The sequence below is a fragment of the Cyanistes caeruleus genome, chromosome 1, assembly GCF_971803275.1.
Source record: "Cyanistes caeruleus chromosome 1, bCyaCae1.hap1.1, whole genome shotgun sequence".
Lineage (NCBI taxonomy): Eukaryota > Metazoa > Chordata > Aves > Passeriformes > Paridae > Cyanistes > Cyanistes caeruleus.
This window is the reverse complement of record NC_141701.1, coordinates 122,095,831-123,249,263: the sequence shown is the minus strand read 5'-3', so window position 1 is coordinate 123,249,263 and position 1,153,433 is coordinate 122,095,831. Positions and strand designations below refer to the sequence as shown.

The 1,153,433-nt window shown below is 37.8% G+C and overlaps 8 protein-coding genes and 5 long non-coding RNA genes across 75 annotated transcripts; 6 read left to right on the top strand and 7 right to left on the bottom strand.

Annotated features, from left to right (window-relative positions):
- Positions 1 to 48,386: 48,386 nt before the first annotated feature.
- Positions 48,387 to 111,253, top strand: AHR (aryl hydrocarbon receptor). The gene is made up of 11 exons (XM_086855168.1): positions 48,387 to 48,638; positions 56,172 to 56,359; positions 87,675 to 87,790; positions 91,241 to 91,330; positions 93,095 to 93,218; positions 97,428 to 97,558; positions 98,414 to 98,616; positions 100,248 to 100,357; positions 102,801 to 102,942; positions 103,724 to 104,999; positions 108,135 to 111,253. The coding sequence occupies exons 1-11, from the start codon at positions 48,583 to 48,585 to the stop codon at positions 108,288 to 108,290; spliced, it is 2,592 nt and encodes an 863-aa protein (XP_086711294.1). The 5' UTR covers positions 48,387 to 48,582; the 3' UTR covers positions 108,291 to 111,253.
- Positions 111,254 to 250,602: 139,349 nt separating this feature from the next.
- SNX13 (sorting nexin 13) lies at positions 250,603 to 364,725 on the bottom strand. Of its 6 annotated transcripts, XM_086855093.1 has the most exons (28): positions 364,264 to 364,725; positions 361,480 to 361,595; positions 341,854 to 341,959; positions 295,085 to 295,197; positions 290,478 to 290,580; positions 285,560 to 285,649; positions 285,010 to 285,131; positions 282,513 to 282,634; positions 282,268 to 282,369; positions 281,527 to 281,615; positions 280,995 to 281,078; positions 278,486 to 278,624; positions 277,955 to 278,043; positions 277,194 to 277,293; positions 275,496 to 275,689; positions 274,338 to 274,442; positions 272,616 to 272,748; positions 271,842 to 271,879; positions 267,493 to 267,562; positions 264,796 to 264,935; positions 262,337 to 262,444; positions 261,493 to 261,603; positions 260,015 to 260,176; positions 258,728 to 258,799; positions 257,719 to 257,864; positions 255,903 to 255,971; positions 254,658 to 254,770; positions 250,603 to 254,183 (listed from the first exon to the last, which is right to left on the bottom strand). In XM_086855093.1, exons 3-28 carry the CDS (start codon positions 341,929 to 341,931, stop codon positions 253,936 to 253,938), a joined length of 2,940 nt encoding a protein of 979 aa, XP_086711219.1. In that variant the 5' UTR covers positions 341,932 to 341,959; positions 361,480 to 361,595; positions 364,264 to 364,725; the 3' UTR covers positions 250,603 to 253,935. The 6 variants fall into 6 exon arrangements, with proteins under 6 accessions (XP_086711219.1, XP_086711245.1, XP_086711229.1 ...); XM_086855119.1 differs by lacking the exon at positions 361,480 to 361,595 and having other exon boundaries at positions 364,264 to 364,435; XM_086855103.1 differs by lacking the exons at positions 341,854 to 341,959; positions 361,480 to 361,595; positions 364,264 to 364,725 and adding exons at positions 315,436 to 315,487; positions 316,479 to 316,790.
- LOC147655875 (uncharacterized) lies at positions 317,127 to 323,743 on the top strand. Its single transcript, XR_015277560.1, has 2 exons — positions 317,127 to 319,754; positions 322,471 to 323,743. It is a non-coding gene; the product is annotated as an uncharacterized LOC147655875 (long non-coding RNA).
- Positions 364,007 to 816,706, top strand: HDAC9 (histone deacetylase 9). Of its 50 annotated transcripts, XM_086854790.1 has the most exons (29): positions 364,007 to 364,444; positions 399,115 to 399,225; positions 544,560 to 544,622; positions 545,884 to 545,958; positions 593,316 to 593,557; positions 594,505 to 594,655; positions 596,658 to 596,784; positions 598,678 to 598,799; positions 613,704 to 613,832; positions 615,700 to 615,815; positions 621,471 to 621,593; positions 623,143 to 623,190; positions 623,621 to 623,831; positions 624,242 to 624,459; positions 631,922 to 632,191; positions 672,909 to 673,086; positions 679,989 to 680,122; positions 687,776 to 687,896; positions 693,270 to 693,319; positions 708,038 to 708,145; positions 719,712 to 719,767; positions 720,010 to 720,097; positions 724,446 to 724,565; positions 724,888 to 724,985; positions 760,869 to 760,987; positions 791,851 to 791,984; positions 800,921 to 801,005; positions 806,012 to 806,165; positions 815,233 to 816,706. In XM_086854790.1, the coding sequence occupies exons 2-29, from the start codon at positions 399,207 to 399,209 to the stop codon at positions 815,270 to 815,272; spliced, it is 3,399 nt and encodes a 1,132-aa protein (XP_086710916.1). In that variant the 5' UTR covers positions 364,007 to 364,444; positions 399,115 to 399,206; the 3' UTR covers positions 815,273 to 816,706. The 50 variants fall into 50 exon arrangements, 49 of the variants coding, with proteins under 49 accessions (XP_086710916.1, XP_086710951.1, XP_086710943.1 ...); XM_086854825.1 differs by lacking the exon at positions 545,884 to 545,958 and having other exon boundaries at positions 594,514 to 594,655; XM_086854817.1 differs by lacking the exon at positions 545,884 to 545,958 and having other exon boundaries at positions 596,658 to 596,778.
- On the top strand, positions 419,960 to 427,153 carry LOC111924292 (uncharacterized). The gene is made up of 4 exons (XR_002861583.2): positions 419,960 to 420,100; positions 423,382 to 423,443; positions 424,057 to 424,129; positions 424,830 to 427,153. It is a non-coding gene; the product is annotated as an uncharacterized LOC111924292 (long non-coding RNA).
- Positions 663,839 to 669,230, bottom strand: LOC147655874 (uncharacterized). Its single transcript, XR_015277559.1, has 3 exons — positions 669,023 to 669,230; positions 668,372 to 668,446; positions 663,839 to 667,959 (listed from the first exon to the last, which is right to left on the bottom strand). It is a non-coding gene; the product is annotated as an uncharacterized LOC147655874 (long non-coding RNA).
- Positions 816,707 to 859,740: 43,034 nt separating the features above from the next.
- On the bottom strand, positions 859,741 to 862,822 carry TWIST1 (twist family bHLH transcription factor 1). The gene is made up of 3 exons (XM_086854729.1): positions 862,734 to 862,822; positions 861,154 to 862,623; positions 859,741 to 860,458 (listed from the first exon to the last, which is right to left on the bottom strand). The coding sequence occupies exon 2, from the start codon at positions 861,764 to 861,766 to the stop codon at positions 861,197 to 861,199; it is 570 nt and encodes a 189-aa protein (XP_086710855.1). The 5' UTR covers positions 861,767 to 862,623; positions 862,734 to 862,822; the 3' UTR covers positions 859,741 to 860,458; positions 861,154 to 861,196.
- LOC111924293 (uncharacterized) lies at positions 862,768 to 875,080 on the top strand. The gene is made up of 4 exons (XM_086854754.1): positions 862,768 to 863,801; positions 869,300 to 869,391; positions 871,333 to 871,421; positions 872,257 to 875,080. Exon 1 carries the CDS (start codon positions 862,944 to 862,946, stop codon positions 863,661 to 863,663), a length of 720 nt encoding a protein of 239 aa, XP_086710880.1. The 5' UTR covers positions 862,768 to 862,943; the 3' UTR covers positions 863,664 to 863,801; positions 869,300 to 869,391; positions 871,333 to 871,421; positions 872,257 to 875,080.
- Positions 875,081 to 879,313: 4,233 nt separating this feature from the next.
- On the bottom strand, positions 879,314 to 882,017 carry FERD3L (Fer3 like bHLH transcription factor). The gene has a single exon (XM_023920604.2). It carries the CDS (start codon positions 880,534 to 880,536, stop codon positions 879,970 to 879,972), a length of 567 nt encoding a protein of 188 aa, XP_023776372.2. The 5' UTR covers positions 880,537 to 882,017; the 3' UTR covers positions 879,314 to 879,969.
- Positions 882,018 to 1,005,282: 123,265 nt separating this feature from the next.
- Positions 1,005,283 to 1,029,123, bottom strand: LOC147655872 (uncharacterized). The gene is made up of 3 exons (XR_015277410.1): positions 1,023,388 to 1,029,123; positions 1,008,012 to 1,008,182; positions 1,005,283 to 1,007,598 (listed from the first exon to the last, which is right to left on the bottom strand). It is a non-coding gene; the product is annotated as an uncharacterized LOC147655872 (long non-coding RNA).
- Positions 1,029,124 to 1,049,907: 20,784 nt separating this feature from the next.
- Positions 1,049,908 to 1,056,373, bottom strand: POLR1F (RNA polymerase I subunit F). The gene is made up of 4 exons (XM_023920591.2): positions 1,053,210 to 1,056,373; positions 1,052,985 to 1,053,126; positions 1,051,662 to 1,051,870; positions 1,049,908 to 1,050,367 (listed from the first exon to the last, which is right to left on the bottom strand). The coding sequence occupies exons 1-4, from the start codon at positions 1,053,413 to 1,053,415 to the stop codon at positions 1,049,980 to 1,049,982; spliced, it is 945 nt and encodes a 314-aa protein (XP_023776359.2). The 5' UTR covers positions 1,053,416 to 1,056,373; the 3' UTR covers positions 1,049,908 to 1,049,979.
- On the top strand, positions 1,053,878 to 1,062,242 carry LOC147655871 (uncharacterized). The gene is made up of 2 exons (XR_015277403.1): positions 1,053,878 to 1,053,963; positions 1,057,223 to 1,062,242. It is a non-coding gene; the product is annotated as an uncharacterized LOC147655871 (long non-coding RNA).
- A 6,249-nt stretch (positions 1,062,243 to 1,068,491) lies between these two features.
- On the bottom strand, positions 1,068,492 to 1,087,434 carry TMEM196 (transmembrane protein 196). Of its 9 annotated transcripts, none has more exons than XR_015277400.1 (6): positions 1,087,082 to 1,087,433; positions 1,076,384 to 1,076,462; positions 1,075,615 to 1,075,671; positions 1,073,635 to 1,073,889; positions 1,071,503 to 1,071,754; positions 1,068,492 to 1,069,331 (listed from the first exon to the last, which is right to left on the bottom strand). XR_015277400.1 is itself a non-coding variant. In XM_023920443.2 (5 exons), the coding sequence occupies exons 1-5, from the start codon at positions 1,087,244 to 1,087,246 to the stop codon at positions 1,069,325 to 1,069,327; spliced, it is 558 nt and encodes a 185-aa protein (XP_023776211.1). In that variant the 5' UTR covers positions 1,087,247 to 1,087,428; the 3' UTR covers positions 1,068,492 to 1,069,324. The 9 variants fall into 9 exon arrangements, 3 of the variants coding, with proteins under 3 accessions (XP_023776211.1, XP_023776214.1, XP_023776215.1); XR_015277397.1 differs by having other exon boundaries at positions 1,071,681 to 1,071,754; XR_015277401.1 differs by lacking the exon at positions 1,071,503 to 1,071,754 and having other exon boundaries at positions 1,087,082 to 1,087,434.
- Positions 1,087,435 to 1,153,433: the final 65,999 nt, after the last annotated feature.

Genomic DNA, 1,153,433 nt, shown 5'->3' with positions numbered 1-1,153,433 from the left:
CTTTCTGCAAGTGCTCTGTTAGCACTCCTTTCTCCCCTCCCCACATGGGTTCAAATATGATGACTAGGTTACTTTTCAGAGCACCTTAAGTACAATATAAACAGTTCTTACATTACATATTTGCAAAACAAGAATAAATTTTCATGACATTTAAGCAAACTTCTGGTTTAGCTTGTGTAAATTGTGCATTCCCTATGCACAAAGAATGGACTTTTTTACATTAGTTAAAATAGTGTGAGTATTTAAAAGAAAGTATTACGTATTACAAGCCAGTGCAAACATATAAAAAAATAAAAATTAAAGATGATAATGTTTGGATCCTGGGGATTAGGTGGGAAAAAAAAACCAAACATGAATGTGAAAAAAGAAGAAATTAACCTTACATCCATTGCTGGCATCCTTAGCTGCACATGTGTTTGGCAACCATTAAATAATTGAAATATGAGACCTGGCAGTACCATGGTGCCAGACATAGCTAGCACTATAAATATTCTTCCAAATTATTAAAAAGTGCTCTGAAACTGCTGCAAAAACAAAGTTCCTAATCCTAAAATATACTCCTTAGATTGAGCATATAAGTGTATTACTGTACTTTAATATTCAAATAAATTTGGGCATATTTACATACCAAGGACTTATTAACTTCCATCAAATGCAAGTATGAAATGGTTCCAGGTTTCAAAATAACTTGCAATTTTACTTTAGAAAGCTTTTGTTTTCCCTCATGGTGCCACCATATAGAAAGCTACAGCCTGTAGTGGCCAACAAAGTCTCTTTGTCACTCAACAAGTTCTCTGTGTCTTCTCTTACGAGAATTTCATTTTATTACATAGATCATAAGAAAGTAAGTGGGGTCAGCATTTATTCATTTTCCATAATTTTATCAGCTTCTAAATGGTGTTGATAAATAAGGTATACTTCTTAAGTGATTAAATTACTGTAACTATTTTAAGTTTATTTCAAGTTCAGATGATGTCAGTTCCTCTAGACATGTCTACCCAGAGTGTGCTGATTACATGAAAGACTGAAGGGCACTTAGAGGTAAACTTTTCAGTCTTTGTGTAGGATTTATATATACACACTTTTCCATTTGCCTTCTGCCAGTATGGTATGGTTTTAGGAGAACTGCTGCTTAAATCAAGGAAAATCAAAAGGCTGGAAAAGTATACTGATTTGAATGAAAATGACGTTTTCTTTAAAAAAACATAGCTGGGTAATCTGAAAGAGAAAAATAGCTTTTTAAGGTGATGGATCATAAGAGCTTCTTTGACACCTTAATGGAATGATTCTTATTTTCCATTAGTATTATAACTAATGAAACTCAAAACTCTATTTTTTAATACTGAAACTGGAAAAGTGTGAACGGTTCAGAACTGCAGCACAGGTCTTTATTTACTTATTTTTAAAACTGAATACTCTAATGTTGTGTGGGGTTTTTGTGTTTTGCTTTTTTTTCCACATTGGCCACTCCAGCACTTTCAGTTAATGTTCTCTTTCAGAAATCAAGAAAACAGAAGAGGTTGTTGATGACATGGACAACCTGGGTCCAAGTCAGCTTTATTAAAGTGCAACTCAAGGTAGGCAAGCCAGGTGACTTCCACATTATCTTTTACTGGTAATAATCTACATGCACTTCAAGACTTCTACAGCTAAAACATACTGTAGAGAGAGATCCAGCATACCACAAAGTGCTCCACAGCAAGGAGTTGGTGTGAATAACATCAAGCAAAGAGAAGCCTACACTAAACCAGGCTGACAGTTTCCACAGTTATACAATCTTCTGGATAAAGACGTACCACAAGTTTCTGATATAAAGACTGTTCAACATGAAATTGAAACATATCCCTCTGGTGCTTTCCGTAATTTTATCCTGCCCCTCATTTGGCTCACTCACTGGGATTCACCTGTGTGAATGGTGGTTGATGGTTTTAGTTCACAGTCCTGCTCATCTTGGTCATTTTGTGAGAAATTACCGCAGCTGCCAATCTGTGTGATCCCTGCAAGCGAGGGTGAGAACTCTGCAGACTAGCAGTATGCTATCTGTATGGCTAAACTCTTGTTTTACACAATAACATGGTATTTTCATAAGTCAAAACATGAATGTCCCTTGGGAATGTAACACCTCCAGGTTCTGGGAATACATGAATGAATGTTCACCTGCTGAGGCTGAGATGGTGGAATTTCATCAGTCTTCTCTTGCACTCAGACTGCTGGCATGTTGGCAACAAAATTCTCAGATCAGCAGAGCACAGGCTTGATGATTCTTCTTGATCCCAGAGTATTTGTTATATCCTGCAGTTGCTATGTTTTGCTGGTCTGTATAAGGTCCTTTAACATTCTTACAGTGACAGGATCACCAGTACCCAATGCCTCATGCCAGGACACAACTGCAGGTTTATTCCAGTTTTCCTAAGTAGTATTCTGAATAGAACTATGGTAATTTCCACTTGTCAGCAAGAACTTCTTGCACTCAGCCTCTAGATGCACAGCACAACTCTAAAAGGAGTTATTTAATGAGATCACAGTGGCAGAACTACTGTATGCCTGTGTTACAGGAGCAGTACAACCACAGTCATGTGCGTTGACTGCCCCAGAATATCTGAGCACAGAAGAAATTATCCATGATTTACCCAAGATTTGTTATCTAGTGAGGCCTAAATGAACACTATTGTGTGCTTCAATCCCTTTACCAAAAACATATTCTTGAAAGTATCTGGTTGTGTCTGCAAGGAGGGTGGACCTTCAGTTGTATATAAATCTGTGAAGGTTGAAATAAGTCTAAGATTTAAAGATTTTAGATCTAAGAGGCAGTGTCTGCATATTTAATTTTTTTTCAATATATTCAGAAGATGGGTAAATGAACTATACAAATGCATACAATATTTCTCCCTTGTCCTAAGAGAGTCTAAACATGCTCCAGGGAGCAACAATATTCTCTGTTACAGTAACAGTTCTGTCTGTAACCCAGAAAATTCTTCCCTGTTTATAATCCTCTTTCTTCTATGCCAGTAAAAAATATGGTAGAAAGAACTTAGCAGCTGACAGTGGATTCCCTACCCTGACTTTTGTTGAGAAAACTTCTCAGAGTTCTGGCTGTCACAAATCTGTGTATTGGTCCTGGTTAATTGCACCCTGGATTTGATGACCATTTTTCCACAGCTGACTTATTTTCAGAAAATTAGTTTGAGTAAGACTTAGCCCAAGCTAACTATTCTCAAGCTGTCTGGAATACTGTACATGGAAAATAAAGATTAAACATTAAATTTATTGATATAAAGCTTTTGAAGCATAGACAAATAAGAGTGGGAATGGCAGAGTCAGAAGCTCTTGGCACAGAGATGCACTGAAAGGAGAAAGCACCAATAATGCTACATCAACAGTGCAGAGTTGTCATCCTAACCCACTGAAATGCCTACACTTAATTTAATTTAATTTAAGTTTCTCAAATAAACTTATCTGCTCTGCCCAATTCTGTATACTTGTAGAGCTGTGACAACTGGTGATGGACGGATGTGGTCACTGCATGCCAGAATCAACAAAACTCTGAGAACAGTCCAATCTCAAATCCTCTCTGTTGGGAGATCAGCCTTCAAGTCTCCACTTCTGACAGGGGGATATGCTTGTGTCAGACTGGGCACAGGTTTCAGAAGGAGAGACAGTACTCATGATCACTATATCTCGGGTAAATTATCAGCCGTTATCCTATGGATGATTGATCATAAAATAAAAAAGGCAATCGGGCAGTCAACTCTATAAAAAGATACGCAAAACATATCTTGAATTTCTTATTCTGTATGTTTGCATTTGTAAATCTCTGTAAGGCTGTAAAAGCATTTGTGATGTGGTGTCTAAAATGTTGTTAATTTCACTGGCAAAATACAGAATATAATCTGTGTAAAAGTAGTTAGTGGTTGCTTTAATTTTAAATTTCTTACGCTTTTCTGCTGGCAGTTCTTCCTGTACACCTTTCTGTTCTTGTTCCTCAGAGTGTGATTTTCAACAGCCAGAATTTTAACCAAATCAATCAGATTTAAAGTGGCTTGGGATTACGTGCATCCTGTGCATTGGAGGGACTTTTAAGACTCTTTCAGGCTTGCCTAGAAACTTGGCACTGAGTCTTAAGGGCAGGTCCTCAGCAAAGAGGGCATGAAATGTATCTACTTCTTCATCTTAATTCAATGAGAGACTCTCAGACTCTGTGGAAATTGTTAACTTTTTAAGACCAATCTGCCTTTAATTACACAAATAAACTCTGTAGGCCTATCTGTCTATTAGGGAAAACATTGCTGGCATTGTTTTTAATATAATGTTTTTAATTTACTTAAAGGATAGGAAAATAGAGTTAAAACCATTGTCCTTGAAACAGGACTTGGAGGAGAATAAAAAATAAGTGCTGGGTTTGCCAGTGGCTAAGAATGGATTTTCAGCAGACTGACACAAATTTTTCCTTCTTTTTCTGCCAAAATAATGCAATAAAAAGTAGAGACATAAATGAAACACATGTTAAAAGTAACAGGTCGTGGGCCACATCCTAGAATTCCTATTAGTACCCAATAAGTTCATAAAACAGGGAGCCTGGCCATGGAGCACTTGGATAGGAGCTCATTGCAGCCTTCAGGGAGACACAGACAGGGTTAGGGGCTCCAAATTGGAGAAAAAAGAAGCACAAGGGGCCCACCATCAGCAGCCCCATAACACAGGTCTCCAGAGAAGCCAGAAGGAGATTTGAGTCATGTCTGCTGTCACTGTGTAGTAGCTGAGGAGCTGTCCTGATGCATGGACACACTCTGAGTTTTGGGAGCCTTGTTGCCATGCCTGTACTCTGTGGGAAGTTGGGGACCGTGTCCCCAGCTGTCCATCTCATTCCCAGGGCTTGGGACAGCTCCAGGCTGTGTTTCTACATGTGTGACATGGTTGGGAGATCAAGGGGAGAGCAGGGAGGGAGAAGTGAGTCCGTCCTGAGATTCCACTATCCTGTTCTGCTTTCCTAGAACAGACTAAACCTGCTGCTGCCCTGAAATCTGCCCTGCCCAGGCTTCATCCTGGAGAAATGAGCAGCTGACACTGAAGCTTATAAGCAACAGTGACTGGCTTATAAGCAACTAACAACTTCTTAGGAGGCAAGAGTTTTTGAGAGCTCAGGATACAGACAGTTGCAATACAGGTTACACTTATTGCTTTTTCTTGCTCTTCCCCAGATTGCAATTTTCATTGTCATTAGAAATATTCCTTTTACTTCTTATGTTTCCAATGTTTTCATTACATCAAAAGTCTTTTACTTCATGGAAAATTCAGGATATTATTAGTTCAAGACTTGATTTATTGTTAACTTGGTAATTAATTCTCAAGAGTTTATACTTTCCTCTTAGTATAGGTAGAGTATGCAAATGATGTGTTGTACTAACAGGACATCTTTTCTCTCATAAAGGTACAGTTACTAAAGGGAACATCTTGAAAGTCAGGTCCCCTGGAATATTGTTTTTTTGACACTACTAAAAGGCAAAAGTTCCAGTTAAAATAAAATGACAGTTGTTTATATAAGCAGATCCTAGTTACTTTAATTATTGCTTTTGGCATGATCCAAGAATTTAATCTTTCTTAAATCCCACAGTGATGTCTGCTGGCTATAGGGATTTAGTTACCATGAAAAAATATTCAGCCACTACCAAACCTAAATACAGCTGTACACTAGGGCAGTGTTACCCAAGATAGTTTCACTTGAGTGAAATGGGAAGATTATTCTCAATTACTAATTCAGTTAGAAGAGTGAGGAACATGAGATACATATAAATCTAATTTCATTAGCATAACAATTTAAAAAGGACTTTAGGTCTTTGAAGTAAAAAGATCTTATTTGTATTGCCTGATGTAGGTCAGTCCTTGCAGAACAATTTGCTCATTTACCTTTTCTTCAGGGAAGCCATTATTTTAAGAACGAAAAAGAATGCATTCATAGTATGGATACAAGACTGAAAGTGGTCTGCTGTGTGGGAAGGAACTATCCCAGTGTGCACTGAAGATTTCATACAGTTGCAATTACACACCTTCAATTTGTTCTTGAAAGCATCATGTGAAGAAAGTATTAGAGAGTTCAGTGGGCTGTGATTTCTGGGGTGGCCTGGTGGGAACAGGTTTAGGATGGAGAGATCTGAGTCATTCTCTGACTAGTGCTGCTCAAGCTAACTCCAACATCCATGGTCATAACCAGCACCAATGGTCAAAAGGATATTTCTGCACAGTTCAGTGGGGTTTCTTTAAAGGTCTGACATATTAGTTTGAAAATTTATTTTGACTACAGAGTTAGCTGAAATAAGTTAAGTGTCCTTCTGCAAGGGACAGCTTAAAGCTGTATTTAATGATACTTTTTCTTGAAGTCCTTAACAGTTTCTTGAAGTCTCTTGGTCTTGTGATTTAATACAGATCCATTAATTGCAGAAAAGCAGTGCCGTGACTCTTTTTTTGTCAGCTGGTGATAAAATTCTCTTTTTTTTGCTGCAGCTCAAAGTGGACTTTATCTCTACTTCTAATTCTCACAACCCAAACAAAATATTTCATTGGGACCTTTAAGAAATAAAGATTACATGTGCATTTCAATTCTGTGTTTTATTTCTGTTAGAACAGTCTTTGGGTTTTGCAAAGATGACTGAAATATAAAAAGCAACTTAAGGTATAGTTTCACATATTTTTAAAAGATGAATGTAAGTTTATATTGCACTTAAAGACATTACATAAAAACAAAAAGAATTAAATAAAAAAATCTAAATATTTCTGGAAAGATTACTCTCTTTCTTACTGGTGGGAAACTTCACTACTGACAAACCCTTCTGAGGTTTATAACTGAAACTAAAGGTTTCAGTTCAAAAGAATCAATCAGATCCAACACTATCAGAATATCCAATCATTCAACAGCGACTGCATGTGGCCAAGCCACATTCACACAATTCTGTTAGCAATCAAAGCAGCTGGTCTGTAAGCAGCTACATTACACTGAGATCATGTATCACCACCAAATAAGCATTTTATTTGTTTAACATAAGGAAGGGTGACATCAGGAAAAAATAAATGACTGCAAAATGTTTGACAGTGACCCTCTGTGAACAGCACTTTAATCCCAGAATGATTTAACCCACTCCCTTACTACTACAATGCTGAGAATTTTTATTCTTGGAGGAGTCCTTTTTCAGATAAAGTACAACATTCATGTACTCAGCCCTTGTGACAGCCGAAAAGTCCTTCATAACACACCTTTTTATAAAAAAAGTTAGAAAAAAAATCAGAAAAATTAGAGAAAAGTATGATTTGAAAGTAAAGCAGTAGCTCCTTATAGCTGTCTTCTAGAATGGGTAGGTGTAGTATTCAGAAAAAAGTAGATGTTGTTATGTGTACAACACACAATATATTTTTACAAAAGCAGTGATTTCAGCCAAATCCAAGAGAAAATAATGCTTGAATCAAAACATTATGCAATTTTTAAACTTTTTTTTAATGATTTAGTATTGAGTAAAGCAGCCCTTAAATATCTCTTTGTTCCAGTAGGTATTGCATTAATGGTTGTTTTTGAATCATTTTAGTGAGCTCTGGCATAACACAGTAAAAAGAAATACAAAAAATGTGTTCCACACAAAGTTCTATAACAAGAGCTCATATGCTGTGTCAGAATATATGTTGTAGATAATGCTGACATTCCTTTTGGTAATGTAAGAGAAAAGGGGAAAGTGTATGGAAGTTAAATTGAATTAACAAAACACACTAAACTATTTCTTTCCCATTAAAAATTGAAACTTACTCATCTCAAAATACCTTTTGGGCTATTGGACATAGATCTCCTGACAGCTGCAGATGTAGTCACAGCAGTATTAGAAAAACAGATTTTTTTTCTTCCAAAGTTCAAGAACCTGAGCACTGCCTAAAAAGGGAGACATGCCTTTGAGCGCTAAACTTTTGATTTTTTTTCTGACTTAAGTGCATACCAACACTTGGAGTTCAAAGCATGAATTTAGTAACCAAAGGGAAAAAAAAAAAATTAACTGTGATTACGTAACAGTGAACAACACACCGTAACATAATTTTACCTGGGAAACCCTGAAAATATCTGACTATTGCTTTGATTTTCTTTTCCTTTTGGGGTCTATACCAGGGAAATAAAACGGTGTTATCCACCGTTGTCTAAAACATTTCAAAGTTAGCAAGCATTTCTGATATGTGTAAAAGTGGAGATCTGTAGCAGGTAGAAACATGAATGCCTTCTACAACAATATCATTTAGTTCCAGGCTGAGATAGATGGCTGTCCACCCAAGGATCCAGACAAACTCTTTAATTCAGGCCCCTGATGAAGTCAGAGGTGTTTTCTGGCCAGGTGGCAGCCTTGACCTCAGAATATACTATGAAAGTTCCAAGGTCGCCCTAGATATCAGTGAACACTGGCTCTGCTATGAGTGCAGCTGTGCAGATGCTTTCACTCAGCCACAGTGCAGGTTGCTGAATTTGTTTTGCCCTTGCTTTCACCAGATCACTTTTCAAGCAGACAGAATCCCTGATCTAGTTCCAGACACTTGAGGACTACAGCTGGCATGCAGGAGAGCATCAGCCCTCCTCTTTTCAGGGGTGGTGCAGATTGTTGTTGAATTGATAGGTCTACATAAGAAGAATCTAAAAGTAAAGGTTCCTGAAAATGATTGAGAAGATGCCAAGGGACCAAGATAGATCTCTCTCTTCTTTCAAGAAAGACATCGGGTGAAGACCTGCTATGTCTCATTGCAGCTACCAGGTATTTCTACAGAGCAGAAAAGTTACCAATATTTTAATATTCTTTACCCACCCCAAAAAATTTAGATATGGAGAAGGATATTGTAATATAATGATGACACATAATAATCACATGGTTAAAACCTCTCAATCATTTGACCTTTCTACTGCCTTAAAACAAATGTCACACTGTAACACTGTAAATAAATCCTCCATAACACAGAAATCTTTTGCTTTAGTCAGCCTTAAAGAAATACCTTCTTTCATGATTTTAAATTGAGCTTACAAAACCTGATGCTTTGAAAGTGGAAAAACCCCAAGGCATTCTTTCTAGCTGTAACTGAAAGGAAGTTTCACAACAGCAATGCTGTTCAGCCTCCCTCCTGGGCATGAAAATATTATTGAGAAGACTCAGACGAGTTCAGTCTATACTCTCTAAAGTGCTAGACCCAGTATTATCTTTTCTTTTTTGTGGATACAAATACCTTACTTCAGAAGACATCAATGAGAAAAATTTGCAAGTAACCTGATATCAAATGGAATCCTTACCTACTGTGAAAAATGTTCTCAGGTTGCGGATTACAGTCAAATTCTGGTCTCACTGAAGTCAATAAGACCTTTATTGCTGTCTTCATGTGAACTAGTTAAAATTTTGCTAAGAAGTGTGCTTGACATTTGACACAACAGGATCTTCAAGGGACCTTTAACATGAAGCAAACAGAGCTTGGCTTCCAGCTGGACCACTGACCCTGCTGGCCACAGTCTCGGCTATAATTAGGTTCCTTTTTGCTTGTTGGGCAATATAATGGGCCTTTGAAGTCTGTATTTCCTTCCTGCGTTTCTCTCCAAGTCACTAAAGGCTCGTGACCAGGCTCCAGCCTGGTCTCTCACACCAAGCCACTGCCAATGGGTCGCACACTCTCCTCTGGTTGCCAGCATCCACCCAGCTGAGGCCCCAGGCTCCTGAAAGTGGCAGCCAAAAGCTGGCTGAGAACCACTGGCTCTGCTTTCTTGCCACACATTCTTTAATCTGCTCTGGGGATGGGCAAATCACTTCTCTCTGCCTCAGCTTCCTGACAGGTTAAAGGAATACCCTGGTGTGTGCAGCAGGCTGTGGACGTATGAGCTGCGGGGAGTGAGGTGTTCTGCATCAGCACCTTGGAACTGGACTCCACTCACTGGCCTAGCCAGCCATGTGTTCCATGAAAAAGTCAGTAAAAATATCTTCTGGCCCCAGAAATAGACTATATCATGCCCTGAAGAGTATAAACTGGTCATCTAATTTTTTCTCATATTGCGGATCATCTAACAACAAATGCTATGTTTACAAGGAATTGTTCTTGTTTGTTGCCTCACAGCTCTTGATTATTTTCTTATTATCAGCTTATCTATGACTTTATTATTCATGATTTATGGCTTTTCATCTCAAGTGAATTTAAACACCAAAAAATGTAGCAGATACTTCTTTTTCAGGTGACAGACACAGGAAGCAAAAGTAGCCTTGAAACACTTTGTTGAAATCTCTTCTATTTCCTTATATAGATGTGTATAAAGATGTGAAAATGACTACAAATAAAAATAAAATAAAAAATAAAAAACCTCTATTTGCACAACTTTGGTGAGACAGAAATAAACATCTCTGGTTTTGGTATGGCACTCATATTTTTATTTTCATATATCTAACAGTTACAAAGGTATACACCTTCTTATTAAAATGCAAGTAAGTTTTCTAAATAGTAGGATGGTTAAATATATTTAGTTTTCATATTTCAAAGACATATAGCACTGTACAATATAATATTAAAAAGAAAACATATAAAATGGAGTTATATTGTTATATTCCATCTCCACACTTTTGTACTGTGGAGTTATTCTTTCCAAAAGTCCTAGGCTTTGACAGTAATTTCATGAAATTTTAACTCTTAATTCTTAGAGTTAGACAAACTACAAACAGAAAGTTCAAAAATATTTTTCCAGTTGTTTTCTATTTGTTTTTGACAAATTAAACCAAAGACTATAGCTTTAATGACCTCCTAGAATGTGGCTTTTTTGAATAATATCATCTTTACCTTAGAATATATTATTACATTCCTATCTTATTGCACCTCCACAGCATAGTAAAACCCAAAAACTTTTGGTTTGGCAAAGAGAAATTAAAAAATATTGAGAAGGTTCATTTGTAGTGAAAGTATGCCACAGGGCACAGATTAGCCCAGGCAATAGGATTTACTCTGTTGCTTGAAGATGCAGATTTTGATACTTTTCTTCTAGGCTTGAAACAAAGGTTTTCATCTCAGGTCACTCTGAATTAAAACGTATGGACTTTCAGTGTAGAATTTCTAAACTCTTAGTATGGAAAAAGTACCCTTCCTAGCAGGGTGTGGAGCTTTCTCCCCCTTCCATGCTTCCATGCTTTGCTTGGATTCATTCCATGATTATACCAAAAGAGATGAATTTCCTCTGTGTGACAAGGAAATTATCCCAATGCCGATCTATCCAGCAATTTGTAAAACATAGGCCCCAGTGAGAACAGGAATTCTGATAGGCAAACTTCCAAAGAAACCATGCAATACTATGATACTTAAAATACTTTATTTTTAAATTGTTGTTGTTTATTTTGTTATTTAATAACATTGTTTTATTTTTTATTAAAAAACTGATGTTCTTCAAATTTTTGTCTTCTACAGTGATAGAAAGAGCTGTCTGAGGAAGGTGAAGGAGATCACTGAGTGATTCCACAAGTGGGTCTAAAGTATTTGTGGGACTTTGTAAAGCATTTCTACTGAGGGTATAAGGGACTAAAAAAATGTCCCTTAAATTTCAGATAAACTGATTTCAAATCAGAAAATATAGAACAAATATGAATTATCTTTACATACCAGGACATAAAATCTTCAGCAAGTTGTTTTCTTTGGAGGTCTATTGTTCAAGCCTGAAAAATTTCAGTTAAAATATATTGGATTTCGTTTCCCCATCCTCTGAGCAGACATATCTGGGGACAAGAATGCCAGTCTCACTGCCAGTGAATAAGATAAGTGAAGTTTGCAGTTCATTGAAAATATTGAAAAAGATCAATTTAATCTATTTTGAATGTAAAATACATTTAAAAATACAATGGAAAAAAAAACCCAAACCAAGCCAAAACCACAAAAAATCAAAAAGCAAACCAACCAAACCAAACCAAGAACATTTTTTACAAACCAGAGAAACTCTTTCAAGTATCTCCAATTCTAGCTTATTTCTTGTTGAGATGGTTTCAGAAGTCAAGAAAATATTTTAGTAACACCCCATAAACCTCCTTACACAATTCAAGATTCAGAGTGTACCAAGGTTCAAATAACTGAGATGAACCGATTTAAAAGTATCACAGAAAAGAGATTGGAAGCTACAGACCCACAGATCTTATCTTTCTCTTCCTGTGTGCTTGCTAGCTGACCACTGATAGGTTTAAGCCATAGAACCTAATAAAGATATTAAGAAAACCTACTTTTTTTGCAGGTCATTTTTTTAGAAGCTGACATTTAGGAATCATAAACAGCAACAAAACAATATTGTGGTTTGATGCTCATGGTTGTAACAATGATGTGATAGGAAGTGGGTGTCAAGTTCCCTTGGTGAGAAATAGGGAATAAATGAGACACTCTGAATCACCAATGAATCACTAATAGACTTCTGCTTCTGGTTTTTTGGCTTTTGTTTCCAGACTCTAAAATTATGGCAATTTTAAAATGATGGATGAAGGTGAACACTTCACAGCATTCACAAGTGTGTGGCAAGAGTCTGATTGCCATTAGACTTCCTAAGACCATGAAAACAGGAAACTTTAACAACCAGCATTTATTGTTTCTTTTGGCTGATGTCAAAGTTAATGACTGTTCAGGTTCTTTGTAGAATAAGAGAGGATGAGGGTAGAAGGACAACATCTTCGTGGTGAGCAGTAAAACCACTAAAGTTCAGCAGAGTTCAGGGAGTTCTGGATTTTTCTCACAAAATTTACGAGAACTCAGCGCCTTTAAGCACACGATGTACTACATATTGTGCTGGAAAATGAACGACAGTAGCTTTTACTGTGAATAAATATATGCATTTTGATAGCCAATAAAAATAAAGTGATAAACTATGCTAATCTGAGAAATTGGGAGCTCCCTCAAATTTAAAACATGATGGCACAATTGAAAGTAAGAAATAAAATTGTCTAGTTAGAGTGTGTGTATGTACACATGTACATACATGGGTTCGTTATCATCAGTATCAGGATGAAATTGTTTTAAACAGAAGTTTCAAAAGCAATGTCAGAGCTCAGATTGTCAGTTTTGAATGGACTGAATCACATGAATTGAAATAACTACCATAAAGGTACACATGAAGTTTATTCTGCATTGATTCTGAATTCTTGTAGGAGTTCAGTGAATAGGATTAGGTCCAGGTGCTGGTGCCTTGACACACCAGACAGAACCAGACAGAGACCAAATCCACCAGTGTCAGAATCTTTACTCTCCATTTGCTTTGTTTATTCTGTTCTCCATGACAAATTACACACATTGAGCAGGCAGGACCAGGAAGAACCCAGGCAAATTTTGGTAAAGCAAGTGAAGAAATTTATCCTGCAGGTTTGCCATCTGTGAATTTCTAGATGCATATATGTACAGCAATGTTTATATTTATTGACATTTATTTTTGCTGTAGTTTTGATTTCTGCTATTAAATGATTTCATTGAATTAGCAATGGTCTGATGTTATAATCCAGCCAGGTCTCTGTGATGGCTGTTGCATCCATTTCAACACTCCTGATATTATAGTCCACTGGAGTTACACTAAGAAAATGCTGAAGGAAAAAACTATTAGGATTGCGTGGGACTTTGACAAAGTGACAGTGTAATGGCTGTGATGAAAATGAAGTGTGGCTTTATCGACTCACAACATTATATGCTCTATATTAATGTTTGCATTTCTACTGAGAGAAATTTCCGCAGAAAAGAAGCACTGTGCTACATGTTGGACTGATTTATATTTTTTTTATCATCTGTGTTCCAAAAAACACTTTGTGAAATGTTTGTCTCTGGTTAAATGAGAATTAACAAATTAAAAACGGATTCTGACAGCCATCTGAGGGCAGAATAAAGAGTAAGTTTAAGTTAATGTGTAGGCCATTATCTTGGGAACAACACCACCACTACTTTTTTTCTTTTTTTTTTATTTTCACATATTCTGGTGCATGTTTTAAATTACAGAAGCACATTCAACTGTGAAAGATCTTGTTGGGTCACTCCATACCCATTTCTTTCTAAGTTGAATTAAATCATAAAACTTAGCTTCCAGCAAAAGCTTTCAAAGCAAGGACACAATGTTCTTAACTATTACTCTCTTCCTGTCTCATGAAATTGTACATACATCCTGCCAACTTGGAAATCAATGTTTTTAAGTAAAGCAAAGTTTTTTATGTCTTGCATGGAGCTAAGTAGCTTCTTCTTCCATACCTATTATATTAAATAGTGGCCAATAAATCTCTCTGCAGAGGTGAAAATTGAAACCCAAAATTTCCAAAATATTTTCCCACCTGTAAATATGTACTTGAATGTTGAGACTGTACAGTCAAAAGCACAATATAATCCACATCATGCCAGTTCATGGTGTTGTCAGTAACAATTAGGAAATTTTAACATAAAAATATGAGAAACTAGTGGCCCAATTACACCAAGATTGACTCTAAGCTTGACTTGATACAAGGTTCTTGTCCAGTTTGATTTTTGTAGTATCAGACTTATAATAAAACCTCCATAACCATTTGGAAAACTGAAGTCCATAATTATTGGTAAAGGGCCAGACAACTCTGTTCCTGAAATTACTGTCAAAAATGCAGTTGTATTGACTCAAAGTTTGAGTAAGAATGGCTATGGTCAACTTACTATATTTTTTCTGGTTCCTAGTATATACCACCAGCTATTCAGCATAGCTTTTCATTTCTCACAGGCTTCAGCCACTCTAGAGATTACATCAATGCAGCTTCACTGGGTGCTTTTCATGGGCTGCTGAGCTTAGTTCTCCCAAATTCAGGTAATTCTTCCATGCCTATGGTTAATTACTAAATATTCACAGAGCATAAGTAAAATTAGCAAAAAAAAATAAATAAATATCTGTTCATGCTGTAGACTCTGTATTTATTTCTGTCAGTAGCTGTATTTCTATCAGTACCCCAGATGATCCAAAGTATTTGATGTCTAAGAACTATTTCACATTTACTGAGTCATATTAGAGGATAGGCTTGTCAAAAGAAAAGGTCATTTGACACATGGAATGATTGATTTTTTTTTCAGTCCTTTATTCCTTCAGTAGAAGAACAACGTTTCTGTCCAAAATTAACAGCAGAAGATTTTATAAATTGCCTGTGCATCCAAAGGGATGGAAACTATCTATGGTAATTGGACTGGAATTTCCTCTCCCAGTCTCCAAACATTTTTCCTTCTATCTAGTGGCTGTAGAGGAAAGGAAGGACCTGGGTTGGTGGAGTCCCCTCCACCACAGATAAATTTACCACAGGCAAGTAGTTATAACAAGACAGAACTAAACTTCGGCTGTGAGTTAGAAGAGTGATTCCTCATAAAGATAATTCCTGAAGCTGCACACAGCGAGTGGAGTGATTGACACTATCTCTACATGCTTGTAGTCCATCTGAGCCAAGCTGGGGAGCCCCAGTCCACACTGAAGTAAAGTCTCACTTACTGCAGATCAATGGTGAGAAAAATTTTGTGAGTTTGGATAAACAAACCCAAACACATGTATCCAGTGTCTACATGCTTTCAAATATAGTAAGTGCTTATACTGACATTTAAACTTCAAAAGTACCAAGTTTCTGCTTTCACAGACAAATGTGACCCCTCTCTAAACCAGACATAGTCTCTTGCAATTATTAAGCAATTATTTTTTTCTCATTTTTTTGGCTTCTACTTCCTTAGTTAAGGAGTAAAATAAAAAGTATACCTTGGGAGTTTAGGAAGTTATTAAGAAGAGAAACTTAGTCAGGAAAGGAACTTCTTGTTTCTCATGGAAGCCAGACTCAGACAGAAGATGTCTTTTTGTCTTCTCCCCAACACCACCCCCCCCACCCCCCCCCACCTTTCCCACATTATATTTCTTTACAGGAATCATAACTGAACATTGCCCTTTTGTTTATCTTCTTCAAAGAAGGTCCTGTGTCTCAATACACAATCTTTTCCAGACAGATGGTTTTATTTTACAGTTTCAACCTCTACAGTTTCACCTGGCCAGCTCCACCTCAGAATTTCATCATTGTCACAAGTGGAGATAATTTGCTATGACTTCATGTTTATAATTCTTTTTGCAAATGAGATAAACCATTATAAGCTGAGGACAAACTATTTTCTCTCTACTAGCAGTGAGTCAGTAATCTGTTATAATGCATGTGATCATCTCACTGCATGGATTTTCATGAAACTATACAGGGTGTTAGCTTGTTTTCTGTACATTATCTATGTTTTATAGAAGTAGTGCATTCAGAGAGTCCTTCTGGGTTGAAAAATACTATGACTTGATGGTAGAGAAACTCATCTGCAGAAGAGTTTCTTCCTTCTTAATCTTTCTACCTTCCTTCAAGATTGATGTGCAAACTTTCAAAGTAAGAGCATTCATCTGAAACCAAGGACTTACATATTCTACAGATTGACCCTTATATACTGGTTTTGAATCTGTTTTAATTAGTACAGTTATTGACCAGATGAGAGATAGAAACACAGGATATTTACATCAGCATTGACAAAGTTCAGCAAAGCAACAGAGGCCATAGAGGTGTTTTCAGGAGAGCCTTTAGACTCTAACATACTTAAAGGAAAAAAAACCTGGTGGAATTCTGTCAATGGATTTGGGGGAACAAAGGCTGCTTCATATCACTCATGTAATAAAGCAAAGAAGAGGTCATCTGCCTTCATTTTTTTACTATAACCTGAAGAAAGAATGAAGAAAATTCATTTAGCCCATGCTTTCTGAAGAATGCTAATATTTTGAAATGTTGTGTTGTCTGACACAAATGAATTTCTTACATCTGCCATGGTATTTGTAGCCAATTAACATGAGCATTATATGGCAAATATAGCCCTTGAACCACACTTCCATAATACTCCACTATACCTTTGACAAATGGTAGAGCATGCTGGTAGCAGTGGGAAGCTAGAGAGAAAGAATAGAGAGTGGACAAGGAGCTTTGGCTGTAAGGACAGCTGTGGTAAGGCATGGAGGGCATCCCCAAAAACCCACCTGTTGATTATACTGTGCAGATGTTATGTTGCAAAAATTAAAAAAATTAACAAAGGGGAAAAAAAAGAGGAGTAATGACATTTCCTGCAATCATGTGAAGCAGAACAAGCAGAGTCATTTAGGCCATGAATTAATCTTAAGAAAGGGTGGGAACAGAATTACCTGCATTGACTGCTGATCACTGTAGTTAAAGAGCTGAAGGACAAAGAAGTGTTTGCAGTAACAGGTCACAGCCAATGCCTGCATTCAGCTGTCAGTGGGAACATCCTGGGCATTGCCAGGTGCTTCACTGAAAGTCTCAGGCTGGCTTGCACAGTGAAATGGTAAACTTCAGTTTCTACTAGTTTTTCTCTTTAACTACCCTTTGTATTATACCTCAGGTTCCCTTCTGAGATATGAAAGAAAACAGAGGAACTGGAAAGAATTTTTCTTAAGTTTGAGGGTTTTGGGGATATGTTATGGGGGGCAATAATGTCAACTCTTATGGAGAGATTGTCATTGATGAAAATTTAGAAACACCTGTAAATAACTTATTCTTATATTTTTTAATTTTTTTTTTTACCTTTTTAATTCTATTTCCCCACAAGACACTGTGTACTTGTGTCTCTTGGATACATTTGTAAAGCTTGTTGTCTTTTGATATCAGTTCCCATTCTTTGTATTTCCCCTTCAGGAATGAAAACTTCTCTTCAAATGAAGAGTCAGTTTTAAAACAACAGAAAAAAAAAAAAAAAAAGAAGCAGGTGGACTACATGTTTTAGATAAAAAGCATTATTCTTGAAAGTAATTTGGGTTGTCTGTTTCTGTTGGTCATGTCAAGACCTATTTACTTTACCTGCAGGAGCAATCTGACTGCAGCTCTTTCCACACTTTGGGCTGAAGCTCTATCAAAAGACAAAAGCACAGATGTGTCTATTGCAACTTGCACCTCAAACTTTGTAAAAGGCTCAACAAAGCACTGTATCAATGTGTTCAGCTTTCAGAGAGCAAATTCTTATCTAACAAATGCTTCAAATATTAAGAATATAATTACAAAATAGCTAAAACAAAGCACATTGATAAGCTTCCTCTTAAAGATCATAATTATTATAATATTATTATAATTATTATAATACTATATTATAATATTATAATTATTATAATATTCTGGAAGACTGTAAAGATGTGATTATAATTTCTTGGTTCTTACTCCCAAGAATTTTGTTTTTTTCTTTTGCCTTCAGTAGAATTATTCTCCTTTGATGTAAAATACACACTGTTACTTTCTCATTCCAATAGCTAAAATGGTGCCCTGATCAATGAGTTATTTCAAATAATAATTGTGTCATTGAGAAACACATTGCTGGGATGTTTTCTTTAGTAGTGCTAGAACTTCCTCTCTTCACAGAGTCTCTTGCTTCTCATCAGTCTGGAGACTGCAGACAAATTATCTGCCTTTCATCTTTCTGCTAGAGGGTGGAAAAAAGAATACTAGGGGGGAAAAAAGAGGCTTATTAAGAGTTTTTATGTAAGAGAGTTAGAATCTGAGAGAGAGACAAATAACAATTAAAGGAAGACTTTTAAAAAAGCAGAATGGAAAAGGAAGATGAGAAGATAGGTTATGCATTATTTACATTTACCTTTAAAGTTTCTACTTTACTTTATAAAATTCTTTAGTTTTTATTAATAAAAATACTCCTTATTAAATGTACTTTTGTTACTAATAACCTTCTGGTCGATGATCAAGTCTCAGGGAAGAATTGTAATTTAGCTGGAGAAGAAGGAAAGGAACATATTCATCTGCTTTTCCTTTCTTTTGAAGTAAATTAGAGAAGTGTGAAATTATGGCATAGGATCTGGTTCCTCTTCCTCAAGATAAGCAGGACTAGCCTTCTTATCATTTCATAATAAGGTAGAGCAGGATTTGTCTGAATGATGGTGAAAAGAAGATTGGATAACTTTAATTTTAATTCCTCCATTTCAGGGACTTCCAGATTTTGAATATGAAATTTGTAGATTAAAAGTTTCAGAATTGTCAGATCTTCCCCCCTCTAACCAACATTTCCAGAATTTGAGAACATTTGCTCACAGTGGTTGTCCTGGAAGGAGCTACTTTATCAAAGTCTTGCAGGAAAATCTGAGAAGTGTGATATGCAGTTAAGTCTGATGAAGGTTGATATTGCCATAGGAAGTGGGTAATACTGGACTCTTCAAACTGGAGAGAACTGAACCTGGTTTATCACTCCCCTCCTCATTTGGACAGGGAGAAAATAGGGTGGAAAGAACTCATGGGTCAAGGTAAGGGCAATTTAATAAAGCAAAAACAAAGGTCATGCATGCAGAAGCACAGGAAACAAAAATATTTTATTCTCTGCTTCCCATCAGAAGTGGATGTCTTGCCACTTCCCAGGAAGCAGGGCTCCAGTACATGTAGTAGCTGCTCCAGAAGAAAAATAATGTAAATAACAGATCACTCTTGACCCCACCCTCCCACCCCCCTCCTTTTTCTTTTAGCTTCTATTGCTGAGAACACACGTGGTATGGAATTTTATTTGGTCAGTTTGGGTCAGCTATCCTGGTCATATTATCTCCCAAGATCTTGCCCATGACCAACCTGCTGGTGAGGGGGGAATGTTGGACAGAGCCGATGCTGTGCAAACTCTTCCCAGCATTAGTGCAAACACTGGTGTGTTATCAACACCTTTGCAGCTGTCAGTGCAGAGCACAGCACTGTGGGGGCTGCTATGGGAAAATTAACTCCATCCCAGCCATCTAAGAGACACAACCAAAACACCATGTATGTGTTTATATTAAATCATGTTGATGTACGAATTCATATCAGATCATCACTGAAAAAATCAAAACCATTCCTGAAAGCAGGGACCACAACCCCAACCTTTTGCTGAAGTTGCATCTGAAATAAGCATATGGTTTAAAATGAGTTCTAATCACTGTTGCATTCTCAACAACTGTGTTATTTGAAATCTTAAAGAAAAGCATATGCAAAAGGATGTAGACATATGTCAATATGTATTGAGACAAGTATGAATAGAAAAGTAGTAATTTTCTTACCAGAATCATCTGCTAAATTGTTAAGTCTTCAATGGTAAAAAAGAGGAAACAGTCTAATTGCTCTGTGCTTTGTATCTTCTTTAACTGCTCCAAGTTTTTTTGAGAAAACACTTGCCAGAAACCTGTGGTTTCCTTATGTCTCAGAACTATATTGTTACTTACCTGTATAATTTGGTGAGGTTTCATTTTGATTGTCAGATTGTAGCACTTCTGTGGTTCATTTTTACTAAAAGAAATCATCAATTTCCCTCCCTTTAAAATCACTTTCCTGGATGATTAAGAAATGCAGTTCCACACTATCACAGGACTTCCTGAATTCTCTTTCTTCAAATACTATGTCCTGAAGTTCCTTTAATGTTATTCCCAGAAAGTGACTCATGATTCTTTATTAATTACAGAATAAGTTAACATCATGAATGCACTAGAAATGTGTTTTTCTATTCTCACCATAGCTTGAAGGAAATACAATTGTGAAGGTATTATCTCTAACTGATCTCGTCCTACTAGTGTAAATGTAACTTTTTTTTATTGATTCTTTAAAACTTAGCCAAATTAAAAAAAAAAAAAAAAAAATTAATGTAGACCTGATTTAATTTCTCTGGGCAGCACCTTTAATTGTGTGAATAACTGTAGACATTTAAGGCTAAACACTGATTTCATGAAAAATGAGGACGAAAGCTTTCCTACTGTAGGTTGGGCATTATTTTGATCTGTTCATGCATAAGTTTATTCCTGATACAGCACATTGCCTCTTTATTATTATAGGGTTTTTGCCCTGTAATAATCCGAATGATACTATGCAGGAAGTAACCCACTTTTGTGAGTTAGATGGATAGTTTATCCCAGTGTCAGGAAATAAATGGGAATATTCCAGTGTTAGCTTCAGATACATTCTCTGGTATCATCAAGAGCATGTTTGGAGAAAAACCTTGTGTTTGTATAGAGATGGTAAGTGGAGCAGTTCATATTCTTAGTTATGTTGTGCCCTCTGGCAAGCCTGCCAGGAGAGTGCTGTGCTTGTTTTCTGAAGAGAAACCTCCTCCACATTCCAGCTTGAGCGTATCTATTGTTTTCAGACATAAACAGATGTCTTCCTTACCTAAGGGAAGCTCTCATAAAACTGGAAGTAGAACAGAAGAAACTGATGTGAAACCACAACAGTATTTGACCTGTCTGCATGCATTAATAATCTCAACTTTAGCTGAAGGCAGAGTTTTGTTGCATTCAGTTTTATTTATTTGCTTGGTTTCTGCCCTGCAGTATGAAAGAATATTAAAGGATATTAGCATTAATTTAATTTTTAAAATTTCAATTACAATTTTGTTAATTTCATGCTTATTATGTCATTCAGAGTCTTTAAAAGCAAGATAATTCAGGGTTGCTTAAGAAGATCTGGGAAAAGGGGAGTAAACATATCCTTCATTCTGCAAAACTGCCCTCTATTTCACAGGCCAAAAATCTCGAAATTTGTGATGAGATCAAACTACAGATCAAACTGGATCAAACTACAGATCCAGAGCAGAGCTTTTTTTAATAATTCTGATAGGGTGAATGAATTTTATTTGCATGAATCTTGTCTGACTGCTAACAAAATGTGTATGTTTGGGGGGGTTTAAGTCTATACATTTATCTTCTGTGACAGGCTGATCTGTCTTTTCCAGCCTTATACAAACGTCTGTAGGACATTCAGATGTGTTGGAGTTTAGCTGCCTGTGGGAGGTAAGATGATAACCCCAAGTAGGTCAGGTTTCCAGCTCCTTCATGGAGACAAGGCACACCAAACTCACTCTGTGCTTGAGACTCATCTCCCTGAGTGCCTTGTCTCTCCTCACCCATCTATGCCATGGTTACAACACAGACTGCGTGATGACTGTATGATTAAAACAATGCTAATATTGAGTGACTAATAGGAGTATTGAGAAAAACTGCTGTGTGTTCAAGGACAGCAGGAGAAGCATATTGGGGAAGGGGAAGAAAGGGAAATGTTGAACACAGTGCAAGAACAAAGGAAGCGGAGAACTTTGTGAGTGAGGTGCCATGCCCCCAGCAGAGCCCTGTACTGGAGCCAGCCCTACAGCTGCTGGGAAAGCCACATGTCCCAGCACAGCAAAGGCTGATCCAGCACCTCTCCAGCAAACCACACTGCAGTGACACTGGGGCTGTGTTTGCTGCTTGTGCCGTAGTGCAGAGTAGGCACAGCCGGGTTAGACCTGGGTCAGACATCTCCCTGCAAGGTTACATCCGTTTGCAGAAGTAACAGCTGGGATGCAACAAACCTTATGTAAAAGTAAAGATGCCCAGAAATTAGATTTTTTAATTATTATGTTTTAATTCAGAGGCACCTGATGGTCAGAATAGAATCAGGTCATGACTCCTCAGTCCTGGAATAATGAAACTGTAGTTCTGCAAGACGGAAAGCATTACAATCTAGAGCATGGTATAGCAAAAACCAAAGTGATGGAAGGATTTGAGAAATGAAAATCAATTCTATTTTTAATTCTTGTAAAATTTAAGTGCAAGCAGCCTCTCATACCCATAAAACTCAGTGAGACATAATTTAAAATAAGAGACTAAATACAAACTAAAATTACTCAGAGAATTTGAATCTGTGTCATTCATAAGAAAACTATAGAATTTGGGTTGTTCATAAAGCAAGCAAGGTTTCCAGTAGAAATTCTTAAGAATTGTAGTTACCACAATAGACTACTATCTTTGATTTTATTTGTTATTTCTGAATGTACATCGTCTTGGTTTCCATGCTATGGTAGCGTGATTCATATCTTGTGGTTAGGAAGACCGACCTTTTGTTTTCAAAATTTCTGCTGTGAGAAAACATCTGCTGAAATGTAGATAGTTTGTGATGTGTGGATGAAATATGTATTCTTTATAACTTCCTCCAGAAAGAAAAGACTCGTCACAAGACAAGTAACAATACTATTCTCACAGTTGCACTCTTGGCACATTATCCCCTAATAATATGATCTATTATTTTTTCTATTTAGAAAGAAATGTGTCATGTGATATTTATAAGTATGTAATTTGCATAATTTCCAGGTTGTAGATGCATACATTATTCTTACTGCAGGGAAGACTGTTTCTATAATTTAACATTTTATATCAAAATTGATATTCCATAAAATCTAATAATTTCTATTACATTGAGCAAAGCGTCCTTACAATACCAAGAAATACTTGTTCAACTAAAAATTCAGTTTTAAGTCCTAAGAGCAGAGAGGTTTCTTTATCCAGCTGCAGTTTATCAGGCTGAAGTGGGAGCTGTCTGTCATGTTACAACCTGAGTGCTCATTGACAGAAGCTCCCTACTGCTGGTGGCATTTCTCAAGATTCTAAATAGAGTTCATATATTTAAACTGGAAATCCACACTTTTGCATCCCTATGCTTCTCTGCTCCCTTTCTCAACTGGGGACAGCTCCTAGAAGGAGTGGCCTCCTTCAAACCCTTCATGAGATCAAGCTTGTGTGAATTCTCAGAAATAAATAAGTGGTGTGCTAGTTCCTAGCACATTGTAAATGTTTCTGTGTATAACTATTGATCATCAGACACTAATCCCAGAATTTCATCTGCTTTGCTAGGTAGCACAAGCAACTCCACTGCAATAATCAAAACCAGAGGGATAATGCTTCAATATTTGCCACATATATCACTCTAGATAAATAAGTACTCATACAGTCAACTTACATAGGTAATTTCATACTCAGCCTTCTCTTTTTCCTATTTCTTCAGCCTCACACACTTAACAGAAATTTTTCAGGTCTTCACAATCCCTCCCACCCTGAATGCTTCAGATGTACAAGTTTTCCATGATAAAAATATATCATATGAAACACAATTGAAAATAAATTTTCCCCAATATCGTGAAAATGTTTTGCAACATGGGAAAAAGTTACACTTCTTTAACAAGGAGAAAAAAATGGAATGTCTGAAAATAGTCCTTTACTCATTTAAATGTTTTAAAAATCAATGTTACGTATAATATCCTCACTATAGAAGAATTCAGCCTCATTTCTTACTTATTAAAATTAAACTGCATTCTAGATTTTAGAGAATACGGCCTATTAAAATGTGCACATATACCCTGGCTGGTTCTTCAAAACATGTGAAAATGTATTCCCACAGCTAAGTAGTTAATGTAACAGATGTTTTATCTCCTTCTAGACTGATTTTTTTTTCCTTTGGCTGCTTCCTACTATGAGCAGCAGAAATATGCATTATGTTTGATAAGCAACATGGTATTCAAAGACTGAAGTATTCAGCTGTGATTCTAATAAACATTATTTTATCATTGGTTATAACTTTTCTCAGTGGTGATGTACCATGATGTTCTCTAACTACTATTCTTTGGGTTTCTTTCTTTTTTCACCGTTAGAAATGGAGCTCAGTTCTGCACAGTCCATGGGCGTATCCTATATGTTCTCTTGATACTAGCCAGCACTAAAAGAATGCTTTTGATTTGAGATGCTTGAAGAAAGCAGTCATAGAGTGAAAGTGGGTGTTCCCCTGTTCTCTGAGATTTTAATAAGCTGAGCTAAGCTTGACAATCATATATTCCTCTTACCTCAATGGGATTGCTCTTTCATGGAAGTGATCAGATGCTCTTAAGAGGGAGGCTCCCTTGGATAGGGAACTGACAGTCTGATCAGTACAGCATACACTGTGTCTACATGCAACTGTGACCTGATTCAAAGCCCTTTATGGAACTTATGGCACTGGTGACATTTTGAGAAGTCATGTTTCTTTATTTGCTTCTCATTTTTGTACAAACTAGTCCTGGTTTCAGGTGGGATAGAGTTAATTTTTTTCCCAGTAACTGGTACTGCTTTTTTAACTCAATGTAAGGGTAATGTAGATAACACACTCATATTTAGTTGTTTCTAAATAGTGCTTGCAAGAGCAAGTCAAGGCCTTTCAGTGTCTCATATTCTACTGTTAAGCAGGTGCACAAAAAGGTGGGAGGGACCATAGCCATGACATTGGGCTTGAATAGGCCAAAGAGATGTTTTGTACCAGAGAACATCATCCCCATACATAAAGTGGGGGGAGTTGGCTCAGGGGGGCTGATAGCTGCTCAGAAACAGGTGAGCAATTGTACTGTACATCCCTTATCTTTCTTGGGTTTTATTTCTCTCTCTCTCTAATTGTTATCTCCCTTTCCATTATTACTATTGTATTATTATAATATTGTATTTTATTTCAATTATTAAGATGTTTTTATCTCAACCCACAGGTATTAGCTTTTTTCTGATTCTCCTTCCCATCCCACCATGTGTGGGAGGTGGTGAGAAAACAGCTGTGTGGTACTCAGTTGCTGGCAACATAATGGCTAGCACTCCAGTTATTCCATTTTAAAATATTTTCCTTTTTTTTTTTTTTTTGTAATTATGGGGCTAGTTGTGAAAGAAAATGAATCACTAGTGTCTCTGTGTGAAGACAAAAAGCCTCTTAAACAGAGGACTTCAGAAAAATATAGTGGGAGGAGAAATTACACTGAAGATTTTGTCACCTTCAGAAACAATTGATGTAGTTTCAAATCTGTATTTCACTATTTGGTTGTATCACTGAATACCTGGTATTGAAATAAAAGCATGACTCATCAGCTGTGGTTGGATTTCCGTCATTTTATCTGATTAACAAATATAGAAAGGTATTGTCTATCAAGTGGTTTAATATCTCTGTGGTATAAATGTCAAGAAATGGTAGAAATTTTCACTTCTGGGCTGAGTATTTAACTCTGACAAAAATGGTAAGGGAACAAGCCCTGTCTAAATTAGAGGGATGAGCAGAACACAAGAGTAACACTTAAAGCATTACTAAGTTGCTTTGGTCTGAAATACATGCAGCCAAATTCACACTATGCAGTGGCAGGGGTGTATAAAAAGAAAAGGAGGGGGGTTGTGTCAGCCACCCTTTTAGAGACATTTTAGAGCCTACCAAGAATATTAAATTGAAGTGTCAACACCAAAACAAAAGTGCTTTGCTGCAATATAGCAGACCTCAGTGTCAACATGGTGTCACTGCAAATCTGCCTTAAAAGATTAACTATATCTGCTCACTATAGTGTACTTCCACTAAAGTATAAATTTTAAAGTAAAAATAATAACCACCCTGCCCCCCAAAAATGTTTTTTTAAACATTGTTTTAAAGAATGAAATTTTAGAAACAATTGCTATATTTATTTATTAGGTCTGGTACAACTGAGAGCAATAGGAGAGATGAAGGAAGAATTCCCTCAACACTTAGGTAGACTTCACATAAAAGGAGAGGTCTGACATTCCCCCTCAGGAAGCCAATGGAGTCCCCAGTTCAAGGAGCTTCCCTGGGAGCTGAGGCAGGTAAACAAAGTCTCTAGACTATGGAGGATTCTGACTGCAGGAAACATCTCCTGAACCTCAGTGAAGGGTAGCTTCTTTTCTCTGTGAGGTCTGAACAGCTTCTTACCTTTCACCAGGGACCACAGTGCCTTTTAACACAAACTAAACCTGACAACCTGAAAGTAGCAAAAAGCTCTGCTCTCTGAATCTTTTGACCTGGCCCTTTATACTGCAATGTCCCAAGGCAAAATTCCTTATTTCTTTGCCACTAGAAAATGTTTGCATTTCAGAGAGACCTTTGAGCTCCTTCAACCTGTACAGAAGCTGTGGATTTGGGAAATGACTGAACAAGACTATCCCCACATCATAATTCTGTTTGGATTTTTTTGTTTCATGTATATGTGATGCCACTGACTTGTGATCTGAAAAAATAGAAATAACACCTTCTCTTTTGGGATGAGCATGAGCACCTGCAGTGCAAACATGCAGGGAGAGGTTGATGTGCTAATGCTCAGACCCCACGGATGAGTGAAGCAGACATTTTCATGATGAGCTCAAGAAAATGGGTGATCATATGGTTAAAAGACTTACACTAAAATCAGAGGCTGAGCTGAAGAAAGATATAAAATGAGAGGGTGGAAAACTTGTTCCTGCCAAAGGAGCCTTGCAGTCATTTGGTAAGTGCATCACCTCTTAGAGTGTGGTGGAAGAAGCAACCCAAACCCAGTGTGGTCACAGGACTTACAAAAGCCTATTGTGGCCCTAGTCACTTGCCTGAAGTCAAGGGTTCTCTAACAGAGATTTAAGAGCACACAATTACAAGCAGGCCAGGCTGTGCAAATTTTCATTGCCTGCAGCTGGGAAAATATAAAGTCATGTTTCCAATTTACAATTTGCTCCTGGCATTGCTGATGATACTTAAGTAATGGTTCTTAGAATAATTTACTCATCATGCTCAGATTTGGCTCAAGACTTTTCTTGTGTTTGTATATATTTAGAGTTGCCCATGTCTCGAGTTTGTTAATTGCAGCTTTTGAATCTGTTCACCTTAGAATTGCAGACGTCCTTTTATTTAAAATATCAGTAGCAACATAATAAATGAAGAGAGGAAAATAAACATAACTGCCTTTAAGCTGATCCACATAATGTTATATTGGATATCCCATCAAAATTTAAAATGCTTAGAAAAGAGTGATTCTATTATGGCAGTGAAAGCCAAATGCTTTCAGCTTCTTATTGGAAAGAATAATCAAATTGCATCATGTTGCTGCCTTAATCCCATTAGGGCTTAAAGAATATTAGTTTATTCACAGCCTTCTTTCATCTAACACTGGACAAAGCCTTGTATTAAATCATTATTCAGAGCTGCTTTTTTATTTTAGATCCCACTTCCATGTTTCTCACTTGCACTGAAAATGGCCTGTTTTAGGAACTTACAGATCAATATTAGTATTTCTAGAAAATTATAAAGAACATTTTTTTTTTACTTGTCATGTAATTAATTATATATCAATAATCTCAGTTGTTTTCATTTTTAAGAGAAATGTGCTTTTAGCTTATCTGCAAACTAAGATAAACAAAACTTATATATCCTAATGTTTTGGAAAATTATACTTAGGGTTATATTCAGTCATATACACTTCAGTCATGTTACAAGTCATTGTACCATTGCCCATTTTTGGTTCACTCTTCTCCAAGAAGCCTCATATTTTATCTTTTACATATTTTTATCAGCACAGAATCTTTCTCAGTCCCCAGAAACCTTTTTTTAAGCTACTTGTTTCCAGTTGCAGACCTTTTCCTACAATATCCTTCCATACTGTACAGAGCAGTACAGTATGGATTCATTCAGCAGAGCCAGAGGCATGAAGTACTCTTCAGCTGGCTCCTTTCCTCAAAATTACTGATTTCTATGCCAAACTAATTTCTAATTTTTGGACTTCATAGCTGCTAATTGTCCTGTTACCTCAAAGCAGTTGTTACTGGAAACAGTCCAGGCATCAGTGACTACTGTCACAAAATTTTCAAAAAATTCTCAATCCCTTTCTCATGTATTTTTCCTGGAATTTCTAAGGCTGAGCAACCAAACCTTGGTAGCAGTAGGTAATTTTGGAAGCCAGAACTTGCTGCAGAGCTAGTGTGACTTTCATAATATTTGAAACCTACATTTCAACAGCTTCTTCTATATCCTAAGTAACGTTCTTTTATTATTTTTTCTCAGAAATTATTTAAATGTGTATGATACTGCAGGTAAAGTTCATGGAAATTACTTTCTTGGATACTCTATCAGGTCCTTTAACATTTTATCTCAGAGGATACAAAGTATAAAACTATAGCACAGTTTCAAATTTTCTCCATAGCCAAGGCACCTTACAGGTGACATCTTGAGGGCTGTCCTGCACATTATAAGTCGTAGAATTGAAAAATATGAAGATTAGACTGTTTAGTGCAAAATGCTACACACTACTGAGTCTAGAGGACAAACTCTATAGTGCAGGAAAAGATATCAGTATTGTTTTGTTGCATTTGTATGTATCTATCACTCTGCTGCCTTCAATTACATGATCATGGGTGATTTTATTCCATAGCACTCCATTTATTCTGATCTCTCAAAAATTACATAAGAAGGAAGATGTAGGGCTTCTCAAACAACTGTGAATGTTAGAATTTTTACTATCTTCTTTGCAGTAAGCTACAATTTATTACATTTTTGTATGTAAGAGTGTTGGATATGACAGAAGTATCTTTGGTAGTTTACAAAACTGCATTCAAGTAGGATATTAATACTACTTATCAGTTTTATAGGATTCATCTCCTTTATTCTTATTTAGGCCTTTAAAAAGCCTCTTTTTTCTAACTACTTCGTATCCTACAGCAGATGTTTTGCTGATCCTTTTCCCAGAAAAAGAAGAGAACACAAAAGCAGCTACTCCCCTGGAGCACACTCTGATCCCTTTAAGGGCTTATTTTAAGCCTCCTGTCTGAAGGATTTTGTGGGAAAGCACCTGAGGAGTGAATACTTCTGATTTGCAGGGAGCTGCTTTCTCTTGAGAAGCGTTGATTAGAGCAAGATGCTGGGGAGCTGGCCATCCCTCCCATTGTTCCAGTCACAGGAACAACAGAGAAGGATGAAATAAAGGCCAAAATATAATATTTGACAGTGTTCATTTAGTGAAAAGCCCATACAGAAATCCCATAGGTGATGTACATGCACACCTGTGTTGGGTAAATCATTGAATAATCCTTAAAATAAGGATCAAGGCAGAGGTTGCCAAAACTACTGTTGTTCATTTTCCTGTCTGCATTTCAATTCATTTTACAGGAGACTCTTCCTGGTGTAAATTTGTTTAGAGTTAACATAGATATCTTATTTTTTATCTGATGCAATGCATTAACATAAAGTTGGATAATCTAATCTATAACCAGCCCTTTCTGTTTCTAAATAAAATGATCAAATAAAGTTCCTTTAATTTATTTCCTGACTCTTCTGCTTTAGAGTCCAGCTTCCTCAGTACTAACAGGATGGTTACAGGTGTTCAGTCTTCTCCATGCCAGCCCTGCAGGTCAGCTGCATCCAACTGTTTTAGACACAGATGAGAAGAAAAGAATTTACCTGCTCGTTGTACAGTTTCTTATGAAAATACAGAATATTCTTGGGTGGTAGCTAAAAAAGTAATGTTTCTGTTTTACAGGTTACCAGGCCTGACAGATAAGATAAATGACATGCTCATTGAGACGTTTCATCTGCTGGAGAAACTCCTGAGAGTATTTTGAAATCCTTCACCATCTAGGAATGTAAGTCCACATGTTGGGATATTGGGCTTTTTTACAATGCTTCTTTTTTTCTTTTCTCACAGGTCAGTGTCTATATAATCAGAATGAAGCTACTGTTTTCATTCACAACTTTAGAAAGATCTCCTGCAAAGATAAAAGGTTAATTGTTTAGATTCTTAAATCTATAATAAAGATTAATGAATACAAACAGGCCTTAGCCAAAAAGCTCACCAGGAGTTTTGGTGAGTTTTTAGGTCTGAGCCAGTATACACACTGATGTTTTCATGTCTGGATTTGAATGTGTGCAAATCCTGAGAGAGTTTGAATCTCAGGTTTGGACCTTAATTTTCCATCTTTGCCCATCTTTCTAAATAGCTTTTTTATCTTGCTGCATCATTTATTTTTTTTTTTTTTTTTTAAATGGCCTTCATGAACCACTTGTGAAGCAATAGTACAGATCTTTTCAAAGTTAAGAAAAAACTATAGCTATAATTTAAAAATGCACTGAAGTGCACTGTCAATTTTTTATTTTTTTACACACTGAATATTGTTTCAATTTCTTGGGAAGCTAATAGACTGCAACATCTTTGCTATTCTTGTTTCCTTTTTTATTATGTTTAAGGGAAAAGGGAAGTAAACCTGAACTGAGTGAACTTGTCAGCACTGTGTTTCTGTGTAGACTCTGTTTGAAAAAGATGAAGAAACTCTGAGAATAAAAAAGTCTGACAAAGTCCAGGAAACACTTTACCTCACTATTCTTCCTCTTTTCAATTTTTTTCCTCAAATCTTTCTTTGGTTTCCCTTGTTTTGGTAAAAATGATTGAATGTGTCAAGTTGAATAGAGGAATGACTATTTATAGTCCCATTTTTATAAAAAGAAAATTCCACTCTTTGCTGAGTAAAACAGTTAAGAAAACTGAAGTCTTAGAATAATCAGAAGCATTTGTCTGACATGGATATCTATGTACATGAAATACAGAGGTATTACCATGACTACTGAAGTGGGACAGTGCCTCTTTGAGGAAGAGGCAGTTTTTCATTATGGTGAAAGCTTTTACTTCTTTTACCTTAATCCTCAAGAGAGCTGACACCTTTTTGCATGACTTTATCTTTACACCCTTACAGTGGTCTTAGGACTGTATTTTAGTTCATGCCTTCATTCAGTACCTCCCCAAGTGTATAAAGCAAAGAGGGATCCATTTCTCTGCTTCTCTCCCTGGAAGCACCTTGATTCTCAGTATTTCCCCTGTGCATTAAATGTAGTGTCCAGTTGTTGAAAAAGAGGAGAGACAATTGGTGTCTTGCTTGAAGATGAGAAGATGATGAAGTTAGTCACACCACCCAGGCAAATCAAAAGGTTCCCACAGGTTTCTTCTTAAAAAGGAGTTGTGGGAATCCACAAGTTTTCCCCAAAGCTGGAGACAGTATGAGCTGTATGTATTTTTCAAATGTCAGCTCAGTAAGTTCCATAGCCATGACAAACATACAAATGGGTTTCACATTTCTGCAAAATAATTCATACACACACACACAAAATTTTAAGAATACATCATGGCAACAAGTCCTGAAATGCTGAGGTCTATTCAGAACTCTGATATTTTCTCTTGTATAGGACAAAGAAAGCAAGGGGGTTTTTTGTTTCTTTGGAGTTTTTTGGGTTTTTTATTTCATTTTGAAGGCATTTTATGATTTTAAAAAGTCAACAGCAAATACCAGAGGGTGAACTTGAATATATATTGTACCTTTCTTTCTAATAATCCAAATATTATGTCACACTTAGCATAAGAAGCAATATTAAAATTGATATTTTAAATAGTTCTGCCAGAACTGATGTTTTATAGTAGTCGAGGAGAGGGACTCCCGATTTAAAGAAAAGAAATTTGGATATGAAAGATATTATGAATTCATCTTAATAATAATATCTATTCTCCAAAATAAATGCCTAATTTAATCATATGATATCAATTCAAATATTCATCCTTATGGTTAAATAAAACTTATGCTTAAAAAATCAAAACTATATTTTATACAAAATATTTTTCTATATTTTAAATAAAAAGTTGGCTGCCTTTCCATATGAGATTTGTCTATATACTCAGAAGTACCTCAGGTTTAAAAAAATATAAAGAGACCTATCTATACCTTGTCTTTTTATATACCACATACCAACTACAGACACAGCCTTCAGCATTACGATAAAAAGAGTGAGATATGAGGTGTCTTCCTTTCCCCACCTTGCTCCTAGAAAGCATTATTACTCAGAAATTCTCACAGCTGGAAAGAGTGTAAGGAAATATTTGAGGGCAATTATTTTCAAGTAGTTGATAACTCATTTTAATCAAAATATTTCTGAAACTGCATCTGAGCATTTCGTGTGTGTAGAGTGCAGGGCATATCCTGCTATAATGTGGAGTCTTGCAAAACTGAAAAAAAGAGCATCCATGCTTTGTAAATACATTTTTAGTGGCTGGAAAATTCTCTCACACAAATAGTTTTGTGTTGTGCCAGGTGCTGACACCTCTGAAGTCTCTCTGGCGTAGTTTATGGCTTTGTCTAAACTGGGATGGTTGCACATGATGGTTTATACAATGACGACTGCTCTTCGCATTTACAGGACTCTGTACAGTCGTTAGGTTTAGCACTGCTATATAAAGCATTAAGCTTATTACCCCAGAAGAATTAAATTATACTGAGGCAATTTGATTACTTGTGTCCAAAGGAGGACACAATTACAATGAGGTAAAATCTTGAAGTGAATGTTGTTAACAGTAATATTTTGCAATTAAAGTATTTTCTTGAGCATTTTCATTAAATCTGTTTTCCCTTTTATTCAGTTCTTTTCCTGTCCCTGTAAAAATGTCTTTTGACTTCCACACGTTTCAAAGTACGAAAGCTGATTGAGCTTTTTAACCTTTTTTCAATGTTTATACACACTACACAAAATATTATATTCACAATTTGTATCAGAAATTCTGGATCTGTTGGATTTCTTTCAAAATGTTAAATGATAGACATCTTAGTTTAAATTTTTCTTCAGACATCCAGGTCTGCATATGAATTGTGATACAAAAAATACAATAGCACTTACTAATTTCAGTCTGCCAAAATCAGACCTGACATGAATGGAAGCTAGTTGATATTTCATTAGCTTTACTTTTAGTTGAAGCAAATGTAAAACATAAATGCCTCATTGTGGTCTGCTAAATGCTGGAAAAGAGAGAAGACTGCTGAATTAATGAAGCAACACTGGGAAAATCAACTGATTCCTGCAGAAGCAGGTTATTCAAGATCAGCCCCTTGCCCTCAGAAGCAAGTAGTGATGCAGTGATAGCACTGCTGTCTCTTGGGCAGCCTTCACATCACAGCTATTTTCAGCCATATATAATTTGATAATCATTTTCATCTCAGCACAGTTTAGCATATTTATTCCTCCATAAGTTTTAATTCCGCTTAAGAGGAATGATCCTATCAACATAAAGAGGTCATAAGGATTGCTGCATGATCAGATTAACCTCTCTTCGACTTCATTGTCTCCAAGCTCTAGATCAGTTCTCCTTGGTTTTGGAAACTGTTTTTGTACTGTTTCCATGCTACTTTTTTCAAATTTATTGACATTATACTATATTTATTTAATAATATCAATTGATTTATTAATATTTAATAATTAATATTAATATAAGTTAATAATATCCACAGGCTCACTTTCACCATATAGCCTGATTCCATGAGGATAACATTACCTAGACACTGTGTTTTAGGACTTTTCTCTCTCTTCATTTTTGTAGTTTTTTATTTTGTAGCTAGTTGGTTGTACCATACATAAAAAGAATTCACATTCACATTAATAGTGATCTCTTTCCTTCTTCACAAACTGAGATGAACAAACAGCTGTTAATAACAATTCTGCTTGCAGAATCAGAGCCATTGGAGCTTCCCTTAAGACTAAAGGATATGGATTTGTGAATCTCAGCTTACTGTCAGAGAAGTTTTTAAATGCTTGCTATGGTACTTGAAACAATAGATGTGAATTTCCTGTTGTGGTTGCTTACAACAACCCTGTAACCTCATTCATTCATTGAAACACCTGATTCCTGGAGGTTTTATTCGGAGAGCTGAGAGAGAATGTTGACGTTGTTTCCATCCAGGATAAAAATATGGAATGAAAGAAAACAGGCATGACTTAGGGTTTTGCCTAACCAGGGTTTTTGCAGTATGCTTATGCTTCAGGACCTGCTTAATAGTTTTTTTAATTAGCGTTGTTGTTATCCATATACTTGCTTGAGACATAAATGCGTAAGAGCAATGATTCCTTAACAACACTTCCCTGGGATCTCTTCTGTGTTGTATTGTTTTCCAGACACTAACAGCAGCTGTTCAGAAAAAAATTGGTAACTAAGTATCAATATGTTGCTACTGGGTTTTGATATTGTTATTACCTGTATTGTTGTTAATTGTGTTTGTAGCTGAAATATGATATATAAAAGAATGTACAGTATTCTATGTTAGATTTCAGGCAGGATATTCAATTTAATTCTGACCTTTTAAGGCCTAGGTTCTTAGGATAATTCAAATCTGTTTATTAATTACTATGCAGAATATAAACTGATGTTTATTTATTTAATCAGAAGAGCTTCAAGTGGAATAAATAACACATGGGAAATGTGCCTGAGATTCCATTCATACTTTGAGCCTGAACTGTGTTGTAATCATTGTGCATGGTACTGCATAAACCCATGGCAAAAAGAAAATTTATAACCATTTTGAGTAGAGCTGGATCCAAGAAGTTTATTTATGTATGAGATTCACTTATTTCATAAAATCCACTGAGCACTAATCCTGACTTTGTTTCAGCTGACATTGAAAAAAAGAAAAAAAAAAAGATTGCAGTGCTTTTTAAAGTGTTTACTCCAAAGGCTGGAAACCTTAACCCATGCTCAAATGAAGGTATTTTCTTCATTTAGAATAGAATTTCAATTTTATTCATTTAGAATTAACTTGGAGATGTGGAAGTGTTCATTTTTTCTTCCAAGTCTGAATTATTGCTGGTTTTGTTCAAGCCAAATAAATAATTTTTTTTATTCTCTCCCACTTTTCTCCTTCACCTCTTGAAAAACAAGAGCCTATTTAAGAACAGGTCTCAACTTACACACTGAACCTGCAATTTTCCATTGTGTTTATGAGTCAGAATGATTTATATGTACTAATTTCAACCTCTGTGTTTGTCTACTAACACAGTAAGTGTCACAGTAGGTAAAAGTGCATGAAAATATTTTCAGAAGAAGTATTAAAAAAAAGTACTTGTTTCAATTACATCTCATATCACTTCCCAAGTATTTTGGACAGGGTTTATACATCCTGAGTATTTTCTTGAAAAATATAATTTAATCTCAGTATGAAAGCAATTAAAGAAGATATTTCTAGTTCTGCATTTTTTGCTTGTTTTTCTCTTGTTTTTTCCCCATGCCTTCAAAATAATCAAAGTTGTGTGAGATTTCATGAATATGTCTTTGTGTCAGATACAGCTGCAGAAGAAACAAAACAGATTCTGATGAAGGATGAGGGAGGTACTTTCAATGACTAATGTGTTTGGCTTTGTATTGTTGCCTGTCTGCTCAGCAGCAAGGCATTAGATAAAAGAAAGCAATAAAGGAAGACTTTAAAAAGTGAGATACAAAGGTACAATAATGATACTGGTACAAATTCCCTCTACCTCTTCAAAGCTATAGAGAAAAGGGTTTGAATATTGGGTAGATTGGGATAAGGGTGCTTGGCAGGAATATAACATAATTCAGTAAGTAATCCCTGATCATGGGAAACCACAAATATCAAAAATCCTGAAAATAGCTGGAAGCTTGAAAAGAAAGAAGAAGCTATCAAAAATGTACCATTGATATCAGCTCAAAACAACATGATGATTTTTTGCTTGCTTTCTTTTCAGTGGAGGGATTTGCTTCCAGAGAGTATTTATTTATTTATTACTTTTCCTACAGGCTTTTTACCTTGCAAAAAGTAATGTAAATTACTTTGTTTCTAAAACCCTGTGTCAGCACAAACACGCTGGGACAAGTTCCCCCAAGGAAAGTCCTGTAGGGTCCAAATCCCAGCAGAAATTCCTGAGTGAGCCATGCTGAATGTTTGCTACCTGACTGCTGGTCGGAGTGACTAGATTGCAGAATACTGACTTGAAAGGTAGAAAAGCCTGAGGATCTGTACATCTGGCAGTACAGGTGGCTGCTCATCAAACCAAGGAGCACCACTGGAAATTTATTTTGAATCCTATCACTCCTTACAAAAGTATGATGAAATTTGAAAAGTAACCTTCTCTGATTATCTTCTATTGAATTTATATTCATTAATATCTCTTCCTGGACTGCATTTAGACTAACAGTCTTGAGCAGTTTGTAACTGATCCTGCAGGTCAGCTACCTCTTGCACAGCACACACTGACTTTCCTCCCTACTGATGTTTTGTCTTCCAGTGTAAACTGGAGCACAGGAAATAAAGATAGAGGAAGAGAGAAAATTATATTAATTTCAGCTTATTCCACCACGGAATGCAGCCACCACCTGCAGCCAGGCTCAGGGTCTGTCAGCATCTGCAGTTTGGATGTAATTCCAACAGAAACAGCATGACACCCAGAGCTGAGTAGGACAGCCACTTCTTTTGAACTGGAGTGATTTCTGGGAATGACATAGGTTGGATATTAGATAACCAACATGAAATCCATAGTTTTCTAAGAAGTAATACTATTTTTCTTCCAATATCACCACTGCAATAGTTTCAGTTACAAAGAACACAAGGCACAGTGTCACCAGATCTCTGTCCTGATTAGTTTTCTGAGCATCAATCTTGAAAAAGATTGAGTTGTTTCCATCTGTGTGCCTCAGTACATCTGTTAAGCTAAATAGATTGAAGGGATTGGAAAATACTATCAGACAAAACACTGATTTCTGTGCTTTTTATAGATGGAAATGACCTAGCTACTCAAAGTAATGTTTTATTTCATAAAGAGAACACAGGTGACTTAAAATACAGAATACTATCCAAAGCTTATTCTGTTATTATCCAAATCAAATTTTCAAATTTGATTTCAGAAAACACATATTATGTCTGCTTTTTGGATACATGCAAATATATTATCAGTGTGAAAGAACCTCAAATAAATTAATATATCAAATATTACCAATACTGGATGTTCTCACACCAAGTGAACACCAAAAATCTCCATGAAAAGCCTAGTCTTAATAATATTAACAACAGAAAGGATATCATACTATTACTTTTCCCTTCCCTCCCTCATGACACTGTGGCTTAAACCAGAAGCATTTATTAATTTATGTAAAATTCTGCTCTGGTGTAAGAAATGCTTATTTTATCTGACTGTATGTTAGGCATATATAAATCGTTGTAGGACAGCTTGATGCATATATATACACACGTGTGTATATGTGTGTATATATATATATATATATATATATATAAAAGATGCAGCTGTAATAAGCTTGCAGAGGATCACAGGAAGTGGTTCTAGCCACCACAAGCCTAAAAAATCTAGAGCATCATCATCACATTAAATGTCATTCCTCATTCTGTGTGAATTATGTTAGGGCAGCAACTGTTTAGCTGCTTGTGGATAGAATGTATGTAGGTGTTAAAGGAACAAACTCACCAAAGTCAGAGCATCAATAACCACAACAGGAGTAAAATGGCACAAACATATCTGAAATTCTTGTTATTTTCATTTTATGAAAGCAGTTCAAGTGACCTACAGCTATTATTTTAAGGTAACCATATTTCCTATCATCAGGAACTATATTATTTTAGGCTTAAAATCCTAAACTGGCAGTTTTCTTTATTCTGCTCTGCATACAATAGAAAAATTTGTGATGAAGGGCAAAAAAACCCACTGAGCTGTGTTTCTTCCATCTGCATAGTTACAAAGGGAAGGAAAACAAGGGAAAAACACACATAGGTGTCTACCAGGTTCTGTCCTGATCAAGATAATTGCCTCATTGTGTCTATTATAAAGGTTGTCATGACTTTGGTTCAAATTTTGGCCTGAAACAATGGAGACCACAAAATATATATTTTCTACTTATGGAGAATGTTATGGGAATAACATAAATATTTTGTACAAGGGTAACAATATGTCTTTAACATATATTATCTAGCCATAACATTCTGACACATGGATTGCTGAAACAATTGTCACTGGGGAGAGGTTCTGACAGGAAGACTAATATCCCAAAGTAAATTTGGTTTCAGGTCTCCTTTTAGAAAGGCTTTCTTTTTTCAGTTTATTGCAGAAGGATCATGTGATGGGGGAGGTGGAGGTTTCCCTGTGTGTGCCTTTCCCTGAGGGCTTCACTGAGGAAGAATTATTGTAAATTCACAATATTCTCTGCAGAGCCAAAAGACACAAGAAAATTCTATGGGGGCAAGCTGAAGGTTATTCCCATATCATGCCCTCTCTTTGTCCATTTTTTTGACTGGCTAATTCTAGAGCATGAGTGTGAAAAGCAACATACCTAGGAAATTAAATAGAGTTTAGATGTCAGCAATGACCCAGATACTGCTGCTCAGATACATGTACTCTGTTAAATTTGTAGAATTCCTTGTATTGCTCTCTGTCACTGTAACTACTGGCATTAAAGCTCTGAGAAATTTCTTTTTTATGTAACAACATATTGATCACTAGCTCTTACAGTGACTTTTCTAAATGAGCTATTACAAGATGACAGCTTCCATGTTTCTATGAGCTACTAGTGAAACTCAATCATTTTCTCTTTTGTCTCTTTTTTCAGATTTTTTTTAATGTCTTCTTTTTGGTTTCAAGCTGCTCCATATCCATTGTTAGTTTTCAATACCCACCTCTTCTAACTATTGGCTTGTTGTTATTTCTGGATTTCCTTATTTGCTGTGCTTGTTCTCTTTGCTTTTTATCAGTTTTATCTTCCTGTTCTATTCTGATTGTATTTCTAGAAAAGTACTATAGGAACCCTCTTTTAGAAAGTAGGACTTAAACATTTCTGTGACTCTGATAAATTGTCCCAAGACTTTTTTGTTATTAAACATCTCAAAATTTTATAGAGATGCTTAATTACTTCTATCAGATAAGGAATGAATAACTGCACCATGAATAACACAGTGTTATCTTATTATTTAGCAGGCAAAACACCACGCCAGATATCCTCTTCTGATGGAATTAGGGAATTGAATGCAACATAGACTCAATTCACTTCATATTATTGTAGCTATTTATATTTTTAGTAAATATAGTAGGAATTTTTACCAGGAAACAAGCAAACAAAACAGAAAATACAAAATTTGACAGAGTTGTTGCATTAAATTCAACCAGATAACTTCGATAACTGAAGTAACCTTCAGCTGCAACTCCTAATTCTTTTAGGCTTGAGGTAGAAACAAATACAGGAATTCTTTCATCTTTGGAAACTCAGTCAAAACATATCACACTGGCCTTGAGACATTATGCAGACCACAGGCCACTTTAAGGCAAGCCTGAAGGTCAGCTGAAAGGTTCAGATAGACCAACATGCAGCTGCTTGTCTTTTTTAACATAGATGAGATCATCTCACCCAATTTCTGTGCTTATTGTTTGGTTTCTTTTCAAATCCTACTCCAAAATACTGTCCAATATTCCTTGAAAGGACTATCAACTGCTTTTGAAGGATCATCTATCATGCTGTACATTACTAGGGAAACCTCACCCTAAACTTTGTAAGGTGAAAGAGCTCAGATTCAAAATTCAGGGAATATCTATAAAAGGAATCCTGGATGAAAAAGTAATGTTTGCTGGAGTTTTGGTGCCTCTAGGACATCCATTTTGGTAAGTCTTCCTTATGAAAGAAGCTATGAACTGGCTATGACATACACCCTCAGAAATAAGCAGTATTTTATACCTCTGAAATTAGCAACTTTTAATCTCCGGCAGATAGTTTAGATAACAGATCCATTGACTATTTAGGGAAATTTAGGGTGAACTTCTAAAGCTTCATGCTATCTTGCTGATGCAATCTGTTGTAGAGCCAGGATAATAAGAATATTTGTGCAAAATACTGAAGAAACAGTTCTGACACTACTGTGCTGAGATGATCAGAATTGCTAAGAAAACTGACATAAAAAACTGGTAATGTGCAGGTTTCAAAGCTGGTTTAATCTAATACTTTTAGAAGATTAAAGACATAGACTAAAAACAACCACTTCTTTTAAAAGACCTTTTATTGCAAAGAGTGCCCATGATATCTCTTATTGACTCCAGTATTTTATTTGTCCTTTATTTACAATGTTTTATGTATATAATCCAAAATACAAATTATAAATGAGGCAGATTCCTTAGAAGAAACACACCTTTTTTTTTTCACTGGACAGATAGCTTGCTAATTCAGCATCTTCATTATTCAGTATCTTTATTATTGTAAACAGAAAAATATTTAAAGGATGTTCTGAACTGAAAAGAACACACTAGACATTGGTCTGTGGCTCTTTTGTATGTGTATAAAAAAAAATAAATTTAAGAGACAGCTTCTGCATAGCTGAGATTGTTAAAATCTTACTTTTCAGACAACACCCGAGGCTCTACTCTGAAGCTGACGCTAGCTAGCTAGTTGGGAAAATGAACACGCAGGTCACTCTAACTGAGGAGCTAAACATTTATCTTGCATGCAGGGTACATTGATTAGAAGGCTTTGAGAAGACTCATTACAAGCAAGTGTTAAATACTAAAAGTTAGTCTGTGAGCCAGAATTCAGAGAACCAGAGATAATGAGACTATAAAGATGATATGTAGCTAGCAACAGTTGTGGCTTGCTTAGGGATACATGTAAACACAGTCTGGTTAGGACACTTAACAGGATAAATGTGGGAAAAAAATAGAAAGGATAAAGCAAACAATATATAAAATGGTTTGTGGGTAGTTTTCAGTACATGCATGTTCTCTGTGAATGCTAAGAAGAAATAACAAGCCATGACTGCTATTTTCAGAATAAAAGCATTCAAGTTTTTCCCACTGAAAAGATACCTGCTCCTGTTACCCTTTCTCCAGTGTTCTAGTTTATCCTATGTAATGTGGTAGCTCTCAGGATCCATCCTGGCTTTAATTCTTCAAAGGCAGTTGTTCCCCTGCTTTCCTGCCCTAACAGATGCATTGTCTTCTCTCCTCTCTTCACTTCCTCAGGTGGCTCAGTCAGAGATGAAATAAATATATATATATATATATATATTGCTGGAATGACAGAAAATTGTAGTCACTCTGGATGGGAATGGTAGATATCTAAATTACAAAGTCTATAAAAATACAAGTGCTCAATGAGAAAAAATCTCCAGGAGTAAGCCCTGAGCACTTTACCTGGGGAGGTGCTCGTTGTGACAGAAGGCAGTAAATGATGGGTAGGGCAATTAGTTGTTAGGGACAACACAGATTCAGCTCACTATGCTTTAGAGAACTATGGACACAAGGAATGACTGCATTTTGTATCATGTCAATGAAAATAAAACTAAACAGACCACAATTCTGTTCTCAAGCAGGCTATTCCCTGAGCAGGTATTAAAATCACTGTGTTTGGACTTGTTTGTTTGCTCTTCTCTATTATTAATTATATATTATGTTTGTGGAAATCTCTCTGTGTAATTATACAGATCTCAATTAGTTTTACACTTGGTCTTTGGCATTTAGATATCTGTGTATCTATTTACTATTTTTGTTATATTCTTCTCTTTCTATACCCACTTGATTCAATAGGAAGCCCCAGTAGAATAAGAAATAATACAATTGCCATTTATACAATACCTGTAGTTCATCTTAGTCATGGTAAGGTTTCATAAAGTTAAATTAAAATGCATGACACCTAAATTTATTTATTAAAATTAGCTCAAGTTTCTTGTCACAGAAATTAAACTCTGGCATGGAAACAGCATTGTCATGTCTAATTTAGATTTCTTTTTAGTAACTAGTCTTGCTTTATATATACCCTTTCCTCTTGATGGGAGCAGAAAGAATTTGCAGCCTACTGAGTCAGCCATCATAATTGTGAGCTTGTTTCAGGACTTCTCAAACCACAGGTTTTGTTAAAATTATAAGCCAATTTAGCAACAAAGCCCTGTTAATAAATAGAGTGGAGTAGTGTTTTTAAAGCAGAAGTAAAATGATCAGCTCTCTGTGTATTTGCTGTGTGTATAAGAGGACAGAAAGTCTCAGTGCAACAAGATTGTATTTGTGGTGCAGCTGGATCATATGCTGCCCACATTTGCTGATTGTCATGGTGATTTATTGTTGTGACCAAAACTTTCCTGCTTCTGCATCTTAGTGATTGCAGGCTATTTGGAACATTTATGGCCAAAAGCATCGCAAATGTTTTCCGAGGTTAAATCTATATTAGTAAATTTAACAAGTGTCGTGGAACTTCCAGACTGTTAAAAGAATCACTGGTAGATGTAAATTGTTAAAGTCATCTTTTAGACAGCTTCAAGTTCCCATGTGATTCCCAGGGGCAGTTCAGGGGCTAGCACAGGCCAGTGGCTGTTTGCAGTTTGCATGCAATCACCTTAATTTGGAAGCTAAGGAAATATAATGGTCAGGGTCTGATTCATTTTGTGCCAGGGAGCCTCAGGGGCAGGGAAGGATCCTGGGAACATAATGTATTGATCCTGGAGGCTTGACTGCAGGAAACATCGTACAATATATGCAAAACCAGTATTTTTCTCCTGCTAGAGTTGTAGCTGCAGACCTATCTTTGTATATTCATGTAACAAACATAAATTTCTTCATCAACAAGGAAGGAGGGGAGAAGGAAGGAATGGCTCTCTGTCATACTGCTGCCTAACTGCTGGTGTCCTGGTAAAGAGGTTCTCTTGGGTCATCCTCACTTGCCTTGTTATCACTGATTGCTTTATGTCTTCCAGTACTTGATTGGGAGTGGATTATGTTGGATTAAAATGAGTGGCTCTCTACTTTTCAGGACAAAACCAAAGGTCTTTGGACATAATAATGGAAGTCTATTTTAGCTAAAGTATAAAATTTACTTTCAGTGATTGTAGGAAAAAGAGGATTGGTGAATGTTTTAGGCAGGCAACTTTCATTTAAATTTCTTGATATATCTGTATAGATATATACAGAATGTTTTGGTTTCAGATTAAAAAAGGGTTCTCTTGAATAAAGAGGCAGTTTCTGTATAAATTTTTTCTCTTCTACTTGTTTCTGCATATGAGAAAAGACCTGAGAATAGTAAGCAATGTACTGACTTTTATACTTTATAATAATATTGTTCCTTTATCCCTGTACTTAGAGGTGCAATATGCTTTTTGGTTTATATGTCATAGGATCTGAGCAAAATCATGATTCTGCCTTACAGATTCTTACTGTTTTCCCAAACTTTTTCCAAGCCAAAAAAATCTTGAACACAGTCTTTAAATGTGTTTTTTGTCTACTCAAGAATTTCTGGGGGCTCTGCTGGAACAATTAAGACTATAGATTACATTGGATTAGTGAAAATCAATGAATTTAAAAATAATGGAAACACCATTATTACCAAGACTTATCAGCAGGGCCAACTATGTGAGGAGTATATTCTACCTGTCCAAATACTAATTATACTTCATATTTTTCATCCTTGATATGGCTCTTCAACTTCTGGAAATGCTCCCCAAGTTAAATATTCAATAGAAACTGTGTGTGATTTTAAACACTAATACATCAGAAGCACCTGCAAGGGTAGAGGGAGTGGGGAGGCAGGTGTCTGGATGAGAGAAAATAAAAAGAATGTGGTGGTTCTGTCCTATGTTGTACAAAAATATGTATAACAAAAGTATGTACAAAAATATAAATAGCAGGTTGGGGGAGGGAGGAGTTTAATGTCAATCCCATTTTCCCATTAAAACTGTAGACAGGTCGTTTGGTAACTGCAAATGAGGCTTCTGTAATATTAGTCCCATTACTGACTTTCTTTGTTCTCTATATAATTACTTCTGTTTAAGTTTTAAGAAGTGGGGTAAAATCTCCCTCAACAATCCTTTTTCCTCACAGTTTGTATGATCCTGCCAGTCACCAAAGAATCCATACACAGGCGATTCACTAACTCTCATTCTTCTTCCACAGATGATTACTTCCCTGAAATGAGTAGGAAGAGACTCATCTGAGATGCCATAGTTATTCCTTCTTAGCAGAACACAGAAAATAACAGTAAAATCAGCAATAGTTCCGTATGTCCATAAAACCTGAGATGTATAAATCAGAGTTTTAAACCTCAATCTTCTTTCCATGTCTCCAGGGCAGGAGAAATCACAGATAACCAGCCTAGATTTCTTCTGTGTTATTTGCACTGCAAACAGCCAGAACAAGTCAGCACACAGAATTAAGCTGACGGAAGTAAAACTTTGGCCATGGACAGAAAGAGTAGGATAAAAGCTAGAAATGAGTCAGAGATGACCCTAAGATAACAAGCAGTGTTTATAATTCTTATAAATTCCTCTCAAATGACAAGATTTTTGTTGGTCTCATAGTGACCTTGTGAATCTCCAGCTCTCTTAGGAATTTCTGTCTGTTTAGTAGAAATCCCATCTTCCAAATAGCCCCTACATTATGAAATGAGTGAGGGGCCAGGAGACAGAGCTTAGGAGGGAACTGTTCAGGGCAGGAGATGCAGAAATCAGGCAGAATGCGGAACAGTGTGGAACAAAACTATACAGCTCATTTTGGAGTTAGGGCAACAGGTGTGACTGCTGAGAAATGAGAGCTCTGGAAGTTTCAGAGGATGGTAACTGCAAGGCATACTGGATGCTGGACCTCACACATGCTGGGGATGAGGAAAGGCACAGTTCACTAGATCCACAAACGTATTTTTCTCAAAAATATCATCACTAATTGGCATCACAGTTCATATCTATAAGTGCAAAAATGCTGGATGTGAGTATGAGGAGAAAAGTGATTGCCAGTGGTTTGAGAGAATTTATTCCAGAAAGATGTGTTCTTTAATTCAGACCTGGTAAAACACCTGGGTAGTAGCCTAAAGATAAAATGAGAAGAGATGAGAGTACTATATGCATGAAAGTGATCTCCATAGGAATTAAACCTTTTAAATTGTCCACATGACATTAACTACAGTCATCCTTTGCAAGACCAAACATGCTGTTAAACATGACAAAACATTAGTTCAAAAAAGAAAAATTATAAAATGTCCAACAAAAAAACATATTCTGTGAAGGGGATTTTAAGGTTGCTGAATCATGGTTGTATAGTTTTTCTTGTTTTACACTCTATATGAGGCAACATCTCTACTGCACCCAAACGATCAAATAGAAAAAATACTGAGACAGTACATTAGACAAAGAAACTGTAAGAACATCAGATGAGAACTGTTTTGCAAAAGTTGTGGGTGAGTTTTAGAATTTTTTAGTTAACTGCCTAAAAGGCCCCAGTGACATATAAGTTATTCTCCATGCATTCTGCAATTCTCTGTGTGCTGAACATCTGAAATGTCGTATTTGCTGTTAAACAGATGTCTGCCCATTGGAGTGGATTTCTAACAACAGGCAGTGGACTGGATTGCAAATGTACAGAAGATGCAACTTCTGCCTAGCAGCATAAACTCACTCTCTATTTCCAAATTAGGGAGCTAACAGTAACCACAGTACCTCACAAGTGCTGTGCAATTCCCATGGCCTCAGAAAGGAATTGGGAGATGAAGTCCATCATGAGAGGCTTCTTCCTTCTTCCTGTAACCCCCCGTAGATTTGGAGCTAGCAAATAAGACAGCATAAGTACAGGTGGTCTCTGCTACCCAGGTAACTCAAGAGTTGTGATCTTGAGGCCAGTGGAGAATAAGAAGTCTTTGTTCAATCTCAAAGTGAATAAATAAAAGACTGGAAGAAATTAAATTAAAAATTAGAAGAAGAGGGGTCATGAACAATGACTGCAACCTTTCAGCATGAAGATAATGTAAGTGAAGAATGAAAGCAGAGCAGCAATTTATATTGTATGGAGTGATCACAGCCCACTTGTGTTGACAGAGAAAGAAACCAGTGAAAGGGTCTGGGAAGTTTAGGCTAGAAGAAACTCAGTGCTTCCATAGATGGGTACGTTTGGAGGGAAGAAAGTGCATGAATTTCCAGTTTCAGCTCTAAAATCAAAAGAAGAAAGGGGCTGGAAAAGAGAAGGAAGACATGCACAGTATTATCCACTTGTTTTTTCTAGGATGCTGGTATGATCTTGTGAAGAGAGAAGAGGGTGAAGAGGAAAGGAAGAGGAAAGAAGCTACCAAAATGTTGGCATCCTCTGCAAAAATGTTAGGTCAGAAAGTCGGGAGGACTGTAGACTACAAGGCATTGATTTCATAAGGCAGAAAGTCCTCTTACTATATTTTTCCAAAACATCACTTGACAAATCCCTGGCATTTGACAAGCCCACTAGCATCTATAAGGTTTAGTAAATTTTATTTGCCTATTGTGGCTTCAGTGTACCTTGCCCCTGGCGTAGGGTGGCAGGGAACCAAACCCTAGGAATTAAGCTGATAACCAAGCGCGTGTTGTGCTGCCTAATGCCCGGCCCGGCCCGGCGGGACCGAAAGGACCGCCCCGGGGAAAGCCTCTGGGCCGCGGGGCGGGCACCGCGCTCAGCCCGAAGTTTTTGCCGTGCGATAACTCCGGGACCACCGCTATCTCCTCCGCCGTGAGAGCCGAGCAGAAACGCCGGTATAACCCGAAAGCAGCGACGGAAGGGGCGAGCTCCCCGCCGCGGGTGCGGTGCTGCCAGCCCGGCCAGCCGCCGCGGATGGGCAGCGGGAGCAGCACCACGGACACTGCCTCGGCCTCCCGGCCGCGCTCGGGGCCGGGGCCGCGCCTGCAGCTGCGGCCGAGCTCCGGCGGCGCGGCAGGGCCGTCCCCACGGGGCGCGGGTGCGTCGGAAAGCGAGAAAAGGGGGCTCTTCCCGACTCTCGTCTCAGCCGTGACCCCCAACAACCTGCTTTACACAGGGCGACTCCCGGGCTCCCGAGTTTAGCGCTCAGACAAAATTTATTGCGGTTATTCCAGGGAGGGAAGAGCTCTGATGCTTGCGGCAGCGGCGGCGAAAGGGACCGGAGGGACAGAACGGGCGGGGGAAGCGAGCGGCACCGGGGCTCTCTCATCGGATGGTTTTACTAGCCGGCAGTTTGGCAGTAACTTTCCCATGCGGCTCCTTTCATTTGAAACAAGCGTTTAGCCGAAAATGTCAGCGTAATATCTCAGGGATTCATCACCTAATGAGACATGAGCCGCGTCCTCGGTCACAGAGACCCGCCAGTCCTCCCGCTGCTTGGCGAGCAACAACCTTGCCCCCAGCGATGCCCTTTCTGTCCCCAGGTGTCCTGCTGTCCTTGTCCTCGCTGGAACGAGGTGTCTTTCCGCTTCTCTCCCAGTAGCCCCCTATTTTGGGCGGTCGCGTGTTATTTTGGGTTTCTCTGCTGGGGCGACCTGCGGCTGTGACGATGTCAGCCCGGCGGAGAGGGGAAGGGGGGGCGAACGGGTGAGTGGGAGCGACAGACACGGACCTCACCGTGCCACTGAGGTGGTGTCATACGCCTTTCAACCTGAAGGCTGTGATTTATTACAATCCGCCCCCCACCCCCCCGATTTTTTTCTGATATTGGGGCTACATGAGTGCTCGGAGCTGACCTTCCTTCTCACGGGCTGCGGGAGCCCCGCTCGCACGGCTCGCCGGCCACCAGAGGCTCGGGGTCTTTCCCCATGCCCATCCCGGAGCGCTCCCCCCGCCGCCTCCCCGGTCCTCCCTCTCCTCGCTTGACCTTCCCAACATGGCGGCTCGGCCGCCCCCGCTCCCTCCGCCCGCCGCCGCCGCGAGGGGCCTCCCCGGCGAGGGGGCGGTGGCGGCTGTCAGCCGGGCGGGGCGGGACCCGGCCGGGAGCGGGCGCGGGGCCGGGCCGGGCGCTGCGGGGCGGTCCCGGCGCCGCGCACTCTGACAGGCGCTCGGCCAGCAGACGGCGGCCGCGCCGGGGTGCAGAGCCCGCCGCGCACCCTCCCACCGCCGCAGAGGAGCCGACAGGGAGACGGCGTCGCCTCGGCGGGGAGACGCGGCGCGAGCGGCGCTGGAAAGCCCCGACCGCCCCCGTACCTGTGCCCTCCGGGGGCGGTGAGTGGGTGTAGCCGCCGCCGATCACCTGGGAACCCGCCCCGCAGCGCCTCCGCCTCCCGTCCTCGCCCGCCCGGGGAAGGCGCCGCCGCCACTGCGAGCGAGCGAGCTCCGGGCGGCCGCGGGCAGCCGGAGCGGGGCCCGCGGGCGGAGCGAGGCGAGGGCTGCGGCGCTGGTGGGGCTCGCTCGCTCCCGGCAGCCGGGGCCAGGCGGGCAGGAGGGGCGGCGGCCCCCGGCCGGCGGCGCCCGCGGCGCGGGGCGCTAGAGCCGCGGCAGGATGAACCCCAATGTCACCTACGCCAGTCGCAAGCGGCGGAAACCTGTGCAGAAAATGTAAGCGGCCCCGCGGGCGGGCGAGGCAAGGAGGGGAGAGCGAGCGGCGAGCGGGCGAGCGAGCGGCGGGCTTCCCGGGGGCGCGCCGTCCTGCCGCGCTGCGCGCCGCGGGGCCCGGCGGGGGCGGTGCGGTGCAGGGGCGCCGCGAGTGCCGCCGCTTCGGGGTGCCGGCAGCGTTCCTACTGCTTCGAGGGTTTCCCCCCATCCCGAAAAAAAAAAAGAAGAAGGGAGTGTCGGGGCGCGGAGGGTCGGTGGAAGGAGGGAGCGGTGCCGGCAGCGCGGCGCAGCCGGCTGACCTAGATTGGGAGGCATCTGAGGTGACGGCTCGGAGCGGCGGCTGCGCTCGCCCCGCCGGGGTGGGTGCCGCGGGTGCTGCCGCTCCCCCTGCGCACCCGCCGGCCCGCTCAGGTGCCTGTGCGGGGAATCGGGAAAGGCTTGGCCGGGTCCCACCGTGTAGGGCCTGCCTGGGAGGGCTGAACCCCCGGCTTGAACCCTCCGCTACCGCATGAGATGCATTTATTTGTGCAGAGCCAAAGAAACCCAAGTGCTGTAGACCAGTCTAAAGAGAGAGAAAAAAAAAAAAAAACAACAACAAAAAACCCCTGGCTATATGGTGGCTTTCTTTTTTAAATTTAGGTATTTGAAACTGTGGGACCAGCTTAGTGCTGGAGTAATTTTGTATGGTGCACCTGCTTTAGGATTGCATCCTAGGCTTTATATGCTTCACTAAAGCTTTAGTCTCATGAGAGGGGAAGTTTTTTTAGGCTAGAGGAGATGCTTAACTTGCACTTTCAACTGAAAGTCAAGAATCTATAGGTCATAAAAAGTAGCAAAGGTAAACTACTGAGTAGCGAGAAAAATAAGCAAAGCTCAAAAAATCCCGGTGCGTTTCTGTGGGCTACTTCTGTATATGTAAAATAACTACAAAAATATTTAATATAATCATACTGTGAATTATATGTTTTTAGATTCACAGCGGACAACTTGGTCTTGGAGTTAAGGGATTAGCTTGAGTGCTTGTTTCTTTATGGTTGGACTTGTTAGAATGAGTGCATGTACATAGCTTGGAGTATTTTACCCCACAAATTAGGAAAAAAGTCTAAAAATGCATATATATTTTATTTAATTCCCCTGCTAGAAAATACATTAATTATGAAAATTAATTTTTAACCACTTTTTTGACCATTCATTTCCAAATACAAATGTAGAGGTACCTAATTAAATTCACACTGTAGATTGGTCTTTTTAAGAATGAAATCAGTGTTCATTCATGAGGAAATGAAATGTATTGGTGGCATTTGTAGCCTACTATATCTAAAGGCAGGTGGTTCTGATTGTGAAAGGGTGAGGTGTTTCTGCCTTGCTGGTAAGATCGCTTAATGTCTAGCTTCTTATTAAATTTTGGTTAGCCTTGGCTAGAGGGTGTGAAACCTTTTTGTTTTACCTTACTGTAGTGTCTATGTAAGTAATCCTTTTCTCTGTAGCTTCTTGTTACGTAAGTTGGCTAAACTGCTGTGATTAGCTGAACTTGAAGCTTTATTACTAGTGGGAACTATTTATCTATTGAGGGACTTTGCCTTAGGATCAGAGAGAGAAGTTTCTTCTCAAAATAGAAGTATTCATGTTAAAACGGTTTGTTCACCTGTAATTGAAATAGAGGCTGATTATTAACCCACCTTGCTTAGGTTACTGGAAATTATCTTTATGCAAGACAATTATCTTGCTTTTAACACATTTATCATGTTCATGTGGCTTTTTGCTTTATTTTTTTCTCAAAATACCTTATGCTGTTTGGTTGCTGCTTGTGTTGGGCCAGTCTTGGAGAACATTGCTAGTGGGTCAGAGGGCTCTGATTTCTCACTTTTAACTACTTACAGACCACACCTTTAGGCCAAAAAACAGCGAGAGAGGCAATAAGCCTTTTTTAACTGATTGCAGGAGAGAGGATAGAGTTTGACGCTACTGTCATTTTAATCTGTTTGAATTCAATTTTTCCTCCCCTCAGTAGAATTCACAGTTATTCGGAAAAAAAAAAAAAAAAAGAAAAAGAGAGCAGAAAAAGGTAGAGGTGATACATTATTTGGACTAGTATATTTAGATAATCTTTAGAAGAGGTATGTGTTGATAATTCTGCTGTTTTGTTTGCCATATATGTACCTCTTAATGGAGCATAATAATTAGTAATCTGTGTAGACAGCTTACAGAAATGGAAGGAGGTCTAAATATAATGCTATAGTTGCCATGGGAAAAAAAATTAAACAGAAGAAATAATCTTGTTTCAGGTACAAATAACTCATGAAAGCCATGGTCATAACACTCTAACAATTTAAGAAACTTCCTCCTTACAACTCTCAGTTTTTACTGTGTGTCCTGTAGGGAACTGAATCTGAGAGGGAATCACAGGCTGTTGTCTGACTGTGCCAAGTGGTGAAATGTGCTTTTTTGATACCATTGGGAATTACAGTATTGCAGCTGAAAAATAAAAGCAATTGTGGGGGAACGTAATAGGCAATTGTTCCTGCAATTAATCTTGTTATCTTGTCATGTAAGGGAAGAGAAAAAAAAAGATGCTAACCATGTGCACTGCAATTGCTTGTAATATGCTACAGAAATCACTTTCCCAGTACCTTGGAGTCTTTCAATTTCCTCCCTCTTTAAGGTTTAAACCCTGCGAGTCCCCCTGGTGGCAGCAGGGCTGGGGGATGTTTCACTCCCCACTGAGGCTTGGGGAGCAATGTGTGGCCCCTGCTTTCTGTTTTTGTCTTTTTTTCCAAGTCTTCCAACTTCTTCTATCTAGTGACCATTAAGTGAACTAATATAGTAGCATTGAAGCTGCAGGGAAAGAAATGCAAGTTTTATGGAAGTGAGGTTTACTGCAGATAGATTTTAACATGAGATGAAAGGTCTTATATAAGTACAGCTCCAGCTTGCAGTTTTTAGGTCTTTCTGCCAAATAGCTCTGATTTGGTTTTTCTTTTTTTCAGTGTTTGGATAGGAATTGTTTTGTATAACTGGATAATTGTAATAGACAAGGAATGGGGTGGGGAGTTCTAAATGCTTCATGCTATGCAAAAAGCATAATGATTTGTTTATATAGTAGACTAAATTATAAGAATTATTATAGGGTTTTCTTCTTTGTTATCTTAAATGTATTTGTGACATTAAGTACTCCAGAGTTTTGACTGATTGATCTTTAGTGGTGAGTAATCCTACTAATGTTAGAAAGCAGAGCAGAGACATTTTAATTAAAAAAATTTGGAACTATTTATATGTTCATTCAAAGCACAAACAAGAAGTGCCAGAATAAGCTTTCAAAAAGGAAGTTCATCAGAAAAGAAAAATAATCATTGAAATATTCCTTTGTGTAAAGCAGTATCTGCTACAAAGCAGTTTGCACCTCTTATTTGAAATGGAGGCAGTGTAAGACTGTTGTCTTACGTAGAATAAACTTCTTATATATATTTGTCAGTCTTGGCGTAGCAGTATGTAGACTGCTACTTAAAAGTAATTTGTTTTAATGTTTGTGGGGTGCTTTTGATTGGTTGGTTTTGGTTAATGTTTCTTACGAAAGAATACTTTTTAGAGAGAGAATCTGCAGCAACTTTACATATAAAAGTAGAATGATCAGTAGACAGGAGCATAATTTTTTGTTGCTTTTTTCCAATAAATGTTGGCTTCTTATCTTAGAAAGTTGTGAAATATGTTAAAACTGAGTGTCAGACTTGCATCCTTGATTGGTGTTCTGGATGTTCCTATGGCTCTGGTTGAATCCTTCATGCACCAAACCAACTTGAACTATTTACTACTGGATGACAAACAGTAGCCCAGCATCAGATGAGTAGCATGTCACTGATTGAGGTTTTTTTTTTAGTTAAACAACTTTACCCCTTCAGTAGTTTGAATCTTGACTAGTTTCTGGTAGAAACTCTGTCTCTACTGAAAGAGACGCTAGAGACATTGGAAAGGGTCTCTGCCCCTTCAAGATTGGTTTGCAATAGCTTTAAGAGGTTGATAGACGACAATTCTTATCTCTTGTTTCCAAAGAAATATCAGCTGAATTTTCAGTACCCGTAAATTCAATGTGGGAAATAAGTGTAAATGCTTAGAAGTATTTTTCAGCTGCTAAATTAAATACAGATTTATTTTTCTTAGGATTCTATTACTTGCTTAGAGTAACTGATTTTATATACCTGGCCTCCATTGAGTGAAATCCTATGCATTAGGAAAAGATATGTTATTGCATGTACTATTAAATATGAGATAATAAATATTCAAAGCTGAGAAGATTAAATCCATTATTAGTTAGGTGACTTGTATGTTTTTCTTTATATCCCTCTTTCCTGAGCAATAAGATAGTTCTGATGAACTAAAAATTAAGGGTTTTTAACAAATTAGGTTTTTAAAACAGAACTCTATCTCTAGTGTTCCTCTTGGACATTCTTTTATTCTCTGATTTCATTTCACACTTCGGTCTTGTTATTAAGGTATCATGATTTTCAGTTCTTGGTTGTTGGATTTTCTACTTTTTTCCCAGTGTTTACGTTCTGTTTTACGAGAAACATACGCTCTCTTTGCATTTTCTCATAAACTGCTAAAATTTCCCTTTAAAATAATACAAATGAGCATGTAAATATTGAAACTTAATTTGGCTTTTTGATAATAATTAAGACTCAGGTAATTGTGCACTTTTAAAAATTTAGGGTTAATGTCTATGAAGGTGCATGTGATGAGCATGTGTAGTGAAAACTTCTGATTAAGTATGCTGCAGCAGATCTGTGAAAACAGCTGTCAGCTGGTGTTGTGATGGCAAAACCTTTAAAATCATTACATCAAAAATTAAGTGTTCTTGCTTGTCTTGTAGCTGTTGGGTAACAAGGGTTGTAGCTAAGTCCAGAGGTGCTGAGTGTACAGAGACCTCTGGCCTTTGATTAGAGAATTCAGATTTCCTAAGAACGGTAGAAGATTAAGAATGGAAAGATCAGCTTAAATACATTCCCTCTGTTAGTATTCTTTTTTTTAATTTTAAATAAAGCACATCAATGGATTTAATCTTGACATAGCACAAAATTAGCCTTGAAGATAATTTTCTGCATTGAAGCTGGTCTGTCCTTAGCATTGAGGGTTTATATAAATGAGTGCAAAATGGTTAAGTGGCTGCTTATGCCCCTGGCACTTCTGCCCTTCATCACAGAAGGATCCATTTTTATATAATGAATTTAGTTTGGTGACAAAGGGGAAAATTAGGGATAATCGGTGTTTGATTGGGGGAGAGAATATGGCAAGATTTATGATGCAAATACTGGTAACTTAGTATTCAGAGATGCTTTGAGGTAGTTAAAAGTAAGAGAAATTTTTAGAAAGTAAATGTAAAGTAGAAAAAATAATCACATCTAACTGAAAATCTGATTAGATGACTGCAAATGGAACATAGTTTCAACTAATTGGTCAATTTGCAAGTTTAAAGCGAAGCTGGCGACAGTTGTTAAGATAGAAAAGCCTGTTGTGCTGATCTATTTTGTAAAGTTTGTGTGTGTTAAATGGTTTTTGTGGTGTCCTCTGCTTTTCAGAAGCAGACCACTTTGATTTGATAGTAGTTAGCACGTAACTGTTACATGCTTAATGTTTGAGACTCATTATTTTGTTTCTACATTTAGAAACTGTCTAATACATTAAAAATATTTAAAAAATACCCTTTAATGTTGCTGCTAATGTTTGATGATTTTTAACTTTATTTTTTTAGGGCTATATTTAAGTTTTGCTAATCATATGGCTTGTACAAGTTAATTTTCTGCCAGCATAAGAGAATATGAAGAAAAACTTGCTAAATTTAAAGTTTAATGTTGAGTTCCCCCACTTGGGAATGCGGTGAACTGCTGGAGCCAGTCATCATTTGTGTTCCAAGCACACATCTAATCAAATAGTTAGTTATCCATTTCTGTTAATGATGAACCTATGGTTTTTTTCAAGAGAAAGAATTTTCCTAATTCTTGATTCAACTGTTTTGCCCACTTTCCAAATGTTTTTAGGCTAAAGCACTACTAATTTACAATATTTACTCTGCAGCAAGTTTAACTTTGTTCATCTGGGAAGTAAATTCTGCTGATATATTGTATTTCTGTCTGTTATTGACATTTTGCATTATGGCATCTTTGCATTTCCAGGCTTCACATAAGGCTCCTTTATTGTAGAAAAGGGCAGTTGTAGTGCTGAGGAGCAGGCAGCCAGGCTCAAGTGCAAGTTTTTGACAAGTGACAATTGAATAAACAATGGCTGTAAAAAGAAGGGCTTGAATTTAAACTAACAAGAGTTGTAATTGAAACATAAAGTAAAAGCAAGCTAAAAATAAGAATGTCCACTCAATCAGTATTCATTTGACTGCAAATACGAGATGAAATTACTTTTCTGTATGGTTTGCTTTAAGCAGTGGCAGAAATAACTGTTGGAGCTTTTGCAATTGCTCATCATATAATGATATAAGGATGACAGTTGGGAGCAGGCTAAATGAAATATTGAAGAAATTAGCTGCTGAATGTCTCTGCTTAGTATTTTTGAGTGATGCATCTTGCAGAACCAACTTTTCTGTGAGTAGCACAAATTGATAACTGCTGTACATCTCACGTAGAACTGCAGTACTGGAAAAGTGACAATGAGTCACTCTTTAGTTAGAAAACTGTTTAATAAAGAACATAAAATGTACGATGGCTTAGGCAGATAAATTATTTGGTTTCAGTATTGACTTATAATGACAAGCCAGTTGTAATTTAAATGAGTAGGGGTTTAAACCTTTTCCCAGACTTCTGTGTATGTGGGAAGGGATGAATATCCAAGTATCTGGAATTGGAGCTCAGGGTGGATATGAATGGAAAATAGCAAGTTTACAAAAACTTCATTATGTAATTCATAACACAAAGCTTTTAAAATTGTTCTTTGTACTGTACAAAGGCTTGCTTTTGCCATGCTCTATTCTAATGAAATGCCTTCGGCTGAGAGATGACTTAAAGGATGAGCTCCCAGTGTTTCCTGCAAAGATTTTACATGCTGGCTGAGCTATATCTCATGTTTTGGATGCCTAGCAAGTTACTAAAACTTTTGTTGTACTCAATTAATACTAGCCTGTTCCAAACTGATAAAAAATAAGGACATCTGTGAGGAATTGTTATTGAAGTAAAAAAGTGTACTGTCAAATTTATTTGTACACAAATATTCCTAAAAATTATTGGTATATTTAGAATACTAACATTTGGAACATATCTCAAAGGTTTCAAATGTTCATTAAAAAGTTCAAATAGACATTGTAGCTGAAGCTGTTTCATTTAATAGCATGTGTGTTGGAGGGGAGATGAAGCCATTTTTTTTATTTTTTTTTTTTTTTCCAATTTTTTCAATTTTTTTTCCAATGGGAAACAAAGTCACTTGGGAAAACATTTTGGTTATTACAGATTGAGACAATATGTAATGTTAGGCTTGGCAAATATTTGCCTTCATTTTGGAAAGGGAACTGGCATTTATATTGTGCTTGTTTTTCTGCCACAGCGTAAAGCCATCCCCGGCTGAAGGAGTCAAGTCCAATCCATCCAAGAGACACAGGGACCGCTTGAATGCGGAGCTGGACCGCTTGGCGAGCCTGCTGCCTTTCCCTCAAGATGTTATCGCCAAACTGGATAAGCTGTCTGTGCTCAGGCTTAGCGTCAGTTACCTGAGAGCTAAAAGTTTTTTTGATGGTAAGCACTGGGAATTTATTTGGGTTTGAACTGCTTATAAAACTCGGTTTATGCCCTATGTTGATTTCAGCTGTTTAAGTACTTAAAACTGTTAAATTTATCTGTGTTTTAATGGAACCTCCTGTTGTGTGAATGTATACAATGTAACTGTATAAAGTAAGCTTTCCACTTTCTTGAAACCAAATGTAACTACTTACATTTCACTTAGGTCACCAGTCATTCAAAGCTTTGCATTTGGAAGTAATATTGCCCTTAATGAGTTCTTCAATCCTTTTCATCAGACTGTCAAAGATACCCAAGAGACTTCTCTTTTCCCTCTGAAAATTGCCTTAGTAAAACTATTACTGTTTCAAAATATGTCATATGACTTCCCATCCAGCTGTATTTTGCTTAATGATGCATCAAAAATGACTTTGCTTTGATATAAAGTAATTGATAGTGCCCCTTCTGACAGTTTAGTGCAAAGGTGACTTGTAAAGAATAGAGACAAAATCTTTCCTGTGTCCATGCCCTGGTTAATACAGGACAATGAGGCATTAAAACGACAGCTAAGGTTCTCCAGTTATGTGGGCAGGTGTGCTCTGACCCCAGTCCTGGCAAGAGTAATAAAGCAGCACTCAGTCTTGTCATGGGGTCAGAAATGTGTGTCCTTGGTCACCTCTGAGCTGGCCAAAGTGTCCTGCTCCTCTCTCTCCTTCACTACCTGAGCTGCTCTGTAGGGTGTGATGCACTGGTTGGCTTTGTGCCAGTTCCTTCAAAGGCAGAAACAGTCTGATCCTATTCATTGTAGGGTTAAAGCAAGGAGCTGGTATTCAGTTAATTTTCCTGTTCTTTTAACAGTCACTGAGATTTTACAGTTATTATGTTGAAGAAGAAATCTTACTGATCAGATGTAGCAAAAGAATCTTGATTGCAATGGAGTGGATATTAAGTTTCAAGTTGTTTTTAAACTTTCTTTGATATTAAAATAACCCCTGTCCTTGTCGGTTTAAGATTGTCTCAGCCTCCAAAACATGGATGAAAGGATTAAAGAAACCTGTCTAAAATAGTTCCACTTTTTCCTGCAGGAATACAGAATGTTTATTTTAATTTATTGTGTCAACTGGCTTCAGTTTATTACTGCTTATGAATCTATATTCTGTTTTATTTCTTGAAGAATATATCCAAGTGTCTTGATTTCTGTGCTTGTTCAGGGCAATTCTTAGTATGAAGTCTAAGCTCTAAGCCTCGAGCTGGCCAAATATTTCTAGTGGTGCTTTTTTTAAATGCAAATATATTCTCCTATCAAATCAGAATTCTCTTGGCGCCTCAGTTTCATGAAAATCTTTGCTACATGTTATCTCAGGTAGACTGCTATAAAAGAAATTATTTTGCTTGTCTTTGTTCTCTTGGTGAATTGAAGAAGTTCTAGTCTCAATGAAATGTTTTTTGTTGTGGTTGTTTCAATTATGTTTTCTGAAATAATTCCAAGATTGGAAGTTTTTTCTTATTTGGGATGAAGTGAAAATAGCAAATCTTAATTTCTTATCTCAGTTTCTCATGCAAATGGAACTGCTTGATTTTTATTCTTCCTGCCTACTCCCCCACTGTTTGAGGGTCCTGGAATAAAGTTTAAGGCTATGATTTCTCTACAGGGAAAAAAAGAATTGATACGCTCAGCAGAAGTTGTCTTAATGGGTTTTGTTAGCAGAAAAAGTCTTTTTGCCACTTTTTTTCAGGCCTTTATGCTTGTAGGACTACAGGTTAGTATCAGTCTCCATCTGAGGGCATTTAAAGATGAACATTGATGACTTAAGTGAAGATAAACAAAAGAAACCTATTTATGACTACCAGATAGAAGAGTGAAAATTAGATCTTTTTACTATTTTCGTTGTCTTAAATCACATGGCATGTATTTCAGTAAAATTCACCGTCCAAAAGAAAAATTAGTCTTTGGAAGAACTGAATTAGCAAAAAACCTCTGAAAAGCCCTAGGTTTGATTTTTGTACTCTCCCTATGCAGTGCTTCTCAGAAAGGCTTTTTTGCAAGAGTGTTTGGTGTAGTTGGATATCTGCGGAAAACCCTGTAGAGAATAAATCTGACAAATGCAAGTAGGAGCACTGATTGTCACCTTGAGTGCCTAGACTGAGCCAGAGCTCCACTTCATTAACACAGCATGCTGAAGTAAAGGGAAACGCTAAATGAATAACAGGATGCAAATGGGGGGTGTGTAAATTCCTGCGGAAAGTAAAATATAAACGCGTAATCATATGATCTTGCTTGAAAGGAAACCCAAGGTTTTGCTGTAACAATAGATATTTTTTTCAAAGAAAACACTTGCATTTTTCCAAGTTTAAATAATCTAGAGAGAATGTCTGTTTTCTGAAGGCGGAAGTCTGGGGGGAGAAAAAGAACTGTTTCGTGGAAGACATCTCAAAAAGTTACATCAGTTGAATAAATGTGCCTCACTTAAATGTCTACAAGGTTTTTTTGGTGTTACTTAAAAGCTAAGTGTTTGCATATATATATATATATAAAATTTATAAAACAAGAGAACACCACCAAAGAACACCTTTCACTTGACCCTAGTTGTTAAGATGGTAGAATGGTACAGAATGTTCTTTGCAGCTAGTGTTTTCTATAGTGTCTACTGAAATGGTAGACCTCTGCATGCTTGCCATATTAATATTGCCATATTTTAGGTTGTAGGAAATAGCTATATGGTGTAAATAGGTGTATGCATTTTACTCTTCCACAGCCTCAAAATATCTTAGTGTTGGTGATTGTATTCTGTTAAGCAGTTGCTTTTGATTGTTGTGTTTTGTTAATGAAGTTATTGCACTGCTAAGCGACCCTTTACATATGCTATAGTTCAGTGTGATCAGAGTAGTCTCAAATCCACATGATGTCAGCAAGCTTTCTTTATGTCCATGTCAGACACCCTGTCATGCTTTTATATGTACAAATTTGACCTTGACTCAAGAAGGAAATTGTAGTAGTGGATTAAAATAGTGAGTCTAAAGTCTGTTTCTTTATAAAGTCTTGTGTGGAAAGTCAAAGCTAAAAAGTGTTTTAGGGCGGTGTCACTTTTCAGCCATGCGCTTCTACCTGCTGTACTGAAGTGGATTAACAGTCCTCAAAGTCAAGCAGGTTAGCTTAAATCACTGCTGGAGTGTTTATTTTGTGCATGTAAGATACTTTCTGCAAGTGGCTTAAGGCAAGCTTTTTATTTTTAAGAGACTGTGATGAAACAGGCAAGTGTCTGCTGACAATCAGTAAAGACTTTGTGTGTTTTCCTGGTATTATTTCTGTTCATTTTGCTATTAAGTGGCCATGCGTGTGTGCATTCAGCAGTGAAAAATATAAAGTAGAATGTGGGACAACAGCTCTTTGTGTGAATGCAGGTTAGTGAGAGCTCAGCATCTGGAGCACAACTGGACAATCATTTAGGCATAGCCTATATCTCCCATGCATACTAAAAGAAAAAGCTCTTTTGCCTCTAGCTTTGGTCCTTATATGATGAATTGATAACCACTTAAATACTTCAGTGTGGTAAAGAAAAGTATTTATAATTTTTATTCTTGGAATTTTGGTGAAACAGATTAAAGGATTAGAAGTAGAGTTTATATGACTGATCACCTTTTTCATGTTAGGGACATGATTTTTCTTTTTAAAGGTGTACAGAGAATAAAGGAGACTCTTGCAGAATCTAAAATGAGGTAGCTGTGCTATGTGTGCATATCAATACATTAGAAACAAAATTCAACATGTTGCTTATTAATTGTCCTTTCATCCATGTCACTAAGAATTCATGTGGTTTAAAGTATGTGGGGCTTTTTTCCCTTCTTGCTTATTGGGCAGTATTCTGAATTTATAGAAGAAAGTTTCCGCTCAAAATTAGTTTAGAATTGGTTTCTTATGTGGGATGCTAGTGATTCTGGCAAGCACAGCAATAACAAAATAATTAAGATTTTTTTTTTTTCCACTAAGTTTGCACTGCCTTTTTTCTTTAACTTTGTAATGTAATTAACACACATTCCTTGGCATTGTATGGCTTGAATTTGCAGTGCAGCCATTGTCATTGCATAAAATATATTTTTTGATAATGTGTTTCTCCTGTCATGCCCACTGTTCTATCATAGTGTATGCTGGAGAGAACAGACTGCATGAGGTTCCTGTTCTTGAGAGTATGGCTAAGATGTAGAAATGGGAAGGACTGGCAAAGTGAGAGAAAATGTATTTATTCTATCACACTGAGAAGGGCAGAAACATATTACCAGTCTAGCAGATAAAGATAGCCTTTCTGCCAAGCAGCAGGTGGCAATCTGGAACAGAAACCTGAAAGTGTGAAAGTTATTAAGACACAGCCCAGTAGGAGCAGGATAATACAGTAGCTCTGTCCTGACTTTTATTTTAGACAGTTACCACCTTTGCCAACTGTGTCTGTTTAATACGGTTTTCCTCATGTATTTTTGAAAGCGTGACTTCCCTTTCATGTTACCTCCTTTCCCTGCTCCTGTTGCTGCATACATAGATACTTGACCTCCACACTGGGAAAAGCTGAAGTCCTGTAGAGCAGCAGAGTTAGGCTGCACTTACTGCTTTGGAGTGTTTATGTGCATGCTGCATAGGAATTTGCTGCTGCCAGCAGCTTCTAGTGGGTCTGGCTAGGATTACTTGATTCATGACTGTCTTGTGCTGTTTTTCTACACCCAAGGTAGAAAATACTCCATAGCTTGGTTGTTCTCTAATTACCTTTTCTGTGTCTGTGCATACCATGCACATGAATTAATTTTCACAGTTTTGAATGAAATTCTTTGACTCTTGTCTGAGAGTTGGAGGAAAAAAAAATATTTGGGAAAAGAAGCCCTAATCCAAACAAACCAACTCTTTCCTTTTGTACTGTCTTACCCCCCCACCCAAATCCAAAATTAATACAAAATGCAAACCTTGGAACCGTATAGTTATTTCAGTATCAGACCATTCAAGTTATTTCCTAATCCATGCTGGTTCTTTCACTGCTTGTCTCTTTTTTTTTTTTTCTCTCCTCCAAAGCTCCCCCCTAGCCCCCAGTGCCCTGAGATTCACACTGACCATTTGGGACTGTCTGCTACAGACTATTTTAGCCTGTATTTTACGTAACAGAAGATAAGTAGGGATTTAAGCTTTGAAGTCCTAAATTCTGATCTTCAAAAATGATGATTAGAGCCGTGTAGCTGTGACATCACTCTAAATCTCAAAATGTGTATGTTTTCACAATCTTAGCTTTTATTTTTAGGAGTGCTGTGTCACTAAGCATCTGATGCATCTGGGCAGCTCTACCTCCATGGATAGATGGAATTTAATATAACCCTAACTGAACATACAAAATTGAAAGTTCTGTTTATAAAACAAAGTAAGAACTTAAAATGTTAATGTATTTGTAGTATAGAAGAAGAAACCAGGTCAAACACTCGCAGTTTGTGTTTTTTGGATTTTCTTTTCCTGTTACATTCTGGTATTTCAGTGGTTGATGTTAATCATTGTTAGAACTCCCTTTGCAAGGAAGAGAAACGAAAGGTTATCTCTTCTGTGCCCTATGTGTATTATTTAATCAAAGGCATATGAAAAGTCAGTGTAGGAGCCTCCTATGTTCCATAAAACTGTTGTAAAATTTCTTGAAAACCCTGTCCCAGTATGCAGAGCATTTTTTTTTTTCTCTCTGTAGGCCTTGTTAATAGGGAGATTAGTTTTAAGCATTCTCTTCTGGGCTTTGCTCTGGATTCCTGACTCTTGTTTGCAAGATCAGAGTCTAAAATATAATTTATCCTGTTCTAACATCAGTGTTCTGGAGACTGACACTGTTGTATGACATTCAAACCTAGAAGTGGTAGCAAGATAAAAAGCATTTTTATCCTTTCCTCAGGAAAGTACTACTGCTTCTCTGGCCTTGTGTATTCCAGGTTTTGTAATCTTTGCTAACATTATTGCTGTACTACAGCACCTAAAGATAATGAGATTTGGAGCTTTTTGGGTTTGTTATACAAATCGCCACTAAATGCTCCCTCCTCCAATGACGGTTTGGGTGGAGAATTATAACTAGAGGTTGTACTGGGCTCTCAACATCTGTCTTCCATGGGCTTCATGATTCATCCATCTGAATTTGTAAAGTATGGTTTGCTTGACTGTGACCTTAGAAATATGTCCTAGTTATTTAAGGCTTCAGTATGAATACACATTAAAAATGTGTACAAATAATCTACTAGTACTGGAATAGTTTTTGTTGCTCTCTGTGCTGTTTGTGACTCAGCAGTTTTCCTCCTGTGTGCGCTTGCCAATGGGAGAAATGCCCTAGTTTTGCCTTATCAGAATACAGATAAAGTCAAACAGGAAATAAGACATGTATGACTGAGCTCTGTAGATGTTTACAGTTCTACCCAGTTATAACACTGTTTGTTTTTCCTGAGTAAACAAAAACTTCACCTCTGTTAGAACAGTTTCTTCTGTTCATGCGTATGCTGTTCATGCTGTTCTGCTGTTTATGAAAACTTACATGCTTTCATAAACTACTTACTTAAAGAATGATTGCTTTGTGAATTGTTTTGGAGATCCAGTTAGATAACTAGGAGCTAATTATATTTACTAGAGCTTGGTCATTGTAATTGTTTAATTTATTAGTTATCTCTTTTTAAAGAGGTAAAAAATAATGAGTTTCAAATGTGCTCTCCAAAATTTCAGGTAATGTATTGATAAATGTTTCCTGGGAAAAGTCTCTTGGGAGCTCCTGTTTATCAGTGCTGTGTCCAGTCTGTATGTTTAACAAGGTATTATGTTAATGATGAAATTTAACCATACTTATTCTAGAAACTTAAATTAACTAAACTGTAAGAACTAGAACGAATAGTTATCTGAGCTGCCTTAAGAAAATAAATAAGAAGAAAATAACTTTGCTGCCTGCCAGCTGTGAACATTAAAGGGGACCTACAAAAAGGAATTAGTTGCCCTTAGTGATGCATGCTAAACTGTTTTTAATTGAACAAAGAGATGCTCATTTTTTTCCACTGAATAATTGCCTCTTGAAATTCAACCCATGTGCCTTTTGAATTGCACAGAACTTTATGCATGGCATTGTATAACATCTAATGAGCTGAAATATATACATACTTGGCCCCTCAAGACAAATTCTAACTGATTACATAACGTAGGGACTACTGGAGTAAGTCCACTGTCTGGCTGCTCAAATAGTCTGACTTCCCCATCAAACTCTGTTGTCACATCTTCAGCAGTACAATTTCTGTGGGCCACCAGGTGACACTAGCTTTGGGAGTGAATTCCCTTTTTCCTCTTGGTGTCTCCATCTGAGCCACAAACTGAAGGTTGATGTCTTTCCTTTATTGATTCTTTTCTTTATGCCGCATATTTAAATAGGTTGTATTTTACTTATTTGGAGGAAAAAATAAGGGTAGCCTCCAAGTCTCCTCCTTGCTTATACCATTTGTTGTTTGGTTTACCTTTACCAGACAGTGATAAGAGACATGCCTAGGACAAAACAAAGAGTCTTTCTTGCTTGTCCTCACAGCTGCTCTGAATTTTGCTTTGATGCTGTCATGCTCTATATGGTGCTATGTGTAATATCTTACCAGAGACCAGACTGTCGATTTGATCACATTAAAGGATACTGAAATACATCTGGTCTCATACAGCACACTGATACTAAAGGCTTTTGTTAATGTGCTTTCTTGACCTAGTTAATGGGAACTTTGTAGACAGGTGAAGTCTATTAATAGGTCTGATGATCAGTTACCTAATTGTGTGGTTTGTAGCTGATCCTTCAGAAGGAGAGCAATGCCAATATGAATTCCTGGTCAGTATGTCATCAGGCATAAATGCTAATGGGCTATACCTAGTGATGTAGAAGGGAGAAAACATTTCCCCCTCTTCATGCACCCCATCATCATTTGAAGGTAGAACTCAAGGCTTAATGAACTCCTGCAGGAAGGGTTTGAGCACCATGACTAAGAGTTTTTAGGAATGAATTGGCCTATGTGTTTCTGAAGTGTCCTCCTTCCTTCTGTTTGTCTTGATCTATATTAGCTGGCTGTGAGCCCTATGCAGGAACCCTTGCAATTAATTACCTTCAGCATTAGGAGCATCAGCTACAGTGCTTCTTGTAACATGGCTGCACGGCTGTGAACAAGCTACTGCCTTAGTTAAGTGAAGAAATTCTTCCTCAGCTTTTATCTGATGATAATATTTGTCTCTAGGCTAGGGGCAAATCATGCCTGACAAACAGACTGCCTTTTTTGAAGGGCATCTGGTTTTGTAGACAGCAGGAGAGCAGTTAATACTGTTTCCCTTGACTTTTACAGGGTCTTCAATGTTGTTTTTGTATCACCAAGCTGGTGAGTTAACATCGCTCCAGAGAGTCTTGCCAGTTTTGTCCCAAATGATCCATCCCACGTCCCCCTGTGTACCACCAAGGTCTCACTGTCAATCTCAGTGGCAACCTGGGAAGTTCAGGGGGTGACTAGAAGTTGATTCTTCTGATTTAAATTTGATTCTCCTGATCAATTCTGATTTGTAGGAACTAGAAGTTCCTGCAAAGAACAAGGAAGGAATCGTCTTTCAGACCGAGGACATGCATTTGGCTTTTAACAAGATACGCCCATGGGCTCTGGCAGTGCAATAAGCTGAGAGTAACTCCCGTATCCCAAGTAGAGAAAAAACAGTCTTGGTCTGGAAAGGAAGCAATCCTCCAAAAGCCCACTTGATTCCTTTGCTATAATTCAGTCATTTCAAAAAGCCTTCTGCTAAATTGCTGAGAAGTTACAAATTGATACAAAAGTGTAACTTTATCTCTTTTGGTGAAATATATGTTTCCCTCCCTCAATTTAAATAAGAGATATATCTGTTAGAAAGTGCTCATTGATTAATATTTTTATATAGGAAGGGTTAGAATTGAAGGGTCTTGTAAAGAAACCTTCCAAACCACTTCCAAACCCTTTTAATGCAGTAGTTTCAAAACTCAACATTGCCTTTTACTGGTATATAATAAATATAGTACAGAATAAACTGTCCTCTTTCATGTATGGGATATAATTGACTGTTTCTGGTTTTTCAGTTAAAATGGTAGAGAAATTCCCCAGGCAAAAATCCTATGAAGTTTCTGTTGAGCCATCAGTTCAGTGAAGATAAAGTTAAGGCATTGTTTCAGTAAAAAAAAAAAAAAAAAAAAAAAAAAAAAAGAGAAGATAATTTGAGATAATGTTGGAGTTCCATGTCCAAGTTTGTGTGAGGTGAGTTCCCTAATGAAATTGATGGATAAGAAAACAGAGGGGAACTGCAAAGGGAATTTAAAATACACTTTCAGTTCCTAGGCTTTATAATAAAGATTAATACAGATGTATAAAAAGGAACTGTTGTTTCAATATGATTTTTTTTACTTGAGCAAAGAGTTTAACCATTTCAGAATTAATGATTTATTAAAAAAAAATCTATGGTATTTGCTGTCATTTTTCTAGTTGCTATTAACTTGTCATCTTTTCTACAAACCAAAAGCCTAACAAATAACAGTTTAAACAATATGTAATATTTTATTAGCTTTTACTTTTTATAACATATTGGAAAATTGTTATAGGAAGAGAAAGCTCTGATTTTCAGGAACCAAAGGCTCAGAAGTAGGAAACTGTTAATCTAGGTTCAACTTCCCATAGATCTCATTCCACAAGGAATTACTTCACTTTCTTCTTTGACTTTTAATGCCTCACCTCAGAAAAAAAATTAGGAAGCCCTTTTTCCTTCCCTTTTAGTGGCTAAAGCAGTATCACATTAATAGGTCTGATAATAAGTTAAAGTTTACCAGCAGACACCTCTTGCTAACCTTTTTTTCTGAAGAAGCAAATACCACGAGAAGCAACTGAATGGGAAATAGCTCAGAAGAAATGTGTATATGCCAGGATATGGTTTTGGTGATTCAGCAGGTGACTGAAGACTTCATTGCCTCTAAGTCTTGAAACCACAAGCCATATACAGTTTGCTATGTGGTTGTTAAGCTTAAGAGACCAAGTCAGAGATTACAAATTTGAACAAATGTATGTTTCCTGAAATTTACTTTTCTGTTTTAAGTACAAGGTGAAAGCAAACATGAAGTTTTATTCCTTATGTGTGTTTAAAAAAAACTAAATCGGAACTAAAATTTTACCAGGTGAATAGTTAGCCATAAAAGCACTGCACACTAATAGCTGTTCTGCTGCATTATACATATATCATATGCAGTCATTCTTGAGGCTTGTTTTTTTCTCAACTCTGCTTTAAGTTGAGGAGACCTACCATTGATACATTAAAAGCTTAGAAATTCCCACCCAACTTTATCCCTCTCTGACAAAGACATAATAGTTTATTCCTGTTCCTACATTTACAAGGTCCTGTAACCTTCTGCCCACTTCTTGCTCTCAAAAATGGCAAACTGCCTTTCAGCTCCCATATAAATCTTATTTTGCCTTCGACATTCTCTGAATCTCGGAGCCTGTTGGGGGTGTTTTGAGCAAGATGCACAGGCATGCTTTTAGGCTTTAAGGGAATGAGCATTTATTGCATAGTGGTTGCAACTCCTTATGACTCCATTATTTTTCTATTCTTTTTTATTTCATCTTCATTCTCACACCCAAATCGGGAGCAGTGGCTCCTAATGCCACTTTGGTTTGGAACCATCTGCTATGGGACGTGCAACTGTTTGTGTGAGCAAAGACTTAATTCTTCCAAGCGCAGCGACTGAACTCTCATTTTTGTAGGCTCATGCATGTTGACTTAGTGTGGTGTTTCTGGGCTGATTAATTATCATGCTGTGAAGCAAGTTCAGTATCAGTCACTTAAGGGAAAAAAAATACACTACTTGGTTGTTGGTTTTACCTTCTACTTAAGAAAGCAGGGTTGCTGTGTTAAGTACCGCTTTGTGGCAACTGAGGATATGTCCCCCGTTTAAGGGAGACTACTGCATAAACACTTAACATTCCACAGTTACTAATGTTGTTAAATCTTTCTTTAAAAAGCAACATTAAAAAGGCTAAAAACATATAAAAACCTGAGTTCAGCTACCTGCGTAGCAGAGATTGGGTTGGTTTTAATCAGTGTTGTGAGCAATTCAGTGGTGTATAATGTTTTTTTCAGATTTTTAACAGGAGATAGTTTATTTATTTTAATCTTTTAATGGTCTTAGGAGAAACACCAATCTAGTTCAACAAGCAGTTTAGGGCTTGCTGAGCTAAGTTTTGGGAATGGCTCAAAAGAAAGTATACTGTGAAAGCTGAGGAAAATCATCCCATACACAATCTGGTTAAACTTCAAGTTCTTGGGTTAAGTGAATGTTTTAAGACAGAGTATGGTACATATGTTATGCAAACCTAGTAAAATCTAATGTCTTCATTCTGTAAAATGTTTCTAAAACCAGTAAGTGTATTGCTTAAATGTCATTACTTCAGGCAAATTTAAGAATGTCATAACTACTGTTAATACTTTTAAAAGAAACATGTTCTACATGGGTGTGATATGGTTGAGAAAAGGGTTCAATTACTGTACTGTACAACTAATATTTTGCAAAGCATTTTGCTCCAAGCATGCGGCAGGCATTTTTTCATTAATTACTTTTATTCATAATTTTTCTGTAGTTCATAATGCAAAGTTGCTGTTTGTTAGTAGTAAATTTTATAGACAGTAGGGGCTGTGACTTAAGGAGTAAGATTTAGCCAACATTTTGTACATTTGTCTGGGTGGAAGGAAAAAAAGACATTAAGAGCTCAGGCATTAAACTACTGATGTCCATCTAGCTTTCCATTTTAGTATGTCTATCACTAGAATGTGATCTTTCAGACATGACACTTATAGTATCTCAAAAGTCAAGAGATTTTTTTTTTTTGAGGATAAACTGCTGGTTTTGATGTTACAAGATTTGCATGTTTGAGCTGAATTAGGACTAGTTCAGAGAACATTGTCAATGATATTTACAATTCCACTTAGTCTGATTTGTATATTTTTAAAACCTTTTAAAACCAGTACTTGCATATTCAACTCACTTCAGAATTCAAGAGCAAAATAGACATTTGCTTCTTTGAAACTCTATTGGAAGAAAAGGTTGTTAGGCAGTTTCACTTCAAGATGATTTTGGATGCTTCTGTTGCTGTTTTAATTTTTGCATTCATTTTACATTAATTTAATTTTTGCATTAGTGATACAGAAACGAATATGGGTTGAGGAAATGTTTTTTAAAAAAGGTGGTTAATTGTCTGGACTTTTGAGTATTATGATGTGCTAGGTGGTTTCCTTCTCAGACACAACTGCTTACTTATGTAAAAGTGCTTGCTATAATGAGAACAGGCTTAAAAAAGAGCTGATTTTGCTGGGCAGGCCAAGTAATTAACTTTTGAAAAAAATAAAAAGGCTTGATTGTGACCAAAAAAAAATAAATCTGAGTGGGGCTGTGTGTGCAAGCATATCATCCTTCACCAAATGATTCTGAACTGCCTACTCATCATTGTGTCATTTAGGATATGTTAGAAATCAAAAGTTGTGGCAAACTTTCAAGAAGTCATTAATGCATGATATGGATTAGTTGTATTTTTGACTTCTTCCTCAATTGTTTTCCCAATAAAATATAGAGTGTAAAAAAAATGGAATCGTATGCAAGACTGGATGAAAATAGAGAACACTTACAAAATCATAAGGATGCATATCAGAGAATTAAATAAGACAGACATCTCATAAAAGAGAGAGAGAAAGCTGTAAAATCACTACACAAACAAGAAGTTTAAAAACATAGTTAAAATAACAAAGAAGAACATCTTACATTAAGCAATAAGGAAGTTTGGAAAATGGTGGAATATTTAAATAAATGTTATAAGCTATATAGGAAAAAATAGTTCAGGCAAACAATTGGATTACTAACAATGAAAAAAATGTAGTGGGTCTTACAGTGCCTCTTGTAACTAAAGAGAAGAAAGCATTAGAGATTCTAATGACAGAATTAGGTTCCACCTCTCATGTGCAAGAATGCTGGTTCAATCTTACAAGCTTGCTTCTTGGAGGATTTGAATCCATCTGCATTAGACAAAACAGAAGAATGCAACAAAAAACTTGTGCAAAATCAAGAAACCGTGGCTGTGTTTGAGAGGAACCTTAGCAAGTGTCTTCATTCCATGCCTTGCAACTTCACGTTACTTTGCCATCATTTTACATCACCTGCAACACCCATACAGTCCATGTTTATATGCTGCAAAGGAGATGTGTTTCACGTGCACATACTTACTCGCACTCCCCTTCATTGGATCAAGCTAGCGCTGTGAAATGCATCTCCTCTGTGCAATACTACAGCTCAAGTGAGCCACTACCTCTGTGTACAACGGCATGGCTTGGGAAGGGCTCCCACTCTTGCACTTCAAATAGTGCCTCTCTCCATTAAGAGGCAGAAAACTGTCTGCTGTCCTTTTGTGCCTTCCTCTAAATGAGGACACCTGTTAATGTTATGTTAGGGGACTAAGCTGGTCAGACTAACCTAAATAGCTGAGACTGTCCTTCAGTTATAACCCTTCACCTCATTTTCTCAATTTAAGCTCCTAAGTGTCCTAGAAAAGAATGTAGCTATGTTCATTTTTACCTCTTCTCTCTGAGGGAACCTGTATGTAAGTTATTTCATAATCTCTTTGAGAGGATTTGTCTGATTCAGGAGCATAAATGAATGGGGAGGGAAGGTAGTATCAAGTGGAAGGGGATAGATTCAGATGATACACTATTAGATGGTTAGAACTGTTCAAAAAAGACTACTGCTCTAAACCCATCTGGGAGAAAATGGGTGCAGACTGTTTCAGTGCTGTTCAAAGCTATGTGCTGCTTAAAACTTGTCTGGGTGAAATCATACAGGAAAAGATCTGTCTCCCTTTGCGTTTGGTAATGGTCCCCAAGCCTACAGTTGCTCCTGTTAATAAAGTGGGTCTTGTTTTCATTCAAGATGAAAATAAAACACAGGTATTTACAATGTATGTAAATATTTTCATACTTGAGGTAACTTTCAAGTATCCTGAAGATTCTTAGTCTGCATTAGCTAACCCCACTCTGTAACCGTAATAAAGAAGATGTCAGAGTAGAGACACATTAAATTAAATGGAAGAGATTTTTGGAGAAATTGTGTCAATTTTTAAATTTTTTTTTCTTTTTTTAAGGAAGGTACAACAATGAGATTATACTTACATTTCAGACTTTTTCAGATATTCTGACTCTGGGTTTCATGATGGCACTGTCTGCTCAGCTACATGATTCTTACGGGGTCCCTCTAGGACTCCCTGATGGGAATTCCTGCCTTTATAGAGGTGTTTACTGACTTTTATATGTCATAACCAAATTCTCTCCTTTCTGGTTGCCTTCTCTGACGAAAGAACCTAGTAGATGCTATTAAGAACCTTCTTCTCATAAAAATTTGAACTTAAAAATTTGAAGCTTTCAAGGAACTTTTAAAATGTGAAACATACTGTTTAATGTGCACAGGTATACTTCAGGCTTATAGGTGCATGGAAGGTTCTCTGGAAGATATATAGCTGAGATTATCACTTTCCAAGATATGACACTAGATGATTTAATCTCCCCTAATTAGAAACTTAATACTTAACAGGATGTAGCTCATGTGGCAGCATCTGAGAGATTCTCTGGGAATCAGTTCTGTATTTCAATAGCTTTATGGTTTTCCTTCTGATTTTGATCATTGTAATCAGCTGGAGCCAAAGCACTAACAAGTTTCCCAAAATGCCACTTTTGTAAAAATAACCTAGGAAATAATAATTAAAAAAAAAATCCATCTAATGGGATTTCTTCTTCATTTAGATTATATTAAAGCCGCTGAACTATCTTCCTCTTAAGACATTGATAACAGCCTTAAGAAATTTACATTTAAATGATAATTGTGTTATTTTTAGTAAGTCAAAAATTAATCTCAGCCTGGTAAATTGTTATCTGATGCAGTAAGTTCAAATATAACATTGCTGCAACATCACCTTTTCTATGTACATCTCTGAAAATAAATGTTGCTGTCTACTTTTTTGAATGTGATCATGGACTACATGTTACTCCAATTTAAAGATTCTGTATAAGAAAGTTACTTGCATAAGATAAATGGAACTAAGAGATGCAAATAATAAATAATTTTATAAAAGCTGATTATTTTTGTATTTTTATGCCATGCAACAGTGAAAGTTGCAATCAGTTCTTATTCTTTTGTTTATTTTATGAGCAGGATGAATTGCTTATAGCAGAAGCTTTTGCTGTTTTACTTGCAGAGTGAGTTGATTCCAGATTGGATGTAAAGTATTTGTTACTTGAATTTATTCTGCAAGGCTGGCAGCTATATATTTATGTATGCAAAGTGTAATACTGCTAAATGTTTGAAACGAAATAGTAGATTTTTGTTGGCACTAGGATCTAAGGATGGAAATGCCATTTGGTACATAAAAGCGAAAAACTGTAAATTACTACAGTACTAACTAGACTAAACATCCATAGTTCCTTTCATGAGAAATACATTGCTGAATTACATATAGTTTATTTTTAATTCACCCCCAAATTATGTCAGTTATGTTTGAGGAGAGAGACAAGTATCAATCAAGTATCAAACCTGCATGAAGAGCAAAAAAATAAATCTGATACATTAAATACTACTTTTTTAATAACTTCGTCTGTTGCTAGAGCTAGAAGTAGACTAGGAAAGCTCATAGAGCTATTAACTTTTTATCTTCCCTGCAAAGCCAAGCTGTTCTGAGAAAGGAATGCCTGGCAGTTTTGTGTCTGTGATTTTGTGAGACTGAACAAGACCAGTTAAATCTCAGAAGTTGTGTATATCCTTTGTGCAAAACCAACAACAACGCAGATACCACCTGTTGCTTTGTCTTTGTACAGCTCAGTACCTTCCTCTGTGTACCAATGTACACATTGGTATAGTCACCACCAGTCATGTGTCTTTTTAATTTCCTTTTACACTTGAACTTTTCAGTTTAACAGTTTCACCCTGTTATGCTTTTAGCAGGATGAATTTTATTTTGCTGAGTAGTTTATACAAACATACCACAAAGCTGAAATTGTATAGACTCATTTCACTTCTCCTAAACTGGTAAAGTAACATAAATCATGAACTTTTCCAATAACCTTGCACAGCCTTGTTGTTTTAGTTGAATGTTTGGGTCGGAGAGAGTTAAGAACTGGTTATGGAATATTAAAACTTGTAGTGAAAAGATAGTAAGGGTAGTTTTCTACTCTTTGTTAAATGTAATGTTGGATCCAGTGACATCTAATAATTGGCCATCAGATTTGCAAATATTTGATGTATGCAAAGGAGGCTTATAAAATTGTGAGGTTGCACCTGTAAGTGTTACTGTATATGTTCTGTTTATTTGTGCTCCAGGCTGTTGAGCTCTGCAGCCCTGGCTGAAGCTGAGTGGTGGTGAATGTTGGACTGTGGTAATTTACTACTCACTCTGTTGAAGAAGTATCATTGGGTTTGTTTTACTTGAATGCTGTGAGCTGATGCAACTTAAAGGCAAATATGTTCCCTGGTTAAACTATCCAAGCTGTGGAGCAAACCATGTCCACTCTTGGGTTGGAAAGCAAGCTGGGGGAGCATTTGAGGGCTGTTTCACCTTTCTAAATCAAACTCTTGCCATCTTATTACTTGTGTTTTACTACAAGAATGAGGATCATTCATCTTTGTATTCATTTGGAATGCAGATACCTCAAGCTGAACCGTGGAATTAATAAACTAAATCCAGAATGTGTTTGTATGTAGGCTCTTCTATTGGAGAATAGAGAATAGAGATGAAAACTGCTTGGATATGGAAACATAATTCTATCCTTTTATAAATTAATGTGATGTATTAAATGTAATGGTAAAATTAAATCCTTAAATTATGATTTGCAGTAGTGTTACAGAAATGGTGATATGCAAGGCAGTAAGGGGGATGTGTATAGCTTTTGCCAAAAATTCTCATATTGCTCTTCCTTCTTTTGTACTGTATTGTAAGGTCAGGGAGATTAGTATGAAGTTGTGCCTGGAATCAATCTGAACTTATTTTTACAAAACAATTCATAGCAGCGGTATATTTTAAAAAAAAGTTATCAGAATTATCAGAATATGCCATAATTTATAAAACTAATTAAAACACTCTTGGTGAGTTCAGCATCCTCCTGCACAAAGGGCTGGGATGCAGGAAGGAAGTGGAGTTCCTCTCACTAACAGTCACCATCTGAATCCTGCAGAGAGCTCCCTGTCATCTTTTCATCTGTCCTGTATGCATCTCCCTCACTAGCATATTAAAACTAATAATAGATTTTCATTCTGGTGTATCAAAGCTAATCTTTAATTTGATGGATTAATTTTAGAACTAAAGCAAATGTCAAATATGGAAGCAAAACTTAGTTTCTATTAAAAGATTAAATAAATATGGTGAATAGTTGCAACTGGATTATTTTATATAGCAATATATCTTGTCATTAATGACAGTTGTCAAAGGAACATGTAAGTGTTATTAATAATTTAAATGGCTTAGTAAAGCAGATGGAGTCAATTGAGTGAAATTGTCACTAGAGTATTTCAAGTATTTCTGCACTATTTTAGCTTACATTTTAAATGGTTAAGCTAAATGCATATATTTTTGTAAATGTGTGTTGTGTTTTTTTCTGATGAACATAGTGAAAGAAATAGTTAATGTAAGTCTTTTTACCTAAGAATCATCTGCACAAGGATAACTTGAGGTGCATTATGGTGGGGAAATGCTCAGCTACGAGAAGTGATTTTGCTTTTCTTCTTGGCTAAATCCCAAATATTATAAGCATATGGAACAATTTAGCAGAAAATACGTAATTATCAAACAGATCTGTCTTTGCCACCTTGAAAATTATTTCTTGTGGCAGGGTAAATGAAACCTCATGTTTAGATTTTATTTCATTTGATCTTTCGCTGCTTTGGCAGCAGAATACAAAAAAATGTGACAGATGGCACCATTAAAACATGAGTTGATTTGTGCTTACTCTAATATGAATCTGAAAATGCTTGATAAAGGCATGGCACAAACTTCTAACTGAAATTTTGAAGCAAAGTACATTTATCTTGGTAACAACATGAACAATCTGTGTAACTGTAAAAACAAATTTAATATCATGCAGGTGTTCACAAGAAAATATGTGCACATTATTCCTTTTATTATAAATAAAAATGCAATCAAATTTTGGCTCTAAGCTTGTTTCTGTTTCTCTTTTCTATGCAGAGGCCAGTATCAGTGATTGCCAATTCTCTATTGCAATGTCCACTCTGTGGGCAGATATCGTTACTGATGTTGTAGCCTTACCTATAAAAAACGCTTTTTACGACATAAAAAGTGTTCTGTCAAGATTATTTCAGTATGCTCTCTTTTATGTGACTTCTGATTTTTCTTTATTACCTTAATAGATCTAAAGTATTTTGAAAACTGAATTTTCTGGGCTAGATTATGTGTTTCTCATGAAACACTCATCCCATAACAGAGTGGTCCCTTTTCAATGAGGACTGGGTCAGGGGCTGATCTTGTCTTTTTTGGTCAGTGTCTCAGATGGAACATGCTTTCTGATTTGTTCTTTCAGGCTTGAGAAACTTTTTATTATTCTTTTCTGTATGGTAGATGATTTTCAACAGGAAGAGTAGGTATTACCTGTACCCCCAGCTTTCAGACCTCTTCTGCAGTGGAAAAGGAAGCAATGGGAGCTGCCTGTAGCAAGGGAGTGAATAAAACCTGGGTTTATGTCCTGATACTGCAGAAAAGAGCTACATCATTTTCTTCAGCCCTGTGAAAGAATCAGTGGCTACCAGCTGTCAGAAGAACCTGGATTTATGCCACATGGGGGAAGAGCCAGGAGAAATCCAGTTTCTGCTCCATGTTTAGGGTCAGGGTGAAGTGTGTGCCAAGCCATTCTTACCCATCCAGATGGAGGTACGGCAGCTGTGCATGGTGGGGTTTTTACTGTAGGACTTAGGAAACATATGGTATTTAAATTGGGAGTTTTCTAAATTGTATGTTTGGTATAGAACCCCAAATTTCATGTATCAGGTCCTTTGTATGGATCTGGCTTTGTGGAGTTTTACAGTACTCTGGCCTGTAGCCATATCCATCTCTACTCCAATTGTCCACGTTAAAACAATGTTTCCTGTTACGTAACTGTTTTCAGAAGTCTGGGAGCCAGACAATAGCTGTCTAAACTAAAATGTTAAGAATGTTTTTCACTTCAGTAGCTACAGTTAATAAATACTGATAAGTATTTTGGTAAAGTTGTAGGCACTCTCATTTCAGCTTTTTTGATGGGACTAAAACAAGTGATGTGAAAGACTTATTAAGTTGGACTTAGCTGTCTTTTGTTTCTCCCTTCTGAAGATTTTGGTAGATTCTCTTGTAGCAGTCTTGGAGGAAGTATTGAAGGGTACATTTCTGTAGAGCAGGGTTACTCCATTTATCAGTTTAAAAGAACTGAGGTTCTCCAGAAGATCTGAAAGATGTCATTCAGTTTGTCAGATCAAGTTAGGGTCTTACAAATATCACAGCAACAAAGAAGCTCTAGAGAGTACATATTACAGGAGATGACTGCATTGGTCCTGTTTAGCATGGCAGAATGCAGGCTAGGGGTTATGATTGCTGTCTGTGAATGTACCAAGCCGGGAAATACCAAAAAGGGAGAAGAGCTGTTGAAGTTAATGGGAAGTGTTATTGCAGGAGGACATAAGCTGGACATGATAAAATTGTCAACGGTGATTTGAGGATTTCTAGTAAAATAAGCAAAACAAGCCTTACTAGAATGTCAGTGAGGGGAGGAAAAAAAAGAGGAAGAACTAAGTATAATTGAAATTTAACTAAATATTTACTGTGGTGATGTGGTGTAACAGCAGTTATTGTCTGAAAATGTTGCTTTTTCCCCTTTAAGACATTGCATCTTCCAACTTGGCTTTTTAATGACATTTCAGGTGCAGTGAAATTTGAACATGCTTCAAAAAGCATTTTGAGAGGAAATGGTAATTACTTCTGTACAGCCTTTCCAATGTTGTAGTTTCTTTAGAAATAAGAATTTATGGAATTCCCAAACAAGAAAGGAATGTGTGTGAAATGAAGAGTCAGTGAAAGGGGCCGTTCTTTCTGAGCATCTAGCAAAGTCTCATGTTTACTGTAAGTCTGTTGAACCAAGTTATGTGGAAGTAGATGGAAATCCCTTTTAAATTGTGCTGCAGTATTGTCGACTTCAGAGATACAAGATACTGCAACAACACACCACGGGTACCTATGAGCTTCATGGCCAGGTAGTGTCACAAATCCAGAGGGATCCCTTTTGCTGTCAGATTCTCAGAACAATCTTTCTACTTCTAGACAGTTTCAAACCAAACAAAATTTCCCCACAGCAGAAGCAGAAAACAAAACAAACCCTCAACGCCCCCAAGCCCTCCCCTCCCCAACCAAAAAAATTCTGCCAGTCCACACAAGCCACATAGTTCTTCTAAAGTATGAAACTACAACAAGAAACTGAAATCTTGATACTATCCTATCACTCATCTTTCTTTGTGTGTGTGGTTGCCCTCCGGGGCAATCTCATCAAGGCAGGAGCTTTCTGTGTTTTAGGTGTATCTGTGGGTCAATTAAGTGGTGATGAATAGCATTTAAGTATCTGTCTTGATTGCTGAAGCAGTTTATTAAAAGTAGAATGGAAACATTAAAAATATTAAGAAAACTTTGTGTGCCTTTTGGTTTACTGAGAAGTTTATGCTATGAAAGGGACATATCATTTCTGTATTTGGAATTATTGGGAATAGGGCTTTAATTGGAGTTAAGTAATTTAAATAAGTAAAATTTTATATATTAATTTTAGAATCTTAAAAACATAAAATATGTTAAAATATTTTATGGTATTGAAGAAGAGGCTCTGTCTATGAGAACTGGTAGACATACCTGGTAACATATTAATGAAAATACTGTTTTGCTTTAGGTTTACTGTTCATACACATCTGACTCAATTCAGCAGTTGTTTCTGAAAGATGAATAAATTACTTGTTCCAGTAGTAAGTTTTTGTTAATACTTGTTGTGTCTAGGGTGTGTTTTAATATTTAAAGTTTTAAATGTTTAAAAGTATTCATTATATAAAATCCTCTTATGCTAGAATGATTGGAACGAGCCTTGCAAACTTACACCCATGGTTTGTCTGTGGTTTTATCAGATTGCTTCTATCAGGTTTACTTATGGACAGACTAGAACAGGCCCTCTGTGAAATGGATCCTTGTGGGGGAGAGCAGATGGCAGAGGCAGAGGTTCCTGTTACCCCAGGTCCTCTTCTTCCAGAGTTTGTCTGTGTGCTCCAGTTCCCCTTCTTTAAAGCATTCCTTGCCTTTCTCTTTCCCTCCTCCTTGGGGTTGTAATGAATAAAATATTGTTTTCCTTTGCGTCACAGCCTCACCCTTAGCAACATAAGTTATATAACGCTTGCTGTTGCTATTTCTGTTTTCTGATGCTAGATCAGAAATACAGACCTCTGTCCTGTGCGACCTCCTAAGCACAGTCTTCTATAAAAGCATCTGGGATAAAATCCAGTCTGACCTTTTTTCCTCTTTTCTTCTTTCTATATAGGAAGCCTCTGAAATTTTTCCCTTGTTTGTTATATGGAGACTATAACCATTCCTAGGTCTTTAATTCATAAACTTTATAGTTCAACATAGCAAATCTAAATTGTTGGGGAAGAGGATATTGAAATACTGTGCGATTATAACCTTTAAGCTTTGTGTAATCTAATGTGATTATCATATGGAGCACTGAAATCTCTCCCAATTAGAGAATTTGAACTTCCAAATCTTTACTGCATTTATCCTTTCAGTGCTGGTGGAGCTGAAGTGCTTCTGTTCTGGTTTAATGGTTAAGGAAATGAAGTGTACAATGCCTGTATGATTTCCACCACAACGCACAGGAAGACGATGTCAGAACCACAAAACCATCCCTCCTCTCAACTTTTAGGCACGTTTTCTATGACTTCCTCATTGTCTTCAACCTCTCAGTCTTTCTTGCCTTCCTACCACCCAGCCTGCCCCACTTATATGTTGTAGTGTATCTTATAATCCTATTTACTTGAAAAGTATAATGGTGGCTGTTACTATGTAAAAATTATAGCTAAGGCACAGATTCTGCGCTATTTATTGCCTTCCTCATTTTTGGATGCAGAGTTCTGCTGTCTTAAAGTGCTGCCATGACTGAAGCCATGGGGAAAGACAGCTGCACTTTTGAGGGCTGTTACAGTTAAAGCATTGTTTTTTTAGGATATTTAACTATGAAGTTTTGGATATTTCTCCAAAATAACAGTGGAGAGCCAGTATCTTGTCCAAATTCTGGCTCAGGAAGTTGCTGTACATTTAGCCCATCATAAACTCATTAGGTAAGATCTAATTCCTGTCCTGTTTACCTGCTGTTACCTGTTCAGCTTTCCACAGGAGACTGAGGTTAGGGTTCATTTCTTCTAAGAGGCTTTTAGTGTCATAAAAATAATGCCAGGTAGAGTTAGAGATGTTTCATACAGGCTTTTCCATGTTTCATGTGCTAGAAAGAAACGTTTTTCTTCATCATATTTAGTATTTACACATGTAGTCATGTATTTAGTAGAATAACTTTTCAGTACAACCAGCTATTAAAATATATCTCCTTGTTTTATTATAAATGAGTTTTAGGATTTAAATTGTGTTCCACTAAACACTCAACTTGGAAAACAGATAAGTTACCAACCTGCTAGTTCATCTTTTGTAACTTCAAGATATTTTGAAAAGTAGGTGATATGGGCTTGTATTTTTTTTCCTATATATGTAATTTAATAATTATTTAAATGAAAAACATTGCAAATTTAAATGAAAATCTTGTTCTTTAGAAGATACATATTCAAATAGTATGTTCAAGTATAAAATATCATAAAGTAAGGGGAATTAAAATACTACACTACAGTATTTCTAGGATATGGTGGTTTATCAACAAAGCCATAGGGTTTAGAAACTTTTTGAAAGTTTTTTTTTCTGCTTTTGTTTGTTGTTAGTGTTGGTAATTTTATTAAGCAGCAAAATTAGATTTAGAGAAAAGATTATTTCTTTTTTTCCCCCCAGTAGAACAAATGAGTGTACATATTTGCTATCTTATAAGTAATCTTGTGATTCAGAAATGTAATTTCTGGCAAATTTGTGGCTCCCTTTGAGTCTTGGCCAATGAAATTTGATTGAAGTTTAGGTAGAAAAAAAGGTGATACTACATCCAAGTTTTTGTCAGTTTTATGATTTATAACTCTGAGCATTTGAAATGTATCCTTGCCATAGACCTGGAAACCAAGTACAACTGATCTGAACTCCAGACATGTCAATTTTGAAAGGGCAAGCAACAGACTTCCTTATGCCAAAAATAGCTTTCATGCTAAATTATTTAAGCATATTATTTGATCACAGATATATTTAAAAATAGTATTTTCCACTCTGGACCTTTTTTCTATAGTAGGGGAAACACAAGGTCACTTTAAATCTAGATGGGCTTTGTTAGGTGAATCTGAAATATCACATGTACAAAAATCATGGTGCTTGGTACTGAGGAAAATGTTGTGTGCTGCTTTTATTCCTCACGTATATTCGTTATATATTGATTGCAATCAAGAGACTATTTTAGACTCCTGCAGTGGTTCAAGTAATGTGTACCACTTCTGTGCTTTTCTCTTGTTGAGTGTAAAATATGTATGAAGACATGTCTGAAGTGTAAGTACAGCAGGGCCCTTGGGAAGTTCTGGAGCTGTACCTTGAGTAATTTCAGTCTAATGCTGACAGAATATTTAGTGGTTTATTTTTGGTTTGTAGGTCTGTTTTTATCCGTGGTCTCTGAAATGTTCAAGTAGGATTCTTAATAGAACCTTAATATTGAAATTTGTTTATCTTGGTTACTCCAACAGTATAAATATTTCTCCACAGTCTAACAAATACATATAATTATTTAATAATATAATATTATTATTATATTGTAGTAGGTGCTTTGGTGGCAGCCACTATTGGTTCCCAACAGTTTCTATTGAAACATTTTGTATTAAGGCACATTTAACCTTTGGAATAATCTGCTTTGGAGATGAAAATTTCCTTTTCCTGTTCTTAACCTATTTTTGGGCAAGTCCTATATTTCTTCCTCCCTCACATAATATTTGGTTTATACTTAAACATCCTTGCAGATGGGTAGACTTGTGCTCTCTCTGCCGTGTCTGTATAGCTGATGAGTACGCACTTTATTTGGTTTGAATTTGGGCTACAAAGAAAGTACTGGATGACTGGAAATGGAGGGGTGCACATGCACAGAACTTGTAGTGCATCCAGTGCAGGTTTGTGGTGCTGCTGAGCTCTGGTTGCAGTCACAAAATCTGCACACCTGCAAATATTTGATTTCTAGAGATCTGTAACATCATTAAACAATCTGTATCTGTACAGAGTCAAGTTACTGGCAAAAGCCCAGGAAATGCCCAGAACCTGACCACTTACCCTCATTCTGTTCTCCTTTTTTAAAAAAAGGCACATCATTTTTCAGGGTTTTTTTTTTTTTTCTTTTTCCCTCTCTTTTTAAAACTTACTCTGGTAAAAGTATTATTTCCCCTCGGTATCTTTTTTTCTTCTTTCACCAACTGTAACCTACTAACATTTCTTTGAAAGTATTCGTGGTGGTATGATTTATTCTTTTGTGATAGGTGCTTCATGGCATTTTCTCTCTCTTGAACAATGAATAATTTTTTGAGGCCAAATCAAGAAATAACTGTCTTCTGTGGCTTATAGGTTCTTTCAGTAACTTTTCCTAAATATGTAAACACATGTATATGTTTCCACATTAGCTGAAAAAATGTTTATGGATCAATGTACCATGCCTTCTGAGGCTGAAGGTTGGTTGTTACAAGTTTTTAAACTATATTTGGCCTTTTTTTGGAAAGTAAAGGCTCCTGTGTATGTTTTATTGGTAATTTTTTTGCTTTAAAATGTATTTTGAAAGCTGTTCCGGCACTGTCATAATTGGGTGCATTCATTGATGCTTAATGGAGAAAAATATATCCTTTTTTACTAGTCACTACCAAATATACAATTTCATACTCATTTTCCTTATATTTACAAAATCCAGTTATTCAACTTCCATGACTACTTTTGTAAGGTGTTTTCTTCTGATAGTGCTCTGATGTTGCTCTGCTCATCAGAAAAGTGATGTATTTTTTACATTTTTATTAATGTATTTACATTTTGGAGTTGCAGTAGAACACGTTGTTATACATTGCTCCATCCATGCAGTTTACTGTAATTTTGAAGCTGTACTGAAGCTTAACAGGAAGACTGCTCTTAAATTATTTTATCTTCAGACATGTAAGGAAGAAGATCTGCTGTAAATCTAGCTTGACAATTATTCAGAATAGCAAGTGAAAAAGTAAGATAAGTTTTCACACACAGTGAAAACTTTTCCCCACCTATATGTAACATGTTTTGCTTGTAAGTGCATCCTACACAGAAGTCAATCTTGCCTCATGTAACATAACTATGACTTTAGAACTAGTTATGATAATTCTAAATTTTATTTTCTCTTGTATCTCTGAATACAGAGCAATGCTTCACAAGTTTTATTACTAAATGTAGTTTTTGCTATCTAGAAATGTAGCTATTTACAAAATATGAAGTCGATGCCTTTTTTATCTTCCTAGAAAAATAATTAATTGCATTTTTTCCTTGTGTTACTTAATTCCATAAACATTTTTGCCTTGACAATGTCAGAGATCACAGGTGCAAAATGTTTTATATAATCTTAAGTAATGGAAATAGATAAGGTTGCATGTAGATACATGGGTGTGTGTATATATAATACTTTCTCCCACTTAAAATGGATCTTTCACCAGTATAAACAGTTTAGCTTAAGTTAATGATTTAGGCAAGAGTTTAATATTAAACTACTGTTTCCTCAGTAGTGCCCTCCTTGTCTTGTGTTAGCTGGTGACCTTTGTGTTGAAGCTTAGCGTTTCTTGCTGGAGCAAGACCACCCGCTCAAGAGAACGGTTGTTTTTGTACAGTAATCTAGAACAGACGAGTAGAATTTATAAATCTACTGAAAAGGTTATGAAATGGTCTCAATTGTCTCTGACTGCAAACTTTGACCTGTTTGGCCGGATTTTGGAAACCATGCCAAGATTTGATTTAAAGCAGTTCTGGGAAGCTCTTTAAGATTAAACTCCAGGACTGCATGACTGATGTGCTAGTGATACACTTGTGATATTAGACAAACGTTACTTCAATACAGTTTTAGGCTTGAACAGATTATTCACCTAAAAGTATTTTCTGATTCAAAGAAATTTATTGCAGCTCAATATGATTTTAAAAGGTCTGTTTAAAATTTGGCATTGTAATATTCTGTTCCCTACACCTCTCGGTAGGGAGCTACCCTGACTCCTCTAAAAAAATTTGCTACGCTTTTTCTTTGGGAAAGAAGAGGTAGGAACAGGAAAAGGTTCTAAACACACCGTACTTTGGTGTGGTTTCCATGAAGCTTTTCAGCCAGCAGTTCCTGAAATGGTTTTATTCAGCACTCTAATAACATGTGGCTGGATTAGTTGAATTTTGAGATGGAAACCTTAATAATACATTTTTTCACTCCTTTGATAGTAAGAGACATTTGGTGTGCAAATGCTTGGGTTTCAGTGGAGAAAAATCTCTTCAGAATTCACAGCTGAGCACCAGCAAACGTGCATTTAGGTCAGAAAAGCTTCTTTATTCACTCAACACATTAAAAAAAAAACCCTTTTATTTATTTTTCTCATTTACTATGCTCTTTCTGATGACTTGAAAATAAAATTTACTTTCTTCCAAATTTAGTAGTTTCTAGATTTGAGGAAAACAGTATCATAAACTTGGTTTGGGTGAGTTGAGTACTGACAGTGTCCTGATGCCCACTGATGGATGCTACTCTGTTGTTCTGTGGCCAGACAGCTGATTATTACATATGATATTAGTTACATTGAGGTTAAAGGTATTTTTATTAGATTTGTTGTTACTGATATTTCTTTGGAATATTTGTATAAGTGTTTTAGTGTGTCACTTCTTTCATGAATAGGGGAAGTGGAACAGTTTTTGAATGCCTTTGTCATGAAGTAATTTAACTATTATTCTTAAAGTGATAGTAAATTCAGCAGTTCAAGTATGTATGTGTTAAATCAGGCTTCTGCATGAATGCTCATCAGAAACTTGGCTAGATAGTTGCTAACATGTGTACCTTATTATGAATTCTCTCCACTTTATTAACTTTGCAACAATTAGTACAGGTAGGGCCCTTTTCAAGTACATCAGAGTGTATTTGCTCTTGTTCTGGGACGTTTTTGTGATTCTCTGCCGTTGTAACTTCTGGCAAAGAGAATAAGGAATCATCATTCACAGGACTGCTATTGAAGGTGCTCTGGTAGCTACAGATGGCTGCCTGGTCATTGATTTTGTGAGCAGAAGTGGATGAAATAGTGGAGCTGGGACTTCAGGGCAGCTGCCTGTCAAGTGAAGAAGTCATGTTAGAGGTTCTTATTGGGAACAGCAGTGACAGCCTGGGAGGAAGAGGACACTGGTTGTGGCTTGAAGCTTGAGGGGAGGATACCTACCAAGTATAAACCCTAGAGATCAGGTGTTTGAAGGTGAAAAAACGTTTTTCATCTTGGACTAGAGTCTCTCTTGATGGACAGAATTTATATTAAATGAGAAGGTAAATAGAGTTGTTTTTTCAATAATTTTCCTCAGATTACCTCCTGAATATCTCAGCAGGTAACTAATGAAATTAATCTATTATAAATTATTAGTTGATTCAGCAAGCTGTTTATAACTCATGCGGTTCCTTATACTGATTGTTGGTTGGAAAGAAGGAAGATCACCTAATACCTGTTGTCCTTATGTATTGAAAATTAATTTTTAATGAATACTTACATGGTTTTAAAATGAAAGGTGGCTTTTGGCAATAGTTAGAACTCAATTGCTAGGACTGTTTCAGACTTGAAGTGGTATGTCAAACACTTTTTCCCCCCCCACTCTGTACTGTTAGTCTAATGAAGTACACTACATCTCCATATTATCTCTTACCACCTCATTGTAACAGTTAAGGTCAGAGATAAGAAGCTGGTAAATACTGATGTAAGCCTTGTTACTTAATTTATCATTGTAGATGTAATGTAAAAGCAACTGTCTTCTATATTTGCTGTCTTGGGTGTTAAAGAATTTCACAACCATAAAACAAATGTATCAGAATCTAGTCACTATCTAGTTGTCTTTGAGATTCAGCTTGGACTTCAAATGAGGGAAGTCTAGGCAATGGAAATGATGCTTATTGTTGGATTTAGGATTGAATGACAATCATTAACCTACTTGGAAAGCAGGTATTTATAATCCAACCCTCCTACTAAAATTGTGTAACAGATGATTTTTGGTTTGAGGTTTTTTGTTTGTTTGCTCATTTGATTTGGTTTTTTTTTTTTTTACAAGTATAAGCAAATTTGCTTCATTTTTGGTGCTTTACAATTATTAATGGGAAATTCTGAGAAGTCATTTGATAGTGAGTATATTCTAGAATATGTGTACGAATTTTTTCTCTTTACCTGTGGGAGTATTCATGTTTTAATTTCCTGTGTAGGAAAATTAAGAGGGGACAGCCCACAACAAATTCTGTTTAATTCAGATATTCAAAGACTATAGAATAATGAGCTATTGAGATTATTTTGTCTGATGACATGAGTAAAATGGACTATGAGAACTAGCAGAATACACATGGTTGATTTTAAACCAGGTGGTGTTGACTGTAATATTACTTTTGGATGAGTTACGCTTTTTAAGATTTAGTTCTCCTTTCCATTAGCTATTATTATATCTCTAGCTGGTATTTCTGAAGCCACATCATTGTGTGGCTAAGTCTGTTCAGAACTGCTGCTTAGCAAGGTGGTCTTCTCATGCTGTAAGGCTCTGTGTTTCTGGTAGCCTTCAATTTGACAGTATAGAAGCACACATTTCAAGTGTGCATCCTGGTATCTGGGGTTGTTCAGTGCCAGGGACTTGGGTGGCTTGTAGCATGCACTAATAGACCTGTGATTTATCTGTCAGAACTGATCTGACAATCTGACAATAAATCTGTCGGATTTATTCCCTTTTTTTTTTTTTTTTTTTTTTAGGAGTTATATACCAAATTATGGATATGCAGCTCTAATTTCCACTGTATCTTCTGTTTTCACTAATCCAGATTGTTGGCAATTTTCCATGTGCCTTACTTGTAAACAGCTTCCATCCACATTCTGATTTCTGAAGCTGTAGATTCCAATTCAGGAAAATGTTTAACTTCACATGTACCTATTGTGCACCTTGAAAGTTAGGAGGAATACAGCTACCAATGCATTGGCTACATTTGAGCTCCAAAGCTCTGGTAGATTTTATCTCTCAGACACTATTCTATCCTATTAGACATTATAAAAGAAAAAACACATTTGTATTTAATGGCATATAGTATTTTGCAGAATGGCAAGGGTGATTAGGCATCTTTACTTGCAGCTTTCACAGATGAATGTGGACTTTCTCAATAATCATACAATATAAATTTCAAAACGTTTTCTTCCACTACCTGTTGGCTTCAGGGGTGTTTAGTGAATATTCTATATATCCTTTTGAAATAATGCTAGAAAAAAAGTTGGCTATGTAACCTGAATGACATGAATTTGTCACTGTGCCTCTGTGTGGCCTGTTGCAGAACATTTTGGGCACCTTGTAGGAAGAACAACAGCATTAGGGTTTTTATCTCAAAGCAGACCTTTAGATACGTTCTGATCTGATTAATCAGGTAATATCTCTTTAGAACACATTTTTCCTCTGTGGTGTCTTTGAGGTATATTTTAATGAAAACTGTCTGGCTTGAATGTTCTCAGCTGCCATGATAGCTTAAAAAACCAGGAAATGCATAATTTGTCTTTCGGTTAATATATATAGTGTAAAATATCATTTAATGTAATTTAAAAGTGAGTGAACAGAAGTTCTGTAGGATTCTTGACTAAAGTTCTAAACAATGGAAAAAATTAAAGTTTTCAGCAGGATGAAAACTCGTTCAAAATTTAGGCTGACTATCCCATCATTGTGAGAAACTTGTATTTTATAGAAGTGCAGTTGTTTTTATAGGTTTTATCCTATTATATTTCATAAATCATAAAAATATTTTTATATTGTATTCTATTTGTACTGTTATAGAAATCCCTTGCTTTGCAGCACAGAAATTTTGGAGTTGGGAGTTGGTGGTCTTTAGTTTTATGGTAAAGGTTTAATGTACAATTGCTCAAGTAATTCTAAGTGGTTTAGACACTACACACCTACTCAGATTAATTTCTGATTTGAAGACTTCCTTTTTTTCCCCCTCTTTTTTAGAGCAGTGAAAAGTAGGTAAATTCTGAGTTATGGGTGATCTTTGAGTATGTAGTTTTATTTGACAGCATCTTGTTTATTAGAAGGATGCAGAGATGGGAATGGCTTATGGGAGCTTCTTAGCAATACAGTATGATTCTTAATTTCTTAGTCACTAGGTAATTTTTTCTCAGTTACATATATTTATGATCTGAATAATGATGATTCATTGTTATAGTATTTTATCTGTAGTTGGAAAGAGTGCCTAGTTGTTTAAAAAGTTAAATTTTAACTATGACAGAAAATACCCACACCTTTTTCTTTGAAGTACCTTTCTTTGTTTTGTTGGGATATTTTATTATGTAGCATGCATTTAGGGTTCATGTTTCTTTCCTTCCTTTCCCTGAAGGGAGCTTTAGGTCTTGAGCAGGCTTACCTGTCTTATGAACCATAGTTTGACATCTGAAATTAAGTGGGATGAGAATAAGTGCAGGTGTTTTCCTGCCCTAACACAGCATTGCTATCGTTGGAGGAGGATGGCCTATGAAAACAAAAGGGCCCTTTCTTTGTCACAAAAGTGACAAACTAGAAGTGGGTCTTATAGTGAAGAGAACGAGAAGAAGGTATAAAATAATGGGACTTGGGTTGATTGCAATAATAATGATTTTGTTGTGAAATTATTATACATAGTAAAGAGAAGGATGACAAAATTGGGGGGTGCACTCTAAAGGTAAGGAAAGGGTTTGACATGGAAACAAAAACCTTTCATTAGATTGAGTTTATAATATATATAAAATATATATATTTAAATCCATTTTTTTTCTTACACAAAATAGCAGATCATCACCTAAATTTCTAGTGAGCCTTTCAAAGATTGCTTAATTTATTTTTTTTTTCTTTGTTCTAGTTGCATTAAAATCATCTAGCTCTACCAGACCAGAAAGAAATGGCGTTCAGGAAACCTCTAGAACAGGAAAGTGTGGAGAAGGGATGCAGATCCTGGAAGGAGAACTCCTTTTGCAGGTATGTTTTGCAATAGACATATTGTACAAAGATTTAAATAAAAAAACCCAAACACCTATATATAACATACAAGATTCTCAGTGATGAGATAGAAAAGGTTTTCTTATTGTGAAATTCTTTTCTCATTTTCTTTAGGGCAATATTAAACAGCTCTTGGATTTTCTTTGGTATTAGGGACTTTAGAGTGGATGTTAGAATATGGGCTCCTCTTCAATGTTTCTAAGTAATTTATTAGGGGACCCCATCTCTGTATCTGTTTTTAATAAAGATGTTAATATAGAAGAAGAGTTTTTATAAGGACCAGATAAATTTGGTGACTAGTTGTTGTAAAGAAACAATTTCTCCTTCAAACACCTTGGGCTTGCTGGCTGAAATATCTTTTTTTCTCAGTGGTTTGAAAGAACTCAGCATACATGTAAATTCAGGAGAAATTTTAAAATACTTTGGATAACTTTTATATGAACTAATGGAAAATATTAATTGAAGTGTGGGCTTCGTTGTTTTTTTAAATTGTCCAGCCTGTTTTAATGTCCTAGAGTGTCAAAGCGTATGGATAAATATATACTACCAAGTCCAGATTAAACTCAAGAAATTAAAAATATAGGTATTACAATTTTCTAACTAGTTTCACAAAATAGATTTTATGGAGACGTGCAGCTCCATTTGAAGTGTGTTGGTAGTCTGTCTTCTACACAGGTTGCACTCTGATGTATCTATCAAAAATCATTCAGTCAGAGTCAATTGTTTGCTTAGAACAAAATGAATTTCAGTGTTCAAAGATTAGAAATTAAAATAGGTTCTAAGAATCCCACAAAACAATTATTTGTTGATAATTATAAGTTGATGCTAATTGAAAATTGTTTTCTAACCAACTAAAAAAAATAGGACATGTGTTTTATTTTCTAAACTTAATAAAGTATGACAAAGAACTATTGTGTAGTTGCTGCCAGTGAACAGCTTTCTTTTAAACAGAAAAAAGCCTAAAAAGCAGAAATATATGGTTTATATTGAAAGCATCTAATTAATCTGAAATATAGGAGATTTTTAATTACTTCTGAGTGGAAGTTATATGAGGGAACTTTTTTCCAGTATGAAAATTAAGTGGGTGATATATTTATTGCTGAAAATTCTCCCCGTCTTGGGAAGTAAGTAAATTAACTGCACTTCTTCAATGAATTTGTTTTGTAAATATTTTATATATTGGAAAAAATTTATGAGAATGAATATGCAGATGGAATTTTCCTAGGTTGTGAGAGTCACGAGGTTATAAGTCATGAGTGCAATGAAATTAGGAATTTTCTATAAGATAGTGGGAATCAGTAAGCTGTAAACATTGATAAAGTCCTTCCCTTACACTACTGCTCAGAAGTCTTTTGCATTATGCAGGTGAATAAATTATAACTGATGATGAACATTTTCCTTTTATTGTCTCCCTACCTTTTTTCGTTTTGCTAAGGTGATATTTGCTTTTATTTGTCAGTTGCTTTTGCTTGCTTGCTAACGAACAGAAAATTGTCTTTAATTTCAAACACAGAGACTGTCTTGCCAATTCAATATATTGTGGAAGCAGAGATCAAATATATAAATGTGCCTTCCTTAAAAGCAAGCTAAATTTCCTTTAAAAATATTTGAAATATTTTAAATTCCTATTTAAAATACAAAATCTATTACAGCCCAAGCAAGTTTATGATAAAAAGTACAAGACAAATGATGACCTCTAAGACATTTTTAAGGCCTAATTCTCAACAGTAATGAACAAATTTGAAATTACCTGTTTTTATTAGGAGCATTGAGAGTAATTTTTAGAGCACAAATATAATTTTCAGTTCTCCAGAATAATAAACTCACTGAAAAATTTCATGATGTGTTTTTGGATAATTATTTTTGGATTGCTTTTTGCAAAATCTCCATCAGAACTCATCTCCCACTTATTGATATATCCAGATATATGCATTTTACAGAATTTGTGGCTTAAATAATGCATATGGCTATCTCAGTAACAATCCTGGTTCGAGATGAGCTGTGTACCAGGGCCAGTGCAAAATGTGATTGAATTCCAGGTACAGAAGGTGTAGGTAACTCTGTATGAAATGGATTAGAATAACCAATTTTAACATTTGAGACAAAGTTAGAGGCTCTGCAGCTTGCAGATTTTTTATGTCAACCAGCTGAGGTGAAATGCCCTGCAGAACAGGTCAGCAGAGGACACGAGCACCTGCCACTGCGGCATCCTGCTCCCATGAAATTACTGCAAGCTTCATTAAAACCAAAGGTTCTGTGTAAGATTTCTTGGATTGACTATGCTATTAAAATTCAGATTATTATTTATTTTTTTAGCTCATTCTTTATTCACATAAAATTTACTAAACTTATAAGGGTCTTTTATAGAGCTAACAGCTGTTTATGAGAGTAGATTAAATAATATCTACTTATTAAATTGGAGTGGTTCACAGCATTTAAAGAGCAGCCATTTAATCAGATATTTCATTTATGTATTAGTACTTTGTTGCAGCAAGATATAGGATATCCTTCACTTACTTTACATTTTCTGTGTATAATAATTCTGCATCAATAAAAAGATTTTTTAAAAAAAGTGTTTTGAGTATGCTGGCCAAATTTGCCTTTGAATGCAGCTGAGGAAATTAAGTGGTACAATATACTCAGTCCAGCCCCTGGAGACTGCCTTTTGTTAAATCTTGACTGAAATCCATACAAGTAAATCGGCACCTTTCAGATGAGCTGCCAAGTCACAAATGTACTGTTTGCTATCACAACAATTGCCATGGACCATATTGATTGGGAGCTCAGATAAATGCCCTTTGCGTGACTTTGAGTGTGGAGCCGCCTGGTCTGCTGCTCCACGGAGGGGGAAATCTCTTCAAAAACATTGTTTACTTGCAACAGTCCACTTTTGCAGAGGTTTTCTATTTTAAGTAAACTAGAAAATGTTTTCTTGGACTTTATAGGGGATCTTAATAGCTTGATTTCCTGTCCACAGTGGCCTGACTGCACTATGTATAGACTGGATTTTGGGACTGGGTTTGTGACACGGCTGTCATTTGTGCTGTGGGCAGCTGGGGATACCCAAGGCTTGAGCCAAACAAGCATTGTGAACTGTGGTTAATATTAAATAAACTTACAGTTCTTCATACTACTTTCCCTCATCTTGTACAATCAAGAGCTTTTAAAAATCATCAACACAGTTTGTCTTCTCCACTGAATAAAAAAACAAAGTTTGTTTGTTTTTGTTAGATCCAGTTTTCTTCATTTTAACACATATGCTGCAGAGAGATGCAATGAACAATCCTTCTGTTTGTGCTGTTAGATAATGGTGTGCTTCTCCATGCTTCACATTTTATTGGTGGACTACAGTATAGGTAGACCTAGAGCAACAATAATTATGTGAAATTCTATCTCTGGAGCTGACAGATTGCTGTGTTTCTTCCCCAGGCATTAAATGGATTTGTGTTAGTTGTTACAGCAGATGCTCTGGTTTTTTACGTCTCTTCTACTATCCAAGACTACTTGGGATTCCAACAAGTAAGTTTGTTTATTCAATTTTTTTCAGAAGTTTTGCCTAATTTCAGGGAATGTCAGTGTTCATATTTAGGGTCTTACATTTTTTTTTTTTGTAATAAAAATCTGAGGTACTTTAGGTTGAATTACTTTGAAACCATATTGCTTTTCTACCAGCTTTCATAGCCAGGATGTCAGGCCAAGCACAACACGAATATAATTTCCAAAGTTGAGTTAGGCAAGATAGGAAATTTTCACACTTAATTATTCTTTACTGGAATGTTTGAAATTTATACTGTGGTGTTACCCAGTTTATGATGCTGAGTGAGGCATAATTCAATGGGAAGGTAATTATTTTAATAGAAACCTTTCATGAAAAACTATTTCCATATGCCTTGAGATTTATAAGTATCAAGTGATTGATTTTGGTATTTTTAGAATTTGTTCTCTTGCTCATGTGTATTTATTTAATTACGAATTTCAAAACAAGCATTTGTTTTTTACTGTTTATGGTGCAGATCACACATGTCTGACTTCACTGGGCTTGAAAACCAGGTGCCAAAGTACTAAAGGCTGAGGCATAGCAGGCAAATTCTGTCTTTGTTAAAAACTCCTGGGATTACTTTATGTGAAGATGATAGAATGAAGATGATAGTTATAGTTCTCAATGTATATCCATGGATACTGCATACTGATAGATTCAGCTGCTGTCTGAAAAATAGTGAAAAACCTTGCTTGGTTTGCAGTTTCAGGTAACTGATAAGAAATTGGGGAACATTTGTGTAAAAGAAAATATTTCAAAAAGCCCCCACTGTTATTCCTGGGGTTACATATTCCTTCAGTGTTCGGGAATGAAAAAAGAAAAAAGCTTGGGAAACAAATTTGGCATAACATTCATGAAGTAATGCCAGTAAATCGAGTGCATGGTATAGAAGTAAAGTTTTAAAGTTACAAAAATTAGCATTTCTGGCAATTTATTCTGGAAAATACTGATTGTTTTATGATATTCATCAGAGCAAAATTTGACGCAGATCTCGATAGCATTAGATCTATGTTTTATTTAAATATTTTTTGTTAATATAATGGTTGAGTTTTTGAAACATGCTGAAAACAGGGATCTTAACTCTTCTCAGTCAGCTGAGTCTTGTCTTTAATATTTTAAGTGGTTTTTTTCCTCCTTAAATTCCTCTAAGCACTGATCCTTGCTCTTGACCCTTTGCCATTTAGATCACATTCCAAACCACAGAATTGGTAGTGGAATAAGGGCTTAATAATGACATGTTTTAGCACATCCTTAAGTGACAACGCTTTCAGGCAAGCAAATCCACTGTTTATAATCTGCTTGGTTTGTTTTTGGCAGTTTGGTTCAGGGTCTTTAGCTTCTTTTGTATTCCTGTAGCACCTATAGTAGGACAAGTACTAGCTGGAAAGTACTTTATTTACCAGTATATAAAACTAAATAATTTAAACAGTACCTAAGCATGGTATTTCCAGGCCTTCTTAGGTAAAAGCAGGTAAAGAAAGAGTTGACATAATATAACCTTTTTTTCTAAGGCAATATTTTTGTTTTTTCCCATGTTTACAGTCATATGTGTAACTGAGCTGTTCTCCCGCTGCTAAAAATCATTTCATGAAGCTTTCCCACCTGCACGTGATTGCATTGTCTATCCCTGAGCAAAATGGATTTTGCTGTATCCATAACATCTTTGTCAATCAGACAACTTGTATCACATTGTCATGTAATTTTCTTATTGTTGTTCTTTCTCACCTTCCTCCTTTTGTTCCTAGTCGGATATTATACACCAGAGTGTATTTGAATTGATTCACACAGAAGACAGACCTGAGTTTCAACGACAGCTACATTGGGCATTAAATCCTGCCCAGTCAGATGATTCTGGACCAAGTGTACAAGGTGAAAACAGAATTTACTGTTTGCCTATTGGATTTTTTTGTTGTTTTTTTTTGTTTTGTTTGTTTTGTTTTTTGGACTTTTAAAATTTTTCTATGTAAAAAAAATGAGATAATTTTAGATGAATAAAGGAATAAATACTGTCTTTCAAATTGACTTGAATTTTATGGACATATTTAGCCAACAGTGAGAATTACTATTTTTTGCACTTTAAATAAGCGCTTTTATTCATAGCACAGCACCATTAAAATACTAATTATACTTTAAATTGGAAGACTTTAATTTGGAGTCTAAGTGACAATGTTTCTTAGACTGATCAGTCTAAGAATGTGCTTGTTTTAGTGTTACTATAGGGAATAGTGCATTCATTGCCACATAGACTGGTACTTCTCTTGGAGATAAAAGGGAAAGAGAAATAAAAGATTAAATAGATGAGCCTTTAAGATCAAGTAGTATGCATGCTAGAGCAGAGTTGTCACATGTTACTGGCTGATGCTTAAGTGAGCTGTTATATTGAGAAACAACTGAGGAGAATCACACTGCACATGTATAAGAGCAAAGATGTGTGGGTGCAGGTAGCTGTGTGTCATACAGGAAACATGTGCCTGCATCATACTGACAACAAAGCCATTGAGACAACTGCTCCATTTTAATGCTCCCTTTGCACAACAGTTGTTTAAACACGTACGTAAAATCTTCTGTTACTGTGACTTGATTATAGGGAATTTATTAATCATAAAAAGTCCATTGTTTTTAATAAACTTTAAAGTAACTTAATTTTTTTTAAAAATAGAGTATGGAAATGCCGTGATTTGATAGAGAAAATTTACTGTGTTTGTAACACACTTCAGTATATTTGAGTTTTCCATTTAGCGTCAACATTATATCATCTCTAGATCAATCTCCACAGGCCTGCTGCACAGCTAGTTAATAACAGAGGTCAGTACAGCAAAGAGTATGGTTCTCACAAACAAGGTTTTCATCCTGTTTGCTTTAGAGTGAAGTTGTGTCCTATGGAACTTAAGCAAGTGCATATGAATTTAGAAAAGGTTGTTTGAAAAGTATGACACTAGGTTGGATTGGCCTCAGATTTAACTGAATGACAGGAAGAACTGAGCAGGATTACAAACAATTCTTTGTTTTGTAGCTTGTGTTTCTGTCTTGCAAAACCTGCTAATTGTGCCCCATTCCTGGAAGCATTCAGGCATGCTAGGTGGATGGGACTTTCAGGAACGTGATCTAGTGAAATGTCCCTGTCTAGGGCAGGGGGGTTGCAATTAGGTGATCTCAAAGGTCCCTTCTACCCTAAACCATTCTATGATCCAATGATGTCTTTTGACCCTCAAGTAGCATCAATTGTTTGGATGTTGAAGATTTTTGAACTGAATTCAGATATATAGCAAAGGATAATGCTATGACTGTAAGGATCCCCTCCATTTTTGCTAATTTAATCCATTCATGTTTTAATACATTCAGCTATCATTATGCAGATATTTATAGATATACTATAATTTTGCTCAGGCACAGATTCCATCCTGGGTCTGGGAACTGATTCTGCTTCAGTTAGCCTGGACTGGTTATTTCTCACTCAGTACTCTGGTATGCTGCTAAAACCACTGGTTTCCTCAGCTGTTACTGTGCTTCCCAGACATGCCTCCTGGTCCTTGTCTTGTTCCCAGAGAAGTTTGCAAAATTCTGATTTTTCAGTCCCAAATATCTGCTTTGGGGCACTAAGTCTGGATTATCTTTTGAACTTCACATGTTGCACAACCATATGGTCTTGAGTTTAAAGACAAGCACTTAATACACTGCATGCTCATTGCTCCATGGTATTGATGAGATCCAGTGTGATCTTTGTGAGGGATATGGACTCTGACTCCTGGAGTGTTAACTGCTAGTTTTGCTCTAGGGATTGTAGATGCTCTGTAAGAGTCTTTGCCTTCTTACAGTGAGTCACTTCAAGATCCTGGCAGTAAAACCTCTCTGCCTTCTGTCTGCCTGGAAAAGTACAGCAGTGTTGCTTTCACAAGTGTAGGAGGCTCAGTTTGGAAGCCCATTACCTCCTGTTTTGAGTTCTGTTCCACTCCTGTCGGGAGCCACTTCTTTCACCACAGCTTTGCTCGCTCTTGGGAGCTGCATTTTACTATGAAACTTGACAAACTCCACAGGATCCATCTGGACTTGCTGAACCTTCAAATTTCAGCTCTGTAGTTACCAAAAGAATAACACTGAGTTTCTCCTGTGCCAGAAATGCTGAAGGACACATCTACCAGTGCCAAGGATGTCAGCAGAAACCCTGGCACTGCTTATTGGGTACTAGATCTGCACCCAGTCAGAGTTGGCATTTTTGAAATATTATTTAGGATTTGCAAGCTGTTTCTTTGATGTTCTTTCTTCATAATCATTGCTTCTTCAGAGAGCTTCTTTGAGAAGCACCATCTCAGAAGTGTTGAAAAATCTCAATCACTAAAATACCATCAATTAAGCAATTTATAATAAAAAAAATCTGCAGCAGTAGCAAGTGAGGAAGTTTGCTTTGTCTGTTGAGAACCATCCATATGACGAGTGTGGGAATTTCTTATTTTCTGATTTCAAAGTTATATGGTAACTATCTTGGACTACAAATACCTGAGTTTGCCTGTGGGATCTGCTCATTATGGTGACTGGCCAACACAGTTCTTCAGATGGCTGTAATTTCAGATTATCCCTTTTTGTCACACTATTAGCTAGGACAGAAAAAGGTTTCTTTTTCTCCACACCTTGAATTTTGTTCAGAAAAAATTGACCTTGCATAGCAGTTTTTTTAGGGAAAAAAGATATCTCCTGATTTTATCTGAAAAGCTGGATAACTCAGCATGCTTGTAGGATTTGGCTAGCCTTAGGTTGCAAGGCATTTTGGTAAGACATCAACAATCTCATTTAGCTCCAATTCAGTCCCTTGTATTCATAGGAGACTAAATTGAACTGGCTTTTGATAATGATTTGTTTACCTTTGTGTTTGTTTTGCCAGTGTTCTAACCTCTGAGCCTATCTGTAAGTTTTTCCAGCTGTTCATGAGACAAAATTATATTTGAGAAAATATGATGTGTGACATGCTCTCCCTGAGCTGATCTCCATGTCTGGAAGGTCAATATGGGTTCTTAAAATCTGTGTTATTATTTTGTCCATAGTTGATAATAGGTTCTCTAAGAGTACATGGACTGTTTTTTAAATTAAAGGGTATTTATAATAAAATGTCTTTCTAAGCTGGATATTTCTCAATTTTCTGCATGTATGAATTCCTAGAGAATGACTGTTTTTTAATCTGTATTGCATACAAGATTGCTGTGCTAAATTTGCTGTGAGTAGTAATTATCTGGTATCTCTGTATATGTAGTCTCATGTAGAACATATGTATTCTATCAGAAGTTTATTGGTTTACCTTCTGGTTTTACTTTCCAAATGTTTAAGTCTGTTTTGTAAATACCACTTAGCAGCAAATGCTTGTCCTGACAAGGTGGAAGGATACCATGTTATTATTCTAGTTAACAATCATGGGTTTGAGTTTTTTTTCAAAACAAACAACCCTCCAAACACAAGTACTCCAGGTATACCTGGAGAGGTAACTATGGTGTTTTGATTGGCAGAGCCCAGAAATATTTTCACTATTTAGTAGGGTGATTTTGCCATCTTTGGAGAAAAATGCTGATTTTTTGTGGTTGTTTCCTAAAGTTGCTGATTTTTATTTATTGCTACTGCTTTCATCTGTCTGTCTGGAAAGTAAGTTTCACAGTTTGATATCATCACTGTGTTTTTGAATACTCAGTTCCTGTAGTTGATTTGACTTTTTTGTCGTTGTAGGAGCATGAGTGTGTTCTCTGCTGAGAACTCTGCTCTTTGCAACTGGTCCAGAGTCTAGGCTGTTGACAAACACAATGAATAAATTAAAAACCCAAACAAACAAAAGCCCCAAAGGAAAAAAAAAAGCACTTAAAAATAAATTACATTCAGTTTTCAAATACCATTGCCTGTAAAACATAATCCCATCAGAAGAATTGATGCTTAACCTCAGTATTACAATCATTATATGTTCTGAGGATGTTTCTAGTTTACATTGTTCTTGCTCAGGTCATGACCTATCGCTTTGTTTATGAGACGGAAGATCTTTGTTATAGATAGCCTTCACTAGGTGTTCTTCTAAAAATAATTCATATAAATAATCCTTTCCTGCAGGAGATAATGGCTTTTCACAGCCAGCAACCTATTATAACCCAGACCAACTTCCTCCGGAGAATTCTTCCTTTATGGAAAGGAATTTCATCTGCAGGTTACGATGTCTCCTGGATAATTCATCTGGATTCCTGGTGAGTATGGAGTTACATAAATCTTCCAGATATGCTTAAAAGTTGGAAATCTGCATTATCTTAACAAGAGGTGCAGCAACTTAATCTATTTTTTAAGTCTCTAAAGATATCTGAGCTGCTTGAACCACAAAGTTCCAGTTAGTGTCACTGAATGTGTCCCCCTTAAGATGTTGTCACAACCTGGTGCAAGTTCTCTCATTTCTCATGGCCCAGATGCCTTAGTGAAATGTAAATAAGCAACTGCTTTTGTAAAGTGCTGTGTGATTTGTAGGTCAAAAAGCATTACAAGGGTATTTTCTTGTATCAAGTTGAGTATCTTGAGGTGCAATAAGTTATAGTAATTAAGAGTATCATTGTTTTTACTTTTTGGAAAAGTTTGTGCTTGCCCTTTTTAATGCATGTTTTGTTAGTCAATTATTTTGATTTTAAAACAAGTATGGGTTTATCACCCTCTTTGTGATATCTTACAAAGTAGAATTCGTTAAAATTGCAAAACTGAACATACAAATTTGCAAGAGAAATAATGATGTAATTATATGCATGTATGTTCATTAGAATATTAGAAGCCGCAACTGATATTTGATACTATGTGTTTGTTTTTTTTGTTGTTTTTTTTTTAACAGACTAATCTTCCCATTAATTAATTTTTCAGTAAGTAGATATTGAAGTGACACATTCAGGGGTATAACAACAGTGTTCTGTACCTGTTAGCTAACTTTTATGTATGCCATCCTGTAAAGCTTGAGTCTCATGGATCTTCAGAAGAATGAAAAATACATGTTTTACATCATAACAAAAATATCTTCCTTTTAAATATCTCCAGCATATAACAATTACTTTTTTCCTCATCCTAAGGCAATGAATTTTCAAGGACGATTGAAGTTTCTCCACGGACAAAACAAGAAAGGGAAGGATGGTGCTGCTTTGTCTCCTCAGCTTGCACTGTTTGCAGTAGCTACTCCCCTGCAGCCACCATCTATCCTTGAGATACGGACCAAGAACTTCATCTTCAGAACTAAACACAAGCTGGATTTCACACCTACTGGCTGTGATGCAAAGTAGGTGTAAATTATTCTGTGTAATTGTCTAACGCTGATGAAATAGGTTTCAAGTATGTATTTGAAATATAAAGCAGGCTACTCTTGGTATGTAAACTGTTTCAGTGATGGTTGTTAGAAGCTGTTAAGGTTTTTCTCTCCAGACCTGCTATCAAGCAAAGAGAAATGGATTTGCCACAGTCTATTTCCTTGAAATGGCATACTGCTCTCTGACTCTCAGTTAGAAAAACAAAGCAAAAACCCACAAAACCAATGCAAAATAGAAAAAACAAAAGACGGCATACTAATGTATTAGGGAAGAAGAAAAGTTTCATGTTAAATCTGGTTTGAAATTTGGTTTTAGAACTGACAGAACAAGTGTTTAATTCCATTCTACATTTCTCCTTCAGTTCAAATAGGTGTAAAATACAATGGAAATTTATTTTCTTAAAAATAAATTAAATACTTTTTTATACTATGACTTTTACCCATTTTCAAACCCATTTCCAAATTATTTTCCCTATGTAAAATTTGGAAACACTACTGCAGTACTAGATCAAAGTAATATTACTATGCTTCAACATGGCAAGAAGCCCATTAGGATGCTTTTTTATCAAAATAAAAATTTCTGGCCTCCCTGCTTCTCCTCTCCCTCCTATTTTTGACTGACAATGCTTTCATTTTCATTCAAGTCTCTCATATAGGTTTCTATTCCTGCTTACAGATTAGAATTGAGTTACTTGGTATTTTGTCTACTGAGAGACCAAAATGGTTTATTTCTCTAAGTTGATATAAGTAAAAATTTACAAAATGTTAACACAAGTGTTTCTTTCCTCTTTTATATATTTTTATTCACTTGAAATGTTCAGTTTTTGTCATATTTTACAGTTTTATGTATATTGTTCCCCATCCCTTCTTTCCCTCTTTTTTTTTCCTTTAGTCTTTGAATTTCCATTTCTTTGTTTCAAATCCTGTTTAGTTCTCTTTTTGACTATGTTGTTTTATCATATATTGCATAGAGATCACATGAATTGTGTTAAGTGTTTCATCTCCCCAGCCCCTAGTAAAGTACTCTAATTTTAGCTGCCAGGGTCAAACATGACTCCTGCTAGTGGTCCTCTGAGTCATATCTCGTTTAAATGCAAACACAGGGGTCCCAAACCACTCAAAAGGGATGTAGTTCTGAGCTACATCTACGTTCAAACTTTAAGCTAGTAAAAATTCTAATTTAGGTAAGAAGTTTTAGATCACTGAATTTAAACCCCTACTTAACTCTACACACAAGCACCTAAGAAACAGGGCTAAGAAAACTGTGTCTTTCTTTGGAACTAATGGGAGCCGCCTGCTAGGAGTGCATATATTGAGTAGTATGGAATTGAGAGTCCAGCTGTAGGCATCCACTTTTCTTTTATGATCTAATGGTTTTGTGAACCCAGTCCTAATCACTGAAGGGAACCTGGCAGACTAGTTAAAATTTTATGACTTGTTGACTATTTTTTATTAGTTGATCTGCTTCCACATACAATTGATATAGCAACAAAACATAGTTAGCACTTGCATCTGAAATGTTCTAGCCATAATGAACTTGCTTGACATTCATTCTGTGAGTTGGTTCACCAGCAGGGTTGCAATTTTTTGGTTTTACCTTCCAGAGGAAAGATTGTCCTGGGATACACCGAAGCAGAGCTGTGTATGAGAGGAACAGGATACCAGTTTATTCATGCAGCTGATATGCTTTATTGTGCTGAAAACCACATACGAAGTAAGTTTCATTCCCTAAGAAGGGCTGAAAAATCAAAGCATGGAGTATTTTTTCAATATGAATGCAATGTGAACTATAGAAAAAAAGGAGGTTGTTAACAAAAAGAACACCCATTCATATTCATTTCATATGTTCTGTCTGTCCTTCAAAAACTTACACTGGTTGAAGAAATGTTTAATATTCCTATTTAAACCCTTTTAGGATGAATAGTCCAGTCTCTGTCACATCTTGCTCTTATCGCTTCCTTCTCTGCTCAACCTAACTTCTGCTATTTCAACAGCTTTCTTTGGGCAAGGGGTCTATCAAAGATAGCTTTCCTGTTAGCAAGTTAAATAAAGCATTTTCTTTTGATATTGGTGTAAGATTTTTACCAGAAATTAATCTCTGATTTAGCATGCTGGCATCCAAACATTTCTGGGTTTGATTCTTGGCAGCTTGAGTTAGTTTAAGTAACAATTATGGAGAGAAATTTCAGAATATTATGGTACTTCCTTTCTAATGACTTCTCTTAAAAAAGTTATTTGGGTTTTTTTCTTTTATCCCCTCATAGACAATTGGATAATGCCTCTCATAAGGTTATTCTCAATCTATTTAAGCATATTTTCTGTTTCAGGTGTAGCTCAGTCACTGTTGCTTATCAGTGGATTTGTTTCTTTCATAAAGAAAAACAAAAATGGTTCCAGAGTAGATTAAGATAAAGAAAAGAAGTTTTGTAGCAAAGATTTTTGGTTAGATTCTTAGAATTTCCTAATACATTTTATTTATTTTTTTTGTCTAGAAATGCAGGGATTTTGAGCAATTGTATTCCTCCCACCCCTCACCTCTGTGAATTGCATATTTAAGAATTATCTTTAAAATCCACATTCATCACACAACCTTCACTTAGAACAACAAAACCAGCCAGAAATAAACTAAAGCTCCCCACACAAAAACCAAGATAACTTTATCACAACACAAAACAAAATTTGACAGTTTACACAAAATCCACTGGCTGTCCCTTCACCACAATTACAACAAAATTTGCCCATGATAGGTCTACTCTCTAACATTGTTCAGCACTCATTTTGCCTGTTACCTCTACTAGTTACTATCCTTATCTCAAAATCCTCACAATCCTGGGTTTTGGCACCAAAATGACTGCAGTGGGTTCACCCTGGCTGCATTGTAGGTACCCACCAAAGCCTCTCACCAGGCACCCACCAAAGCCTCTCTATCTCTGCCCTCCACAACTGGACAAGGGAGAAAAAATATACTGAAGGGTTCATGCATTGAGATAAGGACCAGGAGAGATCAATCACCAAATACTGTCACAGGCAAAACAGACTTCATCTGGGCATATTAATTGAATTGATTACTAATAAAACCAAAGCAGGATAATGAGAAGTAAAATAAGGCCTTAAAAACACCTTCCATGAGAAAACCTGCTCTAGCATGGGCTCCTCTCTCCATGGGTCTGCAAGGGTCTGCCAGGAGCCTGTTCCAGCACTGGCCTCCCATGGGTTCACAGCCTCCTCTAAGGCATGCACCTGCTCCAGCATGGGTCTCCTCCATGGACTGCAAGTGGATCTCTGCATCCCCGTGGTTCTGCTTGGGCAGATCCATTCACCATGGTCTGCACCACAGGCTGCAGGGGAATCTCAGCTCTGGCACCTCCTGCCCTTCCTTCCTCACTGACCTTGGTGTCTGCAGTGTTGTTCCTCTCACATATTCTCAACTCACTCTTGCCACAATTATATCTGCACAATAATTATTTTTTTTTCCCTTAAATGTTATGACAGAGGCATTACCATGATTTCTAGTTGTCCCAGTCTTGCCCAGCAGCATGTCCACCTTGGAGATGCCAGGGATTTGTTCTACTGGAAAGGGAGGAAGCTTCTAGCAGCTTCTCACAGAAGCCACCCCTGTAGCCCTCCCTGCCATTACCAAAACCTAGCCATACAAACCCAGTACAGAAATATACCATAAAAAATTGAGTATGTTTATCAAGCATTATTGGTGGTAGTTGGAATGAAAAGTAAGATTTTTAAGTATCTCTGCATAAACCAGTCAAAATATGAAAGAATTGGATTCAGAACTAATGTGTTTCTAATTGTTAAAGTGATAGTCACTTTTTGAAGATAAGAGAGACTTGGGCTTTTGTCATTTACATATTCTAGTATTTATTAATTTCTGTTACTGAAGAAATAATGGACAAAGCCCCATATAGAATGCTGTCAATCTATAGCAGATGTCTTGCAGTTTTGACTTCTATAAATTAGAGTAAATTAGACATCTTGAAGTGATCAGTCATCCTGATGCACTGGGAATGCATTAGTGCCACATTGAATTGGGTAATTGAGGACATAAGATTTGTAAAATTTCTCTACAAAAGGGATTCCTTTCATAGCATACAGATTTTCATGATTTTGTTTGCTGGACAGTAAACAGTATGCTTATTCTTTAGTGATGAAGACAGGTGAGAGTGGAATGACTGTATTTAGGCTTCTAACCAAAGAAAATCGATGGGCCTGGGTACAGGCAAATGCACGTCTTGTCTACAAAAATGGAAGACCAGATTACATCATTGCCACACAGAGACCTCTTACGTAAGTCATCATTTCATAAAGTAGCATGCTTCAAAAACTGAAAACTAGCCTGAAGGTGTTTATATTCACAAAGGAATTTCTGTTTTTAAAGTATTACTCTTTATATTCCAGATTCCCAAAAGTCTTTCAGTTTGCTAACAAACATGTAAAGAGTTCTGATATTTCAGAACTTGTGGCATAGTCCTTTTGTATAAAACTTTAGATATATTGATTTCCTAGAAAGAACAAGATCAGCAGCAGAAGCATGAAGTTATTCCATCCACTGTATGCAGTCCCAGTGAGCAAAATCTGAAAAATCCAACTGCAGTTGTGTAGAAGGAATAACAAAGAAATTCAGTCCTGAATATTAGTGCTGTACTAAGTTCTGCATAATATGGAATTCAGCCTTGTTAAATACCTTAAGTAATTTTTGCTAAGGACTCTGTAAAATGGAGAAAAAGAGATACTTCAAATATTGATTTACTTGCTATAGCAAGAAAAGCTTAATGCATGGAACAAAGCCCACTTATTTTCATTTCAGTCCATAATGCACAGAAAATAGTGTATGCTATCTAGATTTAATTACAAATGTAATATGTAAATGTGGCATTACAGTCATAAGCTCCTTATTTCATAATCTGCCTCTTGGTTTAACTCAGCCAAGTCGAGCTGGAATAGGTAGGAATTCGAAAAATGCCTACAAATAGAAGAGTTTATTTTTTATGTTACTTCCAGGGGACAAAAAGATTAGAGTAACTGTTTAGTAGTGCAGTACCATGCTATATATCTGATTTATTTTCAGAGATGAAGAAGGGGCGGAACATCTACGGAAGCGTAACATGAAGTTGCCCTTCATGTTTGCCACTGGTGAGGCTGTGTTGTATGAGGTGTCTTTCCCTATGTCGAGCCTTATGGACCCCTCTCAACCGAAGAGTAAAAGCACAGTGGGAAAAGGAGCCAAAGCAACGCTACACGATGATTCTGTGGATCCAAACTCCCTCCTAGGTGTCATGTTAAGGCAAGATGAGTCTGTTTATCTCTGCCCTCCAGCATCACACAAACTTTCTTTTGAGCGGAACTTCTTTGCAGACAGTAGGGATGAACTGGGTGGTGTTGTTAGCAGTGGCTGGACAGACAATCTCCTGCCTGCTGGAAATCACAGCATTCTCAAACGGGAGCTGATGGAGTGTTCCCAGGACAGTGTTCCACTCCCTGAAGACAGTGCAGCACTCTTTCAGGATAACAAAACCAGTGACCTGTACAGCATCATGAAAAATCTGGGTATTGACTTTGAAGATCTAAAGTGTATTCAGCAGGATGAGGAGTTTTTTAAAACTGAATTATCCGATGTGGATGATATTGGGGACATCAACATAACTGATGAAATCCTGACTTATGTTCAGGATTCCTTAAATAAATCTGACTTCTTATATTCAGACTGTAACCAGCAGCAGCCCTTGGTCCAGAATGAAGGTTGCATGGTACAGCAGGACTTAGATCCACATCAACTTCATCAGCACCAGAAACAGCTTGTGGAACAGCAACAGCAGCAGCAGCAGCAGCAGCAACAGCAGCTCTGTCAAAAGATGAAACATATGCAAGTCAACGGGATGTTCACAAACTGGAGCTCTGGCATGCCTCTTAGCTGCTCACAGCAGCAGCCCCAGCAATACATGTTCCCTGGCATGCATGCCAGCACATCTGAGTTCTCTTACAAATCAGAAGTTAACGCTTCCCCTTATGAGTGTAGGCAAGACTTTGTTCCTTACAAGCAACCCACAGCAATGATGCCACAGCTTTCTAATTTTACCCAAATGGATTTTCCTGCAGCGGGTTTTGATGGATCGACCTATTCTGCTTCTTCCAACTTCGAGGATTTTCTCAGCTGTTTGCAGCAAGTCCCTGAGAACCTTGAGTGTGGGATAAACTCTGAGTCAGTTCTGCTCACTCCTCAAACTTGCTATGCAGGCGCTGTTTCTATGTACCCGTGCACACAGGAGGCACAGCCCAGCTGCGTGGATCAAATGCAGTATGATCCCATGATGACGAATCAACAACAACAAACATTGGGCAACAAGGTATGGTAAACAGCACTGCTGCACTGCTTGCATTTTGAATCTAGTTTATATTGTTTTGGGTGACTGCTGTGGGGCAGAGTTTGTCATGAATGAATTGCTGAGTTTGAGATGGATGGGTTAGCAGTGTGTGGATGTCTTTGTTTTATTTGTTCATTAGAGTGAAAAGAGTTGGACTTGATCAAGTTTACATGTACTGTACCTGCAGTCTGATAGCTCTCTCTTTGGCAGTCTTAATCTAGACTGAATGAAGTAGTCTGTGGTACTATACCAGAAATTTTCCTAATAGGAGCAGAAGAAAAGTAGATTGGTCTAAGTCTTGGAATTTGCTAATAGACCCTTCAGAGAGAAGTTGAGTGTGCTTGGCACACTCATTTTCATTAAATATGTTGTAAGGATAAAAAAAAAAGTTTTTGAAGTGTGAGTATTGTCTAGCTACTCAGATTCCTCAATGATTTTAGGATTAGTTGTTACTGATAAAAAAAAAAGTTATATATTGCTATAAGTGAAAGACAGCTTGTTGCTCAAGCTGCTGTCTAAATTAATTGCTGAAGGAAAAAGGATTGGAAAAAGTTATAATCACAGTAAGCTAAGCTGGTCCTTTTTCACCAAGGGGAGTGCTCAATAAATGCCATAGAAGAGATGATCCTGGCTGTAGCACAGACTGCAGTTGTAAACACTGTTCTTCATTGGTAAAATCAACTTAGAAATAAAATTCAATTACTAGTTCCTGATTCTGAATAACCTTTGTTGAAGTACTTTCTGTTGTATCTTTTATTTCTGTTAACGCTGCTAAAGTACAGAGCCACAGTTTTTTTGTTTTGTTTTATCTCAATGAGTTAATGTTCTGAAGTACTGATCCTGCAAATGCTTATGCACATGCATAAGCATTTGCAGAATTAAAGTATTAATTGGCATTTAACCTATGCAAGACAAAGGTAAGGAATGCAATTAGAGCATGTCCATTTTTCACATGCTTAATACAAGTACGAAACATTCCCTTTTTAAAACTGCTTCACTGCTGAAAAGAGTGCAATTGCAGAATTGTAGAAATTTAGCTAAAATATAGCACAGTTCAGCAGGATGAATGGCTTCTCCCTGAGTGCCCAGGGTTGAAATTGCATGAAGTGACTGAGAAACTGCACTGTGCAAACCTGAGCATGGCTTGGCTGTGCCTTGCCTGGCTGTGCTCAGTGCTCAGTCTTTCAGAGTGCTTCTTAATAGGGTGGCAGAGCAGCTCCAGGGCCATCCAAGTTTGTCTTTATTACAAAGAATTACTCTTTTCACAAAAGCTGTACTAATGTGATGCATCAGTTTTGAACAGCCATTGCATTTGCAACTCCTTTTCTTTATTTTTAATGGCTAGTTTCAATTGCATTTATTTTGCAGATTATTTTGTTGTTACACCTCCTTAAACATTTTTGTTATGACCCTTATTTTTTATTTTTTTTCCTTGCATTTTCTTCACCTCTGTTTATAAAAAACTTAATGACCAAGACAGCACCTCTGAAAAAATTTTGTCTATTGCTTCATATTTACTACAAGGCTGAGCTGCAATAATAATTAGACAGTTTGTTGTTGTAAAAAAAAAATGAACAAAGGATACTTTGTGAAAAATTGTCCTTACTTAATTTGTTCAGAGGCAAATTCAGCCCCTCTTGTTAGGGTGTTCCTGTGCTGCATGGGGCTAAGTAGCACTGCATAAGCAGAAGCCTCATGTGACTAAGCAGATAGGTTAGTGCTGTCTGAGCCCACATTCACACAGCCAAACCAAAGTAGGGCAGTCTTGGTGGCTGGGTTTAGCACACTGACATCCCTGACAGTGGTTAGAGTCCAGAGACAGGACAGATGTGGCTATACAAGCCATGACTGGTATCTTTTCAGACTTCCAACTCTCATTGATTTCTATGTGAAAAGACCTACATAATTAGAAAGTCAGAAGGGTCTATTGTGGTCACATGCCTTGACTTTCTGCCTATCTTGTAATTGTGGTAGGAGCATAGCCAGTGTAGTCTAAAATCACTTTCAGTGATGGAGAAGGACAGAAAGGCTTGTGAACTTCTAGCTGCTTGTTTAGGATCAGTATTCCTTTATTAAGCAGGAGAAACCTTCCTAAGTACTTGATTCTATGTTGAGAGTGTTCTTGAAAAAATTAATGTGTGGTCATCTTATTAATGAAGAATATTGAAATAACCTACTTCTGTAAGAAATAATCCTTGTGTCTGCTCTTAAAAGTGTGCCAGGTTTGATTAAAAACATAATTCACATGGTTTTGTTGTTAAAAAGTTAGAAGAATTGTGCACATTTAGTCAAATTTCAATGTTTGCATAAATGGAAAAAAGAAAAACTAATACACAGCATAATTTGATAGATGAATGGATGAATGAATGTATAAGACATGTTCTTAAAGACAAACCTTGAAGAATGAGTACTTAGGATATAAGCTACTCCTAAAGAGATGATGGAAATGTTTAAAATACTTTATTGCATTTTCTTTGCATGACTGAATGGAGTATTTTGTAGATAAAGTCCATAGCATGACAGGAAGCATTACATTAGGTGATTAAAATAATCCTATGAACAATTATGTTAAGACTGATGAAAGCCATTCATTGCTTTTACTTGGCATTGTCAATATAAGGACTGCTACAAAGCCCACCCTGCAACATTTCAGCCAGTGGATTGCATACAGTATGCTTCAGCTTATGGATAGGACTGCTTGTGCATTCCTGGAGGAGCTGTTATGTCTGGATCCCACTGCAGACATGGAAAGATGTAAATAGGTTGCTTTTAAAATGTAACAGCTGGATGTGGCAAACATGCGTTCTCAGACTGTACTTTCTAGAAATGGAAACTCTATTGCATTTTAGATAACAGAATTATTTCTTCACTTAGCCAGAAGTAGGGCTCCCATTGACTTCAATATGGGTAAGATTTAGTGATGATTCAGTCCCTGTTTTAAAGCAAATTAAATTCTCATTAATCATAATTTAAAAACCTATTAAAGCTAATGGATTTTAAGATTTTTAAGTATTTTAAGATTATTTCATCCAATGTGTCTTTAGGAGGATTTTTAAATACTTATAAATTAATTGGTTTCCTATACTAACCATTTATATTCTCTTTCTTTCCTGCCAGTTCCAAAATGGTTTCAATGGAGGAAATGTAAATGAATCATATCCCTCTCAGTTAGATGTGATCAGTAATGCACAGACTGCCACACATCTTCAGCCTCTTCATCATCCAAAAGAACCCAGATCCTTCTCAGATTTGGCATCTAGTGGATTTATGTGATTCAGATCTAGAGCTCCATCTGTGATTTTGTCTGGGCGTCAGGTTGCTCTGAGGAAAAGCTTGATAAGTCTCTCTCTGAGCGTTAGACTTTACCAGCTAAATTACGTTTTGAGAATATGAGGTCGGTTGCACTATAGATGGGTGGATATGTAATTCAAGACCTGGCTTTTTGGAATGACAGGTGGAATTAAATCTTCCAATTAAAAGTAAGCATGTGCTGTTTTCCATCAGGCTGACTGTGTCCTTGCAGTATGGATTGCGTACATACTACAGACTATGTCATGCTATACAACATAAGATAAGGCAAATGGTTTTGTTGTTTAGAAAAATAATTGGGCACTTTACAAATAGCATTGATGGCACAAGGAAGGTGATTTCACACATGGATTATTTCCAGACTTTATTTTTTAAAAACTATTAAAAAGCTCTAAATTCATGAGAATCAAAAGCACTTAATTTTAATGCATACTAAGCTCTGTAATCACTTATTTTATATTTGAATCCTTTTGTTTTAAGTCTCCATTTCTAGCACTTTAATAGAAGGCTTAGTACAAGGATATGATATGCAACTTCAGGTTTTCTATGAAACAGACCCCTTGCATTCCTCCTTTTCATGTCAACCTTAAGTGCCTCACAATTTAGCTACCTTGTTTCTGATGGGAGCTTATTTTAGAAAAACTCACAGTAAATGTCATCTCTAGTATGTGAACTTTTAGCTAACATCAACAGTGCTACTGGCTGTCTTTTTTTCTTTCCCTTTAACAATTATTTGTTTAGCGAGTGACTTAATTCATCTGTGGATTTGTTACACTATTATCAGGAGTCGTTAATGTTCTGAATTTAGTTCAGCTAAAGAATTTGAGTTTATACTGCTTTTCTGCTTTCTTCAGGTAATACAGGGTATATTAAAAAAGCAGATTTTGCTGAGGGGGAGGAGCAGATCCTCAGGATTAGTTTAGATTATTAATGCTGAAAAACATGTGCCTTATCTTGTGTTAAAACTCTCATAATGTTCTTTAGAAATAATACAAGGCTGCTCTATGCAAATATTTTCATTAAAATGGATATTGAAAAGGATTGCATTTTCAATAAAGGGGGTAAAAGAGTTTCAATAGTGATTGGCATTGACATTATTTTGGCTGCAATTTTCAATGTTAATAGTGGGGAAAGGGTCAGTTTGGTTTTAGTTTTATCCCTGGCAAATTGCACTGCACAGTACAGAAAGATTATTCTTCTTGTGTACGTTGAGTAATTTGGAAAGCTTTGTGCAAAATGCTAAATTGGGGAAAGAAAAGAAATCAATAGAGAAGTTCTATTTGCAATAGGTTTTATTTTCACGAAAAAACCCAAACTAAACATATCCACTAAACATTCTGGGGTTTTGTTTTGCTTTTATGTGAGGACTATAAAATTGAAGACACCAGTGTTTGGTGCAAAATAATAATCTACGTGAAAAATACAGAAATGTGTATATGTTCAAAATATTTCATGCTCTTGTGTGTTGTATAGTTCATATATAATAAAATGTCTTTGTAAAATATTTTAAACAGTTAATTTTAAAGTATTACATCGTTATACGTTAAGAACAATTTTATTACATTTGTTATATATAATGTAAAATGGCAATTTAGCCAGTTTGTTTGAAACAGGCAAAAGTAAATTGGCTCCCTCCAGATAGTTGTTTATATTGTTTAATAAAGGACTATCACTTAAAATTGGAATCCTTTCATAGCTGAAACATGCTTTCTTTGAAGAAGAGTATATTTTCTTCCGTTCTGTGTGAAGTGATACATTAGGCCAAACTTCTAACTCAGTTACAACTATTCAGATTGATAAGTTCAGCCGTTCTTTTAAGTGAAATTAGTATATATGAAAGGGACATTAAGGAAGTTACTATTCAGGAAAAACCCATAAAAACATTGTGGGTTTTATTATAAGGTCGGGTTTTTTTGGTTTTTTTTCCCATGGTCTAGATTTTGTTTTCAGCACAAGGCAATAGTAACAAATTCACTTATTATAATTTGAATTAATCCTTGTTTCTGTCTTTTTTTAATTGAATATGATGTTTTAAGCCAATATCCGAAATGTCTTCCATATCTAGCTAGTGTGTCATGTTTGCATTTGAACTGGAAAATTAGAAAAAATGCTGTAAAACCAGAAGGTTGAAAGGGATAATGTATGTGTTCCATCTAACAAACCATTATATATCCTGTTTATGAATTTAGTTAAACCAAATACATGTTGTCCTATCACTAAGTGCCAAGGATGCAGTACTACAACAGTGCTGCCCTACTTAATGTAAACAAGTTAGTTGTTTATATGCATATCAGCGTATTTTGTGCATTATCTTATGCGTACAACGTTGACTGTATTAGTGCACTCTTGATCTGCACCAAACTGTACCTACAGTGCACAGGTGTTTCTGAATTGGATCTCTATTAGTCCTTCAGGTCTGTTATAAGTAAGATTATAACCCAGTGTTAGTCAGTATTACTGTCCATTTTTGTACAAGTTTTCTTACCTTGTTTTCCTTTCTGATTCTCTCTCCTTGGCTATGCCTGCACATACCATGCAATACACCTCTTGCGTTAAGGTATGGTTCTGTAGCGCTCTTGCTCATCTCCACTAAAGTTTGTAAGACATAATACATGGTAATAAAATATTCACTTGAATGTAGCTGAAATGTATGTTCTTTTACTACAAAAAATGTTTGATTTCAGCAGTATACAAAAAAATACGTTATCATATGGTTACTAATATCTTTTGAGAGCTTGTCATCTAAAATAGTTTACAAAACTTGTTATTTACGTCACTGTGGACTTTGCACTTCTCTGAATATTAGATGCAAATACAATGTATATAATTTAGAGTGGTGAACAAATGTGTATTTGTCCATGGAATTAGTATTTTATACTTGCATGAAAATGAGTTTATAAATAAAGTTTGTAAATAGCAAGCCACAATTAGTAGTTGGAAGGCTCTTATATTCATTGCTTAGTTACAGTAAATTCACAGTCGAGCAGTACTGAGGCAGAAACAGGTTTCTGTGTTGGTGCTGCTGAAAAGAAGCATGTTCTCTTTTGTGGTCTGTAGCTGGCCATTAATTGGTACTTACATTACATTGGTATTTGCTGTTTATTAGTAGTTTATAGAGACATTCAGTTAAGAAAACAGTTTCTTTCTAATAATATTTGCTAATATTACTGTTTCCTGTGTACTCTGTTGGCTTTGCATGATAATCTTTTAAATTGTTTGTAATGCTAAGTCAAATGTTTCACTGTAATTCCCTATGCAGTTTACCAAATTTACAATATTTCTGTTTAGTGCCATGATGGACAATAATTTAATTGGCTGGAACTACACAATTGTCCTGTAAAATGTATTAAGACAAATGTCTTATCCGGAATCAATACTAGGCTATGAACTCTGTATGTCAGTCCTATTGTTTACTCTCCTTGCACTGCACGAAAGACATGCCAAGGTACGAGTATAATTCAACAAGACTGCAAATCTATAAGATAACATCTGGAAATAATCAAGCAATAATATAAGCAACATTGGCCATCCTTTTCTTTGTAGTCTGTTGCATTTGTTAAAAGTACACTTTCAAGCCACATATCAACCTGTCTCCAGAAGCATAGGACCTTACTGTCCAGATTTGTTTGAAGGAAGGAGATACTTTCTTCTGGAAAATGACATTTTCTTTCTAATTTATGAATTTTTTTCTTCTTTGTCCTAATTCAACATGAAAGTTAACAACCAGAGTGATACAAAACCAGTGGCAGGGCACTGCATCAAAACCTCAGGCAATTTGTTGGTAGAAGTCATCTTACTCAAGGCTCTGTCAGAGGGAAGCTTTTCCAAATAGCTATTTTGGAGATCTTTTAGTGAGGAGCCATGTCTTCCACTCATTTAAACTGAGAGCTGTTTTATTCTCAGGTGATTTTGTTTATCTGAGGACTGGCTTTTTAAGTAGTTACTTCTCCTATCTAGAGTAAGAGCCTCATTCTACTTCTAATATTTTTATTCTGTCATTAATTAATTTAGCAAATTATCTTCCTGCCTTCATTCCTCTCTGCCCAGGCATCCTTCCTTGCTAGCTGATGCTTGTACTTCTCACTAAGTAATACAAGACAAAAACATCTTTAGATGTCCAAAATATAAGTTGACATCTAAAACTAAAAATGAAATTTCCCCCATTGTATACTTTGCACAATCTAAACATGTCATTTCCAGCATGGGGCACTGTTCAGTTTCACCCATTTCATTCCTGTTCCCTCCAGGCAGCACTGCTCGCTTTGATTGCTTATCAATGAATCTGAGCCAGGTCTGCAGAGGTCTTTCACTCTAGCAAGTTCTGCTGCATTGATTTTTCTGATGAACCCACATTCTATAAATCCTCTTATCTCTCGAAGTTTGTCTTCCTGGCAAGTGAAGAAGAACTGTAGTATTAAGGCATCAGTATCTAAGTGAAAAAATTTCAAAGATTCAACCAAATATGTGAAATCAAGGATGCAATCGATCTTATGAGATAATAAGTTTTCTTCTTAATAACCTGACTTTTCTATTCAATGTCCAACACATAATGTTACTACTATTAAATAAAGCTATATACACTTAATTTCCAAAGTAGGCAGTCTGAGAAAAGGAGAGGTCCCTCAGCCTTAAGCTTTTTTATGATTTATGCTGAAGCTAACAGGCTCTTATCTTCTCTTGAATCTGGCCTGGATAAAAATAAAAGTATGAGCAACACTGCTTATAACTTTTATTACTTACTAAATTAACTTCAAAATTAATAACTTCAACAGATATTTTAACACATTTTGAAGGCTGTATATGATCATAATCATCTGGATGTCTGAAATCTATGAAGGTAAGTCTGAGAAGTTTCATTATTAAAAAAATAAATTATAAAAACAGTAGAGGATGCCTGAGGGATGTTTGGACTAATTGGAATCCTTCATGCTGCATAATAGAAATAATAATAATAATAAATGTAAAAGTTCCTCTTCTTCTTACAGAATGTAAATTTTTGATCAATTTTTCTGCTTTTTGCTGGTTATGGACAGTCAGACTTCCCACATCACAGAGTAGTGGGCATCTCTGTTCATGGTATGAACCAGAAGGACTCGACTCCTTGTTAGTGAAAGTAAGAGCTAAATTAGAAGAAACAATGAAATTAATTTGTGACACCCATCAGTAAAGTTTTGAGAGGGAGGTGTAGGCAGAGAAAGGATGGTGTCACTGTCGGTAGACTTGAAAGATGTTTGAAGGTATTTGTATTCTTTTCTAATTTCTAAATCATAATCCATGCTTTTTAAAGACCAAAATTTAAATTATCAGAGTCCTTACTTTTCTGCCTTGATTATTCCATAACTGCTGAGGTCCTGGCAATACTAAGCTACTTGGCTACCAGACCCTCGAAGGTTTTGTCAGGTGTTTTCTGCCTCTCTGTGGGGCCCAAACCAATAAATGTTTTCAGAACATACGAAGAAAATTTGTCCAACAGAAAGTGTGTCAAAAGGAGATAATGTGCAAGCAAGACAAGTTAGCTCAATCCTCTACCTTGTTGGAGTTTGTGAAAGAAATGGTCTCCATAGTGGTTCATAGGATATCCTGAAATGAAAAAGTCTCTCCTTTTAAGTAATTCCACTTGGAACAAATAGTTCATCAGGGAGAGCAAGATCCTTTGTTCTAGGATCTAGGATATGCACTTAAGACAATTGGATTCTTTAGGAGGAGGTGCTAAATCCTCAAGATAGTCTATGGCCCAGCAATTAGGACATCATTCAGCTCTTCAACACATCTTTTTCTTTCTCTTGAAGGGAGAAATGTAATCAATTTTGGATGGAGGTTTAGACATAAAAGCTAGCAAGCAAATTAAAAAAACTCATTACCTTCATACTTGGTTTTACATTTGCAGTAGATGAAGGATCTCTGCAGCTAAATATGTTACAAATGGCCTCATTGGAGAGTTTATTCTCTTTGATTTTATCTGTCCACACTGACATACATGTTTTTTAAAGCATAAATATTGAAAGTTCTCATCAACATTATCATAACTGTCTCTCAGACATTTTTCTACAGAAAGTGCAAGTTGCTCTTCATAAATGGAACTGTAGTGTAAATGCAGAATGGCTTTCTGCCAGTGGAGCTCCAAATACAATGCCAAGAGCTGATCAGAACTTTACAGTACTGCCAATCGCTATAAAAAAATGGAACAGTCCTTTGTCTGCAGAAGTACCTAAAATTACTGAACAAAATGGTGTAGCATTTGTGAGTCCCTGGTGGGTGGTGGTAGCAGTGCTGTGTAACGTGCACATGCATGCACACAGAAGCAGCCTGTGATCATGAAGGCACATGATCGTGTGCCAAAGAATGTTTTAATTATACTGGCATCTAATCAAAACTTGAAAAGCTAATAAGAGCCTGTGACACCTCGTTCAGTGTAAAGAAGGGTCTGTGTTAAACTTCAGACCTAGGCTTATAATCAGTACATAAACTTTTATGAACTTAGCTTTATGGCTCAAATCTACTTTCAGTCCCTCAATAGTTCTTAATAAAATAAATAAAAGGAAGTTCTCAGGCAAAGAAAAGCTTTGCTAACTTTGTATTTCAATGTTAATATTGCAAAGTAAAATAACAATCATAGAGCAAGAATATTATTATTATTAAGCAGCAAAAATGTGGAAATGATCAGTTTAAAGAATGTAGATAAACCTCATCAAATGCCTTTATGCTCTGGCTTTTTCCCTCAAATATAACTGTGTGAAGTGACTTTGTCAAGTTGTTCCGTTCCTTTTTTTGCAGATATCTAAAACCAGCATTTAAAATGTTTCTGGCTACAGATGGGAAAAATACCAGTTTTCTGACTCAGCTGTGACTTCAAAACTTGTGGAAGTTCAAAGTGCTTTGAAGTCAGCATGCCCATTGCTAGGATCTGGACAAAAGATCCAGATCTGAGTGGATGCATCATTGGAACATTTTTCTTTGTTTTTATTTAGTTTTAGAACTAGAGTATTTTTGTATTAATGGACTCACCTATCCCAGGGTCATATAAATTTTACAGAACCTGCTCCAATAGATACAAGTAGAATGAGACCAATTTGAGCTTATTGTTTAGATATTATCAGTGTAGTATTTATTCTCTGCTGCCTCTGAATGAGGACAACTGTGTAGCTTCTGCAGTAAGGGCTGAACCACACTGTGAGAATGTCTTGAAATCGCTTTGACAGATGGCAAAGGCAGGTGAAGAATTTAGCCTGTGGGAGTCTGTAGAGCAAGAACAGTTGCTTCGTGGCTGGAGCAGTTGCCTGTTTCGTCAGGGAACAAGGTATGCAAACTCCTGCTGCAGCAGTGCACAGTAGCTGAAGTCACTAATAGGATATACAAAGGACAAATATGGCTCAGAATTGCTGCCAAGACTCTTAACTCCTGTACAGGCACTGCAGGGAGATCCACAGTGCTAAGTGCTCTTCACACCACAGGGCCCAGAGCCAACTGTAAGCTCCTAGACCAGGCTTGTCTGACTGGTGACTCCCTCTTATGCAACAGCCTTGTGGTTCTAGGACGAGCCTTCTGCCAGGCAGCAGGAAGGACTGCATTCAAATGTGGATTGTCTCAACAAATACACCGGCGGAGCTTCCACCCAGGAACTTGGAGTAACTGATCTGAATTATTCGATGTTCCAAATGAGCTGGCTCCCATGCTTGCAGACCCAGGTCACCTAGCACTTGTTATTTAAGGGGGACGGGGGAGGGGGGTGAGAAAGAAAATTCCAATAAGTAGGTTAAACAGGATGATTTATAACACTTAATGCCTAAAGCAAATACCACACTATTTTAGAATCTGTTTTCCTCTGATGTGGCAATTGCCAGGACAACTCTTGTCCACTTTGAGACACCACTTAAGCAGCAGCCCTCAATTGATACAGTCTATTGGGTAACATGACCCAATTTGAACAGCTGCTAAGTTGCTTATCTACTTTTTGTAGCTCTTCCAAACTTTGCTACCATTCTTTGCAACTTCTCATTGCTCTTCTTTCCTTGCTCTGACAGCTGCTATCTTTATCCGTGGCATGTTGGTGAGTGGTTCCTGCTACAGCAGCTCAGAGCACTGAAAATAACACAGATAATTAACATACATGTTTATGTGTGTTAGCTGAAACAGCTTTTCCTCCTTTGCAGCATAAAGAAAATTATTGCATTTCAGCTGTCTATGCTGCTTTAGAGGAGAGATTGATTTTTTTAATTTTTTTTTAATCTTTAACCATCAGTCTTACAGCAGACTTGGCAAGTAGAATACCTGCCTTGGGACTGTCCCTTGTCATCACTCTTCCTCTTCTGCCCCCTGTATACTGAGAACATGGTAGTAGTTCTGCTCTCTCTTTTCCAGTTGCTTCTGAGTCATGTCTTCCCTCAAAGCAATCTTTCTCAACATTTTGGGCTGTCAATCTTCATGCAGCCCCGAGTCAGTTCTTCTGCCCACGAGAAATCAAGCCACTGCCAGCAGTGAGGTAGGTAGCAAATCTCTGGCTAAGATAAACATACCCAGCCAGGTATTACAGCCCACTCATGTTCCCTTGTCACTCCCCACATTAGAGGAATAAAACTTGTACATACTTCTTCCACCCATTACGTCTTTGGAGCCTTTTATAACTTCCTAGTTGTAACCTTAAACTTGAGAAGCACTTCTTTAAAAATTACATGCAATAAATGATGAAGGACCCTCCTGCCATCCCTCAAGAGCTAGTATTTGACCTTTCATTTACCATACTATATTTTTAGTGGTATAATTTCAGATACAATTATCTACACTCAGGTTCCTAAATCATGCATGAAATGCTTTTTCAGTGCCACATTAACAACTAGCTGCTCAGCTTGCTGGAATTAGAAACCAGATATGTTGTTCTATTTACAATAAAAACTCAGACTGTGGTTTTGGTGTAGATTGCTATAATAAAGACGAAAGGTCCCTTTGGTGTTCTTTAATTTATGACACACTGTAAAATGTCCAGGCACATTTTGCCTAGTAGCAGAAGGAGAAAAAATAGTAACTCTTGGCTGGAGATTAAAAAAGTCTCACACACCATTAATGTATTTTGAGATCCTGCACATTTGGGAGCAAATCAGCTACTTATCTGCTTCTGGGATCGTACTCATTTGTAACCACAGTGCAGGCTCTGTGGCTTTCAAGATTTTTTTTGTTAGTCTGCCTAAATAAAATCATTCACATCAGATAAATGTCAGTACAGTGCCATTAAGATCACATTAAAGAGATCTTTAGGCTAACATTTTTGGCCTTGCAGGATAAATTGCATCCTGTTCTGATTTTTTGGACTCTTAGTGTCTCAAAGCCTGCTTTTTATGCACTAGAAACTAAAAATAGTCAAGTGCTGTGAATTACAGCTATATTGTGCTCTTTACCCTGCCCATGAAAAATCTTGTCATCGTTCTGCTGAGTATTTCCTGGGAAGCTGCATAACCAAGTATGAGCTTTCTATAGCTTGTCATCAAACTGTTCAATCTCTGCTTCTCAGTCAGGAACCCTCAAAATGGCTCCTTCACTGCAGAGCTTGTAGTAGAAGTACATCATCTGATTAACTTCAATCAACCGCATCAGTAAACAGAAATATTACTAATGGATCACAGAATGGCGCAAAGATCTCAGATCATCACTCCTTGCACTGACAGAACAGGATTCCTCATTGTAGAAAAGCTTCATCTGTCTGACTAGGGTGATTGCCTCCTATTCTTGCAGGAACCCAACAGGCCTGTAAAAGCTCTCCCTGTGAGAAGGATTTCCCTTCATTTGTCCTATATTTTTCTCCTCTTCATTTCTTCCTTTTAGTCTCTATATAGTTATCTCAAGAAACTTCTTTCCAGAGAGGCACACAATGATGTATTTCTTGATGATCACCCTCAGTTAAATCGAACAGTATGTATTCAGGGAATGGTATTTCCATACTCCATGCTATAAATAATTTATATGAAAAGTAAAAAGAAATAGAAGGATCCAGCAGAAATGACAGGTGACTTGCTATTATTTTTTTCTTGACAAGATAATTCTTCAATAAAAACCTCCCCTTGTAACACAAGCCCATTGTTTTTATTGCGTTTTGAAATCCTTTTCTTTCAACAAGCTGGGTTTTTAGAGGGTTGGGGTTTTTAGGAGTTTGGGGTTTTTGGTTTTGTTTTTTTTTGGTTAGTTTTTATTTCCTCAAAGTGAATGTAGTCCATTACATCAGCACTGGACTAAGAGACATTAGTTGAATTGATCGTGTTATTAGAGGCATACATATATGGGAAAATCTCTTGCCTCCTTCCTTATAGGAGGTAATTCCTTATGCATGCCAGATTTATATTGGTTTGATTTTGCTAAACATTATGTTGAAAACTCATGTCAAATGCCTGTCCAATGTCTCTTTCTCCACCACTAAGAATTCCTTGTTTTCTTTGTACTTTGGAAGAGTTGACAAGTCTGCATTTCCCAAACAATTGAGATAAAAAGGTAAAGGAGATTGTTCTGACTGAAGAGGATGCAACAGAGAGCTGCTAGATAAAACTGTGGAAGAAAGACCAAAATATCAAGGAAGCTTGAGAAGTAATAGGACATCCAGTGATGGTCCCTTGGGGGTTAGTCAGAGGTGCCATTGTGTCAGACACTCAGACCTGGACTGAGCTAGCTGGTACTCTGCAAACAATTAATATGACTTAATGGATTTCTCCCTTCTTTTATTCGTGACTCTGCTTGGTCCATGACTGGGGCCTTTCATTCTGTGGGAAAAATATGTGTGCACAGCTCAAGAGGGGATGCTTGCTTGTGTGCTTTTAAAGGGCTCATATCTGCCTGCCAAATAGATTTTTCTTTTTCATTTCATGTGTTTCGAAATTCATAAAAAACCTTTGGAAATGACTCACAGAAACATTTCAAAATCCATCCAGAAGAATTGGAAATGGAAGGTGTTTACTCCCTAGCTGACAGCCTTTGTGTGTCATATCTCAGCCTGCAGCAGGTGTTCTCAGCTATCATCAAGATTCTTTCACAGCAGCTGAACATACATATTCCTTTGCTTAGGATATTCTTTTACCTTATGGAACTTGTCAAATTGCAGCATAAGTTATCTGAGCTTCTTTGCAAAAACTTCGGGGAAATCCTGTATTTGCCACTTCTAAATATTTCTGACAATGTTTTTTGGAATTCTTTTGGCCTGTGGGGGAAACAAACAAAAAGATAAGTATAGATTTACCCACTCACTTTCTGTCTTACCCTCTATCCTTGTCAGTGTCTGTACCCTGACTATTCTTCCTCACCTGGAGGCCCAGTCACAGTGGATTTAGTTCAGTCTGCAAAGTAAGAAAATTACCTTGTTTAAAGTTGACAGGTGAGTTTAGAAGTGGCCTACCTTACTTAGGAACTCTGTGCCTTAGGATAGAGATCACTTCTGCCTGTTCATGTAGAAAAAAACAGAACATATTTGCAAAAATATCTGCACAGTCCATATACACCTAAAATAATTCTGTCAGTCTGTGTCTCTGAATATCACCTGTGGATCTCCTAACACTTTCCCATCCCAGTAGGAATGGTTACTGCCTCTGAAGCTGGAGATGATTGTCATTCATGCAAAACAGAGTAAAGCTCTTATACCTATAGCTTGGAAAACACTGACTGTGAGGGTTTTTTAGCCTTTGTTTTCTGACCTGTGGTAAAACTATTCTGGCATCAAAGAAGGGAAGGTGGGAAATAATGACAATAGACCAAAACCACAGATCTTTCCACATTTTGGTCCTGCCACTAATTGGCAGATGTTTTTCATAAATGATGATATACAATTTGAAGAGGTTGAGGCAATAGAGCAAAAATGTACTTTATTTTCTAGACACCTATGGAAGATTATCTTTTCTATAGGTGGAGAAATCAGCTTTTGTGTTTCTTTTTTTGTTTTGCCTCCTTTCTATTGTATTTTTCCTCAGCCACTCGGCCTCTCCTCAGCATCTGTGTAATTTTACAGAATGTAATCCTTGCCCTTCACTGAGAAATTGAAGCCTTTGCAATCTACTGACACAGCAATTAGCAATCTACTGACACAGTCTTACTGGTATGCATCTTTTTCTCCTAGCTCAGCGATAATGTCGTCATCTATTTTGCTCCTAACTCAGAGTAATGAAAACTGACTATTTGAAATACTTCACTGTTGGAAATGGAACAGATCTGTTACCAGATGTAATGCTAGATGTAGCTTTATTCTGTGTTTTCCAGAATATCAAAAGCATGACTAAGGTATAAGATCAAGATCAGCCATTTAATTATTCTGGGTATACACAGCTAGCGGCTACACAAATAAATCTTGAAATTCTGAACTCTCAAATTCAATCTCCTACGCACGCTGATAAATGACACACTGGAAGATATTCAAGGGCAGAAACACAAACATCTAGTGCCATTTTAGCTATAGGCTATCCAAAATATCTACATAAGCAATTCCACAACTTTTACAGAAGCAGCTGGTAGACCATGGGAGATTGGTGCCTATTCCAGGTATAGGAATGACCATCACACTGGGGAATCTGCATGTTGTTGAGAAGCACTTAAGAGGAAAAAAGTTAATAAATAATTACTTTGCTTTTACATTCTGGCATGATCAGCATGTGGATTTGTTTAACATATTAATAGTCAATCAGTTTGATTTACATACCATCTCACAGACATGGAAATCAGGAAGGCAAAATTGAATTTAGCAATTTCTTTTCTTTCTAATACACCCCCAGGACACAGTCCTTTTGTGTTCATAACTGGTCAATGCTGTTGCAATAAAACTTTTTAAAATTGGAAAGATTTAATTGTATCATCCCAGCATCTGGAATGCAGAAGCAACTTATATTTTTATGTTCAAGAAACTGCCAATCTCCTCTCACTAAGGAAAATGCAGAACTTATGTCCAAATGTGACCCCATGACAGCATGTCTGTTCTGGCCTCTGGTGCTCAGCCTTCAATATAAACTCATTCTATCAATTATCCAGCACATTCAGCTAGGTTGCATCCTGCCTGTAAGTATTCTGTGAGCAGAAGTCCTTGGGAATCATCCATTTGTCACTGCCAGTGGCATCTTGCCTGTTGCCCTCTCTGTGACAGGGGATCTGAAAGTCGACCAGAAGGCTTTTACAGTGACAGGGATGCCGGCTGTCTGCCAGTACCAGTGGGTGTTACAGCAATCAGTGCAGGCTGCCTTAGGCAGGCATGAAAGCCAGATACTGCGATCCCAGCACTTGAGCCCCGCTGGAACTGCTGGCACTCAGCTTAGTTTTCTATGCTTACTCTTTTTCTTCAGATCTCAGGCCTGGTGAGGAGGAAGAACGTTTTTTAAGAGCTATTTTAAAGCTGACTGTGATCCCTTAAGAATATGTCTTGCATGTTTCTGGGTAGCATCAGCTAGCTAGGACAGTGCTGGATATTTTTCATAGATGATGCATCCACTTCTCCAATAAAAGCTCTGCCATAACTGTTCCACTCTTATCTCCTATTTCTCATTCTGAAGAGACTTTCTGTTTGCAGATGAGGTAATTGGCTAAAGACAAGCTTGCTGACCAGGCCAAAACTTCTGTGGACAATTCTTCACAGTTTTACAAACTAACTGATCTATGACTCGAAATATTCCAAGAACTATGTGAAAAGACTCACCTGGGACATGTGTAGAATGCAAAATCTCATATAAGCTGTTGCAAGTGATTAAATCATTCAGACTATCTATCCAAGAGGAGACTTTACTCTAAATAAAACTAAAATATGAGCAGAGATGTTTCAAAGAGTGTACTGAGAATCTCTGATGTGAAGTGAATAAGGCCAAGAACTGTCTTTTACCGAGGTCTGAGCTGATAGGAGAGGGAATCAGGCAATGATAGATAGATAGATAGATAGATAGATAGATAGATAGATAGATAGATAGATAGACAGATAGATAGATAGATTCATACATACATGCAAACATACAAACACAAAGATATGTAGGAACCAAATTACCACTGAAATCACCTTGGTAGAATAGTTGCAGTAAGAAACAACAACAACAAAATTTGTATGTTATAGAGTTCTAATCTTTGGAAAATCGTCGTATCACTTCTTCCAATAAATCTGCTCTTTTATAGATTTCCTCCTGGCCAGATGACTCTATTGTCAATAAAAGAGGTATTTTATTTTTAAATCACATGCAATTTACTTGATGCTTTAAATTGCCTTTGAAAAAGTTAGGCTTCAAAGAAGCACATTACAATTATCCCACACCCATGAGGTGAATAATAACTTCACTTTCTCTGAAAAGCAGTGGTACAGCATTTTTCTTTGGCTTTTTGCCAAATGCAGAGGCATTCATTAAGGTTTTACTGCATTTTTCTTTATAAACGCTGTCTGATTTACCTGAAATATCAACTGATCTTTTCCAAAAAGGTCATTTACTTGAGGGTTTTTTTCCTGTACAACATACTTCGCTTGGAGATGGCTGTCATTTGAAGTCATAGAGACACTGACCACTTGTGCCAGACTCTAAACATTGCAGAACATTGTAAATATGTTCTGACATCTAGTTCCCAACAGATGCCAGGTATGGTCTTCAGACTCAATTTTTTTGTATTTAGTGCAATTATAGCATAATGTTTTGCTTTATATTCATCATTATTCACTACGTTTAATTGGATTCTGCTCTATGCTTAGAGCCACTGAATTACATTGAGGAAAAAAAGAATATTCACAATGTCACATTAGACAAAGTGTTAGCATGATTTCATTTAGTTTCATAGTCTTCTTTTAGGTACCAAAAAGGGAACTAGACTGTATGGTCACTTCCTCTGCTTGCTGCAGTGGAAGAAGGGTACTTTGTCCACAAACAGGAAAAATGGAGGCTTAGTGTATAACATGATCCTTGTGGGCCTCTTCCAAGCTGAGATAGTCTATGGTTCTATGATTCCCTGCATCCAAAAAATTTTCAGTCCCAGGGTAAAATAAAATGTAAAGTAATAAATGTAAATGTAAACTAGTTTGGGGTCCCATTACCTGTATTGCATTTTTTGCTATACATTTCCTGTTTTTTCTGTCTTTATAAATATGACAAAATAGCATCAAAGAAATGTAACTTCTTTGATGCACTCACAGAAGAGCTCGAGTCCATGCTTCCCTGACGCAGTCAGGCACAGTCATAGAAGCTGCTAGAGATGGACCTTTCTGATTTGAGCATGGAAAATGAGTGGGCTCCCATGGAAAAGGTTACTTTTTCCTCTTTGTGTTTTCTTTTATTGCCTTTGCAGTGGCAGATTTTGTTCCAAAGTGATCCATTTACTTCCTCCCATAAGTATGGCTAGATCTTGATGGAAATGGAGAACCTGCACTCCTGGTTGCTCAATTGTGAAGCACTGAGTCATGTAATGGGGCTGGCCCAAAGCAGGGGAGATTACCCCAGTGATAAAACATAACCCCTCACTAGATTCCCTGCTTAAATATGCGTCCCTTTCACTTAATTAGAGTTAAGAAAAAAGTCTTCATATTCTATTTATGCAGACCTCAGCATATGAGACTACTTTACTGAGCACTTAAAACTTCTTTTGATTTACAGATTCATGGATGAATCAGAATGATCTGTGCCAGCTAGTCTGCATGACCATTATTTAGTTCTGTCTTGACTCACACAACTGAAAAAGTTCAACAGAAACAACAGCAGAGTGCAAGAGTGTGGAGTCAGCACCAGCCTAATTTTAGAATCTGCTTGTGAGCCTGATGTCAGTACTTCAATTATTATTATCAGCAAAGATCTCAAGCTACAGTCAAGTGAAGTCTGGAGAGTGATTCAGACACTGGAGTCTGGTCTCATGTAAACAGAAATGCTCTCTGATATCAGCTGAGCAGGACTTCCAGGTCACCAGCACTTGATCTCTTGGTGGTGAAGGAATATGGCCATATCATCTCACGCACAAAGTTATCAAGCACCACTGCATTTTTCTGATAGCTAGAACAAATTTTCTAATTAGTGGCCTAACTGTGGCTGGGCAATGATCATATATCAAAGCAGGGGAATCTAGATCTCACAGTGATGGAACAACAAGACCTAAGGGCCTTCGCCTCACACCATGCAGTCCCATAATCCCAGATCAGTTCTGTTTTGGCTTCTACTGATGTTTCAGGCTCTTACCTGACATTTGTTCTGGGTGAGTTCCTGCTGTAGAACTATTGCCTGGCCCTGCACGGAGCAAGCATACAACCTTCATCAAAACAGTGGAAAACCACACTGTTGACTCGTATTTACTTTCATCTCATTGCTTCATCCTTTGAACCTTCTTTGTGCTAGCTGGTGACCATAATGACCATGTCACCATCTACACTTTATGCTGTAGATAATGTTTGCACAATTATATAACTTGTGTAACATTATGATCATCATCACATCTATGCTGCTTTTCTGACAGCTCCAGATAGTTAGATTTACTTCTGTGTAAAAACAAGTTACTGATTTCTTTTGGAAAACACTTGTGAACACCATGCTTTTTTGCTTGTTTTGGGGTTTTTAATTTTGTTATGGAAGTCCCATTCCAGAAATCAACCTGATAACTTTTCCTAAACCCAGCTATTTGTAAACCCTAGAAAAGTTTTCTGACTTAATTTACTCTTGAAAATCTGAAGTAATGTAAAATTTTTCCTTAGTGTTTTAACTAATAACTTTCTTGTGAGAAAAAAACCCCACAGAACACGTCCAGCACTTTTCATGTTGCAGAAGATAAATATATCTTCCAAACATAATAACTCTTTTACTATTTTAGTATCTCTAAAGCAGGAATAAAGTGAAAGTTTTGAATCTATCTTTTCAGTTATAGCTGAAGATGGCCAGCTGTCAAAATGGACACTAAAATAAAGGGAACATGACCAAGACCATTCTGAAACATTCTTTAAATGTGCATTTTTGCAGTTATTCTGTTTCATTCTCTTTGTGTTTTCATACCTTGAAATATTATACAGGTTGTTATATTCTTAAAGAAGATATTTGAAGAATGGTTCACAGTCCATTTGTTGTTATTCTGTACAGAGATGTGATGAAATCTATGTACTCTGCACCGCAGGTATAATGTAAAGCAGATGGTTTTTCCTCAAGCAATGAGTACATTAAAATCAAAACTATAATACAATGTATATAGTGCTTCTAGATTAAAGCTCTTGCATGCCAGATTTGTAGCTTTGATTCTTCCTGATTTTAGCGCTTAGTAGGATTTATCCCAGTGATTCTGCCCTTGGGCCAAAGTGAATCAGCTTTTATCTAGGATGATCATATATTGGCTAAGCCTTGTAGCTTTTATTTTAATAAACACGTAACTTTAACCTACCATTACGCGTACATAAAACATTACAATTCAAGCTTGCACACAACACTATGGAAAACCAGACTCCATTAGAGTTCAAAATGTGGTTCATTTGCAGCAAGAATAGTTCTAATTTGTGTCCTTTTAGTTTTTCTGATTGCCTTTTAGTCAGCTTTCTTATAATCAAATTCATGCTTGCCCAAGGTTAAGCTTATTGTGGGCACAATAAAAAAGCATCTTTGGCATCTTAACCTTGGAGCCTTACCCCACTCCCTCTTGGTCATCAGGGCACATGGTGTGACACAGACAAAAGCAAAAGGGCAAGCTGAAGTCTGCTCTGGAACATTCTGATTTTCTCAGCACATGGGAAAATCTTGCAGGGTCATATTCAGACTGAAGTTGGAGGGCAGAGGTCATAATCAGTCCTTTTCACAAGTGATGTTTTTCAGTAATTCTTTGAAAGCATCCTGAGATGTGTGGGAATACAGACTTGTTTTGTTTGGGAAGATATCTACAGAAACTGAAGCTAGAAGAGAATGAGTATCAGACATGCAGTCCAAAAATTTAACTGATTAGTTCCAGAAAGATTAGAAAATAATTCCCTCCCCCTCCAAACTGATTTTATATATATTTTTGTCTAGACTACTCAAATAGTCAGGCTGAGTCTGACCTGCACTCTCTCTGTGGCATATGCATTAGTTTCACAGATTTAACTCATTAGCTCAGCTGTTCCCTGTGCAGTCCCACAAAGAAGCTCTCAGTAGGAAGAATAACATCTACATTGGCCTGGGCAATTCAAGATCTGGTGGAAAAATTATTTCAGTCAGTCAATCCACTATGCTGAAGACTATATTTTACTGAGGCAGGAGTCCTTTATCTGTTTGCACAGGGATGTGCATTGCTCCTGCCCTTCAGCCATTCCTCTCTTTGCCACCAGCTTTATAGACCTGTTTCACTACAGAGTCATTTCCAAAACTGAAACTTCAGTTCCTCAAGGAGACTACCTGAAAACATTGTGCAAAACAGATATGCTTTCATTCATACAAACAAATTAGAAGGTGTTTCCCTCCTGCCTTTTTCTCCTGCATGCAAAGCAGAGGCCTATTTATCATTTCCTGTAAGTCTGGCAGCTCTTGACTCAGAGCAAAATAATTTACACTAATAAAGAAAAAAAACGGGGTTTTCTCTCTAAATATAGTGTGGAGTTTTTCCTGACTGGTTCAAATTCAGACAGAAGCAGTATAAGGCTGTCACTGAGTGTTAATACAACTCTTACAAAAGACCAACCAACAAAAAGAGTAAAGAAGGTGCAGAGAAAGCAGAGTTTTCCTACGCTTTACAGTTTGATGTTAAGATCATGTAGCATGGGACTTAGAGTAAGCACATTTCCTGCACCCTCTGAAGATGCTCAGCAGGTCTGCAGCAGGTTTGTAGCAAGTGTCAACTCGTCAAATAAAAAAAAAGTACAAGCATTTGAAGCTATTTGTATATTTTACATGTTAATTTAGCTTGGGTGACTTTTATACTGTTTGTTCCTTCAGACATTCCCACAGCAAGCTCTCCCAACCTGTCCTTCAAGTGAATATTCCCAGGCGTGAGATCTAAATTCACAGTCCCGAATACTGAATTCCTGCTGATGTTTTGAGACAGCCCACAAAGCCCCTGATAAAGAGTGGGAGCTGAACTGGTACATGGCAGTGAATCTGCTGCTTCATTTCACCAAGAAAACAGACCAGTAGATCTTTATTCAGGACAATAAAACCTTTGGGTTACTACTAATCTGTCCTGCCTCCAGCCAGCAACAAAAAGACGAAATATGCTGTCTTGCAGTACTTATCTACTGAAACCTTCCAGCTCTGGATGGAAATATGATTGGTTTTAATCACCACATTGTTAGAACTTGTTTACCCCAACACAATTAATGCAATGAGAATGCATCTGCACAGCAAATTGTTTGATCATTATTTCATTTTAAATGGGGGATATAAAATTACTGCAGTGCAGGTACTCCCTTTTTTTTATTGAAGAGCTTATTGTTCTCCATGAGATTAACTATGACACTCCCATATTTTGTCAACGTTTTCTTCTCCAGCTGGAAAGTGGTGTTTTCTGTGACTGCAAAGAATTCCATTAATCTACATTGGGCATTTAGTTTCAAAAGAATAATAACAGCTAGGGTAAATGACTGATGTCTGCCTGCATTAATAAATCCCATGTCTGATGTTATTTCAGCCAAAAGGTATTATCTTTCTAATGTATGGAGTTCACACAGAAATTTCCTCTAAATTTTAAAATCGAAGATAAAATGTGGGATTTTCTATTTTGGTCTTGTTTGGAGGTGTTTTTTTTTTGTTCCATGTACAGTTTCTTTACAAACAATTCAGAAATGTGAATTTTGGACATAATTATCTGCTTATTTAAAAACTATACTGCATAATAAATATTTTTCTACTTTTGAAAATTTCAACAGCTGTTGAAATTAGCTCAGTCATCCTTCCTACATGAGAATAATTTTTGAAAGAAAAAAATCAAAACAGAGATAAATACAAAGTAAAGTTCTCAATATAAGAAGAAAAAAATATGGAAAACATGCTTGTTATAGAGGTTACAGTTGAGACTATGATGGTCTGATTGTAAGTGGTAGGTATGCCTTTTCTCATTCAGATTGATATAAATCAAAGGTAAACACTGTGCAAACAAGGATATTCTAGGGAGGAATAAAGTTCAAATTATATTAGCCATTTTTATGTGATACACATATATCTATATATATGTCTATAAATATATCTATATAGTCGCTGCTGTCATTTTGCTGAAAAACATTCATGGAGGTTATTTTCATTTTTTCCCACCACACAGGCCATGTAATGGTTCTGTGGGCTTTCATTTGGAAATATGCTGTGGTTAAGTGCTGAGCTCACTTACTTTTTGTTTAAATTCCCTTTTCATTTTTTCACTATGTAGTTATACATATATTTGAATTATAGAACAGTTTCATTATGGTGGCTTCTATACTCAGGGAAAACAAGGATAAATAAAGCTCTAAATAAAATAAAACCATATGCCAAGTATGAATGCTTTGAATGCAACAACTGAGGAAGTGAAATGTGAATTCTTTCCTGTGAAAACATTTGGGGAAAGCATGAAATCTGGGAACTGGCTGGGTCCTTCACCCTGTTTGTTTACCAGAGCAAACACATAATTGCAACAGGGTATGCAATGCACTGTTGTGTGTTACCTATGGGCCCCTTCACAAAGAAGACTTTCAGGAAAGAAGTAATAAAGAAAAACAAAAAATATAAATCTACAGTTCACACATAAAATCATCATTTTCTTATGGAAACTGAAGTTTCCCCCACAGTTTTGGTGAAGAGCAGCTGTTGTCACTGAGACTGGAAGATCACAGAAAGATCCTGACTGAAGTCCTAGAGAAAAGTGGGAGATGTTTGGGGAATAATCTGAGGCAGACCAGCCACAGGCATGGTGCCTGGCCAGAGCCAGGAAAGGCCCTAGAGATGGAAACTGAGAGAAAAACATGGGTTTGGACAAGTGCTCACAGGAGGGACTGGGACCTGTCAGGATGGGACCAGACCTGCAGGTCAAAAAAGGAAGGGTTGGTTTAGGGGCCAGGTGAAAGGTTGGAGTCAACAAGAGGTGAAATAAAGGAAGATAGACAAAGAAGAAAGACCCATTTTAGAAAGAGCAGGGATTACTCTGTGTGCCAGTTAATATGTCCCAAGTGTGGCAGATCCAGACCCTGGATTCACACTGGGGATCTCAAGCAGAATTTGAGTGGTGAATGCAGCACTGAAGCACCAAATATGAGCACACAGCTGCTGCAGAAGCCTGCAGACACATAAACACCAGAGATACTTTCCTCTTTTGCCACATTTCCTTGGGGCCAGGGTTCACATCTCAGCACATCACCAGAAGGGGCCCTTTTCTGACAGGGCTGAGCAGCTGGGAGCTGGGGATATAGGCGCTCCTCTTCCGAAATCCCAGACGGGCCACGGTTAGAGAGGCATTTGCAAAGCACACTGAAGGCACTGGCGATGGACACATCCCTTTGAACACTGCCACAGCAGAGGGGCCCCTTGGCAGAACTCCCTTGCTCACTGATGGGGCTAAAGCACTTACCCAAGCTGCAGAAAAGCACCTCTGTTTCCCCAGCAGTTATCTTCCAGATCTGGGAACCCAGCCTAGACCTACACTTATCCTTCCTAGTCGGGCCAGCAGGAAAACTGTGTTCCTGGAAAAGGTGCTGGGAATAAATTTGCATCCAGTTTGTAGGAGTATGTGAGCCTAGCAATTGTAGAAGTGGTGGACTCACCTGGACCAGAGTCACAGAATCACTAGGTTGGAAGTGACCTCCAAGATCATCTGGTCCAACCCAACCCTAACACCTCAACTAAACCATGGCACCGAGTGCTACATCCAGTATTTTTTTTAACACATCCAGAGACGGTGACTCCACCATCACCCCATGGAAACCATTCCAATACTTTATCACCCTTTTGGTAAAAAACTTTTTCCTAATATCCAACCTATATTTCCCTTGGTGCAGCTTAAGACTGTCCTCTCATTCTGTCAGTTGGTGCCTGGAGAAAGAGACCAACCCTGCCTGACTGCAAACACCTTTCAGGAGCTGTAGAGTGTGATAAGGACAGCCAGTGTGTGGTGTAGATCTGGTTGTCTGGTGGAGACAAGGAGGAGGATGCTCTTGTGAAATAGAGGATGAACCAGCCTGCTGCAGGTCATCTTCTCTGCAGTCTGCCAGGGTTCTGCTGGCCCCCATGCACAGCCCAGGCCCTCCCACCCCGGTGCAGGTGCCAGGGTGCTGGAAGATAGATTAAAATAAAAAAGGAGGCCTTTAATAAGTCACAGCTTAGTTGTGTTGGCAGGGGCAGACCTTGGCAGGGAAAGCAAGGGCGTGGTTGTGTGCCCTACCTGTTGTTGTGTCCCATGCAGGCCAGTTCCTACTGTTATGTATTTTTGCAGTAAAAGCACCAGGTAAATCTGACTGGCACTTTGCACAAGGTTGATTTGTAGCTTCAGCCTTTAAGACTAATTTGCTTTTTTATCTCTTGTATATTGATTTTACTCCCTTCAGTGGAATGCCATAAATGAGAGCATCCTAATATTTATTATACCCCCATATCTTTGTTATACATCAATGCATGGCTACAGGTAACAGAAGGCAATAAAAAAGGAATAGTGTGAGAACCGTTGTGTGTAGAATCACTGGAATAGCTGCTTGATTATGTTATAAAGTGTATGCTTTACACTTCACCACATATAAATGCAGTCTGTACTTCACCATGTGTTGTGGTCTTTAAAAGCCTGTATCCTCAGGCTGATTCCTCCATCTCTGAATCTCTGTACATGCCTTGGATCAGGCTTTTTCCTCACGGCCAGACTTCTCTCCATGTGCCACATGCCTGCAGATGTGGCCCCAGGCATACCTGGATCCCACAATCTGGGGTGTCTGCCCCAGTGTGCTTGGGGTTGAGCAGTGCCAGGCATAGCCAGGCAAGGTGCCTGGGAGACGTGGCTGTGGTGGGGGGAGGCTGGCACCTGGGCACCACTCAGCCCCTGTTCACTATCATGACTGTCTTGGAGATAGTATTTTTCCACTAGAAAAGTATTTCTCTGATTCCTCTCAGCTCACATATTGGACCATACAAAATGGAAGATTTTCTCTTTGACAAGCACTTTAATAAGTTAGTTATTTATTTCCTTGTACTTCTATCAGCCTTTCTGTCCTGAGATAAAAGTGAACAGAAAAATAATTTTTTTATCCCTTTTAAAACCTGTTAATTATGTTCAAGCTACTTTTCCCCTGATAGTGATATACAACTGGCAGGTAAAAAGGATGAAAAAGACACTGAGGTGGACTTAAACAGTAGTTCGCCATTTTATTCGTAAAAAGGAAAAAACACAGAAATCTCTGTGAAACTTTCCTCAAACTGAATTTATGTATTTATATTAGGAATTACCACTGGGACCATGCTGTGAAATCAGGAGATCTGGCCCATGGACACCTGACAGAGTTTGCATCTCTGCTGCAACCTGTGGACAGAAACATTTTATTTTTTCCTTAATAATCCTTGAAATCTCACCACACTTGGCTTCATTTTCAGCAAAATAAAGGAGTCTCCCCATTGCCACCCAGCACAGTGGGTGCAGGAACAATCCTGATTTAAAGATGAGAAGTAATTACAACACAACTGTAAGAACTGAAAGTACTGGTGAGAACAATGTATACAATCCATCAACACTCCAGTGGCAGCCTCAGGCCAGCTTTCAGGTCTCCAGGTAAAGCAGGACTCTGGTACAACTCTGTCGGCCCCAGTGTCCTTATGTGAAAAGCTACTCAATAGACTTCTCAATTTCAATTAAAAGTTAAACACCACCTTCATCCTGATACTCATATTCCTCTGTACATTCAGTATCCTCAAAAAATAGTCTAAGCCATAAACATTGTGATCCTTCTCAATATAAAACCTAATTCTGTTGTTGCTGTTTCAATCCCACAGGTTCAACACCTGTCACACACTCCTGACATAATTTCCTGTCTAATTCCTTTTCTTTATTCACCTATATCTCCATTTACTACTTCTGTATGTGTCTTGGCATTAGACAGTACACACAATAGAAAGAAAAGACTGTGGAATTCCATTCTCTTATATTTATTCAATAAGTTTCAGAAAGCAAAATACTTCTATAAGAAACCTTGCTTAAGGAAAGGTAAAATGAATAAAGATTCAGTTAGCAAGTAAAAAATCAAAACCTGCCACAATAATTCATAAAAACCAACAACTTTGGGGCTGTGTAATACATGTTATTGTATTTACTATGGTATAACACATAACTCTTTTAATACCATAGGAATGACTCAAACTAAACTGAGTGGAGAGTCCACCTACACTTTCTAAGGGTCTTTAAAAAGGTACATAAAAGCCTATCTGTATGAGATGTCTGTAATCCATTGACGAAACAAAAATACAGTGAAAGTGTGTGCCTGTGAGAAACACTGTATATGCAAGCTGCTAGCAGCTTCCAAACCACAATAACTTAGCAGCTTTCAGTTTCCAAAACAAAAAGCAATAAACTATATAATACACTGTTACACTGCCAAAATAGTTTTAACTATGGTTTATGGTTAGATAAGCACAAATGCAGCCAAAATCAATAAGGTTTGGGACTTTTTCTGTGTGTGTATATACTTTAGAACAACCATATGCATTTTTGTCTTATCCAGGAGGAATTATTGGTGTACTCTATTGCACCATGAGTAGGGTTTACAGCCAAAAACATAGTCCATTAAGTATTGCAACTAAACTAGTTCTCTTTTGGCTATTAGGTTTTGTTTTGTGGGTTTTTTCATCTCAAGAAAAATAATAAGGCTAGCCAGTTTCTCATTTGAGGCATGTCAAAGATTTATTACTTGGTTTGAAAGCAAATGGAAAGAGAGAGGTGTCAGTTCAATTTGAAACATAATCTGAAGGGAGAGTGTGTATATTAACCATTCTGGGGGTTGCCAAGTGTGATCTAAATATGTGTCTAAAACACCGGTTGTGCCTATTTGTTCTTTCAATCCATAACACAGACCAGACCAGATCATAAGGTGCTACTGCTAGCAGATCCTTGTCATCTGGACCAGAGCTCCAAGTTAATGCTCTATAATTATTAGTTACAGCTAAAAATACTCCCTTTTCATGGGAGAGTGTGGGCTGAATAGTACCATAAGTTTACATATGACATCCTAGTGAACCTAAGCACTAAATTTAATACAGTAAGCAATGCATTGCATAGCTTGCCCACCTCAAAAATTTTTATACTAAATGGCAGTGGGAAGCCTCATCTCACACTCCTGCCTCCAATCACCAAATTTATTCTCCCATGGAAGTAATTTTCCCTCTCTACTTCCGATCCTCATATTTAACTGAAATGTTGCCTGACCTTGAACTTGCCTAAGCAATGTCTCCTCTTGGCAATCCAGGATTCAGAGGAGCAGTTGGAAGAGCACCTTTGTTCTTTTAGTCTTGTCCATCCACATTCATTGCTAGCAATCATCAGGTTCCCGACCTTGCATCTCTGCCCACTGCCCTGGCCAGCACAATTTAGGAGAACAGTGTTTTAGATCTTTAATGGCACCACAAACTGGTGTGCAAAAGGCTGTTGCAGTAACATGCCAGATAGAAACACTGCTGACTGATTTTCTAAAATTGGCTAAAATTGATATTAAGAAACACATTATTTTTTAAGTACCAGGACATAGGATTGCACAGTGCCATGTTTTCAGCTGAAAGCAACACTTCAAGGGGAAGCTTGAGGATTCACAAGGTCATGTCAAGTGAAAAAGGAAAATTGAAGGCCTTTCTATTATACACTCCTTCAGGTTTAAACTACTTATCCTCTCATTTTCATCTCATCCCAAGGTTTTGTTGAGGCCGTTCTTGGTGGATGGGAGAAATATCAGTAACATGTTCTAAGAACTGATACTATTACAGTATTACTGAGGTGGCAGAAGCTGACATGTTCACCCACTGACCATTACCTTGAGGTTTCATCTTTGCTGTCCTCGTTATGCTCATCTTCATGATTTATTAAGGCAGCATGATGTGAAAGTAGGAGATTTTCCCTGACACAGGAAATTTCTTCACGTTGCCATGCCTGAAATTTCTGTTAATGGGTGGTGGCTGGAGGTCCAGAAGGTCAGTGCTACATGCAGGTCATGCACTTCTCATATTCTTGCCTACAACAGAGGTCTCAGGTCAAAACTTAAACAATAGTTACCACTACAATCTGTAAGGAGGTAACTCTGTAACAAAACATATTTTAGTCATAATATAAATAAGCTTTAGGAGCTTTAGGTGTCTACATTCCACTGCAAGCTGGGTCTTTAATTCCCCTAAGTTCTTCAAAAATCCTAGGCTTTGTTCATGCAATAATCAACATCATCGCTGTCCTTCAAAAATTTGCAACCAACTAAGCCACTTAATTCTGGAATTAGCTCTCAATAATGCAAATGAAGACAGTAGAAAACCTGATCAAATTTATATCTGGGCCATGTGATAAATTGAGAAATGATCTTTAATTGTTTATCAGAAGACTGCTCCTGGATTTCATAGAAATGGTATCTAGTTATTAGCAGTAAGCATAAATTTCCCACAAAAATTATCTGAGTTTAAAAGCCAAAATGTTGGTTTTTAAGAACAAGCACAATGTGTTTCAAATAAGTTTTATGTTCTTTAAAATTACTTGATCTCAGACTTGGTATTGCAAGTCCTAGAAATAACTACACATTTGAATCTCTTTCTTTAACTATTAAAGCATGGGAAAAGTCAAACACTTATACATTTTTATATATTTAATCCTTCTGTTTTCTTAAGAATAATAAATGGTATTTATGGGTCCAAGGAAATCAGTACCTATTGGGTACCTACATTAAAGGTCTCTGAATTAAGATGTTATAAATTCCTAATGCAGACAAAAAGGTGTAAATATTGACATTCACCAGCTGGACAAGCTGGGACCTAGCCCTCCTTTATTTTACAGTAAAACCTGTATGCATACACTCACAATGTGGATCCCCATGCAGAATTACAGAAAGTAATATTTTACACAGTCTAGCAATCCAGTTCACTTCTTCCAGGCAAATCCATAAGTTCCTTTGGAAAACACATGGAAAATTGTCCAGAACTAGTTACCAATTGCATTTGTAATGGAGTTCTGAATTCTGTAGAATGGAAATATTTGTAGCCTTTTGCTCAGTCACAGGGTTTTGGTGTGTGACAGCTTTTGCATTGTCTACCTACCACGTGTCAAGTGCTTGATCGATATGAAAAAACAAAATTTCTCATATCTTTGACAGACTAAGCAGATTTTGTTATTCTGGAACTGCTGATGTAAGAGAAATATTATAAATTCAAAGGATGGAATGTAGTTGACATAAAAAGTGGGGAAATTTAGAAAAAAAAATCTGCTTTTTGTACAGACTTCCATATGGGGACACTTCAAAGAAAAAGGACAAACCAGTTAGTGATCACAACAGGTTTAGTATTGCCTTTTATGGCCTGGAAGAGGGTGATGCTGATTTGCTGAAGGGGTTTGACTCCCTGAACGTGAAGAGAATTCCAAATTTCTGGATGACTTTCCACAGATAGCTATGAACACCATATTGTATGCAAATAAAAAACAAATAGGCATAAAGATCGTGAAAATTATGCAAACAAATATAGACAGAATATTCTTGTTCCAAAGTTTATCCTAGGGCTCCAGATGACAAAAACATTGAAACATTTGTTTCAAAAGGATTAAAATTATCATGAATTCTGCTCAAGCGTCAACATGCACCATGTCGCTATTGTTTTTTCTATCAATTCCTGCACAAAGTCAGGGAGAGGTCACAGTCACTGCTTATTTATCTACTTGCATATTTTTGGAGGTAAGGAAGAGGATGGGAAAGGGATTGTGAAAAAAATGGCAAAGAATGATACAGACAAATGGAGCGAAGGGGTAGCTAATTTGCCATTGAAAGAACAAGAGTATGAGTTTAGAGAAAGACTGTAAAGACACCGTGGGCAAGAGGAATTCTGAGGTTCCTGAAATTTGTAGGATTTTTTTGTTCTGCCTCTTCACATGGGCTGCTAGCAGTTTTCTGCAATTAGCTGAAATTTGTGCCTCTTCACATCTGATAGAGTATTTAACTTCTGACTCAAAAGTGTTAATGTTTTAGCCTGTCTGGTGGATCAGGACTGAATTTCTGCTGCATCCCACCTAAAAAAGTTAGATTTCAGAAAGTCCACAGGGTCTCATGAAGTGCAGCTGGGGCAAGGAGATGAACAGATGGGCAGCAGACAACAAGGAAGAGTTTGTTGCATAGATCAAAGTACTCAGAGTGGCAGCTAACTCCAAGTTATTATGACCCTTTGGTATGAAAGAGGGAGGTTTTAACAAGTGTTTGAGGCACCATTTGCAAAGAGTTTAAGTGTGTTTAACTTACAACGCTGAAGTCACACTGGAATCAACAACATTTAAGTGTATCTCTTTTCATATGCAATATGTGTTGTGAATATTTGGAAAACACTGATGTTCCTGTGCCTATAAAAAATCTAGCATGGGAAACAATATATCCCAACTACACTGAGTAAGGTTATCCTTGAAAGTTTCTTTTTTGAGATTTACTTTCATGGGAAGAAACATCAAATACATAATCAAACATAGTTAAGAGAACACATAATAAAACTTTGTGTGAATGGAAATGAAACATGATTTCTCATAAATATCTGTGCTTTTGAAAAAAGTCCCTATACCACGTGAATTTTTATATTCCTACAAATCTTCATTTCCTACAGACAGTCATTGATTGATGATCCATAGAGAAGAGGGTTTTTTTCATGTTTTCAGAGAGATGAAACTTCCCTGAGGAAACTTCTGGGCACCGTAATGTCTTCAGGGAAGTCTTAAAGATTATTTTCCACTTGGTGGTAAATATACCATGAAGGCTCTGTGACCAGCTAGCAAGTGATGCTGCCATTGCTGGAGAGGAACAGGTGGACAACACACAGCTGATTTGATGAATGTAAATAAGCATGCTGCAGACAGGCATTCCTCTGCAAAAGAATCATAGGCCAGCTATACCAGATAGGCCTGAGGTGATGTGAGCATTCTTCAAGCCAAACTTAAGAAGTCCCTACTTCACATCTGCACTACTGATGTGTCTCTCACCTCCTCAATTTCTACCTACTCCCCATCCCAAGTCTGCCTTCCTCAAACCATTTTAGTCATATACCATCTCTAAACTCTTTATACACCTGTGACATAATTTTATTTTTTTCTGTCCAACATGATCTTCAAGCCTGTCTTGAGGTTCAAAACAGCAAATACAGACTCAAAACTGTTTCTGTGGGCAGGCTATGACAGAAGAATTTACTAGGAGGAGGGCTGAATGAGGCAGACTAAATAATCCAGGAGTGCTCAAACACGAGGCCTATGCAGCCATTTAAACTGATTGAGCTTTAGCCCTGCTTTTTGTCAGCATTTCAGTTTTATCACAGAACAGATGCTTATTTTTTGTTGTATCTTCCATATTCTCTCAGTTTTGAGCATTTCACAATTAACTCCATCCATGACAAAAAGCCCTGACAGAATTCAGAGCATGGGAGACAGATGTAAATGAGCAGCGTTGCTTTGACCAGCTGCATCTGGCTGAACCTCAGCAGCAAGCTGCCTGTCAAACTCTGCCATTAAAAGACAAAACCCTCACATCTTGTGAGCTGGTGTGTGTGTTTGTGTGTGCTGCAGAGGCCTGAGCTGGAATAGAGATCATGCTAAATGGGGAAGAATTGAGCCTGTGGTGGAGCAGCTGCTGCAACTCAGCACAGCTTCATTTAGATTTTTCCCCCTCCCACAGCAAATGCTAAATCTACCCTGCTAAAGAGGAGTTCAAACCATGAAGATATTCTGCACAGAAGAGGATTACAAAGCCCTGTGATGAGCCTGGAATGAAATTAAATATAGCTTGTGAAATGAATGTACTTTTCTTGCTCTGCTCTGGGAGGTGCCATGAAGGAGATTTTGCCTCTCAAAGCAGCAAGTGTAATCTCTCATGGATAGATCCCAAAATGTCCACTAAATGTGTGACAAATTTAGATGACTGTTAAAAAGGAATGTGCTTGCCTTGTCTGGGGTCTTTTTTTGTGTTTTGGGGGAAAGGGGAATGTGTGTGTGCATGTGAATATAAGTGTAGGAAAAGGAGGGCTCAGCCAGTCGATCAGATTTCATTAGGTTTCTAACTGCCAGCTTTAGGCTAGTGGTTTTGGAATATTACTTGGGATCATTTCAAGTATTTTCAGCTTTGAAAAGCAAGTTGTTGTAGCTTCTAATTAAAAGAGAGGAAAAAAAGGCCCCTTTGTCAGTTAATAAATAATGGTCATTGACACTTCAGTTCAAAAAAACAGGAAACTCTGGAGCTTTCCTTTCTCCCATCTCAGCTAAGGGCTCTTGGCAAGAGACAGTGTCCCCAGCAGAGGACCACCTGCAGCTCAGGAGCAGCCAAGATCTCAAGCTGAGATAGAGGAATTTTTTACATGACCATGATGTCCACTTCCACTCCAGGCCATCTTGAGACCAGATGCATCCAGCTACAGAAGTGGAGGGTGCCAGATTTACAGTATAAAACACCTTCTTTTAGCATTACTCAGTCTAAGGGATCCCTGGCTGCTTATTTTATCCCTCATAATATTAGAAAAGAATATGGATCCTGCCAAGTTTAGTAGTTTCATGTAAAGCAATGACAAATAACCTTAAATGGTAAATTCTCTAGGAGCTCTCTTATGTCTGCAAAGTACCACGAACGCTCCTGCTGAAATGTACATATTTTCTATACATGTATATAGCATCATCTCAAGGATAGGGAAAAGGTATACTTAGCATTTCTTCTTGCCTCATTCATTCACTTTTTTCACCCTGTTGTGATAATTCTTATCCTTGCCATAAACCATCAAAATTATTTCATGCAGCTGTTTTAGTATCCTCAGAAACTTTGGAAAATATTTTGATATCTTCTCCAAATACATGGAGTTTGAGATCATACCCATTTAGTGCTCAATTGAAGCTTCAGATAAGACTCTTCCTGGGATTAGTCAAGGGAATAGGATGTTGATAGGACTTAGGTATCTGTTATGCTAGTGCTACACATTGTCCTAGAAATCATTCTATGCAGATGACTGGAAGTTTTATGTGTAGAGATCTTCAGACACTATAGGTGAAATTAAAACCTAGCTCCAAAATTAATCATGGCTAAAGAACACCACACTCATTGCTATTTCTGTGCCTTATGTGAGTGTAAGGATGGCCAAGAACAGCTAAGCTGAACCTTGTACCTCAATATGAGAAAGGTGGGTTGGTAAAAATTCCTCTGGCCTCTCAGAAACTTTTGTTCTTGATTCTGTTTCTGTGATATTGATCCAAAAAATTTTGGAAGGGTCCCTTCACAGAAGTTTTACATGACATCAGCCTTCCCTGTGACCAGCTCAAAAAACAACTGTAAGAGTTATATATGGAAACAATAAAGACCTACTGTTTTTATGGAAGTGTAATGCCATCCAAATAAAATCCACCATCTATGGAAACTTTCATTAAAAACATAACTCTTAAAGACTCACTGCTAGTAATTCAAAAGAAAGAACCCTTGTCTTCTAATGTAAGTGAGAGTCCTGTAATGTCAAGTTTATCAGAGAAAAAAAAGAGCTATTCACAAACTCATCAGAGAGAAATCTGCATGTGAAGATAATGAAGGACAGATGTTATCTCATCTGAGATAAAGATGAGATGCTGAGCTTAGGATTTTGTGCAATAGAGGCTCAAGAGTAAGTGTTTTATGCATCATATGCCATTGAAAATTATCTATTTTTTTCATTATATTTTCAATATATTATATTATTTTCATTATATTTCACTATATATATTATGCCTGCACTTTACAGGGGACACAGAACTCCTTGGGCAAGATCAAGCTTTCCATCAGCTGATAACAATGTGATAAACTGTCCTCACTCTATTTTTCTCTGTCTGAACGTCTTTCAGTTCCCTGTGCCCAATCCTCTGCCAGTCCCAGAGCACATACCTCTGTGTGAAGAAATACTGATGTAACTTAGTCCCAGCTCTAAAGGGTTACAAATGTTGTAGAAGAGGCTCTGACAACTCCTAGGACACCTGAAAAGTGATTTTACATGAGTCTGATACCTCATGCATGCCTCGTGTCTGTCCACTGTATTTGAACTACCCTTTTAAACACATGGAAAATTAAGCAAAATTTATCAGACATATCTCAGTATATGTACAAAAATATGATTGCTGAATGATTGCTTTTTCTCAGGTGGCTGTGAAAAATCTTGGAATAGCCTATCAATAGCCAAATACCCTTTGAGAAATATTTTTAAGGTAATGAGTTAATTCAACAAAGAGACAACAGCATAAATGGTAAAGTTCTATCATGAGTAAGGATTTGGCTATAAAGCAAGAATAAATAGTTAGTTTTCAACATGTAAGGTGATTATTAATGACTATTTTTAATAAATTTAAAAAAAAAAACTAGACTGTATAAAAAATGTGTCCCAGTATAATTAATCTAGATCACAATTAAACTTTCCAGCTGAGAATCAAAGATGGCTTGCATTCACTTTAAATTGGTAACTTGCTATTTTTTAATGTTTTTAATTATTTTATTGAAGAAAATGTTTTTGTTCTAGTTTGATGGAGTAAATAGAATGTCCACTTGATTTTAGATCTCATAAACCATTATCTTTCATGCTTTTCAGTGCCCAGCCCTGCTAAAAACATGGCTCTAACATATCATCTGCTGACATTATTTTTCACTTTTTTTATACTGGTGGGGAACCCTGTGAAAGGGTCTTTAAAACATTTAAGAGGGCTTTAGATAACTAAGTTACAGCATATGACTATCATGTAAGCCTTCAGTGCTTACATGATATGTACAGGGTGTTTGAAAGGTAATACTTTGTACCTGCTGTAATTGCTTGTTCTTGAAGATTGCAGAGTAATCCAAAAAGAATTCCATAGTCACTCTACATTAGCATAGAACAGGAGAGGTTGTAATGTGTACATTCCTTCTCTGATAACACAGGCATAACAAAAAAATAAGTAGGTGTGTTTATTTCCCACAATACAGGCTGGTTGTTTCAAAGCTGAGACATCAGACATACCAGTGGAATGCAACCCTGGAATAGCAAGTACAGCAAGTTCAGACAGGTACAGATAATAGCAAAATATTTTTTCTGCATTTCAGGTGCAACAGCTGGATGTTGACACTACCCAGTTCTTTTCAAGTATGTTACAGAACAGACCTGAAAATATTTTGGCTTGAACAAGGTATTGCCAGTTTTAATAGTCTGGGGAAGCCAGAGTGGAGTGTGTATAATTTATCTGCATTTACTTTAACATATGTTAATTTATGAGTTCATTTGTTTAATCTGTGTGTGGTATTTTATCAAAAACTAATCTTTTTTTTTCATAAATAATTTTTTAGTTCTTATTATATAAGCAAAGTTCTTACATTTGCCTATGGAAGAGAAATAGGATTTATTTGAGGAGAATGAATCATTGTTAGCTTTGTTCACTGATGTTGTACATTTATCAATTTTAAAAGTTCCAAGTCAGATTCTCAGAAAGATTAGATGTAACCTGCTATTGATTCTTAATTTATTAATTAGAAAAATGTTAGTTTGATGTATCCCTTGGCAATAGTCTTCCTTGTGATATATTTACAGATCATAAAACAAACACAAACCAGGAAGCAAAATAATGAAATCATGTGTAATATAAGCATGGATGAAATCCCACCAGCAACTCAGCTGCAAAAAATAATTCAGTTAATTGCATGCTTACAATTTACTCCACCCCAAAACATTTTATGCTTTGAAGGATGACTAACAATCATATTCAGAGAAAGCCTCTTCCTCAGCCACATTTGCAATATGCACACAGAACAAAACCTTCATGGACACAGGAGATGAGCTTGCAGGTGTGCCATGAACAGCACACTATCTTTGCCATCCTTTATTTTTCCAGTGATCACCATAGAAGATGCAAGACACTGCCATAAATGATGGGTCATCAAATTGTTTTGAGAAGAACTCAATTGCACTGGTTCAAGTGTACTGCTGTCTTTCCTCTGTACTGTGGTGGGGAACTTCCTTGGGGTAAGATACAAGAGACTTGTTATTCCTCTCACTCTTCAAATACAGGAATGAGAAATAGCAAATGAAACAGGGACATAATATCCTGACAGAGTTTACCTGGGCTGAGTTGAAGGTTTCATATGGAATATTATTTAGGGACCACAGTTTGTTATGGGAATGTGAAGGGATAGGAACAGGAGAGGAAACTGTGAATGATAGTTCTGAGGAATCCAAATTATTTTCACTAGATTTATCAAGTGCAAGAAATTCTGGAAGTCTCACTTCATTTCTTAAAATCCAGCCTTCTAAAATGCAGATATTGCAAGTGTACCAATCTGATACTGGTTAACCATAACATTGCAAACAATTACCTCATACCTCAAATCTTTGCCAAGGGTTTCTATTTGCACAGAAAAAGGCTGGCAGTACCCACAGCCCTCGCTTCAGGCAAAGCCTCTCAGGTTGTTTTCCATGTTTTTAATCTTTCTAAATGCAGTCCTTTTTATAAGGTTCCCTGATTTCATTATTTCCATATGTTTTCTCCTTGGCTTTTTGCACAATTGCCCAAAGTTTCAGGGCTGGGTTCTGTGACAGGTGGGCTGTGCTCCTGACCTGGGGCCCACCAGATCTTTCCCTGTCTCTACCCCACCAAGGAGGCAGTGTCACCCTTGCTGTCCCAACAACCTTCAAAGAGCCCCTAGAGCCATCACCCTCCCTCCTGTTTGGCCTGAGCACATATGAAAATGGATCCCAGTTGCACAAATGGGAAATTCTCAACAGCCAGATTAGTGCCAGGCAACTGATAGAGTGCATTTAGATATCTGAAGCCAGGAGGCTCAGGAAAAACCACCCAGATATATGTGAGGTAACTTAAGTTGGCCAGCAGGGAATTTCCAGGCAAGAGCAGGGTTTAGCTCCTCCTTAAAATGTAGTTCTTCAGATTTTTGAATAGAGGGGAAGAGGATTCTGTTAACATATATTTCACAGCTACAAATCAATTCCAGAAGTAGAGTAGATGCAAAAGTGATTTTAGAAAAGCCAAAAGAGGAAGTCTGTTTTCCCAGCTGAATTCAAAGCAGTGAATCCTAAAATTCAAGTCCCCATTCAATTTCAAGTTTAAATTTGATATAGAGCTTGGCCTTGCAATAAAATCGTTTTCCTCCAGAAGAGCTACTAAGCTTATTAATGCTTAGAATAAGCTGAGCAAATTTTTGTGTTTGTTGAAGGTGATCCACTTGACACACACATTAGTAGCCATGTGAGCAGAGATTGTGATCTAAATATAGTAATTTTCACACTCTAAGCTCAATGAATAATTAAGTATTTTTGCACAGTAGGACAAGAGAGGCTGAGAGACATCAGAACTAAATACCTCTAGCTTTGCTTTGCAGTGGTTAGATGACCTAGGTTTAAATGCTATACACAGATCAGACAGAGGAAAGATCTATAGCTGGATATCCCACCCTGCCTAAGCCCTCCCAGCATTGATTTCTCAGTGGTGAATGACAGAAGACATGGACTTGAATCAGTGTGCTTTGTTTGAAAAGAACCACCTACAGTCCTAAAAATTGAGATGGAAGGCAAACCAAAATATTTCTGTAACATGCTAGAGCTTAGTCATGAGTTACACAGTAATCTTATGATATCAAGATTTAGACAGAAATATGCATGAACTTAGGTCCTGGAAATTGTGAATATCAAAGGCAAGTCAGGGAGGAGTATGAGGTGAATGGACAGAAAGGTAAGTTTAATGAATATTTCCAAACTTTCCCAGATGGAATATGTAACAAAAAAAGACGTCTTCATTTACAGTCATGTTCTCCAGTGACAAGTTAACACTGAAACAACAACAAAAAAAAACTACAGCAAAGATTCTTGTACATTTCAATGAAGGGATAAATTCTCAACAGGCTTATAGAAAGGCTGGTTCTGCTCATTTGAATTCTTTGGCTGCTCTATAGTAAAACTGAGAACACACAACTTATCTTGAAAAACCATAATATTAAAAGCTAGATAATTCAGAATTTAGAAAATAGACTTAAGGGCTACCTATATGACAACAATCCAGCTTTTTCATGCATATGCATCAAGATAGAACCCCAGACAACTTTTGGCCCATCTTATGTTCAGGATAGATAGTGAGTAGGTTTATAAAAATTAGTTCCCTCTATGTGTTGAATGTGTGGTTCCCAGTGTTTTTACTCTAAACAGTTTAAATGCTAGTCAAGAGAGAATTGATTTTTTTCCCCTTGTTTTTTCCTGTACTCCTTAGGACCACTGTGCCTGTTTGGGAGACTTCTGTATATTCCCCAGCTCAGAGGAAGCAGGAACACACAGGGGTTCTGTGCCTCTAAGTCTCAACTGACAGGATATTTGAGGATCTGGACTTCAGCAGAGCTGTTTCACTGCCATCCTGAACACTTGACAAGTCATCAGGTCTTGGAAGCAATTAAATTAGTTAGTTAAAATCCCTATTGCCATATATACACAGTGGGGATGTGTGTGTTTTAAATTATTCTTTTTCATGATTCACTTGGCATCCTTAATAACATCACAGCTCAGTAATTTTCTAGCTTGCTTGTTTTTGAGGACAAAACTTTGAGACACAATAACCCCATGCAGCACTGCAGGCTGGAGGAAGAGTGGTTGGAAAGTGGCTCAGTAGAGAAGGACGTGGGGATGCTGGTAGAGAGAAGATGAACATGAGCCAGTGTGTGCCCAGGTGGCCAAGATGGCAAAACTCATCCTGACTTGTACCAAGAATAGTGTGGTCAGGAGGACTGGGAAAACGATTCTTCCTCTGTACTCGGCACTGGTGAGGCCACACCTCAAGTGCTGAGTCCAGTTCTGGGCCCTCTGTTCAGGAAGGACATTGAGGTGCTGATGCATGTCCAGACAAGGGCAATGAAGCTGGGGAAGGTCTGAAGCACAGGTCTGAGGATAAGCAGCTGAGGGAATTTGGGTTGTTTAGCCTGGAGAAAAGAAGGCTCAGGAGTGACCTTATCACGCTCTACAGCTGCCTGAAAAGAGGTGTAGCCAGCTGGGGGTTTGCCTATTCTCTCAGGTGAGCAGCAATAGGACGAGAGGACATTAAGTTGCACCAGAGGAGGTTTTGGTTGGATAATGGGAAGAATTTTTTCAGAGTGACTGGACATTGGAGTGGGCTGCCCAAGGAGGTGGTGGAGTCACCATCCCTGAAGATGTTTAAGGAAAGACTGGATGTGGCACTCAGTGCTGTGGTCTAGTTGGCAAGGTGGTGTTCAGTCATAGGTTGGGTTAGACAACCTTAGAAGTCTTTTCCATCCTAATTTATTCTGTGATTCTTTGATTATGTGTTATAGCAGATTCAAGATGATGCCTTCCTTTAGTTATTTGAGAGTCATTTTAGAACAATTTTCAACACCAAGGTCCCTCAAAAAGAAGGGTCTCTATGTTTTCCTTTGGGTGATAATGCTTTTACAATTGGCTGTTCCATGGTGCTGACTATGGCAATGGGGACAGACTGTTTGATTCACAGAATCATAGAATGGTTTGATTTGGAGGGGCACCTTGAAATCATAGAGTTCAACTCTTCTAGTGTGATCAGGGACACCTTCAACCAGACCAGGTCGCTCAAAGCCCATCCAACCTGGCCTTGAACACTTCCAGGGATGGGGCATCCACATCTTCTTTAGTCAACCTGTTCATGTGCCTCACCACAATCACAGTGAAGAATTTTTCCTAATAACTAATCTAAATTTACTCTTTGTACATGAAAAGCCCAAATTTTTTTCTCTGTCTTTATAAAGGTATTTGGGTTTACAAGGATTAAAAAAAAATAGCTGGATTGTGTGGTGAATCTCATTTAAAAACAGAAGTTTGTTCATGCTTCTTTAGAGTTCTCTCAATAAAAAGCATAAAAAGACTTGTTTCCTCAGAGCTGAAGAACTCAGAGTACAGCTGGAGTAGCATTGTGGGTCTTTATATCTTCTTTGTTCCTGTTTTTAATACATGATCAAAATTAGGACAAAAGCACAGTAAATACTCCTTGGCAAATTATTTTAGCTTGTGGAGTGACAGTGTGGTCTGAAGAAGGGATGACAGTGTGGCTTAACCAGAGATGGTTTCTCATTATATTTCTCTGTCTTCTGGCCTGAACTCAGGAATCACAGAGTGTGTAGGAGTTATTGGGATGGGTTTGGAAGATTTCAGTGTTATTTTCTTCAGGTTAATGAGTTTGCATATTACATTTTCCTGTGGAAAAACTTGTGCCAGTGATTTACAGAATAGATGGTAAGTGAAGGGACAGATTAAAAGAAATATGTTAACTGTTCATTATGCACCTGTGCTATCCTTTCCCACTATAACTAATGCTTTCATAATGGAAACGATGGCCAGACTCACATAGGAGAAGATCAGTCCCCTGCTTTCATGTAAGGAGAAGATCAGGTGCACACAGGTTTCAAGAACTGCCTGTTGCCAGCCTCAAGTCTCAGCTCTGCACTGGCAGATTTGCTGGCACAAAATTTGGTTTCCATTTATTATGAATTCTGTCTTCTGTGTCCTACAGAGTATCAGATGGATCAGCCTAAAGCATTGACAACTGCAGCCAGTTGCTTTCTGCATCTGACTGAAGTCACTCTGAGGGCTGAGTTCTTTCTTCCTTTCCTCCACCAAAGCCCTGAACACTTGGAAGTGGTTTGCCATCCTTACAGGTGCTTTCCTGTAAGGAAAAGATGGGAAAGAACATTTGAGGGTCTTGGCCTAAAAGCCCTGTTGATTATCTGTGCTCAGTATAAATCACTCCTTAGTGCTGCAAATTAATGACAACTAAAGCTAGAGCGCTGTGTATTCTTACCTCTTGCTATTTATATCTAATGAAAATTCAAGCCATGTTTCCTTGCAAATGGACAGAGAATGCAAAACTGAGTCAGCGCGTGAGACTGCAACAATTGTGGGTTACAAAAGTTCTGGGAAGCTGGTCTTAATCTGTAATTTTCCTCATAGTAATTCAAATTATTTTTCTAAGTAAATTCAGTGACCTTTTTGTGGCAACACTTGTGTTGCTATGGCAAGGCTTATATTAATATTAAAAGGTGCTCTCAGACCGCATGCCTCCACTGAGACATACAAACACTTGAAGGTGGGAAATCTGCCAAGATATTCTTTCTACACAGTTAGGAAAAGGAATGTGTGGTTAATCATTGTTTTACTCAGAAGAAAGCAAGGAGAGATACATTTGTATCTTATGTATGCACCATTCCTCAACATCAGAGGGAAGTAAGGCCCAAAACTTCATAGAGTTGTTTGTAAATATTACAAAAACATTTGAATATACAAACGGTTTGACAGGAATTTTTCATAATTATGGTTGTCTATGTTTACTCTCAAAAGAGGAAATCATGACCTAGCTCAAAAATATGTATTTTCAATATCAGTTATAACTGAGAAACTCAGGTGACCTCACTGGGCTTGCAGAACTTCTGGAGGTGTGTCAAAAAGCCTATGAAAGCAGAAGATTAAAAAAAAAAAACTCATAACATTTTTATAATAAGTTATAGAAGGCTCTTTGCAGTATTTCAGGATCAAATGCTGGTTTTTTAACCCTTTCTGTCTTTCCACATATAGGAAGAAACATTTTTTCAGCACTACAGCTCTTAATCTGAACATTTTCTACACTCTGGTTTCTTTAGTTTGCATGAATGTCAGTCAGTACATGTGATTTTGTTCATCTGAAAACACATTTCATTTAAGATATGAATAAAGGGTTAAAAAAAATTACTTGTTTCAGTTAATTGTTTTTGAGAGCCACAAAACCTGATTTTGAGTTTGGCCTGTAGACATATCTCTGGGTACTGCCCAGACCAGTGGTGTGATGGATGGCAAACACTTCTGTATTTACTGTGGCACAGTGCCCAGCCTTTATACTGTCTGCTTCCTCCTCTTTGCAGCCCATGAGGTCTTCAGTTATTTTTCAAAATTGCAGTCCTCAAATAATACCAGAATTCCAGACTATAGCTGAGACATACATGTCTCCAGCATACCCTTTTTTTTTTTTTATGAAAAATGTCAGTCTCTGCCTAATGAGCCCAAGAAAGCTATAATTAGCAGAAAGCCTCTTTATACCCCTAATAACAGAATGGTCAATTGTAAATCAGTAGATGAGGTCATTATTTTCAATCAGACTCTTCCATCAAACACCAAAATTTCATAGCTAAGAAAGCAGAGACTTCTTACAAACCACTAATCCCCATTCATTTCATAAGTAGCTTAGCAGAGTTCACATGAACATATGAATCATTCTGTTTATCTTTTTTCATTAATTTATTTTATAACTGTTCCAAAGAAAACTCTTTCATAAGAACAATTTATAGTGTAGTAAATTTCCCAGCATAGGTTCGTGCTGTTGCAAAATTAAGATTTCTGTTTTCTTCTTTTCTTCTTCTTGTTTTTGAGGAAGTGAATATTTGGATTGTGAATATTTCAGTCCCATTAATAATAAAGTTCAGAACCACTTAGGCTAATTCAATGAACAATCAAGCAATTTTATGAACCAGAAGTTTCTGCAGACATATGTTTGAGTGGAGACAGATGCAGATAAAGGGAACAAACCTATTTGGTGTTTAGGTGTTTAACCAGTTCTAATATGGAGAGAGGATTTTTCCTTAACTCTTACATTATTGGGTGAGATGGATTTTCCTCAAGAGTTCACTCAAAATATCTGTCATCTATAGCACACTGAGGACTGAAACTCTTTTTAAAAGCCAGAGCAGAAGCAACAGAGCCAGTGATTAGTGTGATCCAGCTGTGATTTATGGAGACCAAACAGGTCTGTGATAATAGTGCTGTTCCCACATTTACCCCATCCTTGAGATTTCAAATAGAAAGGCCTATTGGCATCATCTGCTGCATTGGTTTCTGTTATACCTTGATAAGAATTGAAGTGAAATAGAAGAAACAAAGGTTTAAAAGTTAGTGAGAGACAATATCAATGAAAGAGAAAGGAGGGTGAAATCTACTGGAGGTTTTATGCCTAGAGAGTGCATGTCAGCACACAAAATATCCCTGTAACAGCATTAACATCAGAGTTTAAGCCACTTCTGAAACAATTATTTTTGGTTACCTAAAGATTGTAAGGAGTACAAATGCTTTTTATAACTTACAAGGAGATTCAGTGTGAGATAATTACTTCTAATTTGTGTGTGGGGTGCAGTTTTGCAGTAGGATTTTGCATTGATGATTAATAATAGTGTTATTCAAAAAAAAATGAATTAAAGTTATTCTTGCTGTCTGGTAAACTATTGGACTTAAATGAATTTCATTGTACTTTTCTATTGCTGTAATGGTGGAGGAAGCAAACTTACAAAATTTGTTTTAAATAAGAACAAAAATAAAAATAATATGCAGCAGCTCTAAACTTTCACTTAAGAGCTATTTTTAAATTATATACAAAACATCTGTTATAGATATTAAAATATCTGTGACTGTCTTCCAGATGTGAAATGATGTTTATCAAAGGATGGAAAAAAAAGCAGTTATCACTGAAGTAGGTCAAGAGGGAGGTCTCTGGATTGCACAGTTCGACCAGAGCTTCACAATAGGCAACGGGTTATGAAACAAACGCGTGGTCATAGTCAACATAACTTTATTTGCCTTATGAATAGGGTACTTAACAGGACACATCACTGACTGAGACAAGCTGGGACTCAGAGAAGTACACTGTAAATAACAAGCAGCCTTATCCATACAATTTGTGTTATGAGTATGTTTAACTTAAAGAGTATCTGTCATGTTAAGACAGAGATTAATTGTTGTGCTTAGGCACAGCTCCATCTTGAGTTACACCTTCCCTGAAGGAGTTTGGAGAGATTAAAATGCTTCCCAAGAATCCAGAGCTTGTAGTGTGAACTTGGAGAGTGCACCAGCTGCAGGAATGTTATTTTTCCCTCTTAATGGGCTGGTCCCTTCTCAGTGACACCACCAACACCTTCTCTGAGCAGAAACCAGTAGACCCCAAGACTGAGCACAGATCCTTCTTTATAGCCACGCTAACCTATGTCACCCTTTCTACAAAGGTTTTCTCTTATAATTTGGGCTTCCAGCCATGTCTTCAAACTGCCTGTGTATCCTGTCCTCTAGAATTGTCTCTTGCCCTTTATTTCCTGATTTACTGATCCACCCGTTTCTTCTGATTTACTGATGCATCCGCTTCTTCTGTGCTGCTTTTGTGAACTTTCAAGTTATACAGTATATGTAGTTTTCTCATACTGTGTGTGCAGACATTTATTTTACTACCATTATTACAGAGTTTATTTCTCTCAATAAGTGGATGTCAGAAGTTTGAGAGGCCCACTGCATCGGAGACATTTTGGTATCCTGAGATCATCCCCATTTGATCTTTTCCTGTTCATAAGATAGTGCAGGCTTGGGTCATCAACTGACCATTAAGCTCACAAACCTCTCATAATGTATTGGGGGTCCCAAAAGTCACATGAAGCTGAAAAAATGTCATGGTTTCAATGTAACCTTTGCTGATCTTGAAATCAAATGTGAAAGCTAAATGAAAATATCAGGAGTGATGAGGTGAAGGCTCCCTTTGCCAAAGTTAAAGAAAGAGCTTGTGGCATTGAGAGGGAAACTTCTGACCATGCATTGCTTAGTAGTGTGCCACAATAATGAAGAATATTAGAATGTTGCGTTCCAAACAAAACCACTTTGATCTTTGCTTGCAAGCAGAGATATTATGTGTCCAGACACATAAATTTGAGGTTGTTCTAGAATTCCAGTTATACTCCTCCAAAATTTCTCAGTCTGCATTGCAAGTATCTGAATTCAAGAGTCAGCCTCCTGGGATTGCTCACTATTTGACAGTTTCACATAAATTGAATATTCAAATGCCTCTTTGCAGTAAGGTAGTTTATAATGAAACGTCTAAGTGATATAAATAAAAAAGATGAGAGAAAAATAGTTATAAACTGTCCATCTGATGGATTAATAGATAATGTGCTCATTTTTCCTGTCTGAGGTTTCAAGCTTTACTACTTCCACCTGTGTTTCCAGGGCTTTTGATTTGAATGAATTTCATTACAACATGGTATCTGTAGTCCTACTTCCCACTCCATGATTTGGCAGAGCAGGATGGTTAGGTATTGTTGATATATTGAAGCAGCAAGTAGAGCCAGTTTTGATGTCTGAACAAGTCTGCTCTGGCAGAAGGCCAGAAAAAAGGGAAGGAAACAAACTCATGACCTCCAGGCAATTGCTGGCAGCACTTTGGTGAGGCTGCTGGATCATGATAGCAAAAAAAAGCAGTCAGTGTAGATTGTGGCATCTTGACTCTGAGAAAAAAATATATTTTCCATTTATTAATTTGTTTCATATATAACAAGAATTCAGTTATACTTCAAAATAGACTTATAAAACAAGACTTGATACATAAAGCAGACATCATCTATATGCCAATACTTCCCATGCAGTGATCTTTTGATCCAGAGATCTGAATAGTACTACAGGGTTTTGATTTGCTTCAAATCAAAATGCATGCTGCTTTCTCTTATACAAATGTTGACCTTTAAAGATGACTGCTGGACTGTGAAAATACATTCTTGCAAAATACAGTCTGTCTACCTTTGCATATAATTAGATAAACCAAACTCATATTTGCCCAAGGAGAAAAAAAAATCAATTCCCAAAAATGCCCTCCCTCCCTGGTTCAAATGAGTCATATGATTTCTAGTAACATCCTGGTTTTATTCAATGTTCCATCTGTGTTGACTGAGGTACCAAGAGGTCAAGTGACTTCAAGGGTGGCTTTCTCATAAAGGCAGATCCAGCAGCTGTCTAATGGAGAAAACATAAAAGCAGTATAATATTGGTTGACACTGGAGCATTTAAATAACTGCGGGCTGGGAGGAGATGGTATTTTCCCATGTCCCTGGGGCAGCCAAGGCTTTACAGAAGTTGCTAGTGAGATGACTACAAGCAGTGGGCTTTTCACTGAGCTGGCAGCAGGGGTTTTCTAGCACTGATCTGTGATCTCTAGGCAATGCAGTTATGTCCATAAATATTTACCTGGCCTTGACCTATCCTCCTGATGACAAAATCACTTTAAAATCAGTTTAAAGAAGAGTATAAGCTCATCACTCCTTATAAAGTGCACATGAAATGTGGAAAATCACATGACTGTGTTACAAACTTTCATTTAGACTTATTTTCTCTTTGATTCTGAAGAGTAGGGCTAGGCACAAAAGGTCAGTTATTTGCCAACACCCACAATGACAGAGTGTGGGGTAAAACATAATCACCTTAGTCTGAACAGAGGCAAAATCTCTGTGTGAGTGGTAACCTACAGAAGGATTTGAATCAATTCTAAGCGTGTAAGTCCTGGTTGGAGGGCCCAGGCTCCTGGTGGGTACAGAGAGGAACTGGCAGTGCTGCTCACACTGAAACTGCCCTTCTGCCTTCCCAAATGGCTTTTTGTTGAAACAGATTCCAATGTAGTGCAGTGCTTTCATCAACACCACTCAGCTAGTTACCACCTGAGAGCTGGGAAAAACTCTTTCTCATGTATCTTGGCCTGATTATGCTTTTTTATTATGTCTGCCAGTGGTGGGACACATTCTGTTGTGCAGCCAAGAGGCAGCTGGGAAGCACAGCAAATCCTGGGTAGGGACAGGATTTGGTGCAAAGGTATCTCAAGTGTCCCCAGCAATAAACCTGGCCTCGTCAGCCAAAATGTCTGATGCTATCCTGAGTTATGCAACCAGTTTGAACAAGGTAGGGAAGGATGAAATCAACTGTTGGTCTCACAGAGTGGGCTGGTACTGTCATGCAAGCTGTCCCCTTCCTCCTCTTGCAGACGAGACATCACACCAGAGTTTAGCACAGCTCCCACTGTTCCGTGGCTGAGCCAGCTGCACTTCTGTCAACTCTGCAAAAGCAAAACTTCATAATCTGTTTCAATACCAATGGATTTCTAGAGGGACCAGCGTAGGGTTTTTTGGTTTTGTTTTTGTTATTGTTTTTCTTTTTATTTTGGCCTTCAGTGCACTCCATGCCCAGGCCTCTGTCCAGCACCAATATCCGAGGCAGCAGCATGAAGCAAGCAAGAACTCAGATACTGATGAAAGAAATTTCCCCTTGTAAAACAAAGATAATGATGTCAATTTATTCAATGGCAGCAATACTTAGAAATTCACATTAATTCCTGCAATTACTGACAATAGACATAGGCATTAGTCCAAGACTAATACTTTTGTTCTGGACAGTTTCACGTTTAAGGGTCAAGAAGGAAAAAAAGTATTAAGCAGGACAAAGTAGATCTTTGAAGCAACGTATGAGAAAGAAACTGCATTATATTTCTTGGCTTTTCTAACACTTGTTCTCTGGCTGTCCTGTTCTGAGCCTGTTTATATAATTAAGATAAAGAACAACTTTAAATAAAGTCAATTCCTTTGCTGAAAATATGTTCTTATACAGTTATTGCCATAGGAAGAAAATTTTCTTGGGTCAACGGACTCCTCTAATGATATGGAGGGAATAAAGACAGGGAAGAGGGAGTCCAAAAACATCTTAGGGAGTTTTATAGTTGAGGAGGATTGTGTATTAGAAGAAAAGTACTTACATTTTTACAGTACATATAGAAAGAGTTTCAGGATCTGTACCCAAAATTCCAACCTAAAAATTTCCAGATAAACTTGCTCTAAACCCACAACCTCTTTACTCTTCTGTATTAACATTTTCAGGGACCCAAAATCCAACTTTCTCTGCTTTGAAGAGTATTTTGTCTAATTAATCCCCAAAATAATTAGAGAGATTTTTAATTTTAAGGTTCCTGAGAGTAATAAATTCTCAGACATCCTCTAGCAAGACCAGACTTCACTTCAAAAATAGTGGTGATGTTGCCTAATACTAGTTTAGAATGTTTCCCTAAGAAATGGAATGAAAGGCTTAAATTTTTCCTCAGTTTGAGGCATGCTAAATCTGTATCTTCTACCTCTTATAAAAAGACTGCATAGCGACTGCAGAACTTTTTAGGCAAATATGTTAAGGAAAGGTGCAGTGATCATTTGTTTACACTAATGCTAGACCAAAAAGTAACATTTTTAGTGCATATGGTCAAATAGTCTAGTGAAGTGCATTGGGAGGAAATATTCATTTTTGATTCCAGTGTTTATAATATTTGGTTCAGAGATACTCATTCCTGAAACATAATCTTGGAAACAAAGGTGATTGTTACACATACACATTGAATATTTCACCTTAGAAAATGCAGGTACATTGGATCCAAAGTTAAGATTCAGTACTTTAATGCTTTTGCTCTTCTTCTCTCCACATAAAACTGCAATTATTTCCTGGCATTACCAGAGCATAAAACCAGGAAGTTCCCTCACCCAGAATATCCCATATCTGGTTGCAAAGTTGCTCTCCTGATATGTGGTTTTGAAATCTTTCATCCAGATGAAAGACCTGATTTACTTCGGCTCTTAGTTTCTGTTTGTATGCTTTAGATATGGGGTCATTTAACAGGTCATACAGACCCATTTGTCTTTCAAAGAGCACTTTCACTGCCACATTTTTTTGGTGTCTGCATCCTTTATTAGAGCTAACACAGAATTTTTAACACGTAAGTCAACTACTGTTGATACAACTTTCTGTCTGCCATTTCCTTTACCCTCTCCAAGAGAGCTTTCTTGCTCTGTCTGTTAACTAGTTCTGCTTAAAATAGATCCATTAGCCTGTGCCAGACAGATGTTTACAATGTGAGGTATTCTGAGCAAGAACTATATGAGAGCTCTGATTTTCACTAAATAGTTCCAATTTAATTCATTTTATATCTGCTAAATTAATAAAAAAAATCTGGTAAGCAATACTGGAATATTTAAATGAGCATCTAAAATAGTCTAGAATAGACACTGGAGTTAAACTCTTAAAATGGTTATGGACATGTTTTATGATATCACACATACACAGAAAGTGTGGACATTGAGAATGAGTTTTACTAATTCCCTCCTGCATTCTGTTGCTGTTTGCATTTACAGAGGATGTTTCCCCTCATTTACAGTTTACTATATGTGAGACTGACATACAGTAACCAAGTATTATATAAATACACACATTTGGGGAGCTGGGGTAGGTTTGTCAATTCAGATTTTTCCTGAAGATTTTTGTGATCATTTTTCCTTTTGGTTTGGCTTGAGTTTTTGACTGAAATCACTGAATAAGGGATATTCAGTGAGTAAAATATCATAATTCCATGACCATTCTTCCTTATTCTGAATGCATATGTTTCTCAGAAGTTATACAAATTAAACTTTCTTAATTTTTAGTGACTTCTGAAATGGTTCAATTCAAAATACTGGTAAGCTCAAATACTGATGAACAGATGTCATATTAACAGTTGTGATTGTTACAAAACATGCAGTGTGGTCAGTCATCAGGAAAAAGGTTAAATGACATTCAAAATCAAAGTTTTATTGGCTTCTCCTGTGGTTAAATCACCGTAAATGCCTACATTTAACCGCATCACAAGACAATGAGCTCTGAGTATCAGCTGGTGTCTGCACTTCACCTTCCATATGATGGAAACACACCCCAGAAAACATTTTAGGCCATTCTGTATATGGAGAGCCAGAAGTGACATGGGGTTTCAATTATAGTAAAATGAACCATATGTCTAATTAAATATATATGTTTTCTATTGATCTCCACACTAATTGCTGAAAACAGATGCACATGTTTCATCTAAACAGCAATTAGCTATGGGTAGCTATAATCTGTGATTCTCCCCCTGCATCTTTTTCTCACCTGCTGCTCATCTTACCCACAGTGGAAATATTTTTTTTAGGCTATAGGTTTCTTTAAACTTGGAATATGCATGAGTTCTCATGCTTGTTCATATGTCACATATAATTAGCTTTCCCTGAAAGAAATAAGCAAATATTTTAGAAAGTAGTGATATGATATTTCTCCAGCTTTATGTGAGACATCTTAAAAGATTTCCTGAGGGTGGTGCTAAGCACATTATGAAAATCACCCCTGCAAGAACTGCCAAATTAAGAATATGCAGAAATGCTGCAGATGTTTGAATGGAATTAATTTTCTTGGTTATTTCTTGATGAGAAAGATTTCTATAAAATTATTTCCCTTAAGCTGCACAGAAGTAGGAGCAATAAAAGTTTTCAATGTGTTTCTAGTTTTAGCAAAACATACATAAAATTATCTTCTAAATAAATTGTCCTTTTTTCAAGAAAAGTGAAAACAGAGCAGCAATTCTTTTCATTATGCCAATCTAGAAAAAGCTGTATCTCATTGTTAGATACAAAGTCCATAAAAAAACCTGTTCAGAAAGAAATTCCTGAAGTAAGGATGCAATTTACAAAATTTTTACGAAGCTTAGATGAAGACTGAAATCATCCTGCCCAGCTGCAGTCTTAAATACATTCAGTTCTGCAAAGAGGAACTTTAGCAACAAAGTAAATTGCATTCTGAATAGCATAACATCTGCAGCTGCAGAACTCTAGCTTGAAGCAAAGATAACTCAGAGTTTTTCTGCTTTTAAACATGACAGCACATTAATGATTCGTCACATAAAGTTTTTCCCCAGAATTTTAAAAATAATCCTTGTAGGCATTATGCTGTTTAACATGCTCATTCTCTGAACACATTTGAAAAGATATACAACATAAATAAGTAAATTCCTTTGAAAGTTTTCCATTAAATTTTCAGTGAGGTCTTTTTATGAGAAAAAAATGCTGCTTGGAAAAATTGTCACAATGAAAGAATTCTCTTTCAGTGGACCATGAGAGAGATTTGTCAATTCTTAATGGTGTATTTTTCCAAAGGGATTGCTCTGCATTTTTTTTACACTGGTTGTTCACCAAAAAAACTAGTATTTTCAAAGCAAATTAGCTTTGTCTCATTTTACGTGTGCAGCTTACGTGTGTTTTGGCAAACTGAGATTTTTTTCTCCTTATAGTTAAAGGGAGAAGGGTGAAAGCTTTCAAAGGGCAGGGAGAGGAAAAGGGGGATGATGAGGAGTGTTAGGTGTAAACACCTGCTAGGTGTCTGAAATGGTTTAATCACTGACTGTTCAACATGATGTCAACTGCAAATATCCCAAGTGGGCAATACTAAAAGTGAAACACAGATTGAAAGCAAATTTAAGTTTATTATGAACATATTGTGCTCAAAAAATAACAGTTTATGAAAGCCTGTAAATTTGCAGGTGGCAGGTTGAGAAGGTTCCTGGTATTTCAGAAGATATCAGAATGTCTGGGAACAATTCACAAACAGAGTAATGACTTCACTTGATGAATAACCTATATGAATGGGTGTTGGTTGGCTGTTAGTTTTCCTTGTCTCTCTTTCAAAGCCCACAAATTGTTTTGCCAGTCTAGGCAGGGGTGAGCCACATTGGTTTAGCCCTGCTTTGAATGCAATTATTCATGCAGTTCAGCTGCCGTTGTGTTTCTGGACTTTGAGTTAGTCTGTTTTTGGGAATTAACATATTCATAAAACCTCTGTCACTATTGCTGAAAAAAAAAAGCCTCCAAAAGATAATTTATTCCACCTCACACAGCCATTTCCCATCGATAATCAGAATTATTTTGGGAATTTTCAAAGAAGGAATGAAATCTATATGCATCATTATCAGGAAATGTAGTCACATACATTTCATCTGCTTTCATACAGAAAGACATTTGTAAAATGAGTAGTGAGTAGTCATTAATTTGCTAAGTTGGATTCTATAAAATTACCTTTTTAATAGAATAAACTATTTCGTTTGGTAATACATATTAATTTCCAGGAGAGTCTTTTTTACAGACCTGGGAGATAGAATTTGGGAAGGTTTTTTGCATTTACCCTTATAGGAAAGACGTGATTTAAATGCTGCACTCCAATTCACATTTTTTTTCCTGGAAAATTAGTTTCCTGCTTTACATAATGTAATGAATTAGGACATGTATTTCAGAACCATTTCAGTCTATTTTGCCTAACTTTCAAAGTGGAATTTCCAAATTGAAAATAGATCAGATCACTTCGTCACCGTACTCTGATGAAGACTTCCTTTTCTGAAGCAATCAACCCCCTTTTGTTCTGTTTATATTCATGGGTCATGTTGAGCAATGCCATCTGCTGACAGAAATATGGATGAGTGAGTCACACAGTGCAAAAGCTAAGGCAGGAGATATGAAATATCATGTTAAAGAAAGACTAACGGCAAAAGAACTTGCCTCTGTCAAGTTCTGAAGCTGATATATATCAAAAGGATGCAAGAAAACTGTACGAATATATGTCTCATGTATCTGCAAATTGTCTGTCTTCGAGACACTTAATATGCTTAATAGTTCTTGATGGATTTTTCTTTCAAAATTCTTCTGTGAAATAAATCTTTCCGATTTAACTAAATCTGGTAGCAATTTAGGATTCTGTACTGAGTGCATCTCATCTTACTGAGTACCACACTGTAATCATATGTGTAAAAAAGAGTGTCTTTAGCTGGCTTTACATCTATTATCTTTGAGTGTCCCCACCCCATCCCTTCTTATGAAAAACTGTTAGTAATTTATTGCTGAATCATTCATGAATTTCAAGAACATATGTAAAACTTTTCACCAAGTAGAATTTGTACTCATACTTAGGAAAATCTCCCAGGTCCTTCCAAAGAATAGCAACTATAAAGACTACAAGTTCACTGCTGTTCAAAACTGCCCTTCTTCCAACTTATGCTAAATGAAAATCCTACTCACTTCTCTGCTATTGGTAGCCTGCTCAAAATGCAACAGCAATTGTGTGAGAAGGATGAGATAAAAAGAAAGTTCAGTAAAATTGAAGACTTTCATTTTCCCAGGTCTTTATGAAAATTCTTCATCACATATGCAGAGTTCTTTTAGCAGTGGTTGCCTTATCTCTAACTAGATGTGCAGTCTTGCATAAGTAAAGCAGCAGAGTTTGGTTGATAACATCTGACCTTAAAAGAGTGGTTGGGTTTTTTATTGATTTTTCTGCCAAGACTGCATTTACAGTTGGGATGATTAATTAATGAATTTCTACTTTCAGAGAGATTATTGCTACTTAAACTGATTAGCCAGCACAGAAGTATTTTATGGCTTTCCAGCAATTAATCTTTATAGCTAAACTGACGTAGGAGTATCTTTTTCACTGTAGCATTTCTAGTTTGTAGAGAAAACAGTACAGAAACAGTAGTTGACTGTTACTCGTATCAGCAAAACAAAAATACAATTAAAACAAAAATGCTGTGTGAGAATGTCACGGGACAAGTATATCATTTAGTAACAGGAAAGCATATTAAAGGCACTGTGAGTTAAATGTGGGCCTCTTTGTCATATCCCATACAGATACAACTCTGTGCATAGTGTGGTGTGGAGAGGATGGTCACTTGCTGCCACAAGGTACTCATTTAGACAGCGATATAGCACTTAACTGGGCTCAAATACAGTCTCCTCAGGGTAGAGAAACATTCCATTGATTGCTGGTAGCAGCAGAGAAAAAGAATATTTTCAAGAAAAATAAGTTATTTGGGTCCTGAGAAGTAGGAGAAAAAAGGAAAATGGGAAAAAGAAATTGGCATTGAAATGTCACCAGGTTTAGTTTGAATAATCATGACTTGCTGCAGTGCTGTGTTATATATACAAATTAAATGTACATTACACAACATTGTTTGTAGGAACCATGCTGTATTGGATAACATCTCTGCATTTAAGAAAGAACAAAAAATTCTAAAAGGCTCTGCCCTTGGGAAACTGCCTCACACTGACCTAATTACTTTATTAAGCTTGGATTGAATGGTTGATCCCAAAGTAGATAAAGCTGGAAGCAGGAAAACAGAAAATTCTCCCTCTCTCCCTCTGTCTCTCTCTCCCTCTGGGAAGAAAAGTCATTAGGATGATGCTTTGAATCATGAAAAAATTCCTGATGTGTGTCTCTGTACAGGAAATTAGCCTAGGTAGAAATGAATTACACTGATCTTCACTTTGGAGAAGGTGCTGCAAACAGGAAGAAGGTTTGTGTTTTGTGGGGTTTTGTTCTCCAAGTACAAAGGAAAACATATACAAAAGGGGAGAGTTGAAACAGGAGAAAGAGAAGGTGGGTGGAAGAGTTTGGGCTGTCAAAAAATGTGTAGAGTGAACATGGACAATGTGTGAGGGAACATGAAGCTTTCAAGAGAAAAAACACTAAAATTTTAATTTCATCATAAATGACATAGAAAACAGTGAACAAATATGATAAGAAAAAAAAACCAACCCTCCTTTAGGGACAAAAGTTGAAGAGGAAAGCAAGGGAAGAGCACAATATTTCCGCTATCACTAACTATAGCGCAAGCCAGTCCCTGGTGAAAACAAATTCTTTCTGTGATCACAGAGTGATCTGAAATCCCTTGACAATTTGGATTAACAGAATAGCAAAGGCTGTCCTTGGCTTTTCTCAGGATGCCTGCAAAGTACCCAGGGTACTTTGGGTACAGCATGAGGATGCACAAAGAGGGTGCAGAATGCCTTTCAAGACAACTTCCAAATTTCTTTTAAAACAAAATAAAATTGTGCCAGTGAAATAACTCATCTTAACTACAAGTTTCTTCAGCTTATCTTTGAATTGTTCATTCTTCTTTCAGCCATGTGACCTTGATAAGCTTTCATCAGCGGTACTGGAGATCCCCTTTGTGTAAAAAACCTGATTTTCACAAATATATGTAACTAAATGAACTGTTAACCTCTGCTTTGAACTAACTCAATAGATTGCTATGATTATGGTTCTCACAAGAAGCACTTTACTGAACTCTGTCTCCCAAGATATATAAACACAAGGGTTTATAGCACTGCAGTCCTAATTTTACTAACACCACAGCAACTTGAGATTCTTTTGTCCTCATATCTTTGTCTCCTTCTTACCTACAGTGTTGGAGTGAAAGTCGATATGCAGCTGTCTTTTTTTCATGTCTCCTAGAACATCACGTCAAAGTTTGGTATTTTTATGTTATGAGAAACTTTGATGTTTCCAAAATCTTTGTTCAAAAATTGAAGAATCATGAGAAAATACCAAAAATAAGTTTTCACAAGGGTTATTTCAGAATAAAGATTCTTTTCAGAATCTCCAAACTTCATCTCAAAGACTATTTTTGTTTCTGTAATGAAATATTTTAATTTCACTCCATATCATACCATGTATCTTACAGTCATAGCTCACCACCTGTAATACTGAGATGTTAAAGATGACACTATGTAATAGTTGAAATAGTCTATTCTGTCTTTAAAACCATTAAAGACAGCTGTTATTCAGTGCTGATTGAAACATCTTATCTCCTTTTATAGATCAAAGTGTGTACTGTGACACAGTACATGACATGGTGTGGCATTTGGATATTTAAGTAGATGGTCTTCAAATGTTCCCTTTGGATCTCAGATTTAAATTCCACTGGGAAGAAAATCACACAATTTTGAGCTTTTTGAGTTTGCAACTAATGGTAGGACTCCTTTCAGAGGATAGGACCTTCCAGGGGTGAAATATTTTAATGTAAGGGCTTCCAAGGACACAAAATAAAATTTTAGTGGTAGCTGGAAAACTCAGTGAAATAATAGCTTGCACACATCCCTGCAGAAAGCTCTCAGCTGTGGAATAAAAATGGACAGTAAAATAAAAATAGGCTTTATCAGTGGCAGAATTTGCATGTAGAGGGCTTTCAAATATAATCCTCAGGCTGGACAAAGCTGCCTTGACCAAATTTCCCCCAAAAGGGTGGTACGTCCTAAAGACCCAGAAAAGTTAAAAATAATTAAGTTCTACATGTGGAGAATAAGCTTCAGTTTTGCTTCCAAGTAAAATTAACATTTGAAACACAGGCTGCATTTAGAAAAGTTAAAATGGAGTTAAAAATTGAAGGAATATCAAAATACCTTCAAAGCATTGCTGTGCTAGGCAACTTTTTACTACACTTAATATACCTGCTAAGGACACAGATAACTCAAGGTTAAATGGACTCTAAATTACATTACTTACATCTGAGATAGAAGTGAAAATAAATAATACTGTATTCTAATCTTTTTATTCAGGAGTTTGCTCAGGGATCTGGTTAAGAATAACCAGTCACCAGACTCCAGCCTGGCTGGGCATAATATTATTGCAAAGGGCTGATGGCTGCAAATGCTCCGGAAGAATGTGAGTAAACAACCATATTAATTCAACTTGTATAACTGTATATTCAGGATCCAGATGCTTGAGAGTGAACTATTAATGGCCGGCTTGGCTTGTATATTCAATTGTGTGTTGGATGTTTCATCCTCTGTACTCTGCTGTCCATTTGGACTTGAGGCACAAACAAAAATGGGATAGTTATTTTAATGTAATAAATGGAGACAATGAATAACAAACATACTACAGTCTCCTGCTTCCCCACTGTTTTCCAAGAACAGGAGCCCCTGAGAGTAGGACACTTTTCCCTAATTTTCTAATCAGCCACATTTGTGGTCAGTTGAACCACTTCCATTTGCTACCATTTATTTGTATTATTTTTGTCCCCCCACACAAGAAAGAAATTCTGGGGACAGGAGGGTGGGGAGAGAAAGAGAGGGTGTTATGGGGGAGATGCAGATAGACAAAAAAGTAGGCAATATCATATTGCAGAAATCCTGTCATCCTAATATCACAGCTTAACCTCCAAACTAGTGCCATATCCTGAAAACAGACCTTTTTTATTGTGTGAGTAGAGTAAGGAATTTATCTCAGTCGACAAATAAAAAGCTTTCCAGTGTGGCAAGGATTAATACTTCTTTGAAGTATGCCCACTCTGTCCAATGTTATTTCATAAGATAAAGACAGTGTCATCACCACAAGATTTTGTGTTTCAAAAGTCAAAGAGACACTCTGAAGTCTGTTAAAAAATATGCTTTGCAAGATTTAGCCACAATAAGAATATCTAATTGCAAAACACATTAGCCAATGTGCTGTCCATTACTGTGTGTAGACATTTCCAATTCCATAACATCCCATTCACTCTTGTAGAATTGACTAAATTTTGGATGACCCTTGTATAACTACTTTAGAATTATGTAGGTAGAAAACTTCATAAATAGATAGCTGTGGAAAATTGGTTAGGTATAGGCTGCAATGGAGTAATTTTTTACTGAAAGTCACTTTACATTCACTTCCTCTAAAACTGTATGTTCATTTTATCTGCAAGGTTATTTCTGGGATGAGAAGCTGTCATGATTACATGCTTGCAGAAGTTCTCATGCCAGAGATATGCAGTAGTTATTAGAAACATTTCAGAGGGTTTGGGAGCCACCCAGCAGGGACAAATAGGTAACTCAAATAGAGAAATAGATACATTTGCTGAGTCAATTGTATGCTAAGAATAGTTCTCCCTGCTCTAGGAGTTTATCCCTTGCTTTGCACCTATTGCTGGTTAGGCTTGGATAACACATAAACACAAATCTCATGATCCATGTATATTATGATATTATCTGAGAAGATACTATCATAACGAATTTCTAGTTAAGGATCAGCATCCAAATTACCTAGGAATCACTGACCAAAAAATAGGTACATAGATAAATAGCTTGTTGATGGTTTGACTGATTGGACACAGCTATGTCCATGTTCCCAGAAGAAATTCACACAAACACCCACTGCATATACATACAAATACCACACAAGTCTGAACAAGTTCTTTGAGGCAGAAAACCCATTTGAGGTGGTAAAAAAGAGAGATGCATAATCTGGAGGAGCTTGGGAAGGCAGGAGTAATGACAAATTCATAATTTGTCCTCAAGAAACATCAGACACAATTGATATAACTGAAATAGTGCAATCTCATGTTATAAGAAGAATAATACTCATCTTTGTATACAAAGATGAGCATGTAATTCTGCCATGTTGCAAAAAAAAAATCTAGGAGTATGAATGCAGATCTAAAGAATATTTAATACAGCTTTTACACCTAAGGAATATTGCACTGAAGCAGACGTTGATGGGGCATAGGGTTGTGAGACAAATGTTTAGCTGATTACTGTTATTACATCATTACTGTTTTCATTCCAGCTGCTACTATGCAGACAATTACACAGAGTTTATTAAACAGGTTAATCCAAATGTATTAGGATAAATGCTTTCATTTGCATTCTGTTAGCTTTAATATGGTTCAAAGCAAAACTTTGTGATCTGAAAAAAAGCAACAGTTCTCAAAGAGTGTCAGAAATTCAGTTGTGGACATCTAGAGTGAGCAGTGGAACTCAATAATGATTTATCTTTTTTTCTTTTTCAGATGCTAGTATGGAAATTGTGAAAGCTCTACCCTTGAAATGAAACTAATACAGTATTTCATGCCTTCTTGCTTTTTTAAAAATATATTATTGTCAAACTTCTTTGATAGTCCCACAGTCCCTCCATGCATAGCAAAGATTGCAGTGTATCAAAACACTATCAGGATTCCAAATGGAACTTGAAGAGATCTTCTATTTAACTCTGTGCACATCACTTCAAATCACTGATTCCTTTCTTCATGATTGAATTTAGACTGAAGGCACTGAGACAGAAGCTGTTAAATCATGAGGTCCTGCTTTCTACTGGAACTCCAGGAATTACAGCACCCTATAGAGTCTCTGCATAAACCACAACTTAGATGATAAAAAAGGACCTTTTTCTGTAAAGAAATGCAAATTTGGTTTATATATATTCATATTTTCATAACGTGTATTTGAAGAAATACATTACATGTGGTGCTCATGTCAGCTATTGCTCTGCCATTTTCTAAAGACATGATAAGGAGGTTGCTATGTTTTGTAAGCATGGCTTTTTCTGTACACATCTTAGTCTCTTCAGACAAGTGCTGGGATAGCATGAAGTTTTAAACCCTCTACACTTGTTGGAAAACTAGAAAACATTTTCATAGGTAATAAGATCACAAGGAAACATTTGTGTCATCTAAAATGTCTGATAATACAAGCCCCAAATTTTTATTCAATAATTGTTCCAAACATTGTACTTCTGTATCTCTATTGTCTGTGTCAAACTGTATTTGATAAAAATTTATTTCATTGTTTGAAGTATGTAAAATCCTTTAACAGACATACACAGTTGTCTTGAAGAAAGAAAACTAAAAACTAGTGTCTATTTTATGATATTTTACATTATGACAGTCAGACAGGGGAAGGGAGAGGCTCTTTTTTAAATTCAGGTTGGTCTCCTATGTGTTTCCATTTCTACCTGATGGTGCAACAGTTTTCCTAAGGCAGCTAATTGACAATGGAAATATCTGAACTACATTTTATTCTTAAGCACAGGCATAATCCCTTCTAGTGTGTTCTAGCCTAGCTGTCTAATGTAGTTTTTGTAAGGTACTGTTACTCATTATTCATTTATCTGTGCTTCTTTTACATGAAATTCTTCAGCAAAACTCAGAATTCTGCATCCTAAACGTACTCTTATATCTGACTAAAATGCAAGCCACTCTTTCTGTAAAAGTTACAAATCTGTGTTTTTTCTGCATGAGTTCAAGTAACATTAGAGTCTTGAAAGGGACTCATTGACTGTCACCATTAGGAAATAGCACAGACTGATAGGAGTGGCTTTGATATCTGCTGAATAACTGATCCCCTCATCTGGTGACAAGGACCTGATGTTAACACATATTAAACGTTTTTAAACCTTTTGTTTCAGGCTATATCTATAGTTTGTTTCAGTGGACTGAATACCCAGTGATGGCTGAACCACATCAGCTCTGCTCCTGGGGTACATCATTGTTTAGTTTCATCCAAAAAGTGCCCAGTTTCAGAAGTCCTAGAAACACTGTTCACCAAAGCACAGCAAGAGGGGGCAATCAGGAGACTGGTTTCAATACTCTGAGTAAAAAATTACCATGTAAGTATCATAGGTTTCTTGTACTGAGAAAAAAAACAAACCCAAACCAAACCACCCTACATTCTGAATGTTGAGAGACTTGCAATAAATCAACTCTCTATACTAAAGAAACAAAATAACCTTTTCCAACATCAGAAAATGCAGACAGCTTTCTGTGTCACTTACTTGTTAGCTTTGAAGAATAAATAAACAAAGCATTAAACCAGACTACCAGCTTCCCCAAAAGGTCATAGCTGCCAGCAACATATCTCAGGGGGGTGAATTTCACAGCACATCATAAGCAAACCTCTGCTGTAAACATCAAAGTCCCTTCAGATGTTAAAACCAAAAATTGTGGATTTTGTGGAATTATGAACACCTAACAAGAAAGTGAATTTCATGCCTGGCAGGCTAACAGTGCATCATGTTAGTGAGTCCCAGTAATGCTGTTCTAATTGTGCTCTCTCTGGTGTACCCATGAAATTCCAAAGATTTTAAGCTAAACCCACTCCGCCCTGGTCTGCAGCTGTTTGCGCAGGCTGCTTGAGAATACCCATACCACCTCTGCCTGTGATGCTCCTACATCAAGGAGCAGCATCTGGCAAGGCCATGCTCTCAACAAAAATGTAGGAGTGAATAGATGGATTGGTGCTGGGGGCCTCAGACAGCAGGTAGGAAACCTGAATTCATCCTCTTCTTCTGCCATAGCGGATCATGCGTGTCCTGGATCCAAAACATCAAAGACAAGATTTCTTTCATCTTCACACTGGACCCTTCTTCTCTTCTTGAATAAAAGACCTCACCTGCATTATCATTCCCTGGTAGAAATATGAAAGCATAAAAGCTGTGCAAAATTAATTATTGAGGACTATTGATTAGCACTCCTCCCTAGGAGTTCCTTTGTATCTCTCCAGCTTGTCTTAGATAGTTGTTGTCTTTTTTCAGAGAAGATTTTAAGCTGTCACTCTGGTAACTCTTGATTTTAGAAATGTAATGCATTTTTCTACAGAATAAGTGGTGTAATTTATTCATTTGGCTTATCTACATATAAGCAGGGCTGCACCTACTGGTAGCTGAGTCATCACAAGACACCCCAGGCTCCTTGAAATGTTTGTGGAAATTCTCCTTACAGAGACCATATGGGCAACAAGGAGCAAGACTAGAAAAGACATCTGAGTGTTTCAGAGTTTAGTGACATAGACAATATAAACCCATGAAAGGAAAGGATGTGTCAGTGGTCAAAATTCTGTTATTTGAACTACCTCTTTCTAAGCTAATATTAAAGGTTTAATCTTGACCAGCAGCTAAATAGTTACTTTATAAAAAGGTCTAACTTCTGCTTTGGCTCAGAAAACTAGAATTTTGTTTATTTTCCATCCAAACTTCTCATAATAAGAAGCTAATGTAATTTACTTTCTTCAATCATGCAGAAGAAAATACTCAAAGACAGACAATTGCCACTTTTCTCAGTGTTTCGAGGATATGTGTAGCTTGCTAGGCACATAGTGAAAGAAGTTATGCAAAAAACTTATCATAAAGCTAGAAGCAGTAGCTTTCCTAGTCAGTGTCTAACCAATAGCTGGTTTTCCTGGGATATTTTAATTAAGAGAAAAAAATAATGCTAGACTTGAAGCAGCACTAGTGTCTTTGAAGGAGCTCTAGTTAGAACAGAAACAGTACTGCTAAATTCCAGCAGTGGAAAGCACAAATGCAATAGCAGCATTGCACCTCTAATGTGGTTGGAACAGCAAAAGAAGTCCTTGCCTCCTACCAAGTTCTGAGGCTGACACATACGTCAAAAAAATGTAGAAAATATTTCTCTCTTGGATATTCAATGAAACAAATACTTAATCTGAAGCCAACACCTACACCCCAAACCCCACCATCTCCAAGACAGGCCTTTGTAGTTTTTTGAAGCTCCTTTCTTTATCTACTCTGTTCTCCAACTGAGAAGCTTCTTTCCTGCACACACAATTTAGCTGAATAATTTTAAGCCACATCTTTCCATGCAGACCATCTGAATTTTATTTAGGTTTTTATTTGTGGAAGCACAGCCTTAGCTGTCTCTTTCAGCTATCTCAAAAACAGGCAGAGCTTCTTAGTTCTGGTGAAAGATAAATCTTGCACAGTTACATACTTTTGTTCCAGTAGTCCCAAATGGGACACACCTAAATCATCTATCCAAACAAAAAGAAAGAGAAATAATTTGACAGAATATCAATGCTAAAAACAAAACCCCTCATGTGTATATATGAGTCTTTTTTGTGAGTGTTTCACTTTGTCAAAATTTGTTTCCTGTCCAAATCACTTTCTTGAGTGTGTTCCAAGCCCCATGGTACTTTTTCTTTCAGGTACCAAGGGCAGGCCACTCTCACACAGCCCTGATGAAACACTGCAATTTCTGTAAAAACTGAAAACTGGAAGGTATTCTTTCCCTACCATTCACTATTTTATTATACTTTCTCTCTTTACTAGAAAACTCTGCGTCAATATTTCCAATTTTCCATGGAGAAGAGGGGAAAAAAAAATGATATCATATCCTACAAGATTCTTAAATTTGGTATTTTTTTTTTTCTTTAGAGATTTTCCAGAAGGAAAAATTAGACAGATACTTTTAGCATATGCCCAGATGCAAATATTTGACTACACTTCATATAACACATGCCTGTTTTCTGTAGATTATCTAGAAAAAGAAAAAAGAGCATAACACTTAACAGCAGTAAAAACTATAATCATAGTTAATTTTTCCACTATTTAAGCAAAGCCTTGAAAATCCAGGATCCATAAAACATCACAGTTTTCAGATCTGTGCTTAAATTAAACAGATGTGAGAGTCTCTGCAGATTTCATTCACTAGTGCCAATTCCAATTCCGTAGCATTTTGGTATCTGAATGGATAAGCAGCAGCCAATATTTGTATGTAGCTGCAGTGCAGTATGCTTCTTCTCAAAAATATTTTTGCAATATGACAGCTACATATAGCAATAAAACTTGATATGGCACTGTTTATGGGCCCTCCTCCCCTAAACCATACTGTCTTTGGCAACACAAGTACTGCCCTTCCTGCACCTATAGCTCTAGAGGAACCTGTAGGCTTCAAATCCTATAGGTGTCACAGGGTTGGCAGGAGTTGGCAGGGACACACATGATGGTCAAGTACAGCTCTTGGATGAATGGCCATTCAAGGACTGAACCCACAATTTTGGTGTTATCAGCATGATCCTCTAACTCAGGTAATCCCAATCTGCATTTTTCCTTTTTGGGGGTGAGGTTTTATTTATCTAGAAATAGTGAAATGTTCTAGAGCCATTCTATCAAGATTATCTGTTTTCAACTTGTCATGTACCACAGCCAGCTGGTCTGTCTGACTGTTAGCTACTTTTGCCTCATTCCTTATAAACTTTCTTTAACTCATGCTTCCCCCAGAAATCCTGAGATCCTGGTTGGATGCTGAACTTGATGGCAATTGCCTGAACCAAGAAATCTGCTAGGCTTACACTGTCCACATAATTATATCAGTTTCTTTAAATTTATGTAGGAAAAAAATCCATTTCCAGATATAAGTGCTCTGTCAGATAATCTTAGATGCCATTCTGATTGCAGAAGTGATGGGACCGGTGATAGGTTGTAGCCAAATGCAATCATCATACCGCAACTTGACAGTACTTAATTGAACACTGGCTTTATCATTCTGTGAGAGCAGCATGAAATACAAATCAAATCAGGTGTATCTAGGAGTAGCCCTAGATCAGTTTGAATTTTCAAGGACATCTAAAGAAAACAGCTGCAAAAGCAAGGACATCTGTGAAGTAGATTAGCTGGCTTAGCATGGGGTGCCTAAACACAAACCTTCCTGACATCCGTACCAGCCATCTGTTCCTCAGCCATTCTAGCCTGCTCCTGACTGTCACACACCAGGCTGGAGGGTAGCCAGCTCAATTTAATCATGCCTTATATCATAAACCTTCTGATCCAATCTTTTCCCATCTCTGCTAGTGCTTCATAACATGCCACCACTGCGCGTGTGCTGTGAGCACTTAGCAGTCAGCTCAGCAGAGAAAGTCCCAGATTTCCATTTCATATAGATCCACCCAGCTCACCCAGGACATATTGGTGGAATCTCACTGTTAACAGGAATGCTCTTCATTAGTGGTAACTAACTTGTAAGTTTGTTCAGTAGCAAATATAAACCTTCTGATTCTAACCTGCCACACATGCACTCTGACAAATAAGCCACGCCAGGATTTTTGTAGAGCCTACATTCATTCCTTTTTAGTCCTCTCTCAATACTGGTGACAATGACTACAACAAATTAAAAGTCTGTCTCTACAAAACATATATTAAACCAGAAAGAAGACAAATGTTGCTTGAAATCACACCAAACCAGCTTTAGCAAGTCATACAAGATACAAAATTGAACTTACACAGCAACCAGTTCCATTTTCTTTATTGAAGACTGCTTTAGTTACCAATGCACCATTACAGGAGCACAGGCTCTGGACGATGATCTGAACTATCTCTGCAAGCTTTTTGATTGATCTTATCTCAGTTATAGCAGTGCCATTAGACTAGTGGTGACGGGGAACAAGGAAGTATTAAAGCAGATAAAATGTTTATATTAATACAATGAAGTTCAATTGCAGTGAATGTAAATGCAATTCACTACTCAGTCTGATTACCGGATACAATCTTTACTTGTGGCACCTCTAAATTCCTTTTATCTAGTAGGGATCTCAAAAAACAATTGTAATACAATTGTGTTTTCAGGTTCATTATTTAACAAGGATTTAGAAGTACCACACAAAGCCATTAGCAGTTAGTAAAGTACTAACAAGATAGCTCAAGACAAATGTATTCAGATCTTGTATATTTGAAAACAGAAAAAAAAAGTGTTCTGTCTCCTACATACCTGTTTCTGTGTACAACCTGAGGTGCCACAAGCCTGTCCCTGATTTCAGGGTAAGCCAAGAAACTGAACTGCCTGTGTAGGGCTGGCATGAAGATTCAATGTGCTTCCCAAATATATGGGTTATGATGCCAGAGCTGATATAAAGATGCATACCATCTGCACCCAGAAAAAGAGGGAAATAAAATCCAGAAAGATTTTACAAATTTACAAATTTCTGGAAAATAAATCTCTGCCCTCAAGGTAAGAGCCTCAGTTGATCTTTACAATAATAATTTGGAGTTTTCATTTGATTTTAAAGTGAGGCAGGCAAGTTAAGTCTGTAAACAAAATTAATGTGCATTATCAAGTGAGCCTTCTCCAATTCAGGAATGTCAAAAAAACATCCCAATATCATCATCTGTTACAATAACATTAAATCTTTTTGAAAATAGTCTGGAGAGATGTTTCAGAAGGAGAGATGCTTCAGAAGGTTGCAGATAGAATGCTATTTTCTGCCATTCACCTTTGCAGATCTATTCAGCCCTGCTGTACACATTTCCAAGCTGTATGACAGCAGACACAATTGCTTCCCCTTCACAAGTGCCCTTCCTCACACACAGCCCTTCCCTGACCCAGAGACACCAGTGATCCCACAAGTGATCCCACCAGTGATTTCTCCCTTTTCAATACTCTCAATGCTGCATTCCACCAAACATAGTGGATTTTTATTTCATTTTGTCCCTCTTCCATTCATTATACAATCATCATACTGCAACTTGACAGTACTTAATTGAACACTGGCTTTATCACTCTGTGAGAGCAGCATGAAATGCAAATCAAATCAGGTGTAACTAGGAGTAGCCCTAGATGAGAGTTTGAGTTTTCAAACTCTCTTTCAAACTCAAACAGAATACGTATTTATGGATTTTACTGCAAATGACTGCAACCCCACCTGAGCATTACAGGAACCTTTGCACTTCATGTTGTCCTGAGAAACAGAAGATGTCTGATGGGTGGGTAACACCACTTTAAGAAGTGTCTTTATAAGCCTACCTTAAAGACACAGAGATGCAGTCAGACTGCTGATTAGACATTTGACAGACACTGAAGGAACATTTACTGTATTTACTAAGATTAGATGAGATGTTCTTTGTCAAGGTTTTTCTTTTCTGTATAAGTGGGTAGGATGAAAGACAGGAAGTTTCTCTAGTCTTGTATTTTCATACAGTAGATTAGAGACGAGTTAGTTCCGAATTTCCACTTAAAATGGCTCTTGGAATGCATAGCTAATTTCCTGCAGACATGATTCACTGCCTTTTATGTAGAGTTCCAATAAGTCTCTCAAAAATCTGTCCAAATAACTTTCAGGCGTAGGTTTTTTTTCCTTCCTTTTCTTTTTTTGAAATATATTCTCTTTTTGAATACAGGCATCAAGGTAAATTCACAATGAGGAACTTACTGTGTTGTTCTAGATAATCCCTTTTTATAGAGATTTTCTGAAGAATGTTACACAAGGTAAAATGCAGTCAATAGAATGTAGAAGACCTCCATAAGAGCACTCATTAATACTGAATTTATGAGAAAGGTAGATGAGCTTACATACTAAACAACTGCATTAGGAGCTTGGGAAGGCTGTGGTTCTAGACACGTTTATTTTGTCCTGGAAAACCATAATGGAACAGAGCTACAATGTGTAAGTCTCATGAACCATCTACACAGCTTCACTGTGTGAATCTCATGATAATGTTCTCATGGCATTCCCCAGACTGGACTTCTGTGAAACATCATGGTCAGTCCAGCTGAGTTGAAATCACAATGAAAGGAGGGAACTTTCTGTGGTATACACTTTGTTTCTCTCCAGCATTCAGAACTGTTGAAACCTCTCCCTGCTTTTCCTTTGGTGTCCACCTCTCTTTGAAGTTTGGATTGTCCTTTCACAGTAAAATTTGGTGAAGAACACTTCCCCTTTTGTTTATCTACTCTCTTCATAATTGTGTAAGCTTCTATCATATCTCACTGCACTCAACCTATCACTGCATTGCAGCATTCATCTCTGCAGGGTGGAATCCCAGCTGGTTTAATCCCTCTGTAGAGGGCAGCTGCTGTATCTCCAAAGTGTTTTTAGTTGAAGTCAGCACCTTGACTGCACTGCCCCAGAGTACTGAAGATCAGAGCAGCACACAATAAAAAAAAGGGTGTATGTTATTTTGTACAATGTAAAAACTACTTCTCCAGTTTATGTTGTTCCTCAACAAAACCTTCTTGCCTTTTTTGTCTGCCATTTTAAATGGAACAAAAATTGCTGAGGATTTTAAGTGTGGACATTTTGCATTTGGTATTTCCTTCATTTGACAAGATATCCAATTCTTATACACAGAACTTTCTACCATGATATCTTTCTTGTCTTCCCTACTGAGGCCCTCAATGTTTAATAGGTTTCATTTTTGGATGAGTTTTATTTCCTCTTTAATTATGGCACATGTTTTACCTGGCCTCATGTAGAAACGTAGCCCTGCTATAAGCAGAGGTCCAGTAGAAGAGAAAGAAAGAAAAGGAAAACATTTAGAATGGTAATGTATTTTCTGCAATATTTCTATTCTATTTCTTTAAATAGAACTTATGTAGATGTCATTGGCAAATAAATAATGGCAACATATTTATTTCTCAGTTTACAGATCTAGAAGACAAATGTGTCTTCATACAAAAAAAAAGTTAAAAAACAACAGTTTATCTTGCAGGCATATTAAATTTGATTTATTTTCCTGCTAAGTTGTTGCCTACAATAAAACTAATTTTTTACAGGTTAAAGACAATTTCTTTCTGTTTTACTAGTGATAACTCTCATAATAAATAAGACTGCAATACACAAATAGGAAAAATTGAGGAATTTGTTAGAAAAACAAAAGTTATCACACTATTTTTAATGTAAAAATAGCCTTTCTTAAGTATTCCAAAGGTTCCAGGCACAGTAACATAAAGCCCTTCTTAGGTCTAGAAATTCTATCAATATTTTGATAATAATGCAAGTCTTTTTTTCCACACATACATTTGCTTTTTAGCCTTTTATTTCAAAATTTTGACCTGTAGGTATGAAGTAGACTCTTAAAGCTCCTGTAAAAGCCACTTGTCACAGAATTTCAAGTTGCATGTTCACAGTTAAGACACTTAGTGCCTGAGCCTTTGTGAATATGGTTGATGACAAATTCCATGCACCTTTAAAGATGGTATATGGTTATGCATGTTAGGTGGTTATAACCATTATTGTTGGTTTGCTATTTGGTGTTTAATGGCCTCTTGATACGACCTCTAAATCGCAAAACTGTTAAAGCTGAACATGTCCAAATTGCTGAAATATGACATGTTCAGTGTATCTTTTTGTGTCCTGTGGTGGGGATGTAGCAAACATCCCAAAAGTAACCAGCTGTTGAACTTTTGTTGTATGCTCCATAAATTATTTGCTTAATTAATGGATAAATATGTTACATTTTCATGTAGGCATTTTCTGATCTGGGCCTCACTGAGGTGTGAGCTATCTCCAAAATGGAAAACAACTGAATTACTTTTATCAATCAGCTTTACTTCATAGACTGGATGGTGAAAAGAAGAATTTTCCATAGATCAAATAAGGAACCTATGTCAGAGGTGTTAGTGGTTGGTTTGACTTCATTTATAAGTTGTTATTTTTAAAATTCTGATTGTGTCATTTACATGCAATAATGGTGATAGGAGAGTGGCAGCAACAAAATTTATTCCAGTTGCGTTTGACTTCAAAGGAAAATTTGGAAATCTCCTGTTTACCTTCCCAGAGGTAAACATGACCTCCAAGAGGCCAACTCATTGCTTCTCAGATAAAAAATTATTTTCTCACCGTAACAGTCTCTAGGTACTAAAAAATGTAACTTTGAGTCACAAGCAGCTGCTTAAATTGGTCAGGAAGGAACAATTCCATGCAGATGGGAGCTGGAGTGAAGTGTACAGACATGGAGAGTTTCTGTGCTTGACAAACCTCCAGAATTATCCCAGTTCCTTTCAAAGCCATAGATTATTGCCTTGTCCTAAATTTTTGGAATCTCTAATGAAACCATTTCATGCTGTTCTGACTTTTGCCTGGGATACTCTGCAAATGAGTTGCTATTCTTGCATGCCAGATATGGCTGCATACTGCACTGCAATTTTTTGAGAGCTGTGTCTTCTCCCTCTGTCCAGGCTGAATTCCTATTAAAAATTATCACATTTTAGAGATAAAGTAGTTACTTGAAAAGTAAATGTGGTCCTCATGTGGCCTAACAGGAATTCAGTAATATTCCCTACTACAAGCTTATGCCTGAAATTATAATTAATTCAACCTAGCCATAGAGATGCATAATGCATAGATGGAATATACCAGTGCTGAACAGAAAAAATGTGCCATTCAATGACATGTCCTTTTTGGGAAACTGATAACAGTCTCTGTGATACACTGATAACATGGCCTCTCTGTGAAACACATGGCAAACTTGACAACCTTGCCATGTTTTTTTAAATCCCCATGTTGGTATACAGACACTTTAAATATCCTCCATTAAGTAAAAAATAAGGGAAAAATACTCTTAAAAGCAAAAAGCCAGGAACTTTACCCTTTACTGGTGACCTTTAAAGACAGAACTAATAAGCAGTTCTGAAAGAGCAGCACTCAGGTAACCTCAGTGATCCTCTCTCTTAAATGTCATTTGAGGCAAAAAAAAAATCACAGTATATTTCCAGGTTTATAGGCAAAGCTACCTCTAGTACTTTGTTCTGGTTAATTTGTTGTTACAGAGATATGACACCATATTGCTATTGTTACATACATGTTTGATTACCTCTACATTTTCTAACTTATAGGCATCCTCTTCTATATACACTCACTCAGAGCAATTGATTCTGGCTTGGAGAAATGTTATTTAATTTCTTCTTTGTATAAAAATGTTGATTTGATTCCCAGATGGCCAGTTTTTAGCAACTGCTTGTAGATTTGATATTTGAGTTATACGATTTTTACATTAACAGTCTAAATATTCACCTATATCGCTCAGGGGAATCAGAAAGTGAAATTCGGATTTTTATGATGTGCTGGCTGCTCTGCCAATGAAAATGAATTGATTTCTCATGTACATAACACCCACACTTTATTTCAATCTGGGCTTAAACTATGAAGTTAGTAGTCCTTGTATCCTTAAATCCTTCAGAAGCAGGCCTAGATTTGTATTGATTTGCTTTTCCATTTAGGACCTTCTCTGCATATATATGTTTCAGTCAAAGAACTGTGAAAATAATTGTGAAAAGAATAAACTCTTGAATATTCATTATTTGAAGGTTGTACTTGTGACTAAAGCTATGGCTAATGATGATCTAGTTCAGTTTAGATTACAAACCACTTATAAAATTACCCATACAGTTTTGTATTTTTTTTTTTTTTGCTTTGGCTCACAGACCAAATCGGGCTCAGAGTACCTGAGGTGGGGTGTTTTTTAATGAAGCTAAATTAGAAGTTGATGCAGATGCACAGGAAATGCAGGGTGGCTGTAGCATGAGAAGCACACAGAGAGGCACATTTTATTTTTCCTTTTCAAATTTCCCAGGAAGTATAGACATGTGCCATATACTGGGCACTTTAGTCTTCTCTTGGATCCTCCAAGTAATACGTAAAAGTCACCATGAAACATGCCCAATAGAAGCCGGTGATGGAGATGTAGGGTATATAAAGGGATTTTTCCAACATTTTCTGGGGAAGAAAACAGCTCTTCTGGGGAAGAGAACAGCCTCTCTACCCATCTTATGTTCTAAAAGTTCAAGGCCACAAATCCTTTCGGCCTGGAGCTATAACCATGAAAGAAATTTCAGACACATTGGTGAAGAGTAAAGAAATGCTTTTGTTTGGCAGGAACATCGGCAAGGTCCCTGCTTTAGCTGAACAGAAAATTTTGTATTGTTTGTAAAAATTTCTGGCCTGGACTGCTTTTGTTCTAAGGGAATAAGTAGCCCCTCGAGTAAAAGATACGATAAGAGACTAAATTTGGATCCTCAATTGCAGACAGCTGTTAAATAAGTCACAAGTGAAATGACTTTGGCATTGTTAACTCTTGAAAACAGATACAAGCTGAACATTCAACATGCCTGACTTCAGCACCTAATTTTTCACTCCATCTCTGTTTTCTGTGAGTCTTTAAACAGAACAACTTCAATTTTAAATCTATAGTCTCCTGCCAGGAAATGATTGAAAAAATATGGTTTAAAAATAATGCTCTCTAGGTATAATTTTAACAGGAGAAAGTATCTTTAAAATAGAGCAATTATTATAACATGAAATACATTTTAATAGAATTCCTTTGAATATTTTTGAAAACTAATATCTTCATAATCTGTGGAAATTATTGTCTCCTAAATCACTTATTATCTCTTTCTCCTATTAGATAAATTTTGATGCTTTCTGAGCAGCAGAAATACCAATTTTAGAACCATACAAGATAAAATATAAGTACTTGCAAATAAAGTTATATTTGCCTGTACATAATTTTTAAATTTAGGTACCTTGAATTTCTGCTGGAGCACAGGCAGGGAGCTGAACACCACCACCACCATTGGCTGGTGACCTCTTAGTTGGGTTTTCATATTTCCTTTGTCTCCCTCTTTGGTCTTGCTGGCCATGAATACTTCAGCTATATGTGAGGCTGAGTAGCTCCATTCACGTTCAAGTCCATCTTGACCAAATCCTTCAGTGTCAATCTGACAGAAAGCCATTGAGTGTGCAGAGAATTTACTTGTGATCTGGGAGATCTCTGTTCTACTCATTACTCTACACCAGGTGGCCACTGGACAAATTGTTCCCAGCATGAGAAACAAGGACAGCAGCCCTTCTTGTACACCAGTGGACATGCAGGCAGGGAAGATATTCAATGACAGCTGCCTACCCAAACCCAGCTTAGAGTCCTTTACCCAAGATAGTCACAGCCTGCTGTGGTTACAAGTAGGAACAGATAACCCATGCTGCAGAAGACAAGATCTAGGGAATCAATGTCTTTGGAAAGTCAAAATATATTCCCAAACCATAAAAAGTATAGTTTTTTACTATTTCAGAAGAAGTGGGTTTTAGGACAGTGGCACAAATTCCACAAAGTGGACTGGCAGTGCTATCCTCTGAGGAAGAGCCTTTCAGAGCAAGTGAATAACACCTCTGACAGTGGTTTTACATAAGAAGACAGATGTGGCCAGCTGCCTTTTCTGAGTGAAACCCACTGAGGAGCTGAAAGCCTTATCTGCTTCAGTTGTGCCCACTTGACTCCTTCTTGTCAATGTATCCCTTTCCCTTATCAAACTTGTCTTTCAGGGGATTTGACCTTTCTGAATTATACACAGAGCACTTGTGTAACAGCCCTTATATCAGTGTGTTTGCCATCTGTTCTCCTTTTCTGAATGCAGACATGTGTTACTGTTTATCCACTATGTGTCACCAGTTTACTACAACAAATTCAGTCAAGTGGAAATCAGGTCAAGGTGAAATTTATTTCAGGCACTTTTGTTCCACTTCATTTTACAGTTCGCCACATGCTAATCATATGAATTTTGAACAAGGATCAAAAAAACCAAATAAAATTATGTTCTGGCTTCTGACTGACATTTTCAATGGTTTGTTTCATTCACCTTTTGGAAAACCTCATCCTGTACTTGGCTTCACTGGAAAACGTAGCTGCTGGAAATTTTAGCAGATTGTTGGACAATATGGAAGGTGAAAGCTGAACACTCAATGCAAAGCCAAAAAAAGAAGATATATTTGCATAAACACTTTAAACACTGTATAGTGGGGAGAGAATTTGTATAATGTACTTTGTAGTTGAATTCCCATCCTTTCCTCATGTGTACTGAATGCAAGGAACATAACGTGAAATCCTGAAGAAAATGTCCACACCATTGTGTAAGAACTTGCCACACTAAAGATTATGCAGATTTTAATGTGATTCCCTGGAATTCAGCCTGAATTCAGCATCTGTGTTATTGAGTAATACAATATTATTACATAGAATAATTATTACTAATTATAATTCTGTGAAAACGGGGCATGAATATGGGCTCAGAAGTGAGATGACTTCAGAGGATGTGTAAGAGCAGACACTGATTACCCTGGGCCTCCATGACTTCTTGCTGGTGGGATGAGGTATGTTGGGTGTACTCAGCCCTTTAGACCTCAGAGAATAACCTAAGACATTTACTTGGATTGTGCAAATTGGCCTTAGCTATGGAAATTTCATAAACTGTTTTCCCCAGAAAAAACAATTTTGCAGACCTCGAAGTACATACCAAAGCCATTACCACTGTGCTTGTGCAAAGAATCCCTTCCTCTTTACATAAACATAAATTACTTGTTTCTGTAGACCCCTGAAAAAGTTTAAATCTAGTCAAGATTCAAGACATGGAAATCTAGTTAGTGAACAAGCTTTTGCCTTAAAACATGCATTTCTTTCACATGATTATATTTCTCAGCATTAGCTTTTCTAAAGCAGTTTATTCTTATCAAGGAAAAAAGGGATTCTCGCAAAAGGTTTGCAATTTCTGCTCACTCATTTTATTACCATTTCAGATGTGTTTCATGACCTTTTATTAACAGACATGTTCTAGTCTGCAGGTCAAAGACCTTTAAGCAAATAAAAGTACGTGGTGCCAACCTCAACAGCAAATGGAGCCCTTGGCCACAAAGACAGATGCAGTTTCCTCTCTCCTTTTCTCCCTCTCTTCTCCATAAACAGACTGATCTGTGGTAAGATTAAACAAGGATTCATTTCTTAGAGAAAATTTATTGTTACAGGTTAGGTCAGTGTACAAAACTAACTATAGTTATAGAATGTGTTGATAAACTTATTGGGACAAAATGTAAATTAAATTGGAAATATGGATTAATAATACTCACTCATATAGAACAAAAGCTCCCAGTTTTGCTGATTTGCACAAGAATACTTTCACAGAGCTGTGTCCTGTTCACAGATGTGACTCATGATATCGATCCCATGTTGCCATTTTTTAAGAAACTGATAAAAAGACACATGCAATTGAACATCATAACATGCTAGAGTTATTTTGCTTGTGGCTAAATATTTATATTTCATTAATCTTGAAAAAAATCAGCTGACATGGAGATCCACTGAGCTAGGCCATGTAAAATATGCAAAGGAATTGTTGGTTCTGGCCCATATGAACATGCAATCTATCTTTAAATGATGGGACCATTGTTATTCCAGTGAGGGAATGGAGGGTGACTGCAGCATTTGGGGTTTTCATGGTAACTCCATTTCAAAAAATTAAAAGAAATCTTGAATTCAGTTACTAATCTCAAGGTACTCACTGTGTCAGTGGAGATGAGATCTACATGATGCAAAACCAGACCCCACACATCCTCTTTTGATTTCAAGGTGACACAATACAGATTTCCTTGTATATATCTTCCATAGGAGCACCAATCTACTGCTGAGGAGCTTAAAAAAAAAACACAAAAAACTGTAGGTGGTGCTGCAGCTAACAAGGTTTTGCTGCAATTCCAAGAAGGACAAAACTTCTGTGCAGGTTTTTTTCTGCTTCTTCCTGTGTTCATATATTCCATCATGACCTTCAGAGAAACATTGCCTGTCATAGTACTCTGTTTACTAGATGTGAGTTGAGGATTTAACTAATTATTTCCTTTCTCTAGTCTGGATGCAACTTTTGCTAGGTGACTTTTCTCTGAGCTGGAGAGAAATGGGTAGAAGCCCATAAACATATGTAACACATTTTTTGATCCTGTGTTGGGTTGACCTCAACTGGACACCTGTTGCCCACCAAGCTGCTGTGTCACTCTCTTCCTCATTAGGACATGGCAGAGAGAAAATAAGGTGGAAGAAAATATATGGGTCAAGATAAAAGGCAGTTTAATAAAGCAAAAGAAAATACTGCCCATGCAGAAGCAAAGAAAACCAAAAGATTTATTGTCTACTCCCAATCAGCAGATAATATCCAGCCATTCCCTGGGAAGCAGATCTACAGTACATGTAGCAATTGCTCATTTGTAGAAGACAAATGTCATAATAAAAAACGCCCCTCTCCTCTTTCTCTTAGCTTCTATTGATGAGCAGACATCACATGGTATGGAATATCCCTGTGGGCAGTTTTGGTTTGCTGTCCTGGATATGTTGCCTCCAAAAATGTCCAGCTTCTACAACCTACCAATTGCTGAGAGGAAAATGTAGAAGAGACCATGCTGAGACTGTGTGAGCCCTTCTGCTCAACAGCCAAAACACTGGTGTGTTCTCAACACCTTTCTAGCTATAAATACAAAGCACGGCACTGTGAGGGCTGCTGTGAGAAAATTAACTCCACCTCAGCCAAACCAAATACAATTAATTATATTAGTTCAATAATGTTTGATGGAGAGCTGTGCTTTTATAACTAGACATTATATGAATGTGCAGAAGAGTCTGTACAGAGCATGGAAATTCCTGAAGATTTAAGCAATTTTTCTAATCAGAATAGAAAAAATGGCTCTGTGCCCACCACCACCAGGGAGTCCAGAACAACTGCAATAGCTGGAATTGATTTTTCCTTTTTCCCCTCAATGCAGCACACAGCACTACTGATCACAATTCTATGTTAGGTTGTTGAGTCAGGAACATGGCACTCCTCGAGGCTGTAGTATTACAGTCAAGAAACACAAAACATCCAAAATCAAAGCACAGCAAAAATATGTGTTTCTGCCTTTTCCTTATCAAACCTGGATTCCTAGACTGCCTTCACCCATGGAATAGAGCTGTAAGATAAAAGAGTGTTATTAAGCATTTGACCTTTGCAACCCAACACCAGTCTCTCAGCACAGTACAAAGGTTCACCTTCCCCTCCCTCACCCTGCTCTGCATGACTGAGATCAGCATCCCTCAAGTCTGATCATGACTGCCATAAAGCTTAGCCCTGTCCTCTTCTAACAAGTCTTTCAATTTATCACCTGCCAGGTACCTGGCAGAAGTGTTACTTGCAGTGGTGCCTTCCTTTGTGATATTCAAGCCTTGAATTTGTGGTACTATGAGTCATGCTAAGTTCCCTCATTAGATCCATTAAGGATTTACAAAACTAATAACTATTTTTCTTTTGAGTATTTGTTAAAAATAACAGAAAACATAAGCAACTGTCTTAAAATTTAGACACCATTGTAAAATTTTCTGCAGCTCTACTAAATATTTAATTGACTTTTGTAAAATTATAACAATTACAACTAAATAGAAACCCTTTTAACTTCACTCTGGAAAGCTAATATTGTCCTCTTTTGAATACCAAGAAAACTTTGCACCAGAAGCATGATAATTCATTTTAAAATAAGCCCCAACAGCATAAAATGACATTATGTTTTCCACTACAGGAGTCCTTAGACTGGGCTTATACCCTGTATGAAAAATACTTGACTTTTCTAATCAACAGAAAGTTTAACATTATCTATTTCATAGAAGATTGTGAAAAATGCCTCTCCTGTCCATGGCTATGAAAAGGAAAAATATAATATAATTCTATATTATATAGAATTAATTACCTTATTAAAAAATTGCCATTTATAAGATCACATACCTTTTCATATTTAACTTGCCAAATTTATAAGATGGCTCACGGTAGTTTAGTGTCTTTCAGTAACTTTTTCAGCATTGGTTATTTCACTGCATACCCTCCAATTTATTAATTTTTTTACCATTACTGTTTTTACAGAAGATACTGCTCTGTAGTATAAAACAAATCAGATTCTATGAAACATGAGGAAAATACCCAATGGAGGAATTTCTTTTGTTTATGAAAAATAATAATATTATGGAAATTGTTCCACCATTCTAGTCTATTTCCTGCACCTAACATTGCTGGAATTTTAGGCTGATCATTCCTCATCTTTTCCTTCTTTTACCTTCAATAACACCTCATATCACATTTATGTATGACACAAAATAACTGCAAGTACTAATGAAAAAACATCTATAGAAAAAAATCACTCTACATGTGAATTTGGTTTATTGATCATCACTACAAAAAGACATTAATTATAAGAATTTTACTTAAGGAAACACATGGCTATATGGGGAAGAACTTGGTAAAATAGGTTGACATCATATTTCACATTTAATATGCTTCATTACTCTTATCATATTTGTACATCAACCACTGTTGTCTCACCTTCATTCACAGATTTCTCCTGCTTTAGCAAGATAGTCCCATCATGTGAGTCCTTTCCTCTTTCCTTTTTCACATTTTCTGTGCAACCATCCCAAGGAACAGGGTTTCATTTTTCCCTCTACAAAGAGTGAAGGCATTTGTTTCAAATCCTGAGACATGACCCTGGAACAAGAATTGAGCTTACCTAGTGGAGACCTCCCTGTAAGATTCACTGGATCAGGTCTCTGCAACAGGCCTGAACAGATATTGCTCAAAACCAAAAGGCTCCTTTCATGTATTTTAGTGACCTTCATCTCAGGTGATTTGCAGGTCAGAAGGGATCCAGCATAGGCTGTGCTTGTCTGCTAGGAGATGTGGTTTACCAACATGGAGCTGGAGTTCAGAGCAGCCCTTTGAGCAGATGGTGCATCTGCAAGACACCACACAGCTCTCAGCAGGGATGATCCCTGAGATCCTGAATGTGGTAGAACAGTTCTGGTATGTGGTACTGGAGCCATTCCCATGGATGTGCCAGAGCTCTGCTGTTCAGACTGCTGCAGGGTGTCCCCACGTCTGCGCTGGGTGCTGTGTGCTCCCACACATCCCCATTCCCATATCTGCTCTTGGAGGCAGATTCCCAACTGCAGCAGCAGAGGTGTACATTAACATTGATGAACTATCATGTGTGAAAGTGGAAGGCCAAAGGACAGCTAAAGTAACACATTCAGAGTGATAATTTTGTACTAATTTTGTGAGATAAAGTCATGAAAGAACTCGATAAAACTCAATGTTGAAAAAAAAGAACCTCACAAGTGAACCTGATTTGAACGGCATCTCTGAACTTTGGGGTTTTTGTTTGCCAGACTATTCTGTTCTGTGTATTTCAGAAAAACTTCAACCTACTTATAAAAGAAGAGAAATAGGGAAAGCTGAAAATTTCCAAAAGACCATTGATCAGTCCATGAAACAATGAAAAAATAAAAAAACAAAGAGTGCCTCCATATAGAAAAAGGCCAACATAATGAAAATGTCTGTAACTATGGAGATAATACACTTTGAAGCAACCTGCCTATAATAAAGTTTCACTTACTGGATTACTGAAAATATTTAATAACTTGTAGTACTGCCAAAGCTCAGACTAAACTGTAGTTATTTTCCCTGTCAAAACCTATTCAGCTGTGCAATGTCAAGCCACCAGAAGTTGTCTTTATTGCATCCGTATGAGAAAAGCTAACCGCATTTCATTTTTCTAGAGTAACAGTTTTCTTTTTGTTAGCATGCTATGAATGTACTCGGAGATCAAAAAGCTGTTATTTAAAACAAAATGTTAGAATGGTTCAAATTAAAATTAAATCATATTCATTTGTTGAACTGGCAAGACCATGAGCAATCTGGTCATGTGATGGTAATTCATACAGACTAATGATTTGACAAAAAGTCTGTCAAAATATAGGTGTATTTATATAGATTTGGTTTTAATATATCCATTAATAGTAACCCTTCAGCTCTTGTACATCCCAAAGTCTCTCAAATATTATGATAAATTGATCACAGAATAATATCATCTGCAAGTTTTGTTGCTTAAATATGAACCTATCATTAGTTTATGCAGTCAGGTGTTGTGGTCTAGGAATTGTACTTCCCAAGCCAGTGTCCCCAGCAGGACTCTCCCATACCACACACTGGTCTCCCACTCCCCATTCCTGCTGCAGTGGGATGGAACTCAGAATTGGAGGCACAAAAGGTAAAGATTATGGGTTGAGATAAGAACAAATTACTGGAAACAACAATGAAATAAGAAAATGAACAGTAACAACAAAAATATTAATGAAGAAATTATACAAAAGATAAAGTGATTCACATGTAAAAATGCTCACTTAGGACCCCAACAATGAACAATGGCGGATGGCTTCCCCCTTGTTTATGTATGAAAGTCTAAAATACTTCCTAAAAAATCATAACTGCATAGACACACAAACAATACCTTTACTTAAATGCCCTTTATGTAACTATTAAACACCTTTATGCTTAATTGTCAGCCATTGCTTAGCCTTTTTGAAAGCAATTCCACAGATGGTGGATTATATTTAGCCAACCATAATTAGTATTTTTTGTTGTACACAATGTCTTGCACAATAAAAAATATGGAAAGTGAGGTCTAAAGAGAAAAAAAGGAAAAAAAGCACATTTAAAGACTGCAGGCAGAGGTGTGGAAGGACTTTAGTAAAAAGGGAAGGTAGAGATATTTGTTACCGAAGGGTAAAAAGTAACAGGGAGTAGTCCATATGTTGCCACACAAAAGCACAAGAAGAAAGCATCAAGAAAAAGCTAACAGAAACATTTACAAGGAACACATGGATTGCGGGGAAGGGAAAACACAGAAGGAATTCAAAAACTACTGAAGAAGCTGTAACAGCACAGAAGTGAATGGAAGCTGCCAAAGGAGAAGATGGTACCACTGATATTTGTTGGTATAGACAGGCAGCAGACCTATCAATACAGGGGCTTTTAGGTAGAAAATCCATCAAACCTTTTACTACATTCAGATGAATGAAGTTCAAAAACAGAATTATGTATTATTAATCCTATGTTATAATCCTAAATTATGTATTTTTCAGTAGTTATTTATTAGGTTCTGCTATGCTTGTGAAAAAACAAATAGTCCACAGGTGTCTGGATTTGCCATAAATCTGCTTCTGCATTAATGTTTGACCTCTCCTGCACAGTTCTCAAGAATTGCTCCTGAAAATTCTACTCTAACTGAATTCAGTAGAGAAACTCACATCAATTTTAATGTAGGTTTCGGCCTTTTTTCTAATTAGCATATTAAAAAATGTCTCTTTCCAGTTCATCTTCTGGAATACATCTATTTTTAAAATGTGTTTTTGGAAGACTATTTTAGACACATGAGCAGCCTATTAGCTTTTTATCTTGCTAGGTTGTTAGCACAGAATTAGCAACAGAAAAACCATCTATTGCATATTCAGTATGCAGCACAGACTTTTTTCTGAGCCCTAAGGGAATATAATCCAGCAAGGAAGGAAAAATATTCCTCTCTTCTTTTTCCACAGGGTTGTTTTCATTTCCTCCTGCCTTCCACTGGAAGACATCAAATCTTCCCAAGAGAGGCCAGCTTCAGAGCTGGAAAGCCAAATGACCTATAACAGTGAGACCTCTGGCATTGTTCTCGCTTTTTGTATATATTCTGCATGTAAAAGCTATATAAAGAAATGAAGGAGAAATATTTGTTAATTATTCAACTTAATTGCAGGCAGAAGATACACTGTAAAACTGTATTTATTCTATTGTGCATGAAGACTTGTGCAAATGAACCCAAATTAATGCAGGTAGACAGGAAACAAAGGGAACCAGCAGGTCAAAAGTGCAGTAGACTTGCCATGCCTGTCTGTATAGCTTGTCCTCAGCATAGAAGACAGGGAACTGTGCATCACTGGGAAGAAATAAGAGGAAACAGCCAGCCCTTGAGTATGATTATAAAATAGCCCATCTAAATGTTGTAAGTTAGCTTTTGAGTGCTTCAGGTAAATGTTTAGAATAGTTCTCTTCTTCCTCCCTGTTCTTTTGAATTTCTAGGGTACTATGCAACTTTATTTTACTTCTACGTCTCTATCTCGTGAAAGGTCATATTAGCAGTATAGGATTAATTGAATAGTACATTAAATCAAATTATCACAAATTATTTGTGCATATTCTGTTATTATTCCAGAAAGTGAATGCTTAAAAACATTACCAAAGGCAATGCCATGGTCAGGGACAAATATGAAAATAATCCATGAGAGCAAAGACTTAAAGTGTGGTGCTCTGGGATTACAATTCCTTTAATATTTTCTTCATAGAAAACAATTCTTGCACAGCTTTTGCCTTCAGAGCTTGATATGGAGAACAGGATTTATCTTACATATTTTTAACTATTTAAAAACTAACTTTTAGCTAAATTCTCTGGTTTAATTAATAAAGAGCTCCTTACCCCCGAAAGATTGATTTAATCTCAGAGTAGGAGCCATAAATCACTAGTTCCAGAAGCAAAGTCAACCTACTCTTTTCTCCATTGCCTACCTAGACATGACATCTAGATGTGAAGTTCAGAATATCCAACTTCTGGACATCCAAAGTGAGATCAAACAAAACCCCATATTTAAATACATGAATGCAGTTAAATTGCATGAAAATGTCCCTCTGACTTACCTGAGACTGGCTCATGTCAGTAGAAATTAAAGGATGTAACAGGGCATGTGATTCTCTGTGGCTATTTACCCTTAGAGCAGGTAATGGGCTAGTTTGGTTTTTAAGGGTTTGATAAAATCTGGAAAAAGAACAATGGATACAATTTTGAAAAGCAGGTAAATTGTTCTGAAATCTGGCCACAGCAAGGGAATTTTATTTCTAGTGTCCAGTAAATGAGCTTGCTTGTTATTTCATACAGAAGAAACTATCATCATGATTGAAAAGTTTCAGAATTTGTCTATGTACAGTTGCAAGAAAGAGACACAATTTGGAAATTATCATCCACCCTGTGGCTGGGGTTTTTCAAACTGATAAGAGAAAAGTTATATAGCAAAAGGCTAAAGGTATTCTCTCTCTCTACAGGACAAGATACATTCCAGTTCTAGAAGTCTTTGACCTTCTTTAAACTAGGTATGTCTGCTGCTAATGATCAGAAGTTTTTTCCTGTAAAGTGCTTTAAAGTTTATCTGTTTCTCAAGCCTCATTTTTGGGGAGAAAAACAGATGGAGTTTAAGAAGATAGATTAGAGGCATTTCTGACAAGCCAAGGCAGCTGCTCATAGTTACATTACCACAAGCCAGCATTTTCCATTTCATATTCAAAGACATGAATGATTTACCCAACACACTTTGATATTTCTTTGGACTGTCTATTATTACCTGACCAATCTAGATCCGTATGTAAGGGGTTTTTTTTAAAGTATTTTATTACTAAATTTAGCTGCAGAGTTAATTTGGATTAATTGGTTTCAGCAAGGAGGAAGTATGCATATGAGAATTCACTCTTGGGTGTATCATGAAGAAAAAATGTTTGGATAAAAGAGTTAATGGGACTGAAAAACAGCATGGGCCCTTAGAGCAACAGAACTAGGAAATTAACAGTGTGCCATAAAAATTTAGAGAATTTTTATTGATGTTCACCATACTTTCAGTCTTCATGGTGTTTTTAGTGAACAATTGAGTCATCAAACTATTCATAAACTGCAATTATAAGATATAAAAATCTAACCAAACCAAATATAATAATTGCTTATTTTTATGAAAATATTTCTGAATTCTCTAGAATATCTTGAGCTGATAACCAGCCAACAAACTTTCTTTTTATAGAAAATTTTGGAAAAGCCATTTAATATTAAAATTGCTACTGTTTTTAAGCATATATCAAATGGATGGAAAGAGACAAATGATGATGAGCAAAATTTTAGTATTCATTTTGCCTCTATTTATGCTAAACCATACCTTGTGGGCCATTAAATCAGTCAGTAAGTCTCTGCAATCAAGGGTTAGCCCATAAAAAGGAAATTACATTGTGTAAGTCTGGGAAGTTGTGTGGGAAAGGAATCCATAAGCAACCATTACCTACAGCACATACAAGGAATGAAAATGTTGGCCAAGTGACAAAGTTAACTACCCAATTTGACTATTCCTGAAATATTACCCATAAAGCACACAAAGGAGGTGCATTTTCTGCATTCTCTAAATTACAAGAGTATTAAATCTGTCAGAAAATTCTTCAGCACTGGTTTCTGTCCCAAAACTATGTATGGTTGCATAACTCAAAGTGAAGTGTTTTACAAAGACAGTAATATGTATCTTTATAATATAGTTCATGAGATATACATAGATATGGACATATGATTTTATAAATATATACATATATATATGTACAGCACATAAACCTCTTCATAACTATTGGAAATGTTCACTAATTCCTTTGTCAAAAATATTTTCGACACCATGTAAGCCATCCCAAAACACCCCCATGGTATGACAAAGTAGACATCCCAGAGTCTGCCAGGAGGCCCAGTAGAGTCTGGAATTTGTCTGACATATCTCTACCAAATTTATAATAATAAGCAATCCAAAAGAGTAGAAGTTCATGTTACTGACCACAGAATCATGGTCTGGTAAAAACTGAGATCATTGGCAGACCGTATGGGTTTACAAGGTGGACACAACTTTAGTACACAATGCCCTGCTTGAAACTTGATGCAAAGGTTTATCTTCTAGTCAGGAAGGCTCAGAATTCTCTACACTATGTTAAAGACATCCATCCATGAGGATTTTTATGGGAGGAAAGCACAAAAATTTAAATAGATTTAGTGAGCTGTTGGAGGCCATCATACACAGGAGCACACAGCTGGAAGCACAGAGAGAAAGCAGAAAGTCTGGATGTTAAAGGAGTGGCTCAGCTGGTCTAAATCAGTCTAACTGAATTTATGGAAAGATTTCAGTTTGGACCAGATGAGATCTGAGCTCTAATATTAAGAATTTTTTTTTAAAGGTTGAAGAGGAAACGCCATGAGAAAGGCTATCCAATAGTGATGCCCCCTCACCCTCAAGGGAGTTTTCCCCTACATATAATAAATAGCCAGTTTTCCACTCCAAGTTTACTCCAGGTCACACAGTTCCACTGCTTCAGATGTTAAATCTACCACAGTAATGATTTTTCAGGTTTTCTTTTATATTTTCCTACAGAATATGGTGTAGATGTACTTGGTGAAGGGACTTCACATCTCTTAGAAAATATAGATCCATGTTTTTGCTAAGTAGAAGATGTCGAAACAGTTATAGCTTCAAAGAAAAGAAAGACAGGCCCACTATCATCAGAAAACCCAATTTTGAGGCTATATAATTCAGATCTCACATCATGTTTATTGAGCTATATTCCTACTGGAAACCAGCTGGTTACTAATGATTGAGCAAGGTATGGCACTGTGCCACAGACTTATACCAACTAGATTGGTGATAGTTTCAGCTTTCTAACATGGCATTGAATTATTTCCATCTAGCCATCCTGGCTGATGTAAACAAATACCAAAGACTGTGTTACTTTTAATATTTTTATCAAATTCATCATCTTTTAAGCAAGTCCCCAAAGCAAAAGTCCGATCCTGTCATTGCAATACCAGACTAAAAAACTGCATTTAACTCCTACAGCGTAAGAACCCTTCACTCAGAATAAGCAACAGTCCATGTTGTAGTATGTTTATTTAATTTTGTTAAAGGTTCGTTAAAGCTTGTTGGTGTGTTATTGTTTCCCCCCATTGATTGTATTGGTTTGGCCCCAGTTGTCAGTTATGCAAACCCCTCCTATTTTTCTGGAATGTTCCCTGCCAGTCACCATAGCCCTGCCCCTACTCCCTAGCCATCACTGTAAACCCCACCCCTTCTTCCAGACCCTTCTGTGTCAATCATTTGTCGCTCGAGGCCCCACTGGTTAGTGCATCTTGCTCCCTCCCTCTGTGTATCCCCATTGGCCCTGAATTTGTGATCCCCTCCCCTTACTCCTCCCCTCAAGATTCCCCATTGGTCCATGGTTTGTACCCGCCCCTGCAGATCAGGCTGTACTTAACTCCCTGCACGGTAATGCTTGGGCCTCTGTTGGACCTGACTCCTTCGAGCAGGGATCCCATGTTTTCCCCGACCTAATAAAACTATTGCTGGGAACTTCAATCCAAGAGAGACTCCTCTACTTTCTTGCCTCCACCCCTAATGCCTCCACTCCGTGTGCCACGGAGCTTGGGGCGGCCCAAGACTCTGGAGGTTTCGCTGTGAGAAAAGCCTTATCCCCAGTGATTCCCCACTCTTGGCTCCTGCTTGTGTCAGACTGCAAAGAAACACCACAGAGCTAGAGCTAGCCGGAGCTCCGGTGCAGTGCTGCATCAAGCCCACCCTGTCATAAGATCACAGTAAAAATCATACAACTCCTCAGGACATAGCTGTTTCACAGAAATGCCTAAGATTTTGATTCGCCCCTTAACTGAAGACAAAGGGTTCTATTTTTAAGAGATACAGTTCTACTTACATAGAAATCTGCCTTAAAAACCTGTACTGCGCAGATTTATAGCATGGCATGGACCAGTTTTTGAGTTAAAAGAGACCATGCAGATTATGAAGTCTAATCTCCTGAAGGGTTTTTTGGAAAAAATGTTTTTTTAATAAAGGCATACTTTGAACAACCTAAAGGAATTCAACTTTCGTTTCACACAGTGATATTAAAATCCAAGAATAAAGCTAAGAAAATTCATACTTGGGGTTTATAATTACAACTTGTGGTTCATAGAAGACCAGAATGATGTCTCTCATGTAAACTTTTTATATTTTTCCTAATTAAAATGGGCCTAGCTTTCTCATAACTCTCTGCTGGTGGTCTGGTAATGTGACCACAAACTCATTTTATACTCTTACCTCATTGCTGTGAGTGCCAAGTAAAACTTGTTTGTAGGTCTTCTGGAATACATATTACATTTACTGCTGGACTGCACAGTTTTTTTAGTGATTAAATAGATCTCACAAAGCTCTCTAAACCTGGCTTTGCAGACAGAGGGAAAGTGAGTGGATAGCATGTAGCAGAAAATTAGAACGGCATGCAGGAGCCCAAAGAACACTATGTAAATCAGCAATGGGGGTAAGGCTAATGTTAGAAGTGGAGAGAATATTCAGAAGAGCAGCTGGAAGGAAGAGTAATCCTAGAAGGCACAGAGCTAGATGAAGAGGATGGAGAAGCAAAGGAAGCAATTACTCTTTGCTTTGAAAGATGTATATGCAGATGAGTCAAACACTAACCACTAGATCTCACTAGGTGTTTAAAAGGTGCAATTTAAAAAGAAATAGAGATTTGTAAGGCAAGAGAAAAACTGTAGTCTAAAAACAGTTAGCTGTGGTATAGTGAAACAAGCCTGTTTCAGCTTATTATAAACAATATAGTATATAAAAAACTAAAATATATTATTGCTAACGTAATAGAAGATAGTTCCCATCCCATTTGTGGGGGAATTTTTTTACCTTTTTTTTTTTAAGTCACTGAGGTTTTGAAAACATGGAAATTTGCAAAAAGGAAAGATATAAGTAACATGTTAATGATTATTATTATAATAATAATTATTAAGAATATAAAGTGTAATGTTAAATAAAAATTGGGAGCATCAAATTTAAACACATTTCCAGTAAAAATTTAGTTATTTTGACACAGAAGCAATGATTTAAAATGTAAAATAACTGCATGAAGATGAAACACTACATATCTATGTTTCAATAGCTATTTGTAGACAGAAATGTTGGCTATTCCTGGAGTTTATTGTAACCGGATCAGATACTATATATAACCTCTTTTAGGAGATCATCACCAAGAAATATTTAGATCCAGTGGTTGAGATTATGATCAGGTTATTTCTGACATCCAAATCCAAGACATTTGGGGGTTGCTTTCCAAGGTTCTCTTTGCAGCTGCAAAGTGTCTATATTAAAAATATTAACATGACTGACACTGTCAGTGATATTGACAAGAGCTTGCAGGAAGATATCTCTTTTTTAAAATACAGCTTTTATCTTGTTAATTTTCACCTCACTTTTAGAGCTCTGAAAAGGTAAAGAAAGTTTGCTCAAAGGAGAAGCAAATGAATTCTAAGGTCTGATCAACTCTGCCACCTTACATTTTCTGAGAGGACACTTGTTCAATAACGTCTCAACAAAATGCTCTCTGACAAATACTGTAGCATTTACAACCAAGCTTGGTATCTCTGTGCCTTAAAAATTTGGTGCTTCTGTTTTTGCATTGGAAAGTGAGAGACAGAGATTTAATTAATTGTGTTGGCAGAAAACTTCAATGATAACAAAAAGGTATTTTTAGATTTCTGCTGCTATTGAAGCAAAACACAGCAGCACAATGCATGGTACTTTATGGGTCTTTCCTCCTCAAAGGCTGCCCTGCTGTTTCCTGGAGCTGCAGTTCTGGGTTCTCAGCCACTCCCAGAAACGGATCTAAATTTTGTGCCTTAAATAGGGAGTCTTCCATATCAAAACCTTATCTTGGCTCCCTGTGACCTGATTTCCTTCACTGCTTTGTGCTGTCACCACTCAAGAAACAGCTGCTAGCTTTTGTGCTTAAAACCACTTCTATCTAATTTGGCTGCCACAGAAGGCCTTCACTTTGTGCTGACACTCTGGGCGCATTTACTTTGTGGACATAGTAAAAGCACAAATCTTAAACTCTTGAATTTCTAAACAAAACCACTCTCAGAGGAATTTTTAAGATGTTCACAGCCTTAGCAGTTTGGGAAGGATGGACCTCCCATCAGCCTGTCTCAAGTTTGAATCTCTCTCTGTCTCGGACACATGGGGGCCAGCTGGCTGTCCTTGACAGCAAGGGTTAGTCTTGCATCGACTTTCTATAATATTGTGTTAGATATTTGTCTGAAGGACATCTTGGCATCTGCAAGTAAACATCACATTCAGGAAGGCCTGTGTATACACAGTCTTAGTCATTTATAGAAGAGCAGGATGCTTCTGAAGAAAATGCTAAATTTAGATTGAAAACTCTCATTCACCAAAAAAAAGCCTATTCAAATTATTTTCCCCTCTTATTTTTTTTTATATCTTGCCTTTCAAGTTTATCAAATTTAAATTACAAACTTATAATTTTCCCCTTCAGCACAGTAACATTTTTTTTTTTACCCAGAACCAAGGAGAAAGTAAGCAGGAAATAGATATTTATTCAAAATTTATTTTTTTCTCAGCCAAGATGTGTCTTTGATTAAGTGCTTTCAACTTTTCTATTGAATTTCTATAGTGCCCAATGTTATTTTAACTAACTTTGGTGTAGCTTTGGTTGAACTTTGGAAACAAAAACTTGCTTGCTAAACAGCTCAACCTAATGCCAAACTATAAAAAATAAGTTGTTAAATATACAAGAAGATATGTGTAGCTAACAAAGCAAAAATGTTACTTTCTTTCAAGTGTGTTTTCATTTCCCTATTGCACTGAAAATTTGTATTCTTTTACAAAAAGCTCGCTATTTGATGTAGAACTGTAGCTAGCTATTATTATATTATGTGGTTATATTATTATAATTGGATATAATAGAGAATGTGAGCATAAATGAGGACAGATTTCATGAGGAGAAACAGATTTTGGAAAAACAGGGAGAGGATGGGACCAGGCTAAGTGGAAAAAACCTCTTTTACAGAGAGAGCACTCATTGGAAACACACTGTTCTGTCAGGAGCTTTCATGTTTCAAGACATTGGTTTTAAAATCATGCAAACTGGGAGTATACGGCATGCCATTGAAAACATTGAATTTTAGCTTCTATTGTTAGGCTGCAGCACCACAAAAGGAAGGCCAGTAGTGAGTTCAAGAAGATAAGTGTGTAGAAAAGCAGAAGAGAAAGAGCTATGCAATGCACAGCACAAAAACCATCAGCCCTGAATCTGTAATGGGGGAAGAACTGTGTGCAACCACTATGACCAGGCTGTGCTAATGCCACTGTACAATATTCTGGACAGATCACATCATAATTATCAACACAAAGTCCTTTCTTTGAGGTCCCTACACAAGTATTCAAAGCAGAATAAGTAGAGGTGTTTGCTGGACCTGTAAACAGAAGATATTAGTCCTGAGAAGTTTCTGAGAAAAGATTTGTTTCATCCCATTGCCAGTATTACAGGAGAATTTTGTATCATAAAGCAAGATTTTATCAAATCTGATTTAAGTAAAGAAACTGTAGTAAAAGTTTAAAATAATGTTCCTCTGTCATATAGCTTCTTTTTACAAATAATTTGCTCTAACTATATATAAAATAAGATCTCTCAGCAGCTGATATGGCATTTCGCTTCTGAGTAGTCAAGCCATCTGTATATTAATGCCTTAGGCAGCAGCTTTAATTTCATTAGGCAAAAAATAATTTAGGTTTGCTGTCACTGATAGCTGAGAGTAATTCTAAAGAGAGTAAACAGACAAGCTGTCCTTTAACAAATGTGTTTTTGTAGTGGAAAGAGTAGAATTAAGCTGACAGATGACATGAAAAATACACTGATTTCTTTGGCTAATGCAAAACCTTTGCCACCCTGACTACTCTTAGTTTCAGTGTTCTGAACATTGTAAATAGTGACACTGAAACTTCTGTAACAACATTCCTTGGAGAAAAACTGTGGGTTTGTTGGAAAGTGGATAGGGAGGATGGTGCCTAAGTTTGCTTACAAGATGGAAACAGAGGCATTGGGACAGTGTTGTGCCAGAGCAGTGGGGAGGGAAGTGCAGCAGGCTTTTCTGTACAAGCACTCTCTGTTATTGTCTGGTGTGGTCATTGCCTGTTCAAATCTATTTGCCTTTGACATCAGAGAAGGGGAGCCAGGAGTGCTCTGGGCCTGGCTTTGTGGTGTGATGGGCCAGCAAAAAAGTCCTTTGCCCTTGCATTTCCATTTCTTGTACAAATAGTTTAGAAATCACCTCATTTCTGCCAGGTTTTTCTCCCTTCCTCACCCTAATCAAGTCACTAGGATAGAGCTGTGTTCTCAGAGGTGATGAACATAAATTTCATCTTGCTCAAAAAACTATTCACTTTCCCCTTTACACCTCCAGAATCTAGATAACTTCTGATTTAAAAAACACCTAAATTTATTAAATCTAAAATATAAAAATATAAAGAAAAATAAAGTCTTGAACACAATTATCTTAATGCTAGGTTGACCTAATGATATCATTAAATACATTACAAAAAATCATAGGTTTTTTTTGCTTCTGGTGCATGGTCTTGATTCCAGTCCTTGAAGAAATGCTGCTCTGTTTGTGGTTTGTACTTTGGGATGCTAGACTTTAGAAAGGCCATTGTATAAAGGGAAGCTTGCTTTCTGCTTTCATTCCTGCAATAGGAATTTAACTCTTAAAGCAGAAAGGCTCTCTGTAAGGCAGACATTGCAACATGGATATATTGGATAATATTCCAAAGAAACAAAAACAAAAAGTATTCCATCTGTCTGGTTTCACCACTTCTATCTAAGTCCTAGCCTGCATATGCATAAAACATATATGTCTGACAAAGACCCATGCTTTGTGCCTTTTGCAGTGCTAGAATGTAACTTCAGGCCCTTTATAATCTGACACTACTCAGAAAGGAGGGACTAATATAAAGTTTAATTGCTGGTAAAGCCTATAGTAAATATTTGCAATGTTCTTTAATTCTCTTGGCATAGCTCGGTACAATGCACAAAACCTTGGCAACCTCAAGTTTCAAACCAGAAAACAAAAGCACCATTGCTGAGATAAATTAAAAGTTATGTGTGCCTAACGTAGTGTCACGAGGGTGAAATTCTCCGGTTTAGAGAGAGATGGCAAATTTTCAACTTATTCCTCTGTTACCAGAATCAGAATTTGTTATCCAAGTGACTCTGAAGGAAGAAGGGCCCAGCTATCCTGACTTGATTGTCTCTTACCTTGGCAAAACTGTTACCCTCAAGACGTCATATGAGATGCTTCGGTCTTTGAAGAAACTATTCAGCACCTTTAGAGTCAAACACAGACACGATTTTTGGGAGCTAGATGGAGAAGCAGCACATGTGTTAGGAACATATGGCCTTGGTGGGCTCATATTTAGCCATTTTTGCTTCCTGGAAATACAAGATTAACTCTGAGTTGGTAGAGCAGTGAGTTCTCTTTATTTTGACAGACCAGGAGAGATAGCCATGTTCTTTACTGTCTGGAGGTATTTTTAGTTACTCTTAGAAGCCCAAATAACACAGGAGTCTCACTCTAGATCAAGACATAGAGTTAGATGTTGAAAAGGATATATTCACATCACAGTCAAGGCCTGCAGTCCTGTGTTCATAGTCTGAAAATGTTTGTGTGTGTGTCGCCACACTGAACTTAATGAGGCAGCTTACCTAAGCAATGTTACAGACATGCATATGAGCATGACTCACCCCTCTGATAGAGAAGTAGGTGGGAAAAAATGTCCTGCATAAATAAGTCAAAAGGCTTTAGAGTCAAAGGCTTTAGACCAGCCCATCCTCCAGGCCCTCCTTCTCTTTGAAAAGCTGTCATCATTAATTACAGCAGAGCACATTCTGTTTGAACGGGCACGGCCCCTGACGTGAAAGGTGGGGACTGGTACCTGGCAGGGCAAAGCAGGGATGTTGCAACGGTGTCAGTCATCAGGAAAGAACTGGGGAGTGGAAAAGAGAAGAGGCAGCATGAAGGCTTTCTGTGCCGTGTGTTTTGGACACGCACAGGGCTCTTTCAATACATCAGTTAAAAGTTATGCTCAGTTTGGAATCTCAGCTTTATAATCTCAAATACTTTTTAGGCTGAAACTTCCCTGAATGCATTTCATTTAATAAACGCCACGGTAAACATTAATTTCTTTTTGTATTTTCATGAGCCTTCCTAAATACAAGGAATGTGATTGAAAGGGCTCACAAAAAGTTTTAAATCAAACCTGCACAAAAGTTTTCTTTGTTCATCGAATGTCGTATGTCTTACTAAAAAGGAAAAAACGATATAGTGTAAGATTTTTCAGGGGGAGCTATTAAGTGGTTGTGAAACAATCTGTTTAGGAACCCTTAATTTTCTTTTAAGTAAAGACACACAATTTATACACACTATATATGAACAGACGATTCCTATGGTGTTTTGTAGTGAGCGGATTCTCATTTTGTGGGTGTTTCCGTGGACACAATGCAAAAAACAAATCTGTGGTGATTTATTAAATGTTTTCTGGGTATGTAGATCTCTTGCCACTCCCTTCCTCTCCTTCCTCTGGCCAGACAAAGGTCAGGAGGAGAGCAGGCATGTAGTGGAAGAAGGAACTGTGACAGTATTGGCAACATCCTCAAACAAAGCCAGAAACACTACAGTTGGCTTCAAAAGGCCAAAATAAAGTCAACTCCCCCTCAGATATGTTTCCTCCCTGCCCTCCATGCTAAGAGCATGAGGAGTGTTGTCCAGCCATAGTTTGCCGGGCAGGAAGGGCACGTATTTCACTAAGAAGTAGTTTATTCACTTTCAAGAAAAAAAGCTACTAAATGTAAAACACCATTTTCCCACTGAGACTGGGAGAATTCGTCATTCCCACACCCAGGTTGCCCAGGTACTTAATCATACACATACACGTTTGTGTCTGTCCCGTGATATCATTAGATAATAGAAGGATGAAAAAAACAGACAGCCAGACAAATCCCAGTTTAACAAAGCAGCAAGTGTTTAACACTCAAGTGATTAAGCCATCAAAGTAGAACAGGAGTTCCTATCACAGCCTCCTGCAAGGCACAAGGAAAAGGTTTTGGTGCAAACTATTTATTTCAATCAAAACCTATATAATTCTTGGGATAAAAACAAACAGCAGACAGGGATTCTACAGCTGAGATATGGGAAATTAAAAAAAAAAAAAAAAAAGAAAAAAAAGAAAAGAAAAGCTAACTTGTAATTAATCTTCCCTTTTGCCATGTGGCAGTTCAGCAGCGAGCACAGCATGTTGCTTTCCCACAAGCAGTGCCTTGCACATTTGCTGTACTGGAAGGTCACAGAGCGCTGCCAGAGAGGCAGCAATCTGTGCTGAAATGTGCTGAAATGTGCAAGCTTTCAGGGATGGACATTTTCCATGCAGCCCATAAGTGACTTTGGGGAGCTGAGGTTGATGCATTTCCATTTTGATGGGATCCGTGACAGTGTTCCTTCTCCAGCTGATAAGCCCCACATACCTACACAACTGGAAGCTCTTCTGAGCTGTCATTTTAAAGAAAAATGGGAAGTTCATCAATGGCCCAAAAATGCTTTTTGTGGGCCATTGTTGTTTATGTTGGGCTGTTCACTCCAGGAGTTATTTCAGAATGTGCTTGCATTGGGGTTTGATGTTTTTCTGAAGAAAAATGCTGGTTTATATTTATGTTTAAAATATACTTCTGAGGAAGAAAGGGCAGAATCCTTTGTTTCATACATTTATTCAAGATGCACTTTACTGTTAAATTTTTAATTCCTTATCCTGCTGTCCTGTACATTTTTGTTGAAGTCTTTGACCTAAAACATATGGGCCACTGAGGGATTTTATTTGTCCTTTTCCTACCTCTCCTTCTGCTGCCCTTGTACCCCTTGCCAAATAAATAAAAGGCAAGTTATTTTGTCTTGAGTAAAGGTCCTAATCTCAAGGAAATGATGGGGTAATAAGATAAAGTCCCAGCCACCTACAGAATTGGTTTGAATCAAAATACTTTGGAAAGCAGTGAAATCAATAATCAAAATAATTTTCTTAGGTAAAATAAGTTATTTTAAATGCCATGAAAAATGTTTATAACATTTAAAATTACAGTGCCATTTACCCAAGAGTTTATACATCCCACTTCTCCAGGAGTGAGGGAACAGCAGCAGTCAGGGAGCTGTTTAACCCATGGACTGCAGTGTTAATTAAAGGTCTCTTAGTAAGTAGCAAGGGAGTCAGTGGGCTGTGATTCAATGCAAATGTGGGATATTGTGTATCAACATCAATAAAAGACTTTTTAGACACTGCACTGCTTCTGACCCCCTGTGAAATAATTTTATCCATAAATAAATTCCATTTAACAATGAAAACAAGATTTTGTCTAATACTCAGGAATTAGTTTATCCAACTACAGTAAGTAAAAATGTAAAAACAGGTTTTAGACCACCAGAACAATGAAAATAGCCTTAAGAGTCATTGCTAAATAATTACAAGAGACTTACGATGAAATAACATCTCCATCAAATGCTTCACATTTCTACTTAAAAGATTAAAGCTGAGAAAATGTGAGGGCTAAATCTGCTATAGTACAGCTTCTGTAGCATTTCTGGTGCTTCAAAGGAACAAAATCCCAGACAAAGAAGAAGGAGCACAATACCTCTGTGCTGTCCACTTGAGAGACCCAGTATAGGAGGCCTGAAATAATGATGCTTATGGTAGATCCAGTGTATGGGGAGATTCTCCTGCCTCAGTGTCCTCTGGAGAAAACACAGTGAAGCAAAATTTAGCAGAGTACTGAGTAGTTACTTATATTATGGGCAAAATAAGACAGAATAAGAAGTAGACAATATTATTTTTTTCTAAATCATCCTCCACTTTTAGACAGAAAGTGGTTTGGCCAGAGCAGAACATCAGGGTCAGTTTATGCTTTTATTTTGACACAAAACAAAATGGCCCGTTCCAGCTTAGGAGAAAGATACTGCATTCAGATGGATTTTTAGCACAGACCACAGAGAGGCTATTCTGTACTTTAAATTAAAAAGGACATGCATTCCAAATCATGCTCTGAACAGGATCTGGCTTTGGTGGCGAGGAGAGGTTTGTTGCTCCCACAATGAGGACTTATGAAGCATTTTAATAAACAATAAGGCTTTGTCTGAAGAGAGAGCCTTGACATCCAGTGTGCAGAACTCAGATATATGAACAATACATTCAGCTGAACCACTGTCGTATTCAGAGAAACCATGGCAGACTAGTGGATGAAATTCTTATTTGCACAATTGTGCAGTTATTGAAGTGGCCTTTCCCAAAGTACTTTCACAGGGGGTTTAACTCCATGCCAGTCATGTTTTCTCCTGTCTTCTGTCCTGACGCGAGCATTTTTCACTCTCTGAGTAACAAGGGATCTTGTGTGGGAAAATGTTTTCCCTTTATACCTTACAAAGAAAAGTCCTTTTACTCTGAAAACTTGTGTAGTTAATTGCATTAATCCCATGTCCTGTGTGTATGCTTATCCCAAAGAATACTCTCAAAATTTTATGGACCACAGCTTTTCTTAGTTCAGGTCACTGAAAACTACTTAGGAGAACATTTTGAGTATAAAAACTGTGACTTTTGTTTCTAGTTCTTTCAATACAAGAGAAATAAATTTAGTCAACCATAGTTTTACCAGACTTCTGCACAATTCTAGGCTTTGAATGGTATCTCTGGCCATACATGAGATACATCAGGCTCAAAAAGGCAGGAATGCAGGATCAGAGGCTTGGGTACAGCAGCATGGGCCTTTGCTTAATGGTTCACATACATGAATGTACTACACAACTGCTCGCTATCATAGCACTCCTAGGAAAGAGAGAATTCAGAAGCTGTGCTTTGTACACCCACACGGAGATTGAAGGACATGGAGACTCTCTAGGAGTTTGATTTTGGGTTTCATGACTCACTAATGGCAACGTTTTCATCTTGTTTTCCAAACTATCTTGTTGTTTACTTCCAGTGAAGTTCTGGACAAAACTTCACTGACTTCAGAGGAAGTCGGATGGCGCCAGTGAGGTTCTCATAGCTTTAGAAAGCTATCCAAATTTGTCACTAACTTCAAGAATTTGGTCTGAAATGTCCTTTTATATGTGGGCTAATTACTGTGGGAATAAACACTGTATGTACCAAGATAATTTAGCTTCTCTTCATACTGTAATTGTATGTATTATCTTACATCACTAATTAAGTTCAAATGTTCTTTTCCTAACCCTGTCATTAATAAGCTGTAAAAAAATCTCTCCAGAACAAAACTAAATTAAAAATCCACTGTAAAGACCACTTATAAGAGAGTAATCTAGTTAGTTTTTCTTAACTACTGGCTTTCAGATACAGCCTCAGGGACTCCTTTTGGGTGGTCAAGTAATTCTGTCTGATGAGTAATAAACGAATAATTCTACACCCAATTCTGTTTTATTCCCACTGAGTGGTAGCTCCTTATGCAAGCAGTTCAAATTCAGTATTTAGGCATGCACTTAATCCCAGCTATTTATATGGCTAAACACCACTCCCTGAAACAAGGGATACAGTATTAGGCCACGTGAAAAAAAGCAGAAAATTGTCCAATAAAATGCAAAAAATCATGTTGAAAATATAGGCATTATATTCAGGACTCAGGCATCAAACTAATTATATTTTTCAGGTAAAAATTAAGCTTCTCAACACCATATCTTAATACATTTTTTTTTTTCCCAGATTTGAGATGACCATTGATTAGATTCACATACCTGTGATTTTTTTAATAGGTGGAATGTCCTTGCTCTCTTGATCTTTCCCATAGTCAGTGTTAATCTCTACAAGAGTTATTTTGGTACTAAGAGTATTTCACTGAATGTTAAGTGTTGTTTTATATTATCGTTTAATAGCAGCTGTTAGGTTTTGCAGTTTCAAGGGAAGATTTTTTTTTTGGGAAAAAAAAAGAAGAAAAAGAAATACATCACTGTACCTTCTGGGCACCCGCACCAAAATGCTTGCATGGAAAATATAAAACTATTTGCTTTATTAGCAGTTTAACTAAAAGCAGACTTTGGCAGCTAATTTTGTAAACATCTAAACCCCATCAATTATTTTCCTCTGTTGTTGGAGAAAAAGTATGCCATTCTTTGGAGAACAAAATTCAGGATGTGAAATACATATGCATACATTTTCCTATATGCATACTCTGGCAAATATTTTTTAGAAAAATGTCAGTGCAGCTCAAGTTCAATAAAGAACTGAACAGTCCAGTCTGTGAGTTTTATCTTTTAGTCTTTAGGGGTGAAATTCTGACCCCTTTATTCAAGCTTATAATCAGAATTTTCAGTGAGGTTGACTCAGTATTGGTGAAAGCTGCAGCAGCCAACAGAGGCCCATGGGTCAAAACACCATGGAAAATAGACAGCTATCGTGTTTTTTTACCCTTGTAACCCTGCTGTGCTATAACTGCAGGTAGAAAACACAGTCAGCCTCACTTTACATTAATATTTAAGCATCATAAAAAGTGTTTCACCTGAGGATTATTTCCAAACTCCTCTCCATTTCATAGCACAGGCAGTCATAAGCTCACACAACATATGCCTGTGTGCCATGGTACACAGCACAGACTCACAGGGTCCTCCTGCAAAGCTCCTTCTATTTGGAACACCGTTATTTTTATATTTTTTTCAGATTTCAGATTGGTCAGAGCAAAGACAGTTTACTTAAGGAACAAAGAGCCTTACTGACACTTCTGACAGATCAGAGAACAACACCTTAACCTCAGATGTCACAAACAGCATAAAGAATCTTGATTCAGGCACCTGCCTGTCTTGCTGAACTTTGGAGACTACATTTTCCTCTGCCTGTTCTCAAGCCCTTTAAAAATTAAATTTGGAAAGGCTCATGCAGCTGTGCCTGGCACACCTTTTGCTCTGCACTGCAAGGCTCAGTGTTACCATCTTGTCTTGGTTTCTTCAAACCAAAAAATTCCCAGAATAAATCTCAGAAAACTGCCAGCAAGGACAATTGAAAAACAAAATGTATAAAAGCAATGATATAAAAGGAAATGAAGTATGTTTTGCTGTGTTTTAAGGTAAATGTATGCATTTGAGGACAACTGTAGTAACTGGCACTTCTGCATTAGCTCTAGAGAAGCCATATTTGCCAGAAAAAATACACATTAAAGAATTAATGAAGAACATGTTCAATATTACAATAATAAGAGAAGATAAAGTAAACCAGTGACTCTCCATTTCTTCTGGACAGACTCTGTCTTCCCACAGCATAATTATATAGAAATAAATCTTTGTCATCTGACAAACTACCTCAATGGAACACAGAAGAGCACAGCTACCAACCTCAGACACCTACAAAATAAATTGATTCCCTGGTTTGGGATCTAGCCAACAGCACCATAAACTCTTATCCTGAGACTTTGGTAGTTTAGCTTATCGAGCGTGATTTTTATTATATATTTAGCTGAAGCACAGACTGTGAGTTATCTTGGAGAGATTTTTTACTCTGAAGCATGAACTGGGAATGGGTGTGGTAAAAGTATTTTCTTCTCTAGTGCTCCATTTTCTTGCTGAATTTACTGGGAACAGCAGAAGTTCAGAAACAGTGAAAACAAGCCTTTGTTATTTATTCCACTGAAAGTGTTGCAACTATGAATTTTGTTTTCAAAGTGCATTAATTCAAATTAACATAATAAATAGTATGTTTTGTGGTTAAAAGAGCCTTTAAAGTCTGTTTTGCCTATGGATTTCTCAGATGCTATTATAGTTTGTTTTCAGCAAAGTAGTCTATGAATAGAACAAGAATGAGGATTGTTTAACAATTAGCAGAAGTATTTAATACAAAGCACTAAAAATGCTCACATTCTCTCTCACCTCCACTAAGGGTTTTGTCTTTGTTTTTTGCCTCACTCAAGAAAGAAACACACTGGAGCCAGCACGCACAGCCTGTCTGTGAGTGTAGCTGTTGTTTCTTTTAGGACAGAGAACAGAAAGACTTTTTACCCAGATATAAGCATAAATCTCAGTAGAAGGCATCCGTTCCAGATCACTGTGACACAAGGCTGGTTTTTGCATTTCATTTGTTTCTTTGAAATCATCTGAGCAGGGAAGTGGTTTGGACATAGCTGTGCTCTGTATGAATCCCGTTTTTTTAGATCTCTGAAGATTTCCTCGCAGAGCGTGAGAACCAGGCACACCCCTCTTCCATTCATTTCAGATGATGCTCTTTCTTTTAAAGATGCTACTGATATCTTGACCATCTATTATTTTTCCTAAAGAAAAAGGTTCAAGGCATGAAATTATCTGAATTTTGATGCCCACACCAATTACACAGGGCTGCTGTCATCTCCAATGGGAATGCAGATGTCCTGTCCTGTGTTATATAAAAGACAGGCAACTCTGCTTTAATGTCAAGATACAGAAACATAAAAGCATGACTGTACTAAAGAAATAATGCCATACAGTCAAACCAAATCAGCATTCTTCAACAGGTACCAAGGAGCATTTTCATCTTCTGGAAATTCACTTGAAAATTCCTCTGGAAAATAAAACATCTCATGATATGGGTACTAATGGAACAGAAACAATGAGACTGGGAGAGATGCACAGATCCTTGAGCAAGCAGGGTAGAATCCATAATTAAGCACCTAGCAAGCCAGGTGGTATGTCATAATGTTCTTCAATAAACAGCAAAAGGTACAGCACATTACTGAGGACAATCCTGCTGAGTTGCATATCCTGGGAAGTGGAAGTGTACAATGTTTAAAGACCCACTTAACTTACTAACTTATTAACACAGCTTCTTAAGACAAGATGTTATACTTACATAGAGATGTCCAAAAACAAAGATGAAGGAAACTTGCATCTTTGAATCTGAAAAATCTTTGAATCAGAAATCTGAAGTTCAGCCACTCAGATTATATGAATACTTGATAAGGAAGAAAGGTCTTCTATCTTTCACATATATAAATAAATAAGCATAATGATCCACCACCTAAAATTCTGTCAAAATTTTAAATATTTAATCCAAAAATATTTCAAAATGGGTGGTGTTACATCTAAAAATACAGAACACATGGGATTTTATTTCAATGAGACATAGAAGCATAATTAAAGACACTAAAAGTAAATGTAGAAAATAATTTTGGGAATCTGGTTCAGTTAGAAAAACATCAAAGAGCTTATTACTGTATCTTGAGTTAAGTAAGCATGTTGTCACTCTAACAGACTGGTTTTAATTTGTTCAAACCACTCTGTTGGGATGATTTATATCCCAATATTTCTGGCAAACATATTTAGGAGAGTCAATTATCTTTTCTGAAAGTCACAACAGGTTTTCGTTGACTCAAGTGCAGTGCAGAATATCAACATATAAATTCAATAACTTTGAACAGGCTGTTAAAATTGGGGATTCTAATTAAGCAACTCCAATTCATATCAAAATCTACCACTTTCAGTTTACAAAAGGATTTTTAACTTTCATTTTTTGATGATCTTCTTAGTTCTGGAGCAATTTATGGGATGAAATTTATGGGGTGAAATGAGAGCCTAAGTGACCCTAAAGGAACTCTGCAGTAGTTCACTACTTCAGCCACACCAAAACAGCCCTTTACGGGAAGGGGGATTTAGATTGGGTTTTTCTGGGGGGTCTGTTTTGTTTTGTTCATTTCAGTAATTCAGCTCACTGAGTAGCCCCAGCCTCTTGTGCAATGGGGATGAGGTTTCTCAACAGCTTAAACCAACTTTGCCACCAGCATCCCTGTCTTTCCCTTGCGATCTCCACCCCTCTGCTGCTGGCACTGGTGGTTCCCAGTGGCTCAGAGCTGGCTCAAAGGGCTTAACAGAAAGCTACCAACAATTTCTGTAGCACTCTGATGCCAGGAGTAGCACAAGAGAGGAGGGGAGAGACACAGAGCAAAGTATGAAGATGGGCCCATGACTGCTCTGACTCAGCTCTGTTTAATTTGTCACAGAAGTGCGACCTGAGGGTATGGTAAACACCAGCATGGAGGACACAAGGCACCAGGGCAGAGGGGGTGGCTGGAAAGTTCTGAAGCCGACCTCTCCAGCAATGCCAATGTCTTGAGTAATTTTAGCCACAGGGCTGAGATTGGCATAGATGGAGCCTGTGCTCACAGCATGTCCTGGCACATCAGGGCCCCCTTCAGTCCCTGTGCTGACTACTGTAGGGGAGGGAGGGGTGGGAAGCAGAGAATCAGCAGATTTAACACAACTATGAGGCTGCTCCCTGAAGGAAACATCTACAGGCCATATTCACAGCTTTTAAATTCTTACCCTCTTTCAACTAAAATAGTTATTAAATACGCTGCCTATTACATCACTTTGCAAGTTGGGTTGCTGCTAGTCTTTTTACTCTTCCACCCTTTGCATCTTCAGTATTAACAAGCATTACATAGCTTATAAGTTTTAACAAGAATTATAGCTAACCCTATTGTTTGGATTCTTTCTTTGGGTGATTTCTCACCGGGATCATTTTTGTGTCTTTTTTGAGCAGAACTGCAGACCACAGTGAATACTTATAATCCACATTCCCTAGGAAAGTGTATTCATGTTGAAGGAGAGAAAACACAGTCAGGTCTGCCAGGATAATGTCACATCTGATCGATGGAGGAGGCCCATGCACTCCCCTTACACTCATAACCCCATTAGAAGTGATGCACAATGAGTTTTCTAAATCTTAAGCACAGCATGTAAAAACAGAGATTGCCCCCATACACTGAATATATGCCTTCAAAGGAGAGTGATTTGAGCATTTTAGAATTTGAAAGAATTCTCAGAAATTTCCTAGCCATTTCATCAGGGAGAAAATCAACAGCATCACTGAGGCATTCAGTTGTCTTCCATATAAATTAAGCTAAAAGCATAGGGAAGAGAAAGAAAAAAAAAAAAAAAAAGAAAAAAAGAGAAAAAAAGAAAAAAAAAAACATGGCACTTAAAAGTTGTTTGTTTTGGCAAGCATCCTGCTCTATGCAGTTCCATAGAAAGCACCAGAGAGTTTATGGAAGGTTCAACATTTTTATTTCAATCTTTTTGGCTCATTTCAGAGGACAGTGACCTGTGGGAAACATTATGCATGCTTACTCAGAAAAATATCTGAAATACCACTGTAGACTCCAGCTGTTCAAATGAGAAGGAAGAATGATTTAACTGCTGCCCATGACCAAACTTGGATGACAATAGTTAATGTGGGATTCCCATCTCAGTAGACATTTACTTCAGCACCTGCAACATTGAACAATAGATGGAAATAGTGGAAACCAATAGCAGGATTTCCTTTGAAAATTCACTTTTATTCCTCCTTCCCTTAAACCTCTTTATTCTTGCCTAGTAAAAATTGTATACATAGTAGTAACTGGAGGGAATACAAGGTCAGGCCTGAAAACACTTCAATCCATCAGCAGAGAGGTGTGGCAGCTGGTCAGTCTGCTGTCTTGCAGGAAGGAAGCCGTAGCCTTCGCACTGAGTCACGAGAAGCAGCCAAGGAGGGAAACATCCCTGCTTAGATGGTGGATGTGGCAGGGTCAAGCTCTGGAGGAAAGTTGTGCACAAAAAACACTATCAAGCAAAGCTGCTCTGTCATCAGTTTATAGCAAATGCCAATATATGTCTATGTTCACAACTAGAAACTGAGATCTGTCTGTGTCTGTCTTGGCAGGGGATGGATTTTAATAGGAGCTGACCTTTAGAGAGATAAAGTTGTTCTTGAAGAGCCAGCTCCCCAATTTGCTCAGTAGAGAGGATTTTACAGCATATTAGTTCTAGTCTGGCCCAGCTGGTCAGAAAGGGTATAAGCACATGAGGAGCCAGCTGGATCTCTTCTCACCGAAAGCTCTCCAGGTTGGTAGTCTGTAACGTTGTCTTGGAGTGAACAAACTGCGGAAAGTGGGCATAACAAGAGACCTGTTTCAGAAGCAGTCCTGCAGCAGCTGGTTTTCCTCTGCTCCACTAGTGAATGAGTTGTGAGATCAACATCCTGATAACAGGATAAAGGATATGGAATGGAATTACCGGAAACGATCCTTGGAAGGACGGATCCTATCTCTCCCCCTGGGGTCACATCAGAGGGATGGCTTCTGGTCAGGTGTTCTGAGATCACAGCAGATCCACTGCTGAGAATGCTCAAGCAGCTACAGCATAACACAAGTTCTCCATTACAACCAAAACCACCTGTGTCAGAGGGTCTACAGTTTAACCACATGATGAATCTCCCTCAAAAGTCTCTCCTATCCAACTCCTTTACAAGTTTTTGAAGTTGCTTATGAATGAAGGCTAAAAAATTTTAGCCAGACAAGAATATCACATTTGGAGCAGATGATAACTCTTTCAGTTCCTTTTCTTTTTCAGAGCTAATTATGGCTCTATGCAGTAGCACAAGCACAATGAACACCACTTGGTTGCACAAGGTGGTTGAAGGATACTGAATCAGCTCTTGGTTGGCTGCCTGGCTTCCTCCGGGTTAGCAGCAGGCTCCCAAAGAAACACTTTGAAGAGCTCAGAAAGACCTCTGTGAAGAAAATGTAACAGTGTCTTCTAACCACTACTACACAGAAATAAGCACAAACCTTTGGGAGTGCAAGTGATTTGTATTCAGAAGGCTACAGGAGAAGCAGTGCTTTTTTGGAAGAAACATGGACATACAACGTGGTAACCCTCACATTGTGCCCATTCTGCTGACACATGCCATATATGAAACAAAAAGGAAGTGAGGTTGATCTTCTTACACTCTGACCTGGCTGTTTGGCTACATGCTGTAAAAAACATAGTTAAAGACAGAAAAGTTACAAAACCCAATGTTATTGTTCTTTCTTGTATATATACACGCAGTAGAAATCAAGAATTATGGCTGAAACTCCAGCATCAACTCATACTTAAAGACTTCTGTGAAAAGACAAGGATGTTTATATATTTAGGAATATGCAGACTCAGTTAATGATAAGAAAGCCATCCAAACCTGCATTTCCCTATTGAGAAAACTCCTGCGGTTACAGGTGTTTTAAATTTAATTTTTGAGTGAGTTTTCTTTTGCTTAGATTATCACCTGACTAACAAACATCAGGGGATTTTCTACTGTCATAATTTCTTCAATGAATGCATGAAAATACAGATTTAATTCTTCATGCATCACTCACTGGGAGTAAAAAAATAGGGAAAGGAAAAAACCCCAAAAAAGGATCAACTGAATCAATGAAACCACATTGATTTTACTGGAACTGAGATTATCCACTGGTCAAGCAGTAGAGCAGGGAACAAGACTAGGTCTTTCTTGCTTTCTGTACTTTGATAGCATTTTCTTTCTATCTTGTTGTGCCAATATCTTGCTATTTGACTCTGTTGCTAGTGTCTAATATGCTTTAACTAGCATGAGATTCGTTATCATAAAATTCTTAATTTTAAGAGGACCTATTTATTATTATTGTAAATATTATGTTAGCAAAAATCCATTTTGCATTGCCTGTGAAATTGTATCATGGTTCTCTGGCCCTTGGCAATCCTTGAATTACCGTTCTCCTTCATTTTAGACAAGAAATCTTTCTCCGTAATGTCACAGCTCTTGCTTTTGATCATTTCCATAGCTGACAACTTCTGAAAATATCCAAAGTAGGATTAAGAAACAAATACAGTGAACCTTTAGGTTCAGTATCTACTGAAAGACATGTCTTAACGTCTTGTCAACTTCAATCTTTAGAACAGAACGTGGTGTTTTTGGGTTGAGAGGAAAAGCACAAGGAAACAGCACACTGGGGCTGAAGCAGGGATGTGAGCATTAAGCACACACTTCACTGTGAAGTCATCCTCTGCATTCTAAATTTGAGTAATGAAAACTCTTCTATCAGTGATCAAAGCTCCCATTAAAACTAAATGGCTTGTCTAAAATTGGATGAAATCATAATTCATAGCCTCAAAGGAAACATCCAGAGGCGTGCTTGTGTGCACACACTCCTATGTATCACCACCTTTCAAAATGTTTCTAGCTTGCTGATCCCAGAGTATATCTGTGGGTATCTTGAATCTGGTATGATTGTACTGAAACTGAGCACTTTATAAAAGGGTTTAGAATGAGAAAATGGAAACATGTGGCCTAAACTCTCACACACTTATCACAGCAAACTAAGTCTAACACTGGATTAGCTTTTTTGACATGCTGCAGAAGCTGTATGAAAGTTTCTGGAAAACCCAAGGCTTTTGTGAATTTGTATTTAGCATGGCCAAACACTTCCAATAGGAAAGTATTTTTGGCATTTTGATGAGAAACTATTTAAATTTTGAAAGTAGTTTTTTTGACATGAAGATGTGTTAATTAAATCAAAAGCAAACTTAAAAATTATAGATTATGCCTTTGTCCTTTCTGCAAATGGGAAAATCTTACATGAAGTTGTCAGTTCCACTTTTGTGATGAAAAAAATAAAGGCAAACAGTTTTGTATCTTTAGCTTATAAGTGATCAGATTAATATAGTGCCCAAGTGAATTCAATACGTGACAGTATAAAATGTAATAATGCACTCTCCTTCCATGGGTCAGTTTTGCTCAAACACTAAAATAAATAAAAACTTTAAGACTGCTTCATTACAGATTTCTAATGGTATCCAGAAAATTTGATCAGTTCCTTAAAGATTTCTTGCATTTAAACAGATGAGATTTCAAGGATCTTTACAGAAAATTTATACTCCTGAGCCCTGATTAAAGACAACAGATTCCCACTTGCAGTGATTACTCTATTCACTGCTTGAAAAAAAGAAGCATTGTAAGGTGTACTCAGTTCATTCCAGTTTATCTTCACTCTAATTTTTCATGTCCCTCCTAGAAAGGCTCTAAAGGGTATTAACATAAACTGTAAATCTGGCATAAAACTGACATAAAACTTCTTTCAATAATATGGTAATGATAGTTTTGTAGCAGAGTTCAGAGCACTCAGCAAGACCCTACTGGCTCCAGCTTTGACACCACCTACTGTCTCACATCTGGCCAAAAGGAGTTAAAATGGCAATCCTTGAGCTAACTCCTTGTGATTTGGAATGACAATGCCTCTTCTCTATTCAAGAACAGCAGATGCCTCTACTGAAAACTGTTGGCTATCAGGGCAGGTTTTGTGATGGGTCCCTCTCTGCAACTGCCTTACTACTGCAAACTCAGGGTTTTTATTCAGTGCTGACAACTTCCAGAGCTTTTCAGTCTAAGCCTGATTTGAACTGCTAACAAAATTAAACTGTTGGTTTTTTCCCAACCAAGATTTTTTAAAAGTTCACAAGGCATGTATGCATTTATTCCCAGTTTGCCTTGTGTAATCTTCAACACTATTATGAATATTTATCAGTATCACTTGACAGTCTAGACTGCATGATGTGGCCAGAGAGCTGATCTAGTCTCCTCCACAGGCAAGAGAAATCTTCCCACTCTTTGAAGGATTGCTTCTTGTTTCTTTTTAATTTGTAAAGTATTTGGAACTTAATTTAATGTTCTTAGTCTTCATTGGAAGACAGAATTTTAAAGGTTGAATATCCCATGAACTGCAACATGGAGGGCTGTCTGAGATGTTTTGAAAGCTGCTAAAATAACATCAATCAATATCTATCAATCTATCTATCTAGGTGTTGCAGGGAAGGGATTGAAAGCAGAAGATTTGGCAAGGGGGGAAAGTAGAGTTGTCTTCTCTCAGCTTGCAGACTTGGGGATGCTAAGAATATCCAGTGTGGAAAATTTTGTGTATTGTGCTTGCTTTGGGTTGTTTTCTGTCTTTCTTGAGAGGTGGAGTTTTTGTAAAGGATAACAGAAAGCTGTCAAAGGCCTGAGGTATGGACAGGCTTGTTAGAGAGATAAGGAGCTGGGGGTTATGGAAAGCAAAGTGCTGTGAAGCACTGCACATGCCCCAGGCCCTTGGAGATGCTGAAGGGTGGGAATGTGCTCCCAATTTTTTGCCCCTGCTGACATGGGCTAAGCTTAGGAGAAGTGCATGTGTCCCCTCTTGTGTTTGGAATCCTCTGGCCTGCAGGGTGATGGAATAAATCTCCTCTTTGCACTTCAGCTGTGTGTCATGGTGACCTTGGCTACACTTGCATCCGTCAAAGCACACACTAGGTTACAGTGATAGACAACCATCCAGATTGCACAAGTACATGCCTAGGACAGAGGGAGGGAGCAAGTGAAATTACCAGTTCTAGGTGGATAGAGTGTATTGATGGCATAATTTTTGGATAACTCTTTATCTGGGGCACAGGATAACATTTCAAACCCCTCTCTGTCTTGAATGGGAAAATTGAAGAATGCACACGGCTTCAAGGTGCTACTTGACTCTTACTAGGCAAAATACTTTTTGAGTGTTGTTGACACATAGATAAACTGCTGGGAAAAAGCAGGAGTGAAGTCATAAGGATGAGTTATGTCGTGCCAACTCTCATAAGGAGAGAAAGGATGTTGCCAGGCCACCACCATTAACAAGTTCTCAGACCTTTCCCGCATGCTGTGAAGGACTAAGGCATTGTGTTGGGGCTGCAGTGCATTTCCTTCCAAAACCTAAGGCAGGAAACAGGAGTGCAAGGAAACAAAAGAAGAAAGAGAAGTCCAGAGATAGTTCCATTATAACCACATGTGACACTGCAAAATACTTCCTCTCCTCCATAAAAAAAAAACAAAATAAAACTAAATTAAACTGAGCTATGAACCTGGACAAGAAGTGGTCTTCAGTCCTCCTTGAAATTTCCCTCTTTTACTCCATGTTTAAATTATGTCACAATTGACATTATTCTTTCCTTTCCGGCCCAGCAAAAAGTTTTAAGTGCCTGACTAGTCAGCTAGAAAAAAGACACAGAGAGACTACTAAGTTACCAGAAAATCCTCCTGATTATTTCCCTCTCAGGGGATAAATGGAGTATTGCTTAAAAACATAACCTTTTTTTTTTTTTTTTAATTGCTTTTCTTTTCCCTGAGCAAAATATTTCATTTTTTCCTGGAAAGAGATCCACCCTAGTCTAGCAACTGAAGATTAATAAGTCACTGTTATTGCTAAATCAAAGGCACTGGAGGAATGCTTGCACTCCAAGCCTTCATTGACTCCAGGAGACTGTACTGGGACCTCTAGGGGAAATATAATATGAGACTAAACAGGTTTTCCAGTAATCACATTTATTCATTCTTCCTGGTGCAATAAGATACACCCAAAGTTACTCTGTATTAACCAAGAACATTGCTAGATTTCCAAGTATATTTTGTGCTGCTAAGTGCATAGATAAACAGCTTGAGGATACAGTTTAATAGTTCCCCTCAGTATTAATGATCAAAACACACACACAGACACAAATATTATTCACACTTCCACTGAAATAGTTAAATACTGATATTTAAAAAGGATCTTTCCATAACAGGATTGGGAATATTACCTCTGGGCTAATGAGTGCAGTAAAGGAAATTAAAAGAGGCTGCAAAGCAAAAGGAGAAGTAGAGCTGGCCCTTTCTGAAGTCAGTGACAAAATTCCTTTAAACTGCAGTAAGACCAGAACAAGCCCCAGCAGCCTGGATTGACTACAAAGCCAAGGGAGATTTTAAAACATAAGTAATAAGAAGAGGGAACTGTACAAAGATTACTAATACTAAGAAATTAGGAATCATGCCTTTTAATATTTAAAACACTCCTCCAATTACACATTTTAACTTGTCTTTAGGATTAGTACAATATTATCAATACAAAAGCAAGGATCTGTCTTCTCAGTCTAACTGTGTTGGTTTTCCCTTCACAGTATACATGCAGTGTAAATACATTCATATTTCTGTATATCTTTACCATGTGTGCCTGCAGAGAGGGGAGGACCATAGTTACATGGGCAGGAAACAGAAAATGTTCCATTTTCCAAGCTTATCCTTGCCTTTAAATCATTGCGATGCCAGATTCTATCAGGAACGCTGCTTTAAAAAAATTAAAGAGAATTTCAGTTCCAGATGGAGTCTACAGTGATGTTACAAAGATAATATAAGAAACAGAAAGTGGAAACAGATGTGTCATTTTTAAGGAGATGGATTACATTAGCGTAAAACTCTCCAAATGCTCTGTGAGTTGTGACATCTGCAGCAGTATTTTCAAACCTGGGTTGTTCTCTCCCCTTCCCACTGCGGGTTTCCTGGTTTGGATGGTTTTTTCTTCCTTTGTCGCTTCACAGATTGTAAGGGACCATCTAGCCTGACCCTCTCACAGGCTGCAGGACTTCCCACAATTAAGTCCTAAAAAAAACTTGCCATGAATTGCAGCAGTGGACAAACTATGACAATAGTTGCTAGCCATACTAATGATTTTTTTTGTAGATAGAAGGAAAGGCAGAAGCCAAACGTCTCAGGACGTCATTATCTCCTCTGTTACATTGCTGCAATGTTGCATAATTTGGTGAATAACCATCCCATATAAAAATTAATTATTCTCTTTCTTTCTGCATTGATACATCAGACAGGACCCACCTGTCCTCTGACAGCTGCCAGAAATGGTTAAAATGTGAGCTATCATGATGGGGTTTTAATCTATGCTATATTACCAACTTTTCATGTCTTAACCAGAATCCCAAATGAAAAAACAGGTGCCATTGTCATTAAGAACCAAACTTACCTCAATTTATTCAAAACAAGATATTAAAAGCTGTTTGCTGCGAGACTGTGTCAACTGATGCTGACACTAGGACCTTCCTTTCATTTTTCATGTAGAAGTTCTTCAGCAGCTTCCCACAAATCCTCCACCTACTGCAGTCACCATCTTGTTCCTTTAAAACATTAGTACGGTATTAATTTTTCCCAGCTTTAGATTAGAATAAATGTTTACAGGGGGCATTTATCATACCAATTTATTTTAAAATATCTAACTTGGATGGTATGTGTTTGATGTCCTTAAATACTGGATGACATGATTACTTACAGAGCAGTTCTGCCTCTCTGGGTCATTATAGACAATAATAGCTCTTGTTTTTAGCAATGGAACAGTATAATCACAACTTTTCTTAACATATTTGAAAACTTCCCTCTTATATTCTACATGTTCTGTCTCTGTGGGGTTTTGGGTTTTTTATCCCTTAACAGCTGTTGAATAATTTCTACCTTCCTTAAGGTCCCTTCCAGCTCAAACCATTCTATGATTCTGACTTGCACCATTATCAAATTTTTTTCTTTCTTCCATTTTTATATAAATTTAAATTTTTCCTGGGTTTATTTTGTTTGTTTGTTTCATATCTGTTTCCACTTTCCCTTTGAGCCAGGGTTTCATTTTGTTTTGTTTTGTTTTGTTTGGGTGGTATTTTTTTTTTAAACCAACATGTCCTTCTCTCTCATTTGTGGTTTTTGAAGCGTTTGGTAAAATATTCCTAAGCAGCTCCCAATTATCATTCACATTTTACTGTTTAAAAGCTTTTTCCCCAAAGATTCAGCTCTTAATTGTTTTCAGCTTTATGAAAGTGCTCTTTCAAAGCACTAAGAGAGGGGAAATGTGAAGCTGGTTTTTACATTTTTTTCTAGCTTGAACACTCTTTTGCTTTGATATGCCTAATATAATTTCACGAAGATGTATGGCTAAGCATTAACAATAGCATTAACATTGAGTTTGAAATTCCCTTTTACCTAACAACATAGGTTCAGTAGAGGGCTAAGCATTCCAGAAAGATTTTTCTGTTTAAGAAACAGGTAAAAATAAATTCCTATAACTTCTATAATGCTGAAAATAGCTGCTTAAAGAATCAGTTGTCATGGTCTGTTCTGTTACTTGGTGCTGTAATATTAGTAGAAGAGGAAAGTTAAAAGCAGGATTTGATTCAGCATTTGGTACCAGGTAAATAGATAAATATTCTTCCTGCAAGACCAGTCAGATCTTTTCAAGAGACACACTCACCACTGCACTTCAGATTTTCACCATTCCTCTTAAATGGTCCTCAAGTGTCTTGACTTTTGCTGGATGCTTGGTGAAGACGAATACAGGATTTTCAGTAGAAAAACCACGAGGGAACTGGGGGCAATGGGGATCCAGAGAGCAAATTACATCAGTTTCTGTATTAAAAAGTAATGAAGTTAATGTATTTGAAATAAAAATACAAATAAAATTTGAATGCATTAAGAACTGGACTACATCTATGAGCAGGTGAATAATCACACTGTCATCTCTCTGGGTTGGCAGATGCTTCCATTTGCTCAGAAGAATTACCACTGGGTGACAAAATTTTTTTAGAACCTATCCAATCCCAAATTTTTAAATAAATTCAGAAGTGAGATGGATAAAAATAAGAAACGTGGCAGAGAATAACATCCTTCTTCATGCTTGCATTCAAAGTTTAATACATTTGAAACTGATCTTCACTGCTGACCCACTGAATTATTCACAGAAGTTTTTTCCGCAGTGTTACAAAATTTAATTATGGGCTTTGTTTAAGGATTCAGAGCAGAATTTAGATCATTTTTCCAATGAGCTCCTTAATAATCTAATCATCACTAAATAATCACTATTCTCTTCTTAACAGGATTAAAAGATACATAGTAACTCACATGAATTACAAGAGCATTAGTGGCAGCAGTCATTTGAAGAGATCCAGTGTGGAATAGGCAGAAGTAATGTGGATGCCAAAACGAATTTCCTTATTATTGTAAGAGAGCTTATGCTTCCAAAACAAATGAATTAAAAGAGTGTCAAGATTATACTGCAAAATATTTTTAATAATTTAGTTGGAAGGGATGAGGGGCGGTCACTTACGGGAGAGATTCAAAGACAAGTAGTCTTTCAGGTTTAGTGATATGTAAAACTGTTTCCAGACAACTTTTAGGTATGTGGTTTGGATTCTCCCTTTGACATAATCAGCTTCATCTCTCAGTGCTAACATGTTTTTTCTGTGTCTGGTCAGTAAGGAAGATCCAGAGGGGACCTGGATAGTTGGGGGAGGGAGAGTGTTTTATTTAGTGTAAGCATGGAGATGTTTATTCTTCAGTGGCAAACACATTGACACATCAGCCACGGTGCTGAATGTTCCCAGTTGAGAACTATTTCAAGAATAAGAGCAGACTCTGTCTGGTTAGCCCCCTCTATTTTGTGTACCAGAAGAAGGGAACAGATTTTTTCAAAGCAGTCAGTCTTTGTTTCAATTATGTCTGCAAAGTGAATGATTTAAGCAGATTATTAGATGAGTTTTACGACTGATTTGAATAAAACAAAACAGAACAGAATGATGAGAAATAAAAATACCGTTTTGGATTAAAGAAAAAAAGCTTTTCAAAGAAGGCGTCATAGACTGAAAGAAAATTTGGATTTAGAGAGCACATCCCCTGAAGTGCCTGTAGTAAGAGTCTGAGAAACAAAAAACTACATTTTAAAATGCTGAAGGTTTTCTCCTAATAGCCAAAAAAAATGAATAAATAAATAAAAATGCTTAAAACTATAGGGATTCTGGTTCCATTTATTAAGGAGTTTTAAAACAACATAATCTAGTTTCTGAATAAATGTCTGAACAACCAGGTTGTAGATATATATAGATATATGGATAACCAGATATATATGGTTTTGAAGGTACCCTCAAACTCCTATTCCTTTTCCTCACTTCATATTAAAACCCAAAATGATAATTGGAAATAATCACAGATTTGAAATTTGCTTTCTGGTCTCCCAAGGCAATGAACCAAATTATGAGGCTGGAAAGTAATTTTTTTCTGTGCTCCAAAAAACTGTTCAGATAACTTGCATAAAGCAAAACCCCACTGAAAAAATGGGTCAGACTTTATCAGGATACTTAGACAAGACCACTAGAGCACTCTTATGTGTACAGTGCTGTTAAAAACCTTTAGAGTTGAAATCTAAATCTCCCACTTTCTGATCTCTGGCTATTATTCACAAGACTGCTCAACTCACACCCCGATGTGTTAAGATGAATCTTATGTGATCACTATGTATTAGGAGCCTCAGAAATCACACAACTAGAAACAAAACCGTCAGAGAACTCAGGCAAGAGGAAGTCTAATTTCTTGACCCCAAACCTTATTAAGCAGAAGGCAGGCTACTGACAGGAATTTACTCAAACCAGATGAGCTTCTGGTGCACACTCCAGTGATCAGTTCAAGAGACTGAGACTGTCTTTTGCCAGTCCTTTCTGGGTGCTGTTGCATCAGGTTAGCTCTCAGGAACTGCATCATATTTCTAGTTCTCCATCACCTACATATGCACCAAAACTGCATCTTCCCTACTAATGCAAATCTTGCTTACCATGTAGTTATTTACAACTTTGAAATTTTCAAAGCAAATTACCGGTATCTCCATGCTCAGATGTGTTCAGAAAGGCCCAGTGTAACCATTCCATACCCTCCCAGGCTTCTGCTAGATTTCCACACCCCAGGTGTCCACTGGAGTTCCACCTTACACTGAGTCTCTCCACAGCTGAGGCCAAGTACAATGTTTGGTGGTCTTCTCTTCCTCTGATACTCACATTAGTATATATATAGTGTGTATATGTATATGTATATGTATATGTATATGTATATGTATATATACACTATATATACTATATATACAAATACTTACATACTGCTCAGGAATGGTGCTTTACACTGTCCATTTCCATTTTATAGATATTACTATCTGTTGAATTACCTTCCTTCCATAGCAGCTGCATGATAGATGTAGGTACTAAGGAACTCAGTTTTTCAAATGAGAGGAGTAAAATTATGATCTTAAACATAGGTTTGAGGTTCCAGTCACTTCCTCAGTACAAAGGAGCAGAAGCATGGACAAGAAAGGTGATAGGGGAGGGAAGGAAAGAGCAAAAGAAAAAAACATATATATACATAAGCAAATAAAAATGGGAACCAATATGAAGACAAAACAAATTGCAATAGAAGGAAGATTCTAAGAAATGGTGGTGGAAAAGAGAAAAAGAAGCAACAAAGTGTAAAAAAAACGCTTCGATCAACTGATATTTTTATCAGCCAGGCTGTAATTAAATGTGAAAAAACCCAACCTTTTCAATTAAAAAAATCCATTTAGAAAATGCTATTTTAGGGAAAAAAAATACATGACAAAACTTAATTTTTGTCACACTTAAAATGCATTAAGTGTTTATTTTCCTTCGACCTTTATCAATGGGCATTACAGTAAATCTGTTGATGTAAAAAAACGTTCTTAGCTCATTTCCAACCTGATCAGGCCACTAAACTTGAAAAATTACCAAGAGGGAAAAATACAACTGATTGAAAGAGTTTAATTAGGAGATCCTGCTGGATTGTGTCATCGTTCCTTCTATTCAGAATTTAATCTGTTGTAAATCTGAAGATGACATGGATAGAGTAATAATGATAAGGGGAAAATATAAAGCAAAAGCCCTTCTCACTTAACTCTCACTTATGTTATGTTGTGTTGTTATGTTATTCAGCTGGCTCTCAACCTGGGCAGAGGGAGAGATTTAAGAGAAGCAGCAACTCATCTGAATGCCAGCAGTTTTCCAGAAGGAGGAGGAAAATGCATTTTCTTTACAAAATCTCAACCGCTTCCACGTGGCAGAATATGTCTGAGAGAAGAAAACCTCCATGGTGATTGCAGTTAGGAGACTGAAGTTGTGCAGTGGCAAAAGGCTCCCTTCTAAATGAATGAGACGTGTGGGAGATCTCCTTCCTCTGCTGGTAATGGGCACAGACAGCGATGCAGTGCCACAGCTGCCCCTCTCCCCACGCCAGTGACAGCACTGATGCTGCTGATGAAAATGAGATTTCCCTGGGTGCACATAGTGTATGAAAACCAAATAGGAAGGGACAGTGCCAATGAGCTTTTTTATTACTCATAGGAATTCTGAGGAGATTGTCAGGGAAATGAGGGTTATGAGGAAACAGGCTGCACTGAAGACTGAAGGTGACGTCTTGAAATTCTGGAATCAAAGACAAAACTTCTCCTGGCACCTACAAGGCCAGGAGCTCATCCTCTGTATGTAAAATAGTGAATGCAAAGCTTACTAAAGGGAATGAATAATTTTCCCCTCAGAAATAATTCTGTTAGGGAATCACTTCCCCTGGTAAACATACCATGATGATTTAAAAGTAAATCTTTACATTGCCTACAAATGGAGATATAATTAAGCTTAAAATGACCATGAGAAAGAAGCTTCTAAAGTTGTTGAATGCCTGATATGGCAGCATGTTAATTTGTGACAAGATTCACAACACTTCTCCCAGGCTGAATAATTTGGAATAAACTTCAGAGCACAGCAGAGGTATGTCAGTTCTGGTATGTCAAGGGAATTACTTTCAAAACCTCTGTAAAAAGGTACAAATGTGGTCCTTCTAAGATCAAACACAATTGAATAATGTAGCTGTAGCCAGCTTTGGTCGTATTACATGTATTAATCAGCTTGTTTTACCTAGTAACAGGAGAAATGTTACTACTGAAATGAAACATTAGGAACACCAATAATCCAGAAGAAAATTAGCCTGGATGTGAAGCTTACATCCTGGTTTCCAAAAGCTAAAATCTACCCCAGCTTCTTCTCTCTCTGCTCATTTTCCTCTGCTGAAAAGTGACAGTGATTGATATCTTCTCCCACCCTAAGTATGCTGTGGTTATTTCTCCTTCTGGTTAGAATTAAGCTAACAGCCCAGCTCGAACACTCACCCATTTAGATGAAGTATTTATTAGCCACGAATCCTTCTGTTCTTACACCACCTCAAAGTTCTTGTGTACGTCACTGAGGAGCACAAAGGGAAGGATTCTGGCATTCGGTCGGAGGCTCCAGCACCAAACCCTCTAACAAGGCGAGCAGGCATGGAACGGCTCCGAAAGCCCAGATGTTTAAACCATATGAGGCTGCAGAAGAAAATAAAGAGCAGCTGGATTACAAAGGAGGGGAGGATACAATGTTTGTGTATGGTTAAACTACTGTAAACTTTGAAATCTGTATTATGGAATCCATTAGGAAACCCATAACTTTGATTTAAAAGTAATAGTCGTAAGATTCTTACTTTGCCATTATTTATGGTATAATGAGAAGGTACGTTACTAGAATCCCACAAACTAAATAGATGGATTTCATTAAAACTGTCCTGATGAAGAGTAAAATCGAAGGAAAAAGGAAATAACAACTTTTATTTGATGCCAATTTATTTTCATAGGCTGCTTTGCACAGCAGAAACCTAGGAAGATGAAAAGACAGGGAAAACCTTTCCCTCTCTTCCATAGCAGAGAGAAACTTTTTAATGGTATTTGAAGGGCGGAAATGACCTACTTCCAGTTGCTTCTATATTAAGAATCTGGCTACGTATCCAAGAGTTGCCTGAAGAATCAAAGCAACGTACAAATTCAAACCAGGATTTATTTGTCAACACATTGGTTAAATAGAAAATTTGTTACTAAAGAATGTGCTGTAAAAATGAATGCTTGAAAGTGTGACCCAGTAGGGTCCTTCAGGGACATAACTCCAATATTTGCCTTGTCTCCCCCCAGCTCTCTCCTGCTCTCCCTTCCTCCCTCCACTCTGATGCCTGTCCTGGGGAAGCAGAAATCACAGGAGCATTATGGCTTTATGCTCACCCTTCAGGTCAGCTTTTTACTGCAAAGGACCCACAAACCAAGTCTGCACAAAGTGCAACCAGGACTGTTGTGGTATCTATTGGGGTTTTTTTGCAGGGATCCCCTTCCCACTCAGTGAAGCCCCAGGAGTTCACCAGTCTGCCCCTGCCCTAAAACTGTTCCTGCCACAGGGTTTCTTCCCAAGACAGAGCTCCTCCAGGAAAACTGCCAAGAACAGAATAAAGTGGCTGTCCTATCTCATGGATTTTATTTTAAACAAGCAAGGTGGAGGAGACTGGCGGAAGCCTGGAGGGCTCATCTCTGTGCTGGTAAACCAGCACAGCACCGATATCTGCACAGGGCGTGCACAAAAAGGCTGCTCTCCTCCTCCCCAAGAACAGCCCATAGAGGTTTATGCTTGGGATAGCGTGGAACAGATGATAGGTGATAGAGCATCACTTCTGGGGCTGCACCCACCCCCATCAAGGAGGAAGAGGAATCCAGAATTTGTATGTTATTATTTTGTGAGGAAACAGGAAGGACACGGACGACTCCAGAACTGTTAACTTTAGTCTTGTTTTATAATTATGGACATCATATAATCTATAGTTAATTTTACATTAATCAAAGGGTGCTGCCCACAAATTCTATTTATTTCTCTATTTTACATCTCAAATGGCCACTATGCACCAATTGGGCAGTGCTGCCACTTCATTGCACCCTAGGTTGTGTTTCTGGCATGCTACACTTGGCTTCCCAGGCATGCCAGTGCTCTTTCCATTTCAGCCCACACTCACCACCTCCCAAGGCAAAGGACAAGAGCTGGATGCAACATTTTAGGTGAGTGCTCAGCCAGCCTCAGGTCAGAGGTGCTAAAGCTCCTCCAGCTTCACTGGAAACTCTTCCCTTTGATTCTACAGCAAACTTACTTTTCATGACAGATTATATCAGGAGCATTAGATTCCAATGTGACTTGAGCCTTCTCATCTCTTCACTTGTAGCCTACAGACAAACTTTTGGCTTATTCTTCCTAAGTCTGAGCCTTTGCATTCCCTTTTAATGGTATCACCTTCAGATGGCTGGAGCTCTCATGCTCGTTTACTCTTGTAGTGCTTCCCTCCAATCCTTCTACCAAAACAGCATCATTTCCCAATCTGTGTCACCCACTCATTCTGTAAGGGCCCCCAGTGTGTTGTGCTGAGCCCCCAAGATCAGTGGAAGCTGAAATCTGCCAGCAAAAACCGCATCTCATTGAATACCTGGAAAAACAGATATTTATGTTTCCAGCTTTTCCTTATGAAGTCGCATCCACTGGTGTGCACATGTGTTTCTCAGATGTACCCCTGTGTGCACACACAATATCAGCACTAAAAGAGCAGGCTTTAAAACTGCTCAGTCATTTTGGTAGTTCTGCACTCTCAGCTATTGAATTAATGGCCTGAGCAGCTGAATTTTGTTTGAGATGACATGTTTTCAGACAGGCTGTAAATTCAAACTATGAAGAAACTTTGATACTCACAATTCTTGTTCTTATTCTAATGTTTTAAACTGTTCTTGTTGATTTATTAGGAGTTAAATAATCATTGCAAGAAAATGAGAGCCATTAAGCACTTCTCACTCATTTAATTTTAAATCTACGGACTTTTGACCATCACTGCCTTACAGTGACACCTTCTGGAAAATCTAGGAGGAGAGGCAAAGCTGCTCCATAAAGGGAGAGTGTTTAGGGGACAGATGTGAATCAATACAGATCAGCTTGGGAGCACTTATTCCTGGTAGACTTTTGATGTTCAAATACAAGTACAGTGCTATTACAGACACCCTACAGTTCAGCTGTCTCCAAAAAAACAGATCTATTGCTGCGTCATTAATCTGCTCGCGTTTGTTTTCTTCCATAAAGCAGTGTTAAAGTGTAGGGTAGTCATAATGTCATTCTTTTTAGCATCTCAGAGAGATAGAAAGAAAACAAAAACTAGAAGCTGTTATTTTTGCTGGATTAACATTTATTCTCTTTGAAATATTGTCTAAATATATTTCTATATGCTAAGAGAGAAATCTGTGTTAATGCTAAATCTTTAAGGGACAACAGTAGCTTCAGTACACAGGTTTAGCTGATTGGACAACCTGCTTGATCAGAAAAAAAAAAAAAAAAAAAAAGGGAAAAAATCCCTCAAAGTTCATTAGAGAAAACTAGCAGAAGATGTGAAAACACAGTTTCCACTTCTAGAGAGTAGTTCAGCTGCTGACCTACTGTCATGGCAGGGCTCCCAGTTTCTGGGAGGCTCCCTCAATGTTTAACACACAAAGGAGTTACCCTGGCATCAGCAGCAGTCTCTGAGCCCACTCTCAATACACTGTCACAAGAGTGGCTCTGTTGTGTCTCACCAGAAAAGGAGAAGGCTTTGAGAGAAAGGCTTAGACAAAAGGAAGGCTTTGAGATTGGCTGCCATTTAAGCAAATGAAAGTTTTACAAGGAAGGTCTGGGATCTGGGGATGGCCACGTTTGGTTAATTAGCAGAGTTACGTTGATGAGCAGCTTGTGCAAGGATGGTGTAGGAGTAGAGACAGCTTATTATACAAAGATGAACTCTAACTTAAAACGGAACTGTTAGCCCCCCACAAAAATATGGCAGGGTGATTTTCCAAATCCGCAGCTACTGACGTCACAAGAACCAAGTCCAAAATGTCTCAACATCCTTACTCACGTTGTCATTGATGACCCTTGTGCCATGAGTCTCCATCCACTTGTAAAACAGTGCTAGCTGTAAATTTCCAGCTCATTAGTTATGATTGCAAGCATGAACTCAGCACAGCCATGATGATTTAAACCAGATGAGTGTTGACCTTTAATTTAGACACAGGATCGTGTGGGAGAGGAAATTGTATTACGTGGGAAAGAGTCACTACAGCTATCAAAATAAGGCATTAGTCAGGTGAGCTCAGCTGTACTCACAGGAGACTGACCCTTGTGCCCAAACCCACCAGGGCTGGCTGGCACTGTCTCAGCCCAGAGCAAAACACATCTGGGTGCTGCAGCTGCCAAGCTCTCAGCCCTGAGAGATGGGGCAGGCTGGCAGGGCAGTGGGACCCACCACCCACACAGACAGGCTGTACCCCATGGACCTGGCAGGGAGACAGCCCACATTTCCCATCTCAGGGCAAGTCAGCCTGCAGAATTCGTCTGTCTGGTCCCAACGTGGTACCAGCATGTGGCCAAAACCTGCATTCAGTCTCAAGTGATGGAAAATTGTCCCAGTGCTGCCAGCAAGAGAGGACTTCAGTCTTCAGGAGTCAGAGAACTTTAAAACAGAGATCTTTCCCAACTTTTCATTTCTTTCCAAAGATTTCTGTTATCCTTTTTGCATTGGTAGTTTCTTTATTTGATTACATCAGAAAGGGCACTAACCGTTCCCAAAAATAAATTGCATATAACATCACAAAAAGGAGACTTTGCTATTTTCCAGAGGAAAACAGGAGAAAAATCCACTGAGCAATAAAAAAAGATGTCATATATTCAGGATGGATCAATGCAAACAGATTTGGTTTAAAACCCATGAAGTCTCTAAACTTGTAGGTGCAATATGGAGAGAGCAAGATGGAAGGAAACAAAACATGGACTCACTGGAACTCATGGGAGAAGAAAGGGAAAGAGGCAGGTATAATCTATGCCTAGTGAAGGCACTTCACCACAGTGATGTGATTTAAAGGGACTTAGTGCTGGCATGCAAACTGGTGGCTCTTAAAATTTGATTTCTTCTTTTAGAAAAGGGGAGTCAAATTTGTCACAATAAGCTCAGAACAGCTTACAATAGCTGCCACCACTGAGGCTCCAGAAACACCACTGCAACAAAAGCATTGAGAAATTGGAAGAAGAGGCTTTTGATGCTTAAGATGGTGACTATGAGGTTTTCTTTTTCCTCAAAATCTGCTGAATTACAAGGAAAAATTATTCAAGATACAAGGGGTACATGCATTTTTCATTGATAGCTAGGAGAGTCACATAGCTTTAACAAGAGGTTTATTTCAGCCTGGATGCAAACCATTGATCTTGAAACCATGGAATGAAGGAGGGAAGGAGAGAGGGAGACTGAGACACAGAAAGAGAGAGCCTGTGTATTTGCAAAAAGACACAATGTGCTGCCTGTTTCTGCTGGGTGAAGGACTGGGAGTTTGCTGTACTGTCAATTGGTTACTATAAACTGCCCCTGAGAAAATATTTAAATGTAAGTTCTTTTCAATTCAAGAAACAACCTTCAAAAAGAACCCTTTAATAGTAACCCATGTTAATTTGCTACAACAATAACCAGAAGTCAGTTTGCCAGTTGATGTTTTGCTTTTACTAGAAAGCTTGAAATGGAAACTGTGGCCTTGGTGAAAACTGTAAAATTCCAGTAAATGGGATTAGTCATCCTTTTGTGTGCCCCAGTTCCACATATCAAATAACAAGCAGTGACACCCTCAGCTAGCAAATGGAAGTAAATATACTTCAAAAAGAAAAAAAAAAAAAGCCTCAGAGAGGATGAGTAACATTTGACATTTTCATGTACGGAATTTCTGTAAATGTCTCTGTCCCAGAGGAGAAATATCTTTCAAAATATTTATTTCATTGTGGTATTTCTCTTTGATAGAATACTGTGAAATTCAGAGCGATGAAATCCTTAATTAAAACATCTTAATGTTTAACTCTTTGCAACCTGGGATAATTTACAAATCAAGGTTAGTATAACAAATGGCAAAGGGGAATGGATTTCAATCTTTTAGATTCCTGCAGATTGTGGAAAACTTCACTGCCTGATCTCTCTCCATCCAGTGTTGTGGGCCTTTAATTCCACCTTCAAAAGAAGAATTCCATTGAACAAGCAACTACTCCATTGAGAAAGCAGATACTTATCACATTAATACTGTATGTCTAATCACTTTGGTTTTGATGGAATATGGTTAATATTTCCCTCCCAGAGCTCACTCTCCTCAGCAGAAACCTCATATATTCAGTTTCTGCTGATCTTGGCTACACAGTGTGTTTTGTCAAAGCATGGTGCACACTGCTGCTTGCACAAGCAAGGAAACCCCATTGAAAAAGTTGGATATATTTAGTTTCTAGGTTAATTGACTGTTGATATTGAGTAAAGCACCTGTGATAAGATTTTAGCATACTGAGTGGATATTGAACATTGAGATTTCCAGTCCAAACATGCTGTCAAGCACATGGTATAATAGGTCTAATTCTCTTGATCCATGGTCAAATCAAAGGCAATAAAAATCCATTTAAAAATTGTAGTTACAAGTTTCAGTAATTCACACAAAATGAAAACAACTCTAGCAAACCCAAATCCTTGCAAGTGCTTACTGTTTTTGTAATTCTAACTTCATGTTGTGGACCAGAAATAAAAATCTCTACATAATGCCTCACCAGCATCAGTTAAATCCTCACCATTCCTGCTAGCACTGGAAACACCCTCAGTAATTTCTCTCAGTAATTTTGCAAGAAACCCATGCTCCTCAGCAATCCCAGCCTTCTGCCTGATGAAGAAGAGTCTTCAGAAACTCCACCCTGGATGTCTTCCCTCATCAGTGTTAGTGTGAAAGTCAGAATGGGAGAGCTCCAACAACCAGAATACCCATGGCCCATCTCTAATGGACAGGTGAAGTTCAGAGAGTGGAATTCCTTCTCTTGGACACCTCCAACAGTAGATTTACACCTCAAAATGCTTTGTTTTAAGTAATAGTCCCAAAAAGGAAAGGATCTTTTGTTTATTGCAGTTATAAACATCAGTTGTGCCACATTCCTCCTATTAGAAAGAATGGAAATTTACCTTGCCTTTTGAGAAGGGGATAATCCATACTGTGCAACTGGGCAATTCTTTGCACATTGCATACAGACATTTTGTGGATTTCTGCTGTGGGCAGAGCTGGCCACGATGCCAGCAGAAAATCACAAATGCCATCAAAGCTCTCCTTTTAAGCCACAGCTGGCTGCCAACTGTTTAGCAGCTGCAGGGGAAAGGAGGAGAAACGGGGAAATTTTACAATTTAACATCATATAGCTTTGGTACAAGTAATTTCAAGGAGAAATGGAAGAAGAAAGCAAAGACATTAAACATATATTCTCCCCCTTGCCTCCACCATTTTGAAAGGAAGTAAGAGAGTTGCAGGGAAATGATATGGCCATTTACAGACACCAAATTCCTGTATCAGCTGAAACTCCAATGATAACAGAACAGAACAGATTATACCCTTAGCTAGGTAGGAGAAAGGCTGGAGTTTAACTGCTCTAATAATATCTAATAAATATCTAAAGGAGACCATTCTAAGTCTACAAAGTAAAAATTCACAAAATTTTGACATTTGAAGAAAGCAATGGAAGATGAAGAGATGACTCAGGACACCAGAATCAGAGCATGATTACCATGTGAGACACAGGACCCAGCAGTGCACTGCTCTAGGCTCACAGCATCTGCTGATGGGAACATGTATCACCCATTAAACTAGGAAAAGATGCACAAAGGAAGAGTGGGCTATGGGAAAGAATTTCCAGTAAAGCTGCACCGGCATGAGTAGCACAGACCACATAGTCAGACACAGCAGACCCACCACAGGATAAAAATTAGTATCAGAGCTACATGGTTCCCCAGGCTGCCTGTTAAAAGGGACCAACAGGAGACCCCAGAGAGAAAATACATAGAAAACCAGTACAGGAGACCAATAGGAGACCACAGAGGAGAAAACTTGGAGAAACGTGTTGCTGGTTTTCTAAACATATTGATACGGGAGATTTAAACTCATATGCTAATTATTTTCTCATTAGAAGAGTGCTGTTGCACTATTTGCAGACTAAGTTACTACTCAGCATGTGCACTTTGTCCCCAGTCTGTCCCTTAGTAGGAGCATATTGATACACACTCCCTCATATGGAACACATTAGACATTAAATATAAAAGCTGTTTTTGTTTTCATATAACTTCACACACAGAGAAAATAATACCCTACAGACTATATATTAATCATGTTTACTGATCTCTGCAGAGTATTAGTACACTTTGAAGTCAGCCTATTTTGCCAAGCCTCTGTCAGCTGAAGCCATAAATTTTCTGCTTTACTCCTTGTGTAACTTTTCCTTTCTCTCCCCACCCCAGCCCTCAATGAGGCAAGGTTAGATTTGAGCTAGATGCATTTCTATATTAGCCTGCCAAATCATACGAGATGTGTGATTGGGTGACTTAAATTTGATGTTCAAGTACCCGAGTCATCTGTTCTACCCAGTAAACTTCTAAAAAAGCCATCCTTTTTGAATCATTCTGCAACAAAATGAAAGCTTTCCAAAAGCACAATCAGCACATCGTTAGATAGCCACATTTCAAGCCTAAGGCTGCAAGTTACCTTTAGAAAGTAGTGATTATAAATAAAACATCTGAGATATGGTTTCCCCATACTGGGAACCATAGTAATAACACATTTTTAATTGAATAGGTATTTTGCATCAGAATACAAAAATTTGTTCCAGTTTGGAAAAAAAAATAATAACAAAACCAGCTGCTAAAAACAAACTTAAAAATTGTGCTGATAAAACTGAGCATAGAGCTGTGCAGAATTATCTGCCCTAAAACACAATGCCATCTAGCAGTGGAAAAGGAGCTATCTTTCAGCCATCAGCTAGTGTAGGCATGCACAGACATGCATCCACAGGATAACAGCATCAGGCAGTGGCTGATGTTCCAAACATTTGTCTGCAAATCCTGGTCCTGTAGGAATACCTCTTGAGAGTCTCTCAGCAAGAGTCACTGAGATTTATTATGAAAGCCATGTATCAAGGCACTTACTGGATGCCAAAGCAGAAGCATTGCTTGATAAGAGCAGCTCAGGAAAGTCAGTCTAAACTTTACCTGCTTCCACCATTAGCACCAGCTTCAGCACAGCAAACAATGCAGTACTACAAAAACATAATCCTGTTCCTTCACTCAGAAGAGAAACACAGAGTGTGTGTAAACAAGAAAGACACACAAATTTTGGCTCTAGCTGGCATACAAGTCAAAATTGAGGAAGCAAGACAAATTTTCCCTGGAGTCCCATCAGCACTAGTGATTGTGGCTATGCATAGTTAATATCTATATCCATCTGCATTGCATTTAAAAGTCTAGGCTTCTGATTCTGGCCCTCTGAAGAGTACTGAAGCAAGCTGCCTACAGTAGCCTGAAACCAGTGGTGAATATACATGACCCTCAGTATATTTTTCATAATAAAAATTATTTCAGTCACTAGTTGCCATTTTTTCTACAGTTATTTAAGACTAAAGATAGCTATCTCAGCTGTCAAAGACAAAAATTAAATGGCCTTGAAATCTTATTGACAGTCTCTTTCCTGTGTTTTCAAAAAGACAGTCCTCACACAGCTAACCAAGCAGCAGCTGACAGAGTACACAGAAAGCTGAAGTGTCTCTGAAACTACTGCTAGCACCAAAAGCAGCAAAACTGGCAAAACACCACACAGCACTTCAAACACATTAACTTAACTTCATTTAACTGATTTATAGCTATTGCTTCAGTATAACTGATTTAGTTATATTGGTGTGAAGTGGACTTACTGCAGGGCTGATGTTACAAGCCAAGCTGCTGTTCTGGTGAGTGAACCTGTTCCTTTAGAATGGACCCAGACCAGCAAGCAGGGAAGAAAGAAGTGCCACCACTTTGGGTGGGGGCATCACGGAGGGATTTGTATTTACTGAGTGAGGTCTCTGTGCAGCCAGGCTGAGAAGCTGCTCAAACACCACTTTTCTTGATGGTTGATAGGTTGGGAATGGGAACATGCAAGGGGCATTTAGGAACAGGGATATAACACGAGATTTTCTCCCCAGCTCTGGGAAACTGTCATTAATTCAGCAACAGCTGGAAAACCATTGGTTTGACCCACCAGGGGACAAGTGAATGTCCTTTTTCTGACAATGCAGCCAAACAAATACAGCCTCTCTGAGTGTCTGGGACTTGTGACCCCATGCCAAGGCCCGTGCTGGCTCACAGTAAGAACAGGCTTGGAAGGTATCTGCCTCCACCTCCAGCATTGGAGCTGCCTGTTCCATATTGTGTGCATAAACATTGAGTGCCAGAACCATTCCCCAGCTTTGGATCCTCATCATTTTCTACTTTGCTTTCTTCTGGAATTGTCTGGGGACAAGAACTTCAGATTTTAGTAAAGCCTTGCTAAAATATTAAAGAAAAATGCTATGTTCATTTTGAAACTCTCAAAAAATCTTAAGAATTTGAACCCACCATCATTCTATTACACTCTAAAAATATGTTGAAGAAGAAAAATTACATGATGATCAGTATCACCAAATATATTAGCAGGTGAAGCTAGTCAGTGTTACATAATTATGGCATGAAAGACTCTGACATTAAAACAAGTTCACATAATCCACAAGGGAGTTATTAAAGAAAAGAAAAAGCTAAACTAAAAGCTAAACTCTATATTTCCACTTTCTAGTTTTATATCTGAAATCTAAGCTCATAGGAGTTCGATTCAGTGTATTAAATAGAATGGCCTCCTTGAAAAAAACACCTGCCAACATACTTATTGCACCCCTCTTCATAGCCTGCCCAGAGTCCACACACTCTTTTCACCACAGTATGGATAAAGGTAAAAGATCAGAGACACTTTTGAATGCTTTAGAATTTGTTTCTACTTTGAAAGAGTTAGTTATCAGGGCTGTGATACAATTCAGAGGCAGTTTTCTGATGAAGCTGAAATGGCCACTCTCCAGGGCTGGGAAAGGATGTTACTGCAAGGGTTCCATTAGTCACCAAAGCATTTTTCTCTTAAATGTGCCAGTTTTTTGACCTTGGAGGTCAGCAATAGACTGTGCATCTGTTGTTGGTTGGTTTTCCTGAAGACTCATATCTAAGAGCTTGGGCTGATGTTTCCCTAATTGCATTTCCTTTCTACAACAGTTTGCCATGGCCCCATTCAAAAATGGGTTCATCACTTCAACCTGGAATTGCTTTTTGAGGCACTCGGGGACAGGGTCTGCTCCATTACTTCTGGCTGAGAAAGAGCTGCCAAGCAGAGCAACCACAAACCTTCACATCCCAGTAAAATTAACCAGAGGGAGGATCTATTCAGAGCAGGGAAGGGGGGAAAAAACCCCCAAATAATGTAAAACTTAATCAGAGCTATCCCACAACAGCAAGATACAAGGGAGCCACAAGGGAGCTTTTATTTGCAGTCAGCTGCAGGCAGAGAACTTGTAGTACATGGACAACAGTATAAGAAGGGAAGTGACAGCAATTATTACCAAAATTAAAAATTCCTGCCAAAACTGCAGGAATAAAATACAGACTTTTTTTTCCCAAATAATTCAAACAAGTGGATGAAAACTACAAAAAATTTTTTTCTTCTTTAAGGGTCTCTTTTCTTGTAAAAGATAAATAGCTCAAAGCAGGAAGCAAACACTGTGACACATCAAGGTCATCGATGGTAAATGTTCTTGTTTCCTGTAAGAATTTAGTGTGTTTTGGATGGCTTAAATGGAAGTAAAAAAATACAGAAAATACTTCTGCGAAATACAGAGGCAATCTTTTTTTCTTGCTTTTCCTTCCATGTCACTTGAATTGCTTCTTTTTTCCTTTCCATATTTTAAAGGAAATACTTTTTAAAACCTGTTTGCATTCAACCAAGTTGTGATTTACAAGAAATGCAAAACACTGTATCCCATATATGCTTTCTCTGTGTGTAAGGCCAAATATTTACAGTGCATATCTCTGTAAAAAGCTACACAAAGCAGAAAGCAGTCACCTTGGGAAAAACAGACATAAAATATGGATTAATAATGAAAATAAAAATCTGGCATCTGAGAGTTCCCTTTCTAAAAAAATAATCCAGAGAAACAACTAAACCTGCACCACAAAAATCAAAAAAAACAAGAACAACAGCAAAAAACACCCCCCCAAAAGCAAACAAAAAAAAAATCAAATTAAAAAAATTAACCCGAAAACCAAACAAACTCACACAACTAAATAAACAGAAAAACACCTCATCTGCTCTTGATTTCCTTAAAAAATATCCTTAAATCCCACCAGTGAATTTGTCACTTAGGAGCAATATTAAATGTACAAGCTATCCCTGTGATCAGGACTGAGCATAAAACAAGTTTACACAGGAACAGAATGGGAAAATTTTTAAAAGGCCACAAAGAAAAAAAAAAAAAATTGCACAGGCTTTCTGTGAAATTGCATAGCTGGAAAAAAAGTCCATAAAATGATATATATCACCCTGTGGCAACACTTTATCAAGTAGACAAGCCTTTTCACAGGGCTAAATACAACCTGTATTTAATGTACGAGCATTTCAAGCTTGAAATCCAATGAAAGTATATTTACTCTCAAAGCTACTCTTTCAAACTTTATGATGTATTTGTATAAAATACATTAATTAAGTAGAGGATTGTGTATGGTGGTTAATTCTTTCCTATTCACTAGGTGGCACTATGAGTCCAGCAGTGAATTTAAGGCTCTTCAGTATTTTCTACTATAATTGTTATAGATGTCTGGCTGAAAAAACAACATTATCTTTTTTAAGCGTTATTTAAGAACCCTTCTGGGGTTTAACTTGACATGTTTTGTCATGTTGAGCAGGAAAGCAATTTTTCCATTAGAAATTAAATCCAGAAAATGCAGCATATAAATCACTTTATATTTATATTGCTCTGAATGGTGATAAAACTTCATAAACTGAAAGATCCAGCATGGGGGGGAGGAAGAAACAACAAATTTGTGCCTTAAGCTTGATATCCTAGATGTTTAATGATAATCTGAGCTGCAATAATACCAATAATATGTGGTACTTATTTTATTTGTATCTATTTACTTCCTGATTGCTAAAACATAAGGTAATAGCCCATATAGTAGGTTTGCTGATCTTTATTAAGAAAAATATGTGAAAATTATGGGAATAGACTTTTATTAACCTGAAGAGCCAATAACTTGGGACACAACATCCAGTGCTTTCCACTGAAGACAAACACACTTTCAGGGAGGGTGGATGTGCCAGCCCAAGGGTTTCTCACCAAAGCCTGCAGCAGGACTGATGGTACAGGAAAACACACTCAAACCTGCTCTGATCTCCAGCATTGGTTTGGCAAGCAAGCCAGTGTTTCACAAGGCTGGTTACCAAGAGAAAGGTGGAAAGAAAAGCCAATTTTGTTTCAATAGTAAAGGAAAGGCCCTGCTGTTTGCCTGTGCTGTTTCTCCAGCACTCTTGGTGGGTTACTTTTCCTGAAGGCCCATCCAGCTTGTCTGTCCATGGGCTGTGAATGCAGTGGGTGCAGCCAGGAGCTGGCATGGCCTCTATCCAGCATCAGCCCATGGAGAGGAAAAGCAAAGAAAAAGCAAAGTAAAGCCAAAATAATAAAGTGCTCTGTCAAAGCGAAGAGCCAATGTTTGCCCAAGAAAGGCCAGAGCCCCATCCCCTTGGTGTCTTTTCCCTGATGTAAAGGTCATGTACATCTTGAGGAACAGTTTTAAGTGGTCTGTGTTCTAGCTACAAAACAGAGCTAATGGCAGACAGTGCTGCATGTGAGACATGGAAAGGAGAGCCAGGATTCCAGGGCAGGTCTGACAGGTACCCAGTGCACAGGGAAGAGGTGCACAGCCTCTTGCAAGGCCTTATGAAGGCCACAATTCATATCTCATTTGTGTGCCACAGAAAAGAAGGGCCCATTCACATGTGTGTCCCAACCCTCCCACAGGACAAATTCCAGCCTTGCTCAGAGAGTAAATCATGCACTGGGTTTCCAAACAACCAAGAGCCCTTTAGAATTATGTTTTCAAATACACTTACCAGTTTGACTGCTTCTGAAAATCTGGATCTCAGGTGATGAAATAGGAGATGGGGCAAATCTGACTCTTAGGAGGTGTCAGAATCATAAATGTGAGAGATGATAATCCCTCCTAAATCAACCCTTCTGTATTAAGCGTATTTTGAATGTTTCTAAGAAGGATATTTTTAAAACAAAAAAAAAAATAATGTATTACTATTCACAGGAAAGAGTGCTTATGAGTAATTCCTGAGGTCCTTTAAAAGTATTTATTTGAATGTTTTTCTTCTTCCAGTTTGTCACATGCTTACATATCAAAAGTTCAGGAACAGGCACAGAGCACCACTGTGCTCCCAACCAGCTCCTTGAATGGTCCCTTGGCAGCTGTAACTCAGCAGGAAAGCTTAGCTGCTTGGATGTGTTAATTAGTTGGCAGCTCTCCTCAAATTTTTAACAGTAATGCTTAGTGCTATAGCTCTGTCTTCAGGCATACACTTTCATTTTGCTGTTTGACCAAGCAAACCCTGAAAAAGGAAGAACAAGTGCTGAATTTAATAGGAGTTAATGGATTACTTTGCAAGTGCTTCATGGCTGAGAGTCTAAAGTGTTCCTCCCAGCAATGTGACGGAGACAGCTGCAGATCTCCAAGTAATGACCTCTGCTAAGTGAGTCAGTGGGTTCAGCCCAACTCCCAGCAGATAAATAGCACCACACATCTCCCCTTCAGCTCTTTACCCAGGCTTGGGCAGGAAACAGGGCACGTGAGCCTCGTCCTGCTGTAGCTGCACACCACCAGCTGTACCCCAGTGCGCGAGTGTCAGGATGGCGCCGCAGCTGAGACCTTGCAGCCGCAAGTGACTGGATGTTCCTGTCACACAAACTACCCGAGAGCACTGGCAGCCTCCAGCATCCGCCAGTGTAAGCACAGTTTAGAGCATTCTGCTCAATCTCCTCTACACCAAGGGCTCTTTCAGACAGTGCATTTCCTGGCACCTCACACATTGTGGATGTTTCAGTTTCAGAGGATATTTCAGTTTCCAGAAAAAAAGTTGGACGAAAACAGTCGTTCCTCTAAGCACTGGAAGGGCCCAGCTTTCAAAAGCTTGGAATTTTTTTATTCTTTATTTTGGGAATAAGCAATAATAAGTAATTAGCACCCTCAGCGTTATTTCTACATCCGTTTTCTGGACCTCATTAACAAAGTGCACACTATAAAAGTTTCTCTCATGCCTAAGTTTTCTTCTGCAGCTTGTCCTTATGGCCAGGTAACAATGTAGGAGAATTTCAGTAGGCTGTAGGGAGTAGAGACAAGCTAAGTTAACCTTGAAAAGAGGTATTGTAATCTACAGCCATATATCAGAATTTGTACTTGTTCAAATTAAATGCATGAGGTAAAATACAGCACATTAACATATTTAGAGGGTCATTAAGGCAAATGGAGTTTATCTGGTTCTGTTTGGATGATAAAACATTTAACCACTGCTCCTCCACTTCGGATTTATCCTCAGTTTGGATGTATGTTTCTACAACTTCCATACAGCCTGTCTGTTCTTCCCTTACAGTTGAGAAAAGGTCAAGGAAGTAACTTTGACCTTCATATATATATTTTTAATTATATTGTTGTAGTAAAAATGCCATTTCAGATGCCATTTGTGTGGCAGAAAACAGCTGACAGTAAGTGTGGCCCTTTGAGATGACAGGGCAAGAAGACAAGTTATGTTTTAATGAAAAAGCTGCAAAGAACCAAAAATGTTGCTTGTCCCTGGTCCAGAGGGAGACATCAGTCACAGGGAGAACCAGCAGCCAAGAAATATCACACTCATAAGTGGGCAGCTGGGGACAGGACTGGCCACTGCCACCCCTGCATGGGCCAAGAGGGAGGACTGCAGCAAGGCTCTTCACCCACAGTGGTCTCAGCCAGACAATTTTGATAAATACTCCCTTTAAAATCATTAGGAATATAGTTTGTTTATAAAATACTGTGTCTGAAGCTCTATAACATTTCTGTCTTTAGACTGACTTATACCAACTGTTAAATATATGTCTTTAAAAATAGTACCTGCAGTAGGAACATAAATGTAAGGTTGCTTGTTCCACTAGAAAAATACCAATCAGTGAAGTGATTCAGGTTTGATATTGCAGTTCCTACTTGTTGAGGACCCTTGGTTTGGAGCTGAACAGGACTGCAAATGTTTACTCATACCACTGTACATTGAATATACAGATATTATCACAGTGCTTAAAACAGTATTTGTTAACTTTGTTTCCAGACATTCAAATTGGGGAATTAGTACAAAAATTCAGAAAACAAAGTAATACTTTTGTAAAATCTACACTGCCCACCACTGTTATTTTCAAGAGATACTTTAAAGAGGTCTAATATTTAAGTATTGGCTTTGCCTTATCACTACAGGAATATTTCAGGCACTACAATTATTTTCCCATTTTTAATGTAGAAAATACAGCTACAACTGGTTGGATATCCCACAGCTATAATTACTTAATATCTCTAAATTTTTCTTTATGTATGTCCCCCTGGATTCTGGGGATTGAAAGGGGCCACTGAGCTGACTAAAGGTAATAAACATGTCTGTGGTGGCTTCTTTGTGTGACACCTTCTCCCAGCAATCCCAACTCATCGCAGTCATTGACCAGGCATGCAGTTAGCTAGCACAGAGCCAGAAAAGCAGGCATTAATATTGTCATATAAAACCTGTTTAAATATGTTGCAATCCACCCCGTTCAGCTCAGTTTCCAACCAGGAGGTGGCAATCTTGTTTCATGCTTGTGCTGTTTTCAGCCAGACTCCAGCATCAGGGCTTTGACCTGTGCAAGTTTGCAGAATAAATAATGAAACCAACTCAATTTTAAATTGGCAGCTACATCTTATTATAGGCACAACATCAAAAGAGAAAAAAAAAATCTCCTCATCTCTAGAAATAAAGATATATTAAAGTTGAGCATTCCAACTGGAAATAACAGTTTTTAAAAGTTTTTCTTGGTAAGTAGAATTATTTTGCAACAGGTCTCTTATTTATAATTACATTTAGGGCTGAGAAACTGATCATGGGCTTGTTTTATAGGCAGAACTTTTAAAGTGGAAGTAGGTTCAATTGAAAGCTCTTCTTTCTTTACAGGAGGTGGGATTTTTGCCTTCCTCACAAAATGAGCACAGAGGAGCTCAGTGTGGGACAGATGCTGTAAATTTTGCTTCCCGAAAGAACCTGGAGTAAAATAAAAAAATTAATAGGTGTCTGAACATACAAAAACATTATTTTAATATGTACTAAAAAAAAAAACCAAAACCAAAAACATCCACTACAAAGTAATCCAGCCCTGGTTTGCAGAAAAAAAAAAAAAATTAAAAAAAAAAAATCCTACAAATAAAGATGGAGCTATTTCTTACATAGGGCCTGATCCCACCTGCAACACCTTATCCACTGAAAGAAATGGGAGATTTACCACAACAAATTCTGTGACCCCTATTGAACAGGAGGAAACACAAGTCTGGGATGATATTTCATTCCCTGAACTCTACCCTTCTGCCACAGCATTTCTGTGCATTTTGGGAAAGTTTGGCCAGTCTGCCTTTTCAAGGTCCTGGATGTAGACAGAGATGCACCAAGAGACAGAGGTGTATCACAGAGAACAGATTCACTGGGAACTTCCACAAGCATCACAGCTGTGCTTCCACTCTCCAGAGGGATTACTGTAACACAGGAAACACAACATAACTTGGTATTTTTCACCCCAGAAATGCTTCAAGAAGTTCTATGTTTGGAGAAAAGAACTTCATCTTGCAAGCTGTGTGTAAAATTAAGAGATCAGCCTCTACAGAGGTCTACCATTAGTAACAAACCATTTCATTCCAGATGTTGCAGATTCCAAAACATTCAACACTGAACAAGAGCTTGTTCACAGACAGCAGCAGGAGCTGAGGCTTCTCAGCAGTGTCCCAAGACGTGCTCAGAGTCAGCACCCCCACCACTGCCAAGTCAGGGTTTGGTGCACCAGTGCATGGCTGTACCTCCCAAAACAGCACCTGAAATGGGCTGTTTTCTCTGGGACTCAGCTGTCCCTTGCAGCAGATGCTTTTTCATCCCCAGGTGAATTTTTTCAAAGAACCGTCCTGAAAACTCTGAGCAGTCCTATATTAAAGGAAATAAGAGGACACAAGAGTAGAATCAAAGAACTTCTGGTGCTTTGAGACACCATCCATTCAAGCCATGCTGTGGCTGCTGGGGCCCAGGGTTCCTCATTCCTGGCTCCAATAGTTAATGGATGGGTTTGTGCCTGTTACAGCATCAATCCCTCTGTCCTCTGCAAGAGGCTGCTGTTCTGGGCATCAGTACAGCACAGTGACTGCAGAAGACAGAAAGCAAGAATTAGGTCAATAAATTCTATGTCTCAAAGCACAACAATCATTGTGTTGTGCACAGACGTTTGCAGTTCATTTAATGAAATGAGACTAAAGGCCCCAAGACCAGAGGGTGTGGAAACCTTCAATTCACAGATGTACACTAGCTGCATACCAATGCAACATAAGGCCAAAATAAATCACTAAGATAAGAGAAGATTCCTCCTGGAGACTGAAAAACACTGGAACATCTGGAAAGGAAAAAAAATAAATTTTGTTGAATATGTGTTTTGGATGCTTTGTAGGAAAAATATCTGCAAGAGACTGTCATGTCTTTAAACACTGAACATTTGAGTTGAACAGGACGTTTCCTGGGGATTAATAACTACCTAGGAGAGTTAATGACCCAGAGAAAAGCTGAGGGTCATTAAAACCAGTCAGTCATCAGGTCATTGGGAAATGCCCTCTGCTCAAGTTTGTTATGGTTGCTGATAGCACCCCTCCTTCTTGGTAAATATAAGAAAAGAAAAAAGCAGCAGCATACTTCTTTCTCTCTGCATGGCCAGAAAGCCCTTCAGCCATCCCTCTGTGAGGGGAAATGTTGGGGGAGGCACCACCACTGCGCTAAACTTTGCAAAAAAAACCAATATAATTTCTCCCCTTGAATTTAGATAATATTGTTATATTTCATTGTGCTCAGATTAGCATAGTTGCACATGAAAAGTTTAGGTCACCTTTCAATAAATGTTTGATATCCATCAGTTTGAGTATTGCTTAAGAAGTTTTTTACATAAAAGATTAACTTTTTTAATAAATGCAGTTACAGTTATTAATTGCACTTTTAGCTCAACAGAGACATAATTCTGTCTAAAGGCACCCAAATATTTCCAGTTATTAAACCCTGATTTGCCAGTGAACTTTGGGAGGAACATTCTGCTCTGAACATTTCATTTCTCTGAGAGTTTGCCAGTAACTAGGGAAGTACAAGACAGGTAATAACTATAGTCACGGATTTCCTGCCTTAGTTATACACCATGATACTGGCATAGGAGTCAGCAGCCAAAAGCAAAGTCACAATTACCCTGGAAAAGATAATCTTTCAGGGAAACCTGCATCTGTTTTTAAGTCAGGGTAGTCAGCCATTAAAACCAGAGGCAGGAAAGTTTCCTTTAACAAGTAGATTTGTAGTGAAGCATGTCTAACCTAAAAATGCATGTTTACAAAACCTGAACAGAAAGAGACAAGGGGGCACAATTAACAAAGGCAGCTTGAACAAACAGCAGCTCTCAGTTATTAGATACTGCTATCAAAAGACCTTAAACATCAATTTTAATTCTCATGCAAAAAGATCCAGGTGAACACAGATGGCTGAATCAGTGAAATGCTGCAGGACTGGAGTCCTTCAGGCAGAGACCAACAAGGAGGTGCCCTGGCCATGTCCTTCCAGCAGCAGAGGCTTCAGACAAATTTCAGGGACTCATGGAATCAATAGAAAAATATCTTTAACATCATAGAGTTCAACCATTAACCAAGTTCACCACTAAACCAAGTCCCTAAGTGCCCCATCTACACATCTCTTAAACACCCACAGGAATGGCATCTCCATGGCTTCCCTGGGCAGCCTGCCTTAGTGCCTGACAATGTGCTCAGATAATAAATTTTTCCTGTTTCCAGTCTGAACCTCCTCTGGTGCAACTTGAGGTGATCTCTTCTTGTCCTGTCACTTGCTACCTGGAAGAAAAGACTGACCTCCACCTCTCTACAGCCTCCTTTCAGGCATTTGTCGAGAGCCATAAGGTCTCCCCTGAGCCTCCTTTTCTCCAGGGTAAACAATCCCAGCTCCCTCCTCATAAGACTTGTGCTGCAGACCCTTCCCCAGCTCTGTAGCTCTTCTTTTGCCACACACTGACAGGTTTACTGCCTTCTTCCCACCATGCTGGGCTGGGAGTGGAGCTGTATGTGAACAATTTAAGAGACACAGGACAAGAGTTGTACAGGTCTGACAGAAAAGTAATATAGACACTACAGAATCCATATAATAGGGACCTTCAAAGGCAGGTAATTATTTTAGAAGTTTCATTTCACAGATCTGAGTCAATTATTCTGAGCTGATAAAATAAATCTCTATATTTTCTTCTCTAGGGAACCTTGCTTCTCTTGACTGAACATGTGGCTCCTTTCAAGAGAAGCCTCTTCCTCCTTGCAGGAAAAGGATACACCACTTCTCCTCACAGACTTTGTTTGGATGTTGCTCCTCATTACTTTTTAAGATGTGCTGGGCCTGAAATACTCAGAATAGCAACTTTTACTGCAGGAAAAGTGGAATACTTATTTTTAAGTGGTCCTACTTTAAAGCCAAGTGCCTTAGTCTTTGTTTTATTTTTAGGGAATTTCTCTGCACTTATTAAAATAAAAGGTCACCAGAACACTGTAGGAAGTTCAATCCAGCCTGCTCCCACAAGGTATAATTAGGCAAATAAATTTTCCCAGTGTTTACTTCTCTTCCAAGCTTCACTTTTCCCTATCTCAGTGTAACAATCTAAGGCAGCAGTAATCCTTCATTAGAGAGACTGGAAGAGAAACTCAGCAGCCTCTACAGATTAACCTGCACATGCTCAAGTTTAACCTGACATTTCTGTCATCAACAATAAGCATGCAAGTAAAATTATTAAATCATATCAGCCCTATGATACCTTCTTGAAAGGGCAGGGTTCAGTGTAAGGGTTAAAATAAAGATGGAAAAGTGAGGCAAGAGAGAGGGAAGTCTGACAGAAAGTCAGAAATCTCTTCCAACATTTTATACAAACCTTCTACTTTTTGAGTTTAGCTGGGTATCTGTGAAAATCAAATGTTGCCATCTGCAAATTTTTGACTCAAAGCAGTGGCAATCAGCACAAAATATAAGTAAATATAGGCCAAAAAAAAAAAATATCAGCCTAATAATTTCATTATGGCAAACCTGCAACACTGGGAGAGATGAAAAAGAAATATGGAAATTCAAAACAGAGAAGCTTCCAATTTCTGTGGCCTAATTTTGCCGATTATCAGGCATGACAATGAGAGGAAACATCAGAAAAATCAAGAAAAATTAATCCCTATACTACTCAGTGGATGTATCTATCTCATGCATTGCAGCAGGGTGATTTGGAAGATGATGCTATGAGCAGACCCAGGTCTCCTACCAGTTGCAGGATCAGCCACCACACTGCACCTGGGCACCAGACTTTTCACATTTGCTCAAATGGTGTTTGCTGTACACAGGAAGCAGGTCTATGAGAACTATAAAGTAGTACAGCTGGGACAGTTTCTTGGGGGAGGGGGATAAAAGGACTATTGCAAATCAAAATGTGCATGTGGAGGGTTTCTTTAAATATCATTTGCCAAAAACTGCCAAAGTGTACTTTTCTGACTTTGTTATGGGATATCTCTGCAGCTTCATTTTTCCTGTTACTGTTTCTACAGGTTCTGGGGGACTAAAAAGATCGTGTACTCTGTAGTGAGAAAAGCAGAAAATTATAATAGCTCCTGTTAAAAATGCAGTCTCTGTGGCAGTACTCTGCAGAGGTAAGATTGCCCTTGCCAAGGCTGGGGCAGAAAGCAAGCTGCAATAACCTATATGATGATAGCCTCAACATGTGTTAAGTTTCAAGCTTCAAGCAGTCACCAGCTGTGACAAGAGTGACTTTTCTGAAAATTCCTCTTTAGTCATCATGTGCTGGCAGAGACTTACTAAAAATCAAAACCTGAAGACTGAAAGATTGTTTCTTCTCAGATATCCATCCCACATCCATGAAATACATGCAGAATGGGGGTAACATTTCAATAGATGTCAGATCCTTTGTCCACAAGGAGCTTTTACACAAAGCCAAGAAAATGGTAGAGAAGGGCAACAGAGAATGACCTGCTGAAATGAAATTCAATACTGGGTCATCCTTGATACAAACAATGCAATTGTTTGGGGTTTGGGAAAATGAGAAAGGCTATCTAGAACCCCCTTAAACAGCCTCTGAGAGCTGGCAGGGCTCAGGTCTTTGCCCTTTCCACCTCCAAGGCCATGTGTCTGATGCCTGCCCTGCCAATACCACCTGTAACCACAGCCTGTGCTGACCAAAACTGCATCTAAATTAAATGTTTTTCAATTCTTTTTTCCATACAAAGCCATCAACTCTCCCCCCCAAAAAATCAACAACGAGCAAATTAAACAAACAAAAAAACTGTCAACAAAAAACCCTTCATGCAGCTCTTCAGTTTAGAACCCATTTTCAGAAATACATTTTCAATCTGACTACTTCCTCAAAAACACCTGCTGACATATTCACTCTGGAACAACTTATGGAGAGGAAAAGAAGCAGTATAATTTAATATAGGGACCATACTACTTTACAGGATTTTTTTCCAAATTAAAATGGGAGAAATTGCTAAGAGTAGTCAAAGAAATTGTGACAATGATTTTGTAAAAAAATTAGTTTATCAGAATGGAAGTACCCTTAGCTATCAGATTTCAGTGGTAGTCAGAGCTGGGAAAAAAATAGCTTCTGTACAGCAAATTAACAGGCTATTTAATAATATGCACTACAACATGCACACAGTATAATTTTTAGAAATTCAGAGAGTTGACAGAAGACAAGAAACATTTGCTCAGGGAGAACAGGGCTGGGCAATTTCCTTCTTTCTTGACCTGGATGCCAAGATTTACACAAAGAGAAACTCTGGCGATAACACTGGCTTCTGTATCTTACAAATTCATCATCTCTCAGTCTGTCTGTTAATCTTGCCAGACACTCATGCATCTTATTTTTGAAGATAGCTGTTCTGGAGAGGAAGGATTAAGCTATCATAGCCTGAGGTCCAAGAAATTAAATTTGCTACTTCTCTGAACGTCACTCTGGGACTGTCTTAAACTTTACTGGGGCACGGGGGTGGGATGTTGGATTTCTCCAGCCCGGCTGTTTTTCATGTGCTTTCACACGGGAGAGAGGGAGAATGCAGCCCTTACATGTGACACACTCAGAGTACAACTGCCAGGCAGCCTACCCTTCTGCAAATGCCATTAGGAACCTTTCTCTTCAAAAAAACAAACTTAAATCAACATTAGCACCATAATTATTGCAAAGCTGATGAATGGGCCACTCTGTTACCTAAAGTCCATTTTAATCCCAAAACAACATAGTTAGGATGGGAAAGACTTTTTAAAGGTATTTGAAATATGCATATTCCATTTCAGGTCCAGGGAATCAAGTTACCAGCCTGTAAGTGAGATAAGGCAGCAAGAGAGTACCCAGATCCTGGGCGGCTGCAGGACTTGGGTTATTTGCTCAGCTCAGTCCTCGGGCTAAGCAAAGCCCCCCATAACACCAGCTGGAACGTGTGTCCTGCAGCCCTGGACAGCTGGAAGGAGAAAAGGCTGGTCACAAATTAAATTAAGAGGTGTAATATGGTGTGAGAAGAAAAACAAATTGAGATTGTGAAAACAGGTGCCAACTGACATTTACTCAATACTCAGTCACACTTTCCTTTCTCTCTCTGTGATTAGCAGCTAAGCTGAATTAGGATAGATTTCATGCTTCTGTGACCTTCTAGAACACCCTTACCGAAAAAAAAAACCCAACCACCTGTAGCAAGTTTTTTTTCCAAGAGGGTTAAAATGCCAGCTACTGTGAAGCTGGGCTGGCCAGATGATACACCCAAGCAAAAATATAGTGATGCAAAAAGTTACATTCTATTTTTAAAAAAACTAAACACTAAAGACAGGACTTTAAAGTAGCACTAGGCTGGAAAAGTCATGGATTTATTTATCTACATCATTCAAGGCTATAGTTCTTGTTCAGAAAATAAACTGAAACCCATAAGCACCATTCCAAAGCTCCTGGGAAGGACTAAAATGAAAAGCAAAGGACCAGATTGCTCCCTGCAGAGCCTTGTGCTCTTTCTGTGCCCCTGAAAGCAGAACCATGATTTTGTATAAGCTCCATTTGGGGCCCATGAAAGGAAGGCTTTACTTGTGAGGGTGCAGGAGGTCACCCTGATACCGCTACACTGAACGCCATTTCTCTGGTCACACCACGTGTTGGGGTGCAAAACTCTTCTTCCACTGCCTGGGCAGTCTCTCCTGCTCAGACACAGAGGCTCCCATGGGCTCAGCACTGGACCACTCTCAGCTGGGGGACTCTGCAGAGGCTCCTCAAGGCCTCTGCTCAGTGCATTCTCCACACAACCTGGTCCTACTCAATGCTTCTTTCCTAGGAGGGAAACTATGGCAGATTTTCAGCAAGTCGACCTGCAAACACACCTCTCTTGAGATGTGCCTCACACTCAGATGCCAAGGAGATCCCTGACTTTTGGTAGGGTAAAGTTAAATAGAAGATATGCCATTTCCAACCTCCTTGTACAGCACAGCCCATGTAATTTCAGACAAGTCTCATTTGACACAAAAGGATCAGCAGGTCTGTGGGAACAGAGAACAAGTGCAGCTTTCAAAGCAGACCTTTCCCTCTTCCCAAAAGCACCAGAATTATCAGAACAAATGCCTTGGGTGGAGCTCACCTCTGTCTGTGTGAGGCAGTGCCCATCTTGCATCACATCTGGCTATAGCAAATATTCAGCCCTATCCTGTGAGGCACAGAAACACAAACTCCAGCGCTCCTCAAAACAAAGTTCAAAGCATGATCACACCCACAAACAACCCCAAACATACTACAATGCACAAAGACCAAGTGCTTTGTAAGGTAATATTTTAAATTACATCCTCAACTAATTTTTTAAGATTACAGACTTTTGTGCAATAACATGAAGTTTTGTGATTCTATCAAGGACAGCAGCATTGAATTAACTTTTCTTTTCTAAAATCCTCCACAGCTGAACAGATGATGGCAAGCTTGTAGCATAAGACCACTTTATGAAAATGTCAGGGGTCTTAGAAATAGTTGACATTCTCTGGCCTTCAGTTTCATGATCTTTATCATAGTAAAATGTTTTTGCTTATTCCTTACACACCTGCTGTGTGTCAGTTTTCCCCCAGTGGAGCCCCCTTACTGCATGCACTGATCATACTGACACACACAGCCACTTTCTTTATACCAAGCAGATCTCAGGCACTATTGGACCATCACACACACACTGATAAAAACCACAGAATATAAAACACTTTGTGAAGAGAGAGGAATGTAGACCAGGAACGTGGCTCAGGGTTAGAATAAATGAGAACAAAGGCCTGGAACTAGCTGCCATGAAGCTTTGGATGAACATTCATAAATATTTCTGAAGTATTTATTTTCATCTCATACAACTAATTATTCTTATGAAATGTCATCCCCAAATCACGCCAGGAGACAAGCTTCTTGAATTTTCAAGCCATAAAGTATAACCAAAACACTGCAGGGAGTGGGAAGGATGGACAAGAGGAAGGGGTAGAGATCCAAGAACTCCAGTGCCTGACCTCTTTTTAACCTCTGCAGTTCAAGAGTTTCAGCTCCTCTACTGCAGTTCTTAACTGAGCTCAGTAACTTCACTGCCAGTTCACAAGTACCTTGTCACATGTATCATTCAACTCTACATATGCACTATGCAATCTCCTTCAAAATACATCTGGCTCTTAGAAACATACTATGCTGTGCTTGTACTTACAACAAAACAACTTGAGGAGCAACAATAACAAAAATGTTAATTTTTGACTATAGAAATGAAAAAGAGCAAATTTTAAAAAGTGTTTTACCGGGTTTAATTGTATTTGGAAATATTTTACTTTTGTTTTGTAAGTTTACATTAGTTTAACAAAAAACAGTTTTTCAAACTTATTCTTACACTGAGTAAACAGTTGTTGCTGTAAAACCTACTGAGCACAAACAATACTAGAATTGTCTGATTTATTTCAAACATAATTATATTTAAAAATCAAGAGTATTTTTAACTTGACGTGTGAAGGTAATACACTGTGCAAGTATGGAAAATCTCAGGTAATTATTCTTGCAATACTTTTTATTAGGACTTGTGAATTGAAATTACCTAAAAGATCATCAGGTTGTAAAGAATGGAATTTAGCTTACATGTGGAACTGTTAAGAGGAGAGAGAAGATTCCTAACTGTGGTTTCTTTCTTATTTAACTTAATGGAATTGCCACCATGTAGAAGGCAAAAGCATATGTGGTCCAAACAGGCTCAGACAGCAATTCATGAATCATACAACAGAGTATTCCTGAGCTGGAAGGGACTGTAACAACCATCGTGTCCAACTCCTGGATCCCTGCACAGGACACCACCAAAAATCACACCATGTGCCCGAGTGTTGTCCAGATGCTCTTTGATCTCAGACTTGGTGCTGTGACCATTCCCTGGGGAGCCCGTTCCCATGCTCGACCAGGATGTGCATTACTGTTTTGTAATCACCTTCTGCTAGCCAAGATTTCACTCTGTGTCCTCCTCTGCTTTGAAAGTAAACATCTTTGGTGTTTCCACTCTCTGAACATCTGTAATGCCCACAAAACACAATTCTTTGCCCACATCTCCTCTACAGACCCAACCCCTTTGTCTTTAAGCTAATCCCTGTTTAAGCAGTGTGTGGGTGCACTGTGGCATCATTCACTATAAATGTGTTTACATTTGTCTGTATTTTAGAAGCACCTTCATGAAAAACATTCCAAGTACTGAAAACACTCTGTGCAAAGTATAAATGCACACAATATTAGAGATGCACAAAAAAAAATTACACTGCAAATTTCAATCAATTTTCATCCAATTTGTATTAAGAGTGTAAAAGGTTAAAGTATTGAAATGGGATATCAATAAAGGTTTAAGTTTTTGAAATAAATCTGAAGTTGAGAGATATTTCTGACCTACCAATTTTTCTCCTACAGTCCTCTTTCCACATTATTCAGTTCTCTCTCAAGTTAATGAACTGAGAATACTGTACTTCACATGCTTTTGCTAAATGAGTACAAAATTTTACTGTTTGTTTTCTAAGAAATGGGTTACTATGAGAGCCACATCTCTCTGTTTAGTTAGTCATCACTTGACTTGCTATCAAATAAATCATCAGTAAAAAAGTTTCCAGTTGAAATAATTTTTAAATTATTATTCTTAATAATTAATCTTAATTATGATTTAAAATTTATCTTATGCTATCTAAAATTTATCTATTGCTTCTTAAGGATTCTTTTCAGCTGTAGTCCAGAATACCAGAAGAAAGGTATTATGACTGTCAAGCCAAGAGTCCGCCCACACAAACAGCCCACTATCCAGTATTACTACACTCCTTAGGCTCAGGACCACACACCCTCTAGAGACCACAATATTCTTGGCAATAGCAATACCATTGACAGAAAGTAAAAAAGTATGGATTTTATAGCAAGTAGAACAGCACAAATATTTCTGTGTGGAATCACTCAGGTGCTTCAAGGTTTTTCAGTGGTGACAGGCCCATGTGTTGGCTCTAGAGAAGCCCTGTCAGTGACACATTTCTACAGGCTGTACTTTCCTCATGAGCAGGACAGTGAGGCTCCAAGCCATTCAGAGGCACTTACCACAACTACTCACCTCTAGCCTCAGCAACACTCAGAACCCACATGCAGTAAAAACAAAACTAAAATGCTTTTCCTTGAGGTCCACAGGAGAACCACAAATCCATGTTTCCTTCGCATGGCACTGCACACTCAGCAAAACCAGTGAATTTCCAAATGCCTGACATCCCGGGGTTCACTTTTGCACTGACACAATCCCACAAGACAGAAAAACATTTCATGGAGGTCCTATTCCTTTCTTCCCCCAGATACCCATGTTTTTACATTAGACAGAAGCAGCATAAGCTTGTTTGTTTGCAGAAATGGTGTTCAGGATTAACGGCAAGCCATTGTTTTAAATCAACATAGATAACATAAAATTGAGTAAGATGTGAAACCAATTTTTTAAACGTACTATAAAGGAATGCTTTGTATGAAGTTCTTGATAACAAAAACATTGCCTTTGATAATCGAATTCCAGCTTCACCATCACACTGAAAAATAACCTGTAGGGGAGATGACATTTGCAAAGTTTTGTTCTTACCCTAATAAAGGCTGGCTATTTTAAGAGAAAGAACAAAAAAAGTGAAAGTTCTGGCTATTCTGCGCATCAAATTCTCAAGTAACTTGCAGAACCATATTCCACATGCTCCAAACAAAGAAGAATGTTCCCAAATAAAATAATTTCGATAATCTCTTATCTAAAACGCCCAAAAGTTGGTAACAGCATAATTTCATCATTATCTCTCAATTTAGTTCAAAGCTAGTATGTTTCCAGAGCTCAAGCTGAGAAAATTCAGCACAAAAACCTCTAAGGACTACTTTGGGCTCATGTTTAAAAGTGTTATAGTAAGAAAGAAAAATACAGTTTTTGAAATCTACATTCCTTATTTCCTTTTATTACACCTTGATTGCCAACAAATTCAATATAATCTTGTTCTCCACTTAAACCCAACCTCAGGATTAATTTGCGGATTAATCCAATTCTAATGTGCCAAATAAGAATTCTGGTCAGCCCTTGCTGAACCAGGTATCAAATTATTCAACTGACCCATGCAGATTATCCCAAGCCCAACATGCCATAGTAATTCAGAGACATGGCAAATATCTCAAATAACTGGGAAACAGTTATTTGAGACATCTGAATACAAAAGTTGTCACACATCTTTGGGGAGAGACACACTGTAGTGGTGTACATATTTCAAGTGTTTACTAAAGTGTAATTTCTTTTGAAATACATAACAAAAGTGAACTAATTGTTTTCATGATATAATTTCCCTTCTTCCACGAGATAAATTATGGAATTTGTAGTCATGTCAAGGAAGCCTGATGCAGACTACTGAACTCCACAAAAACTTCAGCAATCACACTGCATTAGACATCAATACCAAAATTAAATAATCTGATAGACTGAAGATTTAAATAAGCCGTAGAGACACAAAACCCTCAGTTAGCAAAGGGTAGACTTTTTGCAAAAGAAGCTTATTTTTGCCATGAAATTACCCTAGTATAACAGGTTCAACAAATAAGAACTTCCAATCAGCTAGTAAAATTCCTGATATGTGTCTATATCCTATAGCAAGAGAAAATGGTAAACACTTTACTCAAGGGTCAAAGAACTAACATCAGTCTAGCTCAGGATATCTTTTTGATGAATGTGAAACAGCTGGAATAAACATATCAAGGGTAAGAATTGTGAACCCGTGGTAGACCCAGCTGCTGCAAAAATAAACCCGGGGGGAAAAAGCCGAAGATTTAAAAAAACGACGATATAAACCCCTCCTACATCATAGAATCCCATTGTTTCTGCTTCTTTTTAGAATACAGGACTCTCTAAAACACTGGTCAAAACTGAATGTAAAGATTAATTTGTTAGAAGCAAACCAAGTTTCTAAAATGTTAAAAAAAAATAAAAATCAAAGAATGGTTGTTTCTATTTAATCAGGAATAGTTTTATATTTAGCGACCTTTTGTACCTGCTGTGAGAAAGTTACTTGAAAAACAAATGGAGACTCATAGTAATCCTGTTAATACTTTATTAGTGTAATTTTTTAGCTTTCTATTGGACAGAACATAAATGCAAACTCCAAAAAAAATTCAGAGTCCTCTGCCATTCAGTAGAAGTGACCATGGCAGCACGTTTCATGTTCATTCTTTGTTACAGAAACGAGAGGAGGGGGAAGGGAGGGGAAAAGCATCAATAGAACAATTAGGCACACAGCTGACACTTACTGTACAATGATATGCACAAGTAATTTATAACAGCTCTATGAGCTTATGAGATGTGTTCTTCAGATTCTTCCCTTGTAATATATGAGCTTTGCTCAGGAGAGCAAGGATCATTGAGAACAAAGGAATTAACAAAGGAGTAACAAGTAAGACTTTTAAAACAAGTCCTTAAATAAAGTAATGGAACAACAGAATGCAGAATTGTTCAGCTGAGAAGACATTTTTAACTTAGACTTCAGAACATTAAAAATTCATTTATTTTACAGCCATTCAAATACACATGCATTAAATTAAAATATTGCACAAAATTAAAATTTAGATTGTGGAATTTATATAGTTTCATTTTGGTACACATTCTGGTAGCACTTAAAATTTACTGTTTAGTTCTAGCAAACACCAGCAGCACAAGCTTGAGGATGAACCAAATGAAAAATTCAATTGCTCGTTTTCGCTTAAAAATAATTAAGGCTAAAACAAGTGCATTTGTTGACAGTGGCACAATTTTCAGCGGCCAGTCACAGCACCTAAAGGCCAGAAGATACACCCAGACACTTAAGTGCTGTATATTAACATTCAGTTTTGGAGACTTCCTTGGATAATAGGCTGCATGGGTTCACAGGGTGGGTACTTCAAACTGTCGAAAGGAAAACCTTTTAAATAAAGATACATAGAAACTCACTTTAATTAAAAGTACTCATTTCTGATGGTTCTTGCCAGCCAACAGGCATCACTGAATTAGGAAGCCACATTCTGTAATTAAATACAGAAGACAAAACTTCAATATATATATATACATATGCACACATGCGTATATAAATGTGTGTATAGGTATATGTAATAAATTCATTAAGTAAAACTACTAAGAAGCACAGTGTATAATGTTCAGTTCACATTCCTAGAAATATTATTTTTGTACAGAAATGTACCAGATAACTAAAAAAAAAAAAAAAAAAAAAAAGCCAAATTTGTATATTATCACTATTCTCTTGAAATTTTTCATGGTACCTACAGATAGTTAAAAGGTTCCACAGATTTGACAAAACAGTATTTGAACTTCCCACTTTAATACTGCTTAACGAATTCAGTGACTTAAAAGACATAAATTAGATTTGATAGGATTAATGAGATATTTACTGTATCACCAAGAACAACTGCTGAATGATATTTCATCAGTCAGATATCAGTTATGCTTGAGCATTCTGACATCAGAGGAAGATACAGGCATGTAAACAATAGGAGCTGGCTATGTTGATTATTTCACACAGAACTCAAAAAATTTTGTTAAATTCAAAAGCATTTAACCGTCACACTTCTACAGAACCTGCAGAGAGGAAGGGTGAGGGGTTCTTCTATATTTACTAAGTTGTCTTCCTAGGGATTACAAAAGAGAGGGATTTAATTTACAGCATTTAGTTCTGCAATAAAGAAAAAAACAAGTGCACTTGAGCCCATGCATACTGTATGAGAATGTTAACAGTACAATATGATCATCATTAAGTAGTATGATAAAAGGCTACATTTCATTAATAGAGTCCATGAGAAAAATTATCTATATAGAGGTGTCAGTCAATTTAACAAGGTCCTTTGAGAGCCTTCTATCTTGTCTCAGAACGCTTTCATCAAAGGTCTATGTTTCTCTCTTGCATAAAAGGACCATTTGTTCTCATTAAGACACAAATTACAACAAGGATCCTTGGAAACCTTGATCCATAACTGTATTTTACCCTGTGCTTAGTGTTCAGAAAAAAAAGGGACTCTAAAAGATTACCTTCTACTCACTCAAGATAGTAGAGCTCAAACAGTCAGGGACTATGAAAAAGAAAACACAAACTGAGATATGCTGTGGCCAAACAGGATTATTCAGATGTTACTGCATTTTTAATCAGACAGAACTTCTTCAATGAAACTAAACAGATGGATGTGGGGCCTTGATGTCAAATTTTTATTAAAATTTTACACTATGCAAAAAAATAAAAAAATTATTTAAAAAAATATTGTCGTTTTATTTCCTTTTTATTTTCATATATACACTGAGATGCATTCAGAAATTTCCAAGTGTTTGCATATGACTAATGAAATCTTTTACCTGTGAGGAACCAAGTAATTCTAACGTTTTTCCATATGAGGCTTACACACTAAAAGGTAAGGAATCTTTCAATTAAGTAGGACATAGTTCTTTCACATCCCAAAAAAGCTTCAGATTTTAGTGGGGAGGTGTGTGTAAACTGTGTCTTAGTGCAACTTCCTCATCTTGCAACTCAATATCTATCCTCTTTGAAACACATATCCCTTTCCTTCTACAACAATCAATTTGACTTATGTTCCAATTGACCAACTGAACATAAATTTGATGCTCCTTCTCCACTGAAGTTACATGCAAAATGTATGTCAGGTGCTATAAGAGCAGCATACAGCCCTTAAAGCTACAGAATAACCAGAATAAAGGGTTTGTTTCTACTGCACCTCTGCTTTTACTAAAACCTCCATTAGATATAAGGTTAGTTTAATTTTCAAAATATGAAAGGTGATGCAAATGTGGCCTAAAAGCCACCTTACCTCCACTTTTATTCAATACATGTACTTTTATGATGGGGCTATAGCTATTTCTCCCTGCTCCTATGAACCTGCTATTGCACAGACTGCTTTTCTGGTTAACTCAGCCTTTACAGGAATGTTGAAATAGCCCTACAGTGCCTCAACACTTGTAACGTTGAACAATTCCACCTGACTCACACACATTGCACTATCTCCCAGTGGCAAAACTCCCTTTTCTTCAATTGTACCACCATAGTTGTGCTTTACTTGAACAGTCTGGCACTTTTCATTGCTGGCAAAACATTGACTCAGGAACGGAAGGGATCAGCATTCTGATATACTGGGCCAGTTTTCTTCTCAATGTTGCATGAAGACGCACCAAATCATTTAAGACACACAAACCATTCTGGTAGTGGTTGAATTACAAGTGAAGATGAGAAGATCCACAGGTCTTACAGATGCATTAATAATCTAATATGTGACACTAGAAGACTGGTGCAGAAATGACAGCATGTGAGTTTGAAGCCCCAGAGAATCTGCCCAAGTAATTAATCCTGGGCAAACAAACACCAGCTTAATGGATTTGAAGTGTCACCTTTTCTGTAAGGAAGGCGCTTGAGTAGAGTGTAGTCTCTGCTTATATCTCTGCATTTGCTTTGACCTTGAATGCAGTTTGTGGAACAGCTCAGGGAACTTATTTTGTGGAAATAAGGTTTCTAGGAATCTCTCCAGAAACACATACACCATTCTCTTATTCAGCTGACTATGCTGGAACATTTCAAAGACCCGAAGAATGCCTTTCCGCGTAGTCTCAGCGCCTATGATGTGCTTCAGTTCATCTACAAAAACAAGTCACACAGAAGTTTAAGCTAAATTCTACTTCCATGTTAACAAACTTAAACTGAATATGAAGTCTTTCAAATTATGTAGCCTGAAATTTGAGGTAACAGTGCCTCTACACAACATGACCAAACTAAAAGTTCTCTTACAGATGAGATTGTTTCTAAAAATCACTTCACTCTTACTCTATTAAGGTGCAAACCATGTTTGCAAGAAATTGTACTGTTTTGGAATATATCTATTTCAGGCACTATTTAAATCCTCTAGAAACTTAATACTGGGTTGGCTCTAAGAGAATTACTGACATTACACGTGAAAATGTCCAATACTTTAATAATTAGAAACCTTTTTATTTAAATACAGTTCATATATCAACATTTCTTCTCAGTACTTAAAAAAATCAACAAGAATACAGACATTAATTTCACTAATAATATATAGTATGGACTATTAGGCTTTAATCCCAGACTCACCTGGCATTACCTCCAGCAATTTGGTTTTCCCTGCCACTCTTGTTCTCATTCTAATAGCTTTGTCCCTTCGTGGAACAGTTTCTGCTAAAATGCCGTTAGGCCAAAAAGCATCTCTGTAAGAAAAGCAAATCTGTCAAAATACATTAACATTTTTTATCAAGTGAAAAGCTCTTTTAAATCTCTCAAGACTATCTCATAAAATAAGTACAAGAAAGTAATTTGCACACAACCTAACACAAGCTCAAATATCAGAGGTAAAAAAAGAGAAGAATGATGAAGAAGATGAAGAAATCAAAAGTAAGTAGTACAATGCAGTCAACCTATCAGTAGCTACCATATTTTTTTTTAGTACAGGAACCAGAAGAAATGAAATTTTAATAAAATAATGCAAATCAAAACCATTCAAATACCACATAATTCTTACATAAAATAGACCTAAGCCTTGCTTTTACCAGGCTTTCCTGCTACCGAGACTCCAGATCTATTAATTGCTTCATTAGAATTTTGACACTAGCAGTTAGCCTTTCAGTAAGATAAAGCTGAGAAGAAATAGTTTCAATGTAGTAGAAAGTCCAATGCAAAAGACATCCTTCTAATAATATTTTGCCTCGGTGAAAGACAATTTTTTTCTGAATAAAAAGCACACATTCTTACAGTTTAATCAAAGAATAAAAGTACACTTGCCAAGTAAAACCCTTTGGGGAATATATTACCCTACTTTGACTTTCACCCCAACAAAAAAACCCCCAAACTATAAGGAAAGAAAAAAGGTGTGCAACACTTTCTCAACACCAATGTAGAAGCCATTAAAACTTTTAGGAAATTGATAGTTTCAAATTCAGACTTCAGTGCCATTGTATCTGTCCGAAGTGAAACAATCTCAGAACCAGGGCTATTTTAGCACCAATTGTTTGCCTTTAAAAGCGAGGCATGTACATGCCTTCATCAAGGCAAACAAGACACTACATCACCAAAGTGGTAAATGATGAAATTTCTAATTTACCTGTACTCTAGCTCTTCTAGACTGGTTAACAAAGAAGTTTTTAAGGTAGAGTAGAAAACTTTAAAATATGCTTTGCTACGTGACAACTGCTTTCTCTCACTTAACATGTGTAAAAAGCAGTATATAATCCAATTGTATTCTGGAGAATAATAATTTCCTTATGTAAGGAGAATAGGAGGACACAGATATGAGACACCAATTGGTGAGTGCTTCGTATTTAACATCTGTGATAAAAGACATACCTGAAGCGTTTCACTGCATCTGCTACTTGCTCAGGAGATGTCATCCAGTCAACATGATCAACTATTTTTCTAAAATCAAAGCAACAAGTATCTTGTTTAATTTTTAAAGCAGAAAACCCATAAGTGAAGCATTTTAAAGCGCATTCTAGGGCCAACAAAGTATAACTTCAACTTTCTCCAACTCTGTAAGTAGGTTCTATAATATTGCATAATAGGAAGGCAAACACTGATTCTCAAGATAGAAATCTAAGCTCACTGATCACCCCCAAAAGCGAAAGCTTTTTTCTTTTTAGGTAAATGGATGATAATGAAGTTGGCTGCAAAGCTGCTGTTGCATCTCCAATCAGCATTAGATAACTGGTTGGTTTGTAGAGCACTCCTCTTCATGCAGCACCCTTAAGTTCTGCTTCTGTAAGCTCAGGACCTGCTCAGAATCTCAAAATACTTGCTGCAATATGTACAGTTACTTCACAGTCCTTAACAGGAGATACAGACTGATCATTCATCATTCAGCTCTATATCCAAATCTATATCCAAATCTAGGATCCTGTTTTAGGATGATACATACATCTGCGTATCAGCACAATCCCAGGACTGTTTCCCTAAACACAATTTGAATTTAGTTTTCTAAGAAACAGAAAAAGACAATTTTTTTCTGCAGAATGCCATTAAATCCCAAGAACTTGCCAGGACAAGGTATGACTGCTGACCAGAGGAAGCCATGAGTACCTGAAATGGCTCTAAATGCAGAAGCAAACTATTACTACACTACAGCCATCTCTGCAATAAGGAAGCAGCAGCCTGTGCACAAACTCTGATGCTTATACTATAATCTGGAAACAGCAAAAAGTATTCAGAGTTGTTCAACAGACCAGCATATTCTTGGAAGTACAGTTCTCAAGACAGTTTTCAACTGGCCATAAGGAATTGAGAAAAACCCAGTTCTACTTTATCACATGGTCACATCATTACTGCTACCACAAGTCTATATGTGATGATGAAAACATCGCAAATATAATTGTGAAGAGTAAAAAACAAATGATACAGTGAGGAATGTCCTGAAAAAAGGTATTGGGAAGCTACTTGTCACCATCTAGAAATTTAGTTTTTGATTCATGGCACTAAATTGAAAGTAACAATGCAGTTCTGAACCTGTATCTAGAATTTATTGTTGGTTCTTATATTTGCTCACATTTCAAAAACAAATTATTAGAAGGTAAGCCTGGAAACTATATATGTCTAAGCTGAGGGTAAGAAACATTACTTAATTAAGGAATACTAACTGGCTTTCCATTTGTGTGTATAAGTGTACATATGAATTACAAAGAACAAGGAGCAGCCAAAACAGATCCCATGAGTCCTTTTCCTTTCCCACCTCCATCTTTAAAATGTGAGAGCAAAAACTTAACACAGCAACTCAGTATAGTTCACCTGATTTGAAAGTACCAGTGTATCATTTGTGGCATCAAAGAGATGTAAGCAGAAATAGTGCAAAAAGCAATAATAAAAAAAGATATAGTGGTAAAACAGGGCAAAAAGCATAAATATTAAGTTACATTAACAGAAATGTGAACTCTTATATGTGAAAGCTCTTTTTTAAGTCCTCTGGCATGTAAGAGTTACTGGTATTTTTCTTTCAGTAACGTTTTGTGTTTATCTCCATTTTACACTACATTTGCACTCAGTTTATTGATGTTCTTCTAAGAGGAATGCATGCAGATTTAAACCACATTAATTTAGTAATACCAAGAAGGATGTATTGACAGAGACTATAAAGTGTCATTCATGTGATTTCTCTATATAAGAAAAACAGTACCTATTAATTGTGTCACCATATGTTGCTCTAATAAGTTGCTGAAGCAGATTTTTAATATTTCTTCTTAACCATTGATTTCTCTCCTTTAAATCAAAGACTTCATCCATAAGTAGGAGCATTACCCTCAGCGGAATATTGTCATCCACCTGACCACCAAGTAAAAGAATAAACAGTAAACTTCTATTTTAGTTCAAGAAAGCTACACTTTTATAAGCCACTTTATGTGTCTTCAGTATAAGCACAACAATGACAAACACTTCACTCTGTATTTTACTGTAATATGAAATCTTCCCTAAGTCTTCTGTAACATGATTAGTAGCAAAGAAGGACTGAAAATTAAATATAAAACCAGATACACTGAATTTTTAAGGCAAGTCAAGAAGTAGCAGCTATTTCAAAAGTCAACAGTTATTACAGAAGTTGAATAAAATTAATACATGTAAATATGTCATAAAGAGAGACCTCATCCCTGACCTCTTCCCAGGTTGCTGTACTTCCAACTACCTTACACGAAAGCTCAGGAAGGAGCTTTTCTTGGGCACCATTTTCTTATGGATGCTAAAACAAGTGACATTTCACTGCAATGAACTGCTTTTTATTTAGACATCACTGTAGCCTGCATAACTATCCAGTGCTTTTATGCTTGAAGATTATGAAAAGGATCATAATTTTACTTTTTTAGAAGATAATGTTACACAGATTGGCCAACAAAAAACATGCTGGAGGAAGTGGAGTAGAAAACCAAAAAAAGGAAACCCCACCCATAAAACAGAAACAGTTACATGCACTCTTCACAGTTATTCCAGTGTTATGCAAACCATTTCAGTGCTAGCAAAAATGTTATTTTTAAAAGGAAGTGTGCAAATTTCTTTTTAAAAAGCTTAGAATTGTTTTGAAGTGTCTCGTATAGTGTCAGAAAACAATAAAAGTGTAGCTCAATGAAGAATAAGTAACTCATTTGTTTGGTTTTTAGGGGTGTCAACTTTGAAAGGACAAATGTCAGACTCACGTTGTCATCAATTGGTGCTGCAACACGGCAATGGTCAGGATCTGAATAGGTTTTCTGCATCAGAGGCGGCACCTGCAATAGAAAAGGCTGTGTTAATTGCAGAAAAAATACTTTAGAGTATGAACAAATCAGAAAAAATATATCATAAAAAGTTTGGTTATGAAAATCTAAAACAACAACCTTTGGTCAAAAGTAACTGCAAATTAATGCAGATAAATACGCAGTAGCCCTTTCAACTTCCAAACCCAAAAACCAAGCCCATATACATTTTTTTTTAGCGACCAAAATTAGAAACACGTTTAAGACAATCCACATGTAATTTATCAAGTGCCTAATTCTTCAACTGAGAAACACCTAAAAACTCTTGTGGGACTGGTATTTGTTTTGGTATTTCTTCCTGATCTTAAGTTCTGCCTAGTCACAGGCTTCCCAGTGACTACAACTGCAATATATTGATAGTCACACACCAGGGAACTTACTAGCAATGAGAAAGTCCAGAGACACTCATTTTACCATGCAAGTAATTAAAAGACCTCATATATCCCCCCAGGCCCCAATTTATTATTCCCTTTTGTGATTTAACAGTTAATTCACCCATCTCAGTTGCTGTTCTACATCTGTCATATATAACTGCTTTGGCAGCACAAAATGGAACAACCCCTGACCACAGACCTTACAGCTACACACAGAAAGAGGAAGACCAGAGAAACAAAGGGAAGATCAACATGTTCTGAACATAACTATTTTCATAGGACTCCCAGCTTATATGTCATGCTATCATTCCCCATCTCTAAAGTATTATATTTTATGAATGTAAGAGATGAGGGAAGATGGTAGGAAATACAGGGAAAAAAAAAAAATTAAACCAGAATTCAGCCAGGAACAAGCAGAAAAGAGGCTTGTTTCAAGAGAGTTTCAAAATATATGTTTTGGGGTTTTTCTTTCCTAACAAAAACAGCAGATACAGGAAATTAGCTGATTAAGAATGGTTGGTTAAAATATAAGAAAAGCCATGAATCTCATGTTGTTCTCAAGTTACTTCACTGAATTAAGTGAAGGAGAACTGTAACAGTCTGCAGATGCCATCTTAAAACACATTACTTAATAGCAAACACCTCCATTTTTGTAATAAAACGCCTGCTGAACTTTATTAAAAAGGTGCAGGTACAAAAATGATTGGTCTTCTGTTTAATGACATGACTCTTCTATAGAACATTAGTTTAAGTGAGTCAATAGTGACTCTTCTGTTAATTTACTAGTATGTATTAACCACCAGTATTTTCTTACCTTGAAAAATGATTGCTTTATGTCTTGTCCCAATCTCTCTGACATTTTACCCATGTTGTCTGACATTTTAGTCATTCCCTCTGCCAGGCTGTCAGGGATAGACTTGACTGCATTGGATACATTTCTCATAGAGTTACGCAGTGGATTTACAAACGTGTCCATCTGAAGGGGAAGATGTTTAACCAGAATTGTATAATCTATGAGGACACCAGCATATTAATACACTATGAGAAGTATGGCACTGTTCCAGAGAAAAATAATATAAAAGAATAACTAAAATTACTTAACTTCATTACAGAATGCAAAATACAGTTTTAATTTTATTTCTATTTATATTTCTCATTTGTTACAGCCCTACTGCAGCTATTTACATCTTTCAACAGATGTTTTCCTGAGTCATTTTCATTTCCAATCTCTTGGCTTTTCTTAGCTTAAATTTATTTTCCTTTTCTTCTCCATTCAATACCATTTCTCCCTTCCAAGCTTTCTACTTCCAGATGTTTCAATTCTGCTTTCAACTCTTCATCGTTTCGACATGCCTCTTCTAAACAGCACTGGAATAGTATGTATCATGGCAGGAATAATTAAAGACAAAGTAGCTCCACAGAAACTGTTACAATTTTTCTGTCAGTGTATACTTTAAATTCAGTCCAAACAGAGGCACAAATACCAGTGTGATGCCCTTTGAAAAGTTACGCTTATAAAGAATCTTCTAAGCTGGAAAACACATCTTAGTCATTATATAAACCTTGATAAATATTTAACTATTTCACTGTTAATTATTTAAGGAGAATAGGCAGGACAGTAATTTAAGGTGACAATAGAGCTGCAGATGCTCTTTATATCTAAGTCTCTAAAACTTTAGAAATCGCTACTTTTGCAAAGCAGATGCTCACACAAACTGGTCAACTGAACAAAGAACCACTTGTCTGAAGACAGTTCTGGCAGCTTAAAAAAAAGGATGTAGAGCCCTGAGCTCTGAATTTGACCAATGACTCTGCATAGTTACACCTAAACACGTAACAGGTGCTTTTGAAGGGAAATACGTATCGTGTTTTTGAGCTGAAGAGTGGAAAGCATGGTAACAGCAGCAAATACAGAGTAAAGAACTGAAAAAAGAAATCAGAAAGAATAAGACCATAAAAAAAAACCCAAAAAACCACAGATGTCTAACAGAAAGCGACTTGGAACAAACACACTTCTAGAGTAACAGTCTCAGTGCAATTCACTGTGTCCAATTTCAAAATTTAATTTCCTTGTCTTACAAACAGATTTACCTATTATGGTTATTAGAATGGTTATTTGGCTCTGTATGTCCTGAGATAATTTGCCATTGAAAGTTTTAAAAGCAACTCACTTGCAAGTTTGATTTCAAAGAGCTACATAGCTCTTTAATATCAGTTCAACACATCTGTTTAATGTAACCATTGCATGAATGAATTCTCTAAAGTTCCCTTGACTGTACAAAACATTCTTACCTTCCGTGCAAAATCACCTTTCCCTTTGCTGTAGGCTTTATTCTCCAGGAAGTCATACACATAATGGGCTAAAGCTGGAGAAGCTTTCATCATTTCAGGATTTAACAAGAGCTGAGTAAAATAGATTGTTAAAGTTATTTTAATATATAATGAACAAGACACAATTAAAGACATCACATCTAGCAATGCATTTTTTCATTCCCAAATTTTATTCCAACATTACACTAATCTCAAGACAGAAACAATGGGCTTTTTAGTAATTAGCATAATTTTAACCACTATGGTAATTATAGCATCTCACAGAAAAATATACACCTTTATCATCAAACTGTCATTACACAGTGTTTTACTCATCTTCATTATTTACTGTTAACATGTTCATTGACTTGGTCAATATATTTTAGTGCTAAATGACCAGAAAGTCCCTATGAAGAAAGACAACTGAATTTTTTTGTTTGGGCTGATACAGGCCTTATCTGAACAGAGGAATTGTGTGGTTAGCTACTCTGCTAGAGTGGGTGCCATGGAAATCCTTACGCAGCAGCACAAGAGAAAGTGACCACAAACATGTCAGCAGGAGAAGGTCAAAGGCCTGAAGCTCAAAACCAAGATACCTGGAACCTCATCAGCTTAGAAAAGCTGTGACAGAACTGGCTGAGAATAAACCAAAGCACCAAAGAAAATGCAAACTTATGAGATAGTATCAAGTTTTTATGGTCTATTATTTATCTCCAACTACAACACAGCTTTTTTTTTTTAAACAAAAAGAAAAAACCACAAAAGCAAGCTACCTCTGAAAAAATAATTCCAAGCACAGAGCTAAAATAAAACAGTAACAGCTTACCTGTAAATAAGCATTTAAATCTTTTTTCCTCTTTTCCAAAAATTCTCTGTCCATATTGTTAAATGTTTTTTTGCCAGGAAGTTTTAGTATATTTGCAAGGTTTTCAAACTAGGAAAAAAGAGAAGATTTTTTGTTCTGTTTTCAAGAGTTTCAAGTCTTCATATAAGGACATTCTATTCACCTATTCTTGTATAACATCTAACACCTGACAAAAATAATTCTGCATCATGCCTGGAACTCAGAATCCTCAGAGAAGCCAAAGTGAGAGCTGTCAAGAAAAAATGCATGAGAATTCCCAGGACACTATCAAGGGTAAAATTTAATTTCTTGTGAAATTCTCTTTTGAAATACAAACCAATAGTGTAAAAGGCCTAGGCTCAAAATTTATCATTACTATTTGGAATGAAGTTACTAGGATTATGAGACTATATAAAGAGTAAAGATTTTCAAGAGAACATGTAAATCTTTCTAAAATCTCTTTCCTTTCCTATCCTGATCAAGCATATTAAGGAAATAATTAGATGGCAGGACCCAGTTTATACATACGTTAACACAACATGCTCTATATGTCATGAGACCTGTGCCCTTTCTCTGCGTAATGACAGTGATTGGCACTGGTTGACATGTATTCTGATCTAGTTTTGCAGGAAGAATGGCAGTGCCAGGGAAGCAGAAGGAAAAGAAGAGGCCTTAAGACTTAATAAGGCTGAATATATTTGGTAAAATGCACAAAAAACCAAAAAAACAACAAGAAAAAAACTTGAAGAATCAGGACTATTCCCATACAGAATCCAGACTTCCTGTAAATAACATCCTTAAGGTGGTAAAGAGAAAAACATAAAGTATTCTAGGCTTTAAGAAACAATCTGGAAACAGGTTGCATCCTTTTCCTTTATAAAAGACCACAACATCACAAATTTAGAGATATGGATTCCATTCAGTCCCTGCAAGATCTCTTTTTGCATCATTAAACTTTGGAAGGCCACAAAGCTCATATATAATTTATGGTCTGTAGGAAGCACCAAAGAATAGCTCTTTACAACTTTACAAATCCCACTCCCTTGCAAGTAGGTCATATGGGAAAATAACTGAACTGAAGATGGTCTAGTTTTCATTTGGACTCTCCTATCTAAGCAGAAGCAAAGTAAGCCACTAACAGCCTCGATTTTAAATATAGGTATCTGCTTCAAATGGTATTCATTACATGACTGACTAAAGGAACTGGTGTGAATCTATTCAGTGCTCTAAGGAAAAAAAATTCAAATATTTGAACTGCTAACTTCAATTCCATTTTGGATCAACTATTTTCTCTGAAAAACAATCCCTGCCCTTCTTATTAATTTTAAATCAATGATTCTAACTTTTACCCTTAACATGTCAATAAAAATGTCTCAGACAAGCATACAAGACAGTAAGATTGTCAAGACAAAGCAAAACTGTTGGGAGCATCTGAGATGCCACAGGGAATCACAGAAATCTGTTTGCTTTTTGCAATCTTAGTGCTCTAGGGTAACATTTCTAGTCTCTGCAAATTCAATCAGACTTAGCAACCAGAAATGCTGAGCTTTCATATTTTGAACATCTTTGCTTTTGCCATTTATTTCTACTCATTTAGAGTTATGTTAATTTTAAAGGATTGTTCCATATCAGCAGAATGTTAATTCACTCTAAGATCCAGGATTCTTCAAAACACTGAATTAATTTTAAAAAATCAATTTGAAGGAGTATAAAAATTGGTATTTCGAATTTATTGACAGCACACTAAGATCATAAGAAATTCAAAGGAAAGTCGGACTTCATTTGTAAGTAATCCTAATATTCAAGACGTTTGCTTTTTTAATAAAAGCCTTTTCAATTTTTATTACTGCTGTAACTTTAAAATGCTAACTTACCTGCACAGAATTTGTTCTCTATGACTCTCACTTAATAACAGAGTAAAGGGATATAAACTGACACTTCTGACTAGTTCAAAGGTTATGCAGTCAAATCTGACTTCTCCAAAGGCTTGGTTTAAAAGCACCATGTTTTCCTCATTTTTTCATGTCAGTAGATTCTATTTTATACCAGCTGGTGAATTACAGCTCTCTATTTCTTCCTTCATTTTAGGAGGGTTAAGAGTCTGAGAAATCAAGTACAGCAGTAAAAGGCAGATTACTAGTAGTACAGTGAAGTGCTACCAGTTCTCCCTTTTGGGACCCCACCAATTCTTAACATTCACTTAAAACCTAAATACCTATTTCCCAACCTCAGCTTTTATTTCTTAATCTCTGTGACAAATATAACTAAATCTCTCCGAGACCAACAGCACTTCCATACAAAGATTTAAAGTAAAATTAAGCCATATGGGAAGAGGGGGAGACTTTCTAAGTTCCATTTCTTTTTTATAGAGAAATCATACAGTCATTGGTTATTAAGCTATAGAAATGTGCACCTATAAAGATTTTCATGAGATTGGTTACCTGCTCAGTGATCCTCATGTGAAAGTCATGGAAGTCACTGTAACGCCGGTATGTCTTCCACATCTCCTCACTGTTTGCGTTTCGCCGGTGGACGGTGATGGCATACAGGGCATAGGTCTTGCCGTGGTCATTACACACTCCTGCCACAGCATATGGGTCAGAGTCAGCATAGACTAGTAGTTTTAAAAACAAAAATAAAAAAGGAACAAACAAAAGAAGGAAGACGAAAGGACACAAATGTGAAGTGAAGAAATGTCTGGAATGACAGACTTGAAAGACAAAAATGGGCATGCAAGCAGAAGACTAAACTATCCCTTTAACTTAAACATGGTATGATACCATCCAAAACTTACTACATAAACTTACATAGAGATTAAGCAGCTTTTAAAGTTAGACAGATTTCAATGACATGCAAAACATAAACAAACAGAAAAATTTTCAACTTTTAAATAGCAAATAGATATTTTAACCTAAAGAATTCAAGTGAAAGAGAATTGTGAAACCAGAAGAAATTCCAGTCTGCAAAGTAGTCTAACCACATTGCAAAAGTCAGCTCATGAAAAAAGTCTATAAATACAAGAGAGTGATTGCAAGTTGCAAGCATCTAGTTTTGTTACTGGCATCAGTAGTTTGTTATTAACTCAGCAGTTTGTTATTACCTCTAAGATAAAAAACACTCCCCATGCTATTTTAGTCAACTATATATACAGACATGTGTACATATATATAATGCATTCGCTGTGTGTGCACACACATTGTTTGGAAAAGTCAATTCATACATGAAATGAACACAAACAGCTACATCAAGTAGAAGCAAACATCTTTTCGATCTCTGTTAAATATTTAAGTCTTCTTGGACATTCTTCCCTCACAGAATTTTCCCAGTACTGATTGTTTCAAAACCTTTCATTTTACTTAGAGAATAACCTAGAACCAATATTGTTTACACTGCACACCGTTCAAATTGGCAACATGCTGTATTTCTAAGTACTGAGCCAATATCCACTACCTACAGCTTTCCAGTGGCTAGATGGAAATATTATTAATCAAGGTCTCTGAATTTTTCTATGCACCCAAACTGAATAATATACAATTTTCCTGAGAAATCATCAATTCCATCCTCTGTAGTACTTTAAGTCTTGATTTCTCTGAATTATAATGCTTTTGTCTCAGCAGCCAGGGAGCACCTGTAGGATAGTGGCAGCTGCTGCCAATGCAAGAATTACACACTAGAAAGGTGAAGACTGGGCACAGAGCAACTCGTCTTTGCCGTTCCACCCTCTAAAAGAAGAATGTTGAGTGCTGAGCCCCCAGGCAAATGAGCAGGCAGTCAGGATGGTGCCAAAAGACTGGCCAGAGACTGGAGACAGGAACTTCCAGCCCCACAGATGCTGCACAAGCCCTGTTCTCCACACTCACATTGACCACTCGGCCCTGCAGCCACCAGACCACATCCCAGGGACACTGCTAAGTGGCATCTTCAGAACCACTTCAGGCAGAAAAAGAAATAAGTTGTCCTGTTGCCCCTTATGTCATAGCCTCTTAATTAGTATTTATTTTGCAACCCAAGACAGTGTGAATCCTGAAACACACAGAGATAATCCTGTCTGTAAATAACCCTCACGCACAGTAAAGGATAGTGACCTAGTGAGGAGAAGAACCTGCTCACAAATGCAGTTTAATCTTGCAATACAAACGTGTACAGATTTCTTGCTTCAACTGGAGCATTATGTATTCAGACTGGTAGTTATCAATACGTGCTGCCCTCAAGATTATAAAATTTACAATTTATGTGGTTCTAAGTTTTCCTTTTTTTCTTAGGTCAGAATGAAAAAACTTCTATGTTTAATTCAGAAAAAAAAAGTACCACATGTCATTTTAATAAAAAAGCAGAATTTGATTATTTCAACTAATTTTCCCCTTTCCCTGAGGACTGACTACCGTGACACTTGGACTGCACATTGCCCTCACAATGAGTTGGAATAGGTTTAATTAAAATGTAAAACAGCTGAATGCTTGCTGACAGCAGGTGTCCACTACATAAATGCACATATTTAAAAGCATATTGCATAGTAAAATCTACCAAAAAAAGTATCTGAAGACCGCTTCACAATTTAATTAACCAATGCAATCTCATTTAACTAGAGTATTTGCAAATAATAGCTGAGATTTTTTTTTTATTTACTCTCATGTAATAAAGAAAAATAATTTATTTCTATGCAAAGTTTTTAAAAGATAACCAAAAATGACACCATGATAAGGACAGAAGCCACTTCCTTAAACTAACCTAAATCAGTAAGGAAGCACAAAGAATAAGGGTAAAATATTATACTAAAACAATAAAACAGTAAAGAATTATAATTCTGTGACTAGAAAGAGAAATGGCATTCAGAATTTCTTTAAATAATTGCTAAAATAAATCCTACTCAATAGTAAGTTTAATGAATGACTCTCCAGAGGCAGAAGTAGTAATAAATAAGCAATAAAAATTAAACCCCTTTTTACGTACAGATACATTGTCTGTGACCTACACAACAAATACGGTAAAGATCTCCAAAAGAATTTAATGGAAAATATGAATTCAAATGTTCTGTGAGGCCAAAAAAATGTGACAATTAGGATTTCAAGGGTCCATAATACTTCAAAACTCAAAATGGTGGGAAAAAAGTAAGCAGATATCATAACAGATTCACTTACCAGTATCTGAGATGTATGCATGGAGCTGAACTGTCTCATCAGAAGGGACATTTGAAAGGTCATCTAAGGACTGCAGCAGGGGAGAGAATGTAGGAGGAAAAAATGAGAAAAAAAGAATATCAGAAATACATTGGTTTTGAGATGTGTTTTGATTAATCTATTTAATTTTCAAACTTTCAGTTCACTATACTAAAAGCTTAGTGCCCTGTAACAATGGAGGTGTTTGTACTACCCAGCTACCAAAGCCCTTCTTTTGCTTGCTTATAAATGAAGGTATAGCCCTTCATTTCCCCCATCAATTTCACACATACTTTTGTGACAACTCACATTTGATCAAACATATTTGCCACTTCAATTTGATATCTCAACTCTAGTGGAAGCACAGCTAAAAACAGTCTTTTACTGAGCACTGGGAAAAAGAACCCAAACCCAAACCAGAAAATCTCCAGAACAACTGGGGAGATACAGATGTTATGTAACAGGTCTTTTGGCTTTTGCTTTCATAGCTTTCTGTTTTCTTTCAAATGTCTTTAGCACTACACAAATGTTACACAGCAGTAGAAACTGGAAGTTCTGATTTATGTAAAAAAAAAACAGCCAAGATTTTTCTCAGGAATATTTTCTGTCATAAAAAATGAGCAGGTATATCTTCAGCTGGTTAATGCTCTGTCTCCATATTTAATAATTACTGGGATCAAAAGAACCCTAATGGGTGTTTTAGAGAAGCTTTGTTTTTAGTTAAAATTAATACATTTGATTACTATGATTTAACATAATAAAGCTCTCTGAAACTGTTGAAAGGCTTGCATATGCAACTGAAAGTATTAGAGGATGGGCCACTATGCATCCTAATCTTAAATTACCAGGTTAAAAAAAAAAAAATAGAGTTGGAGAAACCAAAGTAGAATTCACAGACAATGGGATACCAGTTCCTTTATATGTTTTACCCCAGAATTCTAAAATTCTCCAAAGAAACACATTCAGAATGAATATAGTTATCTGCTATCTTTTATAATTTAACCAAGCCAGTTTAATAGTGACTTACCACAAAAAGTTACCTGTAATGGGACTTACTGGTCAGCAGTACCAAGCCCATATCAAACTAAAACCTCTACCTACATCAATTTAGTTTCTAAATCTCGTCTGTTTCCTTAAATATAAAACAATATATCAGATTACAATCAAAAAATAGGCAGGATTTAAACATGAATTATTCAAAGACTCTGCTCTTGTCCCTTCTTCATATGAATCTTTATCTAAACTCCACAATTTCCAACATAATATTCCATTCTTTCCTCCTCTAGTTCTCTACAAGGAAGGGCTCTTTTCTGCTTCAACCACTTCAACCAGTTTCTGCCTAAATGTCTACTACTGAAGGTGAGGGAAATAACATTTCTGTTATAAAGTCTAGATACCAAATAAAAGGCAGCTTAAAAGTGTCTGAATAACACATGTTGCAGTAGGGAGTCTCCTGAATATCTTTATAATATGCTTGTAGACTTACAGTACTAAGGTCACAGACTGAGAAAAGGTAAAAGAAAGAAAAGCCCTTTTGGGGAAATCTGTTTTGCCGCTACATGCTACAGTGCCAGAAGTTTATGTCTGTCGAACAGTAGAACAGATGAATTTATGCAAAAATATTTTGACAGCAGACATCATCTTTACCTCAAGAATCTATAAGTTACTGGATGCTGGGGAGTTATTCTGGTAAAGTATCACCATAAGCGAGTGTTCCTTTCATCTTTGTGTTTGCTTTCAGTCACTGCTGGACACAGGACTCCAACTTAGTCCATTCTTGAGCAAGTCCCTGACAGCCATGACACTGTCAGGCGAGCTGCTCTGTACTGCAGTGTTCAATTTAGGAGCAGAGTACTGCCTGAGACTGGCTAACGGAAGACATTTGTGAAAGTTTGGATAAGGTGCTTGGTGTTGTGAAAGCTCTAGGATTTGATTATCAGTAAGATGGAAGGGATATGATGTTATAAGAGAAGACAAGTGTCAACTGCTCAAATGTTTTGTTTGCTACAAAATACTGACACTAAAGTACTATTATTTTAAAGGCATAATTATTTATTCTTTTTCTGCTTCCCTTCACTGTCACTCAAGTTCAGATTTCTTTGTGATTACTGAGTGGGGTTCAAGCTGACATATGCTAATGACTGCCAAAGTTCGACCCAGTCACTTTTGCTGCCCTTCAAGGTCTTGGAACACCTGTGTAACTCCTATTTACTCAATGCAAAGCTCCTATTATGGATCCTTTAGAGGAAACCTGCAAGAGTCTGTAAATATTTAAAATTATTTTATACTCCCAAAATGTGACCCACTGATTTAATATAGTAGATTAATGTGTCAAATCAAAAGGCAGAAATTAAGATATTTTTGTAAAGCAACTTTTCTTCAAAAAAAGTTTTGAGCCTCTTCCAAATTCTTCCAGTGAAAATATGAGCTGCAGACAATTTATTTTAAAATAGAAACTTTAGGAACTCAACTGCTGTGGCAAGGCACTATACAGCTACTATTAATACAAGTAAATTAAAAGTTAGAAACCTGAACAGATAACACAACAGAGAGATATTTAATATGAGCTAATATCTCTGCCATTAGATACATTCACAGGAACACAAGTTAATTAAAAACCTAAAAATATCACATCACAACCCGTTCTTATTTAATACATTGTCTTTAGCTGCAAGTACAGAAATTCCCTGACCTTTGAAGTAACCTTTCCAACATCTATTTTTCTTGTGTAACAGACTAACACAAGGGAGCTAAACTATGTGTCCAGAAATTTACTCTTGACATGGAATTCAGCCAGCAAAAACTAATCTACTAGTATTCAAACACCTGTAAAAGCACTGAACACCCTGAACAATATGGACTACAGAAAAGTAAAACTAGCTCTCCATAAAGAGAAATTTACTTGTGTATTTCTCCTAGAATGTTCCTAACTCTTTGTAATCAATGTAGTATTCCACAAATACCCTTGTAACAATAAAAACAAAAATCAAGTCTTTGAGGAGTCCCATGCAAATACCTATTTCTACTGCAAAAGTGCTTGGTAAAGACTTCAGGACTTTCTAACTCGGCTCGTAAAGTCATTTGAAACAAAGCAGCAGACAATCACTAGCCAGATAAGCCACCACAATGACAAATCCTCATCCATAAAATATAACTCTGGTATGTCACAACATTATTTGAAAGAATACTTAAAAGACATTTGAAAGTTCTTTTAAAGAGATTAGTCAGTTAAAAGGCTCATGTGAAAAAAACATGGCTAAATTAAGTTTTTCTTCTGCATCTACCAGGAGCTTGCATAAATTGTATCAGATAAACACTTCCCCTTTTCCTTTACATTTCAAAATGTCAACAAGATAATAATAGGAAAGAAAATTCCAGTTTAAATTAAAAAAAATCCAAAACCCACAAAAACCAAAAAACCGAACTCCATAAACAACCAACCCCCAAACTGAAACATTTACATTAATGTTACATGTATTCCCTTAGAAAACACTCATTCCTTTGCATGCAAACATGACCAGCACCTTCCAAGAACAAACTAGAAGGGCCCAGGCATCACATAACCCAGGAAATTGCATGCAGATTGTAAATCTCTAGGTAAACCTTCATGAAGCTAAAAGGTTTGGAAACATACTCTCATATGCCCAACTGAATCTTGCATACCTTGTGGTTCAGCTACTGTCTGGAGAAACATGGGATATATATCAAACTTTTTAATGATTTTTACTTTTTAAAAAACTGTATTTGCATTTTTGGTTTAGGTACACTCATTTAAAAAAGAAAAGGTTTTGACAAACTGATGCAGGTCAAGAATCACTTAAAAAAAAAAAATTGAACTTGAAATTGGATAGATTAAAAGAATAAAGACTCATGGCTGGAACAAACTCCAGATACTTTATTGTTTCCAAATCAAGTCCTAATGAAAAAGAATAATCAACCAACAAAACTGTAATTAAATGCCTAATTTTGCAGTCTATTTGAATTTAATTCTTTGAGATTTCTGTTTCAAAGGATTTGTTTTCACCTATTATTATATAATGCCAAATTTATACCTATTTAAGGAAAACAAATAGGGATGAGAAAGTATGCTTTCTATAAATTAACTGTTTCTGTGAAAAACAATGTAAAATTTCATTAAACTTGGGAAAATACAAAAAGAAGTTTTATCTTACAGAGTAATTAATGACTTGTGTGTTTCAATTTGATTCAAAAACTTTTTCAGAAATTCAACTGCAGTGAAGTGAAACCTGTAATGACATTAAATTATTTTATCACACTTTCTCTATGGTTGAGGGCAAGAAAAAAAATTTTTAAAAAATCCAAGCACTTACCAGATTTATGCTGCCAGTAGGAGACCCATTAAAAGATTCTGGGAGCAGTGAGGAAAAGGAAAGTTAAAAACAGGTTAGAAGATTTTCCCCCATTGTAGGGCAAGATAAAAATAAATATGCATCCACAAAACATTATGGAAAATGAGGGAGAACTGTGGCACTGGGCAAAATGCTGCATGCAACATGCAAGTGTTTCAGATTTCCAGTAAAGACACTTAAAGAAATGTAAGTTTATAAAGACACTAAATAAATGCTTCAGATAACATTTTTTTAAGTTTATATCCCCACATGGTACTGCTTTGTTAAGGAGCTAGTTTAACAGTAAAAACAATTTCCACAGGATTTGTACTTCAGTTAACAAGAATAATAACTTTATTTGCTTTAAAAAAGCCACATCTCCCATGTACTTTCAATTTCTATTTCCAGAGAGGAGTATAGAGTTATATATTAAAAGAACCCAACATATTGAAGAGTTTTAAATATTCTCAAGAAAAACGTAGAATGGAAGAAGCACATCTTTATTTTAGTGACAAACTAGTTACCAAGACCTGACAAGAATTTGTATAAGATTAATATACTTATTACAATGAAAACCCTATGTGAATCCCAAAACAATTTACATGCAAAAACACAAGGAGGAAAATTAATTTAAATATCAGAAACACCACAGGAGTATTTAGTTTCCTAAAAACAGTGAGGATAATTTTTTAATTTTCATTTTAAAGCAGAGAAAAGAATGTCCCAGGAAATAACCCTTAGGGGTACAGAGCTCACCTCCTTCACCATCATCTGATCCTCTGAAACTGGGATCCTTCAGCATATCCAGCTCAGCTAACATACGCACATACAACACATTCTGCTTGAATGAAGGGTAGAACCTCTCATCTCTCAGCATCAACTCATACACCTTAATTGAAACAAAAATGCCAACTTCAGAAATACTTATTGCATTTGTTAATTAATCCGAGCAGTTTTCATAAATTCTACTTGAAATTTTGTAAAGCAACTTTTCCTCAAAAAAAGTTTTGAGCCTCTCTTCCAAATTCTTCCAGTGAAAGTATGAACTGCATACAATTTATTTTATAATAGAAACTTTAGGAACTCAACTGCTGTGGTACCTGTGCATACGTGTCTCTGACTTACTCTTAATGGAAAGGTTATCAGAAAATAACTAACTAGTCAAACGTGCATATCTAGGAAGGGAAGTAGCACAATAGATGTAAATGCTTCTGTCCTCTGCTCTTAATCCTTGCAATTGCAGTATAAACCTATTAGGTTTTTATCCATTTCATAAAGGGTTATCTCAGTCCCTCCTTGTGGATAAACTATAAATGTAGACCTGCAAACACTTAGGGCAACAGGTAAAAAGAGGGAAAGAAGGGGACGGAAGACATCATATGTGACCTTTCTGACAATTTCTAGTTTAGCCAATACAATGTAGCCATACCTCACGAAGATTTAACCACACCACCTCATACAATTTACCTTCACAGGTATTCATTATACCTTCATAGGTATTCAACCTATACATTATATATATATACATACAAACTAGTAGCTATACATAGCAGGAATAAATTCATAATGTTTAATATTCATGTCAACTCTAGAATATTTTAATTACTTTTTTTCAATGGACCACTGTTCAAGTACTATTATCTAGTAAAAACAGAAAAAAACCCAATCCATCCAGGTTAAAGGAGGTTAATTTCTTTTGTAATATAGGGGAATTTATGCTCTTCAGCAGAATTCACAAGCATGGCCCAGATTTCACAACGTGCTTTAATTAGTCTTAAATGGGAGTCCCAAGTACAAGTGTGATTCTAAATTCTACAGCTCATATCACTAATTTGTAGCATGAATGAGAACATGAAAGTAGCAATCTAATATAAAAATATTTCAGACTGGGTATGTAAGTTATTGCCAGAATATTAATAATTCACTTTTCCTTTTCAAATACATATATTAGACTTGAGTGATAAAGTCTACATAGGCAGGTAATAAATGTACTGTTTTTTTCTTCAGCACTTGCTGCTTCTGAGTGCTTCACTGTGCAAGTTTGCAAAAACAAACTAAGACCAGTCAAGCTAATTTTTAGAAACACCTACTGGACTTCATATAGGACCATTACATTCCACCTCTCTGAAAAAGAGAAGTATAACTGAACAAAAACTGTATGTCTTAGTCTACTCATGACATTTTTCTTAAATTAGTGCATTAACAGAAATGAAAACATGATCATTCTAAACTGTGTTTTGTATTTAGATTAATACAGGAAGGACACCTACTGCTGTCTACTGCTTTGAAAACCATGAGCTAAAAAATGGCAAAGCAAAAGTTGACAAATTTAGAGCATGATTTTCACAGAACAGGCAAATGGTAGTACTGGTTTTAGTGTTTAGATATTCGACTTCCTTCTTTTTTAGTGTCTGCAACTATGTTTTATACTCTACAGCATTAACAGTTCTTATGAAATAAGGGACAAATAGAGTATACCTTTCTCTGAATGTCATCAAAGATTTCGGGTGTCGGATCCTCATGGTTCAGTGTTTCTGCAAGTTTTGCTACTAAGTTGTCATCAATATTAACTCTTGGAGATGCCTGTCATAGAGATCTAAATCAACTTTTGCAGCATAAAAGTAAGAAAGTTCTACTTTAACAAATAAAATCCAATGCAATGCTGCAACTCTCTAAGTAAACTAAATTTCTTCTTCACAAATATCTCTGTAACTGTCTAGCACATAATACAGGAGTCAGATCCCCCCACCCACAAAACTAAACTCAATTCAGAGTTTGTATTAAAAGTTGGATGTTTCATTATTAAACAATAGAAACTGCCTCAAAAACAATTTATACATACATTTTGAAGCAGTACCTAAATCAGATTTACTCGGACTTATAAACAGTTTTTATTTATTTATGAAAAATATTAAGATTCAGAAATCAAGAACAGGTCAATAAAAAAGTAATAGGATGAAGTCCTGAAACATCTGAGGAAAGGTTAACAGTTTTTCAACTGCCTATTTCTGAGTGAGAGATTTTTATGCACAAACAAATTCAGAACCAAGATGTTTTGTCAATGCCAGTTGATGAGCAGTTTCTTCCACAGAGGAATCCTTACTGTCTATTGAAAGATACCCAATGGTGATACTTTAGCAATTTACACAGACAATGGTAGAGAGGCACAGGAAGCTATTTCACCTGATAACTCAATCTTAATCCAAGTTTAGACAAATACTTAGTTCCATTTTTTTAATAACACTTCTTAAGGGGGCAGGCAAGGGGGAAGGGCAGAATAAAAGGAAGGCCAAGGACAGCAAGCAGACAATAAGCAGAGAGATACTTTTTTATTCTGTCTTTACATCGTCTCTAGTTTGTTAACTCTAGAAAGTCAGCTTCTGAAGAACATATTCAGTGCTCTGACAGGGCAGTCAGTGGCAATATAAGCCTTTTTAAATGAGGGGGAACACAAAAAGGAAGACTTTCTTACTGCTTAAGATGAGAGAGGTAAGATACACAAGCAATAGCTTAGATGTCAACATGTAAGCAACTTGTGCTACATAATAACCATGCCATATTAATCTAGCCATAACTATTCAAAGAAGTATCAGTACAAAGAATAAACACCAAACTGCAGAACTACATTATTCCTACCTTTTCTGATAAATATTGCTCATAAACTCCAAATGCAGCTGCTCTTAATAGACCCTTGGTCTGATTAGTCTGATGTTTTCCATCTTTCTGCCGGCTTTGAAGTACCTCTAGCTGTTGCTGTGCTGTAACCCTGTATCCTTCCACTGTCATCCAGAAAAACAAATGTGCTTGGCCACCAGTTTGCTGCATGTAATCTACAGAAAACAGACACCACGTGACCTTAGTTACTGTTGTACATCTTGGAATTCTCTATGATGTTGACTACATATGGAACACCAGGATCTGGTTATGCATCTGGAAAACTTGTCACAGAGAGTCAATTACAAAAATACATATAAATATTGGTGATATATATGTGTATATATGTATACATATCTACATGTTGGTGATAATCAGTAAAAAAGACAGACAGCAAAGTCTAGGAACTAAGCACTGAATCCTCAAATGGACATGTAGAAAGTGAATCCACTGTTACTGTGGATAACAGGCCTGTACAGCATGATACAAATGGAGATGAAGTTCAAACTGAATTTCAGGTTCATTGAATCATGAATTCATAGGATCATTTAGACTGGAAAAGAGGTTCAAGATTGCCAATCTAATACGTCCAAGCTCACCAATAAACCATGTTTCGAAGCACCACATTTACATGTCCTTTAAATACCTCCAGGGATGGCGACCCAACCACTTCCCTGGGCAGCCTGTCAAGCCAATGCTTCACCCCTTTGGTGAAGCATTATTTCCTAATACCCAATCTAAACCTCATCTGGCACATCTTGAGGCAATTTCCTCTCAACCTGTTGCTAGCTGCCTAGGGGAAGAAAGCAGCCTTCACCTCACTACAGCCTCCTTTCAGACAGTGTAGAGAGTGATAAGGTCCCCCCAAGCACCCTTTTCTCCAGGATAAGCAACCCCAGTTCCCTGGGCCACTCCACGTAAGACTTGTGCTCCAGACCCTTTCCAGCTTCGTTGCCCTTCTCTGGACATGCTCCAGCACCTCAATGTCTTTCTTGTAGTGAAAGTCCCAAAAATTCAACACAGGATTTGAGGTGTGGCCTCACCAGTGCTGAGTACAGGGGGACAATCATTACCCTAATCCTGCTGGCCACACTATTGCTGATACAAGCCAAGATACCAATGGCCTTCCTGATCAACTGGACTCATTCCTGGCTCATGTTCAGCTGCTGTCAATGAGCACTCCCAGGTGCTTTTCTGAGAGGCAGTTTTCAGTTACTCTGCCCCCAGCCTGCAGCACTGCCTGGGGTTGACACAAGCACAGGCACTTGGCTTCATTGAATCTCATACAAATTATCTTGGACCATGAATCTAGCCTTCCTCCCTCTAAAGAGCCTTCCTTCCCTCCAGCAGATGGACACTCCTGCCCAACTTAAGTGTCATTTGTAAATTGATTGAGGGTGTTCACTTTATGCCCAAGGCAGCCTCCAACTATCACATCACCCTGTTTGTAAACAAGTTCAGACAGGTGCTTTCCTAGGTTGGCTGCCTCATCAACTGTGTCAGGAAGTACCTCCCACGCACTCCAGGAACTTCCTGGAATGTTTCCAGCCACTGCATTAAAAAATCATCAACAAAACTGATGGATATTCTTAGTACTGACATTTAGCAATTCTGAGTATACAGAGCTGTGAGTTAGCATATTCTTTATAAGTAAAACAGACCAGATAAATTAACACTCACCCATAAAAAACTGTAGTGCAACATTGTCTACCAGAATATGGTCCAGAGGGACTGTGCAAAGTTTTCCAAAGTTTGCTGCCAGTTTCACAGTATCTATTTCCTGTAAGACACAGTTCGGTGTGTTGATAACCTTTTTTTTTTTTAATTAACTTTTAAAACTTCTACTTACCACAAAGCATATAGGTTAAAAAATATTACATTACATAAAATAAAGTAGCATCTCAATGATTAGCTATTTTCATGAACACTAGTAAATGAAGATGTAGATTAGAAGGTCAGGTTTCCTTAATTATTTGCCTTCAAAACAGGCTGCAGCTATTCTGCTGCATAGTAAACTGGATTTTAATATTGCTGTTCATGTAATATTCTACAGGTCAAATTAACCCCAAATACCTCATCAACAATGACAGCAGTAGAAAATTAATTAACAAGAATTAATTTCAGTATTTGATGAGCCCAGGTCACCACAACTTAAATTCACCTCTGTCACATTTTCTTCTGCCTGTATAGCATTTCTTGCCATTACAGCAATGCCTTCAGGTCCAGCTATAGAATGCTTAATCATTTTAGTAGTCAATACATACAGAATATTACATTATCTTGGAACCACATCTAGGTCAACTTAAGAGAGTCAAGAAACTAAGTAAAGCCAAATATACTAACTCTATCGACCCTTAGTTATAAAACAAGCAAAATAAACAACTAGTCAGTCATTTGTAACCTCACTCTTTTGAAACTAAAAAAAGTTTTAAAACACTTACTTTTCCTGACTGCAACCTCTGAATTCTTGAATCACATACTTTAATAACATATAATAAACTGTTTATTTGATTTTTTATAGTATTGATATCTGAAAGCAAAAACAAAGACAATTCAGCAATGCAGGAAGTCCCAAAGTCTTGGGGTGTTTTTTTCAGTTGAAATACTTTGCTAATGAAAGTGAACAAGAAGAAATATTTTTCTTTCTCCTTTTTCAGATTAATGGTTAAATGACTACCATTAATACTTTAAATATTACTGAAATTCAGAACTACCATTCAGGCAGTTTTAACAGAAATACACTTAGCTAATCAAATTCTCTCTATTTACAAAAGGAATCAGACACACACCAACCAATAAAACACTTATGAAAAGGAAAACTCAAGTTTTTATCACTTCTTATGCATTTCTTTAAAAATAAAATACTTTATACTATGCTGCATCAGAGCTTTTATTTTTTAATTGTTGAAATAATCTACAGAGATCATGCAGGTAAATGCATTTCAAATTTTGCAAAACAGTGCAGCACTAACCATCTCCTGCTGTATCTAGAGATCGAAGATATTGCAGTTCTTCACTTGCTTTATCTTTCACTGCTTCCAACTCTCCTATATTATCACTTAATTTAATAATATTCATAAAGGCCTCATAGTTACAGTTGGAATCACGAATCTGAAACACAAAGTTTTATAGTGTAAACAATGCAAAACAGCTAAAAGTACAAGACATTATCTTCAAGTGAATTAGTTTGATACAGCATTGCAAAGTGGCATTTTGAAAATTCTTTAACACTTATAAATCTTGTTTTGGTACTGAAATTTTACATTGAATAGGACAGAAAAAAGCATGCATAATCAAAACTAATTTCACACCATCACTTCCTGTTTTCAAGAAGTACACACAGACACATGGAGAGTCCATCAACCTCCTTAATGAAGATCTCCAAAATCCAATCCACCTTCTTCTGCTTTTATATCCTTAGCTAAGCAGGCAGAAAATCATGAGACAACTGAATAGGTTCAGCTTTACCAGATCCCCAGCAAGCATACATGTTCCCAGAGTAATGGCTTCTTAAGATACAAAATTACAAAAACAATTAAAACATTCTACCATGTAATCATAACCTACAGAGATGAAAAAAAGAGCAAATGACTCCACTCTGCAACCCTAATTAAGATACCCTGGCAAACACTATTAAGCTATTTAAATATATACTATTTTACCACTATTAGCATAGAGTGAACCTGCTCTAGGGACTCAAAGGAATTTGTGCAAGTGAAGGAAGCCTGCTGTGTTGCCAAGATCACTGGAAACTGTGCTGTGAATGCAGCATGGAGATCAGGGAAAGGCTGGCAGCTTTACAACATGTGCATGCAGGTGCTGAGGGTTGAGTTCTAATGCTGTTTTACCATCTGAAGCTAAAAAAGTCACTTCACACACACCTCTTCTAGATGCTCACTTTGATATGGAAATGTAATACTTGGTCCATACCGAGCAAGTGCATTGACATGAGCTACACAAAGCAGAAAGAATGAAGACTGGATACCATTGATCAAAGTAAATAGAAAAATCTCCCTAGAAATCTGCTTTTAAAAGCAATAATACAGGCAACACTTGAACTTAAAGCATTTTGTAAATCTGTGAATTTCACTGTGAAGAGAGAAGTTTGACTTAACTTCTAATTTTATATTGAAGCTTTGTATTTTATTGCAACAGAATTAGTATCAGACTGTGGTATGCCTAGAAACCTAGATTTAAACTTCTCTTTTCCAGAAACTGATCTTTTCATTCAAGTCTGATTTTATGTCAAAGGTTCCAAAAGCAGCCAGGATTTATTTCAGTCATCTCTATTTCTGACCTTAATTTTTGCAACAATCTCTATTTCATAAGACTTGTATTAAATTTTTTCCTTATCTTTTGCCCAGCACATTTGCTTCTCCATCTCAGAAAGCAATTTTGAAAATTAGTTATTTGGGACATCACTATCATAACAGAAAGCTTTATAAAAAATTCAGAATCCTATCGCTGGATGCAGCTGGGTACAGTGCTCAGTAAATAAAGAATGAGGCCAAGTTACAAATAAAGAACACACGTAGGAGGAAGGGGGAATTGAAAATTCTAGTCCAGATGAGCAGTATTTTTTCTTCCTAAAGCCAGGTACCTGTAGAATGCATGCAAACTTTTACATGAAATGGAGGAGGCTGGAGTGAAGGAAACATTGTACACATACACTTGAAGCCATTCCATAATTCCATATGTAATAAGAACTTTGAAATTCAAGGGTGTATTCAGCACAGAACTTGTGTTTACTATAAGACTAAAATATATGAATAAAAAGAGAGAAGTTGGGGGAAAAATATTAAACTTGATTAATGAACTATAAAGGATAATAACATTTAAAAGTAAGTTTTAACTTGCTTTACAAAGAATTGATATTGTTAATTAAAGCACAAATATTCTATTTATGTTAGCTTTACTATAATACTACTTTAAATAGTTTGAGGGCTTTTCTTGCAAGTGCATTAGAAGTTATCAAAGTAAAAAAATAGTTTCTGCCTATCCAGTTGAATTATTTAGGGTTAACACAAATGGTCCTAAAACAATTGCCCTGAAATTCCTTAGCAGAAAATAAATGTTTCTTAGTTTTTATTTTGGAGGCCTCTTAAGCTTGAAGGGCCAAACTGTAAACACAGTCAGGGGAATACACCCCCCACGGTTACTGCCACACTTCCCAAATGGCCAAACAGAATATTCAGAGGAGTGAACTCTACATTTTGTGATACATTTGTCCTCAGTCAGGCAACTTCTGCTGAACAATCAAAATGAAGAGTGCAGATATATATAGTCTCTGTGTCTATGTGTATTTGTAACTCAATATAATATAAAATTTAATATAGCAGCCCTGAGTTCACTATCTCTGCCAACATCCATTGGTAACTTTTATATCAGACACTTATCCATCATGATTATAAGGAACACGAGTAAAGCTTTATATGAAAATGTTCTGGAAATACAAATAATTTTAAACATTTTTAATCTTACCATCCATATGACATACTGATTAATATAATCAGGATCACTGAGCTGGTTTATTAATGGAAGAAGAATTCCTCGGGAGAGGATTTCCTAAAAAACAAAGGATAATAGACCATTTTATATGTTTATTCATAAAGCTAGTATAACTGCAACAATTTAAACATCACTGTGTAGACCTTCAAACACACAAGTCTACTTACAGAAAACATTTAATAGGCACTACCACATTCTCTTCCAATTAACACTACAAATGTAATTTGTAATTGCAAGAAATTACAAGACAAACCTCCTGAAGAAAAAAATAACCTCGAGAAAAACAACATCTATTTTCTCATGTTTTTGTCATGATGGAGTTAAAAGACCCTTCAGAAACATTTCAGACAAACTGTTCACTGCTATTAAATACTTATCAAGACTCTAGTTGAAAATAATATTAAATTAGATCAATTTTAGAAAATAATACCAGCAGTTTAGATCTAAAATTTTTTTTATGACATTAAACCAAAGAATTGGGATAGCTTTTAGAGTCTGTACTTACCCTGACAAAGTATCGCATGATCTTGTTCTGGAAGTCTCCAGGAGGTAGCAATATATACAGTAAAACCTCACACAGATCCCTTAGGAATCCTAGAGAAAGAAAACAAAACCCTCTCAGCAGAGTTGCATATTATGATACTTCCCTGATATCACCAAATCCCATAGATAAATACTTGATTCTGAGTTCAAACATTCAGTCATGTATCTCTTCTATTCCAAGCATTACAGGAATACCTTTCAGATGGAATATAAGCAGCACTGATGAAAAAGATCTACCTCAAACCCAAGACAACAAAAGCCAAATTGCAAGATTAAAAAATCCCCAACAACCTAACTCTAATTCATTTTCCTTACTTAACATATAGAGCTTTTTTTCCCCTCCTTCAACACCATGCCTAAAACTATAGTGGTTTTTGAAGGAAGACTACAGAATAGTGATAAGGAAGGCACATATAACAAAAAGCAGTAAGAATCTGCAAAACCATCCCCTCTCTCGCAGGAAAAAGTACTTTTATCTTAAAATTCTTCCAATGAAAGGAGGACAACTTACATATGCACATGCTATGTTTTAGTTATAGCATTAATATGTACAAACCAGAGGAAATAAACACATATGGTATATAACCACACTTTGAAAGTCATATGCTAAGATTTTAATTCATTTCATATTGTGAACATAATTGCTAGTATTTTAGTTTAGTCTCCTGTACTAAAATATTAACTCAGAAAATAATAGAGAGACCTTCTTCATCTTTGGGAGAAGTGCAGACTAGATCACGACAGACTTCTTTTTCCATTTCAACTTCAACCTCAAAGAATGTATCTACAAGTTCCTCAGCTTGATCTATGCAAAAGAAAATAAAAGAAAGCATGTTTTTGTCAAGACTAGAAATTTGAGAGCAAACTTGAGTTATAAAATAAAGCTAACTATATTTCACACACATAAGATAACAGCCTTTTCAGACACAATTAAAAAATACTTATTACCTTTCATCTGATCACCTTTCTCTGCTATCCTTTGCTGAGCTTTTCTGAAAACTCGAAGATGAGTGCCAAAGTCATCAACAAGTCGTGTAGTGAAATAAGGCTGCCAGTCTGTTTCCTTTGACCTATTAATAAAGGACATCCATGGAAATTAATTATTTTGTTGTGAACACAAAGAACAATAATAAATTCCTACTTTTCCTTCCTTCCTGCCAAGAACCACACTGACAGTAAACATGGAAAAGCAAATAAATAAATCAGCCTCCTAATTGCCTATCCACTGAAAAACGAAATATTGTAAAATACCACTCTTGCACCACATTAATATTTATGCTTGATTTAGTTGAAAGTCAACATTTGCATCTAGAATAGTGTTCTGATTTCTGACATTGTCAAATACCTGTGAGAAGTCCTGATATAAACAGTTCACAAGGTGAAACTAAAATACTCTCCATGTCTTTTTCAGCCGTACTTCCTACCATTTTGGAAGGCATCAAATCAAAATTGTTTTCTTCTGAATTTGCAGAATATGCACCAGTGAGAAAACACATTTCACTTGAAACTAAATACAATCTAATATTATCAACAATTGATTCCACAGCTTATACGAGGTACTTAGCATACTCTTCTAACAACACACACAGGTTTAGATCAGAAAATAGTCACTGTTAGATTTACATAAAACTGCTTCCTTAGTGGTGTAAAAAGGATAGAGGCATTTTTATGGTATCTGTGCCTTACTAGGCAACCTGAAAATATGATTGGGCATTATAGGTTTAATGAACCTTGATGCTAGTAATAGCTCTTACCCTGCACTAAATATTTTATTGCCTAAACTCCCTCAAGATGCTTACTTTGTTATAGCAGGAACCCTTCTAGAACACTTCCTTTTTTTGGGTTGTTCCTTACCTGTTCTTCTCAAGGATAGAGAAAGAGATAAGGAACTCTGGAAGAAAGGGAAAACTCCCACAAAATCTAGACGTGTAAATAAGAAGCAGAATTGTCCCAAAGGGCCATCGATCGAACTGTCCAGATCTAACACCGGCACAAGCCAGACCCACACAAAACCTCTGGGTGGCAGCCTTACACAAGGCTCCCAAAGCTGCAGCTGTCAGGGAATTGGGAAATTCCCACTGTACTCATTCTCCCCAGAAGCTGACAGGCTGTATGAAAGTACAGGAGATGGTACTAACCTAAACTGCTTCAGCTATATCCACCTACAGGCATTATGAATACACTATGTCATTTTTTCTGCAGAAGAACTGCTCTAGGCCTGTAAAATTGATTTGCTTTCTACAGCAGAACACAAGTGCACAGGAGCAGTGCCTATTTTTGAAGAGCTATAGTACCGTAGGAAAGAAAAATAAACTTGCAAGAATTTGACCTACTTTGACACAAACTCAGTGCTCAACATTGTACAATGAAGTAACTCTGCCAAACAGATAAAAACACTGAAGCTGGGTAGTCAGGTCCATTTCATGCAACCACAAGTTTGTTTGCTGTAACAGTTTATTTAGCATAGTTTTCACCATTTCAACACTGTCTCCTAGGATTTTCATTATTTTACCATATTACATTATATATTATTCTATTATATTTATAATTATTATTATAGTTATTTCTTCCTAGTATTAAACCCTGCTCTCCCATCTTTGACCCTCATTGTCAGAAAAGCACAGTAACCTAAGTTTTCAAGTCAACAGAGGGAGGGGATAACACCTGAAATTGCTAAGAAGTTACTTATATTTAGGTGACCCACAATCTCCTCTGCAGACAAAGCAAGTAACAAGCACAGTGGGATGAAATAAATACAAGTATATGGATAAATATGGAATAAAAACAATTATATGGATATAAAGGCACGTGGTACCCTGGCTGGGAAATCAGCCATACTAAAGAAGTCAGTTTCCCAGATGAGTTGTTTAATCAAGTAGCAAGAAGTCAGGGAACACCAGTAGGAATAAGGGGCAATGAAAAAACTATCCATTTGTCCTCAATCAATCCTGTTTAAAAAAAAAAGGTTTGCATATGTGACATTCTACTTTATTCCCTGGACTACTATTGTTTTTAAAATACCCATTGTTCTTACATATGGAAGAACCACACCACCTCTAAAAATTATCTGAGATGATACGTATGTTGAATTCAGACTTTTGGACTGGACCAGCTACCTTGGGAGAGGCCCTACTCTTCAGAGAAAAAAGACCTGAATACAAAGATGTAATGGTTCACAAACTTAATGCTTAAGTTGTAAAAAAGAAAAAAAATCAGTTCAGTGATTTTAGACGTTGATCTAAATTTTGAAATGCCATTTTGCGAAAGATCGTGACTTCAAACGCCATCATCTCCATTATACAGCAAAAGACTGTACTTCTTATAATCTTAAATTTTTATATGTTCTTCCCATAAAATGCACTGAACTATGCTAGTAGATAAACTTAATCACTTATCTACTACCATACAACCCACAGTATATTAACGTAAATAAAACAAATCTTACCTGGCAGAAAACTGAACAAGTGCATACTGAAGAGCCTGTCTAATTTCCAGAAGAAAGGATTCATCATCACTTAGTGTGTAATACCAATACTGCACATAGTCTCTCAGAGAAAACTGGATTACCTGAAATTGGAAAGAAAAAAAAAAAAAAAAAAACTAATGAAAAAGGACAAAAAATATACAAGTTTTTTGTGCCTGATAACATAATAGCAGTTATCCTGAAAGGTTACCAGAGTGAACAATACTCCTCTGTCATTATGAAACTGGGAGTAAAACAATAAAATTCACACACCAAAACTTCTTTTTCAGACTGGTTTGCACATACTGTTTTTATCACCAGTACACTGAGAAAGTAAAATATATTGAAAACATACTTAAATATTGCTCAATATGCTGGCCCATCTCCCATGGTTTTTTCATTTATCATTCATATATGGTAAATTTTTGAAATTTTATTTGTCACTGAGCTATTTCTGTATTACATAGTTGCATATATACTCAATACTTGCAAAAAAATAAAAGTAGGTTAAATAGTCCTGGTTAGAACTTACCTGTTGCAAAGGCTCATCAATTATGTTTGCACCTGTCAGTCTTCTGTCAATCTTAATAGGTCTGGCTTCACGTTTCATTTCTTCTATGCACTTGAAAGAGATTGGGATATGTAACTTTGTAGGGTGTAGCTCTAATTGAAAAACAGCTCTACTGCTTATGATATATATAGATAGATAGATATAGATATACACTTCCAGTAATGACTTTAAACATTTTCTATATTATTATAATTTATACAGAAGATATAATCATAGACTCACAGAGCTATTTGGGTTGGAAGGTCTAGTTCAACCCACCTGCAATGAGCAGGGACATCTTGAACTACATCAGGTTGCTCAGAGCCCTGTTCAACCTGACCTACAATGTTTCCAGGGATGGAAACATACCTTTCTGGGCAACAAGTTTCTGTATCTTTCTCTACATAGTACTTAATGATGAAGAACTTCTGAAAACTTGCTTTCTGCTTACTATAAAGGAACAAGTGTTTGCTAAATTACTAAGTAATAAGGAAATAAAACTCAAACAGTTAGAAAGAGAGAGAAGGGGGAGACAAGAACAGCACAATATAGTTTTTGTGAAAGACTCCAGTTCCCCTCTTGTTTGTGACTTGACTGTGCCATCTCAGGCAGATAATTTTCAGTTGGGTTTTTGGTTTCTTTATCCACCTCAGTTTATTCTATATGCCAGAAGATAAATTACTTTTTTGTACCATTGCTACTCAACAGACAAGCCTTTGGAAAGTAATTGATGAGGAGGGAAAGAAATTACTTGATAGAAGGATTTGTAACTCAAAGCATTTAACTCCAAGAATGACTTCATCAGAGATGACTTTTGGCAAGTGACATACCAAAAAAGAACTCCCTTTATCAGTGCTTCTCTCCAGTGGACTAATGCAGTCTTTCTACAAAATTTCAATAAAACGGGCAATAAACTCCTCTATTTTCACAGAAATAACAACCCAACAACTTACACTATTGTTCAAATAAACCAGTAACTTCTTTGATCTAGAGAAAAAGTTATGACGATATTGGAAAAAAAGAACTGCCAAAAGCATAAATGAAGGAATTATAAACCAAATATCCAAGGTTTTTATTCTATGTGACTCGCCCTAAATGTCTCTCACTCAAGTCATTTAACAGTGAATGGCAGTGAAGTACCTGAGGCCAGAAAAAAAATCATCCTCCTATTTAAGCAACTCTGTATCATAACACAGAAATATTTTGTTGCAAAATTCTGTATATTTTTTTGCTTTCAAGACAAGGGAACCTTCAATGCTGCTTTGATATAAATAAAACTGTTCATATTCAAACAATTAGTATATTCCACCCATAGACTAATGAATTTTCAAAGTATTTTTGTGCTGATTGTGTCAAAAACACCAAAATGATATGGAACTGAATAATGAAACATTTTTACTAAGCACAGCATAGTACATATTACCAGACAGAATGTCAAAATAACTTTGAAGGACTGCATTCATAAAACCACATTTGGAAAACATGGCAGTAAAAAAAGCAGCAGGCACAAGAAAGAGAGAGAGAGAGAGTATATGCAAGATTACTTGGTAAAAATCAGAATGTTCATAGGATCCAGGTTTTGACTTGGATTTCAGGAATTCATATTTTGTCCAACCTTCTGCTCAAAGCAAAGCCAACTACAAGATTTGACCATTTTGTAATATGCTTTATCTCCAGTAAAATTTTTATGTGCCAGCAGTATAATTTAATTTGCTTTTGGTATGTCCGAAGATATCTAAAATATAGAGTATGTGCTTTTATTCCATTAGAGATACAACAGCTGACTAGTCTCACTTGGAAAGCACTGTTGGTTTTACTTCTGCCTTTCAGACACTGAAACAAAACACAAACTTAAATGAAGGACCCAATTCACACAACTGTCTCATTTGACTGTCACTTCACTCATAATTAGTCTGATGCACTCTATCAGTATTAAATCATTGGTTAGGAAAAATGGGTATCACTTGTTATTTGACATCTTTTTGCTCATTTTAAGCAGGGAGAAAGCACCTTGGAGGAATGCAAGACACAGACTCCTCAAAGTGAGATGCAGCACAAACAAACCCAGACTCCACAAGCATCTAACTACGCTGAGTTATTTCACACTTGTTTCACTGCACTAATGGGTATTTCTTAAGTCCTCTTTTGAAACTGTTAGGTAACTGCCTAATATGAAATATGCCTCTTTTAGACTGTGCTACTATTTCCTCAATTGCAGTCACAGGGTTTCACAGGTGGACAAAACACAGGGAGTATTTACACATCTGCCTCAAATCTGTGACATAGGATATTACCCACTGACTTAAAGAAACTCCGAGACTACTCACGGATCCAACATACAACTACTGCTTGTAAGTTATCACTATTTTCTTACTGCACCTTGGCAATCTTGTATGCAGCCTCCAGAAATTATTTGTCTTTAGCATGAAGCTTAGAGACATCAACTATCATAACCAAACATTTCACACTTCTGTTGAAGTTGGAGTGAAACTGTAATTTCAACTGAAAGCAGCATTCAAGTTAACAGCTCAGAAGGCTCTAAACTTACCTTTCACTCAACATTGTTTTAACACAAGCCTGCAGACAACTGTTTATCTTGCAGAGCCAGTTCATTATTGCATCATCCTGTACGTTCCTGACACAGAAGTTATATATGACTTACGAAAAGGCAGATCTAAGCCTAATTTTTAAGCCTCCCTGTGTGTATGTAAACAAACAAACAAAAAAACATAGACAGGTATACAATCCTCCATCAAATGTACCTTAAGTATTCTCCTTAATGTGAGGTATTCACTATATATTTGCTAATAAGTATAAACTGCAGTAGCAATCAAGGAAACCTATCAGCACCAAATCTGGTGTTGTAATGTAAAAGTACGTTCTACACATTACATCCAGCCACAATTTTGATGCTCCGTATTACAACTGATTTCTGTAAAATCAAGCATTTGAACATTTATCATAGCCTCAAGAAAATCTCTAAGTACCAAAATTACCCCAAAACTATCAATAAAACTCTGATGAAAAGAGCATCTTATAAAGAACAAGTATCACCAGATTATTCCTCAGACTACCACAAAATAATTTCATGTTCAGGTGAATTCAGCTTGTACTTGGTTCATGGAAGAAGTAAAGTTAAAAATATTATTTTCCATACAAGTAAGCAGAAATTTAATACAGAAACAGCAAACAGGAATCACAAGCAAACAACATGTTTGGTTTTGAGTGGGACTCATCTCTACTTGCACTGCTACTGAAAAGTTCACCTGCACTTGATAATGCTACTTTAATGCAGTGGCAAAAGAGAAAACACAATTGTAGAAGACAAACAGATTTTATTTGGTGAACAGCTTCAAATAGCATTTCATAAGTCAGCTAAAAACAAATACTTTCATATTACAAAACTTAAATCCAGAGATTAGTGGAGACAGGTCAGTTGAGGAAAGTGCTGTGTCAATAGTCCATACTCAAATCAGATGTCACACTAGATTGCAAAGATTTCACAAAAACTCCCGAGATTTTATTCTTTTATAAAGCAACCAGAGCATACATACATGCATACATACTAAACCCAAAAAAGTAACATTAAAAAAAGTTTCAGCATGTAGAGGAAATTTAAAAACCAGAAAAGCTTCTCTAAATCTGCTCTCAAAACCCAGGACATTCTCCACAACCTATATAATAGAAGCACTGAAGTCTATATAGCATCAATAATCTTAGCCATCCAAAATGAGGTTTGATTAACAAAACAGAAACATTAGCTAACTGCTGACTTTTCCTTTTTCAGTCTTAACCTTTGTACTTTTCATCTGGAGCAGTGACCTTGCTTGAAAGTTTAGGGTATATGTTAAGACTTATCTTAAAATATTCAAAGACTTAAGTGAAAAGGCCACTTACCAAACAAGCTATGAAACAGTTACAGAAAAAGTTCTGCGACTAGAAAACATACTGCTGAATCACAAGGCAAATTTCTATGTGCTACTGATAATGCTGAACATTCACCCCCTTTGATAGACAACATGAAGTGTAGTGAACCGACAGCTAAAAAAGAACAGGATGCTTCAGTCAGAATAGCTGTGAGATTAAATTTAACATAATTTAATTATTAGCAATCTTTGGCGTGAAGTGTTTATTCTGATGAGTGCTAATGCATTAGGCCAAGATATAGCTAAACTTTTGAGCTAACATGATGCATTGAGGAGCTCCTAGAAAATCTACCTCTTGGCTATCAACAACTTTTTCTATAGTAAACAGATGCAGATTTAGCCAGTTAGGAACTCTGAACTTAAGTCCATCAACCAAAATGATGTGTCTGCTGGGTATTCAGAAAAGAAAAGAGCTGAAAAGTGGATTCCACTGCTGCTCTGTATTCATCTATGCCTTTCTAGAATTTTTGCTTAAAGAGAGACAAAGATAACCTCTACATCCTTGAAGGACTGCAAATCTAGACTTTTGTAACAGTTTGACTTTCTTAGACAGGCAACTTTGTGATCACAAGCAAAAGTGGAGAGACTACAGATCCAGTGATGGAAGACACCTAAATAGTGGTGACAATCTTGTACAGAAAAGCAAGAGCTACCCCCCAAAACAAACCAAGACACACAAGTAGTATAGAAAGGAATGGTTATTAATTTCCCAACAGATGATATTAGCCAGTCATATCATACTCGTGTCTCACAATGAAGAAACAATACTTCAATCAAACTTTCCATAACCTATTAAAAAATTCGTATTTCATAAAAGAAAAATATCGCATTTCACTTACACATTGCAGGATTTGAATGATAAAAGCAGGCTCTTTTACCTTGAGAAATGGGCACAACTCTTATATTAAAACTGATTATGTCTAACCAAATTATAAAATCTGATCTGGAAGTTAAGACCGGAAAAGTTTCCTTACCTTAGGGATCCCAACTGACGTACAAGGGAGAAACGAATGTTCACACTGCTCAAGGTATTTTTCTGAATTGCTTTTTCCAAATAAAAGAGTAACCACAAAACCCCTAAAATGGAAAAAGAAAGACCAGGTAAAAAAACAGCCACATTTTCTCACATCTAGAAAATATTTAACAGCAAGTTTTAAAATGACAATACATGACAGTCCTCACTGTTCACTCTCATGCTTTTTCACACTGTAACATGCTGCTCAAAATAACTGACACAACCCTAAGTATGAAGTTTCCCAGTCTTGTATTCTCTGTCTTGATATATTCTTACCACACAGAAGATCTATACAGCATTGTCTATTCTACAGTGTGCCTGCTGTGATGGCACACTGCCTGTGCTCACAAATATTAGCACTTGGGAAGAGGGGTACATACAGAAGTTGCTTTGGTTGCATTTATATGAAGAGTCTCCATCACTATGCAGAAATAAACTCTGTAGGCTGCTCCACGGTAGTGTAAGCCACAAAATCACAGTCCAGGAATAAACTGATGCAGCAAGCATAACTAACCACTGCATATGTTTAGACATTGTGCTTACCCTTGCTAGAACAGCAAGAATTTATTTATAGCTTATGACACTAGGGCACAAAACACATGAACATCAAGCTGGTTTTACTAGGAAATAGATGAAAAACTAGTGTCTGCCCCAATTCTAGAATAAGCAGAGCATGTACCCTTTGAAATATCAAGTAATGAAAATAAGAAAATAGATTAGCCTTAGGAAGACTAAACACACACAGCTTTTCAGACAAATTTCAAAGCATTCAATTTAAAGGCCAGCTGACCAGCATTTGTGACCACAGGAAGTCACAAAGCTATTCCAGGCTTGAAATGTGCTGAAGTAATACATTCTTTTAATGTAGATAGCTGTTGATATATGATACTCTCACTTACAAGATTAGAGAAAAATCCTATCCAAGCTAAAATATGCCATTTAAAGGTTTTAATTCCCAAAATTAATAAATTTCTTCTTAGAGCCCTCCAGAGGCCCAGCAATTCAGAAGCTGTGAGGTTAATTCCATGAAAGAGGGGGGGAAAAAAAAAAGCTACAGAAATTATCAGTAACTTGACAACACAAAAGAGGAATTCACTGGGTACTCTAACTCCATTACAGCCATCTTTACTTGCCATACAACAGCAAGAAATAAAAGCAGGCTTAACTGCCCTCCTGTTCCCTGTAACTTAAAAATCGCAACACCAATCAGAGTTCACAGACAAGAACTTGCTTAGAAAAATCTCAATATTAGCTTCACTAATACTTTGCTTCATTTTTAATTATTTAAATTTGGATTTTCTCTTGATTATCTATCACTTTTCTATTAGAAACCTCAGTTGTCTTTTGAAGAAAACAGTATACTCAAGTTCAGCCTAAAATCAACTTTAAATTCAAACATCCATCAGCCAGTTGCTTATCTTCTTTTATTCAAAAGGAGTGAAGCCTTGGAAATAACCACCTATAGATTGTATCTCTGTTTTCTCACAAATATATTGATACTTTTAAAGTTAATGACTCATTCAAAAATACTAATACTACCAATATGGCTTAAAAAAAATGCTAATCTTCTAAGATAACGAAGTATTTTCAGTTTTATGCTAGAAATGCTAGGAGCTTCTTCTTCTCTATCAGAAACTTAACACATTTTCTTCTCTAATGTAAAATCTTCTGAGCATTAGAGAAGGATATATAGTCTGACCATTCAGGGCATCTGTTATCCAACCTGAATCTTCTGGTGTAAATGCTTATTTAATTCATCGAGAGGATTTTCAATACATGAATGAGAAATCATTTTAGTCTTTTCTAAATGAATGGAGCAGAAAAAGATTGTATTTTCCTTCATTTTTTAAAATTCTTCCAAAGATAACTGGATGGGCAGCTTTTTCAAGGGCAGATTAAAAACAGAACAAAGGTAACAGATAGAAATCCACAGATTATCACTTTCCCTTCAAGTCTGAAAAGCAACAGTCTCAGCTGAAAATTTTGTGAAAGTCAAAAAGCAGCTACAGAACCATTCCTGATTTGGTCAGCAGTTACAATCATTAATGGAGCCAGACAGTCACATACATATGAATGTGACTGAGTATCAATAATTATGAGATTTGATGACAGAGCAAATTCTTTTAAATGGCAAAGCAATTGATGATCCAAGAAATTTCAATTTTTGTATTTGGCAAAACTACCATTCACGTAATTTTTATTTCACTTCCTTAGGGCTGAAAGAGGGAAGGAAAGAGAGTAAGACAAGAAAGACACTCAGCAGGAAAGGCAGATAGTAACAGACAGGCTCAGCACTCAGTTAAAGGGGTCTACACCAGTACTTGAAGGAAAGGAAGAAAGACTAATACCACCTTGTAATATTCTATACAGGTTAAGTAAATAGTATCTATCTTTAGCCTTCTGCTTTTGAGCTCAGTTCCCTAAGTGACTGAGTTACCACATCCAAAAAAGGCTAACATTTTATAAATCAGTCTTGAAACAAAATAAAATTAAATACAGAGAAATTGTGATTTTGAACTTTTATTCATATGTACAAATGGTTTCAGTATTCTTCCATGTACACCAAAAACAATAGTACATTTACTACAAGACATCTGTGCAATCATAGATTTGAATGCAAATAAAAAAAAATAATTAGCACTTAATAGGAGTTAAACAGGATAAACAGATTGATTACATTGACAGAGATTTGGCATTACCATTCTCTTCCTGCACAGCTCACTGATATATTATTTAAATGCTTAGGTCAATACTAACAATGCAACCAGCTGTGATTCAGCATTTTCTTCAGCTAAAACTGCAAAATAGCACAGAAGCTGGACTTCCAGCTACTGGAAGTCAGAAACATTTGACACAGGCCACTTCTTTTTTTTGAACAAAATATAAAGACCTAGAAAACTGTGTGACAAAAAAATTCAACCTCAAAAATCCATGTCCAAAATTGCTATTTTGCTCCAGAGAAGGGTACAGTAAATATTATGGACACCACTATAATCCTGAACCAAAACTAAATATATATATATATATATATATATATATATGATGTTATGACATATAATTGCTAATCATAGGTGTAAAAGTTACTTCATAACAATTTGTTTCTAACAGAAGCATGACCAAGCATTTTGTGAAACTTCAAGGGAATTAATTTAAAAAAAAAAAAAGCAGGCAAGAATACTTTAGATGTAAACCCATTTGGCCTAGTTAGCACTCCTGGTTCTATGTGCTGAATGTTAAAGTAAGTGTGTCACTCTGAAAAAGATTAACAATGTAAAAAAGGGCCAGATCACAGCCATAGCCAAGATGTTCAAGTAATGAAGTGATGACATTCTACTGCAAGGGCTGAGATTTCACATCTATATATGTAAGTAAACACTCTGCTCTAACAGATACACTGCCACTAGATGAATTTATCCTTAACAAGACCAATGTTTACTGACTAGCTACAAAAATGTATCAAAGCAGCGCAATAACCACAGCAAAGAGATATGAGAGCTGACTTGATAATGAATGAGCTGAGGCACCACTTGCAGTTTAGTAGTGCCAAACTGTAGCTGACTTCAGACATGCTCTGAGACCCTGCTTTGACTAATAGCTTTGAAAAGCCAAACAACTGAAACTGTGCAAGAATGAAGGATAACGTCTTAAGAAATTATTATATCCCATATTATTTCCCATAATGGAAGTACAAAGAAATGGTAAGACAAAACAGCAATCAGATGCACTCTTGTCCTTTGGATGAACTCTGACTTTTACCCTGGACAAACAGATAGTAAAATATGCCAACCATACCTGTATCATGACTTAACAAGACAAAAGCATTTACTTCAAGTTAGTTTTACTTTAACTAAATCCTTTTTCTAACAGACTTCTCAGAGTTGAAATACCAAGCCCAATATAGTTGAAACCCAAATGTAGCAGCTCTAATTCTAGCTACTAAACTCTATTACATTTTTGATGAGATATACAGGAATAAACATACATTCTGTATGGTATCAAATAAGAGGTAAAAAGAATATCCCATTCTTAGATATTATTAGACATTTTAACTTGCCATCAAAATGTTTTAATGGTTACAAGGCAAACATCATAATATACAATGTAACAGTGGTGCTAAACTGCCCCTGCTTGCTCCCTTCCTGCCTGTATAGATAGCATGGAAAGTCTATAGCTGCTGAACTGATCTACTTGTTCAAAGTGTAACATTATTTCCAAACACACAGGACAACATCTACTCCCATGGATCAAGAACCTTAGAGAGAAAAATGAAATTGGGATAGAAAATTAAATGTAAGTACTTTGAAGTACCTGGGAAAAGAATTGACACTAATAAAAAGTATGAACTAAAATTACCACTGGTTTTATGTGACCAGTTATCCTCTAACATCCACTAAAAATAGCTAAATTGCGATTTCAATTACAAAAGAATTTGCTCATAAAGAGGTGCTCAAATGTGAAAATATTAATTATATAAAGCCACTTCAGATTTTCAGAGCAACCTCTTTGCTAATACACTCATTAAATTTTTACTTTCACAGCAAATTAAACACTAAGTAATATACTTACCCACCCACAAAGCAGAGGATATAAAATGCAAAGTAAAATATAGCGAAGGGTCCAAAAGTTACCAGAAAAAGCACAAGGCCAAGACTTCCCCATCCCCATATGGAAAGACTGGTCTGTAAACAAGAACATATAAAAAAGGAATAGTTAATATTACATTCATACAAATTTAAGTCTCCAGAGCAATACTTGTAGTTTCTATAATGTTTGATACATTTTAACCAGATATAATTTCTGCTTGATGAATTTAAAATTACCTTTGTTTTCAAGAGTACATTGCTATCAAATATGTCCCCTATTATATTGTGGGCCAGTAATCCAGTTTAGCCAACATTAGAGCATTTTTCTTTCAAATACTGCTCATCTCTCACTTCAGATAAACCTATCATCCTTTAAGGTGCCACTTTTTTCTCTTCTATTCTCCTTTTGCACACTTTTTTTTTCTTGAGATCCCTCCTCCTCACCTCTTCCCTTATCCCCACCCTGTTAAAAGGTCTCCAGCATCTCTTAGGAAAAAGTAGGCTTTATGATAGAATAGGAAGAGACAATGCAGCCTTGTTTTACACATCCAAACATGTTCTTTTCTACAGCCAAGCAATGCTGTTTCTTCCCTAGATCAAAGGAGGTACAAGACTAAAAAAGTGTCCCTTTCTCCAGTAAAGTCACAGGCAGGTCAACAGGGGCACCAAATAATTGGCACAAATATAATTTTAGTCTTCCACATAAATAAAAGGGAGGGAAAATTCACAAACTGATACTTGGACAGTGGCAGAGAGGTAAGGGTTGTTCTAAAATCCCATGATGAAGTCAGTGACAAGAGCACATGTGGGGCTGGTGGGATTTTGAAGGCTGATGTCTGGCATAAATGCAGCAGGTGAAACTCCACCTGCACTGGCAGCTACCAGAAGTATGAAAAAAGCAGCAAGATTCCCATTCTTTTGCCAATAGAGGTTGCAATGTATGTATGAGGTTGCATTTATATATACCCATGTATAAACATACATACTTGATCTATCCTTCTATCTATGTAGGCTATCTATATAGTCTGTCTGTACATACATGCATGGTAATCCAAAAAAGCAAGGCAAGGGAAAACCTGACTGATCTGAGCTCAAATAGTTTTTAGAGCATCACAATTCTGCAATGCAGTCAACAAAGCTTATATAAATTAATTCAATCTTGTCACTAGTTCAATATGGAAAGCATGTTTCATCCAAGTCCCAAGAGTGTGAAATACAAGGATGACAAGTATTTATAGGCCACCCAAACTGTTCCAGCTCTAAGGTTCTCAATTTTTTTTTTAATTTCTTTTTTTCTTGGTTGCTGTTCTTGTCTAATTTACGCCTTTCTTAACAGTGATCAAATGACACCTTGATGGGAACTCAGACAACTGTGTCAACAAGTGACACTAAGAAAGTATTTAAATAACTTCGTCTTGCAGTTTGACATTTAGAAAACAAATAGAGGTTGAACACCAGATTTGCAGGGAGCCCTTTTTTAGCTTTTAATACAAAGGAGGTACAGCTCATTTCTCTCAAGGAACTATTCGGAAGTCATCTCTTCCTCTTAGGCATAGGATTAAAAAAAAAAAAATCAACTTTTTCAAAGAAAGTTTTTAAAATCCTATAGACAATGAAAAATAATATAAATTAAGACTCCTATATAAAGCAGCTTTGATTATTTTTTGACAGCATGATCAAAAAAAGCAAAATCACAGTTCTGAAGAAAGACTGTTTAACAGATCTAAAATGTAATAATCAGAATTATTTAATTCTTCCTAGTTAAATGTTTAATGGAACACTGAGATGAAATTCTATTTTCTTCCTGGTTGAACTTTCTTAGCAGGAGATACAAGTTGTACTGGCTTTGTTCTTAGTGTTTGAGGCTGGGAAAAATTAAACATACAAGTATGTAGATGAGTGTAATTGAAGTGCCGCAATAAAAAAAAAAAAAAGCATTGCAAGTTATTAAATTCTCTTTAAGCTGAGGAATTGCTTTAATAAAGAATATAAACCACTAAATCCACACAATGAAAATACTGAATTGGCAGTACTAAAATCACAACCGAGTAGAAGATTTTGTTGTTTTGTTGATTCATAAGTAAATGCGGTAGATACTTGTGGCCTTCCAGTACATGGAGAGAAACTATTCACAAGGACATGTAGTGACAGAACAAGGGGGAATGGCTTCAGAGACTAAGTTTAGATTAGATAGAGGGTGAGAGGGTGGTAAAGCACTGGAACAGGCTGCCCAGAGAAGCTGTGGGCATCCCAACCCTGGCAGTGTTCAAGGCCAGGTTGGCTGGGGTTTTGAGCAACCTAGTCTAGCAGAAAGTGTCCCTGCCCATGATAGGGGGGTTGGAAGTAAATGGTGTTTAAGGTCCTTTCCAATCCAAACCATTCTAGATTCTATGATAAACTCTTTGGAACACAGAAGGAGACACATACCAGTTGAAAAAAAGGAAGAAAAAAATCCTGGCAAGTGCAACAATTAACTAAAACATGAGATCCCATTGCACATCTACATTTCAATACAAAAAGAAGATTCAGCATATTCATAGCCTCAGAAATACATTTTAAAACTTCTGCAGAGCACTACAAGCATGATAAGGAAGATATGCACACAGAAGATAGCATTTAATGATGGTCTTTTTATGTCAAAAACCCATTATGCTTAATCACATCATTCAAAAAAGTTTAAGTTCTAAATATGGGATAAGCACTCTAAATGACTTAATTAAACTAGATGGATGTATAGTCAGAGTTGGATGAATGCATAATTAACAAAGAAAGCTCTGTAACTCTAATAAATAAAACAGTGACCTTTTGTCCTATGCTCCAGTTTTGCAATTTAGCATATGGGTACAGAGATTCAAATCTCATTTGGTATTTTAATAGGATTTCTTAAAAATTGTACAACTTGGTACACTACAGGAAGTACAACAGATATTGGCCCAATTCTTGTATATTCTAAATAAGTGGTTTATAGTCTTACAGATTTTGAGATATTCAAAGGGATTAAACCATCAGGATGGTACCCTTTATGCTGACTGTAAACAAAACTTTCCCTAACTCCACACTTCTTGAAAGGACTTCAGCAGTAAAAGTCCTAGGAAAAAAAAATAAAGCCTTAAGTTCTTTATACATAAAAGCCAACTGATTTTGACTAGAATGTCCAAACATACACAAATATGACTATACAGTTGGTCAGTATGAAAACAGTTCAGGTATTTAAATTCAGACCTTACAGCTTATTTCCAAATTTCATTTATAATGTTAGTTTTTTATAAGTTTTACAGATTTAGTGAAGCTCTGTTAGCCTTACTAAAGTTAGCTGCACAGTGAATGCTTACAACTCCTAACACAAAGAACAAACCAGTCTTCTGAAGAAATGGTGTAATTGCTGGTCTTTCAGCCACAGCTATCCAGACCATTTATAAGAAGCTGACCTGCCCTACATTGGCAGGGCAAACTTCCAAGCTGACCTGGCATAGTGCTGTTCACTGACTTTCAAGGAATTAGGGACAGTTACCTAAAGGCCGAAGAGATACACAGGCCTCCGAGCTGCAGTAGACATGGTTGGGTATACACTGTGTGCATACACGTGGATAAAGAACGTTTATTTCATGGCAGCAGCTGTTCCACTTCATCAGTTTTAGCCACTTCTGCTCACCACCACTACAGATACCCTATGGTTGTCCCACAATCATCACTTCTTAGCTTTCAAGTCCAAGATTTTACAAAGACTTCTGCAGTATCTTATAAGGTAATACATATGTAATGGGTTAATGTAGCATTGTGGTCACTCACAGTAATTTTCTTTCCACAGCTGGAGTTGATTCAGCAAAATAAACGGCAGCTGAAGTACAGGGGTGTCTGTAAGTTCCAACAGTACACTGCAGAGGCTCATATGGTGTGGGAAGACACACAAAGGTGAATATTCATATGTGCTTGATTCAGCTTTTACAGGTAACAAAACTGTCACCTCAATGACACCTGCTTACTGGGGGATTTTTGACTAGGTTTTGTCCATTTTCCACACTGAATGGTTTTTCCACAGTATACAGCCAAGTATTAAAAGTAGTACATAAAGAATTTGCTTTCTTATGCATATTTGGTTTTTTTCCATTTGGTTTCTGCTTCCTAAACAAGAAAGAATTTTGATGGTCTAAGCTGTGTGAGGTGCCCCTGCCCTCACAAAGGCAAAGATTTAGTTTCAGATAAGCATTGCTGAAGTGAGGGGCATAGCTTTAAAGCTCGGGAAGAGTGAAGTCCATCCCTCTGCCTCGGGGGATGGGCCCTGAGAGTCCGGGAAGAATTGCACCACCCCAGACCCTCGTGGGGTGGCAGCCCAGGGTGTTCTGAATAGGTTTGAGGCCCTGGGGTTTCTCCCTTGCTATGTTCCTATTAAACCCCGACCTTAAACTCCACCCTGGTTTTGTCCCATAGAGCCCACCACCCTGCCTCTTCTCGGGGCTCTCTGTCTCTGGATCTAAGCTGAGTTTGTTCCTGCATTGAATAAATGGTTTCCTGAGCTTAACCAAACAGAAGCCCGTCTTCTTGGAGTCCCGTGTTGTCCACCAGTAACTGTAGCTTCCCTGGACATGATCCTGCAGCCCCGGAATGCAACAAGCTGCATGCCATTATAGCCAGTAGTGCTGAGCTAAGCCTATGTGGCTTAACATAACATTCACACAGAAGTTTCTAGAAATCCACATTCCACAGTCATTATTTATTCCAGAAACAAACACAATTATGTCTCACTAAATAGTAGCTTCAACAGATTTCCTATTTGCTGAATCTGACAAGCTTTCAGACCTTTGCCCCACACTCATTTTTGAGCAAGATCCTCAGTCTTGACACATCTTTCCCTAAAAATGATTCACCAAGATAATGTAGGTTTGTTGTTCAGATTTAAACTAGTGCTGTTAATCTTAGGTTGCAACTGGCAGTAAAGCAACACGTGTCTGGTTTAGGGCAAAACAAGCATTATTCCACAAATCCAGATGACAGGTTCTTCCTAGCCCCACTCTGCCACTGAGCAGAGGACAGTTCCCACTCATGCAACTCTAGTGCCACCACACTCCTGCTCCAACGAGAAGCTCCAGTTCCAGGCACTTGTCTCCACAATTCCCACACACATTCACAGCAATTGTGGTGTCAAGTTTGGAGACACAGCACAAGAGGAAACAAAGAACATCCATATAGGAAGGCAGGGCTCTGGAATCATCCACTTGTCAATATTAAAGCTGCAGCAGAAGACAATTTAAGTAAACTCTAACAGTAGCATCAAAAAGACCGATACCACCTTGAAAGACAAAAATTTATGATTATTTTCAAATTTAATGGTCACAACAGAATAATCTGAGCTTTGAAAGAACAGCAGCATTTAAAAACAAACCCATGTTTCTTTGCTCACAATTCTTTTACTCTTACCAAATTATATTTTTACATTAATATTTTAAAAGTTACAGTAGTTGACCTGTTTCTAAAAGACACTGATAAACTATTTTTTGCCATTTGGGTAGTTTAAATTATTAGGTTTTTTTTTTTTAATGCCTCCTCTGGGCTCGCATTAAAAAAATTGTCAGGGACTGCATTTACAGTAGATGTCAAGTTTAATTTTGTTAATTCCACACATCTGCCTTTTAATTTGACTTCCATTTTGAGTGCAAATGGAACATGTTCACATATAAACCTTTCTATAATTAAGGTGAGTGTCACTTTTGTCAAGTGATTAAAAACATTATTTTAGGTTTCAAATTACTGTCTTTTCACTAGCATGACAAGTAAAATTGGAAAGCTGTAATAACCAGAGTGCCAATTTCAGTGCAATGAAATTATTATGTTACACTACTCAGAGAAATATTTAACAATTGTGAAACAAATCATTAACAACTTTCTAGTTACATTCTCCTATCTGCTCAAGTTAAAGCGGTCATCTGAAATACATGTCAACAGGGTTCTGAGTTCTGCATATCATGATTTCCTAACAACACTAAAGGTCTCTCTTTAATCTCTTTCTTCTTATCCTTTTGCCCTTTTCCTTCCTTAGTCCAAAAAGGCGAAGGAAAAAAACACCCCAAACTCCACCCCTACTTCACACTATGGAAAAATAATTGTGGTGAATCTACATGATAATTCACTGCACTCCTCCCAAGGAAACTCTTGGGATTTAAAAAAAAAATGTAAAAGGAATTTACACAGTCTATTTTGTTTTTATGGTTCTAAATTTGGACTGTTTTGGGTTTGGGATTTTTTCCCTAGAGAAGGCTTAAAATACTAAAACATATAAATTCACACTAAAAATATTTTAAATAAATAGGGTAACGTTAATTAATGCTAAGAGTTAAGAAGTCTGGCCAATGAAGTTTTTCCTAGATATGTGCAGTATTCCTGCCGATCCCCCCTGGTAACAGAGGCTGGAAACCCTCTGTTGCAAGCAAGAGTCCATCTGTCTCCTCTCTACCACATCTCCTTCCACTAATGCGCACTCTGTACGTCAAATGGCTTAATTATTCAACAGTTGCATTAATGCAAGCACAACCAAGTCTAACTGTACTGAGTTTGGGTTTTCCTGCTGTTCCTCACACTGCATGAAACAACAAAGCTTTTGGGATCATTTTCCCATACTCTCCTCCCTACTCCCCCCTACCTCTATACAAAGGCAGTCTAACGGATTAGGCTCTAAGGGATAGGTGACAATTTTTCATCTGTATTCACTATTAATGCAGTTTTGACTATTCCTGAAACTCATTTTTAGAAGTGAAAACATTTAAATGAAAATACATGCTAACATTTTCTTAAAATATGTAGCATTATAGTAACTAGGAAGATTTAAAGTTATTATATGCATTACATTGATTTTAGTATTTATCCAGAGAACAACAAAATCCCTTACTAAAACTTTACTGTTTGCAATAATCAGAATATGATTATACAACTTGTAATATAATGAAAAGTAAAAAAATATGTTCCATATTTTTGATACAACTGGGTTTTTTGCAAAGAAAATACTGATTTTCTGATTAACACTTACAGTTCTATAAGAAATGGTAAATATTTTCAGTGTCAAACTTCCTTCTCAAGTGAGCAGAGTCAAGAGTCAAGATTATTTTTCTTCCTCTCTCACACCTGGCTTTGCCACCATTGCTGATCATTACATGAAATTAGGAAGTGAAACGTTTAATTTTAAACTGACCTTCATTTTACTAACCTTTATTTCCATTGCTAACAGCTACTGTATTATATAGCAGAAGTATCAGCAAGGGACAGAAAGTTTCATTCCATATAACCTTTTCTTGAGCGGCTCAAGTACTTGCTGTGAAAAACAAAGGGGCTACCTTCACAGATGCACATTGTTTCTGATAACATGCTTGCATTAAAACCCACTCTGAATCATGTTCTAGTTAAAGGATGTCACTGTTGGGAACGGCGAGAAGAACGACACAGACTCTCTTGTGGAGTCGAACTGGAGAATTTCTCCCGGTTCATTACCTCAGATCTTTTTTTATAGACTGGTACATGAAAGTACAGAAAAGTAAAACTCTTATTGGTTAGTAAACTAACACATCACCATCATTGGTCAGTGGGGTTCACCACCCCTTGACTTTCTCTTGCAAGAAAACAAGGAACAGACAAACAGCACCTGCAAGGCTGTTTTCTATCTCTGAGGATTGTTTTAATTCCTCCTTGTGATTTCCCAGGTCACTTTCTCAGGCAAGACTGAGAAAGTTATGCGGCCTGCTATTCCACAGGCACCATGCTCCCTGCTTCATAGTTAGCATCCATAAAGGGATACTGAATTTTGGACAAAATTAAAATAATCACTTGAGCATCTTGTATAGCAATGGGAAATAAGAGATGCAAGCCCCACTTTCTACTACTTCCTTGAATATAAGAGTGACATACTCAAACTCATCTTTAATATAAAGTCCAAGGAAGTGATCCTTTTCCTTTGTAACAATCCATATTGACTTGTATCCAAGCTAATTTATTTATTTGGACAGAAAGCAAGACAAAAAGGTAAAAGCATTTTGGATCATCTTAGATGACAGAAACAAGGCCAGGCTTGACAGGATTGCCTAAGGTGATCTAAAGTGAGAGAATAAAGTAATCCCTCTACCTTGAATTCAAGCCAGTGAGATAATCTAGACTGTTCTACATTCAGCCCCTGGATAAACAGATTACATCTATTTCAGGTTTTTCTGGTGCAAAACAGTGGCAAAGGGGAAAGAGGGGGAAGCCTCCAGAATCTTTAGCACATGGAAAAGAAAGGTCTGTCCTCCTATATGGTTCAAACCAATGAATGTGCTTAGTCAAGAAACTGTTACTGTGTATGTCATTTGTGGCTACTGTTCAAGCAGCATCTTAACTTTTTGCTGCAGGAAACTAAAAACTTTATCTAAAAGTTCTTGTCACCATTTTTTTTCTTTTTTTTCAATGCTAAAGAAACCTGATTCCACTAAATGAACTTTAAGAATCATTAGCTTTGCTTTGAGAACAATTTCTACCACTCCAGCTCCTAATATTTATCTGTATGGAAATTTCTCTCTATACATGTTGTTTCTAATAAAAACATGCAGGCAGAGTTCATGGATACTACAGAAACAGTTGTATGGGACATATTTTTAAAACTATTTCTTCATACTTTAAGAGCTATGCTTTTGGAAGGTAGAGAAGAAATCTCTAATACTAAGCTGTTCTTCCACTGTAGTGGTAATTTCAGCTCAGCATCCCTTCTGCCAAGCAATGAGCATCTGCCTACTCCTGGAACTTAAATCTCCATTACACTTATTGCCCAACTTATACCATTACTAAAAAAAATTATATAAAGTTTATTAATATAAACACTATTTTTTAAAGAGCCTCCTGTTTAAAGATAACGCATTATTGTCTATGATCTTTACAGGGAGGACAAAGTGGAAAAAGATGGGTTATTGTCTGATAAACAATGATTACTTTTCTTAAAATAAATCCATTTATTTTTCTATGGAGATACCACACAATTTCATAGCAGTGGCTGTGTCCAAAACAGTTAGTGCAATCTTGATTTGACAGAACCGGCTTGAAAAAGAATAAATACAAAAACGATGCACAATGATACAGTATCTGCTTTGGAAAATCATGATAACTTCAAACAGCAACCCCACAACAAAGAGTGAAATTAAGTGAAAGAGCACAGTTCTTGCAAATATAGAAGTGTCAAAGATATGAAGGTATAAGCTAAGATAAATTATATAAAATCTGGAATATTTTGGAACTGCACACTGCAGCAGCAGTCATTGAGCTTTATTGGTTTGCTTTTGCTAAACAACTCATCACATGTAAACAGCAGACAACACCTTCAAATTTTATACTAAGATATATATTTATATATATCTATATATATAAGATATATATATAAATATATAAGATATATATTTATACTACTTCAAATAAAATACTAAGATTTTTGTTTCTGTCATTTGATGAGTTGCTTGAAAGCAGCAATAAGCAAATAATTATTTTCAAGCAAATTCCTTAAAATCAGTAGTTTCTTCTAAACAGGCTGATAAACATATATTTAAATATATATCTGCAGGATATCTACTGAGAGTTAAACATATTGTGTGTTTATACCAATTTCACATATACATAAATATAATATATAACCACAAAATCCTGTACTTAAGTTTATTGCAGAAAGATTTAGTCATTAACTTCTGATCAACCTTTTAGTACTCTAGATTCCTCAGGCTATAAAATTCGTCATCCAAGAGTTTTGCATAGTTCTTTAATCCACTGGTAATATTATGTTGCTATTTGCTACTTGCAGCAAAAGTTTCAGCATTATTCCACTGAGGTTAAGATGCAACTGCTTTGGATGCAGTATTCATTGAATAGTGCATACCACAATCTAATAGATCCCAAATAAGCAACATTCCTCATCTAGATGAAAGTTACTTTAAAAATACTATACTAAAAACATAACTTTAGAATATTTTTATCAAGGACTGTACTAAATATAAAGATTGACTCTACTTGCCTTATTAGGCTGGGTTACAAATCTGAAGGAATACAAGTGGAAGAAGCCAATTCACATTATTTATCATAATTGACACATACTCAACCAGACTAAAAATTTATTTTCTCATTGTCCCTAGTGATAAAGACTGTTGTCTCTAAATGCAGTCAGTCATGCCATCTATCCTTGTAGAATTATTCTGGCAAATGAAATAATGTGGTTAAAACATATATATCCTTTTTACTACCCCTAAAAAAAAAAAGGGGGGGGTGGTGTTGGGAGGGTTGGGAGGGTTTTTGTTTGTTTGGGTTTTTTGTTTGTTTTTTAAATTTACTAGAAAGGAGGAAAAAAGCTGTAAGCAATAATGTAGTGGAAAGGAAAACCACACTGAGTTTCTCATCTGTAACATAAAATGTCACCTTGATTAAATATAGTGCTGTAACTGCTATCATGGAATCCAAAAAAAACCAAAGCTAAACAGAAAGCCACTACAAATGATTTCTCATCTACTGTATTAGCAGCATAAGACCATCAGCATGAAAGCAGGTTCGGGCCAGGGAGGAAGGGAAAATATATACCAGCATATCAGTACATCAGCATCACCTCAGTCCCTAAGAAGGTTGTGAGCAACGAAAAGAGATTTACCAAGTGCAAATCACGTCTGGCCAACCCAGTGGCTTTTTATAGTGAGGCCATGATGCAGAGGACAAGGGCGAGGCCTTAGGTGATGAGCACTTTGCCTTTAGCACAATATCCCACAGCTTCCTTATCACTAAATTGGTGAGGTATGGGCTGGATGAGTAGATGAAAAGGTAAGTGAAAAATGCTGGATGCAAAGACATGATCAGTGGTATAGAGTTCAGCATACAGACAGTGACCAGGTGGGAACCTTCACTGATGAATACAGGACTGATGATGCCTGAGCAATGTGGGTGATGTGACACATTGAACTCTCAGTAAATGGGTGCACAGAATCTTAAAGCAGGGTGAGCGCTCATTACACCACAGGGTTTTGAGGTGTGTCAACTGGCTGGAGAAAGGGGTTGACAGGAACCTCATCAAGTTCAACAAAAACAAGCACAGGTTTGCATCTGGGGTGGACCAACCCTGAGCCACAACAAAGTGTGGGGGCCACTCTCTCTGAAGCAGCTCTGCAGAAAGGGACCGAGGTGGGCTGTAAGGTGAACATGAGTCAGCAGCATGCCTTGCTAATAATACCAAAGGTGATATTATACCCTCTATCAGCAGAGGTGTCACCAGCAGAGACAGCAAAGTGAACCATCCTGTCCATTTGGACATCCCTGAAGTCGGGTGTCCAGTTCTGGTCTTCCTGTTACAATACAAATCTATCTGGAAACTGATGTACAATATCCAATTCCACCACAAAGGTTTTTGTGCTAAAATAAAATGCATCCATATTATGAAGCCCCACACTGGCTACACTTGCCACCAAGGGTAGATTTAGAAAGCTTGTTGGTACTCCCAATCAACAATCTGACCCCCTTTTATATGACTGAGGAGTAACACAATTTTCCAAGTATTACCCCCTTCCCCTCCTCTCCCTGGTGGTCACCTTTGTCTTCAAAAATAAACAAGGGTAATAGTCTCTACACTCTTACCACCAAGTAATAAAGGGTATCTACTGCCTAAACACTGAATACTGAAGAAACAGCTACCAACACTGTATTCACTGATTTTGGCAGATTTGTTTTGTTCTTTTAATTCCAAGACCTCAGTGCCAGTATCATGAACTAGTTTCAGTTTGGACTCCTGCTTGCAATGATCACCCCTTCACTAGATCTGATTTCTTGCCAAAAATGATAGTTTCACAACAGTTCTTAAAACTATGTAGTGCTTTTTAATCAGCATCATAATTTACAAACTGGAAAATGGAATGAATATCAAAAATAGAACTCCAAAGATCAGAGTATGCACCACAAAGATTTTGTTGTCAGTACACAAATAACAAGTAGGATCCCAAGCTGCAAATATAGCTCATTTTTAAGAAACTTAACACCACTGACAGAATACCAGCACCTTCCTCTGGAGATCATGATGTTTTTCCAATGTTTTCTTCAAAAGTTTAATTTTTATGCAGTTCTCTGAGTGCCACAGGTTTTCTCTAGTTACAAAATACAAACTCTGATACAACTACTATTTCCCTAGAAATTCCCAGTGGTCTCTGAAAGTACATCTGAACTCCTACAGGGCCAAATTTCATATGAAGCATGCTTTCTGGATGAAGACAAAATAACCATGGAAACAGCTGTTATACAAAGTGACACAAACCTTTACAAAGCTAGAGTAAGCATAAAAAGTTCCTGTTCCTCTCAACTGTTTTTCTGGACAGAATATCACCCAGTTGCACAAAGTAAAGCAAGAGAAAGAGATTGGTTCAGGGTCAACAAGCTTTTCAATAGTCTGCGAAATTTTTATATATTGTGATCTCTTTAATAAGCAGCTGATGTGCCTAACTCTTCACAGAGTGGACAGTGCCAACACAGAAAATCAGCACTCTGATTTAGCTTTTAATCAGCAAAAAAGCCCCTGCTTAAGAGGGAGAGAAATTGCTTAAATATTATTGTCCTTTTCCAATGGGACAAATGTAATGGGAATGTAACAGAAACAAATGAAACCTTTCCCCTTCATGTATTTAATATTACCCTTTTCCAATACCTTCAACAGTCCTTACTGCTTGTGTGCTTTATGTGCTTGCTTTCCAGAGATGTTTGGCTCCCCATCCCTTTTGGGAAGGCTCGCTTGCTCTGTGCATCTCTTTCACAATCCTTCCTGCACTTTTGCCTTTTCCTGAACACCATTACTGAGAAAACTGCTGTCTGCTGCTTGCACAACCCTGAGAAACTCCACAAGTTTCACTGAATGGTTTGCTCCAGAACACTGTGGACAGCACTGCAGGTAAGTGTAAGTAAAGTAAAGCCTCCTACAACTTCTTCCAAGATTCTGCTCCATGACATCTGTCCATCTCTATGGAAGCAAAGAGGCTGTTGAGTATTCTAGATGAATCTTTTAGCCTCAAGTAGTCATCTCCTTCCTCATACAAAACCTGGGCCCAGAATCAGCATGTCAACTAGTTCCTGGGTATCTCCCAGGTTCACATACTACCTCTCTCATGAAGACACAGAAGAGGGAAAGCAAGTGTAAATACCTACAAATAACATTTACATAAAGGGACACTTCTTTGAACTTGCTGGAATAGTTCATTCTCATATAAGGGCATGGAATATTTCCAACAGATTTCAATGAATTCAGGGAGGAAGGAGACCACAGAAATGGTGCATCAACTCTTACCACTTCAAGATTATAGACTGAAACTAATTATAGATTAAACTAATTGAGTCATTTGAATATCCGGCTCCGAGGGCAAGTTTAAAGAAGATATGTAAAAACTTCAATCATTGCCACATGGCCAAGAACAAAAAAAGAAACCTAACTGGAGCTACCAAACCTTACTTGTATTTTTTTCTAAAGGCAGAGATGCATTGAGAAGTGACAGAAGGAATAGTGACATTCCCTGTTTTCAAAAGTATAGGAATTATTTTGGATACTGACTCATTTTAGATCTACACAGAAGGAAATGCAGACTAACACTATGCACTTCCCCAGCACCAAACCATGCAGCTGTTGATTTGGCAACTTATCCTGTGTTCCCACCCTCATATCCCTCCACAAGACTGGTTCACCAAGGCAAAAGAATTCTTCATGCAGTTGCTACTTAGCTGCTAGACCTGAAACAAGAAGCTGTCAGACCAGCTTGTGTCTGGTGGAGGGGAGAAAACCACTTTAGTAGCAGCCAAACTAGATCCAGTGAAGTCAAACATGAAATGGCATTCCTAGCATCTTAAATGCCTTTATGCATGGATGACATCTAAAGAAAAATATATGGCCATTCCAGTGACAGGAGCAGGAAAGGAAAAATATATAAAGAAGATAATAATGAAGAGTGCAATACAGGAGAGAAACAAAGAACGAACAAAAGAAGAACCACACAGACAGCAAGGTGGAAGCATTCATAGACCAACCCAGGTACACAACTCTCCACAGGAATAATGCAGCTACTTTTATCACTGGAAAACAAAAAAACATTTGGCATAATGCATCAAAAAATAGAGAATAAAGGAAATAAAAGTTATGGGCAAATCTAGAGAGAAAAAAATAAGACTACAAGCATCATACAGAGATTGTTAAAATAGAAAAAATATTTCAAACAAAAAAGATGCCAATAAATAAAGCACAATTAAAAGAAACAGTGATTGGCAACAGCCAACCATCATTAATTGGACAATTCAATAAAGAAAAATATCCAATAAAGTAATTGAAGAGCTTAGAAACATTCACAGACATATATTTTGCTGTTGGTATCACTACTGCTAATTCATAATCTTCATAACAATTTCTAGGAAGCTGCAGTAGGGCAACTGCCAACTGAAAGACAGAAGACTGGTACCATTTAAAGCCTAGATCTTAAAAACAACATAAAGAAATAAATATAAAATTTATTTCAAAGTTTAAGCACACATGCAAGTCAAGCACAAAGCACAAAAGAAGAAATTAAATACACAGTTGTAAGACCATAAAGCAAGGTAACAGTATAATGTGCTCATATACACAAAGGATTAAAAATTATTTAGAATTAAATTATTTTTAACACACCGACTATACACAACTCAATTTAGAAAAAATGCTGACTGTGAAGAGAAAAACTTTGGTAAGTGTGGAAATTTTTAATTAAGCCTTATTCTCCTAGCCCAATAAATACCCTCTAATAAAAAAATTATAGTCACATAAACCAATTTGTTCTCCAGAATAATTTTTTAATTTTATAGAAGAAATAAACAAGCATAAAAAATAATTACCATTTCATTATATGTAGCATTAAATTAAATTTTTAATTCAGGCATTAAATCACAAGATTTAAGACTTCCACAGTATATGATTCTACTTTACAAAGTTAAAGAAATTTCCATTTGGTAGCATTGTGTTCAAAAATACTAGTTTGAGTATACGAACTATAAAAAAAAGGCATTTTTCTTCCAAGTATGTTAAAAGAGGTTGGATACCTCAATCCCCAATAGGCTTCATTAAAAATTATCAGTAACAAATACACCAAGATATACTGGGAGGGGAAGTGTGGGGAATGGAATCAAAACCACTTGCATTTATTTTTAGGAAAAAAAAAATCACACAAATACAGATAAATACAGATGCAATTTCAAGCACAAAGAGTTCCCTCAATTAATAACAAATATATATATATATTACTGTTCCCATTATTTTCATGGTATCACAAAAAATCATTCCATAGGCTTCAGAAAAGTAAGCTGATACAACAGTGTGAAACACCATAACCTTTGTGGAAACCCAACCTAAACAAAGTTTCGATTTATTATAACAGAGGTGGAATATAAAGGTTTAAGTGGGCCTCACACAGGAGAAAAGACTCAAGACTCAGTGATATCGCAGCCTGCACCAGCTCTTAGAACAGCAGCAGGGCAACAAGCAAGGCTCCCTGATCTCCCCAAGCCAGACAGTTCCAGGACCATTCTGACAATCAGCAAGATTTCAAAGCAATCACTCCTTCTACAGTAACACAGCTTGGACACTTGCTTCCCCAGGCATGTACATCACCAGATTTTCAACTCATTCATGCAGTATGGAATGCCAAATCCTGAATAAAGGGTGACTCGGAACACCATACACATTTGTTTCCCATTGCTTTTAGTATCACTTAAGAGGTATATGAGAAATCATCCCAGGTCTGAGGCACTGTTTCATAACTAACTGGACTGCTGCTGCAAAATTTTGCTATTCTAGATTATTTTCTGCTTGGTCTTGTATAACAGCACTGACTGGAAGCGTGGAAATGCAGGGAGCCCTACAGGATATGTAGCAATTCAAACTTCCTGCTCAAGTTCATTGCCTTACATCATAGAGATAGCCTAACCTGCACTGCCTTAGAGGCTCCAGCAGAAGTGCTGAGTAGTCATTCCCTAGAATTCCAAAAATATACTGATGAACAAGAATACATGATTTTACAATAGTGACATTTCTGAAATCAAAACATTCTGACACAAACAGATTTGATTCAAATAGAACCAGGATCACCTCTTTCCACCAAGAAGCATGCAATTAAGGGAAGAACAGCAAAGGGACAGACATGAAAGATTAAAAAAACATTGTAACAAAAGCTCAACTGCATTTAAGCAGTTAATACTCTTCATAGAATGTTCCCAAACTTATGAACATTTTCAGAAAGAAAATGCATGCAAAGCTCATCCTCCTACTCAGAACTCCTGTCACAATGGGATACTGAATTAAGCACTTCAGACATCAGTGGTACCTGTGAACTTTTAATTAGGCATATATGAGCCCTCACATGAACAAACACAGCGCTATTTTCACCTGTGAAACAAAGAAAAAGTTCTTGAAATTTAGTATTTCTGATTATCAAAAAATCCTTCCAAGTGAAATTGAAGAAAGGACATCATACAAGCCATCTGATGCATGAAGGGATTTAATGAGATTCAAACCAACAGAGATTATTTTATCTCCATCTCCTGCCAGCAACTAGTGGACTGGCAAACTGGTGAGGTTCAAATTAAATTAATCTTGTGCTCACTGTCTGAGAAAATAGGCAAAAGAGGAGGACTGAAAAGATTCCAGTGTCACCGGTAAAACAGCTTCAGAATAAACTAACTCTATCCTAGGAAATCCCTGATTTTTCTTAACATCCCACTTAAAAAAAATAGTTAAAAATCTGTGGGACTCTTGAAATGTTTTTAAAATGTCAGCACTAGAATACAGCAATGAATTTGGCTCACAGTCTTTTAACTGCAACACTGAGATCACATCCCATTCCACACAGAACACAAAGTCAATCAACATTGCATCTTCTTCAGAGTTCCATCTCCACTCTCTCAGGATTTTACAACTACTACTGTTTCAGAGCAATAATAATCTTTAACAGGTCCTCCCAAACTGTGACAGTCCAGGAATTGACCTCTTGTCCAAAACAAATGGCAGTTATAAAAGTAGTCCCCCTGGCTGAGCATACCTGTCATCTATGCTTACTCACAGTAAAAATAAACACCCACTTCACCTTAAACTTGTAAATCACAATCATGCTGTCACCATTTTGAGGTGTGATTCCACAGAAATTATGTAAACAAGTGCTCTTGTTCAAATTTGTCAATATGTTTACAACACGAAATAATGCCTTGTTTTATTAATTCAGAAATCCGACATTACATGGTGGGGGCATAAGAACAAGCATCAGGCCCAAGCTTACAATGCCTTCTACTTCACAAAGTTTCTCACTCAACATACCTGCAAGTGCCAACTGCAATTGATTGTGCTATCATTCCAGCCTTGGTATTCACAATCAAGAAATGGCAAAAATTGCTAGTGAGACTTCTAAATATTAATTCTTTCACTGTTGCAAATAACTTATATACAATATCAATGATTTCTCTTTTATAATAATAGCAATTCTCCCAATGCTAGCCCAAAGAAAACATGCTTTGTCATCTTTGTAAGGGTGGGAAGAAGAGACAACCATACTTAAAAGAGATAATTCCCTAGAGTGCAACCAGACAGGAAATCTTCATTTGGAGCTCCTTCAGCTATCTAACCAGACAAGCTATTACTCTTTTTGTTGAAGTAAGGAACTTCATGCTTTTCTTCTTCCATGCTGTTCGAGGAATGGTCCAGACTGACATTTTAGAGTTGTTGCAGAACTCTGCATTCAATCTCAGCATTTTAGGCCCAACTGTGCATTCTAAGAACAGTCCTGAGTGTTTGGATACTATCTTTTACTAGTAGCCAGAAAATATTTAAAAACAAGTACTTAGGAATATACGATAACTGTTCTTCGCAAAAGATTAGTTTTCTTAATTCTAGCATTTCTCATATACTTTCAACAGACACTTCATAAACTATGGAGTTATTAAAAGAGCTGTAATAGGAACAATTAGGGACACAACACAGACCAGCTGTATGGGAAACCACATTGAAAGAAAATACTGAAGGAGAAAGAGGCTTTTTACCTCCCATGGGCTTGCAACTAATGCTCCAGCTATGTCTCATCTAGCAAAACACTGGCACTAAAGAAAGCCCCAGCACATGAGTTTCACAAAAGGACAGGAAACTACTTTATTTCAGCACCCTGGTAAATACCTACACATTTGAAAATGACTCTACCAGGAGAACATAGTTCAGACACATAAAGCACCAGACCAATCTGCCACTGTATCAAGGAACAGAAAAAGTTAATGCTACAGTACATCAAGTAGTTAACTGCGTCCTGCATCTTTCAGAGCTGTACTTATATACTTTACAATGTGCTACTGTTGCAGAAAGGCTAATTCACTATTATTCTAGAGCAAGTTAAGCTGCTGAGTCAACCTTTATTCTTAAAAACCATGCTAATTTTCTTGGTTTTGCCCAGAAACAGTTCTCAATGGCTAGTAGTTACCAAAATTTAACAAAAAAAAAAAAAAGTTTTTAAACTGCTCTTATAAATAAAATGTAGGTTGTTTAATGGATAGGAAATACTGCATATAGTTAGTGAATTATCTTGACCAGTTGCAATAACAAGAAATACCAGCACATCAGAGCTCATTTAGTATGGTTCATTTGTAGTTGTGGATAAGAAAAAAAAGTTTTCCTACTTCATCAAATTTAAAAAATCTCAACTGCCACTAATACTGCAACTCTTGCTAAATTGAGAATTAAGTTGCCAAAAATTTAGCTGCTGGTAAATTCTGAAGTCCTTCCTAAGCATCTCCAAGCAGGTTAATGATTAGCTGGGGAGAAAAAAAAAAGGAACCTACTTTTCAGCTGAGATAAAGTGCTTTCTTCAGAGATAACACAGGCTGCAAATGCAGACAGCACAGGCCATCAATTTGAAAGACATCTAAAACTTCTTGTAAATTAAGTCAAAATCCTACTGAATGTTTATTCCATAAGAATTTAAGACACTAGTGAGGACCAAGAGTCAAAGCTGTAAAACACCAACTGCTTCCCTATAGTCCATGCAGTGCAGTTACCACCACACAAGAGGCAAGCATGACAAAGCCAGTTGTCCGAAAAAAACAAGAGAAAGACCACTGCAACTTGTGTCCATCATGACCTTGCCAGATGAGAAAGTGCTGAGGCAGTAAGTCACACGGGAACAGGCCACACTGGCCTGGAAAGCAGAGGAGACATCTGATGAACAAGAAAAGGGGAACAAGTGAAAAGGCACAGACTACGAAAATGATCATCACAGCAGGATTATAAACACATCTTGACAGAATGTATTCAACATTACTGCAGAAATATGTTTTATGGTGAAAAATTTGGAAATGGCATTTTCCAGCTAGGTAAATAAATGTATGTACTTGGCATCCAACAGCATGTGTTTTTAATACAACTAAAATAAGACGGGCAGAAAAGGCCACACAGAGTATTTTTTCCTGACAGGAAGCATGATCTTCCCCTGAAATTACTGATTACAAACTCCTAATCCTAACTGCGTTCACACAAAACTGAAACAAATCTGCTGGGGTCTGCATATATGGATACAGTCAAAGGATGTAGGAAACTGACCTTGAGAAACTCAAAACTGTGTTATTACATGATAACAATACACATAAAACCCGACCTGCCTTTCTTTCATTCTTAAACATATTTAATAAAAAATATTTTCTGTGTTTTTAAGTTATACAACTAGCAGCTATGGTAGAAAAAAATGGACCTAAATTTTTAATGGCTAAAAAAATATTTGCAGTGATTTTGGCCACTCTAGGCAGTAGCAAACTCAACAAGGCCACAAATATCCAGCGCCAAAAACTAGTGCAGTTTTTGCTTCTAATGTCAGTTCACCATACAGCCAATCGCCATTTCCATATACAAAGAAATAATGTATCAGTAGACTTGAAACAATCTGCACATTCCTCCAAAGCGTGGCAAGGGTTCATGGGTACGACTGTGCACAGTTTCCCCAGGCTGCAGTAGCTACCAAGTCACCACTGGAACACCCAGAAAAGTGCACTGGGAAAGGACTCCTCCAGTTCACCTTGGGTGGGTACTCCTGACAGCCTAGAGCTGTCCGACTGCCTGAAGAACTCCCCACAACTGCTTTCCAGGCAGGCAAAGCCTGCAATTTTGCTAGACTCCCTTAAAATTTAAATTCATCTCCTAGGCAAAGACCAAGCATAAAATACTTTATCTTGAAGCATCTTATCTACAAATAACTTATGTACAGGAACTAGAAGTGGGGAGCCCTCTCCTCCTGACACCAAGGATAAGTGTCATAACTGATCATCACACATGAAATCATTAAGCTTTACCTCAAAAAGCCAGTGGATTGTCATCCATACTGCAATTCACAGAATTCCAACGCTGTTTAAAAAAAAAAAATTCAGTTCCAAGATAAAGTGTCTTGGATGGGCATACACAGCCACCATCAAAAGGAACAAACAGTCCAGTAGGAGGCACCGACCCAGAATGTTCTATGCTACTCTTAAAATAATCTAAATTACTATGGCTAATGCTTATGGCATAACACTCACCAACTCTCTTTAATGCAGCTTATTAATCCTGACCACCCACTAAATACTCTCAACACAAAAATAGGTCATATATTTTTACAGGTTTAACTCATTCTGCAAATTTTACCGTCCTGGGGAAATCTGAGAGCTCACGGCTCGATAGAACTGCTTTCTTAATGCCCTGAAACTTTGAATTGATGTAAATTAAAACGTGTAAGGTACTGTTTAATATCATTCAGGAAACCAAAGCTGAAATGTTCAGGTGTTGTAAAGCAAGCCTCTAGCCTGCAAGACTTAAGACAACTCACTTTAGTATGAATAACGTCCACTGTAGAATAAAATGACAAATTATAAAACACGGGTAACACAGTCATTGTGTTGCACAAGTACCTGCACTCAGGACACCTTGCTCACATTAAAAATAGAAAATCAATTGCTCTTTCTAGACAAAACAAAATACGGGGTAAAGTCTAATTTCCAGCAACTGGAAAGCACTGCTAGATTCCACCTTTTAGAATGCCTTTGGACACAGCAGACCTTTATAGCCCACGCTAATCCTCAAGTAGCCGCCTGCCTCACAGCCGAGCTGCTTCAGAACACAAACCCTTCACTAGGCAGAGGTGAACCGGGTGAACCAACTTCTCAGGATTATCTACTCCACAAACTCTTGCAAGCATAGCCGAACCGCTCGGCTTAAACCCTCCAAGAAGACAACAAACACGTTCCCTTTACGAAGCCACCGCGGAGAAGGAGGCCACAGGGGCTGAAGCCGGAGCGGGTGTGCGGGCCCAGGCGGGGGCATCTTCCCGGCGCAGCCCAGGGCCCAGACGGGTTCCCCTCACCAGGTGCGCTCCGCTCCTCCAGACACGGGCCCGCCGCGGGGGCGCGGCCCCACGGGCCCTCGCCGGGCCGTCTGCGGACCGCGTCGGAACAGAGACCGGGCCCAGCTGTCGCACGGAGGGGGCTCGGCGGACCGGGCTCCGCCGCGGAGACGGAGCGCCCCGCTCCCGGCCCGCCCTGCCGGGAGAGGAGGGAGGCTGATAAGAGGAGCCCGGCGCTGCCCTGGGCGAGCCTCTGCCCTCCACGGCCAAGGGGGAAACTGCCAGCCACCGAGACAACCCGGAGGCCCAGGCTGAGGGCTGAGCCGCGGCACTGAGCGCTGCCCGCTCGGGCGGACAGCGAGCCGCTCCCCGCGCTCCCGCACCTCGCCGGCAGCGCTCTTACCTCTGTTAACATTATTACCCCGCTGCGCTGCGGCGGCGCCTCGGCGGCTCTAGCCCCGCAGCATGATGAAGCCTGGCGGCCGCGCGGAAAGCTACCCCGCACCCCGCGGGGAGGCGAGGCGAGGCGAGCGCCGCCAGCCCCCGCCGCCGCCGCCCCGCTCAGCGCCCGCCCGCCGGCCCCGGCCCCGCCGCCGCCCTCGCAGCCCGGTCCGGAGCGGCCGCCATCTTGGGACGGCTACGTGCGCCGCCGCCGCGCCCCGCCCGCCCAGCGGGGCCGCCCCTGCCGGGGCCGGCGCTGCGCTCCCCGCCCCGCCCGGCGGCCCTCAGCAGGCTCCGGCCGCAGGGCCCGGAGCTCCGAACTGCGGGTCTCGTTTTTTGCCCTGTCTCCCTTGGTGTGACCTGTCTTAGAGCTCTCCGGTGTGCTGCGGACGCTAATCGAAATATTTTGTTAAATTTCTGACCAAGCAGCACATCTCTCATCCAGCAGTGACGTATGCAGCGCTACTCGTCTTTCCCTGCTCTGGATGCTAAGGAAGAGCGCATGTCCTATCTGGAGCACAAGTCCTTGGAGGAGCGGCTGAGGGAGCTCGGGGAGTTTAGCCTGGAGGAAAGGAGGCTCGGGGGTGACCTTATCGCTATCGACAAGTCCCTGGAAGGAGGCTGGAGCGAGGTGGTCTCTTCTCCCGGGCAACCAGCGACAGGGCGGGAGGACATGGTCTTCAGCTGCACAAGGGGAGGTTTAGGTTAGATATTAGGAAGAATTTCTTCACGAAAGTGTGTTTAGACGTTGGAGTGGGACGCCCAGAGAGGTGGTCGGGTCACTGTCCCTGGAGGTGTTTAAGGAAACGCTGGATGTGACACTTAGTGTCATGGTCTACTGGACGTGGTGGTGATCGGTCATGGTTTGAACACGACCATCTCAGGTCTTTTCCAAACACATTGATTCCGTGAAAGAAACTTCTATAAGCCTTTTACGTATAGTATTGTTAAGAAATGACATAAAGTATGGAACGGAAACACATCTCCTCAGAAACAGGTCAATGTCTGCCACAGCACGGAGAGCCCTGGGGTGATGCGCCCCCACAGCTTAGTATTTGAATATACGGAAAGATTCCGCTCTGAAACTTGTTCTTCCTTTAACCACTGTTCTGTGGGCTTTTGTTTGTGTGCTTGCTTTTTCACTAGACTTCAAGTTACACAGTTAACCTTAGGTGCATTAGGGCAGTAGAAACAAGATGTGATTTTTTTTTCCTGCGTTGCCAGTAACACTACATGCACACCAAAGAAATAGGAATGGTTTTAAGGAAAGATGAAGGAAAAACAACACTGCTATTTTAATGTGAAGAAAACCAACCTTCTTCAATTACAGTGTTTATTTCTCCCTCAGTAAAAACAGAATCTGTTTCCTTGCAGAAAAGTAAAGGGCATTAAGCAGTTCTTATGGGTTTTGTAGAAGTTCTGTAATTTTCCCAGGGATTGTTAAATACTTAACATTTCAAGGTTGACCACTTTTTACTTTTATTTGTGGGTATTACTGAGTTTCAGTTTTATTCATACAACTGGTTTTCCCCTGTCAGAGACCCAGCTGTTAGCCATGTGAAGCAAAAAGAGCAAACCCTTGATACACATAATCGTTTATTTGCCTTTTATAATTAATAAAAAATACTATTTTTTCTAAGTGTCTAATACGCTTTTTTACTCCTGAGTCTATAATTTTGAATGTTTCATGTTAGCAGTACTCTTTCCACCAAGCTGATCCCTCAGTGAAAATCCAAACCTTACAGCACACACAACTCTATTTTAAACAATAGCATTGGCAGTAACAGCACCATGCAGAGGTCTTGAACATGGTATTTCACCACCTTGATAAATTAAAAATTGTTCAAAACCACTGAAAAACAAGAGTTGTGAAATACAAATTCCATTGTATTGCTTTGGTCCCCTAAAATTTTGTAGGTGCTTATTTGGTAGACATATATGTACACAGCTAGGATCCATATTTGTGGCTTTCACTGTGCTTCAAGTCAAGCAAATAATGCCCTGTGCTCAGATCTATGTTACAGGAACTCCTGAAGGTACCCATAAAGTAGCAGAGTGATCAGTAAATGTGTAATTATAAAATTATGAAATCAGTAGTGTGTAATTATGAAAAAACTGCAATACATAGGTAGATAGGAATGAGAATCAAAATACTTAAAGCACATACTGCTTGACACATCATTGAGTCAATAAATACGTCCTCTGGGCAAGGCACAGTATCATGAACTGATAAAATGAATTTCATAAAGAGTTAAGCAGGAGGTAAAAAAGCTCTATATTTTTGAATATATATAAATAATAGTAATTGAGCCAATAATATAGATTATAATGTAATAATGTAGAAAAACAAACTTTCTAAGCACTGTATCTCTTTACTTTGTGTGTTTATGAATAGCAGTTAAGGTTTCCAAAATAAATAATACCTTTTAACAACTTACTGCAAAGATGTATATATCCTAAGTGTGCTAGATATAAAAGAGGCCCAAACCTTACACAAATCTCCCAGCAAGATAAAGTCACAATTAACACTCTACTTGAATTTTCCCCTACTTCTGCTTGGGATTTGGCATCCCAACAGCGTAATAGTCTGGGAAGCACCTTCTGTTCTTGTACTGCTGGGAATAAACCTACCAGTACTTCTGCTGAAAACTGTTGTCTGATTATGCAGCAATCAGCACAGCCTTAATAATGTTCCAAATTGTTACTAATGCTAGAATCCGTTGTTCTAATTTTTGGTCGATATCATCTCAACTTCAAAAGGAAAAGTGTAATTGCAACTGCAAGGAGTGAGGCTATGAGGAAGGACTGAACCACATAGGCTCAAGGCAGAAGAAGAGGCAGCCTCATAAAGGAGAGGTGAGAAGAGGCAGCAGTTAGGGAAGGGGATGATATCAGGGAATTCTTAAAAAACTGTTGTGAGACAGAGCAACTCAGCAGTTATTTTGCCTGTTCCCATTCTTATAGTAAACTGAAAAAATGTACAAGGTTTTTGTTTGGTTTGTTGTTGGGGTTTTTTTTCCCTAGGAAGGGGGGTGTTTCTAAATTACTGTGAACAGATCTGGAAATGGATCTTCAATAGAGACTGAAAGAATTATCAGTAGTAGTCCAGAAGTACTAGAACGCTTGTTTCCCTGAGCCCATATTCAAGTGACAATAATTCCATTAGACTTGATGAGTCATCCATAAGAGAGTTTTATCCATGTCATCCTTTTGCATTCATTACATACAGCTTGGGACAGGCACTGCAACAAGCCAGCATATTAACAGCAGCAGGGCAGCCACGTTAGCACCACACTCATCCAGGCAGAGCAGCATACGCCTTGTTTTTCATGTCACTTCCACAAGCCCACAGCACAGTGTGAAGTAGTGTGTTAGGGCAAGTATTTATATCTGCAGTCAAAGGCAAACCTGGTGGAAAGTGTTTGCAGTCAGTCCTTAAAATACTCACAGATTTTTTTTCTCTTAGGCCTAGACAAATGTTTAGTTCATCTACCTGAAAACTGATGTCTGCAAATACCCTCATAGTTATAAAACAACTCTGACCTGTTGCCAAACATCTTTGTGCTCTTTGCACTCATTACAGTTTTCACTATAAGCTAAAAGAGTGGTCTGATGGTCTAGATCCATTTTGAAATCCCACAGGGGGGACACTAGGAGCCATGGGGCTGTCTACTGAAACGATGATGAATGCAGCATTAAAATCTGAAATACAACAGGAGGAGACAGAGATAACACCATCAGGCTCTACATCCAGAAGTTTATAAAGATTTTGTAAAATAAAGCATAGGAAGCGCACTAAGTTAAGAGGCAAAAATATAGTCATGGGGAGGAGGACACAACACACACAGAAGCAGGGACAGGAGCAGGATTTAGCAATAAAAGAGCAACTGTGCTAACTTGCAGTGAAGCACAAAGGAGTGCAAGTTATTTTCCAGCCCTGAAAGGAGGGCAGTTCCACAACCTAAATGACTGTTAGCTCACCAGCTTATAAAAAATGAAACTGGTGACCTAATTGCCATCACGATAACCTCTGATAGGGCAGTAGCCTGCATTTGGAGAGCAAAAGGATATGCTCTTGTGGCCTGTACAAGAAAACAAGTGAAGACTAAGGAAAGGGGAAATTACAGGCAGGGTTGGGGGAGGGACAGATTGAAAGAACAACAGACTGATTTTGCTTTACAAAGCAGTTTCATGGAAGTGGCTACAAGACTGTTTCTAACATCAGCAAGCCTGAACTTCTGTACCTTTCTTTATAAACTAGAAAGATCTTTTACAGAATTATTTCTGAACGCTGTAATTAGTTCTGTTTGTCCATAACAACTGATGCAAACCAAAGTTTGGCTTCTGTTCTCTTGTTTAAGTTGTTTGTAGCTCAGGCTGGCAGTATGGTTAGAGTTTCCATAGGGTTGTTCAGTTTGGGATTCACTCTTTTTGTTGGGGGAGAAGGTGAGGTGGAGAAGATCTGAAGAATTTTTTAGTCAATAAATATTTCAAGTGTTAAGTCTTGACTGTCTAAGAGCAATTCTCTGTAATTGCATTCCATTTCATTTCAAATAAGGTCACATGACTCCAAAAGTCTACATAGCAACATGATTGAAAGGGGAACTCAAAGCACCTTTTATGAGTGAAATTTGAATGTTTTGTTATTTCAGGATGTTGCCAGTTCTAAGCCCTTTGGTCTGAGTGGCCTGATCGGAAGTTTTGTTTCTGGTCAGGATCACAACTGTATAATTTCCAATTAAGTATCTCATTCTCTATAAGCTTTTTCATCATTCACCTGAGATGCAGCACAGATAGAAGATGCAAGGCTGTATTGTGAAAGGCCCACTCCAAGCAATATGATGTGGATGTTGGGCATTAGATAAATAATTACTGAAGAAGCATCAGCTTTAATTCCTGCTTCATCCTTTGAAATAAGGTTGCAATATCTCCCCTGTGTTCATGTTCTCAGAATTGTTTATGGGAGGCTGACATTACTTATAAAGCTTTTGCCAGTTTACGTCTTTGCTATTGTGAACATTTTGTATTCAAACAGCTGTCTGCAGCTAGACTGGCTAGTCAGACACTGTTTGCCTTAGCAGCTTCATCCTTGTTGTCTAAGTAAGTATTAGAATAAAGATAAGCTATATTTTATAATACAAAGAGAATTTTCAAAATTATGGTGTCTTTTTCAGAAGTCTATCAGGAGTCTATCACAACTAGAGTCATATCAGAATGGTAACATAGATGTTAGTCATCAGCTGCTTAGCTACTGGCTGGGGATTTTCTGTGAAAATACTGCACACAAACAGAAGGCTTTCTATGCTATTTGTACACCGCTGATACAAAGGCAAGCAAGGTAGAATGCAACAAACTGTTTGGAAAACTCACCTTAATTCTTAAAATTCCTTTGGAAAAAACCAGTGCCATTCTTTATCTGAATGATACGGTAATCTGACTGATACGGTAAAAAAACCAAACTGTTAAATGTAATTCTTATTCTATGTTATGGTAACTTATCCTACTCCTTTCAAGTGGCTCAAGAGTCATGAAAGCATATCTGTGATTTAAAGATATTTCTATTGCTTTTCAGACTATTTGCTGCTACCCAAGCTTGACATGGTATCAACAACTACTCAATGCAAAAGCGTTTGGATGGTTTCTCTTCCGATATCTGAACCCCTGAGTGTATCTGGTAGGTAGATCAGCCTATGGGACTGACCCATCGATCTAAAAAGAAGATCAAAAGGATACTTCAAAAGGATACTTTTGGTATTCTCTCAAGCATACGTATGCAGAATTTTAGAATGATGCTTCAAACAATTTGTGTACATGAGTTTTAGTTTTGCTCCATGATGGTGTTGCAGTGGGCTCAGTTTGCTTTTCTAGTAAGAAGAATTTGTTTACATCATTATATCATAGTTATCCTTCCAGACATTAAGTGTAGGTCCCAAGCAGGAATTTGGGCCTGAATTATCAGGTTACAAACTGCTACAGTAGCGATTACAGTGATACCGGCACTGTGATTGTTACAACAATACAGAATTTTGCCAGTAATTTAAGAACAAAATTAGGATTTTCAATGGCAAAAAGAACATTAAATAAGTTATATCTAAAACATTTTGGGAGGAAATATCCACTTAATAAGACTAACAGCTAATAAAAAAAAAAAAAAACCAAAAAAACAATTAGAAAGCAAAATTATTCATTATGCATTAAAAAAATTATCATCATTTACCATATGTATTCTGCAAAATTGGTGTCTACTGTGTACTTTTTACATAAATCCAGAAGAATATATCATCCTGAGAAGTCTAAGAAGCCTGACTAAGTGTACTGCAGTTATCATGTGGTACAAAATGTTCTTGGAGAGGAAATGTACTTAAAAAAAAAAAAAATCTGAGCAGAGGGGTATTAGAAATGATTCTAAAACTTATTTTTCTTTTTTCTTTAAGTATTGTTTTCAACTCAGTTGTAAAGGCTTAATCTATAATCAATAAAATTTCTAGGACAGTTAATCGACTTACAGGGGTTGGATGTGGGGGAGAAAATGAGAAGAATTGAATAGCTGTGAGTAAAATAAATATTCTGTCTGCAGTATCAGCAACCTCAGGTGTTCAGAACCATTAGCCAAGCCCTAAGAATCATGACATTGGAACTGAAAGTTGTTTACATTTTCTGTATCTCCTGAACCTGTAAGAAATTGTCAAGTCATATTTTTAGGCTTTGCTTTGCAATCATAATCACTACAAAATCGTTTAAAAGCTTATTTCCTCTGGCAATAAATTACTTGGCTCCGAAAACTATTTAAGAAAGAAGCTGAATATTGTAAGTTGTAATAAACTTTTAGGACTTGGCAAAAACTGTGAGAATACTGGAGAGCTTATTATACTTTCCTTCCACTGTGCATCACTGATGTTTGCATCTTGACTATGTGTTAGGGACTTTATTAGTACTCTATGTGTTCTCAGAGTTGAAGCTTTAGACCTTTGAAGCCACCTTGGGAATTGGCTGCACTCTTCTGCTCGTTTGTTTTGCTGCCCACTTACAGCAATTTGTTCTTAACAGACACTGATGCAACTACAACATGTAGAGATTTAGTTTAGCCACTGGAAACAGCCACGGTAAGTTCAAACACCTGAAACAAAATGCATTAAGAAGTGGCAGCACAACAATCTTTGCTTATTTGAATAACAATGTTTCCTCTGGTTATCTGTGCCTCCCCTGTGGACTTTACAACAGAAATCAGTGTCTGCTCTCCTGAAGGAGAGTTAAAAAACTGGTCCTATGTCAATGCCAAATTGTTTTTCACGTATTACAAGGACTACCAACTCCCTCCTTCACCAGACAAACCTGTTCCTCAGGCACTCCTCTTCCTCATTTTTGGATGCATAGTCAGAGAGGCCATTACAAAGAATTTCATTTGGGTGGATTTTATATGCAAGGTGCATGCAATGAAGATTTGATTCTCTATCTGTTTCCATGGTTTATTTGCTTTATTTTTGACATGCTGGTTTCTCCTTAAGTTTCTCACAAGTTTGGTTTTCTGGAAAGACAGACCCATTTCTCCACAGTCTATTGTGAAATAACTGGGACCATGTATGCCACTACTGCTGACAAAGGGACATCAGCAATAACCTAAGGTCACAAAGGATCAGTAAAGGCATAATCTTAGGTAGGATTTTGTGACTCACATGCCTGAGTATTAGTCCTTGCAGCAAAGGCATATCCTAAAGTAGGACGTTGAAATTTTCTATGATAATTCCCATAATTTCCTGATAATTCCTGTTCTTTCTTAAAATAGTTATTCTGGAAATGCCAGCTGGAAAAGAATTTTTAAGCTTAAAATACATGTTTAGTCTTTCTCCTCGATGTCAGTGGGTTTAACAAAGGATATCACTTTTCTTCAGGCTGAGAACACAGTACTTCAGGCTTACTTATGTCCCATATTACAATCAGTACGGATGCTGCAGTCAAAATAAGTCTCAAACCAAAAGTGCAATCACAGGGATTTTATTTGAAAACACTCAATATAAACATCATTTGACCCAGACTACTCTGGGGTAAAAGTTGAGATTACAAAATCTCTTTAACAACTACGCACAGGAGTCTGCAGTGCAGTTTTGAGTTGAAATTGAGATCTGCTTAGTCATCATAGTAATGGAGATTTTGGATTTACACAGATAACTGCCAGAAAAAGCCCAATTTACTCCAAACTCACCAGTGCTTTGGAGGTGAGAAAAAAGATTTGTTCTGTCTGAGCCTAATGTATGACTTATCTGATCGTTGTTATTTTGAATTTTTATCCACCTATTAAATTTAAAATTGTGAGTTAGAAACAATTAGGTATATTAAGTACTTCTTCAATATATAATGCAATTAAAAACTTATGTAATGCCTTCAGGTGTTGCCAGAGTTAAAAACAAACAACACCTCTAATTTAAGTTGCAAATTAACTGACAGAAGTGACAAAGAACAGGGCTGGAACAAATATTTTCCAGTTACAAAACATAAATCAGCTGTGCTAGATCTTTTCTTGCTTCTTTCTGGAGCAATCCAATGAACACACAGTTAGAAAATATATCAGGGGAAAGAAATAAAACAAAGTTAGAATAACATACTTGTTGAGAAAATTTAAGATTTTAAAAAAAAATAAAAATATAATTACAATCCCATTTACATCCAGCTGTGAAAAATAAATATCTTCTTTGCAAAGTCTAGTGTTCATCCATCTGTACCTTCTCTGCTGACTCAGTATCATTTTTTTTTTCTTTTGTTCTTCACCCAGCAATATCTGGATGTAATACATTCTTAGTTCTATTCCTCCATTTTCATAGGAGAAATATGCTTCCTTTCTGTTCCTAGGCCCCTGGTGTGGCAACAACTCCATATTCCTTTCAGAAATACCTCTCTTTCTCACAGCTCAGCATGAACGTATCTTTTGCTTGCCACCTGGGGAAAATACTGTCCCAGGGGAGTGAGCAAGCTGCCAGGATTCATCCATCTTCTGCCCCTCCCTCAAACCAAAGAGCTTCTATCTCTGAAAGGAAGTGTGCTCTGGAATAAGGCTGATGGTAGCTACCAAAAGTGTTTCTGGATAGAATAGTCTCACTAATGGGGAAAGGATATATTTGCTCTGTAACTTTAAACTGTATAGCTTTTCAGTAAATATGAAACAGCTTTGAATGGAAAAATAAAATAGAGTTCATCACTATAGCAGGTTCTGGGGTTGGTTTTGTTGCTTGACCTAAAGCTGCCATCTGTGAAGACATGTGCCTGAGCCATGTGATGATGAAATATTCTGCTGTAGGCAAGCAAGTTTTCGTTCTTCCTCTTGGAACAGAAATGCTTACTTATGTGAATCCTAGTCTTAGAAAATAGGGTAAGCAGAAAAAAATGCATTTCTAGTTTGTGATATGGGTACTGCTGGACTCAAACCTCTCCATCTTGGTTACTCCTAATGCTTGAAGCCCTCAGAAACTTTTGCATCTGTTAACTTTACTACTGGAATAACTTATAATCACACAATGCACAGAACTTATACTTTAGCACAAATATGCTAAAGTGTCTGTAGGATTGTGACCAAAGCACATTTGGACATCTTCTGTCACCTGCTACTGACTGGGTAGCTTTATTCCAGAGAGTGCTCCACAAGCAGATTAATATTTAAAAAGATGTGATCAGTCTTCTTCTCCAAAATCTGGAGATTTCCAGGACACAGAAGACCTCTTTAGCAGTCTTTATACAAAAATAACTATAGAGAGACAGAGCTCTGTTCCACAAGGACATTTATTTCAGTGAGGATAAGGAAAAATACTTTCCTTACCTTAGGTGAGAGATATGAATAGAATTGCATTTATTCATCGGGATTCATGTATCTGGGAGTAGGCTAGTTACACAGAAGTTGGCAAAGTCTTTCTAAACTGTTTCTTAAACTTTTACATTCTATCTAGACAAAGTTCAATCATGGAATGAATTACAATGAATTGGAATGAATCTAGAATGAATTAGAGTCCTGCATTCAAGATAGAGAAAGCAAAACTACATATATTTCCATGGAAAATTTTCCTTTTTTTTTCTTTGGAGCTAACACACTCATCACGTATGTAAAGTACACAGCTGCTGATTAAAAGATTGCAAAAAAAAAATATTTTTAAATGTACAGAATGAAATCATTTGAGTGGCATTTTGTGATTTGTTTTCCAATTAGGAATGACATTTAATTTTAAGAGTTGAGCTGTTTTTAAGATAACATTTTGTTGGCTCAGGTGCATATGCCTACTAGTGTGATTGCTGATTGGAATCCCAGGGTTTTAGGCACAGATACATGGTACTTACATCTTCTTCCAAAAGTCTCAGTTTTAATGTGTAGGACTATACTTACTGTTGTGAATGACACAACCCCAAATGTATTTTTGCGTCCAGTTTTTATATATCATGTATATTTCTAGAGTATTATGGAAGCAGTAGGGTTAAGATTTTCACTGACTTCACCAGTATTGGTGGTAGACCTTTCTCTTCAAGAATGAGGTAAAATGCATCTTGTTATGCAGATCACAAACTGTCATAAGGTCACTTTTGAGGTGTGTAGGCATTAGCATTGATTTGACAGTTTTGACATTAAAATCCTATGGTCGAGCTAATGAATAGCCAATAATGTACTTCCTTCATAATAACTATTTTTAAGTTGTCTATCTAAAAATGGCAACATTTACAAGGAAAATTCACTTTAAAAAAGTGCCCCAATTGTATGAATGCTTCATAGAAATAAGCAAAACTACATCTATTACTTGCAAATCAGAGGCTGCAGTAATGGCTCACACGTTAACCTGACACAAATTGACTCTGTCTCCTCATGTGCCCAGCTGCTCACTCCCAGCATCTCCCTTAATGCTGCTACAAGCAAGGAGGCTTTTGAGCCAGGCAAGTTAGAGTACATGCACCCATTTTTGCATGTAATCAGCAGGATTTAATCACATTAAACAGCCTGTATAATCATGACCTGATTCTGCAAAACTGTGGGTTTGAGTTTTGCATCTTAAATGACTGCACATTTTAATCACGTTATAGCCTATATGATACTAAGCACAAAGCAGGAGACCTTTGCTAAAGCAATCTATTTCCACTTCAATAGGATTCAGTTGACAACAGTACTGAAGGAAAACCATGATGAGGGAATTAGTAGGTTGGATATGGGCTTTTTTATATAATATCAAAAATAGGTGTGCCAGAAAATAAGAAGAGGAAGGACAGGCGACCAGATTATTTCCTGTTTTGCTTTTAGAAAATTGTTTTCTTTGAAATGCTTGCATGTCTTTAAAAAATGCTTTAAGCAAACTGCCTGGATTAGATCAAAACAGTAATTATGATTTCATGAGTTATTCTGTATCTTTTAGGACTGATGCTTTGATCTCTGACATGCTATATTATATTAGTATTTATTACAGACCACCATGCTGTTACTTGGCAAACAGGGAATCTTTCATTATGCTGGGACTTACATATAGTTAAAGTATCTTGCTGGGAGTATAAAAATAATCTTTTTTCCTATATAAGCTTAATTCTATAGTTAAATTTTGCTTTTTATGAACAATAGGGAAATTTTTCTAACCAAATAAAGTGTCAGCTATTCTTAATGTATTTGTTGTTGTATAACATGCAGATTACTGCTGAAGGGTATGTTTTAAATTGTATTTTCAAATTGGTTTTTATGAGATAACAGAAATGCCTGTGTGGGCTCAAATATGTATGTGTGTCAAACGCATGCACACATGGATGGTTATCTCTCTGTTTTCCATTAATGCCTTTGAGCCCTTTGGCTAATTCAAACCAAAATTAACTTAGGACCATAGTTCTAAAAATAAATATGTTCCTACAAGGCTTGGAAAATGGCCAAGTAAAATAAGGAAATCTTATCAGTGTTCTTTTAAAGGAGAAGTTGTCATGTAAGTGCATACATAATCAGACACTAGAGAAGCTACCTTGAGGACACCCTGTATAATTACCTCAGATGAGGGACTTCTTGGCTGATACCTAAACTGGGTATTGCATATTAAGATACATTCAAGATGCATAGCTGTCTGGTTTTATGTTCTTTCTTTACCAACCTTGGTAAAGGTTCCAAGTCCTCCATTCATGTGCAGCCTTTGATGTTACAGCTGTTAAGTCCCTGGAATGCCCAGCTCCATTAAATTACTTGAAGGGTTTTAAAGGGTACCTGTTGCCTCCATCCAGCCTGTGTAGATGTTTGTTGCCTGCTGATAGCAGCACCAAACAGGCAGTGTCCCTCAGCAGCATACATCCAGCCCTGCTACCCTGTCTTCCACCCTCTGGGATGCTCTGTAGTGCATGGCAGTCAGATAATTCACTGAACCCTCTAAAGTTAGATTTGCAGAAGCTTCTCAGCTCATTTTCACCTCTGAAGTGTAGGCCAATCTCAACCACCAGAGACTTAGTGATGCCAGCCACCTTCAAAGGTCTCCAGAGCACTAGATCTAGCAGCTTCAAGGAATCCAAAGTGTACGAAACTCTGCAGGGTGTGCCCCCTTTTATACTTTAAAACTGTTTTGTTGGGTTTTTTCCCCATTTTTCTGATACTTCCTATCCAAGTACTGTGTGGAAGAATAAAAGTTTCTCATTAATATCACATGTGTCTATATCACTTTTGTCAGATTTCTGGGGCTTATATTATCTTCATTTTCTTGAAAACCCCACACTTAAATAAAGTTTCTTTGTTCGTGATCAAAGAGGAAGCTTTAGGAAATGATGTAGTAACATAAAAGCAAATCACAAAAGAAAAAAAAAAGCCCACATCTTCACACTTAAAAAATTAATTTTGGATTTTTTGTGATTTTGATTAAGTAATTCATATGTCCTTATATTGTCCTTGTATATTAGTAGTTTGTCTTAAGCAGGTAAAGATGTTAAGGAGGATATTCAGAACATCCATAGCAACAGCAGAACTACAGTCATATACTACTTTTAGATTTTTTTTGTTTTGTTTTCATAGAAAAGACACTCTCCGTTTGGCATAGGCTATAACTACTATAAAAATGTGTTCTAAGTTGTAATTTGGTCTTTTCTGGTTATTCTGCATGCAAATATATTCAAAATGCTTGATGAAGTACTAAAGCTTTCTTCTATGTGCAACTGCATTTAATATAGAAATTAGGAGAAAAAGAAATTGATTTAGTGATATATTTATTTGAATTGACAGATATTTCATTTTGCAATACATTTTCCAAGTTCTAAAATAGTAAGAAATATAAGGACAAGTATTTACATCTTTTAAAATAATTATGGAGGGCATTTGGGGAGGTAATCATCATCCATGCATGAAACTATTGCTTTAAAGGCAAACATCAGTAGCTTTTTCATGTAAGGGTGCATGTACATAGTAAAAATTTGGATGCTTTTATGGAGCTTGTGATCTTTTATGGAGCTTTTGGATAATGTTGGTATTTCTAAAATACTTTGCTATAGAAACTAGCATGGAAGACCATTGATATCAAAAAACAGAGTCTAATTAAAAACTTTAAATACCTGTGGATGCATTCCATAGTTCAGTCATAAAAACTTATTTATAGACAAACGGTTTTATAATTAAATATGTATTTACTTAAATACTACAATCAAAACACACAATGGAGAAAAATTATCTTATTAAATAGAGTTTCCTACCATTTCAGGTAAGCTATGAGATTTCAAATTAAAATGATGGAAGCTTCTGTAATGTCTTCTTCCTACCTAGAATAACCAAACTTAATATTCATGGTAGATTTAAGTTAAAAATTTACTTTCAAAGGCTGGTTATAAATCTTAAGTAGCAGAATAAGATGTCTTTAAAACTGAAAATTAATATTAAAGTTTGTTTTTTTTGTGGATTTATGATGTAGTAATGCACTCTTGTAATAATCCCATGTTGCCACAGGTCTATATAGCACACCCACTGCAGAACTGGTCTTCTCCAAGACCTTTGTTGGCCTCATCCCTAGCAGTATCTCAAATGTCCACCACAATTTGCAAATAGAACCCAAATAGCCCAGCACTCAGCATATCCTAAATCTACCTTCATTTTACCTGCCATCTTTATGGTATGGCTAATTCAGTGACATCTGTGCTGGCTGGCTGGCCAGTGTAAGTAGATCAGCCAAGCACTTCTGCTAAACAGGGTATATATGTTTCCATTCTATTTGTCTTTCTTCTAACGAACATTAGTACCAGCTCTTTTCTCTCTATTGGTGTCATTTTCTTTTTCACTGAATATGAGGACATATATCAACCATGAAACCATAGCGCTTTTTGAGGTCACTGGTCACTTCCAAATTGCCAGGAGAAGACCTTGCACAAGGAGAACCATTTCATAACTTCTGAGGGGCGTGCACAAAAAAGAGCCAAATTCAAGTTTAAAAAAGTCACATTATCTTTTGACTCTCTTTTGCATTTTTTTTCGTAGTACATTTAACATAAAACTCATGAACAATTATATAGAAGTAATTCTGATCATGATCTTTTTGAATCCCATGCATTCAATCTAGTACACAAGGTCCTAAAGTGATATTGGGTTAAGTATGTGATTTTGAGCTGCTAAAAAGTGAGAAACAAACTAAAGCTGAAGAAGAATGGGCCTCTGAATCAATATATCTTATGTGAAGTCACATCATATTCCCTGGATGTGTATTCAGAGATGACCCTTTGCTCTGTGGCTCAAGTGTATAATAGACTAGGCCTGCCACTTCCCCAGTAGTTTTGTCATCTCTGAACTGAGAGTACAGGGTGTCACTGACGAGCATTTCACTTGTGAAGCTCGTTCTACATTGTCTGTCAATCCAATTATAATTATGTTTATTCATGAAAATCTGTAGTAGTTTCTGATGTTCTCCCAAGCTTCTAACATTAGTTCAGGAATACCGTAAGATTCTTTATTTTGCCAGTTTCTTAACAATCTGTCTGAATTTCCTTTTAATCACATTTCCTTCTTTCTTTTTTCCCATATACACCCCAGGGGACCTAATTTAGTGCATTACATGTTCCACAATGATGGCTCCACATTTATGCTTAGCTGAAGAATTGACTCAAAATTAGAAATAAAAACCTCTCCAACTAAAGGACAAAGCTACTGATAGGTGTATAAATTCACACAATTGTTTTAAAGTCAGAACATATCTCTAATGCAGTTGTTACCTGTGAGACATCCAGCCATGTCAAAAAACACATTTCTTACAAAATTTGGGGCAAACTGTTTTCAAGAATTACTGTATCTTATCACACAATTGCTTAGTACAAAGTCTCTTGAAGATTAAAAATTGCATTCTCTGATGCAAAGCAGATTGTTACTAATTGGAAGTAAGTATTGTCCCGAGTCTTCATCCCAGCAGGTGTTATTAATGTTTCTAAAGGTATACCTATGTTCAGTGACCTTTTTAGGATAATTCTCTTCCTGAGAGGATTTCAGAGATGATCTGGCTGTTTGATGATAACAGTTGAACAAAATTTTGGAGGTATTTTTTTTCATCAGGATGATTGTAATTCCAGAGGAATTCTCCTGGTGAATACAGACATATGGTTCAGGGCCCCAAGTGCACAGAGAGGCTGAAATTTCTGTGAGAATCCTTAGCTGAGACCTGGACCCACACAGCTTCTGTCACAGGCTCAAGACCTCCATTTATTCTCTGTCTTGTTCTTTACTTGAAACTTAAGTCCCTTACAATTGATTGTTAATGGGAGCAGAACTATGCCAAAACTCTCATTTTTCCATGTGTACTAAAAATCTATTCTTTCTCAAGCCCCCATACTCAATATTTTGGAGTAGAGTTAATAAAACAAGTTCTCTGTCTAAAAGTCTGCAGCTAACTTATTGCTCGATCTAAGTTTACACAGTGGCATCCGAGAAAACAGAGGAAGGAGTGGTGGGGAAAGCAGTAGGAGTGCAATAAACAAGATTATCTTTTCTTAGGAGAATCAAAGGTACTGGATGCTTCCTTATGTTTTAAAAGGTCTTGTGTAGTTTTTCCCAACATGTGCCAGCTGATACTGGTTTTGTACCGGGGTTATTACATTTATTCTGGGGCTATGAATTCTCATGCTGATCTTTTTGCCACGGGTAATTCTGCAAGAAGTGTTGGAGAATTGTAGAATGGTTTGGGTTGAAAGGGACCTTAGAGATGCCCTCCTGCAGCTCCCGTCAGTGCTGTGGTCTCTGCCAGAGCCCTGTGGTGATGCAGGGCCAGCAGTGCCAGAGTGTAGCTGCAGGGTGGGAAATGTGACTCAGCCTGCCCCCTCCAGTCCTCCTACTCCAATTCACTGCCTTTATCAAGACTACTCATTAGTCTTACTTTCTTTTTCTATCTTCAGAAGATAATGGCTCTTACTGAATAAACCCACCAGCCATTAAGTGGTACTACTTTACTGATGAGTGCTTGAAGGAACAGGACTTAGCTTGAGAAATTTAGATGAAAGAACTTTTCTCAAGCAAGGACTTTTTTCAGACTAATCCTGCCTCTCTATCAGTACTTGGTGTATACATTAATAGTATTAGAATTTCTGAAGAAGGTCTGTAAGGAAAATTTGCTATGTGTTTGGTTTCTATGTTTCTTCTTTGTGAACTTTATCTTTTAGCCTGTTCAGTGACAACAGATGTCAGAGCAGGTTATTAACTAAGCTGAGCTTTGCAATTTGACTTCCAAATTGCAAAACAGAGTTCTGCAGCCAGAAGCATATTTAGAGTGTAGCAGCAGTGCAGCACTATCTCCAGTGTCACTCACATGATTTTAGTGGTCCTAGATGAAGTTGGCAAAGCATGTGACGGGTGAATCAACCCAACTGCAGCAAAGCAATTGTGTTAGGCAGGTAGAGACCAGGATATTTGACCCCTTCTCTTGTCTTCCAGATGGGACTGAGATTCAAAACTCCAGACTGTGGAGGGCATAGGTTGTGTTTGTTCACATTAGAATTGGGTCATTGCAGTTTATTTTTATACCTCCTTTTTCTACCTCCTTTTTCTTATCTTGCCCATACTCAGGCTGCTTATTGAACAAAGGCTGCCTGAGCTACTAGTAGAGTTAGAACCCAGCCTCTGCATAGATCTAATTAAAAAAAAAAAAAGTGATCAGCTAGAAACCTTTATTTTGAAGGAGTTATCTGAATGAAAAAAAAATGCTTTTTCAAATACTTTCCTTTGCTTTGATAGCTGTCTATCATTGAACTTAAGTACAGAGATGCACAAGTCCTTGAAGAAACCTGTATGTAAATACTACAGATGAAAGCAGTTCTACATTAAAAAAACCCAAAAATGTTCTGCTTCGAGGGAACAGGCATGCATTTATGGATAGTCCAGGTATTCACACTGCTTGCCCTAGGTATCTGTGGCCTTCAAGACTGACTATCTACAAACACAGATATACTTTTAATACAAAGTATGTAATTCTAATTTTCTGAAAATATCATGTCGTATCCCTTTCAAACAATACTAAATGAGGCTCTGATTCTGAACATCTCAGGTATGCTCGAAACAAAGAACAGGATCCTTAATTATTGCAGACAAGAATCCCTTACAGGGGCAAAACCCCTTGTAATAGTCCCTTTTTCTTCTATTTTTAAGGGATTTTAATGGTAATGAAATTAAACAAACATTTCCAAATGCGTGAAATGGATTATCTGTCATTACTACATGTCTAAACCTTCATTTCAAGGTCATCCAACTTAAACAAAATTAGGTGGATGAAAAAGAAAGGAATTGCTGTGCACAAGTGAGGTGGGAAAAACTTATAAGCAGAGCGGACATAGTAGGAAAGAAGTAATTTATTTCTTCGGAACTGTAGCTTGATAAACAACTACTTGACACAGACTGAACTGCACAATTTCCCTGTATTTTAAGGAGTAAGTACTTCAATTGCAAGAATAGCTGCAACTTTTTTTAATATTTAATGGCTCTGTGCAAACTTTCACTATTTCAATGTCTGTGATGTGAAGAGTCTTCTTCACAAACCATGATGATGATAGAGCAACAGTAGCAGCATGGCTTTTATAAATACTTCTAAAGTGCTAGTGACAGACTTCATTCTGCATGACAGCTCTGTAACAGGGAGTAACATGGTTATATCATGTCAGCTACTGTCTGAGATAGAATTTACTGGTGGATTTGAGGCTTGTAAGTTATTACAGAGGAGCAAAGCATCATGCTTCCAGTATATAGTGAAAATAGAGTGAATATACACAAAACACCTATTTTTTGGTTTTGTTTTTATTACTTGTTTTACATTTGAATTTTGTCAGGAGCTCACTATTCACCCATGCAGGCCTTTGCTTAACCTTCTGCCTGTCAGCTGGAAGGATCCTTGAAAAGCAACTATACCTCTTACAACCCTCATTCCTCTGGGACTATCTTACAGGATTCTTCCAAGTAACCCCCTGAAGAGGCCTGAAAGTCAGGGCTGTGATTCTGTTTATTGGATTTGTTTCCTTCTCTCAGGATCCTGAACTCCACAATGTCCTGTGGAGCCACTGCAGCCAAAGCTACCCTCTATTTGCTCCTTATTTGCCCATGTTAGAGAGTGGCCACCAATGCCCCCCAGAAACCTCCTGGATGGCTTGTGCTCTGCTCTGTTGTCTGTTCATTGGACAACTGGTGGTTCAAGTCATTCCTGATGAATAATTGGGAATGTGAAGGTGCTTCAGTTGTCTGAAGAGACCTCATTTATCAGACAGTCTGTAGGGGACACCCACCAAACATTGTCCATCCTTGATCTCTCCTCTCATCCCAGTCTATAAGCTTTCAACTGTGTCATTGTCCATAGCAGGGCAAACTGCTGGGCATCCTGTCACACATTTTATTACTTGTTTTACAAGTAAAGTTTTATAGGCTGTTCCTGTTCATCACTGCTATCCTGAGTCCATCCTAAAAAGCCTACATCCAGCCATGACAGCTCTCCAGTTGTGTGAGCTATCCTACCATTCTCCATCCCCCTGTCCATTCCCTGTGCTGTGGATGTTAGTTCAGGAACTGAAGAGGCACTCAGCTCTGCTGATTTTAAAAAAAAGGTATAAAATAATTCCCTGTCATATTTTTCCTCTCATCAGTTTCTTCTTTCCTCTTTCTGCCTTTTTTTTTGAGGTTTGCCTTATCCCTCTCTTCAAGCAATTTTTGCTCACCAAAACTGACCTACCACTTCTTCACTCACAAGCTGATCAGCTGGTTCCAAAAGGAGAGGGGAGGGGGAGGTAAAATGGCTTAATCTTGTTGGCCAATCCTTTATAGGTGGCTACTAATTTAGGTTTATCCTCTCTATTCAATCATAGATTTCTTCACAGCTTTTTTAAGATTTGAAATCTTATTTCCAGTTTGGTTTGTAGGGAAAAATGCATGAATATCTTACTGGGAACAGGCTTCCAGACTTGTGAACATATGGCATGATTTGGTCAACCACATTGTATCAGAATACTAGCACAAAAAGAGAATGTAATAAGCTTGTTCTTCATTAAAGGATTGACAGGTGTTAGTGTAAGGGAAGGTATTAAAGGGGTCTAACTTCCATCTCCCTTCCTGCCATAGACTGCATGACATGCATCTTTTATGTACTTCTTGCATCTCTAATTGGGAGACCTTTTAAAAATACAACATCTGTGTAAACTGCTCTGGGAAATCAGATGACACAAACGATCAGTATCTGGAGAAGGTAAGTATTCAAAGTGTTATAGATGACAATATAGTATTGGCTTTTGCATTTATGTATTAGCTTTTGCCTATTATTAATCACAAAGATTTTGATATGGTACAATTTATATTTCCTTTTAACTGCTTTTTGGTATAGTATAATCTGTCAGTTTATGTATGCACTGTATAGTTTATATAAATAGTAGTGTGATAAATATGTCTTAGGCTGGAGCATAATATTGAAATAGAGAGACTATGTGAAGTTAAAATGCTTTTATCCATGTAACTAACTCAGAGAATAGTGTAAGATAATTAGGTGGTTCCTTGCATTTGTGGACTGTTAGAAAGGACTGCAATATGATATTGGCTTTTGTATTTATATATTAGTCTTTACACTGATCATAAGTATTTACATATAGTATCATATATACCTTTATTTAGCTGTTTGTTAGTATAATGTAATCTACCAGTTTAAGTATGTACTGCATAGCCTATAGAAATAGTAGTGGGGTGGTGTTTTAGGCCTTAACTAAACAGTGGGTGTTAAAATACCTCTATGTAACCCAAATAAATGGTGTAAGGCAATCATTTCTTCACTGACTGAATTCTCCAAGTGATAACCACAACACAAACCAGAGCACTGGAGGACAATTAGAAAATACCATGTTACATTTAAAGAGGACATACTAAACCCTTATCAGAGGATGTAAAACAACAGGATGGAGACACAAGAAGGAATAAAATATATTAACCTGACACACAAGATGTCATGCAGATAGACCAGAAAATGAAGAAACCGAAGAGAAGAATTCCTGTAACATCAAACAGTTCACAACAGCATGTAAATAATGTGTGGACCTAATGAATATGCATGTACCTCAGTAATATAACAGTATAGTTATATTGTTGGGGACTACCAGTGTGTTCTTTGGCTGTTTGCCAGGAGCACCCCAGCACTGGACTTTAGTCTCTTATTTTATTCCCTAATAAAGTTTTTTAAAATTCTGAAGCTTTATTCTGTTTTTCACAAAAGAACAGGTCAATCACCACCTGCACAATTCACTGCTGTCCTCAGCTGCCACAGCTGCCTTAATGCAGAGATTACTTTCCTACAGGGGAACAGAGGACTTGTCAGCACTTTCAGGTTACTTGTTGGGATGGAATGAACTTTCCTCATAGCAGCAGTGTAGTGCTGAGGCTTGTCTGTGTAGCCCAAGCAGTGCTGATAACACATGTGTGTTTTGGCTATTGCAGAGTGATGCTTGCACAGCATCAAGGCTGTCTCTTCATCCCCCCCGCCAAAGGCCAGCAGGCTGGGGGTGGGCAGGGGGCTGGAAAGCTGGGAGAGCTGTCCCACACTCACCACAGGGATTTGCCACACTATGTGATGTCATGTCCAGCAATAAAAAGTAAGGGATGGGGGCGTAGGGAAGGTGGAAACGGGCAACTTGTTTTTAAGGTATTTGTCTTCTCAAGGACTCCTGTAAGTTCTGAGGCTCTGCTTCCCAGAAAATGCCTGGACAATGCCTGCTGACAAGAAGTGGAGAATAAATCTTCCTCTTCCTCTTTCTTTTGTTTTTTGTTTTGCTTGTATGTACAGCCTTTGCTTCTTTCATTAAAGTACCTTCATCTGGACGATCAAGCTTTTAATCTTCTTTTCTCCCAGCCTTGATGAGGAGGGGAGCTGAGCGAGCAGCTTGGTGGGCACCTGGCGGTTAGATGAGGTCAACTCACCACACTTACTTAGCATAGTTAATAATAGTTTAAATACAAATTTAAAAAAAATAAAATAATTGTTGCAGCAGGTATAGAGGGCAGTAGATATGTGTTTGCTTTAAAATACACCTAGGATGAAATCAACCAGCTAATGAATTTGTTGAGATTTGCTAATACACAGGCAGTCCCAATGGACTGAAAGTGACTGCCAAATAAAAAAGAAACCCTGGTTTCAATAATACTTGCTCAGACCATTGATCACCATTAACAGGGTGAGAATAACCTATGCCAGTAATGATCTCTAGCTCCTTACTGACTTTTAAATAGATTTATATCTGTCAAGAAATTAGGCACATCATCAGATTCCATTTGTAATCTACATCAAATGTGTACTTCCTTTGCCAGTGTTCAAAGACTGTGCTGACTCTGGTACCTGGGTCCTGAATATTGTAATAGTAAAGCTGTCTATCTTGAATATAAATGTAACCAATATTAACATCAAGGATTTAACTCTAGGTGGCAGTTTATTCCGTATTTTTTTTTAAATGCAGTCTAAGCAGAAGCCTAGTGATCAGCACCCTTTTGTAAATGCAACATTATAAATGCTGAAAGAGAAAGCAAATAAAACTGTGATGACAGTTATTCTGATTTCTTAAATATATTTCTTCCTATAACCATGTCACTGACCATTTAAGATTCTGATTTAAGAGAGTATGACTAGAGTTTTGCTTTCCTGAATTACTAGTCTTTTCTATATTTCTGAGATGGCCAGGAATAACCTGATACTGGCTCTAAAACACCTCTGCAATTCTGCTTTTACCATACTTTTGGCCAAACCAGCTAAATAAATAATCTTAGTAGTCTGGCTACAAGTATTTGATGTTGGTTGCTGCTGCTGCTTCTGAGCAGTCTGCACCCTTTTTTCAGCTCCTCACTGTTGAAGGTTCTGATGTTCAGGATATGCAGGACCATAAAATAATTCAGGCTGGAAAGGAAGAGTGCTGGAGGGTTCTAGTCCTACTTTCTGCTCAAGGCATGGTCAGCTGGGAGTCAGACCAGGTTACTCTGCTCTCTGTAGAGAAGTTAATTTTGCAGGCTGATGACTTTGGTGTTCAGTTACACATGCAAAGAAAGCCAAGGGGAAGGAATGCCCATCCTTCATTTTAATAGGAAGTAATTACTGAGACTGACAGTATAAGTCATAACTGAGAGACTCAGTGGATACTATTGAGTGTTATGTTAGGAAAACTGAACAGATTTCCTTTTCATCCTACACAGACCTGAGCTATATAAAAAATTTTAGTAGTGGTCTCAAATGACATACCATGACATTTCAGGCATATATTTGAAATGCAGGAATGATCAAGAGCTGTGATTTTCAGCTGGAAAAACTAAAATTTAAAATTGCAGCAGTTATTGCCGATGGATTAAACTCTGGTTTAGTAAACAGGAAGGCAAGATGTACAGTTAAAATAAAATGTCCAAAGTTACTAGAAGAGTATTAATTTGGTATGTTTTGAGAACAGAAGACAGAGAAGGAAGTAAAATTATCAAGAAAGAAACTGATGTAGAAGCTGTAACTGATGCCAGTGATGAAATATTCTGTGACTTCAACTGCAGCCATTTCAGACTCATTAACTCCAACACCATTAACTGAGGTGGGAACAGTATATTCTACCCAACCAACATGCAGGGTTTACCACTGGTCAACCCCTTGGTTTAGAATGGGAAAAGACCCCAGTTTAGCCTGAAATTATGTTGTTTGGTTTTTTTTTTTTTTTGTATTAAAATCCCTGCGGGACAGGGATTAATATACTTTGGGCAATGATCAGTATTTCTAAAATTATCTACATATTCCAAAGCTAAATATTGCTTTTAAAAGTGACTAAATATTTAGGGGTTAGGGGAGAGTCTAAGGAACTATGTCATTATATGCATTGCAGTTGATCCAAGCCTGTTGTATTATATGGATCTTGCTGATAAGACTGAGAGCTTTAAATTTTTAATTTAAATAGATTTTTAAAGATTATTTGAGGTTTTGGGTAGACATACCTATTTCAAAATGCAGTGTTGCATATTCATAGAAATCCAATTCCAAGCTTGTCTCTAATTGAGATTAATGTGATTACTGAGGAATAATAGATTGCTGCAAGTAATTATGGGAAGTAGTCCCAGCAGTTTACTTCACTTTAAGACTCAGAAACTCTCTGTGGATGACCAATGTAATCCTTGCAGACAATCTAAGTTCTTTAAATGAAGTAAAGGAATTTTAACTTTTCACAGTAATACAAGTTTTCATTTTAAGTATTACTCTATTGGAAGGCATATTAGACTGTACACAATTTAGCTGGAATAGAGACATGGGCATCAAACTGGCATGTGGGGTGCCTAAAATTTAACCTAATTTCTAGTGTTTATGTAACTCTTGGTAAGATGCCTAAAACAAGTTCTAACAAACCTAAAACAAGGTTTCATAGATTTTTTTTTTTTTTTTTTTTTGACTAATGACAATTTAAGTCAAGGCAAAATCCCTAGTCTACTTCAATCATCTCTCTTTTCAAAATCCCCATTCTCTTTCTACTCTTGTGCCTGCTGGGCCCTTACAGCACCATTTGTTCTTGAAGTGGTGTCATTAAAAAAAGGTTGGGAGTTTGGTTTTAATTCTATTAAACTTCTCCATATGTGTCTCTTGGGGTTCATCTTTTTTGGTTTTATTTTAACTGTGATAATATAAAAATCCTGATCTCTCAGGCTTCTGGCTTGAAAGGACTCCATTACCTTACAGAGTTTCTTCCATCTCTGTTTCCAGATTCAGAAATTAAGTTCATTCAATTAATACCTTCTTGCATAGGTAGACATACTGTCACTGAGTTTTTTCCTCAAAAATATATACTACAAAAAAAAAAAAATGATGGGCCAGCTTAGGTTGTTGAGTACAAGCTCTACTTTTTCAGTTTTGGAAGTTTGGTGTCTATATGGGAATGTTTTAGAAATGTCACCACCTCCATAGCAGAAAGCATGATGGTAAAACATGATTTACCATGGGTTGGATCTTCCTGAAATTATATTTATAGAGAAGTTAAGGCATCCAGAGCTGGTTTTGTTTAATGCACTCATTTTAAAGCATTCAGTTGTGGGTTAAAACCACTCTAAGCATTAATATTATTTAAAATTATCTCGCTCTATCATTAAATTATCATTGATTTAGCTCATCAAAACAGTGTCAAATTATTTTGTTTTAACTGCTGAAATTGCAATATTTCTATTACTACATGAAGAACAGAGTGAAATTATCTTTTAAAAGAGGCTAGCTAGGAAAGGTACAAATTTCCATGGAAAAACAAATTGCTTTAAGGTAACTCAGTAGTTAATTTTATGCTCTTCTACAGTTTAAACTGTCATGCTTATTCCCTATATCTCATATTCTGTTAACTCCCTGAATTCATACTTGTACGGAAGCATATTTGAAATTTGTCAGTGATCACCAGAAGTAAACAGTCAGAAAGGTAAATGAAGCTCAAGACAGCACAACAAGTATCCATCTTTCTCTCATTCTCCCCTTGTGCTAAACACATATGCTATTTGTTATGTATGTTATAAACACTGTACCTTTTCCAAAGCTGCAGAATTCCTCCAGAGGTGCACATCTTCAAGTGGATTTCCAAATGTGCTAATAGGAAGCCTCATTCTTTGAGAAGACTCTTTTGCCACGTCTCTGAATGAAATTTAGGAAAAAAAAATTAGCCTGTGTTCTAAAAGAACAAATGAGGTTTATAAGCTGAAACAGCTTTCTCTGCTCTCCTTTACACACCAGTATGGAAACACTATGCTGTGTTATCTTCTGTACAGATCACAGCTCTTAGCATTAGGCTATCCATTGCATGCAATCCTGTGTTCTCTGTTATGAAAATAAGAAACTGTAATAGACCTTTCTTGCCTATTAGTTGAAATTATGACAGGTTTTATTTTGACAGAATAGTTTTGTGGATTGATTCTCCATTTTTTTTGGTTGTTTCTATGGTTGAGTAATAATTTGTTTTTAAAATTGCTATGAAATGTGACTATTTTTCCTTAAAAGTTTAAACTCTTAACAGGTCCCAGGGCAATTTTAAAGATATGAAAGTTCCTTACACACGAAAATTTAGAGATCTTTTGAAAAACAGATTTGATTCCAAAATATTCTTTCTGAACAATAAAAAATATTTGAAACATGAGAGAATTCAGGTGCTTCAATGAAGATGGATCTAAGTATTTAGTGTTTTAGATACAGAATACTGAGAGGTGGAAATGTCTCTCTGAAACAGTGGGAATTATCAGAGAAACACAGGCCTGAAAATAAGAAAAATCCCAATCAAAATGCAGCTGTTATTAGGCTCACAGAAAAGCAAAAGTGGATTCCCAAAAGAGAGGAATATGTATTGTGAATTGGGCTACAGCAATCTATCAAAATAGAGATAATTAATAAAGAAATTAATATCTGAGCTAATTCAAGTATTACTTATGAAAACATTTTTACTCACTTTAAAAAGTGACTAACCTTTTTTCTGGAATTATGCATTTGTTAATGTTCTCTAATATTTCAGGAACTGCTCAGTTACCATCAGCATCCAAACCTTTCTGAATTCTGTAGTAGTTGGCTACTTAGGTCTTCTGAAAATTTCAACCTTAAATCATCATCTCATTGAAAGCAAAATTATTTTTCTGAAATAAAGCAAGTATTGTAACAGTGCTTCTGGCAGCATTATAAAGAGGAATTGATGCAACCTTGGGAGGTGATCTAATCAATCTATCTGAACAGAAGAGGAATATTGTGCCAGGTCTCCTGCAGTCTCTGTTGTTGCTAATTGATTCTAGTGTGATGTTTGGCTTTTTTTTTGATGTTTAGCATGAAGCTGCTGACTCATGCTCACTTTTCTAGCAGGATATAACTCTTAGCTCTTGTTTCAAATTACCTTTACTGAAATACAGTATTTTTGCACTCTTCTTGGCCAAGCATAGTATTTTTACTTTCATAATTGTATTTCATCTTTTATTTTTTCATGTTTCTCTGCTAATCTCTGAATAGAAATTTGAGTTCTGATCTTCTGATTCAGCATACCTATGGTTCCTTTTAGGTCTGTTTTTTTCCTCAGATATAATAACTCCATTCTCTCACATCCTGTCACTGGTCCCCACAGAGAAGATATCAGTGCCTGCCCTTCCTCAATGAGGAAGTTGTGACTGCAATGAGGTCTCTCCTCAGTCTCCTCCAGGCTGAACAGTCCAAGTGGCCTTGGTTACGCCTTTCATGGCTTCCCCTCAAGGCCCTTGACCATCCTTGTTGCCCTCCTTTGGATACTCTCTAGCAGTTCAATGTATTTTTTTTATTGTAGCACCCGAAACTGCCCCCAGCACTGGAGGTGAGGCTGCCCCAGCTCAGAGCAGAGGGGACAGTCCCCTCCTTGCCTGGCTGACCACACTGTGCCTGATGCCCCCCAGGACAGGGTTGGCCCTCCTGGCTGCCAGGGCACTGCTGGCTCATGTTCAACTTGCCAGTGCTGATGAGACCCAAATTCCATTCTGCAGAGCTGCTCTGCAGTGTCTCATTCCCCAAACTGTCTGTACATCCAGAGTCGCCCTGTCCCAGCTGCAGAATCTGGCACTTGCCCCTGTTTAACTTCATATGGCTGGTATGAAGCATTCCCCACCCAATGCAATTTACTTATTTAAAAAGACTTAGCCACAAGAACTGAACTGCTTGCTTATTCCTCACTGCATCACTTATTCATGTGTGGGAAATACAATCTTTAGACAGATCTAATGTCTTGTGGAAAATGCACATTGGATTACTGCACAGTGCTGCTACATTTGTGTAGTGTTGATTTCAGAATGTGTTTTACTTTAGGTAAACTTGCCTATTCTGAATTATTTTGTTCATGGAGCTGAACATTACAGAGGAATCCTTCTGAGAAAACAACAAAGAACAGTACCATTTAGGCAAATGGCTAATTTTATCTTTGTTTTGCCAAGTCACAATTCATTGTCCTTCTTGATGGTGCAAAACTAATTGGCCTTTATAACAGTTACGTTACCTCCAAAGGCACATAAAATTAATGCAAAATAAACATTACCATGATCAAAGACGGACTGATTAAAAAGGAAATACAATCACATGAAGTTGATATTGAAACCTGCAACATGGTTGTCTCAGAATTATAAATTAAAAAGTTTTTCAGGTTATAAGCTATGGCTCCAGTTTATTATTTTATATTTGCTTTAACCTTGGAACACCCTTAATACTCTGCAGTGATTAATACAAGTGGTGAAAAGAAACTATGGAAGAGCAATGTTACATTGCATGACTAATTACTTTATCATGTTACTTATTTGCAGCTTTTAAAATGTTTTTGTCCATATAAATAAATCAAAGCCTGTTGAGCTCTGTGCTGCATGTGAAACACTATCTGATACTTCCAAGGGTAGTCCATCACTTCCAAGAAATTGTACTTTGAACTGCAGAATCTCCAGCCTTTTTTTTTCCTCCATTCAGTCCCTCTTATATTTCCTGTATTTGCAGTAAGATCCTGGTTGAATATGTGAGTAATATAATTTCTCTCATCAGAGTTCACATTGGAACAAATTTATATATTAAATTCCTTCTTCTAAAAAATCTCAAATAACTTTGTCAGTTCCTATTGAGTCTGAATGAAAGAAGGCTTATTAGGCATGACCACTGAGGGGTCAGGATCATCATCTGACTTTTTAAATTTAAAAATGAAAATGACAGTGACTTCATGTAATCTCAGTCTTCAAAGAAGAGTGCAGAAATATTCTTGGAAAAACAGACATTTCAACTTGAAGGAAATAAGTTATATTTAATCAAAAGTTGCATTTTTATGTGAAGCAAGTAAAATTCTAGAGAAGTTAAAGAAAGATACACATTTACATGGGATTTTTATTTGAAGACTTGACAGTTACTCTGTACAGGATAATTGATTTTAGAAAATATGATTCTCAATTAAATTGAATGACTGTTATTGGGGAAAATATCTATGAGCTGTTAAAATCCAGCCATAAGTATGATAAGTTCAGAAATCATTGTGGTCTACAAATTCATATACTGACACTTAACCAGACAAATATGTAGAAGACTACATTAAAGAGGAATGAAATTAATTATTCCTCACTTGCGCTGTTGATTTTACATGGAGTCTGGAACTTAAACTGTGAGAGAGGGTACTTGTATGGATGTACTCATTCCTGGAGAGCAGGGGAAAGAGAAGCTTCTCTTCAAATTAATCTGGAGAAAGCAAAGCCTTTCTCTTTTTTATTGACTTTCATCACAGTGGATCCAAACAGGACATGTTGTTATCCAGTAAAGAATATATTGGAGATAACAGGCTTAATTAGATGCATCTAATATATGTGATATGCAATACCTGAAAGGAAATGTGTTAGGGCATTGATGTGGGTGCCTGAGTGAATCCAAATCATTAGGGAAAGTGGGGATTCAGAGCCTCCATTCTATGTGTGACTGTAGGGAGCAATGGAGAGAAAGACAGAATCTAGGGAACAAAGAATTTACACAAGGAATTCAAATATCCATATGCAATTTTCCAGAGGAACAACCTGCAATTATTTTAGGTGAATTATGCTTATTTTACATGCAATTTTTCATTCCCAATGCTTCAAACTACAACTGAGGTATCCAGGTTTTTTTTTGTTGTTTTACAAACAGCTTTGTCTATTTTCATCTAACAAGGTGGGTGGGTTATGTTGCCATCAGTAAACTAATTGTGTTCTGTATTGACAGAATTAATCTATAAATTCTGTGCAGGCAATCTGGACACAACTAAACTGAAGAGGTTATGTTTTGTAAGCTGATGGTCTGAACAGCATTCACTGATAGTTCCCAGAAACTGAGCATAAAGGTTACATGGTCAGATAGTGGCTTTGAGGTTTAGTTTTGGGTTGGGTTTTTTTTTGCTAGGCAAAAAGAATTGTTCCTTTTATAGGTAACAATGAGTCACCAAACTGCCTCAGCCCTTCTGCAAAGCAGCAGAGAAAGTTTAAATTAGACAAGGCCACTCTTTTGGTAAGGATTACTAAGTACTAAAATAGATGTCATGGGAGGTTGTGTAATCGTCTCCTATAGAGGTTTTTGAGAGCAACCATAAAGCAAAATCTCTCTCAAGTCTGGCAAGGCACAGCTGATCTATTTTTCTGCGATCATATTATATTTTCTAAAATCCAGCACATATAGCATTTTATAGAAAATAAAATGCTTTACGTATAATATGGTGACATGGAGCATTCAAAATACTCTATTCCAGTTTATTGCCTTTCCCATAAAACCCTGAGCATGTGATAAAGATGAACTGAACTCTTGTATCCATTTAACTATTTTTCAAATAGTTTAATCTTAGAGAGAAAACTGCAGAACAGAATTAATTTGTTGCCTGTGTATTTGTATAGTCATCTTTTTATAGTCACAGAACACGAACATCACTGTCTTTAAGAACAATAAACAAGCACAGCTGCATTCCCTGCAGTTGAATTAGTAAACAGAAAGTAAAACTTTTCTCAAACATCATCTAAGTCATCCTGTAATGAGGGAATTAATGTGGAACAAACATAACTGAGAAGCATAACCATTTGAGATAAATATGTTTCCATCTTGTTAATCTATTAATGACCTATTCCAAATCTGAAAATATTATTTTTGTGTTCTTAACATATTTCCCGGTTCTTTTGCTCTTCTCCAGCACATTTGTAAGGATTAGAGAGCAAATCTTCTGCTTCCTTTCATCAAGATCAGCTCTTTATCTCACATGGAGAAGCTTTCTTGCATGGGCATTCAGCTGAGGCCTCTGACAAGCACCAAAACACACCCTCCTATAGCCCTCCTAGCAGGCACCTGAAGCCAGGTCCTCTGTGCTCCTCTCATGGCCATTAGCCTGCTGGCACTGTTTCACTTAAAGTTAGCATCTTTGTATCATAGCAACACAAGAGAATGCAAAGCATGAATAATGCAGAGGTGTTTTGTTACAAAATATAATTGGAGAATTCCTGAATTGACTTTTATGTTTGAATGATTTTTAAGTACAAATTCATGAAGCAAGTTTCCCATCAAGATTCCCATAAATAATGGCATTCCAGCATTAAGCCAGCTGGTAGATGAGAAAAACTGCCTCTTTTCTTCTTAAAATGTATGGCTATGTCACCTGCTCTTCAGTCACTCAAGGAGAAACAAGTTCCACAATGTTATTGTGATGAGGGCAGGTCAGCTGGTTATTTTTAGCTTGAGCCAACTCCCACAAGAGGAAACATTCTTTACCTGAAGCTTATTAGCATTCAGAGCTGCACAGCTCCATCCCTTTGAGCATCAAAACAGCTATTTTAGTCTTATTTTTACAACCAAATGCTTGCTGTTCAGTATTAAGAAAAAGGTGACTCAGAAAAAGCCAGCATAATATGTTTCTGATCTCAAAAGCAAAATGCAAAGACTGGTTACTAAAATCTCTGGCAATGGAGTAATTAGCACATAAACATAAGGACAGCTACTACCAGGCATTAATGACTATAGCCATTAAAACTCCCCTGGAGTAGAGAATGGAATTTTCACTACTTTTTTTTTAAGGTTTCTTTTCATATCTACATAGTTAAAATTTTGATGTAAGCTAGCATTTAGGTTCAAAACCCCTTATTTATGTCTAGTGAGGATGACATTTTAGGATAGGCAGGATCTTTTCTATTGTGCTCCTTGACCTGGCTGCATAGGTTCACAGACCTAAGAGTTTATCTTTCTGCTTTGCTAACTAGACTATACCCAGAGGGAATTCCAAATTACCATCTGGAAAGGTTTGAAAATATGATCTACATTTTAATACTAATTGAATACCTATACAATGTTAGGTGTAGGAATGTTCTCAGAAGGAGCCACTCAAAAACTCTTGCTTGCTGTCCTCTCCTGGATGTATACCCACTTCAAGGTTAGATACAGTCTGATTATATGTAGACATATACAAGGAATCATAAAAACAAAAAAGGTGAAAAACCACTGCTTTGTTTAATTACAATATTGCACTGGTATTACAGTTGATTAGAAACATAAACTTCAGTCAAATTTTTAAGTTGTTAATTGTTTACCAGTAGAGAGTAGAAATTTTTTCCTTTCTTCAAAAAGAAAGGCAACTTACTTAAAATTTCTAAAATAGCTTGTTTTTTGAAAAGAATATTTTCAATTTTCCTTATAGATATTTGTCGATAATACCTCTGACCATAAATTCCAACTGTTTGAAACCTGACATCAAAGGGGCTCTGTCATTCACTTTGAATTTGCTGAAAATTCTGAGCATTGAATTTATCACAGATGTCTTGAGCTCCTAGGTAATTCTTTCTTACCCTCATCCCACAGAAAATACTTTCATTTCCTCCTCTTATACTAGGATGTCACTTTTTTAGGTCATTCAGGATGCTACTGTTTACAAGCTGCACTATACAGATCAATAGAGAGATGATGAAACAATAGTTTCTCTGTAAGAGTTTACTAGCTGCCAAAACCTAAGACAACCCTCAGTCTTCAGCTGCAAAGGCATTTGGAGCTGCTGGAAATCTGATCACAATGTCAGTATCTAAATTTTCCCTTTATTTCCAATATTTTCTCCTCCAGCTTCCATTGATCCTGGCAGTCACTCAGGGGTAGAACTCAAAAGTTCTGTTGCATTATGTACAACAGAGAAATCAGAGGATGTAGGTGGGAGACTGACTTTGCTAAGCAATCAACATCAATGCAACATAAGAATGTTGAGAAGTTCTCAACATATAAGGGATATCTAATTTGAGACAAAAGAAAAAAAAAACAACCCCACCCAACACCCTTATTATTAATTGCTTCAACTGAGTCTGATTTATGGGAAGATATTAACTTTCAGTGAATCTAAATGAACCAGAAGTAGCAATTTTGTATTCCCATATAAATAGATCAGATGAACAGATAAACCTGAATCATTACTTACTTTCTTCCTGAAATAAGTTTTCCATTTTTCAAAGGTACTCCTAAGAAAATGGATGGAAAATAACTGGATGTCAGTATCCCAGTGTAAACTCATAAAAGCTTTTAGAGGCATCAATTGTTTTTTTTCCTTTAAGCATCTTCTCATGTCTTATCAAATGCCTCACTGCATTTGTGGATGTTGGAGATTTTGGACTGTCCTTTCTAGACACATTTAAGGAAATGAATTTGGCTAATAGCAGTTAATAATTTGTGAGGCTTTTCCTGTTTCTACAGGAGTCTTCCTGCCTCCTTGGTGTCAGATTATTATTTTATGAGTTGTTTGATCTGAAACTGAGCTTTAGATTGACTACACAGTGTAGCCATCCTACTTCTCATTCAGGATTGTAGTGTGGCATCACTGTGGACACCCATTATGGACAATGAATCATGTGAGAAGGAACCAGTTATGGCTGTGACTTGAGAGTAAGAGATCCTTAACTAGCAGTTAAAGAATATAATGTGTAGGAGTCTAGCAATTAGAATGGAACACGTGGAGAAAGTTAACGCAAGCTTGTGCTCTTACTTGTCCAGCAAATTTTTTTACTTTTGGCTTCCCAATCCATTTCTTAGACAAACTCCAGTCAGGAGGAAATTTTTAGCACATTATTGAACCCTCTTGAGTTTACCATGTTCTCCCTCAAAAGCCACATGGCTGCCCAGTACAGATGTGCCAGATGACAAACAGTTCTCGCCAACAGTGCGCCTGGCAAGGGCAGGCCAGGTAAGAATGAACAGGTCAGGACTGGGGACCCTCAGGAATTCTTTGCATGCAGCCCTGCTGCCATGTCTCCACTGCAGCCACTATGAATGGAAAAGTACCAGTTCTAGTAACCACACTCTCCAAAGCACAGATTGTTGTTGAATTTTGCCAATGTTCCTGTTAATAAAATTTTATTGTTAGATTGTTTTTGGTAAATAAACAAACACAGAAGAACCATGTATGCTGCTAGAGTGAGTTGAAGCAATACTGCTGGGGAGTGTTTGCTGTAGTAGCAGGGAGTTTTAATGTTTAGTACTTCAAGAAAATACAATTAAGCCATAGGCCTGGTAACAGCTCGTACTACTGAAACATTAGGGTAGTTAATTTGTTATGCATTAGTTGCAATCCTGACTTGGATTGGGCTGTTAATGCCCAAGAGATGGGTCTCATTTCCCTCATCCAAAATGCTTTTTCAATTCCCAGGCCAACAGTTTCCATCATGGGATGGGGGAATATCATCAACAGTTCCCATCTCTAGGCTGTACAAATGTTTATGGTCATATTAGGATGACTATATGCACAGATTAATACTATGTAACATTTATTCGGAGTAATAGAATGGCAAATAGTAGGACACTCTTTCCCCTTTTTGACCTAGGTTCCTGTTGTGATTTCCAGAATAGTGCTTATCAAAACCAGATTGACATTCAGAAATTTTCAGTGGTGTCAGTAAACATCCTTTCTGTTAAATTGCTACTGGTTTCCTCAAGCTAATCATTCCTTTAGTCTCAAAAGTTCTAACTCCTGTCACTGGAAAAGAACTGAAACGAAAAAAGAACAAAAAAAAATCCTTAAGTCTGACTTGCAACCCCTAATGAGAAAGGAAAAAAAAAAAATCTGTCATCTCATTCAGAAGAAAGAAAAAATGCTAGCTTTTTTTAAGTGAAATAAATGCTTTCTCTAAACATGATCGCAGTTGACAAAATGCTGGATGTTTAGGTGGCAATTATAGCCCTTTCAGAGACTGTCAAATCTTGTCACAACACATGTTATAAATGAGGACAGATTTAGACATCCTTTCTGACAGTTATGTGTAGGATGTGGATGGTTGGCAGTTAAATTTCAAATGCAGGGAAATTTTCCTTCCAATAAATCTTTGCTTGTTTATTAAGAGGGAGTTGCCGTGCACTGAATCTTGTATCTACCATGTGTAGCTTTTCATCCTTACAGCTTTTGACATTTCACTTTAACTTTCTTTGTGACAGCCATCTGAACATTGTTTTAGGTAAAAAGTAACCTACGGTGCTCTGGAGATGTAAGAATTCTTTTGGTGTTTTCATACTGAGATGAGAGTAGGAAATGTGTCGTATTATACACGGATGGATAGATAGCAAGAAAGCAAATAACTGAGACAGCAACAATGCTGATTGAAAGGAGCAGCTTCATGATGCACATAGAAAAAGGGATAATGCACTAGCCCACATTCATCATGTGAGATGTGAAAAATGATGAAGTATTAGTAATAATAATGTGCATCAGAAAGCACAATTCATCTGATGACAAACTACTTTGTGTGTCATTAAAGGCCAGATCTGATGTGGCTTTCAAAATGTTTTTGATGTGAAGAGGACAAACAGCATGGGGAAAAGGGAGGTAAGAGGAATTGTATTGCCATGGGCAGGTATCCTGGCTGGATCAGACAGAACTTTTTTGGAAGCTCTCAAGGTGAGCATGCTGGAGCAACCTCGATGTTGTGAGGAGTGCAGCACAAGCCTTGTCAGCTGCCACTGCCTAAATCTGCTAACCAGTACAGTGAAAAGCTTTGCATTCAACCTTTCTGCAAAGGCTGTTAAAGAGGTGAGAAAGAGAGAGGCAACATCTTCCAGTTAGGTGATGTCCACCATACACTGCATTATATACAGTTGATGGAGAGAAGGCAGCTCCTTTAGTACCTGCTCCAAATGCCAAAAATCTGTTCAAGTTCCCAAAAGCATCTCCTCGTGGAAGAAACTGGTAAGAGGAAAAAATTAAATCTCCTTATCCATTTTGTAGTCCTCTCTCACTGGAATATGACACATTATAGACTAACTTTTATGAATGGTGGTGTATAAAACCCTAGTGAATTAGGTAAGTGTAAAGCTAACATTTCATAGAGAGAGGAAGAGATGTAATCTATGATATCAGGACCTTGTGATTCTCTTATTTAGCTATAGTAGCAGTTTAGCATAAGACAGTTACTCACGTGCAAACTGTTAAGCAGATCTCTGAGTTGTTTGCTGGACGGGGACCAAAGTGCTCATTGCGTTGGAGGACGGAACCCATAAACTGGAACACTGTGGGCAGCTATACCTTTTGCAGAGCTGAAGTTTTAGCACTTTCTATTTTCATAAGAGTGACAGTGTTATGTAACTAGCATATAGATGAACTTGTGTTCATTCCTAAAGATCATAAAATATTCAAGAGTATTTGTGAGATTCTATCTTGAGTAATACAGCTTAAGCCCTTGAATTCTGAATGGGTAGTTCTCCTGTTTCTGTCTGGTTACAGACCATTCACTTAGCCTTAATGACATGCACTCAAATAAATGCTTGCTATTTCACAAATGTGAAAATAAATTTACTGTTTCTGCGCTCCAAGCGCAGCATTTATTGCCTCATTTGGGAAAACGACAGAGTTATTTGGTTCATTTATACTCTATTCAAATACTGCTTTGAGAACAGGGACCATCATCTTGTATCTCAGGGTTCCTCATGAAGAACAGGCTGAATATACAGGCTGTATATTCCTAGGTATCTTCCCTTCTATTCACTTGCATGAAAAAATCTTAGGGGGTAAAAGATTACAGGATGTCTCAGGTATGCATAATTAATTTGCCCATAAACTACTGAAATGCAACATGTCAACATTTTTTTTTTTATTATTATTATTTGTTCAGTTCCATATTCAGCTGAGCTTGTATGTCTCTTCTAGACTTAATGGGTTAATTTATTATGTGTGAATAAATTCTACCTGTGTGAATAAATTATAGTATCTTTTCTTCACATTCATTTAACCCATGAATCCTGCTTGGCAAGAAAACACTGCAAAATGTTTCTCTATTTGAGAAATACTTCTGACTCTTTTTAAGGAAATGTCATATTTGCATGTATGCATTCAGAAATAACAAAAAAAGAAGAATTAGCTACTTCAGAAGTAATCTTCACATTATTGGACTGCTATGGGAGTACACCATCTTATTTTACAGCTTTAGACAGTAACTCTGACTGTTATGAAGCTTATCAGAAAATTAGAAGAACCAACAATTTCAACTCTTTTTAGTGTCAGAAAACTAATCTTTAGGACTATAATTGTTTGAGGTTTGTCAGACTTGTTCTCCTATTTCTCCTATTACTGACATATTTCTAAGTACAGTAAAAAATAAGAAAAAAATATCCCATCAGGGTAAAATAACCAACACATTCCCAGATAATGTCTGTAAGGGAGCCATTGACCCAACTTGGGAAAAATTAAAATGCAATAACAAAACATTCACATTTAGATGGAAGCACTTTAAGGCTCCTTTCAATAAATGGCTTTTCTTCAAGGCAAATAGATCTTTGACTGTTGAGGAAAATAGGTATTTCTGCACTATACCCGTTCAAAATCCTGACCTCCAAATTCTTACATCAGAGACCCACATACACCAGTTAATGGCACTGCTGTTGATGCTGAGGAGGAAAAAGGATATTGTGCCATTCTATCACTATGTCTGCTCAGAGGCCACGTGGGTCAAGATGGTACTCTTCAATGAGAAGGAAAAACAACTCATGTTGGTACAAGTTCCTTGTGCTCCGTTCTAGGTTCCTGTATTTGAAAGGATTTGGTATCACAAGATACATCACGAGAACATCACAAGAACATCATTCTGTATTGAAGAAATGACTGGATACCTCCTCAGCTGCTGACAGCTGGAATTTGAAAGTTGCTTTATGTTTTAGCTTCTCAGCCTACCATTCAGAACTACCTGCAATTGAAGGTAATCTGCTTCTACATCACTGACCAAAGCACTGACCCAAACTTCTAAAGGATATAAGATATTGTAAGACATTTATGCCCAGTATACAATAAAATCCTAATGAGTTGCTGATTAGTTTTCTACAAGATTTGGGTAAAAATATAGCGGCCATTCCTTATTTGAATGGTTTACTGGGAAAGGCCAACAACCTAAACTTAACAGGATGCTGCTAGGTGATTTCAGGTAAAGAGAAGGTAAAGAGCAATAGAGAAAACACCAGAAAATATAGTTGGATGATTTGGTTCAGACAGAGCAAAGGGAAAAAAGAAAATTCTTTGGATCTAATGATTGCCAAATATAACCATGTTTGAATTATTCTACTGGTCACTGTTTGAGATGTCACAAGCAGATCAGACACATTTTGTATATTTTTACAGGGACTATTACTGATCACTTTTCATTAGCAATCAGAGATAGTCACTAGTCAATAACATAAAGAAGCACTAAGATGCTAAATTTTATACCAGCCCTCAGTTTCTGCTAAAAAAGTACTTTTCTACATGTACCAAAATAATTCTCATTCAGATTGTTCTATTGGCACTGAGATTCTGATGGGGTTCTAAAGAAAATTATTTTTCCATGGACTGATAAGGATCACCTCCTTCAAACTCATGAGTGATGCATCCCAACAAAGAGGAAATCAAACAAAAACACCCAGAGACATGCATAGATGAACAAGGAGCTCCTGGACAAATTTGCCCTACAGAGGGTGGAAGCATGGACAAAGAACTTGAGGAGAATACAGAGAAATTGTTCAAGCAGACATGGATCAGGTTAGGAAAGCTAATAGATTTAAAGATAGAATTAAATCTGGCCAGGTGCTTCAAGGGCAATGAGAAAAACTACTACAGGTATGTCAGTGATAAGAGAAAGAGTAGGAGGAAGTGTGCCCTACCAGATGGAAATGGGACATGTGGTTACTTGGCAAATGGAGAAGGCAACAGTACTCATTGACTTTTTTTTTTGCCTCAGTCTTGACAGGCAAGTGCTCCAGCCACACCAGCCAAGCCACAGAAAGCAAAGACAGGGACTGGGAGAATGAAGAACTGCCTGCTGTAGGACAAGATAGGTTTAAGGTAAAGAACCTGGAGGTGCACAAGTCCATGGGACATGATGAGATGCCTCTGCAGGTCCTGAGGGAACAGACAGATTAGGTGACTATGCCACTGTCTACCATATTTGAGAAGTTATTGCTGTCTGGTGAAATTGCTGCTGTCTGGAACAGGGGAAATGGAACCCTTACTTTCAACACAAGAAGGACACGGACCTGTTGGAGTGAGTCAGGGGAGGGCCACAAAGATGATCAGAAGGCTGGAGCACCTCTCCTAAGAGAAAAGGCTGAAAGAGTTGGGTTTGTGCATCCTGGTGAAGAGAAGACTCCAGGGATACCTTACAGCACCTTCCAGTACCTAAAGGGGACCCACAGGAGACCTGGAGACTGATTTTCTACAAGAATATGTAGGGATAGGACATGGGGTAATGACCTAGAACTGAACGAGGGTAGGTTTCGAGCAGTTATTAGAAAGAAATTCTTTCCTATGGAGGGTGGTGAGGAAATTGGAATAGTGGAACAGGTTGTCCAGAAAAATTGTGGAAGCTCCATCCCTGGAAGTGTTCAAGGCCAGATTGGATGGACCCTGAGCAATCTGGTTTAGTGGGTGGCATCCATGTCAAAAGCAAGGAGTTCAAAATGACATGATCTTTAAGGTCTCTTCCTACTCAAACCTTTCTATGATTCTACATTTCTATGATTTCCCATTCTTTATCATGCTACCAGGAATAATGCTTCATCATTCTGTTTCAGCAGTGCTGACAGTATTTAGCTTTGTACTAAATCCTGCCAGACATCAGCCACAGCTACAGCTACAGGCACAGAATTATAGCAGCATGACAATTTTTATAGGATACAATAGTGAAAAGAACTCTTTTTAATTCAAGATAACCAAAAGTTTGGTCATTGCTGACCAGTACATCACCTTTAAAGACAAAATGGGTTTGAGTCATCAAAATGAAGTAGTTTCATCATAGATTCTTTCATTATGCCAAGAACTGTCTGTACTCTAAAATTTTAATGGTATCATAGTATCAGAACATAAAACAACCATCAAAAAATGCACACGTAAGGCATTGGCAAATGGCCAAAATGTGGCTTTCTAGAGAATGGACAATTGTCCTTTGTTGCATCCTAGACTAGAAGCTGTGCAAATTCAAACTTACTAGGGAAGGTTTGCAGAGAAAAACTGAGAAATAGAGTACTCAAATTTTGTCTTACATATATGCTACTGACAAATAAGTAAGATAATAATTGCTCTATTTAGTAATAGCTTTGACAATTTCTGTCTTATATAGGCAGCACATTCATACAGAAATATGTATATATTATTGTTGCATATAGGTAAAACCATATGAAAGGAAGGTCTTGTAAAATCATGGCTCAGGCCTGCTACTTCTTCTGAGCAGAAAAGGACTATGGGAAAGTGACACAGCTGAATTAGAGGTAGAAAAGCAAGTTACATAACAATTGTGTGTTCACACTGTGGTGTACGGTGCTCAGTTGAATTATGTTTGTAATGATATGTAGCTGATAACTGGCTAATTGCTTAAAAAGGACAGATTTTTAGAATAGAGTGACCCATGTTTGTACCTGCCTGGGGACTCTGCACGACTACAGACCCTCACCTCACATATTATGTTTTTCAAACAATAGCAAATAAATAGTAACTTTTGAATTAATAAATCCTTGTTCAATATGAATCTTTATAGGTGAGTTTAAAATTTTCTAGAGTTTTGGTTATAGTGATTACTTACGTTGCATGGTCTTAACCCTCAAGAGAAAGTGTCATAACACTTTTCATTTAAACAGGCTTACACAAATAAATGTGTGTGTTAAATGAATTCTGTGGCAATTTATATCACTACCATTTTATTAGTCTCACTCTTTAAAGTAGCTGAATATTCTCTAGTAGCTACATTGTATGCAGAAAAGATTTAGGGCAGAGATCAGAGTTCCTCTCCCTTACATATAAAGACAGAAAGAACAGCCTTTGTCTACTTCTCTTGTTATGCAATTCTAGTACTGTGACTCGGTGGAATAGGAGGAGTTTCAAAGGTTATGTACAGGTGAATTTTGTTAAAATCATGAATTCTTTTTATACAATAAAAAGACTGCAGGAAGTTGAGATAAATTTTTTTACTTTTTGTGTAGGGGGAAGAAGAGGGAGCTTTCAGCTACGATCTGGAATACATCTGTATGTTCATACTTAAATATTATACAAATGTTTATACATACTTATGTATAAGTAAGATATATGTATATATATTTACATGGTAGACCTATATGCTAGAGATCATATGCAGGTATGTATATATATTTATATATATGTATGTAAGATTTTATGCTGTACTGCACAATTTTTTAATAGCCATTAACACAAAAAATGTATAAGGCTCTAAAATGTAGAATATGTCACTCTTACAGAATAGGTGGTATTCAGTGAACAAGTACATTTTTTTTTTCTTTAGGGTACAACAGATTGTGTGAAAGCTTTCAGAAACTGGGAATTCATTCAGTAAAGTGACCTCAACAAAGTTATTTGGTTACATGAGAAAGAAATGGTAGGCTCTTTTCAGCAACATTTCCTGAATTTCTGTAGCTGAGAGATAATAATCATGATGATTGATCAGAAAGAAAATAATGAAACTGTGGAGGATGCACAAAAACCCAGAGTGTAATATTTGAAACGGACTAATTACTAATAGGATTTTTTGTAAGTAAAAGATACGCCTTGTTAATTCTCATTTCTGACTTTTCCTCTGAAATCACCCTCGGATTTTTCAGGACCCAATCTATCAATGTCTCTAAATTGAATGTATTAGTATTGTTGAAGTCCACTTCATTCTGTAGTGTTAAAATTGCAAAACACTACAATTTTAGAAGGAGTATCCATGTGATATTTTTGAACACATATATCACCTTGATGGCACATGGATTTGTAAACTAATAATAGCTACAAATCCAGAATTTATGTAGGAATAGACATGTGTCTCCTTGGTGGTCTGCAAATAAGCTATTTTTTTTCTAGCCATTTGACTACTTAAAAACTCCCCTGTAAGACATAATGTAATAAAAAAGAAACATGTAAAGACTGAATAACAGACAGCAGACACTGCAGGTGTGTTCAGCATCCACAGTTTAATGAAAAGTTGTTCTCCAACACTATTTCTCTCTGTTGCTTGAGCAGGGAGCTGAGGGCAATGCAGTCACCTGAGTTAGGGCAGAAGAGTTCCACTTCTGTGAAAGCAGAATGCCAATACATATTGTGGTTTGAAGGGTGCATCTGTTGGAGTATGCTGATCCAGTGCGATAGTGAAATGGGTTTTTTGAATTCGTTGGAGAATGAAAGGTTTGATGCTGCAGGCGCCAAGGCTCTGTGACTCCCATTGGCTTGGACAAATACAGATGGTGCTTTTCACCTCACGTGATTACCATGTCACCTTCCCTGGGTCTGCTGAGCATCTGCTGTGAGGTGCTGAGCAACCTCAAACCTCATTAAAGTCATTGGATAGAGCCCTGAGCTATCTCATGAGATGAAGTTGCACTATTTATACTCTGAGAACATATGTATACTGTACTATTAGTGCTAATATTTTTGTCAGAACACTTTCTTAAAGCAAAATGTGAGAACATTTGTGGGCAGTAATCACAAAACAGGGTTGACAGCTCCTTCCTTCTCTTACTCAGTCACAAACGTTCTTCCTTTCAACAGATTATGAAATGTAAATGGAACTGGTCATTTTCAGAAACTACTGTTATTTTATTGATAATACATGAACACCAAAAGGGAGCTGACAAGGCTGTTGCCAAGTAGACCTGATAATTGTAGGGTGTTTTCTGCCCAACATTAATTGAAAGAGGAGTTACACAGCCTGACAGCAATACCTGCAAGTGGGAAGTGCACACTGCATTTGCAAAAGTTCACAAAAGACAAGGGGACTAAGCCCATCTCTTCCATTTCTACCAGATTAGCAGTTACATGTCAAATTTTATTTTACCAATAGACTTCCATATCATATCGTGGAAGTCTATCTCTCTCTGAAAATCCAAGACCTTTCCTCTTGGCTGAAAACTGAAGGAAAAGCTCTCTTTCCGTGAACATCGTGGTTCATGCTGCCCCAGTACTAAGATGTGGGATCTCAGGCAAGAAACAATACTGGAAATTAGCAATTCAGAACAAGAAATTACAGGAAGGAATAATAATGTCACCAAATTGTTGTGTACCCCAGGAAATGGCTTGCTCAGATACTCTCATGGAGTTGTTTGTTGCACTTGATCATCAATGAATCATCATCAGGTCCAGGCTGCCTGCGTCAAGCTTTTGACAAAAGCTCCCAGCATTAACTTCTGCCTGTTCTCCATCACACCTCTGTCATCACTACAGAGCGTGGGATAATAATAACAAAAAAAATGATAATTCAGAAAGCAGAAACAAATCCTACCTGATGAATCATTATAGTGAGGAAGGTTTGTGTAATTTCAGACTTGCTCTTTCATTCAGAATCTGTTACTGCAGTTAATTGGAATAAATGCATAACAAAACCTGACACAAGTGTCCATCTGAACAAGCACAATCTGGTCAGGTTTAATGTTCCTCAGAGAATTCCTCTTCTCAAACACAATTTGTTCAGTTAGGAACTGAAGAAATTCACCTCTATTACCTTCTTTACCCTCTAACAATGATTATGAGCAACAAATAAAACACATCAAGTGCAAAGGCCAGTAATTTTATTTTTGCAATTATTAAGCACTTTTGCAAAGACTAATGCATCTGGAATTTTGTAAGCTAGATAAATTTATGGTATGTTGGCAGTTCTTGATGTAGTTGTGATCCTTCTATCCATGTTCTGTTCAGGGTAGGTAAAGAAAAACATAAATTCCTGCTAGCTTAGTAATGACAAATTAGTAATACAAACCATTGTCCAAACTGGGGACCAGCATAGACAGGAAAAGGTGCTCAGTCTGTAAGCCAAGATTTCTACAAAGAGGTGTGAATACAAATGCACTCCTTTGCTGGAACTGTACATATTTATGCCAGGAAGAAGCAAGGACATCAGAAAATCAAGGAGACAGTAAGAAAACACCACGAATATGTAAACAGGGATGGAGTGACAGAACTTCCTGCTCTGCCTGAACAAGACTCCAGATAAGACTATCACTGGGGTCTATTGTCAGATGACTTTGAGAAAGACACCTGCTTCAGAATGAGTAAAAGACAAGGTCAGAGATCAGAGCTGGGTTAGGATACTTGAGGGGGCCCTTGAACCAGTATAATGGGACATACCAGTGTCTTCAAGACAAAGTTCAGATAGTTAGGCAACATTAAAAAATGGGGAAAAAAAGGATTTGGACAAAAAGCAGGCAAAACTGCAATGATCAGAGGTGTTTATGATATGGACAGAACAGTACTCAGGATCAAGACCAGTCAGCTCCAGTTAGTCCAAAGCTAACAGGCAATCTTTTGACAGAGAGCTAAGCATTCTACTTAGATCCCCTTTTTATATGACTCACTGTGAGTTCTGCACTGCTCACCACAGCATTAGGGGCCACTTAAACACCCTTGCTTGTGTGCATAAAAAAACACTCTGGGGGCATGGTTGTGTACAGGATTGACATTTGGAGTGAGCAGCCCAGTATGATCACTCATTTCATGACTTACTGCATTCACAGGAATAAGATATGTCTGTATTCTCTGCATACAAATAGGCCAGGACCAAACACCACTTGACTCTATCATGTCTTAAAGAAATAGCCCACACATTTCCAAATATTGGCTAACCACTGGCACTAAAACAAACATGTAATCACACGTTTAAATTTTAACCACCTGAATGGTTTCTGTTGAATGTAGGTATGTGTATGCATTCCTGAAAGCCCAGGCACTGAAAGAGCTAATCACACATTAAATTATCTCCAATGTATGGGAAATATATTTTCATAAGACATTTAAGTATATATAAAACAATTCTTTTTCTTAATGTTAGTCTGAAAAATCCTATTATCTTTAACATGTTGGCATCTGTGTTAATTTACTTAGATTGCAATTAACTGTAGCAGTTAAGAGCTTATTTACAAGTTGTGTAAAACTGATCAACTAAATGGCTGATCTTTTCCCAGGAAAAAACTCAACCACTTTCTGTAAACAAAATCAACAATTATACCCAATCTGAAACATGTAAAAATGTTTATGAGCTACTAAGCAAGACACTTGCTAAAAGACGGGAAGACTCACCCAAAAGAAGAGCTTTTAATTAATTCTCAGTCTAAGATACCACAAATAAGTTACACTCCTTCACCTCACCAAATTTTGATGGTGTTCTTAGCGAAGCCAAACCTTAAAATTTTAAAGAATGACTTAATGCAAATATTCTTAGTAAAAGCATCTTACTCACATCCACAATTTAACTTGCACGTGTACACTGGAAGTCTAGTCTGGTCTTGTTAAATGTCCAAGGGTTTTTCTGTTCATCTTGATTGGTTTCACTCTTGTGAAATGTTGATTTATGAACTGGATTGGAAAGGGATATAGCTGAGTATCACCTTAATTTTTAATGGTCACACAGTACAGAACACCCTAGACATTCCCTTTCAGTTTCATAGTGAGGGAATTGCTCACCACTTGATGTGTTTTGGGTACTTTTTGATAAGCTGTTATACCTCAGGGCCTTTTTAATACCTAAGTTAGTTTCCAGCAAAAGCATGGAATTTCCAAAAGCTATTTCTCCACAGTATTAACCATACTAAAATACGTGTTAAATGGTTTACAGAATGTTACAGTGTTTTATGTATATTAGTTTACAGTTTTTTCAGTGTTTCTATTAGACTGGGGGAAAAAAAGAGAAAAAATGCTCATGTTTTTTCTCCTAGTGCTTTCACTAGGCACTATGTAAAGTAAGGAACCATGGGAAAGACAATTTTTCTTTTTCAGTGTGGTTTCCAAAACTGCGGCCCTCACAAAAATGACCTTTCTAATGATCTGTGTGATAAATATGCAAGTTTTCCCATCCAAAAATCCAGTAATTATTGTAAATTAGAGTATATATGAAGGGCATCATAGCCTTCATAGCCAGCAGACACCAATTCAAAACAGTGGCAGAGATGAAGCTGCAAGGCTAATGCATGTCTCTTTTTAGGGATAAAAATCTTAAAGATTTCAGCACCCCATCTCAAGTTTTATAAATTAAGCTTATAATGCAGGCACAGCACATTCTTTTGTCACCCCCATGACTTTCAGTAAATGTTTGTAATAACTCAGGAAGACAGTGATAACATAGGGAACGCTACATTTGAATGAAGAACTGCTCATATTCACTCCAGCAAGTCAGTCAAGCTGATAAATCATTTTTTGGTCTGTAGGATAAGAAGTAGATAATGAAGAAATGGAACAGCATGAGTAGATATAGCAAAAGCAATATAAAGACTGGTGAATATAACTACCATGCATCACCACTTCATTATATTTATTACCAGCGGGCAAGCACAGCAGTAACTAAAACATGGAGGTGTCTCAGAGATGCCTGATATTTTCCAGTATAAATTCAGGAATTCCCAATATAGTATCAGAATGATGACCAGTCTTTTAAAACCTTATTATAATGTTGATGCTTCCTTTGAGTAAACAGAGGGCAAGAATGTAAGTAAATACTGAAACTAAAGTTATGGATCAGTTTGAAGTGTATTGATCTGCCAGGGAAATGGTGCTGTGCTATTTCATTAGCCAGTCTGGACTTGGATCTGTCACATGTAACTCCATGACTTAACATCCAGCAATACCACTGAAACTGACTCAGTTCAAACTAAAATACAAACCAAAAGAAACTAATGAGATTCCTCTCCAGGTTGAAATATACTCAGACACAGCTCTGTTTCTAGTTTTGAGAAGTGAGATTTATTTTGAGAGTCACAAAAACCACTGCTTACCACAGCTGAGTTTTCATCTGTTTTGTTCCTTGAGCAAAAAATGACATTCAGGCCCAAATTCAAAACCTCTGTTTTCTAGCAGATTTACCTTTTTCTAACTTAACAAGTCCTTCACCAGTCTTGGAAACAACAATTTTATACATTTGTTTCAGAAAAGCACCTCTGAAAACAACACAAAATGGAAAGAATAAATACAATCGATCGAAGAAAAAAAAAATTAAATCCGTTAAAATGCAGCAGGAAACTCCCAAAGACTTTAGGTGGGAGATAGTTTTTTATGGTTTTTTTTTTTCTTTGATTGCTTAGAGAGCCAAGAATTGAACTCCCAACCTTTCCCTGGAAGGGGAGAAATAAAAGGTGACACTTTCTCTCCTGAGTAACAAAGAGATCTATCAAAAAGTTTGGAAATAAATGTGGCAGATTCCATTGACTAAAGTAGTTTTTACGCTATTTAAAACAGTATTAGGAAAAGAGAATTCTGGAGACTCTTGACCGCTACCAGAAAGGCTTAATGTGCGTTCAGAAAGGTGGGCGTCCTCTAGTTGAAGATACCAAGACTGGTAAGAAGGCCGTGAGAGGAAAGCAGCACTAGAGAAATGCGCGATCGTCCCGGGCTGTGATAGCCCAAGGGAACCGAATCACACACCACACAGCCCGTAACACCGCCTTTCTCCCTGTGCCGAACGCCGGGACGCGGTGGAAGCAGCGCGGTGCCGTCCCAGCCGCCTGTCCCCTCTCCAGCCCTCAGGGCCCCGCTGCCTCACCGCCGTCCCTCGCCTGCCAGGGCGGGCACGTGTGTCCGCTCCCCCGAGGGCTGACGGGGGCCACCGGCGGGAAGGGTTCCCAGGGCCGCGGAATAAATAACCCAGGGCTCGGCCGCCAGCCGGTCCCTCGGCGGGCCGGGGCAGCCGCAGCCCCGGGGCCCGGAGCGCGGCCCGGGCGCGCTCTGTGCCTGTGCCCGCCCGGGCTGTCCCCGGCGGCGGCGGCGCAGCGAGGCGCGGCCCGCCCGGCCCCCAGCGGCCGCGGCGGGGAGCGCTGCAGCCCGGCCGCCTCCCCCGCCTCCCCCCGCGCCGCGCCGAGCCGAGCGAGCCGCTATTTTTAGCAAATCCTCCCCGCGTCGCCACGGGCGGCGATCGCAGCGCGCAGCCCCGCGCCAGCTGCCGCCGCCGCCCCGCCCGCCCGCCGCGCACGGCACAGGCTCGCCCCGCCGGCGCGATGGCCACCTAATCGGCACCTCATCGGCACCCAGTCCGCACCTCATCGGCACCTCATCGGCACCCAGTCCGCACCTCATCGGCACCTCATCGCCGCCGCCGCAACTTTTCCTCGCCGCGCCGCGCCGCTCGTTCCCCCCCGGCTCCGGTGGAAGATGGCAGTTGGGGGAAGCGCTGGAAGTTGCAGCCCGCGAGCGAAGAGATAAGGCGGAGGAGCGGGAAGGTGAGTGGCACCGGCCGCTGCCCCTCCGCTCCGCCCCGCCCGGCTGCGGCGGGAGGCGAGGGCCGAGTGCCGGGCCGGCCGGTCCCGCCAGCCGGACGTTGTGCTCGACCTGCCGGGCCGGTATTTTTGGGACCTTCGGGAAGGTTTCGGGAAGTTGGACCGTGTGAGGGCTGGGAAGGTGGTGGGGGAGGGAGGACACGGCCGCCCGCGGCAAGTTTTACTTCGCGGGAGCGAGAGTGGCGGAGCAGCTCCCCGAGCGCTTGCCCTGCCGGGCGGGTGGTGCGTCTGTGGGTCCGGGGGATCCTCCGCGCCCCCCGCGTCCTGCGGCGCCGCGGCCGAGTCGCGGGTGCCGGCCGGAGAAGGGAGGCCGGGGCTCGGCGGGCCGTGCCAGCTCCCCGCGGTCGGTGGGGCCGCGGAGCTCCGGAGGGCGCCGGGGGAGCTGCCCCGTGGGGGCCGAACAGGTGGGCGACGCCGGGGCGCGCCCTCCCCGGGCACCGCCGCCGGGCCGGTGTCGGACTGCCCGGAGCAGGCGGCAGCCGGAGGGCGGGCGCGTCCCGTCCCGTCCCGGGAGCGGCTGGGTGGCCAGAATTTTGTATAATTGTATTTACGGTGGCAAAGCGGTGTGTACATCCCGGCAGCTTCCCGGTTGGTAGCCCAGGGCATGATGAAGGTAGTTCCCAGCAAAGGTACAGTTGCTTTGACTCATCTAAAATGTCTGAGTTTTGATATGAAATGGAACGTAATAGCAATCAGTAATCATTCATGCTTATCGCTCCTACAGAAAAAAGCAAGTATTACTCGTAATGCACAACATGCATATTCATCTTTGAATATCCACCCCGAGCCCACAGCAGTTTATATTTTTAAGTGCTCTGAGGAGGTCTAAACCCACAGTTAAACAACGTGAAAATTTAAGTGTAGACAAATATTTAATACAAGCTGATCTTTGAAAAAGAAGTAGTGAGGTGGACTGTGGAGACCTTTTGACAAATGAAAATGCATGAATGTGCTTTTTTGATGCAAAAGCTGTTGAGATTCCCTGTCACAAACAGCACAGAACAAGTGCTGACACAGAAACTGAGGAATTTTAAACATTTGTCTTTCAACATTGTCAGCTTTAGTTCCTTGACATTTTGTTTTCTGTGACAGAAAAATAGTTTTGTGGCAGTTATTCAGGATTTAATTTGCAAGCTCACTAAGGCCTGATGAGAACTTAAGAACACAAAAAGGAAGGTATTTCACATTAAGGTTTTTCAAATGTCCTACCCAAATGTCTTGTCCTACTTCTCAGTCCCCACACACCTGGTTCCACAGCAGCATCCCTGTATCTTCTATAGTTATCTTGTTGCTGAGTGTCTCTAAATTTTCTCTCGTGTCCAATACATTTCTATATCAGTGGCCTCAGCTCATAATATGTTTTGTTCCAGGAACACCTACTTTGTTCAGAAAGAGATGGCAGCTTGTTCTCTGTCATAACACCAGAGCAGTCTTGGAAGGCAGTTCCATCCCTTCATACATCCCTTAAGTTGCATTGTTATTTGTGTAAAATAGCTATGTCTCAACTGTACAGAATTTTCTACCATGAATGATGCAAATAATATATTTTATACTTTTATATATTTCATATATTTTAACACCTCTTTTTCATTGTCATGGCAAAGATGTGATCCAAAACATTGGGAATAAACATGTCATGGCTCCAGAGAAAAGCTGCAGTCAGTCATGTTTATGTACCACTGGTGCCAGTTTCTTCATATAAATATTGAAATAGCTGTCTTTTTAACAAAAATCTCGTTGTCAGTTCAGAATTCCAAAAAAGAGAAAAACATGCCATTATACTTCTTGGTGACCAACTTGATGCAAACACAGCACTGTAGTTAAGCCCACCCAAAGCACTGGTCTCAGCTTCAGATTCTTCTGCAAGTCTGTGTGAATGTGTAATACACCAAAATGTTTTGAATCTGACTTTAAAATGTTAGTTTTGAAAACAGTAGTGTTTAGTTTTCCATTAAATTGCTTTTCCACAAATGAAGCTTGGTCTACACAGCTAAATGTGAACAGTAATTTGTAAGCTGTTGTGTATCTTCAGTTCACCAGCATCTTCCTGCGCCCAGAGCAGTTTGAAAACAAAAGCAAAATAGTGTCTTCACTGTTGGAAGTCAGTACGTGCTTCATTTAGAGTAGTTGTTCCTACTAGAATTTATTTCTGTGAAAAGATAACACTATGCTTAAGTGGCACATGTATTTTATAATTTCTTGATAAAACATTGAAAAGAGTTATAAAAATGATATAAAAAGGATATACTTTCTAAAAAGCATGTGAAGTGGAAAATAATTTCCAGTTCTTCATCTCACTACCTGAAATAGCCCCATAGAGGTTGCTGGTAAAAATATTACTTGCATACTGAAAATACATATCAAATTTAAGTTTACCTGTCCTGAAAATTATATGAATCCTGATGGTACCTAAATGTAGTTGCAGTAGCTAGTTTCTTAGTATTCAACTGGTGCTTGGTAGGCTAAATGTGGCTTTGAAAGTAATCAAATCCTGTTGTGAATGATCAACTGTAACCAATGAAAAATGACAAAAGAGTTGGGATGTACTCTAATCATCTCCAAATTGGTAAATTAAACACATATTTACCTTATGTACTACTGTTGTTTTATATTCATCACTATTCAGACTAGCAAATTTAAGGCTACTTAGGGTGTGTGTGTTCAAACTGCAGGAGAAAGTACTTGTGGCTTGCAGCGTACTCAGCTGAACCGTTTAGCTGAGAGAGCTTAGTGCATCACAGGAGTGAGGCTTTTTCCCTTTTACAAAAGAGTTCTGGGCCACATTTCTTGAGGATCATATGCTGTGTCCTATAAGCATGCTGTTTACATGAACTTTCCGTATAAATTCAGATTAAAAGGAATGAGTATTCATCAGAGTTTTCCACTCTCTTCAAAAGTTAGAAAATGTTCTTTTAAGTTTCTGCAATTAAGTAGAAAGTACATAATACATCTGTTGAGTGAAATTAAAGATAGCTCTCGTGTAAAGACAGAACATTAGGCTATTCTATGATAAAACGTATTTGTCATGCTTCAAGGCTTCAGTAATGATTTCCAGATAAATAGGCAGAGAATGTTGCATTGCTGAATCACTTAAGGTTATAGTGTTTGTTAAAACTGATAGATGAGTAAGGCATTTTAGAGCTAGCATTACTTGATGAAATCACCTTTCATTTTCTCCTTCAGGTTTTAAGATTTTAAATGAGGATGATCATACATGACCGAAGAATTTTTTCCTTACTCAATGTAACTCGTGTAATGAATGTGTTTCGAATATCAGTGCGTGCTGGGTTAGACTATACTAGTGTTGAATTTATTGTTACAACTTTAATAACAAATTAAAAAGTTTATTGGTGCTGCTTATCTATAGCTTCATCTTCAAGCAGCAAAAAGATTACAGTGGAATAGTGCTTGACTACTGCTCAAAACTAATGTTTCAGTGCTTTGAGGCCAGCTTCGGCCTTTCCTGTGAGGACATACCAGCACTTCTCCATACCTCTTCATTTTTGTACTATATATATATGTATATGTGTGTATATATATATATATGTATATATATGTACAATAGAGTATAACTTTCTGCCAAAGAAGTTGATCAATGCAAAAAGTTAACATGAGTTCAAAAAAAGATCTAGACAAATTCCTAGATAAAAAAGCCCCAACCAAACATATCAAAGGCTAGAAAGCAGAGACATAATGCTTCTGAATGAGAATGTCCCTAACCAGCAAATATTCTGGAGGCTTCAGAGTATTTCAAGAAGGTACCATTCACATGGTTGCATTGCACTTCCTCACTTTTCCTTTTGCATTTGCTGTTGGGCATCTGGGGAAAAGGTGTTGGATTCTGAACAGGTCTTCGGTTTGGTTAGATCTTACTGTTCATGCATTCTTACCTGGTCAAGGTGGACGAGGTGATACGCAATTTAGACATTCCTTTTTGGGGATAAGTGACTGAAAACTTCCGTTACACAACCTTCAAGCAGATGTTTACTTGAATTAATTAGCATTAATTTAATGTATGATGTTGATTATGAGATGGAGAGGTAATAGGAAGCAAGTACTTGTTCTTACTTTCCAGTAATTTATTGTTAATGATATTTTTCAATATGATGTTAATGTTGGTCATTCACAAATAATGATACCTTGTTGAAATTTGTTTATGATATGTAGCAACTATCAGGGTGGTTTGTTTTAAATAACTTGCATAACTGTAAACTATTTTTGTTTAAGAAAATGAAATTCTTTTCAGTGAAGGTAGCTCAGAAGTGCCTGTAAGAAGATGACTGCTTACAGTATGTCTTTTATTTGTTCCTAGTTCCTCAGTTTTGGAGTTGAAGTTGATGGATTCTATATCTCTTCATTTAACTTCTGCTCTGAGATGCTCTGTCTTGTAGTTAACTTCTGTTCAAGATTCTAGAATGGATGCCTGTCAGTCTTGAGGCTTTATTCAAACTTGAGTGTGAATAAATTCTGGTTTAGTCTGAGCATGTATGAGCCTCTACCATCATGTTCATTGGCCACAGCTTTGGTTTCCATGCTCTTTTAACCTGCAAGAGAGGTGAAGACCTGGTCTAAGGAGTATTTTGAAAAGATGATGTCCATTGCACAAGAGAAATTGGCAGCCCTGAAGGATCCCAATCTTGTGTGCATACAATATATGTGAAGACTTGAGCCTGAACTTATTCATAAAAGAAGTGGTGCTGCACAGTGCCTTCCATTTGCAGCTGCCTTTCCATTGCAGCTCCGTCACCTTTCACCAAGGCTTCTAGGGCAGTGTTGCCTTCCTGTCCTCATGCTCTTGGTCCCGTACTGTTATTCTCATGGCCTTGTACCTCCATGTTGTGGTACTACTGTTACGTCAGGGAGGTGGTTGACATTGCTGTAAGAGTCAATTCACCAGCCTTTTCATGGATTGTTTTTTTGCAGCTTTTAGTTTGCATTAGGAGGAAGATAAGTATTTGCCCAGCGTTCCCCAATAATATATGCAAAACTTAACAGCCAGTTAGTTTGCAACACCAGCCTCTGATCAAAAACTACTTCATTCAGGGCTAATGGCATTGTAAGGGAGGACAGGCACTAGGGAGTTTGATTAGATCATGGGGAAATCTCTGTGGTTTCTGTGGGAAATGTAGTATGGTGCATCACCTGATACACTGGAAGGATGCTTAATGGGGAAACCCTGGAGGTTCTCTTCTTGACTAGCCACTGGAGCTTTCCCTTTCCTCTTTTCATTATGTCCTCTTGCTTTTCTAGTTACCTTTTCCCTTTTTAAATGTTTTTATTTCTCCCCCCGCCTTCTGTTTCCCCTAAAGAAACTTCTATTGTTGGCCTTGATGCTTGTCACCAGCTATCAACTCTGCAAGTAAATCAGGAAGGGGTATAGAGATGTTTACATACATGTAATGAGAAGTTTGTGTAAGTGTGCAAATAGATTTGTACATGGTCAATTTATACCTGTGTAAATAGAAATTATCTGATGACTTTCCTTGTTTTACTTCTTGGTCAAAGAGAAATCATACATCTGCTGAGTATTTATTTAGTCAGCCTGAATTTACTCTTCGGATTTATTTTCATGTGAGTATATCTCTATTCCACCAGATACCTCTTGTGTCCTTCTCAGTATCCTTTACAGTCTGAATTTAGATTTTTTTTCAGTAAATCAGAAAAATAGTCTGTGCCCACAGAAATCTCTTTATTGTGTTGTCCAAGGGTGGTAATATTCCACCTCATTTTTGAAAAATCTTCAGTGATATGTCCTAGGTTGTATTAAGCTCAATCTGAAAGTTTAATTTCCTGTTACTTTTTGTAATGCTCATGATTGCACTTAATCACAGTAGATGGAAGGGACCTGTTGGTCAAAATAGAGTCAACATAGAATTTAGACCCCGTTGTTTAGGGGTTTATTCAATTCTGCCTGGAAAAGCTCCAAGGAAAGCGATTCCACAACTTCTCTGAACTGTCATACCCAATACCTAGTTATTCTGATAGCGCTTTTTCTTCTTTATGTTGAATCATAGCCTCCCAGTTTCAATTAATGAGTATTTTCTCTCATTTTTGTGCCATGTGTGCCTGTGAAGACCTGGCTCCATCTTTTTGGAAGGGCTCCTCATAGTCACAGACAGGCTGGTGTTAGGTCCCTGCTAAGGCTGCCTCATCTTCAGGTGAACAGGTCCAGCTCTCTCAGCTTTCAACAGGGTGGGTCCTCCAGCTCTTTCCTACTTTGACAGACTCTGGAGGAAGCTTCATTCAGTTATTTGGAACACCAAGAGTGGATGCAATATTCCAGATGAGGTCTAGTGCTTGAGTAAAGTAGAAGAATGAAACTTCAAAATCTATCAACTAGTAAATAGCACCAAATTCCGACAGTCCAGGAATGAGACATTAGGCAGAACTTTACTGTCTTGTAACCATGAAATGAATTCAAGCTATTGTACGCTCTTAAGAATTCGTTATTGTAGCTTACATGAAAACAAAGTTAATTTGATATTTATTTTCAGGAAAGTTCTTGAATCATGGTGTTTTGGAGTAGGGAAATGTGATATTGGAGTTTTATTTTGAAGCACTTTCTATGCAATATTGTATCTCCTTTATAGAAGTGTATGAAGAAAATTATATGACACAGACATTCTGTATGTCTAGGAAATTAATTATACAAAATTTGGATTATTCAAGTTTTTGACAGTTGACATTAAGTCTCCAGGGTATCTAACTATTGAGCTAAACCTTGCTTTGACAAGAGGTGGGTGAACTGCAGGCATAAATGTAAGATTTCCAAGGAAAGAAAATCTAACCTAGCTCGAAATGAGAAATAAGCAGCATGCATATAGAAACTATTTGGTGCATAAAATGTGTCAATTATTCATATTTTCCTTGTTTCATAGATAGATAGCTCTTCAGTTGTTCATATATAGGTTAAAAATATAGGAATGTGTGGACAACATAAAATACATACAGTTGCCATTCTAATCTTCTGTGTTTCCCCTTTTGGCAGTCAATACAATCAACATTGATTAATGAGTCACACCACTGAGTTAAGCAGAATTTTGATATTTCATTTGGAGTTGAAGCTGTTTTAACTGGGATATAAATAATTACTCCATATATTCTCTGAAAACATATTATAAATTGAATGATCAGTGAGTTGAAATGGAAAATAATTTTCAATACCAAAAACAGACCATTGTCTTCTAATGTGAGTTACGTCTGCTCTCCTGACTGCCATAATCAGCACCAGGGATCTAGCTGGAGGTTGCTATAGGATTCTTTTTGGCCTCAGTGTACTCAGTTGTCCTTCCATAAAAAACGGAGCAGGTCGGAAGCAGCAGGGGACTGAAGTTGAATCTCATCCACAGAACAGAGTAAAGATATCATCAAGATGCAATCCTATGGCAGTCAGGACCACAGCCTACAAGAGTGAGTGGTTTGAGGGGGAATCCAAACCAAGGTTTGAATCAGAGAAAGGTATTTTCATTTGTAAATTGCATTTCTAGGTTTAATTTATGGGTACCCACTGTAGAACCAGCCTAGCAGTCCCTTCCTCTTGCATGGGTACATTCTGTGCTTGAAGGTGGATAGTCTGCACAGAATGCCAAGTACTGTCGAGCAGAGTGTAATGAAGATGAGAAAATCTTCTAGGGGTGCTAGCTCTCCTATTTCAAACATATTAGTCTCTTATGAAGACTGCGAATGAAGATATCACCTAAGAGAATATTAAACTGCTCTCAATATATCCAGGTTTCTTACTCAGAGTCTCTTGGAAGACGGTGAAGTGTTTATATTTATTCTATGCCATCACATACACCTTGTCTTCCACTCCATCTGGTTAAATGCTTTCACCCCTTCCGAAAAAAAAATTCTGGCATGAAAATGTGGTTAAATATTGTTATCTTTTAAACAGTTGGAACAAGAGTTCAAGGCTTCCTTTTGACTGGGAAAATTAAGTTAGTGAATTTTTTGTTAAAGAGGCTTTCTTCAGAAACTGGTGAGAAAAGGTACAGGTTTCATGTGATGAATGGGTGTGTAACCCTAGGTTTTTGTAGCATTTTGGTGAGATACATATGACTGGATCAGTATCAGCCTGTTAATGTGATGAGACTTCCTTTAGGGCTTCTGAGAGCTGATCAACCATTCTTCTTCCTTGCGCCAACGCACGTCATTTATACTGATCCAGATAATGAAGAAAATGCAGATTTCAAAATAAGGTGATAGGAAATGACATCTGAAAATTTGCTGAGGGTGACAATAATATCAGTATTAGGATCTTGATTGAAGAGGTCAAAGATTTTGCTTGTCTGTGAGTTTTGCAATTGACTATAAAGAGATCAGGATGTCACCTTTGCATGTGAAATTTTCACCTCTTTGTTGGGCTGTTTGTTGTTGAAAGAGATCTGCTTAAGAGGAAAGCTTGTGAAAGCCCTGTTCAAGGTTTAGATCTACTGAAAAGATGTGTGGAAGACTGTAGTATACTCATTTCCATCCCAGCCAGAGCAGAAATGGTACAGAGCATGGAATCTGGGATTTGAGCTAGTAGCAGTTGATCTTTAATTCGTTAGGGCAAACCACAAAAACTGATTAAATTTAGACAGGCAGTCAAAGCAGTGGAGGAGCTAGAAAAGTGTATAAAAGATAATTCCTGATTATTCTTTCCTGCCATCTTTTGCAAATTACCTTTAAAAAATTTCGCAGATTTTGGCATGTATTCTGGATACATTTTCCCTACATCGAGCTGTCTGCATGCTTCTATTCCCTCCATCACTACTTTTCCTTAGTGATGCCTAAATATAAGTTTGTAGCTTCTTCAGTATACTCTGATTACATGCAAACAGAGCATGCTGGTATGCGTAGGAGATTTTCCTGGGTGTCTGGCAAATGCAATCCTTTTTCTTTGGGCCACAGAGTAGCAACTGAGCTGCTTCCACAATTTCAGTGCAATTTTTCTGTGGTGTCTGTGTGCAGTGCCTGTGAGAAATCTGAAAGGGCTGATTTACTTTGTAGTGACCAGTTGAGTGTAATTTCTGACACAGCTTCACATTTACTTATCCTCAGAATGGTCATCCATACTTCTGGAGAGAGTTGCTGGGCTGTTGGTTGCCTGTGGAGTCTGTATACATCATTTTTCCTCCCCCTTTTTATTTCTATGGAGTGTTTGTATTGCTGTCTTTGTAAAAAGAGACTGAGCTAGGAGAGACAGCAGGAGACACAACTGAGAGTCTTTTTCAGTTGACATTTGGTCCATAATTTAGGTTTTATGCATAGAAATGTCAGCTTAAAAGACACTTCTGCATAGATAATGAAGCAACATAATAAATCCATTATCATGTTACAAGAAAAAAGATGCGGATTTTTTCCAGTGATTTCAGTCTAAGTATTTCAGGAGAGAGAATTAAAAAATACATATTTTTTGTATTTTAAGGTTATAAATATAATCAAAACAAATTAAAACTAAGCCACATTTAAAAAGTGTTTTAAATTCTGCTTACTTACTCTGATTGGGGGTGATTATCTTGCATGAAACTGATTAAGTATGTGATATGTAACCTAAAGTATTTTTCTTAAAACATCATAGGATTGCCTCATCTTTAGGTTACCATTGCTGTGTTATGTATATGATCATTTTATATTACTCACCTCTGTGAAAAATGGCACTATATATCTTCCTGGCCCACATATGTTGAAATCAATATGATGGAAAATACCAAATCTTTCATTTATGGTATGCAGTTGTATTCCAGAATGAATGGGAAAGGCACAGATAGGCCAGAACTGGGGTCTAATATATGTATACCTTTTTTTGTTCATAATTGGGTTTTAAGTCCAGCATCAGAACAGGACGTAAAGCAAAGCAAAGACAATTATTTTTTGCCCTTAAAGCAGTTACTGTATGTCGGTGCAATGATCCGTCAGATTTTCATACGCAGCCTGTTACCCTCGTGTCTACAGACTTTTCCCAGTAATGTTGCTGCTTCAGTCAGGCAAAGGAATAATTAACTATACTGATCTTAATGGAACTGTTATTGCTGACACATATCAAGGTAAAAAAAATGAAAATCTGACTTGTGTCAGGTTGGAAATGTGGTAGCTGTTGACTCAGTCTAATTATACTGAATTAAATCTAATTGCATATCGTCATCCAGTCCCCAGAATTTTAATAGTAATTGAATTCATGTAAAGTTAGAAGGGTGATTTAAAAAAAATAATGTCAATTCCATGGAACTTTCTTTGTAAAATTTAAATTCCTGGAAAAAACAAACACTATTTAAAGAAAATGACCATTTTGGTGAGGAAGTTTTTGTCAGAAAGCACTAATAAATAGGGGATTAACATGAATAGTAAATGTGTACCTCAATGTTTTTCACCTGTTTTATTTTTTTATCTATTTCAATAATTTACTATGTAATACTGAATTAGAGAAGTTTTATCATTTGTTATGAAAGAAGGTACTACTGCCAGTATTTCTGATTTAAAAGATGAGTGCTACAGCTGAATTCTCTATTTACCCTGGTATAGAATAATACCCTGGCATTACCAGAAGTAGGAATGTAGATACAATTTTTGTGTAGTAGATAGCTGAAGAAACAATCCTCTCTGAATGAGGATTTCATTTGGTTCTGCCAAATGTAAAATTTCATTTTACAGCTGATTAATTGTTTAAAGTGAAAGTAATGCTGTAATGCATATGGACAGACATAGCAGTTGGTGCTTGAAAACAGTTATGTTTCATTCTGCATCAGTCGTTAAAATTTGTATTGATTAGTTAATAAAACCAGAGCTGCCAGAAGAAATAAAGGGTAGGTTAAGCAAGAAAAAAATGTCCTTTTTCAATTTGCAGTAGATGAGGAGTCTCTTTAGTTTAGTAATTGCAATGTTATTGAATGCTGTGGTTCTCATTTCCTAATAGTAATAAACTGGAATTCTGTCATTTCACTTTACACTGATTTTTCTTCTGCAGTGCATCTGAAAATTAATAGAAGATTTGCCTATTTTATTACAGTTCTGCAAAAAAGGGAGGAGAAATAAAAAATTGCATGTGAGGATAAAGCCAGGAAAATCTTAATGATTTAAGTGGAAGTGTTTCTGGGAAGCAAGTGAAGCTTTGGACTTGCATATAAAGGCTAACACAGACAATTGGATGAGGCAAGTTCATCTTGGCTGATGGCAGCTAGGAATCACTGTCTCTAATAGAGAAGTATCATCTGAGAGCAGTGGGAAGTGAATATGCAATTGAAAAACTCTCTATCTCCACCCTGCCTGTCATACCAAAACCTTTGGTACCCGTAGAAGAAAACATCCCTTTCACATAGCTATGAGATCTATCATGAGAGAGAAAAATAGTGAAAGACCTAATAAAAACAGTCTCAAAATGAAAAATAAATATCCAAACAAAAGAAAAAAAAGACATTTTTGTTACTTGAATACCCATATGCTAACTGTGCTGAAAATGTATACAATATACAGACTTGAATAATTTATGCTTGGATAGACAACTACATCAAATAATAGCAAAGCCTGATTATTTCTTGTTTATTTTGAAGGCCCACTCTATTTTGGTGCTGAGTTCCTGATTAGAAGGAATCATCTTTCATGTTCCAATGGAAATAAATTAGTTTTAATATTATAATAGAATGTATTCACTGTTTAGTGCATAATTCCTGGAACAAGAAAGCATCAACAGGAGAGCTTTCCGTTCTGTGTAAGGTTGTAAAATCTGCCATTTTGTTGTAGAATGGGATGTGTTTTCCCTTTTTTCTTGTTACTGGCCCACAGAAGGTAATTGCAGCTTTTGTATATAAGCATTGGGAACAGTTTGGATAACTGAATTGAATAACTGAAGTAAAGAAGCTGGAAGAAGGCACATTCAACACTTCATTTTTTGGAATAGTGAGGTAGAGAGAAGCTGTGCCCTCACCTATAACAGAGAGCTAAACTCTCCATTCCTCTCTACAATAATTTGAAATGCAGTCAATTTTAATCTGCTGTTTCAGCAGCATGATTCATGCAGAAGGAATGTTTGTTTCTTATTCAGATTTCAGTAACTCTAGTTACTATGTCCAGTGGGCATAAATTCTATTTAGATAAAGTGGAGTACTGTGGCTGTGGTTAAGACATAGAATTCTACGCATGGTTGTTCATAAAAGTCGGGATTCGTTTTCCTGCACCGAGAACTGTTAGATGCCACTCTAAAATAATGAATCTGAGTTTATTTGTGGGAAATTGAGCTTGATTGTAGCACCAAGCTCCTATGTGTACGCCATTATCTCCTGTAGATGCTCAGGTCTACATCCCAAGCTATGACATCTTCCTGTAGGCTCATCTAGATGGCTAAGCATTTTTAAGCATGCAAGGTGCTGGCTATATTTTCCAGCATTCCAATTAATTTTCTACTTATTTTCTTTCTTCTTCCAAGTACTGCATTGCACCATATGCTGTGGAGAAGTGCATTCCAAGGTATCTATCTGTGTCCATTGTCTCTTAAATCCAATGTGAAATATCTGGTTAAAACAGTGATGAAAGGAAACATGTTGCCCAGAGAGCACAGCTGGCTGTTATTTTGGCCTGGTGATGATGAAGCCATGGGTAATCACAATGGTATTGCCTGTGCACAATAAGGGGACAACACCGAGCCAGTATTGATACAGTCTGTGCTGCTACAAGACCTTCCAATGCATGGTGGTGCTTCCTTTTTGTGAGTAAGGATCTTCTTCCTTACATTTTTTCCCAAAGCTTTTTCCCACTCCCTGTGGGATGAGTTCCAATGAGTCGCACAGCTCTAAAGAGAAAGTCGTCTACCAACCATGGACAAGTCTTAGCTTAATTTTTTTCCTCTTGCTGGCCTGGATGATGCAGAATTTTGGATTACAAGCCTCTTAGTGATTCAGAATCAAGCAGGACAAAGGCAGAAGGAAAAAAAAAAGCGCTTCTTTTCAAGAGACAAGTACTGCTATGCTTGGCACCCAAATTACAAAAACCTGCTGGAAAAGTGTATTCTTCCCAGTTGTAAAACATGCACCAACCACCATTCAGCCTGCCACTTCTAGTGCTTCTTGTGTAATTTTTATGGAAGTCCAGTGACAGGACATGTTTTTTTGTAGCCAACCTTTGATGGCAGGAAGGAGATGACAACCAAAGAAACCCTGTCTTGACTGACTGGAAACAATAAAGCTTTGAGCAGCATCCTGCCATTGCTCAGCATGCAAGTGGCTACTAGCTCACAGCACACAGTTCTGGACAAGCCAAGTATAAAACTTGGAGACAATGAGAGGCATGAGTGCCTTCTCAAGTGTCTTCCGTACTTGGTGCTCCATCCTTCACCTTTTATTGCTGAAGGATGCTTAAGTAGCATGAGTATGTGTTCCTAGCGTGGACAGTTAGAAGTTTTGGCCAGGTCCTGCCCATGTTATGCATTCAAAACCAGCTAGAATTCCTATTTAGTCCTCAAGTCTCTGTTTCTCCAGGTCAATAACTTCCCACATGAGTCTGATCCTTTTCCTGCTCATGACCAGGAGAATAGGTCTAAACAATGTCTGAGGTGCTTAAGGAAAAGTGAGCAGGTGTTTAGAGACAGTATTTGTGATGTTTGGCTTGCAGACTGAAATATACACTGAATAGGAGACCTAGAGAGGAAAATAATTTGAAGCATCTTTGTAATGCATCATCCTTATTGTGTTTATTTCTAGACTGAACTGAATAAGTGGCTTGAGACACTCAAGTTTCCTCCTTCACCCTGGAGTGGACACTTGAAATGAACAGTTGTGTGCTCTCTTTGTTCATGACAATGCTGCTTCTCTTGATAATCTGTCCCAGTCATCGCCAGGAGAGAGCTGACATGGCAACACCAGAAGTGGGATGGTTGTGCTTGGTTTGAAATCAAGCCTGGGTGTCCTGCAGTGTAAGAAGTTTTTCAGTTTCTCCTTTCTTAAGTAGCTAAGTATCTACTGAGTGACAGCAGTGTGAGTAGAGAACAAGAATGTTTGGAGAGCTGGGGTCTCTACAGCTGTACTCAGGAGGCCATGGTGGTACCTGAATGCAGGGCTTAGTTGCCTATCTTGCATGGTGGAATTACAAGTCATTAATTTCCTCTTATCTTGCAGCTGGGGAAAGCTTGTGTCTTTTCCTCCTGTCAGGTACAGGTGGTATGATAGATCTGAATTCCCCTAATCTCAGGGCTGGCAATAGGGCAGTATACATAGCCTGTCACATCTGGTTTTTATTCTGATGAATCAAATTAAGTTACTTGTACAAGTATCTCACCTAAAATTTTGGCATTTCTGAGATTATTTTCATGTTGGAGCAAACTGGGCAGTGATGAGTGGAAAGGGACTGCTCTGACTTCTTCAGGTGTCAGCTTCCATGTTTTACTGGTTCTGTAGCAAATATTTAAAAAAGCTTGTGTCGTCTAGGTAGAGTATATATATATTTATCCTTCAATTTCCTTTTTGCCCAGCTGACAAAAATTAGTGGCTGTAGACACAAATTTGATCTAGTTCCTCCTTAGTATCTTTGGGGAAATCAGTGTGATCCAGGAAGCTTGACTGATGGCTCTGTGAATTTGTTTCTAGGCTGTGCCTCAGGTGTAGGTCTGGAAGAAAGTCCTGAGGCAGGAAGAGGTTATCTGAAAGTAATTCTGGTGCTTCACTGGAGGTGACCCTAGGGTACATTACGAGGGTTTGTGGCAGCTTCTCCAAGTTCTTCATGGAAGGGGGCAGGTGTTACATGAAGTGCTCCCAATTTCTGAATACTGAACTTTAATAAACTTTGGTTTAGAATGTTTCCTTCTTCTGGAACACCTGGTATTATTCATGATCCTGATGTATGACCATGAAATCTTACTATTAGCAGAATTATAAATCCACATGAGGCCTTCCAAATGTGGTTACATGTGGCTTCCAGACTTCCCCTTGCTATATAATCTGCTGTACCCTGACTTGTGCTAAGGGATTTCCTTTAGAAATGAAATGGCTGTTTGTCTCATTTGCATACACGGCCTTTGGTAGAGGCTTGTTAAGGGGAGGGTGAAGTATGATGGCTTGGGAATGTGGCAACAAACTTTTTAAATCTTGTTCCTTGAATATTTTTTTCTAGAAAGTTGCCTTTTAAGTGATATGTATTTCTTCTTGAATTGAACATTTGAGAATTTAGGAGAACACAAATATTTGACAGGTGCTATGTAAAGTCTAACATCCATGAGAACATCAGTGAATAACTCGTTAATATCACTGCTGCTTCTCTGTAGCTCTAAGGGGGTGTACACTGCTGTCTTGAAGAGATCACTTCTTTTCTTTGTTCAGAGTGATAACAAGTAATCCTTTCTCCCGTGGCATTTATGAATCCCTTCTGTCGGCTGTAATTTAGATTTGATACACCATCAAATGCTGATATGCAGGTTCTAATATTCAAAAAGACCATGATTTAGCCTCTAAAAATGGCATAGATAAGTAACAGCACAAAGCTTTCTGGGCTTAAGTCAGACTTATGCATCTAAATAATTTAAGACTCTTCTTAACTATTTTCTTAGATATATAGGAGAAAATTCACCTACAGTTTCTAGGAAATTATCAGTAAGCATATAACCAGATTAAAAAGAGAAGTGCCACTTTACCTCTTTCCTCCAAGTGAACTTTTAATTTTCTGGATGAATGCTTTTTCCAAAGTACAACTTCTGTCTTTCAAATTCCTTTTTCTAACTACCTGTTTTAGAAAGTATCTTTCTCCCAACTCATTTCTCCTTTGTGTTGTGTAGTTTCTTGAATGGATTGTAAAAGAGCTCATGCTGTGGTCACTGTTCCCTAGAGCAATTTCCACAGCATTTTGCCTTTATATCACAGTTGTTTCTCTGATGAGTTGTTGCACCAAGTAGAATTACTTTTTCAGTATTTGTGGCTTAAATACTCAGAGATTTCACTTTTCTTCTTGGGTGCTCCACAAAGCCATGAAGAGTGTTTTTTTCCTCAGAATTAGTAAACCCAGTATTTTCTGTAAAACTGTTTAGATATCTACAGTTTTGAATACTGCACCTTTTGCACTTGATTTATAAAATCACAGATTTATGAAATGGTAAGGGTTGGAAGGAACCTTAAAGATCATCTGTTCCAACCCCCCTGCCATGGAGAGGGACTCCTTCCATTAGAACAGGTTACACAGAGCCCCATGCAGCCTGGCCTTGAGCACTTCCAGGGCTAGAGCATCTAAAACTTCTCTGGGCAGCCTGTTCCAGTGCCTCACCACTCTCACAGTAAAGAATTTCATCCTAGTATCTAATGTAAACCTATACTCTGTCAGTTTGAACCCATTCCCTGTTGTCCTGTCATTACATGCTCTTGGGAAAAGTCCCTCTCCATCTTTTTCATGGGCTCCCTTCAGGCACTGGAAGGCCACAATTAGGTTACTCCAAACCCTTCTCCAGGCTGAACAATCCCAATTCTCCCAGCCTTTCCTTAAAAGGAGTTGTCTTCTATCCTTCTAATCATCTTCTTGGCCCTCCTCTGGATTCGTTCCAACAGATCAATGTCTTCGCTGTGCTGAGCATCCCAGAACTGACTTGCAGTATCCCGGCATTTCAGGTGGGATCTCATGAGAGTGGAGTAAAGGGGAAGTATCACTTCCACTGACATGCTGGCAATGCTGCTTTGGATTGATTTCACAGGCCTTTAAATGGAACTCCCTTCTTGCTAAGATACATGTCATACCTGTTAAAAATCAAATTAATGCAATTCAAAGTAACAGTCTCTGTAGTAAAGTATGCCTAAAACTGTGTGCAGCAAAGCCAGTTTTGCTAAATAAAAATGTTAAGCTGTTTTTTATTAAAGTGTGTGGTGAAAAGTATCATATACATTATTATAATACATGCATGCAATATTTTTGAATACAATGTGTATGTACAGAACTTAATTTCTTCTCTGCACAACTTATGTTTGTGTATTTTTCACATTTATTTTAAATGCTCACATAGAGGAAAGGTGTCATACACCTACCACCAGCATATTGTATGCAGTAAACAAGTTATAGCCAGTAACTAAATTTCTTATATCCTGTGAGTTGATGTTATCAGAAATAAACATGTGTGCTAAATCTAGGCATATGCTTTGAGATTTGATCCTTTAAAATTTCTGTTTCATAATTTAGATCTCAGTCCTGCTCAGCATATACTGAAGTAACACAAAGCCAAACTAAAGGCTGGTGCCTTTCAAAGTACCCATGGCAGACATTAGACTTCAGCTCTCTGTAGAGCTAGAACTGTACCTGCCTAAATTTAAAGATGCTTACCCTGTTGTTTTTGATCTTTTCCTGACAGTTTGATTATAGTGGTAACCTTTGAAGACTTACTCAGTGATTTTTTTTTTTTTAAATATAGAGAGATTAAATGCATTTTCTCTAATAGTCTTGATAGAAAGTGAGTAGTCTAGCTCAAAGCAAAGATTGCACAGTTTGAGAATTATATCTGTGTCTTCAAACTACAAAGACCTGTTGAAGAGAACAATGATGACATATGTCTAGATGGAAAGCTCTTAGATTTACTTTCTGAATTTCAGTTTTCTTTTATGCTTTTTCTTTTGGTGCAAGTGATGAATGTGACTCATGTGAGATGAAGGAACCCTTTTAATATTCGTAGGTTTCAACAACAGTGTAAGTATAGCAGTCAACAACAAAAAAAACGCATAGATGGGGAAAAGCAAATCTTAACATTTGGTGACAGCAGTGGGCAGTGCAGAAGTGAGAGGATTTTAAAAAATCAGAATAACAAATTGGCAGCCAGAAAGCACATCTAAAGGGGGCCATCTTAGTCAAATTCTTAGCAAATAAATAGATGGACAGATATCTAAAACTGTATTAGAAGAAAAGAAAAAATTATGTGAATATACAGATTTTCTCCTTTGCCATAGATGCACATAGGTTTACATAGATAACCAGGCAAAATATTATGGTTGAAAGAGATTAGAGAAGCCCAGGTAGAAAATGGTGCAAGATGAATGCCTGGGACACTCAACAGTTTGGATATATATCATCTATGAATGGAAATGTACCAGTAAAGAGAGGAATTAAGGAAAGATGTTAAAGCTTGGAGGAACATAAATACTAAAATTAATTGATTGTGTATAATATTTAAGTTTTTTCTTTTAGAAAGCAGAGCTGTAGCTTTAAATGCTACTTTTTCAGGATGAAGGTTTTACTCTGGCCAGGAAACAGTAATAGTAAGAATTTTTCATCCAAGCAGCTGCTGTAGTCTGTACTTCACTTTCTTTGGCAGATACTGACATTTAACTGTGACTTCTGTGCCTAAACATAGGTAGCAAAAACCTCTTCATTTCAAGGAAAGGGTATCTTTCTCACTGACAGTACTAGCAGATATTCTGGACTTGAAAAAGACCAAGAAATCCTATCATTTTTCTTTCTGAACATCATACCTAATTTCCTTTCTATATGTGGTACATTATGAAAAAAACTCCATGTTTTGGATACCAGTATCAGGAGGAAAGACAACGCACTTCCTGGGTCTTGGCACACTGACTATTTTTTTTTTTATCTATGTGTGAAGATCTTTTATTTTTGTTAAGGTCAGAATAAAAACAACGTGAAACTTGGAAAGAGATGATAAATACTGTTCCTTTTTTTTTTATTGTCCAGCATTTGAACTGTGTCATTATATCTTGTTTTATTAATATTTAATAAAAATGTTATTCAATGGAAGCAGAAGGACATTCCTATAGATTTCAGCAGTACTGAATTTTTATTATTGTGTTGATAAATATATTTGACACTTTCCTCCTGCTGAAATGGAAATGTTTACTATCTTTTTCTATTTAAACTTAAAAAAAGTACATGAACTGAGGGTTCTTTGGTTTGCCTACTTCATGAGTTAGTTGCCTTGCAGGTCATTATTTTATTTTTTATTTTTCCTGTTCCCCTTGCCCCAAGCTGATGGTGACATACTTAAATTTATTTCTGAATGGAAGTTCTGCTTTTCTGTAAATCATTTCAATTTTTACTTACTGGTTATTTTCCTTGCCTCTTTATCGTAATAATTGGTTATTTTAGCTGAAGGCATCTCTTGGGGTAAAGTTCAGTTCCTTACATCATCTTGTGGCAGCCTAGCAAATTCTCTTAACCCTTTCCTCTTCTGTCTCCTGTTCTGTTTCTCAGCTTCTGGGCAATTTTTTCTTGACTGTCTGTAACTGGATCTTTTACCTGCCTCTGAGAAACTGGTCTACTAAAAAAGAGGGGTTGAATCTGTAACATGCCAGTTTTATAAGGCTTTGTCAGTTATACTTAGAGGGAGGCTTCTTTTTGATTTTCCTAGGCACTGAAAAAAACCCAAAAACTTTGCAAGATGATTAAACTGAACGGTATCCATGGACTAGTGCAGTGCATGTGCTGCATAGCTGCAGTATTGTACAGCTCTCTTTTAGCCCTTAAAAGTGAAAAGGCCGTGTGCTGTTAACTTTCATCTGGATAGGTTCTGTTATGTGCTTATGGAGTTTCTCATAGCAGTGCAGAAAAACAATAACTAACTGATAAGGCTTTTCTTTGCTTCATGTTAGTAGCTGTTTTATCAATATTTAGCTGTTTTGCCAGTATTAAATCTCAAGCCAACATCTATAACAGCTTCAAATTTTTAGTGGAAGCATCAACTAGTTTTTCTTTTAATATATTCAAAAATGTATGTAACTGTAGCTTAGAATCATTGAATGGTTTGGGTTGGAAGGGAATCTTGAACATCGCTTGTTTCCAGCCTCTGTGACATGGACAGGGACATCTTTCAGAAGATCAGGTTGCTCAAAGCCCCATCCAGCCTGAATTTGATCACTTCAGTGCTGGGGCATCCACAACCCCCCTGGACAACCTCTTCCATTAGATTCATCATAAAGAATTTCTTCTTTATGTCCAACCTACCCTCTTTCGGTTTCAAACCATTGCCCATGCCCTGTCACTACATGTCTTGGTATAAAGCTTCTCTGATCTTCCATATAAGTCTCCCTTGTATATACTGAAGGCCTGCAGTAAGGTCTCTCTTAACTTGTATGTGGTAATACCAATTCTCTGAAGCCAATTCTTCATTTTACTGGGAAGTCAGGTTGAGAGCTAGTGCCAAAGTAACTGAATGCTCAATAATTTTCTCTCTGTAGGGAAGTAGGAGGTGACTTTTTACTATTATTTTAGTTTCAGTTTTACTGCATCACTCATTTTCTTATAACTGATATAATAACCAGAAAAATCTGCATTCACAAATGTTGGATATTGCTTCCTAGACTTATTCAATATTTTTCTAGTTTAGAGATCCTTGGAAATAAAGCTACATTTGCTTGGTTGCTGTTTTTGGAGCCTGAAATGACCTGAGATTTGGCGCAGGCAAAATTTGAGTGGGTTTTGAAAGGAGGTGACGTGACTGCACTCATTTTTTGGGAAGCCTCATCCGGTTTTATACAGGCTATTTTAGCCAGAAGTTTACAGTTAGGGATTTTTATGTTCACGGGAAAAGTAGCTTCTTCCAGCTTTGGGACAGTGGAGCTGTTCTATAATGAATTGCTTTAAGCTCAAATTTTATATTGCCAATGAAGCATAGCTGAGCAAAGAGCTTTTTTATTCTTAATGTCATCTTTATTAAATAAATAGTTTTAATTATTTAGTAACTAATTAGGTTAGGCATTTTTTTACTTGGTATGGCACAATTTTTTTTTTCTGTTTTGCGTTCTTTCAAATTTTGTGTTAGGTTTTATTTTGTGCACTCTGTTTAGACAAATCTAACCATGAGGATGTTCATGTGTTCTAAAGTCAAGAGAAATTTAATTACCATGCTATTAAGGTTTAAAAATAAAATAAAAATTATAATAGTATCTTTATACTAAGTAAAAAAAAACCCTGGTTATACTGGAAAATATTTCAATGTGATGTTTATTTACCAGTCTGTGGTATGGCATGCATAATGTCCTCAAGCATAATGATGCAGCTTGTGTTGAAGTTGTTTCCAGTTGAATTTTCGGTATGGTTGGTGTTGTAACAAAAAAAAAAAGGGAATTAAGTATCTGCAGTGAGGAGTCTGCAGCAGGAAGTATGCAGCTGTATGAGCAGTTGTGGACTGTGGACAGGTTGCTGGGATTTTGCCAGTAAAAATAACATAAAATCTTTTCCTGTTTGTGTATCTGGACTTACTTGCTACAAGAATTTGGCAGCAAATCCAAATGTAACAATAAAATTTTAATTATATTCTCTTATGCTTCTCGTTGTGTGAAAAAATCTAGGGCTGCTTTCATTAATGTCTCTTTTACCATGGAAATATGGTTACTGAAGTGACTTAGGCTTGAATAGAAGGTGATAGTTTCATTTGGAAACATATGTGATTTTTATACAGGAAAAAAAAGTGAAAGTTATATTCCTCCCAGCTTAAAACTTGAGTTTTCCTAAAAATGGAATGTTGAATTCTATACTGAATATTTTTTAAACTCTTAAACCCCCTTTAATTTCTGGTGTACTCACAAACACTGTATATATGCTTTTCTCTTAATTCCAGTACATTCAGAATGTACAAATATTTGTATTTGGAATGACAACCTGTAACTCTTGTTTTGGTGGGGTTTTTTTCTTAGTTTGATTGAAGTTTTGTTTGGGTTTTTTTCCTTACTACTGGAAGATCCCTCTTGCTCAAAGTTACATAGAAAAGATAGAAAAATTGCCTTTCACGTTCCTTACCCCAGCCATGTGCTGGAAGCCCAGTTCTGTTCCACTTCCCCCATTTATCATGTACCTTCCTGCCTCTGTGCCTTGGCTAAACCATCTGTGCACTTTCCTTTGAGCCCCAAAGGCTTAAGAAATGTCCTATTTTGTTTGACATTAGTTTTGTTTATATTAGTTTGACAAGTGATGGTTGGACTTAGACTTGCTTCTGCAACCTGAAGATATTTTTTAAAGATGACATATTTGCCTTTCAGTTTCAAATTCTGTTGGCCTCCTAAAGTTATGCAGCAGTAATTAAAAACACTGCATTATTTAAATTTTGTGATTAACATGACAGATTTGGATAAGCCACAGACTAGGTGCTACATAACTTCCTTGCTAAGACAGGGGTGAATACTCATTTTTGTGTGTATTAAAATAGCTTTTGGGTGTTTTTTTTACCTCTTTCAGAGGTAGCAACAAGAGAAAATGGTCTCATTGAAGCATAAAATAAATTCTGTGATTCTCTTTGACTGGTTGACATCTGCATCTTCTCCAAGCTGAACAAACCAAGTGACCTCAGCTGCTCTTACAAGGCAAGACTTACAAAGTCTTGCCCTCAAGGCCTTTCACCATCTTGGTCCCCTCCTCTAGACATATTCTAAGGACATATCTTGATGTCCTTCTTGTATTGAGGTACTTAAACCAGCACACAGTGCTCGAGGTGGGTCCAGAGCAGTACAGAGCAGAGTGGGACAGTCACATCCCTTAACCAGCTGTTGATGCTGTGCTTGATGCACTCTAGGAACCTTTTGGCTTCCAGGACATACCACTGAATTAAACTTAACTTTGCTATTGACCAGGACCCTCAGATCTCTTTCCTGGCTGTTCACAAATGTGGCCTCTTCCATGGATATTCAGAATGCTGATGTTGAAAGAATAGGAAGAAAAATAACCAAGCTTTTAATGTATTTAAGCAACATCTTTATATGTTTCATACATTTGTGATGGCAGGTGCAATGTTCTGCATTGCAAGTGTTTGCCAAAACCATTGAGTTTTAATTCCAACTGTTTTCATCCAGTTAGGGTTGATGAAAAAGCATTGAGTTTTGCTTGTTGTGCTTTTGATTTCACTGGAATCAACTGCAGTTCTTTTATATGGGTATAGAAATTGTTTTGGGTTTTTTGTTTTGCTGTGTATTTTCTTGTTTTGTGTTTTTTTTTCTCCCCCAAGTCGTCAAGAAACCTGGTGATTTTAGCTTGAGGTGATTTTTCTTGAGGTCTTGAAATCTGTGATCCAAAAGTGAATTTGAGTGTTGAACAAAGAAGCCCACACAGTTGAAACTGAATTGATTGTGTATGAGTACTTTTCACAGTTGTAATCCTAACAAGAAGGAAAACTGAATCAGTTGGTAAGAAGTCCGTTTTTTTTTTTTATGTATGTAGCTAGATGCAAAACTGCATGGATACAGAATTCATTTTATTAAGTTGGGAGATGTACCTGTAGCTTGTTGCTAGATATAAATTTTAAACTCTTTTTTTTTTTGGAACTGATAGTGATATTTATGTTTGATATTTACAAAGGTATAAGCTTCCTTGTAATTGAGGGTAGGTGCAAAAAAAATTTAATTTGAAATCATTGTAAGTATATGTATATCCATATATCTGATAGGAGCAAAAAGACAGATGGTTGATTTTATATGTGTTGGATCTTACTTTATTTGCTCAACCCTCAGACACTGGGCAAGAGTGGACAAGAGCTTGGTCAGAATGTGGGTTGTGTTGAACATTTTCCCCACTCCTGCACAAGACTTGAGCTTCATAAAGGTCGTTAACTTTCACCATTATTTTGTCCTACTGCTACTGCAAAATGACAGTACACACTTGTAGCAGAGGTCAGAATTTTCTCAGAAGTTTTGATTTATGAGTTGAATTGAACACCCAAGTGCATTAATAAGTCTCTTGCATTCCTGTCAAATTCCAGTAAGAAAGATGAACTGTAATATTAACTTATAAATTATCAAAAATATAGTTTATATTTTTTCTCAGTGACATTGGTGAAATTACAGAAAACTAATTGAGCATTAAAATAATTTTCAGTCTTCAATCTGTGACCAATTTAACTGCCTGATACAGGGAGTCTGTCTTATTTTTGTATTCCACTGCTGAAAATGCCAAAGTATTAATCAAACGTCCATGTATCATTTAGTCTCTGCTGAATCATAATCTTAAAACATGTCAGTTTAGAATTAAACCTTGTCTTGTGAAAGCAAGTAAAGCTCTACAGTAAAGAAATCTATTGTCAAAGGACATTCAGTGTAAATATTCTTCAAAGCATCATCTGCAGTGAAAGGTTTATTTTCTTGTGAGACAAGCTCTACAAAATATGTTACTTATCAAACACTGTGAATAACTATTTCAACAAATAAAGATTTTGTGATAATAGTTCTTTGAGTTCTGAAAACTCAAAATTGAAGCCTAATGTATCTAGAAGCTAGTGAAACAAAAACTTGTCTAATCTTTGATAGAATTCAATGACAGCAAAAATTTTTCTTGTAGGATAAGTTTTTATAAAATAATTCAGTTTATATGTTCTTTGGCTATCTATATGCTTTTCCTGAGGAAAATTTGACTGAAGGTTGTTTTTAATGAACAGAAAACTACTTGGCTATGTAGCAACAGAAGCTAAAGGAATCTTGATGTTTATAAAGACAAAACTCATTTTGCTGCTAAGCAGATAAACCCACTTTTTCATCGTAGATTTAAATGGAAAATTTTGACTCATCTCAGTTACTTCTAATCCATGAAATAACATTGGACATCAATCATCTCATGTAATGAATCACAGCTATGAAAAATTTACGTGGAGTGGTTCCTTCTGCTTCCTTCTAAGCTTGCTGAGAGCTTCTACATACCTATAGACTTTCTCCTGTGTCAATTCTCTTATTTAATGAGATTTTATTCCTTTGTAAAAATCTTAGATCTCAGTCTCCACTCATCACTGTGCTTGGTGCCTGCACTAAGCCCTGTTTCCCTCTCCTGTTCTCAAGGTCTTTGCAGGAGGAATTCCTTTAAGCACTACATAAACACAAGACGTTGTTCTCACGTGGGGTCTCTGCGTGCTGCACAATGGAAGTAGCTGACGAACTCCTGTAGGTGATTGCCATGATTCTTGGCCTGTGTTTTACCTGCTTTTAGGTGCTTCTGTTTCTTTGTATTCTGGAGACTCCTGACCTAAAATTAAGTTGTCATGAGTTTGCATTTTCTGTGTCTTACTCCTGTGTAATATTTGGTTTTCTGGAAAATTGTCTGTCACGTACAAGTCAGAATTACAAACAATCCAAATATGCCTGCAGATCTGAAGTTCTCTGCTTTATATTTCTTCAAATATTTGTTTCTCAGATTAATATTTTAAGTGATAAAGTTCAGAAACCAGTAAAATACTTTTTCTCCTAAAATGATGTCGCATATCCTAAGTGGCTGAGACTTTTCCAAAATCGGAAATACATGTATGTATAGAAGAGTACAACAACGTACCTGCAAATGAGATAACACTCCTACAGCTTTTTGAGAATGCCTGTGTCACTGAAGTAAAGCATCTGAGACTGGATACTCTTTCTATAGAGGAGGAAATGGCACACTTGAGAAGGTCATGTTTGAGACCTGTGTTTTGATGTCCATATAAGTTTACCCATTCAAGGCCATTGAGGCACGCTGTTCCATATTTGACATCTAAAAAAAGTTTTGGTAACTTTTAAAGGTCAGTTAAATAACAGAGCATTGAATGTATTATTAAATGGTTTGAATCCTGGATGGGACATCTAGGTCCTAATTTGATGGAAGTAGCAAAAGTGGTTCAGAAGAAACCAAAGAGAGTTTTGTAGCCTCTGTGGAAGGGCCGGAGGGCAGCAGAATGTTACAATGATTCACCTTGAGGTTTGTCTGGATTCATCCAAACCAAGTGTCAAAACAAAGCTTACAGAGACATATTGTGTTCTAAAAATACGAACTGTTTGTAAATCAGGTGTTCTTGAATATGATTATCCATGCTAATATCTATATGTAAGCATACAATCTAACACAAATATGGATTTTTCAAGGGTATTTTGCTATAACTTCGCTCTAGTCTTTTTGAAGGCAGTGGTGATATCCCCAAATGTTTTTGATCACATCAGAATGATAAATCATTGCATACTAATGAAGGTTTCAGTGAGGGACAGTATCTCCTTTTGTCTTAAAATCAGAAAAAAAATTATTGTATTCGAACTATTTTACTGAAAGTAAATTTTGGGGATTCCAAATTAAATTTTTATAATGTCAGAGGAAGTTTATACATGAAGTTGCTCTTCTAAAATTTTATTATATTTTTTTCTTTTAACTTAACCATTATATACTTTAAAGTTTTCTTTAAGAGCTGTAAAGGAAAGCAAGACTGATTCCTTCAGAGAGCAATTCAGATCACAGGCCAAGCATCTGAAACTCCCTTTGGAGGCTTTCCCTTCTAGATAAGTAGTCTCTTCTTGTTGAGTCTATCTAAAACAGATGAACTTCCATAGAGAGGCTGTTAATTCTTGTTGTTTCATGAGAGGTGTTCTGTTATTCTAAATTAGTACAATGATGCAGAAATGCAAAAGTGATTTTTTGTATGAAGGAAGCTTTGATGTTCTGATACGTTCTAGTTACAAAGTCCTGCTGTGGTAAATATTCAGGTGCTGTGCATCTCAGATTAAATTTAAAACATAAAAAACTAGTTGCTATACTGCCCTTCATCTGAAAAGACCCAGGATAAAAAAGAAACAGAGGAAAATTGTGTTGCTGTCTCTGGTTCTTTATAGGTAGCTATATGTCAGTTACCACACTGTGCAACAAGGTCAACAATAGCTGAAATACAGTTCAGTTCAAGAAAAAAGAAAGGGGAATGGTTGATAGAAAGTTGGTTGTCATCTGGTGAAAAGGCAAACGTAAACCAAAGTTGAAGTACTGTGAGCTACTTATTATAGGCTCAAAGAGTTTTAGAAGTGTTCTGTTCATGGTCTACTTCTTGTTCCTTTGAATGAACCAGTTTGTAGTTCTAGTGCACTGAACTATGTTTACCTGAACCCATGGGAAAAGTTATATCTAATGTAATGTTTACCTATTGATTTTTTTCTTGTGCACAGCTATTTATTAAGAATGTGTTGTGTACTGTTTTTTTTTAAAAATATTATTCTTTGTGTTTATGCAGACATAGAATAAATAGTCTGCCTCCTTCTCTCCTTCCCTCTACTGTAACCCACTGTTAATAGTTTCCATGAGTTAAAATTACACTTAATCTCAAGCACTTTTAGAGAAATGAATGTTCTTGGACACACAGCAGGCAGAGAGGTGTATGCACACCAGGGTTGTTTGTTTTCACATCTCTTGCAAGGGTGGGTTTTGGGATTTTTTTATTTCCTTTCTGTTTTAATTACTAGTGATTAACTTATTAATCATGATTGATAATAAATTGTTGACTATTGGAGTGTGGTCTCCCTGCAACACTCCCTGAATTATGCACAGTATAGCTCCATAGTGCAGGGCTTACAGTGCTCAGGTAAGTCTGTACTCCAGCTGTCACTTAACTTTGCCTTTGCTCACCGCAGAAGTTCACTTAAAATTTTTCAAAGGTAAATTTAAGAGTTTAGAAAGCATTTCTAAACTGAGTGCGTGAGTTGTCTGATGGTTTCGTACCAGGAGCTTAGATAATTAGTTTTGATAGTGCTGGGAAGAGAGTCAAAATAAAATAAACTTAGAATTCGTGATTTTCATCAAAGAAATCTGGACTCTGTAGTTTGTTTTTGTGGCTCACTTTGTCCAGATTTTTGAGAAGTTTTAATAGACAGATTGTTTCTTCCAGTTGTATTCATGTGGTGAAAGTTTCTCCACGCTCTTGTGCAAGGGGAGAGGGCTGTACCCACTTCCATACAGACCTCCAAGGGCTGTTCTTTGTGTGTCTTGTGGCAGAATGGCTGAGGCTGGAAAGCATCTCTAGAGATTTTCTAATTCAATCACAGTCAACAAAGCACAGTCAGCTACAGTAGACCAAGGCTATTTTCACTTGGGTTTTGAATATCTCCAAGGATGGAGATGACATCTGGATAGCCTGTTCCAATGGAAAAGGCTGTTGTTTCTTTGTTTCTTTCCTTATGTGCTTCAGTGAACTCTGAATTTTAAGTCTGATTTTTGCTTATAAGAAGTTGTTTTCATTTTCAGTACTGATTAAAATCTGGCATAATTAAAAAAAAAATAAATCAAAATGGAGGCCTAAACAGGTCTGTCTCGTATTTTCTTTTTCTGCTATGAAAGCATTGTATAGGCCAGTCCCTTACCTGCTGTGGTATCTGCTACTGCCTGGTTGTACTTGATACAGGGCAAATCTTGTACATCAGCTTTATTTTTGTGAGGGCACATCTGGATGTGCACTCTTTTTAATTCATACAAGGGGCTGGCATGAAAGAGGAAGACAGAACAACTTAAGCTGCAGTAGAAATATTTCTGCAGCTGTATGGTGAACAAGTTCCAAATCCTGATGAGGCTGAAAGAAAAAGAGGTTGCTTGGCTTTTTTTTTTTTTTTATTTTTTATTTAAGCTCTATTGTATTTCTAACTGATTTCACTGGGAAACAGAACAGAAGCTTGTGCCAGTTTGTTGTAACTGGCATAACAGAAGTCCAGCTAGCAGTTTAGCAGCACATTATTTAATCCTGTTGACCGAGGCCTTGGATTCTTTTTTAGCGAAAGACATCATCTCACCTTGATTTTTAGAAAACTCGTTTGCTTCATCTCTGTAGTAGACAGTGAATGTAAAAGAGGTTGTTGAAATAGGTGTATGGATTTATTGCTTTCTTTAAAGAGTTTCAGAAAGGAGAATTTATTTTATTGGAAGAAGTCTGAGCCTCTCACAGCTATGTGAGCTGTGTGCTCACAGCATGTGTGAGGTCCAACACTGCTTAATATTGCACATGAGTAATTGCTAAAACATAGTGATTTAACCTTTTGGTCAAAATAAATAGTTGCATGTAAGAAGTATAGCCGAGGATTCTTTACAGATTCTGTGAGTTCTGTTAGTCACTGTATCAAAAATTACTTAGCTGGGGAAATACGAAGAGTATGACAGTCCAGTACTTGCTACTGGAGTGGTTCTTTAATACAAAATCTTCAAAGGTATGTACTGCAAAATTGGTACAGACTTTAAAATATCTTTAAGTAGATACCTAATTAAGATGCCTTAAAACCAAACCAGCACAATACCTTATGGTAAAATACTTAATCCTGCACTGAGCTCTGGCTTCTGAAGGCTTTGCTATGGAACCACTAAATTCCCACTGAGGGCAGTTATATACCCCAATGTCTATTGGACTATACTTTGGTCTTTTACTGCAAGTAAATCTGCAGTGGATTTGCATATAAAAGTCACTGCACAATTGCATGTGCTGCTAATGTTCAGGTTTTGGTTTAGCTTTCACTTATTCTACATTTTTAAACCAATTATAGCCATTTGCTTTTTGAATTGATGCCTTTAAGTACTTTAAGTACTTAAGTCTTGGAATTCACACCATTCCTTAACAACTTACCACCATATGCCAGCTCACTTCCTAATCAAATTTAGAAGTTTGATACAAGGTTAGAAGGGTTCAATTTGGCACTCTGGGTTTCATGGGCTTACATGGATGCAGATCACTTCAGTAAAAGTTCATTGTGGTTTGTCTTCCAGTCATTATGTTGTTGTGCATTTATTATTATTTTTTATTATTTTATTTTATTATTTTTTTCTAAGATCTATAGATTGATCTCTCTTTATTCTGATTTTCATTAGATACTGTATGAATACCTATTCAACAATTTTCTTTTGAAGAATATCTTTCATTTAGAAAGGTGTTTTTTTTTAAACATCATGCTTTTCATATTATAGCGAGAACAACTATACAACTATTGTTTTGGGTTTTTTTTGTTTTTAAGCTTTCATATTTCTTTTAATTGAGCTTTTTGCTGAACTGTTCATTGGACAGCAGAATTTGTACTAATTCTTGCAGCTGTTTTACATGTTTAGTTTTTTAATACATGAGCTGTTAAATGTGAGAAGGGAATATTTCTTCCTTGTGACACTTGAGCACTTGTGACACTTAATGGCCTCCAGCATTTTAATCTCAATTCCAAACAACAATTCTGTTTCTAAGTAACTGAAAGCTATTTTAAAACAATATATGCAGCAGAGAAACAATGAGATGTATTATTAAGGGTGCTGACCTGTCATGTTCAGAATGTAATGAAGCGTATAATTCTATATTTTTATCCACAAAATCTTTCACAATGATTTTCTAGACCCCTTTGCAAATAAAGATATTTTAGGTAAAAAATCCTTCTGGAAGAGAAAGATCTGGAAGGTACCTCCAGGATGTAGTTTTGAAAACTATGGATTAATTTCAGAAGTTCTCATGAAAAATTCATCTTGAGTGCGGGGAAAATAGAAGTAAAAATATATTTTACATCTGAATTCTGTGGATTTGAATTCATTGCATCCTATCTCAGAAACTCAATTCCCAGAAGAATTTTGAAGTATAGGCACAAGATAGAAAAAATGTAGGCAGTGGGTAGTAGTTTTGGGACAACACAGTGAAAGATGACAGTTTAAAGGGATAGTGTTAACTTGAAATGCTTATTTGTTATAGAAAATACTGTACCTACAATGTAGTTGTGAGAAACATAAGGTTTGTGGTGGCTGGTGGGCATGAAAACCTACATTCCATCTTGTACTCTTCTTTTGTAGCAATTTCAAAGGTGCATTAGTTGTTGAAGCATATGAGCTGTTGAATTTCCTTTGAAGAAAAAGGGGAAGTTTTATGGTTCCTGGGTGAGCAAATGCAAATCACTAATGTGTAGCATCACCTCCGGTGATACACATGAAGGTAGAACTTAATTTGCTGCATATTGTACTGTAGACTAAAATGCCAGCTTAATAATGGGTAAAGGATGAATTATCATTCAGTTAAAATGTAGTAAAAATAAAAAACCAAACACACCCTTAGAATCTTAGTGTTGAAGTAACAGTTGAAGTTGCTGAAGTAAATGTTGAAGTGTAGTACCTTAGGAGGTGCACTTAGACCCCCCTGAATCCTGGAGCCCTTTGCTGTATCTTCAGGAATTGTGTGCTGGTTTTTGTGGGTGGAGAGGGAGAACAAATTTGTCTCCCAATGAGCAAAGCACCCCTCATGAAATTTTAATGCACTATGGCCTGTGCTGTTCGTTTTTTAATTTTCAGTGCTAACATTAAAAAATACATGGCACTGCAGTTTGTAGTGTCTAATTTGCACTATGACATTCCTTCAGAAAAAGAAATGAAGCATGTCAACTTATCAGTAGAAGTGTATTTGAATGAAAGTGTCTGTGTTTTGAATATAATTCTGTATATGGTGATGTGGAATTTTTTATATTTTAAATGGGAGCTTTGATAATGTGAGCCTTGTATCATATTTACAAGGAGTTGTTAAAACTGAACCTGAACAACAACATTCAGCTTAGTGAAAGCTTTGCATTTACATGAAATATATGGAAATAGAGTATCAGGAAGGATGCCAACTGCCACCTCATTAAATATAAGACTACCAGTACAGTTGAATTTACAAAATTCTTTAACAGAAATCTTTTTATGGAAATCCCAGCAGAACACTTTCTTATACTGGAATTAATCTCACTAGGTTTAACTGCAATGAATATTCAATGCTGATGCTGTCTCTGGTGATCTTGTAAAGGAAAAATTATGTAATCACAGAGCATCTCCAGACCTGTGGAGGTACCTAGTCCACGCCCCTCTTCTCGGCTAGGTGAGCTACAGCAAGTTGCCCAAGATTGTGTACAATCTCCAAAGATGGAAACTCAGAAAACTTGTTGGGCAGCCTGTTTCTTAGATGTTTAGCCACAATAACAGGGGAAAAGTACCTTCTAATGTTTAAATGGAATTGGCCATATTTCAGTTTGTGCACGTTGCCTCTTCTTCTGTCTCTGGGGATCACTGAGAACAGTCCTGTTCTGTCTTCTTTACTGCCTTTTACCTAGCTACTCTGCAATAGAGCTTTCCTTTTCCTTTGATCTTGGGGCTTTTTCTGTTTCTCACTTTTCTCCCTGCCACCCACCCCAGCCTTGGCAGACACATTCATTAGATCCAGCTTCTCCAGCCCATTGAAGTCCCTCTAAATGATAGCAGAACCATCTGCTCTGTCAACCACTCCTTCCAATTTTGAATTGTCCGTAGAATTGCTGAGGTTGTGCTCTCTGCCATGAGCCAGGTGCTTACTGAAAAGCAGTACTGGCACCAGCATTGACCCCTGGGGCTCCACTGAAGGGACTGGCCTCCAGCTGGACTTTGGCCTGCAGATCACAACCCTTAGAGCTTGGCAGCACAGGCTGTTTGCAGCCACCTTGCTGTCCCCTTTTCTGTGTTTCACAGTTTGTGAGGATGTTCTGGGGAGCAGTGCTGAAAGCTTTTCTTTTTTCAAGATAAACAACATTCTCAGCTCTCTCTCCACCTATTTTCTAACTATTTAATTATAGGAAACTATCATGTGGGCCAAGTATGATTTTCCTTCATAAATTAAGCCCACCTATTTCCCACCACCTTCCTGTCCTTCATGTGCTTGGAATTGTGTCCAGGATTATATGTCCCATCACCTTTCTAAGCATTGAGTTGAGGTAGACTGACCTTTGGTTCTCTGTATTCTCCTTGTCCTTCCAGAAGACAGGAGAGATGTTTGCTTTCTTACAGTCTTTTTGTACCTCCCTTGATAGTCATGACCTTTCAAAGCTATTCTGGGAGTGGCTTTGCAGTGATGCTGTCCAGGTCCCTCAGGACTCATGGGAGCATCCATTCCATCGGGTCGTATGAACTTATATATGGCCAGCCTGTTTAAATCTTCCCTAACCTGATTCTTCTCCAAGGGTAAATGTTCCTTACTCCGGAAGAAGAGCTATGAAGCAGCTTGTTTCTACAGTTTCAGCACAGCAGGTATCCCTAACCCAGTTCAGGATTGGTGGGGCCACTGTTTTGAGTAGGGAATGTCACTCTAATGGAATATTTGCACTGACAGGAGCGTGCCAGTCACATCTACTGTCCTCTCCGTCTCACATGCACAATTATCCCAATTATTAGTAATTATTTGGGGGAAGAAAAGTGAAGGTTTTCTTTGTGAGGAGAAAGCTTACCCATTTGAAAGTGCAGTTGGAACTGACCACGTGTTCTCCGCCCAAATGTTTACTTAGATGGGAGGTCTATATGAAGCAAACTTAGACAAAATTATAGTTTCAGTTATGGGTACTATACATGAATTTCAAATATTAGAATATTGCCAAATCCTAATGCCCAGAATTTTCCTAACACTCAAAAGGACTACGGTTACTTTAAATGTATGCTGAAAATTCACTCAAGTCCACAGTTATGCATCAGTATCCATTTTCGACTTTCTGAGAGAAACCACATCATCCCAGCTGAGGCTGGATACTGAATAAATGGATGTTGGATTCACTGGAAAATACTTTTTTCATGACCTGTGTAGATGCAAAGATGATAATGAGCTCAGTGAAATTAAGTAGAATCTTGGAACTGCTGAATTGCGTATTGGTTGTACTTTATTGATAAATCTTAGAGCTATATGCCTGCTGCAGCCAAAGTAGGGATCTGCCCAAATGCACATTTTGGATAGAGCTTAACAGTAGAGTCTGTTCAGTTTTATAGCAGTTCCATCTGATATTTGATGAATTTTGATGCATGAAGCAAACAAGGGAAAGTAATTAGGATTTTCATGAAGTATCATGAATTTTGGTTTTACAGGTGCTGTCTGCTGGAGTGTTGGTTGTGTTCAAATATCATGCCTATTTGAGCAGTATATGTCCAGCTTGCTTTGGGGGGCATAAAAGCAGAAGTTACTTATCTAAATGTGTGATTTTCCATTCTTGAATGATAATGATGCTAAACTTAAATGATTATACTTGGTTAAAATGTAATTTACTATCTCAAATTTGGCTGAGCTCAGCTTGAAACTAAATGTGCAGTTGGTAGTTTAAAAAAAGTGACAAAAGCTGCTAAAATATTCAGCACTAAGAATATCTTTGACTACTTAGATACTTCAGGAGCAGTGGCTGAATAGGATAGTCACAGTCGTAATGCACTACAACCTTCTCTCTCATTATGCTGTTTATATCATGCTTGAATGAAAAGATATTTTAGTTCCCTGAAAGCCTCTATAGCTTTAAACTTTCAGCAGATGGGAGTATTAGAGGAACATTTTTACCTCTGCTTCTGTATTGGACTGAGAATGCCACAGGACTGTGAAAGGATTTCAGCCAAGTTGCAGAACCTTCCTTGCCCTGCCCTCGAGCAGCCCACGCCAGCAGCAGCTCTCTTTGCGGTGTCAGAGATGTCATTAGCTTGTCATGGGAGATCCCTTCAGCTATGCTAATTATTTCAACAAGTTCTATTCATGAGCTGTTCAGACACTGGAGCTTTAGGAAGTAGTAGCTATTCCAGAAAGACTTTTGAATGCAGATCAGTTTCTGCACATTCATGTTTCCATGCTGACTGCAGTAAAACTGAGAGTTGGCCACTCCTTAGACATAAGGATGTAATCCAGATATTTGTACCTCATGTCTTCTATATCATATAAATAATCACAGAGGAGAGAGAAAGTTCATCCTTTACTTTTTGGTGTTGTTATGTGACTATAGATGGGCTGTAATGAAAATTTCTGCTGCTCTGAAGGTTTAAGATTTCTGAATTTTAGTCTTGTTTTCAGTGGTCTTCAGCTCTTGAATTTGCAGCAAAAAAGTACACAATAGAAAGAACCTTTGGGGTGAGAAATTTCAAATGTTCTTCTGTTTAAGTGTGTTTGACATAATTTTATTATTTTAAAAATATTTTGTTGTCAGCAAATAGTCACAGGTGTTTTTTTTCTTTTTTATTTTACTCAGATTCACCCCACTTCCAGAAGATTCTCAAAATCTGAACAACTTCTGTCACAGTTTGCTTTACACTTTAACAGGATACCATTCCATTAAGAACAATGAGCTCCACAACACCAGGTCAGTTTGTTTATATTTGTATCTCACTCTTGTGCTTTCTTAGGAAATATATAATTCTTTGTATTGATGAAATGAATTTGGCAAATGCCTGATATGCAACACTTCTTATAAAACAGGACGATGGCTGTATAGGCAAAGAAGACAATTTTGGGATACCTTATCACAGTTGAATTTTAAAGCCAATATAATCCTACAGTACATCTGAAATATGTTTTTTGTTTTTTTAAGAAACTGATTCATCATGCTCTGACATGAATAGGCATTTTGTAACGTTTTAGTACTTAATATGTGTAATTAGACATTCATTTATTTTCTGCCTTTGCATAAATGCTTCTTTTAAAGAAAGACTTCCTATCCTTTTCCTATCCTGTTATTTTTCTGTTTAGCTCCAAAGTCATCTTTGCCCTTAATAGGCATTCTTTGCAGAGCTTCCTGCTTTAAATATGTGTAATTAACAATGGTCTCTGGGCCTGCTTTATCCAATGCCTGCAAAATGAGTCACTGAACTGCAGGTTCACTTGATAGAATGCGAACTATCAGTAGCTGTTCAAACTTCCAAGAAAACAGAATGCTGCATATGGAACATGCCTTGACTTCAGTTCTTTTGAGGAGTGAGAGTCCCCAATTCAAATCTCTGCAACGTCCCATATGGTTCACACTTTGTTCACCCACACTTGAAGTATCTATTCCTAGTGCTGTTGGTAAAATAACCCTTTACAGGTGGCTTATTTTATGACTGCTTTGGTTTTGTGCAAACAGCCTATAAAAGCATCAGGGAAAACACTGTAATGCTTCGTGAGCTGTATTTATCTGTACATGCCCTATTGCATAGAAATTTAATTCAGTGAGCATTTTTTGAGAATTGTTGATTGCAGTATTAAAAACTGGCAATAGTTTTTACATCAAATGGAATCAGGCATAGCTGGGTTTCTGACTTGGCCTCTTTTTCTTACAGTGCAATTTGGTGCATGCAGTGAATTATCCCTACAGAGCACAACAGGGCATTCAGCAGAAAGGCACATCTTTATCTAGATCACAGTGGTGCTTAATAGGAAATAATCTTGTACTTTCCTAAACTTACAGTTCAAATGCTAAGATACTCCAGCTGATTTGGTATCGTTCTAACGTTTTTTCTTTTGTGTTAGTTGCAGTCTATGGAAAGAGCCAAAAATTAAATTGGCTCTCACAAAAAGAAAGTAAATTTTCCACTACTCTTATTGGTATGAAGAAAGAAGATGGCAAACACGAGTACATATTTATTGTGTGTTTCTGCAGGCTACATCTAATGCAAGAAAGGAGAAACATTCAGTATAATCAGATTACTTGTAAAGGTATTTAGATACCTCAGGAACATCACTTTTGGTAGGAATTAGGTGCCTAAATATCTTCAAATCTACTCCTTAGTGTCCCCCATCATTAGAGTTTGCCTCTGAAAACTCTGAGTTGCTTCACCAACCATTTCAATACACCTCTGTGGCATGTACAGAAATGCAGTATTCAAGGGCAGTGTCAGCCTTGGGATCCTCATTTTTCTTTCTCTCAGTGAAACAGCAGTGAGGCAGGATTTATTTGGACTTTAAGCATCCTGCTTAAAGTTAATGCCGTGAACTGGAGGAGGATGAGTGTCCCCATGTGGCATCTCTTCCGTCCCCCAGGTGGGCGAGGCTGAGATGTGTTTTGTGCAGTGCTTTGTCACCTTTTGGAAATCAGTGAAATTTCTGGTTTCAGTGCAGTCCCTGTAATAGACTGGTAGGGAACAGAGTGTTAGGAGAAGCCTGCAATTTCTCTGAGTAGTTAACATTAGACTGGAATTTTTTAGAAGATAAACATTGCTAAATTTTCTTATTGCATCCATAGTAACTGAGTTCCCCTTTTCCAGTCCTCTTCAAGTGTGCATGTTTTTTCATACATGGCCAATGTCTTTGTCCCATTGCAATTGTTGTTGCTACTTTTCCTTTCTTGTGGAGTTTGTTTTTTGTGATGGTTAACCTTATGAGATGAAGAGATGGAAGGGCAATTCCATCCAACTTAAAAGGTCCCTTCCAACAGAAACTATTTTATGACTCCATGATTCCAATGATTCAGCTTCCAGCTTAGGTCTAAAATATGTATCAGGTTGTGATAGTTTCACTTGTAAGATGCTCCAACAGTTCACGTGTCCCTAGTATTCCAAAAGAAAAATTAATGCATCACTGGTGACATGACCAGCTTCTTCCTGTGATGGTGAGCCCGTGGTAGGTAGTTCTGGTATTTATGGCTTGTAATTTAAATGGCAAAAGTCTGAGTGTTCAGTAGTGTTAGAGATGGGGGTTTTGTGCTTTTTCTTTTTTATTCCTGATAGTCTTGAATTTCTTCAGGGAATAGGTTGCTATATTCTGTTACATCCAGTGGTTAGGGCAGTTTGAAATCATTTTTAAGCAGGGAGCTTTAAGAACATACAGTATACAGACAGTATTTCTAACCCTTTTTTTTTCTATGGTGTAACACCAGGATGCTATCTCATTTGAATACCAATCTGTGTGTCTTGTACATAAGACCTGTGAAAATCTTCATAATATATGGTAAATGTTGATATTTTGGGTCATGGTTGTAAGTTTCAACAAAATTGTGAATGTACTTTTTTTTTACAATATATCTAGCACACATATATATAGCTTGTGTATGTACATTCATACATGCTGTTTACACAGAATATAAATATATTAAAAAAAAAGAGAGAAGAAAAAGCAAGAGGCAAACTGGTAAAGCAGTCCTACTCTGCAGATGAATGGTATAGGCCAACCCACTTCATGGATGGCTTTTTCTGTCAATGAAAAATTCTGGAATGCTTTAGAAAGGATTGTGTGCATGGTGATAAATTTCAGTACTTTTATGATGGGATGTGTTAAGTGAAAAAAAATAAAATTATTTCTTTAGAATTGCTTTCCCTTCAAAACTAAATTGTCTGAAAGCCCATTGAAAGACCTTACGTGGAACAAGCAAAAATTATGTTTTATTCGACCATTATCTGAGGAACCTCTTTGGATAGAGTTTGTTTGTAGGACCAATGCACATGAGTATTTCCTTATATTGTATGATGCAATGAATGTGGGGCCTCTAGCATAGCAACATCTATTTGCAGCAACTCTGTAGCCTATTAAATTGATCCCAGCACTTTGAACCTTCAGGGACCAGGCTCTTGCTAATCTATAAAGCTGTTAGGTGAATGCTGAATCTCAACAGGGAAAGATGCTGATGTTTGCTTTGCTTGTTATGAATTGTGAGATCATTAAGGAAATGTTTACATTCTGTAGCCATTGCATGTTCTGAACTGATTAAAAAGTGCATAACTGCATAAAAAGCGTTGGTCATAAAAAGAAAATATTTATTTCACAGAATTACAGAATTGTTAGGGTTGGAAGTAACCTCTGGAGATAACCATTCAAATCCCTCTGCCAAGGCAGGGTCACCTTGAGCAGGTGACACAGGAACAAATCCAGCTGGGTTTTGAATGTCTCCAGAGGGGGAGACCCCATGACCTCCCTGAGCAGCCTGTTCCAGTGCTCTGCCATCCTCAACACGAAGAATTTCTTCCTCATGTTGAGGTGGAACTTCTTGTGTTTTAGTTCACGGCCTTTGCTCGCCGTACTGTAGGTGGGCACCGCTAAAGAGTCTGATTCCAATCTCTTGGAATTTGTCTTTGAGATACTTCTATGCTTTAAGGAGATCTCCTCCCAGTCTTCTCTTCTCTGGACTAAACCGGCCCAGCACCTGCCCTTACAGAGAATAGCTAGCATCAAGTTTTGAGAGAGTGATACTTCTTAATAAATGGAGTGGGAGAGAAAGGAGCCGTGTGCTAAATTCTGCCAGCTACTACTTTTGGATCACTTTTCTGTCAACTTGAATTTCTTTGATAGGCATTTGTTTGTTCCTCATGAGAAATAGCTTGTTTTTCCTCACTGCAAAGCTGACTCCCCCTGTTTCCTTGTTCTGCTTTTCTCTGCATTTTTATAAATAATTTTCCTCATATTAGTAAAGACTAAATATAGAAAAAGTTCCAAAATGCAATTTTCACTACTGTTTTAAAATTAAAATACATTGAAGGTTTATGTTGCAGTCCAGTAACCATTTCTTCACGAGAAGTAGATGCTGTGAACAGATGAATATTTTGATGAATAATCATGTATCTTACTTTAAAATGTATTTTGTCAGCTTTTTGGTAAAAAGATATAAGAGAACTTTGAGTCCAAAACAAAGAAGTAAATTAAACACCAGAAGACTAAAACCTTCTCACATAGGTCTGTTTTGGCAGGTGTTTAAGTTCCATTGAAGTTAAATGCATGGATCTTTTTCAGATTTCTGATGGTAGACTGAAGGAATCAAATACATTTGTTCCTTGTGGTGACTTTGTGATGAATTTTCCTTATATTAAAAAAGAACTGCATCACAGGCTGGATTAGATATAGAGAATTCACTGAATATGGCTCAATAAGATTCAGGATTAATAGGTATGTTAATGGGTATGTTAATAGGTATGTTAATATCTGTCTATATATGACAGAGTACTGCATCTCTTTAAGATCTCAAAAAGGAAAAAAAAATAAATCTACAAGTTCAGCCTTAATATAATGTGTGTAAAAGAAGGGTTTTTGTCTCACAGCACTTTCTGCTCTTTTTAACTCTTAATGCAAAGCATGACTGAGATGTGCAGCTCAGATTTTGACCTCTTGAATCTCCTTACAGAACTCCAAAATAGCTTCAGTCTGGCATAAGTCTTAAGTTTGTCCTTATGAAATGTAAAAGATGTTGCTGTTCAGAGACTCCCTCTGTATTTTTCTCATAATAATTTAAGCCTGACATCTTCATCTAGGTATTTCTAGGTAAAATCCCAACAAGCTTGAATGAAAAATTTAGATTCAAAATGTGTTCTGCCACTGGGGATTTCATGTACAAGTCTACCAAATAATGAATAAAATGCTGTGTGCATGCATTAGATAAGAAAGCATCATCTTGTTCACTTGCTATAATTAAAGTTTGTAAATACATTGAGCTACTTAGTATGCTTTTTTTTCTTCCTCTTAGAAGTAATTTGCGCCATTTACAATGAAAATTGATAATTAAAGCATTAAGGTGTCATGGTTCTACTCTTGTTTGTGCTTTTATACTTGGACATATTCATGAAGTTCTATTATTTTGTATGCTAGTTCTATTCTTTAAGGAATAATAAGTGAATAAATAATGACAACAACTAGACAGTGGGTTGTGGGATCAGTTACTACTTTCAGCAAATTCAGGTTAACTGAAAAAAAAATATGAAAAGTATTTTTGGTATAACTTTGCAGTACTTTAAGATGATACATGCATACAAACTTTGACTAGTACATACATACATGAAAGATACCTGTCTCTTCAAGCAGATACTGTGCTTGACAATTAGAGCTATATTGCTGTTTTCTTTCAGGAGTCAGTTGTTAATGTTATCTGCTGAATGATTTTTGACTGGGAATTTGTCTTTCAAAATAACTATTTTGTTGGTCTGTGTAGCCAAAGCACAGGTCTGACTTTTTGTGCATTAGTACCTTAAAAGATAAATCAGTTTTCTGGAAATAAATCTTGAAATATTTATAAAAGATTCTTCAGAGTGACTTTTTTAAATTAAGAGGTGAAAACTTTTTCTCATTTTAAGTAATTTATCCTCAGTGCTCCCTTAGAACGTGTGCCTCTAGAAATTGCCATCAAATTTATTGTCCAGTGACAAAACCCAGTATTCCACTGTCCTGTCTGCTGATTAGTAGTTCATTAAACCAAGGTGGCACAGTTATACTTTCACTGGATTCTAGTGAACTTTAAATAGGTAAATGTATATGTTTATATTTTGAGGGACCTTAGAAAAGCAAATCACAAGATTTCATTCTCTGTTGAGAGTGAAGATAAGGTGGCTTGTAACAGTGTTGATAACTAACCATTGAAATATGCTGGAAAATAATGGAGAGGCTGATTCCTCATGTGGCTCATCATTACAAACTGTGAATCCAAACAGCCACCTAGAACTTGCTTTGATTGCCTCTAAGTGTATAACAAAATTTTCATGTGTTTTTACTGAACAGAGGTCTGCTATCGCTCTAAGTCAATCCAAGCTCAGAAGTTTGGATTCCAGTCTTACAGGAAATATTTAATCAACTCTGCTTTCATTACTTTACTGTCTGTAATCCTGAAGTCACTGTGCTTGCTGGAAGCTTACACAATGGCAGCATCCCATGTTGCCTCATGAAAGCTTTCCTTTACTCGGAGCAAACTCTTTAGCATAACCTAAAGCCTTGCCTAAGCATTGGAATTTTCTCTAGGAACAAAAATGGTGTGTAATTCTAAATTGGGTCAGAATCTGAAGCTCAACTAAAGAGATGTCCCTTCCCCATCTCATTTCAGCAGTTGACATGTGTCTTCCTGTCTTCTAATTCCACAGGGTCCAAGGCTTAGATTTTTGTATTATTGGAGGAAGGAGGGGATCACTTCCACCTCTGAACTTTCTATCTAGGCAGCTGGATTGTCATGCATACAGAGTATGCCTTAGACTGTGCCAAGTATAAGAGACCCAAATTCCTTAGTGAGTGAGATGAGTTCTAGATAAGTGCATCTACTTTTGTTGTCCCTTTTCATTTATTTTCAATTGGTTTTGTTTGGTTTTTTGTTTGTTTGTTTGTTTACTTCTCTCCCTCTCCTCAGCATCTGAATTCCATTTTTAGTCTTGTCATACCAAATAGTCTGCTTGTTTTTCTATGGATGATATTTGCTTTAATGTACTGCTGTCTAGCATGTTGTTCAAGGAGGGTGGCATTGGGGGCAAGGTTAAGGGTGTTGTGTTTTCAAGAATTAATATAGCTCAAAGGCTGTAAATAAAAAGTTTGGCCTCTCTGGGTGGTTCATTGCTGTAGTCCATTTGGGAGGTCACTTGGTTTTCCTCATTCATGTCTCTGTCAATTCTCACATTTCCATGTGGACAATTGCTGTTGCAGTATCCAGATAAAGAACAGCAACAAAAATCTTTTTACAATGTCATTATTAGCAGGGCTCTTTATATCTGAAAACACAAGTCGTGTGGAAGATGTTTGTGCTTCCTGCTTTGCTGCAAGCGCACCTCCTGAGTGGTTTGGCTCCTCAGATAACTCTTTCACTTCAATCACTTACTATGTGATGTGGTGTCAAGCCTCATTTTGCTGTGTGTTTGCCTCTGTGGGGGGAGTTGACAGGACAGTGTCACCTCAAGGACAGGCGAGCCAGTGGGGCTGCATGGTTCAGAGAGCCACCAGGGAGGGAGAGGTTACATTTTGAGAAGTTTTTTTCAGTGCCAGTGCCTGAATAAGCAACTCTCACTCTTCTCATTGACTGCTCAGATGTCCCAGGTATGCTTATTTGTGTGGCCACAGGATGAATTCAGGAACTAATCCAGGCTCTGCTGTTCCCAAAAGTAAGGGTTGTTTTTAGCCTGGATTGGTTCCTCAGTCAGGTTTACTACATAGCCACACAGTGGTCTTGGCAAAGTTAGGAAGAAAGAGGGGAGAGAAAAAGTACATTTAACTCATGTCCTACATTGGAAAGAAAGCATCATGAGTCATCCTTGAACAAGAGAATCATGGTCAGCCTCCGTAACTGTGGGACTGCTTATCCATAGGTAAAGCTGGAGAGAGGTACTAAGGACTTCTTCATACTTCTTCACTTTACTGTCTTCACATACTTCTTTACTTTACTGGTCGTTTCTCATTCATGGATTTTCAGAATTAGCCTGTTCTGTCCAAGCACAGTTTGGAGGCTCAGTGAACATTTTTATAGCTGAATGAAAGGACCAACAAAGTCACATCATCAGTTAAATCATACAACATACCACTTTTAGAGTGATAGTTCAGTATCTGGCTGCCAGACATCCTTTCATATTCATTAAGACATATATAAATATATATGAACATATATGAAATGTGCTTTGTTAAAAGATTAAATATTTATCTATATGAATTTATAACACCTAGAGTTTTGTAAGGCTATGTTTCTAAAACATTGCATTATACAGGTAGTTAGATTAAACTGCATGAATAAAAAGTTTTTGTTTCTTCATTTATTAGGTTAGCTGTATTAATATTGGTTATATTGAATACTCTGAAATAGGCATGTTTGCCAACTTTTAATGTTTTCACACCCACATACCACCTCCTAATTTTGTCTCTGGCAGATGTGTTTCTGCAGAATGTTTCTGCAGTGATAATTATAACACTTATAACAGGTAATTTGCAGATTTGGTAACTCACAAAAAGCAAGACTATTTTGTTGTACCTAAATTTTGAAGCTGGTAGCAATTTCAAAACTTCATTACAAAATCTAAAATGTTAGAGTGTATGGAATATCTTAATCTAGAAATTAAGCACTGCTTTGTAGCATTCAGCAAATGAATATCTAAAGGGAGCTCAAGGTATGGTTTGAACTGGGGAGGGGTGTGTGTCATGCTTTACTTCAGATGATGATGTGCACGTTGTGGGTGAATCCAAGCCCTGCTGACCCAATGAAACTCATGGTGTGAACCTGCCTCAGGGCTTTTTAAATTTTTTTTTTAAATTATCATATCTAAGAAGACAAGATGATTTTCAGTTTTAAAAGCTAACATCACAATAAGTTCCACAGTCTCCCTTGATGACCTGTTTCCATGCGTGATTTAGAAAAATACTTAATATATTATGTATTTGTATTTCTGCTAGTTAAATCTATTTCTGTTTAGCATTGCACTTTAGGTATGCAAAATTTGTAAACTCTGATAATTTCTTTTGAAAGTTTAATGAGGCCTGAAACAGATTAACACAAAAGATCTTGTTTTGGACCGTATTCTCTGCAGGGGAGGATTTTGATATCATCTAATACCTAGAATTTTTTTTTTATTATTTTTTTTTTGGTTTTTTTAATAATGACAAAGCTGAGCAGCTGTCAGGGGTCCTGAGGTAAAACCTAATTTTTGTGATGACTGTAATTCTAAGGGCTGTGATGTGGGGTGCTGATGTTGTCAACCTCAATGCCTGTTCCAGAGGGGAGTCTCCTTCAGGTAATGACCTCTGGCTGGAAATTCTGACAGAAAGGAAGGCAAACTCAGATGGTTTGACAAAAACTCCCGTTAGTTAAACAGAAGATATTTTGAGTTCAAAATTTCTGGTTTAACATTTTGTCAGTTTCTGCCAACGCAAAGCTATTTTAGGATTCCTGAATTCCTGGCTAAAGTTCCCTTTGTTATCAATTGTAGTTAACAGCTGACCTGAGACATGAGGACTAGTGACCTCAGTGACCCTATTTTGTCCTCTAACTTATTCAATGTTCTTCTCCTAGGATATCATTCGTTAGTTGTTCTTTCCAGTCTTCTGTTAACTCAGTTGTAAAAATCTGTTACTTTAACCTTTCTTCATAGATAAAATTTTTAAATCTCTCCATCTTTTTTTTTCTTAGATTCTTAAGTTGCCATGTGGGAATGAAAGGAAAGTTTTTGTTCCATAAAAGTAAAATTAAGCAAGTGCTTATTGTTTATTAATCTCTCATTGCTTTGCAACCCTCAATTTGCAGATAATGTCATTCTCAATTGTTTGGATTATGGATTAATAAGGGTTTGTACCCCTCAGTGCTTGACTGCAGGACATTGCCATGATGTGAGTAATGGAGATGGCAACTCCTTGCACATGGCTTCCTCTGTGTACTGCTCTTTAAGACTGCATATGTGCTTTACAAAAATTTAGAGACTTTTCAAAATCGAATGTTCATGTAATTCATTTACACAAGTTTCATGTTGTCTGTATTCTTGATTTTTCCTGTGTTGGAAAATGGAAAATGATCTGACCTGAGTGAGAAATTCACAATGGATTACTGATCTGGGGCATGGTAGAGCAAAAAAAGATTTTCTATAGGTATAGAGGCAAGGAGTGTTGTGTGTGCTCTGCGTTGTGTGACTCACATCACTTGTATTATAAAAGCATTTACTCTGTGTTTTAAAACAGTACTATTTTGAGGCAGTACCCTGCAATAAAGGCCAGTGCACAATACACAAATTTTAGTCTTCATGAAGAAAGCAGACATCAGATATCTTTCACAACTCCCCCTAGGGTGCTTGCAGCTGTTTCTCTAGCCTTGAAGTATATCTTTAGTGACTCAAAGTGAACGCAGCTCATTTAGATATCCCCAACTCAGCTTTCAGTAGTTGCTGTGGGTGCAAAGAGCACTTTTATATTGCTCAAAAGCTGCCTCAGATCCTGATGAATATCTTTTTTTCTCTATTGAAGCGTTCAGCAGTTGCCCTAGACGATTTTTTTGTGGACAAATTCACGAGTACGTGTAAGCTAAGTCAGGAAAATCCTGAAATAGTCACTGAGTACTTTGTCTTTTCTGTTCAGCTATTTTTAAAGTGTAGAAGAAGACAGAGGAACTCAAAACATGGTGCTTCTACACGAAATACTGCATCACCTTTCCCATGTGTTATTTTTGTGACTTCAGAAATGTTTTATCTCTTCAGTCTGATATATTACATTATGCCTTTTGCACCATGTTATTGGGTAAATTTGAGAGGTCTACTTGCCTTTTCTCACAAAACATACAAGAAAGCTGTTCCTTTGTGCACTTCTTATGCCATTACCGTCCAAAGAATCTATGCTGGATGACAAATAATGGTTTGATTTCAAATAGCTGATCAGGAGTGCCTATAGACTTGTGGAGGTGCCAGTCATTTCTCTGGCAGGGAGATTAAACTGCAGTGGCTGTCTTTGGGGTGCAGACCCCAAAAGTACATTGGAATTTAATAATATAGTCCTTTCAGTAAGAAACTCCACATCCAGGCAACTGAAAAATGAAACAAACCCAGCATTGGTATGCAGAGGATTTGGAAGAAAGACAGTGACACAGGGGCTTGAAAGCAGCATAGAGAAGGGAAAGTGAGATAGCATGGAGATGTTAAGAGCCATGGAGGGGGAAAGCACTGGACTTGGATTGAAAGAATATGGAACAAGAATGTAAGAGAAAGGTATACAGAGAAGACATATGTAGAAACCTAAGAACACATGAGAATAAGTGTATCTAAAGTGTTAGTGAGGAAAAGAAATTTTCTGAAAGAACTTCCTGGGGAAATAGCCTCCCTTCCTCTTGGCACTGGTCCTCAGTGTCACAAGGGAACTGGGACTAGCTTCTGTTGTGCTCTGCATGCCTAGATGCTGAAATGGAGATTTGTTTCAAAGTTGACTAAGATTTTACAGATAGTCTGTACTCTATGGTGCTGAAGACATATTCCCACTGATAGGTTTCTAAGGTGTTTAGCTGGCACTAGTTTCAAAGTTGGTTGTATTAGTGATGTAGCACAGTGGATGTGGACTAGAAGAGCAAATTCCTTTAATTGCATGCTGAAAGGAAATCTGGATTACTTTTGGTGTGTTTTGTATTTTCTTACCTCTGGAAGTGTTTCTGGCAGAAGTAAAATTTTACAATTGAATTTCACATTCAGGATTAATAGTCCTTTTGGTATAACTGCCCAGAAGCAAATTCTTGGAGCATACCCTCTTGCAGAGTGCCAGCAGGTCCCTTCGACAACTCACACTGCCTGGTGCAGCTGCCTGCTTTGGCTGGGGAGGGCAAGGGGTCAGAGACGGAGGATGTCACATGTACATAGTGTCTATGCAATACAGTAAGTTGCAAGCTCATGCAAAATGGAATTAATACTATAAAACTGAGCATGAATTAGCTTTAGGTTACCTGTATTTGACTTCATTATATCTGTTTATTTGTCTTAACCTCCCTTCGCTTCCCAGTTATGATGTTGCAATTCAGTTATACCATGGAATGAAAAAATAAGAGACCTTAAAAATAATCATAGAACATATTCTACATTTAACCTTTCTGGTGCATGTGTTTAAAATCCTTTTGAAAGGGGTGTTTTAATGGTACAAGAATAATCTGATATTTTCCAGTTGAAAATCAGGTATAAACTGTGTGCATGTGTGTTTATCTATAAAAAACAGGAATAATGTAATGCTTCCTGGACTTGCAGCATTCACTGTTCCGACATTTTTAGGGCTTTAGCAGCAGATTTCAGTCATTCTGAATTGTAAATTGATAATTATTCCACGTTAAGAAAAAAAAAAAGGAAAAAAGATTTTTCTGGTGAGGGGTTGGGTATGCCTCCCAGTGTTACTTGAGAAGTAAATCATCCTGTTGTCCATCACTGTCTTCTTCCTGCTGTTCCAGCTCTCCAGAGCTGCTTAGTGCAGTCCTGTAAAGAGGCAGGAGGTGCACAAAGTCGCTTTAGTTAGAACACATGATGTTTTATTAAACCATCCATCTATGTTGCGCAGCGACTGTGCCACAAGAATCGCACAAAGCTTTTCTTAACTGTAGGCGGTTGTTCATTTATTAATGTAAACACCATGTGCCTTGGATGTGCGAGCACTAAAAATAAAATTGCAGAGTTAAAAATAGATCTCTGGGAGTACTGAGATGCTGCTTAATCAGAACCAGCTGCAAGCTGTCTAGAAAATGTAAGTTATATGGAGCCAGATGGCTTTTGCCCTTTTTGCTTTAGATAGCATGCAATTTGGGTAACTGCAGCTACAGTAATATATTTTCCCAGTCTAACTGTTTGATAAACATATTTATTTCGAAGAGACACTTCCAATTACAGAGCCAGTAAAACGTTAATTTATTTTAATATTTCTCCATGTGGGTAAGCCAAAGGAAGGTTACATAATAATAAACTCAAAGTTATGCACAATTACTGCTCACAGCTGTATGCAGCAGGAGCTGGATTATGACTATGCATCTTTGTACAAGAAAGCTCTTATTCTGGGAGCAGTCACACTGAAAGCAAGGGAAGAAGGATATAAATTAAATTATTAGTGGTCAGTGGGAGTTGTGTGAAGTAAGTTTGCAGGAGTAAGACATTGCAGAAAGTACAGGAAGTGTGTCAGAATGTTACCTGGCAAGTGCACATCAAACAACAGCCCGTATGATTTCAGGAAGGGTTCCTTGCATACTTGTTTAACTGATAGTATTAAAACCAAAACCTCTTCTGAGGCTTGGCAGTTTCCACAATTCACCAGCCTGTTGTTAGGGTCCTGTGTTCAGACTACATTTAGGTATCTCAGTGACTAGTCTAGGAAGTGGGAAAGTGAAGCTCAAGTCTACTTTCTTTGATTTGGAACCACTTGGGGGTGGAGGATTATGTTTTGATTGGGAGGCTTAAAGGCAAATACCTCAAACTGCAGGATCATCTTAAACTCTGTATTTGAAGTCTACTGGTCTGCACCAGGGGGAAGAGTAGTGTGAAACTGCAGACTCTCTGACCACTGTAGCCATGTGCATATAAATTATTGGTCAGTCCCATTCTTACATAGCTGGACTAGTGTTAGGATTACAGGAAAACCTGGGGTAAGCAGGTGGGATGCATTTGAGGATGTAGCCTCTTTTAGGAATTATTGTAACAAAAGCCAAGCCAGACAAACCTGAGAAGAAAGTGACCAGCTTGCATCCTTTTGAAGCAAGGATGTCATATGAAGATGGTTGTGCAGAAGATCCAGAAAATGAGTCTTGGTTTAAGCAAAGGCTTTTGAAAGATGAGATTTATTAAGGTGCCTGTTTTGCCAGCAGATGATACAAATTACTTGCAGTTTGCATAAAGTCGTCACATTGAGTGATTAAATCTCTCCACATCCTTCTCCCATCAGTGTTTTACATTTTCTGTGATAAATGGATTTAGTTACAATCTTGATGTCCCTTTGATATTCTAGCTTTTTAAAAATTTCTTTAATCTTAGCACTATTAGCTGTAATTAAATGAATAATTGAATTTTCTGAATGAAATGCCTTTTTCTCTGTAATGTTTTCATTCTATCCAATAAAGATTTTTTTCTTTCTCTGCTTCATCCAATCTCCCAGAATTCTTCAACTTCAATGTCCTTTATGCAAATTGTCATCATCTTACAAATCTAAGCCTCCCATAAGAAATCACACAAAAATTCCAACCTGTTTCTGAAGGTAGCTCTAGCTGCCTGAACTAGCTTAGTGGTGGGTTGGTAAGATGTGTTTGTTTTATTTTCCTAAATGCTTATATTTAAATATATTTACAATGCAAATCTGTCTGAAATTGGTAGTGTGTCATTCTCTCCTCGACTTTAATTCTTTTGCACCTGTCATACCCATGAGTCATGAGATTTTTTTTTAGCTGCAAGAAGTAGTTTAATCAGTTTTTTGTGGCCTGTAATTTTTTTATACTAATTGATGCCAAGCAGAGTTCTAGGTTACAATGTTTTTTGGAAGCATTTCATTATGAAATTAACTTCTAAAAGTTCTTTGAAAATGCAATTACTGACTTTTTTAAAAAAATTGCTCATTTGGTCTGTTTGATTATTGGCTGAACCTACTAGAAATTTAAGAACTTGCAAATCTGTCCTTGCCTGAGCATGACTGCAGGTTCAATTTACAAGTGGTTCTTAAAATAGTAACACTTAGAGTCAGTTTCTAAGATGTTTTAGGCTGAAATCAAATTATAAGAATTTACTAGTTTTTGACAGCAGTAGTGATAAAGCTGTGCAGATGAATTTTTAAGTAGCTGTATACATGACATTCAGTCTTAAATCGATGAGTGCCTGGATTTAGATCATCCCAGCTGTAGGAAAAGCTCTGTGATGATCTGATTGTTCCAGGCTTTATCACTTAAATATTTTGTCAGTGACCTAAAAGAGGTTGCTACTCTATTTGCCTTGGGATAATCATGACCCACTCCTAAACAGGAGAAGAAGAGGGGAAGGGGAAGTAAGATCGCCCGAGCCCGTTGGCTAAGGCTTCAGTGTTTCCTTTGTTAAGAATCTGGTAGAAGAGAGAATGCATTGCTTATCTCCTATTTTCCTCCCTTTCACACTTATCTGTTGAGGAGATTAGGATTAGACACAGAATTAGGTTTATGTTGGTTGTGCTGTTCAGCAGATCTGAATGGGTATAAGCAATGATGTATGTTGTAGCAGTGAAGATGTTTGCAGTACTTAATGGGAGGTAGTTACTTTTAAGGGAAGGAACAACAGGCAGTCATGCTTTTCACCAAATTTAGAGCAAATAACTGACTTCTGAATTTGGTGAATGTGCTCCATCTTCTAAATTCCAAGTAATTTCCTTTACAAATGCCTCATGAAATATCTAAATATTTCACTTAAATGGCATCACAAGGAAGAATTTTTCAGTCCAATATTTTTAGCACAGGACACTTTCCACTAGACCGGAGCCCTATGCAAACTGGCCTTGAACACTTCCAGGGATGGAGCATCCACACTCCTCTGGGCAACCTGTTCCAGCACCTCACCACCCTCTCAGTAAATAATTTCTTCCTAATAGCTAATCTAAACCTGTCCTCTTTTGTTTTAAGCCATTAACTCTTGTGCTATCACTGCAGGCCCTTTCCGAAGATTGCTGTCAGCAGTTTAAATATTAGGGTTTTACTGATCTGGTACATTTTGACTGGAATACTCTCAGTCAAATACCTTCAGAAGCATTTGCAGGAGCAGCCCAACATGCACCCAGTTAGGGGATGGAAGCCATGAAAGATCATGCCTGGTGTACAGTGCAGAACAGGCTACTAGGATGTAGGGTTACCCTTCCTTGCCAAGCAGAACCTTCTGTTCCTCCTTTACTTCTTGCTGTTCATGACCTGAGAGTCACTGCAAGCCAGGTAATCTTGGTCTTCCCTGTAAAAGATGGATGATTTTAGAATATTTTACTATCTGCTTGAATTTGTACATGACATTAAATGAACATATAATTATTAATTTATTATTTTTAATTTAAGATTGTTTTATGCCTACATATAAATAAGGGTTGAACACTGAAGACAGCAAATGACCACAGGTTTTACATAATTCACCCTTTATTTTTAGATTTTAATAGTAAAAACCTGTGTTTACCTGGAAAATGCTGAATTTCCTGTATAAAAATAAACTTTCTTAAATGTTTCATTCTGGAAATGCTGGTTTATTAAGCCAGTTTCTAGCTTGGTTGGAAATCTTCCTCTGTGATTACTTTTAGTATTAGTCTAAAAGTAGATCCTTGTCCTCATTTTAACATTGCTAAAAGAAGAGGGAAATTGAATTACTAAAGGGAAAAAATTCCAAATTTAATAATTTAAATGCAAATGTCCCCTTTGAAACAAAAATTGAGCAGGAAAAAATATAGCTATAATAAAAGCTTACACTTATTATAGAAGGTCTTGCATACATTATGGGATGTGTTCTTAAGTCTACCCAGTTTTTTCTGCATGATAGCATTTCCAGGGGCTTTGGGTTGGTTTACACAAAGACAGGCAAAAAATTAATATACACTAACCAGATTTGAAGCAAATTCATCAAATTGTATTAAATCCTTGTTCAGAATGCTTTTAAAATTAGCTTCCTTAATTTAATTTATATTAAGTTTTTTTTGGAGGTGACCTAAACTGTATGGAGTTAAGTTAATCCTGAGTGAGTATCAATAATGGGGTTGAACTAGTTTAATAATTCTTTTTTAAAAGTAAGTTTGGATTGTTTTCAAGTGTTTTGATATTCCTTTGAATCCCTACTTCATTTTGAAGATGAAATGTCTAGAATTGCTTTTATACATGGGTATTTTGTTGGTTGGTTTGGTCGGCTTTTTTGATTGTTTTTAACTGACAGTGTTATTGTAAGCAAAGCCATAATTTTTAGATTTAAAGTATGTTGGTATTTGTAAGCAAGAGGACCCATTATATCTATTCATAGTTAGTGACCAGGAGACAGATGATATGAGAATCTCAGGCTAGTTCTTGGAAAAGTGCTGAGCTTTTTATTCCATCTGGTAATATATTCCCTCCTGTGCAATGTATCTTTTGAAGTGTACTGTTATCTGCTTTTTTCTAGCTTTTCTTGCAACCTTTAAAGTGATACGTTTCCCTTTTTGTGTTTGAAAGGATGTTGATTTTACAGCAGAATTTGCTGAGTGATTTCGATATCATTTGTCACAAAAAAAAAAATAAAATTAGGAAAAGAAGAAATAGATCTGTGAAGTTCAGTAAATGAAACTATTTTAATATTACTTAGGGTGGATGGATAGCTATTAATTACTCTCCAAAATAATTAATGTTGAAATAAATTCTTAATGTAATCAGAGTTTTCCTCAAATATGTATCTTTAAGCAAAAAAAAAAAAAAAAAGAAATTCTCCATACTTCTTAAATAGTATTACATTTTTTAAATAAGGAAATACCACAAAAAATAAGTGTGGGCTTTTTATTTGTTACCTCTGTTCCCTCTGAGAATCAAGATATTATGAATATGATGGAAGATGAAAGTGTCATCTCTATACTGCTGTTTTCTATATATGCTAAATAATTTAATTTTCAGCAATTTTATTTTGATATTTTTATATATGTTTTGTAGCTAAATTCATTAACTGTGATGGTCTATGTGAACATATTAATTCTGTGTGTACTAAAAGCAGTAGCTTTTAGTTCTATGTCTGCTTCTGAGTGCTCTTCCACTCCCTGTATATCTGTATAAAACTTAACATACTTGAATAAATGATTGTTGCCACTTCTCTTGTCAGACAAAAATAAAATGTCTGATGCATCTGACAGATCTTTTTTCTTTTTTTACATAAAATATCTCTGTGAGGAAAGGGGCAAAAGGAGGGTGCATGAAAGCTCGCACAGCTGTAGCACATACAAGGTCTTCTCAGTCCCAAGTGACACTGAGACATACCTGTGGCTCTCATCTTCCTTACATCATAAATATTATATAATTTTTATTTTTTAAAAATTAATGTTATTGTATAGTTGGCTTGTTGATGAAAAAGTTGTAATATTTTGCTTGATTTTCTGATATTTGAAAATTATTGTTGATAATTTGGACAGAAAGGCATTGTGACCCCTGTTCATGCTTATCTGATGTCTGTATCCTTAGAAATTCTCATTTCCAGGCTGCCACACTAATACTTCTCTACATTCTCCCTTATGTTATAATAATCATATTAGAGTCTTATTGCAATTTTCTGTGCTCAGTATGTGTTCAAAAGATTTGTTTGCATTTTTATCCTGAATAAATTAAAATAATTTTGTTGAAAAATGCCTTCACAGGGCTTGAGTTTTCATATCTTTCAATTCCTGCATACTTATATTTTAATCTGCTGGAAATGCCAACAATTTAAAGGTAGAAAAAATGCAAATACTTCTTAAACATGCATTTAACATGTCTTCTGGATGCTTGAAGAGATAAACTACTTATTAAATTATACTCATAATCAAACTCAAATGTTAGAATTTTGTCACACCAATGAACTTTTTTTTTTTTTCCCTATTGATAGAAGGTTTCTTTACCAAAAAATGCAAGACTTGCAGGAGTTAACGCTATTGATCAGGATTATATAACAGCAGGCTGAATATGAATTTACAAAAAGTTAGTTTTCTCTAGCTGGAAAACTAAATCTGGTTTGTGATATAGAAATATACACTTAGAATGAATATATTCATATTTTATCAATAAGTGTGTCATTCAAACTCCTAATACTTCTTTGCATGCCAAACTATGTTTCTGGTATCTGCTGATTTGTTTGTGATTGACAAATTCTTGGATTATTTCAATGTGAATGTAGGACTGTGAGAAAGATGCTTTCCTTAATAAGCAATATTAATTTCCTGAAACATTTGTTTTACATTACAAGCTTTTCAAAAGATATATGCAAGAAATGTAAAGTATGCTGGGTTTGTGGTTCATTTTTTTTGTAGCATAAGAGATGCAATCACAATTAAGTGTAACATAGGGATTGAAACAGCACATATTTTAGACAGGTAACCAGATCAGGCTTTCACCTAGAGAATTGTTCATTCTCCTAGTGGGACAAAATTTATATAAAGTCAGAGATCCTGAAGTGCTGTTCTAGAATCTGAAAGTTTTGCTATATTTTCAGAATTTTAAAGAGCCAGCAGAGCTGCGCAACAAAATCACTGAGGTTCTGTTCTAGTAAATCAGGAGAGTGAGTCCCAGACAGGTGAATTAAATAATGATTCAAATATTCTAGTGGGTTTTCTTTGTTGTTGGTTTTTTGTTTGTTTCTTTTGTTTGAGTTTGATAATCCAAGCACATGGAATTAGTCAGCTCTGGAGGTATTTTGCAGTCTGGTTTTGGCCAAATTAACATTTCAGGTGTTAGATATCAGGGTTTTGGTGGGCACCCATAAACATAGCCAGGTCCTTTGCCAGTTTTGATGGGTAGATCCTTACTGGATGCCAGGTGCCCACCAAAGCTGCTCCATCCCTCCCCTCCTCAGCTTGTCAGGAGAGAGAAAATATAGTGAAAGGCTGGTGAACAGAGGTAAAGGCAGGGAGAGATCACTCACCAATGACTGTCACAGTCCAAAGAGACTCACTCGGAGAAATTTAATTATTCCCAGTCACATCAGAATAGAATAATGAGAAAGTAAACCCCAAGCCTTTAAAACACCTTTCCATCATTCCTCCCTTCTTCCAGGCTCAGTTTCACTCCCAGTTTTCTTTTTGATGTGGGTACCTTTGCCCTGGGTGCAGTCCTTGAGGAGCAGGCTGCTCCAGCATGGGTGCCCCACGGGTACTTGAGGGTGTCAAAAAAAGCAGCTTTCAAAAGAAGCTGGTTGGGAACAGGTTCAAAATAAAGGAAGGGGCCAATTTTTTTCTTTTTTTAAAATCTGAGTCTAAGGGGATTGTAAACAAGGACCTTAGGAGAAATGCCTGAAGGTTTCTTAGCATACCACAATCATACCTGCCTCAAAAAGTTCCTTGGACAGGGTTTGGAATCTTGACTATTCAGGGGAGCATCATATATGTCCTGTTGTTTCTTTTCCCTGCTTGAGAATACTGATGAAGATAAGATACTGGTCTTACCTTATGTTTCATCCAACAACCAGTTGAAGTTTTTGCATGTTTTTGTTGACTTCCTAATTCTTAAACTAACAGGTTTTTTTTGTTTTTTTTAAAGAAAAAAACTATAATTTGATCTTGGCTCATCTTCACTTAATGTAAACTCAAAGTATTATCAAGGTATTTGAAGGTTCTGTTAGATGCAGAGCTTATTTCTTTTGAATAATGAATAATTTAAATGACTGAATATTAGCTCTTTCAAACTGTGGACCGGGATACTTTAAAAAAAATATGCAGTCAGGAATGTCAGTGTAGATTTCTTTTTGATTATATTTTATTTTTTCAATCAAATGCATGAAATTCAAACCAAGCTTTGATCCAAGCATGTTTGAGGTATACCAAGGTAACATTGCTTAATTTTTTTTCCCTGGTTTTATTCTTTTATGAATTTACAGGTGGACCCATTTCAGTCTACAAGATCATTTATGTACATGTAGACAAATATCTGTTGCTATATGGATTTTTATTTGAGTTCCTTTTTTGTTGGTAAAGTATTTCTTCGTCATAATATCACCAGCAAAGACAACAGTGTTAAGATGTTTTTATTCTCTTCCTATTAATGTCTTACACTGAAGAGACTTATTCTGCTAGCCAGCACTACTAGGGCAGCAAAAACAATTTTGTTAACCTTATGCTTCTGTGAGAACAGACTAATTTCCCAATGGGAGACAGAGAGGGGCAAAGAATACTCCAGTTAACCACGTCTGTGTGGCTGCATGTGGTTTAATGATAATGATTAAGTGATAGTGGCCCTGCTGTGCTGTGATGTGAGGCAGCTGACTCCCAGGCAGATAAATTGCTAGAATAGGTTTGTAGGAGAGAGTGGATTTCTGATGACTAAATCAGTGTGGTGACTATGCTTTTTTGCTTTTGTTCTGAAGGCTTTAAGTAAGCCAAGTAATTTACTTCCCAGCAGCATGTGGAATGCTGTGGAGCATGGAAAAGGCAAAGAGAAGGTCAGTACATTACTGCCATCCCTCCCTGCCTCCCAGAGAACAGCCTCAGCTTCCTTCTTAGAGCTTCTTGCATCCACGTTGTGTAACGTGGAGCTGTCCTCAGCAGGAGTCATGTAACAAATACAGAAAACTCTGCAAAAGCAGCTTATGGGATAGCTCATGTTGATAGCACAAGCTAATAGATACATGTTTAAAAGTATAACTTTATTTCTGGCAAATGTGGGCCTAATGCCTAAACTGGTCAGACATTCCCGTTTTATTCTTCCTGGAGCAGTTGAAGAGATATTCCTGCTTTTAGTGCTCTACATATTCCTGCTCTCAGGTCTTTTAGTGCTCCCCAGCTGGAGGTTCCTTCCCTTACAACTCCTGTGTCCTGGCAGTTTTACTTCATGGTCACTAACAATTTAGGATTATTTTTCCTAGGATAATAATTGCCATCTCTGAGGATTAGAGGGAAAACAGATTAAAAACCACTGGTATCAAAAAGTGGTAAGATATGCTCAAGGAAGAGTAAGTTCACAATGTTTCATAGATACTTTATTCATGTTGGATGTCCAGAAACAGCTCTGCTGAGCTGGAGCTGTGCAAACAGCAAATGATGCATTCCCTGTGTGATGAAGAACCTCATTTGCACTCAGTTTTTAGACTTCCAAACATTTTAATTTTTTTTTCCCTCTGGAGCTTTAAGCAGTTCTTGAAAGCAGTGTGTTTCCTCTCAGAAAATCCCTAAACAAACGGATTTATCAGGACAGAGATTTTATAGCTTCCTGAGGGAGGAGTTACAGAGGAAGGTCGGTGGCCCAAAGTCACCAAGTTTAGCAAGTCCATTTCAGGCTTAAATTATTATAAAACTAGGATTCAATAAATTTCCAGGGTTGAAATTATTTTTATTTATAGAATTTTTTATTTTTTTTTTTTTAGGTTAGAAACTGTTTGCATCCCTGTATGATAAAATTCTGGTACTGTAGACTTTAGCATTATTGAGTAAAATATGTACGAATGATGTGAAAGAGATTTTTTTTGCCTGAGACTGTATTACTTTATATGATTAAATGCCACGTATTGTAATGTAAAATAGTTTTCTAGGACAGAAGAGAGGGCAATAAATGGTTGGTAAGAAATTTATGCGTAGTTAGAATGAAAATCAACTAGGTTTTAGCCAGTACTAATGTGTCCTGCTAAATTCCTGTTCTATCACTATCTTTAAACATTTGAATCTATCATGATGATCAAAATGGAGAGGAAGACTGTCAATTTGTTTTTTACAGCTCGTAGGAAACAAGCTGCTGCTTCATTTTGAAGAACACTGAAATACTTTATTCCTATATGAAGTGTGTGGGGTGTCTCTATTTTAAGAAATACATAGCAAACCCCACATATCTCTATGATTGCAATAACTTACTTCTAAAGATAAAATAAGACTTGCTGAATTGTATGTCTTGTACAATCATATTTTTGATTGAGGGAGGGAAGTGGCATTGGTGTGCTAATAATACATAATAATAATAACAGCTGATGCCAAAACGTTCTGGAAGAGGTAGTACTGTAGCCTGGCTATGAAATTCAAAAGTTGCAGAACATCTGAATGGCAATTACCAAGTCAGTGGTAATTTATTGAAAACATTTGACATTTTAAGTTGCTGTAGCTGAGTGTATCATATCAAAGCTTAGAAAGATGCTTACTTGTAACAGTGTTGTTAAATCTTGTGAATTTTCAACAATCTCTTTCATCCACCCTTTGATGAGATAATTGTGTAATTTGCACCACTACTATTTTCCATTCAGAAATACTTAAAATAACAGAAGAAGTCATCAGAGTTACTAAGAGGTAGGATATGATACTGTTCCTGTCTGAAGGACTTCTACCAGAGGGGAAATGTGCAAAAACTTGTATTTTTAACTCCTCTCCATCCCCTCTATTCAACTGGGAACTGATAAACAACTGGTTTTGTTGCCATCGCCCAAAGCAAACTCAGTGGAGGAGGTACAGGATCATGCTTCATTAGGTAGTCTTTTTCTGTGTCATTAAAGTACTATGGAAACTAGCCAAAAAGGCACTAAGTTTATCTGAAGTAACACTTGCAGCTTTGTGGAAGTATGCAGCTGAGTAATAGTACAAAAATAGCAAGTTATTTTGAGGAAGAGCATATGTTCTGTAACAATGAGAAATTGGTATACAGATAAAAGAAATTATGTATCTAAATATAAATTTCATATGAGAAAGATCTGTGGCTTAGTGCCACAATTTTTCTGTAGATGCAGCCATTAAAAGTTGTTTAATGCTCATTTTTCTAACATAGTTATTTAAAGACACGGCATCATTGGTAAATTGCTGTACTGCCTTAGGGGTGCATATTTTGTAGTCTGTAACAGTACAGATAATAGGCACTTTATATATGCCAGTGCACACTGATATACAGAGTATCACACAGTTATAATTGCAGGGTTTTTTCCTTACAAGAAAGGTACACTGCAGAGCCATGGTGTTTGCTTACTATTTCAGGACACTGACAGCCAAATGCAGCTATCTCCTGTCAGAATTAAAAATTAAGACAACACTGGAAGAGATTTTCAGGTGACTTGAGGAGGCAGTTAAGTATATATGCTTAGACACTAGAAGACAATTCCAGCACCATCACTTGTGCAGCATCATTCAAAATTTTTCATGGTTCATCAAATAATAGCAAAGTTTGTTTAGAAGATAGAAAGTATTGCTTTGGGGATTAAAACTTTCCTTCATGGAAGTTGCTCTATTTCATGGAAGAGATTAGCTTCCTTATAAAAATAAGAAGTTTTTATCGGGTCCCTCAGAGTTTATACCTTTAAATGCTTCTGCATCTGCTTTTTTTTTGTTTAAGCTTCCCCTTAAACAATTAGAGATTGGCATATATAAAAGTCATACTGATGAGCAGAACAAGAGATTAGAAGATTAAACTGCAGCTAGATGTTGAATAACTAGAACCTAAGGCATTACCAAATAAAATCCACATCAAGCTCTGCATAGTGTAAAGCTGACTGAATAGACTGAGCTGTCTGAGCATTGAAAGCCTCAAAAGTTATTATGTAAAATGAAATTTTCACTGTTAAAGTTCTACTTTTCAGGAGGTACTGGTTTGAAAATATTAGACCGTAGGACAGTGTTGGCAAAACAAAAATCAATTCTAATTGGGTTTTGATATTTTTTTCTTTTCTGAGCCACTTGCACTTCAAAAATCTATGTGCTACTTGCTATCATTTGCTGTCTATAAGAAAGGCATGATCATGCACAACTTCTTTTTCAGAAGAAGAAAAATGTTGGCACAGGAGAGACATGCAGAATTTAGGAGTCATATAATCACTCTATGTATGTATTTTTAACCTGTTTGTCTTCCTCCCTCTCTCCTAATCATTGAATAACCAGCCTTATCTCATTAGTGTCTGTATTACAAAGTACCTGTGTTGCTTCTGATGGGGAGAAACGAGGACAAAATGTTCCAAAAGGAGAAGGTTCTAAAATTGAGACAAAATTATTGAGAAACTAGGGGAAAAGGTAAAGAAAAGAATCCTTATGAGGTTTTTATCCTCTGGATTTTTTTCCCATATATTTTCTCTCTGCTGTTGAAAGTATTGAGACAAAGTAAATATAGTAGCTTTAGCTCTTGCCTTTACAATTCCCAGAAAAAGAGAGATCACTTTCCTCTGAGCCAGCAGGCATCACTGCATCTAAAATAGTGCCAAAAAAGGGAAGTATAGGAGGTAAGATAGTATTTCTGCTGTTAAACTTTAAAGTACAAATTTGTATTTGGTGTTTGGAGTTGTTTTCTAGAAATAAAAGATAAAGCAAAAAACCCCAAAACAAAACCTAATGATTTTCATGATCTTTCTGCATGTCTGGGATCTGTTTCATGGGTACTTACTGGTATGTGCTGCACTTCCTTGCTGGGCTACATACCCTGGTTTATTTTCTGTGTAAATAGGTATGCAGAGGAGTAGCTCATACATGCCCAGATCCCATCCTAATACTTCAGATCAAGCCTGGGAACTTAAATGGTAGGTAAATTATAGACAAAAAGGCAAGAGAATACAAAAATATCACCAGCCACTATAACTGTGAAATCTGGGCATTTAGGGAGTATTCCTGTTGAGGCATTCTGGCTAAAATCAACAGTTGGAATATTGAGTTTGGAGAGAAACTGGAAGACATTTTTCTTTAATGAAGGGGAACAAAGTGTTTTGTACGGTAGTCCCTTTGTAGAGATGTTCCTAGTACTCTATTTTACTTGTTTATTCCTGTGATTTTAAAAAAAGCTCCTCACAAAATGCTCCTCATTTGGAGCTTTGTGCATCCATGCCATATGTTAAAAACATGATAAAGAGTAGTTGTAGAGTCAGTGCAGCAACATTTATCCTTCATCCTTCTCTTCACCCACACTGAAATAACAGACTTATAGTCTATTATTTTCTGCACCATTTTTTCCTCAAGCAGAGGTAAACTCTGGCTATACCAGGTCAGTGCTTTTCAAATTGACCAGAAAATTTATATTTCTTTTTATTTTTCTGACTCTCATTTTGAGAATCTATATTTAGGTTCTTTAAAACACTGGACTGGTTTATCTGGAATACATAAACTAAGAATTGAAGCCTTAATAGTGACTAAAATTGAATACAAAAAATCACCATGAACTTTTTGAAGTACTGCTGCAAGCATCAGTTCTTTAACACATTTTTTTCTTTTTTTTCATATTTTCAGTGTGTCATCTGGAAGTTAAAGAAAATTTTAAGAGGATTTTGGGAGCCAACTTTAGTACTTTTGAACTTGTTTGAAAAGTGTAGTCTTCATGGAGAAATAATACCCAATTTGACTTATATGTGCTAGTATCTTGGCTTATTTCCATATCTGCTACATACTCTGAAATGTGAAAGAGGGAAAAGGTTCTTGTCCTGTCTGATCTAATTCTGTTTAAAGTTTTTTTCACTTTGAGCATCCTGTGACAGTCATTTTTAGCAATGGAATCATAAATGGGCTTATTTCTTGATTTGTTTATTTGATACTGAAATAAAAGGAAGTGTCTAGATCATGTGTCATGAAGGACAATGTGTGTTTAAGCATGAAGAATCCACAGCTGTTACACAAAACATTAGAAAAGGTGGCATAATTTCACATGAAAATTCCCATGGGCAAATATGAAGCTCATAATTTTCATTGCAAAAATAATTATCACAGCGTGTTAGGTAGAACATGTCATCAGTGGTTTGTTCTTGTGCATAAGGTGCTGATCTCTCTGTATTTTGATTGATGTGTGAGAGTAAATATCCCCAAAAAGTAAGGTTTGTAAATGAGTAATAAATTTCACTGAAGAGTTTTACTTCTGATGTCAATCTTTTCTGACAGCTTCATGTATCTTGCTTTGGTCATCTCTTCCTTTAAGTCCAACTGTGAGCAATAGCTGAGATTACATAATCAATGGTAATGGAATATTGGATTGTAAGAGAAAACATTATCTATGAAAGATGTAAAATAACTTTGAAAGTTCCAGCATGCTCAGAGTGCATATCAAGGATCTATGAGGTAAGAACAAATATGCACAAAATGAGTTTCTTTTCTGGCTGTGGATCATGAGTAACATAAGAACACAGAGATGCTGCTTTGTGACTATCACTCATAGAGGAGGCAGTGCTGAACCTTCTTGGAGTCACTCCATCCAGGAACAGCTTGAGGGGCCTGTACCAGCAGTGATCCAGACATAAGTTACATTTGTCTCCTAGGCTCTGAAAATAAGCCGTCTTTGTAAAGTAAATTTGCTCCTTGTGTAACCCTACACAGGATAAAGAGCATTCTCGTTTAATTTAGTGCTTGTTTAGTCTCAGAGTCTTTGTGTGTTGAAGAAGCCTCAAGGTGTTCCCAAAAAGGAAAGCTGGCATTGATTCTCCTGTGATGTGTATAATTCTCAAGCTTCCTCTGACGGAGCTCTTGGCCTCAGGATGCCTGGGATCTGGGAACAGGGAGACTGGGAGGGTTTTGCTATTAAAAAAACCCACAACTTTCAGAAAACCTAAGTCCTGTGGGTAGCTGAAGGGCTTCACTGTAGCATGTACTGCATACCTTGGGATATGCAATCCTGGCGTTGTTAATTAGGCGTGCTTTCAGTCTATTGAATAGACCAAAATGTTCAGGTCAGTTTTTAAAAGATGCCATTTCTGTTTTGTCTGTATGACCACGTTTTTTTTAGATTCTACTCTCCCCCTCCGGCCCAGTTATGCAAAGATATTGTAAAGAAACAGCTTAGGGAAATGAAACAAGCTGTCCATATTTGTAAAAGTTATACTTCCTCATGGAATTTCAGTAATGTATAACAACTGGTCTAAATGGGGATTATAACAGTTTAGATTTTTTATTTTATTTTATTTTTTTATTTTAAATAAAAAGGAGGACTGTAATGATTTCCCAAGACAGAAAGGATGACATAGTTAACACTCATGCTGGAAGAAAAATAGATACCTAATGTATAAAAAAAATGTCCTAGTTTATAATGTTTTGTCTTTTAAAATGAAACATGTAGCTATTTTTTCTGCTCTGGTGGTGTTAACCTAGTAGAAACACCACACCAAACAGAGCAACATTTGAATGCTGTAGAAGCAGACTGAGAAGAGCAGTAGACGCTATTGCTGACTGTTCCAAAATTTGTGGGTTGCCTGGATGTCTGGTATGTTTGCCATGTGGCATACATATCAATTATATGTATTGTGACCAATGAAAATAGCTTTATGCACTAACTTTGGTGCAGTAATTTTTATTTGCTATCAATATTTAAAGTTTACTATTTTTGATAAGCCACTGTACAAATGAATGATGAGATTTCAGCAGATACTGAAAGGAGTATCTGCTTGTGTTATATTACTTAATTAAATTAATTAAATTAATGCTTCTACAGCTGAAGGTAGTATTTTCTTTATATGATGCAATCTGGCAATTTATGTCTGTTTTGTTATTTAACTACTGTATCTAATGCTATCCAATCTGCAGATTGACAGGAAACTCACATTTATTGTATACTAATAAAATTTCCAACATGGGTTCTCTGTTGAGTTCTAAGGACCCCGAATTTGTGGATTTTCATGAAAAATGTTGAAGGCTTTCTGTGGAAGTTTGAATAATAGGTTGTTTATTTAGTAGCTAAAGATAGTTGCAGGCTGAGAGGGCTGGTGAAGCCTGGTGAAGAAAAGTCTCCCGGGAGATTTTAGGGCAACCTTCCAGTACTTAATGGATGTAAGGTGAAGGAGAGCAGATTTAGATTAGGTGTTAGGAAGAAATTCTTTACTGTAAGGATGGTGAGGCAGTGGAACACAGAAGTGGTAGACCTCCATCCTGGAAATTTTCAGGGTAAGGTTGAATGAAGCTCTGAGCAACCTGATCCAGTGAAAGGTGTCCCTGGATAAAAGCACACCCACCTGCCAACACCCAGTTTCCCTGAATATGTGTAGGGGAAAGCTGTCAAAACTGCTCCACAAATCTTAATTCCTTTGCACCAGTACTGTCATTACAAGTGAGGGGAAATCTGTCCTTAAGCTAAACAGCAGTTTGAGCATTAAGATGCAGTGGTCACAGATGAACTATGAATGGTCTGTGTGAGCTGCTCCAATGTATATGTTGAAATTCCATAAATGTTTTGACCACCAGGTAAAACACTTACCTTTCACTAGGTAAGTAAAACTATGGGGACAGTATCTTGATAGAGAGATAGGGGAAACACACAGCAGTTACAGCGTGATGTGTTTAGCAACATGATGTATTTGCTTACTGTACCAGGAAATTGCATAAAAACCAGGTAGCATCACCACATTTCTACTCCTTATGAGTAAAGTCTTTTTTAATAACCTACAAGAGTTACATTTTTGACAGGTTTTGGAGGATCTCTGTCTCTCCAGATCTTGTTTCCTTTTCTTCCCAGGAGAAGTAACATGATTCCATAGAGTCTGCACAGTAACTAAATATTGTAGAAATTTAAAGTACAATTTTAAGGTCTTTCGTGCTGTCAAGCTACACCAAATGAGGCTTGGTGATATCCAGTTGAATGCAAAGTTACTGGGGAGACACAACAATCATGCCAATCTTGGCCTGCTCTGGAAGAAGATGGCAATAGATGTCTGATAGACTTTTGTCAGTACATTGGAAGTTCTTACAAAATGTAGCTTCTCTATAGGGTAAGATGGGAAATCCCTATGGATGGAAGAAAGAAATGTGAGAGAAAGTGAAGTATGGCATGTTCTTAGCCAGGTCATTCTTTCATAAAAGCAGGAGAGCTTCTGTGGCCTGCTGACTGGGAATAGTATGTGGATGATGGAGAAGGACACAGGGAGTGTAGTTCCTTCTGTCCTCAGTCACATGCTGGCTTTTGGATGTGAGGGTTTTTCTGGCAGGGAGAGAAGTTGAGCTTTGGTCTAGTTTATGATTTATCCCAAATACTCAAACCTCTGGATGTAGGCACTAAATCTTTGATGTACTTTAAAAATGCCAAAGGAAAAGAAACCATTAAGAGCACAAATGTAAAGATAACTTGGGCTTTTCCTGTGGCTCAGCTTTAACCAGCTCATCTCAGTCCGTTTTATTTTATTGCACAGAAAAAAAGGGAGCTGTCTTGTTTATTTATTTCTTTAGCAACTTTTGTTGCTAAAAGTGGAAATTCTTGGTGTTTAAAGGAGCTTACTAAAGGACACTGAGATTGTTTTAATTCTTTCAGAGTTCCTTTAATGTGTGGTGTTAAACATCGTGTATTAGAAAAAAAAATCATGGCTCAGCAGTGAAATTGAAATTTGAGGTAAGTTCCACAGAACTGAAATGTAATGTGAAATGAAGAAGCATACAGCATATGTATGAAAATATTTTAACAAATATGGCTTTAAGGTAAAAATTAAAATATTAATTAAAAACAAAATTACGTAATTTTTACTTCTTTTCTGTCTCTCGTTACCCTTGGTCACTTGAGTGACTATAAAATACTGTTTTTTTTGTTAGATAGCATCCTCTATTCAGGTACATATGCATAAGTACCTGAATAAAATTTCCTATCTGTTGACTGAAAATCAGCTTGACTGGGGCTGTTAGGTAACTTGACTAACCATATATACAGATAATTTATTTTTCTCTTCCCAGTAATGCAGAATCTTATCTCTAGTCAAAGCAGCAATGAAAAAACTACTGTAAAATAGATTTTTGCTTGTGATTTTTTTTTTTTAATTTTCTCTCCAAGATTTCCAAACAGAGATTACCACTGCTTGGATGTTGTATCTAGTATTTATTATGAGTGTAGGTATTGAACATCTGGTCTGAAGCACTAGTAGTCCTGCAAAGGTGGTGTTGCACTTCTTCTGTTTTTGTTTTTTAAAAAATAAATAAATTTAAGAGCTGGGATAATGAGCTCAATTATAACCCCACAGAGATAGGTACTGCTGTAAGAAGTGGGAGGGAATAACAGAACCAGCTAGTTGACTAACCACTTCCCTTCATTGTTGCTTTTAATATCAGAGCAGCCTTGCTAGCTTTCTAAACCACCATAAGCTACTTTAGAGAGAGCATGTACAACCTAAATGGTAAGTTCCTTTCATTTTAGATCTAAATGGAAGGCTGACTTGAAGTGATCCTCAGTGGTTAAAAATTGAATAAGATGTATTGCTTTGTGTTACTATTTCATCATCATAAAAAAAATAGATCTTTGGTGTTGTTAAAAGTAAATAAATCTGGACACATACCTGCTTTAGCAACAAACTTCATGCAGGGCCTGAAGAATATATTCACCTGGCAAATTACAAGCTAATTTACAAAATAAAAATAACAATTGGAAAAACAGTGCAAGTTTGTAAGATCTGAAAAGGAGGTTGATTGATGTATTCTGAATGAGTTGAGAAATGAACTTCCATTTCTCTCACAAGTTCAGTGTCTTATGCTCTGCTGTTCTTCACAAGCTGAAGCCATTTATGTTGGTTCCTATTACAGCTTGCAGGTTGGAAGATTTGTCTTTGATGGTTTCTGTTGCAGGTCCTGGTAATAATAATTATTACAGTTTAAAGTCCTAAATAATAGGCTAAATAATCAACCAAATACTTTTTAGTTTAGTTTCACTTTTAAGTGCACTGAATAACCTGAAGTGAGGATATCTTACGGTGGATATTTATACCTAAGGCTAACATAAGTTGGGTTTATAATTGCTGTGCTCAAAAAACCTGTCAATCAGCAATGAAGTCTGTATTAAGCTCAAGCATGGTGTCTTGGTAGCAGTACAATGGAAGGTATTATTCTATTACAAATACATTATTTATTATTATTATATTATATATTATAAATACAGGAAGCCTGTATTTACTGGATGGGAATTAGTTTGGGTTCTTAGTATGCAGCCGAAAGTTGTAATAAGGGTTTTATTTGTTACAGCTATTTCTTTTTGTCTTACTGATCATGTGTCTGATGTGGCTAAATATACCCCAAGACTAGGGAAGGGATCTCGTCTCAGAATCTTGTCAGCTCAGAATCTGTTTTATTGCAGTCATTTAGGGGGATGAGCTAACTTTCATTGTCAGTATATTTTTTTACTTAATAGCTTCACTTGGAATGTATTAAGAGCTCTTTAACGATAATTTTCCTAGCAATAGAAACCCCAAACCCAAACAAGCAAGCAAAAATAACCGCAGCAATGGGTGCTTTTCCTAGGGAAGGCATCATTAAGAAGTTGTGAATGTATTTTGGATTCTTAATTATTAAATTTTATTTTATTGCAAGCTGTCTATCCACATTATTGCTCTATAGTTTCTACAGCAGGTATTTACAAAGTGTCTGCTCTGTATTCCTTTTGTATTTGGATATTTACTTTTGAAAGATGAAAACACTAAGCCAAATGTTTGAGGAGCTTCATGAGGTTGACAAAAAATAAGGATTTGAAATTATTATAGCTTTATTTATAATGTCACACTGAAAAACATTACAAGTAATTCCATTTGAATCTCAGACAAGAAAAGATACTGGATGGTGGATCACTGGGCTGGGAGTGACCTTGTGGCTGCCAGCCACTTGTGCTCTAAGATATGGCTGTGCTGTGATGAAGAGACTTCCACATAACTTAACTTTAATGCTGATGCCTTTTTAACAGCCATCAAAGAATAATTCTTTGTCTTACAGAACTTACTGGATGTTAAGTCTAACAGTAGCAAAAAATCTTAGAGCAGTAATAGCTGCAGGAAGTGTTGCTTTTTTGAGGCCATCCACATCCCTCATCTGAGCAACATGGGCGTAATTAGCATGTAATTTGTTCTTACTAAGTGACAAAAAAAGGTTGCTTTGCAGACATCTTAGTTAAGGGTTCCTCTGTTTCTTTATACCAAATTTTGTTACAATTGTCGTTCTTTTACCTGGTTCTCCAGCTACAGGAGATCCCCTTGGAGTTTTTAGATTTTTTCCCTCATTCAAGTCATTAACAAATTTAATTAACCCCTTCCTTCAGCCTTCACTGCATTGCAGTGCCTGCTGCTGGATCCTCAGCAGATTTACACAGTTCTTAAAAGCCTTGGTGGACCTGTGCAAGACACACAGGTCTTGTGTGTGCAAGACACATTTTAGTAAAGGCATTTTGGTCAATGCCACTTTCATTTCCAACTGCACTGGAATCATGCAAATATGTGATCATCCCAGCTGTCATTAAAGGAAATAAGACAATCAGATAAAACCAGCCTTGTCCTTTCCCCACTCCACCTGGACCCCTGAGCAGCACAACCGCAGCAGCCTGGTCTCAGAGACAGCAGGGAGGAGCTCCTGGGTTTTCTCCCTGATGTCTGGCAAAAGCAGCTCCACAGTGGGAGCTCTACTGACATTCCCTTTCCTCTCCTAGCTGCCATTTTTGGGAATCTAATATGTTTCACACCCTGTCAGACCTGGCAGAAATCACTCCATGAATTCAGAAGTTATTGTGATGAGGGCCTAACGGATAAGTTTCATTTCCTTAGGAAACCAGGCTAAAAATAACTTTTTAGCACTTCTGTGTGCAGAGGAAAATCTTCTAAATGTTAGTACCAAGTTTGTTGCAAAATGGGAGGCAAAAAGTGATTAAAAAAATTACATTTTAGTCAATCAGGTTGAGGAGTCTCTTGTGGAATTTTTAAGGTATTGGGTTGTCAATTCTTTTCTCTCTAGCACTCAAATATACTTAGTGCTATTCCTGAGACCATCTATTTTTGGTCTTAGAAGAAGCCATCGTGTAATTATATGTGTTACCAGAGCCTAACCTCAGGAATCCTAATTCTGTCCAGTGTTTCAAATCAATGTTCCCAATCCAGTATTTAATCTCAAAGCAGTTGTTCTTTTATTCATTCCAAAATCTGTGGTGTGAAGAGTCATAACAAATGTTGACTTCTTGTTCATATTTTTAACTCTTCAACTTACTATCAGTGAAATTAATGAACTGCATTGGATCCTGAATTCCGGGGGAGAGGAATCCTTTCAAGTCAAGGACCTCACTCTTTTCACCTCTGTTTTCAAGTTCAGCTTTTCCTTAGACAGTTTTCCTCCTTTAGTTCAATTCTTTTTTTCTCCTGCAGTTAGTTGCGAGTGAAAGGGTGTGCCAGCAAATGTAAAATAATTCCAGAGAAACTTTTCCTGTGTCATTTCTGTTGTATGTGGTGTTAATGTTATGGAAAACGTTGCTGCACACCCCCCACCCCTTCCCAGATACATTTTTCTAGTTAAAACAGTACTGTTTCTATGTATCATAGACATACATAGGCAAAATGACTATTGTTACAAAAAGGCAGGTCAGGCCTTAAAATCAAGCTTCTGACTAGCAAATATGTAGTGCTCAATGAAGCTCAGCTACATTAAATGTAGTGTGAGCCACCATACTGAGTATATGGTGAAGTATATATATGCTGGGTATTTTAAATAATGTTTTTAAAATCTGATCCCATAATACTTCTATAGGAAGGAGAAGGTCAGAAGGAGGAATGGTTGAGGGAGACTTTGGTATTGCACTATCTATGTAGTTGTTTCTGGAGGCATGTGGAAGAAATGAAGCTGTCTCAGATTTCACAGTTTATAGGAGAAGATACTTAGCAGCTCCACTGGAATGTGTCCATGGCAGTTGCACATTCCTTCATTTCATGTCTGTAACCTCCCTCCCCATCACAGGCACTGGCAAGGTCCAGCCTGCATTTGTCATCTTCTGCAGTTACTGTGCAGAGCAAATGACACGTGGGCAGTGATTAGAATTTTCAATAATTTCCATGGTGCATTCCTGCCTTTGGTGTCTGAGAGTTTACAGGAAATGAAACTTCAGCTGAGTTTGGAGGAATGGTGGGGTTTGGTGTTTCTCAGTGCTTTTTTGGAATCCAAAAGAATGATTATGGTTATGAAGCCCAAATGAGACAGATTTGAAGGGCTTGTAGTTTATAAGATGTAGTAACATTTTAAAGCTTCTCTTGCCTCCTCTGTATCTCAGATAATGGCAGCATCATTCTGACAGTGTCAGTTTCAAGAGTTAATGGAGAATTTTGAATAATACAATTCACTGTATAGTATGATTATTTTTTTTAATCTAATTGTCTACCAAGACAATTAGTCTTGTCTAGACAATTGTCTAATTGTTGGTGGAGGATGAAATGGAGCAGAATTGGTTTGAAGAATATACAGGCATTCTGTAGGAACAGAACTGAAATCGTCAAGTAACAACTTGACAGTGTTTTAATAGAGGCTGGAAAACATTTGCCCTATTAAAGTTTCTGTTTAAAGTAGCACCTATTGTGTCATAAATACTGGTAAGTCATTTTATTTTTAATCTTCATTTTTTCATCAAATATTTTTGTATGAAGCATGATCATTACACATCAGTGTTTGAAAGCAGAGAAGGCAGGAAAGTGTACAACTCTGTGAGAAAGCTTAAAAAGCCCTGTATTTGCAGCTGATTTGATGTACTGTTGCAGTGAAATAGCAGATGCTGCCAATTATCATCACTCTGATGGCTCTTTAGTGTTGTTACATTTTTCAAATTATTCTCAGCTCGCTAATTTGATACTCTTACCAAGGCTGTTTCTAGAGCTCTCTTATTTCATTATTTATAATTACTTTTGGCTTTGTAAATGAAAACAATCCTGCTGCTGATTCTGTAATTTGTAATCTGAGTAATTGTAGATTTTCATTAATTTCTTATTATTTGCCAAATCTTTGTTATGCAAAAGCCTGTTATTGCTGCCATTTATTTCAGAAATGGTCTTATGTCTTGGGAGATTTCTTTCACCTAGGATCTAGTTGCAAATTATATTCATTTTTAAAAAAAATAAGATACAAAATTGCAGGAATGAATACATTTTTTTCCATACAGAAGTAAATGCTAAATAAAATTTAGGAGTAAACAGTACAATTCATGAAAAACGTTTGAACAGCAATATTCATTTCATGTTTGGTATTCTGATTCCAGTCTCTTTCTTATCTATCTTTATAGGAAGAGGGGTGAAGAAAAGAGATCCTTAAGCAAACTATCTTAGGCAGATGAACACAGTATTTAGGAATAAACAAAACGCTGAATTTTAAAAGTGTGAGGTCATAAAAATGTTTGGGAGATCACAACCATTTTTTATTCTTTTACAGGTTTCTGTTTGCAGATATTCTAGCAAGATTGTTAGCTGAGTCTAACATGATGATTTGAAAGGATGAACTTTTATATCAAAACGTATAGCAAAGTGGGAGTAAAGTTTTGAAGTTTTGCCAGGAGAATCTTTGACTGACAGATGAAGATTCTTTTTTCTTAGGAATTTTTTTCCCCTGTTGTAGTGTTTTCCCAGACTGTGAAGAAGATTTTAGACTGTGTGAACCAGATTTATCCTTTCATGTACTCACTCACTCAGAATTGCTGCATTTAGAAATGTTACAGACAGTTGAATGCTGTTTAATAATAAATTGGCAAAACTTCTAAAGAATATAATCTTTTCTTAGACATGTATTTTTCTGAAAAGGACGTGCAATAGTTCCTTAATGAATATTTATGGTTTAAAACCAAAACCTTCTCTCTCCAGTGTCACACATGTCTACCAAGAATACTTAGTGTGGAGATTGAATTAGAAGAGCTGCTTTATTTTCCATGATGGCATGGCAAAGCTTTGAGTGTGTCTGCTGAAGACTGTTCATCCTTAAGTTAGTTATTTGCTAATTAACTTAGGTTATTTTTCTTGCTTGAACACATACTTGTAGACCAGAACAAATGGAAGACTACATACTATTTTACAAAACCACATTTGGTGCCTTGAGATTTAACTCAAAGTAAGTTAACTTGAGGGGGAAATAAGGAATCGTTCCAGACTTTGACTTGGGCTTAAAAATAACATTTTATGTTATTGCTGTGTGATTCAGAGATGTAGCCAACAGTCAAGTATAAACTACGGGTTATGTATGTGAAGAATATAAAGCAAACCTTCACTTGGACAGTAATGTTGAGTTGTATGTGTAGGAAGTATCCTCTTCTTTTTCAAGTGCCCTCATCCTTCAAGTACTCTTCATTACAATAATCTGTTCCTTCTGCAAGATAGCATTCTAGACTCTCTCTTCAGTTTTATGTGACTCTGTAAGGATCTTGCTTATCTACTCTCTGATTTGTTAGTAATTACATTAACAGAGACAGTATATATGCATGCAAGTGTGGTATTCTATTGCATTTTCCAGAATAAATATTTCTATTTAGCACATATTATTTGGCAAGCTATTTTCTTGTCCAGAATTTTTATTCTTGGAAACAAACCCCAAAACTCTGAAACCCTTCTGAAATAATAGACTTAGCTCTCCAAATTACAGACCAAGAAAATTCCTCCAAACCCATGAATAGAGTAAAAAATATCTTTCATTTATGTGAAGCTCTTACTGAAGCAGAGTTTGCAGCAGTTTGGCTGCAGCACTTTGCTAAATTGCTTTTTTTTGGGTGGTAAAGGTGCAAACTCCTTTGGGCCTTTGTAAATCTCACCTGGTTTAGGGGCTACCTTGGCTCTATTTTTAATACCAAAGTATATCCTGTACTCCCCAGGAAGTTACTCACTTCTTTTCATCCATCCTGTTTTAATGAAGTCATCCTTTTACAGATTTTATCTGTTTTCCAGTTTGATTCTGCTGCTTCCAATCACAATTCCCCATTCAGCAAAATTTATAATCCTAATTCTGATTTTATAGCTCTAAACATCAGTAAGTCAATATGTTCTTTTCAGACAGATGCTGGTTTACTGTTTCCATGCTGCAAACAGCTGGTAGATGATTCTTGCTGCATCCTGAGATTACAGAGAGCTGTGTTGGTACTATGCCCAAACTAATTGAGCCTATTTCTTAGCAGCAAGGGTTCTGTGGTGTCCTAATTGCAGTTAAACCACTATCTGTTAGCCCAGGAGGCACACAGAGATTTATTGTGTATGTCTTCAGAGAGGTTAACATATTTCCATTTAAATCCATGGCAACTCCTCACTTCTGTACCCATCCATGTATATTCTTTGATTCTGAATTTTGAAAGAAGACACAAAGATAATAATGGATGATGATCAGTTAGGCTTTAGAATAAAGGCCAGGACTCTACCACACTCTGTCAAGGAGATTTTTAATTTGGGAATTTGCAAAGTTGTGTGCAGTACAGGACAGGACATACAGGACAGTGTGTACCTGGTGTTTGCTGGAACCTGCGTCAGAATTGTCTGTTCTGAATTTTGACAGTAAAGCTATTTCTGCTTTTGTTTTGCTAATTGCTTCATTGTCCTTCCCCAGGATGCCTCATTCTCCATCAAAGCTATTCAAAGGTGTAATAATACCTATTGTAAATAAAACCAGAAAAAACAAAACTTGTTTTGTCTTATTAATGTTCTTCTAAACAAAGAACAAAATCTGAAATCTAAATATACCTGACCACTTGGAACTGGGGATGTTTTGATTTCTGAAAAGAAAAAGAAAAATTAAAGTAGTCAATCTCTGTGAAGCTAAACAACTACATATGCAAATAAAGGCATTTTTTCTAATTAAAATTCATTTGGTTGTTACAGACTGAATTAAAATGACAGTGAAAGAACAGCCTCAGGTGTATGACTGTGCATTTTAAAGTGCTACATTTAATGTTTATGCAGAAGGTTTTTATATTTTAGAAAGTGATTAGCACCTTGACTGTACTGCTTTTGGGAGATTTCTCTTTTTTTTTTTTTTTTAACAGTGCATAAGATATCAAGATTTTCTTTCAACATTTGACCTACTTAGGAAAAAAGTTCTGATTAGCACCATGTAATATACTCCCTCAGTTTGGAAGTGCCTTTGGGTAATGTATTGTAGAGAAAAGTAATCTCATCTAGTAAATGGACCCTATCACATTTTAAGATACAGATTTTTTTTCCCCTGTCTATTCCCTATGCCTAATTTAGTCCTCAGATGCAGCCCCCTTTAATGAATCCATGTTCAACTGTCTTGCTTTACTGATAGCTTAATTCTGTTTGCATACAAATTCTTTTCTTCCGTGGCTGATTAAAAAGCATTCCTCTCTTTGAAGTCAGGTGGCACAAACAGAAACTAAAAAGTTTATTACAAAATTAGGCTTTTGGATCTTCTTTATTTTCTGAGTTCTGTAAAGCACTTTGTAGTTAGCAGTGTCTAAACAACTGTGTCCCGAAAAGGCAAAGGTGACCCACGACTGTGGGCTATAATCCTAGTTAGGGAAAGCCTATGGGCAAACAGAACACAAACTGGCTGTAGCCTTCCATCTAGACTGAGGCTGAGAGCAGGATAGTTTGGAAAGGACTCCACACTTCCCATTTCTTCCTTTACCTGCTTCCCATAATGTGGAACATTTGTTAATGTGGTAGTATGCATTCATCTGGAAATTGTTGAGGGAGTTCCTAAATGTTTCTCATTTCAAGTACTCAGTAGCTCCAGGAAAGACACTGCTTCCCTGGAAATAAATTTCATCACCAGAAATACAAGAAGAATAACTAATGACTTAAAAAAAAAAAGAAAAAAAAAAGAAGAAAAGGTATCTTCTGCACTGCTTTGCTGCTTCAGCTGGGATTATTAACAGGTGGACATTGGCGGGTGAGAAGCTGACTATTGCCACCAGAATTTGCCCGAGATTAGACCGGTAAATTCCAGTTAACAAGTAAATCATGTAAAGAATCATAAAGTTTTATGTAGTAAATCTTCGATGTTGCCTTTTGTAATTAAAGGTAACCTTTGTGGCTTCAGAGGCTTATGAAGCTCCAAAAGTGCAAACTAATTTTTAATGGTGTGAGATTCCATCCAACCCCTTTCTGAATGCAGGTACCAGATGTGCTTATAGCAGTGTGGTGTAGGTATAGTATTAGATGAACATGCTTAATACCAAAGCCAGAGTGAAGGCTTTGCAAAATTGAATAAGGCAAAGTTGATGATGTAAAATAAAATGCTGCCATTTCAGTCCTTGGTCTGTGTAGAGCAGTGCTTCCCAGTTCCACTGCAGAGTGAATAATACATTGTGGGCAGCCCTGTGCTTTCCTCTCTGTGTTCAATTGGAGGGCAACCCTGGGCACTGCAGGTCTTGGGTTTGTGTCCTGCCAGATGAAATCTCTTTCTTTTCTCTGCAATATCAGCTAAACTACAATTTCTTGCGTATTCAGTGTGGTGCCTGGTAATGTTTTTTTTCTGTAATTATTTTAATAAGTACCTTTTTAATGATCCATTAATTCTAATTTTAACATCAAAAAGTATTTTCAGTGTTGCATACAGATGATGTTTTTATTGCTGAGTCAGAAAATTGTAGGTTGATTTATTTGTACTTTTTGGTCTAGCCATCTATTTGTGTACAGTGAAGGAATGCTTCTAAAAATTTCTAGATCATGCTCCTGATACAGTGTTTCCAAAAGTACCATCTTTCAGATTTTTAAGGATTGCTTGACAGCAATCATGCATAGATGTATTTCACAATTTTCCCTCGAAGTTGCTCCTTGCACTGCTGTGATGGGAGTCAGATGGCAGATGTTTGGAATGCATATTACTACTCCTTTAGTTAGGGGAGCTGTCTTAGTCACACTGAAGGAGTAGAAGCCTGCACAGAAGGGTTTTTATATTTGGTTTGCTGTCTTTCTCCCTTATTCCCTTCATGTATTAACATTGATGAGGAATGCAATACTGGTTTTCAGTTATTCTACATCTTGATAAATGACATCTGTGTTTAACAAATATTTCTCTTTGTGAGAATACTTCTCTGTGTTTATCTGCTCTGAATCCCAGAACAATGTTATGAATTTGGTCATTCTAATGATAAAGAAAGGAACACTCTTTCCTGTGGGGGATTCTCTGCCATTTCACTTTGTCTTAATCATTTTACCGTACTTAAAAACGCCACTTTTGTCATAACTACTTATGTTTTCTTCCTCAGTTTAATTGCATTTAAAAGGAATTGATGTTGTAAATGGCTGTCATTTGTTCACAAACCTGTCAGTAAGCAACAAAAGTCTTACCTGCTTTGGAGAAGTAAATGAGTACAATGTCAGAGCATTTGAAATATTATTACTTACCTCATGTTTATATTACAAAAATATTCTGAACAGTGCCACTATTTCCTGGTTTTTCCTGACTTTGACTATTTGTCAAAGTACTTTGTCATTTAGTAAAACCACATTTTCCTTAATAGGATAACTAAGCCCATGCCAACAGCATTGGAATGCATGAGTTGGTGTTCAAGTCTTGAAGTACACCTGAAGGACTATCTAATTAATTCTGTTATCTTGTAAAATCATATTCAGTAATAAATGTCTAAATGTCAGGAAATTTTTGTTTTCATGTGTTAGGCAGAGGTGTTTCTAAATGTGGATCCATGCAGCTATTGCAGGGATGTGATGGGGGGAGACAGAAAAAGGCACAGAAATTCCATAATTATAATGTCATTTTAGTATTCAGAGTTGCAATTTCATAAAGCAATTTGCAAAACTAAAAGAAGAGCTGAAATATGGTAAGAATCGTCTGAATGCTGCCCAAACCACTTATTTTTTTATCTATTTGAGTTGTATAGTACAAGATAATGAAAGTGGTAGAAGAAGGTGAAAGAATTGGAATTTACACAGATATTCTTTATACTGATTGTATTAAATTTGTGCATCTCCGGATTTAGTGTGTGTGAACAGTCATTTTTATTCTCTACAGTATCTCAAAATGTAGCTGGTCTGCTTTTTTTCACATATTTTTTTGGCTATAATTTCTTTTGAATTCAGGTTTGTAAAGGAAATGTTAGATTGATACAAAATTAATTATTTCAAATAATATACTAAGATTATCAAAATAGATTTCTACAGTAACATGTTCCTGAGTGATTCCATAAGCTAATTTATTACTCAGATGTTTTTGAGAAATGGATACCTGAACTTTTTATGGAAGGCTTTTCAATAACTTACTAAAACATTTTAAATGCCTACCTATGGCAACCCATGTTGAAATCTGTCTATTCTGCAGTAGTATTCTGCTACTATTTAAAATTATGTGTAGAATGTTTACAGAATTATTTGTTACACTATTTTTTTTTGTGTGTTCAGCATTATCATGAGTAGAGAAAAGGATGAAAATATGCACTTATAAAAGAAATAGCATTGTATGCAGAACTATGTACTTTTAAAGTATATGTTTGTGTAATAATTGCAGTGTTTCTGTAGTTACCTATTCAGGTAGTCACATATCAAGTTATTAGTCCTGTCTCAACACAGGTGCCATATTGGCGGCTATCTGTGTGGCTTTTTATCAAATGCAGTGATCTGCTTATGTTCCCTCATTGAAAAATGAGATTTGAAGTATTTAAGTGTATGCCTTTTAAGTGTACGTTTAAAGTATTTTGTATGCTTGTCTTAGTTTCCACATCAACGTAGTAGTGTAGTTGTATAAATGCATAACACAGAAAGAAATGTTACTTTAGAAGTAGGTATGAAATTAATTCATTTTAGATGCAAATTATGATCACATTAATTTTTTTTTTCTGTCTTGCTGACACAGTAGCAGTTTCTACATCAAGTGTCTGTTTTTCAGTTGCTTTGTTGACATTACAGGTGCCTACAAAGTATTGATAATGATAAATAAACAGAAATCATATAATTAGGAAGGGTTTTTGAGTGAGGATGGTTTTTCAAGTCATAGACTCTCCTGGTGAAAAGAAACAAATATGCTTTGGTAGTGTCCCATAGCAGAAGAATGCCACACAGACTTCCACAACAATTAGATCTCCTGAACAAAGCAATCAGGTGCTGGTTTGAATGGTGGGTTCTTGCAACAGTGCTTTAATCTGGATTGCATGAGACTTCCCAAACCATAGTTCTGCTGAGTTCTTGCAACCTTGTGTGGTCTCCCTGGCACCTATGTGGTCATTGCTAGAGAGTACCTTAAACTATGTACAAATTATCTCCTAAGTAACCTTAACTTCAGAAGCTATTGTATGTCACTGTTTCTACATCTAGAGGAACAGGTTACTGTCTATTTTCAAGTGTCTTATCTGTGTGCAATTTGGTTGATTCTGCTGCAGAAACTGCCTGAGCATCTCTCTGAAATGGCCAAAGATTCCACTCAGGATAATAATCAGTGCACTGAAACAGATGAGTTTATCAAGACACAGCACGACCTTCCTGGGGGAATCATTGGAACTATCCAAAATTCCCACATGGCAAGCTCCTTTAGCAATTAGTCAAAATACATATTTGCAGCTAGAGTTGTAAATAGGTATTTTATTTCATCCCTGTAGAGAGCTCCCTGGGGAGTTCCTGTGCTACCCAGGGAGTTAAGGACTTAGTGCACTGGATGTGCACACGGGCACAGCCCTGTTTCCAAGCTGCACAACAATTAGAATAGATATTCCAAGCCTGGAGAGAAGAGGCATCAAGATGTGCTGTTTGATTTCTCAAGGATCTCCCCATGCAAGCTTCATCCTGATGTGTAGACAGTCAAGAAAAACTGCTGGGAGGCCTACATGTAGCAGAAATCTGACATTAAAGGGAAGCATAAGGGAAGTTAGAACAGGGACACGTGATTCTGGAGGAAAAAGGGAGATACAGGGTCTGCAAATCTGAAGCTCACTTGCAGTTTAATCTGGAAAGGAAGTTAAGAACAAGACTGATGAGAAGTGCTTCTGCAGGTGTATCAGCCACAAAAGGGAGACTACTGAAAATATTGTCCCACTTCTGAATGGCACAGGGGATTTGGTGACAGGCAACATGGAGCATGCTGAGGTGTTCAGTATCTTCTCCATCCTGTCTTTTTTGCTGACTTCCAGGAGTCAGGTGCATGGGGCCTGTCTAGATTACAGAAGACTGATCCTCAGTAGAAGAAGACTGGGGAACACAAACTGGACATGCAGAAGTCCGTGGGAGCTGGTGTAGTGCGCCCATGAGTGTTCAGAGAGCTGACCAATGACTTTGTGAAGGACTCTCTTGATTAGAAGTACTCTTGTGAAAGAGTGTGGTATTTGGGAGGAAGAAAATGACATTTCTACCTTAATGAAGGGCAAGAAGAATACAGAGAACAGTTTAGACATCTTCAACTTTATCCCTGTGAGAGTGAGGGACCAAACAGCAGAGGAAATCACTCCCAGCCATGTGAAGGAAAAGAAGGTAATTTGGAATAGTCATTGTGGACTTAGAAAGGAGAATCATGCTTCGCCAATCTGATAGACTTCTGCAAGGGAGAGCGGGGATGTGGTATATTCCATACTGCAGTAAGCTTTGCAGCACAGTCTCCTATAACATTCACATGAATGAAGTATGGGCAGATAAGTGAACAGGAACATGGACTACAAACAGGCTGAGCTGCCAGCCACAAAGGTTTTGTGAACTGCAGCCCAGCTGGAGGCAAGTTACTAGTAGAGTTCCCCAGGGGCTGATAACTGGTGCCAGAACTGCTTAGCAGCTTCATTAAGGCTCTTGGCAGGTTGCAGAGATGTAGCAACAGGACTGTCATGCAGGACTTTCCATTTCTCTTGGCTGAACTTCAGCCTTGGGGGGAACAACCACATGTACCAGTTCTGACTGGGGGCCAAGTGGCTGGAAAGCAGCTTTGCAGGAAAGGACCTGGAGATCTTGGTGGAAAAGCTGGAAGAGAAGCCAGCAAGTGTGCCATTGCAGCAAGAGAGGCCAGCGGTCTCTTAGGCTGCACTAGGCAGTTTGCTGCTCAGATGTCTCCCTTTTGAGAACAGTTCAATACATAGCATTTTGAAAAACATTTAAATATCTATATAAGGTGGAGAATATAGCTGAAAAATGAGCATGATGGTCTGTATGTTGTTCTAGTCCTGTGAGATGCTTGGTTTTTTGTTTTTTTTTTTGTTTTTTTTTTTTAATGAAGTACATAGCTATAAGCAGCTCTTCCAAGACCTTAAAAATCTGACTGCTTTCAGGGAAATTGAGCTTCTTGATTCAGTCAGTTATACTTCTCATTCCCCTTCTTCCCTCAAATATTATTCACAGAAATTAGTGTGTAAGAATGAATAAATTTAACAGAAAAACAGTGTTTGTTGTAAGTTGCAAAAAACAGATTCACTTTATTGTGTGCATCAAAATCTGCATCCTAAGCAAAAATCCTTGTCATTTTTGTACTATTATAGTGAAATATGGGGAAGAAGCTAATATAAACTACATCTTCCATGGCTGGAAGGTCAAAGCCTGTTTCCATGGACCTTACAGTGTGTGGTACATATTCTGCCTTCCTTCTTTCACTGAAAATGAAAGCATTGCCTGGCATGTACAATCTGCAGTTCTCAGAGTGTCTGTTTGGCATGAGTAACCTCAGCCTTGTTTTGGCTTTCTTAATTATCATCCTTCCCCCACATCCCCGGAATGTGAAAGAAAACCCACTAATCCATATCCTGGCACAGAGATTGTGTGGAATGGTGCATGTGGAGACCTGCACCATTAGATGTATTTCTGAAAAAGGGTAATGTGTGAGTTATATCATCCAGAAGCTTTTTTTGATAGTGCAATTAAAGAGAGAATTTCTTCTCAGTAGTGTTTCTCAAAGCCAAACCTGAGAATCCAACCTTTTTTTTCTTGGCAGATTTTTCTTTACCCTTCAGGTACTTTCCCAGATGCTTGTTAGAGACTCTGAGTATGTACGTATAGCAGTAAAAATACAGGAAAGTTAAAAAATTATGCTTCTAAAAGAAGAAAAAGATTATATGGGAAATCATACTGTATGAAATGGGCCTCTGCACGGAGGTTCAGGGAATAACATTCACATCTACCCTGCCTGTCTTGGCACATGGAAGAAGCTTTTGTAAAGTCCAGACTTAAAGAGATTGTTGAGGATTTCTTTGTCTTCAACAAAGCAAAAAAGCAGTACTTCAATGACCATTTCACTCTCCAGTTCAGTTCTGAGGTGAATTCAGATGAGGTATAGATGTTTCAAGATCTGAAACAGGACTTCTATACAATTCTAAGATGCAGCAAAAATTTCTATTTCTTGGAAATGCTCATGAGGCCTGTTTAAATAGTATGCAGTAACTCACAACCCTGCTGTGTTACATTGCAGTGAAAAAGTTCCTGCAAGATCCCAGGTCCACACAGGAACTGCTTTAGGCATGCTGGGAAAGCTCTGAAGGCCAAGCCCAGCCAAGAGTTCATAAAGAGCTATCATGGTAATGAGGCACAGCGTAGTTTTAGGCTTTTGGTTTGTTCTTTTATGGGGCTTCTTTTGGTTGGTTGGTTGGTTGGTTTTGTTTTGCTTTTTTTTTTTTCTTTTTTTTTTTATTGGGCAGTATCTTTCATTTCAGAAATAACTTGCTGTTTGGAGAAGCAATAGTCTCAGCTGTTTAATTTTGGTGGAAAGACTGGCAGGTAAAAGAGCTGGTCTGTTAACTAGGCTAACATAGCATCCATAGGGAACTGAGGCAGTGCCACATGGATTATTAGGGTTGTTAGGTTTGGAAGCTGGTGGAGATACTGGCTAGGTGTGGATATTGGCACAGGATAGCATGGTGGTGAAACTGGGAATTTGAAAAAGGCCAGACTGGGAGAAAAGTGCTCTGCAAAGGAAGGTGGTTGCTCCTTTCCATAGTGTAGAGGATTCTCTCATATTGAAGGGATGTTGAACAAGTGAAATATGTTTCAAAGTTATTTTTTTCAACATTTTAGGGAGCTCATTGATGAAGTGAATAATTTTGTTTTCAAGGGAGGATGTAGGTAACGTCTGATAAACAGCTTTTGGAACCCTAATCAGTGAATAAGGGGGAACAAAGTATAAAAGCTTTTTGTTAAATGAGTACCATTCATCTCTGCTATAAGGATCCTAAGAAGCATAGAAGCATTTAATTAAAAATTTTGCTATAATCCACATAAGAACAGCAACCAAATTAATATGTCAAAGGCAGCCCTAATCCAAAGTTTTGTAATTTCAAAATGCTGAACTCTGTCACCTTAATATTCTTTAAGAGTTTTATGTTTGTAAAATATGTATATCAAAACCTGAAAGTAGACTCATGAAATAGTGTAGTTCTGACTTTTCCTTTTTCCTAGTAGAAAGCTGTTGAAAATCTTCATGGATAAGTGTGTTTATGGTTTTGTTCTCTGGGATTTTTGTTTCTTTTGTTTTGGGTCCTGGGGTTTTCTCTGGTGTGTGTGAGTGTTTTCTGTTGTTGTTGTCAGGTAGGTTTTCTGTTTGTTTGTTTTGTTTGCATTCTTTTCCTCAGGAGATGTAAATGAAGGAAGTCTGTCTAGATGTATATATAGCTTCTATGAAGCACTATTGTAATTTCCATTATCGAAGTTCTATATGGCAAACTAGCTTTAGGCACAAAATGGGAACTCAGTTTTAACTGTCTATACATTTTGCTACTTGCCTTAGTCTTTTGCTTAAACACTTTTATCATGAATACAGCTAAATCCTTCAAACTCTTCTGAAAATATTTTGTCTCCGACAGCATATTCTAAGGAACTCAGGGAGTTGGGTTTGATTTTAAGATCATTTTTGCAATTAAATATTTTGACAAATTACTACCAGCTTTATTCTGCTGGCAATATTTTGACAGATGGGAGAAAATGTTTCAGTTTTAGAAAAGTATTTTAAGGTAATAAAAGAATTGGAAAGACTTAGAGGTACCATCTTTGAAAACACTACGTTCAGACTTCCCTAATACTGGAATGAACTGGAACTAAGACTCAGTATGCTCATTGTATTGTAGACATATATCATTTACTCAGAATTATTTAAAAAGACAGAATGAAAGTAATTTTGAACACTTAGGTCTGTGTGAACAACCTAAAAAACTCTGAAAGGTTGATCTCGGAGATTCCTCTGAGTGAAAAAACTTATGATTTTTATTCTTTTTTCTGACTGATACCTAGAAATGTGTACAATATACACAGATATTGCAATGTATATATAATATATATACATTATATAATACAATACAATATAGCCTCTGTGACAAGTGTAGGGAAAAATGTCCTATGGGATGCATAAACTTGTATTTGCCTTAGCACTGCTTGAAGGAAAGCCCACTGTGTTTGTGACATTTTGTTAGCAGCTTTGAGCATTAAATATCTCTTCTCAGGTGGTAGTTATATTAAACAATGTAGTGAAAATTAGGTCAAAAGACCTAATGCTATGGCTGACAGAATGGGCTTCCTGCTTGTGAAAGGCAGATGGTATAAGACTCTGCTAAATAAATACCTCTATCCAAAGATCACATTATTGTCTCATTAGTGCTTCAAAGCTTCCTTTGCAAGGCACTAAAATAAGTCTTTTAAAATGGCCAGTTTCACCTAGCAGCTGCTGGAAAGAAAAAATCTCTTCTAAGCAGTATTGCTGCAGAAAGTAATGAAGGGTTTCCTTTTTTTTTTTTTTTCCCTTTTCCCAAGAATCAGTATTTTCTGATTTAATTTTAATTTGCTTCAGAGTCCAAATTGGTGTATTTCCATATGTTTACTAGGATTACATTTTCACTGTCTAGATGAACAATGTAGTAGATGAAGTATTTTAACCAGCCTTTCATGGGGCATTATTTTTCCTTGGTTTAGGAGTGCAAAGCTAAGTGTGATATTATTGTAAAAGCCTTCTGAGACATTCAGATTCCCATCTTATCACTTCCTCAAATATCAACATGCCAAATATTTTTCAGCAATGAAGGTATCTTTGTAACATGTAGTTTATACGCTGTATTCTTCTTTCCTGAGCTAAAAATCTGTTTTACAAACACCCACACATGCACACACCCTCACACACAAAAAAAGGCACCATCATTAAGCAGATTGCTTTTCTCTTAATACAACAGAAAAACATTTCCCTCATTTCCCACCATTTTCTCATTTTTGATCCCTTTCTGTATCTTCAGACAGAATTAGGTATTTTCTTAATTTAACAAGTGGTTGAGACCTGAAGTAAAAGTTGCAAGGAACCAGCCAAGCCTAAAATAGGTCTGCTACCAGCTCCTTAATCTGTAACAGAACTGTTTCCCAGTACTCCCCTTCCAATGGTTTTTGGTAGTATTTTGTTTCGGAGCCATGTGTGGGTGTCTGAAGTGGAGTCATTCAGTACTGCCCTGCTTCAGATGAGAGTATTTCGCTACTTCATAATGGGCAAACTCTAGTTCCTGTAACACTTGGGAAATGAAGACAGCGTTTATGCTTTTATAGCGTGGTTTCTTCTGAAGCTGTGCCTTTGCTGAGTGGCTTTTTGCTTCCAGGCAGCTTTCCAGGCACTCTTTGGGCTCTCGCTGGTCTGTGAACATGCCATGTAGTAGCAGCAATCCATACTTGATGCACAAATGTTCTGTTAAATCCATGGACTGTGTGAAGAAAAGGGTTAGCTAAGTCCCAAGAAATTTGGACTGATTGGCAAAGTCCAGAAAAAGAGGAGTTTTTGAAGGGGATATTTGAGAGTTGGGAAGGAGATGGAGCTGGGCCTTGGCATGGCTGAGGGTCAGCCTGGGTGTGCATGGGGGGACCAGGGAGTGAACAACAGCACATGACCTACTGTAACTTACTTTTCTGTATAATCTACAGAATGAGAAAACAAGTCTTTTTCTTTTCCTGATCATTTGGGGTTTGTTTGTCCTGAGTGAGCGGTCCTGCTCTGGTGCCCTCCTTTGACTGCAGCGATATTGTTGTGTGCTAGGACGTGGTTCAGCCTGACTAAAGGTGTTGGATCCTTGCCTATTCCTCTTGAGTTGCCCTTATTTGATCTGACAGTCATTCTCTTCAGCTGGCTGTCCTTCTGCTCTAACATGTGCTGTCCTGACACCCTTCTTGGGTATGGAGAAGGAGAGTCTCCAGTCACTCAGTGCTGCTGTACACTGAAAGGGCTGGAGTCCTTCCAGCATGCTGCTGTGTGTGGGATCAAGGTGTGCTAAGTGGCAAAAAAAACCCCAAACCAAAGCCAGATTTTTTTATCATTATGTTTTATCATTATGGTCATGGACCTGAATGGAGAAGGCAGAGAAAGGAGGGAGTTTATAGCCTTGTAAGTGTTAAGAGATTCTTTCTTCCTACTTGAGCTGAGGCAGAGAAAGGAGGGAGTTTATAGCCTTGTAAGTGTTAAGAGATTCTTTCTTCCTACTTGAGCTGATCTTTGCTTGCTACATAAAAAAATTGAATGCTGCTAGTGAAGTAGCAATGGTGTAGAGTAAATGCCCTTATCTGTGTGTTCTGACTTGGAAATATAAGTCCTGTTTTCTAAAACAAAATTAGGCTGAAAATGACATTTAGTTGCAGAACATTCTGGACAAATACCAACAATAATAATTGAATTAAGAGAAATTCTGAGGAAACTGGCACAAAAATACTGGCCAATATTGTATGTATGATTGGGGAAGACATGCTTTAAGTGATGAATGAAAGTGTTTTAAGTCTTTTAGATATGCACATTTGTGGAAATTAAATAAGTTTGTTAAACTTTTATTTTTTTAAAATTAAGAACACAAGGAAGTGAATTTACCTGCAACCCACCCTGACATATGATTAAAAAAAAAACTCCAACAACTACCAGAGTTTTTAATTTGGAATTTTGTTAGTACAACAAAATGCTGAATGTATTTTTTTGAGTTCTGAAGCTCCTTTTATGTAGGTTTTATCAAAAAGTAGCATATGTATGTAAACACTTCAATTTCCTAGGGTATTAGCCTAGTTTTCAAAGAGGAGTTTAACATTTCCAGCTGGTAAGATTAGTGTGTGTACGTCTTTACACCTTCTTAGAGCCTATGATTTGTCTTCAAGTTTTAGTTTGAAAAGAGCATTTAGCTTCTGACTTCATATAGTGTGTTTAAGAAATACAACGCACCTGCTTGGTTTTAATTACCAAAGCGATCAACTTCCATTAAAAAAAGAGATGCTTTCTTGCCAACAGTAAGATTTAAAAAAAATCCCAGACAAGCTAAAGCATCTGAAGAGCTGGGATAGTAAATAATTCTTCATCCACTATTCTGTCTAATTCTAGCCTAGAATGACTAAACAAATGTACAGGTAGTGGTGTTTGTCTGTATTTCAGCTGCACCTAAAGGTTTCAGGATGTTGTGCCTGGTGTTAGGTGAGCATAGAAATTAAGTTTCCAAACAGTGAGCTTTTTAAGCACTTCTGACTGCACAGATTTGTAAGGGCTGGCACTGGAACTTGCATAGTGAAGACAGTAAAAGTATTTTATTTGGGGTGTCAACAGTGGATGCACTGTGCAATATTCAAATATGTTTAAGTTCAGTGCTACTCAAACCATTTTTTGTAGAAGTATTATGTATGTGCCATAAATCAACCACTTCTAATGAAGCTTCCCATATACATACATTTTAATTTTTGTACTAGTTGGTACAGCACTAGCTTGTCAAACAATGAACTACTGTGTTATTACATGGAGAAACTCTTCTGCATATCAGCTTGTAAAATCTTCGGAAGTTATAAGGATGACAGGAGTTTTTTACCTTTCCAGCTCCAAGTCTTATATTGATTGGCTTTGTGTTGCAGAGAGAGAAACAAAGCGACTTGGAATATTTGGGACTAATGAGTTTTTCTCATTAAAAGTTCTCTGACTCTGTTGACTTTTTATGTCAATCCCAAATATTTGCAAAATAATAACAAAGAGGCTACTGTAAAATTTCAGCTTTTTTTTTCTTTTTTTTTTCTTTTTTTTGCTGGTCATGTTCTGATTCTGCAAGGACTGTTGGAACAAAAAGATGTCCCTCTCTGAAGAAATTTAGATAGTGGATGTTAGATTTAATTACAACACTTGTAATAGCAAGTGGGTGTGTACATGTGTATAGACCAGATACAAAAAAATGTCTCCTGGTTTTAACAGAGGTAGTGTTATAGAAATTGTATTAGTTTATATTTATTTGTATATTTATATGTATTTTTATTATTTGTATATTTATATGTATTTGGAGCTCTGCTTCTATTATTAGAGCCTTTATTTCTATGCAGCACATGAATTTTAGTACTAATCTGGAAGCAGTCAGGTTGTGCAACAAGACAGGTTAGTTTGTGGTCTGAAGCATGAGTTTGTCTATGAGTAAATTCTGTTTGCCCTGGAGGGAGACTTTGCCAGGTTCTAACCCTGAATTCAAGAATTTCAGTGTCACATCTAATAGCTACCGTGTTCTTGAACTTGTTCTGTTTTTTGTTTTGAAATTCATCTACCATGTTAAGTCACAAGATAATAGTTGAAAAATCTGTTTTCTGTGTCATATCTAGCTAGACAGAGTTTTGTCAGCTTTTGCTGAAAATTGTGAAGTGCCTTGAGACTTGTAATGTGACAGACTCCATTTGTGTTGTACTATATTAAAAAACTGTTGTTTTTTTAAAAAAAAATCACATTTTTTGTTTCAGATCTGCTTGAATGCTTTTTTAGCAGAAAGCAGACTAGAATTTTCTTTAATTTATTTTCTGGATTTAGAAGTCATAATTCATAAGCATTCAGTGCTGTCAAAAGATGTGCATGTTCCAGAAAGAATGAGTTCTCCCAAATGTGTCTTTGCCTCTAATGGGTGCCATAGAAATATGCTGTAGTCACGTGAGTCTACATGAAAATAGGTGAAAACCAAGTGGATTTTGAATTCTGGGAGGGAGATATGAGGTGATTTTGAGAACTGTTAACTGAGGGGTAGCATATTAGAATAGAAGAACAAACTCAGTATAGGAAATAAGTCTGGGAAATTGTATGGGTCTGTTTTTTTCTATGGTGTTTCTTTTGTTTAATAGGGTATTTAGTTTTAGAGTAGATTATGCTTAATTTCCTTTCCCTTTTATCTAAAGGGTACAATTCAACAGGAATGTGTTTTACTGTGTATGTGTACTTTCCTCTGTATATATGTGTATTTCACTTTGCATGATGAAGCTACATCAGGTTTCTGTATTCATTTCTGCATTATGCAGAAACAATTTTTCATAGCTTAAATATCATTCACTAACCTCAGAAAACTGAAAAAAAAAACCCAAAACCCCAAACCAGACTGACAGCTGTCAACTTTTACTTTCAACTTTCTTAGAGATTATTCAATTTTTTTCCCTGAAAACCCAGTCTTTAACTGCTGTAACTTTCATTCAGTTCAAAATAACTTGTCAAAATTACTCATCCTCAGACTGTTGGAACTTTAGACTAGAAACCCATACAACATTTTTGTATTATCATTCTGTCAAACCTTGTAGGACAAGGATTCTGTACACTCACATGAAATCCAAACCAAAATGACAGTTTCTGTAATTTGCTAATTTCTTAATAGTAGGATTCTTTTACTTAACTTGAATAATTTTAAATTCTTTTTGAAATGACGGTTAAGGACTAGGCAAGAAAAAAATAAATTGGACATTATATAAAAAATAATATAATGTTTCATTGGGATCACTGAAAAAATAATTCTGTCAAGTTTTATAATACAGAAAAAAGCAAATTCATTAGTAAAATTAAACATTTATATTTAAAGATAATTTTGAAAAGAAGAATATAGAAGAAAGTGAATATCATATTCTAAATATTTGAAATAATGAGAGAAAAGTAAACTATAACATTATATTATACCATACTAGTAACAATTGGATAATATACTTTGTCTTCATGTATTTTAAAATTAGACTAAGAGCGTACCAGATTTCTTCCAAAAATCCACCCAGAATTAAGACTTTCTTACTGAGGCCATAGGGAAGCATGAACTAAATATTAATGTAGCATCGAACTAATTTCTTATTCTTGCTTGGACCCTTGCTTTTAATATCAAATTCTAATACTCTTCATAAAAGTGAACAATGGAGTGTTGCAATTGCTTGATTTTGTAACTTTATCTGGCTGGTGGGGCAGATGTATCAAGCCAAATGAAAATAACTGAGTTTTGTGCAGCTGCCTTAAGCTTTGGCTGTTGAGAATGGCAAAACTGTTTTCCACTCACTGAGAACCAGTGTCATAGGAGGAGGAGTAGAAGCAGTTCATCAATACAAGATCATATATTTGTGGATTAAAATTGTGCTGTGATGTACTGCCATACTTAATGAAGGTTATGCCTTGCTTGAATTTCAGTTTTTAGCTTTAAATGGTTCTCAGATCAGTTGCTGAAACTTCAATTGAGTTCATCTTTCAAAGCAGTCTGTATCACAGCTCTTGGAAATATGTTTTACTATCCAAACCTTTCAATTTCATCAGTTTAAGTCTGTTTTCAGGAATTTGTTTTATACGTGCAATTTTTACATGAGTAGAGAAAGGTATTCATATATCTGTGAAAACACATCAGTACTGCACAATACTGTTTTTTTAAAACACTCAGGAGAACTTTTCTGTCCTAATTATTGCAATGCTAGTGGCTAAGGAAATTCAGAAAACTTTAAATCTTCAGTCCAGTTCACTCTGTTTTGGTGTGAGCTAAACTAACTAGAAACTGCTGTTTGTGGCATTAAATACTTGAAAATTTTCCCCTGGGTATTTGACTTTAATCTTTCTGGCCTGAGGCTTTCCTATGTTCTCTTAGCTTTCCAGAAAATACGTGACTGAAATCAGTATGAGCTTTTCACTTGCCTTCTTGGCTTAAGCACAAATACCAGTAGGTAAGTAGGTGGGTTGGCATGTAAACATTTATTTTGAGGATGCTTTGCAGTCCATGTGACATAGGGATATTTTGCACTTGAATGCTTGCTTGTTTTTTTGGGTGGGTGTTTTGTTGGTTTTTTTTTTTGTAAACTCATGGCTTCATTTGGGAGTTTAAATAAAGTGTGTGTGAGAAAGAGATCACACAAAGTTAAGTATGAATATCTCTGATTAGGTTTAGTGAAAAGACATGGCTGTTTTGTATGAACCTACTACATGGTCTTGTTCTTATTGCACAGAGATCTCTAGAGAGCCAGGTAGGTGTTATTCAATATTGATTCCTTTGGGGTTTTTCAGTTTGTTTCCAGCAAAGGTAGTGTTTTGTGGTGTGAAGAATCAAAAATCCCTGCTGTCGTACAGGCCTTAAAACAGAGAATCTCTATCAATATGGAAATCCTACCAAGAGTTTCCCTTGTACAAAGAAAAGGAAAAGTAAATCCTTTGTGAGAAAAAAATTGTTAACAAAAATGGAATTCACCAAAGCTTGAAAACAAACGCTACAAAATTATATGTGCACACCAGGAATTACAAAGATAAATAGTTGTACAATAATAATTTATAAGTTTGGTTTCAACCATGAAGAAAATCTATTTTGAAGCTTTTGAAAGTTTTCTTAACATATTATGCTGCCAAAACGCATAAAGTATCAGATATATTCCATTAACCGGGATGCAGTGGTGGTGAGTCTCATTCTTTATAGCACTTCCTTAGTTATGTTTGCTCTGTTACTGCTAGTAGCTTTGTTCTATATTTTTCATGTCCTCAAGTATAGGGTACATTTAAAACATTTTTGCAAAGGTGTTGTTGGTGAGAAGGCTATTGGCAAAGGATGTGAGAACTGTATGTAAAATGTCAGAGTTGACAAAATTACTTGCCAAATGTAAAATATTAGACTGTCTTGAAGCTGACTCAACTCAGCCTTGACATCACACTGGCATAGTTTAGAAGCAGGACAAGAAGGAGGCTTTCCTATATTATGCCATGTGAATGTAGCCTGGGATTGTAATGGAAACAGTTGTATCTTTGTAAAATTTTAATTATGCATTCTAAATGTGCAGTTGCAATCACATCTGAATTGTTTACCCTTCTTTCACTTTCCCCACTTTCCCCCTGTATGTGCAACAAAACAAGTAATTAAAATACTCTTAATTTCCACTGCTTTTAGGTACAGAGCTAGATCGAGGCCTATGAAAACCATAAGCAAAATTTAATTTTGCACCCCCAAGGCTGATGGAGAGTAAGCATTTTTTTGTCTTTCTCAGTGACAGAAAATGTCAGGACCCTTGAGCTCGTTGCCCTGTGCTAGGATCTATCTGCCAGAGTTCTGTGCCAGTTTTGACAATGCAATTAACTAGTTTTGGGAAGTGGTAGTGAATCTGGAAGCCTTGCTTTGATGTGGGAGGAAAACAAGGTAGGTTGGATGGTTGGTTGGCTGATTTTCAAGGAGTCTTTCAGGGCATCAATCCTCTTCATTGATACCCATTCCTTTCAACGGCTGCACTGGCCTGGCATCAGTGTGCACCAGCTTCTCAGAGTGCAGAGTGCCTTTTTGGAATTTTAATCAGTGGAAGTTAGTGTCCCTGTATATTGAGTCTTGGCTTTCTTGGGACTGAAGAATCTTAAAGACTGTGAGGCATGAAGGTAATTCAGAAAGGGGTAGCATATAATAACAGCTGAAAAGTCTGTAGGTCCTTCCCCAGGAATGCTGGATGCTGGAATTGGATGAGTATCCTAATGACACTGATAAAGTTTTAAATTTTATAATGTCACTAGTGTGTGATCACTGGTCAGGAGTCCTGAAATTAGCAATTTTTTTTGAATGGACAAATTCCAATAAAATAGCTCAAATGCTTAAAAAAAAAATCCTGATGATATTTTTTCCAGTATATTCAATCACAGAAAACCAACCTTTCTAAACAAAATTAATTGTCAATGTCAGTTTTTAGTTCTTAAACATCCCAAACCCAAGGGCAGAATTCTACATGCATTATTTCCCTAAAAATAAGCAGAACAACCAACAGATTCTTAAGCTCTCAGAAATGCTCTAAAAATGTCTATCTTCTATTTGTGTTTTGCATTCCTATAGATTAATATAGCCAAACTGATTTTCCTCCTGATGTTCTGTTAACTGAATTTCCTCTGAGGCACTGTGTTTTGGTATATGCTATATTTTATCTCTGAGTAGGTTTTTATATGCAAACTAGAACTTTCAGAAGCACACTCCATTGACACCACTTTAAGTACAGTTGCACTGGCAGTAATATATCTGCATGGGAAGAATCCACTAAACAATAAAATTATGTAAATCAGACTATAGGAGGATTATTCATAAGCAAATGCTTAGATATAAGCTTAGCATCTCCTCTGTGGTTCATGGATTTTGTTAAAGTATGACAAACAATCCTGGCAGAAAGCACAAGAGAAATTAAGATCAAAGCCCAAATATAAACTAAAAGAAATGAAGTATTTTCCGCTGATCAATTAACAATGTGCTTTGCTGCCAGCCTGCAGTCATAAACCAAAGGGGAAATCACATTAGGCTGCTTTTATAATCAGGAATAGAAATGGCACTTATGGATAAAAAGAGAAAAACTCATTACGTTTATCTCTGTATTGTTTTTTAATTGTTTTTTTCCCCCCATCATTGTTATTTCTCATCATTCATATTCAGATTAGATACCTAATTTTAGATGAGTGAAGTGTGTAATAAATGCATGAATTCCATTTGGTTTAAATATCCCCATCTAATTACCCTGTGCTTTTGTTATCAATCTTAGATGTTAACAGTCTAATGGCAAAAGGGTTTTTTAGTAATTAAATTGTTAGTAGAATTATTGTAGAGCACGTTGACATACCAAACACACTGAATCATAACTAAAAATAGTCTTTAAAGGCTCTCAGTGGGAGCGAGATTAAAAAGCAAAATAATAGCAATCTAATATTATATTTTGTGTCCTCTCCCTGTATTTGAAACTGCTTTATTCTTGTCTCCAGCATTGTTTACCATTTTATGGGGTATTGAGCTTTTCCTATTCGGAATTTCTTTAGCATCTCTTCGATGCCAAAGTATAGGAAGTTCCTGCTGGAAATTACACAGTAGAGCACAGAAGGCACTTTTCCATTTGCTCCTGTAAACCAACCCTGCAACAGTGGTAAATGCAAGTATTAAGTGACAGTTGCTTTCTCAATATTGCTTTTTTCCTCTCTCAGAAGATATTTCATTGAAAGAAAGATGTGGGAAGCTCTGCTGTTGGAAGGACAGCCATGGTGTCCTTTCATGTAGGACAGTAATGTCAGTATGTGTTTTTGAATGAGATGTGTGGAGTTACACCCAGTTATAAACTGTTGTATTGATTTCCATAGCAGCAGGGGACAAGTATGTTCCTTCTCATCTTGAGAATGAATATAGTGAGTTGAGTTGTGTCTTAGTTTTTCAAGTAGGAGGTGTAAGGAAGAAAAAAATAAATGTCTTCAGGCCAATGTAATTAGGAAGGGTTTTTTTTTTCGCCTCTGCTAGGCTGCAGGCAGCTCTTCTGCCTTCCCTGCAGTTAAAAACAGAGAAGAAAAAGAGAGACAAAGGAAAACTTTAGTGCTCATGGTTCCAAGAGTGATATAAAGTCACTTCCCCATCTGCATCCAGTCCTTTGCTGTGTATAGGTTGTGTAGGTGAAGCTGGATGTCTTCATGAAGTGCAGTCTTGCTGCTGGCATTTCAGTCTCCATGCCTCCCCCATCCTGGCTCTGCCTCTCCCTGTGCCCCTTTGCACACCTTTTTCTCCCAGGGCTATTTCAGTGTCACATCCCTTGCCCTGAGCTTGGTCAGTGCACTGTCAGTGGCACTGCAGGACAGCCCCAGTCAGAAAGCTGAGCACGGCTGCAGGTCTGGTTAGGAGAGGTTAACGCCGGGGCTGGGAGTTGCTGCAGGAGAAGTGATGGTGTAAATCTGTGAGGGAATATGGTGGTGGTTGACTGAAACAGATAAGCTCAGGGACTTTGCCAAAAGTGGTGTGGGGAGGAAAGGCCAGGATCTGAAGATACTTGGCTGAATGGCAAGTCAGGATAGACTAATGGTTTGGTTTTTGGGATAGGAAGGAATTTTCCTCTGAGTCATGTTGGCAGAAATGAATGCAGTTCTTTTTCCTTCCTTTACAGCATAGAGTCTTGTTCATTTGCAAGGGTCACCAGGTTTGTTTTAGCTAATTAAATTTCTTCAAGGCTGCAACTCCCTTTTTTTTTTTTTTCTCTCCTTCCCACTCAGTTTCTTGCCCTCCATCACTTTCTTCCGCTAGTTTCTTGTCAGTGTACTACTGCTTTTGAGGCTCATGGGTCTATCCTGTGAAAACTCTGGCAATTCTTCTAAATATTTTGAAGATAATTCTGGAAAAAATAATTAATTAGGTTTGCTTTTTGTTTTCTGGAGTGCTGAGGGGCTGGCATTAGTTTGGGTGCGCACCTACCTGGAAATAAACTTCTGTTAAATCAGTCTTTTTAATTGTAAGGAACTGAATCAATCACCCAGGTGTCTATCTTGGATTCCTGTTAGCTACTTTTAAGCTGTTTCTCGTTCACTGCACTAGTTTTGTGGTCTGTCCTCTAAGGTGACTAATTTTTCCATTGCGTGGAATGCTCTGTAGTGGGAGAAGAGGGACTTAACACTATATTTTGCATTTGAGCCTGTTTGCTACACAAAATGTAGCTGTTACAAAATCATTTTTTAAATTCAATTAGTCATTGAATTTACTTGAGTTTTCTTAAGTGTATGTGTAAAGAGAAATCAGAGAGAGGATGCTACAATACACATGGGATATCAAAGGCTTTTGATTTTGAAAACTTTATTTCAAAAAGGAATGCAAGGGTTACAGTTTTGTCCCCTTTTTTATTCAATTAAAATAAATCTGGTTGATATGGTTGGAGTTCCTTCTCAGTGTGTAGGAAATGTACTATAGCATATACCAAGGCATAAATCTGTCATAAATCCTAAAATCACAGAGCTGTTGAGTTGATTGTAATGCTCACTTCATGTTTATTAGGACTTTTATAGTTATATTTCCTAATTGTTCTTCATTAATGAAGTTCCCACACCTTTTAGAGGTCACTTCAGTGCCTGTACCAGGAGATGTTAAAATGGAGTTGGATCATGTTTGTCAGTGGGGTTTGAAATCTAATTAGGCAGTTATAGCTTAAATTCCACAGCCCAAAATAAACGGAGCTCCATCTTTTCTGTGAGCTATTTTCAAACAATGAAACCTGCTGAGTACAGACAAGCTACAACGGGCAATGCACAGATTTTGTTCATCAAGAATAAAAATGGTGCTGAAGTATGCTGTTACAGTCTGAGAAATGTTAGGGTCATGGTTTCAAAAACTGACATTTAGCAGTAAAATGTACTTTGTATGTACAGAGTAGATAGGGAGGTCATGTATTTTGTGCAGACTGTGATTTATACTTGCAAATGAATTATTATTATTTGCCATGAAGAATGCACCTACAAGTTTGAAAGATTGTTTCTTTTGCTCCAGAGAGGTCTTTTTAGAGATTCACTTAGGGGATTAACTACTTTAAATGAAACTATCTTGCAGAAATGTTAAGTGGGCAAATGTCTTGCCTTGTCCTGTAAGTACCCAGAAGCTTTAACATCTGAGGATACTTTTTAGCATTTTTTCTAAAGCTTACTAGCTTTTAAAGCTTTTTGAAGTGTTAGGATAGACACTGGTGTTTTGGTAAATGAAAAGTCTTTAAGGTTATATTAACATTTGGGTGTGTGTGTGCAGCACTTGTGATGAACCTTTGCTGGTTGTGGTCACAGGCAGGGTTTCACTTGTAATGAGACTGAAATTCTTGATTGCATTTTGTACAGGCTCACCTGTAGGGGAAAAGATGTGTGCTAAGCACTGGGTTGGAGGGGTGGATCTGATGTACCACAGTCCACTTGGAAACCACTGCTCAGCAGTGAGAACATTCTGGTGCAGGGTTGGAAGCTATCCAAGCTGCACCCGGGTGCCAGCTGTATTTCCATGTGGTGACACAGAGCTGGGCAGGCTCTCCCGTAAAGAAGCAGTAACTTTTGGTACTTCCAAGCTGCTAAACTGGGTAGCCATTGCAATGAAGTGGTGTTTCAAATAGAAATTTCTCCTTATCCTTTTGCATCTAGAATAATTTCAAGGTGTACAGCTTTAAAATAAAAATGGAATTTCAGGAATAAATCATTAAAGATTTTTAACTCTAGACTAGATTTGCATTGGCCCTGAAAGATCCCCAGATTTTTTTCCAGATGACGTTGTGCAAGTTTGGATGAGAGACAGTTAACACAGCAAGCTTTCAAATGTCCTCTTTTTCATAATTCTGTAAGGTATTTATAAAATTGTTTCTCACTTCTTCCTTTGCTGATTGGTGCCACTGAAAATGACCAAAAGCTTGGTACAATTTTTGTTGCTGCTAACCATGCTAGCCTGTCCTCTGACAAAACCTGCTAGATTCAGCTGAATGCATTACAAAATCATATTTATTTCTAAAAAAAAAAAAATACATAGAGGAACAGAGTTTCAGTATCCTGTAAAGATATGCCGGTCCAAATAACTTCTTTTTCTGCAAGAAATTAAAATTGTGGGGTTTATATTTCTTCTTATTTAAGGAATTCTATGGATTTTAGTTGCATAAAAGTGGCCTAGCCTTTCTCATCCTGCCTGAGTACTCTGGACACACAAGTGGACTATTGGACTATTCCTTTGGAGTATAATATTTTTAAAGAAAAATTTCCTCACATTTTTACACTCATTTGCATAATTTGATCACCTTTCCTCTTTCGCATCCTTATTTTCTTTGATTTTTGTTTCCTATAGTATATCAGTCTCTCACTTTGAATGTCAAAGAAGTTCTGCCACTTGATTCCTTTTTAAAGGATATTGGTTTAGTCTAGAAATTAGCAGTCTGTCCCAAACCTTTCACAACTGACTGTTAAAGCATTACATTATGTCGGATGGAGTCATGTTGATGACTGATCGGGAATTAAAGCATTTTCAGTCTTCAGCAAAATCACCAAATAATGGAGAGAAGCCTACAGATGGTGCTTTAAATCAGTATTGATATGATATTGAAAAAAAATCTGGAGCACTGAGATTAGTTTTGAGACTTCTCATTATCACCTAAAATCTCCAAAATTATAAAAAGATATTTTCTTTTTTTTTTTTTTCCCTTCCTTCAAAGCGACATCTACACAGATAAACTAAAGGTGAGACTTAGTGCCTGGGTGGCCAAGAAGGCAGCTAGTGTCCTGGCCTGTACCAGCAATAATGTGGCCAACAGGACCAGGGCAGTGATTGTCCCCCTGCACTCAGCGCTCAGGCCACACCTCAAATCCTGTGTCCAGTTTTGGGTCTCTCACTACAGGAAAGACACTGAGGTGCTGGAGCATGTCCAGAGAAGGGCAGTGAGGAGCAGCTGAGGGAGCTGGGGGTGTTTATCCTGGAGGAAAGGAGGCTCAGGGCACACCTTATTGCTCTCTACAATTCCTGAAAGGAGGTTATAGCCAGGCGGGGATCGGTCTCTTCTCCCATGAAACAAGTGACAGGATGAGAGAAAACAGCTTCCAGCTGCAGTGCAGGGACTTTAGATTGGATATTAGGAAAAATTTCTTCACCGGGAGGTGGCCAGGCGTGGAGTAACCTGGACAGGGAAGTGGTGGAGCCACCATCCCTGGAGATATTTCTCAGATGGGTGGATGTGGTACTTAGGGCCGTAGTTTGGCAGTGCTGGGCTAACTATTGGAGTGTATGATGTGGAGGTCTTTTCCAACCTAAGCACTTCTGTGGTTCTGTGATGTATTTGTACTAGTGGGAGGCTTTGATTTTAAATGTTTAGAAGCAGGTTTTGGACTAGTCCTTTTTATGGCATGAGTTGTACGTGTTACTTCAGTTATTCTGATTGAATAAATCAAGTACTTGGCGATGGCATTTTTAAGCCTCTTAGGAATGAGTGAAATCATGTTTACTAAATAGGATATCTCCTGCTTAGCTTTAAGCCCACCGTAATCAAAGATACAGTTTTTTTCTAACATGGTAAACTAAACAACTGTCTTATTTTCTCCCCTCTTCAAAAATTCACAAACACTTTTCTCTTTTTAAGTAGCTTTTCATGTTGTATTGAAGCTTTGATTCCCTCTGAAATTACTACTGTGGAGATACATGCTTGGCATATCTCATCCTGCTTTATTTAAAAGTGCTTAATATGAAAAAGAAAAGAAAGAAGTCCTGAGGTTTTGTGAAAATTCTTTCTAGTAACTTTTAAATCCCTTTGCAAAATAAAATCATAATATGGCAGTAATAAATAAAATGGTTGTTCTTTGAGACTGTATGTTTCAGCATATTTGCATTTGAAAAATCTTGCCTGTGTTAACAAGTTGCTGAAAAGAAAATTATTTCCCCAGGTTTTTTAAGATCAGCTCACCGAAATCTATTATTGCCAATACCAAGGTATTTTTTTGTTTATTTACTAATTTAATCTCTTTGACTTTTAGGATGGAGAGTTACTGTCAGGCCTTGTACTCTCTGGTTATCATTACACGGTTTAGTCCCCTGCCCAGCCCCAGAGAACCTGAGTTAGGTTTTGCCTGCAGTGCTCTGGCTGCTTGGCTAGTGGTTAAGGTAAGGGTCTGCAGCACAGTGCCATAATGGTAGGGACTATATTTTGAGAAAAAAGGCAAAGATATGTTGACAGAGTGATTGATGACTTCCTGAAAATTTTGGAAACTATTTGCTGGAGAAGCTTGCTTAGCTTTCTTTCTCTCTTGTCCTATGTTCAGGCATTTTATGGTATGTATAAGTTTTACTCACAATTTCATGTATCAAACAAAAACTGCTCTCCTTGAAAAACTCCTCTGCTATCTCAATGGTCAAATGCCATCCAGTTTTTCATAGTCCTCTGCTTGTAATTTGTTTCAATAGATCTATGGCAAATACTGTAATGCGGATATTTTTCCCCCCTTAATATCTCCACAATACTTTCTAATACAGACTCCAACCATATCATAGCTTCTTCTAGGGCAGGTATTTTAATAGTGCCTGAAGTTTTTCTCTTGCTTGATCTTCTGCCTGCTTTTTGATGCTGTCATTATTCTTTTAGAATTAATTGTCATATGCTTGTATGCAATGTTTTTTTATTTTTCCTCTCTTCATTTTTTTAAATGTCATTGAATATTCACTGAATATTTGCATTTTATTTACATTTAATAGTTGTACCTAGTTTTCTTTAATCATTATACCTGGTTTTCTTGCAAAAGATAATGAGTTAGATGCAACTATAGGTCTGAGAAAATAGTGCAAGTAGCATTGATCAGAAATGTTTTACTGGTGAGAAGCCTGTTCAGAGAGTGAGTTCTCACTGTAGACTGGTTCCCTTCACCATCTCTCTGATACTGTGGCCAAGTAAAGTCGTAGCAGCCCCAGCTGTGGTGCTGACACTGCCAGATGAATAGTTTGCAATACTTGCTCCAGAGGACAGATGACAGAGCTCCTTGAGGAGCCCCAGAAGTGTTTGACCAATGTGAAGAGTTCTATGATAGACTCTGGAGGCATCTATCAAGAAAGAAGAGGAGGAGGAATAAAAGGGACAGACTGTATTGTTCTTTAAAATGGAAATAATTTTTTAAAAGTTACTTGTACATTAAATGGCATGAAGGCAACTGCTAAAACGGCAGCCAGACTTTCTATCTCCTGAATTGCCATAGGAACCATAAGTGTATCATCTCTTGTGTTAATTATAATTGGCATTCATAGTGTTGAATTAACAGTCAGTTTCAGAAACCACAAACATATGAATTCAGTGTAACTGTAAATGTTGTGACCTTGAAAAATGCTTTTCCCCTTCCCTCTCCCCTCCAGTCTTTTTAACATTTTTGTTACTCTTGACCTTAGCCATAGGAGCATATACTTGAAATAAATGAGGAACCTCAGCACTCATTCTGCCTGCTGCTGCCATCTCCTGGCTGGAACCGGCCCCACATACGGGCAGTTCCTTTTCCTTCTGTGCTGAGAGAAAGCTCACCCAGTTCAGCCTCATGTGTTTGAGGAACTAAAGGCTGTATGCTATTTCCATGCCATATGTATGTGGGCAGTCGATGCTAATGGTGTAAGTACAGCCACAGACAGTTAATTTGCTTTACATACTGATGGCACATTTTATTAAATATCCAAATTAAAAAAAAATAAAAAAGCAAACAAAAAGCAGCCAAATCCTTCCAATTTGTTTGCATTGCTGTAATCTATTCCTTGAACAAAAGCTGTGATCGAACAAAATGCTGATTTTCACTTCCTTTTTCATTTCCATGGTTCTTGTTCCCACCAACAAACTTTACCAGTTCGGTCTGCAGAGAAGGTCATCTTTATCAAATATATATTTCTAGAATAAATATATACAACCTTCTGTATATTTATAACTATGTATGTAGGAGTGTTTTTTGAACAAAATCCTGTTGAGGCAGATGTCTGGGACTTTCTTTAGTTTTATGTCAAAGACACATGGCTCATACCTCATCTAAATTTGCTCTATCCAATTTACACTGAGCAAGGATCTGGTCAAAAGTTATTGCTAGAACTCACAATGGCATTAGTATGGGAAATTCCTGATGAATACTAATCATGGGATCACTATGGGGATTTAGTTCAGCCACCCAGATATTCCAGAAAAACAACAAATTAATTTCCAAGCTTTAAATGTTGCTTTAAAAAGAAATTAAGATATTATTTAAGAGCTGTACCATAGAGGTCCAGTCATGATTGTGAACAGTAAAAAGGTGAGAGCAAATTACAAGTCAGTTGCAACAGATTAAAATCATAAAGTAGCTTCTCTATTATTGCTGCCCTCTCTTTGTCATTCATCTCTCTTTTGCACAAAACTGAAGAGTTTTCTCTAACGTGGCCTGAAACTGCAAACTAACTTTGAATTCACTACCAGACAGCATAGCATTTGGAGACTCTATTTGAAGCACTTTGTGCATGGCTATTTATTAAATTTCAGTGTCCAGATAAACTGCAGTGTGGGATGCTATTGGCAGTCAGTATTGACACAAATTAAAAACGTGTCACACTAATGACATTTCGTGGTCAAGCTGGGAACTGAAGCAGCAAATAGTACCTAATGCCTGGTACCGAATTTCTCACAGTGAAGTGACAAGCCTAATTTTGTAGCTAGAAATGGAGGTTATTGCCCATTTTCATTATAAAATAAAGGAGTATTAAGGTAGGGCTTTTTCTTTCGTACAACATTTTAATGGCTTGATCTGATTAGGTGTTGCTTTGGCTTGATGGATTCAGTCTTTCTACTGTGCTTTTGCCTTCTCGTTTCCTGGGATGCTACTGTGAAAGCACCAGGTGAAAGCTGCTGTCTACAACTTCCTCACAAGGGGAAGCAGAGGAGCAGACACTGTTCTCTTCTCACTGGTGATCAGTGACAGGACTCCAGGGAATGGCCTGAAGCTGGGTCAGGGGAGGTTTAGTTTGGATATCAGGGAAAGGTTCTTTACCCAGAGGGTGGCTGGGCACTGGAACAGCTCCCCAGGGGTCACAGCACCAGCCTGACAGAGCTCCAGAAGTGTTTGCACAATGCTCTCAGGCACATGAGGGGATTCTTGGGACTGTCCTGTGAAGGGACAAAAGCTGGGCCTTGATGGTCCTTGTGGGTCTCTTCCAACTCAGGATATTCTATGATTCTATGTGAGACTGATGGTTTTCATCTGCTCTCCTGCATTGACCTGTGGGTAAGAAACACCAGGGCTGATCAATGGAGATAAAACTAGTGAAATATTGTTATTCTTTCAAAAGCAGTTTGAATGGAGCCAGTTTAGAGAAGGTCACCAACCACCTGACATCTCCTCTTTTACCAACCAGCCTGTGGTAGCACAAGTCCTTCGTCCTGCTGCCAAAACTGCCATGGGACACCATGGCATCTCACCCTCCAGCCATCTTTGGTCACCCTGCTTCCCAGACTGGCTGGTTAAGCAGGAATGGCAGCAGCAGGGGAAAAGAACAGAATAAAAACAATTGTCTTCAGAACAACAGCGCAAGGAACTCTCTGTAATGAGCAGTGCACTTAAAGGTCTGCAGTCTGTGGGAAACCCTTGGGAAGAGAGCACACAGTGCAAAACTCCTGATGGCCATCCTCAAACTACCCTCTGAAGAGAAAGTTCTTGCAATTGCAGGGCTGCGTGGCTGTTCCTGCCTTATGGGTCCCTCTGCTGGCCTTACTTGTTTGATTGAATATTTTCAAATAAAACACTAATTTAGTTTTCTGTATATTATCGTCATCATCTGATCATCATCATTATCTGGCCAGGCATGGTCAGAACAAACCCCGGCTGGCAGCCCCCCAATCTCTTCTCCAGGTTCAGCTCCTGGAGTAGTTGGCTCCCTGCAGAGCCTTTGGGAATCAGGGAGGAAAACAGCAGGTCTCCACCAGTCAGAGTGGTTACATGATGGAGGTGTTAGCAGAAATACATTACACTTTATTTAAGTACTTCTGTGTGTTAGGCCATGAAGAAGATACTGTTTTCTCAAACCAGTCCAAATGAGTTTCGCTACAATTTGAAAAATTGTGAAATACATTTGAGTTATTGTTTATTAAAGTTTAAGCTTATCCTGTTTGCCAAATACATATTTATGTCAATGCACAAATGTGTGTGTGGCAGAGAGGGATGGAAATATTCTTTTGGAGCTAATTAAATTCTGAAGATGAAAAAAATGTAGTACACAATCTGTAGATTTTTTTCTGGTAGGTTTGGGAGGAGGGTGTTGGTTTGTTTTTTTTTTTTTTTTGCTTCCTTCTGTTCTCTCATTATATTGATGATTATTTATTTGCTTTACATCTCAGTTCAGGAGTTGTATTGCTTCTTAATTCTTTTTTCAAGTTTGTATTGGAAGCTGGTGTCATAATTCTAGAATCTTCAGTTTATGAAGTTTTCTTTACTCTTTTTCACTGTCAACCTGGATTGCATTCCTCTTTTCTACAGCTGAACAAACAGAAGGCCATATCCATCAAAAACATAGTCTTTGAACCAAGTGAGCTCATATAAACTATATACCTACACAGTACTGAATTAAAATTGACTTGTACTTATGGGATAAGAAGTCATTTCAGATTTTCTGTTCATCTTCTAGGATAGTTTATTAGTTACTTAAATTTAGCTTATATGAGAATGGCCTTAGCAAACTAAGTTATAAACAAGAGATTCCTGACAGAAATAGTTGTGATGGTTCTTTTTTTTTTGGTTTGGATTTTGTTGGTTTATTTGGATCTGGGGGTTTTGGTTTTTTTTTTTTTTTTTGGTCTGTGGGTTTTTTCCACTTTTAAGTCTTTCTGTAAAACTGAGGTGAGGAAATCCTGTCAGATCTATCTTCAAATAAGAGCACTGGGAAAAATCCAGAACTCAATCCCACAACTTTTGCCTTAGAAAACCTTATGCATGTCTATCACTTTTTTCATTTTTATCAGTAAAACCACCGTCTGAGCTGATTCATATAGACTGCTGCAAATACATTTCAGTTGCCAAATTCTGATTAAAACCTACTCATGCCTGAAGCTAGCTTGAGATTTTCAGGTTATCAGCTATCCTTGTGCTTTTTGGTGTGCTAAACCAGACTTATGTATCAGGTCTTTGCTTTCAATCTAATTTAAAGGAAATCTTGTGTAAGAAAAAAGGAAAAGTAGAAAGAAAAAAGCCTGTGACATTAAGGTGATTTTAACACTGAGCAAAGCAGGTTTTAGTGAAAGGTCACATTTTACATTAACTGTTTGTTTATCTAATAAAACAGAAATATCACCGCCTTGTGTTTAAATCCTAAAGTTGCATTTGCATTCCCAAGAATGCTGCAGTTCAGAAGGATCTCAGATAAGTCATTTTACCTCTTCATGCCAAATCTCTCAGGATTCTGATCTTGCTCAGGTTTGTGCTCTCCTCCTTTGTCCTGCCTGCAGAGAGGATCTGGGCCTTTGCTATAAGCCATTCACTGTCTGCTGCTCCTCTAAGCCAAGGTATTGTGCAGGCAAGCATTGATAGTTCTGGAATACAGTGTGGATTTCTAAACTTCAAAGTGAAATTAAATCCCATGTGCAAAAGAAACCTGAATATATTCAAGTCTCCAGTCTTGTTTCACAGCTGTATTTTCATAAGAAAGCAGAATTCTCATTGGTCAATATGGGAAGTCAACTGCATTGGTTTTGAAATTAATTACAGTAATGTTACATTCACCTTGTTGCACTTTCATCTGTGTAATTATATAGCATATTCAAAATCTAATTTTTACAGCATCATTATGTAGAAATGATGAATGGCATTTATTTCTTAATAGAGATTTTTTTGTCAGTTGGAAAAGCTAGAATTAAATTTTAAAGCAGCCTTTTAATTTTATTTCTAATTATTGAATAATTTTATTCAGCTACCTAATGTACTACATATTTTCTATTATTTATATTATTTTGCCATAAATGTTCTGGCTGTGTAAGAAATACACTTCTTCAAAACACATTATGTGTTTATTACATGTCAACGGAGTTGATTTAAATTAATGGATTTTTTTCCAGTTCCTTCCTGGCTTAGATATCTGAAGTTATTTTAAATCTCCAAGATGTCATAAAAGGATTCTACAATTATCTAGGGCACTACACTGTGTCCCTGCAGTGCATACAATATAAATAACAGAAAAATATGAGATTAGTTATTGTGTGTTCCCCCACCTCACCCAAAAAGCTATTTTTTTAGATGCTTTGTTCACAAGATACTGATTTACAGAATCTACTGTAAAATTAGAATTCCAAGCATCCAGGGTGTTTCAATATGAAGTTTTAGTTCTATACTAAATTATCCCAATTAAGATTAAGCATTTCTTATCTTCTGAATGATACCCTCTAAGGAGATTTCTCTAAAGATTTCTCTATGGAGAAATATATTTAAGAAACTATTTCTATTTTTTATGGTACATTGTATTAGTTCTACTAACAGTTCTAATAATTTATTAAAAATACTATTATTATACAAGTATGTTTGTATATTTGATATTTTCAAGTTTATGGTAACGAATAAATAACCGTTTTTACTGTATTTTCATAAAGACTGAACCTGTAATTGGAATCTGAGAGTGAGTTTAAATGAAATGCTAAGTAGAGTATACAGGCTGTGGTGAGCAAAAATTCATTGTCTGTCCTTGTATTATAAAGTAAGATGAAAAGCTTTGATGCTTCCTGAAGCAGACCTATGGTTTAGAGGTTTTTGGTATTATACCGTAAATATCTAATGAGGTATTTCTTACTGTAGTTCTAGCTACATAATCCATAGATACAGTCTATGATATTTTTTTAAGGTTCCTTATTTCACACTTCTTAAAGTCCCTGCTTCTCCTTAAGGATTAAAAATACAAAAATCTTTATTGGTGTAGCAGCTTTGAATTTAATTTCTATTTAAACCGGTAGAGAGACGTCCTGCCAGCAGCGGTTAGCTGAGCGTGGTCTATTGCCGTAAAGATAAACTGCATGGGTTTCCCAGCAGTGGAGGTCAAAGGACACATGCACAGCTATTTATTTGCTTTTAAAACAGAAGGAATATGATTTATGCAGGATATTAGCTAATGTCATAGTGTTGAGCTTTGCAGGTGCGGCCATGGGAGCCTGACCCCCGCTAATCCCTCTAAGTGCAGCGGGCACGCATGCAATGGCTTTGTTGTTGCCGTGCTGCTTCGTGGCTCATTTTCTTCCATGGTTTGAGAGGTGGGGCTGCATTTCCCTGGACAGGCTTCCAAACTTTTGATTAGATTTGAATTGAACAAGTTACAGACATTTGGGCAACGCATTTGGACAGAATTGCTGATACCCGGAGTTGCTTTTAGTCTTACTGCAAGGCTTGGGTTTGAAGCTGTTTCTGCTCAGTTTTGTACTAAACTTTTGCTGCAAGTGCGTCATAGTCTCCCAGCCATCTGCTGATACAAAGCCTGCTAAACACCCCCAACTGATGGGCTCTGCCAGGGATTCATACAAATGGGCTGGGCTTGATCCAGACACACTCTTCAGGCAGGTCAGCCAGTGCTGACATTTCCGAGATATGACTGTAATTGTTAGAAATGCCCTGATAATGCATCTAATTATTCCTTTTAATGATGCATCATTACCCTGTCTCACCTGCATTCTGTAAATTGCAAAGCCTAGATGGGCAGCCCAGCACAGGAAAGAGGCACACAGATTTTTGAACCTTGTTACCTTGTTTAGCATGTAAGTATAGAATAAATATTTTGTAACAGATTACAAACAACACGCTTGTTTCTTCTCTTTCTGTTTTTTCTTAAGTTACTGTTTGGCTTAATTTGAGATGGGGAGCTTATTCCTTGTGTGTGAGCAGTGTGTAAACTGTCTTTAGAGTTTTAAGCACAAGAATAGGCTGCAATTTTACTTTGAAAAATTAAGTAAATAATGATGCCTTAATGCCACTCATTATAATAGTATAATAGTATAATGCCACTCAGAATAATAGTAATAAAAAAAACCTCTGGAAGTGAGGAAGTGGATAAATACATGACTGATGATTTGACTTTAAGACAAAAAATTATAAGTGATGTTTCACATCAGAGTTTGTCAGAAGATTATTACTATGAAGATTTGGACATAATTTCTTTGGTTTGAAATATTTATCTCACAAACATGTAAGAGATTGTGGTAATTTAAGAACAAATGCATGCTGAATTTTTGCACTTCGGATATATATAAAGAGGGCTTACTATACCTTATACCTTTTCCACAGAAGGGCAGAAGTAGCATCTCTTCCCCAGAATGGTTACATGTATTATTTGCATTTGTAGTTATTTCAGAATCATATAGTTCACCTCCCTTACTAGATATAAGAGACAAATACTTGTTTAAGTTATGTTGAAAAAGAATGTTCTTTAAAGAGACATGTAGAAACCCCTAGAGGGAGCCAGAAGCCTTTCTTAGAACTGAAACGGGAAACTTTTACTTGGAGGTGTAGAGTGAATGACTTTTTTTTTCCCTTCTAATATAGTATTCATTCCTACTTTTCAAGCCTACTTTTTAGTCTGAGTTTTAAACATACTGCTATTGTGATACACATAAATATATTCAACAATTTACTTGGTTAATTTCATAGCTATTTACCATGATGTTTAAGCAGGGGATGTGCAGCAGCAGTATGCACTGGATGATGGAGAGGGCTGTGAGTGTGTCCTGCTATGCTGGCACAGCACTTCTTGGTGAGTGTTTGCTGCTTTGGGTAGTGTTGAGGGAGATGTTTCTCTTCCTACCACAAATCACATCTATTTCAGTTTTCAAATACACATAACACATTTCCTTGATTGCCTTACTTCTTTCCAAAAACTAAAGGTAGTACAATTTGTGAATGTTTATATTTTCTGTTTAGTCCAGCAATGATGAAAAAAATCATATCTTCCACCTTTCCCCTCTCTACATAAGCAGAAGAGAGGGGGACAAAGTGGTTCCATCTTTCTACTTCTCTGCGCCCTTCACGGTTAGCACCCCAATCCTCACAGCCTGTTCATATACTCTTCGTTGTGCCAAGAGTCAATCCCATGAACAAGTTTGTTGACAACTTCACTATAAAACTTATCTCCTTCTGGGAATGTCATGCTATGCACTCAGCAAAATGGCTCCCAATACCCTAGCGAATCAGCAAAATATTTTATTAAACACTTTACTTCAATGAACCATATGGTTATTGGATTTGTCACAGGATATAGGATTTCTCCTCTAGCCATACTGATTTTTATATGCTATTGTGCTGCAAACCAAATCTTAATGTAATAAAAAAATAAAAAAGAAAGAAAAAAAAGAAAGAAAAAAAAGAAAAAAGACCCCAAAAGCTGAATTAAAAATAAATGACCCCATTTTCAAAAACAAGAAACTGATTTTGTGGACCATCATTAAAGCTTGCTTTTTAAAAATTCTGTTAGTTTATCATTTTGATCTGCATTTTGAAAACACAACAGAACACTGAACTATTTTTAATCAAAAAGGTATCAAACTCCTTTCAGCAGGACACCACATTTATGACTAGACTTAGATCTTGTAACTCCTGATTGCCACAGAAATGAACAGGTCATGAAAGGCTTTTCTCCTGGGAAAAAATATATGTGCTATGCAGCCATAAATTCTGATATAATCTCATTATAGCACAAAGAATTAAAGAGCGCTAAGTAAACGACATTTTCCCTCCTCTTGTGTGCTCCTGAGTCACGTTATAAATGCTGGATTCTGTTGCTGAGTGATGCAAAAGCTACTGTCACAACCTTTTATTGCCTGGGTTCGAAGCAGCCCTTTGCAATGTAAATGAAGGACATCAGTGACATTTTATTGCTGTATGATGCCTACCAAGAGCATAGAAGCAGGAGGGGGTGCACAAACCATGCTGAACTACCATTGTGTGAAGGCTCCTGTCAGTGAAGATTTAAGCAATTATTTAGTTTGGGGACCCCTTTGCACTGTTACAGTATTTTTCTAACTATCTTTGCATAATGCTTCTCATTATACAGTGGGCTTCTATCCTAAGCAAAGTAAAAAGTCATCACTTAAAAGATGAAAACATAGAGCACATACTTCTAGAAGTAAGATCACTACAGATTCAATTTAATTTAATTTAATTGAGTGTAAACTTAATTTAACAATGCCAATTTAACATGGCTTTAAATACAGGAGAATAATTTGTGTAGCAGAAGTTCTCTAACTTGCATAAATTCCTTCAGGTTCCTGATACCAGCTCTGAATTCATAGTGCCTTGTTTCAGTGGCTGGGTTCTGCTCTTCAGCAAACAAACTTGTAACATGTGATGTGGATGTTAGAGGGGAAATAGCCAGGTTTGGTGTACAGCAATATGTTAGTCTGCATTTCAAGTATGTAAATTACACTTTCAGCTTGAAAGCACCATGTAAATGTACCTTTTATAAAGGCAGATGAAAACCTACCAGATAGTAAGAAAAAACTAGACACAAAAATACCCCAAATGAGAAGAAAATACAGTGATTTATAAAGCATGCTTTTAGCAGCATTTCTGAGTTTCATGTGCTCAACACCTACTCTTGACCTTGAATTGACCTTGTAGTTTATGAGCTAAAGGTAACAATTATGCAACAGCTAAAATATGCAGACAGGACTTTACTACCTAAAAAGATCTGCTGTCCTGTGTTTTGTTTGAATTAGCACACTTTGCTGTTTATGAAACTTAACTTTGTCCTTCTGGGAAGCCAGGGGGAAAGGAGCACCAGTAGCCAGTGTGCAGAAACCTCAGAACCAAGCGGGGAGAACAGGAGGGTGGCACATGCATTGGGTTAGGTCAGTTCTGCAGGAGAAGTCACCATCTCTTTCTTTGTGCCTTTGCTGAAAGACAGAAGTTATCCTAGGGAGTGTCTCCAGAGATTTAATGCTGGAAAAGCTGGGTTGCAATGTAAACTTTCAAGGAGGGTGAAAGGAGCCTTTTTTATCTAAAGCACTCACTCAGAATAAAATGGCCTTGTCAGAGACTTGGCTTTATGAATTTTTATCACGTCTTACAGCCTCTACAAGGTGTCATAGAACTTCAGCCTTCGAGTCCTGGTGCATTCATGCAGCAGTAAAGTGACTGTATTGCATTTGCTGTATATTGCAGCTCTTTTTCTGAGCACAGGAATTAAACATGAGAAATAATGTACTCAGACTGTTACTTGCACAGAAATCAGTGGTATCCCTTATAATTTAAATGGATGTCTCTGTTTTTTATCCTTTTGTAAATAGAAGGCTTATTTTTCTGTTTAAAAGGGGAAAAAAAAATCCCCAAAAAGAACTACCTCCAAATCTACTGCATTGTTCTTCTATTGCTTTGAATAATGCAATAGACAATGATGTGACATTTGGAAAGTAGAGGCAGCCAGACATACATACATACATAGTTTTACAAATAAACTTTCTTGTTTTTCCTACTTTCTAGCAGCATGAAATCTCAAAGCAATACAGGCTGTTCATGGCATGCATGCATCTCACTAATTTTGGCAAGAAATGAAGCATTCCTCAGATCCTGTTTTACTCTTTGTGTTAGCCACAACCATCTCCTTTGTCATGAGAGGCCTGCTGAAGGTACAGGTTTCAATTTTATTTCTGTCTTTCATCTTCTAAGACCTTGGAGCAAGTCACACAATGTCTGCATCCAGTTCACTGTGATATTTTTATCTACTTTTCTTGCAGATGAGACTAGGGAAGATGCTGCTGTTTGAAGAGTACTTGTAAGATACAAAGGGCTGGAACCTTACAGTCTTTTTCTCTCAGGCAAAATCAAATGTACTCTCTGCTGTTCCAGCTCTGGAACAAGGAATGAGAAAACTAAGGAAATTCCAGGGCATTGCTTTGAACAGCAGGTGTTAGGTTGCTGTGTCTTTCCCAAACAGATGTTACAGCAGCAGAAGAAACAGACCAAATGCACATACCTTAACTCTGGAAAAATTTAAATCTGTATATTTAAATGCATGAAGTTATTTTATTAGTACTAAAACTACTTGAGAACTAATCCTTATAGATGCTGTGAACTCTCTTGGGCATATTACTTATGTTTGGTGACAAATATTTCCCTAAAAGAATTGGACAGGATTTTCCTTCATAGATTCTTTAATGTAGATGTTTCTAATGGCTGCAAAATCATCTAAGTACTTATTAAATCCTCTCTTTTAATATTTTCTCAAAAAATAGGTGTGAATGCTATTATTCATTAAGAAACTATACCAAAATGAGTCACTTTGCCCAGCTGGCTTTCCTGGGAACTAAAGGAGATTTTTTTAGACACAATAAAATTGTTCTCTCCAGTATTGCCAGTGTGAAATGCTGTTCATCATTCTTGCTACCTTAAAAATTTGTTACACTTCTGTTCTAGGCTTCATGGACCTTAAGGTAAATTATGATATATCAGATATCATTCTTTTTCACAATTCCTATAAAAATATCTAGTTAACTATGCATGAAAGAATTTTCAATGGGAACAAAAAAGTGAACCTTTTTTCGTAGGCTCCTATTGGGGTGTATTCTAATAAGCTGTGAGATCATCTCTGACCATTGCAGGTTGAAGAGACTCACAGGACAATGGGCATGCTTGAAATCAAACCCTGTGTGACAGTTTTGCTCTAGTGGAGTACCTAGGAAATAACTTCCTTATTGTGTAAGATGTATCTAAATGCTGTGATGACTCTTGAGCTGTTTTCATGACTTTCTGCCTGAATCTCTTATTTGACAGATCCAATAGGGGCCTTTCATCCAGTGCTTCAGGTGTTCTCATGGATCCAGTACAAACTTCTTGTTGCAAAAGAACTAATTTAGCTAACCCAAAACAAATCCTCAGTTGGAAAGGTTTATGTGGGATAGTGAAGGACTGAACATTCAGGTGTGGTGACATCTGGGGCTGGCACCACAGTGTCAGCTGTGCAGCTACTCAACACTTTGAGGCTGGTTGTCTTTTTTTTCCCTATAGATGCTTCCATTTCATCCCTGGAACAAAGTGGGAATTTTTTTTGAAATCTAATAATTTGACAGTATGGTAAAACACTACTTTTCCCCAGGAGAAGGTCTGCAAGGCTCTTCTCATTTGGACAGGAGCTGTCTTTCAGAGAGGACCCCAGAGCCCTTTGCTCAGCAGCATCTGGCAGGCTTCAGTGAGGTTCAGAAGCTATTCTGCTGAGCCTTGGTCTTGTAATGCATCACTTATGCTCCTTAAGGCAGTCTCATAAATTATTAGTACCCTGCATGTAGATGGTGTTTCTTGTCCTTAAATCTTTAAGTTATTTACTGTACTGGCTCTAGAACACATCATGCATTTTCATAGCTGAGGGTGGGAAACTTAGACCGATTGTCAGTATGCTGTGCTGTTTTACTGATGATGATGTAGGATTAGGACTAATATTTTAAATTAGCACTATCTACAGTAAAATGCAGAACTCAGGAATCAGAGTTGCCACACTTACATTTTCCATGTGAATGCTGCAATCTTGGCTTCATAAAACCAGAAATTCCTTGCTGTCCCCAGGGGTAATTCTTTCAGTTTGTTGAGCATAATGGTAATGAAACATATCCTGCAATTCCTTATTCAGAGTGCTTAAGGGAATGGGCTAGGCTTTGGGAATTAAGATCAATGGTGGCATATGGGAAAATGCCATGAACCACATCATCCTGCAGTGCATCACCTACTCTAAGGAGAGATTGCAGGGGTGTACACTTCTGGATGGGAAAGACAAGAAAATGCATGTCAAGACACCACCAGGTATAAAAGCATGCAGAGATAAATAACATATATAGTAGCTATAGGGTTTTGCACTTGTATGCTGTGTTTTTCGCAATAATGTTTTCATCTGCCAAAAAGCAATAATCTCAGTGCTTAAAATGGCATTTAGGATCACAAATATAGTTTAGGATTTTTTTACTGTGTATGTCAACTTGTTTTCTCAGCTTCACATATGATATAGCCTTAGTTTCTACTGCATATTAATATCACCACATGTGAGAAATAAAAGCCAGAAAAAGGATAAGTGCCTTTTCCAAGACCACACAACGAGTCAGTAGCAGAACTGGAATGAAACCACAAGAATTCCTGGCTCCTTATTAGATTTTTAAGGCATTTTGGAGGGCCTCATCCAGACATATAGAGAATAGTTTATGTAGAAAAGTAAATTTTAAACATGACCAAAGGGTGATTTACACTAAGCTGTGTTCTATGGTACGGTATAAACAGGTGTTTGATGGCACTGTCTACCTGCTGGCTCTCTTCTGATTGATTTTTCCAGCCATTGGGTGGTACTGTGCTTCTGGTAATAAAGAGAGCCAAGGTAAAGAGGTCAGTAATAGCTACAGTAAATGGTTAAAACACATGTCCTTAGTAGCATTCTCACAATTTGGTTCTTTAAAAGGATTACTGTGAAAGATAGGACACAAAGCCCAGCCACATGCAGTCCAGTGGTATTGGGTAGATGGTATAGAGAAAAAGTTCTTTTGTAACTACCTTCAGCAAGTAAAGGGCGTTGTGTCTCAGAAGCAAAAATGAACCTAGATGCTGCTGGGGCTACAGTTGTTTATTGAGACAAAGGATGATGAAAACAACTTGTTCAAAACTTTTAATCACTTTTGATCTTCTTGAATTGGGATAATAGATTTGTAAGGGTGGGCCAGAGTGGAAGTAAATGCTCAGCATCATATGCCTTAGAAGAATATTTATAGTGTCTTCAAAAGCCTTCTAGTTTTAATCAAAATTAATTTACATCAGCACAAAATGATATAAAAAGTGAAGCTGTCTTTTATGTCCGCTCTCAAATGGTATAATGAAAAAGCTAAGGAGAATTAGCTCTATCATTTCTCTCTTACTTGCCACTGAGTTGTTGTAGCAGTGGGAGACTCCCCTAATTAAAAGCAAATAAATCCACAGAAGACTGAATTGATGGCACCATTTGGAGTAGCCGTGTGATTTGGAAAGCAGATTGTTTGTAACCCAATGGAAAGTTTAACGAGCCGGCCTCTTCCTCAGTCTGCTGCACAAGGAGCCTGGGAACTGGTGTGCTGTCACGACAGAACCTGGCACTGCTGTGTGCTTGGCCAGATTCACTGAATACTGAATTTATTCCTCACAGCAATCTTTTTTTTTTCTTTTTCTTTTTGTAACAGCAGCAAATTTAAACTGAATCCTAAAGTTTGAGACAGTCAAGCATGGGATTCTTCCTGCTGCACTTTTTACAGACTCTTAACTCAGATGCCTTTCAACTGGGAAAAGGAAATCGTATGTTGTTTCTGGCCTGGCCTACCTGGCAGCAATCAAAACGAGGTCAGAGAACTCAACATTTGTAATAATAGATGGATTTTGAGTAGTTGATACCTACATTTTGCTTTTTAACTGAGTTTTGATTGTTAATAGAGCAAAATAATTTAATCAAGCTACTAAAAGCAGTACTGCTCCCAGGATTTTTAGTTTATCTATATTTCACATGGGCATTTTAATATGTAAATTTCCTTTGCTATGCATAGGGAGAGGATTTTTTCATCTGTGCCAGTCCTTTACTGGGAGAACTCTTAGCCAACTTCTCTTAATTCTTGAGAGAGCGATTCCCTTCCCCAGCTGCTTTAGTCCTAGTGCAAGTGCTAACTCAGCGCTGGCAGGCTCCCCTTAGCAGGAATGCATTCCTTCCTTTGCGGGATTTGACACTGGGAGAGCAACTGGCGCTCCGGGCCAGTCCCAGAGGATCGATAGCTCTTTCGGGAGGATGCACTTTGATGGTGAGAAAGTAGCCTGTTGTGTTAAGCTGTCCAGATGATCTGGCCAGAGTCTGGACTGCACAGCCCACTGTTCATTAGGCCCTGACCAGCAAAGTGGAAGAAATTTTCCTGTCTGAAAAAATATTCAGAGAGTTAAGGAAAATTTTGCTGTGAGAAGTCACTTGGTATTTGTATGAGTAATGCTAAGCTTTTTCAATATCTGTTCAGGAATTACAATTTTTTCTTGGTGACAGGTTATGATCTTTTATGTAAACAGTAAATCATGTGAAGTGAATGATGAAAATAAGGAACTATGTAGTCAATGAAATGACAAAGAGTTTGTTTTAATGCATTTGGGAAGTTTTTATCTAATTTAATCTAGAAATAAAGGGAAATTATAGGCAGTATAAGTAACTGCTGTAGCTAAAATGTCAGTTGTTCCAGTTATTTCATCTTAGAAAAAGAAAATTTCCTACTTCCTTGACTTCAATACCGAAGTATGTATCTGAAATATTTTTTCTGTTGCTTCTTTTTTTAATTGGAATGTCAAGTCAAGAGCCTTGTATGACTGGAACAAACTGTTCCAGTATAATCACATTGCAAGCTATATTTATCACCTTCTTTGACTGTTGAGATTTTATAGCAACCAAAGTGTCCCTGCTCAAAATCCTAACAAATGTTCAAAGATGTATGATACAAGATTTAAAATCTGTGTTAAATTTTATTTTTTTTTTTTAAGAAAGAAAATAAAAAGCCTGTCATAGGGCTGTGACTGTTTTTGAACTTCCTATGAAACAGTAAAAATAAAATAATCTTGAGGTTAGGCGTCAGGACCTAGATCTTCCCTCACCAGTCAGCAAGAGCAAGGTACCATTTTTTGCTTTCTTTTTACCTTGTGATACCCGAACTCTCAAACTCTCTGAATTCAAGTAGGTCAGAAAGCAGAAGTTACATTTGGGACCTCCTCCATCTGAGAAGCAAACTGGATCTAGGTCTTCTGCTTCCTGCTAAACTGGGCTTTCAGGGGAAGCTTGGCCAGGATCTGGAAGCCGTGCTACTTTTCTGGGACATCAATGCTTTGAAAAGAAAGCTGCTATGTCTGCATTTTTAAAGAAACCTAATTTTGTTGGGACAGCTTAGTTATGTACAGAGCACAGCTATCCTGATTGAGGTGCTGTTCTGCCTGGTGTCCAGGCTGAACAGGGGTCAAGAGCAACTGAAGCAGAGCAAATCTTAGACCAAAGAAGTTGTGATTTACACAAAGACTGACTTTTGTGCACCTGCAGCATCCTCACCCGAAGGAAAGCACTTGGTGAGCTTTGGTGCTGTTTAGGCTGGTATGGGTACAGTATGGGAGTTCAGGAAAACTTGCTCCGGAGATTTGAAATTTGAAAAACTTTAGTTATTTATATTCTGATCGGCGATATAACAGAGTATTGGATTTCCCACGTTGTGCAAAACAATTACTCATGGAACCATACCCTGAAGTACTGTGTACCGCCTTACCTCTTCAGTTTTTATGCCAGCCTGGGAATGAGTATCTGCAATTGCTGTCTCTTCCTAGCCCAATATTCTTACAATAATATTATCTCCATGAACTGTGATGGCAGAGTGCAGAAGTTTTGCTGTACCTCTGGAATGCCTATTTAAAGCAGACTTGAAAATGCATCATATGATTACTGCAATTCAATTAATGTTACTGTTTGGGATGTTTTGGATCTGATCCTCATTTTCTATGGATTCATGAAGTTCAGGACTAGAAGGGGCTAACTTATCACCACATCCAACTGCACAAATAAGAGGGTCAATATATGTTTCTTTAAAGTATTTTCTCCAGCGTGCCTGTAACTTTCAGCACATATTGTGCACATATTACCTTTTATTATGAGCTAATGCTAGTCTTACTGTAAGGAAATTATGTGACTTTGAAATAGAAACAGAGTTAACCATTGGGTTAGGGACAGGTGTACTGTGGTCTTCAATATTGCTGCAAACATCCTGAGAAGGCAAGCTGGAATGCAGTAGGATTTCTTGCATGAAAAGTTGCTTTGATACTTCTTTCTAAAGTGAAGCACACAAAGACTTGCACTCCCAGTTTTTGCATTTTAGATAGGCTGGATAGAGCTCTTTTTAAAGGCAGGCAGAAGACATTGTCTTGCCATCTGTGGGTATTGAGAGATGTGGGTCAGCTGTGCTGGATGGGAGTACATTAATAGACTTACTTTGCTCTTGCTGGCAATGTACTTGAAGCTGCTTGGCACATTTTGCATAAAGACTGGATTTAGCCCATAATGCTTTGGTTAGTAAACCATTAGTCCTGTGGTAGGTGACGCTTTAAAACCTTTAATGTGATGTCAGGTGAATTGCAGTGGTTGGCACTGATGGATGAGGATGCTGAAGCACTGGGGCAGGGCTGCTGAGGTGAAGGCCTTGTTCAGAGCTTCCTTTCGTTTGAGCAACAAAGCTGTAATTACATAAACAGAACTGCTTCAGCCAGCACAACGTGTCATTATGGATTTTCCAGCTAATCTGTCCATTCATCTTAATGGTGCAGAACTTGTGCTTCATGTCACTCTCTGCCTTTGTTCCACTCCTTCATCTCTTGAACCGTCTGTCATGAAGAAAGTGTTTATCTTGAATTATGTGTTGAAGAAGGTTAGAGAGCACACTTCTGAAGCTTGGCATGAAATTTCCTAAACAAACCTTGCCGGTTGCTTCGTGAAAATAACAGAGGTATGGATTTCAGATTAACATTGCGTATTAATGTTTTTGGAAGCACTTGAAAATAGCGGCTGTGGTGTTGGTGACTAAAGGAATCCCGTTGAAGTGCATATGACATATGCATTATTAACAAATCAGCTTATTCATTGTAATGAATATTATTATGATAAATGTTATCTTAATGCCCAATGATTAACAGTTATTTCAAAGACTTTTTATTAACTGAAACATTTACTTGTATTACATTTAATTTAATGCAGCACAAGATTTAAACACTTTTCTACTTGATGTTTTTGTATTGGGCTAATGCTGGTATTGTGTTGCTGTTCAAACACTTGCAGAACATGCGTATGTGGGGAAGTGGAGAGTGCAGTGTGAAGGCTCAGAGACCTGCCGGAGCTTGAGGCACAAAAAGGATTATATTAGAAACTGCAAAGAGTCTCAGAGTCACAAGAAGCTCTCAGCTGTGCAATGATATTATTTCACTCTAGCCTCTCTGCTTCTCTTTTTCTTATCTTCAGTTTAGGACGTGATCTTTACCTTACCCTTCAGTAAGAGATGGTCTCTGATGAATTGCTTGGAGTTCCACATAGTATTTCAATTATTTTTCTGCAGCCAGTTGTGCCTAATTTAATAAGACGCTTGTTTTTCTAAATTTGATATGTATATATTTAAAATTTATATTAGCTGAGTATTTTTTATATATATTTTGAATTAAAATACCTGGATAATTTGTTACAGGGAGTGAAAAGAAAGGATAAATAAAAACTGAAATGTTTTCAGGACACCATTTGGATTCTTAAGGTTTGTTTTCATCATATTCATATACACAAACAAATAGAAGAGAACAGGTTTATTGTATGCATCTTCTCAGTTTGCTTTCTTGTAAGTGAGGATGCTGTTTCTCCACTTCACTTAAAATCTCTGCTGTTCATTTTTCAGTAATTTATGGAAGTATGTACTAAATCTTAACAATATGAATACTTCTGTATGAATTAATAGGATCACCCATGCTCAGAACTGAAACTCTGTCTCTGCACCATTCTCACAGAACCCTAAAAAGTATAATCCAATTAGTAATCATCTACTTTTTTTCCTCACAATTTGTCTTTTTTAATTTCAAAAATAACATTGTTATTTTTCTAATGGATTAAGGATTTCTGAATGGTTATTATCAGTATTAAAGTGAATTTGGAAGTGCAGGTAGTAATTTGTAATTCAGCTAGACATGGCAAAATTAATTTCTATAATTAATGCAATACTCACAGTTTAAGTTTGGTTAAAATCTAGTTGATGATTTCTCTTTTCAAATAATTTTCTTGTAATCTTGTTAAGTTCCGTGGAATTGTCATGTTGTATTTGCATTCAGAACTGGTTTCCTTTAGGGTTCAATGTTAAATTGAGCAGAATATGTGTAGGTACTGGACCTACTCTAAAAATAATGCTAGGGTCTTACAAATCCTCATTAAAAGTAAATATAAACAACAAAAAAAAAGATAAAACGTCTGTGGGTTTTGAAATGTCCACATTCTTCTCCAGTCTTGAAATGTAATATTGTGGAAAGCATGGAGTAAAACCAACTGGTTTTTATCAACTTCCTCTTCATGTATAACTAAACTGCATAAACAGCAGTGAAAGGCATAAATAATTATACTCCTTTTTGTCAAAGGAGAAGTATTAAGAAAGGCAGAACCAGAATGGTTTTCTGTGATAAAGATTAAATAATCTAATAGCCAACAGCAGCATTGCTAATGTCTAAGTATATTCAGGAAGTATAAATAGAGTACTACTTTGGGATTTTTAGGTTTATTCAGATGCTTATGGGGGACTTCTGCTTAGAGAATTAGAAGGACAGGAATAGATGCTTTACAGGATGCTCAGGTGCCAATACTTGTTGAGAGACTTGATAATGAGATACGGTTTCTCACAAAAATTTGTGGATCTTTGTCATGTGTCATATGATTGTTTTCATTTGCTCTTTATTTCTTTGAGGAAATCAGTGAATTGTATAATTGCTTAGGAAATACACTGCTGCTACAGTATTTGAAATGTCAATTTTATGTGGCACTAGACCTCTTGTAAGTTAAAAGTAAGAGAGAACTAGGGTGCCATAAAGGACACTTCAATAATCCAGGTCACTGACACAACTCTAGCTCTGAAAGGGATGTATTCGGTACTGCTCCCAAACTTTGAACTGTTGAAGTAAATCTCTTTTATTGATCATTAACATTCCTCAGCTGTTCCTTCTGGTTATCTCTGGGTGAGAAAGTTAGGAAACACATTATTTTTATTTTAGGACTGTAAAACTTGCAAATAAACTTCAAAAATTGTTAACACATTCACTGTTACTGTTTTCCATTTAGATTCACTGGTGTATGTTTTGGAATGGAATTTATTTTTCAGTTTAAAAACTTCCTGAAATTAACACTTACCATATTTTTTTTATTCTTAGTGTGAGAATCATTCTAAATAGTTACAAATCTGATATAAACCAAAACCTTAGAATTAAAAAATTGGTGGAAGGCCTTGGCAGACTTCATGCTGCAGAATTCTTCTGCATTCTGTCTGTGTGCTGCAGAACTTACCACTGAAATCCTCTCAGCTGCTGCTGCATACCAAATTAGATCTCAACATAGCACCAAATTCAGTGTTTATTAGACTAGATTTTCCCCATGGCAATTAAGCATTGAAGCTGAAGTCCTGACCATTAAAAGAAAGGCCTGTATTTTGAGTAAATTTTAGACTCAGTAGTTTTGCTTTCTATTTTAGTCCATTTATTTGTGATATCATCATAGTAAATATGTTAGTGACAAGTGCCAAGTCTCTGTCATGAATAGCATATGAGGAAAGTGCTAAGTCCATGATGCTTGCTTATTAAAATACCTCCTGTACATGAAAACAGTTCTGTTGAAAGCTAGCTTACTAATAAAATCAAGCCTGTTTACAGCAGCTATCTTGCACTGCCTTCACTACACCCTCACCCAGTGTAGGTGACTTCACTGATTACCTTGGATGAGGAATTCCCATGTCTTTAGGAATTTACATTTACATATTTACATTGAATAGTCACCTGTCCTTACTATTCATAGTCCAGCCAATATAAACACTGCCCCATTGTTGACTTAGAGCAGGAACACTTTCCACTAGACCAGGTTACTCAGAGCCCCATCTGGCCTGGCCTTGAACACTTCCAGGGATGGGGCATTTGCAAGTTTTCTGGGCAGCCCGTTACAGTGCCTCACTGATCTCACAGTGAAAATTTCTTCCCAGTATCTAATGTAATGTCTCTCTTTCATTTTGCAGCCATTCCCTTTGTCCTGTCATTACATGCTCTTGTAAATAGTCCCTTTCCATCTTTCTCATAGGCTCCCTTCAGATACTGGAAGGCTGCAGTTAGGTCACCCTGAAGCCTTCTTTTTTCCAGGCTGAGCAATCCCAGTTCTCTGAGACTTGCCTCACAGGAGAGGTGCTTCATCCCCCTATTCATCTTTTTGGCCATTTCTGGACTTGTTTCATCAGGTCAGTGTCCTTCCTGTGCTGGGGACACACTGGAAGGACATCAGAATGGTAAAAGTGAGAAAACCTGTGGTTTGAGATGATGACAGTTTAATAGGTAAAGCAAAGGACATGCATACAGAAGCAAATCAAAACAATGAATTCATTCACCACTTTCTATTGTCTCGCTGGCATTCAGCCATCCCCAGGAGAGCAGGACTCCATCAAGTCACACGAGGCTGTGGAGCTTGGGGCTCCCAGGTGCAGGGACTGGCAAAATTGGGCTCTGTGGGGCAGCTGATGGACCACTGAGCATGTGGCCTGGGACAGCTTCTGCTCTTCACAGGGCTTTGAATGTTTGTGCTGTGGCTGGTTCGTATTTACTGTTTGGAAATGAGGGACTGCAAATAAAACGGTATGGCTAGCGATGGTTTATTTTCTGCATGTTTAATATATGAAAGTAACTAGCAGGTGACTAGAAAGAGTTTTGTTCTGTCCCTCATGTGAAGTTGATTTACTATTATGAAAGCAAACACAGATTTCCTCTCTTGTAGACTTGGTGCTTGAGACTGCACACAGGGTTTTGTACAGCATTCCTGAGATGCCTGAATAAATGTGTGGACTCTCTTATATAAATAGAGCACACATACAGTAATATATGCGTATATAAGGATATTATTTTTTAAAGTTTATTTCTCCATGGATTTTGTGAAAGGCAAATACAACATAATGCAAACACAGGTGGAGAACTTTTCTTTTTGGGGAAAGATTTTAAGAGCAAGATGATCAGAAGATAAAATAATGTCTAATAAGAATAGAAAAAAAATGTTTCTCCCCACGATGGAGTTTGCTACAAGATAGATTAAATAGCACCTATCTACAGATACATGATTAAATATCTAATTGTAGGTGTGTATAATATTTTTGGTTTAATGTTAGTAATAATGAACTGATAAAGTTTCTTACAGCAATAAATGTTTTTTTGAGGCACTGATTAACTTGTAAATTTGACCAATTTACAACTGTAAGTCAAAATGCACTAAATTGTTGTCAAGTGTCTCTTGTACCTGCAAAACCTATCAATGATTCACTTATGTCAGTGAGGAAAAGGCTGTTCTTTAGCTGTATTTAAAATTAGAGGTTTTCAAATGCTATGGCTGTAGCCACATAGCATCAATCAAAAATATTGAGTGAGTTGAAGGAAAAAGTTGCACTTAGAGCAACTTTCTGATGTCCAGTTCCATTAATATGCTACAATATATTGCTATTTAGGAAGAAAAAAAAAGTAGAGAAAAAATGGGATGTCTTCAGTTGTTCATGCTCTCTGTGATCACGTTGAACACTTTCTGTGCTTTTTCTGTGCTGTGCTTGTGAAGGGAGAAGTGCTTTGCTCATACATGGGAGCCCAGGAACTGGTTTCTTTAGAGTTATGATTATGTGTCAGTTTGTGCGACATAGAAATGGCATGTGGCAGTAAATGTGAGTCCATAATTTACATACAGTATATCTCTGAGTTGTTTTGGAGCACAAGTTTCAAGTATAGATAAGTTTTTTACAAGAGAAAAGGCAACAAACAAATTACATACAGTTCTGGGGTTTTTTTCCTTCTAGAGAGCTATTAAAAGCTTTAAATCACTCCATTTCACTATGGAGTATTTTATATACTCACCAAGTATTAGGGAAACCAATAAACATTTTAGAAGGCTTTAAATGGTATTAGAGGTATTATTTTTGTGCTTATATAAGGTATAAGTACCTTAGTTCAAAGGTAAGGCTTAGAGAGTGTCATAAACATAATCCTAAAGGAGCTAAAATAGATTTCTGACTCATAAGTATATAGAAACTTTTAGAATCAACATAGTCAATCTTCTGAAGCATTCAAAATACCTATTTGCACCTTCCACTGAGAAGTTTGGGAATCTCACATATTTAGATACAAAATTCATGCTTTGAGCCTGCTGCTGTTACATTTTACTATTAATGCATCTTTTAGAGTCAGGGCATATAACCATGTGTGGGTGGATAAGGGAAACAGTTGGTGGAAAGCAGAGGAAAACATTTTGATTAAGCACTTGAGTGTTTTGTTGGGCTTTGGTGATTTTTTTTTGTTATTGTTTTGTGGTTCTGGTGTTTGTGGTTTTTTGTTGTTTTGTTAGGTTTTTTTCAAGGAAGGAATGCAAATGGCTCTTTGAAGCTGCTCAGAATGTTGCAAACTGTTTTAGAACTGAAAATCCCCGCACAAACCACAGATGAAATGCTTTCAAAATCTGAGATGCCCTATTGGTATGCTGAATAGATATGTGTGCACGAGACAGGTAGATTTATCTATGTACTCTGTAACAGGCGTAAGCCAGCTCAGACGTCTGGAGATGTCTATGTGATGGATCACACAGCCTCGTGATAAATGGGTTCTCTCTCTGCGTGTAGCTGAATGCAAACAATGTGTGTGTTGTGTGTCCAAAAATGCCATTGTAAGTTGCCCTTGAGACTTACTTTTAGTTAAATGGATTTCACAAAGGTAGGAATAAAAGCGGGAATAGCAGCCTTCTGATACATCTTAAGAGGATGTTGCCATGAAGGTGGAGCTAGGATTTTTATGGAATGTCAAGATAACAAGAAAGAGTTGCCACAAATTTAAAATAAAAAGGGGAAAAAAATCTATATGAGGATAATTAAGCAAACAGATTACTCATGGGGTTTATGGAGCCTCTGCCCTTGGAGATTTTCAGTGCCCAATGGGACCAAGCCCTAAGCAATGTCATCCAAATTCAGTGTTGATCTGGCAGAGCAGAAGGTTAGGCTGGAGGCGTCCCAAGGTCCCTCCAAACCCAAGTGCTTCTGGGAATCTGCAGTATTTACCGTAAACTCGGTCAACATCTGCCTCCAAATATATGCCATTTCCTGCTGCAGAAGCTGATAACTTACCTTCCAACACAGCTGTAATAAAAATGTAGCTCTCATATTATAAAACAAAGTAGAAAACCCTTATCTTCTAAATTTGAACATCACATTAAAGATAAATCCAGTATTTTTCAGTGACTTGTTAAATGCACTCCGTTGAGACATAGTCTGTTGTGTAAGGTTCTTTTTCATCACAAAAATCTGCACATGCATGGAAATTTTCTTTCTATCACTTGACAACTTACCTTTTAGTTCACAGTGCTTCTGAATCCTAAACTTCATTTTTTGCTTCTCTTGATCCTCTTTGAATTTGCTGGTAGGGGGAGCTGTTGGTTGGAGTTCAGTCCATCAGGTTAGTATTGTTTTTCTTTGGTATTATTATTCACTAGAGGACTGACTGTTTAAATGCTTGAGCAAAAAGACCATTTTTTTCCAGTTACTGTGTTCAGAAAATATCCATTTGAGTACAGAAAATGAGAAACCAAGAAACATGAACAAGAATCTCTGATGTTCAGTTCCAAACTGCTACAACTTAATCCTTGGGAAGAAGTAATTTATTTACTGGGCATGTATTTACCCAGTATTATCATAGCCCCTGAAAGGCCTGAGTGCTGTATCTGTAAACAGGGTGTAGCACTGAACTGATACCTTGATAAAGTTCATTGTGCAGATCATAAACCCAGCAGGGTTCATTTGTATTTAGGATTGTGCTCTGTTCCAGCATTTGGAAAGTGTTTGATTTGGCTGCAGTATCCTTCCCTGATCCCACCCTGGTTTAAATTGTGCTTTTTCTCCTTTCCTTTTCTGTTTCGGATAGTGCAGCTGAAGCAGTCCTTTGCTTTCCATGCTGGGCTGAGAGCAGAATGAGAGGGTTGTTTCTTCCCTTAGGCCTGGTGTGGGAAGGAGTCAGAAATGCCTTTCAAAGAGTCTTTCAAAGTCAGGAGTAATTGATGCTTTTCGAGTTCTCCAGACTGTGGTCTGTAGCTTACCAGTAGACATGTTATGTGGTTTTGTCCCCATCTGCTTGTTCCTGGCAATTTCTAGGAGCTTATATGATCTTCACAACCAAGAAGTCTGTTGTCTTTTATGAAAACCTGGAAACCAGGAGAAAAAGGCCAAGGAATGCCAATATTCAGGACCCGTAATACAAAACTTTCATTCAACTCTTCTTCTGGTGAAGTTTCTAGCGTCTCTCACGATATAAAGGCAGGTCTGGAAGAAGCCTGAATGCCAAGGAAGGCATCTAAGCATGTTAAATGTGCCTCACCAGGCTTGTGTCATGAAATGCAAAGAGGAAACAACTGATTTTCAGGGGTGCTGTTGAAGGTAGCTTATCTTATTCACTCACAAACTACTCATGCCATGGTCAAACCACCGATCTGTTTTTAGTTTGGAACCTTGCCATAAAGAAGACCCTGTACATTAAGAAGTATCTGCACTCTAACTCAGATTTGTTCTGCCAGTTAGGCACTAAAAATTCAGGCACTTGAGTTCAAATAACGTAATTGGGTTAAACAGAAAAAGCCCCCAAAATAAGAGATTTGTATTAGATTTATTTTCCAGCCATTAGATGTGATCTGCTTTCTTGTGCATTTGTTTCCCACTCAGACAGAGGAATTACATGCAATTATAAGCTCTGAGGGTGAAATCTGCTGGCCAGAATTGCAGCCAGACCCCTGCAGAGGGAGCTGGCGCAGAGGACTTAACGCACTCTCTTCCCTGCTACCTTGGACTGCTGGAAAGATTTGGACTGTGAACAGATGAGCCTTTTCTGTTCCTATTTCCTCAGTTTGAAATGTTGATTCTCTGCTTGCAGATAATCTTTCGATCCTTTTTTGTCTGGCCCACAAACTTGTAAATCATGTCATTCTTGTCCTCATGGTTGCCAACTGTATTAATCTTTAAAAATAAAGCAAACCACTATATTTTCTTATGGCAGACATCCTGGAGCCCTCTGTTTTGGATGTTACAGGCATCATTCTACACAAGGGCCAACAGAAAATTCCTCAGCATAAAGTGATGGAAACAAATTTTTATATAAGATAGACAGTTTAAAAAAAAGCGGGAGGGGAAGAGAATAAAGAAAAAAAGAAGAGCTCTTGCAAATTAGTAGGCATTTTTGGGCAACAGACCTTCAAATAAATGGCCTTGATTCAACCAAAACTGCAGTGACTCATAATCGCATCAGTATAACATTTCTGCCTCCCACTGGGAGGTTTTGGCTTTTCTAACTGATTAATAAGAGTATCTGACAGTCATCTTTATTTCTGACATACTGGAAATGTACTCAAGGATTTCCAAAAACATTTTTAATACAGGCATAGTATTATCAAAGGGCTCATGGGACCCAGATGCTATTTGCTGAATTATTTCTTTTCCCTGCTGTTTAAAAAAGAGAAACAAAGTATTTGAAATTAATTTCAGTCACTTGAAAGTATTTGACAGGCACTCTGCTGCTGAGTCTCAACTAATTATTAATAATATATTTTTAAAGGATTGTTTGTTTTCAGTTTTGGAACAGACAGAAAAAAATGTAAGCATGATAGCACATTTCTCTGTGTCTATTTATGTATGTATGTATGTATAGGTATGTAATTCTGGATTGAACTGGTTGCTCTCTATTGTTGGTTTGCCCTACTCTTCCTATTGAGTCTAATTCTAGAGTACATTTTGCTTTGTAAAGCTCTTATACATCCCTTGCTTGTAACATTCTTTAAAGCTGTGCCAGACACAAAAATACCAATTTTTCTTTTAGCATTTCTGAAACTCCAAGTATCAAAAATGACTTTATTTATTTTACTTTATTTTACTTTATTACACTGCTTTATGGCAGCAGCTTTAATGCTGAGGGAAACTGTGGGTGACTGATTAAATGGCATTGGCATGGGAGCATTCCAGAAGCTGAAGTCCAAACTGCTCGAGCAGTAGGAAGAGCAATAGGAAGACCATGCTGGAAGCATCTAGGAGCATAGAGCCACAGAAGTTATTGAGGAAAGGGAAAGACAGCTGGCCCTCTTCTCTTACTGCCCCCAATGCCGAAGTATATCAGAGGTCAGTTTCTTCTTAGAGAGGACGCTTGTCGCATGAACTCTCCTGATTTCTGGGTTGTGAACAGAAAGCCATAACAGGCTTCCTGATGATTGTCCCTTCAAATTCAGCAGGTCACAGCTGTGGTGCATCCTCTTAAACTGGTGAAAGAACATTTTTTAGTTGTAGGCCTGTTTTCTGCTCAGTGCTGACTACTCGTCCTTCCTTCGGCTGGGGTGGTATTTAGTGGGGTAAGGTAGCATGGCTGTATAAACCAAGGTTTATTTTTCCTTTTATTCCTGTAAACACATTCTTCCACATTTCATTTTGCTGCTTTAAAATTGTGTTGTTTGCATTGTGAACTCACGCATGCAAACTTAGGATATGCAAGTTTTCAGGAGCTGCCAGAACCTTATATATGTTTATATATTAGATTGGTCTGTAAATGTATAAATATGACTAAGGTTTCTGAAGGAATTGCGCTCTGTTCAGAGCACAGGGGAATGTAAATGGCTGTTACACATCTTTACATGTTGTGGTAATTTCACTTGCATAAATATCTAGTAGTGGACTCATAATGAACAAGATAAACTTCCCAGAGTGTGCAAGTTGTTCTTGCACAAGTAAGTAATTGCAGACCAAGCTTACTAAATGTGCATTTAATGTAATTGTTCTATGCTGTGTGCATAATTGAGAGTTGCAGGAGAGAGGAATATCCCTGTGAAAGTTTATTTCAGAAACCTGGGACTTGAAGGATAACTACTTGGTTGAATCAATCATGACCTCATCAGATCAAAGCCATATTTATAGAATGTTCTGATTCACTGAGCGCATGTGCAGCAAAGGCTGGAAAAATATTCCTAAACTTACTGTGATTTTTGTTGTCTTAGTATTTGGAGTTTGGACTAGATTTCATGTACCCAGAACAATTAGAAAATTTTCCTTCTAGGATGGTTTTTACACAGCTGTAAAAGTTGCTTTTTCTGAAGTAGCATCTTTCAGTCTGTGACACTGTGATAGGATGTTTGGTTAGACAGGAATGAAAATTAGAGGTTGGTGGGTGTGGTACTCTAATTAAAACAGGAGCTTAATCTAGTCCACTTCTACTTCCAGGGTCTTTCCCTTGCATTAGTTCAAAGCTTGGGCTGGCCCTTGGCCTAAGTACTCCTCTGCCCTCTGTTGATGCTTACTGCTGCTTTAGTTAAGCCATCTCATCTCAGTTTCAGTTCTCTACTTTGATTACAGAGCTAACATGCTGCTTCTCCCATTCTTTGACTTTTACATCCTTTTTGTCTCCATTCAACAGGGGCCTGAGTTTTCTGCCTCTACTCTGTTTTATAAAGAGTCTTTCTTGATGGTAATCACATCTCAGGTGGAGCCCCTAACTATTGCCATAATAAATTGATCTAACAATAAATAATCATATTTTAAACCCACAATCCCCTAAATATCTACAGGATTTTACACTGTATCTGTGCACCCTACAGTGAAAAAAGAAAAAAGATCCTGCCTGCAATATTTCAACTAACTCATAAATGTTTAATCACAATTTATGGCCATAAGCATAATCCTGATGTAGACTGAGACCTTTCTGTTGTGAATTAATTCAGTACAGTAGTATTTCATTGTAGGTTTTACAGAAGTCTCATACTCCTTAAAAATTAATGATTTAAAGATGAAAATAGATTATCTTCACTATATTATATTCAGTTTATTTTTTATGGTTTCGGGTTTTTTTTGTTTTTTTACTGCCCACGCACTTTCTGTTCCCGGTATGTCAGTCTTTTCTGTGGCTGGGGATGAATGCTGCATTGTCGGGTGGCTCGATGAACTCTTCATCAATGGACCAGGATGTGGTTGGGCATGGTGGCTGAGGCCTGAGCCTGTCTGGGGAGCGAGGTGAGGGTGGCAGGTGTGTCCCTGCTGGCCACCTGCAGAGCAGGGCACCGTGCCAGCCTCCAGGGGCATGGAAGGTGCAGGCTGGCAGTGGTGAAGCCACAGCAGCTGCCCCAGGCACCTCTCATGCTCAAGAATATGCTGGGGAATTTCCAGCATGCTTTGAATAGGTGAGGCAAGTCAGCAAGTTAAAAATATTTATGTTTTCGGTTGAACTCTGCCTGGAATGATGTGTCAAGTAAAGAATCCTGCCCACTGGTGGGCTTTCTGCCAAGGACAAGCTGCGCAAGCACGGCAGATAGATGAGCTTGGTCCTTCCACAGAGAAGGTAGACATGCCCGTCCCCTAAGGCTCTTGTCATTCACATGACTCCTGGTCAATCCCAGATGTCTGCTGAGCCAGGCTGGGGACTTTGTGTAGATCCAGAATTCTTTGCTGGTCTGAAAGAGTGACCATATCTGGACTCTGAAGGCACCCTAAAGACCCTCTCTCCTCCTTCTGTCAAAGGCAGTTTGGTTCCTCTTGAGCTCCAGCTGGGAAGCAATACACCTGCCCCTGCAGAAGAAGTACTTGCAGCTGTGGCATGATGGGGTGGACAATTCTACTGAAGCAGCTCTGTGCATGCCAATTTATTTTATATTTGCTTCTCTGATATTAGCTGCTGAGTGCTTGTTCATTTCATAGCACCATGATGAAGGCAGGTAGCATTTTTACCAGTGCAAATCATGCTTAATAGTGCAGCTTTCTGACAGGTGTGTGGTGAAAACCAGCATGAGGACATCATCAAGGCTTTGTGGTTTTTATTATTACTAAATAATAGAAAGAGCAACAAATAATCGTATTTTAAAATTAATGATATTTTTACTCTCCCAGGCTTAATTAACAGATCAAATCTAACTGCCATTTCATTTGTGGTTTAATCCAAAACAATGACATGCAAATGCAGTCTGTAGGGTAGATGAATTCTGGTTTCCACTGGCATCAGTGAAATTTCTTCTTCTGCTAATTTAGTGGAGATACCATATGGTCCACCGCTTTACTTTTCTTCTTAGAGAGAACAATGTCATTTTGCATGAACAATGGGGATTTTAAATGGATGGAAGACAGCTCAGATAGCTGAAGGGGTGAAGTATTTAATGAATTGCAGTGTAAAACTGAAGAAAAATAGTAAGTTGAGCACGCATCATAAATGAAATTTCTTTTAAAAACCCCGTTTTCCTAAATTGTAGCAAAAATACATAAAAAAATTTGTAATCTTATCCTGTCAAGATTTTTAAGGCAACCAAACTAGTTTTAAATACAGGAATTTTGGCCTTCATTCATGAGTCAACAGGGCTAAAATAACACCCTGTGTCTTTTCCCATGAAGCTTTAAATCACATTGAGAAATTTCAGCCAGATTTAGCGGAAGAGCAGAAATCTGGAAGAATCTGTAGTGCAATGACTGTGTGACAGCTTGTCTTGCTAATTATTTCTTGAAATCATTAGGATTTATAAAGCTATTAAGTGTTAATTTTTCTATAATATTTCAATTAGTGTTCTTTTTTCAACCTGAAATTTTCCATACTTTTTTCCTAAAGTTCATAGGTAGACACAAGAGAAAGTAGCATGTACAGTTTGGTACAATTAGAATAGACACTAACCTGGAAAAGAGAATTTGTAATTTTTATATATATTTTTTTCTTGCAAGTGGGAACCTGCATTTCTTTTTGCTTCCAGTCTTGGTAATATGTATATTTTAAAAGCTGAAAGAATATGCATGAAGGACATGCCAATTTTGTCAATTTGTTTTCATGAATCTTCGTGTGATAATCATCCTGTCTTCTATTGATACAGAAGTATACTGCAAACTCAGAAAGTCATAGCAGGCAGCAACTTGAATTTTTCTTGCTTAAATGTGTAAGTTTCTTCTCGCTACTTCCAGCTGCTGAGAGCAGTGTGCAGGTCTTCTTTCATGCTAATCATTAAAGAGAAAATCATATGGTTTATTTCTTTGGACCTAAGCATTAGTCAATTTGAACAGCAAACCGCTGTTTTATGCCTAGCTTCTCACTCAATTTTTAGTTCTCCTCATTCTCATCTGTAACACAGTTATTCTTCTTGAAGAGTATTGATTTGGGTTTTTTCTGATATAGTGCAGTTCCTAAGCAGGAATAAATTTTTATGTCATTAAGCATGAACACTGTGAAACAAGGGTTTTAAATTATTTTTCTCTGCTATTAAGAATTTGCTTTTTCTATTAAAAAACCCTACTTTTTTTTTTTTTTTTACTCAATACACATTCCACACAACATGTATGTCATAAATATATCCCAGTACATCTAAACAGACAGCCCCAGCCACTAATTTGCATAGTTGCAGTCAAAACAATTCCCAGTTTGGTACAGATATTACTAACTAGTATCACTCTCTCTTATAAAAATATTTGGTTGCTATCAACTGACACACTCCTTTTGCTGCACAGTTGCATTCTGAAAACCTCTGTCTTACCTACTCCTAACTGTATGATGTTTTTCCTAAACCATTGTTTATAAACTGGACTTTATTGAAAGATTTAATGACTTATAAATAGTAAGAGATAGCAATGCTTTGTTAATATCCTCTAAACTAGTTTATACATGTAGATTTTTAATACCAGTGATGAACCACAGAATAACTAGGCTGATGCAAAACAATATACAGTATGAGGAAGTACTTATGCTTTATTTTTACTTCTCACATATGTTTCTGTAAAGCTCAAATTATCCCTTGACTAGTGGAAGACAATCTGTTAATTGAAACCTAGGGTACTTTTCTCTTTCTCAAGGCCCAATTTAGACTAGATTTCAAAATCTAAATAAACAACAGTCTGCCTGCCCATTAAAAAGGAGTGTGTCAGGTTTCTGTGTAATTAAGTCTTTTAAATAATCTCCACTTAACCATTCACAAGGGGCCATGTAATCTTTAAGGATTTACATTGCCATCCCCTTTTGTCCCAGAATGATGGGAATATGCCTGGGTGTTGCAGGGTGGGAAGGATTTGCTCACTGAAATACAGCTGCAGATTAATCATCAGCATGTACTGTATGGCACGAGCACTATGTGCAGTAGGAACATTTAAAAACGGTGAGGGAAAGGTTTTGTCTACACTGACATTTTAGTTACTGCTAAACCCATAGCAGATGCACTGACTAGCTAAACACAGGGTTTAAGTGGAATAAGCTGTCCCTCTGCAATTTTTCTGAATTGCAATGGTTATTTTCATAAAGGCATTGCAAATGTTGGTGCATAGAGGATGTGTGTGACCCCTGTGCATTACAGTTTTGCGTTGCTCTGTTCCCCATATCCCGGCGGTGGGCAGGACTCTCTTGTCACTGTGCTCCTGCTGCCTGTGGTCACCACTTTGGTCATCTGGATGGGAACTGACACTAGGGGTTTACAGGAAGAAAAATCTGTACAGGGTGGCTTTCTGAACACACTGGAACTTCTTGTGAAAAGAATCTGGAGCAGGGAAGACCTCACAGTGCACAAGCTGAAACCCAAAGAGTTGGAAGGAGCAAGACATTTGATGAAGGGGAGCAGAGGTGTCACAGTGATCTCCTGGGCAGGAACACTGGCACTGTGGCTGCAGGATTGCAGCTTGGGACTGAATAGATGAAGAGACTGGGACAGAAGAAAAATCCACTGCAACACTTTGCTGCAGGTGAAATCTAGAGCAACTTTACTTGGAATGCTGTAAGTGCTATGCAGTGCTAACCACTGCTTGAGGACAAAGATAATGTCACGTGTCATGTCCTGCATAGCAAACCAAGTGGTTCCTCTTTATTTTCAGTCTTCTGGTGCTGCACTTCTGCTTCAGTGGGTCACTGCCCTGCTGCACGTCTTATCAGACTTCACAAAACTAAAAATTCAGCATGTTGCTTCAGTGTGGATTGGAGGACAACCTGCAAGGAAGTGTCAAGAGCCTAGAAAAAAATGTCTTTATATCCAAGTTGCTGTTCCATGCAAAGAGTAAGGTGTGAGTATAGATTACATAATGATCAAAGAGGAGACAGAAAAAGGTGTGATAGAGCAATGACTGCTGTGAGCAAATGTGTCAGAAGTTCTGTGGAAAAAGCCAGCACACAGAGGTGTGGTTAGAGGTTTGGTTGCAGCAGCCGTGCACAAAGGTGTTAAAATGAAAGTTGTGCCCTTGAGATTAATCTGATATTTCCTACCTTTTTAATCTTTAATCAAACCTTTTAAAGTTTGTTTGAGTTACTGTGTATGTGGTCACATGCTGTTGCACATGCATATAGCATTCTCTCAATGTACCTGTACTGAATTATTATAAACCATTAGCATTTTATGGGCAAAACCCAAAAAATATTCACAGAATCAAAACTTCCAGAGAAAATTAGTGAATTTTTGCATGAAATTTTAACTCTTGCAATGGTTTAAATATTCTAGAAGCGCCAGCTCAAGGAGTTGAGCTGAAATTAGTTGGAGGCTGAGAAAACTGTGCTTGTTCTCTTCTTGCTCTTTTCTATGTACCTGCACATGAGTTACTGCATCAGGCTGGGTGCAGGGTTAAATGAACCTGTAATCTGACCCAGGACTTCTGTTTCTGCATCACTATAACTTAATCATGTAAATTAAATAATGACAAGTTCATTAAAATAGTTTTTAAGCTTTAATGCAGCTTTATTTATTTAAGCTTTATTGACATCTTAAAAAAATAAAAAATAAAAAAATTGTGCTTGTCAAAGTGGAACATGCATTTCTTTTTCTGTAAACAAACTAGAAAAGTGTGTTTTAATTTAATTGCAATTTTGAAAAATAGACACCTAAGAGGAGGAATATTTGAGAGAAGTTTCAAATATTCATGAAGGTGACTGAAAAGAGCAGTCTTTGAAGATAGTGCTGTGGTGCTTAGGCTGCCATATTATTATTGCTGGTTCTGCTTTGTCGTGGGGACTACTGGGCTTGGTCAGGCAGATGGTCACTGAAGAGATTATTTAGATTATTTTTGGCTTTCGGGGTCAGTACTTCAAATCCAGACTCAAATCTTTGCAGGTGTGTAATTTTTTTTGAATGTCTGAAACGTTACCAATTTAAAAATAGCTAATGTGAGTGTTTGGTGTTTTCTTTCCTTAAATATTCATTAAAAAACCCCGATTCTGAATTTAGTCTTAACATGCCATATTCCAAGCAGATCTTTATGGCTGAATAATAAACCCCTGGAAATGAGGGTTTTAAGGGAAAATACAACTTAACCTTAAGCAGAACAGCCTCTTAGAAAAAAACATTTTTGGAATCTACAAAATCCTTTGCTTCTAAGGCTGGTGTTACAGTGAAAAGGAATTCAATAACAGTTTAATTTATCATAAATACATAAAATATTTCACAATGACTTGATTGGGTTAAAAAAATTCACCTTACAGATTTCAATAAAGCAGCCTACCGGTAAACTTATTACAGTTGCTTTTCTTTGCCTTTGAATCAGGGTCTCAGCAGAGTGAGGCATAAATGACTTAGTGTTAGAAACTGGTTAATAAAAGGTAGATTTATTTTTCCTTTGACTTGTTTATGAAGCTGAAAAATGACAAGGCCCATCACTGGTTTATGGTGAGCTAATTTCTACAGTTACTAAGCTGGCCATGAGTAAAATATTATGGTTAAGCGGAATAACCCATTTTCCTTTGTGAACGTGAAATGTGATAAATGATCCAAGACATTTATATCAAAATCAGGGAAATCCTCATTTTCAGCAAAACAGAAGAGACAGATAAATGTAGACAGTGCTACCTTTTGGGCAGATTGATTCCTAGGAGTGACCCATACCTGCCCTGGATCGGTCTCACTTCCTTAATTTGCAGTTTAACGCCAAGAGCTGTGTTTCTTGGCCACATTCTGCCTAAATTGAAGTGGTATCAAGGACTGCCACAAATCAAACCAGAATCCAGGCTGACAGTTTCCTTTCCAAGTAAACAATTTAACATTTAGGATATCTTCCTAAGGAAATAAGGATTATTGAATTTTCAGTTTTGTTTACCTTCCCATCCTGTGTAATGCATAAATTAAAAATTGAGAAGTAGAAGGTAGAAGTTTTTATTTTACACTACAATGTTGTATTTCATTACTATATTGGTATTATCTAAGTTGTATTAATTCAGAGGAAATGAAGTAGTTATTTAGCATATTTTTTCAGTGTTTTTTGGTAGACATTAGGATTGTTTCAGTTAAACTTGGGAGAACTTCTGAATCAAGCATATGTTGTACACTGGCACTGTAAGCCAAAAATAATAAAAAAAAATGGTAATAAATGCTTTGTATATAGAGTGATGGTGCTTACAGGTGAAGCTTAATACTGTACTTCCAAGGCCTTAAAACTTGAAAAAAATTATCTAAAATTACTTGAATAAACAGGGTAGTTCTAAATTAAAACTCTTACTGAACATCTAGGGAATTGGAAATAAATAGTATTGCTGGTTTCTTTATAATCATTCTTCTGAGAGCTCTTTTCTGAGAAGCCAAGAATCTCTCGAAGAAATTCTAAAAATACCATGCAATTCCTACAAAGTGAGAATGCAAAGTAATTTTTTTTTTTGTTTTTGCTGGAATGTGAACTGAACTGATGACTAGTAGTGGACTATGTGGTTGATATTATAGTGTAGATCTAGAATCAAGTAAGTTATGAATTAGATATTACCAGAATTTCACACCCTTGCATTTTTTGTTGTATTGTTTTAATCTGCACTTGTAAATTATTTTGATCCTCTTTTCTTTGTAATAATGAGATGAAAATTGCAGTATATAAAAAAGAACATGAAGAAAAAATGTTTTCAATTAGAGTTTATAGCCTATGTGTGAAAATGTTTGGCCTATGGGCTTTGATAGAATTCTTTAGTTTGTTTCAGGTAGGGTTCCTTTTCAGTATAAATATTGATTTTATTGTCATTTTTGCCAACACAGACACAAAGAATTGACTGAAAAACTTAAGTGACTAGTCAGGAGCTAGATTTTGTTGTAGTTGTTTTTTGTTTTGTTTAGGTTTTTTGTTTTTAAAAAGCTGGATGATGCTTTGAGTATGTCATAAAGTCCACAGCTATGTCTTCAGTTAGTTTGTTATCAGGTAAGGGAACACAAATGAGTTTCTGGGCAGTATTTCAGTTAATATTTCTTTTCAGTGGTAATGGATGGCATTCTTCTGAGAAGTGATCTTTTAGAAGCCAGTGCACAGTAACCTGCTGGCCTAGACTGTATCTTAACTTGACAAAAATCACAGCAGTTTGAAAACTCCTTACAATGATTCTTTCAAAATTCTTGGTAGTTCATCATTGTCAAACATTTATCAAGTTCTGAAGCTTTATGTATTTATTTTCTGCAACAGCAGAAGACTAAGGAAAAAGGGGTAGAAAGGGGAAGAAAAAACTCTACTTGAGATTCCTGTACAGTAGAATCAGTTCAAAATTAAGACTATAAGAAAACTTACCCTTGTTCCGATTCTGTATTTCATGGGGAAAAAAAATAACTGCTCCTCTTTTTGGATGTAAATTATTTTATATTTTAGGTTAATAGTGTTTATATAAATTCTATGCACTTTTCCTTCCTCAAATTGACTGGAGCATTAGAAGTTACATTAACATTCAGTGAATTTCCAGGACTAGTCTAGGGCTATTAATTAGCTTCTCTACATTGCATACACTTATTTTGCATCATATCAGCATTTTGGACAACCTGGATTCAAGTAATTTTTGACTCAAAGGCGAGGTGTAACTGCAGTATTTGAACTTGAGGGTCCCCTGTGAATGTAGCCATGTGCTCTGTTGTAACCTTGCCGTCATTCTGCAGTGTCTGCATCCGTGGGGCAGGAAGATGTTGTATAAATGCAACCCCTTTTCTATTTATTGTTTAGTTTCATCCTATTTCCTGTAGGACTTTTCCTTTTCCTTTTCCTTTTCCTTTTCCTTTTCCTTTTCCTTTTCCTTTTCCTTTTCCTTTTCCTTTTCCTTTTCCTTTTCCTTTTCCTTTTCCTTTTCCTTTTCCTTTTCCTTTTCCTTTTCCTTTTCCTTTTCCTTTTCCTTTTCCTTTTCCTTTTCCTTTTCCTTTTCCTTTTCCTTTTCCTTTTCCTTTTCCTTTTCCTTTTCCTTTTCCTTTTCCTTTTCCTTTTCCTTGTTTCTCAAGTCCTTTTACTTATGCCCAAAGCAGTCTATGGTTTCTTTCTTCTCTTAGCTCCCTTTTTCTCATTTGTTGTCATCCTCTTCTTGGATAGCTCTCCACATAACTTGCACTAATTTCATGCAATTCCAGGCTTGCAGTTCTAGCCACATCCCACTAACTTAGACTTTCTCCTTTTGTTTTGTCCCACTTATTCATGATGTCTGTCCTCCAGTAGAAAAGATGTATTCTCACTTCGTTCAACAGCTTTCTTTACCAACTTTCTATGCTTCCAGATGGACATCTTTATGCTCTATCTTTATGATTTTCATATGTAGGAGATCCTGTACTCACCTGCAAAACTGTGGAATCTATAAAAATTTAGCACCAGTGATGGATATGAGCTGCTACTTAGCTGGTGAACAATATTGTCTATGATCTCTTTCCTGCCAATTTAGACTTTCTTGATTATAATTAAAGCTCTCAAAGGTGGATAGAGGGGGGTTTTTTGTGTGTGTTCTAGCCTTATTTGAAGTATTGCTCAAAGCTAAAGATCTGTGATTATCAATGGTAGTGCCAAAAAATGTATACTTTGATATGTAGTCGAGATCTACCTAACTGAAACTCTTGCGCTACAGTTCGTGTATTCCTGAAAATGATTGAAAAGCTGATACATTCTTAGCTGGTTTTTAAAGAATTGCTGAAAACAAAGGTAATGTTATTTGGCATCATTATTTTTTTAATGGAGTGTCATAAAATACATTGAAAACTATTGTACTGTACTTCACACCTTGATTAACTTGTACTGGATAGGTGAGTTCTGCCCTTACTTTCTGTCTCCCACTTAAAAGGAAATATTGGAATGAAAGTCTCTAAATTCTTTCTTTAATCCCCACCCCCCTTCCCCACCTTCTTCTATCAAATAACTTTTATCCAGAGCTGGATTTGGAAGGTCTACTGTCATATTAAAAAAAATTATAATTTTTTTTTTACATTATACATTTATATTTTTCTCCTGCTACCCAATATTTTGTAGATTAGATTAAAGCTTTGGCTGGAAATTTTGTGGAAATATTTTCTGTATTTTGTGAAAAGCTCTTGGAAATAATCAAAATATTCTACAAGGCTGGAACTTTACCCGGTTGTTAATTGGCAGGTTAAACTTTTATGGGTTTCTGGTACCCTGGTGATACATGACTATTAAAAATTGCAGGTGGTTCAGGGGAAAGCGGGAGGCAAGTTCCTGTGCTAGTAATATATCATAAAACTATATATTTCATGTGCCTGTTGTGAAAGTGGAGACTTTAATACTTTTTCACAATATAAGCTGATTAAAGAATCTTTATGGATCTCATTAACTAAAGTATTTCTCTGTGAACACTGAAAAATATAATGGTTATGGATAAGAACAGCAAAAATAATTAGCCTCTGTGGTACTTCCTTTGGTTTAACAAAAGCAATGCAGTTTCAAATGTGCTTATTTGCTCTGAGCTTAAGTTTGTCCTTTTACACAAAATACTGTCAATGATTTGGCCATTTTCCTTAATACTGGCATGATCAAGCGTAGGAAGTGAAAGGGTAGGATTGTTGCATGCTCCAACTACAATAAAATACTACAATGTGTTTCACAGAGTCACAAAATCTTGAAACTGTTGAGTTTGGAAAGAACCTCTGGAGATCATATACTCTCGCCTCCCTGCTCAGAGCAGGGCTGGCTAGCACAGGTTGGTCTGGGACAAGTCCAATAAGGTTCTGCACGTGTTCAGAGATGGGGACTCAACAACCTCTGTGGAACCATGTTCCACTGTTTGGCCACCCTTGTAGGAAAAAAAATTGTAATCTTTAACTGGAACTTCCTGTTCTTAATTTATGCCCATTGTCCTTTCACTGCTACTAATGAGAAGAGTCCATCTCCATCTTTACACCACCTTCCCTGCTCAGACTTTTGCAGACATTCCTATTTCTCCTGAGCCATCTCACCTCCAGGCTGAACAGTCCCAGATCTCTGTCTCTCAAGGAGAGGCTCCAGGGCCTTCCTAGACTTCTGCTGGATTTAGTTCAGTGTGTCCCTGTCTCTCCCATACTGAGGAACTTTCTTTATCCCCAGAACTGGAGACAGCCTTCCAGGTGTGTCTCACCAGTGTGGAGCTCATTAAAAGGATCACCTCCCTCAACACTGTCCAGCTCCCCCAGAGCTCCTGGGTTTATCCTGTCAGGTCTTACGGTAATGTTTGGCCTTTCCCTAGCCTGATCCTCTTCTAGGGTTGGTCAGTCTTTGCTCCGGACTTTCCCATTGGTCTCAGTGGCCCTCCTTTGCTGAACTCCGTGATTTCATGGTCACTGCAGCCAGGGTTGCCCATGACCTTTACCTTCTGGACCTTGTTTGTAAGTATGAGGTCCAGCTGAGCACCTGCCTTTGTCCATTTCTCAATTGCCTGTGTTAAGAGGTGACCACCAGTGCCCTCCAGAAACCTCCTGGATTGCCTGTGCTCTCCTCTGCTGTCCTTCCACCAGATTACATGTGGTTAAAGTCCTCCCCATCATGGGTCAAGAATGGCAATTTGAGGCTTATTCAAAGTCCAAAGTTGTCCAAACAATACCTTATCTACTTCTTGAGCTGATGATTTTAGAAACTATTTTGTTCTGCTTTAAATGAACAGTCTTAATGCCTCATTCAGCTTTGTAATTCAGATTTTACATCACTTGCAGTGTTAATGAAGGATAAAAATAGTGACTAGCATTTGCAATGACCATAATGGACCTCTTTTATATAAACTACTGTTTCTTAATATTGTTTAATAGCAATGGTTTCCTATTAAGAGATAGTTTTGTGTCTGTTGCACTGTGTTTAATTAAATTAATGTTACATTTCAGTCAGATATATTGATTCTAATTAAGATAGAACAAAGATAGGCATCCTGTTTTTTCCACTCACAATTTCATCTTATCTAGCATATGGGTGGTAGATTTCTCCTCATCTAAAATATAATCGTTAGAGATATTTCCTCTATTAAGTAGCATAGATGTTCAGTGGGAACTATATCCCACACATTTTTCTCTAGAGTATTGGTTTTGTTATTTTCTAATAATAATTTTGTTCTTTGTGTCAAGACCAAGATGTGGAGGTTTGTTTTGGAATAGTTAACACAAACCACAGTGGTCTTGCCAATATTACCTCAACTTCAGTGTAGGTAGGTAGGTGTTTACTGGCAAAGGCTGAAGAGGTTTATGCTAAGATTTTTAGAATGTTCTCGTTCTGTTGTGTTAGTTCTGGGCCTGCACAGCCCCTTTTGCAGAACACAGGATGTTTCTGCTTGTGAAGAAGTGCACCAGGAAGCAAGACAGCCCTGACCTTCAAAACTTCTCTATCAAGCCTGGACTGAGCCCCGCTCATCTAAATTTATCAGTTTCTGAAATTTAGGGCAGGATCACCCCAAACTTTTTCAATGAGGTGCTTTGGCCTTCTTGACATCCCTTCAGGGCTCTTTGGGTCTAGAAGTACCCCAGGTTGCCTGGCAGAAGGAAATTCAATGGAGAGAAGTATCAGTGTTTGGCTTTGTCTCCTCCAATAGGGAAAATGTCTTCAAAGTCAGAAAAAGTGTTTCACACATGTAAAAATAAGCATACGTATCTATCAGGACAACCTTTTTAATAAAAAATTGTGGAATTTGTACGTGTATTTCCTTCTCTCCCTAATTACATTGGAATAAACACCCACAATCCTAACATGAGAACTTGAAATCCTGGTTGTTGTTTGTGCACATCACTCTGCCCGCCATAACTTCTATGAATTAATTCACTTTTCTGATCCCACTATAGAGGGTGTCACAGGAAGTTTTTTTACTGGGAAAACTCTTCGTGTCACTGAACCAACTGTGAAATTCAGTTTGTTCCTTTTTGTCTTTATTGAAATTCTGATGAAGAATATTGGAAACGGTAACCTGGAATGTGAAAAATGGCAGTCCCAGAATGAAATAAAAATATTTTGATGGAAATATCAAGATATTTTTGCTATAGAAAAGATCTTGATATTTCTCCTATTTTCAAAATTTTTATTATTATAAAAGCAGCAAGGACTTAAACTGTGTGTCTCCAAACACCCTTTGAAAAGAGAAAAGATAATTTATATTTAAAAATAGCTTTATTTATAAAGCATACATTTTCTGTCATTCAAATTCAATTGCAAAATTATTATTCTGCTTCCATAATTTTAATGTTAGTTAGTAATTTGAAATTCAGTGGCCACAAACCAAAAAATGAAAAGAAATTTTTTGAAACATATCTGTGAGCTGTCACTGTATTGAAAGGAGAGGTCTCATGCATTAGCACAAAGAATCTATACAAAATATAGCTATATGTTTTTTTCTTGCTCTGTGATCTTCAGAAAAGCACATACAAGGAGTGAAGATAAAACAATATAAAAAACTGAGGGAACCTAAATCTCAATGCAGAATAATATGCTTGTGAAACACTATTAAGATATAAAAATTCAAAGAATTATCTTGAAGCAAAAAAATAAGTTGCAAGGATGACCCTACAGGTATTTGTTTCTTCATGCAAATATAAATTTGAGTGTAAAGCTTTTCCTTCAGCAAGAAATTATATACTTTTCCTGGCATAAATATAAGAACAACTCCCAATATTGGATGAATGGGCTCCTGAAATTTCAAAGTGTGCCACCAACAAAGCACTGGCTTTCATAGACAGAAAGAATAAAATGGCTATTCAAAAACTAGACACTCCTCAGCTATATTTAATACTAGAAAATAGAGTACCACTTTCACATTTATTCCATAGGGCCTCATTCCAGAAAACATTTCCATGAATAGAACTCAAAAGCACTGCTTATATGCATAAAGGTGCTTATGAGTGTTTCCAAGAATTGTAATTGCTATCTCTGTATTTGAAAAGCTACAAGAGTTTAATTTATTCCATTTTGAATTATTATAAAAGCCATGCAAATGCACCTAAAGTTTGCCTGGCTTAATTAAATAATTATCAATGCAATTTTAGTTTTATAAAAGAACTTTAAAAAAAGCCCTTAAATTTACAATTTATTGAATCAATTTAAGTAATTATCAAACAAGTAATAAGCGAAAATGTATTATTTTTGTTAATTGAGTTCAACCAGATTTAGGTTAAAAGATTTGGGTTTTTTTCCTAGTTACAATTAGTTATTTCTCATAAAATCAGGAACTAGTAAAAGAAACATGTACCCTTGCTTTCAGTTAATACATGTTGAAATTATAAGGCTGGTAAAAGAAATGTTGAGAATTTCAAATATGGCTGATGTTGGAACAGGAACGATAGATCTAGGATCCTTCTAAAAGCTATTTTTTGAGCAGTAAAATTTCCTCCTTGAATGATAAATGGCTGCATAGAATATGAAGAAGGAACACATTTGTATCTTGTTCTTTCAGTAATAGCTTTCAGCTTGTTGTCCTTCAGGTTGCTTTCAGTAGCAGCATTATAATTTCAATAGTATGTAAAATCAGTCCTTCATTACAAAAAAGCTCTTAGGCTAGTGCAGTGACACCTGCATATTACCAGCAATGAACACCAAGAAAATTTGTAATGAAAGAGAACTTCATGTGCTGCCACACATCAACAATCCTGGCTTGTTTCCCTGATTTGTTTTGCTGTCTAAATTTTCAGCATCAAGTCCCGAATGCTTTTGTTTCTTCATACTCATACAGAAATTATTCTTCCTGTTTCTCATCTCAATGCTATGAAATAAAACGGGCTGTGAGTTCTTGGCTCCTTTGTCAGGTGATTTCATCCTGTTCATAATGAACTGTGCTATTTCTACATGATGGACTGCAATAATACTGGGGGACCAGGAGAAAAATAATGACAGTCTGGGCAAGGGCTTTCTGCCTCCTCTGTTTTGTCCTGTGATGCATGAGAGGTGTGTGCACAGCAGGTTGTGTATCTCAATTTGTACATCTGCTTATCCATCTAAGGAGTATGACAAATTTTTGCTGTCCATGCTGTTCACTATTCCCCCCTCTGCTTAAGTGCTGGAAATGGAGGGTGATGATTCTCTTCTTGGAGAAAGCAGAATAGGTAACACACAGCTGGCATGCAGCTCATCAATGGGGTAGACTCAGTCTGAGTGAATTGGACATATATTCTTTATGTGTAATGTCTTTAACAGTAGTCAGTTTTGTTTTTAATATGGTTAGGAAGCAGAATTTTGTCTTCTGAGTCAGAAGAACGAGTGAAAAAATTGGCATTAAGATGCACAGAGCACAATTCAACTTGCATCACTTTAACCATCTGAGAATCAGGCATCTGCTCCAGGATAGTCTGCTATGTTTTGCTTCACTACTGAAATGAAACTGGTGGTCTGAATCATACTCTGAGTGTTCCTACATCATCTGTCTTTCTGATATCTTGTAGAGGCATTTGGTGAGATTTATAGTCACCCTTCCAAATAATGTATATGTAATTCTCTGGTGATATCACTGGAACTGTCATATTGGTTTGCTTTCATCCCTTTAATTATCTGATAGTGCAAAGTTCTTTGTATATACTGACTCTTAAGAGATCAGTGTTTTAATTCTATGCAATTCATTAATAAACACTGGTAGCTCTATGAAGGAAGTAAAAAATTCCACACACTCTGTAGCAATCTAGTCCTTAATGAGATTTTTCATGCAGATGGGGCTGTAGTCTGCTGTGGAAAGGTAAAGGATTTCTGAGTACTTTAAACACAGGAATGCTTTGCAAGAACATGACTGTGATGGAGATCTCCTGAGTCTTAGGAGTCTCAAGTTTTCCTAATAAACTCATGTCTGACATTCCTATTTATATCTTTAGAAAACCACTGTTCAATTTCTGCCCCTTTTTTGGCACCTCTATGCAGTTATGTATACTATTATGTGTTAGAACAAATGGTGGATAAAGCCATTGACATTCTGACAGTCTTGTAAGAGGAGAGCTCTTAGGAAATTTAATATCCTCACCCCAGAACAGGAAAAGTAATCTTCCCGGTTTCAGGAGATGGATGGCTGTATACTCTACTTTATTTTTCTACATTGAGTTCAACAGTCCTAACTGTCATTAATCATTTCAGAATCCCTGCATTTCTATTTTTAGAAGCATAAAGAATTTCAGTATTATAACATGATATGTGCTAGAAAGAGATCAAATAAATGGTCAGCAGTGGAGATTTGCTGCTAGAAGTACATTAGGATAAATTTGAAAGTAACTCTATAGTGCAGAACTACTGGGTGAGTATACAGAAATTTACTAAATTACAGATTTCAGCTGCTGAAACATTTTAAAATAATATTCCTATTTAGTTTTTCAATCTGGTACCTCAGGAAACAGTAGTTTATTCAAAACAGGTATCTTGGATTTCACTTCTAAAAAATATTTTGACAGTTTTTTATGCATATTTAAAGCCCTGGTACTAAAAGGAGCAATATATAGGCATTTTATGGCTTTCTCCCTTTTTGTCACCTATTATGAGACTGCACAAGTTATGTCAGAGCACTGAATGGAGGCAGTTCTGATTAGGGAGCAAGTGCTACTTTGTCTGTGGGAGCTGGTCATTGCAAGACCATGTACAAGAGGACTTCAGCTGATGTCTCTCATTTGCATCCAGATTTGTCCATTTCTTAAGAAACTAACATCAGCCAAAGATAAATTTAGAGCTCTGTCTTTTATGAATTTACTTAAGAGTATCATATATGTAAAACATTATATGTAATATGGTGAGACTAAACATGTTCTTATGGTGTCTTAAGGCCAAGGTTAGTTCATTCAATACTGGACATCTTTGCAATGCAGAGGTTGACTGCAGAAAACCTGTTTTCAACCAGAGCATTCCAAGTTTATTTTTTGTCCAGTTTAATAGTCAGCAAACTTAAAAAAAAAAAATAAATCACAGGAGTAAAATACAAAAAGCATAAATTCATAAATTTCTGCCTTGCTAACTGATATCTTTTGGGCTTGGATCAGGTCAACAGCTCAGCTTTCTTCTCTCCTTTTAATCTAATTTTTTGTTCAGTTCCAATCCTGCTGCTTCTATCATGCTGCCATAAGAGGCAGTAGAGTCTTCTCGACTCCCAGTGCCTCATGCCTGTGTGAGTCGAATACACAATAAGATTTAAGAAAAAAAGAGCCTGTGCATGCTGTTATTATTATTATCCACTTAACAGTATGGATGGTAGCTAAGCATACAGATGCACTTATTTTCTTCATTAATTAAAACAAAAGCATTTTCTACTTGAACACAGTTTTTGGAGAGTCTGTGCCTTTTTGATGATGTAATGAAGAACAGAACAATACTGGAAGGGTGGCAGATAACTTGGACCAGGATATAGAAAAAGCTTTAATTTATCTTGAGTGGGGAGAACATTTTCTTGAGTAGCTTACATTCATAATGACTGGGTAAAATAAAAGTAAACTAAAAGAACACCAATACACACTTGGGCTGTATGCTGTTAGATGTAATAAGAGAAAATGAATTGGGATTGTGTTCAAATTCAGGGGCTGATCTAGGAATTCTTTTTCTGAAAGATGTTATTTTGCTCTTTTGGGTCCTCACTAAAGCAGTGTTTGATCACATTACAGCTGCAGTTCTGGACATGCTTTTAGTTCTGCTGTTAAGCAGAAACAAGGTGATAAATGTTTGGGACAATTAAGTGATCTCAGCAGTTGAAATCCTGACATAATAAAGTCAATAGCAGAAGTTACATTGACTGTAACGGGGCCAGGGGTCTGAATCATCATCTTGGGACTTTGATCAAGGATCATGACATTAAACCCCATTTTCATTGCAGGTAAAGCTACCAAGGAATAAGATGATTCCTTTTTGCTAATTGTTCAGAGCACTGTTCATAGATTGGAAAAGTAACATATGTAGGTGCTTCAAGGATCTATCAAATTCTTTATATATGTCATGTTTTGAGATCTGCTGAAATGCCTCACAAGGGAAGAGAAGGAAAGCTGTTCATTGTTTCTCATATCGTTAGCAGCTATAGCTGTTATCATATGTATACATTAACATACAGAAATAGTATTCTAGATGTAAATGGATGTGTTATATTTTTTCTTTTCCCCCTGCTGTAATATGATGTATTGAGGCTTTCAAGCTCAGATATTTTAAGTAGAAAAACAAAAGTGCATCACCAAACCTTATTGAAATGGCAAATTCTAGGCTGCTAAAATGTTTAAGATGCTGGGAATTTTTGTTCTAAAAACAATAGAAAAGCTCTTGCTATTCCCTTTGTTTACCACCCATGTCTTTATTTTAACCGCATGCTTTATAAATCTACAGATTATTGCCTTTATTGAAAAGTTTGCGTGTTATTCAAGATGACTTGTAAACTTGACTCAATCTTCCCTAGTGAGGGAAACAGGAAATACCAGAGAACACTAGACTCAGCAAACCTATAAAATTTGAGAATGCAGCCCATTATTTCTAGAGACTTTTCACATAACACTTTGGGAAGCAATGACTAATTAGTTTTTGGCTTTAACAATAACAGTTTGAGGGGATTTTTGGTTTTGTTTTTATAGCTTTCATATTAGGTAGAGGAGGGAAAGTGACTCTGAATGATGAAATATTGGCAGTGTATACACTTGCTTCTCAGTAGGAGCTCAGCTCTTTGATCCCTAGTACAATTACATTCATTGCCCAAGTTTTATTGCCATGCCGGAGAGTTAACAAGCAGCCGCTATGCTCATGACAGCATCCTAATAGATTTTTGTTCAATAGGTAATTGAATATTTAAAATTAATGTCTTAGATTCTCTGGATTCTTGGTAGCAATTAAATGTTCACAGGATTTTTTCTTGACTGCTTCACAGCAGTAAATAGAGTATTTATATTGATCTGATCTATCCAACACTCCAACAATTCTTCTGTGTGTTAACTGCAGCTAGAGAAACACTTTAGTTATTGTTCCTTTTTTCCTGTCTGAATACTTTGTTGAGTGCTATTCTTTGAATTGATAAAAAGGCAAAGCTCAACTGACAGAAAGCTCCCCAGCTTCCTGAAGAATATGTAAATTTGTACTCACTTTGGGTTCTTCCTGTAAGAATGGACTTCTTATCAAGTACAAATTAAATTTAAAAGTTGCAAATATGATGGAGGCATATGGAAATGACAATTGAAAATTTTCTTTTTTGTTACTTCTGTTATTCATTTATTCCTTAATGATACTTCAAGATTTTAGCTGATATTTCAGCTAATTATGGGCGATATTCTATGGGTAGCTTTCTGAAGTGAAGTGGAGGAGTTAACTATTATCCAGTGAATAGAACAGATGACTGGAAATCTGAAAGACCTGATTTCATTTGCATTTTCTCCTGTTTTCCTAAGTGGTCTTGGAAAAATGACTATACCCATAAGTGCTCTAAGTCTTTTCATTTACCCTTCTAGCTTTTCTTTTTTGAGTAAGGGTCTGACCTTTTATGTATGAAAGGTAGCTCAGCTACCACTAGTAAGAGAAGTAGACACTACAGCAGTTAAACTACAGTCAACATGCAGTTTTATTCTTTTTAAATAAAGCTTTGCATTCCAGAATATCTTAAAAAAATTTCATGATTTTCCTTTCTATTACAAACTCATAATGGGATAATCTAAAAACATGGGCATGAGCTAAAATATAAATAATGGCCCATGAACGTGAAGGGTTTTATCTACCAAGTAAATTATGTAATGTCATAAAGAATAGGGTGCTGGAATTTATTCTACTAGATATAACTAGTGTCATAAGTAGAAATGCAAAGAACTATCTTTGTGACAAAAGATTTTCATACCATCCCAAGCCAACAACACTTTCGTGTTTCCAGCTTCAAGAGGCCTCACTGGAATAAACTTCCCTGCAGATGGTTTTCATTTTCAGGGACTAATAGATTGTGCTTTTCTGTGTTCTCCAAATCATCCCAGCATGACTATCATACCTTTTGGGGAAGACAAAAATAATATTCATATGGCTGTATTAAAGAGATGTACTTTCTATTACAAAGCTAAATCAAGCTAAAGCAAGACTGACTAGTAGTCCATATGTTCTGTTTGATCAAGATTTGTTTGATCAGTTGACAAAAAGGGATTTAAGGAAGGTAATTAGCATCAATACAAACTCCCTTCTCCCAGATTAAAGAAAGTGATTGCATAATGTCAGGTCTCTTTGTGTTTTGATTATATGGAAAATGATTGCTTGATTTATGACAATGGAATTATAAAAAACTTGAAAAAAAGGCCTCTCTGAACGTTTTCTTTACCTATCCTAACAAACCTTCATTTTGGCAAGTGAGGAAGATCGCTCCATGATACTGAATAAGGTCTCAAAAGATGCAAGAAGATGTAGACGCTAGCTAATCTACCAAGTCCATTTAAACCCAGGTAGGTTTAAAAGCAGTTTCTGATCAGTATATAAATAAATTCACTGCTGTATGTAGTGCTTAGAGCAGAGTCTACCAGCTCTGGGTGCCCTAAATTGGTGGTGCCTAAATTCTGGTCAGTTGCAGAACTTCAGGGTAATGGGCTATTCACAGTTTCCTCCTCCTGTTGGCTTTGATTTTAAGGTCTTGATTTTCTGTAAACAGATTTAATCAATTTCTTCGTCAGGATGTTGTCCATATAGTATGACTAAGTGGAATGACTGAGTTGGTAAAATTCCCTGACAGCAGCACTGTGGCAGGCCTTAGAAAAATTAATGTGTTTGGATTCAGTGATCGATATCTGCCTTATATTTATTTCATTCCTGTATTTTACCCATTTTAAGATAAACACTTGGATTGCAGCCCAAGTAATCTTTGTCCTGATGACTAATCTGGTAATGCTGTCACAAATTACAAGTAGTGTTGAAATATTTTATGAAGTTTGATAGTCACATGTCATAGAAACATAGAAATAACAGTTTTTGGTGATGAAATGTTTGCTGATTTAAGATACTGTCAAAATGAGGTTCTCTGGGTAACAGCAGAGGTAACTGAACTAGTAATAAAACTGAGTAATGCCTATCCAGATGTATACTGAGAGAGAAAAGTGATTAAAAAAAATTAGTTATTTAAAGATTCTTCTGTCTGGTTTTATGTTTGTAATTTGCCTGTAAAATTACAGGAGCACTAGTACAGGATACCTTAAAAGTAAATATTTTTCTGGACTCTTTTTTTGTTTGTAAGGATGAGATATCCCCTGTCCTGAGAGCATGCCTGTCTTGTAATTCAAAACCTAAATAGTTGATTTTAGTTTCTGGAAGCTGTCAAAAAACCCCTTCCTATTTGCTGCATAAAGTCATTGAAATGCAGTCTGTTACTGTGAAGCCTGCTACATATCTAGAGCAGTTTACTTTGGAAGCTGCTGAGGTATTTATTTTTCTGCAAGGTGAGAGGTAAAGCTGATGTGATGAAGGTGAGTGGCTCCCTCATTCTGAAACCTTAGACCAGTTTGTGCTAATTCACTGATGGATGTGCCTAAACACATTAATAAGGCTAAAATAGAAAGAGGCACCCAATGACGCATGCTGGGCTGGGGATAATGGACTAGCAGAGGGGTTTACTGAGGATCTGCTCCACTGGGAACAGAGCCTTTATATCCTAATTAGAGCCCTGTAAGCCTCCATTTAGTACTGGAAATCCAGTATCAGGTTTACTGAGCTGATTTTAATTAAAACTGATGTTAGCCTCAACTTCATCTGGGTTTCTGACCAAAATAAACTTGTGTAAGTAATGTGGGTGTGCATATCTACATGTGTAAATACCTATGTGCCTGTTGGAGAGCACTTCTGCTGGTGTTTGTGTTCTGTTGTGTTGAAATCTTCTGTAATTAAAAACAGATCATCCCTGTTTTTAAACTAGTAATTGTCTGACTTTGAAGGAAATACTGACAAGTTATTTTTACTTCTATGTTATCACCTGTCATGTTGAATTTAGTAGCAGGTGAGGGCTCTGTGACCCTTATACTGGGAGACATGGGAGGGACGTTTGTGCTTCCCTGGTCTATAAATAACCATCTTTGTGTAACCATTGCAGAACCAGGTGTCATGTTGTAGATGAATAGAGCGCTACTCCTACATATAGAGAGGACTGCAATATCTCAACAAAGGAAATAGGGTTAGGGTTTGGTTTTTTTTAGCTTGATTTTAGAAACTTGGTGTATCAACATAGATTTGAAAAAAGACTGAACTATATAATCTGAGGAAAGACAGCTGTTTTTTAATTTCTAGTTAAGTAGAATGGGAAATTCTTAATTATAAAGTGCATTTTATATATTTCAGTATTTAAAGTGTGTGTGACAGATACCCACATGGCATTTAGGGGGGAAAAAAAAAGCGGGAGAGGTAAAATAGTGGCATTTTGAAACAGAAGAATAAATCTGCAATTAGATTGTCTATATACCCTTAATTTTCCTCCTTTTCTCTTTGTGCATAGCCATTTCACTTTCATTTTCATGACTTTTTCTTCCCCTACAGAATGTGGCTTTTTTGGTAATATTGATAGATGATCTAGCTGTATAGGTGGTTCTGTAAAGATGTCTCATTCTTTCTTTTTTTGGCAGAGCTCTAACTTTATTTCCCACCTGCATTTCAATCCTGCACTAGATACAGAATTTTGTGGGGTTTTTAGCATTTTTGATAGGGACTATTGACTATTTTATGTAAGTGTTTCACAGATTACTTTTATCCCATAATGTCCTTAAAAAGATGAGATTTTGTTATTTGTATACTTCACTTTATAGCTAGACAACTCAAACTCAGGGCACTGCTGCTGAGTTACTCTGACTAGTTCTGGTTGATCTAGGTAGTGTACCAAGAGCTGTATAAGATGTTCTGCACTGTGCTTCCCAAATTGTCCTGAGAGAAGAAAATAGTTGTGCTATATTAGGACAGGATAGCTCTGACTTGCAGAGCATTCTGCTGTTCAGACATATCCTCAGAGACTATCTAAAATAGCAATATAGCTACCCAGCTTGAAAAATTCTGCTTCTCAAAGTGCTCAGTAATAGTATCACTATGTATCGGGTCAGATCCATTCTACTTCTATTGCAAATATCTATCTGAGCCAAAAAGAAAATCAAAACTTAAACCCCAGGGAAATTATATCAGAACATTCAGTTAGAAAACAGCAAAAACCAGGTGTTACTTAGGATAAACTTTGTGTCCCAGAGAGGTCCCATGCAGTTAAAGCTGCCTACTGTGCTGTCCAACTCCTGAGCTCTCACAGCAGCATCCTGGGCACGCAGACTCTGCTGTCTTCGGGGGAGACAGGAATCCCAGCACAGGTTCCCCAGGAGCAGGGAGCTCTGTAATGGGCTTCTCCCAGTTACCCAGTAAGAAATACTGGGGTTAGATGTGCAATATCTGTTCCTCTCTCCTGCATTAGCGCCTTACTTGATAATTCAAAAGCCTGCATTGACCCACTGGGCAACCACAACACTGGGGTAGATGTTCAGGCTCTGTCCTTCACATAATTCTGGAGAATCTTGTTATTTCAAAGGAAAACCGTGGGTAAAGGCTGATGTCTCACATATCAGAGTGGCAGCTTTCTTGGGGAAACACGAGCTCCCTTCCTGCAATCAACCTAAATAATAAACCTAGTGCAAACTCCAACAATTAACAGCTCAAAGACAGAGCTGCTAGTTACTCTGTTCTTGCTGTGTGTTAATGGTTGTGAAAACAGCTAGCTTAAACCACCTTTAATTTATTTGAAGGGTAAGCTTTCTCTCTTAGGAAGCCTACCCTTAGAATGTGTTAGGGTGGAGGTGAGGTTCTGGTGGTGCTGCTTCCTGAGAGACAGCTTTCAACAGGCAGGAGACCTGTTGATTATCACCTCTTAGCTGGAGACTGCTGCATATCACATGAGATTTTCACTCTACTCAGTGTCCTGCCAGTGCAAAGGGAGTGGAAAGATCATTAATTTGCCTTTTCCCTCTAGAGAGAGAAGTTCTTACAGCCTGCTCCAGTCAGCAAATGGCAATGTGCAAACAGCACAGGAGAGGCTCGCTAGGCCCTGGGCATAGGCTTGGCCCAGCAGCCTGTGTCAACATGCCTTTAGTCTTTCACACAGAGGGAAAATATCTCACATGGAAGTTGTGGGGTGCTGACCCATAGCTCTATCCTTTCCTGGGTCTTCAGGAATCACTGGTCAATGACTTTAGCAAGAACTGTGTAAAAGGGCAAGGAGAGAATTTGTACCTCAGGAAGTGTTCAGCTTCTGTAATCAAGAGGAAGACTTGCAGTTTCCTTCCTCACTCATGCAAAACTTCCTAACTCAGTAAAAACACAAGGAAGTATTCCTTCAGGTGACAGTCTCCAACTGAACATGGGTAATGTGGAATTTGGAAAAGAAAACTGACACAATGCTCTGGCTCCAGACTGCCTAGACCCTGCCTTAATTTACCCATGCTGAACTCCTCCGGTTGACAGCCATGAGCTTGTAGGCCATAGATATTCTTATGGTCTGGTTCACATTTCTGGCAGCACTGCCAAGCAGTAAGCTCAAGGAGAGTCTCAGTCAGCTGTGGTCTAGGTGGGTGTTTTTCAGAAAACAGAAACAGTGAAAAATGTACGTTGAAAGGAACCTCTGAAGGTCTTCTGTGACCACTTCTATCTTAAAGAAGGTCTACTTTAGTGTATGATCAACAAATAGTTTTCTTATTGGCCCACTGAAAGCGTTGGTGTTTTTCTTGCACAATATTTAAGTGGTGCTACTCGGATCCATGATTCAACGGAAGATTGATTAGGTGAGAGAAGTAAAATACACTTCTCTGGTCAAGTAGTATCTTCTCTGGCAAGTTCTGTTACCTGTTTCTAAGACTGTGAGATTGTTGATTCTAAGGTAGTAAAATTGCTAGTGACAGGGATTTTATCTGGGAAAAATAATTGTTCATTTTGTCCAGATTTTCTCTCCAGAAGATCTGTCTTAGCTGGCTCACTTGTTTTATTTGTTTTTTCTTCTCCCCTACACCTTGAAAATTATGAGAGGCAAACAGCTGAGGAAAGGAACAGATTAAGATATTTTTGCAACTGTGAGAAGCTAAGTACAGGATAATATAATAAAACCATTGGATAACCTGAATGGTAGGTTCTTCACTCATTCCTAATCCAGAATGTGCAAAATCATGGTTTAAGTGGCATTGTAGTCAGTCTCTGGTAAAGTCATTGGGAGCTGAAGGGGCTGAAGCCTCTCTTTGTTTATATGGAATCAGTTCTGAAATGGCTTAGGAAGAAGAAAATCTGTTTTGATTTACTGCAGTCTACATCATGCCTGTAAAAAAGGTCCTGAAATGTATTTTTCAGAATGCATTTTCATAAGACACCAACATGTACAGACTTTTTTACAGGGGGCTGCAAGGCACATGGGTAGTATGGAACTCTCAAACTCTGAAACTTGTTTCTGAATCTTGTTTTAAAAAACATATAAGAACATCATGTAATAATCTGGACTCCATTACAAATTGATACATCTCAGGTAACTTTATGAACTACATTAGAGTAACTGGCTGTATATTGTTAAAAAGACTAACATGTGGACTAATATCTTTAATGTTCATTTATTGAAAGGCCTGGAAGAATTTTATCTATGTGATATGGAATGCTGACCTAACTGCTACGTCCAAGATCAAATCTTGCTTGCTGTGCTAGATCAACCTAATTAGAATAAAATATTTTTTATGATTATTAGATTATATATCCAGTTTATTTTACATAATAATAATAATCGGTAGATTTTGAATGTTATAGTATGGTAATTTGGGGTTTATATTGTAGGGCTCCAGCAGATGGCAGAGGAGACAGACTTTGTATAGGTGAAGGTCTCAGGTACCCTATTAAATTAGTACAAGAAAATAAGTTTTATTTGAGCTTCAGCAAACCTGCCAGTTTCCCTTCATTTCACTCAAGTGGAACTAGTGTGTAGGGTTTATGGGGGCTCACATGCCCTTCATGGTTTTTGGACCTTAGTTTGTGATAATAAAACATACTGTAAGAGGGGTTGCCCATTTGGGATCTGGAAAGATTGCAAAGGTCTTTTCTCCTGTAAATTTCAGTCATTGATTTTAGATTCAGCACCTGAAGGAAAAATAGCCTATGGGGACAGTCCTGCTCTCTAACTTAAAAAAAATATTTCATAAAAGAAGCATAAACATAAGGGGCTCTAATGTTTGTAGGCAGGAGCCAAGGCCTGTCTCTGTTCTCATTTAAATCACAGTAAACCCCAAATAATAAAACTTACATAGTCCATATGCATTATTAAGAGACTCCATTTGGTCAAGATTCCCTGTCTAATTCCATAGAACACTCAATAAAGCAGCTGTAGAAATCTCTAGATAAGCAAGAAATTGCCACGTAAATTAGTAACCCATTCAGAGCCCTAGGTAAAAGTTAGAAAAGCAAAGTATTTTTCCTCTTTTGAAATGGGTTTGTAACATGCTCTGTGCTCACCTGAATGAGAACTCCAAACCTCTCACCTGTAGGGAGAACAGCACAGACAGAAGTGTAAACATAAACAAGTGTGAACATACAGCTTGGGAATTGTGGTCTAAATTCTCTGAACCTTAGTGTAAGGAGATGTGAATAAAAGGAGAACACAGAGGGAAAAGAAAAAATATTGCAACAATCATCATATTTTTCTGGAAGAACCATTTGTCAGTGAGGTAAGAGAATCCACATTAGGTCATGCTGATATGAGAATTTACATCCTCAATAATATCTCAATATCCCTGGTATATCTCCACTTTCTCACTTAACATCCTCACGTAAATAACTATAAATGGTTCTGGATCTCCTGTGATCTCTTTTGCAAAGCAACATGTGTGGCTGCAGCAGTGTTTTTCTGGAGGACGCTCCCTTCCCAGAGAAGTTACTTTGCTCATCAGCTTGACAGCTAAGTTAGCAAGTTTGTGCTTGGGAGATTCTGTGCTACTTTAAAAAGAGAACAGCAGAGCAACTGTTGAATTCTTTCAGGGACCATGAACAGCCATAGTTAAACATGAAATGCTGCTCAGGAGAACAGAATTGCTCCCCCTTATGTTGAGAGCTGAAATTAGTTTTCTCATTTTATGCTATTGGTAGGATCTCTGAAATAAGTTAACTTTGACTGAACAAAGAGGGGAGTAACTTTTTCTGATGCATGCTGCACAAACAAGGCAGAGCTTGCCTTGTTTACTGAGGCCTTACATTGTAGTAGCCTTACATTGATGATGGAGAATTCCTGGCAATATTTATCTGAGGAAATTGTTGTGCTGCTGGTAACCATGTAGTGAAAAAACAACATATACATAAGTGAAAAATTTAGTTGAAGGAACTACAGCTGTCACCTTCCTCAAGAGCATAACTACTTAAACTATTTCAAGTCTTTTCTCTTTTAATTCTGATAAACTTGTTAGTCTTTATTCAGTTAGTAAAACCATTTGTGAGGAACTTTGTTGCATGTTCTCAGTGTGGAATTGCTATCTAGCCAGCCACTGTAGGATGCCAGGTGTTCATCAAAGATGCTTTGGACAGTAGATGTCATCAGCCTTTCTGAGCTGCTCTAAAGATGCATCTGTCTTATTTATCTACTGCTATGTCTAATCTTCATTCATGTTTCAGTCTAAGCAATCAAATAATTTGTCATGTGAGTAAATGAAATTAACTGGCTTTGTGTCTGGGTAATTTCACAGTTACCATATTTACCTTCATCTTCTGCAATGTTTTAGGATCAAGGGAAGCCTCTGGAAGTTTTAACAGTCATGTATTGTTGTGGTATTATTGACTGGGATTGTGAAAAATGTGAGTTTACTTTATAGTTACATGTGTTATGTCCAAGAACATAGATCCAAAATCCACAGTCTTTCAGTTCTTCACAGAATTCGGTCCACAATCAACAATGACAAAAGTTTCTGAATTCTACACAGGAGTTTTGCACATTATAGGGGAATATACTAATGGATGAGTAATGGAATGCTTGGCAGTGTTTCTGAGGATACCTGTTAAACAGAAATTTTTAGCTGCACCAAAACTAATTAGGCATTTTTTAGTAAGACAATAATCGTGTCAGAGCCAGCAGATAACATACTTACTTGTAATCAGCTTTCACTAATCACAGGAGGTAAAATTAGTTATTAGTATTGAATCACAACTTTCCATAAGTAGCAGTCTAAATCTAATTACCCTAAGTTACTTTACTTTCCACTTAATACTTTATTGTTGTCCACAAAGGTTTTGAAGAACCAGAGACTATTTATATCTGAGTTGATGATGTGCTGTCTTTTTCTTCAGTATATTTGTCCAATTGATGTGGACTGATCAGATACTAATTCAGATACTGATTTTGCAGCTGGGAAGTTCATGACTCTCATTAGGGTGAAGTCTGGTATCTTGATTAATCATTTGATGTATTTTTAGGTTTCAAATTTGTGTAAACTGACATGACCTTCTAAATTCAGTGAAACTCATATCTACCTTTGTAGGAAAAGAGGATTAAGCAAGAAGGGGAGGAAAAAAATTGTATTAAAGTAGCCTTTAAAAAAAATATAACCCAATTTTATTTCTGCAATGTATTTAATTTTTAAAATATTAAGGTGCCACAGTTTAAGAGAGTATGTCACCTTCTACCAGGTGCCTCTTGTCTTCAATAATACTGTGATTGTGAAGTTTTTAGAATAGCAGAACTGAAGTCAGTGGAAATAGAATTAGACCAATGCTGAAGTCTTCTGAAAATTCTGTCCTAAAAATACTTGTGATGTCTTATAAGTTCATTCACGTGGTGAGGTCATACGGTTGAAGTTGAACTCAGTGCTCAATGCCTTTAGCTCTCTAGCTGGGAGTACTGGATAGCTCACAGAAGAGGCTGCCTGCAGGAGCTGTGGGTCTCCAGCACATGCACACACACAGCCCCAGGACGGGTGGCTCATGGAGAAGCCTCTGTACCTGCAGTGCAGAGACTCCAGCGTGAAAGGCTCGGGACCCTGGGCTGTGCTGTCCCTGCCAGCACCTGGTGCCCAGCTGTAGTGATGGAGGCAGCTGTGCTGTTGGGTGCTGCAGCATGTGTTGGACTCCAAGTGGCATCCAAAGCCTGTAGTTCCAGGGAATGGAGTAAAAATAGATCTGCTGCCAAGACTATGTTGGGGATAGAAACCAGCTCCAGGCCGTTTAACTTTGGTGATTCTGGGGCAAAATCAAGATCCCCAGTGTGTGACAGAGCCATGACCTTGCATACTTCTGCTCTGACAGGTTTAGACAAAATGAACAGGTCTAGCTCAGACTCTGAGGGGTGGTGGGGTGAAGGACATGACAGCACTACTGAGGTTTTCAGTCTTCTCCTGCCCTTCCTCTAATCTACATAATTTTAAAATAACTTTGTATGAATTTGTAGTTCTGGCAGACACTGCACAATTTGTCCCGAGATTTTACAATGCTATAAGGTAAATAAAACGGTTTTCTGGCTCTTAGGATGGCTTTAGTGAATATATGCTGCAGAAAACCTAGAAAGAAATATGGACTTGAAAAAAAAATGAATTTTCTCTCCCAAAATGGAATTGTGTATTGAAGTTCCAAAACATTTTTTTTCCCTAAGTATTTAATGGAAATTTGTTTGGTAATGTTTTGTGGGTTTTTTTTCCCCCCCTCCAAAAAGAAGTATGTACTCTACATTTGAAAATTACTGGCTACAGCATTTCTATAAAAGAAAGTTAATATTGCTCATAAGTTGTGAGAACAGATTCCCTGCCTCAGTTCAGAAAATTGCTGAGCTTTTCTCCTCCAGTCTTTGTGGATTTGTACATGAAGTTGTATTACTGTAAGACAGCAAGCTCTGATCCCCACACATAGGTTACAAAAGCATTCTTCAACCCAGCTCAGGGAAAGTGATTATCCATGTGGCAATTTCTTCACTGAAGTGCAGAGGGTCTGGGTTTAGGTCTGTAGAGCAAAATGTGAACTTAGCCTGAATTTAAACCTCTGAGCGATTGTTGTTTGGCTCGAGATTGTTCTGGTTTAACTGATGCCCACGGTGCCCATGTCTGCTCTACAGGACACTGTGCTGGTTGTAGGCCACTTTATCTGTGCCAGAGGCCTGTTACTTTCCATCTGGGGCTCATTATTTCCAAAACTTTGCCAGAATAAGAGCTTGTGCAACTTCTGCACCAAAGGCCAAAGCATCTAAGGCATTCCAGTAGATCATCTGACTATTGTGCTGTCCTCAGATGAAAATACCTTCTGCTAGGAGAGTTCTGCAGGCTGTGGGCACCAGCGGCTGGATCACAGTGTGAGCACCAATGCATCAATGCCAGCAGGAGCTACATGTGGCCAGGTAGTCTATTCATGGCTTGAATTTATTAGCTATGTGTTTAAATTCACCAAAAGAGTCTGCTTAAATAAACCTATCTGTGGTTGACCCACAATCATAAATTACGTACAAATTAAAGTATAAAACCCATGAACTTGTAAGTGTAGATCTCAGGCATAAGTCTTGCATGGAAAGGTGTTCAGGTGATTTCCTGACTCATGTGGGGCACCACAAAGATGGAGGATCTCAGCGTGAGAACAAAGGATCATTCATGCATGGGGTGTCTCAATAAGTTCTGACCTCTCCACAGAAGTTTTATTTTTCCCATTAAGAAAAAAAAAAAAAAAAGTCAGTTGCAGCAGGTTGCCAAGAGTGTGTCCAGTCAGGTTTTGAGTATCTCCCTAGATGGAGAATACAGCTGTCTTACTCTTCTAGTGTTTGATCACCTTTGCAGTATATGGGGGATATTTTTTTTTCTTATTTCTAGACAGAATCGGCTGCATTTCAATTTGTCCTCATTGTCCTTTCACTAAGCACCACTGGGAAGACTCTGTCTCCTTCCTTACAAAGATATTTATACACATTCACAAGATCTTCCTAATCCTTCTTTTTCTCCAGACTAAACACTCCTTCCCAGCTCTCTCAGCCTCTTTTTGAATGACAGATGCGCTACTATGTGACCCAAACTGTACTTGTAGATAGCAGACAGTCCCTTTTAATCAGCTACTAGGTAATAGGGTTTTACCTAAACTCTTAAAAGGACTTGCTATTTAAGACTATTTAATTCAGTCAAAATAAACTACATTCTTTGAAGAGTGAAGAAGAAGAGTCCTTGTGCTATTATTTCTGTCAAGTTGTTTTTTTTTATTTATGCTGGGGTTTTTTTTGGTTGTTTTTTTTTAAATTATTTTATTTTTTATTTGCTTTATTATTTTATTTAGCTTTACCTGTTGGTAAAAATCTACACTAAGCAGGAGAAAATTGTACATGTTTTGCTAGTCCTTACTCTTCATTCCTGGAAAAGTGTGAGAGAAACTTTCATTGCTCAGTCCTGACTTCATAGTCCAGTTAAGGAAATGCATGAGAGACTGTGAAGCCACCCAGAATAAAAGTCATGAGTCAGTCCCCAAAACTCAGTAAGCTCAGAAGCTATTTACTGAATAATTATATGTTGTTTGAGTATCTTTAGGACAGTCCTATGTTTGCCTTCTTATTTTAGGGTGAAGATTTATGTCATGCTCTCAAGCATTCATTTGATCTTGTGGGATAAAAGTAATCATGCATGTTACAAACAACATTTTTTAGCATTTCATTTTTAATTTCCATATATTTATATAAATATATGCATATATACATATACATATGCATATGAGAAGTAAATTCTTAACTAAAGTTCTAACTTATTTTAATTCATATCAATTAATATTAGTTAGAATTTTAGTTCATATCAATTTAGATATGTAAGGAAAAATAGAGATAGTATGCAAGGAATCCGTGATAAGCTTGTAAAATGTTAAGTACTGCATGAGGGATGCAAAATATGGAATAGCCAAAGTAATTGTTTTGCTTCAAGATTATTTTTCACGGAAAAATAATTTTGTGGAAATTGTCTCCTCTTTAGATTCAGTAATCCACTGAGTACAACTTTGTGGATTTTATTCTTTGAGAAAATTTTGTTTACTTTCAAGTATCTTAGATTTGATTATATACAGGTGTATATGAGGCATAATTTATTTATATTATAATTTATTTAAATTATATTATAATTTATTCCACCAAACTCAGTAGTACAACTCTGAGCAGAATAAAACCAAATGATTTCTCTCTCATAATCTGCACTTACATCTCCTTATCTCACCTCAGAATATTACAAACCATTACAACCTTTTAGAGAGGTAATTCTTTACTAACACCCAGTAGAAATTCAACAAGTCCCTGAATTACATTTAAGAGATTACAAAGGAGTCTTTTTGGTTTGCTTTGGTATTTAATATTTTCCCTGTAATTATTTTGCAGCAGATGTAAGCATCCTACTCAGTCAACTACTTTTCAGGGTAGAATGTAAATACATGATTCATTGTCCCTATGGAGCCTCTAGCACAATCCTTTAATAGCATCACATCTAATTATTAGTATAATGTTATGGTGACATATTTTTCCTTTTGTTGGTTGGGGATGCCATTGAATTAATGGGGATGGCTCACTTAGCAAAACCTGTTAAAAATTAACTCACTCAGCTTATCTAAAAGGTGACACTGCAAACACTTGATTCAGATTACATTAGATTTATTACATTTGTGAGGTTTTGAAACTCTAGAAGAATAAAACCTATTTACATACAGATTGAACCAACCAAATACACCTGTGAAAAAAAAATCTTCCCTTCTTTTTCTTGATTTACACACACACACACACACACACAAACACACATGCATATATATATATATATACATATATATATATATATTTAAGACTTTCAATTTTTTTCAGACTGTAAATATTTGGTCATCAGCTGAAATACTTTTTTTTTTTCTTTTTTTCTTTTTTTTTTTTAATGTGCTATGCATCTGATTTTTTGGCTCTACCAGATTTTGCTGCATGTAGACCTGTCCAGAGCCCACTGTGTCCTTGGGAGCAATGAAATAGGGCAGGTGGGAGTGGACATTCCCTAATGGACTAAGTAATCTATGGAAAAGAGCTGCTCCTGTGTTTGAAGGCAGAATTAATAAGTCAATATGCTGATCCTTAAACTTTTTAGTGTGGGAAGGACAATTACTGTGTTCTTATATTTAATTTACCTCTCTCTATGATTTTCATCTGGACACAACTTCAGCTTATTGAAGGATGCTTTTGAGTTCTCAAGCGCTCCTTATTAGGTGAGATTCATTAGTATTGTGTTTTCAGGTGGATGTTTTTGCATATAATCTCTCTACAGCCTCTGAGGATTTAGCACTTTCTAGTGTCTCATTTCTGTTTCAGCTGTTCTTATCCTTTAACATAAATATCACTTTGGAAAAAGAAAAGGGGAGAGGGAGAAAAAACCAAATCTACCTTGTTGCCTTTGGCAATAGTGTATTTGGATCAGGTCCAGCCAGGACCTGGCTGCTCAGATCAGACAATTACTGTTTGTAGTTATATCTGCTTTTGTGAAGTTGTGGACTATCAGACTTTATATGTCTGTGTTTGCAAAAGTCACAGCTTTTATGTTTAAGAATTCATAATATCCTTACATGGTGCTCTTCAACAAGGGATTTCCCTGCAATGAAACTGTTCATATTTGCAAGCAACAGTGGGACGTTTTTATGAGAGGTGAACTCTTAGATTACTTGGATGAAAGATGGGTTTTTTGATAACACAAGTTTAAATGGTGCAGTGATAGCTCCTCCATTTGCAGCTATGCTGCATATTATGCAGGACTGAGAAAACAAGTAGTGTATAGAAGAAATGGCAGAAATATTTGATTCATGTTATCGTTAGAGATGGTGAAAGACATAAAATTCAGCAGATGAGTCAAATGGTGGGCAATCTGTATATCCACTGCTTGGTATTAGAGGCCCTTTTCATATATCTGGATAGGGAATTGTAAATTTGCTGCATTGTAAAAATATGAAGAGCTAGCTCTGTGGTCTGGCAGGTGTTGTAGGTCTTTGTCACATTTTTCCAGTTTCAGAGATCCACCTGGTACTGAACTCATGATACTGAGATTTGGTCATTGGCATTCTGCACGCAAGGTGATTTCCTTGGCTTTCACCACACATTGCACCTCCAAGTCTTGTGTAGCCAGGCATGTAACCAGATCTGAAGGCCAGGCTGCAGTGTTTTTACCTCAGTGGGTATCACAGCTCGAGCCCTTGGTGCTGGGTGCGTGGTCACTTTTTATGGCTTGAGCCTATCCTGCAGAAAAGTTTGGATATAATTTTAAGGAAATAATATGTAATTGGAATTGTGTTGTTTTCTTATAACTAAGGAGCATTGTGCCATTGTGTTTGTGTTATATTTTCTTATAGTAAGAGGTTGATTATACCTGACACAAACAGCTGTTTTACCCAGATGTACATCTTCCATATGGAATCCCCTTTGTGGGACTCCAAGGCAGCCCTGCTGAGAAGGACTTGGGGGTGTTGGTGGATGAGAGGCTGGACATGACCCTGCAAGGTGCACTCACAGCCCAGGAAGCCAAAGGTGTCCTGGGCTGCACCAAAAGCAGTGTGGGCAGTGGGGCCAGGAAGGGGATTCTGCCCCTCTGCTCTGCTCTGGAGACACCCCACCTGCAGGGCTGCATCAGCTCTGGGGTCCTCAGCAAAGGAGGAACATGTACCAATTGGAGCAGGTCCAGAGGAGGACCAACAGGATGACTAGGGGGATGCAGCACCTCTTGTGTGAGGAAAGGATGAGACAATTGAGATTGTTCAGCCTGAAGAGGAGAAGGGTGCGAGGAGGCCTACCTGTGGCCTTCCAATACCTGAAGGGTACAGGAAGGCTGGAGAGGGACTTTGTGCAAGAGCATGTAGTGAAAGGACAAGGAGGAATAGCTTCACACTGAAAGAAGGGGTTTAGAGATTAGATATTAGGATGAAATTTTCACTCTGAGGATGGTGATGTGCTGGAACAGCTTGCCCTGAAAACTTGTGAATGCCACATCCCTGGGTTACATGGGGCTCTGAGGAACCTGGCCCAGTGTACTTGGTCCAGGAACCTGTGTGTCTGCTCATGACAGGGAGATTGGAACTAGATGATCTTTAAGGTCCCTTCCAACCCAAACCATTCTGTGATTCTATGATTTTGAAATGCCATAACATGGTAAAATCAGGCTCATAAATGCCTTCTACTTAGTTTTAATAATAAATTGTCAAGTTGGGTTTTAGTGGTTTTGATAAGCTTCTGAAACAGTAAGAGACAATTCATGTTTTAAAAATTTATAACAGACCTGTTTATGCTGGCAGATTTTTATTGAAGCAGTAATTCAACTAACAATTGCACTGTCAACTCTTATCTGTAGGTAGAAAAACAAAAGCAGGCATTTGTATTGAACACATATTTCATTGCTAAGTGTTACGGGAATTTTAATTTGTAACCTCTCAAAGGAAATAACTTTTTTTCTGTTTCTGTTTAATGATTCCCCCCCTCCCAATCAATCAATTTTTCCCTTTGGCATCAATTTTATTTTATTTTTGAGGCTATCAATTGGAGGTGGCAGCAGGCAATTTCCTATGGATTTGACTGATGTGAAGTCTTTATCCTTCTAGTCAAATTGACTGAGACTGAAGAATTTGCACCTTTTCCTTTGGAAAGCTCAAATAGTATTTGATACTTGACTCCATCTTGTCTGTACCACTTTTGAGCTGGAATAGAAACATCTCCACCAAAGCTTCTCTCCTGCAGGTTCTTCTTCCCTAGCAGTGAACACCATGAGCTCAGATAAATTCCCAGCACTAGTACAAGGAGCTTTATAGTATGAGTGAAAGCTCAGATCTTGCCATAGCTGTGAGCCCCATCCTTTGAGAAAATATTTCATATAATATATCTTTATGAAATATGTATTTGGATAAGTAATTAAGTTTGTTGATTTGTCAAGTTCTCCTACTTTGTCTGTATTGCAACAACTTTCAGCACTTCTCACTATTCACTGTGATAACTGTTATCATAAATGTTCACTAAAGTAAAATAAAATAGGGAAGATGTCTCCTGATTTTTTCACAGGCCCTTGAGCTGTGAGATAGATATATACTTCCCTTGGCTGTATTTTCTATGTGCTCATTTGGATGGGATGCCAGGGTGGACTCCAGAGCTGCTTGAGCCAGTGGCAGGAAAGTCCAGTGGCTCTACGAGGAAAAACAGCTCAACCATGTACTTTACTTTATTGAGAAGTATGAGATACAGTTGGAACTGTCACAGTCTCTCTGGGAAGTCAGACATTTTGAGCTTTGGACATCTAATGTTCAGCTTCTTGTCAGAATGTCTGTAATAATTACATTTGAAAGGTTTTGATGCTCTGTAATCTGAAGTAAACAAACTTCATAAAAAGAGTGATGCTAAGATGTGTTGCACTCTGATATATGGTAGAAATGCTGTCTGTCATAAATGTTCCATCAGTATAAGTTTTCAAAACAAATTTCATGCTGCATGCAACCACACATCCCCACTTAAACATAAGTAAATAAAATTGCTTTCCACACAACTGTAGACAATTTAATTAGCTTTAAAATGCATACTGTTAAAGAATTAAATTTAGTGAAATATCAATCTTCCTTGATTAATGATGTTATGGTTATGAATTAGTATATTTATTTTTAATCTGCTGTATTGATCATATGAGTAATTTGCAAATGGGGTTAGTTACTGAGCTATGTGGAAAATTTCTACTTGAATTGGAAAAACAACAGAAAATAATTCAAACAATTGGAAAGCAGCTGGAATTAGGAATTGTTTTGTTAGTTTCGTAGTTTTGACTTTGTTATTTTTTTCATATTCCAGTGTTTCCCCCTCCCTCCCCTTTCCTTTTGTGCTCTGGGATCATTTAGAAATAGCTAGTGATCTCATCGATCTTGTCAGGTGGTATAGTGAAGTAAATAAGGTCATTTAAGGCTTATCTTTAATATGCAATGTCATTATTTTTTCTGTGGGTCCAATCTGCAGGGCTTAATATAATTTGAAGCAGGTATAGTCCTGTCAGCCACTGGCTTAGATTTTGAAGAGAACTTAAAAAACTAAGAGTACATTAGTCTTTAGAAAAACATTCCCCAAGTATTATATATAAATGGATAGCACTAATCCTGTCACTTTCTACTCTATTTTTCCACAGTACCTGTTCAAAATCGATCTCTATTTCTTTTCTTCCTTTGTTTTTTGGGGTTTTTTTTGGTTTTTTGTTTTTTTTGAGGGGGTGGGTATTTTTTATTTTTTTTTTATTTTACTGCTTTTGATTTGCTATTTTACATGCATAATCTGTATATTGCTGAGAACCCTCAAACTTCATTTTCACCTCTTGGAAGGCACTCAGCATTTCTCAAGGTTAGACTCAGTGTTAAAATCATCACAGTTGAGATTTGTTTCTAATTTTAGATGTGACACCATCTTTTGTGACATGATGTGACCATATTTGTGAGGAAGACGATAGGATTGCAAGACTCATATCTCTAGCCTTCTATTTAATATAAAAACAACAAAGATGGGGAAATCTCAGAAGAGGTGATTTTACTGGCCTACTGTCTCTTCATTCTCATATAAATAAGAGAATACAAAGCAATCCATGAACTTTTGCAACTAAACTGTCAGGATTTTGTTAAAACAAGGATAGAGTGGAAAATCGACATAATAGTTATTAATATATGGAAATATGGAAAACAAGGGGACAGCTGGCTTGATGCCAGGTTTAATGATGGCGCTTTTCAAACCAGCTCCATTTGTGTATTTGTAGAGCTCACAAAGGAGATCTTACAGCTGAAGGCAATGGTACACTCTAGGCATGACCCAACCTTCACTGCATACCTCTAACATTAGCTCACTATGGTTATTTTAAGCTTTTCTTTTAATATAACCTAGTAATTTCTTTGCTATTTTTTGCTTAGTTGGTATAAAGCACCTGTAAACACCAGGGCTTAACGTCCTGGTAGGATGATAGACCTCACTCCCTTCTGTTATTGTTACTTCTAGAAAGTTTATTTTATCATGAAAACACACTGAGTCACTCAGATGAGTGACTTTTTTTTTAAAAAAAAGCTTTTTTTTTAAAAAAAAACAACTTGCTTGCTGATGTTATACCTTCTCCTTAAGCAGTTTAAGTTTCTATTGAATTGATAATTATCAATATTCAGCTAATAAAGGAAGACTGGTGCCAGACTTGTAGGTCCATGGATGACAAGTTCTGTGAGCTCTTTTCAGTCATGTGTGAGTGAAAGTGCAATGTTAAAAGTTGCTTCAAAATAGTCTCCTGTTTTCTCCATAGTACCATCCATGCACATTGTTCTTAAAGGAAAAAATAGAAAGTGCCCTTCCACAAGAACACACTCTTGAAATGAAAATGTAAGGATTTATTAGATTTAGATAGGAAAGTATCTGTAGAGAACTGAAGAAATCGTTGGAATTTAGACACTTAGATATGTTGAGAAAGCCTTGCTGTATGCTTTGCAGGCTCATCCTGTTTGGTGACGTTGAACATACTCTTTTAAGTCATTGTATCTTGTTCAGTCTCAGACTGATAAACAATGTGGTTTTTCCCAGAGTGCCATTTTTCTGTGTTTGTTTTTCTAGCAGACTTCCAAGTTGCACAGTAACTATCCCTCTTCTGCAACCACCTTCCACTCCTCCTTTTCTATTCAGGGTGCAATTCCCTTTCTGTGCACAGTGGAAAGACTGTTTTCTGTTCTGTAATAAAAAACCTACCTTTGTTTCACATTTGCCAAAAATACGGTTTTATACCTCTCTGTTTTCCATATAACAAATGCTGAAGTTGCCTCTGGAGAGTTTACAAATGGTGAAAATTAAGTATACAAGCCCTTTAGTATATTGTCAGTGTTCTTACATCTACTTTGACATGATGAGTCAAAAGGAAATTATGCTTTTGGATGCTTTCCCTTTCAGTTGGAATTGCATCAATTTATCACATGAAAATGCTGAATTCAAGAATCACCTCTGTTATTTAAGTGGCCAAACAAGATAGGACTCTACCAGTTTGTTGGCTTTTAAAGTGCTAGGCATTTCCAGGGGGAAAGAGACACAAGGTTAAGAGCAATGAAATTTAAAATGTAGATTTTTGGATGCTATAAACACCATTATCCTCTCAAAAAAAAAAAAGGAATGGGATGTGACAAAATTCTCTGTGTTTGAAGTTTACCTTGAATTTGAGGACTCAGAGGGAGAATTTCAGTAGTTGAGACAACAAATCCTGCAGCATCTCTATAGACAGGAAAGATGAAAGTTTACAAGTACAATAGGAAAACAAGCAGTAAAAAACATATTTTGAATTAGATCTGATTAAGAATGTTCGCGCTGTTAATAAGTAAAGAAATTGCAGTGCACAATATCTATTAAAGGATCAAAGAGGAAGAAGCAAATGTGTGAAATATAGTGATAAATACAGACTGATGAAGATAAAAACAAAAAATCAGTGATCAGAAACTTCTGGGAGAAGAGATTGTGGAACACTGTGTAGAAACTATAGAAAGTAAAAACAAAAGAAAAAACTAAATAAAATAGAAAAAAAGTAAATGAGAGAAGCATTCATCTATGCATGAAAAGAATGGCAGAGCTCATAAATATTTGACATGAGCCATTTTTAAAGGAATGCTTTGCATCTCTGTTTGAGATCAATATTCAGCAGAGATTATGGCAGTTAAAACCTTGTGAATTCTGAATTTGTGGGTTTGGGATAAATATGAATTCTTATGATTACAAGATATTTTTGTAGCTGGTAGCAGACCAGTGGAAGAACTTCTCTTGTAGAAGCGCAGGCTGTTGGTGAATCTATAAAATACCTGGAAAAAAGGAGCTGGCAGTGCAGGAAAGGAGCAATGGCAATGGTATTTATAGAGCTCATAAAGGAGATCTTACAGCTGAAGGCAATGGTACACTGACAGTACATACAATGACAGCACAAAGACACAACCACTTTTTTTATCTGATGGGAGGCACCTTATGTTTATCATCACAACAAGCCTCTTCCAAGTAATTTTTTCAGCCTGGTTGGAAATATCTTGGCTGTATGTATAAACTTTGTCAGATAGGCAAGAACCATATTACCTGGTAATACCAGTGATTTTCTGAGCAAAAGAGCTCAAATCCTTGTATTGACCTATGGAGGAAATTTTTAATCTTTAAAAAAAAACTTTATTTTTTTTTAAAAGTCTTTATCTTTTGGGAGGCCTTCACAAACACAAGAATAGCATGGGAGAAACCTCAGAAGTGTCTTTTGTCTGAGATTTTACTAAGTGAAGCATGGAGAGGGTCACCATTTCAGCAGTGAATGAAAGGTGGAGTTAAAGGAGAAGAGCAGGACAGTTGTGTTTGTGTTTGAGGAAAGACCAGCACAAGGAAGGAAAACTGTAGAAGAGATGGTCCTCAGTTACTGGTTTTTCCCTTGGAAAACACCATTCTTTTTGATGGGAGTAGTAAACAAAGAAGGAAAGAATTGCATTTATAAATGGGTCCCACAATACAAAGACTTCTGGTCAGTTTGAAAAGAACGTACTATGGAAATATTTACCCTGTTGGCAAATGAGGTTTCCAGACTCATGAGAAAGGTATCAAGAGGACTGGTTAATTTAATCTTGATGGGAGCAGAGACAATTTATCATGGTCAATCATTGTTTAAATATTCTTATTCCAAAAATAGACTGAAGCTATCTGACCATGCCAGGTCTGAGCTGGAGATGAAATAGAAGGAGCAGGGTCTGTATGGCCACAGCTTCAGCTGAATGGGAAGAAAGGTCCTTTAGTTGATCTCATTAACTTGTCAGTGTACAACAGGTTCTCAAAAGTATGCATTTGATTTTAAAGTTCTTTTGTTTGGTTGGTTTTTTTTTTTAATTCATTTTCTTGGGCTAAAATTTATGATTTTCTTCTTTAGAACAAAGCGTTTAGTGTCTACATGAGTGAGATTTGCTGCTTGCCACAACTATTGCTACGCTGTCTTGTTTCTCCTTGTGAATGGAAATACCAGTAAGTTGTAAGCCTTGGAATCTAGAGACATAAAATTTTTTTTAGCTGTGTTTTTTTTTTTGCAAGTGGCAATGTTCTGTAGTTTACAGAACTACATAAAATGTTCTGAAGAGAAGGACAAGTCAAGGGAACACGGGTAAAAACAGAAAGCTTTTGAAATATGAAAGCAAGCAGAGTCTTTTTGTGCTCATCTCTAGCTTTTGAAGAAAAAACATCTACTCTTGTGGTTTAGGGAGATCATATGCAATTTTATTTTGGAAATAATTGGCTATCTAAAGTAATTTAGGCTCTACAAAGCATTGACAGCCATAGGTAGCAATCAGTGTTGCCAATTCCCTGTGGAAGGATGCAGTTTACCAGTTGCTAACTGACTGTGTGCTATAGAAAATAGATTTTCTGGCAAAAGTGTTTTAGCATAAATAAAGTGTATGTTCTCAACTTCCATGATGTCTGAGCACCCTTAAAGCACTTTCTAAACAATAATGTGCTTTAATAAACAGCATACTGCTGTTTATTCCCTTTGGATGGATGGGGAACTGAAACATGGGAAGTATGGGATCTCTGATCACTGGAAATCTGTGATCAGCAATTACAATTCGAGACCACTCAATCCTAGTCCCCTAACAATTTTGGGGTTTTTTTAAACATTCATTAACCATCCCTCATGGGTACTTTTAAGAAATATATGATGAATACATAAATGGAAAAGTGCCACATTGTCTTTTTAAATGTTACCACAGGAAAAGTAGAAACCTGTAAGAAAAAAAAAAGTCAAAAAAAGTCCACAAGTGTTTTGTATGTATCTTGTACCTATGTGAATGAAAAACAAATTTTCTTCTTGGTACTGCCAGACTAGGACAGCTGAAGGTCTTGCTTTCTGCCAGTGAAAAATTACGTTGCTTCAGGTAGAGAAAAAAAATGTTACTTTGTCAAATATGGGAATTGGTCATCCATGAGAGACAGAAATAGATTATTTCATGCTCCCAGTGACAGTGAATGGCAGAAGCCATGTTCAGGCTGCTTTGCTGTGTTGTATGTGAAATCAGGTAATGATAATGTACTTTCCAAGATGATAAGGATTCAGCTCTCTTACAGATTGGGTAAAATAGTATCTTACAAAATCTTGCCTGCAAATTGAAAATTTTAAAACTACATTATTAATTAAATTTAATGATGAACAAAATTAATTCTCTTCAAGTCTGTGTGCTGGGCAGAATAGCACATAAAAAAGCCTTACTGTGTATCGTTTTTCTCTTCCAAAGACAATGAAAATAAATGTAAACCTTATCAAATGGGATGACCAAATTATATGGATTGTTTATCAGCCTCTCCTGTGATGGCAGCAGTGTTGAGACTGTCCCTTTGTCTGCTCAGTGCATAAATGGCACACTGATTGCTGCCTCCTCTGAGACAGGAAAATTACAGGCTGGTGGGGGAGTTTTGCACACAAGCATTTAAAGATGCGGAGGAAACCGGAATCCATTAGCTAGTCTAAGTCCTAAGGTACCCTAAATTTCATCTGAATTTCTATGAGAAGTAAAGGCATCAGCTGAAGTCATATAGAAATTGCCTAACCTAATATTCCTTTTTTTACATCCTCAGAAAATAGTGTGTTCTGTATAGAAACTAATTAAAGAATACTGTTCTCCTTTTCAAAGGAAACCTGAACTGTTTCTTTAATGCAAGTTAGATCTATGCCAGCATGGCTACAAATTGTTAAAACCTTGAAGCTCTAAAAGAACCTGTTTGGAGTTCTAAGATTTTTTTTTTCCCCCCATAGTGGCCAAAATACTTTTGAGTGCTGTTGGCTTTGTGCATATCTTTAAAGGATGGTGGCTAGTTTAAGTGGTCAGTGATGTTGATTATATGTATTAAGACATAAAATGGCATGACCATTTATATATTTATATGTATCATATATATATATATATATATATATATATATAAATATTATGGCATGGCTATATAGGTTTTCTGTGATTCATCAATGTCTTCAATATGCAAATCTTTTTGAATACCTGTCATATCAGTTAGTAAAAAGAGTTCTGTGTTGGTATAGCACTGTCAGGAGTCCTTTGAACTTCTGTCACTGTGCTTATGGTTTGACAAGGCAGAGGATCTCATAAGGATAAAAAGTTCTTGCTTTTCGTGCTTGGGCTGTTGGGGGTCTTGCCTTTTTTGTCTGTGCTTTTTGAGCTGTACTGGAAAACTGATCTGATCTGATTTCCTTTCAAATGAATAAATACATGTAAAATCTTGCCATCAGAACAAGCAAAGTAGCAGGAGCACATAAGGAGCTCCGTAACATGATGTTATCAGTGAAGCCTGTGTCCCATCCGACTAAACATCTTTCTACTGATCAGCAGTGCAGCAAGACTGCAGCAATGGCTGTTTTGATTTAAATGTTCCAAAAATATGTTGTTTAGCACACATGGTCTTCTTTAGAGGATGCTCAGATTTAGGATTCTGGAGAAATGGCTGTCCTCAGATTCATGCATGAGAAACACATTCTTTTCCAATTCCACTGGAGAAGAAGTTACCATGATAATTTGATCCAGCCCTCCACAGATGCAGCTCACTCTGAAGGAGTTACATAGCCACTAATGATCTACTGACCACCCCTGTCCTTTCCCTCTCCTTGCACTGCAGTCGTGTGCACAAACCCCTTTGTGGCATCCTGGGACAAGCTTGTGGTCTTTGGATCAGAAGGCCAAGTATCACAAAACAGCTGAGTTCCAGAAAAAGCGTGTGAGAAATGAAAGCACATTCCAAACTTGTTTGTTGGTGGTGCCTGCAGTGCTAAATAAGTTGGCAAAAAATTGGAATGGGAGCCATAGGACTGTAAGAGATTGACTGATGATATATTTCTGTTGGCAACCATCCTGGTGTATTTCCAGCCCAACATTCTTTTTGGTAGGTATGCCTTGGAGATTTCCCCTTGCAAATATAGTTAGTTGCTCAACTTCTCAACTTATTCATTCTCTGTTGGGTCCCAGAATAGCATACTGTGGCTCTGAATTGCTGGAGGCTTTCTGCTGCATCTGAGAGGACACTAAATGAACAAAAGTACATACAGTGATTTAGGGCCCAAGTCAATAAAATACTCAATCATCACATGTTTTAATCAGGACACTTGCTCATGTACCTTTTAGATTTTTTTGTTGTTGTTGTTGTTTATGTCAGTGTACTTGTGCTTTAGTATTTCAGCTGTGATGTGTGACACCAATAGCTGAAAGTGCTTTAAATCTGTTTAAATTTTTATACACACACATGAGATATTTTTATGAGAAATGTGCTTTGTATGCCTGTAAATTAGTGATTGGAAGAAAATTGTGTGATTAAATAGCTTACAATAGCATTTTATTTGAAGTTTCTAAATAAAACCAGCTCTGCTGTGATACTTCAAGTAAATTATTCCTTAAATGCAAGGTTGTCACATTCATGTATAGTCCAAAAATGAAGACAAGCATTTCTTTAGAATGGTGAGCAAATTAATATTATAAAACATGAGGATGTTATTTTTAGAAGCATTCTTACTGGTAATTAAAATAAAAAATAAAGTTTGACCAAAATTAAGCCTGTTTCATCATACTAGTAATTAACTTATGTGGGTTTTTTTCAGCCCTATTATTATTACAGCACATCTATTTTTATTTAAGGTGGTGCCCAAATTTGCTGCACCCCTTTTTCAGATAACACAAAACCAGTCTCATGGCTTTAGTTATCATCCTTTGTCTTCTGAGATGTGGAAAGCTGCTAAGTCATGGCAGGTAAACCATTTGCTAACTGTATGTTCACTTTATAGTTGCCCAAGTTTTATGTCTCCACCTTCTTAGCTTTGCTTTTTTTCTCTGGAATTCTGGCAGAGGTAAGGAGAGAAGATGGAGAAAAATGTTAAAGGTAATCTGGACTGTGATTTCTTTATTCATTCATGTGGACACAGTCCACATTTGATACATGCCACCTTGATCTGTCTAGCTTTTGTCCCTTGATACTTTTAGCCAAGGCTGCCACTTATCCTGTGTATAGCATTATTTTGTGGGCTGCTGAAAGTGCACTCATTTTTTTCATAGACTAAACATAACACTTTGTTTGGATTATATTCATATTAAAAAAAAAATATAAAAATACAAGTCTCTGTACTTTGTACTGAAATGTACTTAGCAGTTTATTTCATTGGCAAGTGCTTTAACAAGAGGGGAAGGGACTGGAAATGAAGTGCAGCCACAGCATGCATAGACTAGTCCATCTGTGACTGACAACTTGTGTAAGACCTGGCATGTGATAGTGCAGATCCTCTGATTTGTTGACTGAAAAATATTGTTTTCCTGCCATTATCACCTGCCTTGCCACCCTGTTCTCTTGACTACCAAGCAGCAAGGTATGAAATGCATAGATTACTGCTATGATATTTTTAGAACAGGCCTTGAGCCCAAGTTTGATCCAACATTTTGAATGGTCAGAAGCTTAAGGTCATAGAAAATAGTCTTCTCTTCTCTGCTCATGGCATTGGGATTCCAGCACTAGCAGTTACTTTTCACTTACTACTTCTTTTTTGGACTGCCCTTTCCCAGCAGCAATTAGGGTTGAAGTTACTACAAGAGGTTTCCCCTCCCAGATTCCTTAAAAGACATAAATAAATCTGATTGAAGTGGATTAGAATGGGAGTTTTGTCTGAACATGGATTCAGTGTATCATCTTCCTGCTTCCCCTGGTTTTTAATGCAAATTATCAGTTCTGAACTATGCAATTTTTTAGCCATTGCACAGTGCTTTGAGGCTCAGAAGAATCTGGCAAGTTTTTTGTGATCAGTTCTCATTCTAGGAAACTAGGGCTTGGGACCAGCTTTGTCCCTTTATCCTAGAGAGCTCTAGCACCCGCATCTTTCTCCTTTAAGCCAGAGATGGGACAGATGAGGGACATGTGGAAGCAGCAGCTGCAGCTGCCCACGTCTGCCTGCTGAGGTGTGACTTTGCTGGGCATTTGCTGTGGCTTTCCTCTCAGTTTGTTCCTTCCCTTCTGCGGGATCAAGTGCCTAGCAAATTGAACATTGCAAGATTTGGCTCAATCAGCTTGAAGGATGGGTAAAAGCCTTCTTAGAGCTGGCTTGGCCTTAGGAATACCACTAGGAAGCCCGTATTTACAGAAGTCAAGTTTGTGACACATTTTGGCAGTGCCGTAGTCCATTTTAAAGATATTTTCAGTTGCAGTAAGTAGCTGCATTAAGATTTTCAAGGTGGTTTGCTTAGCTAAAGGGAGAGGTTATATTTTCTTGAAATGTGTGTGTGTTGTAATTTTCATTTTCATTTCAGATTGAAACCTTGCTTTCAATTGTATTTTGATTTTTTCCCCTCTTTTGCAATCTATCAATTTGTTGGCTACACAAGGAAAATTAAGATCATACTGCTCTTCAGCAGATATCCTGGTTCTACTGAAGTCAGGCAAAATATTTACAGTTTATCCAATGAAGTCACAGTTTAATCCTTTTAGCATTGCCCCAAATTCGCCAACAGCTCCCAAGCTGGTGAATATTGGTAACATTTTGGGTTGCAGATCTGTTCCTTATCAAATTCAAGAAGATGAACAAAATTAGATGAAAACTGTGTCTGGGTTCACTGAAACATTTAGAAAAAAAAAAAAAAAAAAGACCAGGAGAAGATTGTTGCCACCCTGGCCCAGCTAACCATGAGGATTTTGTGTGGTTTCACAACATTATTGACCAGTATGAGATATGACCTTTTCAGAGCACAGCAGTGGTCAATTTGTTACTGCTCTCAGGGGCATGTTTGTGCATCCAATGCTGTTTCTCTATGTGCTTGAATGCTCCCCTGTGAGGGGTGGAGATGCTGGGAGAGGAAGGAGATCCAAGCAGGCAGCACACTGGTGTGTGCAAACAATTGAGCACATGGTCTGCCACCTCAGGTCGATTCCTTGGCCCACACATTAAAGGAGGCCCTTTTTAGCACTGTGTGTGAAATGGTTTTTTCTTGGCTAAGCTTCCAGTGGCTTGTAGTGACAGTTCACTGACTTAATTTATTTCTTTTTATCTTTAAGAAAACATCTTACTTGTTTCAAAATTTAAAAGAGTAATTGTTCCAATGTACCTTGGTATCTATCTACTGTAAATCTGCTATAAATCTATTAAAGCTTTATAATCAGCTTGTAATATATTATGTAAAGCCACCCCATCACTTCATGAATCCAAGCCTGTATTTAGAAAGACCCTATTTTTGAAATATAATTACTTGATGTAAAAGGGCAGCTTTGAATAGCAAAATGAAGCAAACATTTTTTGGAGTTTTTTTCCCCCCAAAGGCTTTTTTCCCAAGTTATTTACAGTGCACTCCATTGTTCTACTCTATTCCAGTATCATAGGAAAGTAAACATAGTTTGGACTAAGAAAAAAAAGAACAAAAATTAAGCTTCTGCTTTTCAGGAGAGGAAGATTTCAAATAATAAAATTATTTCTGATATAGGAACAATTTCTTTAGTTTTGTATATGTTACTATGGAATGTATTATTCCATCAATTCCATCAATTAAGCAATACTTAGTAGTTCTTTTTAGTGTTGAAGGTACCTGAAGTGGGAACTGGCTGGTGGACGTGGATGTACTTACATTAATGATTGGACTCAACAATCTTAGAGGTCTTTTTCAATCTAAACAATTCTATGATTCTACCCCTATGATCTTACTTTTTAGAGTCATGAGATAAGATCTGTCTGAGTTCTACAAGACCTGCCTTAAGCTTGACTCCCAGAACTGTTAAAGCTTTCTTTTCAAAGACATGGTCAGTGTTGATGTAAAGCTCCTTTGTAACTTGCTGCACTGTTTGAAGCATGCTTTAAATGCATGTCCACCCCTGGCTTGAGTTTTTATAATCGATTTTTCTTAAGGCCTTTTTTCTTAAAAGAAAGACCATTTTGCTACCCCACTGGACATCTTGCCCTGTGTCTTGTAGACAGTGCCAAGGCTTTATCAATAAGCTTACTACCACAAGTCTTTAAGTTTCCACTTTTCAAAGGCTTTCCAAACCCATTTTATGCGTACGGCATGTCTAGCCATCCTTAGTTTTTCAGTGTTCTTTTTGAACTATTTATACTGGGAGAAGTTACAGTATTCAAAGATATTCTGTGAGATGTATAACATCTCACTGCTTTTATTCAGTACAAACTTGTTTTATTTCCAAGGATTTTATTAGCCTTTTTGGTCCTGCTGTAATCCTAGGAGCTTTTTTTTGGTTGGCTGGCTTCTGCTATGATTCCAAATCCTTTGCATGGCCATTGGTTTCCACAGTTCAATTCTCCAGGCAGCATGCATGGCCTACATTTCTTGTCTTAAATCCAAAAAAAACCAATCAAACCCAGGCATATATTACAAGCTAGAGATGGTGTTCCTATTGGTTTTCCCGCCATAGGGATTTAGTAGTCTGTTGTCCAGGAGCAGTGACCAGGTGATCTGACCTGCCAGACTACCCATGATTAGGAGATGCAGTGCAAAACCCTGCACGGAGGTTCAGATTATCTGCTCATTAGGTGTGCAACAAGCTTGAAATGCCTGGAGGATGCTGAACAGATTGGCAGCTGTCCCAGGTGATGTGCTCGAGTGTTCCTTTCTGCATTTCCACCCAGGTGTGCCTGGTGGAGCCAGGAGCAGCAGACACAGTGCTGATGTCTCTCTAAGGAAGGTGGGCATAGCCATCAAGAGCCAGGAAATCTCATATTGCTCATATCTTCTCTAAACTCATGAATGGCATAAAAGGGACAAAGTGCTTTGCTGCTCTGAGACATTTATTTGTCAGTATCTGATGTTGCTTTAGCTTCTGTTGTTTATGTACAATTTACCTCAGTCTTGCCACCAAACATGGAGATTATAGTTCCAACCTGATAAATAACTTTGTCAACAGAATAAACGAATTCTGTATATTTTCCCTAACCTAAATTTATTTACTTCATAGCTCTATATTAGTGTTAGGGTCTTTTTATTACTTGAGCTTTGTGATTCAGGAAAGCAACTTTGAATTTCTGAAGCCCTTAAGCATATGCTTAACTGAAGCCTTGTGCTTATAATCACCTATGTGCTGTTGAGCTGCCATGAATCTAAGACTTAATTTCTAGTAGATTTATTTATGTGAACAAAAAGTTGTATTTTAGAAGGAGAAAGAAGTGATGTCATCAACTAGTTACAAAACCCCTGAGCTAATTTGCATGAGAAAGATGCAAGGCTCTTTGTATTCTTATACAAGAGATGATAAGAGAGCCATACATTTATCTAGTGTAGCACTTCTTATCCTCAAAACTTTGTAAAGTTTTATTCTCCATTGTTTGTCACAAAATCCCCTAAAGCTACAGATATGCCTTTCTTTGTCCCAGAAAATTCCTTTGAAGCTTGAATTGAGCTAAAACACTAGAATTGCAGTTTTCTCTGCACTTAAAAAATGTCCATCACATGGTTTCCCAGCACTACAAAGAAGAGCACCATGTACTCCTGCACAGGCAGTGCCAAGGCTTGCTACACAGAGAATTGGTTGGAAACATTCCTGTACTTTGTATTTCTAACCAGAGCACATGGATTAAGTGATCCATTCTAACTCCTCCAGGGACTTGGAATATGGTCCCTTGGTTCCAAGAGGGAGCAGGACCCGATCACTAGAGCATCTCCCCTGATTTCTTTCTGCTCCCAAACCATCTGTTTCTCTGTGGTAATAGTCTTTTGCTGTTTGTTAACGTGGTTAATCCTCTAGCGTAAGCTGTAGTAATTTATGCTGGATGTTTGGGTTTCATGTGGTACTAATGGTATCTAATGAACTGTGGCTTCAGAAACATCTGTTCTATACAATAGTTAATTTTTTTATTTTCTTTCCTTTTTTTTTTTTTTTTTTTTTTTTTTAATCACAGTGATTGGATACACAGAAACGGTTAGGAAGTCTTTAGGCTGCAAAGATTAGAACTCAAACCTTTGGTACTGAAATAGGCCAAATTTAATACTACTCATGCAACCTTAATTTAGCTCCCTCTTGTTTATGAATTGTTTGACATTGATGCATGTTATTACTCGCTGCCTTTTCACTTGCCAAATGAAAAAGAGGCTGAAAGAAGGTTGAATGGGACACCTGTAAGATGGCAGGTGTCACTTAGGCATATGACTAGAAGCGAGAGAATATCTCTTTTTTCAACATGTTCAATATTTGTGTGATACAATTGAGCAATATGACAAAAAAAAAATCTATGCAAGTATTCATTTAAAAGTAAGAAACCTGCAAAAGTTGAAACTAAATTGTTAATATTAATTAATAATTGTTAATATTAATAAAGGCAATGCTCCAGAATAGCATGAGTGAGAAATGGGATGTGCTAAAAACAATCAGTAATATACTGTTTGTATTTCAAAAAGAAAATAAAAATTAAATTAAAAAAAAGACAAAACTATTACTTAATTATAATGTTGCAGAGTTAATAATGCAATAGAAATCATAGCTCTTTCTAATTTGAGGGCTTCATTTCTCAGTCTTCACGTTGCAGTAATGTGGTTTCCAGATTTAATTTCCTTATATTTATTTGTTTTTAACAACTCAGAGGGAAAATAAGAGAAACACATTGTGAAAATACTATAATGAGATCACAGTGCTACTAACATGCCTTACGTTTTCTATAAAGTGCCTGATTGCATTTGGAGTCACCTCAGCAGCACTAAATCATTTCAGCAGTTTACTCTCACTCCCAGTGTCATTAAACTTCTCCAAGTTTAGGAAATGCATTTGAAAAAAATAGAAAAAAAATCCCCTCATGTTCCTGTATGAAAATGTCACCTTATAACATCCATAGCTTCAAAAATAAAAAACAGATTTTCTGCAGGCACGAACCCTTTATCCTTCCCCTGTGGGACTCTTTAAGAGCTCCTTAAATTCACATGATCATGCAGCTAAAGTCTGGGCTGACTCAGCAAAGTGTTTAACTATGTGCTTAAATTCTATTGCAATCAATAGAATTTGAGAATGTGCTTAAATACTATGTTGAAAAGAAATGGATTTACACGTGTTTTAAACCTAAGCATGTACCAAAGTAGGCTTATAATATGTCAAAGCAAGTTGGAAGAATTCAGGTTGTAAAAACCCTACCTTTGGGGTGACTGACTTCATAGCTAAAATATTTTTATATAGTTTTTATGTATCATCTAAAATGTAAAGCATAATGCTGTAGCTATTATGGTCTGTGAGTTAGTGAACGTAAGACAGTTTATGTGTCTGTCAGTTTAAAACAGGTACATCAAAATTAAGAACACTTGCAGCTAAATATCTAAATTTATATTTTCTGGTCTTGAATATAGTTTGCTTTTAGTTAGTTACTGAAGTAGTTGAAGTAATTTATAGCTGTGAACACTATCTTTAAAAACGCAGCTGCATGTATAAGAAGTTATAAACACATAGGGGTACCTTAATACCAGGATGCCACACTCCACAGTTTTCCATGTTCTGACCTGTTTTTTACTTATTCCTCCCGTGTTTCCCTGTAATATGAAACTTGATTATTTTGAGGCGCTGAATCACCAAACAGCGTCATGTTCTGTTTGGCTGAAAGGCATAAGCAATTCCAATTTTTCTATTTACTTCTGTCTATAAAAAGCCTTTTCTGCCTTAGAGGAGATTTCTCTTTCTACCGTTGCTGCCTCTTGCACTGTGTTAAACTGCCCTGTACTGTAGAAAGGACAGATATCTCCCACAAAACATTTGGGTATTTTTATTTTATTTTCCTGAGAAAATGTTTATGATACCAAAATGTCAGCAATCAGTGATGAGATGGTATGAGTTGTGCCCATTGGAAATCTTGCACTGTAAACTCTACCTGTGTCTGTGCTGCCCCTGCCCCTGCTCATGCCCCTTTGCAGACTGGCTGCCACCCGCAGAGCTTCACTGCTTCCCCAGGAGCCTGGGAAAACAGGGGTAGGGGAGGAAAACGCCACGGAGAGCCGGGTGGCGAGGAGAGATAGGTGCTACCTTGAGGATTGTGCAGGGAAAAGCCCTGCTGCTGCCTGCTGCTCCCATCTCTCTCTGCCCAGGGGCAGCTCCTAACTCTCAGCAGGGCCAGGTGGAAGCCCGCGGAGGCAGCAAAGGTTTGGGATGACAGGAAGACTTGAGCCACAGATTTCCTAGGTGCCACCAAGCAGCCAAACATCACGGGAGTGTCACAGTACTTTGTCACTGGGAATCTTTCCTTCGATAACACAGTTGTGAGAAGTATATTTAAAAATATACTGCCCTTGGGTGTGATCTGTCATGTAAGCTAAAGAGCATATGGAAGTCTTCACCAAAAGGCAGAAGAGAGCCCCAAATTCTTGTCTTCAGGAGCAAAATATTACATTGATATTTGGGGATTTTGTGGATTTCTGGAAAGTTCCAATACAGCTTCTGTACTGGTTTCTTGATTATGGTGAGGAATCACATCCCAGTGGCCACTGCTGCTCCTGTTGAGCAGGAACATGGAAGCAGACTTACAATTTTGGTAGGAGAGTAGTCAAGCTGCTGTATAATATAGGTAGCAACAGGCTTTGGTCACCTGTATAAAAAGTGCCGTAAGGCAGGGTAGGACTCCAATAAGTAAAGTAGTGTCTGTTACACTGACATAAAAGTTATCCGTGTGTAGATATATTAATCATCAAATGAGATGCAACTTTTTGAAACACCGGCATGAAAAATGAACTTCACATGTGTGAAACTTGCAAACCACAGAGGAGCATGGTGCTGTTTTCTGATACACTGTCAAAAGCTGCTCTTCTGAAACCACAGCATCTTGGAGAACTAAAAACGACGCTGTGTAAATTGCCTAATGCTTTTAAAAATAAGCGTGAACTACTCAGCCCCTCTCCAAATTTTAGCAAGTCAACCAAATAGCGCATAGTCGGTAAGCGTGTCTAACCCGCCGTGCCACAACTGGTGACTTACTATAAGAATTATATGTAGCATGCTAAATACGGAAAGGCTGCTTATAGCTGCACGCACAGAACGCGGTCCCGCACTGACATCTGCCCCCGCCTTGTGCTCCCCCCGGCCCGAGGAGCTGCAGCAATCGCCTCTCCGGCGGCTCCTGCCGGGAGCTGGCGGCCGCCTGGCTCCGCTGCCAAAGCCGACTGTGGCGTAGCCAGAGAAACGGGCAGCAAAAATAGAACAGCAGGATGGCTGCGCGTGGGCGAGGCAGAAACCACATCGCCAGCAAAACCTCCCGGCGTTATTTTAGGACCGATACAGACAGAGGCCGTGGCGTTTTGCTCTCTTTTCACAAAACACTCCCCCGGGGGAGGGTGAGCGGGGAGAGGGGCGCGAGGACCGTCCCTGTCCGGCTCCTGCCTCCTCCCTGGCGTGTCCCCCGTGCCGCGGGCTGGCCAGGGGGAAGGGGCTCATCGAGCTCGGGGCCGGGCGGCGCGCAGAGGACGGGCGGCGGTTTGAAAGACAGAGACTGGACAGCTGTGTTTGCTGTGGTATTTTTAAACGCATTAATGCAGGCTCCAATCACCCGGCCATGCTTGACCTATTTTTGGCTCAGGCCGGCCATTGTTCTATTTCTGCCGCCGCTGGGCCACGAGGGTGTCAATTCAAATGCAAATGAGTTATCGCTGCTGCTCCCGCCAACTTCGCCCAGGCGCCTGGCCGAGGGACAGCCGGGAGCGGAGAGGGACGCGGGCACAGCAGCGCGGGGCTGGGCTCGGGTCAGCTCGGTTAAACCCTCCGCGGCTCCCGGTCCCTGGAAAGGTGGCTTACTCGGTTTGATGGTTTGCTAGAGGCAGTTTCCCCCCCACCCGCCCTGCCAGGAAGCCCAAAGCGCAGAGATATTTCTTCATTTCTTCTTGCACCTGCCGCTGGCTGCCCGAACGCAAGTGCTCAAACTCGGCAGCGCTCAGCCCCCCGCACGCTCACGGCTCCTTCCTGCGGGCGGGGGCTGCCGACACCGGATTTGGGCTCCTTCCCTCTCCTCATAGATACTTGTGCAAATGCTTAAACACTGCTAATTGCCGAAGCATATTACCTTACAACCCTCGCTGGAGGAGGTAGGACCGCAGAGGGTCGTGCCCGACGCCTGTGTGCAAGTGCAGTGATGAATCTCTTGTGTAGCTGAAGTGCAGACCAGTTGGAATATGCTGCAGACAATTTACGAGAGTGAATCGTGTTTTTCCTCAGATGGGGTTTCTGGACGTGAACAGCTCTTGGCTCAGCAAAGAATGCACAGTATGATCAGCCCAGGTAAGAGACAGCTCCGTGCCTTAGACTTGAGTGGCAGACGGGGAACATACAGCCTAGCATGACAAGAAAACACCCTGCCTTTTAAGAAGTGACTTTATTTTTGTGGGCTTTATCTAAGTTTATCTAATTCTGGTGGTATTTTAGATAGCAGCTGCTGCTTTTGCGAGGAGTTTGTCTCCTTTGGTCTGCTGCTTTCCAGATGCAGTAAAATGCTCCCAACTGAAGTCGAGTTGGGGTTTCCTTGTTTGTTTTGTTGTGTGATTGCAAAATGGGGCTCATGGTACACAGCTTGTTCACAGGAACAGGCTTCCTCTGACAGACCTTGTCAGGAGGCTGCATTTAGAGCCCCTCATAAGCAATTCTAGTCATACGTCTATTGTAAACAGGATTTGCTCTTTCTGTGAGTTTCCTTTTCTCTAGTTTGCATATGAAGGGGGTTTAATACCAATTCCTTTCTCTTTTCATTACAGTGCTACTAATGTAATGTATATATATATAAAAAAATGTTTAAAACATCTTTAAACTACCATGGTTTATTTTGTTCCTTTAAAAATACTTGTGAACCTGGCAGTGCTAGTTACATGTAATGGCTCACTGAGATGTAAATTGGATGTGTTATTTCATGAAGGTATTTAGAAGCTCCTCAGAAAGAACACTGCATGTTTCCTCATGTATTTCCAGCTATCCCTGTGTTTTCTAGTTTCTTTCCTAGCTGTGTTTGAGATCTGCTACTGAGGATAAATTAACTTGGAAGAATTGTTGCCATTCAATCATGGCAATAAATTAGATGGGCTAAAATGTCAACATTTCACGTTGTCTACCCTTGCCTATTCTCTCCTAAAGTCTGTTAATTCCAGTTCAGTTTTCACTGGGATGAAACTCTTGTCTATTAAGGCACAGTATTTTCCAGTTTATATCTATTTAAACCTAGGTTTCTGACTTCGTTTTTCAGAAAGTGTTAGTTTTATAAAAGATCCTTACGTGGAATGCAGGGTGAATTGTTTGCATGTATTTTAGGCTTAGTTTGTGCCCCCTTTGCTCTTTTTCTTCTTTCCCAAAACTTGACTGACCTCAATTTTTAAAGATAATTATGTGTGTATACCATACCTCTCTTCACATTATACATTTTTTGGTACACCTGTTGAGCCTATGTCTGTTTTTTAAAAACTGTTTATTTTCCTGCTGTGTAGAAAAAGAGCTAGAAATTTTACTTGTGCTCCTTTCTTACATACAGTTTTACATTGTTGTTCACCAATTTCAGCTCCTTTGTCAGGACACAAATCAGGTGAAGGCATATTTGCAATTATGAACCGTGAAGCTCTAGCAAAGACTGTGGGTAAGAGCAAAAGTTTTCCTGGAAGTGTTACAGCTCTTCTGCAAAGCCATCTACAGCATCAACTTCTTGTTCAAGAATTGTTGCTTTGCCTTATTGCATTTCCTTAGTTTTCCTGAACTGCTCAACAGGTGTCCAGTGTTTTTAAATGGGTTAAAGATAAGGCTGATTGTGTTCTCTCCCTCCTGTTCGGCTTTTTGTTGTTTTTGAATTTTTGTGGGCTTTTATTTATTTTTTTTACTACTAAGTCAAGTTGAAATTCATGGTTCATGAGTGAAAATTTGGGGGATTTATCTCACTATGCTACCCTCTTAACTGCCAGCTAGTGTAATAGCAGTTTTTTCATTTGAAACTCAAGAAAAGGAGGTAATTTTCTGTAAGTTTATAGCTCTGCTTGTCTTCTTTGGAAATAAGAATGTCACATAACTGTTGATTTTTATCTGATAGTACATTAGGTAAATCCATATAACATACACAATTTCCCTGTAGTGCCAAGTCGAGACGAGGGAGTGGCTTTAGACTGAAAACAATCCCCACAAAAGCTTATTCAATAACATTATCCAGATAAAAATGTTTAAATATATATCTATATCTATATATTCTGTGGAACATGAAATATTTCTCTGTGTTTCAGTTGGCCTTTAAAATACACAACTAGACTATGAGTAGCTGACATTACACATAGTCTGCAGTTTCAGTTCGTGTCACGTGAAACCTCAAAGCCTGGTGCTGCTCTTGGTTGCAGCTCCCTCAAGTTCAGCATCTTGCAGGATCAGTTCTGGTGACTTTTCATTGTTTCTATACATGATGCATATAGGGAAGAAAGAAATAGCTAGGGTATGACAGTATGCACTAGCATTTGGAGAAGCCAGAAACAGACATTTGAATTTTCCTTTTCACAATGCCCTTAAAGTTAGCTTTGCTTAAATGTATGTGACTTATACTCACGTTAAAAAGTTGCATGTAGTTAAGAAAATAACAGATTCCTGAAGGTTTGTGCTTTCTCCAGAGACTTCAAGAATAACTTAAACCAGCCGACAACAGTCAGATTTTTAGGTTTGATGGTATCCAGATACAATGCACATGTATTATGCAACTGATTTTAAACTTGCTGGAGACATCCCCAAAGAGGACAGGTTTACTGGTCAATGGATTGGATTTGCAAAGCAAAATGTCTAAGAATTTTTTGACAAGAGCAGGCATAGGAAATATTTCTGTAATGAGAATCATTTCTCCTGGTATTCCCTCAATTACTGCCTTGCCTGTCTGTCTCCATCCTTGCTTGTAAGTCATACTATGAATGAGATGATCTGGATAGGTACCAATCAAAAGTCTAATTATGAATGGAGCAATCTAGATCGGCGCTGACTCAAGAGGCTGTGTAATTTGCAGACACCTACACCTTACTGCAGAGAGCCGTTGCAGCTATCTTGAGAAGACTGAACTAAATTCTCCCATATGGTGCTGTTGCTCTAAAATGCAGCAGCAAGTACTGTGCATCTTTATTTAAGAAAATGATGCTGATGCATTCTTAGTTGATACCATAATTTTTTTAATTTCACATTAACTAAATAAGTCTGGGGTCTAAAGCCTCTTATTTAGCTGGAATTACTATTTGTCCCTTTTACTTTACACAAAAGGAGTCAATTTCTATGTGTGTGCAATGCCACAGTGGATCCCGACATCCAGCTGGCCTCTGATCTTTCCAGAGTACAGGTAATAAACTGTAAGTCCTTGAAAAAAAAGCATTTGGTGCAACACATTCCATTGAAAAACACTCATTAAGTTGTAGTTAATAAATAACCAATGCAGGACTACATTTCTTAAATAGATGGTAGTTGTGTGAAGGAGAAGGAAGGACCTAACCAGTCCTGGTATCTGTAGATGTGGGACTTCAGAAAGTAATGCCAGCTTTTGGTGATTTAATACACAGTGCTGGTTTTTCAAAGGGTAAGGTTGATAAGTCTTCTCCACTGGGCATATCTTGATGTACAGCCTTGCAGTACCCTGCTTGAATTCCACCTTGGTTTTTATTGGAAAAGGCATCTTCTGCTTCCTGCCCAAAGCTATTGTGTTGAAAAATCAAGAGTTCAAGGAGATCGCGAGCTTAAAGCTTGGCTTGGCAATGAGTTGACAGGTGACCTGAGCAAGTTACACAATCCTGCTTATGTCAGCTAATCCTTCTGTGAAACACAGTAAATGATACCTGTCAGGGTCAGGAATCAATAGAGCAAAAGTATTCTAAAGGGAATGTAACGGTTCAGGATGATTGATTTGATTGGCTTCATCCACCTACAGGTTTGTAAAATACCTGCGATTTCACAAGTGTCGCAAGTGGATGTAGTGAATGTTTATTCTCTGCTCCAGTCAGGAAGTGTAAGCTGTGTCACTTGAATATAAATGACAGAATTACTGCTGCACGCATCATGCTGTATGTGGGCTGACAGGTCCTCCTGAGCAATCTTCCCTCAGTAAACCCCAGTTTGTCTTCTGTGTTGTCTCTGCCATGTGTCTGCGTGACCTTGTATGCGCCTGGATTGCTTTACACATGGATTTATATTGCCTACCAAAAGTTCTTTGGTATTTGCTCTCCCCTTTTTTTTTTCCTGGACAAAACCTTCACCTGCTTACATTTTCCTGTGGAGAACCTGCAGAAAGCAAGTTCATTTAAAGTTTTGCCCTGATACTCATGAAAAACTTGACATATTTGTGTATCTCAGTCAGGTAACAAGCTTCTTACAGATAAAAAATGCTTCATTGATGGTATCTCAGGTAGCAACACTTCGGAGAGAGCAGAAAGAATGGGAATAGATGTGCTGAGCTTTGTGGTTCTCTACAAGGTAATGAAAAAATGAGCGTGGAAATTCAGTATAGGGAAGTTCTGGATAACAACCAGAGTTGCTTTTTCAATGCCTGTTGTAAAGGTGAGGTACCAAATAATCTGGTGCTTCATAGTAGTAGCAAAGTATTTGAATTAATTGTTAGGGGAGTGTAAGGCCTTAGCCATATACAGTTAATACAATGAGAAGAAACAGGCAACACAGAGCTGCAGGTCTTACGTAGTTAAAATCTCACTTATTTTGAGTAGAGGCTCTGCTCTGCAGTGTATGCTGGACAAAACTTTCGTTATAAATTCAGTTGAACAAAAACATGGTGAAATGGAATGAAGCTGCTTTTTGTTTTATGTTTTGAGACAACATTGAATACAGACCAATGTTGCCAATTTCATGGGTCTAATGCTGTAACAACTAATGCTATTACATTGCCTTTTCCTTCTTCTGTTTTTTTATTCCAGTCATAGCTTCTGATGCTATGTGGTTACCTGATGGTCTTGCTTTGTATTAGAAGGTATATTTATCGCTTGTGAGAAAAGCCTGAAATTCGAAGTACAAGACTGACAAGAATAGCATGTTAGAAAAGCTGGAAAGTAAATAAAAAAAACTATGCAAAACATTACTTCATCTTTCAGTGCTTTTCAGAGACCATTAAACACTGCATTTAGTACAGAGTTTCTGTAGTACTGGTGCTAGAACACTAGCTCCCCTCTCTTCAGTGTGTTGAACTAAATCTCTTTATTGGAAAACAGCTTTTTGCTTCAGTCGTTTATTGCTTTAGCTGTTTGGCTTTATAACATGCATTGGTTTGCATGGCACTCAAAAACACAGTTCCAGCCAGTCCTCCCTTCTATAAAACTGTGCAGAATACATTTACTTCATCAAGGTTTGTACTTGATATGTGAACACTTGTAACTCTTCTGCTGCCAGAGCTTTAATCAGACCCACATTTCTGTGCCAACTGCCCAGCCCCTCTCTTCTTCACTGTCTTTGCAGAAAAAACCAAACACTGGGAGAAAGCAGAATAGATAGGTAGCCTGCAAAATATTCACATTCATTTCAGGTTTTGGTGTAGATGATGGGGGAGATTTCAGATGTTGTTGCATTTTAACCCTTCCCAGCTACTGCTGGGGATAGAGTTTCATATGTTGGGTACAGTACAAAATATCATAGAAAAACCGATCGGCAGATATTATTGTTGAACACATGAAAAATGCCCTGTTCTGTGGATCTCTTTAACAGGCTGACTCCTCTGGGTCAGTTATTCTTAGCCTAGTTATTTTCATCTTATGGCATTACAGGTCTAAGATTAGCCTGTTAGGCGTTATCATGCCATCTGAGTTACCTCCTAATATAACTGTACACCGGAATGATTATTTATAGACAGAGCATTCTGTCATTTTTGCTTTATTTCTGGTAGTTTAAATAAAGAAGAGCAACATTCAAGAAAAACCACAGATTCCTTCCTGCTGCCAAAACAACATGATAACTGCCTGCTGAGGGGCAGGGATATTGTTTAAAATGTGTGCTTGCAGCAGATGCAAGCATCTTACCTCTCCTAAAACAAGATACCTCAGGGTACCACTGCTTCTGTCTGCTCTGGAGGAGGGAGAGGGGTGCCAGATTGATGCACCAAATGACAGAGTTGAGATGGGGTTGTGGCTGCTGATGAGAACAAGGATAACCAGGTGCTATTTTTAGAGGTCGGCTCTATCAAGCTCCATGTTCAGTGTGAACATGTCACATATGCATAAAGCTCCTCCAAAATGGACCCATCTAGTTTTGTTACATAAAAGTGATGTCTGCTGTGCTAGTAGCCTTCTATGTGATTTTCACGAGACATAACAGGAAGCTTCAGCAAACTGACAAATTTTTAGTAAAGTGTTCTTTACGATTGCTGCACAAACATTTCTGATCAGTAGCAAAACTTTAAAGCTAAAGCAGAGTTGTTGTTCAAGAACACAGTGAAGCTCATTCTCTTCTAAGGAGGTTCACTGGGATCTTTGTGTTTGTATGTGTATAACCAGGAGGAAGCTTTTAGCTTTTAGTGTCAGTTTAGTAAAGAGCAGCAAAAATAGGAAAGTAGCACATCTTCAGCTGGGTGTCAGTGCAGCCTCTGCCTGCAGTTGTTGCTCAGGAAGCAGGCAGCTGACAAAATAGGGAAATAGTAATGGATTACAATTACCTAATTAATTCCATCTTTTTTAGCTTTCTGCTCTAAATAGATGGCATGTGTCTGTCTTTGTGCAGATTTTGTATGCAGTCGGAGGCACCTGATCTGTTCTACTTTAAAATGTTACTGGTGTAAGAAGGCTTGCAGAATCAGTGGAAGCCTCTGCATGGTTGAATGATACGGTGCTGGTTTAACTCCCATTATATAATAAGCAGCTCATTTTTTTTTTGTCAGCCTGGCAGTTCTGTGCATGACTGTAAAGGTATTTTGGCATTTAGTATAATCTGAGTATAGCCAACACATCTGTTTTATTTGTTTGGTGTCTCATGGTTGTAAACTCCTTCCAGCTCGTGGAGTATACAAACATGATGAGCTCCAAGAATTCAAGCCTTTTGCAGATGAATGTGCTAGGAATGTAGGTTACTTTATTCTAATGATAACATGTTCTTTCTAGTAATAAGACTGAATATCATCAAAGGGAGGCAAGAGAAGTAATGGAATGAATTCTTTGAAAATGCCAAATATATAAGTCATGTTTTTACAATCAAAGACTATTGTTCCTCTTTCATGATCCCTGTGGTTGAAGGTATGTATGCCACAGGGAGGAACCACAGTTATTCAATTTCAGTGAAGTCTGGAATGGAATAATGAGCAGGCTTAATGTTAATTTAATAATTTCCCCCGATTGTTCTGTTCTTAATCCAAGTTTCCTTTTTCTTGTTTGGTGCCCAAGGCCACCACCTTGTTGGTGTTGTGCAGTAGCAATATGAGAGAGAGAGCAGAGAACACATACTGTTAGTGCCTAATCATACATAGAGATTCTTCTTGGAGTTTTTTTACATTTAGTAAAATGTTACTGTTGGGCTTTTTATTTACCTGATCATAAGTCCATTTTTCACAGAGACAGTAAGTTCTTACTTCTCTACATGTACTCGCTTCATTTCTAGATAAACATCCTGGTTGAAAATGTGTATTTTTCCTAAGCCTTGTGAAGTTTTTTTTTACAGACACAAAAATGTAAAACTCCTGGACTGTTCAAATTTTTTATATTCTAATTTGAATTTGACCTTGAAGTTTTGAAGTGCTTGAAAATATATGTATTGCAGTATCACAAAGAATCATAAAGTAAAATACCTATTTTTTTTGAGATTTTATGCTAACATAAACATTGATAGAATTAGTATGAGGCACAGAATGGTATTAGAATTACCAAAAGGAAAATCATCAGTATCCGTGTTTATACTGTCTTTGTATTAGCATATATTTATTTCATGTAGGCACATAATGTTAAAGGACTGTGTAGAAATTTCTAGGCTACTTCAAAAGGCTCATCCTAAAAATCCATGCACAGCAGCTGCTGAAATCTAGTGGGACCTAAATTCAGGAGAGCATTTTACCTCAGTCTAGTAGCTCTCCAGCCTGTGTCATGCATATGCTCAAAACTGTTCCCAGGCTCCAAAGAGACATCCACTCGTACCCATGCACACATCAGGAAGTTTGCATCCTTTTATTTGCTGTCACTGTTTTTCCTACAGGATCTGTTTCAGAAGAGGAAGAAAGTTTTACTCAGTTGTTTCTATTAGGTATTGTCAGTAGTTATCACAGCAATAATTCCGTAGGATATAGTAAGTTTTACTTAGGTTTTCTCAAGGAGTATGAAGGAAGGACTGGCAGAAGAGAAAGGTTTGAAGAAGGTATGAGAGAATTTTATAAATGGAGTAGTAGGGCAGAAATGCGCTATACAGGCACTTCCTATGTTAAAATACTGTTGTGAGGGAGGGTGGGAAAGGCTCTGAAGATGTAAGAGAACTATGTGGGAGGTGGAAACCAGGGGATTATGAAGCACTGTTCTGACTGTCCATGAGCACAGGAAAAATACAGTTGAAAACAGTTAAGAAAGAAATCAACTGAGATAAGAGAAGTTTCTGTCAAAGAAATCTCTAATATTAGCCATCATGAAGAATACATGGGAAAGTATGAATATTTTAGAATCAACAAGAGTTGTTAAAAACAACCCAGGGCTGTGTTACTCTTGTAATGACACATAAGCTAGTATTCATGGATTTATCTTACCACTGTAGAGATTCTTTTTCTGTTTTCTTGATCTGAGAATGAGGTTTGTGAGAGGGAGAAGTATAGGACACAGATTTTGGTTAAGCACATACTGGAAATTCTGGTGCATCTCACCATCCTGAACTCCTTCTCTCCAAGTAGATCTGCTTTCCTGGAGAATCTGCAAAGCAATCTCAGCAGAGCTTTGCTGTAAATTTCCATCCCTGTGTCAGCCGCAGCATTCCTGTCTTGCCTTTTCTTCTTGACCTAGGAGGCAATTTTCTGAGCTCTGTGCTGATTTTCTGGTTTGTTTGTTTTTTTCTTCTTGTGCCAGTGTAAAAAGGGTGATAATGGGGCATCTGGAGAACTTACTAAGAAAGGAAATTCCAAATGCCAAAATCTGAGAGACAGGCGAAGAAATAAAGAAGGAATGCTAATGTAGCAGAATTAAGTAATGGTGATGCTATGGATGATTAAGGATACTAATACTGACACAGCTATTTTGTTTAGAAAATAAATGGTTAGAAATGGGAATATTTAGAAAAAAATTACCCTTGGGTTAAAAATTTCAAGCTTCATCTAAGAAAGAATGCTTCTCTCTGGTTACAGGTTATGCATATCTACTTGTCACTGGCATGCATTTACAAAGATGTATATATATTGTCTTATCAACAATCTTACTCTGCCTCTCCTCACTGAGGACACTCTGGTATGGCTGTATTAAAATCTGTCAGAAATTTTGGAAACTCTGGGTTTAACAAGTTAGTTGAGGTAAGCTTGAAATGAGTGCCTGAGGCAAAGTGTTTTTCCTTCTTCAGGCCTAGTATCCCACCAGAGGCAGATGCACATTCCATAAACCTCTTCATCTGTCTGCCATTCTTCATCTGCAGACACCCAAAGGTGTGCAGCAGCGCGTATATGTGCCCAAGACCTCAGAAACTCATTCTTAAGGACGTGTCTTTGTTATTTCTTCTAGAGAATACTATTGCAGGCCTGTTCTGGTAGTGATTAGGAGGGGATCTAGGTGCATAGCCGGTTTTAAAACACTAGCAGTCAAATACTCTTTAGTGTTGTCCTGCAGTCTCAGAAAGACATGAGTGAGTGTAGAAATCTGGACTGCTGCCTTCTTCTGGGGCTTCGTTCTTCTGCTGGACTGTCACATCACTTGTACCAGCACAGATACTCATTCATGTGTCCATTGGGACTGGTGGAATGAAGAGCTGATCTTGGTTAAAACTTGGCCCCCGTGTCACTGCAGTGTGTGTGCTGCAGTGTGGGGAAGGAGGGCATCATCCGTGTGGTCGGGGGGTCATGAGTGGGGAAGGGAAGCACAGCAATTCCTCTCACTTTCAGCTATGGCATAAGGTGGCCCCAAAATACATTGAACTGCTGTCTGGGAAATCTTCTGGAGATTTCACTTTGCTTCTCTCAACATTTTACGGGACAGAGCCTAAAATTTCACACTTAATTAGCACTTTGTTAAACTCCAGTGAACTACATAGCACTTTACCATTAAGTATAATTTATGCTAATTCCATCCCTGTGAAGCTGTCAATAATTTACCTTTCATCATCCACAGGGCACGTTTTGTCTGTTAATGTGAAAGGAAAATACCCTAAAAATGTACATTGTTTTGCATTAACTAGAGTATTATGTCTTTGTTGACCTTAGCAATCCGCACCAAAACGGAATGTACTGGAACCAGTAGCTGTCTTCATCTCAAAGCTGTGTCACTACTAGTGCAGTGTCTGCTCCAGGAAGGCCTTCCTGGCTCTTGCATTTAATTTCTGGTCCATTCTTTATTTGTGGAGAAGATGTTTTGCCAAACATTCTCCCACTGTAGTCCCTCCTATGCTCTAGTTCTGTAACCTAAGTGTGCTTTGGTATGTCCTTAGACTTCCTAGACAATCTGGAAATCAGTAGAATTCAAGTTATGGGAGAAAAAATTTCTCTTCCAGTCCAGTGTGATCCTGTTTCCTGGTCGGTACTTAGCTACTGTTATCAAATACTTCCCAATGTAAACCAAAACCATAAAACAGCTAACTGACATGCTGACATGTTAGCAAACGCAGATCAAAAGGACCGTATAATTTTCCCAGTTGTTGCTATAAATTTCTTACTGAGTGCAGCTTCAAGTTGAAGGCACAGTTTGAGTTTCGTGGCTGGCACAAGGCTGTACGTTTTTTGGATCAGAACCCTTCAAAATGACTGTGCTCTCCACAGTAATAGCCAAAGTAGAAGATGCCAGATCTGAGAGAAATTTTTCACTGCTGTTGCTTTGCTGTGAAAGTCTGCACATCTGAACTGGTGACAGCCACAAACTGTGTCTCCCCAGTGGGGCAGAATGGGGAGCTAGAAGCATTAATAAGTGACAGTCATGTAGGAAATAACATGTTGTGTCCAGCTCTCAGGACATGATATTAGACTAATTGTCCAAACCCTTGGTAGAGAAGAAAACTCATCTTCCTCCTTCGAAAACACATCTAGATGCTTAAACTTCATGACTCTGAATGCAATTATAAAGTCTACCTGAAATCCAGTAGTTATTTTCTGCAGGAGTAAGGCTGTATATATTAATCTTACATTTCTGCACTAAATCTACTTTGTTTTTATGTAACCCTTACTTGCACTCCTCAGAAGGCCTGTACTTATGCAAATATTTCTCATTTATAATATGGTTTTCCTCTTCCAGTATAGATGGATGGATGCTTAGGTGGATATAAATAGGATGTGTTCCATGCAAAAAAGGCATAGTAGCGCAAATGAAAATCAGACTCTTTCTGCTTATGGAAGTCTTCCCAAGCTCTTAATCATCTTAAATCCAATTAGTGTTTTCCTGTTTCTGACATGGCTCTCTTTGAGATGGGATAACGGATGTGGAATGTTCCCGATGACAAAGCCTCATTGATGAATATGAAAACTTACTTTTATCCTGCTTTCAGCACTTTTCAGTTTTGGGTTTTGCTGTACATTGACCACATGTTGTCACTGAGCTGTCTGCAATGACAGCCATCTGTTTTTAAGGTTATATTAAGGTTAATGAAGCACAGTAAGGCATATTCCACTCATTCCTCCCAGCAGAAATTACCGTGCGCATGCAAAAAATGAGTGAACTCTTGTATTTTGTTTCCCTATCACAAAGCTTTATTAGGACCTCTGGCATTCCTCAGAGCCTTCCATGAAATATCCTGAAGAGATTTGTTTCATCCGTGGTTTTAACCCAATCAATCTTTTTTCCATTATTCTTCTTTCCATACCTCTATTTAATATCTATTAAAATAGCAATTACTGTTGCCTCACTGCACTATCAACCTCTTCTGAAATTCAGAAATATTTATTTCCCTTCTGTTTTTTATCTTTAAATCCGTTTCTGATCAGCTACAGGGTTCTTGTAACTTCATATAAAGTTACAGAGCAGGACACAAATTCCAGTGAGACACCTTGTGAAGGACATTTTTCAAGTGCAGATAAGTCTGTGGACCAGACCCTTCACTGGTACCAACTGTCACAGCCCCAGTAAAATCCAGACCCTTTTTCAGTCACCATCTTGTTAACCCTTTGAAAGAGTTTTTTATGCTTTTGTATTTCGAAGTATGCTTGCAATTAGAATTTCAAAGCTCATAACTGCATCTTAAAAAATCAGTTTGCATCAAACTTGGTTTGTTCCCTAAATGTCTATGAGATTAAAACAAATGTAGTTTAAACAAAAATTGGCTCAGTTGTGGCTGTTAATGGGGAATATAATTTCTTAGAGAACATATGGAGAAAGAATATATCTCTTTTCCTTTTTTCTTTTAAAATTACATACATGGCTCTCATTTGGCTAGAATTTTGCTAAGACAAAACATTAGAAATTTTAAATTCAAAATAACTAGTTTTAAAAGTATCGGGAGATTAAAGCAATTACAGTAGTTTATACATTTCAATCTTGACTCGTGTGTTCACAATTATAGCAGTATAAACAGATCATATTTAAAATGAACAATTTTTTTGTTTGTTTCGCCACTCATTTACAATCCTGTCTGTAGCTGTGGTCCAAAGAGTTTAAAATTAAAAGAAAATATAAAGATTACAAATCTGATATAAATACTAGAGGATAAAACATATGAAAAGGGATTAAGGGAGCTATATTTATAGCCTATAACAGAGAGCTCAAGGGACATGGGCACTGGCTATAAATAACTTCAAGGTAACAATATAAATGAAGGAAGGGAATTATTTGTTCTCAAAAGATGGCAAAGCATGGAATAGTAGCCTGAAGCAAAGAAAAGAATAGTTTAGATGTTAGAACTTTTTTGTCTCAGTAAGAGCTATGGAGAGCAGAGACATAAATAACTAAGGTAGGAGGCTGAAGCAGTTTCTAAAGCACCAACTGCGGCTATTTGGCTACAGATTAAAATTACTCGTAGAGGAGTTGTGTTGCAAAATTCACAGGGCTAGACTTAGTGATGCAAGCGTTTTATTTCCTATTTTCTTATCCTGGTACATTTTATAATACCCACATTTCATGGTATGTGTTGATTTCTCATGAAGACCATATAGATAGCACATTCCTTCCAAGGTTATTGAGCATCTTTAACCAGATTAAGGGTAAAAAAAGGTTATTATTCAATTATAACCTCATTTATTAATTGAATTTAAAGCCGTGTTGTTTTCATCAGAGTAATGGAGTTTCCTGTTGTAATTTGTTCTGGGCTGAAGGAGGAAGTCCTCTGTTCTCCACTGTCCCTAGATGAGATGGTGGCTGCTGAACACTGTAACATAAAGTTGCTGGGTAGGCAAAACAGCTTCTGTGGATTGTACACGATGATGTCAGAACATGGGGCATTTGCTGGGTACTGCTGACTTCACTGGCATGAATTGGCTTATGTAGGTTGGGTGCTGGCATGGTTCAAAGTGAGCCCTGATACAGCCATGACAGAGTTAAGAAGGAGACATGGCACAAACGCCAGCACAAATTTGAGTTTTGTTATCTCATTGCCTACAGATGTAGACCTCTCAAAACAATATGGTTCTAGTCTAGGTCATCACTTGGACAGGTTTTTCTTGGTTCCTCCTTTATTTCAAATGTGTCTGAGGGGCTTCTTAATGCTGGACATTTTATTTTTCAATTTAAAAATTTTGGATGAGATTGTTTCAGTGTAAACCAGCTAAAAGAGGTCATACCACACCTGTCATCGAGAGCAGTGCAGGAGACTTGAAAGACTGCAATTCTTTTAAGAGGGTATCATATAAGTTTGAGGGTGTGTAACTGAGAGACAGGGGGAGAAATCAATTGAGTAAAGGAGAAGAACTGCACAGGTATGTTTGGACCTCTGCAAATGACATATCACTTTCTTGGTCTGACTTACTGTGGCTTTTTCAGTGCTCAATAGGCTTTTATATGTCATGAGAACAATACAAAAACCCAAAGTGTTGCATTGTTAAATTAATATGGCAGCTGTTTTTATCTCTGCTTGTCTAACATGTAATCCACTAGGCAGTAATAATTTTGAGGGACTTACAGTTTTAGTTGTTATGTGCAATATCCATACAAAATGTTGTCTGAGTTAATATTGATCAAGTAATATAGATGTGTTTGGCATGCATAGCTTCAATAAGTGTCTGTATTTTTGCAAGAAAAGGAATATAATGTCTACTCATTCCTGTCCAAGATTTCATACTCAATAGCCTCATACTCTTGCGTTGTTAGCACTGCTAGACATTCCCACTGCTGATAAATCAGGCAGGGTCTCCTCTTGAATTACAGGCTTTTAGGCACACCTGAACCTGAGTTTTTTTAACTATTATTGGATTGAGTTCAGTGTATAATAGCTCAGAATATGTGCCTTAAATTTCTCAAGCATTTAGTCAATAGTTAGCTCTTTTCCCTGTCTTTCCTTTGTACCTCTTAGCTGTTTTTGCAACTTTGAAAAATCTGTTTTAATAAGGTAAGTAATAATATTATTTCATGTGGATAATAGAGAAAAAATTGATGATTCTGTATGGCAGAGGACAGCATTTGATTTTATACCTACCACCTCTTCTCATCATCCCTTTTTGGCCACACTCAAACCCATGTTCCGTCTTAGCCAGATGACAACACTGGAAGAATAGCTTCTTGCTCAGAGGCCAGCCTTTGAAATCTGGTGTGCCCCACATGCAAGGTGGCTCTGGAGGTACAGTGCTGTTAGGAAAACCTATGGTCTTCCTGGATTTGAGGTATGTTTTTAAGACAATTCTTGTAGCTTGTAAATCAGTGGTAATCGCCTGTGTCCTCTGCAGAGCAGGCACCAGCTACCTCCTGGAGCAATTTCCCTCATTACACTCCGTGGCCTTTGGGTTGTACGTGCCAGTGTCTGAACATTGACAATCGTCTGGGTACTAATAATTACACTTAGATGAAACAAATGTGCTTTGGGAAAAAATCCAGCTTTTCTACGAGATTAGACTTCTAGGAAATAAGAGATCTAGTTTAATTTATGAAAACTTCAGTATAGAGTTATACGTTTGCAGTCTGTATAAAATACTGTATTTCTTGATTTTTCTTTCTTCACATGGCTTGTCATGATCTTTTTCCCTGTCACCTTTGAGTCTGTTTTTCCTCTTGGGGAGGTGGTAGCTCATGCCATAAAAGGTGTTTCTCATGGCTTTCTCTTCAGGATGACCCATAGAGTTGACAGCAGAGCTGTCTGATGTCTCTGCTTGGACTTCCCTGAATTGCATTGCTTTATTCTGTTAGAAAAACTCAATAGTGTTGGGACATGATGACAGCTACACAATGGTCCTTGTACAAACAAACGTTCTCCCATCATGGAGGAAATAAGGTGGAAGTGTTTATAATCTGTCTGACTCGGGACTCTTTGGCCTGAAAAATGTCTTATGTGTGTAGGATTTATATTAACTATGAGGCCCCTATGCATTAAAAGAACTTTAAGGCCTGTTGAAAATTGGAGTGGACTAAATTAAACTAAGAAAATATTACTCTTAATTTCCCAAGATTATTAAGATGGTGCTTGCATGTTTACTTTGCTTTTTTAGATAAAATCCAAAGAAAGCAATCTGCAGCCCATCAAATTTCCAGTAAGTGAAAATGGCACTAAGATGAAAAGTCTAGTTACTTGGCATGTGTAGTGTCACATTTCAGTATTTAATGTTTGTTATGTTTTGATTGCACTGTCCATAAATACTTTAATATATTTTTCTGCCAAGAGGCATCTGTCCTACACTGTAAAAATCCTTATCACTTTATTTCATCTTCTTGACTGACAGTATCCTAGTTTCCTATTGATTTTTTCAAAGTTAAACCAAATTAAGTCAACTTTTTTCTTAATTTTGATTTCTGTTGTCATTTTCCTTTTGTGCTTTCTCAATGAAAACTCAAATTCAAAAATTCAAAACTATGAATTTAATCCCAAGACCTTTGGAAGGCTTGGATTCTGCCTCTAGCATGGTGAAACACGTTTTTGGAGGGGAGAAATCACCAAATGAGAAAAAAACCAAGAGAAAATAATTTATGATTTGGGACAAAATTATTTGCATTTTGTCTGTGCAGGTTTTGGCATTACTTCAAATTACTTGGATAATTTGTCACAAAATATGAACAGCTCTCAATTATACTGGCAACAGTCACTTTCTCACAGCGTTCCTTGGTACATGTTTGTTTGCTTGATAAAATGTATAGGAAAGCTATCTGTCTAGTAGATGGGTGCCAGTTCCTGTCCACTTCATATTTTGACTTTTGTTTTACTAAATAATACAAAAATGTTCATTACTTATTCACCCTGACATGAGTAAATATCCAACTTGTCCAAAATCTAAACATTTGTTGCTATTCCAAAATTAATGATCTTAATTTATATCTGATGCCAGCTGGTAAAGTCTGGAATTAAATTACCATTTTCTTTCAATTGCTTGTCTTTATATATGGAAAAATATTCAGAAAAAGTTACTCTCTGATTTGAAGTTTCATTTGCTTGTACGTGGGCCAAAAGCAAATGTTACGCATCTGTGAAGGCTTACATACTTTTATGAACTTGAAAAGGGAAGCATGAAATTAAGTATTATTCTTACTTATTATAGAAAGAACAAAATCACATGCTGATGTTCTTCAGTCTTTCAGGAAATATTTTATCTTTAGAATGGAGGCCCCAGGGCTGCCGTGCACAGCTGAGCCTGAGGCCCCTGCAAAACTATATATTCTTATGCATTTTTTTTTTCTGGCACCTGTGCCTACACTGCCGTTGTAGTTGCTTGAGAAGTGAGAAAGTGATACAGGCAGTAAGGCTTTGCTGAGCTCCCTCCTGCTGAAGCTGCTTGGCTATAAGTGAGCAGAGAAGTAAACGAAAGCTGTTGTCCCAGTTTCGTTACTGCAGCGGGATCACGCCATTAGCGGAGCCCCAGGACACTCGGAGGTCACTCTGGGGAGAGGGACAGAGTTGATTCAATTTTGTGTATGAAAATAAGTTCTTGATAAGTAAAGCTTTGAATAAAATAATGTGTAATGCCTGTTTAGCCCTGTAAGCTAAACAGCAAGCTGCTGAATCTTTGGGTTCTGATCCAAGAAGGTCGATACCTTATGTTTAAAGCTCTGATGCTAAGACAGCCACACCTCCTTTCACCAATACGAAATGGTGTGTATCACACCTGGACTTCACTCCATAAATCTGTTACAAAGAAGACCTTTTGCTGACAGATTCTGGAAGCAATCAGATCAAGAAAAAATTCCTTATGATATAAGATCTAGGTGAAATTAAAAGACTATGCAATCACTTTTTAATGATTTCTTTCTAAGCACGATTACAATGACTATGAAAAAACGATGAAGTCTTACACTTCAGCTGCCATAATAAATGCCACTAGATCTTTAACTTAGCCCATTGAAAAGTTTTGTGTGGTAAGTATTCAAGACTTTTGTGGTAAGTATTCAAGACTCCAAATTAGTAAAGGCTTTATCCAGTGGCATTGAAAACTTGATTGGACATTCATTATCATCATAAACTTGATTGCAGCCTTTGAAAGTACTTTTTAAAATTTAGATTCCTTAAAGCAAAGGCAAATTTTTTGAGGAACTACCCTAAGTAGGAGAGGAAATGAACTGGTTTCATGCTGACAAAGAACTTAGTGAAACTATTTTATTGTTATGAAATTACAGGACTCACAAATTTGTATGAGGCCTTAAACTGAGTAGACTAATTGTCTGTTACCTGGAACTGGATTGTCCAAACTTTTCAATGGGCAAGGGAAAATGCATTTTAGGATAGCAGGTGATATGCTTATCAAGTCCCATAAGTTTTATGTTATCTTCTATTTTTAACCATCTGTTAGTAGGAAAGAATTAGTAACTCTTTAATTCCTACTGTTCAGATATTTTTTTCCTTGTCTATTCATGCCACAATTTGTACCGGAATAGAAGAGAATCCTCATTGTAGTGGCTTATTGTAGTTATAAGGCTTACTTTTAAACCAGTGTATCTTTGAGATTTTCAGACTACTTTGATGTGCTACCAACATTTGTATTTTTGAAGAAAATAACAGTAAACATTTCTGAAGCTTGTGATGGTGCTATTCAACTGTCTGCTAAAATTTGGCTTTTTTTTTTTCTTTTTTTTCTTTTCCCCTCTCCTGTTTTTGGCTGAAACTTTTCAACCATTTTTGAGAAAGGATCTAGACAAAAATAAACTATTCTGTCCTTGAAAAGTTCTACCTGCCTTATTCTAGAGCATGAAACTCTGATGCTCTGGTGCTTTAGATCAGAAACTTGGCATGTGATACTTGTGGCTGGAAGACAATTTTCATTTTCACGGTGCAAATCTATTTTTGTTGGCCAAATTTAAATTGCAGATCAAGTTTTACTTTGTGTCAAGGTCTTCTTTCTTCAATTAGCATGTTGTGTTCTTGTACTTTTATTGATCTTGGTTTTCAAGGCAAGGCAGCCAAAAGCAGCTCTGGTGCAATTCCAGGTGCCTCAAGCAGAGGCAGGATCTTGTTGTTTCCCTCAGCTTGTCTTGCAGACCCTTCCACCTCATCACCAAGCATGGTGACTTGTAGACTGATGAAAGGCCAATTGGAACCTGGAAGCATAAGGGAGAGAAGAGGAAGAAAGAAGAAGACCAAATAGGGAGGAGCTGACTGATCAGCCAAGGAGGCTGTGTCTGGTTGAGGACCATGGGGAAGATGGAACAGGTTGGGAAGGATGGGGCTGGATGGAAGGTGGGAAGGATAGGAGCCAGGGGCAGCCTGGATGGAAGTGGCAAAGAATGAATAAAGGGCCCCAGAAAGGACAAAGGGCAAGAAGTCAGTAGGATTGGGAGCTGTGTAATCTCATCACATTTTCTTCTTACAGAACTTTCATCCATGGCCATAGTGGATGAAAGATGAAAATGTTTCCATAACTTCATTGTTTCATGCTACAGACATTACTAACTTCACTCCATTTGTACCCCACTATGGATGCTAAGATCATTAATTTCTTCCTGAGCCCACTTTTTAGAACTTTTCTAAGTATGGATATATTCACACAACACCTTTTGTGAAAAAAAGAGGTTGTTGGTGCTGTGTTATGGATTGGAACTAAAGCAAACATTTAAAATAGAAGTATACTGAATATCTGTGAATTCATGGTGCCCTCATTAAAAAGATAAGGGCTTGAGGTTTCAGCATGCTTACTTTATATAGAGCTGTTATTTAAGGCAGGGTTTGTGGGCTTAATTTATTAGTCTGACTAGAGTTTTAGTAAAGTATTTAATATAAAAAATATTTCATTAATTTATTCATCTTTAAAAACCGGAATATTTTTGTGAGGTAAAAGATTTTTTATCTTTATGCAGAGTGAATTGTACTTCTCTACAGACAAGGAATAATTACCTGAGCCTCCTTGTGAAAGTGTTACATATGATTTCTCAGAGTCATAACATTTTCTTCTAACATATCAATCCTTTGGATTTTGCTAAAGCCTGTTTAGGTAAAAATTGCTGAGAGTGAGCGACTGATACAAAACAAGTTGATACTATAATATTTCTGAGAAATACTGTCATTTCTTGTGAACTATCTTTAGTGCTACTTCTTTGTTTCTAGTGGCTTTTATCCAACATTCAAGCTGTTGTTTTGCTGACTCACTGTTACAATTTCAGAAATATCCTGGATACAAATAGTATCACTCTGTATTCATTCGCATGTTCTCCTTTGTTTTAGAATATCTTTGGGTAGATTATTGAAATGTCTATGGATACTTGGCCTTTGAATAATGGGTACTTTGGCCTTGCAAAATTGGGAACCTGGGATATGTCAGAACTAAGCTACTTGTGCAGATGGGTGTAATTCACACACTTGTTGTAGTGAGCTTCTAGAGCTTAAAGAGAGAAAGCATTAACTATGATATGAAGTTTGCAGAACACTGTACACTTTGATTAAATGACCACAGGCTTATCCCAGACCTTCTGCCTGAGGATAAGAAAAGTTGTCCTTCCAGTGTTTTTGAGGTGACTACCACCAAATTTCTGATTCATTCTGCAACAACCCAGGAATTAGAAAATTCCAGTCTCTCAGTGGCATTTCTTGGTAGCTTCTTAAGTTGCAACAAGAAAGAAAAATATCAGCTTAAGTATAATATCTATCAATTATCAGCTGATAACAGCCTGGATAGAGCTGTAACAAACAGGGTAATGCTGAAGTGGAGTGAATGAGGAAGGGAGGAAAGGAGAAGGAGGAAGCTGTAATATTTCTCCTGTGAGTCTTTGATGAAGATTTTCAAGCAGTCAGGAAGAAATTATTTACTGTCAGCCTCTCCCCAGTTAATCAGCTCAGTTTTCAATGTAGGCCTGTGTTGGTAACCATAAGCAGTTTCATGTTGCTCATAGTCAGAAGAACAGAGAAACAGAGGTTCACTATATATGCAGTTCTGATAGGTAGAAATTTTTTCTACTTTAGTAAATAAAGTGGCAGTTGTCTGCATTACAAAGATACTGCTTAAACATCTTAGAATTCCTAATTAATGGAAGCTGGAGCCTCAAAATCTTCCTCTGCTGCTCCACAGTCATCTTTACAGTAAGGCAGAACAGAGGAACTCAGAGTGCTTCGGTGCTCCTCCAGAACGCACCAAGCTGACACTTCTCTGTCCCCTCTCCCTGAATGCTGTGGAGACATCAGGTTTTCTTGCAGCCAAAACACTTAGTCTGGCAGGTATAAATGTTAAGGTGCTGAGGAGGGATAAGGATAAAGAGATTTTGCTTAGCTAGTTTTTGTAGGTTTGGCTTTTTTTTAGAACCTCTCTGTATCCTTAGTTTCGTGAAGAACATTGAAGCTTTGGGTTTATACATGGCTTACCTGGAGCCAGGAATGTTTGAATGGGTGTGAGTGGAAACTCAGTGAAATGCTCCTTACTAGTGATGCTCATGTCAGGGGTAACAAATTCAATTTGCTTTACAGCCACAGGTGCTCTGTTGCAGTCACTGTTCAAAGCTGCTTTGCTCTCTAAATTAAAATGAACTGTGCAGTGAAGCTACCAGATTAAATTCACCCCTCTAAATTCTCTGATCACCTACCGAATTAATTAACCAAATGTAATGAAATTAAGGCCTCTGATTAGCCAAGTGTATCATTTGCTGATATGTGGAAGAGCCTTGGCTCACTCTTTCACTTGCTCATCCTTGAAATGTTTACATTGTCACAGGGATTTCTGTAATGGGAGTGACATAAGAGTGACTATTCTAGACAGCAAGCATGGAATCAATATAAGATGTAATTCTACATCTAACTGAAGCACACAAAAAAGCTATTTTATAGCCCATATACTAAATTTTCTCCCTGGAGTTTGGACTGCAAGGATGTCTCATGGCTTTACACAGGTCAGCTTCATTTATGGATCATGCTACTGTTTCAAAGTAAAGCAATCAGACTGACAAATTATTTTTATAAACTGAAGTTGGAGTAATTCTTGACTTGGGGAATGCATTAATGTATTTATACCCCACGTGAGTAGTTTTTGATTTTTGTAATTTCAAAGGAATTATTTCAACAGTTGTCACCAATTTGAATTAATGATGTAAACTACAGTCATGATGCCTTATGATGATTACAGCTTCTGAGCTGCAAAGAAAAGATAAGAGATTTGGAGAGAAAGAAGCTGCATTTTGTTCTTTCCCTCCCTTTCACATTCAGGTAACTTTCCATTGTGGCATAATCTAGTTACTAGTTTGTAAAACTTCAGTAACTTGCAAGTATTTATTAATAGTAATGATAACAATATTAATAACCACAGTAGTAATAGTAATAATAATAAATTTGGACCCTGTTGCTCCTCCCAGTGGTAATAAACCACAGGTCCAAAAGGTAGAAAGAGAGACAGGATAATGTTTGGGCGGATTCTAACTGGGAAGAACGTTTGGAACTCGTAAGCAGTTCTGTTAGTTTCTTTTCGTGTACTTCATGGTACACAGTGCAGAATGGAAAGTCGTTGGGAAAAACTAAAGGTTAAGAGAGAAAACAAGGTGGGAAGACAGGCTTATTTAGTGGGGAAAAAGGAAAAAGAGTGGAAAGAATGGAGCACTGCAGAATGTAGTGTGTTAGATGGAGGTATCTGATTGATACTGTGAGCAACCTCAAGCCCTTTTTGAGGAGGATGAGAAGACATTGAAAAAAAAAGAATGAATGATTTTATATTGCATTGAAAACATAAAGCTGGCAAAAAAGAGTTAATTAAGTTATATTCTGGCAATAGAAAATCAAATGTGAGATGACATTTTAGCTGTGAGGCCCACTTTAGGCTGTTGAAAAGTAGCAGAGTACTAACAATGTTCTATTTTTTCCACAGCCTCAAGAAAACCTCATGGCTGCAGTGTCACTGCTAATTTACTTTTACATTTCATCACACGTTAGTTTTACAAAGTGTATTGCATGTCCTCCCAAAGCTTTTGTTAAAATTTGTTTACATTTTAAAGCTGTATTTTTCACATTTTAATGGTGAAGGGTGTTTGCACCTTCTTTATACTGTTTGTGTAACAGCTTACATCATGATTAACTGTCTTAGCAGAATTAAGAGTAAAGTGTATCTCCACAGAATTAATTCTATCACTTTCTGGAATTTTACTGAAACAAATACCACTAACAAAGCTGCAGAGCTAAATGGAAACATGTGCTCTGAGCTTGCTGTTGGGTAACTTGAGGGCACATCGCTGCTGTTACGTTATCTCTTCTCTTCCATTTGGGTATGGGATTGTTTTCCTTATTCATTTAAAAATAAATGAGAGAGAGAGAAGGACGTGGCCATTCTGAGCCTGTATTGTTTCTACAAGGGTAGCTTATAAACAGATTATCAAAACAAACATTTGTGCCACACTTCATTCCACAAATAGAGAGCTGTCTGATAGTAGTCAGCATGGTGTATCTCATAGAGAACTTGAATTTAATACCAGTGTTAGGCTTTATGTAAGAAGATAGCCTATAAAACTGGAGCCCTGTTTTGCTGTGTCGACATGTCTGGAGCTCAGAATAAAATTGAGTTTCCTGCTTTAGCTGTAGCTTGATCTTAAAATAACCTGCAGAAATTATAGTTCTGATTACAGGGAACGTGAAGGACTTAGAATATTCTCCTAATAAAGTCACAGATGACACAAGTCTTAGTCATCTGTAGTCTGTCTGTAATGGGCATTTCAGAGAGGGAAACAAGCCTTTGAAATTAGATAATTTGATTTGCAACCAGGCCTAATTATTTTAGGAACACAGAAAACCTTTCTTTTTGACAAAAATAACAATCTGGAATTCAATTAGAGGAGAACAAGCCATTTTAAATATAATGGATGCCACACATCATCCATAGGAAAACTGATGTCTTGGGGGAGAGAGTTATGTTTGAAATGAACTCCACCTGTTGTTTTTCTTACTGCCATTTCTGAAATAAACAATTGAGCTCAAAGGATACATCATCCAAAAGGATAAATAAAATGCTTGTAACTGAAAGTACACTCAAACTCAATGCATGATAGACAGTAATTTAAAAGTCCCAAGGAAGTCTTTCTGTCATCTTTTGAGTATTATGTAACTTTACTGCTGCAGAAAACACTTCAGGAAGGTAATAAATACTAGAAGAAAACCTGGCTATCCTCATAAAAATGCAGTTAACCACTAGTGAACTGAAAATCAATGTATAATTTGGAGCTAAGACAGTTTGGGTTAGCTAATAATATTAAAATACCTTACTCTCTTTTCTGGGGTTTCTTACTACATTGTATAAATTTGTTAAATCATTATAAGTTAATAGCAATATTTAAAGGCTTGGTCATTCAGCTTTCTGTGCTTGTAAATGAGTGTAAATGTAAATTTGTAAATGAAATACTGAGACACTTTCCATCGAATGGGTCAAGTGATCCTACTCTTCTTACAGGTTCAACATGAGGGAAAGCCAGTGCTGAGTTGGGCCTAGATAAGAATCATCTAGTGCAAGCCTGAAGATTTTTTTGCCTATATAGTTTTGCTGGAGGGGGGCCAAAGCGCTGTATTATTTACACAGTGAATAAGCTTTCCTCATTTGCTCCACTAAATGTGGATAATTATCATTCATTTTAGGTTTTTCAGTATAAATGACACAGATGTCCAGACAACATATTTATAATTTCACCCCATCTGTGCTAATTTTTCTATAAATGTCCTTTTGGTACAGCAAGTATTCTGTTTTATCAACAATATCTGCAGTGTTGAACAACATTCAAAGATGTGACTAATATTCAGTCCTCATTAAAAGAAAACATACCCACCCCATCCCAGAGTCACAGCACAGTGGGAAATTTCCTGGAGTGCCTTGATTTGTTTTGCTGTTTTGGTTTTCTGGGTCCATCCAAGACTGATAGTGTTGTCAGAGGGCAACAGACAACAAATCCCCACAGTTCATGTTCATTGTGCAGCTAAGTGTACTGTGTATATATATACACAGAAATGTGGATACATTTCATGTGAAATTAAGGGGTTTTCTTTAGAGCCCTTAATTATAGCCCCTTCCTCTGCACATTGCTGGTGAAGTGAGCTAGCTAACTAGTGTGTCTTAAATCCTCAAACTGGGACCCAGCTTTGTATGGCTCAGACAGGATGAGTGTAGTGTATGTAGGGACTGCTCTGCTGTCATTTGCTTCTAATGTGATATAGGTGGTTGTTTCTTCCCTCTCCTCAAAAATTTCCGCAGCTCACCACTTCAGAGGCAAACTTGCATTGGAAAAAATCCCTCACTGTTAAGCATAAGACCTTTTTGAGGTCTGTTTTAAGAAATCACCTCAAATTCATCAACCTGGCTCAGGCTAACTTATACAAATGTTGTGTATATGTAATTATTTAGGAAATTTATGTAGGAAGTAATTAACGGTCATTCAGGGAAAGTGTATTTCTAAATAATTGAAGCAAAAGAAAATCCAGAATCATAAAATGGCTCTGTATTTCCAGTCCCAATCTCAAAAATTTCTCTCTTAAACTTGCAAGAGCAGTTGAGAAAAGGGGTCAAGACCTCCAAACTCACTCTTAAAAGCAAAACATCAGAGCAATAGGAATTCAAAATAGGATAGAGTTTAAAATGGAAACATTTTAAAATGGAAACTCTAGGCAACTGTTATCAGAATCACAGCCTTCTGAATACCCTCCTACTTAAAGATGTATAGAAATGTTTCAAAGTAGCATTAAAGTATGCTTTCCAAGAAAAGTAGTACCGAGCTTTATAAGGTAAATTCCTTCTGCAGCTTTTGAGGTTATTTGGTCTATTAGGTATTCTAGCAGGTTCCTTAGCACTAACTCCAGTTTTCTCATGAAGAAGTACACTGTGTAAGATACAGTAGTTCAATCTGGTAAATGAAGCAGTAGCAAAGAAAGCCCTGTTTTTCAAAAAACTAGGGTTGTGCTTGCACATTTCCAGTGTAATCTGAGCATTTATGGAAGAACTCTGCATTTATCACCTTTTAAAAGTCCCTATGGAAGCAGAAAGTTATAGGAATTCCTTCTCTAGGTGTAAAAGCAAGTGAACAGGTTGGTTTTTTAACAGATCTTGTTGTGCTAGAATAGCACTTAAACACTGCAGATTCTTCATTACTTAAGATCCACATTTCAAAATTATTTAAGCACAAAGAACATTGTGTGAGAGGGACCTTAGGATTCTCAAAAACCCTTGGGAGGCGAATGATTGCTGACACCTGACTGTTCATCCAAGGTCTTTTAAGGAACCAGAAGTTTTTAAAACCTTTCCCAAATTCTAATATATTATCTATGTGCTGCTATAAGGGAATTAAAAGTCTCAATTTGTAAAATCAATCTAGTTTTTTGCATCCTGATACAATTTCTGTAAGCTGGTGTTTGTATACCAGTAAGATACTCAGCTTCTGCTTGATGTGAGAGCTAGAAGCATATTGCTGCAAGGGTAAAACTGCTTCTTCCTATTGTATCAAAAAAACCCACTCTCTATCAAAAAGTTTTGGTCTGTAATGGGGTCAGAGGAAATTAAAGTAGCCTTTCATTCTGTGTTATAGGAACTTCCTCTGAAGTTTCAGACTACCAGACTAGCAGGCTAAATTCAGCAGCAGGGATGCCTTCAATTAACTGTATCTGTTCTATTTGTAGTACAAAGGATATGAACAGCCTACATAGCTTAAAAGAAAGGAGGCTAAATAGAATTTAAAGAGATACCCTGTATATAGCACTCTCAAAGGAAAGGAATGGGATCTCTGCCAGTCAGAAGTTTAAGATCATGGCTAATGCAAAGACTTGGCTTAAATTTATACAGGAGCGCTGTCTAGTCAATAAGACATCCAGGAAGAATTTCTCTAGAAGTTGCTCATAATGTAAAGCACCCTGCTGACAGTAGTGCCAAAGTGAGCAATGTGAATGAGTTTTAGGCAGAATTAGTAAATTCATTTTAGAGGAATGCATGGTTATCTCAGGGGATTGGTAGTAATCTTGAGATCTTCATCTCTTGAACAACATTATGAATTTAACCTGTTTTTTGATGCCAGTCAAAATACACTGTCATTGTTATTGATCTCTGTGAAATGACTTTCCAGTGTCCTTGGAAGAAAAACCAGAACCTGCAGCTGGCACATAAAAATACTGAGATAAAAAGAAACCCTGGCATAAAGATAATTGACAAAAAAATTGAATGAGCATTGAATGAGCATGGTGATTAAATTACTGCTTACCTTCTGCAGACTGACTCAGAAGGATGGACCTCTTGCAGGGAGGCTGGCACAGACTGTGGGGAATATCATGTTCCTTGCCTCTCTCAGCTAGCATAGGTCTTCAAGTAATCTGACAGTGGAGTGAACAGCTACTGAGCTCTTAATGGAAGAGAAAGGAAAAGGAATGAAATGAGTAGCTGTGTATTTTGCCATCATTAGAATATCTAGAATCATCAGGAAGTGTGAAACTTCACTACAGTTCTCTCAATAACTGTTCCAAATCCCCTTGAAAGCATTTCTGGATTTGAGACTCTGGGGTCTCTACACCTTTTCTTGTCAGAATGATATTAAAACAAGGTGACTTGGCTTCAAGTGAAATTAAAACTTAGTATACCAAGTATCTTGAACTGTTATCTACCTTAGGATCATGGCAGAATTAATTTTTCATGATCTAGTGATGTTTACTGGTGGTAAATATTGATGTATAAGACAAGAGATTTTATTTTCTCTGGGGTTACTATACACCAGAAGGTCAAAAACTCAAGGAGAACTCTTAGTTCAGAAAGCAGAGGAAAGGCTGGTATATAGTAAATGTGCAAAACAGGACTCCAGCACTGGAGCTTTAAATTTGTTTCATATTGTTAGACATCACTCACCAGCACTAGTGGTTTTGCAAGCCATTTAGTATTGCTGCAAAGTGGAGGGATTGTGGATTCCAGTTTGTTTTCCTCTATCTAGCAAAATGTTAAAGGTGGCACAGATTGGCAAAGTTTCCTTTTCAGTCAGCAGAGCTACTCTGTCATCTGGCTCTAGGCAACTAGATATTCACTGATGTCATTAGTTGTGACGCATGATAAATGTGCAGTAAATTTACTGTGTATTCAGTAACTGAGTAAGGTGGGGTTTTACTCCAGTGTAAAATGAGCCAAGATTAAATTAACTCTTTATCAGGAAATATAAAAACAATTAAAATTTATATTTAAACAGGTTAATATGACTACGCTGGAAATAATTTTGCTTTGGAATTGTATTGGAATAGTATCATGAAGTGGAACCAACATTGCATGTCTCCTTGGTTGGGAGACTCCCTCAAATAAGTTTTTTTATAGAGGTTACTAATTTCAACTAAAACAATCTTCAGTGGATTTTATTCCTTTGAAGAGTAAAGGACTTCTCCCAAAATATTTTTTCTCACTAGATCTCTGTTTTTCAGAAGTGTAGAGCTTTGTCTTTGAATAGGAGGAGGAAGTGATTACCCATATCTGCTGAAAATACAAGCTCTTACTGTCAACATCTTGTGAGAAAATGCACTGATGCTGTGAAACTTCAAGTTTCATCTGACGCAGGCTAATTCCAAAGATTTTTGCCAGCTAAATTCTCACTACAAAAAATGAGAACTTTGGCATCCTACATTGCTAAACATTTCATTCTTAGAAACAAGATTGCTTGTACCAAGTTACAAGATTTTGTAACTTGATGCCATACCATGTATTAACTGTTGTATCCACAGAGATCTGATGTTTCTTAAGTCAGTTTTGTTTCAATGGCATTACCAATACAATCCATTCCCACTTGGTTGGTTTTTTTTTCTGTTAATGTGTGTTTTTGGGCAAAAAAAATACCCTTAGTTTTTTAGTTGTGGATCTTTGAAGGATTTAATTACCTTCAAAATTAGATCCAAAGTAAGTATTAATATTAAGGGATATATACATAGAGATTTTAAATACGTTGGATTTTGTTTCTCTGTATCATGTTGGATTTTTATTTTTTTTTAATGTCAAATATTTTCCCAAAGGAATAAATTAATGTATATTGCAAGAGAATTTCAGGAATCATGCAAATTTTCATCTAGATTAAGGACATCTACCTCCATACAGCAATTACCAAATTTGGGTAAAATAATCAAATGTATTTCTCTGGTGTTCTCATCTTACCTACTATACAATTCATCTTCCCCAGTGCAAGGGTTTCACGGAATTCAATGAAGCATGTCTTTTGCCAAATCAAAATCTCTGTGGCATCTGAATTACATTCATCAGTCAGTTATTCTGAGTCTTTTTGTGTTTTGTATTTTATTCCATGATTTCAGATCATCTACTTAGTCAAAGACTGATTTACAGTAGCTCACCCCCCATTTGGCAATAGTACAAACCACAGATGAGCATAAAGCTAAATAAATAGTGATAAGCTACTAGAGACTGGTGATATTACAATGGCAGGGGAAGAACAAAGCAAAGCCATAAAGGGTCACCTTACTTGCTTTGTTGCTCACATGCAGTGCTAATATTAAAATTTCTGCTGATCTTTAACAGCATGTGGACTGTACAGATTCAGGGACAAAAGTTTGGGGATTTGTTGTGGCAGGAACATACTAGTACTGTCACACTATATAAATGCATTTTATCTATTTGTTTTGTGAAGATCTGGCCAATACAGAGATTTTGATAAAACCACAGTTTCTGTGTGATAGAAGTTGTAGAGCTGTGTAGATAACCTGAAGATTTCATCTCATCTCCATTTGAATGTGCTCCATTTCAGAGCTCAGCTGTTCTGGTTCTTGGCTGCTGTAGGCTGAATCTGAACCCGGATCCAAGTACTGAAAGGACATCTGTCGTTCCTCTGCTCAGTTACTCTTCTTGCTTTCCCTGGTTAGGAAAGAGAAAAACCTGACAGGATAAACTGGAACACTGAGCTCGTATTGATAGCTAGGAACTGAGAATTAGAAGCTGAGTGCAGGGAATGTGGTGAGAGTTGGGGAACAGATGAGAGAAAAAAAGCCCTTTGGAAAAAACAAGCACTTGTGAGTCAATGTTTGATGTAGACAAACAGCCATAAAACTACTTTTTCCTGTTCTTGAGTGTCTACTTGAAGTTAGTGCCAATTTAAAATCTAATTAAATAACCATATCCTATTTAAATATATATATCTGTGCAGTTGATTAACATTTTCTGTTACACTCTTTATACAAGTTCACTTCTCAGGAAGTAAAATGTTAAGATGATTAGCAGTATGAATAGTTACTAGCGATAGCCAAAAAGGCCAATATATTGCATTAAATGTAATTACTGCAGATGTCGAAGAATTCTGTTGAAAAGTTTTTTAAAGCACATCAGTTGAATTCCATATGAATGAAGATATATTTTTCAAGGAAAATATCATCTCTCCACAAGTTTTCAACTGGCAATTGATTTTGATCTCTGGCAATATTTATTGTTTCTTCATTCCCCTGCATGTGTTTCTGCTGAGGACTGTGGCTGTGGCATTTTGGCCAGTGACTGAAACCTGTGTGGGGAATCTTTTTACTCTTTCAAGAGGTGTGTCTAATGGGGACTATTCTGTGAATTCATATGAGTCTGTGATAGCAGTCAATCTAGAACTGATTGCAACTGATTGGTAGGAATTTTAGGTGTAAATTAGACATGTGTTGAGATTTGGTTCTCTGGAAAACACTGATTTCTTGATGTTCTGCATATTTTCTCCCTATTTTCTTCCTGACAAAGCAGAGCAAAACAAAACAACACAAAAACTAAAGGGGAATAAAATAATATCATACTGTAAGTCCAAGTGTGAGCTTCAGTATCTCCTCTGGAAGTCTGTCTATGTACGTTACATTGGACATTGCAGTGGTAGAAAGTACTGTTTGTACAGGTTTTCCACCCTTCTCTCTTTCTTTCTGCCTTACAGAAAGCAAAAGTGGGAATGAGGAATAACTTACTAACTGCAAAGAAAAATCTGCTATTTTGAAACTCTGTGACTGAGAGAAGCGAGGGTTTGATATATGTCATATTTTCCATGATTATCAAGATATTGAACTTTATAGGATGGTAAATTTTTTTTAAGTATTAAAGGCAGTGCCATCTCTAAAAAATGCTTTCCTGTGGTTGCTTTGGCCCCATAATCTCTTATCTTAGTGTTTCCTTTAAAGAGAACTGACAAAGCAAGGACAGAGGAATGCCATGTCCAAAAGATGAATCTCAGGAGGAGGCAGACAGTCAGGATGGTTCTTCTGTTAAGGCTTTTAGGAAAACTGCAGTCTTTGGTGGATAGTGGTGGTCATAACCTATCTGGTGCCCATCCTACTCCAAATTGGTGAAGAACAGCTGTGCAATTAGGGACTCAAGAGCATCCAACCACATTGTGCTCTTTCACATTTGCCCTTGGAAAACTTGCCTTATTGTATACCTGAATTTCCCTAGCTATGGCTGTTTTCTAGGAATAGCAAGTCTCTCTTTTCTGTGTGTTTCTCTGTAGTTTCTCATCCGCTACTGGTAGTTACCAGGAATATGCAACCTTATTTTATTACAGGCACACATCACAGGTCTATTCACACAAACCACATTAAAAATGTTTGTTTTCTGACTTTTTACTCCCTTGAGATAGAAATATCTCAAGGAAGGCAATAGAGCTGTGTTAAAGATTCATGGTGTGCTCTGCAATGACATGAGCTCATTCAGCTCTTGTGGCAGCTGATTTGTATTGATGGAGACTTCCTACATGTTGAACACAGACATAATCTGTATTTGTGCCAGAAATCATTGTTTCCCACCTGTACACTATAATCTGCTCCTAATGCCTATGACCTATTTTTAAGTCTATTTCTTTGTAGCTGCTCATGTGCCGTATTTATTGAAATACTACCAAAATGGTCAGTAAAGAGTGCAGATACCAGCTGTGTACTTCTCCCTATTTTGTGATACATTCTTAAAAAAACCCCACAAGCCAAACAGTGGTACAGCTATTTGTTATGCATACTTACCACTCACTGGAAGAAATCATATCTTTCATCATTTATCCACAAAGAGCACAAAGTTGTGCTCTGAACTGTACATAACTTCTGCTGTCTTTTGCATACCTGTCTAAGCAGAAGATATCTGCACTGTGTCTTTGCTTTCATGTAGAGCTGACTGCTCTGTTATCTGCAGTTTGCCATCAAAATTGCAAGCAAAAATGTGGCAGGAAAATAGTGACTGCAGATGAAAGTGCTTATAAATTAAACATGCCATGCAACAGGACCTTCAGATTAAAGGCCAATTTTTAAGCTTTGAAAGCATTTTGTAATGGAGATGATATTAAATTGTACACAAACTACACGGAAGTTAGTCAGACCCAGCAGTTTGCTAACAGCATAACAAATAACAAATGATAGCAGTTTAATCCAATGATGGACTAATTAATATGATCTGAAAAGCAAATTGCATGGTGGTTTTCAGAAGGGAAGCTGGCATTAGAGGAAAGACTCATAAATAACACCACATTGTAGCATTTCTGACTAAAGGATTACGCAATGCTCACAAAAACTGCAGCCTTAATGCATTAATAGATTAAACTGGTAATTGAAAAGTGCAGTTTGCAATCCAGAAAGACATTTCAGAAGATGATTTCAAGAGGCGGCAAATTCTTATTTATCAATCTAAATATTAAGATGAAGTAGCAGGGAAATTTCCAGGTTCAATCAATCAGATTTTATTATGTATGTACGTGTACATAATATATATATTATGTATATATATAATATAAATATTGTGTATATATACAAATATACAATATACATGCCCAGATAAGAGAGATAGCAGAATGTCAATGTGAGGGACAGTATGCTTGCAGTGTGAATAACCAATGGCGTCTGCCTGTAGATTTGTCACTGTCTTCCTCTGCTCTGTCCCTGAAGAGTGTGGAGAGCAGAAAAGAGGCACCAGCTTGGCCATGTGCTACATGGCAGTCCCCCTTTTCTGAAGATGCTGAGAAGCATTACTTCTAGGATACCACCACAACCTGGAAAGTAATGGCAGACAGACTCTAAGCAGGACTGCTGAGAACATGAGTCAAAGGAGGCAGGAGAAAGGTTAGGAATTAACATGAAAGGCACAGATTTTCTTTTGAATGCTTTTTATCTCTGTAAATGCTAAAAAAACTTAGAGATCTCTTCACATCTGTTTTTTAATGCAGTGTGGTTAAATGCATGACTTCCCTCAGTGCCTTTTCACCCATTTAAGTTTTTCTCTCTGAAGTTACTTGCTTTCTCATAGATCAGCAAAATAATGTGAAATGCCTGTTTCTAAGAGAGCTGTTGTGCAGGTGGGTACTCTGGTAATGTTTAGCAGCTAGAAGAAGCTCACCAGAAGATGTGAGAAAAGTGTGTACAAATGAAAGCAACAGGTATTTACTTGTGATCCTTAGTTAGATATTTAGACTGAAGAGAGTCTTAAAACTCCTTGTCCTTTAAGATGTGTAAAAGTCACAACAGAGGGATGCTGGCAACTAGCCCATGGCTATGGGTGAATGGTTGTCAGACATGGATCATTTCAGTCCAGACCCAGACTTCAAGGTCTACCATAGTGCAGAGGTTCATTAGAGCCATCAGCCTTAGACCTGGAGTTGGCAGCCCTTTTTCATTATTTTTGTTAAAATCTATGAAGTTCTCGTGCTCCCTTCTTCTCCACCTCACTTAAGGGAGCTGTTTTGACTGTATGCCAATATGAATCACGAAGGAAATGAAGAAATTAATTCCATCATTCCTCTGTCTTACTACATGTGCTTGTGCCATGAAGCCAACTGTAAGCTGGAAAATACAGGGAGAGGACCACAAGCAGTCTTAGAAAGACCAAGAGCATGATTTCCACTGCTCTGTCCTTACCTGACTGTTTCTGCCCCATATTGCACCCACTCCTCCAATGGGGAGTGGCAAAAAAGAGGGTTCAACAGGAAAATCGATGTGTCACTGGGGAGAGCAGAACTCAGTCTGTTCAGACCCCCTTCTGATCCCACTGCCTCTAGTACACAATCCCAGTGGAAGATGGCCTCAGAAGAGCAGTTTAGCAGCCCTGTGGCTGCCTGGCTGAGTTTTCTTGACAGTTGGTTTCTTTACCTAGTTTGAAACTAGCTAAAGACTATTGGCTTCATGTTGGTGGCTCTGTCTTTGAGAGGTCACTGAGATGGCTGGGAGGTTGCTGCTGGAAGTTGTCAATATCTGCTATCATGGGCTATTTTTTGTTCTGAAGTGGTCCTCCTCTGCTGCTAAAGTTCTGCTTAACGTAAAAGAGGTTTTATCATCGCTGAAAAGGCTCTTCCCAAGGCTCTGGGCTGCCCAACTTGACGAATTTTTAAATACTGTACATACGGTGTTAATTGGTTTAATTGTATTAAATACAGGATTATGTTTTACTAGCTAAGTGTGGGGTGTAGGATCCATATTCATCCATGAAGAAATAATTCTCTGCTTACTCAGCTCCTGCTTGTTTCACAGCTCTCTCACTCGCTTCTCATGGACTCTGATTATAAATATGGGTTTATTAAGGCAGTCAGGCCCATCGCTGGCTGTATCTCATGTGGCTGTCGCTTTAAGACTCAACCAGCACATACTCAGAGTGACTTCAGCCCGTGTCTCATCTCCTTTCCTAAAGCAAGACGAGGGAGCTCCTCCTTTCCTCCGGGGAGAGGATTATGGCAGCAGATCTGTTACAGTCTGCACCCTGCTTGGGAGGGCTGCCGAGAGCTGCTGGGGGAGGAGATGTGCAGCTTATGCACAGCGTGAAGCAGCTTAGCTCCCCGAGGTGTAATTTTAAGCTCTTCTTGGATTTAATAATGGTTATACTTGAACCATTTTTCTCTAGCTTTCTGAACTAACCCTTAGTTGGAACATTATGTAAGAAGAAATACTCTTTTCTAGTATGATCCAAATGGTTCTTTTTTTGCAGCTTTTGGCAGGGCATCAGAGTGTCTGTTTCTTTGTCTAGATCTCTTTGTATGTATAGATATTTATACATATATTTATATATAAAATGAAATGCAAACTTCAAATGAAGTCAAAGTTACTTTTTTCTTAGTTGTTCTTTTTTACCTTGGTTGATTTATGATAGCAAACCCCAATGCTTCTGTAGTTTTTGAATAAACTGTAGCATGTTTTAATAGTAAAATAAAATAAATATTAAAATTAAGATCAATATAAAAGTATATGTAGTTTCACAAAATATCTAATTGGAACAAAATTTCAAGGCTTTCCCTTTTTCAAGATGCTATTCAATTAATACTGCTTTCAAGTAGATTACTCACTTTAATGGCACACAGGGATGCAGTGAAGTTCATGTTGTGGCTAAAAAAGTGTTTTGAGAAGAAACCTTCGTGGGTTGTGTTTTATTCTAATCTTTTATGGCATTGAAAGCTACAGATTCCAAAAAGCCTAAGAAAATAGTCAAGAACATGCTGTGCTAGCAAATACAGGTATTTCAATACATTAATCATTTTACTCAGTGGCCTGTTGATACATCTGTACTCAGGAGGCTGTGGTCAGTCCCTGGTGCCCTAGACTGGGCTGAGGAATGGAACCACAGGCATTTTACAGGAAGTTTATACTGGTTCAGGCTGTGCCTTGGAATACTGGGTAGCCTACTGTGGGAAAGGAAGCTGTGGGGAAGGGATCAGAACAGCCCTGCATGCCCATGCCAAGGGATACCCCTGTTTCAGTGACCCTACCAGTGAAGTGTCACAGCGGGAGGAGGCACTACCAAATGCTCCACAGTCAAAAGTAGTACCTGGAGACGATGGTGAAGAGCTTATAAAGTGCATGGGAAGGAGCAAATACACACCATCTGTTCAAAGCACACAGAAAAAAATCTGAATTTCGCTACATGATCTCCTTAAATATGGTTGTGTTTGGCTGGAGCTTTTTCCACAGTTCCATTGCTCTTTTTACTGTCTGTGCTGTGATCTTCATATTCTTTAGGCAGGTTTCTATGTATTTTAGGGTTTTTTCCCTGAAAATATTGCAGTATGAAAAAGGATGTAGGTAATTTAGTTTAAGCAGAAAATAATGAGACAAGAGAAATAACTATGCACAGAGTGAATTTGTGGAAAGTGGATTCCTTTCACTCCACTGGGGTTTTTTTAGAAAATACCGTATATCATCTTGAAATTACTTTAACATGATGTCCACTGTATTACAGGAAGGAAGTGCTTGTAATCCAATGTGACAATAACGGTGAACAGACAATCATTTATCATGAAATAGTTACAGATCTCTTTCTTGGAAGAAGGTCAGTTTTAACCTTTATTTATGAACAATAAATTGGAAATGATTTATAGTGTAGTACATTTATCTACAATTACTCATTTTATCATAAACACCTTTATACTTAGCTCTTTTTCAGCAAGATCAGAAGGTCTTGACAGGTGAATTGCATTGAGGCCCATCTTTGAAGGGTTTGGAATTTTTTCCCCTCTGGGAACACCACTGTACCTACATTAGAAAAAACAGCCTTGGTTTCTTTAGTCATGTTTGTGTCTTTCTACCCTTTGTTGATATGATTCTCATTTAGCAACAGGAACCGTGAAATGTGGTGAGGAATAAATAGATCTCTTCTAAATAGACATTGTCAAGGAAGAGCTAAGGAAGTGAATTGTGCAAATTCTTAGAACCAAGTAACGTTTATTTCAGAAAAAGACATATTTCTCAACTCTCTACCAGAATGTTCTCTAGGATGAGGTGGAGTAAACTCTACAAAAGATGGCACAAATTCTAGGAATGGATGATTAAAGATGATAATGGACTGTGATATTTGGTTGTTGTCACATTTCTTAAGAAAGATTATATACTGTTTTTTAAATCATCTATGTTGTAGAAGTTGAGCCATCATTTTAACTGTATTCAAAAGGCATTTAAGGTCAGAATCTTTTTTTACAGGTGTGTTGAATAGCAACTTCAGTTTCTTTTTTTTTTTGCCTGGCAGATGTAGATGTGATTAGAAATGAAATGGAATTTTATGGGTGCTTAAGTTAGCTCTTTCTAAACCAAGAGCATCTGTTGGTCACTTTGTGACTGATTTGTGGAGAAAGTGAAAGCACTGGGTATCAGCTTTTCTCTGAGGTGTTTCCTCAGGTGCATAGCTCTCAATTGACAGAGTGAAATCAGAAACTCCATTGGCTGCATTTCCAGACATCCTTTCCTGCAGCTGGGCTGACACTTGGTCATTCTGTCCCTAGATATGCTATGTCCAGCCCCTGCTATTCCCATACTTTCTGCAGAGTGCTTCTGTCTGCGGTGATGAGGAGCTAGTGATTGTGTAGGTTTTGTGTAGGTTCTGGGGTGTGGTGGTTTATGCTGTTAAGCTGGGGGAAGTCTGCTTCATGGGGTGTATTCATCACCTTCAGCTCCTAGGACATGGTGTAAAACATGCTTTATGGATGCTACCATGGTCTCAGCATTCATTTAATTACTTGAACTTTACAGTCAGCAGAGAGACTGCTTGGCCAAGGCTGGCTATTGCGAAATCCATAGCAGTGCAGAAATTTCAGTTCAGGTATGCTCTATCAAATCCTAATTAAGGGGAAAAAGACAAACACAAGCACATCTAAAAATTAGTGAAAATAACCTCATTTGCCAAAATAAGCTCCGGTTTCTTAGCAGCATAAGTGTGCATGGCACAAATATAAAAACCATAAGAAGGGAAGGAGTCAGGAAGACTTCTCACATTTCTGAGAAAAAAACCCCGTTTTTCTGAATAGAAGAACTTAAGATATGCTGCAGCTAGTGCAGCCTTCTGCAGTACCTTGATGAGGGTAGAACCTTGATGAGGATGATTCAGGCTAGATTCCAGTTTTTCTTATGTCAAAGCAAACATATTAATAAATTCTTTATGGTAACAAGACTACTCTCAGTGCTTTACTTTAAAATTAGTACTAGAGCTTCTCCATGGCAAACCTTCAATTAGTTGTGCTGCCTTTTTCTCCTGGTCCTTAATAATGCTATTATGACTATTATAATGATGCAATAATTCCTTAACGTGGAATGCCAGCTCATTGATCACAAAAAGTTCTGCTTAGAATGCAGAACTTAAACACTTACTTGCAAGTTGCCTCTTGTATTGCAGAATTTTAACTTCTTGTAATGATGTTTCCAGCCAAGTTCAAAAGCTCAGTCAATAGGACTAAATGTGCTGAGAGTTGCTCATCTTAGGTCTGGTGAGAGGGAACTTCTGCTCTGAGTGATTAATGTGTCAAGTGGAGGTGGAAGTTTCCATATGACTAGGATTTATTTAAATGATTATGCTAAGATTCTCAAAGGACCCAGAGAGTTTCTCGAAAAGCAATTTCTAGTGCTTGACTCCATTAGTCTACTGTGCCTGTTCCAGGCCTGGTCTGTGGGTTTCTAAAACTTGAGTCTGAAATTTGAGATGAGTTCCTACTGATTTTTGTAGACTTCTTAGTAGGAAATTTAATTTCTTGCAAAACTTAACTGAGAAAGACTCTCTCATTTGAAACTGAAGAAATGCCTACTGACTTTCTACGTATCAGATGAGATGAAGAGAGAAAAAGCCAACCCACTAGTACAAAAAATGGACCTGCTGAAATGTGGAAAACCAAAAATGGGTAATAACTTTCGGCTTTTTTCAGTTTCCTGAACTGCACTTGCTAAATGCCATCAGAGTTGCTTAGAAATTTTCAATGTCTGTTGTTTCTTTGACATCACAGATGAATATTTAGAAGCATTATATTAGTGCCTGGAGTATTGCAGAATGCAGAACCATTTTTTTTCAATGTTTATTTAGAATAATAATCACAGAAAATATCTTCAGCTAATGTACTGAGAAAGTTGCTGTCATCTTAATAATTTCTATAGTTTGCTTGTCCAGTTCTTAAAACTTACAAAAGCAAATGTATGTCAGAGTTAGGAGAAATGTCTGTTTCCTGTACTCACAATAATAAATCCATAACTCTACTTACTGATTGAGTTGACTGAACCATAAATAAACTGAAGAAAATCTGCTATATTTACAGCTGGTAAAAAGACTTTTGAATTCAGCAATGTCTCTCACTTAAGAGTAGTAGCTTGCATAGAAATTGTAAGTATTGTTCTTATGTAAACTATTATATTTTTATTCTTTAAAATTTTGTTAATCTGAAGTCATATAAGTATACTTAGTGTAAAGTACACTGGTAAGAATTTTGTTAATGAGCACTTGAAGTGAAAAAGGTGATTTTCTTATCTTACTGAAAAGAACCCTAATTAAACTTTATTTTCATTATGTTTGGTATCTAGATAAATCTGGATTAAAATCTGTTCTTAGTGTTTTTTCTGTTCATTCTGATTTTGTATCTTCCTGAAACATCAAATTGACTCCCTCTGGTGGTTGAAACCAGGTCTCTGCATTCCAAAGAGAGCCTTTCAGAGACCCCTCCATTCTGGAGAACACAAATCACAAATAATATTTTCTAAGTTTAGTGTTACATCATTATGAAAAACCAGAAAAATAGTTTTCTTGCTCTCATACAATGTAGCATTAGTGGTAGGTTAGTATTGCTGTTTTGAATTTCAAGAAGAGATTTACAGCCCTTTTTCAAGAAATCAAACTAGATTGTCAAAAAAAGTAAACACAGATATGGACAAAGCAGGCTTGAAATCATTTACTGTGGTGAAAAATGAAAAAAATTGGAAAGGTGCTATTTAGATAAGTAGTGTGATAGTAATGATGCTAAGTGTGTCACATGATTACATGAACAAAGCCTTTTATACCTAGCTTGGGATTTTTTTTTTCAGTTTAAATTTTAAAATCAAAATTTATTTGATTTTAAAAATAAACATCTAAGAGTTTATCTTTGCCAAGACACCCTTTTAGTATAAAAGGAATAATTCTTCAATATTTGGATTACAGCTCTGAACCTGAGATATCTGTCTCAGTTTTTCAAGTAATTCCCCCAAATCCCAAATGACAAGATATAAGAGAGATCTTTTGTGATTACTTACTGCAAATTATTATGGTTTGGATCTATACAAAACCACAACTTTCTTCACATTAATGAGACAAAAATATAAGAAAGCATCCTAGAAGATTGGCATTTCCTTGCTTGTGAGTTCATAGTGCTTTTTGTATATTTTATGTAATCTCTTTTACTGGAGTGCCTGCCTTATGTAAGGTCTCAGTAATGGAAACGAGTCCATCTGTATGGTAGTCAAGGTTATTTCCTGAAAGACATATTCTGTCTGCAGCAGAAAATAAATTGGATGAAGGTCTTTAAAACCTTCACAGCACTTCCATCAAGCTGAGAGGGACCTTCCTCAGAAGGTCCTCCTTAACTTTATGTAGAGCAGCCTGTCTTCTCTGCCTACTGACTCATTATCCAACTTTGGGGCTTGACTGATGCCTAAAATTCCCATCAGCTGTATTAGCATTTCTGCTTTTCAGACTCTGTCCCTCCTGACTGATTGCCACCATCTAATAAACCCTACCTTTCCTTTGCTTGGAAATCATCACTGGGACCTCGTCTTTTCCATTCATTTGCCCTGCCTTACCCGCAGTGCTTTCTCTATGAACGTTGTCAACTTTTCTGCTGCTAGGTATCAGTAATCTGGCAGGATGACTTCTGAGAAGCAGCATGCCAGCAATTTAGTGTTATCTGTTCATTTTGTTTCAGTCCCTGTGCAAATATGCTCAGTGTTTTATGTGAGCAGAGGGAGAGAAAGTCCCATGAGTGTGCTGCAGTTCAAGGCAATGTGGTGCAAAGGGGAGCAGGATAGGAAAAAATGTATAATACAAACAAATGCATTTTTGCTCATAAACATCTGCAACTGTTAATTCTGCAAAGACCACATAAGAGCTTTATTTCTGAACTAGCGCTGTAAGTAATATTGTGTTGCCACTTTCCAACTGGCATGACATTTACTATCTCATTAGAAAGATTCTTTAAAAGGCATTAATATCCTCCTGTCGGATTTTTCCCCTCCTCTGGGGGAGGTTTCTTTCTGTGCTTAGGATCAATGTCATTTTTAGCCCAATGCTTGTCCAAGATCAGGATGTTCCATAAATATTTGTAAGAAACACTGGAATAATAATAGAAGGTCTTTCTTGATTTCCTGGGTATAATGGACAGGTTGTAAGCCTAAGAAGTTACTAAGAAGTGTAAGTGCTAGTTTTTGCTATGCAGTAAAAAAGAGAAAAACCATACCCCTAATTATTGTAGTGTTTAGGGGAGCACATACTTCTACAACAACAACAACAACAAAAGGAATTGGAAGATACTGTTTTCAGTGCATTTTTGGGGTCAGTCATCTTTTTTTCCTTAAAAAGCAAAGTTGCCAACAGTTCCTTGAAAGATTTGCCCTACATCTTGCCTTCCAAGGGTTCTGTTTGGAGCCCTGGCTGTCACACCCCTGAAATAGCAATGCTATTTGGGGATACTCTTTCAGCAAACCTCCACCCACTGTCTTATTTGTTTGGAGCATGCTGCCCTCTGGTACTTCAGGACATACCTGCTGGCATGCCCAAATGTTAGCTGTTTTGATGCTCTTACTTCAAGGAAGAGCTTTTTCCCCCCTCCTCTGTCTCTGTCATCACCTTGGGATTAGAATAGTGGTAGCTCCACTGCTGTGAATTATTCAGCAGGTGTAAGCTCAGCAATGTCACAAATGTGCCTGCAGCATTCACGGGTGGAGAGGAGATGAAAGAAAAGTAAGTGAAAATCCTAAGTTCTGGATTTATTTGGTACCCTTTGCAGCAGTCTCGTATTGCCTCTGGATCGGTGCTGAGGCAAAGACTGCAGGTCTCTAGAACCCTCCATGGTGCCCTCTCAGTCATCTGTAGCAACCTGGGGGACCTGGTATGCTGTCTTTTTATGTGCAATTATATCCATACAATTACAAACATGTTGCCTTTCTCATGTGGCATCAATCATTGTACCTGTTTTAAAAAGAGAGGTGGGAGGAACGCTTTGTGTCGTGTCTGCTCCATGACTTTTCTTAGCATTTCAGGATATGATGCAAGAATTATGTATGTATGCAAGTGCACAGACACAATTATGTCACACTTTCAATTTAATTAGTTATGTTTTTATTGAAGTGACTGGAAGATACTGATAAGCTGGTACTTGCTGACTTGGAGACATTGTAGCTAAATTTTCTGTACCCAGTAAGTGGTGCTGCCACCAAATCAAACCTGAGTTGGCATCTTCGCGGGGTTCTCACTATCGGTGGTACTGATTTGTGCACAGAAGATCCACATCTGTTTTATAGAATGCTGCTTTACATTCTTCCCTGACACTTTTCTGTGCATGGATACCACACAGAAGACACATTGTCTAAATAGTTAACCTGATGCCATAACTAACTCTGATTTATTATCATTACCTAATGGAATCATCAGTATGTCATAGATTTTGGAACCAAGACTAAAGTTACATAGAAATTATACATTTTAAGTCTATGTGCATTTATCTTTGTCCTTTTCTTATCTTGCCTGCAGCAGTAGTATCTAGAATTTAGGGTATTCATGTTCCTTATATCAAAAAGGCTTATTCTGGAAAGTGAAGATACGCCTGTGTGCTGATGGGTGTAGAGAAACGTGTATGTAAGGGTTCTCCTAGGTGAAATATAAATAAAGTAACTCAGAAGCTCAAATATAGCTCAGCTTGGATTTCTTGATAACAGATCATCCCAGGTTTGAGTTTAAAAGTGTTTCATGTTCTGTTGTGATTTACTGGGCACATTTGCCTTTATTCCTGCGATAGAAGTGGTTGGCCTGATATTTGAATGAACTCTGTCTGGCTCGTAAGTGGAACTTTCACTCGTGTATTCAGTATCGAAGAAACAGCAAACACTGTAACATTTAAAAACTTTCTGGCGATAACAAATTAGATGGCATTTATGTTTGTGCTTGTTATGAGTATTTGACTCAAAAGCCTATTTGGAGAGAAGGAATCTGATTTTAGTAAATCAATATAATAAAGCCTTTGATTTTTTACAAAAGCCAGCTAACTGTAACTTCAGTGTTGGTATTTCAAGGCCTCTCACTGATATTTTAGAAGTTTGTGGTTGTCTGAGCTTCCTTTCCAGGCCCTGGGGAAATAAGAGTATGGTAAATCAAAGCCCAGATCACTGTTTGCATTTATTTTACTTCTCATTATGACATGTATGCAAACACTTAAAAGAAATAGGAAAAAAGGTATAATCATGATAAGATCCCTTTTTTTTTAACAAAGGGGAATACTTTTCTAGTTTAACTTATTACACTTCTCCTTAATACTATAAACTGAATTGAGTGCCTCATCAAGTTTGACAGTTCACTTACACTTCTAATTCAGTGACAGTACTTTTTCAAATAATTACTGACTCCTGAGAGGTAACCCAAGAAAATAACTGGAAAATACTTTTTCTCTTCTGAAATGTGTCTTAATTTCTTGCATTTTTTCTTTTCCAAGTGAGGAAGTTTTAAAACTGCAAAGTGCAGCCGAATACTTAGCTGCCAAAAAAGTCACTGTGCTATGTTTGAAAGACACTTTCCATTTTCATTTGCAGTTTTTGTGCTTTCCTTGTCTGTGACAACCAAAATCCAGTGTAAGACTGAGGATAAATCATGAATCAAAAATACTTAATAATATTCAGTGAAATCTAGGTGACACTTTTTTCAGTTTGATGCACTGTCTAGCATAATTGAGAGAGTGGAGAAAGAAGCTGCTGATTTTATATATTGCAAAAAAGTTTTATAAGTGTCATCCTAAATCGGGGTACTTTTGTCCCCATGCTAAAATGAGATGCTCTGAAGGCTGTCTTCTTTCATCCCAGTTCTCTTGAGAGAGGCTCTGCATCTAGCTTCTCAGGTGGCATAAAGAAGCTTTACCTACATTGAAGCTAACAGAGGAATGACCGATTATGCCAGCTGGGAATTGAGGTACAAGACTTTAGCTACCAGAGCTGAAATGATAAAAGCATCCCACGGGAGGTAACCTAACCTTTCACAGTTTATTGATCATCTGACTTGTCCTTCTGATGTCACTAGTTATTCTTAACGTTTCAGCTTCTCGCTCCTGCCATCTGCCACGCAGGTCTTGCTGTGGCACTGCTTCCCCCAGGAAGCTGCCAGCAGCCTCTCCTCCAGGGAACAGGCTCCAGATTAGGACATTTTCTGCACTCTTGAACACTGAACAATTGCTGTGGCAGTTTTCCTGCCAGTCTCAGTCCTCTTTAGTCATGGCTATCCAAAACCACTTTGCTCGCTTAATTTCCCAGCATCCTCACCATGGACATGTCGCTCCTGTGTTAGCTCCTTATTTACACTGTGGCCTCACTGCCACCTAATCACTGTGCCAGGGCTGCTCTTAGATTACAGAGTGAGCAGTGTCCCTCTAATGGAGCCTCTTAGAGCAGAAATTTAACTCCTTTTCCTGTGTTTCATCCTCTGCTCATGTCTTATTGCCTGGCCAATCCTACTCTGTCCCATCTCCTGCCAGTTACTTTGTGGTTCACATGGCTGCCAAAATTTCCCTCTTACCCTCTCCTCCTTATTCCTGCAACTTTAAACCTCCTACGGCATTTCATCTTTTCAGTCATTTCTGAGATTTTTTTTTTCCCAATCTGCTTCAAAGATGCTGTTACAGCTTTTCAGGTATTGGTGCTTTTCAAGTCCTTCATGAGTTGGCACATAAATCTGGTTAAAAAAAAATCTAGGTTTAAATTGTAAATTATTGTATAATTTAATATCTTAAAGTATTCTCTTCTTAGAGTATAAAATATTACCTTTATTGGTGAGGAGATGAATCTTCCACTCTTGTCAGCATTTAGGGCTCTTTTCTATAAATTCCTTAGTGCTCTGACTATGTCATAACTGACTGATGGCTAATTCTGCAAAACGGGAGGGCTTTTACTTTCTTTGTATGAAGAAGCCAAATGGAGCCAGTTTCCTTTACACTAAAATGTGCAAAATTATTCTGGTTTGTTTTCATTTTATGAAAAGCATATGAAAACTATGAAAAGTACTGTACAAGTTAATAATAACTTTGGGCTCTCTGTAGAGCAGAGCTCCAAAGAGTAGCACTGGTATAAACTCTCATCCTCTTTTCTTTGTAACACTTCACCAAGATGCTTTCTGGGGTAAGGTGTGGCCATTTCTTTGCATACTGGTTCTTCTAGACTTTAGTTGGGTTTTGTGTGTTTTCAGGAATATGTTTTTATTACCTAATACTGCTGGTTGGAGAAATTTGTCATCTGTCTTTTGTGAGATGTAGTTTTAATTTAGTTTTAATGTTCAAACTTCTATAGTCCTCCTTGTTCACTTCACAAACCTTAACTGCTTCCTCTATATGTCTGCCTTGAAGCATGAGGCTCACCAGCTTCATGCCCTGTTTCTATCAACAGCTTTTTTTGCTGTCCCAGCCCAAAAGTGTAACTGAGACATTCCTTTGGGAAAAGGTTAACTTGGATCCCTGCAGTCCCAGCAGTTCCTCTTATGTGAGAATCATGCATGTACTAGACAAGATGGTCTATAAGAAAGTCTACTAGAATTCTTCACGATTGCATCTCAAATCAGGAATGACGACTGTTCAGCTGATGTCAGAATCCCTTATTTCAGTTCCTGGATTTAAAGGTGGCAAAAATGTCTGCCAAGAAAGGTAACTGCCAACAAAAAAAGAAGATTGCCCCTCTTGGGAGATGGTGGTAAGAAAGTGGGCTGCTTTATTTTCTGATGTTTTCCTTTAGCATTTGTGATTTGGAAGATTTGTGTTTCTAATACATCAGGAATTGAAACCAGTCACCAGAAACTGAGATTGAAATGCCATCTCTTAGTGGAAGACTTAACAGTTGTTCAGTGTTCCCATTGTAAGGAATGGTTTCAAAATGCAAAGCCTGAGGGTTAAACCAAGCTCCTTTACCTCTTTTTACACATGCTCCAAGCATCTAAATCACTCAGCAAGAATGCCATTTTTCAAGTGTCTTATTTTCTTTCCACAGAATTTCAAAAGCCCTGTGGGAAGTGCCATCTATGGAGTATAATTGATATGGACACTCTTCTGAGACTATTTTTGTTGTTACGTTTCAAGATAAAGGCAATTGAGTATTTATAGGAAAAATAAATACATATGCCTTTTGCAATGTGTTGTAACTGAAAATTAAATATTTTTCTACTCAAATTTTGGCATATTTCCTGTAATCACTGAGCTTTCAGTAACGTTTTTAGTTAATATTCTGCAGCCTACTGTTGTATTCACTGCGGCTGACATGAGCTCAGAGAGTTTGTCTTTATTTAACCTCAGAGAGGAATCCCAGGCTTGCTCTGTAGTTGGCAGAGCTGTTGGGAAGGATCTGCTGTGGACTGCAGTGGAGAGAGTGAGGAGAGGGTCTGAACTGCGCCTGCTACAGCTTTTCTCCATTGGTGATATGAAAATCCTGAAGAATATGTGAAGTTAACCTTTATTAATAAAGCCTCTGATTAACATTTGCTTTCATTATCCATCCCTTTCCTTCTTTGTCTAATATTTTTATGAATCCTGTTACTTAGATCCTGCATCCCACTGCTCCTTGTGATGTTTGAAGTTGAAGTTAGAGCATTATTTTTTTACCTGTAGAATATATATATATACATATATCTGTGTACAGGGGGTTAAAAAATATAAAAAGTCCCCATGAGAGTAAACATTCTGCATCAACTTTGCTCTCCAGAGACTTAAAATTGCAGTGGTGTGGTGATGAGAGGAAGATGCTTCAGCTAAAAGTCAAAGCTTTTAAAGACTGATTGTCTGCTCCATTACACATTTTTTACACTGACCCACAGAGCTGCTTTGTCTCTTGTCAGCTAGTAATAAGTGAGAATGTAAATGGCCTGTGGCATTAGGACTGTGAAACAGACAGTAACAAACCATTCAGTTTGACTGGTGATCTTAATAGTTACTTGTTTAGAATAATTTCATGGATGAGGCCCAGCTAACTTAGTTCAAAGACAGTAATTACCCCTAGAAGTTAATATTTGCTGTGTCAGCAGTTATTAGAAGTATTGGTGGTACCCTTACTGTTAGCAATATTTATGCCAGCAAATAAATGCTGTCCTTGTTTGTTGGTAAACATTGGCACTGAAATTGAATTAAATATTATTTGATTGATTTCTGTGGATTCAAGTCTAGAACTACCCTAATATTTGTTTTTCCCCAAATTAACGAATGAGGTTAAGGTCAACTTGATGAAGTAGATACTCCAGATTTATTATTTGAGTGTGTCCAAATTCTAGAAAGCATGTAGCTTACCAAACTGAGCCTGGTTTCAGTTGCAGATTTTACTAATAGTGAAAGGAAATTTCTATTGTTAAAAAAGTCTGAAGGCCTCCCCTCATGCTTCCTTCTCTGAAAATGAAGAAATGGGATGCTGGTCTAAGATGGGAAGAATAATCAGCCTGAGTCACCATGCAGATCTGTAGAGGTTGATTTTCAGCAGTATCTGCAAAATAAGCTGCAGGGTTCAGTTTGCAAACACTATTGTGAACCAAACCCTGCGGGGCTCAGTTTGCAAACACTATTGTGAACCAGACCCTGCAGGGTGTGCTGAGCTCCAGTTACTGCTCCTAGTAAGGCTTATTATCCTGTCATAGAAGATGTAAGAAAATCCATCTCTCCCTTTTAAACATGATAAACCTTTGTCACCTACAATGCAATTAATGTTAAAAATAGAAGAGTGCTGATGATAAGATTGTGACTTGTAGGCAATGAGCCATTGTCCAAGTAGAGGAGACTTATCTGGCGGGCCAGTCAGCCTACACGCTTTGCTGTCAGTTTGCTGATTGCCATTTCTCTCCGGGTTTGATGAAATATTCATGTCTTTGCTCGGCTCTCTGCAAGCACTATTGATTTCTTGTATAAACGCAGCTATATTTAGTCTAGACAAATGGAATGTGGATTGCTGCTGAATAAATGGGATGAAAGGCTGGGGGTTTGCCTGTCCGTTTCTCTTGGTCGGTGGCAATTATTTATAATCAAGAGTAGTTTTTGTAAGTTAAAGGTGATTTTTTATAATTTAGTGATTAGTCTCAGAACAAAAGTAAGCACTTAGACGCAATCATTCTGTTGGGATAGCGGGTTAAGAAGCTAAATTATGCTCTGAGGTTTACAATCACAGTTATTAAGATTTTTTAAAAAAAAAAAAAGGGCCCAGAAGTTTTCAGAATATTGGGAATGAAAAAGTGTGATCAGTAGAAAAGATTTGGTGCCTTTTCTCTTATTTTTATTAAATCTTTTACTAATATATTTTATTAGATACTACCGATCATACAGTTAGAATTCAGTCCTCTCCATTTGCTGCAGTTTCAACTTCTACTGCTTCAGTTTTGCTGTCTCTGCTTACTAGAATATTTCTGTTTCATTTGTTTTTTCCCTTGGAAACAAATACAGCTGCAGCAGAGAAAAAGGAGAAAATATGCTTAAAATCTCGTTCCCCAGTCATTTCCGACAGCATGTTTGTTTTCAGTTAATAATCTTATTTTCCAATGAAGATAGTGGAGGAATGGGAACTGGAGTGGATGTGTTTGTGTTTCACTGTCCTCTTGTGGATGGAATCAGAACTGCTGGGCTTTAGCAGAGACCTTCAGCTACTATTTATTTTCCTCTTGTAGATATGCTGCTTGTTAGTCTTTTGTTCTTTTGAGACAGATAAAGTTACACTCACTCTCTTCACTTGATGTGAAAACCAGAACTTTACAAGTATTATAATGAAAATTATCAAAACTCTCTGTTCTGTCTCCTTTTAGTCCCTTTGATTTAAATTATGAGATGGAAAATACAGAAAATAAATCGTCCATTAAGTACTTAATTGCTGGATTAAGAATTTGTAGCATTGCTACAACAAATTGAAATAATTCATTTTTTTACAAGCCATATATTGTGTGCTATGCACGGTGGTTACTTTTCCAAAAGCTGTATTTAAAGTTCTCATTTTGTGTATCAGATTATTTCCCCACCTTATGTTATTCCTTTGTTTATGGCAGGTATATTTATATGCAGTAGCCATGTAGCACTGAGTGGGTTTTCATGTGTAACACTGTCCTCAGAAAATCTACACCCTAGCTTTGAAAAGTCTCTTGCAGTGCAATGGAACTGCAGGGCCTTAATCTTACGCTGAGGAAGTGCCCAGAGTGTTTATTGTGTAGCATCAATAGGGCCTAGGAGATTTTCACTAAATATTGCTCCATTGGGCTATGACATGGTTTAAGAGCTGGGTTGTGTGTTAACCTGTTTAGCAGAATATTAATCTGGGAGTATTTCTGCAGAGTGTGGAAAGGAGGTGCTGAAGTTTGCATACAGCTTAGATTGCATTAAATGTTTTGAAAGGTCTGTACATTGAAACAGTCTCTGCGTGAAGCAGGTCTTTTTCCCATAGGAATGCTCCCTGTTCTCCTTCTCCTGTTTTATTTAATGTGTATGTTTTGCTGTTTTCTTCCCACAGTGGATGTGAAGTCGGAGGTTCCCGTGGGCCTGGAGCCTATCTCACCGTTAGACCTGCGGACGGATCTCAGGATGATGGTTCCCATGGTGGACCCGATTATGCGCGAAAAGCAGCTACAGCAAGAGCTGCTCCTGATCCAGCAGCAGCAGCAAATACAGAAACAACTGCTCATTGCAGAGTTCCAGAAGCAGCATGAAAACCTGACCCGCCAGCATCAGGCCCAGCTCCAGGAGCACATTAAGGTAGCAACATTTTTCATTTATCCTTTACTTTATCTGCAAAATGAATATGCTTAAGCAGACACGGAAAAGGGAACATGCCTGAAAGGTTTGCTGTGACTGAGAGATGGTTTTTGAGTGCTCTTTTCTCTGTATTTGTATGATAAAGACCTTTCAAAGCAAAACTGCTGGCACCTATGAGTGACTTGCTCACAGCAGACCAAGGCAGTACTATGAGAATCATCAAGCCCATGAAGCCACCGCATCCACAAAAAATCGAGCTACCTATTTTGCAACCTGCATTTTCAGCTGAACTTCAATATGGCTTTTTTTTTTTTTTTTTTACTGTTTTTAGTATATTAAAAGACTGCTTTTTTCAGCTACTGTTTGACTTTGTAACTACAAATCAAATTGATAGGCAAGTGTACAATATTCGCATTTGTAAAACGGAGGCAGGCCCTGATGATGTTGTGTTTTCACTCTTCTCTGAGCTGCCTCATATAGTACAAAAAGAAAATTATTTATGGGCTTGCATGCACTGTGGCAGGATTGCTATAATGGATTTTGACTGGGAATTTATGATCTTGCCTTTCCTTTCATTTTTCCTTCTTATCTACTTGCCATTGTGCTGCTGTGCTAAGCTTCCACTTGACGGAGCTGACAAATGCATCAGAGCACTGCAACCAGAGTTGAGTGATGCACAGGCAAGGAACAACGTGAAGTTTCCAAGCATCTTTGCCAAAAGAGAAAGAAGTGAAACCAGAGCAGCAGGCTGCTACCTGACACTAGATTTCAATTTGGTGACAGCCAGTAATGCACTGTGCTGCTTAAAAGTCAGTTAAGAGATGAAAAGAAGTGTAAGCATAAAAACAAGCACTGATCCTTGGTAACTCAAGGGAATTGTTTTAACCAGGACTGACCTAGAAAACACTACAAACTGCACTTTCTCATGTCTTTTTGTTCTGTGCAAGTTACAACAGGAACTCCTAGCCATTAAACAACAACAAGAACTCCTTGAAAAAGAGCAGAAACTGGAGCAGCAAAGACAGGAGCAGGAACTGGAGAGGCATCGCAGGGAGCAACAGCTTCCTCCCCTCCGAGGCAAAGAAAGAGGACGAGAAAGTAAGAGCCAATGTACCATGAATCCTAATAAGAAACAAGTCTATTCCCCTTTGCATTCTCCCAGCCAAAATGAACTATGAACAGGAACCTGAAGGAAGCCTGTTCCTGTGTGAAATACGCAGGTCGAGAAGTCAAGACTGTGCTTTGAGAAGGGCAGGGCCACCCACTGCACCCACAGAAACACATTTCTGGTTTGTGTGCAGACTTGGAAAACTGCAGGAAAGCACAGTTTGACAGACTTGTATATATGCATCTCAAGAGTCAAGCTCTTTGTATAAAAAAAATGAGGAAATTTGAAAGTATAAAGCCTCACATGAGAACTTTATGAAGAGCTTATTTCTCAATACAGAAAGCACTAGGAAACAGCAGAAAATTAAATTAGTTGCTGAGCATTGTTTCAAGACTGAAAATAAAATTAAATATTTAAGAATATCTTAGTATGAGCCTTCTAAATATTTTTCTAGGACTTTTTCAAACTGTCTTGTGTTTGTTCTTGATGACATTTCATGAGGCAAAACCAAGAGTTATTTCTAGCTCATATATAGCTATAAAGAACACAACTATGAAGGTTTGTTAAGATTTGATGCTCACTAGAGGGAGACAGATACAAATAATTCTCTTTAGTGAGGTCATTTTGAAAATCAGGTTGAAGTACAGTGTGAAGATACTCAAAATGAAGCTGCCACAAACAGGTACTGTTACTTGCCCTACTAAATGAGACAAGAATTAACTGACAAAGACCGAAGCAGTAAAGAGCTTTTTTTTCCCCTGGGTGGAAAAAGATACCACTTCAACAGCTGTAGGTGTACCATGTCACAGCCTTTAGAAATTAAGGTGTCCATGGTGCTTCTAGTACTTCGAAGAACAATGATCCCATAAAGAAATTTCCATCTTACTGACCTAGAAATGTGAGGGTGTAGAAACTGCAGGAACAAAAGGTTCTTCTATGTAGCATAAAAAAATTCAGTCTCCATATGAACAGTTGGGCTTTATCGGTGTTCCTGCCAGAGGAAGAGCAGAGATGTGACCTCAATGGTTCCCTTCTCAATTTGAGCTTGCTGGGTTGCTGTTCAGGATGTAACAGGCCCAGTTTGTTGGTGGTGATGATCTACTTAATGAGGAAAGCATGGAAGAGAGGTATGGGCAGTAGATCACATGGGACATACTCAGCATCTCAGCTGTGGTGTGTCAGGGTTGGGTAACCAAAGAGTATCAAAAATGCCTTAGAGCTGCAACTTGGAAAGAAATGGGGTTTCATGCCTTTTTCTTATCACTGGTTATGGAAAAGCAAAAGTTTTTTTGTTTTCATACTTCTTTTTTCCTTAATGAACACTATTTTGGCTATGAGTAAAAAAGCATGTCCCATGCTGCAAGCTTGAATTGGCAGTTTAACCTTACAATGACATGCTCTACTTTTTGCTCTTTGTTGAGCTAGCCACCAAGAGAGGTCAAAATGCACTCTCTTGTCTGCCAGACATCGCAGGTAGAGGCCCTTAAGGGGCTCCAATTAAAAGCCTCACTGCTGGCTCTTTCTGCAGTGTTCTGCTTATAACCAAGACAGTGTTGAGTGGATACTTTTGCTGTGTTTCTGCTATTACTTTATTAAAAGAAAAAAACACTCATTACTAAAAACTCAAACTGACCTTTTGTAACTGTCTTTTTAGTTCCATTGTTGGTTTTGTATTTGGATTGTTGGGAACTATCAGGAAATAATTTAAATTCTTTAGCTACATCTGGCCCTGGATAAATGGCCTCATCTACTGTTGAAATATTCCTTATGACTTCACTGGATTTTTGGGTCACAGCCAGCTTCAGGCTTCCACAGAGAAGCATTTAATCCAAATGCTATCTCATTTTGACTTTTTTCCACCAATAGTTTTTTTATAGTTTACAAAACTTCCAGCAATAAGGCACAGACTCTGTTTTGGAGTTTGTTTTATTTAAAACGGTAATTCTTCTTTTAAAGTAAAGCTAAGATGCATTTAACTCTTGTGTTTCTTAGGGGCAGTGGCCAGCACAGAAGTGAAGCAGAAACTTCAAGAGTTCCTGTTAAGTAAATCAGCTACAAAAGACTCTCCAGCAAATGGGAAGAATCATTCCATGAGCCGCCACCCCAAGCTCTGGTACACGTACGTTCACTATTAAGCTGCTTCCTTGTCTCGTTGAGGTATCAGCTGAAACTTGGCAGAATGCTTTTTCAGCAGGGGAGTTGAGAGTCTGCCTCCAGAGCAAGGCAGAAGTTCAACCCAAAGATTAGCGAAAAGCCAGAAGTGTTGTATTTCTGGTTGAACTGAGGAGTATTCAGTGTTCAGTGGTGAGATGAGAACTATGCAGAACAAGACTCCCTCAAAAATCTGTATAATTGGTTTTATTTCAGCTCCTTCATCTGTAGTGATTATAGCTGTTGCTATCACAAGTTTTACAACTATACCTGTCATTTTTCCAAGTATCTTAAATTTTTGCAGTTATAACAACTGTGTTTGTCTTGGATTTTGAATCAATCACAAAACGTTTCCTCTTGAAGAGATGTTGCTTTGCTTCCAGTGAAGTTGCTTGAATGGTGCTGGTAATTCACAAGGGTTTTGAGAAAGACAGTGGTCATCTAACTTTTCTGACTCATGGCTTTTAGTATCCAAATTGCATATTCTTATGATAACTTGGCCTTGACAAGAATCTGCTTAGATCATGGAAGCACTTGATTTTGTTGAATCTTTCAAGCAGTCTATTGACATGTTAAGAGTTTACAGTTTTGTAGTTTTTATTCCCCACATAAATGAATCCAACAAAATGAATTCTGTCTGCACTTCTGAAAGATTTCAATGTCATGTCTGCATTGACCTTTAACAGGACAAACAGAAATGCATATGGTAAACTAGATTTCCGTCTTTTACTTATTCTTTTTAAAAAGGATTGCTGAAGGTTGGCCCTTGGAGTTTGCATTCTGAGCTAACCAGAGTTTTTGGTAAAATTATTTAATATATAGTTACATTGTGTTTGGTGGAGATACAGTAATAAATTCATTTTTTTCTTCCAAGTAATGTGTAAAAAGTCTCTTGAATATGTAAGATTTCTGGGCTAATAATCTGAGCTTCAGATGACTGAGTATGAGTAGCTCTACAGAGGATGCCTTCTACTACACTACAAAAAGTAGAACTTCCTCTCATGACAGAGACATATTATTGATTAACCGCACTGTGTTGGAAAGACAAGCAGAGTCTGTAAAAGGCCAAGTAAAATTATGTTTAGATAAACACAAAGTTTGAAAGTTTTTCTCCTTTCCCTCTCTAGTTAGAAATATCAAGCAAACTCCCCCCATTCAAAAAACCAGAAAAACAACCCCTGTTTCTGAGCCAAGTGATGCAATTTCTATGTGGTTGTTCAGAAAGCTCTGCACACAATGTTTCTTTCATCCAGCAGCTGTCAGAAAACACTCTTCCAGCTTGGAGCTTCTCTGCTGTCACGAGCGCTATGTGCTGCAGAGTGGTATGCTCTCAAAATTTACAAATTGAACTCAAAGTCAAGGTTTCATTTACCTCATCCACTAAATAATTCAGTGGAGTGGGGTATCCAAGAGATAAAAATTCAATACTTCTGGTTATTTTATACAAGCCCTCGTGCCCTGAAAATCCCCCACATTTTAATAAGGAAGGCTTGATCAATATACATCTATTCGTACGTGATAAACAAGCCTTAAACAGCTTTTGCTGTGTGTCAGCTGATTCATATTAAAAAGCAACCACCTGAAATGGTCAGTTCCCCAAGCTAGTGGTAGACCCTGCCTGTAGATCAACATGAATCTTATCCTATGAGACTTCTGTAATGAGTGCAAAAAATGTGTTTTTGGGAATCCCAAGGAGTTCCATAACTTACTGTAAGAGTGAAATTGGTTACATGAGCCTGTGGTTTGCGCACACTTGGACGAACAAGAACATAAACACAGCTGAGACGTGTACAACATGTGTGGATAGTTACTGCTGGTCACCTCAGTGACAGCTAATTTGTGACCTCTGTGTGTGCTGCAGGGCTGCCCACCATACCTCACTGGATCAAAGCTCTCCACCCCTGAGTGGGGCCTCGCCACCATACAAATACACTTTACCAGGAGCACAGGATGCTAAGGATGATTTTCCACTTCGTAAAACGGGTGAGTTAGCGTCATTTATTCGAGCCCCTTGCCCAGAAATCCTCCCACCCTTTATTTTGACCAGGCTGTCCACCAACAAGGCATATATCACACTCCAAAAATCCTGTTCAAGGTGATACTATGAGTGAGTTCAAAGGTCTAGACTGCATATTTCCAAGGTCAGCCTGGCCACATGGTACTGAGAGTCGGTGTTTCTCAGTGCTGACAGCTGGTGTAGGCTTCAGTTCTGATAAATTTTGTTTCTGAACAGATCATCATTTCATGGATCTTTATTTTCTCTGCCTTTCTTCTGGTTTTAATAACTCTCTCTGCCCTGCTTGGTAGATACAGTATCTATCTTCAGATGGTATTCTGCTTTTAGACAATGTTTTTCAGGGCATTTTGAGAGGCAATCATGGAAAGAGGAGGAATTGGATGAGTATTAAATTTTGTGTCATTGATTGTCAGAGTTTGTGTGCCTATCACAGACTGGCAGAATATTCTGAGGTGGAAGAGACCCAGAAGGATTGTGGAGTCCAACACTTAAGTGAATGGCCCATACAGGGATGGAACCCGTGACCTTGGCGTTACCAGCACTGTGCTGTGTCCCTATACACACATCTGCATGTCTTCTGACACATAGAAAATGTTCTTTTGATGGTTTTAGAATATTTTGGAAGATCTAACAATTGAATATTTTATCTTGACAGCAGGTGAACTGTAGACTTAGCTTTTTCTGCACCACAAAGAAAAGTAGAATGGTGGTGGAGTCCATGTGGCTGTTGCCTCAGGACCTTGGTGCTGTGACTGGTATCCAGGAATGCAGGGAGACAGAGGAGGGGGGGAAAAGGAAAAGAAAACATTGGATCGCTTATTGCATGAGTCTGCTGTTGAGTGATATAGTTACGTTCAGAGAGAAAGTCTGACCCCCTACCGTGCTAACAGCCTTTGAATGTGATTTAGCCACTGGGAGATTGAAAACTAACTGCAAAACTGACTTAAAAAGAATTGGCATTTGGAACCAGCATACATTCAGAGAGAAAATCCAGCCTATATCTAATACTTTGGGGCAGACTCTCTAAGCTCATATTATATCCCCAAATACTTTCAAAGGAATGGAAGCATGAAAAGCAGAATGCTAATTTATTCTAGCTGAATTACTTTTTGTGCTATATGGTAGCAATATAACAAGATTCTATAAAATCTTGTTCGGGCTGTTCATCACAATAAACCCTTATGTGGTTCTCTGCTTAATACCACTGGATAGCATATATTTTCTATGCCAATATACTATACATTTTCATTTTGTAGAACAAAATTCTACGTCTTCTAAATGCTGTGAATTCATCTACATGTATTTGAAATGCAAGCTTCAATTTTTCTTCCATGTTTATGTATCTTAAACATTATGATTGATATTTATGATGTGTCAGACTGTTGATCTGTAAAACAAAACATTTTCAAACTTTGTAACAGTAAAGTTCTCGTGCAGCTGCTAATACTTTTATATCTCTGTGGGGGTTTCAAAATATTCCTTAATTCAATTCCCATTGTCTGCATAAGAGGACTATAATATAATTAAATCCAGATGTTTTCTATATGCTATTCCAAATATTTGGGCATGCAGTGCATCAGTTCCAAAATTGAACAAAGGACATGATGACTCTCTGAAAAGATATCTACAGAACAAATAGACAAATACTAATATAATCATTAGTACAATCATTTCTATGACATTGACATAGTGATTCTGATAAGCAAATATAAATGAAGTGTACAGCATGTTGTATGTTACCAACAGGGGATATTTGGTATCTCTCCATATCCGTGAAAATAGCAACTGTTAATATCCTGTTTACACATTCAGTCTCTCTGTGTACTAGAGATGTTTAATTCCAGTCTTCAGCAACATCCCCACAAAGCTTTCAATGATTGTTCATCAGGTTGAGTGTAAAAGCAACAGGAACCAAGTCGACACAAGTCAAATGACCCTAAACTGATCTGGGTGGCTGTAGGGCCATCCTCCAGGCAGAGGGGACATTGTGGAGCCTGTGTCATCCTCACGGGACCTTACTAGACAAAGATGTCCCACGAACACTCATGTATATGGACAGGCTGTAAGCCTGCAGAAATCTGACCTTTGCCATGAGGGGTGAACCTCTTTTCCTTCCCTTTAGGCCATGAACGCTTATTGCCACTGGCTCCTGGCAAACCCTCTGTGGTGCTGAACCTGCGTGAAGTCAGCAATTCATATGAAAGCAGACCTCACATTCCTTTCATTTCCTTAAGAAAGAAATACCTGTTGTGACTTTTAATTGCAGCTTTGTTTTGCTTTCTAGGTTACTTTTTTTTAAAAAAATCTTCGTAATATAAGATACAGAGGTATCTTTCTCTTCTCCAACGTTGATAAAACGCTCTCATAAGATAATTCTGATTGAATCAGGTACTCTGAGATCAGATTTAATGGGAAACAAAGCTGAATGATTCTTCCCTGACATCCTAATGTGTTTTTCAGGGCTGGGGGAACATCAAGTGTCACACAGGCATTGTAAATCATGGGTTTTGCTTGCTTACTTTCTTGTTCAGTAATCCATTTAATCTTTGCTTAATTAGTTCTGAAGTGGCATCTCCTTTTTAATCTTCTAAAAATTAATTCCAAAAGAATGGAAAATATTTTCTGCAGCTTTTACTCTTCTAGTATCTAGAATGATGGAATGCTTAAATAACTAGGAAAAGACTTCAAAGTCTTGCACTGTCAGTGTTTACAGTTAGGTACCCGAGTTAACATCCTAGTGCAGTGACTGTGGTTATTCAACAAGTCTCAGCCATGTGGGTTGTTCCTTTCTGTACAAGATGCAGCAGAAGTTGTCAGCAGTGGACTTCAGAAAGTTTAGCTGCATGGAGGATTGGGACTGTCCTAAGGGCTAGAGGCCAGGATATGCAACTCTTTGCACAGCTGCATTCAGATGCTTGGTGTTGACAGACTTTGAAAAGAGCAGAGCAAGGGGTGCTATTGCTTCACTGGATAGATAAATACACCATAAGGAGAAGCTACACATCTGTAGCTACAAGCAGAATTTAGTATAAACAGCAGAAGATTAAATTTTAAAAATCCCCAAAACTTGCACCATGGATACAGTGTTTTCTTCAATGCACCCAAAAGCATGAGCAGCACATGGCTCATTAACTTTCAATGAGACTAATGTGTCTAAATTACTAGAGAGGTTTGAAAATACCTCCCTATTACTGAACACTTTGGAAATTCATACTGACTGTTTTAAGAGCTCTGATGGGAGCCATGTACATTTGAAAATCTGATCATTTAATATGGGGAACTTCTGCTTGTTGAGTTCCTCTATTCTGTGACTATCTGTCCAGGAAAATATTCTCCTCTTTATGAGGTTACTGTAAAACTAACAAAACCACACTAAACAACATGGGTTTGGCAGGGTAGAAAATCTTTTCAAATATTTTTTTTTCTTTTATCTTTTCAAAATGCAGAAATTCTAGGAAATGGCCCTAACAATTGCATTTTCTCCACATTTAAAATTTTATTTTTTATATGCAAGTGTTGATACAAACCAGCAAAAGCCAGTAAGTTCCAGCAAGAATTAGCTCTCTGGCCAAAGCTGCATACTTTTTAAAAATGTTGCTGTAGGTGGAATTTCTGCATTTTGTTACATATTTTGGTTTTTTGGGGAAGAAGTTCCTGGGGACATCATCATATCAAATAGGAACTGTTTTTTTCTCTCCTGAGTTTAGCACAATCATGGAAGAATGGGAATGTCAATCAGTATTTCTATTTATTTTGGTTTTGTGCCAGTTGAATCTTTCTTTGCAGATGGAGTTGTACGCTTATGACTTGCATTGTGCTTAGGGATCTGAAGATCTCTCACAATATAACAATTTGAGAAGATGTTTGTAGCTCACCTTCCAAAAATTGGAAGCATACTCAATGGAAACATAGCACGGGGCTTTTTTTTAATAGCAAATAGTATTTGCTAATAAAAATTGCAAACTTTCTTGGATGGGAGAAGTTGTGTAATTTCACACAGGAAAAAAGAGGAGATGAAGGATTGTTTAATATTGTGATGAAAGAGAGGAAGAAGGCTGTCTCACACAGCCATGAAGATCACTCTATAAAAACCATATTAAGTTAACCTGATTAGGCAATAGAATAACAGTGTAGGCCTTGTGTAAATGAGAATGAAAGATTCCTGAATGAGAACATAGCAGATGTAATTTTTTAAGAAAAGAAAATTAATTAGAATATTTCCTTACAATTCTTTGTGCACTTAGTGAATCAGTAATTTACTGGAGCAGTTGAAAATCAGAACAAAAATATCAGTGTGTGAAGGTTTTTCTCCTTTCCTCTTCTGTGCCACCAAATTTTATTTCTGTTTGCATTTTCTAGGAAAACAATCTTTTGTGATGTAACTGTATATGAAAAAGCTGGATTTCCTTTGGTTTTCATTTAAAAAAAAAGGCTTAGAGTATCTCAAACCCTCAATTACCATGTCTGCCAAAATGAAGAAGTTCAGCTCAGTGGAGAGAAGTGCTATTTTTCTCTGAATTTATGAGCAAGCACAATAAATGGGAGAGGCACTTTGTTTATTGAAGCAAGGAAAGGAGGCAAACATATGATTCTCCTAATTTTATCCCATTTTCCAGGGATGCTAAGCATTTCTGCCTCTCCAGAGTTCTTGTTTTCCTGGGTTGGTGAGCCATCTTGACAAATTTGGACTAGGTAATGTGCCTAGAAGTCAGTACTTATCAATCACAGAGAGAAGGAGAAGGTACCCTGACCTTGACTCTTCTTCCCGTTAATCACCAAACGTTTTCAGCCTTCCCAAATTCAGTATCAATAACTTCAGAGCATGTAATTAGCCATAGGAAGTTTTAGAAAGAGAAAAGCTTCCACTTGCAATTGCAGAGTTGTGGAGTGGAGGCAAAGCTTCTGGATTCATGTCATGAACAAGCCAAACCAGTGTCCAGGCCCTGGGAGCCAGCAGCTCCAAGGAAATGTGATGTGATTGTAGCTGCTGTGCAGGGCTGCTCTTGTCTCCAGTCCACCAGAGCCCTGCAGCCTCCCAAGCTGGGGCTTAGGAGGGATGTCTTGTCATGCTAATAGAGCCCAGCTTAGAGGAGATAATTATTTGACATAATAAAACTGAAAAATGAGTGCTAGTGTAGGCTCAATGACACTGTCAAAGAGAAAAGAACTTGTGTAGGCATGCTTTGGTGTCATGAAAGCTGCCAGGGCTTGCACCAGGGCTCAACAGCAGTCATCACCAGAATGATTCTCATGAAGACCATCATAGTCTTCCCATCAGTCAAAGGCTGTTCCTCTAATGTGTTTTATTTAACACTTACTTTTAATTGTAGAAAGCAAGTTTTTGTGAGTGGGTAAAAAAATTACTCAGTTTCCAGATTCAATGTCTTTCTCTTCTAGAAAAAATAACACTCTGTATATATGTCATGTTCTGTTTTGCCAGTAATTATTCCATGACACTACCCACTCTTTTTCATAACTAAGCTAATTATGTAATCTTGATCAAAATACTGGCTTAGTTCTTTTACTGACCAGTGTATAACCAAAATTGAATTATGACATTCTGCTTCATGTGAGTGCATGAAAGTTTTCTTACACTGTGTATGTTTTCAAAAATGCTTTATAAATTATCATTAAGAAGTAACTTGCATAACTTTTTGATAAGCAAGTAATCAGATACTAGACACCTTTTTGACCTTTGAACCTAAAGAAACCGCTTTGATAAGCAAGAGGGAGCAGTCCAAAAATCTAAAGCATTTTAAGAACATAATGTCCATTGAAAATGAAGTGGAATGTTTTTAATGGGTATATCAAAGCTTATTCACTCTGGATAAATAAATTACAAAATACTGCATATAAAATTTGAGGCTCTTTGAAGTGAGTAGAGACTGTCCTGTTTGATATCAGGAGGACTAGGATTTTTCTTCCACAGTATCTAGAGCAGGGAGAGTTGAAAACTTTTAGAAAAGTAAACAAGAACATCTAAAAGATGGCAAAAAGAGAGAAACAGAGAAGTCAAAAGTGGAAATCACATGGTATGGGATCATCCAAAATAGAAGATACCGGTTAGTAAAGACTGCACTTCTCCAAAATCCTGCAAAACATGGTTTCACTGAAAAATCTATTCAAACCCACAACTCTAATTAAGGGGTTTAGCTGCCAAATAACATGTTGTGGCTAAAGCCAAGTGAGTATTACAGAGCCATTCATGAGCAAAGGCATAAGCTTTGTACTTTGCTTTTGATTTTCTCATGGGAAAGTAATATAAATGAGAGTGATACCTCCCTGTTGGCTTTAACTGTTAGAAATGCAAAGCATGCTGAAATTGTACATAATTCTCTTCCAAAGGAAAGGAAATAGCATTTCAATGGTTTTCCTCAGTGTCTCGTTGAGTTATGGTGGTGCACAATTATTCTTGTTAAATTACTCTACCAGATGGAAGGCTACATTGTATATTTAGCTAATTAAGTTGTAGGGGACTGGAATTGTATCCTAGAGCATAAGAATCTATCTAAAAGTAAATTTATTTTAATTCAGTATAGTGGTGAAGGTGTAGTATGGGATGTCCAATTAAGACTTCAAACATGGGTTTTTTCTTCTCACTTTGCTTAACACGAAGCGATACTTTCACAAAGTTGGCCTTGCCTGCAGAAGTTCAAGAAGACAAACGTGTCTTGAATGTCCAAACAACTTTGCAGCCAATTTTATCTTCATTTTTCTTCAGTGGAGCTGAATTGCCTTCCTACTTTTGAGATGAACTTGGCCAATGGTTCTCATCTGCTAGGAGAGCAAGATATAATGTGTTTTGGTTGCTTTTGTTTTCTTGGCATCCTGTTGCCTTTGGACAACTGCAGAGTACGATTCAGCAGCCTAGACCTACCCTGCTCACATTTACCGATGACACGGGTGCCCTGTTAAACCAGGGGAGAAGATGGTGGTGTTTCATCATGAATTTCTGAAGGTTGATGAAATACTGGACTGTACCTTTTCCCTGACATCAGTGAGTTACCACTGCTGGATATTTTTCTAAATTAAAATCTGTGGGATTTAAACACCCTATGAACTAGTTCCGACTTTTATGGGGCTTGGGGAACAACACAATCATGAACGTGATTATTCTATAAAAAATAGATCATGTATCTAGGGGTCAAATGGTGACCATGGCAAAAGCCTTGACTTTTGGGGCTAGAGGATTATCTGTGGCAGTTCTTCATTGAACAGAATATTTTTTCTTGGGATTCAGTGGATTTGGGAGCAGGATTTAGACTGAGGAATGGGATTTGCTATATTTGCAGAAAGTAGGATATTGTATTCCCATTACTTCTTCCCAGCTACAGCTAGCTGGTATAGATGACCAGAAGAAAGGGTAAGAATTACCAGTGGAGACCTAACAAGGAGGACTGCCAGTCATGCATATCTTAATTTATTTTTTTGAATTATTACCATTCAGATGAGGGATACCCTCTATTCAAGTGCCTGTTTCATCTCCTCTACACCGCCTGAGAGCTCAGATGCGAGCTGGCTCCAGAAAGTGCTGTAAAGGTCTAATAAAATTACAGAATTTGATGACATGCAGAGAAGATGAAAATTAATTTTAAACTATCCTTGTTCCTTAATTCTATGGTTCAAGACAGAATAGTAGTATTTGCTTTTTAATCCCCTACTATTATTAGGAAAGGATATTATTTTACCTGTAAGAAGATTAAAACGAACCTGACAGAGTGGTGAAATGTCATGGTTTCAGCGGTCTTGATGTAATGAGGATTTGTAAGGCCCAGTAAAACCATGGCCTCCCGGAAACTCCTGCATAACCCTGTGATGCAAATGGAAGGAGATGCTGTTTCTTTGCTAAAAACTGGAATTTATTAAAAATTCTATCAAGAGACATGTTCTTCTGCCATATAGGTTAGATGAAGAACATATATCAGCAGGAAATACATCATAATGCTCAGGTATTCAATATTTCCAATTCAGGCTAAATCCAAGCAGTAAAATAAGTAATTTCTACATCTAACTCATTAAATTGTGCCTAGAAAGATAACACTTGTTTGCATGGATGATGAGACAAATATTTTATGTTTCATACAGACTGCAGTGAATAACTAAGAAAAGTCAGATATTTAAAGAAGCTTCAGGGACTATTTCATTTTTGAACCTGCTTTAGAAAATTAATGAAAATATGCTAATCTTGTTAAATTGGTTTCCTTAGCCTGAAGAGAGCAGAAGGGCTGCAAGATCCCCTGTAATCTAATTAGCTCTTTTACCATGTGTTTCACTAAACCTGTTTTTTTATTTAGGGAATGGATATTTACCTTAGTCTGAAAAAATAAAGCATTCTACCTGTTACAGAAGTAAAATAAAGCAAAGGACTAAAGGGTTTCACATATGACTAGCACTCCCTATAAAGTGAATGGTTTTACAGGAAACTGTTTCAGTATATCCTGAAAACACATTAGGTGATGCAAACCAGAAAAACAAAGCATCTCCATCCTGTGCTGCTGTATCTGGTTCTCCTGCCATGGTGGGACCACCCAGCAATCAGGTCCATGTAGTTCTTGGAAGAACTTTAGAGGACATGCGTGAATAGCTTTCACTCTCATTAATCTAATTTAAAACTCTTTCAGAAGCGGCATTTTAAATCATCAGAATTGAGAAGTCATTGAACCCACAGAATAATACAACATGTAGACTACTACCATCTCTTCCAGTCTGTCATCCAGTGGGGAGAATGTCCATGTGTACATTGTCCAATGTTATCATCTATTGGGATGTGGTGTTCTACAGCAAATATCAGTCAGTCATGTATGAAGACAAAGAGGCACTGCTCATCTTGCCTATGCTTTATATAATCACATGCAGGTGGCTGAAACACTCTGTGGCTGCCTACAGAAAGGCAGAGCAGCAATCAGAAACTTCATTCAGAGCAGAGAATAGTTACATGTTCATGAGAACCACGTGTCGTAAAGGCTGTGAGACCACCAGGTCTCTCAGAAGGACAGGCTCCTTCACAGCTCTTCACAAAGCAGCTGAGGAAGCTGGAAACAGCTTTTGTTCCTGACCTGTGTGCCTCTGCCTCTCTAGCTTTCTGCCAGGCTTTGGTTGCATCCATAGTTTTGCTGAGGAAGCCCAGATTATCTTCACATTTACCCTTTCTGGTGGTGCTTAGGGCTGTCTTGTGCATTTGATTCTACCTACCTCAGCTGAAGGGGAAACTGGGAAGTTTCTTCTTAGCCTGCAGCTTTCAGACCAGCTTCTTAGGAACCTAAGATATGCCTGTTCTGGTTGGTTTTGTTGCAGTATTAATGTGGGATTTGACCTTTCCTTTGGTCTCCAGGTCCTGCCATAGCATAAGCAGGCAGGCTGCTTTATTATTTATGTGTATAACCAGGGTGACTGGGACCCCACAGCACCCAGGAACCTGTTCAGCTATGCAGTAGACCTGACAAAATGAGGATCTCTTCACAGCGTGGTATTTTTCCAATTCTTCCTCTGCTCCTTCAGGATAAATCACAACAGAAATCTCTAAGCTATCTCATTATCCACATACAGTGTCTTGAAAATATTTAATTGCCAGAGTGCTAGAAAGAAACTTGACAAAGGGTAAACCAGTGGTATGCTGGCAATATCCCCATTGTGTTAACCAGTGCCATCTTAGTGTTTGTTTTGCAGTTCTGATGGCCTGTATCCATGCATCCTCATTTTGTGCTGTAACTTTAAGCTATCTTCGGCATGGAGGGTTATGGTGGTGTGTTGTACAGCCCAAAATCCTTGTCAGTACATGAGTTTTTAATACAGTAGGATTTAAAAAAAGGCAACCCACTGTGGTGTGAATAAACAGATTTCTTGACTATGTATTCAATTACTGATAATTATTAGATATGAGCCAGAAAAAAAAAATCAAACTCCTGCATGCAGTATGGTGCAGAATATATTCAAATCAGTATCACATATGACTCTTCATGATTTAAAAAAAACTATGGCTAAAGAAACAGGGAATACCTGTGAAGATGTGCTTTAAGATCTTGAAATCTTTGGTTTTTAATTGTTTCTGGTGACCTAATTATGTTAGGGAAGTTCAGGTTGCTGTTTTAAAAAGGATCTTAGTGGTAACAGTTGATGCCTGGGCAGTGGCGAACAGTTTATCTTTCTTGAGTAGGATGTCAGTTTTGCCACTGTTGCTCATGTTGGTGTTGGAATCTTTTTAGCCAAATTCAGCATCATTTACCTCGACTGCCCCACAGCTTTTCTAAGCCAGCCTGCTTGTGAGGAAAAGGAAATGCTTTCACTTTAGAGCCTTTTGGAATCTGGACAAAAGCTCACTTTCTGTTCTTTAGGCTTCCTATATATGGTTTTAGCCTCAAGATGAGGACCTGCTTGCTATGCACCCTCTACCATCCCCCATTTCCTGCCTGGCTTCATTAAATGCTGATTTGAAGTTGGCACACACTCTTCTGATACAAAAGTACTACTGTGTTCCAGGAACCATCAGAAAGTAGTGCATTATTGTCTTTTACATTCTCTTCATATATGTCTTCTCCCCATGCGTAAAAAGGATTTTCATTCCTTCTTCTTAAATATCTCTGTATGTTTAATAAAAAGAAACAGTGAGGCAAAGCCCTGGCAAGAAAACCTCAGCTCATTTGGGAGCAATCTGGCCCCAGGCTATATTCTTGTATGCTAGTATCTGCTAATTGCTAATATTAAACAAAGTGGAGTACAGGATGTAATGACTTCACTAAATCATTTTCCTATCTCTTGTGCTTGTATTTGAGCACCATGTTCCTTAGGAGAGACTACCTTTTTTTCACCTGATCAGTGATAGCTCATGTGATGAAATGAATGTGTACCTACATAGAAGCCTGTATATTTTCCATTTTTGACAGTACAGTTCCTTTATTTTTTTTTCCTTCATGAAGCCACCATAAAGTATGAGAAAATTAATTTAAACACTGTTTTTCTCCTTAACCTACAGCCAAAGTTCTTAGATCTGTAGACAAAATTACAAGTCATGGCAAAATGTTAGGTAACCAATCCTTTGATTGCCTGTGATACCTTCTGCTCTTATTTAAACTAATCCTTTCTGTCTTTGATATCTATTTCCCACTTAGAATCATTTAAAGAGTAATACGAGTCCATAATTACCAGCACTAAAAAGGGAATAAGCCATGTAATAGCAATACAACTGAACAAGCCATATTACTGCAGCATCTCATTGTTACAAATTATGCTACATCTACGTGAACAAAGTCATTTTCAGACTAGTCTTTCCTGAAATCCTCTGAAGTGGATCACTCAAATCAGCTGATTCCTGTTGAGAACACTGACATGGGCTTTGATGGCCTTCAGAGAAAATAGCTGTGTCTTTTTGTTTTCTTTGCAACAAAACTCTTTCAAATAATACATGTTCACTTTCTCCAAGTGGCAATTGACTATTACTTGTTCCTAAAGTGCTAAATATAATAGAAGTGCAAAGATTTGTGGAGCAAAGAGGTTAGCTAAACAGAGACCAGCTAAACTGATAGTAGCTGTATACTGTTTCTTACTAAGATTTTTGATTCACAGCCCAACCAACCAGACTTCTGCCATGAAAATTTGCCATCCTGTGTTCCTTGTCCTCATGGTGGCATTCCTGGGCACGTGCTCTTGTTTTTCTCTTGTCTGTGGCATTTGGGCTCCAAGATTCAGTCCACTGTAGTTGGAGTCATCAAACCCAGCAAAACCCACACCATTCCACACCTCCAGCATTTAGAGAGGCTTCTTTTCCTCAGGAGGGCGAGGTACAGGATGTCTTCTGTATGGGGTAGAATTTAGTTTTGAGTTCTGGACTCCAGTGGGATGGTTAGTGTATAGAAAGTTAACCACATGCATTAGTTTTCTTGCTGTGTCTGTATCTTGGTTTATGGTTGAATCACCATATAGATTCCATGATGATCTTTTCGATGTTCTGATATTACTGTAGAAAAAATGTTACTTCTTAGGGGCTTGTATTTGCTTAAGAAAGCTACTCTGCAGCAATTTGGGGAGTAAATCTTTAGCCTCAAAAGTTATTTGGCATTGACTCCCCATGTGACAGTTTTTCCCATGGAGAATGCCTTTGTGTGATGAACACAGTCAGCCATGGCAATGAACTAATTAAGCTGAGCAAAGGAGCAAATAATGTGCAGTAAAAATACTTACAGGGTGGCTAATGCAAAACAGTTATTTTGAACATTACCCCTCTGTAGAACCACTTCTAAAAGCCACTAGTTAAAGTATTGAGCCAAATACTCATTTGAAACATAAGGCAAATTAATTATAATAATTCTGGGCCATTTGCTAAGACTTTCCGAGTGTCTTCCAGATACTAGGGAAACAGTCTAATTAAAAAAAAAAAAAATGTTTGAAGAATTTATTTTCACTTTTTGCTAATACTCACATTTCAGAGTTTAAAGGACTAAAAGTGGTTCTATATGATCTTACATATATACTTCGAGGCAGTGTGTATGTATGTGTATATATGTTTATAATTGCAGTCCACAGTTCCATATTTGAAGTTTAAAATACTTAATTTTGCCTTTTTAACTGTCAGAAGAGTGTAGATAATTATAGATGTCTATTACTGCCCTCATGTAGGAGTGCACTGAAGCACATAGGGGTGCTGTTGTGATCCATACCTCTTGCAGTGAACAGTAATTCTGCCCCAGCCTTGGAGGAGCAGGATTGTTCAGTGACCTCTACAGTCACACACCAAGCCAGTGCCTCAGCCACTGCTGGGAATCAAGAAACCATTGTTGGGTTCTGCATTTTTTTCATTGGACCAGACACCTTCATATTGTTTAGATCTCTATGTTTCATTGACTGAAACCAGAATTCTTTTTGCTAGTCATTGAGTCCTGGTAAGTACCATGTTAGGATCTGGCAGTGTCTCAGGAAGAAAATTCAGGGAAGCCAGAATTTGAAAGAAACACTCTTCAAACATTGGCTTTGATTTGTATTGTGAGGTTTATTTTATAATTTTAAAACCAATTTCTCTATGCCATTTCATATTCAATATTTATTTCCATTTTTGTTGCTTTTTTTCATGCATCTTCTTGGATGGCTCATAATTTCATACATTGACTTTATTTTCTGTGCTTATATGATGGAGTCAGATGCAGAAAATTATGGGAATTTGGTAGAAATAGAAAGGGAATTGCTGTGATTGAGCATGAAACATTTACATAGAAGTGGAGAATTTCTCCAGTGAGTGTTGCAGAGGATTTGTATCATGTTCATCTGTCATGGATGTACAGACAGAATACAGAATAAAGAGTACAGAATAGTAGAAATGGAAATATATGTAAGTGCAAAAGGAGTGAGAACCTTTTCTTTTAAATGTCATCACACCTGGTAAGATCTGTGGTGATAGCATGTAGTGTAATCAGAGCCCACTATTATATTTTCAGTTTCATTGCAAATGATATCTCAGATAGTAAACAAGTCATCTGTACTGTATTGTTAGAACCATTCATCTTAACAGTGGTTGGTAGCAGGTGATAAAAATAAATTTCTAGTTAATATGTTTATTATTAAAGATTTCCAGCGTTGTGCTAGCCTGTGTATCTTGGTCTGAAATGTATGTAAGGCACAGGGTCTTCAGAGGGCAGCCCTGGCCACATGCAGTGTGGTACATGACAAAAGTCAGCCTGTGACAACAGGTACTGCTGGTCACAGCAGTGCTGCAGTGAGGAGCAGCCCCTTTGCCCTCCAGCGACCATTTCTAGCCTCCCCTTCCCTGAGGGAACAGGTGGGACAGAAGGAAAAATGATGTGCAATGTGACATGATGGGCAGAGACTAGAATTCAAAATGCAGGATTGAGTTCCTGCCCCAAAGTGACGAACGGTGTATTTCTGAATTGAGTGAAGATACCATGCATTTTGGTTTTCTGCTAACTCTTGCTCCTTCTTTGTGGCTGGGTTTAAGTCTGTGCATAGGAAAGAGAACTGATCCCAGTTTCTAGCTCTCTCTATTTTGAGATATTGCTTAGCCAATCCTCAGTTCCAGGAAGGGAAATATAAACAAATTCTACTCCACAATTATCTTTCACTAGCTCTTAGCAGTCTGTTTGATACAGGGTTTACTTGAAGAACAAATAAATTACTACATGAAATATTTTATCATGCTAAAAATACTACAAAATATAAAGCACAGCAGAGCTGACCTTCATGTGAAAAGACTGTGTCTATTAAGGAAACAAAGGTGGAACTTGCCCAAGGTGCATTATATATAATCCTAGGTTTTCTGGGAATCAACCCTACTTCTTCATTTTCAGAGCATATATTTTTCTCTGTAAATGTTCTTAGGACACTGTCATAAATCTAGTTGTTCGGTGTGTTACTCAGAAAACATTAAAGTTCTGGACCTAAAATCACTGACCAAGAAATGTTCTGCCAGCAAGGCTTGTCGTAATTTATATTTCTCAGAGAAATCAAAAGGCACCAGTGGAGGCTAATCTCTGTTTCTTCAATTAGACCTTAATCCATTTAGTGTTCCAGCTTCCAAGACGTGTTTTCCAAGTTTCCACCTACAAGAGAGATAAAAGTAATATAAATTTAATTTGCATTCATTTATTATTAATACTTACGTTAGTAACAATAATTAATGGGTAACTTCAAAGTTGCAAGGGAATGAAAAAAATACTGGGATCCAAAGTATTTCAGCTTTCTTCAACTCTTTCCTAGCTTCCAATCTAAAATGAAGTTGTATGAGGAGCAACAGGATGACTGGGAAGGTTGGGCAGTAAAATCTCTGCCTCCATGCCCTCCTTGGATCAGATGAGGTGCTACAGTGTCAGTGTCTGACACAAGCCAGGAATTGGATTTGTAGTCACAAATTTTCTTCTCTCCATTTCCAGCTTCAGAGCCCAATTTGAAGGTACGTTCAAGATTAAAACAAAAGGTGACAGAAAGAAGAAGCAGTCCTTTACTCAGGAGGAAGGATGGAAATGTCAGTTCATTCAAGAAGCGTCTTTTTGAGGTGACAGGTAATGAAGAATGGGGAAATTCTGTTGCCACAGCTCACAGAATAGTGGTGGTACTTCAGAATTGAAACTGTTTACTAAACAAAATGAGCATTTGCAGTATTTGGCCTCATCCTGACAGTTCTTGCTTCGATTTTGCATTGATATTTAGTAGATTAGTGGCTTTTTCAGGTGATTGGGCCATACCTTAATGCAATTAATCGTTACTAGTCTATCCAACATATATCTGAATCCACTTGATACACCAGAATTATGTCACACCAAGATGGAATTAAAATACAGCTTGAACAAACACATTGATGTCGCTGTGTGTGCAGTTCTTGTGACAGCTTTACACAGGATGTCATGTGTTCAAGTGGAACAGAAATGTGAATGTAAGCATGAAAGTTGCTAAGCAAAGTAGTTGTTTTATAATATATAAGTAGTCCTTACAAATTATTTCCAGATTATAATTTTTCTACAGCTAACTTGTAAATTCTGTTTGCTGAAGCCTCTATGAGACTTTAATATCCACTTCCTTAGTTCTAGCTGATTTCTTTTCAGTTTGCATACTTAAAAGAAGTTTATAAAGTAAAATTTTTATCACTGGAGGTTTTTTCCTGATTCATTGAAACATGAAAATAGCTGTCTTCTTTTCCTGGCTCTGACAATAACTTGGAGCCTTTCAGATTGCTGTTATAATTATTAGTATTGACTATATGACAGTTTAGACCTTTCATAACCCTGGTTAAACATTGTTGCCTGAAGTCTTTTTCCCCTTGCTTTTTATTCTCTAAATTGAAAATATCTCTTTATTTAAATGCCTATTTGTACAAAAGGGTGCTATTTTAATTTTTAAAAAATGAGAAAAAAAAATTATTAAGTTTGTGTGTCTCCACTTCTCTGATACCTATTGAAGATACAATGCAAGAACTTCTACATGGCCAGTTTGTATAGCTGGGTATGGAGTCAGTTCAGTAAATCTAAGAGTGAGAGATCCAAGTAACAGCTAGGGAAGCCTCCTGTGATTTCAGTCAAAGTGAAAACATATTTTTGCATATGAACTAAAGCATAAAGACTGGATAAGTAGAGAAATAGCTATAGAATATTAGGTGCCACATTTAGATATTAATTAATTTGAGTGCTTTAATTTGAAAGCTATTCCTTGAAAGAGGGTTACCTCCGTTAGTGGCTTTCTCTTCCTTCTTTAACCTTCTTAACTGTTTCCATTCCATAAATATAATTTGTATCAGTGTATAATTAGAATAATTCAATACAACGACATACAATGAGGTCATCCCCTCCCCCTTTCTTAAACAGAACTTGTGACATTTTAAATCAAGATAGCACGCAGCTTTCGAATCCTATTTTAATACTTAATATTTACATACTGTAAATACTCCATCATATTTGTGCCAAACATGTAGTGAAGGTGTATATTTTGCCATTAGTACTTGTGTATGTAATGATTTGTCCACGATGGACTCATCCCCTTCGTAGAAGGAGTGGCAGTAGGCCTCATCTCTTCCAGAGCCAGGGCTCTGTACAATTAAAAAGGAAAGAGTTTCTTTTCTTTACTCATTACAAACTCTGTCTCTGCCTGATACTGAGTATCATAACTATCTTTCTGAGAAAAATAAATACTAAATTCTTCTTATGTGGCACAGACAGATCAGAAGGGGAAAGATCAAGAGTATCTTTCCTTGTTAGTTGTTGAAAGAAAACCAAAGAAATGGAAGATGAATCAAGAGTTTTTAATGTAAGTAAATAGTGTAACCAACAGATATTTTTCAACAGCAAAAAAGCCTCATGTTATAAAGATTCTATAAATAATCAGGATTATTAATTGCCTTCCAGAGTGAAATTCATGTATGTTTAATCTGTTTTTCAGAATCCTCAGTCAGTAGCAGCTCCCCTGGATCAGGTCCCAGTTCCCCAAGCAATGGTCCGACCAGCAGTACAACAGAAAATGAAACCTCCGTTTTGCCATCTAATATTCAAGCTGAGGTAAGACTCATTATTGTGTATGTAATTGCTCAGGTTTGTAGACTGAATAGGATGGGAAATTTGATTTGATCATACTTACAAGCAGACTAATTGGGATACCAGGACGCTACAGGCTGACATCACAGTATGTTATATATGTGATATATCTTTATGTATGAGATACATGCTCAGAAGATTCTGTGGTTACAAAATTTAAGGGAAAAACAGCAGTAGTGCTACTGGAAGAGTGGAGGGAGCTGTGGAAGGAACTTGGTTATAGAATATTTCCTTCTGGGGTGACCTGAAGGAAGTGCTCAGTGTTGAATGCTGATAAAGAATTCCTGCGTACAAAACAGTGGTGTCAGCATTGGTGATCCTAACACATGAGAGCTAAGGTGGTCCCAGGTACTGGGATGCTGAAGTAGATTTCTTTAATCATAGTACTGAAGTTAGGTGACTAAATCCTTGTCACATCTCCCTTTTATTTTACTGTATCTGTTTCCTTATCAGGGCAGTGCTTAAGGCCGTAAATGTCATGCCAGAATTCTTGAATAGTTGTTTTGTAAAGTGAGATTGTAAACGGAAGGAATCTGAACTACTCCTTATTCTGTTTCATACATACGTGCCTATAACAGCAGGAATGCAGATGGTAAATCAGTTGTGATAAACCTCATTTAGCACAGATGACATGCCCAAGTCATGCTTTCCATGGCAATATTGTAAAGGGACAGTAAACTAATTTGACTAAGAGAGGCTCAAATTCCACAATATTCTAGTCTATACTTACTGCATTTCCTGCATTGGTGGCAAGGTTTCCTGTTAATTGTTGTTTTATGAATTTTATTTTAGAAAAATTTCATAAGAAAATTTGAATTAACAGAGTTTTAGTTAATGGAGCTATTTCTCCAGGTCAGTGGCAGGACATTCACCTAAAAAAAAAAACCCCTGGAATGGGCAGTTCAACCTCCAGCAGTGACTTTTCCCCATAATGAATTAATTGTGTGTGTGAACTATGATCCAGGGGGCAGGTGGGTGACCTCTGCACACTGATTAGTAGCCTCTCTCTGGCCCGTAACCAAAAAGAAAAAAAAATTGCATTGATGGCTAACATGTGGTCTTGTCTCATAGCCCCCCACATGTGATTGCAAAGAAATTTAAATGATGCAGAGTAAGATCCATCATTAGGATTAGATCAGATCCTAGTTCAGTGGAATTAAGTTGTGTATTTTATTACTGGGAATGTTTTAGATAGAAGTTGTTAATATGTGGGTGTTATTATGTGCTGTATTAAACAGGAAATTTTATCCAATTGGATCTTTTATTGACTTGAGGATTCTACAAAATGGAAGGGCATTTATGTCTCAGACTGATACATGGTGCTCATGACTTTGCATATTACAGTTTCTGGACACTTGTACCATCAGAAATACAGGCTGGTCAGGCTGGTGGTCTCTGGGGATATTTGGAAAGGTTGAAGCAAGAACCAGCAGTTAAATTCTGTTAGCTAGTAGAACATTGCATTGCATATTTGCCGCTTCTGTGTCAGACATCAAAAATGATAACCCCAACATACAATCAAAGATGCTCAAAGGAGCCTAAAACTTCCCTTTGGAAGCTGAGCTCTGCATTGCTGGCATTGGTCACTTCACTTGGTGAAATCTGCTAAGAAGCTGTCTCTACAGACTTCCACTTCTGGATCCAGTTGGGGATTTCTTTACCTCTCTGGTTACTTGACTCTCAGTACTGTGTTCCTGTGGGTTCAAACATTTTTCCATAAATCTCAGCTTCGTTGACTCTTATTTCAGTGGGATTTTCTTTGGTAGTTTAACAGCAGCCAAACTCCTACATATCTCTTTCCTAGTTTAGTATTAGCCAGATCTCAAAAACTATACAGCTAATCAGTTTTTAATCAGATTCACAAAGTACAGAAGTTTCTAAAACAGGATGAGTGTTCCAAAATCACCCAAAATATCACTTGTTTTTCTGTAATTCTGTATGACTCACATTGCTGTTGTTTCATAATCGTTGTTGTGACATTTGCAGTAAGTGTTATGCTCATATCTGAGTGGGTGGATAGCCGTGGTTTTCATGGCAGCAAATAAAACACTTTTTGCTGGGGAAAAACAGGTTGCTATGACAGAGTAATTTACCAGTAAAACATGAGTCAGTACCGTAAATGATTACACTCCAGTGCATGGACAGAATTAGAGCATTATCAGTAATGAAACAGATTTTTAAAGTATTTTTACCACATCCATTGGAATAGTGAGATTTTGAGTGGTTTACTCTCTGGAGCAGACAGTCTGGTGGGTAGACGTTTGCAATTTTTTGAATGAACAAAGGTGAACTGCACATGCTGCAGCTTTCCAGATAATCTTTTACTATCACAGTTCCCTTAATGGTACTTTCACTACCATTTGTTAAAACACTGGTCTCATTATATGAAACTTGAAAGTTGAACTCAGGATTTTAATTGCACCTTATAAATAAAATCCTGTTTTTATTAGGCGCAGTTGTCTCCAGTATCATCAAGGTTCACCGCAGTAGCTATTTGTCTCCTGTAGTATGCCATACACTTTCAGGTCACCCTGCTGTGCTGGGGCTAAATCTTACTTGCCTGAGAAATGCAAGCAGGATTGAGCCCCTGCACAGCATGTCCCTTGAGTTCAGAGGGACAACCTGCTTTAGTCATGTGAAATGATTAATTTTAGGCATTCACGGTCTGGTCAAAAGCCATTGAAGGCAATGGAAAGTTTCCAGTTGGTGCAACTGGGCTTCAGATCAATTTCTTTCTTCTATTTGTGCTTTGGAAAACAGTATTTCCTAGAATATCACTTGATTATACAGGAGATATAAATCATATATGTGACAGATAAACACATATTTATTCTGTACAACTTCACAGCCCCATGCTTTTAATACTAAGCTCCTTGAAGTGATTTTTGTAGGGAGCCAGTGGAAAAAAGTGTAGATTTCTGACCAGCTCATGAGGTTTGTGTCAAGTGCATGTAAAGAGAGTCTAAATTAATTTTTTCAAGAATCATCCCAAAAGCCTCAAGAAATACAAGTGTAAGTAATTGTGAATATTGTAAGTTGTGGCAATTAGCTCCACAACTGACGAGCATTAAAGCCAAACCATTTTGTCTTCCCCTTGTAATCTATAAATGTACATATAAACATGCACACGTAGGTGTTCCTGCTCTCAGCAGGTCCCACAGCACAGCCCAGGCAGGGTTGTTGATGGTCACTTGTTGATCATCGTGCACTGTTACACTGAGTTCTTGTACTCTATTTTAAGAAAGAGGAGAACTCTGTTGATGGGCTATTTTAAGCATCAGTAAGCAGGATCTGTGGACCCAATGAGTAGGTACGTAGAGGAGCAAGTAGGGCAAGTTACTCTTTGGGGAAATTGAAGTGCCAATCCAAACCACCATGTCTGCATGCAGGACACAGACATGGATTAGTCATTGTGCTGCCAAATTACTCTCTTGGCAACTCCTGCATGTGCCACCATTGCAAGGAATTGTTGACCATGTAGAAAGAAAAGCTCTGATCACAAATTTCTGCCTCTGGGGGACCCTGCTTGAGCAGGGTGCTTGGATTAGATAACATCCAGTGGTCCCTTTGAACCTTACCCATTCAGGGATTCTGTGATACGCAGAGGACCCTAATCTATGCAGGTGGACTACTGCATTTATTTTGGAAGATGAGGTTAAACTGATGCTTAGGATATTACCTGAAAGTATTTTTTAAAATCAATCACCTGCCAGAATGAAAATGACAGGTTATTAGCAGTATTAGAAATTAAATTAAGAGGCTTTTACTGATTAACTCCTGTCTTCAATATTAAATTCCTGGTAAATAACATCATTGCTTCTACCTGATGAAATAATCATGCCTGTCCTTACTGAGGTAGTGTGTTTTACTGCTATACACCCTGCCATTGTTATTTTTATTTATTCAGATCTTAGAAGGTAATAGTGGGATACCAAAACCCAAATATTAAACATAAATCTTTCAAGTGGCTTTGTATCAATGCTGCCATTGCTACAAATTTGATTTTATTCTAGGAGGCACATTAGAGTGTCCTTTTTTACTCAAATATTTGTAGATTCCCTCCATAGTATCTCCATAGTCTTGACATACTTGCATTTATTCATGGTCAAAGGTGGATGTTATCAAGGCAAGACACTGTTAGCCAGGAATTAATGTAATATACAAGTGGAGCTTCTTTGTTTCCTACGCTATCTGTTGACATTCCCTAGGTACCAAAAGAAAATTACAGGGATAGACTTCTACTGTTATTGTCTCAGTGATAGGTCGTATCTCCAAACAAACTGTATGAGGAAGGTTATGTTTTGGAATAACATCCTGTGTTTTTGTGCTTAACCACTTTTCATTGATGGTCTGAAGTTGCATTGTATTAACACGAAGTATTTTACAGAGTTAATTGATATTCCAGGTTTGTCCGGGGGAAAATCTACAGCTCCCCACAACATGCTTGACAAGTTATTATATTTACTTTAGTCAAAGCCCGAGTGTGCAGTATCCCTCTTGGAGGTGGTCTATTATTGGAGTCCCATATGCTTTTTGTTTGGGAAGAAAGCAGTCACTGTGTCATACTGTTACACAGGGTATTCTTTTTCAAGGATGTTGTTCCCTTGGGGACCATATCATGCCAGAGTTCCTAAGTCTAATAAGACCTTTGTAGCTCTTATTGTGTCAAAGTTCTGGGGGGGAAGCAAGAGTTAAACAGAAAATATAATTCAAGAAACTTTACTAGACCACATGTTGAAAAATATCACTGTTGAAGCGAAAAGGCAAAGGCTTCAAAAAGATTCCTGATGTGGTAATCTTTTTATGTTTCTTCTCAATTAATCTGTGGAAATAAAAAGGCTGATCTTTGTAGAATGTCTGGTTTTATTTTAAAGTAATTAAAAATATATCAGCAGTTCCATGTCCCTGAAAACTATATAACAAGTCTTCAAAAGAAGTGTTAAAAATTTTAACTTGAATGGATTAGGAAAGCTGTGAGGAGTATCCCATCATCAGAGAATGGCAGGATGCTGGTTCTGTATATATGCAGACAGAGAGACAGTCTGTTATTTTAAATGGCAGATGTGTCAATAATGTCTTACTTTCTACATAAAATTTCCATGTAATGTAAATAATGTGCCTGAAACATCCCCATATGTCTGGCTAACAAAAACGTCCCCATGTCTGGCTGACAAAAGACATGGACTAGTTAAAAACCACATTTTTTTCCTTACAACAAAAAGTCATAAAAACCATGGTAAAAGTTTGATACATCCATTCGTGATTCAGCTGGATATAATCCTTAATTCACTGGATAAATTCCCACTGAGTTTCTTGGAGTGAAAGTCCAGTTGATGAGAAGACCTGATTTTGAGTTGGTGAGAAGTTGATAAGATGGTCTAGGAATCCTCAGGATTTCAGATTTGCGTTGAAATTTGATTTACAAACCAAGGAATAATCCCTGATACATATAATTTGTTTTCTTAAGAAAAGAACTTTTTTTACAGGGACAGTTTTCTGTTGGGATGCAAACCAATGACTGGTACATAATTGGCTTTCAGTGTATCGCGATACAAGCATAAAATAACCAAGATAAAAAGCTTGGAGATTTACTTTGGTTGGTTTTCCCCTTTATTCCAGCACCTGGTTTCTCAGCAACGCCTTTTGATACAGGATGAATCAGTGAACTTGTTGAGTCTGTACACATCCCCTTCTCTGCCCAACATTACCTTGGGACTTCCAGCAATACAACCTCAAATCAGTGTAAGTGACCAGTCTCAAGCCTTCCTGCATACACTTGCTTCCAGAAAATCTACTTTCTGATTATTCTCTTTATGTTTTTAGCATTTTGGAACACAAGAAATTCAGAGTAGGAACCAGGAACCAGACCTCTCTATGCACTGGGCAACATTTAAGGGCACAACTTGAAAGCAATATTCATTGATCTAAAATAAACAAGTACCAGTGTAGACCTTAGCTAAGTATGGGCAACATGCATTGCATTTATGCCAGATAACAGATTTCAGATATGGCAAGAAGTATATGAAGAGATTTAGTATAAAAATATGAGGAGATTATTTAGTATAAAAGTTTAAATTATAATCATACTTCTACCTGATAAATTACAGCACTTGTAACTTTTTATGAAATTTCAGTAATGACCTAACCTGGGCTGAAGCACTGTAGAAGAAGAATGTAGTATTCCTCTAGCTCAGTTAAAAAAAAAAAAAGTAAAAATACTGCTATATGGTGGTTCTATACAACATGGTGGAAACTGGTAACTTCTATGGTGAAATTACGGGTTGTAACCACTGGTTTCAGTGGAGGTGAAAAAAAATTAAATCTATGTGATCCACTATGGTTTGTAATAATGCTTAATTCCAGTGCTAAATGTAGTTCCAAGTCAATGTTCCTTGTTATTTTACGGCTTTTTCAATACTTTTACTGTTCTTAGCAATAATATATTGCTGCAATCTAACATTTTAGCATCAGGTACAGAAATTCACAAAGAAAATTGTGTAAGCCTGGAATCAATTCTCTAAAAGTCTTAGAAAATTATTGTTTTTAAAAGATGGAAAAATTGAACATCATGAAAAGTAGTGCTTACTTCTGAGAGGATATCATCAAAAATTTCTTAGCTATTTCACAAAAATATAACTAGCTTCAATGTAAATTTATAACATTAAAAAGAAATGAAAATATGTTTCATTTTCTCACTCAAATTCTTATAAGCTTTTGATGTGGCCAGCTAGCACCAAATACTACTTTTGGCACTAGAAAAAACAAAGGGATTGATTTATGCAAGTAATGTTTATTTCTGTTACTAGAATAAGCAGTTGCAAATTGAATGTAAAGCTTACTTTGGTGTTTGTTTTTCAGGGGAGGGTGATAGCAGTGTGAAGTAAGCATATACCAAAAAAATATTGGTGAAAACCTTTACTTTAGAATTTATGTAATTCATATTATCAGAGATACTGTTTTTACCATGACTTACCATAAGTGGTTATCTGCAAGCCTCAACAAGCATATTTCTGCTAGGTTATTATTCTTGCTGTGAAAATTGTTATTCTGCTTGAACTGCCGTTTCAAGATTTTTTTTTTTTAAATAGGCAAAGAACAAAGCAATATAAAGTACATTTGCAATGATGAAGGGCCAAAACTTCCAAAAGCTTTAAATCAATAACTGTGTAATTTAAAAGGCGCTTCAAAATGCCACACACATACAACAGCTCTTGATGATTCTGTAGACGAGAGTTTAACTGTACAAGTTTGCTTTGCGGAGGGTAAAACTTACATTTGTGCTGTCCTTCAGGGAGTCAGGGAGTGCTCCAGGAAAAGTAATAGCTTCCCACTACTACAGGTAACTACTTTGTTTTGCTGATTGGCTTGCTGTGTGATGGAAAGTTATGTGAAAAACCAAGCCTTGCCTATTCCAAACTAAATGCAAACTATTTCCTCTGATCCTCTAGTTTCCTGTGCAGGAGGCTGTGCAAAGGTCTTTAGGAATTTTAAGGATAGGTCCCGTCCTTTCATTAATAATGTTCTAACTAGTAATTCCTTATGCTTTGGCTTTTATTGCTGATTTTTTTTCGACTGGTTTCATTACTCAGTTTCTCACAGCATTACATTTAACCAGCATGTCCTCCCTTTTCATCTCACAAAGTGTAAGATAGGGATGTTAACCTTTCCTTCTGTGTGTGTTCCTGAAGACATAAGACCATCTAATCAGGCAGAGGTATAAATGGCCACTTCTCTGGAAAGCAGTTACCTATGCTGTTGTTCTTTGACAGGCTTCGTCGTCATTCAAAGAAAAGCAGAAGGGGGAGACTCCGTCACTGAGACAAGGAGTGGCCTTGGCTGGACAGTATGGAGGAAACATTCCTCCATCATCAACTCATCCTCACATTGCTTTGGAGGGAAAGCCAAACAGCAGCCACCAAGCTCTCTTGCAACATCTGTTACTGAAAGAACAAATGAGACAGCAAAAACTTCTTGTGACTGGTAATGATCAAAGCTCCGGCAATAGTAATTTAAGATATTTTTAATGACATTTGTGTTCGGTTTAAACTAAATGCGGTAATACAAATACCATACATCTGAACTCTTGGGAAAAGTAGAAGGGTGGAATAAAAAAGGAGAGCATCTTTGTTTTCCCTTTTAGTGATTCTGTTCCAGTTTGTTAGCCTGAAAGAATTCAATGATTACAGAAAAAAGAATATGATTACTTCATCACATTCTTTTGCAGCAGCTGAACTTCCCAGCATGGCGAGGCACGTGATACACGTCCCACTGCATCAGTGCAGATGCAGAGTTCTGCAATGTACACCTCTCTTCTTACTGAAAGCTTTCTTTCCTGTTAAACTATTAGTTTGTTGTTTTCCACAGGGGAGTGAAATGTCCCTGTTTTGCAGGAGCGGTTCCTCTTCATCCACAGTCTCCTTTAGCAGCAAAGGAGAGAGTTTCACCTGGCATAAGAGCTGCCCACAAACTGCCTCGTCACAGGCCACTGAACAGAACCCAGTCAGCTCCTCTTCCTCAGAGTACTTTGGCCCAGCTGGTCATCCAGCAGCAACATCAGCAATTTTTGGAGAAGCAGAAACAGTACCAGCAGCAGATCCACATGAATAAGGTGAGTTCCCAAAGTAAAGAATTTCCAATAAATTTAAAGGTGGAAAACTAACAGTGAAATTTAGTTATTGGTGCCATGTCCTCACGGACAATAGAGAGGTTCTTGCAGGAGTATCTTTTTTGTTTATGTATAGCAGATATACACATTTGTATGGATCTTAATTTTAAGGTTCTGAAATAGGCTACAGTTCAACAAAATAGAGCTCAAAGCAACTTACATTTTTACCTGACAGGGGTTTTCCTGTTGAATGGTAAATAGTGTCTTAAAAATTGACGTGTACTTCAGAGGTGCAGCAATTGCTCCACTTGCTGCTTCTGAATTGTGTAAAAACTTTTATTATTGTGGACTAGAATGCTGCATAAATAGATAACTCATTTGAACTCAAATCACCTTATTAAATTTAGGTGTTTATATAAGAAACTTCCTAAACATCTGGAGAAATTTTTACTCAGTGTTTATCAAACTGACTTTTCTCTGTGAGTAACAAGAAAGTTTGTCACCTATATGGTGATATAAAATGACTGTATAAGGAGAAAGTGAAAACTCTCCTGTTGCTGGTATCTGACACAGAGTTGAATTGTGTAGTGCAAGATTCCCTGTACAGTAACACCTTATTCTGAGCAGGGGCAGGGGAAAGAAGAAAAGGGACCATCCATTTATCAACAAAGAGCAATAGATTCTAAACAGATTTATCAGGAAATAATACTTCTACAACAAAAACAGATTGTTACCTGCTCTGAAATCAAGATACGCAAGCAAATGCATGTTTTTACTTGGAGAACAGTTTTCTGCGCTTAGTACACAGCTTTCCACAAGTTGTTTGCTGAAGCTCCACTAGTTTTACAAAGATACTAATTATGCCTCTTTAGTTGTCTTCTTTTGTTTTAGTGTTACTCAATAACTATATATAAGAGGCAGTGTTAAAGAAAAAAAGATGAAAAGTGGATGTTCAGCTCTTTTACCTAAGGAGTAAAAAAAAAAAAAAAAAAAAATATCAGTCCACCTTACTTACTGGGTAAATTTCCCAGGGGTTACTGATTCTTTGGAATCTACTAAGAATTCCCAACAAAATTAGAAACAAACCTAGAGTTTAAGTACATAGTTTGTACAGTGGTTTGGTTATTAAATCTTGTCTTAATTAGGAAAAATGAAGACCAGAAAACTTCAAAGTTCAGAGCTGATCCTTGCATGTTAACCCCTCTCAGCTTGGGTGTTTTGATTACTCAACTAGGACTCCAGTTGGCTTTTCTTTGAGTATGCATTCCATATGTTTAATCAAGATGGCATATGTATATCTCGTAGCCTCAGGTTTTGAAAATATTTCACCTTCCCTCAATTGTCTAAAAAGACTTTTTAACTGCTACAGTACTGAGTCTTTGTACTACAAAACCATCAGTTCATGCATTCCTCACAAAGCAAAGAACCCCACTGACATGTTTTTCTTAGATAATATGCTTATTGATATAAATTCTACCATAGCATTTGGGGCATGTGCTGTGACATATATGAGCATTTTTTCCCCAGTGTGAAAAATTAAACTTGAGGCACATAACCATATATTTCTAGTCACGTAGGACGAGGAATGCATTGCATCTTACCAGAGATAGATGGGGTAAGGAAGGAAAAAGATTGGAGTTGGTTTGTGGTTTGTGGCTTGTTTCAGTAACTTTTTTTTTTTCTGTTGAACTACAGTGAAAATACATGCTAATGAGAATAATTCCCTCTCATACTTGAAATATGCCTTCATTCTCAAACAGTTCTTTGTGATGAAGAGACAAAACTCGTGAATCTAGCTCTTATTCTTACAGTATAGGCGACACACATATGCAGAGAGTGGAAATTTAAGTCTGTCCTGGGGCCTCTCTCTGCCTTGAACATCCATAACCTACTTTCTCCCCAACAGCTTCTCAGTCTCCCTTACTCCTACTCCCAGAGCAACCAGGCTTCTTCAGGAGCACAGTAACTCAGAGCAGCAAATGCCTGAGGACGAATGAGATCATGTTGCAGCCAGAGAAGCAGTGGGTTTTCTGAGGATGTGTGTGGTTTATCAGACTTTACAGTTTGCAGCATCTAGATTCTTTTCCATTCTTAGAGGAACCATTTTGGAGAATAGTGCTGAAAAATCTCAGTGTCACAGAAAGCCAGGGAGTTTCCTTATATACTTACAGCATTTTTATAATCTGGAATTTAAGGGTAGCTAATAGACAAGAGAGTGGAAAAAAGATCAGTCATGGAGTAACTTTTAAATAGTGAATTTAAAGCTATCTTCTTAGCTAAAAGTTCATATTGAACTCCTGTGACTACATAAGGTTTTTGAACTCTGCTAGAGTGGTAGAATATACTTTGTTCAGTCTTAAAACTTAAAAACTTAAAACTCTGTTCACAGTTGAAGTTGTTTTTTCATTACATAATTTGCACAGCTTTAAAATCAAACTCTGCAAAGAAGAGTTATAGTTATTTGAAACTTTAAACACCAGGTAAGAAAGCAATCACATATTTTATTTCTTAGGATAAGTTTGGACATGTATTAAGTGAACACATGAACTTGTTTTTTGCTGTTGTTCTGTCCTTTACTCTTCTGTTCATGGGCTGCACAGAGGTATAATTCCCACCCTTTCAGTCATGGAAAATGCATAGGTTTCATTTAATAAGGAATACTCAAGGACCCTAAAAGTTTTGGTAATAAAAGACCAGAACCATTTAAACTGTCAAGACTGTGAAATGTTAGTTGATCAAGATCTTAGAGCAAATGAATCTTTTTCATTTTCTATTTCCCTTAATATTTTATTTCTTATGTTTAGGTCTTCAAGTACTTAAGTCTTCAGTATTCAACTGAACCCACAATTTGAGTGTTTGCCCTGAGCTAAGATGATAGGGCATGTATCAGCACTCCCTGATAACTGGTTTTGGTCTGATCTCTTTGCCTGACTTATAGATGTAACAACAAAAAGAGGAAGAGAACCACTTTTTCCTCACCCCATTATTCTTGTATTTATCTTGTATTAAAAAAAAACCCTTTTTTTTTCCTAAAGAGAATCAGTGCTGCTGTAAGGGTGATAACAAGCAAAATCTAACATAGGTCAGAGGTAAAGGATTCCCCTGGATCATTTACATTCTGAAAAGAAACAAATCATTGCCAAAAGGTGTGCCTCTGTCCTTACTAGCAAAGAGGAGATCCCCTATGGATTATTTCTGGTCAGCTGTCAGATGCCTGGCTTTTGATGTGGGAAATGGTATATGTCTCCACTGAAGTCTGACACTTATACCTGTGGGATCTAGTATACTGACCTTCTGAAAACATTCTGCAAATGTTGACATCTCTTCCAAAAGTAGGTAAAAACCCTTGTCCCAGAATTAATAATGGATGTGAAGTAACCTGAACTCAGCTTGTCTTAGGGAAGACCAGCTTTGGCATTGTCAGCTTTAATATACTTCTGTCCAAATGACAGCTTATTTCCTCATAAAGCCCTTTGATCACCATTGCAGATCTTCATTCTGCTCAATAAAGGGAGACCAAAGTCCAAAACCCCCAGTTAAAATTAGTGCAATTGGATACCAGAAGACCACTACTACCATAAAGAAACTTAAAATCTTGATATTATTGTGCATATTTGTATCTAGAAAGATTTGACTCAGCCACTTGCAGAAAAAACAAGAATTTTGATTTAACTAATCTAAATTCAAAGCCCCTACCAGAATGTGTTCAAGAAAATCTCAGAAATCATAATATGAAGAGTACACAAACAAAGCCATCTGTCTTTAGAAGTTATTTTTGCCATGTATGATGAATAAGGCCTGCCTCTACTGAAGCTGAAGTCTTCACTGGGGCCAAAATTTTATTTGATCAGTGCAGGAACCCTATTTGTGTTCATAAATTGTGTATTTGTAGCATTTTGTCAATTTTCAACGTTAAAATTCTCTGTATTGGAAAAGCAAAGGGTAAAATAATTGGGCAGTTGGTAGTGTGCTCTAAAGTAAGGGAGGTGTATGGATAATGTTAAGGCTTATATAAGAAAACACCTGAATTTCAGTTTTCATTCTAGGATGTCAGTTGGTTTAAAGCTTCTCTGTATAGGGAATTGGTGACCAGGAAAGCCTGTGAAGTAAAAAAAATATACAGGAAGTGAATATTCATTAGTACTTGGATGGTGTTCTCAGTTAATATCTCTTATTAAAAAATTAAAAATAATACAGAAATTTAAGTTGATTGGAAAATAGAAGTATTATTTATTGCAAGCAGGAATATTGGAAAGATACAGTTAACCCCAGATTAATCATTCCCTTCTCTGAATGATTTAATGGAATATTTAATGGAATGTGGAAGACCAGATTCAGCAGTAATAAATCAACCTAGCTTCATTAAACATACTGCACTGAGATTTTGGCTTTGCAGCTTACAAATCTGATTTACATCTTCTGTAGGTGAGAGATACCCTTTCAAATATTGCTAATGGCAGGGGATTTTTTGGGCAAAACGAAAGGAACTAATGTTTAAGCCATAATGCAGAAAAATGATTTTGAAAGACAAATATATCCCTTAGAAATATAGGTACTACACGAGTAACAGAGACAAGAGGAAGCAGGTGCCAAGTTGTTTTCAGTGCAGCTAACAATGTACATACAACACACATAGCTGGTAACCTGCCATAGGGGAGAAGGGGAAAAAGTGTTCTCTAAGAATATACATGAGTTCCTAGAAATGACTGCCATGTATTTAAAATGAACAGTTAATTAAGGATGGCAATGTGCTGGTTGGCTGTTGCAGGACTTTGTGATTTTGTCTTTTTGTAAAGACATTTTATTTGAGACACTGTGTTCACAAGCATATAATTTCAAAGAAGAAAACAACAAGGGCTGCAGCTGAAGGATCTATAAAATTGTCTATTGCAGTGCCCAGATTATTTAGTCTTCCATATTTCTGTACAGGCAAGCAGGTTAGGATATGTTTGATGTCTTTTTCTTTGATTGGAGTCTTGCAGTTATACAGTGGATTTGATGTCTGTAAATACTTCCTCTCCCACTGACAGTATTTACTTTGACTCATGCATATCCCTTATAGCTTAATTTCCTGTAGATAAATCAAAAAAATATATAGGTTACATTAGCAGGAAGACATTTTTTTAGTGACCACTTAAATTGGAATAGGTGATATTAGTAAAGTATACTGGCAAAATATAACCAATATGTGCAACCCTTAATTTATTAGGGAAATAAACTATGGTTTTGTTGTTGTTTTTAAATATAATCCCACTGAAACTCAGATTAAGCAATCACTTTTACAAAACAAAAGAAAAGATGTATTATAATTAAGAGAAGATCCTCCATATAGCTGCAGATAAAGTCAGAAAAAAATGGCAAGTGGGGGTTTAAAGTGAAAGGTTTAAACATGTGAGCAGAGGTATTCAGCTGTGCAGTGAAAGGACATGAGCAGTGTTTCATTAAGAAAAACTTCTGCTGTGTAACCCATCTTTAGATAGAGTAGATAGAAATCCTGACTCTAAACTGCCATCTTCACATGTCTCCAGATGCAGTACTACCACTAGGAGACAAAATATAAAATTAGATGTTTCTGACCTGGGAGAACTGTCCAGTAATGCTACTAGTATAATTACAGGACTAGGATGGGGCCAAGCTGTCTTTTAAAAAAAAAACTTCAACAAATATGGAAGTGTTGTGGTGATACCGAGAAAGCAATCAGCTGTGGCTAAGCAGTCTGAGCAGTACAAGAGATTTTCAGGGTTTGGGTCATGTCCCCCCCATTCCATCCATGCAATTTGATCATGCTGCATCATATGAGAAGGCATGACTGTAGTGCCTCATAGCCCTTTGCCTGAGGCCTAGTTAAAATCACAGTGGAAAGGATGTTTTAATAAAATTTTGTAGTAAAGATGGTAATATAAATGCACTTTTTAAACTTTGTTGAGTAAATATATAAAGACTTTCATTTCACAGAGTTTTAGAAAATTTAATTTGCTTATCTCCTTCTGTTGCTGAAATCTGGAGCAAATCACCTGCTGAGCTCCACAGCATGGGAGGAGGCTCCAAAACAGGAACACTGCAAATTGAAATGTGCACAAATTCCACTCTGAGTCTCTGCAGCCCCCTTATGTGTGCTTGTTCCCTTCACTGATTGTATGCAAGAAGTGTCTGAAGGTGATCCATGTATAGATTCTATACTGCAATCCATCATGTGTTGCCTCAGAAAGCCCAGCAGCAGATCTGTACCCATACAGCAGTGTAAAGAAGAAAGAGCCTGACATAAAAGTGAAAAAGCATGAAAGAAAGGAGAGCAGTAATGAGCTAAATATGTGTCTTAACTTTGCTGTGGGCATGCACTCATTTTCTCTTGGCTTCCTCTGCAGAAAAACCCACCTGGTGTCAAGGAACTGGCACAGGGAATGGTTTACAGATGGATCAGCCTCAGTGATTCTTGTAGTTTATATGATTATCTGTCACACAGATGTTTCAGCTTGTATTTGCTCACTTGCAGCCAGCCATGCAGCTTTACCTGCCTTTCTCTTCCTGCTTGAGGAATGGGAAAGGCTTCCCACAAATGCTTAACTAATTTACAGTAACAATAATAATAATGATAATGATAATAATAAGTGAAAGGAGTGTACCTGAGCTGATTATGTGTAGTTAGCTTTAGTACCTTCTTGGTCTGTGTCATTCCCAGAGAAACAACTGGAAAAAATTTATAGGTTTGATCTGAGAAATCTTTCAGGTGCTGTGTGATGAAAGGAGACTCTCCACATTTGTTGAAGTAGTAAGGATTGCTCAGCTTAGGGCATGCCACCTGCAGCCTGCAGCATACTCACGTTGTGATTTGCCAGTTACTACAGTAACAAAGAGGAATTTTTTACTTGTTTCTTTTTAGTAAGCCATTAAACTCCCATTGCACCTCAAAAATGAAGGTTTGCTGTGACAATAGCCAGACAGGCTTCTTCTGAGGAATTTTTTTCTCCAATGATGTGAGGTATATGCATCAGAGCATCAACTGGAACTTACAAATTGATCTTTCAGCTCTCCTTGTTGACTTCATGGGATTTCCTAAATCCTGCTGTAGCTTCCTGATGACCATTTACATGACAACCTGGCATTTTTCTGTATGCATCAGCAAGCTGAATGGAACTGGATGGTCCACGGTTTGTGGCAAAAACAGACATCATGAAAGCATTCATGTATTCAGTAATTGAGTATATAACACTATCTAAAACTCATTTTGAAAGACATGGTTGATGGCTGGGGGGACAGATAGGAAGAGGAAATTATTTAAGAGTAAAGGTAAAAGGTGTTTTACCCTCTCAGGATATTTGACTTAGATGTTACAAAACAGTATTTACTTGTACCATGGCTACATGGGTTAGCTGTGGACACTTTAATTTCATCCGTGCAGATCTAGTACTTGGTGTTTTGGCATCAGTGAAAGGAGTCAGTACTTGTTCCCCTCTTCTCTTTCCAGATGCTCTCTAAGTCCATTGAGCAGCTCAAGCAGCCTGGCAGTCACCTGGAGGAAGCTGAAGAAGAGCTTCATGGAGATCACTCGATGCAGGAAGAGCGAGCTCCCGCCGACGGTGCCAGCGTTAGGGCTGAGAGCAGCGGTGCTGGTGTGGATGACAGAATAGGACAGCAGGTGGGGGCTGTGAAAGTCAAAGAGGAGCCACTGGACAGTGATGAGGATGTTCAAACCCAGCAAATGGAATCTGGGGAGCAAGCTGCTTTTATGCAACAGGTAATAGGCAAAGATTTAGCTCCAGGATTTGTAATTAAGGTTATTATCTGAACATCACATGCGTTTTCTAGGCTCTGATAAGCAATTGTGTTTTGATTCACTGAGCTAGCAAATCCTGATTTACTGTTCAAAGAATTTAACAAATTCAGAAGTGTTGTATGTACACTTGAAAACATAGTGAAGCTCATCCTTATGGCCACTAATTGAGAAAATATCTGTTGCAAACAATTATTCTACTTAAATCTTTGAGTAATAGCTGATAGATGTTGTATTAGCCCAGAATTACCTTACATCGCTTAGTCCTAGTGAAAGAGACCTCGTATCACCTAGTCTGTTGAAATCAGCAATTGATGGAATTAGTTTCCAGACCTGATTGATGAAACGTTCTTCTGATTTTGAATCCTCTGACTTCTGCTTTCAGCTATCTGTATATATTGTATCATACTGTAGTCTTGAACACTGTTTATGTTAGGGTATTCTTTTTCCCAGTAGACAGGTACTGACTGCTATCTTGGTGGTCTCAGGCTGGTGTATAAAGTTTAATTTAGAGAAAAGTACAAGGTGGATATAAAGAGGCGAGGCAAGGCACTGTTTTAAAATTGCATTGTTTTCTTTTTTGCACTGCTTAGTTAATTTTTCATTCTGTCTTATTTGATGATAATGTCCGCAGAGACATCCTTAAATGCAGCAGATGCAAGTACTGGTGAGATGCAGAATGCAGCATTAGGTTCCAGTCAGTTATTAGGACATTGCGCGAAAAACACAGAGATGTTATCATCATCATCTGATATCCAATCACTTGTTTGTTTGGTTGTTTTTTTTTAAATGAAGACTAATTGTACAATATCTCATAACCTTTACTGTGGAGTCTCATGGGCAAATCCTAAAATAACAACTGTGCATCAAATGCCACCTTGACAAAAGGCAGGTTCAGCTTGTCTGGGAGCTTCAGGCGGAGTTGCAAGGCGCAGTGGTGTGCGCAGCCCGCGGGCTGCATCCCACTCCATCCCTCACAGCCGGCAGAGCAAGGCTGGGTGCAGTGCAAGGCCCTGTTTATTTAAGCCCATACTTTGTCAGGTCCCTGCTGTTCTCCTGCAGAAAAGTGATTTTGGGAGGGGGGGCAGGAAATGCCTTATGGAAACAGGAAGCCCAAGTGATTCATGTGCTGAGGAATGCGGGGCAGGGGGGACGGGGCAGCACTCCCTCTGTTTTTAAAGGCACTCTATGAATTGATTTATTGTCAAAGAAAATAACAAAGCGAGTAGGGAAATTGTTAAGGAAGCTTTCCAGTGAAACATTTCCTTCATATTCCCTTTTGATATGTTTACCTTGTTTTATAGGTTTACTTTTGTTAAGCTAGTTAAAGATTCATTGTATTAAGATCCCCTTTAATATGGATAATCCCAAACTGACCTGGACTTCTTGTCAGGCTTTTTTTTCTATTAAAAATATTTATATTTCTAAAGCTGAGGTATTTTAAGGTGCAGTATCCGGTTTCAAAAGAGATAGTTGTTTTGCCAAATGTAGAAATTGTTCTAAAATATGTTATTAGCATGTGTTGTTTACATTATGTTCTAATACTATTCAATCTCTTCTAAAATGTTGCAACTTCTAAAGATACATTATCCTTTTTCCTAGAAGGTCTCCAAAGAAATGACTAAATAGTTGCTGTTAACATAAAAGGCCTCAATAGGTAGAAAAAGATTTATTTAAGAAAAACACAGGTGATTTTTATGTGTGCTTCATATTTGAACAGAAATCTTTCTCCATCCTGGGTGAAAAAAATAATATTTACATTCAAAAAGTGAAGGCTATAAAAATGAAATTATATGTGTTTTCCATTTTGTATATTTTTAATTTTCTTTGAAATCTAACTTCAGCTTCATCAAAAAGGGATAGTGCATCTTTTAAAATACATTTGGGGAGAAATTTGCAATTGAGAAGAGTTTTGTACAATATCACTCCAAAGACGTGTATGAACAGAAGACAAAAGATATTTTTATAATGTCATTCAGGTGAGAAACCCCAATACATTAGTGTACTTTAATTTCAGAATCTTTCAAATTTGGATAAAATTAAAAAAAGAGAATCTACCTGGAACCAGTGAAAAGGAAAACTGGGTTTAAACAACCACATTTCTAACTGATTGTCTCTTACATTTTAAATCTACTGTATTTATTATAATTTACACCCTTAGAGGTGATCTTGTTTTGTGTTGTAAATATATTCTGTTTGTATGTTCCCTTTTTTTGCCTTCTGATATAAGTCTCTTCCTTTCTCAAATAAAGTTTTTTTTTAAAAGATCCCCTTCCAGATATTTGACTTTGTGTAAATTTGGTAACTTAGTGGTGGTTTTGCTTTGTACAATCAAATATGTTTGCTACACATTGTTCAAACAATTTAAACTTCCAGGAGCAAGTGTTTTTATTACACTATTCTTACAATAATTACACAAAGTCTTTCCTTTTGGTCTCTTGTTTTATCTCACATCAGCCATTATAAGTTTTAGTGAATGTGGAATATTATTGATGCATGCTCATTATCCCATCATGGCATCTGTCCTGAACATGTGATCATCCCATCTAAGAAAGGTAAAAGTGAATACCAATTCCTCAGCTTCTAATTTTGCAAAATTCCAATGAACTGTAATCATTTACATGACATTTCTAAAACTTGCCTAGACTCCTTATCTGAAAATGTGCTGGTACTGACCACTTTGGTATTCATCAAGACCTTTGCAAAATTCAAGTCCACCTGTAAATATGCTGGGAGAGAGGGAATCCATGAACTTGGCAGACTTTAACGCAATTGCGTGAGACAGTGAAGTCCCAATATAGAGAACTTCCCTGAAGATGTTAAATAACATTGTGACAGTTCCTGAACTTTGCTTAGGATCTACAGAGAGAGTTTGTACTGCATAACAATCCCTATTGCTACAGTACATGAATTATTACTACCAAAAGAGTTCAAAAAACTATTGTACTGTAGTTCTTATGATTGCTCATTTCATTTCCAAATGCTCTATGCAGCTTTGATTCTGGTGTAACTTTAACTAAAATAAAATCTATGTTTCAACAGCACAAGTATGTAAGAATAAATAGTAATGTAAATCAATTTTTTTTTCTGCTATAGCAGCAGCATAATTTTTCATCAGTAATACACCCCCCAAAAATAGATAAAAGGTCAAATTATAGCTAAGGAAAGCTTAAAGCAAGCATTAACAGTATAACATTATACTGCTTGCCTTATTGTTTATAGTGTATGTAGAATTGTGTGTCTTTAGGTAAATAATTATTTCATAACATTAATAATGTTATTTAGTGCCCTTTTGTTTAAATACCTATATTAGAATTAGAAGGGCAGCCATAAATATTTTCAATTTACAACATTCCTGTGTTGCAGACTGCACTTAGATTTTTTTCTAAATTATTTACCATGCCCCAAAGCACCCATCATGAAGAAAATAATCATAGTACAATACAATTCCAATGCCTTATTTTCTTCCCAGGATGATGTACATCTCTTTTGTTTTTAACAGTATGTGTTTATTCTGTCCTGTTGTCCAAAAAAATAAAGCCTATATAGCTGATAGCTTACAATTTAGAAATAATTACTAATAAATGAAAGAAAATCCATCATAATTTACATACTCAGACACACATTACTGGAATGTAGATAGTGTAACATTAGCCTTTTTGTCATCTTCTGGCATTAACAAAATAGAATTAAAAGCTGAATGGTTCAGTGAAACACAAGCACTTCAGACACCACCACCACTCATTTGTGCACAATCTTCATTCCATCTTCATTATCATCAAGATCACTAAGACTTATTCCATGTTACTTAAGCCAACTGTACCCTGTTTTTATCTTCACTGGAATTCTGAGGTAAAAATCTATAAACTTTAGTCCCAAGCAGCAATCTAAAAATGTTTACTTATTTCTCCCTCTTACGAACACTTCACAATTTGCAGTCAAAATTAGCTAAGTCCAGTTAATTTCCTTATTTTATTCTGTCCTGCTAGCAGCATGTCCTACTTATCCACTTAAGAAATGTTTGTTTGATTTTCATTTATTTGTTTAGTTTCTGATTTCCTTATGCTGTTCCCATCATCTGGGTGGTAATGGAGCTTCTGTACCTCATTTCTCGGTGGAAGAATATAGTTTAGAACACCATCTGCTGAATTACTGCTTAGGCAAACAGAAGAAGAGCATCCTGGATGAAATTATCTTCTCTGGGCTAGAGTAATAATACAAATTATTTTTGTGGAATTTTACTGCTCTACTTGATAGGCTTTGTGCCTTGCATTTGTTTTATGGCTGATTTTTTTGAGTTCTTTTTCTATCTGCTAATTCAGTCTAATTTGGATTAAGATTTAAAGGTAAAAATTAGGCTCAGTTGAAGCTGCACAGCCAGTGGAAAATCTGGGTTCCTCAGCTATGCTCTCACTCACACACACACACACTCTGGACTGGGAAGGTGCATCCTTTAGGCATGCCCCAGTTTCTAGTCCCCATTTGCTGAGTTTGAGTGTCACACTCCTGCTTGTTTTGATTGTGGCCCCATAGCTCATCTAGCCTGTACAGGACAGCTTCCCTGGCTACCTGTGGGCACACACATCTGCTTCAGCCACCCAAGGATTACTTAAGCAGCAGCTGAGAGTTGAAAGGAGTCCCTTCAGTAGCCTGAAATCATTCAGCAATGTGATTTGCTGTGATAATGGGGGCCTTAGTCACTAGAGTTGTTTTGACAGACCAGATACTTACAAGTAAGTGATCCAATGCCTTAATTAACTAAATAAGATGTTTTGTAAGGAGTCTTTGTTGCATTTCTTTCACTTTACTTTCCATAGTTGTCTTGAAGAAACCATGTTGACTGTTGTTAGGCCTGAAATATGAGGGAGGTGGTTTGGAGCATAGGATGTTAAAAGTATCCCTCTGTACACTTGATCCTTCCAGGATGGTTACAGCATGTTTGGCCTTGAGAAGTGCTGTGAAGGGAAGAATAAATGGAAATGAAAGTTTTGAACAATGTCAGACTTATAAATAAACCTTCCCTCCCCCCTCCTCCCTCCTAAATTAGATTGCCACTGCAGTCTTAGCTCAATTCATCTCTTTTTTTGTAGGCTGCCTTAGCTGTTTCCTTTAACTTTGCAGCCAGTAAGAGACACTAACCTTGCACCTTCCTGCCCTTCCTCAAGTCTGTGACTGCACAGTCCCAATATAACTCCTATGCAACACAAGCTGGCTCTATGATTTCTGGGATCAAACATAGTGTAGATGGAGCAAGGAGGTGGAATGCTGCGTAGCTGGATTTATTTTGTCAAAATTTTTTGTTCATCTACATGCAGGGGAAGCCTCTGAATATTTTGCCTGCTTGTTCTCAGCCTTATTCTTAAGGGTCTGTTTATTTCTATCAAGTTTCTAACTGTGGTCTTTAAAAACTGTGTTACTGGAAGAATGATTTTTTTTTTTTTTTTGTATGCTAATTCTATGTAAAAGTGCATAGTAATATGAATAATTACAAGTAATTATTCTTTCCCAAGTAACTATACTTTCCTATCCCCAGTTGGATGGGAAAATTATCCTTTTTTTAAAAGAACGCCTCAAATCTATTAACTGTAATAATTGTCAATATTTATTATTATTAATTATTAATTATTTTTGTCTCCTATTGTAAACTTCCAGTTACAGAAGGCAATTACACTTATTTTATCATAAAAGTAAGTAACGGAATTGTCTACCTGACCATGTAGCATTACAATATAACAAAATTATTTAATTTCATTTTATTGATACCCTTGTGGACTAATGTTGGCACTGCTCAATTTTTATCCAGGAGATTTTATGCTTCTTTTCCTCTTTAAAATGCTTAGAATATAGCACCTTGGTACTTTTCTTATTGCTCCCATTTGTCAGAGAAAGCAGAATGTTGGGAGGCCACTGGGGCAACACTAGGCAAAATTCCTTAATCAGGGCTACATAACTAGCATGAATCAAAATCCAAGTCCATATCCCAGTAATTATCACTGCACATTTTGACAGTTAGATGATACTACTTTCATAACTTTGGGCAATCTATCATTTCCTGTATCCTACAGTACAGTTTCATTAATATTGTCATTGAAGAGGATTATGTGTTCTTGGAAAGTTGCTTTTTTAAATGCTTCATTTTGGAATGAAATCTGTTTGACCTCTGAATGTCTTTCTTAATGTTAGACATTCATATGTGCACAGGCACAAGTTTTCATTTTTCTCCCTCCTTTAAAATACAAGAGCGAGTTGATGCACTCCTAAGTATATTGCTGGCTAAATCTTCATAAAGCTACCTTGTTTAATGTCCTGGAAGTGCAGCTCAGCCCAAATGCCTTGGAGACATAGGTGCTCTAATGCAGAAAGCAGTGCATAATCTGTCTCCTCTCACGTTCTGGCCTGTGACCCTTGGATCCCCAGGAGACCAAGGAGGTGTTTCTGTTCCTACTGCCTGTATTTCCTCAGCCAAGGGGCTTGTGAAAATTACAGCTATGAGATTGCAGCAATGCAGCAGCATCAAGGGCTTAAGAAGGCTTTGCTCAGGTTCTCTGTAAAGCAGCTAGTACAGCATGGAGGATTCAGTCTCATACTCCTTAGTCTTTTCCTTTTGCTCCCATCAATAAGAGCAGCGTGATAGTTTTCAGGTGGCAGCCTGCAGATTTTTAAAGCAGATCCCGGTTACTGCACAGACCCAGAAGGAGCACAGGGCAGAAATACTGTTGGGAAATGCTCTCCTGCTGTGTACAGAGGGACAACTACTGAGACCAGCTTCTTCTAAGGCTTGTTCTCCTAGATCTTGGTGTACTGAAAATAGAAGCTGTAGAGTTACTACACATCAGAGACCATAATTCCATCACTCAACTACTAGACTGCACACAGGGACAGGTGGTGACTGGTTTCCCTCATTTCTCAGCCATTTTAACACCTTGTCTTAGGGTATCAAAGGCACCCAAACCTAACAGCACATCTTTTGGCATCTTCCTTACTTTCTAGAACATCTTGGCTTTCACCATCTGCCTAAATCTGTTGAGGTCTTTTGTCTTCCCATAAGTTTCTGCATATATTTCAGTTTTCTGAAGCTACTGACTTTATACAGAGAGCTTCAAATCTTCTGCCATTTCTGACAGAAATGAAAATGGGAGAACTGAATACAGGAGCCTCCAGTCCAGGGACACCTGACATCCATAGCTCTGAACTGGCCTTCTCTGCAGGTATTTGGGTCTCAGTAAGGATGCTAATTGTTCAGTTAAGATATGCACAGCATTACCCTTTGTGCTGTGTGAGTGATTTTTTTTATTTTTTTTTTTTCATAACAACCTCCATCCTTTCTCAGGCAGGCTCTGAGAACAGAAATACAGACAGCTCAGGACCAGCAAAAAAAAAAAAAAGGAACAGAAGCAAGAGCTGTTCCCACAGCAAGAGGCTAAGAATTAGCATGGGAACTGTTACTTACCTGTGTTGATGGAAAATGCACTAACCAGGCAGGCTGCTCATTTTCCCAAGTCCATTGACTGCTTTCAAGTTAGATAGCATTATAAATCACTGTTATAGTAGCTTGGACCCTCCTGTAAATGAAGTAATCCTTTCTTTCACGTCTTTGGCCCTTTCTCTCCATCTTTTAATGACAGAAATTACTCAAAGCCCATTAAGTCATTTTAATTTTCAAGTTCTTCTATTAGTGGCTTTCAAAATGCTTTCAGGTTGCAAAATTGTTTGGCATGGAATGCAGTGGGTCAGAGAGGAGGCAGTGGGTTCAGCCTGGTGGGATGTCAGTCCCACAGGAGCACAGCATTTGTGAAGTTGCTGTTGTAAAGGTGAGATGCAGGTGGTCACAACTGAGAAACAGTTCCACAACACAGTTTCCTTCATAATTTTGGTCATCAGTACCAAATCCTAGAGGCCACAAGTGAGTGGATCACTGAAGTTTGAAAGAAAACTTGGCTGGTCAGTGATGGAAGTGAATGTTCAGTTCTCTGTCTCACTGATGTGGCCAACTGCACATTTAGAGTCATCCCAAAAGGCTGAATACGAACTTATAGACAGGTACTTCGAGTGGGTTAGGTACATTAGATAAGAAAAAGTTTTGAAGTTCTTTACCAGGATCAGGATCTTTACCAAGATATTAAGTTGTCTTACTAGGATCAGCTCTGCTGTGTCTACAGCATGATTACTTCAGCAAGTACTTCAGGAAATCATAAGACTGGGTGCTTAATATTTCATGCATAGCAACTTCTTATTCATGAAGCTCTGACATTTCCTATTTTTTTCCTTCTTCTGCTTTAATACATATGCTAAGTCATTTCAAGACTTTTCTGGTTAGGAGTTTATAACTGGAAGAGGATTTGACAATTTGGAAAGCAGAGATATGATTCCACTGACATCAGGTGCATTAAACCTGCAGAATTCTATAAATGAAACAGAAATTGATGTCAAGAAGGACCTATATATATGTGTTTTGCTGTTCTGTGTTAAAAAGGTCATCCATTGAACAAAGAATTTGGGCCTAACAAAGCAAGGAGATGTTAGGCCATGCAGCTGATAGCACAGCAGAGGTATTCTGTGCAAAAGGAGAAGCTGGAAAATAGTCTCACAACTTGACTCCTATTAGAAGCCAGACTCACTCCTCAGGCACAGATCTCTGTTACAGTGCTGTGGCATCAGCAGTGAACAACTGGCAGTCATTACTGGTGCTGTGCTCAGTCCCTGTGTTGCACAGCTCCTGAGAAGTGCTCTGCTGGAGGAAGACCTCCAGGCTTACAGCAGTACTTTGGAATAAGAAAAAACAGAAAAAATGAAACTGTCCAAGCCCTTTGGTCTGAGTAGCTCACCAAGGGCATCACCAAAGGCAAAACTGAGTTTCTTTAATGTTGCCAGAAGCCACTGGACTGGACTTCATGTGCTGTCATAGGTCTATGTTGCTCTATTGGGAATGGTGAGAAGAATGACACAGACTTTCATGTGAGTTGAACAGGAGAGAAAGGTTTATTACCTCATATCTTTTATAGACCGATACGTGAAAGTACAGAAAAGTAAAACTCTTATTGGTTAGTAAACTAACACATCACCATCATTGGTCAGTGGGGTTCACCACCCCTCGACCTTCTCTTGCAAGAAAACAAGGAACAGACAAACAGCACCTGCAAGGCTGTTTTCTATCTCTGAGGATTGTTTTATTTCCTCCTTATGATTTCCCAGGCCACTTTCTCAGGCAAGACTGAGAAAGTTGTGTGGCCTGCTGTTCCACATGCACTGTGCTCCCTGCTTTTGCTCATAGTTAGCATCCATAGGTCTAAGTACAGGATAGCATTATAAGAGCAAAGAAATGCTACCAAGTTCTCTCTACAGGCCTTATCTCCTCTATGCCACTGAGTCAGATGGTTCACAGGGATGGAGGGTCCTCACAGCACAAAACTTGTGTCCCTAAGAGGGGTAATGCTGGAAAAGCACCAAAAGGTGAAAGGCAGAACTGCAAAATCAGAACAATTATACTCAAAGCTACCACAGTGTTTTTCCCCTTCAGTGATTAACTCCTACCCAGAAGCTTCTCCAGCCCCTTCTCCCTCCCATGCCTATCTATGTAGGTGTCCCCTGCTGTACCAGCCCAGAACTCTGGCAAGTTCTCCAGATTTGTCCCATTTCTGACAGTCAGAAGATGTAAAAGAACATCTTTGGAAGGGCTGGGAGCCTTTGGTTCCCACTGCTTCACATGTGCTCAGCCAAGCCCTGGCGGGTTGGCTCCTGGCAGGGAAGGTGCTGGAGGCCAAAGATCTGTTGTGGAGCAAGGAGGGCAGATGCAGGGGTGTCCTCCTCTCTTGGGCAGTGCTCTGGGATACAGCATGGGATACCATGGTGAGGAATGCTGATGGGAGATAGAAGGAGGTGAAGCAGCAGCAGTGAAACATGTCACATTTGGGTTTGAGAGCCCTCCTTGGCTCGAGAACTGTTCTTTCCTGGGAATGATGACATTACTTCAGCCAGAGGCTCCAGATTTCTGCCTGCTACAAAGTACTTTCTCCATTGTCCTTGTGGTGACAGCGTGGTACAAGGGGTTAACTTCTTTGCCTTTTAACTGAGAGGTTTAACCCACTGTATAGAAAGTTCAGGCTAAAATTATTTAAGGTGAAGTGCACTGATTCTTTCAGGGAATAGAAGAGTTCAGACAGTTAAAGAAAGGTTAAAAAAGAAAAAAAAAAAGAGTTCTCTCAGCTACAACCAAAATGACTTGTTAGTCTTTGCTGTCCTGTCATTATTGTCTGCTTTAATTAGATTCACCATTAAACACAAATTTTCCTGATCAAACCATGGAGATTAGTTACTAAAGAAAGCTTTCAAAGGAATAGAAGAAAAAAGTCTCAAACTCTCATTCTCCATGCTTACTACATCTTGAATCACGCTTTAGTAACTTGGGAAATACCGTAACTGCTAAAGATTGAACCAAGAGTATCAATATAATCAAGATATCAAGAGTTTTATAATCTTTTACACTACTTTTCAAGAATAAATTGACATTTATTTTTCCAGCTGGATGCTCTTCTTTTGATATAATTGAATAGAATCAATTAATAAACTTAATGCTGTTGCTCAGTGGTGGATCTGAAATCACAAACACTGAAGTTACCATTGTTTCATCTCTGAGTTTTCTAGGTCAAGGAGATAGATAAAAGGAAGATGGAATATCTTAAATGCTTATGAAATTATCCAATACATGTTTCTTAGAAAAGGGCAAGTTACATTTTTCATTTACTTCAATGGACATCTTTTCATGTGCTGCAGTGGTTTTCTCTGAGTTCTTAATAATCTTCATATTAAGAGCATTTTGCAGTCTTCAGATTTTCTCATTTATGGGAAGTGTTATGTATGTCATCTCCTAACAATCCAAATTTAAATGTGTCCTGATTAATTAACAGCTTCTTCCAAAATGATTTGCAGCCTTTTCCCTATTGTGAAAAGTCATTATACAACAGAAATACCAGAGATTTGATTTGGCATTGTCAACCACTGAAAGATGAGTCGGAAGTAGATTAGCAAATGTTCTAGTTGATCTTAATAGTGTAGTGACAAGTAAATTCAAGGATGACAGATGATCCCACTGACTAGCAATTCTTCTGACTATATTATGGCATGGATAAATATGTTGGCTTTTCTAACAACTGGCCATGAAAACAAATTTGAGTTGATACTGCTGTGGAAAATAGAACTGAAACAAAAATTCCTTTTTAATACATGCTTTGAGTATGTACAGCTTGCCTAACTCCTGTAAAAGACTGACAGGAATTTGCTAGGATCTCAGTGTGGAAGATAACCAAAATGTTTCTCTTCACTTTACTGGGAGGATTCTTTCCCCCCTCATTTGGAGCATCAGCACTATCCTCCACTGTAAATCCAGTAACATATCTGGAATATTCACATGCTCAGGGCATTTTAAGCTGTACCTTTAGTAATAAATAAATAAATAAGGAATGAACTTTGGCACTTAAGACCAGTGACCAAAGCTGGGGAGCCTGTTGAATATGCTACTATATCCTCTTTATTTTTGTGGGCACCGTGCATTTTTAGAATGGTTATACGTTTCCCTGAACCAATGTAATATAAAAGATTTACTGTTACAGTTTGTGTGTGGCCAGGCAATGGCATATGGAAAACATGTTTCCTGCTATTTAATTTAATTACTCTAATCACGTGCCAGCCCCGGGCATGTCATTCTGGACCTCTGAGGCTCTTTGTCTGTCAAAGAGATGGACAATATCTTGGCTTTGTTTAGTTGCTCTGCAGGCTGCAGATAAAACCACTGAAATACTGACTGTTTGTTTAACCAAAACTTTGCATTTTAACCATTTGGCTTTGATTTTTTGTTTTACAAGAAAAGATGACATTTTGGCCTTGGTGAGCTGAAAAGGAAATATTAGGGATATGAAGAAGAACTGTCACTTTCAGGGCTTAATAGATGAAAAAGAATACTCTAGCCTTCTGGTCAGAAATCAGCTTTGTTAGCAGAAACTTAAGACACACATCACTGTTATTTTAGAATTGCCTATTAGCAAGGGCAGCTGGAAAAGTCCTGTTTATAACTGCTCCTTTCTAATATGGTTAGCCCTTCATTCAGCAGTTCCAGTAGATTTTTGTTTCTTTCATCTCAGTAGATGAAACTGTTATGGGTGAAACTAATTAAGATTCCATAGCAAATACTTATACCAGTACTGCTGCAGCTGGGTATAAGTTAGCTTTTATGTCAACACTATACTGTTATTTTTATGTAAGAAATATCAGCAAATGACACCTTTAAGTCTTTTAACAAAAACTGAAGAGTAGATAGAATACTCCATTCCTATTATAAAACACAAATCTACAGAGAAATTAATCTCTCACTTAGCCTTAAGTATATGCTTAACACAACCACTTCCTTTACTTGTAAGCAAATATTCTATCTTTTCCTGCAACCAGAAGTGATGCTAAAAGTATTTAAGACTGTATGAGGATACTATTTCTAAAAATCATATTGTCAGAAGAAGAAAGAGTAAGAATCATCTTTTAAACAAATTCCATCTTATAAGGTATTACTATATATATATATCTATACCAGATATAGAAAGACTTGCCAACTCATTTTTTTTGGAACTATGGAATAAAGTTCAATTAATATGTTCCAGCAACAAATTAATGTACTTCTTTATGTGGTAATGTGCCAGCATCCTGCTACAGTAGTTTTTGAACTATATAATGTGAATGAGGATGGGTAGATGGCCTATGAATATGCTTTGAAGAAGTCTGCATCATCAGAGAGAAATACTGGTGGGATGACATGGGATGCATAAAAGGAAAATGTCCATCTTAACAGTTTAATTAGTTCTGATATTTCTCCAACTGGCTTTACTTTTCTCTGTTTTCTAGCTGAATCAATGCAATATAACAGGCAACACTTATTTCCTCTAAGGTGCACAGTACAACAATGCAAGAATTAAAAATGTTGTTTACTATGTGCTGAATTACAGCTTCTGTCCCCTTTAGCTCTGAGCTAACCACTAGATGACACTACTTCCCACTTACTTAACAGGTGTGGGCATACATTCCAGTCTCCTCATGCAACAGTTCATATATTTACATGCTTCTTGACAAAAGAACTTCAAAAAGAACATTATACAGGAATTGCCTTCACTACTATATATTTTGATGAATTTTGTGGAGGTATACATAGATATTTAGGGGTGTGGATGAAGGTGTACACAAGCAGCTCATGTGTCTTTGCATTTATAGAAAAAAACAAACTCATTTTGTGAGTCTTTAGGGTGTTGTAACTTAGTGAGTGTCGATGACAGCTCTACATAAAAGAAACCAGAGGATGTCCAAGAAAAACTGAATAGACTGGAGTTTGTGGAGAATATTCCCCTTATCCCCCATCTCCTCCCCTCCCAAAAAAAGATACTGCATTGGCTTCAGTAGTGTGATTCTGGAGAGACTGGGCAGGGTGAAAAATATCCCACTGAGAAGTCAGGCAAGAGTATGCTGCTCTATTCAAGTCCAAAAATGACAAAGTGTGAGGAGGAGAGAGACAGAGAAGCGCTGTCATGCATATCCACAAGGCACCGGCTGCTGCGGTTTGGAATTAGGAAGAATGAACTTTCCAGAAGGATGTGTGGAAAGAATCCCATGTTTTTAAAAGTCTGATTTCCAGAAATCCAGAAGCTCCAGACTACTTGAAAAACATATCCTACAAGGTTGCACTTATGCTTCTAAATTGCATACATGAGAGCATGAGGATATATAAGTGGAGTAATAGCACCTTCAGATACATTTTTATTTGTGCCTGTGTCAACGAGCCTCTTGCTTTCTTAAGATTAATTTCCATGACTTATAACCCATTTTCTCTAGATGTCCTGTAACTCTAATACATGTGTTGTCTGATATACTTAAAGATTATTTTAAAGGGCTATTCTAAAACTTGTTTCAAAATCAGTTTATCAACTGTTAGTGCAACAATGCACTACCCATAGTCAAATTAAAAGTGAGAATTAATTTTTGGTTTAATAATCTAAATTTGAAATGTTACAAATCTTCCTCATTTTTCACCTATTTTAATCCTGATCTCCCACTGCTGTAGCAGTGTGGGTTGGCTACGTCTTTATCTCCTTTATCTCTTACATTAGCCATGTACTTCTGTACTCCTGTTAAAGGTGCCCTGGAAGCAGGGGAGGTGAGACTCCTTGCCTTGGAATGATGCTCTTCTCCATTTCCATTTCAAATTCAACCACAACCCATTTTTTAGCATTATTTTTTCTGTTTTAATGCAAAGAACTGCCAGCAAAGTATAATGATGTTTTAGTGTCATGTGAAGTCTATTTAGTGTCTGTCTAGCACTGGATCAGTGAGGAAGGTATTTTTGCTAATAAGCTATTTATGTTATATCAAGTATCTTTCATGAGAGATAGAAGTCAGATTGCTTATTTATGGGGTTTCAAGAAGTTCCATGGGCTTAATGGTGTCAGTTTTGCTGTCTCTATGCAACAGTTCAGTTAATGCAATGTTTCCTGTAGTTCTGTTGAATGTTTGAGAATTGAATTTACAAATAAAACCACTCCCACTCACGAGTAATTTCTTCCAGCTTAAACAGTGCAAGTGCATGCTCCCTATAAAAGAGCAACAATATACCATAAACAACACCATATTTGCAAAATTATGTTTTTAAGTAATTTGTCAACAAAAAAGAGGTATGTTTATCTGTTTGCAGCCAACAACCTAACTAGATCCATGTAAGAACTGAGATTTTCTCTACAGCTGAAGCATGCTCAAGTCCAGAGAAACAACAATGGCTGGAATCAAGGCTACCTAAATTGCAACCATAAGCAAAGTAATCAAAATCAAAGCTATGGTTTTATCCTGTACATGTGCTATTTGGACAGGTTAATTTATTGGGGATTATGGATCTGAGGTGAAAATATACTTAATTTTAAACACAAAATAAGAGAAAGGCTGAGAAGTAAGATGTTAGCCAAAGGTTTTGCTTGTTTATTAAAATGCTGTCTTGCATTTAATCTAAACAAGTGTAACTACTTTTTCAGACTTTGATTTCCTGGTGCAAATCTGGCATTTTTACATTTCATTTAGACAGAACATTTATGTGAATTGCTTCTTTTTCACCAATTTATTACAGTTTCTTAAATTTGTGAGTGAACATGTTTGAGCAAAGCCTGCTAAGGAAGGGAAAAAGTTCTCCACTATATTTTTGGTTAAGCATGAGCTCCAGGAAGTTTAGCTAGAGCATACAAAAGCAGGCAATACAAGACAGCAGTTTGTCTTCAGACCAGAATCTGGTGCTTTCTGCAATAAAAACACCCTGTTGATGCATATGCTGCGTGAGTAGGGAAAAGTTTCCTGCTCAGTCTGATTATAAAAGCACATGGTGTGAATTTTAACATTGCTTTTGAGGGGAGAGAGCTTAAAAATTGTTTCAAGGCACCTTTGTTCTCTCCTTCTGACAGAAGAGTTTTAAGTTATAGTGACCCAAGAAAATGCAGTACTGTGGGGTTAGTCTCTTCCCTGTCTCAGGGCTGGGAGGGAGGCTTAGGAGGAAAGCAGCTTGGTTATACCTGCTATGCTTGTGGAAAAGAAATTATCATTTAATGACGTTTCATTCTTGCCCTTTAGCAAAGGAATTCGTGTTAGCTGGGTCTGACATGGAGCAGGAAAAACATACCTTGCCCCAAGTAACTAGAAAGGCAGCAAAGTACAAAGTGTGCGAGTAATCAAATGGAAGTGAGCCAGGTTCAGAAAGTGGAAAGTAACTCATGCAGCTTTGCATAGCCCTGGAAACCAGGTATTTATAAAGTCCTCCCTCCTCTCTCACTCTCATGTGGGACTGAGACAGTAGAAGCAAGCATTTTGGAGCAGTGCAAATGCTGATGGCGAGGACCAACAGCCAAATACACCTTTGTTGTGGAGCTGCCTTCATGTCTGCAAGGACACTTTTGTGCCTTTTGACAGCTGCTGTCAAAACTCTGGCCACATTATCTAAAGTCACTGCATTCAGGTTATCATCTTAACTGCCTTGCTGAAACTTCTGCTTCCATACTAACAGATTACAGCAGTCTACCATGTTACAGACTTTATCATACTCTCAAATCTAATGCAAAGTCTGGAGCAATGCAGGTCAAAAACACGTTTTAAACTGAGCATGTACCAGTGAAGCAGAAGTCAGTTTTATTTTCAATAAGTAGGGGAACAAAAAGAATGTACCCTTCTGCATGTAAGTATTCAGGCAGTTTATTGTGAGGAGTTGTTAGGAGTTACTACTTCCCCACACCTTCAATAGTATCAAGAATTCCTTTTAAAAAATCTGAAGACAACACTATTCAGGATCAAATGAAGTTCTATGACAATTAAGTGAGATTTTGTTTTCAATGGATATTAATTTTCAAATCTGCTTTTTACCTAAGACAGCAATGGTGAGGTTCTTCCTCTACATAGGACTATGTGGTGATGTTTCCTGCAATGGTAAGGCATGTTTCTTAGCTCACAAGGAATGTAAAAGACCACACAGGAAAAACAAACAAACAAAACCAAGAAAAAAACCCTAAACCAACACCAACAAATTATCAAGAAAGGCAAAAAAAGCAAAGGTACAGAAACAGAAAAAAACATCAGCAGATGCAGAAGAGAAATGGCTTCAAGCTTACTAGAGAGAAGATTTTGAATGTTGGAAAATAAAGGATAGAGCTATATGAAAGTATTTCTGTGAAATGTGTTACACCTACAGCACAAATCCCTTTCTAACAGTTGCTCATTTTACTAAGATCGTTGTAATGGCTGGTTTTATGCACTTGAGGTAGCCAGTAGTGTCCAAGGCAAAAGATTTATAGTTTGCTCTGGGTATAATGGTATGAGGGGAACTGGCTGCCAAAAGAGACTGTGATTTGAAGAGGGCGCCTTTGGTTTGGTAGGTGCTGTATTTCTTCTGTGGCTGGAGTTCAGTAGACAAGTTGTTTGATGCACTGGCCAATGATAACTATCTTGGGAGAGGGAGAAACCCAAATCCTCCAAGTTTCAAGGGGAGAGCAGAATGAAGTACTTGGGTATGTGGAAAAAAAAAAGGAGATGACAAACTCCATGGCAACATGAAGTAGATCAATTCATGGGGCACTTTGTGGTCTATCACTTTAAAAAAATAGATTTATTGACCCCCAAATCATGGTAATTTTTAGTATTAAATGGACCTCTTTTGAAGACTAAGCTGCTTGAGAAAAGGAGACAGTAGTTTTGGAATGGAGCCCTCAGCCTTAGAAATAACACTGCTGGTTTGGCTCTGCTTCCAATATTGTTGCCTAGTTTTAAAGCTTTTCAGCAGGACTTCGCTTCAGTCTGGTGACCAGCATGAATCACTGTGGAGCAGATTAACACAGTGTTTTCCCAAGTGTCTAATCTCATTTTAAAATCAGAATACAAACAGCAGCAAAGCATCCTTAAAACCCATGGAGTCCTAGGAGCAACCTGAAATTCAGCCCCAGTAGGCATTTACATTACCTCAGGCTCCATGGTATCACTGGTACTATCCAAAATTCTTGGAAAGTTCTGACATTTCTGCCTTGACCTAAAGTGTTACCTTTGCATGCTGAGTGCAGCTCTTGGCTTGCCTGTGAGAGTGGTGTTATATGTATAATGTCTTATCCTCTAAATCCTGCCTGCTGAGTGGATTCTTCCTTTCAAGCTTGCTTTTTATTGCTAGAGGGAGAGTTTTAGGAGGAGCTGTGTCCATTCCTTCTCTTTTGCTTCATGTTTTTTCTGCTATTTTAACACTCCTGAATCATGGAAGAGCTTTGCACTTTTGAACCAGTGTCATTCCTTCCAAGAGGCAAAGGCTGAGAGACACTGATTGAAAGTTTGCTAAACAGTTTGCATACCTCTACAAGGAGACCAGGCTAGGCAAATTCAGATTAAGGTCTTTTCAAGTTAACCAGAAAATTCTGTTCTTGTTGCTGGATTTGGCATTTTTTACATCAAGAGATTAATCAACATAATTTAAACAAACAAAAATCTGTGGCCCACGTATGAAGATTAGGAGATTGAAAAAGAATTAGGAACTCCAGCAATAAGTGATTTGAAATCACTGATGCTGAAGAGAATGTGTGCATAAAGGGACAAAGGTAAAGGATGTGGCAGCAAACAAAAAAAAGCATGTGTAGATATGAAGAAGCAGAATTTAGGCATTAAGCGTGCTTGAGCACAGTTTAGGTCATTGACCATCACAGCAGACAGGAACCTCTGTGAAGTAAATTTAAGTAAAACCACAAAAATGCTTAGGCCACTATTTTGAAGACACCTACTTGCCTGTAAGTGTGGGGGTCACTTCCTTGGAGGTCCAAGCAGGTGATGCAAACGCATTCTCTGGCATCTAACACAAACATTTGTTTGTTTACTTCAGTATGCAAAAACAACAACAAAAGAGTTCATGTTTGAGAGGAGCCTGTATAACTGATGGTGGGGACAGCAGGCCCATAGGTGGAGTTGCATCACTATCCCAAAGGTACTTTATAGACTGAGGATTATTATGTAGTTCTCTGCATATTAAAGGTTTATAGATTCATTTAAACAAGAAGCAACAATACTAAAATCTGTAGGAAAAATACCTATCCTTCTGAAACAAAAGAATGAAGTGAGAGTTCCTTAAAAATACATATAATATGAAAAATTACCAACAGTATTTTGAATATATTATAAATTAAAATGAGCATAGGTTTTTTTGCATGTCACTCCACTGCCTTTTCTCATGTTACAGTTAGGTCAGAAATAAAAAAGATACAGGGACTGTTGTAAGTACCATAATATAAAATTATATGTTGATTTTTCCATGGGCTATTAATATCTTGTTACTGTGAGACTGTATTGGTTGGTGGTTTCTGGCTTAGTGGTGTTTGGCTTGTAGGTAAAGGAAAAAAGAGGAAAAAAAATAGAACAAGACCACCTCTGACATCAATACTGACCTCCAACTGCTATTTTATGTAACTTATTTTTGGTCATTTCCACATTTTTACATTTAATAGAAATTAAATAACACTATATTTTCTTTGTACTCATTTTTGTACACATTCAAAATAATATGTGTGGAAATACTTTTATCATGCTTACAGATTTCACTAGTATCAAGATCATGACTCTTAACTTCTGGACCCCAGTTGGAATTCCAAGGGACATTCCAGTGGGCAATAGAGTAGAAGATGTAAAATTGCCAGTAAGGGGGAAGAGAAGAATTTTCTCTCACAATCAGTCACAGGGGAGTGTGGCAAAAATAGTGTAGGAGTGGTGCCTAATGTGTTCTCTAATGTTAATGCCTCTTAGACACTCTGAACACAGTCATGATCTAACCTGCTCTTCTTCCCTCCTCCTTCTAAAACAACTGAATTCCTAAATATCTATCAACAAAATGTTGGGAAAATTCCATTTTTATCTTTAATACAAACTCCAATTTACATTTGAATGGGAAATGACTCAGAATCAGGAGACTGCAAATGTCCACATAGCTTGTAAAGGTTAGTGGTATTTAGTTATTGATATAAAAACCTTGGTGAGGGACTGCATTTGCAGGGGGTTGCTAATGGAATACAGAACCTTTCGCCTTTGGGTCACTGGATCAAATCTGTCTCTTGTGGATAGTGACCAAAGTTCACTATAATTTTAGTTTTCAGTGCCTTATATAAATTATATATGTAGAAACTAGGGATGGAAAAGATTTGTTACAGCTTGCAGCCTATCCCACTGCCAGTACAGAACTGTTCTCTCTAATGTATTTCCCTATTACAGATTTTCCAGTTCCTAGCTGGTCCTGTCCACCCTGCAGAGTAAAGCAGCTGGTATTAATTGATATCTGAGTTTGACTGGTGAACTGCCCACTCTGACACCGCAGCTGCAGGAGGAATTTGGCAAACAACCCTCTGCTACCTGCCTCCATGGGATCACTGAGCGGGCAGTGTCATCCCCGCTGCTGCCTGCCATGGGGGAAGCAAGAAAAAGTCTCAGCTCCTTTCAACCCTGTGCAAAATACCTTAAAATACAGGAGGATTACTGAATCTCATTTTCACTGCCTCGTTTATCCCCCTTTAAAGCCCGACCAGTGTCCCTTCCATATCCAAACAGCTGCGGGTCATAGTTCTAAATTGTCAGCCTGATGGATTAGTTCAGGTAGCTAAAGGGAAGGTCAGATATTAGTTTAGACACTGATATGGAGTAAAATTTTCCCGAAGTTTGAAAGAAATTTGGAAGCTTGAGTAGGGCTTCTTTTTGATTTAAATGAAAAGGTTTGAACCCTATTATCTTTTACAGCTTCCATTTGCAAGCGATTAACTATGTTGCAGAATACACATTATGAAGTGCTGAGGACTGGGTACTGACAATATTAAGGTTAGTCTTGTAGGGTATTTAATGTCTACTACTTGCTATAGTGCTAGAGATGTACATGGTCCTCGAAGGTTTAAAAAATACTACAAAAAAAAGAAACACAAACAAACAAACAAAAAACCCCACAAAACCCAGTACAGTGACCCATTCCAAATCAAAACAGATATGTGATAATTAAAACGGTTTTTATTGTCTACGAAAATAATCCAAACAGGGTAACTTTGGGCTATTTTAACTTGCCCACCGTTGAATGCCTCAAGGTGCAAGTTACAATACTGAGACAGCTAGAATTTAAGTGGGATTTCCTCAGCACTTCTAATTTTGGCCATATGTGCCTGTCCCACAAACTTTATAATCCAATGCTTCCTGCTAAAATTCTAGTAGTATAACTGCAGCCTTCAAAGTATCAGAGTATTTTTAGAAAGAAAGCTGAGCATTGTTGCTGTTTGTCCCTTGGTGCCCCAGAACCTGAAATGCCAGCGAGGGAGATGTGTTGGAGCTGCTCCTGCACCCCTACGTGCTGCTGCTGGAGCTGGGGGAGCAGAGCTCGCTGCTGCGTGGCCACAGCTCAGGACTCCCAAGTACCCCATAAAACACCAGTTTCTCCATTCACAGTGCAGCTAACAACTGCTGTGTTACCAGAGTCAACTTATTTCTGATATTCACAGTGCCAAAGTTTCAGCTGCTGAAAAACTTGAGTGATCGTAAAGGGCGATCCTCTGGGATTCAGAAAGTTTACCATCAGGTGGTTTAAAAGAGAAGAATTTAAAACAAAAGAACACCAGAGAGGAACACAAGTAGTACCACAAAAATGGCAGTGAATCTGCAAAAGGGACACTCCAGATTCTTTTTCCAAGGTAAAAAACCCCACAACCCTGTGTTGTGAAATGACTTCTTAAAGACAGATTTAGAGAATGAAATTGAGGGTTATAAACTTGTAGCCAACAAAAGCAAGAAAGGCTGGAATGTTAGTAACCCATTGCAAGCACAGGATCCAAGCAAAACATCTTGAATTGCTGGTACTGTAATAAATTACAGTTTTCACTTTTGTATTCTGCAAGTGAAAACAGCACTAAGTCAAGCTTGAGAGAGGGAAAGTAAAGGATGACCTTTTTAATTCACCCGCACCCATTACAAGTAGAGGAACTGCAACATGGAGCAGTGAGAAATGAAAATACAACACCCATCCCTGCGTGAAGGGATGGATTCTGTTCCCATGAAATAGGGTTCCTGTGTTGCTGAAGAGTTAATTGTCAGGTAGCAGTAGATGAAAGCCAAACCAGGCTCTGGGATGGTCTGCTGTGGTGGCTGTTATCTCATTTTCTTCCATGGATTAATTTTCCCCTCTTTAACTTTAATTAGATAAAAGTCTAGGGGCGGGAGGTGGCCCTGGAGTGCTCAAAGGGCAAGAAATGGTCAAGAGCTGTTTTCTCTCAAACCTTGATTAGCCTATTTGATAAGTGATACTAAGCACCCCAATTGGTTAATGAATGAGGGGTGCCTGTGAGGTAAGTGGCTGGGAAATTTAGCCTCCCCCACAAGGATGGTGAGTATGTAAACTTCTGTCCTTCAGTTAGGTGTCTACCATGGTTAGGAGTAAGGGTGATTTATATCCTATCTGGGTCCTGGAGTGTATCTACACTGATTGACTCTCTTGATCTTGACATCAGTCACTTCAGCTTTCAGAGAAAGGGGGAACATAGGAGATAATGAAAGCTACTTTAAAGAGGACCTTAACATTTATGTAAACGTTATTCTATCTTCAAAGGCAGAACTATCTTTCAACAGAAAGGAGATTTATTTCCTAGTTGAAAATATTAGAAAATGGCAATATATTTAATATCAAACTGCTAACATTGGTGCTGGTCTCAGCCTTTAGGCTTTGTCTCTTATTTCTTGACTAAACTGCATTATAGTCAAAGTTTTACTGCATACTGCTTGCAAGTACACACTAATGATTTGTGCAAAGATACATCATCCTCTCCCCATGGGGAGAATAGGGAAGGAGAGAGAGAGAGAAGAACAAAATTAAGGGTTTGAAAAACAGAAGTGTAGAGGAAACCATTTGGAAAACTCACAGGTTAGTTTGCATTAAATATGGGGCTTTTATACAGGCAAACCCAGGGCTGTATAAACCAGAAACATTTAAGCATTTAAATAAAACTCAAATGCACTTCTCAAATGCTCCCCTAGGGAATATCACCTAAAATAGTAAGATTTCCCTGTCTGGTTGCCAGCCTTCCCTTGGCCTGGAGAAGAGGTGGCAGATTTGGGGCATGCTGAGGCAAGGAGGGAGCCTGGCAGGAGCTGGCAGTGTCCTCTCTCCACTGAGCAGGTCATCTACCAGCCAGCTGCAGCACCAACATCAATTAAAGGACCATTTTCAACAATGCTGAGCAGAAAGGTAGTTTGTACAAGTGAGAACCAGGGCCACATTATCACCATGAGAGGCTGCAAAAGTGCACAGACTCTTCTGGGTATACATGTCTAACTCTGCTACAGAATGCCAAGACATTCACAACATCAGGAGGGCAGCAGGCAAAGTGGATGAGAAACTGTTACTCAGCAAATCCTGCAATATTAAATTTGGGAGCTTTTGCTGAAATTATGAGGAGATCAGTTTAAAACATGCAAGATTTTGGTGTGGTGGGGTATTAATGTTTGGGGGTTTTTATTTTTTTAAAGGGTTTTTTAAAATTTTTTAAAATTCTTTTTTCATTTTGTACCATGAGTAGTGAATTCTGGAATTTGTTGTCATGGAAGATTTGAGCAGTACAAGACAGGATTAGACAAATTCATGGACAACAGGGTTGTAAGCAGATCTTAAAGGAAAGAGAGAGGGATGTGCCTCTAACATCTACATTGTAGAAATTCTGTGTGCTGGGAGGGTATGAGGAGAATAAACTAGAGAGAGTAACAATGCTCATGTGCTCTCACTAAATAGCATCTCCTATTGTCTGAGACATTATTGGCCATGATCAACTGGCCTAATGCAGTGAGGCATTTATGTTCTTATCACCATAAATCTGTTTTGGCTCATCTGGTCCTTCAGCCATAGGCAAACACATTCTTCTATTAAATTTGTGTACTAGTTTTCTGTCTAGCTTTAGGGTAAAACACATTTCTGTTTCCTTTTCCTTGAGCCATGAATTATCTTTGTCAACTAAATAGTCAACAACACAAGCCTTTTCCCTTTTTACCTATGGGTCCCAAAAAGCTCAAAATCTATCTTCACAACATGCAAAATACTCCTGAGTAAAAACAGGCTGTTGTTAAAGACAGCCAAAAAGTGCAATAAAGTGGTAACTTAAGGTAAGTTAAGGGAGAGAGAATTATAGCCCAGCATCATCTTATTAAATAAGCCAGGAATTAGGACTAGTATGTAAGGCTGAATAATTAAGAGAAAAAATATATCTGTGGGAAGTTTTTGTACTAACTAGTATTGTTTTAGGCAGAGGGCATGCAAATAAAGCCTTAGTTGCTAAGTCCTCTCTGTGATCTTTGGTAACCAGCAGACATAAGACATAACATTTGCACTCTAAATGGAATATGATCCTCTGTCTGGGAGAACTGGTCATTAATATGTAACCTGCAGAGCTGGGACATTTCTGTGGTAGTGAATAATTTCTTTGCAGTGAAAACATTAGCACAAAAAGAATACATAGCAAGGTGAGAAGGAAGTTTTCTTTCACTCAAACACAGAAGTGTAGAATTACACAATCTGAGTGAAAAACTTTATCAGTAGTAAGTGGTCATGGAATGGGAAGTATGCTAATCAAGAAAAGCATGAAAGTATGGTCTTCACAAACTTATAAACCATATCTTTTACTCAGATAAGGGAAAATGAAAAGGCTGGTTTCTTGCCTAAATCCAAAATTACATGACATTAGAACACCTGCTTAGAACAAGGTATTAGGAAGCACAAATTGTTTCTTGGACAGTATTTCTGGACAGATAACATCTACTGAGTGATACTGGTAACATTATGCTAGTTCTACTATATTCCTTCACACTTTTTTTTCCTGTGGAATGCAAACAAAGCTGTAAGTGCTAACCTCCCACCTAAAAACAAAATACCTTTAAAGCACCTTTAAAAAATAAATCTAAGAATCAAAACACAGTCAAGAGGGCAGGGAAAAAAAATCCTCTGCAAGGAGCTGGTGCTGAGGTGTCTCCCCTGTGTTAAGGGAGTTGAGCTGTACTTGACTTTGAGGTTTCAGCACTCCCACTTTCTCAGTGTTAAAAAAAACGGTGCTTTCTGGCAAATCAAAGAAAACCACACCTGACCTACATTCATAGCTGTGATTTCCTCAGGTCTATAGTGTTATTCTGAGAGAATAGAGAACCCGTGAGCAAAACTCCCTGATGAATTTATTGACTTATTCTTACAAAATAATCATGCATGATTCCTGCACTGGAGCTGCTGAGCTGAGAGATAATGTCTGTTCAGACATTACCAGCCCCTAGATGGGATTTTGGATTCTTTGCTTAGTGACCAGAAGTCCAGACTCATAGAGCAATTCCTAAATTACAGTCCCAGAGACTCTTAATTGCTTGCTACAGGGCAGGCAAATCCCTGTCACCAGCCATCAGGACATCCACTGGGCAAACAGCCCAGCTAAGCAAATAGTTTGGCTTAACATACACACAAGCCCACAGCATTAGATGAGAACCACACATGTGCATGAAATCTGCTCTAGATGAAAATGCCTACAGAAAACTGCGTTCATGCTTTGTTAGGGTGTAGCAAGTACTCAAGGTGATAAATCATCTCTGTTTCTCCACCCATCCTCCCCCAGCTGCACAGCCACTAAATACCTCTATCAACCATGCTTTAAGACAAATCAAGCTTTTAAAAATTCCTCCTTCTTAATGCTCTAACATGCATGGGTTCACAAAATTAAATTACAAAATTTTTATCTGTTTGGGATCAGCCCTGTTTCCTCCTCCTTGTGTTTACTTTCCTTCAGTAGCTGACATCAAAATGTTTTCTGGAATGCTGAGACTAAATAAGTTATGCTTAACTCAATATCTAATATAAATAGCCCTAGGGAAGCTCCAGCAGCACAATCATAAAAGCTACAGTTTCTTTTAATAGCTTGCCACACTTTGCTGATATAGTATTTCTCTAATCACCAATCTTTACGTGCCTTCCTGACCTTGGAGCTCTCTGTCCAACCGACTTTGTTGTATCAAAGGCTTGTGTCATTGGAAGAGTGAATGGCTTTCATTTTTCTCCCTGAAACTTCCGGTTCCTGGCATCTGCAAAGAATTATTCCAAGCAGTGTTTTGCTGCCTTGCGGCCAGTGCCCTGTAGTGGCCTGACTGATGGAAGTGACTTTTCCCAAAAAGGTTAGTGATTGTGGCTGGTGACGGGCGAGCCCTGCAGCTGGTGCACAACCAGCCCTGCTTTCTCAGCTGATTTTGCCTGACCATTGGGCTACCACAACCACGCATTACAGCAATTCATCTCTGTGGTGTTTTGGGAGGAATTGAATAAATAGGGTAGATACCGTTCTATAGCGGACTAGAGCAATAAACAAAACCCTTCCAAAATAACCACAGATTTCAAAAGCCTTCATATCACAACAAAGGTAATCTAAATTTAAAAGCTTTTATAGAAGTAACTGCTGCGTAGCAACACAGGGCATCAGGGTTTTCTCAACTGAACATCATACTGTGTGAATATCCAAAACCCACAGTCATGGTGCTCTGACTGCTTCCAGGTGATGAGAAGATTGCTGCCTGGATCCAGAGTCTGAGCTATGATTTGTCTTTTTGAAGATGGATTCTTTTTCTCTCTACACCTCTCCCATCTAGTTTCTCTTCTCTTCTCTCACATTTTCTCTTTCTCTGGTTCCTTATATTTACCTCTTTTTTTTTCTTTCTTTCTTTTTTAATATGAAATGTATTTGGACCTGTATGTACTATGCTGAAATCAACTAAATGGAACTCACAGTATTTTCCTTTTTTTTTTTTTTTTTTTTTTTTTTTTTTTACGGGGGGGGAGCAGGCAAGCAGAGGTGTAAGGAAGAAGAATTTTGAGGTATATTTTCAATAAGTATTACGTGCCTTAACTCCACAATTGCAGTCAAGCATCCTCAGCATTGAGCACTGAACTGTCACATGGCAAAGGACAAACTGCTTGAAATCTCTACAGTTAGGAGAGATAAAGCCAGGATGAGATAAGGCGACACAAAGAGACATTAGAAGACTGGTGTAAGCTCATACAGCTGATCAGCAACAGATAAAATTTGAAAATCCTGCTTTTTCTTCTAAGAGACAAGATTAGGACAGCATTCCTCAGAGACGGATTATGTATTTCAATTACTTAAATTAAATTTTAATTCAAAGAATGAAAACAAAACATCTTCAGAGATCCAAATCCTCCCAAAGCAACCTAACTTGACCCAAAACTCTCTCGGGACTTTCAGCCCCTAGTGCAGCTCTTTCGGCAGCATGGCCCTGTAACCCTTCTTAAATGAAAAGGAGAGGCTCTCACACCCCCTGTGCCCCCGGGGAGAAGAGAGCCCCCAGGGACACAGACATTTCACAGCTGAAAGGAGCCAGCCATGGACCCCTGCTCAGGGCTTTTCACTCCCTTCTTTCTCATTAAAATACAAACACTAGGTGAGACAAGTCACACCTCTGGTTTAGGCACAATGTGCCATGGTCACCCCAAGCTCCCTGCATGGGAATGCGCTGCCTACAGCAGCACTGACCGGCTGTATCCCCTCTCCTGGCCAGGGCTGTGCAGGCACCAAGAGATGCCTGTGATGTTGCCATGCTTTAATCTCAGCTGGCAACTACCACACATCCCTTGCTCAGCCCTTCCCAGTGGGATGGGGGGAGGGAGGGGAGAATCAGGAAAAAAAGGTAAGACTCCTGGGTTGAAATCACAACAGTTTAATAAGTGAAAGAAACTAAAATATAATGATATGTAATGTTTGCCTCAGGTATTCCCTTGGTCCTTTTTGGTTTAGATTCAATGGGGCCTAAAATCTCAATGCCTTCAGATGGCAGCTACTCATAAATTAGCACTGTGTTTTCCTTCCTACTGCACAAGGTTGGAATGTATAACTCACATTGTAACAAGCTTAATTTTGCTGTTAGCAATCATTGCACAAATAACAAAACTTTGTTTTCGAAAGAGTTTTGACCATATCAGCTTGGGTACATAACACTTTAAATAAAACTTTTTGTACTGAAGTATGTTGGATCTCCAGGTATTACTAATATTAGCCCAGAAATACAACCAGCTCTGAAGGGGTGCTCAGTGACCATTTACTGTCACACACACAAAAGGCTGGAGATTAAACAAGCTAGCAGTTGTTTCTACCTGTAGTTACATTGAACCCAAATTTTCAAAGCATTTTCTGGGGTTTTGTATCCAGAGCAACTCTTGGATGTACCTAAAATGAGAATTCTCCAGCTAATTAACAATTCTATGTAAGATTTGCTGGAACCCTTGCAACTTCATGATTCCTTCTCCCAGAAAGAATAAAGCCCAGGAACTTCTTAAGGGTATAACACATAGGGTATGTTGTATTATAACATTGGAGAATATTGCTGTATGAAAGAAATAATCATCAGGGCTTAAATCTATGTTTGAGAAAAAAAACAAAACAACCCTAAGAAAATAACCTGGTCGTAGCTTAGATTGATGCCTCAAAATGCACATGAGAAAAACTGAAAAACAGCCTGTCTCTTATTTCCAACTGTACAGTAAAAGTCTTTTAAGTTCTCTGTAGACTGACTAAAAATAAGCAAAGAAGGCCAGGTAGCAGCCATCAGATTCTTATGAATTAAATTATATCCATATGTATAGCACATTTCAATGTCCAAAGAGCCACTTAGATATGTGAATCTGAACTTTTATGATGAAAACCAGGGATATTTCTAAAACTATCAATAAAAATCAAAAGCTCAGTCCCAATCTCACATATTTTTCCCCTTTTGAATGTTGCCATTGTTGAATTGTCCCAATTACATTTTTGTACCAAGAGTAGCAGAGAAGCTCTCTGCCTGTGGCTGGGCCTCAGGACAGCATTAGGTTCTCTGGTTGGGCTCAGGGCTAAATCTGTTTCTTTTAGCATATCTGTTGATAGTGCAATCAGGTTGGGTTTAACCCCTGTGATTCCTGAGAAGAGACCTTCAAACACATCTTGTCTTGTAGAGTTCCAGCAGGAACTGCTGGGCTGGCAGCACCCAGTGCCTTGACCCCTGCCTTTGCAGCTCTGCCAAGGCTCTGCGATACATTTCACAGCGTCCATTCGTTTTCTGAAGGTCCTCTAAGGCCAGCAGGGCTTCTGAGCCATTCTGAATGCAATGGCATGGATGTGGGGTGCCAGCTATTTGGGGTGCTTTGGCACTGCTTTGCTGGGAGCGCTGTCAGCACATCTCTTGGGTCTCGCGGTGGCCCCAGAGGTGGGCTGTGGCACGGTGTGCACGCTCAGCATGACGCGTACACCCGGCTTATGTGACTGCCTTTCCTCCTGGGAAACCTACCTGAGTAGCTTTAATGCTGCCAGAGGTTGGAAAGACAATGTACTGGATGTTCCCAACACGATTAAGGACCACAATGACCCCAAAGATGCAAAAGCTGGGAAGTTTCATGGGCTCTTTCACTGCTTTGCCACAATGCCTTGTTGTGGGTGACAGAGATTAACAGCCTCCCTCTCCTCACCCTGTCTGCTCAGAGCCCTTTTGCACCTAGCTTAAAGATTTGGATGCTTTAGTTTGTCTGAGCAGTCCCTAAAAGCTGTGATATTTTACAGTGCCAATTGCTCCGACCTCTTTCTCCTACCCTTTGTCAAATCCAGCACCATCAAACCAAAACAGCTTCTGACTTCTGACCATACCTCCTGCTATCAGTTGTAATAGGAAACACAGAAAGCCACAGTGCTGCATTATTTCACAATTAAACCAGATGTGAGGCCAGAAATAGAGAATATTATTGATACAATGCAATTACTACTGATCCAGTGGTTAAAGAAAGGACTTAAAAATCAGGATTTCCAATCCTTGTGCACTTTGGATCTGTAATGTCTACACCTTAGCTTCTCCACACAAAAATACTTTCTATGTAGCATATGAATGACAGATTATTTTCATTATAACCCTTAATAGGACAGTATAATGCAAGGGATATGTATGCATCATATATATAAAATTTATTACAGAGCAGGAATGTTGATATTACTAGCAAAAACTACAAAAAAAATAAGGATATTATATTATATTATATTATATTATATTATATTATATTATATTATATTATATTATATTATATTATATTATATTATATTATATTATATTATATATCTGTCTGAAGAAAAAAAGGACATTTATGAAATTATACCATTGGAAATATGTAACACCTACTAATCCACTGTCAGAAAATAAACAAGCACAGCTTTGTTTTCAGTATGTTAGTAGCTGCACTTTTGCAACAGAGGGAAAAAAAAAGTATTCCAGGCACTGAAAGATTTTGTTTGTCACAGGCTCCAAATCTAGAGCATTTGGGGACAGCTATAATGTTATCTTGAGTGAACACAGGGACAACATAATTACAAATAAAGAGGTAAGAAGCAAGGGGAATTGTCTGCATAACTTCACTTGGCAAAATCTTCCCATAGAAGGTGGCAGGTAGGAAATCTGCATAATAACAAACTTGTCACAACACAAGGCCAAGTAAATAGAACAATTAGAATTAACATTTTACTTTTACTGGTTCTCAGGATTCCCCCACTCTGTCCTCCCAGGTTTCACTAGACAAAGTTAAAATTGTAGCTATTTATTTGGTGCAATATTTTCCAGTATGTATTTTTTCCTGTGTGTTGTGTGTCTGCAAGAAGTTTGTTTCCCACAAAGGAGGGAGACAATCTCCAGCATGTGGATGTCCTCCCAGGCTGCCATCAGACCACAATTAGGGAGGTGCTTTAAGGGACTTCACCAGCAATGGAGTTGATCCTCAGGGCTGCCTTCCCCAATATATGAGTTCATCATTATCTCAGCTGGCCTTTAAAACAAAGACATAGTAATTCTAAGTAGTAAACAGCTATTCTCTGAAAAAAATAAAAATAGCCATTGTCTAAAGTAGAAAGCTATTTTTGTTCCATATACAGGCAACTTTAAAAATTTTAATTAATATACCTAAAACTGTTGTGTTTTATTTCAGGAAGGACATTGATCATAGTAAGGAGTAACAGAGCACAGATGAGGAATACAGACTATTGTTTGGCCTGTAATTTTGTGTTCTTTGGTCTTTTAAGCATTCTGACTTCTTTTCTTGTAAGTTAGTCCTGGATACTTTGGAGAGATCTCTCTTTGAGATGAAGAAAAATACTGGCTAAACAGTGTTGAGATCCCTATGTAGTGTGAGCAAATCAATGAGCCTCCTTCCAGAATGGAACAAATGTTCTTATTGCCCCACCTCTCCCCAGCTAGTATTCTCTTTACTTATTCTTTCTGCTTCCATTTCTTGCAATTCTTGAAATATCTTTTGCTATTTGAGGATTAATGTGAGCACATGAAAGATGCAGTTTTTCAAAAAGGCACAAAGGCAAGAATTTATAGTTGAACATACAAACAAAAATGCTTCCAAATTTTAAAACCATAAATAAAGTGGAAGGCATTATCATAAAAAAAGAGAGAGGGTGAGAAGGGAAGAGGTTGGGCCTTATGCTATTCAGATGTTAGGATTTTGTAATACTGTTCCCTCTCTCTTCTTCCTTTTAGTCCCACCCAGTGTTCCACATCCCTCTTTGTAACAGCAATCTAGCCCCACCTGAGGTACATTGCAATGAGGCAAGTTCAGATAATTTAATTTATCCTTCCCATGAAAAATAACAAAGAATATGGTATCTACTGAAAGTTACTTTGCATTTCAAGTTTGGAGATTTACTTAAGGAATAAGAAATTGTATAATTTACTTTGCAGTGTGCATTATACAATTTGTGCTATGCAAACACATAACATTTTCCTTGTTTCTTTTTAACTCTCTAGTTGTTCCTAAATCAGCAAACATAAAGGTTTTTCCCTCCATTTTAAATCTGCCCATTCTGGCAATTCTCCCACTTGTTAAAAGCAGCAAAACCTAGGCTGAGAAAACAAAGTGGGAAATATTCGTAAGAAATCTTCTGATGTTCAGTTCAATTTTTGTTTAAATTACAAATAATTTGATCTCATCCCAAATAAAACTAAAAAAACACACAAACAAACACAAAACTGTACTTATTTGTTGTAGAAATATATTTATTTTACAATAGTATAGAGCATTTTACAACTACGTAGAATTCTAAATATATAGAATATATCTGAAAGGATTTTTGTGACAGTTTTTTTTCCATCTGCAGCATCCTTCCTATATTCAAATCCTTTATTTTCTAGTCTCAAATTTTATCACCATTTCCCTACATATCACTATTTCCTTGTGTTCCAGAATCTGAAAAGTGTAGTAGAGCTCTGCACTGAAGAGAGAAATTTTTTTTTAAAATATTTTGTGATATTTGCAGATATGTGTGTGTACATACACAATTTTTCAAGAAACTATCTCTTACTACATATGTTTTAGAGAAAGGAAGTCTGTGGACATTTTAACCACATTGAAGTAAGGTGTGAGATTTGGCAGTATATCTCTCTGAAATCTTCAGGGGGTAAAAGTCATAGACCCACAGAATGGCTTGGGTTGACACAGAACTTAGAGGTTATCTAGTTCCAAACCCCCTGCCATGGAGGACTCCTTACTCTAGAAAAAATTGGTCAAGGCCCCATCCAACCTGGCCTTGAACACATCCAGGGATGGCACATCTGCACTTTTGTGCAACTTACTCCAGTGGCTCACCACCCTCACAGTAAAGAATTTCTTTCTGATATCAAATCTATACTTAGATTTTTTTCAGTTTGAAGCCATTCCCTGTTGTCCTTACATGCTCTTGTGAATAGTTTCTCTCCATCTTGTCGGCTTTCTCCAGTTACTGGAAGGCTGCAATTAGCTCACCCTGAAGCCATCTCTTTTCCAAGCTAAACAATCCAGATTGTCTCAGCCTTTCCTCACAGGAGAGGTGTTTCAACCCTCTGATCATCTTGGCATCCCTCCTCTGGACTCCTGGACTGTCCTTCCTTTGCAGCCCTGCAGGTGGGGTCTGTCCAGAGCAGAGGGGCAGAATCCCTTCCCTGGCCCCACTGCTCATGCTGCTTTTGGTGCAGCCCAGGACACCTCTGGCTTCCTGGGCTGTGAGTGCACCTTGCAGGGTCATGTCCAGCCTCTCATCCACCAGCACCCCTCCTCAGCAGGGCTGCTCTAAATCTGTTCATTCCCTGGCCTTATGCATTAGATAAAGTGACCTGCACAAATGCTTAATAGAGAGAGAACAGAGCTGGTCAAACACCCCAGTGATGGTTCTTATATTTGCTGACCATATGGTCCTCTGGTGTTCTCCATTCTGACATCACTGTACCTCCATACAAGGAGGGTCATCTATACACCCTCATGATTTTATACTTAGGCACTAATGTGTTTGTCTGTCTGGACTCTGTATTGAACAGCAGGGTTTTCCAAGATTTTCTCTTTATATGTCAGAACCAAGTAATTTCCATTACTTCTACAATAAAACCTGAACTCAGAAGAACGGTCTATAAAACCAAAGCAGAATCTGTTGAAATATGCAGAAAACACAGATCTGCAGCTGGACTGCTAATGGGGGCTTAGCCTGGAGATTATTATTCTTCTGTGTGAAGGCCAAAGTAATGATTCTTCACTTAAAAATAAGTCATACAAGTCTGCTAAGAAAAGTAGTTCTGTTGAAGAGCAGAAAGATGGAAGTGGTTTAAATGATCTGCATAAAGTAATATCAAACTGATTTGCCAATACTGTTGAAGAGAGTTGGGTGACATTTCTCAGATCAATGAAACCTGTGGGACAGGTGATGTTATCATTTAGCTTTGTCTAACATGTCAACTTATTGATTTCAGAAAGCTACTAGGATTAGGTGGTTGAAATCATTAAATGTTATTATAGAGCCTACTTTTTCTTCATATCAAAGTAAAAGAAGAAAATACTTGTTAATACTGAAAGTTAGGGAAAGACACATGAAAAATTGTGTTTTCCGTTTGCATTCATATCTACCCTTCTCTATATTCTTTTTTTGGAAAGCATCAAACTTTTCTGGAATATTTTTCCCCTTTATTGTACCCCCAATTATTTATACATTTTAATTAAATATCTGTGGGAGTCAGAAAGTGATGAAAAGATTCAGCTAGTAATGAAGCTTTTGAAGATTTCTCCTCAAAAGCATTTTCTTTGGATGAGTGCTGTTCACACTGCAGTCAGCACTTTAGCAGGAGTGACAGAAGTCAAGTACCTGCCAATGTTGGGAGCAGAGAAAGCAGCTCTCACAGGAGCAGGAACCAGGAGTAAAGCCAGCAGCTCAGCTGGACTCCTGGAATTTCTCTCCAGCAAAAGTGCTCTGACTTTAGGGCCACCTTTTCTGTCACTCCCATAATTCCTTTCTACTCAATCAACAGGCTTCAACAAAATGACTGCTTGGTTCCTATTTCTTAACAAAGATAGCTGAAAACTTCTCAAACCATGTGACCACCTTGATTCCTCACTTCTATGGGACCAACATAGGTGATGTTTAGATGCTCAGGCTTCTGGAAACTTTCCGTCCAAGAGAGGTAACTTTTACCCTCTCCCCCTTCAAAAACACAGGTCAGCAGCCCATCCACCTCCTCGTGCAACAGCAGAGGTAAAAGTCTGCTGGCAGGGTCCTGACTCTGCTGTTACATCCTGCAGCCAGAGGCAAGGGCTGTGACTCCAGCCTGGACTTGCACACTTAACCATGCAACCCCCTGTCCAAAGTGCATCTTCTCCTATGTGCCTTGATAGAGGAGCATGCTCTTCTTATCCCATTAAGAGTTTTTGCTCTTCCCCTATTCCTTGGCCCAAAAGTGTTGTAGTTTTTGTAACATGTTTTGTCACCCCTGTGGTGCTTCTGCACTAGAAGAGGAGGATGGAAGGAGAGGGACAGGGGCCTCTACAGCAGCAGCTTTGCAGCTCCAGGAACAGAGGGGAAAAACAAAACTGGTTGAGGGTGATAACCACTCCCTGGACTGGTCACTGCAGTAGGACCAGTCTAAGTACTAAGCTCTACCTTGGCAGAAGCTGGAATAAGCCATTCCACAGTCCTTCAGAAGGCCAGGGGAAGGCACAGAGCATGGGGATATTTTGCTGTGAGAAGCAGCTTGCTGCCCAAGGCAAATCTCTGCCTGGGACTCCAGGCAGTTTTTTGGGCTATAGCTTCCATCCCACTGCTCTGTATCTGCATCCAAGATTGAGTTGATAAGGTTTCATTTCTGTTTACCCATTTTCTAGTCAACATTGTATTCCTTGGATTACAGCAAGAGAAATCCAAATCCTATAAACATCCTGATAGTAGAGGACCTAATACATCCAGATGCCTCAAGGCTAACTGTCCTGTTTCTTCCTGTCTATGCTTTTGCTTGCTCTAAATCTATTTCTACCTATTCAATCTATGTGTCTGTGACCATACTTGTAATTTACTTACTTTTCATAAAAATGCTGATTCTGACTTTGTGGTTGAATATATTTCAGATGGTGATACTGGGGTTTTTTGAAAGTGATGACCATGGAAGTTGGTGGCTCCACATGTGGTTTTGTCAAAATTAGAAAGTGGTAGGGTTTCTTGGTGATGTGTTTTCTCCAAGTGACAGAGCAGTAAAAAAGATGTCTCAACATATTCATTTTCAAGGATATCTCCGATTAATTTCTATTTTAGGTTGTATATATTGACAGAGAGACACCTTTCCTACACTTTCATATTTGTTCACACATATATTTTGGAAGACCTCAGGACCCATCTTTTCTTGGTTTCTGAGGGCAATTAGTTATGGCTTTGTTTGAGGACAGTAGGTGAAATAGTACTTCACAACAACCCTGGATGAAAATTGCTAAAAATTCCACTTACTCACAGTTCTTTGTCCCAAGGAAAAAAAACTCCTTTGTATTCATTACCTTCTATAGGTTTTTTCTTGTCACTTCTGAAGAACAAAACCAAGGTCCAACTTATTAATATATTGTATATTTCTGAAGGACTGTTAACTACCTACATCTGGGTTGAAGGAGAAGTTTCTGGGTGACCAGAATTTCTGACTCAGTCAGACTTTGGATGATGCTGTCTTAGTTTGGGCCAAGTATGCCTTTCCAGGGACCTTAAAGCAGGGCTGAGCTCTGTTTGCTGTAAGCTGAGGCCTTTTTGCTGGATGCAGTCACTGGCTGGCCTGGACACCCCTTGGATGCATTCAGCTCCAGCTGCACTGGGAAGGTAGAAAGCCTGGGAGGGTGGGAGAGAAGACAAGTGGCAGGATCTGAAGTTGCTCTGTTCCCAGGTTGCTACAGGGGTCTGGACAGGGCTAAGGAGTGAGGCCTCCAGCAGGAGCCATGGGGTGAAACGAGGCAGCAGAGCAGGCACCAGAAATATCCTTCAAAAGAAGGAGGGAGAGGAAGGTCTGAAAGGCAGCAGATCTTGTTTTCATCCTTTCCTAGGAAAAAACTTTCTGAAGCATTTACATGTAGCATTTCCCTTCAGGAAATTACCCATCCTTTGGGTAATTTTCTGAAAATAATGTGGAAATTAGCATGCAGACCACCAAAACTGCTTTGAGAGGAAAGCTTTGTAAGGATAGTAGTGCTTAAGGACTTTTGGGAGAGGAAGGCAGGATGGGAAAATCATGAAAAACTTTTACCAATTAATAGACATGAGCACACACTTCATAGTTCAGCAGAATGTATCAAAGGCACAACAACAGAGGGATATAAACCTGGCCAAAAATATATGAGAGTAGTAATCTTATTAGTAAGAAATGCAAAATTTGCTATCCCTAAGAGGAAAAAAAAAAGTTCTCTAGCAGAATGAAAAAAAGCCAAAGCATAACCCTGAACAGAAGTGTTAGTACACCCATAAACATGAGGGATTATATGCTACAGACATACAAATATTTGGATTTATTTAACTGTGACTAAACTAAATATTAACATTAAATTAAAAACCAGACTATTAAGACGCAAAACAAGCTTTTATGAATGAATCCCACATATCTTTTTCTCTGCACGAAACATAACAGTTCAAAGGACTGTTATAGACAACTCACCTATGCTTTATCCTCCAACATAGACCATCTAATAATCCAACAGATTACTCGTGATTAATCAGTTCTCAGAGCCAGTAGAAATAAATAAATAGCTCTCGTTAAAATCCTTAGAATTTACAAAATGTTAAGCTCCAAAATGTACAAATCACAGATCTACATGAAAGGAATATCCACACCAACCCAAATTAATTCAAAGCCCTGCTAAACAAACCTTACAGTAATACTAGGAGGACAACAAATATTTACCTTCCATGCTCCTAAAAGGCTCATCTTCTCTTTAGATACTGATTTTAAAATTCCTCAAAATAATTACTGAGGGCCTGAGCTTGTTTCTGTGGAAGGCGATGGATGGCCCTCTGCTAGCTCCAGCAGAAGCCCTAATTGCTTGCCTCTACTAATAAACTAATCTCAGGCACCTGGAACTAGCAGGCTCCATGCTGGGCAGACAGGGCTCAGGTTACCTAAGAAATGCTCCAAATATATTCACACAAATCACTGGCCCTGCAGATGTGCAAATACTGCTTTTGTCATATTGCTGGAGAGATGGACATGTGTTTGCAGGGCTGTAACACATAAAACCTGAAGACAAATTCATTGTGTTCCTTTAATCCCTTCCAGAGGCCAGGTGGACATTTGGGGAGCCAGATAAGTGTGTTGATTATCCACATTACTCATTGCATTAATCCACTTGTCTGTGACTCAGAGTATCAGAAATGCTCACAGCATAAATATGTAGGTGGCTGGGAAAAAATGTATGTATTTAATGTGTGCCTGTTGTCTGTAAAATATAACCTAATCAGGAAACTAGCCTAAAACTTTGACTACTATCTAAACAAGTCTAAACTTTGCTGATGTCTACAATTTAAAATATTACAATTAAAGGATCTGGATGCCACGAGAGGATGTACACCTCGGTGTAAGCCTTGTGAGACAAACTACTCTACTTTTAATAAATTTTAAAAGATTTTCACAGGCAAACATTTTCTGTGTCCTCTGAAATTAAAGCAGGTGTCAGTCAATTTCCATGTAACCTTCCACAAATTTCTTCTCCTTCCCCAAACAGATTATGTTGATAAACATGTGTCAAACACAGTACGTGTCTGGTTTCATTTGAGGAGGGGAGAATGATATAAACAGGAAAATGTTTATACATTTTTAACCTGAAAATGGAGGAGAGAGAATAGGCTGTATTCTTTATCGCCAACAAATTGCTGAAATAGATGTTTGGTTCAGATGTTGTTCACACAGGTTGATTAATATTTAAAAAAATTATCTCAATTTGTTAATATGCATGAAAAATATTGTTTCTATGTGACTACATAAACACAAACACTAAATAATTTTAGAAGCAAAGATAGGAACATCTTCCAGAGTTATCTATGTTTTCTGATGTTCCAGACTTTTTTCTTCTTCAAGACACTGTAAAAAACACCCAAACTCACAAAAAAATCCCCAAACAACCTAGCAAAGAAGAAACAAAAGCATCAAACCAAACCAAACAAACAAAAAACCCCTAAAAACCCCACTTAAATGACTTTTTTAGATCAGAGATCTGGAAAGATTATAGTTTAGATATTGACTGAATGGCAAATGTACAGCTCCACAAAAAAAAAAAATAAATTGCACAGATACTGCAAAACTGAAGTTCAGGTCTGGAAGCAACAGCAAGGCAAACAATGCAGCTCTAAAGTGTCAGAGCTCAGAGTCAACCAGCACTGAGAAAAGTCCAGAGACAGCATTAGTCTGCCTTCAGCTGAATTTCCAAGATTCTTTAAGAAATATGTTTAAGTAATAATGTTCAGTGAAGACTACCACAATCCACTGGTGCACCTTTACTAGCTTGAAGAGCCTTCCAATAGGGAACAAATCCTTTTGTCTTCTGTACTCTAATGATGATCAGAAAATAAACTCAATAAATTATCAGTGCTTAGTATGAACATTGAAAGATGTATCATAAATTCCCTTGCTCAAAGAAATACACACACAGCAGCTATTTAATTTATGCAATGAAGGCATCATATAAGTTGAGGAGAGCAGCAGAAATAACAGTATTCCACTGATTTCCTGTCTGGTAGCAACATTCTGTGCCATGAATGGCTCCTGCAGGCAGCAGTTTGGCTTCTTCCAAACTGCTCAGCTGGGAGTTTAGGAGGGGAGGCAGGAAATTGTGAATACATGAGCATCAGACAGTGCTGCTGCCACCACTTGATCCTAGGATGCAGGGAGTAATCACACCACAGATAGCAAAATGCCTCCTGTGACTACTTTACATGAAGCCAGCATTGAGGAAAGTGAATGCTAAATTCTCACAAAGGAATGTATCTATTTCTGTTCTCCATAGGGAGAATATTCAACGCAATAGTGTCCATGCATTCTTCACTCATCTCCCAACACACACACTCCCAGCAAAGGTTGCAAAACATATATATACCTATGAGGACAAAAAAATAAAACTCCTCTGAAAACTTATCACAATCAGAATTATTAGCAAAACTAAGTAAAAAGAGATTTCAGGAAAATAAATTCCTGAATGTTAAGTTTCATTTTGTTCATGGATGGATACATAGACCTCTTCAGATAGCTCAAGATATTTCCTGCAATATGCAACACTATCCTGTCACTGTATGTTAAAAAAAACTGCTAAGAAAAGTTGGGGTCTTTATTAGGGTATTTAAAGGAAGGGAAATGGCTCAATGACTCTAAACTAAGACAATTCTTGTATAACCTCTTTTTGCTTACTCATATTTTTTTTCTTCATTTAGTCACATTTATGACAAGGTCCCAGGTGATTTACCTTTCCCATGACCTTATGTCTTTTCACTGAAGTAGTGACCCTAGATATTAATGTGGGTTTTGAAGCTGCCTTTTAAAGCATTTATTCTCATTTCAGCTGTTATTGATGAGCATGTGTTTGCATAAAGGCCTCTTTTATTACATGCAGGGTAGACATTCTCACATCTCATGAGCTGCCGATTTATTTTGCAGTGTGTGATGGGCTGGGGTACTCCCACCTGCCTTCCCACACAGCCTGAACTCAGCTTCACCTCTCTGAGCAGCCAGCAATCTCTCCTTGACCAAGCCAGGCCTCCAATCTGCTGTCCCAAGCACAATGCTAATTGTTCTCGGGTTTATTAAAAAAAAGTAAAAAAAAAAGCCACATGTATATGTATATATATCTATATATATTTTTTCCTGCATATATGTATATTGAGCCCAGGTGAGGATAAACAGAGCCTGCAGTTTTAAGGCACAAGTGTAAATTTCAACTGAATTAAGTGGTTTGAAAATACTTCTCTTGCATCCACTTTTGTTTGAGGTTTTGGGACTATATGCACAGAAAAAAGAAAGATAGAAAGAGAATGGTTTGAGAAGCGATCCTGCTCCGTGGAGTGAGCCAGGTTCCTACTGGCTTCACAGGGTTTTAGCCTTTGTCATGTCAGCAAAAGTGACCATCTGTTGACAAAACAGAACGGAAAATCTTCTTTTCTACTCTGTTACAGTCTTTTCACAGCTGCCTATTTCCCTGAAGTGTTTGCCTCTGCCTACAGCCAGCAGCAGTTATGACAAAAAAAAATGGTTCCTAAGTGGGATCTCAAGTAACAATTCCTGAATTTCTAAACAATTTTGAAAACTTATATGCAAATTCTTGCTACTTTCCCGGGAGCCCTGGGAACTGAGTTAACTGTAAAAACTTGACTCACAGTTGCTCAGCACATTTGGTACTGAGTAGTAAGAACATCACTTTTCACTTTCAGTGCTGTGGGAAAATTTAAATTCTATTTGTATAGGGTCATAAAATGCATGTTCTAACATCATATTATGTATTCAATATATTAGAAAACTTTGTCTTCTGTAAGCCTCTGCATGTGAAGCTGTCTTTCCTACCAGGGAGAATGGACAGGTTGCCTGCCATCACCTACTCTCCAGCAAAGTCAGTAGCCCACACTGTCAGCATGCAAACATCTGTTGAATGGATTTATTGAGTGGGTCTTAGGTGCAAGTTGGGGGTGGAGGTGCCCACTGTTTATTACAGCCCTGACCTAATGAACTTAATTTGTTGACATGTTTCCCTCAGTGTTTTACTTGATCCCATCTCACATTTCTTTCTACTGTGCTGTTTTCTCGGAAACAGGAGTTCCCGTCACATCGGCATGTCCACCAGTTGCAAATCTACCAGGCTCAGATGGCTACGGTTGGCATGGCAGGATCAGATAAACACCGACCACTTTCCAGGACCCCATCTTCCCCTGCTGAATCCACATTACCTCACCTAGACATGGACCAGCCCAGCCAGCATGTCTACACAACTGGTAGGATTCCCTGAAGACTGCCTTTAATAGGCAGGGCAAATGCATTTGTTCATGTGGGATCAACAGACTTAAATGCCTCAAATACCTCCTGCAGCAATGTGTTCAGTTTTAGCCCTACTGCTCCTCTGTTTTATGATGCTATACTGGCACCAACTCAACCAGTGCAGCTGATAAATCACAGGGTTAATATTCACACAGTTGTAAATTATTACCATTGACTGGCTGTGGCAGTACAGAAACAGGTGCATTTTTGGTGCCTTTAAGTCATTTATAGCTTTTTCTTTCATTTCCCTATTCTCTGGTTCTTTTCTTTGTGTTCTCATTGCCTGTTTTGAAAAGAGACCACCAATAAGTTGAAGAAAGACCACCAGTAAGGAGGAAAACTGTGATGTAATTCTCAATGTCTTCATTTGACAATTCAGTCGCTGTTGCAAGGTCACTTTCTCTACAGAAGGAGCAAAGCTGTGGGCATGACTAAGTGACGTTGGCTACAACTCCTGTGTCATTCAACAGCTGTGTGGAGTCTAGAGAGACAGGTTTTATGTTTAGTCCTGGGCATTCCAGTCACTCAGGGAACATGGATTGTCCAAAGCGAAGTGATTAGAACCTCAAAAATCTTCAGTCAAAGGAAGGAAAAGGACAGAAACCTCTTTTCTTATTGTGGGTAATCTAACTTTGCATGAGGGTCCATCTTTTCAAAGGCCTGAAAGCATAATATCAGAGCATGGTCAGAAGTGAAGATTCATGTTGTGCACAAAGAAAAATAAAAGGGGAGGGAAATAAATACTTGCAGTTTCTGTTTATGAAGGTTTATGCCAAAATAATATTTCCTTAAGCTGGCAGAACCCTGAAAGTTTGCATCTTTTCAGGCTATGACCATGGATTTATGTAGGATGGATTCCTTAATGGGCACTGTATGTAACTGTGTCAGAAAATGTGTGCTCCCATCTTCCCAATTAGAATGTGAACTTGGAAAGCAAAAATGTATTATTATTGTTGGGTTACAAAAATTTGGGTTGTACAGAAACAATCATACTAATTCACTTTCCATGAGTTTCTCCAAAAAGAACAGCCTTGTACAGACAGGATTCTTAAGCCAGACCACTGTATTTCCAGTTGTGTTCATAGAGTCCCCAAAACATTGTAAACTCATTCTAAGATTTGCAGAGCACACCAAAAGTGAGCTCACAGTCCCTCTCAAAAATCTGCAGTTTTTCCACTGAGAAAGTTGAATGGAGTTACAGGTGTAAAAGCTGCTGCTTCAGTCTGATTGCTAAGGTTTACTGACACCTCCTTTTATAATCCTTAGGAAGGGGAGTCAGGTCAAGGGGGTAACATAGATCTGTGGACTTGTGGCATTAGTGGAACTAATCAAGAAAGAAAGTGTGAAGTTGAGATAGAAAAATAAGAAAAGAAATGAAATTATGTATGACAAACACTGAACAGAGATGATGATGGGAACGGGACATCCCTGGCATAAAGGGCTCAAGATGTGACACAAAGAAACCTGATAGGTTCAGCAATGGAAATGCAGTCAGATTAGGCAGTCTAAATTTACCCTTTTAGTAAAGCATAGCTACATGAACACCAGTGAAAAGAGAGAGAGAGAGAGGAAAAGAGAGAGGAAAAGAGAGAGGAAGGCAGGGAGGCAGGGAGGCAGGGAGGCAGGAAGGAAGGAAGGAAGGAAGGAAGGAAGGAAGGAAGGCAGGAAGGAAGGCAGGAAGGAAGGCAGGAAGGCAGGAAGGCAGGAAGGCAGGAAGGCAGGCAGGAAGGAAGGCAGGAAGGCAGGAAGGCAGGAAGGAAGGCAGGAAGGCAGGAAGGAAGGCAGGAAGGAAGGCAGGAAGGAAGGCAGGAAGGCAGGGAGGAAGGGAGGAAGGGAGGAAGGGAGGAAGGGAGGAAGGAAGGAAGGAAGGAAGGAAGGAAGGAAGGAAGGAAGGAAGGAAGGAAGGAAGGAAGGAAGGAAGGAAGGAAGGAAGGAAGGAAGGAAGGAAGGAAGGAAGGAAGGAAGGAAGGAAGGAAGGAAGGAAGGAAGGCCAATTTATTGCAACTGAGATTCTCAGTCCTTCACTGAATTCCTTTTTCAAAATCTGGAACATCTTTTTCTTGTATCCTTGTTTGTTGTTTTATTGAGTCTTTTTCCCCCCATCCACTGCTCATTCAAGATAATAATCTCTACTCATTACCTCATTACTAAAAAAAAATTAAATCCTCCTATTTTCATCTGCCCTACAACTTTATGCTTCTGCTTCTCCAGCTCTGCTCTGAATTCATCCTTTATGTTCTAGCTGAGGACAGTGTGGTGCTGCACCTGCTTGCAAGCTGTACCTGTGCTAATTGAACAGGTCTTGCAGAGCACATAGTTCTGCATTCACAGTTAAGCCTTTCCTTTCTGCTTAAAGAAATCTCTTTTCCTGACATGTGTCTAGGCTTACAGACTTACACATGTAACCTTTATCACTCCAGTTTCTGAGTGCATCAAAAATAAAGCTGTTTTTTATGTTATGAGACTGATACCTTTGGAGAGACAATGAATATAAACTTTGCAACGTCAACAGTTCTAATACAGTTTCTGTGAAAACAAAAAAAAACAAAACCAAAAAAATCTGTGTATTATTAACATATAGGATGTTATGGTATAGAAATATTTTATCTTTTCATACTATCTCCTGGATCTGGATGGTGCCCCAGCATTTATTCATTGATCACTAGAAAGAAACTCAGACCCAGTTTTTATTTATTCTTATATGGCCTTTAGAAAATCCTTTAGGATGAAAGTCCCGAGGAATGTGGTCTGCTCACAGTGCTGACCTGTTCTGAGCAGAGTTGGACTACAAACATCTGGAGGTCCCTGTCAGCTTGAGCTATCCTATGGTTCCATGATTTTATCCCTTAAGAGAGCACAAGATGCAACCAGCCTTTGTCCACAGTAACACTACCATTTGTAAAAGCATGAAAGGAAGGAATGGGTGTGTGAAAAGGGAGAAAATTCTAGTCCACCATAAAGCAAGGGCAAATTCAGACTCTAGAAATTAATGTAATAGCATGTTCCTGCCTTGAGTTACTATTTTCTGGTAGGGCTGTTTTTTGTTGTTAGTTTGTTGGGGTTTTTTTTCCTATTTAAAGACTTTTAAAGACTAAAGAGAAAAAAAGTTAGGAGGAAAACAGTTGTAGCAGATTATTAAAGGGGAATCAAGTTGAGCCTATATTTTTGTGTGTCATGAGAAAAATGCTTTTAGCCAAATATCTGAAGGGAATCAGAACAGTGATTGTTGTGAGAGTTAAGCAATATATATACACAGTATATGCACAAGATAATGAGTTAAAGGTGGAAAAAAAATAAAGTCCACTTAATTTTCATTTGGGCAGTTTAAAGAATATTTGACATTATTTAGTTCAGATTTTTTGTTGGAATAGTTTATTAGATATTCTTCCCTTGGGTTTTCTTATTGGTACTGTTGTTACAATTAATCTTCTTCAAAAGCACTGTTAGCCAGTGATTTTTTTAGGTCTCTTGTTCTCCCCTCCATTTAAAATATTATTAAAAGAAACTGACCCGAATAAAGTATTTTGGAAATGAATGAGTGTCAGGGAGTCCCCCCAGTAAAATTTTGTTTTTTACTGACTTAAGCAAATTCAGTTTCTTTTGTCCTGTGTCCCCTATCATTATATGGTTCAGTGGTGGCACCATTCCCATCTGTCTTCAGGGCCACATTCTGACCTCAGTAATACTGGTGTAAATCCAGAATAAATCCACCAGTCTCAGTGGAGCTGCTCAGATTTACACAAGGAATCTGAGAGCAGAATCTGGCTGTAGGCATTTGTTCTGGAGAGACAGAATAACCATCTTTTATTAATATTTCACAGCAGTCTGCAATTGAAAACAGTTGTCTCCCTCTCTTCTTTTTATTTTTTTCGTGGGGGTGGGGAGATTATTGGCTGAATCCTGTTAGGGAAATCCTACAGGCTATTTTTAGCAGTTAGCTCTACTGCTGCATTCTGGTATCATACCAAGCACATGTGCTGTATGACCAGCAGCCACACATCTGAATCACTTGCACATCCTAAATCAATTTAAATGCTTGCAATAAATGAAAACATATATTTCAGTCTTTTCTAAAGTCAATTAATCCTCCTAGAAACAAATTTGAAACTCAGTGGTGTGAATACCTTGGTATTTAAAAGTTTGGAGCAGATGCTTCTGTCATGCAATGCTGCCCTGACCTTACTAAACTGATTTTTGATTCAGACAAAATAAATCACATATAATAAAATTACATTTTTAGTTATATTCTATTTCTGGAAAAGTGCTAAGGAAAGGAAGTTTATGTCAACCAGAGAAGGCATCCTGAATACACATTTTCAGTGTTTCACTTTGAAACTGATTGCAATCCTGATACAGATAATAAAAAAGTGTTGTTATTACACCCACCTCTGTATAACAGAACATAGTAACATGCCTTTTATTTATTAATATTATTTCCATTACCTGCTATTTGAACTATTCAAGTAAGAAGAATAAAAAATTAATTGAAGGGATGGCAGGTAGAAGATACTTTCAGCTAATTTTTCTTAATGTTTAAGAAGCATTTCTGTTCAAATCCATTCAATGTAACAAACAGCCTATTCTACCTGAAAGCTTCTGAAAATCCTGATGCCTGTACAGTTAGCATATAAACAGCTTCCCTGTTGGCCAGGGGGATGGAAGGAAATGTTTTCTTATCTCTTGGTATAATGGCCACTGCCAAACTGGACGAGCTTGAGTAGGCAACAGACTGCAGAAGTTAAAACTGTGAGTGCCAATAAAAGGAAAGTGAGTTATGTGAGCATGCACTTATTTGTGTGCATGCTTCCAAGTAACTTACAAGACCTAATGATAGAGCAGCGAGGAACTGCAGAGAAAGGAAATTATTAACTGCTTTGACAATGCCAGCAGATATTTTAAGCTGCATTAGCTTATTAGCTCCAGGTTTTCACTGGTTCTTTTTTTTCTTTAAAAGAAAACAGAACCAGAAAGTAAATACAAACATTTATTACTAATGAACTATTATGTCTGCTAGATAATAATTTAGCATAAACTTAGTCATACTGCAGTTAGGTATTATATTTGTGTTCTCCTTACACTTAACATAAGTGCATTATCGTTTTGGCTTATCTTGGCATAAAATACCAAGATCCCAAAGGATCAGTTCTAAAGTGCATGAGCTAAGAAATATGGCAGCATAAATATTTCTAGAGCAGCATAACTTCTGGCTGGCTTCTAACTGAATTATCTCAGAACCTTAACTTTGAATCACCCACGATGTATACGGGCTCTCATTCAGAAGAGCTTTTAAAGACTTTATTGATGTTCAATACCCATTAGAGTACTTTGTTAAATAAGGGTGGTATTGAGCATTTTGTTGAATCTGGGATTTAATTTTGTGTTTTCTTAACTGGCTGACTTTTCAGTAGCAGGCTAATACAATTTTCCCAGAACTGTGCTGGCATCCCCACTAGTGGTGGCACATAAGAAAGATGTTTTGAATGCCAAGTATTGCAGCTTGGAGAAATTGTTAATTTGAGTCCCTTTCAACTGCAAGGGAAAGAAAAAAGCCAAATGTTTCCCAAATGAAAATGGTCCACATAGGGGTAAGGAAAACAATTTTTGTTCCAGACATGTCTAGGAGAAATGCAAAGAACAAGTAAATACAGAAAATAATTTTTCAGTGTTTCAGGCTTGGTTTGAAAGCCTTGAAAATTGAATTTAGCTTGAGCCTACTCACTAAAATTTCTCTTTTGCTACCAATACACAGCTACAGAGTAATGTGATATTGATAGCTTCTTTGTATAAAGCTGTTCTGTCCTTGCACAAATGACCATAGAAAATTCAAAAGGTACCTTGCACTTGCAGTCAAACAACAGGATTTGATCCTAATTGAGTAGTGGGTGGAACTTTTCCTTTTAATGAAAAAGGACTCTTACTGCCACTGTTCTGACTCTCTGAAACATTCATTTGATATGCTTTGAGATCTGGACTTAATATAGTGTTAGTTAAGCAGTAAAACTGCAGAGTTCCATTGCCATTTCATAATATATTTTAAAAGATTTCTCTAAATTATATTCTTTACACTTCTGTACATAATATTTTCTTGTTGTATATAGGTTAACAGCTCTAACTTCACCCACTAGAGAAAGAGAAAAAAGTAGTTTAGTAATAAGACTTTTTTCTAGCCATAAAATCTTTCAAAAGACATCACCTAATTCCCCTTCTTTCCAGTTAATTGTATTTATGAATATAATTTCTTGAGAATTACAAGATTCACCTCATAAACCAAAATTCAGAGTCTCACAAAGGAAAAAGAAATTTAGGTCCAGAGAAGGGCAACAAAGCTGGTGAAAGGTCTAGATGACTCCTGTAAGGAGTGAGCTGGGGCTGTTTAACCTGGAGAAAAGGAGGCTCAGAGGGGACCTTATTGCTCTCTACACTGCCTGAAAGGAGGCTGTAGCCAGGTGCGGATTGGTCCCTTCTCCCAGCCAAACAGCAACAGGACATGAGGACATGGCCCCAGGCTGTGTCAGGGGAGGTTCAGGTTGGATGTCAGGAAGGATTTCTTCAAAGGAAGAGCTGTCAGGCATCAGAATGGGCTTCCTAGGGAGGTGGTGGAGTCACCATCCCAGGAATTCTTCAAGAAACAACTGTTCATGGCACTCAGTGGTCTGGTCTAGTTGACAAGGTGAAGATAGGTCAAAGATTGGACTCAATGATCTCAGAGGTCTTTTCCAACCTAAATGATTCAGCGGGATTTTAATCTTCCTGTAATTGTCAAATAAAATCCAGTTTTGCTAAAGTACGCATGACAGGGAACAGTACAACTTGCATTTTTTTTTCATTTGTTTCTTATTGTGCTGTCTTTGTGCTGAAGGTGTTGTGTATGACAGTCTGATGCTGAAGCACCAGTGCATGTGTGGGAACTATGCGAATCACCCCGAACACGCCGGAAGAATCCAAAGCATCTGGTCAAGGCTGCAAGAAACTGGGTTGCTAAACAAGTGCGAGGTAATTTAAAATTAAGACCAAATACTTGTCTTGTTAAAGTAAACAGCAAGTTTATTAACTCCTAAACCTGTCTTACTTCTGTAATAAGAGAGTAATTTTGTTTTAGGAATTATTTGGTCTTAACTGATAATATTAAAATAATGCGTTATAGGAAAGCACGCTTCCCAATCAGAAAAGAAAGAATTTACACAGTGTCATTCATCCACATGCATAAGAATATATAAAACCCATTTATATTTTATTTTATATAAAATACTAAATTATTATTCCTTGTCTTTATAAAGGAATGTAGACAAGCTGTAGTCAAGCAGTAAGTGCAGTCCTCCCAATAACATGGTTCTTAACTTTTTCAAGCATCTAAGGATTTTACTTCTGTAGCATAGAACACTTCTTAAAATATAGTTTGTATCATTCCATATGCATATTGCATCTTGTCTTTTTTCAGACTTTAAAGTCTGTTCTCATAGCGTGCTCCTTTACCTGGTATACAAGAAGTCCCATGTGAAGCCCCAAGACATTCAAGAATAATCTTCTAAGCAATAGAAAATTTGTAATTTTTTTCTGCTATGATTTTCTTCAAAAAAATCGCATATTAAACCATGCTTGAATCAAATATGGTCTGTGAGGTTCATATATGATTTGAGTTAGTTAAAAGTAGCCTTTTCTTACCATTCCCTGCTTCCTGTGAGTTGTACAGCACTGTCAACTTCTGCAGAAGCCTGTGGCAATCACAGGTGTTTACTGCACTGCAGCACAAGTTAACAAAGTTCAGCAAAAATTTGCTAATGTTTTGCAGGATCCCAAAATTTCCATGTCTCATGTTCTGTTTAATTACTTTTCTTTATATCCTTATGCTTTTACAAACCCAAAGGAACTGGTCCAATAGATCCCTTTGAATAGCTATTAGTGGCTGTCCCCAAAGACTTTCTGTAGGTAGCTCATGTCCTGGTCAGTGAGATATTGCAAGCACTGCAAATGGATTTGTTGTATACACTCATCTAACTAGATGGCAGCACTCTAACAGGCTAATTCTCTTTTTTTAGCTTGGATAATTTTATTTGGTGTTCAAGAAGAATTTTTTTCAGCAAGGCCCTTAAGGCCACCTATCATGAGTGGTTTCATTGGGGAATCACGTACTTCAAGATTAAGTTAAAGATGCAGCTGAGTGCTTAACTAAAATAAAGCTGTTACCTTCTTTACACAGGACTCTGTATTATAAAGAAAAGACAAAAGAGGGAAAATAAGTAAAATGCAGTGTGCTACTATGTACTGCTTTCTTCACTAACAAACTGTTGCTGAACAGTAAACTGTGTGCCTCTGTAAAAGGTATCTGTAAAAGGTGTAAAATGAAAAAGTGGTATATGTTAGTTTGAGATGCATGCAGTGCAAGATTTCCAGGAAGATTTGAAGTTTCCTCTTGCAATTCTAAAATTTCAAAACCTGAAACACAGCCTATTAAGTCTTGCATAATTGAGTGAGGGGGGCAGAGAGGAAAAAATTCACTTCATGTTGAACTGCATTCAGCTAATTTTGACCCCAACTGTTTGCTTTGAAATGAGGCTGGAATGTGAAATGAGCTGTCAAAATGTAAAGCCTGATGATAAAACTAAGGAGTTTCAGTGTGAGGCTGGTGCATAGATATGGTATTTATCTAGATCCTCTTATGTAGCTAGAGACAGAATTATATTTGGTGATGCAATCTGTCCTTTGTTTCACTAAATTATCTAGCATGTGCCTGACATCAAACAAGTGCTTAAAACTGCTCACTTTCCAAAATAAGAAAGGTTACAGTGATATGCTTAATTGGTGCTCTGTTTCTTTAGAAAGTTATTCAGCTGAATAGATAACTTGTGTGACTAAAGGAGTGGTTATTGCATTATCCAAGATATAAAAAGCCACCATCAAGCTGCTTTCTGGAATATACCACACCACGAGTGCATAGTGAAAGGATCATGGGCAACTGCACTGTCACTTCTGCTGAATTCTGAATGCCCTTTCATGTACACTACCATTTCTTAATATAATTTCTCAACATAATTTCCCACAGTTTTTATCAGAAGATGTGGGGAGATCACTGGTCAGGTTTTGCCACATGCATTGCCTCATACACCAAGGCTATGGGGCAGGTTAGCAACAGCCACCTGCAGCAGCCACTTCGGAAACCCTCTGCAGTTAACAGTGAATTTTTTTCCTAACTAAAACAATAGTCCCACAGGAGGGCTGCAGTCCCACTCTTTGTCTGATAAGGAGTTTTAGGATCAAAACTACTTCAGTCAGAGGTAGCTCAGGTATTATACGCTGCACTGTAATGTAATCCCTTGGGCACAAGCTTATTTAGCCCCCCCCATCCCCCCCCATTTTCATAATCCAACAAGAAACCCTTATGAAAATGAACAACTTGTATCTCTATGACCCTTGTTATCTATAGCAGGAAGCTTTCTGTGGTTCCCAAATCCTTTAGTGTGGATTAATTCCTCTCACACTGCTCAGGTCTTTGGCAACAGAGATGAGTGGCTGAGTGTACAGAGAATTGGTATCTCTAACTGGGCGTAGGATGATGAAAGTCGTATAGAATAAGGCTAACACTATGCTTGCTGCAGTTCATAGATTAATCTAGACAGACCAATCTAAGCTCAAAGTATTGCCTTTATGGGGTACCTGTATATCTTAGTCATGCTCACCCCATTTATTTTTAAAATACAAATTGGTAAAATCATAACAAGGTTTGAATGGGGTACGCAAGTTGTGTATTTTCTACAAAATAAAATGTGTCTGAGACTGTTCTCTACCCCTGCAGTCAACTGGCATGGAAAGGCCCATTTTCATGGGCTTCAGGAATGCTTCCTGGCCCGTGCCAGTGACCAAACCATGTCTGAGAGTTGTTTGGGAGAGTCCTAGTTGCTGCTCAGCCAAAACAGAATGAAGGACCACTTTAGCAATTTAATAGTACAGATGATTGTGTTACTCTGCTTGGGAATGTTTCCTGGCACTGCTAAGTTTGCTGCTGCAGACACAGCCAGGAGGACTTGCTTTTCCAGACTGTATTTTGTCTTTCTAGCCATAGATATTAGTGCTCTAGAATTATTCAAACAACAGTTTGGAAGACTTTTGCTAAACCAAAAAATTAGTTTTAGCCTCCAGATTATTTTTTAAATCATATCCTACTTCCAAACAGATAGATTAATTCCTCCATTGGATTCCTCAAGACAAGGGAAAAATACATTTAGACCATTGCCAGTCATGGAGAGGCAGATTTGAGAGACCAGTCCCTGACTGAGTTCAAGGCAGGAGAGTGGAGTATAACTGTGTATAATTCACACACATCCACCTCCACACACACACATCCATAGTAAACTTTTTTATAATCCTGGTATATATGTACTGAAAAACCAAAATTAACACACAATATTTTTGCATTAGTTTCAAAGTTTTATGTATGTTTGCTGAAATGCCTGTTTGGTGTTTGTTACAGGCTGAAAGATGTAGAACAGACAGTTATCAAATGCAGACAGGGGCAGCTAAAAGATGCAAAGATGGTCATACAAACCTCCATTATCTTTTTTTCTTTTTGCAATTTTCCCTTGGTAAAGAGCAATGCCTAGCTGCCCTGCCTTTGGGACAATAAAAGGACTGAATTATGTTTTGGTAGGGGTGTCTACTTTCCACTTGTTCTAGTGAGAGAAAGTATTCAAATAACTCCTTTGGGGTTGTAATTTATGCACACATGACTGGCATTAGGCTACAGTGATCCGCACACTTTCAGAAGAGAAAAGAAAATGTGGCCATAGTCCTGCTTCATGCCCCCACATTTACTTCCTGTAGGGACTGTGGTCCAGCAACACTTTTCTTTTCAGCCTAGAATTTGTTCTGAATTTTGGTAGTTTTCTGGATTAGGGAGGCATTTCACACCTGCTGCTGTCCACATCTCATGAACTGAAGGGGAGAGAAGGAAAGAATTTCAAGTTGAGTCTGCCAGATCACATAAACTGGAATATTTGAAAAATTCTACTCTTTGAACCTCAATTTGCCACTAAGGAGAAAATAATACAGGAAAAGTTAATATTTTTTAAAGAGCAAAACTATTTAGAGTGTTTAACATATTCTAAATCTGCCTAAGTCATTCAAAATCTTAAGAGTGTAAGGCACTAGATGACCAAAACATGTGAGGAGAATAAATGCATCTCTATGTGGGTGCATGTGTTTCAGAGGTGTGCTTGAAATTCCCACATGGTGGAGAGAGAGCAAGCAATGTGATTATACTGACTGGCACAAGATGTGTTATCTGAGTAGTTCTGAAAACAGGAGAAAATTTAACAACTATGAGAAATCTCAGGAAGGCAGGAAAAATCTGAAGACCTTATTTACAAACTTGATAGCCTAAGGGAATTTCATACAAAAAGCTGCAGTACAGGCAATGAATACGCTGAATGAGAAATATCCTTAACCTGTGCCACAATTCATGTTAGTAGTTTAGCAGAGAGAAACAGGCAGTGTCACCTTTGTGCTTTTGAGTCTCTGTCTGTACATGAGTTTATTCTGCTGATAGTCCAGCCAAAATCTTCAGGTTAATAGAGGTTGTCTGTGTGAAAATTTAATGGTCTCTTTTAACAGGAGACCAGACTTTGACCATAAATTCTGTGAAGGGTGAAAACATTTCCCCATTGTGGGGACAATGGATTTCTAGTTCTAGACTGCTTTTTTTAAACACTCAGGTGCAAGTATTTTGCTCTCCTGAGATTTATAAATGTTTCTGTTAATAAGGGAACTGCATATGTCAGAGGACAAACCCAACACACAAATTGTCATACACATTAGAAAAGGATGACTCGCCTTCTACTAAGGATGTAGTAGAAGGGTAGATGTATTGTTCAAATTCTCCAGAAAGAAACAAATACTTTTCATTTGTACTTCTATGCTATTTCTCCTTTTTTGTTGGCTTTATTCCAATTTTCTGCTACATTTCATGTTTTTGATACTACCAAAGATGTGGCTAAAAGGGTATGTGTAAAGTTATACAAATGCATATGTTCTGTTGTCTGATAACTCATGCTAGTGAGACCCAAAATAGATCACTTTGCATAACTGAAGTTACATGTGAGAACTATTCTCAGAAATTAATACATGTAATTTTTAATGCACATTTTTTCCTTTGTGCAGAGCCTTAGATAGTTGGGATTGACATGCAGAGATACTACAAGGATGGGATGTAAGGAACACGAAATAAGCAGATGGGAATGCAGTAACAGCACAGACAAGTACACAGTTTGCCCTTCCCTTTTCTCCTGGCATCCACAGTGTAAAAGTCCTTGCTGATGTTAGAGCTGGAGAAGCCATGCTGAAAGAGCAGCTCTGGGCTCTGCCAGCTCAGCTGATGGCTGCACTCCAAGAACCTCACTGTGGGAGCTGCCTGGAGTGTCCTCTTCAGTGCCACTTGATTTCTGCACCAAACTGCTTTCTGCATAACCTGTTTCTACACTAGACAATTTGACTGGTGAAACTGGGTAGGAGGTGTGTTGTTGGCAAGTCACTTGGGGAGGCCACTTCCAGACCAGATATCACAGAGCACCTCAGTGTAAAAATAATGGCTAGCTGTGTGGTTTTTTTTAGTTAAAGGGATATGACATTCCATTTAGCAACACTTAAAAAAAAAAAAAGCCAGACAATTAACTGTCTTAAACATGTCTGAGAGTTTTTGTATACCTTATAGAAAATATGTGACCAGAGAGTGAGTGTTTTGCTCAAGGTTCTTTGGCATGACCTTCATAAAATTCCTTTTTACTTTTCTTATACATTTATTTTATCTGTCTTAAAAGCCAGACTCCTTTCCCAGTTTTGCCGGGGAGAATTGGGTATATACATTTTAAAACAGCTTGTTAGAAACATGGACCTTAATGAGAATGGATGAAGGAATAAATGTTACTAGTCACCTCACTTGTGAAGAAAAATATTTTATCTGACCCAGAAGAACCATTACAGAGTTTACTGACTCCATGAAGTAACATAATGTGCTGATTTTGATTGTGCAACTGTGTGTTAAAAGGATGTGAGTGCACTGCTACAAATTCTCATGTGAGACTGGGAGAGGCTTGAAGAAATTAGAGATGAAAAAGGGTTTATTAAGTCATTTAGTTCTTGGATCATTCCCTAAAATGTTCTTTCCACTGCTGTGTCTAGTCAAGTTTTAAGCACTGCAAGAAACAGGGCTTCCACCATTTCCCTGAAGGGGAGCTTGTTCCACAGTCATCTACCTCTAACTCTTAGGATATTTTTCCTGATTAGTCAGAAAAAATTCCCTCTGCTTAACTCAATATAAATTGTGCATGGTTCTTCTGACCCCTCATCCCCCAGGCATCTCTTCTGTAGCGCACATTCTCTTTAATATTCATAATAATGCTGTCCTCTCCTACTGCAAAGGTTGATGCTTTCCAATGTGTATGACAAAGTGTTGGATACAGTAAGAATTTAAACTCCAAGAAAACTAGAATTAAATGCATTTCTGTAACAGGTAAAGCAGTCTAATTGAAAATAGGGTGGTCTATTAGGTAACTGCTGTACCTGTGTATCTGTAGACCTTGAGTCAGACAGATCCAGTCTAAGCTGTGAGAAAGTTGGCCCTCGGTGTTCATAAGGACCAGGTCTGCAAATAGGGTTCAAGACCTTAAAATCAAGCTGTTTTCTCTTCACTTTATCCAATATTAACAGGAAAGGTGATCTTGGGTCCAGAACTTTGTTGACAGTGCTGTTTATTATGCTCAGTCCTGAAGAAAATCTGATTCATGTTGCTGTATCTGCAAAGGCTGTGCAACACTAGCACAAGCAGAGAAATAAGTATTTTTATCATAAGCTGTAACTCCAAATACACACAAGGGACAGAAATGCCAAATAAGAAAGTGTAAGCTTTAGCTTTCCTTTCCTGTCTTTCTTCCTTCCTAAAGAAAGGTGTTGTTGTAGAAAGATGTCCCAGATTTTTTACATCTTGTTTTGGGGCAAGTACAAGCTGGAGACCCAGTTAAAGAGACAAAAAGTGTGTAACAGCAAAAATATTAATCACACATGATAACATGTGTGTATGTTGATATTGATCACACATTAAAAATTTAAAAACATACACAAATATGTTGCTAAAGCATTCAAAGTTCAGTTTTCTTTTTTTCCCTGTCTGTCCTCACTGTGATCATGTTCCTCCTAGCAGCATAAATCACAAGTACTAGTAATGATGCAAAAAACATTAATCCTCATTCCAAACACATCTGCAGCTTACAGGTGTGAATAAGTTTTTGCTCTCTAAATCAGTTTTTTTTCTAGACAGATTTCTTACTTGAGAAATATTTCATCTTTTGGTTTGCATCTCTTAATATATCATGTAGAAAAGAGGCAAAATCTTTTATTTTTCTTTTATGTGAAACCCTTATGTATTAAGATAACTCTCCTAAGGCTTAAGTGAAGCATTTTGTGATAAAGCACACATGCATTTGTTTTTCATATAGCATTACTTTAATAAACAAATCAGTGTCACATTCCTGCATGACGCAATTTCAACCCATTATTAATCATACTAAATGTTATTTTGGACCTTTACTTTCTTTTTTTTTTTTTTTTTTCTCCCTAAATATTGTCAGTGGAATATTGTAGGCCTCTGCTGTTTTCTTTCAGCGAATTCGAGGTCGAAAAGCCAGTCTGGAGGAAATACAGCTGGTTCACTCTGAACATCATTCACTGCTGTATGGCACCAGCCCACTGAACAGACAGAAGCTGGACCCCAGGAAACTCCTAGGTCTGTACAGGCCTCTATTCTACTGAGAACAGCACATTCCAGCACTGTCATTAGTCATAGCTGGTGTCAGTTTAAAACACTTGGCAAGCAGTGTGACAAAAATTCACTTTTTCCAAACGCATTGCTATGTGCAAGGAGAATGTTACAATGGAAGCCAAATAGAGATTAGCAAAATACACCGGCTGGAAAGCAGCGATACGAGTTTCTCCTCATTTGCTTCAAAAATCATCAGTGTTAACCTTTTACTGTAACTTGTTCTCCACTGGAGGTCAGTGGCAATTTTGAACACCATTGGTTTTCTACCTCCTTGTATTCTTTGATTCAAAATCAGGAATTTAAGATACACTTGCTTGTCAGAACTGTTTGTTTGCTGTTCTCATTTGCTTTATTTCAACTATTTCAGCCAATCTGTCTGCAGATACTATGCCTGAGGTTTGCTAATAAGTGAACTTTATTTTAATGCCTTCTCATTATGTAGGATATGATATCTTTCTGAACAACATGGGGGGAAATACATTAATATATTAAATGCACATACATTGTAAATGGTTGTACAGAATAGCAGAAAACTGTCAGGTTTTTCACGTAAAATATCTTCATGGACAACCGATGCTCAGTGTATGTCTTTTATAACACAAAAGTAGAGTTAAAAGGAGCTCTGCCATTAGTGTAGTATGAAGCATGTCTACTTGTCAGAAACACACAAAAATTAGTGCATTTTGGAAATAATCTGTGAGTGAAATCCTGCCCTTTATGTCCCAACACACTGGATGCAACACTCTAATTCTCAGTTATTTTCATAACGCTTCTTCTAAGATGTGGAGCTTTTTCTAAATGTAATCAAATCCAACCCAAACAAAAATAACATTGGCCATCAAAAGAAATTGCTGCCACAATTCTAGTAATACATAGAAATTATTTTGCTTTGGAAACTTATGCTCTTTCTTCTGTACAGCAGACTGTTGCTTCAGTCCTAAGTCCTAAGATCATAATGTTAGATAGGTTTATACATTTTCAAAGAAAAGGCAACATCAAAACTGAAAAATATTTACAGTATAACAGATTCTTAGGTGCTTGAATTTCTAAGTAGGAAATCCTACGTGTTTCCAAGAAAAAGTTCTAAATTCCTGCAAAATTAATTTGGAATTATTTTTCATTTCCTCAATATTGTTAAATTGCTCATTTTTAATACAGTCAAGCATTTAATTTAAATTTTTCTTGGTGTAATTAATTTTATTTTTTACATAATTTAATATAACATACATTGATATAAAATATTGTTCCAATTTTGGATCTCAGTGGCTGAGCAGCCTCTGGCATGCTGTGTGCAGTTGTAGTTACAAGGTTAAGAAGGATCTAACTGTGTTTCTGCTGATGTACAGAGAATGCAGAAAGCTTTGTTTATCCGATCTCAGAAAACCATTTCTTGGCCCACCATTCTTTACTGGACATACTTTGCCTTTTTTATTAGACACTTAGTCCAAAACATTTACTCTCTAAGTTAATATCAAGATCACACTCTCAGAATATATTCTGAATGTATCCTTGGCTCACTGCCCTTTTCTCTCTCTGTTTCTAGGATATTTTCTTGTTGCATCTCTCATGGCCTTTTACCAAGACAAAAGTCAATAAAACACCCTTCCCACATGCTTTTGCATGTGCTTGTTTTCTGGCTGAAAGCTCTGATCATTTGGCCTCCCAGACTCTTGGATAAAGGAACCTAATTGTCTCAGATTTTTCCAAAATGCAGTGTGACTGTTCCTGATTTTACTGTCCCCATTTCAGTGAGGTTGAACCTAACCAATCCTGACATTAAAATTAACATTTTTGTACATTACATAAATTCAATATACATGTACCAAGGGAAAAACATCTAAATAAATGTTTCTTATAAAAAATGTCACCAATAACAACATGGTCTCAGAAAGTGTATTCCATTGTATCATCATTTCAGTATCCATCAAATGATGGCTTTGCATCCTAATGAAAAGTAAGACCTAACCTTCCTTTCTTTACCCCTCTATCCATCCAAAAAGACAAAGACACCATTTGTTCACCACTTATGCTCCAGAAAATGTTTGTGCTTCCTGCTCCTCGTCAGAAGAGTGCCTCTGCTTTGTGTCTTTGTCAGAAGCTCTTTTTTATTTTTTTTTCCTCTCACAAGCAGCTTCTGTACCTTTCAAACAGAAAAGAAACACCCGAAGGAATGAAATTTAAGTATGTCTAGGGGCTAGTAATGTGCTACTTGCCACTAAATGCCTATTTCAGCTTCCCTGTTCAAGGAAAAAGCCTGTTCTGGAAAACTGCTAAACAACATGACTGGAAACTACTGAAATCAATGAGACTTATGCACATGCTCATCTACTCCTACTGGTTTACAAGTATGAACTTCCTTGAACTCTTGGCTTTATCTTCCTGATGTAGATCAGGGTCTACAAATGCAGCTATTGCAAATGACCACTTCTACATGACTCTAGTTAAGCTTTGGACTGATGTATTTTAGTGTGTGTTAAGCAACATGTTATATTGCATTAACATTGTCTTGACACAAAGGAAACTAATATGCAGACTACGTGTTACATCACATTATGGTTTCAAATATCAGAATACAACCTTACAAATCTCTTCATATAAATTCAAGGGCGGAACAGAAAACATTTCTCACAATTTTGTTTCCTTTTTCTCATTCCAACTGTTATTAAGTCAAGTTGCCTGTATTAGAAGTCTGTAAAATGAGAAATACACTGTCAACACATCCATGACAGTGAGTCGGTAATTAGAGTGCAACTAAAGATGCATCAGAATGCATCCATGCAATTCCAATTTCAAATTAATGAAGAAACAAAAACTTAGCTGAAATGGCTTCGTTCTTTGGAAGCAAAGATGTCTTTGGGATAAAATTGCAAATAATCAAGTTAAAAAGTGAACACACTTTTAATGTGGGTTTGGTTTTCGTTTTCTTTTGAAAGTGAGATTTTACTCATCAGTTTTTCTCAGTTGCTCAGACTCTCAGTCCCCAGTCATCAATCTCCTAAGCAACTTCCTTGACTTCTGTAGGGGCCTGACCTCCGTCAGTGATGGGTGCCTCAGCACCTAATTTGACAAACTAGCTTCTGCTGCCTTTGTGCATTAATATTCTAGAATACAAGTCTTGGAACATTTCTAGTTCTATCAGTAAACAGTTGTACTGAATCTAAAGAGTTGGTGACTACAAACCCTGTCCTAGTGCAAAGTCAAAACTATTTGATGATTTAGACATTGTCTTCCACCTTACTTGAAGTACCCCAATATCTTCTGGGACATCAACTTTAAACATCATGGGAAATTCGCACCCCAATTCATTTTCAGAGAAGCTTTTTGCGGTTGATTTTAATTTATGGCAGACTGTTGTGAGCTTTCTATTTTTGTGAGGCTTGCTAAGCAATGGTATCACTTTCTGTTAGTCCAGCATTTCCCCACTGTTCTTTCCATTAAATCTCAATGTTTTTCTTGTTCTTCAAAGTTTGGCAACTACTATTTTTTAAACCATCATTCAATAAGAAGCGAGTATTCCAGCGAGCCTCTTGATACACTGAAAAGGCTTACGTGTTTGTTTTCCCCAGTTTTAGTACTACCTTCTGATTGATTTTAGTGTTCTTCTCACCATCTGCTTTTCTGTTTTTACTTTTTGTTTATTGTTTTTAATAGTGTTTACCATGCACAATGTGCCTGGCTGCAGGGAGATAAATGAGAATTCATCTGTTGTCTCTTATGTCCCAACTCTGCCATGGAATTTAAGAAAAATTTTCTAGTCATTCAATAATCTAAAAATGCCTTCTTTTATCCCAAATTACATCTTATGTTTCCATTAATGTCTCCTGGCATTTTAACAGCACTGATTTTTTTAGTTATCTGCTAGAGACTTTTTCATCTTCCCCATAATAAAATGTGAAAAATTGGTCCCCAGATCTGCTTAGCAAGAAATCTGGAAACTCCAACTTGCACCTCTACTCTGACAATCTCCTGCAGCCAACATTTCCTTGCATGTCTGGGGCCATTAGGACTCACAGTATGAGAATGCTCTGCATAGCTGCTGCACCTGCATTTCCCCTGGTAGCTCCACAGGAGATTTTGTTTGGCTTCTCTCGCACACTGTTCAAACTGATCAAAGGCCTCTACTTGGATGAAAATGCATCTTGGATTTTACTCAAAGTGTAAAGCACTTTCCTCATCCCAGACCTTGCAGTCTGGTCTCTCGTACTTCAAAGATGATGGCTTATAATTGTCTTTGTGCATTTCATTGGCACCTGCTAAACATGAGTAACTGCAGCATTCGCCCCTTCCATAACAAATGGGTGACTCCTCTAGGTAACTCAAGTGATTCACTATCTAATGTTTCCTCCAGATGGCAAAGTTACAAAGCCACTTCTGTGATATGGCAGGGGAAAAGCTTATGTTCTCTTCCACAGCTGCCTTAGGATCAGGTTACACACTGGGATAGGAACTGCATCAAATCCTGAGATCCTTACCCGGTTTTCATATTGTCATTATCAAGATAAACAGTGAGTTCAGTAGTACATTAATAAAAAATAAAAAATAAAAATAAAAGAGAGAGAGAGAAAAAGAATTCAGAAAATGTGAGTATAAATATTAAGGTAAACACTATCATTAGCCAATGTTTAGAGCAGATTATCTAGAAAATAAATCCTAAAGCTTATTAAGTTTTTGTTCCCTTTGGTATCATGTATTTCTTGAATAATACTGAAAAAATAGTATTTCAAGTTAAGTTTAAAAAATATTAATACAATCTGATGTAATGTAAATGAAGGAAACAGCACTTTTACATAGATAGAAAAACTAAGGCTGCAATTTTCAAAGGAGAAACTCTTTTGAAGCAAAAAAGCTAAGAAATTAGTTATCAGTTTTATGTAAACTTAATGTGATTCCCTCTGTTGTCAGTGAAAAGAAACAGGTACTTCTCAAGCATCATTCATCCCATCAGTCATGTAGGCTGGATGGATGCCTCACTCCTCTAGCTGGAGAAGAAGCTGAGATGAGTAGCTTAGTACAGCTGCTTATCAGCTACAGATATCAGGATGATTAGTCACCCTGGTTCAGAGTGATTTTCTGTGGAATTTTGATCATTATATTCCTTTGAAACTACCACTTACCAGTCTTATGATCTGTCACTGTTGCATAAAAGTACCTTAAATGTCCCATTGCTGATTTTACTTCTAAATATTATGATTATTTTTGTACTATTATCTGGCATTTTCATAGTGATAAAAATACTGAAATCTGAATTACTGCAAAAAGTAAGGAAATAATGTTCTAGTATTTAAATGGTTTTTTTATAAACGATGCTTATTGCTTCTTTTTTTCTTTAATATATAGGAAACGTGTCTCAAAAACTCTTTTCCTTGTTGCCTTGTGGGGGACTTGGGGTAAGTAGATGTTTGTTTTTTCGAAAAGGTACAGCACACAGCATACATGTTCTCTGGTTAACTCTTCAGCACTATCAGATCAAAGTCTTCAAAAGCTGATGAAAAATGTAGAGATGAAATATGAGCCATTATTGTACTGTGTTTTCAAAGACATGGAAGACAGTGCATTACAAGAGGCATATGGAACAGTTAAGAACAAATTTTGTGTAAAAGTGCCCATTTCTAGTTATCCCACTTGGGGTTTTTTACATGAGGAAAGTAACATGGGCACAACAGCACAATGAGCTTTGGAGAAGCTGTCCCATGTACTGTTGAAAAGTAAATATGGCTCCACACTTCTCTGAAAGACAAAAAAGTTGCCAAAGCTAGCGTTTAGCATGAGAAGGGCTCACTAGCTGCTAGCTAACAACTTGGGTATTAAAGTAATATATTATGGGAGCATTTTTATGCCTTTTTGAAACAGATTCATCCTGAAAGACAAGCTCGTATTAAGACAGTAGACAAAAATCTATAGAAAGAAATATGTTGCAACTCTAGGTAAAAGAGTAAAGCAAAATTATTGAAAACCATGTAGAATTTCTACTGATACCACTATCATGCTCCTATTAAATTGTAATGAAGGTAATGCCAAGGAGAAATTATTTTTCACATAAATGAGGTTTTCACCCAAAAGTATTTCACCCTTTTGGTCCAACTGGATCCATTATTTACTGTTAATGTCAAAGTGAAATGCTAATAATCTAGGTATCAGTGGGCTGGATGGTGAGGTACATCTTACTTCCCTTTTACTGTTTCTCAGTGAATTCTGCCAGTATCTTCTCTGAAAAGTCTGAGCAGACATAAAGGTGTCAACTTTCAACCTTACACAGTTTTATTTACTTTTATTCTTCACAAAGGATAAATTCCATACCATACTAGTATGCTTATATGACAGAAGAAATACTCGTTTTATAAAGTTCTAACACACACACACACACACACACACAAAGAAAAAATGCATTTTAACTGTCAGTATTTCGTAATTTTTGTGGATTTCTGAACTATGAGTAAAGAAAAAAAGGATCAGGAATCGTTCCAGCTCCTCCACCCTGGGCTTAGCCTGCTGGAGATCCTGCCTAAAATTTGGAAGTTGGTGGCTAGTAACGTGTCAATTTGGAAATTTGGGCATCATTTTTGCATGTGGTTCAGCTAACATTACACATTGACATGTAGATGTGTGTGCATGTGCTCCTCTGTAAACTACTGTGAGCACACATGCACACATATATCTACACACTGGTGTGTAAAAAAGGGGATTTTTCACACTGCTGATGCTGAGAAATTTGAACAAAAAATTAATGAAGTTGAGAAAGGTTATTAATAAAAATTAATTAATAAAGTTGAAAGATGTTCAGGCTTCTGGGAAAAAAGGAGATCATGTAAAAGGTCTTGGAAAAATCTTTGAGGGCCTTAGATAGTAAAATGAATATAGCATTCTTTGAAAATTAGAGGATAAGATTTTTCTATGAAACTGATTATTGTGATATTAAAAAATCGTGACCAGAGATGTGCTTTGAAATCCTTCTACAAATGACAATATGTTCCATTCTAAAGCTAACACAATTCAGAATTTCTCAGTACAACTTCATTTTCTTAAGCATTTAAATTTATCTACACTTTTTTTTTCCCCCCCCCCAGTCTGTTTCATTTATTTCTTATTTAAATTCATGGAAATTGGATTAAAGAGCATGTTGTAGAAATGGATATTTTATTTATTTATTTTCTATTTGGTCTTCCTTTCTATATATTATTACTGTCAGGCTTGCTGTGGGGCTCTGTTAAAGGAATGGGTTATGACCTTTTTCAAGGTAAATAATCAGATTAGGAGCTTTCTTTCAGCGATATTTAGCTGTCGATTGGTTAAGATGATCTCTGGGAAAGGGAGCTGCTTCAAACTATGTGGAAAGCAATTCTTAAAGCTGACTTTCAGAAATGATGGTGGAAAGGAAAAAGAAATATTTCTACTTAGTAGCTTTCAACTTAAATGAAAGTTATAAAGCAGTAATCAGTGTAAAGCAGGAAGTGTAGTTCATGCAAAGATGTTAGGGAGAAATGAAAGAATTTTATCTTTTTTATGTTTGTTGTATATTTTTCCCTCCTTGATTGCATCATTACCTCTTTGCTACAGAATATGACAGTGTTAAGAAAAAAAATTCTGTTCTTGCAGGAGACTTTACAACTGCCTTTTGAATGAGGGTTTTCAGAGCTCTTTGATCCTATTGTCTTCTAGCCATACAGTACCTTGCTGTTATTATGCAGCTCTACTATTAAATAGATTAGTGGTGTGACTACTCACAATGGGGATGGGAAACCTAGGCTCAGTTCTGTCCCCTCCCAGGCTGGATTTAGCATCAGAGACCCCATTTCCTAATGGGTATTGCTACCACAAAGGAGATCAAATATTGTTTCTGACTGGGGACCTCCAGTGGCGCTACTATTGGAAAGAGCTCTGGACAAGTAAGGCTTTATTCATAAGTAGGATCAATCCCATCTACCTAAGGCTATGATCTACCTATTATATGTAATTATAAACACTGCCAGCTCCTAGTTCTGAGGCCCTGTTCCACAAAACAGCTTATACATTTGATGTGAGAGAATCACTGAACAGAATGGAAGCTGCTCTTGGATCACAGAATGGAAGCTAGGACTTCCTAAACACTGAAGACATGATCACTTGATGGGCTGACATTGTTCACAAACAAAAGTCCAAGTAACCTCTGTAACCCTGAATTCTACTCTGTTACTGATTTTCTTTGTTCTAAAACTGAAGTCAACATCAAGGATCCTCTTCTTTGGACATTATTTACAATTACAATGAAAGTAAGTTTGTTTCAAGAATTTTGAAAAGCAAACAAGAGGCAATCTGTGTCCATAACTAGTATTTTCTGATCCTTTTCCATCACTCCACTAAATCTTTTGTAGCAATGAAAAAAATGTATGTAAAACTACTGTTTACTCATTTTGTAAACACTTTTCATCCATATGAATTTTCTTTTAAGTAGTTCTAGGGATTGATTATACCATTGGCTTAGTATAGGTTATGCTTTCAGAAGAAATCAAATATATTTTTTAGTTTTACAAGGAACTATGTAAGTAGTAATTAGCTCTCTTACCTAAGAGCAGAAATGTATTTCATCTGTACAGCTAAACTGAACAGATCTCACAAAGCAAGGAAAAAAAATTATCTAAACCAGCATCCTAAATTTGCCCATAACAAGTTTTATTTCAAAGATGGTTAATATTTTATCAGAGGACTATCCAGGGTCAGGAGTATAAAATCCACTTAAGTATGGGATCTTCCTCCTGCAATACTGCTTTTTATGGGGTTTTTTTTTTGTTATTTTTCAAGTTTAGCCTTGTTCCAGAACCAACTGTTGTTAAAGAATTCTAATACCTGGGGGATGAAATTCTTTGTGTTGGAGAGAGACTAGCAGCTCTATGGCCAGCAGTTTTAATAAAAAGAGATGGTTTCTTGCAGCTGGTCAGAGGTTTGGAATGTGAAAAGTTTTCCAGGAGAGGTGGGTAGATTGCAGGTGAAGTGGCCAAATGGGGAGAATAATCACAAATTACATTTTGGTTCTGTGGATTGTCAGATCCTTCACAATTTTTCATCTGTAAACAGCCACTAGAGCTATAACTGATCATTTGACCAATGTATCCATCTATTGCAATTCCTGTCCTATTGTGCTGTGAAAATGACAATAAGAGAAGCAGAAATCTACTTTTAATGGGAGTAAGTTTCATCTCCTTGTCTCAGTCTGTCACTAAAAATAGTGATTGTTTTCTTGCCTGTTTGACCTGCTGCTGTGTGAAGAAATCTTGAAGTCATTTCTCAGCCATATTTTTTTGTCTAGTTGATAGGCAAAAAACCCCACAAAAGCAAAGAAGAGCAGGCTTTTATGATAATGTCATCATCGGCTCCCAGCTTCAAACACTTCTGCGGCTTTTGAATTGTCATTTATAACTTGGAACTGAACCGACCCATAATTCCCTTGATGCATTTAGAGAAATTGATAACAGACTGCTTCTTTTATGGCTCAGAGGAGGCAACTCCCATCACATCACTATTGGCAGTCAATATTATTTTCTGACATGGTTGTAAAAGTATAAAGGGGCTTATGGCATTTGTTTAGATGAGGAATGGGCTCTCAAGCTGTGCTGGGGTTTATGGGTCCAGATTACTGAGAAGCAAAGAGAATATGATGTTTGCAAACAGGATATGATTTTATTTAAGTTTGGGTTTCATACGTTGTTCCCTGGGGATTGTCCTGCAGACAGAAGAGAATTTCACTTTTATCATATGAAATTGGGCAGTCATCCAATCCCCCCCTGCTCTCCCCCATCCTCCTCACCAAAGACACTGTTCCAAACCTGTAATGCGTAAAGTCAGAACTTTAAACTGCAAGAGGAGGAGCTGGGGGAGAACGCTGCCCTGCAAAAAATTAGACTTCAGAAGAATTAATGTTTAGTGAGCTGAACAGAGTGGATCTTGGGCTAAATATTGAGCCACCTGAATGGCTAAGTATGGCTTGTACATATTATGGAATGTCCATTGCATTTCCTCTAATTTTGCTGTTATAGCAGTAAAACAGAGATGGTATCTTCAGCTGGGATAAGCTGGTCTTGTTTCAAAAACTGAAGTGTAACTTGGATCTTTCATATCAGAAAACAATTTGGCCTGTAATTACCAAGGGAATAAGTTTACAGCTATTAAATCTCTCAATGTATTTAAAAAACCTACAAAACATTTGTATTTTCTGAATGTTAAATTCCTTCCTGACATTCCTTGCTGTGGTAGCTGAAAGTGCTACTTTTTGTCCTGACCACACAAGAAGAAAAGCAGTAAGAAAGGCAAGATTTTACTAATACACAAGTTTAGTAAGTCATCCAGGAAACAAATTTGGTTTTGCTGCTTCTCATTCTTCCCTTGATCTTCTCAAGTCTGTGCCCAGGAAGAATTTTCAGCCTTTACATATTATGACTCTTCATTCCTCTTATTTCTATAAGAGCTAATGGTACCAAACTGGTTCCATTACCATGGTAAAACAGAGTAAAAATTAAGAAAATATTGGGAGTGGCTTTGCCTTCTTGTAGCAAATTTAGGTTCTAGGCTGCCTAGGTATCTCTCCTTATACCTGCACACAAATGTGCCTGTAAAGAAATTAGACTGCCTATAGTCTGGGCACTCAAATGAACCATCACCTCCACACAGATGTTAGAATTAATTTGTGCCTCTCCCCTGTATTCCAGGCTGTACCATAATAGGTATAGTCCTCTCAACAAAAAGTATGTCTGTTTCCTAGTTTTGGGAAAACAATCTGGAATTCCTAGAAGCTCATCCACTCAATATTAAGTCTTCTATTGTGAAATCATTAATATATCATGCTGCAAATATATTCACCTAATACTTTAAATGACTTGCCTGACTCATTAACCTACTGAAATCTGCTATTTACAGCATTTTGGAGCACACAGCAGAAGGCTTCATGGAGTGAACCACTTGTTTACCTCCTAAGCCAGTCAGCTACATCTACCATAAAGAAACATCAAGTTTTAATCAAAAAAACAGGCACATTATACTTTAATTGACATATTTTTCTGACTATTTAGGACTCACAGTTACAGTGTTGACTGTGATATTTTCTGCAGAGGTCAACAAAATGTGCGATCAATAAGTCCACCTTGGTACAACCCCAAGGCAATTTAGGGCCACTGGGGATGGAACCAGAGCCAGAGCTGGAAATTTGTGTAAAGAAAAAAATGAATTAGTGAATTAAGATAAAATATGCATATTTAATTAACTTGAAGTCCATAACAACAGCTCTCTGAAGATTCCTTTGTCCAGCTTTATGTACTGGCATTAGAAAGCCACATGCATCATTAGAGCAGTCATGGAATCACAGAATCAGTAGGGTGGGAGAGACCTTCAAGATCATCGAGTCCAACCCACCTAACACCTCAACTAAACCATGGCACAGGAGTGCCATATCTGGTCTTCTTTTAAACACATCCAGGGATGGTGACACTACCACCTCCCTGGGCAGACCATTTCAATACTTTTTAGTCATTCTACCTAAGGTCAGAAAAACTGACTGTAGGTGCTTGCTTTCCTTTATTGACAGAGACTTGAAACAACTAAGTTTCAAATTTTAGGCACATTGATTTTAGAAAAATCGAAAACAAAACAAAACAAAAACAACAGTGTGAAAAGGTGAATCTTGATGATCACAGCAGGAATCAGCCAGCCTCCCTTTACTGAGGTACACAGACTTCATCTCTGGAAGTGCATCAGTATCTCCTGGGCCAGGAGGGAATGCGACATTTAGCACATCAACACCATGACCACAAAAAAAATTCCTTCACATTACAGGGCAGATATTTTGTCCCATTCTTCTTTCATGGCACTAAGGTGGCCCTGTGCCATCTACTACAGAGCTTTATGTTTCGGTGAGAGGTGAAACTTTATCTGAGAGACATACTTCCTTGGTATTGCTGCAGGCACACGTTCTAGAATAGTCCCAGATTGCTTTTACTTGCAGCAGCCAAGGACTGAAAGCTCAGGTGTGGTAATCTTTTGACAACTTGTCAAATACACAGTTTGGTCCCTCTGACAATTTTTTCCCCCTTTTTAACAAAGAACTGTTTCCTCTTGCAACTCAACCAGATTAAATTTGTAAACAGATTTTTAAAACATACAGTGTATGGAAAACACTAAATTATTGGGAAGTTAGTGAACTGCTGTAAAGGCAAATCTTGACAGGTCTTACCTAATTTTTTTCTTTTTCTAAAAACTACTCTGTTGCCAAAGGCAAACATTATGCAAAGAAGCTTCTTATTTTCCAGAACAGGAAACATTGATATATAGATAGATATACACAGGTATGTTAAATGTAAATAGTGGAATAGTACCATATCCAATCTACTGCTGCTACTATTCACTCTTCCTGGACTTAATCACATACACACATATGGATTTGATGGTAATTCTGTAATTAAAGAAGAATTCACATTAGCACTTTAAAAACATATCACGTGTTTATTGACAGAATTTAACTCCCAGATGGAGAGAAGAGTTCTCTGAAGAGTAAATGTTCATGTGTTGTTTATCTGAATAAACACAAGGTTCTAGTGTAGTCCCACGGTGGCCTCTAACATAAAGATCATCGACATCCAGGCAGAAAAATGCAGTGTTATGTTTTAATGAAAATGTGTTCAGCAGTACATCATGAAACTTCAAAAATATGGCCTGAATATTGCATAAAGAAGTTGCATTTTCCGTAGCTGTATGCCTTACAATGACTATACATCGATGTATCTCCTTGTCTACAAACTCCTGGAAACTGCAAGATCAAACATAAGAAGGCAGTTGCACAAGCATTTTCACACACTAACCCATTAAATACTAAAACAAATGTCAAGTTAAATTAATAGAGTACTTAGGGCTAGGCCTGAAAGTGCAGTAACATTTTTTACAAGCATCTGGTGATACACACCACATATCTGAGACTTGAATCTGGGCCTAAGTGTTTTATTTATGAGTTTTTTCTAAAAACAAGTTCTAATCCACATCTAATCCAAGCTATCCTCCCCCCACTCCCTCTACCAATGATCCACACAACACTGTTTCACTAAGGTTTTGAGATCATTTATGGTGTCTAATGTATGCTTTATGAGACCTTAAGATTTTGGATGTCTGTAATAAAAGTTAGTTTAAGAGAGAAACCAAGTAGAACTATTTCTTTTTGAGATATTGTTTTCAGGCTTCAGCTTGACTTAGCCTGATTTTTTTCTGTTTCTCATTTTGAATACAAAGCTATTTCTTTTCCAATACAGACCTCACATATTTGATTGGTTTTTTTACAAACTTTAAGATTAATTTCATTTTTGTAGAGGGGATGCTACATTTAAATCAGGAGATGACTATCAACATCAGTAACTCTGCTAGGCATTCAATAATTAATTAAAAATTCAATTTTTTACTGAGTATTTTCTGAAAATTGGCTTTGATTGGCTTTCCATGTTACTTCACTATTAGCAGGTAAAACTTGAAAGATGTTAAGTATTCTACATACAACTGGTTCGTTTATCACCCACATTTCTCGTTCTTGTGGAAAGCATGGAAAGAAGACTTTTGGGTCAGAATTAATAGCCTTTAAAACTATTTTTAGAAGTCCTTTTCCATAAATAGTATTACTGATAAATTCTACTGGAATTATTCAAACACAGAAATCAATGCAAGACTAAGGGAATTCCATGGTTTTTGTTTAAGCAATGATTTGTGATGGTCCTTTGAACTGTTCGTCCTGCTGGAGCCTAAAGATCACATGCCCTTCACAAATTATTTGTAAATCACACTGGTAGGCAAGAAAATACACAAAGCTGATATTCTGGGTACTCTTTATGGTAGGCATTTTAGATCGAAACAGCTGGAAATGCCTTTGACAGAAAAAAAATCTTTGATACAGCTGCAATAGAAGTAAAAATAAAGGAAGCTCACTGTACATATTTTTCCTAAAGTAGTACACTTTTACACACTTCCTGTATCTGGAATTTATGGAAAAGACGTCAGCCATGCAAACCTTTTCTCCTTTGTTCCTTAACGAGTGACACGGCTGACAGGCCATTCATTAGACGCTATTCCTTGGAGATGATGTGCACACCTTCGCTTCTTTAGTCATGGTGAGATGAAACAGCAGCTGAGAAGCACGTTGAGGACCTTTTGCTTCCTAGTGGAAATCACAGAGGTGATGAATGATCACCAGGACATCTGTAAGAGTGGGAGGTGAGAGCTATGAGCGTGACACCTGGGAAGCTGCACTGCTCATGATCAGGAGCAAAATATTACAAACTTATGTGGCAGCGTTAGCTGGCACCAACCATCCCTAGGAATGACAGGCTCCTTGCTGGAAGTGATACCGAAATGGCACACAATTTTTAGAGACTGAAACACTTCAGGAAAATATTTAATTTCTCTTTTCATGCCAGTATATTAAAAAAAGAACAGAGATGGAAACACGTTTGCTCTGGCATAAGTGAAAGAGGGTGAGACTCTGAATGCTTTTAAAGTTAAAACACAGGAATCCTCTCTGAAATAGCTAAATTTTATTAAATTTCAATATCACTGAGGAGGTCAGTATTCTCCAGCATTATTTATCACAGATTCTTATTGTTTACTTCATATAGCTACACTATTGTGAGCTGAGCAGATTTCATTTACTTCTCAGTATTGGAACCACTTATATCAAAGGACAGAATTCTTTTTAACGTAATTGTTTTTCTAGATTTGGCTTGAAATGTATCAATTTGAAACGCATACTTAACTAACTTCCATGTAAGAACAGTTGAGCCCAATCTCTACTCTTTAAAGAAAGGGCAAAGAATCCTTTCAAACTACTGTAAAGAACTTCTTGTTGTCCAGAATATTGGACACTTAGAATACAATGACCACTATCCAAGGAGCACCACAGGTCAAAGTCCCCATGAACAACTCGATGACAGATTGCATTTTTGACCTGTTGTCAGAAAATAAGTATCCCTTTTGGGGATGTGTGGCATCTCTAAGAGGACTGGTTTTGATTTTAATGATGGAAACAACTGTGCAGAGAGTCCCAAGGAGAATGAGAAATTCAGTGTATTTTGTATTCCTCTTAGGAGTAGAATCAGAATTCCACTGCAGAAAATGAATTTACATTAAATCACAAATTGTGTGCTTGTGGGTGGGAGGAGGAGTGGGGAGAGAAAGTTCTAGGATGCTTTGAATTCATCCCAAAGCAGTAGCTCAGGCTGTCTTTGATATCGTCATATAGTTATCAGTGGGGATGTATTCAAGGAAACTTCAGAGTTTACAATAATTTAGGAAAGATAACTAACTCGCACAGATGAATGCATCATGCAGGGTGTAAGTAAGTGGAAGGTTTGTCAGATTGCGAGCAGCATCTCTGCTCAGTAGAGCTGTGATACAATGACCACTTGGCAGATCCCAGGAGATTTCTGGAAAAAAAGAGGACTGAAATAGAGGATGAGGAATAAAGAAGGGTTGTAGCCAGGAAGGACAGGTAAAACAAAAGCAGTTATTATCTTACAAATGCTTCAGCATTATCACACTCATTTTTTGCCTCCCCCGAGGTAGGTTCCAGATACTTTTAAATAGCAAGACAAGGAACATTTCCAGTTTTGTCAACTGCAGTGATTGCAGAAAGATCTTTAAGTAAGGAATCTCTCCCTCAGGTATATTGCTGCATCTTTCCTCCCCATTTTCACATATGCCACAACCTGAGCACAGTATAAGGAGCTGGTAACTTTTAAACATTGCAGTCAATCTTCCATAAAACAAAATTTTCCAGTCCAGAAGTTGTTATAGTACAAGCTTTCTGCCTGTTGAAGTATCTCTGCTGTAAGGCTCCTTTCTTAGCTTGTTTTGAGTATGCTTGAAGTCTTCCTTGTGAACATGATATTATCACATAGATATTTCTTACAGGAAACATTCATAACAAGTTTTTTTCCAGTGTAAAGCAGAGAATTTCTAGATACGGGGCTTGAAATATTAATTCATTCAGTCAGGAGAAGTTACCTACATTTCTTTTCACTTAAGTCATTCTCTTCCTCTTTAATGCCTCCACATCCACTTCAGGGACAGGTAGCTTAATTTCTATCATCTGTAGCTTTGCAGAGTATTAGCTTTGCTACACATGCCAATGATTGAGCTATACTAGATGTGCTTGAAAAAGCCTGAAACCTGCAGTGCTCATTCAGGAAACTGGGAGTGAAGTAAATCCATATGTGTGTTAGTCAGTGTTCAGATAGGGCTCGTGTTCTCTGGCTCTTGGCCCCACCATGCACAATTCTTCTTTGAAGAACTGTAGTAGTGATAGGATTTTTGATAACAAAAAGTGTGGTATGCTCATGGTTCAACACTGACATTTTGATGCTTTAAAAAAATGCTTTTTCATTTGGTTCAATTATGAACATCCCTCTATCTTGACAATTTTAGAGGATTCCTAAATGGAATTATTATTTAATATTAAACATAATTAAACAGAAAAAAAGGGCTAAGATTCTGTGTTAGAATTCAGCTACAAATGCTGTATTTTCTGTAGATTTTGTTTAACGTTGTCTGAAAAACAATCCTAATCCAGACAGGTTTTTTAACTGACATTTTTGGCTGCTCCAAAGCACTTGAACAAAAATAACCTCTTATAACATTCCATCTGACTTCGTCATAGTCTGTGATTCAGAAAGCATCACATTTGTCACAAATTCATGCATAGTCAGCATATAGATAGGCTGTCAGATGTGATATATATACATGCACTGGAAGCAGAAACCACAGTGTCTAATCTTATTCCCTTTACTTGTACAAAATCCAACCATTTCATCTCACAGGAATATAAAAAAAGCAAATCAATAGGATTTCAGAGCTTCATTTCACATACAACCTGACAACTGGGCCAACTAGTAGCTGTAATTTTAATGGATTTGCCATTTATACCACTGTATTTCAACAGCAATTTACAAAGTAAACACTGAGTAACACTGGAAGAAAATCTCTGTTTAAACACCAGAAATATTTAAGGGAATACATAGAGTTAACAGAGATATAAAATGGAGTGAGATGGCATTTTCTAGTTGTTACAGCTAAAGCATTGGCTGTGTGATTCAAGTTCTTTTAGGTTGTTCTTCATGAGATGTTCCTCAGAAATTCAGTTTTAATTTTGCAAGAATATGAAATAGTATTTGACAGTAAGTTTGTAATACTGTGCCTTTTCAGAGTAAATATTAATATATTTATATTACTTTTGTTGTATTTTAGTAACTGTGCATTAAAGTATGCAGCTTCAGTTGGCTATCCCTAATTTTAAGACTTTACCACTCATTACAGATACCATGCCCAAGAGATTAGTTAAAATATCCTGAATTTCCTGTGCTCATTTAGGTGGTCATTTTTGAAAAAAAGTCTCAGGAAACACTGTTCTGTTTCCTGATTGCCCATTTTTTCTACCAGTCCAGGTAAATTAAGGTAGCAGTCATTCAAGTGGTCTGAGGGAAATTTTTCAGTGGAAGATACTTGGTCTTACTGTCGCAGTTCAGTCTCCCCCCGCTCAGCTGAAAGCAGAAAATGATAAATGCTGTACCTTGGCCAATGCTCAGCATTCAGCAGATGGAGAGACTGCAGTCTCATGTGTCAGAGCAGACAACTGTCTTAAGGGTGGGAACTCTCAAGCTGTGGTTACAATTTTAACTTAATCAGCCTTCCTGGAAATGAATCATAGTCCCTTTGAGGATGCAGGTTGCTCCTGCTCATGCCCTGGTGTATGGAGCAGCTGCCATTGAATCATTTTCATCAGCCACTCCTTCATGTTAGCTTTAATTTGCTACCCATAAATATGGTAGGAAAGTACTCCCTCCCAGCCCTCTTGCTGATACTTCTTTACTTAAAATACTGCACAGTATTTTTCAAACTTTATTATGGTTTGATTAAATTGATTTAACCGATGACCTCTACTTATTTATCTCCTGATTAGCTTTAAAAATGAAATTTGATCCCGCTTCTTTAAAGCCTTTTAAATAAAGAGATAACTTGAAGGTCTGCCTAATGTTACTTATGTCATTTTTTTTTTTACTACTTGGTTTCTTTCTTATTTCTTGTTACCTATTGATTAGTGTGCATCTTTCCAAAACTTACACTTATTTCTTTAAATCTCAAGTTACCAAGCTACAAAACAAGTATAATAAATCATCTCATATCAGCTGATGACACTTAATTGTGTTTGTACAACATTTTGAGTTTCTCAGATGAAAACAGTGTGCTGTCACTACTGTTATTTCAAACTTTGCAAGCAAAATCCAGTTTTCTTATTCAGGTCTACTGCAAACACAAACTATTTTCATTAGTTCTGCTGCATGCACATAAGACTGATCAAAATGATAGAAAAATCAGGTCCAGAATACTGAAAAATAAGATCATTTTAGTAGCTTGAAATATAATATTATTGTAACAGTACTGGCAAAGACATTTGACAGGTGTAGAGAAGATCAAACTTAGATCAAGCTTCTTTCTGTTTCAAATGACTAATCAGAGAAATTCCTCAGAACTTCCACAGTCAAGTAGCAGTTGCATCCATTTTCAATTACTTGATTTCTTTCTTCCTTTTTTTTTTTTTTTTTTTTTTTTTTTTTAAGGAATTAGGAACAGAAGCTTCTGGTTCAAACTGAAAACATGTCTCAGTGTGCTTGGAAGTCATCCAAATAGCATCTGCCACAGTATTTTGTCTATTTCTAAACGTTTTTCTTTTCATGATAAATTTGTACGGTATGCTACAATTAAATGCACTTCCCATGGAGCATCGAGGAAGTCTGGCTGTCTCTTTCCATAACTTTTTCAGACTATTTAACACCAACCTGTCTGCTTTACATAATATATAATATATATATAGGGATATACAACATTTCACTGATATGTTTTGGTATGTTTCTGCAAATAAATACTTAATAAAAATAGATTTCAAAAGTAAAGTTTTAGCACACTGATTGAAGCTGTACTGCAGTGGTGCTTAGACACCTTTGTAGTATATTCTTTACTGTCATGTCATTTCCATGTCATTTTGTGACATGACATTCCATGTCACACTTTCTCATTTAGAAGGTGCAGAAGATAACTTTCTCTGCTTTAAAACCCCTCATTCTTCTGTTACAAAATAAAGCCTTCCAGCCAAAACTTATTAGTTCATCAAAACTGGAGATACAGCAAGGTGCTTTATGTAATTCCATTTTCTGTCTATGGCAAGAGTGAAATTACTCAAAAAAATTCATTGTTCCAGTTTCAGTCACTTATAAACAACTGCCGGGAAGGAAAAACGAGGGGTTATTGCTCAGTTTTGCTTTTAACAAAGGGACCACTGATGTGCCACTGAAGAGCTTTAGTGGCACGGGCTGCCCGCTCCTCTGCTGGGGCAGCGGTGGCTGTGCATTCCCGATGGCCATTGCCAGTGGGCATATTCCCGGTGGCCATTCCCTATGGGCATTCCCTATGGGCATTCCCTATGGACATTCCCTATTGGCCATTGCCATTGGGCATTCCCGATGGCCATTCCCGGTGGCCATTCCCTATGGGCATTCCTGGTGGCCATTCCCGGTGGACATTCCCTATCGGACATTCCCTATGGGCATTCCCGATGGACATTCCCAGTGGCCATTCCCAGTGGCCATTCCCGGTGGCCATTCCCATGGCCATTCCCTATGGACATTCCCTATGGGCATTCCCAATGGACATTCCCGGTGGGCATTCCCGGTGGCCATTCCCGGTGGCCATTCCCATGGCCATTCCCTATGGTGCCGGTGCTGGCAGGTCACCGTCACCTCGCCAGCCGGCTTGAGGAGCGTCTGGCGAGCAGGCCCGGCCCGGCCGATGTAACACTGTTTGTAATGAGAAATCTAAACAGGGAATGGCAGCGAGGCATGACAGGAATGTGTTTCCATTGGAGAAGCCCGTGCAGAGAAAAAGCATAAGCAAAGCCATGTCCAGAAGGCCTTTCAGCTGGCCAGCACGAAGACTGATGTTATTGTACACGGGCTGTCACGCTGCCAGCCCTCCCTCACGGGTTTGTTTTCTCTCATGCTCTCCCTCTCCCTCTCCCTCTCCCCTCTCCGCTGCCTTCCTCCCGGGGCCGGCTGTTTGCTCAGGTGGACAGTGACACCGTTTGGAACGAGCTGCACTCGGCCGGGGCGGCACGCATGGCGGTGGGCTGTGTCATCGAGCTGGCGGCCCGCGTGGCCTCCCGGGAGCTGAAGGTGAGGTCCGGGCCGCGCCGTGGGTGGGAGCGCCGGGCGGGCCGGGAGCGCCGGGCGGGCCGGGAGCGCGGGGGGCTCGGGGCGCCGTTCTTCCAGCGCTCGGCTCCGGGTGGGCGGCGGGACGAGAGCCGGGAGGGCGGCCGCGAAGGTGTGGCCGGGCAAGAGCTGCTGCGGCCGAGCGCGGTGCCAGCGCGGAGCCGCCGCAGCCCGAGGTGAAGTTAGTGCGCATCTCCGGCCAGTGGCTGCGGCGCTCCCTTTGAAGCCAAGGTTTAATTTTTTTAACTTTTTTTTTTTTTTTTTTTTTTTCTTAAATATGGTTGTTTAGTCACGTGCGTAATGTCAGGCTACCACCCAGCGAGACGGGCGGCGGCCGCCGGGGGCAAGAGGGCGCGGCTGGCGAGGCGGGCGATGGGCGGGCGGTGCCCGGCTGCCAGCCCGCCCGTGGCCCGCTTCTCCCGGGCCCCTTCCCGCTCTGCCTCCGTGCCGCGGCATCGGCCAGCCGTGATGTACGAAACCCAAATTATCCCCAGTCTAAACAATTTATAAAAGCTCCAGACCTGACAGACTTTGACATTTTATTTGGTATTTTAACGGCCCTATTTAAAGGTACACCATATGCAGCCGGAGTGCAGGCTTGCCCCAATAAACATTGTTGGAGCTAACATGTCTCCTTAATGAAACTGTTTATTCACTTTCTAGTACACATGCTAATGGATTCAGTCCTATTTCCAGAATCAAGATGGAAATAAATATTTTAAAATTAACTCTACATGATGATTTTTTAAAATTGCAAATTCTGCCTGGAAAATTTTCTTCCCATATGTCTCTCTTCTTTTAATCAAGATACGTTCTCTACCTATTTGAGAATGGGTACATATATTAATGTATATAAGTAGATAGATATACAATGTATCAGGATATAAATGAGAACACAGATGAAATTCAGTACTACAGCTCTGACATAATTAAATGAAGTTACTAAACTTTTATGTTCAGATACTGAAATCATTAGCTAGGTACCACCCAAAATGTACAAATTTTGAAATCTCAGATCAAGGATGGGGTGCATGATATGGAATTCTGTTGTGTATCCTTTCTGATGGGCTGCTCCTCCCCTTTTAAGATTTTTTCGACGCAGTAAGATAAGTAACTCACTGTGCATTGTTCCACACAGGAATAAAGAACATGAAGAAGGGTTTTTTAACTAGTTCTTATCTTTAGCAACTGTAGGACACTCAGCAGTGTCTAAGGCAATTTAAAAGCAAGTTTTGGTAAGAATAGTGAGATATGTCCTGTATGCACTTGATATGAGTGGGGTCCACTGCAGAATCCTTAGCACTTACCTCTGTACATTTGTGGTGTGTCTCACACAGTGTGAGTGCTTTTTCTCATTTGTGTGATAGACAGTTGGAAAGAATCATCAGCCATTGTGAGACTTCTCTTGCTACTGGTGTTGCAGGAGTTTGTAAACAAATGTTTTAAATCTAGTCCTAGGCATTTTATATTTAGAACTGGTTTGTAGTTTAATGTAACATTGTTGTTGATCCTAAATAGAATCTTTTACAATGCAGAGAATTGAACCAGTCTAATGCAATTTGCAAGTTGAGTCATAAGAAAGGCAAATTTTCAATAGCTATGATAGTAGCTGGTTTAAACTAAACCATCAGAAAAACAGAAATGGAAGGGATTTGCTGTGAAATAGAATTGTGAATATTTCTGCTATTCCTGATAGGTGTTTATCTAACCTACTTCTAGACTTGCAGCATGAAGCTCAGTGATTTACATGCCACTATGGCATCTGTATGAACTATTAATCTGCATGTGGTATTTTTCATTTAAGGTTATGGAAAGGTTACTAATGCCTGACTGTCAGTAGGAAAGCATATTAGCATTCTGTAAATGCAACAGTCCTGACATTAGCTATTTTGGTACAGTCATCTTATGTTTGCTTTGTCACTGCATCCATTCTAACCCAGGGTTTGCTGGCAATACTCTCAAATCGTAAATTTCATTAGGGGTTTTTTTACAGTGTTCTCTGGAGTTCTCTATAATCTTCAGTCTACCTTTATGCCTTTACATGTTCCTTTTCCGTCTTCCTGATGTTTTATCTGTAGAAAAATAAGTTGATCAGCTCTTTCTCTTAGGGAAAATACCAATTTTATAGTATACTTGTGAAAATCTAAGGGGAAGAAGATGAACTTGACCACTTTCACGTGCATTCATTGAGCAAATATACGTGTGAAGCAACCATTTGGGGCCTGTACTGTGAGCACTGAGTGGGAGGTTTAAGCTCTGATGGGAGTCTGCAATTATCTTCTACAGCCTCGAAAATTTCTGATGACAAAAAAAGCACCTTCCAAGAATTGCATGGAAGCTATAACAGCTCTACAACATGTTAGCAGCAGGATGAATACAGTAGAGAAGCACACCATAGTAGTTTCCTGGATGTGTACCACTGTGGATTGCTATCAGATGGTGTACTGTCAGTTTGGTGTCAATTCAATCAATTTAAACCCCAAATTTTTTACAACAGTGCCAGGCTGGAGTGTGGAAACAACCATCGAGTGCCCTATATGGACTGGGATCTGATAGAAAATTCATTTCAGGAAGGACAGGACATTTCGGTGTCTGTGCTTATTCCATGGTCTCTACTGATACTGCTTGCTGTGGCACATATTGACAGTAGTAGGTTGGAGCTATAGGTGCATGTTGCCAAGAAAAGAGATGAGACTGCAAAATAAACCATGAAAGTCTGCAGAACAATTGGGAGATTGATTACAAAGCTGGGCATGAGTCAAACTCATATACAAGGCATAAAATTCTTTACTTTGTTCTGAATTTCCTGAGACTACCAGTCCCATTGCACACAAGTCTCATTGAGAACAGCAAGATGTTGTTCATCTGATTTGGATAGTGTTCAAAAACTGACAAGGAATTAAGAAGAATTCTCTTTGCCATAGTTCAAACCCCTTGTGAGACATCAGATTTCTTTGATCTCCTTGATCACTGGGAAAAACATCAGTATGGCAGTACTAGGGATGTAAAACAATAGCCACAATAGTAATTAACAGTGGTGGACTTTTTTTTTTTTGGGAGGGGGGTTGGTGTGGCGTTTTGTGGGGGAGGTGTTTGGGTTTATTGGTTGTTTTTGGGGAGTTTTTTTGGTGTTTTTTGTATGGTTTATTTTATTTTACTTTATTTTATTTAGGACAAATTGTCGCTTCTCTGAGGAGTCTTAATCTAGATGTATTTTCTTTAATTATGTACAACTGTTAAAATTAAGCATTCTTTGGGTCTGCTTAATATAATGAACAGTCATTAATGTACTTTTGATACACTTTTGAGGTAGTATTTAATAGAGATTAAAGAATCACACCATTGAAATATATAGTACTGTAAATGTGATGTTATACTGAGTCAAAAATTATGCTTTTCCTTTTTTCATTAATTTATTTACATGTCTGATGAATGTGTTCTTGGCAATACTGCAGTAGGAGATGAGCCTAATTATTGCATGAAGGTTACCTTTTTTTGAGCTGTTTATAATTAGGAAAGGTGCTGATGCACAATGATGTATTTATGTTATGTAGAATCAGATCCACACCTCTCCTGTCTGTGTGTTTTTATGTATGTATGTTTGGTCATTTCTCATTCCCTGAACAGGTTTATATAGAAAGCTTCTAACAGTCTGCTGCCTGACTACAGGTTTTTAGAAGAGGGGAGTATGAGGATTTGGGTGAATAGAATTCCAACACAGTCCTTAGCTATACCCAAAGAATAATTTTATCAGATAAGAGAAGTCCTATGATATATTCCTTTGTGCTTTTGGAAGAAATAGAGGTAGTGCCCAGCATATGATTTCTTGCATGCAATGTAGCTCAGGAACCTGGAAATCATTGTCTCTACTTAATGGCCTTCAGAAAGAGGGCCCAAAAAGATGCAAAGAGAGAGCATTTCTTTCCTGTTTCCTAAGGCTCTCATTGCTCTCTTTCATTACCACAGGATGTTACACTCTAAGGTGCTGTCTTGCCCTCACTTCTCATTTATTGCCTAGTGCTTCCCTTTCATTCATTGTGATGCTCAGCTCGGTTCACCTCCCCTCCTGCTGTCGAGCTACTTCACTCCCAGGCAGCTGTGCACCAGGAGACTCTTCCCTTGCCTCTGCATCTGTCCTAACAGCAGGCACATCCCTCCTGCTGCCCAATTGGACAAGTACAGAGGTTGTACAAACCCCAAACAAGTCTTGAAGAAAAATAAGGAGAGTTTCTGCATCTATGGTCTTCTGAAATTCAGATTTCATTTGTGACTGTTAGAACTTGCTAAGAATCTTATATTTAGGACTTAGCTTGTTGTTTTTATTTTTCCTGAAAAAGTTTATGTTGCTGATATTTTCATTTTGTTAACCAAATTATTCATGCTGATGCTGCCACCTGTTTTGTTGCCATACATTTTTTTATGAAATGGTTAATACTAAATTTGAAAAGCTGGAGTTCTGTTCAGTTAATTTAGTATGATAATTTTCTAATAGTGATACTTTGTTGAATAATGTCCTCCAAAATGTTATTTGTTCTTGTAATAGTTGTTTTATTGTGTGTTGTTTTGTGAACATTAAATGTGTCTTAATTTATTTTCTGATAACAAGTTGTACATTACTGTTTGTCCCTCAATATCTTTAAATTGACTGGCAGGAATAAAAATTATGCAGGTGAAAAAAATAATTTAAAAAGAGTATAATTAATAAAAACCACTTACTGGGAGAGGTTACCAAAGGAGAGATGGGAGTCATTTCTCCCAATGGGAGATGACTTTCCATCATCATAGATAACTCACTGCCAGAGCAGCCCATGTAACTGTTGAAAATGCAAAGGAACAGTGCTGAAACATTTTTGTCCAGCCTCAGATGACCCCTTCAGTACTATTATAAGGTAGGATTAAATATTTTAAATACAGAACCTATAATAGGGATCACTGTCTAGTTTACTTTGCATATCTTTTAACTGTGTAAAGTAGCACTGTTTTCTGTGATAGAAACATGTAGTGCCATATATTTTTAATTTGGAAAACTTGAAACAGACAAGACCTACAAAAAAACCATCAAGAGTTGGTAGGTTTTGTATGATTATTCCCTGCTTTAAAAAAAAAAAAAAAAAAGAAAAGAAAGGTTTGAGTGAATTAAGCAATATTTCAAAAGAACACTCAAGAAGAAGGGCACATAAGTTAGAAACACGGTCTGAGACTGTCTTGAATATCCCCTTCAGCTGAATCAAGTGAAGCAAAAGCCTTTTTTCTGCCTTACCATCTGTGTGCGTGCACACGCGCACACACACAAACACACGTGTAAAGTTGCCCTGTTGGTAGCTAAGGGTCAATTAACAGAATGAAAGCAATTGAAATGAATTGCCCCTGAACCAGAATCTGATACGTTCCTGGGATTGTTCTTTCTGATATGTCAGGTTGAATCAATACCAAAGTAAACTTCCTGAATTTGGTTGTTGCTACTCTGGTGTCTTTGTACAATCCATAGGTGACTTAAATTGAACTTGAAACTCTCATTCCAAATGAGCTTGGTTTTTACTGTTCTCAAGGTCTTTGTCACACAGGACACTCCTATGGAGGAATCATCATGTGATAAGTAGTACTGATCTAGGGAATAAACAGAATTAGCTTAATCAACCTCCTCTTCCCCTCAAGTTCTTAGTTTTCTAGTTTGAAAAGTATTCTGGATAAAAATCTTTCAGCCATATTTCACAGCTTTAGGTTTTCTTGCAACAAAAATATAAAATAAATTATCATTTATTGTCATAAAGGCAAAATAAGCAAAAAGAAGAGAAAACAAATGTCTCCCTAGTCCCATAGTGTCCTTCTTCTGGTAAAGCTTTAGGCTAGCAAATTTCCATGGCTGCCTGAACAACACAAGACCCCACAAGGCTCCTCTGGTTGCCTATAAAAGTCTCTCCTGGAATGTACTCTGTGTACAGGTGCCCCTGGAAAGTATTTCTCCTGCAAGTTCTTCCCTACCATTGCTTCTAGTTTCTCACCGTCTGCCCTATAAAAATCTCCCTTTGCTTAAAATAAATTTCCAAGTGATGAGTGATAGCCACAAAAAAGAGGCATTTTTTCCATACCCAGCCACAGCATTTTGAGCAATGTATGTGTGTAAGAAACGGTAACAAATTTATTTTAGTACTTATTTTAAAAGTACTTATTTTACTACTGTTAAAGATATGATTGATAAAAGCCTTCAATCAAAGTTACCAATGAAATCTTTTAGGTAGTAGTTTATATTCTTTGCTTTTACAAAGTTAGAAAAATTTCAAAATCTCATATTAAACTGTCTCTTAGATATGCAATTGTGGTTATATTTATAGCTGAATAACTGTTATTACTTCATATAATAAGACAACTTTAATTATATGTGTGGTACACTGCTTACCTCCATGACCACTCTGTACTAAAACTCTTTTGTCTTTCTTTCCAAATATAGTTAACACTAGTTGTGGCTAAACAGGCCATCATGGTTGTACCTCAGCTAGTCTGCAACCATCAACTTTTCATGTATGTTTTCTTATGCTATCCACTTAGGCCTTCAGGAAAGCAGACAGGGAACTCTTTGTTTTCTTCAAAATTAAGTGTTTAATGTCCATTTCTGTGTATTTGGCCTCTACTAGCTTCCTCTGCAAGACAAAACAGTATTCCCTCATGTCCATTACTGTTTTCTTGGCAAATCTACATGCTAATTATACTGCTCTGTTAAATTATTCTTGTTCACTGCATTCGTAGACCCTCCAGGCCAAGTGCTAGCTCCTGCTCTGGCTGTATGAGTAGCTTGTAAAATTGCCCTAAACAGGTGCCCAAGGGTTGCCTTAGCCTTACACCACTCATTCTCATGCTTACCCTCCCTGATGGATGGCATAGCTTGGGATTATGTTACAGCATAAGTGGCACTGGTAAGAATATGGTTATCTTTTTCGTGGTATCAGTTGCAAGCAGATTCTTGTAGGCAGCCAAGACTTAAAGCAGCCCTGATGCTTGTTATTGTAGGACATGACTGCACCAGAGACAGCAGAGTTAAAGATGGCACTAAGGACACTTTAGGGATGAGAGGATGAGACCTGTCAGCTACACTCTATGGACCACCTTTTAAATATGAAGAAATTGTTTTTTATATTACTTTATAAGGATACAAGTGTATATATATATATATATATATATATAAATATCTGGGAATATAAGTTCTGACAGGACAAACTGATACATTTCTGCATAATTCTCATTCTTCAATGTGTGCATATTGAAGCAAAAATAGAAACTTTCCATTAAAAGCAAGTGTAGCAAGTGTCCAAGACTGCCTTGTTTAAGCACCGGTAATTTTAAGAGTTAACGGTGAGATAGGTTAAGGGATTTAGACAAGTAGAAATTAAAAGCTTCCTAACCTTAGGAACAAGCTGAGCTTTGAGTGTGGAATTCAGATTCTCCATCTGAAATACACAGAACAGGTGAGGTTGGAGGTGGCCTCAGGAGATCATTGAATCCACCTCCATTGCCCAATTAGAGGTGCCTAAAGCTAACTAGCCTAGTTGTCTAGGTGTATATCCAGGTGGCTTTTCCATATCTCCAGGAATGGAAACTCTACAGCTTCTCTGGGTAAGCAGTTGTATTGCTTGCTCACCCACACAGTAAAAGGGTTTTTTCATATGAAGCCTCTGCTCTTTCAGTACCTATTTCCTCTTGAATAATGTCTTTGCTCATTCATACAGGGGTTTACAGCTTAAAATTCAAGAAGACCTTCAATTTCTAATAATAATTAACAATTTTTGTGTTTGAATAAAAGCTGAGGAAGAGCATGACTCCAGACCTATTGCCAGAAAACTTATACTGAAAAGATGTGTCTCAATATCTATTTTATGGCCCACATAATCTAAATACACAAAGTGGTGTGGGAAACAAATTTTAAAATTCATCCCTGTGTTTAAGAAATTGCACCTTAGTCTTCTACTACTTCAACAAGTGCTCTTGGAGTAACTGCTGTGGTTTCTTGCTACTTTTTTCTTGGCACTGGCTTTTCTCGAAGTTTACAAAAAGCCAGATGATTTTACTAGGGTAGTACCAGGCTGAAACTAGTAGGCACTACTTCTCAGTGAGGATTCTCACCATACCAGGTCTTCCTGACTAGCCAGGTAACTCTTGGTTCACTTGGAATCTGGGCAGAACAAGCTTCTCACTTTCATGTGAATGGAAGAATCGTTCACACCTTGCCACAATGACCACATATTGCCCTCGAGAAACATTGTCTGTGTCTAATTTTACCTCCTGTATGGAGGTAATGTAACAGAAGCACCAGTGGAACTCTGCAATAGATGGTCAGTTCTAAGCCCTGGGTTGTCCACCCATGCTATGGTATTGTCTTGAGTGCTTGTCGTGGAGAGGTTCATGGGGAGGCACGTAGGCACAACGTAGACCAACATTGTGACCCAGAACACTACAGAACGGGATTAACTTGACCACCAAAGACAAGAAGGCCACAGTAGGATGTATACCTCTGTTTCTTGGAAATCAAGCATCCATCTACCTATTTAGAGTCACAAAAGAACAGAATACTTAGCTGACTGTGGAAGAAGACTAACAATTTTCTTAGTTTTCGTTAAAGGTCTAACTCAGCGGGTTTATCTGCAGTCAATCTTCTGTGTAAACTGAGCCTGGGCAGACTTCGTTGCCTTTGTTGTTCAAATATGCACAGATTTTAGAATATCTCTATTCAGGCTTTCTTCTTAATCCTCAAATTTAAATAAAGGTAATCACATAATGGCACAGGCATGAATTGTTTTTCTAATGTTCATGTCTTTCACCCAGTTTCATGTTCTGCCTACTTTACAGAGGTGTCTGTATCCTAATATAAATAAGGCTCTGTACAAAAACACTTTGAATTTATGTGTGTTGGCTTCATTTTCAACATATTGCTCTGTTAGTCTTTCTATCTTTAAAGCAGATTTTTGTCTTTCTGTCTACTATTCTACTGTGCTCACTTGCTGGTATTTAAAATTGCCTAAGTCAAAAAAAATCATATTCCATTGTACTAATGTATACTGTGTTCATGCAAAGTTTGAAAGTAGAAGAAATTAAGTGTTTTATCAATTGCACAAAAGTTGGCAATAATTCTGCATGGTAACTATTTATCAGTGTTTGGTATAATTCAACTATATATTTTATCATCACTGTAACATATGCACAGTATATTTAAAAAAAAAAATCCCATGTGAATACTGAACTTTTTGTGATGTAAAAACTCATAAAAAGTGGTCACGACCCTTTTGTGGATATCCTGCATGCTAGTGGAGAACTGTAATAGTTAAGCTCTGATTTCAGAAATTACCTATATGCTATAAAACAGGGCTATATTGTCAAAAACAGCAGTGCTGATATTTTCTGTCTCTATATTGCCCCATGAAATCCTCCTAGAGATAATCATCTTAATTATATTGATCTTTTGGGAATACTGATAAAGTTAGATGATAATGAGCTGTTAGCTGAGCAGGGGCAGCTGTAAGCCTTTCATGGACTTTTCCCAAATGCCTAAAAATATCGAGAGAACAAAATACAGGTAGCATCATGCTCTTTCTCTAATAATACCTTCTTTGCTGGGTCTTTTTCCACTTCATTATCCTGACACTCATCAGTATAAATATACTTTGTTTTTTCATAAATTCTACAAAAGAGTTATATGCCGAATTCTTCTCTAAGTCATATTTTGCGTGAGAAGGGAATGTTAAAAGAACCTCAGAAGGACAGAGAATACAGTTTTAGCTGAGAGTCTAAAGCTGGTTTAGTTCTATAAATCATTGTGGTCCACAATGCATTTTTTTATATCCCATCTCCAGGAATGCCTGCATGAATATAAACATATATAAATTTTGTGCCTTTAACTATTGGATTGTTGTATTTTGTTTGTTTGGGTTTGTTTTTTTAACGTGGACACTTAATGCAAAGTAAGTCATTATGTCGAATCCCTCAGATTCTTTAAATGGTGGCCAGAAGAACCACTGTTACACATGCACTCCCCTGGTATTGTAATTAAGTTTACTATACTCTGATAGAACTTTGGCCATTCTCCACAAAACTTTGCAGCTGTCTGCTTGGATCACATCTAGAAGCAAATTAAATAAGACACCATGGTAGTATTTATTTATAAATAAGTGCCAGTGAAGCAACTTAGGTAGACAATTACACAGGTACACACAAACCACACATTCATCTTGATTGTAAATAAACAGAAATCACAGATTTCACAAGAACCTGTGTAAAACCTTAATGTAACTATTAACCTCTATGCTCCTCTGTATTTACACCAAAGTGAGTGAAATTGTTATGTTATGAAATGATTATTATGTTTTTTTCAGGTAAGAGAAGACTGAAACATTTACATTTATCAAATTTTAGTATATCAAACTGGAATACTTTAATATTGATTATTAAAATACAGAAGTCTTCCAACCTTTTTCTTCCTATCTCCTCCTCTCTGAAAATACAGTGCTTGATTGGTCATGCAGGCATACATACACACCCAGTGATGGTGTGAGGCTGTGTGAAAATACAAATTGGGCAGATATCTCATGTACAGATTATAATTTCTTATTTTTATATATATGGTAATTGTCATTAGTTTGATGGCATAGATATAGCCGAATAGAAGGACCATCTTGGGTACTTGAAATAAAGAGGAAATACTATGAAGCAGTGGTGTTTCTCCTGAATCTAACTGTTGTAAGACAAATTTGATATGATACATAACCTTATGAGACACTTCTTCTTGAATATATAATTTGACTTTCTGAATAGAGCTACCTTGCCAGCACTTCTACATTTTCCCTTTACCATACCCCCACTGGATGGATGGAAATTCCATTTTTCTTTTATCTTCAGTGACTCCAGAGGCAAAAAAATTCCTTGATCATCACTGATCCTAGTGCTGTACTTTGTGAAATGTATATGCAGTTCCAGAAAGTGTGTTAGAAATTGACTTCAGGGAATCTATTAACTTGCAAGCATGGCAAGTTCCCAAGTGTAATTTATGGTTTGCAGAAATATGGGACGTTCATTGTCATCCTTTTTCTACTGTTAGAAATTATGTGTGTGTGGAGGTCTGAATTTATCATTTAGTCTATACAGAGGTAAGGTCAACAATGGCTAATCATGTAAAATACATACCTTAAGCAACTTCTATTTTGAAGCATCTCAAGCTGAAGGAAATTTAGATTACGTGATCTTAGATCTTCATTTTAAATGTGAATTATAAACAGTAGAATTCATATCAGGGTTTTCTCATCCTGCCTTTTTCCTCCTCTTTAGATCATGTTGTGTGTGTATGTATGCGCATGTGTGTATTTATATAAGTTTATTTGCCACTGTTCTCAACTGTGTTATTTCTGGCAGTACTATGAAAGGGTGATTGGATAGAAAAAGTGCTCAAGAGGCTCTAATAGATTTCAATCCCATCTGCCTGCTGCTCTGTTTTGCTCTGAGTCAAGTATTTTTTTAAGCTGATAATTGAAAACCTATCTTGTTCTTACAGAATGGCTTTGCTGTTGTAAGGCCCCCAGGCCATCATGCTGAAGAATCAACAGCCATGTAAGTACCAGGGAATATTGCCCATCTTGGAGCACTAAGGTTACTGGCAATCACCTGCATTGTGCATGTCTCTAAAGAACTGTAATTGTTAGCAGATGACTGAAAAGGCTTTCTAGGTACTCCCAGAAGCAGATTTATGGCCTCAGAGATCATATAGCATTTTTTAAAATGCTCTGAACATTATTTATAGCTGTTTTCCTGACTGATTTGCTTTCTTATTTCTGTTCTTCTCTATTCCACAGGGGGTTCTGCTTTTTTAATTCGATTGCAATTACTGCCAAATACTTGAGAGACAAGCTAAATATAGGCAAGATATTGATTGTAGATCTGGTATGTATTCTTGGCAAGCACCACACTCACAGTGCATCTACATGAAAGATAATGAATTTGTATTTATAAGTCAGACTTTCCTGCTTTTAATACCTACAAGTAATAAAGGTGTGCATTTCCTCTGATTTTGGGAACTCATTAAAGCCAGGATGGCAGTACTGAAGCTATAAACATCTATGTTTCACTTTAATGGTGTTAACTGCAATTTAATGAGAAGAAGGCACAGATCAGGGCAACTTTTATGGTCCTTAAATGAATTGATACTTCCACTGTTAAAATAACCCTACAGAACCCAAGTTTACCTTTCCCTGCAGACTAGAAACTTTAAGTAGTCAGATACTCTTTAAAGAATGTTGTTGCATTGGTAACAAAATGGACCACTTTCCCCAGTTCACAATGATTTGACTTGTGTAACTTTGATATTATTAAACAAATCGACAGGTCATTCCCCATAAGTTTTCTAGTCATATATTCACCAGGTTTTGGTGGTTCCCCGAAGGAAAGCTATGTGATTAAAAATCCACTTCATTGGATTAGTCTTGTATTTTAATAGAAGGCATTCTTACACAATACTTAATACATTTAACAAATGGATTATTTAAATGCAGATGACATTTGGCATGTTGGCTGTATTATTTTCATGAATAATGAATTGGAGCTCTGCCTTGCACTTTAAGGATCAGCCCAATGCACAGCCCAAGGAAAGTCGAATGCTGATTTATGAGCACCATTTTTGTTTTCCTACAGTTCATGACGAGGTGTAATAGGGTGTCTGACAAAGCATAGACAGGAAATGAACCCTGGCATCAAAACCTAACCTGTTACATCTGCACTTAATTAATTTTTGCAGGTGATAAAAGATTTAAAGACAAAATATGTTAAAGGGTTTTTGAAGTGCAGGGCTTAATAGTCTAAATCTTGTTCATATCTGCACTCATAATTAAATCTTATTGTGGAGTCATGGCCTTACCATCTAGCACTTTTGTTCAGTTAAACATGCGTACTGACTGTTGAAGAGAAGCAGAGAAAGGGGGAGTGTGGGAGAAGGAATGGTAAGTAAAAAATGAGTGGCAGAATAAGTATATGTGTAGATTAAATATTCTTAGAATGTTTTTCAGATATTTCTGAGATCGTTCTACTGTCATTTAGAAACATAATAATAAACTGCCACAAAATATTATTTCTGAAAAATTCACTTCTACTGTATGTTATGTCTGTTTGCTGACTTGAATCTTTCAGTTTATTGCTATAAATTCTGGCCAAAAGAATAAACTCTGTTTATTCTCATTTTTTAATAGGAAAAGTCTGCTCAAAGTTTGTGAATATTTTTTAAGTCTTTTTGCCTGTAAATGCTACATTTGCCTCATTGGGAAAAGAAAACACTTCCCTTTGGCATAAGCCAATAAGCACTTAGAAATTCAGCTTCAGTTTTTCAAGGCAAGGTTAAATGTGCAAATCATTATCTGTGCAAATAGTTACCTTTGAAGCTGCCTATCTTTACCCAGGAAAGTAGATAGGGAATTTTCAGCCCTTCTGCAACTGTCCCATTGGTCAGAATAACTCAGCGGGTGAAAAGGAAGAAATCTATAGCTGACACAGATGACTTCATTCCTGGAGCAATTGCAGTCCAGTCCCTAGTCTGCTAGGGTAGACTACATGGTTAGAGCAATGATGTACAAAAAGTCATATGGAAAATTTCTTGTGCATGCAAACTATGGATAAATCACAGGCGAAACTGAATGAATGAACAAGTTAATAGTGATGTCTTTATTCCCAGCAACAGAGTTTGGGGCATCTGAAGGAAAGAATGGAATTACAGATGTTAGACTTGAAATTAACCTTTAAGACTATATTTTGATAGTGACGAGCACAGCAGGACCCCATGCAAGTTGCCAGCTATACATGTTACTGCAATATAAATATTAAACAGTAATATCCAATCCCACACACTAAAGTGTACTCTAGTTACAAATTAAGTGTAGTCTTCATAGCTGCTACATGTCTTCATATATAAATTCTTAACTTTTTAATTTTCAATCTTCCCTTCATCTATTTCTACAGTTAAATAAAAGACCTATCTGACAGGATTTTTTCCTCATTCCACCATTTATCTCTGATTTTGAACTGACTTTAGACCCTGAATACATTTGATCTACTAAGGGCAGTATATGAACTCATTTCCCACTTGCTAACATCCGCAGTCTTAAAAAACACATTCCTTTGTCTAATCAGAGAAGTTAATGCTCTTCAAAAAAGAGCTCTTAGTGGAGAGTTTAGATAAGAAAGCTAGCTTTAAGATCTGAATAATTAAAAAAAAAATAATAAGAAAAAAGAGCTCTATGCCCCTTTAACATTTTTCCTTCCCTTTTGGAAACTGTTACAGCAAGAATATATCTAAAGCCCCAAATACATATAGAAAAGAAAGACTATTTAAAATAACAAAAGTGAAGTCCTACTGTGTCCCTGCAGATCTATCTATGTGCCTAGCATAGCTTGTCAGGTTGTTGAAATCCTCATTCCAGGATCATCCATACTTGCATTTATGCTAGCAGGATTTGAGTCTGTTTTGGAGTAAACCAATTAATTCTGTCACAGCTGAAGACTGAATGGGATTCTTGGATTAGTCTGCATGCCAGATTTTACTTCATTTGCCAGTCAGAACCATCTAACACTACACTGGCTGCCTTGAAATGTTCAACAGACTCATACCAGTGTGCTCTCCTTTGCACATCTCATGTGTTACATTTAACCTTTGCGTTAACTCACAGTTGGGCTGTAACTCCATCCTCATGTTGTTTCAAGTACTTTCAACACAGAAAAAAAACGAAACTCTTATAATACTACCCTACAGAGGTCCCAGAGGAGGTCAAAGTCAAGCACAATGCAGTACAAGTAGGACTCAATGTAGAGAGTTCTGAACAATGGGGGTGAAACTCATGGGCTGCTTCAGCTGGCAAGGAGGAGAAGCAATGTTCAGTGCTTGCTGTGCCATTGGCAGTACACACATTGAGGTACAAGCTGAGCCTTCCTGGAGTCTAGGTATGGTGAGGAGAATGTAACTTCTGTTTCCTGGATACTAACTTGGATTTAAACCTCATAACATTTGTAGAATAAATACAGACTGGGTGACAGTGACAGCGTTGCCATTCAGCATACTTTGTCTGTCTCCCTTAATTCTCTAAATCAGAAATTTCAAAGGGATGGCTTAAAGGAGGAAAATAAATAATACCTATAACTTTTCAGCTTCTTAGAAATGCCAGTGAAGAAGCATTTTTGGTTTTTTTTGGTTTTTTTTTTACTTTTCTATTGCTGAAAGGCAAGTGGATTTCCCGTTTTCACTTGAAAAATTCTTTAACCACATAGAATAGTAGTGAACTGTGAAAACAAACTAAAAAATAGGGAAATGTCTACATCATCAGCCTTTGTTATATAGATATACTGTCAGCATTTCTTTGTCAGCATTTTATTTAATGACAGAATTTTATTCACTGTCATTATATAATGTTTGAAATATGGAGACTGGCCAAGGTCACTCCTTGATTGTGGAAGGCACCGTCCTATCTGCCAGATGATTTAATAGCTAATGAGATCATATTCCTATGTCTTCAACTGTTGCCGTCATGATTTTGCTAAAATGAAGTATGAAGTCCTTTCTGCATCTGGCATGTCTTTTGATGTGGATCTAACTGCTGAGGGACTGAACTGAACTGAATGTTTCAAGAAAGCCAATTTACTCAGCTGGTCGCAGAGCCTTTGACCTCAATAGTGGAACTTGGCAAATCAATGAATACTCTTATGTTTAGTGTTCTGTCAAGAATTGTGAAAAAGCTCTGTAAACCATAGATCCTTCTGCAAAATACTAGTTTGTAGTTTAAACATTAGTCTTTCTTCAGAGGCCAATGAGGCTAGTTAATTAAGCCTGAGGGGTTATGAACTGTTGGCAGTTAATAAGTCATAAAATTCCTCCATAAAACAGGATGCTAGATTCCATCACTGAGGCAAGGAGTACAAAGAGCCGGTGTATAAATATCTAATTGTACAAAAGGACTGGGATTTCTCAATGACTGCTCATCTGGAGTCTCCAGGGCACGCTCGCTATGGTTTCCTGATTTTTAGAAGCCAGTTTAAAAAATGAGTGCATTAAAGAGTAATTTGCCTGAAAGTTCAGGAAGTATGGGGTGGTGAAGGGAGGGGGAAAGGGAAAGACAAAAGGAGGGCAAGGGAGAGGGAGAGAAACTGAGAGAGAGAGAGAGAGAGAGAGAGGAGGCGGGTAAAAGAAAGCAGAACTGAGCTCTCTACACTGAGTTGGACATTATTACATTTGTCATCTGTTTTCTTTCTCCTTTAGGATGTTCACCATGGCAACGGTACACAGCAGGCTTTTTATGCTGACCCCAGCATCCTGTATGTTTCCCTCCATCGCTATGATGAAGGCAACTTCTTCCCCGGCAGTGGAGCCCCAAATGAGGTTAGGTTTATTTCTTTAGAGCCCCATTTTTATTTGTATCTTTCAGGTAATTGCGTTGCATGATTACCCCTAATTTTCTTGTCCTTCTCTGGTTCTTTAAATTACACCAGATTACCAAATTGTCCACTGGGAGCAGGGACCAGTGGAGAACAAGTGCATAACCCAGAGCAGTCCTTGTCAAACAAGGCTGATCTGACATGTTGTTTGATGTTTGTTTCTAAAGCACATTTAAGAAATTTTTTCTTCTCCCCTTTCCCTCTCTTTTTTCCTTCTCCTTTTGTCTCTTTTTCTCTCTTTTTGGCATTTAATTTCTATTTTTCAGGTTGGAAGTGGCCCTGGCGAAGGGTATAACATAAATATTGCTTGGACAGGTGGTTTGGATCCTCCTATGGGTGATGTTGAGTATCTCACAGCATTCAGGTTGGTACCATTTTGAGTTTTGAAAACAGTTTGTAGAACAAAAGGACACGAATAAGAGCTAATGTAATATTGAATGTCAGGAGAATCATCCATGGTGTAACTAAATTAATCCTGGAATCCTGGTATATGAGAGTTTAATAAGTTATAAAATGGGTAATTTAATCATTGTGATCATCCATGCAGAGTCAACAACAAAAAAATTAATTCTAATTATTTAATTGGTCACTTGTGTTTTCATTATTATACCATGCTGATAAAATTACCTTGAGCTTGCTTACTTCTCTGCCTTTAAAATTTAAATGTAAGTGCTTATACCAGGTAGAAGAAAATTACTGTTTATTAATTGCAGTTATATGCCAGTAGCGCAGACAGAAAGCATTATGAAGTATGGTCCAAATCCAGTGTTCTTCATTCACTTAAAAGACTCACTACCATTCTCACAGATTTGACCATCAGTTTTTTTTCAATGAATTGCAGTGAAGTGTTACTTAATTAAAATTAAATTATTTTGGCATACTGCAATAAGAATGATAGGAAATGTTGCATGCTGTATTTCTCATTTCTCACTCATCATGAACATTCTCAATAGTGCATTCATAAATGAAATTTAATTCCTTCATAGGTGATGCTTCATAATCTGTTAAGTCTTATTTTCATGGGAGCAGAGGAGATAAGAACAGTCCAAACCACTATCTTTTAGAGTTTCAGTGTCCTATATTACATACACCATTTCCTTTCACTGTAAAGCAATCCAGTGGAAAGGTTTCGTGAAGTTTAGGGAAGGTGAAGGGTTCATCTTTCACATTTGGACAGATGCTACACCTCTGAGAAGCAGTTTCATTTAAAGGAGAATGATATGCAACAAAGTCAATGAGAAAACCAATGTGTATCTCAAATCTCTTTCAAGACATTTAGTCTGAAGTAGTGCAATTACCTTATACAGTTTTTGACTATACTGTATTGAAAATACACCACAAAACCCCACAAAATGCTTGGCTTGTTGGGGTTTTTGTGTGTGTGTCTGTTTTGGGTTTTTTCCAAAGAACTTCTGTGCAGCCCATGAAATAATATGCAGAGTTTCTAATAAACAACACACCTCAAATCAGGGTCTAAGCCCTAGTCAGAGACATAGCCTTATACATTCATGATATCCCACTGTTATTGTGGAAAAAGTTATTATTTTATTTATATTTGTCTCTATTTAAAAAGAGTCTAAACAAATGGTAAGTGGCAGGCTCCAAATTTTCTGTACTCAGTAGTGCCTCAAGATATTTCCTATGCTTCCATGAGATTTTTTCATAAATTAAGGAACTGGATGGTTCAAATCACTGGTAATAATGTCTATACTTATATATCTGGTATTTGCACCCCAGCATTCTTGGTTTGGATCCAAACAATCCCACTAATGATACAGGTAATTTGGCCATCTAATGATGCAGAGAATGGTGGTCCCAGTTTATTCAACAGAGGACTCACATACTGAGACTGTAACCATAATTGGTACCCTTGCTATCCTGATGACAAGTACCTGGGCTTAATAGTGCATTTACAAATATGTACTTCACAGTTCTATTTTAAGGCACACTGGTAAATTGCTTGGAGCAGCTAGTATTGCTGCTATGCCTATTACACTACTCAGGGTTAGAGGGAATTTCACTCTCCATTCCTGAGCAAAGCAGCATTTTTCAGGAAAATAAAATTCATGTAACTTACTACACTCTGACTAATCATATGCAGGCATAAAATTTACTGTATTTTTTAAGGCAAATAAATTCAAATTTAAGTTCAGAATCTCCTTTTGAAAAATTGCTGATGGTGGAAAATTTAATGTCGCTATTTTAAATGCATCCATTTAACTTTGTGATTAATGTTGTAATGAATGTGAATGTTTTTCTCCAAGCAACAACAGGAAATGTTTTCCCACACTCTCAGCCCCTTTTGACCTGATCACAGTCTTTGTGCCCTCTGTAGGTCTTGCTGACATGGATTTAGTATGATTGGTATGACAGTTTTGAATGGGGCAAACAGCATGGAACTTGGGTGGATACAAAAATTTGTGAGTTACTTAGGATAGACCAGGTAGCTGTTTCTGTAGATCTGGTCTGAGTGGTAGGTAAATTTATAGCTCCTATTAGAGACACCTTATCCATGGGCCAGAATCCATCCTTGCTATTATCCAAAATGTCACACGTGATGTAGCCTAAGTTCTCAGCTTGGCTGGAACAGAATTGTGAGACAGCAGACTGGCGAGAGTCCAGAAAAGTCCAGAAAATCAGTAGAAGAATTGCCATGCTTTCCCAACAGATCAGCTGTTGTTCTCGAGTTTCTGTCTACAACAAGTCAGTTTTTAAGAAAATAAGTGAATTTCAGGGAGAGAAAAATTTTATTTGTTTTTTTATGTTAGATTACATGCTTTTGTAGGCAGGCAAAGAAGGTTTGGACACAGAAGGTCCAAACTACGGTGTGGAGAAAATTTTGAACATCTTCAATCTTAAGAGAAAAATAAGGGAAAAGTGGAGAGATTTTTCTCTTTATACCTGCCAGTAGACAGGGGTTGGCAGTATTCGTTCTCTAGTGAAGGCAGGAGTGGATACTGGAGAAGGTCCTCTCCAGGATAACCAAGGTGTGAGTTTGCAGATGGGTGGAGTCTGTTTGGAGAGAAGCCAAGGCTTCCTGCTTACTGGCTGGCTCCAGACCTTAATCCTTTGAGTTCTTAGGAACTGAGAACTTTTCATTAAAATAATCTAAAACTCCCCAGGGGTGCACATAGCTTTCACTTTCTCACCAGCAGAGCCCTAATTTCATCCTAGAATTGCACCAAGCACAGATTTGAAGTGTCACCAGCTTTGACACTAGGTAGCTCGTTATTACTTGATTGACTGTCAAATTTCACAGCAGAGATCCTTCTGAATGATAATGTCCACAGAAAATGAGACCAAGGCTTTTTTTTTGTCTCTATAGTTCAGCTCATAACCAGGTAATATATATGATGGTATACTTGATATCAGGTATGTTGCTTTTAGGTCAGAATATATTTGTAGAAGCATTTACACACACATGTATAAACATGCAGGTAGCAGAATACTAATTATTTCCCACTGCATAAATAACTAGATAAATCTATTTTATGTAAATCTTTTTAGGACGGAATAACAGTCCACTGCACTCTTCCTCCAAACTGTTTGAGAAAATATTTCTATTTCTTCAGGGAAAAACAACTTACATATGTGAAAATGCAGAAAAATTTGAACACAGAGTAATTACTTCAAAGGCATGCTGAGTGAGTGGCTGCTCTGGGACTGTAGTGGGAAACAGGAAAAATTACAGTGCTGGTTTGTGTCTGCCATTTTGATTTCAGTGTTACGTGAAAAGTTGCTTATATTTTTGAACTGACTCTTTCTATTGAAAAATCAGATTTAAGTGGCTGTAGCAAATTTGATGGTGAAGACTGCTTATTCATTTATAAAAGATGTTTTCATTTCTTTCTTATTTCTAGGAAAATAAGTTTGCTTGTGTTGACTACAAGGAGGTAGTAGAAAATGTAGGGTAGAGAAGTTTCTGTAGAATAGAAAATAATTGCAGTAATCAAATCACTATGCCATTTAATTTTGCCAGAAAAGTGTTGTTTGATGTTTACCATAGTTAAAGAATTGACCTAGCTACAAAAATCCTTGAAATAATGACATTTTTTCTAAAGGACAAGCATCTCTTCTTTTCTCCTAAGATAACAAAAATGCACATCTCTTTTCCATTATTTTTAAGCTCTGAAGTATCCCTCTAGAGGATTTGTTTCATCATTTACTTCCACCTATTCAGGTTAAATTTGCTTTAATCTCTTTGAAAGCCAAAGGAGATGGTGGCTGTTTTCTAAGAGGATGATTTTACACTCGAGTTTATGAGGATGTAATCCACTCTCTTCTGCCAACAGTTCTAGAAAAAAAATAAGAGCAATGGTTGACTAGTAATGTTCAAATAATTATTTTCATAAGCTCCACATTACACCAGATGTGCTCAGTAAAGCAGGCAGCAGAAAGAGGCTCAGGTCTGTGTTGTACATGCACATATGTCTGTGTGTGTACTTGGAGTTTGCAGGGGACAGGAGAGATGTTTTTCTGTAGAGTGGAATACAGAAGATGCAGGAGGCAGTGGAAACAAATTAGAGTGTTCAGAAGAGTGAAGGAGAAGCAAGAGACAGAAGGAAACTGGGCTGTGCCTCCCAACTGCTTTGCACTGCTTTTATTCAACAAAGGAATTTTAAATTTAACTGAACCAGCCACTATGCTCTGGTTGCTTTGCACTACTCCAGAGTAGCATAAAAGAGCCACAGCATATTAATGAACTGGGCCATAAAAGCTTGCATAAAATGAAACATGCATGTGTGTGTGATTTTTGGAATGATTAGAAATAGCTCATGACAATATTATCTTTTAGCACTCATGTGTTTGATTTTAATTTAAGAAGGGGAGAAAATTCAAAAGAAATAGGTGCAATAAGGCAGAGTTAAGGATGAACTGTATCTGTGATTTAATTTAAAATACATTTGCAGTTATCCCAAAATATCATTTTAAACAAAGTGCAAAATTAAAATCATGGTTGAAATTACATGTGTTAAAATGCAAAAATGAAAGAAAACAAAATTGTGCAGAAAATCTTCATCTTGTCTTGCAGTTTTTAGTGCTTGTTTTGGAAGAAAAGAAATATGTTTAAAACTTCTGGTATTCTAGTCTGTGCTCAAAAATATTAACAAAAATATTCCTTGTCATCTTGTGGCCATACAGGGCACAATTAAGTTCATTTGAAACATTGCATTGATGTATACCATTTCTTTTTTCTTTAATTTTGCAATTCCAAATCTCATGGCACTTAATTTTGACATTTAAAAGGAAAAACTTTGTAAAAGTACTTTTGATATTTTCATATAATTGTCCTTGTTAACTCTGTTTCAGCATAGGTATTGATTGTAGTTTTTCTTTACTATTTATGTTAGAATTTAACTCATAAACACTAAAAAGAACACTCTATTGCTATATATGCCTTAGGTTTTTTAAAAGAAGTATACATAGCATGTATTTTTATTTATTAAATTAATTTTACTGTACATTTTACTTTTAAAACTTTTTTTTGACTAAGAAATTTGAGATAACTTTAGGAAGTTTCATTTGTCCTGTTGGTATTACATTTCATGGTCTTAAGTATGTGTGTCTGAAAAACAAAAATTCTTTGTTTTAGCTCAAATCACTAGTCTTCCACTTTCATTAAATGCCATTTGTTTATGTATTACGTGTGTAGATGAAACTCAAGTTCTTGCCTATCCAAATTTATTATTTGTATGATCTGTGTGATGTCTTTTCTTATTTTTCTTCTCTCAAAACACAATATTTCTGGTCTTTTTCAATCTCTCTTCATTTAGAAATGTATCCAGTTGTCAAATCACTTTAATTGCTCATTGCTGAGGCTTGGCTACTTTCTGGAAATGAGCTAAATACACCACATGAGGGCGAACCACCGATTGATATTATTTTGAATATTATTATGGCTGTCTTTGGCATCATGGCTCTGCAGTGTTGTGTAACTTTCTGAATAGAAACCTTGGTTTCTGATAAACATAAAAAAAGAGTGTAGAACACAAAAAGCAACATATTTTCCTAGCTGTATCTGACTGTTGAAAGTGAGTCATAGTACAGTGCTGTATTGTGATGTTTAATGAATCCCACCAAGAACAGCGTTTGAGTATAAAATTCTTTTAAACAATGATTCTTAATACCTGTAAATTAATGCTATTAATTTTTTATTACTGTAATTTCCAGAGGCCGCTGCTGAGGCTATATTATACTAGATGAGGTCTAAAAATTACAATAAGACTAAGTTTCTGACTCAAATGTTTGATAATGTTTGATATCTCTTCAAAGAGATAAAAGGACAAAAGCAGGGCAGGAATTAGAAAAAGTGCAAGTTAGTTACTCAGCCTCATGAGTCAATGAAAGAATGAGAAGTAAACTCCAGTAACATCTTCAGAACTTTAACCTATTGGGTTATCAGTGAACTCTATTGTCAATAGCCTCAGACTAGCCAAATGCCATCCTTATCTGTACTAATGGAAACTAATTATTTATTTCTCAATATATAGCTTTGTAATAACTGCTAAAGGTTATCTCAACTATACTTATTTCTCTTGTCTATTTTTTGGCAGAAATACATTCAGCATTTTACTGTGTACAGAGGAGGGCAGAATCTCTAAGTCATGTATGACAGGCAGATAATGATTTACCCAAATGCAGGTGGATGTTATTGAGACTCCTAGTTATCCACAGTTCTTCTGCATTGTCAAGGGCAATGCATTTAGGAAGAAAAATGTGGCTGAACAGAACACAGTCATGGAAGCCCTAGGAAATCTAAATAATGTTTTCTGTGTGAGTGTATATAGTTTGCTTTCAGACACCCCATAGCATTCTGCAGTTATAAGTTACGGTTTCAATATTTTTTTAATTTCTGACCTTGTCATTCTACCAGTTGTCTTTAAAAGATGCTAATTTCAACCACAGATATAATTCTTTTCCCTTCTGCCATCAAAAAATTTCTTAGGAGAATTCAAATAAAGATGTACCAAACAGCTAAAGATAACTTAATGCCTGAGCAGTTTCTTTTTAAGAAGTTTGAAGAAGGTAGAAGTCTGCTTGAAGTAATTTTTATATCTGTTTAATATGTAAATATTCAATAGTCCTGGTGATTTGTGACTTTAGAATACTTTTTTGAGTGTGATAATGAAGGTTTTGTAACAATGGTAAATTTTCATGCTTTTTTTTTTTTTTTTTTTCCCTTGACAAATGTTTTGAGCATTGAGTCCTTAGGAAATAGAGAACCAGAGTTAAAAGCATTTGAACCAGTGGTATAAACAGCTTTTCAGCATTTTGTTATACTTCAAAGTTCACCATAAAAATAAAACTGGCAACAGTGTTTATAACCTGCAACCTCTTGTTCTTCCTACTTCTTTACTTTTATTTGGAAAATCTAACTTCTTCTGACTGAAATGCCCTAAATTTTCACCTTTACTGTACCAGGATTTTTAAAACTGTATATGGTGCTCCTTTAATTCACTGGAACTACAAAAGTGAGACCATTCATTACAGAAATTAATTAGTGTTGGCTTACTTTTCTACAGATGCACAGTTTCTTTTATTGACATGGTAGAGTAGGGGGTGGAGGAGAAAGGATAATAAAATATGGCATGTGTCAGGTTTATGTGCTTCAGGTTAAAAACTATTTGATTAAAACCCCAAGCCATACATGGTCTGTAGTTTCAAAGTACTGGAAAGTATCTGATCTCTTTTCCAATATAACCATATTCTAATTTCTGTTAAACCAGAAAGATGAAAGAATAGAGGTGTATGGATAAAGAATTGCCATATTGTCAAATACTTTGATGGAAAAGCTGAGAAATATCATGAAAAACATCCTGGTAGAAATTAAACAGCAACAAGAGTGGAGAAGATACTTTTACCCTAAAAGGCAAAATATCTGTGGTATTTACATGAAGATAAACTTCAGATCAGAATTAAAAGACCTACAGCAACACTGAGTGATTGCATAGATGTCCAGTTCCAATTTAAATTTTGTTGCTTTATAATAACTTTTGAGAACTACACTGCAGCCTGTAAAAAATATCCACATGTTCTCTGCTGGAACAGCTCCAGACTGTAACAGAACCACTAGATTGCACCCTGGTGCTTTATGTATTGTTTAATTGTTTTCCTTTGGTGGATATTTTTATTAAAAGCCCATTATCCAGAATCAGACAGAAGTGTTGTTTCAAGAACAGCAGAAACAGAGGCCTTTCAGCTATGCAGTTCTTATTCATGCTTTCTTTAGCTAGCTTAGTTAATGAGACCTCCACTATTCTTCTTCTAATACTTAGAGAAGAAAAATAAATGGGAGATTTTATTTTGTTGCTTTCAAATCTAAGCAGGATTGCAAAGAAGTATTGTGAGGTTCTGGTGTGCTCACGCACCTGTGTCTCTGTTTGTGTGAGTACCTCCGGGGCATGTCTGTGCTTATAGATGTTCTTGTGCTTTTGCACAAATAATTCCTTGGAGATGTATTTATTATCCTAATTATTTTGTATGTCTGTGCTAAACTTTACCTATACAATAACTGCATAAAAGGAATAAACATTTTTGATGAAAAAATATAGAAAAGAGAGCTGCAGTAGTTCTGAAGAAAAACAGAAAAATCTGGCAAGTGTCAGATTTTAAAATTGTGTCATGCTGAATAGCACTGTGCTCAGTGCTGCAAGATCTTATGAGGATTCCTGTTACTGGATATTGTTGGAGCCCTAACTCCAAGTATTTCATTACTTTTTGAAGTCAGCCTTTAGTCCTGCGGAGAGATGATTGAAACTATGAAAACATAAATGTCTCAAAAATAGATATCTAATGAATAAGTTCAGGGAGGTCTATGATTCATCATGATGTGGTATTAGCAGTACTACTTGGGCCATCAGTAATCCATTAAATCAGTGCAGCTTCTTAGATAGTAAGTCATTACCCAGTGAGAGGGAATCCATCAGACTTCAGACTCTGAGACATTAACTTTACAAGCAGTATAAGAAGAATTCTTAGTTGTAGAGTGACTTACCATTGTGTATATTTTTATTCAGGCAAAGTGGGGTCCTTGTCTTGTGATCACATATACTAGGGTTAGGATTTAGAAGGAAATTGATCATTTGTGTTGTTTATATAGATCTCAGTTTTGCACAACACCATAATTCATAGCTAAGATACAGAGCTGTTACTTATACAAAATAGTAGCTTCTTGCAAAAATCATTGTTAAAAGAATTTCTGAAATCAGAGGCTTTTTACTGATTAAATGTGGCAGGATTTTATCTTAAATACTGTGACTATATTTAACCTAATTAAGAATTCAAATTTTAAGATTATGTTCAGGCAGTTTAATGAGTTGTTATACCTTGAAACAAAGTAACCTTTGAAGGATCCTGTTAGCTGATTCATATGCTTACCTACCACAAGCCTTCCAGTGATATTTATATCAGCTGTTAAAGTTACCATGATTATTAATTCATTAAAAAAAAAAAAGTAAAATAAAAGCAAACAAATTACAGCACAGGATAAACCAGGTTGCAAATAGCTATGTTTGGGATGCATTTCTTCTGTGTCATGGATCTAGGAGTGTATATGGTTACCAGCAGATAGAAGGAGGAGTGCTGAAGGGATGATTCAGCTTATTTGGTTCTTTTTCTTGCTGTCAGTAAGTTGACTGGACCTGGTGCTGTGTCCCTCCTGTGCAGGGAGTGCAGTACTAAAACAGAGATGACTAAAGGCAGCACTTCCAGTAAGCAGCAACTGTCTGTGGTTATGATGTGATGTTCTTCTACACTAAAACAAAACCAAAATTATTGGAAATTTCCAGGAAAACAGCTAAGTGTTTGTGTTTCAAACCCTTTTATGACAGTGTTCATGTCTGACCTCTTGGTGAGGACATCACTTGAGGAAGCTAGAAAATTTTAAGTGAAAAATCCCAATGCTTTGGAATTGGATTTGGCCTTAAATTGCACCAGGGGAGGTTCAGATTAGAGATTAAGGAAAAAAAAATAAATTAATGAGTGATTTTGCATTGGAATAACTTGCCCAAGGAGGTGGTAGTGTCACTGTCTCTGAAAGTGTTCAGGAGGTGTCTGGATGTGGCACTTGGGGATATGATTTAGGGGTTGTTATGGTGGTGTGGGGATGTCAGTTGGACAAGCTGGTCTTGCAGTTCTCTTCCAACCTGATGGTTCTGTGATACTGTGAAAGAGTGAAGACAGTTTCTTGTCAGGGGATTGAACCAGACCTCATCACATTGGAAATTTATGCCTTTGCTGTCAGATTATTTGAAATGTTTTGGGTTTGTTTTTTTCCCCTCATGCTTAAAAGAAGTATCCCTGTGAAAAATATCAAGGAGATGCAAATATACAAAAAGATTATGTTTTAGTAAAAAAAATACATTTCTTGAAAAAGTTAGTGTTCTAGTTCTGAATTACTAATTCAGAACTAATAGATGGCTAATAGAAGAGTGCAAGCTAATTACCACCCTATCCAGTCTAACCTTCCTACCTCTTCAATCAAGATGTTTACAGATTAAGGATGTATTGCTAAGAATATATTGTTAAACCTTGGAAAGTGCTTCAGTTCCTGTCACAGGGATTTTTCATACCTCATGCTTCATTAACATGTGCTTCACTTTCTGTGTGATAAACTCTCTATGAGAACTGATTCCCTGTGGATCTGAAAATTAAAATTTATTGTCTGATCATTTGCCTCATTTCTTTCAACAAATCAAAAATATTTCAAAAAGTTGCCCATCATTTTCAGTGTAATTCTTGTTAGAAACTGCAAACACAGCAAAAGAAATGCAGTTTGTAATAGCTTGAAAACCCATCAATTTCCAATCAAGAATGCAGTGATTTCATTCTCATTCTGTTCCATCATATGGGCCACTGCTAAGTATTAACTGCCCCTGAAACTATAACCATGACATAGATGAGTGTTCTTCAGTCAGTTTTGATTTGCTCTGTGTTAAGTTCAGTCATTGGCCTCTATGTAAAAACTTGCTGAACTTGCTGAACAAACACAGAATCTTTTATGCTGTCTTTTCTCATCTTGCAAAGCAAATTTTAGATTGGAAGTACTTGGAATGTAGTAGATTGGAAGAGATCAGAAAGATCCAAAGACTGGAAATACATTTCCAGTAGTACTAAGCAATATAAATAATTTTCCAAGGTTGCTAATACTCCCTTCTCCTCTCCTCAACCCTTCTTCCCACTTTCACATTTCTCTCTCTTGGAGTCATAATTTGATCATTCATCAAGTTCTCCATAGCATCTGTAACATCCCTTCCCACACATGTATCATATGGCTCGGATCACAAAGTTGCTCTTCCTCTGTTTTTCTCAGATGCTCAGAAGCATCAGAGTTTTGAGAAGCCTCTTTTGGTTGTTACCAGGCCCTCATGCTCTTTCATATACTGATCTACCTGGGACATAAGCTTTTCTCTTCCCTTGTTTGTCAATTAAGCTCTCATTCTTCTAACAAGAGGCTCTTGTCCCTTGTAATACAAACATGATTTATTGTAAAGAAAAAGTACTGCTAAGGTCTCCATCTTCCTCTCTTCTTTCTCCCTCTCTATCCCCAAGACCATTGAGTGTACATATTGCTGTTTGTCCTCTGATTCTAGACCTCCTCCAAAAGAACATCTCAGTCTTCCTCTGAAACCATTCTTAACATACATCCCTCCTAGAGACAAAGCTTAGAGTGTATTTTACCCTTATTTTTGTTAGCCTGTATCTCATCCATTTTTCTTTATCCCTATGATATTTTTCTTAAAAATTCATCTGACTTCTGTGCTTGATAGTCACTGGCCTCCACACAGACTTGAACATAGAACATCTTTAACTTGTCTTTTGGAAGAATCAACATTTGCCTCCTTGATCTTTCTTCAGTTATTCCATCACATTCTGCTTTTGGTCTTGGTATCTTCTCCTACTTTGTGGTTTTCTGGAGGACAGCTTTTCCACAATGGAAAGTGAATTATTGTTTGTCAACCAATGGCTTCTCCATTCCAGGTATGTTTTGTATCCTCTATACATTATGAAATTCTATAGGAACCTTATTATATACTAATTGGAGAAATTTGCATTTAGTTGAAGCTCAGCTTTACCAAACCTTTATCCCCAAGCCATTACTACTGCCACTCTCTATAGGCAAAACCATTTTTCTGCCTGTCAATCAGGCAAGTTCTTGTGTAACCTTTGACCTTCTCTGTTGGAAGTCACAACACAGCAATGTCTAAATTTTACAAATTCTTTCTGTAGCATGTCTTTGAAATACAGAATGTATTACCATTCCAGGCACCTAAAGTGATTTCTAAGTTTCAGCCATTTTGTTTATTATTGCAGTGTCATTCTCAGAATGTTCTTATGAATTTCATTTTCCATATGATACCAGGTACAGGTTTTCTGATTTTTTATGTGATAAAGGTCATACTCGTAGGGTATTCTCATAAACAGCTACAAGACTGGTTTATTGACTTCCTTGAAATATTTTATTACAGTTCTATTTTGCTGTATCGCCTCACACAAAACTGGACAGTGGTCAAATTCCTGTACTGCTAAAATTGCTTCTATTTTTCTGGCATGTATAGCTTCTCCCTGTAGTTCCCCAAGTCTCCATAGAGTACACAGACACGAGCCATCTTTTTATTCATTCTGTGCAGTGTTTTATGCAGTTGATTTTGGTTCATAACAGTACCTCCAATGCATTTTACTAAAACAAATGTGTTTGTTCATGTTGTTAAGAATAATAGTATTTTCTAAGGAGTTAAGAGGTTAGTTTGGGAGATATAAGTTGTTCCTTCCCCAGCACTTTGCATGTTGCCTGAGAGATACACACACTCAGTACTGGTAATATGGGCCATGTGTGGGGCACGGGATGACTTGAGGTGGAGAGCTGTGTGGTACCAAGGCTAGAACCAGGCTAGAATCAGGTTCTCTGATCTCATGCAAAAGGCAGTGTCTTCCCACAATTTTTGAGAAAGGGAGATGGAGGGATTAAGTCCTCTAGCCCCTTGTCCGTCATGCAAATATTAATTGCTAGAATTTATTTGGGACATGGTGACATGGATCTGTATTTTGGAGCTGTTCCTCTGTTCCGTAAGTAAGCTACTGGTAGGATTCAGTCCTTCTCAAACAGACTTTCAAAGTGTGATCCAGCCTGTCAGAAGAGTCCATCCATCTCAGAAGCGCAGTTATCTCCCAGCATCACATCTACAGCATCTGTGATCTCGTGAAGCCCATGAGCATACTTATCTTGTTGACATCTAAGGAAACATGATGATTATCAACAAAATGTAGGGCCTGTTGCACACTGTATTGCTTCAAACACAATGAGGTTATTAAGGCTTAATTACATAAGAAACAGTATACATGTTGTGCAAGCTTGTAGAATGTGACTTGCAGAAGTTAGGCAAGATATAAGAGTTTCCTAAGTTTCTATTATAGTTTTATTTCCAGCAGTATTCTTTGACAAACTAAATAAATTAACGCATGTATTGGACCTCTGAGGCTTGGGGCAAAGAATGGAAAAATTATTTACAAAAGCTTGAAAATATTTAATCACTAGAGGCAGGGGGCAACTGTGTTTTAATTAGAGGTTCCTCAGGCCATTGGCTGGCTGGAGGCTTTCTCAAACAACCACACAAATGCACTGAATAGCTGTTTGCCAGCCTTAGGGTCAGGCCTGAGATGAAACAGATAAGATAATTGGCTCTAATGAAATCCAGAAGGCCTTGGCTTTCTTGTTTGAGCTTGGATTTGAAAAGTGCGTGTGGAAGTGAGGCTTAATTCAAACCAGTCCTGAACTAGGCCAGTTTTTCAGTGACTTTGATATTGTTTGAAGTTCTGAAAGTGTTCGCCACACCACTAGCCTGCTGGGCTGGGCCTCCCCAGTCACCTTAATTACTGAGCTTTATTGCTGACTTTACTACACAGGAAAGGAGCCATTATATGTTCCATCAACATCAGCTCTCCTCAGATTGGAGGAAAGGGCAGGGTGAAAGGCCACTGTAGGAAGGCAAAAACTTCACTTTGAGGTAGTCAGATCATTTACCCGTGTTAAATTTCACTGTGCTATGTGTGTACATTCCTCACAACACAGAAGCCCAATTTCCATTTTTTTTTTTAGCAAGTGATTACTTTTCAAAACATTTTGTTTGTGTCTGATTAGCAGAAGGGTACATTTATTCTTAGAGGTGGAAAGAAAGCAAATTGTAACAAACGCCTAATTAATCATCACAGGGGAAAGAAATCTAGTTAAAAACTGTAATAAAGAGAAATTGTTCTTAATGCTTCTTTGAAGTGGGAATAAGTGAGGAAACCCCTATGGTGTGTTTGCAGACCTGACACCCTACAGAACTGACTTCTTACAGCCAGACTGATATCTTCAGGGTAACTTGTAATGGGCTCTCCAAAAACAGAAAAGCTCCTGTGAAGTACTGTTAGGGCAAGCAACAATTGAGGTATTTTAGCAATGCTAGCTCTGAATTATTCTCTTCAAGATAATTGTTTTCAGAATTTGGTCCTATTCTCTTTAGCTGCTCCAGCTGGTGGTGCTGCTGGAAAAAGAAGAAGCTGAACTTCTGTGCATGAGTTGGTTTTCAGATCTAGACACCCTGTAGCAGTAGAGGTGTCTCTCGGGCATCAGGATCCATAGTCTGGGGCCACTGAGGTGCCTGGGAAAACCGCTGTCAGGCAACCTGGGACAGATCATGCAACTGCTTAAATGAATATATTTACATATTAACTCATTAATAAGTCAATTAGGCTACTAGCCAGAGTAAAGTTATACATGTGCATTCAGGTTTGCAGGATTTGGCCTCGTGAGACTAATGAAAGCATATAATATTGGTTGATTTGTGCCAGATCCCATATTACCAACACTAGCACTTAATGAAAGAAATATTGATGAAAATTAGTTTCTAGTGGGACTGTAGTTCAGATCAAGATAAGAAACATTTTTTTTCAATGAGCTCAGCAGGCAAATTAAAAAGGACTGAAAAATCAGTTGTGTTAATGTCTACTCTGTGAGATTTTATTTTGGATTTTTGTTTGTATATTTTTTAAAAAATTTTGCTTGGTTTTTGTTTCTTTTCATGGAAGTAGTGTTTCTGTTTTTCTTAAATCTTGAAAATGTCTGGGATTCCTTCATGAAATTTAGAATCATATATTCCACAGAGTATTTAGCCCTTTCTTTAATGGTAACTCCTTTTCATAAAGAGGGCTTCTGTGGATTGAGATAGTTCCACCTTATGTTATTGTATAAATAATATAAATACATTATTTAGATTTTAAAATATGTTTGTAAGTAATATAAGTATATAATATTTGTTAAAACACAAATTTTATATATATGTTGCTCAATTTTTTTTTACACAGCAGACTCATATTTAAGAACCCTGAAGGCTTCTTGTTTTTCTTCTCTTTCATATGACCTGTCACTTTAACATGTTTTATGTTAGTAGAATGGCAAATTGGTTATATGCTTTAAAGAGAAGCAGCAGGTTTTAATATTTTTATCATCATTTTGTGAAATTTTAACCTGTTAAACTCATAGCCAGCATCACAGGGAGCTGGTTATATCTCTATGTGTATTTTATTAGCACTAATGAATCTCTCTCTGAGCTGAGAAAATAACTTTTCAAATCATCATAATTCATCACAATTATTGGAAAACAATAATTTCCCTTCTAATACAAAAGATTGTTTTGTGAGAAAACAGTGGTGTAAGTATCATAGTGGGAGAGTATGAGGGTTCCTATAAGCGATATTTCCAGATGGGCAGACATTCTGGTCTTTATTAAACATAAGATTTTGTTTGCTCTCATTTTTTATAATGTAAAAAACAAGACACAAATGTCCTTTTTGATACTGTGCTTTCTAAGAGGTAGTTTGGACTATTAATCATAGCCCATCATTATAAATCATGACCCTTGTCTGACTGCACTTTCAGCTGCATTCACATTTTAGAGAGGCTAATGTGATTGAGAGGATCATATATGATGGTAGAATAATGTTACAGTATATTGGAAAAGACTTTTTGACTGGCAGAAGTGAGATTATATGATTTATTTGTGACTTAGTGGCTACCTTGCACTTATGCCTAATGATCTTTTCAATAGAAGAAGTAAAATTATAAAATCTACTGGTGATTTAGTTTGACCTTTGCACATCTGCCCACAAACTTTACAAAGTTTACATGGATGGTGTAAATCAAGCAGGGGATAGTGACTGAGGAAGCATTTTATTGTAGGAAAAAATTCCCCGGATGCTTAAATCACTTATTTCCAAATTTTCAAATAAAGTTTTTAAGATAGTTCAATGCTTATTAGTAAAAAGGGTCTTTTTTTTTTTTTTTTTTTCAATGTGGGGAACAGGGGACTGCACATTTGCATAATTTCCATCTTGATTACAATTGCTTTTAAATCTGCAATTTAATAAAAGGAAGTCTAACAAAAATATTCATAAAGTAGCCATTATCTTATGTAATGGTGTTGTGTTGTGTGTTTTTAAAACACTATATAGACCTCACAGGAAATCCCTGGCTGAGCAGAGTAAATGCTGGGTTTCATTACTTTCACTACTTCTGTGAATTTGCTGCATCTTTAAAAGGACAGATATTAAAAAAATGACTGTTAGATGTCATCCTTGTTCATACCCATCTGCTCTCCTGTAAATGCTTTCAGATAGAAAATCCATGTGCTTTCCTTCTAAGGTTTAAAAGTAGATTTTGATTCTGCTTTTCATTATTCTTCCTTTGTATCATTTTAGAATGTGTAAAGAAGAGGTAAATTGAACCACTTGGGTTCTGTAAGTCACTTTTAGATGCAGTGACCACGACACACATTTTGGCAGGACTATGTTCTGTTGTTCATTACCTGTTTTTTTATTCTCTTTGATAACAGGAGGGTAACTTAAAGATAAATTCCAGAAAAAACATTTAATTGGATGCTGGCTGCTTTAACTGCTTATATAATTATAGATGGCTTTTAGACGTCTTTTATCCTGGTAAAGAATAGAGTTAATAAGGACATTACCTACCTAAGGTATATATACATGTGGCTCTTTGACTGTGCCTTTTCATTGCTGTACTCAGTAACAACAGTAGGAATAATTCACTGCAGAGAACTTTCAAAGAGAATGCCACAGGTACATAATTCTTTTGACTAAGGAATTCAACTGGGATACATTTCTCATACTGTGGCATATGCTATATTCTCATAGATTACTTTTGTGTGATGTGAGAGATCAAAGGATTGTACTCCTATTTCCATGACTACAATAAACTTGAAAAGAACAAAAGGTATTACTGGTGAATATCGCATAAAACCAATGGGAACTAACATGATTTAAAGAAAAGGACAATTAGAGGAAAAATGAGGACAGAATGCTTCTTTTTGTTCTTGGTTATAGTGTGAAGCCTTGCACCTGCTTGTTAACAAGGTCAGATATAGGATTAAGAAAAACTGAGTGGTTTTACTTGCATATTTTCTCCTAATAGCTCTGTTTCCTTAATTTAATTCATATGTACAGTATTCTGAAATAACTGCACTGCTTGATAGTGCTGTAATAAAACACAGGAAAATACACACAAATTCAATATTTCTTTATAAATTTTAAAGGCTTTCCATTGTATTCTATTTATTATTTTGCTTAAAATATGTTTTTCAGAAGTGAAATTCAATTCTAACTGTAACATGAAGCAATCTTTTCAATTAGTAGTCAATCCTATTCTAGCTGTCTTAAAAAAGAATTAATAATTTACAAAAAAATTAAAAAACACATATATTTTTCACTCATGGAATCTATTGTGTAACGACAATTTGTTGCATATTAGGTTGTGTAAAAACTGGAATTACCAAAGTGCTAGGTCTTGTGTTGCCCATGCTGCTTGTGAATACTATTATTCTTAGTAAACTCTAGATAATTATCATTATAAGTTAGTATAATAGTATTAGCTGCCCAGATCAGACTATGACTTTTGCACTGAAAAGTAGCATTGTACAAGCTGTTGAAAGGAAACAGAAGGTTCAGGCTGCTGTGTAGAAATAATTTGCATTAGTACCCTAAAAGAAAATGTGGAACGCAGCCATACATTTTCAGATCTTATTTCAAAAATTTGATTATACAGATGTGATTCACTTACCTATGTTGTTTCTGCTCTGAACATGAAGAAAAATGACTTTATATTTGAAAAAGAAGCTTTAATTCCTCGCTCTCTACGCAGGACACCTCTGCCCCAGTACCCTAAGACTGGATTGAGAATAGTGTTAATGGAAGGCTTCCTAGAATGGTTTCTCTGCAGGAGATTTTAGCTTGAATGACTGAATAATATTGAAGAAACGATGATTTTTGGCTTCTCATTTCACACTGGGTTATGGATAAAAACTACTATATAAACAGAGGAATTCAGGATCAAATTCAGAAATCCACCACATCCCTGCAATGTAGGCGTCTGCGTGTCAGCAAGGTGTCTGCCTTCCCGCTGTGCAGCTCTGGGTGATACAGCTCAGTTGGGTCAGCCCAGCTGAGACTGCAGTGTGGCTCACCCTTAACCAGGGATGTGAATTGTTTGTCTGAATGACTTCCTAGATTTCACGGTCTCTAACTAGAACCTTGATTCAGTTTGCAAAACCTTACAAGTTGTGCCACAAGAGGTGTACTGCAGGAGCTGAGGTTTACTGCTGTGGCTGACAGCTACAGCAGAGGATCTCTGGGACATTGTGTAGGTGGCCAGGAAGGGTTCCCTAAATTCCCAAAGGCCACTAGGTATCTTCATGTAGGTAACTCAACTGAATCCGTCGCCTCCATGCACCACAGTGGGAGTTTAGACCCTCAGCTCCTATAGAGACTCCTACAGTATATTGTTAGCTGTCCTTATCGGATTTAGATGCCATTCCTGGTTCAATGTATCTCTATTCTAGTTAATATTTATTTACATACCTGAGGGTAAACTCAGTTAATCATGTTTTCATCCATATATGGTTAGGGATATTCTAAGCCAGTGTTTCAGAGCATGCTTATACTTCTATACCTGCAAAGAAAGTGTAAACATGTCCAGTCCAGCTTTAAGCTACCTATGCAATGTCTGAAGAATTCTCATGAACTACCCATGCTCATTGATTTTGTCTTTATTGAACAGTGATAAAACATAAACACATACACTGTAAGTAGTTTATGTCTGTTCCCAAACTAATCTTTCAGGCTGGAAGAAGCTTTATAGAGGCTAATATACTGTGCTGACATAAATTACCTCTTCTTAGCCATATGAAATAGCCTGTTCAAAACTGAGTCCCCATGACAAGAGTTTTTCAATAGCCACATTGACTCATTTCGAGCCTACACATCTTTGCATCTAGTTGCAGTATGCATTGTAGTCATATCCCTAGGCAAGGTCTCTCCTTCAGTTTATTGATGAAGTGGGAGGTTTAGCACTTCAGTTGTACACTTTCTGTTATATCTTTGCATTGCACCTTCTGTAGAGGATTGTTGACTGCACTCAGACCAAAATTCACGAGAGCAAGAACCTGGGACGAGGCTGTGTTTTAGTCAGGTTGGACTATATACTCCTGAAGGGACTACCTCTCAACAGGGACCCTTTCCAGAAATTTAGAGCTGATAATATTTATGAGAGTTCAGAGCAGTTGAAACACTGGGTAGAGATCTTTTAAGCAGCTAAATTTCAACACACTCCCTAAGGAGCTGGGATGGAGATCATTTCAGACCTGTCAGAGGAAGATCATGCCTTAATTGTACTATAAAAAATGAGACCTCTCCACTAGATTTAAGAGCCTGTGGTATTGTGATCTGTGTGAAATCTTCAGGGAACTCATCTAGGACCTTATAGTATATGTGAAATAAGCTTGTGTCACTAACAAAGGTAAAAATAGTCACATAAATATGATGGTTTCTGTAACTGATCTTTTCCAAAAGTACCTCCAATTTGACAGGGAGCATCTTTTCAGTGTGATTTATTCTGTAATATAGTACACTCCAGTGGCTGCCTTCCAAAAATGCTGTCATGAATATCTACTTATGAACAGAGCAGCCCCAAATCACTCAGCTTCATGACTCTGGCATTTCATTGAAAGATGAACACTGCTTTGGCTGTGGCACAGTTGCCAGCCTTTAGAACAGTCTCTGAAAGCATAAAGGACAAGTTACATCTTTCTGTAGCAGCTCTTACTGTGTCAGAGGCCCACATTAAGCATCTTAAACATTGTTGTAGTCTTCAAAAACGAGTTTGATATGTCATGGAGTGTGAAATGACATGGTATAACACTGCTACTTTTATTCGTTAAAATTAAATTCGGCTAACTTCTGTCAGAGGTGCAGTCCTTTCTCTGGTCTCTGATTCAAACCTTTCACAAATTTTCACAATCATAGGAAGGACATAGACTGTGTAATTTAGGCAACATGCAAACTAGGTCTCTAAACCTCATTTCTAACCTCTGGGAAGTTGTAGAAGTCTCTGGAGTTTCCAGAAAATTCCTCCACAGCCAGGCTCTGATTTGTAGTGAGTTTTCTCTTCCACTCAGACAGGGAAGATCAAGAATGTTACTGTTAGTCCCTGCTTGGGGGAGTGATTGAAAACATTTCCTTGGACAGTGTGAGGAGAAAGGCAGAGGGATAAAAGATTTGACTGATGCAGTTCTCTGCAGGCACGAGGGCAGAGGCAGTAAGATAAATGGGGTTTTCCTGTTTCAGAGATGTTCAGCTGGAGGACATGCATTTTACCCTAACTGGAACCTGTTCCAAGGGAAAGGGACATAGCATACAGGATAGGGACATAGCATACTTCACTGGAGTTGGTAGTTAAGTGTCCAGCCAGTGTTCCCAAGCCTGAGACGTAGAAATGTGCAAATAATTCTGCGAATTATGCTGAATGCACCCTTTAAATTATGGACCTGATGCTGAGGTGATGGTCTTGCCTAAGTGTCTTTGGCATTGTGTCTTCAGACGGATCACAGAGATGGCAAGATAGAATGCACAGATGTGAGAAATTATGCAGGCCCAGGAAGTGAGACCATATGCTCACTTCTGGAAGATCAGTAACTTGCTGTACTGCTATGGACTTTTGTTGAGAGTTTTCTTGATTAAGAAGGAAAACAAATAGCTTCAAGCTGGAAGTTTCTGACTGAATTCAATATAAGGATTAATGATTATCTCTGATCATCAGTGGCTAGATTTCTGCTTTAGAACAGGGAGTTTTGACGTTCATAAGTTTTGACGTAGTCACAAAGGTAGCTGTAGGGTAATAAGCCTCTGTGTTAAGCCATTTCCAGTGATGGAATAATGTATATATTTGGCTCGAGATTCTAAAAGGTTTTAAATGCGTGTATAACTTTTTTTTTTCATGAGTGTTCTTCAATAGGTAACATGCAAAAGTAAAATATTTGGAGCTTCCATTCAGAGATTAGTAAAGTAGGTGACATGATATTCTGCTAACCTGTGTGCAGGTAGGACGCTAGGGAGTTACAGTTTTCTGTGAAAAGCACAAATGGGTCGTGTAGAAATTTATGCTTCCAGGAATAACAGCACAATGTACCTTAGGCTCAGGGAAGTAACATGCTTAGGTCAGTGAAGACATCCAGGATGGTCTTAAAACTACATTAAAAGGAAAGCAATTAAAGCTTGTAGGTCAAAAAAAGAAATTAAAGTGGTCAACATCTCTCAGAATGGAGCTCTTGGGTCTCATACATTCTCTCCTCTTTGAGATAACTGGGAAGTAAAGGGGATAATAGAGGGCTGGACTAACAGTAATGAGCAAGTAGATGAGAGAAACCAGAGTAGAAAGAGAATGTAGATGAGACAGAGTAGAAGAAAAGATGAGAGAAAACAGATGGAAGCCAAAAAGCCAATGAAGTGAGAGAGACAAGACTACAATGATTTACACAAGACATGGTGGAACTCCACTGGATAAAACAGGGAAGAAACTTATAGCCTCAATCCAACTCTGGAATTAAAAAAAACCCAAAAAAACCCAAAAAACCAAAAACTTTTAACAGGGTTTTAAATGGATTAAGGCAGAACTTTTTGAATCTTTTCATCCTGGCATTAGAAACAGAGATTCTATAACAGAATATTATGATAGTGTTGGTGACCTTGCATAGATTAGATTGAAATAAACTTAAAAAATTTTCATGTTTATTTGAATCAAACTTCAAATCCCGTGAAGCCTATTCTTTGCTAATATATATTTCCCTTTAAAGCTTTAAAGAGCCTACAACTGAATCTATATTAAGTACGCACGTGTAACATGAATTGATAACAAGAATGCATGTAAAACAAATTAAACAAAAGCCAAGGCTGGAACACAATTTTTTCCTCAAATTAGCATGATCTAATAATATTCTTTATTCCATCAATAGTAAATCATTATTTACAATTATTTGGGATTGCGAATTAAAAAAAAAAAAATCTAATTGAATTTTTTAACTTATGGAAGGAGAATGTAGGGATTGTTCAAGGGAGCACAAGTCTGAAGAAATTGCTTATCAGGATTTTGATTCATTTGCAATTAGAAACAGAGCCAAATTGGAAGTTGCATGTGTACTCTGTAGCTGTTGAAATAACAGTGGTTTTCAGTTCTAAATACTTTTTAACTGTACAATATCTGCATGAATTATAGAAATGTTGAGTATTCTAGAATTGCTGCAGCTTCTTTAAACATTCTTGAGCTGTATTAATCAATAGTTAGCAATCCTGCTAAAAGGAGATCTTAGATTATGAGCTAGAGTGCTTCAAATTTGTTGGTTTAGTCACAGCTTTTTTTCTTTTCATGATCAGACTAAGATTCTTCTTTGGTGATTCAATGAAATTTAAAGAGAATGGAGTAGAGCCAGAGGGAGATGAATATATCAGCCTTGGCAAGATGAGCTTATTTTTAAGCACTCTTTTATCTTTGATACTCCTTATCTCTATCATTTCTTTTCTTGGTGAAGAAAGCACTGCAACGAGGTGAGGGGAAAGCTGTCTTACTCTTTATTGTAGCAAGTAAGATTTACCAGTTCTCATTCCACAGACAAGTCCCTTCAAAGATAACTATTTCCTTCCTGACTGGGTTTTCACTTGGACTGACAGATTGCCAGTGTTCCCAGTGTCAGAGCCCCAACTGATGTTTGAGGTTGGAATTAATTTTAAAGATTTCCAATTAAAAGCTCATTTTTTTTAGAATTCAAGGTATAAAATAAAATAAAGAAATTTTTCAAAATTTGACAGCTATGACATGAAATTTAAAATTATATTTTTACTATTTCAGTATATTTTTGAATCTAACTTGGGTAAATAATATAAAAAATACAAATTATTTATTTGTATTTGGTGTTAGAGGGAACTCATTGAAAAACTGCTTGACTAATAGTGTCTGTCAAGTGTGCAGAGATGGATAAAAAATAAAAGAAAAAGACATATAGTGTCCAATAAGTAAAAATCAAAAAATTAAACTTTAGATATTATCTGATTGATCTTATGAATTCAAAAAAAGTCATAAAGTTTTGAAATTAGGACTGCAGCTTGGGTAATTATATATACAGCTGTTCTGTACATTCCCTTGACATTATACTAACTTAGGATTCTCTTTTTTCTTCCAAAGACTGAACCATCTTACAACAACCCAGTACAAAATTTACAGATTTTAATAAGTAATTTTTTCCTTAGCTGTTCATGCTGAAAGGCTGACAAATCCTTTTTGCTTAGGTGCCAAGAGTCTTCTAACCTTTCTTGAGCAGGTCACAACTTAAAAATCTACTGGATCACCTCCCATATATTAGCAATGATAAAAACTTCCTCCTATTCACTGTAATTGCAAAACCTCCCTATGACAGATTTGGCAACTTCATGTTGGAAAGGTTATTTTAATGAAGAGTAGATGAGAATAGTATGCCAAATTTCTCAGCTGGTGTAAAATTCCATGTATTTAAATCTATATTGGCAACTGGAGTTGAGGAAGCCACTGCCAAAAGGTTATTGTTCAGTGTTTTGGAGACTGTTGGTAATCCAAAGGTAGCAGCATGAAAAGTGCTGCTTTTAGCTCGTCCCTTGAAGAGTTTACAAAATCTGTTGGCATTTTCAAGTAAAGAAATGACAAAAGTATTTCATAAAGTAATGGTAACTTAATTGCAGTAAGTACACTAAGGTCAGAACCTTAGGTGAGAAATGAAGTCCTGACAGGATTTCTGAAATACTTGGAAAATTAATGTTTTATTAAATATATTTTGGCCTCAGTAAGAGGTCCAGTATTTGGACAGAGTAAAGAATTTGAATTACATGATACCTATATATTGTGTCATCCAGATATCAAACCTGGAAGAACTATTTTATTTTATTTTTAAATGAGGTTGATTTGAATGTACATTTTACTTACATTTATTTCAATATTTCCTGAAACTTCACAATTATTTTACTGAAGTTTCCAGTCTAAGTTATTATATTATTTTGATTTTCACTCTGAGAGAGAAGTTCAACAAAAATAAATCTAGAACTGGAAATCATGCTTAGGGATGTTTTTGTTGGTAGTTCCAACACTGTAAATTGAGATAGACATTGAAAGAAAGAACTATGTGATTCAGTTCATTCTTACATTTTCTTGAAATTAGAGTCAATCTTAGTTTCCAAGACAGCTGACTATATGAGGATGGACCAGCCAATAATGAGAAACAGCTTTCTTTTTTATTGCTGTAGCATATGGTAGAAAAAGTCTTTTTTGTTTCGTGCTGTTGAGGAGACGATCCAATTTATCACTCCAAGGAGGATCCAAAAATTATTAAAGGAGGTGTGAGCATTTCAGTTTTTCAAAAGAGGAATGGGGACATAATCTCACTGGGGAAAGGCAAATTCAGAAATGTCAAAATGTAATTTTTAGATGCTTTTCAGTTAAATCCCAAACTTCACCTTGATTTTTTTTCCTCAGTCTTTCTTCAGAGGTGCTGAGAACATGAAGAGTTGGTGTGAGCGATTGTATTGGTGAATACAATGGAATAGCAATGTGTCAATATGACTCTCTTGGGTTGAGTGGGATTGCCCTTCTGCTGTAAAATGACAGATAAAAGGCTTCTTTCATATACACCACTGAAAGAGTTATGATTGATCTAGGAGCACAAGACTCTACCATTCTTTTCCAGATGTCAGATAAAATCTATTAGGAGAAACGTTGCTTCCATGAAGTCAATGGAAGCCTAAGGAAAATATAAAACCACATTGCAATATATCTGCATTTTCATATTTTGTTTTTCAGTCTGAGATTCCAAATGCTTTGCTGTTCACTATTCCTTCCTTTCAAAAAAAAAACCCCAAAAAATAGGACAGGGAAACAGGAGTCATGTTATTCCTGAACTCTGTGTTGTTGTGTGCAGTCCTTTTTTAGTTCTTTTTATTTTTCTTTTTTTCCATATATTTTTTCCTCGTTATGCCCATGAATGGAATATGTATCCCTTTTGTACTGTTATTACTTGAGTTTTTCTGAAGCTGATACAGTATCTTCTGATCATCTTGAGTTTTGTTTCAGATATTGTTTTAATGCAGATTCTTTTACTATTTTTGTATTTTATTAAACTGCTTATTTGTGAAATTGATTCCTTAATATTCAAAGTTCTTTCTAGATGAAAATGCTTCCCTTTGAATTTTATGTATAAAAATATTTTTTTATACTACTGAAACCAGAAAAAAAATTCCTGTTGTCCTCAAGATGTCTTATTTGGCTTCATATTTCCCTAAGCCTTAGCCCTCTCCAACCCTTTCTTTGGCTTCAGTCTTTAAGTTATAGGTGTTAACCCTCTTGCAGGAGAGTGTTTCTCATTTTAAAGCAGCCTACCTGATGATACTCCCTGAACAAGTCTGGTACTTTTATTTGTGAATTGAGTTCTTCCAGTCACGTTCAATTCAGTTGATCTCTAAGTGCTGACATCCAATTTTCTCTCTCTTCAAAGTCTGTCAGATTTCCTCTATTTTGTTGAGTAAAATGAGTGTAAAGGAAGAACAGGGATAGGGTAATATAAAAGAGACAGGATTCTTCCAAGCTACACAGAGCCAACACCAGATCATATTTCTAACCAAACAGTAGCTAAAACTGCACCAGAAAAAGTTGTAGTTTCTAACACCATGTGGTACCTTGGGATTAGTGCATTAGTGAGAGTGTTCCCCCTGGTCCCACAAATATCACTTCCTCTCTGAGAATTTTTTGGGAGAGTGGGAGAGAAGAGGGAAGAGGAAAGGGCAGGGATTGAAAAGTGCTTTTCTGGGTCACCTTACATTATCTGTAAATATTTCTACTAAATCCTCAATAAAATTATATCAGTTTGGGTTCCATTAAGTGACATTCAATTTAGGTAAAGTGAGAAGACTTGAAGTTCTTCTTCTGTATAAGCCTTATTATATGAGGGAAACTGTATTTTTGGCTATCAGAAAGGTCAGCTGGTCTGTTTAGGTACACACTAGGTGTATTGAGTTGGTCCAAATGAGTTTGACCAATGAGTTGGTCCAAAGTGGCCTCAGCTTCAGTGACAAGGCTCTGCCAAGAATGAAGCAGACAAATGTGCCTGTGTTTACTTACACAGAAGTGGTGAATCCTGTTGCTGCCTGTAGCATCAATATCCTGCCTGTAGTATCAATTAAGATCAAAGGCACTTCTTGTTGGTTAATTTGGTTTGGGTGTAAGAAAATGTCTGCATGTTCCTTGTCTACCAGAGTATTGTTCTTCAGCAAAAAACAGGAGGAAATAACATATGCCTGCATCTTCCCTTCAGAACATCAGAAAAACACTAATCATATAAGCAATTTTCTGAACAGCATTACTTCAAAGGACAAGTGATTATACAGGCTAAAATGGCAGTTGCTATCCAGAAAATTGTGAAATTCCTGTCTAAAGATAAGCCAGAAAACCAGAGAGAAAATACCATGAAAAGTAGTTATGAGTATATGAAAGAAGGTATGACAGACCAAGAAAGCATCTGTAAGAGATAATATGTAGAAACCTCTGAGAAAAAAGTTAGAGAATTTAATATACTTTGTATTCACAATCGTGTTGATGAATACAGCATGTGGAAAATTATGGTTTTGCAAATGGCTATGACCTTGATAAATAATTTGATTTCTTTTCATTTAAAAATAAAAAAAAATCCCCTTCTAGGCAAAAGGCAATTTTCAGAAATGAAGAAAATTTATTGATAAAAGTGCTTTTTCCAAAGGATCTCTGTGTCTTTTATCCACTCAACCTGTTACTCCCATGAGAAACGCAACCACTCCAGTTCATCTCTCCTGGCATTTTTAAATCAGATTTACCTTACTTTCATCTCCACTTCTCACTTTTGCAAAAACTGAAAACTACTTTACACTTGTCAAGTAAAAATAATTTGTGGTGACATAAGCAGATTGTTGACTTTGCAAACTAAGCTGTTGTATAATCAATAAAAGTAAATGTTAGGTAATGTATGTTCTTCATTCCCGCTGTGTGTCAGTGTCTGCTGTATCCCCAATCTGAAAAGATTTTCTAAAGGCTTTTTCATAAACAGACAAACTCATACCCTAGAGCCCTCTTAATTTGTTCAAAACAGCACCATTTCCTTCTTTTCCCCAATTTCACCATTCCTGTGGAATATCAGCAAAATAGGTACTAGGCTTTCCTTTCTCATACTATTCTTAGAGAGATAAGTAATTTTAAAAATTTCAAGTGCCCTAAAATACACTGAAATGTATAATATGCTTGAAATAATGTGCTTTTCTGTAGATGTAAGAAATTCCTTGGAGACTATGTCATGCTGTCATTTTTTTTGTGAATTCTGTAAATGCGACACATTGAGGCAAGTTTTTACCTCTGTATTTAAGTACTTCTGATACTCTAGCACTTACTTTTGTTTTCTTATGAGCAATCTTATTACTATATAATAAGATTACTGGGAGCAGTGAACTGTTTTAGTAGTATTATTAGTTTATTATGTTAACATTTTTGGCCAAGTCTTTTATAATAAAATACTGCTGAGACAAATTACTTAGTAAGAAGGCAAAACTGATACTTTGTTATTGGAAATACTGTAGTATTTTCTGCCTTGATAAGAATTTAATATGTTTTCTAAACAATTAAACAAATTTTAAAACAAAGAAAGTATCCCCAAATGTGATTATTATAATTATGAGTGAAAAGCTTCTAATTATTTACTTTATTTTTCTTCCATAAAATAGAGTAATGAGCATTGAATTGATTTTTTTGGTAGGAACATGTTACACCATGAAAGATAAATGATATCTTAATCAATATTTGGTGGTAAAATTTGGCAGTGTGTATGCATGTGTCAGTACCATTTCCCATATAAGTTAGAATGTCTTTGATAGAAAAATAATTGGCTTTAAATACTGGTATTCCATAGTTATAGCATTTTGCTTTCTCAGTGTTGGAGATACTATTTTAAGTTATTCTGTGTTTTATTTTGAATTCTGTCTTGAAAATTAAATCTCTACTTCCTCCCTCTCATATATCATCTTCAGTTGTGCAGCTCTTGGAAGCCACATCAGTCCTTTAACTAACAACTGGAATTTAGTAAATAAATTGTTCACAAGAATGGCGTATTACCGACCAGTTTTATTTGAGAACTGAGAAATAACTAATAGGTAAAAAAACAATTTTTTTTTTCATCATGCAAGTGCTTCCACAAGAGTCTGAGAAGACAGAGGAATATTTAATAGAAAATGCAGATTTTCTAAATTCTGTTTTTCAGGGTAAAAGTATTCTGTGTCCTGCTGTTACCAGTATTATCTTGGCCTATATTTCCATAGAAGGCTTTACATTTGTATACTTCTCTTTGATGCTTGCAAACTTGCCTTTTAAGATAACCTTTTCTTTAAATCCATACTCACTGGAGAGATGATTAGACCCATGATTTTTGAACAAACTTCTTTACCATAATCTTTAGCCAATCTCTTTGCCTATTACCACTGCACTTTGAATTTTACTCCATTTTGAATATGGACATGACTCTACATAGTACCTGTGTATATTCTTTTGCCTGTGTTTCAAGAAGTTGGATAATTTTACTTGACTATGCTTTTAAATTTTAAGTGAATTCTGGAAAACACAAAGTAACACTTCTCATAGTTTTTCTGTGTGTTAACTTTTCCTTATTTTGGTTCTTTTTATACTAGTTCAGAGACTCTGACTGAGGCATATTACAGATCAAATGTAGAAGAGTCCTTATAATTACATTGAAATCACCTTTGTAAATAATAAAAACAGAAAGATGAGCAGATATTTTAGACAATATTTCATATACTTTTTGACTGGTTAAGATCTTGCAGTTCCAGCTGTAATAGAATTCAGGAAAGTTACATGAAGGATGCTAAAATAATTACTCATTTAAAAAGGAACCCACAAATAATAAATAGCCTTAGGCTCTGAAAATGTCTTTAAAAGCAAAAAAAAAAATAAAAATGCAAGAAAGAAAACAAACTGTTGGTGCTTCTAAAACTTTTCATTTGGTGGCACTTAGATACTCTTACAATTATAACATTTAAAATGGCAAACTTTATAAGTGGAAGACCTTGACCCTTTAAAAATTTTGGAATGTGATTAAGTTCAAAACCATGTGCAAATCCCAGTGACATGAACATGATTTGCAGTACTGAGGACTTTGTATTGATGTGGTACCTTTTGCCCCTTGAAGAAATAAAGAAAAATATATTTTGTATCTCCAGAAAGCAAGTAAGGTAACTATAAAATAGCAGTAAGGACAGGAATATTGACTGTTCTTAAAAAATAGAGAAGAAATACAATTATTAAAAAGATATAAAAAGAAAACCTAGAAGAATAAAAGAAAATACATGAAAATAAAATCTGTAAAGATAAAACTTCTATAAAATATATGTCTTAGAAACTAATGCAGACAAAATTGGCAGAACTTAGGTATGCCTTGGAGGATAAATTCAGGACAAAGCTGATGATCAGGTGATAGTCATCAAGGAGTTTTGAGGGAATGTTCTCAAGTTTGGCCTTGATGAATTTGGGCTGACAGCAGAACTGGCACAAAGGAATCTCGTGAAAGTAAACCAAAATTTTAGTGAGAGACACATATTATAAACTCAATTGATGCAGAAAAAAGTATTATCTGTGAGTTGTACAGAAATTCTATGTAGCTTTCTTTGAGAAGAGACATTACTTGATACTGTGTTACATTAAAACATATGTGCAAACAATACATAAAAATAATAAATACCTTAAGTTCCACATACCTATAGGGACAATCCTTTAAATGCTTTCTGCTCTGTTTTTACCAGGGAACATTAAACAATGAATGTACTTTACCTTGTGTAATTTTAAGGTAGGCCAACATAGTGATTGTTTGGTACAGTGTTTTATTTTCATGATGTGAAACTGAGAAACTGTAGGCAGACCTACATTCTTTCAAACAACAGACTGGGTCTCCATTTGGTGGCTAAATCCCCACTATAATAGCACTAATGCATTATATATATCTTTTTTCTTGCAAAATACAAGTCTGGAATAACTGAACAAATAATAGTGCATTTATAGGTTGTTTTTTCTCTACTTGTTGAAGTTATAGACTTTAGAGTCTTCTGCATTTTCTCTCAAGGTTTTTCAAGGGTAAACTGGGTAATTTATTCAAGGCTTTTACCAGCTTTTAGTTTTAGGTGATTCATCTGTGATATGGGTAAAGAAATGCCTGCTTTAGAGGAGTATGCAATCAGAAACAGCTATACAGATTTATACCAGCTGAAGATATGAACCTTTCCATTTTTCAGTGTTCTCAAAGTGCTTTGAGACCACTGGATAAAAACACTGGAGGATTTTAGAGAAAGAGCAAATAATTCATGTTACTAAGCCATTCCAATATGCATGGATTATTTTTCTCAGTTACATAAATTATTGTCCTGGTTGGTATTCCTGCTCATTTCCTTTTTAAATTAACAACACAGCAAAAGAATTGTAGCTATTTGGATATAAGTTTAACTTTAGCTTTCTTTGGAGATTTCCAGCTCTGTGTCGTGGTGCTTGGAGAGTCATTTCTGCATTGGGTACTTCTCTGCAATCTCCTCTGGGAGAACAAATGTTTGGTAGCATCCTAGCATGTGCTTTGAAAGTACAAAAATAGAATAGAAGAATAAAAGAAACATAGTCCCTTGGTAAAATCGCTTTAATGTCTTGCATCTGATGTTCAGATTGGCGGGGAGGGGAGGATCACATGCCTGATGTTTTCTCTAGAACTACACTCAACTGGAAGCCATCCCTTGGCTTCTCTGCAGACAGCAGCATGCCCAAATGGAACATATTAATTCTTTGGGGAAATCTCCTCAGTCAGACAAAAAGAAATCTTTTCAGATTCCCAGATACATGCTCTGTTCCCAGTACCATCAGACTGAAAGAAGAATCTGCATTACGTTGATCTGGAAGACACAGTTTCACTCTAACTGCAAGGTTTAGATAAATAACTTCTGTGATGCAGCTGCTCGAGCTTTCCGGTTTTGACATGTTTATTAATGAAAATGAATGAGAAAAGAAAGAAACAGTCAGCCAGGCAAGATGCCCCTGTAACACTGCTGTCATCATTAGGTGAATATGGTATACCAAATATTTATGCTTCTATATGATTCAGATCGCAGAAAATAAATATCACTTTTATGTGTTTTATTTTCTTTGGAGAAGGAAATGGAGGAGAGAGTGAGTCATAGTGGAAGAATAAAATCTATTTCTTTTCTGACAAAAGCTGCTTGTTTTGTCAGAGAAGGATCCTAGCATTAGCTTCAGTTTGCTGATAAGCTCTGGAGCCTGACTGGCTTCAAAAGGAAGTGATGGCCTGCCAGTCCCCTGTCTGTACCTGTCTGGTGACCCATGGCCAGAAGCCAAATCATATTTCTTACTCCTGCTGGGCATACAATAATTAGTGTTCCATGCAGGATCTGAATGCAGGCTGCTGATGCACCCTTGCAAGGATTTCTGGTGAGCAGAATTTTGACCCTTCGCACCGTAACGAATCCTGCCAGCTGCAGCCTGACTTCTGAGCACTGGGCTGGTCTGAGGGATCTTGGAAGGTTAACATGAATATGTATTAGTGTATGACCAATGTTATTTGCCTGATTTAAAAAAAAACAACAACACATATTTCCTGTTATGGTCAGATTCAGAGGGTTCTCTTCTTAGGCAGCTGATAAGGGAAGTGACATGGTTATAGGAGCTCCTGAAGGTAGTCAGTGGATGATTTCTCCTTTTTATTCCTTGCCGTGCCCTCCAGAGTGTAGAAGAGATAGAAAACGTGCAAGATACAGGGTCTGATGATTCTCTGCTCCCAAGAGATAGTGAAAGATCAGGAACTGTCACTGCCTGTCCAACCATCCTGAGGTAGGAAAAGATGGTTTACAAGGGAGAAGTGATCTTCATGTTACTTTCTGTAGGCTTTCTTTACAACTACCAACCTCAAAACACTTGTTGCCTCTGCCCATGGCAGGGGTGGGTAGGCTAGATAATCTTTTAAAAATCCCTTCCAACCCAAGCTATTCTGTGGTTCTGTGATTTTCCTAAAGACAGATATTCATATGAAGGTGCTAAAACCTGAGAGGTGACAAATGACAAAAGGTTTTATGTATGTGCTTGTGAAATTAAGACTGCATTTAAAAAGGTGTGTGTATATCATTCCTTATAGGACTTCATAAAGTAGGAGAGTATCTGTCATTTTAGTGAAAGAAATTTCATGCGTGTTTTTTGCCACAAAGCAGTTACCGCCAAGGCTAGACAAAAATTAGAGATGTCCTACCTACATAAACTCCAAACTAAAGTGCTGTTTTCCCAATGACAAGTTGCTCTTTTCTGAGCAGAGACATAGTAGAATTTATTCAAAAGAGTAACCACCTAAATACCTGTAGATTCATGTAGAAGTCTCGATTAGAGATTTAGGAACCATATGGTCTTTGCAATTGAGAGACTTGTGGCTGTCATCTTTTTGAAAGACCAAATAGTGGCCTTGGCTGCTGTAGCAAAGACCAGGGACACTCTAAGATGTTTAAGAGTGGAGTCAAGCTTGCTATCCCAGTAAAGAGATTATGTTTTTAGTTTTCTGTGATATCTTTCACAAAGAAAAGTCCTTAGAAGTTCTTCAGTATTAAATGAATAACTGTTTAAGATGGAGGAGATCTGAAATTCCACTTCTCTCAATACTGTGAAGGATGAAAAAGAAATTAACAGCACAGGGCATACAGGTTAATTCTTCTGGTATATTGTATGCAGAGTAGTAGCAGCAAAGTTCTGTCTTAGTTTGTGAGACAATATTACAGCAAAAGTAGGATGTTATTTTTCTGGGGAAATGTAACATACAATAATTTTTACAAGAAAAAAAATATTTCTTTCAGAAAAACCCTCTTAGCTGTTATTTTGGTAATGTGAATTCAGGTAATACTGAAAGCAGTAACAGAACACTGAATTCTAAATGCTACCTCCAGTTATTAGCACTATAGGCTTCTCCTTTCTTTAGCTGAGATTCCTATATATCATTTCTGTAGAGTTTTATGAATGTGCTACTATTTCCTGTTCAGCACTATTAAAGATGGTGTTAATAGCTATTCCTGGTTCTTTGTGTCGAAAGACTTTGCTTTCAGTATTTAATAATTTTCCTATTGCTACTCAGTATGGCTGGCAGTTTTAATGTCAGACATATTTATTTGACAAAAAAACATGAATAAACTGTGTCTAAACAATTTTTGCTGCTTCTATGAATGAGATTAAGGGTCAAATGCATTGTTTTGCCCCATTGTTATTAAAAAATGTGCTGACATCTTTATGCTTTAGAGCAAGCTCTTGAAATGTGGTAGAAGTGTGGTAGATTTTCCCAATGTTCCAAATTATGACTCAAAAATTTCTTTGTGTGTTAGGCTGGTGAGGCTTGTTACTGCTCAGCAACTTGAGCTTGCAGAGCTTCTCTGCACTGAACACACTCTGCCATCTGACTCCTGAGCTTAGTCTGTGCTGTACTCTGTGGTGCTGCCACTTTGTTTGCATGAAGAAATAAAAAGCAGAGCCTGACTTGAATTTGAGTAAATATGAATGGAGAGGAGGAGGGCAAAAAGCTCAAGTGGCTGCAGATAGGGAGGGTTCTTCATAAGATCCCTCCTTCTTTCAGTGTATAAGATGTATGGTGCTATGGGGACAGATGAAGACTGTGTATCAGCCACATCTCATCAGTAATCAGGATCCAACATGCCACATGTGTTGCAGACGTGGGGAAGTTTGGGAAGTATGTGTTGCTTCAGACAATGAATTTGTAATTAAAGTATCAGAAGGTATGTATGTGAGACATGGTTTCATAGGAGACCTTTATTCCTGATATTCCCTAGCTTTGTGGAGATTAGCCTGCAAAAGCTCAGTCACTGTAGTGTCGAATGTAAGTATTCATATGTGTACTTTTTGTGTTATAGAGTTCTACATTGTGGAACAATAGGGGAAAAAAAAACCTAGAGAAGAAGTAATTGACTGCCTGCCTCCAGGCCATGTCAGCTCAAACCTCTGGCAAGCTTGGTGGATATTTCTTTTAGCTGTTATAAAAAAGTCCAAGAGATGGGGAGTCTCCAATTTTCTTAAAATTTTTCTTTATATTATTACTTATTCTTACTATTTAAAAGCTTGTTCCAGTGTCTGAACTACAGGGTACAGAACAGGTTATTTCTTTCCTCTTGCAATGACTTACATATTTGTGCACTTTTATCATGTTTTTTCCCATGTTAAACAAATCAAATAATTATAATTATATTATTTATCCACTTAAATTATGTTTTTTAGAAGTTTTTTCTTTTCTTTTGATCTCTCCTGTTGGTCTAGGTCCTTCTTGAAGTGCAATGCTCAAAACTGGAATCCATATTTCAGCAGAGGCCTACTAATGACATGTAAAAAAATGAATATTTCACAACTTATATCACTTTTCCTGCAGATATTTGTGGTGCAATTTCATCAAAATCACCAAAAAAAAATTTAGGCAGCTTTTATCCTTTTTTTAATGTAAAACTGCATTCAATGAAATGCTGTATGCCTTGACAAAGACATTTTGCTTCGTGTGAATTCTCTTTCTTTATGATTAACAAGTAAAAGGAACATTTTCCTAATATTAAATTTACCTTTGAGGAAAACAAAACAAAATAAAATTTATAATGCATAGATCAAAAATAAAACTAAAGAAGAACCCAGAGAATTGTTAATATCATTAACGTGTCTCTTTTTTCCACAGAAAACCTGAATCTTTCAACAAAAATATGATTTATTTGGACTAAGTTGTTTATCAAATAAATTAATAAACATTGAAGTTAAACAAATAGCATTACACATGCACAAAATTAATCTTCACATTCTGACCAGTGTAGACCAATTTTGATTTTCTAGAGTTAATTTGTCTGTGATAGAACATTCGTACATGTATTTGCCTTTTAATGTTAGCCATGTTCCCCTGATTTAGCACAGCCATTACAGGCCCAGTGTTTGTTGAAGCAGTGCAAAAGCCATCCTTTCTCCTTCCCTTTGGAGTCAGCCTGAAAGAACAGATATTCAAGTGCAGAACACAGGGGCTTATCTTCTCCTTCAATACATCTTTCGTGCTTTGAGATTGGAAAAGGACAAAATCAAAGAGATAAAATATCCGCATATAAGTTTGTCAAGGAAAGGGTTAAAAAAGTGGAATCTTTGTGACTGTAAAGGGCTGAATTATCTTCCTGACACCAGCAGGGGTTGCTGTCACTAGTTTGTGGTTGTCACATTCCTGTTATGCTTGACCTTGGAAAGGCTTGACAACATAGTCTGGATTTGATTAAGGGAATTTCATGTTTTTCCTTTGCTAGAGTCACCCCCCACCTCGACAAACATTTAAAAATGTTAAGGAGTAAAAAAAAAAAAAAAAAAGTTTGGAAAGCAAACATTTTCCCAAAAGAAATTTATAGTTCAAATTTACACCAAGTTCGCACTAACTGGAGCAGTCCGGGTTTCCAGTCAGGCTTTGAGAGCTCTCTGTAAACCATTAGTCACTTCCCTGGAAGAGGCAGCTTTTTATAGGCAGCAGGATAAAACAGACACAGATGTGCAAGTAATATTAGAGGCTTTCACATGTACCTGCCTTTTTTTCTCAGTCATAGGAAAGAAAAAAGAGTGATTATAGAAATAAATTGATTAAAGCCTTGAACAGCTACTATGGAGATTGGTTTAATTAAAATAAAATATCTTGTGTTGTGTTTTTTTCTGATTATTACAGTTTATGTAATGAAGATGGAAGTTCTTTTAATTTTATAGTATTGGGTTCTTTGCCTTCTACAGGACTGTGATTATGCCGGCTGCCAACGAGTTTGATCCAGAAATTGTCCTGGTGTCAGCAGGATTCGATGCTGTGGAAGGCCACGACCCTCCGCTGGGCGGGTACAAAGTCACAGCTAAATGTAGGTATTGCCATTGGCACCTGTTTCTGAGTTGGTATTTTTTCTAATTAGGAACCTTATTACATAAATGCAGTTCACATCTATGTTTCTGTTTTGTGAGACAGCTGTGTCACTGAGGGCAGGGACTGTCCAGCAGTTAATATCCAGAGATGCCTAGAGAGCTGCAGTGCCTGCCCAACTCATGGACAAGGTGGAAAGAAACATGTTAGAGTTTCTGGCTCACTCCTTTTGGCATTTAAATATTGACTTTTTAAAGTATTACTTTTCTGGCATTCAAATAACAATTTAGAGGTTTCATGCTTTTCAATGGGCCCCAATTTCCAAATGCTGGAGTAAGTTACTTCTCTTTAAATATATATTGGAGATTTTAGACTTTGGATGCCTAAATCCAATCTCATATTGCTCTTTTGTTATTGTAATCTTTTCAGCTCCATGGCATTAATCCTGAATTACATCAGTGTTTATGAAGGCCAAATTTTTCTAAAAGACTACTCTGTTGGGTCTCAATATTTGGATGTCCATTTCAGTCTTTCAAAATGTGTGCTTTTGGCAGAGATTTAATACTTTCTGAAAGACAGGTCTGTCTGACATATCTCATATATAGCACTCCAAAATCACTAGCTCTTATGAGACATTGTGGCCAAACTGTTTCTGAGCCTGGGATGTTAAGCAAGGCGGGGTGATGGAGTAACTCTTTGTACAGTAATGTGCATTGTAACATTGCTGTATATGTTGCTTTACATGGGCCAACACAAAATGGTTTCCTAATGCAATGCTGTGAATAACTTTCTTCAGTATATCTACTTTTATTCAGTATATTCAGTCTATAATATCACTTCAGCAGTCATTAAATATGGACCTCTGCTGCTAATGGGAAATGCATTTGAGAAAAGTCTGGAGAAGTCAGTGAGACCTAATGGCATTTAAAACACTGCATAATTGACCCCAGTTCAGAGGATTTTGTCCTTCTAACCTCTGTCTTTTGTTACAGATCAATAGACCAAAGCTGTTGTTTACCTCAGGAGGTTCAGAGCAGATATATATATATATATATATATATATATATATATATATAAAATTTTATTTTCCTTTGCATGCTGAGCAGACTCCCCTGAATACCAGTGACAGTGATGGAGGAACAGAGTGACTGTCCATAGTGGTGTGTTGTGGAAAGGGAGAATGCAGAGAGAAGTGCAAGGGTCTACCCAAAGACACTTACACAGGTGCTATTGCACAAATGGGCTGGAAATGGAATATCCCTCTGGCTGCAAGTAAGACATACTGAGTTTAGCACAGCTTTTCAGCTTAGTGCAGTGGTTGCACTGGAGAGGAAAGAAACATGTGAAAAGAAACTTGAGTGTCATTTCCCTGTGTATTATGATTTTTAGTAAAACATTTTTCAAGAAGAGGTGAGAGATTTACTTGCTGGTTTTTTTCCATGTGTGGTTCCTGGTCAGAGGCACCATTCCATGAGCTTATGTGGGAGGGAAGTGAACTTTCAACTGGTACTAAATTAGATATTTTGTTGAGAACCATTGTATAACTATCTGTATTTACCTGCTGAGAAGATATTATACATGTCCCTTAAGGATTTAAAATGCTTCAGCATATGTAAGTTTCTGGCATAGCAGCTGCAACAACTTCACTAGAAATTGCAGCAAATGAAAACTGTCTGACATTAGAATTATTTTTCATTCATGAATTAATTAGTTAACTCTTCATAATATTTTTTAAGAATCTTAATACATTTTTTAATATGAGGCTGTACATCTACTTCTGCATATGTGTCTGTAAGCAAAAAAGGGGATTTTTTGCTTACAGACAAAAGAAAAGACCCAGTGTAGGTGGCTCTTGTTTAAATTAAGAGAAAAGCCAAGACAGACTCAGATAATGATCACGCACCTGAGGGATGAATAAAGCCATATTTACAGAGCCAAAGGAATTTATTATTTCCCCAAAACAAAATTCTCCACATTCCACCATACTATTTTAGAACATAACATACTATATGTGGTATGTAGGAAAATGAACAGGCTATTAAAAAAAAAAATTAGGTCCACAGGGAACTTTCATATTAGACACTCAAAAGAGATATTTGGGCAATGTTTTAATATAATTGCTTTGTAATAATTAAAAATTATACACCATTAGGTAAATCTGAAGCTGTAAAGATTCTTTCTTTATAAATCTTCAGCACTTTGTGTGCACTTAATACATTGAATTTTCTGATTTCTGTGATTTAATACAAGCTTTACAAATTAGGGAGAGACTGACATCAAAGGAGAGAAGATAGACCCTTAGCTACTAACCTTGCCCTTAAAGGCCATTTAGAAACCACTAGATACTTGATAATGAATTATTTATGTCTTTCCCTCAGAGTACAATCTAAGAAAAAATTAAAATGTATTAACCAATCAACTGTCCCAAGTTATAAAGTAAAAATCACTGGATGAAGATAGCAGATTGAACTAATTACAGTCTTGGAGTAACCATGCAGCAGGCATTCAGCAAAAAATGATCTGGTAAATCAGCACAGTTTGGGAAATGTAAGTTGTAATCTGCTTTAACCCAGAATTTTAATTTTTTTCTCTATATTGTCATACAATCGTATTTACTGAGGAGTTGCCATTTCTGAATAGTAATGAAACATGTCTTCAACAAAATATTTACAAATATATTTATGTATTTGCAGCTGATTTAAAATCTGTGAGTCTGTTGTGCATGTCAGGATTTCTCACAGTAAGGTGACTCTGAACTCCGCTAGAAGGCTGTAGAGTGGAATCTGGCCAGCTGACATCAGCGGTCAGCTTGGAGATATCTCACTTCCTAATTTATCTCTACTTGTATTGATTAATGAAATCACTAATGGTCTTTTTCCCATTAAAAGGGAAAAAAAAAAAAAAAGAGATAATGTTTAAAAAAAGATTGGAAGTTTGAATCTTTCCTATCTCATTGAACTTTTCGAATCACTTTCCCAATTTTTTCAAAGTGGTTTTGCAATTTATCCTCATCTATAGATTAGTTTTCACTAAACCAAGCAATATTTAACTAAGTTTTACCTGTCTGTGAAACAGATTTGTTTGGTGCAATGTAGAATTGAGAATGAACATTAAGTAAAACATTTGTTTCAACCCCAACTTTGAGGATTTCACAGGCACATTTTTCTTTATGTTAGCTCTTTGTGCCAATCTCTCTCTTAATGAAGTGCTATGATTTCAAAAGGTGCTTTTATAATACACCTACGTACACACACACATCTTGAAATACATACTCAACCCATGTGCATAAACTTTGTGATGGATTTTATATTATTTTAAGAACAAAAAGGGCTTCAAAGATTTGATATGACTGGTGGCATATGGCAGAACTTGTTGCTGCTGGGAAGTTCTCAGTCCTTTGGTACAAGCTACATTCCTAATATCTTAGTAAGGAAAGGCAAACTTTATTGACAGCACTGATGAAAGGCCACCTAGCATAATTAGAAACAGATACACTTTTGAATTCACAATTTCTTTCCCTGAAGAAAGTCTTCCCTCCCAAAAAGAGTTTGTGTCAAAAAAAAGACTTTGTTTTTCCAAATAAAAACATATTGTCTGCTAAAAATATTATCTTTACTCACAAACACTGCCTTGCCTGTGGCATTATGCTATGGGAACTGCACCAAGTTTAACATCTAAAAGCAAAGAGAAGAAAGTGAGGCAAATGTCATGTTAAACTTCTCTGGTAGTCCTCTTGGCCCAAGGTCTTACATCAGTTAAATGTACCAACTTCTGCTCAGGAGCTTCCCTAATATCTGGTATGTTCTGCCAGGAATATTCGGGCAACTTATCTCAAATTTTGCTTTCTGTGTCCCTTCTGTAATGACTCAAGTTTAATTTCATTAGCTGAAGTAGAGGAGTACCTTTTGTAATGTCGAGTCCATCTTCAGTACTGGCATGGCTTTGTCCCTGTTGCTTGGCCAAGTGGCTCCCCAAGATGCAAGGTGAAGGTGGGTGCATCAGCTGGAACTCTCATCCACAGCTCTTATGCAGAGTAACTATTGAAGTCTTTGGGATCTCTTTGTTTGGATCATGGCCTGTAAAAGTCCTTTGGTTTTATTGTAATATATAATCAGGTGAGAGGAAAACACATCTCAGTTCCTGACTAGTCCAATGGTTTCTTTTTATTATTAGAAATATAATTTTTTCAGTAAGATAACATAAAATATTAGCACAATGTAACATGCATTATCAAAGCATATTTTTATCAAATTCACTTTTTGTACTGGAGTAATAAAAGTTGTATTTACAATAAAAAAAAAGAGAAAAATAATGGTAGAAGAAGTAATGGGAATAAAGGAATTTTGTATTTAGAAAAGTAAGGATATGCCTGAACAGTATGAACCTACTCTTTTCTGTTATCTTGATGATCCTTAGATGGAACTACTGAAGATAGCACTGAAACATTTTGTGCTTTATTTTACAGTTAATTTTTACATCATTGCTAAAGTATATAGTATTATCACACAATTTGAATTCTGTGTAGTGAACAAGTCTGAGGAAGAGCTCTCAGATCTGGTAATAAATTTGCAAGCTGTTAGATCTTGTAAGGGAACTGTTTTTAGATTTGGCTCTGCTGGCTCAGTATCTCCATGTAACATTATCCTGAGGTGAAGTACCTTGTTTTACAGAATAACCCTTAGAATAATGCTTGCACTAAGAGATCACTTTACATTCAAGTAAATATTCTACATAATTGCTCATTAAATCGTGACCATTCCATAAAAAGAATAAAGTAAATAGAGAAGTGTCAAGCAAGAATGAAGACCTTTTTCAAGGTACTTAACTTCCTGAAGCATTGTGAAGGGCTATGATGGTTTACTGGAGTTTCCCTGTTGTTTTACTCTCCTATTCCAAAGATGCTATTTGACACCACAGTGAAAAATAAAATCATCAATTAGCGGTAGGAAAGGATACCACTGTGGGCATTTAAAGAGTAAATGATATTTTGTCTGTTGGAATTTGTCTTCTGTTACACCAAATTTGTATTGAAAAGTTGATCCAGTGCCTGGAATATAACTGATTATATCTAAGCTGGTTTGCAGCTTCTAATGTTTTTATTTGAGAAAATTGTAATAACTCCCTTAACTTATCAAAAACTGCATTATGCTGGAATACACTCCATTCAAGTGGGACCAGTGAAAAGAGCGCTGAAGTTTTTAGCAGTTTCCCTTGTCATGAGCCCAGGTTATTTCCAAAGGATATGTCAGTATAAGTGGTAGATATTAACGTATAAAATTTGACTGACTTACACATTGCCAACATCTCTTCCATGGGGAATCTCTTCTCATGGCTGGAACTGATACTTTGCATAACACAAATAAGAGCAACCAGGTTGAACTTGGGGGCCTGTTGCTTTCCTGTTGCTTTGCCCTTCACATTTCAGTTCCAATTCCCACTGTGAGTAATGAGTTTTGATTAAAATGATCTCTGAATGTAACATAAAATGCTATAAAAGCTAAAATACCTAGCATCTTAGCACAAGCAAAATCAGAAGTAATGGGCACAGTTGTAATAAAGAGACAACAGAATGCTGAAACAAATGATCTAGCATGATGTACCAGCTGCCACTGGAAGGCTTTAAAGGAGACTTTCTAAATAAATAGATGGTATCCTTACAATTAGGTATGCCATAGCACACTCAGACACCAGAGGCTTCATGCTAAAGTTTTTCTTCAATGACCAGTCTTTTCTTGAGCCTTCACAACTGTCCTACTGTGTCTTGGAGTTCTTGTTTCCCACTGTGTTTTGTGTATAGTACATGGGTTAGAAACAGACCAAAGGCTAACGCTAGAATTACGTATCACTGAACTCAGATGCAGAACTGCTCAGGGTCAAAGCCTGGTACTTCAGATATATTACAGAGATAAAGTTTCCCATGTGCCAACTTCAGTATTTCTAAAACATTCTATGTGACTATTCTGAGTATTTTAAGTACTTAGAAGGCTATATATGTTCATTGTTTTTAGTTTGTTTAGGGTTTTTTTTTGTTTATTTTTTCCTGGAAGTACTTAGTTTCTGAAGGAGTCCCCAGATAATATTGTTACTCTCTACTGGAACTGGACAGCCTTGGAATGGCTGTGAGTGTTTTTGGGTAGAATGATTATAATGTCCTTGGGTAGGGACTTCACTTTCTTCTGACTGAAAGTCTTGTCTGACTCTTGACTCCATGAAAGAGTCCTGACTGGGGCTACTGGGGCTAGTGTAATAGGTATATGTTAAAGGAAGGCAGGAAAAGAAGTCCCTGCAAATTGACAGCTGACTAAAAAGAATAGTAGTAGCTTGGTAGCTGTTATAACACAGTTTGAATTTCTAAAAATAGCATTGCAGGCTTTTGTAATGTCATGTCTAATCTCTTCACAAGTAAGAAAGTCTTTATGGCTCAGCTATGAGAAGCTGTGGTCTTTGTAAGTCTGGCACTGACTGCCTCTGACTGCAGTTTCAGAGCTGGCATAGCTGCTCCAAGCAGCTCCTTGCCATACAAAAGCGTGGTTGCACACTACTTCCCCTTCTGAGTTGTCCATTATTTACCTTGCACTGGTCCTGCTTCTTGTCAATCTCTCTGTAAACACATTGATCATTAACTCATCAACCCATCAGAAGACAAAGTCAAAAAAGTGAAGAGACTTCTATTGGGCTGAAGCTGAATCAGGTTATGGAAGGACCAATGTGTGCCAGAGGCAGCAGAGAAAGGAAGAGATTGCATAGGATAATTTATGGTAGCAATAAACTGTTAAATCACTTCAGTTGCCACAGCTGCCTTCTTTCTGAATTCTTCTGAGTTCAGAGATTTGATTTTTTTTTTACATAATTTGGTTATCTTTGTGGTACTTGAGGTGATAGAATGATTATCCAGCAGGGTAGATTTTCAGCTTTTGTCTCAGAACTAACAGCATTGGAAATGGGTTGGAGCAATGATCATTGATACAGTTTTTCATTTGGGAGTGTTCTCATTGCTATCAGATATTTTCTTTCTGTCCCTTTTTTCTCTTGGAAGCTATATGATACCCAGTGACTGGCAGCAAGAAAATGTAGCATTGAGACTTTGCTTCCAGTTGTTCACTTCTGAAAGCAAAATTTGGGTTTTCTCTAGGGTGATTTCTTGAATACTAATTAAATGGTAGTCTAGTATGATCCAAAAGACACAAAAATAGATGACAAATTAATTGGTGACCAACCCTTAGACATAATTATTTTCACAGGATTCGCTCTAAGAAGTAAAGCATTTTGGTTTCTTTATCCTTGTAGAGCACAGCAGTCATTTCTGTATCATATCATATGGTTTGGACATAGCCATTGAATCTCCCAGCCTCCTAAAACAAATTATGTTTATTTACTCCTTCATTTTGTACTCCTTAAATTTGCTCTTGCAATAGAGATATCAGTGATTTATTTGTCAGTGACGCCAGGATCTGGTACATTATTGGCTTGTACAGTACATTTACATTTATAAATATGAAATGTAGAAAATTTCAGAAATCCTACTTTCTGAGGAAGAATAGTCTGTTGGCTCCTGTGGAACAAAGACTGGAATTCATTGTATAAAATTAGTGTCCTCTCTAGGACACAGCATAAAAAAGACAAATGTGAAGATACAAGAGGAGAAGTCCTTTTCTCTTTTTTTATTATTTCATTTAAAGGCAGGATTAATGCTTGGAGAAATTCAGAAAAATTCTGATGTTAGGTTGAAGAACCTGCTTTCACATACTTGAAGTAAGCATATGTCAATGGCTTTGAATATGGACTTGAGCCATGAGAAAACAGTGAATAATTCACATCATTTACTGAGGCTAGGGAAAGCCTTGTCTTCAGACTTTGGGGCACGCATGTCTAACTGGACACATAAAACTCATCTGAAGGATTCAGAAGTCATAGTAGTGATTTTGTTATTGCCCAGTGTTTTCAGTACTGTCTGCCTAACTGGTGTGTCTTCCAGAATGGGTCTACCTAAGCAGAAAGTGAGTGAAATTAGAAATAAATAAGCATTGATTTGACCTGCTTTTTCACTTTTACTTGGCCTTTCTTTCTGCAAATGAGCCAGGAGAGATTTCAGTTTCCATTCCCACTCCTGCCTCTCAAAGAGAAGATCTGTCTGCTGGCTAGTTAACTAATTGGTACAAGTGAAAAACCACCTGTATTGCATGTTCAGTTATGCAGTGTCAATCCATCTGCAGAATGCATCAGGTGCCCGTTCCTTGATTTAGCGCAGTTGCTGGGGACAGGGCAGAGAATAGATTACAATGTTAAAAAAAGAGAATCTACAGAACCATTAAGAATTATTTTCCCTTTTTGGTCATCTTCCCTTATCTCTTCACCTACTTCTTGATGTTTTTTCTTTCACGCTACGGTAGGAACATTTGGTAATGACAATAACTTATGTGAGAGATGCAAAAAAGGTAAAATTGGTCATACCTTCTCTCAGTTTTGAAATTAAACTTATGAAATCTTTTTTCCATATTTAAACAAAGAGGCTGTCATTTAGTAGAAGAAAGCAAAGAACAAAGTTTTTTTAATTTTTTTTTATTTTTTTTTCTTAGGCAGTATTAATCATGTCAGGTTACAATTTAAATAGAGTAAATTAAATATAAGTTATTAGGGCCATTTTGAAACTAATGAGCTTGACACAGTGTTCAGCAACTTTCCTGTGCCTTTTGCAGGATTGGGTCCTGAGAGAACATTGTTGAAAGACATCTCCAAATGTGGATTTCTGCATAACAAAGTGTCTGATCTTTTATAGCATCGTTGCATTGGGAATTAGTCTTGTCTTTGGGAATTTTTAGTCTTTAGTAGAAGAGCATGATTTATGTCTTAGAATTTAACCATTCTTTGTAATAAATAGAAATGTGCCACAAGTATTTACTTGGTTGCGCCATGGGAAAATTTTTAACATATTGTTCACAGCTACAAAATGCTATAAAAGAAGGCATGTAATTTGAAGACCGACTATCCTTTGTAATTTCTAACCAATAGATTGATTAATATCTTTAAAAAGAGACAGCAGCCAAAATGTTTACATCTCATTAGGCAGAGAAGAAGAGAGCACACACAATTTTGATTATGAGCTTGGATGGCTCATTTCTTTGGGCTTCACATCCCCACTACTTAAGGCAGACTGTAACTTTAAGATGTTATCTCTTGCCTGCACAAATAAACAGCCAGTTATACTTTTTATGGTGGGTAGTTCTCAAACCAACAGGGGATTAAATGATATTAGCTGGAGTTTGTGGTTCCCTGCTGAACTATCACGGGCTCCATGGATTCCTCTCCTGAATATTTGACAGAGCAAACACCTCTTATCTGAGGTGATTTTCTCACACTGGCCTCTTGGCCATGGACTTCAAAAGCTGATCACAGGGAGGGCTTGAGAGGCAATAACCCTTAATATAACAGTCTCTCCTGATAGGGATAGACAAGGTAAAGGTAAGGCGTCTCTGAAGTTTGCTCTTGTGTGTTTAGCCCCATGGGGTGATAAGGGGCCATCTGTTTTTTCAGTCTGCAAACTCATCTTTTTCACACTATCCCAGTATCAAGTACACTTTAGGTCTGACTGGTATCAGCACCAGCAATTCATCAGTAATCTGAAGAGATTTTCTTGGTATTTTTAGCTTTGATCCCAGCAATTGTCTTAGTTGCTGTTGTATTGGGGTTTTTTACCCAAGCAAATATATAAAACAAAATTTAAAACACTATGTTTAAGGTACCATTGTCACAAACAAAATAAGTTATTGAAATAGGTGTTACAAAACGTATGTTAATTACTTGTGGGTAAAGGGAAATTTTTGTGCTTACTTGTGTGATTAAACTCAAAACATCAGTTCATGGTGGTAGTTTCAAAAAGTCACCACACCTGTATTAATTGTTAAAATAGAATGTCAGTACTAGCAGTTCTAGATGTTAAAAGAAACACTGCTTCAGACCTCAAAACTATTGTAAGAGTTAGTAAAATGCTACTCAGATTCTTTTATTGCAGAGCTCCCAGAACGTCTTCCTTCATCTTTTAAGTTTTTCCCCACAACCATTTTTCATCAATGAAACATTCGGATTCAATTACAAACTCCTGATTATAATAGCTTTATATGCAAATACTGAATACTATGAAATCTGCAATAAAATGATGCAAGTTTCCAACATTGGTGCATGAAAAAAATCCCTAATTCAGCACTTTATTATCTTAATATGTTATTTTGAGGGGTGGGGGTGGTGACTATCTTTAAGGAAATTCTTGCTTATACCAACGAATTGCCATAAAATTTCTGGAAATGCAAGAACGTAGATCCTAATCCCAGATGCTTTTACTCACTTTGAGCAGTCCTGCTGATTGAGACTACACCACCAACCTGATTAAGATTTACTAAAATAAGTAAGGTTTACAGGGGAAAGAGATTGTAAGTACTAATATGGTACAAAAAACATGCTAAAAACTCTTCAAAAGCATATTTGCATGAGAATGCTGTTATTTAAATATTTTCTGAAATCTTATAAAATTAAATTGAAAAGAAATAAGAATTGTTCTATTGTAAAATATGTCCATGTGAAGTGAATTTACTAAAAACTTTTTTTCTTCAAATTCATTCTTTTTTCCCCTATCATCAGTTATGATTCATGTACAGTAAAATGGACCAAGGGAAAGATCTTGAAAGATCTTCTTTGGAAGAAGAAACTAAAATTAGATAACGGTCCAGAACAACGAAGTATTGTCAGTTAATAAAAATTCACTTACTTAATATTTTCTGTTCTATGAATGCAAATTAATCACATATTTGTTTCCTTTGATCCATAGTCTTATCCCTTTCCCTTAAATTCCTCTGGGGGGAAAAAAAAAAAAAAAAAAAAAAAGTTCTGTTTTGATATCTGACATTGCATCCATTCAGAAGTAATTTGTTTGTGAGAGCTGTTTTCTAAAAGTTTTTACTTACTTAAAACAGATTAGTGTTGTCTAAAAGCAAAATAAAACAAAGCTGTTTCATTGAATAATGGAATATATCCTTTAATGAAATGTCTGCGTTTTAAATGTGCTAGCTTTCAAAATTATTTTCCTAATATGATTAATGCAAATCAGATATGAATTCAGTGATTTATTTATATGGAAAACAGATCACTGACATGTATTGCCATATAATTTGTGGTTTCATTTATGATTGCAGCCAGGCATAATGTGTTTGTTCTTGTTCATCGTTTTCTTCTTATTAAGCAAAGTTTGTTTGAAAAGAATAACTTTAATTGCTTTACATAGTATTTTTATGCTGTCAAGAGAAATAATCAATTTAAAATCTGAGATATATATAAAAATCCCCTCAAAAATTGATACATCTTCCCAAGTTTGTTTTGTTTTTAAAATTTTCATATAATATATTTATTTTTAAAGAAAATAGAGTTATTATTTATTTCTTCTAAAGAGTTTAAATTATTATTTATTTCTTCTAAAGAATTTATCCTAAACAATGTAAAAAAAAATATGGAATATCTTTAATTAGTTTGGGGTTTTTTGTGGTAGAGAAGATCAAAATCCAGTTGTTATTATTTTTATCTATTTTTATTTGTATTTAAAAGAAATAGAAATATAGAAATACAGAAATATAGAAAAAGTGTCTATAGTCTCAGAAATCCTTAGTTTTCAATGAAAGTTATAATAGCATCTTTTATGGCTCCTACAGGAACAGCTTTGCAGTAAAATTGCTTTTCAATATGACTGGTCTGTGTCCTAACAAACTTACAAGGAATTTCAAGATATTTTGTCAAATCATCTTTGAAATAGTTGCATAATGAATAGTTCAGTGTTTTGAAGCACGTTAGCACAGAAGTAAAAGTGGCAAAGTGGAACCCATTTTGTTAAAGTTTCCAAAGCCTACATGAACGGATCAAAAGAATTTTTCATTAAACAGTTAGATATTTGAGCAAGCAGCATTTTTAAATCTGCATCAAGCCCTGGGGAAAACAGCAAAGAAAATCCATTTATCGAGTGATGCAAAGCTGTTTCAAAATTGTAATTTAATTAATAAATGTGTAACATCAAAGGAATCGGTTATCAAAAAATAATTGTGATATTTATGTCACCATGTGAATAAAACATTATTTTTCTAGTGGTGTTAACTGCACCAATGGTAGCTTTGTAGAACATGCATGAGGACAGTGCATATGTCCTGAACCATGTAATTTTTTTTTTCTTTTGGCTCTTTTGGGTGCATCTATTCCCACACACAGTGGACACCTCTGGGATTTTCCCAGCATGCTTTTTGAGGAAAAACATCGAGGTCACAAAAGCTGAAGATCTTTAAGGGATCTTTAAGGAAAAAAGTAGTAGTTCTGAAATGTTTTCATCCACCAGGAGTTTCCTTCCAATTCACTGAGAATTGCTGAAGTTTTTTTTCAAAATCACATTAAAAATTTGAAGATTATCTAAATGAACACTATTTTTATAATGTTTTAGGTTACTGATAGGGAATAAAGAAGATTACTTAAAAAAACTCTTAAAAGGGTCTGTGCAGTTTTAATGGCTTGAGTGAAACAAAACACCAAGCAGGATGTCCTTGTCCCCTTTGAACTTGAGGCATCACATTGACATGGAGCTACTGAATTCTCTCATTAGTTATGTGGTGCTGGAATCCCAGTGGCACTTAATGAAGATAAGTTTTTATGCAGTGCTTTTAAAAAAGAATTGGAAATCGAGTCTGATCAAATTTAGTACTCTATCACAGACATGAGAAAGCTGGGCAATCAAGAGAAAGGAAAGGAAAAGGAAGAAAAAAAAAGAAAAGAAAAAGAAAAAGAAAGAAAAAGAAAAAGAAAAAGAAAAAGAAAAAGAAAAAGAAAAAGAAAAAGAAAAAGAAAAAGAAAAAGAAAAAGAAAAAGAAAAAGAAAAAGAAAAAGAAAAAGAAAAAGAAAAAGAAAAAAGAAAAAAGAAAAAGAGAAAAAGAAAGGAAAAAAGGCAGGGCAAAAAAAAGAAGAAAAGGAAAAAAAGAAAAAAGAGAAAAGGAAAGAAGAAAACAAAAAATAGAAAAAAAAGAAAAGAGAGAAGAGAAAAGAGAAGAGAAGAGAAGAGAAGAGAAGAGAAGAGAAGAGAAGAGAAGAGAAGAGAAGAGAAGAGAAGAGAAGAGAAGAGAAGAGAAGAAAAGAAAAGAAAAGAAAAGAAAAGAAAAGAAAAGAAAAGAAAAGAAAAGAAAAGAAAAGAAAAGAAAAGAAAAGAAAAGAAAAGAAAAGAAAAGAAAAGAAAAGAAAAGAAAAAAAGGAGAGGAGAATATTAAAATCTAGAGCATAAAAGAAGTTTATTTCATTCAGACAAAATAAGATTTTCCTTATTGTAATTTTCATTAAATATCTAAAAGTAAGGAAAAGTAAGAAAGATACTACTCATATGCATTTTTTGCACAAAAGTTTCAAAAATACTTTTAAATTATTCACCTGCTTTTTATTATATTGGAAGAAAATATTGTAATTTATTTTGATGGAACTGTCCATCTTGTACCATTATTGCATAACCACCTTAGCATGGTGTACACTGACCACCAGAACTTGTCAGACCTAAACTCATTATTTTTAAGAGAGAAAATAGAAAAAAATTCTTCTGTTCCAAGGTGGGATATATACTTCAGGCAGAAACTGAGAGAATATATTTAGTTCAGTAAACAGTCAGCACTGTTCTAGATATATTTCAGCTGAAAGACAATAGCAGTCTTTTGGCTTTGGCTGACTACTGACAATTAGAGCATCATAAACCAGATGTCAAACATTATGTCTTGAGTAACTTTTTTCTTCAAAATTTGCCAATCCCTCTTGTCATCATGGCTCAACTACCTAATTTAGTCTATTGGATAACACCGTCTGCTCAGTACCTGATTTGATTTTATTTAAACAAGTGAAAGAAAGAGTATCTGTTAAATTTATTGATTTGTGCTGAATGTTTCTTTAGCTTTTAAGAAAACCGATGCACAGTTAGTAGACTCAGAAATAAACATAAAATGAAAAAAAATGTTCAGATAAAAGGCATCTCATTACTACAGGAATATTCCCTGATCAATTTTATTATAATTCTATCACTATGTCTGTGAACTGTTCCTTCTGTGTCAGTTTCAGCTCAGTGACTTTTACCACTTACTGCCTTTGGGAGATTGATCTGAGGAAATTTCATTCTTGAAGCATGTACTTTGAGATTTGATTTTCATTTGCTTCAGTTTATCTCTCTAAAGTAGGCAATCATTTCCCTCTTTCAAATGTCTCATTCTTGAAGCAATATAGATATTTATGGTAGCACTGTTTAGAGATATGTCAACTGCTAATCTGAAAGAAAGGGCTTGAGAGCAGCAAATTAATTCATGATGGAGAAGGACATTTTTCAGTGTTTCAGCCTTGGAAATCCCAGGTGTGAGGATGGGAAGGCTGCACATCACACATCCGAGCTTGAATGATTCTTTTGACCAGCTGGTTTAACTTCCAAAGCACCAGAACAAATGGTCAAATTCCCTTGTTTTTCTGATATCTAAAAACCATCCTGGTAAATGCATACCACTTACCAAGTTTTTGTCATGTTATTAGCAGAGAAGTGCCAGTATATTCAAGGGAAGAGGACACTGAACTAAAAGGGTGTTAGGAGAGATTGAAGTACTGAGCAGGGCTTTAAAGAGCAGATGATTTATGTCTTAGACAAAGAAAGCAAGGTGAACAGTGTGTTGGTAGGATAGCAAGTATTTTGAGTCAGATGTATAGTCTGGGGAATTATTACTGGGTTTAATGGAACAAATTTGGCATAGAAATTCTCTGTGTGCATACAATTATTATCAACTTTTATGAATCAGGAAATTATACCAGACATTCATAAATTAATAGGCTCTAAAGATAAGAATAGTATTATCATGACACACTAATATGACTATATGTAATGTATGCAGAGCAAACATAATTTCTATGTAATTTCCATGGTTTCTGTATAAAAATACCCCTGTTAGCTTGAAATCTGAATAATTATTAAAAATATATTACAGTATAATTATACAGAAAATACTTTGTAAATAATTTCCCAGTAAGTATATAATTAATATACTAAATTGTATGATAGCATTAATATTATAACTCAGATAATACAAGGATTTGAAAGCAGGTCTCCATAACCTACAAAATCTCTTTCAAGAGTAATTTTTATTGAGGCACTAATGGAAGCATAGATTACTTATCTAAAATGCATTCATCTTTAATTTCATATTTACCTGAGAAGCTTCTCACTGAGTATACTGCATTCACAATGCATGACCTCAGCAGATGTAAGCATATTTTGTCTGCCTGTGTGTCTTTTGGTCTTTTGGAGCCATAAATGAGCTTCCTCTCTCAAATTTTGGCTTTCTGGACATTAAACATCTGATTAAGTCCAGATTTGTCGGTGAGAGGCCGTAAGAGAGGTGTTTAATTCCAAAAAGACCATCTTCTCAGAAAACTGGTGCAACAGATCTTACTGGGGATATTCCTCTCTTCCTACTGAGTAGTAAATAGGCTGAAGGAGTAGCAGAGACAAGACAGCTAACTTTTCCTTACTTAAAGATAGGGAAGAACCTTGACAAATTCTAAAATCAAGCAGTTTTTCCCATCTAGTTTTAATATGTAGAAAGGTCTTAAATTGAATATGAAATTAAATGAAATGATAAATGAGACTTCTTTTAATACAGATCAAGTTGCTAAAATGGGTAGTTATAGTCCCTAAAAATAAAATGAACTGCAGAATCTTCAATATTAAGAAAGACTTTCAAACAAGTTGGTCCCATAGATTTTAAGAGTGGTACTGTGGAACTCTTTGCAGTAAGCTTAGCTCTACACTTCACTGCGAAAATCCATTTTGTCATAAATTCAACTGTCAGAGTTGGCGATCGGGGATTCTATTGGTTTTGTTATTTGCACACATGAATGATCTGTAATATAAAAGAAACTTTCAGCTCAGATGCAGTTGTCATTTCAATGTTAGCAGTAAGCAGTCATTTAGAAGGGGTGCAGATATGGGTATGAGATGTTGAAGGTGAGGGAGGAGATACAAGTGAGTGAGGAAATCCCCAGCAAACTCCCAACACGCTGGTGTTAAGCTTTGTCAAAGTCCAGCTGCCTTGCCAGCTCCTGCTTCTCCAGCCCTTTCAGCTATCATAAATACCCTGCACATACTCTTCTACACATACAGATTGATAATGTGCACACATATATTTGGGCTGACAATTAAGAATTATGGCAGGAGGGTTAATAGTCTTCAAACCTCTGGGCACCTTCAGGACTTGGTCCGTCTAGAAATTGTTTTGTGGGTAAGCTGCAATTAAAATCCTTCTTAGCAGCACCTGGTGTTGGTAGATTTAGATGACACTACTAATGCACTAATTTTTCCAAGGAATAGAAGACCCTAAGGAGGAGAAAGACTATAAAGCCAGTTGTGGTGTTTTTGTTGTTTCAACAGTTTGGTCTTTGAGCTGAAAGGGAGAGAAAAAAAACAGGAAGAAGCTGGCCACAGAACAAATAAATATGGCATTGGCTCATACTCATTACAACACATTGGATAAAAATGAACAATGGCAACTATCAGCTTTCATGCACTTCCTTGGAAAAAAACTGTGTTGTGTAACTTGGCCAAAAAGACAATGACATGTACCACTGCACATATACAGCCCAGAAGGGGAGTCAAACAAGCACCAGAAGAAAATAGCTGTTTTATTTGGAGGTCCTGTTTACTTGGAATATTTATTACTTTCATCAAAAAATACCAGTTTAACATATCACTTGCACAATTTCTACTCTTTTGGTTTTCATAAGAATTCCAATAAACTCATTTTGCTACTGAATGGGAAAGATATTAGAAAGATTCAGAGACTTGGGGGGATAGAAAGGAGAAAAGAAAGGTCAACACAGAAGAAAAGGCTTAGATGAAAGTATGTCAGAGCAAAGCTTCCCATGAAAGATTATTGAGAATAAAGCTTTTTTTTTTTTTTAAACAGACATAAAAAACAATATATAAATCAAGAGCACAAAAGCCCTGTTTTATGATTTTTTTTTTTCTGGTGCTGTTTAATTTTTTTATATCTTTTTTTTGCCATTGTTAAAAAACAGCCAAAACTTCAAAGGCATGCTGCATGTGTTCTAAATCAAGACTTCAGTGCTGATGTACGACAGCAGAAAAATTAAAACTAAATAAATGTGCTGTCTAAACGACCATATTTCTCAAAAAAATTACTTTAAAGGCTTTAAAAAATTAGAATTATTGATTGATCTTACTTCACCAACCATAATGTTTTCACCAGAGTAAAGGACAAAATATTATATTAAAAAGAGAGAAAGGAAAAAGAGTGTCGTCTGAACATATCTGGACACCTGTATTTGGCTGTCTTGCAGTTTTTTCAGACAGGCAAGGGGAAAAATGAAACTTTCCAGTGATTTGTCAGATAGTTGGTATGAACTGCATAATTTTTCAGTTTATTCACTGTTTTCTGGAAGGCTCCTTTACAGGCAGGGTAAGTGGATAAAAACAAGGCAGTGTATCTGTGAAGGAAAGACTAGCATTTCTGGTCTGTCACATAAAAATGGTTGCAGAACGGATGTGTTCTCATGAAAAATAGTTTGTGCAAGTTTTTTACTATTTTCTTTTCAAAATATGAACTTTTTCACATGTTGAGTTACCATTCCATTTTAATTTACTTTGTGTAGGATCTTGCTGCTTTCTCTTCAAAATAGCATGTCTGACTCTAAAGGTGTCTGGCCACAGCACACCCATTAAATCTGCTTGCAAAAAGAATTGCATGACTGGGGTCTTTGTGGCGTCCCTTTTCCTCTGGCCTCCACTTTTACAATGGCCATTTGCTGTTCTTCCACTAAGTCATCTTGATTTGTATTGACTCACTTGTTTTATCAGGTTACAAAAGGGGCAAGTGGCCCAGGCAAATAGGAATGTAAATGCTGTTCTCTTTCATAAACATTTCTTTTACTTCTAGGACTCATTTTTCCCATCCCTGCTAGTGTTCTTTTTCCAGTTCTTATTAAGAAATAGTCACTGGCTCTAATTTATGCTCTTATTTAAATCTGAGGAGTGGTATTGCTTTGCAGAGGTTCCTGGATATTTGTGTGGCCAAGAGAACTGGTTATTTACTAGTTATCATTAATCCCTACTCTGTTCTGTTCAGTTGCTTCAGTTACACCTTAAGAGAGCAGATACTATAGGATGTCATTTTATGAGCACTTCTGAGAAATAGATAATTAAGTTTAGGAAGTCAAAGTATGCAGTGTGCTGGGATTCTCTAAGCTGAGCAGAATGTCTGGCAAATACTAGCATATGTTTACAAACAGTGTTACAAACATGAAACAGGGCTAAAGTACCTGACCTATTCATTTACTACTACTTTGAGAAGTTGTATTAATATATAAAAGATTGACCATACTTAGATGTAATCTAAGGACAAGGATCATATCCTAGGGAGTCCGAGGTATTCTGGGCTGCTCCAGCTTTAACCACCTGGCCCTGGTATCTCAATTAAAAGCAATTAATTAATCTCAATTAATTAATCAAATTGTTAGTGGTGCCTCCAGAGGCTGACTCAAGAGTTCCAGAGCTCTCCAGGAGAGGCTAACCCTGAAAGAATCTCTTGGGTTAACTGCAGATTTTTTGATACATACTAAGTGCTAAAGTTGCCTCTCCCACACACGGAATTTAGTGTTTGCCAAAATTCATCTTAGAGCCGGTTACTTTGAGATTTCTAATGAGCACTGCACATATAGATAACACATTTTTATTTTTGATAAATTTTATAATAAAGGCTTTAGAGTGTTTCATCAAGGAAAGAGTTCATCACTGTTTCCATATAGATGTCACCTAGAACACATGTATGGAAGTGATATGTGTGCTTTTCATATTGAACTTTTCAAGATGTGGCCTGAAATTTTGTTTATAGTAAAAAGAAATATCAAGAATTTAAGACATTGCACAGTTATAGTAGGAACAAGTAGAAGTTACATTTATGTTGGCTATGTTTCTGCTTCTGCCTTTTTCTTGAAGAGGTTCTTAGAATTTTTTATTAGTGTCAGTCATTTGATGACTGACAAGGGAATACTCTTGGTCTGGCAAAGTGTCACTACCTTTCCCTATAATATTCTCTGCTGTCCAATGAACTGCTAAAACCTGTCATTTCTCTTCTCCCCATTTCATTCCTAATTAAGATAGCATCAGCACATAAAATCAAATAAATGAAAAATTAAAATCTGGAATCACTGAAAGTAGCATCAGTAGAGACTCTTTCCAGAATAAGTTTTCCTGTTTGGCACAAACATTTATCCATATGTAGGATGAATGAGTTGTTCACTTCAGTCTTGCCTGAAATTGTTTACACACTCTTTCTTTGCAACAGTAAATCTAGAAATTGCCTAGAAAAACTGTGCACAAAGGAACATTATTTGGGTTGTAAGGTCAATTGCTCTGAAGTTAGTCTAAGAGAGATTTATGATTGCTTTCACAATGGACCCCTTTTGCATATGCTGTAAGATAGAGATGTTAATTAAATGAACATCTACTATCCTGGACCTTTGCTTTTCTCTGCTTTGAGAGGGCCAAGTTCAGGTTTTAACTGTAAGCCACCAGTAAATGCTAACTTTGTAATTTCTGCCTAAAGCTAAAAACTATAGGAAGTAAATGTTTCTCTACCCCTCCTCTGTATATCAGTTTGGGTTTTTTTTTTTTTCCAATAATTAAAAGCAACCTTAAAACTCAACAAGTTCTGTGGCTGATAAAAAAAAAGGCAGTGATACCCTAAATTTCTTGTTTCTTAATTTCTCAGTAAATGAAAAAGTTTTTATTTTTTTGTCTTTCAGTGTGTAACATCATCTATCATGTCACTTATGCATTGCATCTGCCATGAAAAGACACAGCTAGAAATTTTAGCCAAACTCAGATATAAATATTAACTTGCTTGCATTGTATAGTAGTCCCACAGAACAGGTAATAGTCATGTCAAAGCAAATTTCTCTGAAGCATTTCCAGACATAGTGAGAGTACAGGAAGATCCAGTACAGAATGTGCAAGAAGTAAAAAATCCTAGCCAGAAGGGGTCATAAGGATTATTCCTGCCTGTTTCTTGGGTATCTGAAACAGGATAGGAAGAAAAAAAATTGGTTTTTTACAGCCTTCTCTGCCTGCAACCACACACCTGCTCAGTCACACCTGTACCAGCCCTGCTGGCTGCATGTGTTGGATTTCACACTTTCTGAGTAGGCAACATCCAGATCTTGCTCTTATTTGTATCGATTTTAGCACTAAAGGAATAGTTTTTTTTATTAATAGCTATCACTGCCAAAAATCACCTTAAGTTTGGAAATTACGTTTTTGTTTACCTACATGCAAGAACTTGTGTTCAGCCATGTTTCCTACTGAGATCTGAGCATTCAGTCCTTGCAAGTGTTATAATAAATGCAAAGTTTTACTGCTTGAGTTCACATTGGGTAGAAAGAAAAAAAAATGTTTGTTGCTATCTTTGTTAAAAAGACTTCCAGGCCATCTTTGAGCTATTCCAGGTTGAACTAGGTCTATGTCAAGGCTCATCAGCTTGAGAGGGAGTTATACATCTCCTGGGAAAGAGACAGAAGCCACCTTTTCCATTGCTACAAAGGATTTGTATTTATGGAAAGGTAGTTTGAGTTTATTTGTGATGACCCATTAGAAAGATATAACAGGTAGCTGAAAGGTTAGAAGGAGCAACTACTATTGGTTCCTCATGTTCAGATGAGTTCAGGAAACTTTTGCATTCACTTAAAATTTCTCTTCTGGTTGATAAAACGTGACTCTCCAATTATGCATTTGAGCTTTAACGTGTATTTTGTTCCAATTTCTAAATTTATTTTGCTATGCTTATAGAAGAAAATTGTCTCCTTTTAATAGGCCAAGTTTTGCTCACAGTTTCAGAAATATAAATCCATTGCATCCATTGGATTACTTCAAATTTTGTCTCTGTGACATGGTATGTATGGTAGTATGTCTGAATAAATGGCAATTGATGTGATTGCTCCTAGGGAGACCAGCCTGTTGTCAAGTACTTGCTTATTTAAATGTTTTCATTGCTTTGAGTGTTATCACAAACACTTTAGCTCACACATACAAACCCAGCACTGTGCCAGCTGCCTGTGTTTGGACCTCTCTTTTTTTACCAAATTATGCTGAGGAATCCAGAGTTTACTGCAGCCAAAAGCTGTGTGATTTCCATTTTAATATTACTGGGCCACTGTCTCACCTTTCTTTGCAAATAAAGGATACAAAAGTATATCCCTGGGGGAAAATTCAGAAATGTTCTGCATCCCCTTGTAGAAGTAAGGTCATAAACTTACTCTGCTCTCTTTACTTTCTGACCTTTTCTGGTGGTTATAAGAAAATCTGTTTTCTTGGCAGTGTTTAGTTTCTTACATTAATTTTTTTCTTGCTCATCCTTCTGTGTCTTTATTGTCTATTAGTCACAAGTATATTTATTTGTCCTCTTATTTAATAAGTCTCTTTTATTAACAAACAAGCCCTTTTACCCTTTTCCCAATTATCTCATGTCCCTTTTTGTCTTTCATCTTTATCTCTCATGAGTAATTAATATTACTAATTAATTAATTCCCCCCAACATAAATTTTAGCACTAAAATCTAGCTAAAAACTGTGAGAAGATGATAAAAACTTTGGTCCATGGCAGTTAATTTTATGAAATTAAATCAGCACTCTGGCCAAAACTGAGAATGACTAAAAAGTTTATCCTCTGCTGGAGTGACCACTTCATGCCCTAATGAGTGGAACTGTTCTGAATAGGAGATTTTCCCCTGTTTATCTGTATTTATTTGTAGTGAGACAGTTGAATGCCTTTCTTGTCTAGGATTTCTAAGTGGCTTTGCTGTAAAGGTTAGATAATTTTTACCCAAACTCTCAGCTCCTGTGGCTCTTCAGCTTTCATCAGAGCAAAGAGTAAATGCAATCCTGATGTTGCAATTTGATATACCTTATTTGCTAAGATTCTAGAGCCACTAGAGACCTTCGAGCCACTGCAGCAGGTTATTTTACTTCTAGCTGTTAAAACTCTGGAGGGAGAAACAGTAGCTGTTCTGGTAGTAGATTTTCAGTGTCTCCAGCTAAAAAAGCTGATGTACTGTTTTCCCTTGAAGAAGAAGTAGCTGTTGCTGCTCAAGAAACAGTGTCTCAATGTGGAATGAATGGTTTTTGCCCTGTTGTGAACTTCCCATTTTTAAGGAGAATGACTAAGATGACTGCTGCAGCTGCAACAACATCTGGAGTCCTCAAATTACCTTGACACTAGTTAGTTGGATTTAGGTCTCAGTGTAGCATAGAAATACCATTGTTTGTCTTGATGTTTCTATTGTTCAATGAAGATTACCATTTATTTTAGGTTTTCCAGCTTCCCTTAATACTGCTGTCATGCTATGGTAACAGTAAAGGTAGTGGCAATTTGCTTATATATGGATCCTGCAGATCAGGAATGATCTGCTGCTCACTCTGAGAAAATCCAGAAAGCAGTACTCCTTGACTGCTCAGCCACCTGAAGGCATCTTTCACCCATGTCACCTTACTGTCATTGTTTTAACTTTCTCTAGAAAAGGTAGAAACTTTCTCTAGAAAAGAAAAGGTAGAGTGAGTAAAGAACTGAGTAAACCACTCAGTCCTTCACTGAGTAAAGGCCACTGAGTAAAGAACTCCATAAGGCTTCTGAACCACTAATTCTCAAGCAGTAATTGGTGGGTCACCACTCTGCATTGGCTGCAGAGTCTCACAGAAAGTTTCAGGTAACTGTATGTTGGAAGACTGGAAAGACAGGGATGAGATATTCAAAAATCTAAGAAAATATTTTATTCCCATATGTATTTCTTGGGGGATTTGGTGGGGTAGAAAGGAAGAGGGGTAGTGTGGTAGTGTGGTTTTCAGTGAGAAAACACTCTTTCAAAGAGACCTGAAAATAAAAATGTCTTCCGCATATTTCCACCTGTTGTACATGAGAACAGTGACATCAGTCCTGCTTCACCTGAAGTCCATGCAGCTCTGCCACCTTTTTTTGTGCTGCCAGGTGAAGGCTCCTGCAATAACATGACTGACAAGGTTCTGACATAACTTCTCTATTCATGGAGAAGGCTGGATAGTCACCTATGTCATTCAAATGGTAGCTGCAGTTGCTTTTAAAATTCCACCATTTCAAGGCATCTGTGTGTCCTTTTAATAGTATGAAAAGGTACATAAGGGCTATTGTCTGGGTTGAAATCACATCCTTAATTCTTTCATGTTTTTGTAATCAAACAACATAATAGAAAATTGCTCAATGTATTTTACTTGGAAATTGCAATTAAACAGAAGACTGTAAGGAGTCAGACCCCATACCTAGTTTCAATACCATTTCCTCTAGCGAGTTTTACACATTACCTTTTCAATAAGTGGTGACAGGCAGTGCATTTCTGGGTGATTATAACATGTGTCAGGTGGGGTTAACAGGCACAGGGCCAGAGGGAAAGTGAATAACTATATGAGATGTACAGTAATCCCTTAGAAACGCAGTGCCTTATTCCCTTCAGATTTTATAAAATGATGTTTATTAAACAATGTGATCCAAATCCTGAGGGGCACTAGATCTCTGATACTTATACTGAGTTCACCAGGAAACTTGTTGCCAAATTGCTCAGGAAATCGAGTGTTTACTTCAAGTCTATCCACCTACAAGCACCTCTCCCTGATATGCTTATTGAATGTATGTTGCTAGCCTTGGAATGATGAATGGTCCACATCTGGAGGCTAGGTCTTTAGATAATGGTATATGCTGATTAACACTGGCTGAGGAACAAGCTCTTAATTTAATCTGATATGTTGATGTGGTAGGGTCAGTAAATGACTGAAAATAAAGTGAGAGCCTTAATTGTATGCTCTGAGAAACTGTATAAGTTGGAAAGATCCTTTAGTCCATGTTGATTTTCTTGGCAGAATATATTAGACCATCTTCAGAAAATGGCAGTCAGTTCTTAGCTTCTGAGTGATGGGGTTTAAATCAGATCCTTTGTGTTAGCCTCCTGGGTCAATTCAGCATTAACTGACTTGGCTTTTCATCAGTTAGAAAAAGAAATAAGGCTAGATCTTCCCATCGGATTGTTTTCAGTTATAACTCAGTGCCCACATTTCAGCTATTCATGTATAACAGCAGAAACTTTGCCCCACATATTTTAAAAATGTGTCAAGTTGATTTTATAGGCAGTAGCATTATAATAAACTTCTCCAAACTTAATCAAGCTTACTGATTTATTTGGATAGTCAATAGTAGTATCTGATTTTCATTCCAGTGTGGATTAGAAACAAATTCCTCATACTTTGAATTATTTTTTTATCAGATGTCTTGTTTTTTAGCCAACCCCTTACTGAGTCTAGACTCAGATTTGGAGATATAATCATCTCTAACTTGTAACATCAGATGCATATATTGTATATCAGTTTAATCAGGCAACTTGATCAGATTTGGAAGAAGTTGTTATGATAACAGCAGTACCACATGCTCTATCAGCTTGGCAGATCCCACAGTATGTGGGACAGATTTCCATGGATAATTATTAGTCTGATTAGTCTATCTCTACAGAATTGCTTTAGAGGTTTTCAGTCTCTAGAAAAAAAAGAAAAAAGAAAAAGCTCTCTAAACTACATGGAGAATCCCCTCACCTCACAGATGAAGCAACAGCCTTTTTTAGAGAGATCTGAATCCAAGACTCTGAAATACTACCTTGCTATATGAAGTCCTACAGCTTCTCTCTTCTGGCTTCTGCTTTCTGATGCAGAACAACTGCTTGTTCTTGAAAAAACAGGGAAGATCTCTGTTGGACGGATCATCTTGCATCCTGTTTGGCTTCACTTAGTAGAGGATTTTCTAAATAGGAAGCAAAATAAAAAAAGAGAGGAAGGATAGAAGGAAAGTGAAGAAATTATTATGTGGGCCAGCTGTAAGAAGGGGCAGACATTAAGGAAATGTAAGGAAATGGAGAAGAAAGGAAGGCACAGAGTAAAGAGCTAGTAAGAACAGGGCTAAAAATGTCCCGCCTGATTTGAGAATATACAAAGGTTCCTGCTTTGACTTTGGCAGCTGAAATCTGTGGTTGAATATTTTCCCTCTGAATTCACTTTAACAGTTCTAAAAGCTTCATGATTGTTTTGTACATTACCATGACCTTTCCTGGAAGGTGCAGAATCCCTAAAACTTGATAATGCAAGTTACAAAAGAAATGCTGTCCTTTTATTTTTTACCATTAATTAATTGGAAGAAAAGTTTGGGGGAGTGTTCTTCCTTCTCCAAATGTTTTCTCTGAGGAACATTTTGTCTGGTGGTCAGTGCTGCCTTGTGTGGTGAAGGGGTAAAAGTTCCTCCCTCCTGAAGGACTAAGCAAATGCGATGGACTGTATGACACACTTGGATACATCCATATCTCAAGTGAGTTGAAAACACCATCTTAATGAGCATTAAAAGGTTGATTCTTCCTATAGCAAGACGAGTTTGCAATATTTGACTTTCAAAGAGGTATCCTATATATCCGTAAATATACATTAAGAGAGATTTAATAAGTTATGTTCAGTTTAACAGCTAAAGAGCAGCTAATTATGAAAAACATATTACTGTAGACCTAACAGGCATGCAATAAAAACATCTATTCCATAAATTGTTATTCCATAAGAATGTGTTCCTGAGACTATTGGTATTTATTTAACATACAATTACTGTCTAATTTAATATAAATTAAATGCCTGCTTGAGACATGTAATTTGAAGTGTTGCTGAGCCTCCTTCTCCCACATTAAAAGCAAGAAATCAGCAGCTAATGCCTGGAGGCCAAATGTACCATTTAAATTCAGGTACCTCAACACTAACATTTGTAATTTCAGCCATTTGGAAAATGTTTTTCATAAGAATGTATTTGGCGTTAAAAACTCCTTTTCCCCCTCACTCAAGGCCACATCCTGCCAACTGAGTCAAGTCTCTGACTTCATCCAGATGAAGTTTTGATTGAATAAAAGGTTGTGAATTAAGAGCTGAGAATAAAATATGTTCTCTTATCATAGAACACAAGCTTTGTAAAATGTCCCAGCCCCTGCTAGTGCTGGAAGGGTAAATCATCATTTGACTCCTGTATGGACATATTTATTTAGGACACGTAGCCTGGTGACTCAGGAAGTTATGTAAAAACTGACCCAGTTAATTTTAGATGCTATTGTTGGAAGAATATCAATGAAAATTAATCAAATAGTCACGAAGGAGCCACAGGGAAGGAGCATGGAACACTGGTGGGTAGAATTTTGGCAGCGATCATCGCAACAGTTTTAATGAGAGGAAAACACATTGTCAAGTAAATTAGAGAGTAATGACATGATTAAATGGTAAATAATAGTTAAATACATGCTTGGAGGTCCAGGACAGAGACTGTGGAGGTTTTGTGTTTTGCATGTATTCCTCTCCAGGCTGCTCTGAGTATCCAGAGGAGCTCACCAGAGCCCTGCCTGTAATTTAGGGTTGGGTTTTAGCTTTTAAGACACTGGAGCCAAAAGAGCTGTTGGGGCCCTGCTGCTGAGGCTGAAAAAGCTGATGCTTTCTCCGTAACTCTAAAGCTTCTCCAACCTTTCAGTTGTTGACGTGTCCTTGTTCTTTCACCAGCCGTCTCCAATGAGCAAGGGCCAGCACCACAGCTTTGTTCAGCTTGCCATCACCCAAAAAATGACTGTGCAGGAGACATCTGCTCTCCTTATGCACAGTGTGGGGGAGGGAAGGAGTCTCTCTTCTGCTGAGGCAGGTTTCGTCCCCACTAACTGGGTGTTTGCACATTTGCTGGCAAGCAAATTGAGTTGCATATATGACTGTTTATGCAAACAAGGAGTGCTGCGGTGCTGGCTGAGAGTTCACCCCATCCATATGGTTCTTTTCCCTGTCTGCTGAGGAAAGGATTCAAAAAGAATAACGTTCACAAGTTGTCTTCATTCTCAAGGGCTTCTTTTGCAAAATGAGAGGTTGTCCATATGAACTCTGACTGGTTAGCTTTACTTCAACCATGTGTAACATAGCACATGGTTGTGTAGTGAGCCTGTCAGAGGGGAACTGAGCTGGGTAAGAGGTCTCTTACCTGCCTTCTTTTGCCGCTGTCCATTTCAGGTTATCAGACTGAGGATACCTCAAAAACAACAAAAGAAAACTGAAATAGCTCTGAATTCTCTTTTTATAGGATTTTTATACATTTTTTGGGTTTTCAGTAAGTCCAGGTAGAGTGCAGTTACTCCACTGACTTTGGTCAAATGAGGCTTCAGAAACCTCACCCGTGTCATTCTTTGATGCTTAGCAGAACTAAAAAGAGTGTGGGGTGAGCTTATCTGTTACAAATAGAAAAAAAAACCCCAAGATCCTTACAGGAGCATCAGTGCATCAGTCTACTAAATGATTAATTGCTTCCTTAGATGGTAATTCAAGCGATCAGCACACTGAATAACAGACTGACAGCTTGCTCATTAGTTTAATAGAATAATAATTTTCTCTTTCCATCTTCCTACACTAGAATAATTTCTTACAAAAATCTGAGTATTGTACCTACTCCAATAATAGTACTGCAGGAGGGGTAAATGTATAATTAAAAATTACACATTATGTTTTTGTCTTGAAATTTTGTATTTTTACTTCAAAGGCTGGCAAATTAGAGCTCATATACAGCTTATCTCTCCAATGCATAGCATGGTTTTTAATGGTTACAGCCTTAATCTAGTCTTCTCTGCTTTGATGCACATTGTGCACTTCTGGGGTTTTTTTTGTGAAGAGAATATAAAACACTTGGGGAGCAGGAATTTCAAAATTACTTAGTAGTGTTTTGTTTCTTGTGTAAATCAAAGGTTAATCATAATATTTAATAGGATGATAGCAAATGAATATTAAATGCTTTTGCAAGTTCTGCCCAGTTTACCCAAATGTTGGATCTGTTGATGAAGCAAGTACTTACAATATTTAAATTACAGAACTTATGAAAATAATAGTTGGCACAAAACCGTTCTTACAATTTTCTGGCACGCTGCATGAGCTTAATTTGAAAAAAAAATGCTGCATGCAAAATCACTGAGCACGTTTACAAGATTTCAGCAGGTACAGTAGAAGGACCAAGAATTGCATCTGATTTCTAGATATTCATGTGAGTTGGAAAGGCCCAGGATTCAAAATGCTTCTCTGACTCCTTTCTCACCTGAAGTTGGCCAGTGCTTGATCTTCTTATATCAGGGGAGATGACGGATTCTTTTAATGGTGCTTGTTACTATTTTCTTCTTGTTTTCATTAATTATTTGGCATGAACTACAGCCCATCTTAAAACTATTACTTGAATGGGATTCCTTTCTTTCCATTTTCTTACTTCTGCACTCCAGGGGATTTCCTTGAGGAAGCTAACATCTTTCCTAGGTTGCTGCAGTGACATGGGATCCAAGTTTCTTTGTTAAGAATTTCCATAACTCATTCAGTCACTGGCGATGTTGGTGCTGTTGACTAAAGTTAGTTGTTCACTTTCTAGCAAATCACCTTTACTTTCTCAGAGTAGTTATACTGAAGAAAAGCCCCATCATGTTAATCTGGGTTGGAAACAGTTTATCCTGTTACCGTGATCTCTGGAAAGAACAGAGCTTTCTGTGTAGCTCATTGTATTCTGATTCAGTCAGGGGTGATTATTATAGCATTGATACAAGGAAAATTATCAGGAAACCAAGCAGACAAACTAATATTGTCACAATGATGATGGGTTATATTATGTATGGTTGCCTAAATGAAGAAAAGGCATAGTAAGAGTCTTTACATTTATTGCCCTACAAACCTCAGAAGATTACGATGTGGAGATAGCAATATTTGCAGTCAAACAGAATTCTCCGATGTGCAGGGTAAATGTGATAGAGCTTCCCATTCACAGAATCTGTATAACACAAAGGATAATGTCAATTTAAAAGTGCTATTGGATTCCTCACACACTGAAAGGGTGAATTATAGATATGGGGATCCTGCACCTGTTGATTTTTCTTAATTTCCTGTAAATGAAACAGGAATGTAGAAGTCTTTGACTCAATTTACACTATTGGCATTCTCTTCTTATGGACCCAAAGGGCTCATATGTAAGATGCAGACAGAAATTACTTCTGTAGGTAAAAGACAGCAGAAATTGGCTAAAGATCAAAGGTTACCCTCATTCCATTGCTTCCTTCATTTTTATTATCCTGTCTAAATTTGGTCTTTTGTAGAGAGGAGAGGGAGAGGGGGTTGTTGGGGTTTTTTTGGTTGGATTTTTTTTTCATGATGGAAGGTTGAGTTTAAGGAGAGTTTACAGTTTAATTTTTATGCACCCCTTTATGTAATATGAACCACAGTGTAGTTACTTTGTTAGAGTCAAAACTTTGGTACTTTCAAGATACAATAGATTGGGAAGTGGCTCAAGGAAACAGTATTTCACTTCAAGTGTTTCTATGACAATCTATATGTTAAGTGGCAAGTAGAGGAGTTTTTATTTTGGGGTTTTCATGTCTGTACAGCTAATCCAGATTTGATATAATTAAAGTTACTATTTCAGTAACAGTTGGACATGTGCTTAACAAAGATGTTCATTTGAGATCCTAAAATGAAGACAGAACTAAACATGAGTTTAGAAAATTTCCCTTGGAAAATATACATGCAATTTCCAGAGATTTAATTTTTGGTGGTCTTCTTCAGTGGAACATAATAAAAGGAGTCTGATTTTCCTGTCTTTTTAGAACTTCAGGGTTTAGCAGGTACCTTCTAATGGTTTATTGAAAGAAAGGAAATGCACTGGAATGAGTAGTGATGACCATCAATGGAGCAACTAGTACAGATCAAGTGGAAAAGTTGTGATGTTTATTTAACATCAATAGTTTGAAGTCTTTATTTATCATTTCTCACTTGAAAGAGATTAAACAAAAACAATAGCTGTCCTAGGAAACTACCACAAAAATTCTTCCAAAAATCTTCACTCCAAATTGACATATTTCATGCAATTTTTCTTGTCATTAAAAATGTAATAAATTAACTTTACTTGAATCACAGATGAAAACTTTGTGGTAATGTCTGTGTAGTTATAGATCACCACAGAAAATGAAGTACCATCATTTTTGGCTATGGTGCAGTAGAATACTGTTGGTCAGGAGTGAGTGATACTGGTAGAGATAGTTATGAAGTTTTAGACAGCTTCAGCTTATACCAAAACCTTGAATTAAAATTGTTAGTGCTGCTTCTAAAAACACTTCAAGATGGGGCTAAGAGGTAACATATGTTTCCACTATCTCTCTGTCCATGATTTTATATTATTCTTAAACCTCAAATATAAAGGAAGAAGTAATTTTTAAATAAAAAACCCTTCATCATCCCATTTGGAAAGCACAATTATTTTTAATTCTAGCACCATAGTTTAACTACAGATATTATTTGCCATATCAATGCCATAAGTGACCAGGGTTATGTCATATCTCTCTAAATAACATGGCTATATGTCACATTGATATGCAAATAGAAGAGAATCCAGGGTGATAACAGTTAACAAAGGTAAGAAGAGAGACATCCTCATGTTTCAACTAATCTCCAGCAAAGAGGGATCAGGATGAGGGACATTATCTCACATGTGCCTCATAAAAAATTCCATATACTAACTCCAAATCATCTCGTGTGGGCCGTGGTCAGAAACAGGATACCAGACTAAGTATATCCTGTGCTCCCTGTACAGTATTCCAGAGCTTTCTACATTCTCATGCAGCAGATGTGAAACATGCCTGCGGTGCCTGTTCTTCTTTAATTATTTGCACTCCTGTATTTGAATGCCAGGTTTTGGTCACCTAACCAAGCAGCTGCTGAAGCTGGCGGATGGCCGTGTGGTGCTGGCACTGGAGGGAGGACATGACCTTACTGCCATCTGTGACGCCTCTGAAGCCTGTATAAACGCCCTTCTAGGAAATGAGGTAAAACATAGAGCAGGTAGAGAGAATGAGCCAAGTTTGCTGAAGCTGCTGTCTTTGGTATCCTTTTAGGAACTACCGTGTCAGTCCTTTTTTCGTTTGGTATAAAAACCATAGAATTTGAATATGTCTTAGAAATTAACAGACTTGGTTTGCATAAATACCTCTAAATTAGATGATTATAAAAATTCTTTAGTGCATGCCTAATTTATACCCAGTTCTGAGTAATATTTAAAACTTGCAAATTGCTTTTAGTGATGCGCTGAATATCAGACTTGGCATCACTGGCAGTCATTGGTGCGCATATCATGTACTAGGACTGGACCTTTTAGCCACCTATCAAGTAAAAAGAATGTCTTTTTCAAGGTAACTGGTAATCTCAGAGACTGGATATTGTAAAGGCACGTATTTTGCAGTATTTTGGCACTTCACTTCTGAAATATTATTAATAAGAATGTGTACAAGATTAAAAAAAAATATAAATGAAGATTTAGGTTGATCTGTATGCAGCTGAAATGGAGTTTCCAAGAGTTATAAAACACTGTGTATGTTAACAACATTTGAGAGGAGACTATAAGACTAAGTAAATATGAGTATGTGTTATTTATGTATACAAATGCAATATAAAGATGCCTATTAGTGAATTTTTTTCTGCTATCCATTAAAAAATATCTTTTCTCCTATAAACACAGTGAGAAGGAAAAAAAAAATTGCTGAAGGTGCAGCCAAAATAATTTATGAAGGGACAAAAGCCTTTACCATAAATTGTGAATTTTGCAAGATCTTGTTATAAAAGTGGAGTGTGCTACTTTGTTTCCCCCTCAGGGGAAGTCTTAATAGCTATATAATCTCTCCAATCAAATGTGTTAGTGCCAAATTGCAGGCTAGTCTGCCAGGTCCCTTCCACTTCAAGGCTTCCTACCTATGTGAATAAGGTGAAGTAACGTGTCTTCTGATGGATGTTGGGTAGGAGAATTTTCTAAGTGTTCTTTTAAACCTTTGCTTTTCATCTTTATGACACATCAACAATGCTTATTATTTCTTTACATTATACATACAATGAATAAAGTGTTAGCTTTTTCAAAAATATTCTCAGAAATGTATAACAGATACCAGAAAAAAAAGAGAAGGTTTTCAATGGGTTTTATCTACTGTCACCTTTGATAAACTCCAGAAGGAAAGTTTTCCAGTGTGGTGGTATACGCTACTAAAAAAGCTGCTCAGCTCAAGTGTTAGTTCTTTATTTAGGTACTGAAATATGGAATACATAACCCAGCTTGAGGCATTTGAGAATCTTAGTGAATGCAGCATTGCCTTCCTGATCAGCTGCCATTCCAGGGCACTGTCATTGATATTTCTGTTGTCATCTTCCCTGTGATAGCATTACAAAACCAATGGCTTTTCATAGCATTTCTAAACCCATTCCCTGAAGTTTGCACCCTTTTGGGACTAACGTGAATGGTTCTATGCTGACAGTGTGATGTATCCTCCTCTGTGTCGGCACCTGGGTCCCTCTCTCCAGTTATGACCATTTGGTGGTGCTACCCCATTTATGAAAACTGCCTTATTTTGTTTTACCACTGTATCAAACCCAACTACTATTTCTGCTATCACTGAATGAGGATGGGTACGAAAACCCCCATGCAGTCCATTTTAATTTGCTTGTAAAAGAACATGGTCCTTAATAACTTGGAACATCTCAGGCAATAAGCATTCTTCTCATGTCCTTGTGCTAGTCCCAGCACTGTCTTCTGGGATATGCATCAAGTGGTTTGGTGTAGCAGAATTTCAAAGATGAAATATGCTATGGCTGTGAAGAAAAGTAGTCCAGAGAGGATGTTGCTACCAAGAGTACCACAAGAAACCAACATTGTCTTAAAAGAATAAGTAAAGGTGTTGCCAAGGAGCAGACACTAATGAGAAAGTCTGATGCTTAGTTAGCAGTCAGAAACAGGCTTATAGCAATATGCACCACATCACCCACAGCACATATATACACTGCTTGATTTCAGCATACTGTTCATGAACTTGCACAGCAAACTCCAAGCGTGTTCTGCCAAGGATGGATTTTTTTTTTTTTTCTTTAAACAACTAATTACTATAATTTGAGGATGCATTCTTCTCTGAATGCAATTCTTTACAGGTGATTAATAGGATAATTATAACTTATTATCTGCCTTTCACTTTTACAAATAATGTCATATGCTGCACCCCTAGTTTAAAAACATTGGCAAGATTAACTTCAGTTCTAAACACTACACATGTATTTGAACTTAAATTAGAAAGGTTGGAAAAGGCTTTTGTGAGGTACCCTGCAGTTTGTCAGATGTATTTATTCATGTGCTGAGGATTAGAATTCATAAACATTTTGCAGAGCTTTTTGAAAACTTTTTCTTTTCTTTTGTTGTTTTTGGCCAGGACTTTTCAATACAGAAATTCACTCCTTCGTGTGTCCTATTACCAACAGAGTAACATTTTAAAAAAAATTCTAAAACTAGCCACAACTTAAAACTTTCATCTTTCAGGAAGTGCTGGTCTGATATGTTACCTAACAGGTAACATTAAATTTGCAAGTGCAAAATGCCTTCTTTTCTTAGTTTCTCTCAGAGAATCAAAAAGGAAAACAGTTGACCTCCAAAACAGATATTTTGATTTATACATGACTTATAGTTTAGCGATTTGTTTAGTCAGATAACATCTTACTCTTCTCTTAGAAAAAAGTAAGTGAAGACACTAGGAAAATAATACTCTATCAAATCAATCTTTTTAAAATAATTTGAGCATGGAAGGACTGGTATAAGTAACAGAGAATTCTGCGGAGATCCATACCGTTTCTGACAGCAACTGGAAAGAAGGCAAGACAACGTATGGTATCTGAAATGGCTCTGTTTGGTTTGTGAATACCTTCTTAAATAATAAACAAACTAAAAAGGAAGCTATAGAATTAAGGATAAACTGTATACAGATAATTTTTTAATTAGAAAGTTTATATGTAAAATTACTTTTAAAATATTTTGATATCTTAGGTTTTTCTCTCCGTGCTTCTGTTTACAAGCAGAAAGTTTCCATGTCACTTTGAGAAAAATCCATTTGACCATTTGCAGGCTTAATTAGAAGCACTGTAGGTTATCTCCTTGGAAGGAAATCTTCCTAAGAGGTGAGAAGAGATTAAGCAGCTGGGTTCCCTTGAAATCCAAAATGCAAACATGAAAAACCTTCTGGAAGGTGAAAAGGCAAGATGACCATCAGCTGCCTTAAAATATCTCTGAATTTTCTCAACGTGATTTGAGAACTGGCCTGTTAAAAGAACATCTGTCAAAACAAAGGAAAAGATGGATTCAGATAATTCCAAAAGATTAATTGCTTTTAAGCCTTTCTAAGATTATGATATCTGTGCTGAAAATTAAATTATTTCACTTATTGTGACAGTCTTTAAAAGATTCTACAGTTTTTCACACATTGATTATATGGATTTAAAACCTCATTTTTAAAGTGTATATAGATATACATATTACGTCAGTTAAGAAAACCATTGAATATTAAGATTTGCATTTTATTCCAAGAAGTCTGTGAAAATTGGGTTAAATATTGAGATTTTCCCCCAAAATCTTCATTGTGGAGTATGGATATTCCACCTCATTTTGCCCATCCTAGTTTAGGTGCTGTAAAAAGCTCTGCTATGACTTTTGGTCCCTGGTGGTGGTGAGCAATGCTGCTCTAGATATGTAAGGGTACATGTTCTGCTTTCTTTCCTCCACATTATTTTTGAGGAGGAACTACGTGGATTTAAAAAATCTTTGGATTGCTTCAAGTATGCTAAATCCTACGTTTTATTTCCAACATAACTGCACTCATATAGGGGTTCTTCTGCAGCCAGAAAGATTAGGGAAGTATTCTTTCAAGCACAAACATCTTTGAGTCAAAACTAAGGATTTAGTTCTTTCTTCATCCCATCCCTTTTAAAGCAGCCAGGTGTGATATCTCCACAGGACATTGAAGTCACTCTGACATCATGGTCCCTCTGATCTGCCTACAGGTTTGGGCAGTGGCTCTTAGCTCTCCGTGGCACAGCAGTTTTCTGGGTCTGTAACAAGTGATAATGAGTCACAGATGGGGTCATGCTCTTCTTTGCACAGAGGAAGCAGGAGGAGTGCAGTCCGCAGTGTCTCTGCCCAGCGGGACCCTGCAGCAAAGGCGCAGAGAAGATGCACGTCTGCTCTCATTGACTGTGGCGGCCAAGGCTGAATTTGGCCCTAAGTGTAAAAACATTTTTAAGTGACTAAATTTAACATCTTCTAGTAAATACTCTTCTGGCTTGAATTTCAGTCTGAAGCAGAATATGACAAAACATTGTGATTGGTTGGCTCCCAAGCGTGCTTGAAAACTTACACCGGACAATTTTCTTGCAGAGTGTGAAGTATGTGCTTCTTTCTCGCAATCTGTTGAGCTGGCATTTAGGAGGGGATGGTAATTTAAGTGGAAAGCTTGTACTCTGCAGCTTTCCTGCTGATGATGAAAAGCTGGCATTTTCTCCTTTGTGGAATTCAGTGTCAATCTGGGTCTGCTTCCCAGCTAGGCAGTGAGCTCTGCCAAGAGGGCATTAAAAGGGTTTATTTACCAGAACAGGTAAGCATTTCTCTCTCCAAAATGGAAATATTCATGGAAGTGAATATGGCCTGAGATCAATTTTAAATTGCATGGTAAACTTGCTCACAGTCTCACATCCTCATTGTTAATCTGACTCTAATACTAGAAAATAATTAACACCGAGTCTAAACCACCTGTCAACTGCTGCTTGCAGAGTCTAGAAATAGAGATTTGGATGGGATAGGAAACTGGACCAACGTGTGTGCCAGAGGTCAGCACGGTGACATCAAAGTTCCCAAGGTGGGCAGTGCTACTCAGGAAGTGGCTTGGCCAAGGAAAAGAATATTCTGATTCCAAAATTATGTAATTCCAAAGTATCGCTTGGTTTTCAGGGAGTGGCAGGTGCCAATGACCCTAATAGCCCTTTGTGTCTTTGAACTTATTCCCTGATGTAATCTGATTTGTTTATTTACTGCTTTGTAACCCTTGATCACAAAAATACCTGCCTGAAATGCTCATACGTAAGCAAGCAAAGAGTGCAGAAACTCTGAGAAAATTTCTAATATAAGAACACATAAGACTTGTGAGATCTTTGAACTTACTCTTCTGTAATCATGGGCAACATTAAGAGCCACAAAGCTCAGTCTTTATGCTGATGGGTTTTTTACGTAGTGTAACCAAGAAAGGGGTGGTTGTAATTTTTCGCTCTGCAGCCCTGGCAACCTTGAGGAGCCTGCTTGCCTCCTCCCCTTCCTCTGCTTCTGGCAGACTCTCCATCCTCCTTACCTTCTGCTTACACTTGCCTCATTTGTCAGTAATCTCTAACTGCACTCTGCAACATTCTTCAGTGAAGCTGATCTTGGTACTTTAAAACACGACAGTGATAAAGACAACACGGATATTGCTAGAATTTTCAGCTCAATACAGACTGCTGTAGTTTCAGATTCTCTCCACATTCCCAAGGATCAATTCAGATCCCTTTCTGGGCACATGAAATTTCCATCATTAATTCCTTCTTCAAACATTTGTTGATATGCCTCTGGCAGATTTTGGCATACCAAGTGATTTTTTTTCCCCATTTACATTGTTTTTCCTATTTTGAAAATGATTAGTGGACTCAGTTTCTACATTAATCTTCTACTTAGGACACAAAAGCCTAATTCAGCCATGTAAAAGCTTTGAAAATGTGACCCTTTGTGTCTGGTCCAAACTGTCTCTCCAGTGGTTTGGTTATTTCTGCAGACTTGAACTGTTCTGAACAATTTCTTTCCTGATGGTGTATTTCCAGTGCTCCTTTCAGCTTCTTCTCTGTTCTCCAGATTTAATAGACTTCATGATCTGAATGCCAGCAAGTGTAGGGGGGAAGGTGATGGTGCCATGTATGCCAGGTGTAGAGTAATTTCTTTTGTTCAGAACTCAGTCTAACTGCTGATATTTTCCAGGGACACTTCTGTGTCTATACAGTTGTACGCAAACAGTGGATAACTGCCAGAAAAATCCTCCTTTTGAATGCAGACAGTCTCATTTCAAAGGATATAGAAATAGCTGCCATAACCCACTGGCTTTATTTCTGCAGTGATTTCTTAATGGAACCTTATTCTGGGCTATGCAGGATATGTGATGTAATGAACTCACTTGTGGAGCCTGATAAAATTTCCCTGATATGAAAGAGGGTCTGAGGTCTGTTGGGCTGTACTTAAGAATGAGGAGACAGAAAGGCTTAGGAACCTGCCTCAGCCAAGCTTGGGATGTAAAATAAAATTTTTAGGAAAAAAAAGAGTTAAGGAAATGATCAAACATGCCCATTATACTCTCATCACCTACATCTGTTAGTAGTGCTAACAGATGGAGTAACGATTGGGATAGGTGTTGGATGTTTTACCCTTTTTCTTCTTTTAAGGATTCATCAGCTTATGCTGATTTCTAAAAACATATCTGTCATTTCTAAATATTCACCTGATATGTCTACATATTCAAATGCAGCCTACTTGTTTTTTAAAAAAAAAATCTGTACTGATAAATAAAGAGGTGGTTTTGATATATTAGAGAAAATCAAATATTTTGTGTTTTGTCTCTTGCAAAAATCCAACTTTAAGGAGGGCAACAAAATATCCACCTTCTAATATAAAATCTCCTCTAACTGTCTCTACATTGGTTCTTGCCATCTTAATAATTAGTACAAAGGATCTGCATATAATTAGTACAAAAGGTCTGCCTAAAGAATCTTCTACTTAAAGGGCAAACCAAGACACAGCTCTCATGCATTGCAGTCTGCCAATTCCATACCTTTTACTAATATCCCTACTGCTATGGAGCTCCAGGCTCTGTTTCAGGGAAGTGAATTGGTCATCAAAGCCTCAGGAATTAGGAACTGATGAAACAGAACCTTAAACTCTTACTCTTTGGTGCCCCTTATGCATTCCTGCACCCAGCATGACCAAACAGAACTTCAGGATTTTCTGTTCTTCCTGGCCAAATGATAGATTACTTCAAACAGAAAATGACTAGTGATAAAGCAAATGCTATTTATCTGCATAACTCAAGCTGTGGATTATTAAGGTTATTACATGGATTATTGTTCTAAAATCTGTAAAGCTTGGTATGTTTCTTGGCATTTTTGTAAAAATGCAGTTTCCCCCCAGGCACCTGAAGGAGTTACCAAATAGATCCACCTATGAAGATGATAAAGTAGATGGGGTTCAAGGATTGCAAAGTGTCTGAAATATTATTTGCATTGTAACTGCTGTCTTTGTGCTAATCCACCATACCTACAGGATAGGAACAATCTTTGTTTGCACTTTGACCTCTTGGCTAACCAAGTAGCACTGGGACCCAGTCAGGTCCAACCAGAACTTCTCTGCACAGTTGATCACTGAGCAGATTTATGCTATTTGAAAACAAAACATAGTGCTATTGTTTCTAGCCAGAAGAAAATCTTCCAGCTGCAATCCCATTTGGGCTTCTAAGGAAATAATGACATGAACAGCCCTATTCATTTTAGTAACCAAGACTCCAAAGGACTGGTGATTTTTGCAAAGTCTTTATCGCTGACAGACATTCACTGCTGATTATAGTGGCAGGATCCCAGAAGTTTTGGGATTTGTAGCTGAGCTTGCTTAAAATAGCACCACCGAGGGAGTATCCACACTGCAGTTTCTTCCCACTATGTATGCTTGGATCAAAGTCGATTTTATCTAGCTGGTGAGTAGCGATGCAGCGGTAGCAACCTGGAGGACAGTATATGATGGCTACTGAACTATTAACTTCACAAAGGAAGCTCCTTGGGTGGGCTTCCCAAGTTTAAAATAGATGCAGGCATACTTAAGAAAGGAGTTTTGTCTGCAGTACAGATGTCTCCTGTCAATGGTGGTTGAACTTCCTTAGCTTTAGACAGGAGAGATTGGTGTTGAGATAGCTCTTTTTTGTCCACCTTGACACAGTTGCTACTCCTGGGGACGCAAGCCTGCACACCCAGCCATGGCAGTTTATGTGGGGAAGCAGAAAAATTTCATGATTCTTCACCTAGTTCAGGGAGAATATAGTTATTACAGTACAAGGAGAAACATTTAGCCCAATCATTTTTTTTACTCTTTTTTTCCTAGGAGAAAATGTGTGGAGGGTGGACAAAAAGGCACATGTGGGTGACATTCAAAATACAGTTTATTTTTTATGTTTATCCACTGCAGAGCAAAAATAACTATGCAGTAACTGAACACTTCTTTCTGCTAGTGCAGGCCTACTCAAAGAATACTCCATTAAGATTAGGAAATTAAAATGCAGCTGATTCTGTAAAAAACTTACTTAGGGAAATTTACTGCTAATCTGCATAACCATTTTTTTACTTACTACTTTATTTGAAGTTAATGTTAAGCTAGTAAAAGCAGCTGTGTTTTATGGTTTTCCCCTATAAACCTTAAAATGTATTAAGATGGTTAGATGAAATAACATCAGAAAAATAAAGATAATAGAGCACACACTTTGGTTCCAGTGCAGCTTCAGCAAGGTTTTGTTTGGAGTGCCCAGCTGCATATACAGACACAGTGGAATTTGGTTTGTGAGGAACCTACAAAAATTACACAAATAACTAGCATTTTTTAATGAATAATACACAGACATGCACCTGCTTCAGAGACTCCATAGATTAGTCTTGCAGCCAATAGAAAAGCCCCTTGGAATTCAATTACATGGCTGGAAAACAGAAAACAAAATCATGACTATACATTTAGAACTGATACCAGCAACATATTAACCAGTTCTTGGGCTGAGCTTTTCCTGAGGATTAGATTGTTTCAGTTTGTTTTATGTCCCTGTGGCTTATTGACTATTTATATTATTCTATTCTATTCTTTCAGCTGGAACCTCTCCCGGAAGATATTGTGCACCAAATCCCCAATATGAATGCAATAGCTTCTTTAAAAAAGACCACTGAAATTCAAAGTATGTTTCTCAGCTTGAGTTGGTGGGATAATGGGTTTGGGGTTGTTTTTTATTATTAATTAATGTCATAGACATTATTGTTTCAGAGAAAAGAGTGGGAAAATGTTTTATGTGTAAATTTGCATGGTGTGTCTAATATATCTATATCTATATCTATCTATATGTATACGATTTTTTTTTCTTCAATATTTTTTTGTCTGCCAAGTATTTAGCCTTGAGAAAGTAACCCATTAAAATTATTTAAACATTTCTGATTCCTGAATATTCCCAAATTTTTTCATTCCAGAGCAGCTTGGATGAAATAGATGTTTATCAGTGAGGGACAGGAACAGACAGGTAAATTAGAGCTCTAACAAACAGTTTGTTCAGATTCTGTTTCTGCAGCCCTTTACAAGGTACTCACTTTGAGATTCACAGGAGCTTGAGATAAAGCTAAAAAGCTCCTCATGGGCACTGATCCATGGAGCAGTGCTAAAAATTACATTATTTTATTGTTTCTGAGACAGGGGGGTACATTATTACTTCGTGTTCTCTGACCCTTGAATACCCAGATGCTTTAGGGCATTTTCTCACTGAAGAACTTTGTGCCATCAATTGCTTTAATCCAACTGAGCACACATCCCTTAAATTCTCTAATCTTCTGGTCTCTGCCATTTTACTGAGCCAGTGGGAGCTTCCTGACTTGTACTGTTTGCTTTAGAATAACAAATGAATAACAAATGTTTTCCTTCATTTGAGATGAACCACAAATGGTTGGGATTCATCTACATAAAATAAATGCAGGTTTTAAAAGGGACACCATGCCCAGTTCACTGTTCATACAGTGTTTCTCCATCTGCTTTTAGCTGCAAAGTGACAAAGAAAATTCATTGTAGATGTATAACTCATCATGCATGTCCAGTAGACATATATATATGAGAAGTTCTAATTAAATAATCTGTATATGATATATTCCAATAAGTCCTTTGTGCTGAGTGGTACGTTCTTGGATAGTTCATGAGATAAAATTCCCTGTTAATAATCTGCTAATGATCTGGAGGGAGTCAGCAGGTTTAGGAGATTCATGTACTGTGCAAGATAAAACAGATTTGCAAATGGTAATAAGGGCAGAATGCTACACAGACCACAGACACAAGGAAAAGAGATTAAATTATGTTTGAAATAAAACATGTATGTAATTAAAAATGGATGTGAAACCAAAAAAAGGGTGAATTGAGAAACAGACGAACAGAAGAGTAGGAATACACAGAAATGATGGCTGTTGAGAGAGAAGGTGTGGATTTAGGAACAAATATGTAGTGTAAATCTGAGGACATAGTCCAGAGATCTGCAGAATGGCTTAATTTTGCCACAGCTAGATTTCAGCTGAACTGGTACAGTCATGCAGTCCAGTGGGCTGTTCTGAAACCTTAGTCAGGCTGTTCAGAGTTTGGACTTACACACAACATTCTGCCTTTTCTTGCAGCTACCTGAAAATTTATATTTACTTCACTTTGTCTGGAGAGAGACCAGGTATTAGAAAGGAATATGCTTGGATGACAGAAAGGAGCCCTGATGAAGTTCAGTGAAGCTTTGTGATGCATATTTAGATCTAAAAGAATCAAGTACCTGGTCAATACTTAAGAGAGTTAGGCAAGTTGCAGAGCATTAGGCTGTTGATTAACACCCCAAGAGGTACTGAGAAAGCTTGATTTGTTTGAATCATTGCACTGCCTTTGGATATTGGGTTTGTATTTCTCTGTGCTTTTGCAAAACCTTGAAGCTACAATACTTCGAAACTAAGAGACCAATTTTTTTTTTCTAACTAGAATAGAAGTTCTATAAATGTTTTGTATTGACAGTGATCCAAAGCTCCTTTGAAAATGTAATATATTTGGAATTAGTATTTTCCACACCCATGTAATAGGCTATTTCTGAGCAATCCTGTTCAACAGCAGAATACCAACCCCAAACATTGTTTTTCAAGCAAGCCATGGTACAGCATGTGCAAATCTATGAAAGGCAATTACAAATGCCTATAGGACTTAGAGAAACATTCCCTTTTATTATTTCCTGGTAATAGTCAGTGCTCACACAAATCTTTGAGGGAGGCTTAAGCACATTTTCATGCTGAAAGCCAAAGCATACCTAGAAGACTGATTTTGTTTCATTGGTGTTTTCTTGCGATCCATGATTGCTCAAGTTTTGTATGAATGAAACCAGAAGTATGCTTCATTCTTTCCCTTGAGCTCCACCAAGTTCTTCTCAATGAATGTAACAGCACTGGTAACATTTCACATTCCAGTAGGGCACAGTAGAAATGTCATGAAATGTTTCATGAACATAGAAATGTTTCAAAGATTGGAGTGGTTTGAGGCCAATGCTTTTTGACTTCTTTTAATTATCAATCCACAACATACCTCCTAACAAAGCTCCTCTGCAGCTGCGTGCTGTGATTGCCTCCCCATTCCGTAAGTTTTGCCTGCAAATCCTTTGGCTGAACACACATTCAAGGCCTGTATGTTTTATGTACAGCAAATAAATGTTGTCCTGGATAAAAAGAAGCTTGCAAAGCTCTTCTGCTTACCCAAGGTATTTGTAAAGTACAGTTTTCCAGTTTTAAAGAAAAACCTATCATTGTTTTTTTCACAGGCATCACAGAGCCCTCTTTGCATGAGGTACCTGCTGCTACCTGGATGCTATTTCTAATTGTGACTGCTTAAACATTTCCCCCCACAAACCACAAACACACTGCCACGTAGTTCCTTTCTCCAGGACCCTCCAGTGCAGTATATGGGCTGCCACCTGCCTCCTGGCCTGACTCTGCTCTCCCTGTCACTGAAGCCCCTCTCATAACACAACTCTCAAACAAAGAACACCACCAATCGCTTGGGAGTGAAGGGCAGTTAAATGGGCACCGAGAGCCCACTAATATGCTCAAATTGGCCCTGAGTTTTAATGTTACAAGAAAGTCAGGATTCAGGGGGCAGCTGGTGTGCAAGCCTGTGTGTGAATGAATGAATGTGATGTAGAAATCCTCACTGATGCTGTTTTATTGTTGCTGCAGGAGAGCAACACAGTGGTAGCTGGGTACTAATATTTTATTTTATGAATAAAAGCCCTTGAAAACTCCAACAGTGAACATGGGTTCATTTCTTTTATAGGCAAGAGGGGGTATTATTCCCATGCCAACAGATTTGATTTTTCTTGCACATCTGTTTCTGCAACAAAAACCCCACCCACTCTGTGAACATTTAGCTCATAAATTATAGGGTTTGAATTGGGTGTATATTGCAAAGCCTGACTTTTGCACATAGGATCTGTGAGAACATTTTGGAATGCTCATATAACTTTTTTGTTTGTTTTTAGTGTATTTTTTAATGAATAGAGAATATGGTCTCTGAGCACAGTAATAATAGAGAATATTTTTGTCTTGTTTTTATAAAATTTGCCAGGCTCCAATCATTGAGCCTACTGTTATGTGCATAACTTTTTAGCTCTGTCTTTCATGTTTTTGGAGCAAAGCCAACCTCCTAACACTTAATCTCAACTTTGTAGGATACTTAATACACTTTACATTTTATCCCCAGAAGGTCCCCGTTATTTAAAGATTCTGCTAACTACTCAAACGTGCACACTATTAGAGTTCAAAGAAACACTCTGGCCATGCTCACTGGTTGTTCTTTTAGATTGACTTGGGCTTTCATCTTGCAGTGATGTTTTTGAATAAAGACATTTTCAGACTTTATTGACAGCTGTTTTCTCACTGGAGGGAAAAGTTCATCCTTCCAAAAGCCTGAAACAGTGTTGAGAGCTGTGTTACCAAAGAGGGAGTTTTCAGCAGCCTTTCTGCAGCACAGGCAGCACCACTGCTGGCCTGGCCTCCCAGCTGTCAAAGCCTCCAGCTACCCTCTGGATAAGCACCTCAACTCAGCCTGCTGCCCAGCTGCCAAAATCCTCCTTTTAGTCCTTGGAAAGGTCCCCTGCTTGATCCCCTCTCTTTCACAGCTGTTGAAACCCGCTGTCTAATTCCCAGATAAGTACCCTGATCCAACCTCAGCAGCAGCTGCTGAAAGCTTCTTGCTAAACTCTGAGTAAGCTCTGGTCCAGAGCTCCCAGACTTCCCAAAGCTCCTAATTCCCAGGTGTCATCCACCTGGCAATTAGTGAGTGCTCAGTGTTTTACTGGACTATTAAGAAAAATTTATGTAAATTCATACTTGTTATGTGGTTTCCAATAATTAAACTATTTCTTAATAGCTGTGCAGTAGCAGACAATTTTATATGTTTAGGATGAGTCACCTGCTGTTATTTTTTGCATTGCTTGATGAGCTTCTTCCGTTTTGCAGGCAGAAATCTGAAAGTACTCATGCTTTTAATCCACTGCTGTATTTTTACATAGCAGACCAGGAATCCAGGTATCCCTTATGATACCTGGCAGCTTTCCAGCAACAGCCAGTTCATATATGAAAGTTTTAACTAAATTATTGTTCTAGTATACGCCCTGAGGTTGGAGGAGAAAGAACATCCAGGACTAACAAACCTGATTGTTCTGGCAACACCACTTCAGTCTGAGCTGGCATTTCTGACTTCTTTCCTTTTCAAGACAGTGCTGTGTGAGCACTTTGTACAACAATGTACATTTTTCTACATTTTGCTGTCTCTGCATCAACTGTGTGGCATATCAGAGCTTCTAGTTATTAACCCTGCTCTGAACTCCCATCACCTTGTGTAGATAAAGCCAAGAGCCTTCCTGACAATCTGTGTTCATTAGTCTGTGTGTTACTCCTTCAGTTTATTACCTTCTGGGGAAGGGTGTGACACGGCTCTTGGAATGAAAGCACTTTCCAACTTGGCATTCTTAGGTTCAGAAACAGAGCTCTTCACTGCAGTCTGAAATTTCAACTGTACTGCTTACACCACAGTGATTTTAAATTATAATCACTCAGTGTTGAACTAAGTGATTACTGTTCTTGTACCACCATGCTAGCTAAAATTCCCATAAATTATTATGTGTGTTTTCCTTAGGCAAGTACTGGAAGTCAGTGGAGCCATACTCTGTGCCAGTGGATTGTGCTCTGGCCGAGTCTCAGAAGCAAGAGAGGGAGGAGACAGAAACAGTATCTGCTATGGCCTCTCTTTCAGTGGATGTTGAGCAGTGTATTCCTCAGGAAGGCAGCAGGTAAGTGCATGAAATTATTACAGAGAGCAAGGCTTTCACTCCAGCCAACTGAAATGAAGAAGAAAGGAAGACTAAGGGTTGTTTCAAAATTATCTGCTTATTGAGATACCTGGAATTTTTCTTCCCTGGGTTTCAGTTCTCTCACTTAACACTGGAAGCAGAGATATTTTATGGTAACAATTATTTGAGTTTGGTGTCTTTCTTTCTGTCATAAAGTCCATGACTAGTACAAGAACCTTATTTTCTTCCCATGTCTAATTCTTGCTACAGCATAAAAAGTGCAATATCCATATGAGATAAATAGACATGGTCAAGTGTAATCAACCATATTCTTCTCATTAGAGAAGAGCTTTTCAAATCTTTTTTAGTTTTAATTTGCTAGGAAGGCGTTCAGCAAACAGCAAGATTAATTTAATAAGGATGGACTTAAATAATTATTAAGTGATACTAGACAGGCATTAAAAGTTCCTTCCCTGGAAGAAATGTGAACAGTGCCAGTATAAAACTTAAAGTAATCCTGACCAGGATTAGGGCCAACATTTTCTATGTGCTAAGATGGAGGTACACCAGCAAAGAATGAGAATTCTGTTTTTTCAGCGTGTCGTCTGCTTTTTACATTAGTGAAGATTGCTTTCAACTGCCAAATTAAGAAAATGATGCATTAAATGCTGATGTGTGTTTTGCCAATTACACGTGAAAAAAACTCAGTAGCCACTGAATATTGTGTCATCTATAATCAGAAAAGCCACTCCAGAAGTTTTTGGAGTTTTCTAATTTTTTTTTGTTTTAAGGACAAACTTTCCTGGTCTTTGCCAGTAGAGAAAGACTCAAAATGTAGTGGAACCACTTGGGTTCCATTATACACAAAAAACAGGGGAGGGAGGAGGGAAGATGAAAAAAAGCCTTATAAGGAGACTCATCAGCTCATCAGGCTGTGGAAAGACAGTAGAGAAAAGAGGGAGCTGTGCATAGGGACAGCAGTGGCGGGAGTGGAGCCAGAAAGATCCATGGCTCCTACGTTGTGACTGCTTCTTAGCTGGTTCATTTCTTTCCTCCTGTGTTGTGTCTTTTAATCAGAACTGAACTGATAGGCGCCCAGGGGACTAGTGCAATGCTCAGAGCTATGGATGTGTTTGGCACAACAGTGGCAACACTCATCTGTCAAAGAACTGAGGCATGGCTCAAAGGGACACACAGGGAGTAGAGCTAGCTAGTAAAGTTCACAGTATTATCATAATTACCTTTCCAATTGTACTTACATTTTAATGTGCCATGGCTATTCTTGTGCTAGGATTATTGCAGACAGCTTCATCAAAGCTTAGAAGAATCTATGATGAACACAAAATGTGTTTTAGATTTGTGACTGTGCTAATCAGTGCTCAGCTAAGGCATAATGTAGTTTTTCATATAAGTTTCTGACAGTTACAAGACACTTCTGCTAGCTAGGGACAGAAAAATTCCCACTTGTGTGTGCATAGCTCTGAAATATAAATAATTTTACTTAAATTATTGGAAATACTGCAGTCAAGCAAATTAAAGCTATAAATTGTATGGAAAAGGGCATGGTTAATTTTGTATATTTTTACATTGCTAAGAATAACCAAAAATTTTATTTGTTATGTGCCTACACTCAAAACTACAACTACCAAGAGCAACTGCTACTCCTACTCCTACTCCTTTGAATAACACTGCACTTAATTTTTGTGCTTATTACCTACCAACTGATAACCTATGACAGTTTCTACCCATTCTGAAAACAGAATTTCAGGGTGGTGCTGAGAAACATGGGAAAAAAATGGATGTACTGAAATGTACACAAGTGGAATTCATGTGGCTTCCAGATTCATTACACTTCATCAATTTTGGACTCTTGTAGGGATGAATCCATTGTGATGAATTGTTCTGTGGAAAAATGACTTCGTTTGGAATATCTTCTGTGGTGCTGCAGACTTTTGTTAGCAGCACAAAAAAAAAAGCCTACGCACGCATGCGTCCTGAAATCTCTTCCTACATTTTTAGCTCTCAAAGAAGTCACATGAAGCCAAGTTGCCATCAGAGAGTGACAGAACTAGCAAAATTCTGTCCCACTGGATCAAAATTGATAGGTTTTCTGAGGCTTCTGAGCATCATTTTCTTTATTTTCTTCCCGATGAATGTAAGGAACAATATGGAATCAGAAATGATCTCTCTGAAGCGGTCCCCCTGAGAGCTGGATTTTGAAGATCCTCAGCTGTGGGGAGACCTGAGAAAACCTGCCTGCACTTTGAGTGTGAATGAAAATCCATCATGGAATGTCTGGGGAGTGAGTCTGTGCACATTGCGTGCCTAGGGTTGTGTATAATTTACTTCATTTCACATAAGCACGCCATCTGTCTCAGAGGTACATACCAACACAAACAGCGGCAATGTAGAGACGGGTTCAGCTTTGCTATTTCATTTTTTAATGCGTGTAATAAAGAACCATGCATGCAATGCCCCTTCTCCAGCCACTTCCTGTGGCAAACAGAGGGCAGCAGGGATGTGAGGAGTCGTGTGGGGTCTCAAGTTCTGTTAGAAGGTGTGCCCTTCCTCCTATTGCTATAGAGGGGACACCTTCCAAAGACCTGCTGCAAGCTTTTGCATTGAGTGTTCATTTGGGAAAGTTGTTTGCCACAGGTAGGGTGGGAGCAGAACAGGAAGCACCGTAGCTGATGGGGCAGCCTGAAGGGTTCCTTCATTACACCAGGAGTCATTTTGCTTCCTCTTAATTCCCACCACGGTCAGCCAGGCTGATAGTTCTGGCCTGCAACTCCAAGCCTGTTTCACTGATTCAATGGAAGAGATCCTGTCGACTTCAGCTCTGGATAGTCAGGCCTCCAGATGAAGAGCAGCAGCAAGAGTCTCTTTGCGGGAAACTCTGGCCAGTTATGTTGGAGGATATATTGGTGTTGGAGTGAGATGACTCATTTTAAACTCAGATTTTGGGTAAAGCAGCTCTTTTCCTGGCCAACTCATATCTGACTCATTTACCACTGATGGATAAAATGCTCCTGGCTAAAGCCCATATTAAGTATTTTTATTTCTTTCTTCTCTCTTTCTTTCTTTTCTTCAAGTGACAGTGCCGATTATTTTTTTACTTGATTTTCTCTGGCAGGGTGAAGAAAATGAAGAAAAACGTGAAAAGCTGCTACGCTTTCGGTGTTTTATTTTACCAAAGCGTAACTCTGCATTTTAAGATCCAATTGAATCTTGATTATAGACTTTGGAAGAGTACAGCCATAGAAAAAAAAGAGTTTGTGTATAGGAGAGGAAACATGTATGGTGCTAATGGGGATTTGAAGAGAGATGCAATTAAAGGAACAGGCATGCCCTATAAAACATTTCTAACTACCAGAACTTTTGTGTGTTGATAACTCTTCCCTGTGTGAGATACAGATTTAGCTGATTAGAATTTTGCTTTGGCCAGACATCTGTTTCAGAAATCGTGCTGTGAAAATATTCAGTATGCTGCTGTCCCTGATACCTTGGAGCTTCTGTATGTTTCTTCTTAAAATGGAAAAAGAAAAGGGTGTGGAGGGAGATATCTTGCACTTACTATTTTTACAGGAAGCAGTAAATCTTGAGAATGACATTTATCAGAATTTGACTTATTTGACTTGATCTATGGCTCTGGTTCATCTGAGCATAGATTTTACTCAAATGGAAATGAAAACAAAGTATAATTTTTACTCTTAGTGTTACAGAGCTACCAGTTGCAGTTTCAATCAAATTGCAAATGAGAGCAAATGTGTGAATCATGGGGTACAGCTAGCTGCCATTTAGGGTCACTTGCCATATTTGTCTATTAATTCATAAAGCTCCACTTGGCATTTCACTGTTTGGATATCTGCCTCTGCTGTGCTGAGTACACAGCACATACCTTGCCATACCCCACAGGGCTTACAATCCCCTTCAGGCTCAGGAGCTGCAGGACAGCTTTCTCAGGTCAGCCTGCACCCACCTGCACCCTTGTCTTGCCCACCTTCTTCTCATCCTTGGTGGTGGGTACATAAGGAGGAGAACCAGGAGAAGACTGGGTTGAAAACCTGGTGAGTTGATAAATCCCAACTGCTGTGTCCAACCCACCCTGTGTAAAAGCCTCGAGGATACATACACAGGTGTAAACTTTTCAAAACCTTTTTGAACCAGTTTATGCCTCTGGCACTTGGGTAGTGAATCCCACAGCCTCATCAGGCATCACTCTGTTTTTACTTATTAACCAATAAAATCACTGGGAAAGCCCTAGGTCTTGTATTGTGAGAAAGAAAACCACCTCTTTTCTTAGTCATAATCTTTGATCCATTTCTGGTTTTAAAGGCTGGAGTTTCTCAAGACTCTGTATTCCTTCTGCTATGAAAATAATTTCTTACCTTTGATGATTTTTGCTCCTCTCTGTGCTTTTTGTAGTTTCTTTGAGATGGAATAAAAGCTGCATGCAGGACTCCAGGTGCTGGGCACATTGTGAATTTGCACAGGAGTTAATACTGGAGATGTTTTGTTTCTGTGGCTTTCTGCTCCTCTGCCATTAACTCTAAGCTCTCAGTCATAGCCATCACTGTTAAAACAGTTAAAGCTGTCCTCCCACGTTTTGTGTTTTCTGTATTTATGTTTTTTGCCTTGTTCTCCATACAGAAATGCTGTTATGGGTCTTACAGCTGAGTAGTATGGGCAATTTGGCATCATCAGCAAACATTATCACCTAAATCTATTTGTAGACTGCCTAGTCTTTTGGACTAGGAGAATTCCTCCATGGTGAAAATTCACCGATATTATTATGCGTATCCTGCTTCTGATGTATTGTTAATCTGTGAAAGGACCTTCTCCCAACAGCCTAGGTTCTTCTGAGCACTTGGATAAAATTGTTGGAAGACCTTCTTTGCAGAGGGAAATCACTTGATCCCTCTTCCCTAACTTCCTTCATAAACTTCTAGTAAATTTGAAAGGATTGCCATCTTTTGTAAGTGTTAAGACCTGACTCTTACCCAAATGACTGTTACCTAAATGCTTACTAATTCCATCAGTGATTGTAGCTGCTTTCAATTTTGCCATACAGGCTTACTGTACCTCCTGTGGTTTCCAAAAGGGGAACTGCTTTTCTTGCCTTCTCTACCTCTTGCTGAGTTAAGCTGTAGAATATGCTCAATATCTATTCCTTTAACAACATCCTAATCGTATTTCCCTGGAACTTAGCAGACAAAAATCATCTGCTCTTAGAAATTTGGCAATGTTTGGTGTATCTGTTCTAGCACTGATTCAGTTTAGGATAGTTCATCTGCAAGTAATAAAATCTCACTGACACTTCTCTAGTGAACCCAGATATAAATAGTTCATTTTGCTTTTGTGGTCTACCTTCCTTGATGCTCCTTTTATGCTTTGATCATTTCCTCTGATGTATTTTGAAAGATCTTTTTATTATTAGCTTTTATGCCTTTAATATGTTGCTCTTCAGACTTTCCTTTAGTTTGCTTCATTGGGAGTTTGCATTTAACTTGCCAGAGTTTATATTTTATTTAATTTACCTTGTTTGGATATTACTTCCTCTTTTGAGAGTATACACGGAGTTATCTTATTCTGCTCTTAAACTAGAATGGCTTTTACTTTTAGTTCCTTTCTCTTTGATCCATACTAAGTCCATTTTTACTAGGATATACACTTACTCAGGATGTCTTATATAATGTCTTTAGACACTCCCCAAATCACCTTCATGATATAGAAATGTACCTCTTTTTCCCTAGCTCTTTGCTACCAGAGGATCACTTTTCAATTACAACGATCTTCCCTGGGACAGATGAGTTAAATTAAGAACAGATTATGGCATAAAACAGCCATACCATGCCAGAAAAAATCTATCTTTTGTTCAGCAGTTTCTACCTTGGAATCATACTTTGAATTTTTATTTTTGTGTGTGTGATACTGTAGCTAAGAGGAATCACTGTAATTCTCATTTGAAAAATAAGGTAAGACAAACATTTTCTTTTTTTTTGCGTGATGTACTGAGTTTATCTACATTCCTAAATACTACCTTTTTTAAAATTGTAGATATTAATTACTTTTAAAAATTTTCCCATAAATAATATTTATTCTCAATAGCCACAAAACAATATTTAAAATTCACGTGTTTTGCCAGATTTTATCCATGTGGTAGGATTTTTGCCTCATCTATTTTTTTTTTTTTTGGAAGGTTTAAGCAGCATCATTTTGTTTAGCGTCAACTGCAAGGAGATTATTTCGTTCAGAATTCTACATATAGAGAGCTAAAGATGAGCACTCTTCACAGCACACCTAAGTAAAGTGAATGCAGGAGGGCTCAGCTCCTAGGAGTCCTAGGAGTTTAAATGAGCCACAGTGAAGCCTTAGAGAAAAATCACAGTTGTGGTTCTATAACCATGACAATCTCAACTGGTGTCCTTCTGAATTTGCTGACTGCATGGAAATGGTTTAGATCAGACCTGAGCTCACAGCTGCAGCTCAAGGAACTGCTCAGAGCATACAGTATGGGGTGGGGGGTTCTGCCTGTTTTATGTTTTTATGCCAACTTCCCGTCAGCTACAGGAAGACTGACTGAACTGACGTAACTCACAGTGACAAAGCTGAAGTAACACAAATTTGGCCTGTCAGACTCTGCCCCCTGGATTTTTCTTTTGACAGCTTTTGATTTTGTCAGAATGGGTATATATTGATTCTCTGTTCAGTGCTATGGGGCTTAAAATGTTTTTCTCTCTGTCCTTTGGCTCCAAAACAGTACTGATTCTCTCACAAAACTCTAGCCTGAGCTGTTATCTCATAAAAATGAATGTTCTTAATGGTAAACCATTGGATAAATCCAGTGACTTCTCTGACACTAATAAAATGAAGTTAAAGCATACACATAAGTCTTCAAAAGGAGACTGTGAGAGTACCCACACTGTGAGACAACAGCTGGATTGCCATGGTGCACTAACCTTATCTCCCTTTCCTAAAAAGAACCTTGCATCTGGCACTTACATATAAAAATTATTATTATTGGTGCTTATGCTCTGGCTGGTGAGGAATGTTGGCCTGTTTTTGGAATATACTGGAGTATAATATATTAGAATATAGCACTCAAGATCACCTCAAAAGCACCTTTGTCAGTGAAAAATTTCCCAGTGAAAGAAGTCCTAAATAAGTTCCTCAATTGTACTATGTTCATGAGAGTGTCAGTCCCAGAAGTCAAACACATGTGTACAGACTGGTGCCTGTACTGCTTTCCTAGGTTCTTATGAATAGTCCAAACCCCTGCTCTCACTTCCAGAGCTTCATTCCTTCCTGATCTGCCAATCACCACCTGAAATCTATTGACCCATATTGTTTCTCATTTGCAGAACCTAAAAATTGAACTGTCATCTGCTTCCAAATTATCTTCTTTCCAGACAGAGCCACCAGGTTCTGGATGTTTAACAAGGGCTTACTGACCCTCTGTGTTATGCCAGAGGACTTTCAGGTCTCCCACAAGTGGCTGGAGAAGGTGGAAGTGTGTGGTCAGCACAACAGCAGCCCACACTGTCAGAATGAATTCCTCACCTGGTGTGGGATCCTTTGTTACACCTGAGGGCCTCAGCAGCAGGCAGAGCTCCACCTCGCCCTGGCTGCTACTGCGTGCTCTGCTGCAAGGGGGGAAAAGAGGCAGTGCAAGGGGGCTTCACCTCATTCCTCAGCAATGAGAGCCACAGTGGTTACTGCACATAAGAAACATCCTCCACCATGTGGTGAGAAACTAAGTATTTTAGATTTATAGATTAATCATCTTTTAGAGTCAATACCTTTTGGAAAGTGATTAGTCTGAGAAACATCATCTTTTTCACGTGTCATTCACCTGACATGTTTTTCAACATACTATCAGTGATCACTCGAAATCATAAAGGAATAACCTGTATAAAACAATTTAAAGATATACTGCTGATATTTTCATTGGGAAAGACCTTAATAAATTCCAGATTCAGTTAAAATTCTCTGGCTTCCTTGCTGAATAAACTATCAAAGGCCAAGCAAGCCCCCATTAATTACTTTTTTTCCATGGGATCTCATGAATTTATAAAATTATACTTTCTGAGGCATGTTTTGCTGAAGTTATTACACAGGCTTACAAGAATTAACTGGTAAACATCTCGTTTATTAATTTACATTTACATTTCTCCCCTGATTTCAAAATTGCTTGAGGTTACTATTTTAAAGTATTTCTTAAGGCTGACGACTGAGCTAAAAAATGGTTTCTGTCCAAATTCTTTGGCCTTCAATAGTGAGGTCTCTCCATGATCTCAGAAGCTTCCCATTTTATAATTGCCATCACATTCCTCAGGTGCAGTAACTTGTCAGATACGAGGAATTGCAAGACTTGACATCAATTCAGCGTTTGTGTCTTCATCATTTTCTTATTGGTAGTCTTAGAGAGTTCTTCTTGCCTAAGCTGATAACTTCCCAGAGGTTATCATATAAAAGGTATTATATATATATATATATAATCTGATTTGATATAATTAACAGATACTTTTTCTTCGATAGCAATCTGCTGATCAGGTTCAGGATTTAGTCTCAAAAGTTGCAGGCAGGCAATATGCTTATGAAAACACAAAATCAAAAACTAGGAGTCTGGAGAAGAACCTCAGAGGGAGCACTACTTGGCTACTAGTGAACTATTTTGCTTTAATGGTGTGGGCCAGCTTGAAAAAAAATAAATGCATGTATTTTTAGTTGCAAAAGCTTGTAAAATAAAAGTATCACAGCTATTTTTTTCATTAAATTATTTGATGCTGTTGACACAAAGCATGTACATTTCTGGACAAAATGTTATAAAATATTCTGACATATTTTAATATAAACAGGAACATTTTCGGTGATTGCTTGGATCTAAAATGTTTTTCCACTTGACATTTGTTTATACTTCCTAGGAAAGAAACTCTATTTATGGATAGCTGAATAACACAAATAAACATCTGAGAGAGCTGAAAAATCAGCTTTGATTATGCATGAAAATCTACAATGTCATTGTGTACTCTTGTGCCGTATTCTGATTGCCTGTTTATTTTTACAGAGCTGCTGGTGAGCCCATGGAAGAAGAGCCAGCCTTGTGAAGTGCCAAGTCCTCCCTGATATTTCCTGTGGGTGACATCATTGTGTATTCCCCAAAGCACCCTCAGACATGTCTTGTCTGCTTCTTGGGTGGCACAGATCAGATGGAGCATAAACACTGGGCACAAAACTCGGAATAGCAGCTTCACTTGTTCTTTGGATGGACTTGAAAGAGCCCGAAAGATTCCTTAAATGTAACCGCCACAATTCTAGAGTTACAGTAAAATGGACTTGGGGGAAAGAGCCTAGAGCATGCTTTTTTAATGCTGTTTGACCCACTCACCAACACAAATTGTGAAATAGAGTATTGCAAAATTCTACATGATAGATTATAGATATAAGAATTGCAACAGCCAGCAACATACTCTGTGAACTCCGTGAATCACTTTCTGACACTTTTTACTGGATAATTTTTTTCATACTGTGTTAAATTGTTAATAGAATTTGTTTTCTTTGCTCTGTGTAATGAAGAAAAAAAAACAAAAAACAAACCCACCCTTATTTTACGTGCCATTTTTTAACCTCCTGCAATGAATTCTTAGCTGAATAAGTGAAAAGTGTTCAAATTATGATGAGGGATTTTAGCTAAAGGGAAAGCACTTCTTATTGTACTATAAATCCCCTGAAGTACTGTGCTTGGTGGTGCTTTATTTTCTTTTCACTATTCCTGGCCATCCCTCCCCATTTCATGTAATCTTTTCTATTATAAAAACACATTCACGATTCTCTAAAACGATCTTTTGCCTTTAAGAAAATGTGCTGTACCCTCTGTAGTTGACAGTAGCGCTCACCATATGTGCAGCAGAGATCAAGTATGGGTAGTTTTTCAAACGTGTTTTTAGTTTGTTCTGAAATGTTTCTGCGTTCTGACTCCAAAGCAGCGACCTTCAGTAACTGCGTGCAGCTCATTTGAAGCTCAGGTGTTTCTGTGGAGGTTGTGTGGGAGTGTTTTTTACAGGTCGTGATGTGAATACGAACTGATTCTTTTATGTAGTCCTGCACCAAGAGAACTGATGTTGCTTAAGAAGCTTCAAAGGGTTTAGGCTTTATTTTAGATCCCCGAAGTGCAGCAAGATCTCCCTGCAATGTGACTTTAGCTGTTTAATTCCATGTTTGAGAACGTAACATAGAGTTGTGCCTTTAGATGAAAATGAACGCTTAAACTGTTACACGTGTTGCCTTACTGTCAGAGAGAGAGAGAGAGATGGGGCATGTATGTAAGAGTACTTCAAATGAACAAAACTCTGCTACAGTAACTTTTATTTTGTTTACAACTTTCTCACCTAATGAACCCCAGGAGATACCTTGAAGTATTCAGCTTGCAGTATTTGATAGCTTGCTCGGCTTTTAAAAGCAAGCAATGTTCTTTTTTTATGTATTTTCCAAATTCAAAAAAAAAAAAAAAAAAAAAAAGGATATATATTAAAGCCATAAGTGAAGACTGTCATGCTTTTTATTCTGAAATCTGAAAGGAACCTTAATTAAAACAAGATTTTGGGGAAGGCCATGATATGAAAGATATGGAACAATATGGTTTCAGTTATAGGCAGACTCAAACCTGTAAATCAAAGATGAAAGATTTCACTCAAATAGAATTATATAATTCTCTTTTGTTATGCAGTCAGACTATATCTTTCATGCATTTGGGTTTGTTTACGATTAGCATTTTAATTTTAAAGACTTTTATTACTTATACCAAAGCTCTCCACGACAAGTTAGAAATCTGAGGCATGCTTTGAAAAGGGAAATCTAAAAAAAGGGATGTCATTTCCTATAATGTGAAGTAAACTTTTATTCTGAAAGGTTTACTCTGAAATGAATGTATGCCCCTCAGAAAGGGAAATAAAATTCTGGCCCTCAGAAAGTGAAATAAAATTCTACCCCCCATTTACAAGCCGAAACCATGCTCGTTTTAGTAATGCAAGGAGTCCCAGCAGGCTAAATTAACTCCTGGTGTAAGCCACCTTGCCTGACTCTGGGCTGTTCTGAAGGGGTTGTTCACATGACTAAAGCAATCAGGAGCTCCTCCTGCATTTTCAGCAGACTCCTGATGGCAATCTTACTTGCCATTTACTGTGATTTTGTTATGGTCATCAGAGAAATTTCCCTTCAAGGAAACCCAGGGCTGTAGCTGATGAGTTGGGTAATTTGTAGAGCTTTTCACATCTTGAAATCATGGCTGCAAAATTTTAATTGAGTGAATGGTAACATCATTTTAAAATTAACCCTAAAATCTGTTTGTGTCCTTAGATTGTATGAACTTGTATATGAATTGCAACCTGAAATATGAGTTACAAGCTTTTCCAATCAAAGTCTGTCTTCTGGGGTGCAAATCAGCTAAAGCTGCCTTTTTTAGCTGGGAATGCTTTTAAAGTGCCAGAATAATTTGAATTAAACCACATTATAAACTCACACTTACACATTTGTACAGATGCAGTCCCAGGAAGATATCTAGACATGCCGTTGGTTGAAGTTAGGATCGTTTGGATAAACAAGTGTGCTAATAAACTGCACACAGATTGTGTCCAGAACTCTGTTCTGACTGAAGTCAACAGCAAACTCCTCTTTGATTTGATGATGGGAGATGGATCAGGCCCTGCTTTTCTTTACTCCTTTAAGTCAAGAGCACCATTGCTTTTTGATTATGTCATTCCAAGGCATCTTACGGCCCTCTGGGAAATGATTGAGTCTTATGGTGAATGTCAACACTTCCTTCAAAGCAGACCTGGGCTTTCTGAGAGGGCAGTTTCACTTGCTGCTGTTTTCTTCTCACAGTATTTTTTATTACCGTCAATAGCTCCCCATGGACTGGAGTTAAAATATCTTCCAGCAATTTTAGTCATAGTTCTAGGGAAATATTCACATAGACACTCTTAAAAATGCCCAGTTTAAACTGGATTCGACAACAGTTTGCAAGAATTTCAGAAGGATGCATGAATTGTGTGTTTCAAATGTAAAAATTCAGATTTCTGAAGAGACATCAAAGTCTCATGTGTCCCACAGACCTTTCCCACTAGTCCATAGAGATTGACACGTCTGAAAATTCAATCCCAGATATTTCAAGTTTGCTGCCAAAATACCTATGTCTGAGCTTAGATTGCATCTAAAACTGAGCTGAAATGCATAAACAAGATGGGATAAGGCTGGTTTCAGTGTGTGATTCCATGGGGAAGGTGGAGCTGAGGAGGTGGCAGGGAGCTCTTGGAGCCAGGGGACCCTCTGGTGCTGGTGGTACGAGGGCTGAAGGCAGGCAGAAGGACAGCCTCCCCCCCAGGCTGCCACTGCCATTGGCAGCAAATCTTTGCCTTATGGGGGAATCCTGAGTTAATTTGTGCTCTGCTCCTGTGCTGGTCAGCAATGACCAGAAAGAGATGCCTCAGCAGCAAGTCCCACTAATGTGCTTGCTCCCATTCATTTTCTTCTTTAGCATCAGGAACTAAGTATTAAGCTCAGTGGAGCTTTTCTTGTATTACTATGCTTTTCTAGTACCTTTCTTGTATTTTTAGGTCCTTCAGTTCATAGTACAAACTGAAAACTAAAAAGAGATGTGACTCAAGAGATCAAGAAAAGAATGATTTTTATCCAGCTTAAGGTTCTTATGTAGATTGGAGTAAGAACAGTGATGAACAGCAAATCTCAGAACTGCTGAAACCTTCTTGAGTGTCTTGCACTTCATTTTTGGACTCTGTGGAGGAATTGTGTATATGCTCATTTGGTTTTAATATAATTTGCAGCTTGATTATATGATCTCTTTTCAGGCAACGTTTCTAGTGGGTAATCAAAGTTCATGGGAATTTTGCCAGTGTAAAGATGACAGAATTATTCCCTTTGTTTAATCATGTACCTTCCTAATTTTCTTTCAGTGCAAATGAAGCAACTAATTCCAAGCAACTAAATCTAAGAAAAGTAAAATCATTAAGCTATCTTAAATAAACATCATAAAAGAAACAGAAAATGTTATGCAAATAAAGATGGCTAAGCCTTTGCTTTGCAAAAAAAAGTCAACAACTTGCTGCAGGCTGAATATAAGTGGCAAAACAATCCCCTCTCTAGAGTATGTGGTATTTTAGTTGGTGTCTTATCTAAGTGCAGCCTCTCTGAAAAGCGGAGAGTCATAACCAGAAATGAAATATTAGAAAGGTTTTTCTGTAGCCAACACCAGAGGTCTTGTAGAGCACAAGAATGTAGAGACTGACTAATTTTTGTAGACAGACAGCAGGACACTTTCGGGGCAATGTGTCTGGGACGAAGAATTAGAGGGAACTTTTCCAAAGGAGCTGATGGCTGTAAAACAACTAACTCCTATTAGCTTGCAGGGGCAAGGAAGTTCTCAGCAAGCATTTATTCTTTGGGAAATGCTGCTCCTTCACACCAGCATGCCCACACTCATGCAGATGTGAACCTGGCTGGGCTATTTTCTCTCCTAAGCAGTAGCAGCAGCAGCTTGCCCAAGAAGTTCTCAACCTGCAGCAGACACTTCATAACATGACTGATAGGGGAATTAATTTTTTTTTTTCTCAGTAGTGGCCTTTCCAGAAGCATACAGTGCATGGTTGTTTTATTTTTAAAGGTCACAATAGGGCTTTGTGAACCATTGTACTTTTTTTTTTTTTTTTTTACAGACTCCATATGGAAGTAAAACGGAATATGTACCTGGGGAGGGGGGATGTGGTGTGTGGAACCTGCCAGAAAAGAACCTCTTTTAAATCAAGTTTCTGCTACTTGCTTTTCATCCTGGATTTGAAGAAGTTTGGGTTCTAAATTTAAGATCTTTCTTTGTCATGTCACTTGCTTTGTTTCTGTACCTGTAATTTAATTCACCCTTGTAACACATAGAAAACCATCTGAAAGAAGTCTGTTTTCTGACAGATTCCCCTGCCCTTGGTGTGGGAATGAGAATCGCTTATCTTTGTCACTTCTCGCAGCGATTAAATGTTTCATTTTTGTAACAGATCCAAACTGCAGCAGTATTTTAACAGTACTATTTAGCTGGCTGTCTGCTGACTGTTAAAAAAAGAAATTGTGAAACTTACATTCCTCTCTAACCTCAAAAGAAACCCATTTTGATTTTAACAATGTCATTTTTTCACTTGATCCGAAAGGGTTTTGTCCCATGAGATCTTGTTACTAGCTCAGTTCTAATCATTTGTGTATCACACACTACAGAAAGTGAAGACCAAAAAGGATGGATGTTCCAGGAACTCTCAGTTATGTCTCTTCTGCACAATCCTTCATCCTGCTCCAGTGCCATGCTCTGTGTTTCAGCATGTTAGCATAGATTACAGCAAAATAGAAATCATTCTGCGCCATCAAAGGTGCTCTTCTTTGGATGTCAATTAGTGCACTGTGAGTTGGGCTGTCATTTGTAAGGGCTGTGATTTATGACAGACATGTTTCTGTGGGGATGGTCTAAAGACAAGTGATGCATGCAAGCAGTGGCACTGGTACTGTGTGGTCAGAGGGATTCTGTACCAAGATCTCCACACATTCTCCCTTTTGGTGGTACACCTGCATGGCCAGAGGCACATTTGCAATAGCAGAGCTGTAGGATGTCCTGATTCAAAGACCTCTTAAATCCCTCTTTTAACAGCCTTTGGGTAATATTTGAGAGGCAGCTAGAGGAGGCACCCGAACTCTGCACTCAGCCACATGAAACTGTACAAAAAGCCCAGGTAAAAGGTTTGAGCTTGCCCACACATACCTTTTTCTGGTAGAGAGTGCCAGTTCTGCTCCTAAAAGAGTCTGCCTGAGAGAAAATTGCCTCTTCTGGATCTATTGTACTGGCCCCATGAGCACGTATGTGTCATGTGTTAAGGGAACAGGTTCATACTCATGTCTCTTGCTGCTTAGTTTACCGCTATTTTAAATTTTATGATTGGCTTAATATTCCAAGTTAGAATGCAGTAGGAAAGCATAAAGCAATACCTGGTGAAGTCATAACTGAGGCTTTCAAAGCAAGCTTACTGCCATGGGTTTTTACAAGACCAACTTTTTGGTCTAGGGATACACAGCTGAAATGTCTATTTTTTCCTTGGGAAATTGATGTTGCTATCTGTTTCCATGATAAAAAACAGTCCTTTTGCTCAGAGCTCTGAAAGTTTTTCTGTAATTTGTCTTTCCAGGCAGAGCAGATTCTAAGGGATAAAGCATCAGTGGGACTGACCCAAAGGGCAACATTTTTAAAGGTCAATAGTAATATTTCCATAAGAGTAAAAGGAACCATTGTTACTATTCCTGATACATTTTTGTATCTGCAAGTATCCAATGAGTAATGTTAAGTAATATTGTGCTCCAGAACTTTGTTGATTATAGATATATGAGCATTGGATTGGCGTGAATTAGTCTTCAACCAAGTTGTTAAAATCCCTTTTGTTTTGTGTTTTGTATAATTCTTTGGCTATAGTCTTGTCCTAGTGTCAATAAAAGCTATTTGAAGTAAGCTCGTTCAATACTCTGAGGAGTTTTTTTTTGCCTGTTTTACTTTTTAATCAGTGCAAAAAAGTGGAGCTTTGAACATACCACCCTGGTTGGATCATAGGATTCTGACTGTTAAAATATAAAGGGGGAAGTATGGTGAAGCTGGAGTGCATAAAAAAGGAACCACAAATGTTAATGTAAAAGTAATGTTACATAGCAGGCTAAAACACACACAGAGCAGAGCATTGCAGAGCTCCGGCTCTAACACCAAGCTCATATTCTATAGTTCCTTTGGCTCATTGTCCTGAGGCGTTGCAGAACACATAATTCTCCTCCCAGTGAAGCAATTTAAATAGTACATGCAGTGTTTTGAAAGCTGCAAGGCCCTACTTTGTGGGCGGTGGGGAATACCCAGCACTCTGCAGCAATGCTCTGGGCCGCGGTATTGCTCCGGCACTGCTGCCGTAAAACTCAGAGTTGTTACCTTGATAGAACAGACCTGTTTTGAGAAAGGCACCCACAAAAGCAGGGGAGTGAGGAAGGAGTGTGTTTGCTGTGAGCACATTTTGATCACTTGCACATTGTCAAAAGTAGCTCGCAGATTGAAATTGCTTCTGTGTGTGGACCTTCGCGCACCTGAGCTTGGAAACGGAGCAGAGAGGAGGGTAGCTGGGAAGTACAGGCTCTTTGTTTGCACATGGAAACCCCTACCTCCTGGCATGTATCCAGTGCTGCTCCAGAAGGGGATTAAAACCAAAGTGAAGCAAAACAGCATCCTATAATTTTAGCTTTTTTTCATTCTTCAGAATAACACATCTTTTTCTCTCCTGGGTAAAAGGACCCCAAACCTAGAAAGACACAGCTCTATTCCATCAATAAAATTCTATTTGAAAATCTGAACATGTAACATGCAACTTTCTTGGCATATTTCAAAGAAGTTCCATGCACAGAGAATCTCAATCTATCCAGTCTATCTATCTAGTTCTCTGTTTTTCTTGTTTCCTGTGATTCCATTGTGATAAATTGCAGAGCCCTGTGATAAATTGCATTCATCATGTCTTTCTGGCTGCCTCACCTGCATTTTGTACATTAAATCCTCTCTCCTGGGTCTACTTCTAACATTCCAACCTTGTGAGAGATTCCAGCTAGACACCATTGCTGCTTTAAAATCAACCTGCCAGAATTAACCTTGCCTTTGAGAAGTGGAGTGGTTTTTTTTAAACCTTCAGACTAACAATGCTTCTAGGAATCTCCTGTAGATGGGTGGGAGTGAATTCTTTCAGATTCCTCCTCTCATGTTTTTTCACTGTTTCCCCTGGAGATCCTCCTCCCCAGGAAAAATCTTTTTTTCCATTGGCAGCTCTAAAAAGAGTAGCAGGAGTTGGATGGCTCTTTGTCAGAAAGGGTAAGTAATGAGATAAAGCTGAGTGAACATGTGCTGAGCCACTACTCTTCTGCCTTATTTCCTTCTCTTTTCCTTGACAAATAGAAGGAGAAGGATATTAAAATTGTGGAGTTTGGTTTTGGTATGCTAAAAGTACTTTTTGTTTATTTGTTTGTTTCTTTTTAAAGAGAAAAGTTTAGTTTTCACCTTTCCTGTCACGGTGCCCAGGTACAGTACTTTATTCATATAGGCCTCCTGGAGACTTGTAAAAAAAGGTTTCATAATTCTTGTTCATAATTCCTTTTCTGGGGTTGCCTATAAAAAGGGAACAGGTTCAACAAAAACCCAAAATGAAATTCTCTACTTTACTAGAAGCTGAGTAAGGGCATGGATCCAGGATTTTGTGAAAAAATTATATTCTTAGCTTGTATTCTGCTTCTGGCTGAACTTCTCTGTCCACATATCACTGAAAAATACCCAGCCTGTTAGGGCTGTTGCATTAATGTCTTCATAGATTGTTAATAACTGAATAGAACATTCCTCATAAGATCCTAAATTACCTCTCTTGTGGTATATTTTATGTACAAACAACATGATTTTACACCATTCAGATGGTTGTAGCATTTGGACGCCGTCGTTCTTTAGCTATCTAATTTAATTAAAGATTATTCAGTGATAAAGTTATTAGTTGCTGTCAAAAAAACCCCCAGTCAATCTATCAATCAGGGTAAAAGCATACATTACAAATATTTATGTTGCCCCAAGGCAGTACAGGTTTGCTTTGCATATTCAGAATATCTACACTAGCTATGACAGTAGCCCAGCCTAACTGCATGCAATTCTGCCAGACTCTACACAGCAACAAAGAGTAGGAAGATAACTGCCATAATTTGCAATACTTTTTTTCTCTCTTCTTTCTATTCATTGTCTAAATTCTGCTCTTCAACTTTGGCTGTGTTAGGTAACACAACCTCTGAAAGTCTAACATTTTTTGCTCTATTTTAGGTAATCTAGTCTTGAAAACCTTACTGGAACATCTCTAGACAATCTAGTATCTAGTCTATACTTAATCTAGTCCTGTTAAAATTAATCTGACCTACAAGCAGGGATAAATTGGATGATTCTTTGTTGTACCTACCGAATATGGCAGGAAAAGTAACAACTGATACAAAACAAATCCAAAAACAATCCTTGATTTCTCTAATTCTCAGCTGCCTTTCCTTCTCCATTCAAAATCATGTTATAGAACTACATCTTATGTTAGCTGAAATGTAAATGTGTGTTGTCTGCCACTACATCTGATGTGTAGCAGCTCTGACACCTGAACCAGGGAGAACCAGTCCTGGTTCCTTTAGCATTACTGCCTGGAGTGGGTGTTTGGGTTCGTACTGGAAGTCAAGTACGTAATTTAACAGCTGCAGCAACATCTGTAAAAAGAAGAAAGTGCTGAAAAACTTCAAAAATGAATATATGTAATCCAGTTCTCCTTTAAAATGTCCAACAAATTATTTCATGAAAATCATCATTACAGTGTAATATTGTCTTGCAATGAAATCTTTCCATCTTTGTTGACCTACGATAGCCCATGTTATCTGCTTTAGAGCCTGTTCCTGAACCAGAAATGTAAATCTAGAATGGGATTAGACAGCTTCATCTGAATCCTCTTTGTAAGATCAAAATTTGTCCATAGCCATGGTTGCTGTCCTTTTCTCCACTGTAGGGGTAAGTAACCCTCCCTTTGCTTGATGGCACATCATGGAAGAGCGGTCCTGGTCACGGACTCTTAGTAGAACATGCTGCTTCTTGCTGCTGCTGAACATGTCTTATATGATTTCTATGGCAATGTAAGGGCTGGTAAGGTCTGCTAAGGACTGATCATGGCTAGCAAGCATCTGTTGTACAGAACTTTTTTTTTTAAAAAAAGTTAGCTGAAAAATCTTTGAGAAAAAAGTTTTAATGGTACAGAAGAGCTGACAAATGGTCAGTACTAGTACACCATGTGCAGACTAGACACCATGTCTCTTTGTCTTCCATTTCAGTCAGAAATAGACCTACTCTGAATAGCAAAATGGCTCAAAGTGAATTACTTTTGAGCACTTTTCACAGCTGAGTGGTTTGAAGAAATAATTTTATTTCAGTGGCACTCAACACGAAAATCCAAGATCCTTGTAAACATTCAGGGTTTCATACTCACAACAGCCACAGAAGCAGGCCAGTCATTGCCTCTTTTCACAGATAGGATTAAAAGTGTTGTTTGAGCATCCACGAAGAGCTTGTAGCTGATGGAAAAATCTTCAGAGCTACAGTCCTTATGCCAGCACCCAGACTGTCCATGTGACTATATTTCTTCCAGATGCCTTCACATTATAAAGTTAGTGTGTATTTGTGACTTCAGATGCTGAATCTGCCTCTTCTAATTTTAGCTCATTGTTTTGAGCTTGCTTGTTCTCTGGCTTGTGTGTTACTTACTGGAACATTGCTAAACAACAAAAGCTTTTATTTATTTATTCAAAGGAGACTGTATGAGCATATAGAGGAGATGTGGGATTTTTATGAATCACATCCTGTAGTTTCCTTGTGTTTTTACTTCTCTTATTCAGTCCTCGTTTTTAAATGACCTTCACAAAACAGAGAACTGTTTGGGTTGTATAACAATCTGTGCACAGACCTTTGCTTTACCCTGCTGGATGTGCTGGCTGGTGTGATTTTGAATGTAGATTGCAAAGAACAAGAAAAAATGTCAATAAATACTGCACTTGTGTAAGGGGTAACAGCTGAACCATTTTAGATGAGGCTTCAGGGAATTTGGAAGGAAGTTATCTCAAGACTTGCAATGTTTATAAGCGTAAGATATGGTTCTTATTACCAAGCAATAGGGATTCAGTGAATGGACAGGTGAGAACAGGCACAGGCTGCATGCACCAAGCCTTCACAAATAAAAGTAAAGCAAAGCCCTATACCACATTTCAAGTTGAGTTGTAAAAACCTGCTTCACCAAGTGGTTTCTCAAATCTGCTTCTATTTTCTGCCTACCTAGAATTGCTCTGAGCAGTGTGAATGACTTTTCAAGGTGCATTTTGTTAGATCCTCCTATATACAACTGTTTGAGCATCTTTGTGAATACATGAAGGAAGGAGGTGGTACGTGTCACACAATATCTGTTGTTTAGCTGCAAATTTAGATTTCATCTTCCTGAAAAACTCTCTTGGGAAGTCTAAGATGTTACACTCAGAATACATACTGTTAAGAAGAAGATGAAGACAAGTGTGGCCGTATTTAAAGCAAAATGAGACTTTCATGGATGCTATGTACCGTGTCCCCACAAGATCCATGGAGACAGGACCATCAAAGTTTAGAGCCATAGGACATGATTCAAAATGGTCTGGGACATCCTTCATCCCTTTGCAGAATCAGAATAAGCTGCTGGAGAGAACCCTCTAAAAAAAATCTAAGAAAAAAGTCTCAGTAAAAATCTGAGCCCAGCCTCACTCACTGTAAATCCCAGAGGTGAGTGGGAAAGGACCAGAAAGCTCCACAGTTGCCCCTGCTAATGGATGATCAGCTGTGATATGAACAGCAGCTAGTATCTGAGCAGCTCAGAGGCAAGTTTAAAATCAGATCACAGCAAAATGTGCCTGCTGAGCTCCAACCTTATATACCCATCTTTGGTGCAAACAGAATGAAGAAGCAAGGCATGATACAGGAGGAATTATCCCAACTATCCTAACCTATTGCCTCCACATATTCTGCAGATTTCTTCATGAAAGGAATTTTAAGGACATTGTGAACTAGGTCTAGAAACTGAAAGGAAAATATGTTCCAGAGGAGACTATCCTGTGTGCTGCACAATTCCATGTCTGACTTCGTAAGTGACACAGCCTTTGCTAAAGGAGGAGTGCTAGGTCATGCAAACATGTCACAGGGGAAAGACACACTGATCACATTGGCTCTCCCATTTCTTTTCCACACAGTAATAACTGAACAAGCTCTCTGTGCTGTGCTGAACTTCCTGGCAGCAGTCTGTGAGAGTTATTATGCAGGAAGTCAGGCAATCCTGACATGGCTGGGACACTGTCAGGAATGCTGGCAGCAGCACATCTCTTTGCTTTACAGACTTTTTAGACCAAATTAATGTGTATGTGAGAGACAGTAGATTGACTTCATAAGAAAGATAAGATCTGAAACACATGCAGTACTTTTTCTGATGCTGGGATATATTTCCTCTGGCTTCTGTTTTCAGTTGTGTCCATGCCTATAGTATCTATATCTATCATCTATTTCCAGCATCTATATCCCTGACTCACACCACAAGCAAACCTGTGTGAGGTCTGGAGGTTGTCTATATCCAAGATACTTTTTTACAGTAGATGTAATGGTATTAAGCTGGCTGAAGTAAAGAATCTAAAAATGTAACTAATGATGATTATTGAGGGGTACTACACATAGAAACAGAGTCAGGCTATTGTTAAAATAAGGTTCAGTATATCCCTTTGCTGGTGATGAACTGCATAAAAAATTTTGTGACGAATATTTCTCTGCTCCTTGTTCACCAGTCACAAAATATAGTAATAATTACCCTGTATCTGGAGATGCTGTTAATCACAGAAGGATTCTGTGAAGTTCACAGATAAGATGCACTGAATTATGTGAAAAGTATAGATTTTTATAACTGAAACATTATCCTTTTTAAAACCCTGTGTTAGCTATACTTTAGGCATTTATGACATTTTCTTTAAGACCATGCTTTCAGATGATTTAATTGATTGCAGGACATCCGTGTTGGGCTTTTGAAGACCTGCCTCCTTGAATCCAGCATCACCACTGCCTGAAACCCTGCTGCTGCCAGCTCCTGGGCTCCTCTACTGCCCAAGCTCTGTTATGATCCTCAGGGGAGGTATTTTCAGAGGATGTCACCTTGCTCGTGCACCACAGAGGCTTTTGTGTTGAGTCAGCATCCCTCCCCCTCTGTACCCGCGGTTTGGGCATTTCACCATTTTCCTGGGAAGGCATGCCAGTGGCAATGTTGAGCATGTTCACCTGCAATCTGCTTGGTTTGGTAGATGTGTCCCTTCTCCTCCTCCCCAGTCACTCCCATTCCTGCAGAGAACCTTAGTCTCCAGGACATTGAGAAGAACTGGGCAAACCTTTTCAAATGCTGTTTTCACCCTTCTTCAGAACAAACTGTTTGTTTTGGGTTTTTTTTCTTTTTTTTTTTTTCCAAGTCCAAGAGTTTAAAACCTTGTGGAAGAGGGGAAAAAGGGAAATATTTAGTCTTTCTTTTTTTCCTTATTGTTTTTCATTTGGTTTGGGAAATACAGCCATGTGGTTATTCCCAGGATGAAATGTATTCCCCAGTACCCTGTCAGCTGCTGATGGTGTCCGATAGTCCTGTCAGCTCCACAGCTGCTGTTAATAGCCATACCCTGCTTGCTGTGGCACTGCACCCCTACCTCCTGGGGCAGTGTGTAACCACCGAGCCACATGGCCAATGCCTGATCCCTCTCTCACTCTCCCCATGATAATTAACCAGCATGCATTTAAGCAACATGTAAACTGAAGCTACCCTTAGTGCCCCCAGATTTCAGTTTTCTCACGTCTGCTTTGACTTGTCATTCCCCTCCAGGCAAGGACCATAACTGTGTCTTTCTCAAACCCTTGCTGATCTAAGCATAGGAAAAAAGGCAGAAGCATGTTGCTCCAGCTGTTTTTGTTCATGGCCTGATCCTGGAGATATGCTTGGAGAAAATCTGGCATAATGGGCCCTGTGGATTGGCATGGATTTCAGTCATTTACCTGGGGCTATAGATCCTAAACCAGGATGTTTCTCCAGACAAGCATTTTAAAAGCCAAAAGCAGTTCTGAGGAAAAGGACTTAAGTTTTCCTCCTAAATTTCAGCAAAAAAGTCTATCACTAAAATAACCCAACACAAATCCCTGTGAAAACTGGATTTTGGCCCAATTGGAATTCAGATCTAAATTCAGAGCCACATTTAGACTGTGATATATCTTTGTGATGGCACTGCAATATGCCAGAGGAGTGAACTGTTCCCAAGGATCAAACAATCAATATTCTTCCAGTGTTCTCTTCCCTTTGTTTTCTGATGTATCTTCAAATATGTTTTACAAAGCAAGCAGGTGTGCAGCAGCCAGGGAGGAGCAAGAAAATTATTTGTGATGATGTGCGTAGCCACCTCCAGGACAGGCATCTCCCAAAGTGTGACCAACAGCAAGCTGGGCAAAAGAGCTCTGGCTTCAGGGATAAATACAACTACAGCTGGTGTCTTCCATGGACTGGACACAAAGGAGAGCCAGGGGTAAATGTATTCTGTGCTGTGGATTAAAACAGCAACAGGTGGGACTTCTGACGGTGTTTTGGTTAGCTCTTGTAAGAGTAAAAATATTCTTATCCTTGGGCCAAATAATAAAGTGTGAGGAAGTCCTCACTGCCTGTTGTAGAGCAGGCCTTTTTTGGCAGCAGAATTGTTCTCTTTTTTATCCCATGCTACAGTGTTTACCTTCCCCTTACCTCACATATTTTCTGTTTTGTTGTAGCCCACTTAAATAAGGACACTAAAAATAAAGTTTCATTAGCTGTATATGTCCTTGAAAGAGCAAGTATGCAAAGAGAAGTTCATAAAGCTAACAGAACAAGACAACAATTTAAGTGTTGTTCCTCTTAACAATCAATTGATGTTAAGAATGAGAATATAGTACGCTGATTGAAACTTGTCCTTCTACATGCAGCTTTTATTCCCATTTGACTACATTTATTTTTCTACCATAACCTTTGGCTCATTTGAATTATTGTTTCCCACAATCAAATATGTTAGTGTAATAGTAAAGGTTTCCAGGACTTCTTTCCCTCTGCTACACTGGGAAAGGCTCTGCATGTAAACTGCTATATGACTTCATGCTAAGTAGGCACACTAAACATGATACGTTTATTTTATCATTTGTAGCTAAAGAAATGTAATTATTTAAGTGGGTGTAATTTAGTGTTATGGCATCCCTCAAATTGCAGTCCTGAAATTGCTTTAATCTATACTTTGGCTGGGGAATATATGAAAAATTGAAAAGCTAAACAAAAACCTTTAAGCCCAGAAAGGAGTTTTTACTGGGGGTTGCACAGACATCTTTGTGACATCTTTCCAGGAAGCAGTCCTGCTTCTGCAAGAGCTTTACTATCTATTGAACTATTTATGGACTATTTATCAGTCATCACTGATGATGGTTCACCACCAGCAGGCTTATGTGTCAAGCTAAAAATGGGTGCTCTAGGCAAGCTACATCACACACTGTGCCTTTTACAGCCTATGGAGAGAGTGAGGGACTAAGCTGTCCATCCTTCCAGGACTGAACTTTTGCTGTTTTTAATATCAACAATAGTCTATTAATTAGAAGTTTTCCCCATTGTTTACATTCAACTTGCAAAGCCAGCAGTAACAGCAACACACCAAGTTGTGTGAAAATGGCAGCAACAAACTATGGTCTTCTGGTTTTTAAATATACACTTTGCAGGAAAAACCTCTCTAGATTCATGCCTGTGCTTTCTAGCAACTGGTCCTCTCTGTGAAAATCAGTCTGAGCTGTTTAAAGAGAAGCTTCATTAACAATCTGTGCTTTATAAACTGGGTGTGGTATCCTGATTTTTTTAATGACTTAAGCACATTTTGAGCTAAGTAGAGTAGCTGTCTAATACTTCTGCTAGAATGGAAATATCAAAGTCAGCTCTTATTATTACCGGAATCTCTTCTATGAAAAGCCATTCCAAACAGAAGTGTGTAATATCTGCATTTAAATAAATTTAGCTTCTTAGTGATTCTCTAATGACTTTGGGCTGCCTCCTGTTCCCGTTGAAGTCAGTGGGAATGGTGCCACTGACTTCACTGAGCTTGGGATTTGGTTTCCTTTCATCAAAGATTGTTCTAAATGTAGATCCCTGCAGCCTCAGTTAGGTATACATCTCCATCCCAGTTTAGCATGAAATGAAAAGGACTTTTGCAATAAACTAAAGCATTTGACTTCCTTTTAGAACCACCTTCTGCTACCACCCGTTGAGACTAGGAGAGCTGCCCTGGTTTTTTGGGTTTATGAGTATGTTTCTTTTTCCACTGTGGATGACTATGTTAACTGCTCCAAAGTTACTCTTCCAAAAACCCAGAACCTCTGTGGCAGTAGACATGGAGTGGTTTATTCCTAGTCTGTTATTCTGCCTCTAAAACAATCGTGAGGGGAAAGTTCCATTTTCTCTCTAGGCACCTGGCACCGATAATAACTAATGTAAATTGTGGCTTAAAGCAGTAAGCAGACCCTATGAATTTAAGTTGAGAGCTGGTCTGTGTGAATTTTACCTACAAAAACAAGCTGCTCATAGGTAAATCTTCTGTCAATTTTTATTGTCCTGGAATAGAGGTTATTTTTTCATACTTTCATTCTGTTTTGGTATGTAACAAAAGAGATAATCAAATTTTTGCTCAGACAGTGGAATAGCAGTTAAAAGAACTTGAGTTAAAAAATCTGTTTCCATCAGGGCAGCTTTGCCCAATGCTACTATTTCTGTTGTTGCAGAAAGTTTAATCTATCTCTCAAATCATATTTTGTTCCAAGTTTGGGTAAATTTAAAGAAGTCTGTTTATTCAATTAATGACAAGGAGGAGAGAAAGTTGACTCAAAGCTATTGAAAAATACTGTGAACAGTAACAGGGAACAAGAAGAAAGCAACTACAATAAACCGATCTTCAAAATGAGAGCATACAGACAAGGCAGACCAATCAACCAGAGCAGAATGAAAGCATCTGGAAAAGAACCTTAATTACACTGCTGCCTTCTGCAGTACCTCTAAAGCACATCATCCCATCCTCTCTGCATACATGTTCTTGAGGGCTTTTACTATGATCAACAGAAATCCCTTAGCTTTAGGAGAAGGCTCCTATCCAAACAGCTCCACTACATTTCCTGGGCTAGCTGACCAAAAATAGGTTTTAAAGGAGTAAAGTTTTAGTTAGAATAAGTGTTGATGATTTTTAGTTAGAATTATTGTTCATGCAGTATACAGCTTTTCAGGAGCCTGACCAAAACCTACTGGAACAGAAATAGTTCTCTGTGCATTACACTCATCTGTGAATAAGAAATCCAGAGGACTTGGAATTTAAATGTCCAAACTCTGAGGATGCCTACCTCTCCCACAGGGACTTATTATTGCAACAAAAACATGCTACTGAGGGCAGCTATCACTGGCATGTTAATATGCTTGACTTATTCCAAAGGTGTTTGAGTGAGTGCTTGTATGTGTGTCTGTAATAGGTGTTTTTAATGTCTGCAGGAGAGGAGTGAGGAGTGACTCTTAACAGAGGAAACACAAGTCTCCATGGGAACGTAACAAACATGGTTGCACAACAGTGATGCTTGCATTTCTAGCTATGTATCTGTTTCTTGGTCTATTTCTGTCATGCTGTCACCTGGATTATACATTCAGTTGCACTGTTAGCATCATTACTGGCCCACTTTTTTGTCTGCTTTCTTCATTTTATCTAATTAGAATCTACCACTATCCCCCATGATAAAATATTTCCATATATTCTAGGTTTGTGCTTCTATTGTTTATATTTCTGTGTATTTTTGCCCCAGAATATGCTTACAATGTCTTCAGTGATTTGTTACAACAAATGTGAAGAGCAGATTTCATCCACTAAATTTTACATTTGGTCAAATGTTATTGCTCAGTTGAAATTGCATTGAAATTGTTTTGACAATGTAAAATAAAGATGAGAACACAATGCATACTGTGAGGTCAGGGAACAGTTCAGGGATGGTAACTCACAGAGATGTTCTGGAAAGTGTTCTGTGCTTTAATATAAAAAGGTAATTTTCTTTGTCCTTTCTGATTACTGGACCAATGAGTGTTGTTCTGCAGGTGTGATGGGACTGCTCATTGTGTTTGAAGCTCAGTTTTACCCAGAAATTGCTTACCACTGTCACTTGTGGCAAGCACACTGATGAGTTATGGAGCAGCATTCTCCGCTCCTTTGAGCATTGTTTAAAATGTTGTTCGTGGTGCTCACAGCAGAGCACAAAGCAGTTCTGTAGGTGTTTTAGCCAAGGACAGGCTGTGATCATTTCATTCCTGCTGAGAAGTAGTTTATCAAATAAAAGTATCATTGAAGAGAGCAAGAGTGTAAGCCACCTTCTTGTGTGAATAATTTATTACCATGTTTTTTGTTCTGATTTGGCTTTTTGCTTACGTATGATCCATGTGCAAGAAATAACAGTTTTACTTTTTTGCGTTAGGAAGCTGAACCTGCAGAGATAATGAGGTGTGTGGAGAGGTTTCCAATCACATGTGACTTCACCTAAAAATTACTGAGCTAGCTACAGAGATTTTCCCAAAAGGCTGCTTCTACAGAGCTATTACTTCTGCAGAGTGCAGGAAGAACTGTCAATAGCATGACTGGCAAAAATCAACTCCAGTCATTAAAGTAGGTAGCTAAGCCACCAAGCACCCACAGAAGATGAGCTCATTGAGTCAGAAGATGCCACTTTAATGAAGTAGCTTTTAAACCAAAATTGTATTTTTTCACAGATTAGATGACTATCTGCCAAACTACCATGGCTGTATTTAGGTTGGCTACCCGTCCAAATTATGTGAGCATGAAGAACTATAATGTACCATATATGTCCATCTCTAGCACTGTACATACCACAGCAATGAATATATGTACCATCATGGAGTTGAAACAATAGGGGAGCTAATTCTTAGCTGTATATAGCATTTTAGCTCCACTGAATGTAAAGTCTGATGATGATTTTCCTCCAGGGAACATCTTGCCCTCCCTGAATTTAGACTTCAGTAATCGTATGTGCCGGTCCTGGGAAGGTCCAGCCACATTTTTGGGGTGTGCCCTCAGTCCAGGAAGCTTCAGCTGAGGCAAAACCATGCTGTGGTTGGACCATGAAGAGATGTCTTTGCTCAAGCAGTTTAGCATGCCACCAAGTACACCTGAGGCCGTTCAGGGGCAGGCAGGTGTGAGGAATGGCAGTCTCACAGTTCCCATGGACCTTCCAGCAAACAGGCATCAGCACAGAGGCCATCACTTCACACCTCAGCATTGCATTTTTTTTTTAATCCAGTCTCTAATCCATTTATTTTATGAAGTGAAACATTCCAAAATTACAAAAGTATTTCTATTTTGTGAACATGTGTGAGCCGGCTGGAAAGATTTGTGAATTTTTCATACCTTTCTCCATAGCTAACTCCTGGGTCCATCTTCACAGCTGATTATTAACCTGCATTTCACACACCTCTTTAAAACCTCCGTTTCAGGTTACTTTCTGAGATGGGTGATACTCAATGCAAATGGGTTTTCTTATGAGGATTTTGAACTAGAAATGGTAAAATATAAGGGTAAAGACAGGGAAAAAACACTCTTAAATGTGTGCCAAGTACTAACTCACAGAAGCCGAGCAAGTTTTCATAAAGAATGTTGACCCTGGCAGCAGGGTGGTGATTTTTCTCACTGCTAGCATTACTGAAAAGTCCATAAAGTAGCAAGAACAATTAAATAAATACAGTGGCAATGGTGCTAACCAGGATAGGTAGTGATAGCCATTGTTACCAGGCTTATTGTGTTACATTGGCTTAGCCAAGAAAAACCTTATCTGATTAAAACAATAGTTCCCAAAATGCACTCCTGTTAGAGAAATTGATTTTATTCAATGTGGAATTCCAAAATAAATATAACACAATATTTTAAATTTAATTATGCAAATCTATCAGGATGCTCCAGCCAAGCAATAACCCAAATGAAGGTAATCTTGGCTGGTATGTTACCCTTTAGCTATGAAGTTGTTGTAAGTTCCACTTCTGGTATGGCTCCATGTATACGTGTGCAGCATGGCTTAAGTCTCTCTCTTTGGGTTGTCTTTTTTTACAATAGAGCTGGAAAGAATGTTTATCACCAACAGGAGTACATTCCTTGAGTGATGGTTTTCTGTTACTAAGTTATGATTTTGAAAAGGATCCCCACCTCCCATTGAACAGGCCCCAGGATTTATGTACTTTCTTTGGCCAACATTTGAATCTGGCTTTGAAGCCAAATATGAGAAGCAAAGCTTGCAGGAAGATTTTCTTTCTTTCCATGGTTTCTTAGCATATACACTTACTGCACAGAGGAAAAACACATGTAGTTTGTTCATCTGACAGCTTTCATCCCTTCAGATGTCTTTCCTGACCTCTCCTCACTATCTGTACTCCCTTCACACACCTTCTAAGCATCTTAGGATGTGTAGCAAAATAAATATATTTTATATGATACAGAGGAGTAGTTCATGTCCTTTTTTCATCTGAATAATGCAAAAACCTAAGATCCAAACACATTTTTTTCCTCATTTGCCTCAGGCCCTCTGAAAATACTAAAATATTCTTATTGCAAGATTAAACATTTACACAGACATCTCAAATTTTCAGACTACCTTTGGTACAGGAAAATGTGTTGATCAATTCTTTAATTTCTTCTCCAATCAAAGTTGAGTTCCAAATGCAATTTAAAGAGCTTTGGAGAAACTTTATCCTGTATCTCACCAGAAATATCCTTACTTATTTCAAAAGCTGGAATGGGCTAAGTCTTTCCTACTTCACTGTAATGGAAGTTTCCTTAATTTAATAATTTTGATACTCTCTGTAATTTTATAAAAATCCCTGGAGGTCTATCAACCCCTTTAAAAGAAAGAAAGAATAAACTGAAAGTAGTCTTTAATCTTTAAAAATATTAAATTTAACTTAAAAACATTCAAATTAAATTTTCAAATTCAGCCACAGCGTCTTGAGTCCATTACTTGAGTTGTAGTTTCTTTATATGACACCTGGAAACACAATGCAAATTTCATGAAGTTTGTTGCTTCAATACTATGTTTATCCCATTTACTTAAATCTGTTTTATGTATTTCTTCAGAGTTTTCTTGAATGAAAAGTACCTTTTTACTAGGACACTGAAAATTAGTCAGAGTTTTCATGAATACTTGTAGCAGTAGTTAAGATATCTGAGAGATGGTTTCAGCATCTCCAAAGCCAGCCCAGCAGAAGAGTTTCAAGACTGGTATTTAAAGCTTTTCTAGATTAGACATACCCCAGAGGGAAATAGGATGGTCTGCTCTTCTTCAAGGACACCTCATCTATTGAAAACGCCCCATGGGTTACTGGGCAGGGATACAACTGCTGCTTTGGGACCTAAAAAGGTGATTGTGTTAAAAGTCAAAGTGCAGAAGGAAGTAAAATATGCTAGGTTATTAGAGCTAGAGCTGGGATGGTTCTGGTTCACATCAGAGCAAACCCCCTGGGAAGGAACTGTGCCCAGCAACTCTTCAGGCTGGTCCAAAAAAACTTCATTTATACAAAGAGTTCAATGCCTTCAAATTCTTTCCCATGCAAGCAGTAGATCAAAGCCTTTGCTGCTCTACTGCACGACACAGTGGCCAGGCTCATGACACAGGCCAAATCAAAGAAATTTTGGGTGGGATCTAATTTAAGGTCATGCCCCTTGTCTAGCTGGAAAAGCATTGGCTTCTTCAGCAGGACTGTGGAATGAAATCTTGTGAGTAGTCTGCAGCTCTCTTAAACACGCATCTGCCCGGCTCACATTTAGGCACTGGGTCCTGGTGGGGGCTCCACACACTGTTCCTTGGGACAGGACACAGCTTTTTCCTTGTGCCAACCTCCTGTGCTTCAGGCTGCACCCCCTCACAGCTGCTGTGTGATGCAGAGGTGGAGGGGGATCAGTTGTGGTAATGATGGTCCTATCCAAGTTCCCCATCAGGGCTATTGGCTTTCCCTGTGTTCCCAGTCGGTGCCTGGACTCCTCCCGTGCTGGGGTGAGGGACTGGGTTGCTCAGAAGCACACTGGCCCTGCAGTACAGGACACCCTCACAGGCTGAGACCACAGTCTTACAGCCAACAAGTTTCTTCTGCTGAAAAACTGGGGTGAGACTTTAACGTCAAAGGAAGTTGCAACTTTCTACTCTGTGTTTGTATTTACAGTAGGGAGAGGAAAATAAAGCACTGGCAGCAGCTCTGAGCAGGCCAAGGAGATGGACACTTGAGGCTGATCAGAGATGGAATGAAGAGATGGGAACTTTAAAGAAAGGAACAGAGTTTCAATTGAAATTTCCACTGTCTAAGATGAGCAGAAACGTTTTTTCGCAGCATCCTCTTTTAACAGGGAAACCTTCAGATTTATTAACTAATAATCCTATAAGACAGTGATCAAAAAAATAATATAATAAAAAGAATGTAAAATTTTATTAGTTTTCAGTTGGGTACAGCTTTCCCAGTCAGGACTACAGGGATATAAATTCACAAGTAAAATGATTTATCTTTGACACCTGTTTCATTTGTGGGATTCCTTTGCCTAAAGGTCTCTAGAATGATTCTAGCATAACTGATATGAATGGGAAAAGGAAGGTTATTGTAACCTCCAAATTCAGCCAGATGCACGAGTGAGGTTTCTGCAGAAACCTCCAACAAAAGTGGACCCCAGAGCTGGAAATGGACTTTTCTTACCTGAAGTGCTGGGGAAAACATAAAACTGCAATGTTGTATAAGTTTGCATTTCCCTCTCTTTCTATGTATTGCACTAATAATGTTTTATGTCACCACTTTAGCTGAAAATAATGAAAAGGCTTTTCTCAGTTTCCTCTGCAGTAGACAGCTGACCACTAGTGTTACCTTGGATATTTGAGATAAATATTTCAAATGAACTCTTAAGTACATGCCTGGTGCTTTGCTCTACAAGACATTTTCCATACTACAAAGAAAACAATGAAGAACATTAATTAGGGATATTACAGCAATACTCCAGGGTTAGGAAACGGTTTCTGTTTTTCTTACAGTTTTAACATCTATTTCTGATCACTGTGAAATCTAGTGTAAACTCAAGGAGTTGTGAGATGCATTCTTCAGGCATTTAAAGAAAAAAAATACTAGAATCAATTACATCAAATCACCTCTCAACTTCCTCTCAGGCAAAGGTGAGTGAGAGTAAAGAGTTATACTATAAAAATCTGAGGTCACCCACTACTAATTTACCTTGGTCCTACAGCTTCATTGGGGAAAGAAATGGAGAATGGTGTTCCAGAGACTGGGTCCTGCTGTGGCTTGAGCTGAGTCTTTCCTTGCATCTGTATAGAGTAAAGAACAAGCTGTTGTCTGCTCGCATTCACACAGTGCCTACTGTCACTACCTGCTCACCTTCTGCTTGAGTGTTTGAGTGCTGGGACAAAGGAAGGCATGAGTTACAATAGCAAAATAATCTAAATCCAGCAAAAACTCAGAGGATGAATGAAAAGAAGTGATGCCCACTTGAGCAAGTTGAAAAGAGGAGGACTTGCAGTAGAGTGAACAAGATCAAATGCACCTGAAGAGTACTTGTGGCAACCTGGGATGCAGGAGGTAAGATTAAGGCTGAAGGCTATATGAGAGAAAACTTGGAGGATTCCAGGGTTCAGTAGTTAAGGAGGTGGGGATTTACTTGTGCTAGTGCCAAGGAATTCAAATGCCCACTAGAATGAATATTCTCATGTCTGTGTAACAGGGTTTTATTGTTGTTGAAAGGCTGATTTTTCTATATGTTCTAAATTAAGTATATTTGGGCAGATTTCTTTGATATCTAGCATGCTTACAGAGGTTCAGAATAGGGTTAATTGTCAAAATGTGGCAGAATATAAGCCACAGCAATGCAAAACAACTCTTCAAGAAACATTCCTAAAACTAAATTAAACAAAACCAGGAAAAAACAAAGGAAGTCAATAAAGCTCATTCATTTCTTTAAGTTTCTTGTGTATAGGTCTAGGGTAGTAAATTCTGTCTGCAGGGGATGCAAGGCTTTACCCTAGCAAGTGTTACACTTTGGGGAAACAGCACTGAATCTGTGATACTTGAAAAATTAAGTTCTGAGGACGACAGAAGTCAAATACTTCACATCTGGGATGTTGAACACTTTCCCAGGCAGGCTGGAAAAATGTAGATGTAGAAGATCATCCTAGTGTTTTGATCAGCTCATTCTACCACTTTAAAATACACCCAGCCCTCTGCACTGGTTCTGTCTTATGCAGAGATTTCACCCCCCTTCAATAGGGGTGTCACAGACTGGCCACCATCACAAAGGATGCCTGTTGTGTACCTAAAGAGCATCTGCATGACAGGGGTTGCATCCAAACCACCTTTTGGAAAGTGGGATCAAAGTTGTACCAACTTGTGTCCAGACAGGGAATGTCTCCAGCACTGCATTCAGCTGTGTTTGTCTTCTCTTTCTGCCAAAGACATCCAAGGCTAGGTCACTGTTATTACCTGCAAATGAGATTCTGAATGTTTGACACATGTAATCAGTTCAGATACTTTATAGATCTTCCTTTGATGCCTAATAACTTTTCTGATTCTGTTTTGTCATATGAGAAAGAGACAGCAATATCACAAGGGATTTGGGATTCTCATCAATAAGATGAGCAGAATAAGTGGACTATTCATAATAGATCTGGTTTAGCTGACACTCAGTTCAGAAGCAAGAAATGTATTTTTTCATGACCACAAAAAGAGAGACAGGGTTCAAATATTAAAAAAAAAGTGCTGTTAAAAAATAGTATTTTGCTCCTAGAAAGAAGGAAATGTTTAACTAAAAAATGATAATTTTTTTTATTATTAAATTAAATGTAATTTAAGCAATCAAGGAAAGGTGGATAAAATGTCAAATTCATCCAGTCTCAAAATCAAAGGCGAGAGTGAAGGGTGGGACCCAAACACACATCAAGGGTTACAATATTTAAAATTGCCAAAAAGTAAGATAACAGAACAATCAAGACCTTTTTCTCTTTCTGCAGCACCCGATAGAAAGTACGGTTCTGTCCATTTTCCTTATTTCCTCATATTTATGCATATATACATATATACACTCACATATTCACTTCAATTCTAACGTGAAACATGCTACTCTGTTTGTTCACAAGTTCTCATCACTGAGTCTTGAAATCTCAGATAAATTTACATTTACATTTATTTCCAATAAAGCATCTGGTTTGACCTAACTTTTAACAGGGTTAAAAGCCAAGGAGAACTTCAGTCTGAGCTAGAGATTTAAACTACTAGAAAACTTTAAAATCTTCCACAGCATACCTCTCATTCCTAAATGGTAGAGGAATGTATAGTCATCCTAAAAAAAAAAAATGTTAGGTACTTGTTCCACGAAAGCAAAGGCACTGCTATCCCTGTAGAAAGAGTTAATTATGGAGGGAGACCTGGAACCACTCTTAAGAAGCTGTCCCCTTTATGCACAGACTCAGTGCTGCCAGTGTCATTTAGGGAGGGACAGTCAGGCCAGCACAGGCTGCTCACTCCAATTTCTTCTCCCAACAGCAGGAGGAAGTGGCAAATGAAGCTTGTGGTGTTTCCAGGCCAGGTTTACTTGTGCCATTCCACTATAAGGAGTTTTAAATAGAGCAAGCACACCAACAAGCCAAGAGCCAGTGAGGAGAGCAATGATGGATATGTCCCTTTCAGGTGACTCACTAAATCATAGGAACTGGCTGTTCCAGCAGATTTCAAGCAGTGATGCGCTTCATCACAGGCTTGTTAGATGAGTAGTTTCCTTTACAAACTTATTTCATTGCCCAGTAGAAAGAGCAAGTGGTATCTATCCCTCATTCATGGTCTTTTCCAGGTAGGATTCAGGATGGTAGAAGCTGCCTTCCTATACTTTGAAAGATGGAGCTCAAAGCATGTGTCCCCACACTCTCCAAGAGTAAGAAAAAAAATGAAAGAATAGGGTCCAGAAACAATACTTTCTTGCACTTTTCATCAATTAACCAATGCTCCTACTGGCAGTGGGAATTGATGGGAGTCCTATCATGGACTCTTTAGTTCAGGATTTCATTCATAGCCTGCTGGAGAGGTCACATATAGAGCAGGTAAAATAGAGCCACATAGTCTCAAAGCATTACCTTAAACATCAGACACAACTTTGTTATTTCTAAATGCACTTTAACAAAAACAGCATTATTTGGCCAATTTCCAGCATTCCTACTTGAAAAAGGCAAGCTGGAGAGTAGGTTTGGAGGGAGAGAATTACCTTCCAAGAAATTTCAGAAAAAACACTTGAAGAAGTGACTTCATGGAGTAGCATACAAACCTATTTGCAAATGAGTGGCACTATCAATGGTTAAGGTTATTACTTCAGGCTGCTCCTGTGTCTGTGTGAATTTGGGATGAATATTGTCTCTGAGAAAGATTTATTTTCCAATATGCCCCTTTTTTTTAACCAAGGGGTATTTTCAGATCATATCAGTTCTCACCTCCTTGACACATTTTGGTTCCACTTGTAATTTAAATAGGGGAAAAGATAGTTCTGTGCTAGTACCATGTGTTCCTTGAGAGATTCCACCTCCACATCTGTTGTTCTGCATAAATCTATCTGCTATATTATTGGCTGAAGTTCAACAGAGTCTATACATTTCCCCAATTAAACCATCAGTTAACAATTCCCAATTGGTGACCGTAATGTGCCTTGTGGATAAAAAGCTCCAAAACTTTTTCTGATCTGAGAAAAATGGGGGGAGCAGGAGTGTGTGTGTACCACATGAAACACTATTAATAATCTTCCAGCTGTGAGTAACCATACATTTGCAGACCACGGTGAACATATGAGCCCGTTAAAATTACACGCAGTTTTTACATATAACCAGTGCCTGTTTCTGTATGCTAATGCACCAGCCAATTAGTTGACATCCACAATTAATTCTTCTTTCTCTGTCACCTAGTTAGCATTGAATGAGGTTGGTGGGTACTTGAATTCTCATGTGAATCTTGATTGCATTGTAGAATATGATCAAAAGGCTCTGCTTGAATGTGAATAATTGTGTTGCTTGCTGTACTTGATGGCAATTTACTTAAATATGATACTCTGCAGGAGAATTTGTTCAAAGTAAAGTCACAACCAGCACTTTATCGTTTCCATGCACAGTATTTCAGAATATTGCCTCTTGAAAGCCTTAAAAAAAAAATAGCAAGAAGACAATGCCAAGAGGAGAAATTAAAGCACTGGTATGACCACAGTCTTTATTATCAGTGTGTGGCAAAATTTATAAGCCTTAAGTTAATCATGTGAATACCTAAAGCCTAATAATCAGCAGTCCCCTTGTCTGAGAGAGCACCGAGGTAATGTCTTTAATAGAAAATATATTCAATAGCACAGATTCTTCCGGCCCTGATGCATTCCATGAACTAATCTCAACTGATCTCAGCATCCAAACCTTCTCACACCTGCTGACTTCCATGAAGGTTTGCAGCCTGCACACACAAGCCTGTGAACTATTGTCAGATAGCTGGGAAATTCACACTATTATGGTAATGAAGCTTCATGCAGTTTTTATTGTCACAGATAAGTGGCTGAAGAATAAGGACAAATATACTACAGAATAGAAATGTTGTAAAGTACTAGAGTTGGTTTTTTTACTAATTGTCAGCTCTACTGTTTTTCCCACACTTTTCACTTCATTATAAGAATAATCTTTCACTGCAAATAAAGTCACAGGTAGAATATTAGTTATTATACTGATGTAGACTGCGTTCTCAGAATAATATTTGTCCCTGACTTAGGTATTATAGGCCTAGAGAGATATAAATTTAACAGCTTCTGCTGGTCATAATAAAGAAGACAACGGGTCTCAGTTCACAGCCACATTTCCTTTGTTATATCCGTATTTCTTAAAAAAAATCTTTCTATTTGGTTGAGAATTTACTCCCATCTAGCAGTACAATAAAGATGTTTACAGTCCTGTACCTGTTCAGGACCTCCAAAACCATCTCACTGTCTTTAGATGAACCTACCCCGTTCATCTAAACCACCCAGGGAGCTGGTGGTTTTAATCTTGAAAAAGGGAATATAAACAGAACTCTTGTTATCAGGTCCAGACAAGCTGTTTCTCTGAAACAGCTGTCTCAAGTGCTTCATGGTGGTTCCCAATTTGGTTGTTTTCCTCTGGCTGACTGGCAAAGAAAGAAGATGCAAAGCACCACTGTGTTGCTTCCTCTCCCCTCTCCTTGTTGGCAGAGGAGAAAAACTGAAATACATAGCAGGACAGGGCTGTGCTGCACCCTGCTCTAAACATGAAGTAGACTGAGCAAGGTGTTCCTTCAGCACCAGAAGAGGAGCACAGTCCATTTACTCTTTTCCTTGTGGCACAGCTCCTGAGGCAGAACAGTGCTGTGAAAGGTCTTGCTCAATAGTTCAGACTGAGGTTTGAACTATCAAAAAGAAAAAGTTTTTCCCAAGGGAAATTCGAGGAATAAATAAGAATCAAGGATGGAACTGTCATTTATTACCATTTTGGACAGTTAAACAACAAGAACAAGCGCAAAGCCCTTTTGGGTCAGTAGTCTTGATGTCAGAGACAACAGAACTGTGAGTCTGGCATATATATGTCTTGTAAATCTTCAGCATTTACAGCTGTTATTAGAGACCCTAGAGGTAGACCACTCACTAGGTTTCTGTTTACCTACACATTGTCTATGAGTTTGTCTAATTCTTTTGAAACTACTGATACTCTGTTTCCACAGCTTCCTGCATCAGCAAACTCCTCAATGCAAGTTAGGCTGTAGGGACAAAAATCTTTTGTCTCTACAAAAGCTGACAATTTCTCAGGTGAGAAGGGACCATGAGACTTTCCCCTCCTTTTTAACAACAATCATCCGTCCTGTTAGAAAGCTAAAGATGTGCCAAAAGGTATCACCTGGTCAGGAGCTTCTTGTTGACTGCTAGTGGTGTTCAGCTGGTGAGAAAGGACAAGGAAATAACATGAGCACCCAGGCAACCGAGATTTTTCTGCCATTGTCCTCACTGGAGACACCTATACCCTAAGAGGTAAATTAAGGTTGGAGTATCAGATCAGAGTTTTGGCTTAAAGTCTCAATTTCCTGGCTTTTTGTGGGTTTTAGGCAGACCCTTAATGTTACTTTAATGTAGGGGGTTTCTTGTGGTTTAATATTTCCAAAGTCAGTAAATTATTTCCAGCATATGTAAAAGAGACAAATTTCTCCTGTGGTTAGTGACCACAAAGCAAAACAAGAAACAGAAATACTCGAGAGTAGCATTCTTTAGAAGAGGTTACAGAGCTTTAAACCTCCCTTTTGATGTTATGTGCAGAGAAACAAAGCTCAGTACAAGGCTGATGATTAATACCTTTACAAAGCATAATAACAAATAAGCACAACCTGTGTCCACCGTCTCTGCAGATCAGAACAAAATGCTTTTTGTCTGCTGTGTTAGCAAACACTTTGAAACAGTGTCCCCACTCTCTTATAAAAGTTTAGCCCCTAAAAGTTTACTGCTGAATTATAAATGTATCCCAGTTTGTGAGGAGAGATACACTTCCAAGAAATTAAGAAAATGGTGTATCAAATAATGGTTTATTTCCACTAGTGAATGATTGTTTTTCCTTAGCCTTTCCCGTGGAGGGGAAAGGTGACCTGATGTCTGAAATTGAAGTAGAATTGTCGATACAGCTGAATGGAGAGAAATTGTAAAAATTTGACTGATATTTTCAGATAAAATCCATAAAGCTTAGGAAATCACAATCTGTGTTGCTGGATAATAGCTAGATGCATTATCCCAGGCCAGCCTCCTCCAGTAACTATTTTGCCTGCAAGGTTTGGAAGTGCTGGTGGCAGATCCTGTGGGACAGATGACCACAGAGGCATTAGTTCTCCTGGGCTTACCCAGCTCCAGCAGCGGTGTGCCCCTGATGTCTGATGTGTGCACACACAAAGCCAGCAGGTCACTTCCCTTCAGGTCCCCTAGGCCTGGCTGGCTGACGTGGGGCAGGTGGCCTTGGCAAACCCCCTGCCCATGTCTCTAAGGCTTGTGCAATGAAAAGAAACTATCACTGATTCACCACAGCCTCAGGAAAGAGCTGGGAATAGCAAAGTTTCTGTTTACTTACTTGTGAACATTTGGGTAAAAAGATTGAGTGTTGAGAAAACAAGACTTTTTTCAAGAAGTAAGATCTTTTGACAGTACTGACAGTCAGATATACTGGGGATTGTTCATATTAGCTTTGTTCCCAGCACCATTTGAAAACTCTGGTTGCATCACTGACGGGATGCATCCACAAGTGCTGAAAATGCTGGCAGATACATTGTGAGATTGCTCACAATCATCTTTGAAAGGTCGTGGAGAACAAGAGAGGTGCCTGAGGATTGGAAGAAAGCAAATATCACCCCAGCCTTCAGAAAGGGCAAGAAGGAGAACCTAGGGAGCTACTATCATTCAGATAGCCCCACCTTCATCCCTGGAAAGGTGAAGGAGCACCTCATTCTGGAGGATGTCTCTACCCACATGGATGAAATGGAGGTGATCAGGACAGTCAGCATGAGCTCATTAAAGGTTGATTAGGCACCTGATTTCCCTCTACAATGAAATAACTGCCTGGATGGACTGAGGGAAGAGCAGGGGACATTGTCTAGCCTGATTTTGGCAAGGCTTTTGACACTGCCTCTGACAACACTCTCATAGTGGGCTGGATAAGTGGACTGTGATGTGGCTGGAGAAGTGGCTGAATGGCAGGTTCCAGAGGGTTGTGATCAGTCAGGCAGGATCTGGCTGGAGTGCTGCCACTGGAGGTGTCCCCCAGGGCTCAGTACTGGGCCCAGTACTGCTGAACTTCCTCATCAATATCTTGGATGAAGGGGTTGGTGTGACCACTCAAAAAGGTCCCTGAGGACACAAACTGCAAGGAGCAGAAATTAATTTGCTTGTCTTTCACATAATATATTCAGTGTTATTTCCTGGGATAGTATGGGAGGGAATGCTAGTTCAATGGCATCCTCAGGAGCAGCTTTGTAGGCTACTCACTGCAGAGATGTTACCATAAATTAAAGGAGATGTAGGAATGGAGGATGAGGTTGGTTGCCCTGTTTTCCCGTGCATTGAGTTGGAGCTGAATGAAAGGTGTGCTGTATTAGAGGATAAAGAAATATACACCTTGCCTTGAGGTTGTGATTCTTCTCAGAACTGCTATGCTTGGCACTAACACTGGCAAAGACAAGAAGAGGTTTAAAACAGAAAAAAAAGTGACTGATGTCTCAAATAAACACCAGGCCATATCTCTCATCTACAGAATTTGAGAGGGATGTTCTTCTGTTAATACAGCTGGGAAATCTACAGTTTGTACTGGAAAAGACAAATATTATATTTGATGATGCTTTAAAACATCCAGGCTAGGAAGTTACTTAGATGTTATTTCAATTAATTATTCAAGATTTCCCAAGGGAAACTGCTAAATTTATTAAAATTAACAGTTAATTTAAAGTTAATTTCATGGACAATTAGCTCCAATATTGCTAACTAACCAGCCATATTCTTATTTTTCTGGAAAAAAGTTAAAAAGGTCACAGTCTCTCTTGCTACATCATGGTTTGGAAAAATTATTCATGCCATGCTATGACAGGAAGACATTATTACTCACAATGTGTGGTAAAAAATTGACTCTACAAATCACATTCTGCTTTGTGAATCCCATTTTTTTCTGTTACATTGGAATTCTGTTCTTTGTCAAAAGCCTGCCATTCCTTGCAGATATTAATACCTCTCTTCTTAAACAAGAATTACTACTGGCAGCTGTGAGATCCCAGCTCACAGTGAGTAACTCCTTACTTCTGTAACAGTTCCATTTGCTTTGGGACTGTTTAGAGTGAAATGGCACTCAATGAGAATAAAAAGGCCAATGCTTAACCTGGTAAACATAGCACTCAGCTTGACTCTTCCCATAAAAATCTAGGCATGAAAGTTCATATTTTCTTGCAAGCATAAGGGTTTAGGTAACCTATACAGAGGTTGAAGGTAACCTTAACAGAGTCTTAAAAGACTGAAATAGGTTTTGTTTTATCTTGAGATAAAATATATAATTAAATATTCAGATTTTAATGCAACGTGTTTACTATTGCTAATATAATATTAATATAGAGGCATCCAGTTTTCATAATATATGTATAATAATTGGAAAGAAAAGGCAAATATTCAGAACAGCAGTCACAGTTTTCTTCATGGTCTTTGAACATCTACTAAGACTTCCTAGTTTAAATCATGTTCATACATTACACCAGTGGGGTTATAACCAATAGTGTAAATATATATGTATTCCATTGTGATGGAATTATATGCAGTTAAATAGTAGGGAATGTACAATGCTGTATGTTGAGATAAGGAATAAAATACATTGTGCTTAGGTAAATCTTCCATTTGATATGCTCAGATATTAAGAGGTTAATGAAATAAGCCTTCCTGTAAAGTGGGAAAGTATTATTAATCTCCAAGAAATTTCTTGTATTCTGCAAGAAGTGCAAGACAACTTCGAAAAAGCATTTTTTCCTGACTGATGTCACTGTTTTCTCTGCCATTACAGGGAACAAAACATACATAATTTTATATAAATGGTATACACTGGCATTCATCTGGCATGTCTACATTACTTAGTGATGTCCATGAATAAGGTAAAAGGTGAAAAATTATTACAAACAAATCCTTTAAACCACATCCTGCCATTAGTTTGGGGTGGAGGAAAGGAAAGGATTAATAATACATGGGGAAAAAGCTGACTGAAAAAAAGGAGTTGATTTTTTTAACCTAGCAAAGCTCCTATAAAACCAAACTTTTCTTGTTGCTCTGCCTCCAGCTGCATAAGTATCTGTGGAACAGAAAGCTGATAAACAGTTAGTAGTAGCCAATGTTCTTTCCAGATGGACATCACTGTTCAAACACCTGCTATTCAGGCCCTGTAAATACTGGAGGCAGGTGGTATATTTGGACCAAAAAAACCAGCAACAAACAAACAAAAAAACACTAAAAACACCCTGTATTTTTTACCCTCATTTGAATCAAATCTGGCTTTGTTTCAGAATTGGGGCTTTTTTAAAACGTTGGTTCATGAGCTGGTCTGCATGGAGTTTAAGGAAAAGGGGAAACAGATTTGTTTCACATATAAAGGCAGGAATAAATCTTTCTGTAGAAAAGTGACTGGTGACCAAAGTGTTGGTGAGATCAACAAAGGAAATGAACAAAAGGAGAGTATTTGAATATAGGACTACATTTGTGTTAGATAGACACACAGGGTGTAAATTAAATGTATATTGGTTTAGGTACCCTATACGGCCGTAGATACCTTACATACTTATTCTCCTTAATTAAAATAATGAAAGTGACAGCATGGATGTGTGATTTTATTTCAGTAGAATCTGATATATTACACCTGCAACAGTGATGTCATGTTTAAAACTGTCCCTGCCTAGATCAAAATTGAAGTCAAGTCTTTCTAGGGGTTGCGTGTGACACTAACAGAAAGGTTACAGAACAGGGTGTTCCATTTGTCTCCTACCTGTGTCAGATTGAATTTCCCTTTATCTAAGAGCTAGTTTGGGATATGCTAAAATAACACAGTGGCAGTCTGGGTTATTGCCCCAAGAAGTGAATTGAAAGACTCCCACAGAGCTGATCCTGCTAGATAAGGCCATATAAGGAGAGTTCCTCTGCATGACATTGCTAATAGTTGATACATTGAAGCTATCTTTATCTGTAAAATTGGGGATTTCCCTTCTGTTTCTTCAGAAAAATATTTAGGATTTTTTTCTCTGTTCCCATAGCTGCAAATTCAAGTGGAGATAACTCATTTCAGACAACAATAAATTTATCAATAAAAATATTCTCTTTCTTGTTTGCCACAAAAGAAAAAAAAAAGGGGAAGATAAATACATGTTTTTCTCTTCATATGAGTCTTTTACACCATTCTATCATTATGTGATATGCAGGTAATAACCCTCTTTGATCACCAGCCTATTATGTGTTAGTTTTAGAAATTATTAATTATTTTGAAGTAATTGCAGTTTCCTGGGGCTATGTTGCCTTTTGGTGAGGGCATTGTCTTGACCAGGAAATATGAAAGCGTGTTGTTGAACTTTTTCCCAATGCCAAGATAGAGTAACACATTTTTGGTGTTGTAAGTGCTCCCATATGCTTCAGAAATAATTAAATTTTTATTGACTATTTGGCCTGGCTCCTAAAGATGAATATCCTTCAGATGCTAAACATTTGATGCATTTGAAGTTTGGGGAAGCTTCTCTTCGCTCCATGGGAAATATGGATGCAGCAGGACTAAGCCAATCCTAGTTTCTTGATATGGTTGGCCAACAAAGGACAGGAGAGAGAACCAGGGTTCTTTAAAAGAGCTGCCAGTGTCACATATATCAACTTTTCTGTTCAGGTTCTGCTTAGGATTCAAAGAAAGACCAGTTCTGCACAAAAAAAAAAAAAAAAAACCAAAAAAAAAAAAACTTTAAAGATGGATTGATCCATTTATTATCCAGAGGAAGCCTATACACTTGTAAATTGAAATAATGTGGATGTAAGCAGATGGTTCCATTTTCCTCTCCTCATTAACCCCATTAACATAGGTAACAAGCATTATCTGAGAATTTTCACCAGACACAGCTAGTTCTGTATACAGGAAAAATTCTTAACAGTTTTTCTTTCCCCTCCCTCCCTCCCTTTCTTCCGCACTTCCTTCTGCCCTTCCTTCCTCACTTTCTCTCTCTTGCTGATTTTATTCCACGTTCCATAATTTGATCACAGCAATGAAGAATCTCAAAGATTCAGTCCTATTAGATGATATTGACATTCCACAGAGGAAGTGATCAGATGACAGCTGTTGTTGCAGTGCTAACTCTAAAATGACGATATTTCTTTCCCCACCTAGTCCTAGCCAAGATCAATGTTAATTTCTTTTGCTGATGCATTTAGTTTGAGAGGAGAAGCTATTTCAATTTCAGATGGAAGACTGTCTCTTAGTGAGATCAAACATCTGAGTCCACCTGCCAAGAAATGCAGGAAAGAAATCAACACACAGTGAATTTTCATCTATTTTTGTTTTTATTTCCTGCTATTCATGAGAACCAGGAATGCAGATTAGACTCCACCATCCATCGAGAGGCATGTGTTTGCAAGGCTTCCGCTACTTTTTGGAGAACACTCATCCCCTTGCAGCTTTTGGCCAAACCTTTTGTTCTCTGCAGGCCTTGGGTAATTTATCTGTGACTCATCTCTGGCAAGGGAATCCCAGGCTTGTTGGAGAAGCCTGGGAGGGTTCATGGTGATTTATGGACTCTGAAGATGAATGCCCCCTGTTTTCCTGTCTCAAATTCTCACTCCATATTTGCCCTCTGTTCAGCAAAATCTCTGAAAAGCCTTGTATTAATAGGAGCTTCATTGTCTCTTGATGATTCAGCTGGTCAAACGACAAACAGGGCAGAGAAAGGTTTGCAAGCTGGCTGAAGTGCAAATTGAGGCAATCTGAAGGAACGATGTGGTGAGAGAAAAGATGATATGCATTCCTCTGCAGGGATAGGGCAGGTTCAGTGTTGAATATCTGTGGATAGACTGGATACTGGAAGGAGACTGTGGAAACCATTCAAACCACTGGCAAATCTCATATAAAGGTTCCTTACTGGGGTTGCCTGCCACCTTATTACCCCAGAGCAGCTGTTGCAAAGCGCAGGCATAAACTCACCCCGGCTATTGCAAGCACATTTTCTGCAAGGTGAAAGGTTTGGCATCTGGAAGTGTCAGAAAGGAGCCTCTTGCCATAAATCACACCAGAAAGCACTCAAATTTGACAAGTGCCTTGAGAGCACTTATATGTTCACCCTAAATTCCAATATCAAAGAGTAGCCCTTCAGACTTTAAACTCCTACAATACAGCACATCTGACATGGCAAGATGCACTAGTGGGGAGCTGAATGCCAGGAGTGTCCTTGACACCTGAGGACAGACAAGGGCTGGCACAAACTGGGCTGCATGAATTTCCTGTGCTCTGCTCCAAGAATGAAGAGGCTTTGGTTTCACTCAGATGCAAAATCCTTTTCCCTTTTCCTTTTCCCCCTCCACCTGTCCCTTTCACTGCCCAGGTCCCAGCAGTGGAGCCAGCTGAGAGCAGAGCCAGGAGCTCCTGGGTATGAGCTCTCTGCTCTGCGCTCAGGGCTGTCCAGGACTGAGGACTGATAACCATCACATCTCATGCTTCATTCTTAAGGGTAAGGGATATATGTTTTGTAAGTATTTCCTCAGCATCTAGCACTTCTTGTCTAATCAGAAAGGAAAACACTGTGGCACCTCCATTCCTGGGATAGTCACCAATGGTCACAAACTCCTTCCATATATTTTTTTCTTACTGAAATGCTTCCATAAATAAACAAGCCTCCATAAAACAGCAGGAAAAATCCACTCCCAGTGAGACTCCATGGAGGCAGTGTGAGAGGATGACAGTGTCTGAAAGGTGGGGATAAGAAGCTGCCCCCTGCTTGCTCACGCAGACAGCTGTCTCTGCCCAGTTCACTTCTCCTGGTGATTTATGAAGCCCTTTGATCAGAATCGAGTTTTAATTGCCTGAACTGCAGAATCTAACACATGCTTCATCAAGTCAAAGGTAGAGCCTCTTCTTGATGCCTTGCTCATCTTTTCTATGGATCCAAGCCCTGTAAGATTTTAGGAATCTACCCAATCCCTAACTCCATCTTTCAAATAGTCATTGGCTCAAGAATTGAAAGAGGAGAGAGAGAGGGGGAGAGAGAGAGAGAGAGAAAGAAAGAGGAAAAGAAAAGAAAAGAAAAGAAAAGAAAAGAAAAGAAAAGAAAAGAAAAGAAAAGAAAAGAAAAGAAAAGAAAAGAAAAGAAAAGAAAAGAAAAGAAAAGAGAAAAGAAAAGAAAAGAAGAAATTTTTCTGATTTTTTAAATACCCTCAAGTTCCCCAACCTATCCATCCCAAGGTCTCAAGAAGAGGCCCTGGAAAGGGGAAGAAGGGGAAAACCCTCCTGGTGGGGTGCTTGGGGGAGCCCTCCTATCAGGCACAGAGCTAGGGAAAGCCCAGCCGGTAGGGACAGATGTTGGGGCATCCCTCCCGGTGGGGTCGGATCCCGGGGAAACCCTCCCTGCATGGGAGCACCCCGTCCAGCAGAGCTGGGTCCCCAGCAGGGGCTGGCTGCCCACCCCATCCCTGGGGGAGCAGGTATCATGTTACTGCTGGGCAGGCAGAAGAAAGGCGAGTGTCAGGCACTGTCACGTATTATTAGTACTCTTTCTCCCCATTAAAGCCGTGCCTTTGAGCAAAGGGGTTTCTTTTATGTTCTCCTCCACCAATACTCTGACAGAACTCCTAAAACTCAGGAATTTTCCAAATCAAAGAGTTAATCATTATCCTTCTGTCCGTTTTCCCCCTCGTTGCCACACACGCTATACCCCAAACTGCTTATACTGTCATTATCCCCAGCACAGATGCCTGTTTAAATTCTTGATTCAAGCTGGAGGACATTTAATAGCTGACTGGATTAAATATTGCAGACTCCAGCCCAAAATCTCTTTGAAAATACAGGTCGAGGAACTATGTCTAAATTCTCTGGATGAAAACTGATCTATGATATATGTTTTAAGTTCAGATCTGAGGACTGGGAGAAGGGGGGAAGGGAGTCTGTTCTGGATCTGGTTTATATTGGTGTAAAACCCTTGAAGTTGAAAGGTGTTTCAGGATGCTTAGAGAGAGAGAGAGAGGGAGGAAGGAAGGAAGGAAGGAAGGAAGGAAGGAAGGAAGGAAGGAAGGAAGGAAGGAAGGAAGGAAGGAAGGAAGGAAGGAAGGAAGGAAGGAAGGAAGGAAGGAAGGAAGGAAGGAAGGAAGGAAGGAAGGAAGGAAGGAAGGAAGGAAGGAAGGAAGGAAGGAAGGAAGGAAGGAAGGAAGGAAGGAAGGAAGGAAGGAAGGAAAAGAAAAAGAGAAAGAGAAAGAGAAAGAAAGAGAAAGAAAGAGAGAACCTCATTAATTAGCTAATCTTTCTTCATGGGAAATTGATATCTTTTCCATCGCAAATAATTAATTCTGAAGCATGGCAAAGCACTTTGAAAGTGCTGAGGTTCCATGGAGGAATTAGCCGCCTGTTTGAAATTAACACTAATTTGGCTCTTACATCAACAACCCCTTTGTGGACAGCGTCTCACTCAGTCACTAAACATGTTTGATAGCTCTATGGTTCAGAAGTGAGTGTATGTGTGTGTTTGTAGCTGTGTCCAGAATTTATACATTTTCACACGCAAAGGAAAGCTTTACTCCTTTTCAAATTCTGACACAAATGTGAAAGCCATTTTCCTTTTGTTTTCTAAATTGCATTAAAAAATACAATACAAATCAACATTTGCTGAAAATCGTTATATCAGCTGACTATTCTGAGTCCATCGGTTACAGCACTAATAGATAAGAAATGAAGCGGGGCGGGGGGGGGGGGGTGGAGGAGAGGACTCCACTCCTTTAAATAAAAGGGCTCCTTTATTTGAAAAAACTTTAAACATTTTTACAGGATCATGTGATTGGGACTCAAAGGCAATAAATCTAGATTAAGAATCCCTAAGGATTTTTAGACTGATGTTATCTATTTTGGATGGCACCTCAGTCTATTTATCTGCGTTATATACTCCTGCATTGTCACTCTAAAAGCTTAGTGCTTGATGCCAGCCTTTGTGCCTTTGAAAACATTTGCATTAAAAAAAAAAAATACTGAATTAATTTCTGTCTAGCAAAATTCAACGAAAACTCGTCTATTATTTAATGGAGGTACTTACTATAAAAGCCTCCACGGCAGTCCAAAATTAATATGTCAAATCCAATAGATGTGCAGAAATAAGCAAGGCGTATCTACAGCTCATCGAAATGGTCCGTGAAACGAAACACAGGCAGGTTGTTTGCAAGAGCCCGACAGCCCTCGGCCTGCCTCTGCTCCAGCGGGGGTCTTTCCCTTGGCCATCCCTGTGACCCGTGGGCTGCCAGAGGGACCACCTTCCTCCCCAGCACCTGCCAGCGTGCCCCCGCTCCGGCATCCGCGGACATCGGGGCTCTAACATACATTTTACATTAAAATACCACAGCAACTTCTGGAAAACAGCAACAACCGTACAAAAGGAAAAAAAAAACCAAAACCAAACCCACCCCGGCACGCAGGGCTGGCATCTATGGAGGGACCGGCTGCTCCTTTCTGAGAACGCCAAACGGAGGGCAGCTTTTGATTTCCTGGGGAGCCGTGGCTCTGCCGCCCTCCCGCTCAGGGACCAGACCGGGCAGAACCAGGGCAGGGGTCCCCCGGCCACGAACCCCGCTCCCCGGGGCCGGGAGCGCCAGCAGAGCCGGGCAGAGCCGGGCAGAGCCGGGCAGAACTGGGCAGAACCGGGCAGAGCCGGGCAGAGCCGGGCAGAACCCGGGCAGAGCCGGGCAGAACCCGGGCAGAACCGGGCAGAACCCGGGCAGAGCCGGGCAGAGCCGGGCAGAGCCGGGCAGAACCCGGGCAGAACCAGGGCAGAACCCGGGCAGAACCAGGGCAGAGCCGGGCAGAACCCGGGCAGAGCCGGGCAGAGCCGGGCAGAACCCGGGCAGAACCCGGGCAGAACCCGGGCAGAACCAGGGCAGAACCCGGGCAGAGCCGGGCAGAACCGGGCAGAACCAGGGCAGAACCCGGGCAGAACCAGGGCAGAACCCGGGCAGAGCCGGGCAGAACCGGGCAGAACCAGGGCAGAATTGGGCAGAACCCGGGCAGAACTGGGCAGAACCCGGGCAGAGCCGCCCGCCTTCGCCGCTCCCGAAGGGCTAGGGGCTGCCAGCCCAGACTTTCGCTGCCAGCCCAGACTTTCCTCTGTGCTCTTTAGGAGCTCCTACTCACCTTCAAATAGAAGGCAATTGATTAGTTTCAGTTTCTCCTCCCAGGAGAGATCCGATACTTTCCCTGGGATCAAACGGACCCGAGAATAAAGGAAGGGGTCAGCCGGAGGGAAAGAAAGAATGAGAAAAGAGAGAAAGAAAGAACAAGAGCAAGAGATGGAAGGGGAGAGGAGGGAAGGAAGGAAGGAAGGAAGGAAGGAAGGAAGGAAGGAAGGAAGGAAGGAAGGAAGGAAGGAAGGAAGGAAGGAAGGAAGGAAGGAAGGAAGGAAGGAAGGAAGGAAGGAAGGAAGGAAGGAAGGAAGGAAGGAAGGAAGGAAGGAAGGAAGGAAGGAAGGAAGGAAGGAAGGAAGGAAGGAAGGAAGGAAGGAAGGAAGGAAGGAAGGAAGGAAGGAAGGAAGGAAGGAAGGAAACTTTAGACACACTGGAAGAGGATAGCAAGCTTGGACAGAATGGCTTTTTGGTTTTTTTTCACAAACAAATAAAAAATAAAAGCAGTTTAAGTAGAGCCTACATACTCTTGCACATATATGTACAAATACACACACAGAAAAAGGAGAAATGATTTATGCCTGAATTTCTGTGAGCCTTTCTCTTCCCAATGTTTACAAGGCGGGGCTCCATTTGCAAGTTGTACATCTGTTCGCTTCACGTGACATTTTCATAAAAGCTCTAACATCTGGTCAAAATAAACCTCCTTCAGGTACCTGCTTAACTTTTCACATGTCAAAATCCCTTCCCCTCTGAAGCACTCCTTTCCTCCACGGCTGCAGTCGCGTGTATTGCTCCTTTCTTGACTGCTTGTTTAATGACTGTGCCTCTGCCCGAATAGAACACAGCAACCCTAAACATGAGGGGGCGACCCCGACCCTTCCCAAGAGCACCCTTCCTCATCTTGCCCCCTCCCACCTCCAGATTTCCCCGCATTAGGAGGGCAGAGCGGCTCTTATCCCGCCGCACTCTTTCGCTTTGGGATTTCTACAGCCCAGCAAACAGGATTTGCGGCCCCCCCGCTCCAAGCGAGCCCTACTCGGGCTAATATTTTGTATGAACGCTGATAATACTCCCAAAGTGAAACGATCAGCACCTAATTGTCCCAAACCTATTCTGTCACTATTTCCGCTGTTATTAATTGCTCCTGATACCTTCGTAGCCGTCTTTATCCCCGCGTGGTTCGCCTGAATTATTTGGAGTAAAAAACTTCTTTTTTTGTCCGTGTCCATAGAGTGAACAAGGGAATTTTTGTAAAGTGTCTGCAAATTTAATGTCCCCTCTTTATGAAAACAATGGGGAAGTGTCCGCTAACCAAGACAAGACGACTACGTAGATAAGAACAGTGTAAGTGTTCCTGAGCTGGCGGAGGAGACAGGGAATTACCAAGAGAATGGGAAGCTTTTTCGCCGATCTGAATATTTAGTTTTGTTGCACGTTTTATTTCGGATTTTTATACTGGTGTTACCATCATCATTAAGTTTCTGCAGCTTTATTGTTCTTGCTCTGTAAAACCGTTCTAAGCCTCCCGCAATGTCGATCACTTGGTCCTTTATAAATGGTCTGCTTGTTTGCTTTTAAAAAAGAAAAAGGGGACTTTTCTACAAGTGATTTTAACCTGCTCCACCTTCAAGTGACCTGCCAAATGCTCCTTCTTACTTTATAGACATCTGGGAATTCCATACACGCCTTAAACTCCAATTACACACCTTCTTCAAAGGACACGTGCTTTGATTTGCCAAGAACATTAAGTGGACTGAAGTCGAAAGAAGCTGGTGCAGAAGTTAATGTAAAATACATCCTGTGCCATGTTTACTGCGGGCAGGTTATGCGTGCAGCAAATAAAATAAGTCCTGATGGGATGTAGATGTGCGCATTTATTTTTTTTTTCTTTTGCTTTAGCCTCTCGGATGCCTTTACGGGGTGGATTGGATTTGCCGTCACCACCACCACCGCCCGCTTCCCAAAGATGCTAATTTATGGCGGCAGCGCTCCCGCTCTCCCGGCGGGTGTGCTGCCTGCCGGAGCGGGCAGGTGAAGGGAGAGCCGTGTGAACCGGGCGGACTCAGCCACCGAGAGCGGCCGGGGGAGCGCCGGGGCCGGCAGCTGAGCCCGCTCCGGGAACCGCCGAGCCCCGCGGGGGCTCGCCCCGGGACGCAGGTGCCCGAGCTGCCGGCTCCGCAGGTGAGTCCCTCTCCCCCTGCGCTTTTCCGTGACTTTTGCGCCCCCGCCCTCTCCCTCCGTTTCCCCCCACATCCCCACGGCGCGTTTGTTTGTTTTTCTTAAAATTACAGATGCAGGGAAAACCGCCTGACATCATGGGAGCGGGACGAGAGCGCACTTTGAAGGGCTCCTGGGCAGGACTTCAAGTGAAATCATACGCCGGGGAGGAATCCGATACCGGCTCGGAGAAAGCAGCGGGGCGGCCCCTGCCAAAGGCAGGAATGTGCAGGGCCCTTGGCCGGCGCCCCCCGGCCGGCTCCCCGCAGGAGGAGCAGCCCCGGCCCCGCCGCTCCGAGCGCCGCCAGCTCCGCCGGGCGCAGCGGGCACGGAGCGCTCAGTCCGCCAATAAACGGGACACATCGGTGCCTCGGAAGAAAAAAAAACAAAACAAAAAAAAAACAAAACAAAAAAAGCGAAATCAATCAGGATTTTCAAAGGCAGAGTTAATTTTCCGATTGCAAGAGTGTTTAAAATTCCCAGAAGGCAAATTAACATACATATTATTTCTTTTTTCCTTCAGTAAGCCTGACGTTGATTTAATCGCTTTTGGCTCTAGCCCGAGGAGTGCCCAATTGCAGTCCCCAATTTCAATCCAAGAGAAGGGGTATGCTCTTAGTTTTAAAACAGGTTTATCTCTCTCTTTTTTAAAAAAAATTTTTATTTTTTATTTTTTTTTTTAATGAGGCAGAGGTAGCGGTAGTCAGCCGGTGCTGACAAGTGGTGGTGAGTGCCTGCTGCCCAGGAATGCTGCAGCGCCGGCAGGGACTCGCTCGGAGGGACACAGAAGTGAGAAAGGAAGACCTGCCGGTGGCATCATAAGCCCCGCGCATAGGAATTGGGGATTTTTCTCGGGTGTTCAGCTTGATGGGAAAGTGTTACACCCGCTGGCCCAGAGGCCTCTTGCTGGTTGCAAGAGCCAGTCAGGTTTAAGTCCATCAAGCGGGGCCTCTCCCGATTTCTAAGGCCGAGCACAGTTTGATTCGTGGCTTTTAAAGTTAACTTGATTTCTCGTTCGTATTTCGCAGGAATCCCCTTCCACGAAACACGCCTTCTCCGCAGCACCGAGCAGCTCGTCTGGTTGGTTGCTTTTTTCATTCCCGGAACCTGTTTTCTTCCTAAATGTGAGGAGTTTTCCCCACCTTTCCCCGGCGTGATTTCTCCCCCAAAAGGAACAACCCAAACCTTGCATAACCTCCCAAATCCCCTTGCCCCACTGCCAAAGCTGCGCCGGCTCCCCGTGCCTCTCGCCTAGGCTGCAGCCGAGGTAACACGGACAGATATTATCTGCACCTCGGCAGTCGGTGGCATCGGGCCCGGGGGTTCGGAATATCTGAGAGGGCAGCGGTGGGTGCCAGGGTGCCGGGGAAAGGCAGCTCGCCTTCGGGAGCTCGCAGCGGCTCCCCCTCCTCTCCATCATTCAGAGCTGCGACCACCAGGGCCGTCATCTAATTTTCAAGTCCTCGCTAATCCGTCAGTGCAAACAAGTGCTGCGGGCTCTCTGCTGTAAACATTGCTCACTGGCTTAGAATACGCCCGATATTATATTCTCAATATTGTTATGATGGTAATAGACGGCAATATGTGGATGTGGAAACAAATACAGGCAATAAAGTCAACTCATGGGCTATGCAAACAGGCTCTGTCTTGAAGAAGTACCCCATCCTATTTACCCTAGACACTGGCCGAACTCAGGCGGCGGAATTCCTGTCTCCAGGGAGGGCACGGCTCGGCTCCCAGGGCGGCAGCGGTGCCCGCGCACCTTCCGCGGCCGCGGAGGGGAGGAGACGCCGCTCCCCGCTCCCTGCCCGGCTGCCAAGCGCTGGGAGATGAGCCAGTGACAGCAGAGACTCGCTCAGCTGTCCGGTTATAGGGGTTCAGGTTTGGTTTGGGTTGTTTTGTTTTCTGTTTGTTTGGTCGGGGTTTTTTTGTTTATAACTTCCCTTTCACTTTCCTTCCGACCCCTCAGATCTGGAGGTTCCCTCTCTTTTGCAGCTCGGGCTCTCGCCGCATACCGGGACCCGGCGGAAAGCATGGTGAAAAGAAAGAGGGGCAATATGCGCCCTACACGTAGAAAAGGAGAAGAGGGCGGGTTAGAGTATCCCCCCGTGCTTTGCACAACGAAGATGTGATCGCTAGTATATATATTATATAAAACCCTAGAGAGCAGAGCAGTCAAACATCACTTCCACCGGAAAACCCCACTCGCTAGACGCTTCCCTATTTCAATCTCACTTTCTTTGACTTTGCCTCTGGATGGACGAATGAATCCCTGTTTAAAACCGATGCCACTTCCTCAGTGATATCAGCAAAAGTACCTGCGCCGGGCGCTGGGGAATGGGCCCCGCTCCTGCCTCACATCTGGGGGCAAAACACGAAGGCAGGGGTAGAGCTGGGCATGAAAACCCCGCTCCCCGCTCAACTCCGCCGTGCCTGGCGTGAAGATTAAAGGGGGAGAGAGAGAGAAAGAGAGAAGAGACAATACCTTCCTCTGCAGATGCAGTGAGCTTCAGCACAGAATCATAAAGCTGTCTCAATAAATAACGAGCCTGTGTCTGTCAGTAGCTAGTTTATTTGCGTTTTTCGCCTGGTTTGTTTATACTAGTGCCCCTTCTCTCTTGGGTGTCTTTACAGCTCAACAAGCAGGTATTTATCTACAGTTCTAATCCTGAGTTCTCAGAGAGACCAAACTTTAAGGTTATTAAAATTTCAGTCATATTTATTTATTGCAGAAAAATAATATACAAAGATATTTACAAAACAATCATAAAAATAGGAATGCATTTAGACACCGGATCTATTTGCATTTTAACATGGGTCATCAATAAATAAATAAAATGTTTATTTTTTTCTCAGAGGAAAAATAATAATAATAAAAAAGTTAGGAACCGGGTATATAACAGCTTGAGCCCAGCTTATTCCCCCCTAAAAAAAAAAAAAAAAAAAAAGTTTTCATCTCTACAGGGATATTTTTGGTTGGCTGCTTGGTTTCATTCAAGAATGAAGAAAGTCCACAATAATGTATTTCCTTTCATCAGTGGCTCATAGGCACGACCTCTTGGGAATGCATGCATGCAAAAAAAAAAAAAAAAAAAAGGGCAAATAAAAAAAAAAGTTCAATTCCAACATTCTTCGTCAAAATTAAAAAAAAAAATAAAATCGAACGATTCAGACTTCTATCAGAATGCAGAGATGTGTGGATTGTACCGACGCCCAGAGGGTAGTCACTGTCCAAAGCCCTTCTCTCTTTCTCTTTCCTTAAGTGCTCCCCACGCCCTGCTTTGAATTTGGATATTACTCTTCTAATTTCCAAGAAATCCTTGGTACATTTTTTGTTAGACAAGATCAAAAAAAATCGTATCCAACTTCAGAGTCTCTAGATTGTCCATTCTCTCCTTCTGTGGGAGCAATGTCATCTGCAAAAACCCAGAAAGGGCGGAAAACTCGTTACTGAAACGAAAGTTACACAAACATCTACCTACACCTCTCTGTCTCTGGAAACACCCGTATCGGACAGGAATGGAGAAGGGAGAACTCGCCGTGGGGGCCGTGCGGTGACCGTGTGACACCCCAGCCCGGCGGACCCTGTTGTCAGAGCCGAGGAAAGGGACTGCCGGGGCTGTAGGAAACCCTCATCGGGCAGCACAACGGGAGGACATGGATTCACTTCAAAATATGAGCAGCGGCGGCGGCGGCTGCAGGAGCCATCCCAGCAGCAGGAGCCATCCCAGCAGCAGGAGCCATCCCAGCAGCCCTGCTGGCTCCGCAGCGTTTGCTGAAGGAGCGATCTCAGGCCGGCCCCATCTGGCTGGGGCACACCCGCACCGCCGCCGCCTCCCTCCCGCAGCCCAGCCCGCCGGCAGCGCCCGGCCACGCGTGGGCCCCGCGGGCCCCGGGCCGCACCTCGGCCCTGCAGGAGGAGGGACACGCCGGAGCGGGGGAGGCACCTCCGGCCGCCCCGCTCTCCGGCCGCCCCGGCAAGCCAGGCCCCTCCGGGCGGGGTGCGGGCCCTCTCGCCCCGCGGCCACGCGTGTCCGGCTCACGGCGCAGCCCGCGGCCTCTCGCCTCTCTCCCCCCTTTCTTCCCGCCGCTTTCGGGGTCCCTGTCTTACCTAGGGCTCCTGCCGGGGGGATGCGGGTGGGGGACGCCGCCTGCTAGTGGGATGCGGACATGGACCAGGCGCCCTCCATTCTCCACACCGAGAAGGCGTAGCTGAGCCGCTCGTGGGCCACATAGCTGCAGCTTGCCATCTTGGAGTCCAGCTCGTCGCTCTGTAAGACCTGGTAGAGGAAGTCGATGTACCTGGCCGCCAGCTTGAGGGTCTGGATCTTGCTCAGCTTGTCCGAGGGCAGCGTGGGGATGATCTTCCGCAGGGCGGCGAAGGCTTCGTTCAGCGACTGCGTGCGCTGCCGCTCCCGCACGTTGGCCATGACCCGCTGGGTCTGCAGCTCCTCGTAGGACTGGGGGCTGCCGCCGCCGCTGCTGCTGCCGCCGCCGCCGCCGCCCCCGCCCGCCCCGCACTTCTTGCCCCGCTTGCCTTGGGCCGGGCTGCAGGGCTCGTCCGCGGCCCCGACGGCGCCGCCGGCGCTGCGGCGGCTGGAGCGGCGCTTGCGCCCCCCTCTCTTGTTGTTGGGCAGCTGCTGCCGGTCCGGCTCCTCTTCGCTGTTGCTCAAGCTGTCGTCGGCGGGGGAGACTGGCGAGTTTGACTCGTCCTGCTGCATCATCTCTGGGGGGAGACGCGAGAAGCGGGCCGGGAGGGGGGGGAGGGCAGGGAGAAGAGGGGGGCACCTAACCCGCCAGCTCCCCCTTGATCGGCTGCTTCGCTGGCCTGCGAGGAGAAGGAGGAGGGAAGGAAGGAGGGAGGACCTCACTTTGGGGGGAGGGGGGATGGCATCAGGATCCAAGAGGAAAAAAATAAAAAGGCCAACCAAAAAAAAAAAAATATCCCTCCCGATCCCTCCTTGGAGCCCCTTCGAGGTGTCTGGGATTGGGAGAAAGTTGAAGACTTGGAGGTTCTTATAGCTCCTGCTGGCGGAAAGTTTGGGGGCAGCAGTGTCATTGGCCTGACGTGGAGAGGAGGGACTTTTGCTGAGTTTTATAGGAAAGTTTCCGCTTCCCCCCCTCCACGCCCTCCCCCAATTATTTTTTTCAAGCCATTCACAAGTGATCTGGCTTCCCCACACGCACGCACATACATCCTTACTCCAGACTCTTTCTCGGTTTCCCTCTCCGTGGTTTCTCTCTCACACTCCTTCGGTTTAGCGCTCGGCTTTGGGGTGCTGCTGAGGGGCCGGCCCGGGGGTTCAGGGGGTGCCCAGCACCCCGTGCGCCCCTGCGGAGGGGTCAGCGAGCCGCTTCGTGCCTGTGCTGGGGGCGACCGCCCCGAGCGGCCGCGGAAATCCCGCACCTCTCGGGCTTCCCCCTCCGCATCAGGCACGGCTTGCAGCGAGGAGGAAAGGGAAATTACCCGCTGGGCAGCATCCAGGCACATCTCAATTTTGACCCGCTTTAGCGCACGCCGCACTCCCAATCACTGAGCGCCCCGGGGTCTGACTTGCCGAGGGAGTCGCGCATTTCTGGGCTGGGGAGGGGGGGTAGCACAGTCTCGTCCTGCCAGGCTGGAGGACTGCGCTCGGAGAAAGCCATCCGCAGAGGTGGAAGCAGCGGGGAAACCAAGCTTTGGCTTCATACATGCATAAGTACCGGTCCTTGAGCTCGTCTTAAGAGAAACCCAGGAGGATCCGCGTCTCCAACCTGGCACATCGGGAAACGGAAGGGTGTACAGACCCTCTTTGCCCACACTCCGAGTGTACTGACCACTCACTTCAGTCCGTCCTCCCACAAGGCGCCAGTGTCCGGCACTTCCTGGGAAAAGAGATTATTTATTTTAATTTCTCTTCTATGTCTACAGCCAAAGCTATTTCTTCCCATCCCCCGCCTTTGTGCCTCCTTCCCCGCTCGCTGGCAGCACAGAGCAGGTGGTGTGTCTTTTTAACAACAGCTCAGATTCAAACGGGGGACGCCTGGGAGGGAAAGCTAGAAATTGTCACCCATCAGAAAACGGGGCGAAGTTCTCTCTGCTCCCTGCGTGCGGACGCGCTCCCCGCTGCCGGCCTGGGGAGAGGCTCCCCGGCTTGTTTGAGGTGTGAGGGCGGACAGGGCGAGCGGAATGGCAGAGGAGCGATAAATCCCAGGCGTGAAATAAGACAAGGCTTCTGGAAGAGCGCTGTCATCTTCTCCGGGGAGCAGAGTCGTCTCTCTCCTCTGCCTGAGGACCGACTCCCTTTCCTCCGGGCAGAGGTGTCTCATCCCGGGAGCTGCCCGGGGCCAGGACCCTGCTCGGCAGCCGCCGAGGGGCAGCCGCCCGGCCACGGCCGCTGGCCCCGGCCCCGCCGCAGCCCCCGTCGGGCACCCACCGCCGCCGGAGCTGTCCCGGCGCTTCTCCGTTCGCTGCCCCTCTCGGCGAGCTCTCCTTCTCCGCTTTCCATCCCGGGGTGCGAGCACATAGCAGTCTGCCCAAAACCTTCTCTTTTGGGAAACAGCTGGAAACAGGATCGGGGAGGAAATAGGGACCGCCTTAGCCGGCACGGGAAGGCACATCGGCACACAGACTCACAGTGAGCCTGCACAGCTTTCTCGGCTTTCGGCTTGTCCCTGCTGTCTTCTGCGATCACAGGCCTCTTCACTCAGCTTAACACCATGGCTGGTCCGGAGAGCTTCAGGGGTTCCCTTGTGTTGGTAGCAGCTGCTGATCCCAAGGTAAGAAGAGCTGGCTCTCCTTTCACCTCCTTCTCACCAATAATTTTCTCTGAACCCAGAGCCTCACTGCTCATCTGGGGTTTTGAGCAGTGTCATTGCAGAAGAAATGCTGGAAACAGTAGTGATGAGGATCTGTAGGTGGCTCTAGAGGCCTTCCTTCCTTCCTTCCTTCCTTCCTTCCTTCCTTCCTTCCTTCCTTCCTTCCTTCCTTCCTTCCTTCCTTCCTTCCTTCCTTCCTTCCTTCCTTCCTTCCTTCCTTCCTTCCTTCCTTCCTTCCTTCCTTCCTTCCTTCCTTCCTTCCTTCCTTCCTTCCTTCCTTCCTTCCTTCCTTCCTTCCTTCCTTCCTTCCTTCCTTCCTTCCTTCCTTCCTTCCTTCCTTCCTTCCTTCCTTCCTTCCTTCCTTCCTTCCTTCCTTCCTTCCTTCCTTCCTTCCTTCCCTCCTTCCCTCCTTCCCTCCTTCCCTCCTTCCCTCCTTCCCTCCTTCCCTCCTTCCCTCCTTCCCTCCTTCCCTCCTTCCCTCCTTCCCTCCTTCCCTCCTTCCCTCCTTCCCTCCTTCCCTCCTTCCCTCCCTCCTTCCCTCCTTCCCTCCTTCCCTCCTTCCCTCCTTCCCTCCTTCCCTCCTTCCCTCCTTCCCTCCTTCCCTCCTTCCCTCCCTCCCATCACACAGCAAAACCATACCTGGATAGCAATTACCTTGCTGGGAACAGGATGCTGTCTGAAAGGAGGGAGGGGCAGCACCACCTGAGCTGATTTGGCAGGATGCACGACTTGTCTGGGTAACCTGACCTTTGAATGGGATGCAGGACATCACCTGCTTGTCATGGGGCAGGAGGAGGGTAGGCAGAGCAAGGTGTATAGAGGAGTCAAGGACAGGTGGAGAAGTAGTATTACATGGTTTGTAAAAATAGAAAACATGGAGAAATGTAGGGATGGAGTTGGGAGAGAGGAGTAGTTGACCATAGCAGATGGCTGGGCTTAGTGTCAGCTACTCTTTGGGTGAACTGCAGCAAAATAGTTCAAAACACAACCAGCAGTGTTTAGCAGGACTCATGTGGTTCTACCTGTGACCTGCACACTGCTGTATGAACCAGGACTGTACAACCCTCCCCCCTCGCCCCCCCCCCCCCCCCCCCCCCGCCATCATCTTCATTATGGCTTTTGTTTTATCTCTGACTCACAAATGATGGGCTCAGGAGCAGCCCATGATGTTACTGTCAAGACCCGAACAGGAGTGCAAGGGCCAGATGAGCTGTGGTGGCTACAATCTGTCCCCAGGGACTTGGGCTGGGCTGTGTGTGGGAGCCTGCTTAGATCCCCAGGCCTGCTGGCAGGCAACAACCCTGCCTAGGGCTGGAGTGTGTGGAGATGTGTTGGGAGGAGGGTGGAGGTGTCAGAGAGTCATGTCTGGGAGCCTGTGTGAGAGAGAAAGACATATTGCTGTGTTTATATGTGAGGATGTGTTTGTGTGTGCATGCATGGACTGTTGATCTTTTGCAGTGTGAATACATATATATGTCAGGAGGGAAGGGAAGTCTGTGCAGGGATTAAAGAAAATCAATTAAATTCTGGTTTATTTTGAAATCTACAGTTCTGATGGGGATTGAGGTGAAGCCTTTGTTTCACACTAAAGTAATAATTGTGTTTTAGTTATGCAGTGTTAAACCATCTGTTTTGAATGTCCATTAAGCCACTAAGGTACTTCTGCAGACCACTTTAGAGCATGGGACAAAGGATAGCAAGTCCTGTTTTTCTCTATGCATAGGCATGGCTTGGGTAAGAATTCTCCTGGCTCCTTAGTCAGAATTTCAACCCTGTTTCACTCTTTGGTGGCAGCAAGCAAAACTGCAAACAGAACAAGGGCCTTTCTAGAGATATTTCCAGGTCCATTCCTGCCAGTTTCCCTGGGACTCAGCTCAGGAAAATATGTGTTGTGGGATGAACTCTTACATGGGACACTCACGGGACACAGAGCACTCCAGCATTTTGTGACCTGTGCAGAAAAGTACAAAGCACTGGTAAATCTAGATTACAGGTATGGCTGTGAACACAGAACTAAATAACTGACAAACTCCTGGGAGGAAGAAATGAGGAGTAAGTTGGTCTGTGATGATCGTTGTAGTCATGGTGGATCGCAGTGAAACAGCTGTAAAGGATCTCCCCAGCTTTATACCAGCCCTACTGTAGGCACCCATGAACTGTAGAAACACTTGCAGGATGGGACAAGCAATATCTGCCTTAGCCAGGCAGGAACATCACAGCTTTTCAGGGGAATAGGTCAAAAGGTTGATTCTTTCCTTGATTTCTAAGAATGAATGAATGAATGACTCACTTTTGTCTGCCTGTTTATAAATCAGTGCAGAAGTTTAAGCACTAATGTGCTCAAGATCTGGTGGTTGCAACTACAATGTTGCCCCTCATCAATGTGCTATACACATTGTGCATGCACACAAATTACGGCTGTATTGCAATACGGCTGTTATTTTTCCCCCATACAGCAAGCACATACACATGTAATTTAGATCACAAAGGCTGTTCACTGTGGTAAAACTCTCACTGCTTGTGATTTCTTGGAATATTGAGCAATGTGTTACATGCATGCATGCCTAGAGGCAGCCTGCCTGCCTGCTTGTTTTTGATGCCAAAGCCTTCAATTGAGTGTTTTCTCAGAGGTTTTATCTTAATGCTGCAAAGACCACTGAAATCAATTGAAGTTTCCCTGCTTGTTTCTGTAGCCAGGTATTTTAATTCCTATGGATTCTAGGTGAAAGCCTGGTCAGGACCATATCCTTGAAAAGAGACGAGAGAGCACCTAGCAACTTTCTCCACTGGTGTTCATGTTGTAATTTGCTCCGTGTAGAAAGCACACGGGGAAACAGGCTGAGAACTCTCACTATGCCCTGGTACAACTTTCTGCTCAATGACAGCAAACGGGCAGAATAAAGGGCATGGGAGTAGGACACGTTTCTTGTCTTCTTCCAGCTCTTTTTTCCTTCCTATCACCGCTGTAGCTCATACAACCAAGGACGCGGGAAAGCTGACAAGCATCTCCTGTCATTGATCCTCCCTACCTGGGCCCGGCGTGGGTGGGAGCGGTGCGGCTCTGCTCGGCTCCTCCGGCAGGGCTGGGGCTGCGGGCAGGGCTGTGCGGGGCCGGGCCGGGCTGTGTGGGACATGGAAGTGCGGGGCCGGGCTGTGTGGGGCCGGGCAGTGCGGGGCCGGGCTGTGAGGGGCCGGGCAGTGCGGGGCCGGGCTGTGTGGGGCCGGGCAGTGCGGGGCCGGGCCGGGCTGTGTGGGACATGGCAGTGCGGGGCCGGGCTGTGCGGGGCCGGGCAGTGCGGGGCCGGGCAGTGCGGGGCCGGGCTGTGTGGGACATGGCAGTGCTGGGCCGGGCTGTGCGGGGCCGGGCAGTGCGGGGCCGGGCCGGGCTGTGCGGGGCCGGGCTGTGTGGGACATGGCAGTGCGGGGCCGGGCTGTGTGGGGCCGGGCAGTGCGGGGCCGGGCTGTGTGGGACATGGCAGTGCGGGCCGGGCCGGGCAGTGCGGGGCCGGGCTGTGCGGGGCCGGGCTGTGTGGGACATGGCAGTGCGGGGCCGGGCTGTGCGGGGCCGGGCAGTGCGGGGCCGGGCTGTGTGGGGCCGGGCAGTGCGGGGCCGGGCTGTGTGGGACATGGCAGTGCGGGCCGGGCCGGGCAGTGCGGGGCCGGGCTGTGTGGGACATGGCAGCGCGGGCCGGGCCGGGCAGTGCGGGGCCGGGCTGTGTGGGACATGGCAGTGCGGGCCGGGCCGGGCAGTGCGGCCGGCGGCCACCGGAGGGCACGATTCCCCGCCGGCCCCGCCGCGGCTCCCGGGTGACTCGCTCCCGCCTTGACCAGAGCCCCGCCAGGCTGCGTCAGCCGAGTTTCGGGGCCCTGAGGTGCTGCCCGCCCGCTCCCGGCTCTGTTCACTCGTGTTTCAGCGAGCCCCGAGGGTTTCTCCTGGCTGAGGTGGCCCCACGCTGCCCACCCAGGGGAAGCCGTGCTGGGTCCTGGGGAGAGGTCCGGCACACGGATCCCCCGCGGACATACGGACACTTCCCACGGGTGCGCTTCCAGTGCCGGCGCTTGGACACCCGCTTCGTTCGGAAGTTCTGGAATACGGATAACGCGGAGTTTCTCTGACGAGTCAGTTTTATCGTCAACATCGCTACAATGATTTTTACTTAGCTTTTAAAGTCGTTGTCATGCGGCCGTTCATGTAAGAGTCTTAGCAGCTTGCCGCCACGAAAGGATGTGACAGGGTTATTCCCAGTGTTCCCAGTGTCCCCAGTGCGCGGCCGGTGCTGCATCATTCCCGCCTCTGGGCCGGCGGCAGAGAGCGCTGCGCCCCCCGCATCTCCTGCATCCATCCTCCCCTCCCAGCTCTCGAATCTGTGCGAGGCCCAGAAACACCTATATCCTACTGGCAAACTAGGCAGCCCCACACAGGAGACAGGTCTCCCGATAAATTCAGATCTGAGATTATTTTCAACACTCGTTTTTATATAAAATCTTTTATTCAGCTCCAGAAATAATTTGTGGCCGTGGATGGGGCTGTTTAAGCAGATCCTAAGTACCTTGGTGGAAGCCTGAGTGGTGTCCTCTCGTGTATCTGCGACAAGGCCAGTCCTTCCCATCACAAGAGATCAACATATTTAATGCTGTGGTGGAGTTCTGCCCCTAATTATGGCTCTGGGTCTTGTTTATGTGGTTTCACATCTAAGTCTGAAAAGACCACTTAGTATAACAATCTTATCTACACTCCAGGGGATAATAGTTATTTTTATTAATAATGGAGCTTATTGGCTATTTCAGCTCCTTTGTTTTTTTTCCTTTCCATCTCTTCCATCTTTCATGCGCTGTACAAACATATATCTTTTTCTTGTATTCTTCCTTCTCTCATGCATTACTCAAATCTATGTATTCAGTCTCTCAGTACACTTGGCCTACAGAAACTCCATTAAACTTCAGGCCCTTTTAGCCACAAATTCTGCTTTTTTCTTCCAGCCTGGGGCAGGGTGCACCTCCATCACTGGTGATGGATAAAGAATTCAATAAAGCCTTCTTCCTATGGGTGGACTCAAATTCCCTGCAGCTTGAGCAGTTAGAATTAGAGCCGTAGAGCCAGGATTTCAGCATAGAAGTGAGCTTTCACCCTGTTAGCCGTGTCTGCAACCCTAGGAAAAATATACCCCCCCTCCCATGCTTCCTACTATATGTGCTCTCCCTTAGGGTTTCAGGTGCTCTTGGAATCTCACAGTTGAAAATGAAAAAGAGGTCATATGAGAAACAACCATAACTCAGAAATGAACACAGAAATTCAATAGACAGGATAATAGGCTGTTTTGTACATCTGAAGCAGGCAGCAAATTCTGGTGTGAGGGAAAGAGCACGGAAGGTCATCCCAACTATACATATGCTTTCCTGGGCAAAAGAAATGTGTGTGTTTTATTTTGTTTTTTGTTTTTTGTTTTTTTTATTGGTAGGCTAATTGAATGCCAGGTCTCCAAGTTGGAATCCATCCACCTTCTCCTCGTGGCCATAGACCACATGGGTTGAATGTCACCATGCAGAGAAGGTGAGCCTGGAGGGGAATGGTTCACAGAAATGAACACTCATATCACTCTTATCTTACTTTCAAGGACACCTACTTAGAAGTAGGAAAACTTTTGAGGGAGCAAGGGTTTATTTCCATCTCTGCCAGGTTGTATTTCCTTTCAGAAAAGACAGTTGGCATGGATCAAAGTTTACATATTCCTTTCTACTTGGGGAGATTATAATTGTTTTATGCTATGGGCTATCAGCTATGATGCCTAAAGATCTTCTATCCATGATTATTCCTCGTTTTACAGCCCCAATCTCACTTTTCTTCCTCCAGAATACAGGATGATGATTAGGTTACCTTTTTCACAGAGGGCTGATCTGTCCATAAGTCCATGTCCTGGCTTTATTTTCTGACCAAAAATTATACAGTAGGTCAACAATGAAGCTGATCTAGAGCACAAATCTTGGTTACCAAATTCCAAAGGCAATTTTTCAAAGAGGTAGTAATTTACTGATATGTTAAATTAAATTAGCACACATTCATTGTTCACATATCTGTGCACATACTTGACTATTTATGAACTCTGACCTCCAAACAAACATCTGTACTTGTATTTATACAAAATACTGTACTGCTTCTGCCTTGAAAAGTATCTATATCAAACATTCTCATACCAAAATCTACTATCTGACCTTGCAGCACTAAAAATAGTTAATGTCAGAAGCAGAGAAATGTTTGTTTCTCCTTTTAGAACATTTGTGCTTACATTCATTAAGGACTTTGTCCAAAATCCTTTGATGTCAAGGAGACTGTTCAGTGGCCTTTGGATCAAGTCTTAAAAAGGGTCAATTAAACTTTAAATAAAATGAAAATTATAATGGGTCCAGCCTAAGAGTATAAGAGATATGTAAGAAAGGCTGCCTTTGGAGTAAAGCATCAGTCATTGTTCTCTAATATTTAGCTGATCTTGTGGAATTTTTCATTATTAAAACTATTATCCTTTTCAGTAAGGTTGTAATTAATTTTTAGTCTTCAAAACATCCACATTTTTCTTCATAGTAGGAATGTTGTTGCTGACTTAGTAAGTGTAAGGATGCTTTGAGCTCAGTAGGGCCTATATGGACTGGATCCTAAGCAGTAAGATATGACCCAGATTTTCAAAGTCAGAGCAGAGACTTAATTCCAAAATACTTTTCTGACTCTAAAATATGTTCAGGTTTATGTCTGACTTCACATGTGAGCAACTTAAGACATTTTCTATTGTCTGATCTAATGTTAAGCTTTGTTTTTCACACTTTGCAAAAGGACTAATGAATCTCTTGGCAACAGCAGATGATGTAATTAATTTGAAGGTAGAGGATGTTCAGTGGAATGTAGCAAGAGCTTTAGCTCAAAAAAATGAACTTTATATTTCAGTTGGTAATCCTTTTCTCTACAAGAATGTGTAATGTTTAGAGCATCCATTTTAATAAAAAAGAAACCAGTATTAAAACAAGCTATAGACTCACAGAGCTTACTGCACTGCTTCCTCGTAATCACTGTATCAGAGGTATGAGTAATTTGAATGTCTGAAGGAATTTTTGCTGAATCTGGGTTATTTGACAGTAAAATGGTCATCATTCCTTCCAAACAGATAGAAGTTTGATCAATTATATTTCAGTGGCTTACAGCCATATGCTATCTACAGTGACATTTGTGATCTATTTTTGTTATCCCCAAATGGCCTTCAACCTAGCAGTTATCTGCCAACATGTTAAAGTTTTGGTCAGTGAAAATCCTTTAGTGTCTTGGAAAGATTCATGATGTTGTCTTTTGGCCAAAGTCCATTATGGGTAACTACAACTTTATCTACATTCAACGTATGTAATTGAGTGGCTGTGGTATGGCACACTGTCATTTGGCTTAATTTCAATCAACTAAGATAACTCTCTGTATTTTCTTTCCTACAACACTGTGTCATGTTGCTGTAAAAAGTGAAACAGCTGCCACATTCTCCTTCTTGAGGATGCATCCCAGAATGGGCTGTTTCTTCCGAGAGGACAACGTAGCCTCCAATTTGGCAGGTAAGATTTTGCAACACCAAATCCTTCCATCTGTGGTTTCATGTTGTCAGTTCATTGCAGGAACTAATAGTCTGGTTTAGATGTCAAACTATCTGATTTGTTAGTGTAGCTGGCAGGTTAACTGTCTAAGTCCTACCATTTCCTCACAGAATTCACTGTGGGTAGGAAATTTCATCCAAAAAAGAAGAAAAATAACCATCTTTAAAGATTAGAAGCACTGTTGGGAAATTAAGTTCTTAATGCTAAATCAGATGTATGATAGGAAGCACTTCATAATTGCTCACATTAAGGGTAAGGGGCCAACCCAAAGGCATATAGACAGGAGGAAAAAAGGCAATACAGTCACTCAGCTATTACTGAGAGAAACAGCCCTTTATATTCCCACAGATCTAATGTGCATCAGAAACAAGTTAAACTGCTACAAAGAGGTAGAAGCTTTTTCATTCCTTGTGGTTATGGGAATGGGAGGCATTGTATTTCTCTGCTCATATCCCTCCCAAACTGCTCATTGAGGAAAAAAGGATTTCTGCTGCTCCTTAAATCATAGAAGTTAGCAAAATATTATATGACAAAATTCTGCCATTAAACTTTGCTCAAGAGCGTTACAAAATGGCCTGTGAAATCCATGCTGGAATAGGTGCTACTGTAAGGACATCAAAACTGAAGGGAATGGATTAGCAGCTCCCCAGTAACAGCTGTGGCACCACAAATGATGCAGATAAGCACCACCCCATTTGCAATACAGACACAGGAGAGCACCACCCTGCAGGCAGTAGCAGCATTATACATGGAGTGGAAAGAAACCACAGCAAATACAGTTTTGTGTTTTCCCTAGGTTTTCACTAAGGAGCCTTCATGGTGTCACCAGCATTTCTACCATGCTACTGCAAGGTGATCATTACCAGCCTCTGTGTAGACTTTCTGTCGTTCAAAAATGTGTCACTGGATGCTTTCAGCAAGAGAAAATAGTTTGGGCATAAAGTCTTCTCTTTTCATCTCTGAGGTCACACTGCATCTTTGGGGTGATATGTGGTGCTTATGTGCTATGGAAGTGATTCAGAAGCCCTCACAAGAAATATTTCTAATGACCCATAGCTTCACAAGCACTATGTTCTGCAAGGAGAAGCAGGGTTGAAGTGAATGTCATTAAAACTTTACCTTTGTAGTGCTCTTCTCAGGTATCTAGCATGTCTTTCCAGTTTGAAGGCAAAAACCACTGGTCTTATACACCAAAATGCTCTCCAGTCAATGGATCCTTCAAATAATTTGGCCAATGGTATGCTAAAAATTCATATTTCTACTACTCTCAAAAACAAGATGAGAAATTTACCTGGTTTTGTTTTGCTTTGTTTGTTTGGGTTTTTTTTGGGTTTGGTTCAGTTTACATATTTCAGAAGATGTGCCTGCACATTTTAAATTTTTAAAATATGATGAATGCTGTGTGTTCTCATTATAGCTTTGGTAGAACTTATTTCTCTCCAAGGGCAAACCCCATGCTCTTAACATCACAGAAGTTCCTCAACATAATGAGGTTCAGTCCGTAGGTATGGCAGTTGTGATCTGAGAGGGGATGCTGGAGTCTTTCTTTTCCTGGATGTCTGAAACATAGTGAGAACTGACTCATGCTGTTGTTAGCCCAAGTACAGCTGACAGAAAAAAGCAATGAATGGGTGGATGTTTCCAAATTGAATACCTTGGGGCTGGTAAAGGTGTTTGCAGCTATAGGACTTAAAGTCCATCTTACCAAGGACTGGTTTAGTAGTTCAAGCACAGTTTTATCAGTACTTCAGAGAAAGTTCCATTTGCTCATGATTAAAATTTGGGTTCTGTACGTCAAGGAGGCGGCACCTGATGAGGGTCTAAACTGTCAGTTTAATCATATTTGGCAACATTCAAGATATCTGCAAAGAAAATTTAAACAGAGTCAGATGTAATATGAAATGAATTCCACACGCCTTCAAGTAAGGCAGAGAAAGATCTGAGATAGCCCTTCGTTTTACAGTCTCTCAATCATCTTTTCCCTTTTTTCCCCTCTATTACTATTATTCATCATCCTACAACTTCTTTTGCATCTGGTAGTTTGCAGAGTTATGAGAGTCAATGGTGTTGCAGAGTTACTGCAGTATTCTAGCATATAATTAAATAATTATAAAAATAGATTAAAACATCTTTCTGCATATTCACTTAATGCTCTTTATATTTTGTATCATATACGCTAATATTAACAACAAAAACGTGAACTACTTAAGATTGTTAGTACTCACAAATGTCCCCAGATGATGTTGCTGAGGCCTAAATATCTGATTCAGCTCAAAGTTATTTAAAAATAATTTAAAAATTATGCCTGTACTCTGAAAATTTCCTGGCAGCTAAATGACTTAGTTATGTACATTATCCCAAAAGACTTCATAGGAGCTTCAGTGCCCAAGACCAGGCCCAAGAGCACCTTGAAACATCTGAAACACTTCAGCATCTGGATAATTACATACTTTTGGGACCAACCCACATTTCTCTTTGGAAAATGTTTCCCCTGCATGGCTGCAGACAACAGATGGATCATATGATCTCTACATTTGAAAAGATGGCATAATTCTGGCAGACTGTCAGCTAAGTGAAAGAGGCTGATTTCAGATCCTCATTAAGAAAATATACAACCACACGAAGTGGACTGAATGGCAGAAAGTGATCGCTGGCGCCAGCTTTAATAGAAAATATAGCACACTTGCAACATGAAATCTGCTGAGCTGTGGCTGGATCTAGCTCTATCAGGTTTTACATTCTTTTCCCAAATAAATGCCTTCTAAAGGAGACATTCTTTGTAGTATAAGGGCCTTCTGTTTCCCAGGAGGGAGGGGAGCAGAGCAGTGGAGGGTTAAAAGGCAAATTCGAAGGGCCACCAGGTCTAGGGTTGGAGCAGGGTGCCAAGGCTTTGTTGAGTCTTCCCTTACACTTGCAAAAGTTTCTGTTTAATGAATCTTTTCTTTCTATTTCTAGTCTCTTGGTATATTTTTTAGGGTGCAGATGTTACCCCTTGGAAACACCCCTTGGAGAGGGCATGGCCCCTTCTCACTGCAGGGCTCCAGGAGCAAGGCCCAGTGCCTTCTTTACACACATTTCCATATGGAAGCAGACCTGCCAATCCCCTAAGAGCCTGAGTAGGAAACCCAGGGCACTGTAAAGTGTAATATAGTTTCCCAGAAACTCTGGTTATGAGCAACAATTTCACTGTAATCACTACTCACAGCTGAAGAGAAAAGGACTGGTGGAGCTGCACACCTCCATTTCACCATCAAACACCAAAATAATGGCTATGGCTTCAGGTCACAACTTTTGTTTCTGCAGTAACATCAGGATCGTTATATGATATCTCATCTTGGCCACACAAAATAATGAACAATCATAAATCATTTCTTGCTTTGAAACTCTTTGTTAAACTATCTTTTTGTAAGATTAGAGCCAACATGTATCCCACACGAACCTGAAAAGTTCAAGCAGTAATGGTGGTTGCTGTGGTATGTTTATTCCTGTATCCTTTGTTCTGTAGCTACCACTCTTCCCTCTGATAACTGTAGGTTTCAAAAGCTGGAATCATCAACAAGGTTAAAGACTGCATAGTAATTAAACAATGCTAGAAATAAAAAGAAATAGCAACTTCTGAATTAACGTCTTCTCTCAGTGCATGTGTTTCTGTTGAAGACTCTGCTCACAGATTTCCCCTTTGCTGTGTAGAGAATCATAAAATACTTGTCCTTGATCCCCTGTAAGGCTTGGAGCAAGAGAAGATGGGACTGGAACTCATAGGGAAATTATTATCTTTCTCCTGCTTTCAGACCTAAGGAGAGACAGTTAAACCAACAGGATACTCTTTATCTCTCTTTTTGAAGTTATGGCAGAGGCATGACAAAAAAACATAAACAGCCCTAGAATCTCAGTATGCTTGATTATTTGTGTGAAATAAAGTCATGGATGACAATAGTGAAGCCTGTCCTTCTGCAGTGCAACATACTCTGTGTGGGAACCATTTAAAATGCTTCAGCATGGAAGAACATGGTCTGTGCCACTGTTGTGGCACTCAAGCTTTTGAGAGCAGCAAAAGCCACGCTAAGATAATATAATTCACACAGCAATTTGAATATGTTGCAGTCTTTATAAGTTTATATTAATGTGGAAAACTATACTACAAAAGTAAAGATAACAGAATTACTCCCCTATTGTGACTTCTTCGAAGAAATAGGAATTTCAGGTATGTAAGGACCACTGAGCTGGAGTGTAGCTGGTGGTCAGCAGAGTGAGTAGTAGCCCTGAAAAATTCAAAGGCTTAAACTTCAGTGCCAGTCAGAAAAAAGGTAACCACTGAAACTAGGATAGAGAAGGGGAAAAGCAAAATTTGGATGAAACACAATTTAAAAAATAATATCTGACTGCACTTCTTAAAAAGCTAAAATTCTAGGCAATTTCAATTGAATATTTTTATTCTGTAAAGTCTTTTATTCTGAATATATTGCTGTGACAAATGTTCATCTCACTATCTGAAATAAGCATTTTTTTTGAGCAGAGTTGAAGAGGTAATAAGCTGAACTGATTATATTTAGCAAGTTTTTAGAAAAAGCACCAATTTACTGTGCTACAAAAAGAGCATAACCAGCGCACCTATCCATCCCTGTAACTGTTCTCTTGTATTGCTAGGAAAAGCTTGGCTGTCATTGTTTCAAATTAGTAGCATTCAAGCCCAGTAAAACAACAAATTCCTGTGAAAACAGGGACTCTGCATGCACAACAACCACATTTTAAGTTTCAGTATTTCAGCTATTTTTAATAAAAAAAAAAAGTCCCCCAAAAACTAAAAGTCCAAATTAATTGAAAGGACTAATAGGGTCATATAGAAATTCTCTTTGAGGAGAACCACCGATCTGAAAAAGAAATCAAAGCCACTTTTCCATTAATTTTTTACCTTAGTACCTCCATGACTTCAAAAACTAATTTACTTTAAAGTTTGTAAAATAAAAGAAAAAAAAAAAAAAGTATTGTTGGACTAAGACTTCACTTATCAAGTTTCATCCTAGAGGGAATTTTTATAGCTGAGTTATAAACCCTCCACATTTGAGTGTTTATAATGGAAACGCTGACAAATGCGATAATAAACACCAATCATGGGGCCAGAGTAGCTGATCAGAGAGTGGATGCAGAAGTTTGCAGTGCTATCATAATATTTTGTTCTGTTTCCAGCACTAGTTTGCTTAAACCTCCTTTCAGGTTCAGCAGCTGTAAAACAAGATCAATCTAACTAGAGATTGCAAAATCATTTGATTATTTATACTTCTCCTCGAAAGCTACAAAATATCTCTTAAATATGATTTCATTTAGTCTTATTTTTTTGGTTTACATATCTGAATACTAATTGTAACATGATAGCTTCAAGGGAACTCAAATTTCTACCAAAAGTCAGTCTTCGGTGGCCAAAGAGAACATAAACAAACCAGCCTCAGACCAGGGTCTAAAAATGGGCTCCAAGGCTTTAAAAAGCCCCTTATTATCTTTTCCCAGAAGTAATTGACACTGTCAGTTTTTGTTCCTAATGCAGTGATAATGGCACTGTGATTTGGGGAGGACCTGGACTCAGCCTCGGTGACAGCAGGGATTCTGAGCAAAGGGAAGGCTGTTCACTCCAGTGGGTGAAATCCAAGCCTTGCTGAAGTCAGCAGCCCTTCTGCACTCTCTTAGGCTTGGGCTTTCACTGTCCTCCCAAGCCTGACAGGCTGCTGGGCTGTACTGACTCCACAGATTAGAATGCAGCTACCTTGGACTGAGACAAGGATTGGAGGAAAGGACCCCACAGTTTGGTTATCTCATTGAGATGGGATTGCACTCCAGCAAGAAGCTTGCCTGCAATGTTCATAATTGGTTTATATTCTCACCAGACTAAACTTCCAGGATTTTAACATGTCCACAGGGGCTGAGGATAGGTCAGTATAGCATCTTGCTGTTTCACTGAGCTCCTCACAGGTGTAAGGACATGCTTTAGTTTCAACACTAGTTCCTTGGGAAAAATTTGATTTAGGCTGCTTTTTTTGGTAAATCTTCAAGAGTTTTGGAAAAGCATGAAACAAACAAACAAAAAAGCACATTTCATCAGGTTCTCAGGTTGTATAAATCAATGGGTGGCACAGGGGCGGCTCAAAATATGTCTTGGTATTATTTCTGTGCTGTTTACATATTTTGTTTATTGGCTTATACCACAGCTGCATTTTTAATTTCTAATGTTTTTGGTATCAGTGGCTCATATAAGAATGTCACTACTGTTTATATTGCTGCAAAATTTCCAGTGATGCATTTGAAATCAGAATTCATAATGCAAGGCCCATTTGTGTTTAAAAATAAAATATAACATGTTCTGTCTGCTTTTCTCTAGTCTCTAACACAAATATGAAAAAAATTTGGATCTTGAACAAATTCCAGTGTTTTGTTATTAAACCAAGAAGCAAAAACCAATAATTTTTGAATTATCTGTTACAGACATATTTACATTATGAATCTCCTAACTTAAGACTCTATGTGCTATAGAGTTATAATTTTATCCAATGACATGAGCAAGAAAAATTATGAAAAGTTATATAACCATACTGTGAGAGACCATAGAGAACTAGCAGTAAGAAGTGAATATTAAATTGCATATGTCACTGTCCTTAAAGAATTTGTCTTCATCATTTTGCCTGAGATGATGGTAACTAAAATGAGATTGGGTTATGTGAACAATTGTTGATTTTGGAACATTGTTCATTCGCAGTTCCTTTCCTTGTTTTATTTTTAGGACAAAAAAAAGAAAAAAAAAGAAAAAAAAAAAACCAACAAACCCCAAAACAACACAAAACAATCTGAGGAGATGAAACCCCCCAGTTCCTAGAAAGGATCCAGCTGCACTAACTATCCAACTGCCTCTTGAAAAAAAAGCATTTTGACAAATGGAGAGCAGATGCAATGTGTGGAGTCAGGGAGGTCAACAAAAACAAGTAGAAAAGGAAACCGAGGAAACAAGTGAAAAGAGAAAGAATATTAGAGTATTAATACAGGATATTATATCTCTCACGATAATAAAGTGAATAGAATGAGAAAAAGAAGAAGAATCATCACAGAGCTGACAAAACATGACAGAAGAAATAAGACAGAGGATCCTAGCTATACTAGCGCGAATCCAGGGTAAATCTTGATTTTACTAATATCACGCTAATTTTCTGTAATGGAGATAAAAGCTATCCTGAATGGGCAGTTCAATGCGAGTGAACCGGGCTCTGAGCAGGCTGGCTGCTGCCCGTCCGCTGCGAACGGGGGGAGAAACCCAGGTCTTTCCCGGCAGCAGCAAAGGAAGGTGCCAGCAGCAGAGAAAAGTGGGGAGGGGAGCGGGAAGGGAGGGCAGAGGCACATCAAGATGGGTCGGAGAGGCTCCAGGGGAGACCCTGGGCCCCCCCCGCCGCTGCCGCTGTCCCGGCACATCGCCCCTGTTCAGAGGTGCCTGCCAAGGCAGCAGTGGGTAACGCTACATAGACATCCCCAGGGTGGACTCTATGCTCTCCCCCGAGGTATGCCCGCCTCGGGATTTCCTTTTCCTCCCGCTCTGGCTTTTCAGAACGTATTGCATCATTTTTATTCCTTGCGGAGATGAAACGTGGTCTGTGTGCCTATGTGTGTGTGCCGGGAGAGAGAAAACATCTCCGCTGGACGTCCCCAAAACCAAAGCCCACAAACTCACAATTTTTGTTTCTCAGGAGGGCGCAGACGGCTTCCCAGGCGGGCCCCGGCGGTGCCGGGAAGGCTGCGGGGCATCCCTGGCAGCCGCACCTCGCCCCGCCGGGCCGGGCCGGGCCGGGCCGGGCCGGGCGCTCCCGCTCCAGCCCGGCCGCACTGGCCGCCCACACCAAGGACAGAGACAGAGCCGTTCCCGGGAAAAAAACAAAAACCGTGACAACAAACGGTTTTGTCCAGATGTTCGGCTTCCCTGGCCCCGTGACACACGGCGTGGACTTGGCAGACTGGATTTCAAAGGAAAGGGAGTTGTTGTTTATTCTTTAAAAGGCAGAAAGCGCTGGGTTAAAATGCTCAGGCCGAGATTTCCCTGGCAGGCAGCTGGGCAGGAACGGAACCCGCTGGAAACCCGTTCCGTACGTTGGAAGGGCTCCACTGCCCCGGCCCAATCGTTCTCCAAAGCAACAAATTAGAAAGATATTAAAGCAAGCAGGCAATATAACACAAACCAAAGGGCCTCCAACCTTCATCCTCGCCGCCCCCCCCCCCCTTTCCGTTTACAAAAAATTATAAATATTAACAAATCTGCAACACACTGAGCCTATCCATCCATCTTGTCCCCAGCTCCTCTCGATCTCAGCACACGCTTCTCCGAACACTCCTGGTTTTGCATCCCACACCTGCACGGTCCTGGCTGCGGTGTGAGAAGCCGAGGCGGGAGCCGCGGCTCCGCTGCCCCAGGAGGGAGGCGCCGAGGCCACCTGCGGGTGATGCCCTGCCCCAGCCGCATCCCGCCGGGCCCGGGCGCTTCCTAGCTCGCCTCCTGTCTGCTGCATCCGTCCAGGAGCTCAGTCATGAAGGAGATGTACACTATGGCCAGGCGCAAGGTCTCTATCCGAGAAAGCCTCTTCTCGTAGGCGAAGGTGGGCACCTTCTTCCTGAGCTGATCAAACGCCTCGTTGAGGTTGAACATCCTTTTCCTCTCCCGTATGTTGGCAGCCTGGCGCTGGGCGTAGGTGATGACCCGTTTTCTCCTAGGTCTGTCCAGGAGGGAAGCGCTGCGCATCCTTTCCTCTTCCTCCTCTTCTTCGTCTTCGGGATCTCCATTTCCGAAAGCAGCCAGGGGCAAACCCCGGGCCATCCCTTCCCGAAGCGATAGGACTCTGCCCCCGAAGGGAGGCCCGGCGGTGACCTCGCAGAGCCCCAGACCCTCCCTGGCCCCAGGGGCTCCCTGGGGGTTGCCCAGGGAAAGATCGGCCACGAAATCCAGCACCGAGGTGCCCAGCAGCCCCTCCGGGCAGGGCACTTGCGGGACTCTGCCGTGCAGCTCATCCAGCAGCCCCGGGCTCTGGTGGGCTGGGAAAAGGCTGGCTGACATCTTACTTCAGAGAGGGCTTATTTTGGTGCCCCATCCCCAGCCCCAGCGACGTTAATATTTATAACCCCCCGGGTAACAGGATTAGCAGGACTAGAAAGAGCATCTGTAAAATTTCTCGCCGTGATGCTGATGAGAGGAGACAGGCAATCCCCTCGGGGACGCGTGGATGCTCCCGAGAGAGGAGTCCCCAGCGAGTCAATCCTGTCACAGCGATCAAGGACAGTTCCTTCTTGGCAAAACCCTCCGCTCTTACCTGCTGAGCACTTTTGTCTCTTCTTACACACCCGCAACCAAACGATTTTCAGCCTCCTTAAAGCCCCCAGCAGCAGAGCCGGGTCTCCACTGGGCTTGTTTTCCTGCTTTCTGTCGGGATTTCTGAACCCTGGGAGCCAGCCTGACAATTGATGTCAGGCAACTGCATGTATGCTTTTAATGATGTCCTGAAGAGGGGACCTGCATGCAGAGGGTCACCGGGGGAATGTTTACCCTGTATCCCAGCGCAATGGGAACTGAATGACAGGACCTCCATTAGCCTAAGTAAGCATTGTAGGGGACCCGATATTGCATTCCCAGTAGTAACTGTTGGAATCGTCTCTCCATACCCCCTAAATCCCCTTCAATCAGGGTCAAATGTCTTTCCAGTAAAAGGCTGCTTCGTAAAGCTCTTTTCGGTTCAGGCAATCTCGTAGCACTTGTTTCGAAACTCCTTCCTCCTGCCCGTGGGAGAAGGATAAGCAGGTCCTACTCAGGGAAGCGGTCACACCTTTGGTAGAGCCATCCCAGTCACAGGCAGAGCACAGAGGAATCAACTTGAGCGCACGCACTGATAGTGCTGGATACATGCCCCAAAATACCGTGAGATGCACATAAACACACCCACCCACCCACACACCCGGCACCGCTGAATACCTTTCTTTGATCAAAGTTTCCTTGAGGACAGACGCTGCGGATTGTTTTGCTACTGTCTTGGGAGACTGGAAGAGGAGCTGTGTCCTCACCCTCCCGAGCCATAGATAAATAAACAGCCCGGCCCTGGCAATCCCTGGCAGTGTCGGCTACACCGAGCTCGAATCCGATCGGTTTTCTTTGGCACACGATTTGTACACACAGCTCTCTCAGGAGCGACTGCCCATCACTCCTGAGCTGCCTTCTTGAAACCTAATCTTCTCCTTTGTCGTGCATTGTCACCACTCTCTCTTTGGAGCTAATTAGTGTCTAATTTCTAAGGGGATTTCAAAACCCATGAGATCAAAGGGGGTGGATGGGGGCGGCCGAAGGATCCCTCTCCTCGAAAACACTTCCTGTTTGCCTACAGGACCGCAAACATATCCCGCCGAGTACCGGGATTTGCCATCATTGACAACTCAGCGAGCGAACTCCGCGTCCCCTTTGGTGGGAAAGATGCAGCGGGAGTCGCTTCCCGTCCGTCTGTCCGGGCGGGGCTGCGCAAGGTGCGCGGCGCTCAGCTACGCTGGACAGCTCCGGAGAGGGGCGGCCGGAGCCCGCAGCGCTGCAGGTAGCGCAGGGGGACATGGCCAGCACCCCCTGCTCCGGGGCCACAAGCGAGCTGTCCCCGTCCTGTGGCGCCGCCACCCCCGGCGCGGCTGCGGCGAGCGATGGGCGGCACCGCGGCTGCTCCGGCAGCCCGCCTGAGGCAGGGTACATAGAGAGCTACTGCCTTTAGTCTTAGCAGGGCTAAGAGGGCTCCTAGCGAGCAACAACTTGCTTATTTGTAAATAATATGGTTCAGTAAAACACCTGGGGAATGAAGCAACGAGGCAAGGAGGAACTGTAAAACATCTGTTGAGAGAGGTGCTGCCTAGAGAGCACCCAGAAGTAAGATGAAAAACTGTAAGTGTTAAGTGTTACATAAAGACACTCGGTGGAAGAATGATCAGATATATATTTATGACTGACCCACAAAGGGCCACGACTTATTTGGGCTCCTTTTAGTTGAGATGACAAGCATTTCATTTTAAGACATGGAGGTATAAATTAAAGCCAAATGCCAGGAAAGATAAGTCGCTACAGAACTCAAAAGTATCGTGGAAATACAAGTACTTCAGGTAGTGAAATAAAATAATGGAAAAATATTAACTCGTCACCTCTATGTCAAACTTCACTTGAATTTACTGTCCTGTAGGAAATTGGAATTCAGTAGAGGACAGACCTGCCCTTCACCAAGGTATCTTCATAAAGACGCTCTTACTTCTCTAGTTGCAGATTTTTGCAGGACACAAGACACAAAGACAAGCAGAGATGGAAGAGGTTTATATTGAAAGAACACAAAGGGAAGAAGACCTTTTCTAGCTAATAATGTATCACAAAATAATATAACATAAGCCATAAAAAATATTAATGTTTCTTAAAGGAAGCAATAAAGACAGAACTACGACAGAACTGGGAGGACCTTGCAGAAAATGAAGACTTATTACCAAGGGGAGTCCTCTTGTAAAGCTGGGGTTTTTTTCTGCTTTGTATTCTTTTCTAGTCCTCCTTATTTTTTGCTAAAATATTGATTTTTCTCTGATATTAAATATTTGAATTTAAATATTTTTATAATTATTTGAATATTAATTTAATTTAAATATTTTATTATTATACAGAACAAACTTAATGAACTGTGTCACCACTAATATGTGGCACTTTTTAAATTTGGTGATTTTTGTCAGTTTGGGGAAAGTATGGAGCTAAGGCAACATACAATGAATATCCAATGCTTCAAGACACAGATTTTCAGTGCCTAGACAAAGTAAGAATGTCAGAGAAGCAGAATGAACTCTCAAAAGAGGCTGCTTTGTTACTCCAAAATTGTCTCAGACCAGATTAGGTGATCCAAAGCATATTCTAGATTTGTTTTAAATATGAATGTAATTTGCCTTATGAATCCTACGTTCCTTCACCCCTCTCTTATCCTATCTTTTCATTTCCCTTATTTATCAATTGAAAATTTGTTTACAAGGTGCTTAGAGCTGCTAAGAATTATGGCTACAATTTCAAACCGTGCAGCTATTTCCAAAATTATTCTTCAGAAATATCTATAAAATTATTCTTGGTACTCTCTACCCATGTAGGATTTGTGTTTAAAACTCAAACCACCACAACTTTTCTGATCTATTAGCCCTATCAAAAATGTATATATATCCTTTTCTGCCCAGCCCTTTTATCACCTTGTGTGCTGTGTGCCTGTGCTCATAATTATCCACAGTATCACACAGGAAAATACAGCCATTCTGATAACTTGGAATTATTAATTGAGATGCTATAGATTTTAACAGTGACCTGTCCTGCAACAGTACTTGAAAATTCACTGGAAGCTAGTGGTGACCCTGAGATGCAGATCCATCAGATATGATTCATTAAACAAGGACCTGAAAGGTATTGTCTGCTTTGGAAACCACAAAAAAGTTAAATAAGCAACTGAAAAAAATGTCTACACTTGTAAAATGGAAAAAGAATCTTCTCTCTTTTAACTGATCCATTAATAGTTTGATAGTTGCTGTACTTCTCAGACTCTGGCCTGAATTACAAAAACAGATGGAGTCTGTGGGCCACTAATGCAATCTCTTTTGAATTATTGACATTGCGGCTGTCTGATCTTCTTGTTAATCTTAAAATTACAGTAATGCCCATGGATCAGGACCTTACTACCTCAAAACACAGGGCAGTTCCTGTCCTGTTGGACTCACAGCTCGTATTCCTGACAGGCCAGACACATATCAGAAGATATGTGTGGAGATGGGGCCAGCTCTCATAAATAGTGAGAGTTTGGACAATATCTCATCTTGACCCTTGCTCAATCAGTAGTGAAGAGGAAGACACTATGGACACCACTGATGAATTAATACAAAAATGAAATATTTTAGCAAAGCTAGTTGAATACTGGTTATTTTGATGCTAGAAGAATGCCACAGTATCCAAATGAAAGCATAGAAAATGTGATTGTGACATCACTGGAAGAGTCAAGGAGTCCTCAAATGTCTCAATGCATCATGAGGTTAAATAGACAGTGAACACTGGACTGTGATAGAGTTTATGTTCAAAGATTTTATGTCTGAGTGAAGTTGAGGGAGGTCAAAGAATTTGTATAAAATAAATTAAATGGTCAGTACTTTTTTGAGTGCCTTGCAACAAAAGCAGAAAGGAGGAGGCTGATAAAGTCAGAAGTCAAGGTCAAAGCTAATACAGACCCGAGGAACCAGTGCTTTTCTGACTGAAACTGTTGGAGAAGCCTTTGGGACACTAGAGACAGGTGAAATAGGAGGTGAGGACAAAGTTACCTCAGCCTGACTTCCCCAGATCTCATTTGTGGAAAGAATTTTTTGATTCCATCAGTTGAGGAAAATAATATGGATTCTAGAAATGGGTTCATGTTTTCTAACTGCTGGATCTTATCCAAGCAGCAAGTAATCATGGTGACATTCTGATTCCCACAGAGATAAGAGCACCTGTAGTGAACATCGTGGTCCACTTCAAGTCTGTCTTCCCTGGTGGACTGTGAGAAGCTTGGAGATACCAGCTTCACTTCTGTAGGATGAGCCTTAGCTCTATAATTAGCAATGTATGATTAAAGACTAAAAAAAAAGTCCAATAAGATGTATATCCAGAGTATGTAGGCAAACACAACTGGGTGTATTTGGTGCAGTGACCAGAATTTAAGTCTGTAAGAATTCTTTGCAATTTTTTTTTTCTGAATAGTTTACCTGTATAGACAGTTTAAGAATTAACTTTATTCCTTGGGCTGATATACGTGTGAAATCTCTGCTCACAAAGCAGGTGAAGTCCAGCTTACTAGTTCAACAGAGGGACTAGTTCAGTTCTGAAAATCAGAATATATCCAATGAGCCAAAGCTTTACAGTGTTATCCTATCAGTAACTTCAGGCACTGATCCTACTTGCATCTGGCTGTATTAATGCATTCCTGTGTCACAGCCTGCCATTAACAGGACTCCAATTTGAATACAAGCACCTACTTACAAAGATCAGGTTTCACAACTTGGCTCTCACAGACAAAAATGTGACATTCAGTAACATCATTATTCCCTGACACAGGAAATCATTAGGAAAAATCAATATTTTGGGCAAAACCTAATAAAACTAGGTATTTCTGACAGTAAAGTGCAGTTCATTTTTATTTACAGTGGTATTACACACCATTTGAAGAGTTTAAAAAGCAACTGTTGATATTTCCCCATACAGGAGCAAATAATGAAGAAATGTTGGAAGCTGTAATCTTGGGTAAATCATAGACAAATGAAATGAACAGCTGTGGTTAGGGTGGGATGGGATTGATCGTGCTTGCAAAGTTTTATGAATGATACTTTTTTCTTTAATCATAACCTTAGGGGTGGGAGGGATTGAGAACAGGACATGCCTTAGGGTTGGAATGTCAAATTTAACTTTGAATTTCCTGGCTTTTTATCATCATGCATGAAAAAGTGTAATGGTATTCAAACATAGCTTCTTTAATCTTGATTTTGTTATATAAATATTTTATTGTTCAAATGGAATGCAATAAAATATATATTCTTTACCTAGAAGTCTAGTTTTATTCTAAATCTTTATTACAATTATTTAATTTTACTGTTTGATTATTATGTACTAGTTGCATTAATTAATGCTTTTTTTCTCTTCCACTTTTCACAATTTGTAAAATGCAGGGAAAATGTCAGTCTGAAAGCTATTTTTAAGTGAAGATTTTGCTTATATATCAACAGAATAAATATATGTTTGATGTGGGACCAAGATTCATCCTTTTCCCTTTTTTCCTATTTTTTCTGGAATTTACAGATTTTTTTTATAGTTCACAGGTGTATCTCCTGCAACTAGCAAGGGGACTGAACTGAAAGTCATCTCCAAAAAACAGGTGTCCTTGGCCAAGCTTCTCAACCATCCATTACCTTGCTGGCTTCTGGCTATGGTATTCTCCCAAGGATGTGTAATTTATTTTCTTCATAATCCCTCTTAACAGCCTTTAACAACTTGTGTCTTTGTGCATATTCACGACAATGTCTACAATCACAGAATCACATAGTATCTTCCCAACTGATTCCATTTCATTCCCATTCAACACATTGGAAGCAGCTAATATTATGAAGAGTGTTTGCTTATTTTTGCTTAGTCATTCACCCTTTTTAATTTTTCTGTGGTAAACAAGTCATGATTAAATATAAGATTTAAAATCTCCCTTGTAGAAACGTTTTTCAGGCTTTAGCAGCTGCCATATCAATACGCTTGGTAGATGTGGATGAAGTATTATTTCTCCTTGCAAATGGAAAGTAGGAACAGAACAAACCTTAAACAGAAATAAGAGAATTATGGCAAATAGAAAAATAAGGTAAATTGGAATTGAGAGATACAATTTGATTTATCTAGAATTTAACTTCTGGGATCTTTTGTGCTATAGAGCCTTTTAACCTTAAGAAGATCCAATTAAAATATTTAGCTGTGAGCACTTGGTCCCTCCATGGATTGTATATGTTTTTTATATTAATTATATATAATATATATCCATTAAGTCATTTATTAATATATATCTGGAACATGTTTTTATTACCAACATGGAGTAAGCTTTGATTACTTACTAACCTAAAAGGTTTGATTCTGCAAATGTAATTTTAAAAATACATGCCAATGTTACTGCTATTTGCCAGATTTTTTTAAAGTGAACTGTAAAATGAAAATGTCCATCTTATGTTCCATCATATTATTCCCATGTGTGCCAGTGGCAGGGTTAAAATCTTTAATTCCCTTGTGCTGCTTGCTGCCTTTGAAACAACACAGCCAAATCTTCTCCTTCTGCCATCAGGATCTGGGGGATGGTAACACACTTTTCCAGATTTCACAGATACTTGCTGGCAGCATCATTCATAACTCCTGCTGGATGGGCCTGATCCCCCTTGTTGTCCTGTACATGCCATTTGATGACACTCAAGATGATCTGCTCTATGGTCTTTCCCAGGATAAGGTCAGGCTGACAGGCCTGTACTTCCCTATATCCTCCTCCTGACCCTTCTTGTCCATGTCCTCACCTTTGACGACCTCCAGTCACCCGGGACCACCCTGGTTAGCCAGGACTGCTGGTGAATGATGGAAAGTGGCACAGTGAGCTCTTCTGCCCCCTCTCTTGGTACCTCTGGGTGGATCTCAGCCAGCCTCACAGACCTGTGTGGGTCTAAGTGATGTAGCAGGTTGCTGACCATTTCCCCTTGGATTATGGGATCTGCATTCTGCTCCCTATCCCTTTCCTCCTGCTGAGGCCTGGCTACCTGGGGAACAACTGGCCTTACTACTGAAGACTGAAAAAAAGAGGCTGGTTAACTTTCTATGTGGAACATGGATCATACCTTCCTGTGCCTCAGTCTTCTCACCTCTTGAGGTTCATTGGTCATTTCCCCAAACTCCTCCTTCTCACTGCTCTATTTGCCTTCTTTGTCTCTCTGTCTAATCATAGAGCCCATTTTCACTTGTTTGGGCTATCCAACCCCAGACTTTGGTCTGGCACAACAGAGCTGCAATAATTTACCATTCTCAAGCATGAGCATTAAGAAATTTGGCTACATTAATAGAATGGTATAAGCAATCTGGAATATTCAAAGCCATATAACTTGTAGTCTGCTCTAGCAGGGTAGGTAAAATACCTCTTAAATGAGGTATTTGAAAGTGTACTCCTATGAAAAATATGCGATTTTCAGTATTTCGAAGGATGAGGAAATCAGTTCATTTCCCAGTTGCTTTGTTTACACTCAATAATTTTGATTGGATTACAGAATAAAAGTGATCATCAATGTCAGTGTAATTGAGTTGTACAATTCATGTTGTTATTAGTAATAAAAATATTAACAGCAATATTAAAGTTACTTAAATGGGCTTTAATTATATAGATTATTTTTATAGGTTTAACATTAGAAGCCATTTTCTTAAATCATATGTTTTTTTAACCCATTTCTTTGATTAATGTGTATGTGTGTAGGGAAAGAAACTAACTTAAATGTTTCTGTAATACCTTTCATGCTCAACTCAAAGTAAAAAAATTGCCAGTCCACTATATCTTTAATGATCTGTGCCACAGAAAACACTAATTTGTCTATTTTTTCCTTCTAATGTTTTTCATAAATATGAGATTAAATGTTTTGAATGTTCCTGAAGCTGCATTTTCTTTAGAAAAGGTTTCAAACTAGGTGAAAGATGTTGCTCACTGCCAACTGAGATGCCAGAATCTACCATTTTGATAGAAAAATCTTGGGCAAGGTAAGCATTTGACTACTTCAAACTATTGTAGATTGTCTTGTTGTGTAAGATTGTCTTTTCCAGTTACATGATTCACTACATTCTGGAAAATTTGCATGTAGATTTTTAAATATTATTTGAGCTGCTTTTGTTTATTCTCATTAGAAAAAAAATAATATCTCATTTTCAGGAACCTGGTCAGACTATTCATTGAAAAAAAAATAAATTGCATGAGGTTGTGCCATAAACACATTGACACATAGATGCTCATATCTACAATGCAATTTCATTTGTTTTGGATACAAGTTAAATAGCACATTATCTTTTGAAGTTATTAGAAATATAAAATGAGTCAAGGTACTGGATTTTTTTAAACAGTTACATTAAAATTATCTCTCCTCCTCCTATATGTGGGTCATTGCATTAATTTTTATCCTTCCTCCTATTTTCTATTTTAAGTTCTGACAAAAGTGGTATAGTACAGAGGTTGGTGCTTATCAGTAGTAATAAAGCAATAATCATCATGAATGAGTAAAAGGTTTTAATGACCTTTTTAAAGGAACTAAATAAGGAGCACTTGAGGATGTTAATACCTGGGAAAGTTCTACCCTGGCCCTGAGGATCAAGGAAGCCCAGACATGAATTTTGTGGAGGTGAATTCTCTCATTCAGTTCCCAACATGAAGAGGAAGGGGATACTTTCCTCTGTAATGCCTTTTGATTTATGGCAAACACGTTGCTTGGCATCACATATTAGATTAGAAGATCTCTCAGGCAAGGACTGAATCTTCATATTTCTTCCATGACTAGTAAGAGGGAAAGCTCAGACATTACTGGACACAGAAGACGAGACAAAGATGCATTTCATGCATTTCATGACAAAAAATGAGTGTAGTTTAAAAAGAGGAAGAGCTAAACAGAGTCATAGCCTAGATGGAGAAGGGGAAGGAGGAGTTGTGAGTCTAAAATACCTTGTTGGCAGTGTTGAGGAGGGAAGGTGGACTCTTTCCTACTGCACCAGTAGGCTGGAGATTTAGTAGGAGGATAGAGCAAGTTCTGGAAAGGCTACCACACAGAGATGAAGCCCAGAGGTCTTGTCATTGAAAATATTTTTAATTTTTCAATTCCAAATTCTGTCCAGTGAAGGGAAAATATAACATAGGAAGGCTGAACCTAGAAGCCAAAACAACTATTGTGGCATTACTCATGGACACCATGATCTGAGGGCACAATAGCAAATAAAACTATATATAAGTAGTACATTTTGAAAGCAAATAGTAAATAAAAAATGTGTCCAAGTATATGTTAAAAGCTAGAGAGTAAGGAATGAGAATTCATAATCCAGCTACTTTATAAACTCACTGATAAAAAGCATGTCATGTTCTTCAGGACATGCTCTTCATGTCCTGTCCCAGGTCATCTTTGCCTCAGATTTGCCCAACTTCAGAGAATTACTGAATAATGAAATCTCACTCCCAGTTAGGGATTTCTGCCAGGCTAACAACGGGGAACAACAGCATCAATTCATTTGCACAAAGGACATTGTGAGTCATGGATAACTCCATCCTTGTAATTAAAACATCCCTAGACCACAAGTGCAAATATGTAAAAACATACAGAAGGACCTGCAGATATTTGCTGCTACCCACATAAATACAGGGTCCTAGCTATGGCATGCTTTGCTAACACTAGAGTAAGTGAGTTGTAGAAAGCAATATTATTCTGCTATTCTGTCTTTTCATATTTGCTTCTATTCAAACATTGGTAGAAAGGATCTAAATTGCAAGTATAGGCATGTGAATACCACACCAGCAAAATGTGTAAGTATATCCTGTTCTTGTGATAGGCTAAAGAGAAGCAGGGTTAGTTATTTGCATTGGGTTACCAAAACACATCAGTTGCATAGCTAAGAGCAAACCCAGTGACTCTGGTCTACTAGCTTAATTCTTTAATTGGTAGGTAATCCTGGCTCACAAAGTTAGGGAAAATCAAATCATTCGCTTTTGCTTTCAAAGCTAAATCTCTTTGGGATTATCTCATTTGTGAGACCAGATCCAGAGAAAATAAATTAGGAATGGAACAATCCATTTTATCTTTAGCTCCAGAAAGATGGAATAATTGAACAAATCTATTTTCTTTCCTATTTTTCAGAAGTAAAAAAGGACATATAATCTCATTTAATTTAGATCAGGTATAAAATCAGCATTGTGAATTGAAAACGTGATATACACACATATATACACAGTAGTCAGTTGGAAGGAGTGTCCTAGGATGTTGAAGATTAGCCATGGTGGTTTTGGTTTAGTCTTTATTGCTATGAGACTTTTTTTTCCAGGATTTCTTGACTCATTCCTCTAAGCCTGTGTTGAAAGGGAGTTTCTTAATACATTCTGAAGCAATCACATAATTTTTTATTTTTTTTTATTTTTTTTATTTGCTATTTAGTAATACAGTTAATTTCTTCAGAATATTTTAAACCACGTGTTTTAACTCCATTCTGTATTTTTGAAAGCATTAATACTATAAGTTTTATTATTCAAAGGCAAACAAAAAAACAATGATTTAAAAAAGTTGGGAAAGCAAGATTTCTAGCTAACAGCTTTTTAATATTCAAAATCATTATCTTACAAAAAATTAAAATTAATCACTGGACTGAATCAATGGAAGACCTATACACACTTAACCTGGTGGTTTTTTTTTAGTGAGAATGGATTCAGCAAAAATTCCCACTGTCCATATGTATGTATGTTAGAATTTTCACAAATTGATTCTCAGAGGGCTGAAAAAGAAGAAATTTGCAATACCATTCTGCAGCCACAGTCACAGGTGTTGTTTTCAGTCAATGATAGAACTTACTGCTATGCAGCTGGTCTTGATGATGACATAAAACTATTGGAAAAATTAGAGCTTAAAAGGGGCTAAAAGTCAAAGGTTTAAAAATTAACTTTTTTTTTTTTTTTCCCCAGCTGAGAAAAACTCTCAAACACTGACTGAGAAAACAAGACTAAATAATTGAGTGGGTCTCTTCTGGAACCTGAACTTTTCAGATTTTATCTGCCACCGTTTCCCATTTTACTTTTTAAGTTTTCTGAGCAGATTGTTTACAGGACACCACCAAGAAGACATAGAAGCCAATTTTTTCCATCAGCTTATCCTTTCTCATTTCAGCTTCACAAGTCAGAAAGTGATGATTGGAACATCAAGAACCAGTGCAGCCTAATGCAGCCACTTGTCTGGTCTAAGACCTCTTATTAGTTTCTCTTTTGGCTAAATAGGAATCTTTCTGATTAATTGAAATGCAATGACACCATACAAGAAGTGGAAAGAAAACAAATGAAAAAGCACATTTATAATAATTAATTTCTTTGGTATTTAGAGATAATGTGCAGACCAATATCTAGTCTGAGCTAAAGTAGGCAGGGACATAGAAGGTGACGGAATAAGACTCTGAAGTTAGTTGCAAAGTAAAGTTGAGGAAAGATGTGAGTTTTTTGAGGTAGAAAAGCTACTCAGAATAATGCAGAAGAAATTGAAGTAAACTTTGTGGGTTTTGTCTTTGTTTTCACATTGTCTGATCTTACACCTCTGCATTGATCAATGTAATTTGGGGAAGAGGTGGAAACCAAATAGTGCAGTAGAATCAAGTAACTGTTACTGGCAGACATTTAAAGCTAGTGGAGATTCATGGCATTCATCCAAGGCCACTGGAAGAGCTTGTGTCAGAGATTGCAATCTTACAGTCTCTGAAAAAAGCCTGGGAAATCAGGGAAATCCCTTGCAACCAAAAATGGCTAACACTACATCTATCTTTAGGAAAAACAAAAGGAGGACTTGGGGATTTTTAGGGCCTATCAATCCCTGTAAAGACTGTGAAGCATGGCCCTTTGGAACCCATCTTCAAACACATGAGAGCAATCAGGAATAACTAGTTCAGACTTGACCACCTTGATTGCCTAATTCATGAAATGGCATGTGGAGCAGGGAGGGGGAAAGCAATGGATACCCAGTCATCAGGATGGCTTTTGTCACCGTCCCCTAAAGGATTCTCTCTGAATCTGAGGAAGTATGAACTGAGAGAAGAGTTTGTTAAATGCATAGCAAATTTGTTCTTCCACCACTGTAAAAGTGTAGTGGAATCAATGCTTTGAGTTCCAGTTGGTAATAAGCAAAGTAAAACCCTATGATTTGGCACTGGGATTCATATTGTTTAACATTTCCATCAATGGCTTAGATGGTGACACAGAATATGTCCTCAGGTAAACCTGCAGATGTTACTAATACAGAAGAGTGATTGACATGAAGAGTGGAAAACTTTACTTCAAAGGATTATTGAGAACTGGACCAACATTAACAACATGAGGATCCTGAATCTGGGTCAGAACAACCTCTTGTATCCATACAGGCTGCTAAATAACAAGGATGTGATGGAATGTAAAGCAGTACTGCAAGCTGCAAAGAAGGTAGACCATGTGTTGGACTATATTAGGTGGGGCATGGGAGCAATGTAGTAACCTGCAGCTACTATAAGGAGAGGTACAAAGATGACAAAAACATCCTCATTTTGGTAGACAGGCGTACAACACTGAAACAGACTGCCCAAAGATCATGGGGAATCTTCAATTGTGAGATTAATAGTCAGGGTAGCACTAAGATATGTCTTATCTGAACTACTGCTAGCTAGCAAAAATAAACTTTTTGTGGAAGAGACCTTCAAATATCCCCTGAAAACAGCATTTCTTTGATTCTAATCCTTGGAATCTGGAGTTCTGAACCCCATTGTCTTTTTTCCTTTGAAAGAGCACACTTCTGCACAGCAGTGTAAGTCATGTCCTCTCATCCTCAGTTTCTGAAAAAGTTTTCACAGAAGAGTTTATTTAGGTTACAATAAAATCTCTTGAATTTATTTATGTTCATGGCATCTGAGGAAATATACATGAAATATAGCAGTATATTTTGATACAATAAGTCTGAGCTTTTTGGTGCAAAAAAGGCAAACCACTTCAAGTGTGATGAGAACTTATTAAGTCATAAAATGATTTGCTGTTTTATGGCTTTGGTTCTTCTTTGTAATGAAGTATTGAATTTCTGGGGGCTGTGTTGAATGTTCACTACACACATGCAAGCAGCAACAACAAAATCAATTAAATTATTAATTATCTAAAAAACTAATGTGGAAGGTTAGTCTTTTAATATCTTATTTACAAAAGTATTCATGCAAACTGAGTGTAATTTCAATGTTCAGTTTCTTACCCTGGAATTTGTTCCTATTCTGTCATTTGTAGAGAACAGAGAAAAAACACCTGCAATGCTACATTAAAAGAAAACAGCAAAGGATTGTCTTAATGATTAGACAATATGTTACTGAAACACAGAGCAGAAACTCACTAATTTGTACTGTACAGGCAGAGATATTGTGTGTCATATATTTTTCTCTCAACTTCCATTGTACGGAATTCCAGACTCAACTGCAGTTTTTACAACATACAGAGTACTCCACATGTGTGCAGTTTGGATTTCACAGGACTGTAAATAATTTTAACTGTTTGCATTGGTTGTTGGTTTTAATCTTTTAGATGCATGAACTCTTAAATTTTTATCAGGTTTTCAAAAAACTTTGATACAGGATAATGCATCTTAAAAAATTGCATGCCTTTACTGTAAGTCTGAGAAGAATTTATATCCCTAAGGCTTTCCTCTAGGATATCTTCTGACATCAAAAAGGTAAAATTAGAAATAGATTCTATTTCTTTCAGATGTCTATTTAATTTTTTTTTCCTTCCAAACACTGTAATTTAATTTTAAAGTTCACTTTGAAAATAAACAATAAATGAATGTGTTTTCAGAGAAAATGCTTTCTCTTTGCTCAAAATGAAAACAGACGTCTGGTTTCTAAATTATTATCTTTTAATTGTCTACCTAATTACTAGATTTGGTGAATTTCAAAACTGCATTTATTTACCCATCAGAAAAATACATTGCTGGCAGAAATCTGTCTTTTTACTCTTGCATATGCATGCAACTTGTTCTCTTTTATTTTTCATATGTACCCATTTGCATCCACTTACAAAGCTATACATTCAAAATGCTGCAAATGCAACAAACATTGCCTAGTGCTTGCTATTTTATTTAATAGCAACACCAGTTTATTCCATCTATGAGCCTGTGCTTGTAGAAGTAAATATATAATATTCATTAGAACTCTACTCTTTCTGCTCCTTGCTATCATTCACAGTCTATCGATATAAAGCAAGTTCTATCTGTCCTTCCACCCAGATGGTTGACGTTACATGTGATTGCATGAAAGCTCTGATATGAAATGCCTATGGCTTACTGGATTACCCTCTCCCCACATGGTTCAAATTAATAATAAAAAAGAAAGAAAAAAAGAACCAGTGCAATCTTGCTACAAAAAGAACAAGAGTTTATTGTATAACAGGATTGCAGATGTGGAAAGGTGCTCATAATAAGGCTACACTATTTTTGTTTCATTGTGCATCTGGAATGCCAAAGGATCTTGAAAGCACTAGGAGCTCATAGTAGACAGTCTTGGCTTTTTGATTAACTTAATATTCAGAAAAATGATTCATTTTTGTAAATTCTGTGCCATTCATCATCATATTGTCATTTATGTAATCACAAAATGATTTACAAAGTCAAGATTTTTTTCTAATTTCTGAAACAATTTTAAGACATCAAAGACTTTCAGATATAAACATCAAAGAGAAGCCCAAATCAGAGATTTCTGGCTAAGACAGTTTAGTTCATTTAATATCCTCTGGTTTTCTAAGGATTAAATTACAGCACATAAAATTCTTGGAATCTGTCTTAGGAAGCTGTACTGAATATTTATTATTTATTACAGTATGGCCTTTTTTTTTTTGGTGGGGCAAAGGACTTTGTGGTAAAGAAGATGCCATCTTTTCAATTTATCAAACCAGCAGCAAATTCTTATGAAATATTAGACGTACAATGATCTAATCCTACTGGGAATGGAGAGATGTGTTAACTGAGGAAATATTTGCACATGAGCTCAGGATGAAATGCAGTTCTCTTTAATCAGCTTGTTACAGAGGGATGCTTATATGAATTTAATAAGAATGTTCTGGGGAAAGGTAAGACAAAACAGGAATAAAATTACTTCTTTACAGGAGGAATAATATCAATTGCTACAGCTATTGAAAACAGTAGGCCAGGTTTTTAGTATTGGCTAAGGAAGTAATTTGAAATGATTTCCATTTTTTCCACAATTTACAACAGGGTGACACTAGAGAAGTTGGTCATATGGATACCAGGCATGGCAGGTGACTGGCATAGATACAAGTTCTGGCCAGAGAATTTAGAAAGCACAACACTGTAAATTCATCTAGTTGAGATCAATCATTAGGGACACATGAAAGTTTTTATTGTGCACATCCAGGAATATAAACATATATAGTCACATTCATTATCCCCCTAAGAGAGACAGGATGTTATCTGTTGCCTTCAAGTAAGCAAGGTAGATCGAAATGTGTGCCTGGTTTACCAAATACCAGGGAGGATCTTACCAGAGGAAACAGCTACATGAAGTACAAACTCTCCTGTTGCTATAGAGTGAATAATTAAACTTCCAAATGCTTATCCTTGAAAGGCATGCCACCAGCTTTTCAAAAGCAGACTACTGACTTGATTAACTGAGTTTCTGGGAATATGACCTCATATTACTGTACAACAAGGTTTTGCCCAGCTGGATTTCTATTCTAATGCTCATAACAAGCTGGGTTATGTTCAAGACAATTTAGGAACTCAAGCTAAAAAATGCATGGTTTCTAAGTAAAAGCCCAAAATATCCTTCATATTTACATTCTTACTTTCTGTGATGGGAAGATAATAATGTGACATGTAGAACACTCACATCAGACCTTGAAAGCCGAATTATTATTTGAGATAAAACTTCAGGCAAAAAAAATATTCTATAAACAGGAAGAAATACTTGACTTTTACCAAGATTTTACCTTTAAAATATTTCAGTGCAAAATTCTAAAAGGCATTGCTGTGTGTAACCAATAAAGCTTAATTTTATTCCCTTTTTTGATATCTGTGGAAATTTGTCATAGGTAAGCACTTTGTAAGAAACCTCTGCTGGTCTTGTGTGAGAATGTGAGAAGAAGACAAGGGGGAACATGTACAATGCTGATATAGCTCCACTGCCAGAATGAAAGAGATCCTGCACATCTATTCTAATTTCTAGTCAATATTTTATGGTCACATAGGCTGGTGATGAGGCCTTATGCCTAACCTTTCAAAGCAGAGAGAAAGCAAACTTCTATGTGAGAGAGAGAAAACTGACTCCTCTTCTGTACAGCTAAAACCCATCTTAGACAAATGAAGTTAACATATTTAGGTTGGGAATTTGTCTGGCTCTGGTTCCATAACATATTTGCAAGGTGCTCATCATGATGCACTGCACAGAGTAGGTAATTTAAATTCAGGTATAAAAGAACTTCTGTCAATGGCTTGCATTGGTGTAGCTTAGCTTGAGTCTGGGTTAGAAAAGTCCCTTAGGATGGGGGGGAGGAACGGGACAAAGACTCCTCTCAGCCCCCATCAGGATTGGATTAAACCCAGGAAAGATAACCAGGGCTCTAGAAACTTTCCCGGCTGATCACAAGAAGCAGACAAGGGTGAAGCCTAGGAACAAAATCTTAATTTCACCAGAAAGATGCATTCTAACTTAGGTAGGGGCTGTGATTTTCCTTTCATTGCTACCACACAATTTATAAAGAAGCTAGGGATTTTGATACCTAATTTAGCTAAGAAAATTCTGGAGATAGGGTTACAATTTCCTAGGATTTTGATAAATTCTTGTCACAATATTAATACAGGGAGTTTTACTGAGTGATTTCTTCTGTTCCACTGTGCTTCTCTATTTGCATGTACTTGGATGAGTTGCATACCTGCTGAAAGAGCTGTGGTTATGTGAGGATTCTTTGAAAAAGTGGTTGTAATTGTGGTGGACTGGAATTTTGTAAAAGGTTTGGTTGCATTCAGAAAGGACATACAGACTTTTAAAACAACAATGGTTTGGTCACAGTGCTATTAGTCATTTCTCAGAATATTATCTGAGAACAGCAAGTTTTACAGGCTTTATGTTTCCTGAGACAAAGGCCATTTTTTAAGTGTCTTGTTTGGTGCCTCCATGCTGTTAGGCTCAATTTCTGCCTTTAGGCATAGATAAAATAAAAATGCTGCATTAAAACCCATGTCAAATTTGCCCCACTCCAATGAATAAGAGAAGTATTATTTTAGGATTAACAGCCAACTCTCCACCACTCAGTAATGTTCCCAGAGAAGGCATAGCACCTGTAGTTCTCTCTCATTCCCCCCCCACATTCTACTCTTACCTTGTAGGCATCTCTCCTTTCCTTAGGTCCTCTACAAGTGACACCTGCTCCCCTACACTCCCAGCTTGTCCTAAGAAGCAGCACTCTACCTTGCTCAGACATCCTTGACACCTATATCCTTTCCCTTAGCCCTGTTGGTGTTTTTCCTTACAATATAAGTGACTTCATCCATTCCTCCTAACAGTCAAATGGACACTGATTTCTGTATGCTCTTGTCCAAGTTTATTTTATTTATTTATGAACACTCTCTGATGTATTCTGTAAGATTTCTTTTCAATTTAGATACTCATTTATTGTCCTAAACAGATGCATTGGCACTCCTTCTCAGTCGGATCGGCAGTCATTGACAAGCAGCTGGTTTTGCCTAATAATAATGATGTAACTAATGTTGTATTTGGAGAATGTAGATTTAAAAACTTCAGTTTGACATTTCTTGCCTTAAAAGTGTTATGTTCATATGTTTATAATTTTAAATATTAGCATTTCCAGTTCTTTTTAAACAACTTGAGGAATTCAGAAACAGCAGATGTTTTCATCTGCTATGTCCTTTCCTGTGAAATGCACAGGTACTGAGTCTTCCGAGGCTGTGGTATCATAGTATTGCTGTTTCACTGAATAAGCAGAGCAGCAATGACTTCCTTAGTGCAAAAGATGAGTCCAATCCCTCATTTTTATTGAAAGAGCCTTGGGTGCAATGGGAATTTGGAGTTGGGCCGAACTTAGCCATATGATTTTGGTCTGGCTTCTCTTTTCCAACCTCAAATTAAATATTTTAATTTGTCTGATCAGTCACAAAACATTGCAAAATTTTGGTTTTGAGTTAACTTAAATCTCCCTTATGGATTTTTTTATAGGTCCCCAGTCAGCAAGCTTAAGAGGAATAACTGTTATTCATAAAAGACTACACACAAAATTGTGTCGTCTCAAATAGGCAGTGTATAGCACTTCAATAATAACATTGATTATTATGATAGACTGGCATTTAAGAAAACAAAGAGAAACACCTAAGGAAGTTAAAACCGCTGGAGGCTGATGGGAGTTTGTCTCCTAGCCAACAGTTGGCCATTTCTAAGAATTGACAGCAGTTTTAACCATTGAAAAGTGAGATCAACCTGTGAACACCACCTTAAGACCTAAGCCTGGGAATTTCTTTGTCTTTGTTTTCTGGCTGTGAAAGGTAACAGAGCTCCAGGCCTCCCGTTCCCTGCCCAGGCCATGCGGCCCCGTGGGGCAGGGGCTGGGCTGGGCCCAGCGGCTCCCGGCCGGGAGATGGGGCCTGTGGGGCTTGCCCCGGGCTCTGGCCAGGCCAGGCCGGTCCCTGGCTCGGCTGCAGTTTCTGCTGTGACTGAATTCACCAGAGACTGACAAGTAAAGAAAGAAAAAAGCTCTTGACCTGCAGCGGGCTGAGACAGTGACCACACTCTCCAGAGCAGCCATGAAGAATCTTCCATTGCAGACAGCTCCAGCTGCTGCTCCGGCAGAGATCACAGAACCATCTACAAAGCCTGGGCGAGATTTTAACCTTTTCATTACCCAGATGAGACTTGCAGATGAATCCTTTTTTTCCAGAGAAAGACAAAGAGAGTAATCAACATGTAAAGAGACTTTATAAACTATCAGAGACAGTAAAGAAAGGAATTAAGCTTCAGAAAAGGTAGAGAATATGGAGATGCTTTAATACGCTGAAATATTTTTCTGTTAAAGCTATAGAGGTGGACAATAGTGTTCTGAAAAAAACCTCCTTTAATTTATGACAGAGTATATTGAGAGGAATAAAGTAGTTCAAAGTGTGGATTTTGAGCAAAAAGTGAAGTAGTTGTGATACAGTGAGGTGCTGGAACAGAGAAGAGAGAAGTAATAGTTGAAGATTTGTAGCTTTGTAGAGACAAAGAGAAAACTTCTGTTTCCAGGAAAGCTCACAGAGAGAGAGCACAAGAGAACTTTTGAATAATTCATCCTTAAAAATGACACCCCTTGACCCATGACCCATAACACACTTCAGAGTGATGTGAAATGGGAGGAGAGAACCGATGACAGATTTTTGGGCAGCTGTCATCAGAGAAGTAGGAAGCTATGAAGAAAATTAGTTTTCTTGTGAGAAACTCCATAGATTAGCAGAAGAAGACTTCTGTTTCTCTACAAAGACTGATAAAAAGACTCTAGCAAGAACTGGGACTGTTTTAAACACCAAAGTTTTTTGTCTCTATGTTGTCATGTGAACAAAGGAATGGTTGAGTAGCAGAGGAGAAAAGGGTTTTCTGGAAGTTTTATTCTGGTTTTCTTATTCTTATAATTTTTGTTAATAATCTTTCTTTATTCCTTTTTTTAGTTTTAAGCCTGTTTTGCTCTTGTTCTAATCCATATTGCACAGCAAGAAATAAGTAAGTTTTCTAGTAAGATTTTTTAGTTGCTGCTTTAAAACCATGACATTTATTTGGTACATTGGCCGGGAAATGAAATTGGCAAATCTAAACCACTACAATTATGTAGTTCCTGAATGGCTCTCTCAGGAGATTTATCTCAAAAGTCTGTGAGAACGGTTTTGACATATGAATCGCTGGTATGGTTGTTTGGACCTTTTGTGATATCTTTGTGGAGGATGAGAGTGAAAAATTTCTAGGTTCTGTGGCAAGACATGATCTCTTATGCTCCTACACGTGAGCTGACCCCAAGAGGAGGGCCATAGGGTGAAGGGAGATTTGCAACATGACATCTGTCTAACAGAAGGGCAGGTCTGAAACCCTAAGGGCTGAAGTGGTAAGGTTATTCATTCTATGTCAAAGTTTCCCCACACATGTTCCTTTTCCTATCAGTCGTTCCAGTTATGAATGAAGACCATGGTGTCTCATTTTGAAGACCATGTGAACTGGGTGCAATTTGTTTAATTGGCATCTAACTCCTATGTAAGATGATCCTTTACAACGTACAGTGATTTTTGTCCTGTTGAGCAACTGACCCCATTAAATGAATTACCTATGCAGATGTTCAAAGGGCATTGTTGCCTAAATGAACAGCATCAATGGGCTGGTGAGTGACTGAGAGACAGTGAGCTCCTGCATGGCAGGTGTGTTCTCTGTGTCCTAGTGACTTCTGTGAGCAGTACCTGACACTTGAAAGATGAAGAGCAACTCGTGGGCCCAAACCTAGATGTACTGGAAAAACTCTTCAGCAGATAAAAATTTGCATGTGTCAACTTTCAGCTCGTAAATGGTCTGATGTATTGAGTCGTCATGGCTCAGAACTATGTTTAAGCCTTGGTATAATAAAATCAATAAGGGCATAAACAGACTCCACATGTTCTGTTAAATTAGTCAGTGACTGAATTATATTTTAAGGGAGTTCATTCTAGTTCATTCTTGCTGGAATGAACTCCTTAAAGTATGGTCCTTTTGAAGATGTTTCAGCTCCTCTAGTATATGCCAGATGCTCACCATGGCTTTCCCTCCAAATGCTCTTGTTCCAGATAGGTTAACAAACAAAAGTGATGGATATGCATGATAATAATCCTAAGTTTCATATTTCAGTAGTCAGGCTGTTCACTCTCATTCCTTGCAAGTCCTGGGAATTTAAACCTGACTCACAAAAGATGTATGCTCTTAACTTTTTGGACTTCCTTTTAGATCATGTATCATGTAAGTACAAAATTCATTATATCATTGCCTGTAAAGTCTGTGCCAAATTGCAAAACTTACAGAAAGGATTAACCAATCCTTTCTGCTTCTATTATTTTCTTGTCTCAACTGCTCTGCAGGGATTGCTGTGGTCTCATTATTCGTGAGACATGATACAGTAGGGGACATGATAAAGAAAAGGTAAGGAGGCCCTTGATAATTGCCCTAGGCAATGCTATCTACATCTCAGGCTGTTCATATGGTAATTGTGTTTATGTGAGCTCACCATGGAACTATAAATCTCATCTCTTATAGTAGAGGGGATTTTGAGGTGTCTTGGGCTAGCTTTTTCTCTTGCTTCAGTTATGACATTATACCCATATAAATAAGAATGGTGTGCTAGCAAAAGTGATGCCTAAAAATGGATGAAGAAAAACCACAAATAAGATGTAACCTTGTTGCTAGCTGGAACATAAAATAGCTGTCTGTAATTCTAAGTCAAGTAAGTAATTTTCAACAGTGTACTACATAAAATAAATTTATTGTTGTAACTCAGCTATTTCAGGATTTTCCAAAATGAGTACAGTGTTTCTTGTCAAGAGTATCTATATGCTTTTTTGATACTGATAAATAATAATAAGCATGGGAATAGAAATGAATTTTTATCATAGAAGTAGATAAGATTAAGATTCAGTTAGAATCTTAATATAATTCTTAATATAAAATATTTTGGAAAATTCGCATGGGGTTTAAAAGATTTGGAAACCTGACTAGGCTTTGAATAAGGTCTTCCCTATTTTCTATAACTAGTGGAAAAGACATTTCTCAGCACATCAGCTGCCTCTAATTACAGACTACGATACAAAGAAATGGGATAGTGATGGAGACTGTCAGCCATAACACTTTCTGGTGAGCCACTACTATAATTTTTTATCCAAAATATGACTGACATCTTTCCTTTAACCCTCCCACCCCATGCTCTTTATGTATATTGGCATGGTGGCCCTGCAACTATGTGGGGCACCATGTTTTTGTTGCTAAGCACTAGGAGAGAGTGAGCCATGGGAATCTTTAGCTATAATTTGTACTGAATTCTTTGAGGCTTTCCTTCAGCAAAAACAAAGAGTGGAACTTTTAACTCATTCATTGGCATTATTGATGTAGTAGTGCTTGCCTTTTTGCACATTCAAAAGCCAGTGTCTGCTGAGTGATGGCTGAACAACACATTCAGCAGACAGTTATTTATAAAGTTTTAAACATGGTGAGTAATATTCACCATTATGGGCATCAGGCACACTTCCAGTGTCATTAGGAAATGGCATACACTTTATCTCAAGTTAATATGATCCTGAATCTTCAAAATGCCATTGTAAATTAAAACTATTCTAAATATATTTGATTAAAAATTAGCATGGAACTTGTATTTATGAAGAGGGTTATTTGGCCAGAAATCCTTGGGAATGTTGGAGGTGTGAGGTTCTTCTAGACAGCATGTTAACTGAAGACAGGAATTCTGTCATCCCATACAAATTTCTGTAAATTTTGATTTAGTCTGAAAATGAAGACATCTATTTTATTATCTGCCCTTCATTCTTCTGCCTCATAAACACTTATTTTTCCCTCCCTCCCTCCCTCTAGAAATGTCTGTAGCCTAAATGGAAAGAGATGCTTAGATCCACCAAATATTTTCCTGAGTAAGTCCATCTTCATGCTAACAAAGTTACAAAATATTTTCTCTACAGGAAGAAGTAGTTTAAGACTTATTAAGGATAAATTTTGGATTGCAGTAAAATTCACAAATTTTTAATTCTGTTTTGCCTCAATATGGATTTTTTTTTTCCTCTTTCCTGGAGATTACAATCTTGTTATTGTTTTCATACCAGCTCTTAATAATTTGATAACATCATAATGTATTTTGGGTTTTTTTTCACTTGCCTCTGTAGACTGGACTCTTTCCAACTAATTGGTGTATGATATTCAAGATTTTTTTTTAGAACCACAGATGACCAGACTGAAATTCTCACTTTCTCATGTATTGTCAAGTACAGGGCTTTTAAGAAAACGGGTACACATTTTGAGACTCAAGAGACAGTCTCAATGTTTAGCTAATTTTACCAGGAAATCTAGGTTATGCTTTCTTAGTGAAGACAGTAGTAAATAATTTGTATGCTGGCTACATTAGCAGAGAGTCTGGGTAGCGAATGTTCCCCTTGGAGATTAGCACTGCAGAGGACACAAAATAAATAGATGTCCACTGACATATGTACTAGATCATCTCCTTTTGACTGGAATGCACAGAGCTGGAGTGCACAGTATGGAAATCAGACACTCTCTGCTCTGTGGATAGCAACAATTCCTTCAGCATCTCTGTGACAGCTGTGTGCTGTCTGATGGCTCTGTCTGCTTGTAAGATGTTATGTACTTGTGCTTCACAAACAGCAAACCCTGCACAGGGAGATCCCACTTGCTCTGGGAGGGGAAAAATAAACACATGTATCCCCCATGAAGCCTGTCATTTCCAGAACTGACGTCTACAAACTACCTGTTTTTCGGTATTTCAACACTGACCTTTTGTAATATGAAGTTTCGGCCCAAAACACAACTGACTCAGTACTGTCTTTTGCTACAGTAATGCTGTTCTTCTCTGGTGTATTTATGGTCTTGGTTCCATAATGTCTTTCAGGAAAGCTAGCTTAATTTCATATTTCATTCAAGTAGCTTGTTTAATTTGAATTAAATACCAGTGTAGACATAGTGTAGTTATGTCATTTCTCACCTGCTTGAACTTTCCTGAGTGCCTGTATTTTGTTCTCTCTTTATAAATTGTTTGTTAAGGCCTATCACACCTGTGTCATCCTTCAGTTCTTATCCCTACACAGTAAAATGCTCTTCAACGCATTTGTTTGCTATTTTTCTTTCCCCTCCTTCTTTATTTTTCTCTCTTTTATTACTTTTTGTGGTAGTTCTGGCATTCTTTGACAACATGCCTTTCAGGAAGGGGCACATTTTCTCCCTTCTTGGCAATTCACATGAAGATCTCTTGTTCTGGACTTTCCCCAAGACTCTGTGTGTGATTGAATGCCCAAGGAAAGGTCTTCCAATTTACATGTACCGAATCAGATTTCTGCTACCCAGTGTTTCCTGCTCATTGCATCAGCTGGATTTTTACTGCCTTCTTTCTAAAAGCTTTTTCTTGGTCATTCTGCTGTACATAAATATAGTGTTTGTATCAGGTTCTATCTGTTTGACTTTAACAGGACCATATTCTCCACTGATACAAAGTCATTGGTTACACTCAAATTCCTTTGTATCAAAAAAACATTTAACCCTTTTCTACTTCATTTGAGGAAGGATGCTTTGCTGTGTTAAACAAGCCTTGCTGCTTTCTCCGTTATTTTAAACTGTGTTCTGTATTCCAAACTTTTTTAGCTTTCTATTTTTGAGGCATGAGGCTAAAACCTTTGGACTGTAGTTCATGATTACTAAAGTAAAAAGTAGTTTTTTAAACTACTATAAGTAGTTTATAAAGTAGTTACAAGATTGTCCTTTAACTCAATAGACTGAGATAATCAAGTGGCACTGTATAACAAAGTAACTTGGTAGCTAACAAAAATACTTTGGTATTTGATAATGAATTTTTATTTGCTTCATAGAGTCATAGAATATCCTGACTTGAAAGACACACAGGGACTACTGAGACCATTTTGGGTGCCAAGGCAAAGCTGTTTCATGGTATTGGGATGCTCCTACAAACCTCAGTAAGGCCAAAAGGGCTATGTGTTTTTTACTTTCCTATAAAATGTGAAACTCTATGAAGTCTAATGCTTGAAATTTGGCAGGCAGTTGTTGATTGTACTCACATTAAAGGAGGTTTCCTTGTTTTAATCAAAGCATTTTAGATTGTAATCCTCATCTTCCCCAGCACATTGAGTACACTAAATTATGAATATATTACTCACACTACTTTGTGGTAAATTTGAGAAAACTTCTAATAAAAAAATTCAGCAGGGGAACTGAATTTGGGGTGCCCCAAGCCTGCTTACTGGCTGTTACTTTGCGATTCCCCTTGGTCTCAAGTGACCAGGTATCACATAAAGAGTGAGGATCCCATTTGTTATGCTCTCAGGCATAACAGTAGTGGTCTGACTGTTAAGTCTAAACCTGGATTTGATCGTTTACTTTGCCATTTTTTTGAAGCAACTTGCCTGAAATTGTGCTGAAGAGTGTGGGGCAGAGGTGAAGTTACAGGGTGCAAGTGTCACCTGCAGAACACCTGCTAGCCATTCCCAGGAAAAGGTCCCACTAGCCTTGGTCCTGTATTTTCTACAGACTATTGTGCTTAACTCTATGGGGCTAATAATCATGTAATTTTTCACCTTGCTATGTATTTGATATACCAATATATGTGTTTAATGATAGCTAGACGAAGACATGAAATGTCATGCTTAGTGTCATGTTAATTAAGTTCAGTACACATTGAAATCAGTTACATCTTGGGCATCTGGTCCAGTAGGATTTGCATTTATTCTTTTATCCTTGCTATACATCTATTGACATATGTAATGAATAATTCTGGAAGGCAAGAAAATGACAAAAAAAAGGGACTGCAAGTTACATAGGAAACTCAAAAATCTATTAGAGAAAGATCTGGAGAAAGTTACCACCTTTCTACTTCATGGAACAGAATCCTAGAACGGTTTGGGTTGCAAGGGACCTTACATATCACCTTATTCCATCTCCCTTGCCATGGGTAGGGCCTTGTGTTCTGGTCTTGTTTCATTAAGCCAACTTGTCTTTCTCTGCCTTGCACATATTTTCTTTTTTTCCTCTATTTATTTTATTTATATTATTTTATTTTTATTTTATTGAAGAGAAGGCATAAAGGAGGATGCTGAGCACCAAATGTTACAAATATGAGACATTTAGAATGGAGTCTATGCCAGAAGAGGTCAAAAAATTGAGAGATATGATTTCTTTAATCTTAGTCCCCTTTCTTGTTCTCCTCTCAATGGTGTTGCATCTTTCTTCCCAAATCACCCTTATCTTGTGTCCCTTGTGAAAATAAATTAAGATAAGACTTCCTGATAGGAAAATTCCTGGTTGTCAATTTACCTGTACAATCTGATAACTTACCAAAATCAGTGTAGGAAACATATCTGTGCTCCTGGTCTAATTAACTCATATCTGCAAGATAAATATTGCCTATTGCTCAGTGCTAAATGGTCACATAACCAAAGCCTCCATCGTAATTCTGAGACACAAGGGACAAAGATAAGGGTGAAATGTAATGTGGATCAGAGAGAGAAATAGGGTTAGTCTTTTTGCATCCCATCCCAGCAGTGCATTTTTGTAGTCTAAACATGCCATTAAAAAAAGAAGGGTTTGCACAAGGAAGGTGCTGTCCTGCCTGCCATCAGTGAAAGGAAAAGTATGTAAGAACCCATTTTGGGACTAAGGATCTAATCTGGGATTTTGGCTAAGAGTAATTAGTGCTGAATTATCCAAGCAGCAAGACACGTGTTTAGAAATAGGCAATGCTTTTTTGTTTGGTGATGAGAAGAATTCAATCCAGTGCAAGTCTTGAGCAATATGATGGCTTTACCCCCCTCTGTATTATTTCAGTGTTTGGCTTTTCCATTTCCTCTGAATTATTTGGATATTTTTTTCCAATATCTGATGTGTTTTACCTAAAATAATTAGACAAAAGCACCACAGAGAGGTGTGATGGGGATGAATAATTGCATTGAATTTTGAAAATCAAGATTAGCTGGTGAATAATAATATGGGGCAAAGCTTCAGTCAAAAGATATCTATTTATAGACATGTGCATCAAGTATAAATTAGGTTCTGCTTGAATTGAAATCAGAATAATTTAGTTTAGTTTAGTTTTTTTTTTTCCTTCAGCTCCAGTTGAAATAATATCATATGTTTTATGTCCAAAATAAGAATGTTCAGGACTGTGTAAAAATAAGATATATTATTTCATATAGTGTGATTTCTTTATGCCCTCCCCCAGGCTAAAATATGGTAGGTTACAAAAGAAATGCTCTAACAGTTTTGGCAAGCGAGTCATAGCGAGTGACGTGAGTTACGGCAGAACTGTTGGCTTCAGAGGTAGTTAAGCTCCATGTGAGATGTTTATTACAGGCTGCAAACAGTGATCTGATCCAGCTGAATTAGAAGCTGATATGAGTGCTTGCTTCATCTCTTTATTTTTTGACATGTGTTTGTAAACATTCAAAGTTTTTAACACCCCCTTTTAACACTAGGGACAGTAAATTCTTCTACTTTGTTGATCCTACATTTTTACTAGTATCTTTAAGCAATTCCTTACCATATAAGCATTCCTTACCATTAAATTATTAACTTAAAATGATCCCTCCTTGGCATAATTCTGATTTGCTTTGCAAACCTAAAGTTAGTGTAGTGTTGTTATGTAGGAGATCCTGGTTTGGTACTGTAAATATATTTGCTTTGGTTCTTCCTTCTTCTTCTACCTGCCCCAGCCAATTGAAAAAAAAATTGAGTAAAAATATAACATATTAAGGAGGTTGATGTGCAACTTGTTACTATTCCTTCTGTTAATGGAAAGTTGAGATCCAGTCCATTGTCCTGTGAAATCACTGTCCTGTGCTGTCTTTTACTGTGGATGAAAATAAAGAAGACTAATAGTATGGTCCCACTGACAACTGTGGCTCAGAAATACATATTTACTGAAAAGAGCTCTTCCAATATTCATAGAATCATGGAATAGTTTGGGTTGGAAGGGAATTTTAAAGATCACCTAGTCCAAGTCCCCTGCAAAGAGCAGGGACATCTTCAACTACACCGGGTGTCTGAGAGACCCATCCAACCTGACCTTGAGGGTTTCCAGGGTGCAGAGTTTTCATAACGAGCCATTACACATTTCTTCACTGCTTCACAGTTCCCACCACTATAATAAAGAGGAGTTTGCATTGTTGGATTTGCCTTTGACTAAGATGAATCAAAAGCAAAGCAAAAGACACACTCAGCCTGGAATAAAAACAAATAAATTTTAAAAAATGCTCTAACATGCATGATATAGTAAATTAAATTTAGAATTACTGCTGCCTGCAGCTGTCTGTCTTGCTCCATCTAGACAGATGTTGCTGCTTTTGAGACAAGAATGTGAATCAGCTCTTGGACCCCTGCAATTGCCAGCCCAGTCTGCCTTCAACTGCAGCTTATCTTTATATACGGCCTTAGAAATTGACAATGGTTCCAAAGCAGAATTACAAGAATAGCAGATGTTCATTGTTCATTGACAGTGATATTCATCTGACAGGTAAGGGAGACCTTTCATTGCATGACTTTATTCTGTGTATTGCACCCTGAGATGTTGATCCTGCTATGACTAAGGTAAGTTCTACAGTTCTAGTGCAAATATCATATGTAGTGCTTCTTCAATTTAAAAGTGACTCTACAGCTTTGAGGACTGTAGATTGTATTCTCAGGAGAGAAGCGTAGGCCCAGTTCTTACTAGGGTGAACTAATGTCATAGATAGATAACATCATTTTCCCCAATTTTTTCTTCAAGCAACCCTCATAAGAATAGTCTATTATAACAGTTACAGATTATCTAATACAGTAATATATGTCATTTCCCTATATTAAACTTTGAGACTAGGTAAATAATGAGCAGTGTTTTATGTTCCTAGGAAACTCATTTTCCATGGTACTATGCTCTAATATCAACACTCACTGTCTGTCCAAGTCTTGTCTTCATAGCTGAGTAATACTTTGTTAGGCTTAAGTTTTAGCAATGTTGCCAAAAGGCAAATAGCAATCAGTAACACTTCTGCATTCAAATGCAAAGTACAAAAATAATCTTTGTCCAAGAAATACAGAATATGACATTTTGGTTGCTGTGATTTTCATATATAGTAACAGAAGTAACAAAAAGATGTCATTGTGTGCTATGGAAAGATATCAGTATTTGTAGTTCCTTCCAGTCAAATGGCACTGTAATGGGAAGGATCACAGAAGCCATTTCAAAGCCAAGTCCTATCAACTCTGGGACTACAAGTTTTTTCATCTTTTTCTACCTCATTTCTTGGCGTGGCTCAAAAGATACAGTTCTTGGCTCAGAGAGATGCAGCTTTCACTCTGCTAAAGTATTCTTGAAATAAAAAGGGGCCAAGATTTTCCAAAAGAACTGTAGATTTTCCATGCCTTAGTGTCTGGGGGCTCAAATGAACTAGTTGAATTTCAAATGCTCTATAAGTTGTGTGTTGACCTTTCAAATGAAATCTCCTTATAATTACTGGCTGCTTTGAAAAACCAAATGGTTCTTCTCCAGATTAATTATGAAAAATGAATTAATTTTAGCTGTTGTTGATCTGGTACACCCAGATGAACTTGTATTCTGAGGACAAGTAAGATGCACCAGGTACTGTGGCTGACTTACTGTCTATTGGGGTGTTAAAGTATCTAAAAATCACCTATATGCCACTCAGTAATGTGGCTTTAAATTATTAATTAGTAACTTATAAAAGCATTTTTCTGTCTTGGTGGTAGTTGCTACTTCAGCTTCCCTTATTTTTCTAACAGAAAAGGAAACACAACGGTGCATTCCAGGCGTTTCTATGGTGAGGCAAGAGACTGCAGCTGTAGACCTGAAGCAAAAGGGTGAGGTAATTTTAGTCCCCAGAGACTTGGTAAATATTAACTGTAAAAAAGAAAGTTAAAATAAAGTAACCAAAAATATAGTCCACTATATTGATGAGTCAGTTTTACAATGGCCAAAAGAATGTTATCTTGAGATTAGCTGTGTCTTGTAAATATTTTTACGGGTTTTCATGTATTTATACAACAACAGTCATTTCTACCCATCGCCCCCCCTCCCCATCCCTGAATCCCCTCAGGATTTAAATATTTGGTTTCAAGTTCAAATTGGCTTAGTTCTGACCTCTCTGCACTGAAGTTTCCATCCAGAGCCAAAGTGTTGAGGCTAGGACCAGCAGTGAAGGCACAGCCTGCACAAGGGGAGCTGATCTAATCCAGCCTTGGGAGGCCCAGAACTCTGACAGCCTCTGGGCATGCTGGGGAGGGCAGGAGTCGGTGCCCCTTTGTTGGGGGCAACCTCCCCCTGCCAGTTCCTCCCATATCTGAATGACAGTGCTCAAAAGGGGAGAAAGGAGGCTCTGTTGGCCCTTCTCTTGATCCAGCCTTGTGTTGTTGAGGTACAAGCGTACTCATGCCCTATGAATATGGCACTGTTCGCAAACTCCCACAGCTGAGTGTGATCTAGCCCATTCCCACATCAGAACACTTCCTAAACATTCAATGAATTAATAATTTGCCATCCAATGAGATGATTTCAGTGAGTCAGCTAATTTAAGCCTAATTTGGGTTAAGGCTCTGTTGAAAGGTTTTGGTGTTACACAGTAGAGACTGTCGCTGGTAACCTTAGGCAATTCCCACAGTGGAATCAAGAAACCAAACCTAAGCATTAAATTTCTCACACATTGCCTAAGAAAAGACAGTTTTTTTCTGAGTGGTCACAGCAAAAATACTGCTGGTTTGTGAAAAATTTGTGTCACAAAATACATAATGTTGACAGAAAGTACCAGAGCCTAAGACACTGCCTACCAGAGAAGAACCTTAAAAATTAAACTACTCAGTCACACTGCTTGTAGGTTATGCTGTGAATCCTGAATTCTACAGGGCAGTCCTTCCTGTAGGAAGAGTGGCTGATCAGCTCTGCTTCCAGGAGCCTGATGGCTAAGCATGGAATACTTGGATCTATTTGGGCTTACACCCACATAAAGAGGAATATGAACAGACATCTCAGTTTTAAATAAAATTCTCTGAACTAACAAACTTCACAGAAGAGGGATGCTTTATCCCAACATTCCTCCTCCTGTGAAAAACTTTTTTGACCAGGCATTGTGATGCTTGAGTTTTCACCCTACCCCTCAGTTCAATCCATTAGGTTGTCTTTAAGGATCAAGGAGTGTGCAGCTTTGGAGAAGTGTGTAGACAAACTGCCCTTATCTGAGGTGATGTTATGTATGCAGAGAACTTCTTCTTCAGAGAAGAGTAGCAAAATTTTCCACATTTTCTGACCAAAATCTACCCTTTGGCTTTGAAAACCATTATTTTCCTTTGTTTGGACATTTAATTATTTAAGCATATGGGCAATACTCAAACCTTTCTTAAGAGTCTCTGAGGGATGATGCTTATAACCATAAGTCCAAAGAATAAAAAGTTAACAAGTTTATCTGTAGAAAATATCCAAAGCAAAGTTTCTTGGAAATGTGATGTTGGAGGGCAATATTCAGGGCTGAAAAACTGAGTGCTTTGAAAAATCTTGGCCTAAAATATGTGATGACAGAAAATATTGAGGAATATATGAAGAGGAATGAATTATGTGTGTAAACTGACATTAATATTTGGACTGTGCAAGGTGAAGAAAAAAGATAGAAGAAATCCAATGTAAAAAGATGGTATACCAGATGACTGTCTTGGAATATTTATTTTTTATGCACTAACTGGTTAGCTAAAAACTGTCCTCCATTAAATTTAAATTGAATTTAAATATAAAAGGATTTTTTTTTTTTGTTTCTTTCATGCATGTGTAGAGGAATCTGACAAAAAGGGTTTATAAGAAACCAAAAGACATCACATATTCACTAGCCATACCTAGTTTTATCCCACTGATGAACTATGACCCAAAAGAAAAATTAAATTCATCTTGCTTCATTTGATCCCTCAAAAAACTACAAAAGAATCTGCAAACACATTTAGCAAAGTTTCTAAGGTGAGAAATTGGCCCATAATATAAATGTCTTGCAAGAATAAATGTATTGAAATCGAACTCATTAAAGATTGAATTCATATAGAAATACAGGATTTTTCAATAGGACATATGGACTTTGTGCAAAGTCCTATTCAGGAGTTCAGTACTATTTTGGAATGTTCTTGCTTGCCTCTTAGGCAAATATATTACTCTCCTCAAACAGCTGAAGGGGCATTAGGTGGGTCATATAAATCACTTGGAAAACAGGAAATGGGTAAACTCAAGTCTAAATTATGTCTTCTCATATACACTGAGGTTTAGTTTCATGTCCTCTAATTTCACTGTTGTAGAAGTTAACTGTCAGGTTGAAGGTAGTGATCAAATCCTCCACAGTCATTACCAGAGAAAGATATCTGTTTCCAGAAGACTTTCCTCTCTGATATTAAATATCCATTTTATGCCCTTGGATTTTCTTGTCTTTCTTTGTTTTTGGATATGGGAGACTAGATAATTAATTTTGGGTTAGACTAAAAAACCTAGGCAAAGTGTGGTGAGATGAGACTGAAGCAATTAAGAGAGTAAAAAATACAGAAATATACTCCAAGTCATTCAAATGTTGGAGGTATCTTGACTCAATTTTTATAGTTACATTGTCAGCAATCTAAATATAATTTTAAAGGTGGGTTATGTGCTCCTAAAACACCGCAGTGCTTTAGAGAATGCCATTTTCATGGGTTAAATGGTGTTAATGAGATGCTATCAGATACCTATACTTTCACTTTCTGATTCAGAAATAAAGTCACAACAGCTAAAATAATCTCATTTTATGTCAGTCTTATAACTTAAATGATTAATTGATTGGTATGGACAACATTACCAAAGAATATGATGAACTTATGCCCAGTAAAGCCATTGTCAAGACTCCTACTGAGATTTCAGTGGGAGTTAATTGGACTCTAGATGCACACCTGTGGTAGTTTGTAACTCAGAGTCTTATAGGATATTTCAGTCCAACCCCTCTTGTCACACCTGCTTTTCAGTTTTAGATATTATGACGTTTCTTCCTGCCCCAGTTCCATAGTGACACAGACAGTGTTGATAAAATGGTCAGAGATGAACACAGGAAGTCGATCCCCAATTTCCTGTGCTCAGCTCTGAGAAAAAAATGATGAAAACCCTTCTACCCCTCTGTCTTTGAAGTCAGGAAAGCAAAGTGATGGCAAATAAATACAGCAAAGAAATGAAATCAATGAAATTTATCAATAAAATTACTCTGGTAGGGGGTGGGAACGAACATGCTATTTGCTGATTAATTGTGCATTTGATTTTTAATATGACTTTTAGCTTGAAAACTGAATCTTGGCAGAAAGGAAAAAATACTATCATAAATTCAGGAAACAAATTTGGGATGGCAAAGAGGATATTTTTGTTGTCAGTTGCTTAAGGTGCTCTTGACAAGCAGCCCACCAACAAAAGGCTCAGTCCAACACCATTAGCGTAAGACAGTATTTGTTGTTGACTTGACTGGTATTATTATTTTATGCATTGTCTTCAAAACAACATGATGCTTCATAAGCTGAAGTTTTTTTTCTAGATTAGAGGATTTAAAAAAATATAGGGTCTGAGAAATAATGACCTCAGTGGCTGGAAAGCTATTACATATTCTCCTAAGCTGGGTTGTAAAGATCTCATCTTGAATAAAGATAATTTTGACACACCTATCAACAGTTCATTCTACAATTTGTGGTGGTCACAGTATTACTTTTCTTAGCAGAGAAAAGTTGTTTTCTTTATTTGTAAAGGCAGCAAGCAGGTCTATTCATATTGCAAATATTTTTCTCTTTGCAGAAGAGACTTTTTTTCACTGTCTTAGGGTTAGCAGTCGGGTTGGATGTAGTTCTTATAACAAAGAGCTTTACAAGTAAGTAGTCTTTTGACTTTGATGAGAGAAGATATAAATTTTAGTTTTCTTCCAGCTGCCACAATGGACCTGAAAGAAGGGCCTTCAGGCTTCTGCACTCTGCTTATTCAAAACCACCATGTCTCTGAATTGAGGCAAATTGAAAATTTATTTTGCAACCCCCTCTTTGCTGTCCTTGCCACCAGCAAATATAAAATATTTGTATCCTTTTTTCAGGAAGATAACAAAACAGAAAGAAACCAATGAGGAGATAGGATCACTTTCAGCAACAGAACACTATAGATAAGGCACTTGAAATATGTCCTGCACCAAGACAATATTTCTGCAGGGCTTTCACTAATGACTGGCTTGAAACTCTCCTGTTTAAACAAAGATTTCAACACATAAAGGTATCTCAATGAAACATTAAACATAGTTTTGGCAGAAAGTAGAGCATTATGGGGCATATGGGTGAATGAGAGATAAAATCCAAAGAAAATGTGTCTGCTAAACGAGTACAATCATTGCTATATAAAAATGTACACACTTGAATATCACATTTATGCAGGATACAAGATTATCATAAATCTGCTAATAAAGGCTAGACTGCAGATTTGCAAACATGAACTGAAAAGCAACCCTCAACCTACAGAGAACTGCATTACCAGTCAAATCTGTCAAAGAAAAAGTACTATGAACAAGGAAGTACACATATACCTGGGAATCTTCTGGGACTTCATGAGACAGTAAATCAGTTCTTTGTGAAATTTTCTTTCCAGCAATAGCAGAGTTGCATTAAAGCTATGTGGTTTGCTGCTCAGATTAATTATTTGCCTTTGAGAATGTGGGTTGCATTGAAAACTATATGTATAATCTATATAGGATTTTTAATTGTCAGTATGTGTCCTAGTCAGTTGTAAAACAGAAAGGCAAAACCAAACAAGCATGTACTGAAAAATATAATTAACCTGCCTTTTAAGGATTTAAGTTTTTAATTTTATTAATTCTACCATAACTTTTTTATCCAAATGACTTGGGTGCAATAAAAGCCATGTTAATTAAAGAAATGGACAGGCTATTTCAGGGCCCAGAAAATTGCTGTTGGAGTGACAGAGCTGCTGAACATAACGATGCAGAAATGGTAAAAACGGGTGATGCTCAACCAGAAATCTACAGATATTTCAAATGATGCTGCACTGGAAATGTTGTAGGGAGCTTATGGAACAGTAAGATTGCCAAGATTGTAGTCCCATAACCTGTTGCTCCTGAGCCAATTTTGTCCATGTGGGAGTAAAATGAACTAGGGAGGATAAAAGACTCACTAATTCAGTGTGAAGAAATGGATGTCTGTGTAGTTAAAACTGCCACGGCTGAAGCCAGTAAGAATGTACATACTAAAATGAGTATGTCCAGGATGCAATCTTTGATACTCTTTATCTACTATTATAGCCCCTTCTTTGAAACATTTATACTCTGCAATGCAATGATTCTTTTATGCTGTTAAGTAAAACCAAGGAACCGCTTTCAAATAATAAAAAAAAAATCTTAATAAAATAAAACTGTTATTACAGAATTTGTCAACTTTTCCACAGATGTTGAGTAGCCCTTGCTAATAAGCTTTTTATAGATTTCCCATGTGTTAACCTTTTTCCCCCCTTTTCTGTGTGTATAATGAGTGAGTATCTGTGCGCATGTGCACACAAGTGTGGCACACTGAATGCAGTTACATTTTCCATTTAGATTACTCTTGCCCTTTTGGTAGTGAAGCTGGGAAATATTATATTACACAGAAAGTTTTACTCCCAATAAAAGTAACTCTTTCTGTGACTGCCTTCTGTGCACATTCTGGACCACCGTGTGTTTTAATGAATTTCCACTCTTTCTTGTAATGGAACACTGTGAGGCAACGTGTAATGGTACCAGGGCTGAGCAAGCCCCTGTTTCCTCCCCAGGCCTACACAGGACTGCATTATGTTATGTCATGCTTCTGATAATGTCCCAGTCAGAAGAATGCCACATGTTACAGAAACTGCTCTGCCATCTGCTTTGGCCAGGTGTGTTCACTGAACCTCAGTTACATCACTTTACAACTGCCTCACTGTTTCCTTTTTTCCACATATATTCCTTCCCATCTGTCCCTTAAAATATTCACACACTTTCTCCTGATTAATAGGTGGTGTTCATAGCATGTATTTTCTCACTGGTCTTTATTGCAACTTTCCATGGAACATGTCCTATTCCTCTTTTCTTCAATGATCCAACAACCTTCCAGTTTTTTCACATTCAGTTCTTCTTGACTTAGGTAACATTCAAGTGATACACTGAATCAAAAATAATATGAAAGAGATGACATAAATGGCAGGAGCAGAGTAGCTGTGTGGGTTCCAGTCCAGAGGAGCTTCTCATTTAAATGCCTCAGGACCTGTTCTAATTTTTTCACATGAGTCCGTCACACTTGCCCTGGCAGTTTAGCAAAGGAATGTTTTGAAAAATTCTCCAGTAGCTTGATCCAGTTTGAGGACTTTGCATGCTACAAAAGGAAGACAGAAGACCTGAAGAAAAGTTTTAGAAAGTTTTTAGGTGTCTTCATATAACTAGTTTACTGTTATATGGAAATAATAAGAAAAAGAAATATCTTTTATAATGTACAAAGTGTAAAGTTCTTATGTTCTGAAAGAAATACCTGGAAATCCAAACTTGAGACACATCTGTTCATAATTTCCAAGGAAATAGTTTAATTCAATTAAATAATTGTTAGGCTGTCAGCCTGTATGGGATCCAAACTTTAAGTGGACTTCTGCCTTCATATTTTTCCTTTTCATGCATAGAATATCAGTCTGAGGGCAAGCTTGCCTTTCATTCGTGTTCTCTTGCAAGGTTCTTTTATGAATCTGGTTGGAAGTCTTACCCTGCAGGGGAGTTCTGCAAATTAATTATACAGTACTTATGAAATCAGTCCTCAACAAATTCTGCCTCACTCAGGACTGTTGCCTGACATCATCTGACATTTTCTTGACTTTTTAAGATAAATTTGAAATTCTGATGTTCTTCAGGTATTTTGTGTTTACCTCTAAAACATCGATTTAAAGGTGAGTGCAGAACATACAGTCTTTACTTTCTAATCAAGATAAGTACAAACAATTATCTTGTCCTTATCACAGCATTAGCCCTGCAGGTTGTCAAGGAAAATTTTAAATCTTGTGATTTAGATCCACTAGCATTTTCTCCTGCTGGTAAGTCAGTTTAAGAGGTTTCCTCTTTGTCCTTTGTCCTTTCTCATATGTCACAACCCCTTGGATTACAGCCCATTTCACCCTACTAGTTCATTGGCCTGTGGGCTGCACTGTAAGGATGATCAGGGAGTTTACCCAGGTTTGAAAGATAAGTAAAATTTATCCATTATACCATGTACATCTAAAAACATTTGCACTGGAGTAGTCAACAGTAAAATGGAGATGAAGTGAATGACCCAGAAATAAAAAACAACATTTCTTTACAGAGTCTTTATATCATCTTGCCATAGAGAAGAGCTTTGTCTGTGTTTAGCAAATAAACAACCCCTTATAACAATTCAGTGGACTTGGAAAACTGTGCTGGAGCATTCAGAGCTCACAGACAAAGGAGTGTCATCGAGAGAGTTGATAAAGAGCCATAAAGATGGAACACTATAAGAACAACAACCAAGAATCTACCACATAGGTGAAATCATAATGGAACTAATGTTCTTGAAACTGAACAGATGGTCAGATCTTCACCAAGCCCTCCTAAGATAAACGTAGAGAAACAACTGTGTTGTTTTGGTAACTGAAACAATAAGCTCAAGTGATGTGAGTGAAGCTATATGGTGACTGAAACCTTCGTATGACTGTATTCTTGTGTTTCAAACAATAAACTAGCAAAAGCTTCAGCAGAGCTTCATAGAAGGGATATGTCTAGTTCAGGGGGTGCTGCATGAAAACAAGATTATTTTCTAGTTTTAAATGTGTCTGTAATGACTTAAACTGTTTTGAGTTTTAAATTCGATTATATCAAAATGAAATTCCTTTAAAATACTTTTTTTTGGTTGCTTATTATAAAGGCCCATATATTCTCACATGACATGATCTGGATGGCACATTTTCATGCACCAGTGATAGGCTTACTCATCAGATAATGAGAAATACACTCTATTGAGTTATTTTTTTAAATAATGGATATTGTAAGGGAGTAGTTAATAAGTAAATTTTTGCTTGGGTGAAGGTGAAGATACATTCTAGGACTTTGATGTCCATGGTCACTCTTTCTGGTAAAATGACTAGTTGAAAGACCTACAGCAAAGAAAATCCTGGTGGCCAGTATTAAATATTGCCTGATTTGAACAAAATCATGTTCAAAACTACATGATATTTAAAAGTGTGCTATTTCCCCAGCAATAATATTCCTAGCAGCGCTACTTACATCAGTTTAATAGTTGTATGAGACTCCTCAGGAAATAGATCCAAAAGGAAGTACATTTTATTAGCAGAAACTTCAGTCAGTCAAATGGATAACCCTCTCTTTCCTAAAGGCCATCTTTAATTAGAGTAGCTTGTTAACAATAAAAGCTGGAATTTTCCTTGCAAAAGGACAGAAGGTCAAGTGATGGCTTGGGAAGTTGGTATAGCCACATCTCAAGTCATGAGCTACAATAATATCTAAACAGAGCTGGATATAAATGAGTTCCTGCAGAAAAAAATAATCCCCATTATGAAAACAGTCATCACAATTGGGAAACAATTCCTGATTCCACCCAGGAGATGCTTAAATTTGGAATTTCACACTTCTTGGACTGTTCAAAAATTTGCTAAGACTGCTAAGGCTACTTAATTAAAAAATAATAAGAAGAAAACACCATTAACTTTATGTCAGAAAATAAATTTGGAGGCCCACTGTACAATAAGGAAATAACCTAAAGTGTTACAATCCAGAAGTTTATGAATGAAAGCTGCAATATTGCACCAGGAATAGCTAAAAATAAAACAGATACTCCCGTGATTACTACGAAAAAGCCAATACTTACTAGTGGCTACCACACCAACTTTTAAGATATCTTGCCTGTATTCATGTGTATCTTTAAGCATTGCCCTTCCAGATTTCCTTAATGCTCTGGCACTGCAGGTTTTGATATTAAAAGCTAATGTAAAGAGAAAAAATAAATAGCTAACCCCACACATTTTCAGATAAAGAAAAGGAGCAGAGACAGGTATGCATTTTAATAAAGTATGCATATCTTCTGGGAACATATTTCTTGTACATAGATATACATAAAAATCATGAAAAGAGCAAGATATTACCAATGAGAAAGTAGTTTAAGAAATACATATCCTGATACATGAAAGATAAAATAAGTTAATCTAAACAATAGGGTTTGGAATGGTTGTGTGAGTCTGGAATGGATTCATGGGTAAAAAAATCAGGACTGACTCGCTCTCAGAAGGTACAACAAGACCCTTAAACTAAATACATTGTCAAATACTCTCTTCATGTCACTTACACTAGAGAGAAATATTTTGCAAATATTAAAAATATATTTTGGGCTGTTTTTCTACTGAAATGTGTCTTAATTCCTGTTAGTCATTATAAAGAATTCATAGGATGTCATAAAGATTCATGTCTTCATAAGGTTTTAAAATACATTTTTTTCATTCCAGAACTGAACTATATATTGTGTGTTATGGGGAATGAGAATTTTCCTCTCAAACTAATTTAAAGGTCTTTTGTTCCTACAAGGCAAAAAAAGCCCCATTTCACTTCAAATACATGTAATCCTGCAGATATTAAACTTAATTATGCATTAGCTAAGTTCAGCTTCTTAATTAAGCAAACAGTGAACTGAGTGTCCTGAGTAATTCTGAGTGACAGCATTAGTGTATTAATGTTTTTCATAGATTTATCTCCACTCACAAAATGTCTGAGACTGGAAATCTTCTGTCCACTAGACTTCAAACACTACCTTGCTTCTAGTGAACATCAAAATTAGTTTAGAATCTATTTCTAGTAACTCTGCCATATGACACTGGCCCACTCTTATTTTTGAGAGAAGGGACATGCTTATTTTGTTTGGAAAAGAAATCACTTGTGAAGTGCCTGAGATCAGCTGATATAAAGAAATTCTGGAGCAGGTTGCAATAACATTGGAAATATTGTCAAAACAAGTCTGTGACCATAATTATGTGCTTGCTCTATAATGATGGACTGTTCATCTTAAGGAAGGTCATTGCAAGTGGGGACGTTATACAGATGTCCAAGTTCAACAGCCATGCTCATGTAAGCATGAGCCCTTCTTGCTTTATTTATGAGCTGAAAATTCCTCCTAAGGTTTTCCATTGTCAAGTGTCTACCACAAATGTTACAACATATTTGCCAACATGGTCTTGAAGGTGAACCTCTGATGCACTATTGTTGCCAGAAGGATGCCACAAAATCTTGATCTCTTGAATAAGGAATCCAGTGTTTCTGGCTCACATTCACAAATAACAATGACTCAAGCTGAGCTCAGGCTCTGATTGCAGCCTGCTATTACAAAACTGTGTGTTAGCAGTCATATTCTTAGATATTTCTGCCATCATCTGTCAATCAAAAGCCTATTATGGAAGAAGTGATGATGCAAACACAAAAAACATTCACTTAGAAAAAGCCAAATTCTGGCTTGTCCAGAAATGAAAGGCTACATTCGGTTTCCTTTGGTTTCTGAAGAGCTTCTGAATTTGAACTGCCTTTCCTTGCACTCCTTATAAAAGAACATTGTCATTGTTGCTTCCACTGTAGACAACTGACAAGTATGAGCTGTTCCAGTTTTATCTCTTAAGCTTTGCTGAATCGATGTTGGTATCACATCTGCCTGAAAAGATAAGATTAAAAGCCTGTCTCATCTTGGAGGAAGTTTTGAAATGCTCCAAGGGAAGAGATGAGCATCATTTCCTTCTCTCTGTGGCTCAGTCTCTGAGAAATCTACTTGCTTCCTCTAAATATTTTCCCAGTGTGTGAAGTACTTATACAAGGTCAAATGCTACATCCCCTGACGTGATCTATAGTTTATTCCTTGCCCTTGTTTGCCCCATGACAAATCTCATCTTCTCATAACTTTATCTATGCAGGTAAATTACTAGTGACAGTTTCAGATAATAATTCAGATAATAAAAAATTTAGTTGATCAGGCTTTCAGGCTAAAACCATAAAATTAGCCACAGATTTTAGTCTTTCCTCAATTCTGATCAAAACTTAACTCCTTGTTCTTTCCAGTGCTGATCTCAAAACCAGTGGCAGCTCTCTATGAAGCAGGATACCTCTCTGAACCTTGTGTAAGCCCAAACTGAGCCTTCACATTAGTTCTGTAGACTCCTGTCAGCTTTAGCTGTGAACATAATATATGCAAGGTTAAGTGCAGCCAGCACAACTTAATTTAATTTCAAATCCTAGGCCTAAATTACCCCCCAAAATTCCTGAGTATAGTGGCCATACTGGCAGGCATTAGTGTGTTTGAGTTAGGTTTGAAGTTGTCAGTATACATTAGTTTAACACTGGTACTGAGTCTGAGCTGGTGGGGTTTATGGACTCACTGAAAATGTACACTAAAATTACTTTTACCATATGGCATACTGTCTTTCATACAATGTATATAACAAGGCTGACAGAACTGAAAGTATGCATAAATCTTTACAGAAATGTCTGGTGTCAGACTCCCCTCCATTGCATTCAATGTCAAAGGGATTTTTGTATTTATGGACAGATCTGAGAACTTGGGGAAACACTTCACTTTTCAAACTCTAAAAGCGATTTAGCTCAATTTTGATTAGAAATATATTCAGATTTTTTTTTTCCATTGCACTTAAACTTTAAAGACATTTTTTGTAAAGCAGAGATGAATTCTGAAAAATTATATATTCTTTTCTGTGAGTAAACCACTGTAAGCTTAGATGGGAGCACAGAGTCCAGCAGAGACAAAATTGTTGTTGATTTTTGCTTTGAAGTTTTGATTACTAATATTTGCAAAAGTATTTTTAGGTCCTTTAAATCAGGAACTCTGAAACCAGAATGTGTCTTCATTACAGCTCACTTCTTACTTAAAATGAAGGCAAAGGAGCCATAACCATGTACTAACTGAGGTCAGTAAGAAGACACTTTGAGCCATGTAAGATTGAATGGCTTGACAGACAAACTCCACTTGTGGGAAAGATGCCCATTTCCAAGGATGATTCTTAGGCAACCCAATTTCTTGTGTTTCCTCCTCCTGTACTTCATGACAAATCTTGTAAAGTGTCATTTATCTGTTTCTCTGCTTAAAATATCCTTTGGATATTAGTACTATAAATAAATATGAGACATAAATAATACATAGATCAAAATAGTTTGGATTTGCGGCAAAACCTTTTCAAGAGCTGGGATTGCATAGGCAGATGGAATTTCTTTTCACTTTATAAGGCAATGTGTTTTGTTTAGTGATATTGCTAACTTAGCTGCACAAAAACCATGTGGTGTCACACAAGGGTGACATTTGTGATATTTGATGTTATGAAACACAACAAAAAATATTTCCCAATATTTGCTATAGCCTGTCAGTAACTGTCCCTAAACATCTCCTTCTGGGACTGTAGCTGGACTGGCACCAAATCAAGAGTGCAGACTCTACTATATAGCTAAAAATGAGCCTCCAAACTGAGCATTGAAACTGGTTCTTGTGAACACTTGGTTCTCATAACATTTGGCCATAAAAGCTTATTTCTCAGCAAGGAAAAACAAAACAAAACACGCTACGGTTTGGAATTTTCATGTTATTTTATGAAACTGTAATAGCCTTATTTGCTGCTCATTATATACCTGATATATTTTTACTAATAACATCTATTTTGCATCAATAGTTAAGAAAAATAATTTAGTGGCTTAGTGGGAATGAAATGGTAATAAATTAAAAGAAAATGAAGAAACTGCTTGCTGGTGGAACACCCCACTATTATTAATTGTGAACCATGCAATCTGGCAACCTTTGATTTACCAGCACCATCCACTCCCTTGTAAATTCTAGCTAGCTTTCCCATACATTATTATGTGGATTCCTTGCAACCACTTCCCTTTCTGATTTTCCAGAGACAGAGTATAAAGTTTCCCCAAATGCCAATAAAACATGAAATCCTATTCCACTCTTTAGGTTTGCTTTGTATGGTCATCTTCTAAAATAAGAACAAAAGGCTTTAAACATTATTCTTTTCTATTTTTACCTTCATTCAATAGTTGTTACTCTTCATAAACATCACAGTTTTTGTTTCAGTGTCTGTATGTTTTGGGGTTTTTAAACTGTTGGCTCTAATACTGAGAAAAATTGTAAGTATTTCTTTGCTTCTAAAAAAACAACTTCCATGAATGAATGTGTTCCACTTCATCTTGATTTTGCTTACAGATACACTGTGCCATATAATATAGATATCTATAGGTGAATAAAGCTTGAATAAATCATGTTAAGTAAACCACATTTAGCATGTTAATTTATAGGTAAAAATAACCCAGAAGCAATGTACAAATATTAGAACTAGCTGTTCTGCTTGCAATGTCCTCTGCTTGTCAAACACATAGTAATAATGCAGATACTGCTGTTGACTGAAGGAATGAAAACATAGGCTGCTCTCTGATCAATTTATTTGAGAAATAATTGTGTGGGAGGAGAGAAAGGCTGAGTGTGGGTGGGTGGTTTGCAGCACACTTCATCATCTACAATTTATTCTTTGAGAGGAAACGCTTTTGCAGGACACTGGCATGTAAGAACCTGAACACACTTGCACAGCATTATGTCATTCCCATTAAGTTATTTCAACTTTGTGGAAGGCTACTCAGGTTAGCACTTGGATTCATGGAGCTGGAAGAACATAAACATTCATTAATTTCTAGAAGCATTAATTTCTAGAAGAACAATGGTCTTATGAGGCCTGGCAGAGGGAAACCAGTGAGAAAAGTTTAGTTCTAATTAATAGCTGAGAAATTAAAAACACCTCATCATCCTTTTGGGGACAGTGGTTCCAAACCTACCTAGGGCAAGATTTCTCCTGCTTTCCTGGAGGTATTAGGAACTGAGTTCTTGAGCCTGGGATTGCTCCCATTGTTGCTCTGTCCAAAAAGAATACCTGTGTCCTGAAAGGGATTGCAACAAAGTTGTCATAGTCTCTTCGAGCAGGTAGGTATGTAGGTAATCAGTAAACTAAGTTTAATTAAGAATGATATTCTCCAGATATTTATGTATCTTTATATGTTGAAATAGATGTATACATGTATGTGCTTTGCAAACCATGAAATTATTTCTTGAAGATATCCTTATCTGAAGAATGTCAGAGGCCACATTTCAGCCACATTTGAAGAATTACACAGCACAGAAGCAGTCTGCTAATGCTCTCAATACTTCCCAAACCTCTAAAGTCAGTCTAAACTCTTGCAATTGCTACTATCCTCATGGTAAGCAACACTAATTCCCACTTCCTTCCGTTACTCTTGCTGCCTATTACTCTTGTCTCAGACACTAAGCCATTGTACATTATTTCTCTTCCTCTAAAACTGCAACAACAACCAATTGGCAGCTTTCGGGGCCAGAAGTTTTCAGCTGGTGGTTCTGTGTGTCTGGTTACGTGACAGAGCACACAGAGGTTCAGCTGCTTCACGGATTGCTCCTCAACCATTGATCAGAGCTGGTTTCTTATCTTCTGATTTTGTCCCTCGATAGCTGGGAAATACTAAAAAGCCCTTTCTGAGAACAAACTGTCCAATTTTGAGAAAGGGTTTTGAAGACAAATGGGATAAATGCCCATTCATATGCATCTACTTCCTCCCTTGAATTACAGGGGAGAGCTGACAGATCATGTGATTTGACAGATTTTAGGTGCTAAAATGAGGCTTTGATGATCAGTTCTGAGCTGGTCCAACAACATTAAGAGGTAAAATACTGGCACATGCGATGGGGGAAGAGTTTTTGTGAATGTGCCAGCTGGACAGAAATTAACATCAACCAGTGTAAGGAAAGCAACAATCAAACTGAGGGGACTTTGTTGGTCTGCAGCCAGCTCCGTTCCTGAATTACACAGGGGAGATCAAAAGTATCTGTGACCGTTCCCCACATCTCTGAAATCTCTAGAATATTAGGATTAAGATAGTCAGAGAAGTACTATTATGAGCTCAGAGGGGTTTGGACAGCTTGGAAAGCTTTTTTTCAGCTAGTGCAAGCACTTCAAATTTGTCTGGCCTGCAAGACATGCATGCTCACTGATTTCCAGATGGGAGTACCAGAGAGAAGGCAATTACTGCTGGCTAGACTGGCATTTTAAGTGTGAACTGGGCATGAGGAAATATGGAAGATAGGCTTTCCTTGTTGGCTGGCTGGCTGGTAACTTCACATTTTGCTCTGGGCTTGGAAATAGAGAAGTCAGTGACAAGAATTTCGCCGTGGCCCTCAGGGACATTGCAAACCCTCTGTTGATTGGGAGCTGCTCTTAAAAAGTGCCCAGTGAGTCATGGCTACACCATGTTAATGGGCAGAACCTGACTCCAGATGAGTGCCTTCTGCTTTTTTTATTCCTTTCAGTTCAGATTAGTTTCTTTTGACCTTTTCCATCACTATGTTTGCAGAGCTGGATCACTGCCTGGCTGTCTGTGCAAAGATTTTATTAGGTTCTGCAGTATAGGCCTTGGAGTTTAAGTAGTCTCAAAATCAGAGAAAAAAAGCTTAGAACAGGCTGCTTTACCATAGCAGGTGCAACAAGAAGATATCTTCACACTTCATTTCAACATATCTTGTTCCAAATTCACATTAAGAATGATCCCTTTTTAAACAGTGGTCTACAAAATAATGGAATCAAAAATGAGAAATTTCTAACATCAGTGATACAACTTTGGCTGCCTACACTTGCATGGAAACAATATTTCAGTGTAGCTGTTCACAAACTTAATTTTGGTTATGGTTTGCTATGCTAAAAATCAATCTCAAGATTTCTGTGTAATATAATTTAGTGGTTTAGGAATTACAGTTGTAGTGCTGAGTTGAGAGGTGGACTTGATGATCTTATAGATCTCTCAACCTTGGTGATTCTATGATTCTATGAAGATTACATAAAAAAAACCCTTTCTTTTTTTAATATAGTCACAGATGGCTTTATTTTAATATGCAAAGATTTTCAGTTCCTTAGAAGAATTTTTTTTTTAGTTAAAAATTAGATAGACTTTACAAAAACTGTAAATACCAGGAGGATATCAGAGGCTGAGCAAACTTCTGTTACCAGGGAAGACCCCACTTGCATGTGAGCCACTGTAGGATACCCAGGCATGACAATCAAACACACAATAATCCCTTTAGTGGGGTTGGTCATAAGCAACTCACCCTAAACAGAGTGAACAACAGCTTGGCTGGTTCATGTCCAAAAAATTTCCTCTCTCCTAAAAAGGAATCCATGCTGCATGAAGCTGAAATAAAGACTGTTCAATGATTGTATTTTCACGTCGTCCAGGATTTCCTAAACAAGTAGCAATAGAGAGAAATCATGTGTAATTTCCATACTATTTATCTAATTTTATGAAGTCTTAATCAAATTATTTAAATGTGCCTTCATTTTACATACTCCCTTTAATGTCTGCAATGGGATCCTGTCAGAAACAGGACCTGGAGCAGACATACCTTGGGGGTAAATTAACATATGAATCCTATGCCCTAATATAAGACAACAAAAATACATCAAGCAGGATGACATAGAACATCAGCTCATCTTATGCAAATGAAGAATTGTTCTGTTGCATTTGCTTCCTATGAAGCTTTAAAATCCCAAATATGTGTTTCCTTGAGCTGATTATTGCTTGAAAACCTCTATTTGGTAGTAAATGTTTCCTGATACTTAGCATAAATTCATATTTTAATCCTAAATAATTAGTACTTATTGTGTGTATGTGTGTTTCCTTTCCCATTCTTTTTATCTTCAGTAATTTTTAAGATCTTCTTGCAAGTGTAGTTCTGTCAAACTCAATGCATTTAGAGCTTAATATTTTCTTAGATTAAGTTTTCCCGTATTGAGAAATGATGTAAAAAATGCAGATATTTTACTTTCAAAGGCAAGGAACAAAACTTTCAGACAGAGAGAAGATGAAGATATATGAAGCTAAAAAAGCAACAGTCTGGATCCTGTTGCTTTCTCTTCCCTTTATTGCTTCAGCTTTTCATTTTATCCAGAGTTCCCACCTTTTCTTCTGAAAAAAGCTAGACATGTACAACCTAAAATTTTCCCTGAAAAAAGTAAATGCACATAGGAACTAGGGCATTAAAACAACATTATTTTTTCTTACAAATTTTCAGAGCTGATTTAAATAAAACTCTCCCTGAGTAACCTTTCCCAAAAGTCTTATCTATACTGGATGTGAAGAGAGTTAATGAGTAAATTTGGAAAAAAAAAACCACTCATGATGACCACTGACAAAAAACCCAGGGAAAGTTCAGTTTGAGAAAGCACTAACTGCAAAGATTAACTGCAATTTGAGGTCACTTAACTAAATATTAGTAAACTGTTAAAAAAGAACAAAGAGCTTTGGAAATCAGCCTTTAAATTAGGGCCACACAACTTTGTATAGCCATCTCTTTGCTAATTGAAAATTAGGCAGTGTTATGGTTAGTTTAAATGACACAGCTAGAAACTCTGGGCCTATGGTGAAGAGACCCAAACCCAAAGACAGACAAGCTTTGCTTGATTATAGTACTTACATCATGGTCATTAGAATTTAAACCAACTAACCCAAACACAGACATCATATCTTCATTTGATAGCTGCAGTCTAGTAAATAGTGGGAAAGGATGTTATGTAAGGATTAGCCCAGCTGAAATGAAAACAGACATTCTTTTTGAACCTGTCTGGCATTGAAAATGAGAACTTAAAATCAGGCTGTAAATTGGTCTTGTAAAGCCAGAGGCCTTTGATTCTTAAGGATCTGCATAGTGTTTTAGCCAGTCTTTGTTTTGCAGGAAAACCACCTCAGCACCAGGGTATGAGGCATCCTTATATGCAGTCTATCACTGCAAGATGTTGAGTTTATCTGTGGGAAAACATGAATACTAGCAATGTCCTCCTTTGTGCTCCACTTCTAGAATTCCCTCTGAGTTTGTGAGTCACTGTCAGCTGTTTGCTAAAAATAACTCTTCAGTACTGCTTGGACTCGTAGTCATTATGGTGACATGTTGAGATTACAGGGCACAGCATAAACACTGCATATTTAAAATGCATTTTGTGCCAGTTAATCTTTAATTTCCAATTTGAAAGTGTGTGTGGCTGGGGAGGGGGTGGGGCATTTCACTGTTTAACATGAGGCATCCTTGTCACCACCTCAAATGAGTTGTGTTCTTGGTCTCCCCATATACACAATGCAAAAAACCCCCCTAAAACCTCTGAGTTGTTTGGTCTGTCAAACAAAGAGGGAACCACGACACCGAAAGCTTTGCTCCCTTTTTCCTTTTTGCAGTTAAAGGTTATCATATTCATAGCAATGAACATATTAAATGCTTTTTTGCTTTTTTGTATAATAAACCTGTATATAATAAATTGCAAGGATCAAGAGCATTCCCATCCACTCTTATAATAGCTTTCTTCAGACACTACATATAAATTATAACAGTTGCATTGATTTTCTGGGTGCTGGGACAAAGTAGATGGGCAGGAAGGACTTCAGAGCACTGCCTTCGCCTGTTTTCAGAGTAAGGACATTTATTACAGTAGAGTTATCATTAATACTTTGAGAAAATCACTCCTGCAATTGAGCACATCCACGCTGTTAAAAAATGCTTGTCTTGCAATGAATTGTGCTATTATGAAATATCTCACACCAGAGACAAACCACAGAGTCAAATTTAACACACCCACATTTAACATTTAACAGGAGATGGCATTTCTCAGAAACTCCCAAAGATGCTTCACAGACAGACTCATCTCATCATTGTAAACCAAAATCCCTGTGTCAGCTAGCATGGGCCTTACTCATTTCACCAGTGCTACTTCAGCTTTGCTTGAATTCTGCCATCTAGAAACTGTATATGGCTGTTTGACACATTAAAAGAATTAAAGAACTGGGAAAAGGGGCTCTGAAGTGGACATCAGAACTAAAGGATATATGGCCATTTCAATTTCCTTCCTGCCTTCCTTCCTGCCTTCCTTCCTGCCTTCCTGCCTGCCTTCCTGCCTGCCTTCCTGCCTTCCTAGCAACTATGGTCAAGATTGTCCTGCCTGGTCTTGCCAGAGAATAATGGAATGGAGAGTAGTAAGAATTATAAAATGTGTATCTCTGTATCATTTATCCAGTGCAGCACTGGCTAATTGTAATGCAGCAGAATGTACAGACATATCTGCTTAATTTAGCAATACTGTCACTGTTTAGATCCATGGTATGTTTGTGCATCCAGCAAATATAATATAAAAATCCATATCATGCCATTTGGGGTGTGCAAAGATGCTCATCTACAGTCTGCTTGAGGAGTTGTCCTGTTTTTTAATCAATGATGCAGTTTTGCTTGAATTGTTCAGCTTTTGGTATTTAATAATTTTTTTACATTTTTGAAATTCAAGAAGTTATCTTTCCTATTGCTAAGGCTGTGGAATAAATTTGTAGATTTCATCTTTCCTAATGCTAAAATAAATGCTTTTCACCACCAGAATCTTATCCAGGGAATCCTTAATTACAACAAATTCAAACGTGGGTGTTTTAGAAGGTGGCAATGGAAGTTAACAGCATTGAGAGGCAATTTATATAAAGATGGCAGGTTAAAAAAATCAGGTACAGAATGCCCACTCTAGTTCATTAATGGAACTGTTGAAAGTATTATCAAAAAAGAGGAAGCAATAATATGCAAATTGCTTCATAATGCCATGCTGCAAAGAGTACTATAGCAAACATTTTGGCATCTTGCTGAATATATTAACAACACAGCCCAGAAATTGCTAAGAGGTACAAAGCTTTGCACCCAGAGACTCTTCATGTTTATGCTTATTTACTCAAAATAGATTCCCTATTATTAATTGTTTTACTCTATTAATAGGAAAGGCAGACAATGTGGAATATAGTGGTCTTTGCAGTTATCAGTTCTGCCGGTATATTTCTTCTGTGAAAAGCTTCTTCTGCATATTTCAGGTTGTATGGCAGAACCTCCTAGAAATGGAAATACTTAGAATATTTAGATATTTAGAAACATATTTTATTGCTCAAAAATAAGCTGAGATTTCTGAGATTCAGTGGTAAAAGAAAGTTTCAGTCCAAGAATATTTTGTGCTAAGTGTGACACTGAGACACTACTTGCAGTGAAGGTTTGCAGGGAGGAAGAAGCTGCAGATTTGCAGCTATGAACTATGAAATCCTATACACCAACACTGCAAGATGTAGGCTTTTACCCCATATTTATTACAACTCTAAAATACCATCACCAGCCCTGTGTGAAACTCAACATTCTTGTGTCACACAGGGTTCATTTTGCTGTGTGAGGGTTTGCACCTTCTCATTTCTCTGCTCAGGTTTCAGACCTGAAAGATCCCAAGCTCTCCAGTCACAGCATGGAATGGGTCATGCTTCCTGCTGCCCCATCTGAAGAATTGCCCCCTTTAATGAGAGAAAAAGAACAAACAGTGAATAACAGTGCATTTCTGTCACACGCTCAGAAATCTGCGGTGGTTGGTGGGCACCTTCATGAATACCAGCAGGAAACTGAGTATCTGGTGATAAGCAGGATCATGAATCCATGAATAATGTCTAACTGAATTGGAGTCTTTTATTTGTGCATGTATTTCCAAATCTGATTTTAAGTTATTTGGTAAGATGTAGCAAATACCTATTTATGTGTTTGCTAATGGAACAGGTTCTATAACATAATCTATTAATGAAACCCAGATGGCATAAAACACAGTGCATTACTATTTTATCATTTGCTTAGGAGATTTTTAATGTACTATAATTCCACCTTTCACCAAAGGTCCCATGGCTACATTTCTGCTCAACATAGGGACTGTTGATGACTTTTCTGTAATGACTGTAGCTCTTGCAGAGGCAAGTGTCCTCCCTGGTGTAGGGCTTCAGCCCAGGGACAGTGTGTTGAGGAACCAAGTGAAACAGAGAGATGTGAAAAAGCAGAGATTATGCTCCATTCCCCAAACCAGCATTACACCAGTTCCCAGTGATTCCTGTGGCCTTAGATTTTAGTAGTATTCATCACTATTCCTATATATGCACTATTCCTATTCCATGACAGAAATCTGGGGCAGACATCTTCCATGAGGATCTTTCTCCCTCCTTTTAAATGCCATGTTTGCAAGGCAAAGAAAATGTTCTGGGGCTGGGTACAGTGTTGACATTCTCCCATTGAGTATGAACATAATAATTATACTCTTGCAGTTAGGTCTCTGGCTTTCTACATTGATGATGAGAGGGTTTATTTTTGAATTTTGCAAAGAAGGTGTGTCAAAACAATTGAGAATATCTCAAATCATACCTTACCACCTCTCGCATCTGATTCTGACATCCATACATGTTAAAAATGTGTATTAAATCTGACTAATACCTTGAATGGGTGCTGGTGGGCACATCTTGGGTGATTCTTCAAGTGAATATATCCTTGCCAAAGGTGACCCCCAGCTGATGTAGCCCAAGAACGATATGGAGTAGGCACTACTTAAAAGTTACCTTTCTTGTCTATGGAACTGCCCTTTTTTGGCTGATGTGTCTGAGATTTCTATTCCAATCTTGCTTTGTCTTTTACCCCTTAACTATCAGTTGGAATAGTAGAGTAGAGGGAAAAATAATTTTTCCTCCAATATCTATACACTCTTTCCCTAGATATACTTTCCAAAGCAGAGGGTTACAGCCAGAGTTGAAGGCTGACATTTTTCTTTTAAAGTCAAACTGTCTGTTACTCACAAAGGCCCCACAGTCTATTTGTTAGAGTAGCATGGCTGTATTCTGGCATGGATATCTCAGAATAAATGACTTTAAGCAAGCCTGCCAGGGAAAAAGGAGAATTGTGTTGAAACCAAAATGATAACTTCATTCTCAGTGTGCCTTAAAAGAGAAAGTTTGTAGCAATAATTTCTGTGAGAGACAGTTCAGGAAATTTGTACTGGTAAAGACTGAAGTCTTTAATTTTTGCATTCTTCAATGTATCCTTAAGTATGGAAATAAGAAACATCAGACAAATAAAAGAAAATGCTTCAAGGAAGACAACTGGGGGAGGAGGAAAGAATTTATTTCTAATATAACTGTTATATGGCTTTTATAGCACCCACACCTGAGAGAGAAAATGTGTTTGGCAAAACTACATTTCATTGTATCTATATCAGTTAATAAATTTGACATTTATGTTAGAAGCTACATTTTACAAATAGTACTGTTTTATGAAAGGTGCTAAGTAAACATTACTGTGTTAAATTCTGATTTTGTACTTCCAGTCTCACTGACTTAGTTTGTTTGAGACCCACTGTGCTATTTGGATATTAGGGAAAATTTTTTAAAAAATCCCCAAACCCTAAGCTTTTGAAAAGAGGACCTTTTACACCTTTTGAAAAATATCTCATGGCCATTTTGAGCAGTAAAGAAAACAGATTAGAAAGTTTGATAATAGAGGAAGGAAATATTATTATCACAGCTTGAAATCTGTTAACAGGGCTTTCCAAATGGGGCAAACATTAAAGTCAAATAGAAACTCAATTACAGGATGATTTTCAACTTGTCAAATATAATTGCAATAATGTCAGAAATGCTGAAAGTCTAAAACAAGGAGACTATTGTACAGTGTCTCTAGAAAGAAAGATTAAAGGAATGCATAGCATAGTTTTAGCAAAAGGTCCAAAATGCTCACATTTATTTTGGTTTTGTTCTTAGGCCAAGGACCACAGTACTGAATAAAACTGAAACATCAAACTATAAATTTCTGACAGATGTTACATCACATGGAGACTGTAGAATAGTCAAGAGGAGCAATAATTTATCTGCTTTGCAGTGAACTGAAACTTGTAGTAAATACTTATAAAGGACAGAGAGCTATCAGTTTGAACGAGCTGGACCTTTGAGACATGAACTTATTTGTGCTGGAATGTTTAGCTAATATTGCAGGAGGGACTGCTCTGCTTTTGCAAATAAAAATCCTGCAAACTAAATTTTATTTAAAAAAATCTATTGAACTACTATAGAAAACTTATACCCATTACTGATTTAAATGGGATTTGTAACCATTTTTTACAAGAAAAGCTCTGTTTCTTTTTTCCCTGATAACCTAGTCAAGGCTGAGATACTATTTATAGTACTACTGTCTTCATAAGCAATTCCTGTGTTCATTCTGAGCAGGAACGGTGAAGATAGACCAGGGCACACTAGAAAAACAAAGTTACAGCATCAGAAGTGCTCTTACTTTCTCTTTATCTCTGTGTTGTACTGTAAAATTTCATATATAAAGTCCTGAAATGCACAGAGTTATTTATCTCCTGATTCCCTTTCTTTTTCTTCCTCCCGGTGTAGTTCCAATAATCTGTTGTGGCTTAGACCTTTACCTATTCAGTGTCTAAATTCTGCTGAAATGAATGGATGTTAGAACTATATAAACAACCACTTGATGAGTATTTCAGAAGTACTTAGGCAGGTTATCCCTTTTTCAAAAATCTCACTACAGCCCATTTTTTGATGTTAAGCCTCCTGATCTCTTTCAGGACATAAAGGGGGCTTATAAGAAGAGAGACCATGATTTTTTACACAGGCAGCTAGTCTCAGGACAAGTGGGAATGATTTTAAACTGAGAGAGTTTTACATTATGTGTTAGGGAAAAATTCTTTACTCAGTGGACAGTGAGGCACTTCAAAAGGTTTCCCAGAGAAGTTGTGGGTGCCCCAACAGTGGCAGTGTTCAAGGCCAGGTTGGGGAGGGGACTCTGGGCAATCTGGTCTAGTGAAAGGTGTCCCTGCCCATGGGGAGAGGTGGAACTACAAGATCTGTAAGGTCCTTTCCAGCTGAAACAATTTTATGATTCTGTGTCTGTGATCTTATCCTAAATGCCTAAGTAATTTTCACAAGGCATTAGATGTTATGAAATTAATTGCTTTGAGAGACTGATGTTTTCTTTACTTAATTAATCTGTTGAAATTCCTCAGTTTTTTCTCTGGTTTTACAAAATCAGGAGCTGATTATGTCATATGACTGGAATGACTTCTCATGAAAGCCTGATCCATGGAAGTGCCACAAATGTTAATTTTTCTTTAATCTTCTCAAACTATTGAAGTTGCACAGCACTAACACTCAATAGCTCATACCAATATTTTAATAGCCAAAGCGACACCCACACTATAAGAGCCAGTATTCTGCTAACAGCCAGGGTCAGTAACACTTTTACAGGGCCAGACCAAATACTTTCCCAATCAGTACATTTCCTAAAATTATTTCAGAGACTAGTGATGAGAAAGAAATGTTTAACCTCTGGTTTTGTTTGTTGAAGAGTTGTAACAGGTCCTCTCCTAGCATCCCTTCACCTTTGGAAATCTGTTCTCATTTCATTATACCAGAGCTGCTTCCAAACTCTGTGCTTTGTTACGAGAGCACAGGAATTTTTAATAAACAAAGTAAATGTACACACCAGAAACACTCTGAGTTTGTGCTAGCTATTTATTTTATTCACATCACAAAGAGATTTGCAGATCACCTTTTCAAAGCTGTGTGCAGCTGTATTTCTACACCAGGGATGTAGAAACCAGTCTGAGTAAGTGCTGAGCTAGGAGTCGAGAAACCCTGGCTTAGTTTGTACCATAATTCTTTGGGCTCTCCTATTTCAATAACAGTTGCTATGGTAGTTTTGCATCAGAAGCAGCACATGACCCTGATAACACAATCCACTTTGCATTTAAAGTGCAAGGATTGTTCTCCAGCCAGGGTACCAGGGCAGAGTGTCACAGCTCCCCCCACCTCATGTGTGTGGTTTTTTTTTCCCTTAGAAAGTAGGGCATGGCAGAAAGGGGAAGGGACTGTGCCTCATTTTTCTCTGGCATGAAAACACAGTGAAGTGAGGAGGTGCATCAAGATGAAGGAGGTTAAGAGCAATCACAGTTCCAGGAACTCGGTGCCTCTGGGACAAATAAACTTATTATTCCACTCATTTCACACTCAAGCATTACTTTAATGATGTGGATCCACTGGGTGTTGGGCTCTGAAGCCTTGGACAGTTTTTACTTGCAATGGTGGCTAGCCAGTAGGGAGAGAGTAAGGGATGTTCCTCAGGAGACATCCAGGCCACAGTATTTGAAAATCAGCTTAGAAAATATAAACTCCATTCCCTCCTTCCCATCCTGACTAGTTATACTGTTTCACATGTTTGCTGTTTAGGGGAGCAATGTGGAGATTTGAGCACGGATTTATCCCATCCCATGGAAGATAGCTACCTGAGGCAGCTTCAAGCAGGGAAATTCCTTGCCCCGAGATGTGCTTCCAGGTAGTAGTCAAGGAAATTAAGACTAAAATCTGAGGGTAACTGTTTCTCATCAATAACTGAACAGAGCAACCCAGAGAAGTGTGTAACATTGTGTGGGAGGAATCCATCCCACATTTTCTCTCTCATACCCTCAGTGGGGTCTCAATGAGGGAAAAACCTCACTTGTTGAGTTTATGTACATCACATGGAAATCTGCATGAGCAAAGGTGTGTGTGGAAACGGGATTTTACCTTTTGGTGGGTAATGACACTCTTGAAGATTTCACCTCACACAAATCAGGTGAGACTGTTCTGGCCCAAAGAAGCCTACTTTTGCAGGCAGCATACACTTTTGTCCTGTAAATGTTTACTCTTTCGTTTCTTGTCATCCAGCTGTCAGAAATCTCAGATGTGCAAAGGAAGCCTAAGCAAGCGTGAAGTTCACAGAAATCTTCAGACTGAATTTGAAACCCCAAACCCTTTAGGGAAGACTTAGGACGCTTACTTGCATTTCTTCAGTCTTGTTACAGATACTTAGCCCTTCTACTCGCTGGGATTTGCATTGCTGCTCATTTTTATTAATTGGACAGATCACAGACAATATAATCAGTGAGGTTTTAATTTGCTATTAGTACATGATTATAACATACTAACATAATTGTGAAATATAACTTTGTCCTATTTCTAAATGTTCAAGTGAGCAAGTTACATATAAAACTGTGTGTAAGACATTTTTCTCTCTTTCCTTAGTCTAAGACAGACATTCCAACACATTACCAGAGTGCAATTTAGGAAGGACTCATTCAAAATGTTGATAATGGATTAAATAGTTTCAAGCAGAACAGCATAAAGAATCTCCTCCTGCTGACTAAAATGTATAGCTGTGGCTTACATAGTAGCTTAGCAGTTCACATATGGCTTATGTCAATGGCAGAAACCATGTTATTTTCTAAATCACATTGATTTGTTATGTGGTACTGAAAGATCTAAACCAGAATCATTGGCTATAAATTACAGAATCTAGTCTTCTACATTCTTATCTGCGTTTCAGATCCGTCAAAATGAGCCCAAGAGTCAAATCTTCTATGTACACAATGCTACCAGTCAAAGAGAAAGAACTAAGACCATTCAATTTCCTCCTTTTTTGGAGTCAAGCCAGATTGACATTTTCCTTTCTGTTAGTTTTGGCAAAGAGGAAAGAGAGGGAAAACTTTACTGCTCTGTTACTGATGGTTTTTTTATTTTGTTTTTATTAAAAATGTTGAAACATGGGCTCTCTGTCAAAATTATTTTATTATTGAAAGCTGGGTGGGGTGAATGAACTGGCAACAGTTCAGAAAGCCATTAATGGTACTGATAACGGGGAATCCTGTCCAGCCTCCACAGCACTGCAATACTTAATTGCAATAAATTTTACTGAAATCGAGTGACTGATGTGCACAGTTAATGAATCGGTAAAGATTCAAAGGTTAATCTGCTGGGAGGTAACAAGCTCTGCCCATCTGATACTGTAACCAAAATATGATATTTGTTAGTTACATGATGATATTTTTTGGGCATACAACAGAAAAAAAAAAAAAGAGTTTTTATTGGCTGCAGCTTTGTTAGGTCTCCAAGACCAAAATGCAGAAAAAGAAACAGCTCTAATGGTGATTCTTGAATCACAGACAAAACTCAAATATATTAGAGGTGAAATGTGACTCCCTGAATAAAATATATTGTCAAACATCAAAGGAATTGCCCAAGAAGCAGAGTGTTCCTTGAAGCAGAGTTGCACGTGTGCCCAGGAGCACCCCTGCCTCAACCCTCAGCCCTTTTCCAGCCAGCACACCCCCTCTCCTAAAAGACCTGAGAGACATGACAGCCCTGTGGAATTTGGGAGGGGTGCAGTCAAACCTCTTAAGAGCTTCTCTAACAATGAGGCAGCTTTCTAGAAACAAAGGAGCGAGGTCCAAGCAGACTCAAAATTTAAGTGAAAACAGGAATGGAAAGGAGGAAAAAGATAATTCAACTAACAGCAAGAGGGGTGGGTGAGGTTAAGAAAGCTGATGATTAACGCTCTTGCTTCGCCCTCAGGAGACTCACATTCAGATTTTGTTCTGCCACACCTATTTTGTGGTGCTGGACACGCTGTTTACACTCTCTGGCCCAAAGCCTCCCTCTTCTCCCCCACCCCTTTATATAAGGATAGTGCTAGCTACCAATAAAATGTTAAACACAAAAATGCTGAAGCCTGTGAAAGGTGCAGATCTTGCAGATATTTGTGAAAGACAGAAACCTTGCCGTGAAAGAGCACTCTCCCTGGGTCTTTGACAACGCATGGCTTGAAAGTTACTTCTAGGTTCTAGACTCTCAGTTGTCAGCTCACAGCAGAGAGACACAGTCTAAGTAAGGCTTCCAGGGAGTGAAATGTGATTATTCCTCCAGTATATTCATTCCTCTGTCCAGATGACCATGGGGCAGCGAAGCCTGGGAACTGCCACAGCTGACAGGAACCTGTGCAGCACCGGCTCTGAGCCTGGTCCCTCATCTCTTCACATCACTTGACACAGGGGGATGGCCCATTAAGCCAGATCCTGTTGCATATCCACATCAACTCAGCTTTAGGACTTCTGCCTTTTCCTCCTTTCTTTCTGTGCATGGCCCAAAGGTTCAGGTGTTGTATTAAAAATACATTAGTATTTTATTCCCTGCTTGGATAGACCTCTCTAGCACTGGGGACACAATAAAATAGCTATAAATTTAATGTGGTCTAATTTATTCAACAATGAAACAGGGATGATGAATATCACATTCCTTTTCTGCAGCACTTCTACAAATAAGTCTTAAATCACTTTCTGAGCAGGGTTCTGTAGACATTATTACATGACTTAGCTGAAAGACAAGAAACTGATGAACACAGCAGCAAAGTGCCTTGCCCATGGTCACTCAACAGATCAGAGGCAAAGCTGCTTTGTGTTTCTCCAAGGTCTTCCTAAGGCCAGAAGACCTCCTCTAAAGAATGATGCTATTGATTTGTCAACAGGTTGCACCAGAGCCAAGCTGTGCACGCTCTGGCTCAAGCTAGCAGGATAAAGCAGGATGTCTGTGTGCCAGGTTGAAGTCTACTTTGGGACAAATCAACACTTCTTTTCTCATGCAGGATTTGCCAGGAAACAGAACTAGCATATTTCAACCCAGTTCAGATACGTGTTACCTGAAACCCAGCTTGAACATGTCCTAGGGCTTCAGTCTGGAATTTAATATGGCCCTGGGACAACTCCCAACAGATAGAGCTAACAACCTCCAGACCCTATGTGCTGAAAAAAAGTAGTAACCAAAGGATCATGGAAAGACAATCAATGCGTTCGGAACTTCCAGTTTATTTTGAGTTCTGAATTTTCTGTGTCTGGAAACACCCTTCCCTCTGTGACCATCTTGGTGACAAAGAACTGTCAGCTACAGTGCTGATGGAGCATTGAAACAGGAAGGAAGGAATCCACTACTATGTCAGAAATCTGTGTGCTTCTCAGCGACCCCTCATTCCTTATCTGGCCTTCAAAGTGGTTTATTATAATGTAGTTATTGGTTATAATGTGATGCTATTTAATAATGGCCTACCTCCAGGTAAATCTCCAGATAAAATGTACCTGGAGCAGGAAAATTCTGGTTTCAATGCAGTTTTATATTAATGGAATCAACTCCCTGTTTCAGAACCTGTACGTGTCAATGAAAGTCCTCTGAGGTTTGAACCGGGATCTAACTAGATCAAACTACAGCTTCAGGTTGTGGGTCACAGCAACATTTTCACTAAGGGTGAGAGTGAAACCTCAAGGAATTTAGTCATTGGCATAGGATGATGAGAAGAGTATAATCTCACACTAAAGTACTTATTTGCAGAGAGCTGTTTGCAGAGATATTTCAGGACAGGCTTTTAAAATCAATAATGACAGAGATTTGATTATATTTTCAGGTCTTTGTAGGACAATATGAGAAGACATTAATGGCATTAATAGTATCAAAGAGATTATGTGCTATCTTCCAAGTTCAAGACAGACACATAGAAAAACTTAGAACCATGCCATGTAATGGGACTGTTAGCCAGAATATAAATTGAGTTGAAAGGAGATTAGATGGCGAAGAAAAATTTTTACTGAAAGACATGCAGGAAGCTGGGATGTTGAATTTTAAAGGTACTTTGTTTCTTTTCATCTTCTATGTTAATATACCTTGGATACACAGGGCCAGAAGGTAGTCAGCAGGAGTTCAGCATAAGGGCTTGAAACAGAAAAAAAATATGGCTTTATAGTTATACTACTTTCTTAGTGCTGAAGAAGGATTTATAATGTGAGAAAGAGAATTAGAAACTTTAGCATGGTGATTCAGAACATTCTGGGGAGAGGTAAAATAGTATTTTGTTTAAATTTGATTTCATATTCTGTGCTCATAATGAGATTTAATTAGTATAAAAGATTACTAAGAGAATAATGAAATATGATTGTCATGGCTATGTTTTTTAGAAGAAAATATTCATTTATTGAAAATAACATAGCTTTACATATTTGTATAAATAAATATGCATATCAAGTAGTTCAGTTATTAAATGTAAGGAGATGTCACTGCAGAAGGCTAGGTTAAAGGTTATAAAAATATTAAAATTGTAAAATAGTAAGAGCATGGTGAGAAGAGCAAGCTCCAAAGCATATTAGGATAGCCTGAGAAGAACTTAGTATAAGGGAGGGTAAGAGGTCAGAATTCAGAATTACAATTCAGCTCAATATTCTTGAATAAAAGGAAGTATTCTTGAAATACCCCCCTAAATTTATTTTTATTATAACCTAGTGATCAAGTTTAGCATACTACCATCTGTTGACTGACTCCATGTACTAACCTCTTGTGGACTACCCCTGAACTATCTCTGAATAATTTAATGCCTGTGGTCTCTCCAGGGAATATCATGGTTGACAGCAGGAATACGTGGCAGACTATGTATGGTCAGAGTCTGCATCCTGAACACGGTCACACAAAGATCAGCTTTGTTCATCTACAGCAAAGTGGCTGAGAAGCGCAATAAACTGATCCCAAGCAGCGTTTGGCTTGTGTGATCTTTGAGGGGTGTGAGGAAAAATAGGGAACTCTGTCTTGAGGGAAAGCACAAAGTTAGTGGGGTGACACAGCAAATGTGCACTGCAGCTCAGGGACTGTCAAGATGCTGAGGGAATGACAAAAGGATGATCAGAGGATATCCTCGACAAGAAAGGACAAGAAGAGAAAAGTATTCAAAGACATTATTGATGTATTTATTTTCTGCTCATTTAAAAGCTTCACAAAACATTAAAAAAAGAATCTATTCTGTAAATGGTAATACACAGAATTTTACAATCAGATGGTTTCTTTTGTGAATAAGTCACTGATGTCACTGATACATGCACTTTACCATTAGTGAGATATTCTGTGAACACCATTTTCCTAGTTCAATCCATTTGATTGTGATTGTCAGAAGTTTCTGGTGCTTCTGAGTACCAAATATGAGGGGCCAGACTTACAGTAAATCATCACTTTCTAGTGTGTCTTACTAAAAAACCCCAAAACTCACTGGTTGATTTTAAAGGGTTGGGCAGGTTTGGTTGCAAACAAATTATCCTTGGTGGTTCTACGGTACCAAAGAAAAAGCTGGGCTGTGATACCCCTCTTTGGTTCAATCCATCCCTGTGACACTTTGTGGTGCCAAAAGCAGAATATTCAAACATCAGGAGCAAAAAGAAAAGATCTGGTAATAAAAGCAACATATTTATTATATAAGAAATATATAAGACATTGTGTTTAGATATTATGTGAAAGTTTGTCATTGAGCTACCTTTGCTGAAAGACATTTAAATTTTTTCTCAGTTCTTGGGGTTGTTTCCTAAAGAAAATGCCATACTGTCTAGTCCCTCTAAGTTTATCTACCATCAAGATGCAAAACAAAAACAAATTTCAGGCTGTTTCTGTCACATGAAACAGGTGGAACATTTCTTCTTTGTCTTTGTCCAACATGAAAGATTGTTGCATCTCTGAAGTTTAAGGCATGTGTCCTTTGGAGTAATGCCCCTTCCGCTGGATCTCCTCAAGTGCTGGCAGCTGGTCAATTTCTTTCCTTGGCTTTGCCAATGACAATATTTTGTGCTTCAGTGTTTCCTTTGCGTGTCTGTGTCTGACATGATTTTCCTTGCATACAGAGAGAAGCATACAATGCTTTGGTTTGAGTAGTGTAAGTAAAACGAGTTGCCTGCAGACTTTACACAAACAAATTTTGCAATGGGTAATAGCAAAATAAGTCCACAATGAGTTTAAATACAAAATTTGCTCTGAAATAGGCAGATAAAAATATGGGCCTTTTCTTATGCTGTAACTTTCAGTCCTGTGGGAAGAAGTGGGGAAGAAGACTGAAATGCTCCCTTCAGTCAAAACCATATGTGCATCATTAACTATGATATAAATCACTTCAAATGGTGATGATTCCATGTGTGTCCTACTTTATCTGCCTGTGTCTCCTCACCAAGCACCAGTTTCTCCCCAAACAAGGTGAAGTACATAAACACTGAAACTGAATGGACTTTTTTCTTCTTACTCTTGTGTCTCATGAACAGGTTACTTATGACTAGGAGTAGAATATTTCTGTAAAGAAAAAAAAAAGTAACTTTGGGCCTTTAACAGGCAAATGTCCACAGTGACATATTTTTACCACGAGAAATGTACTATTAACAGAGGCAAGCTTTGTAAAAATTATGTGAGTTTAGCTCTGCTGTTATTTTGTCCCTAGTTGTGACGATGCTCTAATTTTCATCCTGCTTGGATCACGTATTAGGTAATGTTTAAGATAAGGGGTCCAGGATAGTTTCATGTTTGCAAGACCCTTTATTTGTTTTGTTTTGTTTTTCCTTTTCTTTTCAATAAACCTGATGTTAAAATACAGTTCAGCCTTTCATTTTCTTTTCTATAACAGTGGTCTACATTGGAATAGATGGAAAAAGATGTTGAAAGTGCACCCAAGAACATGCTTTCATTTTTACCTGCATAAGGAGTGATGACAGTGGGTAGCTCTGTATGTAATTGTAGATTTGTTTTTCATTACATTTAAAATGTTTAGTGTTGACTCCAAGATTAGAAAAATGTTGCACAGGAAATCAAAGAGTTAAATACATACCCCTCAATTTAACATCAAATGCAAATCCAAAGTTTTCTTATCTCAGTTTACCAGAAATTCAGATGATGATATCAAAACAAGACAAGAAAGGGGAAATAAAGAAAGAAAATTTAGTATTATCAAATTGCAGCTCTGGACCAGGATTCGCCTATCCAGCACAATAAAGTTCTTACTGTCTATGGGACTTCAGAGAAATCAGTCTTTTTACTTGGCCTTTGAAGTCACCAAGACACCAATGCCTGTGATAAAAGAGTTTATTTATAACTTGGTTAGCTTATGTCTTTTCCCACTGAACCAGCAGGCTTTCCAAGGTTTGGGGATACAATTTCAAGGGCTGTTAAACCTCTGTCAAAATTTTTCTGGCCCCCTAAGGAGCCTGACTATCCAGCGTTCTGTTTGCTATGACAGGGCTTCATGTGGAAGCATTCACAAAACTGACAGCTTCGACTGCTGCAGTTTTTGTAACAGAAAGTGGAACTTAATCTGAAAAATAACATTAGCAAATCATCATATAATTGGGTTTTTATTTCCTACCTTTCCCCCTTTTCTTTTTTCTTCCTTAAGAGATAAGACAAAGCCCAATAATGTAAGCTCCTGATCTCTTTGGTAAGATGTTTTTTATATATAACCTGGCAAACTGCAAGAGGCAGGAATCAGGGATTTTTTTGTGCAGTGAAAAAGTGTGAGAACAAATCCTTAAAAGAGACTATAGCATACAATGTAACACTGGTTTAGGATAATATTGTAATCCTTCTGACAATTGCTGTCAACAGCAAACATAAAGACAGGCTTAAATATCTAACGGGGTAGCTCTCAACGTACCCGGTTTGTCATGTCACTCTGAAAATATCTACTGTCAAGAATTGAAATGAAAACTCTTCATGAAGTGTTACAAAGAGTTAACACTGAGTCACTTACTGTGACTCTACATTTTGGGATGCATTGATGAAGAGGTCCACTCAAAATGAGCAAATACCAACTGGGTGAATGAAAATTTGCCATCTGGATCTTCAGATGGTGTTTTGGACTTTCTCTATTTAAAATCAGTCCAATGAATGGGACTGCCAGAATCATAAGACTGGCTTAAAAAAACAGTATAATTTGAAAAGTACTGAGAAATGCAGGTTTTTCTTGTGACTTGACTTCCCTTTTTGTTCCCCAGGGATCTCTGCTTTCAAAATTTTCTTCACAGTGAGCAAGAAGTTTTTTTTCTTTTAAATTCAGGCCAAAGCTCTCACATAATCTGACTTAAGATATTTGCCTTAATGTAAGCATCACATTTTATGAGACTGAAGAGAAAGTCATGGAAGTTGTCCACACTTCCCTGAAAATAATTGTACATATGTTTATTTTCAGATAGTAAATAACAGAGTGATAGGCACAGTAATTTAAGAAGACTGCCAGCTTAGTAGTAGAGCAATTATTAAAATTATTGTTTGGGGACAGAACAGCGGTCCATTCCAACCAATACCCCACTTCTGACAGCACTCAAGGGCAGAAACATTGGGAAGAATGTAAGGGCAGGACAACCATATTGTGCTACTTTCCTGACATACTTCTCCAGCTTTTGGGGACTCCCTGGGTCTAAGCTAGTTAGTTCAGTGGATGTTTCAGAAAAGTAAAAGTAAAAATAGAATAAGGAAAAACTGACAATACGATAATAGGGACTTTTGCATTTATTAGACTGAGTAAGTAATGCTGATGGAAATGTAAGCACTGCTTTAGTCAAAGTATCACAATTCTGATAGAATTGCTGAACATACTTTATCACAACCACGAAAACATTTTATCAATAAATGCATTCAAATTGCATCACATTTGCCCTGACAATCACAGCCTTTGCACATTAGTTAATTACTTCCACTGACTTTAAACAAGGTCCTTGTGAATGTCATAGTACCAGAAAGTTTTCATCATCAGCTCTTGTTATTCTGTACCTGTTCAGCAGGTAGCATCACACTGCTACTGGAGGAGATAGCATTGTAAAGCTGCTCTAGCATGTTTGTCTTTTCCTCCCTTAATATGGAGAAGATCCTAAGACACAGAAAATAAATCAGTGCCCTTCAATGTGTCTAAGACATTCAGTGTTTATATATATTGTGTGTGTAAAGTGCCTTGTGTTCACTAAACAAGAGGTGTCACAAAATGACAAAGTATTTTTATTATTGTAAAGCAAAAAAAGTTCTACATATGTCTCCAAAAGGTTGAGCTGGTGTAAAGAAATTTTCACTGTGTCGAGGCAACTCAACAAAAGCTGCATTAACACTTCCTTGCTTTGATGTCAGAGACCTTGAAAAATATTATGATGGAAAATAAATACTTTGTCCCTATAGCTGTATCTGTTTCCACTGTGAATCTATTAAAATAAGGAGTTTCTCTTACAGATTAGTGGCACCCGGAGCTGATTTAAGCAATGACAACTTTGGAAGTCAATTTATATTTGAATCAGGAAATGACTCAGTATTTTCTGAAGTGTTACTTCAAAGCTCACTCTTTTATAGTTAGGTAAAAATGATATCACATCTTCAGAATGTTAAATTAAACAATTGCATGGAGGCCAGGACTTATTTCTGATGGTGCTTTCAACTCTTTTTTCGTACTATATATATATATGTATATATATATATATATATATGTATGTATGTATGTATGTATGTATATGTATATATATCTCCCAGGATGTTTTTTGTCATATCAAATAGTGAATGGTGTCATATACACACCTATCAGTTCCATGAAACCTTTTGTAATACTAAATGCCACTCTGTTTTATGTTGCCATACATATAACTTGTCCACAATGTGTTAGAATTAGTGATCTTACGGTTTATGGATCTCCTGACATTATATCCCATTATTTTGTTAGCTGAAATGTGACCTTCATGTGAAAGTGATAAAAAAAGATGTTAGTCAATAAGAAGTATTTCTACAAATGGTCAAATGACAGTGGAAAAGGAAATATTTCAACAAAGAAATGTTAATACAGCCCAGGATCAACCCTGAGGAAGACTATCTGAAGAAATATACCATACTTTTGGCACAGTGTACTTTACTGCATGCCCGACACATTTTCCACAAAGCTCTTGTATATTTTCTGTATGAAAATCTAAAACATAAAGTCTTACATTTAGCAGTTGAAAAAATACAGGAGATTTAAACCAGCAGTGGTTCTGCTGTATGCCTACAGATTTTTTTTGGCAATTAGATCTGAAGGAAATGATCTATCTCAAAAAAAAAAAAGAAAGAGAGAGGAGGGGGAAGGCTGATGGATGTGGTCATGTAATATGATTGAGGTCTTTCTTTCTCTAACAAGTAGAATGTTTGTGTGAACTATAGAAACAGAAATAAATAACTACTATTGTTATGATTGCTAAGTGTATTTTCAATACAATCAGCTTCAGTCTTGGCACCTTTTGAATTAAGGAATTTCTGCATTCTGTGACTGAATTTTGCTCACTTATGCCATGGTCCCCTTATAGGAAAGACACTGAAATTTTCTCCAGGTTGGTGCTGCAGTCTACTCTGCAATTATTCTTGAAATATTCTTGCCAGAAAAATTTTGAAGGAGCCTTAGAAACATTACTATAATGGAGATAGACTTGTGGGCCAAGGTTAACTTGAAATCTTCAGCATTGTAAACAGCCCAGTGAAGAGGACACAAAATGTGGCTGTCGTAGCAATAATGTAGAGCATCACCCCATATTTTAGTTTGATCAGGCACTCTTATTAAGAAACCAAATGATCAGGTGCTTTCACAAGAATCCCAGCAATGACCGCTATTCACAGGTGTCATATTTTAGCTAATGTTCCAGTGTCGTTTTCTTAGACATTCTTTTTTTTTCAATCACAATTATTCCTGAGTTTTGGTAGAAACTCAGATTTATTATTTTTCCAATATGACTTAGAAACCATGCTTATCTGCCATTTCAGTAGATAAACTGAATGTTTATGTCTGTATGAGTACTGAATTCCAGATAGTTATTGTCAGATAGGAGAATAGAATGAAGTACATGACCTCCAAAAGTACCTTTAAACTGTTTTCAGCAGCTGTCTTCACTAGATTTTACCCCAGCAGTATTTCTAAAGGAAAAATTGTCTTAAGATTTCAATTGGAATTCAAAATGTGTTTTACCACTGTACCCACAAACAACTAAGAGCTCAGAGGCCTTTGTAAGGTTTAGATCACTTGGATGAGTGGAGGAGTTGCAAAGCAAGAAACTGAATCCTATTTATAAAAATCCCCTAGGCTGAAAGCAGTTTGTGATCTGGAGGAGTTTCTCCTGCCACTGTCTGTGTGTGGTTGCTGGTAGGTACCCACTCCCAACTCCACAGGACACTTTGTTCCTGCCCTGCTCTTCTCACTGCAGTGCAAGGAGCAGAGCTCCAGGGCAGCAGCCGAGCTCACTCATAGGCACAGCGTGGGTGAGTATCCAGGACTGAGTAGGTGTATGACAAAAAGAGGGAGGAATTAGGCAGACAGAGATGTAGAAATTAAAAAAATGAAAGTAAAATAAAAGTTTCCCCTGTACTAAACATTTTCTACATGTTTTGCTGAAAATAGGGAAACTGCAATTCTACTCTCATTCAAGAACTTGTACTTTGCAGAAGCAAAACACATGAAAATTTGCACTTTCATTTGTAAAAACCTCTGTGCTATGTATAGATAAGTGACAGTAAATGGAATTGCCCATAACATTTTATTTCCTGTGATCCTTGGGTCATTTGTAGAGTTCTGACTTTTTAAAGAGGCATGTGAGAGGGTGTCCTAGTTGAGGGCAGGAGAGGGATCATTTTTGCTGTAGCCAGGAGAAGGTGTTGCCAGGACATGGAGGTAATTATGTACTCACTCCCTTCTGGGCAGAAGAGATTCCTTCCAGTCGAGCAAATGTGGTGAGGAAGTTGTCTGGTGTTTGTTGTCATGGGGTTTCTGTGTGAGTCCTTTCTTTTCTTATACCTTTTGTTATTAATATTGTTGCTGTCAGTATTGGTTTTCTTATCACATTGCTATTTCCAGCATATCATTCTTATTTGAAATGCTGATCTTGATCTTCTGTGCCTCCAGCTGGATCAGAGGGGTGTGGCAGTGGCTCCTGGCTGTAGTGGGAGAATTGGAGAGCACCATTCCTACACCATGACAGAGGGAGAAAATGCAGAATGAATGAATGCAACTGAGCTGTTGAGCCTCAAATGATGAAGGTGTAACTGGGCAAGGATGGTGCAGCATAACCATTCTGAATGATGCAGAATAAATCAAAATACCACATGTGAAAAAGCAAAATCTTGCTGCAGTGTAGAAAGAACAAACATTTTTTCCATCCTTTCTGGAATGAGGATTGCGAACAAAGACTTACACTGCTCCTTGTGTCTGCCCTGGATCAGAGATCCAAAGTATCAGAGATAACTATGGTTGTGCAAGACCAATCAGATTTTTGACCATATTAAAACAGTATTCCATAAATGCCCTAAAATACATCTCTGCATAAATGCCTTAAAATACATCTCAACCCATCAAAAGAGAACTTTTTCTCCCACCCAAAAAACAGAGCAACAAGCAAAAAACTAAAACCACAACCTCTGCCCTAAAACCAGATGAGAATTGGGAAAAGGAATGTTAAATCTAGGAGTTCACATCTGTAAGAGGTGAACTGAGAGAGTTGAGAGCCAGTCACCACAGCTTCATCCAGAGCTCAGGCTGGTGTGGTCTGCACCATGTAAGGGCACGGATGCTGAGCTCCAGGAGGAGCTCACTACCCCAAGAGCCATTTCACAAGTCTTCTATTTGATGTGAAAAACTGTACCTGCACAGATGCTCTGGATTTGAGTATTCACACTTAATTTTAGGCAATTGTTCAGTGTGTGTTTTTTAATAATGAATGACTGTACTAAAAATTAACCGCAGGAGAATTGTCTCTTGGCACTTATGCTACCAGCAATTCCAGGAAAGATTATCCACTTCTGCATCAAGAGAGCATTATACCAAATGAGGAGTCCAGATGTTAAATTTGTACATTATCTTCCTGATTTCTTCCCCAATGCATAGTTCAACTTTTCAAATATTTTATCTCTTATCCAGATATTCAAAACCTTCTGCTTTATGGGGAAGACCATGAGATCACCCTGTCAGCAGCCTAAAGAACTGAAGAGACTAGTTGCTCTTTCAGTCAGCTCTAAGTCCTTAACTCGTGACAACTCATAAGCTATTATCCCCAAACCATTTTGAGCAAAGTACTTTATAAATAGTCTGGCTGACATAAAGATTCTACCATTTAAACAGCAGAGTAAATGCATAAGAAATACTAACTCAAGATGTTAGCTTTGCCTGTGTTCATGGGGTACCTTTTAAAGCTGCCAATTAATTGTAACAGATAGCTTAACACTTTGAATCACAGTGGAAAAGCCAATTAAAAATACCTTGGAGCTGCAATTGGAAATACTGTGAGCCAGTTGGTCAAAACTCGCTTTCAAAAATAATTCAGAGGTTACTAATTTTACTGTTAACAGTGAGAAATACAGCAATTAACTGGAGTGTCCTCATTTTACTTTGGAATGATGCTCGTGTCATAAGTATAAAGACATTCAAACCGAAGTCATTCCTTTGACATGAATGTCAGCCCAGAACTTTAGTCATCAGACACAAAGAGGGAGTTAATACTGTAATGTTTTCATAAATGCATTTCTTTCCTTTTCTTCATAACAACCCCTTTAAACTATGGATTACAAGCTAGCTGAAGCTTGGAACAGGGGGATCTCCCTTTTAAGTGCACATGTATGGAGCAGTGGCATCCCAGCTTATGGATGGACTTATGCAGTGCTAAAATGATATAAGTGATAATTTACAAAAGACATTTGTGTTCTCTTTTGGGAAGCATTTGTTATATTCCAAAATATAACCTTAGCATATTTAGGGTTCTCAAGTGACACATTTTGGCTATCTCACGTTGCTGCCACTTTTTTTACATTCTACTAACTCAGTGAACCATCTTTTAATGCATTTTCCTGGAAGCTGAACCTTAAGGAAGACTCCTCGTTCTCAGTCATAATTTCTCATAGTTCAGAAAATCAACTCTGTTGAAGTTGCAGGTGGCAAAACCAGTAAATATCCAGCAGCACCAGTAGCAGGGTTTTGTGCTAAGCCTGCACAAATATAATTTTTCTGACCAGTCACATCTATGAAGGACTCATCAGTCACCACTCCTTTTGTGTTCAATTGGAAGGTCTCACCTCTCCCTCTGTTCACATTTCATCAGTGAAGGTTCTTTGACTTCACATGCCCCAGTGCAGGGGAATATTTCACCTGCTGTTTTTCTCTGCTTTTTTTCCCCTAAAGGTGTGGATGTGATAAACTGGTAAAGAGTCATGTGCAATAGATCTTTCTCTGTCACCTCAGTATCTAACACTGTGCTGCCAAAATGGGTTCTTGTCAATCTCTGAGCAGAAGTATTAAATAAACATCTTAAAAGCCCTTCCATTTATATCCTATGTAAAGGCAGAATCTGACATGTATTTTGACATGCATTACACAGTTTAAACTGACATATTTTGAAATTATTTTTTAATATCTTGGAAAAAGATTTATAATATAGTATGGACACAATATAGGGATGTACAGGAGAGTCATACAGGCTATTAATGCCTCTAACTTGAAAAAAAGTCAGTCTTACATAGGACTTGTGGGAATACTAATACAATATATTGTGTTCACTCATACTGTCAGCATGTTTTCTGAACAAGTTACTAACTGAAACATCATTTTTTATTATCATCTTCTATTAGCATTCGGACTCACCTGATAAAATGCTTAGTCATGGTGAAACATCAAAGTAAATAGCAGATTAACAGTGTAAACAAGCACATGGATCTCAGAGAGAACTTCAAGCAATTTGAGTGGTTTGGTTCAGCCAAAATTCCCCAAGGAAAACAATACTTCTTGTATGAAACTTGACCCCTGAAAAATGTTAAAATCTTTTAACATGGGCACCACACTATGTGTTGTTTTATAGCACTTTTAGAACTCTAACTCATAATTTCTATAAACAAAGTGGCTTCCTGTTTTCAGTCAATTGCTTAAGAATGAAGCATACCAGCTGATAGATATGGGTGTAGCAGAATAGCTAAGGAAGAACATTAAGAATTAGGAGAAAGTCCCCACCAAATGCTACAAAACAGTGATGAATTTTTGTCTTTAGTTTTTAAAAACTACTCTAAAAGTCTAGAAAGACAAATCTCTATTTTAAATTCCTTGCCTGTAGGATTTATAGAGCTATAGGTTGATCCAGGCTGGAAAAAGAAAAAGAATTCAATCTTGTCAACTGGATAAAAACTCTAATTTTTCATATTTTCATTTGAGATAAAACAACAACTCTTTTCTTTATTAGGATCTACAATCTCTACAATTTCAGTTAGTTTTGGTATGAATATTCATAAATGCTCTTTCCTTCACAAGGAAGCTCTCAAAAGAGAACTCTACAAGGCACAATATTACTAATGGCTTTAAAGAAGATCTTTCCACCTAAGCTCTCAGAATCCATATTTTGAACCAAAATGTGTATTTTTTTTTTGCAAGGAAAGCTCTGGTTCCTCAATTTAGAGCAGTTCCCACTAGACATGGACTATGCACCACAAATGGCAAGCTAAGTGTTTAGTGTCAAGACTATGAAGTATGTAAATAATTTATTTCCCATGTCATGAGGATATTCAGCTGCTACAAGTAAGACTATAACATCTCTATTGATCACAGTTTAAAACAGAGCTACAGCTGTATTTTCTATGTAATTCTAGCTTCAGAGAAGCCAGTGTCTTCAGTGTCTTTTTTGACAGATCAAGATTTCACTTCTTGTTTTCTGTCAGAAAAAGAACATATTTATTCCCTGGAAGCTCATAGCCCTGGGTATGAGGAGTAAGTTCTGATCCACCAGCTGCAAAATATTTTGTATTCTAAATAGACTTTTTGAACCTCTAGTGGAATAAATGAAGGTAAATGGGGAAAGAACTTAATCCACTTTCATTTGGCCTTTGTTTATTCAGATTAACAATAAGTACTGATTTCCATCAGAACTAACATGTCATTGTCAGGCAGCATTTGGTAACACTTTTCAGAGATGAATGAAACTCACAGTAGTTTAAGCATCATTGTAGACCTGAAGCTGAAATTTCAGCTAATAATTTTGTAGTGGTCTTCCATTCCAATGTTATCATGAAATTGCAACTTCTCAGGTGTTTTCATTTTGTTAGTACAGCAGGAAGCTAAGACTTCAGCAAAACATTAAACATAGCATAAAAGACTAAATGGGAAATTTGCGATATGTCATTAATTTCTTGCCTTGTGTGCTCTGGTGCATTTCTAAAGGAATTAGCAGTACAATATTTACTAATTTTATTGGAGAGTTTCAGCTGTGATTTCTCCGATGACATCTGCTAAATTCCAGTCAGGACAGTATATCAGTAAAGCAAAATTCCTTGTACAATTGGGGTCTGAGAGCATTTGGCACTTCATGATTTCTCACCATGCTACACAAATTTCCATTGCTTGTTCTCTTGGAAAGGACATTCTCTTTCCAGTGACCAAAAAGAAAAATAGTGAAAAAACCCTCTTATAAATATTGAAGTATTGCTATCAATAAATTTTGTTGCACTTTATGATCACACAGTGGCTGTTCTAGAGGAAAGCAAACAGGCAATAGAAAGGCCATGCCATAGCTGGTGATGTCTCAGGCTTCCTTAGTCCTGCCAGTCTGGACTGACCCTGCAGCTCATGGCCACTGTTTTGGGGAGCTCCTGCTGGCCCAGGCAAGGAGCAATGCTAGGCAGGGCCTCCTGCAGGGCAGGCAGCTGACTGATGGGGAAGGAAAGAAGTGCAGCAAAGAAACCCTGCCATTGTAGGGAGGAGGAGTGGCCTTATTTTTGTTCCATTTTTCGGCGGAAGCTGTCAGTCATGCTGCAGCACGTCAAGCCCAGGCAAACACAGTTTGCTGCTCACAGAGTGACAGGCTCACAGCAGGGATAGGGCTGGCTGGCACCTCTGGAGATGGCCTTGTCCAACCCCCTGCACAGAGCAGGGTCAGCCCCAGCAGCCTGCCTGGGGCTGTGTCCGGTTGTGTTTTGAATCTTCCCAAGCACAGAATTCCACAGGCTCTCTGAGCAGGCTGTTATGAGTTTGTGGGTTTTACCTGCAAAACCTGAGTCCCTTTGCTTTGCAGAAACACCAAAAGGCACCTTTCTGTGGCTCCTACGGCCAGTGCTGCCTTTCAGCTCCAGTGTAGCTGCAGATGGTTCCAGAGGACACCAATCCCTACAGGACTAACACAGGGAACAGGATCTAGCCTTCAGCCAGAGGCAGAGTGTGGTGGCAAGATGACCAGAACCTCACCCCCTACTTTATGTAAGGTAGTTCAGACAGCTTGTCAGAGTGCTGCTGCAAGCCTTGGCAAGGTCAGATCCCCTCATTTCCCATCTCTTGTCTTTGTCTTCACTCAGTGCCACAGAAAATAGTGCATCTTAAGGGGAGAAAATCTATCTTTTGAGAATCTTTGGGTCTTGTGCTTTAAAGCACAGAGAGAGAAGAACAATCTCTGCATGACCAAAATTCAATGCATACACTGTATTTATGAACTACTACACAACAACTAGTTTAACTAGTTTCACCATAAAGAGAAATATCAAATTAAGCCCAGTCATTTCATCAACATTTAACAGCACAAATTATATTCCTTGAGAGAGAGAGAAAAAAAAAGACAATAGAACCACCCTCCAACACCTGCACAGTTGCCTTACTCCTGCTTTTTTCTTCTACATCTTGATAATGCAGGCTTCCCACAGTTGTGATCCTTCCTGGTAATGTGAGTTTAGGGGATGTGGATCTCTGCTCATCTAGCAATGAAATTCAGTTGCAAGCTAAAGTAAGTACAGGTGTAACAATATTTCAACTCTGACTTCCTCTTATACACAGCATAAATATATGGAGCATAAATATATGGATTAATAATTGACAGCCAATTCCAATTACTGAGCTATCACAGCGCTGAGGAGGTACAGAGATTTTGAAAGACATTGGATAAAAACTCTAGCAGGACAACTCATGCAGGGAATTTTGGACCCATCCCCCAATATTTCCTAGATTTTTTTTTTTTATTCCTGCCCAACCGATAAACAAAATTGTGATACTTTACCCCTTCCTTACTCCTAATCTTTTCTTTCTCTCGTTCACTTCAAAAATTTTTAAGAAGCCTGGGTGGAAATACTTTTATTTTTCCAAATGCTGTGAGAATAGCTGGTCCTGTAACACTTCCAGAGCAGCTTTACTTCAAATGCTGCCACAGCAGCTAAAGGGTCTGATGAGGATTAACACCTCTCTGTAATTGGTGGATTTTGATCATTTACAGAAGTGACGTTACTCCCACTGCTCTCATTGATTTTGTTTCATAAATCCCAAGTGTGATATTATCCCCCTGTAGTTTAACTGCTTTTTAGGTGGTGGGAAGGATGGTGAAGGGGAAGAAAATGGGGGCAAGTTGCACAGTTCATGCTATGTTTCATAGTCTAATCCATATGTTTTATTTTAACATTCTCTGGTTTAGGATGCCTAATTTTCATCTGTAGCTCTCTTTGTTTCACTTCTTATTACTTTCTTCATCTTCCTTTGGTTTGCAATGTGTTACTTTGCTTTCTGCTGTCTAAATTTGCTACGTATTTAGAGGTGCTTAGATTCAGTCGTGGAGAAGGTCACACAGAGTTCAGAAATGTTTGGAAAGGAGAAAAAAAAAAACCTGAGAAAGATCTCCTATTTTTCTTTTGCTGATGGAGGGTGCTGATGGTTTTGTGATTTGCATGGTAAGGGTTATGGGGGACTAGCTCTGGTGCAGCTTGTCCACATGCACTCAGGACAGTGCAGGGCTGCTATGCTGTTTCCTCACATGAGATCATATCTGCAAATGAGAAGGGGGAGTTCTGCTGGGGGAGACTAGGGGAAGGAAGGGAAGAGACAGACTGCAGTCCAATTTGAAATAATTAATCTAATCTTTCTGTTACTACTCTGACCAATTCATATCATCCTGCTGCTCAAAACAAACTGCTGGATGTCGCATTCTCTTTTTTATAGACTTCCTGTAGCCATTAGCCCAACGTCAACTTATGTGATATATCACGTATCCTTTAAAATTCTGCATTCATTTGAATGAGTTCTTGAGTTATTAGTTCCTCCATCCACCCACCGATCCCTCCCTTCCCTGCTCTGCTCCAGGTAATCAGCAATTCAGCAGGACACTCAAAGCAACCACTTACAAAATTATCTATCCAGGAGGATGTGAGAGGTTTTATGTATATACAGAGGAGGACCAAAAACAATTGGCTGGGTAAAACATTTACACATAACTTCTGGCTTTCTCTCAGGCAGAGCTTTTGCAAGGGATTTATAGGTCAGATTGGCTCAGCAGTTTCAGCCAATTGCCCACCCTACCTTAACAAAGCTTGCGTGTGTTTGTACAGCTGTGCTCATAGCTGTGGGAGTCCCAGGGATCCCACAAGCCTTCAGTTCCTCTACCTCCCCTTCATCATTTACCAGCACACAAATGTGCACAGAATGAAACTGTAGAAATCTGTCTGACTAGCAGGTTAAAGGCCCAGGATTCAAACCCTGTTTATTTTCTTTGCTTGATTTCCTGCTGCTACAGTGAGTAAATGGTATTTTTCTCCTTGCCTTTTTACCTGTTTGTCTATCACTGTTTGGCCAAGAATGAAAGAAACCATCCCTTTCAGGCTCCTTTAGAGGACTTCAAGGGACACAGAATGTTTATGTGCTGCTCTGGGTCTTCAGTGTTTTGTTCTGTTTCAGCAGGGGTGTTGGTATAAAATGGGATATAAGTCACAGAGAAGTAAACCCACCTGCATCTCCTGAAACCTCATGCTAAGGAAGGGATGTATTTTAATTAATATTAAACCAATTCACAATTAAGTCCAGTAAATGTTTGGTGCTGGGCAGTTTAGAGGCAGTTAATATACCTTTTTGAACTGGTGCCACAAATTACAGAGTCTGCCATCTGGGGAGGTATTACATTTGAAATTAAATAAATTAAAAAAAAAAAAAAAAGAAGTCAAGATGTTTTTGAAAATTAGCTAGCAAATTCCATCCAACCTCATACATTAGGATTTTTTTTTGAACAGCTAAGGAAAACAAGGAAGAAAAAAGGTTCTTAAATTATATCTATTAACCTAATAAAGTCCAGAAAATAAGAATTTCAATAAAATGTTAGCTTAGCTAGTGATTTCAAAAGAAACTCTATTTGTATTCCAATTATTATTGTCATTCCTAAAGTCTGATGCCAGTTTGATAAAAGCTCTATTTCAGAAAAGTAAAAACTCTACTAACAAAAGAAATTAAAAACTGTCACATTTTCAAAGGATCCTATTACTCAGTTCTTGCAGACATTTCTAATTAGAGAACTGTATTCATTAACACTTGATATGTTAGCAATCTGCCAAGATTTCTGCTTTCTCTTTCAGTCATTTGGGCCTCTGTTCTGCAATGAGCTAAGCTAAGACTCACGTCCACATCCAGCCTGACTCTGAGGGTAGAAATTCAAGAGTGAGAGCAAGAGGTAGAAAGGCTCCAACCCAGAGCTTGCAGGGGCAAAGGGACATTTTTGTTCCTTACTTTTCAGACCCCTCCTTTTTTTTTAAAATTTTACAATTATGTAGACATAAAAAGGAACAAATAAAACCTCAGGTGTTGTCTCCATTGGTGTCTGTTTTTGAAAGCAAGGTTACCAAACTGTTTAAAGTGGAGTCAGTCACTCAGGATTAAAGATTGCATCCATGTTTGCAAAATCACAGTGAAGTTTCTGACTAGAAATAAATAAAAAAAAAGTCAGTCTGTAGTTTCTGTTGCAGCACTCAGAATGTATCTGACACATTTGAAAACGTGAAATAAAAATCCCAATTCCTTTGATTTTTCCAGCCTGCTCTAAACTGGTTCTGGTTTATTTTGCTCTTCTCAGATTAACCCCACTTTGCACATCAGGTAAGATGCTTGTTACCTGAAATGAAACAAAAAGAGAAAGAAGAAGTGTATGGATACACAAGTAATATTCACTTACAAAACGACCACATTAAAGCTTTTTGTGCAGAGTCTCAGTGAGGTGACCCAGGGAAGTATTGTAAAGAAATGCCAAAGGAAAAGATGTTATTAAGTGCTAGAAATCTCCAAACACAATATTCTTCTGTAAAATTACCCATAATGTTGCTATATCAGAGTTTTTTTAAAAATCTGGAGATTGACGTTTTTGGGGGAGAGGCAGGAGGAGAGGAGCTGCATTTTGTCTTTTGACACATTTTCAGGTTCATATTTTCATGATTTCTGACCAATTTTAATGGTTTACTTTTTTTTCTTTCCTTAATTAGGAGCTGAAATTATTTTCTCATCAGACAGAGTCCTCACTTTAGGACAAGGCAGTACTGGAAGGAAGAGCTTCATGCCATTCCAAATCAAAGATCCTACTTAGCAAGTGACTGCACACTTTGTTTCTTTCCACAGACATGCACAAGAAACCTGTAAGAGCTCTCTGCTTGTCACAGTGCTGCATCTGGACTCAGGAGAGTTTCCTCTGCATCCTGGAAATAATTTCAGAGGCATTTAATGGATAAGACAATAAGACTTCCATAGTCAAAACTCGGGATAAAATGAGGAGAATAGTATTCAAATACCAGCGCATATTGTCAAATTCTGTAGATTTTCATTGAGGAAGTAAGAAATATTCACTGCTGAAAATATGACTAGCTGAAGAAGCAGCTAATCTTCTTTTTCCAGTTTGTGAAGTTAGATTATAAGCAGACAGTACAGGAAGGGGTGAAGGACTGGAAAACTCAAGCCCTTCCCTTGAGATACATTTGGAAAAAAATCTGTGGGAGAGCTGAAGGAGTTTTTGTTTGACTTTCCGTTTGTTTGGTTTGTTATAGTCCAAAACAGAAAAAGAGTGTGGATGTAATAGAAATCTCTTCAGTGCTACAGAAGATCCACCTCCCATATTAATCAAAACATGCAAAGATAGACATTTAACTGAAAGAATTTGTACAGTATGGCAAGAAGGAGAGATTATTGCAAAAATCAGGAATGCAACGTCTCAGTGGACAGGAATAAAACACAAACTTATCTGGAAGTAAATGAACGTGTTTGAAACCTCCTTTTGGCATGCATGCAAAATTCATGCTATGTTTTGCATCCAAGTGAGACAGGGTCTCCTCAAGGCTACTAGCTTAAAATCTACACTTATTTATGAAGACCTCTAGGAGCTTAGTCTATTACTTAGGCCAGGAGATTTTTCTTTTTCTTTTTTAATTTTCAAGTTACTGATGAATTTTAGACTTGTCTCACCCAAATAAAAAAGATAAAACCACATTAAAAAAAAGGAATTAAAAAAAAAAAAAAATACAGCCTGACAATTCCTTACCTCTTTTGTCATCACTGAGACTAAAATGAGAAAAATCCAAACATGCAACATTTTTTTCACCACATTGTGCCAAACATTTATACTGATAGGGACCACATCTTGTCAAGAAGCAAGTCTTGACAATGCACAATAAATGCAACTACATACAACATGTTAATAGCTTTCAGATCACAATGGAAAATCTTAATTACCATCTACATATTTTCCTCACACTTCTAAGATGCTAGAGATTTAATCCTGACTGCATAGGTCATCTGTATTTGTAGGCTTCTACCATGATTAGAGATGTGCAATTTCCAGAGTGAAAATCTGATGTGACTGAATGACTTGTCCTTTAGTCATGCTCTCCTGAGGATAAAAATTCTGAACAGTAGATAACATATCAAGGTAGGTTTTGCTTTTAGATGACCCAAACAAAGGAATTTATCAATTGGTAGAGCTGCACAGTGCCAGGCATTATCAGCCCCCATTTTTGTAAGAGGGACACATTGTGGAGAACACATGGTTGTTATCCATCCTTGCAGAGAAACCAAGGAACAACAATTTTCAGGCTTACACCTGGAATTTCGGAGGTCTTGAGATTTGTAGAACATTCTGGAAGAGTTTTATAATTAGCAAGTGATACCATTCTCTTGCTGGTAACATTAAGATTGTGCTTAAGCTTTCTTTTTTCTTTTCAAGAAGGGTACTGCTTCTCTGAGGGCTCATTCCTCCTGTGTCCTTCTATGGTTCTCACTGACACTGAGGCATTTAAGCCTATTCCTGCTTATTCATTGCCTTTCAAACCTTGACCTGGAAATGCTGCAGAGCAGACAGCATACTGGGGAGTGATTGGCATGAAGTATTTAGGATAATTGGAAAAGCTAATCAAAGAGAAGCAAGGAAACAGAGAAAGAAGAACCCAGAACTGAAAAACACTGGGGCAAATTCTTACAGGAGACTTTATAATGTTACAGAGAGTCCCTCTGGGAGACCAGAGATTTCACCCTATAGTTCCAGGAAACACATTTTTCAGGAACAGCTTTTGGTGTTCAGATGAACAAATGACGAAAAGAGAGGAGGAGAAGAGGGTAAGAATTCAACAGAAAACTGGAATGAAGAAAAGGACAGGAAAGAAATTAAATGCATCAGCTCCAATTGTGGTTTTAATGGCTCAAGGGCTTACCAAAAGTTACTTGGCTCTGCAGAGCTGCCACTGCTGGATTGGGCAACTCCATAGCTCCCTGCAAGGAGGTTTGTTTAAGAGAATGTTTGTCTACTGTATCTAAAAGATAAACAGAATATTTTTCCCCCTGCTTGAGTCTTCTAAGTGACAGCTTTCATGTCTGCCCTGTGCCTGTGAACATTCTTGTAAAACTCTACAAACTTAAAAATTGCAAAAGTGTCAGTTTGGGTACAATAATTTAAAAAATGTTGAAATTAAGGTTTAGGTGCTTTTGCACAACAATGGAATGTTATAAATTGCTTGAAACAAAGTAAGTTTGTGGGGTTTTTCACTACTTTCTGTAGCACAGAGTACTGCATCTCACACTGGGTAACTCCTTGCAGTAACTTTGATTTCTGATATTGAAGAATTAGTCATAAGAGGCAATGTTGGTACCCGAGTCCTGTAAACTTCACTCAGGTTTGGATTTTGCCCTCAGCTTTTGTTTTAAAAAATGCAAAGTTAAGTTTTGCAAGTATATAATGAACTGACATGAAACAATGAGAGAGTTCTATAGAATGAGACTGGAAAAGCAAAAGCAAAGCTTTCTTATGTGAAGGCTTATCCAAGTTATTTTCACTTGTGAACATGAAACAGAATACAAGACATTAAACTGCAATTGAACATTTGTAATTGTATTTATTTATATATGAGATATACATATGTATTTATATAAGGTAAGGCAGAATGTTACAACAAAATATACTTGAAAAGCAGCAGAATTATTAGAATTGCAATGTATGGAAATGTTCAAAGACCATTTGTCATTCAGCTCATTTTGTATGTGCACAGTTGGCTCCCTTCCTCTCCATCCTCCTCATCCCTGAAAGCAGCATGCTGTTATCTAAGTAGTCTGTTTCCGGTCTAGCCTCCTTTAATCATGATGAAAAGCCTGAAATCCATAAGAAGATCCAATGTAATGATATTTTTTTAAACAGAGAAACTCTTGGTAAGCATTTATTGTGATTGGCCTAATTATAGCAATAGCAGAGATGTGCCACAATGTCCATTACGATTTTCTTACTCACTGCAACATCTCATTGGAGAAAGTGAACTTTCAGCTCTAATTAATGGTGACTTTTTAATTGATGACTTTTCTTATGGAATATAATATCCAAAGCCCTTGTTTGTTTATTTGGGTCTAGTTCAGACTGGTTCTACAGGTTTAAATTATTCCTGCATTGTTTTTGTTTTGGGGTGGAGAACTGCCTTAACAGTTATGAATTATACAGTGCAATGAACCTCTTCCCACCAGAGCCTTTGCTACATTTATTATATGGAGAAGTTAAGTCCTGAAACAGCTGTTAAAAATAATTGCCAAAACATAACTGTTCAGGTATTGTTGCAATAGCCTTTGTTCTGAGTTTTACCAAAAGTGAGAGTGGACTCACTGCATTCTCAGGCAAATTTAGCAATTAATGAGGATGCACTGTAGAGGAAAAGTGATGAAGTCTTGCTTACCAGAAAGAACTAGAAGGAGCACATCAATGAAAAGCTTGAACTGAGAGCTCATCATCTTGTTGGCTCTCCACACAAAGATTCTTTCCTTTTCGTACAAGACTGCTTTTTAGGGTGGCAACTGTTTATCTGATTGTATTTCATTCATACTATGACACAACAAAGAACAGGGCTCATCAAAACTGAGGATTGGTGCTACATCCTCTAAAAGGGCTGAACATCCTGCAGCATTGTGAAATCTTGTATGATAAGCAGAATATGATGTCATTCTCCAGGTTCAGCAAGATAGCTGTCTTCCTGAAAGCCAGTTAAACAGAAATTTTCAAGCTAGGAAAAAGCATCTGCTCAGCCAGAGTGAATATCTGCTGCTCAACACCAGGGAGTACCTTTAAACTGGTTATTCAGGTGGTCTTAACCCTAATTTCTTCTTTTGACACCTTCATATTAAGGAAATAAGCTTGTGGCAATCATGGGCATGATAAATATTATTAATTTAATTTTCTTTTAGCAAATTTCATCCACTTACCCAAGTGTATTTATATGCAAGAGAGTTATAAATTTAACTGGATATTTAAAGACCTGTAAACATATCCACTCTAATTCTTAGATCCCAAGGTAACATTATACTTTTATCTATAGACAGCATGAGAAATGCAATGCTATCTGTCTCCTTTATCTTTCAAAAGCAGAAATAAACAGCAAGACTGAATCTCTTTATGGCTTCAAACTAAGCTCCTTTCATTTTCGTCTATCTAATTCATATTCTGCTCTCTCTAGTCAATTTGTGACAAAAGTGTCTTTATCATCCTCATTTATTAGTATGTTTAAATAATGCAATAGGGAACAGCAGCTTAGCAGCAAGAGACTGCTCCACATTTCCTGTTTTCCAGGAGCAAAAGGGAAATTTCATGTATCCTTGCTATGCCTTATGAACATAAGATTCATTTTCATCATCCCAGAAAAAATTTTCCAATTATGAAAAATGCAGGGCTAATCTTTTGGGCACTGGAAACTTCCTGGGAACTCTCACACTATCAAGTGCTCCTGCCTAATTTTTTAAAATAACTGGTGCTGAGATAAACACTTTTATTTTATGTAAATTACCATTTCTAACTATGGCTCCCAAAGTTTTAGCTTCTTATACTGGATGATTTAAAACACGAGAAATGCATGGTTATATTTTCTGTGTTTTTCTTCATGATTTTTTTTTTAAAATTATTTTAGAAACACACATGAAGTTGAGGCAATTATTGTTATTTGAGTTGCTAAATTGCCATTAATTGGTTTTCACCTGAAATCACAGAACTTAATTTATCCAGGATATAATAATTCTGGCCCAAATTATGTGATTTTTAATCACTTCATAATTTTTATAGGAAATAACTGTTAGGATATAGCAGTCACCACATTTTTTCTCACCAGGCATAAACATGTATTAATATATATGCACAATATGCAACAGGAAAAGAATAATTCCAAAGGGAGAATCCTATATCACTCAAATACACTATTGCATATTCACTATATGTGAACATTGACATGCCCAGATAAATTGTGGAATCACTATAATTGTAGGTGCAAATTATGTAATTGTACATGCTGGTAACTGCCATAACTCTTTGGCTGTGAAGTCACCATATTTGCATTTGTGACATCGACATTTTCAAATTAGGGAATTTACTGTGGGGCAAAACATTTAAGAAAATAGAGTCCTAAAGGGTAAGTCTCGCTTCCATACAAATGTTTCTAACCCTGAAACAAACTGGGAGAGCTATATGGAAACGAAACAAAATTATGCCTCTCAAGAATGTTATTGGAAGATTTTCACATGGTATCACAACATTTTTAAACAGCTCTTGCCAAATGGCAGTGCTGCAGTAACTGGGATGAAAGAGCTCTTGCAGGAAAGTCTATTAAAATAGCATGGATATGAAAGAGTAGTCATGCAAGTGTCAGTTCCATTTTGCAGCTATTAATCTAATGCTTAAATCTAACTAGTAATTCCAGACATTATATTTTTTTCACTTGCATCACCTGGCCTTCTTCAAGGGTTAGTCAAACAGCTCCACAGAAAGCTTTGAGAATGGGCCTGCTTAGCTGCCTGACTGTGCTATCACAATCTCTGGCACAAGTTCCTTTTTCCTCTCACTCTCCCACAAAGCAATATTAAACTTTTATGCTATGGGGGAAGGTCACTTGTTTCCTTAAATTAGCAACCTACTACTGACTGCTGGAATTTTAGAGAGAACAAATTCTCCATAAAACACCCTGTTTCATGGTCTGGATAGGCACACACCCAAAAATATGATATAAATTATAATCTTTCGCTTGAAAGTGATGCATGATGCTAACCTAGCCTTAGAAGAAGAACATTAAGAGCTTGGCTTTACCACCTGGTGCACTGAGGGAGAGCTTCCCAAGGTGGGCCACAAAAATGAGTTAACCTATAGGCACACTGCAGTATAGGCCCAAACAAGTAACACAGCACTGCTGATCCCAAGCTAATTGAGGGATCAATGAGATATTTTTCTGACATGCAATCCTCAGCAGGGTGGATTTCCCCAGAGTACAGCACTAATAATCTTCCTTGAACTTATCAAGTGAGGTATTTCTCTTTTTCTTTGACCCTTAAAGTCTGCAATCCTGTCTCTTTAATAAGCACTTTGATCATAAGCACTACTTGGAGAGTTTAATGAATTGGTTCTTCTTGTGACTGTGCAGAATGAATCTTACACATTTCAATAGGTGTGCTAAAACTACTGCCAGTCATGCCCACTAGTTAGCTTGCAAGGTCAGTCTTCTCTCTACATAAAACCTGTCCAGAAAGACAGAACAATCCTATCTGTCAACTTGTTTTGGTTTAAAGTCAGTGATGGGAAGTATGACAACTTCACACTCGCTATGTGAACAGCTCTGATTGTCCATTTCTTTCCAAACCAAACTATTTTCTCAGACTCTGCCTCTCTAGATCTTCTTTTTGGCAACCCAAAGGCTTCAGAAAAATGCTAAAAATTGGTACTTGTATCCTCACTGCACTTCCAGCTGCCTGTTTTTGACAGCTTCCAAGTCAATCTCAAGTAGAAAATCAAACCTATAGGTTGTGTCACCTTCTTGGAGAGACAAAACCATTGGGAGGGTTCAGAGAAGGAAATGTGTGGAAATTCTTTCATAAATGACAAATGTTGCCAGAGGTAGCTTACAAAAGCCCATCTGAGCAGATACGTGGGCATGATCCCCTCTCTGTTCTTTATGTGGGGCTTATATTTGTAATGTGGAGTGAGAACAATAGCCCTGTTCAACACCAGCTGTATGATTTTAGATAGCACTCACTGGCCAATTGCACAGGACCAATTCCAATCTGTCAGTGTAGTGTGGTCTGTCCTGTCACAGGAAGTGTTGTTTTTGGAACAGTTTGAGCAGCCATTGCCATTTTACTGTCTACTGACAGAAATTAATAGTGAAGGCCTTGTAGAGCAATTTATCAACAGCTGTTTGAATTCACACTTTTTTTCACCCCTCCTATCTCCAGACCAGAAGGACTGCCTGCCTATTTATGTCAAAGTGTCGGTGGATGGTAGAAATTGAGCAGGATCGACTCCTGGGAGTAACTGATCTCAGTGACACAGGGTTTCATTAAACTCCACTTGGGCCGGTTTTGAAAGGGGCTAAAAGGCTCCAGCCCAGGCTGGTCACAGGAGAGATGTAAACACAGATGCATCGAGAGAGCCCAGCCCTGCACACGCAGGCCGCAGACAGTGCAATCTGCAATGCGCGAGACAAAACCTCTGAGAGGAGACGTCGTTTTTCCTTCAATTCAACCATGTAACACAAAGTGAAAAATACACACGTTAACAGACATAAGGAGGAAGTTTAATTTCAGCCTTTTCAACCTTTTTTTTAAAAAAAAACCCTCCACATTTCCCAGTCTGAGGGAAAATCTGAATTACGGCTGTTTTAAAGATTTAAAAATTCAGTTTCCTCTTTTGAAAATGCCAGGCTGAGGTTATTTTTCTTTTATATGCATATACATATGCATATATATATGCATATATATATGCATAGACTTGTGACACTAGCACAAGTTCTGCCATCCCCCTTGAGTGACAGTGTAATATTGTTAGAATCCAACAGTACTCATAGATGTACCTTATTAGTAGTGACAGGGTGTACACAAATAGTGCTAGGATGGCAGTGCTTTCCTTCATAAAGAAGTTAATTAACATCAGAATGATATTCAAGAACCATACAAAAGATCAAAAACAAAGAAGTGAACAGAATACTGACTATCTTGTGAAACAAAATTTTATGGTTTTTAAGAAAAAATTATTTGCTAATGAGAAAATTATTTGAAACAATATTTGTGTGTGTATATGCATAAATATCAATTGAAATTAAATCTTTATTAAAAAAACACCACTCTGAGATACACAGTGATTCTAAAAAATTCTACTTTTTAAAGCATGAATGACATTTATATAAAAATAAGGTTGTATGCAATAGCTTTGAAAAAGATTAATCTCTAGACAGGTTTGTCCATGCAATTTTTCTCACAGGCTTGCATCACTAAAGAAATGAACTTTAAAGTCTTGCAGAAACTTTGAAAGCACATTTTCCAGTAGCAGGCTTTATTTTCAGCAATTTATCTTTTGCAGCTTCCTTTCTTTGAATGCTACTTTTGATGCTGTTTTGTCTGAAGGATAACAGCAAAGCATCTGGAAGAACCTCAAAGGGGTGGGGGACAGGAAAAAAAAAAGTCTGCCTTCCTTGACAAATAAAAATATGCTTTACCATTCTCTCATGCAAAATGCTGATTTTTCCAGTATAGGGAAAAAAAACCCCAACATGTTCTTAAATTTCTGGCAGCACCTAACATAACCTTCATTATTTGCTATCCTAACCACATCATCAAAGCCTTAAAAATTCAATGAGGAAAAATTGGGGTTTTTTTTCTTCAAAGGAACTCATTGTGTATTTCACCATGAATACAGAGAGGAGCGATTTTCTTTCCTCTAAAAGGTGTGATTTTTATTGCAAATCAGAAAGACTGTGGAGGTCCAGACTGTTTTTTACACCAAAAGGCTGACACACAAGAAGCCTTCATGACATATTGCAAGGTCAGGAGCTGTAAAAATTAATGCAGGGAGCATACCCCAGTTAATAAACAGTTTTACAGAATCTGATCAGCCCAGGAATGACTGGAATATACTTTTTTCTTAATACAGTATTTGTTTGTGGTTTGTAACTCCTTGGGAATACTGGCTTGGTTACTTACATATTATTTTTTCAGATTTGAGATTGTGCAAAGGTAGAAGCATGAGAGAAACATGGATAGGAACCATCAGAGCAGGGTGAAGGGTAAAGAAAGCTTGTTCTCACTGAAGGACAAATAGGACTTTGAAGTAGCTTTATATACTAAGTCATCTTAGTAGAAACTGATTTTACTGTGAAATGTAATTAGATCTTATCTTCATTTCTCCATTTGAAATGCCTGTCCTGAATGTAGCAGGATGTGAATGTTGAACTGCTGTTCTGTAAGGGGTGCAGGAGAATCCTCCCACCAAGATCCCCTTAGCACAGCTAGTGAGTTCCACTTGAGGGTAAGTACAGCCACAGAAGTTACTCAATATTTTGAGACAGTCTGTCATCTATCCGTGGCATTGATGTAGCAGAGTCTGGGGCATACTGCTTCACACAGAGGAAATATTTCACTCTTTCTTTCTAGCTAGAGGTGTTTTAATAAAGATTACAGGCAGCACCTACTAAATTCAGAGAAGAAATGTATGTAAAACCAGGATATATATGCATGGACCTAGCTGAAATGTGAAACTGAAAATGTAACTGTGAATTGACCATGGCTGTACTGTCCATGTTATGGATCTGAAGACAGCAAATTCATTAGAAGAAAATACCTGGTACTATCAGCAACTATGTGAGATCACAGTTGAACCTGGGTACTCAGTGTCCTGAAAACAGTCAAATCATCCCTGTGTGCATTTTAAATATCTGTTTATTAACATTGTTTCACCTCTGTATACTTGCACCTTCCCTTCCAGTACTTCTTGTTTATCATTACATAGAATTTTTTTCCAATGATACTGAACCCAAGAAAGAACAAGCACTTCTCCCAGATTCACAAAACTTGCCAAATCTGTTGGATGAATGTTACTATTCCACTCAAGATATTTCTTCTCTCTTCCACGTACCTTGACCTTATATGAGAGGTCATCCTGTGGTTGAACAGGACAGCTGCTGGGTAGACACAGATGGATTTCTGTGGATTTTTGTGATTTTCTGTGGATTTTTGTTGCTCTGGTTTGGTGCAGTGTCTGATGGTAACTGTGCTTTCACTGGCACTTAAGATTAAGGAGCTAAGAGCAGCCAAGGCACAGTTATATGTGTGTGCTTTAGAGGTGTTGATTGCTACTGTGTTGGGCAGTGGGAAAAAGTGGCTTCTTAAACTGGTATAATTAAACCAGAGCCCTAAATCAGAGAAAGCCTAATGTAAGTTACCTTTTTCTAAAATTATGTTTTTTCAGCTGATAAGGCAACAGAAAAAATGGAACAAGTAAGGTTATTGTTATATTATTCCTTCTCAGCATGACAAAAAATAAGGTAGTAAAAGTAAATAATGATAAATTTAGGTAACCAAAATGTGTTTGTGGGGAAAATTGCAGTTCTGTTCCTGACCTGAGCATGTAATGAGGATGCTGAACCAGCAATGCCACTGAAGGAAGGCTGGATCAAAAATAGTCATCATAAAATGAACAAAGTTTCAGGAAAACAGACAAATGCAAAAATAGGTAAAAATATAATTGTTTACATTTTTCAGTAGTGATTTTTTTTCCACATAGTTTTCTTAATCCATGAAAAATCATCATAATTTCACACTATTATTCGGTTTTGATGGTTTAATTTTTCTACTTAGTGTTGAACAAGTGTTCTGTGATTGTGAGACCTGATGAGATCATTGTGAAAGAACTTGTACTTACACCTGTTTTACTTTCAAGACAGTGCATTCAGCAGACATGGAAATAAGAGGGTCAAATAAATCTTGATCAGAGCTTTGCCCACAACAGATCACAGTGGTTTAGCCATAAGGCAGTGAGAGATAATGTTTCAAAGGTGAGTAAGACTGTGCAAAAACTGTTTTTGTCCTGCAAGAGACTAATCTGATTAGCAGACAATTCTTTCATGTTTTGGGTGTAACATCTTAGAAATGAGGCTTTTGGTCTTTTTTTTTCCTCTGAATTCTAGCAGTGGGAAGAGTTGAACAGGTTGATTTGTGTGCTCTCCACTGGGATATATAAGCACAAGTAGAGCTGGTTCGTAGGTTGTTTCAGCTGGTAGAGCCTCTCTATGCTTTTTGTATAGAAAATAGGTGTTTATTACTTGGAAACCCAGTAGAGAGTTGTCCTTTAATCATCTAACTGTGGGATCTGACATGTTATAAAATGCACCTGTTAGAGGCTGTGCTGGAATTCAATTAGTTCTCATGTGACTTTTGCAGCTGAACTAATGGGCTGAAAGGTTATACTGGGTAAATACAAAAATCCCAGATTGATTCACAGGGAAGTCTAGAGAAATGTCATGATTTCACTTTGTAAATTTTGGCCATACCACAATAATCACATTTTTATTTTGCTTTAAAAAGACCCTAATCACGGTGATACTGCTTACTTATTTTGAAATTTCAAAAGAAAAGTATTCCAGTTAATACTTTTCTGTTAAATGTCAGATCCTTCTGAGTAAGAAAGAAAAATTTCTGTACAACAGCTACAGTTTGATAAATGGTGACCACTCATTTCCACTCATTGTTTATATTGTCATGTTTGACCACTATAGCAAGTCATAGAGCAAATTCATTAAGAAGATTATTATGACCTGTTACAAGAAAACAGTGATTTTAATTGATCTGCTTAATACCAACCCATAATAACATTGTAAAAAATTTAATAATAAGAGACAGCTCTCAGAAAATCATTCTATAGTAAAGATTTTTTTTGGTGTGTGTGTCCACCAAGAATTTGGCAGATTTATTTCCCTTTTTGTTTCCATTTGACATTTCATAGCATGGTCTGGTATCAACTGCCTTATGCATTTCCTACTTTTACATTGAACAAACAGAACTTCTACTGTTTACTAATAAGAATTAGCAAAAAACCCAACTATATCTTGGATCAGTTTAATGTAATCCTGCAGTGTCTTTCACATTTTGTACATTTTTGATTTTGCATCTTGTAAACATCAAATTAAAAATATTTGGGGCCTACATACATTTACATAAAAAATGCATAAAACCAGATTGTGAACAAGATAATATAAAAAAAGTTAGAGATTTATGTTAATACCTACAAAATGTTTGTTATCTTGTCAGATTTTTTTCAGTCCTTCATCTGTTGAAAGTTAAAGCTAACAGACTTTGATCTCTTGGTCTAACCCTGCTGCCTCCACATATCTGCACACTTGCCATGAGCTTTCATAATGCAGAAACCTGAGGTACATTATGCTCTTCACAAAACCCATTAACAGACATTATTCTAAAATGCCCATAGCAGTTGATTTTGTTTCCAAGTGTATTTTGTTATAAATTAACATATGGATGCAGAGATGTTTATTTTATGATGCATTATGGTGATGGCAACTTTGTTTTCCCCATGTTGAAAAGTGTTCCCAGTGGAGCACCATCCTGGGGAAGCTGCAGTACTCTTGAGCTGTGACCAAAGCCCTTCCACCAGCTCCTGCTCCCCTCTCATCAGCCTCTGAGAGCAGGGATGGGAAGAAGTTGGATCATTACTCTGCCTCCTAAGTTATACTTTCAATAAACTTGTTCAAGCAAACCACCAACCCATTTTGGCTGAAGCTTTCAAAATAACATCAACCTGAGGCAGAGTCCTGGCAAAGAATTTAAGCCTTATGCACTGTTTTAAGTGGCATCTGAGAGAAAATTTAGGTGGCCTTCTAAATGGGACCTTAAGCCTAGAGTTATACAAGAAAATCATCAAGCAGTCTGTTTTGTTACTTTAAATATCCAATATTGGCTGAGTAGATAGGTCCTCTTGTCCTCCACATGCTCTCCTAGTTTTAGATGTGAATTTATTTTTACTTTAGTTTTTTAATATTTATTTATTAGCACAGTACAAAACTAAACTGATGGAATAACCTAGCAGTCCTTTGAATGGGTATTGCTTATAATTTCTTTCTCTGGTTTTTGCTCATATTTTCTTTTTTTATTTCTTCAAGTGGAAGATGGGACAGATTTTGACAGCCAAATGACTGGCTAACCCTGGTTTAGTAGAATGAATGCATCCTTTATGAAGTTTTCCAGTTTTTGAGCAAATAAGTCTAGCATTGCTTCTGTGTATTTAAGCTGCCTCCAGTCAGAGCTTGGAGAGCTGCCATTCCCTGCTGGTTGCTGCTGTGGTTAGAAGCTTAAGTAGAGCAAAGTTATCAGGCAGCTGGATGTAGTGGTAATAAATAGATCTTGAAAATGTCTTAACCTACAGCCTTAGAAGAACCAAACCTACTTTTCTATTTGCAGTTTTCATAGGAAAATGGGCATTTATAATTTTAAACATTTTTATTTTGGAAAAAAATAAAATTTTACAATTAATTGATGATGTTTTTCTAATAGATAATTAATTTTGTTATTTAATCCTTGGTGATCTCTGGGATTTCCTGTCTGGAGCTTTTTATGATACAAATATCTTGGCCATCTTGAGACAGTTATTGCACGATCTCAGGCCATGGAGTACCCTCAAACAATTCAGATTATCAACAGTAAACCCCATAATGACTAATCAAAATGTTTTTGCTTGGAAGCAAATATCTTTCTACGGCTCTATATTAATTATTACTTAAATATAGAAGTTGAAAAGGAAACAGAGAATTAAAAAAGAATAGACAAACACCCTGGGATCACTGTGATTGTTCTTATTATGGTAGAAAAATCAGTAGTGCAAAAATTCATTACAGAAGAAAGTTCACAATGTTCACATTCATAATAAAATCAGCATAATGGTACCACTGCAAGCCAGATATGCCCCCTTAAAAACATGAAACAATTCCCTTTTTTTAACAGATGTTGTTGAATAATGACTAATGAATTTCAAAATTAAAATTGGCATTTTTCAGTCTGTAGGAAATATATTGATTTAAACTGAAAAATGCATATCTTGCATTTCTGTTGTGAAAATGTCATCACATCAGCTTCAGCATTCAAAATAATCTCCCCTCCATGGTCAGTGAAGATCTGGGAGATTTTTCTCTCCTCGTTAACCCTTTTTCTTTCTTGATGGCTGTGTTTAATTTGCACTAAGCTTCTATGAAGAGAAAGAAGCAGAAGCAGCTACTCAACTCCAGGTTTAGGAAAAAGTAATAAGGGCTACAGAGCACCCAAAGGGCTCAAGGCCAGGCTAACCAGAGGTGAGGCACAGCCCAGCCCTGTGCCTGGCTGTAAACTGCACCTGATATGTGCACAGCTGCAAGGTTCAGAGAGGAAGACACCAGCAAGGGAAGTGGCAGTGAGCATTTAACTGGAAAAAAGTCAAGAGAAATAACTCTTTTGGAGCACTGTGTTTGTTGTCAAGTCAGAGGTAGATTTCGGGGTGAGAAAGCTGGTTGCTCCTATTAGCTTCTGTGGAGTGCAGAAAAGTAAAGAATTGCCCATTTTCCATGGCAGAAAAGAGAGGCATCAAATAAATACTTTGCTCACCTCATAGGTTTTTTTCTCTCAACAATTTTTTCTCTCAACAAGCACACCAAGACCTTGGTCTGCAGTCACCTGAGCCAGAGGTGGCAGCAGCTCCTTCCTGAGTTGCAGGAGGACTGAAAAACTGGGGAGATGACTCTGAACCTGGTACCCCACTTTGCAGAACAGCCCCGTGTGAGCCTGCTGTGTTCTCATCTCTTGGGAGCACAGCTCCCCAGCTTCCTTCATCCCTTTCTGGGCACAGGGGTCTGCTCCCCCAGCCCTGCCTGTGTGCTCCTGAGGCTTTGCTGCTGGTGGGCTCACAGATTTGCTTATCTCTTTCAGTTGGTAGCAGTTACCTCCCTGCAGCCAGCAAGGGGACAGTAGTCCCAGCAGCTGAGGCTTTCCAGGATATGTTCTTGGGCCATGCTTTGGAGGCTCCAGGGCAATGCCCATCTGGTGTGCATCGTCAGCCTTGCTGCAGCAGCCAGCTGTCAGATTTGCACTGCCTGAGAAGCTGTTTCTCCAGTGACAGCCCTGCAAGGCTGGGCCTGCTTTGTGTTAGGAGGTGACTGGCTCAACCCCAGAGAGATCTCTGAGCACAGCCCTCTTTAGGTTTGGGAAAGTTTCTTTGAGGTTCCTTTTAATGCTGCAACCAGAAGAAACTCTGTCTGATTTCAGAGTAGGAACACATGCTCACTTTTTAAGTCCTCATCAGGGTTTCTAAGGCAGCAGAAAAGGGGTAGGATCTTTTAATATTCATCAAAGAGGATGGCTTAGCAGCTGCCAAGTAGAAGCAGTTGACATTGCTTGGGAACAGGAGCAAAAGTTACTCTTGCTCACTCCTCCTACCTCCCTCAGCAGACTGAACATAATAAATATAGTGGTAAGAAACAAATGGTCTCTCCCGCTGCTTTACTAGAAACTGGAGTGTCAAGTCTTCCTTTCCTGGATAAAAAATAGAGTGGGCAGGATGTGACAGGATTTCTAAAATAAGCTTTGCAGAAGGTAGACAACACAACCAGGATATGAGCAAGAGGGTGGATGTGATCTGAGGGGGCATGGCTGTGTGATGGAAAGCCCTGAGGAGGAGTAGGAAGAGAAAAACCATGAGTGCTTGGTACGTAGTAAAGCATTTACAGTGCCACTTTGTGGTTTATGAGGTATGCTGAGGCAGCTGCTGGATGTGTATAATTGTATTATCACAGTAATGGATTATGTTTTAATTCCCTGTAACGTGCCCAATCCCGAGTAAAGCAAAGGAGCAAATTTGGTTTCTGTGCCAAACAGCAAGATGTGTCGTGGATTTAAGACATGCTCAGAGGGCTGTGGTGACTCCTCACCACACACACTGTGCTGCACGTGAGTCCCACATGCAGCTCTGTGCAGCCCCTGTCCCGGGGCTCTCTACAAGAGGGAGGATGTCTCCCAGGAAGGACAAACACCCTGTCACCTGTCCCTAGCAAATCTCTTTTGCTGACAGAAAAAAAGCTTCCTGTTTTAATCCATTAATTTAGAAAAAGCTAGGGAAAGGGGCTGAAGCAGCTTCATGAGCAGGATCAGATCCTCAGCTGGTGGAAGTACTCAGACTCTCACTGATTCCAGATAGGCTGTAGTAATCTAGCCAGCAATAAAAAAAAAAAAAAAAACCAATAAAAAAGAAAATAGAATAATAGATAAAAATAGAGTCGTAACTCATGGCCCCAAGAGAAGAATCTCAGTCCCATCTTACACATCTGCATCTCAAAGATTGCCACCATATTTTGGCAGAAATTATTGTACAGGAGAACTACTCTGCCCTCAGCTTTGGCATTCAGGAACCAGGAGTGATAGCAGAGGTGATGCTAGTCACACCAGAGCAAGTCTAAAGAGATGCAAGTGAAGCATTTATTTACTGTACCAATAGCACTGTGACAGTGTTTGGGTTGGGACTGCAGAGAGCAGTTTCTTGTTACTAACACTGCAGCTCTGCCTGGGACTTTACTGGCTCTGAATGTATGAAAAGACAATCTCAGAGGAAAAAAAGACTGATCCAGAATGCTTATTCAGTGATGTAGTATACACCACTACCAAGTGTTTTCAGTAAAAGCAGAGCTACCAGATGACTGTACAGTTTTGGCTGAGTAGCTGGACTTCAGTGTGTTACCAATAGCACTGAAATCAACAGGCAGAGAGCTCCTATGGCTGCAATATCAAAGGGATTTTGGAAAAATACGGTCAAATCTCATAGAGGAAACAGGCTGTTGGGGACCTGCTGTCAACATTTGAATGAATTCAAATGTCTAATACCAGTTAAGTGAGGCAGTGCTAAACAGTAATCCTAATTCAAGCATGGCTCTAGCAAAAACAAAATACAAAGCAAAAAAAAAGGTTTTCCCTCTGGGTGTGGTCCTAGAAATGATCCTTAGAGCTGTCAGACATACCCCAGGCATGAGTCAAGAAGCATTTATTCAAGTGGCTCTGAGCCCTGTGCTCTTCAGCGAAGGACAAGATATTTCATTCAGGGAGCAGGGGCACCTGCCTAACTGGGTAAAAAAGTTATGTTGTCTCTTCAGCAAAACAAAGTACCTGATTAGCTAGTCTGGTGAAAATATTCCCCAAAAATCCTATATTGGTGTCCAATGGACATGTAGAGTTATCAAAAAGAAACACTCTCTCCATGCATTTTCAAGGCTTTCTGTACTGGATCAGTGAAAGGGAAGGTGTGAGATGATGTGATAGTGTATAGCTAAAATGTTTTCTTTTAACAGCCTCATTGTGTGTTGCTGGGGTGAGTGAGTTGTAAGATGATCCTCTGGACACATATTTTGGAAACTTTTTGGTCAACTGCCATGCAGCCAGCAGATTTAGGGCCAGTGATTAAGTTACTGAGGCTTTTGTTTTTTAAGTATGTTCTCCTCAATATATCTTTCAGGGCTAGCCATGTGCCAAGGGGTTTGTAACCAAGCTGTGATTCTCTTTCATGCTTTCAGAGGTCTCATTACAGGCTGCTGGCACCCACAGCATGCTTCCTGCTTATTTCAGATGACCACAGCAGTCAGCAGAGGCTGAACAGAGAAGCCAGTAAACGAGTGGGTCACAAGGAAAGAAAATGTGCATTTCTTCTGGGAAGACAGAGGGTTTTATTTGTTGCAAAATGGTGATTGCTCTGATCCCAGAGCTCAAGAAATTATTTGCATAGATACTTTTTCACAGAAGCCAAAGCCAGGCTTTTGAAAGCAGCAGGGCATTATGCAGAGTTTTTGTAGGTTTTTCTGAGATACAGGCTTCAGGAAGAGTCTTTCTTCAGATTCTTGGCCAGGGTAATTTGTTTAACTCTCTTGGCTTCCTTACTGTTTAGCCAGCGTATTTTAGGGCTAAGGATTTAATTGTGGAGAACTTCTGCTTTGCATCCATATTGTGGTCTATTCTTATTATTTGGTTGCCATCCTGCTTTGACTATGCTAAGAAAACCATTGTGGGGTGGGTTTTTTTTGTTTTTATATTTTTTTTTGTTTGTGAGGTTGTTTTTTTTTTATTTTTTCTTCTAAACAGCTTCACTAACTTTTTCCTCCTTAAAACATGAATATGTACTTACTAAATGAGATACTCTGTTCCTCAAGTCAAAGGACAAGCTGAGATCAGTAGAGTTTGCACCAAACGAGGATCTGGCCCACGACTTAAAAACAGACAAAAGGAAATACCGTCCAAAGCTGACTTCTCTATTACAGTGTTTCAGCCTAAATGAAATGCTTTGAGGACATGATATTGGGATTTTTTTTTCAAGAGGATCAAATGCAAGAAATAAATAGGCATGGAAAGTCTGCTTCCCAGGTTATTCGGGTTTCGGAGCTCTGTTGTGTCCTGCTGCCGAGTCTTTCCTTTTGCTTTGGTAAAACATCAGAGTGTAGAGGGTGACCCTGTGCACTTGTTTCAGATGAGTGTAAACAGAAGATGATATTACTTGTCTGAATGAAGTGGACTATCCCATGGAGGAGAATAATAGCTGTCTCCCAGGGCTGTTTTTCTCAAAAAGACTAGTGAGAACTTAAAAGTCAAAAGACCCAAGAAGAGGGTGAAAGTTGATTACTTTAAGGATTAAACAGTTACCCTGGTGAAGTCAGCAAATACTGTTTCTAAGCAATGATTTCAGTGTCTCTTGAGCGTTGTGAATCTGAACCGTTCAATTGGAATGTATTTCTTAAAGATGTAAATACAATGTTATTAGTTTTTTAAAATGTTATTTGGTGTTTTGGCTTCAAAAAAATACATTCTGGAGTAGTGTATAAAAAGCAGCTTTTGCAGAGAATTTCACTTGGATGCGTGTTTTTAAAAAACTTTAAAAGCTAGAAGCATGTAATTAAAAAATTATACAGTTCTTTAATTTGCATCAAATTGGGTTCTGTTAAAAATGTACTTGCACTTGGTGTAGATTTTTAGTCACTTTTTCTTCCTTGGAATTCCTTGGAAGAGGAAAACAAAAGTACTGTTGCTCTGGTAGCATCCTTTTAGGTAGGGAGTGATTTTTCACAAAGTCTTGATTATTATTTCATCAAGAAAGTAGGTAGATATTAAAGGTTACCCAGATGGTTTATATATTACTATAATAATCTTGTTCATAGAAACTCTCACAAAGAAAATAATTAATCATAAACATACTGTGATCCCCCTAAAGCAGCGACTGTTTTAAGTTGAAATCCCATAATGGCTATGACCTCTAACCCTGATGTAACTGTTTCTATCCTGGCTACTAAAGTGGCTGCTCATGAAAGGCCATCAAATACAGAAGTAAATGCAAAGGTTAACAAAGTTAGTGGACCAAACAAACTTGATACTGAGAATGAACTTTCACATGTAGCAAGAAAATAAACACCACTCTTCCAGACTGATCTACACAGGAGGTTTGAGATGCCAAAATATTAAATGTTATTAAGCACATAATCTCCATTTTACAGATAAGTGTTTACTCTGTGGGTTACCATCCTTTTATATTGATAAAAAGTCTTCACTCAAATTAAAAAAGAAAAAAAGTTCATGCACTAGTGTGCTTTCAGTGAGACCGTGTTTGCTCTAGATTCCAAGAGAGCATTGGTAATTGGTTGGGGAAAGAGAAGAGATTGCACTGAGATGTGTAAATCTTAAGCACCTTTTGTGTGTGGCCCAGTTATTAACACATCATTTGATTTTTCAACCCCTCCCCAAGTGTATGACATTATGCTTCAGGTTGTTCTTTTCAAAATTGTGTTTTATCCATCCCCCCTCCCCAGTCGCCTCCATAGATGGGGAGAATGCAGTTTGCCTCTAATGCAGCGTCTGTTGGAGGGGGTTTTTGCTTCAGAAGCAGAAGCTGCTAATTGATGCTTTGCTGTTTGAGTTCAGCAGGACAGGACTTTGTAGCTGTTGAGTTACATGCTTGCATGCTTAGCATGCTTACAAAGGAGTGGAGTGTGGGCAGGTTTGCATGTGGGATGTACAGGTATGCACTGGCAGCCAGAAAAGGTGACTTTCATATATAGATGTGGTGATTTCAGCAGTCCTTGAAGAACAGTGTGGGGTTCAGTAGTCTGAAATCTATAGCTGTCCCCCATGCTGACAGAGAGACACCACCATCACCAGGGTGTCAGTGACTACTGCTGCAGATTTCAGGTGCTTCTGCATCCTTCTGTGTCCTTCTGTATCCTTCTGTATCCTTCTGTATCCTTCTGTGTCCTTCTGTGTCCTTCTGTGTCCTTCTGTGGGATGCAGCGTGTCTGCTGACCTCAGCTGCACCTCATGCCCTGAAAAGCATGAATTCTGCCTCCTTTCTCAGAAGTGAGCCGTAGCACTAGGAAGAAAGTTTCTTTTTCACCATCACGATCCTGTGAAAATGCATAGGACTGCCAGGAAGCTAGTCCCAAATGGGAGAATTAAAAGGCAAGGTCTCTTTGTGAGTTTTGAGAAGAAAAACAAAAGCTTCCTTATTAATTTAATCAACTAGGTATCCTAAGCCCCAGTCAGAAATTTTTAGGTTGCTATGGAATAAGCAACTCAATGATGGAAAGAGAAAGAAACTTTGGTTATATATAAAACTTGACAGTTCAAAAAACTATTTCCCTGGCCTACAAAGTAGTTTTTCTGGTAGATCAAAAAGAGTTGTTTAGCTCTACACAATTTCCAGTTTTAACAACATTAAATACCTTTTCTCCAGATAGATATCAGTCTTTGAAGATTTTGAAATTGTTATTCCTGTGGGGTGGAGGATATTGAATAATTCCTACCAGTTATGAAACTCAATATTCTCCAGATGGTTATTGAGACAAGCTTTTACACACCATTGTAAAATGGGTTTAAAATATCCTGTGCTGTGATTGACTAAATAAGTCACATGGCTACTGCATACAAGTTTGAACTCCTTTTTCAACTAAATGACCTTATTAAACCCATAAACAAAATGGTACTTAAAGGCTGGCTTTAAAGGAGCAGCTATAAATCCTAGATTTATTGTAGTACTGTTCTGTTATTTGTGCTAAAAAAGACAAAAAACTAGGAAGGCCATTCTGAACATTAAATTATGCCTTTAGTGATCAATTGGTTTAAAAATATATGGTTCCATGTGCTTTAGCAGTCCTTTAACATTTTCTTCAAATGATTTAACAAAATGACATGTTCACAATCTAAGCAATGTCAAATGGTGCAAGGAAGGAGCAAAATCCTTTGGTAAGGAGAGTTCCTTGAGCAACACTCTGCTTTCCCTTTCAGGGGTAAATTTCTGCCTAAAGAGACCGTAAGCACTGTTCTTCATAAAACCTTCACTCTCACTTGTGGTCTCGTGCCACGTTGTGCTGCAGTGGTAAACAGCTCAAGTAGACTCTGCAAATCATGCAATATGAACAAATAACTCCAAGAAGAGGTTACTGGCTGGGGTAAGTGGACAAGGAGGTGGGAATCTGGCTGGTGTGGGTGGCAGTGGTTGCTTGGCAGGGCTGGACTGGTGCAGAATTGGAAGCAGGATTTCTCATCTCCACCTGCTTCTGCTGCCACTCGGGGTGGCTGTCCCTTGTGTGGCCAGGTGTAACCAGCTGCCCTGTCACCACTTCTCCAACTGCCCAGACAGCCAGAGCAAACAGAGCAGAGACAAGGGAGTCCCATGGGAGGAGAAAAATTATACTTGAGACCTCCACTCCCTGAGCAGTGCTTGCATTGCAGAGTTTGCTGCACCTCGGGGGAATAACAGCAGGCACTTTTCACCCTTTATCTTCCCTACCATAAAACCATGCCTACCAAGGTGGACTTCATTAGGATGCTGGTCCTGTAAACTTTCTACCAGAAATGGTAGAAACATTTGAAAGTTAGTAAACTATCCCCTTAAAGTTTTCAGGTCGTTTAGGAGTCCCATTTTTCAAAATTAATTTTCCCTATTCAAAGAAATACATCCTTCAGTTTAGGGATTCTTTGTTGCTGTTCATGGATCTCCACTTTTTAGGGTGAGAATCCACAAAGGTAAATTATAAGGGAAAAGGCTATGCAAGTGGAGTAGTTTTACCTTTGAGAGTTACTCCATGGCCCATTCCTAAAATGAATGAAACCTTGGCATTTCTCTTCCAGGAACCAGCATTTTTCCCCTCTTATTTTTGCATTGCATATGGCTTGTGACAATGAAAATATTAGATAATATAATTAACAAAAAGGACTTTAATAAAAAAACATAGTGATGAGAAAAATGCTTAGAGATTTATGTTTCTTTAGGAAATGTGTTTACATGAACGGGAAACAGGAAAATCCATAAAGTGGTTGAATCTGGTATTAAACTTAAAGTCATACTGCTGAAATTTTTTTAAGCAATTTTATTTTTACCTCTTCTGTAAATATTCCAGTTGTAACATAACTCACTTATCAACACTTATTTTTTTTAGCTTATTTAGTGTGCCTTGGTTTCAGAGTTTCAGTTTAATATTGCTAACAGTCTTAGTAAAAACCCCAGGATTAGCAGTGTATTTGAACACCTGCAAAGTTCATTTAACAACTGGAATGGCAAATGTTGCAAAATTCAAAATATATTTAACATATTTGTAGCTTGAATGTTAACCACAGCTGCTTAGTACTGTTCAAGAGGCTTGGAATGTACGTATTTTATTCATCTCAAGGAATAGCTGTGATTGATTGCCTTTCATGTCAACTGTTTGATTTGCTGAAAGACAGAACCAAAAACAGTGGAAGGGGGAAAGTCTGGGAAGAGCTGCCAGACCAGAAAAATTGTTTATTAAAACAAAAACTATACAAGTTTGGCATGCTTGTGAATATTAGCTGAATTCAGTAGATAAAGGGGGCAAAGAGTAAAAGAAGATTAAAAAAAAGAAAAATAAAACCAGACAAAAGAGAGAAAACATGGTTTATTGTTTTAGTGATTGCATTCACATAGATGAGTTGTCCTATCATTCAGACAGATGGAAGTCCAACAAATACTTCATAGAGAGCTATGAATATCTGATGCACAGGTATTTTACAACCCTTACAGAGCCAGATTTTTCAATGGATCATTCACAAATCTTTCAGAGAAACACACTTTTCTATGATCCTTGGCACTGATAGTATCATTTTCCATACCAGACTCAATGATTAAGCCAGATGCACTACATTCACTTTCCCTTTTTCGTTCTCATATTTATACTAGCTGTGACTACCACAGCTCAAGAGATTTTACTTGAGTAACTCTTGATTTATTTGAGGGCAAGAAATAAAGCCTTTTAACCATTTCTGTTCAGTATTGATAGATGTAATGTATTTTTTTGTAATACTTTTGTAAAGTACTTACATTGATAGATGTAAAGTCCAGATTTCAGCTGGTTCCAGTTTTAACCAAAACCACCACTATGCACAGATTTAACATCTGATTTTCTAGGAACCTTTGGCCTTCACCTCTTAACACACTGGAGTAAACAGGCAGAGATGGAAAGTCTGTAAAGTAAACACATGCTGCATCCTCTTCTTTTTAGTTTTACAGAAGCTACTTCCTAAATTATTTTTTAACAAATGCCATAGATATTCAGCTGAATTTGCATCCATCTAGAGTTAAAAAAACCCCAACTACAGTAGTTATTTGTGCACAGCTTTTAGGCCATACCTATTTAGGGCAAGCTGTTGAGCACACAAAGCTGAAGAGACAGTAGTGTTCACATACCTTAGTCTAGACTTCCTTTGTGTTCTGTCTGAATCATCAACACATCACGTAGAAGAATCATGAATGGGCAAAGATGAATGTGGACAGCAGAAGGATTGGAATACTTTGTGGTGTGTTCTTCATCACCCAACATATTTCTGCTGTGGGGGACATTTTAATTGGAACTGTAACTCTGGTGTCTCTTCAGCCTAAGCAACACTTGGGATAAAAATCTTAATTTCTTTCTATGATGAATCAGAATACTTTGTTCCTCTTTAATGGGCATGGATCTGATCAGAGCACCTTTATACACTCCTCAGTACCTTTTTTTTTTACTACAGCTGCTCCATTTATTGAGAAATTCAGTGACACTGAAAGAGCTTTAGGCATTTCAAAATTCAGTAGTAACATGGGTGGCTTACCCCCACCTTCTATTCTCTCGATTCCCTGTGGAATACAATGTCCAGATCAGTGTTACTATTCTGATACTCAATGCCCAGTATGAATTTGGCTGCAGCTAGATGACAACTAAACACTTCCCTTGAGAACAGGGCTTCCCACCAACAGCTATGTTTTTTCTGGGAGAATTAAACTGTGCGCATTCCAGAGAGGTGTTTGAATGCAGATGCTGGGGGAAAAAAAGCAACAATTCAGAATAAAATCCAAAAAAGAACTGTGTGATGTAGTTTTGCTCAGTAAAACCTGGACCAAACAAAGTGTTGAATAATTTGGCTTGAACTATTGAAAAAATGTAGCCAAAACTGTTTAAAAGTAAGTCTCCAGGTTTACTTCAAACATGTCACTCAAGTATGTGCTTAATTACTTCTTCCAGGATCTTTTTCTTTGCCAGCATCTTGAATAAGCAAGCTTTATATTCTCATTTTATGTACCTAAATACACAGTTGCCAAACATGTAAAACACAGAACAGTCAAGCCTTTTGGGCAGGACAAAAGATTTACCTTATGTCTTTTGTTTTTTTAATTTCTATTATATTTCTATTATACTTCTATTAAACTTTTTTCCTATTACTTTGGGTGTGGTAAGGTAATGATAGATACATTTTATTTGCTCTCTTTCATATAAAAGTTTTCTGATGTGTAATAAGGTAATTTAATAACATATTTTCTATATTCCTAATGTTTCACAACAGAAACTCATTGAAAATTGGTACTTGCCATATGCTGATACAAGGTCCTGTATGTGTAAAAGTGACAATTTCAACTATATCAGTTAGTAAAGTATATTCTGAGCAAAAAATTGAAGCTTAAATACAGCTCAAATAGAGCTTAAATAGTACATTAACAATTATTGAATAAAACATGTTTAAAATCTTTTCTAAACCAATGCATTTTCAATGTTTCTCCTTTCTCTGTCTGAGCTAGAGCATGCTGCCCAAGCAGAGGGTTTCTTGCCTCTACTCATATCAAAGACACTTGTGGAATCTGTCTCTTTTGGCCCTAAATATGATACATGTGTCTAAAAGACTCAGGATATAATTTCTAGCAGCAAGTTACTCTTGCAATTTAGCTCACAATCAGGTATATGACTATTAAATTATGCTAACTGTAATCAGGTTATTCCCTCACTTTTGAGGGCTTGAGTGCATTAGTGAACATTTTTGCATGTAATTGTCTTATTTCATTTCGAAGCTCAGTCTTTGAAGCTCTTTTGGACTGAAACAGCCCACTGACCTTCTTCCAGATACAAACGTGAGCGTCCCGCAATCTGGAACTAATTGCCCAGACACCATCTGGAGATCCTGCTCCTTGCTACAGGCTGCTGCAATCCTGAGGCTTTCACAGCAGAAGTAGCATTTTACAGGATCCTTAAGATCTCAAAATATTTCAGAAATGTTTCAAAATATTTCCAAAAACTTCTGCCAGCTGGGGACACTGGGAAGGTTGCCATGCCCATAAACACTTGCATGCCCTATGCAATAGAGTTTACTTCATGTAAATACTGTCCAAAACGAGAAGCTGGGTGGGACATTGGGGTGACATACTGAGGTGGGAGCAGTGTAGGGGAAATCTCCTGAGTCTGGGTGCATAGTTGTTCCAGGCAGTTGATTCTTTAAACCTATTTTTAGTACATCTTTTTCTCAGGCAAAATGTGGGGGTTCTGTGGATGTCTGATCCTCCCAGAAGAATGCAGCCCGAATTATGTCCTGTCTTCCTGTATGTGAGGAATTCCCCAAAATTGGGCTCCTCTCTTAATCCTGAACTTCCCATTCATTCAACAGGCCATTAATTTTACTGTAAGAAACCCATTTTTGGGAATGGGTTTGACCATCAACAAATACTTTGTATTATAGTTTTCCAACTTCAACCATTTCAGTAGCTTAAGCACTATGATGAGAAAGCAGCTAAGGACAATCAGTGGAAAAATATGTTGAAAAACGAGGACCTTAGGACTTCTTGCATTATGTTTTTGACTCAGGAATTCATAGCTTTGGAAAGGGAAATACTTGAGCCAGGAAAGGAGGATCTTTTCCTCCCAGCACCTCAGTGACATATAAGAAGTTGGAGTTTTTGTAAGGATTACCTTAGTCTTGTTAAACTCACAATGACTTATTATTTATGAGTGGAACATTTAAGCCTCTAGCCAGTGTTCACCAAAACCAGATAAAGGCTTTGCATTTTCTGTAGTCGGTTTTTGACTTGCCACTTAATAGTTACCGGGAAATGTCTTTTCTTTCATACCATCTATTCAAATTTCAAATATTTGAATACTTAAAACTTGTTCAACCTTCAAGCCCCTTTATCTGGAACAAAGCTGTACAGTGACAATCAGTGAGAAGTAATTCCAGTTTGAAACACAATCTACACACATTCAATATCTGGTCAGCCTGGAGGCGGAAAACACTGCACAAGTGCTTTTCTGGTACAGAAGCATCCAAATATTTTGCATCCAGTCTTTCAGAAAGCCATAGGTGAACACTATGTTTTTTTTGAGTTAAAAAAAAAAAGAATTTCTAGCAAATTTTCATGGGAAAATTTGGGTTTATAATGGAAATAATTTTGTAAGTAACAATAGCAGCAGCTGTTACTTATGTTTCTCCCCTAATAATAAAATCCTGTGGGAGTAGTTAACCACATTCAAACATGAAAATGTTTCAGCCAAGAAAAAAATGTCTTGTTTTAAAGAGATTCCTTTTACCCCCAGCTGGTTTTGTATAATTAAATCTATCCACAAGGAAATGTCTTAGAAGTGTTTTTGGTTGTTTATTTAAACATTTCACTTTTTCATGTGTCCCCTACACATGCTATCAGTCCAGGTGCTGCTCTCCATCACGAAGGTTTGAATCCAGAATTACTGTGCTTATATCAGCTGCATCAAAGTCAGCTCCAGAAGCTAGATATAGCTCTTCAAGAGTACTAGGGGAAGGCTGTTTTGGAATTTAACACCATTCTCCAAGAAGAGTTGTCTTCCTTTTAGTACTTAGTCATTTATGAACATATTTACTACCATTATTACACTGACAATAGACTGTTCCTATACCCAAAATGCAATGTTTTCATACTGGTTAAGTGTCTACTTGCTACCTGAAGAACTTTCAAGTTCTTGTGGCAGACAACTTTCATATACTACTTTGTCACAGGAATTCATCCCATTCAACAGAAACCACAGCCCTGCCTGTATGTTCACCTGAAGAGATCCAAAAACTCCAAACAGAAAAAAGTGAATTTAAGTTCTCCAGGGATCTTGATATGATTCTTGAGAAAAATGACATTCAAAAGAAGCCCTGAAAATTAACTAACTAGCTAAATTTTTCTAAATGAAGTTAGAAGAATTTGTAACTGTCCAAGATGAATATTTTAATCAATTTCTATGTTGTTCAGTAGTTCTCCAATGCTCCTGCAATGTCAGCTTCTTTGACCAATTAGTATCATAATGCTAAAAACATTAATATTAATATTTTTTACAGCAATATTATTAACTACTCTGGAAGACTCACTCTTTATCATATGAATGAAATTATTAAGATCTAACTTTTTTTTAGGATCTAAGTGAATACAATACATGAAAAGGAAATGGTAATCTTTCACTCATTAGACTCCCAGAGGTAAAAGTATTTATCCAACTCTCATTTGTAGTTTGTTATAACGTAGAAAAAAACTAATTAACATAGGGCTTACTAGAGAAATACAGGTAATTAGTTTCCTCCCTTCCTCTCTTTCTCTTTTCTTTCATTCTCCCTTCTTTATTTCTGCTTTCCTTCCTTCTGCCCCCTTCCCCTTCTAAGGGGAATGACTGATTTTTTTCTAATTATATATTCAAGGGGAAACACAGGTTAACTTTTTACCACTTTTCCTGTGAGCAATAAAAAGTTTACACATATATGGCCTGAAGGTCTGGAACAGTTTGTATTTACTTATTATTTAATTTCTACATTCAGCCTTACTTTTTCATTAAATATTTTCAGCTTACTTTTTCATCCATGCTGTCTTGCTACTCTTTCCTTGGGAATATTAAAAGACTTGTGTAATAGCTAAGAACTGGAAGATTTCCTATTTTGTTCTACAGTGGACTGGGATGTATTAAAACATTCAGAAATATGTTATCTTTGCTCGTTTGGATTTAAATTAAGAATTTTCTTAAGAAAGAAACCCTTGTTGCCACCATGTTCTTGAGATGCACTAATTCTACTGGCTCCCTAGCTCTATGGATATAACCAACATGAAAAATGGCACTTCAGAAGCAACTGTTTCATTCAAAAAAGCAGAGACAATACTGAGACCTTTCATTCAAAAAAGCAGAGACAATACTGAGACCTTGAAGATGATTGTTTACAACAGGAGAACTATTTCAGTGGAGTAAATTTAACTGGATGTTGGGAAAACTAGGATTTCTTTCTTTTATTGAAACTTTTTCCAACATGAGCTGGACCACAAGACTATCAAAATGCAGACTGTCTTTTATGATTTTCACTCTAACTATTCTTCCTAAGTGCATGGCATACTCTTCCACCTTACTGAGCAAGGTGCAAAGCTTCAAGGACCATGCAGGCCATGCTCTTCACATCTCAGTGCTGGGCTCCCAGATCTCAGCCATGTTGTCCATGTGTACTCTGCAGCATAGACAATAGGTTTTTTTGAGCTTACATTCATTATCTGTGCCATTAACTGGGACTCTATATGGTAATCTGAGGTAGTGGACCACTGAGTTTACTTTACCAGCACTTTTTTTCAGAAACTAGATATGGTTCAGACCAGGATATGGGAGACACAAGTCTCTTGCAGGATTAATTTCTAAAAGGATTTAGGCAAGTTAAGCCTAACTGTCTGATAAACAAGAAAGCATTAGCACACTTTCAAGTTCAAATTCCAGAAACATACATCACAAGTTGTTGAAATCCTGAAGAAGTAAACCAAATTTAAAATTGCTGTACTGTTGTGCTTCGTTACTTACAAAATCACCAATGGCTTTGTTCATTATGCCACAAAGGTTCATTATTTTTGCAGTGCAGTGGGCATGCATTCTCTTACCAAAGAACTTATTTTTTAGTCTCAGCATTTCCATTTTGACATTAGAAAAATATACAACCAAAATCTATAAGACTTTGATTAAATGTTGATACAGCTGATTCCAAGACAGCCAAAGCCAGTGACCATACATGGAATCTAAACAACAGCTAGTAATTACAGTGTCAAAGGCATGTATACACTGTGTGTTATGTTTCATTGTCTGGCATGCAAATATAGACTTGGTTTCCTTTGCACTATTTCCAAAGTATAAAGAAAGCTAACCAGAGAGTTCTGTTTCGTTTACACAAAAGAACAAGGTTCAATCATGTTTGATAAGTTGCAAATTACTGGTAATACCACAAGTGTTGTTACAGCTGCTAAGAGTGGTCAGGAGGATGTACAAAATACAGCAACGGCATGAATCAAAAGAAAAAGTCTAAACAATTTGAATGATAGTGTATAATACTTCTAACTTTAACTTGGTGCAAGCGCTTGTCAGCAGCATCTCGGGCGGTGGTGAGATATGTGGAGCGATTTGCCACGTATGTACTTGATATTCTGTGCTTGGGCAGGCTCCCCACTGACTTTGCTCCTAAGTAGACCAGAAGGTGTAAAGGAAAAAGGAAAAAGAAAAAAGGAAAAAAAGAAAAAAGAAAGAAAAAGAAAGAAAAAGGAAAAAAGGCAGGCAGGAAGGCAGGAAGGCAGGAAGGCAGGAAGGCAGGAAGGCAGGAAGGCAGGCAGGAAGGCAGGCAGGCAGGCAGGCAGGCAGGAAGGAAGGAAGGAAGGAAGGAAGGAAGGAAGGAAGGAAGGAAGGAAGGAAGGAAGGAAGGAAGGAAGGAAGGAAGGAAGGAAGGAAGGAAGGAAGGAAGGAAGGAAGGAAGGAAGGAAGGAAGGAAGGAATTCTGAAAATTAGCACTGTGAAAACTTTGCCTTAAAATGAGCATAGAGTTCCTTTGGGCCCTGCTAATTAGAATCAAGAGGATATAAGAAAATTATTGGTTTTTACAAGGAAAAGAATGAAAAGCTTCCCTCATTACAGGAATAAAATTGGAAGACTTAAATATGTAACTAGAGAACGAATAGAGAACAATGTAACTAGAGAATGAATGAAAAGAGCTACTGAAAAGCAACTTAAATCCACTTTTATCTGTATTATCTCATGATTTGTAAAGCTATATGAATACTGGGGAACAGGGAGAGGATAATGCTTGTTTCCAAATCTGCGAGTCTGGCAACCTTGCGAATGCATCCCAGGAGCACTGACTATTATTTGTACATCAGTTGACTGTGATACTCCTAAACCTTTAAGTAGTTACATTACCCAGGGTCCTGCATTTTTAAGCTAACTAGTTCTTCTGTAGTCCTGCCTCTTCAGTCAGGATATGTTCCACAAATGGAACAGCTTGCACTGAGTTAGCCCCCTGGGAAAGTTCTAATTTACAAAACCCTGTTTAGAAAAATCAAATCTATTTAAAGGCATTACATTATAAACATAAACTCCCTAATGAGCTGTAGTGAAATGGCTCTAGGCAATAACTTGCGAAGTTCAAATGATTTAGCCATTTTCTGCCATGTATTATTTTCATTTAATCTGCATCACAAGGACTGTAAAGAGTCCAGCTGTTCAAAGTGAGTCTTAAAGAGTCCTGCCAAATACAAAAGCTTGTCCAATTGTTTTCTTTTTTTACTGTGTTTGGTTAAAGACTTATTAATTGATAGATCAAATGGTTCCTAAGTTTAAAAAATAATAAAAAAAGGAATGCAAGAGGAATCAACAATTCTATATAGAAATTATTGCACTTTAAAAATAGGCAATTGGAGAAGGAGGGAAGGCAGGAAGGCAGGAAGGAAGGCAGGAAGGAAGGAAGGCAGGAAGGAAGGCAGGAAGGAAGGAGTGGAATATCAGTACAGTTGCTTCTATGTCAATTTCTACTGTGTTGAGACATTACTAGGAATTTTTTTTTGGAAATCCCAGGATTTTTGCTTAGAAGCAGGACTAGAAGAAAGGATGGAGGACACACAGGTTCTTCTAGAAGAAATGCAATGTCAGATGCAGAATGAACTGGTGACTAGTAGGTATTTTTTACCTTTCTTTTAAACCTTTCCATTGTCCTGTTAAATGAAGGACATGCAGGTTGTATTTAAGTAATGGAAATACACATTTTTGAGAGATTTATTACATAATTCTAATAAAAAGCTGGAATATAACATCAGCAATCTGTACCACTGAGTACTTGCTCTTTTCAAGACTTATTTTCAACATCCAGAAAATGCAAATCTGCACCTTTTACAGGATTTGGTATTTTGGCCTGGTCAAAATCACTTGACAAATTTAAACGTTAAAAAGTAATATTTTGAAATGTGCAAATGTTAAAACCAGAATTTTCATGTAGTATTGATGAATAAATATTGAATACCTGGTCTATTTAATAAATGAAATGGTGTAATGTTAAATGGAAGTGCTTGATCTCATTCTTTAGCTGCTTCCTATTTTAAGTAATTATTGCAAAAGCATTATATGCTTATGGGAATGCCTATATCAAAAGCAAGTATGAGGAAACAATTTTTTGTTTTAACTTCCTACTAAAAGGAAAAATATCCCCTATTTTTACAGTAGGATATTGTACTGGAACTGTAACACAAATTTGGAATAACATGGGTCAATTCAAATTAAAATTTTTTGTTCAGTTTTTCAGCACAGTTGAAAATGTAACAGAGTCCCTTACTGAAGACAAATGCAACTGTACTGGCATTTAAACTGCATAAGTGTTGTAAGGGTTGTTTTATCTTGCTAGACTGCTGTAAAAGGATGAGCCATGCATGAGGATCCAGTCCAAGATATGCAAAATGTATTAATTACAAAAGAAATTAACACATTTTCTTGATCTTCACCTATTTTCTTTGGTTATTTACCCACAATTTAATAATGTAGAAAGCATAAGTAAGAGCTATTTGATGACACAAAACACAGTCCTGAGGAGACTACAAACATAAATAAGTTTGGTAGCCCCCATGACAATCCTGGAAGGGTAAAAAAAGGGGGGATTCACCAAAGAGGTAATACACAGCTCAAGATCAATGTTGAGGTCTGTTTTTGAGACTATTAGGCATATTATATATCAGTGCTGATTTGAGGGCCAGATCACTCCAGCTCCATTGCAGCTGCAGGGCACAAAGACAGCTTTGAGCCATTTGCACTCTCCCTTCAGTAGTGCTAAGAAAACCACCCTCCAGGTGTCCCTCTTGGCATAATTTCAAATACCCTGTGGGATTGACAGCTGTAGGAGGACAAGCCAGAGCCCTATGATAAATTGTGCATGACAAAACCCAAGCCACATTCTGTCCTTCAGTTTAAGGAGACAGCTTTAAACCCACTCCATTACATCATGAAAACAGTAGCACTGTAGCATTTGGAATAACTTCTTCTGTAATGATTAGAAATGTGAGAATTCCTCTACCTGCTTCTCTAGTGATTTTCCAAGCAGAAATTAGCATAGGTCTGCAAGGATGGAGAAGCACAAAGGTACCTCAGTGTACCTGAGATTCAGACTGGAGGAGCAGAGAGGTTGGATATTGCATGGTTCTCTTGCCAGTGAGATTAACATCATGACTTCAAGAGACCTGTATTCTCAAAAAAAATTTGGGCTGAATACTTCACTGTATTGTACCAAAACACAGAAGCTCAGTTTTAATGACCTTGCTACAGTACACAAACAGAACTTCTTGTACCTTAGTTATCAGACCTGGTTATTCCTTGTGAAAAATTAGCCCATGCAATGTTCCACCGCTATTAGTGCTTGAGCCAGCTCTGATGTAATGGAATATAAACCTTAAGTTGCAAGAGCTTCTATGACCTGCTTCTAGCTGATGTGTATCAGTACAGTTCCACCAAGGTAAATTACTAATTGAAACCTTTAGCTCATGGGTTGAGGTGCAGTGCTTTGACCAGGCAATCAGTTTTAACTTCTATTTATTTGTTTAGGATTGTGCAGTGCTAATGAGATTATAGCTTGGGGATTAGGAAATGCCTTTCCAGAAAGGTAGGCTGAGCTGCAGAGAGATGGCTGACATGCTAACCATACACAATGTCTATGGAACATGCTGACTAATCTCATCAGATTACTCAATGTGTGGTCCAGATAACACTGTACAATAGCAGAGGCCATAGAGAACACAGTACATCAAACCAAACAAAATAAGGAGTTGGTGTGTAATTTGTTGTGGTGTGCAGTTACAGACATGTTCATACTTCACTCAAATGCACACACACAAATGAAAGTTAATCAAGATTTTTTTGTTATGTCTTCTTATAAATATATTCTCTGTTGTTTCTTTTCCTGCAACTGGAGAAATTAAGCTTCATTCTCCTGGGAAAAATATGTCTGTTATTCTGTTTTTAATTTTCCGTCTGGTCTGGTTTTTTTGAATGCAACTGCCTGGACTTTGGAAGAGTGTATCTTGCTCATCACTGGACACAAGATGCAGTTACAGAATACATCTTCTGGTTATTTATTCAGTTACACAAATTAAACGTGGCTAATAATTATGAGATAAGAAAATTCAAGTTTCATGTCCTCTTATCTAGTACTAATGATTTAGGACCTAATGAGGATGAAGATTCTGATAATTTAATTAAAAATTGGAGGTAAAAATAAGTATCAAAGGCAAAGGATCTCTTGGTGAGTTATATCAGCTTATAGATATTGAGAATTTTGTTTCTGAGTTCCTGTTGTCCCAAAGTCTTAGGTAGAAATAGGTATGTACTTCCAATACTTCATGGAAAGGATAGCAAACACAGTAGTTCTTAGTCTAAAAAAGGTGTGAAAAAAATTTCTACCAAGCAACACACCAGGATAATGAAGATTGATGCAATGTTTCTCTTGAGGAAAATGTGCAGTTCAAACAAAATGATATTACATGATGTAGCCAAGCAAAGATAAAGACAAACAAATTTCTTCCTCACCCTAACAGCTCTTACTGAGGTGAAACCTATTTGAATTATTGCAATGACTCATTATGATTGTCACCCTCTTGATAGCATGATGGGAGAAGACAGTTAACTGCAGATCCATTTGGCCATGACAAAGGGGTACTGTGGCTGACAGAGTTACTTCTCTGATAATTTTTTAACTGCAGAGGCGGCTCAGTTAAATAATCTACTGGGTCTGTCCTGCTGGCCTCCTCAGTTTAGTTTATCATTGCATCCAGCTGTTCCCACACAACCTGTGCTTGCCCATCATCCACAGTGATGTTCCAAGGTGCTTCCTGTAGGTATTAACATACAGCAAGGCATCCTGGCACCTGCCCTTGCTATTTGTTCACTCAGTTATCACCACCAGCACAGCCTAAGGCTGTGTGACAGAGTTCATGCAATTGCACTTAGCTACAACCTAGTTTAATTCACTTAGTAAACTCAACAAGTATGTGGGAAAAAAGGCATGTGTTAACCTCACAAGTCTCTTCAGGGGTTCTAGCCCTGTTTAGGACTGATAAACACTGCCATTCACCCTGTCAAAACTCTTGTGTCTTGAACTTGTCTAATCTTGTGACCAGAGTTTCATTTTTACTGTTAACCCTGAAATACAAATACCAAACTAACAGATGCCGAGTTAAGACGGGGCTAATTTTCTAGTGAGGCAGAGTAAGGACTATAAACTGTAAGAGAAAACACATTCACTGTTACACAAAACATTTTGTTTTTGAAGGGCTGGGTTTAGGAGGGATTTCTGAAATGTGACCACCAAGCTCAACTATATCCATCCAGTAGATGATGTGCATCATGGTTGTCTGGCATGGAGGACTAAGCTGGAACACCCTTAAAACAGCTCTACAGATCATGCTCACTGGCAGAGTAGAAGGCTTCAAGTGTCCATCTATCCCAGATATTCCTGAGGTGCCAATACTGGGGCAAGTACAACTTCAGGCTTCCTTCTGCCCAGAGTTGCTCAGGACAACAATCTGTATTTCTTCCTCCACACACACAGAGCAGAGACTGCTAGCTGTGTCTGCCCCAGTGAAAAGCCAGAGCTTTATGGCAAGCACTGTCTGGTACAAGAGAGTTGTAACTTTCTCCATCAAGGTTTCTTCACAATAACATTGCCAGGACAGGACAGCCTCCAAGAGCTGGCACTGTCTTTATACCTGTTCTGAAATTCTTTGCATTCTACCAGGCAGTGCAAAGAGGCCGCAGCTCAAATTTATGAGAAACCACTTAGTTTCCATGTGTCCTGAAAATTTGGTGTTCTCTATGTTCATCTAAAGCCAATTGAGCATCTAAAATGAACAAAATGGAAACCAGTGGTATTACATCTTTCCATACCTAACCCATATGAGGCACACTTTTTCAGCCTTTGTCCCTGGAAGGTATATGCTGTGGGAAAGGGATGGAAAGAAGCAGAGAGCAGAGCTGATGAAAACTGAATCAAGGTTTTGGGTGGGCTTACTCCAGGAAAGGGGATTTAGTGCTGTGGGCCAGCATCCTTGTAGCAGGGAACTGATTCCAAAGAAGACTGCTTCTATTCTTCAAAAAGACCTACTCAAAGGACTTTTGAAAATAAATTAGAAACATGATACGGCAGTATGCAGAACTGGTGTAAAATTCCAGTGTCAGCTGATTTTGTTGAATGCACAGTGAAAGAAAAAAAGAAAAAAAGGAATTTATTGTTAACATCTACAGAAAAATAAAACTTTGACAAGTAATTTGAGCCAGTGTAACTTTATTCAGCAGGAAAACAGGAAAAGTCATCATTTGCCAAAACAAATCTTTCAAAATCTGATAATATTTAGGAAATAAACAGCTCAATCAACAGACTCAAAAAAGTTCAGGCAATTTCCTTTCCTAAGATGATGTTGGGCAATATCAAGCAGAACCACACAAGGTGCTGTGGTTGTGAAAAGGGATCTCCTACAGCACTGCCATGGTCTGCTCACAGAGAAACAGCAACCATGAAGGGGTCTGTGCAGTGCACGTTTCCTCCACACACCGTTGGCTCTCGGGCATCAGCATCATTGAAGCAAAGGCTTTGACTTCACCTCTGCATTTTTACATGAGTTATTTCTCCTGTTGTGAAGTTCATGCTGTAATTCATTACTTTTAGTGAGTTAAGTCAATTGTAAATTGCATGATATAAATGATGACTGAAGTTAATTGGAGGCAGTATCCTTTACTACTGTATGAATCAGCAGTGGAGGACTCAGAAGGAATTCTGGTTCTGATTAAGCTCTGATTTTGGTCAAAGGCTTTCAGTAATTTTTGCCTTTTTTTAAAAAAATTGAATTCTAGCCAGCACCTGTTAGATAACAGAAGAGACTAAAACCACATTCAAAAAGTCTTTAATCAGTGGATAAACTAGAAAAAAAGACATGAAGACCTGAAATCACTCTCCAATCAGAATATAGGTTACTAGCAGAGCAGAAATATTTACTCTTGCCTTGGGCTCAAGAGGAAGAACAAACCTTCTGGTCTTGTCTTTTTCCTGGGCATGGCTGTGATCAAAGAAAGGAGATATTAGTCAGATTTTCCAAGTCCTTCTGAAAGAATAAAGAAGTGTGGTTTTCAAAATATGGCATGAAGTTCTTATCAGCCACAGTAGATCATAATTTAGGACTGCAAATTTTCAGGAAAGGAAATGGCATGAAGCAGAAAAAGGAGAGCATGGTAAAGGACCACTGTTCTCTTCTCCTGTGCCATTTAATGTTTTGATATTTTTTCACATCCTCATTTTGTCTGGATTATTTTTTTGTCTGGAGTGAAAAACATTCAAAATGCTAAGTTTAATAACATTTATTTATTTATTTATTTATTTAACCCCCTAAGTTTTATTTGGCAAATCCTGGCCCCATCATTACAGAAATTCAAAGGTTACTGAAAGTTAAAATTCTAAGTCTTATTTGTCCTGTTTGATGAAGGTTGGCTATTGGGAAAATAACCTCCCTGTTAGGCTGCCGCAAATAACTGCTAAAACACAATGTACCTTTCATGCACAGGAAAAATAAAGGCTTTGAGGTTGCATTTCTTTAGGTAGAATTATGTTTATGACATGTTTTTAAAAATCCTTATATACAAATTTTGAGGCTTATCAGATGAAAAGAATAATACAATCTCTATTACTCTATGCTCCATGTCTGAAGGAGAAATTTCAAAGCCAGAACAATAAAAGATTGTATATGGCAAGCTATTAAACAGGGTCTTTTGGCATGCCATTTTGGATGAACTGATTGCACCCAACAGCCAGAGAAGGAAAAGAGATACCAAAGGATTCATGCCAGTAGAACATGCTACAGAGACATTTGTTACTCCACTGGGTCTAGAAAAAGCTTACAATATATCACTGCACAATTGTTCTCAGGACCTTTAGCTATTTTGTTTTATAAACCCTGGGTGCTGTTCAGATGCAGAGGATTTGGAGAAGGGAGACTGCAAGCAGTTAGATAATCACAAGACAAATTCAGCTTTTTTTTTTTACGTATGTGGTGCTCCATGGTATTTACAATAGCAGCAATCTGTTTTCATGACAGCATGTTTTTGTAAATCCAAAGAGATAAACTTTCTCAGCTATTTATAAATCAGATGCTTACATTATGATCTCCTGCCAGTAACTCTGGTCACTCTTGAACTTTGCTGTGTTCAGTTTTACAAATCTGTTTGTTACTGTAGTGCCAAAGGTGAGAAAAATATACTGGAATCCTGTAGAGAAGATGCAATAGCTCTTTGTGGCTGGGACAGTGATGTCCTGCCACTGTTAGGGTGAAGGGAAGTCACACACCTTAGTCCCAACACTGATAGGAGCCAACAATCACAAATTCTGTGTCAGATCTGCCATTAACTTGTTGTGTGGTCTTGGAAGAGGGTTTTGTCTTGATAAAATTAAATCAATATTATCTCTCCATTCTTCAGTGTCCCGGTGATCTTCTATTAGATAATATATGCAATTAAGCAGATTATAATCAGTATTTTTCCCTCTGTCCTTAATTTATTTTTGCTATTCATTCTACAATTATTCGTGTTATTAACAAGCAAGATGGATTTCATAGCCTCCACAACAAAAGAGAAACAACGTGGGTCTTTGGTGTATCCTTTGTTTTGAAGGAGCTCAGCAATTTGCTGTACTCTCCTCAAGGTAGAAAATACAAACTCAGCATAATTTATAATGAATCACTTCTACGATTAATAACACTTTATTTTAATTTCCACAACTTGTTCTTGTGAACAGATCACAGATATCCTAATGTGGCTGTTGGGAGATTTTTGTTGAGCAATTTACAAAATTCTTGGACTTTTTCAAACCCTTTAAACAGCAACTTCAAGCTCTTTTAACACGTAAATACAAGACCAACAATATTTGATCAGGTCCATTTAGTTTAATTCAGTTTAGTTCAGTTTAGTTAGTTTAGTTTAGTATAATTGCAGCCAAAAGTAATTAGTAAATCATGTAGGAGGAGAGAAAACTTATGCGTCAGGATCTGCTCACAGTTTCTAACAGCTTGGGGCTCAGGTATATATGGATAACAGTTACATTAGGAATCATAAAAAGCATACTTAGCATTTTTGTCCAGACCATCCAGCAGTTATCACATGTAGAACTGCAAAGCATGAGAAAGATGAATGCAGTGTTAAGACATAAGTACAGTGCAGAGCCACAGCTTAGTACAAATTGTTCCATTAACCATTTTCCTTGTTAACTAACTGCAAACTTTAACTCATCTTCTCTGCCCAAATATATTCTCACACACATAAATAGCAGTCTTTAAATCTATCTTTCCCCCACATTAATATAAAAATATGATGTAGTCTGAAAGCCTAAGAGAAATAAATGTAGAGAAACCCTACAGAAACATGGTAGTCACAGCAAAGGGAGTAGTTCTGCATCTTTTATAGCAGAGGCAGGAATAGTGGAAACACATGAACTAACTAGTGTTAATAAGCCAATACCTCAGACAGCACACTAAGGTTGCTTTAAAAGCAGGAAAGTCATAGCTGCATCAGTAGAAAATGGACATAGGAAGGATATGGACAAATATTTAATTATTCCCATGTTTCAGTAACTTTTTACTGGTCTTTGAAACTTGGTAGCTGAGCCTGGGGCTTGGGCCTGCCTTTTTCTAGTGTTTAAATTGCCACAAGATGCTGTGAGCACTGGGAATCTCCAGCGTCTTTGTGTTACCTCAACATTTCCTGCACACCCGGCAGTCTTTTCAAAATCTTCTATCAACAACCCACACAAATCATCCCTTCACTTCAAAAGCAGGAAAAGAAGATCTTTTCTTCCCTCCAAAATACCCTTGCAGCTTCTAAAAGACACGTTGAACTGCTGTAGTTGTGCACTTACCTTCAATTGGCTGCTCCACTTCCCACTTAAATGATATGAAAGGAAGTTCTTGCATGTATCTGTACTAATCATAAAGTTGGGATTTGTTTCCTGCATGCTTTTCATCTTCTGAATCCCAAAAACCATGATGGCAAAGAAAAGGGAGTAATTTTGCTTTAGAAGAAAATTACCTGACCCATATTTAAAGGTGCAGAGAAGGAGAGACCAAAAGGTAAAGAATTAAGGTACTGACAGCTCTCTCTTTCCGAGTGCCACACCATTGATACCTGTATTGATAAAGGTAGAGTAGCTCCTGGTGTAACCACAGAATTGTGTAGGCAAACTGACTCCCTTAACTCTGGTACAGAACTGAGTTTGTACCCTGTCTTTGGGCATGTATGGCCTGAGTCCTCACAGCCCAGGGCAGAACAAGGAGCTTTATCTGACAAATGGGAGGGAGGATTTACTGACAAAATCCTGCTTGTGTTTGGGTCTCCCTTTAGCCTTGTGCTGCACTGGAATGCTTATGGAAAGACAAAGCTTTGACACTGGTGTAATGAAAAGAAGGATGCCTGGTGTCCAGTCCCAGTTCTCTCACAGCCTGATTGGTGTCTCTAAAAAAGTATTTTCATTTCTCATTGACTCAGTTTTCCCATTCCTAACATGAGGAGAGTAATGTCAGTTCAAAGGTTCCTTATACAAAGCCATAAGAGAAGAAGATGCTCTGAAAGCCACATACTCGTATTTTGTTTTAATGAGCTAAATATTGCAAGAAAGTATGGAATTATGTGTCTTTACATAAAAAAGCTACTAATTCATGGACTGCTTAAACGCATGACAAAGATGCAAACACAATCTATGCTTAAACAGAAAACTCTGTGTAATTTAAACAATGATTTCTCTAATTTTAGTTTTCTACTGCTGTGTTCCATTAGCATTGACATAATGAATGTTACCCAAATATTCTGATTGGCACACTTAATAAATTATGAACTATGTAGCTGGAATCATATTTTGGGGACAATCCATATGTTAACACGTCTAATTATGATACCAGATCATGCCAGAAACAATTGGAAAATTATTGTAATAATAACCTCCAAAATTATGTTAGACTTTGTAATGCATGGTTTAATGTGATACAAAATTACCTAAAGTCTGAAAAGTGTTGAGAGGCAAATGGAAAGTACAGGATTATTTTAGCTCAATTAAACACTGATGGGACATTTTAAAGACTTTTCCTCTTAACTGAAATACCATGACTATGAACATGTAATTATGAAATCTTAAACAATTATTCTGAGTCATAATACTTATATTTTTATTGAAAATAACATTTGATTGCTCATATATTGAAAAATCATAAGCAGTTAGTAAAAGTTGACCTTTGTCCATTGTAATTTTTCTACAGTTGTCAAACTCATGCTGCAAGCTTGTCTTTGCCTCACCCAAAATCTTGTAAATGTTCTTCAAACTACAAGATTTAGTCTTATTCAGAGTGCCCAGGTTACCAGACCTTGCAGCTGTGGTAGTGCCTGAGAAGGACTCATGTCAAAGTCTTTTAGTTACTGCTTGCTACTCAGGGAATATACAGCATTTCTCATTATCTAGGAGATCAGGAGAACAACTCTGATAAAGAAGTTTATCCTTCCAGTATGAAGTGGGTAGGCATGTGTGTGTATTGTCATGAGACTGTCAAAGATTTAATTTTATTTTACTACATTTTATTTTCCAAAAGTGAAGAGAGCGTATTGGCTACCATCAACTGCTCTGGATGTTATCTAAGGAAAAATGAAATACTTCAAAACAGAAACATCAAAAGACTTTGAAACAAAAACAGTTTCTCCTAATCTTGCATCCAGGGTATGTACTGACTTTGCAGAATCACTACAATTAATTCTAAATGATGTATGAAATGAGTAATTCCTGCCTAGAGACTACAACTCGTGCATGCATTCACTGGCTGGCTTTGAAAAGTGCTGTAATATTATGCTCAGATATGTCCAGAAAAAGTGTTCATACCATTCTCAGTATTTCTAGACATTTTTATTCCCTTTTTTTTTTTTTTTTTTTTTCACTTCTTCAACTACTGCTCCACCCCTCTGTCCTTCCTTGCACTACAGGGCTGATCAATTCTGCCATTTCTCCCTTTCCTCAAGACACAGCCAAGATGGTCAGCTACAACACATAGGTGTTCTGAATGGGCTGCCTGTGCAAAGGTCTGTTGTGAAAAGATCATAAAAATACAGACGGGAATATTATTCCTTCATTCAAAGGCTCTAGAAGTATTTTAATGCAAGTGTCTATATTGTATTAATCTGCTTTGGACCCCCATCTACTTAGAAGTTACATTCCCCTTGCACCACAAACTAAAGCAGTGAGTCTGCAAAAATTCTGTACTCCACTGACTTCATATGAATGAACTCCTGTTAACCTCAGTGGGATTATTCACACACATAAGCCTTTGAAGAACTGGACTTGAAGGACTTGAAGGATTTGAAGTGTTTACTCCAAGACAGATGAAGGGACATGGGGCCACATAAATGACTGTAAAGCTCAACTCGTATTAAAATCTTAATAGTTGGCTGACTCTGGGCATGGGACAAAATGAATTCCATAAAATAAATCTATAAAATCAAATTTGAGAAAAGATATGGAGTAAGTTTTTACATCATATCAGAAAATAGATATTACTGTAGTTTTATTCTCTAAACACAGAATTAAGCATTAGCATCCATTCATAAAAACCCTTTCTGTTAATTATTCTGCTCAAAACCAAGCTGACATAAGTGTTGTGCAGTAAAATATTGAACTATGCTTTTCACACACCAAATTAGCAAAATTTGGACTCATGTACTTTATATTTGAAATCAGAAATTCCAAAGAAACATTTGCCCAGTCCTTACAAGGACTCCCCACATACTGTCTAATCAGAGAAAGTCTGGAGCAGACCCTATCAGATGGTCATCACTTCTTTAGAATGCTAAGTAAGATCAATCAGGCTAGATTTGATGAAATCAAGCTTTGACAAAATATGTTTAGTAGAAATCAACTTTTTTTACAAAATATTTTGTGTTCTAAGTGTCAGACTGAAGTGATGGCTGGTTGTCAGGCAGGAGATAGAGGGGCACACACACTTGCTACACACACACTGAATTACTCAAGAGCTATGCAGAGTTGCTCTGTGCAGTGTACACAGCAAAAAAAGAAGGAAAAAGAGCACCTTCAATTTTCTGAATGAAGAGGATGGAAGCCAAAAAACTCTACCTTCAATGAGGTATGACAAATACTTGAATTTCTCTACCTCCTCAGATACAACATAAGAATGCACACGTTTGATTTTGTAAAAAAGTTCAAAAGTTCTTCTTTCTGCCTCATTGGTAAGACAAAACCAATCCAAACCAAACAAAATTAAATACCAATTAAGCCACCATAATTTATAGAAATTAATTGTTCATCCATGCCACCCAAATGTTGTCCTATACCACTACCAATATTCAGTAATACTCAAAGGTTGCTGGTATAGATTGCACCTACATATAGTTATTAGATTTTGAGGTGCTTTGCTGGTAAGGTGAAGTTTGTGGAGCTTGTAAAGGCATGTGCCAATAGACCATGTGGTTTTGTACTGGAGCTCCAGATCCCTGAATGGGTTCTTAAAATAACAACTTGACAGTGTAATAACTGTTAACCAACAGTGTAGAAAGGGAGACTGCTTCATGAAAAGATTAATATATCCACAGAGATATATATATCCATATATCTCTTTAAGTCTGCCTTGAAAATTAATTTTAAATGATATTCCAAGAAATTGATAATGTTCTTGAATTTCACTCCAGTGACTCTTTAATTCCAAAATGAAATGGCTTCAGTTCTAGTCATGTGGAAAATAGTTTTGTGATGATTATGGGAAAAATTGACAACAGTTTCACAAATAAATTAATCCTTAATCAGTTTTTGTAAAAAAATTTAAAAAAACCAAAAAAAGAACAGAAAATAGCAGAAAGTCCATCAAGTGCACGACTACTTGCCAACCACATTTGCTGCCCTAATAGCTTTGTTGCCTGTTATATCTGCTGTAGTGAGGATACTGCTTAGAGATGGATGGAACTAAAAATGCAAATGACTATCACACATGTTAGTGCATGGCATGGGGAATGATAACTTGTATGGAACAGAGGAACATGGTCAAGGCACAGCAAAGCCATAGTGCAGACTAGAGATTATTTTGTAGTTACAGAAACATATTCCCTTTCTGTCATGTACACAAATCATCCCCAAAGATATTCTTCCTCTTGCTCAGCATCAGAAAGCTGAAAGCCTATAGCAGGGCTGGTCTATGAATAGCACATCAGATACATCACAAGCCAAGAAAAAAATAAACAAAATTCAGATTTGCCAAAACCGAATCCACCTTCCACCTAATCAACACACAATTGTTTTGCTTCTTTTCATTCACACCTAATGAATCAAACAATCATCCAGAAATGGTTAATTAGGAGGTCACAGAGCAAAAGTACCTGCATGGTGAAGAAAGTGGAGATTTTCCAGGCCCATGAACAATGAGGAAAAATTGGTTTATCTGCTACATGCTTGTAGTATGGGCATTCTAGTGACACTTTCTGAGATTCAAAGGTGAAGAGCAGTAGGCTGCAGTGCAACAACAAAACACCTACAGGAACATCTTCACTATGCTAAAATCAGATGATGCACACCTACAAGGCAGTACTGCTCAGACCAGTAGCAAATGAATTATCTCACGTCTTCAGTACAATTGCAGAACACACAGCTCAGCCGGAATGGTGTGTTAGGAAGGATGGTTCCTAGGAAAGATGGAACAATACATTAAGTATATTCAATGCCAAGAGCAAAGATCAAGCGTAGGCTGACATGTGTGGTCATATCTATCTATTCAAGAATGAGGAGTGGTGCCACAGAAAAAAAGAGCACCACATATTTAGAGTGCTCTGTAGAGAAAAAATGTTCTTGGAAAGACCCAGAGGGGTGAGCCTAGGTGACCTAAATCTCTTCCTGGATGAGTCCCTCTTCCTCAATGACTACCATGATATTCTCAAGAAACTACCAAGGCCTCTGAATCTATGATAACTTGGACAATTTTATTTATTTTTGTAAATAAAGTTAAAAAAATATATACTGAGAAAAATTGTTTAAGGATTTCAATATAGAAACATTTTCTTAAGAAAAATAAAAGCAACTCATCAACTATCTTTTGCTTTCTGTTTTATTTTCTGAGTCTTGTGCCTATTTCTGCTGTTGCTTTACATTAAATTTCTCTTTACACCCCTGTTCTCCCCTGTTTTGGCAGCCATCCCAGTCTAGGGCCGCTCCTGTGGCATGTGCAGAGGTTGCTGTGAGTGTCCATTTGTGCTGACAGTGAAGTCACACAGAAACCCTTAGATAACACTGCTTGTGGGACAGCTGTAGCTTCTTATCAGCAAGCACTTGATAAAATACTTCACTTTAAAGAAAAAAAAACTGCCATGGACAATAATTTTTTTGTGCTTGGTATACCTGCAAACCTGAAAAAAATTTTCCCAGGGGCATCTAAGGAAACTGAAGTGGAAACTGGGAGATGGCATCTTAGCTTAAGCCATGGAAGGATGTGCTGCTGCAGGCCAGAAGTGTTCTTTGAGCCCACTGTATGCAGAATGGAGCTTATAACTAAACCTCTGGCATTTTCTAATGAAAAATTTCTAAATGTTGCTTTAGGATGGCAGCACCCTGTGTGATTTAGGACTGCCAGATAGTAATGGATTAATGGATTAATTTAGGCAATAGTTAGTTAGCTTTAGTCTCACTAAAAAAAATCTATGTCTCAGTCCACCACCTTATTTTGCTCTATGGTAAGGAAAGAAATCTTGTCCTGGAAATTACATTTCCACCAGGGTGTAAAAATTACCTGTCTTAGCCCTGTGCCTTTATCCTGTGGTTTGCAGACAGCCAATGGTCAGAGAGCTACATCTGAGGGCATGAAGTAACAGAGAAAAGAAAGTCTTTTGTCATTAAGCTTGAAGCCTCTGTACTGGCATCTGTACCTCTACTGGAATATTGCTGAGTGCAGACCTGTATCAAGAAAGATTGGGAGCCACAACCCTCTGTCTTTCTACTTTAATGAGTATTGAATCCTTGAAATCTAAGTACTATATTTTACATTCGACATGTAGATAGTGGCAGGAGTTTAAACCAAATGTAAAGGGGCCACTGGATTCCAATGAAAACATACTTCTCTTTTTCAAGAGCAGACAAGCAAAGACTTCCCATATCTAGCCCTTCTGACTAGAAACAGGACCCTGCTTTCACATTTTTGTGATCTTATGTCTGGCATGTACTTCCCAAGTCTGTAACATTTTTATCCCTGGGATTGAAATGTATCAGTCCCCAGAGGTGATTCAAACCAGGACTCTCTTGGTAAGGAACCACAGGCTATTCCACAATTTGACAGAGACATACTTTAGCCACAATATTCAAAATAATAATCAGTTTCACAAAACACATTTTTCTCTTTTGAAGGCTGAATTGTCTTGGCCAGAATTATATGCTAAAACAAGGGTTTAAGGTGCCTTTCTTGGCTCAGTCATTGACTCAATCTTTGCCTTTTAGCAAGCCATTTAATTTTTCTGTACTTTCATCTTCTCCATCTGTGAATTCCAAATATTAACTATTTCTGGTATTGTCTAAGTGAGTCACAAGAAAAACTGGCCTAGAGATTTTGGTCTAAACTTCCTCTTGTCAGAAAAATAGGGGCTGGCATTCAAAGTAGTTACAATGAGACCAGAGCATCAAGGATAGTAACAGCAACAGCTTGGATGAGATCCTCATATTCACAAAAATATTTAAGTTCAAAACTGAAATTTCACAGAGAAAGGTAGTGTGGTTCCTCTCCTAACTGTGTCTTGTGAGAAGAACACTTAGATGCAGAAAGTTCAAGTACCTGCTTTATTTGATTCAAACTTCATTGACTGGTATTGTAAATCATTGTTACTTATGGGGTAATTTTCTCCACTGAGAATCTTTTTGTTCTCCACATTATAGAATGAAATCAAAAGACCTTTCTGCTTTTTGTGTATATGCATGCTTTTATCACATACTCTGTGTTTTATTTTTTTAGCTTCTAGCTTGGCATAACTCCCAACCACAGGTACAGAATGGCACGTATCCCTTTCAAAGGGTTTCTAATGCACCAGGTTTTCAGCCAGAGAATATGGAGATCAATAAAAAGAAAAACACAAATATTATAAAAGAAATCAGAAGTCAAAGTCAAAAAACATGGAAACCAAGGCATAAACAAAAAAAGAGCCAGATACCACAAAGCCAAAAGGAATCCAAACAACATCCTTCAAAACGCTAGCATGTTTATGAATTTGAAAGGTGTGAAATAGCTGGAAAGGAAATCTGAATAACATTAAACAGATCTAGCTCTAAAAGCAACATCTTAATTTACCTTTGAGAAGAAATATAAATGCTGAAAGACACGATAAGGTGTATTTTTCTTTGTACAAATAGGAGGGCTGCTTTAGAGTGTGCTGGGTGATGAAGGGGTTGTTGCTGTATCCCAAATCCAGCCATGGTCCTGGCTCCTCAGAGCACTGACCAGTTTAAACTGGAGCATTTCCATGTTATCAGCCATAACTTGGGAATGTTTATTTTAGCAGTTATTAAGAGAGAAAAGGTGAACTGTAGTTTTGTGGCTACTCTATTTTACAGAAAAGAAGTAGGTCGTTTTATACCATTCAAAGCCTAGTTCACTCCTTTATAGTCAGTGGAAGGAGGAGGTGATCTCCTCAGAAACCTTTTTTCATTGTTCCCACAACTGATTGCATAGTGGGGCCTGTTTCCCCTCCACAGAGTTGAGGAGAGGCTGGGCTGGCCCCTTTTTTTTTTCAAGAAAACTATTTATTTGGCAAAGAAAATTGGTTCCAGGTTGATCAAAACAATTCACTTTTTTTTTTTTCTTTTTTGCCAAGTTTTGTGAATAGCTTTGGCCAAAAAAGGTGCAGGCTTTTCTCTTTTATATTACAATACTTCATTTCAGTTTATGTCAAACCAGAATGTTTTGTTTCAAAACAGTGATTTGAGATCAAAGTTGCCTAAACTGAATACAAAAATAAAATAAAAACAAAATTAAATGAACAAACCCTAAACTGAAGCATTTTTGGAGACTGAGTGGAAAGGTTCATTTGACTTCAGATAAAGTTCTGAGGGAATTTTGGTTTTTCAGATCAAAAAAGAAAAGAAATATCAATTAACTAGTCACTCAGCCTTAGTCTGGAGTTTTGGTTCAGCTGGTTTTTGAGAGAGTAGCCAGCTACAAAGTTCAAATCAAAACTGGAAATTCTCCATGCTTTGGGGAGTAGGAGGAGAGAAAACAGCATGAAGAAAAGGAGAGAGAGGGTATTGGAAAAAAATGCTAAAAATGACAAAAAGTAAAAGCCAAAAATAACCAGTCTGATTTAAAGGAGAAGCATGTCATAACAGAATTTCCTTAGCATTACTGTATGAAGATAGTAGAAACCACTGATAAAAACTTACATTGTGAAACACAGAATTTCAAACACAAAAGCATCATACAGGGCCTTGAAAACTGCATAGGAGGGAATAATTTTTAATTAAAGATAAAATAAATGAATTCAGTATAATTACAGCATAAAAAGGTTTGGAAAAAATGTGTTTCAAAGAGGTAGATATAATTAATATAGTACTTAAGAACACTTTAATATTTTTATTTTTATAAAGTAATACACACACAATGAAATATATCTCCAGGCTTTTTGAAGGGATTTTTAATTAACACAATAATAATAATAACAATAATAAAAAATAATTATTTTCTTTTAAATACATTTCTGTATTCTATCTCTAGTTTTTGGGACCTCTTTATTTCTGTTCCAGCAGCTGCATTCCCTATCACACTTTGTCACATCATCAGTCATACAGCTACTGAAGTCAACTCCCCCTCTGCAGAAAGGGACACTTGTGAGTTTATATTGCTGCCATAAATTTTTTGGCAGTAAATTTCTTAACAAATAATCCCATATTCTCCTGTATACAGTGCACAAACTGGCTAATAAAATGATTTCTACTTGGGGATTTGTGGAATGCCTCCATCTTCAGTCAAACGTGTAGACAGAAGTATCTTGTAAAATGTACTGGAAAGTTCATAAGTTTTGGGGTTTTCAGGAACACTCCACCTGGTGAGAAAAGCAGATTTGAAAAAAAACAAACTTTAAAGTTCTCCAAGTTCACCACAATCATGAGCCAAGGAAAACCTTAATTGGACTCAGTGGCGAAAGTTGAGCAGTTAAGAGCTGGCCTTTTGGGGCTAACAGCACTTGAAGAAATCCAATTATTAAATAATAAGTTATTTGTGGTTCTGAGGTTTGCATTGTGAATATATTAGCCCATGTTTTATGCCAGCCTCCTCTCCCTGAATGTTTTATCTGGAGATGCTTGAAATAAAGTACAGCACAAAGCTGCAGAACTACTTGCAGGTCTTGACATAAATTGGGATCACTTCTCATCTCCACTTCTGACTCTTAATAATCATTTGGCAGTGCAAACAGAATTTCAGTGGGGATAATGAGCTTTCTAAGAATGAAAATGAGGATCACATCTTGCCCATACGATAAATAACCCTTCATTTTTTATCACCCTTTATGCATAAACTCAGTGTCCCTCAGACTTTCTCATCATCCATGGGTAATCTCATAATTTTTAGGGTAGAATGAATAGTGAGACAAAAATATTTTTTGTGACTTTTAAATTTAATTTGTGCATGTGTTCCAGTTTAATTCTGTTTTCTCATAAATACATGCAATAGCAAACTTTGGATCTCACAGAGGAGAGTAATTTAAGTGCTGAAAGAAATGCAGTTTATAATTACATAACTTAATTCATAGCACATAAAAATCCCAGGTCAGCCAAAGGAGAAGCAAAACCAGTATATGGCTTAGGAGGCCATCTTATCAAATTAGATTAATGAAATTCCTAGAGAAGTAATAACAGTAATTAGTGATGGAAGGACAAGAAGGGTGTGAATTCCCCTCATCAAACCTCATATGTCTAAAAGCTTCCAAATTGGGTACCTTCACCCCAGTATGTGAGTCTGCTGCAAAGCCCTGGTGATTTTGCCCACAAATCATTAGCAGCAACAATGAAGAATTGAGACCAAAGTGCTATCAGGAGCACCAGAGAGCCTAGAAAGGTTTAAACCTGAAATAAGGACAAGAAGGAAACAGTTAATGAGACTTAGAAAGTAGGATTATACAAAGAGCCAAGTTTCAACAAATGTAGGAACATTTTATATCTACTGAAAGGGACAGTTACAACATGTGAAGAATATAAGAGGTTCATACATTTAAAAATGGAAGGGTTCCTAAGTGCCTCACAAAACCAGGATGTTAATAAAAGCAAACATTTCTGCAGAAAAGTGAAAGTTCCTGCATCAGAAATGGAAGGAAAAGCCGTGGAAGCACCTGTCCTTCAGTGCAGCAAAATTTATTGCAGAGGCCAAGCAAAGGCTGAGGAGTTCATGGTCTCCCTGGCCAAATCTTCCTGAGCTGAAAGTTATGGTGCTATTTTTTCACTCTATCAACATCATGATGACAAAAAATATCATGGAAACCAAGTGTATATCAGAAGAAACCTTCTTCAGCTATCAGCATCCTGAGAACAAAAGGGAGTTTCCTTGTCTCTCCATCAGCAGCTCTGGTGAGAAGCTTGCCTCAGGTCTATGTTCCAGTATGTGCCCATGTCTCAGATCTGTAGGCTTGCTGCTGTCTGGTGGTGGCCACTTCCTGAGCATTCCTTCATGCATCCCTGGAGTTTGTTGTGTTTCCTTGGGGAACTCAGCTGTGCCAGTAAATTACAGTTTAAGGATGCCTGCTGTTTAATTTAAAAAGAAGTTGCTCATGCAACATAAAACTTTCTGCAATGAGGTTTATTTTCTAAATAATTCTTTTTTTCAACCCTGGTCATTAGGAATGTATATTTGTGGATTGAGTCCTAATCTTTTTAGTTTTTGGAATCTGTGGGTTTTAGCTCTTTGTCTACATTCAAGATCAGTTCACACATATATCAGCTGACACACACCACGTAAACAGCATACAGACTATCCACCTACATGAACGTAAAGAAGTTTCCCAAGGTTTAATTTTGCACATCTTTAATTAAGTGATGAAATTTAACACCCCCCCCCCATATTAATAAAGTAGGGTTCTTCTTTGTCTGATTTTATTTTTCTCTTTTTTATGTGCAAAAGCAAATGCTAATATCAGTCAGAATAGAGGATCTTTTACCTTTGATTTTTCTTCAGGATGTGCAGATGTCCAGTGTAACTCTTAAGAGAAACTCAAAGGAAGTAAAAGTCTACCAAAAGGGTATGGACATCAATAATTTTTTGTTTCTCGGAATGTGATCTGTGAGCCTCTTGTGGTCCAAACTACATCAGATGTTTTTCTGCAAAATGACTGCAAACAAATTAGAACAGAATGAAAATAAAAATTAGGTGCATTAAAGCAAACAAACAAAAAGTGGTGGGAAAAATGGTACTAAACTAACATTGAAAGGTTTGGCATCATTTCTACTTCATTGTAAATAGAAAAACATTCCAGCACAGCATGAGTAAATACAATGACCACTTTATTGCAGAGGGAAAGGGGAAAGGCTTGGAAAAATAAGAAAGCTCTGAAACTAGAAAAAAAAACACACTACAGCTGCTGATTTCTAGCAAAGAAATGTCTCTCCCACTCTGGAAAGGGAAGAGTGGTTATCCTTTAGGAAAGAGACTAGGGTCAGCTCGGAACCCTTCCGTGGGTGCCCTCTGTGAACTTGAGGCACGATTCTGCTGGGAACAGCAGTCTCATATCCTCCTTCCCACCGAGCTGGTGTGTGGCTCTGGCTGGCCCTGCCTCAGGGAAGGCATTTGGGGTGGCAGTGACCTGCTGTGTTCTGACCAGGGCATGGTGAGGGCCTTGGAATCATGCCAGGGCTGTGGATATACCAAGCCATGACGCACGGTCTGCGGGAGTTTGCCTCTCCTTGCTTTCCTCTGCACTCAGATGGACAGCATGTAAGGAAGAGAGCTCCTTGTCACTAATAATAGCTTAAATTGTCCTTGTGGGAGTAGAGCAGGCCCATTAACTCCATTGTAATGGGATAAGGGAATGAAGGGTCAAGCTCAAAACAAAAGACATTTTAATATCTCATTTATTTTTTTCTTTAACGTTGTTCTTCTGCTCTCTGGACTGTGGAAAATTGATTTGATTTTTGTTTCTAATCTGTTTCTATCCAGTTTAACTCAGCTTTCACAAGTGAGCCCAGTGGTCACAAAGGCAAAAATGGAGTATTTCAATCCCATGTCAGCAAGTGTAACTATAATCCTTTTATCTGTAAGACTTTTCCTTCAGAATAATCTCGTTCTTCTATAGTCTGTAATCAATCACAGCCACAAATCTTTTACTTAATGTAGCTTTTTCTTCCTGAGAAAAAAAATGCCAGGGTTTTATTGTTTTGAATAATTGCAGGTGATGAGAATACTAAGAGGTGAGAAAAACTGGGAAATTCTTGTTTTCTGAGATACATTAAATGCCTGCCATAGTTTGGAACAGGAAAAAAGTGAGTACAAAGGAAAAGTAAGTAGAGAAAAAGCAGATTCAGTAAGAGGTCTTTCTAAATTTTTTACTGTCAGCAGCCATATGTTTAGCAAAAGCATCTGGATCAGGAAAATTACAAAGTGGTGTGTGTGTTTGTGCATGGCATTTTGTTCTGTGAATGAAGTAAAGCATGAGTGTAACAGTTGAAATTTGGGTTAAAAGAAGTGAATATCTTTATTTATAAGTAGTTTCTCCTCTTTGTACAGACATTTTTGGCAATACACCTTCTGAAAAATTTGGCAGGAAATATTTCAATCCCCTCCCAAAATCCTGAGACTAAAAATATTTAAGAGAAGTTTCTGGACTATGAAAATGCCCAAAAATCATGCAAATGTTTGGAAGGCAAGAAATTGTAAATGTCACTTGGTTCCTGGAGATAGGCACTGCTCCATGCATGCAGCTACACTTGATGGTTTTCTTATTGTCTGAGGACATATTTTAACCGAATGTCTGGACATCTTTAGGTAGCCACACTGTAGAGTAAAAGAATGGTGCATGGTGAATGAAAATGGCTATTTACCATTGAGAAGGAAAGATCTGTTTTGTTGTTTATCTCAAGATGGGTTGTTTTATACCAATAAGCATGGGCTGTTAAAACTGGTGGTAGAACTTGTCCCAGCAAATCAGCACTTTGGTAACTCAGCTTTTGTAATCCATGGGCTCTAACAGCAGCTATGGGATTTAGGTGCAGAGCATGCAAATAGTGAGGTATGTGCTTAACTCAAAGCCTTGTAAACCAGAGGTCTCAAATGTGTCAGATTTTACAGCTTTGGCCTCTGCTGTGTGATGACCAGTTCTGTTCCACTGAATGCTCCAAATTACCATTGCTCTATTTATGAACTAAACAGAGACTCGTGCTTGTGTGCTCTAGGGTAGGATTCAGATTATTATGAAATCTGTCTTCAACTCTCCTGTTTATAAATCTGGGAGCTTCAAAGTCCTCAGCAAAATCAGCCTCTTTGCTGAAGCCAGGAGGCACTTCTGCATACCCACAGTTTAAAAACATCTTAATGAAGAGATTCTGCAAGCTCAGTGATAAAGATGGACAGAAAATGCCTTTCTACTCAGAGCATTCATGCCAATATTTGGCACAAATCCTTCCTTAGCTGCAAGGGTCACTCCAGTGCTACTCTACCCCTCTTTCTGGTGTGCAAAAGGCAAAGGGATTGCCACCACCCTGTGTTTCCCCGCTCTGAGATGTTCTTAAGGCATCAATGGAAACACATGTGTCACTTTGCCCTGTCTTACAGCTGTAAGTGCTGAGTTTTCACTCAGCAAAATGTTCAAACCAAGAGAAAAAATAAAACCAGAGCAAAAAGTTAGTGTGCTTAACTGAGTGGTAACATCTTTAAAATGTGTTTTGGAATCAAAAAGTATAAGCAAAATGTCCACTGTGGCAAAAATAGTTAACAGTTCCATCATTTGACTTACACTTTGGTGAAAGACAACTTGAACTAGGCTTGCAAAAGAATTTATACAATAAACACTATCTCAACTGCAATAAGAAAGATAGAGGGATGCACTCAAGAAAGAGGAATATTAAAAATATTCTAGAGATGCTCTCAAATTCAATTAATTATTCGGGATTGAGAATGGAAGGCAGAAGAGTTGAAGAGAATTGTGGGAATATAAATAGAAATGATGACAGCCAAGTGAAGCTAACAAGTAATAGGATGTTTGATAGAGGAATTTAGGTGCTCACATTCTCTTCTTTGGCCAGAAAATGAGAAAGAGGAAAATCTGGCTAGCACTATGAGCTGGAACTTAAGAGGATTGGGGAACTGTAGAACAAAGTTTAAGGGATGAAATGATTAAACACAATGCAATACATTTGGATAAATTAACTGACTGCATCAGGACCATGGCAATTACCAACATGAGAAAGGCAGATGCCATGTTAGGTTTAACCAAGAGCGTTTTTTTCCAGAAGCATTCAGTTGCCAAGACACTGATGAGTCCTCTTCCAGAAGACTGTCTACAGCTTTGGCCATGAATATCCAGAAAATCTGATGTCCAACTAGGGCAGATGTAGGTGAAAGCTAGAAGAAAGTAGTAGAAACTCTGTCATGCAAGGGTGTGGAAGGACATAGTTTGAATTATCTTACATGGTTATCCTGAGCCTGTTCGTGGCCCATAAATGTATGAAAGAAATAAATATTAATGAGATGATGAATTAAAATTAACTTTTATAAAGCATCCATGAAGAAAGGTAGTGGAAAGGAGATTTCCTATGTCTGTGATATCCTATAACAGCTTTTTGGTAGGAGTAGTGGGGGCAAAACCACTTGCTTATTTTCAAATTGGACTTGATCAGTTTGTGAGTGAGATTATATAGTAAGAATGTCTGAGTTTGAAGAGGACCAAATGTAGTGGTCTTTCCATCACTGTGTTTCTAGATGCACTTCTCTGTTCCAGCTTCACATTGGCAAGCTGGGAGGTTGGGAGGTTTGCCTTAATCATAGAAGTAACTCTACTGAAGGGAGAGAGAGGAAGAAAACTGAACTGTTCTGAACCTTTGCCAAAGCTTTGGAGACATTAAAATAGAAACCCAGGAATTTGTCCAAGATTTTATGTGACCTAGTTCAGCAGTTATGGTTCCCTCCCCCGGCACACACATCTTAAAAAAGACATAGTGGTACTGCAAAAAATAGAGAGGCGAGTGACAGAGCTGATCAAAGGTATGGAACAGCTTCCAGGTGAAGAATAAGTAACTGCACTATGACTCTTTAGTCTCCAGAGATTTGTCTGAGGACAGACACCTTACAGAGATCTACAAAATCAGGCACAGGGCAGGGTTGTTGCACAGGCAGTGTGTGGTCTCTGTGAGTGCAACTGGGGGACGTCAAAAGGAAGCATCCAGTGGCAGTTTTGAAAAGCAGGAGACTGGTGTGGTGGAGCTCCCTTCTGCAGGGGGATGTGGATATGACAGGATAAATCCTTTCAATGAAACAATATCGTTTCTGGCTAAGTTGCTGAAGCATGAATTGCTGCAGGATGTGAAAGTATTTCTGGGAAGAAGTAATATGCTCTTCACTATCAACCTCTATTTGCCTCTGCCAATGGCAAGATTCCAGGGTTAGATAGAGTTTTGGCCTGATTTGACACAACTGCACAGTTCAGAACTGCTCAGTACTTGAATAGCATGCCATGGGCAGAGCAGAGATCACGTTTGGTATCGGCCCTGTGTGCTGTGCAGCGAGCAAACACAGTCCTGGCATGGTCACACAGGACAGACCTCTTGGGCCACACCTGCCTGACTACACTCCACTGTCTCAAGGCCAAGCTTGCCCAGGCCAACTGGCAGTGTAGACGGAGGCAGGCAGAGCTGTCAAACTCAGTGCTTTTTAGCAATATAGCCACAGCTGCTGAATGCAAGATATATTCAACAGCTCCTGGCAAAATGTGCTGTTGGAGCACAGCTGAGAACATTTGGAGAGCATCTGCAGGAACATTTGCTGAAACACTTACACCTGGGTCCTACTGTGTTTGTAATAGTGACCCCATAAAAGGGCTGTGGGCCTTAGCTTTTAGTAGCTAGTCAATGTAAGGACGTTTGAGGCTTGTGAGGTATTCATTGCTTCAAAGTTACTCGGTTAACAAGGAGGAGTATTGTAAGATTTATATTACTTTCTTGCCATTTTCAGTGGAGTTAAGTAGTACTGGAGTAAGGTAGTGTTAAAGCAGACATTAAGGTTATTCTAATTGTTAGCACTGTAATCTCCTCCTTACTTTGCTCCCCCTCACCTGATTTGCTCTACTACATTATCTTTCAAGGCATTTTCCAACAAGAATAACTGGCAAGAAAAAAAATAGGTGTCTAGGACCACACTATACTACCCGGAGCACTTCCAAATTCCTGTGTAAGGTCCACAAGCTGGCCACAGCCCAGTTTCAGATGAGAGTGAGACTGTGCACATGTCAGGCTTCCCTGCACCTCAGCTTTTGCCAAGCACTACCCCAACACATTCTCCGAACAAAAAGCTCTCCCCACCGACTCTGTGTCCACCACCCCAGGAATACCCAGGGGTGTAGATTGGGCCAAAACACCAAAGCTTAAGCAACCTGATGCCTGTAGGTTTTAAAGCTGTTAAACTTTTAACATTTGAATAGCTCAGCTAAAGCTCTGAGCTACTCAATGTTTAAACATGCTTAATTAATTTGCTGGCTTGGGGCCTAAAAGTGCAGTAGCTGTTACCTAAATGCAACACCGACTGCTGCTCTGTGAACTCCCTGCTCTTTTTTGTGGTCTGGGTCTTCTCTTCCCACATGCACAAAACCAAAACATCTACCCCTGCAGCCAGGGTAACCCAGTCTGCCATAACTCTTCTAACAGCTTCCAAGGAGCTGGCTGCTGGGAGTGCATTTAGCCATGCATGACCTTACAACTGTCCCTGGACATTGAAAGGCTCTCCTTTTCTTAGCTGGAGAAATGATAAATTTCATTGACACTTCTCCTCATTCCTACGCCCAACTGGGAGCACTTCAGAATTCAAGCTAATGTTTTTGTTTCAAGGATTTTCCCTTCTTCTTTCTTTAATGGACTGCTTTGCTTCACTGGAAGTTCCTTTACTTTTAGATCCACCATCTCCAAAAAGGAAAAAGAGTTCCCTCTAGCCACCAGCTTTTGTAACAACATCCAGCTGCCTCCATCCATGCTTTAAATGTGGGTTTCTGTTTGCCTAGCAGTAAAACTGTAATCTGAACATCAGTGACAAGTCTACTGAAAAGTTATTTAGCTCCTAAATTATTATACTGTTTTTTCAGAGGGAAGGAAAACCAAATTTATCTAGGGGCAGACAGAATGCCAAACTGAGACAAAAAATATTGGCCATAATAATAAACTGAAAATGCTTGGAATAATTTAGAATAAAATGCTCATTCAAAAATGTTTTCCAGTTTTTGGAGAAAAGCCAGCATAGTCAAATAGGTCTGGGAAAAAATATCCTGAGATTAGAACAAGAAATAATTAGCTTGTAATAGAATTCAAAGAATCCTCCTTTTAGTTCTTCAAACAGAGTCAGGAACTGAAAATATTTTTATTTCATTTCTACTTATTTTATATGAATCCAAAGGTACTAACTTCTGGTATTAAATCTTGCTTAAAATCAACCTTCTTAGACTTATTCAGTGATCAATGCACTCTTTAATCCACACTGAGTGTTAGGAACAAGCTAGAAAGGCCAGATCCACATTCCATGTAAAAATGATGCTGAAATATTTACAGGTTCTGCCAAACCAATATGGCTATAAAAAATCTCTATCAAGTGGTTGAAGCAGACATGGTGTAGACATCTCACAAACAAACCAATGACCATGTTCAAACACCACTCAGCTGAAGACTCTATCCATAAGCAATCCAAGAATATTGAGGAAATGAGGGTGGAAGAAGTGATATCAATATGGGAGTGTGGGAGATAAAACAGAGAAGAAAAATCAATTTAATATAATATTGAAACGATCATTCCAAAGTGAAGTGAAAACTGGAATAATATACAGAGTAAGTGATCACAAAAGCCTTCACTTTGAGAGCCTGAGAAAAGACTAAAGAGAGGCAAACCAGAAATGATTGCTATAATAAGGATAGAAAAGCACAAGAGAAATAAAATCTGACATTTATTGTATGATTGCATAGGGCTTATTGTAACTACGGAAAGTTATACTGTGCTGTGGGTTGCATACTGCTTTCAATATTTACATGATGTTTTTGAAAATTAACTACTCTTTTATTTTATCATATGAATAAACCAAAGAAAAAAACATGAGAAAGGAGAATTAATTCTCAGGACAGTGGAAAATGTGCATCAGTATTCGTTGTCATATTGGTCATACACATTTTCCATAGCAACTAGATTGTCATTAGAGAATGACAAAAATTCCATGTGATATTTTAATCTCTGCTAAAAAATTTATGCTACTCAAGGATGCATCAGAGCTCTCCATCAGCCGTCCTGTTGGAGTCCAGTGCTCTCCCTAGCCTTTGATGCCCAGCTTACGAGGCCCTGGCAACTCTAATAGAGAACATAGAGTTGATGTTTTCTCACTAACTTAAATTTTTTAGACATTTAGGTTATATGTAACGGTGATTTTGTTAGTTTTACATCCCCCATCTTTAGTGCTGAGCACACTGCCCTCACTGGTTACTCCACTGCCAGGTCCCTTAGTGAATATAGGGCAGAAATCCGTTCTGATGGTGAGGCGAAGCCAATTTTTCAATTTTGGGGTGTGACACAACTGTGTGTGTTAAACAGTGCAGAACAGGTCCTCACAGTCACCACACATTACTGTGTCTACTGGCAAAGAGGCCAAGAATGATAAGTGCAGCAACTATGGCTTGAATTCTTTTTAAAAGTGCCTTTGTCAGTGCTCACAAAAACTGTTTCCTTGCTGAAGAAAACTCTAAACTGATGGATGCTGGGTGCTAGGCTGATACAACCACACCATGTTGTATTTGATTTCTCTCAACCTATGGGGCTATCTCATTCTTCAGTCTGACCTAATAAGGCAGGTTTTTTATTCTTATGCATTTTGAAGATATTTGTTCAACCAGCACAAGTATTTTCCACTGGGTATTAAATGAATTGTCTTAAAATGGATTTTTATGTTTCAGTCATGGGTGTCCTTCAGAAACAACCAGATAACAATTCAATGGCAATAGATTTCACTTGAATATATATTTCCCATGGCCTATGACCAGGTGATAATTTTTAAATCTATTTATAAAAATGTGTTTTTAAAAAGCTTATAAATATTTGCATACTGTGAGGAAGAAAAAAATGCTCATGAAAAGAAGCCATTAGTTTAATGCAAACTATTTAATGCAACTATTTGTATCATGAATTGTTACTAAAATGTGTATCAAGCAGTGGAGTTAATACTACTGTCTTCTCAAAAACCCATTTGGTAGATGTAAACTAAATGTTCACTAAATCTTCTTGTGATCCAGGCTTACTATAAATGAAAGGCCAGCTTCACTTCCTTCATGGATGTGGATTCCTTTTTGGAGGACTTTCCTTCTTTGAAATACATAGCAGATCATTCATTTTGTGAGACTTGGCAAGACCAGGGCAGAAGTCTGAAAGACTGACAGCAAAAATAAATGAGAAGAAAGCGGTTCATGGGAAAAAATACCTGGCTTGTGTTTGAACCAACAATTGATCTAAAAATGCTATTTGATTTGCATATAGACCATTTCTGTAACATTTATTTTAAAGCTTTTAATAAAATGCATTTAAAACAGATTGTATAGGTTGCTAATGAAGACAGATCAATGTCTCATTACAAGAAAGGGAAAACTGCAAAAATCAATAATGCAGGAAGTTAAATTCTTAACATTTAAAAAACCTCTAAATCTTCTTGGGAAACTATTTTCATTTCTGCTATTCCTAGCAAAATAATGTTAGTCAAGCCTCATAAATGCTGGATAAACGTTCAGTTGATATCTGTTATAGAAAAATCTTAGGTATTAGTTCTTTGATACTCTTATATGCTAGGTTTTGGCCAAGACAGAAGCATGTCCTTTGAAGATTGCCATAGAGTTGGTCTCACTGCAGGAACACCTAACTTTTATGACCTTTACTACCAAAATTGGACAAGACTGCTAGACTAGTTCACAAGAGACAGCTCCAGTGTTCATTATTTTATGAAGTGAAATACAAACGATACCTTCAGATGAGCAGCAAAGTTTCAGTCGTAGCAGATTCCAAAAAATACTTCCCCCTTTCATGTGCAAGGTTCAAAGCTTTGCAAGTCTGGAAAGCTCAATAGAGGACGGAGAGTTGGCCAGATTCAATTCATTAGAGCACGTCTTAACTGTCAGCTTGTAAAATAAACCTTCTCCCCCACCTCTTCCACCTCCTTCAAAAAACATAATGCAACCCTGACAGAAAGCTGATAACTTCACCATGCTAAAGGAAACCTGAAATCTGCAGACAAGGATTTTACTATGTGCTGAGCCTGAAAAGTGGAAGGAAAAATAATGTAGCATTGTCCCCTACACATAGAATTTCAGGTAGAAATCCTCCAACGCCGTAGGAAATAAGTTGATGATGTACCAATTCCTGCTTAAGCAGGGACAGACGGTGGCTTATCCATCATGGAATGGCTTGTAGAGAACTATACTGTATAGGAAGGAAGGATTCTTTATTCTATATAGCTGTCTTCATCTCTATCTCCCCAAACATGCACAAGAGTATGAACACACACATACTTCTGAGATATTTTTCTTTTGTGCATCTCAGACTATTTAGAAGCAAATCCCTATTTTTTAGCCTGTGGACTTCTCCTGCCTAGAGTTAGTGGTGCTCTTCCAGAATGAATGGAGAGTTAAACTATATAAAACACTGTGTCCTTAAATAAATGTTGTCTTAGGCAAACCTACCCTCTTAACATGCAGCAGGGCAATTCTCAGAAGAGATCCCTGCAGGGTATTGGTGTTCCTTCAATCATTTTCATGATCAAATCCAATCCAAAATAAGGTGTAAGCACTGTGCTGGCACAATATTTCTCATTAACTGTCACACACTTGTATACATATGGTATTTAGTGTGTAACATGTATTTAAGAATGAGCACAAATAAACATATATTAGAAACACAAAACAAAATACTCTGTTGGTGAATATGGTGCTGCTAGTTTTAGCACAATGTTTACAGTTGCAGATTTTACAGATTCCACGATGATTAGAACAGTTTATTCAATGTACAAGCAATTGTTACAATCACTGATTAGTTCCCTTTGTCAGTAGTTTCCCTATCATGATTGCTACAGTCACAGGAATAAATCTTCCAGTTCTTTTCACTATTATGCTACAGGAACAATGGACAGAAGGCAGAAGTAGTTTTATTGTTTCTCTAACTGTACAGAGACTTCCAAATGTCTCAAAGAAACTTCTGCCACCCAAAATCCTGGCCTTCTGGCTTATGTGATAATTTGCTTTCATTTTATAAAACTTTTCTGTTGTTTTGGTTTTTTCAACATTCTATAACTTTGAAATGGTCTGTCTAGAAGTGATTTACCCCTGCAGTATCTGTATCTATCCAGAGATAATAATAATGACTTGGTTCTTAAACTTCAGGATTGGACCTGCCTTGATAATATGGTGCCTTATGAGAGATTAGCATTTTGTTCCTTCCTAATATCAAACCACATTTTCATGCCAGTCCCCTAATTCTGCAGAACTTGAAACATGGGAGATGCAGCGGCAGTGAGCAAAGCAGAACTCAAAGACTGAGGATAGGGAAGGAAGAGTAGTCCATTTGACTAAAACAGGTCTTGTACATTTAAACAGTGCTGTCTCCTCAGAAACAGGTACAGGTTAGCCTGAGGGAAGGAGCAAATGAAGAGAGGAAGCATTAGATTCTCTGTTTTCTTCCAGATATGTTCACTTTGCAGCTGAAGGAAAATTGTTCCTTGCCCCTACTATACTACAAGGAATAGAGTGGAGAAAATAGTACAGAAAATATCAATTCTCCCTAATGATATTAATTCCCTGTTTCTAAAATTCTTGCTTGGGTCAAGACCTTGTTAACAGAATCTGCCTGAATAAGAAGGGAGTAACTCAGCTGCTTACAGGAGCTGGTTCACTGTGATAGTGTTCCCATTGCACCATTTTCCATGTGTAACAGTCCTGCCTGCCTTTGTCAGAACCTGAAACTAGAACTGCTAAAAAAAAAAAAAAATAAAAAAAAAGAGAAAAGGGTGTTTTATTCTATGAAATGGCCCAGAATGACTCTCAAAAGACATGTTTCTTGGCTGTTAGGGTGGCTGCCCATCTGGTTATACTTTTCAAGAAAAATTATGATTGAATATTCCTTCTTATGTGAAACAGAATTGCTAATTCAGAAATATCAGAGTGATCTGGTTTTTGTTCTGTCACAGCCTGGTGTTCAGGTTAGTCTATTAAACTACTTCAGCACTTTATTTCACCTACTCCAAATCTGCTGTTCTTTAGCCAGGCTTTCAATACAGCAGTCCTGACTCACACTCAGATATCTGTAGTTCTGCCATTCCCTCAGATATCTGTAATTCAACAATCCACTTAGCATTAAACATTAAACTTTAGGAATAAACTTTAAGGTCTTGTCCTGCAGAAAATGCACTTACTGAATTTGGAAACAGACAGGACCAAAACTGGCCAAAGCCTCTCCAGTCTATGTATCCAAGACTATGGATTCGGACTTTTCCTCTGACTACTTTGTGGTTGTGGCACAGCTTCATTGACAGTTTCATCTTTTCCTCTTCTCATTTCTCGGGTTGAGAGTTGCCTGAAGTGTTCGTTTTCCTGTTTAGTCACACATGTTCCAATTCTTCCTATTTTTTAAGAGTTTTTCTCAATCTTGCTTTCTTGTGAGAATTTTGGCTCTTGTTGTTTTATATATATGAGATTTTATATACCATGTTCGAAGACCAAAAAGAAGGAGATTGTGCTACATTTACTAAGTAACACTTTGCTTTGTCAGGGATGCTGCTTTGAGAAAGATTTCTGGATAAAGTTACTGTTAAAAGTGACTGGGCAGCCAGACTTCACCTGTATTTTTTGTAACAGTGGCAGCCTTCTGTTTGCCACCCAAAGTCTGGGAAATTCACATTAACTCACCATTTAGCATTATCTATCTGCTTTTGGCTGATCACTGATTTACCTTTGAGTTTTATAAGTAATCTTGCATCAAGTGCTGATTTAGTGCTGACTGTGGTTTGGATTAAAGGTGCCTGTTCATCATCATTACAGCCTATGAGCCATCTACTCTGATAGAACTCTTTCTGTATATTCATTAATTCATGCTTGGGAAATGCTTTACAATTGTTAAGCACTACATAAATACTGATTTATTGTTTTTCTGAAATGTGCTGTTACTGATCATCCTGTTGAGATTTGTTGCAGAGTTTTCTGAAGACTGTACTGACTGTACTGTGTTCTTGGCAAATCCATGGGCAGGGACTTCATAGCCCAAAGGAAGCAGAAGAGAGCTGAGTAATGATGGCAAAAACCTTTTGCTGCTTGGACAGAGATCTCAGCAATCTCTGTGGCCCTTGTCACTCAGAGGATCAGAAGATGAAGAAAGCAGTGTGTTACTGCAGAAGACGGACAGCCTTTCCCCCCTCCCACACTTCTTAGGGAGACACTGGTACACCTTCAGCCCACCCTGACTGTACTTGGCAATCCAGGATCTCAGCAAATGCTTTGCCATCACGTTTTCTCTCCTCCTGAGTGCAACAGCAAAGCAGGTTTGGCATCTCCTCCTTACAAGCCTCACTGCTCTCACACATACATCACACAGAGCCTCGGATCACTATTAAGTAGGATTTCTTGGCATCACATACTGCATGACTCAGTTCTGGGTGGTCAATGTCCATTTGCATCTTTAAAGGAAAGACAAAAATCCAAGTGCATTTTTAAACTGAACAGGGTTCACCAGATAAAGGAAATGTCTTTTTCTTGTATAATAGGGTGTTTTACCAGACTGTTAAACTGAGTTACCCAGTCAAACCCCAAAAGAGGTCCTGAATGGTGGCATGTCTGAGGGATGTCAGTTTGTATCTGTATGGAGCAATTTTCTGACTTTTGGAAGAGCCTATCCATAATCTATCATAACACCTTAAAATCAGGCTACTAGAACTGGACAAACTGTGGAGACACTGGCATCAAATGGTTAAGTGATCTATGATAACCCCAGAACCAAAAATAGAAGCATAAAATGGAACATCAAATCTCATCTAAAATTTTAGTTTGATTCTTAGCTGCTCTCACTGATCTTTCCCCAGGGTGTCCCTCTCTATCTCAGGCAGAAACCAAGCTCACACTGTCAGTGTGCTGCTGTGGAGAGCTGCCATGTAGAACATCTGATCCAGCAAAGCTGAGGGACCAATTTGAGAAGAAGTACCAGCGTGGAACAGACCTATGGCTATGGTTTGTCTTTTTCTGTTTGTTCATTGAAAGCAAATTTAGAGGAAGGCCATTTTCATTGTATTCCTCTCTGTTCCAATAATCACAATTTCATGTAAAACAACAATACTTTAAATACACTTAAGTCAAGGGGTAAAAGAGATACCAGTCTAATTTGCAGGAATAAAAGCTGTATCCCACCTACCAACAGGGGCTCTTCCTGTAGCAAAAATGAAGAATGATGCCTGAAAAGCATTTTAATTTCATATGGCTGTTGCTCTTCTTTTTGGAAAATACTGTTTCTTCAGTGGTCTGTCATACATGACTTTCTCAGCCTAATTGTGGCATATAGAAAAGGGGTCCTGTTGCCACACAGACTACTTCAAAATAGGTTATTCAAAGAGTTGTTGATAGAAAAATGCAGAATTATTAATGAAAAGTTTGTCCTGCCTAACATAACCATGCTGAGCTCATTCAAACCTAGCCCAGCAATGAATGAGACCCATTCAGTTTAACATAGGAAGGGTTTGCAGAATTCAGATTCCAAGTTTGACACAATTAATAGTGTTTATAAGTTGAAGAATGTTGCTGCTAGGACGGAGTGTATTCAAGACAAGTGATCATATTTCATAGCACACTTAGAGGGTGAAGAGGCACTTGACATAAAACACTCTCGTTTCCATAATTCAAATCATTTGGTTGTTTAAGAAGATTTATATTTTCTTCAGCCTCTTTCCCTCCCTTTTTCTACTAGTTTCATATGTAAAGTACATTTTATTTTTCTCCTATTCCAGTTCCTTGCCTTTGAGAGGATCTAAACAAACAAAACATTCTCCCCAAACTGTTGTGATCTGAGTTTCAACAAAACTGAACAGCAGCAAAACTAAAGCATGCTTCTGCATTAAGTGGTTCTGCAGCTGTATGAAACAAGCTGAAGCATTGTCATGAAATTCACATAATGGAAATGAATAGCAATGATTCTGCCTGTTACAGGCATAAATTGAAAGAGAATGTTTTGAGAAAGGCACGTAAAACTAGCATATCTTGAAACAAATCAGAAGAAAAAAAGGAGGCACTTGAAAAAATGTGTATTTGGGGAATATAAAAATTTTTAAATGCAAATTCTGCAGTCAAGATAACTGTGATATTGACTTTTTTTTTTTTTTGCACTTGCAGAATCTGTTTTTAGCAACCTGGCAATGCAACTATACTTGGACCACTAATGAAATATTATACTGACTTCAGTTCCTTCAGATCCACAACATACTGACAAAAAGGGTGCCCAAGTTCCACTGAAATCCACACGCTTTAGCTCATATAGCTGCTACCTCATGTTGGGGACAAAAAAATCAGAAAGTTCTATGTGAAGGAATACTTTTTAACAAAGTGTACCTCTAAAGCAGAGAAGTAGGTGTGTAGAAAGCGATATTTTATTTTTTTTTTTTAGGCTGTAAAAAGGACAGAAGAAGTTATCTCAGTTACAGAGAGGCATATAAATGTGATTGATGGGCTGGGATAAAAGCAAGAGAAAAGCAGAATCAAGACAGCTTCAGAGTACAGGAAACAGTCTGTCCATCAGATGCTATGTTTACATGCCACCCCAGTGCTGCTGCAAAGCTGCTAGAACAAGAAAAAGCTGCATGAAAGACCAATCAGTTAGATATTTAACATGTATGCCAGAAGGGAAACTTGGCCTTGATCAGTTAACCTGGAAAGCATGTTTATCCTGCAGCATTTATTGTATTGTGGTTCCTCAGCTCCTCAAAGATGTTCCAGCGCTGACAACACCTTCTGCCAGAGGCCCTCAGCCTGAGGGGTTGTTTATGGGTCTTCTTGAGATAAAAGCCTACCCTCAAATTGATGTGGATTAGAGATTAGACCTGCAAGTAGCTCTTAGCAGATACAAAAATGACATTGATGGAGCTGAGGCAGTTGCAGAGCCCTAGACCTGAAGTGGACAGGAAGCGGCCTGCGTTGGGCACCTAACGCACACTGCATACTCCCGTTCCACATGGTGAGGCCTGGCTGCTGCTTCTGCTCTTTGTCAGCCCTGAAAACTGAAGAACAAAAAACCAAAACCAAAGTAAAAATAAAACACAACCAAAACCTAAACTAACCAACTAGCAACAAAAACCCCACCAAGTCTTCCTGAACAAGGAGCTCCTTTCAGCTGGATATTAATTAGAGAGGCAAACGCTGAATCTCCCGGCCCTCTGCTGAGCTCCTCGCAGTGAAAAGTACAAAGTGAGGGCCTGCTGTGTGGGTAAACTGATGACTCACTTTTAATATCAGGTTGAGCCAGGATCTTGAAGGCTGCCAAGTTAACTCTACAGGGATCCCCACTTCAGCCCACTCACATTTCCTAATAACAGCACAGCATTTCAGCAGGCTGCGCTTAAGCGAGGCACTTTGATTTGTAAACAGAGGCGGTCTCGGAAATAACGTACCAGTGTGGTTAGCTGGATAATGTAAGACAACAAGGTATAATGGCAGCACTGGTATTAAATGGCCAGAGGATATTGCTCAAATTTGAATGTGACAGCGATTAATAAGAGATAATTTTTAATGGTATTTTAAAATTCTACCCGTGCTTTCTGTAGTCCCAGGAGAGGTATTACTGCCCCTCTTTGAATCATACAGAGAGGAAAAGGCTGCTGGTAAATGCATGACTACATAAGTACACGTTTTAAAGAATTTTAATTTATCGTTAGATGACCAAAAAATATTTTATACAAAATAGACTGCTTGTTCCTGTGTTTTGACATAAGGGCTTAACCCATCATGCTTGCTGGAATAGTTTCATGGGTTCTTGAGACATTTTACTTCAGGTCCTCAAGTCTCAACCTGGTAAAATTTAGGATGTGCAGAAACATCCCAGAGTACTGACTCACTCCTGGCAGATTTGCATCTCATTCTATTCCGGCATAAGCTACGACTCATGCACTGTTGCCACGCAGATCAAAAGATGCATGTTTATTGTCTTGGCCACATGACTGCAAATATATCGCTGTGTTAGTTCTGCATTAGGCTTCCTTCTTGAGGACAAACCTCTTTCTGTTCAGACATGAAAAGGTTTCTTAAAAGAGATGTCTGATTTTAAGGCTCCACTGCCAAACTGATTGCAAATCCAGTAGTGTATTCTGAAATGTTAAACAACTCTGTGAAAGAGGTTTAACTCCCTACCCACACACCTTCTTCACCCAGTCAGCTAAGGCTTCAGCTTTCTTTGTGGCAAGCAGTATTCCACATGCCTAACACTTGGCACTCTTTCAGGATTATGGTCTTGTGCCTGCCCTGTATGCACAGCATAATGTACAGAGGGTTTAAGTCCAGTGGTAGGAAATGAGTGCCTTTTCCCTCTCACTAAATCACTTTTACTTCCACTGGGCAGTCACAGAAAGTGAGAAGAAAATCCTAACCAAGGATTATTTAAAAATCTGAACCCAGGCAAATGAAAGGAAATGTTCTTAGCTGGCTGGTGCCATTAGGTGCACCCACCTAATCTCCCCCAGCCAAGGCCCTGGGGCAGGAAGAATCTACCACACTATCAATCCACTTCTGGTTCATCTGTATGCAGTAGGTTGTCAGCTCTTAGCTTCCTGCTAGGGTTGGGCTCCACAGACCTCAGGAGGTAACTTCTCTCCATACCAAGGTTCTGGATGTGCCTTACATCATTCATAAACCACGACTTTCCTTCTGATGACTGTAATGGTACTATATGATATATGGCTTTTTCAAACTTTATTCAGAGTTCAAGCAGAGAACTGATTTTAAATTACCTTAAAGATGGCAACAGTAAAAAAACTGTGGCAATTCCTAACTGTACCAGGTGTAGCAGTTCTTAGGGATATTGATGATGACATACATCTGCATGTGTGTGAGGAAGTTATTTTGGCATGTAACCATTGCCTAGAAGCATGTTGGGAAGTGAGGGGAAGAAACCACCAATTGTTTCAAAGGAAATCATATTAAAACAGGATATAAGTCACAGAAGCGCAGAATCAACTAGGTTGGAAAAGACCTCTGAGGTCATCAAGTCCAACCTGTGACCTAATACCACCTTCTCAACTAGACTATAGCACTGAGTGCCACATCTTGTCTTTCCTCAGCACCTCCAGGGACAGTGACTCCACCATCTCCCTGGGCAGTCCATTCCAATGTTTTGTTACCCTTTCTGCAAAGAAATTCTTCCTAATGTTCATCATCAAGCCCTCCTCTGGTGCAGCTCTCCAGTTCTGTTGCTGGTTGCCTAGGAGAAGAGGCCCCCACCTGTCTCCAGCCTCCTTTCAGGCACTTGTACAGAATGATAAGGTTTGCCCTCAGCCTCCTCTTCAGGCAGAACACCTGCAGCTCACTCAGCTGCTCCTCGTAAGACTTGTGTTCCAGACCTTTCACCAGCCTTTTTGCCCTTCTCTGGACAAGTCACTGTGGCATTTGCAGTTCCTGAGTTCCTGGTTGGCTGCCTATTCATGTTCTAGGTTGTGTTTCTAAACGGAGCACCTTCTAAATTTTAAATTTTGTGTGAATAATCTCTACAAATCTTTCTCCCTCCAATGTAGCCCAAAACTGCAAGAACTTCAATAGCACTTTGGTGCAGGAAGTGCAAAATTTGTCCCAAAACTTATGAATGCTGTAGCAAAAAATGCCCTTCCCCTATGCACGTACATTTGGCATAATGTCCACTGCACCAAAGGCTGTGCAGAAATAGTGGTTTAATTATAGTAGGTCACCACACCTTTTGGCAGCACTAACTGTAAATGACCTTTGTGTTTTCAGTGCACTGAAATGAGTTCCCTGATATGCGTTCATTTTTCATTGCAATGATATTTTCCCACTGATAGAAACAGACTGAGACAACATGGATATAGCCTGCTCTATTCTGGTTTGATGAGAAAATGCCAAAACTAAGTTATCCCCAGTCTTCATAGCAATTGAGCCTGGCACAGGTGCAGTAACATTATTTTCTTGCTGTTAGGACTAATCCTGGTGGTATTGATGTGAATGTTTCTCATTTCAGTATTTAGTACTTGATAATCTTCTCAGAAGATAACATAGGGACATTGATATATTTTTTTTTTTTCAGCAGTTTCCTAAACCAGGCACATGTTAAAAAATATCAATAGATATAGAAGTCTCAGGACATTCAGGATAGTAATGAGAGTCAGAGATGAGCATGAATGAGCCTGTGGATGAGAAGTGGGAATGACATGTACTGTATCATTTTCATCTGTTTGACGGAAGTCACAGGAATAATTACAAACTTTTGTAATGCCCATGAGAACACAGGGGCTCCATAGTGCATTGTGAGCACCTGGGAGCACAAAAAAGCAGCAAGAAAATTTCTTGTCCCATTTTATTTGAAGAAGAGAAGTTTTTAACAGTTGTGGGTTTTGGGTTTTTTTTTTGTTCCCACTCCACAAAAAAACTAACCCAAAACATCTTTTCCCTCCAAAATAACCATGAGTCTGAAAGGCAGAGAACTCACCTGGGATACATAAGTAAGAAATGCCAGTGCTGGAATAGCTAATTATCAAGGCTCTTGCCTTGGCAAGAAACAGATAATTTTCTGGAACTAGAATCTCTCTCCAAGAGCTGAGGCAATTTATCATATAATCTCCCTTTCTGCAGATTTTGTGTGTTTTAGTATCAACAAAGTTTCTACCTTGGCTTGCTTGGCTGTAGTGAAAAGACACTGGAGCACTAACATCAGGGAGTTTGCATGGCTTGTGTCTGCTGTGAACTCAGCACTAGCTGGGAGATTTCTGTAAGGTCCTTCATAATTTAGAATTCCATTTATTTTTCATCCACAAAAATTAGCAAGTTTGAAGTTCCAGCTGCTGGATAGATTTACAGATTTGACTTTATTTGACAGCCTGTTTTATAAATGTTGTAGTGACATGTAGGAGACTTATTTTGGCCTCTGAGGGATTAAACAAGATCAGGCCTGCCAGGCCTCTAGAGAAACCCATGTGGCAATAAGAAGTGCAGATTCAGCAAACCTCTGTCCTTTCTGTAGCCCTAGTTCTGCAAAATAAGTGTATATATGAGCACTTCAAACTAATTGTGGCTACTGAATGACAAAGATTATAGATATATTTGAGAGTTTAGGAGCATAATTGCTGTGGATTTGAGAAAAAAACTATAAGTGATTTCGAGGAAAAAGCTTAGTACCTTGCCATTATACTATTAAAGCAGACAATTGCAGTATTTTGCAAAAGAACAAGAAAGCTGTATTTTCACAGGATTACAAAACCCTGACTTCTGAAAGGAATTTTTGTGCTTATTTTCTTGCTTTTAATCCTGGACTATGGCAGAGTGGCAAGGACTCCTTGTCTACAGATGTTACTAATTATCAAAATTTACATGAAAGATGTACAGACACCTTGATAATGAGCAGTAGGTAGGTTAAAAGTGTAATGACAACTCGATTTTTCTAATAAACATTTCTGATTTGACACTACTCCATCAATAAAAAATTATTAGCACCTGATAAGAGACCTGATATTGCAATATACCACTATGAATGACATTCATTCCCTGCTTGTTGTGCCTGTCCATGGACTGAGCAGTCCATGAATGCTGGTGCCTTTTGCTACCAAAGCCAAATAAGATAACTCCTTTGCTATTTCATAAGCTGTCTGATGAGGATTCTGGGATTCAGGAGCACCTCACCTATTCCTCCAGTTTAGGGTTTAAACTCTAGTGAATTTTAAGGCCAGAAGAATGAGTTTCAAAGAGCACACCCACTTCTCTCTTCAGGTCTCAACATCATTTTGCTAATCTAATTAATATCCATGACAATTTAAACAATACATTGACTCAACTGCTCTTGAAGCCCCACGGCACCTAGTTAAGTTACTTTCAAACACTGCTGTAAATCAAAAGAGAAAGTCTAAGGTCACTGTGTTTGCTGTATGTTTCAGTTTGGGACCCTGATTGCTTTACCAACTGCTCATTGATGTTGTTTTCATAACTTGCTAAGGAATACTTCATTTCTTGCTCCAAGAATTTAATTTGTATCCCCACCTGACATGCAAGGTAGCCTTTAGCTTGAAAATAATATGCTTAAATTTTAAAAACAAAAAACAATTCAGGAAAAATACTTGCAAAGGACAAAGTGTACAGCAAAGATTTAACATAAGCAGTGGAAACCCATGTATTTCTTTGGTGTTTTGCTTTTAAGGTTTCCTTTCCATCTGGGCACAATTCCCATTCTTACAGGGAGAAATACAGACATATTGTTTGAGAGGAAAGTAAAAACTTGGACAAAATCTTCAAGAACGGTTTCGGCGGAGAGAACAGCCCAGCAAAACAAAGAGATGGATAAACAGTGGAACAAAATGTTACTGGCTTCCACTGGTAGATGGTAACAGAAAAGCAGGAGAAGAGAGAGCAGACAGGCCCAGGGCAGGATCAGTTGTCAGGACAGATGTCCGTCACTGACCCAGCTGGGACAGCTCCTCTGCTTTGGGCTGGGGTGGTTCCCTCTGGGAATCAGAGAGAGCAGCATTTAACCAACGTTAAAAATGCCAGTGAAAAACAACTGTCATGCACAGTAGAAATTTCAATTTCCCAGCTAGAAGACCCTTAATATGTTATACCACTGTTTAAATAGTTCTTGCTATCTTATGTTTGTCCTGCCTTTCATATAACACTGTGTATATAATTCTGTTATATATGAAGAAAACCCAATAGTATAATTAGGGGTCAATGCCAGGTGAAAATATTGATAAGATTTGCTTAAGTCTTCTATTCAAGGAGTGTCTTTTTCTTGGATAGTTTTCACTTATTTATAGACAAGACTGTTAGAGTTGACAAAATTTAAGGGGATTATGAAACCAAGGGATTTGATGTGAACCAGTGAGTTTAGACACAAAGAAGCTAAATTTTCTTGCACTAACAAAATGCTGCATAAGAAGAACTAAGTCTGGCAATGAAATTGAATATATTTATATTTAAAATTTGGTCATCCCCTTGGTTTTTTTTCCACAATATTTTTCAAATGTCAATACCTATAAAATACAGCTTCTGTATCTGATATCCTTTGTGCAAATATCTTATTTTAAACTACCTTTCTGAGACCCTTTCACTTTAGGCAAGTAATCTTAAACTCTGTCACTTTTCTGTGTGCTTGTTTGCATTTATAAAATTTCCCTAAATGCTCCTGTAGTCTTCAGCGATGTTTTTTTTTCACTACTTCTGGTTTTGTAGTACATATTTGTCAATAACCCCTATATTTGTGCTTGCATGCTTGCACATACTGTCCCATCATCCCTACTGGGAGTCGTATACAGGTTTTGCAGGGTGAACACATTATTTATGTCTATATTAATTAATAATCTTTTTCATGAATGGATCACATACTACAGTTATTATTTGTGACCTAAATTGAGGTTTTAGCCAATATTTTATATGGTCAGATATTTCAGGCATGAAATAGATTTTACTTTAAAGATCTACAAATCATTCTTGAATTTAGAAGCTTGAGGACAACATAGGACTCAGAAATAACGTGAATCTGAGTTTGAGATGACTTGGAGAAGCTTCTGCTGCTATAATAGAATCATAGAATCATGAAAGCTGGAAAAGCTGCAAAGATTTTTGAATCCAAGCATTATGTTCTGAATTTGAAATGCATCTGACACCATGTGAGTATACTTCTGATCTTGATTGGAGGATGTACTGTAACACATTTTTATTTTTGTCCTCAGTGTGTAAATGGATTTTCCTAAGTGTAAAATATATATGTATATATGTGTGTGTGTGTGTGTGTGAATTATTGAACTAGTCAAGTTTAACTTGACTGCCTCGAGTTTCTTTGTTATTTAAGCATACATATTTTATAATTTTTGGGCATATGTGTTCTATATGTCTAGTTACTAATTTCTAATTTTCATGGAGTCTATCAAATTTTAAATATACATCAGATGTAATTTTTTTAATCTTCTATGTCCAAAAAAATTATAATCTATTGGATAACATGTGGGTTTTAACTGGACCAAGAAGAACTAAGAATGGGGTGTTAGAACTGCAGTGAGTGAACCACTCACCCAGGGGGATTGTCAAAAAGATGACATTTCAGCATATCCTCCATTTCCAAAAATCTCCATAGAACTTTCCATGGGCAGCTGTAACTGCAAGCCCATCATAGATACAGCTGTGGAATGAGTGAGATTTACCACTGCCTCCTTCTCTTAGTCTGCAGGAGATTTCTACTCTAACTAGACTAGCAGTCTAACTAGTTCACCCTGTTTCGCTACAAAGCAGCTCTCAGTTACTGGTAGGACTGTGGGATGAGAGGGTTGCACTGGCTGCTCTTCCCAAAAAGCCTCTGGGAGCTGGAGGGGCTGTGGCAGAGCTCTGGCAGAATGACCTGAAGGCTGCTGGACTCCCTCAAGCTGCCCTCCTCCAAGGGCTCCGATGGAAAACCACAGCTCAGTCCTTTGGGCTCATAACTAGATACAGCCAGCCTGAGAGAGTTAAAGACAGGATGGAAAAGGGCAGCCAAACCATCAGGATAAGCACATGAAACCTCTGTCCTGGCTACTGGCTCTGGAATAATACCTCACCTGAAATACATACTCCCAAGTTTCTCCTCTGGTTTCTGGAAGTGATGGTTATTTCAGAAGAAATTGGTAAATGTCAATGTGCATAAAATATGGGGCAGATCAAATAAAGGTATTTCAGTATTAAAAGCCATTAATTTTGCGCAACATACATTTGAATTATAATATTATTAAATTCCATTAAGCTAAAATGATATATTTAACTCAGACTTCAGAGTGCTAATTTCATAGTCCCCTCCAAGCTGTTCTGCAAAGGTGTTAGGGGTAATTAACTGCCATTTTCTCAGTAATTCAGAATCTGCAATCAATCAAAATGCAGGGCCTGTGTGACTGTAGAAAACAGTAACACTTACTTTATTATGTAGTACATTCTCATTCTGGTTGTTTTATGATGGGATCAGCTACACTTTTCCCCCAGAATTTATTATGCTTACCCTTCAGCCAATTAGTTTTCCTCACTTTACTTTAACCTAAAGCCTGGTGAGTTTGTTATATATATATATGTAAGTTTACCTGTCAGATATATTGGTCATAGACCAGCAGGACTGCATGTGTTTAAACAATTAGAAACCCAGTATTGTCCAGAAAAATGGCAACTTTGCTTTCTTAAAATGTATGAAGGGGAAAAGGAGAGCAATGAGAGGGCAATTTCCCTGTAGCTACAAGTGCCTGGCGTGGAGGGGTGCCCAGAGCCACCAGGCACAGCAAGCTGTGGAGCCCTGGTCTCCAGTTGCTGGCTGTGGGACCTGGAGAGGCCGCGCTCCCAGACCGCACACGCGCTGCAAAATCAGTTGCAAAATCATCGTTATCACCAAGGCATTGTGATAATGATGAAGCAGAGATATTTGATCTCTGTATTCAAAATCAAGCACAGTGGTAGGATTTCCACTGAAGGTCTCATTTACTTTTAGAACTCAGTCCTGGTGCTTTGGCACATGCTGACTTTACAGCTAGTCTCACAGGGAAGGATATTTTAAAATTATAGCCAGTTAAGTGGGTAGCTTGCTGGATGTTACTGGTGTGGATAACAGTAGCAGGCCTCCAAGATGCCCTGATGGGAAAGTATAATTGACTTTGTCCATTTTTGTTTCCTAGCCATTTAAACTTGCATCTGGAAATCCTTCTCTAATTTCACAGCTGTGGTGTTGAAACATATGGGGTTGCAGTGGAGTTTAATCAGTATTTAAAAAAAAATTCAGAAACTCTGAAGCAAGCCAAGCTTCGACAAGAAATTTACCAATGTAAATTTACATAAGAGGGACAATACTGAAAGACTCCTGCAGTTCCTGAGAGATTTGGTAGAAATTAATGTCCCAGAGTGATAATGCTGACTCCACATTGTGCAGTATTGTTCAACCACAGCACTACAAACACCTTGACTAGGGCATTATTGAACATAAATACAATTTTTAAATCTTGCTACAGTATTTCACTAATTCCTGTGTGACTATGAGCCCAGCACTTAAAAGCAGCTCTCAGATGGAGCCTGTGCTCTTATTCTGTCACTACAATAGGGTGTTCCCTGTGTGAATGCATTCAGAAGTCCTTATCTAGGCAGGACTGGCCATTGTGTCTGCTTTCTCAAGGGCAGGTCAGCACATTTGGCGGATCTACAGAGGTCCTTTATGGTTAATCTCTACTATACTGGTGCTGGTGCTGCCCTCTACTGAGGGCAGAGACCACTCGGCTAAAGGATGGGCTTTGTCTGACTCTCACCACGATTATTTTCCCTTATTGATCTGTAGTGGACAAAAAGACATTTTTTGATGGGGTCACAGTCTAGATCAAGAGCATGACACAGTGTACTGACAGGTGAGAGACCCAATATGTCTACAATATGTCTACAGGTTTTGCATACAAAGGAGTTGTCCCAAAAGCTAATGCCAAAGAACATGGAGACAGAAGATATTCTGTTTGTAGGTTGCATCACTAAATGTGGTCCCATTGGGATACACAAAAACCCCTGAGAGGATCAAAACAAACCCCCTGACTTGAAACAACTGTTGTTTTAAATCTGCACTATATTATTTTTTGACTTAGGTACTCTATTTGGATCTGAATAATCTTAATGACCTCACAAAGTATCTGAGAGCACAGAATTTGGAAAGATAAATTGAATATTTATTTCCTAGAAAGCTTAAAGAGACAAATTGAAAGAAGTGACGCAAAATTGAGATTTCACAGTGTTCTAGTAACATGTTAAATAAATATGAGAAATACCAGTATTATCCTTGTGATGGTTGCAGTGATATGGTCAAAAAATGACAAGTGGTATTTCTGTCTATCTGACATTGCATCACAGAGCCTCTTCTGTTGTTTTTTTTTCCCTTGAAAAAACTGTGCCAACATATATTTCTTTTCCTTGGTTCCAGAAATATAAAATTATATAGAAAGAGGTGAATAGAGGTCTCATATATCCTTTAGGATGAAAGAGAAACACATAGGGAAGAGGAGTAATAAGGAAATTTTGAGACAATGATGTTAGGAACAGATGTTGCTATTTATTTTTATTTCTCTCTCCTCCTCCCTACGATTACAATGAATTATCTCTTTTGCAGTGATTAAGGAAGACGGGGATTATACCAAGGTTAGACAGAAGCATCAGATAAAACTGACTATAACCCCATTTAAATCCTCTACTCAACATTGCTCCAAGGTGGAATTAAAGCTGCTGTGTAATCTGGTACTTAAGTGAGTGAAGATATCAGAGCAGTGTACTGTCTTTAGACACACATCAGGAAAAAATGAAAAGTTTTCTATCTGGTGTTTGAATTCTGGTATGAATGAACTGTATCATCCCATAACCACCTACTCCATGTTGGTTAAAACGTGAGAAATAGGAAAGGCAAGTAAGAATTCAGAGATGTCAAAAGCAGAGGTCATGACAAAAAACATGGCATTGATATTGTTGAGAAGGTTAGTTTGTCTGAACCATTCATAACCCTTTAAGAGTAATACCAAAGAAACAATTTAGTTAGCTATATTTTTCACTGCTCATCCTGTTTGCCTGTTTTTTTCATATTTGAACTTTGAAAATCAAACCAGACATTTTTACAGCAGACTTTCAGCCCTTTGCTCCAAGTGTGTTTGCAATGTTCCAGAGTTTAGAAAAAGACCCCAATACACTGCTCCTTGCAACAAACCCCTTAAGAATTCTAGCCTAAATAGAAGTATTGCTAATCATATTCATGTTATCTTCTAATATAAACATAGAGATGAAATAGATAGCAAAAAGTAAAAAATACTAGGAACAAACCTCTGTGTTAACATGAATGACAAATGGTTTTCAATCTTCAGTAACATTAACTTCTATGATAAATACATGGGCTCATTTAGAGTTCCACTTTGAAAACCTGCTGTGTTAGAATCCAAATATATTTTGGTTTTGTTTGGGGGGATTTATCTTCTTTTTAATTTTCTTTTTCTTTGTTGTCAGACAAGTCTTGTTATTTATCTGTCCTCCAGAGAAAAAAAGCATGAAGATTCAGCAAGGTGTAACTGAGAGGAGACATTCAGATTTTGGAAAGCCAACAAGGTCTTAAAAAAATTTAACTAAACCCAAAATTATTGGAGCATCTCCACCTAGCCTGAATCACTTGGAAAATCTTAAACAGGGCCAAAATGTGTGTGAATTGTCATGAACCATGCAAATACATCTTTTAACAGGGATCGCTAAGTTTCCTTTTAATTTATGAACTATTACTTCTCACAAAACCATAAGACAAATGGCTTTTTACATTCTCCTCCCATAAAACCATACAAAGCTTTTTGCCAGGCTAGTAACCATTAGCAAAAATGTTAGTGTTAGCTTTGTATTGAAGGAATCTATCTCCTGGGATGTAGATACAGTAGCATGATTTAAAGCTTCACCATAGCAAGAGTCTTTAAGTTTCTGCACATGCTGCAATTTTAATAGAATGTGTACATTCTTTCTGCACTCAAATGTTTTTTTGTATTATACTTTGTTCTATTAAAAAATGACACACATGAAACTGTACTTAGAATCCTAAATAAGATATGAGCACTTCATTAAATAATTCTCATACTCTAAGGAATGATTTCCTTTAAAATGGTTCAAGCTGAAACTTGGCACACAGAGTTCTAATTGGGGAAAGGCTGGGATGCAGAATGATTTTACGAAGTTTCACATAAATCAGTCCTGTCATTTTTAAATTATTTTTACAGAAGAGCACGGCACCCGTTTTAGTACCATTTCTTGTTCTTGTAATATTTGCCAAGTTTTAAATATAAATATGTTATTTTTCTGGGTTGTTTTCACAGTATTTTCTTGTCAGTTTAAATCATTTCACCTTAAATAGAAAGTTTACCAAGTCAAAAATCCTACTTAGACTTGCTTTTCTTCTCTCAGAGCATGTGTAGTGATGAATGTTTCAAACTAATTTAGTGATGTCAAAAGTGCCAAGCTGTCTGATGTAGAAGCTAAAATAGTGTGTTTGTGCTGAGAATATTTTATTTTATTTTATTTTATTTTATTTTATTTTATTTTATTTTATTTTATTTTATTTTATTTTATTTTATTTTATTTTATTTTATTTTATTTATTTTTTTTTTATTTTTTTCATTTTTTTTATTTTTTTCATTTTATTTTATTTTCAAAATTGCAGTTGGAGGCCTCTCCAGTGTTGTGCACCACAAAGGCCTGTAACTTTGCCAGATGTGGGAGCTGGTGACAGGGATGAGGCTGGTAATGGAAACATGCTGGCTCATCTGTGCAACATAAAAGATGACCTGGCACACAGCACTGTATTTTAAGTACATCTAGGATACTACTCTACCTCTCCTCAGACTATCCAATATTTTGCTGAAAGCAAAGGGAAACACACTGGAGTAAAAGCATGTTTAATAGAGCCTCATTGCCAATTTACAGCAAAAAGATCAACTTAATTCCCCATGATTAAACAAAGGGAGAGCTACTGTTGAGACCTCCTAGCTAGAAACTGTCCCCTGTTGCTACTCTGCAAATCTAATTATTCAGTTATTTTCACAAAGGCAAAATAGTAGAATATGAATTTTCTTCAGGTAAGGATAGGAACTTTTGTTGGTTTCCTACCAGTTCAGTAAAGACTATAAACCTTACTTCACCTATCTCCTCATGATTTATTTTTCCTTCTTTAGGTTAAGAAGGCATTAATCCATGTGTTCTAAATATCTACATCCAAAAGGACTAGCAATAGACAGATTTCCACAGATAAGTTTAAGACAAAGGTTGGACCTAATTCTTCGACTGGGCTTTTATTAATTTTAACTGTAGTTTGTTGTTGTTTTTCATTATAAACAGCACAGTACAGAAAGAGTGGGCTGTTCCATTCGTGGGGTAAGTACCTACATTCTCAGTAACAACCACTACAATTATGTGAATTAGAAAATACGTGCCAATATACCTTAAGACTGCTGTTTTTATTTTTCATTAAATGTATATTCTCTTGCCAGGAGCATTTTCTTGGTAAAAATAATTCAAATCCTTTTGGTTTGGTTGGGGGTTTTTTTATTTTTTTTGTAGATTTAATATCTGCTACACTCTGTACAATGTCACTGTGTTTGTACAGGAATATGGCTATAACATTCTTGCATGTGAAACTGTACATCAAGCACATTTTAACAGATTTATGTCATCAACCCCTACACAGTATTAATCATTCCTGAAGGTCATTTTTAGCTACCAAAGTAAGAGCTTTCGTAAAATTTCCAAGGCAGCTTTCAAGCCAGGCCAGTTGCAAGTTTTCACGTGCTGGGGAACAAAAAAAAAAAAAGAAGTTGAGGAATTCACAGTTTCTTGGCAGTGTCCATAAAGATCTGTGATGGGAGACTAACCATTCATCAGCATCCATGCAAGCTGTCTCTGTTATGAAAACCAGGGCACATTTAAAGGAAAAATAAAGAAATTTATCAGTCTGATTGCAATTTTATGAAGTAAAATATTAAAAGGCTTCCCCTGTCTGTTTCAGACACTGACAAGATAAACTAGACATGGCTAGGGTGGAATGTGTCACTTCTGTCAGGTGCTATGAATGGTATGAAAAGCCAGGTATGCTTCACACATGGATTCCAAATAAATTTCAGACAAGGTTTATGCTTCTTTATGTTGTTTTCCGTGTTTCATCATTGCTGAAGTCAACCAAAGACACAAGATTTGGGGATGTTTATTACCACACCAAATGGCTGATGCCTGCAAGTATGGAAAACCACATCAAACTGTTGGGTTTATGTGAGACCATGCTGAAATTTAGCAAAAAAAAAATATTTCAATTATAATTGCTTGAGAGTTACTCTATTTGCTCTACATTTTGAAGAATTTGCTAACAGGGCAATGCTGGCTTTCAGGGTCAAATTCTATTACAAAGGCTGTGCAGGGATGAGAGGCAGCCTGGAGAACAATCATACACTAGCATTTTACTAGCATGTGGGTACGAAATATCTGCTGTGGAGTAAATTCAAGAGCTGATCAAAGCTCACAATGTCATTACATTAAGTTTAGGATGATTTTTATCACAGTGAAAACTTGCAGATATTGTTATTTATATGTTCTTCAGGAATATGGAATGGAAATGTTACATGTAAGGATGTTTGTAATGGAATCCTTTTTCTCCTACTTCCTCTCCTACATGTTGCTTCCAGAAGCCCTTTTAATTGAAAGAGACAAAAAAATAGCACATTAAATAGAACTTCTGATACTGGAGTGCCTTCCTAAATGATACACATGGGCAAACCAGAGGCTGATATAAGAGACAGATCACATATGATCCCCTCTTTGCAACAACGGTTTGCATCCCACAAATGTTAAGCTTCCTTTATTAACTCATTAATAATTTAAGTCCCTGTCATACCTAGAAGCTATGTAGGTAATCATAACTTATGTTTTTTAGATCTGAAGAAAGACAGAAAATGATAATTAAAAAAATAAAAAAATTAAAAAATGAAGTGTGATAGAAATCCAGGAACAAACCTCAAAATATTTAGGGGGGAGTGCAATTAAAAGAGAAAGCTGATACAAGAAAGATGTAGGTGATCAAGCTGTAAGGCAAAAATATTAAAGGTGAAAAAGTTTGCTGTGATTTGTTTTCTGCCTTCATCTCTTTGTACTCTGTTTACTTGTCCCATGCTCCTCTGAGGTAATTCATGCAACTGAGCTCTTGAGTCTTTTTGCCTCACTTTAAAAAAAAGCCCAGAATCAACGTTTTTGCTTTGATGTGCTGGCTATCCTCACTCCAGGAGTGGCAGGAGTCCCAGTAAGCTTGTCCTGATGCTCAGGCTGCCTTAGAGACAGGACATGAGCTGCACAGGAGTTTGCTGTGGGCTCTAGGTTCAGTCACCATCACTGACACCCACTCTGTTTGAACTATGCTGACATCAAATATGGATTATTTCCATTGTTTAATCCTTCCTTCATAGCAGCCAGAGTTAAATGAAGATGCAGTGCTCAGTAGGTTTTACTGCATGAGGCAAAAATGACAGCTTGATCCTGGAGGGTCAGAATAACACCCAATGAAATATGAATGAAAAACTAAGACCAGAACACAGCAGGGCAGGGAAAGGAGGAATGATGTTCTGGTTCAGGACAGATCCCTGGGGATGGGAAAGCTGTATGAGATATGATGTTGAGAAATCAAACAAAAATCAAACAAAAATAGCTTCCTTTGCATTCAGTACATGCATGCATTTAGAAAGTTATTCTGAGAGAAAGCTGAGAATCAGAAATGCTCAGAGTAGCACTTGGTGGCACAGATAGAAAAAATTTTGCATCTTTTTTCTAATGCAGACCTGAAGTGTACATTGTTTTGTGGGAAAAAAGTTCCCTTTACAAAGTCCAGCTTGCTTCAAAATTAAGCACTTCAGCAAAAGAAAAGTAATATGCCATCTGTTACTATGTAGGAATAAAGAATGTCATGTTTCACCAGAACAGCAATAGCCACTGCAGAGATTTTTGTGCTGAGCTTATTATTAAGAGGTTGCTAATGCTGTTAAAAATTAATAAAGGGGAATAGAGATATTTTCTAGTACTCAGGAGAAAGAAAAGATTTGATTTCATCCTGCTACCCAGCCAACATCTTCAAATAGAGTACCATAACAGAGTGACCTTCTAATGTCTCCATCTGCCCACAATAAAACATACCTTCCCTGTCATGGAGCAGCTGACTGTGTTGGTACTTTATAATGAAGATCATGGCCATTTCTCCCTATTTTCTGGATCCTCAGGTACAAAATCTTGGTTTTGACATGAGGACTTACTATTTATCTTCTTGTGATATTGGACAGCATCATTTTTATTCATATATGACCAGTTAAATGGACTGGAGAATGAAAAAAAAAAGGGTTTTTTTCTCTAAGTAATGTTATTAGTTATGAAAAGAAACAGAAAAAGCAAAAGATTGGTAGATTTAAACTATAAACAGAGAAAATTAAAACGGTTTATCTTAGGGAAAATTGGCACTTAGAACTAGGGAAAAAACTGGAATGTTTAAGAGACCTTTTCTCAGTTATGCACACTGATAAAAAACCCTTTAAGCCTATAAAGAAGAAATTAAAATAAAATGGATTCCATGAGCTTTATTTCCAGCTCTGGTCACTGACTGAACACCTTATGCCTATTTTCTATTATTAAAAGGTCTGTTAAGGAGACAGTAACGAAGAGATTAAAGATAAGAGGCAATCTGATGCTCATAGATAAAAATAAATAATAAAAATGTACCTTCTGGGATCATGCAGTTGATTTCAGCAGCTCCACTACTCTGTGGCAAAAATCCTATTGACTTGATCAAGGCTAGACTTTCAACCTTAGCTTTTCAAAGGGAGAAATTATTTTAAACATAGGCATTGTGCCAAGTGCACATTAAATATAGATGGAGATTCCATTTAGCTTCTGCTTCAGCTGCAGAAACCAGGCATTTGTGATTCAAAAAGTAAAGGAAATTTGTAATTGTTTGAAGATTGGAAGGAATAGGATTTATTTGCTGGGGTAATATTGAGAAAAATGGTGACAAAAAGAGCACTAGTGAAAGGGACCCAAGCTGAGTTTTGGGGATTCTGTTTACTCCTGAAGCGCAGACAATCCAATAAACAAAAAGCTGAGAAACAGTTCTAGGAGAAAACCATTATCCTAATACAATGATCAGTTAAATATACTGTGCTCTAGGCAGCAAATTTAAAACTGGATAATAGGAAAAAAATCCCAAAACCAAAACATTATCAAATCCATCTTAAGGAAGGTCATTCACTGACCTGCATGAAACTCACAAAGGTGGCACAGGGCCCAAGGTATTGTCTCCTTGCTCCCAGGATGCCTGTGCATGTGCCTCCCTCTGGCTTGCCCTGAAAATCTGCTTTTGGCTTGGTCTAGGTAAGAACTGTCCTTAAAATTCTCAAAATTCCAAACAGTCATTTTTGCCTTAAGCAAAAGTCCATTCCTGTCTCAGGGGTACCTACCATGATTGGAAGATGATGAAATTTCATTGATGTTCTTGAGATGCACATGTTTTGGCTGATATAAAGAAGTACACCAAAGGGCCAGTTCTTCTCTCTGTTCATGACAGTTTTTTCTTTAAAATTATTCCAGAATTTTAATTAGAGAGGAATGCACTCAGTTGCTGGGTAGCAGCTTCTGACAGCTCCAATCACACTTTGAATGAAGACAGTGCATATGTGTACACTTCCAGCCCTTGCAAAGGAAAGCAGGGGGCTGAGGCTGGGTGGGGGCAGCAGCTCACCCTGACAGTCCCCTGATCCTCCACAGCAGGATCCAGCTGGTGGAGCATGTGGCAGAGCCCCTGGCATAGCCATAAATTACTTCCAGTGTGTATGACTATGATTAGCTGTTTGACTTCTTGTTAAGCAACACTTACAATATCTGTAGGCACACAGTAAGCAGTTTGGAACTGCTGATTGCTCTCTGATTTACGAGGGGTGGTGGAGAAGGATGAAGAGAGACACTCATTTCACTGCAGCTTGGAAATCGGAAGCAAAACGTAACTGAAAAGGAAACTAGACAGGAATTTAGTTGTCACCCCACAATACACACTTTTCACTCTTTTGGGGCTTGCCTTTTACTCTTTTTTTTGTTTGTTTTTTCTTTTTTTTTTTCTTTTTCTAAAGTAATTAATGCACTATCTATCTTACAAGTTTCAGCTAAAAATTAGAGTATTGATGTAGGGAAAGAAACTCTCCAGATAGCATTTAAACAATATCACATTGTTGACAAAGTAACACCAATACTAGTAAGTGTAAATTCAAAACACAGTTCAGATTCATGAGATTTCCAGACCAAACTAGGTTAAATGTATTTGGAAGAAGTTCAGCTCTAGATCTGCATTTTGGACACATGTCCCTTCATAACTTCTCAACTTCTGGACACTTGCTCATCATTTCTTGCTCAAATGATGTTTCCAGATCAACAAACTTATCCTTCCCTGGGATCAGTCATTTCCTTAGTCTTGCCTTTTAGAAAGCAACCCTTTTACTGTCTGTTTTATGACACTAGTAACACTCTGTGCTCCAGCTCTGTATTAATCTTCTGAGAATGTTATTTATTTTACAGTATTGGCACAGCAGGAGACTTTCCTCTGCTTTTGACAAGGGCCCCTGGAGACACACCACTAGCACAGTGCCAAAATAATACTGCAGCACATCCAGCCTAAATTAGCATAAAATACTAAGATAACAGTATTTCTTTTTCTTCTGATACTGCTAATATTGATACATTTTGTTCTGATACTGCTAATATTGATACATTTTGTTATGAAGAGCAGACTAAGATCGTAGTTTTACTCTCCTGCAAGCCCCTAACCATACCCTCCTAACTGTCCCTAGCTTCAGGCCTTCAGCAGAAGTCCTGCTATTCCCCATTTTGGCTTTGCTGCACAGTGCTATGAATCATCCTACATAAACTGCACAGACACACAAAACTAAGAATTTACTTGATTTTTCACTTACATAATGTTTTAGTACTAATCTCACAAGGAGTCTGTAATTTTATATGGAACTAGTGAGAATACTACTCCCCACATATTTGTGTGAGAAATTTTTCTGATTAGAAAACCTGCCAACTTAAGAGGAGAAAGTCTTAGGTTAAATTTTGTACCTGAGAACAGAAACATTGTCAATTTATCACCACTGAGACTTTCTATGAGAAAACATTTTGAAAACTGTTTTTCAAAATATATTGTTGGTGTTTCAAGACTAAGAGTAAATTAAATAGGTCAGTGGTGAAAGGCACTTCTTAATAAGACCAACAAGAGTGAAAGTTTTTAGCCATGTGTGGCATCTATCGAAGAGAAGTTCCTGTTTCCTATAGCTTTAATAAGCAGACCTGCACAGACACTGGTCCCATGTTTTCCTTGATAGGCACCTAAACTAATTTTCATATCAGATCCCTGCAGAAAGCAGTATGAATGAAAATATTCCATAGTTTAGGGAACACTTCCGTTATATCCCATTAGCTAAATTTATAGTGAATTGAGCTAATGAGATATAATGGAATTGTGCCCTAAACTTAAGTTCTACCTTTAAAGTAATGAATTAGTACTTTTCTTTTTCAGAAAATCTCCTAAATTCTACTCCCCAGTTAAAAAACCAAAAAACAAAAAACAACCAAACTTAAAAAATCACACAATTCCTAAAATAAGTCAGTGGATAATTTCATGGCCAGGTCTGTAGCAACCTGAGCAACACCCACATCCACTCTGGAGCTCAGACATAGTGCAAATTTTATCATATTCTATCACAAATTTTCACACACACTTGCCAAAGTCTTACTAATGTTTTTGAGTCCCCACTCACACAAGCCTGACACCCCCTCAAAGACAAATCTCCACAAGCATTTCATGAGCAGGGCTCAGTTTTCTTTAAAAATGTCATTCATTACTAGGGGTAAAGAATTTGTGGTCCACCTTTTCTGCAAGATTCTAATGGTTACATTACTTACATGTAAAACATACGGATTTATGTTGGGGTGGGAACATCACTCATCACACTGAGGAGGATTAAGACACCTTTTAACCTTCCCAGTGAAGCTCTACAGACAAGCACTTAAGAGTACCTTATTAAGAACAAGGCAAAGTGTAATTGAGCACATTACTGTATTTCAGTGCAGTCAGGTGGGTTATAGTGTCAGTCACCAAGACAGTTTCTGTGTTTTACTTTGTGACTGACATAGTGCAGAGGGCTTAAAGTACAGTCTGATGTCACCCTTTTTACATTAATATATTTCAAATGTGTCTACTAGTGATACTGTCATAGCACAGCAGCCTCCTCAAGTTGGTGGTGTGCAGAGAAATTCCCCCACCTCCAATTTTGCTCTTTAAAAATCTTAATTCCAGGTCTTGATATTTGATTAATTCCAGCTATTGATATTTAACATGACTGACACTGAGGTTTTGATGGTTAACAATGGGTTTATGGGAAAACTAAAATGCTTTGATGAACTCAACACTAATATGGACTTTTCAGCCTCTTTTTCCCTTGTTCTCAAGGGGAATGAACTATTCTGCAGGAAACCCAGAAAAAAAAGAACATGCGTGTGAATAAACACAAAATAATTCCATGTTATAAAAAAAATCCCCACGCCCCTAAGTGCAGTAAAGACAAGCCCAAGTTATTTCCTCAGCACCAGAGCTAAAGATGCCTTCCTCACTTTTCCCTCATGTATAATAAGGTGCAAAGATCTTCCTGCAGCTTTTCCCAGTGCCATGGAGTTCAGAGAGGGGTTTCTACTCACCACAGCTGAACTTGGATCACTTTTCTTCAGACAGAGGAAATAACATAATTACTCTCCTCTGCCCAAAAACTAGTGTCCATAAAACTTATAGAAATTAATTATTTAATTTAAATAGACAGGAATCTGCCAACTGGCCATTAACTAAAAATTTACTGAAGACCGAACAAATGTGCCTACACATCACAGCATTTGTGTGAGCTTTTATTCACAGCATGGCTGCGTAAATTTCTTTTCCTATACAAACAAATTTTGAATGATATATATGAAATGAAAAACTAGTGAAAAACTAGATGAATATCACTATCAACAGCACTATGAAATATATGAAAATTAGAATATGAACTAAAGGAACATGGTCACAGCAGCTAGGGTAGATACCAAGGTTTTGATGCTGATGCACAGAGCAGGTACAAATACTATTTCTCTTATAGTCTTATTTCAGTTAGCTGAAATACTACTCATCAAATACCAGTTCACAGAAGTTTTGAGCTCTTTAGGTGACAGATGTGGAGAGAAAGCTCAAAAGAAAAAGCAATACTCCACCATGTGGCACTGCATGAGAAAAGGCAGAACACTTCATCAAGGCAGGTTTTTCCAAGTCTTACATTGATTTGTAATATAAAGTGTAAAATCATAGTGGAGCAGAGCAGTTTTTGTGGAATCATATTCTGACAAATTTGAAAAAACAAACAAACAAACAAAAAGTCACCTACCAAATTCAGTCAATTTCACCAGAATATGAATTTGAGAGGAAAGAACCCTTTTGGTTCACTCCCTAACAATGCAGTTCAGGTACCTTGAATGAAATAGTCCTCTATTTGAAATGACTGCACATTTAAAATATTTTACATCACACTCCAAAATATTAGATAAGCAGTGTTATTGGACTAGATATTCAGTGGAGAGATGAGAAAGGCCTTTAAAGAAAACATTTCACATTTCCTTTCATTTTCAGGAAAAATTTTGGGATTTCAAAAACCTCCTTAAACTGATTATTTTTTTCTTTGCACTCTTTATGAAAAAAAAAAACCAACTAGCTTTTTCTCTTTTTTTTTTTTTAAATCCTAGCCAATTTTCCATATATTAATTGAATTTTTTAGAACACTTTCCAAAGTGTGCTTCAGTGAAAAAACAAAACAAGTCTAAGTAATTGCAGTAATATTTTTTGCCTGGGAAAAGGCATTTGCTAAACTGAATTAATAGGAAGATATAAAGTTATTTGCAACAGCTTGTCCTCACGTTCCTCATCATAATATGGCACAACCACAGATTTACAGGATAAATATAAAACAGTAATGAATATGATGATGCTGGGTTCTATTTGGGGATCATTTATGACAATGGTTTTGCAAACCAGACATTGAAACAAGATAGAAATAACCACAACACAGATGACTCCCAAACTAATCTGTGAGCATCTGCATATCTTGGTAAGTACTTCAGAAATAATACATGGGTAGAGAAATGGATGTGCAGATGCACTTAAATCTGTAACACATGTAGATTTTTCTCTACCTCAGAAACCTTAGAACTGTCCATAATATTGTTCCTTTGGCCCAGAAAACTTAAGAGTTCAAATTTAACTAATGTCTAGTCATAATGAAAAGATGAATTTTCAAATTATAGCTATGAAAAAGGAATTATCCTCTCAGAGAAAACTAGAAAAATATGGGATTTAGTAATAACTATAAAGTAATAACTTTAGTAATTTAGACATGAAGCAGGTCACTTACGATCAATTCAGTTTAATGTCAAGAAAATAATATCAAAGGTAGCTATCAACACATCCCATACATCATCAGTGCAAACTTATTTTTAGTCACAATATATGAAATTTCTTTGAAAGGCAGAGGTCCTGAACTGCTTTTCTGGGGAGAATGTGGATACACCAGAGGTGAAGGCAAGCCCATCTTCACAAATCCACAAGCTGACACTGAGAGGCACCATGAGGAAACCAAGAATATCTGTACCATCTGTGCACCTTTCGTTTTGGGTTTTTTTGGGGGCGTTTGTGGCTTTTTTTCCCAGCTGAGAGACAAATGGTTGTCCTTCTAGGAAAATGCTTCATAAAAACTGCTCATCTTTGAGCCTATGTGGAGATGACCAAATCTCTGGAGAAAAAAATGAACCTTCAAACATATATATATATATAATAAAATGGCATTATCCTGAAAGAGGGACAGATGTCACTGGTTTGTTATCTATAACAAAAAAGGAGCAGATACAAAAATTTTATAGTGCTCCAAAACAGTCTCATTTTTCCTGATATTAATGTTCATGTTTACTGACACAGGATAAATTTGCCTTCTCTTAAAAGCTGCCCAGCTTTTAAGTGTTGATTTGACTGATCCATACAGAACTTTAAAGTCATCCATATGCTAACACATTTATTGTAATAAAAGCACAGGCTGTGACTTATCACTGGGAGCTGTAGCCTGCTCCTTGGAAACAAGATTACTGTGGCTTCAGCCAGTTCCCTGAATGACTGGGAGACATTCCATGCTAATTTTGACAAAATGCTTTCAATGAAATCTGGCACCATACTTGCACAGCCTGCAATTCCACTGGCTGCTGCACTCCAAGTCTCCATCAGAAGCTTCATGTGCTGGGCATGGATGTATCACAATGAGGTCATGCCCACTGATCATGCTTTGCAGGTAGAACTGAAATATTATTTCTGAATGTGACCTTACCTGCAACTCAAGTCAAAGCATTTTTGAAAAAAAAAATCTGCTTCCTCAGTGTCCAAATTTCACAGACCTAATGTGATCTTCGAAGCAACATGGTACTGACAAACTGGCTCTTACCAGAGCCTCTTAAGCACACATCTCTCCTCACTCAATTTGTGCAGCACAATGAAATCCTGCTCTTGAATGGGACATCATATTTCCAGCTTTCCATATTTCCAATTTTAAGAATATTCTTAAAGAAGTTTCCATACACCAAAGGCACCAGTGAGAGAAAATATAAAGGAAAGAGGATCAGGGGAAATAATGAGCAAGAGAATATTGAAGGGCAATATTTATTCCTATCTCTTTAACTGTATTCTTACTAAGTATCATACAGATTTAGAGACCACAGCTTAACCTTCTAACCATATGAAATACACTAAAATAATCAATACCATATTAATAATAATTATCAATTATTATTGATAATTAATATAAATAAATATCAATAAATATTGTATTGATAATGAATCTTGTAGCAAAATTCTTTCCTCTGTCTGTAAGGTTTCTTTGCTACATACAAAAAACTGCTGCAGTATCATTCACCTTTTGTACAGAAAGTTCATTTCATCTGTTTTTATAGACAGACTTCTCAAATAAATTCTTTTCCAAGTTCATCTGCCTGGTTGTTCTAGCAGCAATGGTAGTCTATAGGCGTATCAGTTTGGGAAATGGGAGATCATCTTGTATTCAGTCTTATGGAGCAGGGGTCCTTAAAATGGGAAAATTAAAGCTTCTTCCTTCTTTGCCTAGGACAGTTGGCTTCAGGGGAACTTGAATTCATGGCCGGGCTTCAATTGCTTTTACTTGCTTAACATAAGGTCAGCTGAGTGGCTTGGGACAGTATTTACAACTAAATTTAACCAAATTTAATTATGTGTAAAGTCATGCAGAGAAAAAAACATCAAAAGCTGTTTCTGTAAAAAACTAATTTACTGACAGTATTGGAGAAGTGCAAATCTTGATTTTGGTGTTATTTTTGTTCACATGAATCCAGAAGATACCTTTCCCTTATAAACAAAGCCTACTGGATACTGAAGGCTCTCCGATTTTATTAAATATACAGAATTTCTAAAAGCTAAATAGCAGAATAGAATCAACATTTTGGTAAGAAAAATATAGGCCTTACTAGAATGAAACTATTTCAGTCCTTCCATGGCCAACAGTAATAATCCTGAGAGCATCAGATCACATAACCTCTTCACAGCAAAGGTCTGTACTGTCTGAGGGCTATCTAAGGTTGGGATGCTTCCAGAGGCAAACTGTTTACTCAGAGGCAGATTTGATTACAGCTCATGTTTTTCCAAAAGGCAGCTAGCTTGCTTAAGGCCTTTTTAAAATCCTTTCCCTAGAGCTCATCCACCAGGCTGTTTGGGCTGAGTATTTAAAGCAGTAGCAAAGTGCCAAGTCAAAAGCAAAGAATTTGTTTCTAAGAGAAGCAAGGAAAAGACAAAGAGCAAAAGTTAATGCTGCAGATTATTGCAAGCTTCAGAGAATACAAAACAATTGTCTTAGAGACAGCTAAAAATACCTTCTTGTAAGACTGCTTGCTCTTCTGCCAAAGGCATGCAAAACACTGAGAAACATTTGCAGAATCAAAATATTTATACTACAAAGTAGCAGTTTGTACTTTAGAAACTCATTGCTAATTAAGTTGGAACTACATTTTTCATAATACAGACAAAAGAATATCAACCACAGCCATAAGTAAAATACTGGTTTTGTTGCAAACAAAACAAAACAAAAAAGTTTTGTTAAAACAAAACAAAAAGTCCAGTATTTTTTTCTTCTCTAGATCACACTTACCTTGGTATAGCTATCAATAGTTACAAGATAAAATATAATTTTACTTTCTAACCTTCTCTTTGCTACAACATGAGTTGTACTAGAATGCACCCTGAAAAAATAACAGAACCGTACAAAAAAAAAATGAAGTCACCTGGCCTCACAGGAAGCTTTATAAATGATTGTTCTATATACTCAAAAATCTTGTCTCAACTTAAAATGCAATATAACTGTTCATTTGTAGTCCAGGGGAACATAGAAAGTTAAAGGTTTATAGAGCTCAAACTTCAGAGAAGCTTTAATGGGAAGTGTCAAGTTCAGCTCTTTTGTTAATTACGAGCATCAGAAAATCTTGCCTTTTTATGGGGAAAAAAACAAAGACAAGTGATTTAAATCATGATCAGAGTGAAAATTCACTTTCGAAAATCCAAGTTTTCTTGCCATATTTAGCAAATGCCAAAACGGTATTTGCAGCAACATCAACAGTGCAGCTGTGAAGCTGCCAATATTGCCTCCAACTGTGTAAAACACGTTTTTCTTTTCTTTTTTGAAGGCTTTTCTTCACTTTTCCCCTTCCAAAGACACAACATTTAGCAAGAATTTAACATTTGTATCACTGGCGAAACAACTTGTTCAGCAATCATTAATTGCCAGCTCCTACATTTATTTTTAATTGCTCTCTTTTGTTGTAACCCAAGACAGAAAACCAAAAATTGATACAAGTGGGCACCAGCCAAAATTGTGCGCCAAAAATAAACCTGCTTCTAAGTAAGGCCTAAAACTGAGATTATTGTAGGCTTTCAGAAAAGACTAATCATCAACAAAACAGTTTGCTGAAATACAGTAAGCAATTCCCAGTAAGAGAATGGTAAAGCAGCAGAAGTGGAAAAAGAGCAAAGTGCTGAAAGCAATTATATTGTTTGTGCTGCTTGATTCATTAGCTGCAATTTCAATACTTCCCCAGAATGTCTTCTTCCTTTGCATGCTAAAGGCAGAACTGTGCAAGACAAACTTTTGGTGCTACAAACTGGTTCTATCAAATGGTGAGGTTTGACTCTGGAGATGTGTTTCCCTTCCCTAAAAGGAAAAGGGAGGTACAATGAATATTAAGGAGTAAAAGATGAAACCTTGTGACTCAGTCTTCTGTTCATCTGTAACAGCAACTGCCTCCATCATTTGCTTCATGTTGGCATCATCAAAAAATCAAAAAACACATCTACTGAAGTGAGCTAATAGCATCAGCATTAATCACTAGAGCAAAATGTTTTATCACCTAGGAACAGAGATGAACAGCAAGTTTCCACATTCATGCTGTTTACTTATAAGGCCTTCAAAGAGATGGTTATGTTCTTCTTTTAACAGGTAAATCAATACCAAAGGTCTTCTACCTTGGTGGAAGACTAGACATGTCACACTACACTTCTCCCCAGAGCTCCTCACAACAGAAAAAAGTTGCAACCAAAAGCACTGATACTCAAAAAAATTCACCTCTTTTAAGCCTCCAAGGAATTCACATGAACATCCCAGAAACCAAAAGATAATCTGAATCTGTTCTTGTAAAATCAAGACACCGATTGGCAGACGCACTTAGAGTAGGAAACATCACAACTTCCAACTGGCTAACATGTGGAACTGGAAATCGGACACAGAGGTCATGCATGTGTTCCTGTAATTACATTCCAGTTTTGTGACTTGTTTTCTAGTAAAGAACCCAGGCAGATATAGCTTCTATTGCATTTCTTGTGTTACTACCTTAAAAGATCCTGCCTTTCAAACTGCTGGTGAACATACACACACAAACACCATCTGACCTGGCAGAGCAGACTGTGTAGTGAAGAAAAAGAGATACACATTTTGGAAACAGGGTTTTATTGAAACTTATCAAAAACGTCTGAAATCTAATGCAGGAAAAGCATTTCAGACTTTAGTCCCTTTTCCTTTTTGCTTTGGGTTTTTCTGACAGCTGAGATAATTCACTTTCTTCAATTTCATCACAATGCTTTCTTTTCTTTTTCTTTGATTTTTTATGGTCACTTTGGTAACCACTGGAATCACTGGTAGGCAACACAAGTTCCTGTTCTCCTTGCTTGTCCTTTTTCTTTTTCTTCTTCTTCTTTTTATCATCACATGATCCATTCACAACAACACTTTGCTCTTCATTTTCCCTCCCAGGGTTACCCGACTCATTTAAAGGCTCTTCATTGACATTATCTTCCCCACAGTTATTCAAGCCATTTTCCTGGTGGTCAAACTTTTGAATTTCGTCCCCGTTTGTACTTTCAGTGACTGTGTTGGATTTTTTGGGCCGCATGCTGTAAAGAAATATACAAAATAAACTGGATTAGAGACATGTTAGGGCACCTCACATAGTGAGATGTCAAAAATTGCTAAAACATGTATTTACACCAAGCAGGTAAACATTTGCTAAAAACAACAACAAATGGAGAACATGATACTCTGTGTTACAGAGCATCATAATGTTTAATACTCTCAGGATAATTTCTGTTACCTTACTAGCTTCCTTCTTACCACATAATAAATGTTCTCTTTCAAATCTTAGCCTAAATTTCTTCTCTAAAGTGACATACAGACCATTTGGTATTTCCTCTTTTCTTGTGCTTCTTCGTCCTCTAATTCCTAATTACACATTGTGTAGTAAAGCTTTTTTGGGTTTTTTTTAAGTCATTCACAAAAACACACAGCTAGTGGCCTGTTCAGTTATATGTGAGGCACGCTGCTGATTTTACCAAGCAATTACCCTACTCTAATTAAAACAAAGGTGATGCCAGAAAAGTTAAAAAAAAAAAAAAAAGAAGGAAAAACCTCCACAAAAAAAAACCCCACCAAATCCCTCCCCTCCCACCAGCAGGTACCTTGCAACCAAGAGCACTGGGAAAAAAATGTCTAAGAAGACAAATATGGAAAGAATGCATTTAAAAACCATGGAGGTTTTTATGTCCCCAGAGGCACTGAAGACAAAATTGCTAACCTGAATTGTAAATTCACTGAAATCATCCAGAGCATCCTTCCAGATTAAAAAAAAAAAAAAAAAAAGAAACAAACAAAAAATGCTATGAATTTGCCAGTAGGACTCATATTATACATTTAATCAAAACTAAAACCATGTTCAAAGAAAATCCTTGCTCAGTAAATGACTGTTTTAAAAGAAAACTGTGAATGAACTCCTCTGAAGACAAGATTTCCTGCAAGGTGCCCTATAAATTTAGAGAGGCCTAAGGAGGAAGTTGACACATTTTCTCATCTTTGAAATTCTCATGTTTCAGCAAGTATTTAAGTCATGTATTTGTCATTACACAATGCACATGCAGGCGTTTGTGTGTAACTGTCAATGTAACCACTTTGTGCAGGAACCCTGGACTGTTTGCACTTGAAAAGCCTATGCACAAAGCTACTCTTAGACACATGGATGTGTTATTTTGAGCATGCATTATATTTTTATATATATATATATATATATATGTATATAGTTACATAGGCATTTATGTAAAAATAAGAAAGCTGAAAGATTAAGATGTAATTAAAATCACTTAGCTCATAAAAAATATATTAAATCAATTAAAAATATTCTCTATTAAGGCACCGTACCTGCTTTTAGTGAGTCCTCCTCGAATGAAGAACACCCCAGCTGCATCAGAATCCAAGTGCAACACTTGAAATTTCAGCTCATCCCCTATTTTTAACCCCAGCTCTTGCCACTGTACAATGGACATTTGTTCAGGCTTAGGGATAGATGCATTGAAGCATCCATGTATCAGGCAGCCAATATGACTAGGGGCCACTTTATTAATTACACCCTAAAAAAGAAAAAGAATGTCATGCAAATCTAAAGCAAAAATCAGCCTTTTCAATGCACATCATTTAAATATTTCGTTTCCTATATGGAACATTTTCAGTAACAGTTTATGTACAAGTTATGAAGTCAGTTTATCTAGCAATAAGTAAATGCTCCTTCACTAAAATCAAAGCTATTCCTGTAAACTCTTCACACAATTCCTCTGAAAACAGAACTGCAAGAGAAGTCAAAACATGGCCTTTAGCTACAGCGAATACCTAAAGAGAGTAGATAACTCTTTCCTTACACTACAATGATCAGCTTTGCTTTGAAGCCATTTGAAGTCTGACTTGCTTGCCTAAAATGCTCTTCAAGCTGGCACAGCAGTTTTTAGCAGCTGAAGAATAGGGAAGACATATAAAAAGCTTCTAAATACTCTATTCAGTGGGTTTCTGACACACCTGAATATGAAACCATATCCACCTTTGTTTTACCCATAGAATTAATGATGGACACTGAAAATTTTTCTATTCTCTTCCTAGGAAGATGGCACATTCATCCTCAAACACAACTATCAAGACACCCAGCTGTGCTGCAAAAGGTATGGCACAGCAATGAATGCAAGCCAGCTCCCAACCTACTTTACCCATAAGTGCTAAGTAAGGGTTTTGACAAGCCTAAAGCCGTTCTGTGGGCCATAAGCCTCCTTTACTGAAAGGCAGGCTCCAACTCCATGTACTGCTCTTGTGCTTGAAGGAACCCAACACTCGAGAGCATCCTCAACATTCCTGTCACTATAACAAATGCACCTCTTTGACAATTATCTGCTCTTCAGAAAGAAGCATGGGTATGATATATGTGGTTGTGACACACTACTAAATACGCAATCCTTGTGATACGATGGTTTAGTAATACAGAATTATATGTAAATTCAGGAAACCTAGGGATGGACAAAACAGACAGATTACAGTAAAAAGTACTAGTACAAGATACTAATAAATTTCTATGAACTACTCATACATGAATAAGCTGACATAAACTATGTCTTCAGCTAACCACCTGATGCTGGAGATAAGCCAAGCTTTGACCACTTAATAAAAAAGCCCGTCCCGTGAGACGCCAAGGCGTTCGCATACCACCAGTTTCTTCCCCTTCTTGGGGCTGAAGATGATGAAGTCCGCCTCGATGTTCAGGTGGATGAATCCCTGGTCGTCGTAGATGTCGCCGAGCTCCCCCACCACTTTGATGTTGTCGTAAGCCACCGGTACACCCTGCAGGCTGGAAGGACAAGGAGGAGGGGGGCACGGTTAGCTGCCAGGCCGAGCCGGCCCCCTCAGCCCGCGGCGGCCCCGCGGCCGCACCTCTCGGAGTAGCGCAGGAGCTCCGCGTCCAGCTGCGCACGGATGCCGGAGCGCTTGCGGCCCAGGAAGCGCGGGGGCAGCGCCACGTGCCGCCGGTGCGGCGCCGCCACCAGGCACGAGTAGCGCCGCGCCACCAGCGCCCGGGCCGCGCCGAAGGACGGGGCGGCGGCGGCGGCGGGCGGCAGCGGCTCCCGCGGCACGGCCATGCAGCCACGGGCCCGCGGCGCGCGGTGATGGCGTCAGCGCCTGCTCACCGCCGGGGCGGGCCCGGCCGCGGCCGTGACGGAGTTCCGTGCGGGTGGAGGGAGGCGGGCGGTGTTCGCGCTCCGGGGGCGGGCCGTGCCGCCGAGAGCCGCCTGAGAAATTTTAAACTCTTTCCGAGCGATTTTACGTGTCGGAGTAACAGGGTATTCTGAGCTGGGAGGACCATCGAGTCCGGCTCGCAGGTGAATGGCCTAGCGGGATCGGAGCCGCGCCGATCGGGACACGAGAGGTGTCACGGAGGCCTTGCAGGTTTAAGTGTGGCGTCTGGGGATTCAGACAAAAGACGCAATGACAAATTACCTTAGCGGTCTTCATATACATCAATTTTAAGGATGCAGAATTGTATTCGGTTGCTAGACCCCAGTTCCATCTTGTGCATTCGGTGAGAAATAGTTAAATGCATTTAATAACCACAGACTGAGGAGAACAAAAATAAATACGAGTCCTCAAAAGGGTTGCTGGTGCACTCTACACTGCAATTATTTACAAGGTGAGCTGCAGTACTACAAATAGAAAGCTTGTCCAGTTCTGAATGATGGAATTTGTGGCTGGTTAGTGAAGACTTTGTCCAGAAAAGTTACTCAGATTTTATATCCACACAAAGCAGCACAGTATGATTTTATTTTAAACTGATTATACTGAATTCATGCAAAACGTTCAAAAGGTGTTCTTTCATTGATTTAAATCTAATTTATATCAACTAACTTGCTATACAAGTTACAAACTGATTGAATCCACATGGGGAGTTACAAAAAAAAAAAGAAAAAAGAATTGATGTGTCCGTTTCATTAAAGGTGTTAAAATTCTTTTTATGCTGTGGAGGGCTCAGAAACACTGTAGTTTTGTGAAAACAAGCCTTATGTCAGATACCAGAAATCCTTGAACTTCTTATACATTTAGTGATGTAAAAGCCTTTGAAGCTACTCAAATACTACATCACCAGAAAGTTTTCTTTGACTGAACATACTGTGAAGACAGGACATTGTTAGCTTTCACAAGTAAAACAAATGGTAAAATTTGCAGTACTTCACTGCAAGTAAAGTTGGATTAGTGTGAAAGAACTGACATAAAAATGGCTTTCAGATGTCATACCAAACTCCAAAATTGAAAGAGAAAATGTCTTGAACTACTGTAATCTGTATTCCTATGTGGCTTTAGTCCTCCAAGGTATTTAATGTCTGTTGAAATTAATTTTATGTTATATAGTCTCAGCTTTCTGGAAAAAATATTGTATTTTTTATTTCAACTATTTGGATCATATTTAAACCTTGCAATGTGCTTTCAATCTTGGTTAAAGACCTTAAACAATAATTCCATGCACTTCTATTCCTAAAAGAAATATATGTTTTATAACTCTTATTTATGAGTGGATTTAGTTTGCAGTGAGAACATATAATACACTAAGGGCTGTACTCAATTTTATCCAGGATAATAAATACCTACCTTTGCTCTTAAAATAAAAACTAAGAATGAGATGGAAAGGCAATATGAACAAAAATATGGACCTTTTTCTTTCACCCTGTAGTCAGGTTGGCCAAGATTGTGTCAGAAGAGCTCTGTCTCTCTGGACCTGCAGCTATCCAAGGTTATCCCCATGGACTCCTGTCACCAGAAAATTCCCTATAGAGATTGAGTCTGTACTTTCTAATTGAATCTCCTTTTATCCCGGCTACTGTGCCTGGTTTTCATTGCACAGTGCTCTTGGGACTTCCAGGATTCCATTCAGGCTAAAGTAATCAGGAGAATGAACTTTAAATGCTAATGGTCATTAAGTCTGTGTGGTAGGCCAGAGATGGACCAGACATAATTCAAAATAGCCTGTTTGAAATCCTTTAACTGTAAATACCTGGCCTCAGCACCAGCTGTTTTTCTCTGCAAGTCCACACCTGTCAGGTCTTGCTGCTTGCTGATGCAGCATGGTTTGTCTGTACCAAAAGCAGTGTTGTCTTGCAGTCTTGTAGAGACTTCAGACCCATTGTATGACTTGGACTCACTACCTCTCTGTAAAAGATGCTCTGATGAAAGAAGGAATCTCAATCCAAATGCCACCTCCTCCAGCCACAGACCAGTTTTTAAAACCATCTGGTCCAAAAGACTTAAACCCTGATATCCGCACATTAATTTCTTAGCTTTTTCTTCCCTAGTTGTATATCTTTTCACTTTTTTGTGTTAGCATTCATCTTGAAGAGTCTTGTCTCAGCTGACCTTTCAGCAGCACTGCAGTGAGCCTGTGTCCAAAAAGGCAGCTAAAATCAATGTTTAGAATCACACAGCTATTGGTATGTTTGCCAAGTCCCACAGTGGCTGATAAGACTCTACTGAGCCTGTTTTTCTCTAGAAGTCAGGTTGCAAGTAACAATGAGGATCAAACCCAAAAGCTGCATTTGCAGTCACTGCTGTTCCTTTTCTTCCTGTTTAATCTGGGTTTGTCTTGTTTTCTCTGTGAATGGAAAGCCAGATTCCAAAAGGGAGATTCCTTGACAATCACAATTTCAGCAGCTCTCAGCTGTGACTGTATGACCATATGGTCTTTTCTACCCTTTTCTACCCATACAGTCACTGCCATCTTATATCCAGGTTTCTGAATTGACAATGTATTTTGGGTAGAAAGTTCATCCAGTTATTTATTGATGCTCTTTTGTGGCAGGTGCAACTTCTTCATTCCGAGGGTGGCAGCCTTAAAATCCTGGAATTCTTAGCTGTGACAAAATACAGTGCATCTGTATTTCAATTTTCAATCCATTCATGCAGAGTGGACAAATACTGGGAGCAGTGTGCTGGAGTAGGAAATACACTCCCCCTTAGGACTGTGTGCCCAAAGGAATTTGTGCATTTTGAAATTTATTCCATCGCAGGTTCCTTATCCCACCTGTTGTACTCTATAATAAACACACAAATGAAGAAATGCCTCAGGTGCATAGATTGGATACAGTACAAAACTTCTGCTCTGATTTTTTTTCAAATATTTTAGCTGGCTTCTCCTTTTTCATTTTTAACCCTACAGTATTTCTAATAACAGTTCTTCCTGTCATACTTAGAAGGAAGTATCAGTACTCAAACTCTCAGTTTTGTTTTTGAAGTTGGGTGGTAATAGGTCTGCTTCAATATCTTTGACCCTCATGTCAAATAGAGACTAATCCTAGCATGTTTGGTCATTGAGAACTAAGTGTCCAAATGCCACAGAGAATTGTCAGCTTGTGGTCCTATATATGGATTTTTGTTAGGCTAGTTTTGTGGAATTTATTTTTGAGAGGGTGACCATTCAATTAGGTATAAAATCTGTCAGTGCAAAGGGTTAGCTAAAGTTAGCAACAATTACAATAGTAAAGGCTAATTTGACTGCAAGTGTGAGTGGAATTGTTACTGTCAGACAAACATTAATTTGAGCAAATACAGGATGAAAATATGAAACTGTCAATGGCCAAAGATGGTAGATACTGCTGACAGTGTATCAGGACTCGCTTTATTTGTACTTACACGAAGTGTACCAAATGCTGAAAGACCACCAGATGGCACACGAAAGCCTTGGTATGGAAAAGAGTCGTTGTCCAAGAGGCTGAGAGGAACTGCATGCCTGGCTGAAAATTTAATCTGTGTTACACTATGCAGACTGCTTTGTTTTGTCAGCAATTAGTAGGTCAATCTCTAATAGCTAGGAAATGACTTAGGAAAACATTAAGGGAAAAAATATGCGATAAGGCAGTAATTATGTTAATTTCTTTCAGCTAATAATTTGTCTTGATTTGTAGTGACATACATGATGTAAGTGGTTGGAGTGAGTCCAGAGGAGGGTTACAAGGATGATCAGACGGCTGGAGCATCTCTCTGTGAAGACAGCCTGAGAGAGTTGGGGTTGTTCAGGCTGTAGAAGACTCCAAGGAGACCTTACAGCACCTTCCAGTACCTAAAGGGGACCTACAAGAGAGCTAAAGAGGGACTTTTAACAATGGCCTGGAGTGGTGGGGCAAAGGAGGAATGGCTTCAAACCAAAAAGAGGTGATCTTAGATTAGATATGAGGAAGAAGTTATTCCTTGTTAGGGTGATGAGGCACTGAAACATGGTGCCCACAAAAGTTGTGAATGTCCCTTCCCTGGAAGTGTTCAAGGCTAGATTGGATGGGACTTGGAGCCAATGGAAGGAATCCCTCCCCACAGCAGGAGGAGTTGGAACTAGATAGTGTTTCAGGTCTCTTCCATCCAAACAATTCTAGGATGCTGTTCTTGGGATGGACATCTTTGAACAGTTGTGGATTTGCCATTGGTCCTTGATTCTCTAAGTAGGTTATTGTCTGCTGGAAAATTGCTGACAATCACTCTTGTGGAGATAAAGTACCTTGTCTAAAAATATATTACTGAAAGACCTGTGTTCAAGTAGCTCCCTGGCCTTATATCTATAGAAATAAGGAACCTGATGTAGGATGCCTGGTGCTGACTGTGGTGCCCCTCTCCAGCTCTACTGGTGCTTGAAGGCATGGTTTCAATAGCAGAGAATTGTGACCTGTGGAGATCTCGCTGCTGGTCTAATGCTGAAACTCTCCTGTGTATTTCCAGCCAGTGAGAGAGGTGTGTTCAGATAGTGGGTTAAATATTATGATAACATGACTTTTCTCATAGAAACAAGAGGTGATGTTGCCACAGAAACAAGGGAGGAGAGCAGTCTGTGCCACTGTAAGAACATAAGGCTTTTCTACAGCACTGTGAATGCTTCTGATGAGTGATACTAATGAATGAGATGGATGCACAGGTTGTAAATGGGGTAAATGAGGTGTCTTTTGACAATTTGTCTGTGCTGTTTTGCAGTTTATACTCTTAGAAACTTCTAGCAACCTTTTACTCTGGTGTTTTTAAAATTGTCAAGAAAGATGAGAATTAAGGATCCACAGGGGATTGCCTCCAGAAAAGTCTGCTGCTATTCATTCTAAGAGTAGAAAATGTATTTTTGTCATCCTGTTTTATGACTCCTATACTTCTTCCAGATACTGGAAAAGACAAAATATTCTTCTGGTTCTACTAGTAGTAGCCTGCTCTGTCTTTTCAGTGCTTCTCATATCCTGAACCCTGTTACAAAAAGAATAGTGAAGACATTTATAAGTCTTCACAATTATACTTTATATCACAATTTCTGCTTTAATCCTTTCTTACCGTGTTAATCCTACTTTTTTTTTTTTTTTTTTTTTTTTTTTTTTTTTTTTAATGGAAAACTGTTAATCCTTCTGGCCTGGAAAACAGGTCCCAGATCTGAGGAGTTTGCCATTCAGGAGAGGTCCAAAGTAATCATCCATTTGAAAGAAAGATAGCTGCTTACATCTCCTAGGCTACTTGCAAGCCCCTGTTCTGCGATCTGATTTTTTACAAGTGAATTTCAGGAGGTTGACCTTTGAGAAGTATTAAAAATAAGGATAAAGAATTCAGTTATGTGGATATTTTTTTCATTTTATCTACAGACTTTAGCAGGTAGATTATTATCAACTATGTTCAGGGTAACATGTTAATCTTGGTGTTTTTTGTCTGTATTCTCTTCTGCAGCTAAATGTGCTTTTGTATTGATAGACTGGAAAAGTTGAAGCCTTTGCCCCAAATTAATGGAAATGAGAGACAATCCTTTTTGAAGTTTGATTATTTTTAGTCTCCTAAATGTATGGTTTTGTTTTGGATCAAATACGGACTTGCTTGGATAATATAAAAAAAATTGTTCTCATTGTATTTCCATCCTATAAGAATGAAAAAAAAAATCTCAAATCTGATAGGGATTCTGTTTTCACATTGCAAGCCAAAGAGGCTGAGTAACCATTGTAGCATTTTCCTCGTTATCCTGTATATTTTCAGGAATACCTTTTGATAACTCAAAGATAAGCTTTTAATTAATCAGTGTTTTGTACATGAAAATATGCTTAAATGATGAAGAAATTCTTCCTAAATCTCTGCTTAAAGATGAGTGTAAAAAAAAATTACATCAGTGTTAAACAATTCTAGATTTATTATTTTTCTGCTGCCCTTCTCAGGTAGTGTCTACTACTTCAGAAATACTGTAATATAATTTATTTCTTAGAGGAGCTGAGCCTCTATCAATAGCAGCACTATCTACTTTTGGGAAAATAAAGGGTAGTAGTCATTATTTTGAGTGGATACTCTAGAGTTTGACTGTCAATTTTTGCATTTGAGCACAGAAGCTCTAGGTGCTCAAGCAAATGTGCTTTCAGTAGATTAGGCAATCTCCAATGTGATGTGCCTTATCTTGAAAACTGTTAGAGTGTCATTCACCTCAGAATGAATCAGTGCTTGGTATCACTCGATGCCTGAACGGTCACTGAATGTCAAGGATAAAGATTAGGTAGCATAATTTGTAGGAAATTGTCAAATTGTTCTAATCTAAAGAGAAAATTTTCTGTTCTGGTTCTTTCTTCAGTCCATGGTTTATTTTAGTTCATCACATTCTCATTTACCTGGTTCAGCTGCTTACCATCACATCCACCCCCTCCATGTAAAAATACCAAGATTTCAGAAGTCAGGTAATAGTAAAAATACTGAAATCAACTAACCACCCAAAAAAACACCACCACATCCCTGCCTCCTCCAAAAAATCTCCTACCCCCAAACCAAAACCAACCAATAACAAAACAAAACCTCAAAACAATCAATCACCCAAGAACTGAAGGAAAACAAAACACGAGGATCAGGGACTCTTCTGTGAGGAACAATTTTAATGCTCCTTACACTGGTGAAAGTAGGAAAAGAAATAAATGAGGTGTAGACAAAATCCTGCTCTCATACCAGATTCTCTTTTCACTTACCCAAATAACTTAAGAGCATGAGAAATTCCTCTGCTTAGGCAGTGATGAAGGAAGGAAGCCCAAAACCTGCAGAGAAACTGCAACAAGCTGACAGCAAAATTCAAGGCCTGCAGCTGGCTGTCCTAGTCAGTAGTTTGCAGAGCAGTGCTTCTTTTCATGCTCCTCTCTGCAGTAAATCATTCTTGCTCAGTTCTGACAGAAGAGGGCCTCCCAGTGTAACGTTAAGCAAGACAGTGTATGCTGCTGAAAAAATCAGAATGGGAGTTTGGATGCTCTCAGCATGAGCAAAATTGGCTCTTGCTGTCCAGGAGTGTTCAGGTGGTAGGATCCTGAAGTCCTCTTGAGGCAGCCTGAGTTTTTAAGTTCCCAGTTCTTTAACAAGTTACTGATTTACGGTAAAAATTCTGAGCTCTGGATTAAGAGAAATGTTTCCTCTGGAGAGCCAAAGCTCATCCCTTTCTCTACAACTAGCCAAATATCTAAATAAACTTTGAATTCTACTCTGAGAGCAAGGCACATAAGTTATCAGGCTTGCAAGGCCTTTTTTGCAGCTCCCCAAAGCTGATAAATCAGACTCGAATGCCTTTTAATGCTGGACTCACCAGTAGGATTTAACATTGCACAGTCCTAAATTGTGCTTACTCTCAGTTTGAATCCATGTTCACCATCTGCATTGGAGGATTTCTAAGGAAATGCAGAAAAATTGCCAAACTGGAGTTCACTTGAGCCAGGCTCAGTTGGAACTGCAGAGAAGTGGTGTGAGAACCTTGTGTGCCTTGGAATGCTCCCAGCTTCTGCTTGGCCAGATGAGCCAGATGTGGTGCCCCTCCAGGGCAGCACGGTGGTGGCAGCCAGGCTGGCCAGCTGGAGGCAGCTATGAACTGTGAAGGCCACCAGCACACTTAAACCCATGCTGAGGCCTGTTCCTAATCTCTTGCTGATGAGCTATCCAAAAAGTTAAGTAATCTGGCTAAACCAGTACTGATCTGTTTCTGCATAAATAGTGTTGCTTCTGCAGTAACCCCCAGTGCAATCAGTGGGGCAGCTGATGTGGCACTTGAGGTTGTCATTTGGAAAAATTCACTGGTTTTTGGGTTTTTTTGTTTTGTTTTGGTTTTTTGTTTGTTGGTTAGTTGGTTTTGTTTTGTTTTCATTTTTATTCTGTTTTCATTCTGTGTCTCAGAACAGAAGGCAAGATGCCCACATCAGTGTTGCAAGCCTTTGGGCCATCTCTACAGATACTTGCAGATGGGAGAAACTAAACAAATCTCCCTGGCAGCCCCCTCACTGCTGGGCTGGGTGCATCCCAGCAAAAAGGCCAACTTGGAGTGTCTTTGTCCTTTGCAAGTTTTCAGCTCAGCAGAATGATAAAAAAAGGTCTCCTGTAATTTTCCACCACAACTACATTCCAATGAACCTATGGGTTATTCTAACATACAGTATAATTTTCCTGGCAAGTCACTGCTATTTCATACTTTTTATTTATTTATTTACCTTTACTGGACGTGTATATTTTTAATTATGGCTGTGCAAACTCATTATGTTGAATGAGCTGTCTCATGCAGGTTTATAGTTTGAGAATAATTAAACTTTGTGGTTGTCACACACTTTCAGTAGGAAATAATACATATGTTTATATGGAAAAGGATTTATAGTTCTTAGATTTATAAAGAGAACCCGAGTCTGCCAAGTTATGAAATTTTATTTGCAAATAAATGTTCTACTTAAGTGTTCTTAAGACCTCAGTATAAACATTGGAAATGTAAATGCCAAAGATATGAGTGCCATCAAAGAAGGAGATCTTAAATTAAATTCTTAGTTCCCAAAAAAAAGTGTTGTTTTGACAGAATGTCCTCTCTTTGCCAGTAAGCTGGGGGGCATCTGTAATGTTTCCATTCCTTGACAGAACCAATAAATATCATGGAAGTTCCCAGAATGTACATTTACTTGAAATCAAAAGTAAATACTTCCAAACAAACCTTCAGTGTTCAAATGTGAATCTTTTTCGGGGGTTAAGAGCAGTTTATTTGAGGAAACTATTAAAAGGAGTCATCTTAAAGGCTTGCAGGTATTGCAGACTATAAATGTAGGTGTCGTGATGGGGAAGGATGATGCAGTCTGTCTTGTAGGAGTGTGCAGGCAAGGCAGCTGTGATTGCAGTGACTGATGGAAATTGGCATTTTTCACTATTGGGTGCTAAAGAAAAGGTGGGGAGAAAGCAGCAAAAATCCCTGTGTTTGTCCTTTTCCTTTTTTTATCCTTTAGTAGATCTGTACTTATAAAATTCATTTATCCTGATTGATCACTTCTGTGCCTGCACATCCACTTGCTATTTTTGCAGTGTTCAGGGCAATGCAGGTTAAAGCCCTGATTCTCATACTGACACCACTACTAAAATAGGTACTAATCATAGGACTTTTCTGAGTGTTAATCTGCCATAACTGAGGAATCCTTGTTTGAGACAGTTGTCCAGGTTTAACTTTAAACATAAATCTTGGTCCGATTACTCTCAGTTCCTTAAGCATATCCTTACATATAGGCCTCAAAAGAGACATTAACTTAGCACTCAAGAAGCTGAACTTCAAGGTACAAGAACATACTACCTTTTGTTCATAAATCATGAACATTTACTTTGAAATATTCTTCAATATTTTTTCTGTTTGTGGGATTTTCACCACCAAATATTGACTGTAATACTGTAGGGCATTGGGGAGTCAGAAGTGTATGACATAAAAGAATAAATTGAACAAAAAAATTGTTACCATGAAAGCGAAGAACTTAAAAGATATATTGAACAAAACTAGATTAGTGGGATTTTTTTGTTGTTTTGGTTTGGTTTCGGATTTGGATTTGTTTTGGTTTTTTTATTTTGGGTGCTGTGTTTTGGTTGTTTTTTTCTGCCATTAAAGTTATGATGTGTCAGTACATCATTAAATCCTTAAGCCCTTTTTCTCAGAGGTTTTTTCCCAAATTTCCAGTCTTGCAACAGAGATGCAACTGGCTCCTTAGTGCCAACACGATGTCATCATTGCAGCTGTAGAATTACCGCAGAGTTAAGACTGTTGCAACATTTTCTTGAAAGACAAATTGCAACAAATTAATATTTATAAATCCTCGAAGCTGTTTTGCTGGATGCTCACTCTGGCTCCATTACTTGCCAAGAGACTGTTGTGACTCAAGTACTCATAGATTCTGAAAAAGCTAACATGTATCCTAAGAGGGGGAAGAAAGGTCATTCCCTCTTGAGCAAGCCATTTAGCATAAGGGAAACATCTTTCTTTTGACAGATGGGAACACAATCCCTGCACAGTCTTTCAGCTATGTTTGACAGCTGGCTTTGAAAGCTAGCGAGAGCAGCTCTGTCTGTGCCGAGCTAGGCGAGGGTTTGAGGCAGTGTAGGTGTGCCTGTGCCTGTGCATTGCTGTACATGAGCTGCAGCGGGCAGGAGCAGTGCTCTCGTGGGTGTTTGCTTCTGTCTTCGTGTGTGTCAGCCCCACCTCCCTGCATGGCTGAGAAGCTCAGGTCAGGGGTGCCTCAGTAATTCAACTTCACCATGACACACTCTGCATTGGGGTTCTGCAGAACTCCTTGTGGCACAGTGTAAACACTTCAAGATCCTAGGTATGTGTGCATCAGTGTTAAACTTGCTAGCCTGCAACAAATTCACACAAGAGATCTGTCTGTCCATTGATGGGAATCAGGAAAGGAGACAGATTCTAAAACACAGAATATTTCCTTATTTTATTCATTACTCCTACAGGTAAAATACGCTGTTTGTCTGACAAGAAACTGGGGAGAGAAAGCTAAGACAGTATGAAATTTTATTCAATTTTAATAACTTTGTAGGATCAAGATTATTTCAAAGCAATCAAGAAGAGATGAGAATTCTTAGCCTTCTAGCTGTTGGTCCAATGTAACTTTGGTAAGGCAGGGATGAATGGGATAAGAAATTAAAGATACTGACATAATTCCTATGCATGAGGCAGAATGAATAAGTTTACATGGGAACATTTTAAAGGGTTTAGGAAAGAAGTTACATATACGTATATACAGTATGGAAATCTGCCCCACATTGGAAATGGAAATGTGAAGGAATTTAAGAAGGTAACCCAAAAGAAGTTTGTGGTCCTGGTAACATAATTTGATTTGTCTCACACTAGCTACTAGCCATGGGATGCAGGAAAGAAGATAGGAAATCCTAATGGTTCTTAGGTCTTTTTAAATGTATGTATTACATACATTTTTTAAGGGTGCAGAATGAAGTTGTGTTGAGTCCTATACCTGGTTTTATATCAGCAGAATTATATGCAGCTTTTCAGTTGTGTTTATGGTGTCTCTTTGTCCCTGCCTTCCCATTGCACATTATGCCAGTTCATGTGAACAGCTATTTTCAATATGCAGATGAAGTTATTTTTAATTAATGTACATGGTCAGCCTGTTCAAAATGCCGTAACTGCATATTTTTTTTGAAATACACATTTTGCAATTTATGGCTGGATTTTAAATGAATTTCAGAGTGATGTCTGGAAAAAAGAATAAAACAAAATAAACCTTCTACTGGTTATGAACCAAAATTGCAATGATGTGGAAGTCACAAAAGCAGCCTGCTATTACTTATGGTTAAAGAACATAAAAGATGCCTTGCAGCAAATCAAATGTTGTGTAAGGGGAAAAAGCAAAAAAACCTGCATTTGAGAGAAGCACAGATCAATTGTGAGGGTGCTCTGCACAGCTTTTTTGTTGGCTCCCTGGCAGAAGTAGGTGTGTCTATGCTGGGTCTTCAGTGTTTCTCAGACTGCTTTGATAGAGGTGGCAAGAGAGACCCTGGTGCAGCCCTCTGGACTTTTTGCTCCAAATCAAAGCTGCTTCTTTCTGTAGCAGAACAACACTTTCATTGCTATGCAAGTCTTTCCAGGCACAGGCACACACCTTCTGCTGAAATTCCAGCAACTGATTAATCTCATCTAGTTCCCTTTTTTTTCCTTCAGAACACCAAGTTGCATTCTCATAGTTTTATACTTAGGAGTAAAAGGCCTTTCTGAGCAAGCTTCCCAAGGTCATTCAGAGCTCCTCAGGCTGATGTTACTAAACTAATGGGGGGGTTTAGCATCTTTACTCCAATCAAATTATGTTTTACCAAAAATATTCTGCTATTTTCTTTTTTTTTTTTCCTTTTTCTGCCCCCTGGCAACTCAGTCTGTCTGGTTAGCTCTTGTACAAGTTCTAAAAATATTCCTCAAAATCTGTCTCCAGATGCATGTACAACAGCTTTGGTTGTACAGGTTGGCTGTTTATGATGGAGGTTTATAGTGAAGCTAAAGATGTCACTTTGATACAGAAAAAGAAAGCTAGATAAAACCATTTTAGGCAGGAAGATTATGCAATAATATCTGCAATGATATGTTACTCTAATAGCAGTCTGCTTTTAGATATTTCTAAGCATTTAATTATAAAAGGTTCCTTTTAACTCCTTAACCTGCCTGGGACTGGTATCTGAAAGGATTAAAAATGTCTTAAACCATGAGACTGTCTTTTCACTATATCTTTAAAATCACACTGACAAGGAAAGTTTTGATACAAGCATGGCTATTTGTGATTATGGCTCAATGTATATCAATTTCCTATTGAATGTGGCCTTCTTCACTGTTCTTCATATCTCTCTAGACCATCTGAAGGGAAGTTCATATGTCCTAATACAACAAATATATATTGAAGATTGTGCAAGACAGAGATTTAAAACATATTCTGCGCACTTTTCGTCACGGTTTGCAGTAAGCACTGCTGATTATTGTAAATTCAAAATGTGTGTCTTTCTCATCAGCTGAGGTTCAATGAAATGCAAAACATGGCATAAAATATAGCCTAAGGTGTTATAAAATACATCAAGCTGAGTACTCTGCACAAAGTTCAATAAGTAAGTTCCTTCAGGAACAGTGTTGCTTGACCTAGTAAATGACAGCTGAATATCTCAGAGAGAATGTAAGCCAGCATCTGATTTTACAGCAGCATGAATCAGACAACTGTGTCAACAGCAATACATGTTTCATCCTATTTAGATTGAAAAGGACTTTGGTGCCCAGCCTTCAAGCTATTGGGTAGTTACACTGGCTGGTCACATTCTGAAAAGTGAAAATTTTGTATTTCATGCAGTTGGGTAAGTGGAATGAATGTCCTTTCATCTGTACCAGTAATGAAAACATGCAGAGAATGTTTCCATTACAGTTGAATTCTGTATGCAATTATGGAATAAAACCATTAAACAAAGTGAAACTTTTTCCAGAATTCCCCTACCACATACAAATATTGCGGTAACTGACTCTGAATTTAAGAATTCTGATCTTTTTTTTTATGTCTCAAGTAGGAACACTATTTGACACATTTGTTCCCATGTCTTTTGAATTCCAGATTTGCATTTCCAAGGCTTTTATTTATAAAGGGACCAGCCAGTTTTTCTACATTCTACAGGCTTGGCACCATAAGAAGGAAAAGATCCCTACCAATAGAATTTGGATCCCTGATCTCTTCTCTGTCCTTCTAGCATTCACCTTTGTGAATGCAGCAGAAATGGTGTGGTGGTATTTCATAATTTACAGCAGGTCTTCAAACATTATGAGCTTAGAGAATATATTCTCCTCTCCCTTCCAAAGTGGTAGTTGTACTGCACTACTGTGTTGGATATAGAAGAATCACCTCTTTCACTGCACTACCCCATACTCTCACTAACATGCCAGGAATTTAGGTGTTTGTTATAAATATCTGGGTGGTGTTATGGTCAGTACTTTCATGTCATTCTCGAGCAGATTCTGATCTGCAGCTCCAAACTGCTCCAGGATCTACAGCTACCATTCCTAGAGATGTCCTACCATCCTGAGATGTCATAAGAGACTCTGGTGAACTATGGTATTATAGTTGTGCCATGGAGCTAGTGATGAACCTCAGCCAAGTAGTTCCAAGTGGATTTTTGAGTATTTTTTTAAATTTACTCTTGATTTTATTAAGGCACTTTTACATGTTTTTTTGCTGAGGCAATGAGGAAAGGAAAGTTACCGAACCACCTGCATGTTCAATGTGCATTTTTCAACATATGCGATTCTCTGCACCCTTTTATACCATGGTTGTGCCTTGGCAGGTTGTGTTCAGAGCTGCTGCAAAACTACTCTCATAAGGGGCACATATGTGGGGAAGATTTATCCCATGCTTCCTGCTGCAAAGAAAGAGGAGTATCAAACAGAAGGGACAATGGCACCTATAAAGAGCACAAACAACCTGTAATGTAGTGAAGGAGACAGTTTAAGGAGAGGTAGTACCTGGAAAGGGAAGCACTTCCTTGAGCACAGTTATTTTGCTATGGCAGTATCTGTATTCTTCATGAACCTGAACAATCTTGGTAACAATTTCTAAGGTATATAATAAATACTAATATATCAGGGCCTCTGAGAAAATTCAAAAGCTCTTTGGGACAGTAAGTAAGTGAAGAGAAACCTTATAAGGTGTTTTTTTTTTTTACTTAAAAGCTTAGCCATCCAACTAATTAGCACAGAGTTTAATTGATGGACTTAAATTGCAGCGAAGATGTTCCCCATGTTGTAATTCGATGGGAAAATCCCTTACAGACTTCAAAAATTCTAAGATAGTTGATTTAAAGAGTATTTTATGCCATATAGATTCACAAAACAATTTAATGTAATTTATAGAGGTTTTTATGGTGTGGTTTGAACATTAATAGGGTTCTATTCATACCTGTCTGGGAATATGGGTATGAATCACCAAATGTTGCCAGTCATCAGTGATGCTCACATCAGAAATTCATGTAGCTGTGCTGTGGGCATTGCTGCAATACTGAAAAGTCATAGACTCGCTGTGTAACATATGAGTGATTTGATATGAATATTTTATATTAATACTATGCTGTAAATGTTCTGTAACAGATGATCTCTTCCATTTTTCATGGCTGTACAAACCACTAGGTACGGCAATAAAGTTTGGGGTCAGTTAAAGCCGCATACCTGCTGCTTTAACATACCCCCAAACGTTATTGTTGGTGTGGAGAATTGCCAGTAACTTCTGACCTTGACCACGACTGTTCAGCCTTCATTTTTCTCCTTTCTGAGCTTGCTTCACTCTTCTAGAAATGTTTCAACATATTGTACTAAGGTGCAAGCATGACAGTTCAGCTTTGCAAGATCTTTCTAACAAGAAAAAAACCCCAAAAGATCTCTCTAAAATCTCTGGTTTAGATTGCATTTTATTTGTCATCTTTTATGAACAAATTACGAAATATACTTCATTCACAAATTGGAAATATTTACAATTTCTTTACAACAAGGCATTATTGAGGTTTTGAGTTATGGCATTCTTAGAGCATTCTGTCTTTCAAAACAAAGACATCGGTGGTGTTTTCAGCAAACTGTTCATTTACACTCTGGATGTGAAATGGGAGCTTTTTGGAAGATTTGGAGATTTTGCACTCCCTTTTGATATGATCTACTGGGAAAACTGAGGCAGGATACATTCAAAATGTGAGGAGGGGGACTGTGCAGATGTGTTGCTGTACCATGCCATGATCTGAAGCCATCATATTACACCAGATGCTGCTAAGTGGAGAGGAGAAAAATATTCTCCTGAGCCATTCTTCCTCTGCCTTCTCCTTTGAGTGAGCTAAATGCAGTTCTGTTTATTTTCTTTTCTGATTTTTGAGTCTTCATGAGAATAAGAGTCTTGCAAAGTCTATTTCAAATACTATCACAATTCAGAAAGATTATTCAGACAAAAAACTGAAAGAGAGTAGCCAGGAAGTGAATAAATATTGTATATCCGCAAAATGTTTAGGAGACAAATTTTGAACATGGTTCTAAAAGGGAATTGCAACTGTGCTGGTCTGCAGTTGTGACATTTGAGCCATAAAAAGCTAAGATAGTTTCATTTTCTTAATTTCTTGGAGTCTATTTTTTTTCCTGAAGAAAATTCTAAAACCACTTCCTTCCATGGAACTTTTAAAAATTTCTTAATATACACTTCCATTATAAATCAGATGTGGGCCACCATTGCTTAGGTTGTCTGTCATTTCCTAGAAAAAGAATAGAAAACATTACTTAAAATTAAAATTAGAATTATTGTAAGGTTTTCAAAATTCAGTTATCTAAGGTTGTGATGAAATTCGAACAAAGTCTGAATTTCAAACAATCAGAAATACTTCAGATTTTTATTTAACTTGATAAACCTCATTATATAAAAAAAAACAAAAACAAAAAACAACATTTTTTTCCTATAGAAATTAGGTACAATTTGAAATTTGAAAGCTGATAGACTCATTGGTAGTGATTGAGGTGGACATTACACTCAGACCACATATACAGCATTGATGGCATCTGTACAAGTCTGTGATGTTGTCCTTTGAAATTGCACCAACTCAAGCTTGTGTGCTGATCTACAGAAGAACGAAATGGCACTTAAGTCTCTGTTTCCATTCAAATCTGTATCTGTTCTGACATGCTACAAACAGATGCCATTCAATGCTTGCTGATATAGACATTTGGGAAGTAGATCTAGATCCAAACAGGATCTAAGGGTTTTAACTGCTTGTTTTCCCTTGGGATGGGACTGATTTTAGTTTTCCCTTCATATACCAGTTTACAACTTTTAGCAGTTTGGGGATTGCTTCTCCAGTGGCAGGTGAGTCATCCCAGAGCAAGCTGACCGGCTCATGAGTCAGAATCCTAAAGCACCTAAACCAAGATTTGTTCTGAGATAGATTTTCTAATTCTCAAATTGAAATCCAAACAATACCCCCTTAGCAGCTGTCTAAGCATAGAGATGGTGACATTAATTAAACAGTTCCCTGATCTTCAAGGCTGCAAAACCACATTGAGTTTATGGTTGGAATTACCTTATTCTGAGCAATCCCAGGCCTATTTAATACCAGATTGAAACTGGATGAAGAAATAAGTGATCTGCTACTTATGTCCAATGACAGAGAACATTCAGCTATGGCAAGAGGAATGGGTACAGGTAAATATGCAGCTTGGAGTATTTCTAAAATTCAGGTAGATGAAGTGGAGGTGCCAGTGTCAGAATCGTTCTAAAATAGCTGCATGATGACCAGAGGATCTTCTCTACATTGAAAGATTAAATTCACCTCTTCTTCCTCCTAGCTACACTTGGAGAAAATGTGGAATAAAAGGGATTTATTTGTCCCCCTCTCTGTGGAAGCTTCTGTAAAAAAAGTGAAGCAACATTCATTGGGCTAGACAGAGAAAGAGAGAGAAAAAGACAGAAAGAAAGAGCCGAACTCTATAGCATAGTAGCTGAGATTTGTGGTAAAGAGAAGAAAATTATATGACCTGGTCTTTATTACTATCTTACTCTGTCTCTCTCTTCTTTGAATCCACAGCATTTGGCAAGAAGAGACCAAAACTCAGAGTAACATAAAGCTAAAAAGCACTGATGCCTCCTTTTTTAGGTTTTACCAGCTACATTTTAAAGCTGGATCTTAATCGCAGGACTTAATTCTTCCCTTCACAGTTTTTAAAAGAAGGGATGTTCTAGTCTTCTCTACAATGTAAGCTTAAGCTCATCAAACAAAGTAGCATTACCAATTAATACTCCTGAATCAAGCATAAGCTTCAGAGAAAATCAGGTGTGAAACTAATTTTGAGTATTTTCTACCACTCAGGTCTCCATTGGCAGATGATGGTGTTGAATATTTTGGTATTGTATTTGATATTTGGTATTTGACCTTATTCTCCTCATATATTGAAGAGGAATGTGCATGCCTAACACTAGACTATGGATCCCAGTTTGGGGGTTGTCTGGCACTATCATTTGCTTATTTGTGGGTGCCTAAAGCCTTTGTTGGATCTACACAGAAGATATCTGTCAGCTGGGGAAGACACCAAGAATACCAAAGCCATTTCATAGTAACTATCAGTCAGCCATAATTTGATAGTAATGATCTGTCAGAAGGCTACTCATGAGCTTCCTTTTGTCAGCTTCATCACTTGAATTGTCTGCAGACATCAGCTATTAGAATATCACCATAGTTTCAGAAAATATCAAACCCCATTTATTTTCCCCAATATTTCTACTTAAAAGAAAAAGTTAATTTTTAAAAAAAGTTGTTGAATTCAGGGAATGAAGGAGCACACAGATTAGAAGCAGAGTGAATCAATGGTGGCTACATCCAAATAAGAGTATTTGGATGCCTGTAACTAGGGTGAACATTTTAAATACTCAACTTACTTCCAGATTGCAGCGTTCACCACGTAGAGTTATGTCACTACCTGGAAGCACCATTCCTGCCTCAGAGTGACATCACAGCATCAGCCAACTTTGATTAGCTGAAACTATGACTTCCTCGTAGAGGTGGCCCTTCCTGAAGTGACATAACAACATGGTCGCTCCCTAGTGTTCAGCGTACCTTGGAGGTAACTCTGGTGTCGGGGGAATCACCGGACAGCTGGGCAGGTCGGTTATTTCAATACCCCTCAATCTCTAATATAAATATAACAATTATACAATAAATATAGCACAAACAAATGCACATGCAGTACATGTCTACATTACTGTATATCAGTATAAATATACAATATAGTCTTATATATAAAACACTTCTTAGCTATTTTCTAAATTAGGGTCTAATTTAATATAAGTTTTTAGCTAGATTTTGTTGTCGTTTAGGGGCATGCCATGAGCTAGTGTACTCAAGCTGCCATCAGCAGGCAGTGTAGGGGTCTAAGTCCCAAGCCAGGCCATGTGTACATGCATACTTGGCTCCACAGCAGACATGCCAAAGTCTGCCATCAGTGGGGCACAACCCAGATCTGCTGAGTGTGTGCAATAAGATTGCTTTGCACGTACACTGTGGCCCTTCACCCAAGATAAGTGGACACCTGGCAAGTCCTTGCTGCTACGTGGCAAAAAGCTCAGTAGCTCAACAGGGCAGGAAGGTAGGCAGTGAACAACTGTTACACATGGTCATCCTCACCCCAAATTGATAGGGTTGGCGGCTTTTTTTTTTATTTTGAAAGGTTTTTTTCTTTCCAAGCTGTTTCTTCTTCCTTTCCCTCTCCTTTTTTTCCCATCTTTGTCCTTGTTGAGGCAAGAGTTTCTCTGAAAGTCAATATCTAGCCTTTCATCAGCAAGACCATCATACTTGCCTAATAGCTCATAAGAATTCTTCATTTTAAAATGAGATGGAGAAATGTATCTCATCTGTTGATTTTATCACCCTGCTTTATGCTGTAACCGCTACTATTTAACTTTTTAAAACCTTTTTAAAACATCATCTTTTTAATATGTTTCAAACATCCTCTTTTCAGAACAGATTTCAAACATCATCTAAGATTAATTCAGTTTATAATTCTACTTGGAGTCTCATCTCAGTTAAGAAACCAAAGAATAGTGATGCTATATCATGTTTTTTCAGGGAACCTGAAAACAATTCTACAATCTGAGTGAACTAATCCTTACTCTGCTCTTCAGAGGTTTCAGTAGACAACAGACTCTTGAACTTAACAGTAATGCAAACTTGCATGTGGAGGTTTAGGTGGGCAGTCCACTTGACTTCTGTTCTTTTTTCTGCTAATTTCTCAAATGAAAGGCATTGGATAGATACTGAGTCCAAATGCAAAACACAGGGTTACAGTGAACATTTAACTACTCAAATATTATTCATATCTGTTAAGTCAAGGAGGTAATTTTAAGAATTCCATTCCATTAATTGTTTTGGTCCTATGGGCTCAGCTTTGGGAGCTTCAGTTTCAGCACCTAATTATGTTCCTATACACCTTCTTTTAACAGGCTTCCTGTTAATACAGAAAGGAAGTAAATTCCCAGTGCTGCAAATGAGACCGGTTTCATTTGGGCATCTAAATATGCCCTTAAATACTTAGGTTAAGTCACCTACATTTGTGAACTGTGGCTTTTATATTTAAATAACCTAATTTATAAGCTGAGTACTTGGGAGAGGAAGAAATTGATTAAATCCTGGAAGCATGCAATGATGTGGTTACAGAAAGCTTTCTGTGCTTTTTTCACAGTACAATACATGACAATTCATATTAATAAGGTTTCCAATTATTTAGGAAGTGCTATATTTAGCAGCTAAGCCCCTGAATAGCTATACAATGGAATTATGTTGAAAATGGATGTACATCATTGAAATGGATGTACTGCAAATATACAGTACCTAAAAATAGCGCCATATAATGCAACATAATAAAGCTTACACAGAATGGCAGCATTTCATTTTCCAGAAGCTCTTTCTCATATAAAACTGAAAACTGAACGCATGTCTTGCCAATTATAAACATTAACACATACAGTAACATTTCAGGAGAAGCAGAACAAATAAGGGAGGACACACAACTCACTTTTTCTGCCATTTCATGGGAGTGATGCAATGAATGTTCCCTTTCTGAGAACATTCGCCTTTGTTCATAGCTGGCTAGCCGACAAGTGAGCCATGAAGAAAGGGTGCAACCACCAATTCCAATGCATGCAAGAGACATGGAGGCAAGATGCAAAGAATAGAGAGCAGATGACTTCTTTGTCAGGGCACGAAGAAATTGAAAATTTAAGATTCCTCCTATTAGTCCACAGATGCAACAGGCAGAAAAAAGTATCATCTGTCAGGAGAAACAAGAGAGGTTATGTCACAGTAACATTTTTCAGAGATGGATTAATGCATATAAAATATGAGATAACTATAGTTAAATTCTTTGATAGCATCACTGGCTGCAAAACACTGCACAGACACTTGTTTTTAACTCTTAGCTCCCACATTGCTCCAAGGGAATATATTACTTTCTGGTATACAAGAGTTAAGATTGATGTTGCGTGTATAAAAAAGTTAGGCAAAATGAGATAAAGTTAAAACCTATTCAGTGGAAGGACTGCTAGAACACAAAACTGATTTCCAGCTGTTCATGCAAAGCAGTGACATGACAGAATGTGTTGTAATTTTCTATTGTGCAGTTTATCACCCTGCCTCAGGAGTGAATGCCTCATGTATTTGTAGTGAATCTCTCTTGCTTTGTGTGCATTCTGACTTTGCCTCCTGCTCAGTTATAATTTATTCAGTCAGTTAGCAGATTGGAGGATTTCTGAGGCTTTTTTGGGGTCTTTGAAAGTGTTCAAGGTGAATGTGCAGGTCAAAGAAGCAAAAGAAACAACAAAGAAATCTGTGATGCTGCTTTACAGAAGGTCAGTTTGGTGACTGGATGGTTGATTGGTTGGTTTGGTTGATTTTAACTTGACTAAAATGTTCCTGGGAATTTCAGAAAGCTGTGAAACAGGCTGCAATCAATGAGACATTTTAAAAGACCTCCTATTGCTTTTAATCGCAAAGATGTTACTGTTTCAGGATGTGCATTAATCTCCAATGATTCAGGAGCAAAAGACCTTATTATGGAGACAAATGATTGTATTATTCACTTCCCTTGACACTGCTGACCTGTCAGATGATGATCTAGATGGGCCTTTAATGTTTCTCAATATGGCTTTTTATATGTACTTATCTACTGTGGTAGCAAAAATTTAAGGAGCCTTACAGACTACTTCTATAGACAGTTGGGATGAGAATTTCATCAGTAATGTGACATTGAGGATGTATATTGCAGTCCATTGGAAAGTGACTATTCCATGAGACCTCTGGAACAGATGGCTTTTAAAAAACTGGCTATGGCATACATGTTTTAAGAAATGGGACTGCAATTTTAACAGAGTTTAGGGTAAGTCATTGATATTAAAAAATAATTGGAGAGAACTTTTGATTCTCATCACACTTACGCTTTTTTTATGTGACTTCCATCTGCATGTGGCAGAATAATCAAGCTGACAGAAAATTAGGACTGGCATTATCACTTACAGTAAGATCATGTCTTTAACATAGTTCTGCTGTGACTTGTTGAGTAACAACACCATTTTGCTGCAGTGAGAAAATGACTGTACCTGAAGAGACATCCCTTTAAAACCTACATACACGTGTTTCAGGTTGCTAAACAAACTAAACACTGAGTTGGCAACCCGGTGTTGGTTTTTGAAGGAGAGAAGGTACAGTCCAGTGATATTACTGAGAAACATTTATTGACTTGACATAAATCTATGTCAAGTGATTTCCAATCAAAGTTTATCCAGATACGGGTAAATAGGGATGTGTGGCTTAAATAGCATGACCTTGTTTTTTATGACTATTCCAAAATGTTGATGGCTTTTTTTAGATTGCAGACTTGTAATTTTTCTAATTGTTTATCAAAAACCCTCGGATGCAGGAAACCCCCAGTAAAGAATTCAAATTAGATAAGTAAGCTTTTCAAATACATATGTGTTATGGATGCAGAAGAAAAACTTACAACAAGTCCAGATTTTTTTTTGGCGCACAATATTCCACATACGCCGCAAAGCAGGAACTGCAAAAAAACAAGAAACCAAACAATTATTTCATCATTTGAGGGATGAAGTTCAAATCCCTCTGTGTTGCTGTGGTGGTGACCACAGTTTTGGCATTGGTTACAATTGGCAGTATTTTTGTCACAAACCTTACGTTTCAGGAAGTTGTAACTCAACCATAAACACTCTTATTACATAAGAAACTGGAATGAGAAGTCCGAGTAACCATGATAACTCATGAGAAAAGAAAGCAAATCTGAATTTTAAGCTGCTTAGATAAACAAGTTGGAAAAAACATCCCCAGTGTTGCAAGCATAAAAATGTCTTTTTACTGTTTTTCTCTCAGAAAAGTTCAGCAAGGTACAAGTCAGTGATCCAAATCATTTACTTCTAAGGATAGCATAGGGACTTAATGCCCTGATCCTACCATCTGAACCACTGAAGGATCACATATGGACCCTTGTCTTCAAGACAGTGGAAGTCTGGGCGAGAATATAATTCAGTCATGTCTGTGGGTGCAGGTGTAAATATGAGTACATCTGTTGGTGTCACTACTCTGGTCATGCAGAAAGATCTGTTTCAGACTCTTGATAGCCCAGTTCGCAAGAGAGAGCGTGAAAGTATCTGTACTTTTTTTTTTAATGTCATTCTCTCACACAAACTGATCTGCTAATTGTAGCATCAAGCATCAGGAAAAAAAAAAAAAAATACCAAAACTAAAAAAGTGCCTACCAGCTGATAAAAATAGATGATAATGCTTAAAAGTGACCTCTGACAAAGACCAGTGATGTCCTCTGATGTCTTTTTCCTCCTACAGAAAAGTTTAACAAGGAAAACAATGAATAGTCCCCAGGGGAGTAGGAGCTACAGTAGTGTATGAAAGCAATAAGGCCTTCTCCAGGTGTTAGCAATACTGTCAAAAGATTTACTTGATACCTCATAAACTCCTTTATTAAGAAATCTATGCTACTTATTTTCAATAAAGCTAACCCTACTCCCCCATTGGGAAGTAATTTTACAGTTTGCAAACACTATTTTTCCACACCATTTTTGCATTGAGATAGTATTTCTAGCAAAAGGCTCTGTTTGACTCTGATTTAGAATTAAATCACATAAAAGATCTGGCTGTTACATAAGAAATTAAAAAAACCCAAACAAACCAAAAACCTAAGAGTTTCTATAAGGGTCTGTATAATATATTGCAGGTACTTCTTATGCACTCTAAAATATTGCAGCTTCACTATTTCAGTTGAGGAGTTGCTTTAACTCATAGTTTATATCCCTCTAACTAAAGTAGTTCATGTGTATAGCTAAGTATAAACCCTGAGGTATCGCTTTACTCTTAGACTCATGAAAACAGTTCCCCATAAAGAATGTAGATATTTACCTTTACACTAAGCATGGGATGTGAATTTAGTACCAATCTGATGATGGAGAGGGCTGGGTCATGTGGATATGGTACTGAATGGCTCAGGACATACCAGAACACACAACTGGGAACTGCTGCTAGAACCCACTGACTGGAATAACAAAAAACCAAAACAAATCACATGGGGAAATGCCCCCTCTGCAACCTTCCCACAGACAAAGAAGATTTCAGCTCATCACATCTGCTTCATAAGTGTTCACTCAGGCTTTCTGTGAAGGTTTGGGGTTTCATTTCCAGTCTTGCCATTGCAGATTGCCTTCAACTGAAGGCATGCTTCAGATTTTCACATGTCGTGTTTTGTATTTCTCAAAATGCAGAAACCTCAAATTAAATTTGTTGAAGGCATCTTTGTAATTAAGTTCTATTCAGTCAGACTTGATAAAGTGGATTAATAATATATTTCCTCTCTGTGGTGATTGAATAGAATTGAAAGGAAATTTTTGTATATAGGAAAATTATTTAGTGTTGGAAGAGATCATCATAGATTGTTTTAACTTGTTAACTAGTTTAAAAAATTGTGGGTTTGATAATTTACCTTCAAAGCTGAAAGAGAATGTCACCCATTTTTTCAGGAATGCTTTAATTCTGCTCCACTTTGAGTCAATGAAGCTAATCTGTGAGCCCTAAAGTACCAGTTTCTCAAAACAAGGGGTGACTGTTCCATCTAAAGTATCTGACTACCTGGAGTAAAGATCTGGGTGCAGCTGTTAGATGTACACAAAGTTGGGAATGGTACTAAACTAGGAGATACCATGGACTCAGTTAAGTGCAGAGAGGCCTTACAGAGAAATGTGAATAGACCTGAGAGCTGAGCAATCACCAACCACATGAAATTTAACAAGAGCAAGTGCCATATTCTGCACCTAGGAGCGTGTAATCCTGATTATACATAAATATTGGGGTCAAGAGTTTGGAAAGCAGCCACAGGAAAGAGATCTGGGTGTCTGGCTTGATGACAAACTGAATGTGAGTTGTCCTGCTCTATTCTGCTCTGGTGCAGCTCCTTCTTGAGCACTGTGTGCTGAGTTGGAAGCCACAGTATCAGGAAAGCATCAAACTATTAGAGTGTGCCCAGAGGAGGATGACCAAGATGGTGAAAGGCCTCAAGGGCAAGACTTACGAGGAGCAGCTGAGGTCACTTGGTTTGATCAGATTGAAGAAGAGAAGGCTGGAGGGTTCTACATAGACTCTACGTAGACTTTACATAGTCTACACCTTTCTCAAGGCAGGCAGCAGAGGGAGGGGTGCTGATCTCTGATGATCAATGATAGGATACAAGAAATGGAGTGAAGTTTAATCAGAGGAAGGTTCTTAACTGAGAGGGTGCTCAGTCACTGGAATGGGCTCCCCAGGAAAGGGGTCACATAGCACCAGGTCTGTCAGAGGACAAGGAGCACTCTGGGTGCTACTATTAGTTATATGATTGATTTAGTGTTAGGTAGTCCTGAGAGGAGCATGGGGTTGATGATCTTTATGGTCCCTTACTACTTGAGAAATTCTACAATTTAATGATAATATTGTGTTGTATCATGTATACTCTGTATGTATTTTCTCTCTCTACATATACAGTATTTGTACATACAGGCAAGGAATAACATGTTCCATAGTTAAAGAACTGAAAGAGTTCTGTGTATTCTAACTCAGAGGAACTGGATATTCACGCTTCCTCCACACTCTTCTGTTTAATCTTGAGGTCATGCTGAAGTTTTATAATCCGTATGGCTGTGAGATAAACAAGTTGTGAAACTGAATGCACTCAAGTGCCTGAATATGTTAAAAACCTTGGAAGAAAAGCATTCAGGAAGTAGCAAAGCATTATTGTTATTTAGGCTGAGGGGTTTTTTAAGATGACAGTGTATTGCATTCATTGAGAAAAGATTTGCCCAAAACCCAGTATGGATACTTATTTATGTCAGCTAGCATTTTGCAATTAAAACCAGTGGATGACTTTGAGCCACAGGGTCAGGCAATTATACCTCATGCAAAGCTTTGAAACTTCTGAGCCAAGTTTACCATTCTCTTCTAAAGCTGATTCACTGGAAACAGTGGGAACCTGCTGTATGAATAGAGTTTTAGTAATACCCATGTCTCAGGAACACTGCCTATGTAGAGTTTCTTTAGCTAAGCTTTTCAATGTGGCAACATCTAGAAAGGTTAGGATTTCAGTGGGATATTATGTGATTCACTCTGTTCTCTGCTTTTTGATGGCATAGAGACTTAAGACTTTTTTTTTTTTTTTTTTTTTTTTTTTTAAGTGGTGGTGCTATAGGAATTTCCTGTAAAATTTTAGATATCTCAGTGTTGTGATCAGCATAAGTGAAAAGTGGATCAGAGAAACTACACTAGCTCTTTGTGCCAGAAAAAGGATGCAGTAAAAATCAGATTGAAAGTGTCATTTACTTAGAATCTTCTATTTTATAATATTGCCAACTGGAATACAGCCATCAGGAGCTCTGTTGTCTTGACACTCTCAATTCTTGGCTATCCTGAAAGACTTCATGTCAATATGTCATAACAATAAAACTTGTTTTCTAACTGCTGAGCTACTCTGGACTACAGTTTACCCTTGACTAACTAATACTGTCATGGTGAGGACTTGCACTTTTGTACTTGATCACTGATTATCCTTAATCAATTTTTACCAACCAATCTGATGGACTCTTTAAATGTAGTTATATTTTTTCTAACCATGTATTTCCTAACCATGTAACCTAACTTACCTGAGGTAAGTTAGGCAAACAGACTTATACTGCAAATACAACAAATCAGGAGTGGAAAAGGAATATATCACTAAAGATAAGTTTCTTGTAAAGAATTCTCTGTTGTTGAAGTGTTCACAGCTCATACAGAGAATAAGGCTAAAACATTTCATTAAGGATAAACTAAGCAATAAGCTCTACAAAATGCCCTGGAAGCCAGAGAGGGATGTTTCATTGTTGGACTTACATTTTAATTATTAATCATAATAAAAAAAATTAAAAAAAAATGCTAAAAGACTGAAAGGCTCACTTAAAAACCTACATAGATCACAAATTACACTCATACCCTATTGATTATAGGGTTACTTTTGGTTCCAGACTTATTCATACCTGCTGTACATACATGATTTTTTCAAGACTAGAAGAGAAGTCATGTATTGAAACTCTTGGCTCAAGTCCAGAGAAGGGCCAGGAAATTGGTTAGAGGGCAGGAGCACCTCCTCTAAGAAGGTAGGTGGAGAAAGTCTGGGCTGTTCAGCCTGGAAGAAGAGAAGGTTCAGAGATTCACAGATTGACAGAATATTCTGAGACTGAAGGGAGATCATTGGGTTTGCAAGGAGACCTTGTAGCAACCTTCCAATATCTAGGAAGCTGGAGAGGGACTCTTCATCAGGAACTGTAGTTACAGGACAAGGAGTAAAGAGGTGTCTGGAAGAGGGGAAATTTAGACTAGATCTCAGGAAGAGATTCCTTACTGGGAGGGTGATGAGGCATTGGAACAGCTTGCCCAGAGAGGCTGTGGATGAACAAACCCTGGCAATGTTCAAGGCTAGGTTATAAAAGGCCTTAAGCAACCTGGTCTAGTAGAAGGTGTTCCTGCCTATGGCAGGGACAGTTTGGACTAGATAGATGATCTTTAAGATCCCTTCTAATCCTTATAGTATGATTCTTTGATTCTTTGAGTTTATGAGAATGTATCATCAAGCAATACACAGGGGCACAACCCTTCCTGAGTGAATGAAAAAATCCAAAGAAAGATACTACAAAGCAAAAAAGCTACTTAGAGACTGAGTATTTGAGTCTCAGTATATGAGTATAGAGATTGAGTGCCTCAATCGCAGTTTCAGTGATGATTCACCATGGACACACCAAAGTCAGAATCACTATGAAAGCACCAGTGTGATTGCAAAGTGATGCAATAGTTTCTGTTTGTCTGTGGAGTTTTTGGCATTTCCACTGCAGCTGTACCTGATAATGTTCCATATGCATATTGGAAAATGTCTCTTTTTGTCTGTTGAACTTTGGAAAAGAACCTCAGAGACCTCCCAGAAAAGGGAAATGTTTATTTTGAGAGTGCTTTAATTTACTTTATGTTGAATATTGCCTTGAAACAAAACCTCAGATCCAAAACCCCATACATTTTGGTAAGAAGGCTAAAATCTCAAATTATATTCAAGTTCTGTGGTTTGGATCCATCCCTATTTCATATTTTCTGGAACAAAAGGCTTGGCTTCTTTCATTTCATTCTGGAAAATGTGTACTTTGTCCCTGGTATTCTGAAAAAAAATCCAGTTTTAGTTAATCTGCAGGAAGCCAAAGATTTGTTTCTTTCCACCATGCAGAAGAAAAGGGGCTATTTTTATTTTACATCTTGAAGCTAAGAAACCGTTCTGTCTTATGTTTTGAAAAGGCAAAAGCAATGGTGAGTGTAATTCCCTTGAAAAAAATGAAAACTGCATATAGAAAAATTTCCTGGACACAGGCTGAACAAAATAGTAGAGCAAACCTGTTGAATACAAGGACGGCTTGATCCCTAGTCATTCTTCATGACAAAAAAGACAGCTGAATTGTATACATTGCATGGAAAGTCCTCTATGGGTCACCCATATGTATCTGATGAAACAGAGGAACAGAAATTATTCCAAAATGGAATATAACACTGTGAAAACACAAGTGTATCATACCTATTCAAATGACACTCTACTTGGAAGACTAAACCATCAAGACAGAACTAACAGCTTCACTTTATCTACCCTTGTCAGGTAATAAAGCTGCATAAGCATGTGACTTCCAGGACAATAAGCAGGAATTTGAAATTAGTAACGTGAAGAAAGAAAGATTCTATTTAAAAATGTTGTTTCAACTCCATCCAAATGAGAAAAAAGCTGTAATCCCTAATGGATGAACTAGGCAGAAATCTCTAATTGTAACTCTCATTCAAAGCAGTATTTCAGAACAAGGATTCAATTTTATTAGCACAGACATAAAGGGCACAGATTCTACTCATGAACACAAAGACATCAAACTAAATAAAAGTTACACTAAGCAAGAAGATCAAGCCTAGGTATGAGGTTTGCCTGTTACCTCCACAGAGAAACACAATAATCTCTTGAAAAAGGGAGATGGAAACATCTAATGATGTTTCTGTCCCATGCACGTGATTGTGGGGACAGAAATGTCTAGTTGGCTGAAAGGCATCCAGAAACAGAACCAGAAGCAACAGCAGTGCCAAAACCCAACCCTGTGTCCCATCAAATGCTGAGAGGGGAGGCTCTGTTATAACTGAGGCAAAACTAGTGTTAAATCGTGTCTAATCTGAGCCAATACCCCATCTGGCAGTGTGCTATTGCCTCTTATCAGATCAGGTTCTGCTACACTTCTCACTGATTCAAGCCATATGCAAGCAGTTTAAATTCCATCCCAGTCCCTATGATTAGTGTTTCCACTCATCTGGTTGTAGACCTACAGAGGTGCTTTAAAAATGCAGGTGAATTAAAGTCTCATTGTAGTAAAACATTTAAGCATATGCATAAGTCAGTCTATATTCAACAGATCCTCGAAATACAATCCAGGAACTAGATGGAGCATCTTCCAGCTTGGTTTGTGCCTCTGGAGTCTCCAAATAATAAACAAAACCTACTGAAAGACCTCAGCTGAATTGTCAGTGAATTGTCCTGGCTCCATGCAAGGCAAGTAGCTTCCACCCTTGGTACGTCCTTCCCCTCTCTAGGTACAGAACTCTTTCCAGCTTCTACTGAGCTCACTGAAAGTCCTGTGATTCATTTCATCACGAGCAGGAGCCAGACAGAAATATGGTCAGTTTGATGAAAATGCAATGCATATGTTAAAATAAAGTAGGATCACATCTGCATTTTGTTGCATGCTAAACAATAATATGATTTTTTTAGTGCTGTTTTTGAAAAAAAAAAAATAGTTTGACTGTTCTTTCCAAACTAAACTTGGCAACAGTTAAATCTAGATGTAAAATTTAGTGGTTTAAAATTTTAGGCCACCAACAGTCTAATTTAACAGTCTAAAAAGTTTTTCTTGCTCTGGGAAAGTCCATGCAGACTGATGTTTTATCTTTTCCTTCAAATATTGGATAAAAAAACATAAAGTAATTTAAATCTAATATTTCAAGTGCCAACTTGGAACGAATTTCTGTAGCCAAATGCAGATTTTTAATGGGCAGGCAGACTTCCATCGCGATAAAATCACAGATCATGGAAACAATAATTCTGCCTCTATGTACAGACAGGCAAACAGACCACTACAGAAAGTGCATATCTCTCAAATACATTCAGATATTTGCTTTATAAGGGAGGAAATGATTACTCTTGGGGGCATAGCCATAAGTGAATCATCGGGTATCTCTCTCGCATATGAAGATAGATGGCATATTTGTCTAAAGATGTGGCTTTCGTATCCCATTCTCTCTCTCTGTGAAAGAGACTCATTTACAGCAAGGATTTATTCACCACTGCAGAATAAATGAGGATTATAGCCATACACATGTATGTGTGTGTGTGTGACTATCTATTCACTGCTCATAGTGATAGTGATGAAACCACTACGTTCTAAATATAGAGAACTATGTCACCATAAAAAAAAATAAAATAAAAAAAAATAAAATCTGTGAATACTTTTTGGCTGATTGTCTTTTGACTTTTGTTGTTTGTGCAAAAGCCTTTGCTATGGATGCTGTCATTCTTACTACGTTATTGTTAGTGGTTCAGTGTTCTCATTGGTTGAATTATTCTATAGCATGTCATATAACTGAATTGGAATGGTGGATTTCAGAAATATCTCTCAGTTTCTGGGAAACAAAGAAATCTGGGAGACACTGATAACAGCTTGTAGAATAGTTTATCCCAATACAAACATAACAAACAGAAATAAAATTCAGAAATCAACAACATGTGCACTTTAGGGTATTTGGAACTGTTTTTATTGTGGGTTTGGGGTTTTTTTTAGCATTTTTTTGCAATTTAACAGCCATGGCTTATTTTAAAAAGAACAGATTGGTGATGATGTAAACTGGATAGTTGTCTCCACATGCTCCAGACAATTTGAGAAGATAGTCACACCTTCAGTTGTTTTCTTATGGCTACTTTTTAAACAACTGGTACTATTTTAATCCAATTCAACTCCAATGAGAACAACAGATTTGAGACTTATTTTTTCCCATTTTTATGTAATTTTGATGCAGGCATTATCTATGCTTTCAATTTCTTCATTCTGGTGTACTCTACTTTCCCTGGCTTGCTTATGCATTGTGCAGGGCATGCAATGATCATGTACTTCAGCCCATGCTTAACTTCACTTGTATCCATAGTGCTGTGGATGGAATTCACGTGGTTAAAATGAAGTGTGTTAGTAAATCATCTGTCTGAATGAAGGCAGTGAACAATAAGAACAACTCTTTTAATAGAAAAGCTAACGTTTGTCAAGTGCAAAGTATCATAGGGAGGCAAGTATAGAAGATAGACTGTGCATGATTTTTAAGATGCCCAAATTTTAGGAATTCAGGTTAAGGTTTCCATGGTGATGCTATCTTCATCTACTTCCTTATGAACTTGGGTCTCTGCTGAGTTCCACCCACATAAAGGGATAGAACAGGGTCAAAGGTTTTCTGTGCATTTCCAAGTAAATTGCAACAGGAAGAATGACACTGTTCAACTTAAGTGTTTTGTATTTTAACATGTCAAATAATTAATTTTTCTTTAATGTCCCCTTCTTTTCCTTAGTGTTCACTTCTCAGAGGAAAACCATGATTCAAGAATGTGAATTGGAAAAAAATAACATATTTTATGCATGACATCCTTTAAGACAGGCAACACAAGATCAGTGTAAGCTACAGTGAGCAGAAAGGAGGCTTATGCCACTTCTGCAGCAGGACAAACAAACCTTTGTCCAATTGTTTGAATTTGAAACTAGTTACTCATGGCCCTAAGCCATGGAGAGAACAGTAAGTCTCCCTGGAAAACAGTACATTTCTGGCCCCTTTCTTGGCCTGCCTGCCTCACCTGCTAGTGCCTTAGTTAGAAGAATGCAACCTAACAGTTTGGACTGCTGGAGTAGTAGAGAGTGGTATAATGGTGACAATTTAGACCACAGATCTTTAATTCAAGGAAAAGCAAGTCAGCCTTTAGAAACATGTCACCCCACTCTGCACATCACTTTGATTTTCTCATTTCCTCTTCTACATGAAGCATAAGCTTCTTGCTTCCACTTTGCATTTTCTTTGAGGCCTCTTTCTGCCTCTCCAACCTGCAGTTTTTGCTCAGTTCCCAGCACTGGATGTCAGCCTCTGCTGGCTCTGGTTGTCAGCATCTTTTGCCCACTTGTTACATTTGCAAACAAGTCCCTTTGGTTTACCTTCCATGCCTCTGCAGTCACACATGAGAATAATTTCCTATACACATCTGCAAAACCTCTTCACTCTCCTCTGTCTTATTCCTCTCTAAAACTCCACCTATGAACAGTTCTAAATAAGCCAGACTGCTGATGCAACCACCTGTTATACCACTCAGTTTCAGTTTGTTTTTCCTTCATGCTCACACTCTTTTACATTGTATCTGTCTTTTACTACGATTACAATGTCCTTGGAAGCCAACATCCAATCTAATAGAATCTTCATCTATGCCTAGTACAAACTCTGCAGTAGCTGCATAAAATGAATGAGGCAGTTATGCAGGAAATGTGCATCGTCATGTAATGATATCAGCTGTGATAGCATTGTCACAAAATGCAATCACTGCATAAAGTACGGATCTCACTGACTGATCAAAGCTCTTTGACCTCACTGAAACCCAGGAAACTGACCTTTGCCATTAAATCATCAGACAGACACATGGTTTTCAGCAATTTTTTTCTTCATTTACAATGATTGGAAACCTCCCTTTTTGAAGTGATTTTGATGTCATCATTACCTGTTGGCCTGGTAATATCATTTCCTGTCTGATCTAGTCTTCATTTCCATTTCTCACCTACCTGTTCTGCAGTGCAGAATTAAATATGTGTTTATATACTGCCAAAAATATTTATCACTTTTGTCGAGAATTAGTAATTATTGACAGTGGGAATATAACATGCAGCACTTTGTCTGAATGAATATATAAATTAGAGGAGGTTATGCTGGTGAATAATCAAGAGTGTTTTACATTTATCATGTTATCTGAAGCAAAGCAAATAATCCTTTTAGAAATACTGCTGTACAATACAAGCTGGCCAAAACCAGCTTTGGACTTCAAAAATGCCCACTCATGTTTAGACTGAACATTCAACATGAACATTCAACATTTTCCGTTCTTTGTTTCATAAATATAAATAACCATTTGGAGGGAAATTCTTCCCAGAAACATGCATATCTCAAATGAGAAAAATAAACATTTTTGAGAAGTGAGAAATGCTCTGTGATATGAACATGCTACTTCTATTAACCCATTACTGGCTTTTCTTTTGGTACATTTTACAGGAAGCTCAGGGCACCCAGTACACAAGAACATCTTTCTCCTTTTCCTTCCCAATGCCTCTTCCTATTTTTCCTCCAAAAGCTCAGGACTTAGCTAGCATACCCTTGACATTATTTAAAGCACCTTTTGACAGTCTCCTCATCATGGACAGGGCTGTTCATTTTAAGAAGAAAAACTCACAATCAATTTAAAAACCCTAAGCTACGGCCCGGGTTTCACGCGAAACATCGGGCTTTCCCAGGTGTGAGAGGGGGTTCAGAGAAAGTTCAATTGCTCGCAGCAAGACTGAAAAACAGAAAGGAGCGCGAAAGAAGAGGTCTCCCCCCGCCCGACACACACACACACGCACATCTGTCCCCGCCGTGCCTCCCCCTCGCCCACCGCTCTGCACACCGTACCCCAAGCACATCGGAAATGGACCCGGCGCCGTCGGGCAGCATGCACTCGCGGGAGGGAAGGGAAGGGAAGGGAAGGGAGAAGGGGATGCCTTCGCACGGTCTGATCATCACCATAAAGAGTTAAAGAGAGAGTGAAATGGCTAACGTACACACACCCCGCTCCATACCGGAGAAGAGTCTCCCAGCTGAGGTTTATGCTCTGTGAGGACCAGGCTGAAACTGACCGCCCCCACGGCCACGCTGGACACCCCTAACCCTATCTCCAGCACGGAGAGCACCAGGAGGCTCCCGATGATCTGGCTGCTGGTGCACATCCTCCCTCGGTCATCCTTCCTTCCCGATCAGCCGGGGAAACCGCGCATCCTCCTCCTCCTCCTCGGGCGCTCCCGCGGCCCTAAGTCGCCCCCAAACTTTTCTTCCTTCGCCGGCAGCCGGGGCGGAGCGGCGCATCCGCGGCCGGCGGGCGCTACCGAGGCACGGCGGGGCGGCCCCGAGCGCGGCCCCGGGCGCGGCCCCGAGCGCGGCCCCGAGCGCGGCCCCGGGCGCGGCCCCGGGCGCGGCCCCGAGCGCGGCCCCGAGCGCGGCCCCGAGCGCGGCCCCGGGCGCGGCCCCGAGCGCGGCGGAGCTCTCCAAGGTGCCGGGCCGGCGGTGGGTGCGCGGCTCCGCGCTCCTAAGGGCTGCGTCTCCGCCGGGAAAGTCGACCTTGTCCGCTCGCCTCCTGCGCTCTCATTGCAATGACCTCACCGGGATTTTTCCCCCGCTTCTTGTTTCTCTCCCCCTTCTCTTCCAGGGCTGGGGGGCGGGGGGTAGAGGAGCGTGGCGAGCCCAGCCCGGCTATACTTATGTATGAATGCAGACCCAATGCTCGGGCAAGGCGCACGGCAGCCCCGCCCCAGGGCCACAAGGCACGGCACCTTGCCGGTCCTCCCCCGGCGCTCGGCCGCTCGCACACCTCCGCCGTCCCGCCCGTCCGTGCCAGCCGCAGAGACCCCCGAGAGGTCACCCCCCTCCGAGCGCGGGGTCCGCACGCCTCCCTCCTCTCTCCTCCCAGGTGCTGCTGTCAAAATTCAGGAGGAAGCCCGTCTTCTTCTTGTATTAGTTAAAGGGCTGGAGTATGCTGTGTCTCTCCGCTGCAAAACTCTGGTCTTCCGCAAAACCCTAGTGCCAAAACAGGCGATTTCTGTAGCTGTTCCTGTCACTCACAATGGCCTGAACCGTATCCGTCCCAAAACAAATAAGCAATACATCAAAATAGAACAAGAGATTCCGGGCTACTTGAGCCATGCTGGATTGCTTAGTAACAATCTTTATTACTGTGCCTGAGAATCAGAGAACGCTTTGCCACTCTGACTACAGTTCTTCAATCCAGATGTGTTGCACAGCACAGCCGCTCAATCTAGCACCTTGGCTTTCCTAAATATGGATCACCAACGTTTGGATATTTACCTTAAGAGGATGGCAAAAGAACTACATAGACAATTACATCTCCCAAATCTATACCAGGATTCAAAAATATTGGCATCCTGCAGGATTTAATAATTTCCCCAATATACATGCTAATTTTTTATTCTTATATGGAATCTTTAATCAAAAAAATCTGCAATTCTTAACCTGTATATAAATCCTACACTCAGATGTCAGAACCCAGAATGGCAGTCTCGACTTGTCCAGTATTTCATGGTGCAATTTGGTAGCAAGAGTGTAAGATTAGCAAGGTCTTGGCTGAGTATTTTCCTTTGGACATCACAACCTGACCTGTCTTTTGAGAACAGGTATTATATACACTTGAGAAGACTGGATACACCATTGCAGGCCAGATTTTACTTCTCATTTGTAAAGATCTTCAGTACTTATTTGTGGTGAGCGGAGATAGTCTGGCATCGAAGTCTGTCACCTTATGGTGTTTATGCTTTTTAGGTATCCAAGAGTAAGAGTAAGATCGTAAGACAAGATCTTAATGCTTTCTAGTTTAAAACTTTATCTGTTTCCTATTTTTTCACACTTTTCTCACTTCACAGAACAGTTGACTGTCTACATCTAAAAGGAAAGCTCTGTTATAGTTAAAGCTGAATTGCCCCTTTTCATCTGTTATGTTTTAAATGGTACCTGACATCTCTTATCATTAAAAATCAAGGCACAGCATAAAAGTTCCTAAGCTACTATATTTATGTAGGAGGATGGAGAAAGCACAGATTTTCAAGTACCCACATGGGTGTAGGAAGGTGTTTCTGCAATGACAGTATCCTTATTATGTCAGATTGTTATAAACGCTGAAGTGTGGTAAGGTGCAATGATTTTACTGCTCAGAGTATATTTTACCAGGTCCATGAAATCCAGTTGTGATAAGAGAGGAATTGCATAATGGCAGATATAATTAATACATTTAATGCTTGCAGCCAGATAGAGAGCCTGTCACATCAGAATAGAGCTCATGTGACAGAAATAAGATTTCCATAAACAGCTTGTTTTATGTAACATTTCCACTTCAGTCATAATAAGCTGCCAGAAAGATGGAGGGAAAGAGACCTTGTGAAAAGTGTGCCCTAGATGGAGATCACTTCATGCAATAGTTAATAAAACAGACACATAAAGCTAGAGTCCAACAGCAGGAGAGGAAGTGCCTTGGGTGCTGCTTTCTAATCAGCAGGCTACAGAGAGGTGAGGAGCTAAGCAAGACCTCAGCCAGAGTTAATCACTGCTCAGGAGGAGCACCCCTTCAAATAAAGACAAGTAGGAAATATAAAGTTCTAATCACTACTTTTTAAAATGAAAAGATTCAGTCTTTGTCCATGTAACTTGTGTTTATTTGTACTATGGTGCTGCATCATCATTATGTGCTAATCTGGGCAATTAACTTTACACATGGGACTATTCATGGATACATTTCAGCATAAGCTTACATCTTTGCAACATTAAGTTATTTTACTGCTTGCTGTCTCAGCTGGCTGGTTTTGAAGTGTTTTCTGTATTTGTGATTCCAATAACAAAAATATTATGATGAAAGGCGAAGAAAAGGAAAAAAAGAAAAAAGAGAAAGAATCATTCAATATGCAGGCAAGTTTTCATTAACTGCGGAAAGTTAAATACTGAAATCCCATCTCCAAAGTGAAATTAATTAGAGTCATGAGGACTTTGGATGTTTTAATTTAAACTGTTTGATTCATGAACAAAAGACATCAATCTTATTCTTCTTGACTTTGAAGGAAACTTTTCTTTCTCTCTTTTTTTGTCATTGGAGACTTTAAAAATGGTTCATGACAAAAAAATTCTAGTCACACAGCAGGACGAAGGGTAATTGGATGACATAGTACTGGCAATGAAGAAGTAGAGATCAGAGCACAAAGATTCATTTATACTTAGTTCCTTTTACAAGTCTCTGATGACCAAGAGATCCTAAGAAGGTTATAGCCTCTCCATTGGAAATGACCAGCATTATGTAACACTTTTGAGCATGTATTCATAGCTGAATACACTCTGCTCAAGTGGTTCGGTTTATTGATTTTCTAATTCCATGTGTCTCTAAAACAATACTGTAAAGATTTTTATTATGAATAAGAACTGGGCCTATAGCATTAAATCAGAGCTCAGGCCACTGAATCCAATTCAGCCTAGGAAACTGTGAATAAAATTGAAACTATACACCATCCCGTGGCTGCTTAGAGGATGAGAAACAAGTTGGTGCAGTCCAAGAGGGGAGATACTCTCTAAAAATTGGTGTTACTAATATGCAGGTATAAGGTAGCAGTTGTGGAGAAATAAACATAATTTTGAGTGATCTTAGAAGCTGGATTACTCTTTTACCTTATAGATTTTTTTTTCTAGTCAGTACCAAGGCATATCAGTTGTGCTATCTTGGAATATTTGACATAGACCAAATGACTTCTACCAGGATGTTCTCTGGGAAATGGAAAAATTCAGCCTCAAGGGCAGCTTGCAAATCCTCTTCTTTTCACAAGTACCTTGTGCTTTCAACTTACTTTGCAGATTCCATTTCTTTACACTATTTTGTTACCTGGATCCCTTCAATTCAGTTTGACAGAAGCAAAAACAAGGAAAACAAGTACTCTGACAAACAGCTTTTAAGTATCTGGGGTGACACACTGCCTTAGGTTATATGGAGAGTTTCCTATTGATTTCATTCTAAAACCAGCTGTATCAATTGCATCCTATCTGTAGAAATGTGTGCAAAACAGCCTTTAGAGCATCCCTTTTTTTTTTTTTTTCCTTTTTTTGGTGCTTTTTTTTACTTTTTTTACCCTTAGTGAATTTGACTCCTTAGTTTGTTCATACTCTAAATTAGCATGTGCTAAATTTCTAAATGGGAAGAAAACCCCATGTAAAACTTGTACAGGAGAAGATAGGGAGTGTCATTGATTTTGTCTGTTCAAAGTTCAATGCACAGGCAAACTTTCTGCTGAATTGGGTAGTCCAGGCCCAGTAAAGCTAGGATCTGTGTCACTGAAGTGACTGTTAAGCTTGTTAGGTCACGACTGTTTTTATTCCATCAAGCATTAAGGCTTATAACACACACAAAAGAATATGATGACATAATCTAAAAGTACTTGGCACAAAATTTCATTCTCACTCTTACTTTGTACAGTTGCAGGAAGTAATTCCATAGCTCTGTAGGACATCTCATAGCTCCACTCCTGAAGTTGTGGAGCCATGGAGAGGTGTTAGGGAGGATCAGCGTGATCAGTCATAGAGGATCAGCATATAGCAGCTTGGCAAAGAGAAAAGCCATTGACAAGGACTGCCTTCTTGTACTGTACTCAGGAGTTATTAAATCTACCAAGACAGTGAGAATTTTGTTCAGACCATTTCTGAAACCTGCCTACGACCATGAAGAAATTGCACTTTTCAGTAATGTTCTACCATACTAGGTGTGGGCATACAAAAGTTCCACATATAGTTCCTAGCTATGCTGTAGATATCTCACTGACATCAGCTGAACACATCTCATTGTCATCTCATCCTCTGCAACAAACTGAGTAGTTTTCAAGTGACATTCATGTCGTGCTGACCAAGAGTCTCCTCCAATTTACACTGCTGTTTGAGAATACTGATCCGAAATAAAAAAATGAACATAAATCTTTAATCCAAATAATTTATTCAATGCAATGACCAGGAAAAATCCTGACTTAGTTACCTTCTTTTTGTTTTATTAGTGGGTTAGAGCATGGTGCTAATAACACCAAGGTTGCAGTTTAGATCCCTGTACGGGCCATTCACTTCAGGTTGGACTTGTGGGTCTCTTCCAACTCAAGACTATTCTGTGATTTTGTGATTAAACCTGGATGTTCAAAACAAAGCAAAAGTGAGATAACATCATTATTTTCTTGCTATATAAACAGAATGTGTTAAACAGTCTCTTCAGAGTAGTAAATTAACATGTGCTTTGAAATGCATGGCTTACATAACCTGTCTGACATTCTGCCACCTTTCAATCTCTGGCCTTCCCTTTTTGGGGTAAGTTTCATATTCCAGAGAAGCCCATTAAATTAAGATTTAATTAAACTCTTCTGATCTGAATGCAGTCAAAATATTTTCTTACCATGAAGACTGTAATAAAGCATTCTCAAACCTAAAATGCTGTGAAATGGGTGTCTAACTAATACCTCAGTATATTGTAGATCTGCCATTGCATTTTAGAATCCTGCAGTACTTTCAAGCAGTAAGGTTAGAAAGTGTCTTAGGAATATCAGCCTTTGTACAGTAGAGCACTCAAATGAGTTCAGATTTCATCTTATGAATAACACTTTTCCTAATGAGGGTGAATCTAACACATGTACAGCTAAATATGCACTGAATATGCTTTGCTGCATCAGAGTCATTACAGCTTCCATCATGTAAATTCCCAAAGCTCACATTTGCCTAAATGGGAGCACAGCCTGAGTGAGGGCTAGAACAGAGCTGCACAGGTTAAGTGGCCTGACAGACTGCATAACTCAGGCATGACAAGAATTTGTGCTACTACAGCGATCAGAAATAGTGCCAGCTCAGAAACTAGCACTCAAGAACCTCAGGACCAGTATCTGCTCCCATTTTTGGCATCCAATACACTGTAGAAAAAGGCAGAGTCCAAGCTCCAGCTGTTGCCTGCTCATACTTTTTGGATGAGTTGTGTAAGAGGTAACAGCTGGCAGGGACCCTGTTAAGAGCCCTAATCTGAAGCCTCTCAGGATAGTTTTTCTATTGAATAAGGAGTGTGGTTTTGTGTTTTTACTTCACCAGCTCTTTTAATTAGATCAGAATTTATCTCCCATTGAGTAATTTTTTTCTAGTGATGAGATACAATGTGTTGAAAACAGTCCTTGACCATGGGGCATCTGAGCTCTTACTTGAGAAGATTTGAAACAAGGTTTTCTTTGTGGCGCTGTTCTTTGCAAAACAATTGTTAAAATTTTTGTGTTCAAGGTAGAATACAGAAAGAAAAAATCATTAGCAGTCCAAAATCAAAAATAAAGAATTTAGGGACTAAAGTTTTGTTATACATTCTTTCAATGTTAGGCAAAAATAGGAATTGATGGTTAACAAAAAGACTTTCCTTGAGTTGTACATGCCTCCATCATCCCCTTTTCTCTGCCAAACTGTAAAAATAATTTTTATTAGAAACACACTTTATGAAGAAAATGAAGAAAGAGTCCAAAATAGTAAGCTCAGAGGGCTCAGAGTTGAAAGAGTGATTCGTCAACATGCCTGGAATTCATGGTTTTTCTTGGACTACACACAGCAAATCAGTAACAGTTAGTTACTGCAACACATGATTTTATGGAAGATTTGTAGTCTGACCCAGTTCCTTGTCTAGTTAATAAAAATCTTAGAACTGAATGAAATGTAAATTTAATTTGGTATCACTGTGCTACAGCTATTCATTGATCAACATTTACAAATAGTTTTTACAGCTGAAAAAACATGAAAGGGTAGATTGCTAGACTAAAGTCCTGTTATATCCATCTATAAAGCTCAGATTATTTTTCACCAGTAATATCTGAAGATTTCTGTCAGTTTAGGAGCAGCAGACCCAGTCTGGCTGGGAAAATTGTCCAGTCACATCAGTGTCAGGGAATTAGGGGCTTATGCAGAAATGGCCAATGCTAACAGCAGGAAGAGGCCATAGTTACCCCATCTCTTTCTTTCACTTGGTAAAGTCACATTTGGACTTTATAAGAATATATGCTACAGATATAATATTATAAATAAGAATTCTGGCCTTACAGCTCTGAAAAGCAGGCATATCTGAAGCAAACATCCTTAGAGACACATGTCTGGGCTGCTTGGTGCATTTGCTTTCCACATGTTTTGGTCAGATCACACACATATCTGACAATGCCAGGTCTCATAGACAAAATCTCCTTTCACCTAAATGCTGACATACTTCACACCAGGAGAGCTCTGCTTACTCAGGTAAGAATTCTGCACATGGTGAGACAAGATAGTGTGCTTTGGTTTGCATCTGACTCTTAATGATCCATGCTACCATACTGAGTACAGTATCAGCTAATCAGCTCTCTGACTCCTTCTAATTAAATGTTAAAAACAACAGCGCATCAAAAAAGCTGTGTTCCTTAGTTAAATTTTTTGATGATTAATTTAGTAGTGTTTTGTCCTGGGTGAGCAGAAAAAGAATGTATCTCAGCAAAAAACTGCTGAGGAACATATTAATTGCAATTGTTTCAAGATAAAGTACCGAGGACACAGGAAGGATTACAAATAATGGTCTTAAAATTGCATCTATCTGGCAGCAATTACTGTAGCTGAGCAATCAAAAAGATCTGATACCTTCCCAACCAGCAGAACAGTGAGTTCTAGCTAATAGTAAAGACTGATTTTGTAATAATTTCTAACAGTCACATTACAGTAGTATTTTCACCTCTGCTTGGTGTTTTCTAGCTTGAAAAAGTGAGCACAGAACTGTTTAGGGTTATGATTCAAAGCTCATTCCCCAATATGTGTTCCAAATACTTTTTCTGGTATTGTTTATTATAATTAAACTTAGCTACTTTGAAATTGCTGATTACTGCATAATAATATTTGAGGGTTGGTTTGTGTGTGTGCAGAGAAAATCAAAACATCTTAAAATAAGACAGTGATAACCTAAGAAATGTGTATTTAAAAGATCTTCACCAATTGCCTCATATCTCTGCTGGAAGGGAGCAGGTTATTTTCATGGGGCTGACATTTCAGAGCTGGCACTGCGCTACTGAGAGAGAGAGAAAGAGAGGATCCACCAGACCTTCAGAAGGGGAGGAAGAGCACTGCCTTAGGTCATCTCAGCCATCTCTAGGACACCATTCCCACTTGATTTTTACATTTCTTGTTCCACTGGGACTCAACAGACTGCTTCTTGTGAAAGTGTGATTTCCCTCAGCTTTGTTCCAAACTTCCTCAGTTTAAACCATACTTATAGACATCACTGGCCATGCTTTACATATTTTGACTCTTTTAACGATCATAAAAATAAGTGGAAACTGTTTTTATGACCTGCCAACCATTTGAGGATGTTTCCCTTTTAGTGCATTCAACATGAGACTTTTCTCCCAAGCGTATCAAGAATAATTTTTTTGAGCTGTATATTTTTTCTCAAAAATTACATGTCAATCTAAATTAAATGCCTCTTAAACAATATTTTCCTTTGGAAAACTAAATGTTAAATGTATGTACAATTAATAAAAAAATCTTCAAGTTATTTTTAAGATTAAAGTTAAAAAATGTAGATTTTACCATGTCTGTGAGATGCCTACATAAAAATGGCGACAATTCAGAAACAGACGCTTTTCTGAAAAAAATATTTTGAAGAAAGAGAGGCCACTTCAATCTAATAAACAGAAAACATGTGTTTCCTCTCACTATGCTACCTTATCTCCTTCCAACAGCTCTCTAGAAATAACAGCACAGATTTCTGCTTACTACATGATAGTTTTGAATTGGAAGGAAAACACAAAATATTGTTGAAATAATCATGTTTTATTTTGTTCCTAGCTATTGTAGTCAAATGCAACTCAACATACATCAAAAAGATAAATTTCTGACATTTACAGACTTAAATAGGCTTCATATTAATCACTGAGTGCATTATTTTATTTTAAATGTGGCGGAGCTGAACCAGTGAATTATCACCTAAAAGTCTACCCTGCAGGAACAGACATTAATAAAAACATCCTCACCCATATTTAACACCAGAGTAATTAAGGTTTCTAAATTTACCAATTCCTACCACACCAGATACAACTTTTTATTTGTTAGCTGTTTCTCAGAGCTATATTGCCTTGGGGAAAATTGTCACCCCTGGAAGATTGTCCTGTCATTCATAATTTATTTATGATTCCATGCACTGTAGATACAGATTACAAACCAAGACAGGGAATTTGGAAGATATAGGAAAAAAATCAGGTTTTTAGAGGTGACATTCTTTATATATTATACTTATTTTATCATTGCTTCAAATTATGTAATGTTCCTCTTTCTGGTTACTGATTTAGAAGGAAAATTTTAATGGGGAAAAATATGATTGCCCTGGTTAAGCATTCAAATAATTTAAATATATCAACCAAATGATGTTACTTGTATACAATCTAAACAATTTATTGATATCTTCCTTAGCATGCAAACAGAGGTTAATTATTTCTATATGGCCCTATCTATTTAATAGTCATTAAAAAGGGGGGGGGAAAAATCCCAACAAAACTAAACAAAACACTAAACACAAAACAAACAAACAAACAAACCAGGGCATCACAACTTGGAAAGAAACCCCCCAAACTATAAAACAGTCACCAGATTAAAATCTACAAGGCTAGTGATATACCAAGCCAAATTCATAGTCATAATTAAAGTTAAATAAGAAAAAAAACCCCTCACCAGATATACTTCCTATTCCCTTATATCACCATAAATCAGGCACATGCAGCTGAAACTAGTGGGCCATCAGCAGATGTGAAAATGAGGTGAAGAGCTTCTGTGCCAAGGTAACCTCTACACTACATGCTCACATGTAACATCTACGTTTCCAGAGCAATAAGAAGATATAAGTGTATATTAGAACCAGAATATTTGCTTCCCATTGAGTCTATTAAATAAGAATCTGTTCTTCCCTGAAAATAACATTTCCCATTTGTAAGACAGAAATAATCCTTTTGCTTTTCCTATTGTCTGATTTGATGTAGAGCATGGCCTTTCTCAGAGGCTGGTTCTTGTTAGGTGTCAGCCCCGTGCCTCACTGTGATGCTGTTTGCTGTCAGGGAAGAAAGCTGTAGGAGTTGTCACTGCAGGGCTCAAACAGGATCTGGCTGTCATGCCAGCCTAAGGCACAGTGCTGTGTGGTCATGGACAGACAGGGTGATGCTTCAGCCTCCAGCCTGTGTACTCCAGCAGACTACACTCATTAAAAGGAAGGTCCCCAACTGTTTAGGCTTTAAGGTTTCCTTGTGAGATGCTTCATGATAACCACCTGGGCTCTTGAGGACAGGCCGTGGCCCTGACTTCCCTTCTTGTTTCAAGACAATAAAGGTCTTCAGCTAACTGGAGAAACACTAAATTTGGTTTTCCTTATTTGGAAATAAGTTAGTGCCCTTTGGTTTATATTTCTTTGCTCTCCAATTGCAAGCGTCTGTGAAAATAAACTAATTATGGATTATTAAATTATTATTATTATTATTATTATTATTATTATTATTATTATTATTATTATTATTATTATTATTATTATTATTATTATTATTATTATTATTATTATTATTATTATATTAATCTTTGCTGCTGGGCAGAGAAAATGCTGCATCGTCCTGAGAATTCGTAACATATCCATAGGCATACGGTTTTCTTATTTTAAATAAAAAAAACCAATTAGTATATTAAAAAAAAAGGACTGAAATTATTTCTTGTTTTTCAGTTTCCAAAAACAATGACTATTATTCATTGTACTTTAACTCCAGAACAACATTTTTCAAATTAAATTAATTCAAAGCGATCACAGGAAAATGCCTCCGGATGAGGGAAATATAGCATAATCTATGACACAGGCTATTTTAATAGATGTCACTGGCTTCAACCCTTTGTGTTGCCATACAAGCATAAATCACAATTTCAAATTATTTGAACAGAAATGCAAAAATAAACAGGAAGAGAACAAACAATGTCTATGAATGATTACAGTCAAATAATTTTAAGAGAACCATTCCTTTGAGAAAATATAAACTAAATAGGAAGTACTTTGTTTTGGTAAAATTTGAAATTAAAAAATATTACATATTTGCTTTATTTCCTATTAGTCATTTTGTTTTCCTTTTTTTGTTTTTTTTTTTTTTTTGGAGCAGTGTGAAATTACTTTCTATATAATAATAACTATTAACTTGATATTACTGTTCTGTGACAAAAGAAAATGACAAAATATTTTAACCTGACTATGTTCCAACAGGACAGAAATCAAGTTAGAAAAAAGAAATGTCTCTCATAAAAAGAAGAGGTTTCTTACATCCTCCAGAAGTTATCATACTGGTTTTGTTCCACAGATAGAAAGGTTTAGGCCAACCAGTTTGTCTACTCTTCGTACAACTTGAAAACTAGCTTTCCACACAAAAAGAAATTGCCTTACTTAAAATCCCAAGTCAAGTACAAGACATTTCCTGCTCCACTAGTCAGTCTGGAAAAAAGAAAATAGTTCTTCTTCATACTTAGAACATCATATCTTGTTCCCTTCTCATTCCTACTCATTCTCTCTCATCTTCTATTTCTCTCTTCACTGTAGGTACAAGTCTTTCAACAGATTACTGTGGCATTTTAGAAATACCAATACTGTGGTATTGACAACTGCTCTTTCATTTGTGTTCTTTAAAGTCACATTTGTTTGAAAGAATACTTTAATTTATCAGCTTCTTCCTGTGTGTGTCTGCAGGAACTGGTGTCAGCCCTCCAAGATTTGATCCTCCTGTCCCTGAATTAATTAAAAAAGGTCTGCCAAGATCTGGTACACTGGAATAGCTGCTGTGGTAAACCAAATGGAAGAATTTAAAAATGCAGTGACAGGAATATTGTGGAGTTTATTATTTTTCTGCTGTGTGGGAGTCCATCCCACCTATTTCATTTGGCTTCTTACCTGGCAGTGTAGAGGAAGGTAAATATTTGCTTACTGTTTCACCACCACAAGGTATTGCATCAGTAACATAGAGCTAAAACAGGTTTGGAAGAACAATCTGGATTTTTATCTGCCTTGTGTATCAGCAGCAAAATTGCCAGCTAAACCCTAATTGTAGATTCTTTATGACAGGTAATAATAGGAGATGCAGAGAAGAGCACAGCTTGTATTTCATCTACCATGCTGAGCTGAAAGAGCTAATAGCTTATAAAAAAAAAATTTTGATTTGTAAGCAAAGCACATTTTATTTGGGTGTCACCAAGCAAGAATATACAAGGGACTGTACTGTAGAGTGAAGCTGACCCTGGGGAAGTCAATAGGAATTTTCCCAATGACTTTAGTGAAACCAGGACTTCATTCAATATCTCTTTTCTCAACATTCTGCAGCTTTGCAGGCTTATTAAAAAAAACCAAAACAACAATAACAACAACAACAACAACAACAATAATCCCAAAACAATATGAAAACCACAGTGCCAAACAATACTTGTAAATAACACAAGAAAGATTTCTTTGCAGAAATATATCTCTGTCAAGCACTCTGCCGTGCAGTGTAGACACGCTGCTCCCAGCTTTGGCAGGAGCAGGGCATACTCACAATGTGAAGAATTTGGCCCCTGAACTCGGTGCCCATTTAGTGGTTTGGCACACAACCACCAGACCCTTTGGATATTGTGGTCTTGTTTCATCTGTCTATGTATCGACTGTAATTTAACATCACATCCTCAGTTAATCTCACTCTTGGTTGATTTTCTGAGCAAATCACAGCCTCAAATCAAAATGACACTACTTCCTTTTAATGTCTAAGTCCAGCTAGAAGTTTTGTGTGACTGCAAATGGTTTCTAAATCAGCTTTGCCATAATGTGACATAGGATACTGTGTTTTCATTAGTACAGTGTATCTTTCCATATAGCCAGTTTTGTGCAATAACTGGCTCAGTAAATCTCTCATTTAAAGTTGTTCCACAGCCAATGACTGAACTTGGAAACACACAGCAGGGTTTTTAAGATGAATCTCAGACACATTCCCTAGACTATGAATCCTTCTCAGATTAGCAGTTTTAAATATAGTCTTGTTGGGAATGACTTTTGCCCTCACTTCATTGTAGTTGTCAGTTATTTAGACAGGCATCTGACATTCCTAAGTCTGGTGTCTCTTGTAAAGTCTCATGCCTGGTAGCAGAGAATAGGTCTTTGAGCTCATTCTTTTCTACTTTGCACCTGCCAAGCTCATGCTTGTAGAAAGTAAGAAGTGATTTTAAAATGTCCCAAAATCGGAATAAAATCATCTCACCTCAAGAATATATGTCATGGACAAAAAAGCTAACAGGCAGTGGAACTGTGGACCAAATTCTGCTTTCTGAGCCACAGTATTGATATTCTTATTTTGTGTTTATTTTTTTCATTGGCACAGTAAAGGTGGATTCAATCCTTTATATCTTAAGCTAGATTTTCCCTCCATGTAATAAATTATTTAAACTAATGCTGTTAATTTTTATTCCATGGTCCTCCTGGTTAATCTTTGTCTGTACATTATTTTCATTCTATGGAAAAGTACTTATTAAGAAAAACTTCAGTGAAGTATGTAAAGGATTCAAATCACATGCATCTATTAACATGCCACTTCCTTTTAAAAAACATTTTATATTGATTCTGCAAAGTACAGGATACTCTTTATTTATTTGAAGGACAAAGCTTTAGGTGGAGAATAACTTGAGCTAAAGCTTCACAGAAAACTAATAAAGTTCCTATACATAGTTTCAGTATCAACTACTTAAAATATGTATTTTGATGGAATTCAGTTTTTAAATTCTTGGTTTTAATAAGCCTTTGTAAGGAATAATCTTTAATAAAGAACTTTGCTTCTCATCACTTCTATAAAATCAATTACTCTAAAATTAGCTACTCTGAAGCTGATTTTCTAAGGACGTTTTCTCCACTAACCTGTGGGACAAAACAACAAAGGTGTCTGTCAATGGCACATACTGATCTGAACTCATACCAGCAGACTGCATCCCATTGCTCCTCCTGATCCTCTGGGGCCCAGCTGGGTGATCCAACTGCCCATGCAGCATTCTCTGCAGTCTGTTCTGCCCCAGCTGCACCAACCCAGTGGATCCTTGGGGCTTCAGTGAATGCTTGATTGTGGTCCTAAAGAGCTACCTCTGTTAATTATTGCAGCTGCTGATCATTTTTGATCTCTCAGCTGTTTGGAAAAATGGGTCCTGCATTATACTTTTGTGCTGCAACTCATTTTGGCCAATGGAATGTGCTTTGTGTCTGCAGAGCATTAATGGGTGCCTGTTCATGGGTTGGCATAGAGCAATTCTGATAGCATAACTGATACAAAAACAAAACATCTACTCACCCTAATGACACAGCTACACCAGGTTTTCCTGTCAGTAACAGATTTCAATCTCCACCAACAGCTTTCATTGAACTTCATAACCTTCAGGTTGAACATAGTTGTAGGTTGTCTTAAAGGAGACAATGGAGGGGAACAAAGGCCACCTCACAGCTGGTGCCAGCCAGGCTAACCAGGCTGTCTGGCTGCCAGGCCAGCTCTTGAGCTCTGCAGAGTACATTGTGTCTCCAGTTCCATTAACACTCAACTCCTCTGCTTAGGTTCAGTTCCTCATGGACTACAGGACCATTGCTGAAAAGCAGCTGCCTGTATGAGGCTTTGTTCAAGACCAAATGAGCTGAGACTCATGCTCTGGCAGGCTATACCCTCTGGTTCAGCTTTATTCTTGAGAAGAGCATTGGTCTCGTAAGAGATGCCATGCCCTTTTCACAAGCCAATGAGCTGGTTTCCAAAAGCATGGCTTCACAGAACCTTGTGTTCTGCAATCATGCTGCTAAATGACATGTTTGTGGAACATCCTGATGACTGACCTCTGAGAGAGGAAGCCAGGGGCTGCCCTGGTCCAGACTTTGCCACCTAAATATACCCGTGGCAGGACACAGCTCAGTCCAACAGTGGAGCTGATATTGCCTCTGAAGCAAGCAGAGATGTTTGCAGTGACACAGTGAAATCATATCTCAGAAACTGCAGAAAGGCCAGAGGGAGCAGGATAAGCTTTGTGCTGAAGCAGGGACACCCCCAAGGCAACTGAAGCTCATGGGCAAGCCTGCACCAGAGTAGAGGAGCCCATTGCAGCCCTTGGTATTTAAATGTTTATCATTTTTGTTTCCCAGCACATGAAACGGCAATTGCATATTGTAAATAAAGTTAAATTCCCCAAGCCAAGCCTGCTTTGCTTATGATAGTAACTGCTGAGTAGTTTATTTTGAATCACAATCTTTCTCTTGTTCTTCCTATTTCCTCCCTGGTTCTGCTGGGAGGTGGGAAGTGAGTGAGTGAGCAAGTGGCTCTGTGTGCTTGGCTGCTAATCAGGCCCAGCCCACCATGCAATGCTCATTTTTTCTAAGGACTATTTTTTTCCTGGCTATTTTTTGTACTTCTTGTATATTTCAACTCCTTTCCAAGCGCAAGAAAGTAGTTTTGACAGTAATTCATGATGGAGCCAGGGAAAGGGTAGATGGTTTATTAGTTCTATGTACCACCAGATGTATGGGTGAACTTAATGACAGGCATCATGCAAGGTATGAACATGTATTCGTGTTTCTTTAGCTCTGAGAGAAAATTTAACCACTTAAAGATGCGTCCATATGAATGAGACTTACTGACAGAAAGATGAGTATTATTTCCTTAATAACAATCTTCAAATGTTTCTTCTTCTGTTTTCAGTTGCATTTATATATTTTTCATTTCAATTCAAAGTTACCTATGGGGGGTTATTTTCTTCTAAGTGTGCAAATATTAATTCTTGGAAGAAGGTGACATAAGAACATGGAAGACAACTATCAATATCAGGGTAAGATATTAATGCTTCAATTCTATGTCAAAATTTGGCCAGCCCTTTTTCTTCTCTATGCAACAATAACTGTTGAATTCTTCCAGCCACAAGTTGTGAGGCCTTGCTCATTTTTTATATGAACAATGCACATGCCCAGGATTATGCCATATAATCCTTTGTCTTTCCTTCTGTGCTCAGGAAAAAATCAGTATAAACAAAAAATGCTGCAGCAAATCTGTTCAACGATACAGAATAACTTTGTATATTCTCTCTTTGTTCCTTTCCATTTATAATTAGAAAAGTTTTTTCCTTTCTCTTTGATGTGCCCTCTGACTCTGTTTGTCCTTGCCTTTTAGTTATTTCATTCTGTAATTGCACTTTGCTTATTCTGAGGATCATCTTCTCATGGCATCTTTATTATTTTGAGGAGAGGTGCTCTGAAAGTAATAATGGCAACTTTGTGAAAGTCATGAGCTGCACAATTTATTTAAGAATATTCAATTTCTTTTTTTTTTTAAGTTAGTTTTTTAAGACTGAACTCTAGAATAGTAGTGATTGTCCAGCTGGAGACATTGGTGTGCAGTTACTTTGAAATACAAAGAAATACTTTTTTTAAAAAGGCCATGTATTTCAGAGAACATTCCACGTCACTAAGATCCCATACAGTTGAACTGGTAGGTTAGAAATCTAAAGAAAGAGGGAAGAAAGAGCTACTATAAAAATCTCTTCTGAAAAGAGTGGCAAAGTTACAAAGAACATGAAAAATAACCGTGAAGGTTTGGAGACAGTAAAGACTTTGCCTTACCTTTGTAAAAAAGGGAGAAGTACTGGAAGGGTTTAATGGTGTTATTTTGGTTTCTGTTAATAAGTAGCTCTTCCTTTCCATAATTAAATCTGTCTCAGTACACATGGGCTTCAGGCACCTGATGATGATGATGGTGGTAATGATAATGTTGTTTGCTACGTGTGTAATGAAACACCCTGCACTGGTATTTTTCAATGTTATTTCTAGAAAGCCTTAAATAAGCTCCAGGCAAATTAGAAGCTATACATACTTCATCAGATTAAAAAAAGTTTTAAGTACTGAGTACTCCAGTAGCTTTTCTGCGTGTCTTCAGGCAAGGTGTTCACCTCAAAGCATCCAACATGTGCACAGGAATAGATTATGGGATATTTATTGCTCTTTCAGACAGGGTGCAACATGCTCAGTCTTGATCAGGCCAAATAATAGAATGATTGCTTGGTACTATGCTGAATTACAAGAATTTCATACTCTGCTCTTCAGTAAAGCTCATCCTCTGTTCTCTGGCTATTTGCTGGGCCTTGCAAATCATTTGACTATGTGCTCAGTTTTGGTGAAATTGCTAAACATCAGGTTACCATTGCCTGCTTTTTTACCTAAGTTAGTGAACCGTATCAATGGTTCAATTAATTTTCTACCAGAAGCTGAAAGAACAGAAATAAACTGTATTTTCTCGTGGTCAATTTTTAATTTAATGCATGTCCACTTAACTAATCACATTTATTTGTATTCTTGGACAGTAGGTTTCTAGTTTGGTAGAGATAATGGAGTATTTTCTACAAAATGCACATTTAAAATTAATGAAATCAGCATGAAAGACAAAATAAATAATTTTGTTTGCCTGGCTGTATTATTTTGAGATTATATGAAACACTTTTCTTCTGTTTACTTTAATGCAAGAAGTAAAACATTCACAGTATTAGTCCTGTGTGGTTGTAAGAGTAAATGGTTTCTCCACTTTAAAATGTTGATGGAGGAATAGTGCCAGCCTTTTAGTTCTTCATGCATTGCAATGCACAAGCAACAGAGCTTTGACACTGTTTTCAGAAAATAAAATAATTATTTTAAAAAATTAATTGGGAGGAATTCTAAATACAATACATCAACCCAAGATAAGCTAGTTATATCTATTGAGCACAGACAAATCTGCTTTTATGGCGTAAGTAAATTCTCTGAGTCAAGGACTCAGTGGTAAATTCTGATGGTGCTAAAGCAATGCCAAAATGGGAAAAAAGTCCTTCAGGCCTGACTTTATGGGGGTGTGGACACACAGTAGGATATGTTTTGGATGCTTTTAGAGTGAAAATCATAAACTTTGATAGCTGCCTACAGTACCTGCTGTTATAGCTAAGAGCATTCAGATGGCTAACAGGATATGTGATTTTTCAGGACCTCTTTTTAATAGGCTCACTGTGGTTCTGCTGGCCTTGGTGGGAGGACTGTTTCATCAATGGTGAGTGTTTTGGAAATCCAGCTGGAGAAGACATAAAAATTCTTAGACAGACTCTTAACAGTACTCCCAAGAAAAGTTGCCTCTGCATAAAACAAGTTAGACTGAATAAAGGAGAGAGGTTGTCCTTTGTGTTACTCAGGAGATCAAAGATCTGTCTGGATAGCCAGATTGGACTGTAAATTACACTGGGAAGTCTTGCCTGAAGAAGAAGTCTTTCTAAATAGTATTGGGGATGATCCAGAGGGATCAGTAATTGTAGGCTGGCCTGAAAAACAATCAGTTCTCTCTGATGGCTCTCAGCAAGCTAACAAAATGTTCTCTGTAAGCTTTTGCTTATTCTGAAGCAGATAAATTTTTTGAATGCTGTAAAAATAGAGGAATTTGTTATAACTTTCCTACTAGCTCCTTCTTCCTTTATGGATCTTCATCTTGTTTTTTTCCTTTTCTGAGAGTGACCATGTACTGCAGCGGTGCAGCTTAAGCAAAACACAGTGAGAATCAGCTGTGAGATCTGCTACAAATCTTAGTGAGGTCATAATAAATGATGATCAAAACAACAGGCAACTATTATTATGGACCCAAGTTAACACTGCAAATTGTCTCAATCATTGTCTCTAGAGAAGAAATAGCTCTAATTGTCACACCATCTCCTAAACATTAAGTTTAGATTTCTGCCAAAACCCAATCCTCAATAAAATATTTGAACTTTCCTTTTTCATATCCTTAAACACCAATGCAGCTGGCAATTTTAACCATCAGAAAACACTTGCAAAAGGATGGATTTTGAATGATGAAACCAAGATATTTTGTTGCTCATGAAGGTACAATAAAAAGCTGGTTGGTGACACTTTCCTCAATTCCTCTCCCTTAAATGTGTCTTAGGTAGGAAGATTCTGCACATAGTGTGTACAAGGCAATACTGGCCATTTTATGCAACATACCAGCATCAGTTTTTAAAGTTCCTATCTTGAGAAGTCCTAATCAAGTTCAAAAAGTGGGGAAAAAATATTTGTTATTGGAACAATCTCCAAAAGATAGGGAAGAATATATAAAAGAAGAAAAAAACCTAAAGAACTTTCTCCACACAAAGATGAATAAAATACTTCAGCCTAGAGCAGTCAAAATCTCCCTTCATTTTTATTTTGTTCTGTACCACAAAAAAAAATTGATAGAACCCTGGGAGAAGGATCCTGAGTGCACTGTAAGAGCTGTGATATACTTTCCTAAGCTATAAAGTAATTGTTAAAATGAAAAACTTGCAGCATTACTTCAATCACCAAGGTCATCCTACAGCTCAGTAAATCTGCCAACAAAGCTACAAACTACAGGATTTTACATTTTGTGGAAGCAAAATAAAATAAAAGGCTTCTAATTTTAAGCAGGTGGGAGAAAAGAAGGAGGTTGTAGTCTCTAGCTGGAGAATTCCAGGTAGCATCATTTACAGAAGAATGCAAAATTCTGGACAGGAGAGTAAGTATCAGAATAAAATAATATCTAATAAAATCATACCTAAATGCATTAATCCTCTGCAACAGCAGAGCACACTTCAGAAAGCATTTCTGGTATCACCTCTCCAAAGGTCACAATGCAAAATTCTGACATATATTTTTATGCAGTTTTTTTTTATATGAAATAGCTTCATCTGAGACAATGCAGAACTCCAGATGGAGTTGTAGAATATAGCTTGACTCTTGACAGGTGTACCTCCTATATATGTGCACATACATATGTTTGTGCATAGTAAGTCTTTTCTATCTAGCACACATAAAAATATTGAAAAAGAATTATATCTAACAGTAAAAGGAAGGGAAAACATCAAATTTAATATAACTGCTTTATTGTCTAGGAAGTCATACCACTTTGTGATATTTACCTGGATTCAATTACAGCAGAAATTAATATAACACAAGGTCTAATTCACTGAGAGCTTAAGAACCAAGTGTGCACTTACGTTAAACCTGCATGTATCTAATTAAAACAGATAAATAAAGAAGGAGGTGAAGATGCATCCATTATCCCATTATTGTCTATAGCTAACAAAGGGATGCTAAATGTCTTGAACCTATGCTTAGCTGCCATAAGTATCAATTTACATCATAAAGGGACCTGTGTTTTTCTTTATCACGAATCCCAACAAGATTTTAAGCGATTTATTTCCAATTTAAGTGTATAAGCTGACTTCTGCTCTGATCTTTATTAAGTCATGTCATAGAACTGAAGTAAAATGTATAGCTTTGAATAGATATGGCTGGGTTTGTGGAGGAACAGTGGCTGGGGACTTCCAGGCTGCAGAGTAATTTTGGGGGTATTGGAGTCTGTGAACATGAGACAGGAGTGCTCCCTTGGCAGCAAGGAAGGTCAGCAATATCTAAGAGTTTATAAACAGCAGTAGAGTCAGTGGATGGAGGGAATATTCCCCTTTACTTAGCATTTCTTAGACCACAAATCATTAGATGTAGATAATTGCATGAAGTGTTGGGATCCTCACAACCAGAAAGATCCTGGTGAGTTGGAATGAGGTCAGTGGGGGGCCACCAAGATATTTGCAGGCCACAGGATTTTGCCTTATGGGGGGAGGCTGACAGAGCTGACCTTGTCCAACTTGGAGAAGAGTCAGCCCCTGGAAGCCCCCAGCTGGGTCTGGGGGAAGTTATTGAGAAGTCAGGCTCTTTAAAGTTGTATGTACAGCTGCCTAGAAAGTTTGTGCTGTCTGAATCCCTGGAAGTTTTCAGTATCAGGCTGAACAGAAACCTGGAACAATATGGTCTGATCTCAGCTGGTCCAGCTCTGAGCAGGAGTTTGGATAAGAGGCTGCCTGAAGTCTCTCATTGATTTCTAATGCCCTGTGACTTTAGGATAGCTTTCAATATGCATTCATGAGAATATGAGTAAGGAAATATTTCCTACTGCAGATTCCTGCTTATCAACACTAAGGGCTCTGGTCTGTCTTGTTGTGTGGTTTATTTTTTGATATTTTTTTTTCCCCCTGAGGAAAGTTCTGCCATTCAGGAAGCAAGTGAAACTGACAAACTTAAGCATGAGTTCCTCAAACTGCATTAGAAATGATTCATTCATTAGTTTAAACAGACTCAAGTCAGTATTTTATATAATTATACAAATATTCAGCAAGAAAGAGTGAATCTGAGATGATTCAGCACATAGATCACCTAGTGGGATTCTGCCCTATTCCTGGATGAGTACATTAATCTTAGTCAGGTACGAGTCTTTACAGTCACAAAGCATAAACTTTCATTTTAAAAATATTTTGTAATTCTCTCTTAGAAGTCACTGTTCTGGTAATTTTTTTTTCCTGAAACTGGATTCATTTATCATAACATTTGCAAAGAAGCAACACAAATGTAAACACTGAAAAATGAAACAGGTAAAAAAATTTCCTAAAGTTCCTCAGACTATTCACATTTGAGAAGCCAGATTTTCTGATTTCAAAAGTTTTAGCTGGTGTTCAATGATTGTTAACTTGTGCACATGGCAGGAAGATCAAGGCTCATGGCTCTTCTGGCTCAGAATGTCATGAGACAGGCAAGGTAGGAGCTATACAGTAAAATTTTTTAGCAGTCTGCTTTAACTGGCCTTATTACTCCTTCTATAAATTATATATATTCATTGAACATATTATATATATTGTATATCACTGGAAGAAAAAGAAATGAAAAATCTGATGATAGGTGGCTTAGTCTTTTAAATGTATCTACTGTTAAAGAAATCTCTGGATAAGATTAAATTATATAAAAAACCTTTACCTGTATCAGCTATTCTTTCCAGTTTTCTTATACAGCCTTCCTTTTCATTCTAATAATCCCAATGATTTTACTTCATCAAGGGCATAAACTTATGTAATTTTCCTATAATAATTTCATCTTAAGTTTATTGACTATCTAGAAACTTTTACCTCGGGGAAATAAAAGTATTACTAATTTCAAAGTAGAATAACTCAAGTACAACTTGAAAACATGAAGGGCTACTCTAGAGAATTTCACATGGAGCAGAGTAATCCATTGCAATGAATATTTCAAAGTGGAAATTGAAGGCTACAGTTGTAAAAGACTCACATAACATTTATAAAGCTTCAGTTAGCCTAAGCTGCAGGTGCCAGTCTTTCCTAAATGCAGTGTACAGCCATGAAAGTTTCAGGATTTGGGAGTTTTCCAGTAATCTGTTTGCCATTACACTCAACCACAAAAGACAATCTTAAAGGACAGGAAGCATGAAAACAGATGTTCCATCTATAAAATATAAAAAGAGGTGTGGATGGGAGAAAAAGAGTGAGTTTAAAGATGGTAAAAATGGTATAATAAGTTTATCAGGTGTATTTAAAGATAGGGAAGGATCAGAGGAACAAACTGCTTAGGGACATGTCAGCATGGTTACTACCAGAGTTTTCATAAGCTGATTCTATATCTTATTAACACTTGACCTAGATGTCAATTCCTCTGCAGATGAATATAGTGTGGTGGACTATTTAGAAGTTAATTACTGACCACAAATGGAAAGCAATTAGGTGTTTCATTTTTCAAACTAATAAAATGAAGGCAAAGCATTTGACTGTAAAATCAAATCTATCAGAGCGAAGAAATCCAACACACTGACTATGTAGGAATTCAGTATGAAAGTCAGGCATTAAAGACAGAAAAGGTAAAGGGCTAGAAGTGCTGTGGCTGCCAAGAAGATTTCATTCCATGGTTGTCTCCTGCAATTTACAGTACACTGAGTCAGATTCTTTCCTCAACCTATATCTAGTTGGTGCAGAAGACATTAATTATCACTGAAAGTGGATTGTATATACTGCAGGTATAAAAGTTTGCTGCTTAAAACATAACCTAGGGCTGCCTCAGGGCTGCTCTAATTTAGAACCATTTCTTAAGACTCAAACATAGTGAATTAGAGCTCTTTTCTGCTTCTCATCTTGATCAGGTATAGAGTATAGACACTTGTGCCCAGCCAAAGGAAAGAGGACAAGCAACTTCTCTGGGATAATATTCATAGCAACAGGGCTGGCCCAAATTTGCTATCTTCTCTGAAACTGGCCATAAAATCTGACCCTAGAGATAGAAAAACACTGTATCAAAATATCTGAAGTACAAACATGGCCTGAATATAACCTAGGAATTTTGATTTATGTTCTGAAACCATGACCTGAACTGAGCCATCCAGTAGGATGGTCCAATATTTGTAAGAATAAATAAAAAAGCCACGACATTTTTGGTCCCAGTAAGTTCTTGTACTGGTATTGAAAGATTTTACATCTGCTGTAAGTAGGCAGCTGCCAGTTTAGTCAGCGTTTGGGAATCCCCAGATGGCGTAAGAAAGGACAGAGCTTTTGTACAGCATACCGCAACAGTTTTGTGCAGAACATTCCTAGGAGTGCTAGAACAACACTTCAATTTACTTGGGGACTTGTTCATCACAGTACTAAAATCACTGAGAGCATTCAGCCAACAAGAGAGTGAAAACCACAGCTGTGTAGCTCCATTGTTCAGCCCACGGCATGGCCCAGGAAGTGATAATTAAATCAATATGACCAGCAGTTCCAAAGATCCTGATTGTTTTGGATTCTTCTAAGGAAATCAGTGAATCATTTTGAGACAAAAGTTGAGTGCTAGTTTCTGATCCACTCTCAAAGCAGAATGAAAAACCAGCCCACAGTCTTTACTAGGGAAACAAAATCCTGAAAAAAATGAGTGTCATTTGTGTTTTGGACAGAAATCTTAAGATCAACTTCTCTGAATTGCCAGTATATGTGTGCTTTCTATGCTCAGTAAATATGAAATGTTTGTTATTCAGTTAACATCTGCTGTCCTATGTCATCAGAATGAAAAGCTAGAAAGAGAGGCACTAGTTGTAGTAAAGCAGACCTTTAGGTAGAATAATTAATTACATTTTGTCTTAAATACCTTTTATAGCATCCTTTAGACCTACAATAGAATCAGACATGTAGATTGCAGGAAACTTCATTCCTTCACTCCACATTCCTCATTGTCTAACTAACATATCCTCTCATTGGTTACTTTTGATTTATGGGAAACATTTTTTTTCAGAATACTATTGAAAATATTTGATTTCTCAGTGCTTTGCAATATTAAAGGAAAGTACCCCTCAGCTTTTCCCAGATTTCGTTCTTCCTTGGACCAAAAATGTATCTTTAATTTCAAATGTATCTCTCTTCAAATAAGTGAAAACAACTATTCCTATCCAGCTCCTGTTTTTTGGAAGTTTTCTGGAAAACTGCTGAACCTCTGTGTTAAATTATACTCTAAACTAATATCCTCTTACTGTCATGTTTTTCGGTATGGCTGTCACTGTTGTTAAACAACTGCCAGAAACTTCTGCTGTTCAGTTTACAATGCCATGCAGACATGTGCATTTTTCCTCTGGACATCTCACACCTTCATTGTGAGAGGTCTGGCTGGATCTGTACACCAAAGGGTACAGTTCCTTTAAATGCTTTCATTTGAGACTAGCAGAATGCTGAGGCAGCCAGCCTGCTGTCTGCAGCCCATAGATGAGAGCCTCTAGAGAGGGTCTTCTGCTAAGCAAGGGCTTGTGAGTAACCCAGGCCTCCAGCATTGCACATAAAGAACAATTCTACACTGTTATTTTCTTCAAAATGTACATGTTGGGGTGGTAGATAGTTGCATACTTGACTGTCCTATCTAGGATGTTAGTCTTCCTTTTCAGGCAGGTTTTTCTTCTGTTTTCTTCTGCTGCATTGCATAAGCATTTACACTAATGTCTCACTAATGAACTCCAGTGCAATTTGGTTCTTTATATACATGAAAGGGTGGAAAATGTTCCACCAACACCTCTATTATTGCCCCCAGGACCTTTTGCTTCATGGACCTAGTACAATGTGAAATATGCAGGATGGGTTTTAATGTTAATCAGTTGTGTTTGTAATACCATTAGTTGCTGAGACATAAGGCTAGGATTTCATAAAGGTGGAAAAAAGTACCCAAAAAATTATAGAAAATCAGAAGCTGAAAAAGAAAAGAATATAATTTATGAAGTTGATGTCACAGATCAAAAGTTATTCTGCAGTTCCAGGAGAATCCCCATTCAGCCATTCACAAAACACCTCTGAAGCAACAAAAGCTGTCATCGGATCTTGAAAAATTTGGAAGTACTTTTTCCTTCTGTATTTAATTTTTCTCATGAATGCTTCATTCAACCACATTGAGAAGACTTTTCAAATTTCAAATTTAAGTCTAGAGAAAGAGTTAAGTGAGAGGCAGGATAGAAAGTTCTTTCAGGAGAAGCAAAGATCAGATAAACCTTGCTGTGCTGATGGAGATGTGATGATGGAGAGGATATGGAAGGAGAAAAAGAAGACAAAAGAAGATATTTTAAATGTCAAACGATCTGTTTGTGGCATGATGTTTAGAAACCAACACAGAGATAAATGCTGACCTCATGTACGTGTGCCATGCAATTGCAATTTTCCTTCTATTTTCATCTAAACTGGCTTCTGCAATAATTGATTCTGGCCAACAGAATCTATTTGAATGCTAAACTATATAATGTGGAAAGCTAATATCTTTGTATTGAAGACTTCTACATTAATTTCTATGGTAGTAGGGTACCTAACAATACACTTCAAACTAGCATTTTGGTGTGGTAGTTTTGTGCTTAGTTTGTTCAGATTATCTTTATAAATTTTTCCATTACCATTTCCAATTAAGAAAATGACAGCATTTTTCAATTAAATTCAGTAAAAACTGTGAGAAAAAAAATGGCTGATTACTTTTGTTTTATACTTCCACAGATGCAATCAAATTTTCACCCAATATAAAACTCAATTATAAACTCTTTAAAAGAAGTTGAAAGGATTCAGAACAAAATTCAAAATGACACGGGCTTTTAAGCATTGAAGACTCAGGAAAGAATGAAAGAATATTTCCCTAAAAGCTTGGGTGAGAGATGTTTCCACATTGTAAGAAGTATTGCTAAGATTTGTTTTCCATTTCATCACAATGAGCTCAGCACAACTATAAAGATTTGAAAACTTGTTACAGCTCTGACAGGAACATTAGCACAGTCAATTATTTCATCCATAATGCCAGAAAAATAGAAAAAAAGAAAAAAGAAAAGAAGAAAAAAGAAAAGAAGAAAAAAGAAAAAAGGAAGACAAACATGAAACATGCAATTCCAATGAAGACTTTGTGGGCTGGGATTTTATCAGTTTCATTAGTTGTACCTGTGATGCCTGGATTTGAATTTAAGTGCATTTTTGCCTCACAGCTTTCATGAGTAGCTTGGCTTATTTTTTTTTTTTTTTTATTATTTTTTTAAGAATAGGAGTTCTTATTAAGAATCATGGATTCCTCAGTTTACTATCAGAAGAGTGACAAAGGGTCTCTAAAGCTAAAGAAAATGCAAGATGCCATCTTGCACCCTTACACTTTGCTACAGAAGACAGAAAAAATAATTCAGTGCAACCGAGATATTTTGACTATATGCTTGCTTTGAGCTTAACAAGAAATTTCAAGGAGAAAAGATGATTAATGATGAATATACATCAAAGAAATTTTTCCATATATTAAAAAAAACCTTTCTTAGAAATTTTTATTATCATTCTGCAAGGGAAGTGAGAGAGGTTATTCCTTCCTGTAATACAAGAAGTCCATGGACCTGCCTCAGAGAAAGAAGGAAATACATATAAATTGTCTGAAAGCAGTTGATATAGATACCTGAGAGCAACTGGAGCTGGGTTCTGCTCCAAGAAATGTGTGCACTCACAGAAAAATGCTCCATAAAAATTCGCTTATTTATACCAAAATATCAGGAAACTTAATGGCCAATCACTTTGCACCTGCATGATGATCTGCATGTCTCAAGTTTGGATAAACTTTTCACTCTCTTCAATAAATTATATTTCAAATTTTAAACTTGCAAGATGCTAGTAGTGTTCCAGTTCCTATACATGCAACTTCCAAAATAAAACAACCTGGCATGAGTCATGATTTCTACACAGTATAAATTCAAAAATAAAAGATTAGAGAGCAGGTCTCCCAGGACCAATAGGCCTACAGAACCTCACAGGTTACTTTCTCTAGATCTGAGTTCAAAGGCAGTGTTTCAAGTGTTTCAAAGAATGTCTTTGACTTCTGTAAACATAAAATTCACTTTCTTTTAAGGAGAGTCATCAAATTGCCATGCAGGCAAATGTTCTTTACAAATACTTGAAGAGATACCAAGAGGTTTTGTTAATACCTACTTGTCTGTTGTTTTGCTCTTTTATATGCAGGCATGAATAGATGAACTAGAGAAGAGCACACAGTCAGTACTGCTGAGAAACATCACAGTTTTCTTCCTAATCCTCATTTAATATGTGGGCTAACAGTAGAAGAAAAATTGACATTAAAAGATGCTTATTAAGAGAAATATAGCAAGCAAGCAGTTATATTGTTTACTGTTGGATAGAATTAAATACAGCTGGCTTTAAAGCTTTGGTTTAGTCACACAGTCTTTTGTATCAGTGTCGTCTCAAATTTGTCTTGCATTTCCATTTGCATGGTAGGTGACTGCAGTGCCTACATCATTTTTTGATGCAATTTAGAGAAATTAGTCTTTCAAGGTTGATTTAGCTGGGACTGATGATGATTTAGGCTAGCATGCTGTCCCCAGACAGTTCCAAGTATCGCCTCAGAGTTCACCTCTCTATAGATCTGGGAGGTCTTGATGCATGCAAAAATTTACCACATGCATGTATTTTCACCACATTGCAGCTTTTCTAGGCAGAGATGATGGTTTGATGTACAAAGACTGGAAACCGGACTTTTGTTTCAGTGTTCCTGAAAGTACATTTTGGTCAGTGTTCCTGACCAAATGAGTGTAGATACTCTCTGTGTGCATTTCCCAGCCGTGCTCATGAGCTGTATGGAGCTGTTGAAAAGATGAGGGTCACAGTAGCAACTACCCACAGAGAGAACACTTGCTTCACCTTCATTTTGAACTGTGCTCTTTCTACCTCTCACCTTACCAACATCCAGGGCAGGAGGTATTTGTGACCCAGGACTAAAACATGATGTTGTACATGATTGTCACATTTACCTTCCAGTAATCTGTGTTTTGATCATAATTCCATCATAACCCTAATCCTAACCAGTATTTCAAACTGAAGCATGTTGGTGCTTTGTTCTGAGGACATGAATTTCTAGTTTGTACAAATCCCATCTAAGCAGCCTAACTATGCAGGTGGAAAGACTTACCTATGAAAGGGTGTCTCAATGTTGACTGCACATTTAAATGTAGAGCTGCAGGTTTGGGACTTCAGCTGGACTTTGGTTGTGACACTGAAAGCAGCGTCATAGCACGCAAACATCTTCCCAAACAAAGCTCAGGGAAGGGTCAGGCTTTACACTACAAATGGTGAATTGATGGTCTTTCATGATTGCAATCCTTTCAATATAAGGGCAAGTTAATGTTATTCTACCAAGCTCAAAATTATGCAGCAGACTCTTCGTTAACAGGTATTAAGGTTTTCAGACAGAGCACTCTCTGATTATGCATTTTTGTATTTAAGATGAAGCTATTCTGTCTTTAAAGGTTATCAATTGCCCTTTTTTTGAGGCATAATTTAGAGGGTTAGTTGAACTTAAAAGCTTTTTGAACTGCACTTTTCAGTGATACAGTGAGGCTATCTGTAAATGCTATCTTTTGTTTTGTTTCTGTGTTCAGAGGTTTATAATTACAAGTTTGGCAATTTTAAAAATATTATGGAAAAGTGAGCTCTGAGCTGCAGTCTTATGAACTCAATTGCAATTTCATAAAATTCAGTGTGAGATTATAATATAGCCCAGACATTGATTCCTGAGAGATTAAAAAACCTGTCCAGAAGCCATTAATTCTTTAACAAGTAAGAATATTAAATGTGAAGACTGAGTCATTCTGTGAAGTTTGTTTCAAAACCATTTTCAGGTTATTATGATTTCCCCTTATGCAGAGGTATGAAGCCAGTCAGATAGCTGTATTGATTTGTTGCCAATTGTTGGTTGCTATACATTCAGGAAAACTGAACAGCAGTCAGCCTGTGCTTTGAAAAATATTACTAACCTAATTCTAGTCCTGTTTGCATTAGCTGCCTGATCAATACACTGAATTTTATCTTAAATCATAGATTACAGATTTTACAAAGCGCAAGGAAAAAAATTCTCATGGTTGACTAAAGCAGTGGCTCAATTCTGAACTAAGGGAACAAGTTGAAATTTTATTTGTAACTGCATGGCTGTGTCCCATCTCTAGACATACCAAAATCAAATCCTAAACTTAAATGAATGAAGCAGTCACTTGCTCCTGAGAACTGTAATAACATCTTTGACTATTCACTTTGAATTAAGTCTCAGATGAATAATTTACTAATTGGATCTGTGGTGACTACAGAAGTACTATAGACATCTTATGAACAGTTACATATACTTAAATGTGTAAATTAGGCATTTTAATTTCACACTGAGTCCTACCTGAAATAATTTATATGGACTATCCGCTTACTTTGTCAAAAGCAGTGGTTCCGAAATGACAGCAACTTTTTCTTATAGCCAGTCCTACCTCATGCCACAGACTGAAACCTCAAGAAACCAAAGAAACTGAATCAAAAAAACCCCAACCCAAATCAAACCAAAACTCCCACAAAATTATAAAACAAACTGAAAATCTCATCAATTCAAATAATACTGTCCTAAATTTAGCCCTGACAAGTTTTTTAACCACAATATGAAAATGAATCTTATTGTCTTTCTATTCTTTGTCCCAAACACCAGATTTAACTCTGGTACAATATAATGGAAGTGATGGAAAGTCACTTACCATACTACTTCCTTTCATGTGCAAGCTCTAAAGTTTAGTTTAGTTGGTGAACATTTCTAAACTCACAATTTACTGCATCTCAGAACTCTCTACGTTTCAGAATCCTAACCATATTCTAACTCTTGCAATCACATCACCATTTGAAACCTAATATTGTATACATGTCAGAATCCAGGGAAAATACCCTGCAAATATCCAGAAATAATATTACTCTAGATCCTGAAGGAGCCAGACATAATCCTAGGTTGACTAATCTGTCTAGATCCTAAAACAACACGAGCTGCTCAGACCTTTCATATCCAGGATAGTGAATGCTACATATACTTTATTTCCAAAGTAGTATCCTGGAGTTTTATATCCTGATATAGGATGATATAATTATAGTATTTGATTTATTTCTAGAGAAATTCAAACCCATCAAATTTTAGGACGTTTAAGTCAGGTTAGCAAACCAACCTATATTATAGCTCATCCTTCCGTCTAATCAGTGTTACTGAATCTCTAATTGAGAGCCCTTAGTTCTTCCAAAGCAAATCGTGTCAGGTTTGCCTTTCCCCCTGCAGAACCAGATGTCAGAGTCAGGAAGAAAATTTCTGTGAACCCAGCAGTAACTGCAGTTCATGTTCCCTGGCATTCCCAGGCAAACCCTATATCTAGACCTAACCCTAATCCTGTTTATGTTGCTTCTTCACTTGCACCAAAGTCAAGGAGAAGAGGCTTGATGCCTTCAAGCAGGTTGTAATAAGAATAGTCTGCCTGCTCCTGTCCTCACCCTCCAGGTAGCCCCACTGCCAGCTGCCAGCAGCTGCCATGTTCTGGCATGGGCCACTTGTGTGCAGGAAAGGTTTGAAGCTATAAAACAGCTACATGCATCTGAAGAGCTCCCTCTGGTATTCTGCTTGTCCTTCCTTAGTCATCTGTCTGCTTCTGTGTGGAGAATACCTTACAGTACCTCCCTTGTCTGCCACAGCTCTATCAGCAAGGCAACAGTTATCAATAAAATAAAAAGCAGCCGTAAAAAAGAAGAGGAATGAGCTTCAAATAAAATAAATAAGCACTGGATTAAGGCAGCAAGGAATATTTAGTCTAGACACTGAAAAACTTTTTCGTGGTTTGAATAGCTAATTACCAAAATGGATTCTTGAGGTGATGCTGTCGTGTCTCTGAAATTTGGCAGGTTTCTATGCAGGAAAAAAACAGGCTCATGAAAAAGAGATCTCATAATTCTCTTGATTTGGTTTCCTGTGATTTTTTTATCTAAGTAACAGAGTCAGGTGATGAAAAAGAGAGCTACTCTAGCAAAACATAAATCTGTCTTTCCCATGAGACTGAGGAGGAGACCATCTCTATATTTCTGCAGTGAACAGTGCTGTGTCCCAGATAAGCTTCATGTCTGAATCCAGTTGTTTTCTTTTTAACTATCAGAAATAAAATGTTTCTGATACTTTTTCACTGTATTTTTATTTTGGGTCTATGCCTGGCATTACTTAGATACCAAATAGATTCAAACTATGAAATGCTTTAAAGGGACGAAATTTGTATCTTCTCTAGCATAACTGATGCATTTCTTGAGGATGTTCATATCTATTTGTTCACATTATTTAAATGAGAAATGTGAATTTCAGTTAACAACCAAACAATTCTCTTACTCAGTTCTCTTACTAAAATAGATACTTTGATATCTTGCAGAGTAACCTCTGCATGACTTTACAGAGTCCAGAGAAGCTCTATAACTTACATTAAATCAAGTCTGTTTTGTCAAACCAAGCATCTGGGCAGGAGTGGCAAACAGCATGAAGCTGTACCACTATAATACAGAAAAAGAAAGTGTGCTAGAAGAAACTAAAAAAAAATAAAAGTAGGTCAGAACACAGATAGTTTAACCAAAAGTTTCAAAGGTATTTTAGGAGCTGAAAGACAAAAAAACCCAATCTGCAAATGTCTAGATGATTTATGGAAGCCATAAGATATTATGTTCTTTAGTGCTTAACGTTGTGACTACTACATAATGCATTGCCTGACTGCAGAATTCCTTGAAATTAATAAAAGTGTTATTTCTTTTTTGTACACTGTGCTGATATAGGAAAGAACAGCAATCAGGAGTAATTTTCTAAGAAGTCTAATTAATATAAAATTAATCTTGTTTAAGTTTCAGTGGTCAAATCTTGCTTATAAGAATAATTTTCCTAATTAGCTAGAGACATACTTCTCTTCCTGATGAAATACAGAGAGTGTTTTGCTTTTGTTGTTTTATTTTTCCTGTGGATTCTCCTCTAACACCAGGTGAGGTGTCTGCTATTGTCCATTATCCTTTCTGAACATCTGTTAGTTTCACAGCCACCCTGCTTTGTTCTCCATGGAGTTGGCAGATCTATTCTCACTGCCAAAACCACTGTGAAAGAGGGCTGGAATGGTCCAGATTTTGATTTACAAGAGGTTAAGAGCAGCAGGTCACAGCAGGACATTCCCCCTCCTTCCTCATTCCCGAGGCTGATATAGATTTAAATTCTGCCCAATTTTGGTTTTTCTTACTTTTCTCATTCTCTCCCCCATCCCACGGTGGGCCAGGGAGGGTCTGTAATCAGCTGTGGGGATTTAGTTGCCAGCTGGGGTTAAAACATGACACCCTGCAAGCTTGCACTAGATCCAGCTTTGCTGAATAAAGTAAAAAGGCAAAAAGCCCCAAATCAGAAATTTAACCTCCTGAAGTAAATGAAAAAATTATTTTACTGGGGTGCTGTTTATCCTTTGAAACTGATCAGGACTTGATGAAATGGAAGGAATAAAAAAATTTCATGGCTCAATGAACCTTATGTGTGTATCTGTACAATTCATTATAATGGTAATAAAAAAATGCATTATAGCATTGACATAGTGTTATCTCATCCTTGATGAACAGTGCAGTGGCACAACATAACAAATTCTCTGTCCTCCAGAGACCCATAACATTCATGACCTGTCACTTGCATAATTTTAGCTCTTTAAAATCCGTTTTTAAATTCAGAATATTCTGTGATTCTGTTGTAAGATGTGTCACTGTGAGATGTTACAAAAAAATGTCTGAAGTCTTGTATGTCCCTAACTGGTGAAAATTCAGACAAAGTTCAAGTTAAACTTGAACTTGCTGTTTCAGCTTCTCTAAATTACTGATGTAGGAATGTCTCATAAGTTTACATTTTTAAAATTTATCCCTTACAAATTATCCCATACAAATGCAATAGCATTTGTAACATTGTTCTGAAACCAACAACTTGGAGGAATAATAGGAACACTTTAGTGTCTCAGTTCTCAAGTGGCACTTCACACTTCCCAGGAAGGGCTGTTTAGCACTCTAGAAATACGAGCAAGTATGTTCTTTTTCATTTAAACAGACTCTGCTCATGTCCTTTAACAGGCAAACTGTTTGCCTTTCAAAGAAAACATTTGGTTAGATGCAACCACAAGATGTGTTTCTTTGATCACTATAAATAGCTGAGTTTTGTTTATACAATGTGATTTAAGCTTCAGCACAGCTAGAAAGGTGTCGTTGTGCAGCAGATTCTTTAGGAATATTTCTATTTGAGTTTTCTCTTATATTCCTGGAAAATCAAACCCAAAATCTGAAATTTTATCACTCTTATGAGGACTCCAGGTCTGCACATGCATCTCAGGCCAGTTACTGCCGCAAAGCATTGGAGGCAGAACATAACCAAAGATGAGGTTTCCCCTGAAAGCACCTATGCTTCTTCAAGTAGCAAAAATATGGTTGCCTGGCGAAGCACGTTCTTCACATCCTTAGCCAGGGTTAAAGTGGGTGCTAATCTGTGGTCAGGAAGGAGTTTTTATCTGGTCAGATGGACAGAGAGGTATTTAGGGGGATAGCTGTGAGGAAAGGCTACTTTTCTGATCTCTCCTCTTCTCTGCTCTGCTTGCGGTACGTTACAACCTTTGAGACCTTATTTTGAAAAGTCCTTATTCTGCTTTCTGTTCCAAGAAACAGAATGTTTATAAGTGTTATATATAAGTGTTCCCAGATGACACACATTTATGTCTTCAGATAATGTGAATAACATGGTAAGCAAGGTACGTGCATTTGCCTGCTTTCTTTACCCTCAAAAAACCAAAACATGTATGAGCAGGTTGTCAAAGCAGAATACATGTAAGAAATAAAGGGAATTATTGCTAAAAGTGCTGGAGACATTTCACCAAATTTCCTTTTCTTACACCTACAAACCATGCAGTTTTCTTTACATTTAGTTGCATCTCGCTCACAAATGTTCACGTGAGCAAATATCCATGAATAAACCTAAATTGACATCAGACTTCAATTAAAGAAAATATAGTTAAAGAACTCTGTGTTCCCAAAACTTATCCCAGCAGGAAACCAGGGCAATATGGAGATAACATATGCGATTAAACCCGTGGTGCCAGCAGCGAACCCTGATGAACAGCGTATAGTAAGTACTGGATTGCAGACAAAATTTTATGTCCTGATAATGCCCATCACACACCATGTGAGCACGTACAGCATGCTCCCCTCCTGAGCAGCTTACTATCTAACAAGCATATTTCATCAGAGTGTTCAGAAAAACTGAACACATATTTCAACACATTCACTGATGGTTTGTGAACTAAAAATGGCTACACTTGTCCTCTATGTTATTTTCAGTGAAACATTCACTAAATTCTTGTAAAGTTGCAGACCTCATCTGTCTTCTGCCAATGCAAAGGAAATTTAGATCATGCAATTAAAAATGTCATTTGCAAGGTACACCTTGGATTAGATTTTTTATATAACTAAACAGTCTTTATTGAGGGACTGGAAGCTTTTTTATTGTATTCACAACAGTACCTTGCAGCAAATGCTCATCTTTTCTCTACAACATTTTCCAGTTTCAGCAGGGACATAATTAGGCAGCATTACTAAACAGCTGAAGATAAGATATCCCTTGCTAGGCATTTATCTGGTGACATTCATTATGAATAAATACATTTTAATTTCATTTTAAGGAATGTTGTTTTAAGAAAGATGCACATATATTGCTGTTAAATTGCAGCCTGAATAGTCATGATCTCTAGTTACTCAGATTGTTTGGGATGTATTATTTCCAATTTAGCAAATATTGTGTTGCAAGAGGATGAGGTTTGGAGAAGAGCTATCTAAAAATAGAAGTGCTGATTCCACAATGGTCGTTACTTTACCCTCAGGCTTTATGCCTAACTGAACAGCAGTGCTTGCTGAGGTGCCGATGCAATAACCTCATTGAATGTACTCTGCTATTTCGGGCTTATCACTTCAGCATCTATACAGACTCCAGCTTTGAAATCTGCCTCTCCTAAACCACACATATAACAGCAAAAAGCTACATTCTGTGCTGATCGTATGTTTAAATAATTTCAGGACATAATGAAGGGTAAATGTATGCAGAAGCACGTCTACAATAGACAAAATGGTTATGAAGAAGCTGTTTGTGATGGAAGGGACCCTTTTCTGAACTACCGTGTTTGGGTTTCTGTGAGTCAGTGTTTTTTTCCTCTGGATTTTCAAAATAAACTCAGTGCTATGCTCTGGTACCTTCCACAGATTATATTTAAAGCCCCATAATCATAAATCATATGCTACTCGATACCCACAGGCACAATCAGTTATAATTCAATTGGTTAGCCTTGCTAAATGCTGCAAGGGTCTCAACCACCCAACTGAGGTGAGGTTTAACCATCTGCTTCAAAAGAGTAGCAGCAGAAAAAAAAAAAAACCTAGCAGAGCTGACATGCAAGTCTCTCAAGGAGAAAAGAAGCCTTGGGCTGCTAAACGTCAAGACTGCTTACTTCTCAACCCACCACAGTGCCGAGTCAGCTGTGGGGTTCAAAGATAAATGACCCACTGAGCCTAAATACAAGTGCTTTGGCAATTGGCTATGCCTGAAAGGAGAGTGTTTTAATCTGTCGTGTTTCTTCCTTTATCAAACCCATTACACCATCTGAAGCATCGCAGCTTTGTTTCCAAATTAACAGCACATAAGCGGAGGAGCAAAACAGAATGGCCGCAAAGTGCCGGCAGTCCCTTAACTGCACTTCATTTTCCAGCAAATATAGAGCTGAGCAGATGTACGGGTGGCTTTGTGAGAGAGTCAAAATGTCTGCTGTGCTCCCTTCTAACCTCCCTGTGCAGGTGCTATGCAAACACTAAACATTGCTTCCTTTCATTTCTTTGCTGTTTGCCCTCCCCACTGGGTGCAGATTTTTAATACAGAGTGGTTTGCAGGTTTTTTTGAAGCCAACATCTTTCATCAACAGCCCCCAAACAGAAGTTAACCTAGACATGGGATCTAGCTTCTAAAAACCCTGCACCATCATTACTGGTGCTTGTCTCTGCTTGCAAATAAGCAAAATTAACAGAACAGATCTTTCAATCCAGGAGCACCTTCCATGCATCTTTGCACCGCACCAAGGAGAAAATTAAAATCAGTATTCCCTTTAAAAAGCAGAGCAAAAATAGGCTGCACAGTGTAAAGAGAGAGCAGGAACACAGGGTAAAGCATTCAGATGATGCTTTGTGGGCCCAAGGCTTGGGCTGCTTTGATATGGCTTCCCTGGTTTCTACAGATGTTTTGGGTAGCAATCCCAGTGGAGACTAGTCTTTTTAGCATCCAGTGAACCAGTCCCCAGACATCAGCAAGAAAATTCCTAAACTAGTCCACATGACAACAATTCTCCAGAAAGAGATCCTGCAGAGATAATTTTAGATCCTAGCAGTGGTGTTGACAGAGCTGCTACAGGGGCTCCATAGGCACTTGCTCCTGCCACCACTGCGGAGGCAGACGGGCATTTGTTTCAGGCATCTGATCAACCCCATTTGTATTTACCCTACAGCTAGGTACACTTCTTGTTTCATACACTGACACCCTTCTGACTCTGAGGCATTCTGAATTTCAGCTTCCCTCATACTAAACTCTCCTTTTGAAGTTGGTAGAGATACAGACATGCGACACCTTACAAGAATGTAATTTATGGTATTTATAGCAAGAAAGCTTTAAAGTTTTTTGTTTTTTTTAAATGATCTCATAAATTCTTGAATTTTTTTTGTCAATTACTAGTAGTGATTTTTTTTATCTTGTACATATATAATTTCTAGAAGTAGACGCTGTGGAGAGATGGCAGGTTTCCAACACAGCCCTATGTTCACTTAACTATGAACAAAACTGTTTGGCATCTTACACTCTACTTCCATGGTCTCATACTCAAAATTACTTCCTTTAAATGAGAATTTTAGCAGATATCTGCCTATTCAAGCAAAATAAACAAAATATCTTCCATGTGCAGCATTTTCTTGACACTTTTAGAGCCCATTGAACCCAACAATCTCATCAAGCTTTTCCAAGTACTGGTCAAGTGTTGCAATGGATCCATAAGACTGCATTAAGACTAACATAGCCAATGCCTGTAGAAGACTGCTGATGATCATAGGCAGCTGGTCCTTTAACAGCAATTTTTCCTTTAAGTATCAATTATATGCTCCCTGTGAATGCTAGTGAAGTTGTGACTACCTCTCACAGCCAAGGAGAGAAATGAAAATGTGAATGTGGAAGTTATTTGAAATAAGGAATGAAAGCAAAAATAATGCAAAATTGTTAAATTAAAATTCTGAACTCCAGTTATCTTGATTCACGTTCAATACTCATTTATAAGCACAGCTCAGAGTAACTTAAACAGAAAAATTATTTATGTTATGTGTATTAAGTTACTTGTCTTGTCCTTTGCTATACACAGTATAAGAACAATGTTTGCTAGCAATTCTCAAGTAAAAATGGTGTTTTAGAGATATATGACATTTCTGCTATATTTTTTATGATTGAAAGAGGTTTGAATCTATCATACTTAGATTTTGCATACCCATTAGACCCACTGTATTTTATTTGTTAAATATAAGCAATTCCAATCCATCATCAAAATATTCCAATTCTTAGAGACTGAGTAGGTGTATAGCAGAATGGAACTCTAAAATACTGCTGAAGTCTGCTTTTAAATTAGTTTCAGTATTTCCTGATACATAACTCAAAGAAAGTACAATTGTGGTGGCTGTGCCTTTGTGTCTGAACCCCAGCCAGTAATCACAGGGAATATGTCACCTGCCCTAAGATTTCTTTTTATGTGAGCCCATCCTACTTCCTTTCTAGTAATTTTGCCCTCACCTTTGTGAAAATATGTGGTTTATAGCTTTTCTGTACTTCTTGCTTGTACTATCTACCTAAGAAATTTGGTCACTATAAAAGCAATAAAAAAAATATTTGCACTCCAGGATGTTTCTTAGTGGCTAAGAAACAGCCCAGAAGATTCAGGATTCTGAACAGAGGGAATTCTCTTATTCTCAATGACAAAGTTATGAACCCTAAATTCATTTTCTACATCACAATCCCATGACAACATCTACACTTGTTCCAGCTGTCACTTTGTATTAATTTCCTTAGCTCGGATTTCTGAAGTATTCGTTCACTCTGATCAAGAGCATAAAAAAACTCTTAACATTTATTTAGCAATAGCCCTTTAGTCTGTTAATCAAGGGCTGCACACTTTCTATTGGTTATTGGCTATCAAATACAAATACAAAGAATTCAAGGTTCACCTGAGTTATCTGCTTCAGACCAAACAATTTTCTCCCATAAGGAACACATGACAGTAGCAAATTTAAGTTCACAGACAAACTAAATACTTCAATCACCGTAATGAAGAGAAACATGGTATCTTGAAAAAATATTTTTTGTCTAAATTAGATTTTTAGTGCTCTTTTTATTAAATCAGATGAATAGAGAAATGGGTTTTCTGTGTTTAAAGACAAAGCTCATATGAAGTTTGTTAACTGGGATACAATTTCACCCCAATTACAGATTTCATGTACAAAAGGCCATGCACTAAAATTTGGATCCCACCTGGAAATTTAGAATGTAACAACTCCAAATCAATAAACTCCCAGAAGTATTAGTTAAGAAGGATGGTCATTAATAACATAGTCTGTTTACTGTCTGAACAGGAGATGGCTCCAGATAGCCATACCCAAGGGGCACTAGCATTTTCTAAGTGCAATGTAACGTTGTCGTGAAGTTATAAATGATGAGAAATCTTGAAGAGAAGATGCAATACAATCTGAAAAAATGAATATAGAGAGAGAGGTTTATCTACAGATCCAGATCACTTGAATTGTAAGCAGTGTACAGAACTAAGGAAGTTAAAAAGAGATAGTGATCCCCCATAAACTACTTCTTTCTAAATTTGGTAACTGGGTTAATATCAGGGTCACAGAAAATACATATTTTGTTTACATTAAGCAGTTGTCTGACTTTGAAAGAGAGTGCAGCAAACCACCAAATTAAATGGTGTTCCATCCGTAGCAGGGTGATGATCTCAAAACCTGTAGCACTGTCTATCCTATCTTAGACTACCACTTTCTAGCATTCCAGAATATTAAAAAATTTTCTTTGCTTTTTCAAAAGGAACAGATTTTAAACACAGTCACATCTAGTCTATTTTAACAGAGCTGGAAAATTAAAAAGAAAAAGAAAAAAGGTAAGGTTTCTATCTCTGAGGCAACTAATATCAAAGTTCCATAATGGTAGAAAAGTTTATATCCTTATTTTGGGGGAAAAAAATGGTCCCTAACTGCTCCAGCACATGCTTATGGCTTCCAGAAGTGGAAGAACTCCTCCATGGATCCAGCAGGCGTGCTGAAAATAGACATTGTCCATGGGATGTCTCACAGTTTTTATAAAAGTATGGCAGCTGCTTTGGTGATTTTTAGGAGTTCAGGTCAGACATATCAGGATATGGATCCTATGTATGTAATTGAGGACCTTGGATCATATCAGGCCAGAATCCTTTTGTGGATGTGGCTATACAGAGACAGCTCCTATTGTGGCAGAGAAAGGAGCTCTGTCCTTTAATGCCCTCCACTATCATCTTGACAATCAGGAAAAGCAGAGCAGGACTATCCTAATGAGACCATCCTTTGTATATTTTTATAGCACATACCACAGTGAGACAAGGGAAGGATAAACAAAAAGAGATTCATTTTCTGACTTGCGACCAGGCTTTTGGGTATGGAAAAGAGTGGAATGGATGTGGAAATGGGCTGTAGTCATTAAGCTGTGGAATCAGCAATTTATTTAGCTCTCACAAAGCCCATGACAAAACAGTCATTGACTTAATGCAAATGTTTTAGCCCCAAGTAACACACAACACTACTCTGAAGTCTCTTTATTATGGGGAAAAAAAAAAAATCTGTGCTGAAAAAGCAAAATGCTTAATACCACTTTCAGAAAAAAACGTCTTTGCGATGCCTAACACTAGTTAATTTAGAAAATAACTCCAGCTGTGCTGTCTCTGTTCCCCAGTCAGCTGACATCCCTTTTCAGCTTGTTGACGTGTTATCTTGTGCCTGAAAACATTGCTTTTTCCCCTGTTCCATTTCCTTGAGCTTTAGATTCAAAATGCAAATATCTGGAAAACAGCATATATGTTGTTTACAGTAAGCAGCAAGAAGCCTTCATTGGCTTACGTTTTGAACAAGAAAGGAAGGTTGGTCAGTCTACAGTTGGACAAAAAACTGAGATCAGAGTTCAGCTCTCACACAATTTTCTGTTTCATTTCCATGCTCCTCTGTAAATCATTTAAGATACAGCACATTGACACTGCATCATATTTCACTGCATGGAATATAAAGAATAATCACTGCTTGGATGAGAAGCCAGAGTAGCAAGGATGCAAGTGAGGAATAGCTGGAAAAGGGTTTGTTCAGGTCAAAGAGCTGTTATACACTAGCACACAGCATCTGAGTCAACTGCTGACACAGAGAAATTTGGAAGATAAACAGGGGCCTCATATAGAAACAGGGGAAGAAAATGAGTTTAAAAAAGGCCACCAGGAAACTCTGTAAGTATTCTTCCATCAAAAAATGATTCGGTAGCATATTGGAAAGGACCACCCTAAATGACTTTTCCAGTGAGGCACAGTAGATGAAATATTTAGTAGTTCTCTGCAAAAATGAAAGAACAAATTTAAAATAAAAAAAACCCAACAAAACAGAAACAAGGAAAAAAGAAAAGGATGGGGATATCTATAGAAATGAATATTTTGCCCAAGTATACTGTAAGGTGTCTGTGGAAGCAAGAGGTGCTTCAAATATCATAAGTTACCAATTTATGAAGATCCTTCACCATAACCACCATACCACAGGGTAAACTATAACCTGTGTGGGCATGCATGGGTATACATATATGTGTATATATATATATATATATATATATATATATGTATATGTATGTATAGAATACCTATGTGTAGTATAGTACACCTATGTATAGTGTACCTGTATACCTAGGAGTGTAGTATTTAGACATCTATAGAAAAGATAAAAATTTGCATTATTTCCCCTTTGGGAAATTGGGACAAGGCACACGTTTTAGCAAAGAAATTACACAAAAAAAATGAGTCCAGATGAAAGGCTGAAGAAGCTATTGAAGAAATATATCAAAGAAAAAGAGGAGTTACAATAATTCTGTGTGTCTATTCTGCATGATTTAGAGAAAAAGAAATGAAGCAGAGAAGTAAAAATGGCATTTTAAGACAGTCTCAGGATTTTATGGAAGAGATCTAATATTTGTGACTTCAATTTTCTTTATTTAGAGGTTTATTTTTTTGAGGAGCACTTAGGTCACACTTCAAGCTTCTTGTTGAGTGAGTAACCACAAAATATTAAATATAATTTAGGAAAAAAGAAGCTGAAAGTTCCAAGGTGATCCTCAAATGTCAATTAAAAAAAAAAAAGTTACATTCACAGTATCTGTGACATTTGGTGATCTCCCAAGTCTCTTCACCTCCTACAACAAAAGATAAGTGACAAGCTGAATGTGAAAGGCATCATGCTTAAAAGATAAAACTCTGCTTGTTCTTCATCCTAAGTTTCAGTGGAAACCTCCATAGTTCTATCTCATCTGATTCCTTCCTCCCTCCCAGTCAAAGGGAACACGATTGATTTACTCACAGGAACTGTTACCCTGATGCTGTGAATTGGCCAGGGATGGAGCCTCCTCTGGAGAAGTACTCCTCCAGCACAGTGGAACTCCTTGCTTGAAAAAATGCTTCACTACTCATGACTCCCACACTATTTTCCTTTTCCTCGTATGCCAAGCTTAAAAGCAGAAACTCATAACCAAATTGGCATCAAAACAGCTATTCCCCCAGAATTTCCATGTTATGTACTGAATGCTCTCATATCAAAATGAGAATACAACTTGAGAAGAAAATTGCTGAAACATTGCAGACTCTAATTGTGCTGATCTTACAGAAACAGTGTCCCACTAAGGCACTGTGCCTGCTCAGCACATCCCATGCTGTGTATTCCAGGCAGCTTTCCTGGAGCCAAAGAAAGGAAATATGCACAGGGCTATTTCATAGAGCATGCACAGCCCTTCCTAGCAAACACACTCGCTGCGATGCAGGGTGCTTTTGCAGAGTGTTTAACTCAGCTTGTTGAAGATTCCCAACTCCAACCCATCCAATGAAGAGGGAAAGACACAAAATGCACTGGACTTCTATACTGCTTTAAATAGCTGTGGGTAAATGTGCCTCTTATGCATATGTCCTAGGAAAGTGACTAAAGGGCTTACAGCTACTGAAGACATACGTTTTTTGTTCATCTCTCAAAGTTACACAGCTGGTTCTCCATACAAGGTTTATGAATTATGAACTCACAAACCTGAATGGGAAAGAAAGCCAGGAGCAGAAAAAACCTGAATCCACGTACTGAATATTTACATGAAACAGCTTGACATGAGAGTCACTGATTTTAAGACTTGGGAAATAAGGGACAGTGCTTGAATACATTAATGTAGAAACAGATAGAGTACAATATCTGGAATGGAATTTATTTCAATTTTTATTCTTTTTTTTGAAGGCAATTTTGTATTCCTGAATTCTTTTTTAAAAAATAAAAGCCAAAGCTGGAGCACTGATACCTGATTCTGGAGCAAACTACAGCCTTTTCTGTAGCTGCTCTCAGTACAAAGCAGGGATTTTTCCCCCACATTTTGCTGCAAGGATGCCACCAAGACAGCAGCATATATACCCCAAAACAAATTAACACGGGTTATTTTGCCATTTATAATAAATCCCTCTGACAACACAAAGCACATATTTCATTTCATATAAGAAGCAGCTTTGCAGCAAGGCCCAACTTAGTGCACCTCCTGAAATTAGCAACAAAAAGCTTTCAAACAGTTTCTCAGATACCACTAATATTTCATAAGAACACAAAATTTTACTAACTGCCATCCCATTGAGTGACTTTAGCCTGAAGAACAAGACACAGAAATCTTTGCTCTAACACCAGCATCAACACCAATTCCTATTGACATCAGTAAGTGCCCTAAGACCTTCAATATTCACAGATTAGCTGAAGTCATTAGTCACAGTAGATCATATTGTTGCTCTTCGCCATTGATTTTCTATTTATGCTTAATGGCAAATTTAGCACTTACCAAAGCTGCCAAATTAACAACATTGACTAGAAGACTGAAGTAACTTCAGGAATGGAAAAAAAAATTCAACACAGTCCAAATTTTTTCCACATTGTCAATATTTGCTCCTTGGAGCACGTCTGAAGAAAAAGGATCTTCTACATTACTACATTACCAAGTTCACTTGGTCTCTATAGAGACAGCCCAGAAAAGTGCTAAAATATGGCAAGGTTTCAAAACCCTGCAAAGATTCCTTAGTCATACACTGATTTAATTTCCCTGATAAAATTCCTTTAGCTGGTTATTTTTCTCCAAGAAGAATTTACATCTTATTAGAAGGATTTCCTTACTCTGAATCTACCTGATGTCATTGTTTCTGGCCAAATTACTAGAATATACCTTAATATAAAGCTTCTTTATTTAATACAGCTATAGTAAATCTTGGCTTTGAACAAAAGTAGAATCAGAAACTCTTCTCTGGTATACTATGATTATAAACATGACATAAAATTGTTTATTTTTAAAAAATAATAAAACCTAAGCTGAGAAAGATATCAAAGAGCTGGAATAAATATGCTGCTTACAAAGACCTCCACCTTCATAATGGAAGTTTTGTGTAAGAAAGAAAATAAACTTCTCCCCACCACCTTCTCCTCCCAAAGACCTTGTTTTCTTTTACTAGGAATAAGCAGCCTGATAAATTTTGCATTTTCACTTGCTAGGGTTGGAGTGGGACAGTTAGCCAGGGAAAATTACATAATAAACTCACAGTCTGGCATTATTAGCAAACAAAAAATGCCATTCTATTAATGAAGCTTGGAGGATCTGAGGAATATAAAATCTAGCATCTACTACTGAAAGCAATCCTGCCAGCAAAAGGCAATATTTTTCTTAATGAATATTTTATCCATAAGGCTCTCACTTCCCAAATTCCTGCAGCTGAAAACCTAAGCAACTGAAGATGAAATCAAAATATAGAACAATAAAACCCCCAGCTCCTCCCCAAATCTTTTTCAAAATTCCCTAATCTTAAATAAATGAAATGAGAACTTGTCAGAAATCACTAGTCCCTGTTGACTTTAGCAGAGTGTACTAAATAAATGCACGTACTATGAAAAGGTAGCAAAGAGCTTCAACTTTGTTTTTCTCAGGACAGAGAGAACTGACAGGGCCTCAGTTACTGTTTTCAGCTCCAAATCACAACCCAGATGTTTTGGAGCATACTAAGAAATATCAGTTACTTCTAACTACTTCTCAGGAGCAACCTTGATTTTTTTCTTTTCCCCCCACCCACCACCCCTCCCATTTCCTCTGATACCTTTTGGTTGCAATTTTTAATCCTCCTTTGTGCTGTTTATTGGAAGTTTTTATAAAATCATTTACAGAGTGGGTCAGTTAGGGCTCGTAGACTATTTTCTATAGACCACCTAAGACTAAATGATCACCATAGGGGTTTGTGCATTTGCAAGAACAGGAGTACACTCTCAGTGACACAAGTGATCCCAACAAATCTTATCAGAGGGAAGATAAAGAGGTAAAAAAGAAAGTTTCCAGCATTACCCTGCAGAAGTCATATGTGGAATAGAATAACTGGAACAGCAACACACAGACCTGTCAAGCATCTTGTCTGTGACTGGCTGCCATGCACCACGTTTTCCTTGGCCTTTGCCTGTTCCTGCCATTTGATCCAGCACTGCTTTTCTTACAACCTATACCTGACCAAAAAATCCCTCTTCATACCCATGAAAATATTTTTGCTCAAATTTTCTACTTTTACTTAAATGCTATTATGGGTGATCTGGGATGATTTGGGGTTCTTTTTATTCTACTCTGTGCAGCTCCAATTCTAAATCCTATAAAATGGGGTGTAAATTCAATTAAATGTTGGTACAAATGCCCCATAGTACAGAAAATAGAAGCCTGATATGCCAGCATATTTCTACTACACTGGTGACAAACCCACTGACTCTGACTGGAGGCATACCATCACAAATGAGAGACACTAGGACTGTTTTTTAAATGCTATAAATATTACAAACATTTTTGCAAGTTTTTTTTTCCACACAAATCACATCCTTGAACAAAGCAGAATTATTCCCATGAATATAAGATTATATATAAGAAATAATAAAAGCATACAAATAATTGTAAGAAATAAAATGCTGATGATAATTGACATTAATGTATCATGCCAGAGCATGAATATCTAAAATCAACAGAGCTACAATTTGAGTATAGCCTTAGAAGACAAGTTAAGAAATATAGACATTAAAGTATTCACTCCTGAAAAATTTTCTGAGAATCACACAACACAAAGTTTACACAGGTCTTCTGTTTTCAGATGAAAATGACCTCTTAGAGCTACTTGACTCCATATTTTTTGGTACTACTATATGCTAGCGGATACAGAAATAGATCTGCTTGAAAGTAGGAGATGCACATTTGATTTACTGGAAGTTACTGTGCTGTATAAAACACTTCTAAACTAGCATGACTAATCCTTTGACAGTGTTTATGTTCAGGAAAAAGAGCTACATCTCTTTGGACCTTCACCTTGACAGCCCCTATGTAGCCAAAGACTTTGCAGGAAGGTAATTTACCAGCTCTCAACCCTGAGATGACCAGAGTGGAGGGAGATCGTTTGGTAGTAGTCAAGGGACCTATCCATACACCTGTATCTTTTGGCAATGCTAGGGTACACAAGACATGAAGATCTAAGAAAGGAGGATTAACCCCAGTCTCTCTTTGCTAGCGAGAGAGTGAGGCATAGATCAGTGAGATGGCTTCACACAGTAAGAGAAAGCAATAAGTAAAGCTAGAACTTTCAAAATCCTCAAGTATTTTAACTTACTAAATTTAACAATTTAGCTTTCCCCTATTTTCTTTTAACTTACCTTTATGGCTGTTGTTTCTCACTGTGTTATCCCACCACATCAAGTGTCTCTCTCTCAGCCTGGAAGTTACACAAGGAAGCAAAATGTCATAATGTATGTAATTTTCCAAAACCCTTTAAAATGTTGCTGGATGAGCACAACATTTATTTGTTGTTGGTGGTGTTTTAAAAATGCTGCATTCTCTTTTTGAAATTATTTATTTCAAAGCAAACAGGGTAATTTTTGAGTACTGCCAGTTAAATCCTTAACTTCATCAGGTTTTATGTATAAGTTTCCATCATGATAAGAGTTTAATAATACAGCTGTCAGAACAGCTAAAGTTAGGAGAACTTTAAAAGCTGTCTTTCAAAAAAAGGTATCTTAAATCTTATGAAGCATAAAGCATGAAAAACAAATTTGATGGAAGATAATCCATAGATCTTTGGCCCTGGCCATTTACCTCTTATTCCCCTAAATTGCCTCTGATTTAAATGGAGGTATGAATGATGGGAGAAAAAATTCTGTGCCTGCTACACAGTTCTGAAAGAAAAATTTCTGGTTCAGTTCAAGGGTTGACCTATTACTCAAAGCCCCTTAAATCCCCTTAGGGATGAACTAGTCCCCTTGAAGAATTTTATATTTCCCTTCTCTTCTCTCTTCCACTTTGAGGGATAAATTAAAACCTCTGCTTGGGACATGTTTAATTTTACTGATATAAGTACTCTAGATGATGTAGCATAAATATTACTGCTTCACTAATTACCATGATCAGATAAATTCATCAACAGTCATAGTGAGAGCAATTACATAAAAAATTAACCAGAGAGATAATCATAGATTCATTAAATCAAAGAATCATTTAGTTTGGGAAAGATCTTTAAGATCATTGACTGACCTTTAATGTGGCACGGCCAAGTTTACCACTAAACCACGTCTCTCAGAACCACATCTACGTGTCTTTTAATACTTCCAGGGATGTTGACTCAACCACTTCCCTGGATGGGTTGTTTCAGTACTTGACAGCTCTTTCAGTGAAGAAATTTTTTTGGTATCCAACCTAAACCTCCCTGACACAACTTGAGGCCACCTCTTCTTGTTCTGTCACTTGTTACTTGGGAGAAGAGTCTGACTCCCACCTCACTACACTCCCCCCACTCCCTTCAGGTAGCTACAAAGGACAATAAGGTCTCCTCTGAGCCTCCTCTTCTCCAGACTAAACCCCCTAATCTCCCTCAGCTGCTCTCACAGGACTTGTGCTCCAGACCCTTCCCCAGCTTTGTTTCCCTTCTCTGGAAACGCTCCAGACATGCAGCGTCCTTCTTATACTGAAGGGCCCAAGGATTTGAACACAGGATTTGAGTTGTGGCCTCACCAGTGCCCAGTACAGGGGGACAATCCCTGCCCTGGTCCTACCAGCACATCACTGTTGGTACAAGACAGGATGCCATTGGCCTTCTTGGCCACCTGGGCAAGTCCTTGGATCATGTTCAGCTGCTGTTGACCAGCACCCCAAGGTGCTCTTCTGTCTGACAGCTTTCCAGCCACTCAGCCTATAGTGCTGTAGTGCTTTCCCCCAGCCTGTAGCACTGCCTGGGGATGTTGTGACCCAAGTGCAAGACCTGGAACTTGTTCTTTCTTGTTGAACCTCAACGTTGGCCTCAGCCATTGATCCAGCCTGTCCAGATCCCTCTGCAGAGCCCTCCTGCCCCCCTGCATATCAACTCAACCTTTTGCCATCTGCAAACTGGGTGAGGTTGTTCTCAATCCCCTCACCCAGATTATTCATAAATATATTAATCAGGACTGTCCCCAGCACTGGTCCCTGGGGAACACCACCAGTGATGACCACCACAGCTTCCAGCTGGATATAACTCCATTCACTACCACTCTCTGGGCTTAGCTACCCAACTAGTTTTTTGCCCAAGGAACAGTTCGCCCATCCAAGCCATGAGCAGACAGTTTTTCCAGGAGAATTTTGTGGGAAATGGAATAAAAGGGTTTACTAAAGTTCATTAGACACATCCAAAGCCTTTCCCAACAAACAAATTAGGAAAAATGTTTTTTTTTCTCAAGCTGTTGGTAACTCATAGCTAAGGAAAATTAATAAAAATTTTCAACTTGCTTTCAAAAATAAAAGTGGCTCTACATTTTGCCAGAATATATCCTATGTGCAGAATATAACTTACTTTCAGGTTAGCTTAATTTAAGTAAAAAAATTAACCTGTTTTTTCTTTCTGCTGTGTTGTATCCAGCGGAGCTGACACACTGGCAGCTCTTGCAGTGCTGAGGTCTGCAAGGAAGTGCAGTGACCTCTGGTCAGACTCAGCACTGCTGTAAATGGAGAGAGCTGTGATTGCTGTTGCTTTAGGTGGGCTGTGCATGCAGAAACTGTGGCTTTGTGTAGAGTACCTGTGACTGTGCAGTGAGTGCAATGTTTGCTGAGGGCTGCACCAGAGTCCATCCAACCTGCCCAGAAGGAGAAGACTCACTCATTCTCTTTGAGCACTGTTAGAACTACTTACGAGCTACATCCTCCCAGGTGGATTAGTGTGAAGAGAGACACACTACATGAAGTGCTTAAACAATTTTTCTGTGCGGCTTTGTGTGTTATTCTCTTGGCTAGGACGTGGCATCCACATGGAGCCCACACAGAGTATCCAGTCAAGGTTCTGTGTTTTCCCTTCCTTTGCAGCTCATGTTCTGATATACTTGAGTTCAATTGCCTTGTTCATCATTCAGTGCAATTGCACTGAACTCCTAGAACTAAGGAACTAATGAAATTAATTAATTAAATCTGTTGTATGTTAATTTATGTTCTGCTCACAGAATTAACTCTTTCTATGATAGTTCAACACTTTGACTCTCTGATCTTAGAAGACTTTTCCAACCTTAATGATTTTAAGTTTCTATAATTCTATGACTTTTTGGAAGCTAGACATTTAGATAAGGATGGGGTGGAATTTAGTTTTGTACACGATTCAGGCAGACAGGTCTTTCTCAGATTGATTAATGTTCTTAATAACTGTTAATTCTTTCATCTCTATCTAAATTTGGCTTCTTGGCAGCTGTAATATTTCTTAGAAACAGCTTTATTGCACAAGTAGGTTTTTAATTACTTTTTAAAAAATCATATTATTTTTATAAGAAGAGAAACATGAAACCAAATAATATTCTCACTGTGGCAAATTCTTGATGCTCATTTTTAGCAGGCAAAGTCTTCCCATTAAATCTTTGAAGTCACTTGAGCACACTTATTAAAAGCCATTTCGTAACAAAGATGGAGCCTAGCAAGATTTTACCTGCTTCATACCTTTTTTCTCAATCTAGACTTTACTGTTTACATCAAAATTTGTGCTGGAATGTATGGGACTTTCATAAAAAAATATTTTTTTTTCTCTCTGCTATTTTTTGCCTTTTCAGTAACTTCTTCATTTTATAAATTCTAATATAGATTGATTATTATTTTGAGAGCAGAATTATACGCCCCCAAAGCATCCCCTATGAGTCAGTCTGTGGAGGAAAAATTCATTCTATCTCCATGCACTGTAAATAAATTGTATGCTAAAGAGGTCAGCCTTTTTAAATATCATTATGTCTTTTTTATTTTATGCATCTTCATCTTTCCAAGCTCAATAAGCAAACTGTTATGAGTCAGACTAGAAAAGAGAAAAAACAAACAAACACAGAGAAGTGCAGTATTACTTCTGCTTTCCAAATCATTAGGCATTTTAAATTAGATTATGACATTATAATCTTTTGGCTAATATTTAGTTTTCCCTTACCAATTGCTGCTGTGAAGTATATTTAATATAGTCCACTACTAGAGGGAATTTGAACAAGATTACTTTAGGTCCATAGTTCTGCAGAAACTATTGTCATCCACATTTAGCAGTTTCTAGGTCAGCAGTCTTCCAGCCAAGTTCTAAATCAATCCTGATTCTTAAATCACTCTTAAATCTTGAATGTTCATTTGACAGCACTGATACTGAAATCACTGATTCTTCAAGAATCCTTGTCCTGCATACACTCTAACAAAACATAAGCCCCCAACCCACCCACAGCTCTCAAAATCCCACTCAATAGTGTCCCACATTCCCTCTCCAACAGCAGCCCTGCTCCTGGGTCCCCACATCCTCTTATGCCAATCCCCTACCTCAAAGCTTCTTCATGAGTTCCTTCAGCAATTTCATAATGTTTCAGAAAGCAGCAGAGTATCTCAGATATAAGGCAACAGACAAGCCATGGGAAGGCAAGGAAGAAGAACCCTCATTCTTCAGGGAAGGGAGAAAAGAGAGTCAATCCAATTACATCTGCTGAAGAATGTCACCCTAAGCAGCAGATATTGGGAGAACCAGATGGTTCTTTGTCAGGTTGTCAGCCAGTGGGATAGGGATGGATAGTCAGAAGAGCTCTCCCTCAAACACAAACTTTGTATATTCTGGGATCCTTTTCTGGAAAAAACCCCATCACTGAAACTAAAACTCAAGAGTTTATAACCCAAATGTTGTATATCACCAGAAGCCTTTGAGAAAATCAACATGCTACAAGACATGCAGAGAACAATAATAAATCATTATGCTTGCTCCAGGTAAAGCTCATTTGCTGAAGGCCAAAGCTGTGTGAGAGAAGGGCTTTGGCTGCCCATGAAAATAAAAGCTTTGCAAACCCCTGAGTAGCATATCTGTCCTTTGGCTGATAGAAATATAAGAGGTGTGAGAAGCCTCCAGAAGCTTCCTCCTAAGCCAGCAGAGCCAATTCCAGATGGCTCTAAGATGGACATGCTCCTGGCCAAGGCAGGGCCAATTAGAATTGGTGGCAATGCCTGTGATGACATCTTTAAGAAGGAAAAGAAGGGTTATTGCACAGATGTAATTGTGGCCAGAGAAGAGCAGGGTGAGAATATGTGAGAGGAGCAACTCTGCAGACACCAAGGTCTGAGGAAGGAAGGGCAGGAGGTGCTCCAGGTGCCAGAGCTGAGATTCCCCTGCAGCCCATGGTGCAGACCACGGTGAAACAGCTGAGCCCATGCAGCCTGTGCAGAACCATGGGGATGCAGAGATCCACCTGCAGCTTGCAGAGGAGCCCTGCTGGAGCAGGTGGGTGCCTTAGAGGGGGCTGTGAACTTGTGGAGCCATGCTGAAACAGGCTCCTGGGCTGAACCTGCAGGGAGAGGAGCTCCTGCTGGAGGCAGATTTGCTGGCAGGACTTGTGACCCCATGGGACACCCACGCTGGATCAGCCTGTCCTTGCACACCACAGAGAAGTGCAGCCTGTGGAGGAGTGACCCACACTGCAGGAGTTTGTGGAGGACTTTTGACCAACGGATGGACTTCTGTGCAGACAGGCTGGATATCTGAAAAAGGCTCTTCACCCAGAGGGTGGTTGGGAACAGGCTCCATGAGGAAGTGGTCACAGCACCAGCACGGCAGAGTTCCAGAAGGGTTTGAACAACACTCTCAGGCACATCGAGAGCACTAAAAGTTAGACTCGATTCTTGTGGGTCCATTCCAACTTAGCTTATTCTGTGATTCTGCGTAAAGCTAAACCATAGTTACAATATTTTACTTTGTTAGTATTTTTCCAATTATGGTTCTCTTTATTTCTTTTGCTACTATTTTTTATCCCTGCTTCCCTCATCTATCTGTGCTATCCATCCATCAGTGTTTTGTTTTATTATAATTAGTCAGTTTTTGCTTTTCTGATATTTGGCCTGAAAGGTGTATTTCATTTTCTCTTCACACAGCTTAATTTCCTTCCTCTCTAAATCTCTAAATTGCTATCTGCAAAATACATTGCATTAAATACATGCTGCTGTAGAATCTGAGACTAAATGGTTTGGCACCTGGTAGATGCTGAGTTGCCAAGTTACCACTCCAGATATCTGTAGTCTCATTGTGGAAATGCTAGTAGCATTCATCCTTTGCTCACATGCACTATAGAGTTATAGGAAATAAACAATCACAATGAATATAAAATACTACAAATTAAGATGATGAAATGAGAAAAAAAATATAATAAAAACTCCTGGAATGGTTTTGTGAGACCTTTAAACCTCCTGAATTATTTCCTTCAATGCTAGTGTCCTTAATTAAATCCTCACCAGCTCTGCACTAACTCCAGGATAAAATTACAGTCCTTGATCTCTTCATTGGGATTTTTAAACTCTTCCATTCACCAATTTCAATTATCTTTGTAGAGAAGGAAGAACTGAGAGAATTAGGTTTGTTCAGGCTAGAAAACAGAAGGGTTCAGGGTGACCTAATCCCAGCCTTCCAGTACCTGAAGAAGGAGAGGGACTTTTTTACAAGACATGTAGTCACAAGACAAAGGGGAATGGCTTCAAACTGAAAGACAGGAGGTTTTCATTAGATATTAGGGAAATGCTCTCTAATGTGAGGGTGGGGATACACTGGAACTGGTTACCCAGAGAATTTGTGGCTGCCCCATCCCTGGAGGTGTTCAAGGCCAGGATAAATGGGGTTTTGAGAAACCTGGTCTGGTGAAAGGCATCTCTGCCACTGGCAGCAATTTGGAACTTGATGATCTTCGAGGTGCCTTGCTTAAACAAAGCCATTGTGTGACTCTATTCAAGTGGCAATTTCTGTATTACCTGCTTGAACACACCATTTCTTCTGTCTTCTTCATCACCATCTTCCTCTTAGAGACGCTTCTGTTAGTGGTACCTCTCTGTAATAGTCCTAAAGTCAGGTAGTCAAAACTAATGACACTGATAATACTTTTCCTTAAACATTTTTTCTGGGATGGTCACTGTATGGTGACAGAGATGGAAAATATATACCATATCAAAACAATGTATATTAACCTGTGCTAGATATCTCTTTTTGCCTCAATGGGTTTATGTTTTGTGTCAACTTTTCTCATTAAATTACACTTTTCCTTTTATTTGCTCTTCATAGTCTAACAAGTATGTTCTAGCAGTTTAAACCCTATTTTGTTTGGCAACTTCCATACATTTTGGGGGAATTTTTTAAACTGAAACTGGTCTATCTGTGGTTGAAACTATGTATCAAGTTCCTTACCTGAGATGAGTAAATATAACATCTGTAACACAAATTTACTGAAACTCTTTTTAGATCTCTCTCCCCTTCCTGTTATTTCACCAAGAAATTATTTTTTCAGAAATAATTTGGAGCAACAACACTCACAAGTTGGGGATTATTTCCTGAAGTTATTTATTATTAAATCACAGCAACATTTTAAAATTTGCTTTTCCAGCAAAATTATGTAATCAGATGATGGCAATTGAAGTGGGAATGAGGAATCAATAAGGAAATGTATGGAGAGCATAAGAATAGGTGTGGTAGAAATTTTATTATCAGTTTTGCAAGGGTTATTTTTTTCTGTATTTATATTTTCTGATGTGGGATTTAATTTTGCATTTGACATTTTTCCCAAGCAGCACTCTAACACCTTGATGTCCTTTGTCTTGATTGCATGAATGAATTATGGCACTAATTGTTTCTCTGGGCTTTTCTTGGGCTGTTTTGTGGACTATATGCCTATTTGCCTTAGTTTTGTTTATTTAGTTCTTGTTGTTCTTATTTTATATTTAATTAGTTCAGTGTTCCTCTTTCCACCCCATGTTGCACAATGCCTTTTGAAATAGCAAAGAAGTAGGTCAGGAGGGAATAATTCTGTTCTTCAGGAAATGGTGACATTTTGCTTTTTTTTTTTTCCATTATGAAATGGAACTAAAATGAATAATAAATAAAACCTATTTTAAAAAACATAATTAAAAACATTTAGGGAAATCACATTACTTTGTTACAAAAAACATCTAAACATTTTATTATGAAAGCATTTTGAAAAACACATGATTTGTACTGAAATAGAAGTTATTTTAAAAGTAAGTTTGAAAATGAACTATTCAAAACTTCAACACAGGTCAAAATGGGACAAATCTCTACATGAAAAAATGTGCCAAATTATCCAGAATTTCTAAATATATATATATATTTTTTAATATGTTGAGATTCAGTACTCTCCACACCAGGTTAACCTTCAAGCAATACAAAGCAGCCATTTCAAAAAGAAACACTATAACTTCTGTCCCTTTGAGAAACCTTTCTGCTTTCCCTTTGCACCCCATTCTCCCGTTTCCCTAATTTCCTCTCAACAGCACTGAACAGTGATATTGTCTTCTCCTTGCTCTAGTTTCTGGCAGCTCCTCTCCTGGTAACTCCTGTTCATGGCTGACAACAACTTACTCTGCCTTGTTTCAGTCAGCTTCACTTCAAGTTGGCTTTCTTGCCTACCTTTGAATTGGCAACATCTGTTATGGCTTTGTCACAGCCAAAATGCAGAACTCTCCCCATCTGGAGTGACTAACAGCCATGCTTTACAGTACCCCACTTTTGGCAAGTGACTTCCCTGGCTCCAGCTGGTTTTTTTCTGCCCTCAGTCTCCATAATTTCCGTTTCCTCTCCTTCTGTCAGGGCTTCAATAGGTCCATAGGTCTTTGACATATTTTATTCCCCTCATAGATCCATTTCTGTGAATACAAATTCAACTGCTATCCTGATACTGATGCACCCTACATAACATCCTTCTATCCAAATAAAAACATAAATGATTTTTTGTTTGTCTCCCCATTCCTGTCAGTCCAATACAACACAAATGTTTTCTTTTCCAAGTTTTCTCTGCCACTGGGCTTTTTTCTAAGCATTACTTCCTGCCATACCAGTTTATAATTAGGTATAGACTTTGGTTCAGTAAGCATGTGAAGCCCCACAGAAGTTTATGTCTTCCTGACTGTTTTCAGCCAAGATTAGTAAGGACAAACCTACCAGACACAAACACTCTTCAGTAATTCATCTTACATTTTGATTTCTGAAACATCCTGAAATTGGGACTGAGCTAGAACTGCTTGAGAACTGGACAGGATAAGCATGAAGAAATTGGACTGGAGCAAAGGACCCAAGGGGAAAGGGCAGGTAAAGGCTTAATTTATCAGAAAAGAAAGAAGCAAATTTTGTGTATCTGCTAGAATGCATACTCTCTGGAATTTGACATGGTACCTGGGATTTCTAATTGTCACAATTTTGTTCACAATTAGACAAAAATTTGGTCTTTTGGTGGTTGACTATTGTTCCTATCAGTCACTTTAATTTCTCAAATGGCAGAAATTCACATGAATCTGTTGCTCTGCTGGTGAAATATATGAGATTCAGAGTCAACATAAGATGATGTTTTTCTTTTTACAGCATATGTAGGAATCAGAAAAAGTTTGTGTACTGAGAAAATTCAAGTCAGGAGGCATATATCTGTTCAGCAAAATGGGTAAAGAAGAAAAGCAGGTGAATTGTTCAATTTGTGCAGGAAGATGAAACACCAGGTGAAAGCACATTCATCTGAGCCCTTTGAACCCCTCTCCAACCACAGCTGAACTCCCTTGCACCAAGACTTTGCAAAGCACCCTTCAAGGGAAACAATGAAAGAAAAACCCAGTGTGTTCCAGTGGTCATGAAATACCTGCTCTGGGGTTGGATTGGGGTTTTATACTTAAGGTGACTGCCACATGCAAATTCCTACTTCATTCCTTGCAGATGCTGTAAGCAACCACAGTACTGTACCAATTAGAAATGGAAAAATTGCACTTTCTGTAAAGTTCCTCTGCCTAGAGTCTGAACTGCAGAAGTGCTTAGCATCTGTGGGTTGTGTTCATGCCAATGGAAGCTGTGCTTCATATTCTAATAGTATGGGTTCTGCCTGCATATTTAATGGAAAAATTTTGGGGCCAGTTATTTTTCAATTTAATTTTTATGCCTGTAGTTTAGATGCCTTCCATTTGCACATAGAACAGGAACAGCACACTCTCATCTCAGAAAGATCTTGGCAAGATTCAGTCACTAATGCACACCTGAATGAGTGAGGCCCCAGCTGAGATCTTGTGAAGGAGATCCAGACTTAGCTACTACTGACCTGCTGACTTCAATTGCTCTGAGGGTCTTCAGAGCAGGCTCACAGGGTTTGAACACCACGTTTCCTAAGTAATGTTTGCCAAGGTTAAGCACAGTCACCTTATAATTATGTCTTTAAAACACATTTTGGAAATTAAGTAAGCTCTAGAAATGATGGGGTGTACATAAAAATATTATATAATTAGTCATTAAATGGGCATTACCAATTTTGTGCACAGGAGGACACAGACATTTTGTGGAAAGAACAGCATGTGAACATATCCTAATGTATATGTGAAGTGAAATTAATGATGGGTGATGAGGCATCCTTTTTTATGACACTTCTTAACTGGCAAGTGTTTGACCACATAGTTGCAGTAGTATTATTCTAATGTAAGTATGTGTGTGCAATTGAACTAATGAATATTCTGTGCATACTCCTGATTTCTGCTGATTTCAGCTGATTTCTGGCAGGTTCTACTCATTGATTTCTCACTGGTCTCCAGTACATGATAATATGTTTTGCTGCAGTAGTGCTGATTGCTCAGCCTGACTTGTAGTGAATAAAGTCTGTAATATATTCAGTGCAGAGGAAGTATAGCACATTTCGAGGAGTCAGCACAGTCAGCTCAGATCACTTCTTGTGCATTAGCAACAAAAGTTAAGCTCTAAAGCTGTGTTGTAGCTCAGAATCTCTGAAGCACGACAGACCATTCCCAGTGCTTTCTAGTGACACCTTTTGGTGATTAACCCATGGTCTGTGACCTGACAGAATGCACAGACTTGTTCCTCTCTTTTCTGTTGGCATATCTTCCCCAGAAATGTGTCCATTTAAAGCCCCTTTTAGCAGCTGGAGAAAAAAACAAAAGAGAAAAATCAATGTATAATTTAAATAAGAGTTGAACAGAGTATGGAGTAGCAATGCCAAGTATAAGAAATCAGGATGAACTCTAAAAGTAAACCCTGTTTGCAGGCTTGGATTAATGACTTTGTATCACAGCTAGGATCACATCTGGCAAAGGTCAAACATGAAAAGTTATCTTAAGATTTAACTCTTCAAATTTCAGAAAAAATTAAGTGATGAACAGGCCAAGGACCACTGAAATACGTGTGCACAGGAGGTACATTGTTTCTTGGACTTATTTTCTTCAAGAAAAAATATCAGTATAGCAGCACTACCATAAAATCTCTGCTTGGCCAGATAGAAATGAGTCTTTTATATGCTTTTATATGCTTTTTTTAATAAGATACACATCTGTACTTCAGTTGTACTGTGATGCAGTTTAAATCTCTTAATTTTAGCCAGTGTGCACAACGACGATGAAGAAGTTGCACTGGATTAATATTTTAGGAGATGTTACTCATTTACATATTTTTAACTCTTATGTCTCTTGATTCATAGATATTTAAACCTATGAGGGACTATGAGACTATTGTGATCATTTAGATGGATTTCTTGTAGAACATAAAATGTAAGCCAAATAATTAATGTCTCAAATCAGTAAACTCTGTCTGAGGTACATCTTTCAGAACAAGCACTTTGCTATATTCCTTTTTCTCGCCTGTACATGTTCTTGTTGCTTCCCTTGCTTTTTCCTCTGAAAAAATGTCTATTTTCATCTGAAAATTCCTAGCAAAACCTCTTTTTCTTAAATCACTCACAAACCCAGCTGTCACTTATTAGATACTGCATATGCAAGTCTCAGATATGCTTCCCTTTTGAGCACTTGCTCTGTACCAGCTCTGACCAGTTATTGACACGGCAGTGATTATCCTGCTCCTGTGTTATACATAGACATGTTACACATAAAGACTGTGATATATTTTGTCACATGTACAGGAGGCAATAAGGCAGGTGGAGAGTTATCATGACCTGTCTTGAATGGTTCTTCTTGTTACTGCCACAGCCACAGAAACCTCACCAAAAGGGGAGACCCCAGTGACATAATGCTACAGAATGTACCTTTCTGACTAGAACAAATGAATGGCTGACAACTTTTCATGCAGGTATGCAGGAGTGTTTCCAGGGAGGCAGGAAACATTGAAATAAACAGGGATTAGTCAGAACAGAAAGTGAATTTATTCCCAGCCTTTCCTTGTAAGTGAACACCTTCTAAGGTACCAGCAGCAGCCAATTTCTATAGAGAGATTGAATTGGGATACACAAAAAATAATCTAAAAATGCATTAATCTTTAAATGTGTTAAGATTCAGATCTGCTGGGAAAGAGAGAATAAAGCTGGTAGGAAGTGGAGGAGATCTTCAGTTATGTGTTTTAAAGAAACAATTACCCATAGCCTTCCTTGGACCTGTGTGGTCTCCTCTGTATCTTGAGGGCTATCTTCCTTTCTTTCCTCCCAGTTCCTAGTTGTTCATTGTCCTTTACAGCACACAAGCCCCATGACTCTGCTCTGCAACAGCCACAGCAGAATCCCAATCTGTCCCAAGTTCCTGAGGAGTCAGTGCTCTGGCTTCAGCCTCTGGACCTGCTCTGGGAAAGATAGACCCAGATCTGTCCTTCCTTCCTTCCAAAATATCTCACTAACACAAGGGCCATGAGTTGAGATCAAGACAGCTTCTTGCCAAAATATTGAAGATATTCTTCTGCATTAAGCACTGAAAATTAACCTGGAGACGGGAGGAGCACAGCAACGACCCTGTGATCTCTAAAGAAAGCTGTATAGAAAAGTACTGTCCTTGCCTTGAAGGAGAAATGTTGCATGTTCCCTTACCCTTGGTGCAACAGAACCAAAGAGAATACTGTTGAACCAAATACAACATAATATAAGCTACTTCTCCATCAGAATACTGTATTTACTCTATGCATACTTACTCTATATATGTGCATATATATTTATATAAATAGTATATATACGTGTGCCATACTTGCTGTATGTACTACATTTTCAACTATAATATTAATGAAATATGATTTTTCATCCTATGTCCAAACCATTCTGGTCTTTCCTTTTAGGTGTCAAATGGTGTTTATAAATTCCTAATGAGTTCTCTGTGAAGAATGCAATAAGAATTACAGCTGCTTTCAACTATAGGTCCCCTGAGTGAAGTGTGTTGAGCTGCACTTTTCTATGACTGTTGGAGCACTGCAGTGTTGCAAGAGGAAAAGACAGGATTTATCCATGAAAATCAGATGTTATAGCAGCAGAAGAAATTATGATAATGTGCATAATTAACAAAAGGTACGTCTCACACTTTTAACTCAAGGTGTTACATGTAGGGAGATTTTATGATTCAGTCATGCATAACATCTGCAAATGGCACAACCAGTTCATGTGAACAATGCTGATACTGAATTTTTTTGTAAGCTGGGCATGCTGAAATGAACAGCTCAAGTGATTCAAGAAACTACAGTAAATAGTTTCTGCTTTCTCTTCATTAGAAATTTTTTTAACTGTCTGTGCACAATTTTATTTCATTACTTTGTAATTTTTGAGAATTTTCATTAGACAATATCAAAGTTCTGAGACAGAACATGAGTAAGAGAGGAAAACTATACAGGTTTTTTAATAAACTACAATTGAGACTGAGTTAATGGCCAAATCAGTGAAAAAGCAGACAGATTCACTGGGCATCTGAGCTGAGTGCATCTGGGCTCAGATATAAGCACCTGCCTGGAATTATTTTAAGGGGCTTGCTACATTGAAGACTTTTCTCATTTGAGTTATCCCTCTCTAAAGAGCTTTCTCAAACACAGTCCAAGTCAGCTTAGCTAAAGGACGTAATATTTAGAATAAAAGAACCAAGGAAACTCATATTTAGGTTTTATTTCAACCACCTTTAGAAGTACTATTATGCTACCAGAAATAGATAGATATAGATGATAGATATAGATAGATAGAGATTATATAGATACAGATAAATAGATGATAGATAGATAGATAGATAGATAGATAGATAGATAGATAGATAGATAGATGATAGATAGATAGATAGATAGATAGATAGATAGATAGATAGATAGATAGATAAAAATTAGGATCTAAAGCAATGTTCATTGAAGCCAGCAGAGGTGCACTTAGTAAATTGTGCATCTGGTGTCTACAGAGTCAAGTGCAACCTGGTACCTTGCAGGAATATTTCTGAGCAGACAAATGTGAAATCTGAAGTTTTATCAAGCTTAACCCTCATTAGTGATTACTTTCATCTTGCTTGTAACATTGCATTTTAAAGACAAGATCCTCAGGTTAGACTTTAAGCTTATTCCATTCTCCCTTAAATTTCTCCTAAAATAGTAAGGTAGTAGACAAAATCAGGGATAAAGCACTGAAGAATGCTGCATAAATCTGTAAAAATTATGTCTGCAAAAAAAGGAAATTTCTGCATATTAATGGAACCATGCAGCATATCCATGTTGCTACATTTTATGGGTTACTTAAAAACAATATGAAAGAAAAAAGTTGTCTTTCTGCAACCAAAAGAGAAATACAGTTTACTCTTTACATACTATAAGACAGTTAATGATTCCAGAAACTTATGATTCTGCTAAATCCAATACACAATTATGGAATATCCAGGATTTCCTGACTATTTTTTTCAACATCAAATACCACAAGATCTATAAAGAGGGTTGGGGATTGAGAACCTTATTGTTTTGGAGATGTGAATAAGCCTCCAAACCTATATAGGTGTGTCAACCCGTGATGCAGGGCCTATAGAAAGAGCGCAGGATCAGATGCTCTTTACCACTGCATCCACTGACAGGGGTGGGAGTTTAAATTTATGAGTATTTTCAAAGCAGAATATGTATATTCCTTAGGCATAACCTGAATATTACATTATTTTTCCTTCATACAAGGACACAAGCTTATGCCATTCTTATGTTGAACTCATCTGGGGAACCAGGAAGTTGAAATTTGAAAGTTTTTCATTCAGACTATTTGTTAAACTCAACTGTGCTGGTTTGGTAGTCCCCTGGTTTCCACTCTGCCCTGACTTTAAAAGCAAGGACAGCCACTGTCAGTGCCTGTCAGGTAAGAGGTAAGAGAAGAAAGGTAGCTCTCTCTGCAGGCAAAGCTACAACCTCTGGCAATGCTGTAAGACAAGAACTTGAATGCTGGTTTTATGGACCTGATCCTGGGTATGAAAACAGAAGGCTGGATTTTGGCATCTAGATTATTAATCCCTTTGCTCTAGGTTTCAGATTCCCTGTGCAGTGTGGTGGGCAGCATGGCAGTCCAATAAATCATATTGACTCTATGCAACAGAGAAAAAGGCAATGCCTAATCAAAGTCTTAAATGTCACCCCTTCCAGATCTAAAGGTTAAAACCAAGTTCAAGTTGACAGCCCTGAGCACTAAGAACCAGCACCCTGCATGCTACAGAACCACAGGTTCAATTCTCATCTCACGTCCATTTAAAATCTCTCCATGAGTATTTATATGGTTACATGTGTATCCCACATTAAATTTAATGAAAGAGATATGTAGTTTGAAAATTACTCTTTTGGCATCCCTGGGGTTCTTCATCAGCTTTTTTTTTTTTTTTTTAATTCTGAACTATTCCCTGAAGCCTGCTATTTCTCAAGAGCCTGAAATTTTAACATTGATTTTAATCAAGCAATACTACTTCATAATTCCACAGAATTATTACTGTTTTCACTAAGGCAGGTTCTTTGTGGAACAGTAATATTCAGACTCCATGGTAAATCCCTACCTTACTAACTGTTAGACAAAAAAACATTCTAAATGTGTTTCTATGGAGACCTGGTAGGAAGAATGCACAGTTTATAATCCTGGTAAGTGCAAGTCTTTAGTTTTCAGATCTACATAAAAATACCAGTTTGGATAAGGTCTTTCATTATTAAATGTTATTTTATTATTATCTGACATCCAGTTTTTCATATACAGAAGAACTTTATGTTTGAAAAATAGTAGAGAACAAGAAGATGACACAACCAAAGACATGTTAGGGTATGTTTTTCAAACAAGTCAGGGATTTAGAAGTATAGAAAGCATCTAGGCTGCTCTGACTGTAGAAAAAATAAAAAGCATTACAATTTAAATTGCATCATTCTATTTTATTGACTCTTTGGAGATGCTGAACATCAATAACTCATTTTCTTTAACTTTTCCTCTTAAGTCACCCTGAATTTATCTTGGTTTTTGTTTTTTTTTTTACAGAGAGCTTTGCAAATCTCTCCCATAAAAGAGAGATCTGTCAGTAGCATGGCCTCTACCCAGCACTATTGTGCCAAGAGAATATGGACTACATGCAAGCGATCCACCAGCTCTATTTTATACTCCAGACTTATTTATTCAGAATCTTCCATCAATATACATCATTCTTTAGAGTACATTTGAGGGGGGAAAATGGAAAGAAAAAAAAATATAATGCTTTCTCTAAAAAAAAAGCAATATACCAAGGATCTTAGGTTTGACCCTTTAAATTAGTCAAACACCCTTGATTTCTTTTATCTCTTGAGTTGATCCATCCAATCAGTCTTATTTAGGACAGAGCTCAACAAACCTGTGTGAGATTTGGTTCAATTCTACTTGAGGAGTTAAATACAGACTGATTCAGCGATGCTATACGAAACATACATCTACCAGTTAACCTGTACCCACACATGGAATGTTTCACTGGCTAATAGACTGTAACATTTTGTTTTTCTATTTATGGAATACCCTATGGAATAGATGTGAGATTCATAATTCATTGTTCCTGTCGTGGTGCAAAAGGAGAATTCCCGCTGCAGGGCTGTCTGACTGTGTGTCCTGGGGTCTGACTCTCTGCCCTCAGCAGACTCCAGCTCTGATCTGAATAAAACCAGCAGACATCACGTAAGTTTCAAATTCTGCTATGCATCACCAAGGAAAAGCATTTCTCTTACTTGCATTGGGCTTGTATATGCTTGGCTTTTGTAGTCACAGACTCTTTAGTTCTTCCTTTATTGTTTGAAGTAGGTAAAGCAATCTTTTTAAAAAATAATAAAAATTATATAATCTTATTTCACAAGGGGCAGAGGAAGGGAAAAAATCCACAAAACAAAATATTTTTTATCATATAAATCAGAATTCTGTCAGAAATATACTGGTACTTATAGTCTAGTCTTTGAATCTAAAATGATGAAATACATTGGATAAAGTATGGAATTAAATTAATAAGCAAATTCAAAGAAAATATTTACTACACAGAACCTTCATGCCTATAAAAAGACTTCCATTTCAACACTAAAGATTGCATTTTTTAAAGAGTTGTATTTTGTCTTCACTGTTTTTGAAGGATATTTATTTTCCAGGTTCTTAGATTTATGGAAGCCATCATCATTCCTGCAGTGTGTGTCTTCTACTAAAGCCGTGTTAAGCATGTGCTGCTCATGTATATGCCTCACAGAACTCTTCATTACATACTGGAACTCAGCAATTATTCTCTTTTAGGGACAGAATTTAAACTGTGCCCTTTGAGAAAAACCAAACACTTTGATTTTAAATGTTGTGTCATGGTGAACCTGCTTGCATCTCAGAGCTGTGTACAGGCAGAGGGCTGGAGACCAGACATGTGGCTCTGTGCTGCCACAGGGCAGTGCTGCCAGTGAATTCCACAGGATTGCATCAGCTGTACCACTGCTTGGAACTCCAAACTCCATCATCTATCAAGATATAGTTATTTTTGCTTTCTTTTATGCTCCTAAAATGACTTGCAGATGTGTTGGCAGTCACAGCTCTTGCTGAAGGCAGTTGGGATTGCAAGTGCTCATCTCAAAGTGATTAAAGATCAGATTTATGTAAAATATAAATATTTCATAACATAGCTGTCAGCCCATTCTGAAGTGAAAACAAGTATAAGAGCTGACTAAAAGCTTTGGTTTGGTGCTTAGAAGAGAACAACTGCTATAGTTTTATTTGATTTTTTTGTTTGAGATGTATTATTTTAACTGCGTCTATTTGCTAATCAAGACAATTCTTGAATTATTTGGCTGTTAGGCCAGGTGCAGTTCTTTTGCCACATTAGCAAGAGCTCAAAAATGGTTGTCTTGGTTGAGGGCTGCAGCCAGCCCAATGAGGCAGCTCTTCTGCTAATGTGCTCTCTTGAGTTTTTCTGTGAAGCCACTTGGGAATAGAACTGCTTTTCCTTCTCAGAAGATGAAAGCTGGACAGCATCTCTGTAGCTGAAACTAGTCAATGGGCCTCTCTTGCCCACAGGCTTTTTTGCCTTCCTATGGTTGTTTAGCCATAGGAAAAGATGATTGGGTCCCTCCAAGTCAGGTCAGACTACAGCTCTGAATAATGCTTTCCTGGAAAACCTCTCTTACACCAGGTACACTAATAAAACTTGGTTTTAGTCATGTGTGTTTAGAAACTGGGATGAGTATGTTGTCTTTCTTTTTAGAGGTCTGCTTGCTGGACTTGGAAGTTCACGATGGTTTATCCTTGAATAATCTCATTAGGTGTCACTAAAGAGCAAGTTAATTTGACATGTGAGCTGAGTTCTGTTCTTCTATATTTTTATATATACCTTTAATTTCTAGATCCTGTATTTCCATACCTAAAAAACTGTGAATTTAAATACAGCATTTACTATCAAGAAGACTTTTTATTACATGGAGCAGATCTCACATATGGTAAGCTTTCCTGAAAAAGCTGTCTGGAAAAAATTACTGGTTTTTGGAAGATTTAAAATTGCATTCACATTTGAAGGTTTGACCCTGTTTTCATTTAATCAGTTTCTGGTATCTATTAGAAATACCGCTCTCTCAATCTTTGTACCATCCATGTTAAAGCAGATTGCTCCTTATTGCTTATTTCTTATGTCTCTCTGTAGAATAAGAACTGTTTTCAGGATGAAATGCTTCTTTGAATAGCACGCAACAAAAGGAAAACAAAAAAAATCAGAATTCATAAACTTTCAGAGAGTACATAATTTAGTTTAATTTGAACTAATTATCCCTAGAAAAAAATCTACTAATTTTCCAGCGTTATCCATGGCTTTTGCTTTTGTTGTGACTAAACATGTGGCTGTGATATAAATTGTCTCACTTTTAATCTGAAAGACCATTACACTGTTCTGCAAAGGAGCTGGATACAGTTAGGGAGAGGACACATTTTATTGTCTCAATTGAGTATTTCAAAATACTCAAATGAGTATTTTAAAACTTCTTCAGCAAAATATCAGGCAAGCAGGGGAAAAAGGTCTTAGACAACACAATGAAAGAAAAAGTCCAAAAGTGATATTTTATAAGGAAGATAAGTTCAAAGACAACATTGGGTTCCAATACAAGACTGGGAGTCTTGGATTTACTTCTTGCTTCAATGGGGACTGTTTGTGTAGTTTAGTTTTTCAGCTTCTGTTTACATGAGCATGACCATACTATTTGATCTAACAGTATAAGAACCCTAAAATAGGCCAAAATATATTTAACTCTATCTTTAAGGCCACTTTTCCTATTGAGTGTCATGAGAAGGGACCTATCATAACTGAAAATCAGATCTCTTATCTTCTATTTTCCCATTCCAAGAATAAATGGAATGGAAAATGAGCAGAGATACAGCTTTGGAAAATTAATTATTTGGATCAGCTCAGTAAAAATTTGTTTGGTTTTTCACAGAGAAAACCTGTGAAATACTGAGAATATTACAAGTTCTGTGTTTATAGTTTCTTCAGTCAATTTATCATTTACTATTGGTGGGGTTTTCGTTGTACTTTTTGGGGGGTGGGTATTGTAGAATTTTTAGACCAAGTAGTCAAAGGCAATAATTCCTTAGCATTTCTGAGATTGGTTCTGCATAAATGAATTTCTTGCTAGTGGGAAAATGAAATAATGGGCAGAAACAGTGTTTAGCTTTTGTTTTATTTGTTTCCAGTTCACTAGTACACTTAAAATATCAATGGGTTGGGGTTTTTTGGTAATCTGGGGGGGGTGGGGGGGTGGTATTTTTGGTGCTGGTTTATGGCTTTTACCCCTGGACCAGAAGAACCTGTTTTTTTCTAGTGCTCTTCTCCTTCTTTTTGGTAATAAAAATCCCTGCCTTTTCTAGATGCATACAATTTTCTTTCCTCTTACTAAAATTCCCAATTGACTAAAACTCAACAATCAATTCTCTTAACATAAGTACACAGGAGATTCAACAGAATACAAGAAACCATATTTTCTTTATATCCCTTATTCCAAACCCAGTAATATCTAACTTTAG

Excerpts from the sequence above, each read along its gene's own strand:
- AHR (XM_086855168.1), top strand. The coding sequence starts at position 48,583 with ATGAACCCCAATGTCACCTACGCCAGTCGCAAGCGGCGGAAACCTGTG. Across the intron at positions 48,639-56,171 it reads CGGAAACCTGTGCAGAAAAT|CGTAAAGCCATCCCCGGCTG; the intron begins GTAAGCGGCCCC and ends TTTCTGCCACAG. Across the intron at positions 97,559-98,413 it reads ATAATTCATCTGGATTCCTG|GCAATGAATTTTCAAGGACG; the intron begins GTGAGTATGGAG and ends CCTCATCCTAAG.
- SNX13 (XM_086855119.1), bottom strand. The coding sequence starts at position 364,301 with ATGAGGTGCGGACTGGGTGCCGATGAGGTGCCGATGAG. Across the intron at positions 278,625-280,994 it reads ATCAGTATGTCATATGGATG|ATTCGTGATTCCAACTGTAA; the intron begins GTAAGATTAAAA and ends TTTGTGTTTCAG. Across the intron at positions 275,690-277,193 it reads TGCACTACAGTTTTTTATGG|ATTACATGCAGCAAACTGGT; the intron begins GTGAGTGTTAAT and ends TGTTTTCTGTAG.
- HDAC9 (XM_086854767.1), top strand. The coding sequence starts at position 543,881 with ATGCAGGCTCCAATCACCCGGCCATGCTTGACCTATTTTTGGCTCAGG. Across the intron at positions 719,768-720,009 it reads GCTGAAGAATCAACAGCCAT|GGGGTTCTGCTTTTTTAATT; the intron begins GTAAGTACCAGG and ends TCTATTCCACAG. Across the intron at positions 801,006-806,011 it reads AAAGACCACTGAAATTCAAA|GCAAGTACTGGAAGTCAGTG; the intron begins GTATGTTTCTCA and ends TGTTTTCCTTAG.
- TWIST1 (XM_086854729.1), bottom strand. The coding sequence starts at position 861,766 with ATGATGCAGCAGGACGAGTCAAACTCGCCAGTCTCCCCCGCCGACGAC.
- LOC111924293 (XM_086854754.1), top strand. The coding sequence starts at position 862,944 with ATGTCTACAGCCAAAGCTATTTCTTCCCATCCCCCGCCTTTGTGCCTC.
- FERD3L (XM_023920604.2), bottom strand. The coding sequence starts at position 880,536 with ATGTCAGCCAGCCTTTTCCCAGCCCACCAGAGCCCGGGGCTGCTGGAT.
- POLR1F (XM_023920591.2), bottom strand. The coding sequence starts at position 1,053,415 with ATGGCCGTGCCGCGGGAGCCGCTGCCGCCCGCCGCCGCCGCCGCCCCG. Across the intron at positions 1,053,127-1,053,209 it reads CTCCTGCGCTACTCCGAGAG|CCTGCAGGGTGTACCGGTGG; the intron begins GTGCGGCCGCGG and ends TTGTCCTTCCAG. Across the intron at positions 1,051,871-1,052,984 it reads AGAAGGGGAAGAAACTGGTG|GGTGTAATTAATAAAGTGGC; the intron begins GTATGCGAACGC and ends TTTCTTTTTTAG.
- TMEM196 (XM_023920443.2), bottom strand. The coding sequence starts at position 1,087,246 with ATGTGCACCAGCAGCCAGATCATCGGGAGCCTCCTGGTGCTCTCCGTG. Across the intron at positions 1,075,672-1,087,081 it reads CGGTATGGAGCGGGGTGTGT|TTCCTGCTTTGCGGCGTATG; the intron begins GTACGTTAGCCA and ends GTTTTTTTGCAG. Across the intron at positions 1,071,755-1,073,634 it reads CCCATGAAATGGCAGAAAAA|AGATTGAGGGGTATTGAAAT; the intron begins GTGAGTTGTGTG and ends TATTTATATTAG.